The 1,153,433-nt window shown below is 42.8% G+C and overlaps 5 protein-coding genes and 1 long non-coding RNA gene across 8 annotated transcripts; 5 read left to right on the forward strand and 1 right to left on the reverse strand.

The window, feature by feature from the left end:
- Positions 1–3,057: 3,057 nt before the first annotated feature.
- Positions 3,058–48,235, reverse strand: ARHGAP40 (Rho GTPase activating protein 40). Its single transcript, XM_063120052.1, has 15 exons — positions 47,970–48,235; positions 30,563–30,759; positions 26,629–26,849; positions 19,868–19,943; positions 18,687–18,847; positions 18,395–18,560; positions 17,596–17,687; positions 17,392–17,469; positions 14,802–14,961; positions 14,142–14,224; positions 12,679–12,885; positions 10,444–10,584; positions 7,937–8,097; positions 4,126–4,181; positions 3,058–3,561 (listed from the first exon to the last, which is right to left on the reverse strand). The coding sequence occupies exons 1-15, from the start codon at positions 48,077–48,079 to the stop codon at positions 3,455–3,457; spliced, it is 2,016 nt and encodes a 671-aa protein (XP_062976122.1). The 5' UTR covers positions 48,080–48,235; the 3' UTR covers positions 3,058–3,454.
- A 48,706-nt stretch (positions 48,236–96,941) lies between these two features.
- Positions 96,942–114,231, forward strand: ACTR5 (actin related protein 5). The gene is made up of 10 exons (XM_063140705.1): positions 96,942–97,316; positions 98,415–98,644; positions 100,521–100,690; positions 102,626–102,843; positions 103,209–103,391; positions 104,314–104,388; positions 107,154–107,276; positions 109,462–109,601; positions 111,114–111,246; positions 113,609–114,231. Exons 1-10 carry the CDS (start codon positions 96,942–96,944, stop codon positions 113,864–113,866), a joined length of 1,905 nt encoding a protein of 634 aa, XP_062996775.1. The 3' UTR covers positions 113,867–114,231.
- Positions 114,232–140,097: 25,866 nt separating this feature from the next.
- Positions 140,098–264,872, forward strand: PPP1R16B (protein phosphatase 1 regulatory subunit 16B). Of its 2 annotated transcripts, none has more exons than XM_063145485.1 (11): positions 140,098–140,212; positions 187,112–187,496; positions 245,939–246,009; positions 248,915–249,060; positions 252,752–252,855; positions 254,366–254,490; positions 256,196–256,321; positions 256,588–256,663; positions 258,344–258,473; positions 262,852–263,020; positions 263,460–264,872. In XM_063145485.1, exons 2-11 carry the CDS (start codon positions 187,250–187,252, stop codon positions 263,976–263,978), a joined length of 1,713 nt encoding a protein of 570 aa, XP_063001555.1. In that variant the 5' UTR covers positions 140,098–140,212; positions 187,112–187,249; the 3' UTR covers positions 263,979–264,872. The 2 variants fall into 2 exon arrangements, with proteins under 2 accessions (XP_063001555.1, XP_063001563.1); XM_063145493.1 differs by having other exon boundaries at positions 140,098–140,198.
- Positions 264,873–283,256: 18,384 nt separating this feature from the next.
- Positions 283,257–304,500, forward strand: LOC134394528 (protein FAM83D-like). The gene is made up of 4 exons (XM_063120063.1): positions 283,257–283,730; positions 298,161–298,328; positions 299,929–300,053; positions 302,810–304,500. Exons 1-4 carry the CDS (start codon positions 283,257–283,259, stop codon positions 303,813–303,815), a joined length of 1,773 nt encoding a protein of 590 aa, XP_062976133.1. The 3' UTR covers positions 303,816–304,500.
- Positions 304,501–309,784: 5,284 nt separating this feature from the next.
- On the forward strand, positions 309,785–318,647 carry LOC134408487 (protein FAM83D-B-like). Its single transcript, XM_063140829.1, has 5 exons — positions 309,785–310,258; positions 312,948–313,115; positions 314,881–315,005; positions 316,735–317,028; positions 318,587–318,647. Exons 1-5 carry the CDS (start codon positions 309,785–309,787, stop codon positions 318,645–318,647), a joined length of 1,122 nt encoding a protein of 373 aa, XP_062996899.1.
- Positions 318,648–320,132: 1,485 nt separating this feature from the next.
- LOC134411628 (uncharacterized) lies at positions 320,133–778,784 on the forward strand. 2 transcript variants are annotated; one of them, XR_010026359.1, is made up of 7 exons: positions 320,133–320,184; positions 322,744–322,851; positions 323,608–323,669; positions 328,106–328,173; positions 329,777–329,888; positions 334,824–336,734; positions 778,769–778,784. It is a non-coding gene; the product is annotated as an uncharacterized LOC134411628 (long non-coding RNA). The 2 variants fall into 2 exon arrangements; XR_010026358.1 differs by lacking the exon at positions 778,769–778,784 and having other exon boundaries at positions 334,824–337,181.
- The last annotated feature ends 374,649 nt before the right edge of the window (positions 778,785–1,153,433 follow it).

The following is a 1,153,433-nucleotide window of genomic DNA, read 5'->3' on the forward strand; positions in this document are numbered from 1 at the left end:
TTGAAAGGAATCTCCCGACTTCCACTTGCGTTCGGTTCCATGGAAGGTGACCCACTCCCAGTTACCATCTCATTTATCCCCTTCGGGCCAGCAGGTACCGTGACCCATGCCAACCAATCCAGAGCCTTCTCTCTGGCCTCTGGTTTCCCCTCACCCAGTAGGGAGCCTTTCCAAGCAGGCTGCTTTTCCCACAGCTGAAGTCAGTTGGCACCATCTCTACGAATTAGTCCCAACCTTGAGGGTTTGGCTGCACTGATGACAACCCAGGTGAAGTTTTCTGGGAAAGCGCCTAGCCAGCTGTTTTAAAAAGTTGTTCTTGAGAACTCTCCCAACAAGGAGGTTCCAGTCTTAGCAACAGGACTGCAGCCATCTTTGCCCTGTCTTCACAGAGCTCATTCATCTGCTTTCTGGACTGTTCTTCTAAATCTGTTGGTTGAGACCAGAAAACTTTTTTTTTCCAATTCCTTGTTGTACCTTTTTAAAGATTTTGCTTCCTAACTGCCTTTGCTATTCAAGCTAATCTACTGTGGTTATACTCCTCCTTCATATAGTTCAAAACCATTGTTTCTTCCATTAGAGATTCAGCAAAACCATTTATTTATTTATTTATTTATTTTACAGGAAAAAAGAAATCCAGCAATTGACACAATGCAGTATGAGTCAGGAGGGGCGATGTTTTGGAAATATGTCTAATTCTTTATTGATTAACTGTTTTAAATACAGCATTAAAATATTAATATAAACCATTGTTAAAAAAAATGAACAAGTGAGCTTTACATTTAATGTCTCACTGCTTTAACTGCTGTTAACGAGACAAGACAAGAAACGCGGACATCATTCAAAGAACATCAATATTATGGAAAGAGTTGGGGTTACATGTTTTCCTCATATGTTACAACTACAGTCCATTTGTCTCAAGATGCATTTCCCACAATGCTTATGTCACATTGATTTATTAGCATTTGAGGAATCTTAAGTCATTTCTTTTCATTCCCATGCTTTTAATTTAGATTGACCCTAAGTACAAATCTGAAATTTGTTGGCAGAAAAATACAGCCCTCATACTTAAAAGTAGAAATTAGTCCCTACTATACTTTGGGCTGTTCATAATTACCCAAACCAACACCTTTTACCCAACACTACTTACTCTGGGCACCTTGTACTGCCTCTCACACTGGATCAAAGCTGTGTTGGCAAACCTGTATGCTCCAAAATGGCAACTTCTATATGCAGTCCTTGGTCGTAGATGCACTGACATGTATTAATTTTGTACAGTGTATCTAGAAAAAAAACTCTCCTTATGTATTTCAGAGGTTTTGCGGACGACTATGTTGACTCTGATTTCCAGCTAGGCTTTGAAACATAGATATTCCCATCTGCATAAATATCTCATTCATCCATCCTGTGTGGTTCATTAATACTTTCCCTGAATTCTAATTGTACTTTTCTAGAACATCCAGAATTCCTGTATCTATCATTTCTTCAGTAGAAGCATATGGAGAACAGGAAATGCAAAGCAGAAAAATGATATGCTGTAGAGTGAGGTATTCTTCCTTCAGTCTGGACAGCACTAGGTTAAAAGTAGTAGCAGCTGCTGCTGAAAACATCTAAGTGAAATGTCCTGTCCATCCATCCCCTGCCTCCCTGTGTAAGGCCTAACAGAACTTACCACTCTTCAAACCCTCCACTCCCCACATTGACTATAACTGGTAAGGAGGAAGGAAACACTAAAACATTACCAGGACCTGATGGCAAGTACTGCTAGACAATAAAAAGGGGACGTTCATATGCAGTGGACATTTTTAGCAGTAGCCACATGTTTGTGCAATATCTGTGTTCTACCCTCTAATTAAAAACAGCCCAGGTTTGGAGAAGTACCTTTGCATCACTGCCCAGCAAGTCCTGAAGTTACAAAGGAATGGTTGCGAGGTAATTCAAAGGTAATTCCCCCCACCCCCAAAAAAGGGGTGCTGCAGCTGTAATACATGAGTTTGCATTGAATGTGTAGTCAGACTCCTTGAGCTTGGATTCCTTTCTTATGCTAACAAAAATGCGTTCTTCTACATCTTTTTATGTTCAAAGGAGGGGAAACTTCCTGCAGTACATACTCAGTTTGTTCGTGTTTAATTTGTTCTTCTGATAATACTAGCTGTGATCTTTGGCTTAGACACTATTTTCAAAAGAGGGTAGCTTTCCCAAGTCCACCAGTGGGGCAACATGACACACTGTTTTTAAAATGGCTCTGTTACTAACTTCTCAAAAATAATACCACTCCCCTTAAGTGGGAACCTCAAACAAAGGTACCTAAAACTACCACTTTTGAAAAATCCTTTGCAAGTTTAGGTTGTTATTTTGACTTTTAAAAAACAGAAAATAAAAAGTTTAGGATACCAGAGGGAAGGGCATTACAGATGATAATATTCTTCAGAACAACCTAGCCAAATTCAACAGGCTTTTGGTAACTACCCCTATAAACATACTATTAAAAATGCGGGTATCAAAGAAACAATAGACATTGACTAAAACATCATATGGCTCAGGTGTTCATGGATTGTCTTGGACATAACAAACGACTTAAGGGTATGGAGACGGAAGAAAAGTCTCTACCTGGCATTTCTTTAAGCTGGGGGAAAATATTACAACCAGATAGGGATACAAAATCCAATTTGAAAATCAGAGACGTTTCATTAAAAGAGTAATACTGAGGTGGTTTAGCGCAGCCAAGTAGGAAGGTGTACTTGGAACATATTGCTTTTTTTAAAAAAAAGACCAAAAAAAATAAAAATCACAGCAGAACTGTGCACATGAACAAATACACTCTTATGTATTGAATTGCAATGTTCAAATGCATCATAGGAGGCATTCTACACCTACAGTTGTGCATAGTTAATATTTCACCTCCACTGTGCTTGGATAACAGTATTCTGAAAACAGAACTTCAAATATAGTTTTCTCTCTCTCTCTCTCTCTCTCTCTACAACCTGGGCGATTTGGTTATCAATTAAGCCTTCCCAAAGCAAAACAATTAAAAACAACACACCACATCCATCCAGAAGCTTAAATCCAAATATGATGTTTCACATTATGAATATCACCAGCTGTTAACCAACTGCAGCACCTTGAGACTCTGGTGTCTCCTTTCTCCAATGTGAGGACTTAAGTGACTCCAAGAAATGAATCAAACCTCCAAGCCAGATGATCACCATCAGTTCGTTCAAGGATGTGACTCTTTTTGTTTTTTTAATCTTTCCTTCCTCAGCAGCTCTTGTTGGAATTCCTTTACTACAAGCATTAATACAGGCATATGTACCCTTCTCTTCTTCCCTTGGCTACAAGTTCATACTAACTTTGAAAAACGAATTGCTACTTTCACCACAACCTGTTGGTCCATTAAAAAAAAAGTTTTTGTTTTAATAGAATCTGTGGCTGGATGCTTTTACTCCTGGCCATCTTCTTAGAACGTTCTTGGAAAAGATGGATTTGGCCTTATAATCCATTCTGCATGGGGGTTCACATGATAAAGGTCTAAGAGATATGTGTCTGGATCCAGGCAATGCTCACCTGGTTGAGAGGAGAAAAGCATTTTTCAAAACATTAGTCCAGAAGTTGTAAACCTACTAACCTATCCTGTATCTAGTAATGTCTCCATTCATTTCAAATGATTTAATAAACTCCCTAATAGCATCCAGGCTTTGGAAAACATCTCTCCTATCTTGTCTGGCCTGCAAGTGATGACAAGGAAAAAGAAAAAGAAATGGTCCAGCGGGGGAAAAAAGATATAAAATGAGGAAGAAAGAAGGAAAAGTGCAGCACTGCTATTACTCAGCAAGGCTATCTTCCCACTTATCAGTCATAGTTGGGGTACTGTGCTATTGCATCAATGAAAAAAAGATACTTGCAAATGATCAAGAATCGGAATGTGATTGGGGCAAGCTTGGTTTGACTGTGTGGAAAGGCCATCAGGAAGGTCAGCACTGCCTTCTGGCCCTGCAAGGCCTTGGCATGCTCATTCCTAGTTGTTCAATTCATTTCTATAGCAGCTCCTGTCCTTGCTGCCCAACCTCACCTGTCAACCCACACTCCCCACAATTACAAATAAAATGCTAGCATTTCAAATGTACATACTTATGTTGCCGCCAACTTCATAAAGGAACAGGTTCATCGAATCCATCGAACCATTACTGGGGGGGGGGGGGGGAAATGAACAAACAGAACAACTCTGTTACAATCAATTCCAAAAGGAAGGCAACCAAACATTGTATTACTCTAGATTTAAAGGTCTGAATTTAGAAAGGTCAGCTCATGGAAAAAGGTATAGGACATACAGATCAGTAAAACTCTGGCAAGCAGCCTTTTAAGAGGCTTTGGTAAAGTCATTGGGCAGTATCCAATGATGATGATGGAAGAACTGGAAGAACTGCTAGCTAAACGAGAAAGTAGTGCTTACTAGCGCAACCCAGGAAACTAGCCCAAACTACCACTTTCAGAATGGGACAAGTCAGGAAACGAACTCTGCTGACCTGTCCTGTTCTGGAAGTGGATTTTTCAGCTAGTTTCCTGGGCGTCTTATTGCACCACAAGTCGTATTTAGAGCTGGTGGATTCCTAACACTGGATAATGCCCACTATGAATAGGAATGGAAAATAAGCTAATGGTCCTTCCTAATAGAGAGACTGAAAGAGCAATCCTATGCACTGTGCGTGTTGTGCCATGTTATGGTTGATGTTTTTAATAATGTGTAAATGATGATTGATTTATACCAGATTAACTGTCATAGCTTCCTCCAAAGAATCCTGGGAACTGTAGCTTGCCCAGAACACTCTTTCAGAGACTCTTACAATGCTCTGATGCCCAGGGTTCCCCGGGGTGAGGGAATGACTGTTAGTTTATGTATGTGGTGTAGATATTCTAGTCCTGGCAAAGGACATGTTTCTCAAGAAGAAAACAAAAAGGCTAAAGGGGGAAAAATCAATGTCTATCGACAACATTCAGCTTGACTCAACAGCCAATTCAGGAGATGCTTGAATGTGTTAAGGAAAAACTGCAGCATCCTCAAGTGGAGATGGTTGTTGTTAATAGAGTATTAAAGGCTAATGCCTCAAATCCACTGTGACATGCCCAAGAGTCCCCTTCATTTTTCACCTTCCGCTGTTCAGATCTGTACTTCATTTATTTCTTTATTTTATTGCATTTTTATACTGTCCAATAGCCAAAGTTCCCTGGGCGGTTCACTTTACTGAAAGAAGCAAGAACATACTAACAGATGCAGACAATAATACAAATTGCCCAAGGAGATTTTATAAGTCAAACTCAGATTCGGGTCATAGTCATAAACTGTGACCATGATGTAATTGGTCTTTTATTTATTACACTTATTCCCACTTTTTCTTCAAGGAGCTCAGGACTGCCTGAAGATGGTTCCCACATGGCCTTGCAGCATTCAGACCATTTTCTGGGTCTTGGTCCACAAGGTTCATGGGAACTTCAGACACTATAAGGTTAAAACTAGGGATGTTGGAAAAATCCGTAATGGATTCAGAATTCTAGGTATCCGACCTAGAGATTCCGATGTAACCACAGATTCCACAGTGGACCAACTTTTTCCAAGTCATGCTGATTCTGTGGACTTGCGCCCCCCCTTTTTTTTTTAACTTTTCAGGAAATCTATGGAAATTCACATACTTTTGGAGAGATTTGTAAAAATTTGCATTAACATGCCACTTAGCGCTAATGCACATTAGTTAATGCAGATTAGCGAATTTGTGCACCTGCATAAGTGCGCATCAGTGCACATGTGAATTATCGCAACTAGAATGAAATTCTCCTACAAAAGAAGTCCAATTCCATCACTGAGTGGGCAACGGAATGAAAGACGCCTGACAATCCACGAAGCATAGCCAGAATGGACTTAACAAAATCCATACATCCCTAGTTACTTATTTATTTATTTATTTATTTAAAGCTTTTTTATAGCTCCGTCTTACCATTTCTGGCATCGAGGTGCTTTACAATAACATATAAAACAGTTCCATTAAAACCCTCAACCCACATTAAAACAATTCCATTAAAACCCTCACCCTCAAACCATTAAAAACCCCAATTTAAACCACCCCCTCCCCAGACTCTTGTGAAAATAAAAACGCCTTATAAAGGCATTTGAAGCAATTGAAAGTGGGAGCCTGTCTAATCTCCAGTGGCATATTGTTCCATAACCGGGGACCAGCCACTGAAAAAGCCCTGGCCCCGGCACATTCCAATTTGTAGCGGGGGACCATCAGGGCGCCCTGCTCCTGAGAGCGAGTCTGCCAATGGTGAGACACAGGAGAAAGGCGAGTGCTCAGGTATCCAGGACCCAAGCAATGCAGGGCTTTATACATGGTCGACAAAACCTTGTGTTGCACCCTAGCAGCCACTGGCAGCCAATGGAGCTCTTGAAGCACCAAAGTGATAGAAGACCACTTCGGGAGCCCCTTGACCAACCTGGCTGCTGCATTTTGTACAGCTTGTAGGCGTTGGATTTGCTTCAAGGGAAGCCCTGTATACAACAGATTGCAATAGTCCAGTCTGGAAAGAACCAGGGCCTGGACTGTGGTGGTAAGATCAGCCTCTGACAGAAAGGGGCGAACTTGGCGGAGCACATGGAGTTGATAAAAGCAACTCCGATCCACGGCCCCCACCTGTGATGACATAGTTAGGGACTGGTCAAGAATAACACCCAGGTCCCGCGCCTCAGTCACAATCCTTGATCGGATTCCTGAAATAGGCAGATCTACGAGCTCCTGCCTCAAATCTGCCAGCCGCTGACCTTGGCCAATCACCATCAGCTCAGTCTTCAACTATATACTTCAGTCATCTGGCAAGCAGGTCAATTGTGTCAGTAGGGAGAGGATCTCCTCCCAGTGTAAATATCAGCTTCAGAAGAGTGGCTTTTCTCAGCACTGCAGCTGGGAGAGGAATGGGCTAAATTCATGCTTGGTCTAAACCCACCCACACAATGCACTGGATGCAATTTGCATTTCAAAAACCAGCACATTAAATGCAAAGATGCCTTTAAGTTCAATATGGACTTAAGATGATTTCAGCGGAGGCATTTCTGAGAAATATTTTTCCTCTTCAGTATTTATTTTTATTTGTGGGGGGAGCAGTTTGCCAGAAGAACATTTTCAAGGGTAGCAATCCAAGGGAAGAGTATCAGCTTGGTTTGTTCTAGTCTCTTCCTTCTCCCTCAAGGTAGGACCAGTGCTCTGGTCCCTAGATACTGAGTACCAGAACATATCACCACACCAAAAAGTCAGTATCGATATTCAGGAGAATATAGCAAGAGCTCTGCTGGATCAGGTCAAAGGTGGGACTAGTCCAGCTTTCTGTTTGCCCAGCAGCCAGCATGATAGCCACAGGAAGCCCACAAAAGCAAGACATCACTTGCCAAATCAAGTTCAATTGCAAGCCAACATGTGCAGGAAGGCTACTGTTGATTATACAATCCCTAAAATGTTATGAATTTGTTTTCAGTTGTAGAAAATTCCTGCAGGAAGTTTAATTTGCTACTCACTCTTGTTAATGATTGTTAAAAAGCTACATTTAGGGCACACACCACACTTAAGCTAGTTTGGGACTCTCTTACACTATTGGCAGCATGTGTGATTACTGTTAATTTAGGATAGAAAACAAGAACCATCTTTTTTAAAAACCCAAGAATGTCTATTTCAGCCTAGCAGATGTTTTGGACTACACCTCCCAGCACTCCTGACCACTGCCCATGCCTGCTGAAGCCAAAAACTTCTGGAGGCCACCAGGCACACATTTTCCAGACATGGAAAATGTAAATACGGATTGAAGTACCTCATGTGAAAACGGCCTCTATTAAATTCCGCTGGTCTCACTGACTCCAAATTCTAATTGCTTATAGCTAGACAAAGTGTGAAAGGGCTGTTACCATTTGAACAAATTGACTGTGTTGACAATATTCCAGCCATTCTGACAGAGGTTCTTCTGGAACTGCCTCAGGACATCGGCAGCTTTGGTTCCATTGGTTAAGTGAACTTCCAGAGAATCCTTTAGGAACAGGGACGCCTGGACTTTCACTGTTTTGGAAGGCTGAAAGATAGAGGAGGCAGAATGGGGAAGGGCGCAGGAGAAGGGATACACAGGTAAGAACATCAAAATACATGCACAAACAAACAAACAAAGTCGTAAGAAAGCAGTCTGGCAGTCTGCTTGGAAACGATTCTCGCCTCCAAGTAACTGTTGCTATGTATGCCCACCTCCATCAGACTAGGCAGTGATGGCAAAGGATGGGACTGACGCAAAGCAATGAAGATTAAATCACTACCAAAGTGGTAGCGTTGGACTAGAATAGATAAACAGAGTAAGCGTGAGCGCCCCCTGGTGTTTATGTGGGGAAAAATTCTTGTTTCAAGGAGAAATTCTCACAATCAGTCATCACAGAAAATAGAACAACAGATTTTAATTTTATCCAAGCAGCTTGTCGGAAGCTTCAAAGGCTGGCTGCTAAAATTCAGTCCCCTCAAAGACTCGTGACGGGTCATCTAAGTCCTGAAAAGGTTCACACAGAACAGACACCAGGAGAAGAAAAAAGGACTTCCTTTTCACGATTGATCCAAGTACCAATTTACAAGTAGATAGATACAGAACAAAAGAGGGAAAGTGTTAAAAAATACAAGCTAGGAGAGACCAAGTTGATCTCCTCTTCTGCCACCAGGGTCAGCCCAAGATTTCGTTACCCAAGGTAAAGAACTGTGATCCCTCCTCAGTCCATGTACAAAAGCTGACTGGATTGCCAGTTGAAACTTTAAAGCTAGCTATGAGAAAGTGTCCTCCGCTGCACTTGTAGGCAGCAGGCTAGCTTTTGGGGCACAGCGTAGGCCCCATGGTGCACAGCTTTCTCTTCCACCACCTCCCAGAATCTGCCACCTGAGGCGACCACCTCACTCTACCTAATAGTAGGGCTGGCCCTGTCTGCGACTGACCTCATCCTGCAACTGCTGCAGTGGCATCTTTCGGAAGGCCTGTTTCAGTCTCAAAATGGTGTTTTCATCTATTATCATTGTTCTATTCCAATACACAACTGGCTATTACCATACATGTTTGTTCAAAGCTGTCAGACAGCTGCCAAGGCACCAGCAGCCCAGCAGAGCTCACCGCTGACATCTATCCTGGGTCCGCAAATAGTTTTTCCAGTGATGTGCTCAGTGCAGAGTCTGAAAGCCACCATTTAAAATCTCCCCTAATGACCCCAATGTAGCACTGTTTCGGGAAAGTTTAGGGAATTCAAACAGCTGTTTCAGACCCAGCTTTGTGGTGCCGATTAGAGATCCGAAGCATTGTGTCTGGTGCCGCTACCACCTGGTAAGCCTTCCGGGGCTGAGGCTCCCTCCTATGTCATAGGCAGCCCCCTCCTTAGGAAGGGGCTTTCCAGGTGGTACTTTGCTGAGGCTTCCTTCAAACCTGGAGCTATGAAGAATTAAAAGAAGGTGAGTACACCCAAGGTTAACTCCCCTCCTACACAGAGCTCACAATATGCGGCTCTTTTCTGATGCACGATTTTATAAAGATATAGTTTTATGAGGGACCATGGCTCAGTAGTAGAGCCCCTCCTTTGCATGCAGGAGAACATCTCCAGGTAAGGCTGGAAGAATTCCAGCCTGAAATTCTGGAGAGCTACTGCCAGTCCATACCAACAATACTGGGCTAGATGGACCGATAGTCTGACTCAGTATAAGGCAGCTTCCTATAGTCCTATGTTCCAGCACAAGATCAGCAATGTGGTAAAGGTGTCAGAGGCCGTAGAAAGGGCAAGGATAATTATGAAGTCCCTGCAGTTAATGGATGGTACCATTTAGAAGGCACCTCAAATTAAGTACTGTGCAGGCAAAGTGCTCTACATCACCTCCAAAATTCTTTCACAACACTCATGTAAGGTCGACATTTATTGTGTAGATTGGTGGGAGAAAATTAGTGGCTTGTCTAAGGCAGCCCAGAGAATAAATGGCTGAGCTTTGGAGTGAGACTATTCAGCTCAAAACATCTGAAAGGCCACCTCAGATGGCGGCACAGCTCAACATCATTGGAACATTTAAGAAATGTTTGTCGCTAAGCTGCAGTGTTGATGAGCCGTGAGGTGAACTTGTTCTCATGGTTTTCATTTGTGTGTGTTTGTGTGTACACCTATGCATAAATACAGTTCCTTGCATACTCCATTAGGATCCATCCATGGCCACACGGTAGCTGCACACAAAGTCTGTGAAAATTCTACCTTTGCCTGTTCCCTGTCCATCACAAACAAATGCTGGTCAGCAAATTACATGTCCGCACGGGCAGGATTTTCTTGCTGTTTCCATGCACCCAAAAGTGATCACACATCGGCCTGGGCAAATGTGACGGCCAACAATATGGGTGGTGGGCAAGGAGAATTTCACTCACTTCGCCGTGGTTCTTCTCTGTCTTTTCCTTATCCACGTGAATCTTCCTTAACAGGTTTTTGATCCTCCTGTCGTAGAACTGGTACCTCCTGCTGTTGCTCTCATTCATTTTTCTCACTTGAGTTACCAAGAAAGACGCAACCTAAAATAAATGTAAAAAGGGGGGGAGGGAGAGGGAGAGAAAGGCAGAGGGGTGACAGTTGTGACACACTATTTACTAACATCACAAAAATTCTGAAAGTATATCGACCTAGGAGTAAGAAAAGACAGGTTGGTTCTGAACTCCGCATGGGTAACCTCGAGACTGAACTACTGTAATGGTCTCTGGGTGGGGCTGCCCTTGAGGCTGGTTCAGAAGATGTTGCTAGTGCAGAATGCTGCGGAGAGGCTGTGGAAGGGAGTGCTGTGCCATGCGTACCTAACACCTGTTATGAAAGAGCTATACTTCCTGCCAGTTTCCTACTGAGTCAAGTTCAAGGCATTACTATTATTATCATTATTATTATTATTGACATATAAAGCCCTGAACAATTTAAGACCGGGTTACCAGAAAGATCTCGCCCTATATAGACCCATTAGACCGCTATGATCCTCAGGTAAGACCTTGCTGTCTGTGCCACATCCTGCAGAATCCCATCAGGCAGCAACACGGCAACAGGCCTTCTCTGTGGTGGCCCCCTCCTTTGGGAATGAACACCCCTATTCAATATGTCAGGCATCGACCATCATGTGCTTTCGGGCCATTATTAAAAACTTACTTGCTTACCCTGGTTTTCTCAACAATGAACTTTTGTTGTTGCGTTCTTATAATGAAGCATTGTTTTATAACTTGCAATAAATCACTTGGGAATTTTAAAATGGGAAGTGTATAATATTCTAAAATAAGTAAACAAACAGAGAAGGAAAATCCTTGGGGTGGGTAGCAGTAGCTGACAAAATGGCTTTGATCAATTTTCCACTAAGTTAAGTTTAATAGTTTATGTACCAACCTACTTCTAAGCACAAATGTACTAACCTACTATTTATTTTATATCCCACCTTTCTGCCAAAGAGCTGAAGGTGGTGTACGTGACTCTCCATTCCCCCACCATTTTATCCTAACAACACTGTGTGGTAGATTGAGCTGAGAGATAGTGACTGGCCCAAACTTCATGGCTGAATGAGCACTTGAACCTTCATCTCCTCGGTCCTAGTCTGATACAATAACCACTATGCAATATTAGTTTCATCTTTCCCTGTGGAGTTCCTGCTCCTATTACCCTATTTCTTCGATTCTAAGATGCACTTTTTCCCCATATAAACATCTCTAAAAATGGGGTGTGTCTTAGAATCGCGTGTGCATTTATTATTTCTTAGAATCAAAGCTTTTTTTCTGTTGGTGGTACTGAAATTAGTGTGCATCTTACAATCGATGGCGTCTTAGAATCGAAGAAATACAGTATATTCAAGGTCCCGCTCCTTACTTTTAAGGCTCTCTATGTTGGCTGTGTGCTTCCTATAGTATCTTTCTGATACTCTGACCAAATTCGCCCAACACCGATCCCCCTTTGCTCCCTTTTCTTACTTCCATTTTCAGCCTTCATGTGAACACCTTCCTCCTCCTGTCTTGCCAAAGTAAAGTTGCCACCTTTCTTCATTTCAGGAAAACCTTCTTGCTCTCAAGTCTAAAATCTTTTCCAGCTTCCTCTCTTGTTTTACTCGGGACTACAGTCCCTAGCTCTAAGCTTTGACGAGAAATTGAAGCTCCTCTAGGCCTTTGTGTTACTTGGCATCCAGACCTCTGGTAACCGCATCCACCGGACACTTGCAACCCACTGGTTGTTTCCGAACCATCCTTTGCATTGTGCCTTACCAAGAAAGCTTTTTAGCCTGAATATCATAAACTTGTGAATACTATTGACCTTGTAACCTTCACATGACCATCACATGACCTGCAGATCCTAATTTGAATGTCTGCAGACCCCTCCTCATCTTGGGACTCTAAACATGTAGACACTGTGACTTCACCATCAAGCCAGCTTTGTAGAACTTTTCCTCTCCTTTCCCCCCTCTCCCCACAAACATCTTGCCTGATAAAAGATCTGCAGTTCTCAAAAGCGTGCATTTTTGGGGGGGTTGGCCTAATAGAGGTATTACACTAACATGCATTTTAAACAATAAATTCTTCTTGTTTAAAAGCAAGATGCATTTATTGAATTTTATGAATGGCAATTTACAAATGACTTGGGAAACTTACAGTCCAGAGCAAATCTTGGTAATGGATCATCATCCGCACAATGTCGGCCGCACCCTCTGCCAGCTGTTTCTCCTTCCCTTCCGGGATCTTGTTGGGCAACCCCTTGTGCATGAAGAGATTTGGAGCAATGACTGTGGAAACATTCCAGAGATTCATCTTGTTTTTCCTTTCCTTGGTAACCACTAGCCTCAGAAACTCCAACAGGGCCTGAAAGAGGGAAGGAAACTATTCTCACTGTCAAGCATCAGCTGCGAGCAAAGAAGTAGTAGTAGTCAGTTTTAGTTTGGATGCAGAGAAGGTGAATACTAAAGGCTGCTTACAGACAACAGCTTTATCAGGAGATTTATTTATTAAAACATTTATATCCCGCCCTATATCACAAGGATCTCTTAGTGTATTATATTACCTGTACAATATTACTATCATTCTAAAAATATTATGTCGTATCACTTTGCACATTAAAATGCTGCCCTGTCAGAACACTGGGATCTCTTAACTGAGGGCCAAACTAGATGTGATGTTAATTATAAACTGCAGAGAGAAAGTAAGTTCCAAGCATTGCCAGGAAATCCACTATTTCAAAATATGGGTTACACAGACATAACTTTACAATTATTCACTCCTGGGGCACATACTTATCACACAAAAAAAGAGAACATGTCCTTTTTGTATTGATTAATTTTATTTATAGCTCAGAACTCCGGCTATTGGGAGGTATAGAAATTGAATAAATAAAATAAAATATATAAATTGCACCTTCATCCAAAAAAATGGAATGCATGGTGGTATGTAGGCTGTACTTGTGAAATATTGATTTGGTCATTTAGGAAATGCATCCAAAGTTACAGAGCCTTTAAGGGCAGATTAATGTAATTAATCAAGTATGCTGTAGTGGTTAGAGTGTTGGACTTGGAGCCGGGAGATCCGGGTTCTAGTCCCCACTCAGCCATGTAAGCTCACTGGGTGACTTTGGGCCAGTCACAGACCCTCAGCCCAACCTACCTCACAGGGTTGTTGTTGTGAGGATAACATGGAGAAGAGGCGGATTATGTATGCCGCCTTGGGTTCCTTGGAGGAAAAAAGGCGGGATATAAATGTAATAAATAAATAAAATAATTGAATGAGGTTTTGCCTCTAATCAGTTATATCATATGGACATGTGGAAGTTGCCTTTCACCAAGTCAGGGCACTGGTCCATTTAGCCCAATACTGTTCACTACGATTGGCAGCAACTTTAAAGATATAAGGCAGAAGTCTTTCACAGCCCTGGTAGCCAAGGTCTTTATAACTGGAGGAGCCAGCGACTGAACCTGGGAAGTTAAGCACACAAAGCATGTGCTCTGTTATCACTTCTCCCCACAGATCCATGGTTACAGGAAGTGCACAGATCTCAAAACATTCTGGATAGCTACACGGCAACATTTCCACAACAACCGACACCATAGAGGAGACAATCACATTACCTTCAGGGTGTTTCGGTTGGGTTCCGGCAAAATCAGTATAAGGAGATTGAGAGCCTGCAGCCTCTGTTTCAGATCTGGGATATCTGTAGTGGAGAGAATAATCCACATCTTAAACCTGTGAAGAAGAAAACTGTAGCCCAAGACCCTCTCTTTAAGACTCCATTTTGCCTGTCGGAATGGCTGAGTTGCACCGTTTCACACTTGCCCTTGCCTCACATACAGAGCACTCAACATGCATCTGCCCAGAAAACCTTCTTTAGCCCAGGGGACTGTATGCTGCCTAACACCCCCAAGAAGCATAGGAATGGCTGCGATTATTCAAACAGCTACAGTGCATGGACAGTGCACAAATACCTACGTAAGAGGACCGCACCAATGCTTTTGTCCTTTGCAACAACCTCAAAATGCTCACACATTTATAGAATACAACTAATTATGAATCACATCTGTATCACATTCTTCTCCCAAAGAGCTCTGGGCAATTGAGGCTTAGGCTGAGCGAAAGACTTGCCCAAGACTGAGCAAGGAATTGCCCAAGTGCATGTCCAACAGTATATCCAACTACACCATACTGGCTCTCTGATGGATCTGAAAAGGAAGCACGCCTAGGATCTAGAACTTAAGGCTGCAAAGGGCTGCTGTTTTTGGCTGGAGGCTCACTTTGCACGGCTGCGAAGGCAGGCAAGTATTCCGCTGTCAACAAAGGAGTGGGGAGTTCCCGTATGAACCTCTTCAGCAAGCCGGACACATCATTCTGGTGGACCTCATCCCACTGGAAGAAGCCAGTATAGAATTCGCTTTCTAGTTTTTGTTCCAGACTCTGAGGGGATAAAATATTAATGTGTTACACTTTTAGACGGCCTAATAACCTGAGTTCTCTAGGCGGTGCACAGATAAATGGGGGGGGGGAGGATACAAAGGAAAAAAAGATAAAAACAGCACATAAGAAAACCAAGAGAAAGCCAGCAGCAAGGGGAAGCGGGGAGAAACAATGCAGCATATAAAAGGAGCAGCAAAATAAAAACAGTATGAAAATGCCTGGGAGAAATCACCTGGCACCCCCAAAAAATGTAACAGAGCACCAGGTGACCTTCTCTGGGAAGGGCATTCCACAGACAGGGTGCTACCACTGAAGCTAGGAGGCATACATATCCTGATGTTGGAAAGCTGTCAAAGTTCAGGTAAAAATTAAATATTGGGGTACAAGGGGAATAGCTAACATCTTTTGCTATTCCTTTTCTCTCCTCAACTTTGAAAACTACAGATATAACTAATAGACTAGAGTCTGTGGGATGTGAGGTTTACATTTTCACAGTGACAAAAATACTTTACTATAAACATTGGGAAAATTGAGATGTCCCAGTAAGAGAAGCGCTACTTGGGGAAAGCCAGCTAGAATTCTCCTGTAACACATAACTAAAATTTATTGCTGTGTGTGTGTGTGTGTGTGTGTGTGTGTGTGTGTGTGTGAGAGAGAGAGAGAGAGAGAGAGAGAGAGAGAGAGAGAGAGAGAGAGAGAGAGAGAGAGAGAGAGAATGTAGCAAACATTTGGAAGTATCTTTGCATTGTCTACGTCCTTGAGCTCAGCAAGAGGGGTCATTTCTGCTTGCAGCTGCCCCCTCCTGGTTTGGCCAAGAATACAGGCTACCACAATTTTAAAACAGCTCTTTATATGGAAACTTCTGCAAGCAATAGGAGGCACAAGAAAATATGCTGAACGGTGTACATTTGCTAAAACAAAATACTACTAAACACTATACCAGTGATTTTCAAAAGGTCTACTCTCAGGGAGCCCTTTTCACAACATTTCTGCTTAGAAATGTCTTAACATCCATCTCAAACTCCTGTATGCTACAGAAGATTCCAGAACATATTCTAGATCCCAGTTCAGGCAGAACACTAGCCAGGCCTATGTGGCTTCACTGTGGCCGAACAGCGCATGCATGGAGTGTGCTTGAGAGCAGAGGTGGATTGACTTCAGTCTTAAACAGTCTGCTTGTCTGTCTGTCTGTCTGTCTATCTAGAATCCTTCCAGTTTGCCAGTCTTTTAAACAAATAAATCAAGAGCACACACACTGGATAAGTGAGGAACTCACGTTCATGAATGTAAGAAGGGCCACTGCAGTAGTTGGCTGGAGGACTTTTGCACCCTGTACTTGGGGGATGAGGACAAGGCAAGAGGGCACCAGGCTGGTACTGAGTGCCATGTTATTACCTCCTTCCAAACAGCAGTTCCTTGTGTTTGATGGCAACACTGCATCATGTCTGCTGTCTCTGCTATCACAATTACCCTATTCCTTCAATTCTAAGACACACTTTTTTCCCATATAAACATCTCTCAAAATGGGGTGTGTCTTAGAATCGCGGGTGTGTCTTAGGGTTTTTTTTTCTGTTGGTGGTACTGAAATTAGCATGCGTCTTACAATTGATGGCGTCTTACAATCGAAGAAATACGGTAGTACTTTGCTTTGGATAGAGACTTAGCGTACTGAGATGAGCAAGTTTGGCCAACCACAATAACCCCTTGGGATGGTATCCTTAAGAGGGTCCAGGGAGTGTGGGAAACCTAAACCAGTCCAGTAATTAGAATGGGGTTCAGCTATACCTCCAAGTAAAGAGCTAAAGGTATGGGGACTTCACTGCATTGCGCCTCTGTCTATCACCATACCTTCTCCCAGGTTTATCCAGAAACACAGTGTTCAAAGTGTCTTCCTGCTGCCAGGTTAGGAAGATTAAGACCCATGTCTCTCTCAATGTAAGATGAAGCCACTGGAGTTATGGTTAAAGATGCTCTTTTTCCCACCCAACTCTGTATACAGACTTCTTTATTTCTCTTTCCCCACCACCAAGCTCCCATTACAGGCACAAGTAGCTTGCTTGTGCAGCCTTCTTTACAACAGGTGCTAGGTCAATCGTGCCCAACCTTGTGCCCTTCAGATGTTTTGGATTTTGACCATGGCCAATTGTCAGGAATTCTGGGAGTTGTAGCTCAAAACAACTGGAGAGCACCAGGTTGGGGAAGGCTATGCTAGGTGGTCCACCAGAAATTGGTCAGTAGTCCACAGGTGGGCCATGGTCATCCTTCTATCCACTCTTGTCTAGGACACACCCAGGACTCTGCAACATTTGCACACTGTAGGGGAAGAATGATAGTGGTAGGTCAACCATCCTGCAGAAAGCTTGCTCACAAATATTAACCTTCTCTTGAACAACTACTGATATATTTCCTTGGAACCCTTTTCCACTATACCTTAATGCGGCTCTGGGATCCTGAAACTCTCAGAATTCCTTCCGTGTCCAGCCCTTTCTTTTCCAAACATGACAGTAACTATGAAACAAAATTGAAGAATTTCACTATAAAAAGGAAAGAAGGGATGTGCAGCAAAACTAAAAGTGACGTAGACAAAGACTCCTGCCCCTCCAAAACCCCAAAGAAGATGTGAAATAAATTTACCGCTTGCAGAATTAATGGAACTCTGGTATTAGGGAGGAGCTTCTGATCATTTTCTAACAAAATGCCAAGGGGAACTCCAAAAAGCTTGTGCTCTGCAATGGAGGATACAGTGTTATAAGTCAGTATTTACAAATCTTTCACAGAAAAAAAGTGATCAGCAGAAAACCAGAAAGTGAAAGCATGAAGACCATTGGGAGGGTAAATTAGCAATATATAGTGAGAAACAGCTATAAAATGTTTTTGCAGGAGTGATGGCAAATTTAACAATGAAAGGTACAAGTCTGCATGATTATTCTTTTACAGTGGGATCTCACTCAATGATGGAAGATCTCTGCACTTGGTAGGACAAAACACAAACTGTGCAGACCTGGTGCACCCAATCACACACTAGAGGGCATGCTTATAGGCTAATTTGACCTAGGCATACAAGCATTTGTCCAAGGAGTTTCACTTTAAAAGGAAGGACACAAAAGAACTCTGTGCAACTCTTGTATCAGGTTGTGCAAGCAGGGCTGGTCTGCACTAGCCCCTCTCCTGTTTGACATGGAGGAGCAGAGGAATCAGTGCTGATTCAGTTCAGGGCACAGATGGCTTACATCAGATCTGAGAGACCTTCCCAACCACTCTCTGGTGTCACATCCCCCCAGCAATCTACACATTCATTCATTTATCCATCCACCCACCCACTTACTTCCAGATCTGGTAATCTACCAATTGTCTCCTTCTCTAATTGTAATTGATGATGAGAATCACATGATGCTAAATTCATAGTTAAAAGGAGAGGGGGGGAAGCAACTACCTGCTGCCTTCCGTTTTGTTGCCTTGTTTCTCTTCAGCTCCAAGCCGAGGACGTCACAGAGAGCAGTTAGCTCAATGAGTGCCAATGTGGGCATCTTCTTCATATCCTGCAGAGATAGATCTCCTATCCTGGTCACTCCCAGCCTGCCTTTAGCGATCTTAAATTTCTAAACCATGAAGGACAAAAGGGAGAGAGGGATGTGGCAATTCAGGATCAGCTCAAATAATCCCCCCATGCTTTTCTTAATTGTCAAATGCACACAGCAGTCTGCTAAGATGAAGCAAAGTCTTACAGGTAAAAAGCTCTCATCCTTGATCCTCCTAGATTCCCTTGAGAATGATCCTTTGAGAAGGATGGCCGCCTGCTCTGAATACGCTATTTCCATGCTGAATAACTCTTCTCTTGCAGAACCCCTCAATGGTGATGGGAAGTCTTGGATTTCCACTGTATCTGCTAATGACAGAAGTTTGAAAAGAAGAAGAAAAATGCAAAATCTAAATACAAGATCAGCAGAACCTAAACACTTTGCTGAAATATATGAACATCTTCAATGCCTATGGACTGAAGTCGTGTCCATTTGAAGAGGCTATGGAATCTCCTCTAAGAAATCACCACCGCACACTTCGAAAGGACTGCACGTATCTGTTCCTAAACTTTAAAACGGCTGAAGAAGTCTTGGTATATAAGAACTCGTGTCAGAAGAACCTTGCTCACATGCTCACACAAGTAAATTTGGATATTTAACGACTTGCACTCAGTATCTCAATTAAAATCAGTAGTCTCCAACTTCTACAGGCACCTACTACTATAGTTCAAGTTGCATAAATTAACTCAAGTCCTGAAAATCGGTACACCGGAATGGTCTTAAATTCCCATTTGCAATATACAGGAAGACATTAAAGGAAGGAAATAGCATACTGGAGAATATTTACATAAAATTACTGCTCATCAGAAATGTATGTTATGTATGCCTATTTACAAGTAAGCCCCATTCTGTACAGTGGACTTACTCCTAGCACAGGGGTGCAGACCAAAGAAAATTTCATTGCAAGGTCCTTCATATATCCACTTGAGCACTGAAGGACTCCTTAGCTTTTATAATTTCACAAAGGACACCTAGACCCTCAGCTTCTAAATAACATTCTGACCGGGTTCAGAAAAGCTGCAGCACTCATGGGTGCCAGGTTGCATATGCAATCCAGGGAGTCGTCGTGGCATGTGGACCTGGCGAATGTGGATTATACAAAGGTTAATTAACGCTAAAACAGACCATGGGTTATGCAAGGGTTGTTTAACCCTCACATAACCCAAGATTACAAGGTTTGTATGACATGACAACCCCGGGCCAGGGATGCATATTCAAAATAACAGTTGCATATACTCCAGCCTCACTGTGGGTTAAATAACCCACAGTGGACTGTTGTGTTGTGTGAACAGCCCCTCAATCTCCCCATAATACAGCTTCCTTCTTACGTTTCTGAATGTTGTTTGATGATGCCGACCTGCGGTGTGATCGATCCATTTCTGAGTCCATTCCTGGTTCGGTCTCCTAGAGAAAGAGTACAGAACACAAGTAAAGCCACGTATCGAGAAATCTGTTAAGTGGGTAGGACGCCAACTAAATTCAATCCTAGACAGAGACAACAGAACAAACAGACTCCTTGCTAGTGGTTCAATCCAACTAAGAACACTCTATTGCTGGTGTGTGGGTGGTTGGGTGTGCATGTATACAAATCTGCAATCTTAACCAAACAATTGGAACAACCAGTTGCAAAACACTTTAATTTGGAAGATCACAGCCTTTCTGATTTATCAGTTATTGCCACAGAGATGCCATCTGATCCAAAAACAAGGAACGCCTCCTCCCATATGTGCCTGCCTGGACCTTAAGATCATCCATAGGGGTCCTTCTCCATGAGCCCCTGCTGAAGGAAGTGAGGCAGGTGGCTACTAGGAGGAGAGCTTTCTCTGCTCTGACACCCTGGCTGTGGAATGAGCTCCTCAGAGTGGCTCGCTTGGCGCCTACAGTGTACTGCTTCCGTCACCAGCTGAAGACCTTTTTATTTTCTCAGTATTTTAACACCTAGTTTAACTTAAATTTAAACTTTGCTGTTTTAATTCCATATTTTAACCTATATCAATGTTTGCTGTGTGGTTTTATCCTGGTTGTGCTTTTTATATTGAATTTTGTATTTGTGTTTTTAGATTGTTGGTTGTTTTTATGCTCTTCATGGTTTTAATTTTTGTGAACCACCCAGAGAGCTTCAGCTATTGGGCGGTATAAAAATGTAATAAATAAATAAATAAATAAATAAAGAAAGAAAGAAAGAAAGAAAGAAAGCAAACACTTCTGGATATATAGGCTTAGTGCTATAACGCCACATGACCTTAACCTGGAAGTTAACACCTGACATCACTCATCCAAAGCATGTATCACGCCTTGGACTATTTCATACTTCTCTGTCCTATAAGTGCCACATGAACTACAGGGCACTTTGAATCACATCATTGCATCTGAAGAAGGCAGAAGCTGAAATGTTTTCCTTTAAGATTTCAATGTTTTGTTAGTTGCTCTAATATATATGTGTGTGCACACACATGCACGACACATACAAAGAGCTTTTTTAAAAAAAATTACACTACCCCTATGAAGAGCAGAACTCAAAATTCATAGGCAACAGCAAATATGGATGAATCCCATTCTATAGGGCCCATGAAAAGTAGTTTGTCAATGGCTATTATTCTTGACAGCAAGATAAAACCTCCAGATAGTATTTCTTTAAATACAAGGTACTAGACACTTGCATTTTCTTTAGGCCGTTCTTTTCCCAAACTCAAAATTGCTTCCAGTTGTCAGTTTTAATGATTGCCAAGCAGTGGTTAATAATTTCTAAGGTAGTTGACTAGAATTTATGGCATGAGAGTACCAAGATACAATTTCAAAAAGAGACTCATCCCTCCTTGTCTTGAAATCATGCACTCTAATTTCCATGCTAAGGAAAAGCTACTCTGTACGTGCTTGGGTGTCCTCATGATTTCTGCATCTCAGCGAACACAAAGCGTTTGACTAAGCTCTAGTCCGAATTAGAACTCTGACGTCATGCTAACGTAGACCAAAGATCAAGAGGCAAATTGGTGCTAATGCAAGTTAAGTGGAACAATCTGAGTCAGAGAAGTATTTTACTTGTCTTTTTCCTTGAACGAGACCTGCAGCATCCCAGGAACGTAGCAGCTATGGGTCAGTGCACAGCAGGAATGCTGCATTGTGCTGAGATTCTATAGGTCTCCTAACAGACTTTACAGAGTCACTGAACAATTTGGGTGTATTCAAAGACAAGAAGAGCTAAGCTAGTCCATCAGGTTGTTTTGTTGCCTAAAAATAGGTTACTGGGGTGGGGAAAAAACTTAAGTTGGGGATGCAAAGATTCTAAAAGGAACTCAAAGCTGCAAACAAGGAAACTATTCTCTGTGTTTAATCAAGAGAATGGGTTTGATTGCCTGCAAGTTACGAATCATATTTAAAAGACGACGTGTGTTTGTGAAAGGAACTAATTAGCTGTGGGTTTTAATATCATGGATAGTATTAAGTTTGCTTAATATTAGGGCTGGAACCTTTTTAATCTGTTTAAAATTTGATTAGTTAATCAACTGATGACTAATCAGGTTGGGTGGATTTAATGCTGGCTGGGGACTGTTGGGAATTGCAGGAGTTTTTTGTGTCTAAACGTGCATAGGATTGAGCCCTGAGTTGTAAATTTTCCTGCATGTCATCCTCTCTCTCAAAAAGACGGATATATTGTGGGTTTGGTAAAATGAAAAGTTTATTTTAGTTTTATTAGCTGAAGTGATTAGGTCAGGTAGTGATTAGCCAGTCATAGGTCAGGTGATTAGGTCAGGTAATAGATTAGTTGTTTTTAAAATCAGTTGACAATCCTAATGTATACATGTATACCTGCAGACTATTAATATTGTATTATGTCTAAAACATATTCAGAAGCAAAATCTTTATCTTATTCATATTTGAACCCTTTGAAACTGAAATCCCTCATATGAACATAGAAATCTCCTGATATTATGTTGGACCAAGTGTCAAAAGCTCTCCCAAGGACTTGGGCAGGAAGGGATCTTTTCCAACACTGTTACCTGACTGGAAATGAAAGGGACAGAATCTGGGAGTTAATGCATGCAAAACATGTTCACTGCCACCGAGTTCTAAGCCTTTTCTTACCCTGTGGTCCTCTCTAATTGATACATACATACACAGAGAGAGAGAGAGAGAGAGAGAGAGAGAGAGAGGGTTTGTGTACAGCAGTAGTGGAAAAGCTGTGGTCTTTCAGATGTTTTTGCACTTCAGTGCCCATCAGCCCCAACCACCATGTCCAATAGTCAGGGGTGATGGGACTGGAGTCCCACAATATTTGGATGGCCACAAGTTCCCAGCCTAATATGCAGCCTAGGCATGGATAATTCAGCCTATGAGCATTCCATGTTAATTTCACATGTTTTCATTCCTAAATCTATTCTGCCCCATTCCAGTATTAACGTACAATTGTTTAAAATCTGCACAAAAACATCAATATAAATATGCATTTAAATACATATTTTCTTTTAACGTAAACATTTATAAATGCATTTTATCCTCAAATGCCAATTTCTAAGAACATATTTTGGTACGTTTTTGGAGCCAAGAACAGCATCGTAACATTTGGAGAAGTGTGAAATCCAAAGAATAATTATATTCCAATCTGTACATTAGGCCAGGAAACATAGATCAGTTTGGTTTGCATCAGAATTTGCGAAGACTGACTCCCTGTACATGCAAGCATGTACACACTCACACAGGGAACTTCAAGTCATACAGGACAGCACAGTATGCTATCTGACTCCAATAATTACTGCAAAATACTGAAGGAGCAACACAGTGGCTAGACACACAACATTCAGCCCTAAAGTCCTGAATTCCTTATTACATTTAAGGAAGGACACCTATCCAGGATAGAACACAAATTGGGCGAAAAGCTTACAAACGGAGCTGCCAATGGCAATGTGGAACCATCTTTCGCATGAACTAGATCAACCTTCTCCAAATTGGTGCCTTCCAGATGTTTTGGACTGCAACTCCCATAATCCCGAGCCAGCATGGCCACTGGCTGTCGAGAACATTATCTCAAGGGTATCTAACAGCCTAAAACCTATCTAAGATTTGTCAGCATGATTTGGATCAGGGCTGAAGTGTGGCATGGAAAAAAAGCAGAATTTATTTATTTATTTATTTAAAACATTTGTATCCCGCCCTATATCATTAAGACCTTAGGGCGGCGTACAGATAAAAACATGCAGTACAAAACAATAAATATGCAGAGTTAAAAACAAATTATTGGTGGATGAGCACTGAAGCAAAGAAATATTGGAAGCAGATTCTATATACCATTAACAAGATCTTGAAAGAGATTCAGTCTAAAATGTGCTAATTGGTGTAATTTAAAGAAAACGTTTCTAAAGATTAAAAAATGACTTATTATTAAATGTAACCAGAAATAAAGAGAAATAAAATTATTTAATTATTTTTTTTAAAAAAAATTATAAGGAAACTCCAAGTTTAAAAGAAATGGCTTATTAAACAGTGTAGCTTGTCTGTTTTAAATAGGCTCACGTGGCGCATTCAGGACAAATAAGGAACTCATAAATCAGAAAGCTTAAAGAGGAATGCAAGTGCTTTAAAGGTTTCTATACTGCTAAACAAAGTTTTAATAGATTATCTTTTTCCTCTGGTGTAGGCTTGCTTTGTAGCATGTACAGCTATGTTTGTATTTGTATTTTGCTTTGGCCATTTAAAACTGCATAAAACACTGGGGGTGGGGTGGGGTTTAAAGGATCTGGAATTTCCCCAAACTAACTTCCTCTTATATCATCTAAAGCAAGGGTGGGGAAATTCTTACAGCCCATGGGCTGGATTCAGTTTTGGAGAAGTTCTCAAATGCTGTGTTCCAGTGGCAGGTGGGGCAAAAAAGACAGGGACAAAAGCAAACAAAAAACAATCAACAACAACATATTGTTGCTTAAAGCTCTTACTGCCAGTAACTAACTTTTAGGAGAGGCATTTCAACCTTTTAGAATTGGGGGGGGGGGGGCTTGCACAACAGCTGGGAAACCACCAAATTGTCAGGTCTCCTGGGCCCCCAGGCAAGTACACATTTTAACAAACTGGCACGGGAGGTCAGTGAGACTTCTTTATTGCAGGAAATCCCATGGCAAAAGCTTAATGGTTCCACACTTGAGAAATCATAGAGCTGATGGTCAGTAGCTATAGGCTCCAAGAAATTCCAGAACAGTCAAAAGTTAGCCACTACTACCGTGACGAGAGCCCCAACAATGTGGTTTCCCCGTTGCTGTCTCCATGGTTCTGAACACTAGCGAAGGTCAATCCATATGAGGGTTCCAAACCCGGACAATAGAGGAGGATTCTTGACATGATGTCTCAGGCAATCAAATTCTTGGAAGGCCAAACAAAGCACATCCAAAGAGAGCTAGTCCAACCTCGGCTCAAACGTTGGTAACTCAAAGGAACATGTGGCCGAAACAAGATCACAGGGAAAGTATACCCTCAAACGCAAGGAGTTACGTGCCACAGCTTTCGCATATGCCACTCCTTGCCACATGAGTCCAGGCAGAGGAGAGAAAAGGTCCAACAATCAATGATCAAACCCAGTCTGCTGGTGCACTGAGCTGACGACAAACAAAAACACACAATCCACAGCAAACAAGAGTTCAAGTCTATGAAAAGTCTCACAGTACTTTTCATGGCAAGTTCTTAGCAATCCAAAGTTCCACCTAAAAGGGAGAATGCACAGAGTGCCCCAGAGTCTCAGATGGTGATGGATCCAATCAGGGAGGTTTTCTGGGAAATACATGGCAGATGTTCCTAGCAAAGGCTCCTGACCTTCGCACCAGCTTAAAAAGGGAGGCATAGGCCTCTTCCAGACAACTTGGTAGACAGGGGCTTTGGCCTTTCAGCAATGCCCCTGTCCAAACAGCACTGCTCAGCTCACCAAGATGACGTTTCAATCTGGGCAGCCCTTCTGCAAATCTCCACCCTTTCTCTATCAATTTCTCACAGACAGTTTCTTGCCCAAGGCCAAGACGAGCAGGTCATTTGCGGGAAATGGAAACACTTCTACAACTCTGTTCTGAGAATGTTGACAGAGATCAATTCACACAGCTTGTAACATTCCAGAGGCTAAACAGGCACCAAAGCCTTCCAGACTGCTTCTAATTAAATCCTAGCTAAACTACAAGACCCACAGCCATGGTTTCCATTCCTGACACAAATGATCAGTGGCTGAGAGAAAATGGTGGAGCCAAGTGAAGGGGCAGGGCAATGTGGGAATCCCAGGAGGGCCAAATTTGGCTCTGAGGCCTAAGTTTCCCCACCCCTATCAGAACTGTGCAAAATCAGAAACTTTTTTTCTCCACAAGACAATTAGCAAGTGTGTGCTTCCCCCCAGCTTCCTCTGGGCATTATCCAATGCTGCCACAGTGCTAGCATTAATTCGCTGAGCCAGTGTCATCCAACAGGCCGTTGGCCACTGTGTGAACACAGTACTTGATTGGAAGGAGCCTTGGTCTGATCCAGCACAGCTCCTCTTATGTTCTTAACGTCATTAGTGCTTGCGAGGCAAAGGGGGAAAGTGGCAATTGGCCTCTGAAATTCTTTTTCCCTTTGCGCAGCAAGCGCAAATGATGTAGTGCTAGCACTGGCTTATGCTAGCACAAAGTCATTACTGCTAGAACTGTATCAGCATTGGATACTGTTCTGTCTGCTTCTATTTACATTAAAAGACTATCTTTTGCACACTAAGGCTACATCTAAGGATTATCCCAGGAAAATGGAGGGATCATCTCTGCCTGCTCCCAGGAACCACTGTGTGTCATTTGCATGCACAGGGATGATTCCGGGACGATCCTGGGATAAATGGCTGGTGTAGACATGCCCTAAGAATTGTTGAACAGATTCAATTAATGGCTCTAACATTACAGGGAGGGTTGTAAGAGAGACAACTGTATGCCCATGCTCTGATCAGCTTACACAGAGAGAGGGAGAGAGAGATTTGGCTACAGGATTCAACCTTATCAGGGAAGCTGCTTTTTTCACATCAAACTGTTAATTCAGAAATAAGAGCCATTGGGGGGAGGGGCAGAACTTGCCATAGACTAGAACATGTGGACTAACATACCCCAGAGCCAACCACTCCAAAAATGTCTCTGACATCACGGACAGGTTGCTTGTTCTTCTTCCGCCGGGAGCGGGTATAAGTATCCAACCTTCGCTGTACAGCTGCCGCCTGAGTCTTGGTCAATGTCGAAAGCAGGACATAGTTGCCATTCTCCACAGTATGGTCCCCAATCAAGTCGGAGAGCCCTGCGTCTTGCAGCCATTCGGCTTCAGCTTCTCCTTCTAAGAAGCAAAGAATAAGGAGAAGATCACAAAGAGAAAGAGAAGGCTGAAAGTCTATTACTTTAGCTAAACATGGCTTCAGGCAGTTGCCTCCAGTTGTTGAGGAACTCCAACTCCCATCAGCCTCAGGCTCAGCCATCCTGGCAATGGTGAGGAATGATAGATAGTAGTAGTTCAACATCTGGAGGGCCACAGATTCCCCAGTGCTGCTTTAAGGGGCTCCTTATTCTCCAAGAATCATAGAGTTGGAAGGGCATGGTGGGCCAGAATGCCCAGCTGCCAGCCTTGTGCCAGGTTACCACACTTATCCTAGTTTTAGTAGTCACCTCCACTCTCAGACCCTGCACTAGACAGAGAAACTGTGCTGTTAACTATTACATAACAGACACAATTTCAGCATGTGAAGCTTTTCCAAGGATAGAACTAGAGGGATGGAAATGTGTTAAATTTTGGGCTCTCATTCAGCTGTTAAAGCCACAGATCATATAACCCCTTTCCATATTGGGTTAGAATATTGGTCCATCTAGCACAGGATGTCTAGTCCAACTGACAGCAATTTTCCAAGATTTCAGCAGAGAGTCTTTGTCATCCCTGTTGTCTAAGATTGACATGCAAGGAGATGCCATTGCTAACTGGAACAAGGTGCTTAGATGCACAACTGCCTTCTTTTGAGGTTTTCAAAGACTGGTATCCATCATGGCCAATACAAAGGTTTAAATAACATAATGCGCAAAGAAAATCCACAACATACTGAAGTGCCTATTTAAGTACCACTAATGAAATACTCCATAACGTGACGTGAGGAAGCCTTCGCAGGAACGAAAAGTTTGGAAAAAACTCAAATCCCAGAAGCACAGCCTCTTCCATCCAATCTGCTTAACTAATAAAATAGAAATCTGAACGTGTTGCATGCTGCTTGGCACAGGAGCTCTTAAAAGGATAGAGGCTCTAGCCCTACACAGGCATTCACTTGCTCACATACAGGGCTAAAGTGTGGAGGAGGATGTGGGCACATCCCCACACAGCCGGTATCCAGTTAGACCCTGGTGCATTGAGCACAAAGGTCTGTAGTGAGCTCTGTGAATGCGGTCAACTGAACATGGTTATAGAGTTTCCATGATCATAAACCCTGCCTTATCAGGGTTTCTGATCATGGGAACATTGTCTGAAGACCTTCACACGCAACATGCAAAAGTCTAACTAGAAGCCAGGGATGCTGGATGCAGGGTTTATGTGCATGTTCACATCCTCCTCCATACGTTAGCCCTTCGCCCGTACAGATGGACACTTGCGTAGGGCTTCTGTCACCGTTGGAATATGCATTGTGGAGGTTTTAAAGCAGAAAGCGGAGGATGCATTGATAAAAGGCCAACACATTTTCCATTCTCAAATGAAGACAAAAGCATAAGTTCCCATCCAGATCTCTGGTTGGCCACTGTGAGAACAGAATGCTGGGCTTAATAGGTCTTTGATCTGATTCTGCATAGCTCTTATGTAAATTAGCAAGTTACCAATTCAAATTTCACTGCTGCCATGAACTCAATAGGGGGCACTATTCCCTCAGCCTCCCATTTGCAGTATGGGGCTAATGCGGACCTAACTTACAGTGTTGTTGGGAGGATTACAAGATAATTGTGTGAAGTGCTTTGAAGACTCTAAACACTACATGAATGCTAACATTATTATTACTACTACTTCTAGTAAAATGGAGCTGCACTGACTAAAATGCACAGGGCGTTTTAAAAGTTCTGTTCCACAAATAAAATTATTCTCAGCACTTTTATATTTCTCTCTCTTTCGGGATTTAGACTGATTTAGACTGACTGACTAACCCACCTTGGGACTGCCATGTCCCTATCTGGACACAACAAATGGGGGCATTACTGCCAATTCTTTTGAGAATAAATTTCCATTTATCTCAAAAGGGTATCCATCTACTTTTTCCTTTGTAAAGCTTGATTCTCTTTGCAGGGCTTTGTATTCCCCTCCTATTTATTATTGCTCCTATAAATCCTTTGTTTGTATTTTTTTTTAGACTTGGTGATGTCCAAAAATATTTTAGCAACATACATTATTACCAAGGGCTACTGGACTATTTGCAGCACCACCTAGTGGTTCAAAACAACAACAAGGTACAATTTACAATACTTTCTGTAGCACTGGAATTTATAGGGCAACACCCTGCCACCACACACACACACACACACACACACATTTTTGAACACAAAAAAAGCAGTATAAAAACCTCCTGCTATGTTGTTGTTCTGGTTTTCTTTTGACATGCATTGGACACAAGCAATGACAGAAATTCCCATCTCTTCTCAGTTCCTCAGAGAACAGGCAGAAGTAGTGGTCTCCTGTCAAAATTTTCATTTCTTCTCCCCTCATGTCTAGCCAGACATATTGCAAACCTGAAGGCACGGAGCCACAAAACATCTATTTATATCTCATCCCTTCTTGGTGAAGGAATGAAGTGTATACCACAGATCAATTAAGCACTACTGTGTTTGAATATGGCTCTTTCAAAACAGACTCTTTTTTTTAAAGGAGGGGTATTAAGGACACTTTTAGCAGACTTAAAAATATAATATATGCTATACGTTTTGTCTATACCCCCTACCCCTGAGCACAATTTGAATAGCCACATATAATGGGTACATTTACACAGAATGTTGAGCTACCCTGATTATTAATGGAGAATATACATCTGTGCATGCAGGCAAATTCATTTATTTTATTTAAAATTATTTTTTTAGGTTGCCTTTAAAGTTAGAACCCTCTCAAGGTGGTGTATGAAACAAAAACAAGAGATTTTCCAGAATCCATGAGCTGCAATAAGGTTCTGGGGTGGCTTGTTAACCATGGCAACAACCCACGCTGACCAGATTTGCATATCATGAGAAGCAGTGGTGCCCGCCTGCCAAGCCTTGAATATACACATTGGTGGCTGACACACACTGCAGCCCCTTATGGTTTATTTAACCCATAGTGTGTGCCATCGATAGTGAAAAATGGCCATTCTGCGCAGCAGATGAATACTATTAATGTGGGGATATTGCCTATGGAAATGAGGTTGAGAGGCTTTAAATCTCCCTCTTCCAGCAGCACCTATGGCGAACTCTCGAGTTCATGACATATGTGAGATTCAAGTAAGGGATTTTTGGATTCATAGCTCAGGGCCAAACTAGACATGATGCTGATCATGATATAAGTTCAGTTTTTTAAAAAACAACACCACAACGTCACAGATCATAAAAACAACACCCTACCAGATTTGGGCCATGGAGGTGCTGGGAAGGGTGCCTTAAACCCTTTGCTCCCACCACAATTCCAGTCTGAATCAATGACCCAATTGGCTACTTGCCTGGCAGAGAAGCTATCATTGGCAGCAGTAAAAGTTTTCCTTGAAGGGCAAATAGCAAACATGGAAGGATCCAATTCAGATTAGATCCACTGGGTGGGAGGCAACAGTCAAAGCCCCCCTCCTACTACCATCATGGTTGGGTCCTTCCCCTTGCAGCTGCAACATGTTTTTAAACACAATCAAGTAAGGGCTGATGACACAATTAATGTTATGTCCACTATGCTATGCCAGCTGCGTTTTAAATACACAGCCAAGATTAGTCCAAATAATATGCAACCTTACTCAACGATGAGTAACCAGACAGTCATAATAATTATTCTCAGTTCCTACAATCCCAGTGAGATGTTACCTTCTGGGGGTTTGGCATCCATAAGGTTGCACTCTTCCGGCTCAGATTCAGTACTCTCTTTGATGCTTTCCACCTCTAGCCAAAAGGTATCCATTGATAAGTTGCTCGAGGAGTCTGCCCTGGAATGCCTGCATTCCGGATGCAGGAGCTCCAAGGAGGTCTTCTGAGGAAAGCAGCTCATTTTGCAAGGACAATTTCTGATGCTGAGAGAGAGAATGAACACAAGAGCATTACACACAAGAGTATCTGCTCAACATTCACATTTACTGAGCAAACACATCAACACTCTCCAAGCCCAATCAACAAGGACAACTTCCAGAAGAGAGATAAAACTCTAAAATGTCCTATTTTTCTATTTTTGTTTAGTGACAGCATGGGCTGAAGGATGAAAAAGAGCCCAACTACTGACGTGAATGGAATCTATACACGTTTCCTTGTACTGTCCTTTCTGTGACCTAAAAGGAAACACCCTTCAGAGCATGCAAAAGCAACATCAAAGGCCCAGAGCAAGTCTGTGACAGTAAGGGTTCCACAGAGGGCCTATGCATTTCCCATCATTCCCAGCCAGCCTGGCTTAAGGCACCAGGCTGGGCAAGACTGGTTTTTCAGAAAGCACACAGATTTCATTAGCTGCGATGGGAGAAAAGAAGGGTATGGCACCATTACAAACAGCTCAGGACTTTCAAGCTATTTCTAGCTATTTATTAGGTAAATAGGCCACATACCCAATAAAAAAAGATACACATGACTTCTTTGCCTGCTGACTATTAAGAAACTTTACGCAGTCATTTTTTGGCCCCAATGACCCTCTCCTGTCCAAGCCCCCAAATTTACAGCATCATGTATGGCATACTGATGACACCTCACTCCAGAACCTCCAGAGAATTTCAGCAAAAAGTTTCATATAGATAGCATGGAGGACAGGATAGAACCTTGCAGCATCCTACATTAACATCACAGGGCTAAGGAGACATTCCCCAGAACTATCTTCTGGAATCAACATGTCAGGTAGGAGTGGAACCACCAGAACATGGTAACCCACTACATTTTGGATGCTAACATTCAAAATTGTGCTTGACATAGAGCTCCTTGCCCTCAACTCAACAGGTAGAAAATAAGGTTGCCTGATACATGAAGACCTTTTGAGATTTTGTTTAACCTAGGAATTGCCATAGCCGAATGGGACCGAACATGTTGCCTACCACATGCTCATTGCTGTCCATTAACAACCCCCAAAACTGAAAACCCTGGGTTGTTTAGGGGATTAAACAATCCAGAATTAACAGATCAACAAACCATGGGTTAATCATGGGTTGTTTAACCTCTAAACAACCCAGAGTTTCCAGGTTCAGATGTCATGATAATTGAACGTGGACGTGATACACACATTCCCGCTCAGCCCTGACAACCCATGGTTGCAACAACCTAAGTTCCGTCATTACGTGCAAACCAAGTCTTAGAGTTAAAGCAAGTGAAGGCACAGCACCACTAACATTATGGTTGCATGCAAGCCTTGTTTCAGAAGTATAGGAAAAACCAATTAATCTCTTCTGAGGCAGCATATACTGTCAAAAAAATTCCATAGATAACAGTAAAGCTTTTAAATCCCCATAAAGATAAGATACTATAAAGCAGGTTTTCAGCTAACATCTGTCCAAGGCTAGCTGGCGTGGTGTCTCCTGTCAAAGGGTTTTGCAACATCATTCTAATGGCTTCTCCAACCTCCAATCATATACGTTTGTCTCTTCATCTCAAGACGTTACCTTGATGTCCTTTGGCACCCATATTAACTTCATAGTCTAGAAGAGTGCAACATGCATTGCTTCCAGGATTCTATACATTACATTCGCTAAAAAAAAGAAGGGCATTTTCCCAGTATTTTAGAAATCCCAAACTATAGGGGGAATAAGACATTTAAGTATGCTTGGTAACAAATTTACAAAAAAAAAAAAAATGAATAACATGAAGGGGCAATGAAGGTGAAGAGCTTGTTAAAGATAAAAGTTCTCTTTCCAATGTCTATGTTCACCTTAGTATTCCCCTCAGAATCAAAGTACAAACGACATGTGTCATCCATTTTACACTTCTACAGAAAACCAATATTTATTGTAGCAGAAAGAAACTACATTCAACCCATGATTTCCTGCATTCAACCGATGCAGGAAATCCACTACTACAATCTCATTGGATAGAAGCCATCCAACCTCTGCTTTTAAAAAATCTCTAATGAAGGAGAGCCCATCACCCTCCTGAGGCAGTCTGTTTGACTGTGAAATAGTTTATCTCAAAACACTAGAACCCTGGATCCATTCAACAGCTTGGGGCCATGATACCCAAAAGACTACCTCCTTCCATATGACCTTGCCCACAGTTTAAGATATGGTTTGGAGGCTCACCAAGAGAGGTTAGATTGGTGGAAACACAGGGCAGAGTATTCTCTGTGGTTGCTCCCTGACTTGTGGAATTCTGACCCTCTAAGAAGGTTAGACCAGCTCCCTCTTAGTTTACTTTTAGGCAGGCTGTTAAAACTTTTTGTTATTGTTCTGAATTGCTTTTAAGCTATTTTAAAAGTATTTGCTCCATGCAGTTTTTGCAATGTATTTTTTCTCCTGTTCTTAATTTTGTATGTTGTTTTAAAGTTCTAAAACGGTTTTAACATTTTAAATTTCAGGTTGCCTTTTCTGAGCTCAAAGGGGTCAGACATAATTTTATAAACAAATAAATAATGCATTTCAAAAAGAAATAGAACACACACACTATAGATTATGTAGGTGTGTGTGTGTGTGTGTTCTATTTCTTTTTGGAAAGCTTTATTTAGAGCTGCTGTTTTTTTTATATAAATTAGAATCCCTTATGTTTTCTGGAGGCATGTCTTGGAACCCAAGAAATACTTTGAATTAAGCAACACCTAGAAATGCTGGCGTCAAACCATACGCTTCAAACTATTTCCCTTTGAAGATAGCAAGGAAGGAACACTGAGAGTCCTCTGTGGGTAGCAGCAATTTAGATACAAGTACAGATTGTGTGATACAAGTATTCGCTGGGGCACCTGAAAAAGTACAGTGGAGTAAAGGGTCATGAAAGTGGGTATAAATAATCGAGTTCACTCAGACACATCATAATTATTAAAAAGCTTAAATGACTGTGCTGCTTTGCACCCAATCCTAGAACATAGTAACGTGTAACACTGTGCTTATGTCTATGCACTAAACCTCTGGGAATACTAATATTAATGCATGAAGTATAGAAGTAGCATATGCACTTTGGAAACTTGGGCCAAAGAGTGTTTCCTGCAGCAGTTATGACAACTAGAACTGTCCTGAATCTCATTATAATGAGATCTTGTTAGAACTGACATCCATTACATATGTTTAAGAACTCAAATCACAAATGACCAGCTGCTAATTTTCTATCCAAGCTACTTTTATCTCTCTCTCAACCTGGTCTGTGTGAGAAGCCTGAGGCAAATTAGTCATCTAGCAGAACAACCCTAGGCAGCTTTACTCAGAAGGAAACCCAAGTTGCTCCCAGTAAAAATGCATGGAAATTCAGTCTAAAGTGTTCTATCACTAACATTATTCTAGCATTAGAAGCCATCAAGCATTATATGACTTTCAATCTTTACCACCATAAAACAAAGACAAATAAGGATCAAAACTATTATTGTATGCCCTTTGCATGCATGATCCATAAATATAAATTATATAGTCAGTTGTTTCAAGGTTGGCACATTCCACCCAAGGAACTACCAAGATCCCAAGTGACTGGTTTCATCCTCCATGTGGAAGGAACATTGAAAAATGCAGGGCAAAAATCCAAGCAGCTTCCCAGTTCAGCAGCTGTGTTAATAAAGAGCATTTCCTCCTATTGTTTGCAGCTGCTTTAAAGAGTAGAGTTGCTTGCCACAAATACAAGCCAACAAAAATGTGATCTTCTATACAGTGGTTGCCGGTTTACTCAGAATAAAAGGGGAATGGTGGAGTGTCTTAAAAATGTAACCAACAACACTGGAAGATGCAAATGCCAAATACTACAGTCATTTCTAGGGGAAAATACCGTAACATAGGCAAAAAGGGTTGATTTGCATAAAAATGAGGAGCCCTGTGAAGGATACCTCACTGCATGAATGGATGACCAGGGTGGTTCTCAGCCTGTTCTGCAATGCTTTTTTCAGTCATGTGAATTAGGCCAAAGACTCACAGATAGAGATCACTCACACACACACACACACACACACACACACACACACCCCAAGTAAGAATTTGCTGGATGGGAGAGCATTGGATTGTAGAAAGCCAGAGGAACCTAAAGACAGCTGCAAGGAACATAGCTCTTCCGCTAACCTTCAACTAGTATCTCAAGGTCAAATAAGCAGTTGGCAGAGAGATGATGGATGAAAGGGATAAAAAAGGCAAGGGGGGTTAACGCAATGGGAAACTAAGTCCCTCTTTAATTTGCTTCCAAGGTTTTTTTTGCCCCAAGCACTCTCATTCCAATAATGGATTGTGCTAGGCAATTACTTAAACCTACGTAGACGAGATCAACTGATACTAGGCCTCCCCTGCATTGCAGGAACTTTATGTGGCCTGAGTAAACAAAAGAGGTGGGAAAGCAGCCAGATCTGACTAGCAGAAAACTGTTCTAGCATAGGGGAATCTAGCTGGTCCCACAGCATAATGATCATCCCTAAATACACATTGTCGTATTGAAGGTCAGAAAAATGGAAAAAAAAACCTGAACTACAGAGTAAAAAACTGAACTACTAAGTACAGTTCTCCCTACCTACAACTTAAAGTAATTTGGCGTAAGAACAACTTCTTCCAGTCAATTCCAATCCAACAGTTCTCAGTAAGGTTTGAAGTGTAAGCTGTTTACTGGATCACAACCTTCAAACGGCTTCACACAGAAATAAGTCCCACTGGCCTCCAAAGGAACTCATTTTTGTATACTGATGCACAAGGTTTATTGTTGTTGTTGTTGTTGTTGTTGGAGGGATAGGAGAAAATCAACTATGGCTCCATAAACTTTTCATACGTATATGATCACCCATATTTTTCTTTAACCTCTCCCATGTTCCAATTCAGCAACAGAGATACAACATCATTACTGTCATGTTTACCACTGGTCTTTCCATCTTTTCTTTCCCCAATAACTATCTAGATCAGGGATTGGCCAACTTATGGGTGCCATACCTTTTGGCCTATAACTCCCATAAACCCTAGCCAGCATCGCCAATGGTGATGGACCATGGAGCTTCTGGAGAAGCACAAGCTTGGTATGGAAACTATAATCCAAGAAATGCTGGGATTTGAAATCCCAGCAACTCCCCTATGAGGAAAGGTTAAAATCCTTGTGGCATTGTTTAGCTTAGAGAAAAGGCAAGTAAGCTGAGACATGACGGAGCAGTACAAAATTATGCATGGTGTTGAGAATGTGGATAGGGAGACATTTTTCTCTGTCTCATAATAATAGACCTTGGGGTCATCTCATGAAGCTGATTGGTAGGAGATTCAGGACAGATAAAAGTACTTCTTCACACAGAGCATAGTTTAACTATGGAATGTGCTACTGCAAGACATACTGTAGCAACGACCACCAATTCGGATGGCTTTAAAAGGGGGCTAGACAAATTCATAGAAGTTAAGGCTATGAATGGCTGCTAATCCTGATGGCTATATGCCACCTCCAGTATCAGAGGCAGTACGCTTATGTACACCAGTTGCTGGGAAACATGGGTGGGAGGGTTCCATTGCACTCATGTTCTACCTCTGGGTCTCCCTATGGCAATTTGTTTGGCCAACGTATGAACAGAATGCTGGACTAGATGGCCTTTAGTCTAGTCCAACATGACTCTCCTTATAAAATGTCAACATGGCAGGAGTAGTCAACAATGGAATGGAATCAGAAACTTCCTGTAAAATTAAGCTAGGAGCCTACCAGATGGTGCACACGCCTAACTGATCTCTTGACAGACCTAAGTTGTGGTGAAGCTGAGGCAAAGCAGAGAAAAGCAAGGTGATCTGTATATGGCAAGAGGAAGCTAACCTGATTCAGAAGATTTTAGAGGGGCCAGAAGAGGGGAAATCAGGATTGCATGTCAATCTATTGGCATATCAGCCACTGTGATGGAGTGGCTGATCTCCTTGCAGTTCCTGCTTTATCCAGAGCTGGGCAGTCACTCCAACAGGCTGAATCTCTACCTGGCAACTTTCAGATCACCTGTTCCAATATTCACCGCAGGCTTACGTTCTGACACCTGTTCTGTTGTGTGCAGACTGCCAGGACCTCTGTGTGTATTTAACATGCTTCCAAAGCCTTTCAGCACCATCTTGCAAATGTGACCTTGGCGTCATCTGCCCCAGAATCAACTCCTACCAATATAGTTCAAACCAATGCAGAGTACTTAAAACTTTTGTCTTTTATGAGCATGTTTTGCATTCCCTCGCCCTAAATGTTTTAAATACTTTTGAGATAAGTGATATATCCTTGTCCCCAAACAATCTCACTTCAAACAATGATATTCAAATAGTGACCAAGCACCTTCAGGCACCATAGAAATCCAGTCATTGTTAACTCTCTTTTATAGACAATAGTTGGAATGCTTTACAAGCACTGCGCATGTAGTTGCAGACATAGCAGGTGTAGAGCGCCTTCACAGACAAAAGTCCAGCTTCCTATTTACTTTCAGGGAGATCAATTTTGCCTCCAGTACATATGTAAGTCAGCTGAGTACCAGCCTAAGAAGAATGTCAACTGAGCTGATTTTACATGCAGACTTTTACCCCGTCTTGTAGACTGGGAGGAGAAATTAAAATATTTCTATAAATACTGTTATGAAAATACATAATTTGTTCATAATCCTTCCAGGGACATCGTAAACTTCAGGCTTGGAAGGAAGGCAATCAGTTTATGTAAATATCTTTACAATATATTTCAATAATGTAACTTTAAAAAAAAAGCTTTTGCATGCTCCAAATATAGGATGTTATTTTTATTTTAGTTATTGCATTTATATTCCATCTTTTGTCTTTCAAGGAACCCAAGACATCGTACATACTCCTCCTCCTCTCCATTTTATCCTCACAACAAAAACCCTTTGAGGTAGGCTGGGCTGAGAGTCTGTGACTGGCCCAAAGTCACCCAATGAGCTTCCATGGCAGAGTGGGAACTAGAAGCCAAATCTCCCAACTTCCAGTCCAAGACTTTAACCACTACACCACATAGTCTTGCCCTATTTGAGTTTTAAAGCTGTTCTGAAGGGCAGCTTCATAGGTAATGCATGATCCCCAAGTCGTTGCTTCCGTGGCTAGCTGGCACTATACTCCTTCCCTGGAATATATGGGGTGAAATGTCCTAGACAGATGTCATCTTTCACCCTGGCTCATACTGCATTGTTGTACAATTATTTTTCTCTGTTGTAAAAACTGCCTTGGTTTACCCCAGGAGTGGGCAGCCTGTGGTCCAGGGGACCACATGACCTAATTTCAAAAGCCCTCTGAAAGCAGACTTCTGGGAAGAGTGATCACTCCTTCGCCCCTACAGCCTGCTGGGGAGGAGGGAAGAGGAGAAAGGAATGTCAGAAAGAAAGACAGAAAACATGATACTCTTGCCCAGTTTTGACTGGGACCCCACCTGCTGCTGGCATGCAGCAGGGGGAGGGGAATAGATCAGCCCCTTGACAAAATAAAAATAAAAATGTATGCCTACCTCTGGTTTATATACAATATAGAGAGCAAGCCATGTTCAAGAAGAGGGCATGCACATTTATTTATTTAACATTGCCAGGTGGCTTACAGCAATAAAGTACATAAAACATTTAAAATATTAAAAGCAATGAAAACATGGCAATAAAACAATAAAAACAGCAACAATAAAAGGCAATAATAAAACCAGCAACAATAACAACACAATGGCAGCGGCAGCAGCAACAACAGTAGTCACATCATGAGAAGGCCATGGTAAAATAATATGTTTCCAAGGCCTTCTTAAAAGTCTGCAATGACGGAGCATGGCAGATGTCCAATGGCAGCTTGTTCCAAAGCTGTGGGGCCACTGCAGAAAAGGCCCTGTCACATGTGATCACCCACCTAGTTGCTCTCATGGGTGGGCAAATGAGAAGGGCCTTTGTGATCTTAAAGTGTGGTCAAAACCCGCACTATGAATTGGGCTCGGGAACACACAAGTATCTAGTGCAGCTGGTACAGAATAGGCATTATGTGATCAAATTGCCTCAGCCCCACCAATACTCAGGCGGCCGCATTCTGCACCAGCTGAATACCCTTTAAGGCATATGTAAATACATGAAGAGGTTCCAGTTAGCCATGCTGAATACGCTGCCCACCTTTATCCAATAAGCACCTCTCTGTTTTACAGCAAGTTACGGACCAGAATTACAGAGGAGACTGTGCCTCAGGGCATTTCTCTGGCCTGGTTCAGACAACATGCTAAACCATGCTGCTTAACCACAAAATAGTTAAGGGAATGCATTCCCTTAACCATTTTGTGGCTAAGCAGCATAGTTTAGCGTGTTGTCTGAACCAGGCCTCTAGCTTTAGAACCAACACATATCCTTCTTTAAGCTGCTTATTCTAGTCAGGGACTCCAGAGGAGTTTTTAAAGTGCAGCGGGTCTCAAGGCATTCCAATATTACATCAAAAATTCAATTGTGAACTACTTAGAGAGCTTCAACTATGGGGCAGTATAGAAATATAATAAATGAAATGAAATTCAAAAGGTACTGAATGTACTGAATGTACCAAATGTACTGAAAAAAGACAGAGTTCATGAATATCATAGAAGGGTAGCAGAACGAAAAACATACAATTCAGTGCTCAGCCTCTTCACTCTCAATCTCAAACGTGTCTCCTCTCAACGCCCCCCCCCTCTCTCACACACACACACACACACATTAGTGTGCAGCTTGACTCCTCCCTCTACAGCAAAGTTCTGTAGCAAAATTTTGCTACAGCAAAATTGAGGCAGGCTGTGCTTTGTGGGGAGGCAAACAGATCTACCGTAGTTGTCCCCATTTGAGAAATATGGATTGGCGAATGCAGGGTGCCAGCTCCCATTCGTGGCATGTCTTTATGAGCAGCTTAGGGAGTCTGCTAAGGTATTGGAGATGCCTGCGATGTGAACCGCAGTGAGGCGTATATCTCTGGACATTGTCCAAGGAAGAATTTTGATTGCGAGATTGACAAGTGGTGGTGAGTGTGTGCCTCCTTGCTTGTTTAGGTGCCACAATACAGATGTGTTGTCTGTGAGAATCTGGATCTGGCGACCTGTAATGTCTGGCTCGAAAGAAATCATCGCTTTCCATGCGGTGAAGAGTTCTAGTCTGTTGATATGGCAATGGGTCTCGGATGTGGACCAGAGACCCTGCGCTTGGAGGTGGCCCTTGAGGGATGCGTCTGTTGTTATGGTCCTTGTGTGTGAGGGAACTAGGAACAGGGTGCCCCGAGTCAGGTTGGAAATGTCCATCCACCAGAGTAGGGACCATGCTGTGGTGTGTGGGAGGGAGAGACGGATCCGACGGCCGTCGGATGCGAAATCGAAGACTTCTGTTAGCCAGAGCTGGAGGGGTCTCATTTTGAGCCTGGTCCACTCCACGATAGCTATGGTGGCTGCCATGTAGCCTAGAAGTCTCTGGATAGTGTGCACAGGCATGCGCTTTTTGTAGAAAGTTGAGGTTGCCAAGGAGACGAGATTGATGGCTCTGTCTCTGGGGAGATATGCCTCCCATCTTGGGAGTCCAGTTGTGCTCCAATGAATTGGATAGTTTGGCAGGGCTGTAGGGTGGACTTTTCTATGTTGACGCAGAGACCAAGGGTATCCAGGAGATGGAGGGTGTAGAGCAAATCGGCTTGGAGTTTGTTTTTCTCGGGTGCGACGATTAGCCAATCATCTAAGTACGGGTCTATCTCAAGGCCCTGGGTCCTGAGAAATGCAAATACTGGGGCCATGCATTTTGTGAAGACCCTGGGGGCAGAGGAAAGACCAAATGGGAAGCCTGTGAATTGGAAGACCTCTGATATCTGCGGTGATTGGGATGTATTTGGATGTGAAAGTATGCATCCTGGAGGTCGATGGATGTGAACCATGTTCCCTGGAGCAGAAGGGATAGATTTGCTCCTAATGTGTTCATCCTGAATTTTTTGGTTGAGATGAATTTGTTTAGGGGGCGAAGTTCCAAGATGGGGCGGAGTCCCCCATCATGTTTGGGGACCGTGAAATATCGGGAGAAAAATCCATTTGTATATGGATTGGTAGTAACATGCTGTTGCTCCCTTTTGGAGGAGGGTTAAGGTTTCCATTGTGAGCACTTGTGTAGGGGCAGTGGTCTTCAAGATGCCTAGGCGGGGAAGGCTGGTAAATTTTAAGCGGTAGCCATTTGCTATAATGTTGAGTACCCATGCGTCCATAGTGACTGAAGTCCAGGCTTGATGGAATTGGGTCAGCCTGTTGCCAAATATGATGGGCACAACTGGGTGGCTGTCAAAGGTGACATCTTTGGGGCAGATCGGGGCGGCCACGAGTTGGACGTGGTTTTGACAGTTGGTACTGCTTTTGTTGGTGTTGCAGTTGGTACTGTGGTTTTTTGAGGTGGATGCGATGGGTTCGTCCATGGACGCCGTGTTGGATTGTTGTTTGGAATCAACTGCTTGGAACACTTTTTGCCACAGGAGAGCCTTTAATCTATCTGCCGTTTTTTCTAGGTCGCCTAGAAAAGGACATACAATGCCTGCAGGATTCAACAACGTGGGTTTCTCCGAGGCACAAAAGGCAAAGCGTGTGTCCATCAGGGGGTGGCAATTTACTGCCACACTGGCTGCATTTAGTAAACGGGGCCTTCGAGGCTATGCACCCAAAGGACGTGATGAGCGATGCTAAACGTTCTTACTTTGTTTTTTCTTTGTCTTTTAGGGAGCAAAAAGATGAAGACAAGGAAAGGAGGAAGGTAAAAGAAGAAAAGAGGATCTCAGCAAGGGTGAGTATGAACACTTTAGTCCCGACGAGGCGAAGGCGACGGCAGTCGAAGAGGAACTGAGGGATTGGGCGGGAACATCATATATATACCACATGATGGTGGGGGAGGAGTTCCCGCCCAAAAAATTCTCAGCTATTAGAAGTCCGACTGAGGCTCCGCGCAGGTGCAGAGCCCCATTAAGTGTGATGCACAGAGACCACGAAGAAGAAGTGCCCTACTCCTGAGCAAGTGGGGTGTAATTTTAAAGTGTAAAACGTGCCCTAAAAATATCCTTATTTTAGAAACTAACATTATCTCCAAATCATCTCAATATTTATTTATGCATTTATTTATCTATTTCTTTTATTTCAGTCTGATTATTTTCATTTTAAACTTACCACTACTTGTGGGGATGGGGGAACAGTATAATAAATAGCTAATGTAGCGTTGAGCCCAAAATGGGGGAAGAGGCTGGGTTTTATTAAAATTGTGATGCTTTTTTGTTGGGGGAGGGGTGTAGAGGAAACCTTAGAGGAGGGCAATGAATCTGAGACTGAGGCTCTCCATCTTGCTATGCTACAATGAAACTGCCTCAGCAAAAGGAATATTCCTCTTCCTAAGACAGTACAGTTTTTTCGGATATGTAGAAGGTCCCTCCACATATTAACTTAAATTAATATAAAAGATTGGCTTTGTTTTCTTTCAGTGACATCAGGCAACCAAATCAAATTGGCTACATGGCACTACAGTGCCATCATGTTCACTATGTCATCCCTGAGAGCTTGGGATCATGAAGTGAAGCAGCAGTCTTAAAAATGGTACGAAAGCAGTAGCAACATATCAAGAAACACAATTGGGAGTTGCAACAAAGTGTCAGTGTGGGATTGCAGCTAGCCATGACCTCTTCCAGGATAGTCCCATTCCATTCCCCCTCCTCTCCATCTCCCACAGTCAGTCAGCATTCCATACCCACTGAACAAGCTCCATCCTTATTGTGTTGTTTCTCTCTCTCTCTCTCTCTGTTAATTTCTGCAAACCCAGGGTTTCCCACGAGCCTGCTAATTCCTTCCTCTTGTGCATAGATGATACCATTTTGGCTACATAAAAATCAACCCCTGGCACTGCTGGCTAGACATGATGAGAGTTTTTAGGACAGCAGGTTGGAAAAGGGTGCTATATAGAATGAAAATCACAACAATAGGGATTTTGGTTTTCAAGGGGCTTTTCAGCACCTCTCAGAAGCGCACTTTGGCTTAAAAACCCAATATTTTCACCTTGTAAATCAGCAAGCGAGAAAATTCATACAGTGCAATCTGAAGTAAAACGTATCAACAGTTACTTGTTCAACACCAGGAAGTTAACTATCATTTGGTTTTGCCACTGCAGAGTTCAAATTCCATGCATCTGTGATAAAGAATTAAAATAAAAAAGGATAATGTTTAAGATTGGCAACTGTGAAGGACTTGCACTGTACAGGTATTGTAGTACAGGAGAATGTGAGGTGGAAAATCCATGCCCGCACATATACAAGTAGTTCCCAGGGGCCTTGTGCCTGCTACAGAGGGCAAAGATAGTACAGCGTCAAGACATGCGGCAAGCAACCGTTTTCCATCACTTGGACCCGGAAGATCCCTAGTATGCAATATTTGTTGCATCAATAGAGAAATAGACAGTCAAAACCACTGTCTGGCTAAACTTTCCTAGTATGTTTCTTTTTAATCCTAGGTTCTGCAGACAAATTCTTTCCATTCTCAAGATGGCCTTGCATGTGTTTTACATTGTAAGATTTCAGTACTTCCTACCTTAATGACATTTTGTTCTACCAGAAATCTCAGGGCAGCATACATGGTTTCCTTCTCATCCATAATTTTATCCTCACAACAACCCTGAGGGGTAAGCAAGTCTGAGAATTGGCAACTGGTCGCCCAATAAGCTTTACTACCCTTGACACTCTGTCCACCCCAGTTGCTGTCTTGCGTGTTACCACTAGTTCAGGCAGCTTAGGTATTTCCTAGGCTCACATTTCTAGAGACAGGCATGCCCAACACAGTGCTCAGCAATGTTCCACTAATGCCAATTCACTCTTAACGTGAGTGGAAATTGTTAGCGTAAAGATATATAACAATTAAGTAACAAATGGGAAGACTGAGTAATAATGCCACAAGGAAGTTCTCACCACTCCCAGCTGCATTTCCCTATATGCACTAGGGTAGCTGTTGCCTCTACAAGCACAAAAAGGCATTCAATTTCTCAACATCTAATTGCCATAGATCAAGCAACTTTAGAGCACCCGCTTACCAAGTTTATGAACCAAGCCAAACTTTTTAAAAGGTACTGAAACAGAACTATGTGCATTTCCAAACACTCCTGGCCCAAACTGCATTGGACTTGGAACTTGAAATATACAGATCCATACTCCAGCTCAACTTGGATTCCTCAAGGGATCTTGGTGAGCTACTGTATCTACCACCCTCCACCTCATATAATAAGGAAAAAAGGCAACTGAGCGTGCTCTTTCCAAGATTCTAATACCCACATTCCAGCCCTGAGAGGTACTCTAGCTCCAGTTGTGTTTGATTGCAACTCACATAATTGAGGAAGGCTAAGCTAGCTCATGCTGGTCAGTCAAGGTGGAAACAACATATACAATTTATTTATTTATTTAAAATATTTATATCCCGCCCAATATCACTAAGATCTCAGGGCGGCGTACAGATAACATACAGTATAAAACAATAAATATACACAGTTAAAAACAAATTAAACCATAATCCAAGTTAAAACAATATATAATTTAAAAGCAATAGATGCAGTTACAACAATGTGCCAATGAGTTTAACCATCAAAGGCTTTATTAAAAAGCCATGTTTTTACTTGGCGTCGAAATGCAATCAATGTTGGCGCCAATCGGGCCTCCAAGGGGAGGGCATTCCACAGTCGGGGTGCCACCACAGTGAAAGACCTCTCCCTTGTCCCATCATAACATATATGTTGCATTGGTGGGATGTGGAGAAGGGCTCCCCCAACAGATCTAAGGTCTCGGGCAGGCATATATAAGGAGAGGCGCTCTCTCAAGTATCGAGGTCCCAAGCCGTTTAGGGCTTTAAACATCATTACCAGCACCTTGAATTCCGACCGGAAGCGTATAGGCAGCCAGTGCAGTTCCTTTAAAACCGGCGTTATGTGGGCTCTGTAAGATGTACCTGCCAGTAGTTTAGCTGCTGCATTTTGCACTAGCTGCAATTTCCGTGTTGTCTTCAAGGGCAGCCCCACGTAGAGTGCATTACAGTAGTCTAACCGGGAAGTTATCAGTGCATGCACTACTGTGGCTAGGTTGTCCCTGCCCAGGAAAGGCCGTAGCTGGCGGATCAGCCGAAGCTGACCCCAAGTACTCCGTGCAGTTTGTGGCTGCCAATGTGAGGGAAGGGGAAATGTGTTTTCCAGAAAGGCCTGCCAAGTTCGTGATGGAGTGCCATAGAGGCAAACCAAGAGTGAGCACGATCTGGAAAGCCGCCTCCACCACCACACACACACACATCCTCTAGACTTTCTTTCCGAGGGAGGTCTGCTTTTCCTCAGCACTTCATACACTCAGAAGGCTGAATACAGTTTTTCCAATGAGGATTTAGGTAGCATATCCAGTGAATACCAGTTTTTGCAGTAATGTTGATAGATGTTTAACATGCTATTCCAAGCAGATGGTACTGTGCATGTGATGTACAAACTCTATTTTCCTTTTCCTTTCTATGTTAGACCAAAGGCAGTAAAAGCCATTTTCCACTACTTCATCACTACACAGGCTATCATATAATTTAATACAGTTAAGGGAGATTTGTTTATTTATTTATTTATTTATTTATTACATTTCTATACCGCCCAATAGCCGAAGCTCTCTGGGCGGTTCACAAAAATTAAAACCATAGTAAGACAACCAACAGGTTAAAAGCACAAATACAAAATACAATATAAAAAGTACAACCAGAATAAAAACTACGCAGCAAAATTGATATAAAATTAAAATACAGAGTTAAAACAGTAAAATTTAAATTTAAGTTAAAATTAAGTGTTAAAATACTGAGAGAATAAAAAGCTTCTGTTGTAAAGCAACCAAGAGGCAACCAAATTTCCAGTAATGCAACAACAAAGACTTAGGCTGTGTTCAGACAACACAATAGTCAATGGTGGGTTAACAGTCAACTGCATGGTTGATTATTGAGGGGAGACTCCCCACACAACATGAAGATAATCAACTGTGGTATGAATTAAGGCCAGCATCAAGTTAACTATTAGTCAACAGTGTGTTTGATTGACACATTCCCTGCCCTCTCTCCTCCCCCTCAGTCCTCCCACTGGTATCCCATCAGCCATTGTGAGTTCTGCTGGTTGGACTAGACTGTCAGCTGCAGAGTGATAGCTCTTGCCAGGGGACTTTGTAGTTGCCAAAAATAGGCAACTGTGTACAACGAAATAGTCAACAGTACCCGACACATTGGCACAATAACCAATGGTTGTTCAAATAATCAACTCTGCACAGTGTTGGTTATTTCAGCCAAATAACCAACCATGGTCTGTAAAAGTCTCAACGGACAACACAATAACCCACCAATTATTAACCCACCGTTGGTTATTGTGTCATTCAAACCCAGTTCTTTAAAAGGGAAAAAAAGGAAAGCCCCCGAGAATATTAGAAAACCTTCCTAGCTCAGTGATCAGCAAGGAGTGATGTAAACAGTACAGGAATAAACTATTTGCTAACCCCACCAGAACAGAACCCAAGAAGGATCCACTCAAAGATCAACTTAAGCTGCATGCTTAAGAGATTTAGGGGCAATGGAAATTAAAAGCACAAATACATAAGCTCTTCGCAATCTCTTCACAATATAGAGAAAGGTAAGTCTTGCACACAAATACCGTCCATGCTTCAATATTACATCTATTATTATTAGCCTACTTTCAAACAAAAGGTACAGATGAGGTTTAATTCAGGGTCACATACACAGAGAGAAGGAATAGGTACTAAAGGCTTTATCTTTAAACTGCTAAAGGCAGGTTGGCCTCACAAGAATCGTCAAACAGTCGTCAAAATGCATGAATAGTTTCTGCATTAAGTTTGGCCATCTTGTGGAATGTCACTAAGTCAGTTTCTGAGCTTAGAGGAAATGCAGAACACTTGGCACCCAGCCCACAGAATAGGAATCTTGCTGGCGCTAGAAACCACAACTTGCTAGGGTGAGTTGAGGGAGATGTTGCAAGAGAATCTAGATCAATAATTATGTCCTGTTAACAGCGCTTGGAAAAGATGGAATCATGATTACCGGGTTCAAGGAGGCTAGGCATCTTAACAGCAATCGAAGACGCATGTTGTGGTTATTATGACACTAATTGATTAAGTGATCATTTAGAAGGGCAGTTAAACTATCGGGAATTTTGCATATCATTCTGCAAGCATCATGTAGTCACAGGCTCAATTAATCATGCCTACAAATATATACCATAGGATTCATTATGCAAGCACTGCATGACTTACTTTCATGCAGGTTAGCACTGGGTGTATGTTAAATGCAAGCAATATATCTGAACTCAAGTTTAGTAGGGTTTTGTTAACTGAAATCTCCTATAGCTATATGATGCAGTAAGGGTAAGAGAAATCATGAATAAGCAATCCTACTCATAAAGCAAAAACTAGCAAAGTAACATACTAGCAATAAATACCCTTCAAAATAAACCACTAACTACCAAAATTGATGACAGTTACACTAAAAACAAAAACAAAATCTCTTATATTCTGAACATGAGAAGTTTTACATTACATGTATACTAGCTGATCAAATATTGGAAACAGCACACAAAATACAATAATATAGTAACTCTTAATACAAGTACTTGGAAGCTGTAGTACAGGTTTCACTGAAACCAACGTGCAAATAAGCACGCTTACAACTGCAGCCCATATATAGTGTATATAAAAGCACTGGTCATACCTAACTCCTGCATTTAGTTCTCGTTAAATAAAGATGTGTTCACAATTATGCATTTTTAAACTCTGAATGAGAAACTTTTCCACTCATCAACTTCCCCCCTTTTATTTCCCTAAAACCAGAAAATTTGTTGAACAAGTGATTTATTTAATCAATAGTTTATGCAGCAGCTTCTAGTACCAAAGCACTTTTTACACTTCCTTAAACAGCCCTTTAGGAAACTCTTTTCAAAACAGACAAATGTGCCTGATTTACACTGAAACTACAAGTAGGTAAGTAGGCAGGACACATTCTTAATTATATTTCTGTTGCCTACTCTCTTCCAGTAGACTTTAAGTTTAAGAATTTCCCTTTGATTGCATTACCTGAATTTCAGATTATAATACTGTCGTTCCACCTCATGCTGCCTTCTATGCTAGCGTGATCACCCAAGTTGAGGGATCCCAAAACAATGAAACAGTACCTGCAAACACCTGAGTGCCCAGACGACTGGACTGGCTGCAATACGACCTGGGGTCTAGGAATCCGAGTCCTAACAAATCCAGTTCTCCCATGCTTTCCAAATTTATCCATTTTCTTTACACGGAGCCCAAATAGTTTCTCTCTGCCAAGAGAAGCGCAAACCAGCTCATCCGTATCCCAGAACAGGAGACCTCACTGGAACACCTTTGGATTGTTGGACTGTTCAGTAGCTGACTGCACTGAACACAACGCTGCTGCAGCACCCACTCACGCCTCAGGAATGCTGCTAATTGGACAGCAAATCCTCCTCCTTCTCTCTCTCTCTCTCTCTCTCTCTCTCTCACACACACACACACACACACATACACCCGGTGAGAACTGAGAGATAAAATCTAGTCAATATACCCATGACTTCAAATACGCAGCCAGGGACTCATTCCAAGAATTGTCATCCATTGTCTCGTGTTTGGAACGCAAGAGATACCTGTCTTGTATTAGGGACTCAAAGAGGTAAGACAGGGCTATGTTGGTGTCAGACCAAGCAGTCTGGATCCAGAGTTTCTGCCTGTTTCTGTCCAACTGTTTAGCTCTTATTGGCAGGTGTGACACAAAACAGGAAATACCAGCCCAAACTAGGCCAAATCTACAGCCATATTTTTGCCCATACAAACGTCACCAGAATACAGACAGTTATTTTTTGTACTCAAGTGGTAGTGGGGGGCAGCACTTAATCTTACTATTTATTAGCTCAGGTATGCCTTCAGGAGTCATACCCATGACAGAAGATCCAGAATGATGAGGCTGAACTCAAAAAAAGACAACACAATATTTTTGAAGCCATTTTTGGAGTTTGTTTCTCCACACAACTGCTCCCTGTGATGAATGTGTTACCACAGAACCCACTTCTGTTTTCATTTTCATTTATTTGAAAACAGGGCCATGCTACACAGAGAGAGAGAGCACAAACCTATGCCTTTCATGAAGGAAGTTTAAACTATAAAAGATATTAAAGTGGCATATTTCCCTCATACAATATAAAAATAATACAATACACCCATACTCAGAGATGTGAAGACTTTAAAGAAACTGTAAAAAAAATCCTGGAAAAAAATCCATGGGAAATGTTTTTTAAAAATATTCTGGGTTACCCCCCCCCCGACCCTCCCCAGGCTTTCACATCTCTACACACATGAACACAAAGCAAGCTTTCTTAAGAATGAGTTACTTCATTTTTAATATGAAGAACTTCAGGTAAAATTAGGCTTAGGCTAGATGTACAGATACAGCAAAATGGTAGTAGAATACTGAGGCAGTAGAAGCAACAGCAATTTTGTCATACCTTATTTTTACCACATGGACTCTTAATACTTCTAACTATCCATGAATGAGAGAAAGCACTTTTGAATGCTTCCCATGTTAAAAAAACAAAAAACAAAACCCTGCTAAGAAGAGAAAACAAGACTATCAGGGAAGAAGGTTGTAGCCAAGTCCTTCCCTGCTGTGTAAGGATTTTTTTATCTGCAGGGATCCCCCACTTAGAATGGACTGTACCACTTCACATACAATTGTCTCAACATGTTACCATCTCATTCTGCTGCGTGTGTAGAGCCCAAGGTTGCAATCCCAAATCCACACAACCACAGAGTAAGTCCCTAAAGAAATTTGTGAGACAATTTGCATCGGACTGTGTTGCAAGTTTCCTTCTTAAAGCTTCAGGAAGACACTCTTAAAAATACACTAGCTAGCAGGAAGCTAGAGACGATACAAGGCTGGGATAAGTTGAATAAATTATTAGTAGTATTTACGTTGAACATTCAGCCTGAAGCACTGCTGATTAAGGATGGTATCCCCCACTTAATGAGAGCCAATTTATTAATGACTAATTCACACATGAAATTCATCATTTGATTTGTGGCAGTTATGGGGTTGTAGCACAAAACACCACATTTAAAATTTTCATCTCCTCTGATGTGAGTTCAAACACCATCTTGTAAGTGGAATGAGATCCCACATTCAGCCATTTATAAAAAGTTGAGTGACCAACTGAAGTAAATGACCTTAAATGAGACCAGAGTTGTCAGCTACTCCTTCTCAAGCTCAAAGATATCCCCCCAACCAAAAAAATACAATCTTATCCTCATAGCTCTTCAAAAAATAGACAATGCAAAGGCAGCCCTGAATTTCCCACCACTAAGACGGGGCAAAAGGAGAGAAATACTAGAAGCGAACAAAATGATGGCATGAACTGTATCAATCAGCCTTGCTAAAAGAAGGACAAGTTGCTTACCTGTAACTGTAGTTCTTTGAGTGGTCATCTGTGAACTCACACATATGGGTTGTGCATCTGCACAGAACACTCATTCGGAACATTCTAGAGCTAAACACAGAGCTTTGGGCGGAAATCCTGCCCACTCCTCTGCACACACTGCAGACATGGCTCCCACTTGCCTCTCAGTTCCGAATCTGCCATAGCAGAGGGAAATGAAAAGGCGAGGCATCGAAGCGGGGAAGAGGGTGGGCTGTGTGAGTTCACAGATGACCATTCAAAGAACTATAGCAACCTGTCCTCCTTCTTCATGGTCTCTGTGAGTCACACATCTGAATGCTAAAAACAAATAAGACTTACCAGAGAAGCCCACTTCACCACATTACAGAGTTGTGGGAGCAAGATACCTCTGAGGAATATAGCAGAGAAGCAATGGCTTTGGTGGAATGGCCCAATACTTGCAGGGGGTGTGCCAACTGCTAGGAATATGGTTGAGACCACCCATTTGGCGAGACGTTGGATGTGAACGCCTCTCCTGATGGAATGCCTCTCTAAATGTGAATATACCCGGTCACTACGTTCAACATCTAAGGTCCACCTCCGGGTGCCTACTCCGAGAGAGGATCCGAGTGTGGCAACGAGGGACAGGGCCTTTTCGGTGGTGGCCCCCAGACTATGGAACAGTCTCCCTGACGAGACTCACCTGGCGCCAACGCTGCTATCTTTCCGACGCCAGGTTAAGACTTTCCTCTTTGCCCAGGCATATGGCAGCACATCTTAATCACCCACATGTTTAGTTTTTTTTTAACGGTTTTTAATGCTTTATGTGTGTATGTTCTGTGTTTTAAAACGTAAAATTTTTATAATTGTTTTTATCTCAATTTTAGAATTTATGTAAACCACCCAGAGAGCTCTGACTATGGGGGCGGTATGTAAGTGTAATAAATAAATAAATAAAAGCTTTCCTAGGTCCAGAGTGGCAGACAAAGAGATGGGTGGACTTCCAAAAGGATTTAGAACAAGAGTAAGTCCCTAAAGAGTGTCCTTCAAACATCTAGAGAATGAAACTTTATCTCCCTTGGGGAGGTAGGTTGAGGAAGGAAGATTGGCAATACAATATCCTGAGTTAGATGGTATTGTGACATTCCAGAGCTAAACTCAGAGCTTTAGGTGGGAGCCCAGTCCACCTCCTCTGTGCACACTCTGGGCATGGTTCCCATTTGCCTCTCAGTTCCAAGGAAGGAGCACTTTGGACAGAGGACTACCATATCCTTGTGAAAGATGAGGAACAGTTGGTCGTTCCAAAGACCACATAATTCACCCATTCTATGTGCTAATGTAATAGCAACAAGGAGGGCAACATTCATGGTGAAAAGGTGAAAGACAGTCAAGGCCATAGACTCAAAAGACCTAGGTGACACTTGAGCCAAAACTACCAAAAGACTCCAGGTTGGGACCAGTGGAGAAGTCAGCAGATAGAGTTTAGCGTGGCCTTTAAGGAACTGTTTGATTTGGGGGTGAGAGAAAAAAGAAGCCCTCATTATGATTAGCGGAGATCACTCTTATAGACAAAAGGGCTAAACGCTTGGCTTTCAAGAAAAGTACATAATCCAGAATGCTTGAGAGACTACAGGAAGCTGGTCTCCATTGAGCTGGTGCCAGAAAAGTCTAGGAAGTCTTACACTTAGGGATGTATGAGAATCAGGTGGAAGGTTCGTGCAAAGCTGTCAATACCTCTAAAACCTGCTCAGAACCAGTTCATAGTTCAAGTACCATTTAGTATGGTTCCAATTGCTTTAATTTTGTCTCATCCAAAGGATTTTCATAAAGTTTTTATATTCTGAAAGCTTGAAAAATGAGGTTATAAAATGTTGCTTAGAAGGAAAGAAAATAGGAAACTGAAGCTGTCTGGGATTTCACCAAGACTTTAAGAGATCTGGCTCACCTATTATCAAAACTCAGTACACATTTATATCTTCTATAATAGTAAAGGAGGATGTCTGTCTGTCTGCCAGCACCATAGCTCCAAGATCGTGAAACCTAAACACCTGAAACTTGGCATGCATACTAAGGGGCACACAGTGCTGTGTACCTCAGGGTTATTTGGTTTTAAAAACAACTTAATTTTGATTAATTTAAATATGACTGTTGTGTGTGAAGCCTGCAGTACCATATTCAGTCACTACTAGGTGGTAAACTCCCCTAACCAACACATAGCTTTGCAGGGAACACAGTTTGAAACCAGGGGAAAGTAGTCAGAGTTATATGCCAGCCCCCTTCCCTCCTACTGTGGGGCAGCCCCATTCAGGAGAATGGAGTGGACAAACCCCTCCTTCAGGGGGCTTGTAGGGACGCATCACAGCAAGAACTGTGCCTACAGGTGCAGCTGGCATAGCTTCTCTCAGACGGGGTAAGCACAATGTTATCCACTCTGACCCCTGCATAACTTTGTTTGAAGACTTTGCTGTATCAAACTAAGGGCTATTCTAATCTATGTGAAATCAGGTCCTTTCAATAGTTAAAATTAAATAAATTGGGTTGGGCCGAGGAAAAAAATCCAACATAATTCGTTTATTTCTCTTTAAGAGGGCAAGAATGAATTGACCCCATTAATCTCTTCTGGGTCTTTTTCTTGCATTCAGAATGTGGTTGCATAGTTAGATGACTTTAAGTGAAATAAACCCAAGAAAATCCCCAAGCAATGTTTTAACAACCTTGAAACATGTAAGAACAAGAGTTGCAACAGCCTACATGTTATCCCAGCCACAATTGTCACCATAGTGAGAACTGTAAAGGCCCACACATAAGTGGGAAAAGAAATGCAGCAGACAATTAAACAGCTTGTGAGAATTTAACATAATTTTCTTTGAAATTCCAAGCTCATCTGCAATTTAATTTCCAATTTCCAAAAACAGCAAATATCTTGCATAAATGGTCACAGGATATGCCATCTCTAAAGGAAAGGCAGATATATTTTTTGACTTTGCAAAACAGGTTCCAAATATTTCAAGTTATTCAAAGAATACCTAATAATAGTTCAGATTAAGTTAAAACCCTGTTCTTTCATAGAAAGTACTAGCATTATGTACATTTTGAAAAATGAGAAGTATTTGAAATGCATAGTGTGACCTGAAAGAGGAACCTGTTTGGGTTTGTTTGCTTAGCAATTAGAGCAGGTGAACAGCTGCACCTGCAAAGGCATTGCAAAATAATGTTGTTGTTGTTGTTGTTGCTTTAAAAATTGAACATATCCATACGTTCACTACTTATACTTTAGTACTATGTCCATTTATTCTTTCCTAGAATCAGCTGAACACTTACTAAAAAGGCCATTAAAAACTTGGAAATTATTCTTTAAAAACACACACATATGCCTATTGAAAAATTAAGTATTTCTTTCAGTATGCGTGATAAGGTTACCATTTTACCTACGTTATATAATTTCCTTTTTTAAAAAAAGCAACCTGGCCTAACTTCCAGTTCTGAAAATACATTCCTGCTCAAAACAAATTTACAGCCAGCACTCATCCACTGTTGATGTTGTTACAGCACAAGCCTTTGATTGTGGAACATCTACAGCAACATTATCCAACTGGGGCCAGATCTACACCAAGCAGGATATAGCACTATGAAAGCAGTACAAAAGAGGTATACGGTATGGTGTCAATGGACCCCAACAGTTGTCAGTGCACTTCAATACCGCTATAAAGCAGGAGTGTGGCTCCTGTCTCTTATATACTGCTGTTATACCGCTTTCATACTGCTATATCCTGCTTGGTATAGATCTGGCCTGGGTGCCCTCTAGATGTGTTACTATAACTCCCCATCATCTCCAGATGACTGGGGATGATAGGGTTTGTGGTCTAACACATCTGGAGGGCATCCTCTACTCTGTCCTATCTGCCTCCCTGCCCATTCCCCTTATGCCTGTTCATGTGCTTTAGGTCAACAGCTTCACACACTGTGCTCTCTCTACCTCCTCCTTGTCCCCAAACCACCCATTGTTTTGCACAACCATTCCTCCCCCACTAAAAATTGTATTCAATGAGCAAGCTACTCTCAGCAAGTGGGATAACCTCATGCAAGTTATCCCAGAAGTAATCATGGGCATGAAAGTACACAGTGACATTACAAAGAAATAATAATAATAATTTTATTTGTTACCCGCCTCTCCCTCTGGATCGAGGCGGGGTGCAACACAAATGCAAACACCATAAAATACATATAATGAATTAAAACATTTAAAACTAATACATTATTAAAAAGGCATCTTAAAATTCAACTGGGTAGGCCTGCCGGAAGAGATCAGTCTTTATGGCTTTCTTAAATTCTGGAAGACTGTTAAGTTGACGAATCTCTCCCGGCAAGCCATTCCACAAACTGGGAGCGGCAGAAGAAAAGGTCCTCTGGGTAATAATCAGCCTTGTTTTTGTTGGCTGGAGTAAATTCTTCTCAGAGGATCTGTGTGTGGGGTGGATTGTAAAGGAGAAGGCTATCCCGCAGGTAGCCTGGACCCAAACCATGTAGGGCTTTAAAGGTGATAACCAACACTTTATACTTTGCCCATAAACTAATTGGCAGCCAGTGAAGAGATTTTAAAACTGGTGTAATGTGGTCACCCCTAGATGTACCGGTGACCAGCCTGGCTGCCATATTTTGAACTAGCTGAAGTTTCCGGACTAGGCACAAAGGTAGCCCTATTTAGAGTGCATTGCAGAAGTTGAGCCTCGAAGTTACAAATGAAACTTTGGATGAACTTTGAGCCAATTTTCACAAATATTTTTGAGTTGGAAGAAAAATTACCACAATTCAAGTTGGCCTTTTGTTCACTTTACATGTTTTTTCTCTAACATGACACTCCATAGTAAATAATTTTATTCTTCTGCCTGACTCAAGTCTGGCTTGCAAAAAGTACTCTTTTAATAGCAGACGAAGAAGCTGAGCAAGAGACACTCAAACTCAAGTAACAAGGTCAAGGCTAATTTCATACAGCAATTTTTGAGGTGGTAGAACTACCAATGTTCATTTCCCACTATCCAGGTGATACAGTGGTCTTGTGAAACACCAATCACATGCTACCATATTCTCCCAAAATAACATAAGAAGAGCCATGCTGGATCAGACCAGAGGCCTACCTATTTCAACATTCTATTTGCACAGAAGCCAACCAGATGCCTAGAGGAACCTTGCAACAGGGCATTTATGCAATAGCACCCCATGTTCTCCCAGCAACTGGAATACAGAGGCATACAATCTCTGATCCCGGTAGTAATATAATAGCCAAAATGAATAGTAGCCATTGTTAGCCTTGTCCTACATGAAAAGCCTGTACACTAATAGCAAATTCGTTTTCCCAAAGTGGATGTTTGTACAACTCCAAATGGCACCAACTACATAGAAGGGGGATGCATCAGCAGGCTTGGAGAAATCCCAAAGTTTTTGTAAAAAGATCTTTACAAACGTGTTTGCTAGTAAAGGTGTACTTGTAGGATATTTTTTGAAAAACCATCATCAGCCAATGGATGGCAGAGCAGAATAAAAATGGCACACCATGAAGCATCACGTAAAACAAAAAACCCTCCCCCACTTCACTAACATGCAACATCTCTGTCCCCAATGCACCTGTGACAAAACACAACATGAACAAACGTGGCCCACCCCACCACAAATTTTAATTCATTGCCTGAAAGTACTACTAGCCCCTTTGAACTGCCAGCAATATACCTTTCATCCAATAGGTGCTCCTTCAAGAAATCCAGTGGTGACATTCCTTCCAAATGACTTCTGTGAAACATGCAGTAGGCAAATGCTCAACTAGTTATCTAGGTCTTTGTCCCCTCAATCCAACGGCTAAAGAGATTTGGCTCTCTTGAGTGCAGAAAACCTAATCAGATCATAGCCCAAGGCAGCATGTCAGAGTGCATAATGCGCCTCCATATGGAGACTCTCATAAGCTTCTTTAAAAGCACCGAAGTGTTATGTGACAAACAGAGGATTAGGCCTTTAGGTGGGGAATAAACAGACCACTCTTTAGGAGTCAGGTATCCGTATTTATAGTCTAAGCAATCTACCAGCAGATGGAGATAAGTGCTGCAGCCGGAAAGGCCAGAAGCCAGAAAAACCGATGTGCCTGCTGTCCACTGCTGTGCATCTGGCTACAGATGGGTGAGAAACTTGTTCAGTTCACGTTACAATGTAAACTTTAAAAAATCCACACCTCCTGAATCTAAACATAAACCGGAACACAGTTTGCTGCCAAAATCTGTACATTTCCAAAGTTTGCAGTGTTCTTTTAAAAAAGTGTGCACAAAAATACTTATATTTCAAAATATGTGCAGAAATGCACACATAAACACTTTATTGAATGGGGGAAATACATACATTTACAGGTCTGCACAAAAATGTGTATCTTTGGGGGAAATGCATTAAAAATTGTGGATTTTTAAAAAAAGCGAATGAAAATGAATGAAAATGTGGATGAATTTTCATGCAGATTGCTCTCCCCAACCCAAAAAAAGCCCCAGCACAATCCAATGTGGAGCAAGGATATAACAAATTTAGCACTGGAAACAGAGGAAAGTGAGCTTCAGAGATTCATCCGTCCCTACATCTGACAACCACAATTCTCAACTGGTAGATGACGAAATTCACCCCACAAACCAATTTCACTTATTGAGTTCACAGGTGGCTCAATCAAATTTAATCAAGGTGTGGTAAGATTATTCAATCACAGTTTCACTCATAAGTTGTTTGACAGATAAGAGGTGTTCCAGACTTTTATGTTAAGTCTCTTTGGGATGTAAATGCTTCCAATTCCCTGGCCAATAACTACAGAGCATAAAATACCGATTGGTGGTCCCTATCACATATACTTATTAACTTAACAGGCACAGCAGACCTCTCTTCCGTCCTTTAAAATATGATAGCCAAGATGATTTCAGGGCATGAAGACTGAATCTGTCAGCAAATGTCATACTTTCCGAGATCAGTGCCCAGAGATTTCTATAAAAAGGATTTTACTACTTGGTTAGGATCTGGAATCTCTTGTGAAATCCCCTTAAGGCAGCCTTCCTCAAGCTGGTACAATCCAAATCTGCTCAACTACAACTCCCAACATCCCCATCCAGCATGGCCATGATGGTTGGAGGTGATGGGAGTTGTAGTCCAACACATCTGGAGGGCACCAAATTGAGGAATAGTGCTTAAGGGTCAAAGCAAGAAGACTTCACAGTTGTTTCAGGGACTCAAAGGGACTGTGTTCTAAAGAACTAATATATACACAGGCAGAAAAGCATTTGCACAGATGAGCTTGGCTTGGCATTTTTGCAGTCACAAGGGCAAGCTGATTTCTAAATTGAGCAGCAGCTTTGGCAGTAAGAATTACAATGGTCAGGTCGCATACACTGTTTTCTCCTACACATGCATATGGCTTCTTTGGCTTGCGGCCACAGTCTCCAACGCAGTGGGTTGTCACTACCAAGAAAGCCATTCCCCCAGTGGCCTCCTCACTACACCTCCAATCACAGAATCATAGAATAGTACAGATGGAAGGGGCCTATAAGGCCATCCAGTCGTCCGTCCCCCCCGGTTCAATGCAGGAATCTACCTTAAAGCATCCCTGACAGATGGCTGTCCAGCTGCCTCTTGAATGCCTCTAGTGTGGGAGAGCCTAGACCTCCCTAGGTAACTGGTTCCATTGTCCTACTGTTCCAACAGTCAGGAAGTTTTTCCTGATGTCTAGACAGAATCTGGCTTCCTGGAACTTGAGCTCATAATTCTGTGTCCTGCACTCTGGGATGACTGAGAAGAGATCCTGGCCTTCCTCTGTGTGACAACCTTTCAAGTATTTGAAGAGTGCTATCATGTCGCCCCTGAATCTTCTCTTCTCCAAGCTAAACATGCAAGGGCACTCAAGACAATGGTCTCCAAAAATTGCATGGGTAAGTTCACATGTTGACAGGCAGTACTTCAGGTAGACCAGTACCAAATTGTGAAGGGCTTTAAAACATAAGCACCAGAACTTTAAACTGAGACTGGAAATTAATCCGAAGGCAGTGCAGCCGTCCAAGCACTACTGACAGGTAGCACTAGCAGGTAGTACAGGCAGCCAACGCAATTCTTTTAAGACCGGTGTTATACGATCTCTATAAGATGTTTTGGTGAGCAGCCTACCTGCTGCATTTTGCACCAGCTGCAACTTCTGAGTCATCTTCAAGAGCAGCCCCACGTAGAGTGCATTGGAGTAATCTAATCGGCAAGTTACCAGTGCATGGACTACTGTGGCTAGGTTGTCCCCGTCCAGGAAAGGCCATAGCTGGATGATCAGCTAAAGCTGACCCCTAGTACTCCAGGCCATAGAATCCACCTGGGCTTCCAGTGACAAGGACAGATCTAGGAGTACTCCCAAGCTACACACCTGCTCCTTCAGAGGGAGTGCAACCCCATCCACAACTGGTCACTTACCCAATTCCCGTACTTAGGAACCACCAATCCACAGAGCTTCTGTCTTCTCAGGATTCAGCTTCAGTTTATTAGCCCTCATCCAGCCCATTACAGCCTCTAGGAACTGGTCCAGCACCTTCTAATGCTAGATATTACACAGAGGTTACTAGAGTATAGATAACTGACCCTAAGCTATCTCTGTCCAGACGGGATTGTGGCTGGTGTACCAGGCTAAACTGATAGAAAGCATTCTGTGCCAGATGCCGTTGTACCTCCAGTGAAAGATGATCTAGGAGTACACATCAGATTGTTGCTTCAGAAGAAATGCAACCCCCATCCTGAACAGATCAACCACCACAAAACAGATGAACCACCCTGGAGGAGAAGGGTATCAATGACTACTAGTCCTGATAGCTATGTGCTTCCTCCAGTAGCAGAGGCAGTAAGCCTATGTACACCGGTTGATGGGGAACACGGGTGGGAGGGTGCTATTGCACTCATGTCCTGCTTCTGAGTTCCTGGCCAACAGCTGGTTGGCCACTGTGAGAACAGAATGCTGAACAAGATGGACTCTCAGGCTGATCCAGGGTGGCTCCTCTTATGTTCGTATATTCACACTTTCCCTTCCTTAACTATTCTAGACACAATTAGGAACACAGGAAGTTGCTTTGTATCAAGATGGACTATCTATGCATCCAGCCCAATACTGTCTTCTTCAAGTGGCAGCAGTGCTACAGGGTCTCCAGCAGATGTCTTCCCCATCAGCTCCTACCTGATCCTTTAATTGGAGATGCCAGAGATTGAACCTGGGACCATGGGTATGCAAAGCATGGGCTCTACCACTGAGCTATGGTTTCTCCCCCTAATTAGGGGGCACATTTGCATAAAATCCTCCCTTGACTCCAGTTCAGCACATCAGTGGGCAACGCAGCATACAAAGAGTTCTTAGAAGAGGCAGATACTTTCCACCACCTCCACATGCATGCCTCCTACAAGATCCAATAGTGGAAGACAGCTTTGTAGAGTGCTTGGCTCACAAATGTCCAGCAATTGTTCCAGATGAGCAGGAGACCATTGCAGTTTGAAGAACCCCATGATGGGATCCCTGCAGTGGGTATGAAAATCCTTGAGGGCATGGCCTTTGTGGCCACCCCCAGACATGAAGGAAGGGAATTAAAACTAAATAAGTAGTCCATTGCTATACACAATTTTGTTCCAAAGCAATGAGAAACACAACTGCTATATATATTATCAAAAGCAATCTCACCTCCAGCTGTCTGTGGATTAAGAGAGAGAGAGAGAGAGAGAGAGAGAGAATGAATTGGTTTCTCTGGGAATTAAATGCCACCCTACAAGTTTGTTCTTTGGATGACAGCCAGTTTCTCTGGTGTGGGAAGGATGCGTCTCTTCAAAAGTGGATGAACTGGTATGAGGAGAATACAAGCTGGCACTCTTAAAAGTGTAACTTCCCACTCAGTGAGAGACAATTTTACTGAAATGCACGCAAATGTGTTATCTTCATAAGAGTTCCGTTGGACTCACAGGACCCAATCCTATTGCAACGGGGTTATGGTGCTTCTAAAAAATAATCCTGGAAATGAGGGGAAACGCCCCTAAAGATCACCTGACCTCATCCATCTGCTTGTTTGATTACTGCACTCATCAAGAGATACTCTCCTGGGGGGTGCTAAAATATGAGAGGTCTGATCCGTGATGGCTCAGAATAGGGCCTTTAGTATCATAGCAACCACTCTCTGGAACTCTCTACTAGATGAAATTAGACAGGCACCAACCCTTCTGGGTTTTTGGCAGCTATTGGAAATATTCTTGTTCCAACAAGCTCTCCCAGAAGAGTGATTTTCTTCTTGATGGTCATGATAGTATCTCTTCTAAGTTTTATACAGTATTACATTATGGGATTAGAAATTTCCTTTTAATGTAAGCAATTCATAAATAATTGTAAATAAATATTAATAAGTTAGTTTCACCATTCCAAGAACATGGATACAACAGCTTTGAGAAACTCCCTTTCAGAAAGCACTAGACACATATCCCATCCAATAGCTTACAGCACACCTTTTCCTGGCTCATATGTTAGTTGAGACTGACAGATTACTGCCTCGGATACTGGAGGTAGCACATAACCATCAGGACTAGTAGCCATTGACAGCCACCTTCTCCTCCAGGAATTTATCTAACCCCCTTTTAAAGCCATCCAAATTGGTTAGCACCACATCTTGTGGTAGTGAATTCCATAGTTTAGCTATGCGCTGTATGAAGAAGTATTTCCTTTTATTTGTCCTGGATCTCCCACCAATCAGCTTCATGGGATGACCCCAGGTTCTAGTATTATGAGAGAGGAAGAAAATTGTCTCCTTATCCACATTCTTCACAACATGCATGATTTTGTACACCTCTATCCTGTCTCCCCTCAGCCTCCATTTTTCCAAGCCAAACAATCCCAGCTGTTGCAACCTTCCCTCACAGGGGAGATACTCCAGTCCCTTGATCATTTTAGGTGCCATTTTCTGCACTTTTACAAGCTCTACGATACCTTTTTTTAGATGTGGTGACCAAAACTAAGTGTGGTCGCACCATAGATTTGTAGAAAGGCAGTACGATACTGGCAGTTTTATTCTCAATTTCTTTTCTAATAATGCCTAACATGGAGTTTGACTTCTTTACAGTGGCCTCACACTAGGTTGACATGTTCATCGGGCTATCAACCACAACTCCAAGATCTCTTTCTTGGTCAGTAAATGCCAGCTCAGATTCCATCAGGTTATACTGGAAGTTTTTTTAAAAAAATATTTTTAAAAAATTATTTCTCACCCGCCTCTCCATTTTGATCAAGGCGGAGAACAACAGTAAGTATAAAATACATAAAATACTGTTATTTGGATGCCCACTCCCCCAGCTTGGAGAGATCCTTTTGATGCTCCTCACAATCAATTTTTGTTTTAACCACCTTACCTATACCTTAAAACACACAGCTATACCAGGAAAAATAGTTGCACAAATAAGCTCTTAATACAAGAGGTCAATTCTGAAGTTCTCGTTTGTTTATTTTTCAAAATGTGAGTAGTTTCTGAATTCATGCCAACCATTGTCTTTACTTATACATGTCTTAACAGCCAGATTACCACCAACAAAATCTATACAGCCAATATTCTTTTTGCATCTGCATGACATCAGTGTTATTGTTAATTTATAATTAAGCTAATAATAAACATTTAAGTAATTTGTTTATCTGAGTTCACAGCTGTCTTACTCTGAAGCCAAACTTCATTTCCTGGATTCCTGAATATTTCCTTTTTTTCTTTTTCCTCCTCATTTGCTTTCTGCTATGCACTAGTGACTTGCTTTCCAAGTAAACAGAACAGGAGAAGGCATCCTTTTATCCTGGTCCTTGTTTCTGTTTACTTTACTTAATCTGTTTACCTAATATGGTTGCTCAGACAATAAAGCATTTCTGTCTTTAAATGATGGGCAGAAGCTAAGCTCAGAACCATATAGACACTCCAGTGATGTGAAAAATGACATTGCAAATAATTAATATGGCTGGGGGTAGTCTCACAGGAATCTTCAGGGTTTCATAGAATCATAGAATCATAGAATAGCAGAGTTGGAAGGGGCCTAAAGGCCATAGAGACCAACCCCCTGCTCAATGCAGAAATCCACCCTAAAGCATCCCTGACAGATGGTAGTCCAGCTGCCTCTTGAAGGCGTCTAGTGTGGGAGAGCCCACAACCTCACCAGGCAACTGATTCCATTGTCGTACTGCTCTAACAGTCAGGAAGTTTCTGGGTGGTGGAGGAAGATATTTACCCCTCTCTTGTCTAAACCATACTGATAGCCTCGTTTGTCATTCACAGTTGAATTGAGCATCAATTAATTATGTGCACCAATGGCAAATTTGGATCATCTCCATTTTACACAGACAGTGGGATCTGTGTAACAACTCACACAATTGTTTGTGTGAGGAACAACTGTTGGGCATACACAAAGACCCTGCCCCCTAGAGGAGTGGCATCTGAGCTCTTCATTACATCGCACTGCTTCTGTTCCAATACAAGCATATTCTATTGATCAATGAAAGGTAACGTATAAACATAGCCATGCGCAATACTAATACCATCGATGGTTCTTTTGTTATAAACAATCTGTTTGGAAAACAAGTGCCTTTCTAATATCTGGAGTTCAAAAATCAGCTATTTTATTTATTTATTTTATTAACATTTATATACGACCTTATTTGCTAAAAAAACCAAAAACCAAACAAACATCAAGGCGGTGCACAATTTAAAACAATGAAACCTTAAAACAACTATAAGAAACATTAAAAACAGTAAAGCATTAAAATACATAAAAGGCTAAATTAAGAAGATGCATCTTCACATCCTAATAGCAAAGAGAGTTTGAAAGCAGGAGAAAACCCAACACAGGTGTCTGCAGATAATAGTGCCCTCAAGAGGGCGGTTCCTGCAGATCTTAATAATTAGACAGGTTCATAACAAGATAGGCAGTCCCTTATTGCCAGGTCCTCAGCCATTTAGAGCTTTAGCAGTTAAAACCAATAACTTGAATTGAGCCCAGAATGCCATTGGAACCAGTGTAGGCCTTTCAGGACAGGCGTAACATGATTCTGATAACATGTACCAGCAAGCAGCAAGCCAAACTCCAAGTCAGATTTTCTACTGACCAACAATACTTCCAGTTTGTTCAGCCTCATTCAGCCCATTATCAAACCCAGACAACATTCAAAGGTTTTGATTGCTTCCTTGGCATTAGGTGATAAAGAGCAATAGAGTTGGATATTATTGGTGCTACTTTACAGCTCTGAAAGACCTCTCCCAGGGGTTCCATGTAAATATTAAAAAAACATGGGGGACAAGATAGAAACTAGTAAAACACAGTAGTCCAATGACCATGGAGTTGAACTTAGGGGTTTTATATTATTGTTTATTGTGTGGTTTTAAGTTTTGCTTTGTGAACCACTAGAGAGCATCAGCTAAAGTGAAGTATAAAAATGTAATAAATAAATAATCCCTCACCACCACCTTCTGGACATTGCCTGACAAAAAGGACTGGAACCTCTGCAAAACAGAACCTCCAAGCCTCAGTCCCGCCAGGCATGTCCAGGATACCATGGTTGATGGTATCAAAAACTGCCAAAATGTTCAGGAGAACTAATAGGGTCAGGCTTTCTCCATCTAGCAGTGGTGTAAGTTATCTGCCAAGGCAACCCAAGCAGTCCCATAGACTGGCTGAAAGCCCGATTGGAACTGGTCCAGATAAAAATGCAAAAAAAACTAGGCACTCTTTGTCCATAGATTCTTTGTCAATGGATCAGTTAGGCTTGAACTGTCCTTGTTTTGCCAGAAAGGTCCATGGTGAAATAGGCTCAAGGGTATCATGACTCCTGATGAACACTGTATTCAGCTAGATAGCATATTTTCTAATGGGGGTGGGAGGAAGGAAGAGTAGAATAGCAAATGCGGGGAATATGAGTGTACAAGCCCAAGGCTCATGTCTTCTCATACAAGAAGTGATGCTGGGCCAGACCCTCTGCTAATTGCAGAAATTCTAAAAGGCATAATACCACGTTACACTTTTAAACTGAAGGTGCATGAAAAACCACTCTCTGAAGTCCAAGCAGCTGCATTTCAGATCAGCTGCTAAGGATGTATACACAGCAGCCCCACTCCCCGAGTCCTACACAAAATGACAGGATTTCCTTCAACTGTACTAAGGGTATTATTTGCAAATGCCAGCTCAGAGATTCAGTGTCACCGGGAAAACACAGCTTAAGTCAATGTATTTTTCTGATTTGTTTATCCATCTCTCCCCCAAAAGGATATCCTTCCAGTTCCATGATATATAGGAGCCACCTGCTTAACAGGGCTTAAAATACACTGATTACTGATTAGTCCAGAGCTTTTTGACTTCAGCCAAACAAGAGCAACATCTTACCTCAGGCTCAGCCAGCAAAAAAAGACCGCTTTATTTATTTAAAGGCGGGATATAAAGTAATAAATAAATAAATATTACTACTACATTATTCTACTAAAAATACCCAGAGCAGCATTAACAATAATCAAACTCTTTGCAGCATGGACTGAGTCAAGTCACACTCAGGCCTCTGCCAAGCATGGGAAATTCCTACTGCTCCACTGTTATCTCTGATCTGAGATAACTCTTACCTCCAAGCTGAGTAAGGGATGCCCTCCAAGGGGATTCTGCCAGAGGGCAGGTCTTGGAACCTAAGCCTAGTTCCCTGCAGGAACCCCAAGAAGCTCTATGGGCCAGATTGGGGTGCCTCCTTGGCTGGATTAGGCCCATGGGCCAGAGGTTCTGCATCCCTGCCCAAATACGTGCTTTGGGACCCACCTTTAAAAAATTTCCACTACCTATGGAATAACACTATTGCTAGTGACCTACCTTAGATCAGGCTGTGACTCAGTTGTGGGTTCCTGCCCACCAACTGAAGCCCAGTAGAACATGGGGAAAACATATTTTCAGGACCTGAGGGAAGGCTGAAGGGGTAGAGAGTGAGGTTTGCGGGATACTCTGGAGTGTAGACCATGGAAACACCTTGTTTATGGGATCTTCCATCGAGGATTGAGAGACAGGTTGCTCTGCCCAGGTTTATGTACTAGACTTTTACCCAATGACTGTGATTTCAAGGATTGGGGGGAATAATTCTAGCCTTTTTTCTGCCCTAGACTCCAGGAAAATGAATGAGAGTCACACAAGCAAAGCATTTGGGAGTCAATACATTAGTCCTATTGGTGTGAATTAATTTGCTTGGACAATCACACATGGCTTTGGAACCATTGAGAGCTTCCTTTAAGATGCAGATAGTGACTTCAGAGAGGAGATCTGTCAAGACCATGGCAGGGAGAAGTTAAGACCCCTGCTCCCTATCACCCACAGTCTGGAGGTTGCTGAGTGACTTTCTCATGGCTAATCAGTTTCTTTGGCACACATACAAAAAAAAAGTTTTTAAGAGGTGCAGGGGTGCTTTCTTCCTCATAATAGAACTTCCTCACAGCTTATACTCTAGCTACTTTATTTATAAAATGTGATTCTGGTAGGTTTAAGAAACCAACTGCACACCTGGAAAAGGGGAAAAAACTACTTCCCAATGAGACGTCATGAAATGAAAATAATGTAGGCACGCCTAAAGGTAAGGCACTGCTTTTAAAACAATGTTAGCTGTCCTTAGTTCCGCAAAAAATTGTAGTCTTTTGGTTTTGCTAAATGTATGTGGCTCCTCTCTTCTAAAATTAACATCCTTTGGGAAAGATGATGAGGGGCAAAAGAGACATTACTTTAAATGTGTTTAAGAGGTTCCCTCCCTTTTTTCTTTTTTTACTCTGGAGTAGGTGCGGAAGGCCATGATCTGGAATAGGACCCTGGCATGGGGATGGGGCTTTTAAGATCTGGATTGGGCCCCATGTGCCTATTCTAGAGGAAAAAGAAAAGAAAAATATAGCTTCTAGGCACAGATTTTAAGTAATGCCTGTTTTGGTCCTGACAATTCTCATTTACAGGTCCCTAGTAAGAGAACCCATCCCACAAGATAAAGCTCCTAGAATTTCTTGGGAATGTAATGACTCATAAACAAGTTTAACTCGGATACGCACACGCTGTTACTGTCTCTATCTGTGTGTGTGTGTGTGTGTGAGAGAGAGAGAGAGATAACAGTATAGTATGCCTTGCAAATCACTCATTGAATTCCCCAATAACAGGGGAAGAAGTTTGGGCACCATTTTGTTGCACACACAGGACTAACTCATATAATGAATTGGTAGCTATCAAGTGATGGGCTTGTCATAGTCCCCAATAAATTGACATGGCATTCAGATAAAGTGACCAACTTCCCAAAACAGCTATCACTCAACAGGATGGTTGCGCTGAATGGCTGTCATGAAATAGCTACAAGTGTCATGTGAAAATCCCAACTGAAAGTATGGGTACTTATTAGCCACTAACAGAAATATCTGGATGGATGCATCACATGCTCTGAATCACTAACTGGACTAGAGACTCAGGCAGCCCAAAGCGAACAAACAGGCAGTAAAAAGACTTGGTTCAGCTTTACGACACTTGGGAGGGCCAGACTCTGCAATCTGCACTATTCATTCATATATTTAAACCACACTATCTATGAAAGCTGATTTTACAAAGGTCAAAACTAAGACCAGTTAAAAGCAACCATGCAGTCAATTCATATTTATCTTCAAGTTAGGATTCCTTGTTCATATTTAGTTTATACATATACTCAGAGTCTCCAAAATTTTATCAATCTACTGCTCTTTAGTTGGTTGCGTTGAAGACTTCCAATTAAGCTGTATACAATTGCTTAAGAAGGTCTTTATGCAGGAATCCAGGATCATTAGGTTAAAAAGATGAAGCAGCCTTGCTTTAGGAGTTATCAGTGATCCAAGGTGAAGAAATTCCTGAGGGTAACCAGCAAGCATGTTCCAAAATGCCCGGTGGGTTATCATAAACAGCTTCTGGCCTGTGTCTGGCCTGATGGATCCATGTAGGTATTACAAATAGCAGCCTTCCTCAACCTAGTGTCCTCCAGGTGTATTTACACATGTATCAAAAGCCACTACAGAGTGCTAAAAGGGTCAAACATAGCTTGAGAACAAGCTACATTTAACCTTTTTAGTACTATGTAATGGTTTGCTACCAAATTTGGTCGGCAAACCACTTGCTTTTTTCCGGAAATATTTTGGGCTGCTCCGCAGACAGTGCAGCAGCACCCCCACAGAGTGCAGCCCACAGAGCAAGAGGAAGAAAACAACGTGCATGTGGCCCATTCAATAAAACGCTTGTCTGATGGAGCTACAAGTTACAAAAGGAAGAGTTTGTAAGTGATGGGAAAGCATCCTCTGAAGATAAAGCCTCCAAAGCATAAGTGGGCCATACTGGTTATGACCTGATGCTTGTTAACACTACAAGTTGTTTGCACATGTGCAATAAGCAATCTTGTAGGACAACCTTTTCCAACCTGGTACCCTCCAGAAGTGGACTACAACTCCCAGCATTCCTCAGCCAGTCATGCTGCCCGGGAGTTGTAGTCCAACACATCTGCAGGGCACCAGGCTTGGGAAGGCTGCAGTAGGAGCTATGCAAACATCTGGCACTAGGTTTGTTTGCAGATTCTTTTTTCTGTTGCAAGGATATTCATAGGAAAATATTTCTGTTCAAATAAGTAGATCCACAATATCTGAACAAACACTTTTGACCTTGTATGAGATAGCCTGTCTTACAAATTGCAACAGAAAACCTCTCAATTAAGGAAGTGCTGCATGAATCACAAGCAACTGCATCCCACGAATTGCATATATAATCACAGGACCAGCCCATGATATTTTGTTTCCTAATGTGAAGAGCAAAAAGGCACAAAAACACCTATGGGAAAGTCACTTGCCTCAATCCCACTTTTCCTTTAAAAATACATGCCTACGTTTTTTATTTTTTAGAAATGTTTATATTCTGGGACCTAAGGAAGTCCCTGCCATAATAACAGAGTTCAGTGGGTTCCCTCCTCCTTCACCCACTCAATCCCTGTATGCCAAGTGCCTTTGCCGCACTGTAGTACTGGCATGTAAAGAGGCTGGAGTTTTTGACAGCTCTTGCCCACTGCCTCTGAAGCCTGACAAAACAACCCACAATTCTGGGTTCACATGTAATGCTTTAAACAACCCACAATTCACAACCCAACAACAAACCATGGGTTCTCTTTGTGGCTTGTTAATGGTTAACAAACCGTAGTTAAGCCATAGTTCCAGGTTAACAATATCCCATGACTCAACAAATCATGGTTACATTTAATAAATTAATTAAATCATGGTTTGTTGTCTGATATTTTCCAGAGCAATAGAAAATGAATTTACTTGATCCAGGTGCCTTCTAAATATTAAAAGCGACCACTTCTTTCTCCCTTTTCAGGACCCCGTCACTAAGCAACTACTACTAAACAGGTCTCCAACATAGTAATAACACAAGGCCTCAAACCCTGACAGTCTTACGCAGAGGTCAGAAAACTGTTTTTCAAAACACAAAAAATAAGCAGTTATGATACAAAGCAGCATTGGTATCATAATAAACAGTTATGATACAAACCCCAGCCTCTTTACACTCATGTACAGAACCCAAGCGGGGTAGCAGTTTAGTTTTACTCCAATCCTGGCAATGAGACAACATCCTCCACCTCACCCAAGGGAAGCAGGCAAGGCAGGGTCGCTGTGTGGCACTCACAGCTCTGTCCTCATAACTCATCGTTCACTCACTGCTCTGCCTGGGACCCACCAGCTGTCCATGCACACAAATGCTGCAGCATAGCATAGGTGGCTGCAACATAGAACATAGGAAACTGCCTTTTAGCAAGTCAGACCCAGAACTGGTAACATTGGCCCCATTCAGACAACACACTAAGCCATGTTGCTTAACCACAAAATGGTTAACGGAATACATTAACCTTAATGCATTCCATTAACCATTTTGTGGTTAAGCAGCATGGTTTAGCGTGTTGTCTGAACGGGGCCACTGACTGACAGTGGCTCTCTAGGGTTTCAGGAAGGATTCTTTCCTAGCCCTACCTGAAGATGCCAGGGGTTGAACCTGGAATATTCTGCATACCAAGCATGTGCTGTACCACAGAGCTATGGTTCCTCCCACATCACACATGCTGGAGTGCATGGCCTGGGCTGGCTTCTTCGCTGTCTACTTGCTTGGGGAGCTACCCCAACAGCACTGTCTGTGATGCACTGGGAGATGGTAATTAGATGAGACAGCCAGCTGGCCTGGCCAGGCCAGGCCGAGCCAGCAGCAAACAAGTATTGACACTGTTGCTGGGGCACCAGCCAAGGTGGATGAGAAAGGCATGCAGCGGGGCTCAGGAATTCTGGTGCTGCCACCACTGCCCCCTTATTCTGCCTAATGGTAGGGCCAGCCATGAAAGCAGAACCTAAACAGGCAATTGTAATGTGTTTTGGGGGCCCAGGGCCTGACCCCTAACATTCCCAGCATGCCCATGTTGAGTAGAAAAGATCTGAAGGAGACTTCTATGCACAGTCACTTTAACATGAGTAGAAGGCTCTGTGAAATTGGGCAAGAGTGCATGCAGGCTTCTACAACATTCAGCCCTACATTCATAGAAATCCCTCTAGACTTCCCACTCAATGCAGAATTGGCAGGAATGTGGGCAGGGGAGTGGGGGCAGGGCACAGCCCCGTGCCCCCTACACACACACTGCCCTATGCATTATGCCTGTACAGCGCTCTTGTAGATATACACATAGAGTTACTTGGCTGCCTCAGGTAATTGGAATATATATGTATATATGAATCATAGAAACCTGCCTTATATTGAGTCAGACCATGGATCCATGTAGCCCAGTATCGTCAACTCTGACTGCAAGCTGCTCTTGGTCGTTCTGCATATAAAACATGTGCTGTATCACACTGAGCTATGATAGTTCATATCTGCTAGGATGCTGTGGACCCCAAGTTCCATTTTCTTTAAGAATGTTTTTATACTTCATGGTTGTAGAGAATCTATATTTGCCCTCCATATTTACAAAATACGAACATCATAGCAGAAACCAGCCACCAGATGGAGCGATTGTCTGCAGTTACTACAAGCAGAAAAAATTCTACAGAACTAGGTATGCTGTTGCAACAAAAACAGCGGCCAGATCTACACCAAGCAGGATATCACACTTTGAAAGCGGTTTGAAAACGGTATATGGAATGTGTCATGGGCCCCAGCAGTTGTCAATACCATTATAAACAGTTTTAAAGCAGTAGTGTAGATCCTGCCAGCATTAGCTTAAGTCAAGCTTTAAGGTGCCATAACACTCACTGCGTGGGTACACACAACATGACAAGCCAGAGTATGGATTGAACATTGGTTGAGTGTGGGTTGTTACTGTGTTGTGTGAACCCAGCCATGCTAACAAACCATGGTTTGTTAACCATGAACCACCCACATTTCACAACCCAACAACAAAACGGGTTCTCTTCATGGTTTGTTCGCAGTTAAAAAACCATGGTTTGTTAGTGCATCTGGGTTCACACAACAACCCACAGTTCAATGACAACCCAGAATGAACCCATACTCTGGCTTGCCATATTGTTTGAACCAAGTCATTGTTACTGTTTTAAGCACAGAGAGAGGAGATCAAGGTAGGATCAAAAAGGCAAATAACCTAGTAGTTGAAAGAGAGGAAAGGCATGCGTAACATTCAAACACAAGCAGACACTTCAAGACACTTTTGTGCCTTGCACTGGAAATCTGAATGGTATCTTATGCTGACAAAAACATAGTAATAAATTGTCCCTTTGCTGCTCTTTAATGGCAGCCCTATGTTTAATGGCTGCCCTATGTTCAGAGTAGCATCCTGTTCTTCATTAAGGGGTACACTTACCGCGTCAGGCCCACCACACACCTCTGCCTCCCCTTCTTCCCATACTGTTGTCATGGCCTTTGCATCTATCTCAGCATTTCACAATAGATCAAATGCCAGCACCTCAATCTCAGCTTCCTTATGATCCTGCATACATGGTCCTGCATGCATGGTACCAAAGGAAATATGGTGTGAACAGGACTAGATATGACAGAAGCTTAGTAAGACAGATAGACTGTCTCCAGGACAGCAGGTTATAAAGTAGGAGAACGGAAGTGACCTGTCCACATTTTTTTAAAAAATGTGAAGGGTTTGTACCTTGCTCTTTAACCAAAAAGAAGGCTGAATCAGTAATAAGACAGTCCCTACCCTCAGACTTACAATCCAAAAGACACAACATGAAAGGGATAGGGAAGCTGGAGGAGAAATGCAAACTCAGACACTAATTATTAGTTACAAAGACTGAGTTCAGACAACACGATAACCAACGGTGGGTTATCGTGTTGTGTTGAGGGAATTTTTTAACCAACGGTTGGTTATTTGGCCCAAGTAACCAAGGCAAATAATCAAGGCTGTGCAGCAAAGTTGGCTACTTGAACTACCATTGCTTATCGTGATGTGTGAAGGATACCGTTGGTTATTTCCTCGGCCACTGTTGGTTATTTCAACAGCCACAGAGTCGCAAGGCAAGGGTGGTCAAAGCACAGCTGCTGCTCCAGTCCAGCTGGCAGGATAGAGTTTCAACAGCAATGGCTGATGGAATACTAGCAGGAAGACTGAGGGGGAGAGAGAAGGCGGGGGATGAGTGAGTCAACTCAGCGTGGACTAATAGTCAAATCAACACTGATCCGAATCCACACCACAGTTATTATCATGCTGTGTGGGGAATATCCCCTAGATAAACAACTGTTGAGTTATTACCCCACCTTTGACTATCATGGACTATTACCCTTTCTCCCTTTGCTACAGCCTGCTTCCCTTCACTCCCTCTGAGCAACTCCAGAGTAGGATCTAGAATTCAGGCAATGGCCACCTAGGATAGAAACAGGACAATTGTGTCCATAGTGCTATCAAATTGCATAAACGCAATGTGAACCAAGCACTTGCTGCCATTCCTGTGGTCAGAAGCAGCAGCCCCTCGTGTACTTCTAGCATGGGTGCTGATGGAAGCTAATGGAAGATGGAATTAATTCTTCAGATTCAATCATTCCCAACCTGGTGCTTTCCAGATGTTTCACACTCCAGGTGATTCTGGAGAATACGAAATTGGGAAAGGCTGCTCTAATATGTGTATATCCCCCCCACCTCGCCTCACTCCCTCACCTTTTTATCTAAACTAAGAGATCCTCAGTGTTCTAATCTTTCCTTACAGAGGAGTTACTCCAGCTCTCTGATCATTTTAATTGCCTTTTTCTGGTAATGGTATGATATTTTCCCACCTTTTTTATATAGAAAAGAAAAAGATGATAATTGAATGCAATTTAATGTTGCAACAGCAATTATGAGATAAGTGATCCATGGTGTTGTTTACAAAATGAAAGAAACAGACCTCTTGGAGGAAGGACACAGGACATCCTGTGCTTTTACAGTGACTACAGAAGTACCATAACATCGCTTCTAATCACACACAGCAGTGGCGCCTGTTAAAATATGAAACACCATCTTCTTTAAGGAACTCAAATACTTGATATGAAGCTGGTTCAAAACAAACTGCTGTTCTAAGAGTAGTCAGGCCTTTTGTCACAAAAGCCACATCTGAACAGAAATTGGGCCTATTCACATATAACGAGTACCCATGGCTTGTTTAAATGAAACTTTGGGATGTTTCTCCCTCATCAACTTAGAGTGCTGGGTTCAGACATCAGGGGGCATTCTTGGGTTGTTTACCAAAGCAGAAGTGGTGAGCAGTCAAGAGGTTTCACGCTTGCTCGTTGCAATGCAGTCACAATTACCCATGATTTAATCAACCCACAGGTTGCCTTTACATGTGAACCAAGCCAATGTATTGGATGTACCAAAGGAAGTATGCTAGAAGGACACCACCATGCTGGCATTGCATCTTGGCTAATATTATTAAAATGCCCAAACAATGGGAATCTGTAGCCAGGAGTAGCAAATGCTCCCCTCAAATGTTTCCGTCTCCCACAACTTTCAGATGCAGCATATTGAAATCCTATGTACAGGGATAGCTCAAGAATTTTTTCTGCTTGAAGCAAAGAACAAGATTATTATTATTTATTTATATAGCACCATCAATGTACATGGTGCTGCACAGAGTAAAACAGTAAATAGCAAGGCCCTGCCGCATAGGCTTACAATCTGCAACCCTTTCCCATTCCACATGCAAAAGTTAACTCAGAGGTAGTTAATGCTCACACCGCATACGGCCCGTTTCTCCCCAAATGCATTTCCCCCCCCCCCAAAAAAAAGTTCTTTGAAAAATGACATCTATAAAAACATCTTGCAAAAAGCTAATTTGGAGGCTTTTGGTGCTCCATAGCATCTATGGATGCCTTGGTTTTATTATTTTTTAACACCAACAGGGGGTCCAGCATGGGGGGGTGGGGTGGGGGGCAAAAATGCCCCAGACCTCCCAAAGTTCCCCACCCCTAAGCTAACCGGACAAGCAGTTGAATGTTTATTTTATTTTTGACAATGACACAGCATCGTCCTCTGCATCTGGAGGCAGCAGATTAGTTTGGGGGCACACAGCAGGAACCTGTGGCACACAACTCTCTCCTTCAACACCTTCCTGCCGCCTCCCAGCATCTGCCACCTGAAGCAACCAGCTCATTATACCTAATAGGGCCGGCCTGGGCTATGTAGCATTGATTAAATTCTTGCTCCCCTAATAATGTTCATGATATCTCTTCACCTTCCCCAAACAATTCCCCCTCCCTTGGAGTCAGCCCTGATATGGTGTAGCACAGGGGTAGGCAGCCTAGTGCCTTCTGGATGTTTTGGACTAAATTTCCTTTATCCCATACCATGTTGGCTGGGTGTGATGGGAACTGTAGCTCAAAACATTTGGAGGGCACCAGGTTGCCTACCCAAGGTGTAGCTGTACTGTTTGTTGCTTAAAGGGCGAAGACGAAGGCCATAGCTAGACCTAAGGTTTATCCCTGGATCGTCCAGGGGTCAAACCTGTTCATCTAGGTGACACACAGGGTATCCAGTGCTCAGGCAGGGGCGAACCCTGGATGATCCCAGGATAAACCTTAGGTCTAGCTGTGGCCAAATATAACATTAGGACAGAAATCACAGTGAGTTCTTCACTCACCATCTTCAGCCCAGCCACTTTCTGCCTTCCAGTTTGCATGACAAACATAAACAGCAAATCCAAGACTGATTCAGCCATCAGTTACGTTCTGTGTACAAAACCCAAGGTGTACACGCAGGCACGCACATGGCAGAGGCTGGTGGCTCTGATGTCAGTGGGGCAGTGAATCCACTCCGAATTTCAGTCAAAACTCTACAGGAGCTATCCAAGATGCTCTGCAGAGTTCTGACTGAAACTCAGAGTGGATTTTCCGCCCCACTGACATTGGAGCCACCAGCCTCCACTGCCCCCACACACAGAGATACTTCATAGGGTCCAAGGCTGCACACTTCTGGGGCCTCTGTAGAGGCTGGAGCACATTACCAGAACTTTATTTCCCTACCTCCCAAAAGGACTGAAGGGAAATCACTAAGTCAAAATAAAAGAAAACTCAAGAAAAAACATTGCAGTAAGGATTAAACCTGCCCCCGAGGACCCCATTGCCTGGAGAGAGAAGCAGGTTCTCTACACATAGGTATAACAAACTGGCACGTCCATTCCACAAAACTCAACTGCAGTCATTATGAATCCTAAGCTCTTATCCGCATAGCCCCACCTCTCCACCTCCTCAGCATTCTGGTGTATGTAATTTCGGTCCCCCACTAGTTTGTGCTAGAAAATATCTAAAATAGTCCCCATATTATGATGTGAAATTTCTAATTTGGGGAAAGAGAGCTTGTATCTGTAGCCTGCTAGGGTGATGAGTCCCCCCCCCTTTCAAAAGTATTTTATTGTAACTGGGGTTGGGGAGGGAGGAGGATTATAAATTGGGAATCATGGGATGGAGCTCTGACAGGAAATCCTCCTGGACTTTTGACTTATTGCCAAAGATAATAGCCACAGGCTAGACTTGAGCTTGATTGACGGGAAGGAATGATGAGGGAGCAGATATGTGATCTGGATAAACCCAGCCAAAGAACAGTAAAACATTACTCCCAAGTATTTGCAAGTGATCATTTAAAATGAACTATACTGCAGTACTCTAGAAAGAGCACTAGAACCATTCCTTTGTCACTTCTTCTCAAGTCCTGCAGCAGGAAGATCACCAATCGGGGATTATGGACTGGCTTCCACGTAGCTATGCAGATGGCACATGCGGACAAGACAAGGAGTGACGTTTTACCCAGATTAACGCAATTGCCGGATCAGGCTCTGCTTCTTTATTATTTATTTATGGTGTTTTTATACTGCCTTTTTGAAACCTAACAAGGCAGTTTACAATTAAAAAAAATACATAAAGTAAAACAGTAAGCAGATCAAACCTAATTCAAAGCAACCTTGAACCATGAAAACAATGTTAAAAGCCAAGTTCAAAAGATGCAGCTTGACCCTCTTCCTGAATGCAGGGAGAAGGGGGCGGGGGAGCAAGCGCAACTCCAAAGGGAGTTTCTGTATACCAGAGTAATCGTTTTCTCAGCAAAGAAGAGTTCCTTCTATAAGCACATCGCCTCCTGGCTTGAAGTAGCCAGCATTCCGGCTAACAACTAGGGAGGCTTCAGTTCAAACAATAACAGCATGTGTTTCTCATAAGAAGGGGGAGTCGCCGGGGGGGGGGGGGGGAGGCTGCAACAACTAACGGTTCACTCTTTTGTAGGCAAACGCCCAATTGCAATGCAGCTGTCAGCTGATTGACACCACCAAAATGCTGGCTTCTTACTTTACACTGGAGAAGAAGAGGAGATGGAACTCCCACACGCCCTTCTATTATAAGGGATTGCATTCCAAAGTTTTGCAACTTCTTCCACATTCAGCCCTCAAAAAGGGGCGCCGTTTTACATATCTGACGTTAAAGTTGGATATTTTCCAATTTAAAATATTGACATTCCCACCTTTACATGAATCATGCTCAAGGCAGTTAATAATAATTTGCACGAAGCATCAGTCATTCAATCTCCAGTTCAAAGTAGCAGCAACTGCGGACAAATAGGACCCTCCTTATGGCCTATTGCTACCTATGTAAACTCATCAACTCAACATCATAAACTTCAACCGGGCTTTATTTCCAAGCGGATACAGACCCGTAAAATCCTCACTCGCGAGTAAGCCCTACTAAACATATTGGTGCTTACTCCAGAGATTGCACGGATCGGCCCTCAAGTGCAAACATAGGGTTATCTTCAGTACTAGCCCTATTTAGAGCAGAGCCACTGGAATGAATGGGACTTAAGTTAGCCATGACCGACTTCAGTCCCACTCATTTCACTAGGTCTACTCTAGGAAGTTCTAACAATGGATACAACCCACTGGGTGCTTCAATTCCGCCCCAGTCTGCCAGATCAAAAGAGGAAGCTGCCTGTGGCGGACGACAGCAGAGGCATCCCTTTGGGAAAAAGGGAGAAAAACGTTTAAGTTAAGGGGAAAATCAACTTACATCAACCAGCCTCACCCCACCCCGCCCCGGCTTCAAGTTCTTCGCATGCGGGAAACACCACCACCGATTGAACACGATCCCCGTTTTCAATCAGTTCCTCTAGAAAGCGTCCTTTAAAAACCGATCTTCCTCTCCTATCCCAGCCGCCCGAAGAGGAAGTAACCTCTTGCTTTGCAGAAGCGAAGATGCAAATCGTATTCTCCCCCGAGAAGGAACATTTCTTTCTCTTTGATCTCGATAGCCGACACAACTTGGGGCAAAAATAACGTTGTCCGGAATGTCTCCGGCAGCAACAGGAGGAGCCGGCTAAAACTCAGGGAGCCTCGTTTGGCCGAATATCCCTGCAATACAGCACACACGAGGCATAGAGCGGATTCCCTCCCCACGCGCACCCCCATCGCTCCCTTTTCCTTCTTTCCCCACCGTCGCTGCCGCCCGTGGAAGCTCCTCTCCTGGAAGAACAAAGGGACACCCGCCCACCCAGCCATTCCCGCCCTACCTGCTCCGCTCCTTCCAGCCGGCGCAAAGCGAGACCCGGGGACGAAAGAGCGCCGCTGCGCCTCCAAGGCTCTCCGAAGCGCAGTGGTTTGCGAGGGCGCCGCACAGCGAACGCGTTTGAATGGAGCCGGGGACAAGGCAGGGAACGGAGGGCGGAGCCCGAGCGAGCAGCGGGAGACAAACCAAGGACAGAGCAAGGCGGAGTCTCGAGCGCAGAAAAGGGGCGAAGGAGCCCAACCGCGAGTCGCGCCGTTCGTGTGGATCCGCAACGCGGCGAGCGCTTGTTTTAAAACCCAGAGCGGCCGTTTTGAGGACCGGGGAGGGGGTGTCAGCTCTGGCTCCTCGGCCGTTTTTCTGTTCAAACTCGGGACCTCCTCTCAACCCTCCACCCCGAGATAGGAGAAAATGATACGTACACTTAACATTGGGGGTTGAGTTTCAGTTTGGGGCGGGGATGCTTAAGGGGAAAGGGTTACGCGTCTCTTCTCTCCCCAGCCCCCAAACCCGAAGAATGAGACCTCCCGAGCTGACGGCGGGAGATACACGTATCAGAGCGCTGCGTGTACTTCCAGGAGTAAGCGCTTAGTCCGTCTTCTCCTGCTCCTCCCACAAGCCGGCCCTGGTTGCTATAGGAATAGGTTTTAAAGGGACCGTTGGAAACATCAGGGAGTAATAATAAAAGCTTTGGCTTCAAGCTAGTAGTGGCCTGTTGCTCAAGCATTTCAAATGAAGACAGGTTTATCTTTATTTTATTTCTTTAAAACTATTTTATTATATTTTATGCCCCCTTTTTTAAAAAAATGCTATTTGAACAACACATTTTTTGGTTTGCTTAGGGAAGAATTTATTGAAACTCAACAAGTTGTGATAGCTACTGTCTTCCCCAGCCTGATACCCTCTAGAATTCAGCTCCAATTAATCCTAGCCAGCATGGCCAATGGTTGTAGAATGGCCTGCTAGAGATTTGTCAGCTTAATGCTCTTTCTGAGTTTAAGACAGCTGTAAAAAATAGTCTCTTCCAGCAGGCCTACCCAGATGGATTTTAAACCTAAGAATTTTAAGATGCTGTGATTGTTATTTTAATATTGCATTGGTTTTAGATGCTCTTTTAACAAATTTTATGTATTATATTTTATTTAGTGTTGTTCCCCGCCTCGATCCAGAGGGAGAGGCAGGTAATAAATAAGCTTATTATTATTATTATCCTAGATCTAATTTATTTACAGTATTAATAGAACACCAAGGGGCTTTTTAGCATGGAAAAATGGGCAAGTAAGAGGAATATGAAAAGTATGCATAACGTGGAAAAAGTGGATAGAGGTTTTTCTCCGTTTCATACTACTACTCATACTACTTTGCAAATCACTTCAGGATTTGTTCAGGCACAGGTATATAAATATTGTCAATAATAATAGATCCCAGGGTCCTTCCATAATATGGACTGTAGGGAGTGTTGGATCCTGGTTATGTTTTCCATTGATTTGTTAATTGCTGAGGATCTGGAGGAACAGAAGACTCAGCAGAAACTTAAAGGTCAACTCTACACCTGGACATTGAGTGTCATAATTGAATATTGTCTAACTGATTGTCTTCAATTAAGGGTTGCAAGGAGTTGCATCATTGTACAGGTTATCTATAAAAGTAAATGTATTTTCAAGTTCCTGTATAACTTCCATGGCCCTCATGTGAGCTGTATTGACTGACCGTTTGTAAGTATTTGTATCTGTACTGCCATAACTAAATTATATATTTATTTGCCAGTAAAAAGGTTTGTTTTAACCTACATAAATCTCTGTCTTAATTCATGTCTTTGCTGACTTGGCTGAGAACCGCTGTAATCTCTGCTAGTCTCTGTAGGGCCCAGACAGAGACTTAACACAAAAGGTTATGTGCCAGAAACCCAGTCTGTGCAATAACTAAACAGCTTCTAAAGCCATAACTCAACAGGGAGAACCAAGAAAAGATAGAAGGAAGAACTTCCTTACACAGCACATGGTTAAACTATGGATTCACTATGACAGGATGTAGAGATGGCACTCACTTCAAAAAGGGAGTAAAAAATTAATGGAAGATCAATGGTCATTATATCTAAGTATTATCTCCAGTATCAGACATAGTATGCCTCCCAGTGCCAGTCGTAAAGGAGCACAAACAGTAAGATGCTATTTCACTTATGCCTTGCTTGAAGGCTTTCCATAGGCAGCTGTGGAACAGAACGCTGTCCTAGATAGGCCTTTGATCTGATCCAGCACAGCGTTTCTCATGTACTCCAACCATACTTCCATAGGTAGCTTCTTATTTATACTGGCCAGGAATATAAAGTAGCTCAATCACTTGGGAGTACTCATGTTCACCACTGTGTATCTCACTCATCAGAACCATCTCCAGAAGGTACAAAGAGAACAGTTAGATTTAATTGAAAGCACCAGACATCAAAGAGTACCGCTGAATAAAAACATGCAGGGAAATCGATTTTATTTAAGATTTAGCTCAAATCTCTCTCCAGAAGCAACAGTCAAATATTACCAAAACAAACGATTTCACCATTTTAGAGACCATATCAGGAAGTTCATGGAAAGTTCAGAAGGGTTTAAAGTGCTTAAATCATATTTATTAGAACTGGCCTTAGGCATACCCAGTTTCTATTTTCTGAGCCCACTAGATTTAATGAATCCATAGCTGAATTGAATTTCTTTTACAATATAACTATGTTTAATCTTTACATTCTAGCCCTTGGGTGGGGGCTGGGGAATCACTAGCATGTAATAACTAATAATTGTCATTAGTACCACTATATGAGACTAACAACTGAACATAAACAGAACATCTAAATTTAGTATTGACACAATATTCCTGACTTCCTAATTGGTTGAAAGAGTATAGTAGGTTCACATGTTCCCTTCCCTCTTGTGCATAAATTCCCTCACCCCACTTCTTTTCATACATAATTGTAGTGCAACATTATTATGTCTTCATATTAAGCATCGTTCGCTCTAACCAGAGTTGGAAGATACACTTGACATATTGGTTGCAATCTCTAATTTGACCACACTAACATCCATGTAGACACAACACTCCCTTATGTTAAGCTCCCCCCTTCAAAAAAAAAAAGGGGGGGGAGGGCGAAGGACTAGACACATTTTTAAAAAGGGACAAGGAGTGAACAGACACAGTTCCATGACTCAGTAGTGCCTTTGTAACCCTAGTTAAACAATCAGGAATGTAATGCTATGTATACACCTGTTTAAAGTTTTGGGAGGGTTAGGCAACCCAGTGCCTCCAAATGTTTTAGACTGTAACTCCCATATGCCCTAGCCAGCATGGCCAATGGTCAGCAATTATGGGAATTATAGTCCAAAAACACCTGGAGGGCACCAGGGTACTTACCCCTAAGTGCAATCAGCTGATAAGAGAGTGGCCTGAAATAGTTAAACATTCCGGTGTGTTTTTAAATACCAGATTACTGAAATATTCCTAGGAAAAGACATCCAATGTATTGGGCAGGACAATTTTAATTTATTTTTTTACCAATTGTGTATTCTTGATTATTAGGAGGAGATGAGGTAGAGGAGGTAGCTGATAACCACAGGGGAGGGGGTTAAGGAATGAAAGTGTATTGATCTACAGGACGTGATATTCAACTGTATCATCCTTTCATTAATACTCTTTGAAAACTTTATTAGCATTTATGTAAGTAATAGACAATTGTCTGAAACACTGTAGAAGTGGGAGTGGGGGGAATTCTCTTTACTTGCAGAAGTAAAGAGAATTCTTAGCCTGATATATTAGAACAGAGAGGCTCATATATATATATATATATATATATATATATATATATATATCAATGTCATGTGATAAGTTTGGCCCAAGATAAGAACCAGCTAGCAGTTTAATATTTGGCTCAAGTACTTGTTTTTATATAGAAAATCTGACACATCAAGAAGCATGCAACATCTCCTGCCCATCCCTAAGGGCAAAAAAAAGAAGAAATACATACAATTGAGGTAAGGTAATAAAACACTTTCTAGTAGTCCCCCAAGAAATAAGTGATTATAAGCATACATGACGCTTCCTTTGTTTGGTGGAGTGTTGTTTTATTTCTTCCTTGACCACATTATTAGGTCAAGAGATTCTTTCTCTCTTGCTTCCCCAAGATGGAAGATGACAGAGCACAGATTTCCTGATGCAGGGAATTCATGATTTTCACAGGCTTTTCACTCAGCCAGCCAAAGAGTTGATATACAAGGGTAACCAAAGATGAAGGAAACAGCTGGATTCGCACAACACTGGAAATCTCAAGCAACCGGCCCAGAAGGCTGAAGAGGAGAGAGATCAGCAGAGCACACTGCAGCTAAGAATGAACAACATCCCAGTAAAAAAATATTCTTTGGAATCATGATATTCACCAGCTTATCTCCCATTTTCGCTGACCTTTGAATAGCCAGGCCCCCATGGCAACCATTATGTGACTAGCCACTTGCACCGTGGGAGCCATTTTGTGATGACACCCACAGCAGTTTCTCAAATTCCCAAATGCGCCCATGACTCCAAAAAGGTAGGAGTCACTGCCTTAAGGAGCATGGTTTTTTTTAGACAGTGCAATTCAAGTTGGACCTTAGGACCAAAGTCCAGGGCCCCACAGTCATGGATCCCCAAAACAATCACCCAGAGAGCTGTGGCAAACAGACCCAAGTATCAACATATGGGCCAGTATAGGCTTACTAGAGCCCACAAGGCCTGATGAAGTATGCTTTCTTTCATTTTATTTTTAAATGCATTTTATAGTCTGGGGCAGCCAGCTGGGCATGTACATGGTTGCAGATTTATGTAATCCTTAGTGATTGCCAAGATTATTACAATTCTTGGAAGCTAACTAACCCCAAGATGCCCACTCACCCAAAAACTAACACTCAAAACTGGAAGGTAGCATTGCATTAGAAATATATGCAAAGTTTGATCAAAGTCCAATTCTGCATTGGCTGCCTGTGTGTTTCCAAGCCCAATTCAAGGCGCTGATTTTAGCCTATGAAGCCTTCCATGGCTTGAGACCACAATACCTGATAAAGTGCCTCTCCCAGTCTGAACCTACCCAGACACTATGATCAACTTCAGAAGCCTTCCTCCAAGTGCCTACTTTGAGGGAGGCTTGGAAGGTGGCATGAAGGGAAAGAGTGTGCTCAGTGGTGGCCCCCCAACTATAGAGTGCTCTCCCACTGAGGTCCGCCTGGTGCCAATGCTGTCACCATTTTGGCACCAGGTTAAGACAGTCTTTTATGCCCAGGCATTTGATGGGGCATTTGTGAGTTGTTTCTGTCAGGTCCAGTATCTTATTGTGAATGTTTTAGTTGTCAAAATTGTTTTAAGTTTTGTAGGTTAGAGGTTTTAGATTATGTTTTTATTATCTTGTAGTGTGATGTATGTTTTTTATGAACTACCCAAAGAGCTTCGGCAATTGGGCAGTATAGAAATTAAATGACACCAAAATGGGCATATCTGTACATGCATACTCTGTTTTACATGTGCATTGACCATTGCACGGTCCTTGTATTGCTGTCATACCACTTTTTATATTCAGGAGAATTTAAGAAACAGTTGTGGGGTAGTGCAGAGAAAGATGGTGGTAATCTGCAGAGAAAGATGGTGGTAATCTGAGTGCATGTGTTAGTATTACTTCCTTGGGGTTTTAATTATATAGGATACAAACTCCACTAATTTCAATGGGACATAAAACTCTGATATCACACCTATTATTCCTTGACCAAGAAAGGATTAGCTGGGTAGAAGCTTGGTCTCCTACTTCTAAAAGCATAGTTCTCTAGGCAAGAGGAGGAACTCTGCCATTCATCTAAAAAGTTTGTCTCTTACCCCAGCTGAGATTATTCATTGGCTTTTGGGTCTCAGTTGAAGCAAGAACCAGAAGAGACTTTTCTCTTTTACAATAGTAGTATGGCTACTACTAAGAAATAGGCTACTTGTCTAAAAAGTAGTGCAACTTACCATAAGTATGTTGTACAAAGAATTCTTCTCAAAGCAATACTGTTTTACACAGTGGTCCAGTCTGTCTGAAATAATGCCAGAGAGGCCTTTTCCCTGGACTGTCTCTTTTGCACTCAAATAGGCAGGCTTGGGTCCCATTTTTTTCAGAGGTGGAGCCATCCTCATATCACTTTTTGAGGCTCTTCTGGATATCTTATTTTGGCTGTCATTTACTCTGGATTCATTTTCAGATTGGAGGTCAGCATTCCCATCAGAATTATCAGAGGGTGGCATCTTTATTTCTTTAGTGATGGGCATTTGGGCTGAAAAGGAATTGAGTCAATATATTTTCAGCAAAGCAACAGGGAAAAGCAACACGTTAGAAAGGAGATGGGTATTTCTACCTGAAGTGCAGAAGTTGCATCAACTGAACTTGGCTCTGTTACTAAGATCTCAGAAATGCACCAACTTTGTGAAAGAAGGTAATTTCCTGCTTTAGATATCCATTTTGGAACTCAAGAGTTGAATCAGACTCCTGATCTCCATGCAAACACACAATGGGCAGTACCCCCATGTTAATGCAACAGACTGCTACCACAACAGGAACTAACCATCTCTGAAACAACTGGAAACGCTCATTCCCAGAATTGGGCAGGTCAGTGGCACTGTCCCATTATGGAAATGAGAATTTTCTGGGGTTATTTCAGGAGCTGCTAATTCCTGTTGCACTAGGGGTCTATTCTGCAGGTGTAACAGTTCTGGCGAAGGTGTAGCAGCAGTATAAAATATGTCCAGTACATGAATGTGTGTACCTGTCTGTATTTATTTATTTTATTACATTTATATACCGCCCCACAGCCGAAGCTCTCTGGGCGGTTTACAACAATTAAAAATGGTAAACATTAAAAGTATACAAAATTTAAAAACCATCAAAAACATTAAAAACAGTATAAAAACAGCAGTATCCATTTAAAAACAACAATTCTGGGGTCCATTAAAAACAAACTTAACGTTGTTAAATGCTGTTAAAATGCCTGGGAGAAGAGAAAAGTCTGGACCTGGCGCCGAAAAGATAACCATGTTGGTGCCAGGCGAGCCTCATAGGGGAGATCATTCCACAGTTGGGGGGCAACCACTGAAAAGGCCCTCTCCCTTGTTGCCATCCTCCGAGCTTCCCTCGGAGTAGGCACTCGGAGGAGTGCCTACTCCCGACATGATGTTGAGCGCAGTGTACGGGTAGGTTCATGTCAGGAGAGGCGTTCCATCAGGTATTGCGGTCCCAAGCCATGAAGGGCTTTATAGGTTAAAACCAGCACCTTGAATTGGGCTCGGAAACATATAGGCAGCCAATGCAAGCGGGCCAGAATCGGTGTTATATGCTCAAACCTCCCTGTTCCAGCTATCAATCTGGCCGCCGCATTTTGCAGAAGCTGCAGCTTCCAACTGTCTTCAAAGGCTGCCCCATGTAGAGGGGCATCTAATTTAAGTAATCTAATTTGGAAGTTACCAAAGTATGGACAACTGAAGCTAGGTTATCCCTGTCCAGATAGGGGCGTAGCTTGGCCACCAACCGGAGTTGGTAGAAAGCACTCCATGCCACTGAGGCCACCTGAGCCTCAAGTGACAAAGATGGTTCTAGGAGAACCCCCAAGCTACGAACCTGCTCCTTCAAGGGGAGTGCAACCCCATCCAGAACCGGTTGAACGCCCCCCATCCGATTAGAGGAACCACCCACCAGCAGCATCTCAGTCTTGTCAGGATTGAGTTTCAGTTTATTAGCCCTCATCCAGTCCATTGTCGCAGCCAAGCACCCGTTCAGCACATCCACAGCCACACCTGTACATTTGTTCACACATGAGGTCTAGGTCACACTTCTATCTTACTCCAGTGACAACAAGCAGGCTTTATAATTGCTAACTGTCAACAGCTCTCAAGTGAAGAATCCATATAAACATTTCAAGGAAGTAGCAAAATCACATACCCAATAGGAACAGATATTTCTGATTAATACCGTGGTGCTTTGAAGAGACCCAATGGCATTTTAGCAATCACTTTTCGAAACTCAGCCCAAGCCACACTGCAGCCAAGTTTAAACCCAGTGTTCTCAGTGAAACCTCATATATGTATACTTGCATCAACCCCCAATAAAATTACTGCTCACCATTATTCAGATGGAAATGTTGCTGACTTACTGTTCTTCAGTAGTGTCACTGAAAATGCTATGATTAGATAAATCGCTTCTGCATAATGTACAGACAAATCGTAGGCAGAGAGTTACACAAAAGTAAGTCCCAGTGTTTACACCCAAGTGTGCAGAAGACAGCAGGTTTGACAACGCAGTCCTATATATGTCTACTCAGAAGTCGGCCCAGTTGAGTTTGCTGAGGCTTACTCCCAGATAAGTGGATTCTGTAACTGCAGTACTCCAGCATCAGTTACAGATTCTGAAAAATTGCTCTGTAGATTTGACAGCATGCAGTGATAATAATGTGTGTTGTGACATATACAAAATGGATATATTTTAACCAAGCACCATTCCACTCTTCATAGGTTGACACATGCAGTCCCAATAGCTGCACTTGCACTTGAAAGAGACATTGTGCTACCATGACTCCTCCTGCTCCTCAAACGTACCCATGTATTTCAAACCAAGCATGGCAGACATTTTACTTACATGGTTAGAAATTAGCGGGCATTCAAGGATGCTGTCCTTTGACATGATTTGACTAGAAAAGTACCATTTTAGTAGCCTTTGTCCCAGAGCATCTAGCCATGGGATCCCAAGCGTCTTTGGTTTCTGCCTCAGGAAATCTGTATCAACAGGACAATGAAGTGGTGAATCCCTGCATTTTACAGAAAAGGAAAAAGGCTGGGATGCCTTTGGAGGTAAAGACTGGAAGCACAATGCTCCCCATCCCCTCTAAATTTCACAAACTGCAAAATTACTTGTACTATAGATGTTGTAGGCCCAAGACTGCCTTTCAAAAAATACAAGAGTTAAAAAAGACATTAAATACAAAGCAAAACAAGCTGAATCATGAAATAAAAGAATGTTCTTATGCATCTGAGTCAGCTTTGAACATTTCTGTTGAAGTGACTAGTTGCACAATGTAGAAGGGATTAAATGTAAATGTTTTAGAACTTTTCTAGTACTTCTATTTTTTAAGGGCACAGTTTCTACTCCTATTAGGATAGTCATACCTATTAGCTGTTTATCCATGATGGGATAGTTAGAAACACATATGACTTTAGTGTTCTATTAAAAGAAAGATGACTTCACCAAACCCTCAGCCTACTTCAGTACTGGTTCTTATCAAATAGTACACTTAAAATAGTTGGAAGCTTTTTTTTCATTCTCTTTTCCCTAACAGTGAAGTATCTCAAATATAGTCCACACATTCCATAGCCAGGCAATACCTTTGTTAGGACCAACCAAATATGTAATGTATTTTGGAATTTTTTTACGGACCAGAATTTTATTTTGCTTCACATACAATCATGTCTTTCAGTGTCTGCAACTAATTCTTATCATCTGTCCAGTTCAGGATTTAAGCTTATAGGAATGTATGTTCCTTGAAGACATGTGCAAGCCTGATATTAGGTATAAATTGAAAAGATTATAAAAATAGAAGGAACTAGCCACAGAAATTTAACTGAAATATTATCTCCTCGATTGTATTAGCTATCCCTTTCTAGCCACCCTTGTGGGTTCTCTTACTAATAATGGTTAGATTTACTGGTATATTTTTCTAATTAATCACAAAGCATTTGGCTATACATTTATTAAGAAAGACAACAAATTTAAGACACCTTAAAAGCAAAAACAAAATACATAATGCTCTCAAGAATATTCACAGTGCTTGAATTTCCAACACCACATAAGAAAAGCACTAAGTTCTCTGCAAGTTGATCAGCATTAAGCTAAAAATAGTTTCGCATCCCAATGCTTTAAAAAGAAAGCTAATACCTAAAGCCTTAATACATATGCACATCTTAGCTATCTTGTAGGAAGACTTACCTTCATTAAGTTGATGTTGAAGCCAGAAAACCAATAGGATCAATAGTATCCCAAAGGGCAAACAAAACCAAAAGAAAAGAAGAGGAAAGGTTAGTTCATTGATTAAAGGGACTAAGGGGTACTTCATCCTCTCTTCAAAATCCAGCTGAGCTGCCTGTGCACATGTTTTACTAAATACTTGCCATTGCTACACTAAACAACACCTCTTGATAACTACACTCTCTTATTACATCACAGCATGAATCACAAAGCAGCTCTACTAGTATTCCAGCAGAGGTGCTTTAAAAGAAGGATTCAATCCTATTAAGGGAGGAACAAAACGGATTAGGTGGAGAATAATTAGAGAAACTGCAATACACCTGGTATAATGTCACTTCCTGCACTTTCATTAGAAACAACGAACAAATAGAAAAATAACAGAAAGTTTCCCAAATTCTTTATAGAATATTGTGGGCTAGATATTAATATGATAATTCTAAAAGCATTAAGATGGAAATATTCCCACTGAAACCAATATATCATATTTCCAAGTAAAAAGCTTAGGAGAACTGAGCCAAGGTGTGTAACAGCACAATCCTCTATGTCTGTTTCCCACTGTGTTCAATGGGGCTTACTCCCAGATAACTCTGCATAGGGTTGCAAGTTTGTAGGCAAGTCTTATGCTGAGTTAAGTGCCACAAGCAAACTGATTTCTGATTTCTACTTCTGAGTAACAGTGCTTAGGGTTATGCTGCAAGGCTGCAGTCCCGAATTACCAGTAATGTTAATGAGAGTTCCAAGTCAATGTAATTAGTGCTGGATTACATTTCTCTTTAAAAGGAATAATTATCTTAATCTGAATACCTAGAGTGACCAAATGTAAAAGAGGAAAGGAGACTCCCCCCCCCCCCCCGTTAGTCCTTGTCTACAGCAAAATATGTCAGCTCCAGTTCCACCAGTAGCTTATGGCTTTCAAACATTGCAAAAATGCAGAAAGGACCACAGAGCTGACTTTCTGAGTAATTTGCAGCTATTAAGTGTTTCCATATCCACAGAGCATATGAATATGGAATGTCTTAAATAAGGTTGCCAACTTTTCAGCTTGCTTCTATAGCTATCTAGGTAAACAGCAGTTTGATCTGCAACAATAAGAAACTGTTACTATTTAGCCTCCATGCTGGTGTAGTTTAATTGTTGGAGTGTTGGACTAGGACTCAGGAGACCTGGGTTCAAGCCTCCACTTGGCCATGAAGTGCATGGGTGACTTTGGGCCAGTACCTTAATTCTCAACTAATCTACCTCACAAGGTTGTTGTGAGGATAAAATAAGAGCATAAGAAGAGTCATGCTGGATCAGACATAGGGTCTACCTAGTCCAGCACTCTGTTCACACAGTGGCCAATCAGCTGTCGACCAGGGATCCACAAGCAGGACTTCATTCCACAAACAGACCCACAAGAACATAAGAAGAGCCCTGCTGGATTATACCAAGGATCTATCTAGTCCAGCATTCTGCTCACACAATGGCCAACCATCTGCCCACGAGAAACCCACAAGCAGGACATGAGTGCAACAGCCCCTCCTACCCATGTAACCCAGAAACTGGTGTACATAGGCATACTGGCTCTGATACAGAGGTATTCAGTACAGTTGCTGGTATCTAGTTGCACTCCATGCCTGCTAAACTTGTTCTGTCCTCATTGAGCCATTTTTAAGATCTCTTCCCACCCCCTTCAGGCTTTTCTTTTTAAAGATGATGGTACTTCGGGTTCTCCCAAGTCTGTGGTTACCTCCTTGTTGTGCATGGTACTGGTTAGGCTGTGTAACGATCCAGATGTGGAGAGAGTTTGCTATTAGAATGAAACATCACCCTTTTTCTGATGATGATGGTGGTAGGACAGTTCTGAACTTGTCACCAGTGCTTCACAGCTCCTTCTTCACGAGAAGGGGGGAAATATCCAGTTCACAACAGCATTCACTAGAGGGGATCAGATTTAATCATTCACAGTCTCTCAACATCCCACATCTCCCTCACCGAATGCCAAATGCAGCTTTTTTTCGCCCCTTCACCCCCCCTTCTCGCCACGCCAATAAATCCAATCAGCAACTTCCACCTTAGAAAGCCAGCATTTCAATCGTTCCCATGTGAGATAAAGATGAAAGGTTATAGCACAAATCAATGTCCAGCAAGCGTAAATTCCTTCTTTTTAAACTGCGTCAGAGTCAGCGTTTACTTTCGCTTTTGATAGAGTTGCCGTTTAGACAGACATTGCATTAATCATAGTTCATCTCACCTCCCTTCTTCAAATCTCTCCACTTTCCCAGCTCCTGTTGGTTTTATAATCATTTTCTGTCGGTTGCTCAAAGATTTATGCCCATTAGAAGAGAGATAATTGCCTTTTCCGGCAAGCGCCGTTCAGAGCCTCAGAAGAAACCCGCCATCGCTCAGGCTACCAAGCTCCGCCCCCCAGAAGTAACACCTTCTGATCTGAAAGCTTGAACCCTGATGTGTGAGGACTCTAACTCTTTGCACACAATCTGTGTGCAAACTAAAGATCATGAAGCCAGAATCAATCACCCTTCCTGTTGGCATCCTACACAGGGAAAAGTTGTGCATTGGGGAATAGTTTCCAGATTAGAGGGTGTTGTTTTCAGACAGAGTAACTTTTTCCTGTTGCCATAGTTCTTTAACTTCCATAGTCAGTGGTGTATATTTTCCTCTCTTTTCTGCAACATTTTTGTCATTAGGTATTGCTATATTAATGAGGTAGGTGTTTTTCTTTTTTGTTTATGACTATTATGTCTTGTCGATTGCAAAGTATTGTCTTGTTCCAGCGTGGCTTGGCTTGACTTGTTTGAGTCTGTCTAGAGCTCCTAGACTCTGAAAACATCTTCCTAGACAGCACTTGCTGGTTGCATGATCCATGAGGCCAGGTTCTGGTGAGTGAATAGTTGTCCTTGACAGGCGGAGCTTGCACTTGATAGAGTAAGGTGAACAGATGTGAATAGGCTGCAATCCTATATTCATTTATCTGGGAGTAAGCTTTATTGAAATCAACGCAACTTATTTCTTTGGCCACGTAGTTTTCTTTGGATCCCTGATTGGGATTTTTGTTCTCTTCACACTGAGGCAGTGTAAATTCAGGAGATATTTGGATAAAAGGAGGGAAAGATCCTTGTCTAGCATTGTGATAATGGGCACCTGTTCTGGGCTTTCTTTGTATTGCTACTGACCGTGGTCTTGTTTATATGGCTAATGAACCAGAGGTATAATGACATTTTTTAAGATTAGTTTCTCATTAATAAATCAGGAATTGAAACAAGTTAAGTGGTGCTAGTGAGAAGTGACTGCAACAAGCCTTTAGTCCATTTTGTTCCATGGCTAATGTTTGCAGGGTAATAGTATTTTATACTCTTTCTTAATGCTAGTTTGCTAGTTTGTTGTACTAGATTTTCCTGCACTTGTCAATTGCTTCATTTATTCAGTGGTAGTAGTATGCTGCATCTGTGAGTATGGATATGAGAAAGGTGAGGGGGAAAGAGTGTTAAATGTTAGGAAAGGTAAGACTATGGAGTTCCATCACACCTACTCATCCCCCCCGGCACGTTTTGAATTCGTGGTTTCCCCCTCCGTTTCCTTAGCAAGACTAGCTTTGGGCACTCTCACATCTGTGCATTGTTGCACTATTTCAGTTCGTTTATCTATTCACCTGTATCGCTACTGTGCCAGTGAAATTTCCTGCCTTGCCCCCTACATTCTCCTTCCCCTTCGTTATTTTATATATATATATATTAATATTTTTTTATTTCTGCGTAAATACAATAGCACAGCAGCCTGAAATTGCGCAATTATGGTAAAACAACACACTATGTTTTCCCCTAAGATCATATGGGACGGTGTAAAAGCCGGAACGGAACGGAACAGGCCGGAACAGCCCCATTATATTAAAAAACCATACCAAAAACAGTGGCATGTGTTAGCAACATTTGAGAACAATATTTTAAGACTAAAACCATACCAATATTATATCACTATTAACCCCAGAACTCCCAAAACGACGTCCGGAACAGAATGGGATGGCCGGAACGGCCACTAGGGAACGAGCGATATCAACCAAACTCACCAGACATGCATAACTAAATGGCAGGGATGCAATAGGCCACAAAAGTTGCCCCGAAACTACATTCAGATACCCGTTCCGGGCAAAAACGTGTATTGCGCAAAACCTGCCGTAACGGCAGCTTCCCAATGAGATAAGTGAACCAAACTCACCAGATGCACATGACAAGGTGGGACAAATATAGAAAGCTCCAAAAGTTGCCCCCAAACCACGTTCAGATACCCGTTCCGGGCAAAAACGCGTATTGCGCGAAACGGGCCGTAACGGCAGCTTCCCAATGAGATAATTGAACCAAACTCACCAGACACACATTACTAGGTGGGGCAAATATAGAAAGCTCCAAAAGTTGCCCCAAAACCACGTTCAGATACCCGTTCCGGGCAAAAACGCGTATTGCGCGAAACGGGTCGTAACGGCAGCTTCCCAATGAGATAATTGAACCAAACTCACCAGACACACATTACTAGGTGGGGCAAATATAGAAAGCTCCAAAAGTTGCCCCCAAACCACGTTCAGATACCCGTTCCGGGCAAAAACGCGTATTGCGCGAAACGGGCCGTAACGGCAGCTTCCCAATGAGATAATTGAACCAAACTCACCAGACACACATTACTAGGTGGGGCAAATATAGAAAGCTCCAAAAGTTGCCCCAAAACCACGTTCAGATACCCGTTCCGGGCCATAGTTCATATTCCCAAAATTAGCTGGAAAAGAAAATTATGGGTGAGGAAAATGAGGCACTATCTATTGTCGGGAAATTGCCTCGAAAGGCAACTTCTATGTGTGTGAATGCAATCAAATAAATTACTTTCATTGTACTAACTGGAACATTTAATAAACTTTCTCAGAATCCAGAGTGAAGTTCTGCAAAGATGGTTTCCTACAGAAGCCCATAGTTGTCATGTGGTTTGGTAATGTGCTTAAAATATCAGTCTATGATGGCATTGTTGGGGTTGGGCTGTCTCATTCCATCATGAAGCTTACAATGACCTGTGGCTATTCACATCTTTCAACCTAACTTATTCCACAGGGTTATTACAAAATTGGGAAAGGCCATTGTAGTTCACCATGCGTTTCTGGGTGGCGGGTGGGATATAAATGTTCTGTCAAAAAAGCCCAGGTCTTTTGAGGATTGCCATGGGAGTACTGGAGGCTGCATTCCAGGAAGTCCAAAAACGCAGCCCCCAACCCCTTCCAGGGCTGATGGAGGCCTTCCCCCTCAGCCCTTTCCCCCAAGAAATTGGGTGCCAGTCCCGGTTGCCCTGGAGATCTCCGTTTTTCCAGAGGTCTCCCGGGTTTTCCGGGTCATCTGGTCACCCTTATCACACCAGGAGACAAAGCGTTAATGCCCACATTCCACAATCTTGACAGGTACCCCTCCCCTCCCCAAACATGGAATTTATTTTTAAAAGCCAATCACACAATTTTAAATTGTATGTTAGGTGTCTTGAATAGGTTAGCCCCATGTGAATAAGAGGGAGCTAGGTTGACCATTTGTTTGATTCAGTATAACCCATTGTCATTGGCTGTGATGTTCTGAAGCTTTATTAATATATATGCTTCTTTAGTCATATTCTTTATGAAAACATGAATACAAGAAAAATAACCACAAACAGTAAGAACAAAAACAATGTACATAATATCTATATACTCTCTCTCTCTCTCTCTCTGTGTGTAAATGTAAATGCTAACATACAGCACCTGTTAACATAAATTTTTGCCTACAGTGTAGATTATTCATTTCTCACAGCACTTTGGACATTTGAATATACCACGAGAAGCTTGATTTATCTCAAGGCAAGAATGATGGTGCCAGTCCTGACATGCTCCCTCGCACAGAACCATGGTGTCCTCCTTTGGTTTCTTGCACTGATCACCCATTAAGCACAAAGACCAAGATGAAGTGTAATACTGTTGTAAACTGGATTGTAGAAAATGTTCCTTTCGGTGGTTTTCCAGAAACAGGACTATTGAATTGCTTAATTTCTCTCTGATTTATTTGCTTCTTTATTCTCTGCTGCTGTCTCTGCATTAAACTTGGCCGTGGAAGAAGTGATTTGTGCTTGAGAAGTTCATTTGCAATCCACTGCCGTACAGGCACCATGTCTGCTGGGAAAGGGACAGGTGAGCCACTGCATAGCACATGTGCAAAGAGACATACAAAAAGTTTGGTTGACTTACCTCATTGGGAAGCTGCCGTTACGGCCCGTTTTGCACAATACACGTTTTTGCCTGGAACGGGTATCTGAATGTGGTTTTGGGGCAACTTTTGGAGCTTTCTATTTTTGTCCCACCTTGTCATGTGCAGCTGGTGAGTTTGGTTCACTTATCTCATTGGGAAGCTGCCGTTACGGCCGGTTTTGCGCAATACGCGTTTTTGCCCGGAACGGGTATCTGAACGTGGTTTCGGGGCAACTTTTGGAGCTTTCTATATTTGTCCCACCTTGTCATGTGCATCTGGTGAGTTTGGTTCACTTATCTCATTGGGAAGCTGCCGTTACGGCCCATTTTGCGCAATACGCGTTTTTGCCCGGAACGGGTATCTGAACGTGGTTTGGGGGCAACTTCTGGAGCTTTCTATATTTGTCCCACCTTGTCATGTGCATCTGGTGAGTTTGGTTCACTTACCTCACTGGGAAGCTGCCGTTACGGCCCGTTTTGCCCGATACGCGTTTTCCCCCGGAACGGGTATCTGAACGTGGTTTCGGGGCAACTTTTGGAGCTTTCTATATTTATCACACCTTGTCATGTGCATCTGGTGAGTTTGGTTCACTTATATCATTGGGAAGCTGCCGTTATGGCCGGTTTTGCGCAGTACACGTTTTTGCCCGGAACGGGTATCTGAACGTGGTTTCAGGGCAACGTTTGGAGCTTTCTATATTTGCCCCACCTAGTTATGTGCATCTGGTGAGTTTGGTTGACTTACCTCATTGGGAAGCTGCCGTTACGGCCCGTTTTGCGCAATACGCGTTTTTGCCCGGAACGGGTATCTGAACGTGGTTTTGGGGCAACTTTTGGAGCTTTCTATTTTTGTCCCACCTTGTCATGTGCATCTGGTGAGTTTGGTTCACTTATCTCATTGGGAAGCTGCCGTTACGGCAGGTTTTGCGCAATACGCGTTTTCGCCCGGAACGGGTATCTGAACGTGGTTTGGGGGCAACTTTTGGAGCTTTCTATATTTGTCCCACCTTGTCATGTGCATCTGGTGAGTTTGGTTCACTTACCTCACTGGGAAGCTGCCGTTACGGCCCGTTTTGCCCGATACGCGTTTTCCCCCGGAACGGGTATCTGAACGTGGTTTCGGGGCAACTTTTGGAGCTTTCTATTTTTGTCCCACCTTGTCATGTGCATCTGGTGAGTTTGGTTGACTTACCTCATTGGGAAGCTGCCGTTACGGCCCGTTTTGCGCAGTACGCGTTTTTGCCCGGAACAGGTATCTGAACGTGGTTTTGGGGCAACTTTTGGAGCTTTCTATATTTGCCCCACCTAGTTATGTGCATCTGGTGAGTTTGATTGACTTTCCTCATTGGGAAGCTGCCGTTACGGCCCGTTTTGCCCGATACGCGTTTTTGCCCGGAACGGGTATCTGAACGTGGTTTGGGGGCAACTTTTGGAGCTTTCTATATTTGTCCCACCTTGTCATGTGCATCTGGTGAGTTTGGTTCACTTACCTCACTGGGAAGCTGCCGTTACGGCCCGTTTTGCCCGATACGCGTTTTCCCCCGGAACGGGTATCTGAACGTGGTTTCGGGGCAACTTTTGGAGCTTTCTATATTTATCACACCTTGTCATGTGCAGCTGGTGAGTTTGGTTCACTTATCTCATTGGGAAGCTGCCGTTACGGCCGGTTTTGCGCAGTACACGTTTTTGCCCGGAACGGGTATCTGAACGTGGTTTCGGGGCAACGTTTGGAGCTTTCTATATTTGTCCCACCTTGTCATGTGCATCTGGTGAGTTTGGTTCACTTACCTCATTGGGAAGCTGCCGTTACGGCCCGTTTTGCGCAATACGCGTTTTTGCCCGGAACGGGTATCTGAACGTGGTTTTGGGGCAACTTTTGTGGCTTATTGCATCCCTGCCATTTAGTTATGCATGACTGGTGAGTTTGGTTGATATCGCTCGTTCCCTAGTGGCCGTTCCGGCCATTCCATTCTGTTCCGGACGTCGTTTTGGGAGTTTTGGGGTTAATAGTGATATAATATTGGTATGGTTTTAGTCCTAAAATATTGTTCTCAAGTGTTGTTAACACATGCCACTGTTTTTGGTATGATTTTTTAATATAATGGGGCTGTTCCGGCCTGTTCCGTTCCGTTCCGGCTTTTACACCGTCCCAGATCATATTAAACAATATAAGTGAAGAGAAAGTATTACAATTAATTTTGGGAGAAGTTTGTGGTCAATGTTGGCATAGAAACAGGAAGCCAACATTGCTCTGATCAGGAAAACTAGACATGCCTACTTAGGAGTAAGAACCATGGAATTGATGGGACTGAGTCCAGGGACAGGTGGCAGCAACCTCGCTTGCCTTCTCCAGGGGTGTTCGGGTGCCCTGTCTCTCTCCCACTTCATGGTTGAGTAGTTGAGTGGAGAACCGCCCCCCCTTCCTCTTTTGTCAGCGAGACCATCCTTTGACACACACACCTCCAACAAAAAACAGTATGGTCCGATATAGACAGCAATACACAGGACTTAGTAGCAGCTTTATTGTGCAGCGAAGGGGAAAAAATCAGACTTCCCCCCACTCCAAAATAAGACAGAAAAGGGCAGGGAAGAGACAAGATTTGCGCAGGGCAGGGACGACTTCATGTGACTACCGCGCTGCAAAAACACATACCAGGCATGGCGGGAGTGCGATAAATGGCTGGTGTGATGGAGCTCACGGTCATTCAGTAAAGTATTTGCAGTCGGAAAAGATATTTGAGGGAAGGGGAGACTGAGCTCCATCACACACCTCTAGACAAGTGCCAAGGGGGGGGGGGGGGCAGCAGACATATTGGTGAGCACGCCCCCTTGGGGGCCGGGCATATTGTCCTTTTGGGTTTCCAAAAGACAGTCACCCTAGGACTCATCCCCAGGTATCAGCAAACACAACCAACAAAAGTCATGTCTTATTTCATGTGAAAAATGTGCGTTTAGTGTTCAAACAGTTCAAAAATTGTCCTGCAAATAGAAATATAGGCCCATAATTATTATCTCCATAATGCGAATGGGTTTGGGTGGGTGTTTGAGGTATGACTGAGAGATCTTGGCTGTAGTTGAATTTATTTCCTCGCCTCTTTGCCCTGGACAATTTATTAACTGTGGCTGTTGGCTTGGATGTCCAAAACACACGCTATACAGTTACGTTGTGGTTTTGCCTCGAGAAAAAGCATCAAATGAAAACTCCAAACCAGCCCGGAACCTGGTTAGATGCCTGTCGTGTGTGACTCTCCCCGTTTTATATATATAACTCTGTGGTGGTGGGTTTGAAGAACGGAACGTTCGGCGCGCGGCCCTTGTTTCCAGCCGGAAAAGGGAAAGAAAGGGACCCCACGAACGGCGCGCTTCTCGCCGAGCGATGGAGGCGGCCGGCGGGGTGTTCCCGTTTCGCGACGTCCGCTGGGACCCGGACCCCGTGTTGGAAGCGAGCCCGGCCGTGCGCGTACCGACTCCGGCCCCCCTGGTGCTGGACAATGGCTCGTTTCAGCTGCGGCTGGGCTGGGCCTGCCCGGAGACCGCCGAGCCTCTGCTCCGCTTCCGCTCCTTGGTGGCTCGGAGCCGAGGAGCCCGCGGCGGAGCGGGGCCCGAGACGCAGGTGGGCAACGACCTGGGCAGCCCCGAGCCCCTCCGGTGGCTGCTCCGGTCGCCCTTCGACCGCAACGTGCCGGTCCAGATGGAGCTGCAAGAACTGCTCTTCGACCACGGCTTCCAGCGCCTGGGCGTCTCCTCCGAGGTAGGGAGGCTCGGTGGGGAGCAGGGCCTGTGGCGTGTGGAATACTTGGTATAAAGGTCCATTGGACTGGATCTTGAACCTCTTTCAGCCAGAGGGCCAAGTTCTGTTTCGGAGAAACTGGGGGAGGGGTGCCATTTCAGCGGTGCGTGGGACCAAATGTAAAAGAGGGGTGGTGGTCAAAAATAGCAGCATGTAGCTTAAGGGTGCAATCCTATGTGTGTTAAGGCAGAGAGAGAAAAAGCCCTTCAACTCCCAGCATGTGCCAGTCGGTCATGCTCAGAGGGGACATACTAAACCAAGTGACAGCACTTGCCCATAGGGAAACAAAGGACAGTGTTTCCCCATAGGAAAACGTAGGATAGCAAGTCAAACTTCTTATAAGGCAACTTGGGCAGGATCTACACTACTGCTTTATAATCGTTTATAACAGTAATGATAACTGTTCGGGCCCAGGACACGTTCCATATACCGTTTTCAAACTGTTTTCAAAGCATTATATCCTGCTTGGTGTAGATCTGGCCTTGGTATGACGGAAAGAAATAGAAATGTAGGCTCTAATTGCAGGTGTGAGGGGGCTGGCTGTGAGTCGTGGTTTAGTGTACATTCTGCTATCTGAGTGACCCCCATGCACAATATGTATGTTTTTATCTGTACGCCGCTCTGAGATCTTAATGATAAAGGGTGGGATACAAATGTTTTAAATAAAGAAATAAGATTAACCAGAAACAGCACCCTAGCCATTATAATAAAATTGACACTACATCAGCCATTATAATAAAATTGACACTACATCATAGGAAGGGCTTGACGGTTATGGTACACTTAACCCCTTGACATAGTCAGAGCATTACTTAAAAATCTCAGTCTAACTTTCATTGCAATATGTCTTGACTCCTTTCACAACATTAGAAATCAGTTTCATTTTATGCTGAGAGAAACAGTGGCCAAAGTTTTACTACTTCTTAATTACAATTTGGTAGGAGTCCAGGAAGTGAGATAAAGCAGTTTGGTGAACTAAATAGAGCCCATGAGTTTAGAACATTTCCCAAAACAAAGAAAATGCTGTTCCCTGTTAACATATATTGAATATCATTTTAGGGCTGTGTCGACCATCCAGTTGTGATAACCGAAGCCGTCTGCAACCCTCTCTATTCAAGACAAATGATGTCAGAGCTCCTCTTTGAATGTTACCAAGTCCCGAAGGTTTCTTATGGTGTGGACAGCTTGTACAGCTTCTATCACAATAAAAAGCAGGGATGGCCTTGCAGTGGTCTCATAGTGTCCTCTGGATATCAGTGTACCCACATTTTGCCAGTCTTAGATGGCAGGTGAGTTGTGTGCTGATTATGAGGTTGGATATAATGTTTTCAATGTGCGCAATCTGGCTTCTGGCCTAGCCATTGATTTATACTGAGGAATAACTTGGTGGATAACATGCTGGGGAACGGATAAGGGGAATGCAACCCGGTTGCTTCTCTTGGACCTCTCAGTGGCTTTTGATACCATGGGTCATCTCTTTGGGATGCGACTTGAGAGCACATTGTTGCTGTGCTTCTGGTCCTGTTTGGACAGTAAGGTCTAGGAGGTGGTATTGGGGGATTTCTTTCTCTTAGCTTTGTGGGTCCTTTAAGTTTCTGTCTTGTTTCCCCCACTCCACACCCCCTGCTTTTTAACATCTAAGTGAAACCTTGGATAAAGTCAAGCAGAGGTTTGGATGATATTTATCTTTCTTTGCCTTCTCCTCATCCCAAGGAGGCGGAAATCCTGAGGGTGTTTTTGGGGGGGTGAATGAGGGCAAACAAGTTGAAATGTAATCCAGACAAGACGGAAGTGTCATGGTTGTAAAACCTGCTCATCTGGATGGATGTGCACAACTGGTTTCAGATGGGGTTCCAGTTTCGGGGGGGGGGGCCTTGAATATGATGGAGGTACAGGTGGCATTAATGGCTAGAAATGCCTTTTACTAATTGTATGGGACTAATTTTTAGGGATCAAACAGAAAAAAAGACAACTGCACAGATCTGAGTTCCCAACATCTTTTGAAAATATATCTTTATCAAGGCAATGTTTATTCTCCTTTGATAAAGATATGTTTTTGAAAACCATTGAGATCACCAATCTGTGCAGCTGTCTTTGTTTGATTTCTTTACAGCTGATCCCTTGATTTTTGTGACCCTGAGTTTGAAGAATGCTCCAATTGTACTCAGGAAGGAGGCTAGAACAGACTTCCCCAACCTGGTGCCCTCCAAATGGATTGGGTGTTGGCTAGGGATGTTGGGAGTTGTAGTCCAACTCATCTGGAGAGCTACAGTTTGAGAAAGGTTGTGCTAGAATCTCTTGTTAGTGCTTCAGTTACGTAGCTATGTGTATCGATCGTCCTCAGACATTTGCCCCAATTTGCACTTCTTAAGAGTATTGGTGGTGGGGAGAACTGGCTGTTTCCCCTACTTGGCATTTCTTTTTTATTTATTTATTTATTTTATTTATTACATTTCTATACCGCCCAATAGCCGAAGCTCTCTTTTTTGCCATACGATGCCCAATGTCCTGAAGGCAACAGAAGGTAGTTGCCATATGAATGGTCATATAAACACTTTTGTTCATTTTTTCCCCAAATAGATAGATAAAGTGAGAAGTTGGATATATAAATATAGTACATCTTACAGGCTGGAGGCACAGTTGTGAAGATGTTGAATTTATCACAGTAACACCATCATCTAGCGCCTTCTGGTGTTAACTATCTGTTTCTTTTTAAAATCCTTCTGTGGCTCTTCATGTTTGATTTACCTCAATGAGTTTTCTCTTTCATTTTCTTATGGCTGCAAATTTTAAAATAATTTAGGTTCTCTGTTCTGAATAAATTCACTTTAAGCATGTTTTTCTTTTACGGTATTTACAAAAGGAGAGAAAGTGTTCACTGTAAATGTTTCACTGGTCTTGTTTCTCAATTCCTCACCCCATTATATTCAAAAGATGAAGATCTCTAAGCATTATCTATTGATTTGAGTGGAAAAGTATACCAGAAATGTGGTAAAGTATAGCAAAAATGTTGGCTATGGTCATGGTATAGGCATTTCTTTTAAAGCTGTTCACAATCCAGATTGAAAATCTAGATGATGAGATGTCTAGTAAGAAGAACTCAACAGGCTATTCTTTTCTATGATATGTACAGTCTCACTTTCCTTTGTTTCTATCGGTTGCCAGGTTGGATGCTAGAAACTGTAAGCGTATAAATCTTGGAGGATGTCAGGCTGCCACGTACCTTCAACGTCTCCTGCAGCTAAAATATCCTGGGCATTTTGCTGCTATTACACTCAGCCGTGTGGAGGAAATACTTCATGAGCACAGCTATGTTGCAGAAGATTATAAAGAAGGTAAGCGTTGCTTTCAATGGCTGTCATACAACTTTAATTCCAGTTTCGTACTTGTTACCTTCATGTTCCCATTGACTAGATTTGTATATCATGGCCAATTCCGGGCTTGGCAGGAATTGGTGGGAAGCAAGTGAACACATCGCCTTCCACCCGCTTACTACTTCTGCTTTGAATTGACAACCCAGGAACGTGACATTATTATTATTATTATTTATTTATATAGCACCATCAATGTACATGGTGCTGTACAGAGTAAAACAGTAAATAGCAAGACCCTGCCGCTTAGGCTTACATTCTAATTAAATCATGGTAAAACAATAAGGAGGGGAAGAGAATGCAAACAGGCACAGAGTAGGGTAAACAGGCACAGGGTAGGGTAAAACTAACAGTATAAAGTCCAAACAACATCAAGTTTTGATGACATCCAAACCAGGAAACCCTGGATTGTTTAGGCGTTTGGACATCATGACAACAACCCAGGAATGTGATATTGCTTGTGGGTACACACTCACAAACAACCCATGTCTGAACAACCCATGATCTGTTAACCCATGGTTTGTTTGATTATCTGAACCAGGACATTTGTTTGGTAATAATAACCATAATGCAGACATAATTCTGTGTCATGGTTAATGCTAGAAAGTTAATCTGATTCTACCTTATTGAGCTCTTGTTTGTTAAATAACTGCTCCAATTCAGTAGCTTGCTCCAAAAGTTATTCCAGGCTGCATTCAATGGTAGAGACCGCTTTGAGCAAATTTATTTAATCATTACGTACACTTATATTAAAGGAGTAAAGCACAATAGGTTGGATCCAAACTAAGTGAATTGAAGTACCATCCCATTTAAATCAATGGCACACATTAATGATAACTTGATTTAGGTTCCAACGAAATCAGTTAGACCCAAGTTCAACTAACTTAGTCTGGATCCATTCCAATATGCTAAAGGGGCTGAATACACAATGGATTCTGGTCAGCAACTGGTTTTATGAGGATTGTTTTGTAAAGGTAATGGGCATCTGTAGGCCTACTCGTCACCGTACTCTGTACTGTTAACAAGTCTCACTGCTGAATATTTTTTTGCACCCTTCCTTTCCTTTAGGTTTGCATTTGAGGCGGTGTGGTGGTGTAGTTTTGTTGGGGAGTAGAATTAGGCCTGGGGGCTTCTGCTTGCTGATTCTTCTTCTGTGGCAGTGGTGTGGAACTTTTTCCATCCCCAGGGTCAAATTCCACTGTGGGGAATGAGGCAGTAAGATAGGGGCTGAGCTGTCAGTGAGGTGTTATGTAAAAAGGGGAGTGGAGGACAGATTTAATCCCAGGGTGAAAAAGTCACGGGCTTTCCCAGCATTCGAGCAGCATTGCTAAGACCAAAGTGTTCCGGAAAGTGTACCCAAGGTCAGGGCAGGGTACAGTGCAGGAGAAAACCACAGATCGCATTCCTTTAATCAATAATCAAAGGAGAAAAAAGCACAGAAAAAAGTTAAAGGGGAAGTTCGTAGGCAAGTGCGTGATCTGGATAGCAACAAAGGCCTTGAAAAAAACAAGTGCCATAAAAGGGGTGTGTCTGGCTTGGAAAGCTTAGCAGATTGGAGAGCTGCATGTGCTGTTTTAGGTCCCCTGACTGGAAGTTCCCCATCCTTGTTCTGTGGCATAGTTGGAGCAAATGCATAACCACCTTGTACCTCTTTCCTTTTCTTTCATCTCTCCTGCAACTTGGTGCAAAGACATTCAGTTCAGTGCCCCCCCAGTGGCTGATCCACTTAGAAAATACATGAGAGAATATTGGGCAAAGGGGATTTGGTGCCTCCCTGATTGCATTGCTTCCTCTTAATTTCTAGAAATGTGTACAGTACTTCCCAAAGGCATTTGGCCAAGAGAGTGTTGGTTGCATCTGAAAAATTTTATTATGGTGGTTTTTAAAACATTTGAACAGAGATGCAGAAGTGGAGATCACCTGAATATTATGAGAATAACGTGCACAAGATGCAGCTGCCTTTTTCAAACAAACTTCTGGGGAGCACCCTGACGTCTGAAGAGAAGCAGGAGAGGCGGCAGCAGCAGCTTCGACGGCTGCAGGAGCTTAATGCTCGCCGGCGAGAGGAAAAGCTTCAGCTTGATCAAGAGAGGTTAGACAGACTGCTTTACGTCCAGGTAACCCTGTGCAATGTTTGAGATGCAGTTTTGGTTTTGAGGAAGCTGAAATAGAGAAGCGAAAGGGAAAGTGTATCATGCGCAAAGACCAAATCTGATTCTGAGAAAAATGCTTAATGTATGGGGATCAGTCATCCTTCCAGTGAAGGAATTACAGAGATGACATGGTAGTCATCAAATAACGACAGGTTTCATGATCAGTTTGGAAATGTGTTCATTTCTCTCAGCTGTACAGCAGATGGGTTTTTTTTCAACAGTACTACCCTTGACAATAAAGTAGGAAGCATGCAGAGAAAGCCAGTGACTCTGAATGTGAAATTAAGTGCTGATGGTAAAAAATCACCTCTTTTCTGTTGTGTGTACAGGAACTGCTAGAAGATGGTCAAATGGATCAGTTTCACAAAGCTTTGGTGGAACTGAACATGGACTCCGCGGAGGAACTTCAGTCTTATATCCAGAAGCTGAGTTTGGCCATTGAGCAAACCAAGCAGAAAATCCTACAGGCAGAAGTTAGTGTCGAAGTGGATGTTGTGGATAGCAAGCCAGAGGTACCACAGTGAGGTTCCATTACTTCTATGCAATATGCAAAACTGTTCCAAGGTTTTGTCTTACTGGTTGTGCTACAACTCTGTGCAAACGTATCTGCTGCTGCCAGACGACACAATAGTTAACAGTTTACTACTTAAACCACCATTGAATATCGTGTTATCCGAACCCGGTCTTTTTCTTTTTCTTGTCACCCATCAGCATTGCTCCTTCTGATAGTGAATTAAGATGCTGGAGCTACTGAGAAACAGAAGGGAAACCCCAAGATTTGCAGAAGTAAAACAAAACAGTCTTTCAGAAAACTCCTAAGGGAGATTCCCTCCCGCAAAATACAGGCCCAAAGTCAGTAGCTTTGGGAACCACCTAATACTACCAATCAGTAGAAACAATTAAAGAAGCAACGAAAGAAGTCTTACTGTGCCAGAGGGAGAGTAAGGAAGGAGGTGGGGAAGGAAAACAGGCAGCCGCTACCTGGGCCATGATGAGGGAAAGGGAGAAGGAGGAACTGCAAGCAGTTTCCAGGCCTAATCTACACCAAGCAGGATACTGCACTATGGAAGCAGTATATAAAAGGCAGGAGACAAACCAAGCAGGGTATAGTGGTATGAAAGCAGTATATGGTATGTTTCAATGGGCCCCAACAGTTGTCAATTTACTTCAGTGCCGCTATAAAGCAGTAGTGTGGCTCCTGCCTTTTATATACTGCTTTCATAGTGCAATATCCTGCTTGGTGTAGATTAGGCCCCAGTGTCATATGAGAAAGACTGGAAGGAATGTTTTTTGAGTGTGTGAGGGGCAATGGGGAATGGCAAAACCATTTTCAAATAATCCTGGAACTAACCTGAGTTCAGTGGAATGGGTTTGGGATTCAACAGATTGATATGCTAGATTGATACTCATGCTTAATCTTTATCCTATCCTCAGCTCCAGAGAGACGGAGCACCTCCTAGCTCTTCTTCCCCTTCCTTCACCCCATGGTTCTCCTTTCCCCTTCCTGAGGTAATCTCTTGCACCCCCTTCCTTCCTTTCTTGGTCTTCTGCCACCTGTCCACCTTCCTTCCGCTCTGTCGGTCTATGCTCTTCTCTCCATCTGCTACAGTTATTTCTCTCCCACTGGCCTTGCCCACCCTCTCATCAGTGTCATTTTGGAGCAGCCGGGCTGCTGAGTCCATTCCCCCTCCTAACCATCAGCACTGGAAGGCCCTCCCCCCACACATCCAAAGCTTGCTGGGACTTGTAGTTTGATAGGAGGGATAAAATAGGAGAGAAGGAGGGAACTCCAGCTCCCAGAATACACTGTGCTTTCCAACCTAACTTTAGCCCATAAAGATAGAAAAGGTTTACGTTTAGATACCAATGCAGCATCCAGACATAAAATAATGGAATTTTAGAGGGCAGCTTGGAATCCTGACCAAAAAAAAAAAAAAAAATGGAAAAAACTGAAAATAGAGAGCACAGGAAAAAGGCATCTGGCCACCATACCTCTGCCAAGGAGTGAAAGCCCTTATCCAATCAGCAGCTGATTGGAGATAAGTGCCATTGCCTGCTTAATATTGAAAAGGGTCCCCTTTCTCAGTGCTTAGCTGGGGAAAGCACTTATCTTCAATCAGAGATAATAACTTTTCTCTGCAGGGCAGAGGGGGCAGAAGCAGGAAAAGAAGCTGCTAAGTGAAGTCCTGCTTCCTTGGGAGTCTTGTCCTTCTTACCTTTGAATAGTCTTGCAGTAACTTTCTATGCTTACTTGTGAGTAAACATGCACATGCTTACTTCTGAGTAGGAATGTTATTTGAAAGTGCTGCTAGGGATTCAGTCTTGCTTCCTTCTGAGCCTTCCCCTGCAGAGGCTCAAGTAGACATTAGAGGCTTGCCCTGCTTACTTGTGAGTAGGCATGATACTCATGCTAACTTCTGAGTAGACATGCTTCTTGCTATAAATTGGAATTAGGGGGTAGATTTTATCAGGCTCACCCACTTTTGCATTGGGGTCCATCCTTCCATGGAAAGCACACACACACCTCTGCAAGAGTTTCTCCAAAATGGAATCTGGCCTTTGGGCCACAAAAGGTACCATACCTAGGGTGACCATATGAAAAGGAGGACAGGGCTCCTGTATCTTTAACAGTTGTATTGAAAAGGGAATTTCAGCAGTTGTCATTTGTATATATGAAGAACCTGGTGAAATTTCCTCTTCATCACCCTGCCCTCTTTTAAATCTGGTCAGTCTAGTATAGCTCCTGCAGCTTTAATTGTTGTGATGAAGAGGGAATTTCACCAGGTTCTCCATATATACAAATGTCATCTGCTGAAATTCCCTTTTCTATGCAACTGTTAAAGATACAGGAGCCCTGTCCTCCTTTTCATATGGTCACCCTAACTATACCCCTGATCTGGAGTTAGATTGGTAGAACGTTAATGTCAAGTTATGAAGATAGTGGTAGAAAAAGGAATGGAACATGATCACAGAAGTGGATGTGTGTGGAAGTTTAGGAGGGGAGAATCTAGCTTCAGGCATTGCATGCCACATCCTGAAGCTATGATTTTCATAGTAGCTAAACTGCATTTTCATACTGGCTGTGCGTAGCATTGTTTCCATGAGCATTTATCTTCAGTCTGTATGCTTTTTGCAGTAGTGGGGGAAGGAGGACCATGTATTGAAAGCAGTTACATCTTTTATGCAAGAGGGTTTTTTGAGGACACATTTTACTTGCAGAGGAGTCTCTCATCTTTATCCGTATGTAAGCTTTTTTAAGGTTGTGTAATTTTTTTTGTTTTTTGTTTTTTCATATTTGCTAAATTTAAAAATAGCACTTTTGGTTTACAGCTGGCAAAGGAAGTTCTTGGCATCACTTTCCCAAACCCCAATTCCCTAGCATTAAGTGAAGTAGCCTACCTTAGATGTGAAACCTCACTGAGTAAATACCCTTGAGCCAACAGTGAGCTATGGAGTCACACCTATTCCTTCAGTTTTGCAGCCTGGTATTTGTGCCCTTTGAGGGCGTAATAGTCACTTTCACTAAATTAGGCTGCCTGAAACTAGCAATTTTTCAAAATTCACATGCCATTTATTTATCCAACAAATATTTATTTTCCAGGATTGCATCAACAGAGTACAGAATAAAACGTTTGATCATTTTGCAAATGTACTGAGCTTGAGTCACCTTCAAAATCTAGGTTAACCTAATGTGGAGCGATCACAACTTTGAGCGATGGTTTTTGAGTGAATAGCCCGACTGGAAATCTGTACATGTGTGATTGCTAAAGTTGCAGTCCTAAGCTCACGTAGTCAGGCATAAGCAAGGTGTGCAGAACCTCTTTCAGCCCCAGGTCCAAATCCCATTTCAGAGAAGCTCTCGTAGGTCATATTCCAGTGGTGGGTCGATGGGTGGACCAAAAGCAAAAGTTCTTATTGCCAATAGCTAAGAAAAAGCATTTTCTTTTGGAATGTGGGGGGGGGGGGGGCGAATGTGGAAAAATGGGGAAAGGGGATGGAACTAATGGAAGGGTGTGCAACCATTGTGGGAGCCCAGGTGGGCCAAATTGGGACGCTGGCATTGAGTTCTGCACCCCTGGCGTAAGCCCTATTGAACTTTGTAGACTTTAAGAGTACTTGGCTCTTCTCAAAACTAAATACTCCATAGATGGAGTTCTGCCAACTGGAAGGGATCATTTCTCCTGGTCACAGCCAGCTTTAGACCTTGGCACCTTCCTGGTAGCTTGTGTGTCTTTCCTGTTTACTGGAATAACCTGTGGTCTTTCTTTTCCAAGATGCCTGACCTGGATCCATTGGCCAGTGAACAATCCATGGAAGATGTGGAAAGTATGAATGAATTTGAGCCTTTGTTTGCTGAGGAGCAACCCGAAGCTGAAAAGCCAGTCACTACAGTACAGGTTTGTCTTTGGGTAACACATGCTCTCAGTTCCAGAAAAATGTCTCTACAGTCTGTTTTCTGAAGTCTGTTGTACCTGGTCAGTTGTGTTCTCCATCTGAGGCCGGGCTCACTGACTGGCCCTTTGAGAAGTGTCTATTCCAGACTTCACATGGCCATGCTGGCTGCAGATGGTGGGAATTGTAGTCCAACACATCTAGAGGCCATCAGGTTGGGAAAACTGCTCTATTTCTTGATGAAAGTTTCCCTCTTTTTAAAATAAGGCTAATACTGCCTTAAATCACAGGGTTAAAAAAATAGAGGCTGTAAGCCATGTTGTTCAGACATGGGCTGCTTAAATCCAATTGGTTATGCCTGAAGGCTGCAATCCTATGCACAATTGGGAGCAAATTGTGTTGAATTCTGAAATTTGCTTCTGAGTAAACATGGATAGGATCAGGCTGCAAGAAGTGCTATGCGGTGGACCATTTCAGGAACATAAGAATTGCTAGATCAAAGTTGTCCCAAGTCCAGTGTTCTGTTCCAACAATGGACTGCCAGATGCTTCTAGACCATGGTGGGGAATCACTAGCCCATGGGCTGGATGCAACCACCGGGCTTCCCTGAGTGGCCCATGGCTAGGGGTGGGCAAAATTGCCTGCGCAGCACTCAGCAGGCACTCACCCGCCCCGCGAGCCTCTGTCAAGAGGTCGCTCACAGCTGCTACTGAAATTGCACACTTCCCCGTGTTGCACCAATGCCAGCTGCCATTAGTGTGGAAGGGGGGAATGTGCAATTTCCAGAGCTTTGGGAAATCACGTGTTCTAAGTCTGCAGGCAGGTAAAGCATCTAAAAAGCATCCGTACTGAATGAGTAGTGTTGATTACATCCCTCATACCAAGATGTAATTTGCATCTGGTGATCAAGATGACAGCAGACAACTTTGTCAACATCTCTCTCGCTCTGCACTTCTCCCAAAAGTAGCCACGCATTGACTGCTTCAGTTGTGATAGCTAAATAGAAACTATAAATATATTGGAAGAATCTCTCTAAATACCTGATGCTAGATGCAAGTAGAGCCGGAGGCAATTAGCTCCATGCTCTGCTTATGAGCATGTAGAGTAGGGGTGGGAAATACTGTTTTAGCCCAAGGGCCACACACTGACCTGGTTTGCACGTCATGCTGCACTTCCTGGGTTGTTAACCCAGGAATTGCCAGGGACGAACAAAGCGACGAGAGCGGGGAGGCAGGATGCTTATTGCTTTGCTTGTCCCTGGCAATTTCTGGGTTACCCAAAGTAATGGGCAAACTGGGCCATTTCTTCATGGCTAACCTTCCAGAGGCCACATGGCAGTAGGAAGCAACCCCTCCTGCAAAAAATGGGTACCCCCCCGCCCCGCACACATTCATACATCCACAAAGATAAATATCTTATTGCCCTCATTGAGAGCTTCCTTTCAAGCGGATTTTTCATGCAGGGAATGATTTTGGGGGTTGGGGGGGATTTCAGCCGGGGGGGAGGGAGTTAACCCTTCCCTCCCCAACTGCAACCACCTGATACCCCCCACCCACCCACCCACCCAGCAAGGATATTAGGTTTTTAAAAACTGTCCACTGTCACTAATGGAAGCCTTTTTAAAAGCTTAACTTCTCTACACAGTGATACAGCCGAGGAGAGGAAGCCATGGCTAGGGTTGTTGCGAGTATCTAACTGGGTCCGTGAGGGCAGTGGGCCCCCTTGCATCCAGCCCTGAAAGGCCCAGTTGAGTGCCCCAGCAGCAAGCGCAGACCATTGCCAATTGCTTGTGAGGTTTACCCTTGCGTCAGTGGGGTGGGAATCTAATAGGCATGGTGCAAAAGGAACATGGGATGGGGGAAGAAAGAGGAAAAGAACCAAATTCTGGCATTAAATTTTCAAAGGTATACAAATGTTTAATAGCATGAGAGAGAAGCCAAATGATAGCCCCAGCCGAGCCAATGGAATGGGCCATGCGCTCTCACCTCTCCCTCTGCTGCGGCCAGGTCAAAGTGCTGCTGAGAAATGTGTTGAAAATATGAAGCCTCTCTAGGGGCAGAGAATACAGATTCTGGTGGTGGAATAGTTTGATTCATATACACAACATGTTCTCTATAAAATCTGAAAGTGTAAGAAAGTGTAGCAGTGCTCTTAAAGCAGAGCTGTTCTGACACTTGATATTTTTTGCAGCCTGTGTTTAACCTGGCAGAGTATCACCAGCTGTTCCTTGGCACAGAGAGAATCCGGGTTCCTGAAGTTATCTTCCAGCCATCCTTGATAGGAGAAGAGCAGGCTGGGTTAGCAGAAACCATGCAGTTTGTCTTGGACAGGTTAGTTTACAAGAGTGCTGAACTCCTAATTGAATTAATATGCTTAGCAGCAGGGTGTCAGTATTCAGACAATATTTGCTCGTACTTTTTTGGATTCTTCTGTAGAACCCAAAGGATTAGTCTTCCTAACCCTTTCGAAAAAGAGAGGAAAGAAAAGCTCACATTTGCAGGATTCTGGGGAAACCACCAGTTAACACTAAATAGACCACTGTGATGCATTTTGTGAGCTGTTTTGAACATAGTTCATGGGATAGGACACGCATCCATAGAATCATAGGATAGTAGAGTTGGAAAGGGCCTAAAAGGCCATCGAGTCTAACCTCCCGCTCAATGCAGGCATCCATCCTAAAGCATACTTGACAGATGGTCCAGGAAAAACTTGTAAAGGAGAAGTATTGAGACACACACTTTCACCCTAGGCCCTCATGCCTTTCCGAAATGCAGTTGAAATGTGTGGCTCACGCAGTGGCTGTATTCAGGCAAATTGCTAAACCATGGCTTAATGCTATATATAGGGACCACAGTGAGACTTCGTGTATTGCCTTCTCTGCCCAGAAGGCGGGTGGGGTGGAAGCCTGAGACCCATTTCAGAAAGTTCAGATGATGCAGGGGTGGGGAACTGTTTCATCCCTGGGGCTGTGATGCTTTCCAGAATGCTACCCCAATGTAGGGGATGATCTCAGGGGCCGGTCTCTACCCCCATCTCAGCCCCTGACATCAAGAGTTTCCTAGCTGAGTGGTACACAGAGGCAGCCCTTTCTGTTGCACTGGACTGGGGGCGGGGGTGGATTTCAAGGAGCCTAGGAGGAGAACTGGTGGTTCAGATGGGGGAACTCCCAAGGATTAGAGGTTCCCCATCCCCGACATGTTTTAGAGTTAAGCTCAAATGCACACAATAGATTACCTAAAATGGGAACATTTTCCCTCTAGAATAAAAGTACACAATGTTTTCAGCCCCAAGGGCTACATCTAGTGTTAGCTGGGGACTGTACATCTCTCTCTCTCTCTTCCCCAACCCCATCTCAGCATGCAGGGATGTGGAGGTTTAAACCTCCCTTCCCACTGAGATCTAGGGATCGCTGTGTGGGTGTGGGTGGAAGTAAAAGCCTCCCCCATTCCCCAGTGTTTGCCCACAAAACGATTATTTCTGCACCACTACTTCCAGCAGGAAAACAGAAGCCAGGGAACACCAAGGGAAAGTGGGTGGGTTCCTGCCAGCTTTGGGGAGCTGCATTGGTTCCGCTCCCCTGGCCGTAGGTTGTGCTCACCTGCTCTAGAGGAATTTTTAAACTGGGAAAACTAAAATCTGATTTACAAAAATACTTGAAATAGTTTAAACTCCATCTATCACTGCAGGGATTTTTCTCCTTGGAGTTGCATATGCCAGGTCATCATGTTAGGTGAACTAAATCCTTGCTTAAATAATGGCAAATCTCATGAATCTGTTCTCAGGTAGATGAAGTATTGTCACCAGATTACAGCGGTGTTTCTCCCCCCCCCCCCCCTTTTTAGGTATCCTAAAGAGCAGCAGGAAAAACTTGTCCAGAATGTCTTCCTTACTGGTGGGAACATGATGTATCTTGGAATGAAAGCCAGAATCCACAAGGAACTGCTAGAAATAAGGCCTTTCCAGTCATCTTTTCAGGTGTAGTATTAACTTTGGCAATGCAGTGGGCACACATGATAGCTAAATACTCTGCATGCCAATGCCAACAAGACTTTAATTGTCATATTTGTGAAGCTGTTAGGAGGCATTTTAATTGACTCGGACAGCATGATTACACATATTGAGCGATATTTAACTCTGCCGCTCCGCTTATGCAATTGATAGAGTAGATTGTAAGCCTATGCGGCAGGGTCTTGCTGTTTACTGTTTTACTCTGTACAGCACCATGTACATTGATGGTGCTATATAAATAAATAATAATAATAATAATAATAATAATAATAATAATAATGCTAGCAGAAACGACTTAAAGTGCTACGCCAGTGCATAAACTGGCACGACATGTTTCCCTGGAAATTTCCGTGTGCCAGCTTGCGCTATTGGTGTAACGCTAGAGGTCACTTACACTAGTGCTACATCAATTACGCAAGTAAAGCGGCAGCATTAGATGCTGCCCATTGAGTTGGTTCAGACAGAACACTAAAACATTTGCTTAGCATTGTGAGAATAAGAGTAGCTCCCCTCCCGCCCAGCTTGTGTACTCTCCCCTCCCCTAGTATGGCCAGGAGGAGGAGTTTGGGAGCTTTCATTTCAGTGTTAGATTAACTATCTTGTGTTGTCATTCAAACTGAAACAACTGGAGTTAGTCTTAACTATGGTTTGCTTGAAAACATCATGGGTTCTGAAGCTGGCTTGTTTCAACAAACAGTAGTTAAGACTAACCACAGTTTGGAGTTCAGGCAGCATGCTAAACTGCAGTTAATCTAAAACAAAGGTGGAACCTTCCGATCACCCTGTGGCTGTACTGGAGGATAAAAGGGGAGGCAGGGACCATGTAAGCCCAAGGCTCATTCTTGTAACACTAAACCATGGTCCAAACACAGCCATAGAATTACAAAATACTTTGTAAGAGCAGTGGGCAGCATAAGGAGCTGAGGAAAAGACTAAACGATAGCCCTGTAATTGAAGCTTCATCTTCATAGACAGAATGCTATAAAATAACCTTACTGGGGAGTAACAGTGTAGGAGAGCTGTTGCTTTCTCACCCAATGACTGAGTTTGCATGATCAGCAGGGAAAACAATGCAATGTTGGTTGTTTCCCCTGTGCATGCCAGTCGCACAACCGGGATTACCTTAATTACCTGCTTTAAGGGGTTGCTATGTTGTCCAAACTTGGCTCGTGACTTGGTCGTAGTGACTTTTTACCCACCCTATAATCCATGGCTTTCAGTACAGGTTGTAGGGTGGGTGAGAAGTCACTACAGCCGTGCTGCGCTCTGGGTTTGGACAACAAGTTAATCTGCGAAGCAGCGCAGGTAATTAGGGTAATCCTGGTTGTGTGACTGGCACACACAGAGGTAAGGGAAACAACCGATGCTGCATTGTCTCCTGCTGATCGTCTGAACCTGGTCTATGTGTGGGTTTCCTGGAAGCATATATTTGGCCTCTGTGCGTATCAGGATGCTAGACTGGACAGACCTTTGGGTTCAATATAGCAAGGCTTTCATGTTCTTGCAATGGAATGATGAACTGGTACTTGCTCTTCTTGTTAAAAATATATTCCATCTTCCCTTTTATCAGCTTTCAAACCAGCTAACAAATAACATAATTAACAATAAAGACCCAAGATTTCAGCACCAAAGCAGCAGTAGAAACCACCAACCAAGGAAATATATAGGAAAATAAAACCATTTTAGGTTGGCGACTAAAACTTTAGAGTTGGCACCAGGCAAATCTTTCTGGGAAAATATTCCATAAGTGGGGAGTCACCACTTAAAATCCCTTGTCCCTGGTTGACACCATGCCTAACCTCCGAAGACAGAAGCACTTGGAGCACAGCCACAGAAGATGAACTAAAGACACAGGCTGGACCTCTTCAGATGACACACTATTCCACGGTGGATTGCTCCAAAATGTGATCCACATGTGATCTATGTTGTGCAGGGGGCGATTTTCCTCCCCACGGTGGGCAGAGTATCCACGCTTGCTACCCATCTTCTGCAGGATGGTTAGCTGGCTTTCACAGTGGTTACCGTGCTGTCTGACAGGATCCTTGTTTGTTTTCAGCGTTGTTCTGGCAAAAACCAAAAAAGGTGGTAACCATAGAGTCTTGCCACCATGGACTTTCTCCATGATCAGCGGCCATTTATTTATTTTCATTTTCCTCAATTTTCCCTCCAACCCTCCGTGAGCATCTGAGCCAGGCCCAAGGAGTTTCCTACACAGAAACCCCGCTCTTCGGATGGTTGCACAATACAGCTTTGCTCATGTGTCGCTGTTCTGGTTCTGTGATGGCCACTTTCACTAAGCAGGCCCCTCTTTTGTCTTGTTGGCATGTAGGTCCATCTTGCTTCCAATCCTGTCCTAGATGCCTGGTATGGAGCTCGGGAGTGGGCCCTGCAGTACATGAACCGTGAAGAAGGCTGGATTACACGCAAAGATTATGAGGAAAAAGGTGGTGAATACCTTAAGGAGCACTGCACTTCCAATGTCTATGTCCCCATCCGTCTCCCAAAACAAGCTCCACGGACAGCTGAAACTCCAGCACCCAATAAAGCAGTGGGGAGCGCCCCAAACAGCGCCTCTGAGCAAGCGTAATATGCAGACCTGCAAGGGGATGTAACTGCAAGACAGCCATAATCTGGGTGAACAATGCTGTTTTCCAAAGCTGCAAAGCAGCTGCTAGTCTGCAGAACTGGACGTGAATTGAAGTCTAGCATTTCTTGTAGGGCGTGCTATATTTGGCATCTCAGTCAAGGTACATAAACACCTTAAGGAGCAGCTGACATTTAAACCGTTTCCTACAGCGATAAATCTTGAGTGTACTGTGTACATGGTTACCATGGAAAGATTACAGGCTCTGCATCGTTTTTTGGTGTAAAAAAAAGCAAAGTAATATTTCAAAGAAAATGCTTATTGGCCTCATTGAGGCTAACATATGTGTTTTATATTACATTGTAAAAGCTGTTGGCAATGTAAGTAAAGTTCCTTGATGTTTCTCCCCCCCTCCCCCCAATGATTCTTGCTTTGTGCCTAACACACTAGCAATTTCCGAAGGGGTCACCGTTTTGGTCTGCTGTAGCAAAAGCTACGGTCTTGTGCCACCTTTAAGACAAACAGGTTTATTGTAGTGAAAGCTTTTGTGGGCGAGAGCCCATTTTATCACTTGCACTGTTGGTCCAGAAGGGGGAGCCTTCACCCAAAGGAAAACGTTACTTTGAAAGACCAACTTTTCACTGAAATTAGAATTTCAAGTTATGGATGATGATGATGATGATGATGATGATGATGATGATGATGATTCTTCCCTGTTTTCTAATCACTTTTTAGCTAGCTGGACTTTACCTTGTTTGTTGTGTTCCAGTGCAGATGTCTGTAATAACTGGGAGTTTCAGCTGTGGCATAGGTTTAGGAAACATTTTGTAAGATAAGGGAAGCAAGGGCTGCTGGTGGCTGAGAGAGGGACTCTGTTTTAAAGCTTCCTACAGTTGTATTTGGTTCCTTTTAGGGCTTCTTACAATAGTGTCAGATCCCTAATTGAACACAAGCTCAATGCTTAGTGACTGCTTGGTGACAGCCCCCTCCAGCGCTCTGCCATCATGCACAAGAGAACGAACCCCTTGTGCATTTGCTCTTGCTTATGTTAAGCAACCCTTGTTTTTAGTTTGCCACAGTGCCACATGGCTTCTTTTCTCTAAATGAATGTGTCCCTGTACACTTGTACATTACCTCTATTAATCAGTCTCCCCATTGTATATTAAGGAGAAATTGTAACCCTTAAAAAAAAAAGTAGGGAAAGCAATTAGCCCAAATTATGTTCCAGTTTCCAACACTCAATTACTGTAGTGCTACCTGGGTAACATTTGTCTGCTAGGATCTGATCTAAGCTCCTTCTTACCTCTGAAGCTGGAGATGCTTTGCAATGCAATGATCTAGTTCAGGATTTGTTCTGCTGGGGTTCATTTAGCCCTTGAGGCTTATTTTATTATATCTATATTTACTGGCCCCTGGTGGACTAGCAATCTTTCATTAAGGTGCAGCAAAAAGTTATGTCATTGTTTTCATTCATAAGGTGAGAAGACTTCAACTTCAAGAGAGATTCCACAATCTTTTGTCCATATGTAAGTGTACCTATAAGTACATAAGTAAATATGAAGTTCTTATAGCCAGTTGGTTGGCACTGCTCACTTGTAAGGGACCCAATTTGTGCTAGACAATATACATTTGGCTCCAGACCAAACTCAGGACAACAGTGTTCCCTGTGACTATAGAACAGGAGTAGATAACCCAATGTGCTCCAGATGTTTTGAACTACAATTCCCATAAGCCACAGTAAGTATGGTCAATGGTAGGGATTGTGGGAGGTCAACTAAAACTGGTCTTCAACTGGTCCACACCCGAGACCCACCTTGAACACCTAACTTGCAACATGGGACCCACTTTAACAATTGCCCAACAGGGCAGCAACAGCTGTGCTGTGACACATCTGACCTGATCTTGCAACTCACTTTTAGGTCATGACCCACTGGTTCGAGACCACTGATCTAAAACACTTGGTGAGCACTAGGTCAGCTATCCCTGCTATATACGTTGGCCATCAAGGTAGCTCCTAGATAATTTGGTTTCAAGTGACCTCTGCCCTGTTTGTTTTCCTAGATAGTAGTTTAAACTGTCTGACATTTTTCCTGAATAAAGGTTTCCAGAACTAAACAGTGCTGCAGATAGGATCTTGCCCAGTGTTGGAGTGAGAGGTACTATTCAAGAACATAAGAGCCATGCTGGATCAGACCAAGGCTCTGTCTACACAGCACTCTGTCCAACCAGCTGTTGCGAAAGCAAGGAAAACCCCGTGGGGGAGTAAAAAATAGCCAAAGGCAAGGGTGAAGTTGTCTTCACGAACGTTATAAAGCCCTGAGGAAGAACGCAACCGCATTCGAAACGCGTAGACTCCTGGCACTTTAATAAAACTTGTACTAATATTATTGTTGAAGATTACTTGGTTCCACCCTTGCCTTTGGCTATTTTTTACTCAACCAGCTGTTGACCAGCGAACCACAAGCAGGACATGGTGCTACAACCTCCTCCAACCCACTGCTTTTTTCCTCTCAGTGCACAGTGCTTCTCTTAATGCAGATTATGACACTGGATTGTCTCTCTTCCACACCTATCTCTCTTGATTCTGCAAAAGATAAGCAGGAGTAAACAGGTGCTACTATTTTTATTCCACCCTGCTCCCTTGGCAAGCTTTCTAACAGCACTTTCGCATCAAACTTCATTCCCAGAACTCTACCATTAACGACAATAATGGTCAATTAAGTGTACCAGGAAGTAATGATGAGGAAATAGCAAGAGAAGTGTTGATTTCAGCTGCCCCCAGTCAAAAGATAATTAATGTTTGCCAGGAGGAAAATGTGAAAATCAACAGCCAGGGAGTAGAATAAATATTTTCAAGTTTATAGAGTCTTAAAAGAACACAACACACTACAAAAAACTGCCCATGCTCAAGAGTATGGAGTTGGCAAATAGTTTTGTTTCTGGGTATCATATCAGGAATTTAGAAGCAGTTGTAAAGCATGGAATTGTGTGTGTAGAGAAGAGAAATGTTAGTTGTGTTCTTCACAACTTGAGTAATACAACTTGTCTAAAAGAGGACCCAATAAGAACATTAAGTCTTATTATCTAGCTAAAATTACTTTCAAGCATATCTTCTCAAGCAGAAAGGCAAGAAATTTGGTTTTAGACATAGAGTGTCATAAGACAAGCATTCTATTGCACACTCATTACTGGGCACTCACGGATTTTCACAGGTCCTATTCACAATGTCGTCCACCTCCCATGCGACTCCCGCCCCTGCTAGCCTTTTTCCCCATGACAAAAAAGACCCTGGTAAGTCCAATTTAATTTTAGAGATGGAACTTGCTGCTATCTCCTGCTGTGTGCCCACTGAATGGGCCATGTAGTTGTTGTTTACTTCCTCTTTCTTCTTCATTGAGAAAGAGGAAGTATTGTGCAAGAGAAGAGATGGTAGGGAACCGTGATTTCCCTCATCTGATTAGCCCGTACACACACACAAAAGAGCTAGATTCTCAAGAAGCTGAGTTCTGCATCCAAGTCTACATTTTTGGGTTTTTTGTGCACCTCTGCAGAATCAAGCCATGTGCACAGCCCTGCTATTTAAAGGTGCAGGCCATAAGGTATGAAGGAGCCATTTAAGGTCATGTTTTGCCTGCATCTACAATGTGACTTGATTGTCTTATCAAAAAGGCAAACGTCAACCCTTGCCCTCAAACCTTCTGTTCATTGCCCTCTCAAGCCACTTGGGAAGCTGAGTCACTAGCAAAGAAAGAAACATTGCTATGACTATCTGAGCACTGTAGAACATAGCAGGAGGCTTGGGGCAGGAATGAGCATCATGAATGAGACATGGAGACACATTATGGAATTAAATGTGCATGTGCCATTGGCTTAATGGAAATGAGGAATGACTCCAGACAGGCTCTGACAAAGCCTGCCCACAACTATTAAATAAAAGAAACCCCAAGAATTACCTCTGGGGAATTTTAAAGGCACTAAAAGGCAATTAACTCTTAGAATATAATTGTGTCTAGGCTGCTAATATGGCATCACTGATTATTAGAAGTACTCAAAGTTAACAGCCCAATCCCATGCCTGTTTCTTCAAGACTGTCCTACTGAGTTCAATGGGACTTATCTCTAAATAAGCATGGATGTGTCAGAGTTCCTTCTCTGACCTGGATCCCCTAAGCAACTGCTTAAGGATCTCTGCCTCCTTAAGAGACCCACCTTCCTTCTTTTTACCTTGTCCTTCCCAGTAACATGGTGTTTAGGCTGTGGATGTGGGATGTGTGGCACTCCAGATACTTGTGGACTAACACAACAGTATTTATTTATTTATTACATTTATATACCACCCCATAGCCGATGCTCTCTGGGCGGTTTACAAAAGTTAAAACAAGCAACTTACAACTAAAGATATTTAGTCAATAGAGCTGAGTATTAACAGAAAATAAAAGTTGCAAAAATGCAAGTTCTTTTACCCTAAGCTTCACCTAGACTTCTTCAAGCTGCATCTTTCTGTTCCTTCCATATGATCTGGCAATCCCCGGCTCTAGTCTGGCTAGCTCTCTCTCTCTCTCTCTTTTATACCTTCTTCTCCCAAAACAGAACACGCTGTTCCCACATTGAAGAAATGAAACTTAACTGGAGAAGTGAAATTTAACCAGGGAATGAATCTGAACCAGAGAAATGAAACTACTCTTGGAGATACCCCCTCCCAACAGAAAAACCCCAGGCCTCTAAGCCTGATTTTATTACCTTGCCTGTGTAGGTCTCCAACCTTCACAGCGTATATAGGACTGCACCGAGACATTATCACTGGCAGTCTATGAGCAGTATCTCAAATTGTTCCCTCCGACTCCTTTCCAAGCTAAATGTTACATCAATGGGAATACAACTGTGCAAGAATAGGTTGAACCAGTGTGTTGCTTGAGATATCACATGGAAAATCATAACAAAACAAGATCTGCAAATGACGATCAATCAATGCTTTTGTTTCCAGATATTTTCTGAAGGCCACTTCTAGGTGTTTCCCTACTTTTAAAAACAAATCTAAGGAAGCTTCTGGAAGATGTCTTAAAACTTCTCTCTTTGCTTCATAAGAAAAGCCAAACCCAAGAAGTGCATTTTTTAGAAAGTTCTGGGATCACTGCTATATACGAGTCATACTCATACCAGTCCCTTCTGACTTGTTTCCAGTCATTTTTTTCACCCCACCCAGCTACCTGTTTTAAAAAGTACAGGCAGATACATGGAGTGTCAGAGTATGCTCTAACACATTTGCACCAAGGCACTCTTTCAGAGTTAGGCAGGAGAGTCAAAGTATTGTTCTCAAGTACATTTGAGGTTAAAATCCCAAATCCATACGTGTTTTAAGAATGTGCCCATTTTCTTTCTTCCCTCCAGTAAATACAGCACAGGATAGCCAGCCCTTTTATGTCAAGAACGAGGTTTGTGCTTTTGACATGCACAACTAATAAACGGGCATTTTATTGTATGAGTAACAATAGTGACATGGAGTGTAGAAGAGATGGCCAGAGAGAGCTCTTTCCAAGAAATATTCCACACAGTCTAAAACACGGGAGGTCTATGTGCGTGCACCTCTCTCCCTCTCAGGGCTTGATTTGTTTTCCATAACTTGGGGGCAAATTGCCTGCCACATGCCATTTTTTAAGCAGGACAAGGCACCCCAGGAGCTCTTGACCTCCTCTATAGACCTCGTATGATGTGATACTGTTCTTCAGCAATATCCATCTCCAAAGCACTAGCAGACACTTGAGCGACCTAGAAACAGGAATGTGTGTCAATTCCCAAGATAATAAATGACTTGAAAAGAGTCCAGAGCTGTCAATCTCCTTTTGCTGTTCAGTTGCTTGAAAGACGGTACCTGACCAACCTGAACAGTGAACTTCCAACATAGCTACACTAATGCTATCCTTAATGAAGCCCAAACTAGACATTATATACAACTGCATTGAACAGTTGCTTCATGACTTAATTTAGCCTAAGAAAGGAAGTGCTTTTGGGGAAGGCAAGCGGGAATAGGGTAAGTGTACTTAATCCTATTTCTGTACTCCAGATCTCTCCCTCTTCCCCAGCGAAGCAGAGTGAGGTGAGATGCCTAATCCCTTTGCTTTCTCCAAAGTCCTAACCCAAGGGAGAAAAACACACATTTGAAAACTCATGATTGAGAAAAGCTATGAGCAGGGGTACTTAATCCCAGTTTCTCTGCAAATAAGTAGCTTTTCTCCACCATGGGGTTTTAATGACAATGACATTTATATCCTACTCTTCTACTTTATGTATGCAGAACAATGTGTAGCATAATCATCAAACACCATATTATTTAATCAAATACAAACAATAAAATGTACATCTGTAACCATCTACATGCCCAGCTAGGTGGCCCCGACTATAAAACTTTTTTAAAATAAGAAAAGTTGCTGAAGCAACCTTTAGCATCAACCCTTGGACCAGGGGTTGTTACCAGGCCTGTTCACCATTGTCATTTGGAGGACCTCTGAGCTGCAGGACCCTGACTTCTGGCGCCGAGATCCAGTCTGACTTGCACCACTGTTGAAAGTACATGGATGGTGGCAATACCTGCTGTCTCAGAGTTCAAGAGGAGTGTCTTAAGAGTTCTATTGGCTGGGCACGAGACTTCAGGGCCTTGCAGAGCTCTGTTGTCTTCCTCCCTGACTAGCAAAGTAAGGACAAGGCAATCCTCTGTGGAGAGTAAATCCAGCTGTGTTCAATGGGCCTTCCTCCCTGGTACATCTGCATAGGACTGCAGCCTGGATGATGCAATAGGACCGAAAGTACACACTCCTGTACAATTTCCATACTGCAGACCAGTTTCAGAATCTAGCACAGAGTGACTATATGCTTATTCTCTCTCTCTCTCTCTCTAGCATCTGTTGAGCTTTCTTTGCCTAAAACCAACAGTAAATGGGGACAAGAGAAGTGGATCAGCCTACAGAACTGCATTTTGGGTGCACTGATTCAAGTCATTGGATGCAATGCTACAGGCTGGCAAATTATAGGCCTGGGGTGCCAGCCATTGCCCACTCCTTTGTCCCATTGCAAGAGTGTGTGTCCTGCCAACAGTTGCAATTTGTCAGGGCTTTTATTTTGATAGATTCCTTCCTGTTAGATGTTTTCGGCAGAAAAATTACCACCGTGGTTGCCAGACAGCTGCATGATTAATATCTATTATTGTTAAACAAACAGCTCATTAAGTTCTCTCTATGAAGCATTCTACAATACACCACTTGAGTTTAACATGAAGATGTTCTAAGGCTTTTGAAGCTAAGTAAAAATCAAAACAAAAGCATCACTTGGGGTTGAAAATGAGCAAACATTGCTTAACAACAAATAGATCTAAGTGCCTGTATTACGGGGGACGACTGCATCGGTTATGAGCTTCTGTGCAATGCCAAATTTAAAAAAAGACTGGAAAAACTGGAAAGGAAACAGTAGGGTTCTTTGATGAAAGAAGTATGCTTATTCAGATGAGTTGTGTTAGCTAAAAAAAAAAAAATCACTGTTGTATTCTTCCTTTCTTCCAGGAAGGTGAGCACATAGGACGATTCCATGTTATTTCTGCAACAAACCTGTGGGGTATTTTAGGTTGATTGGTGAGGGCTAACCCCCAAACCCTTACTTAGTTTTATACCAGTTGGAGTTATATCCAAAGTCCAATGCTGACCTCTGGAGAAATGAGAGAATCTTTACTCAGAACTATAGGTAGGACATGAAAATGATGGCTCTGCGCTAGCATATGGTGTTCAGTGGTATTGTATCCCTATTAGGTAGGGTGATCATATGAAAGGGAGGACAGGGGTCCTGTATCTTTAACAGTTGTATAGAAAAGGGAAATCCAGCAGGTGACATTTGTATTAGGGCTGTGCACCACCTCGGATCCGAACCCTGAATCTGAAGTGGATAGGGATCCCTTCCGAATTGGATCCGAGGCGGTCCGGACGAAGGCCGAGGCGGTCCAAATCCAATTGGCTCCAAAGCTTCAGGCCACCTTGGCGCTTCGGAGCTGGCCCCGCCCACACCCATCTCCTTACCTGCTGCCTCCGGCACAGGCACTATCTTTCTTCTGGCAGCTTCCGGTGCCACCGCTGGAAATGAAAGGAAGTAGGCTGCCTCCACCCTTTCATTTCCGGCAGCACCGGAAGCCGCCAGAAGAAAGATGGCGGCAATGGAGGCAGCAGGTAAGCCCCCCTCCCCCCTTACCTGCGTCAGTTGCTGCAGCTGCTGGCTTGCGTCTGGCGGCTTCAATTAGAGGACGCTGGACACAAGCTGGTGCTGGCGGTGGACACAGGTAAGGGGGGGAAGGGGGATTACCTGGTGCCTCCGCCATCCATGGCGGTGGATGGCGGAGGCACAAGGTAAGTGGGGAGAGTTTTCTGGGTGCTGGCTGTGCAGCCCCGCATCCAGAAAACTCTGAGTCACCTCGGAGGGTCTGAATTTCACTTTGGCGCTGAGGTGGATCGGGAACCCCTGAGGCGGATCGGGGTTGCTTCAGGGGCTCTGGATCAGCCTCTGAGGCGGAACAGGGGGTCCCTGCACAGCCCTAATGTGTATGTACATAGCACCTGGTGAAATGCCCTCTTCCTCACAACAGTTAAAGCTGCAGGAGCCTTGTTCTCTTTTTTATCTGATCAAGAGCAGTACGACAATGGAATCAGTTGCCTGGTGAGGTTGTGGCCTCTCCCACACTAGAGGCCTTCAAGAGGCAGCTGGACAACCATCTGTCAGGGATGCTTTAGGGTGGATTCCTGCATTGAGCAGGGGGTTGGACTCGATGGCCTTGTAGGCCCCTTCCAACTCTGCTATTCTATGATTCTATAAGAGAGCAGGGCACCTGCAGCTTTAACTGTTGTGATGAAGAGGGCCTTTCACCAGGTGCTACATGCATACAAATGACACCTGCTGAATTTCCCTTTCCTAAACAACTGCTAAAGATACAGGGCCCCTGTCCTCCTTTTCATATGGTCACCCTAGCCCTACATATCAGCAGTGCAGATTCTCTTTCACTCGAGGGCCACATTCCATTTCAGGAAAGCATTCAGCAGCCATGTTTCAGTGGTGGCCGAGGCGCGTATATATATATATATATATATATATATATATATATATATATATATATATATTATAAACAGTTATAAAATATAAAAAATACCAGTGCTTTAAAGTTCTTAGTAACTAAACCTTAGGAGAGGCATTTCATAGTTCTATAATATGGAAAAACTGGATAAAAGCTGGGAAACCACCAAAACATTGATGGTAGTAGGAGAAAGGAGGTGGGGCCAATTGGGAAACCCAGACAGGCTGGACTTGGTTGTTGGGCCTGAGGTTCTCCAGCTCTACTATATGTGTAGGTTCCAATTAGTTTCTTCCCCCTTTGCCATGAGCCTGCAGAAGTGAGGGAAGGGATGCCGCCTGTTCCTCTGGCTGGTGGCACAAGAACCACTGGGAGGATGCACCACTTCTATTCAAGTAATAATCCAATCCTATGTATATCTACTTGAAAGTAAGATCCATTGAGTACAATGAGACTTTGTCCCTTGGGGGCAGACCAGAGAGTCAATTAAGCTTTTACAGAACCTAATAATATAGAACCAGTTCATTCATTATCTAAAAACAGCTCATGGAGAAAAATCAAATCTAACAAAATGTTTAAACTTTGACTGGGTTACTTTTAACTGTAGGTGTCTCTTAATTCCTTCATAATGTCTTTACAGGTTATATGTTACTGGCATATCACAGTACTTTGGCCTGCATCTGTGTTTATAAAGGTGTACAGAGAGTTTTGTGGGTGTTCATATTGCATTTTGAATTACAGTGAAAATTGTTATTATTCTTGGAGTCTGCATGTCAAGAGCTTTCCAGTGAAGTGTGTTTCATGAGAATCGGTTAATGGCAAGGCAGTCAAAAAGAGATAACCAATGAACTCCCAACTTTGAATTATATATATAAGATATTTTTTAAAAAACACACAACTACATAGGCATGGGAAAAGTGTCTCCTATCACAGTGGCAATTTTAGGCCCTAACTAACCAACGGGTGGCTGTGACAGTCTCACAGGCAGATAAAGTATGTGGAAACACAGGTTTTTTTATTGAAGTGCTTGAGTATGCCAGCAAATTGTTGGTACAACCTGATTTCCCTGCAACAGAAGCACATGCTGTATGGAAGATGGCAAGTTACTCTTGCAACTGAAGGGCTTCAATTGCGCTTTGATCACTCACACCAGAAGTACAAGGCCTTTGCGTACACCGGGCTCTATTGCTCTCTGCTATTCAAGAAAAAAAATCCTATCTGGTACAGGGGTGGATAAAAGGAGTTCATGGGCCAAAAAGTTAGGACAACCTATTTCAGCCTGAGAGCAGAATTCCATTTTGGGGAAGTTCTCAGGAGCTACATCCCAGAAATGGGCAGGGACAAAATCCTCAAAATGCCAGCATATTGTATCTTATTGCCAGTAACTCAGCCTGTGGCTCAGCACCCTGGGTTAGGAGGAACAAGATGGCAGAAACAACACTAGAAGATATTGAGAGAGCAATCCTAGACATGTCCCAAGGAAGTGTGTATAATATTGCAACCTAATTCACACACACGAAAAGAGCCAGGCTGGACACACCTTTGATCTACTCAGAGCACTCTCTTAATTAATCCACCTACTTGCCAAGTTCTTCAGATAGCAAGAGTACGTGCACAGGCATTCTTGGTGGCTTCACCACAGCTCTCCGTCTCCGCTCGGAGACGGACCTGGGCATTTTTCAAAAGTATTGGAGACTTTCATATCCAGTCTGGCTCTGGTAGCTAAGTTGAAGCTTTGAATTGGGCATGACAGTTTAGTATGCTTGGAGTTGTAGATTAACGTTTATTGTAACCAGGCCTGTCGGACTATTAAACAAATCCTAGTCAGTTGACTAATTAAATCTGAACATGAGTAGAAGCAATAGTTCTGAAGTTAGAAGCACACAATGCTTTTAGATATTCTATTACAGGCATGAATTATCTTAGAATTTATCCTTGCAATTAACCTGCATATGAGAGAATGGGGAAATTCCACCCTTCTTAAGATGGTGCTTGCTGTCTCTAATTTTTTAAGTACTTGTATTTAAAATAAAACATATTTTTTAAATTGCTTTATTAATAAGGGGGAGTTTTAAAAATTGATTTAGGGTGCAATCCTATGCATGTTTAGACAGAAAAAAGGTCCTATAACTCCCAGCATTCTGCAGCTGTCTATGTTTATAGCACAGCCCTTTGCATTTGTACTCAGAAGTCCATCCCAGTCGTATTCAATGGGGCTCACATCCAGGTAAGTAAGTACAGGATTGCAGGTTTAAAGTTTTTAACAGCCTAATCCTATGTATGCCTACTCAGAAATAACTCCCATTAAGCTCTGTGTGACTTAATCCCAGGGAAGAGTTTATAGGACTGCAGCCTAAATTGATAAATTGTTCTTACCAATGAATTCAAAGGCTGCAGCCATAACTGTAACCTACCCCAAAGCCGTGGTGTTAGGTTAGAAGCATGAATAAATAAAAACAGCTGGCTGGATATTGTACTTGGAGAATGAACTATAAAATAATCTTGATAATAAATAAAATAAAACAAAACATCTCCTTAAGCTTTTGCTTCAAATGCAGATTTAAACACCTTTTTCAATGAAGGCAAGCTCAGCTAAGGGAAAAGACCATAAAAATGAGTAAGTTGGTTTCTCTGTCTCCAAATTGGAATGTAATGTGTTTTCAAGCTTAACTGCATCCTCAACACTAAACAGTGCAATCCTGTATATGCTTACTCTGAAGTGAGTCCCACTGAGTTCAATGGGACTTACTCCCAGGTTAAATCCTTTATTTACAGTATTGCAGACTAACCTGTTGTGTGTGTATCTGTGTGTACAAAACACACCCAACTGAGATGATGCTCTCAATTTCACATCAAATGAGCCGGATTCAGTCTACACACCTGACTAAACACAGATAACACAACATGAACTTTGGAATAACTTCTTAATTAGCAAATATAAATGAACAGAGTTAAATATTTACAGATAAAAAGCAAACAAAAACAACTCATATGTATAATTAACAACTAGGAAGATGCAACATATAAGCAAACTTGGAGAGAAGGCAGAGTTAAAAGTACCCCTGACGGGGAAAATGATGGAAGAAGCCACACGGTTCCTGTAATCTACACATTATTGTAAACCAGTTTCCCCTTATACCAAGCCTGTTCGCTTCGTCCGCTTTGCAGCCTCTGTTGTTGTTGTTGTTGTTGTTGTTGTTATTATTATTATTATTAATTAATTAATTTATTTATATAGCACCATCAATGTACATGGTGCTGTACAGAGTAAAACAATAAATAGCAAGACCCTGCCGCATAGGCTTACATTCTAATAAAATCATAATAAAACAATAAGGAGGGGAAGAGAATGCACCAAACAGGCAGTATAAAAGTCAGAACAAAATCAAGTTTTAAAAGCTTTGTTTTTCTTCACCAGCCCTTCCCAAATCTAAGATTCTGAGTTCGCATTTCCCACTCAGATAGAATGATTGCAAGCAGGCCTTACATATATAATACACACTGTTCACGCCTATGTTTTCTGCTGGCTGATTTACCCAGAATGAGGATCAAAGGCCTCATCTACACCAAGCAGGCTATTCCACTATGAAAGTGGTGTATAAAAGGCAGGAGCCACACTATTGCTTTATAGCAGCATTGAAGTGCACTGACAACTGTTGGGGCCCATTGACACATACCATATACCGCTTTCATACCGCTATATCCTGCTTGGTGTGGCTCCTGCCTTTTATATACTGCTTCCATAGTGCAATATCCTGCTTAGTGTAGATTAGGCCTAGAAATTGCTTGCAGTTCCTCCTTCCCCCTTTCCCTCATCATGGCCCAGGCAGCGGCTCCCCTCTACCTTCATCTCCTCCTTCCTTACTCTCCCTCTGGCACAGCAAGGCTTCTTTCATTGCTTCTTTAATTGTTTCTACTGATTGGTAAAAGTAGTATTAGGTGGTTCCCAAAGCCACTAAGTTTGGGCCTGTATTTGCGGGAAGGAAACTCCCTTAGGATTTTTCTGAAATACTGTTTTGTTTTACTTCTGCAAATCTTGGAATTTCCCCAAGTTTCCCTCCTCTTTCTCAGTAGCTCCAGCATCTTAATTCACTATCAGAAGGAGCAACGCTGATGGGTGACAAGAAAAACTCAAAGACCGGGTTCGGACAACACGATATTCAATGGTGGTTTAAGTAGTAAACTGTTAACTATTGTGTCGTCTGGCAGCAGCGTATACGTTTCAATGGTGGTTTAAGGAGCTTTCATACCACTTTCATAGTGCAATATCCTGCTAATGTAGATGAGCCCAAAGACATGCTGTATTTTTTTTATTTTATTTTTAAAAAATGCCCCTGCAAGTCGGAGCACAACTAGGGTGACCAACTGTCAGGATTTCCCCGGATTTGTCCTGGTTTTTGTTCTTTCCATGGTGTCGGGGGATTTTCTATAATTTTCAATAATGTCCTGGAATCACACCTTCCTCTTTAAGGCTGCCATTAGCATGGCAGGAGGGAATGACGCGTTCTTGAGGCACATCATTCCCCCACCCCGAGCTCCAATTGAGGTCTTAAAGGGGAAAGTGGGTCATTCGTGGACATTATAGAAAAGGCCCCAATTGGTGTGGATGGTGGTGGTGCAGAATGAAATCCTTTCCCCTCCTCCACTCCAATCGGGTTCTTTAAGGTGGCGGGGGAATAACGTACTTTCTGCAGGACTCAGAAAGCTGCTTCCCCCCACACACACTAGGTGTCCTCTTTTTTGGTTTCCCAAATATGGTCACCCTAGCAGAACCACTGTAACACAGTACCTCCTACTCCCATCTTGATGAGCCAGTCTAGTAAGATTGCATGATCAATAGTATCAAAAGCCACTGCGAGATCCAGGAAGATCAACAGGGTAGCACTCCCCCTGTCTTTCACCTGGAGTAGGTCATCAGTCAGAGCCACCAAGGCTGTTTCAGTGCTGTGGCTGTGCCCTGGCCTGAAACCAGACTGAAATGGGTCCAGTAGACTCTTCACCTGCAGCATGATCTCAGCTTTGCAACTTTATCATATCCAAAGGAACGGGGGAAAGGAAACAAATATAATTCAATTTTGTTAAATCATTTGTATATGTAAAGGGAATAATGGGTGTTATTCAGCCAGAAGTTAATTATTTTTAGTTAATTGAGGGTTTCCCCCCCCCCAAAAGGAAGGGACTTAAATCTTTCCTGTTGAAATCAATGGAATTTAAAAGTAATTTACTTTGATTGGGTCATGTCCAATATCTTTTTTTAAAAAAAATACTTTAAATACCTTTCTACCAGTCTTCTAAATCTCCCTGGCTCTACATTGGAATTTAATTTTGCATTGTAAAGTCTGGGCAATGTGCATGAATAAGTTCTTTGATTCATATATCTGTTTATATTGTCCAGGGCTGCAGCAATTTCTGGGTTACAAGTTGGTGTCTGCTAGTACATCCAACAGTTTCAGTTGCTCATGGCTTCCCTTCCCTGGTCTCCTCTCACAACTCAAACTTTTGCAGCAAAGTAACAAAAATGATGCAATAAATAAAAGTGCAATTTGAGTCCTTTATCAGAGATTGGCTATTTGTTCCCTCTACATGCCACCATGCACACTGAGAAACCCTAGGAGAACAACATACTCTTTCATGCTGCAGATCTCACAGACCCTCTTTATTGAACACTCGTAGTCAGTCAGTAACAGAAGTTTTCAGGTCCTTTTAATGACGATGTCAATCTCTGGTGCTTCTCCCATCATTTTTAAGCTTTACTCCACCTTTGCTTAAATCGCTGAAAGTGCAGTAAGAAATATAAACCACCATCAAAGAGGTGGTGTATTTCCGGAAACATGCACTACTGCAGTGCCATTTACTGGCTATATAAATGAAACATATGGAACTTGCTCATAAAGGAAAACAGCCCCCCCCCCCAAAAAAAAAGCAGGGGTGAAAGAAAGCATGTGTATTGTGCTGATCATAATCCTGTAAAGACTCCAGAAGAAGTAGTCCTGGTAAGGATGCGGGATTTTTGCTTCATGAAGAGATGCTCACAGTGTCCACTCTCAGTTATTTCAAACCTTCATCTATGATGCCATGCTTCTATATTCCTCCTCATCTGTGTTCATTCCTTTCCACTGAACAATTCTAATTTCCTTCCTAGCAGACAGTGCTCTGATCCAACATCGGAGCAATAGAAAAAGTCGCAGTAAATCAACACTTAGAAAAAGCGCAGTTTCGTTGGGAAAAGCCTGATGTGGCTGTCAGTTGACGGCTGCATCATATAAACGACAGGGCACAACTGCGCAACCACGGGATATTTACAGCATATAGACTAGCCTTAAGCCTCAGAGGAAGGGCTTTACCCTTTTAGAATAGGGAAAAAACTTAACAAGAGCCAGGAACCCAGAGATCAGAAAGGGTCATGGCCATTTGGGGAATCCCTGAAAATCTGATTGGACCCTTAGGCCTGATGTTTTGCACCTCATAGGGTCCGGCCTGGCCTTTGTGTCACTCAAAGCAATGTTCTCCTTCACAATCCTTCTTCCAGAACATTGTATCAACTTGCATTAGAATATAAATTTATCCCCTTCCTCTAGTTTTCACCCCCTCAGAACACCCCTTCAGCTTCTTCATCAGTTTGTTCTCTCCTTCACAGCACTGATTTTAAACTCTATCCTCTCCCAATAAAACCTTAAGTAACCTCCACCTCTGTTTTTATTTCACTGTGCTTATTCCCGCCTACTATCCCTCTCAATCCCTAAAGCCTTCCCAATCCTCTTATTTTGCAGCCAACATTGGATTAACAGATATGGGCAACTATACATTTCCCCCCATAAATAATGGCAGGGACACCATTATTTTTCAGCCAACCACTGTCGTTTTAACACACTGAGATAACGTGCTCTATGCAAAGCATCCGTTGATTTCAGCACACCAAGTGCTCCTGGAAACACAAGAGCAGACTACACAAGTTCCGCCCAGATCGAATTGTCAACCTTCAACAAAAGTGACAAGATAGGTAAGGGTAAATCCAGAACATAATTGTTCTACCCGCTTACCTGGCAGTAAACCCCATTGAACTCAATGGTGTTTATGTAGGAATAGCGATGTCTAGGATTGCTCTCTGACAAGGTCTGTAACTTTATTAAAAACTTGATTGATTGCACTGTTTTGTTATGTTTAAGTTAGTTCCAACGCCAGTTCCCTGGTTAGCAATCACTAGCTTCACCTCCTAGAGTCAAAACTGGAAACTTTTCATCTGTGCTTAAACTACGGTGGAAGGGCAAGGCAGGGGTGCCCTTAATATACTCCACAAGCCCCACATCCCCTTCATTTTCAGCATTATGCCCCATCTCCAGCTTTCTAACAACAGTAGTTGGGGGGGGCATCATAAAGGCTGAGTATGGATGACACGCTAATCAACAGGTTAGTGGTAATGGGAACAAAATGGAAGTCAACCATTGAGTAGCTTGTAGTCTGAACTCAGCCATTAGGTAATGGCAGCAATTACTTTTATTAGTCAATGGCCCGGTTCACATGATCATTGCAGCTGCCACAGAGGGTTGTGGTGCCTGCTGGCCACCATTTTGAATATTTAAGCTGTAGCAGGTGGTTACCATCTCGATCCAAAGGGAGAGGCGGGTAAGAAATAAATAAATAAATTATTATTATTATTATTATTATTATTACTACTACTACTACTACTACCATGGCTTATCATGACATCCGAAGCCCACAAGCGTGAGTTGTTGGCATGGTTAACAAACCACAGACAATCCATGAACTGTTTTACCGTTTGGATATTTTGTTAACTACACCAACAGCCCACTTTCATTGGGTTTAGATATCACAATAAGCTACAGCAATTGCCCACCAAGGCTTGAATATACAAAATGGCCACCAACCTGTGCTGCAAGCCACTATAGCTTAAATAAGCCACAGTGGCCTGCAGTGATTGTGCAAACCAGGCCAGTTTCAGAAAAGTCAAAGAAGCACTGTGATTTCTGCATAAGTGGGAACCTGGTCAAGTTTCCTTTCTCTTCCACACTTTTCCTGCTGTTATAAGTTTTAAGATTGATATGTAGTATCCATTCTACTTAATGCAGCCTTTCTCAAACCAGTGGCCTCCATGTGATGGACTGCAATTCCCATCATCTCCCGGCAACATTGGACACGTAGGATGGGAATGATGGGAACTGTAATCAAACTTATGTGTCTAAAATCATGCATGGTGTGGAGAATGTGAATACTGAGACATTTTCTCTCTCTCTGTCTAGTATACTTAAACTATGGAATCCACAAGATGTAGTGACGGCCACCGATTTGGATGGCTTTAAAAGAGGGTGGATGAATGGTTTTATACTGTTGTTTGAATGTTTTTAATTTTTGTGAACCGCCCAGAGAGCTTTGGCTATTATTATTTATAAATAAATAAAATTCCTGGAGTAGAGGGCTATCAATGGCTACTGGTCCTGATGTCTGTGTGCTACCGCCAGTATCAGAAGCAGTAAACCTATATACTTTAGTTGCTAGAGAACATGACAGAAGGGTGCTGTTGCACCTGTGTCCTGCGTGTGGTTTCTTGGTCTACAGCTGGTTGGCCACTGTGTGAACAGAGTGCTGGACTAGATGGACTGACCGAACCAGCATGGCTCTTTGTATGTTCATATCTGGAGGGTGCCAGTTTGGGAAAGGCTAATGTACCATCCTAGTAGTAGCGCAGTATACACTTGTTCAGTAATGTAGCTGTTAGTCAACGCTGAAAGGAATATGACCACAGCTTCTTTCTAGAGATTCTCAAGTCATCTCTATTACACTAAACACATTGTAATTTAGGGGCAGAATCCTAGGCATGTTTAGACAGAAAAAAAATAGATTTATTGTGGCGTAAATTTTGATGGACTATGATATCTGATAGCCATGATATCTGATAATGCAAATTACCCCCAAAACTTGCAATTCTATGTATTATTCAGAAGTAAGTCCCTCTGAGTTTAGTGAAACTCACTCCCAGACAACTGAGTATAGAATTGGAATCTAAACCAGGGCCAGACCTACACCTCGGGTCAAATCATTACAATCCCATCATTATCTCTTGGGGCATTTATGCCTTGTAGGACACACAATGACATTTGTTGTGGCATTTTGGAAAATGTGGAATAAAAAGCAAGAAACAGCCCTATGAAAGTGGTATATGGAATATGTAATGTGCCCCAACAGTTATCAGTGCATTTCGATACCACTATAAAGCAGTAGTGTCGATCCTGTCCTAGCCTTGTTAGCCTTCAAAGTGTCACACTTTTTGCTGCTAGCTAATCTTCACACTGTCTGTTATGGTGATATTTAAATTTCTATTCATTACTGTGTTTCTCTCCTTTAATTATTGACAGGACAAGATCCTGGAGTAGGTCATCAACTAAAGGGATATAAGGTGGCAATTCAGTCATTGTGCCACCATCTAGCTATGGTCAAAGGACAGAACTAGAATCATAGAGTTGGAAGGGGCCTATAAGGCCATCGAATCCAACTCCCTGCTCAATGCAAGAATCCACCTTAAATCATACCTGACAGATGGCTGTCCAGCTGCCCCTTGAATGCCTCTAGTGTGGGAGATTACCTCCCTGAATAATTGATTCCATTGCCATACTACTGTAACACTCAGAAAGTTTTTCCTGATGTCCAGCCGGAATCTGGCTTCCTCTAATTTTAGCCCATTATTTTGTGTCTTGTACTCTGGGATGATTGAGAAGAGATCCTGGCCCTCCTCTGTGTGACAACCTTTCAAGTACTTGAAGAGTACTATCATGTCTCCTCTTCTCTTCTCCAGGCTAAACATTCCCAGTTGTTTCAGTCTCTCTTCACAGGTCTTTGTTTTCAGACCCCTGATCATCCTTGTTGCCCTCCTCTGAACATGCCCCAGCTTGTCTGCATCCTTCTTGAAGTGTGGTGCCCAAAACTGGATGCTATACTAAAGATGATGTGTAACCAGTGCTGAATAGAGGGGAACGAGTACCTCGCACGATTCGGAAGCTATACTTCTATTAAGTACTAATGCAATACATCTATTAATGCAACTACTGAGAGACTAGATGAAAAGCCTCCCTTAACAATAAATAAGTGTTGTATTTCTATATGATAAATGTCAGTGCAGGGCATTTGCTACAGATAGTCTAGTAAATACTATACATAATTCACATATCTTTCAAACTTTGTCCCCTCTCCACCCCAGAAATATGAGGGGAAACCATCTTCTTCATACTTTCCTTTTTTCTTTTTTAGAAATGTGTATTTATAAAAAATATATTTATAGCCCATCTTTCCAATAAAAAGGCAGTTTGCAAGACAATGGAATAAAATGAACAATAAATGCAATAAAATATAAGTTATAACAACAGTAAAGGAATGAAACAGCAGGAAGACATAAAATTCAGATTTAAAAACAACAACCCAGGGATATTAAAATTTAGCAGGTTGGCAAAGCAAATGCTTGTTGGAACCAAAAAATATCTTTACAATGAATTGGTTTAGGTCAGCCTTCCCCAATCCAGTGCCCTCCAGATTCTTTGGACTACAACACCCATCCTCAAGCACTGGCCATGTGAGCTGTGGCCAATGAAAACTGTAGTCTAAAACTTCTGGAAGGCTCCAGGTTGGGGAAGGGTTAGGGTCAGACTAAGAGAGAGGAAGCTCTGACAGTTCAGTCCTAAGCATGTTTACTCAGAAGTAAGTCCCATTGCCTTCAATGGAACTTACTCACTACTAGTAGGTGTGTTTAGGCACTGCACCCTTCAATCTTGAGCAAACTGCTGATATTTCTCTGTCATTTCCCGTCTGTAACTTTCCTTTCTGCTTTTTAGGTCAGGTACCTGGAGGAGTTTGCTCCATCTGGGTCACAAAGCTGTGTCAGATTCTCTCATCTCCTGAGAATTTTTCTCTCTCCCTTATCTAGCAAGGATACATTTAAGGCATGTCTATTTAGGTTAACGGTTTTCTCCTCCTCGGAAGTATTGGTCTTGTAGCCTGGTCAGATTTACTAGGAGCAAAGTAAAGGAAGGGAGGACATCTCTTGAACTTTGTAGCGGAAGGGATTTCAGTAGGTGCAGCTTGTCTTATAGGGATGGGCAAAGCCACGCTTGCCAAAAGCCCAACTTCTATACCATTATTAAAAGGTAGGGTTGCCAGTGTTTGGCCTGTCCCTGTAGCAGAGCTTTTAACAGTAGTTTTATCTCTTGCAATGAACAGGTGAGAATATTCCAACCACGAAAGGCTTCTGCACAGCCACAGGCATTCCATGCTCAGGAGCAGGTCAGGTCTTTCCCTCACCCTGATCAGTTGGCAACCTTAATTAAAGGCACAGGAGTCTTGTCCTCCTTCGCCTCTGGTCACCTGAACCAGGACAAATTCTACAATGGCTTGCAAATCCCCCAAAGCCACATATTGTTGCTTTTGCTATAGGGAAAAAGTGAAATTGAAGCTGCAGGCCAAGGAAGATAAGAAAAGGGCCCACGCAGACTGTAGATGCATTGTAACATTACGGGAAATGGGAGAAAGATATTCCTCCATCTATAGAGTTTTCAATACTTATAGTATTCCTTACAGGAAAAGAAATAGGGTGTGGGGGGATCTCCTGCTATTTTTTTTTCTTATCAAGAAAGAGCACACAGATCTCACAGTAAGCCTAGAGCTGAGTATACATGGGAAAGCTCTAATAAATACCTGTTTACTTGGGCTTACCTTAATAGACCCACAATTTTAATCCAAACCTCTGTCAGTTGTACTTAAAGCTCGGACCTCTAATTACACTAATGAACTCCCAAAGGCAGGAAGCTGTATGTCTTTTCTACAGTACATAGAGGCTTTGATTGAACATTGGCATTATTGTCGAGTGGTTTAAGTGGAATACTTTGAAGAAGGATCTCCAACTTCTGCTTCTGATTACACACTGTCTCCAATGATTTCTTTGCTTCGTTGATTCATTAATTTGTACTGAGTGCTTTGAGATTGTTTGACAACCTAGAAGTACAGAACGGTGTTAATGCACCAGCAATTTGAATTTTACTGCTAAACTTGGCTATAGACAAAACAACAATTCCTTCTCTATTCAACAGAAGGAATCCATGTAAGGGCAAACAGGCTTCAGATATCAAAACGTGCTTTAGGGAAAGGGAGGTTCATTTAGTTGCTTCCATCTGAGCCTTCAGGAAGATCATCAAAATGATGTTATTTAGAAGTGTTTTTATGCTGTCTGATCCCCGGAGTTCTATTATAATTCCACTGGGGTTTTTTTTTTTTAGTAAGTTATTTAAGGCACAAATCTGTAGTTGTGGGCCTTTTTACGGCCTAAATATACATAGGATTGTACGCTTAATGGGTTGGATCCAATGCTGGTCATCTGCTAATGGAATGGATTTTCACTCCTCCTGCAGCCACCTGTGTGCCCCCCATCTGCGCCAGAGGGTTGGGGAGGCCTCTGGAGCAGATTTGGGGGCACATGGGAAGACTGCAAGAGGGAAGAGAGTAAGGGGACGTCCCGTTGTGAGTGTGGAAGTCTGTTCATGTGATATTTGATTTAACTCATTGTTATTGTTTTGAGTCATATACGTGTGTGTGTGTGTGTGTGTGTGTATTATTGGGTACATATATAAAGTACAATTACAGTAGTTATGCATGATACAATTACAGGGTAAGGTGATAAGTCTAAAACTTATGTTTTTTATATTATGTTATACTATTTTGTTGTCTTTTAAGTTTTGTCTTGTGAGGCACCTGCAGAGCTTTGACTAACGGGCGGCATAGAAATGTGATAAATAAATAAATAAATAAAAAATAACCTTTCTGTAAAGCACTTATCTAAACATTTTACCAGTTCTCAATAGCAACCTGTTTAGGAAGTCTTGAAAATAACAAGTTTTTGTTGCTGTTTCTACAAGATCTCTAGCTCGATATGAAGATTGTTTCTTTCATTGTTTCTTTTGAGGCTTTCATTGTTGCATCACAATTGATAAACACAGTGCCAAATGGAATTCAAAAACAATATTATTGACTTGATTTATGCTAGAAAAAAATGCAACATCTTCCTGTTTTTCAAGCAGTATGAGCAACTTGGCTTCAGCTGACTTCAAAAGATCTATCAGCAGGGCTGGGCAGAGGGGGCCCAGTTGGCATGGGCCTACGATTTTGAGGGGGTCTACTCCGAGGCCCCTGGGCAAAGTTGCTTGATTTTTCTGTTGTTGATGATGAATTTGCCCAAAGAAAAGCACGTAAAGCATTTCTGAATGTGAAGAAGTGATGTCTTATATACATCTTGAATAAAAGTGCTTGCCCTTAATATTTTTTTGTAAATCGTTCTAGTTCATATGTATTTAGAAATGATTAAAAATACTTAATGAGCAGTTTGAAATGGGGCCTACATTTCCCATCTGGCCTGGGCCTACTACCAGCTTTGCCCAGCCCTGTCTATCAGTCTCTAGCATGATGGAAAATGCATACAGATCTTTATTGTAATTCAATTATGTTTTTAAAAACCGCTGCTTTAAGACTAGAGTTAAGGCTAACTCTCATTGGGTGAAGCTCCAGAAAGCTGGGAAGCTAAGTTGGATGCCCTAACACTCATAGCACATCATCAGTAATGATCTTGTCACAATGTCATGAATTGGGCTTGCTTACAACGTACCCTCCATCCACCCACACTTTTTCTTGGTCCTTCAGGCCCAAATCCAGATGGAGAGGTTGGAATGCCTAGTACCAGCAAAGATGTACCATATTGTCCTGATCCTGTATTGACTTCTGAAGCATCTGAGCCTTACTGTATTACCAGAGGAATCCTCTGGTGAGTTGACCCATGGTTGTATGTGTGTTCATTCAGCCCAGGTATGCATTATCTGTACTTTGAATTCTAATATACAAATCAGGTATGAAGAGATGTAGTCAATAGCCCTATTCAGGCATTTGAAAAGCTCAAATGTAATGGGGAGATGATTTTCAAATGTCTGAATAAGGCTAGATTCTCATAACCATCTGAACAGGCATACATAGTATGGAACCCACATTCAGTGTAATATTTGAACAACTTACTGTGAGGCCCAATCCCTGCACATACTTTCTCCTCCACACAGAAAGGAACAGAAGGGATCAGGGCCTTGCATTACATTTCTGACTTTAGAAAGGCAGCACAAAGGCCCCAATCCCCACATTTTATTTTCCTACCAGATGGAAAGTAAGAGTAGGGATTGTGATCCTTGTACTGTGTTTCTACTGTCAGAAAGATAGCAGGTGTCTCTGATCTTTCTACTGCTCCCATCTGTCCCTTCTATTCTCCCTATCCGAAATTCCCTGAGGGTCAAATTCCATGTTACTTTAATGCTGTAGATAGTAACTACGTCTTAAAACTAAGCCTGATATGGATAGGGACCCAAGTATGTGGGGGGAGGTAGGGGATATAACCCTTTGCTTCCCCCCACTGTGGTTCCTATCCAAATCACCCACCCATGCATGCAATTTATATTACAACTTTCTGACAATGTAAATTGCAGGTGTGGGCCCTCCAATCCAGATTGGAACTACTGGGGTTGGGGGATTTAAGATCTCTGCTACTATCCATGCTAGGATCCCAATCTAAGTACTAGTAAGTGGTTTGACCTGAGAGGTCACATTCCATAACTAAATTAATAGGCATTGCTCATAAAAACCAATGGATTCCTTCTGCCACACAGACTCTTTTTGCAAACACTGGAGTACTGGCTTCAGAATGTAATTGAGCTTGCACTGCATAACTCTGCCAGCAGTTGCTACCATAGGCTTCAATGGGGAAGGAAAACCTTAATAACTTTTGAACTGCTGTTCAGAATTTCACCAAACCAATTAAGGATGGCTGCCTTCTTCAACAAGTCTGAATAAAGTACATTAGTAACTTTTACCAAAATTTGAAACACAAAGACATGTATCCATCTATTTAAAAATCAACTGAAAAGAGTAAATGTGTCTATTTTCAGCACCTTTTAACTCACTGTACCTGTGGCAATTTATATTGGATAGGCTTGAAATTTGGCACAGTCACATAGCTCATGGATGCCAAGTTTCAAAATATTTAGTTCAACAGAATTTGAGATCCCCCCTTTTTTTGGCAGTTTGCTTTAACTAAAGCTGCACTCCTTTGCCCCTTTAATGATCTCTACCCAAAATGAATATCTGCCTTCATTCATGGGAGTAGAGTTAATTTCCCCCCCTACTTGTAACTCAAATTTCATGGTAGGGGTGCGTCAAATTGCAGTCTTGTATTCAACTAGGCTTTTTTTTTTCTCTTTCCGTTTGCTGGATTGCATGACAACAATCATTCCTGTGGCTAAAAGCCACAAATCCCATGAACTGGAATGTTTGCATGTAAGCCAACATTTGCAAACCTCAAATCAGGTAAACTGGAGTAATTGGATTAGTTCTTCCTTTTCGTAGGGGTTTATACTACTTCTGCTGTCCTAGTAGCTTGTGGTGAAGTTGCCTATGCTGATCCTGCGAATCTGTTTCAACTACCACTGGCAAAGGATCAGCATCTTGGTTACAAGGTATTCTGATTTAGCGATGATCATGCGTAACTGTTTACATGCACTAACTAGTGAGAAGTTTTCATACACAATTAATTTTGGTGGTGCATTTACAGAACATCCCACCAGATTATGCCCTCTATCTAAGTGCCCTAGTTTGCACAGTGCCTTGGAGTGTTACTAGAAACCTCCTATCAAAAACGTGTATGGCTATTTCAGGTCAATTCATCTCTGCAGCTCACTTCTCGGCCAGGGGTGGCTCTCCTCTCTACTTACTGGCTCCCCCAGTTTTCTGGTCCTCTCAGATTCATGGCAACCCCGATTTCCCAAATTGCCCTAGGTCTGCTGCTGGCCCTCTTAAAGCTCAATCACACCCGGGGTTGAAACGCTCCCTACCTTTGCTTCTCCGCCTGTTTTCATTCCTCAGTTACTTCCTCTTTTCAAAAGAGGATATACCCAATGAGCACGAGGCCCATTGAGTCCACTGCTCTAATGGCGCTGCTTCTCCTGCACATAGCAGGAGAGAGCAGCAATTCCAAGTTTAAAAATACATCGGACTTAATGAGGGTTTTTTTGTCACACAAGGAAGGCCAGAAGGCGTGCGGGAGGCAGATGACGTCATATGAGGGACCTGAGCAAACTCCATGAGTGCCCAGTAACGAGAGTGTAATAAAACGCTGGTCGGATGGAGATTTTAGTGGCCATGCCAGCTGGGGAAACTGCAGACCTGGATTAACCTTTAAGCAATATCAGCACATGCTTAGGGCACCAAGGAAAGGGGGCACTACAGAGTACCAGTACCATAGCTGTAGCCATCTAATTTTAAGGAATTCCAGGTCCCTAGAAAGGGCCTAGCAGCATATTCTAAGAATTTTTTGCATTTACATTTTTCGCCTTATAACAGTTTTATTAAAAAATGCATGAAACAGTGATGAAAATTTGTATGTTTTCCCCTGTTGCCCTAGTTATAAGTAATTAGTTTATATTGGTTGCTGCTATTTAGTGTTAAATAAATATAATAAAAACAGTTTATATTTTATATAGTTGTGTGTTCTGGCATGGGGGATGGCCTTAAAGAAAACTGGGTTTTTAATGTCTTATTTCACCTTCAGCACTTATGAAGTCTTAATGTCTTGCCGGCTAAGCAGTGGAAGGGCCAAGGCTGTGTTTAGGGCATCAGCTGGCCTTAATCCGGCCCTGGGACGCTGGAAGTCGTGGCTCAGCACCATGTTGGGGAAAGACCGCACTAGGGCAAGTCAGCCAATCGCTGCCATTGCGCTGCGTGACTTAGGACTGCACCCGGAACCTCTCTCGTCCCTCCTGCCTGCCCGCCTCGCATCCCCTGCTATCACTGGCGGCTCCTCACCTTCCCAGCGAGCGCTCAGCATCTCTGGTCCTCCTCCTTCGCCCTCGCAGAGCTCCGCCTCGGAGGAGGGAGCGGGGCGGGGCCTTCAGAAAGCGAGACCCGAAGGGCGCTATCACCAGCGCCGGCGGTTTTTCCCTCCCCCGCGGGTTAATCAGCCAGCCAAAGAGCCGGGTCTGCTCCGGCGGGTTCGCAGTCGCTGGGAGCTCCCCGTCGGCAGGGGCTTCGCGGCTCTTGTGGCCAGAAAAGCCGCCGGCCAGCCCGCGATCGGGCTCTCCCGGCCGAGCTCCGGCGTTGAAGGGCTGCAGCTGCGGTGGGTGCTTGTGGAGGTGGCTCCGGCGGATCTCGGTTCCTGCTGGTGAGTTGCGTTCGGTGAGTGACGGAGCAGCTGCGGCGTGAGAGGCGATTGGAGCGGGTGGGTTGCCGGCGGGCGGGCAGGCGGGCGCGTCTCGCATGGAAGCCCACGACCGCTTCTTTCGGCTTCGCCAGGGCCGCGCGGAAGCATCCAGGGAGCGGTGGAGGGATTAGACAAGTGGCGGAGCTGGAACAAGCTGGCGGTAGTTCCTGTGAATTACCTGGAGGGATTCGCTGTGAATCGAGCTCGTAGATTAGATTACACTATTATATTTATATCATCATCATCATTATCATCATCATCATCCTTCTCTTCCTCCTCTTGGATATATTCTTTCCTGGCTCTTTGGGTAGCATCCCGTGTTAGTCCTATCTAGAGTAGACCCATTGAAATGAGCGAGACTGAAGTTAGTCACGACTAACTTGGGTCCCACACTTCTTTCAACGGGTCTGCTCTATGTAGGACTAACATTGGATCCTTCCCTCCAGGATGGAGAAAACTTCCGGCATTTTATTTCTGAAGTTTGTAAGCAAAGGTTGACGAGGAGGCGTTGGGACTCGCGGTTGGCCCCAAGCCGCATTTTTCCTCACCTGCAGTGTGGCGCCTGATTGGGGGGCACTCGGAAGCCTCGTTCACACGTTCAGCGTGGGAAGAAGGGGGGGGGGGAATCGCGTTTCCCGTCTCCGCTTCCGCCCTGCATGAGAAGCGGTGTGTGCGCGGGAAGAAGAGGAGGGAGGCACTCTGCACATGGTTAGAGATACCTTTCCCTTTAATTTTTGTTTTGGATGTTGTGGGGCTGACCTCAAATTCGACACATGCTCGGGCATGGAGCCTTGACACAGATGGAAACCCGACTTGTAAGCTGATCTTAGAGCAAAGAGGGAGAAGGTTGGAAGACCTGACAGCTGAAGCGTGGGGGAAATCGAGTCCCTGTAAAAAAGGACGGAGAGAAGGAAAGCAGCCCTAAACCGTGCCCTTAATAGTAGGGATGCGCTGTGCCTAACATGTCTTTTATGTTTCTTCGGAGCATGTCTGAATGCACTGCCCTGGTCGCGCGCGCGCGCGCGCGCCTGCCTGCCTGCCTGCCTGCCTGCCTGTATCTGTTTTTCCGGCAGCTTGTGGGAGTCGCCTTGGTCTGGCGGGTTAGATCTCAAAGCCCTGGGCAGGTGCGGCTTTGCGCTCTCCCTCCCCTGTGCGTGTTCCTGCTCCCATTGCGTATGTGGCTCAGCGCTGCTCTTCTGCATACCTCTGGTGAATGCCCGTCCGCCCGTTATTTCCTGAACCCCCCTCTGCTATTTCCATTCCATACCTCCACCCCCTCCTCCGAATACTGACAGGATGGAAATCAGGTTAGGCTGAGGCTGGGGTTATGATGCCGCCACCCCCACCCCACCCCCGTCGTCGTTAACAAGCGAGAGCAATGCTGAGATGCCTCGTAGTTCTCCGAGGATGAGGCGCAGCAGAGGCATAGAAAAGTTATGGTGGAAACTGGAATGGAGGGGTAAACTGGGATTTTAATCTCTCCCTCTCTCTATGAGAAGCTTACTCTTAAAATATATGTTTATATATTATTTATTTATTTATTTAAAGCATCTTTATCCTGCTTCTCACCTCACAAATAATCCGTGAAACAGGACATTTTCTGCTCATCGGTTTACAATCTAAAGAAAAGCCATGACACACAAAGAAAAAGGAATAGGGAGGGAAGAGGAAAAAAATACTATCATTATCGTTTTAATTTCTAAGAATTCTTGTTTTATATAAGTTTTTGCTTCCTTTTGCTCAAGGGTCAATTTACATGTGTATGGGAGGGGGCCAACAGACTTGATGCTGACCCCACCACACCCAGCATGTTGTCTGGAAAGGGCTTCTGTGTTCTGTTGCTTGAGGACTAGAAGCTTACTTTAAAAAAAATAATAATCAGAAGGTCAAAACTAAGATCCTTACTAAAATCTGTATTTTAGATTTTATATGTGGAATCATGGCAGATGAACAGCAGTGATGTTTCCTAACGTACAGAATATCTCCTGGATCTGTTAGGTCACTTAAATCTCTCCCTCTCGGCTACATATGGTGATGATTTCTTTATATTATTTTGCTTGAATGTTCACAGCCAATGATGACTGTTGCCCAGGAGCAACTGCTGTGATGTCACGGTAGGTTTGGGCTGGCAGAGGCATCACAGCCACTGTGGCTAGCTGCCATGGGTTGCTGTAATGATGCACCCTTGACACACACCCCCAGGGTATTTTGGTGATAGATGAGGTTGTAAAGAGCCCCTTGGATAATCTAGTTCAGCCCTCCTACATCAAGGAGGATAAGGCTGTGCATGTTAATCCCTGTGTATTACTTTGGTACATGAGCGAAGCTTCTTGCACTGCGCCTCTGGCTTTGGTGTTATCGGTTTGCATAGTTTCCATTATCGCAGAGTGGCAGCAATTTTAGATTTTCGTCTTCCTGCTGTCATTCTTCTGTCTTTCAATTCCTTCACTTTGCAGCAAAGGCAGAGGAACATTAAATCTAGGTACCATTCTGTAGTTAAGCAAAATGTGAGTATTATTGAAATGAGCAGCTTTTTGAAGAGTAAGAAAGGAGTTCTGGAGCATCTGGCCTTGATTGACTGTCTGCTGCTGCTGTGTATCTTGAAGTGCAAACGTCAGTGTAAAAATCTGTTGGGGGGTGGGGATATAGTGTTTCAGAGCTTGGGCTGATGTATATTGTTGATATAGTGGTTTGAAATGTATGTGAATTTTGCATGTTTTTGTGGTTTTTAATTTTTGTATATTGTTTTAAGTGTTTTATCTTACGTAAACCACCCAGAGAGCTTTAGCTATGGGGCGGTATATAAATGCAATAAACAATAATAATAATAATTAATAATTATAAGTGCAGCTTCTAAACCAGCCTTCCACAACCTGGTGCCCTCCGGGTTGTTTTTGCTGTTTGTTAATATTTATATACTGCTTTATTTGTTTTTTAAAAAACCATTAAGGCAGTATACAACAAGTTTAAACAATAAAACCCTAAAATGAAAACCCCAAGAACATTTAAAACAGTAAAATTTAAAAGTATATATTTTAAATGTCTAAGGGCTTTTCTATCTAAACATCTTATTCACGTTTAGAGAGAAGGTGGATTCCTGCATTGAGCAGGGGGTTGGACTCGATGGCCTTATAGGCCCTTTCCAACACCACTATTCTATGATTATATGAGAAAAGAGCACCATGAAAACTTAATGGCGCTATATAAATTATTATTATTATTACTACTACTACTACTAATAATAATAATTACAACTTCCAGCATCATAGGACCTTTTTCTAAGTCTGCATTCGGACAACACAATAGTCAATGGTGGGTTAATAGTCAACTCCATGGTTGATTATTGAGAGGTTACTCCCCACACAACATGATTATTATAATCAAGCATCATGTGGATTAAGGCCACCATTGAGTTGACTATTAGTCAACAGCGTGTTTGATTGACATCAAACTTCTTCACCCCCTCAGTCTTTCCACTGGTATCCCATCAGCCAGTGTGAGTTCTGCCAGCTGGACTAGAGTGGCCGCTGCCGTGTTGATCACTCTTGTCAGGGGACTCTGGTTGCTGAAAATAATCCAGCTGTGTGCACTGAAATAGTCAATGGTGCCCAACACACGACACGATAACCAACGGTTGTTCAAATGATCAACTCTGCACAGCGTTGGTTATTTGCATTGGTTATTTTAGCGAAGTAACCAACCGTTGTGTGAAAAAGTCCTGACAGACAACACAATAACCTACCGTTGACTATTTAACCCACTGTTGGTTATTGTGTTGTCTGACCTCAGTCTAAATGTGTATAGGATTGTTCCATAAATTGAAAAGAAGTGCCTTTATACCCTTTCTAAAAGCCAAGAGGGTGTGAGCCAATTGTAGTCCCATAGTGTGGGAGTGACACAAGAGAAAGCCCTTTTTTGTCTGCCCAACAAATGGGCTTCTTCAGGTAATGGCACCTTCAAAAGGGCCTCTCCTGCAGATCTTAATAACCGGACAGGTTCATAATGGGAAAGGTAGATCCCTTAGATAGTGAAGCCCTAAGCCATTTAGGGCTTTATAGCTTAAAACCACCATCTTGAATTGAGACCAGAAAGCAATTGGCAATCAGTGCACATCTTTCAAGACAGATGTAATATGGTCCCCACACCATGTGCTGGATAACAGTTTAGCTGCGGCATTTTATACCAATTGATGCTCCCAGATGCTTTTCAGGGATAGCCCAGAGTAGAGCACACTGCAGTAGCCTAAGCATGATGACTAGCTGAGGGATGCTGGAAGTTGTAGTCCAACACATCTGGTAGTTACCAGGTTGGGGAAGGCAGCTGTTCTAAACCACCTAAGAGACATTGAAATTTAATGTTGCTTATCATTTAAATAGTACATCTGATAATACAAAAGAACACATAACAATAATATTTTTCATTATAAAACCAAATGAAATTACTATTTATGTTTGTATTCCGCTCTATTGTGTGAGCTTGGGTGGGTAACATCATTAAAAGCAGGTGGCAATAAGAAAATAATGATTAATTAGTGACTAAGCCCTCTCAGCCATTCCCAATCTAACTTAACCCAATTTTGTAGTACATATAAAAAGACCTTTGGACTGATTCATGTATACAAGTCTCAATGCTTTATTGTTATTTACAGTATACACCTCTTTCTTTCATGGAACATAAGGTGACACTTATGGTTCCCTCCTGCTTTTATCCTCACAACAACGTTGTGAGGTAGGTTAAGATGGAGCTTCTAGTCCAAGGACCCCACCGAGTCTCTGGGTGGAGATTTCAATCTGGTTCTCTCTGGTTCTATTCCGGCACTCTAATGAGTACATCTTGATGATTTGTGTTAAAATTGAATTTACATATTCTGGACACCACATCATATGGACTTCTTGAGGTCTGGTCTACACATGAACAGAATGAAGTAGTAGAATAGACTGTATACCACCTCAAACTAGGGATGGTGGTGGGGAATGGGTATGAATGTGGAGGGAAAGGCACTGTAAACTAAGATGGAGGGTTCAAAGTCCGATGCTCAAAGGAAGGAAGAATATTTATTGTGCTCTAGGCGTTTTGGAGAGGATGTCTCCTTCAGGAGCGGTTTTTGATTCTTTTGAAATTCCTTGACTACAAGAACGACAATATTTTCTTCTTTTCTAGGAAATATTGTTGTTCTTGTAGTCAAGGAATTTCAAAAGAACTAAAAACAGCTCCTGAAGGAGACATCCTCTCTGAAAAGCATAGAGTACAATAAATTTCCTTTCTTCCTTTGAGCACTGGAGTTTGCCTCCTCCTTCATCGTTGGTGTTGGGGAATGCCATTTTGAAATTATATTAAAAGCAAAACTCCCTGCAAGTAGAAAACTAGCATGCAGGGAGCAGGCTGGCCTATAGCCTTTCTTTCTTACATGCTAGCTTTTTACTTGCAGAGAACGTCTTCCTGTGGAGGAGCATTCAAAATTAGTATTCCCCTCCCCCCCACACACTTACTGTCTGAAGCAGTACAGTTCATTCTACCACCTCAGTTTCCTGCATGGTATATGAGGTGATAGAGCCAACTGTGGTAATAGATCTGAGATGGCTCATGTACACCTGCGGGTCACCCACTTGATGCTGCAGTCACTGAATGGCTTACATGCATGTGTAAGCTTTCCCTGCCTTAATGTGGATTATCACGATGCTGCTCTATTTAATTGGTTATTTTTATTTAATTATTTTTGTAGTTGTAGTTAGTTGCAATTGTTTATTAACAGTGACTTTTGAATAGTTAATTTAATGTTTTTGTAGGTAAACTGCGTCGACATGTTATTATATTAAGTGGTTTACAAATATTATAAATTGTGTATGTGAACCAGCGCTGAATCACTTCAGAAAACAGATGAGCACTTACATGTTAGACTATTTCCTTACTTTAAAAACCAAAAACAACACCCTTCACACAGATAACTAGCATATTAGGTATAAAGCTAGGAACATGGGAAGGAATGTTATACCAGGTTGGACTGTTTGTCCTGTAGCTCAGCAGTATCTACTTTAACTGGCAATAGCCCGCTATAGTGGAGTGCTCCTGTTCAGGGCTTCAGCCAGCCATGTCCTTTCCCACAATACTCCATTCCTTTCGCCCTTCCCATAGATTTATGCCCTCACTCCCAACAGACAGTCAAGATTCTGTGGCCAGAATGAGCATACTCTGTCCTCATTGAGCTCTTTTGATTTTCCCAATCCTTAGGGCTTCCCCCCCAAAAAAAATGTTTGGGGGGACTTCTGCAAACCTTGGGGTTCCCTAATGCCTGCTGCTCTAGCTCACTTCTGAGTTTTGATGGAGCTGCTTGGTTTACGTAAGGATTCACACATGAAGAATGAGCTTGCTTCTAGTATTTAGGATGACGAGGTCTAGAACCTTGAAGTGGGCACAAAAGATTCTAAGAAACTGTGCTCTCATCCCACCGAGGGGTAAGCCACTATACTCTCAGCCAGTTGCTGCTTCTGGACATTGTTTTCCAGGGAAGCTTTGTGAAGGATGCATTTCCCTAATCGGGAGCTGCTTCAGATGTCATTAGACGTGTTGGTGAGCAAATGCACAAATGCCTTGTAATGTCCAAAGTGGAATTTATACTGGAAAGATGTGCAAACTTCAGCTAAGCAAGCAATGTTTTGAGAGAGTCCAGAGCATTGCTGTCTGCTTTGTACGAAGACAGATAAAAGTCTCCAGATGACTGACTCAGCTATAGGTACCAAACATTCCAACATTTGATTGGAGAGCCCATATTTCAAAACAGTGCAGCACAGCAGATGTTCATAGCCAAACTAGCCCATTAGACTGTTTTCACAGGTGCTACATATATACACACACATTTGTTAGAATAACGTGTGTTTGATTGGAAACATCTTTTCTGTTATACCACATCAACATTTGCTAGTGATGCATTCCAGATTGAGGCTGCAATCCTAGCCATGCTTACATGGGAGTAAACTTCATGAAACCTGTTGAGGCTTGCTTCCAAGTGAATTGGGATAGGACTACTCTGTAAGACTTTCGAAGGGTGCAGTCCTGTGTGCATTTACCTGAGAGCAAGCCCCACTGAAATGAATGGGGCTTTCTTCTGGCTACATGTGCATAGGATCACATCCCTTGTGAAATCACCAATCCTGTTCATGTCTACTCAAAAAGAAGCCCCACTGAATATAATACAATTGAATACAGTTAGAATTACTCCCAGGTAAGTGGGCATACGATTACATTCATTCACTTATTCATCCATCCATTCATTTTCATTTATTATATTTATATACAGCCCCATGGCCAAAGCTTTCTGGATGATTCACAAAAATTTAAAATACGTTACAGAAAGTACACACACACACAAAAGTATTTGCATAAAAATGTATAACACACACACCCACACCATATATCTGAATGATTTTTTAAACAATCAGCCCAAGATGGCCCAAGATGTAATTAAACTCTTTATCTGCTGCCAAATACCTATGAGAAAAAGGCAGCCTTAAGGGGGATTTGGGTGTTACCAGAAACGTAAGTAATCAACTTTGTAAATGCCTCGCCTTTCTCCTTTTGGGGACATGGAACTCAGCTGCAGATTGATGCCATATAGACTAAGAGTTCATATAAAATATATTCTTTCTCTCTCTCTCTAAGCTTAGAATGCACACAACAGTGATTTATAACCTTCTAAAAGGAGCTCACTGTGGGGACATGCACAGGATTTAGAGGTACCCCCACTTCCAGGCAAGTTCCTCTTAAGGCATTACACTGGAAGAGCAAACACGAAGTGCAAGGCACCCATGATCTCTTTGTCAGCAGTTTTTAATAAAGTGTGGAAGTGGCTCCAAACTTCAAGGTTATGGTTATATTAATGACAATTGCCAGATTGAAATCTGGGGGAGAAAGTCACAACTTTCTTGTGAGAGGGAGTTCGTGAAATGCAAAGCATTCCTAGCTTGTTACTGTTGCCACCAGGGTTTCTAGGTGTACAGTGTTGAGTTTAGAAGCATCCCAATGCTGTGGACGTTACCTGACTGACCAGGGGAGGGAGGAACAAGCATTTCTCCCTTAATTTTCCCTGATGAGTTTGTTACCTTGTGTGTATCCCAGCCAGGCCCTGCATAAGGACAGTGCCTGTTAATGTTCTCATCCCCCTCCCTCCCTCCCTCCCTCCATTTTGAAATAATGTTGTGCCCATGGCACAATAACCTGAGGTGAGTTTTCTGACCCGGGTCAGCCCTGATCAATTTTCTTGATCATTTTGATCACCTTGCCAAGTGGCAAGCAGAATTTGATCACCCAGTTTCACCAAGTGAAAACGTATAGTTGGGTAAGTGATGAAATGGTTGTCCATATGGGCCTGTAGGGCTTCTTCAGATTAAAGAGAAATCACCTTTGCTTATGGGCACTTTGCTTCCTGCTTCTCTTGCTCAATTGTAATGAGCTGGATTATATTTATTACTTATTTATTTAAAACATTTGTATCCCGCCCTATATCATTAAGATCTCAGGGCGGCGTATATGGGAGGAGAGGGGTGACCATGTCGTCTGTAGCTAAAAACTTTCCCTCCTCATAGTACTGAATGGGATATCATCCTCTAGTGGGTGTTTTGTAGTGCAACTTCAGCTGTACACGGTAGGAAATTCTGAGATATTTCAAAAGAATCGGGATATCCAAGTTTTTTTGTTAAATGGAATAACCAGGGGAAGGAGCGAGAGACATACAGGAGTTCCACAGCATCATCAAAATGACCCACACTTCCATGCGGGGCCAGTAACAAGCATGCTATAAATCGCTTGTTTAGAGAAGCCGATTATCAGCCCTGAATGTTTGGGATAGGGCGAATACTAACAAAATCTAAACAAAATATTGCAGTGTGGAGTGCTTCTCAAAATCCCAGCCACTCTTCTCTCCCATGTTTATTTTTCAGCTTTTCTCTACCCCCCCTGCCAATCAGTCAGTCAGTGACCACTGAACATCCCTTCAGTTTACAATGGGCTACTATAGGGAGTTACCATCCCCTTGGGATTATTTTTCTAAATATTGTTTCTACATCTGAAAACCTCAGGCTTTCCCCAAGCCTGCTAATTCCTCCCTCCTGTACATAGGTGTTATTATTACGGCAGTGTAAGCAATGGCGCACACAGCCTGGACATCAGAAATGGACAGATAAGAACCAAAGAAGAGCTATGCTGGATCACACCAGAGGTCCATCTAGTCCAGCATTCTGTTCACGCAGTGGCCAGCCAAGGGGAAACCCACAAGTAGCCCCGGCACAAGTTCTTCCCCCACCTGAGGCAAGAGAGCAATTGCACCACCACATTGTGACCCCCATCCTTTCCCCTTCCCTTTACTGCACTGCACCCCCACCTTCCTCCTGCTGCCGCTTCACCCCCTATCCCCTTTCCTTCTCCACATTGTGCCCTTCCTGCATCACACCTCCTTTCCACATTGTGATTTCAAACTTTCCTCTTCTGGCATCACGTCTCCTACCCACACCTTTTCCTGCGTCATGCCCCTCCTCTATCCCTCTTAACTTTACTGCTCAGCCATGAGGCCAGGGAATGCAGCCCTCACAGCTCTTCCAAAAGCCAACCAGGCCGAAATGCTTGGCTCCCAAGCCAGGCATGGGAGGGGTGTCTGAGGAGATCTTTAAAAATTGGTGTTACATTGGCTGTTCTCCAGTCTTCATAGAATCATAGAATAGCAGAGTTGGAAGGGGCCTACAGGGCCATCGAGTCCAACCCCCTGCTCAATGCAGGAATCCACCCTAAAGCATCCCTGACAGATGGTTGTCCAGCTGCCTCTTGAAGGCCTCTAGTGTGGGAGAGCCCACAACCTCACCAGGCAACTGATTCCATTGTCATACTGCTCTAACAGTCAGGAAGTTTTTCCTGATGTCCAGCTGGTACACAGCCTGGTACACAGGCTGATGTTAGGGACATGTTACATATTTTTGTTGGGAGAACAGTAATTACACATTGGATATTTTTTTTAAAAGAATCCTAGGATGGATACCATCTGGGTCTGGTGATTTATTAGCTTTCAATTTTTCAGTAATGACGAGAAAGTCATCTTTTGCCTCCACTATTTGCCTCAGTTCCTCGGATGCCCTTCCTGAAAAAATCAGTTCAGGGACAGGTATCTGTCCTACATCTTCTACAGTGAAGACAGATGGAAATAATTCATTCAGCTTCTTTGCAATCTTATTTTCCTTTAATGTTCCTTTAACTTTGTTGTCACAGAATGGTCCAACTGCCTCCCTAGCTAGTTTCCTGATTCTGATTTATTTAAAGGATTCTTTATTGTGGCTTTGATGTTGTTAGAGACATGCGCCTCAAAATGCTTTTCTTTTTTCTTTCTTTTTTGGTGCATCTCTTACGGCCTGCTTTTATTTCCTTTGTGCAAGTTTGAGCTCTTTTTTGTTCTTATTTGGGCAAGACTGCCATTTTCCAAAGGAAGCCTTCTTTTCTCTAATAGCTTCCGTAATAATGCTCATTAACCATGCTGGTGACCTCTTGGAATTGATGCTAACTTTCCTAACCTGTGCTATACATTCTAGCTGAGCTTTTCTTATTCTGGTTCTGAGTAACCTCCAAGATGAGTTCTTGGCTCTTGCTCTATGTTATGGCAGGTCAAAAAAAGTTTCAGGGCCTGTTCAGACAACACTCTCTAAGCTATGGTTAAGCTGCTAAGCCTTTTGCAGCAATGGTTAGTGAGCATGTTTAAACTGTGGTTATGTAACCAGCATGGTTAGGAATGGTTCACATGACACACTAAGCCATAATGTTTAGCTCAAAATGCTTAACCACCATGGCTTAGCAGTCATCCAAATGGGGTCTAAATCTGACAAGAGGGTGAGTTATTGTGGGCTCCTGTTTTAAGATGGAATTGGATGGTCTTCAGGTTCCTTCCTGCACTATGAAAAAGGAAATGTTGTGGTTGAGTGATGTCAAGAGATGGAGGCTAATATTTTATGAATTGGGATTTTCAAAAAGCATATACTATCAGTCACATACAAAGGCTTATGCTGAAATCTAAGCATAACGATTATCCGTATTCTCTTCTGCTGCCCTCATCCAGCTGGTTCATTTCTAACAAGGTTTCTTTATTGAGAAAATGACCTCGTGTGGATTCTGTTGTGCCCATGGTACCAGCTTTGTCTTGGTATCTTCAGTGTCTCTTCCCCCCTCCTTCTTCCTTTTTTGCTGCATCATATCTAGGGTGGTTTCTGCATGTAAAATAAACAGCTCTGTGTTTTTAGTTACTGCCTAATACTTGACTGTCAGCTATAGAGCTGTTTCTTGCCCTACTTTGACTGAATGCTAATGTTCATAGGATGTTTATGCCAGTGTTTGGCAGTGGTGCTGATCATGCTGTTTCTGTTCTTTACATCTCAGTGATAATTGTATTTCTTAGTCATGATCGGTTTTCCCTGGATGTATACCAGCAGAACACTACTGAATTGTTCTCTGTGCCTTACTTCCTTCGAAACCTAACTGCGTCTCTCTATAAATTCACTTGGTGCCATCTTAACTTGATTGAGCTCCATTTCCACTGAGATCCAATTTGATCTGCTGGTTAAATGGTGGCTTTCAAAACATATATATATCAGTTTTGTTTGCCAGGGCTTTTGATGAATGATGCTGCTCTTTGCAGCTAGCAATTGGCTTGGTTTAGTTATGGCTTTATGGGATTTTATTGTAGACGGTTTTTAATTTTTCTAAAATACCCTTGAGGGTCTGTCATGATGGAACTTTGTTATTATATTTTAGTTTATCCCTCCTCCCAAGTCTATATCTGAAATGAGACTGTACTTATTAAGGAAAGCACAGATATGAAAGGTCACTGGGAGGAAAACCATAAGTAGTCCTAATCTAATGCTATACATTTTCTGGATTCCCATTTGCCCAATAAATAGTATAACAAAGAACATACTTATATGGGCAAGACTCAAGACACTTTGGTTTTGACCCATTGCAGTCTCTTCCATGTTTTTGGTTTCTCACTAGATACCTTGTAGGGTGGCCAGTTGTTTTATTTTACAGAGAACAGCTCTCTATTTGAAGGGGGACCATCCTTGATTTGAAGGTGCCCTCTGTTTGAAAGGTTGTCCAAGTCCAGTTTAAAGATAGTGACCCTGTCCAGACAACATGCTAAACCATTATGGTTAAGTGCTTTGAGCTAAACATTATGGCTTAGTGTGTTGTGTGAACCATTCCTAACCATGGAGGCTGCATAACCACGGTTTAAACACACTCACCAACCATGGCTTAGCATGTTGTCTGAACAGGCCCTATTAATACTAAGAACTGTTGCCCGTCAACATCCAGTATCTGGACAGAAGATTGAATAGATGGGTTGCCTGGTCACAGTCTCCCACAGAATGGTGAGATGTACTTTGTTTCTATTTAAAGTATAAGAAGTAGTTCTAAATTTCCATCTATACAAAGAATTAGCCACCCTATATGGCAATAACCATGTGTCACTTGATCCAAATCTCGGTGATTGTTAGTCGAAAAGATGTACAAAATCATGCATGGTATGGAGAATGTGGATAGGGAGACATTTTTCTCCCTCTCTCAAAATATTAGAACCTGGGGTCATCCCATGAAGCTGATTGGTGGGAGATCCAGGACAAATATATATGCCTCTATCGTTTTCTTTTCCCAAGCTAACATTTCATACAAATGGGCATCTACTGCTAACAAATTCAGAGTGATATGTGTTTGAGTTTTCTAGGTATGAGCTAGCTCAGAGTTCTTCACTGCAACGCCCAAGAGCAGCTCCCAATCTCCACAGGGGCATCTCTCCAACTTTCTGTCTCATTCTCTTTCACTTTCTTTGCAGTAGCAGCTTCCTCTCATCAGGGCTCTATACTATTGCCTTGTTTGGTTTTAGTGGTCGGCAGGCTGCTGTGATGTGGGCTGCTGGAGGAGGCATCAGGGGTGGGGAGTCAGGAGACCTGTTGCTCATTAGCTATAACTTAGTTGTAAAGGTGGGTGGGAAGGAGCCCAAGAGGCAAATAGCAATGTAATTGCCTAGCTACAGCTGTGTGTAGGCACAGGAGGTAGAGGGGAAATAAAGTAGTATCATAGAATAGCAGAGTTGGAAGGGACCTACAAGGCCATCGAGTCCAACCCCCTGCTCAATGCAGGAATCCACCCTAAAGCATCCCTGACAGATGGTTGTCCAGCTGCCTCTTGAATGCCTCTAGTGTGGGAGAGCCCACGACCTCCCTAGGTAACTGGTTCCATTGTCGTACTGCTCTAACAGTCAGGAAGTTTTTCCTGATGTCCAGCCGGAATCTGACTTCCTGTAACTTGAGCCCGTTATTCCGTGTCCTGAACTCTGGGAGGATCGAGAAGAGATCCTGGCCCTCCTCTGTGTGACAACCTTTTAAGTATTTGAAGAGTGCTAGCATGTCTCCCTTCAATCTTCTCTTCTCCAGGCTAAACATGCCCAGTTGTTTCAGTCTCTCCTCGTCGGGCTTTGTTTCCAGTATGCAGGAAAGAGTTAGCAAATGGACCTGTGCTGGAAGATTTTCATCCTTTCAGTGATAAGAAAAAGATCCATCCCAAACCAATGACCAAATGAGCCTCTTGGAATTTGCCTGCTTGGTGATTGACTGATGACATGGATTGACTGATGACATTCCTTGGATGACATGGATAGAGCCTATGTCAGGTGTGACCTTGGCTATGGGAGATGGGGGACATTTCTTTGCTTAAGATGAGGGTGAGCAAAGATGACCAGAAATGTTCTGGTGCTTGTGACAGCTATATCAAATGGCACAGCGTCCAGAATAATAAAACTATAGTAATAAAACGAGGTAATGGACAATTTTCTTCCCTTTGATGGTACCCCTGATTCACTTGGAAAGCTTAAGTATGATCTGCTCTCAACTGGTTGAAGCACCTTTGAAAGGAAGTCTGATGACATTTGCTAGCAAGAGATGTTTTCCAAACAATGCTTGGGCTAATCTAGCCACGTTGAAAAGACATGCCGTCATAGAATACTTTTAAGGTTTCACGTGGGGAGGGGAGGAGGGCTCATCCCAGCAAGTGCTGTACATAGTAAGACAGAAAGCAATTGCCACTTGCAAGTTCTGTCCTTTTTTCATGGTTGGAATAGAACACTCCAAAACAGCCACCGTGCCCTCCAGATGTGTTGGATTTCAAATCCCATCAGCCCCAGCCAACATGGCCAAGGCTCAGGAACCCTGGGAGGTGTAGTTGAAGGTTAGCTCTCTCCAGCAGTGAGTGCTGTGCTGCAATTAGCCTTTTAAAAAGCTCCCATTGTCATCAATGGAGACTTTTTAAAAGCCCCAGTTGTAGAATAGGAGGAGCATTTTTTTCCCCAATTGGGAAAGAAGTGCATATTCAGTTGGGGAAAGATGCATATTTTTAAAAATGTGCACCCCAAAACGTGCACCTTTTCCCCATAAGGTAAGACATGAAAATGCAGATTTTGGGGAGCGGTCGAGTTCCACACTTTTGAACGTGAACCCAAGTTCGGGAAATTGCGACAACTTCCCAAGAAGTATGTTCTTATGTCAGCCTTCCCCACCCTGGTGCCTTCCAGATATTTAGGATTTTAATTCCCATCAGCCCCAGCCAGTATGGCCAATAGTCATGAATACTTGGAGTTGTCATCCAAAACATCTGAAGAGCAGCCGGTTGGAGAAGCTTGTTTTAGTGTATTCCCGCCTCCTGCTCCCTTCTTCGCCTGTCGCAAACAATGCCAGAATAATTTATGTTCATTTTATTTTTTTAAGAAATAAAAGAATAAAATTTTAAGAGGGAAAAAACTGGGCGGTATAGAAATACTACAAATAAATAAAATAAAATATTACCTGATGGTGGTCCAAATGTTCTTATCAGTTACTTCTAATGTAAATCTACTTAAATAGCATGAGCTATGCCTTTTTTTCTTTCTTTTTTTCAAAAGACCTCTCTCTCTCTCTCTCTCTCTCTCTCTAACACACACACACACAGAGCGAGAGAGAGCTCTTGGTCATCTCCTGTCTGGCATGAATGGAGTAAATACATTTCCTCATTCATTAATCATATCTATTAATCTTTCTCCCATTCTGCGGCTTTTCTTAAGCTTGCTTTTGAAAACTGTGGTGCCTTCCTGGCTTAGAAATTATAGATTTGAAGCAAAACGTATGTCACAGAATTCTATTCTGCATTGATTACTTTGCCCCTAACCCCTGCAAATTCTTTTCATGGAAAATGCCAAATTCTGTTGTTTCAGTCAGGGTAAACTGGTTAGTGTTGGGTGGGTGGGTGGGAAACCCTGCATGTAATATTTGTAAAGTGTGAAGAACGAGAGGTTAAGGGGGAAATCCTTTGCATGTTTAGACAGAAAAAAGTCCTACAACTCCCAGCATTCTCCAGCCAAGCATGCTGCCTCAGAAATGCTGGGAGTTGTGGGACTTTGTTGTTGTTGTTCTAAACATGCATAGGATTGTGCCTTAAGTGTTTTTGTTAAGGCTTTGTGTGACAGGTGATAAAAGTGGCACAAAATGTGAAAGACATTGGGAGAGGGGACTGAGTATAGTCGTGGAATGAAGCTGTCCCAGTCCTTCTCTTTATGCACACTTCAACCAGACTGTGATGGGGAAAGGACGTTTTTCCCCCCAGGGTGGTCAAGCATGGAGTCCTGCCTGCTCCATCTCAGTGGTAGTGAGAACATTTGTATGCAAAGGACCAAAATAGACATTAATTCTTAGGATCGCTATCTGAAGTTGATGTTTGAGCTAGTGGGAGCATCCCTTGAAATGCAAGCAATAGCTTTAGGGGGGTGGGAGTTTGTTGGATCCTGGCAGGGATTGTTGGCCTTGGTATTATTAGCGATGTGCTCTTTTGCATCTCTTATTGTTTGCTTGCATTGCCTTTGTGCACACTTCTGGTCCCTTTTATTTTCCTCATTTGGGCAAGACTTCCATTTTCTGTAGGAAGCCCTCCTTTCCACAATAGCTTCCTTGACACTGCTTGTTAACCATGCTGGTGACATCTTGGACTTGGTGATACTTTTTGCAGTCTGATACAGGAGGGGGTGGAGTTTACCTCCGCCAGCCACAAATCTCATGGCAAAGCAGTACAACTAAGGGGGAAATAGCGCAAATCTCATGGCAGAACAATAAAACAGAGGGAGAAATTATGAGAAAATCCTTCTCCTTCCGCTGTTTCCTCCTGCCTCCATCTCCTTTCCCTCTGTTGTCTCCTCCGTGTTGAATTTTAGCTTGTAAGCTCCTTCAGGCAGGGACTGTGTTCTTGCACATCATCAAGCACCATGCACACAATGTGTGCACATGCCAACACACAGTCTGAGTTACCTGTGGAAGCCTGTAAATTTCCCGTTTCCTGCCACGTGTGTCTTAACATTGAAGGAAGAATGGAAGGAGCAGCCCCAGGACAGGAAAAGAAATAGCTCTTCTAGCCAAGCGCTTTTGTCATGTTATGTCTCCTGGGACTGACTTGCCAGCTGGATCACCCTTTAGGGAAACATAAAGAGGCTTATTGCACTCTTACCTGAAATCTGTCTTCTCCAATTAGGCTGCTTGCTGTTCCATCTTCTTTCTATGTGCTTGGTTGTTCATCCATGTAGACAGAGCCACTCCATTCAGGTGTGGGCACACCTTTCCCATCAGTGTCTCCGCATTGATCACTGACAGAAACATGCTTTCATTCATTAACAGTGTGTTTACTTATGCAGCAGACAGCAGCTTCTTGCTTGCTTCTGAATATCTGTTTCTCTAAATATTTTCTTTTTAAAGCCTCTCCTGGGTAGGATTGCTCCCCATTTCTGGGTGATTTAGACAGTCACCCTGGAGCCCTAGTTGGCAACTTCAGATTTTGTTGGAGGGTCACTTTGACAAGGGAGGGGGTGGATACCAAAGCCCCTTGCTCCCCAATGGCCTGTGTCAGCCCTAGGGAATACCAGTTCCTTATTCATAATCTATGCTGATATTTCCAGAGGGCTCATCAACTCTTAACTCCATTATGATGGAGTTATAGCTGCAATTACTGTTATAAACAATGTTGAATCAAGACTAAGGCTTCAGTCTTATACCCACTTACCTGGGAGTAAGCTGCAATGAATTCGATGGTCTTACTTCTGAGTAGACATGGACAGGGTTGCTCTGTAAGGAAGCAGAAAGGGGGGGGGCTTTCTGTGGCATTCCATATTGTTTTATGTGCTCAAGGGCAGATCCTCCAAGGAGGGCTAGACGTTTCCTGGCCAAGTAGTTCCAGGGCCATCCCATCCCTGATAACGATGTCACACACACCCTTCGAGCTGCTGAGTTGGTGGGGAGGGTCCAAGATTTTGGAAGATTTATAGATGTGTGGGTGGGTTAGGGAAGAGTTAGAATAATGGCTGTGTGAATTGGCCCAAAGTCCTAGACAGGATCTAGAAACTGCTTTATAATGGCATTGAAGTGCACTGACAACTGTTGGAGCCCATTGACACGTTCCATATACTGTTTTCAAACTGCTTTCATGGATTATAGCCTGCTTAGTGTAGATCTGGCCCTAATCTCATTTTAGGTATCTTCATATGAGCATTGGGAATAGCCTCCCCTCAAACACTGTATTGCCTTGGAGGCCCTTTTTGGGCAGGAAGGTGATTTAATGACTATTTTAATAAATCCCATAAAATAAAAATAACTGAAAATTTAAGTGGGGAAGATACCAGAGAGGGGTAATTATTTTAAATTGTTTCATCGTTACTAATTTGAGGTTCTTTCTTATAGAAGTATCACAGTTGATTCACAAACTGTTTCTGGTCTAATCAATTTCACTCCTAAGAAAACCTGATGAAAAAGAAAGACAACTCTCTCTCTTTTTCTCTGTTGGTTTCAGGGTTCCTTCCCTCACTTTGATCCCTGAACAACTCCTTAAGGATCTCTGCCTCCTTAAGAGTCCCACCTTCCTTCTTTTTACCTTCCCCTTCCCAGTAATGTGGGGTTTAGGCTGTAGATGTGAGGTTAATAACACTTCAGACACTTGAGGTTTAACAGAACAGTTTACTAGTCAAATAAAACAAGCAACTTACAACTAAAGGTAATCAGTTAATAGAGCTGAGTGATACAAAGGCATTAATTTTTCTGAACAGCCCAGAGAGCTTTGGCTATTGGGCAGTATAGAAATGCAATAAAATAAATAAATATTATCAATTAACAAAACAATGCAAGTTGCAAAAATGCAAGATCTTTTACCCTATGCTTCACCTAGACTTCTTCAAGCTGCATTGTTCTGCTCCTTCCTTATGCTCTGGTCTTTCTCTGGCTGGCTTTCTCTTTCCACCAAAACAGAAAGTAGTGTTTGAACCTTGAAGAAATGAAACTTAACTGGAGAAATGAAACTTAACCAGGGAATGAACCTTGACCGGAGAAATGAAACCATTCCTATCAGGGATAGCCTCTAGCAACAGAAAAATTCCAGGCTTCTATGATTTTATTACCTTGTCTCTGCAGGCCTCAAAACTTCTCTCTCTCTCTCTGTGTGTGTGTGTGTGTGCGTGTGTGTGTGTGTGTGTGTGAGAGAGAGAGAGAGAGAGAGAGAGAGAGAGAGAGAGAGAGAGAGATTTACTTTTAAAAAATAAATGAATGGAGCTGCATGTATGGATAAGTGATCTGTTCAGGTACTTAAAAATTTAAGATTGCAAGAGCAGAAGAATGCAGGCTTTTAAACTCCACCTGACCAGCCTTGTTTTAACCTGGTGTCTTCCAGATGTGTTCAGCTATAGCTCCATCAACAACGGCCATCTTGTTTGAAAGTGATGGGAGCTATAGCCATCACTACCAGAGGGTACTAGGTGGCTGTTTAGGTGGTTTAAATTAAGCCTGCATTCGTCTGCTCTTATAAAATAGACTAAAGTAGACTATGCTATGTCTCCAGCCTTAATCTTTAGTCACTTGCACAATGAAATGTATGATCTTTCAAGCTGGAGTGAGAGAGATTACTTCTTAAATCTCCTCTGAAGAAGGTGAGTTAAGGGTGGGAATAGGTTTGGTATGCTCAGAAGATGGTTTTGCGTTACAGTGCTGCAAACATCTTGTGTATTCCATCACCATCACTGCCCTACTTCTCCTGGAATTACGGAAATGAATTCAATGGTTATTTTTCTGTTCACACTTAGAGCAACTTGATAGAGATCAGGATTAGAATAGTTAAATGGAGAAGGTGAAGCCAATCTGATAAATGTCTATTTATCAAGAGGAAGTGTGTGTGTGTGTGTGTGTGTGTGTGTGTGTGTGTGTGTGTGTTTTTCAAGGTAAAGTTTTACACCTGAAGCAAACACAGTGACCCTGTTCAGACAACACACTAAGCCACAGTGCTAAGCATTTTGAGGTAAACATTATGGCTTAGCTTGTCTTGTGAACCATTCCTAACCATGGTGGCTACATTACCATGGTTTAAACACTGCAAAAGGGTTAGCGGCCTAGGCATGGCTTAGTGTGTTGTCTGAACCAGGGTTTATTTCAACTGATTCTCAGAAAGCTTGAAACATTAAGTTTTATCGCCAAAGTAGTATAATAAAGATAAGTAAGGCTGCAATCCTATCCCTACTTTCTTGGGAGTAAGCCTCATTAATGGAACTTACTTCTGAGTAGCCATGCCTCGGATTGTGCTCAAAGTGGATTTTACTATCTGATGCCGGTGGGTCTCCCTCTCTTCTGGTGGTGTAAAAATTTGAGAACTGCTGTGTTGTCCCACTCTTCCCCCCAAAAGGCTAAAAGTGCTGCAAACCTCTTGCGTAATTATTTCCATTTTACTGCGATGAAAGCGCAGAAAGGAAAGCCACAAAATGTGCCCTCAAATCATTTGATAAAGAACCATAAATTGTCACTACTAATAAAAGAGCCCTGGTTTCTTAGCAGCCTAGAATCCTGCAGCTCCTCACAGGATGGAACCCAGCAGGGTTGTATTTCTGAGCTTAAGAGTACAGTTTGAGTGCTTGACTTTTTAAACTAGGCTGAAGCCTGCATGGAAGTTGTATTCCCTTTGACTAGAAACAATTCCCTTTTAATCCCAGGCGTGTCTAAATTGCTTGGGTTAGTGGTCAGGGAAACACTCTGCACATGCTCAAAGGCAACAAAATTATTTTAACATGTATTCCAAGGTTAAGCTGCAAAAAACAAATGAAACAGAAGATTCTGAGATAGAGTCCAAGCACAGTTTTAAACTCTATGGATTTTGTCAAAACGTCTGAAGAATGCAAAAATGATGGACCGAATGAAATGTGTTTTATAAGAATTGGATCATCTGTTCCTGGCCTGAACTGATATTTGGTATTATGAGGCTCAGGAAAAATGTTAGTAGAGCATTCACTGGGTTTCACAGTCTAGATGAAGAGGGCGGGAAGAGGAAGGGGTAAAATTGCTACACCACAAAGGATGTTGGAGAAATCTGCAAGAGAACCAAATGAGTTTGGATTTTTATGAATCCGACCCGCAGATTCTGCAGCAGATTGACTTTTCCCCTGTTGGGCAGAGTCTGTGGACCGGTCTCCTAACCTTTGTGCAAATTTTGTAGTAGAAAAATATGCCCCCACAACACAAAAACACCCCAAAATGTGTATTTCCCCCCATAGGCTAAAACATGAAAATGTACATGTAGTGGAAATTTGTCTACATGCAAATTTGTGCAAATTCGCATGTGCGCAAATTCAGAAATTGAAAACCCCCCAGTCATTTCATCGATGGGTGGAATGAAAGTCGTCAGAGATGGAATGGATTTTACACATTCCGTGCATCCCTATATACCACTGCATGTATGCAAACTTTTTGCTGGGTTCCTTCAAGGTACCACTTTAGTCTGAACGAGGGTGATGAGCAAACCTAGAAGGAATCAATCAGACCATACCTTCATAACTCCAGCACTAACTGGCTGACTTGTGTGCTGTTGGCCTAGCCCTGACATTGCAGAAGCAACTAAGAATGCAAGCCTATTCATGTTTACTCAAAACCAAGTCCCACCTGTGTTCAATGGCATTTACTCCTGGGTAAAGTGTGTATAGGATTATAGCGTAGGACTTCTGTGGTTTTCCCAGCTGGAAGACAGTACAGGTAACGGGATGAATTTTCAGCATCGCTGACTGAACAAACCGATTTTTATTGTGGAATCATGCTTGCTCCCCCCCCCCCCCAAATCTTATTTGTAACCCATATATGGGTTTCTCCCTATTTATATCCTCCAAACAACCCTTTGAGATGAGTTAGGCTGAGAGACTAATTGAAGGTCAACTGGTGAGTTTTTTCATTGAGTTAAAATTCAAACCAGGTTCTGCTCAGTCATAGGCTTAATACAATAAGCACTCTGGAACATGGATAAATACTTGAAATGCACTAGAGGGAGGCAGGGGAGGGATCCAGAGTTTAATATTCTTTCAGCCCTACATTGGTGTCACCCTGTACTAGTCACTTGGCGTACGCTGCAGCTATCATCTGAGTAAAGGACGGAATGGCAGCACTGCTAGCGGATAATTTGAGCTTTGTGCCGGCAGTAGGCTTAAATTATTTGTAGCTGTCAGTTGCTTTTTTTTCACAGCAGTCTGTCTATTCTTGTGTTCAAGACATGGAAGAAGAAGGGAGGGGGAAGACTAGAATACCTGTTCATATGTGGCTTAATCCCAAACTAGAGTTATGTTATCCACTTGCACATCACCCAAAAAAGAGGAGAAAAGAGCAAGCAGCTTTACATTAAATTTGCACGTGCTAATTTATGTGCAGATGAAAATTTAGGAATAACTGCTAAAATTTAAATAGAAATGCAGTGCATCCATCATAGTGGGGATAACTTTGACCAGGTGAACTGTGTGCCTGCTGTCCAGGTGCTAATTGTTAACGGGCAACTGCAAGGCCCCTGATCTCTTTTCTTTTGCATCGCCTCTTTAAACAGGACTTGGACTGGAGAGCCCTTCAAATGGAGGATTGTCCTCTATTACATAGGATACATGGCTATGCTAACTAGAGGTCTTTGCCTTTAATGGGCAGATTTTAACAATGGAAATGGCATCAGCTGGGGGAGAGTTGATAATTAACAGGATCAGAGCAGGTGTGGAGGGGGAGTTTAACCCATTCCTTCCCTCCTTCAGGCTGGAGGAAAATCCCTTCTCTGAATTCCTTTCCCTTCCATTAAGGAAGAAAAGACAGAATAGCTGCACAATGCCTTCTGAGTGGTAGTGCTAGGAACCCTCTGTCTGGAAGCACCCAAAGGCATGCTACTGTTCATCGCTCTTTGTTTGTGGCATCTGCACTTTGTTGCCCCATGTTTGCGGGGAGCTGGTGACTTCTTGTTTTCTTTTCTTAGGCCATGTCTATACCATGCCTCTTTGCCTCCCCATTCCTCCAAAGCCCCGCAGCACCGCTGCTGCGAAGCAACAATGACTGAAGTACGCAGTAGGAAGCCGTTTTCAGCTGGAGCCTCATCTTTTCCCTCGGTGGTGGGGGAGAGCATCACATTTAGCGCCCGGGGGGGGGGGGGAGCACAGATGTTCCTAAGATTTCAGCATTGTGCCTTTAAGCGAATGAGGTTCTACAAGTTCCATGATGGCTTGTTTAACATTCAAAATCTAATTCGACACAGTTCAACATGCATTTTGGACTCCACAGATATTTCATTTCAGCAGTATTGGAGGAGAGGACCTTTGAAGAAGCTGGGGCCTCATCTACACCAAGCAGGATATTGCACTATGAAAGTGGTATGAAAGCATTATATAAAAGGCAGGAGCCACACTGCTGCTTTGTAGTGGTATTGGAGTGCACTGACAACTGTTGGTGCCCACTGACACATACCATATACTGCTTTCATACCACTTTCATGCTGCTATATCCTGCTTGGTGTGGCTCCTGCCTTTTATATACCGCTTTCATACCGCTTTCATAGTGCAATATCCTGCTTGCTGTAGATTAGCCCTGAGTGACTGGAAGCATTGTTTAAGAACAGTTCTTGTGCCTAGGGAGCAATTAAGAGAGAGACCAAGTCCCACTTATTTCTTTGGTACAAGAATAGGCAATTCTCATGGCAGACAACAGCTTCATAATTTGTCACAGTGTTTATTTCTTGATGCTGCTCCTTGCCTGGTCCTTTTAGATGTACACTGAAGCCTGCTCTTTAATATATATGATACTGAAATGCTCATTCCATTATAGATAGATGGTCAGTTGGGTGACATAGCCAGGTGAGGGCCAGTTATATGCATACCTGTATTTCTTTTTCACCCTTTGCTTCACAGCTGTTAAGCACAACAGTCTTGGCCTCATTTCTTAGTGTGACATTTGTTGGTTGCTAGGCATGCAAATAGGTTTGAGATGAAGATGGGGACTGATGTAGTGCCTGATGATACCAAACATGCTGGGTTTTGCCCTAAAGCTTGGGAAATAGTATGGTTCTAGGAGGGAATGGCTTTTCTTTGTGGACGTGTTCAGGTTACCTACAAAAAAGACGATTCCCCCTCAGCTTTTTGTCACTTCTTCACCTGCTCACACCATCAAAATCATTTGGGAGGAGGAGGTGGTAGACAGGCAAACTCACAGGAATTCAGAACCTAATGACAGAAGTGTATATGTCGGTATCTGTGCAAATGCGACCGTGAAGTCTTGTGGGGATGCTGTATCAAAGGAGGGATGTTACAGAGGTTAGCACCGTATGCAGAGCGGAGGTGCAGTGCTAAACAAAAGCAGGGCCTAGGCAACGAGGATTACTGCTTCCCCAGATCTGTTGCATCTTGTAAAGGAGAACTGCAGCAGCTGTTGCAGCTTCAGGATTCCTTTTCCTGGGGCTTAAGTGTCATTCCAGCGCACATCTCAATTACTCAAGCCATGGATGGCAGCACAGATTAAAGAAGCCGCCTCATTGACAGAGCTGCTTCTGTTAAAACACAGTCTTAGAAGACCTGCACTCGTGTGCCAGGGAAGGCAGCAAGATCATTGCTCTCATGCTGCTTCGTTCTTCACTTTTGCTCCTCTTTTGTGCTGAAGGCCTCTTAAGTCCCTGAACCAGAGAATCCACTTGGGCCTTTCAACCCAGGCCACTGCCGTGTGATCCTTTGCTCAAGGACTGAGCTCATTTAAAATAAATGACACCATGATCGGCAGAAAATACTAGAGGATCCTTGGCAGCCAGATCTTATGCTTTGAAAAATCAACCCTGCGACAGTGGCCAGTTATTGATAGGTCAGCTGTCAGCCAGCACTGAGAAGTTAATTCACTGCTTTTAGAATGACTAATGGTATGATGCATTTATTTTTATTTGTTTTTACATTTATATCCTGCTTTCCCCCCTCTTGCAAGGAGCCTAAGGCAGCTCCTCTTCATTTCATCCTCACAACAATCCTGTGAGGTAAGTTAGACTGTGAGTCAGTGACTGGTCCAAAGTCACCCGGTGAACTTTATGCCAGTGCGGGGACTAGAACCTGGATCTCCCAAGCCCTAGTCCGACACTCTGACCACTACACCACAGTGGCTCTCCAGTGTTTCTGTTTTGAAAAAGCTCAAGTAAGAAGGGATATCTGTTTGAAGAAGGGAATGTTACTTAAAAGAGAGAGACCCACTTAATATAAACAAGATATAAAAATATGTATCTAAAATTATTATTTACTATCAAACATTTGGGTAAGATTTCTAAGAGGGCAAGGAAACCAAAATTGTCCACAGCCTTATTCTGGGTTTCTCAGAGGCAGGATGCTGGGCTGGATGGGCCCTTGTTCAGATCTATCCATTCTCTTCTTTTGGGCAAGAAGAGTTGGAATGCTAAAATGATCTCCCTGCAGTAATATTTGAAGGAGCAGAAAGAAAAGAGGGTGCTTCTTCTTCTTCTTCTTCTTCTTCTTCTTCTTCTTCTTCTTCTTCTTCTTCTTCTTCTTCTTCTGAAACAAACAAACATTTTTATTGCACACACAGAGAGACTTATACACACTGATATATGCACACGCACCTGCGCACACATGGAATCTTTACAAATGTCAACAGCCTCTCTTAAAAAATATTTTTTTTCAAAGTTTTTTTTCTCCTTGGCATTTCTGTTCTTGGCACAGGGGGAAAAGTTTAGGCAAGGAAAGTCCATTTCTTGCCTAGTAGATACAGCCAAGAAAATTAAAGTGATGATTTTCACTAGCTGATAATTTTATTATCTGGAGGAAGATTAACTTAACTGTATCAAGACAGCAGCTTGAATTTTAGATTAATTGATCTCGGAAGCTGCCGATCACTTGCATAAATTTGTGTGAAGCTTTTATTATATGGAGAGCACTCCAGTGATGGAAGGAGCGCAATGCCCTGTGTAAGGTGTTGTGTATGATGATAAGAACGCAAGAAGAGTCCTTTTGAGTCAGGCGGAGGGTCCATCCAATCCCTGGATCTTGCTTCCTGCAGTAACCAACTATCTGGGCAGGAAGACAATGGCCATCTTCCAAAGCTTGCCTTCAGTAGCAGCTGTTCAGAACTACATTGTTTCTTTAGGCTCCATCCAGCTATCACTCAGGACTAAAAACAGTGGTGTTCTCAGTCGCCTTCCATCCAACAGACCCAGGGAATCTATACCCAGGCAGCTTTAGTAGTGTTGTGGCAGTGGATGCTCCCAGAACATTCACTGGCTACTATGCTATTTATTAGTTAGGTACATTTATATCCTACCTTTCCTCTTGCAAGGAGCCCAAGGTGGCATATATGATCCTCTTCTCCATTTTTCCAATATCAGAGGCAGTAAGACTATATACATCAGTTACTGGGGGACATGGGCGGAAGGGTGCTGCTGCACCCATATCCTGTGGGTTCCTCATCAACAGCTGGTTGGCCACTGTGTGAACAGGGTGCTGGATTAGATGGACCCTTGGTCTGATCCAGCATAGCTCTTCTTATCTTCCTATGTTCTTATTTTTGTCCTGACAACAACCCTGTGAGGTAGGTTAGGCTGAGAGTCAATGACTGGCCCAAAGTCACCCAGTCAGCTTCATGGCCAATGGGGTCTAGAACCTGGATTTCCTGAGTCCCAGTCCAACACTCTAACCACTACACCACACTGGCTTCTACACTTACAGTTATTTGTGCATTCCCCCTAAATGGCATCCTTGATGATAAAAGAAGGGGGGGAACTTCTTCTGGAAAGGCTCTTATCTTAGAAAGACTGGAATAGTGTTTCTCTCTCTCCTTGATTTAAGGGAGTACATTTGAGAAGCCTCACTGTAGTCTTCAGTTCATTCTTTTGATCTCCATCTCAAGGCACATCTCATAAATCAGTGCTTGGCTTTTGGTCAACTTGCTTGACCGTCTTGCTTGGCAATACGCTGCTCTCTTCTTAATTATAAATCATTGCTGCCAAAGAGCATTGGAAACTATGGAATTGAAAGACACATTATTAATGTAAGGCATTTCCTATTAGTAATGGTTTTATAGTTTTGGCTTCCAGCTAGCTGTCAGTGCCCCAGTGCCCTTCACCGCTAAATAATGCTTGTGTCCAAAACCATTCTCTAGATCAGTCTTTCCCAACCTGGTGCCCACCAGATGTTTTGGAGTACAATTCCAATATCCCTGACCATTGGGCCATGCTAGCTGGGGCTGATGGGAGTTGTCATTGTTCAAAACATCTGGAAGGCACCAGGTTGGGGAAGGTTGCTCCAGATGCTGGCACATTTTGGTGCACAGCCACAGTGCTTTAGGAAAATGGGACTAGAACTTTGGTATCAATTTGTACCAGTTTTGTTGCTAACGCTTTGGAAAGGCAATGCCATTTCTTTATCTTAGATTTCTGAGGTAGGATATTTTTGCCAAAACCATCTTCTGTGCTTTTAAAATAAAAAAGGTTGTAGTAATAAAATTCTGATTTCCTTGTAGATGTTACAAATTAAATTTGCACATATTTGGTTATTTATGCACCTGCTGATCATGGCAAGAGTCAGAGATATTTGCAGGGCATTGAAGCTCTGGCAGTTGGAAAATCTGCTTGCTCACCAGTTTCTCCACCTTGAGACTCTGAACGGGCAATTTATTCCTGAACAACAATGGGAATGTTTCCCCAGTAGATCCAATTCAACACTGATAACTGTGTAACCATAATATAAAATGTGCACATATGGTGTGGGGATGACCACAGGGGAACTTTACGAGAGCAGTGGGACAGGTGTGAGAGAACCTATTGCTCCTAGCCTGATTACAGCACCTTTCTCTAATCTATATATAAATCAATCAAGTGGTGAAATTGATTATATACAGTTTCTGGTCTAGTCAATTTCACTCCCAAAGGAAAGGGTGAGTTAGAGAGAAAGGTAATTGCCTGGTAGGGCATGGTTGAAAAGGAGAGGAAACTTTGCACTCTGGGGTTTTGTTTCCTTTTAAAGGAAATGTGGCTTTGCAGGTAAGTGTTTGTGCACTACACACTTCAGAAAAAACATACCAAGGTTTTAAAACGAGTTCCAAACTGTTTCAGGGGATGGGCACTATCCGATAGGTGTCCCACACAATCGCCAAAATGTATACTCAACTATTGCCATTGTGCTGGTTGCACTGATGTCAGTTAATTTAGATTTTTGAAGGACCTACAGAACCACTTTAAGCACAGTTCATGGTGAGATACCAACAATCAGTATGTATTCCCATGGAAATGACCCCTACAGTGGTGGCCAAAATTGTGGACACTTTTTGAATTTTTCATGTTTTGCAACTTTGCATGCTTATAGAAAATGTTCTGTTTCACAAAATTCAAATGTTTATATATCAATTGAAAGAGAATTTAATGCTGAATTCAATACAAAAAAACAGAATTCCCATATCTGCAGTACAAAAAAAAAGTTATGCTTACTTTAGTCTAAAAGCAAACACAGGTGTGATTGAGTGAAGAAGCGGACTGGAATTGCAAACCCTACTGGCCAATCACAGTCCTTGTTCTGGGGACCAATCACAAGGCAGGAGCTGCAATACATCATGTTTCAAGTTGGGGAAAGTCAGTTTTGCTGTTTGTTCTATAACTGAAGCACAATTGGAGGTTGTGTGAATATTTGAAGTATTTCTCAAATTCATAAATTGAGCAATGGCACCAAAGAAAACAGTTGATTGGACACCCAGGAAAAGAAGCAGGATTGTTGTATTATGTGAATCATGTCTTTCAATTGCTATATAAACATTTGAATTTCGTGAAACAGAACATTTTCTATAAGCATGCAAAGTTGCAAAACATGAACATTTCAAAAAGTGTCCACAATTTTGGCCACCACTGTATTACCATCTTCAGCTCTTAGAAAAGTGATATACTTTATACAGCCTGAGATTCTATCAGCTACTGCCCACATACTTTCAAGTCCATTTTCATTGTCTTAATAGCTAGAAATGTGACATTTTCCATTTTAAAAAACCGATTGTCAGGATGCTAAATTCTGTACCTAGAACAAAATTCCTTATGTCTGAATTCAACATGGCTCCTTTAAAATTTGGATGAAGAGACTGTGTTGTAAGGGCTGACTACATGGGGAGCAACCGTGCCAGTGTGCTCACCTGTTGCAAAGTACAGCACTGCTATACCACATAATAAGACAGTCTCCCATGATCCTTTCCTATTCAACCATCCTTGGTTACAGAGAAGTGGCAGCCATGCCGTTCTGATAGCATACGAATGGTTTCCAGAAATCAAGACTGAATGCTGGCTTAGGATTGTGGCCAGATCCCTCCTTTCCCATAAAACTGACATGTGATTCCTGCCTATTTTAAAATGATCCTATGAACCTACCTTCAGTTTGAATGCTAGGAGGGACATTCAGGTTCTTTAAATATTGTTTTTAGTTGACAGCCACAAGGAAGCTCAGAACAGGTGTTAGTAGCATTTGGACACTTGCCCTCAGTATTTGGCGTGGGCTGTTAAGAGCATGTCAATTACTTAGGCCAGGGATTACAGGGAGCTCTGTTTTCCATTGCCTTCGGCAGGATAGACTGGTTCTGAAACACCTGCTTGTAGGTATTGCATGCTATTTTATGAAAGGTTCTGGCACTGATGGGAAAAGCTGTGTGCCAAGCAGCCTTACACAGGTGCTCAGCAATGCCACAGACAACCTTGAAAGACATTTGGAGTACCCTCCAGATGTCATCCAACACATCTCCCATTATGAGAGTTATAGTCCAACACATCTGAAGAGTTCCAGGTTGGGGAAGGCTGCTTTAACTGAAGAAATTATTTGGGGAAAGGGAGGGTGTGCAGAAGAAGTGGCATGGGCCATCATCCACCAGATGTGAATATTCCTCAGGATCTTTTGACCAATGGACTTATTCTATCTTAAGCAATTACATATACTTACGGTTTAGATACACAAAGTGGGGACCTGCAACATTACATTGACCTGGATCCCCAGTTCCTAACACAAGTGTTCCTATTGAGAGCTCTAGCTGGCCTGGAAAAGGAGCCTTCTTTTGGAGTTCAGGAAAGGAGGAGAAAAGAGCAACCCTTCCCATCCTCCTGAAACTTTCCTCCACTGTGCAATATAATGCTTAAGGATATCAACTTCAAGTATAACCTGATGGGATCTGACCTACTGGTGACCAACCAAGAAAGAGATCTTGGGGTTATGGTGGGCAGCTGGATGAAAGTGTGAAACCCATATGCGGCAAAGGCAAACTCCATATTAGGCATAATCAGAAAAGGAATTGAGAATAACACTGCAAATATTCTGCCTTTATACGAATCTATGGTGCGACCGCACTTGGAATACTGTGTACAATTGTACAGACCATTCTTCAAAAAAAGATATTGTAGAACTGGAAAAGGTGCAGAAAAGGGCAACTAAAATGATCAAGGGGGTGGAGCATCTCCCCTATGAAGGAAGGTTACAACAGCTGGGATTATTTAGCTTGGAAAAAAAGGCTAAGGGGAGATATGAAACGGGTACAAAATTATGCATGGTGGGGAGAATGCGGATATGGAGACATTTTTCTCCCTCAAAATACTTGAACCTATGAAGCTAAATAGTGGGAGATTCGGGACAGATAAAAGAAAGTACTTCTACACACAGTGCATAATTAAACTATGGAATTCGCTGTCGCAAAATGTAGGCCACCAGTTTGACTGACTTTAAAAAGTGATTGGATAAATTCCTGGCGGAGAAGGCTATCAACAGCTACTAGGCCTGGTGGCTGTGTGCTACTTCCAGTATCAGAGGCAGTATGCCTATGTACACCCGTTGCTGGGGAATATGGGTGGGAGGGTGCTGCTGCACTTATATCCTGCTTGTGGGTTCTTCGTCAACTGCTGGCTATCCATGGTGTGAACCGAATGTTAGACTAGATGGACCCTTGGTCTGATCAAGCATGGCTCCCCTTATGTTCTAAGGTTTGGGAGTGATTGCTTGTCCTGAACCTGAGTGCTTTATTGCTATATATTGAGGTGCAGTAATGTAGTGGCAAATTTTGAAGTACAGGCGTTCATTATGATAGTCCTCAGAAGCCATGCCCCCAAGGAGACCTGTGCTGATCGAGGTCAACGAACTAATTCTAGCAGTTTTCATCTGCAAGGAGCAAGGATATTATATGTAATCTATTTTTATGCTTTTTATAGTTTTAAATTTTGTATATCGGTTTTTAATATTCAGTGTTTTACTGTCTGTAAACCGCCCAGAGAGCTTCAGCTATGGGGTGGTATATAAATATAAATAATAATCATCTATTGGGTTTTCACCCATTCAAGACTAAGCCACCCCATTATAACAGGGATAGCTCACAACTGTATATTGTTGCTGAGAAAATTCATTTCCCTCTCAAGCTACTGTGAGGATTGCAGTTAAGCTCAGATAGAACAGGGGTGTCTTAGAGGGATGGCTGATGACATCAGAGACCCTGCTAATAATAAAAGAAGTGTTGGCGCTCCATCACTGAGAACCCTGACTCCACTACACCATGGTTGGGGTGAGGAATCATCTGGATATGGGCAAGGGAAAAATGTGTTCTCCTTACTCCTCCCTGAAACTTCCCCCATATGGTGCAGGGAGAGGAAGTTTTTATTTATTTGTTTAACCATCTGGCCTTCTTTTCCCACCTCCACCCTACTGCTAATCCCCACCTCCAGGATACTTACTATAAGCTCTGTGGAGCTTGAGCAGCCTGATTCTCTCTCTACTTTCTTTTTTCCTTCCCCCTCAATGGCCAGCTTCAATGTTCTGTTGGTTTTAGATTATTATTTTTAGAATTCAGTTACCCTGCAAATACCAATGTAGGCCTTTTCCTCCATATTACAGATGGGAGTGTGTGTGTGTGCTGAGAAAGAGTGTTGCACAACAGCCCTGCAGGGTATTCCATTGTTAATATTGCAAGTTAGAGGTAGGTAGGGGAGAGGCTGGTGTAGACTTGCAGCCCAGATTCTCCCCTCCCTTTACAAGAGACACCCCAGAGTATAGCAAAGGTTAATTTACTTAATTTGCCCCCCAAAAAAACCTCCCAGCTCAAATCCAGCTCTTCATCACATGCAGAAGCCGTGTGTTTCATTGACTCGCATGCTGCTGAACTGAATTTTTAGATGTAGAATTCAGACAAAAAACAATAAAATCACTACATATTTCTCCAGAAATAAAACCAGAGTTAGGAGGAGGACAAGCGTTCTTCCGTCTGCTGTTTCTTGAGTGACTACGTCAATCAAACCAGTTCATTCCCTCCCACGCCCTCTTGTCTGCCGTTGGGACCCACCGGGGAGCTAATGGCTCAAAAAGAAATCAGAAGCGAGTGGAAATGCTCCTATTTGGAACAAAGCAGCTCAGCGAGGCCTGAGTGAGAGCTGCGCTGACTTGTCCCATTCTGGAAGTGAATGTGTCCACTTGCTTCCAGGGTTGCTTTTTGAATGAGTGGCTGGCTGTTGTGCAGGCGGTAATTCCTGCTCCCGCAACAGACTGGATACTGCCCCTTGTGTCCCCTGAGCATGTGCAGTCCCCCTTGTGCTGCCGTTTGGCTGGAGCTTCCTCCATTGGGTGGCTTTTTTTTTTGGTTCTTATGCTCACCTCGAACCAAACTTGCTGGTACACCTTTCTTGATGGCCCCAATGTGATTTCATTTCTGCCAACATGGGGTCACAGAATTCACTATTAGAGGGAGTAATGCTGCTGCTGATGCCAAATGTATGAATTCCTCCCTTATTATTATTTTGTTTCAACGAATGATTTATTTTTTAATTGACATTTATATCCTGCTTTTCTTCTACGGTGGAATTCAAAAGGAGCATGCATAGGGTTTTACAGGCAATGCATTCTCCCAGCCTGGCACTGCCCAGACCAGCTTAGCTTTTGCGAATTTCTGCTTCTTGTGCCTCCAGGACATATCCCTCCTGGGCGTGCTTTTTCCGATGTTGACCCAGCTATAGTTAATTTCTCTTAAAATGCATTATTTTGTTAAGGTTTGGCCTTGAATATAGTTACAACTGGAGTTTGTTGTATCTTTCCCAACTCTGAAATGGTACCCCAGTAGAGACAAACTACTCTAGGGTTCTATAACAGAATTCTCAAAGCCTTGCTATATTCCATTTCCCAGGATTCTTTGGGTGATGTCATAACAATTAAAGCTGGGATTGTTTAGCTTGGAAAAAAGGAGGCTAAGGGGAGATATGATAGAGATGTACAAAATTATGCCTGTCGTGGAGAAATTGTGGATAGGGAGACATTTTTCTCCTTCTCCCATAATACTATTTATTTATTTATTTATTTATTTGCATTTATATACCACCCATAGCCAAATCTCTATGGGCAGTTTACAAAAATTTAAAACAGTAAACATTAAAAACAAATATACAAAGTTTAAAAACATAAAAAGCATAAAAACAACAGTATCCTTATAAAAACAGCTATTCTGGGGACCGTTGAAACAAACAAACTCAGCTCATGTTGTTAAATGCTGTTAAGTGCCTGGGAGAAGATAATACTAGAACCCGGGGTCATCCCATGAAGCTGATTGGTGGGAGATCCAGGACAAAAAAAAGGAAGGACTTCTTCACACAGAGCATAGTTAAACTATGGAAGTCACTATCACAAGATGTGAAGCAAGAGGGGAGACGGCTAGAACGCAGGTGGAGGAAAACTCGTGCTGGGTCTGATCGAACACGGGCTAGAGCTCACTATCGAGCCTACTCTGTGGCGGTGAGGGTGGCAAAGAGGCAGTTCTTTTCCACCAGCATTGCGTCTTCTCGGTGTCGTCCGGCGGAGCTTTTCCGAGTGGTTCGTGGCCTGTTACACTCTGGGCCAGGGCGTGAGATAGTTGAACCCTTGGTAGCACGCTGTGACGAGTTTGCACGGCACTTTGAAGATAAAGTCGCTCAGATTCGTCATGAATTGGACACCACACTTAATGCAGCACCACTAGTAGAGGCATTCAGAGCGCCGTCCTGCTCAGTTTTATTGGATGAGTTTCAGTTATTGAGGCCCGAGGATGTGGACAAGGTGCTTGGCCAAGTCCGGTCGACCACCTGTGTGCTTGACCCTTGCCCCTCGTGGCTCATTACATCAAATAAGGAGGGGATCGCCGGCTGGGTCCAGGAGGTTGTAAATGCCTCCTTGAGAGAGGGAGTGGTGCCGGCCTCTTTAAAAGAGGCGGTAATTAGACCACTCCTGAAGAAGCCTAATCTGGACCCGGAAGATGTTAACAACTACAGGCCGGTGGCTAATATCCCTTTCCTGGGCAAGGTGCTTGAGCGGGTGGTTGCAGGACAACTCCAGGCACTCTTGAATGAAACGGATTATCTAGATCCATTTCAATCGGGTTTCAGGCCTGGTTTTGGAACGGAAACTGCCTTGGTCGCCCTGTGGGATGACCTCTGTCGGGAGAGAGACAGGGGGAGTGCGACCCTGTTGGTTCTCCTGGACCTCTCAGCGGCCTTCGATACCATCGACCATGGTATCCTTCTGGATAGGTTGTCTGAACTGGGAGTTGGAGGTACTGCGTTGCAGTGGTTCCGCTCCTACTTGGATGGCCGATTCCAGAAGGTGGTGCTGGGGGATTATTGCTCTGTGCCGTGGCTCCTAAGCCATGGGGTTCCGCAGGGCTCTATTTTATCCCCTATGCTGTTTAACATATACATGAAGCCGCTGGGGGAGGTTATCCGGAGATGTGGACTGAGGTGTCATCAATATGCGGATGACACCCAGCTCTACCTTTCCTTTTCATCAAACCCAGGTGAGGCAGTGACTGTTCTGAACCAGTGCCTGGGCACGGTAATGGACTGGATGAGGGCTAACAAACTGAGACTCAATCCAGACAAGACGGAGGTACTGTTAGCGGGTGGTTCATTTGTCCGGCGAGGTGATGTTTGTCCTGTCCTGGACGGGGTTGCACTCTCCCTAAAGGATCGGGTCCGTAGTTTGGGGGTGCTCTTCGATCCAGAACTGTCACTTGAGGCACAGGTGAACTCAGTGGCAAAGAGCACCTTTTATCAGCTTAGGCTGATATACCAACTGCGCCCTTATCTGGACAGTGATAGCCTAGCTACAGTTATCCATGCTCTGATAACCTCTCGTTTGGATTACTGCAATGCGTTATACGTGGGGCTGCCTTTGAAAACGGTCCGGAAGCTTCAGCTGGTACAAAACAGGGCAGCCCGTTTACTAACAGGGACTGGCTGGCGAGATCACATTACGCCAGTCCTTTTACAACTTCATTGGCTGCCAGTCCAGGTCCGGGCCCGATTCAAAGTGCTGGTATTGACATTTAAAGCCCTAAACGGTTTGGGGCCAGGTTATTTGAAGGAACGCCTCCTCCCATATGTACCTACCCGGACCTTAAGATCATCTACAGGGGCCCTTCTCCGTGAGCCCCTGCCAAAGGAAGTGAGGCAGGTGGCTACTAGGAGGAGGGCTTTCTCCGCTGTGGCACCCCGGTTGTGGAATGAGCTCCCCAGAGAGGTCCGCCTGGCGCCTACACTGTACTCCTTTCGTCGCCAGCTGAAGACCTTTTTATTCACTCAGTATTTTAACACTTAATTTTAACTTAAATTTAAATTATACTGTTTTAACTCTGTATTTTAACCTTATATCAATTTTGCTGCGTGGTTTTATCCTGGTTGTGCTTTTTATATTGTATTTTGTATTTGTATTTTTAACTTGTTGGTTGTTTTATGATGATTTTAATTTTTGTGAACCGCCCAGAGAGCTTCGGCTATTGGGCGGTATAAAAATGTAATAAATAAATAAATAAATAAATAAAGATGTAGTCGTGGCCACCAATTTGGATGGCTTTAAAAGGGGGTTGGATAAATTCCTGGTGGAGGAGGCTATCAACAGCTACAAGCCCTGATGGTTGTGTGCTACCTGCAGTATCCAAGGCAGTAAGCCTTTATGCACCAATTGTTGGGGAATATGGGCAGGAGGGTGCTGTGGTACCATGTCCTGCTTCACTGGTCCCTGGTCGACAGCTGGTTGGCTACTGTGTGAATAGAGTGATGGACTACATGGACCTTCGGTCTGCTGTGGCATGAGACTGATTTTGGTTTTTAGTGTGGATAGCATCACACAGCAGCTGTTGTTCCAGCTCTTTCTTTGGGGCTTTCTGTCTCCCCCACACCTCCGAATCAACGTCAGATTTATTTATTTTTGACTTCACAGCCTTGTTCTTCCTCCGCCCTCTTGTTTTCCTGTCTTACCTTGTCATACTTTTTAGAATTGAAAAAGCAGGAATAGATTTCACCAGGCCAGGCATGTGCATGGTCAAAAAATTGGCTAATGACACGTTCAGAATTTGGAGTTTAATCAGGCTTTTATCTGAGCTGCTTCTTCTAAAAAGGTTATTTAGTGCTGATGGCATTTCTAAGCAATCTCTGAGCACTAGAAGTTACTATTTTATTTTATTTTAAAAAGAAGTTAATTGCCTAAACAATGAATTATTGGTTAATCAACGGTCATGTTTATTCACTTAGACACAAATGTCATTTGTATGTGTAGTGTTTTGATGAACATACAGGGAATTGTTGGGAAGAATGGTTAAGGTTGAGAGCACACGGGGGTCTTGTTCTCTGTGTTTGTCTTGTCCATCTTCTTCTCACGACTTTCCATCGCCCAAATTCTTTTTACTGATGGCCAGCAGAGTGTCTTAATCCAGCTTTGTCTGGTTCACCAACTATGACTGTTCCTGCACAGGAATAGGCTGGCTACAGTGATCCATGATCTGGGCAACTTCCCAATTGCATTGTATGTGGTCTGCCCTAGAAGACAACCCAGGAGCTTGAGCTCACACAAAATGGGTCTGCCAAAATTTTAACTGGTACAGCCAAATGAGACAACGTTACACCAGTTCTTGAAACAGTTGAATTGGCTATCTATTTGCATTCCAGATCCAATTCAAGGTTGTAGGGTTTATCTTTTAAATCCCTAACTGCCTTGGGGATGAAATATGTGAAGGAGCATCTCTCCCTAGACCAACCTGACCAAAGCTTTTCTCTGGGTTCCTTTGCCAGCAGAAGTGCATTGTGCAGAAACCACACAGAAGGCCTTCTCTGTGGTGGTACCCATCTCTGAAATGCCCTCCTCTTTGAAGCTTGATTGGCATTGATGCTACTATCGTTTTGAGATCTGGTTAAAATTTACTTATTTGCCTATGCGTTTTAAAAGTGTTATACTGGTATATGTTTAGCTTGCTCTACTGTTTTTCTGCTTTTAATTTGTTTTTATCATGAAGTTGTTTTATGGTTTTTATTCGATTCTAATTTATTTATTTATTTATTACATTTATATCTCACATTTTTTTCTCTTTATCCTCACAATAATCCTGTGAGATAGGTTAGGCTGAGAGTCTGTGACTGTTCCAAAGCCACCCAGTGAGCTTCATGGCCAAGTGGAACCCAAATCTCTTTAGTCCCAGTCCAACAATCTAACCACTACACCATATTGGTTCTTAGATTGTGGTGTCTTTTGTTTTGATGCCTCTTGTGTACTGCCCTGATATCATAGGATGGAGAGCAGGCTCAATAATAAGTTTAATAAAAAGAACATAACTTTTTCCAACGGACTAGCTCCAACCCTGGGCGATCGTTTGCTCTTTGGCTTTATTGTCTAATTGTATCTAGGGTTGGGACCATAAATTGTTAGTGGAAGGTGCCAGTAGTGTAACACAGAAGCAAATCCTAAATCGTTCAATGAGAGTTAAGTCCACATCAGTGTGCATAGGATAACAGCCTTTCAGACCAACCCTACATATGTCTTCTGAGAAGTAAGTCCTATTAGTCATGGGGTAAATGAGCAGAGGATTGCAACCTCAGATTGACTTGCCCAGAGAACTAGTGACGGCCACAAGCCAGCGCTATGCCTGTAGTGTAATACAGTATAAAGCATTGGGGATAGGGAGGGAATTGGCAACATGGGTCCCTGGTCAGTTAAAATTTACACAGCAAGTTTATTATTATTTTGTTTTGCTCCGTGTACTAAACTTTAAGGCTCTCCCTTTCTATGGTTTTATCTTTAAAATGTGCTTGGCTTAGATAGCCCTGCAAATAGAGGACAGCTTCAACTATAGAACTGCTGTCTGTGAAGTAGGCTACATGGCTGCCCTTGGGAAAAGGCAGGGGGAGAAGTGGAGTGTGGAAAGATGCTGGAATCCCCCACTTTTTTTTACAGTCTGAAGTCTTCAGGACAAATGATTTAATACTGCTAACAGACAAATGAACACTAGATACATCTGAGCAGTCAGTACCTGCCAGCATGGGCGAAAGATATACCGAGAAGAAAATCAAAATGCATTGGGTAATATTTCAGGATGCAGGTTAGCGTGCTGGAGATACAAGGGCTACTTTTCACTCACATGTTAGCAGAAGCTGTGTATTGAACTTTTGTTAGCAGAGGAAATATAGAAATGCTTGTCATCTCCTCCCACCCCACCCTCCTTAGCAGTTCTGGATTTTTGAATGAGTTTTTGCAAAACCTACAGCCCAACTGTCATAAAATGGCTTCTCTCCCCCACCCACCCCCCACCCCGCCATGCCACTTCTCTTCTCTCTCTCTCTTGTTTGCTTTGGCTGCAGAGGTAGATATTCTCCTTTCCACACTTCTGCTTGTGCATCACGGCTTGCAGGGTGTTCTCAGCACATCTCAAGAAACGGAAGTGCTGAGCTCATGGAAACAGATCTGGGCTCGTAGAGAAGAGCAACACTCTCCTTAGAGAGAGAGAGAGAGAGAGAGAGAGGCAGGCGGGGGCGGGGTGTCGAGAGGTCGAGGGAAAGAGAGAGTGCATAGATGCAGTGCCTTGTGAACTACTGTGGCCTCTGCTGCTTCACAGGTAAGTGAACATCGTGGCTGTGCTATAATTAGACTGACCAGTTTGTGCAAAAAAGCGAAACCGGCAAGTGTATTTTTGTTAATACTGGGAAGGAAACTAGGTCATTTTTCAAATGGACAGCCTGTGCGGCAGAACGGAGACCTGCACGGGGTTTCTGAACTGTGTCATGTGCTAATTAATAAGTTGCACCAAAGTTGCAAAGAAGCTGGCCAGTTGCCCTTCCCTCAGAGTTTGCGTGCAGATTATGTGCTTATAAACGCTGCCTCCACCCGGCCCTTCCTGGCTGCTGCATTTGCTCCTAGGAAACTATAAGCAGTGCCATCGGTGGATCATTTGTAGCGAAGCGAAGAGGTCGCTTGCTGGTAGCAAGTTGCTGTTCATATGACAATGGCTATTTTGGGTACGTGCCTGGGTGAGCGCACAGGGCTGCCGATTTGGTTGAGTGCCTTTGCTTTTGCCTTCGTCTCCACCTTGGTATGGCTTCCTTAGCAGGTGAGCGGTGGCTGCAGAGAACAGCTTTGGTGCTGGCTGTCTAATGTGCATACGCATGCATGCACACACAGAGGAAGCTGCCTCAGACTAAGTCAGACCATTGTTCCTTCTAGCTCGGTATTGTCGACACTGACTGGCAGCAGCTTTCCAACATTTCATCTTTTTTTTCCCCCTGAACTTCCTAGAGATGCCAGGAAGTAAACCTGGGACCTTCTGCACATGCCCCCGCCATAACATTTATTTATTTTATAGGAATAAATTTATTTATTTATAGGCAGCTGCTTTATTACCAAGTCAGACCATCCATCCATCCTTTTTACCCAGTATAGTCTCCTCTGGCTGGGAGCAGATGTCCAAGGTTTCAGGCAAGTGGACATTCCCATCACTTGCTATCTGCAACCTGGAACCCATGAAGGTATCACTGATCTAGGCCGGATCTACAGTATTGCTTTAAAGTGCTTTATAACAGTTTTATAGCGCTTTAAAGCAGTAGTGTAGATCCGGCCCCAGTCTAGTTTATAGTTGTCCAGACATTCTTGGAGGTGTCTGGGCTGTTGCATCCTAGTGCCTATTTCCTCTTGTTACCTAATGAAAAATGTGGTCAAACTCTGTTCAGATGTCATTCTATTGGGTAGAATGGACTGGAAGAAAATATTGAAATACATTTTTATTTTTATTTCCATTGGTTTAGTACCAAAGGCCAAACAACAACAGGGAAATGGTGGCAATTGTGTTTGGCCGTCATGCACTGCCCCACTTTTTTTGTTTTTGCAATTCACAATTTCACAAAGTACGATCTGGTAATTGTAAAATGAAGAAGAAAAATACCACCCATAATTTTTAGGATATTTTCTCATGTACTAGAAAGAGCTAGTGCTTGAGTTTGTTCATTTTTTTCTTCCTCCCTCCCAATGCCTTTTCCTTTTGTGCCAAAAAAAGTTGCCCACTCCTGCACTTGACCTTTTGGCACATACCACCATGTTCTACGTTTTTTTTAATGGCATTTTAAAATATTTTTAGACTGAAATATATCAGGTGATCAGGCTACAGTACTGGCTGTAGCAAAGCTAGCTTCACATCCATGTATCTCTTTCTTTCTTGTGTTCCAAAACTTTCTGAACTGTCTGAGCCCAGTAATGTAAAAAGCCTGCAGTGCTTACCCAGATGTTGATCAATAACTATTTAATGATTAGTTATGCTGGAAAATATGATGTGTGTGTTGGATAGGGTGACCACCTGTCAGGATTTCCCCAGATTTGTCTGGGTTTTTGTTCTATCCTGCATGTTAAGGGGGGATTTTCTGTAATTTCCTATAATGTCTGGGAATGACACGCTTTCCCCTTTAGCATGGCGGGGGGAATGATGTGCTTTCTGGAGGCACGTCACTCTCCCCACTGCTCCAATTGGGGCTTTAATGAGGAAAGCATGCCATTCCTGGACATTATAGAAAAGGACTCAATTGCAGCAGTTGGGGGCGGTGGCAGGAATGATATGCTTTCTGGGGCCTTCAGAAAGAAAGTCATCCCCCTCTCCACCATGCTAATGCTGGTTGCCATTAACGTGGCAAGGGGAAATGACACGCTTTTGGGATGTTCTGGAAAGTGTGCTTTCCTGCCTGCCCCCCAGTTGTCCTCTTCTTTGGTTTCCCAAATATGGTCAACCTAATGTTGGACCTTTTTATTGTCGCTAGTCATAGTAGTCTGGTAAACATCTGAATTAGTAAAAAGTTACAAGGGCAGGAAGTGAGAGTTGCTATATTGCATGGCATTTCCAGGCTCTTATCGAGTTTATGCTATTGTTAGAGTCAAAGTACAAGTAGCCTTAATTGCATAGAATTTAAGGGGGGCAAGTTGGGGTGCTCTGGGGGCCACATCCCTGCTGCCATGTGCTGTTGAATTTTGGGGGCAGCACCAGCATCAAAACAATTGGCAGGTAGCATTAGGTAAGGAAGCATTAGGTAAAGAAGCACCTAATGCTTCTTTAATTCATATCTTTTGGCAATGCCTAGTAGTTGACCCCTTTTGGGAAGAGGTCATCATAAGGATAAACTTTGTACTGAAAGAATCTTTAATATGGAAAGATGTGCGCGTCCTCCTAAACTATCTACTGGCTTCTTGGAAGTTAACACATGGTCAGCGAAAATGGATTTTCAGAGCCCATGACAGCTAAAAGACTTAAACTATCACATTGGAAGGATAAATGCTCACCTCCCATAATGCAATGGATTGAAGTCTTAACAATGCTATTTGAACGGGTGTTATATAGGCGAGACTTGCGAGTGGATAAATACATGGTTTTCTTGAAACCTATGCATAACTCTCTCCTGTCCTTTTTAAAATAAATAAATAAATGATTATATTCCTATATGAACAAAAAACCACCACAGCTACACAATATATTTCTTTAATGTTTATTCATGCTGAAAAATTTGCATTTTATGGACCCCTGTTGTGTCCTCAAAACGAAAAAGAAATCCCATGCAAATCTCATCCAGAAGGTGGACAGAAGTTGTTCCAGCCTTTCACAGGAAACATTGTTAAAGGGACAATTCTGATCATTTGGGCATTTAATTTAAACCCGTAATTACTGTCTTCCAACCCACACAAAGCTAGAATGGTTTGTCAAATGTAGCATCTCCCCTTCCAGCTGCAAGAGCACATGGGATGGGGTTTTTTTGCACGATGTTTAATTCTTGAGTCACTTGGCTATAATTGTGTGTGTATGTGAGAGAAATGATGATGATGATGATGATGATGATGATGATGATGATGTCATTTCTATGATTTTAGTGTTTTGGCTGTAAGCTGTTCTGAGATCTCGCTCTTTGGGCAGAAGAGGCAAGATAGAAATTATTTTATAAGTACTGCAAGGTGGAGGATGGGAAGAACGTAACAGAAAATATGGTTCAATGGTTTCAGATTCCTGATTTCAGTTAGCAGACATAATTGTGTAATGTGAAATGAAGTATAAAAAAGGGAATATGCTGTGTGTGTGTTTGTTTTTTATCAGGAAAAAAAGCCCAAACATAGTTAGGGTAATAACTTTATTAGAGTTGACTAAAATGTCACAAGTCATAAGCAAGCATTGGCATTCTCTAGTCCAGTATCAGAGGCAGTAAGCCTATGTACACCACACGTTGGGGACATGGGCTGGAGGACACTGTTGCACCCATGTCCTGCTTGTGGGTTCTTGGTCGACAGCTGGTTGGTCACTGTGTGAACAGAGTGCTGGACTAGATGGACCCTTGGTCTGATCCAGCAGGGCTCTTCTTATGTTCTTAGATTTTTTCATGCTAGATGTTAAGCATTACACAAGGGAGGGGGATGCAAAGCAGAAAAAAAGGTTGAACATGATGTACAAATCCCAAAGTCTGCACTCTGAAATGGTCTTTAAGAAAAAGTATAGGAAATATTAACTCAACTAGGTTTGATCCACGATATCTCCAGGGTGGGCAGGAAAAAGAATCCTTTCTGAAACCCTGGATAGCCGTTGCCAGCCAGTGCCAGCAATACTGGGCTAGATGGACCAACGATCTGACTCCATGTAAGGCAATTTCTCTTTTTCTAATTGGATTAGCATTCAGTGGAATGGCTTGGAGGCGAGGTTAGGGCCGACGGAGAGAAAAGAGTTATGTGCATAGTAAAGGAGGCAGTTGAGTGCTTGTTGGCTGCATACCACAAGACACCCTTTTTTTTCAGTAGTGCTCACATGAAAAATGTACTCCGGTGCTGTGGGAAAGCAGAAGAATGTACTCTTGGCCTGCTTTGCATAAGTCATCCTAGCAGACATCCTGGTTTGAAAGGGGTGTTTGCCATGAAAGTTCTAATCATCTTTCCTTGTGGCTCTTTCCCTCCTCCACCTGTGTTGCTCTGAGTAGGAGTTGAACTCTTCAGATTTCCACCTCTGCCTTTGCTTCCAGGCATATCTATCCCCCCTCATCCAGAGACTGTCTCAGCATCGTCTAATTTCCCCCCCTATGTGTCTCTTTTTAGCATGGATGTTTCACTCTGTTTAGTAGAGTGTTGGGTGAGTCAGAAATGCTCTCATTAAAATTAAATTAAATACTTTTTGACTTGCCTTCTGAAGGATGAAGCATTCTTCTAGTTGCAGAACATTTAGGGGAAGAGATGGGGCAAGCTACTGTGTCCTACTGCCCTTGCTTCTCCTGCTCCAGCTGTGCATGTTCTACATCTGTGCCTCAATTATATTAAATCAGAGATTCCAAGTATGAAGCAGGATGCCTTGTTTTATTCCCCCGTGTTAAACAGTTTGCTACTATGCCCTAAAAACAAAGCTTGTCAAGTTTAATCATGGTTAGCAGTAAATGGATGGGCTCATAGTCGGCAAAAAATAATATTTAGGCTGCAATCCTATGTGCAACAAGTTGGGAATAAATCACATTGATTTCAGCGGAGTTTCAAAATAATTCCCAAGTTCTTGAGTTAGATTCTTAAATGAGCAACATGACTCCTTTTCTAACTCTACTCAGGAGCATTTCCTCAAAATTCTTACTTCATAAGTAAGAATCCCTCTGCTCATTCCACACCTCTCAGTCTCATCCTTACCAGCCATTTCCAGAGGAACACACTTTGTAGAAAGAAGAAAAGAATGAATCTTAACCCTACTGCAAGGTCTTTCATGTCCCTTTACTGTGGCCCCCTCTATGGACCACAGTAAACGATTTAAGAATGTCAATGAGACTAGATTATTATTGATATTGCTTCAGCTATCATACACCTGGAAAGAAGGGGCAAGAAGAAGCCCCAGTCACTGGATAAATTTCCCACATGAGGGAATTGTTCAGATTCAACAAGTCTGTAGAATTGCTTCACCTCAGTTGTTGATCCAGGATCCATATCTTTAAAGCTGGTGTAGGCAACCTGTGGTCCTATAATTGTTTTTGGGCTGCAACCAGCATGGACAATAGTCAAGGATAATGTGAGTCTAATAGCATTTGGAGCATCACAGGTTATCTACCCTCACATTAGAGTATCATCCTTTGACGTGACGGGGTCAGCTATACAGAGTTGAAGATCTAAGGTTGCCTGCTCTTTTTTCTGGCAGAGCTCCTGTGCCTTTGACAGCTGCTTGACTTGCAGACATGGTGGTGATGGGCAAAGCTTTCCTGGCTACGTTTCTGGCAACTGTTAAGGCCCACCAGGAAAAAGAAAAGAAAGTAAGACCCTATGAAGATGCATAGAGTTGATTTTCACTACATGTAGATAATTTAGAAATGAGATATATTCCCATTTTCAGCAAGGTGTGAATATTCAGGAACTTGCCCTTGAAAAGTCATTCTTACACTTGGTCCAATGTATGTGCTTTCATGTTGTGCAGGCAAGCACAACACCTGGCTGCCATGGGTCTTTTCATGAGATCTGCACCTTCCATTCCAACCAGGTGCCCATCAGGTATGAAAAACCAATGTGATAAGCCATACCTCTGTGGCTGTATTTTTCACATGCAACCCCTAGCCATGTGGGATTACGCCATGGAGAAGCAGCTCCCACCATAGTGCTGTTCTACAGAAACAGAAAAAGCTCTGTACTTGGTCTAAAGTTGTCATGTGCAACTAAGCCAATCTGAAAGTGTTACTGCACATGGCTTGTGTGAAACTGGAACTGTTCTTTGTGACTAGTGTAAGAACAAGAGTGACCTAATTAATGCTAAATTCTAAGGAAGACCTTTTCAGAAAATTCAATCTATGGCACAAAATTTCCTGTTAAAACTATGACATTATAATGTTCCATTGCACAGTGATTTGTTGTTGTTGTTGTTGAAAACAAAAGTATTTGTTTTCATTTGCTTTATGATGACCTGTTTCTTTTCCACTGCATGTAAGTTTCAATAGAATAAAAATCTATTTGCCATAACTGATATCTCTCTGCATTTAAGTTGACTAACTTGATTGCCTTTATTTACACTGTCTGAACAAGGCTATCAGAAATTATATTTGGTGGTGGTGGTGGGAAATAATTCGGATTTACAGCCCAGTAGAATCTGCTGAAGATTCAGAAAGCAGAAGTGACCTTGGTCGCTGTCCTGTCCCATTTCATAATTCCTTGTCTTGTCCTCCTTTGCTAACCTCCTTTCATTTAATGACTCTAATCCAGAGGTGGGTGGACTTCAAGCTTGTGGGAACTACTGTTGTTTTTTAAAAATAAAAACCCTGAGATCCAGCAACAGGAGATTAGTGCAAAGATATACACATAGAAGTACCAGAACTGAATGCTGCTCACAGTCCTTCTGCTACAGTCCTTCTTCCAATTACCTGCTGCAGCCTATGAGCTATATATCTGAGTTATTGCAGGTCACGTATTGTAACACAAAACTCTAAAACGGGCCAGTACAGCTGGACAAAGACCTAGTCAAAGGCCACCAGTGTTCTTTGACATTCATACTTTACCTTTGAAGAACACTAAAGCTGAGAGAAAAGAGATTAGCACAAGGCCAGCCATTTTGTTACTTATAGTTTGGCTTGCTATTGTTTAAACTGCCTGGATCTACTGGTAGATTCTGATCTACCTTCTGCCCATCTCTGGGTTACACTGACTGGTAAGAGTTGTCCAGGTTTGCAAAGAGGCCGTATCTTGAACCTTGGTCCTTCTTAATGCAAAGCTACAGCCCTTTCCCAATAGAGTAGAGCAGTGTTCTTAGATGAAGTGAACATCTGTGTTTCGTTTTTTTAGGTAGAAATTTTAGTGCTTGTTCATACAATCAAAATTTAGGGCGTTACTAGACGAGGCCTTAGCGCGCCTTCTGACCCGGTTTCCCTGCTGTGCGTCAAGATGACGCACAGGGGAATCCGGCGGCAGGCCGCGCTGAGGCCTGGTCTAACGCGCCATAAGCGAATGCGCTTATGGCGCGCCTTTTCCCCAGCTCCGGCCTCAGTCCGGGGCTGGGGGAAGTCTAGTGACTTCCGAGGCTTTTCGCGGCTCCTCGCTTACTCGCGAGGAGCTGCGAAAAGCCACGGACCTGGCACAGCGCTCATACGAGCGCTGTGCCCATCGGCCGGGGGGGGAAGAGAGGGGAGGGGGAAGGATGGCAGGGTGGGTGGCAAGGGGTGAGGGCGGGTGAGATCACGCCGCGCCGCCGCCGCCCGAGCAAGCAGCCGAGCGGCGCTTGCCCGGGCAATGCCGCCCCATGCCAGGCATTGCCCGGGCAAGCGCCGCTCGCCTGCTTGCGGCGTGATCTCACTCGCCCTCACCCCTTGCCACCCACCCTGCCATCCTCCCCCCCCCCCCCCCGGTAAAAAGCAAAAAAAAAAAAATAATAATAAAAAAAATGGCGGATGCCGCAGGGATCCGACGTCCCTGCGCGTCTGACGTCTGGAACCCTGGGTGAGGCGCGCTAACGTTAGCGCGCCTCGGCCCCGCCTCCCTGCCGGCATAAGCCGGCAGATCTAGCAAAGGCCTTAGTGGGTTGATATTCTGGGATACTAGATCCAGCACTTCTGTCTGTAAGATCAAAGAATCCCAAGTTTTGTGTAATTCAGGGCCCTCTGAGTATATTGTTCATATGCAATAATTGTGTATATTTTATTAATCTGTAAACCTCACCCATCAGTAGTACCAATCATCTACATTATCATTTATTTTGTCATAAATCAAAGTGATTTGTAATCCCTGACACGGCCAGGTTCATGGAACCATTTTTAATTCCAATTTCAGTTTTAATGCATAAAGAAACAAAACATGACAAGTGAGTTCGGTGGGTTTTGTGGTTGTGTTCTTTGTTATGACCTCAGGTTTTGACAAATTAATGGATGAATGGATGGATCTATACAAAAAAGAGGTAGAAAATTAGTTTAGGGTTTATTAGCTTAGGGTTTATTGTCCTAGGATAACTGAGCATGTAAAAGAAATCTTGTAGAGTTCTTCAGTGTACATCTAATTTCAGTCTGTTTAGATAAGATACAAAGGGCTGACTGACTATCTGACTGTATAAGTATTTGGAGAGATAGCTGTTGGGGGAAATGTTTTTCTTGTTGTAATTATTTGTTACAGAAGAAGTGAAAAAATAGTACCTAAAATAATTTAGAATCTAGCAGTTTTGGAAAATGCTATTTTGTATTTGGTCGTTGTTGTTGTTTTGGCCTAGCACAAGATACACATAGTTATTTTTCTGGTTCTCTCTCTCTCTCTCTCTCTCTCTCTCCAGGATTCCACTATGTGCTCTTCAGACTCTAGGAAGTGCTGGTGGCCACGGTGCAGCCACATAATGTTCTCTTAGTGACAGACAACGGTCGCCAGGTGCCAGGCACAAGTGTGGCTGACCTATCAACGATTTACAGAAGCAATGGACACCCACATGGACTTGTTGACAGAGCTCCAACTGCTAGATAAGGTCCCCACGCTAGAGCGGCTCCGGGCAGCTCAGAAACGCAGGGCTCAGCAGCTGAAGAAGTGGGCACAGTACGAGAAGGAGATGCAGCACAAGAAGAGGAAACATGAGAAAAAGAGGAATGTTGTCAGCCGCAAGAAGGTTTCTTTTGAGGCCAGTGTTGCACTACTGGAAGCTTCATTAAGGAATGACGTTGAGGAAGGTAAGAGATGCTGAAAGTTCTGGTATCACATACATCAATTTTCCCCATCTTGGTGCTCTCCAGATGTGTTGGCACCACAACTCCCATAATTCACAGCCAGCACACCATGCTGGCTGGGAATTATGGGAGTTGTGGTCCCAACACATCTGGACAGTGCCAGGTTGGGAAAGGCCATCATACATCTTCCTTCTGTGTGACTGAAAATAGAATGTAAGCACCAATCAGTGTTCAGGGCCATCACTGGTTGGAGTGTTAAAGACAGATTTTGTAGGGCTATGCAAATCCATCAGGATCGCTCACTCCCTGATGTGATCCAGGATACTCCAGTCACTGGAGGGGTCCTCGTGTGTTCCACAGGCGCTGCTCAGCTTCCTGCTTCGGCTCTTGGGGGAAGCAGACAGCTGTGGGGCGCCTGTGGAACACCACAGGACCCTTCCAGGGACTGGAGTATCTTGGATTGTGTCAGGGAGTGGGCGATCACGACGGAGTGCAGCTGATTGTGGTGGTGAGCGAACGATCACGCTTGTGAGCAGGTGATCACAGCGGCGGCAGCAGGGAAGACAAGAATGCCCCCTGTCCCTGTTCTCCAGTAGGTTCAGCCCTCTCAGGCACTGCATGCTGGGAGTTGTAGACTGTTCCTCCTTTATGGAGGCCTAGGGCTCTGTGAATTAAAATGGTGGATCCCTCATGAAATGGCAGATCTGTCATGAAATGGCCGTTCGGTTTCAATTTTTCCAATCTGACACCTGGATTTGCACAGCCCTAAGGATTTGTCCCTGAAGCCACGACTACCACATCTATACAGTTTTGAGCAGTTATGTTGAGTTCTTTTGAATTAATATTCAGATAGTATTACGGCTCCCACATCTTCTCTTTTTATGCTGGGCCTCATTCTACTGCTCTCTGTGCTAGGTGTATTGTTTCTACTTTTAGACTCGTCGGGTTTGAAGCTTGGGGGACTCAGCTCTATATGTGGAAGCACAAGTGATGGAGGTGGCTAGGAATTGGCTTCAAACAGTTTAGTTTAGTATGCCAGGTGTGACCCTATTAGGGAAAGGCAGATCTGGCCTCAGTTACCCATGCACTAGCAGCATCAAGGCTAGACTCCTGTCATGCTCTGAATGTGGGGCTGCTTTGAAGACTGTTTGGAAACTTCAGGTGGTGGAAAATGCTTCTTTTCAGGTGTTGGAAGGGGGTTAAATAGTCAATGATGGGTTAAATAGTCAACAAGTTGTTTGTTGTGTTGTCTGTCAGGACTTTTTCACATTTTTGGCTGAAATAACTAACGCAAATAACCTACGCTGTGCAGAGTTGATTATTTGGACAACTGTTGCTTATCATGTTGTCTGTCAGGAACAGTTTACTATTTTGTTGCACACAGTTGGTTATTTTCAGTGACTATGGAGTACCTTGGCAAGAGTGACCAAAGTGGTGGCGGCTGCTTTATTCCAGCCAGCAGAACTCACAATGGCTGATGGGATGCCAGCGGGAGGACTGTGTGGGGAGAGGTCAGGGGATGTGTCAATCAAACACACTGTTGACTAATAGTCAATTTGACACTGGCCTTGATCTACACCACGTTTGATTATAATCATTTATTTATTTATTTATTTATTACATTTTTATATCATCCAATAGCTGAAGCTCTATGTCGTGTGGGGGAGTACCCTCTTGTCATCATGTCGTGTGGGGAGTACCCTCTTAATAATCAACCATGGAGTTGACTGTTAACCCACCATTGACTATTGTGTTGTCCGAATGCAGCCTTTATCTGATTCAATATAAGACAACATCCTATATACTTAAAGCAATATTTTAATTTGAGAGCTCTGGCTATTGGGCGGTATAGAAATGTAATAAATAAATAAATAATTCCTGTTCAAGTTGATCATCTGAGGAGAATTCTGCATACCTGTGAGTTGTTGGATTTTGCCTAAAGCGAAATTCATAGTGAATCTGGAGGTTTCTTCTCAGGCAAAATATCTGAGGAATGTTGAAGCAAGTAAAAAAAAAAAAAAGGATGAAATTGGTTGGGGTGGGGTAGGGGTAGAGGAAGGTTCACATATCCCTAATCTGTCTCTTGAGAACCAAATTTTGTTGTTTGGTCTGGATAAATATCAGTTATGAATATGGACATTTTACCTGAAGTTTAAAATTAGTTCCATTTTTAAGATTCCTCTATTACAATGCCCCTATTAATTTGTTCCATATTTGGCCAAATATAAATTTGTGTGTGTGTGTGTGTGTGTGTGTGTGTAAGAAAATTAGAAGGACTAACTATAAATGTCCTGTAAAAACAAACAAATTAAAACATATATCTCAAGGAGGAAGGGAGGTGCCCTGATTCTTATTAGCGAATCACAATCTAGCTGAAAGAGTCTTTTCAGGCTTTACGTGGAGCAGAAAGTTCCCACCAACACTCAGTTGAACCCGTTCAACGCAATTAGTGAGAGTTCTGCACTGATCTTGAAGCCAGGAACGGTACGAGGTAACACCTACAGATGGCCTAACAGGTACATGCAGGTCCAGCCTTACAGAATTGAAGTTTTACAGGCTTCTAAGACAAGGGGGGGGAAAAAGGATTTCTTGACAATATAATAGAATTTATACAAAATGTTCCCTTTTATTACTGGGCTGTTCAGCTGAAATAGATTTCTGATTGTTTCCATCAGTCGGAATGTGATTTGGATGTAGTTTAGACCACGACAGAAAATACAGCTGGACCCATTAGAAGCATTAGTATAGCATGAAAGGAAATATCGTGTAGATCGGAATTATACAACAAATTGCTTAGAAGCTGAGAGGAAGATGAAAGTAGGATTAGCCCAGATATTTCCCCACTTGGCTTTGTCATTAGGCATAAATTGTTCAACTAGGACAAGACAACAGGACCCTATGGTGTAATCTGATCTCAAGATGTAAAGATTGGATTGTTGGAGGAAAGATGATATCATCTAAATGATGTAGTAAACAGAACGAGGGAAGGAAAGGCCTTTTATTTTTTCCTCATTCACGCACATTTGACATTTTTTATATCAAATGTTTGGAAGCAGCTTTAAAAGTCAATGCAAGCCAAATAACTATCAGGATATTACATCTGAAGGCCTTTAAAAGAATATAATGATGAGTTTGGTCTTGAATAACAAAGAAAATCATTAGAGAATAATGGGGAAAGATTTGTAATTGATATGTACGTCTGGAAATGTTACAATTTGTTGTTGAGATCTGAAAGAGCTTTCTTTATACAATAAACACAAAAGCTGCCCTGGGTTCCTTGCAAGAGGAAAAAGGGGGAATAAATGTAATCATAAAAAAAGAATACTTCTCTATTGATGTTATCTTAATCATATGGACTAAATGGAACCATGCATGTTAATTTCCAGGACTCAGTAGATACAGGGGTAGCCCAAGACACATAGGTTCTTAAAGGCCAAAGTAGACTTCCCCTTCATGTGTAGACTGCAGGAATGTATCTTATGTGCGTGTGGAGGAGGGGGAGAAGGGTTCTTTTTTCGGAACAGAGTGCATGGATAGGGGGCTTATTTTTTCTCTTCCCATTGTGATGGGAGTAACCCCCCATCTCCTGCATAGCTAAAAAGGTAGATGAAAGGTCCCCATTGGCATCAGTAAGTGTTCTAGGTGCACAAGGTGGGGGTATCTTATTCCAATCTTCTGTTAAACCCCTCTGAAACTGTTCTCTTTCTTGGAATGCAGTAGAGGCTGCATATTTTGATTGGTGGGCAACTGCCATCAGAGGTGTTCCAAGGACCTGACTGTAGATTTTGAGGTACACTTCACCTGGTGGCAACAGAGAGAGCTCCCTGCATCTCCTGGTGGCAACAGAGAGAGTTCATGGGGACCAACTGCCATGAGGCTCCTCCCCTTCCTGAACTGTTGGAAGCTGTTCCACCTTGTCCTTGTGTAAATAGTATGAAAACATTAGCAGTTGAATGTGTTTGCTTTCTTCCCTCCTTGTCAGGATCAAGTCTGTTCTCCCTAGTGTGGATAAAGGGGTTTCAGGAGGTCAATCAAACTCAGCATCTAGAGGAGGACGAGGAGGACTAGAAATTTACCAGCCAAGACAGGAAGCAAAGGAGGGGATCCTCCAAGACTCTTCAGGAGTCAAGGAGGAATCTTCCCAGGAGGTTATCAGAGAGAATGCCAATGACTCAGAGCCCATCCTCCCCCAGTCCCTGGGAACTCAGCCTCTGTCAGAGGGAGAAACGACTTCGAAATTGACAGATTCCAGAGTCTGCTGCAGGGTTAAGCAGGCGGAGTTGAGAGCAGGTGAAAAAAGACTTCTCCGGAAAGACACCCCCCACCCCCCGAGCTAAAGTAGCTCTTGGACTGTGTGTGAAACACTCCCTTTTACTTGAAAGGACAACCGCTTAGCTTCGTTATCCTAATTAAGCTTAGAGGAAAGCTCCTAGCATTCTACTCCCTTCACGTGTGAAGAGATGTTTATTTGCTGAATAAAGCTTTGTAGATTACACAGTAGATCTCTTTATTGTCCGACATCTCAGCAAGACAGCTTGAGATCATGACACTCCTCATTCCTTCCCCCCATTTGTATCATATTCCTCAGATTATAAGCTATTGCTGTAAAATGCAAACCTCCTTGAGTGCTTCAGAAGGAGCGTAGTTTATAAAAGTAGTAAACAACCACGGTAATTGTGTGGATAGTGTTGTTATACAGTCCAGTCACTAGGTGGCACTGGACCTATTTGTATCTGGGTGGAGTCAGGAGTTTCCTGTTCCTGCTCTCTTTTTGTGTCAAACACAATCAAGTTTTATTCTAGCTTCCTGACTAGTGTTTCCTCAGTGCCTTCTATGACAGTAATTTGTGTTGGAAGCTACATGCCACCCTTCACCCATGCCATATATTTCCTGACACCCTTCTAGCTGCAGTGTTTTTCAATAACAGATGATTTACCCATTTAACTTTAAGACATTGCTCAGTGAATGACTGAGTTGGTGTGTGTGTGTGTGTGTGTGTGTGTGTGTCCTACCATTAGGCACGTTGAAGCTGTCACATCAGGTATTGGAGGAGAGACCTGTGTGCAATGTGGCGTGCTCTGCTCCTCCTAAGTTAGCCTTCAGGTGCAGAGGAAGATGCTGTCTCATCATCAGTGCTGAAGACAGATTCATCTGCTGGTCCAGTCGGCTTTTGAACATGGAATGGGAAGGACGCCACCTTGTCCTTTGCCTCAGGCTACAAAATGTCTTAGGCTGCCCTTGTGTGTACATGGGAATTAAGCAGTGAACATAGCCGTTTGAGTCTGATGACCATGCATGATCATTAGAGCATTGTGATTAATTGTTGAACCTAAGGATGTATTATATAACCTAAGGATGTATTAATCCAGGAAATGCTGCAAGAGTATGTGGGAATGTTGACTGCTTTGACAGACTTTGTGCAAGATTTGTTTTTCCTTGGCAAAGAGAGAGAGAGAGAGAGAGAGAACAATGACACAGAGAGAATGCTATTTGGTATTTTTGATGCCACTTAGATTAGGGGTTCATTTGTCAAGGAAAAAAAAGGAAAAATCTGTTGAAGCCTGAGTATATCCTATTGCAAATGCTGCTGCTTATTGGTGTTGTATTCGTTACAGGCTTAGCTCCCATTGTTGTTGGCTGTGTGGAAGAAACAAAATAAGAATAATCCCTGCTTTAAAAATCTGTCAATCTAAACCCAAGATTGATAGGTAGGCATGACAAAGGAGGCAACCTCAAGGAAATAGTGGCAGAGGTGGGATTATCCTGATAGGCAGCATGCCCACGGTGTAATCTTTATGGAGGACACTGTAGGGGGCATGGCACAAATAGATCCCCAGAAGAGATTGGCACAAACATTATGTCTTTGCAGCAGTAATTGGGCTTGAGGTAAATTACTAGTAGAAGTTAGTTCCATTCAGTAAATTACCTCTAGCCACTGCCTCTAGGGCTTTAGGTCATTAACTGGACGGAAGTAAGAATCTACACTAGGTTTGCAGTTACTTCGAGGGAAATGCTACAGGTACTACGTGATGAAACTGTTACGGGTAAAATGTAAGTGTGTGCAAGTGCTAGCCTTTGGGCAGGATTTATGGGCAGAGTTCTGGCTAAGGGCAGTGTGGTTGTTGAAGTACCTTGCCATTTGGTCCCTTGTAATTCTAAGATAGTGAGGACAAAGGGAAATGTGACACTAAAGATGAACAGATAGTCCACAAAGATGAACAGGTAGTCCACACACAAATGGACTACCTGCCGCAAACAAATGGACTACCTGTCTTCTAAAAACATTTTTTTGTTTTTATCCTTAAGGCTGCTTAATTCTGGTTGACTTTCTTCCTGTTGTAATTTTTATCTACTATTGGTTCGTAATTTATTTTTAAACTTGTCTCGTTGATTGTGGCTTTCATTATTTGTTTGATAGCTGCCTCGAGTGATTCAGTTTTGGACTAGAAAGGTAGGATATAAATATTGTGAAATGAAGGAATATGGCTAAAAATCTTTCTAGACTTTTCCAGTTCAGACTCTAGTGGGACATCACATGATTGATAGCTTCCTCACACTGAAAGGACAAAACTCTCAATTTACATAGAAAACCAAATGTTGGAGCAAAGCATACTAACCTAGCCATCTTCTGAACATGTTTGGTTTTATTTATTATTTATTTATTTAAAATATTTATATCCCGCCCTATATCACTAAGATCTCAGGGCGACGTACAGATAAAAACATACAGTATAAAACAATAAATATACACAGTTAAAAACAAATTAAACCATGATCCAAGTTAAAACAATATATCATTTAAAAGCAATAGATGCAGTTAAAACAGTTAAAACAATGCGCCAGTGAGTTTAACCATCAAAGGCTTTGTTAAAAAGCCATGTTTTTACTTGGCGTCGAAATGAAATCAATGTTGGCGCCAATCGGGCCTCCAAGGGGAGGGCATTCCACAGTCGGGGTGCCACCACAGAGAAAGCCCTCTCCCTTGTCCCATCATAACGTATATAGAGGTTTTAATTTTGTGAGTTACCATTTCAACATGCATCAAACTTGCAACCTTGGAGAAGTGGAAATCCAGTTTTTTTGTAGGCCCTGTTAAAGAAAAGCATCTTAACCTAGGAAGGACTGGAGAACCTCATCTATTTGTTATTCATTTGAGGTGAATTATGACTACTCTGAGTTTTCTTTTATGATGACCCTTTAACTCAGTCAAAAATTATTTCTAGTAAGTTATAATAATGAGCACAGTAGATTTGTGTAGAATATATCTATATATCTTCTGAGGACTATTTGCCCTTTTTAATGTAAAACCAACTTTCTCAATTACAAAAGCACTTTTTAAAAGAGCCGTTAATTAGCTTCTATAAATTGCTTTCTCTAACTGTACTTATTTTTTAATGCCTGCAATTCCCTAGGTGTACAGACCTTTACAAGGCGCCTTAAATTTCCCATGCACTTATTAGGGTCTTTCTGAAACTGGCATTTTTATGCGCATTCAAACTTTTAAGGCTTTGATTTAGTAGCTTTGTCTCCAGAAGTTTTATACATAATATTTAGTTAAAAGAAATAGCAAAGAGTGTAGGATTAAACATCTTGTGATTATTGCTGCAGATGTAGGACCCTAGGTACCTATGGATATATGAAGCTGGCTGGTTAGGGAAGGCCACTAAAGAGAGTCAGTGTAGATACTTTTACCATCTACCTTACTAGGGCATTCTCCCAGGTCTTGCTACATGGAACCTGTGACTGGATTCCTGCTGTTTGATCAACCCTATTCGGGTTGGAAGGAAGAGGACGTTGCACCCACCATTTTTGTGTGTATGTTTTTAATCAAGGAAGAGCGCAGGAGCGCTCCTGTACAAAAGTGAGGTGTGTGGGTTTTTTTAAAAAAAAACTCCCACTCCCTCCAACCCACCCCCGATGGGCACGGAGCTCCTGAGGAGCTCCATGGCCTGTTCCCGGCTCCTCGCAGTTACTTGCCGGGACGAAAACGGGATGCCTGGCCACACCTCCCGCGGTCTTGGGATCATCCCTAACCCGAGGGGAAAACCGTGATTAAAGGGTAGGGCGATATCCCGGTGGAAGGGAGGGTTCATCCCTCCCTGCCCCCAGAATCCCCTGTGCGTCATGTGGACGCACAGGGATGATCCCGGGGCAATCCCCGGGATATCCCCAGGTCTAGACATGCCCTTTGTGACTTTCTGACTGTATGCAGAGCTCATGTCCTTCATTCCTGAGTAACAATTGGTGTGAATTTTTAAGATAGTGCTTTAAAGGGACACATGCTCTTCTGCATATCTTTTTCAGCAATTGGGCTAACTAGTTTCCCCTCTGGTAGCAATATATTTGGAATTCATCTGAATTACTCTCATTGGCTTGTCTGCATGCAGTACAAACAGGTAGGATGTTTAAGGTTGCCATCTGCTTTGCAAGCTCTGTGTTGCCAGATCTCAATAGGGAAACCTGAGGACACAGTATCCCTTGTAGCTCTGAATGTTATTGATTTTGGCAGCTGAAGACAGACTGTAGGTACTGTCAACTGGCTAAAGAATGTTTAGTTCATTAATCTTATTTCCCCCCCAATTGATTTGATTAATCTGTTAAATTCATAAATGCACATGTTAGCCAAACTTCAATATATGTGCCTTTTTAGGTTATTTGAAGACGGGCATATTTTCTTAAGTGTATGATGACTTAGAGCATAATAAACAAAAGCTAGATGCACTGCTAAAAGGAAAAGCCATTCTCAGTAATGCCTTGTTAGTTAATTTGGGAAATGGAATAAAGAATTATGCTAGAGCCAACAGCGGTTTTTTAAAACGACAAGTCCAAATCCCATCAGTATTGTAGAAATTCCAGATTAAAGACAAGGACTGAAATTGAATTTAGCTGCTGGCTGAGGAATGCTGAGAGCTGTTTAATGACTGATTAAAGCTTGTATCCCTACATAACTAACACTAGTTGGGTGCAAGGTTGGGTGCAAAGAGGTTACATGTAGAACTAAACTAATGGAGGGCCTTTTCTGCACTGGCACCCTTGTTGCCATATGAGGTTCCCAGAGGGATTCACCTAGTGCCTACGCTGTACCCTGTTATTAGTTTGTTTTTAATATGGTACTGTATTTTAAATTACTTGCTGCTAACTTTTGTTTGATCATTTTATTTTTATATCGTAGTTTGAAAGTTTTAAATTTTTATATGTATTTTATCTATCTATATTTTATTGTTTCGTATTTTATCTTTTTAGCTCTCTGTGAACCACCCAGAGAGCTTCATGTAATGAATGAATAAATGGAATAAACAGTAAGAAGTGAAATCTTTTAAACCTTTCCACTCACCTGATTTTCAACAGGCTCTGTGGGATCCAGCAGCAAGTGAAGAGTCATAGTTGAGCATATGCCATTCTCCCTCACCTTTTAATCCACCACAAAATGTGAGAGTAAGAGCAGGAACCACTGTCCTGATTTTGGTTCAAGATGTTGCCATGTATCCAGTCATATTTGACTACATGATGATATCTGGAGCCAATTCAGAGTGAGGGCACTACTTCCTGACTTCACACTGGCACTGAACTGGAATGTGTGGTGTACTCTTGCATTAACAGGTAGCAAAGTATGGGCAAAAATGGTGGGCAAGGTGGGTGATTTTTTATTGAACGTTCTCTCCCCTCATCCTTTGCCTATGAGCTGAAATGATTAACCCTCACAGCCCTAGTATAGGCTAGGCCTTTCTAGGTAAATGTTTATGCCTTTTTGTGTGAACATGGACTGTCTTATTTCCCATCAGAATATTTGCATGATTGAGTTTTTTTTACAAAACCTTCAAAAACTGGGCCTACCAAAATACATCCACACCAACATCCAGAAAGCAGTCATTCTTAAAACATTCTCAATTGTCAGGAAATTCCTTAATCAGTAAAAGACAGCATGACCTGGCAAAGTCCATCATATCTGTCTAAAAAAAATGCCACAAGCGAGAAAGAGATAAAATAATAATAAATCACTGTCTAGTAGCCCCATGAGTGTCGTTGAATGGCTTTTCGATCTGATGTTTTCTCTTTCTTGAGGTTGCTAATATTACATATTTGTAGCAATGACTTTTAATGAGAGGTACTGCTAAAACATCCCCATGGTAGTGAATATTCTTCATACTTAAAGCTGCCACAGCTCTCTAGAGCGACTTCCTGTCATTTCCACTATGTACGAGTGACATGTTGACCACAGACAGTGTTACATCCTCTGGCTTCCAACCACCAGCATGTACAGCAGTTTTATTGGTTTCATATATTCTTGAAACTTGTATCTTAACTGTTTTTTATCCTTCTATAATTGTCATTACAGTGACCGTAACATCTGAGTTTTAGCCACGTTTTCAATATCCAAGTCTTCCATGGAGTCAGAGAAGTGGTTGAACCTTCCCAAAGGTGAACTTTGATTCTTTTCTTCTCTGCAGCCATGGAAGATATGGAGTCCTTTCTGGAATGTGGAAGCATGCCTAAGGAGCTAGTCACATGGTCATCTCCAGCACAGTGACCACTTGCCCATGTGTCACTTTTGTGTGTCAATTGATTGAATGCAAAATTAGTCATTCTTAAGAGAAGATCCATTGAAATCAACGTCATGACAAATTTAAGTGTCACATATTTCAGTGGGCCTACTCATAAATATGACTAAGGGCTTTTCCATACAGGGCTTGTATCCTGTGATTGAACTTGGTTACTTACAGATATTTGCAGGTCCTTTACATGACATCATCAAGACCCAAGGCCTCTCTCCCCTGCTTTCTGACCTTTCTACTTTTTTTTTTTTTTTTAGATTGTGGGTAATGAGCTGTTTAAATATGCCAAGTTGAATTTCACCGTGAAAAGAGGAAGTGGTGCTATATCACAGCGCCATCTAGTGGTGGTGTAAGGAAACATATAGAGCTTGCAGATAAAATAATTCCCCAAGCGGAACCCCCCCCCCCGAAGTGCATGAGAAGGGACAGTCTTAATCATGTAAAAAATACAGAAGCAGTAACCCCAGTAAAGTTGTAGGATAAAAAGCCTCTGGGTACAAAAGCTCTGTGTCTGGATCCAACTCAATATCATGAGGTGAAGCAATGCAAATCAGGTGATTGTAGCTGAAGTGTTTTCTATATGTTACTGTGTACGGTCTTCTGAGCTTTGCAAAAGCATGTAGAAACCTGATCTTAGCAAGAGTTTTGGATTTACCATAGGCAAGTCATGCATGCAACTTCCCACACCCCACACCCCAATAGCCATACAATGCTGGTGCCTATTTTAAATGATGACTGAGTATCCCTCCTAAACACATGGATGATGCCAATGTGCATATGTTGGATCAATGCCACTGGATTCCTGTGATGACTTAAAGACTACAGACAAAAGTCCAGATTCAAAATGAGAGATATCTTGAGTGATGAAGAGTGAATTTATAAAATATTGTTTCATGCTCCCCATTTTGTCAAGTGATGAGAAATTCCAGGGACAGTACTACTGGATTTAGTTTCCTTTGGATAAGAGAACATTCAAGACTTCTGATATCTTTTTGTAATATTTGGTTGATTAAAATATAGAAGCTGAGATTAAATGGAGGCAAAAGAGGTATTCCTATCAGGAAGCAGCATCAGATTCCCAGAGAGAGGTCTAGCACCTCAAGGTGCTTCACCTTCAGTCAACTCCTAGTTCTCTTGTCCCTGATTTTTGGCTTTCTCTGCCTTTTCTGCTTAACTAGAAAGATGCCATCTTCTCCAGGCTCTGTTGGGCATCTCATTCAAGATCTTAACACAAAGAGATCCTCAGCTTTCAAGAGATAACCATGATTCCCAGTGATAACACAGAGATAATAACCATGATTCCCAGTGATAACACAGAGATAATAACCATGATTTCCAGTGATAACACAGCAGTGCTCATTCTGCGCTATTAACCTGCCTAACAAAGAAGTGGTCAGCTTGCAGCTGTATCAGTATTCACCCTGACTGCAGCCCCTTTTTAGACCTTCTGCACAAAACCATTTGGCTCTGGCAATACATCAGCATCTGGGTGTGAATTGTTTTTCCACTTGGCTGTGGTCACCCAGTTTAGGAATGTAATTTTTAGCATACACCCTTCTCCTCTGTTCCTATTACATAGGAAGTATCCCTGTGCTTTTCCACTAATGGCACAGGAAGAGGCAGGCAAGGTTTCCAGTGAAACACATGGCTTAACGGTAGGCATTGTTTCACTAAGACACGCTGTTCAGTGATTCTAGCCAAGATAGGCCAGACTTTCTAGTTTTTTGTGGACAGGGCTAGCATCAAACATAGGCATGGCTGGGCACTTGCCAAGACCCCACTGATAAGACCCTACCCCAGAGTTGCTCCTTCTGTTCTTCATAGCAACTGCTTGTTCACCTGCCTCTCTCTCCGACCCAGACATAGGTGGTGGTGAGAAGGAGGAGCAGTAAATGCCAGGTATTTGCTCCATGGCCTCCTGCCTGTCAAGCAAGTGGTAGCAATGATGCGAAAGAGGAGGAGGAGGAGTAATAAAAACTAGTGACAATGGTTGTGAGAAGCTAGACTGACTGAGGGAGGGTGTCTTGTGCAAGAGCTCTCAAAAGCCTGGAGCTGGCACTGTTCTTGGAAGTATCTCTAAAATCATCCATGCTATAGCTCTTTGTGGCTTTCTTACAGTTGCAAAACTGGATTTGGTTTCCACCTTAATGATCTTCTAAAGAGCCTCCTCTATGCATATAGTCAATATGCAATGGAAACAGTAGAACTGGGAGGCATGTGGGCATTGGTGGTAGGACAGAAAATATGGTCCCGTTTCTTCCTCTATGCACTGGCTAGACACATGGAAGGAGCCCTTCTCAAAACCCCTATTGCAATGCTAATGTATGGCTGTTCACGCGGCTACTTCCCATGCCAGCATTTACTCTCTGCCAAGGATGCTGATGCTGGCGTGGAAAATATGTGTATGATCTCGGCTTCCCATGTGATTCAGAACATCCATATTTAAGCGCATCCTCCTCGTTAATGGCCTTCTTCCGGATGACTAAAAGCTTTCTGTGTAGGAGGGCTTTGGGGATATGAATGATTTTGGAATATGAATGGTTTCAGGATCCTGCACTGTTCTGTACTTTAACTAGGTGTGCTGAACACTTTTTATTGCTGGAGAGTGCCAACAAGTTTTAATGGCTGCCTTTTATCGTATTGCATTCTGCTGTGTGTGTGTTTTAGTAAGCTCGATTCTATTTGGTTTTGCGTATTGTACTTAGCAGCCTTGAAGTCAGGATATAAATGTCTTAAATAATTAAATGTTTAAAAATGGAAATTGAAGGAAGGCCACATGAACCTGCCCACTTCTGGGATCTTTGGTGGAAGCCCTCCTTCATGTCTCACAACTGTTGTAGGTGTAGTTGATGGTGACATGGAATAGGGCCTTCTCAGTAGTGGCATCAAGGCTCTGGAATGTTCCCCCACCAGGGTATCTGTGTGCCCCCCCCTACAGATGTTCCAATGCTTAGTTAAGAAGATTTTGTTTTATCTGGCCTTTGGGTTGCAGTGGCTTTTTTGTGTTGCTCTGTTATTTTTGTTGTTGTGGATTTGGCTTGTTGCTGCTCAGATTTATGCTTGTCCTTTTTATGTAGGGTTTTAAAATATTTTAATATTATTTTTATTTTATTGTGAGGTGCATGTGTTTTACTTTGTTCTGCATTGCTTTGAAGGCCTTTGGTGGAAATGTTCTTTAAAAATATAAACAAACAAACTTTACCAATTTAGTCTGAGAGCAAAGGCAAAAGCAGCAAATGAATGGGAGCTATGTTTTATATTACAGTTTTGGGGTGATGCTTTATCTGGTTGTCAAGCCATTGTTACTCAGTTATTAAGAAAACATATATCTCTGCAAGGGCCTATTGGTAGGAAGGGCAAGAGCAGAAAGAGACACTCAAGTCTGTAGTCCCCATGACACAGGATTTCTATTTGAGTCCATGCTGGGGTCTTTCACAACTAAATGATACACCCACAAAGCTGTGCACTCCATTGCTTAAGCCACACTAGGACCAGATCACAAAGCAGCTCTGTGTATGGTGAAAGATAGCTACCATGGCCTCAAGTGATTGTGTGAACAGACGTACTGGAAGTTCATGGTTATAGCATAACCCATCCATGGATTCTCCCAAAGAGAACATTGTTTTTAACAGTCCTCTAGATAAAAAGTCCATCTCACTTTGGGATGAGCAAATCAGCAAAACCTGAGCATGCCAAGGTTTTCGGAATTCCATCTTGAAGCTCGTCCCGTCTTGAGACCGTATCAGATTGGGAGCTCTGTTTTCTTTTTGCATGAACATCCGTGCATATTTCCATGCATATTTTTCCAAATATACACATTAATTGTGCACATTTTTAAAATGTATGCATTCTCCTCCCATGTTTAAAGTGTATTGGGCACATTTTTGATATGTATCTGTGAAGGACAGGGGTGCAAACCTCTGAGTTGTTGCTATGGGATTTTGATGTCTGCCTTCCATGTATGCTCTATTGTGTTCAAAAACTGCTGTGCCAGGCTCGGGTGGGAGGAAGAGAGCTGGTGGCTTTTGGCCAAGGTCATTTCTGCCTAGAGCCTGTGCAACTCCCACCACAGCACCTGGAGGTTATCAGGGTGGTTGGGAAGTTAACTCCTTTCAGCTGTAGGAAAAGAAGGTGGGTCCCATCCCTATGGGGAGGGGTCATCAGAAGCCAGGGAAGGGCACTGGTTGGTTAACAAGTGTCATGGGGCAGGGGGTCCAATGAAGAGATAAAAAGCCCCATGAAGAAGACTCTCCATCTTCCTTGGTGGTGCATGCATATGTCATGTGGGAAGATCAGGTCCGAGGCAACCAGGAGGGGGTTGCTTGGAGTTAGAAAGGTTTTTTATGTTTTAAAGTGTGTGGGTATCTTGGAGAAGGCCAGCCACCACTGCGGCTGGGTGTGGGGACGTTTGACTGTTTATTGGGGTAATGGCTAGTTGCTAGAACTTTTCCTCACCTTTCTACCTCACTCCCTTTTCCCAATTCCCCTTTCCCTTCTCCCCTTTCCCTTTTAAAGGCCTTTTACTGACCAAGGCCCTACGTGTTAGTTTTTAGTGATGGCAATAAATTTGCTTTGGTCCCTAAATGTGTGTCTGTGTGTTATTCCCTGAACATCTGGCTCATCCCAGTTGTGGACAGGGCTAGGGAGGTGGGTTGCCTGGGAGTTCAGGACGTTTAGTCCAGGAGCCTACCTTGCAGGGCTGTCAGGTGGACCCTGACATCCTCTACAGTACCCATTTTGAAAAGTATGCATGCTGTCGGCTGCATTTTTGTTTTGGTCTGCGAATCACAGTGCAAACTCAGAAGTGTAAGGCCTTCCATCACAGATTGTGTCCAAGCCTGTGTTCTGTCTGTAAGGTGTATTGGGTAAAATCCTGCACAAAACCAAAAGGAAATGCATTTCTCGTACATCCCTAATCTCACTCAACATCCGTATATTAATTGTCCCAAATGTGCCATTTTGAAGTGTCAAATAAAAGGGCTATAGCTCAGTTTCAAAGTAAAGGAATTGGGAATTTCCTAAAAGGATGAGGGCAGTCCTGTTTATCCTAATTGAGAAAAAGTAAATGTAGAAAATGGAAACCTGTCTTTGTCATGTTGGTTTCCCTTATGCAAGTGTAGGAAAATCTATGATGATAAAAGTATGAAGAATGTCTGTATATGCATGCTGTGGGTGAAATACACATTTGGGTCTATTTTACCATGCATATACACATACATTGGGAAGCTAAGATTGAAAGAAGATGCCCAATGTTGGACTTTGTACGCTTCCCACATCTTGGGAAGCTAAGAGTGAAAGAAGATTCCTAACGTGACATGCAGACGTCCTACACAGAAGTGTATCTGCACCTGTCTAAGAGAATGTTATTTGTGAATGACTCTGGGTGATTCTCATGGTTGGCACTTGCAGAACTGTGCTGACATGAGTTTTGACATTCATAATAGGGCAAAATGGTGTCATAGAGAAGATCTCTAAAGAAAAGAAATGCAGACATTTTAATAAAGTCAAGCACATAAAAATATGTTCTAAAATAATTCACTGAGTGAGGGTCAAACTGGACAACATCTGTAATTGGATCCTCCATCTCTCCAAATTTCTCTAAAGCCAGCTGCAGAGGTGAATTACATAGGGGACTGCAGTGTTGGGTGAAGGGAGGATCTATAACCTCTTTCCTCCCACCGTTGCCACTGTAATCTGTTGCCCCCGCTCCCCACAGCTGTATTTATATATTTTGTTAAAAACGTAGACCTCCTACATCTTGTCTAGTTACACCCCCAATTTGTATAAGAAGAAACAAAACCCCTTAAATAAATATCCCTTAAAAAGACAGGGCAAATGTAAAGTGAGGTGGTATGCCTTTGCCAGCTAGTTAGCTAGTTCTTGCCCTGAAATTGGAATCCAACATGGCAGACGTCTCAAAAAATGTTGCTTTCTCTGGAATCCTATGGGAGGGACAGCAAGGGAGGGTGATGTGTGTGTGTGTGTGTGTATGGGTGTGTCACTCACTAATCATCTTAAATGGTTATTATTTCAGTTTATACTTTACTTTCTAGCAGAGTCACCATTTGTCTAAAATTTCTAGAGTAAATTATTAACCAGTGTTGTCAAAGTACAAGCACACAAGAACTTCCGAAAAAAACAAGAGCTGCCCGACCTTTTAACCTTGAAACACTTCCTGCCTGCCTGCCTTTTCTTTTGCTCTCGACAGCCATCATCATCATAATTGTGATGGAGGAGGAGTTTTAATGTGGTAGTTAAAGATTGAGTCAAGCTGCCCTAGCCCAAGGGAGTCAAGAAAAAAGAAACTAAGGCAAGATCTACACTACTGCCTTATAACGGTATTGAAATGCACTGACAACTGCTGGGGCCCATGACACCATAGGTGTATGCAAGGGGTGTGCTGGGTGTGCCCAGGCACACCCTAATGTCTCAAGCAGTACAAAATTGAGGGGGGCATTGAATAGGGATCCAGACAGGAATCAGATGCAGCAGCAATGGTCCTTTGTCTGCCCTCCAGCTGCTCCACCACCATTATTATTATTATTATTATTATTATTATTATTATTTATATAGCACCATCAATGTATATGGTGTACAATGTAATGAAGAACTGCTGCCTGTAAGAGAGCACCATTGCTTCCAGCAGCACCAGAGAAAAGGAATTGCTCTGCTAAAAGCCTCTCTTATGGAGCTGCACTTCAAAGAGGCCAAGAGGAAGGCCCCCAAAGACTAATATCACCTTGTAAGCCCCTCCTCCAACCAGTGTCATCACAAAGTCCCACCAGTACTGGGGCTTAAGGAATGTCTCCTCATTCCCCCACCCTCACCCGCAATGGCACTCCTGCAGTCAGACAAGCTAAATGCGGTGTAGGGCATCAGTGCCTACAGTGTTTAATAAATAAATGAATAAAAATAATGTCTTTTATGATTGAGTATTCAATAAATGTTCACCTTTAAAAACAAATCCCCTGGGTGCAAACGCTAATGAAATGTGCTGCGCACGCATATGCACGACACATTCCATATTTCATTTTCAGACTGCTTTCAAAGTGATATATTCTGCTTGGTGTAGATCTGGCCTGAGTTTCCAAGCAAATGGCCGAGAGGAAGCTGAGGTGCCTAATGGGAGGAGTTCTGCCAAAGTGACCTGACCCAAATGAGAAGTGGAACAAATAAACCAAGTGTCAGAGAAATCCCTAATGGATTCAAATGAGTTTGGATTTCTGTGAATCTGACCTGCAGATAGCAGACAAGCTTTTTCCAAATCACGCGGATTCAGCGAACTTGCAGACCATTTTTTACAACTTTCGGGATTTGCGCTAATTTGCATTATTACATTTATATCCCGCCGTTTTTTCCTCCAAGAAACTCAAGGAACTCATTTGCATTAGTGCTAATGGGCACAAGTGCTAATGCACTAGTTAAATTCACGCAAATAGAATGAAATTCTGGTAAAATCCAATTTCATCAATTAGCAGATAACGGAAAGACGCCTGACAATCCATAAAACACAGACAGGATGGATTTAATCAAATCAGTACATCCCTAGTAAAAGGTCTTTTCCACCACCACCACCATTATTATTATTATTATTATTATTATTTATTTATATAGCACCATCAATGTACATGGTGCTGTACAGAGTAAAACAGTAAATAGCAAGGCCCTGCCGCATAGGCTTACAATCTAAGAGTACCACAACCAGTACTCTGGTTCCTTGCTGTAGTTTATGGTAAACGTTGACTTGATGATTTCAAGATTTCCCAGCACTAGATATACATGAGTATGATTGCTAATTTGGCAACCATGTGCACATCTAAATGTCGTGCATGTACGTCTCTGTTGTACAGGCACTGCCAATATGTAAGTGCTGTCTGGAATACTTCTGCTACAAAGCCACTTCTATTAAGCTTTGTTTCTTCTTCTTCTTTTGAATGAAATCCCTCCCCTTCCTGAAGGCTTTGATTGTTTTCTTTTGCTGCATTTCCTGAAAGTGTCGGAAGAGTCCCAAGATCTGGCTTCCTGTTTGATAGCTGCTGTAGACCTGTTATCTTTTCCCTTGAGATAGGAAAAAGTAGTTTTGGGGCTGAGGGCACTTTTGCGTGGAAAATAGCCACATTAGAAAGCACACCACCTAACCTCCTGGCCTTCTGAGGTTGCTTTTGGTTAAAAATAACAACAAACATCAGTTATGTTATCTTTCCCCTGTTTTTGTGTGTGTGGTTGTTTATAGCCAAAGACAACCTTGGGAAGCTGTGAGTTTAAGGAATGATGTGTGGGTGGGTGTTTCCCCTGTGACTATTTTCTGCTGAAAATTGCACCTCCCCTCAATGTTAGGGGGAAATCGGTTGCAAATAATCAAACAATTTAAGTCACTGAAACAGTGCTGGCTCCAGGTTTTTGAAGCCCTCTGGCCAGATGCCCTCAATGGGCCTCCTCCCTCAGTGAGTCTATCTTCTTATCATCATTGTCATCAGCTGCTATTGCTCTTGTCCTCTTTTTCATCATTGCTACCACTTGCCAGGGAGCAAGTAGGGAGTGGCCTCTACTGCTCCTTCCCCTCATCACCACTGTTGTTGTGGGCCAGAGCAAGAGGCAGGTGAACAAGCAGGTTGCTATGGAGAAGGGGAGGAGCAACTCTAGCCGGCTGTTGTCAGTGGGCCCCTGCTGGGCTGTGGACCCTTGACAGATGCCTGACCACGCCTCCCATTGACTTGAAAGTTGCCAGTGCTACAAGGAGGAAGGCCTTGCTTCTTCTTGTCATTACTGATTTCACCTCTTGATCAGGTGGAATCCAGAGCAGTGTCTTCATACTTTTGGAAAGACCCTGCACTATAGGGAGTAGATAACCTCAATGTGATCATTCCAAGTAGAATTACACCTGACCAGCACATCCTCCCAGACTTGTTTCATACAATCAGCTGGGAAGTTGATCCTTTTCATATGGCGGAGGAGCAGTTTTGCCCTCCTCCATCACTTCCAGGTAATACCTGATGTGAGTGATCCTTTCTGTGCATAAGAGTTCTATGCACAAAGGTCCAATTTGTACTATCTTTCCCTCCCTCCTCTTTTTGATGTAGAAGAATTGAATGAAATGGGACCATGTGTCTGCATCCCTACATTATTTATTTTATTTATTGAAAACATGTTTTGTTCCAGAGATTTGGAGCCAGCGCAGAGAAAGCCCTCTCCTGTGTGGACACCCACCTAATTGCCCTCACAGGTGGGCAAATGAGAAGGACCTCTTTTTCTGACCTTAAAGTGTGGGCAGGCTGATATTGGTGAAGGAGGTCTGTCATTACTTTATGGCATAAGGCTCTTGTCTGTGATGTGGGTGAGGTTAGCACATCTACAATGCAAAGATCTTGACCCTAGGAAAGTGTATGGAATTATACTTTGGAAAGCAACCGAAGTGGATGATCAACAACTAACTGCAGCAATATTCATTAATTCAGAAGTTAGCACACCACTTTCCCATGTAGCCAATCACTCATTGCAATGACCTATTCATGTTGAGGGCATATCCACATTCCTTTCCATCATCCGTGCACTGAGGGATGATAACATCTGACGTTACCACATGCTCCGTAGGTTTGATGAAGACATATACCCCATTAGAAAAGGGTTGGACTGATTCAAAATAGGTTTTTTTTTTAAAAGGAAAGGGTTTCATATGGACTCTATTTTCTTCAGGGAGATGGCCAGTAAGTTGGCTTCCCTTCACTATGGTTGTTGTTCCAGTCTTCACACCCTCATTTTCTGTCTCCTCTACAGTGTACTGGACTGCTGAGGGGTAGGGAAGGAGGATGGGTACCCAGTTCACTGCCACTGTGGCTGAAGGCGATGAAAACTGTTGATTTCTCAGTGAAATGAGGCTCTTAATGGAACAGGAAATTCCTGCTGGTTGTAAGCAGGAAACTCCAGGGTGTGTTTTGAGCATATCTGGTACATAATTTTTCTAGAATATAAAAGCTAGTGCATTGTTCACATACTGTTTCTGCTAGAGATAACCGTAATTAAATCTGTAAAAAATCTCACTTCTCTCCCCGCCTCCCCCTGTAATGTTCCGTTAAGCACTCACAGCTCAGTGTAGTATATTGGCTAAGAAATTAAGTAGTGAACATTGGAATCCTAGGTTCAAATCTTGCCTCTGCAGCAAACTCTCAAGGTGATCTTAGGAAAGCTACTCTCTGCAGTATCATACTAGATTTATTTTATAGGGTTGTTGTAAATTTAACTAAGCTAATATATGTGAAATACTTGTATTTCATCAGCTCTTATAGCCTGTTGGATGGCTAAAAACAACCACTATTGATACAGTTTCTGAACACAGTTGTCAGTGGCTGGATGCCACTTGAGGGTCAATCTAAATCAGTGGTCTTCAACTGGTCCAGACCGGAGACCTGCCTCAGACTCCCAACCTGCAATGTGGGACCCACTTTTACAATTTTCTCCATACCCAACATGGCAGCAACAGCTTTGCTGTGACCCATCTGGTTTGATCTCGCAACCCACTTTTGGGTCACCACTGACCAGTTGAAGACCACTGAACTAGATGATATGTTGGAATCCGTACTTGAACCACCTATCTCTGTAAGTTTTTTTTTTAAGTTGGCATTGGGTAGCCTGGGTTGCATTGGGACTATGGTGCTGGATGAAGGGGAGCCAAGCTTTTCCCTGTTCTTCTGATATAAATCACCCCCAACTTGCTACTGTTCCCAATTAGGGTAGTCCAGAGAAAGCCGCAATGGATTCAGATGAGTTCAGATTTCTGTGACTGGCTTTTTCTGAGTCACATGGATTCTGCAGACCTGTCGACTGGCTATTCACTTTTGGGGGACATTAGTGCAAGTATGTATTAGCACTGGTCTGAATTAGCACAAACAGAATGAAATTCTGGTTTAAAAATCCGTTTCTGTCAATGAGTGGATGATGGAACAAAAGATGCCAGATAATCCCCAAAACACAGATGGAACAGCGTTTTTTCCCTTTAAAAAAAAGCTCTTCTAGGCAAAAACATTTGAGTTAACCAAGCCCACCATGCCATTATTCTGATGGATCCCTATCCTCACCTTGGGGGGATCTACACTACTGCTTTAAAGCGCTTTATAAAAGTTTTGACAACTGTTGGGGCCCAGGACACACTGCATATACAGTTTTCAAAACGTTTTCAAAGCGCTTTAAAGCAGTAGTGTAGATCCCCCCTTGCCCTGTTTTCCCATGGCTATTTTTTTCTTTTTAAAGAAATGTAAAGAGATGGGAAATCTCAGCACAGATCTCCAACCTCTTGCCTAGCTTGGCCCTTATTTAAGTATAAAATGATTCATAGTGTGTGAAAAATCCTTAAAATAACTCTTAGTATTCCTCTTCCAGCAGAACAATGCAATGCTAGGAATGTATTTGGGTCAGTGCACCTTGTCTCAGGGGATAGTCAAGAGACAACTAAATAGGAGCGAAGCCAGAAATCTTTCCTGGAAGGATAGGTGAGCAGCAATCCCTTCTTGACTCCAAATTGCCTTCATTTTTCTCTTTCAGCCAGTGATAAAGCAAAAACCTAGGTCAGCACGTTTTCATTGGATCCTATTTTTCTTGCGAAAGCCAGGTGTCATCTGTGAGCTTGGGTAGATTATTCTGCGTGAGAAGTTAAAATCAATTTAGCACCGCTTTCATTTAACATGGCAGGTCAGTGTCAGCCTGGCTTATTAGCTTTCTTGGCGAAACCTGAGGAATGTTCTACCAGGTGTCTTTTTGTTATCATCGTCCTGGTAGCGCTATCTTGAATGTAGCAGGGGGGGATCTACACTACTGCTTTAAAGCGCTTTATAACAGTTTTGACAACTGTTGGGGCCCAGGACACACTGCATATACGGATTTCAAAACGTTTTCAAAGTGCTTTAAAGCGCTTTAAAAGCAGTAGTGTAGATCCCCCCTAGGAGATGCACTGCGAAGGGGCTAAAGCTAAAAGTGGTCTTTCAGTAAGAAACTTCATGGATGTGAGTAGATGTGAATAGAGCTCCTTCTGATGCGTTTTGGATGGTGTTGCTGCCAGATTTGTTGTGATGGGAGTTGCTGTGGAGAACCCCTCACATACTGTTTCAACACGTGGAAGTCTGTGTACATACTGCAGCAACTCAGACTTACTCATAAGGCAGCATGTACCATACAGTGTACGCACAACTGAAAAGGACATGTAGGGATTGCATACTTCACAGGATACACTGCAGATAAGTGCCATATTTATTTATTTATTTATTTATTTATTTATTTATTACATTTTTATACCGCCCAATAGCCGAAGCTCTCTGGGCGGTTCACAAAAATTAAAATCATCATAAAACAACCAACAAGTTAAAAATACAAATACAAAATACAATATAAAAAGCACATATTTAGGTTTCTTGTGATCTAATTGTGGGCTGTCTCTCAGGAGGAGTGAGTTGGGAGACCCTGGCTTTTCCAGAGGTTTCTGATTCATGTTGATCTAACTTTGACTTTCAGTGTGTTTACACTTTCAGGGGATGTATGGAAGATGGAAACAAGTCCAAGGATAGCTTTTGCGGGATTATTAAGGCTGTAAACTGACCACAATTTGAGATTGGTTTTGTTCATTAGTGTAAACCACTTTTCATCCATCTTGATGAGAAAGCTCCCATTGACTTCAGTGGGATGTGGTTTTTGCCCTAGGAGCAGAAATGTTTTGTTGCCTTAGTTTCCCGTTAATGTCATGAAATTTATAACTGCTGTGACTTATTGCCCTAGTTCTGGAGTGATAAAGGAGTTCAGTGACCATTACCTTGGCATTCTGCTATATTTATCTCTTCCTTCATGGCTATATTGTGTGTGTAGATGTGGTTGTGGTTGTTGTGATGGTTGTTATTGCTAACTATTCTAGGGAATTTTAGCATTTTTTTCTAAGTTTTCCATCACCGCTGGTTGTAGTACATCAACCTGCAGAAACAACTCCAAAAGATAGGAACCTTTCCATTGTTCCTCATGCTCGTGTAATGCTCTAAGCCAGGGGTGTTAAACCATTTTCAGCCTCAGGGCCAAATTCCATTTCAGAGAAGCCCTTCAAAGCTGCATTCTAGTGGTGGGCAGAGCTAAAGGCAAAAGGGCATTGGTCCAAGTGCAAAAGGGGTGGACCCTAAATACCATCATATTGTGACTTATTGCTCTTACTGCCAGAAACTTAACCTTCGGAGAGGCATTTAAACTGGTTAGAATGGGGGTGGGGGGGACTGCACAGAAGCTAGGAAGTCACCAATCAATTGCTAGTGTGGGGCCAGGGGGAGGGGGCCATGGCCATCTGAAGAACCCAGGAAGGCCAAATTGGGCCCCCAAATAGGCTAGATTTAACTCCTGAGCCTGAGGTTCTGTACCTGTGCACTGGTGCCCCCACCCACCTGGTACATCCCCGGCGGGATGCCTATAGGAGCCACATGGCTGGCGGAATGAAGAAGTGGTGAGCACAGCCAGCACTGGCTGCCCAAGCAAGCAGCCCGTGTGGCTGGGAGGTGCCCAGGTGAGCAGCCACCTTTTGGTCCCACTACCCACCTGCACGCCTCCTGCCCATTCGGACTGCCTGCCTCGGTAACCAACACCACACTTACAGCGTGCCTCTCCCTGGCTTGCCCACCTTTCCCTGGCTTGCCCACCTCTCCTGGAAGTCTCGTGAGACCTCCAGGATAGGTGGGCAAGGCTGGGAGCGGTTCACTGCCTGCTGTTCAGGCAAGCAGCTGGAAAAGGAGGCAGTGGGACGGAGTTAAATGTGTCGCTGGCTGCCCAGGCAAGCTGTTCGGGTGGGCAGGAGGCATGCAGGTGGGTGGCAAGACCAAAAGATGGCTGCTCATTCGGCCACCTCCCTGCTGCCTGGGCTACTTGCTTGGACAGCCAGTACTGGCTGTGCTCACCACTTCTTCATGCCGCCGATCACAAGCATATGGATGGCGGTGGACGGGCCTGCTGGCTGCCCAAACAAACAGTCCAGGTGGGTGGGAGCCACCCAGGAGGCCTGTGGGAATGGGCACTTCTTGGTCCCGCTGGTTGCTTGCAGGTTGCCAGCAGTACCAATAAACCAGTGGCGGGACCAGTGCCACTGTGCCACTTCTGCTGCTCTTCCGAAATGTTGCCACCTGATGCACCTGCATCAGGTTGCTTCTGGGAGGGCTGGCCGTGCATGCAGCAGAACACCCACGCACCCACCCCGAATTGCAGGTTTGGCTTATTGGCCCCAAATAAGTGCACACAGTCTTAGGGAGGAGCTGGTATTGCTTGGAGTGTAGGAAGCTTCTGTGCCAGATAGTCCCAAAGAAACCCCAAGTAAATGCACCCTCTGCATTGCATTTGGTCTCCCCTTTCTAGGTTGGTGTTACCACAAACGGTTACCATTGCATATGTGAGAACAGCAGCATGTACCAGACGCCTTCTGAAAACTCGAACTTTTAAAATTATAACTTACTGGGAAACCCCAGAGGCAGAAGACTTAGATTGTGGGGGAACGAAAACAAGTGCTCCTGTTTACTAGGCCATCTAAGCCCAGGATTGTTCTGCCCCCTAGTGAGATTATGCGGGCCTGCTCATTCTGAGGCCTTCTGGACTTGCTTCTCAAAGAGCCAATGCAGGATTATTACCTTATATGAGCCCCCCCCTTTTATTAAGATAAACGCCTTTTAAAAGAACATATAACAAACACATGGTTAGCCAGGGGTGAGTAACTTATGACCCTCTCGGTATGGTTGGATTCAGTGTTGGCTCCAGGGTTTTGAGGGCCCTTGGGCAAGACATCCTCAATGGGGCCCCTCCCTCAGTGAGTCTAACTTCTCACTGCCATTGTCATCAGTGGCTATTGCTCCTCATCCTGTTTTCATCATTTTGACCACTTGCTTACTTGGCAGGCAGAGTGCCAGTGAGCAAACATGTCATGGCACCTATTGGTCTTCCTGCTCACCACCACTGTTGTCTGAGCCAGAGTGAGAGGCAGGAGAACAAGCGATAGCAATGGTGAAGAAGAGGAAGAAGTCCAGGGAGCTCTTGTTAGTGGTCCCTGCTGGGTTGTGGGCCCTCAGCAGCTTTCAAACCATGCCTCACCTTAACGCTGGTCCTGACTGGACTGCAGCTCCCCATCAGTGCTAGCCTGCATAGCCTAGAGAAGATAGGAGTGGCAGTCCAACAATATGTTGTAGTTAGAATGCTAGACTGGAACTTGAGAGACCTGGTTTCTAGTTCCATCTCAGCCATGAAGCTCACTGGGTGACTTTGGACCAGTCACTGAGTCTCAGTCTAACCCTCCTTATAGGGTTGTTGTTGTGAAAAAAAATGGAAAGGATCATATACTATTTTGGGCTCCTTGGAGGAAAGGCAGGATATAAATGTATTGAACAAGACCAAACAAAACTTCTGAAGAGTCACACATCTCCCACCGCTGCCCCGGAATTAGGCTGAGGACTCCATGGCCCTAAGATTATGCATTACACTCTTCTGTTCCACATGTATCACTACTGGTACAGGAACAACTGTGAAGGTGGTTCCAACCACGATGTAAGAGTCATGTGTAAAACGTATGTTACAACGTATGTCCTGATATATCAAACTCTCTAAGAAAAGATTGTTACCATAACCTACAAAAGAACGTGGGGAAGTGATTCTTGTAGGAGAGTTCCCCCCCCCTCCTTTCACAGACAATTGGTCCTCTCTTGGGGGTGACATTCCACAACTGTGACTTGAGAAAACCCTACCTTGCCTGCTTACCAGTCTACCTCAAATGGAGGGATGGGAGATATATATTTCAATCTAAGTGTTAGGTAGGTATGGGCCTGCAGATCATTCAGTACCATTTAGGGTCCTAATGATCAAACCCATCCCTTTGAATTGGATCTCCTAGGTTGCACCAAGGTATACCGGAACAAAGAAACCATGGTTACTCTCCTAAAGCAGGTAAGCTTTGATTCATTCACAGAAACTAGGAAGAGTACTTTTTTTAAAACAAACTTTAAGTCTCTTCCACATGCTGTGATCTATATCTACGTTTTTCACTTTATCAGGGTGGATCAATAAGTGCTAATAATAGCACCCGAATAGGCTGTTATTTTATTCAATATTTCACAGTAAAGGAGTGATGTATTGTCCCTTTCCATTGCTAAAATCTCCTGACATCCTTTTGACAAGATTATGTCAAGCAGCCATTCATATGTCCTTTGTCGGTGTTAAAAAAAAAAAAAAAAAAGGTAGTTCAGCTAGACCCAAGCTACTGATCCACTCTGGTTCTCATAGTGAAGTTGTGGTTCAGAAGGTTGTAGAACTGGAAATGTTGGCTGTCCCTAAATGGCAAAAAAAAAAAAAAGTCTTAAAAAAAAAACATCCAAAAGAAATCTCACAATTTCACCGCATAAGTCTGAGCCCTTGCCTCCTAATTAGAAGTGACTCATAGCTCCCTGGGAGCATTAGTGTGATCTACGTCCATAGCATGTAATTATCTCTCTCTTCCATGGAGCAGTATAGGCAGACACTTAAGCATTAATTAACTTTAATGAACTTACTGAGATCAACTTTGGCTTCTGAAGCAGTTTTGGTTTATGTTATAAAGTTTGAAGACAAAACACTGCACTGCGGGATTAAGCAATATCCTAATAGCCGGCCTTGAGTGTTGCATCTTTGTCCTTTTGTGTGGCAGCGTTTGAAATGTCAGCTTATTCTGTTCTGTTTCGAAGGACTGGTGTTGACTTATTAACAACCACAAAATGCTTGGGATTAAATCTTCTTTCCCCATGTTATTAATCTTGACAACGTAATAGGAGGTTAATGAATATAGTGCAGTTACTAAATCAAATGCAGTGGGTCCCATGCTTTCTAATAACCGGGCATCAGGAGCAAAACAAATTAGTTGAATAACAAGTTTATTTGGGTTGCGGTTCCCTTCATACTTACTTGGGAGCAAGCCTCAGTGAACATATTTGGACTTACTTCTGAGTAATCAAGCATGGGATCAGGTTATCACATGACAAATTCTGCTGTTTGACGTATTGGCTATTTTTGGATGTCATGATAAACCATAGTTTAGTATGATGAGGACGAGTTGTAGCAAGCCTTCGGCCTGTGCACTCTGTCCTCTACCACTTTTGATACAGCCATGAAGAGGAGTTCGGAAGCTTTTGCTTCCAGTTTAGATTAACTGAAGCTTGTTGTGTTGTATGTACCCCAACGAAGTATGGCTAATCTTAACTAGGATTTGTTTGAAGTAAACCAAAGGCCAGGAACCTGTTGGAGGAGAGAGGACAAATTTCAGGATTCAGATGTCACAATAAACAATCCAGGAATGGAGCATCACTGGGAAGTTTAGCCGCTCCTGCTGACAGGAGGAGCCAAGCAGGTAATTAGCATGCTGGCAGCTTTCATGACGAACCAGCATGCTTAAAGTAAAATAAAACCCTAGTTTGGCATTGCATGCTAACCAGGCCAATTTGTTATAAATCTGGCTTGTTTAAGCAAGGCAGATAGATAACATTAACCACAGTTTAGTGTTCAGATGCCATGTTAAACTGTGGTTAATTGAAAACTCCTTGCTGCTGTACCAGGGGAGGAGTGGGCAGGGCACACGCCTGAGGGTCACTGTGGCTTATTCTTACTACAGTAATTATAGTTTTGCATGATGTCTGAACGTGGCCACTAGTGTAAAAATTATCTGTGATAAGTTGACAATATTTCCCCGTTTGGATTTGTGGACCTCCATGTCCATGGAACCTTGCTTGGGAATGTATGTTTCTTTTATAAAAGCCCTTTCCCAATAGTGGGATTTGGCCATCTAATGGTCAGAGCATTGTTGAACTAAAGCAGGGTATGGACCAGAATCCAGTGGAGACTGATGCTCCAATATCAGTGGGGCGGTGAATCATCTCCGGGTTCAGTCAGAACTCTAAAGAAGCTATCCAGCACCTTGAATAGCTTCTTTAGAGTTCTAACTGGTTCTGACTGAAAGCTGGAGCAGATTCGCAGCCCCACTGACATTGGAGCCACCAACCTCCACTGACAGAATCAGTTCCTGGTTAAGAGGCTAGTCGGAGACTCATGTGAGGTCCTTTGAGCTCTTTAATAGAATGAAATATAAGTGTCACTTGAGATAAATCAAGGATATGTACAAACACTGTAAAATTAGGAACTTGAGCCACTGAATGGTTCTTCCTCCTGTATCCTCACAACAAATGTATGAAGTAAGTCAAATAGGCGTAGAGATAGTGACTGGACCATGTTTCACGGCTGAGCGTGTATTTTAACCTTGGTCTGCTTAGTCGTAATCTGACAGCCTAACCACAAAACAAAAAACGGTAACCTTTACTTACCTTTTGGAAAATGCTCAGAGGTAGTTTAGTAAGTGCTCCTTCCCCCCATTTCCTATGTTGTGAATTCAGTTCCGAGCCCTAAATTGTTTGGAACGTGCACCTAATTCTCTTCTGCTTTCCTCTTCTGCATTAACAACATCCACAGCTTCAAGGCCCTTTTAGTGTCGCATGTAAGGACTTGCTCAAACTTTGGCACTTCTCCAGGGGGAAATGGGAGCTCAGTGTTGTCAGCATAGCAGACAGCAGTACTTAATGATGATGGTAATAATACTTAGCACTTTAGGGAGTTCAAAGTGCTTCACATACATTATCTGGTTATAGTCCTTCCGACAGCCCTGCAAGATAGGCCAGTATTATTATTCTCACATTGCAGAGCTGAGGTTGATGGGGAATAATTTTCCTAAGGCCACTTTGTGAGCTAAGGTGACGTTGAAGCAGCATGGCCTTCCAGGATCTCAGCTCAGCTTCCTATATACTAGGCTACAGCAGTTCTCAGTGCTTAGAGCAGTGGTTCTTAACCTTTTTGGTGTCACACCTCCCTTGTGAAAAATCTTATGACTCACGCCTCCCATGTGTTAATGGCCCAAAATTTAGGCTTAAGCAGGACGAGTTTGCATTTTTTAGTTCTGTCTCTGGACTAAAAAAATGCGTATTCAATGAAATGAATACAAACACAAGCAATGAACAGTTTTGTGGAAATAAAACCTGTATTTAAAGAAAGTATTTCTAATAGCTACACACATAAAAGAAGGATAATTTCAAAATAACTTCAATGTGGTTTGTGCTCAGCAAGAGTAGTTATTCGAGGGACAATGTTAGACAATGCTAGGTGCATATCATCTCTGGCATCTAACCGATTTCTAGCTTTGGTTTTTATGCTGACAAGAGTTGAAAAGCATTTAAGAGTTAACAGCATTTAACAACGCTAAGTTTGTTTTCTAACAGACCCCAGAACTGTTGTTTTTAAATGGATACTGATGTTTTTATACTGTTGTTTTTTATGTGTCTGAAGGTTTTAAAATTTTGTATACTTTTTAATGTTTACTGTTTTAACTTTTGTGAACTGCCCAGAGAGCTTCAGCTGTGGGGCAGTATATAAATGTAATAAATAAATAAATAAATAAATAAATAAATAAATAAATAAATACCCATATTCACACAGATAGGTGGTTGGAAATGGAATTAATGATGAAATAGCTTTCTTTGCCAGAACAGGATATGCAGCCACTTGAGAGCACCAAAATTCATCAAGATTTTGATTGAAGAAATCAAATCAAGTTTAGGGAGAAAAGGCCCATGCTGGGAGTTGTAGGCCTTTTCTCCTGTGCTCCTAGGCCAGCAATTGGAGACCATGTGACCTCACCCTCTCCAAACAGCATTCAGATAGAACTCTTGGGCTGCTGCATTTTCAAGGGGAGCTTTTAAAAATATTAAAAAAAATGAAAGAAGAAAGGAAGAACTGCTTAAACTTCAAAAGGTGGAAACCCTGTCCCTTTCCCCAAGGATAAATTCTCCAAAAAAAACCTCTCCTTTCCCCAGCTTTTTTCTCCAGAGTTTTTGTTTTCCTCCCACCCACCCCACGAAATGCCAAAAAATGGAACTTTTTTTGAAACTTTCGGCCCGGTTCTACTTTTTGCAATAAACCGGGGGGAAAGTGACTTAGAACAAAGCAGAAAGATTGATTGAAAGATTGATTGTTCTTCACAAATGCTAACGCGTGTGTAGCAAGTAACGATAACTACAATAATGCATGTGGTGTACAAATGAGCTACGTCGTAGCTCCCAAGATTAGTAGAAAGAAATAAGGTTGGGCCAAGCTGCGCTGCTATGTACTTGTAAAATAGACAAGTTATAGTTGAGAGGCTACTCACACCTCCCCTGGAGTCGGTCCAAACCTCCCCTGGGGAGGGGTACCCCACCGGTTAAGAACCCCTGGCTTAGAGGAATAAAGGAGAGCTCCGTACAGATCAGCCATTTGCCAGTGCTTTTGGTGCCCCCCACCTGTAGCCAATTTTGCAGGGCAACCCAGAGGATTTATGGGACCTAGTGCAGATGAAATGTCCATCGAGAACAACATTGCTCAAAATCTTGATATCTCAGCCACTGTGCTGCAGTTTGCACAAGCCAAAGTTCGAAAAGCCATGTTCTGAGCAGTGGCATTGCATTGTGTAACAGGGCAGAACTATCACAAGTTTCACTTATAATATTTTCTGTTTTGTAACACTTCCTATCTTTTTGTAAGCCCTCGTTTTTTTAGAATATCCAGTATAATAATAAAGAAAAGTTATAAAGAAAATAAAGGTATCCATCTGAGCTCCTTACAGCTTATTGCTTTATTTTATTGTTATTTATATAGTTCTTCTAGTGTTTATGGTATTTGAAGTGCTAAGTGCTCGGTAACGTCACCTCAAAGTAAAGCTGTGTTCCGCTGATTTTTACCTAGTGCAAATGCCATGAAAGTGGAAATTGAAAAAGAAACATATATTAGAGTTAATTGAAGGACCATCATATTTGTAGTTAGCACCCTAACAACATGTAGAACCTTGATAGAAAGGTTACAGACTTTGCTTTTTGCCACCCAAGTTCACTGCAGATAGTACATTAAAAACACACACAACAATAACAAAAAAAGGGCAGGTATAAGAAATGCCCAAGCATTTCTTGAGTCAAAGACAAATGAGTCTGTGGCCCCATTCAGACAACACTCTAAACCATGCTGCTTAACCACAAAATGGTTAACGGAATGTAGTTAAGCAGCATGGTTTAGCGTGTTGTCTGAATGGGGCCAGAGGTTTGGGTTTTTTTGTGTTTTTTGTGTTGCTGAATTATCTTTTTTGCTTTAATGTTTTTGTTTAGATATTCTTTCATTTCTGTATAAAGCTAAAAAGCAACAAAGTTCAAAATCCTTGTGAGGGTTTTCATTAAATTCCCAAGCAAATCTGTGGCTCTTTTTGTTTGTGTTAAGGGTTTACCTTTTTCTTAGGACTAAAAGGCTATTGAAATTCATGAATAGCATAAAGAATCTAAACTTTATCATAACATTTTAATTATTTTAGATAAATGTTGTTGTTTTGTGTGCTATCTGCGTTATGACCTTATGTGAATCTTTTTTTTAGACTTTATATAATATATTTTAATGGTTTTTAATTTTTATGAACCACCCAGAGACCTTCGGCTATGGAACAGTATAGGATTCCTATACAGTATAGGATTTCCTATACAGGATTCCTGCATTGAGCAGGGGGTTGGACTCGATGGCCTTGTAGGTCCCTTCCAACTCTGCTATTCTATGATTCTATGATTCTATAACCATACATCCTTGTGCATCTGCCTAGGTCCCAGTAACCCACCAGGGCTGCCTAGTGATGATGCCTACTCTGAATTGGGCCTGACTGTTCTCCCCATCCTAGTTTGGTTTTACCTTGGCTTTAGCCTTGCAGCTGCCTACCATTTTAGATTTTGCTATTGCCCTGGAGGCAGAAAAATGGTATTTATAGAGCATTGTGTAAAATCACAGAACTGGTGTAGCTGCTGCTCCCCCCTCCTCATGGGGGACGACGACCAGACAGCAGTTAATGAGTGGGGTGGGGAGTTGAAACTAAAACTGACTAGTTTCTTAATCTGTTCAGGGTTTGACATAAGTTAAATGAAATAGAAAAATAAAGTTTTGTTGTTTTTTGTTTGTTATCCTCTCAATATTTCGCCCGCAGGATTTGAACAACACTCCAGTTCAATGGCACACCTGTATGGCAGTTGTGGGATGGGGGAAATAAATTCAGGATGTTGGAAGAGCTGTCCAAATGGGGATATACACTACCTCCCCCCTCCCAAATTTTCTGTTCTTCCAATTGAGCATTAAAGCATTGAACCAGGACCTGCCTCCTGTTGGGTGGGTGAGACCCTACATTTAATGCCAGCTGCCTTCTGCCAAGGTGACCAGCTTTTATTGAAGAAATAAAGGCTTCCCCTTGGTCACTGCAATTCTTTGTGTCCTTGTGGACCAATATAGATGTACGTTTCCTTCATTGGGTCTAATAGTATTTGCTGGGAGGAATTGAAATGGGAAACTGGTATTGTGTTGGGGGGAATTAACCTTGTATCCCAGTGGTGCAGCCTCAATCCAGTTTTCTCCCCTACCCAACCCTGAAGTGGTGGCCAGAGATTATTTTTTTAAAAGGAAACTCCAGGAAATCTAATTAATTAATTAAATAAATGAATAAATACATATTTCCTGTATCTCATCTGTGTTGCTTGGGTTCTATTTGGAATGTTGAAAACAAAACAAAACACCTCACCCCCCCTTACCTTGTAAGATGGTATCTTCTTTTCAATAGAATCAATCTGATGATGTTTTTAATGGTTCGTAGCTATCACACAGGATATAAAAATGAGCCATTCTCGTGCTGTACCTACCACTTAGCAACATCCATGTGAGACAGAAAGGGAACCATGTTTTTTGTTTTTTAGGATAAAGGGATATTTCAAACCAACTCCAATTTAAGCTTGATGTGTAAAATGTTCCAACTGATGGCTTCTCTCTTTGCTGTTAATTTTGGAAAGTTGTTCTCCCTGCTCTCCATGGAGTTACACAGCAGCTACTGTAAGCACAGTCGGACTGTTAACATGGTGTCAGGCTGCATGGGTGATCGTGTTGCAGACAGTGAGATGGGAATTCTTTGGTTGTTAGCTAATTATGATCAGGGTGGCTTTCTCTCTCTCTCTCTCTCTCTCTCTCTCTCTCTCTCTCTCTCTCTCTCTCTCATATTCAGGCCTAAGAGAAGCACTTGCTATGGGCTGGCCATTGAATAGGGACTCTTTTAAAGACGAACAGTTCATAAGAACATAAGAAGAGCCCTGCTGGATCAGACCAAGGGTCCATCTAGTCCAGCACTTTGTTCACACAGTGGCCAACCAGCCATCGGCCAGGAATGAACAAGCAGGACATGGTGCAACAGCACTCTCCCACACATGTTCCCCAGCACCTGGTGCACACAGGCTTACTGCCTCGAATACTGGAGATAGCACACAACCATCAGGGCTAGTAGCCATTGATAGCCTTCGCCTCCAGGAATTTATCCAACCCTTTTTTTAAAGAAACCAATATATTAGGCTGGTCTTCCCCACTGAAGTGCTCAGTAGATGTTTTGGATTTCAACTCCCATCACCTCCAGCCAGCATGCCCAATAGTCAGAAATTCTGGGAGTTGTAGTTTAAAACATCTGGAGGGCAGCATAATAGGAAAGGCTGCATTATGCTGTTGATTCCAAATAAATCTAGATTATGTTTTTTAAGTTCTTGAAACTGGGCAAAACGTGAATCTGTTCTTCTGTGGAATTGTTTTGCATACAATAGTCTTGATGAAGAGATACATGAATTCTGAAATTGTTTTCATGTTGATATTGAAGGAGATCAGAAAACATGTACTAACTTGGGGCTAAAATACACATTACATGCAAATGTGTGTGACACCTGATGAGTGCTTCATCTAAAGAAAAAGAGCTTCTGACAGAGGAAAGAAATTATGGTGGGGTACGTACCCTTTTCCTGTCAGAATCATTCCTGTTAATGAACTTGGTTGAGTGCCTATAATTTCAAAAGTAAATGGGAACCATCCAAAAACAAGGGCATTGTTTCTATATACATGAGGGATTTCCCTAGGTATGTAGAAGAATATGTATTTGTAAATTAAAGGAACTTTTAAAAAACAGCCGGGCAAGAACCTGTGAGCTTACAAAACATAGAGGTTCCATTGAGGAAAGTTAAGAGGAGATTAGAGATATGGGAGAAGAAGAGAGAACCAACCTGCTGAAGCTCACAACAGTTTATAGTAAAGACCTTGGGAGAGGGATTGAGAACTTCTTCAGATAGGGGCAGCGGGGGGTGGGGGTGGGGATCGCGTTTCCCTTCCGTCACTTTGCCTTGTGCTATTGTCCCACAATAGGGACAAGCACCTTCCTCTTCCTTCACACACTGAAGAAAGAGGGAGTAAACAAAGACCACGTGGCCCATTGAAGAGGGAATTTTTATTGCTCTGCTCTCTCTGCACACAGCAGGAAATGGTAACAATTTCACTGTAGGAGGAAAAATTGGGTTTTATGGGGTCTTTTTTTTAATGGGAAAACAACCAGAAAGAACAGGAGGTGCGCAGAAGGTGGTCAGCGTCTTGAAAAGGACCCACAAAAGTCTGTAAGTGCCCAGTAAAGAGTGTGCTATAAAATGCTCATCTGATGATCCTCTAAGGCTGAGGGGGAAAAATTCCCTTCCTTGCGCTATTCGGGGATGTATTCTGGAGGTGATGGGGACTTTGTTGCAGGTCCTACTTGTAAATCATCCAACGTTTGCTTCTGTGCTGTACTTTTTTCCTCCTTTGTTGAGAGCTGTGTATGCTAAGACGCTTATCCGCTGTTTCAGACCACCTTAGGCTGCAATCCTGTACACAATTTAGTTGGGAGTAAGTCCCACTGAACTTAATGGGTCTTACTTCTGAGTAGTCTTGTATAGCATTGCCCTGCACATCACTTCACTAATCAATTGAAATTTGTATTGATTGATATGCATGCACTCTGTGTAGTCTTTCTAGTTACAAAGCAGAGGAGAGTGGAGGTGCCAATCCTGGAAGGTCTATGAACTTTAAAAATAAAGTCTGAGTATTGGTTAGAAAATTACAGGTGAATTGGTTAGCGTTGGGAACAGTTTGTATTGCCTTTGTCTGACAATCCAAGTACCGCTTGCTGCCAGCAAATGCTTGATTTGTCAGGATCACAGTAAGTTGGCAGAGAAGCAAGTAATTTTCCTCCCCCAGGCTTGTCACAATAGCTGCCTTGAGGCCCAGTATTAGGGAAAAGGCAGGATATAAATAATAATAATAATAATAATAATAATAATAATAATAATAATAATAATAATGCTTTTTTGAATATGCATTTCTATTTTTTTTAAAAAAGCACCCTAATAACTAGGTCCTGCACTTCTCAGATTGAACCTTTGATACATGAAGTAAATGTAGACAAACGACCTCTAGGTTTGCTGTGATAGGTGTTGTGTTGAACTGCCAATAATATAAAAAGAGCCGTGCTGGATCAGACAAGGTCCATCTAGTCCAGCATTTTGTTCACACAGTGACTAACCAGATGCCTGTGGGAAATCCACAAGTAGCACATTAGTGCAATAGCACCCTCTCACTCATGTTCCCTAGCAACTGGTGTATGTAGGCTTACTGCCTCTGATACTGGAGGTAGCATATAGTCATCAGGGCTAGTAGCCATCAATAGCTTTATCTTCCATGAAAGTGTGAAATACCCTTTTAAAGCCATCCAAATTGGTGACCATGACAACATCATGTGAAAGTGAATTCCATAGAGTTGTATCCAATTTTACTCCTACTTAGAATAGGCCCATTGAAATTAGTGGGGTTTACATCAGTCATGACTTTCAATAGGTCTACTCTAAGTAGAACTAACATTGGATACAACCCATAGTTTAACTATGCACTGCGTGAAGAAATACTTCCTTTTATCTGCCCTGAATCTCACACAGATTTGCTTCATGGGATGACCTTGGGTTGTAGTATTATGAGTGCTACTTCTACTTCAGTCTGCAGCATTTTTTTTTTTAAAAAATAAAGAATATAAGAAGAGCACTTCCGGATCAGACCAAAGGCTTATCTTCCCACATGGCCAACCAGATCCCTATGGGAAGACCATAAGCAGGATGGGAGGAGAATAGCCCTCTCCTGCTATTGTTTCCTTGCCTCTGACCATAGTGGTAGTGTATATTGCCACCATGACGTAGCTGTTGATAGCCTCAACATCCATGAAATTGTTGTATCCCTTTTTAAAGCTATCTGAGATAAGAAATATGCACACACACACACACACACACACACACACACACACACACACACACACACACCCTTATACCAGATCACACTCTTTCCCACCATCTGCTAGTGGTCCTTTTTAAGTGGAGAACCTGGGGCTTGAACCTGGGATCTTCTGCATGCGAAATTAGTGCTCTACCACTGAGCTATGACCCATCCCCAAGCAGATAGAACTGATGCGAAACTGAATGACTATTGAAGGCTTCGAGATATTATGGCTTACTTTTTGGTTACTAGAACAAAAGGTAAGTGCTCCCTGGCAGCTGAAATATACTTTTGCTGTTTCATGCAGGTGGCAGCAACAGTGGAACTCCTCTTAGCTGCATTCCTCTCCCTCTGGTGGCTATCAGCCACCATTTTATTTCCGTTATAATGCCACTGTGAGGTAGGGATGGGCAGATCTGTCATTTTCAGTTTCTCTCAGTTTTCCAGTCTCAAATTCAATTCATCTCAAACTGTGAGAATTTCTCCAATCTTAAATTCAGCTTGTCCCAAACTTAGAGCAAGTTCACTTGAACATTCCTAAGCATTTTTGTGTACGTTTATTCCAGTATATGCATTGTTATATGCCGTTTTGCCCAATATACATGTTTGCAATAATTTTTCCTAATATAATGCATTTTTGAACATTCTTTCTGCTCATATAGGTATTCTCTGGGCATTTCTTGATCCATTAACTCCATTGCAAAATTTGGAGAAGTGTGCATTTTGAAAGATAATTGAGTTTTGGTTCGCATAGAGGTTCAAAAATGTGAATTTAGATACCAGATGAATTTCTCTTCCACTCCTGCTGTGAGCAATATTTGTCATCACACAGCTTCATTCAAAGGGATACTCTGGTGCAGGGGGCAGGGGTTGGCAACAGTAGCCAGGGATATGTTTGCTAGGGTGACCATATGGAAAGGAGGACAGGGCTCCTGTATCTTTAACAGTTGTATAGAAAAGGGAGTTTCAGCAGGTGTCATTTGTATGCATGCAGCACCTGGTGAAACTCCCTCTTCATCACAACAGTTAAAGCTGCAGGAGCCCTGCCCTCTTTTGTATCTGCTCACGCTAGGCAGGGGTCAGATCGAAAAGAGGGCAGGGCTCCTGCAGCTTCAACTGTTGTGATGAAGAGGGAATTTCACCAGGTACTGCATGCATGCAAAGGACACCTGCTGAAATTCCCTTTTCTATACAACTGTTAAAGATACAGGAGCCCTGTCCTCCTTTCCATATGGTCACCCTATGTTTGCCCCTTCTGAAATTCACTCCGCACACTCCAATAAATAGCTGAAATGCCCCTCATCACATGAATGGGTGTGTGGGCATTTTGGCACAGCCCTGTCCAAGACTTATTTTGATAGCAACTAAAGTGGTATTCATGGATTATGAAAGCATGGAGCAGGGAGAACTAGAACCCATGCACCCTGGCTCTTACCTCTGGACATTCATTTTCCACCCCAGCCCAGCATGTAGAACTCTTTCCATGCAGTCAGGAACACTAAAAATAGTAGGCTTTCTGATTGTTCAGAGAGAGCCCCGTTTCCCTACCCTCGCATGTCTCTGTTCTCACTTCAAAATGAACGTGAGGAGGTCACGGGTGGTGTTTACGGTTGCAGTGCCATTCCCACCCCATGCATTCATTAACCGTTAAAGGCAGGGGCGTTGCTAGGCACTTAAGGATTCAGAGCCCTTGTCCATAGGACACAGATCTGCATAAAATCTGCACAAGTTAGTTTACTCAGTCATGCAGTCATTATGCCATTATTGCACATATGCCAATTTATTTAAATTTCGCAGGAGGCAAAGCCAGTCCATTCATTTCTCATTTAAATCATCTCAAATGAAACAAACGATTCCATTAATTTGAACCTTGAGCCAGATCGTCCCAAACCAATCTAAGCTTAATTGCCATGCAGGAGAAGATGGCGGGGCGGGGAAGGTGTTGCAGCATGTAGGAAGCTGAGAGTTAGCTCTCCCCTCTCAAGCTGCAGTCCCTCTTGGAAATTGCCCCCCCCCCCCGCATGAGAATTAAGCCCTTCCCTTGGCACCAGAGGACACTCAGGGCTCTTGCGGAATAGATCCGGGGCTCAGTCCCCTTGGGCTCAGTCCTAGCAACATCCCTGGTTGAAAGATTGTCTGAAACAACCTCTAATGCTTGTGATTGGCTGTACCTACAGATTCATTGTTATAGACACTATTATAGTGATCCAGGGATTGCAGGCAAGTACCAGCTTAAATGACTGGGTATTGGTGCAGATGTATAGGATCTGGTAGAAGCATTTTTAATATAAGTTCTGTATTCACGTTATGTTAACTAATATGTGGTCAACTTTGGCCAATCACCACAAATGATCAAGCCCGTTGTGAATAACCCATAGCAAACAACCACCAATATGACATTAAAATGTCTGGCTAGCTTCTTTTAGTGAAATACTCTGCAAACTTGCTGATGGTATCTACATTTCAAATATGAAATTAATAGTGATAAAAAAAATGTTCCTTTAAACTTCCCAGTTTCAGTAAGTTCAGTTCTTTGTGTATTTGCTTTTCATTTCCTGGACCTGAGATTTGTTCGCTAGGCTTACGTAGCCTGGAGTTAATTTAAATGTTTACATTCTCTTTCTAAATAGGTTTTGGTTCAACGCAAGAGCACTTTTTGAAGAAGCATTTGCTTAAATTGGGCTTGACTGTACTGCTGAGATAAAGAGCTTTTCAGGCTCATCAGAATATATGGTTTCACAACTCATTCTTCAGATAAAGCAACTGCTGGTCTTGGAAATAATTCTTTGCTTTGCAGTTCCATAAGTATACAGTTTATTATAGTTTCAAAAAGAACGTGCCCTCAGGCAGAGATAACATTTTGGTGCCAGAGCAAAGATTAAAATTAAGCTCCCGCTCCACTCCCAACACACACACACACATACACACACGCACACACTTTAAACGAGATATATATGAAAGAAAAGCATTTGAATAGAAATGGCTCGAACGGTATCATCTCTGGAGATGATCCATTAATGGTGTGATCCTATGCATGGTCTTACAATTCTCAGCATTCCCCAGCCAGTCACACTGGCTGGTCTTTTTTCTGTCTTAAACTAGACATTATTCTGGGTCATCTGGGATTGATCTCTTGTATCTATATTATTATTTTTAATAAATGTACCCATAGGATATTGCTCATTGACCTAGGAAGTGGTGTGGGGTTGCGGCAATATAATTATTTTCCCCACACTATTTTCCCAATCCAAATCTTTCTCCTAGGGCCAAACTTAGGGATGGGTAATCTGGGCAGTTATCCGGGGTCCAAGCTGAGTTGAAGAGGGTGCCAAGCTTAGCTCATAGAATCATAGAATAGTAGAGTTGGAAGGGGCCTATAAGGCCATCGAGTCCAACCCCCTGCTCAATGCAGGAATCCACCTTAAAGCATACCTGACAGATCAGCTGCCTCTTGAAGGCCTCCAGTGTGGGAGAGCCCAGTGGCTGTGTTTTTGAATGTACTGTCTGCAGTGAGCTAGGGTGGCAAGATGTAAGTGTCCGTAACCCTTCTTTCAAGGTTCTTCAGGTTGTTTGGGTACTAACTACAAACATGATTTTCCTCTAATTAGCTTTAAAGTATGTTGGTTTTTCCATTTCCACTTTGATGTCATTTGTGCTAAGTAAAAAGCAGTGGACCACAACTTTATCTTGAGGCAACATTGCTGAGCACTTAGCACTTCAAATACTGAAAACCCTATAAGTGCAACATAAATAATAATAAAATAATGAGGTTGGTTAGATACCTTTTTATTTATTACTTTTCTTTATTATTTTTAAAGGTAAAATTAAGGGATGTTCTAAAATAAACAGGGCTTACGAAAAGAGCTTCGGCTATTGGGCGGTATAGAAATGCAATAAATAAATAAAAAGATAAGAGCTGCTACAAAACACAAAATGTTGTAAGTAAAACCTGGGATAGTTCTGCTATGTTGCATAGTGCACTGCCACTGCTCAGAATGTGGCTTTTTGAACTTTGGTTTTTGTAAACTGTAGCACTGGCTAAGAGATCAAGGTTTTGAGCAATGTCGTTCTCGATGGACATCACTCCTGTACCAGGCCTCATAAATCCTCTGGGTGGCACTATAAAACTGACTATGGGGGAGGGGGTACCAAAGGCACTCCTCACCCAGGGCACTGTTTATCCTAGTGACTCTCCCTAACTTTTTTTTAATCTTTTGGGGGAAATATATTCCATCCTCCCCATGTAAACAGCAACTCCCTCTGTGTGTGTGACTTCCATTGTGAAAACAGTGTAGAGGGAAAACAAAAAACAAGTTTCCATGCTGTTTCCCCGTAATGAAATTCACAGCCCCTAGCAGCTGCAGGAATCATGCATTTCTCAGGATAATATGTTGCTTTGTCCTTCCCCTCCCTGCCCTTTGCTCCGGTGTTTCCCTCCCTCTTTTTTCTGTTTTGAGGCATACCATAGTTTGTCTTTTTGTCAGAAATGGCAAACTATGGTCTGTACACAAAAAGGGGGATAAGTCTCAGGGTGCTGTAGAAAGGTTTTATTATACAAAAGCCTGATGCATTTTGGCCTCTTGTTTTTGACCTTCTTCAGGGGGTTGTTATAATGTCTGCAAAGGCCTAAAAGACAAGAGGCCGAAACATGTCGGGTTTTTGTATAATAAAACCTTTCTGTAGCATCCTGAGACTTCTCCCCCTTTTTGTGTGCATCTTGGATGCTCACCCGCCTTGCACCCTCAAACTATAGTCTGCAGAGTTTCCAATGCTGGTTTGCAGGTCAAGCATAAACAGTAGCTTCCCGGTTCAAGGGAAATGGTTTGCCTCAAACCAGGAAAAGGAGAGAGGCAGTTGCCATGCAAGAACATGGAAAGAGGGAACTTGTAAGCCAATGCTCTTTGAAGGCTCATTCTCATAGCACCAAACTACAGTTTGACTGTAGTTTATGTCTGAACCAACCCAGTACGGATTGCCTAGACAGGAGTCAGATTTCTTTCCCCAGAGTGATGAAGGCGGTTGTAAAAAGGGTTTGTTGCTCATAGTTGGTACATTTATTGATTTTCGCCTCTGGGAAAACAAGTTTTTGTACTGTTTTACTGTGGGAAGTGATGCCATTCTCAAGCCACTTTCTGATATTACAGGTTATCAGGTTTCTGGGAATAGGTTTATCACTATCGATTACCTTGAGGCAAAACTGGGCTAGAGTTTTGGGCCTCGTCTATACGGCGCTGCTTTGTGTACTCATTCCACCCCCAAACCCCACAGCATCGCTGCTGTGAAGTGGCAGCGATAGGGTTATATGGCAGGAGTGAGCGCAGGCTATCCAGGCAGGAAAATCGCAGTGCCATTGTCAGACAGCGGTAATGGGCAGCAAATATCAGGGGACCAAAAAACGTGAAAACCCTTTTTGTTTCTCTGACAACTCTGTGCAACTTTGGAAGCCTGTAACAGTGCATTCACGCTGCTACAGTTCATTGAACTTATGTGATATTCATCATTGCTGCCCTGACTTTCATTCCCCAGACTTTAATATTGCCATGATGGCCATTGCTAGGCTTGTAGAGCCTGCCCCCTACCCTGTACTGGGATGTGCCCCTATCTACGCCCACTCTCTTAATCTGAATTGAAGCCACCACTGACAGACAACAAACAACCATGGTGACATTGGCGCAGTGTAAAAAGTTGTGGTAAAACAACACTTTGAAAAAGTGCAGTTTCGTGGGGGAAAGCCCGACGTGGCTGTAAGTTGGCGGCTGCGGCATATAAACAATGGGGTGCAAAAGCACAGCCATGACAGGGTATATAGAGAATTATAGCCATGACAGGGTATATAGAGCATTGATACGACTTGACAAAGGCGTATTAATAGCCTAGAATATTCCAGAGATATAGGAACTAATTGTTGGATCATATTCCTTAACTATTCTGAATGTTTTGGAAATTTCTGAGACGGAGCCTCCCTCCTCCCCTCAGAGCTAAGAACAACGTAAACTAGGCATTTGTGTGTGAAAAATGAGAATACAAAGTAAGTTTGTATTCTGTGGCACCCCGATTGTGGAATGAGCTCCCCAGAGAGGTCCGCCTGGCGCCTACATTGTACTCCTTTCGTCGCCAGCGGAAGACCTTTTTATTCTCCCAGTATTTTAACACTTAATTTTAACTTAAATTTAAATTTTACTGTTTTAACTCTGTATTTTAATTTTATATCAATTTTGCTGCGTGGTTTTTATTCTGGTTGTGCTTTTTATATTGTATTGTGTATTTGTGCTTTTAACCTGTTGGTTGTCTTACTATGATTTTAATTTTTGTGAACCGCCCAGAGAGCTTCGGCTATTGGGTGGTATAAAAATGTAATAAATAAATAAATAAATAAATAAATAAATAAGTTTGAGGCAAAGATGAAGAAAGTTGAGTTTAGGCTGTGTAAGCTAACACTTTCTGGGGAGTTCTCTCTCTGAAGATGGATACTGGGAGTGTTTAAGCTATTTGACTCAACCTATACACATCCTGTATGTCTGTAAATCAACTCAAATATTGCAACATGCCATAAGCCCCTAGAGATCTCCTTCCAAAGCAAACTAAGCCTGAGTAAACGCTGTGGGTCTTGAACATTTTGCCACTTAGGGAAGTCGAGAGAGTGTCAGCACTATTGTGTTTAACACTATGACCTGCCTTCAGCCCTAGGGAGTTCATAGAGACTTGATATTTGAACTGGGATGGGGGTGGCGTCCTGGCTCACAGCTCATACACTTAACCCCTATGACACACTAGCTCTGTCATCTTGCTCTATACATGTCTACATCTTGCTACCATCATAGTAGCATAGTACATCTTGCTACTGTTGTACTAGCAGAATGCATGTGAAATTATGACTAGCAACTTTCGGCCTGCTGTATTCAGAAATTAATTGATACCAGGCAGTTCAGAGCCATGCAGTGCAAGGTGTGAAGAAGCCAGTAGCTTATTTCCTTTGTAGACTTGGTATTACTTGATTTGCAATCAGCGTCATTGTTCCTTCCATGCTGAACCAGTGAGTCAGTTTCCGTTGTTTATGTGCTTAAATTTGTGTTGCTGGTTTTTTTGGTTCAGTTATAAAAGATACGGAAAGCGGCAAACACAAAAGCCTAACGCAAGAGGTGTGGGCATATATTTTACTTAATAACAGTGGAGTAGATTGCAGTTTGACTGTGTGACTTTAAGCATGGAGGGAGGGGAATGGTCTAGAAAATAGTTTCTTGTGTGGGCATCCGTAACAACAGGGAAGAAAGAACTTTCAAAGGAGGCTGAAGAATTAAAGAATGCTTAAGAAGAAGAGGTTATTACGGCTCAAAGGGGCAAATTCATTGCTGGCTCCCAAAACATTAAGTTATTATTGGGCAATATAGAGGCACCAAAGGACAAAATTGTGTGCCTCTTTTTAACCTCGCCAGAAGTTACGTGATCCTTGACAATTAGAAAATAATTAGCATTGTGGTTGAAGACATTTTGTTGATTCATCACACCTGACTCAATCAATGATTTAAATCTGCATTTATGGGGAAAACAACAATAGTTCTAAAGAAAAAGAAGAGCCATGCCTCATTGCTCTGTATTCTGAAAGTCCCAGGTTCAGTCCCTGGAAAGTGGAAATGACCCCTGTCTGAAACCCCAGAGTGCTATGCTAGGCCTAGTAGGCAGTGCTGTGTTTCAAAAGCCCTCTGTAAATGATTGGTTCAGGCCTGTGGCAAGAGTTATATGTCCTTTATTCGGCAAGCTGCTGGTTGGGAAGAAAGAAAAGGAGTGGGGGAGAGAGAGAAAGGGGTGTCAGAAAGAGAGAAAAGTCTCTCTCTCTCTCTCTCTCTCTCTCTCTCTCTCTCTCTCACACACACACACACACACACACACACACACACACACACACACACACACAGAACGGGGGTAAGAGAGAGGGGTGTCAAAGAGAGAAGTGTGTGTGTGAGAGAGAGAGAGAGAGTGAGAGAGAGAGAAGGGGGTCAGAAAGAAAAGGGGTGTGTGAGAGACAGAGAAAGGGGTGTCAGAGAGAGAGGGGGGAGAGAGAGAAAAATAGAGAGAAGACGGTATAAAATAGATTTAGAAGGGGTGGCTTTCTAACATTTGGCTCTGGCCCTGCCCACCAGGAGGCAGCCCCAAATAGACTGGCCCCCAAAGGAATGTGGTCCTCAACAGAAAAAAAGAGTCCTTATCTCTGAGCTAGGTGGACCATTGCTATGGCTTGGTATTGAGCCGCTTCCTAGGTGTCTACCCAGCTTCTTAGACGATGCCAGCATGACGCATTTTCCCTTATCTCTCATACAGAAGGGAATGCCTGTTTCTAAGATGGCACTGTTTGTCTGCAGTTTCTATAAGTATTTGTTAAGAAATATTAAACTGCAGATAGTTGCTGATGGAAACTGCAGACTTGGGTGTGTGTGTGGGGGTGCTCTTTGGTCCATTAAAATATTCTTGATCAATTTATCTCATTAACTACAAGCTGCAGTCCTAAAAATTATCTGCCTGGAGTGGAGTCTTTTCTTATTTTTAAGAAGCATATAAATCCTTAAAAGAAAATAAGGTGTTGTCACTGGCACAACCCACCCCAGGTCAGGGCTCAACCCAATTGTAAATCATAAACTACCAATTAGAATGAATCAATATGCTTACACAACACCTTGGGAAACGGCTAGAGAATGATATGTTATTTAGGCTGACCATATGGAAAGGGGGGCAGGGGTCCTATATCTTTAACTGTTGTATAGAAAAGGGAATTTCAGCAGGTGTTGTTTGTATGCATGCAGCACCTGGTGAGATTCCCTCTTCATCACAACAGTTAAAGCTGCAGGAGCCCCACCCTCTTTTCTATCTGGTCACGCTAGGCAGGGCTCCTATACAACTGTTAAAGACACAAGAGCCCTGTCCTCTTTTTCATATGGTCACCCTAATGTTACCTCTCAGCTCACTGAACACCAACCTTAATCAAATTCTTTAAGCCTGGGACATTGAACCTATTTCAGACAAAGAGCCAAATTCAATTTTAGAGAAGCTGTAGGGGGTGCTTTCCAGTGATGGGCCAAAGGGGGCAAGGCCAAGACTCCAAATGTACCAGATGATGATGATGATGATGATTCATCTTCCTCCTCCTCCTCCTCCTCATTTTTATACCACTCAATAGCCAAAGCTTTCTGGGTGATTCACCACAATTCACAAAATAAGAAACCACAGATGCAAGATAATGAAATGCAGCAAAAAAAAAATCAATATGCAAAATTTAAAACAATTGAAATAGCTTAAAACAATTTCAATAAAATACTAGACCTGTTAAAGATAGCTGACATAAATGCCCCATCGTATGCCATTAAATGCCTGGGTGTAGAGAGTAGTCTTAACCTGGCACTGAAAAGGTGACAGGGATGGCCCCTGGTGGGCTTCAGCAGGGAGATCATTCTATAATCAGGGTGCCACCACTGAGAAGGCTCTTTCCTTTGTGGCCTCCTTCCAAGGAAGGGCTCAGATGTTGATTGTAGTGTCTGGCTAGGTTTGGGAGAGGCGGTCTCTAGCCATGTAAGGCTTTATAGGTTAAAACCAGCACCTTTGGAACTTACAGGCAGCAAATGCAAGCAAGCTGGAGTTGGTGTTATATGTTTAGACCTTCTGGTCTGAGTTACTAATTTGGCTGCCACATTTTGCACAAGTGGCAGCTTCTGAACAGTCTTCAAAGGCAGCCCCATGTAAAGTGCATTGCAGTAATCTAACTTGGAGCTTACCAGAGCATAGATTACTGAAACCAGGTTATCCACGTCCAAACAGAGATGTCGCTAGGACACCAGACGAAGCTGGTTGAAGGCATGCCATGCCACTGAGGCTACCTGAACCACCTTAAAGCTCTTACTGCCAGTAATTAAGCCTTAGGAGGGGCATTTCAACATTTTAAAATAGGGAGCCTGGAAGCACCACATGATCAGCCATTGGGGGGAGGGGCTATCTGGGGGAACTCCAGAGGTTCAGATTGAGACACTCCTACCCTTAGCTTTGTGGTCCAGTTTGCAATTTAAAGCCTGCACACAGATGAAAGTCTGAAGCATAAACAAAAGTCAACAGAGTGAGCATATTCTAGGAGCACTAACTCCTCAAGACTAAACAGTAGTCTGGAAGTGAAGAGGCTTTGTCAAGCAATATTCATGAAAATGAAACGCAGAGATTTTGTGGAATGGAAGCAACAGTCTATCAGTTTATCTTAGCTGTGTGAAATTTCCTCTTCCAAATGACAAGGAACAGATGGTTCCCTGGAGGCCCAGCTCCTTGCACAGCTATGCCATATTGCGGAGTGCACATAACAGACGAGCAAGGCTGTGCATTCTAGGCATGAGGTAGTCCCTGCAGACTTTGAACTGTGGGCAGTGAGGAATCTGTCTGGATTCCTCGCTCAGCAGGTATACCATAGAGCTGGTGATAAACAAGCCACGTTCAGACTAGAGGCAGCTATTTGGGAATTGCCAGACCTGAAGAGATAAGAGGAATATCCCAGATATACTAGAACAAAATGCAACTATATATCATGATACATTATAGTACAAATGCAACTATATATCATGGTACATTTAAGCAGTTATATGTGTAAAACTTTAACAGTAAAAATTTCCAATGTTTGAAAATTTTCCAAATGTTTCTGCATGCTATTTGTTAGGTATTAATCCTGTCCCCAATGTTATTTAATATCTATATGAAGCCATTGGGAGCGGTCATCACAAGATTTGGGGGCAAGGTGTAACCAATATGCTGACGACACCCAGCTCTATTTCTCTGTGACATCTGAATCAGGAGAGGCAGTGCACGTTCTGAACCAGTGCCTGGATGCAGTTGTTGCTTGGATGAGGGACAATAAACTGAAGCTGAATCCCCATAAGATAGAGACCCTATGGGTTGACAGTTCCCAGGTCCGTGAATAGGGGTGTTTCCTCTTCTGGAGGGGTTTACACTCCCTCTGAAGGAGCAGGTCAGTAGTTTGGCGGTTTCTCCTGGATCCTTCTTTGTCACTGGAGGCTCAGGTGACCTCGGTAGCCCGGAGCGCCCATTACCAACTTTGGTTGGTACACCAACTACGACGATTCGCAGGTAGGGATAGCCTCTGTGTAGGGCTGCCTTTATGCATGGTTCGGAAGCTGCATGTAGTGCAGAATGCAGCATCTAGGGCACTCATGGGGACACCTAGCTATACTCACATAACACCTGTGTTAAAAGAACTGCACTGGCTGCCTTTTATTCATTTATTTATTTATTTATTTATTTATTACATTTATATACCGCCCCATAGCCAATGCTCTCTGGGCGGTTTACAAAGGTTAAAAACAGTGAACATTAAAAACAAATATACAAAAATTTAAAACCATCAAAAGCATAAAAACAACAATATCCATTTAAAACAACTACTGGGCCATGTACAAGGTCATGCTATTATCTTGTAAAGCCCTAAACAACTTGGGGCCAAGATACCTAACAAGACCATCTTCCCTTACATACACCCAAGCAACACTTAAGATCATCAGAGGAGACCTTGCTGGTCATTCCAAAATGAACGGAACGTCACCGTGAAGAACCAAAAGACTGGGCCTTCTCTGTAGCAGCACCCACCCCGTCTCACCACCCAGTGACCTAACGTTTTGTTTCAACAGCTCCAGGAAATAAAAGCATCCCCCTCCCCCCCTCCCCAGTCTTGTGAATATCAGCACTTTCCTTTTAGTTTTTGAGCTTCCACTAGGTAAGGTTGCATGTTCCAATTTAAAAGCAAACATTATAAAGGGTTCATCAGATCAGTGGTGCAGCTATGGGCCTGTAGCCCAGGATCCCCCTCCATTCACCACCCAGAAATCGGCAAGTGATGTGGCTGTGATATATAGGCCCGATGCCAGCACCAGGGCTGGCCTGGGCATGCCAGGGCTGACACTGCTATTCTTTGTTTGTTAAAAGAATATATATATAGAGAGAGAGAGAGAGAGAGAAAGAGAGAGAAAGAGAGATTGATTGATTGATGGTGTGATGGTGAGCTGGCATACAAATGCTAATTTTGTTATTCTTACATTAAATATATATTATCCCTTTCTAAAACAAACCAGTGCTTATTCCCAGGTAATATGTTTAATGGAAACAGCTTCCCCAATTAATCTTAATTTTTCTTTTCTAGTAGCCTCCTAACCTATTCCAGGAAAGCAGCTGTAGCAAAAGGATGGAAGATCTCATGTGGTTATTTGGTGTATCTAATACATACAAGCAACATGCTGTGATTTCATTTATTATTACATTTATATCCCACCTCCCCACCCCTCTTGCAAGGAACCCAAGGTGATTTACAGAGAGCTTCAGCTACTGGGCAGTATAGAAATGTAATAAAATAAATAAATAACATGGTCCTCCTGCTCTCCGTGTTATCCTCACAACAACCCTGTGAGGTAGGTTAGGCTGAGAGTCTGTGAGTGGCCCCAAATCACCCAGTGAGCTTCCATGGCTGAGTGGGGACTAGAACCCAGATCTCCCAAGTCCTTGTCTGACCACTACACCACACCTCTGCCACCTTCTGTAATGCAGACAAGGGGGCTTGTACACTCAGTATGGGCAAATATATTCCAACTGGTGACTCGAACCAGGGGCAGACAGGGGGGAGGGATAGTGTGGCTTTTTATTTATTTTTACTTTTTTTGTTTTCAACACAACAAAAGCAAAAGGGGGAAATCATATAAAATGTATCAATATACAGTAATGATAAACATGACTCTTGATATAGAAAGGAAGAAAAAGAGAGAAGGGGGAAAACGCAAGAAGAGGAAAAGAAGGATCAAACATTTCTATTTGACAGTTCTAGGAGATACACTCAAATGTTGCAAGTAGTGAGATGTTCCATCCATTGAGTGATAGGTGGTGGGTAGTGTAGGTCTCTTTGCAATTGTAAGGGCTCTCGGGATCCACTTTTGCTCTCCATTTGTTAATCCCCACTTCACAGGGATGTCATTGTGAACTGGGTCTTGAATACAGCTCTCCTGATACAAGCCAGCACCTTATGGAAAATAGACCAGAGAAAGGTGAATAAAAGAATTTTTGACCCTCTCTTGTGGCGATCGGCCACCTAGTACTCAGTATCATCCAATGAAATGCATTGGCAGTAGATTCAGAAGAGACAAAAGGGAGAATTCTTTCATCCAGTTCATAGTTAACGTGGAATTCACTTTGTGATGAATTTTAAAATACTTTTTAAAAAGGGTTAGACCAGAAAAAGGTAACCCAATTCCCCCCAGATGTTTTTGACTATAACTCCCATAATTCCTGCCCATCATCCATGCTAGCTCAGATTGATGGGTGTTGTAGTCCAAAATACCTGGAGCACACCAGGTTGCTTTAGCCTTGGATTAGGAACATTCATGGATGATAGATCTACCAATGGCTCTTAGCTGTGATAGCTACATAAGATGTTAAATGTTTAGAGGCAATATACCTCTGAATACAGATGTTGGGAACAAACAGCAGGAGAGGCCTGTTGATTTCACATCCTGTTTGTAGGTTTTCCAGATAAAACTAGCTTGTCACTGTTGGAAATGAGATACTGGGCTACATATTGTAGATCTATGGTCTGATCCAGCAGAGCTGTTCTTACGACTTTGTTGTACACCATGCAGTGGAGGAAAGAACAGAACCGGCAAGATTAGTTTATTCCTAAATTTATTATTACGTAAGCCGGGGGGAAGAAACGGCAAGATTTAATCTCCTCAAAGCAACAAGACCATATCACTGGAAGCAGAGCCAACTGATTATAGATCCCCAGGTCATTAGTACACAATGGCTTTTAAATGAGCCAGATTGAATTAAGCGTCCTAATGGAAATCACATCCAAACTAAATAAGAGAAAACCAGAGCTGCGGCTGAGTGACGCATCTATCATTCAGTTCCTATTAGAAGGGCAGGAAGGTGTGGTTGGCCAGCAAGAGAAGTATAAACAAAAATTCAGATATGCTGGCTGGGTTGCACACTGGATGTTGTGAGAAGCAAGATGTCTGCATTTGCCATAGGTGCTGGTTACTGCGTTCTGTCCTCCCAACTGATTTTTTTGTTGGGACAGGAAAGGGAGGAAGAAGAGAAGAATAGAGAGCCAAATCATTATGCTAAGAATATAAAAATATCATGTCATCTAATGTAAATGTTCTTGAATATTTGAAGATTCTTCTCCAAGAAGCAGCACATTTATGTAAGAAAAAATTCTACTATTTTTTAGGCGTACACCTAAGATATTTAAGTAAAGCTGACCAAAATGTGTGCACATTTCAAGTTTTGGTTTGAAATTTACATGCTCAATAATGGAGAACAGCTAAGCCACAAATGGGCAATTTGTGGTCCTTCAGATGTTGTTGGACTGCAACTTATTAATTTATTACACGTCTATCTATACCACCCCGTAGCTGAGGCAATTGGGGGTGGTTTGCAAAGATTTTAGTTTTTAAGGGCTGTTTTAACTACTTTTTAATTGGCATACTGTTAACCATCTTGGATCCCACATTAGGGCAGAAATATTTTGAATAAATAAAGGGATGGAATAGAATTACAAAAGATAAATGAACGCATATTCAGCTGTTCACAGTGCATGCACAGTGATCATGCAGACAAAAATGGAGTAAAATCCAAATCTTAAAATTTTGGTTACCAGTGTCTTCATTGAGACAATGCAGTGCCCTTCTAATACTGGCTACTTCCCCCTTTTCCATATGATAAATGGGTTACCTGACTTGTCACTGTGAGCAGAAGCTGCAGTTTTAATGCCACCACAAACTACCCCATTGCAAGGGGATGATGCATATCATAGCGCTGTGCACCCCCTCCCTGAACCACTTCGGATCCCGATCCGGACCTTCCGGATTGGGCCCAAACTGGTTCGGGTCAATCTGGACCTCAGCCGATCCACTCTGGAACCAGATCCAGAGCAAGATCTAGAGGTCTGGATCGATATTCAGCCCCCATTTTGCTCCCCCTTCCCCTTACTTGCCTCTACTGCAGATGGCAGAGGCAGGTAAGTGGGGACAAAATGGGGGCCGAATAAGCCCCCCTTACCTTACCCCCCTTACCCATCGCTGCCGCAGACGGCAGAACCAGGTAAGCCCCCCTCCCCCTTTACCTGCTGTGGTCTGTGCGGTGGTTTCAACTGCGGCCCAGGCCTAAGGCCAGAAATAGGCTGCAGCCTGTTTCCGGCCTTAGGCCTGGGTGGCAGTTGAAGCCGCCGCACAGGCCGCAGTAGACAATGGAGCCAGGTAAGCCCCACTTCCCCTTACCTGGCTCTGCCGGCATCGCTACACGGACTGTGGCAGTGGCAGATGGGGGAGCCAGGTAAGCTCCCCTCCCTACTTACCTGCCTAGCTCCAAAGCTTCGGACCGCTCTGAATCGCTTCAGGCCAATCCAGACCTCCCCCGATCTTCTCCGGAGCCAGGCTTCGGAGGTCCGGATCAGCCTGCTCCGGGGATCCGTAATGGAGTGGAGCACACCCATAGTACATCAGACCTGAGAATCTCTTATACCATGAGAGGGTTAAATCTACATGGAAGCTTATCCTGTTTTGAAACTTGAGTGCACGGAATTGGAAGAATTTCTCATGCCAGCAGTGCAATAAAGTACTTAACAAGAACTGCTGTAATTTGTCACATCAGTAATCCAGACCTACAATTTGGTCTCTAATGACCAAATCAATTCAGGATGCTTCACTTTTTTTTTTACAGCATGAGATTACTCAGCACTAATGGTTACAGAATAGTTAAGGAAAGACAGAACATTCAAGTGGGTGTTTGAGAACTCTGTGTTTCTAACACTTTTTATGCAAATCTGCAGTCTAAACAGGAGATGGCAGGGAGCTAAAAATATGATGGTTGGTTTCAGTAGACTTTCTTGTAGGTTCAGTTAAAGTCTTTTAAAAACAAAGTCAAGTCCCAATCATCTTCACCATGTTTGTGCATAGGTAGATGTGCATGCACACAAACTTTTGAATACATTTTAGCTCACTTGCTATTTTGTGTAGGAAAAAAAGATTGTGTACTTTAACATCAGAGTTATATCAAATTAAAGGCATACCTTAAAAATCTGATGTTCATGTACTTCTCTCTTGCAAGTAAGGCTCATGAATAAACATCCTCTGCACAACTAGGAGAATATGTGAAAGGCATTCCTACCTCATTCTACTGCAAATGTGTAGACTAGGCTACAGTTCTTAGGGTTTCTAAGGAAAAGCCGAAACAGTGAAACAATGTTATGGATCAGTCCAAATTGTCATTTTGATGTGATCGTGGCAAGTGGTGATCTTTTGGTTTTGCAAATGATCTAACAAGCATTGAGATACTACCACCTTAGTCAACCCCATGTTTTGAAAGTCTTGTGTTTTCTTACCAGAACGTCATGAACATCATGTGGTCTTGACGCATCTTTGAACATTCACTTTGCCTAACAAAAAATAATTCCTTATGGCTTCAGATTGTCACCCCCACCCCCAGATCCATTTCGTTATGTCAGTTAACTTTAGGTATAAAGTGTAGATGGAACCCTTGACTTTTGTGAGTTTAATTTCTTTAGATTCTAGATGAGAGTTTCGATCTGTCCTTTAACTTGAAAGAGAGAATGAGATTTAACAAGGGCACTTCCTCCTGTAATTTCTTAGAACCATCTTAGTTGTTCGCCCTGATGTCCACAGCCTGTATCCTTTTATGAGTATCCATTTAGTCCCTTTCATGCTCTACAATTTGTAGCCTGCATTCTCCCTAATGTTTAAATATCCTCTGTCAGCATAAACCTGGTTCTTAAGTAGCATTGGCACTCTCAGCCCTCAGAGGGGAGAGGAAGTGATAATGATGATAATCTTAGCTGGTGCTTTCATTAGCTCAGGAACATTATATTGGAACAAACAAAATGCTAGAAGCCATACTTACCTTGACAAAACTTTGGGGATCCAAAAACAAACCATAGAGAACTGATTCTCTATGACACTTATAGCCCAAGCCTATGTGTGTTTCCTCAGAAATAAATCCCGATATGTTGAATGGGAATTACTTCCATAGATAGGGTGACCATATGTAGGCTGACCATATGAAAAGGAGGACAGGGCTCCTATATCTTTAACAGTTGCATAGAAAAGGGAATTTCAGCAGGTGTCATTTGTATATATGGAGAACCTGGTGAAATTCCCTCTTCCTCACAACAGTTAAAGGTGCAGGAGCTATACTAGAGTGACCAGATTTAAAAGAGGGCAGGGCACCTGCAACTTTAACTGTTGTGATGAAGAGGAAATTTCACCAGGTTCTCCATATAGACAAATGACACCTGCTGAAATTTCCTTTTCAATACAACTGTTAAAGATACAGGAGCCCTGTCCTCCTTTTTATATGGACACCCTAATGCCATAGATAGCCCTCTGTAGTTTTTTCCTTATTCTGGTGAAAGAACATGTGAGGAGAGGAAAGCCCCACCCCAGCCTTCTGTATCTGTGGAGACCTCCACGCAATTAAGAACCCTGGAAAATCAGGGAGCAATGATGGAGGGGGTGAGACTGAAGCACTCCTCTCCTCTCATGCACTTTCAACATGGTAAGAATGCCTAAAGAAGGCTTATGTGTGTGTAGCATTTCAGCCTTAGTCACATTACTATAGAAGCCAATGCCCACAGTACATTGTCCTATTCAGTGATGGCTGAATTCTGGACTTGAAGGTAAGAAGGGTCATAGTTTTGAATGCTCCTGCTTAAAAAGCTCCCTGTACATAGAATTTACCACAAAATGTGACAACCACCAAATTGCATGATTAGACAAATTCATGGAGGCTAAGAATATCTATCAGTGGGTACTAGTCATGACAACTATATTTTTATCTGCAGCATCAGGGGGAGTTTGCCTCTCCATACTAGTTGCTGGGGAACATGAGCAGGAGGAATTATGTGCTGCTTGTGGCATCGGGTTGGCCACTGTGGGAACAAAATGGAAGACTAGATAGGCCTTGAGTCTGATCCAGCCCAGCTCTTCTTATGTTTAGAGTAGCCTCCAGTGTGGTAATTTATTTCATGCAGGGAGGTTTTGTTGTTTTGAAGTGGGGGACATGAAAAATGTAACCCTTTCAACCTGCAGTCGAAGTGGCAAAGTCCATAATTTTGCTTGCATAGTTTACAACATGATTCTATGTACTAATAGCAAACACATTCTCCGAGTGCTTATGTAGCCAAACACCCATGCATGAGAGGGAGTTATCAGCAAAGTACATACAAAGCTTTGCGGAAGTACAAAAACAATCTTTAGAAAATGATCTTAAACTGGGGGGACGTCAACACTGCAGAAACAGCCCAGTGAGGACTGAGCGTGTTCAGTGGACACAATGCTGTGTGTCTTTGAGGGACGGGAGAATGGAACCTTGTGGGGGAGAAGTTGGGGGTTACTTCCAGACAGGGTTTTTATCATGGCTCCACCCTGCCTCAGTCATGGTATTTTATGGGGGGTCCAGACTTCGTCATCTTCTGCTCATAATGCTCCTGTGCTTTCCTTCTACCTTCTTCCATCTTCTTGCTTACGGCAGAACATCTGTTAAGGAAGGGAAAACAGAATAGCTGCACAGTGCCAACTGATCAGTTGTGCTTTGTCAAGAAGCACCTATGGAATGGAGTATGCTGGATGAGGGCATGACTGTCTGGAATCCTGAATAAGAGCATTTCACATTTAGTTGCGGGTCCCATGGAACAGCTCTGTAAAGGATTTGCCTTTGCCATCCCTAAGGTTGCTGTTGTTACCATCCAGGAGAAGGATTCCCAAAGCTGATTCTGAGATCAAGATTAAATCAAAGCTTCTCAAATATGTTGTTTTTAAATAAGGAAGCTGTTATTAAAAAGCTGGATCAAGAACCCTATGGGAAGGCTAAATGTAGTGAAACTTCATCAAAAAGCTCATTAATGGTAACATCTGTGTGTTTCAAATATGTGAACAAATGTAAGTCAAGATTTTCTGAACAGGTAGTTTAAACAGCAGTAACACAACCACCTTAGAACGCTGGCGTCAATTAGAAATGTTTTCGAGGCTCCATTTTCAGAAGAGGGCACTTTGTGTTTCCTGCCAATTAAAGCACATCTGGACTGGTAGGTCTCTTGCAAAAATATGGATATTCTCCAGCTGGGAGCCCTCTTAAAATGATTTCCAGAAGGCTAGCTATGTTATTTTGTTGCAGCAAAACCAACCGAGAGTCTCATGACAGCTCAAGATGCTTACAAGTTTCTTTGTTGCTCTTAAAATGTTAAAAATATTTGTGCAGTCAACAGAACTAAATTAGAGATTGTGCTCTGCTTTTGTTTTGCTACGTTTTAACTGTGTGTTTCAAGGCGGACATCTGTGCAAACTGTGGTTCCAAATGCAGAGCAGCCTTTCCATTTGGACGGGCAATAATCTCCTGGGAGAAGGAAAATACCTCCGTACAGTGCTATATATTCTTCTGAGTTGTGGAGAAAGTTGCTTGGGCAGTGGGGCTACTTTTTGTAAAGCTGCAGTGTCAGTCGCACACAAGAATGTGGCTCCTTTTTCACAAAATGGAAAATACAATTTTTTGGACTTTCCTAAGGACCAAACTAGATGAGAAACACTATGATTACAATGCAGCCTCCCCCAACCTGATGCCCTCCAGATGGGTTGGACCACAACACACCCATGCTGGCTGGGAATTATGGGAGTTTTGACCGAACTCATCTGTGGCAGGAGGGTATCAAGTTAGTCAAGGAAATCTGTTCTAACATGCCTAGTTTTAAAAACTGAAATAGCCAACATGGAGGGGTCTGTTTAGAATTGGGACTGTGGGAGATGGGGAGGGAGGGTTTAACTATCTACTCCACACTATGGTACCATTGAAAATCACCCCTTGGAGCTGCTATTTGCACCTGGAGGGAAGCTTCCATTATTCCCCTGAGTTGTTCTGCTTGTGGAGTTCCCACGGGCAGCAGATTGGCCTCTGTGTGAACGGAACGCTGGACTAGATGGACCTTTGGTGTGATCCAGCATGGCTCTTGTTATGCTCTTAATTGCAGTGTGGCAGGAAAGGGTTAAATCCTTCTCTCTGTACATCTGATCCTTATTCCCCACTTCCTCAAACAACTGCTATTTAACTGCAATCATGCCATTTATATCCTAATTCAGGGAAGGGTAGGTGTGATCTTCTGTGTGAGTTGGTTCCAACATTACACAGCTTACAGTTCCTTTTGCAAAAAGCATCCTCTGGACCTGAACTCTGCTGGAGAAGAATCACTGCTTTACACACTGATCTAGAAGAGCTACATCATTATTAGTATACCAGCTCCTCCTAACTTTATCCATTTTCTGTCCATGGCCAGATGGATAACTAACCACTTTGTTTCTTTAAAAAAAATCAAAATATTTTGCAGGTTGTGTTTTTGCCTGCACAAGGCTGTATTTCTGCCTGTGCAAGGTATGTTAGTAGAGGTGTATGGAAGCTATGTTTGTAAGATCTTATTCACGTATACATACAATCATTGAGAAACAAACATAAGAAGAGCCATGCTGGATCAGACCAAGGACTGCTGGACCTAGTCCAGCAATCTGTTCACACAGAGGCCAACAAGCAGGACATGGTGCAACAGCACCCTCCCCCCCATGTTCCCCAGCAACTGGTGCACATAGGCTTACTGTCACTGATATTGGAGGTAGCACATAGCCATCAGCACTAGTAGCCATTGCTAGCCTTCTCCAGAAATTTATCTAATCCCCTTTTAAAACCATCCAAATTGGTGGCCATCACCATATCTTGGGATCGTGAATTCCATAGTTTAACTATACACTGCTTCTGTTTAAATTTCTGGTTAAATAAAAATGAAGCAGGCAAATGCATCACAAGGGAAAAGCAGTCAGTCCAGAGCAAGAGTAGGTGACCTACTCTTGTCCAGATGTTGTCCAGATATTTTGGACAATGACTCCCATCAGCCACAGCCAGCATGACACTGGTCATGGGAATTGTGGCCCTGGTCTAGACCAATGGCACTCTAATAATTGTGAGCAGGGCATAGTAGACCTGGCTGTCCAATGTACCCCCATATAAAAAGGAGCAATCACTCTGCAGTTTTTCTTTCTTGAGTATTTGATTCATTTAAACAGTAGGACAGCAATTGAGCCAGTTTGGAGGGTGGTGGTAGTGGGCCATAAGAAGAGCCATGCTGGATTAGACCCAAGGGTCCAGCATTCTGTTCACACTTTGGCCAACCAGCTGCCTGTGGGAAGTTCACAAATAGGATATGAATGTAATAGCACCATCCTGCTCATGTTTCCAAACAACTGGTATACAGAGGGATACTGACTCTTGATAGTCATAATGTCTAGTAGCCAGTGAAAGCCTTCTCCTTCATGAATTTGTCTAATCCCCTTTTAAAGCCATCCAAGTTGGTGGCCATCACTACACCTTGAGGTAGTGAATGTGCTGTTGACTGTTCTTGAAGAAATGTGAGGACACATGCTAAGAGGAAGCTCTTGGATTATTTATTTTTTTCATTTTGTTGGCATCAACAGGACCATATTGGCTTAAAATGGAACACATTTAGTTTTTCTGGAGGGTCTTAGTCACAGAGATCGTCTTTGTTGCCAGTTGTTTGTTCCATTTCAGAGAGAAAGTAGTGATGATATTTACTGAGAACAAACCTTCCCATTTTGTCTCTTGCAGTCTGTTATTTATTGAACAACAATTTCAGTCCAGACCTGTGCAATGAAGATGGATTAACTGCACTGCATCAGGTAAGGATTTAGGAATGCTGAAATGTGACATCAGGCAGGGTCAGATGAAGGAAAATGTTCGCACAGCAGGTTTCCATGCTGTCAATATAGTGCTCTAGGAATAAACCAGAGCGGCAGAAAGCATTAGTCTGATACAGATTAAATGGCTACCACTCTGGAGAACACATCCAGGATGAATTCATCAATAATTGGAAGAAACCATTAATTGGAAGAAACCATCTCATTAGCCATTTGTAAAGCTAGCCATACTCTCATTGTTCTATCCCCTACTTGTAGTGCTGAATCTGCCAGAAAGAGAATTTGTGATCTGCTTCCTCCTCTCCCCAAAATATAACTTTTTCGCCATCTGTGACTCATAGGTTTAGATGAAGGGTGCACAACCTGCAGCCTGGGGCCACATGAAGCCCCCCGCCAGCCTTTACTGAACCTGCCAGAGATGTCCTGGCTACCCATCGCCACCAATTTCCCTCTGCCAATTTCCCTGCTGCCTGTCATTGGGAGATCTGGCCCCAACTCAGCTTGCATCTGTGAGTTTCTCCCAAAATCCAGGAAGTTTTTTTTTAATTTGCAGAAATGGACATTGCGCAAATTAACCTTCAATTTGTGTAATTTGCACCTTCAATTTGCGCAAATGTCTATTTCCACACTTAAAAAATAATAATACGGAAAATCCAGCACCTGGCCCATTTCACTGTAAACTGAATTGGGCCAACTAGTGGAAGACAAGCCAAATTCCAGGGGGCTGAGCCGATGAAAGCTCATTGAGCTGCATTTCCTAACTGCATTCCTTTGACATCCCTAATCTCCACGTTCTCCCTCAGAGCTAGCAGAGAGGAAAGACTATTCCATATTAGGATCGTTAGGGTATGTGAGTGTATGTCTGTGTCCGCACACCTGCGTATGTATGTTTGCATGTGTTTGTGGCCCCCAGCCTCCAAGCCAGCATCACCCCAGGTTTAGATTTATGATTTAACTTGGGAAAGGACATGAGGGTTAAGCCTCCCTCCATGTACTCCAGATCCTCCCACCCAAGCACAATACATTTATATTCTGCCTTTTTCCTCCTTAAGGAACCCAAGGCATCATCCATAATCTTCCTCTTCTCCATTTTATCCTCACAACCACCTTGTGAGGTAGGTTGGGCTGAGAGTCTGTGACTGGCCCAATGTCACCCAGTGAGCTTCCATGGCCTGGATCTCCCCCCAGTCCAACGCTCTAACCACTCCATCATGCTGGCTGCTATGTGTGTATTTCTGGTCCCTGATCCCCATAAACAAGCAATGGGCTGATGATATTGGACTATACAGGATAATTGAGCATTAGAGGGCTGATAATTCAGACTGGCATGCTTTGAATGGGCTCTAACATGGGGACAATACAAAGCCGAACTCAGTGTCTTGTCTATCTTTCCTCAAAATTCTGAAATCCAACAGCTGCTGGGCTTTTGGGACAAGAGGCGCCATCTGGAGTCCTTTTCTTCTCAGCACTGAGAAGGTGGGCAGTAACAACAGAGGGAGGGTTGTTAAGCTAGTTCCGAAGGCGGATAACCTCACCCAGAGTTCATTTGTTCTCTGTCAGTGCTGTAAATGTGACTATTGATAGATCACGGCTGAAGCCCAGATTCTTCTGCAAATGAGTGTTCTTTCATTGGCATTGGGTAGATGGTTACTTAAACATGCAAACTAGCTCCTAGAATAAGGGCATACAAGGATTAGTTTACACTATTCTTGTGTTCCAATGCAAAATCAGTGGATAATGTTAATATGTGACACTGCCATGTATCATCTGTGCCGATGGAAGAAAAGTATCTGGATTCTGGATGCCATAATTCAGTTTTTTTGTTGCTAGCATATGACATAGACTTTTGAAAAGTTTACCTAACCTGTCTTGCAGGGTTGTTGTGAAGAGAAATGAAGAGAGGGGACCATATGCACTTCTTTGAACATCTTGTAGGAAAGTTAGGCTTTTAAAGCCATTGTGAACTAGCATCTTGTGGGCTGTTTCTGAGAATGCATCATCTATATTCCCTGTGCAAGAGAAGAACAACACAGAACCAAACTTAAAAACAAACACACACACACTCAGAAGCAGTATTGTAGAGCAGTCATTGCCTGAGATGCATAGTATCACTTTTTGAGTCTCTGGTCAGATTGATTTTTGTAGGTTTTGGTTATGCTTCACATTTTACTCTGGAGGAGTTTTAAAAACCTAAAACCATCATTGCTGCAATAGGCTTATACTTTTGGGGATGGGAGTGTTACAGGTGCCCATGAGGAGTAGCACACTTTCACTCTCGCACCCCATTCCTAGCCAGTGCCTTGGGCTTTTTTCCAAACTGCATTTTAGTATTTAAAAAGATAGTCACTATCTGTTTATGTAGCTCTTTCAATGAAATTGACTTGAGCATAAGCTGCTTGTGATCTGTTCTGTTCAATTATGCACCTCCTCGCAGTGTGGCATAGTGGCTACAGTGTTGGACAGGGAGTCAGGAGATCCGGGTTCTAGAAACCCACTGGGTGACTTTGGGCCAGTCACAGACTCTCAACCCAACCTAACTCACAGGGTTGTGGTTGTGAGGATAAAATGGAAAGAAGGAGGATTATGTATGCCGCCTTGGGTTCCTTGGAGGAAAAAAGGTGTCATATAAATGCAATAATAAATAAATAACTGACCAGAAGCAGATGCAATCAAAAATTAGGAAAACGGAGCAAGCAGTCTCCCCGCACCTGCACCCTGTTGATATGAAGGTCCTCACCATCAACTATCTTCCATTTCATTTGTACAGTTATCAAGCTGCCCTTGCTAGATCAGGTGGCAATAAAGTGGAAGTCATGGCCATTGCTCCAGAGAAAGGATTGTTTGTACAAAGTAAAGCTAAACTCTGCTGGGTTTGATTCCTCAACAGTGCTGCATAGACAACTATGAAGAGATAGTTAAGCTTCTTCTGAACCATGAGGCTGATGTCAATGCAAAGGACAATGAATTGTGGACTCCTCTGCATGCAGCAGCAACTTGTGGACACATCAACCTGGTGAAGATCTTGATTCAGCAGTAGGTGACCTGTCATATTTTGTGTTTTATGCTGGGCCAGCCTTGTGCTGGATGCAAGTTGGGGATCCCTATGTTCAGCCTTGTGTGACCAGTTCCTATATTCTGAACAGAACATGACTGTCCATTGGAGTGTCTGTGATCAGAACACTTTTCTGGAAGTCTGAAATAGACAGATATCCTGCCTCTTCTTCCTAAATATGCACCCTTGGGTTGTTCCCTTCAAGCTGTTGGACAGCCTAGAGAGTTCAGATAGGATCGGCCTGTGGGAGAAGCTCTATCAATCATTCTTCTCTTTTTGGTGTGGGGAGGGAACCCTTACAAAAAGGAGTTCTGCTACTAAGGGAACATCTTTCTCCCCCAAAATGCATCCCTTCTGCTTTTGGTCTACGGTAATGGCAGCATGTTTCCCCACTCATCCACCAGTAAGCCAGGGACAAGATGGGTGAATACTTTGGGGACCTAGCCACACAGCACCCATTATAGATTTGCTTCCCAGAACAGCAATCCTGGTTTTTCCCATGGATAAGCAACCCTAGTTAGTGTTCTTCATTCGCATCTAATTTACTCAGAATAAGACTTGATAGAAGTCAAGATTTGGATTTCTGCCACATTTCCTTTCATGTTACTGTTTGATATAAACCAGGGTATATACTTTAAAGAAGGAATGAGAAATCTGTGGCACTCCTGATGTTTGTGGACTCATACTCTTCCCAATCCCAGCCAGCATGGCCAATAGTCAGGGGTGATAGAGATTGTTGTCTAAAAACATCTGGAAGGCCAGGTTGTCAGAATGTAGTTCGTGATGCACTGCCAATTCCTGAAATTGGCCAATTTCTGGTGAGTTGTCTGTTATCTGCTTGCCAAGAATATGTTCCAGAAGGGCGCTATTTATGTTCATAAGCAAAAGTGCATACCTAGGATTAATATTAACCTGTCCTGTATGTATGCATGCATGCATGCATGCGTCTATCTATCTTTCTATCTATCTATCTATCTATCTATCTATCTATCTATCTGGAGGGACCATAGCTCAGTGGTACAGCACATGTTTTGCATGCAGAAGGTTCCAGGTTCAGTCCCTGGCATCTCCATTTAAAAAGAGGGGTCAGGTAGCAGGACCTCTGCCTGAGACAACTCCCGGTTAGAATAAACAATAAACAGTAAAGCACAAACAATAAATTGTGGAGGCTATAGAAAACAATTAAACCATTATTCAACAATTAAAACAACTCAATTAATCAAGCACAACCATAAAAAAGAAGACAAAACAGCAGCCATATCTACAAATCAGGGCAGTTAGAGTTAGTAAGCACTTCCACAATCAAATAAACACCTCAACAAAAAATCTTGGCTTCCTACCCAAAGGCATCTAATGAGGTGGTAAGCCATGTCTCCTGGGGCAGAGAGTTCTACAGCTGCCTGGGTGCTACTGACAAGATGGCCCTACCAGGTATTCCCATGCTCTTCACTTCATAGGACCAAGGGACATGAAGCAAAGTCTCTCCTGAACGACCACAGTGATGGTCTTTCAGGTGTTAAGAACCACCAGCTTGAATTGAATCTGGAAACAGACTGGCAATGCACTTCTGCTTTGTCCATTTAAAACAAATTGAAGGATAGTTGAGATTATGGGTGTTTTTTTTAAAAAATTAAACCACACAAGTCTGATGTCAACCATCTTGCAATGCATAGAATTCATTACAACCCTTTTCTGAGCCAACCTCAGAAGGTTATTGCGAACATAAAATGGGGGGGGGGGGCAGGGAAACCTTACATATACATTGCTCTGAGCTCCTTGGAAGAGGAAAGGAATACAAATGTGATAAGATTAATTCTGTTTGGGCTGTGCCTCAATAAAAAGAATACTGTCGTCTTTGTACCATGTGAATTGACTCTCTGTAGAAGAAGGGGCAATGGCGTAAGATTTTGTTTTGTGTTTTTTTGGAAGAATACAACGCAGCATGTGGTTGCTGCAATCAAAGTGGTGTTCTTTAAGAAGTCTTTCAGATCAAAGCGCCTGTTTCAACACAGAATCAAAAGGCTTCAGTGTCAGAACATGGAGCCCAGAGGGACCTGTAGAGGTAGCAGCAGCACAAAGGGCGTCTGATCCTGTGCTTTGTTTGCTGATTTAGACAGACTCTATAAAAATAGCTTGCAAGTGTGTTTTACATTGTAATTTCCTCTGTTCTTGTGGGGAGGAAAAAATGAACATGAATATCAATGCAAGCAGTTGCCTGGTCTCCACTTCAAAGGCTGTAAATGTCAAGGCAGACCAAGCTTAATCTGAATTAGAATATTATTTTCACATTGAGGCCACCTGTGGTTCAGAACGCACTGGTACGTCTCTTGTATCGTATTACAGGGGCAGGAATTACCTTGTTGAACAAATCAGAGTGGCAGGTCTATCAGTTTTGGTACCCTTCACAAAATAGGAACTAGAATGCATGGGCTGATTGAGAGAAACGTGGGAATGGAATGAAAGTGTGTGTGCATATATCAGGCCTCAGCCAAGGTCCAGGGTGAAGTGGAGGCAGGTTGTTCTTTTGCAAGGAAACGAAGATGTGATTGAAGGCAGGCTGGTAAGATTCCTGTGGAAGAAAGTCAAGGCATAGATGTCTGAGTAGCTCCTTGGTGAGACAAGCTGGTCAGACTGAGCAGCCAACCTGGATGTGAGGGGTTTATAAGGCCCGGACTGTCTCTATTGGCCAGTGTTCAGGCTGTGTGGTCAGCTGACTGCATTCAGGCTAGAGCTGCATTCTAGAGGGTGTCCTTGTGTACAGAGGCTGATTTATGGAAGCACCAGACTACAGGCGCAGGAGTAAGACACTAAAGCAGCCTTCTCTAACCCGATGCCCTCCAGATGTGGTGGACTGCAACTCCAATAACAACAACAACAACGGGTGTTGCAATCCAACATATCTGGAGAGAACCAGGTTCTCCAAGGACTTAAACTGGGAGTCAGCTTAGATGTTCAGCTCACCTTGGCAGTTGCCTTTCCTTATCTCTTTGGTGGCTGTCCCTTGTAGGAGGAGATAGAAAAGGTAATCACAGAGTTGTAGATCCCCATGGCAAAAGCAAGGCTTTGTTTTGACTGGTTCTACCCTGCTTCACCTCATTTGGCATTTAGGAAACTTACCTGTCAGACCCACCCAAGCAAATATGCCTTTAATAAGGCACTTTTAGGGGCTAAACCAGATGTTCTCTTCATAAATAGCATGCAGCTATGTATCAAGATTTTGCTTACCTTATTACAGGTGCAGAGGATGGGGGGCACACAAAACTTACAGGAAACACAACATGTAAGAAGATTGATCCCTTTCCTCCCCAGAACAATGGGAGCCAATTCCTCCTTCTACCCTGCATAGATAGAATGCTTACAGGATATGTCCCCATTGGCATAAATGAGGACTTTCCCCCAGTGCATTCTAGGTATGTGCAGGCTGGGTGGGTGAGTGAAATTGATTTTGATTGCCCCGTAGATGGAACAAATAAGCCTCATCCTATGCACTGAGTTTTCTGTAAAGATCCTTCCCCCAACCCCAGTGTGCAACTGTAATTAGGTAGGTAGAAATCATATCAAGAGTTTGGCCCTTAGTTTTTTGGCAGCATATCGTGGTTGTTCCCATGTGTACCCTGATATCCTTGCATCCACGTGTGCAGATATTTCTCATGCCTAACTCTCTCCTTGCAGTGGGGCAGACCTGCTGGCAGTGAATGCAGATGGCAACATGCCGTATGACCTCTGCGAAGATGAACCAACACTAGATGTCATTGAGACCTGCATGGCATACCAGGGTAAGGCAAGATATGAGAACTTGGTGCTTCAGATGTGGGCTTATGTAGCTCTCTTATGTTTTCCTTCCTATAACATGGCTTTTCTGCTTGGAAGCTGAACAACAGGAACATTGATGCTGCATTCCTATACACATTTACCTGGGACTATGGCCTCATCGACACCAAGCAGGATATTGCACTATGAAAGCGGTATATAAAAGGCAGGAGCCACACTATTGCTTTATAGTGGTATTGAAGTGCGCTGACAACTGTTGGGGCCCATTAAAATATACCATATACTGCTTTCATACCACTATGTCCTACTTGGTGTAACTCCTGCCTTTTATATACCGCTTTCATACTGCTTTGATAGTGAAATATCTTGCTTGCTGTAGATGAGGCCTATGTTCCACTTGAACTTGAGTAAACATTGATAGAATTGTGTTGTGACATTATTCTTCTGAATCTATGAAATTATTTAGAAAAAAGATATCACTGTTCAGTTCCCGACTTCCTGAACCAAACTTCTATTTCTTTTAGTAGTTTTGTATTTAGATCCTGACCTGAACATTAGAAGGCTGCTTCTCCAAGCAAACAGGGCAGCAGCCCTCCTCAGGCAGCGCTTTGTGTATGTCCTGGTGTCCCTCACATGCACACCTGAGCTTCTCATTTCAGGTTAATTCTGGCAGAGACATTTCCATCCATCCATTCAGCCATTTCATCCACTGTTCAGACAGTGGTCTTTTCCGTGTATATGTGTGCATTCTAAGGGGTTGGTAACTACATGTTACGTACAAATGTTATTATGCATCAAAAACATTATATGAAAATAAAGTTGTTATGGTGGTGATGCTCTGTAGTTTTTTTATTTTAAAAACTGCTTGGTCAAGGTGAATTTGGAACAGAAAAACAGCAGGGAGGCACACTTAACCCTTTTCTCCACGTGTTTGCCTTTGCTCCAAATCCCTGGCCTTAGCTAGACCTACCTTTTATCCCACGACGGAGGACGGAAGATCTCGCGTTGTGTTTAACACGAGATCCCTCCTCCGTTTACACGTGACGACCTCACAAGGAGAGGCGTTGCGTCCTCCATTTTTTTTAAAAGAGGAAGGAGCGCACGAACACTCGTGCGCTAAAAGTAAGCGTTTCTTTCTTATCTATCCGTGGCTAGAGTGTCAGACTGGGAGTTGGGAGATGAGGGTTCTAGTCCTCACTCAGCCATGGAAACCCACTGGGTGACTTTGGGCCAGTTATAGACTTTCAGCCCAGCCTACCTCACAAGGTTGTTGTTGTGAGGATAAAGTGGAGAGGAGGAAGATTATGTACACTGCCTTGGGTTCCTAGGATGAAATAAGGTGGGATATAAATGTAATAAATAAAAAAATACATGTTTCCTTGTTATGTGTTGTTAGTGCGTAAGCTAGCCCAAGCTGTTTTTCTGTCAAATGAAATACAAGTGTATGATGCTACAGTTTGATCCCCCACCCCGCTCAAAGTGATTTTCCTCATCATCTCCTCTTGCTCACTTTAGGAATTACACAAGAGAAAATCAATGAGACACGAGCTGCCCCAGAACAGACAATGCTTGATGATATCACAGAGATGATAGCAACAGGACAGGATCTGAACAGAATGGACATACAAGGGGCTACGCTGGTGAGCCATATTCCCATTTTATTTCTACACTGATATGATTGAAGGCTGGGCGCTTTCAATATAACTGGACTCGCAAATCTCACCATTGCTGTTCTTCAAACAAGTTTTTGAAAAACCTGCAAAAACTGTTTGTTATGGCAGCGAGTTGAGCGAACAAGCCACAAGCAGTGATTCCCTGCTTTCAACTCTCGGAGGGGGTTCTGCAGACAACTTAACGAACTCTATAACAGCCCTGAGGAAGAGCGCAGTTTGCGTTCGAAACGCGTAGGCGGCACCTTGGCACTGTAAATAAACTTTTGTAAATATTTCGTTTTGAAGATTGCCTGGTTCTACCGTTGCCTTTGGCTTCTTTTTACTCCCCCACGGGGTTTTCCTTGCTTTTGCACCTATTCTAGGTAGGACCAACATAGTAATTGGTGTGTATCTTCATTTTGGGTGTGTTACTTTATCCTGGAGGATTGTTCCTTGCTGGCATTTGTCCCTTCAGATTCAAAATGTTTACATTTGGTCTAAGTTTACCTGATGCCAGGATGTAAGGCTGGACTAGGTTCTAATTTGCAGATCCATTAAATTAGGTTGACATGCTAGAGTAACATGAAATGTGCTGCATACACATTCTATATCAAGGGTGTCCAACCTCAGGCCAAATTTGGCCCAGCTGGGATCCCAAGTCCCTATCCCTGGTCCCATCTCTTTTGCCCCAAACATTGGTGGTTTCCTGGCTTTTGCGCAGTTTTCCCCATTCTAAAAGGTTGAAATGTCCCTCATGAGTAGGGTGACCATATGAAAAGGAGGACAGGGCTCCTGTATCTTTAACAGTTGTATTGAAAAGGGAATTTCAGCAGGTGCCATTTGTATATATGGGGAACCTGGTGAAATTTCCTCTTCATCACACAGTTAAAGCTGCAGGTGCCCTGCCCTCTTTTAAATCTGCTCACTCTAGTATAGCTCCTGCAGCTTTCACTGTTGTGATGAAGAGGAAATTTCACCAGGTTCCGCCTCGCAGAGTGGTATGATGATGTTATCTTATGACTGCATCACTAAACCTCTCTAAGGTAGGTTAAGCTGAGAGTTGGTGACTTGGACAACCTACACATGAAACATTTCTTTATGTATATTCAGCTTTAGGAATTGCTCAAAGGCCGACCTCCTGGCTGAAAAATGTAACACTAACACTGGTCCTAAATTGGAAGTTCTAGTCTGTGAATGTTCCTTGTGTGTTAATGTGTAACTAGGGATCAGGGATTAACATAGGATTGTGTGAATTCTTCCATATAGGAACAGTTTGGTAGAGAACATGGAGAAATGCTATGTTTATATTGGCTTGTTCTTGGTAACGAAAGGGTGGCTAAATCAAGCATTAAGTGAGCGTGAACGCACATTCCAATTGTGCTAATATGAGTCTTACATGCCTCAAGAGTTAGAAGAACACAACCATGAATGTTCATTTTAAATCTGGAATGAATACAGTGACTTCTAACATTAGCTTTATATGCTGGTAGCTGTGGTGAGCTACAAAAGGGAACTGAAGTTTGCAGGATGGAAGCAAAGCTGGATGACAGGTCAGTACAAGCATGTGCCAGGTTTCAAACTGGAGCTGGGAACATAGCTTAGATATCTGGGCACAGCTAATGCAGAGGGGGAAGCTCAAGGTTATCTGAGATACTGCTTAAAAGGCACTTCACTCTCCTTCTCCTTGTCATAGCTACATATAGCTGCAGCCAATGGCTACCTGCATGCAGCAGAGATTCTTCTAGACCATGGAGCAAGACTGGATCTCAAGGACTGGGATGGCTGGGAACCTCTCCACGCTGCCGCCTTCTGGGGACATGTATGTGTTTTTGTTGCAAACCATTTAAAACTTTGATACCTGTGGCTATCAGTAATGGAACCTCCATTTTCAAAAGCAGTATGCCACTGAATACCAGTTTCTGGGGAGCTAAAGTGGGAAGGGGTGGTGGTGCTCCAATAGCATTGACGCCCTACTTGGGAAGAGAGATGCTGCTGCAGTTCTCTTTCGATATTACTTTCATTTGAATGAGATGTGGCTATGGCTTGGAAGGCTACTAAAATGTTGTTTCATTTCCTTTCTTCCAGATGCACATGGCAGAGCTGTTAGTGTCCCATGGTGCAAGCTTAAGTGCACGGACAGCCATGGACGAGATGCCAATAGGTGAACTTTCAATCTGCCCCCTTTTGCAGTCTGGACAAATCAGCGTTCTTGGACAAATCAGTGAAACTTTCTTAGGCAGCACAGTGAAGTTAAAACTATCCTGGTTCCCTTGAGGAACTGCAGTTACTGGATTGGATCCAACAGGACTTCACTATCTACTCATCCCCCCTGCAGCCCCCACCCCCACCCCAAATCTGGTCCAGAGGGTCTCCCAGCTCTCCAGAGCAGATTTTTTTTTTGAGTGGGTATGTAGAGTGGAGGAAATCCTTTCCAGCAGCAGTTCCCTCCCATGCAGATATGCTCAAAATGGCATGCCATAGGAAAGTTGTGATTCTATCATTTCAAGGACCGTTCACATTAAGTGTTTATTATTTTCTTACTGATGTTGGAAAGGGTTTACACTGGCTCATTATTGTCAGATTAACTTGTGTGACTCTAAAAGGGATTTGGAGAAAATGAATGATGCCCATAAGGAAGGGCGGGAGGCTTCAGAGACTGTGGGAGAAGATGTCCTGGTATCTTGTTTCTAACTATGAGGCTGTTCACTCAGTGACATTGCACTATGAGTTTAGGGGTATGTGTTTCTAGTCTGTAAAAGGAGCATAAGTAGTTTGGAAAGTGTAGCTATAGACAAGGTATAATAGAAGAGCAAAAAGCAAAGTCCATTAAATATGAAATGTTGGGTTACATTTCTCACAGATTGCTATTGTGGAAGGCATTAGAAAAACTTGTTTTATGCCTATGAGTATGGTATAGCTTCTATCAAGAATTGACAGGAGGAAAGCTCTGGATCAATCTGGCTTGTCTCCATATCACTGTAGACCTAAAACTGATCAGGAATGCTATATATTACAACAGCTTTTCAGCCCTCCTTTAGGAGTCCAGAAACCATATAATTCAGACTGCCTTGAAAGCTGTTTATGTATTTAACATTCCGTGGCCTGAAACCAGAGCGCACGTACATGCACACACCGCTTCCCAACTTCTTGTGCCGTGTGCATTAACTAGAGATGCTTGAGGAATTTGATCTTCTTGAATTCTGATATGAACTGACCCAATTGGTATCACCTTTAAAAAAAACCAACAGTATCAAAATGCATTTACAAATGTGTTTTTCGAGATAAAACGTCTTTAGAAGTGCATATTTTGTGAGAAAATTTGTTTAGAAATGTTTAATGTTTAGAAACATTAAAATATGTATTTAAATGTGTATTTAAACTACATTTAAATATATATTTAAATGTGAATTATATATGGATTTTTAAAAAATAATAATCATGGATTAATGCAGAAATGGGATGAAAAAAGCTTATGAAAGAACACATGCAAAAGGGACATGGACACGAAATAGACTAACCTGTCCAAGTCTAACAGCAATACCTTTTAAAGGATGGCATGCGACAATTGACCCAGTGTTTTTATTGCATCATTCCCTGAAATCATCTTATGATAAAGATGGGCTAGTCTGCAGTCACCTCTATTGTTTCTAAATTGAATGCATTGGATGTTCATTCGCAAGGATAAAAACGTGTATTTTTTATTCTCAGTTCAGATATTGACCTTATAGCACTCCTAATAAATACAATGTGTAAGCAAGATGTTAGTTATCATGTCAGGTTTTCTGCAGCTTCCATCATCACAGAATATCTCACCTTATGGATTTGGTTTGTATTCCTTTAGACCTGTGTGAAGAAGAGGAATTTAAGGTCCTGCTCTTAGAGCTGAAGCATAAGCATGATGTCATCATGAAGTCTCAGATGAGACACAAGTCCTCTTTGAGCAGGAGAACCTCCAGCACTGGAAGCAGAGGGTAAGTGAGCAAGGAAGTGCCGTCTTGGTGGGCTTCCCAAGCGGCCACTGGGGACTGTTCAAACTGTCTTAGGTTTATTGTCAACATCAGGGCTTACTTCTGAGCAGCAGAAATGCTAGCAGGTTAATACAAACAGGTTTTGTATAAAGACTCAAGTCTTAAGTGCGAGCGGCAACTGAGAATTAAAATTATACATAGCATGTTTTTTTCCCCTCCACCACTGACATCAAGGCAGCAGTTGTTAAGACTTTGATGAGTGTTTTATTTCACGCTTGTTATTGGGCACTCACGGATTTTTAGGGGTCCCTCTCATGACGTCGTCTACCTCCTGCGCGCCCAGTAAGTCCGACTTATTTTTAAGGACAGAAGTTGCCACTGTCTCCTGCTGTGTGCCGGAGAAGCAGCGGGATCAAAACAGCCCACTGAATGGGCCACATGCAAGTTGTTTACTTTGGTCTAATCTACACCAGGCAGGATATTGCACTATGAAAGTGTTATGAAAGCGGTATATAAAAGGCTTGAGCAACAATACTGCTTTATAGTGGTATTGAAGTGTACTGCCAACTGTTGGGGCCCGTTGAGACATACCATATGCTGCTTTCATAGTGCTTTATCCTGCTTGGTGTAGCTCCTGCCTTTTATATACTGCTTTCATAGTGCAATATCCTGTGTAGAATAGGCCTTCCTCTTTCAAAAAAGGAAGTAATGAGGGACAAATGTGTAGGCGGAGAAGTGACGGTAAGCAAATGTGATTTCCCCCCGTGTGATGACGCTCTTTATTTGTATACTCCTAGCTCTTTCACAGATTGCTGTCTAAAAGACAAGTACAGGCATATATTTTCCCCTGTCCTTCTTCCAAAAAGCCCAAGGTTCCCCCACCCCCACGCCACTTATCCTCACAACAACCCTGTGAAGCATGTTGAGGTGAGAAAGTGACTGGCCCTAGCTCACCCAGGAATTTGAAGGCAGGGTTTTTCCATTCCAAGTCGAACATGTCATTTTGTATTGCAACATGTATGAGGAATGCAGAAACTAATCTTTCCATTATTAACAGCCTTTTCTGGATGTAACCCCACAACTTTGGTATTAATTTGTTTTGAGGGATGTGTCCTCCCATATTACTGAAATGTGTCCTCCCATATTACTCCCATATTACTGTTTCTTATGACCTCAGTGCAAATTATAAAACACACACGTTGCAGTCCTCCTAAGAGAAGGAACTTCACAAAGCTGTATATGGTTTTTATGTCACTCTTTATTTATCTTTTGTATGTTTTGTATTGATTTTGCTGGTCTGCGACCATAATAAATAATTGATTGATTGACTATCTGCCCAGTTATGTGGGTCTGAAATGGGGAGAAAGCTGATCTGCCAGAAGAGATCACGTAGGCTGAAATCTGACCATTTGCTTTAATGGGGCCAAAATTATTGTTGTTGTTGTTATTGTTATGTTATAAATGTTGTTTTACAGAGTGGCAGAAGCAAAAAAGGATAGGTAGTTGCTCCAAGGAGTTTACCGTGGTAATTTCAACAGTGCCATGGTGTTAAAGTAGACACACACATACACAGCCAAAAAAGGAATGGAAGGAGAAGAAAAAAGGGAGAGGTACACATAGCAAGGGATGAATCTGACCAAGCTTCAGTTAAGATGAGCTTGCTCCCATTTTTTCCTCAACTTTTGTATCTTGTAAGACACAGAACTTGCTAGCATGGAATGAGGGCCACCTAGCGGCCACTTTTCATCATTGGAAACGATGCTTTAGTGTAGTATGAATCATAAAGCAGTTACCTTAAAAATGTAAAAATTACAGGCAGCCATGATGACCATTAGACAAAAATCCAAAATCATGGTAAAACACTTTTATTCGACCAACTCAAAGATTGCAAAATTGTGCAAGCTTCAAAATCTTGAGATAATATGGAGGAGAAGGGCTTGCAACAGATTTCAAATAGAGGCTCTGCCAGGTAATGTGATAATTCCAGTGCTTCCAGGACCACTGGGAAGAAGAAGAAGGTAGCAGATATTTCTTGATCTTCGACTTTTAAAAATATAAAGTCCAGTTGTCAACTCAAAACTGTCTCCCTCCTGTGTGAACCAGACATGTTCCTTGGATGGTGAAAAATAAAGATCAGCTAGGCACTCTTTAGATTAACAGCAAATAAGGGATAAATTTAGATACTGAGCTATGTAAAAAAGAGTCAACATAAACCAAATTGGATAGTTTTAAAATTGTGAACTCGTATTAGTTATTTTGCCTAGCAATTATAATTTATGTAAACATTGACATGAATTCAGTGCATGCTGAGTCATGGCTGGTAAATACATCTCTGACATTGTACTAGAAGGTATCAGTTTCAGAAAAGAGTGTTTGAGAATATTAGGAACTAGGATTTCATATGTACCACTCCAAACACATTTGAGCCTCTCCTGTAGTTGATGTGTTTGTCTGAAAGACAGAATTGTAGTTTTAGATACATTTTAAAATTGACTGATGGTCATGCAGGAGCCTGGATTTAAAACCACACTTCTACCTTCCTGTAATCCTTTGTGATTTTTTTGAGCAGACATGGTTTATGTGAAGCAAATGTTTCATGTCCCAGCCACTGTGGGTTTCTCCCCCCGCCCATAGAACTGTGCACATTTGAGAATAACTTTAAAATATTTTTAAAACATATTTGCCATATATTCAAGTGATGTCAGTCATTAACAAGATTTTACGTTAGTAAATTGGGCAGCTATTGGGATGATGAGATGAGGGGGCACGGTGGAATTTAGGAAAGGAAAAAGGAGTCCATAATAATATTTTATATGAAAAGCAATTGACAAGGCGTTATAGAGGGGGAATTGATAAGAATGCCTTGTATATAAGGCAGTTGTGTTGAACTACTAGGGGTAGGTAAATGTGGAAAGAATGAGGGTTGAACATATTATAGGATTGTATTTTAAGTCTAGTTGCAGGGCACACTGGGCTAGCATTAGGCTTAGGAAAGGGGAGTGTCAAGGGATGCACAGTGACATTTTAAAATGGGGAAATCATAATTTCTAAATGGTTCATTTACTAATGTTTATTAACTGAAGCTGGGGGAAATTTCCAAATGATAATTAGAATGCATATGCAATTTTGATCAAGGCTGGCCTTACCCAACATAGTGCCCTCAAGATGTTTCATGCTACAGCTCCCAGTATTCCTGACCATTGGCCATGCTGGCTGGGGCTGATTGAAATTTAAGTCCAGACATCTGGGCGGAATCTACACTACTGCCTTTAAAGCGCTTTAAAGCACTTTGAAAACGTTTTGAAAACTGTATATGCAGTATGTCCTGGGCTCCAACAGTTGTCAAAACTGTTATAAAGCGCTTTAAAGCAGTAGTGTAGATCCTGCCCTGGAGCGCATCAGGCTGAGGAAGGTTGGCCTATGTGATTTCCCTTCTCACTACTGGTAGTTCCAATTCTTTACATAATTTCACATGTTCATGGGATAGCTTTTCCTAACATGAGCTGAGGAAGTTGAAGTTATGACCCAAAGAACCTGTGTGTGTGTTTATGTGTGTGTATACATGGAAGCCACTATGCGTGTGCTGAATAAACAGATATATTGCAACATGCTGTACAGCAAGTTGTGATAAAGGCAACTGGAAAACCTATGCTGAACAGTCCAGCTTGATTTGCAGGTTTTATTTGCACTTGTTATAAAGGATGGCTGAATAATTATAACCCTGAATACAATCATGTTGGGTTTGGGGACAGGTTGTAGCTCAGTAGTAGTGGGAACTTTTTGCATGCAGAAAGCCCCAAGTTCAAGCCCCGGCATCTCCAGGTAGGGCTGGAAAAATGACTGCCTGAAACCTCTGAGAGCTGCTGCCAGTCAGTGTTGATGATACTGAGCTAGATGGACCAGTGGTCTGATTCAATAGAAGACAGCTTCCTATGTTCCTATGACTTAAGATGAGGGATTAAGCAGCCCAAGGTCACCGAATGAGTTTCTTGGTTGAGTGGCGGTTTGAAGCAGAGTATTTTAATACTCTAACTACCATTCCACACAAGTCTCTTTCCTCAAAGACTGGAAATTATCTTTTAAATAAATAAGAGCAGCAGGCAGGTCCCCCCACCCCCCAAAAAAACGTGTTCCATATTCTCGAACTTCAGTCTTCAGAATAGTTTACTTCCCTGTTGTCCTTGTGTTATTTTTCCTATGCACAGGATAATGGCTACTTCCCTTATTTATTAACAAGGCCTGAAGAGGGTTATGTACAAGTTGTGAAAGTCCTTAAAGTATTCTGAATGGCCCTGTGTGTTGGGAGTGCAGATGCAGAAGAATGCCCGTTCCAACTCAGTTTTGTTTTGTAATTCCTCTTCTGTTCTTTACATTTCCTCAGGAAAGTGGTGCGGAGGGCAAGCCTTTCTGACCGAACAAACCTTTACAGGAAGGAGTATGAGAAGGAGGCCATAATCTGGCAGCAAATAGAGTCTTCAGAAGAGCAGAGAACCCCTGACTACAATGGTGACATCCGAGAGGTTTGCTCCAACCAAGAGAACACAGATCCAGTAAGGAACACTGCATAATGACTTAATCCTACCATCAGAATTAAGGCATTTCCAACCAGGAAACCCTAAGGAGTGTGTTAATATTGTGCTCCAGAGAAGAAGTTCCAGTATCCAAACCTCCAGTATATGCTCTTCTATAGCCTAGTGGCAATGTCATATAGATTACTCTTTGGATCGTTTGGATAAATTATTGCTAAGTATCAAAAATTATGTAAGCAGATTTTCTATACATTCTAGACTTGTTAAAAACGATAAATCCTTGTCTAGTTATGAGCACTTTTGCAAGCCAGAAAAAAAAGTTATTGGCCATCTTAACATAGTAGAGGGAAGCAGCTCCTGGGCCTGATTGCATGATGTATGAAAATCAATACATATGTTGATCAAGTAGTAGATGGATGATCATAGCTGAGCTCCTTCATGTATTTATTTTCTGTTGCAGAACTCTACAGTAGATACATCCACAGTCCTTCCAGAATTGGTAACCAAAAGCACGCAGTGTGACTCAGAAACTCTGCTCCAGAATGGGCTCAGCTTAACCCCCGCTTACCAATACGCTATCCCCAATGGAGACATTTGGAAAATGCATTCTGCTGTGGACATTGATGCAAGCCAAGCATTGCCCTATGATACCCCTGGGATCCCCGACTCTCATCAAATCTGGTGCGGCTACAAAGAAAGGAGCCATCAAACCCTTTCTGAGCTGAAACGGCAGCGGGCCGCAGCCAAGCTTCTCAACCACCCCTTCATCAGTACGCACTTTGGTAGCAATGTGGGAGGTACAGCAGAAAATGGGGGAGAAGCTAAAGAGAACTTGATTAACTCCAGGACTCCTTCTTATACATCCAATGGGACATCAGTCTATTACACAGTGTCCAGTGGTGATCCACCTGTCTTAAAATTCAAAGCTCCCATGGAAGAGATGGAGGAGAAGGTGCATGGGTGCTGTCGGATTTCCTGATCTAAATCCATTCTTAACTGGTAGAAGATACCAAGTTGGATGGGCATGTCGTATCCACTAATGCATCTTGGTTATTATTACCACTGCTAAATGGGAAAATCTGGATCAGTTATTCTAAGGCCAAGCTCTACCAGGTTTATTTATTTTTAGTACCTTACTTTGCTTTTGCAATTCCATTAAAATCAAGTAAATATAGGTGGCAAAGAGAAGTCCAGGCGTAAAACTTCTTATTGCATACAACTAGACTGAAAAGATCACTAGACTGAAAAGATCACACTAGACTGAAAGATCACAAAACCCACTTGATTACAAATCCCATTTGATTTAGAATCTCAATGTCTAGGCTTCCTGGGCTATCATGCTCCTGAAAACTAGCACTTTGGGAACACAAACCCTCTCAAACACATCCTTGGTGTACCACTACCAAAGGTATGTCATCCAAACCCAGCACTTTTACAAGCAGAGTAGGTGAACTGTTAAAGGACCCATTGAGGTTTTTGCACACAGAAGACATATGCACTTTACTATAACAACCAGTCTGAAAATTTAGCCTGTTACGTGACAACACAGTTAGGATTTATTCATCACATTGCCAATTATTTGAGCCATCATTTCTTGCTGTACTCTTTGTATAAAACACACACATTTCTCCTCCAGTGCAAACTTCAACCATTTCATAAATGGATGGAATATTTGGAGTTCCTTAGAAGAGTGCTACAGCTAAAAGGAGTTCATGGTTCTTGTATAATCTTCTCCGTTGGTAGCTCTTTTACTTTGCACCTTTGCATAATGTCACATATGGTAAATTCCACTTTTAGTTCAGCATGTTCCGTCAGAGAGCTACTACCTTCGGATTTCCCTCAAAGTACTATTGGGGGAAGGGATTGGGAGGAACTTCATTCATCTAAACATTATTTCTCAGCACTTGGACTCTCATACTATCTTTGTGCTACTATGCCTATGAGTTTATTTGAAATCTGTGGCCAGTTTGTTTTGGGAAAACTTCTATTCTATTGTGATTTTCATATTAGATTTTGACATTTATCACTTTCTGCTTTTTTCTCCTCAGCAATACTTCCTGCCAGGGCCAATAAAATTAATTGGAGGCCAGAATTTTTAGGCTTGAAAAATAGCTAACTTAATAAATGTAGATAGCACTGCACATTCTGGCATGACACAGGGCTGCCACTAAAAACAGCATCCTCAGGTTGAATTCTCTCGCATTATAACATTAGTATAACATGTAGTTATACTTATCCCATGTCATGATGTCATGATATCGTGCCCCACTCCACATCATCGGCTGCTACAATTGACAGTGAGGAAACATCCCATGCCCTGACATTGTTGCAAGTGTTACTATATTTTACGAAAGGAAGGCTTCATGTCTTCTTTAACATGTAGTTCAGCTCACCTGGAGAGCTCTTCACATTGGCAAAAGCCATCAACTAGCAATAATTTTTAGAGCAACACCATAGCCAAGGGCTAGAAGCAAATCCTGCAGCCACAAATAAATGTGTGTACTTGTTATATACGAGGCTCTCTTTGCATGTTACTTTTTACCTTGGTGATAGCTATGGTTGTCAATGAAGGCTTTTATCATCATTCCTTGCCACACACTTGACTTGTCATCATCCAATTAAGCTCTCATAAATAGTCCTTTTTTGGGAGATGTGACTTCTGAAACTCTTCTTAGGTTTGTATGTGTGGTGCTATCTCATCTTTGAAGATTAGACTTAGAATTCTTTCTCTGACAATCCAAAGGCCATGTCACTGCAACAACTATTTTGAAAGAGAGGATTAGTTTTTCCTTAACAGCAAAAGCAATATACATTAAACAGCATAGTTATCTAAGATGGCTGACTAGGCATCTCAGCCTGTACACAATACACAAATGCTGCTACAACTGAAGCAATGACAGGCCTTTTTAAAACTGTATATACACCCAGACCATAAAGTGGAGGGGAAATGTATAGCCATTTCAGCTCTTGCAGTTTTATCAAGTACATGCTGGCTGGATTCACACAAAACGCGGTGGTTGTTGTTGAACCATGGGCTATTGCGTTGTCTGAATGCAGCACATTTTCCACATGGTTGCTCGATAACCATGCAGTGTGGCTTGTTAACCACCCTGAACAACCCAACAAGCCATGGGTTCTATTATTTATTTATTTATTATTATTAATTATTATTATTAATTATTATTATTTCAAAACAGAACGAACTTACAAACAGGAAAAAACATATATATAAACACAAAACGCCGTGGGTTCTCAAGCTTGTTTAAGAAAAATAAACGGTTAACAAGCTACCCTGCCGAAAATGTGCTGCATTCAGACAACACGATAACCCATGGTGGGTTAGCAGATTGTGTGAACCTAGCCGCTGTGAGTCCATACTGTCTATCTGCTAAATGTATATGAAGCACCCCTCAGTCTTAAAAGAGATTAGTAGCAAGGACAGCTGTGTCTTGGCAAAAGCTATACGATTAACATGTGTATGATTTAATATGATTGTTTCAGCAGTGAGGATCCAGTATTTTATTTAAAGTGGTGGTATTGGGAAAGTAGCTCTGAAGCAGAGCATGGCGCTAAAGTTGAGAAGTAGTAGTAGCATAGCTGAAAAGTTATCCATGTTGTGTTCAGTCCATTCTTTGCTTGTCCTGGCAGTCTAATTTAAGCCTCAATTTTGGAAAAAGTAGCCCTAAAGATGCAGAAATATAGGATATTCCTGCGACGGAAGTGTCTTCTAATTCTCCTCTTTCGACTATATTGCTCTGAACAAATGATTCCTTTGCTTTCTGTCTGCTTAAAGGTTTTGATATCTGGCCATCTAATGATGGCCCATAATTAAATTTCTCTAATTTGAATAAATGAATCCAACTTTTAAAGTGTCACTGATCCCAATACAGAATAGGAGCCAGAGACCTCATTTTACTATGATCTTCTATCTTTCCTGACTTGGGGCCCACTTTAAGTCCAATGTGCAATAGGAGACCTAGTTTTATTTTTAATGCATATGCTCCTCTTTCTCCATTTGGTGCTTTGCTGTTGCATAGGGGTGTGGCTTTATTTGGCCATTGCTAGCTGCTGAAAATGGGAGAAAATATAAGAAGGGAAGGTATGTTAGTCCCCACACCCCGCCTAGCCTTGCATGCTGCCTGGGGCCTCAATTTTTGAGAGAAGGAGCTTTTAACAGTCCATTTGTCTGCTGCTGCCATTTTCCTGCACTCTCCTTCTGGCTGCTCCTGGAGGGAGGAGTTTAAATAATTCCTGGCAGCTCCACAGTAGCCATCCCCATAAGTGACATCTGGAATACCTTTCACTGCTTGCCACACCCCTGTGGCCATGACAACAGGGCAGCAGCTCCTAGAACCTTTGTGTGCAGCCTACCTCTGGAGCAACAGTGGGGGATGTTGCACTTCTCTGCTTTTCCTATTATCTACCCTGTGTGCAGATACTGAATTTATCTTTGTTATTTATTTAAATAATTCTTTGACCACCATTTTTACAATTTGCATAAGGCATATTAAACAACTATAATAAAACCAACAAAAAACAAAATAGCCATAAATGCAATGAAGAGCATAAAACCTAAAAATCTTTAAACATTAAAACCAAGAACTAACAGATGATCCCTCAAAAGCTTTGTTAAAAAGAAATGTTAATGTGGTGCTCCAAAAATCCTAAATAAAAGCACTTTGTGGATCTGTCTGGGGAGGTCATTCCCACCTCCCTTGTAGCTACCCACCTCAGTAGGTATAGCCATTCCTTCTCCCAAGCTGGGGGAATCCTGCTAATTTTTGTTCTTGAGTTTGTGGGGTTAATTCTCTTTAACAGATAATTCTTAGCACCCATATCAAACTATCATTTCCAGAATTTTGGGTACAGTTACCAGAAACAATCTATAGAGTAAATATACACCTTCCCCTTTTTCATTCTCCTCTCTCTCTCTCTCTCTCTCTCTCTCTCTCTCTCTCTCTCTCTCTCGTCTTTCTACTCCTTAAAAAACACAAAAGAGGATATTGTTCTATCACAGGAGCAGCCCACCTTAAATCAGGCCTCTGCTTGTAAGGCCAACTAAGTAGCTGAAGACCAATGATAGACAAAAAATGTTTGCATCTTAGGTGAAAATATCCCTGTTTCTGCCCCTTACATCACAGGAACATAATGTGAAGTAGTGAGTCAATAAACTAAGGAATATTTACCCTTGATTAAAGAGATATGGGAAGGCATCTACTATAGTCTCCTTGCCTAGTAGATATGAACATCTGTCAGGTAGCTAGAGCCTCTCCACAGTTTTTATGGCAGGTAAACTACAGGATGGGTATATTTTTTGGAAACTTTACTGTCTAGTGTGAGATGTTCCTAAGTGATTCATATAAATCCTATGCACACTTACCTGGGAGTAGTGTCTACTGAACACAATGAAACTAACTTCCAAGTAAGCATGCACAGAATTGCACTGTAACAGTCCAAACTATGCATTTCTACCAAGACGTCCCGCTGCGCTCAGTGGAGCTTATATACTAACAAGTGTATTACGTATTGAACTCTCAGTCACTTACAGTTATTAGCAATTACTTTGAATTTGTTACTAGTAAATGTTTTCAAATCAGTTGACCCAGACGTTGTACTAGGTGGGAGGTGGATTACAGGCTCATGGTGTGCTGTTCACATGGACAGGGCTAGAGTAAGATCTATCAGCTCCCTTCTCCCCTAAAAAATGTTGAGCATCATGAAAAGGAAGCTGCCGTTTCATCTGGAGACACAGCTATACTATATATCCAATCCACTTTTAAATTGGGACTAACTGCCATGTTCACGCAAAGAATACTGGGAAACTGCCTTTTTCTTAGGGTGACGAGATTAGATTGGTAGAGCTGCAGCTTGCAATTTCCAGGGGGTCTAGGAGTGTGTGTGGACCATGATGTTAAACTAATTTGTTTTCTAGTGCAGCCTTGTCCAATATGTGTGATACTGGATGGTTTCTTTTTAAAGACCCTATTGGTTAGAATAACACTGTATGTGCACAGGCATAAGATATTGCCCCTCTTTTACCAAATGGAGAGACACAAGTAGTACTGGATGTATGTTGTTTTATTAACTTTGACCCTGCACTTTAATGGATCCAGAGCATTTATTGTAAACAGAAGCCTGTCATGCCCTCAGCTGGAGAGTAAAGAACATTACATGTTACCATTTCTCAGTTATTTTATGCAGTATCTATGTGACCAAAAATAATTGTGGCAATTTATGAAGGTATCGTCCTTTACAGGATTTCTACCCTTGCATCAGTGGGGCTCTTGCCCATACTTTCTAAGCATGAGTTCACTGGATGCCCAGGGCTCCTTGGCAGAGAGCTGTAGAAAGAAATAAGACAATATTCACATGTGTATGTTGTGTATTTGAGTCTGCTTACATCTCACATGCTTTTTTAGAAATGACTTTAAATACTGACTTTTTTAAAAAGTAATTGTTGTGCACTGACTTTCAGCAGTGTTTTATGTGTTCTCTCTGCATTTCCCCCCACTACTTTTTCACCTTTTATGTGTCCCTATGGGCAGGAGAAGCTGATTCAGATTTAAGTGATTCCTATTCCCACATGTTGTCTGTAATGTGGTGTGGGACATGGCTTTCCTTCCTACTCAGCCCACGTACTCTGTTAAAAGAACACTTGCGAAAGAACACTCACACATTCAAATAATATAGGGTACTCTCTCCATCCTACCCCCAAGTGGTGATTGCATTTTTCCAATGCAGAAGAGGAATTGTGAGAAACAACTCTGAGAGTTCCCATAGTTCATCATATAACCAAAGTGAGAATTTCAAACTTTTGCCAATGTTTGTAGCAGGCTTATCCCAGCAACAATGCCTTTATCAATCAGAAATGGTTAATAGTACACATAAGGAAATTTGAGATTTACCACAGACCAAAATTGCACATGAGCATCATAACCCTGATAATGGGGATTGGAGATAGTTCACTTGTATCATCCTCAAGGATTTCTTCAGATGTGTGAAAGCTGTTGTGAAGTTAAACAGTTTTCACAGAATTGTCAGACCATCTGACCTTTGAGATGTAAAAGCTGGTTATATGACCAGATACCAGATTAGAATTTTCCATTCCTCCCAGAACCTAAATTTTGTTCCTACTGCATAGCATAAGGCCTATCTTGTAGAAAGTAACAAGATATGTAAGCTATTCAATGAGAGAGAAGAAAACTTTGTAAATGAGAAAGTCCTTGTAGATGGCATGAAGTCTTCCTAATGGGCACCAAAATTCTGTGGCCCTAATCCAGCTCTAGTCATGTGCAACATCTAATGGCTTTGAATGTAGAATTCCATCTGCATCAAAGACCTACTAACCATTTCAATGGGTCTCAGATGAGCATCATGATGCATCCACATAAATTCACCCATGGGCCTCCCTTGCTGGATTGGGATGTATGTCTGAAGAAAGTAAGAAATCTTCTCTTCTTCTTTAAGGTTTTTGGTAGATGGAATCTTTTAAGATCTATTAAGTACTACAATACTACAAACGAGAAGGATCTTGGAATTGTTGTAGATCACAAGCTGAATATGAGCCAACAGTGCGATATGACTGCAAGAAAGGCAAATGCTATTTTGGGCTGCATTAATAGAAGTATAACTTCCAAATCATGTGAGGTACTGGTTCCTCTCTATTCGGCCCTGATCAGGCCTCATCTAGAGTATTGCGTCCAGTTCTGGGCTCCACAATTCAAGGACGCAGACAAGCTGGAGCGTGTTCAGAGGAGGGCAACCAGGATGATCAGGGGTCTGGAAACAAAGCCCTATGAAGAAAGATTGAAAGAACTGGGCATGTTTAGCCTGGAGAAGAGAAGATTGAGGGGAGACATGATGGCACTCTTCAAATACTTAAAAGGTTGTCACACAGAGGAGGGCCAGGATCTCTTCTCGATCCTCCCAGAGTGCAGGACATGGAATAACGGGCTCAAGTTAAAGGAATCCAGATTCCAGCTGGACATCAGGAAAAACTTCCTGACTGTTAGAGCAGTACGACAATGGAATCAGTTACCTAGGGAGGTTGTGGGCTCTCCCACACTGGAGGCATTCAAGAGGCAGCTGGACAACCATCTGTCAGGGATGCTTTAGGGTGGGTTCCTGCATTGAGCAGGGGGTTGGACTCAATGGCCTTGTACATTCTATGATTCTATGATAAGTAGCTTTCAGCCCTACACATATGTGCTTTTCTTGATTTTGGAAACAATTCCATTAACACCCTAAGCCTCCAGCTTGCTTTTGGGGTCTTGAAAAGACAAAACAACTCAATGAATTATTCTTGTAATGTAGTATCAGGCCATCTTATTATCCTGTCCTGCTTCAGGGTCTTTCAGTTTTGCAATTAATATGTCAAAAATCCCAGTTTTAGGCGAAAAACAGACAAAATGTATAATACTATTCTCACTGTGGAAAACTATTGCTTCTTAATGAAAGGGAGTGTTAAACAAGGTAGGCCGTTATGTTGTAGAGAGAGAGAGTGTCAAGTAGATTTTTCCTGATTGTTTTCCTGCAAAACATCAGCAGATGTTTTGGCTTCATCTGGCATGGTGGATATAGGCTTCTTAATTCATCCGAGCTTTATTTCCATAGCTGGTGAAGCGTGTGAAGGCATACACTTCCCCCATGACTTCTATAGAATGTGACTTGCGTTGCAATCCTCAAACTTTTCTAGTTAACATTAATGAGACTGTTCTGTTAAAGGGAGACTTGAAGATTGTCCATTGTACCCAACTGAGGATTAAACTGGTCTTCTGGTCCTACATTCAAGGGCAATAGGCAAAAAGTTTGCCACTGGAGAACTGCACCCCTGCCAGATAAGGCCTTAGTTAAATTTTAACGAATCTTTGCAACTAAAATTCTAGTTTTCCCAGTGTTGCCTAGAAAGGAAATGATGGCAACATGGCCTATCAATGTACAGTGAAGATAAGCTATATTTTAAAGAAATGTCAACAGTTTGATCAGCCCTCTGCAATAACTTGACTCTCGGTCTCTATGTATGATGTACAAAATAAGAAAAATTGACTGGGTTTGTTTGTTTTTTGGTGGGGTGTGTGAAGTACACACACTTGTATATTATATTAGCAGCACTGTATATAAAGATGTCATTTTGGCCCACAGAATCTAATATATTAAACTTTTAAAAGTAGGATTATTTGATATTTTTATGGAATATTGCTATATGTATGAAAAGATGGTGGCTTTTTAACTTGTTAAAACAATGCAAACTGATAGAGTCTGAAGGCAAAAGAATATGTGTGACAGTATTAGTTTCTGTCTTTGGTTAACAGAACAATTTTTAATTTAAACTATTAAATTTCTTTTATTAAGATAGCAATTGGGTGCTGAGTCTTCATGCTTGTTTAATGGCAATATAAAGTTAGACAGACCCACATTCTCAGACAAGCTTTTAATGATGTCTCCTGGCCTTGTGTATGAACAGCTTCTTTTAACACTAAATATATTCTGATAGTTTGGGGCATGTTCTTGACAGCACTTGATGCAGAAACCTGGCTGAAGTTAGGCAGGTCTTGGTTTGGTCAGTTTTTGGATAGAAAAGCACCCAGGAGCCCTATGTATATCTATGTTACATTGCAATTAATACGTGTAAAGATTAGGCTCAATAAACCATTGTAGCAAGCTCTGTGCATGCAATAGAACTGTATAGGCGTCCCCTTCCAACATGCCAGAAATGGGGAAATCCTCAGGAGATTCTACTATGAGAATCTGTAGATGGAGAAAAAAAATGGGTATGCCCTGAGGGACTCTTTCAGTACTAGTCCACAAATATCTGGAGGGCCACAAGTTGCCCATCCCTCTTATAATTGCACCAATATTTATAGGAGGGATCAATTTACAGAAAGGAAGAAACTGGATTTGATCCCTCTACCGCCAAAGAGAAAATCAGGTCAATTACATGTTTTTGAAGAGGGTATGAAGAAGATGTGCTATCTGCATTCAGAAGCTCAAGTTTCAGTACCCAGAGAATGGTCTGAAGATACATACTACAGTTCTGCTGCTAAAGTTAAGCAGGTTTGTTCCATTGAACTGTATGGATGGGAGACCACCTGGGAACCATATGTATACTCCATGGAAGAAGAATGATGAATATCATTACACATTGAATATGTGTATGCACATTGTATGTGTATGCACAATGTGCAGCATGCACATTGAATATCAATATGACACCAGCAATCTATATAGACAATGAGAAAATATGTACCATCTCTATTAAAACAAGTGTGTCTACTTTTCATTGTCTTGCACCAGGGTTGGCCCTCCCATGAGGTGGTGAGAATCCCCCTCCTCAAGCAGTGGAACTGCTTCTTTCTCTTTCCACCAGTGGTGGCAGCAGGTCTTGTGCCAGCACTGCCACCCACTTCTTTCTGTGTGGTAAAGTTGGTGTACTATGTATATTGAAATTAATTGGGTGACTCAGGCTCAACTCTTCTGCACACCTGCTTGCTTTCATTTTCTACATTGTTTTGCTGGTGCACGCACACCAATGCTAGCCCATACCTGGTGGCAGCGTGCTGCCATGAATACTTTGCATATAATTCAGTGACTCAGATGCATGTTCCCTGCTTAGAGTGCTTCCCTATGCAACGGCTTTTTGTAAACTGTGTCATGGAAACATCATCTAAATTGTTGTCTACTCCCGTTTAATGACAGTACTTGGATAGAGTTTCAATTGAAGTGCTCTTAAGGGCTACACAACTATTATTATTTATTTTTTAAAGTTACAAAAGGAAATAGAAGATGATACTGGAGGAGGATATAAGAATTCTTTGCATATTTTTTCCAGTGGAAGATGTTGGACAAATCACTTTTTGGGGAGACAGGGCAGCTGAAAAACTAAGTGGCAAAAGATGATGTTCTATTGCTAAGGAACAAACAACAAGTTACTCTACACGGCACACACCTGAGAGGTATTAAACAATTCAACTGTGAAAATACTGAACCTCTAACCAAAAATATGCAACATGAAACTAAAAACCAACCTTATGGGAAGATAGCCAATGGGATGCCAATTTAAATGAACCCAGAGTTGAGCCATGAAGTTACAGGCTGGTTGGCTTAAAATCTATACTAGATAAATTGGTGGAAAGTATGATTAAAGCTCAAATGACTAACTTCTAGAAGAGGAATGCAGCATCTCAGGCTTATGGGGCAAATCCAGCCCCTTTGGAGTCTAAATCTGGCCCTCTGGGATTCCCCAGATAGTCATGCCTCGTTCACCTGTCTCCAAGCCTTTTCTCCGGGCATTGGCTGTTTGGTGATTTCCCAGCTTTCACATGCGTGGGTTTTTTCATTCTAAAAGGCTGAACTGCCTCTCCTAAGACTTAAATACTGGCAGTGCGTGCTTCAAACTAAAATATGCTAGGGTGTTTTTTGTTGTTCTTGTATTTTTCTCCTGCCTGCTTTGCCTTCACAGCCCTAGACGTAGGCATGCACAGCACATTTCATTAGGGTGTACACCCAGGGATATTTTTTAAAAAGGTGAACATTTATTGAATACTTAATCATAAAGAACATTATTGTGAGTCATCAAATGAACTAAAGAAACTAACACTTAACTAAACTTATTTTTTTAAAAAAAATAAATAAATAACAGCTGAACTTTACTTTAAAAATACAAACTTAAAAAATGAGACACAAAAAAACCCAATCCTTGCTGTAGTGATAACCTGGCATATACAAAGATACAGTAAATTTTCATGATTTTTATCTTTAACCAGATAACCATCCTACTCGGGGCTTGATTCCCCTTCCCACCACTGACGTGGAGAGGCTGGACTGGAGCACTGCAGCAGCTACTGCTGCAATGGCGCTTGCAGCGCTGCTAGGGACGAGCTCACCACTGCAGTGATGGAGCCCACAGGAAGTCACCCAAATGTGGTGTGTCTCCCAGTGCTGCTGCTTGTCTCTGTCCCTTTGTACTGGAAGGGAAGGCACCTGGGAGCATCTATGAGCCGCCTGGGGAGTGTGTATGGCAACCTCGCGAGACATTAGGGTGTGCCTGGGCACATGCGGCACCCCCCCTGTGCATGCCTATGGCCCTGGTACACACTCCCTGAGAGCTTCTCCAATACTGAATTCAACCTTTGTGTTGAAAGAGGTTTGATACCCCTAATGTACAAGAACACATTTCTCTGAGCAAGAATCACCTAGTCTTCTACAAAGCAAGCCCTACCCCAACAACCTTTTAATGTCATCAAGCATGTAGATAGGGGTGACTTTTTAAAACAATGGAAGGGCCTGAGTTGAGACATGTTTAACTTGTTCATTAAGTGAGCTGCAGCAAGGTGGCCAAATTTGCAGATGACATCAAATTATTCACAAGAGTGAAAACTAAAGAGGTCTATGAAGAGCTCCATGGTCAATCTCTCCACACTGGGGAAACAGCAGTGAAATGGCAAATTAGGTTCAGTATAAGTAACTGTAAAGTGATGCGCTCTGGGGCCAAAAGTCCTCACTTCATTTATATATTAATGGGGTATGTACTAGAGGTGATTGTCCCTTCTGGTGGGAATTAAGGGAGTTGTCGTCCAACATATCTGGAGGGTGGCTGGTTGGGGAAGGCTGGGTTAGACCATTGGCAATGGCCCAACAGTGCCGACCCTTGATGTCAGACCAGCCCAATGCACTAATAATTTCTGATGCAATTACGCTATTATTCATTAGACTTTCTTATATCCCACTCTTCCCCAGGGAAGCACAAAAGTGACTGTGTGGGATGTCCCCAACACACTCCTGTCCAGCCACTCACCAGTCTGTACTTTGTTTAGCTTTAATGATAGCATGTCACATGTTTGAGTTCCTCCTATGTACACTGAATGAATGCACATTCTGATACATGCCTGCAGCGTGTCTCGATGCATATGCACATTTCACGGCATGAACGTATCCATACATTACATTCATCATCTAGGACCCTCAACTGGGTGCCATCTCTGAGGGAGGCTCGGAAGGAATCAAGGAATCAAGGCCTTTTTGATGGTGGCCATCAGGGAGATCATTCCAATTATGTAATGGTCTCCCTGATGAGGCCTATCTGATATCAACATTACTATCTTTTCAGTGCCAGATTAAGACCTTCCTCTTCTCTCAGGTGCTTAGTAGCATATAATAAGCTTTCAATCAGATCCTGGATTTTTCTTATTGTTGATTGTTTAAAATTATTTAGATTTATGTATGTCTCTGGGTGTGCTGTTGGTTTATAAGTTTGTATTAAATAGTTTTTACACTATGCATAATGTATTTTTAAGGTTTTTAATGTATCAATCGCCCAGAGAGCTTTGGCTATTGAGCAGTATAGAAATGTAATAAATGCAATGCAATGACTAGGAGGCCTGAAAAGTCAGAGCTTGTATTTGAAAAAAGAAGTGCCTTTGCACATAGAAATGTATGTGTGTAGCAATGTTACAGACATGCTGACACACACATACAGCCGGAGCAAGTGGGATACAGCCTACAGGCCCCTACCATGTAACTAAGCATCTAAAGAGGGTTAGTGAAACAGGATATGGTACTTTTAGTTCTGCTCCTGCATGCAGGGTGGTTACAGGTGATTGCTGGATGAAATCTATAATGAGTTAAGTTACCAAATGCAGCTTAGCACTGTTGACGCAGTGAGAGTTGAGACACAGACGTATTCTCTGGTATTGCCCTGCCAGATTTAGTGTAGTCGATAGAAAATGCCCATGGCTCAAAATGACTTCCTGGGTGGAATATGCTGTTATAGTGATGGTTGTATTGTATTTTCTTGTGCATTTGTAATTTTTTGAGTTACGATTTTAAGAGCATTTATGTGTTGTATTGTTTTAGTAAGGGTTATCAGCCACCCCGGGTGCCTTGCAAGGAAGGGAAAGATATACATAAATAACATTAAAAAAAGAATAAGATACAAGCTCCTCTTTAGACATGCATATACAGTAAGACTACTGCATCAGCTGGCAGAAAGGCAGTGGAAATAGATGGGTGGCCACCAGGATGTACAACAATAGAGACAGTGACCAGAATAGACTGACCGGGAGGGGATTAGTACAATAACTATGCAAGGCTGTGGTATTCCAAAAGTCAAGTCCAACATATGTGCAAGTACCACCTTAGTACACACTAAAGTAAACATGCAGCTCACCCCCAGGATTGGTGTAAGTTCATCTTTAGCCTAATGCGGGTATGGAGCACCCAGCAGCACAGCTTTGGAGAGATGGGCAAGAGTGCAGGCCTTGTGCTATCCTACAACCAGGCCCACAGGCACCCAACATACAACAGATCCCTGCTGCCATGCCACTTGCGGCTTAGTTGCCATTGGTTGGCTACCCCTGCCAAGTCCAAAAACACACCTAATCTCAAAGCAAGATCTTCCATGCCTCTGCTCTCTCCTTCCAAATAAGCCGATATAATAAGTCATTATGTATGTTAATCAGTATACCGCAAGCCCAGCCCAGAAACAAACGAGTCACATCACGCTAAAGATGCCCACAGATCAGACGGCTGAGGATGACTATAATGAATGGGCCACAGGGAGAAAAGAAATCACCCTATAGTCACTAGCTATTTTCTTCACAGTCTCTGAGCATTCCTACATGAGGGATCGTGTGTGTGTGTGTGTGTATAAGAAAGATAGAAAGACTAACAGCTAAGATAGAAAGATTAAAGATTAAGTCTGGAATACCTGACAAAGAAAATTCCTTAGGAGGAAGAACAGGTATGATTGGTGTAACGCGTATAAATTGTCCTCCAAATTAAGACCATTTGGACTAAGGGTTCTGAGTCGAAAGAGCCAGAATCTTTTCCTGTCTCAAGCATATCAAGGACTTTAGTTTGTTCTGTTGGAACCAACTGTAAATCCGAAAGACTATGTGCAGCACAGATCAAAGGTCCTGCAAAAGGCTGCTCCAGTTTTAGGGTAAGAATTGTGGATTCTTTTATCTCCGGGCGTTCCAAACTGCCACTCCTGATGCCCAGCTACTGATGAGGGTAGAAGCCAAAACATTTAGCTTAAATATATATATATTTTAATACTGTGTATTTCTTAGGGCGACCAGATGGAAAGGAGAGCAGCTCTCTTGTATCTTTAACAGTTGGTGTCATTTATACGCATGCAGCACCTGGTCAAATTCCCTCTTCATCACAACAGTTAAAGCTGCAGGAGCCCTGCCCTCTTTTGTATCTGGTTAAGATATAAACATAGCATGCATATAAACATAGCTCTGCATCCACAAACTTACATACCTTCCAGGACTTTAAAAATAATAAAGGGAGGAGCTCAGAGTTCTGCCCCTTCTGCTAGCTAGAGTTTATTTTCTTCCTGGCTGTAAAAACCCAAGCCTCAACTCTGTCCTGTTAAGAAATCCTACCTTTGCCAGAGCTTATCGACTCCATTATAGGGAAAGGAGTAAGAAATCTCTCCCGATCCCCACAATGTTTTTCCATTTTAATTATATACCGTCTGACAGGAATCCAGGAGGAAATCATTTCAAACCACACCTATCTTTCCCTCGTTCTTCTCAATGGCGAAGTACTAAGCATCCAACTGGTGAGATGCCCAGCCTATGAGCAATCACTTCAAATACCTTTTAACTGGATGCTTACTCCCATGTCAATAATTTTTATCCTTCCTGGAACACAACTTTAAAAAAATGGGATTGTGATTATATTTTCCATTTTCTCCATCTTTATCTTGTCTCGCAAAGCTCCAGTTGTTCCCCTCCAGGAGAGAACCCAAGTTACTCACATGTAGACTAGAGATGGATTAGGTGGATTCACAGTTGGCTACAGAATCGGACTCAAAGAGTACTTATCAATGGAATCTTCTCAAACTGGGGAGAGGCAACGAGTGGGGTACCGCAGGGCTCAGTCCTGGGCCCAGTGCTCTTCAACATTTTTATTAATGATTTGGATGAGGAGGTGCAGGGAATGCTTATCAAATTTGCAGATGACACCAAATTGGGTAGGATAGCTAATACCCTGGAAGACAGAAACAAACTTCAAAGTGATCTTGAAAGGCTGGAGTGCTGGGCTGAAAACAACAAAATGAAATTTAATAGAGATAAATGCCAAGTTCTACATTTAGGAAATAGAAACCAAAGGCACAGTTACAAGATAGGGGATACTTGGCTCAGCAATACTACAAACGAGAAAGATCTTGGAATTGTTGTAGATCGCAAGCTGAATATGAGCCAACAGTGCGATATGGCTGCAAGAAAGGCAAATGCTATTTTGGGCTGCATTAATAGAAGTATAGCTTCCAAATCACGTGAGGTACTGGTTCCTCTCTATTCGGCCCTGGTTAGGCCTCATCTAGAGTATTGCGTCCAGTTCTGGGCTCCACAATTCAAGAAGGACGCAGACAAGCTGGAGCGTGTTGAGAGGAGGGCAACCAGGATGATCAGGGGTCTGGAAACAAAGCCCTATGAAGAGAGACTGAAAGAACTTGGCGTGTTTAGCCTGGAGAAGAGAAGACTGAGAGGAGACATGATAGCACTCTTCAAATACTTAAAAGGTTGTCACACAGAGGAGGGCCAGGATCTCTTCTCGATCCTCCCAGAGTGCAGGACACGGAATAACGGGCTCAAGTTAAAGGAAGCCAGATTCCAGCTGGACATCAGGAAAAAACTTCCTGACAGTTAGAGCAGTATGACAATGGAATCAGTTACCTAGGGAGGTTGTGGCCTCTCCCACACTAGAGGCCTTCAAGAGGCAGCTGGACAAGCATCTGTCAGGGATGCTTTAGGGTGGATTCCTGCATTGAGCAGGGGGTTGGACTCAACGGCCTTGTAGGCCCCTTCCAACTCTGCTGTTCTATGATTCTATGTAAAATTTCTGGAAATTTTGAAGCCATAGGGAAAAAAATGGGGTTCAGGAAAAAAACAGAAATTTGCGGAAAAATGTAAATAATGCAATATTAACACTTTTTACAGATTGAAAGTCACTTTGTTACTTTAGGAACATAAAATGTAATTATGTCCAAGTTGGTTTAGCAAAAAATTATTACATTTGGTATATTAAAAGTATAGTGTATTCAAACAATTATTACAAATTGAATTTACTTTTTTTTTTTTTTCCTTTCTTGGTAACAAATGGAGCTACAAGCTCCTGAACTGTAAGGAACCTCTTTGGATTTGCCAGTTTACGATGAGCAGGCAAAAAACAATTTAAAAAAACAACAGAAGAAACCATCAACATTAGTAACAAAGAAAATTATTTATGCCTCCGCCAGTCCTCCACAGTGTCAAGCAGACATAAAGCACCCATTCCCATAAAAAGAACTGAGAAAAAGTGGGGACCAAGATTCAATGAATACGCATGACATTTAATCAGACTCATTTTCTGAGCTGTAGCTATCACTATCAGTTTCAGTCTCTGCTTCAATGGCAGTGCTCCCTAGAGGCAGAAATGCATCTTGCTCTTGCATTTGAGAATTGTAGTCTCAGTTTGCAACCTAGGACTTGCTTGTCTTCGGTGCATAGAAATTGTAATTATCTGATACTGTACATAGTTTTTAGAAATCATTTGGAGAATACCTGAACACCTTGTCTTAAACATTTTATTCATCATGCTAAAATAAAACAACCCATAATCCATTTTTCTTCATTTCCCCCCCAAATTTTTTGGGGAAAAAATAAAAAAGGCTTCAGAAAAAAACGGAACCCCCACGTTCCCCCCCTAATTTTTCTGTGTTTTTTCTGGGCCTTCACATCTCTAATGTAGACAGATACTGTGCTTTTTTTATATGGAAGTGCAAAAACTAATTTTCGGATCCATATCAAGTATAAGAGTGAGTAAGAAAATATATTATTTCAATGCAACTTTTATTTCTCTCTCACAGATATCTGAATCCTTAAATTAAAAAAAGACTTCAACTCAGAACCCTGCAGTTGACTTAAGCATGCTGCCTAACCAGAGGATCACCCTAATTTTGTCTGTGCTTCAATCTTTTCAGGAAAGTTAAAGGGAGCTGTGAAAAGGTCCATTCCTTCTCTATAAGTAAATAATGCAGAGAGGGATTCCATAATGTGTTGAGATTCAGGAGAGTTAACGTGGTGATGCCAGTTAATGGTTAATGCTGATGTGGGCGTGTCCTACCGAACAAGGTTGTTGTGTGCTCAAGGAAAGATGCACAATCCTGCAAATACTCAGTCGCAGCCTGCAGTTGTCATCCCTGAATGGTGACTGGAGAAGAGGTGATTTGGGAGTAAGTCTAGCCAAGGCAGGCCCTACGATTGCCATGCAGAGGTCTTGGAAAGACCTGCAATGGTCGATGATGCTATTGGATCATGTTCACATGAACTGCCAAAGACCTTCATGCCTGTATTTGACAAATGAAAGCTATCTTATTATTTTGTCAATGGAAAGTGATAGCTTGACCTTTTAAATTTAGCGTGGGTAACCTGCAGATCTTGTCCTAACTTCATTAAGCTTTCAGCAGCATCTGGCTTTCTGGACACTGCACAATCTTGCATACCGGATTGCCTCTCTGGGAATTCCTTCCTCTTCCACTGTATGCAGGAGAGAGGTACAGATGGGATAAAGTGACACAATGAAAAAGCTATGCAATGCTACAAATTCTGCCCACTTTTGGGTCTGCTCACATTGGCTGTAGCCCTCCGACTTTTCCCATGGGTCAACAGACCTATATTGGAAAATTGTACCTTACCCATTCTAGATGCAATAAATAAGGCTAGTGCCTTCCCACCCAGTTCTTTTCTGACCACCATGGTCAGCAACAGAAGCAAAGGAGGAGCTATGTTAGACCCTATCAACAGAAAACCACCCCAAATTGCCTGCTTGGGACATATAAAGCAATCAAAACTGACCCATCTCCCAGCAGCACCCTGGTACATAGTAACTTGAAATTAATTCCTAGTTCCCAGTTGATTTTCTGGAGTTCGCTTTTGGCTAGGGGTGGGATATCCTGGGATATATTCATAGTGGAATATCCTGCTTGGTGTAGATGAGCCTGTGGAGATGGTTCCATCAGCGAATTGGAAATAACTGCATAGAAGCCTGTGCATCTGGGGAAGACTTGAAATCTAACATCTGTACATGCAGTTCAAATTAATTCCTACATACACATCTCCATCAGTAAGATCCTCGGAGGAGGAGAAGAAGCAGAAACAAATTTGTGGCACCTTAAAGGCTCTCAGATTTACTGTGGGATAATTTTTGTGGCCTATAAAATTCATGCCACAGTAACAGTTCAATCCTACACCTATTAAATGAGAAATATTACAGCCTTCAGTTGAGTTTATTCCAGGTAAATTCATAGCCTATGGCAGCCAATCCCATATCCCTCTACCTAGCATTGAAGACACTGGAGCTTACTTGTGAGTAAGCATGTAAATCTGTTTTGTTTTTGAGGTGCCACAAGACTTTGTGTGTGTGTGCGAGAGAGAAAGAAAGCGCAGTGATGGGGCTATGGCTGTACAATGTGTGTGTGTATGTACGTGAAAGGGCGAGAGACAAAAGTTGTGTACTTCACAACCGAAGTAATACATCAACCAGACCATCTAAAGGGAGGGGGGGGCTCCTAAAATAGACGCAATCCTATGCGTGTTCTAGACAGAAAACAAAGTCCTAAAACTCCCAGCATTGCTGGGAGTTTTAGGGGTGTTTGAAGTTGTAGAACTCCCCCCCCCATCTAAATGTGCATTGGCTTGTGTCCTAAATCCAGGGTCAAAAATTATCCAGTTACGCCAGAAACAGAGAATCGATCTGCTGTCACACAGATTAACGCGGCTCCCATTCTTGGGATTTAATTTTGCAGACAGAGAGAGGCGGCGGCCATGAGTTCAGCAAGAAAACCGCTCAAAGGGTTGACTTTATCCACCTCCATCTCCAGCAGAATGCAGCTGACGCGGCATCTTGCTTCCTTACCTACCTGATCGCAGCGCAAGAGCGGTCGTCCAAACCTTATTCCCGCCGCGCCCAGGCTTCGGGCTAGGAGGAGAGTGAAGTTCAGGGCGCTAGAAGTAAGAGCGTGGGGAAGGCGGAACGCGTTTTTTAAAGTTGCCGAGATCCTGCCCTCTTCCTCACTTGATTGGGAAAGCAACTTTAAACGCAGCCAACCAGCGGCTTCTTTCCATTCCTAAAAGGCGGAGCGAGAGCTTCCCCAGCCTATGGCAGAAGCGCGGAGATAAGTTTGGGTTCAAACTCCATATAAAAACAGCCGCCTGCCTCCCCCATGGCTTGTTAATCCCCAGGGAGGGCGGCTTGTGGCGGGCCCATGGCGAACCTGTCTCAGTGCCTGGACGATGCGCCCCTCAGGGGGTTCCGCGGGTGGGAGCCGCCCAGCCCGCCCCAGGCCTACAGCGAGGCGCAGCGCCTGGCGCTGGAGGAACTCGTGGCCGCCGGCCGGCCGGCTTTCCACGCTTTCTTGCGCCGGGAGAAGATGCGCCCTTTCCTCTCCGAGCCCGAGATCCGGGCCGTGCTGCGCGCCGCGGTGCCGCCGCCCGGACAGGACGAAAGCGCCGCCGCTGCGGATCACGCCCTGAACGCCTCGTTGGATTGCTCGTCGCTCACTTACTTCCCGGTGCAATCCGACGTGGAGCCGCCGGTGCTGGAGCTGGGCTGGCCGGCCTTCGTGAGCGGCTCTTTTCGGGGGCTCACGCGGGTGGAGACTCACTTCCAGCCCAGCTTTGGCGAGACCATCTATCCCTGCAAGGAGGCGGTGCGCAAGCAGATCCGGTCGGCTAGGGAGGTGAGTGAGAGACGACCTTTGGGTGGAATCCTGACCCATTCGGGAGCATAGCTGCCTTTGGTGCTTTGAATGTTCTAGGGCGCAATCCTATGCCTGGAGAGGGGGGGTGGGGGAGGAAGTCCAACAACTCCCAGCATTCCCCAGCCAGCTATGCTGCCCGAGAAATGCTGGGCATTGTAAGACTATAAGATTGCGCGCCTGGTCGTGTGTACTACACGCGCAGTAACCTAATTTACTTAACATTACATGTAGAGTCGGATCAGGCTCCTGTACTCTGATTCCACAGTAACTAGTATCCTCTGAGCACATTCCCGCAGCCACGCTCAATTCCGAGAGTTGTCGAACATTTTCCTACCACTTCTTAACCCTGTGTGTGTACGACAGAATGACGAATTCGGTGATCTTGATTACGTATCCTAGCAAGTGACTTGTCGTACGCGCTGGAGGTGTGCTAGAAGTCGCTGATCACTTTGACGGAGATAGAAATGTTTGAGTTGCTTTTCTTTTCCCTCTCCGTTGTTTGTTAACCGTTGGCTGTCGCCAAGATCGAGCCCAGCACGTGTCCCCGATAAGCCCCCCAAAAAGAATTAGTTAAACAACTTTGAAAATAAAAAATTATGATAGGACGTGCTGCAAATTGGAGGGGGAAATGGCAAATGTGTCCATTTTCAGAACATGTTAAAAGGCTCTATTTGTGGCCATTGTTATTGAATCGGTTTGAAATTTGGCACAATTGCGGACTGTGTGAAGTAGGTCATGGGTCCAAATTTCAATCTACTAGCTCAACAGGTGTCATAAGCAATAGATATTTTAGGGTTACAATAGCAGGACATCTCTAAAATTAAAAAAAAATGCGAATGGCCCTAAGGAGTGCTCGCCTGTCCCTTTATCTTAGATGCCTTTATTGAGGATTGGTCATGCATAAGGTGAAATTCTTCTTGCCCACCTCTCCATGGTTCTGAACTAATAGCTGTGTGGTGAATTGAGTCTGTTTGACCCATACTTGTTGATCCATTAAGTGTAATAGTTGAGGATTTTCAAGCTTCTGCTTGTCTTTGTCTATATAAATGTTGTTTAGTGTGAATAAGAGTGGATAAGTAGTCCTTAAATAGCACTGTAGTTTGAATGGAGCAGAAGTCTGGATCTGTCCTTTTATGGAGTGTGAGCAGAGCTCAAGCTTGAGGTATGGAAGGAGTATGCACCTCCCATTTTTAATTGCTTAAAAGTGAGCCTCATAAGCTTTTAAAAATCAACGGACACTGGCATGTGTCAATAAATACTAGACAACTGCCTGTATGGGTGTAATGCATATTTAGACAGAAAAAAGTCCTACAACTTCCAGCATTTCCTAGTAATCCTGTGTATGGCTAAACATATATAGGATTGCACCTTAATTTTCAAGTTTCCATATTATCAGGCTTTTTTAATTGGTGAGTGAATCTGAGGCATGTTTTCCCCCGACAATTTATTATAGTTTTAGGAAGGAACATTAAAAAAAAATTAGTAAGGTATTTCCTTCCTCAGCAATGTGAACTTTAATATTAGAGCTAAATAAAGCAATGGTGTAGCTAGGGTTGAAGGCCAGAGTTCAGGGCCCTGCAGCCCAGGGGCTTCCTAAATGATCACCAAGAGAGCAACAGGTGATGAGGACAGAACCAAACTCCATTTTAAACCGGCGCTATGTTTAAGAGAGTGCAAAACCGCACATACTTAGACTAAGGTTGGCAAATGGTTGTGTTGTTGTTCTAACTTGTCAGGAATGTTGTAAAACTTGGGATGGCAGTTGGAGGGGGAAGATTGTTCATTGTGTGCTTCACAACTGAAGTAATACATGTGGCCATTTAAAGGGACCCCTTCTAAGATCATTAAGTCTAGGGTCTAAAATTACCTGGCTGCACCACTAAAATTTAGGCAAAATAATTTAGAACTTCAACAGAAAAAGGAAACCCTCCAAAATACATGTGTTGGATCATAATTGATCAGGTCATATTTCTGACCATTTGTATCAGTTATATGGGTTGGGATGAGATGAAGCCAAAGACACTTCACTTGACAAAAGGCAATGATGGGAGCTTGATCGTTTTAAATTAATGTATAAAATCCAGACTTTATTATAATGCTTGGTGGGTTCCCCCCCCCCCCCGCCCCGGCCATGCTCCCAAAGCACTTCGGACGCATTCATATTGATTATTATTACTACAACCCTGTAAGGTAGGCCAGTATTATGCCCTTATTACTAAGGAAGGAGCACTTGCCTAAGGCCAACCTGAGAACTCATGGCTAGGCTGAGACTAGATGCTGGGAAGATTTGCTTCAAGTGCTAATCAGTATGCTGCATTAGCTCCACTTCTAACCCTCTAAGACAGTGGTTCTCAACCCTCCTAATGCCGCGACCCTTTAATACAGTTCCTCATGTTGTGGTGACCTCCAACCATAAAATTATTTTCGTTCTTCTCTACACGATCCATTGTCATGGGATGGTTTGCTAATGAAAATAATACATAACAATAGCTTTAATAATACAAAAGATGATACATGACATAGTTCAGTCAATACAGTTTCCTAAGACCATCGGAAATATGTGTTTTCCGATGGTCTTAGGTGACCCCTGTGAAAGGGTCGTTCGACCCCCAAAGGGGTCCCGACCCACAGGTTGAGAACCGCTGCTCTAAGAGCTTGCTTTCAAAGTCCTTGAGCTCCCTAGGCATCCTGTGTAGCACATATCCACTGTCTGCAACTTGAGTGGGCCTTAGTACTCAATTTACTTATCCCTAACAAACTAAGCTCAATGTGGGGCTTTTCCCCCAGTGCTTGCAGAGAGGTTCCTTTCCTTTCCAATCAGCCTTACCTCAACTACCCTGACTTTTTGTCATCATATGACTGACTCTTCACCCCGGGCAGTTAAAAGAAGACAACTTAGCAGCTCAGTAGATGGAAAGGGAATCTTGCCAATATCACAGGTAGCTTTTGATCTATATTAAAATGTAGTTCTGTGATCAGCTTCTGGTCAGGGCTTTGTAAATCAGGGACATTTGGCAGTGCTGTTCTGCCTCATACAGTGGAGCTATATTTGGCATGGGAGAGGTCTAGTGATCTAATTTTGAAGTACTGGGTGGTAATCCTAGCTAAGAATATTTTAGTACAGCACCTGTAGTCTTGTGTAGAGGCAATAATTAGCTGGTGTGTATGTGCTGGGCATGTCCTCATGATTAATGACTGTAGGGTGATGTAAACCAGGGACACCTTTAGCTGGCTGAATGTGACTTTGCCTGCACATCACTGAAATGCCTATTCTGTTGTGAACCAGAAAAGACCAGTATAGTTAATGGGAAGAAGGGAAGTCTTAGTAATGAGACCTAACATTGAAGTAGAGGTGGAAAGAGCTGCTTTATTAAATGTGTACCTACGCTCGTGAATGTTCGAGATCTGTTCTGACTACTGTAAGCAAGGAGGATAAAGCAAAAGTGAAGATGACTGAGATTGACCGTGTATGAGGATATTAACCAGCTCTATCTTTATGTGTGACCAATTTTTAAAGAGTGGTTATAATCTAACTCAAATGCCATTGGTGTACAGGACCATAATTACAGCGCTTAGTAGCGGTGGTAATAACTAAGATCATTGTCATAGGATGTTTAGAATTCTGTTTCGCAGAACAGGCTGTGCATTCTCTGTTATTCCACCTGGTGGCATTTGGTCATGTCATCTAGCAGAGCTTTAGGAACACAGGAAGCTGCCTTCTACCAGGTTGGACTACTTGTCCTGGGCCCAGTGCTCTTTGACATTTTTATCAATGATTTGGATGGGGAGGTGCAGGGGACGCTTGTCAAAGTTGCAGATGACACAAAATTGAGTGGGATAGCTAATGCCGTGGAAGACAGAAGCAAACTTCAAAGAGATCTTGACAGGCTCGAGCACTGGGCTGAAAACAACAGAATGAAATTTAATAGAAATAAATGCCAAGTTCTACACCTATGAAAAAGAAACCAGTTACAAAATGGGGGATACGTGGCTCAGTAATAATACAAGCAGGAAGGATCTTGGAATTGTTGTAGATCACAAGCTGAGTATGAGCCAACAGTGTGATATAGCTGCAAAAAATAAAATAAAAATGCTATTTTGGGCTGCATTAATAGAAGTATAGCTTCCAAATTGCACGAGGTAGTGGTTCCCCTGTATTCAGCACTGGTTAGGTCTCCAGTTCTGGGCACCACACTTCAAGAAGGATGCAGACAAGCTGGAGCGTGTTCAGAGGAGGGCAACGAGGATGATCAGGGGTCTGGAAACAAAGTCCTATGAGGAGAGACTGAAGGAACTGGGCATGTTTAGGCTGGAGAAGAGAAGACTGAGGGGGAGACTTGATAGCACTCTTCAATACTTGATAGGTTGTCACACACAGGAGGGCCAGGAGCTCTTCTTGATCATCCCAGAGTGCAGGACACAGAATAATGGGCTCAAGATACAGGAACCCAGAATCTGGCTGGACATCAGGGAAAAACTTCCTGATTGTTAGAGCAGTATGACAATGGAACCAATTACGTAGGGAGGTCGTGGGCTCTCCCACACTAGAGGCCTTCAAGAGGCAGCTGGACAGCCATCTGTCAGGTATGCTTTAAGGTGGATTCCTGCATTGAGCAGGGGGCTAGACTTGATGGCCTTATAGACCTCTTCCAACTCTAGTATTTTATGAGTCTAGCCCAGTATTGGCTACTTCAGAGGTAGGCAACCTGGTGCTCTCCAGATGAGTTGGACTACAGCTTCCAGAATTCCTGACTGTTGGACATGCTAACTAGGGCCTATGGGAGTTGTAGTTCAAAACTTATGGAAGGCAGAAGGTTGCCCATCCTTTACATCACCTCCTACATTATCTTCTTTTAAAAACAACAACACTTGGGGCCTTGCTAGATGGCAGGTTAGCTCAGTGCGAGGCCCAGGCTCGTCCCTGTGCATCCAAATGACATACAGAGGATCTCGGGCTCAGGCAGGGCTCAAACCGCCCTGGCCCCGGGTTAACTGGCACCACTTTTGTCCTGGTTTTCCTTGTGGTCTCGAGACATTTACGCGTGAGTAGCCGGGAAAAGCAGCAGATGGGCCACAGTGCTCCCGCTGCTGCTGTCCCCAGCCCCCATTACCCGCCGCCGCCAAGTCCTCGGCCTCCAATTCCCCCACCCCGATGTCCCCAGCCACCATTACCCGCCGCCGCCGAGTCCCCGGCCTCCAATGCCCGGCACTGCCATGTCCCCGGCTTGTGATGCCTGGCCAGGAGATATGGTGGTGCCGGGCATCGGAGGCCAGGGACTCGGCGACGGCAGGCAATGGAGGCTGGGGACATCGGCGACGGCAGGAAACGGCGGCTGGGGACATTGGCGGCGGCGGGTAATGGTGGCTGGGGACATCGCGGTGGGGGGATCGGAGGCCAGGGGAGAGTTGTTGTTTTTTTAAAAAACACTACCTTTTCCAGTGGTGCGCTCCTGCGCATGTGGCCCCTTTAAGTAAAAATAAAAATGGTGGACGTGAGGGGGCTTTCCTAGACCCCGTTGCGTCTCACGTGTAGAGGGGCTGACAGGCCGTGCTACTTCTAGCACGGCCTGGCCCCTCCTCACCACCGGATTTTATGGTAGGTCTAGCAAAGCCCTTGGAGTTGATATTGAGTAAATCTGGGATCTTTTGCAGGCAAAGGATATGCTCTACCACTGAACTATGGTCCCATCCCTTATACTACGGCTATAACAAATATAGATCCATTTTTTATCTTTGTTTAAAAATTAGTGGATTTGACACTACTAAACAAATTGCCAAGAAAACAAACCTTTCTGAAAAACTGTGTTTCGATGCTGTTCATCACCCTTCATGTTGGCTGCTACTTGCACCATTTTGTCTTTCTTGTCTTCGGCGTGAAGCACGGCATAAGGATCTCATTGACAAACTTACATGAGTCATCGCTGACAATAAAACATATAGCAATGTGGGTAAATAAAGGCAAAGATGAAATATGGTGCCGAGTACATGAAGATTTTTGCAGTGACATTACCCAAATCAGCAAGCACACTTTGACAATTGCAGAAATGAAATGAGGGGAAGAATTCTGGCCTAGCCATATCTACCACAAGACTAGCAGTAGGCCTTGTTCTGGAGTCTGTGGTGCTCTTAGATCTTAGCCTATTAATAGTTTACCTGTTGCATTTGCTGATTCCTGGAGCTTGTTCCTCCCGTCCTTGCTATCTCCTGCAGCAGTGATGGCCTCTGCTCCACCCAGAAATGAGTGGACTGAAATTGGTACATACCAGGATGTAAGCACATCACTTTAGCTCTTTTCTGGTATTTCCAGCTGTTGGACTCTGTGACATCAGTGGCTTAAAACGGATGGCCTGCCACTTTGTGATGCTTATGTAACTCTCAATTTTGAGATTGCTAGTCATTTTGTGAATCCAGTACAAAATGATTCATTGTATAGGTGAAATGTGCTTGAACATTCATCTCTGTATAACTTAATGGAAGTAGGGTATTTTTCTTTCATTACTACAAGTAGCATTTACATTAAAGACTTTAACTAATTACATTATCATAACAACGGTTTCCACAACCGCAAGGAGATAATTTTCTTATAGGGATCTCTACTTGGGATTGCTTTGTTCAGCTTTCTTATATTTTTTCTTTCAACCCACGTAGAAATGATGCGTATAATTGAAACTGCTTCTCCTGGAGGTTTTGATCCTGCTTTGCGTAATTTTCCCATCAGACCCATCCAGACTTCTTCAGATTGGTGCCCTCTAGGGCCTAATCTACACCAAGCAGGATATTGCACTATGAAAGTGGTATATAAAAGGCAGGAGCCACACTACTGCTTTATAGCGGTATTGAAGTACACTGACAACTGTTGGGGCCCATTGACACATACCGTATACCGGTTTCATACCACTTTCATTAGTGCTATATCTTGCTTGGTATAGCCTTTTATATATTGTTTTCATAGTGCAATATCCTGTTTGGTGTAGATTAGGCCTAGATGTGGACTTCAACTCCCATCAGCCTCAGCCAGCATGATTGGACAGGGAGGATGAGAGTTGTAGTCTAACACATCTGGAGGATGCTAGTTTGGGGAAGCCTGCGTCATTCATATTATTTCCAATAGGTCTCTAGTTCTGTGTTACTTCAATGCCTTAATAGAAAGAACTAGGAAATGTCTCCATTTTTAACCATGGTGGTTCTGGTTCCATTCTACTTTAGGTAATGCTGTGCTATTTGCTCCTGAAAGAAAATAGGTTTAAGCCTTCCTCCTTCCCTAGCCGCCTTTGAGAACTATGGAATATGCTATGGGTTTCCAGAATTCTTCCAGGAATTTATCCAACCCCCAGTTCTTGTTGTATTAATTTTTTTTATGTGAGAAAGGAAACCTCCTGCAGAGGTGATTCAGCCTCTGATAAGACAAATAAACAAGTGTTTTGGGTTCCAGAAATGACAGGCAAGATGAAGCTATTAGACTTCTCATGATGCATACCTAGCAGACATGTGGAAAGCATAATTGTATTTTGATTTTATTGTGCCTCTTTTTGTCTTTATATGTGTGCATTTGTTGGCCAGCCTGAGAGGTTTTGCGCTGAAGGATGGGATTAAAATGTTGAAATAAATAAAAGATCATGCAGGGAAATGACCACAATAAAATCTGACTTTCAACCAAAATTTGTAATTTGTGGAGCCTGGAGAAATTGATGATCAATCTAATTTACCTATGGTTGATCCCTATAGCACAGGGGTGGGCAACTTCAGAGGGCCCGGGGGCTGAATTTTGCCCCCTGGACCGACGGGGGAGGCAGACACACAAACGCTCCACACCACTGCCATCGAATTGACCACGAAAAAAGGCCACATTTCCATTTTGAAACGAGGTGTGTAGCTAGTGTGTGCCTTGTTTTAAAGGCAAATAGCGTTGCCAATAAGAGAAGACACAGGCTCACAAAATTTGGTCACTTTAGGTGGTAGGAAGGGGAAGTCCATGAGCCCCAAGCTTAGCTTGGGCTCAACAAGTCCCATCCATGTAGTGCTAAAGTCTAGCTTAGCATTGTATCACCAATATACAATTTGTTTAACACATCTAGAAGGTGCTGGGTGAGGAAAGTCTGTTCCACAGTTCTGAAACTGAGGTCTCTGGAAAATAGTAGTCCTAACAAAGGGTAGGAAGCCATGATGGGGGTGGATGAAACTATGTCGTTTCGGTAACTTGTGCAGGGTGTGACGTCTTCCTGCTTGAGAAGTTCTCACAAAGTCAGTGCACTACATCCTCCTGGGAGGGCTGTGATGCTGTAGAAGACTCTATTGGGCAATGTCTTAATGGAAAGGAGTGAGGTGTGGAATGGGGTAGGGGGGAAACCACTCTGCAGCCTTTTGACTTGTATGAGTCGGCTTTTAGCTTGAGGTCATTTACAGTCCAACCAAAGGGAAGGGTGTAAGGTTTACACTGTGAGCCATCAAATAAAACATAATTAAAGATTGAAGGAGATGACACTAATTAAATAGAAACGGCTTTTTTTTTTGCTTAATGTCAGGTGAGTCAACACAGGTGCTTTTGATTTAGCCTTGGGACTGCTATTCAGTGACTGAGCTGACAGAAACGCCCCAAAGCCACTAATTTCACCTTGGTGCTGGGCTCAGGCACTACTAGTTCTTCTGTCAACGGGAACCAAGGATAAACATAGATTTTGACTAAGGCAAAAGGACAAGGGTCCTACATCTCTTCATGGTTGTAGAGAAGGTGGCAGGTGCAGCTTTGCCCATCCCAGCATGACAAGATGCACTTGCTGAAATTCTGCAGTACTATTAAAGGTACAAGAGTCCTGTTCTTCTTGGCATCTAGTTGCCTTAGCCTAGCAGCTATGGGTTTGATCCAACAATGCTCCTATACAGGTGGCTCAGGCACAGCAGCGGGCACACAAACCCTACTGCTTTTGGCCATGATGTAGCTCTTCCCGAGGCCCCAGAGAAAGTAGAGATGCTAATATCTGGAATAGAAAAGCGAGCATTTCTATTGGTTTTGGCAGTTGCTTCCGGAAGCGTTACATCGTGGCCATCGTGCCTTGGCCACCTTCACAAGGGCATCTGTGTTCACCTGCCTGACACAATACTAGACCAATGTGCCCGTAATACTTGTATGACTACTTTCTGCTAGAAGAACTTCTTCTCTTTCAAACCAAGATATTCCAGCTTTCCATGTAGTGGTAGATTAGAGGACTTCAGATGAAAGGCTTGATGTCAGATGAAATCATGCTTGTGCATGGCACCACTCTAAGTCAGGAGAGGCTGTGAGAGGAAGAGCCTTGGAATAGCCTTTCATGAGCTCTAATGGGAAGAGCTTATGGCTCAGTGGCAAAACCAGTGCTTTGCATCTATAGATCTAACCCTGGTGATTGCAAGTTTAAAGGATCCCCAGTAGCAGGACTTGGAAGCTCTTGTTTTCAGAACAGATAACATTGGGCTAGACAGATCAATGGTCTGAGTATATATAAGGCAGCTGCATAGAACAGGGGAGTGGTGAATCTGTCTGTTTTGGGTCTGCTCACTTGCTCATTTTCCAGCCTGAAATTTGTTTCGGCCTGGTTCCATATTCGGGTACAATTTTAAAAAGGGCCAACACAAAAATGCATATACATTTTTACGCAGGCTTTCCCTTAATATATGCATTTTTGTTCACACTTTTCCCTAACGTATAAGTTTTTGAATGGCGAACTGCATTGCAAAATTTGGTGCAGTGCAAATTTCGAAGAGCAAGTGTGTTCTATACAGAATGTGTGAATTAAGTAAGTCGGTAAAAAAGTCAGACTGAACAAATTTCTCCCCCTCCCCCATCTGTACACTATGGATCACTATATGTTCACATCATCATATTTATGTTGTAAAAATGCTACAGGTATTAAAAGGGTGACAGTATGCCCAGCAAAGTGAGGGTGCTTAGTGCTCACCATTTTGGACTCTATAGGATGTATCATTTGCAAGAAGCAAGGTCCAGAGCAGGCACAATTCAAGTTCCAGAGGCAGCAGTCAATGATCAAGTAGGGTCAGAGGCAGTTAACCTGCTCCAAGACAGGAAAGAGTTACATTTCAGAGGAAGGAACTGAAGTTCTAAATTGCCCTGCAGGCAATTGGCAGCTGATGGAGTGTTTGCCCAAGCTTTTATTAGAATGTAAGCCTATGCGGCAGGGTCTTGCTATTTACTGTTTTACTCTGTACAGCACCATGTACATTGATGGTGCTATATAAATAAATAAATAAAAATAATAATAGGAGGTACGTTTGATGGACAATCTGCCCACCCTGTGTTCAACAGAGTGCTAGTGGTGCCGGAGGTAATGGTATCCAGTGATGTTGGGCAGAAAATTTGTCAGCACTTTATTTTTCTACGGAAAAGTTTCTGTTTCTTAAGTTCATTAGTAAAAATGAGTCTATGCCAATTGCAAACATAATATTAGGCAAGCTTGGCAGTTGTAATTAATTAATGTTTTTCAGGTGATTAGCAAGTATGTAGGAGAATACATATTTGTCACTGAAATACATGCATGCCTCAGTGAAATAGAACTAATAAACAGTGACAGCAAAAACTAAAGGTGTCCCAACAAACTCAGTGGAGGAGAACTGAACTCTGTTGAAATGAGTAGTTGTCAACACATCATGCACATTTCCTTGGGTTTCAAAAATGAATTTCTGTGTCAACAGTTTTCAATACCTTTAGTTTTTCCCCTTAAAATTAAACAATGTAAAGGAACTACATGCTGTTGTGTTTATACATTCTATGCTTTTAGACGCCAGGTGAAGACCTTTTTATTCTCCCAGCATTTTAACAGTCTATAAATAAATTTTAACTTGGTGTTTTAAATTTGTAATTTTGCATTGCTGCTGTTTTTATCTGGTTGAGCTTTTATATTGTATTTTATATTATGGTTTTATACTGTTGTTTTATACTTTGAATGTTTTAATTTTTGTGAACCGCCCAGAGAGCTCCGGCTATTGGGCAGTATAGAAATGTAATAAATAAATACATTCTTTACAAATACCCCAGTAAAATAATTCTATATAATATAACATTTAAATTTCATTGAGTGTTTTTCCCCCCTGTCATATATTTCAGTTCAAATATAACATGGAGAACTTGTTAAAGCTTTCTTTACTAAATATAAGTAAAATAAATTAGATCTTGCTCGGGCAAAGGTGGGCAACATATGTGCCCCTCCCCCAGATAGTGAGGGATGATGGGGATTGTATGCCAAAACTTCTGGGAGGACCGCAACTTGCCCACTCCTGATCTAGGGCATCAGAAAATTTTCCAATGCAAACGAACAATTTTCTAATGCAAATTATACTATGCAAATGAACTTAATTTTATTGGATTTTTTTCTGAAACTAGAACTAGTTGCTCAGAGCACTGGCTTGTAGTGCATGCATACACATGTGTGTGCACACACAGAGAGACACACCACTTTGCAGTAGAATGAACGATATAACTCTTCCCAGCTGCCCTGCAATTCCTGGGTTGGATTCAGTTTGGTTCTGTGGTCGGAGCTACAAAATTGAATCCAACCACCAGTCTGCACAGAAGTCAGGATTTGCTAAAGCAGCAACCTTCCTCTTCTATATCGCTAGTGCAACAAGAATGTGATAGTGTTGCCTTGATCTAGGAAAACTTTAGTAAAGTGACATTATTAATATATTCAATAGACCAAGAACCTTGAAAAGATTACCATTTTGACCTCATTACAACCATTGGCTCAGTTCAGACATCACATTAGTTAACGCAGTGTATGACTGTGGGCTCCCGTGGAGTTGAGTAAAATATGTTGCGACGTTTGACAGTTCCTCCACCCTCTCTCCTCCCCCTGTCCTCCTGATTGTATCCCATCAACCATTGCTGCAAAAACCCAATCCCAGTGGCTTTCCTAGAGTGGCACTCTCTCCTTTCACTGCTCTTGCCAGGGAACTCTGTAGCCAGTGGGAAAAGTCAACTCAATGCAACGGAAATCTCCATGCAACAAAACGGTTGTGTAGGAACTCTCCTCTGCACAGCATGGATATGCGTGGAGTGCTTTCCCAAAAAACCTCCACCATTGCATAGAGTTTTCCTGCCAGACAACACATTTCTCAACAGTCATGTAAAAACTCCACCATAGAGTTCTAAAACCACCACTGAGAAACGTGTGGTCTGAACTGAATCATGTTGTCCTCTTTACACCTAGATAGTAGTGGTAGGCAGCTCCCTTGTATCTGACAGGTGGGATCTTCAACTCAACAGGGAAAAGGTTATAGTTTTCTGTAATGCAGGGCTAGGGAAAAAATCTCAGGAACACTTTTCCCCCCCTCCCAGCATCTAGAAATACTTGAGATACCTATATAGTGCTAGTGCCAAACGTTAACATTTTTTCCAGTCCCACCTTTAATGCTTATTAAGTGTTTTGAAAATAAGATAGAAGTCATGTGCATCCTGCAGATGTGGTTTTAATATCTGAAACACTTTAAAGCACTGGTACTTGGCCCAACTTCTGCCTGGGAGGAAGGGAGTGGAGAAAATGTTGAAAGAGCATTGACTCTACCACAGTATCGCTGCAGGCACTGAGATGAAATTAATTGCAAAACCCCCAGGAGCAAGGTAAACTGCAGAAACCTGTGAAATCCTCAGCAGTAAGGGGGTGGGTGGAAGATTCTACTTATGACCATAGTATACCCTTTTGGTTTATGAAAATACATTTAACTAGGAACTTGCAGAATGGGGACCATTGCCTATTTGTTATCAAATGCAAACTGTTACCTAATGCAGATGTGTGTATTCACACACACACACACACACACACACACACACACACACACGACAGCTCCTTGTAGTGACATGAATGACATAACCCTTCCCAGATGAGCTGCAGTTGCATTTCATCCTCATTACTTCCCTGTAGAGGAAGGCAAATCCTTTCTATCTTACAAGCAGCATCTTCAGCTGAAGAGGGTGAAGGTTACACTTTCCCTTAATGCAAGGATAGGGAAAAAATCTCAAGGATGTTTTTTTATTTCCTCCCAGCACCTAGGAATACTTGGGATTCCTATGCAGCGCTAATGCCAGATTTTAACATTTTTCCCACAGACCTGCCTTTAATGCTTATGAAGTGTTCTGAAAATAAGATAAGAGGTCACGCGTAGCTTACAGACTTGGTTTTCATATCTGGAACTCTTTTTAAAGTCCTTCTAACAAGCTTTCTCTAACAAGCTGATACAGGGCAGGAACTGTATTGGGCAGATTCTCTTGCTCCTGCTGAACACTTCAATGACCTAGGGTGCAGTTCTGTGCATGTTTAGATAGAAAGCTCCTATAATTCCCAGCATGCCTTAGACAGCCATGCTGGCTGGGGAATGCTGGGAGTTGTAGGACTTTTTTCTGTCTAAACATACATAGGATTGCATCTTCAGTGGTTATAGAGAATGCTGAAATGACATTCCCACATGAACCTGGATAGTTATTACAAACATCCCTTGATGTCCTTCTCTGGGATCCACCATCTTTGAAGGTAAAGATGTAATGCGAAAATTCCAGGTGTCGGGCCATGTGCGAAATTGCTGGGCACAATGGGAACTTGCATATAGGCCTGATTCATCCATATAGCCCTCTGTCTACATGGAGCACTTCTGCCACATCTCAGCTTATTATGTGATAGATACTCAACTATACAAAGAGAATCTTTGGTTAGGTGAGTCAACAAGCAGATCAAGGGAGTGGCCAGGACTTAATGAATAAGTAGTTATAAATGAGACTTAGGAGGGAATTAAAGCAAGAATAAATAGAGGGTGGTGGCTCTCTCCAGGGTCTTTGCATATAAAAACATGAATTTCATCTAAGTCCAGAACCCGGTCAACTATGACAGATGGTCTTGTCCTCCTTAAAAATCTTTGGAAATGTTCTGGTAGCAGCAAGAGGATAGTAGTGCTCATTCTGGGAGGAGATGTATCCCAGAATTGAACCTATATGGCTTTATAATTTGGGGATGATGGGAATTGGAAGGCTTGAGAGAGGGAATGTGAAGGGTTGGTGAGGCTAAAAATGGTGGGTGCCATGAGTGAATCTCCTCTATTAAGTTCTTTGTCTGGATGGGGTGTAGCTTACTACTAGTAGCAAGAGGCCATTGCAAAAACAGAGGTTTTAAATTTCAAGCAGGACTTTGCTGAAAACAAATTGAGGTTGCATAACTATTAGAGGGGGGAAAGTATTCAAACAGATGGTTGCATGGAAGAAGGTGCAAAGGTGGGAGATGATGGATACATAATCCATCAAGGTGGGATGATGGGTCAGCTGCTGTAACCTGGAAAATACTTCACCTTGCTAGGTACCAAAACCTAAAGCCCTTTTATTCGATAAATTTATGCATAACGTCTTGGAATTATTATTATTATTTTTTAATCTTCCAGGTGATTGCTATAGTTATGGACTCCTTCACAGACATGGACATCCTTAGCGACCTCCAAGAAGCCTGTAGAAAGAGGCTGATTCCAGTTTACATCCTTCTGGATCAGGCCTTTCTCTGTCATTTCATGGAAATGTGCAAAAACCTGGGATTCTGTCCTGAACAGGAGAATGTAAGTTATAGGACACTTCCATGTACAAGAGGAAAACTGGTTGAGTCTGGGTTATCTGAACATATTTAGTCAAGCAAGGGGAAACGCCTCATGCTTCAATCTTGTAAGTTTCTACAATTACTTATAATTATATAAACTTCTACAGCTTGGAGCATGAGGTGTTTCCCCTCCCTTGACTAAAAGTACGGTGCCAAATTCTTTACCGAGTTCACCTTGCCAAGTGAAGTTCTCGTGACATCTTTATCTCTAACTCAAATAAGTCTATTTTTCCTAGTTCACAGGGTTTGTTGAGGTCAACAACTATCTTAAATATTTAATAACTAAGTCATTTGGTTTTTAAATTGACATCTTCAAGAGGCACTGGTGAATTGTCTGCCCTTAAATGTGATCTTCTGCTCATGAAGATCCATAAAGACAAAGCAATTTTAAAATCTAGTATGGAGTCTTTACCAATGACAGTGTCAGTGGTATGCTCACGGCTGTTGAAAGTAAACCCACAGTCAGATAATAAAGATGAATGTGCACTTCACTGATAAGGTGTTTTTGCAGAGTCACTTTGGCCTACACCAGACTGATGGCTTCAAGAGAAATAGGGTTTATCGGCTATGCATGAAGAAATCAAGAATTAAGGCTTCCATCTAGACTTTAGCCTAGTGACTAAATTTTGTAACTGGAATTTTTTTAATGCCAACATGAAGCAAATGTCCCTTGACAGCTCATGTTTCTTCTGCAAGGGTGCTAGTATCATCTGCAGTATGTTAAAGTAGGTGGGCTATCTTGGCATTTTTGCCTGTTGGCCTTTAGGCCCAACCCTAAACAAGAACTTTATAGTCTCCCATGATGTGAGTCTCCATGGATGCCACAATGGAAAAACTGACATTGGGCAGTAAGGGCAGCTCTGTTCTTCAAGAAGCTCTCTGTGCAGCCATACAATCTGTCTGTCTTCTCCGCCATCAAGGTTGTCTTCTGTATTATGATATATCTACAGCATCAAAGGAAATGAGTGGGTGAGGTACTGGCCCCACCCCTTGAGTGAGGTGACTAAGGCCAAAAGGGAAGGGAAGGAACACCTCATACTCAAAATGTTCAAGAGCTTTTGCACCACAAGGCCTGCATTTAATTTTGAACAGGTTGCCCATAAAGTCATCAGTGTTTGCCTTGAGCTCCGTTTTCTTGATGGAAATCAGTTTTTTAAAAATCACAGCTATATGGATGGTGATAACTCATAGTTCTGGGGAACCTCCATACTGGATGATGGAAGGAGACTTATTGGTACCAAAATATTTAGCTTCTCCTATATCGTATTCATGTATAATCCACTATATCCCTAAATTGCACATGGGTAGCAATGTTGGTTGACTAAAGGGCTAATCCAATGAAGATATATCCCAGTTACATACAGTATGCAGTTTGATTGGCACTAGTATTAGGCATATAAATAATAGACAACCCTCTCTAAACCCTTAACGTGCATAGTATGTAGAAGGAAGGGCATGACTGGCATAAAGGAATGCAAACATGGGCTCGTTTCAAGAAACGCTTTTGGTTTAAGCTATTGCCTTGGCAATTTTGTCTAAAATGTGTGCCATTTTGAAAACAGCTGATGAGAGTCCGAACTATTACTGGAAGCACTTATTATGCAAGATCAGGAGCCAAGATAATTGGGAGTGTCCATGAGAAGTTCATGTTGGTTGATGGTGTAAGAGTGACTACAGGCTCCTACAGGTAAGTAACCTGATGCCTTTCGTATTTGTTGCAAATACCGAGAGAGCTAGTGTGGTCTCATGGGACATTTGCTATGGCCTAAACTGTTAGAAGGTCAAATTGCCTCTTCCGGTGCTGAAGCATCATTTCTCTAAGCCTGGTATTTATACACAGACATGCCGGTGTATGTGTGTGTTTACATGTGTTCTTTTAGGCCAACCTGGAGCCTTCTAGATGTGTTGGACTACAATTCCCAGCATCCCCAGCCCGCCGTGGTTGGCTGGGGGAATGTATGGAGTTGTAGTCCATCACATCTGGAGGGCACCAGGCTAAGGAAAGCTGTTTTAACCCATGTTCCCTGTCCTTGGAGTGTCATGCTGGCTTTTCTATGCGCTCAGGAGGTCAGAAGCCTAACTCATTTACTTGCATATGTTCTGCAGTACGTACATAAATTGTATCAACTGCACTGGCAATCACTGCCACAGTGGCAAGATCAGGATTGTTCTCCCTAGTGTGAGGGAAGGAGTTTCAAGGAGTCATTCAGATGAAGAAGAAGAACCACCACCACCATGACTTTACCAGCTAACACAAGAACCAGTTTCTTAGGGTAGCAGCTTGCAAGCAGCTCCTCCTGAGAGGCCGTCCCTGAGCTAAAGTGCTTGTTAGATTGTTAAGTAACAGTCTTGCTTTAGTTGAAAGAAACTGATTAGCTTCGTTCACTAAATTAAGCTTAGAAGATAGCTCTTAGCATTGACACTCTCTTCAGGTGTGAAGATATGTTTTTTTGTTGAATAAAGCTTTGTGAATTACACTGCAGACATCTTCATTGTCTCGCATCAGCAGGAAGGCTTAGAATCACAACACCCAGGGGGTCTCTGCGTCCCTGGTCATTAGGATGCTTGTTCTTCTCTCCTCCTGCCAAGCTTTGTTGGCTCGAACACATGAAAAACATCAGCCGGAACTAATTGGGATGTGTAGTTGTTGACAGAGCTTATTGCACAGGGACGTCTTACAGATTTCTATTCTCTAAGAGGGTCTGGGACAGCAGCTGGCTGTGAGCTGGAGGTTCCCCACCCTAATAAAAGAGTTCTTAGCCACAAAGGGATACAGTCCCACTGGAGTTCTTATTAACACTGCTGGTGCTGTATTGAACTGGTTGGCACTCTAATTACACCAACATGTCACGTATGGCTTTTATGATAGGGAGCAATGCCCCTCTATTCAGTTGTAGAGAATCCTGCCCATGGAGACTTTCGGTCCAATAACAGAAGTTCCGGCCATGCATTGCTCTTATGTTCTCATCCCTGTGTCATCCCTCCCTGATTTCTTGTTCAAAAAATCCATGAGTTACTCAAATTAATTATACCATTAGATCATTATTTTCCTTTGGACTTGCCAACTATCAGTAGGCTAATACCATTATTAGGATGAACTACAATGTACCAAAGTAATGACCAAGCTTTCAAGTTCTCCAGAACTCTTAATTTGACTAGATTTTAAGCAAAGCTGGGGCTGGGGTGTGTGAAAATCCTGGTCATGGAAAAGTCCAAGGATCTGTAACTTTTAGTTGTCTTAAGATGGAGTGGTGTTATACCAGGAGTGTACAATCTGTAGGCCACGTGCCACCTTAGCAATGGTGGGACAGCAATCCAAATTGGGATCACTTGGCATGGGAAGTGGGGGGACTTCCTTCAGTGCTAAGCAAGGAAACCCCATTCTTACCTCCAATAAATGATCAGAGATAAGAGCGATTTAAAGGCATTTAAACTTTAAATACTCTACATTTTAAAAAGTATTGGGCAGTATGCTACACTGCTTATGTGCTAGCAGGACCTACTGAAAATCCATTGGGAACCTAGTGGTTCCTGAAACATGGGGAAAAGGAAGACAAATGCCTGTTTCCAGAACAGGGCAGGTCAGCGGAGCTCACAAGAACGGAGCCCCGCTGATCTGTCCTGTTCCGGAAATTATTGTTTCTGCTCACTTCCGGGGTTGCTTTAAGAAGTACTAGTTCTTATTATCCTAGCAGTGGGTTCCACTCGCGCAATACAACTAGTGGAGGCATACTGGCAGTTTAGGACACTGTCCATTTTAAAAGGTTATTTGCACAAGGAAACAGGCATAGAATTGGGCTTGTGTTTTGCATACCCGAGACTTGTTGCACTGGGTTTTTTGTCTGGGTAGATATGAATTGAACTCAGCTGTGCTTAGTGGGAAAATGTCCAAATTAGTAAGAATTACATATGTGTGTGTGTGCATGCCTGCCTGCCTGCATAGCCCAAGTTGTGCACCCCTGTCTTAAACAAATGTTAAACAGATTAGACCATGCAAAATGCAGAGCAGATTTCAGATTGAACCAAGGACTACTGGGACAAAGAAATGAACAACCGTGGCTGTTCCCCTGTTATTCTTTTTACGTGTAAAAGTCAGCAGTTACTTGTATCTTGCCAACTTGTGTAAGGCAGATGTGCATTAAAAAAAGAGAGATTTTCCTAGCAGTTGCAACTACCTCGTTACACTAAACATCGAAGAGAACATGTATGGGTGTGTATTCAGATCTCTGTTCACTCATGGTCTCATTAGAAGTTCCCAGGTGAGTCATTTTCCCAGCCTCATTTTGAAATCAGAAAAATGGGAATTATTATCTGCTTTGCAGTGCGATGAACAAGAGGTCATTAAAAAAAATTTTTTTTAAAGGAAGGGTGTTTGCTATTGACCCATGCTCTGATTTGAGTTCATAGCATAACACTCTCTTTTCTCTCCCCCCCACTTTGTAGCTTCACATGGACTGATGGGAAACTCAACAGCAGCAACTTGCTGCTACTCTCGGGCCAAGTGGTTGAACACTTTGACCTGGAGTTCCGGATCCTGTATGCACAATCAAAGCCTATTAACGCAAAGCTGCCACCCAGTTGCAGGAACAGTGATGCCCATGAGCAGCCAGCCTGCCGAACGACGCCATGCAAAGACTTCACTGTGGGCAACCTCTTGAGAGCTGAGTTTGCCCGGCTCTCGAGCACCCCTAAAAAGCTCGAGAGAGAACTAGAACTGGCTAGAGAGCTCCAAGGAGGCAGGGTGAGCGCCAAACGCCCTCACCTTAGTGGAGAGGCCGAACAGTGGCACAGCGGTCCCGTGGCCCTGGCGAAACCTAAGGAGACAAAGAGCCAATCAACTCAGACTGAGCCATCGGAGAAGAAGCCCACTACGGCACTCTTCCACTGTGCCACGCAAACCAGTGTTTCGGTGGCAACAGCCACCACCCAGACCACTACTCGATCCAGAATGGTGGGCACTCAGACAGCAGTTGTGCTGAAGACATCCGCGACCCAGACGGACAAGAGGGAGGCTGCGGAAGCAGTCCTGGATCAGAGGATACCGGATCAGAGGATTCCCGATCAGACAATCTCCTCTAAGGAAGTATCTCCTGTTTCTAGAAAGTCCACCTCAACTTCTTCCAGTGCGCGGTCGCTTTCCTCGCTGTCCTCCCAGTGTTCTCGGGCAAGCTCTGCTGGTTCACTGACGTCCCTGAGGTCCATGGACTATTCCGCCAACCACCGGGGGGACTATTTCCGCAAACTGAACAAGGAGAGGGAATTCCATTACTCTGTCATCCGGTCCAAACTTAACCATATGGTTTCCATGCTCTCCAGAAGGGGGAACGTAGCTGAAAATTACCTAGGCTGTCGTCCGATGAGGTGCAACTTAAAACCCAGGCAGCAGATCAGCACTAGCCTAATAAACCTCAGAGACTTTGCACTGTATACATCAAGTGACTGCTTCTGAGAGACAGGGAATGGAAAAGCTGGTGCCCATGCACACTAGCCGCCACGGGTGTTTCTTTAAAAAGAAAAAAAGAAAAAGAAATGCCACACCCAGACCCAGCAGTTTTTCTGTGTCACTGCAAGCCTTCCCCAAGCTTTGCCGAGGCATGAAGCAAAATCATTGACATTTCAAGCCAATAGACACACACAGCTTGTGCTCTGAAAGCAGCGAGCATCTGGAGACGTAGTTTTGTGTTGTTGCTTATGCTTTGTGTGCACCAAGTTGTAAATGCTCCAGTTTTGGTGCTTGGTCCAGTTAATTCTGTGGTACCATATGAATGTTGCTTTCTGGTGCTTTTTTTGTCCGAATAGTAGAGTAATTTTTGTCAGTGCACGAAAACATTAAGATATTTTTTTAAAAAATCCCCAAATGCCTACTAATCCCACCCTAATATATAAGCCCATCAGAAAATATTTTAACTAACGGAATGGGGTGGGTTAGTAAGTGATAGCTAGCAAGAGACACTGTTCAGTGTTTCATTGCTCTTCCAAGAACTATGCTTTTATCTTAATATTAAAACATGGGAGAAGTTTATTTTGCTACCTTTACTGTTTGTTTGTTTTAGTTATTGTGTTGATGAACTTAACTTTGAAAATAAAACATAGCCTAAAAGAAACAACCTTGGGAAGCTACCGTGAAGTCCAAATCTCGTCTCTAGTTTATTTTATTTGGAGGGAGGAGGCAGTAGGGCAGTGGTAGAGCCTTTGCTTTGCATGCAGAAGGTCTCAGGTTCTATCCCCATCATCTCCAGGTAGGGCGAGGAAAGTATCCTGGCTGAAACACTGGAGATTCGCTGTCAGTCAGTGTCAACAATGATGGGCTAGATGGCCATGGGTCTGACTCAGAATATGGCAGCTGCCTATGGCCTCATCTACACCTAGAGGCCTTCTGGGACGGGTGGGGGGGGAGGATCCTGCTTCTGGGATAGTCCCCCCTGCGTCTAAGCGCCAGTACGTTGTCCCAGGACTGAAAAGGGACATTCTTGGCGCAGTGTTGTTGGTGGGATTTTGTTTTGTTTTAGGGAGACGTTCGTACAATTGCAGGGCCCCAATCAAGTGCCTCGGGGCATTTAAAAAAAATTTTTTTTTTTTGGTAAAATTCAGTGCCAGAAAACGCCAAGTCATCCTGGGGATGGTGAAAATGCTGTCCCCCGATGGGCATAGAGCCCCCCTCCACACAGTTCTACGCCTGTTTGAAGTGCCCTGCTACTCGTGGAGAGGAGAGAGGACCCGGTAGCCCACACCACATTGCCTGCAGTCCTCGGGGTTGTCCTGGGATTGCGGGAAAAATTGGGAAAATGTAGCTATGTAAGAAGAGCTCTGTTGTATTAGACTGAAAACCTATCTAGTGTAACAGTCCATGCTCCCCAGCAATGGGTATTGAGAAGCGCACACTACCTCTAATCCTGGAGGCAACATATAGCCATCATGACTAGTGGCCATTGGTAGCCTTATCCTCCATGAATTTGTCTAACTTCCAAGTTGGAAGCCATTCAAAGTTGCAAAAATTGTGTCATTGCAAATTATCTTTCTGAAGGTCTGAATGTTTTTGCTTTAAAACAACTGAATGAGGACCCAATTCATACAGTTTCCCCTGTGTCTGGTTGTGAATTGGGATACAAAGTGAATGGAGGAGTCCACCTTAGTGACCTTTACAATCCATTTTAAAGCATTTACAATGCTTTCCAATTCACGTTTACGAGCGATGGAATAGGACAGGCCAAAGTGATTTGGGAACAGATCTTCTACATAGCTATTAAAGAGAACAGAAGGTTCGTCAAGGTTCTATTTCTTGAACTGTTTGGCATGTGAATATGGACTCCCTGAGTTTTCGATTTTAAATGGCAGCTGAAAGTACAAACAAACTCCTGGGAAGTTTTGTGGGTAAGACAATTTAATTTTTGTGAACTGCTCAGAACTTCGGCTATTGGGGAGTATAGGAATATAATAAATATAATAAACAATAAAAGTTAATGTGAAAGTTCTATTTGTGATAATTAATTCACATATCCAAGTCACCACCAGCTAGCTGCGTTAACAGAGGATGAGCATGCATAGAAAGGTGAACTAAATGCCCAACTCCTGAAATTCCTATTGTATTTGGTGATCATGAGCTCTCACAAACTAAAGCAGCCTCTGAATGTAGAGGGATCTGTGTGTGCAATCCATAAAGTTTATAAATAGCCTAGCCAAGTGGAAAATCTGTATGCCAGCAGCCCTAATGTGTAGAGACTTTTCATGTGATCAAGTTGTTTCCACATGGAAAGCTGTACATGCTGCCCATCAAGACCCGATGTGGCAGATCTGTGCTTGGAATCTCCGCTGATTTCTTTTAAAATTAATAGCAAATCAGAGATGGCCACACTGCTTGGGATGGAAGGTTAATTTTTCCCTACCACTCAGTTTTCCTGATTAAAACTGTTCTTTCACTCAAAGCGATTACTTGACCTACAAGGGGATAAACATGTGACAGGGTTTAACTGTAAGTTTCCCCCTGAGGGGAATATAGTAGCCTTAGGAGAGGTCTGTTTTTCACTTAGGAAACCTAAGGATTATCCCAGGAAAATAGAGGGATTGTCCCTGCTTGCTGCCAGGATCCCCTGTGTGTCATTTGGATGCACAGGGATGATCCCAGGACAATCCTGGGATATAGGCATGGTGTAGACATGCCCCTGGTGGAGGGCTGGTGCTGGGAGAAAGATTCTTGTTCACTCACACCCCTACCTCAACCTCTCTCTCTCTGGCCTTTTTCCCAAAGCCCTCATCCAATCTCCACACATATATACACACACACCTGCTCTTAAAACATTCCTTTGTTCACACAAACAGCAAGTGGTAATAACACTGTCTCTGGATTGTAAGACCTCAGACTACAGTGGGATGACTGCCCAATAACAGAATGCTCCCCTAATGTTAAAGAAAAGCAAACTTACCCCTGTAAAAGTAGATGTTAGGGAAAACAGGCAGTGCTGAGTTGGTGCCACCTTCCCCCCAAACCCCGTGGTCTTGCTTACCCCGGGGTGGCATCAGGTAATCCTGATGCCAAGAAGATAGCACGGGGTTTCCGGTGGTCATCCAGGTACCGGAGCCACCCTCTGTCCTCTTACTGGTTTCCATTGACCAATTGTCGGTCGCCTTCCACCAGGACCGCCCCACCCCATCCCCAGATCGGCCCCTGAGTGAGGTCAGAGTACTGGCTGCTTCCACTGAAAAAGTTGGTTTAAGTCCCCGACTTTTTCAAAGCATAGCTTCATGGGCAATCTACAGCTTATCATATAACTGACATAGCTCAGATTCACCGACACTGGGGCTTTGGCTGCGTATAGACAGCCCCTAGTCTACAATGCTTGCAGGGAGACGTTTTCTCCTGAAGGAAGCATGATATGCCCTACTAAAGTGGTGGCATCTGAGAATAAGTTGTAACTGCCAGTGGAGGCTGGTGGCTCTGATTTCAGTGGGGCTGTGAATCCATTCTGGGTTTCAGTCAGAACCAGCCAGTTCTGGCTGAAACCCAGAATCGATCCACAGCCCCACTGAAATCAGAGCCACCATTGGTACCAGCTCTCTTTGTGTGAACTCTGCTACTGTGACTCAGTGCAATTCCTACATCAAGAGAAGAACCACCTCTTCGTGCTCCCAGGGCTCTTGCTCAAAAGGGTCAGGCAAACGGGTGAGTCGTCAGGGGAATCATTGTGCCGCTTCTCCCCTCTCCCTTGTCCCAATCCCGTTTTTGCAGGTAGCCAGCCTGACTCAGTTCCTCTCTGCCTCTGGGTGGAGTCACCAAGGGAAGGTGCCTGAGGTGGCAACTCAAGCACTTGTTACGCAGCAGAAGCACGGTTACATGGCTTAGGTGCTGCCATGGTGCAAAAACATGGATCCCAGACATGGATCCACATGATTTTTACAAGACTGAGTCATGGAAGCCATTGATCCACCACTCGTTGGTACCACCACCGCAAACAAAAGTGGATCTGAAGCATGGGTCTTCACTATTTTTACATGAAAAACCCCCAAACCAAAATCAAATCACAGGGCACATCTGCCTCCATGGACTGATCCATAAAAATCACGGATCTGGCACTCATAGGTGCTGCCGAGGTACAAAAGCATGGATCCTCATGATGTTATATGATTTTTAAAGGGGAGCACAACTTCAACCAGGGGCTGAATCAGAAAAAACCCAGACCCACCACTCTCGCGTACCTCCACACCTTAAAAACATGGATCGTCGTTATGTTTACATGGAAAATTCCTCAAACTACCAGCCCATCACAGTGCACATCTGCCTCCATGGACTGAACCAAGAAAACCACATACCACCATAGCACAAAAACACAGATCCAAGGGACGGATCCCCATGGGGCCTCATTATTTTTACACAGAAAATTGCCCAAACTGCAATCACAGCACACATCTGCCTCCATGGACTGAACCAAAAAAGCGAGGAGGATGCAACAATCAAGTAGTGCAGTATTTATTTTATTGATTTATTTTAGCATTTTTATCCCGCCCTTCAGCCAAAAAGGCTCTTAAGGCGGTTTACAAAAATATTTAAGACTGTCCTTGCCTACAGGCTTACAATCTTAAAATCATGACACGAAAGGAAAGGGGATTGGGAGGGAGGAGGAAAAAAAGCAGCAGCAAATTCAGGCACTAGATCCTTAGCTGCAAAGTTCAGCAGTGACAGTTGGTAGCAGGAGGGAGGGGGCTCTCAGCTGGAGCTGGACCCAGGCAGGATGGAGAGGTAGGTACCTGGCTGCTGCTTCCTCCTCCATTAGATTGTAAGCCTATGTGGCAGAGTCTTGCTATTTACTGTTTTACTCTGTACAGCACCATGTACATTGATGGTGCTATATAAATAAATAAATAATAATAATAATAATAATAATAATAATAACAACAACAACAACAACATTAGGCTGGAGAGCAAAAAACCCACATGAATTACAGTAGCAACCCCCTCTGCCAGCCCACACGTTCGCTTGCACAGAATTCCTTGTCTCCTATGGCAAGCAGGTGAGAGCTTACATACAAGGCTGGGCTATGGGACAAGGATGTCCCATAGGGCTGGTGCTGCTTAGTGCCTCTATTCCATTTTGAGGGCTGGTGCTGCTTAGTGCCTCTATTCCATTTCCATTCACTACATTTTCCAAGTTAGGATGCATGAGGGCTTTTGTATTGCAAACTTTTCAAATAGCTTTTGGGAGGGCAGTGCTCATCCCTAACCTTCCTGCCCTGAGGCGTCTGCCACTAAGGATTTAAATGGGTAATAAGATAGTATTTCTGTGGGCAGCAACAGAGTTGGCCCAGAACTCAGTCTGTGCAGGCAGAGGTGCTCTGGGATGGGTTTGGGGGATTTTCCGTGTAAACATAATCATAAAATCATGAGGATCCATACCTTGGGTTCATGTTTTTGCACTGCAGGGGCACGGAGCAGTGGAGCCATGCTTTTTATGGAGGCAGACATGCTCTGTGATTTGATAGTGGTTTGCGGGACTTTCCCTGCAAAAAGCATGAGAATATATGAGGATCCGTGCCTTCGAACCAAGTTTTATGCTGTGGGGGAGCCCATGGGTGGCAGCTCCATGATATTTTTTTTGGGTTCAGTCGGTGGAGGCAAATATGCTCTGTGATATATATGCGTGTGCGCGGGCGTCCCCTGAAAAAAAACGTATGAAATCACGAGGATCCGTTTTGTATTTCATGTTTCCGATTTTTGCCCAGTCCCGCAGACTGCTGCAACAGATGAGTTATTTGAACTCAGTGGCCCGAACTATTAAAATAATAGCCATTCATTCATTCTGCCGGCGTGGGAAACTTGGGGGCGATGGGAGAAGCCTCCATCGACAGACAAGAAGGGGCGGGGGTTCAAACTAAATATAAAAAGTGAATGACGCTTATACGCCCTTCTTGGTTCCTTTATGCGCCCCCATGGGGAACCTGTCTCAGTGCCTGGACGATGCGCCCCTCAGGGGGTTCCGCGGGTGGGAGCCGCCCAGCCCGCCCCAGGCCTACAGCGAGGCGCAGCGCCTGGCGCTGGAGGAACTCGTGGCCGCCGGCCGGCCGGCTTTCCACGCTTTCTTGCGCCGGGAGAAGATGCGCCCTTTCCTCTCCGAGCCCGAGATCCGGGCCGTGCTGCGCGCCGCGGTGCCGCCGCCCGGACAGGACGAAAGCGCCGCCGCTGCGGATCACGCCCTGAACGCCTCGTTGGATTGCTCGTCGCTCACTTACTTCCCGGTGCAATCCGACGTGGAGCCGCCGGTGCTGGAGCTGGGCTGGCCGGCCTTCATGAGCGGCTCTTTTCGAGGGCTCACGCGGGTGGAGACTCACTTCCAGCCCAGCTTTGGCGAGACCATCTATCCCTGCAAGGAGGCGGTGCGCAAGCAGATCCGGTCGGCCAAGGAGGTGAGAGAGGCGCTCCAGAGCGCCTATTCTCCCTCTGGCGTACTTCCCTTCAATTCCACGTTTTGCAGAGCAATCCTATTCCTTTGCACTTTGGGGTGGGTGAGGGGGAATGTACCTCTTTGCTCTGTGGCATTTCCTTCTAGATCAACGTGCAGAGGGGCTGCAGCCAGATTTAAACATACTTAGTGTAGACCTATTGAACTCAATGGAGCAGGTAAGTCACGACTAATTTAAGTCCCGTTGGTTTCAATGGCTCTACTCTGAGTATAACTAAATCGGGATCTGACCCTTAGTTTGCAATCCTATGCATATCTGCTTGGTGTTAAACTCCACTGAATGGAGCGGATTTCCTGCATGGGTAGGGGTTGGACTACATTACCTTTAGGGTCCCTTCTAATTTTGTGACTACATACATAGTCACATGTCTTGCAATGCCACCTCTCCGCTCTGCACGGACTCTGTGGCATGACACGGGTAGAAATTCAGCAAGTGCAGCATTCTTTAACACTGTACCTCCATGCTATGTAAAGATGTATTGGTTTGGATTTCTGCCTGACTTACAATCTTAGCATAGCTGTTAAAATTTCTGTGTTCTAACTAAAAGAAAATGTAGCAGGGCTGAACTAAAGCCTGGAACATCTGAAGAGTGTCTCTGAGCACATTCAGCTTGCTGTCTCACTTGCCACTTGTCAGACACAAATCTGGGATTAGCAGAAACTTTCTCAAACCATTAGGTTGCAGTCTTATGTACATTCACCTGATAGTAAGATCCAAGTAGGGTGCTTCAAACGGGATGAGCGTTGCATGTTTGAATGCTTCAGTGTGGAAAAAAAATCTCCATGCATGTAGAAAAATAGCATGTCTGGCAGAGGCTGAGTGTTTCTCCTCCATGAACAGAGTCTTTACTATGGGTGAGCCCTCAAATATATAATCCCATACCTCTGTCCTTTCCCTACTGCAGCTCTGATGCATGAATTATAATCTCTGCATTCAACAGGCAGTATCTATAGGGATATGCAGCCCTCCAGAGAAATAATCTTTTGGCCCAAACTAGACACAATAAGTTTCTCCTAATGTTTATCCAAGATCTGCTTCCCTGAAATTCCAACCCATTGGTTCAAGTCCTGCACATGGGAGCAACAGAGGACAAGTCTGCTCCCTCTTCTGCGCGACAGCCCTTCAGCTATTGGGAGACGACTATTGTGTCTCCCCTTAATTTTCTCTTCTCCAGGCAAAACATACGCAGCTCTTTCAACCATTCCTCACAGGACTTAGTTTCCAGACTGCTCACCCTCCTCTGGACAGGCTCCAGTTTGTCAATGTCCTTCTTAAAATGTGCTGCCCAAAAGTGCTCCAGATGCAGGAGTCCCCCAACTTTTGGGGCACATTTGGGAATTTGAGAAACTGCTCTGGACACCACCCCATAATGGCTTCCTTGGAGTGGGAGGGTGCTGTTGCACCATGTCCTGCTTGTTCATCCCGGGCCAATGGCTGGTTGGCCACTGTGTGAACAGAGTGGTGGACTAGATGGACCCTTGGTCTGATCCAGCAGGGCTCTTCTTATGTTCTTATGGAGGACGAGGCTAGTCACATTATGGCTGCCATGGCTAGTCAAGTGGGGGGGGGGGGAGAAATGGTGAGGCTTGAGGCTGGGAGGGAGGGGGAATAGAAAGAGTTGCTTAATGGCCTGTCCAATTTTCTTCTGTCCCCACAGACCTTTCTTCCTTAAGCCTCTGCCTCTCCCCTCCCTCCCTTCTTCATCTTCTTTCTCTCCATTCCTAGCCCCCATTCTTTACTTTTTCTCTCCCACCTACCTTTATCTTGCTGTTTCTCTCCACTCCCAGCCTCCAGCCTCACTATTTCTCCTCACAACCTTTTTTACCTCACGTTTCCCCCCCCCCCCGCCCAGCCTCGCTCTTTTTCTCCCCTCTACCTTTTTGCCTTGCTTTCTCTTCATACCTGCTGAACAGCTGATAGGAGGTTCAGGTACAAGAAGGAGAAGATGTAAAATGTTTTTAAAAATATATTTTTTGAAAGGGGCAGGGAGTGAAGAACTATACAGGCGCTACTGGAGATGCCACAGGTGCTGGCCCTGCTATAGCTATTCCCTATGGGGCTGTTTTGAGCATAAAAGTTACTGTGTGGGTGGTCAGTGTGAGGTATACCATCCCCACCACACTTTCACCTCCAATTTTAGACTCCTGCCACTGCTTTTTATTTATAAGAAAATCTGTTTGACAGGCATTTTCCATTCAATATCCTGTTGAATGGAAAATGTTGAATGGAATATCCTCATTGTAACTTTTCTGGCTTCTCTCAGAATACTTCAGAAGTTTCGCCTGAGGCCGGACCTCCTTATGTGCTGCAAATTTAACTGCAGGTGAAACCCAGTAATGATCCAGGACTCCCACTAAGAAAGTGGCTTTCTTAAAAATTCCTCACATGTTTTGTTTGAAGAGGAACTCTGAACTTCACATAGAATTTTGCTTTAGGCACACACACAAAATTGCTTCAAAAATGGGTATCTAGCTGACAAGTTTATTTTGCCTTTAAACGGCTTCTGTCTGCTATACAGCACAAACAGCTGCTCAGGTACATGTTGTGCCAGTAGTGGCTCAGGTTGTCTCCTTCCGTTCTGATAGTCTACCTGCACGACTAAATTAACTCTTCCACCTGTAATTTGTTTCAGGTCATTGCTCTAGTTATGGATTTCTTCACAGATATTGACATCTTTAGTGATCTTCTGGAAGCCTGCCAGAAGCGGGGCATCAGAGTGTACATCCTCTTGGATCAAGCTTATTTCCCCTACTTTCTGAAAATGTGTAGAGATCTGGGAATCAACCTGGAACAGGAAAAGGTCAGTGCTACCAAGGTGAAGATCTGGGATTACAGGTAGGAACAGCAACAAAATGTTGCAGGGTAGAATGCTCTTGTTAAACGTTCCTGCCAGGCAGCCATGCCCTGTATTATTTATTTAATTTATTTATTTATTGCATTTATATCCCGCCTTTTTCCTCCAAGGAACCCAAGGCGGTGTATATATTTTATCCTCACAACAACAACCCTCTGAGGTGGGTTAGGCTGAGAGTCTGTGACGGGCCCAAAGTTACCCAGTGGGTTTCCACGGCCGAGTGGGGACTAGAACCTAGATCTCCCGACTCCCAGTCCAACACTTTAGCCACTACACCGCACTGGCTCAGAATACTCCATTCCATTCCCCGTATTACCCATTTTTCACCCCCACCCCCACCAGCAGTCCTCTAGCATTCTGTGCCCACTGAGCATGCTCAGTCCTTATTAGGCAGTTTAGGGGTGTCCCATTGGTTCCTTGCCTTAAAGGTAATTTGTACTTCTGCAAATGTTTGGTTACCCAAGTCTGCTAGTGCCTCCCTCTAGTGTACGGATGATACTGTTTGGGTTACATAAGGATCTATACTCAGAGAATGAGCTCACTATTATGAAGGATAAGGGCATTGTCAACAGTCTGTCTGCAAGGCAAGAATTCCACATAACCCCTTCAAATGAGATACAGGCATATCCACAATTCTTAATTCAAATGTGTGTGTGTGTGTGTGTGTGTGTGTGTGTGTGTGTGTTATAGTCCAACACGGAGCCTCAAAGGGCATCCTTCCCACAAGACCAGCACAACTGCAGAGCTGTTAGTGGCCTCACCTGCTCTATTCAATAGTTGCCACATGTTTGAACTATCCACAGACTTTCATATTATGTAGCCTCAGCTCTGATATCATGCTTTGAATGGTGGTGGTTCACCCATTCAGCTGAGACTCCCAGATTAAGGGTGCAATCCTATGCACGTGCAATCATCCTACAATTCCCAGCATGCCCCATCCTCGCTGCCTGGAGGGATGTTGGGAGTTGTAGGATTCCACCCCCCCCACACACACCCTATCTAAACATGTGTAGATTGTGCCTCAAATATCTGATGGTGCACATCAGTAATATTGAAGCTGTTTTAGCCCAAAGGTTGGATTCCATTTCGAAGAAACTCCTGGGGGGCTGATTCCAGTGAGGGGGGGGGGACAAAGATAAAGGGGGCAGGGCAAAAAATACCAAAGGTAAGAGCATATTGCCACTTAAAGCCCTTGTAGCCAGTAATTTAGCTTTAGGAGAGGCATTTCAACCTTTCAGAATGGGGAAAAAACTGCACAAAAGCTGGGAAACCTCCCAACCATCAACGATGAGGCTGGGGCAGGGGCAGGGGCATGGACCTCTGGAGAGCCCCAAAGGGCTGGATTTGCCCCCCCCCCCCGTGCTCCCTGGTGCATATGTGTGTAAAATTTAGACCAAAGTCTGTTGCCTCTTCATCTTCCCAATTCCATCAGTATTTATACAAATCTAAGAATGGTGGAGTCTCTTTGGTTGCATCTGGACACAGAGAGAAGAGTCTACCTCCTTTATGTGCCAGTGGAGTCCCTTTTTTAATTGGATCTGCTGTATATGTCACCATGCAAGTGATTGTGTGTGTGTGTGTGTGTGTGTGTGTGTGTGTGTGTATAAAGACTTTACCTTTAGTTCAATGAAGCTAATTCTAGTTAACATGATGAGGTGCATTTTATAACCGTTATATTCACTCTCCCGCCTACCTTTTCATTTTCGAACAGCTCCTTAGGGTCCGGAGTATTACTGGAAAAACCTTTTGCACGAGATCAGGAACCAAATTATTTGGGAAGGCCCATGAAAAATTCATGTTAGTTGATGGCATTAGAGTGACTACAGGTTCCTACAGGCAAGTCTGTGTATGTTTTCATTGGCATGTCGCCTGTTGTGGTTTCAGATATAAGGAGTCATAACAAGCTACTATGTGCTTGACTCACAGAATATCTTCCCCTAAAATGTCTCCAGCATCCAGAGTCATGTAGGAACAAACCATGAGTCACACAATGTCAGTCAATATCTGTAATCTGTTTGCTTGTTGACTAAAATAATTTGAGAAGTATTTGTGTGAATATAGGTTTTATTGTGGATTATTTGTTTTGTGCCCATGGTGCTGTACTACACCACTGTGGTGAATGGGCTAGGAACTCATGCAAGAGCTCAGTGTGCATCACTGAACAGTATTCTGTGATACAAGTAGGACCTGTAACAAAATGGTCCTGTTCAGACGACACACTAAGCCACGTTGGTTAAGCGTTTTGAGCTAAACATTATGACTTAGTGTGTTGTGTGAACCATGACTTAATGTGTCGTGGGAACCATTCCTAACCATGGTGGCCACATAACCAAAGTTTAAACATGCTCACTAACCTTTTGCTGCAAAAGGGATAGTGGCCTAACCATGGCTTAGCACGCTGTCTGAACAGGCCCAATGTTGCATTATGGAGTGCTGCTGTTCAGTGTTCCAGTCACTCAGCCATGCTTTCTTTCAGGATACTCCATTCTGTTCTTTCTCTCTCTCTGGGTATATAGTTGCTTCTGTAGTAAGTGTGTAAAACCTCTTTCAGCCAGAGGGACAAATTCCATTTCGGAAAGCTCTTGGGGGACCATATTCCATTGATGGGTGGTGCTGAAGGCAAAAGAGGTGGGGCCAAAATACCCCAAATTACCATCATATTTTAGCTTAAAGCACTTACTGCCAGTAACTAAGCCTTAGGAGGGGCATTTCAACCTTTTAGAATGGGGAAAAACTGCACAAAAGCCGGGAAATCCCCCCCCCCCAATGATTGGTGATCAAGGGTGGGATCAGGGAAAAGGGTTGGGCCATCTGGGGCCTCCTCTACAGTCAGATTGGGACCACAGCTGGGCCTGACATTCTACACCCCTGCTCTATGGGCTGTCTGTCCCAAAAGACTTGTGGAACGAATTTAGAAATTATTAGTTATAAACAACAAAGCTTTATAGGCACAGAATAAAATAAATTTAAGATCTATTCTTGCATTAAATGTTCAAATAGTGATAGAGTTGTTAGGTCCTCAGTCCATTGCATTATGGAAGGTGAGCATTTATCCTTCCAACATTGTAATTTCAGTCTTTTGGCTGTCATAAGGGCTTGGAAAATTCATTTGCGCTGACCATATGTTAACTTCCAAGAAATCGGTAAATAGTTTAGGAGGACATGTACATCATTCAGTGTTAAAGACTGTTCCAATACAAAGTTTATCCATATAATGACCCCCTCCTTGGGCATTACCAAAACGTATAGCTATTAGGTGCATTACATCTCCAACAATTATGTTAATTAGACAAGCCCTTGTTAAAAAGATGTGGCAACCACAAGTTTATAAACCTAGTTAAAATTATTTTTAAAGGAAGCTGAGTACCATATTCTGTTGAGAGTCTAGCTAGTGACATCTAAAATACAGGGTTTCTGTGAACATGTAATTAAGTAATGATACTTTTCAGCTCTTCCAGATCTATTAGAATTAGGTTGGGAGGGGATCTTAAAGTAAGTAAAATACTACAGTACTAATGCTATGGGATTCAGCTTAGCTGCTGACTGAATTCTCTCTTTTTTATAGTTTTACTTGGACTGATGGGAATCTAAACAGCAGCAACATTTTAATACTTTCTGGTCCAGCAGTGGCAGATTTCGAACTACGATTCCGGGCCCTCTATGCACAGTCAAAGCTCATCAGCACAAAGATGTCAATGCCTGGCAAAAATACTAGGTTGGAGCAAATTTTGGGGAAAGTAATGCCTTCCAACGAATTTTCCAAGAGAAATGTCTTGAAAATGGATTTTTTCTACCTGAGAACATATGCTGGAAATATGAAGAGCAAGCAGACATTCCTACAGGTTTCCAGGGACACAAGGTGTGAATCCAATATTATAATAAAGGTGCCTCCACTGTTAGCTAAGAGAAACAATTCTGTATACATAAAAACTCAAAGGATGATACGATGGTAAAGATTGGATTCATCTTTCACCAATAAAAAGAGTGTCAGATAAACAGGAAAATCTCCTTTTAACTTTTGGGGTCTAGGAGATAGACAATCAAAGTGTTAATTAAAAAGGAGATGGCATTAGCTATCTCTAGCAGACTGGATACATAAAAAAGATTCCTGTTTTATGGATCTGGGGTGCATAACCTTTTCGGCATGTGATGCTGGCTCACGCACATAAGCACATATGCAGACACGTAGATACACACACACACACACACACACACACACACACACACACACACACACTGCTGGGGGTGGGGAGCGGCTGAGTAGAGAGTGTTCTCCCTACTCTATCTGTCAGTGATCCTGATTTAGATCACTCTTTCTTCCCTGCTGCTACCACTGAGGAAAATGCAGTCTGCATTAGGATTGCTGGACGAGGGAATTGGAGGAAGCAGTGGTAGAAGGGGGTCTGGGCATTCTTGGAGACTGCAGTTAAGATCCTGGGGTGTCTTCAGGTTGTGCACCCCAGCAAGTTTGACCCAAAGTATCTCCAAATGTATCCTGCTACAAGCCACCATTTGACAACTTGTCCATAAAAATGATATAAATAGCTAAAGAACTACAGTACAGTAATAAATAAAAATTACTTTCCCCCACGGATGGCATGTACAGGAGTGGGAGAATCTACTTTGTTGGTGGACGTCACAGGAGTTTCACTAGTGAGTCACTAAAAGTCATTGTTTGCTTTGAAAATTAAAATTAAACATTTAATGCAAGAATAGATCTTGAATTTATTTTATTCTGTGCCTATAAAGCTTTGTCGTTTATAACTAATAATAAAATATCTGCAGCAGATTAATCTGACTGGCTTTATTTGGACTTCAGCATGTGGTAGTCAAATCAATTGTGTTTAAATACCTTTGCCTGGGTCTCATAACTTCTATGTTTGCATTTATTCTCGGGGTATTTATATTTCAGAATATTTGGCGGGAGGGGGTGGGATACACTACAATATAGACATCCTCGCCTTCCTGAACATGTTTCCTATTTTATTATGGACAGGATTCTTGAACTTGTGAATATGTGACAACTCTCATTGATTGCAGTGCAGCATTCTGTATTTGAGTTTAAGCATGGGAACCAATGCTTATTTGCATAGCCTTCTTCTGCTTCTACCTTCTGCTCTGTATGTGTCATCTCTCTTTAAATGCTGCAACTAAGTGTTTCACAATGCTAGCTTTAGGATTGGACAAGGCATCTTCAGTGGGTCCTCTTGAGTACTTTGTGTGAAGTGGAATGAAGGACCTTTTGCAGATACCCTCTGGAGCTTGTCCTGCTGTCCTCACCTGATTTCTTTTTTTGCAGTGCAGTGGGCTTCTTGCCCATGACAAGGGGAAAAATGATTAGCGATTGACTGACACATGTATTTCATAGCCAGTATGAGTGAAAGTGCCTTTTGCTTAACCTGTGGCAACCTTCACAGAATCATACAACTGGAAGGGGATGGAAGGTCACCAAATCCCAAAGCCCGCCCTAAATTATAATCGGGGCACTCCATGCATCTCCTCCCACTAGTCTACACAATCCAAAAGACGTGCGGGAGATTTCAGAAAGCTGTCAACATTTAGTACATGGCCAGCTTTGTATAGGTCCATGCGGGCTGCTTGGTTCACTTGAGAATCTGATATTGTTACACTGGACACAACAATCATTTATGAATAAGAGAAAACTGGGGTGATAGTTCAGTGTTTCAAGGTTGGATTGTTACTCTAAGTCAGGGACGTTGAAACTTGTTCAGCTTGAGCGCTGAATTCCATTTTGGAGCAGCTCTCAGGGGGCCACATTCCACTGAGGGTGGGGCTAAAATACCAGCATGTTTAGCTAAAAGCTCTTATTGCCAGTAACTAAGCCATAGGAGAGGCAATTCAACCTTTTACAATGGGGGGAAAACTACAAAAGCTGGGAAACCACCAAATGATCAGTGGTTGAGGGAAAGGGGGTTGGGCCAGGGGAAAGGGGTGGGTTTCCTAGGGAACCTCAGAGGATTGGATCGGGGCCCGGGGCAGGCCAGATTTGGCCCACGGGCCTATTGATGTTAGTCTACATCACCAGTGACTAACCTTTTCACAAGTGTGACTGGCACAGCCCCAGGCATGAGTGCCACTGTAGTGTACATTTCAGTTACTTAGGCCATCCCATTCCTCTGTATTTTGGTCTGGTTATGCCTCTAATCTACTAGGTGAGAAAGAAGGTAGCAGTTTACTACAGGATAGGGAAGTAGAAATGCAAATCTAACGTCATAGGCACGCCTGTTGGTCTTCCTACCCCAATCCAGAAGCGCCACAAACTTCTATTTATTTGTTACATTTATATCCTCGTGCCTGTGTCACTTGTGCCTCAGTTTAGCCATCCACCCATACTCAATAACATAAAATTCTTCATTTGCCACAATTTTTGATAGCATATTCATTTACTTTTTCTCTGTGGGCCACTAGGGTGACCATACGAAAAGGAGAACAGCGCTCCTGTAACACTTGTATAGAAAAGGGAATTTCTACAGGTGTCATCTCTCTGTGTGCAGCACCTGGTGAAATTCCTTCTTCATCACAACAGTTAAAGCTGCAGGAGCCCTGCCCTCTTTTAAATCTGGTCTCTCTAATATAGCTCCTGCACCTTTAACTGTTGTGGTGAAGAGGAAATTTCCCCAGGTTCTCCATATACACAAATGACACCTGCTGAAATTCCCTTTTCTACGCAACTGTTGAAGATACAGGAGCCCTGTCCTCCTTTTCATATGGTCACTCTAGTTATACAGTACATTATTAGGAAGGAACGTGCCAGGCTCCCGAAAGAGGAGCTTTGCTGCTAGGTCTAAGCTCCGTCCTTGGCGCCAACCTGGCAGTTGCAGGGGGCGGGCGGGCGGGCGAGCGGGGTGGTGTTGGTGGGAAGCAACCATGGCAACCGTCGGCCAATCAGGAAAGCCCTCTTAATCACCTGGTTCTCTCAGACGCTTTCCCTTCCTTCTGACCTTTCACCCCAAGATGGTGGCGCCTGTCGGTCAGTGGAAGTTTTGGAAACCAGGTAAGGACCGAACCTTTCCGGAGGCAGCGGGAATAAAAGAACCTGGAGAGGCGGCGGCGGCGGGAGTAAGAAGCGGTGGCGGAAGTTATGTTGTTGTTTCTTCCTCTTATCGGTCCGAAGCGCTTTTTCATGCCGCCGAAGGACTGGGGCGGGGCCGTGAGTAGGGAGAGGCTCTGCCCGGTGATCTTTCCTTGCGGAGGACGGAAAGGAGAGAGAACCTGCTTTTTTCTCTATCCGAACAACGGAAAGTTAGTTACCAAAGCGCACCTCCCCGGGATACATTAAACAAATAATAGAGGATTTTTTTTGGGGGGGGGGTGTTCAAGGTAGCCTGGACACAAGTTGACAACCTCCACCTTAACGATGTGGGGGAGGAAAAAAAACACTCTGCGCGTACTCCAGAGCTCCTTTATCGTTATCGTTCTTGAGCGTGATGCCTGTTTGAAAAGAAATACTTGTGAGCTTTAGTGTAAACGGAGACTAGGGGTTCTCGTTATTTGCAATCCTCATGGCCTTTTTTTAATGTAGTGAGGGATTCAAACTATTGAAAGGCACTTTAAAACATTTTTAACTTAGCTACTTGTTTATCCTAAAGATTAAGATTTCAGTCCTAAGTATGCACAGTAGGGAGTTCGTTCAGTTTACTGAGATCCTGAGTGTATATATTGTTGGGTGGCATTTCTAAGCATACTTGCATTTTGCTCTCATACTTGTACTCTTCTAGGAAGTAAGTCCTATCGAAATCAGTGGAATTTATTTCAGTTAATGTAGTGAGGGCTGGGCTTGCATCCTTTCCATCAGCAGTATATCAAATGAAAAATAATTATATTGTTTATTTTGATTTTACTTCTAATACCAGCCCAATGGATTGAACACATTGGAGAAGGATATACAGTATACTGCATTTTTTGTGAAGAACTGTAATAACACTATCCGTCATAAATCTAGACAAATCTTCCCCAACCTTCCAGTTGTTTTGGACTTCACTGCCCTGTCCTTTTAAATTTTGTACTCTGAATTTGTTAACAGAATTTGTCACTAGTAGAGTATGAAATTTCAGCAGGCAGGACAGCTAGCAGTCAGCAGAGCAATCCTAACTCCCAGATCTGCTGGCTGGTGGGGGTTAAACAGGCAGAGGCAGCCCTCTGCTGGCGGAGAGAAGCTCTGCTGGCAGGGGCCACGGCCACGGCCACTCCAGCAACCCCGAAACAAGATGTTAGGGGGACAGATCTGCTTTGGGATCTGTGGGATGCAAAGCCCCTCTATTATCCCGAGAAGGGTTTGAATTGGGCCTCTCACCTATGCCAGCATAGCTAATTCCCTCTCCCTGGCAATGATTTAAAAGGGGGGATTCTTTAAATCCAGTAAAGCCACTATCCCACCACACTATGGCTGGTGTGAGGTAGTCAAGCTTTGGAAGTAGTTGGCAAACTGCCACTTCACCCCTGTTAGGATTGCTCTATAATTCAAGCAGCCAGCCATCAAAGGCTATGTTGTGATTTTTGCCTTCCAATTTCTTACATTCTTGACATAGGCTGGCTGTTAGGTAATATTGTATAGGCAGTTCCTAAGAGAAGGTATGTTTATTTGTGACCCTTTGAGGAGTCCTGGGATACATGAAAGATATGGAAGGTTGCTAGGGAAAGAATGAACTACAGCATGAACTTCCAGAATAAATGCTAATGGCACTGCAGAACACATTATCTTGGGGCTACATCTGGTACAGCTAACATTCAGCAAAAGTCAAATGGCAGAGTAATAATTGAGGGAATTCATTCATATATTAAATAGCCTGACTGCTGTATAAACAGATGCATGCTGCAGTGAAGTGTCAAAGTATGTATTTAATTTAATTTAAAGCATTTGTATTGTGGTCTTCATCCAATAGATTCTAGGTGGTGAACAGCAAGTATATATAATATATTATTTTATTTATTATATTGTAAATTACTAAAATATGCAATAAAACCGTAACTTTAATTGTAAAACGAAGCAGCAACTCAAATCTTAATGTAGGCAAAAGTATTTCTTGAGTTAAAATGTCTGGGAAAATAAAAATGTTTTAATCTAGTACTGAAAAGATTGTAATGTAGGCATTAGGGTGCACCTCTTTAAGGAGGACATCCAATAACTGTGGTCCCACCACCAAAAAAGCACTCCCCTCGGTTATTGCACAGCACACTTCCAATAAGCAAGGCAAAGTATCTCACACTCAGCTTACTGAGTTTTGTGAAAGGGTATTTGAGCAGTCTCAACCTTCTTGTGTTGAGGTCTTCATATATAGAGGTTGTGCTAATTTGGTTCTTCATAGTCCATGCAGAAGCAGAGAAACTGCAGCTCCAGTGTTCCTAAAAGAAATTGCCCCCCACTGTATATGGGATGGTTATGTTTCTGTAGAAACTATATTATTGTCCAACAGGATTAACTTTGTTCAGACAAATTAGCTTAACTCAACTTGTAGTTTTAAACTCAGTTAGTTTTTGTCTAATAGTACAAAATAGTCAAACAGAATTAACCCTTTTTTGATCTCTATTGTATCTAACATTATCTTTTTCCTAGATGGCTGGCCGGGTAGCTGAGGAGAGGGATGTCTTACTGGGTCATGAAGTTGGATACTGCATACGATTTGATGATTGTACTACTCACCCACAGGCTACAAGGATTAAGGTCATATGGATGAACTAAGTGCCTGTATCTCATAATTTGCTAATGTTTTCAATCAGTTTTTCATGGTGAAGAGGATAAAGTAGTGCAAATGGAGATTCACACTACTGTAATAGGCCATGTACAATAATTGTACTATGTAAATAATACGAGACATTATTGAAATGAAACACATGAAATTTTACAGCCAGATTATTTTTCCCTGTACCCACACTTCACCCCAATAGTCTGTCCCAGGGTTATGTTTTGTAGTCTCTACCATGGTATATTTATTTATTTCTAGATCACTTTTTAGGCCAAAGGCCTCCCAAGGCAGTTTATATAAAATTATAAAATGCAATAAAAGCAAAGAGCAATAAAAAAATTGAAAAGCCATATAAAACACACAGTGGAACAAAAAGACCAAGGGAAATTTAAAAAAGCCTTCACTTGATGCTGAAAAGATATCAGCCATTCCTCCATGGGGAGGACATTACAGAGTTGGGAGGCTAGAATTGAAGAGGGCTCCTTCACAGGCCACTGTCTGACACAACTTAGATTACAGGTGGACTCACAGAAGGGCCTCTGATTAAGAATCTCCATAACCAGTGAAGGTTGTAGGATGTGGTACAGTCCTTCAGGTAGCCTGGGTCAAAGCCATTTATGGCTTTTAAGGTCAAAGTTACCACTTTTAATTGGGCCTGGAAAGAAACTAGTAATGCTTGTTAGAGGAAGTAATGCTTTCCTGTACTAAATTATGTATATATTTCCCCCCAACAGTCCTGGTCCAGATTATGTGAAATCAACTGCGGAAACTATCATGAAAATTCATCAGACAGAAGGTGATGGGAATATACTGTTATTTTTAATTGGCCAGGTAGACACAAAAGAAATGTTTGTCTTGTTGAAGTTGTTACTTTGATGTAAGATATTATGTTCACTTGATTCTATGCAAAAATTCTGATTGGGTCTATCTTAAAAACATTGCTTATATACTGTGTGTATGTGCTTGTGTGTGAATGACAGAGACAGAAAATCATATGTTAGTATTTAGGTATATTAGGGGTGATGCATACACCTCTGTTTTTAATGTGATTTAGGAAGATACCAAGCTTCCAGTGAGTTATCCATGAATATTTTTCACCAGCCAGTATATTTTTGTTGCAATGGCTAGCTTGATCAGCTGAATTTCATTTCAGCTGGGGCTTCCTACTTGCCACACAAGCTATTCCTATTGTACTGGAATAACAGTAGTAACATGCCGATAACTCAAAGGAATGCTGAATGTGCATGTTAATACCTGCAGATGTAATTCCTTTCCACTCAATGCTTATTGCTTTTCCAGATGTGGGCATGTCTGAGCTGGTGCTTTTGTACTTCAGCTTTAAATGATCTGCACAGCAGCATAAGAAACTAGGGATGGTGAGACACAGCTGATGCCTGCAGTTGCGGTATGCTTGCGATTGCATAGAAGACATCAACTGTTTTGGTAACATGTACAGTATAGAATGACAAAATTGTACCACAGAGTACAGTGTAGATTGTGGTGGCTGGAAATGAATTGGAATGGATTTGACAATCAGTTCAGTAACACCCTTAGGAATTAAAAAGAACATAGGTGGAATCATTAATATTGTAGGCTCAATTCACACATACAAAGAGATGTGCAGACTGCCGATAATGCAGCAAGGCTACTTCACGTAGTAAGTGATGCAGTAAACAGTTTGCTGTGCAGTTCCAGCACTTTCCATGGTGTCACAACAAACTTTTTGTTGCTGGAGTTGGATACTGAAAATTGGAACCATGTGGTGAACTCCTTTGCCTTAAATGATTTGACATGTGGAGGAGATCTAATGTGGTTGCTTTATATATGAGCTCGTGGCCTCACAGGGAACACTGTAGGTAAAGTATATTTTATAACCTTAGAAGCTTAGCGGATTACTCCTCATTCTTGAACTATTGGGGTGATTTGCACATAATGACAACCCATTGGTTTAAAACCCGAGGAGTTGTCAGGGATGAGAGGGAGAGAGCTGGTGCACTGCCTGCAGCATGCCTGCCTCTTTTACTCAGCAATCCACGATTGGCTGCTACTGAGTATGGTGTCCAAACCCAGACCGCTGGATTGTTTAAGGGCTAAATAACCCAGTTGTTAACCCAACAATGGGACCATCGGAGCCTGCTTCAGTTGGACCCCCCCCCCCCCAGGGCTAACATCTTCACCCTGTGGGGAAGAAGAAGGAGCTGTTGGTTTGCCCCTCCATTGGGAGATGAGAGGACAGAGCAGGGTCTTCCCACCAGCCTAAACAGTCACCTTAATTTATTTTTATTTTCTCCCTCTTCCTTCCCCATCCACTTTTCCTTGTGTGTCTTGTCTTTTTTAGAATGTAAGCCTGAGGGTAGGGACTGTCTTTTTTATTGATAAATTGGAAACCAGGCTCAGTTGTCTCCCTGATTTTACATGCTCTTGCTCTGGAATGTTCAGTGAGCCACAACTCGCCTTTGCAGTCAGATCAAGGATGCTCCCTACCGCATGCTTCAAATTCTGCAAAACTGTCTTGCAGGCGCACCCTTTGCTACTGCAATCTAGGGTAGATCAGTTGTCTTGTATAACCTGATTCCTTGCTCAGCTTATTTGTCACCAGTTGGAATGCCTTGAGTTTGTGTGTGAGCTATTTTTCTGTTGAGTTCTGAAATCATATAGTTGAGTTGGCTTAATAGATTGATGATTAAAAACCTGTTCTAGAAGAGCTTTGCCCTCCCCACAGAGGAGGTCTTTGAGAAGTTGCCACAGTCCATGTGAAGTACACTGGTGTCACTCTGGATCTATTTCAATCTACTCATGCTACCACTGCCTGTCTTCTTGTGGTGTCACCCCACCTAATACTGCTCCTTTATTCCTCTGTTCCTGAATACAAGGACCCAGCTCAGGTGCAGGTGACAACATTTTTTTTGGACTTGTTGCAACCACACCTGTGACTCGCCTCTCTCTCGATCAGGCCCCACAGCTATACAGCTCAGCAGCCTAGCCCCCGAAGCTTTCTTCCTCTGCCACCATTTACCAGTAATTTCTCAGGTACTCCCAATGACCACACCAGGTTGATGTAATTAAAAGTAATTTATTAACAAGGATTGCTCAGATAGACAAAGCTTGATGGTTTCCTCAGTTCAAAAGCATATTGGTAACAGGCACAATGCTTAATGGATTCAGTCAGTAATTTCTCTTAAAACGTTTCAAATAGAGACTTCAAGGTTTTCCTGCCTACCCTACCCCTCTCTAGGCTACTCCATTCTCCTTCCTTCCAACTAATTCCACCAAAATAATAAAGCACACAAACCCTTCCTGGCTCTAGTTTCTCTCTCTCAAATCACTTCTTAACTCAACAACCTTAATCAACTGTCAGCAAAACCCTGTATACACACACACACACAATCCTCGGACTCATCCCATTCTCTCACAGCCAGCCAATCCAGGCACTCCACAGCAACATCTAATCAGCACTCTCCTTCCATCCTCCCCCCACTAGGGCTCTATATTTACCAATATCCTGTAAATACAAACAGTGAGTACATCTTTAAACCTTTTGCATACTTACACTAATGCACATTAGTAGCAAATTTCACAACGGTTACAGTATAATGCAGTAGAACATAACAGTCCACCATTCCTGAGATGCAGCGCAGTAACCTGGCACCAGTCATCTTGCAGCTCAAGGCTTTAGGAATTGACAATGTGCTTAGGTTTCCCCTCCTCTCTGTAAGAAAGAGAGTCTTGTTTAATCTTTTTGTTTTGAAGGGTTTGTCAAATTCATCTATGGTTTGGGTCACGTTATAACAAAGGGTGTCAAGGTCTGCTGTCTTCTTACTGCGTTTATGTGGACCACTTCCATACCTTTCTGTTGTGTGCTCGATAGAACAATAAACAGTATTTAACTGCTTGTCATAGGTGACCAGGAATTCCTTGCATTGAATGCATGGAACTCCACTGAGGTGAGTGTGTGGGCTGCCGGAGAAGGCATTGGTCGTTCTATCTCTCTTCCACCAGTTTGCTCAGTTTCCATGCGTGAAGCATGGAAACCAACCAAGTTAATGGTAGAGGGACAGAGAGAGATCATGCCTTCACCGCCAAACCCGCTACACTTCTATGCTGGATGCTCAGGAGGCAAAGCCTTTTCCTGAAATCTGGTCTAGAAGTTAAGCGGGCTGGTCGTGGAGTCATGGGTCACTTCATTCCTTTGCTGTCAGTCTGCTGTGCTTTGCAGGAGGTGAAGGCTTATCCTGTGCACTCAGCATAGAAACCAAGTGTGGTGGTGGCGAAGACAAGGAACACTCCATGCCTCTTCTGCCAGCCTGCTCAGTTTCTAGCCTTCTTCCCCAACCTCCACTTTCCTGCTTTTTTATTCCAGACAACATAGGCAGGGCATGATCAGTCTATTCTGCAGCATCCTTTCTTATGAGTTTTTTAAAAAAGCAGGTGAATAAAAAGTTTTGCCATCTAATAACACTTGGAGGCTAACTTACAAGGCTGAATAAATATGGCTGTAATGTTTCCTTTTGTTTTTGCTTGCGTCATGCTACTCTTTGCAATAAAGATGCTATATGCCTGTAGGCTGAAAGGAGAAGGATCAAAAGGCGTGTGCTTGCAACTTCTTGGTGATTACGAGGAGGTACTCAATAGACCTTTAGAGGTCAGTGGTTCATAACCTAGTAATTACTGCACTGCCGTCAATGAAGTAAGGTAGGATGGACCTAACATCTTGGTTTAGCACCTGCCTATCGGATTCTGACAGCTCTGTGCAGTTTTCCTTAGGAACGTCTCCAGAAGAAAATAAAGAATCCATTTTGATAAGACGTTTTGGCACTTGCATTCAAGATCAAGGAAAAGATAAAACAATATATATGGATTTTTTAAAAGCCCGTTCATTGCCATTGCCTTCTTTTTGTCTTATTGATTTTTATTGACGCTATACTGTTGTGGAGTTTTTAATTGTAAACTGCTTTGGGAGGTTGTCGGCTTGAAAAGTAGTATATCTAAAGATACTATATGAATCTATCACCTAGGTTTTAGCTAGTGGCTAAACATTATTAGCTGGATAATGCTGTCTAGGGGTTTCCACAAACTCACTTGGGAATGTTTTGATTGCAATAGTTCAAGCCCGATGCCTGTGTCAAAACAGAGTGCAGAATGTGGAATTTAACATTCTTCTTCTCCCCCATAAATTCCCTTTGTTCACTAACAAGAGCTTTGTGAAATGACTAGTCCACTTCTTCATTTTAGGTGGTCCAGACCCTGCTCTAAGGTGCATAGTATCTGGATTCTTTGCTAATGCAGCCAGGAGCCTACAGGTAAATGAAACGTTCATCATAATAAACCTGCAATAATCAACAAAATCACCACTGTCTTGGTTCAGCCTAGTGATGATCACTACAGCCCAGGCTCAACAGAGATGGTAGAGGAGATAGTTATTATCATGTGTCAGACAAGGACAGAATGGAAAGGTCATAGAATAAGACTATATGGGTCAAAGTTGTCCTTGATGAAGGGGTCATAGGAAAGAGAAAAGCCATAAGTATAGCTTTTTGACTCCAGACTGATTGATGTCAGTACTGTCAATCAGCTGGAAGGATCCGCCCACAGGATGTCCATATTTGGTTGAAGCAAATAGGCATTCTGCCTCCTTGCTCAATCAAGCTACACCAGCTAGACTGCGAAGAGAAGTTGTCTGTGGCATCCTGATCATTAAGGAACAGGTGTTGTTTTAGGCACAGACATATATCAGTCCCATACTGTCTTGGTTTGCCACATGTACTAGTAAAAAGTGTGTGCGGGGCATGTACAGCCACTGTTTTGAATATACAACCTCTGGTTGGCAGTTGCAGAGTGTCGTGGGAACTAGCCCATTGAATATTTACACTGCCTTGGTTTCCTTGGGAGAAAAAGGGTGGGATATAAATGTAATAAATAAATAATGCACTGTACATAGGGCTACCTTTGTGCCTACTCAGGGAACTTCAACTAGTTCAAAATATGGCAGTCAGGCTGGTCACTGGTACACCTAGGGGTGACCACATTACACCAGTTTTAAAATCTCTTCACTGGCTGCCAATTAGTTTCCGGGTGAAGTATAAAGTGTTGGTTATCACCTTTAAAGCCCTACATGGTTTGGGTCCAGGCTACCTGCGGGATCGCTTTCTCCCATGCAATCCGCCCTGCACACTCAGGTTCTCTGGGAAGAATCTACTTCGGCCAGTAAAAACTAAATTAACAACTGTTACCCAGAGGACCTTCTCTTCTGCTGCTCCCAGACTGTGGAATGGCCTGCCGGAGGAGATTCGTCAACTTAACAGTCTTTCAACTTTTAAGAAAGCTATAAAGACTGATTTCTTCCTGCAGGCCTATCCAGTGGAATTTTAGGATTCTTTTAGTATGCTTTTAGGGATGTTTTAACAGTGTATAGTATGTTTTTAATCAGTATTTTATGTATTTTATACTTATTGTTGTTCCCCGCCTCGATCCAAACAGAGGCGGGTAAGAAATAAAATTATTATTATTATTATTATTATTATTATTATTATTATTATTATAAAAATAAATAAAATAAACCTTCGATTGTGTATGTTGTGGCATTTTGTGTGTAATTGGCCATCATGGGTTAATTAAGGGTTAAACAACCAACACTTAACCAGGTATACACAACATTCTGCAACCCCCTGATCGGAGGTTGTATATTCAAAATGGCAGCTTCATGCGCTGGGGCTAATCTTGGGTTACTTAACCCACGATAAGCTGCTGTGTCGTGAAAATTGGTCCAGTGATACTGTCATTTAAACTTAGGGTTTCTGTCATGGAATCTTTCCTCTGAAATGACAAGTGGGATAATATTGAAATGCTCTCTTAGAAGATGCCCTTTTATAATGCACATTGTGCCTTTTCGTGCTATATTTTTAGGGTTGTTTACAATGAAGACATACAGACCTCAAAGTATTACATGCGAGACATAACAGCTGTTGAAAATGCTTGGCTTCTGGAATTGGCCCCTCACTTTTACCAGCAAGGAAAGGTACGGGTTCGGCATAGACTCCAAATGGGACCATTGCCGCTTTGGCAGCTCCTGTTCTTCTATGCTTTCATGTGCTTGCTGCATGTGCTTTGTGTTAAGATAACATGAATGAATTGTGTTAACTTGGAATGTGTACTTTAATGTAGTTTATGGCAACCATAATATAATTTAAAGGTTGGGATTTGTTCATTTTTCCCCATTATGTGGATCTCTATTGAATTAACGTTGAGCTTACAGAACTCTGTCTGATGTAGGTTGGTGTGAAAAATACAGCTACTTTGGCTTTCAGTCCAGGAAAAGCCATGTTTAAGGCAGCCTATGCACATTTGCAATGGAATAAATCATTTATGAAAGTTTTACATGACTTTATTTCAATCCATTTAATAGTTAGAACCTTTCCTGGATAATGTTCATTCAAGGTATTGTTTACAGAATAACTGGCATCATTGGACCTTTTCAGTGAGACTGGTGCATGCATAAAAACTTCTTTTTAGAGATCCAAGAGCAACTGTGGGATTGCGCTTTTCTTCCCTGCGATAAACATCCTTCTCCCATCTCAACCATGGTTTATTTTGGGTTTTGCATTTAGATCCTGCCTTCATGGAACTCAGAGTGTTGTATATGGCTCTGTCTCTCACCATTTTATGCTCACAATAGGTTGAGAGATTGTGACTGGCAGCAGGGTCACACAGTGCACTTTATGGCTGAGTGTTGTCTCCCCACTTTTAGTTCAGCACCTTAACCGCAGTGCCACACTGGCTCTTGACATAGCTATTTAAAGCTGAAGAGGTTACTCTCTTGACCAGGAATCTGGATAGGCTTAACTATTTTTAAGGTGGGAAGGATTTACTCTATGGAAGGAAAATACAACAGGGAGAAAGTGCACAGTCTCATATTATGCTCCCAGGCTTTTAGCCCCATGGCTAAGAATTTGAGCTTATTTTGTTTGCACCAGCTCATCAACTAAGTCCCCCCCCCCCCCATTTGCAAGAAGGGGATAATGCAGTGCAACCTCAGGAGGGTTGATATCAGAATTATGAAGGTAATGTATGTAAAATGCTTTGAAAGTTTGTAGTGCACTCTAAAAGTGCACTTATTATCAAGCAGTAGAACTGGCGAGACTGTCTATAGCACCTCTGGGGGTGGGAGCTGCAACATTTTGCTGTGATGAAATCTTCTGACTGTTGTAAAGTAGCCAAGGAGAACTATCTGAAGGAATGGATTTATGGATTCCAAAGCTTAGCTTGGAATAATATCCACATATCAATGCTATTGCATAGAAGAGCAGCGGATTTTTAGAATGAATGTAAATACTGAACCAGAGAGTGGTCAGAGGCCCATAATGACATATCAAGCACAACGTCCTGTGAAGAGGAAGTGCTATTAAATGATTATAAGCTTTGTAGAATTTGAGATTGAAAACAGTGCATACTATCTGTGCCCTGCCTAACATCACATCCTGTATGAGCTCCATAAACTTCTCATAATTGGCAGGATTCCTGCAAAGCAATGATAGGGTAAAATAGCATTGGCTCTTTGCCCATTTTGTCATTCCTGGCATTGCTCAGGCCTTACGATAAAAACATAGACATGTTCTGGTAACTTGAGGCCCAAGTTCATGGCTCAGAATATTGTTGCTACAATTTTTGAAGAAAGCCAGGTGCTAAATGAGACATATCAGCAATTTTAGAAAAATGGGACACTGTGTTAAAAAATGTGAATGCTCCACGTTTCTGGGTTTAAGCCCAGAAGTAGATAGTTGCTATCTTGCTAGTAATATTTATACCGTGAACTGAAACAGCACATCTGTGGCTGTTGGCTTGTTCACATTATACAGTTACAGTTCATACACCCCCGTGATGAAGAAAAAAGGAAGTAGTGAGCCACTTAATTTTTGATTACATGAAGGCTTGGATCTATGTCATAAATTATCCAGCACTCTTGTTTGTGCCACACTGAAAAGGAATGAGTAGTTAATTACCACACGAAGCCCATGCATTTTGCTAGCTTGTTCAGTAGCAATCATAGAAACAAAACTTACTGACTAGCCATTTATTTATTTCAGTCATTTATTTATTTAAGGATTTTTATGCCGCCATTCAGCCAAAAAAGGCTCTCACGGCGGCTTACAAAAGTATTTCTTGACAGTCCCTGCCCACAGGCTTACAATCTAAAAGACAAGACACAAAAGGAAAGGGGATTGGGAGGGAGGAGGAGGTCATGAATATGATGCCTTTCAAGATACAAATCCTATCGAGTAACATAAAATATTGCAATATTAATAATTATACTATAAAACAAGAGTAACATTATTTATTTTATTTTCCCATAAGAGCATAAGAAGAACCATGCTCAACCAGACAAAGAATCTACCTAGTTCAGCATTCTGTTCACACAGTGGTCAACCTGCTGTCTGTGGGAAGCCCACAAGTAGAACATGAGTACAATAGCACCCTCCTGCCCATGTTCCCCAGTAACTGGTGTACATAGCTGTACTGCCTCTGATACTGACTAGGAACTATTAATAATATTGTCCATGAATTTGTCCAATCCCCTTTTAAAGCCATCCGAATTGGTGGCCATTGTTACATCTTGCAGTAGTGAATGTCATAATGGTAACTATGCAGTGTGTGAAGAAATATTTCCTGTTATCTGTCTTGAATCTCTCACCATTTGGCTTCATAGAATGAATCCTGTGTTCAACATTATGAGAGAAAGAGAGATAATGCATAATTTTATACACCTTGATTACATTTCTTCTTACTCGTCTTTTTTCAAAGTTAAAACAGTCAAACATCGTAACATTTCCTCAAGGGAAGTTCATCCAGCCCCTTGGTCATTTTGGTTGCCCTATTCTTCCCCCTTCCTAACTCTATGATACCATTTTTGAAGATGCTCTAAAAGAGGATAAGGCAGAGAAGCTGAATAATTGTTTTCATCTGTCTGGATTGCAGAAGATGTAGAACCGATACCAGTGCTTGAACTGATGTTTTCAGGAAGGGAGTCTAAGGAACTGAGGAAAAGTGGTGACAAAAGATGAAGTTCTTAACCCTATCAGCAAGCTAAAAGTTAATAAGTCACCAGGCCCAGATGGTATCTAGCCTAGAGCGCTTAACTCAAATGTGACATTGCAGATATTATGACAGAAATATGTAACATGTCCCTAAGATCAGCCTCTGTACCAGAAGACTGGAGAATGGCTAGTGCCAATTTTTAAAAAGGGATCTGGGGGAAATCAGGGAAATTACAGGCCAATTAGCTTAACGTATTTTCTGGGTAATTTGGTTCAAAGTATCATTAAGATAAGATTAATAGGCATATACAAGGACAAGCCCTGCTGAAAAAGAATCAGCATGGTTTTCACAAAAGTGAAGTCATGTCTCATTGACTTTTAGAGTTCTTTGAGAGGGGTGATCTGGTAGACATTGTTTACTTGGACTTTCAAAACACCTTTGACAAAGTCCCTCACTATAAACTCCTGAGCAAACCTAGCAGTCATGGAATAAGAGGAGAGGTTCTCTTATGGATCAGTAGCTGGTTTAAGAACAGAAAAAAGAGAGTAGGAATAAATGGTAAATTCTCCCAATGGAGTGGTGTAAACAGTGAGGTCGCACAGGGATCTTTATTGGGACCAATGCTTTTCAACTCATTCATAAATGATCTGGAATTAGGAGTGTACAGTAAGATGGCAACATGGGGGCCATAACTGAGATGAGAAAACCCTGCTCCATGAACCAGTTGATCATAAGTCTCTGAATACTTATGGAGCAAGCTAGCACCCCAAGTTACAAGAGGCAGGAGTGGATGGATGGAGATGATCTCTAAGGTAAACTACTTCTTAGCTGTGTCTGTATTGTATTAGGGCATGAAACACAAAAAATGTGTGGGCCACGCATCTGCTTTTCACCCTTCTCAAATTTTATGAGGTGATTCTAAAGGTTGCTGCTTCTTTTTCCTGCAGCAATTTGGTTGCTCCCACACCATTTTGTTTTAAAATATTGTGTTAAAGGTTTTCCATGTTCAGTCAAGCTCCAAAATTACAGCTGGGTAATTATAGTTGTTAAGGGCCATACTATTAATAAATGTGTTATTTAGGAAATACGGATATCTATGGTACCCTATGCTGAGGCTAGTTCCAGCTGCACCACTACCCTGGAACTGAATGGCTGTCATTGGTAGAGTGGTGGACCTTAGTCCCGAATTTGTCTGTTCACTGGGAAAGACACATGGAGTCTATGCAATGGAACCTATCGTGCAACTGAACGTTCAATTCCATGTTACAAGTACCCAATGGGCCATCAATACCATCCACATAGAATGATAGAGTTGGAAGGGATCTTGGTGTTCATGGAATATCTCCAACAAAACAGTCTTATCAGGAGGCAAATGGAAAGGAGGAAGAGGAACTGAAGAACAAAGCCCCCAGAATCAGCCCTGTGGATGTATTGAGCCCCCATCAACAGGGAAGCATCTGAGGTTTAAATACCCTCTTCTCTGAGTTTGGTGGCTATAATGCTAGGCAAGCAGTGACTATGATAACTGGTTCTCCTTGTAGTGAATAAAACATTATCCTGACAACATTAATAACGGAAGACACCAATATAGTAGAAGTTCTTCTTAAGAAAAGTCACTACAAAACTTGCAACATTGCAGGTTTCCCCCCACTTTTTTTTGTTTTTTTTTGTTAAAGCACCAAGTGACAAATTTGCTTACAGATTTGTAAATGGCATCAATTCCTGTACTGGCAAATGCTTGTGGGCTCATAGTGCTTTCTGGAATATTGCCAAATGAAATTTTAGTTGATGTAGAGTTTTAAAAGAAGAACCAAGTTAGTTGCTTACATGGGGGCTGGTTTAGTTGGAAATAGAAGAGTTGATTCAATGGAACATTTGTGAAATTGCAAAATCAAAAATGGTTCTTTCTCTTTCATTGCAGCTTCTTTCTCTGAAAGCCAAAAGAGCCAAAGTAGATGATCGCTGATGCGCCATGGCCGTCGAACTTCGCAGTGTGTGATGCTGAACTTGCTGCCAATTTGAAACTGTGCTACTGTCCATCTAACAATTAGCTGATTAGCCACATGACCCTGCATCAACTATAAATGTTGAAATGCCTGCCTGCCAAGATATTGTAGGGATTTATGCATGGCCAATACATTGTAACACTTCAGTAGAGCTTGTATTGCGGACATTTTATCCAGCAGTCTAATTGTGATGACTGCTCCGGTTAACCAGGGCATTTGCTCCTTTTAAATTAAGTAGGAAAATACACAATACGAAGGTGACATGAACAATCATAAGAAATATTGCAATGCTTGGATAGCTGCTCTGCACCCTTGGGCTAGAGAGGGGGAGGAGAAGATACAGTGCCCTCAGAGTGATGAAGTGAAGTTCAGGAACCTTTACACCACTGTGAAAGCTGTTGGCCAACCTGCCAATCTTATGCAGAAATAGTTATACATATTTGGTTTTAGCTTTTTGTTATTGTGAATCCTGAAAATCCTCTGTGTTGGGTCTGTGGTCTTGCAAAGTGTTCCTTTTGCCTGAGATTCATGATCACTATCAGTGGGTCAGTTATCAGTCAAATGGCAGTGACTACATACTAGGGAGGAGAAAGACAGCCAGCAGGCAGGATGACCATCTTCAGAGAGAATTCTCTTTCCTTCAGGCTGAGGGTAAAGACATTGAAGGGGTCCTCTAAACTGGGAAACGGCAGTGGTTGAGCTCCTGGCATTAAGCCATTTTGGCCTTTTCTAGATAGTCTTAATAGCCTTCCCTGTTACACCAGACAAGAGAGCATTCCTTATCTGGCTGCTGATGCTCTTTAAGGACAACCAATTAGAATGAGTTCAAGGGGGTTCATTTCCCTGCATGTAATGTAGAAATGGCTCACTTTCAAAAAGCTCCCATGACATTTAACTTGATTAATGGTTTTATTTGTTTTTAGCTGTGTATATTTATTGTTTTATATTGTGTGATTTTATCTATACGCCACCCTGAGATCCTAGTGATATAGGGCAGGATACAAATGTTTTCAATAAAATAAATAAATAAATTTAATCTGTTGGTACTGCTCTTTATCCTATGCCAGGATTCCTTGAGGGTTGCAGAGGAAGCTCCTAGTAAGTTCAAGGCAGGAATGTGGATCAAGACAAGTAGGTAGGACCCTGGATAGCTCCTAGAACTCTCTCCTACCAAGCTAATAGGAAGGTATTGTCTCATCAGGGAGCTAAAGCCAACTAAAGCCATATGTACGTTGACATACCGCTAGTGTGGTCAGCTTTGTCCCTCCTGGAAGAGCTAGCTGGATTGTTAAAGGTCCCTTTCCTGATTCTGCAGCCTGAGGCTTCTTCAAGGCTGGAGAGGTGGAAGTTCTGCTGGTAACTCATCCTCTGAGCCAGAGAATGAGTTATGGCTGATAGCAGGGCTGTGGCTGAGAGGGCCCTGAATAAGGCACTTCCTATCCCTGAAGAAGTAGCTTGGACCTCATTGGAATCCTCTATGCCGCACTGGAAGATTGAGGGCTGGGGGTCATGACAGTCTTGGCCAAGTTTAGCAAATACCAAAGGGTGCTTCCATGAACCTGAGAAAATGCAGATATATCCTGCCCTGTCCACTTTTACTAAAGCATAGTGATCTTTGCAGCTGTGCTAGGACAATATAGTTATCTATATAGTCTATGTAGCATGCACTGGTTAAACTGTGCATTGGCTGCCTTTCCACAGAAACTCCCTTTCTTGAATCTGTGGTATAGTTTTCGATAAATATATCTTTATTTTCAAATAATGCTTATTTTAGGATGGTGTTCTTTGGGTGTGTGGGTTTGTTTTTGTTTTTAGAACATTGGTGGGTTTTTTTGCTGAATGCCTCTTCCTTGCCCTGGATGTGCATCATGAATCACTTTTTCAGCTCCTCCTTCCCATTTTGCTTTTCACAAATTTACAGAGGAGCTTGTTCTATCAATGTGTGGTTTATGCAATATCTTTGTGCAGTATAATATCTGCAGCTTAACAAAATTTCATTCCCACCTCTTGATTTCTGATGCAACTGGTTCTCTCTCCCTCTTCCTCTATCTCTGAACTCTGTAAAGCTGGAGTTGCCTTTTATTGTTGCATGCTATGTGGTGACCAGAATATTGGTGATGCTGTATAATGGGTATCTGACTTGATTCTGAAGCTGTGTTGTTCCTTTAAAGGATCTTACAAGGTCATGGATACAAAGTGTGTTCAATTCCATGTTGCTTTGTCCTCTGATAACTCACTTAAAGGGGAAAAAAATAAAGTTGTGGAATAAAGTAGTCTTGGGAATGTGTGCCTATTAACGGAGGTTAATTATCAGCATCACTTATCGAGACTATATTTTATTGATCATTGGTGAACAAATATTTTGTTTTGGACAGTAGACTGGGTGTAAAGCATAGTCTTGCTCACTGGAAAATAAAGAAGGAAGGCCCTTCCAATTGATGCATGTAAATATTTACACATTTTGCTTACTTTGCCTAATTCTTCTACTAGTGATGCAAAGGGAAAAGGAGCTAGCCATGCACTGCCCACCAGAGATGTAAAAATTCCAGAAATTTTGAAACCATGGAAAAAACTCAGCCCCCCCCCCCCGTTTTCCCCCCTAGAAAAAGCAGTAATTTGGGGAGGTGGGAATGAAAAATTAATAATAGTTAACATTTTTGAGCACACTTCATAGATCTAAAATCACTTTGTTGCTTTAGGACAGCCTTCCCCAACCTGATGCCCTCCAGATATTTTGAACTTTAGCTCCTATCGGCCTCATTGTAGTCCAAAACATCTGCAGAGTATCAAGTTGAGGAAGGCTGCTTTGGGAAAGTAAAGGAGCCTTTATGTTCTTAAAGTGATGTTATGTATAACTTGGTTTGCTCATAAAATGCTTTTATTTTAAAACCTTAAAAAGCGAACTGAGTAAATTTGTAATTACTGTCTGAACAAACTAACTTTTAAAATGTAATATATCAAGCATGATTCATTTTATGAGCAAACCAAGTTAAATATAACATATTTTAGGTTTCTAGTTTATGTCTGATCAATTATTGACTGGGTAATATAGTTTAAGCCCATGGCCAAGCGGCTCTGGTTTTAGGACCAGATGTACTAGCCCACCAGTTTTGTTTATCATAGTCTAGACATATGAGGATTTCATTCTTCACTGTTGCGCTGTGTGAAGTACTTCTTCACATAGCACAGTTAAATTATGGAATTCCCTCCCACAAGATGAAGTGATGGCCATGGATTTAGATGGCTTTAAAAGGGGGGCTAGATAAATTCCTGGAGGAGAAGGCTATCAATGAGTACTAGTCCTGAGAGCTATGTGCTATCTCCAGTAGCAGAGGCAGTGTTAGTGGGATGGTGCTGTTGCACACATGTCCACACATGACCAGCTGTTCCTGGTCAACAGCTGGTTAGCTACTGTGTGAACAGAATGCTGGACTGGATGGACCCTTGGACTGATCCAACATGGCTGGTCTTATGTTCTTATGCCCTAGTGATATGTATGGTTGAAAGCAGTAGAAGAATAGCCGCCTTTTCCCTCAGATATATCCCACAAACGAAATTTGTGGCCTAACTGGGTGTCCATTCCTTATTTTTCCACATTAAGAAAAGGAACCTGGATACCCCTTGTGTGAATGCCCAGTACAGATAGCTTACCTGCTAATAGTTGTGGCTTTTTATGGTTACTAGAATGTAGAACAGTGGTGCAGAAGCTCAGGTTCCGGGGTCCCAATCTGGCCTTCTGGGGTTCCTCAGAAAGCCATGTCCCCTTTCCTTTCTTCCAACCACCAATCGTTTGTTGATTTCCCAGCTTTTGGACAGATTTTTCCACCATTCTAAAAAGTTGAAATGCCTCTCCTAAGGCTTAGTAACTGGTAGTAAGAGCTGTAAATTAAAATATGCTGGTATTATGTGTGGGGAAAGAGTGGCCCTGCCTCCTTTGCCTTTGGCTCCGCCCACCACTGGACCACGGCCCCTGAGGCCCCAAAATGGAATTTGGCCCTCAGGCTGAAAGAGGTTCTGCACCCCTGAGATGTGGATTAAATACCTGAGGGAACGCCTCTCCTGACACAAATTTACCTACATGCTACGATCAACATCCAAGGCCCTTCTCTGGGTACCTAATCTGAGGGAGGCTTGGAAGACATCAACACCAGGACCTTCTTGGTGGTGCCCACCAATTTTGGAATCATTTTCCTGATGAGGCCCACCTGGTGTCAACATGCTATCTTTACAGCGCCGGGTCAGGACTTTTCACTTTCCTCAGGCATTTAGCCGCATGTGAGGAGTTTTAATCAATCCCAGATCTGTTTTTTTAGGTTTGGCTAATGACTCAAACTTCTTTTTCAATGTATGTTGTCTTTGTGTATATTGTATGTTTTTATGGTTTTAAATCTTGTTTTTAATGTTTTAATTTTTTGTAAACCACTCAGAGAGCTTCAGCTATGGGGTAGTATAGAAAATAATAATAATGATGATGATGATGATGATGATGGAAGCAAGAGATTTCATAACCTCTTAAGAAGGCTGTCTTAAAGGCCATAAAAGAAATGGATTGTGAAATGTGCCAAACAGCGCTCCAACTTTAAAAGAATAAATTAGAATTGTGATGTCAGCACCTTCATAGTGTGAAACCTAGAAAGCCCAGATTGTTTTATAGGAGGGCGCTTAGCCAGGTAGTGGGACTCAAGCCAGGAGGCGGAGGCTCCTCTCCTGGTACCGTGAAGTGGCCATAGATTGAAGCTAGCGTTACGGGCAGAGCACTGATGGCTGCAGCAGGTCTGAAATGCAAAGACAAGAGCTGGAGCTGTATAAAACAGTGGAGCTGACAGGTACTGTTAACCATCCATTTAGTCTGAATAGCTGGACGAGCTCTTTGCTGCTCCCAAAGGAACGGGGGTGTTGGAAAGAAGGGAAGATGTATTTCTGTTAAGTAGCACAAGGCAAGAGTTGGCGGTATGGGAATGGGGAGGAGCTTTTTTTCCTTTTCCTTTTAACTAGGTATGTTGCCCGTTTCTTGGAAATTGCACCTATTGACCATTTAACCCTTTGTGGAGCATAAGAGAGAAACAGAAAAAAATAATAATTGCTGATTGAAAAGGAGCTGTCTGTAACTTGCTGTCCAAGAAAGGGGTTTACTTTGCGTTCTGGTAACATTTTGATTTAAAAATGATTGGAAAACCCAGCTTTTAACTCTGGGATTTCACCAGTTATGCTGCTTAGTGGGCTTAGAATACTGAGTGTCCGCTGTGGGCGGGGGGGAACCGGAACACCAGGGTGGGGGCAGGGGGAATGGAATGGAGAAGCCCAGAAATAGGCATGGCTAGCTGGCTGGCACCCTGAGCAGGAGAGCTCAAAATTTTGTTGCAGGTTGCACTCGTAATAATGCTTTTATTGTGTAATCCAGTATAACAGGCAGCTGGTTGGCCACAGTGTGAATAGAATGCTGGACTAGACGGACCCTTGTTTGGTCTGATCCAGCATGGCTCCTATGTTCTTAAGCCAAGATTGAATTGCATCAGGCAGTCTTGCCCAGAGTGGGGTGGGGGGAGGAGGCAATTTGCCCTGCCCCCCTACAAGCATTTTATTTGTGTGTGTGTGAATATGTGACAGCCCCACTCAAAATCCATTGCCGTGGACCCCCAGATTCTTCGAGGAGGCCTTGGCATCAGGTGTACATCTAGTACAATGCATGTGTTCAGTCACCAACTATGGTGACTTACATGTGGGTTACCATGCAACTCTTGTACAGCATGTGAAGATAGGAATTTCATAATGTGGGAAGTGGCCTGTCATTGTAAAGCAACCCCTTGCCCCATTTATTAATTGATCTATGAGCCACCTATGCCCAACATATCAAAATAAAAAGGTAAAAGTCTGGTTTACAGCTACCCATCTAAGAGGATTCTATCCTGCTTTCAACAGGAGGTAGGCCACTCAGAATAGAGCTTTTTTTTAAAAAAAGAAAAGATGGAAGGCAAAAGAGTTGCACTTTATTTTTGCAGGTGTGGGTAGCAAATCTTTATGTCGTAATGACTCCGTATAACTTACCCATGTACGTGTTCCATGCATCCCTGCTCCCATTTGAATGCAGTTATCATTGATGCTGGGCAGTGTAATGTTAGTATGCCAGCTAAAAATAGCCTGGGCAGGTGTGCCACTGTTCTTTAGTCCTGACATTTATGAGACCCTTTCTATATCTGCTATCCTTGTGTGGCCATTTGGCTATAGTTTTACACTTCTAAAAGTAAGAGTCATCTAAGGAAAAATTGGTTGCATAGATCAGGAGGGTGGAGGAGGTCATGATATAAGGAGTCCAGCTATTTGGGTCCATTTGTGAGTGAAGTTTCCATTACACAGTATCAGATGCATGATTATGACATGAAGATTTGATACCCAAGCCTGCAAAAATAGGATTTGTGAGCACAACTATTCTTGTCTTCCATTTTTTTCTTTCTTTTTAAAAGCTCTGTCTTGACTGCTGAACTTTCATTTTGCTGTTTGGCAGAAATAATATTTTGGGTGTCAGAGAAGAATGGTGAGAAAATGAGAGGCAAGTTGCTCTCTGCGTGAGTGATCTAGAGAGTTCATGCGTGTACCTCCTGGCCTAGATGGCAACCAGCCAGCTCATCAGAATGGAGGCAAATAAAAAGCTTCAGCCTTGCATAGTGATGCATTTAGAAGAGAAGTGTGAACACAGGTTGAAGCTGACTTTTCCTGAAGTCTAGAAGCACCAGCAGTGACGTCCAAGTAGGTTCAAGTGCATTGTCCTGTTTTGATTTGTTACTATGAGCGCAGAATTCATATATGTAGTTTGCTCAACCTGTAGACTTCTTATATCTGCACTTACTACCAGATGGGTGTGAAATAATATAACATGACCTAGTCCTCAGAAAAACTTTGGGTCTCAGCCAACATCCTTCATCAGCAGATAGTTTTCCTGGAAGTTTACCTTGAGAAGTAGAAGGCTGATGGTTTAATGTTTCAATCTTCAACCCCTAAAGCAGGGACAGGAAAACTCCAGCCTGCAGAAGTTCCCCATCTGATCCTAAAGCAACAAGTTCTATTACAGACCGGTCACCTCAGAATGAAGCCAAAACGCCCTCTCTTGCCTCTAAATTAGAGTGACCATATGGAAAGGAGGACAGGGCTCCGGTATCTTTAATAGCTGTACAGAAAATTTCAGCAGGTGCCATTTGTATGCATGCAGCACCTGGTGAAATTCCCTCTTCATCACAACAGTTAAAGCTGCAGAAGCCTTGCCCTCTTTTGTAGAGTGACAAAAGAGCCTTGCCCTCTTTTGTACAGTCACCCTGCAAGCCTTGATTAGCAGCTGCCTAACAGTTCTCTTACATTTACCCACTTCACACAACCAACAACAACAACCCATGGCTTATTTGATGGTTGTTTCTCCTTCCAGCAAGTCATGCTGGCTGGATTCAAAGAACTCGACAAGCTGCACACAGGATGGTGATAGGCACCTGGCACATGCCATGGCTTTAAAAAAAGCCACTGTGACTTGTTTAAGCCAGGCCATTAGCAGTTCCATGTGACCCAAAGACATTTGCTTCTGGAAGTGTAGTAGAACCCACCCTACAGAGACACGCACAGTTTGGAGTCTTCAAAGCTTGACCTAACCATGAGAATACTATACTTCCATTATGAAGGAGTTCCAGTTGCCATTTCTTTTGGATAGCAACTGGAACAACTTTAATAAACTTTATGGTGTATATTTAAAATGGTGGCTGTCAGGTGAATCTAGTAGGGGACTGCCTATTTCCCCCCAGGAACCTTTCAGAGTGACGTTATGTGGCATTCCATGACATTCTGGAGGAATAAAATGGCAGCTGTTGACCTCTGGTCACCTGGAAGAGCTGCAATGCTGCCATGGGTTGCAACAGTAAGTTTTCAAAAAGGAACTGCTGCTGGCCACTGCTGCTGCCAAAGGTAAAGGAGGGTGGTTTTTTTTGGGGGGGGAAAACCATTTCTTCTCCCCCCCCCCCTTTTTACCACCACCGTATTTTTGGAGCTGATTTTTTTTCTGAAAAGAAATGTTGCTTCAACACTAGTGTTAAGCGCTATCTTGTTCTGAGTTCACTTGATGTGTCTTGACTGGGCTGAAGCACTGCCATTTCTCCAACCTGGGACACTCCGAATGTGTTGGATTGCAACTCCCATAATTCTCAGCCAGCATAGCCATGCTGGGTGAGAATTATGGGAGTTGCAGTCCATCCACTGGAGTGTGCTAGGTTGGGGAAGCTTCAATGAGGCTTTCACTCTTACAATGGCTCAGTTCAGACAACACGTTTTTCTATGCAGTGGGAAAACTCCACTCAACAGTTGCATTTGTAGGGGTTACTCACCACACAACATGTTCTAACTCCACCGCTGTGTCACTGGGCTCCCATGGAGTTGAGTAAAATCAATTGTGTCATTTGATTGACAGTTCCTCTGCCCTCTCTCTCCACCCCCTGGTTTTCCTGATGGTATTCCATCAACCATGGCTGCAACCCCACCCCACCGCAAAAAAACAATCCTGGAGACTCCTAGAGCGGCACTTGCTCTTTTCACCACTCTCGCCAGGAAACTCTATAGCCAGTGGGAAAAGTCAACTCAACACAATGAAAAACTCCACAGAGCCCTTCACACAACACAAGGATTGTGCAGGAACTTTCCTCTTCACAGCATGGATACTCAGGGTGGAGTGTTTTTCCAAAAAAACAAAAAACCTCCATCGTTGCATGGAGTTTTCCCTCCACACAACACATTTCTCAACAGTGGTGTAAAAACTCCACCGTGGAGTTCAAAAAACCGCCATTGAGAAACACGTCTGAACTGAGGCAATATCTCTGGTATTCACATTTGACCATTTGGAGGTAGGGTGGGGTGGGTGGGATAGCGCCAGCCCTCTGTCTTGCCAAGTGAGAGCCCCAGGCAGGCTGGACGAAAGAGCAAATTGCAAGTCTGGATGCTGACAGAGACAGCTGAGCTTGGAGGTGCCCAAGTAACAAATTGAACAGCGAATATCTGAAGACGGCTCTGGTTTATTGTCCAGATTGGGTCAGCGGAAAAAAATATTGGGAGGCTGAACAAAGAGATGGGCTCCTTTAGCAGATAAATGGGCTGATCATTTCATATTGAGGAACAATCTCTAAAACATAGTTTACTGCGCAGCTGAGGGCTGAAGCATTTGCTGATGCCAAGAGCTCCTGGTCTGACCCTAGGCACGAGGGGAATTAAATGGTGCGCTCTTTTTTGATGGTTAAACTCCCTGAAGAAGACACACCATTTGTTACCGGAGCTCTGATGAAGTAAAGTGCGGTTTATATGTACAAGGCCGGCCTTCAACTCATCTCAGAATGAATGGAGAGGTAAAATTGAATTTTACACTCCTGCTGCTATGATTAATGTTCAGGCTGTCAGGTGCCGCTTTGGACCACGAGGGGGCGCTGTGGCCTCGCGATCTCCCACCTTTTGCCCATTTATGCACAGAGTCGCCGAGTGGAAAGGAGTCTGCATAAATGAATAAAGGTTGCGAGAATAAACCTGTTACAGCAATAAATTCCCCGTGCGCCCACCTCGGTAAAATCCTTTGATACGAGGCAGTACCTGACAAAGGAATAAACTTGTTAGATGAATAAAAGAGCCCATGTATGTTAAATCATAGCTTTTAACAGCACAGTTCAGCTATAGCGATGTTGTCCAAAGTAGAGTCCTCACAATAATTGCATTGCGTCCGGGGTGGAGAGTGTTTTGATGTTTGGAGGGGAGAAAACCAAATAAAACTGGGGAAGGTCAAGTGCTAACTATTAACTTGGAATATGTGGCACTGTCTATAAATTTCATGCAATTTTTAATTATTATTATTATTGAAAAAATATAGAAGCATAAACAAAACTTATGTCAAAACCTATAACTAATCCAATGGCAGTCTATGCATTTCTGAATTTCCGTCATAAACACATTTCCAAAAAGAACACTCTTCCAAATAGCATAGTTTGAATAAAGAGTAAAATCTCCTGAGTGCTAGAAGAACATTTATTTATCGCACCACCACCCTTTTTCCAAGGAGCTCTGGGTGAAATAAATTAACCCTCACAACACTGCTGTGAGATGGATAGAGTGAGAGACCAAGGTCACGGAGGGAGCTTCATTGCTGAAAATGGGGACTTGAACCCACATCTCGCAATTCAGTGTTGTTATTCACTATACTACACTGGCTCTCTTAGTAGTTATCTGGCAGGTGATTGAATAACTTCAGTTTCTGCCTATTTGAAGACTTGCCTTCTGTACTTGTATCAGGGCTGGTCTAAGTAATTTTGCAACTGGAGGTGAAGGACAAGACAATTTCTCCTTTTTCCACCCTGTGATTGAATCTTACTGGCAATGGAATTTATTAACTTTATGTATTTATTAAAACATTTGTATCCCACCTTATATCACTGGGATCTCAGGGCGGCATACAGAGAAAATCAGAACAATATAAACATAAATGATTTACGCAGCTAAAATGCATTAAATCGTTAACAAATTAAAAGCAGCAGAATTTTTTTAAAAGCAATAAAAACAATTAAAACTATGTATGACTATGGAGAATTTACCCACCAACCCCCACACCCCTAAACTGCTATGTGTCACAGGAGAGAAGCTCACATTAGAGCTAATAGCAGCATGAAAGTGTGTGTGTGGGGGGGGGGGGGGAGAGACTCATAGTAGCTTGGGGGAGGGTGTTATTGTTGAGGTTGCAGTGCAGGAAGTAAGGGTTCCCTGCAGTTCCAATCCTGATAGCGCCTCAGGTACCAGATGCTGGGGTGGGAATGGAGCAACAGGTTGGGGATTGATTAGTGAGTACCCCAAAGGCTTCCCTGTGCTCCCTAAACTAGCTTACTCCATTCAGGTGTGGTAGAGGATGGGGTTGCACTCCCTCTGAAGGAGCAGGTGTGTAGCTTGGTTGACAAGGGAAGATCTTCTTATTTGCCCTAATCTTTTATGTTTTGTTGTTGGGTTTTGTTTTATCCTGTCTGTCACTAACATATTCTGATTGTTTTGACTTTTTTTAAAATAAATAAATAAATGCTGTGATATTGTGTGTTTTAATTGTTACTCTCCAACCTAAAGGACAGGATGTGAAATGTTTAAAAATGATAGTGTTTACATATTTATTTAATACATCATGGGAAATTCGAAAAGATGATTCGGTGGTGCAACGTTGTGAGAGATCTAAGGGGAAAGTGAAACAAGCAGTAGTTAAAAATATTTACATTTTGTCATTAACTTTTAGCTGTGTTCCATCAAAAGTCCTCAGTTAGTCATTCCAGTTACAGATGAAGATTTCTTTGCATAATCTCCTCCTTCCTCTAGGGCAGGCTTCCCTGAACCTGATGGCCTACAGAAGGTGGGGGAACGTAATGGCAACCCACCCCAGTACTCTTGCCATGAAAACTAAATGGATCAGTACAACCAGAGATATGTCGGTATACCATCGGAAGATAGGACCCCCAGGTCGGAAGATGGTCAAAATGCTACTGGGGAGGAACAGAGGATAAGTTCAACTAGCCCCAGACGTGATGATGCAGCTAGCTCAAAGCCGAAAGGACGGCTAGTGGCCGACGGTGCTGGTGGTGAACAACGAATCCGATGTTCTAAAGGTCAACACACCATAGGAACCTGGAATGTAAGATCTATGAGCCAGGGCAAATTGGACGTGGTTATTGGCGAGATGTCAAGATTAAATATAGATATATTGGGTGTCAGCGAACTGAAATGGACCGGAATGGGCCACTTCACATCAGATCAGCACCAGATCTACTACTGTGGACAAGAGGATCACAGAAGAAACGGAGTAGCCTTCATAATTAATAATAAAGTGGCTAAAGCAGTGCTTGGATACAATCCAAAAAACGATAGAATGATCTCAATTCAAATTCAGGGTAAGCCATTTAACATCACAGTGATCCAAATATATGCTCCAACCACAGATGCTGAAGAAGCAGAAGTAGATCAGTTCTATGAGGATCTGCAGCACCTACTGGATAATACACCAAAAAGAGATGTTATTTTCGTTACAGGAGACTGGAACGCTAAGGTGGGCAGTCAAATGACATCTGGAATTACAGGTAAGCATGGTCTAGGAGAACAAAATGAAGCGGGACATAGGCTGATAGAATTCTGCCAGGACAACTCACTGTGCATAACCAACACTCTCTTCCAACAACCAAAAAGACGGCTTTATACATGGACTTCACCAGATGGCCGACACCGAAATCAGATTGACTACATCCTTTGCAGCCAAAGATGGCAGACATCTATACAGACAGTAAAAACAAGACCTGGAGCTGACTGTAGTTCAGATCACGAACTTCTTATTGCACAATTTAGAATCAAACTAAAGAGAATAGGGAAGACCCACAGATCAGTTAGATATGAGCTCACTAATATTCCTAATGAATATGCAGTGGAAGTGAAGAACAGATTTAAGGGACTAGATTTAGTAGATAGGGTCCTGGAAGAACTATGGACAGAAGTTCGCAACATTGTCCAAGAGGTGGCAACAAAAAACATCCCAAAGAAAAAGAAAACCAAGAAGGCAAGATGGCTGTCTGCTGAGACACTGGAAGTAGCCCAAGAAAGAAGGAAAGCAAAAGGCAACAGTGATAGGGGGAGATATGCCCAATTAAATGCAAAATTCCAGAGGTTAGCCAGAAGAGATAAGGAATTATTTTTAAACAAGCAATGTGCGGAAGTGGAAGAAGACAATAGAATAGGAAGGACAAGAGACCTCTTCCAGAAAATAAGAAACATCGGAGGTAAATTCCAGGCAAAAATGGGTATGATCAAAAACAAAGATGGCAAGGACCTAATAGAAACAGAAGAGATCAAGAAAAGGTGGCAAGAATATACAGAAGATCTGTATAGGAAGGATAATAATATCGGGGATAGCGCAGACGGTGTGGTCAGTGAGTTAGAGCCAGACATCCTGAAGAGTGAGGTCGAATGGGCCTTAAGAAGCATTGCTAATAACAAGGCAGCAGGAGATGACGGTATCCCAGCTGAACTGTTTAAAATATTGCAAGATGATGCTGTCAAGGTGATGCATGCCATATGCCAGCAAATCTGGAAAACACAAGAATGGCCATCAGACTGGAAAAAATCAACTTATATCCCCATACCAAAAAAGGGAAACACTAAAGAATGTTCCAACTATCGTACAGTGGCACTTATTTCACATGCCAGTAAGGTAATGCTCAAAATCCTGCAAGGTAGACTCCAGCAATTCATGGAGCGAGAATTGCCAGATGTACAAGCTGGGTTTAGAAAAGGCAGAGGAACTAGAGACCAAATTGCCAATATCCGCTGGATAATGGAGAAAGCCAGGGAGTTCCAGAAAAACATCTATTTCTGTTTTATCGACTATTCTAAAGCCTTTGACTGTGTGGATCATAACAAACTGTGGCAAGTTCTTGGTGGTATGGGGATACCAAGTCATCTTGTCTGCCTCCTGAGGAATCTGTATAACAAACAAGTAGCAACGGTAAGAACAGACCACGGAACAACGGACTGGTTTAAGATTGGGAAAGGAGTACGGCAGGATTGTATACTCTCACCTTATCTATTTAACTTGTATGCAGAACACATCATGCGACGTGCTGGGCTTGACGAATCCAAGGCTGGAGTTAAAATCGCAGGAAGAAACATTAACAACCTCAGATATGCAGATGACACCACTTTGATGGCTGAAAGCGAGGAGGAGCTGAGGAGCCTTATGACAAAGGTGAAAGAAGAAAGTGCAAAAGCCGGGTTGCAGTTAAACCTCAAAAAACCCAAGATTCTGGCAACTAGCTTGATTGATAACTGGCAAACAGAGGGAGAAAACGTGGAGGCAGTGACAGACTTTGTATTTCTGGGCGCAAAGATTACTGCAGACGCTGACTGCAGCCAGGAAATCAGAAGACGTTTACTTCTTGGGAGGAGAGCAATGACAAATCTTGATAAAATAGTTAAGAGCAGAGACACCACACTGACAACAAAGGTCCGCATAGTTAAAGCAATGGTATTCCCCGTAGTAACCTATGGCTGCGAGAGCTGGACCATAAGGAAAGCTGAGCGAAGGAAGATAGATGCTTCTGAACTGTGGTGTTGGAGGAAAATTCTGAGAGTGCCATGGACTGCAAGAAGATCAAACCAGTCCATACTCCAGGAAATAAAGCCAGACTGCTCACTTGAGGGAATGGTATTAAAGGCAAAACTGAAGTACTTTGGCCACATAGTGAGAAGACAGGATACCCTGGAGAAGAGGCTGATGCTAGGGAAAGTGGAAGGCAAAAGGAAGAGGGGCCGACCAAGGGCAAGATGGATGGATGATATTCTGGAGGTGACAGACTTGACCTTGGGGAAGCTGGGGGTGGCGACAGCCGACAGAAAGCTCTGGCGTGGGCTGGTCCATGAAGTCACGAAGAGTCGGAAACGACTGAACGAATAAACAACAACAACAGTCCCACCCCCTAGAGGACACCAGGTTGGGGAAGGCTGCTGTATGTGACTTGCCCAAGACCACATAGGAAGACTCTATTTTCTTATAGTAATGAGTGCTGTGCTGAAAAATCCAAGCTGTCATTTTCAGCAATCCGTGTGTGTTTCTGTGTGTGGAGTGGGGTGTGCATGATAGGGATGAAATGAAGGCAGGGGGAGAATTTTGAAGAATTTTCTCATTGGGTTGGGGTTGGGGTGGGGGTAGGGCTTACAGTTACCTTTTAAATGGCTGAAGGGCCATTTAAATTATCTTTCTTCTTTAAATTATTATTATTCTGCATGCTATTGACTCCTAGCGCAGAGGCTTGCAGCTGGCAATACTTCCTGGAATGCCCAAGTGGCCACATGACATCACACAGTCTCCTAAGCATTCAAGATTTACTGCCTGGCTAAGAGACCCTCAACAGCTACGCAGGGCATTTTTAGAAAGAAAGAAGACCCCTGCCGCCTCTGAAGTAAGAAAATTCTTCAAAATTCTCCCCCACTCTGCAAATGAAACACACACAAAAACCAATGTCTCTTTTGCAGGAAAGGCAGAATTCCTCAGAAGTACGGTTCAGGGTTCAGCTCAGCACTAATATTAAACACTCCCCCAACATCTTCACTTATCCAACCTGGCCTTTCCTCCATGCCCCCGAGGCTGTGCGACCATTTCCCTCTAGAATGGAGGAATGGCTCCGCTTTGTTTTCTAGAAAGGCCGAGCCATTACCATTTCTTCATCGTGGTCTCTATGCATCACACATATGGGCTCTGCGCCTGCGCTGAGACCTAGATCGGAACCTCCAATAGCTAAGCGACACGCTTTTGGGCGGGAACCCCTCCCCCACGCCACTGCGCATGTACCGTGGGTTCCCGCCCTTACCTCAGTTTTTTTCCGTCCGCCATCGTGCTAGACGCTAGTTTCTAACCTCCAGAAAAGAACTATTTCAATCTCTTCGACTAAAAATTTATATACTTACCTTTTCTTCTACTCTCTTTCAACTATTCTCTTTTTCTCCTATAAAAAAAAAAAAAAAAAAATAGTAGATATAGTACAAATTTTTCCAACGCTTCAGCTGAGGCGAATGGCAGTGAAGGCCCCATTTCGTAAATGCGTGTCCTGTGGGGCTAAACTCCCGCCGACGGACGGGCATTCTTTGTGTGTACTCTGCTTAGGAGAAAGCCACAAAGTTCAATCGTGTCACCACTGTATGGCGTTCACAAAGCAGACGCGCAAAAATAGAGCAGACAGACTTCGCTCTATTTTGTGGGAGAAGGCGCTTCGAGCTACCGAGCCAAAGAAGGCCAAAATGGACAAACCAGCTACAAAAACCTCCGATACTGAACTTGAAATATCCTCGTTCGTAGTGGGAGATGAGACCGTGGCGCACTATAGGGCTGAGATACCCCTCACGCCAGGACGGTCACTAGCGAGCTCTGCGGCTAAAAAACTTTCAATAAAAGCCCGGACTCCTAGATCCTCCGAAATGGAGAAGAAGAAGAAAAAGAAGAAAAGGCTGGAAAAGTCCTCACCGAGGCATTCTGGAAAATCAAAATCCAGCGGTACCGTGCCGTCCTCGCTACCGACAGCGACGGCAACTTCTTCGGTACCGAACCAGCCATCGATACCGTCTATGGTATCGACACCCACTAGGCGAAGACAACATGAGCCCCCAAGCCTCTCAGAGGGGGAAATCAGAGATTCGGCCTCAGCGGCCTCAACACGAGACCCGGCACGCCTCACTACAACAGATGAGGCGGCCGAAGTGCCTAGACCTGGAACTCCTAGACCTGCTCCAATAGAGGTGCAGCAGTCTCCTAGGCCGGATTGGGATCGATCTTCCCAGGTTGCCTACTATAGACCTGAAAACAGGTACTATGATTGGGAAGGCTATCGGCCACATGATTACCTTCCCGAGGGAAGGAGGCTACAATATCCCCCAGAGGCATATTTTGCTTATCCGCCGCCTCCAACAAGGGTTTGTCGAATGCCAGTGGCCCCACCGTTGTCTCACCATTCCTCGCCAGCATCAACCCTTCGACGTCGAGCCGATGCGTCTCCGCATCGACCAGCACCACAACAAGATCAAGCGCTGCAGCCTATTCAACAGCAAATCGAGGCGCCCTCTTCACCAGATAACGATTATCCCTCTGATTCAGAATCGGCACTCTCTATCGCTCCATCAATCCCATCACCAGAAGACGCGGTCTACTCAACTGACCCAGCTTCGCCGTCGGATGACTCTGGGAGATTTGCCGAACACGTTCTAAGAATGGCTCAATCCCTAGGTTTAGATATTCAAAAACCGGAGGACCAGGTGCAAGACAAAATCTATGATGTCTTCCATACCGAAGATAATACACCGGTAGCCATCCCATTGCCTCAAACGCTAATACAAACTGCTCAGCTAGCATGGAAGACTCCTACAACTAATCAGCCTAACTCTAGGAAATTAGAGTCTATGTACAGGATTCAAGTCAAGGACGCGGGTTTTCTGTTACAACATCCAAAACCCAACTCCATAGTTGTGGAATCCGCACAAGGACGATCACAAAGAACCCATTCGGCACCTACTGACAAAGAGGGCAGGAAGCTCGATGTAACAGGAAGAAAAATTTACTCTTCCTCATCGCTTGGCATCAGGGCAGCCACTTATGAAGCAACAATGGCCAGATACCAATTATTTCTCTGGCAAAAGATAGGGTCGTTGTGCGATCACCTTCCAGAAGATAAACGGGAATTAGCCAGGGTATTTCAATCTGAAGCGTCTGCCATAGCCAGGCAACAACTTTCCACGGCGAGGCACCAGACAGATTGCCACTCCAAGGCTATGATGGGCGCCGTAGCCCTAAGAAGGCACGCTTGGCTCAGGTCTGCTAATTTAACAACTGAGACCAAAGCCAGGATTGAAAGCTTACCCTTTGACGGGGAAGGACTTTTCAACTCCAAGACGGACGAGGCACTAGATACCATCTATAAGGCCCGTACGACAGCTAGAAGGATGGGTTTCAATGCACCATCCCAACAATACAAACCGCATCGTTGGACAAAACCACCTGCCCAACAATACCAAAACAGGCCATATTATCAACCCCATCCTAGGCAACAACAACAGCAGTTGCAGAAGAAGAGACCCTTCCAGAGTCGATTCCAGGGGGATAAATGTCAACCTGACTTTAGCAAAAAACAGCGGGTTTGACTCCCGTGCCCCAAATCTACCACCATTTTTGAACCGCCTAGCACCCCATTTCCATCAATGGGAGTTAATAACAGCCGACTCCTGGGTGCTCACTATCATCAAGCAGGGCTACGCCATCGAATTCGATGTCCTTCCTCCTCCTTCGGGACCGAAAGTAACAGCACCGTCCGCACCTCTTCTCCTCGAAGTCCAGACCCTCCTATCGAAGGGAGCTATCTCTCCTGTGCCACCACATCAAATCAACCAGGGATTCTTCTCCCGCTACTTCACGGTCCCGAAGAAGGATGGCGGTCTTCGACCTATCATGGACCTAAGAAATCTAAACAACTATATCAGCCCCAAGAAATTCCGTATGACAACGGTTTCTTCGGTACTCCAACTCCTTCACGCAGGCCTTTGGTTCGCGGTGGTAGATTTGAGGGATGCTTATTTCCATATAGCGATCAGGGAGTCACATCAACCTTACCTGCGATTCGCCATTGGAACTCAACAATTCCAATTCTCCGTTCTCCCTTTCGGACTCTCGACGGCGCCCAGGGTCTTCACGAAGACGATGGCAGTCGTCTGCACCCATCTAAGACAAAAACAAATTTTCATCTATCCATACCTGGACGACTGGCTGCTGGTAGCGGAGAACAAATCCACGCTACGAGACAATATATCTACGACCCTCAACTTATTGAACTCGTTAGGCCTCTGGGTCAACGAAGAGAAGTCCATTCTAACTCCTCAAAGGAAGATAGACTTTATAGGGGTGACTTTATCATCCCTGGATGGCAAAGCTTTCCTTCCTATGGCCAGAGCAAAGACGCTTCACGACTCCATCGTCGATATCGAGAAGCGAACAAGACACTCAGCCTGGACAATTCAAAGGCTACTTGGCTTGATGGCAGCCACTACGGCCGTCATCACGTTTGCGAGGCTTCGCATGAGAGTTTTACAAGGATGGTTCCTGAGAACGTTCGACCTTCGCCTCAACGCTCACAGAACCTTTCTCTCCATCCCGAAACAAGTACGGGCATCGCTGAAATGGTGGCGCTCGATGGGGAATTTGTTGGAAGGCGTCCCGTTTCAACGACTATCGCCTTCGGTAACGATCACTACCGATGCTTCCATGGAAGGCTGGGGAGCCCATTGCAACAACCTTACTGCACAAGGGCGATGGCCCCCCTCGTTGAAGGAAGAGCATATCAACCACCTAGAACTCTTGGCAGTGGAGTATGCGATAAAGACTTTTGCCCAGATCATCGAGGGCAGAAATGTCCTGATAGCCACAGACAACACCACGGTAGTCTGTTATATCAACAGACAGGGTGGAACCAGGTCGTACCCGTTGACTCGATCTGCAACCAGAATATGGAATTGGTGTATAAAGAGGGATACTTACCTTGTTGCGGTTCATGTTGCAGGGAAGGACAATGTCATCGCAGACTCACTCAGCAGGTCCTTCCACACCGACCACGAGTGGGAGCTCGACGTCGATACCAGGGAACACCTCTTTCGATGCTGGGGGTATCCAGCCGTCGACGTCTTCGCCACCGAGGGAAACGCAGCCTGCTCCAGGTTCTGCAGCAGAGCTGGAAAAGGAGAAAATTCACTAGGAGACGCATTCACAAGAACGTGGAAAGGAAATCTCCTATACATCTTTCCTCCGTTTCCTCTCCTAACGAGAGTCCTAGCGAAGATCAGGATGGACAATTCGGACTGCATCCTAGTAACACCGTGGTGGCCAAGACAGGCCTGGTTTCCGCATGCTCTTCGACTATCGAGACAAATTTACATCAGGCTCCCGTCGATACCGAACCTCTTGTCTCGACACCGGGGCAAGGTTCGGCATCCAGATTTATCTACACTGAAGATGACGGCGTGGAGGATAATCCCAACGCCTCTCTCGATACCGTAAATTTAACAGTTGATCAAATACTGATGGCATCGAGGAAACCGTCAACGAGGAAATCTTACGCCAAGAAGTGGCAAAGATTCCTAATTTTTGCTTCAAAGAGCAATCAGCCAGCAATCTCATGTCCTATTTCTACAATACTAGAATATTTGCTGTCGCTTTACCGACAAGTTCTAAGACTGTCCTCGATCAGGGTTCACCTAGCTTCGATAGCAGCGTTCCATGACGGTGTCGAAGGGTATTCGCCCTTCTCACACCCCCTCTCGAAAACATTCTTGAAGGGGTTAAAGAATACGATACCGACCATCAAGAACGTTGTACCTTCATGGAGCTTATCTGTGGTCTTACAGTCACTGACTGCTAAACCCTTCGAGCCTATGGCTACAGCCGACCTTAGACTTTTATCATTTAAGACAGTTTTCCTGATAGCCATCACCTCTGCGAGACGTGCAAGCGAGCTTAGAGCTCTCAGGATTGACCCACCTTTTACAGTGTTTCATAGGGACAAGGTCGTTTTACGCACTGACCCTTCATTTCTACCTAAGGTGGTGTCGAACTTTCATGCCTCCCAGGACATTATTCTCCCAGCGTTCTTCCCGAGCCCGACGACGGCAATCAAGACTTCTCTCCATACGCTCGATGTAAGGAGAGCCTTAGCCTTCTACAAAGCTAGGACTGAAGGTTTTAGGAAAACTAAACAGTTATTTGTTTGTTATGGAGAGCCATCTAAGGGCTTGGCCGTCTCGTGCCAGAGACTATCAAGGTGGATTGTAGAGACAATTAATCTTGCCTACTCTCTATCAAAATTGGAACTGCAACAGTCAGTTAAGGCTCATTCCACTAGAGCTGTAGCAACATCTGTTGCATTCAGCAGGGGAGTCTCCCTGACAGATGTCTGCAAGGCTGCAACGTGGTCTACTCCATCCACGTTTGTCAGGCACTACAATGTGGACACTCGAGCCCGTCAGGACTGCACCTTCGGGAGAGCTGTGCTCTCGGAAGTCCTGAGATGACAGCTAACCTAAAGAGCTCTGAGGCTGGGACATGATGCACCAACCCACCTCCAAAGGTATGTCAGCTTGCTACTCGCCCATATGTGTGATGCATAGAGACCACGATGAAGAAATGCAGGTTGCTTACCTGTAACTGTAGTTCTTCGAGTGGTCATCTATGCATTCACACAACCCACCCACCAACCCCGCTTGGTGGCATATGTTATTCTTTATTAGAGCACTGTATACAAGTGTTATGATACATCTGAAACTGATTAATTATATTCATGTTTATGGGAGCACGATGTCAGACTCCTATGAACTGAGGTAAGGGCGGGAACCCACGGTACATGTGCAGTGGCGTGGGGGAGGGGTTCCCGCCCAAAAGCGTGTCGCTTAGCTATTGGAGGTTCCGATCTAGGTCTCAGCGCAGGCGCAGAGCCCATATGTGTGAATGCATAGATGACCACTCGAAGAACTACAGTTACAGGTAAGCAACCTGCATTTCTCCCTAGAGCAACCTTCCTGATTGGGTAATACAATTCGTAATGTTCTTTTAGGTTGCAGTCCTATGGCCCCTGGGAAGATGTTTTGGATGTTCCTTTCTGAGGGCGGAGCATGAGGTCCCCTTTTGGAGGGGAAGAACGATCCTTGGAACCTCCCTTCCAGCTGAGATAAAAACTTGCCCCGATGCTGTTAGAGGCAAAAAGGGGGCAATCCCTGGGTGTGTCTGGGGGAAGATCAGGGGAAGGCTTCGATCCACAGGATCCCAAGCCTTCCCATTCCCCCAGGATGCTGCCAAACTGGCAGCAAATCTACAACCCTGATGCTGCCCTGATCAGCAACCCTGATGCTGCCATAGACTATTCCACCCTGTTGCAATCAACGGGAGGGGGAGAATGGAAAAACAGCTGGGAAAGTAAGTGTGTGCGTGTGTATCCATGCAGGGGAATAAAAAAACCCAGCAAAATGCTCCTCCCTCTTTTCCAGCATACTTCAAGAAGGATGCAGCATGGAGCATGTTCAGAGGAGAGCAACCAGGATGATCAGGGGTCTGGAAACAAAGCCCTATGAGGAGAGACTGAAAGAACTGGGCATGTTTAGCCTGGAGAAGAGAAGGGTGAGGGGAGACATGATGGCACTCTTCAAGTACTTGAAAGGTTGTTACACAGAGGAGGGCCAGGATCTCTTCTTGATCATCCCAGAGTGCAGGACACGGACTAATGGGCTCAAGTTACAGGAAGCCAGATTCCGGCTGGACATCAGGGAAAAACTTCCTGACTGTTAGAGCAGTATGATTATGGAACCAATTACTTAAGGAGGTGGTAGGCTCTCCCATACTAGAGGCATTCAAGAGGCAACTAGACAACCATCTGTCAGGTATGCTTTAAGGTGGATTCCTTCATTGAGCAGGGGATTAGACTTGATGGCCTTAGAAGCCCCTTCCAACTCTACTGTTCTATGATTCTATAAGCCCAGCAGGACTTTGGATCCTATGCCTTTGGTTTTTCCATGTACCACCCAACAGTAGGATGGCTACTTTTATTCTAGTTTTTGCAAATTAATTTTACGTGATTGCAGAGGTGAAGACCAGGGAAAACTCTTAGAAAAAGTATGGGGTGGGGAGTGGGAGAGACTAGAAAAAATTAGGGGGGAGGGAAATCATTTTCTCCTGCTTTTCTACCAGGAATTTTTGGAAAATTGAGGGGGGGGACTATTTTCCTCAAAATTTCTCCTCTGTCGCTCCCCCCCCCCAGACTTCACTTCTATGATCTCTAATTGTATCCCACCCCCTGATATTTTAGCTGTCTTGAACCACTGCTGGTAAAGCAGGCTTTAGATATTTTAAATATTTATTTATTTAGTGAGCATGAACCTTTTATCCGCTTCACTGCACCAGCTCTTGGACCTGCAAAAGGCCCAGTATCCTGCAATCTAGTGGTTTATTGGAGATGGATTAACGAAAATAAGGAAGAAAGGCCTCAATTTACAGTGTTCTTTCCCTTTTGAAATTGCAGTGATCATGATGGGGGTAAGAAGAAAAGCACGAGACCGTGTGACAGACAATAAATAGTTGAAGGATATCAATGAGTCAGTTCCCCTCACCACCACCACAACCAAAAAAAAAAAAAAAAAAAAAAGAAGAAAGAAAGAAAGAAAGAGGAAATTGTTTTTTTGACAATCTGCTGTTGTGGTGCATGAAAAAAAACAACCCTGCTGTAAGAACAAGGAGTTTGTGTAGAGGGGATAAGTTAACATTAAATGGGCATCCGCTGACAGGAAAGGAAATGGTGGGACAGCTAGAAATGCAGAAAGAGAGCTGAGAAAATCGATACAAGATAAGCGTTCCAGGGGTAGTGCTGTTCATCAGGTGACAAAGTTAAAGGCAGCAAGACACTAAAAGGGAGAAAATATCACTGACCCCTTGCGATATTGATCAAACAGCTGAGACACCCAAGGCCAAACTCACCAATAAAGTGAGACGTATCAGCAAGAAGCCTACAAGAGCAGATTGAGCCGGTCTGCGAAGGTCTTAAAAAGTAAAAGGGAGGGGGAGGGGGAGGGGGTGGTGGAAAAAAGCTTAGCTGTGAGAGTTCTTGTTAACCGTCTCCTTTGTCTTGTAAAGGGCAAGGCTGTGAAAGGCGGCCCTGCGGAGACTTAAAAACTCCCTGGAAAATGAGTGGGTACCGACCTTTGTAAGGAGGACACTGTCCTGATTGGACCCAAGGCCGGCCCTATCATTAGGCGGGATGATGCAACTGCCTCAGGCGGAAAATGGTAGGAGGTCCCCCAGTCATTTTACTCTCTGAGGAGGACAAAGCTGGGTGCACCTCACAGCCTATCTTACATCCCCTAAACTAGTCTGGTTCCCTCAGGTGTGATGGAGGATGCGATATGGCTGTCAGTGTTAAAGTAATGTTCAAATGCTAGTCCGTCCAGTTGATTGCTGTACCTGGAATGGAAGGGGCACCATCTTGTCCTTTGCTTCAGGCAGCAAAATGTCTTGGGTGGGCCCTTACTGGACTAGCCACCCTTTAGCAAGGAAGACAAGCTGACCTGTAACTATCACATGCAGCTGGGTGTGACCTGGGTGTTTCCCCCTCAGTTCTCTGAGGTGGCTTCCTGTTGTTTAGGGGAGGCTAAATTAGCATTCCCCAACCTGGTGCGCTCCAGATGGGTTGGGATCCTTTATCCCTTCATGTGCCGTGCTGGCTGGGGATAATGGAAGTTGTAGTCCAACACATCTGGGGGGCAAAAGGTAGGGGAAGGCTGGTCTAGGCAGTTTCCATATGAGCACAATCCTATGCATGATTAGAGAGAAAAAAGTCCTACAACTCCCAGCATTCCCCAACTAGCATGGGTGCATGCTGGGAAATGTACAACTTTTTTTCTGTCTAAACACGCATAGGATTGCCTCCTAAATAAGGTAATGGATTTGTCAAGGGTTGTTTTTTTTTATTACACTAATTGGTGGTACTGTTAGATCATTTTAAAATCTGGAATTTATGAGGGTGAGGGCTCTTTAGATGGCAATGTGTATTTCTTCACTTGCTTCAAAATGTGCTAAGCCAGCCCTGCTGCATTTTGGAGCCCTCCTACTCATTCTGCTGAGTGGGGCCCTGGACCTCTGCCCCGGAGTTCTGCTCGAACAGGGCCATTGACACTAATAACTATTTATGTGACGATTATCCATTTTTTGTTCGCTTCCACATTACAACATGGCATGATGGGGGAACTCAGGATGGCCTCTTCACCTAGAAATTCAGTGAAATTCAGAATCAAGGGACAGTTCCAGGAACTTATGTTGATATTTTCATCTTGATGGTTTTTGTTTTGTTCAGTGTTGTATCATGGTTTTTTTTATACAAAGTTATTGAACTATTAAAACGCTAAAATTATGGCTTAGCTGTTAAGATATGTCTCATGCTAAACACATCCACCCGTGGAAGGTTTCTCATTTCCTCCTTCCCCATACAGCCACATGGTGGTTGTTGTGAGGAGAAAATGAAGAGGAGGAGGATTATGTCCGCTGCCTTGGGTTCCTTGGAGGAAAAAGGCAGGATCTAAATGCAATAAATAAATAAATAAATAAATAAATAAATAAATAAATATGCATCCCAATTGCATATGGAATGGACGATGTGGGATGAGGGGTGGGGCCAGGGAGCTGCTGTGAGAGGATGGAAATCACCCTAAACTGTTGAGAAAGCTATAAAGACTGATCTCTTTCAGCAGGCCTATCCAGTGGAATTTTAAGATGTTTTTAGGATGTTTTTTTAAGGAAGTTTTTAACAATGTATGTTATGTTTTAATTTTTACGTATTTTATCATTTATTGCTGTTCCCCACCTTGATCAAAATGGAGAGGCAGGCAAGAAATAAATTATTTATTTATTTATAAATAATTATTTTTAGGCTGTTTTATAGGCTGTAAATCTATGAAAGAATTCTAAGATAAGTTAACACTAAGAGTGCAATCCTGTGCATGGCTGCCTGGAGAATGCTGGGAGTTGTAGGACTTCCCCCTGCCCCCCATGTCTAAACATGCATAGGATTGCGCCTTAAGTTAATAAAGAACTTCTCAGAAGGTTTTTCCTGCCCAATCCCACATTGTTCAGGAGCTTCCTCCTCCTCAATTCTCCTTTTGGAGAGTTGGTAGAGAGGGAGGGGAGCAGGAAAGAGAAGATTGGTCGATTTCCTTCCATGAATTTCTTTTCTTAGGATCCAAATCTATGTTTTTAACTGAATGGTGGTTTGTATATTGTCAAAATGCGCAATGATCATTGTATGTTTAATGTATTGCTATTGTTGTGTGGATTTTGATTATTGTGAGCCACGAGCAGCACAGTTTCTCTTGTGGAAATGTAGAGTCCAAATTGAAGTCTACTTGAAGCTCAGTTATTGCGCATTAGTTGGGACATTCCTTACCCACCTCCTCCCCACCCAGTGCTGGCAGATGGATTATAAAGTAGGATGTCACACAAAGAGCTTCTCTAAATGAGCATTTTATTGTACACTCAAGATTGGTCACCCATGGTTGTTTACAGGTCCTTTGCCTGTCAGCTACAGGATGTCTCCTATACTTCTCCTCCTTTATCCTGCTTTCAAAAAGATCGGAGATAAGTTAATGGCACCATATCGGCAGTGTGAATTGTCAGTGTTCCACTATAAATAAGCCACTAGATGGTGCTGTTTCATTGAACATATAGACCCCATTCGGACAACATGCTAAGCCATGGTTAGGCTGCTAACCATTTTGCAGCAAATAGTGAGCTTGTTTAAACCTTGGTTATGTAGCCACCAGATTAGGAATGGAGTTGATTTATTTATTTATTTATTTATTTATTTATTTATTTATTACATTTTTATACCACCCAATTGTTGAAGCTCTCTGGGCAGTTCACAAAAATTAAAACCATGGAGAACATAATAAAACAACCAACAATCTAAAAACACAAATACAAAATACAGTATAAAAAGCACAACCAGGATAAAACCATGCAGCAGAAGTTGATATAAGATTAAAATACAGAATTAAAACAGTAAAATTTAAATGTAAGTTAAAATTAGTTGTTCAAATACTGAGAGAATAAAAAGGTCTTCAGCTGGTGACGAAAGGAATACAGTGTAGGCGCCAGGCGGACCTCTCTGGGGAGCTCATTCCACAGCCGGGGTGCCACAGCAGAGAAAGCCTTTCTCCTAGTAGCCACCTGCCTAACTTCCTTTGGCAGTGGCTCACAGAGAAGGGCCCCTGTGGATGACACGCTAAGCTATAATGTTTAGCTCAAAATGCTTAACCAACATACTTAGCATGTCAACTGGACAGAATTATAGAGTATTGCTGAGAAAGGAAGTTTTCAATTCCAAACCACATTTTCGCAGACTAAAGGTCCCCATTCTCAACTCAGAAAGACTCCAGAAAAAGAAAATCCTGTAAGGATGCAGGATTTTTGCTTTCAATTCAAATTACAGGCTCATCTACTCCTGCAGTCCTTTGGGGAGTGGGGAGGGACAATCACGGACTTTTCCACTTCTGGGATCATCCCTCAGGGCCGTATGCCAATGAGTTGTCCCAGAAGTAAAGAGGGACGTTCTTTACTGGGTGCCATTATTGTTTTTAAAGAGCAGACATTTCCACAATTGTGCGGGTACGATCCTGTGTGGAGGTGACTTTTTTAAAGAAAAAGCAATCCACAACAAACTTGGTGCTGGATGGTCCCGAGGCGGTGGGGAAAAAATGGGGAAAAAGCAGCCCCAGCTATCCAGGGAGAACTGAATGCTCATCCCCGTTCATCCCGGGATCAGCTGTGCATCATTTGGACACACAGCGATGACCACCCCTGGATAAATGGCAGGTGTAGATTAGGCCTACATGTCCACCTTGCAAAGGAGCCTATTATAATCTTGCAGAGATGCTGGAAGCAGAAAGCCCTGGTAAGAATGCGGGATTTCAGCCTGACGAAGTCTTAACACTTTTAAATGGATATGACCTATTGAAGTAGGGGTGAGGCTATGAAGTCTGTGAATCTCCAAAACAGGCACTATATCTGGGAAAGCCTGCGATGCAACTACAAGGAGATCTGAATGGAAAGCCAAGTACTGATCAGGACAGCTCTCTTGGCAGGCTGTATCTCCTCCTGATGAGCCTGGTCTCGTTTACAGCATCTGCCTTTCAGACACATTAACTGAAAGCAACTCGGTCTTATCGCTCTCACTTTGCTGGGCTCCCTAGCAGTTGGCCTTTTACATAGTCATTATTTATTAAGGCAACAATTTGTGTGAGAGCTATTTTCTCTCTCTCCCTTTATCACAGTTAAGATTCCCTGACTCAACAGACAGGAAAAGTGGAAATACAATCCACAAGCTCAGACTTAATCTTCTATTATTAGTGCAACCCTACCCCTTGTCAAAGCTTGGGTGAGTAGGATAGGCTTGCGTTGCACAGCAGCATCTATGCACCATTGTGCACTCAGGCAACTGCACAACTTCTACCAGCACAAGGCATTTATGCTGCACAGCAATGGCTACGTGGCTGTAGCTTGGCTGCAGCAGACATGGGCAGAACTGAGGGTCTATTTGGGGAGTGAAAGATGTAGAAGCAGGACAGGTAGCTGGCATCCTACCCATGATGCCAGGATTGGTACCGTCTGCCTGTTTTGTCTCTCTTTGGGGCAAGGATGTCTCACATACAACTGGGCAAAAATGACCTCTTGAAATTCTGAGAGTCTGTTACTGGCCCAAAGTCACCCACTGAGTGTGGTGTAAAGCTGATGGTCCTCTAAAAATCTCTTCTTTTATCTCACGAATGTAGGGTACTGCTAATATCTGGCGAGGGAGGCACCATCTGTATATTTTAGGAGGCACTCTTTATTAACACTTCTGGTACTTTGTGTAGTGATCCTTACGTTAAATGGGGAAAATTAAGGGGGGGGGAATCACCAAGGTTGTGTTCCAGATTTTTTTGTAGATTACAAGAGATGTATAAAAAGGAGGGTGACCCTTGTGGGCATGAGCTGGATTTGACCTGGGGAAAAAAAGTCCATAGTGCCCCAGAGTGGACATGGAAGGAGGCCCTGTAGAGGGTGTTGAATCCAGCTTCAGAGACGCTCTCAGGGATTCTGCACCATATGCACATTGCCTAAATAAAACATTCGGTCATTTCCAACGTTTTGAAGATTGAGTGAAAATGGAGTTAACACACCAAGGCAAACTGAAAGGTTTTGTTTTTTTGTTCATTGAATTGCTTCCTATTTACAGTGCCATTCTTGCTATTAAAATAAAAATAAAAATGACAAAACAGGCAATTAAACTCAACACTAGGCAATCTTTCTGTCAGACATTTTGATATTTTTTTTGCATTTTGTTTGTTGGCTTGGATTATATTTTCATTGTATCTGTGTGTGTCCCCCCGCCCCCCAATTTTGGGGCTGTACGTTATAATCCACCTATAGAACCTTTGTTATTAGGTGACCTAAAAACAACTACCCCCTAAATAAATACATTTTATTTGATCAATTAAATTTTATATTGGACATTTAGTTTGTTGCTGTTGTTGTGCATTGACATCAGAAGGGCATACACAACCAACCAATCCCTCTTACAGCATTTACTGTTAGGGGTCCGACTGCACTAGGCGCCTAGTCTTTGATCCACGAAAGCAGTTCTGATATGTTCTGCTGCTGCCATCAAGGATATATTTTTTATTTCTTGTTCTTGCAGCTCCCCACCCCCCACCTCGCCCCCCGCAAGCCGGCTAATGCAAAGCACTAGTTTCCCTTGACTTACAGTGAAGGGGCACATGGATCTGGGCAACGTTTTGTGTCTTTGAGAGGCCAGACCCAAGTTGTCGGATAACGGATGATGTGCCACCGCCTCGGCGCCTCCAAGCACTGTTAGATCAGCACTCTGCCCGCTTGTTGGTATGGTAACGGCCCTTTATTTAGTGGGACACGCCATCCATATCGCTGTCTGGCTATTTGTACTTGTCTAATTATTATTACTCTTTGCATTTTCTTCCAGTGGATGAGTAATGGCGGAGGGTTAGAGGGAAGGGAAGGTGCAGGGAGAAGAGAGCAGTGATTTGTGGAATAGGTATCTCGTCTGTGAGAGGGGAACATTTATCTTGTTGAGCCTCAGCTCCAAACAGAAAGCCGCCGAGAGGGACTCTGATGTATACCCATGTACGTACCGGCTGTGTGCGTGCACTTAAATGCATGCATGTTGCAACTGTGTGGCTGACACTCTTTGGGAATGAAGAGAATATGTTGTCTTGTCCAATCCAGCCCTCCTCGGTTCCCAGTCCAGCCCTCTGGCCTACTCTAGATGGCCACACTCCTTTCCCCTTCACCACTGATTCTTTGGTGGTTTTGTGCCGTTCTTCTACCACCACCCATTCTTAAAGACCAAAAATACGTAGCTCTCCTAAAGCTTAGCTATTGGCAGTAAGAGTTTAAGATAAAAATATGCTGGGTTTTTTTCTCTCCCATCCACCACTGGAATGTGGCTCTCAAGAGCTTCTTGGAAGTGGAATTTGGGCCCTCAGGCTGAAAGAGGTTCAACACCCCTGGTGTATGGGCAGCATCATGCGGGTGATTCCTAAAATTAGCTACTACCTCACTGTGGCTCATGAGTCTGAATATTTAGCTAAGTCTCAGCTTTAAATTTCTTTTTGTAGTGGTTGTCTTCAGCCATCCAGTAAGCCGTTAGTTTGACTGGCGTTGCCAGTGGTGGCCAGGGAGACCTGCTGGCTTCATTGTTGGCTGCTTTGTGCAGGGCATTTAAAAAACTCACCTATCCCAGCAAACACATTCCTCTTGAGTAGATTATGATTTGTTTGATGCTCTTGGTTTGTGATTTAGTTTTTTATGTGCTTTCTGAATGTACATTTTATACCATTTTACTCAACCTGTAAGCTGCATTGAAGATTGCCAATGGAAAAAATTGGGATACCTAGCAAACCACTTTCCGTTACATATACCCAGGTGACCTTTAATATCAGAAGAGGAGGTCTTGCTGGTCGTTTCGAAATGAACCTAATGTCGCCATGAAGTACTCAAGTGATGGGCCTTCTCTGTGGTGGCACCCAACATCTGGAAAACCCTCCTTCATGTAGTTTGTAAGGCAGAAACTGTGGCATCTTTTAAATGCCTCTTGAATACTCACTTGTTCACCCAGTCTTTCTCTAGGCCGTAAGTAAATTAATTAAGCCACTGCATTTTACTGTTTCTTTATTGTAGTTGGAAGTGTTTTAATGCTGTGTGTTTAATGTTGTGTTTTAATACTGTATTTTAATATTATATTCTAATGTTGTGAACCGCTGAGAGATTCTTACAAGCCCACATTTTAGTGATGTTGCGGTGACAGGAGGTGTCCCTGCTTGGTAACTTTTTTCTGAGGAATGACTCGTCCTGTGGAAATGGTCACCATGGAGAGAGAGGTAGGGGTTTTAAAATTAGCTACTGTTGTGTAGTGGTTAGAGTGTTGGACTGGGAGTCGAGAGATCTGGGTTCTAGTCCTCACTCCGCCATGAAAGCTCACTGGGTGACATTGGGTCAGTCACAGGCTCTCAGCCCAACCTACCTCACAGGGTTGTTGTTGTGAGGATAAAATGGAGAAGAGGAGGATTCTGTACTCCATCTTGGGTTCTTTAAGGAAGAAAAAAGGCAGGATATAAATGTAATAAATGAATAAAAATAAATAAAATGACTACCAGGAAGCAGTAGTCATTTTATTCTTTGGGGGGGGGGGTAGCTTTTCTGAGCCACCACAGCCATTTCCAGTTCCTTCCAGCTAAATGTCTCACCCGCTATAGTATAGCCTTCCCCAGTCTGGTGCCCACCACTTGATTGGAGTATGACTCCCATAATCCCCCTGGCAGCTACACATCTCTGACTGGGAGATTATGAGGATTGTAGTCCCACCCAGCAGGAAGGCACTAGGTTGGGAAATCTGTACTGTTGTGGGCCTGTTCATAATTCATGGTTAGGCTGCTAACCCTTTTGCAGCAAAATGGTTAGTGAGCGTGGTTATGTAGTCATCGTGGTTAGGAATGTTTGTGCTGTTGCACATTGGCTTTGGTCAAACTTTTAAGTTTAGGTTGCAGAGGAAGGTTTGTGCTGGACCATGTCTTTCTTTCTGTACAAATGAAATGATGGATGAGGCCCGGAGACTTGACACTTTAGCCTGCTTTTATGTGCTTGCTAAAACAGATGGCTGCATGTTTTGCATCTGATTGATTCTGCAGGGCCATTTATTTCCTGTTATGTAAGCGTGGCAATTATTGAATGAGAGAGAACTGGATGTGTGGAAGAATGAAAGCTACTGCTAATGTGGGTGTATTTTGCCATACTACAATCGCACCAAGCAGACAGAGGAATCAGTGCCTGCCAAATACGAGATATTGCTATCGGGCACAGAATCTCGGGGCCAATTCACACATTACGCAGCACCATTAAGGCTGGTGTAGCATAGTGCTGAAGAGATTGAACTATGAACCAGATCTCCCTGGTTTGGATTTGAATTAGCATTTTGCAAGTTGGACTCGCACAAATCAATAATATTGGAATAGTAAATCTGAGTTGCCTGGCGGTGGGGACACAACGAGACCATGCCTGCATTTGCGCATAATGAAATCATGGTTTACCAATACGAGTGAGCGCCTGAGCAAGCTGTATTAGATTAACCGCTGCTTGTCATGACGTTTGAAAACAGACAAACTATGATGAGACTTAACTAAGTTTTTTTCAAGCAAGCCAACTATGGGTTATGGAGTTGGCTTGTTTTAGGAAACCATAGTTAAGATTAACCTCAATTTACATTTGGATGCAAAATGGAAGTGGAAGATTATGGTCGCTTTGTGGCTTCACTAGAGGTTGAGGGCAGGGGGTGCTTTCCACAGGCTCACTCTTGTCATGCAAAACCATGATTTGGCATGGGGGTGTTGAACCTCAGTCCCTGTGGCCAAATTTGGCCCATTTGGGGTCCCAATCTGTCCCTCTGGGGTTCCCCAGATGGTGACACCTCCTTCCCCCATGTCACCAGGTGGTTCCCGCTTACCCCCAACCAAGTAGCATTTGGCGGGTTCCAACACAAGGTTTCCAACGCAATGTGAAAGATTGTGCCCCTCCCCACCAATAAAATTCAATGAATGAAGCAGGGAGATCACACAATAAAAGCCTCATCTGGAAGTGCCTGAGGCAGCTTTTTTTTTTTAATGTCTTCTCTACTCAATCCCTGTTAAAAGTAAAACTGATCAGACAAATGTAGATGTTCCAGTATTATGGAATATTTTGAAATTTTGCCTGTATTCTAAATGCAAAACATTAACACCTTGTCGTGTAGATTCAAAGTGTTAGTCTGCTCTGATAAGAATTTTTCAGGTCTGATTGAGAGTTCTTGAATCACAGCCAGGGCATTGCTGGGCACTCAGATGTTTTTGGGCCCAGGCCATTGGACAGAAATCTGCATAAAATGTACATATGCTAATTTGGAAAATTTAGGGGAAAAATACTAGTATTTATTTAGATTTCACTGATCGGAAAGTCAGCCAATAATTTCCCATCTAAAACACCTCAAATAAAAGCTTCCTTTGGCAACAACGGAAGTTTTATTTTCAAAATTTAACTGTGGGGCATGATTTTTTTTGGGTTACAATGCACAGGGACCTTTCCTCCCAAACTGCAACCCCCTGGAAATCTTCCCCCCAATTAAGCTTAGAATAAACTTTCCAATTATACCAGTTGAAGTGTTTTTTTCCCTACATGCCTGTCCCATGTTGAGAGGGAGGTTTGATCTGGAGGGTTTTTGCAACCTATGTGGAGGGGAGGATTAACCCTTCCCTCGTCAGCTGTGATCGTCTCCTGAAATCCCCTCCCTTTCCTGGCAATTAAGTTTAGGAAAAATACCTTCTGTTGGTACCAATGGGCACTCAATGCTTTTGGAAATAGTTCCGGAGTCCTGGAAAATAGATTCAAACTCAGGCACCAATGGGCCCAGGTCAAGCATCACCCCTGATCCCAGTTATGTACGGATAGATAATTACTCTAGAGTTCGGTTTTAATCTAGCATCTCCAGTTTTGCAGGGCTTCTGCTAATTAGCCTCACAGAGGAGTGTGTTTCAAAGAACAGGATCACATCTTCCAAAGCTTATCTTGACAATGATCTTATTTAGAAGGAAATGTCAGTGAAGATTAAAAGGGCCAGGACATAGAATTTCAGAAGTGGGAGTTAGGAGATCAGCCTTAAATCCAGGTGTTTCCCATTCAGAGCTAGAAAGCCTGCATTGTAGTTGTAGATAAAGCATCAATAGTTAGACGTTAGATAGATAAAACATTTGGGGAATCGAAATAGCAAGGGCATGAACTGTTAGTGAGTTCAAAGCAGTAAACTTGTCTCTGGATTGTACCACTTCTGACTTCAGATGGGTGATCAAATTATTCAGTCTTCCTCCATGGAAATATATGCACATAGACAATTAGCTGTTAAGGAGAACAGTTCTGACCTAGCTATCTCCTTGGCATGCTAAGTTTCTATGTGGAGGGTGTAGAGCGACCATATGAAAAGGAGGATGGGACTCCTGTGTCTTTAACTGTTGCATAGAAAAGGGAATTTCAGCAGGTGTCATTTGTATGCATGCAGCACCTGGTGAAATGCCCTCTTCATCACAACAGTTAAAGCTGCTCTAGTAGCTAAAGTGACCAGATACAAAAGATGGCAGGGCTCCTGCAGCTTTAACTGTTGTGATGTGGAAGGAATTTCACCAGGTGCTGCATACATACAAATGAACACATGCTGAAATTCCCTTTTCTATGCCACTGTTAAAGATACAGGAGTCCTGTTCTCCTTTCCATATGGTCACCCTAGGAGGGTGTTTTTTTTTAAAAAATGGAGGAATCTGAGATGGTACAGCCTAGATTCAGAATCCTCACAATGGGAACTAGGTGCGTGTGAGAGTGAGTTGGACTAAAAGACTTTCAAGTTGCTTCTAGGTTTTTAATCCTCAATTACAATCCACTTTGACAACGAGAATTCTTCTTTCCTTATTATGGAGCCTGTTAAACAACACCCAGCTCCTGTGTAAAGAAACCTCTTTTTTTAGCAGGGTCGGGGGGAATATTGAGGCTTCTGTACAGTAAATTTATACTGCCTTTTACAATAAAAGAAAATCAATGCACTGGATCATTATATATGCTTAGATGTTGCTTGGTAAATGAATCAGAGTGTGCTTATTGGCTGAATTAGCCTGCAATTACAACTCACGGACCTGGTGATAGAGAGAGTGGCGTGTTTAGAATTTCATAGGCTGCATTTAATTTTCCCTGTCTTCTCCGCTGCTCCCCTCCGCTGACACCAACTTCCAAATAGTATTAGGCTGGGTGATGATGAGGACAAAAGACCCCAGACAAAAAGGCCTTGGTATAAGCTCATTGTAGGGCAAAGTGTGCTAACAGCCAATTATGATGTTATTATGAAAGATGGCATTACAGCACTGAGAATATTGATTTGGACCCGTGGCTATGGCGAAGCATTGAAAGAGATAAAGAATGAAGGCGAGATCAATATATGCATCTTTAGACCTATTTATTGCCGGGTGATTTCTCCATTCCCCCTTCCTGTTCAATATGGCATAATTTACCTTCATAAAGTGTTCAGCATCAGGGGTCCATTATCGGAGTAATCAGTTTTGATTAGTAGAGAAAAGGGTACAAAATTGTTTAGCTTCTAGATAGAACTGTGAAAAGTGAGTAAACTATGCTTGACAGCACCTAATGCAGTTAGAATGTAGACTTAATTTGATTCCAATTCTTTATGGCTTCCCATGATCTCAAGCATCTATTGGTTTGTTAGGGAGGGAGGGAATATAATAGGAAATGGGCCATGGCAGGTGGGAGGGGAGAGGGAGGAGAGAGATAATTTAGATTTGCAGGATGCAATTTCCCTCAATATAAACATTCTAATGCAATCTGATGCCCGCTCTGTTTTGGTGAGTGTGGGCAAGAGCATTTAGTCTTCCGATTTATTTTTGGAAAGCTGAGAGGTATACATAGGATGCCCAAGGAAGAAATCTTTTGCTCCACATTCTCACACTTTGCGCCGGGCTTTAGAAATTCTCCTTTTTACACGATGTGCAGAAATAGCCAATGGATCCCAGAGCCAATGTGATATGGGAGAAAGAAGATTGTCCTTGGATGTGGGATTCAAATGCCCGCTTGGTTGGATCCCCATTAGACAGGGAGTGTCAGTGTCAGGCTTGGGCAAACATTGTTTTTCAGGTTTGTTGTGTGGATACAGTGAGATAAGGATCTAACCAGGGTGTGGTGTTGTGTGTGTGTGTGTGTATGTGGGTTTACTGTTCTGGTGCCACTCCTTCTGGGTGTACAGTTCAAATCCACAAAGATTTTGGTGTTGCAGCAGACTGAGGTGCATACCCATGAGTAGATTTGTTAGAGGAAAGTCCCCACTGCTTGAAGCTGAATGCTTTCCTGCTAGCTAAGAAGACCTCTTCCACTTGGCAAGCAGAAGATCTTTCTGTCTAGGAATGGGAAGATAAATTAGTTTGGTCCAAATTTTGTATGTGCTTACCAAATTCATGCATCCTGAAGCTAAACACAAACTGGAACACACTTGCATGCCGAAATCAGCACTTTTCAGAATTTTGTGATTCAGTTTGCAGGTCAAAACCCCGCAAACGCAATATGTATTATAAGGAAATGTGCTCACAAGAAATGCATATATTAGGGTGAAATAATCTCATGAACAGATTACATTAGGGGGGAAATCATTTGCAAAAGAAGGGAGCACCTTAAGAAAAGTGTGTAGAAATTGCGTATATTCCCTCCTGTGGAATTCCCTGCCTCTGGAGGTCAGGCAGGCGCCAACCTTGTACTCCTTTCGGCGCCTCCTGAAAACATCTTTATTCCAAGAAGCCTTTCTTTAACATGCAGCCTTGGATTACTGTTATTGCTTCTTTTAAATTTTGTTTTAACTGTTTTTATTCTGTTTTTATTTTCATTTTACCTTGTACACCGCTCCGAAATTTTTCAATGGGGAGCGGTATATAAATATTCTAAATAAATAAATAAATAAATAAATAAATAATATATTAGGAAAATTGCACATGAAAATACATTTTCTTTCTTTCTTTCTTTCTTTCTTTCTTTCTTTTTTTTTTTTTTGCAGAATCCGAAATGGGCTGAATTGATCAGTAAACTGGGCAAACCCAAAATGGACAGATTTATCCACCCTGAAGTTTGTCAATGGATCTGCTCCTCTATGATCATTCTGGGCTGCCACTACACCACACTATGCCAATATGGTGTAGTTAATAAAGTGTTGGACTGGAAGTCAGGAGATCTGGGTTCTAGTCCCCACTTGGCCATGGAAACCCACTGGGTGACTTTGGGCCAGTCATACACTCTCAGCCCAGCCTACATCACAGGGTTGTTGTTGGGAGGATAAAATGGAGAGGAAGAGGGTTATGTATGCCACCTTGGGGTCCTTGGAGGAAAAAAGGCAGGATATAAATGCAATAATAAATAAAATAAATAAATAAATATTATAGGTTTCAGCATTTACAAATGAACATTACTTACAGGGGGGCTGGTGGGTCCATTGTCAGTGGGGCAGTGAATCAGCTCCAGGTTTCAATCAGAATCAGAACATTAAAGAAGCACCTTGGATCGCTCCTTTAGCATTCTGACTGGTTCTGATTGAAACCTGGAGCGGATTCACCACCCAACTGACATCGGGGCCATCAGCCACCACTGATTTCTTACAAATGAACATTAGCAATGCTAGTGATGTCTCTGTAGTGTGAGTCTAAGCATGGTCACTCTGAGATTATATCAGAGCAAACATGCTTAGGATGGCAGCCTTAATGAAGAATAAGGTTTCCCACAATCCTGTTTAGAAGTGCAGCACCAATCAATGGGATTTAGTGTAAACTGTACCAGTTTTCCCCAGAACATATCCTGAGAGTGTGAGGAAAGGTGGTTTGACTATGTGATTCACTTTGAGCCCTTGAAACAAGGTGCAGAGATAACAAAATCAATATAAATGACACCCTAGCAGAAAAATTTGGACTAAGAATCCCTGTGTATCCTATTCTGAACTCCCCCTCGAGTGAATAAAATTGTCTCCAGTGAGTGTGTGCTTGTCGGTACAGTTCATCCATTTTTAAACTATTGGGCTTCTAAATATAGGTCAACAACAGAGGTTTAAATGCAAAACTGCACAGCCAATTACTGAAAGGGTTATCACGCAATATAGCATTTTTGAACCAAGAATCCCTGTGACAACAAACAGCACCCCACTTCAGAAAATCCTCTCTAATTTTTCTCCCCAGTACTTCTAATACTCAGAAGAAATTATACTGTTCAATCAATGCATTTATTAATTTGGGATATCCACATTCCTATTTCAGAGTCCTCAGAAATCACAGTGAGGCTAGAGCGGATCCATAGCACTGAGATGCCACAGTTGCTTTCTCTAATTTACAGAGAACAACTAATTTACAAATGTGCGTGGATAATCTTTTCTTGTAACACACTTTCCGTATGATGAATAGCAAAATGTAATCAGTATAATGGAATGGCTAGCCTTTGATTGTCACAGGAAACTGCAAGATGGCTAGGTGGAGGCTATTAAAATAGCTTTCATATCAATTTTATTGAGACCGTGTGTGGGGAGAGAGGTGTTGGGAGGGGGAACTAGAATGTTTGCCTTTACTGATTCCATCTTGCTCTCAAGTAGTTTTATGTTTTTAATCAGTTTTATATATTTTATTGTAGTTTTATATTTGATGTATTTTTATATTTATTTTTTCTTCTTCTTCCTCTTTTCTTCTTCTTCTTCTTCTTCTTCTTCTTCTTCTTCTTCTTCTTCTTCTACTACTACTACTACTACTACTACTACTACTACTACTAGAGGTATTCAAGAGGCAGCTGGACAACCATCTGTCAGGGATGCTTTAGGGTGGATTCCTGCATTGAGCAGGGGGTTGGACTCGATGGCCTTGTAGGCCCCTTCCAACTCTGCTATTCTCTTCTTCTTCTTCTTCTTCTTCTTCTTCTTCTTCTTCTTCTTCTTCTTCTTCTTCTTCTTCTTCTTCTTCTTCTTCTTCTTCTTCTTCTTCTTCTTCTTCTTCTTCTTCTTCTGAGTCTCTAGTGAATGGCATTCAAAGATCACGAAGTCCAGAGCTGGTATTTGATTCCTGTCATGTGCAGAATCTCCCTCCTCTAGCCTTGGTTTTAACTTGATGCAAAGGAGGGCCAGCCAGTAATAATTTCTGAAAAGGGTATAAGAGCACTGCTGGTCCTTTTGGGTTGATCGCTCCAACTGCTCTAAGCTTAGCTGCAGCAGAGCCGCTTTATTTATTGAAATTGATAAGATGTGTAGCAGGAATAGTTAGCTATCATTCCAGGGCTCAGAGATTAGGTCTATAAAGCTGTACAGCGGCTCAGGAAATCCATACCTTATTAGATGAGTTCCAGCCCTATCCATCCCCCCTCTTCCCCCCCTTTTTTTTCTTACCGTAATCTAACATGAAGATTTAATTTCAGCCTTGCTTTAGATAAATAATCAATTATGGAGTGAGGAGAGACAGAGCAGCTGGTAGGTCAGTGTGAACACGCCTGCCGTGTGAGCAGCAGTGAGGCTCACAGAGGTGTACAGGGTCACCTGCGGCTGTAAAATTTTATGTCAATATAAAACTGATGGTAACATCTGAGCCCAAAGGACTTTCCCTATGTTTAATCAGAGTTTTTCATACCTGGTTCCAGATACCCACATCCTCTGCCTTTAAAGGAGATTGGAGGGACTAGCTGTAGTGCGTCATCAGATGAGCGTTTTATTGCACTCTCGTTGCTGAGCACTCATGGGTTTTGCAGGTCCTTTTGATGATGCCATCCACCTCCCGTGCATCTCCTGCTCCTTCTGGCTTTATTTCCATCACAAAATAAGACCCCGCTTAGTCCAATTTATTTTTAGAAGTGAAACTTGCTGCGATCTCCTGCAGTGTGCAGGAAAAGCGGCACGATAAAAATGCCCACTGAAGGGGCCACATGGTCATTGTTTACTTCCTCTTTCTTCTCCATGATTTCCCCCTTGTCTGATGATCCTTGTAGTTCTCAAGACACAGATACCAGCCAAAACAAGGGAAGGCAAACTTGTGTCTTCCAGATGTGTTGGGCTACATCTCCAAACAGCCTAAGCTAGCATGGTGGATGATCAGTACCAGAGAGGTGTAGTCCCAAACATCTGCAGCTCCCCAGGTTGCCTACCTGGGAGCTAAAACATCATATGCGATTTGACTGGTGAAGACAAGGCATCCAACTCTGCTCCAGTTGCCACTAAAACTTATGTTGTATGAGTGCCGCAAGGCTGCATCCTTGATCTTGGCTCCTGGGTTCATAAACAACCCAGATGGTGAATAGAGGGCCCTCGAGAGAAGGTTTTCCCCACTTCATTTTGTGTGCTACACGCCTGGAAAAGTATTCAAGCAGAGCTTATTAGGTAAACAGTCCTTAAGTACACCTGTGGAAGAGATATCAACAAGGGTGTACCTTGATTTCAGCATACATAAAAGCTGGCTATTTTTATATTGTTCTTCTATACTAGTGCAAAGCCGATGTCACCATGGATGCTAGTAGCCCTGCTCCTTTCCCACTTGTTTGTCCCTCAGTCCCCTCACCACAGAGGGGCTCATGAATAGTGAATTCTTCCCTCTGAAATTTGCATGTGGCACTGCCCTACCCCCTCCCTCACACACCCAATTGGCCACCTCTTTCCCCTAACTGTGCAGCTGTGCCCAGGGCCTGCCTTTGGACCACACTGATTTGCCAAGCAGGACTGTCTGTCATCCTGCTGGCGAGGTGCTGCCGGGCACAGAGGAAATTAATTGCTATTAAAGCTCGAGCTCTGAACGTTTTAAAACTTTCAAATTTTTCTGCATGTCAGCAATGCTCAAGCTTCAGTTTAAAACAAAAATGAGCAAAATTGATCTGATAGATCTCTAGCAATAAGCCTTACATGGCCGTATTCTTATATAAGATAGTGGTGTATTTAATGTATTTCGTTTATTGTAATTTCAACTTTTTAAAATTAAAGTTACCTAGGAGAGTTTGAAGAGCGGAGTACAATTCCCTTAAACCCATACATGCATACATATGTATTAGCCAAAGATGTGCATTTTTCACTCTCCTACTCCCATAGAAAGGATTGTGTTGAATGAGGTGGAATTTTCCTGGATTTTTTCTTAACTGTGCTTTCTAGAGAGAAACAAGCTCTTAGGTAGACAGGGAGCCCATACAGACACGAAACTACAGGAGGGTGAGCTCATTCTCATTTGTGTCATGTAATAATGTGGCTGTCTATATCCTAGGGAGGCCACATTTTGGACATCACCAAAAAAGAGGAAATGGACCACCAAAAAAGAGGTCAAAAGAGGATATTGATGTGTAAAATATAAATATAAGTACTATAATTTACATTTACATTATTCATTTATTACATTTCTATGTTGCCAAAGAGCCAATGCTCTCTTGAATTCATCTTGCCATAGTGGGGGAGTTTGTGATCACGTGGCTTGCTTGCCTGCTTATTCTGCTGTCCAGGTGCTAACTGTTGATGGGCAACTTTAAGCCTCCTGCTCTCTCTCTCCTATGGTTAGTTCTCTTTAATCCAGACTTGGACCGGCCAGCGCTTCATATAGACAATGCCTTCAAATAGAGGACTGCCCTCTGTAGAGTAGGACACATTGCTACTACTACTGTATGCAAGCTTATTTTTTTTTACTGCCCACCCCTGCTCCCACTCCCATAACAGTAACTTCACATTACACATGAAGTGATAAAGCAGATTTCTATGATATATATTTTTCTCCTTCTCATTTCTGTGGACTTAGCTTGCTGTTAAAGACCCAGGAGCATATCTCTCTCTCTCTCTCTCTCTCTCTCTCTCTCTCTCTCTCTCTCTCTCTCTCTCTCTCTCTCTCTCTCTCTCTCCTCCCCCTCCCTCGGCACCTCCCTGGTCTGTTGACCACCCTATATATCCACCTAGAAAAATTGACATGGTTTGTCCATAATGGCAACTCATGGATTTTAAAATTGATGGCCTTTCATGCACAAGCAGGTGTGCTGCTTGCAGTATGCCCCACCTCTTCCACTTTACCGCACAACCTTCATTTGGCTCCTTTGTAGATTATGTAGTGTTATGTGTGAACCCAGGCTGCTGGGTTATTTAAAGGCTAAACAACCCAGCGGTTAACTCATGGTTTGTTGCTGGGTTAACCACTGGGTAGTCCCTTCAGGCTAACTGATGGATTTTTGTTATGTGTGAACAGGGCCATTGTGGGAAGGGACAGAGAAACTCTACATAATGGCATAATGGTGGGATAGAAATGCAGTTTAAAAAAAATTAAGTGGCTAATCTGTTTTTGGATCAATGAAAACAAGGGAAGGAGCCCTAAATAAGAGCCTCTTAATTTACTGCTATTTAATCAGAAAATAAAGACCATGTAAACAATAATGTTGCCTTTTGCTCAGGAATTAATATGTGGGTGTAAGTCAGAATAAATTGCAGCTATGCAGTGATGGGAGTTCCCTGATTGATCAAGCCAATGTTGCAATGAAACCTCGAGGTTCTGATTTAAAACACCCTAAGACCTTCTGCTCATGAATGCAAACAAGTGTGGTTTATTTGGGATGAACAATCTCAAAAACAATGATCTCTGGAACATCCATGGCCTCTTCTCATATATTTTATGTATGCATTTAGGTGTGTAGCCTGTTGTAATCTGAAACTGTATGTGAATGATGGCATTTGCAGTCCAACATATCTGGCGGAGGGCAGGTTGGGAAAGGCCGTATTAGGGTATTACTCAAAGTCTGATGGCTCAAAATCTAAATGAGAATTCTTGGATAGGGTGGGAGAGATGATCAGAAAGGGAAGGATGGAAAATCATGAGATGGGAGGCTCTTGCAATATCTCGAGTCCATAGCTCCTCTACCTCTCACTTGAGGGAACATGTGATCAACTAATTCATCTCTTTCCCAATGGGGATAGAAGGAGTCATATAATTCAGCTTGACCGGTGCTTTATGGGGCAATTGTGTTTGCTGTGGCTACACTGGTGCTACACCAGTGTTTTTCTACAACCACACAAAGTGACAAGACATATATATATATTTTCCCTTACATACAATCAATGTTCTGATCAGCTGTAGCTAGTTGGGGTTCCTCAGCGTGTGTTCCTGGGCGTTTAGGGATGAATATCTGTTGCATGACTTTTGCTACAGCTATACAATTAAATCAAGGCCAGCCAAAGATATTTTGCTACCTGAGGCAAAGAACATGGTGGCTCCGCCTCCCATTCTATGCACAAAAGTCAACTGGACCAGCAGTTGAATTTTTCAACATTGGTGATGGGACAGTGTCTTCCACCACACTTGAAGGGATCAAGCTAGTTTAGGGAGAAGAGAGCAGCCCTCATGGCACACTGCTCTTCCCTTCAACACTTTGCTGCCATCTCTCAACATCTGCTACGAGAGGCGACCACTTCACTCTGCCTAATGATAGGGCTGGCCCTGCTGTTAATGCTGGTGTTTCCCACAGGAAATATTTATTGATTTGATTTGTACTCACCCTTTCTACCGAAAAAAAATTGCACTTAAAGCATGAAGAGCCTTGAGTTATACTGTGAAGAGGGCTTCAGTTTAGGGTGGTCATGTGTCCTCATAGAGGACAGTCCTCTATTTGAAGGGCTTCCAAAGGTCCAACCACTGTTTGAAGGCATCCTCTATTTGAAAGTCTGATCTTTTCAATTCGGATTTAAAGATAAAGAACCATTAGAATTGTTGCCTATCAACAGTTAGCACCTATACAGCAGACTGAACAGACAAATGGGCACAGACTTCCATAGTATGGTGAGATGTACTGTGTTTTTATTTAAATTATGATAATAGCTTCTAGAATTGCATCAATACATATAAATTAGCATATTGATTTTTTTTGTCCTTTTTTATTTATAAGTGGCTTCTCTACTTCAGTTTCTCTAATCCCATTTTCTAGTTGGACTCAAGCTACTTTCTCTGTGTAATCATAATTTAATTGAGTAATCTATGGTCAATTGTATCACTGTCTTCAATCACACAACTTTCCAGGGAACTCTGTCTCATGACTTGCCCCACACCTTCTTCCCCTCCCTCTTGTATTCTTAAACTGTGCTCCAAGGATACAAGAGAGGAATTTAAAAAAATGCCAGAGGACCATATGCATCTGTCATTGGTTTGGCAAAGTTCAGGTTTGATAATAAGACTTGTGGCATTTGGATAATAAATCCATGATCTTAAAGACCTTGTGATCAAGTTTAAGATTTCAAGGGAAAGCACTAATGATGCAAATGCAACAACCTTGGGGAAGAAAAACATTTTTCATAGACAAAAGAGCAGCCATCTGCAAGGGCAAAATAACTTAAAATTAATTATCCTGAGCTCTTCTGGAAAGATGGTGAGCAGACATCGACCCCACACTACTTGGAACTCAGCACTGTGTGCAGTAGGCAGCCAAGATTTAACCCTTCTGTGGTCTGGTTTATACACACAGTAGAACTGAGATCTAGACCCCTTGGCAGCTGTGTACACAACTGTACAGTGGCAGCTGCCTGTGGGCAGTGACAATGCTCCCCCCATGTAAAACACTCCTGACAAGTTGAAAAGTAGCGCCGCAGGGAAAAAAGTCCTTGTCTAGTTTGCTGCTTGCAAGGATTGTTTTTTAACTACATGGGGAGCATTCAGTAATAGCACTCTCAACTCGAAGGTTAATGTCAATAGTGTTATTTATTTATTTAAAGTATTTTTATCCCAGTCCTCAACCAAAAAGTCCCTGAGAGTGGCTTATCAGTTAAATAAGATGGTGCTTTGCGACATGCAAGGAAAAAGGAATGAGACGGAAGAGGAAAAAAGTATTAAGTCTTTCAGTAGGACTGATGGAATGTCCCTGCTTCCCCACTCTCCTCTCTCTCAGTGCATTCTGCTGCAGTGGCAGCTGGTGGTAACAGGAGAGGCCTTCATGAAGAATATCTTCTGCAGGATGGGTGTATTCTACTACCATGTACTTAAACAGCATGGTTCTTACACTCCCTGCAAATGTCATTTTTAATGTTCTCCCCCCTCCCCCCAAAACATTCCTGCCACTAAACAAGCAAATAATAGCATATCAAGGTTCTATTACATCCTACTTATTGCTAATTTTCTAATTGTACAGATTTCTTTTTAAAAAAACACAGGAAATTATTTACAGATTCAGCCCCCTGAAGTGATATAGACCATCCTTTTGCTTTTTAATACTGCCGCCTCAGTCTTTTACATGTACCAGGCCTACGTCTCATGCGTATACGTGGGAGCAGCAGCACTCCTCTCTGTGCTCAGCCAGGAATTGAAAGGCTGTGACCTGCCCGATTGTGTGCAGTGACCTTGAAAGAAACAGGCTGCTTCCCTTCCAGCATCAGCATTGCCGAATATGGCTGGAGAGGAAAGGCCATTCTTGGCTAGGCTGTGTGGCAAACTAAGGCAGGATCTACACTACTGCTTATAATGGTTTATAAGGGTTATGACAACTGTTCAGGCCCAGGACACATTACATATACAGTTTTCATACTGTTTTAAAAGTGTTTAGTGTAGATCGTATCCTGCTTGATCGTATCCAAGTAGGTATCCTGCTTGGTGTAGATCGGCCAACATGGCACATCTTCTCTGCCAGTACAGGACACAGCACAGAGCAGCTTTTCATATAATGCCTGGGCCAGGGGAGCAAGGCCAGGTCTACACCAAGCAGGATATAACACTTTGAAAGTGGTTTGAAAACGGTATATGGAATGTGTCCTGGGCCCCAATGGTTGTCAGTGCACTTCAATGCCATTATAAAACAGTAGTGTAGATCCTGCCTAAGACTGTCCTGCCAAGGGTGCCAGGTGACTTAGCGGGGCAGGTTCTCCCTGTTAGAGTTAGATTTGTTTGGCAACCTATAGCTAGGGATTCAAGGGTTTTGTAAAATCTGTTCTGCCTGCATTTTGGAGATTGTGAAGTGCGTTTCGTTTCTTTGTCCTCATTGACGGAACTAGATTTTTTTTACATTTCCCAAATGTGTGTAAATTTGCATTTGTACAAATTCTTTCTACAAATTCACACTTGAGAAAATGAGCAAATCCCCCCTAAAGGGGGAATTTTAATGCTTTAGCCTATGGGGGAAATGTGCATTTTTTGAGCAGTCTCCTTTCTTAGGTTCTTTATCTTCTAAGCCAAATTGGGACCAGACAACTCTTCAAAAAAAAGGACTGTCCTCTGTAAAAGAAGACATGCAACCACTTTACAAGCAAGGGCATCTTGGGGAAGAGGGGAAATATTATTATTATTTATTACATTTATTAGATTAATGTATTACAATTATTACAATTATTAGATTAAAACATGAAAATGTGCTTACTAAATTATAATGCCTATAGGCTACTTATATTAAAGAATGAGATAGTGATGGAGGATTTTCTTTAAATCATATTTCATATTATTAATAATATTAGGGATAACTGAATGCAAATACAAGTGCAATCCTATACATGTCTATTCTAAAGTAAGTCCCATTGAGTTCAGTGGAGCTTAATCCCAGGAACTGGGTATAGCACTGCAGCCTAAGACAACTTTCATCTGATCAGTGATGGGTTGCCCCATTAGTCAGATGAAGAATCTCATGGTTTCGGGTTGATTTTTATGCTGCTCCTTTAACATTTCTTTTAATCATTTCTGTAAACCACCCAGAGAGCCCTGGCTATGGGAGCGGTATATAAGTGTAATCAATAAATTATCATATGTTTTGTGTTTTGATGTTGACTGTAATGTTTTGAATCTTTTGTATTCCTCCTTGACTGCCCATCTGAAAGACAGGATATACACTATATAAATTCAATTGTAACATGTTAAAGCAGAAATTGCCCCCCACTTGTTTTAAGTGTATGCTTTAATCTAATATGTGAAACACAGATTCCTAAATATTGTCAGGGAATACTATACATAGAGCAGCCTTGCACAGGTACCACGTCATTTCTCCTTAACCTTCTCTAACTTCTTTTTCTCCCCCACCCCCTTGCCCTACTTTTTGTACCGTAGCCTGATGTAGAGTTCTGGAGCACTCAAAAGCTTGCACATTTTTGTGGAATTTAAAAGTATTGCTCAACTGTGGATTTTTGATTTTTTTAGAACTACTGTGGTATACTTATATTCAGAGTACTAAAAGGGGGACATGTTTATATGTAAAGTAAGGATTCTAATTTGCATTGATGATTATAGGAATGGAACCAGGTTGTTTCAGACCAGATTAATTAAAATAGAATATATATGTGTGGAATTTGCTTCTTTAGTTACTGCTTCAATAAATACAAAAGAGATTCATATAGGGTGACCATATTTTGGAAACCAAAAAGGAGGACAACATGGTCGGCCCCCAAGGGGAGGTGTCTAGCACCAAGGGGGCATGCCCACCCAAACATAGCCTTGGTCACATGTCTGATTTTACAGCACACATTTAAGACAAATCTGTTCTACAAAATAATTTTAAAACCTCAATTTTTTTAAAAAAATCCTAAAAAATCAATGGATAAATGGATCTGTTTCAAATTTGGTATGGTTAAAGCTCTACCTAAAACCTATCATGGTGCAAAGTTTCATCTCTTTATCTTTAAAAATTACGATCTTAAAAATAATAATTTTAAAACCTCAATTATTAAAAAATTCCTAAAAAATCAATGGATGAACAGATCTGTTTCAAATTTGGTATGGCTAAAGCTCTACCTAAAACCTATCATGGTGCAAAGTTTCATCTCTTTATCTTTAAAAATGACGATTTTAAAAATAATAATTTTAAAACCTCAATTATTAAAAAATTCCTAAAAAATCAATGGATGAACGGAACTGTTTCAAATTTGGTATGACTAAAGCCCTTCCTACGAGCTACCATCGTGCCAAGTTTCATGTGTTTATCTTTAAAAATGACGGAGTTATAAGCATTTTTGTTAATTCCCATTAGAGCTGATCTTTGGGGAAGATTGGAAAAATCCGGATTTCCCTTCCCCCTCCCGGATTTGTCACCAAAAACCCGGGCGAATCCAGGCAAATCCGTTCATATGGTCACCCTTTCATATATCACCAGAGGGTGATTTATTTGTGGTCGTTTCTCTCTTGGCAATATTCACTTCCCACACTGATTTTCTAGGCTAGCTGTCCCGCACTACACGTGAGAGGGGAGTCATCTTTTGGCACACACAGGAATACCATATAGGGATGTCACCTGTCCCGTATTTTACCAGCCTGTCCAGTTTTTCAACACCTGAGTTGACAGCTAATGCGGGCAGTGAAAATGCTGTAAAGCTGAGTCAGTTCAACTCCTCCCATCCTGCCTAATAGATCAGTCTTAGCAGGCATAGTAGCTATTAGTTACACTGCTGAGTTTTTCTTTTTCTTTTTATGGGGGTGAAATGTGGCACCTGGACAGAATCTCAGCATGCCTCCTTTTCTCAATCGGATCATTTGAGCTGCTGCAATAGTACTGCCCTGAGAGAAGCATTGACACAATGCTAATCTGATGGGGGTGGGCGAGCGGAGGCGATGCCTGGTTCTTTCTCCCCCCCCCTCCCCTTGTAACTGTTTATTAGCAACGTAATAGTTCCCTAGGGGCAGCATTATCACAACACTGAAGAGGATACCATTATCAATATAGCACAGAGGCCTCCTTGCCAGGCTGAAATGTAAAAGTTTGAGGTAATCTGGGAAGGTGCCGTGTTAATTTTGGAAGAGAATGGCTATTTTCTAATATCTTGCTCGCTGTTTGCACAGCAGCTGAAAGGCCATTAGCTCCACTTGGCTAAATTTCCTGATGGTAATATGCAGTTTCCTGACTCCTTATGGGCAATCGGAGTCGATGAACTGATAAAATCAAGGGCTTTCTTCCCAAGATTTCAAGGCAGGTTTTAATTAGCAATGGGAAGTTAAACCTTATTTGGTAATAATAAACACACTCTGCTTATCACCTCCAGTGCTGTGATGAGTCGTCTTCAGAGCCCCAGAAGATGAATGTAGGCAGAAGAGAATGAGAGAACGAATTATAAACTTGCAATGGATAAATTAAATTGGAATTTGGAATATATTTAAAGCTGCCATGAGTTTGCTGCCATAAATCTTCCTCCAAATTTCCCTCTGTTACTTAAAAAAAAAAAAGATTTTCAACTATGGTATATAATGGCCCCAACCCAGCTAAAGGTAATCATGACGGCCCTGTTGAAAGCAATGGGACAGAAGGTAATCATAACTAACTTCTTCCATTGGTTTCAATGGGTTGAGGCCAAAGATTGTGTGCACTGCATTCTTATTTAAAGAAATGTAGCTTTAGATGATGAATATTTTCTCCCTTAAGTAATCAACTATTTGATTGCATAAATTTATATCACCTCTTTATAGATTACCTTTTGATGATATTAGGTTGTACCAAGAGTTCTCTTCACAATTTAAGAGTTCCTCTTATCTGCAGAAGGGATTCTTATCTGGATCCAAAGGACACTTCTTCTGGGAGAAGAGAAGGGGGAGGCAATTTTCACTGATCTTTCCTTTTTTCTTTTGGGGTGCAAGGGAGGGGCGGAGGAAGTGGCAAAAATTGTCTCCCTCCTGTCTTTCACCAGCAGAAGCACGATCATCCCATGAGTATAGCTCTGCTGAAGGGTTGCTTCCACTGATGGACAGTTAGTTAGGATCCATTGAAAGAAGTATGAGGTAATTTACAATTTAATAACCAAGAGCTACACATTGTGAAGTAAAAAAAAAGCATTTAAATTAGTCTTTTGGGTTGGGTGATGTTTTCATTCTGTCATTGTTTTTGTTTTATTGTTGGTTTAATCAAGATTTTATTTAAAAAAAAATTGTTTTACTTCCTATGATTGTAAGTTGCCTTGGGTGCCACTATTTTTTGGTAGAAAGGTACAAAAATAATAATCAAATAAATAAATACCCCAATTCACAAAACTCCTGAACCAAACATTCCTTCGAAATAAAGAAAGATAGAATACTGTAAGCTATGAATATATATTCATTAATAAAGTTGATATAGATTTACAGTTCATATTGAACTGTCTGTACAGCTGTGACATCACCATTAGCCCATATATATTATAAGCAATCATGTAAACCATCTCCTGAATATTTGATATCTAGTATTTGAATACCAGCAATAGCAGATAAACAATTTACGAGGCAGCAGTAAAGAACTAATAACTCAAGTAGATACCACAGTGAAGTGGTTAGAGCAGGAATAGGAAAACCTGGGTTCAAATCCTCACTCGGCCATGAAGCTCATTGGAGGATTTTGGGCCAGTCACTATAACATACTCAACATTCCCCAGTATCTGCACACTGCAGAAGAAGATCAGTAGTGTTGGGGGCAAGCTGTTTTTCAGACGAGCTGAGCCATCATTACTGATCTTCTGATTAAATAACCAAGACACCCCCTAGGATCATAGTTCGAAAAGTGCTGCTTTAATATATAAGACAGGAAGAAACCCTTGCTGGTGGGACTACACTTTGGAACAGTGTGATCCTTGTGTACTTGTCTTGCGTTTGAAGGCGGTGCAGCATCAGAGAACAAACCCTCAAAATAGAGCACCTGCAACTTCTCATGTAGCACTACGCCTCAGCTGAGGCGAAGGGGGGGGGGGGGGAGAATCGGAATTCTATCCCTGTCTGAAAAGTAAAAGGGACAAATTAGTTTCTTGTCACTGCACTGCAATAAATACATTGTCATTTTTATACCCCAGTGAATCATATTCTCCATTTCCCCCGTAACTATTATACAGTCTGCTGGCAGTACATCATTTTTTGGTAATTTTATTTTCGCCAATTGTTTTATGAAATTTTTTAGTTTTATGGACACTAAAACAAATCTAGCCTGCAAGTGTTATAGCCCTTTAAATCACCAGCAGGAAATCTCAAGGTTCCTCCAGACTGTGAGGGAAGGAAGCTTTAAGAAAGAAAAATTGCCCCTAGCTTATAAACTGAGCAAAAACCCAGAGATAAGTTTGTAAAAGGGACATACATCACTGGTGGCAAAAACTGGGACATAAAACAACATCGCTCTGCTCAGCTCCCTTAAGAATAAAAATGGATTTTTATTTAGCAGAAGCACTAAAGGAGTTAGGAGAAAGGAACACACAAGCTTCTCCATGCTTTCTTAGCCATAACAATCCTTATTTCCTGCTGAGCAAAATTGTCAGGCAGTATTATGGTGGGACTGTAGAAGGTAATAGCCCCAGCACCAAGAAAATAGACTAGCAGAAAAATTCTCTTGCTCATAAATATATGGCTGAACTTGGTTCTTGAGGGAGTGAATTGCTGCTGCTCCCATTTCTAAATTCTCCTAGTATCTTTTTGAGTTTTTACAGCAACTTTTTAAGATTTCACCCACACTCACAGTTCTTTCAAGATCTTTTAAAACTTGCCCAAATCTCTTCTCTCATTTCTTTCTTTATATGGCCTTTGCTAGATTTACTTGGGAATCCGTGCAGGAGGAGGGGCGAGCCCGTGGTACAAGTAGCGCGGGCTGTCGCTCCAATCCAGACGTCAGACGCAACAGGTTGCAGGAAAGCCCCGTTGCGTCTGCCATTTTTTTAATTCTTAAAGAACCGGGTGTGCAGGAGCGCACCAATGACGAAAGGTAAGTGTTTTTTTAAAAAATCATTTCCCCACTCCCCCTGCTCCCGATCTCCCCCCTGATTTCCCCACCCTGATCTCCCCCCTGTCCCGATGGACCCAGAGCTCCTGCGAGCGCTGGGCCCTGTCCGCCGCTTTTCCTGGCTACTCGCGAGTAATTGCAGTAGCCGGGAAAAGCGGCGGAACAGTCTACATGCTCGCGGTCTCGGGCTCAGCCCGAGGCCGTGGGAAATACTGGGCTACAACTGGAGCCCGTTACCCCGGGGCTAGGGAAAGTTGACCCCTGCCTGAGCCCGGGATCCCCTGTGCGTCATGTGGACACACAGGAGTGAGCTCGGGGTTCACCCTGGGCTAACCCGTGGTCTAGCAAAGGCCTAAGACCTGCTGCAAGTGGAATTGATGTAATTCCTTGTTAATCTAATCTCATCTTAATATTAAGCCTGACCATTATGGCCAGGTATGTTTGTATAGAAAACAAACTTTTTTCAGGACAACTGTCATTTCTAAAATGACTTTCTGAGAATGTAAATTTTCTACAGATTTTCATGATGAAGCCAAACAGTGGACATGTTTTAAGATGTTGGTGTTTTCTGACTTGCTACAGGTTTCCCTCCCTTGGTGGATTCATTATTTTTTATTTCTTCTTAGATGCCCGCCCTCCTTCCCAATTCTTGGGAGAGTGAGATAGTTGAGTAAAACCTGCTAGTATTTACAGCCAGCATTTTCACCTAAACTAAGAGAGTCTTTGCTTGACTATATCCAAATTATAATTTTCTTTTTACATTGGAAAACAACAACAACACTTTGAGCATCAGCCTGTTAAACACCGCTTAGGTGCATGCCAGAATTTACTGTACTCGGGGTGTTTCTCTTCTTGTCCATGAGGTTACATAGCCCTGACTTTATTTATTTATTGCATTTTTATACCACCCAATAGCCGAAGCTCTCTGGGCGGTTTACAAAAATTAAGAGGTGTCATGATTGGCAAACATCACTGTAAGATACTGTGCTGCAAGTAATGGGTTAAAATCTTGTCATGTGGTCCTTGGGTCACAATTATTCCGTTAGTCACATCAGTCACCGGCATCACATCAAAAAACTACACAGAAAACCTTCAGAAACTGGGCCTAGCAAAATACATCCACACCAACATCCAGAAAGCAGTCATACTTAAAACATGCTCAGTTGTCAGGAAATTCCTGAATCTGTAAAAGATAGCATGACTTGGCAAAGCCCGTCATGTTTGTCTAGAAAAACTGCCATGAGCGAGAAAGAAATAATAATAATAATAATAATAATAATAATAATAATAATAATAATATAAACAGAGTGATTTTTCTTCCAATTGGTATCAATGGGAAGTTTTCTTTTAAAGAGAACCCAGGAGAAATAGGAAAAAAATTGGTTAAAATCCACAGCCCCCTTCAGCTCTGGCTGGAATGAGCCCAGCAGGACTTACAAAGTGTCAGACCCCCTGGCACAGTTTTTCCCTTCCTTGGCCCCATTCATCTCCCCATTCCTAAAATAGGAGCATTCAAGGCGCAGAAGCCAAGGCTGGGAAATATAATATAAAGTCATGTGATGCAGGACAGGTTCACATAGGAACAGTGTCCTGGAATCTGATTTGATGAAGCGCAGTACAGAATTGTTTTAAGGCTGCAATCCTATGCATGTTTAGACAAAAAATTTCTTCAACTCCCATCATTCTCCAGCCAGCGTGATTGACTGGGGGATGTAGGGAATTGTAGGACTTTTTTCTGTCTAAATATGCATAGGATTGTGCCCCAAGTAAACATATACCTGCAAAATCATGTGATGACTTACTTGGACCATCTCGAATATAACACTGCAGATAGTTCCATCACATCTCCTTCACATTGCCTCAAATGTGATGCTTCTCTTTGGTGCCAGTTTATCCGTTGAGTATGGAAAAAATGATATTCTTGTATGTGTGAACTGACCACGACATCTTGGGATTGAACTAAAAGGCTACACATGGCTGCTCCCAGGGCTCATCTACACCAAGCAGATATTCCGCTATGAAAGTGGTATATAAAAGGCAGTAGCCACACTACTGCTTTATAGTGGTATAGAAGTGCACTGACAGCTGTTGGTACCCATGACACATACCATATACTGCTTTTGTACCACTTTCATAGTGTTATAACTTGCTTGGTGTAGATGTGTCATGGGCCCCAAGAGTTGTCAGTGCACTTCAATATCACTATAAAGCAGTAGTGTGGCTCCTGCCTTTTATATACCGCTTTCATACCCCTTTCACAGTGGAATATCCTGCTTGGTGTAGATGAGCCCCCAGTCTCTGGAACTGCCTGACAAGGGACGGTAGGTTTTCTTCTTCTCTGTTGTCCTTGTGCTGGCAAGCAAAGATATTTTTATTCAGGCAAGCCTTTGACAAGTAAGCTAGCCTGTTGCTGAACGGTGTTTTGTTTTTTAAAAAACAAATATTGGTTGGGTGCTATTTGCTTATTTTGTTGTGTTTCCAATTGTGCTTTTAATTTATTTCTTTTTAATAATTGCTTTAAAGAGCAGGCCTATAATCTCAGGAGAGTGTCCCAGGGATCATAGGATTCTTCATAGACACTACTATGATCTTGGAATGGGGACTCCGGAATTCAATCCTTGCCCCCACCCCTGCCCCTCACAACCACCATGAAAACAACCACACTGGCTGGTTTCTGAAGTTGCAAATGTGGCCTTGGAGGGGAGAGACCAAATTACAATGAACCCTATGGCCCCTTCAGCCCAAGTCCCATCCCTGCTGGTATGCCCTCTCTAGATGGCCTCAGTAGCCCATCTACAGAAAAAACTAGAAGCCCATCTAGAAAAACTAGAAGCCCATCTAGAAAAACTAGAAGCCCATCTAGAGCCCATAAAACTAGAGGTTTTATAAAACTAAACTAAAACCATAAAAATGTAATCATAAAAGCTGAACTAAACCATAAATAAAAAAACATAAAAAATTAAATTAACTATAAAACTAAAACCAGAAGCCCATCTAGAAAAAAACTAGAAATCCATCTAGGAAAACAAACAAACCAAACACTGAGGATGGAGAAGCGAAAATCGCTTCCATCCTCCTCCTACCACGACTGCAGCAGCTCAGCAGGGCATTGGATTCATGGAGCCTCTGAGTTTAGAGGTTTCCATTTAATGAGGTCACAACCCATGGGACTGCACCCTTAATTTTTTGTTTTAATCTTAGTCTCATTGTTAGCCACGTTGAGTTCCATTTGGAGGGTGGAAATGCAGGATATGAATCGAATCAATCAATAAATGTCCACTCATGTATAACCCCACCCCACCCCACCCCATTCCAAGGTCAATATGAACTTTTGGTAACTCAGGTTAATAACCAGGGTCCACTTTCCTAATCTCACCCACAAAAGGCATGCCATGGTCTTGCTTGGGCGCAAAATGTTTCCGCTGAAAAGAACTCAGTAATAGTATCGAACTTCATTGCCACTGTTTTGTGCTGTCACTTTTTTTAGGGGCTCTCCACACATTGCATTTTTTTGGTGTACACCTAAAAATTAGGAACATACACCTAAAGACAGGTTCTGATTTGCATTGGCAAAAATGGAGAAACACATCCCCACAAGAGGACACAGATTTGCAGGCAAATTGTGTATACTAATTTATATGTATAAATGCACATTTGTTTATCTTTAAGCCAGACTTGGACTGGACAGTCCTTCAAATAGAGGACTGTCCTCTGTGAACTAGGACACCCTCCTAAAACTTTCACAAGTGTAAATGTTAATAATAGGAGTTTGGAAATGTGTTCTATACCTGTGTTCATTGGAAAGGTGGGATTGGCAGTAACTCACTGTTAAATTTACACTGGCCCTGTTCAGACAACATGCTAAGCCATGATTGTTAAGCATTTTGAGCTAACCATGATGCCTTAATGTGTCATGTCAATGGTGTTTTTCCTAACCATGGTGGTTACATAACCATGGTTTAACCATGCTGAGTAACCACTTGCTGCAAAAGGGGTAGTGACCCTAACCATGGTTAGTGTGTTGTCTGAACAGGCTCGCTGGGTGGCAAACTCAGGTTTGCAAACCCTGTTTTGCTGCTGTGTAATGTGTGAAGTAGCTGCAACCAGTGGAGGCTGGTGGCTCCGATGTCAGTAGGGCATTGAATCAGCTCCAGATTTCATTCAGAACCAGTCAGAACTCTAGAGGAGCTTTCCAAGGTTTGCACCTTGGAAAGTGCCTTTAGAATTCGGTCTACAACCTGAAGCAGATTTGCCACCCCACTGACATTGGAGCCACCATCCTCCACTGTCTGCAACACAAACCTCCATTGGCATTCCCCCCCCCCCTTTATTATGAGCCAATATACACTGTTTAGGGATTTCTGTAAATACGGATCGTCTCTTGCTTTATTGTCTCTGGAGTCTTGGAAGATCTGATGTCTCTCCCAGCCACTATTACATACATCTTTACTCCCCCACCCCTGTGTAACATCTAATCTCTAACTTGGAGCCCCAGAGATGGTGTGGTTTTACAACAGTTTTGTCATGTTGGCTGTCACCCTACTGACAGCTTTGTGACAGGTGGCAGATGTGCTGATGATGAATGTTTTCTCCCCTGTGCAAGGACGATGGGATAAAAGTGCAAACAAACTGGGTAATAGATGGGAAAAGCAGAGCAGTGTTGATAAGGCCCGGTCCACACTCAGTGATGTATGGGAAAGCAAGCTGTGGGCAATTTGTTTTGGTGGAATGGAAAGACTTTCAGCTGAAAGAGAGGGAAGGAAAGCAGACAAAACCCAGAGGTACTATGAAGGAATGGCACAAGAAAGTGAGACGTGGCCCTTCTTGCTGTAACTGAAGTTGAACTGTTTCATAGAATCATAGAATTATGGAATAGTAGAGGGGCCTATAAGGCCATCGAGTCCAACTCCCTGCTCAGTGCAGGAATCCACCTTCAAGCATTCCTGACAGATGGCTGTCCAGCTGCCTCTTGAATGCCTCCAGTGTGGGAGAGCCCACAACCTCCCTAGGTAATTGGTTCCATTATTGTACCACTCTAACAGTCAGGAAGTTTTTCCTGATGTCCAGCCAGAATCTGGCTTCCTGTAACTTGAGCACATTAGTCCGTGTCCTGCACTCTGGGAGGATCGAGAAGAGATCCTGGCCCTCCTCTGTGTGACAACCTTTCAAGTACTTGAAGAGTGCTGTCATGTCTCCCCTCAGTCTTCCCTTCTCAAGGCTAAACATGCCCAGTTCTTTCAGTCTCTCCTCACAGGGCTTTGTTTCCAGACCCCTGATCATCCTTGTCTTCCTCTGAACCCCCTCCAGCTTGTCTGCATTCTTCATCCCAAATGTAAATGCATTTAAGAGCACCCCAGGCCTTGAATGGAGGGCTCTGTGAATGTTTCCTGTGCACATTCAGCAGGGGTGGCTGGGGACCCAGTACAGGTCTTCAGGGTTCCCCTAGATGTCTCAATCCCTTCCCCTGATCCCACCCTCTTTTCCCCACCCTCCCATCATTTGGGGAGAGGGCTTGCTTGCCTTCATGCATTTTTCCCCATTCTAAAAGATTGAGATGCCTCTCCTAATGCATAGTTACCGGCAGTAAGAGAGGCTTAAGCTGGTATATTTGGCCCTGCCCTCTTGCTTTTGCTCCCACTGGAATATTCCCCCCCCCCCACTCCAAGAGCTTCTCTGAAATTGAATTAGGCCCTTGGGCTGAAAGAAGTTCTGCATCCCTGACATACAGAACCTGGCATCATGAGAAGGTTAAGTTTGTTTTGAAAGTACATGTGTAGTCCAAAAATCCTGATTTTGGGTTGGGGGTGGGGAATCTAAAATTTATTTATTTATTATATTTATATACTGCCCCATAGCCAAAGCTCTGTGGGTGGTTTACAAAGATTAAAAAGACTGAACATTAAAAATCAATATACAAAATTTAAAACCATAAAAACAGCTAACATTTAAAACAATTTTTTAAACACTCAACCAGGCCAAAGCTAGTTCTGAAGTCAGTTAAACTCAACATATGCTGTTAAATGCCTGGGAGAAAAGAAAAGTCTTGACCTGGTGCCAAAAAGTTATCAATGTTGGTGCCAGGCAGGCCTCATTGGGGAGATCGTTCCATAATTTTTTTTGGGGGGGGGGCACTACAGAAAAGGCCCTCTCTGACCCTAACCCTAAAAAGAAGTAATTCATCATCTCCTCCTCAGACTGAAAGACAGAGCTGTATTTGAGATGGTTAAGTTACTCCAACTTTAGCTAAGTACTTGACATTTGGAACACATATAGACCAAGGGCTTTGCTAGACCTGCCGGGATAAGCCGGCAGGGAGGTGGGACCAAGGCGCACTAACGTTAGCGCACGCCGCCTCAGCTTCCAGACGCCGGACGCGCAGGGACGACGCAAGCCCTGCAGCGTCTGCCATTTTTTTTTTAGTTTAAAGGGGCCACGTGCGGCCCGAAGATTCTGGAGAAGGTAAGGGTTTTTTTTTAGTTAACCCCCCCCATCCATCACCCCTCGCCATCTCCTGTTCGTCACCCTCTGTCCCCCCTCGCCATCTCCTGTTCGTCGCCCCCCGCCCTCCCTCGCCATCTCCTGTTCGTCGTCCTCCGTCCCCCCTCGCCATCTCCTGTTCGTCGCCCTCTGTCCCCCTCGCCATCTCCTGTTCGTCGCCCCCCGCCCTCCCTCGCCATCTCCTGTTCGTCGCCCTCTGTCCCCCTCGCCATCTCCTGTTCGTCGCCCCCCGCCCTCCCTCGCCATCTCCTGTTCGTTGTCCTCCGTCCCCCCTCGCCATCTCCTGTTCGTCGCCCCCCACCCTCCCTCGCCATCTCCTGTTCATCGCCCTCCGTCCCCCCTCGCCATCTCCTGTTCGTCGCCCTCCGTCCCCCCTCACCATCTCCTGTTCGTCGCCCCCACCCTCCCTCGCCATCTCCTGTTCGTCGCCTTCCGTCCCCCCTCGCCCTCTCCTTTCTAGAATTCAGGGTGACAATGTTTCTAATAGTCTAAATAGAAGGCATGAAGGTTACCTTAGGGCTGTCTTTATGATGACACTTTGCTCCTTGTTCACACAAAACCCTGCAGCATCACAGCTGCAGGGTGGGAATGATAAATCCCATTGGCAGGAGGGAGTGTAGTCCATCTGGCTGGAAAAGCCACAGCACCGGCAGCCATTTGGCTGGTTGAGCCGACCTCCTGCACTGCCCTGCCTTCCTGAGACCTACCGCAGGCTACCCTGGGCTTCGATCCAGCCCCAGGAATGCCCACAACCTTGAACCCAAGCAAGGTTACCACTGACAGACAGAAGGAAGAAGGTGGTGACCTCAGGGCAAAGAAAATAGTCATGGTAAGTCATCCACTTTTAACAAGTGCAGCTCCAGGGAAAAAGCCTTTGGTGGCCGTGAGTTGGGGCTGCGTCATATAAACAACGCAGCACCTACTCACAGCCAGAATGGGTTAAACAGGGCATATAGACAAACCCGTCTTAACAGAGGTTAAGAATCCAGCAAAGAGCAAGCGATGGCACCCATAGGAAGGAGTGGTGTGCTGTTCCCATACTTGGATCAGACTTGGGGTGGGTGGCACTCTAGTAGTCACCAGGAATGTGTAGCTATGCATACAGAATGCAAGCAGTACACATTTGTGGAGAGGGAATATAGCTCAGTGGTAGAGCACACGCTTTGCACGCCGAAGGTTTCAGGTTCAACATCTCCGGTTAAAAGAATTAGGTAGCAGGTAATAGGGAAAAAACCTTTACTGGAAACATGGGACTACCAGCCAGAGTTAGATGGACAAGCAGCCTGGCCTGGGACAAGTCTGCTTGCTATTTTCCTAAGCTGAATTTACCAATAGATTTATAACATGGCATTATAATCAGTGGAGGCTGGTGGCTCTGATTTGCATGGGGCTACGAATCCATCCCAGGTTTCAGTTAAAACCAGCCAGAACTCTAAAGGAGCTATCCAAGGTGCCAAATGCCAGCCCCAAAATAGGTTAAGCACCTTGGATAGCTCCTCTAAATTTCTGGCTGGTTCTGACTGAAACCTGGAATGGATTCACTGCACCACTGAAATCGGAGCCACCAGCCTCCACTGATTATAGTACTGACATCATTTCCCTAATTTTAACTCCCCCTCTTTTCCACTGCCACACAGGCCTGATGTTGTCGGTGGATTTTATACCATGGTTCTAAGATTTCTTTCTTGGTTAGTTTCAGCCAATTTATGTCATTAATTTATATGTGATTATTTTGTGTATATGATTAGGGCAAGGGTGGTGGTGGTGGTGGGAGTGGGGAAAATGTAATCCTAAAATTACATCCTCTGTCATGTATCCCTTTAGATGTGCCTCAGCCCTAAGTGGCCATCATTTTAAAATGCAGCAAATGTCTTAAGGTTATCGTAGAAAGATACCTTAGCGTTTCTCTCACTGACACAGTGATACTACGTGCCCGCAACTATCCATTTACTGGCATGTAAATTCCCAAGACTCCATCATCCTTTCCTCCCACCCTGTTCTGTCGATGTCAGGGACTTATTTAGGCCCATAATAGTGATAATTTATTGCAGCACACTTCCTACTGTGAGTAAATAAGTCTGTCTCCTTTAAATTCCCTGGGCAGTTAAAAGAATGAAAGACTGTGGTACTGCATATTAGCATTCATTTCCTCACAGCGTTTAATACAAGGCCATTTTCCCCGCTGACAAATTGTGGGGCAAATTGTTCTCGAAAAAGTATGTCAGATGAAAAGGTGTTATGATTAAACTGCTGGTGTAAATTTGGGTGACAATAAATCCTTTTATTGCATTAACTGGATTTATTTGCTCGCAACTGCCATTAACGAGTCAAAGAGAAATAATAATAAACCGAATTGGGGAGGGAACATGTGGTGAAATTTGCACCTGCTTACGGATAATTAATAGGCTTTCGAAAAACAGGCCAGGCTTCTTAAAACTAAATCAGCAATTCAAAAGGCTGGTGATGTAGCAAAGTCCTGAGGTTTGTTTGGCTTGTAGAGTAGCAAACAATTGAATACATCCTGAATAATCATGTGAGCATCGTGGCGAGTGAATTCGTAGAAGATATGACATAGTGCATTGATTTACAAACTCTTAGCAATACAAATACAGTGCTTTCCAAGTTAAGGGGATACCTCTGAATCGTCAGGCAGCTCCGCTCAACTTGTGCTTCACCAAGCCAAACACAGCTCACTAGCTGTGCATGTAAGCCTGCCCCTGATTTACAGTCCCAGACAGGCAGCAGAATGGAGAGATTTACTAATCACCCTGATAGGCTGTCATACATAACTAGTGAGCTAAACTTGCCTTGGTGGGTCGCAGTTAACATATTAACTCAGTTAACACAACCATTTGCATTCAGGGCATTCCAAAAATTATATCATCATTATCATTACCACCATCATCATCTAGTTCTTGGCCATCTTTCAAGACTTGTGGGTCTTCCCATATTTTATCTGGGAGAGCCAATATGGTGTAGTGGTTAGCATGTTGGATTAGGATTGCAGAGAGCTGAGTTCTGTAGAGGAAGTCAGGGTCCACCTGACAACCCTGCGAGGTAGGCTCTTGGACCAAATGTCTTAAACTCCCAAACAACCCACCTCCCTGCCTTGCCCACAATCGGGATGAGCCAGATGTTCATGGGAATAACACACAGACACACATTCAGGGACCAAAGCAATTTTATTGCAAACACTAAAACCTAACACGTAAGGCCTTGGTCGATAAAACAGCCTCCTAAGACAAAGGAAGGGAAAGAATAGGGAAAGGGAAGGGAGGATGTGGAAAAGGGAAAGAATAGGGAAAGGGAAGGGAGCATGTGGAAAAGGGGAGAGTGAGGAGAGGAGGAGAGGGAAAGCTCTAATACTTAGCCATCACCCCAAGAAACAGTCATACATCCCCACACCCAGCCGAAACGATGGCTGGCCTTCTCCAGAGTACCCACACACATTAAAACATAAAAAACCTTTCTAACTCCAGCCAACCCCCTCCTGGTTGCCACGGATGTGATCTTCCCACTTGACATACACACGCGTCTCTAAGAAAGATGGAGGGCCTTCTTCATAGAGGTTTTTATCTCTTTTTGGGACCCGCGGTCCCATGACCTTAGCAGACCAACCTGTGCCCTTCTCAGGCTCTTGCCCACCTCCTCCCAAAGGGGCCAGGCCACCTCTTGTTCCCACAGCTGAATCCCGTTAGTTTGTCCACTGCCCTGATAATCTCCAGGTGCTGGTGGGAGTCGAACTGACTCGAGGCAGAGATGACCTTGGCTGACAGCCACCAGAACCTGGCACAGCCAGTTTGAAACAATAGACCAGAGATCAGGCACAGGGGCAGATTTTATAACCCCACAGCAACAGCAAAGTTAAAGGCACAGATTTGCACCCCTGTCCTTCACAAGTTCTAGTCCCTACTCTACCATGAAGCTCACTGGGTGACTTTGGGCTAGTCACAGACTCTCAGACAAACTTACCTTGCAAGGTTGTTGTGAGGATAACATGGAGAAGAGGAGGATCACATAAAGTTCTGGCTCTTGGGAGGAAAAATGGGCTGTAAATACAAATAAATAAATATCTGGAAATGATTTTGCATGAGAATGATAAAAAGAGTAAATGGAATACTTTTAGTAACGGAAAACATGGGCACAAGATAGAAGGGGCAGAGTGGATGATTGTGGTTCCAATGCAGCATGTTCACACAAGGGTCCAGGGTTAATGAATTTGCTCTTTTGGCTGATACAGATTTAGCAGCCAAAAGAGTGATTTTGGGCATTACCCAATTGGTATTACGATACCTAGTACATTTATTCAAATATGCATAGCAGAATCAATGTAAGAACATTTTGTGTATGTCTTACTTCTATCAGCCACAGCCAGCATTGCCAGTGGTGGGGGATGATGGGAGAGCACCATGTTGGGGAAGGCTGGTGTAGCTAGATTTATGTGTTCTTGCATGATTCTATGGGTTCATTCACAGATGCATGTTTATCATTGATGACTGCACCTTGCCTTCAATTACTTACACGTGACAATGGGATGTCAAAGATATAGCTCTTCAGATAGATATGCGTGTTTTAAGATAAACTACTTTAGAAACATGTATTTCGTTGGAAGATATATCCCAAATTAGTTATTATTGATAATATTTTTTGTGAGTTTAAAAACAGACCAGCCTCAGATCAATAAGGAAACAGGACAGAAAAGATTTATGAATGTACCCCTCTGAAACTGACATGGACCAGAATTAGACAAATATGTCCAAGCAGAGCCTGAGCAGCTTAGTCAGACTCAGGGAGCATAGAGGTTGAGCCTGAGCTATTGTCAGAACAAGTTATCTGCTTCCTGTGCTCTTTAGGAAACACTCTTCTCCCACTGCCCTTGTTTTCTTGAATCCTGATTCTACTTGAACCCTGCTTGTTTGTTTCCTGCCTGTCCTACCCCTCTTCTTCAGATCAATTGCAGGACCCACATCCTCCAATCCACCAGTGTTGGATCCTCCCTAACAAGCCCATGATTCTGCATAAAATGTTCTTTGCAGCTAACCAAGGCCAGCCTGTTTATTAAGCAAAGGAGGTGTATATCCTAAGTGTCAGTTAAGCACACAGAGTTCCAGGTAGCTTCCTCAGTCAGGAATTGCTGCTCTGGAGAAATCCGGCCATTTGGGGGCTTGTTGGATTTCCCCAGAGCTCCTGACTCACCTTTGCATTTGCTAGCTGAGCCACAGACTCCCCTTCCCCAAATCTGGAAACTTAATCGATCCCCCCCATTACAAATTTTCCAGCGTGGCACCTGCACAAATTGGATCCCCAACATGGCCCCCACAGTGTGCAATGTGTGCAATTTCGACTACAAAGGGTGCAAATTTGCACAAATTATGCCTGCATTTTGTGCAAATTATGCACATTTTTAATGCAGAGTTTGTTTTTGTTTTCTACAGAAATTTCGCCAGCTGGCCTGACTTGTTGGGCCAGCTACCGGAGGATGGAACAGAGTCTTGGGGTGGGGGGCAAGCTGAAGGAAGCTTCACCTGCCCCAACCAAATTCCTCCAACATCCCTATCCTCAGGTAGTCTGAGGCAGGATCTACAGTACTGCTTTAAGATGGTTTATAACGGTATTGGCAACTGTTGGGGCCCAGGACACAATTCCATGTACTGTTTTCAAACTGCTTTCATAGTGTTATATCCTGCTTGGTGTAGATCTGGCCCCAGTCACAGGTCCTCCTGAGATTCCTGGTTCAGATCCTGGAGTCCCAACAGTTCCTGCCCAGGTCTTCAAATGTCTGGCATAACATATGTTATCAGCCTGTTATGAGGATAAATGAGATAAAGCGGTTTGCCCAGACATGCTCTTTAGGGATGATGAATGATTTAACTTTCCGTTCAATAATATTGGACAAGATCCAGCCACAGTTAAGAACTTTAAAGTCCCATTGCTTTCGCTGGGAAAGAGTGAAGCATCTGCACATGATTATCTCTTTTATTAAAATCAAAGGCTGGCTTTCTTTGCCCATTACTGGGTAACAGGTGGGTGGGATTGACACAGTGGAACTGAAAAACAGTGACTACTTAAGCACATTACAAAATCATCTCATCAGAAAGTCTCTCTGGGTTAACTTGGGACATGTGAAATTAATTCCCCATTAATGAATACTCGTGGCATCACTCTGGAAATTTTGGCAGCAGACATCAATTGCCAATTTTGTTGCCCCTGTCTCTACTTCTAGCCTAATCCTATTTTAACTGTGGTTTATTTGCTTTTCCTAAAATCTTGATGTAAACCACTTGGTGTCAAACGAAGGGGTTTGTGCAGATACAGTGGAGTTTCAGTGCTTTTATTCTTTCTTGCTTGCTTCCAGTGAAGACCCATAATTATTTGCATTGCATCTTCATATTCTCATCAAATAATTAGACTGAAGCACAGACTTATCCTTGAGTCAATAGCAATACAATAGATGAACCCAAACTACAGTCAGACATGCACAGCTTAAACATATATTTTTGCCACATTAAAAGTTACAATTTTTGCAAGCACAGTTCCTCCCCATTCTCTTTGATTTGCCGGCTTTCCGTTTTTCAATGGAAGGGGCAGATTGCTCTTTGGCTTCGTCCTTTTCGTTATAAACACAAGTGATCTATGGCTATTTAGAGCCAATTCTACATTAAACGGGAAGACCCTCCAGCAATGGGACTAAATAGTTCAGTGGAACTTGTGTATATTTAATTAAGAAACGCCAGTCATATAGAACTGAAATGTGCTAACCCAATTTACTGGCATGTCTGACTCTGCCTAGCCTTTGTCTCTCTTCGCCCTGTACGCTGCCCTGCCATCCTATTATACAAGGTAGGTAGATTCTTGCTTGGCTGAGCCGAGATCAAAAAGTAATTTTTCTTTTTGCAACAGCCGATTAGAAATTCATTTATTTTCACATTACAGACGTTTGGCAATGGCAACAACAACAAAAACCTCTTTGGCAATTTAGCTCTATTTGTATAGTCTGCATAATGGGAGACAGTGAGGCTGCTGGAAAAAACATGGCCCAGGGCAAAAATTAAATGCAGAATCATGTATCAGAAATGAGATGTATTTACTATTGTTTTTGAAAATTAATGGTGCATTTTTAGTTTTTATAATGTAATTTAATGATGCAATTCATCTAATAAAAACATTTTAACATAGTTATACAGACCTACTGGGGCAGGGCAAAATATACCTTTCAGATGTGAGACTTCTATTTATTTTCTATTTATTTTTTTTGCAAAAAAAAAAATGCTTAGGGCTTATATTTTCTTCATATAAAAATAAAAGAGAGAGAAACTATGTATGCATTGGCTAACAGCTGGGATATCAGCAGGAGTCCAATAAAAAGGACATTTTTCTTCCTAAATATTAGTGTTTGTGCTGCATACAGTAATATTATAAATGCAGCGCTGAGTTTGAAGTAGAACTTTGTAGTTGATTATGGAATGCCATATGGTGGTAGCATGTTAAACTGATCAGAGGGAGGAAGGATTGTTGCTTTAAATGCAGTGGCTGAGCGGTTTTTGCTTAACTAGTATAAATATACTGTACAATGTTTATGCATTGATGCTGTCATTCTGTGAAGAGAACCTAAGAACATAAGGTCCTCTTATGGATCAGTAAGTGGTTAAAGAACAGAAAGCAAAGAGTTGAATATATGGTGAATTATCCCAATGAAGTGATGCCCCACAGAGATCTGTATTGTGACCAATGCCTTTCAACCTATTTATAAATGATCTGGAATTAGGAGTGAGCAATGAGGTGGCCAGCTTTGCTGATGACACCAAATTATGTATTATGGTTAAAAAAGAAAAGGATTGCAAAGAGCTACAAAAGGATCTCTCCAAACTTGAAGAATGGGGATTAAAACAGCAAGGCGGTTCCATGTAAGCAAGTGTAAAGTGACACATGTTGGGGCAAAAAACCCAACTTCAAGGACATGCTGATGGGATCTGAGCTTGCAGGGACTGACCAAGAAAGCGATCTTGGGGTTGTGGTGGACAGTTTGATGAAAATGTTGCCCTGTGTGTGTCTGCTGTTAAAAAGGCAAAATCCATGTTAGCATAATTAGGACAGCAACCTACAATAAAAGTGCCAAGACCTTACTCTTCTTATATAAACCTATGGTGCAACTACACTGAGAATACTGTGTACAGTAACGAGGCAATTAGTAATAGGGCCAAAGACTGATTCCTCAGTGACACACAAACACATCCAAACTTAGAGAAGACTGACAGACTCCCTTTCGCTCCCATGGATTCCACTTACCATGCTGTGGCTGGTACCAGAAGGTTATTGATAGTAAATTGAGAGACAGCGGTCTGTTTCTAATGGCAGTAATTCAGTAAGGCTTTAGATTTGAACCAGTGGTGTGGAAGTAAAAAGCTCTGCCTTTTCCTGTCCTCTGAACCATGCAGCCCTCTGTTCTTGTCTGCAACAAATATAAGCAAAGTGGATTTTGGATTGAAACCCAGTAGATGGTACAAAGACGTAATTTCTCATAGAACTTGCTATAGTTGTGAAAATCTTTAATAGTTTAGAGCTTGAGGCCATATTTAGTTAAAACCTACATCTGTCCAGAATTTTTATATAGGCCAGTATCTATGAAACGAGCCTGGCAGGACTGGACTAACCATCATGCCAAGTATGCTATTAGAGTGGCCACTTCTGCATTGCCCCCAAGAGGAAATGCGTCACCCAAAAAAGAGGACAAAAGGGGATACCAATTTGTACTTTGTTTGCATATGCTAATTTTATGCACACATGCAAATTGAGAAATGCAAATTGCAATTTAAATAGAATTACAATACATCTCACCATAGCAGGAAAGACCAATTAGATCAACTATATGCCTGTTTAGTCTGTTGTCCAGGTGTAAACAGTTGATGGGCAAAAAAATGTAATTTTAATTCAACCAACCTGTCTGGTATAAGAGTTTCAAATAATAGGTTTGCTTTAGGCTGGGGTGTGCTCAGTTTCTTCTGGACAGCCTGCTTCACAAAGGAAGCTGCTGAACTTGTTGTGATACAAGCTGGTACCTGTACTATAACTCCTGAATCTGGAGAAACCATAGAGCAGCCTTCTACAACTTGGTGCATTCCAGATGCAACTCCCATCATGCCCAGCCTGTGCTGAGCTGGTCATGTCTCTCCATTACCACCTCCCGGGTCTTCACTGGATTCAGTATGGATTGGCTTTTGTCAAGTAGTTTTCAAGTTGCAGAATGCACAGGTTGGAAGTCAGCTCGTTATCATTTTCCCACAGCTACCACACATGGAGATGGCTGTATGAAAAAGCCCTACATTTTAAGCAAAAAGATGAAGTGTTGTTGTTGCTTTAGAGAAGTTGAGTAACTGAGGCCGTAGCTATACCTAAGGTTTATCCCAGGATCATCCCGGGTTCGTCTCTGCCTGAGCGCTGGATGCCCTGTGTGGCACTTAGATGAACAGGTTTGACCCCAGGACAATCCTGGGATAAACCTTAGGTCTAGCTATGGCCTGAGTGGTGAACAGTGTTGTTGGGACAATTCATTTGCCCCCAGCTACTGTAGGGGCATGGCTAGATGAGGGGGTGGAGGGGGGTGATCTCATGATATGATCCTCTCCCTCAGTCTACATGCAGCGCGCAATGTCCTGGGAGGAAGAAGACATTGCACCCACCATTTTGTGTGTTTTTTAATCAAAAAAGAGTGCAGGAGCGCTCCTATGAACAAGTGAGTTTCTTTAAAAAACAACAACCCTCCGCTTCCAGCTCCCCCCCCCCCCCCGATTGGCACGGAGCTCCTGAGGAGCTCTGCGCCCTGTGCCCTGTTCCTGGCTCCTCATAGTTACTCACGAGGAGCCGGGATGAAACCAGGACAGCCAGCCACATGTCCCGCCATCTTGGGATCATCCCATGACTGTGGGAAAAGTTATGATTAAAAGGTAGGGCGATATCCTGGGGAAAGGGAGGGATCTTCCCTCCCTGCTCCCGGGATCCCCTGTGGGTCTTGTGGATGCACAGGGACGATTCCCGGGATATCACTCCATCTAGACATGCCCTAAGACTTGCAGCCAAGCTCAGAGGGAACAGGGAATTCTGAGGAAGGCGGCAGGTGACATCAGTGTCCTTGCTAATAATAAAAAAAGTGCCAGTACTGCATCCCTGTGGGCCTTGGTCCTGTGACACCACTGCAGCCTGCTCTGGAAGCCTTTAGAACCTTTTGAGATTGGCCTGGGCGGGCAGGTTCACTACAGGATCTTGAAACAGCTAACAGCCCATGGAACACAGTGGCTCACCCTATCAAGCAGCAACACATTGATCAGCAGGTTACAGGTTCTAGACCAAGCAGTTCCAGACACAGTAATCTGTTATCCAGTCTTTTAGATACAGATATTAACGGATGTATGAAATAGTAGCAGAAAAAGACTCTCTTCAAAAGGTGTGTTATGTTGTATATTGAAAATATCCGAGACGGAGCACCTCTCTGTGATCAATATAGACCAATAAATCATTCATTCTTCTTTTAGCTACAATGTGTGTTAATTTATTTTATGTAAGAAAAGAAATGAATCTGAAATCGTTTTCCTCAAAGCTGCAATAAATTCAAAACACTGGATAAGAATCTTTCTATGCTAGATATTATACCTTGTAACAGTTTGTGGGGCGCCAGCGAAGACATCTGTTGATAAAATATAGTAACTTGGTTTCTAGACACCCATCTGAAAGGGAGGGAATCCAAACGATTTGCTAATTGAAAAAGAAAAAAAAACACACAAGTCCTCCAAGGGAGGTGTACGAAAGGTGGAGCCGTTCAAGGCTGCTTGTGTAAACACCCATGAGAGAAATTAAGAAGGGATTAAACAGCCTGTAATAGAGAGAAAGTTAGATACAGCAGCTTACCCAGATGTTGAAGCAATAGAATGCCTGTAATGAAACACACGTGTTTCCTAGACTCAAAGCTGCTGTGGAAGGAGAGAAAACAAAAATCAAGCACATTTATTTGGAGCTTTAAGAGTAATTTGCTTGGAGCTGGGAGTGTTGGCTCTCTCTTTCTCTCTGCGTGTGCCTGTGCGTGTTGCTATATATCAATAAGTCGGTTTTGGGTTTCCAAAAAAGTATCACATAATTTTTCAATGGGAAATCTGAGAGGCTGGGAGATGGTGTTATGGTGTGAATTACATTGCAGAATGGTTGTCAGCTGTCCCAGTCAGCACTTTCTCCGATGCCATAATGTGCAGTAAATGCTGTGGCTGCAGCTATTAGGATTATTGTGGTGGCGTGTTTTTGGAGGAAAAAGGAAGAGCCACAAATTAACAGCCAGTGAAACATGCTTCTCTTTCTTTTTTTAATTGCTCGACTCCCCGAAATGACTCCACTGCCTCAAGCTTTAATTTCTTTAACATTTATACCACCGCCACTATTAAAAGAGGTTTTTTTTTAAACAAAGCAGTTTCAGTCTTTTCTATGGTTATTCAAAAAGAACTATTCGGTCATCTTTGTTTCCAACTGCAGTGCTTTACACTCTGCTTTAATGCCATGAACCCTAAATAGTGCTATTCCTATATAGAATGAAAACCGTGTTGGATGCATCCACCACTCGATGCCTATCAAAGGAAAGCAGTCCTGTGTAAAGTGAATCCTGCTAGTCTCTGCTATGGTATGAGAGCCAGTGTGGGGTAGTGGCTAAGGTGTTGGACTGGGAGTCGGGAGATCCAGGTTCTAGTCCCCACTTGGCCATGAAAACAAACTGGATGACTTTGGGCCAGTCACAGACTCTCAGCCCAACCTACCTCACAGGGTTGTTGTTGTGAGGATAACATGGAGAGGAGGATTATGTATGCCGCCTTGGGTTCCTTGGAGGAAAAAAGGCGGGTTATAAATGTAATAAATAAATAAAATAAATAAAGGATATGGGCAGCAACATTATTCCTAGCAACAGAGTAAGGATGCAGTGGAATTCTCTGGTGCACTTTGCAGCATGGCTAACCAGCCCTTGGAAGATCCCATGAGCATCTCCATTTTATTTATTTATTTATTTATTTATTTATTTTTATACTGCCCAATAGCTGAAGCTCTCTGGGCGGTTCACAAAAATTAAAACCATAATAAAACAACCAACAGGTTAAAAACACAAATACAAAATACAGTATAAAAAAAGCACATTGTCTATGAAGCACCGTGTTATCTCTGACGCCCAACTGACTGGACAAAAGGAAGAGCAGAATATTAACTGAGCAATCCTACAGTTGCAAAGATGATATCTGCCTGTTGTTCTGGCATTTGATTGAGAAAATATACCAGTGTTTTCTTAAATGTGAGATCCAAGTGTGCCTCTTTTTTTAAAAAAAAATCCATAAAACAACAACACACGTACACTGTGCCGCAGTTACCAAAAGTCTGCAAACCGAAACAATGTTAACTTTTATAGATAACAAAACAGGATTGGTCTAAGACAGTTGGTGAACTTTTTCTTTATTTTAAGAGGAGTTCAGTTCTTCCAGAGCATGGCGGCTCAGGTGCCTGATGGATAGCCTTTATTTAAGGGGTAAGCCCACACTGCCAACATCTGTATGATTTGTTAACATTGCAAATAGAAGGTAGGGGGGAAATTGTGTCCCTATTTAGAAAACTATAATTACTGCCTGTGAATTAAAAACAACACACATGAGAATTATATTTGTTTCCTTATGCAGGTTCCCCTAATATACTCATTTTTGTATGGAAAATCTTTTTGTATACAACTTTTGATCAGAGAAGTGCATGATCCAAAGACTATCTGTACTCTGATCTCCATATTAAAGTAGGGAGTGCAAATTTGGCCAGTTTGCTTAAAATGCATACCAAATAAACTTCTCCCCAATCTTAACTTTGTTCACAATCCTATCATTAATCCTCTAAGTGTAGGAATTAATTCCCATCATTGGATGGAAAGGACTGAAGAGCCTGCTCATATAACAGATGTAGGAGCTCACATATCCCCAAAATAACATGTATCCAAAAAATCCATACATGTGGGAGGCAGAGACACTGGGGACAAAATTGTAAATGTTTGTAGTTTCTCACTTATTTCTATGGTTATAGATAATTTCCTGGGGAGGGTGCACCTCTGGCCATTATACATGCTTTATAGCCACAGAACATAAAAGCTGTGGTTTACAAAACACTGGCCTTTTAAAATATTCTTGTGATCTTAGCTCCTCTGTATCATCTCCTGCAATAAATATGAACTGCAGATCTGTGATGAGAATTCTGGATTTTTAACACAAAATGGGCATCATCTTTGCAAAACTACAGTTCCCTAACCCAATGGTTGGAGATCAATTTGTACATTTTCTCCAGATTCAACATGATGTTAAATTAATTATAAGACTTGTGTGCCTCTTACAATTTTGACCATGATTCTTTCTCGCTGATATAGTAGAGCTCCTTGATGCAGAAACAGTCAGAAGCAGTTATATTTGCTTGGCGCTTAATAATAAGAGGATGCTAAGCTTTGTGCAGAATTTTAGGGCTGTTTTAAAGATAACCTGTCCAAGTTGATCCCTATGGAGGCATCATGCCTCAAACTGGGAACTGCAACTGTTTAATTTGTGAGATGGCTTAGAAGGAATCTTCAGCCAATCTTGATGACAAATTTATTAACAGTATCTAAACTGTCCACTGCTATGTATTGCGAAAAGAAAGTGGCACTACCTCTCTCAAATTGTTTCTACAGGATTTGGGATATAGCTATAATACTTAAACTTACCTAGCATGTTCAAGCTTATGAAAACCAAATGAATGAAAATCAATTTATAAGGAAGTGATCGAATTTTGTTAATTTCTTGAATGAAAGTAAATAGGTGAATGTCCTTACTCATGTCTTACATTAGTATAAGGAAATCTCCTTTGTAGTTATTTTCCCCCATGTGTATAAAATAAAAATTGTTGGCCAATATTATTTTTTTCTTTAAATGAGCACAATCAGAACCCTTGATTATTCACACAGTTCCGCTTTGGCCGCACCTGCTTTAGGTGCAGATGGGACATTTGCAGAATCCAGTGGAGAGATGGTAGACTCCATTCCTGTCCCCACAAGAATTGAAAGTGGGTTCAAAGAAGAATTGCTGCTCCTAGTGTGTACACGTCCCCCTTTTACCTTCAGTTTGGCAGTTTTGATAGCCCTTTAAATATCTGCCAAACCTGTGTTGCCAAAGGCAGCTTTCATGGGGCGGGGGAAGAAACCCTGCCTATATCCTAAATAAGGGCATCCCTTGAACCAACTATCTCAGAACTATTGTCTGAGCTCCATCACACCAGCACTATAGTCTGCTGTCATGGTGCATTGTATGCAAAGGATTCAGATGATGTTGATCATGTCCTGCTGTGATTGCGGTTATTCCTCCCCCCCAGCGATATTTTTTGGCACGCGGAAAGTCCGATTCTTCCCGTAATGCGAAAGCACACCGCTCAAACTTCAATGTTTGTTTTCATCCATTGTTTTCAATCCGATGTTCTGAGGGTGTGTTTTCAAGGGGTGGTATTGCTGACGAAAGTGTGTTCAAGGGGAGGTATTGATAATGAAAGAGAGGGGTGTGCCTTTTCTCCAGTGGGTGTTTTTAAATTCCAATTTAATTTTTTCCCTCCTGCTGCTTCCTGGGTGCTGGGTTGAACAAAAGAACAGTACATTGTACTTTTGTTCCTCCACCTTTGCTTCATGACTTGCTTTGGGAGATGTGGGGGGAGTAAGGGAGGGTGTTCCTCACCTTCATTCCCTAGGAGGTTGGGAGAGGCTACTTGGCATGCTTTCTGGGCTTGTTTCTCCACCAAGGTATTAAGCTGGACTGGGCTAGCTGCTTAGCTTCTCTCCCGTCCCCTTTCCCTCTCTCCTTTTCAATAAAAGGGGGGCTGCAAGTTGCCCTCAATCCAAGGCTCTGATGCAGCTTACTTCCAAGTAAGCACATGCAGGATCACAGCTGGCCTCCCCCTCCCATGAAGCAAGCTGTCCTTTCCTTCCTGCCCAGCTCAGTATCCAAACACAGAGGGGGGGGTTCGAGCCCATTGAAATGAACAGGATGCAACTGTGAATAAGCCCACCCACACACGTGCGGTCTTTCGTGCGATTGGAAGTGTGTGACAAGGGGAACACAATGCATCCTCCAGTGGCAGCTGAAAGGAGTTTTAATTGGTTAATCAATTAATCTATGGATTAAATTTGCATGTGGGTTATAAGCAGTCCCTCTGGTGGAAAATGCACCCTCATTGCCAGCAGTGCCCTCATTTTTAAAGATAAAGAGATCAAAATTGGCACAGTGATACTCTAAAGGAGGGCTTTCAGCATGCCAAATTTGAATCAGATGGGGGTCATCCCTTGATTTTTTAAAATGATTTTTAAAATATCCCCCTTAAACTCTTTTCCTCATAGTCCACCACTGCGAAGGATCAATCTTCCATTGCTTTGATCATGCGATGCTGTACATCTTCAAGTACATTAACTACAGCTCTGCTGGTTCCCTTACTCAAAAGTAAATCCCATTGATTTCAACTGCTAAAATCACATGCAGGTTTACCTTTTAGTAAACCCCATTGAACAGAGAGAGTCTTACTTCTGATGAACACATATAGAACTGATTTAGTGTGGTCACTCAGAATCTTTCTTTTTTAAGTCTTAAATCAGCAAACTGGAAAGAAGTGCTCTGCAACCCAGTGCTTATTTTTGAGGTCTTACTTCTGTTTACTCAGAAGTAAGGCCTTTGCTAGACCTACCTGGGAATCTGTGCGGGAGGACGGGTGAGCCTGCAGTACAAGTAGCACGGGCCGTCGCACCAATCCAGACGTCAGATGCGATGGGCTGCAGGAAAGCCCCGTCGCGTCCACCATTTATTTATTTTTTGTTTAAAGGTGTCGCTGTGCAGGAATGCTCGAGCGGCAATGGTAAGTATTTTTTTTAAAAAAAATATGTCGCCGCTCCCCCCACCATGCCCTGATCTCCCCCCTGCCCTGATCTCCCTCCCCGGCCCCGATCTCTCCCCCCCGTCCGCGATCTCTTTCCCCCATCCGCGAACTCTTCCCCCCATCCGTGATCTCTTCCCCCCGTCCGTGATCTCTTCCCCCCGTCCGCGATCTCTTCCCCCCCATCTGCAATCTCTCCCCCTGCCCTGATGGGCACAGCGCTCCTGAGGAGCGCTGTGCCCCATCCGCTGCTTTTCCCGGCTACTCGCGAGTAATTGCGGTAGCTGGGAAAAGCGGCAGAATGGTCTGAGCCCGAGACCGCGGGAAATACCGGGCTACAACTGGAGCCTGTTACCCCGGGGCAAGGGAGGGTTGAGCCCTGCCTGAGCCCAGGTTCACCCCAGGCTAACCCGTGGTCTAGCAAAGGCCCAAGTCTCTTTCTGTTCAGTGGTGTTTACTCAAAGGTAAGCCTTACAAATATACATTGCCAGTACTTAAGGGAGAAAGAGTTATTTTCCAAAATTGTTCAGTAACAAGAGAAGCTACTCCCAATGAAAAAGCACTGCAAGACCCGGCTGTCGGTAAGAATGAATGGAGGGGGAGTTGTCTACCTTCCACCTTCCAATAACCAATAAACTATAAGGGGGAGGTACAAAGGAGATCAATGGGCAGAGGTGATGGTGAAAACAACAAGGTGAGAGTAAGCCTCAGCGGGATAACAGCGACGCGCAGCACGCAGTACAGGAAAGGTGTAAAGACGCTTGTAATACACAAGCGCACAGGTGTATGTCCACAAGCTTTCATACGCTATGGAAACGAGGGTGGATAATTCAAGGGTAAACCAGGGAAAACGTGCAGGTGTGATGGGGCTTTCTGTCTTCAGCCTATAATGACTTGAGCCGCTTGATATTTAGACCTGTAACTTCCTTTCTTTCCTGTAGGTGACACCCTTGGACTGTTTAGCAGATTCCTCAAGTCTGTGACAGGAATTCTTTTGGCTCTGTTGTGAATAGGGTACATTCGTGGTTTGGGTAGCTGTCTTCTACATTTTGAACTGATCTGATTAAAATGTTTTGTGTCCTCCAGGTTCCTTTTCAATCTTTTAAGTACATTACTGGAAATAATGGGAAACCTGTGTTTTGGATCTGCGTTTCAATGAACAGCTGAGAGATATTAGTAAAGTACCGTATCTGAAAGGTCTAGCTCATGCCTGCCCCTCTTGAAAACCAGTGTAGAGGGTGAGCTTGTTTTTGAATATAGAATTGTGGCCTGTACATGTGCATCCACTTTGTTCCAGAGTCTAAGTAGCTCTTCACATGTTCAGTATGTCTGAGTGTGAGTGGTATTGCACCCGTGGTCTGCAAGCTTCCCCTCCACTTGATTGGGCAGGGATCTTTTGAAAAGTAGGCTGTGTTCCCCGCTGATCAGGAACTGTATGTGTGGACCATGTTTGCACATAAGGTTCTATGCACACTGTCAGCTGAATATGTAGTTATTGGAGACATCTAATAAGTACACATGTGGAAAGAGCTAATGTTTTGCTTTTTACACTTTGTAAATGGTGGTGTGTGTGTGTGTGTGTGTGTCAGTCACATTGATAGTTGTACTTGAAATGTAAATTTGTGTCCTGAATGTGTATTCTGATATCTTAATATTCAATGGAGTGATCGCATAACAAATAAATTGACAAACTTACAAATGGAATGCAATCATGGGTGAGTTAGACCAAAGGTCTCACTTTTTGTTGCCAGCTAGTTTGAGTGGCGAGGAGCAATGTGATCAAATGCAAACTTGAACCTGTTTCTCCCTTCTTTTTTTGGAAAACTACTAGCTGCTTTGGGAGTCATATTGGAATGGGAAGAGACATAAAATATAAGTAATAAATACTATGGCCCTCATGTTTGAGCAAACTGTGAGCATTTAGTAGCAGGTTCTCTGGCTTTTATTTTTATATATCACTTCATTCCTTGTACTCAGATGATTCATCATTTTACTTTTTTCCAAAGAAGCCCTCTGTATATGGGCATGGGAACAAAAGCTAATAATAACTGAAAGCTAGGCTAATGCTTAGTGAGTTGCTGTAAGTGATTAAAACATTTCAAAATTATTTTAGCTACACAAGGACATGGTTGCTTATGGATTACTCTTTAAGAATAATTTAAAGTAACTGTGAATGGTATTCATTGCAGATACTTTTCATACTCTGGAATCAGAGAGAAGTTCTTTTACAGAACTGAGTCAAGATCTTGACAGCATCAGGCCAAGCGTTTTAAGGGCATGATCCTATGGCTTGAACCCTCATTGGACAGAAGTCTCTGAACCCGGAAGTTTCTGGGTATCCAGTGCTCCACCAGGCTGCTGCTGCTGACAGGGCAAGAGGAGAGATGGAGGTGATTTTAACCTCCCCATGCTCCTGTTGTTTCACTTTTCTGCAAGACAGGTCTCTAAAGCAGGGGCAGGGTTGGGGCTGATGCAGGAGAGTCAATAGGACTCTTCATAATCTGGCTTCTTCTTTCTGCTCTCCTTCCCACCCACCAGAATGTCCCCTTACAGACCTCTGAGGGCTTCATTTGAGGGCTTCATTTGTCACCTCAGAAAGCAGCCAGTACTGTTCTTTCTGCAGCTGCTGAAAGAGGGTGGAGGGCGGGATCGGATTGGGGACTCCCCCTGCTGAGGTCATAGCAGTGTCTAGGGCCTCGGAGGGGAGGGGACTCTGAAGAACCCTAGGGTCCCTGCAATGTTCTCCTGGGCCACAAGATGGCTCTCTAAATGTTTTAGGGGTAGTCTGGTCATTTATAGCAGGGATGGGCAATTTGACTGCAACTGCCATCAGCCTGAGCCAGCATAGCCGATGGACAGGGATTATGGGAGCTGCAGTCCAACAATAACCCCTCATCTAGAGAGAAGCCCTCCTGATGGGTCACTTTAGAGGCAGTGCCTTGAAGTTTTTAGCTTTGGCTCCAAAAAAAGTGCTCTGCAAGAAAGGAAGTTGGGTATAGTACGGAGTGGCATGGCATAACAAGATCACATCTTGGATTATATGGGAAGGGTGAGACCTGTGTGGATCCACGACCTAGATCCACGAGCAGAAAAACTGAGGAGATGAGATCTGCAGTAATGTAGGGTGACCAACTGTCAGGATTTCCCTGGATTTGTTATTATTATTATTATTATTATTATTATTATTATTATTATTATTATTAATTTATATAGCACCATCAATGTACATGGTGCTGTACAGAGTAAAACAGTAAATAGCAAGACCCTGCCGCATAGGCTTACAATCTACAGTCCTGGTTTTTGTTCTTTCCATGGTGTCAGGGGGGATTTTCTATAATTTTCAATAATGTCCTGGAATGACACACCTTCCCCTTTAAGGCTGCCATTAGCATGGCAGGAGGGAATGACATGCTTTCTTGAGGCACATCATTCCCCTACCCCGAGCTCCAATTGAGGTCTTAAAGGGGAAAGTGGGTCATTCGTGGACATTATAGAAAAGGCCCCAATTGGAGTGGATGGTGGTGGTGCAGAACGAAATCCTTTCTCCTCCTCCACTCCAATCGGGTTCTTTAAGGTGGCGGGGGAATAACATACTTTCTGCAGGACTCAGGAAGCTGCTTCCCCCCCCACACACTAGGTGTCCTCTTTTTTGGTTTCCCAAATATGGTCACCCTAAGTAATGGCATATCCAATTGTCAAATATCTCTCTGCAGATTGAACAGACTTCTAAGTATGCCCCTCCCAAGTGCCAGTGAACTATGAGAGGGACATGACCTTATTTGCACCACAAGACAGAACCTTTGCAAGTATACTTCTGTCTTACAAGACCCCTTAGCACTGGGAATTTTATCATTAGACGTAGTGAGCTGGCTGCCTCAAGTAGTGGAGGCTGGGAGCCAGGCAGCAGTAGAGAGGTGATGGAGAATAGAGCTGTGTGAGCCAGGCAGCCTGCCCTGCACTTTATGGCTGGCCCTACCATTAGGTATTGTAGCAACTTCCCAAGGCAGCAGATGCTGAGAGGAGTAACACAGCCTGTCCTGCATCCCCCTAATTAACCTGCTGCCCTTAGGTGTCCTATTACCAGTGTTGAAGTGAGATTCAAAGGCTAGTACTGTTAGCTCTTGTTCATGGAAAAGGCAGAGATGTCCAGTTTGTTCTTCACCTCAGGTAGCTAAATGTTTTGGGCCTTCCCTGCTGCACCCCCTACAGGCTACCTAGATAATGTATGTGGTGGTGGATATTGCCCTACTGCTAGTGTTGAAGTAAGAATCAACTTCCACTCTAGTCAGCTTTCATATGTGGAATTGGGGTATATGTGTGCCATCTTGACAGGCACCTCAGGTCCTAAAAAGACTTGGGCCAGGCCTGGTTTTTATGCACTTAACCTGCTCCTGACCAAGATTTTGTTATGGATGTCTCCACAGCGCAGACTTTTGGAACGTCTTAAACAAACGGCCTTCACTCACTGCAAAAACCTTTCATTTCTCCCCTCCGATTACTTATTTCCCCCCAAACTCCCAGCACAACGAAGCTGTTCAAAAAAGAGAAAACACTAGATTAATCATTCTTCTCATCCCAAATGGCTAAAATGTCTTTATTCAAAAAAGCCGAGGTTGCGGGGAGGAGGAGAAGGAGGAGAATTGGGAAGTAGAAAGCGAGATGCACAACGCAAAAGAGAGGTTTAGGCAGCAAGCCACAAATACACACCATCAATCATAGTGCAGTCAAAAATGTTCATGTGTTTGGTACCTGCTAGTTATTGGCAGGACTCAGGAAGTCTCCAGAGTACAATCTTTGAGAGTCTCTCTCTCTTTCTCTCTTTTTTTTAATGTTCCATTTTCATCTGAAAAACTGTTTGTCAGCACCAGAATGGCAGGTGCATTAACTCCCTCAGAACCAGATTATAGGAAAAATTGCAATCGCAGGGAAATAAGACATTAGTAAACTCCAGGGTCCCTTCCTCTCTCTCTCTCTCTCTCCCCCTCCCTCCCTCCCTCTCCTTTTTCTTTTGAAAACTATTTTCAGAAACTCATATGCACATTAACAGTCCAGGGTTACAGAGATGGTGATATTTCACCTTTGTTGTGAGTGTCTTGGTTCTGATTTCAAAGAGACTGATTGGGACCTGGCCGCTTTTGACCTGGAAATAGACTTGCTTGTGTTTTGAGAAGCATGATTTTCTGTGTCACTGAATGATAGAATTGTGTATTAGAACCTCAAGGGTCTTTGCAATGAGACAGGAATCACTACATATTTTCCCAGACGTTGTAGTCCTTTAGATTTGTTTTTTTTTCTTAAAAAAATATATGTGTTCTTGTCTTTTTAGGTATTTATGCTGCAACTGGTTTTTACTGTTGTTGTTTTAAAAAAACTTGGAGTTTATTCTTTTAAAGTTTAAAATATTTTTTATTATGTTTTATCCTATATTTAACTGGTTTTTTTAAAAAAAAATATTGGGAACCTCTCAGAGACCTTTGGCTATTGGGTGGTATAGAAAAGTAATAAATCAATAAATAACAAACTAATGCCTTGAAAGTAAAACTAATTCCTGATAGATTCCTTTCCAAACCTAAACAGAACACAATTTCTTTCCCTAGAGGTGATTTCTATCTCTTCCTATATCCAATAAAGGCAGAACTATATGTAATTGCAGCAAATATGTGTTTTAAAGTCCTGTTGGTTGAGGTAGTGTTAATATGGTGGTGATGGGCACTTTCAGGGGTGGATTGGCACTTGTACCTTATGATTCCTTATTTGTAAATCCCCTCTAAGGCTACCTCCATCCCCCTCGAGTTAGACTTGCTTTTTATTTAAAAGCTTGAGGTAAAAATGATTTACAATGGTACGAGAGGCAATTTGAAAGGGAGTGTGGTTGATGTGTCATGTGTAACTTTGACAGTTGGATACTTATATGTTGTTGTTGTTATTATTATTTACATTTCTATACTGCCCCATAGCTGAAGCTGTCTGGGTGGTGGAATCGTAGCTTTAGTTGTATGATATGTCTATTCCAATGAACAGAAAAATCTGGGACTTAGATCCACCACTCTGCCGTTGACAGCCATCCAGCCCCAAGGTAATGGTGAAGCTGGAAGTAATAATAATATAGACATATTGCCTAAAAAAATTGTGATTTCCCAGCATTTTGGCACATGAATGAGCATGGAAAGTCTTTCACAAAACGTGTTAAACCAAAATTTAATTTCGTTAATTGAATAAAAGATTCATTCCTTCTGATTATCCTGCAGATGTTGTGTTGAGAAAAGGGCTGCTTGTCTTTCACAACTGACACAGTGGCTTTGTTCGCATGTAACACCAAACTGCTGCTTTGGGCTGAAGCGCTTCGATTCCCCTTCTGTTCCAACACAGTCATGAGGAAGAATTTGGAAGTTTTTGCTTGTGTTTTAGATTAATCACAGCTTGGCTGCCTTGAGGCCCAGCATTGGGCAAAAGGCGGGATATAAATATAATAATAATAATAATAATAATAATAATAATAATAATAATAAATATTGTGATGTGACATCTGAATCCAGACAAATTGTGGTTTAACTATGGTTAAACTTAACTATGGTTTGGGTCACAAATTGTCCTGACTTAAATTCATAGGCTGTGATCTTGAGATCTTATAAAAACTAAGGCCAGATTCAGATCTTTTTGAGGGAAACCTGGGATTTCCAATCCTATGTTTTCCATGCAGGGCGTATGAGTGAATGAGAGGAACCATCTCCCACCAGCTGAATCTTCCTGGCAGATAGCTCCTCATACCAATTGGTGGTCTTTTGTCTACCTCTGCTTTCTCATCTTCTGTATGGAATATGTGGAGTCCAGCTTGCTAAAAGAAGCGAAGAAAGGGGGAGAGGGTGAATAGAAGGATGAAATTGACAGTAGAAGCCACCGTTGCCTTATCTACTAATTATTTTGCAAGTTTCAGGGAGACAGGAAATTTCCAGGTTGCAGCTTGGCAGTCTTATACAGTTCCTATACATAAAACTGTGATCTGGAAGTTTTATGTATATGAGCATCCCTTACTGTGTTTATAGTTGAGTCAAGACAAAACCCAAGTACTAGATAACAGTAAAAAGAAAAAAAAGGGGGGGGGAACCTGTAGTTTTACAGAAGCCTTTTGCGTTACAGCTCTTACTAGAATCTCTGGTAGCATGGCTGCAGGTGAGTGACAAAGGGAAAAGGAAGCCAAGAGTTGAAAGGAATGTAAGTGTGAGGTATATTGAAATTAGGAGATGAGGAACTTTAGCATGAATTCAATATAGCTATGGATTTGAAAGAGAAATGCCAGCAGAGGTATTTGTGATGCATTTGTTTCTTCTTCTTCTTCTTCTTCTTCTTCTTCTTCTTCTTCTTCTTCTTCTTCTTCTTCTTCTTCTTCTTCTTCCTTTTATTTGCAACACAAAGCAGCAGCAGTAACAACAACAGTATTTAAAAGGGGGGAAGAGAGGGGAGAATCATTTCATAAACATATCAAGAACATCACCGTTGATATGGGGGGAAAAAACCCAAAGAGGGGATTTAACTCTTCTATTTATTTATTTATTTATTACATTTTTATACCGCCCAATAGCTGAAGCTCTCTGGGCAGTTCACAAAAATTAAAACATTAGGAACATAATAAAACATCCAACAATCTAAAAACCCAAATACAAAATACAATATAAAAAGCACAACCAGGATAAAACCACACAGCAGAAATTGATATAGGATTAAAATACAGAATTAAAACAGCAAAGTTAAAATTTAGATGTTAAAATACTGAGAAAATAAAAAGGTCTTCAGCTGGCGACGAAAAGAATACAGTGTAGGCGCCAGGTGGACCTCTCTGGGGAGCTCGTTCCACAGCCAGGGTGCCACAGTAGAGAAAGCCCTCCTCCTAGTAGCCACCTGCCTCACTTCCTTTGGCAGGGGCTCACGGAGAAGGGCCCCTGTGGATGATTTTAATGTCCGGGCAGGTACATATGGGAGGAGGCATTCTTTCAAATAACCTGGCCCCAAGCCGTTTAGGGCTTTGTATGTTTGTACCAGCACTTTGAATCGGTCCCGGACCTGGACTGGCAGCCAATGAAGTTGTAAAAGGACTGGTGTGATGTGATCTCGCCGGCCAGTCCCTGTTAGTAACTGTGTTGCCCTGTTTTGTACCAGCTGGAGTTTCCGGACCGTTTTCAAAGACAGCCCCACATATAATACAATATCCTTTTTAACACTTAATTTTAACTTAAATTTAAATTTTACTGTTTTAACTCTGTATTTTAATCTTATATCAACTTTGCTGTGTGGTTTTATCCTGGTTGCGCTTTTTATACTGTATTTCGTAATTGTGTTTTAACCTGTTGGGTGCTTTACTGTGGTTTTAATTTTTGTGAACCGCCCAGAGAGCTTCGGCTATTGGGCGGTATAAAAATGTAATAAATAAATAAATAAATAAATAAATAAATATAACGCATTGCAGTAATCCAAATGAGAGGTTATCAGAGCATGGATAACTGTAGCTAGGCTATTTCTGTCCAGATAAGGGCATAGTTGGTAGTCCTATTTCAACCATATACAGAAATATAAGCAGTCCGTATATCTATACAAGAAACCATATGATTTTGATGGTTGTAGGAGATATGCTCAAATGTAGCAAAAGCAGTTTCATGTTTATGTCAGAAAATATATAGCATTGTAAAAACATAAGCAGAGCCTGCTGGATCAGAGCAAAGGCCTGTGTATTCAAGCATCCTTTTCCCAGAGTGACCAACCAGATGTCCATGGGAAGCCCACAAATAGGACATTAGTGCACTAGCACCCCCCTACCTGAGTTCCCAAGCTACTGGTATACAGAGGCATACTGCCCCTGACGCTGGAAGCAGTAGCCATCATGACTAGCAGCCATTGATAGCCTTTTTGTCAATGTATTTTTCTAATCCTTTTTTAAAGCTGTCTAAGTTGGAGGCCATCATGACATTGTGTGGTAGCGAATTTCTTGTGCGGTATGAAGAAGTGCTTCCTTTTATCTGTCCTGAATTCCCCACCACTCACCTTCATTAGATAACTCTGAGTTCTAGTATTATGAGAGATGGAGAAAAGCATCTCCCTACCCACTTACTCTACCCCCTGCATAATTTCATACGCCTTTATCATGTCCTTCGTAGCTTGCCTTTTTTCTAAGCTGGAAAACCCCAAATCTAATAACTTTTCCTCATAGGGGCTTTGCTCCTGCCTCTTTTGGTTGCTCATTTCTTCACCTACAATATCCTTCTGGATGTTCAATGTCCATAACTACACACAGCAGATGACATTTTCTTCAAGCTCTTTACCAAAACCCCAGGACCATTTTCCCTGTTAGTCACTGCCATATCAGCCCCCATCAACTTATATGTGAAGTTAGGGTGTGTGTGTGTGGGGGGGTGTTTGTGTTTCAAAATGATTGCCTTTCACCTTAGGCCAGGGGTTCAGAACCTCTTTCAGCCTCTTTCTATTTAGGAGAAGCTTTTGGAGGCTGAATTGCTGAAGGCAAAAGGTGTGGGGCCAAAATACCAGCATAGATTGGCTTAAAGCTCTTACCGCCAGTAACTAAACATTAGAAGGGACATTTCAACCTTTTAGAATGAGGAAAAGAACTGCTCAAAACCAGGGAAAGTGGGTGGGGCCTTCTCCAGGGACCGCAGTAGGGCCAGATGTTCCCCTGGACTTGAGCAAACTTAACTTGGGTACACATATTATTTTGGAATTGGAAAGCAAGCAAGAATCTTGGGCTGCAATCCTGGACTCACTTACTGGGAGTAAGTTTCATTAATTGGGTTTACTTTTGAGTAGACATACATGGGATTGCACTGTTGATGGTTTATTTCACATTATGTGTTAGCATTTATACCTTGGCTTGTGTGCCGATGAAAGAAACAGTTAAATACTTCACCGGCTCAAAGAAATTCTCCTGTAGGTAGAATCTGCCAGAAGATGGCACTCTGGGGCTTTGAACTTGGGTTATTCTGGTACCAAAAGAAACACAGAAAACAAGCGTGAAAAATATATATGTTGTTAATTGGATCACCACTGAACATCAGTTAACATAAAACAAAACCACATATATTGCTAGAATAGAAGCCTGAATCATGTCCACTGATTCTGACTGTTTTCCCTAGTGCAAGGAACTTTCTGCTGTCAGGGTGAGTTTTTCTCTCTCTCTTTCTCTGCCACTTATATTTACATTTTTAAGAGGATTAAGCTGTTCAGTCGTTTTGATACCTGATGCATTTCAGCCATCAGTACCTCTTTCATAGGCACAGATCCTACTTTCATAAAATGAAAAACAATTATTGGTATGTTCTGCATTTGTAGCTGAAGCTTCTCCAACTGCACCAATTTCTTTGGTAGAAATCTGGCTCAGGTCTAATGTTGTTCTCACAATTTTTTGTTTTGAAAGTATCTTTTAAAAGTTCTGAACATTTTAGGAGTGACCTTGAAGATGAAACCTCTGAAAAGCAGGAGGTATCTACATAACCTTTAAAAAAAGAATATTCTCTATGTTTGAAAGAAATATCGGTTTTAACAATGATGTTCAAAACTTCTTTGTGAGGGATGTACTGTTGCATTTTCTGAATACTAATTTTAAATGTTACTATCCAGCTTTCATATTATGAATTTGTTGCTCACATTTATTTTTATTTATTGCGCTTATAACTACAAATGGGTGAGAAATTAACTCCATAGAGGTTTTTTTTTAACGGATCCACGCTTCCAGAACTGAACACAGAAATGGACACAAGTTGCGGTTGGAAATCACTATTTCCGGTCTGCGTTCTGCAAAACACCCCCACCCCCCAAATGCATTCAACAATATATGCACATTTGAAAAATGCACAAAAAACACTATGTACATTTCTAAAATGTGCACAAAAATACATACAGATTTTGCCCCATTAAAAAAGAAGACGCTCAGATGGAACTGGTACAGAATGGGCTTGAAGGTGGAAAAGGAGGAAGTTCACAGAAAGGGACTTGACAGTTCCGCCCATCTCTACTTATAGTCCTCTCTTCAGAGTTCAGAGCAGAGTACATATGATTAGCCAGACCGGTTTAGTTTCAGTGGTGGAATTCCAGCACATGCACTCAGACAGTACCTTGAACATACATAGCATACTGTTTCATGACAGCATAAAATATAAAAACAGTATGCATGTTTCATTTTCTAAATGTTGAGGGGGCATTTCTGAAGTCCAATAATTATAACGACATTACCTTTCTAAACCAAGTCTGGCTATCAATAAGGAAGTTCTACCTCAGGCCTGTATGTTAACCCTTAGCTCGGTGGTTTTTTTGGGTGTGGGTGTGGGTGTGTGTACAACACACACACAGAGAAATATAAGAGAAATTATCATTTGAAATTCTCAGCTTTATATATAATCAGCTAACATTTCCTTAGCAGTATATTAGATTCTACTAGCACAAAAAACACTACTAATATTAAAATGAGTGTTTGCATAGCATAATAATTTGTGTATGACTAGCTGTATGGGTCGTTCCTATATATTTCCTGTAACCCTTGAAGAATCAACTGTTGTTTGGTTCTTTAAGGGATGCCCTCCCCTTTGTAGTGCACTTTTCAAAGCCAAGGAGTGCAAAGCATGTCAGCTCTGTTCAGCTTTGACTGGCTGTTGTGACAGGACTTGAGCATTTAATTATGATCCTTTCTACTGGAAGAATTAAGGGGATTTTATTTGGGGCTTTGGTTAGTAGCAGTTCTGACCGTACTTTTAAAAGCCCACTGATATAGATGCACACACACACACACTAATCAGAAGTGTGGATAAATGGAAGGATTATTTATATAGACATATAGGAGTATGGGAAGGACACAAAAAATAAATAGAGAAAAGCATCTGCGGTAGCAGGGAGGGGGTGTCAAATAAAAGTATCTTTTGCAAATACAAGGGTTTGCATGCATTAAAACTTGTGACAACTAGCTTTCACTCCTAGAATAAATTTTACGAGCTAATTGAGTTGTGAAATGCAAGTTGGGTCTTTTGTGAAGCACATTTGAGATGGACACCCTATACTTTATATTGCAAATCTAAAGTATATTTTCATGGTGCAGAAAGATTAAGATATTACAATTCTGAGTCAATAGATGTTGAAGAAGATGGAATTTAGCTTGATGAAAGCTTTCATTAAGTAGTATTAAATATTCCATGGCTACAACCACTACTCTGTTGCTCATTTGGAAGATGTATTTAATATTTGAAATTGAAATAGTTCAGTTTATTTTTGACAAAAACATCATGTAGATTTATTAGTGTTCTAATCGCTAACAGAGACCTGATAGTCTCTCTCTCTCTGTCTCTCTCTCTCTCCTTGTGGTGGAAAAAAAATACATTTGCCTTAATTTATGCACTGTGACCACTTAATATATACCAGGACTTGGCTACTGCAATGTATTAGTTGTCTTGAGATAGAATATTGGAGCAAATGCAAAACTAATTACAATCATTTTTTAACTGTAGAAAATAATCAGCAACAATCTTTTGAATATAATCAATCTATTTTAGACATTATACAAGCAAAACAGAAGGGTATACATGGCCAAATAAATAAATAAACAAATCTATTGTGGCTGAAACCTAGCAGAGAACATATTGATGTATTGTGCAAGCTGCCAGCACGTTATGACACACTGTGCATTAAACTGGTGGTTTTTAAAAGTGTGGAGGTTTTAATTTTATCCTTATGAATCCCAGAAAATGGAGAAGGAGAAGAAAAGAAGGCAAGAGAATCATGTTGACACTTTAAACTTCTTCTTTTGTCAAAAATTGTCAGCTATTTCAGTCTAATGTGGATTAAATTGTTTTGCCATGTATATATAATTAATTTGCGCAGCTGAAATCTAAATCTGATGCTGCTTGTGGTGAGTGTGAAGCCATTGCTGGTGTACTAAAAAGGAAGCCCCTCAAATTGTCTGAATGCTCCTCAATTGGCAGGCTGTTCTCAATTGTAATGAAACATATCCTGTACCACCTCTTTTCTGAAGAAATGTAGCTGCATTTTTTAGACTGGGTGTCTACAGAGAGGTTTGGCTAATGAGAGGTATAGAAAAATGTAATAAATTAATTAATAAATATTAAACTCAGGAAACAACCCAACCCACTCCCCTTCAGAGTTATGTATCAGTACTTTTAAGTTTTTCAGCCTTTTTTTTATTCCCCTTTTGGCTATCCAGATCTTATCTAAAAACACCTCTGCTTACGTGTTACATTTTGAGGTGTCTAGAAAATGCAAGTTTACTTATCAGTGATGACTAATATTTGTTTAATTTCTCTCTCTCTTCATTATAGATGTTAGAGTTTTTTAAAATACTTTTTTTCTTGTTTTGTACCTTATTAAAAATATTATTACTTTCTTGCGTAGGTAGCAATCCTGTGCATACTTACACTTAGGTAAATTCCACTGAAGTAAGTGGAACTTACTCCTGAGCAAACATGCTTGAAATCAGCTTATAAAAAGTCATGGGACTTTGAGCTTGCTAAGATAACCAATCCAGTAAAATGGAGTGAGGGTTATCATCGTATGGTTTGTTTCATTTAAAATTTTGAGCTTGTGTTTTCCTCAAGAGGGATATATGGGCCTTAAAGTTTAGAGCAGTACTTTAAAAGGTGGGTTTTCTTTTGCAAAGCACCTTTTTTTAAAATGCTTTGTCGATTTCAAAAGTACAATTCTATTGCTTTGTTAAAATACTTTTGATGCTAATAAAAGGAAACACTGAACATTGTTTTCTTGCTGTCTAATGAAAATCCTCCCCCCAGAGGATCAAATCTTTTTTGTTTAAAAATGTAAAGTTATGAAAATCCAGCCAAAGACATACTTTGAATGTTAGAATTAGAAAGCTGAGTATTCATTTTAATTGACCCTTAGAAACCTTTTATCTCTCTCTCTCTTTGTGTTCAACAGTTCAAAGTTCTCGATTATGGGTTTTGTAATATACATTACAATACTGTAACAATGGAATCTGCTTCTTTTAAGCAGCAAGAGAATTAATTATTGTAGTCTCATTCAGAAGATGTGGTGCTGCTTTAAGTTAACATTCTCTAATAGGCATTTAATTCTCATTTAATAAGACCATTATTGCATGATAAACAAATGTCGATTGATTATTAAACACATTTATTTCAGATTAATAGAAATGCCAGATTCAATGGTCATTAAGCATCAACGAAGAGACATTTCATTAATAAACTGCTATTTATTTGCCATAGCAAATGTCTTGTTCAATCTAAATTAAATATCTATTTGGGATCTCTAGCCTGTAGTATTATCAAAGGCATCTGAGTGTTTGTTCCATAAAAAGCATTTTCAGTTTAGATGTTCAAGATGCAATCTCCAAAAAGGGGGAAAATCAATCTTTATAAAAGGAGCGTTGGTTGTTGCTAGATAACTAATTATACAGGCAGATCCTTTATGCATTTCTGTACTAGCTAGTCCTTTTTTTCCCCTTCTGAACTTTGGTGTAGTTTAAAAATAAATTTAATTACTCATTGATTATTTACAAGGCGTTTTCTTCTGTCAGTTCATTCATATTTTGAAACAGAAAAGTCCTATCATTTTTTGAACCCTAACATAATTTCTAGGGAGAAATATTAGTTTCTTGCATCAGAATTTGAAACAGTATAATGTTCAGTGGAGCTTGCATGTTTTTAATGGATGTTGTGGATTAAGTATTGTAGGATTGGGAAAAATGTATCAAATGCCCAGGTATTTGACTTTACATATACATTTATATTTTAAAACATTTAAGTGCTATATATATGGGGGGGGGGGGGCACGAAGTGTCCCAAGACTTGGCTTTTTGAAACAACTGTATGTGAAGATGCAAAGCTATTCAATTTTATAAACCTGCAGGGTTTGCTTCTTTACCCATTTTAAAGCATGTTTATGTGAAATAAAGGTCAGATTCATTATTGAAGGAGAAAGCAGAGCTGCATAAACTATTTTAAAATGTAAGACTTTTTTTAAACTGAAAGTGCATCTAATTGCCTTTAAGCGCTGTTTGAAGAAAATATGCTTTGTTCAACAGTAAACAAGTGAGCCCCTGCTATTGGTAATAGACAGTGGTAGATGAAGCGGGGGACATCACCAGAAATTGACGATAAGCAAATAAAAGGAAATGCTCCATGTCATTGCATACTAACTAAAGTGGAATGTAGAAGATTGTTGTTGTTGTTTTAAGCTAGAGTTAGAGGGATGATACATGAGTACTTGGATTTAAATCAGTGTAATCTTATTGTGATTGGGAGTGCATGGGCTTGGAGTTACTGTAGGTGAGACCATGAACGTCTTTAATGGAGCGTTTTTTAGCATACTCGTGACTCACAGATGTTTGCGGGTCATTCTGACACCGCTGTCAGCCCCCTTCGCATCTCCCACTCCTTTTCCTGGTTTTAGTGTTATAAATTAAGCCACAGAAAACCTGACACTTCTGAAATAAGTCAGTATTAGTCGGGATTTCCTGCTGTGCAGGCAAAGTTGTGCTATAAAACACCCACCAGAGGGTACTGTTCCATTGAACTGTATGGGCTATGTGGTAGCTGCTCTCTTCCTCATGTAATTTCAGCTCGTTGCAAATGAGGAAGAGATGCAGGAAGCAGAGCCACAGTAAGGAAATGTGATTTGCCCCTGTCTGACGGAGCCCCATGAGCAACATGATGTTTTAGCTACGCAGAAAGCAAGAAGAGTGTCAGTATCATATAGTGACTGTGACTGAGCTGTTAAGAACTATGTCTCCGGTTATAATCTCATCTCCACCATATAGTCACAATCTGGCTTCAGGAAAGCCCCCATGTTGCCTCCTCTTCTTACTCTCTCATTTGCAGTATGGGGATATTCATGCTGGCCTACCTTACAGGATTGATGTAAGCATTACTGAGATAAGGCATGTACAAAGTATTTTTTAACAACTTAAGGCACTAAATAAATGTTGTCATAATCATAGAATCATAGAGTTGGAAGAGGCCTCTAAGGCCATTGAGTCCAACCCCCTGCTCAATGCAGGAATCCACCTTAAAGCATACCTGACAGGTGGTTGTCCAGCTGTCTCTTGAAGGCCTCTAGTGTGGGAGAGCCCACAACCTCCCTAGGTAACTGGTTCCATTGTCGTACTACTCTAACAGTCAGGAAGTTTTGCCTGATGTCCAGCTGGAATCTGGGTTCCTGTAACTTGAGCCCATTATTCCGTGTCCTGTATTCTGGGATGATCGAGAAGAGATCCTGGCCCTCCTCTGTGTGACAACCTTTCAAGTATTTGAAGAGTGCTATAATCACTCCTTCCAATACTGAACTCAGATAGTGAGTGACTTCAGGACTGTAGCCAAAATGTGGCCAGGGAGAAACAAGAAGAAATTATCAGCATTCTTGGATGTACTTGAAGGTTCACAGAAATATAACACACCTTTCAAAACAAAACAAAGACCTAAGTGGGCACCCCTCCCCAAAACAGCCCAATGAGGGTTGAGCATTCTGAATAACCATAGAAAGTCGAATGAGAGTAGGAAAAAAAATTCAAAAAGGTGGGGAGGGGGAAGGAACGTTTGAAGAGATAGACTACCTGGAACCCTGAACAGGAGCACTCTTTTTAAGAGGAGAGTACACTGCAACATTTCATAGCAAGTGCCACATGTAGTAATAGCAGTATTAATAATGTTATTATTATTATAGTAGCCTTATGTTAAGGGTGAGTCAGCTGACTTGCATTCTATCGTCATAGCCAGAAATTGGGAGGCAGTACGTTCTATGGCTTATACTAAAAAAATGGCTCAACAGACTGAGCTGAAACTTGGCACTGTAGGAGGGGTGGGTTTGAGGGTGTCCCTTGTCGATTTTGAGGTCAAAAAAACAAGAAATAGCTTAATTGTAGGAGTTTAAAGTTTGGTGAATCCCCACTAGCAGTTTGACAGATATTCCTCCACAGACTTACATGGGGTAAGTAACATTTCTCTGTTTGTACAGTACCTTTTGTGAAACAGTTTCTCAACTTAGGTTAGGGAGAAAGTGTAGCATGCGTTGTGTCTCAGAATAAGAATAAGAATGTTTTTGTAGGTTTTTGAAAAAGTGTTTTTTTTAAATCTTGTTTTAGCCTATTGAATTGAGAAATTCAGATTTGCAGGATGGGAGGGAGAGACTCTGAGGAGACTGTGAAGAGAGAAAATGAGACAGAGATTGGGAAGAAAGCTTCTGAGGAAACTATAAAGAAGAAAAGACAGACAGAAAAGAGGGGTCCTGAAGACATCTCCCTCTTGTGTACGGATGGCATTGATCCGGATACATTAGAATCCATACACTGATAATGAGTTTACTGTTAGATATGAGATAGCAAATGGTTGTATTGCAATAGGTTTGAGGCTTGAATTTCTTTATCCATTATGTTGGGAATTCATGATATATTGCCATTGTGACCACAGTCAGATTTTTAAAAAGCACCTTTGTGGCTAATCAGAGTACCTTTCCCATCTACAGATGATCCTCAAAGCTTTTTACAAGAGACACTAACGATGGACCTATACAGGATAAGGACAGTTGAGTCCTGAGGTAGCAGAGTGAACTCTATTACTTTTAGGGCCAGCCCAGGACATTTTGCTGCTTGAGGTGAAGGACAAAATGGCGCCTCCTCCAAAAAGCTGACTGGACTGGCAGATGAATTTCTCTTCAACACTAATAATGGGACAACTTTCTCAACTAAACTTGAAGGCAGCAGACTAACTTAGGGGGTGCAGAGAAAACGGCAAGTCACACACCTCTATCCTTGAATAACTTGTTGTTGCCTTCCAGCATCTGTCACCTGAACAACTGCCTCACCCTGCTTACTTGCAGGGCCGGCCCTGACCTTTTCAAAGAACAGGAATAGTATATGAGGTTTGAATGCTCCCCAATGAAATATTAAAAAAATCCCCTTCAAGTCGAGAACTAGCAACACAGAGATGGCCAGGCTAGGACTTTCTCACTGCGGTGCGGCTTTTCTACTTGCAGTCTGGAGTGGTACCATCAACTCTGCTGTGTCAAGTCTCATATTACATGTGTAGACTCCCTCAGCACTGTTAATGTGGGATAGAACTGAAAATGTACATATGCTGAAGACACATTTTGACATTATATTCTTGTTAGGAACTGATCTAACACAAAGTTGAGAGGAAAGCCAAACTACACATTACACGGTATCTACTGTAACATTAGCTTGTTGAGCATCCAAGGCACTGGCCTGGCGTTGATGAAACTCATGTTTAAAATAGAAATATATAATTGCATTCTGGGCTGGTAATACAAAACGAACTGTCTCAGTTCCTTAATATAATAGTTCTAGACAAGAAATCACCCATAGAAGCACAGAAAGCCATTAAATAACCTTAGGATAGGAACACAGATATTTTAATTTTCTAACTTTATGCATATTCCCTGGCATATTGTTTGTATAGCTGCTTCTTGAAATGGCTGGGAAAAGGACACCAATTCCTTCACTTCCAGATTTCTCCCCCCCGCAAAATATTTAGGGGGGAAATATTGGCTATGTAAACTAAAGATCATTAGAAGATTTTATTTATTTATTTATTTAAATTCACTTTTCCTTAACAAATGGGTTCAACAAAATATTTTCTCCCAGGTTCTGGGTTTCTATTTTTGGGATTTAAAAATTCTGGTTTATTTATTTATTTTTCATTCATTCATTACATAGGCTCATAGTCAACGAGAAGGGGGAGCATGGGTTATTAATCTTTCCTGTCATCCATTCACAGATGCGAAGTTCACACCACAGCAAATGTGAAGTCAGCAGTACACAACCACAAGGTACAGAGTTTCAAGTGAAACAACCTTAGAGGGAGAGAGAGAGAGAAAGAGAGAGAGATGGTGGGGTGGGGGTGGGGAAATGTGTGTAGAATAGAGGAGAGAGATGTGAAGAAGATGAATGGAACTAAGAGAGGGGAAGGGAAAAAGATGAGAAAGGCATAAAAGAGTAAGGGAGAAAAGAAAACAGATAAGAGATTTTGAATATATGAGAAAGAAGAGAGTGAAAGAAAAAAGGGAGGAGACACAGACACAAAAATAGAGAGAATATTTAAACTAGAGTGTTAATGTATCCATGGCATATCTCGGTGTCCTGAAGATGTAAAGGGTAATCACTCTCCCAGCATGTATATGCCATTGATATGTTAATACATATATTTTTCTTTATCTACAAGCAATGAAGTTGGCAAACTGACTCTGATTAACTAGGTCTGACTGTCTCTGTGTGCATGTACGTACATCGGCAAATACATGTACATAAATATTTATGCTGTACACACAATAGCGTCTGAAAATTCCCATAGAGCAGTGGCCAACATGAAAAGTCCTATTAGTATTGATGCAACATCAGACAGGCATGTTTGTGCTGATATAACCCGCAGCAATATCAATAATAATGTGGCTGCTTGGGAATATGAACTATATAAGTAGATTGAATTCTTAATGGAATCAGAATAAAATCCAAAACGTTGAATAAAATCTGGGATAGGAAATACAAATAAATTTCATCCGGTTATTTGAGCATGGATGGTACATTTTTTCTGGATGCCCTGGGAGCCAATGCAGAGCAAGGTATGAGGACCAGAGTTCGAATCTAAACATGACCAGTTGAATCTTTATGTAGTGGGCATTCTGTGGATGTGCTGGTGCAGAAAAATGCACCAGATGACCCTGGCTCTTTCTTACTCAAACTGTTTCTAGATCTAGTTTCTTTTACACCTTTTTGTGCTTCACTGTGACAAGTGTAGATTTTGTTTTTTGCATCCAGAACTTACTTGTCCATGTTTATACAATACATCATGAGTAGACAGCCTTTTGGGGCCTATTGGCAATTTAAGAAGCTCTTGTGGGCACCAGCACAAAATGGCTGCCATGAGAGCCCCAGTAACTTGCCTAAAAGACTTGCCTAAAAGACTAAGTACAAGACAGAGATGGGGTCTGACCCACAACACACTAAACAACTCCTTTGCACTACTATTGGCAACACTATGCTGAGGGATCACAGGAATGTGGTGCCAGCCCTGGTCCTGGCTCTAAAATGTGGTGCCAGCCCTGGTCCTGGCTGCACCATTGAGCTCCATAAATAGGACTGGACTGAGTCAAGTGACATTATTATTATTATTATTATTATTATTATTATTATTATTATTTATTTATATAGCACCATCAATGTACATGGTGCTGTACAGAGTAAAACAGTAAATAGCAAGGCCCTGCCGCATAGGCTTACAATCTAATAAAATCATAGTAAAACAATAAGGAGGGGAAGAGAATGCCAACAGGTACAGGGAAGGGTAAGCAGGCACTGGGTAGGGAAAAACTAACAGTAGAAAGTAACAGTAGAAGTCTGCACAACATCAAGTTTTAAAAGCTTTAGGAAAAAGAAAAGTTTTTAGTTGAGCTTTAAAAGCTGTGGTTGAACTTGTAGTTCTCAAATGTTCTGGAAGAGCGTTCCAGGCGTAAGGGGCAGCAGACGAAAATGGACGAAGCCGAGCAAGGGAAGTAGAGGCCCTTGGGCAGGCGAGAAACATGGCATCAGAGGAGCGAAGAGCACGAGCGTGGCAATAGTGTGAGATGAGAGAGGAGAGATAGGAAGGAGCTAGACCGTGAAAAGCTTTGAAGGTTAACAGGAGAAGTTTATATTGGATTCTGAAGTGAATTGGAAGCCAATGAAGAGATTTCAGAAGCGGAGTAACATGGTCGGAGCGGCGAGCCAAGAAGATGATCTTTGCGGCAGAGTGGTGAACAGAAACCAACGGACTGATGTGAGAAGAAGGAAGGCCAGAGAGAAGAAGGTTGCAGTAGTCCGTTTTGCAATAGTGGTGTAATACTGCTCTCTGTACTATCCTGGGATCCACTGAAAGTTGTGATATGTTTTTAGGTAGGGCTGAGATGAATGTGTGAAACTTTTAGGGGTGGGGTGAGAAACCGCTCCTGAAGATCAGGAGGGCTGGGGATGTCTGCCCCACCCCCAGTTGCTATAAATAAATAGCTTACAGTTATGAGGAGGTCTAAGTGCTTTTTTAAATGTTCTTTTTTAAAAAAAGGTTAAAAGTAAGAGCTGCCAAGTGGTTAGGAAGCCTGACTGCTGCTGCATTCTTTGAAAATAGGGCTTAGAATGTGCCTGGGTTGGTGTACCATTGTTCCCAGAGGCACTGTAGGGAAGCAAAGATGGCTGCTCCCATGGGTGGGGAAAAATTGCACCCATCAGGCTTATTGCACGGAAAGGCCTCTGCATGTAGCACACCTGTTCCCTTCAGCACAGGGTGGAATGGGATAGCCACCTTGATAAATTTGTGAAGCACTCTCTTTTGCCAGTCCTCATTTGAAACATGCCATTTGGTGGTGTGACCTGGGCTTGAGATATTCAGTTTGGTGGTATGACCATGGGAATCAAGGGGAGCGCACAGGAATGACTCCAGAAAAACTACTTTGTAGGAGCATACTAACCTTCTACACGAAGTTACTTCCTGTAGTCTTGTTGGGTTAAATAAATCTCTTGAAACACATATCCAAGAATATCTTCCATAATCTGTTGTTTTCCTTAAACAACTATGCCACTGTAAAGCTGCAAAATCCATAATGAAACATGACTGCGAGCAAAACCTGCATATACAAACTTGAAATGACCATTTAGTAAAGGAATTGTAATGTTGGAACTGGCTGCAGTTTGACCAGGCAGATGGATTTTATGTAAAAGTTGACTGCTGGGGTCAAAGAACATAGATTTGACCAAGAAATTCCAATTCTTTATAATGTAAGTCACTTCCATTTAGACTGGCGGGGATATAAGGGAGTGCTTACATCTCCACCAGTTCTGTTCTGCACCACTGGTTCCCTTCCACATGCACGGATCTTACTGCAAGTGATGTCCATTGCTTATGCAAGGGAGATGTAGCAGTTCCTAGAGGAAGCCCCCAAATGAGTGGAACTGCTCATGTGCTACCTCCAGTATTCGAGGCAGTAAGCCTGTGTGCACCAGTTGCTGGGGAACATGGGTGGGAGGGTGCTGTTGCACTGTGTCCTGCTTTGTTGGTCCATGGCCGACATCTGGTTGGCCATTGTGTGAAGAGACTGCTGGACTAGAAGTCTTTGGTCTAATCCAGCATGGCTCTTCTCATGTCCTTATCTTGAAGTAAGCAGGTAGGCAGAGTTACCTTATGTGAACTCCGCCAACCTGCCTTCTTCCAAAAATGAGCATTTCCGCTTGGGGTGTGGAAGTGCTAAATCACTGTTGTGCAAGCGGTGGGGGCTGCCTGCACAACGGAATTGGTAAAATCAGAGAAAAGGAGAATTGGAGAGGGGCGTAAGTGCTTTATTGGATACTGGCTTTGACCCAGAAGTGCTATTTTCAGTGGTTCCCCAATTCATTTTTAGTGCTCTAATGGACTCTTATTATTTCCAAACTTTGTTTTCTAAATAAACCTAATAATAATAATAATAATAATAATAATAATAATAATAATAATAATCCTTTCTCTAAAGCTTTAAAAGAAAGAAGATGTGGGAAGAAATAAAATAAAATGTAACTAGTATGTTTTCTCCCACTGGTTTACTTTATTATCGGTCTCATGGAGTGTGTCAGATTCATAATCCATAGCAAAACGAAATGTTAGTTTTGATTCCCAGTACATTTAATAGTAAATTTCACCATCAAGTCTTGCATGTGAATGTGCGTACATATGCAGCACACTTTCACTCTCAGAAAGACATCCCTTCACTATTTTTGTTCAGGAGCTGTCATTATGTTGCCCGGGAGCACAGATCCCATCATAAAAGACAAGCACACTGCAGATAGGGTTGCCACTTACAAGCACCCCCAAAAGAGGAAAGGCATCATCACAAAAGGAGGACAAGCAATAGTGATTTACATAAAATGTAAATACTTTGATTTCTATGAATAGATGCAAATTTAGAAAAGATATATAATTTAAATAGAAATACAGTACATCTCAACATTGCATAGTACATGAATCAGCTCCAAGCAGTAGTAGTGTAAATGAGAGGCAAGGTCTTTGTTGCGTCATCCCTACCAACCATTCCCCCAAATCTTTTTTTTAATATATAACCTCTTTGAGTTTCACTGGTTGATGTGGCAGCAGCATCTGTGAGTCAGCTACCACAACAGTGGCTGCTGCTGCCACCACCTGTGGCGGCTACAGCTGGGGCCCTGATGCTTTGGCAGCATCAGTTGTGCACCTGTGTGTGTGCGTGTGTCCATGGACACAGTAAATGAAAGAAAGGCCTCCCTTCCTGGAGGGCTCGCTCCTCTGAAACTGGGGATTATTTAAAAAAGAAACTGAGAAGGTGGAGCCTTTCTAGGCAGAGCAGCCAATTGGAACTGACCTTGATCCTTCCCAAAGGGAATGGTTGGTAGGGTGCTGGTAAGGGCCCATGGCACTTTCACAGCTCCGTTCTCCCCTCCAGCCATTCTACTCTCTCAGACAAGGGGAGGGAGAAGAGGCAGCTGCGGCAGCAGCAGTATCAGACTGGGGCCTTAGCTAGACCTAAGGTTTATCCCGGGATCGTCCCGGGGTCATCCCTGTGCATCTAAATGACACACAGGGGATCCTGGGATCAGCCAGGGATGACCTGCTGATGCCAACTAGGATGGCCAGTAATGAATCATCAAAAAAAGAAAAGTGTGTGTGTGTGTGTATGTGTGTGTGTAGGGGAAGGAGAACACCAATTTGCATAGGCTAATTTTTATGTCTAGATGCAAATGTAGAAATAATTATTATAATTTAAGTAGCAATACAGAACATCTCTCCATAGTGTGGAAGATGGTGACTAGGTAAGCTGTATGCCTTGTACATTCTGCTGTCTTGGAGGTGCTGATGGGCAACTTCATGACCCAGCTCTTCCTTCTGATGGTTCTTTATCTTTAAACTGGACTTGAACTGGGCAGGCATTCAAATGGAGAATGTCTTCAACATAGAGAATGGTCCTCTGTAAAAAAAAAAAGGGGGGGCACGTGGTCACCGCACCTCAACAGTTGATTTTTATCCTTCTAAATTATCAATAATGGGTGCTGATAGATTTGAGCTACAGTCCTAAACAGATTTATTAGGGAGTAAGTTCCATTAGATGCAGTGGAACGTACATCTGAGTAAACATGCTTAGGTGGTACTCTTAGGGTTTTTGAAAGAATCGCACTGAGCACATTTACCTTAATATTCATCAATAAAACTCAGTTAATATCTTATGAAATATCTCACTAAACTTTGATATTTAACAGCTCATAAGAGCGGTCTACTTTTGTTTGCAGTGTAAAGGAGGGCAGAGCTCCTGTATCTTTAACAATTGCATAGAAAAAGGAATTTTGGCAGGTGTCATTTGTATGCATGCAGCACCTGGTGAAACTCCCTCTTCATCACAACAGTTAAAGCTGCAGGAGCCCTTAAAGATACAGGACCCCTGTCCACCTTTCCATATGGTCACCCTAGTTGATAGACCATTGCTAGTAAGATTTTAACACTTAGTTTTAACTTAAATTTAAATTTTACTGTTTTAACTTTGTATTTTAATTTTATATCAATTTTGCTGCGTGGTTTTTATCCTGGTTGCGCTTTTTATACTGTGCTTTTAACCTGTTGTTTGTTTTATTATGGTTTTAATTTTTGTGAACTGCCCAGAGAGCTTCGGCTATTGGGCGGTATAAAAATGTAATAAATAAATAAATAAATAAATAAGATGCTAAATGCACACAAGTGTGGGATGATGTGTCACATGGGAACCAGCTGTACAGCTCAACACTGAGATGGTTTAAAAGCATGCCATGAAATTTCATTTTAAAAGGAGCAGTTCAAAACATTCAACACTGAAAAAGTCAAATATTTGACCTTTCAGCTAATGTTGATTTTGTGTGTAATTTTATTTCGCCTCTCACTTTTTCAGGCTTGTGTGGGGCAGGACAATGTTTAGACCTTTTACGTAATCTTATATCAATTTGAGAGCCTGGGAAAAACAGTTAAATCTTGCACTCCTGTCCCACAGTATTAAAGATTTATATATAGAAAGTGGGCTAGAGGACCAGAAGTCTACCCCACTGGCAAAGTATAGAATGCCCCACAAGCCGTCTGCAGTTGCAGCATAACTTTCGGGTTTCTCATTTCAAGCTAGGGCAGCAGGAGACATCATAAGCCTCATCCAAGATATTTATTAGCTGGCACAGCATGTCTTGGGATAAGGCCATTAGGTCTCGGGCAGGTGATTTTTCCACTATATATCCCAGGGCATGCTTGCTCAGTCTCCAGTGATTCTGTAGTTGCTGCAATATAATCTAGTAACGCCAGGCAATGCAAAAGCCAAGCTCTGTCACTTTGAATTGCAAAGTCTCTATGTATTCATAATGCATAAACAGACTTCTTCTATACAGCACTCAGATGCTGTCGTCCTGCCGGTCTGGAAAATTGGACAACTTCATAGTCCTTTATGAAAATGCGATGTTTTCCCCCCCCCTTCCTGCCCCTTCCTTGGGAGTACTAAATTATGCATTTGAAAGCGGGAAACATTAAGACGCTGCCTTTATTACTAACAAAACTCTGGGTCGGTAGGATGGGAACTACAGAGCCTCTGACAGACTCTTAATAACTTCTGTGATTTCTGTTTCCTGGAGGTGATGTTTTATAATATGTATTTTCCTTTCTGTTTTATTGTAATACTTATTCAGAAGATTATTGTTTCATTTGTGCCTCTCTAACTTCTTCCTGGGTTAAATGTTAGCCTAGTTTGGGAGCAGCCTCAATGAGAAGGACTTGCATTGCATCTCGTTTGCCTAAGTGGTCCATAGAGTGAGATGAGTGAGGGTGGCTATTTACATCCCCATTGCTTTATTTTATTTAATAAATACTGGCAAGGACTCAGTACTTAATTTCTAGGAAAAAGAGACGCAGGGCTGAAGTGTCTTTTGGGTGGTCACATATGAATCACCAAACAAAGAGGAAATGGATCATGATCACACACACAGGACAGAAATAATTCATATAATTTAAATAGAATTACAGTACATCTCTCCATAGTGTGGAAGACTGTGACCAGGTGAGCGTGCTCAGTCTGCTGTCCAAGGCCGGATCTACACTACTACTTTAAAGCGCTTTATAACAGTTTTGAAAATGGTTATATGCAGCGTGTCCTGGGCCCCAACAGTTGTTAAAACTGTTATAAAGTGCTTTTAAGCAGTAGTGTAGATCCAGCCCTGGTGCTGTTGATAGGCAACTTCACCAGCTCTTCCTTCTGATGCTTCTTTATATTGAAATTGGACTGGACAGTCCTTCAAATACAGAATGCCTTCATAATAGAGGACAAACTCCTGGCATTGCTTAACATAAAGGACTATCCTCTGTAAAAAGGGACACATGGCCACTCAGTGTCTTTGGGAATATCACTTTCAAAGGGCTGGCCCCAAGTTTGAGGGACTCCTTGGCAAAGTCCCTTATGGTGGATCCCCTCTTACTTTGGTGGGTCCTAGCAGACTTATCAGGTGGCTTGGAGCTTTCATTTAAATTTCCCCACAATGCCTCTGATTTAGTGTTGCTCTGAGGCACTGTGGTAAATTAAAATGGTGGCTCCCAGCTACCTGGTGCTACTCTTTTAAAGGAAAGCCCAGGACGGGCATGAGCAATAGGCCTTGACTGGGCCCTGGCGCTCTGCCTGGAGATGACGTGTGCTGACATCAGGCCCACACTTTCAGATTCAGAAGCTCTTTCCCTGATATTTGGGGGATCTCACCATAGTTACCTATTGATGAGGGAAGCATACTCTGCAGCTGCTCAGGGTGATTTTCTTCGATTTAAATGTTTTAGGATTGAACCTTTGAAAACAGATCCCAAGGCTAGTGAGTCTTGATGTACATTGATGGTGCTATATAAATAAATAAATAAATAATAATAATAATAATAATAATAATAATAATAATGAGCCCTGCCACAAAATGAGCATTAAGAACATCCACTGCACATAAGAACAGTAATGGTTATATATAAGGAAGCTTCTTACATTCCTAACAGCTGGGCCTTGTGCCAATTTTAACTTTTTTTAAATTAAAATATTTATATACCACCATCTCAAGCTAAAGCTCTTTGGGGTGGCTTACAACCAAACACCTGCCCTCAGTTTCAAAAGCAATTTCCAATGCCTTCAGGGATGCAGGGCAGTCAGTGGTGGCTCTTGGTTTCTGAAGGCCCTTGGGCAAGACACTTTCAATAGGCTCCCTCCCTCAGTGAATGTGCCTTCTCACGGCTTTTGTCACCAGTTGCTGTTGCTCCTCATCTGCTTTCCACAATTCTGTAGATGCCTTCCTTAGCTCTGAGTGAGTCAAGGAATTAAGATAAGTAGAAAAAGATCGCTTACCCTTATAAAGAGGTACCACCTTCTAAATTCTGCCTCTTGAATAGTCTCCACATCTTTATTAGCTTCCAGATACTATATCCCAACTCTAGTTTTAACCTTAGATTTGCTTAGATGAAAGGAAACCAATGAGAAAGAAAAATGGGCCAGTTTTTCAGAACAGGGAGAAGTCCAACCACCCCGATACTTCAGTTCTAAATAGCAAAGTTTAGCCACGTATGTTGATCAATCTTTTCAGATAAAATAATAAACAATCCAAAGTTAACCTAGAATTTGTTCTTAGGTTAACTTTGGGTTGTTAGTGGATGTCACACTAACAACCTGCAAATGGAGCATTTGTCGGTTATTAGAACAAACTGGAAGCAGCTCACACAAGGCACAAGACCCCATAAATTGTGGGTTAATTAATCCATGATTTGCCACCAAATACTGCCATGATGTTTGAATAGCCAGAAAGACTGCAATTTCTCCTCTACATAAGGCCTCTCTTCTTCTGATTCACGAAAGATAGATGAAAATTATCAACCCACATAGAGGGTGCAATGTGGACTTCAGAGATAATTTGTACTTTTCTGAGATCTGATGAAACCATCTCCCAAAACCTGTATTCTTTTTTCTGGAGATAAGCTATTCCCAGCTCTTACTATAGATACTTACAATGTTCCAATTTCTTTCTTTTTAGAAGTTTTTTATACAGACATTGTTTCTTAGTGATAGCTAAAACTGCCTGTTTGATTTTAGAATTTCTTGTCTTCCTTTTAAATCTAACTAGTTCTGTCCTGGCTTTCCTGCACTCATTATCCAGCCAGGAGGCTTCAGAAATATAGCTGTTTCTAGGTTTAAAGGTTTTAAGCAGTTGAGATTTCAAGCTATTTATAACACCAATGTAGGCATTTTAATGTCTCCATTGTTACTTTCAAAATGCTCTAAGCTGGATCAGATGTGGGTTATTTAGAAGTTGATGGATTTCTTGATCCAAAAACTCAGACCATTTGAGTTTTCTCTGTTCCATTCTCAAGCCATCCAAGATATCTTGCTGATGGTGGGGTTTATTCTACACACTGGGGCCATTGCTAGACGAGGGTTTAGCCTGGGCTGATACCCGGGCTCACCCCTGTGCATCCAGATGATGCACAGGGGATCCCGGGGTCAGCCCGGGCTAAACCTTCCCTTGGCCCAGGATAACTGGCACCGGTTGTGGCCCGGTATTTTCACAGCCCTGGGCTGTGGAAGGTCTAGCCCGTTCCGTGGCTTTTCCTGGCTACGTGGCTTACTCGTGAGTAGCCGGGAGAAGCCACGCTATGCCCATAAGGTGGGGGGGAATCGCGGGGGGAGGGAGATCGGGGCCAGGGGAGGAAATTGCGGGTGGGGGGAGAGATGGGGGATGGGGGGGAAGAGCGGACCCGGTGGGAGAGACGGGGGGAAGAGCGGAGCCAGGGGACATCAGGGGGGGGGGAACTGCGGCCAAGGGGCGATGGGGGGATCGGACAGGGCGGACGGGCGCATCGGACAGAGCGGGAGGGCAGGAGGGCATTGGACAGAGCGGGCTCATCAGACATCGCATGGGGGGAAATCGGGGGCAGGGGGAGTGGGGAACCCCCTTTTTTCTTTCTTTTTTTTTTAAAAAAAGGTCTACCTTGTCGTTGGTACGCTCCTGCGTAAATGGCCCCTTCAAGCGCAAAAAAAAAAAAAAAATGGCCGATGTGACGGGGCTTTCCTTTACCCCGTCGCATGTCACGTGTGGACAGGAGCGACAGCCTGCATTAGTTCAAACGCGAGCTGGCCCCGCCACATGCTGGGATTTAAAGGTAGGTCTAGCAAGGCTGTGGGTTGGTTTGCATGATTATCTGAGCCCATCATAGCTAATTTAAGCCATGGTGGGTTGTAGCACATGTCAGCAGCTATTGTGAATATTCTAGCTGTGGCTGGCGGGTGTCATGGCTTATCATGATGTCTGAATCCAGCAGTGGTGGGTTGTTGCCATGGTTTGGTTTGGTTTGGTTTGTTAATCATGGCAGCAACCCATCCTGCACCAGGTTCAGACATCAAGATAAGCCACTGCGCCCGTCCATTGCAGCTTGAATATTCACAATGGCTGCCAGAACACCCCACAACCCACCGTGAACCCGGCTTTTGTTTGATGAGTTAAGTTAAAAAGCAAAGTTAATGACAAGTGATCACTCCTGGTTTGATTCTCAATTTGAAACTATGCTACATGGGGCAATAATGTAGCAGACAAAAAAAATTAGTCTAGCACACTTCCACCCTTACAGCTCAAAATATAAAGTATCCATCAGATTTATCAAGATACTTCCATGTACACCCATTAACTGATGTTTATAGAAATACTCTTATGCACATGCAGTTTTGCATTTTAAATTCCTATCACCATCATGACTACAGGAATCAAATGGAGTTTGCTTCTGCTTCTTTTCTTGGAAATAAGCACTATTTATGTTGTAGAAAAGAATGGTATATTTTAAAAGTAAAAATAACAAAACGGACATCCAAAACTATGTACATGCCCAGCCGACCACCCTGACTATAAAATGAAAGTAAGGCTGCTGCAACAAGCAGCCTTTGAACTGATAGGCCCTGATAGGGCCAGATGTTGACACTTGGGCTTGTTTGCTGCCGTCCTCTGTGCCTGCTGCTCACTGGTCTTTTGGGCACGCTATTTATTTATTTATTTATTTATTTATATCCCACCCCATATCAGTAAGATCTCAGGGCAGCATACAGATAAAAGCATACAGTATAAAAACAGTAAATATACACAGCTAAAAACAAATTAAACCATAAACCAAGTTAAAACAATATATAATTTAAAAGCAGTAAAACTATTAAAACAGTTAAAACAATGTGCCTAGTGAATTCAACCATTAAAAGCTTTGTTAAAAAGCCATGTTTTCACTTGGCGCTGGAATAAAATCAGCGTTGGGCTGTGGGCCTCTGTACTTTGGCCCTGAGAGAGAATCATAACTGCACAAATGGGGCGTGAGTGTGGGTTAGGAACTAGTTGCAGCATTCTTTGTCTTCCAGCCATAATGTCCTATACAGAGTTTTCCTGTTGTAAAGAGATCAAGAAGCTCTCTGGAAGTGAAGAACCAGAAATGAAGGAATGTTGACTATGACTAAACAATGCGTGTTAAATAAAAGTTGGAGGTGTCAGTGTATAATTCTACATACTGGTATGCCACCACAGAGTAGTGAACCATGTCCCTTATGCGTATTACAAAATGTTGTTTCAATTGGAATGTGATTGGAAAGAAAAAATATTGGACTCAGTTGCCAACTTCTGCTGTCAAAAATCCTGGCATCTCAGGCTGACTTCTTCTGAACATGTGCCAAGTTCTCCAGAGGGGAAACAAAGGGATTTTTGCACACAATATGTCCAGCATGTGGAGGCTGCTTTAAATCACTCTGAGCTAACAGCTATCTCCTTGATGTGTGCTTTTGCTGCACATCAGATCAATGTACAGTTGTGGCAATTTTCCCCATGACACAGTAGACCTGGTTTGTTTCTGAGATCTGCAGTGGCATGAGATATCCGGCCCTAGGCCCTAGTCTACATGGCATGTCCATGCACACAAACCGTGCACGATGCAGAAAGAGCTACCACAATGATTTACGGTGTCCTCCATATGGAGATTTTATCATGTACATCAGCCTTCCTTAACCTGGTCTCATCCAGATGCTTTGGACTACAACTCGCAGCATTCCGTATTATAGGCCATATTGACTGGGGTTAAAATCCAAATATCTGAAGGGTATCAGACTAGGGAAAGCTGGTGTACATCAACCTTTAACCTTCTAAGAGTGAAATTATGTACTTTTAAAAAAAATATTTTTAGACCCACCCATAAACAAGGTGGTGTATTAATAATTAAACAAACAAATAAACAAACAAACCCATAAGATATAAAATCATAATAAAACAGTAATAAAATAGCACAAAGTAAAATCAGTGGTAATGGGTACAGCACATAATTGGGGTGACCATATGGAAAAGAGGACAGGGCTCCTGTATCTTTGACAGTTATATAGAAAAAGGAATTTCAGCAGGTGTTATTTGTGTGCGTCCAGCACCCGGTGAAATTCCCTTTTTATCGCAACAGTTAAAGCTGCAGGAGCCCTGACCAATTTTGTATCTGGTGAAGAGGACAGGACTCCTGCAGCTTGTGTACACCAAGCTTTAACCTTCTAAAATTTAAATTATTTATTTAGCAGCCATGCAGATAAGGCCTAGCCTCTTTGGAGGTTTCATGGTGTTCATACATCTGATACATGGAGATAAAGTGAGTTGCCCCTAAATATGGTCTTCTAGTCCCATTCTAACCAGTGAGTAGAATCCATTTCTTTTGCCATCCATGGTGTATGTCTCCAGTAGTCGTTTTGGACCCACAACTGTAGGGGTATCTATAAAATGCAAATACGATTTTCACAACAAAATATTTTAAGAACAACCGTGACAATATTTACTTTCTCCCCCTTCTTCCCAAATGGCTGGTTTTGCTTATATGCTCTTGGCAGATGGGATGTGGATCATTTTAATTAGATTTTATTGGACTGTTATATGGCCCATAATTGTGATCATTACTCATTTTCACTGTGATTCAGGCTGTGCCTCTGCTTAGACATGATGACATTTTGATGAGACAAACCCCATGTCACTTGTTGTCAAAGCAATGGAAAAAGATGTTTTTTCAAGGCAAAGTTGGACTAGATTAAGAAAGGAAGGATACAGGAGACCATTTTCAATTCCAGTTGTGTCCAAGTTGGGGATATTTTAAGTAAAGCCTACATCATCATCAAGTTATAGCGGAAAAAAATGTAGAAGCACATTGTTCACCATTGCTAAAAGCCAGAGAGAACGAACTCATGGAATAAAGGGCTTAACTTAGCCAGTACTCCATCCTTGCTGGAATATTGGGCCAGGATGTCAACTCTCATTAAGTCGACATAAAGTGGTCATGTGCCCTACTTTACAGGTGACAGTGTTCTACTTGAAGGGCTGTCAGAGGTCATAACTTTATGGCCCTGTCCAGACAACACACAAACCATTATGGTTAATCATTTTGAGTGAAACATTATGGCTTAGCATGTCATGTGAACCATGACTTAGTGTGAACCATTCCTAACCATGGTGGCTACATAACCACAGTTGAAACACACTCACGAACCACTTGCTGCAACAGGGTTAGCGGCCTAACCATGGCTTAGTGTGTTGTCTGAACAGGCCCTATTTGAAAGTGTCTTCAGCCTGAAGGGTTGTCTGGTCCAAGTCTAGATTTAAGGTTAAGAACCTTGACACTGCCCATCAGGACTTAGCACCTGGAAAACAGATTGGGCAGGCACACAAGTCACATGGTCACAGTCATCTTCCTGACTATGGTGAGATGTTTTTCTACTCTAAGTGATAGTAATCATTTGGACATTTGAATCGATACATATAAATTAGCCTATGCACATGTTATGCAAATCTATATCCCCCTTTGTTCTTTTTTTGGCAATTAGAATGGCCACAGTAATCTACAGCTCCCACAGATGAAAATGAGAACATTTTTTTTTTGCACTTGTAACATATGTATAATGAATGAATTTATTACAATTTAAACAAAGTGAATGTCCAACAAAGTAAGGTTGGGAAATATTAGGGTGACCATATGGAAAGGAGGACAGGGCTCCTGTATCTTTAACTGTTGTATAGAAACAGGAATTTCAGCAGGTGTCATTTGTATGTATGCAGCACCAGGTGAAATTCCCTCTTCATCACAACAGTTAAAGCTGCAGGAGCCCTGCCCTCTTTTGTATCTCATCACTCTAGTATAGCTCCTGCAGCTTTAACTGCTGAAATTCCCTTTTCTATACAACTGTTAAAGATACAGGAGCCCTGTCCTCCTTTTCGTATGGTCACCCTAAGAAATATTGTAGAACAGATGGGGAAAGGTCCGTCCCATCATGCATTAAGAATGACTGCTGCAGGGTCTTCCCCTAAATTACATATTGCAGAAGGCTCCTCTCCAGTAGTCCTATGTGAATGCACAGTATTCGTTTACTGTCCTGAACTTACTTCCAAGGCAGACTGTGTTGATAAACAGTCTATAAAAGTTAGATCTAAACCTTAAGAAACCTTAAGGGTGTACGGCCATCTGGGAAACCTTGGAGGGCCAGATTGGGACTCACCCCCTGGGCCTGCTGTTCTGCACCCTTGTGGCTGCAAGAAAGGCAAATGCTATTTTGGGCTGCATTAATAGAAATATAGCTTCCAAATCACGTGAGGAACTAGTTCCTCTCTATTCAGCCCTGGTTAGGCCTCATCTTGAGTATTGTGTCCAGTTCTGGGCACCACACTTCAAGAAGGATGCAGACAAGCTGGAGCGTGTTCAGAGGAGGGCAACCAGGATGATCAGGGGTCTGGAAACAAAGCCCTATGAAGAGAGACTGAAAGAACTGGGCATGTTTAGCCTGGAGAAGAGAAGATTGAGGGGAGACATGATAGCACTCTTCAAATACTTAAAAGGTTGTCACACAGAGGAGGGCCAGGATCTCTTCTCGATCCTCCCAGAGTGCAGGACACGGAATAATGGGCTCAAGTTACAGGAACCCAGATTCTGGCTGGACATCAGGAAAAACTTCCTGACTGTTAGAGTGGTACAATAATGGAACCAATTACCTAGGGAGGTTGTGAGCTCTCCCACACTGGAGGCCTTCAAGAGGCAGCTGGACAACCATCTGTCAGGTATGCTTTAGGGTGGATTCCTGCATTGAGCAGGGGGTTGGACTCGATGGCCTTATAGGCCCCTTCCAACTCTACTATTCTATGATTCTATGAATGCATAGTTATTTGGGGGCAGCTTGGTCTTGAATGGGCCATTACGTCTCATTAACATTACTAAAGACCTGCTCGTGGTGGAGATAAAACTGCTAGAAATGGCTTGTTGTTGACATGAATCAATGTACATTTTTGGACTCCCGTTGGCGATGTGGCTACAGGGACTGTTAGGATGAGTGCCTGCTTTTCAAAATTTACCAGTACACCACTGCTTAAGTCCCATTCATTTCAGTGAGTTTACTCTGAGTAGGACTTACAGATACAACCAATGGTTTTCACATATTATAGGGCAGCCCTATTGGATCATCTCTCCATCAAACCATTGATCATGTAGGTCATCATTGATCAAACTGATGACCTACCATTATTACTTTCTCTATGCACCCTCCCCAAAAAGTCTGGAGCACAGGCAAATGACATTCCCTCCCATCCCACAATTTAATTCTCACAATTTACAGCCAGAAGGTCTAGTGTGTGAACGGTTTGTGAATAATGACTTGCCTTGCTTTAGCTGTGGCTCTGACAGTTGGACATCTTGTTTACTTTGTCTGAAGAGATGACCTCTACACTTTCTGGTACAGGGTAATTTTTCTCTCTGTTTATGTAGAAGAGACTCTTCCTTTTTACAACTCTGATGGACTTGTATATAAATAGCTGTGTGTGCAGCAGAATTTAACCCAGAAGCCTTGAGCAAAGTCAGCAGCAGTAGGACTATTTGAGACTGAGTTAGAAGCCACATGGAGCTTAATCATTAATCACCAGTCTTTAATTAACAGCTCTGAGCTTTGAACAAAAGACGCTTACCGCAAGGCTGCTGAGGAGCCCTGAACCGCTTTGGTGTGTTTTCATTTGGAGGACCCAGTGGCCTTCTGGAGAGAAGCTGATGGAGCAGCTACCCTTTGTGTCAAGGGTCAAGATATTAAGAAAGAGCAGATGTTTGTGGCCTTTTCTAGCCTGGCAGCAGTTTCAAGCTGACTCAACATGTACAGGCTGCCAGGTCTCCAAAGCAAGAATTCTAGTGCAGCTATGACTTATTGAGAACAAGATTCCAGGTGATCTACAGTTACCATCTTTGCACAGGTGAGGTTTAAATGAGAGGGAAAAAGGGATTTGGCTATAGAGTTAGGGGTTTGGCACACAGCATACAGACTTGAGTATTGTTTAATCTGAAGTTTTGTTTTAAATGTAGCCTTTATCAGCCTTGGTTATTATTTGATGTTGCAATAAAATCATAGGATCACTACTGTGAATTGATACTCATGATTAATAAAAGCTGTGATGTGTGTGTATGTGTAGGGTGGGTGTGTCTTGCTTCTGCAAAAGCAACAATAACAAAAACTTCCTAATTGGTAGCATGGCTCTTACTGACAGCCCAGAGCCATGTACTAAAAGGAAATTTTGGAGAACATGGATTTGACTTTGAGTATTACCACATTATGCCTTGCATCGCCACACCAGTCTGAGATAAGCAGAAGCAAAATACTAAAAAGTATAATGAATTTCAGGCCTTAGGAAATGGAGCTCCGCTGGTTGGCCAGTGTAGCATTTGGCCTAAAACCAGGTCCTTTGGGAGTCTAATTTGATGCCCTTTTTGCCCTACATCCTAAAAGAAAATAATATTAACTTGCTGCCAGTAAATCTGGCTAAAAACCTGGTTAACTAAAGACCCCAACTTGTAAAATTTATCTTCGTCCACTTGACAGAATGTTTTAGTCACAGAAACAAATAGCCCCGTAAACAAAGCAAAACCAAAATATGCAGCACATTCCTATTTCTCTTTACTCAGTCCTAATATATCCAATGGGGATTACTTCATACTAAGTAAGTAAACTCTGTAGTATAGCCTTAGGGTTGCATAAACACAGTGCTTAACTTTTATAGTATGTGGTTCCAGGGATGGTTGCACTGCCTGGAAGTGATGCTCTCTGCCTTAAAACTCTTCCCTTTGATCCCAGATATGTGAATCGGTTCTGGTTAGTTGGTAGTGATGGAAAAGCACTCTGTGCATGATAGAGGAAATCTCTTTATTCTGTTTCAAGGCCAAGCTTTGGCACAGAAGACCTAGGTTCAGGACTGAGCCTGGGCAACAGGAGTGATTTTTTTTTAAAAAGTGTAAGTTTAAAAATTGTAATGAAAAACAACAAAAATAAATAAATCCCCCATATATGTTCTTGCTCTCCCCATCTTCTTTCTTTTTCTCCATGTCAACACCAAACAAGACAGGACTAAAATTAATGGGGAAAGCAGCAATTAGCAAATTAGGTTAGCGGCGTGTTGCAGTGCGCCATTGCTGCCAGGTGTGAGGGGTTCTGGCAGTATATTTATTAGCGGCTGTCAGAAAAGTGACACTTTGATGAATGGAGCTGGGTAATCAGCACCCTCCGACAGTGAGCACTTCGAGGCCTCAACATGCTAAACTGCAAAATCAAACCTTTTTCTAACCCCCTGTACAAAAATAATAGGAGACCAAAAACAAAAAACCAACTGCACTGCATGGGAAATTTATATGGAATTAACGATGATGATGGTGATAAAGAGAGAGAGAAGGAAAAATGCAGTTTGATGTAAAATAATTTCTGGGGTCTGAACCTTCTCCAGTGGGCCATATGGATCCACTGCTTGGAAAGTAGGGTTCTTCTTCTGCTAAAGCAAATGGAGTTATCTGCCGAATCCACAAATCAGTTCATCTGTTGTATCTAAAATTGAATTAATTTCAGGGGTGGGTTTTTTTGGTGGGGGCAGGACTTCCATTATTTAGGGCCAATTTGCACACCTGTGTTATCACTTGCTATATAGGTAGGCTACAGAGCAGAAGGAGAGAAGGGAAGCAGGGCTACTCCTTAGCCTCTGTTTGAGAGATCAGGTACCTTTGACCTTCCCTTTGGTCAACTTAATGGCATCCATTCCATCAGATTATCTGAACTGATTCCATCTGAGCTGATTGTTATAAGAACTGTAACTTTAACAACTGGTGCCTGAGCTTTATTTCTCCCTCCTCCCTCCCCATCCTTTCCTCCTTGTGTGTCATGTTCTTAGGTTGTAAGCCTGAGAGCAGAGACTTTTACCACCAATCTTTGTAAGACTTTTTGGATAAAGAGTGGGGTGAAAATTACATGTATATTGTACAAGCTAGAGGACATGACAAAAGAAATATCACTTTAAGAAAAAGTAAAAAGAGTATAATACACATGGATCCAAAGCCTCAGGTTCCTCCAACATGCTAACAAAATTTGCCTTAGTTTTCATGGCTATTAGTGGAGATATTGATACCCTATAGGTAGTTGCTGCATCTGGCTCTGATAACAAATGATATCATTTTGTTGTAGAAAGGGATGATACATATTTAAAGTTCCCAACATCTTTATGTAGCCTTTGTTGATCTCCCAACTGTTTATGACACTATTGACAGGGGACTGGCTATGGATAAAGTTGCTCCAAATGGGAGCTGAACCCAGTCTGAACTCATTACACTGATGCAGAGGTTCTAGTAAACTACTTCAACAAGGGTGCAATTCTATGCATGTTTAGTTAGGAAAAAAGTTTCTAAATTTGGAGCAAACTCATGAGTTCATAGGTTACCATTTATAAAATTAACCCTGATGTCACTAAACGGGTGACATTTCAGAAGGTAATGGACTAAGATCTCAATCTGAGGAGCGCATTTTGGACACACTCGCTGCTCCCAGGGCACCTTGCTATAGCATCCTATAACCACAGCTGAAGGCATTACATAGAAATGTAACTCAGAAAATTCATGTCTTTGCACCGGGAAAATCAGATGATCCAAATACTTTGCTTTATCATGAATGTGCAAGAGAAATCTATCATTATCATGATGTGATCGTAGATTTGATGCAAAGTGTAGATCTGGTCCAGGTTCGTATCATTTACACCCATCCTGCCCCCCATTACAAAGGGCTTTCTGGGAATTGACCAGTTGTACCCATATATCCTTTGTCTGTATACTACAGTATGCTGCCCCTAGCCACTGGGTTAGAAGATGCAAGATCTTTTTATGAAATGTCAGCAGACAACAATGGATTCTTGTGGTGATAGATGGGCCACCGTCCACCTGCAGCAGAGATGATGGGGGTGGGTGTGTCACCCTGGGGAGTGATAGGGTTGATTTAAGAAATCTTTTTGAACCCTCTTCATAGCTTCAGCAAGCCTACCATCAATCCCCCAAACATCTGTCCCATAAAGCATCACAGAGGATGTCTTGCCCCCAATTTTTTTCAATGCAGATGTTACCAGTTGGCCCCTTTACAACAAAAGAACTGCAAAAGTGCCTCAATGGTTTTCATGAATTTTGCCTCCACATACTTCAAATGGGCTGACAAGGGCTGGATCGACACTACTGCTTTAAAACGGTTTATAACAGGAGTGTCAACTGTCTCTATGGACACACTCCATATACAGTTTTCAAAAAGTTTTCAAAGTGTCGTATCCTGCTTGGTGTAGATCTGGCCCAGGACAGTTTATCAGAAAAGGTAATGACCAAATACAGGAAGGATGTAATATGCTGCAAGGGGTTATTTTGCAAGGAAACACCCCCCCCCCCCAAATATGGGGAGTTCCTCCCAAAGGCTATGTGATTTTAGTTTTGTCATAATTAATCTGCAAATGCTCCTTTTTGAGGTAAACAGAGATTATCCGGTTGATTTTTTAAGCCATGCCAGGTCAGTGAGAGCAGGGACATATTGTCGGACTATAGCAATAACATTCACCTTTCTTTTCTGGATAGCTGGTGGACATGTTTCCCTCCAATCTAAAAATTGCACAAAATTGTTTATATAAAGGTTAAACAAGACTAGTGCCAGTAAACAGCCTTGTTTAACACCTCTGAATGTTGACATTTCCTTAGCAAGAGGGCCTTTGTTACATCTTATCCTTAGGGCACAATCCTATGCATGTTTAGATAGAAAAAACTCCTATTCCTAGCATACCTGGATGGATGGATGCTGGGAATGTAAGATTTTTTTTTGTCTAAACCTCCATAGGATTGCATCCTTGCTGAAGTATTTTTGGTACAGCCTTTGCATGAGTGTAATGGGTTCAGCTCCCAGTTGGAAAATGTTTATCTTCAACTGGTCTCTCAGCTCCATCACAGCTATTTCCCCCCCTGGTTTGTATCCGTGTTTTTTTTTACCTCTATTTCATAAGCGCGTCAAGGTAATGGTCCCTTTCAAATGGGTTTGTGGTATTGCGCTGCACTGTGAAACCTTCCTTTCACTTGTTTGCTCTTCTATTCCACCCTTCCCCTTCTCCTTCTGACTCCAGTTCACTGGTTGTGGTACTCTGATGGGCGTGGGCTCCTTGCCCCCTCGCTCTGGTTCTTCTTCGTGGTCTCTATGCATCACACATATGGGCTTTGCGCCTGCGCAGAGACCAGACCGGAACCTTCTCTAGCTGAGTGGAACGTTTTTGGCGGGAACCCCTCCCCCACGCTACCGTGCATGTCCATGGGGTTCCCGCCCTTACCTCAGTTCTTCGTCGTCCGCCATTGTGCACAGACCTGTTTAACCGAACCTCTAGCGTTTTTCTTATTAACTTTATTTTCTCTTTTACGATCTTCTTCGTTTTTCGATCTTTTTCTAAGACTCTTCTTACTACTTTTCTTATATTAAAAAAAAAAAATATTGTAGATAGTTTTCCTCAGCGACTTCGGTCGCGTGAGGCCTGTATGGCAGTTGAAGCCCCGTTTACGAAGTGTGTGAAGTGTGGGGCCAAGCTTCCACCTATTGACGGACACTCCCTCTGTGTCCTTTGTTTGTGCTAAGGCCATATCGTTGAGGCCTGCCATCATTGCATGTAGTTTACAAAACAAACGAGGAAAAGCAGAGCTGACGACTTCCCTCCGTCTTGGGGGGAAAAAGCTCTCAGAGCCACGGAGGCTCCTACTATGGATAAAACGGCAGTCAGTAAGTCCGTTACCGACAAAACGGCAGCGAGTAAGTCCGTTACCGACAAAACGGCAGCCAGTAAGACCGTTGATGACCGTTGCACTGAGGTGCCTGAGAATTCCAGAGCGGCTAATAGGGCTCAGATACCCCTAACGCCTGGACGGTCACTGGTGAGTTCCACGGCCAGGAAAATCTCCAAAAGGGCCTGGACTCCCAAATCTTCGATGATGGACAAAACGGCAGCCAGTAAGTCCGTTGATGACCGTTGCACTGAGGTGCCTGAATATTCCAGAGCGGCTAATAGGGCTCAGATACCCCTAATGCCTGGACGGTCACTGGCGAGTTCCGCGGCCAGGAAAATCTCCAAAAAAGGCCCGGGCTCCCAAATCTTCGACGATCGACAAAACGGCAGCCAGTAAGTCCGTTGATGACCGTTGCACTGAGGTGCCTCAATATTCCAGAGCGGCTAATAGGGCTCAGATACCCCTAATGCCTGGACGGTCACTGGCGAGTTCCGCGGCCAGGAAAATCTCCAAAAAAGGCCCGGACTCCCAAATCTTCTTCGGAAATGGAGCGGCAGAACCGGCTAGGAGTCACTCTACTCCTCCTGCCATACCGACCGCTTCGATACCGAGGCCTCCCTCGGTATCGAGATTCCAGCCGCTACCGATGGCTACGGTACCAACGCACCCTCCCAGTCTATCGGAGGGCGAGTTGCGGGATTCGGTTTCAGCGGCCTCTTTCCGAGAGCCTACCAGGCCGTGAGAGGTTCAGGGACTAATCCCTCTACCGCCTTCGGAATGGGATCGATATCGCCCACTTCCAGGGTGACCACCAGTACCCTCAAGAAGAGTATTATGCGCACCCTTCGCTTACATCGAGGGTGTGTCATCTACCGCTGCCTCCACCGCCCGCCCACCAATGTCCACGGTGTCGATGCCTCGACACCGTACGCAGCCATTGGCATCGACTGCCGCGGTTACCAGGATACTGACGGAGCATGTATACCTCCAGGTGGTTACAGTATCCTTGCCTGAAGAAAATTATTCATCGGATTCTGAATTGGGGTTGTCGGCTACTCCATCGATGCCTTCACCATAAGATGAGGTTCATGACAATGACCCTTCTTCCCCTTCCGACGATATGGTCAGATCTTCTGACCATATGCTTAGAATGGCTCAGGCATTAGGACTGGTGATCCAGCACCACATGCTTTAAAGTAAATGGCTCAATTATTCTGGAAAACACCGGCTATGTCTCAAGCCACATCGTAAAGGCTAGAGACCCTCTATCGAGTCTAACAAGAAAATGTACAGTTTCTGGTCCAACATCCCAAACCTAATTCGATCGTAGGGAGTCGGCTCAAGGCCGCTCACAGAAGGCACATTCTGCACCCATGGACAGAGAGGGCAGAAAGTTGGACCTTACGGGCCGGAGGATTTACTCCTCTGCTTCTTTGGGCATCAGCCTACGAGGCTACCATGGCACGATACCAGCTCTTCCTCTGGGAGAAAATAGGATCACTAGGTGAACATCTCCCAGAGGACAAAAAAGAGCGGGCACGGGTCTTCCAAAGTGAAGCTTCAGCCATAGCCAGGCAACAAGTGTCGACAGCGCGACACCAAGTTGACTGCCATTCCAAGTCGATGATGGGACCCGTGTCCTTGAGGAGACATGCTTGGCTCCGCTCCGCTAATCTGGCTCATGACACCAAAGCCAGGATTTAGAACATGCCTTACGATGGCGAGGGCTTGTTTAATAGCAAGACGGACAAGACCTTGGACTCTATATACAAGGCTTGCACAACAGCCAAGAAAATAAGTTTCTTTGCTCAGCCTGCCCAATACAAGCTGAGACAGTGAACAAGACCGCCTGCTCAACAACAACAGCAGCGGCCCTACTATCAAAGCCAACAGAGGCAGCAACAACAACAACTCCAGAGTAAGCGGCCATATCAGTCTACATTTCAACAAGACAAGCGTCAGCCTGACTTCACCAAGAAGCAGCGACTTTGACTTCTTTGTCCCACGTCCACCTCCCTTTGCGAACCGCCTAGCACCCCATTACCATCAATGGGAGTCAATGACATCAGACTCCTGCGTGCTCACTATCATCAACTCGGGGTATGCCATCGATCTCGATGTCCTTCCTCCTTCTTCGGGGGTGAAAGTAACGGCGCCATCCCTTCCTCTGCTTCCGGAGGTACAGACCTCTGCTATCGAAGAGAGCCATCTCTCCCGTACCCGCAGAGGAACTCAACCAGGGTTTTTTCTCGCGCTACTTCACGGTCCCGAAGAAATATGAGGTCTTCGGCCGATCATGGACTTAAAGCAGTTAAACAAATTCATCATTCCAAGGAAGTTCCGTATGACAACGGTTACTTTTATTCTGCAGCTCCTACACTTGGACGATTGGCTTCTGGTAGCGGACAGCAGTTGCACGCTCCAGAAGGAGATTTCAACCACCCTCAGCCTGTTGGACTTGTTGGGTTTGTGGGTCAACGAGGAGAAATCCATCTTGACCCCACATCAGAAGCTCGACTTTATAGGGGTAACTCTGTCGTCTCGAGATGGGAGAGCATACTTACCGTCGACCAGAGCGAACACCTTACAGCAGTTAGCCATCGATACCGAGAGCCGCCGAAAAGTTTCGGCATGGACAATTCAGAGACTATTAGGCTTGATGCAGTCATCAGGTTTGCAAGACTCAGAATGAGAATATTGCAAGCCTGGGTTTTAAGAACTTTCGATCTTCGAAACACTCCTTCGGTAACGATCATGACGGATGCATCGTTGATCGGATGGGGAGCACACTGCGACTCCCTCACAACTCAGGGCCGTTGGCCTCCTTCCCAGAGGGAACATCATATCTACCACCTAGAACTGCTAGCAGTGGAGAATGCAATAAGAACTTTTTCACAATTGATCGAGGGCTGAATCGTCCTGATCGCAACAGACAACACCACAGTAGTGGCGTACATCAACAGACAAGGTGGGACAAGGTCTCATCCTCTGAATCGATCGGCACTCAGGATTTGGAACTGGTGCATAAAGAGAAATACTCACCTGACGGCGACCCATGTAGCGGGCAATGAAAACATCATCGCGGACGCCCTCAGCAGGTCTTTCCACGTCGACCACGAATGGGAGCTCGATACCGAAGTAAGAGACGTTCTCTTTCGGTACTGGAGCCTCCCTGCTGTCGATGTCTTCGCTACCGAAGAAAACGCAGCTTGTTCCAGGTTCTGCAGCAGAGCAGGAAGAGGAAAGCACTCGCTAGGAGATGCTTTCACCAGAACCTGGAAAGGAAATCTTCTTTACATCTTTCCTCTGTTTCCACTGTTGACAAAGGTGCTGGCCAAAATCCAGTCGGACAGGTCGGACTGCATCCTTATCACACCGTGGTGGCCTCGACAGACGTGGTTCTCCACGCCCTTCGACTGTCGGACGGGAATTACATCAGACTCCCGCCGATACCGACACTAAAGAAATATAGGTTGCTGTTCCCTGTGCCACTGTTGTCTCGACACCAGGGCAGGGTTCGACACGCAAACCCGTCGACCCTCAAGATGACGGCATGGAGGATATCATCCACTCCTCCTCTCGTATCAAAGATTTAACTGTAGACCATATATTTTTGGCATCACTAAAGCCTTCAACAAGAAAATCTTATGCGGCAAAGTGGCAAAGATTTCAAACTTTTGCCTTGGAAAACGATCAAGCACCTGAATCTTGCCCTTTAGCGTTAATCCTCAAATACCTACTGACACTTTATCAGCAGGGACTCGAACTCACTTCCATCAGAGTTCACTTAGCAGCTATTATGTCTTTCATCGAGGCACCTTTTGTGCATCCAACATCGAGGAAATTTTTAAAAGGGCTTAAAAATATGATACCGACAGTAAAGAGTATCGTTCCACCATGGAGCCTATCAGTGGTGTTACAGGCATTGACAAAGAAGCCCTTCGAGCCCATGGCCTTATCTGACCTTAGGCTTCTAACATTCAATACTGTCTTTTTAGTAGCCATCACTTCTGCTAGACGTGCAAGTGAGCTTAGAGCTCTCAAGATAGTTGCTCCTTACACTATCTTTCACAAAGATAAGGTTGTGTTACGCACAGACCCTGCCTTCTTGCCTAAGGTAGTGTCAACCTTTCATCTGTCCCAATATATCACTCTACCAGCTTTCTTTCCGAATCCTACATCACCTGTAGAGTCTGCTTTACATACACTTGATGTAAGGAGAACTCTTGCCTTTTACAAGGCTAGGACAGGGAATTTTAGAAAAACAAAGCAATTGTTTATTTGTTATGGGGAGCCTTATAAGGGACTCCCTGTTTCATGTCGGCGTCTGTCACGCTGGATTGTAGAGACAATTGAACTTGCCTACTCTATCTCTAAACTAGAACTGGTGAAACCTGTGACAGCTCATTCTACCAGAGCCGTCACAACATCTGTGGTTTTCGGCAGAGGTGTTCCTTTGACAGAAGTCTGTAGAGCTGCAACGTGGTCCACTCCATCCACGTTTGTTAGGCACTACAGTTTGGGCACCCGTGCGAGGCAGGACTGCTCATTTGAAGGACAGTGCTCTCGGAGATCTTCAGATGATGCACCAACCCACCTCCAAATATATGTCAGCTTGCTACTCGCCCATATGTGTGATGCATAGAGACCACGAAGAAGAAATGCAGGTTGCTTACCTGTAACTGTGGTTCTTCGAGTGGTCATCTATGCATTCACACAACCCACCCACCATCCCCACTTGGTGGTGTGAGACTTATAAATGACACAGTTATATGTGGAATGTACTTGTATTTTATTTACACTCATGTTTATGGGGGCACAATGTCGGACTCCTGTAAACTGAGGTAAGGGCGGGAACCCCATGGACATGCACGGTAGCGTGGGGGAGGGGTTCCCGCCAAAAACGTTCCACTCAGCTAGAGAAGGTTCCGGTCTGGTCTCTGCGCAGGCGCAAAGCCCATATGTGTGAATGCATAGATGACCACTCGAAGAACCACAGTTACAGGTAAGCAACCTGCATTTTCGCTGTCTAGCGATTTACTGATGTTTCATCATCATTTGATGATGTCAGATTGGGCATTTAAGGCTGAGCACAGAGGGATAAGATGTCTTCCCTTTCACCCAGGCAAGGTTTGGTCTTGCCTGGGAGAGATGGGAGTCCCTCTGTGAAAAGGAGCTCCTTCACAGAGTCTGTGTTTGTCTGTCTTTGTTTGTCTATGTTTGTCTTGTTCTCCAAATCTGCCAGACTTCTGAGTATGTTCTTTTAATTTGCTTTGCTGAATGGAGGTTTGTGTGTCTGTTTAACTTTAACTTTCTTAAATTGTTTTAATAAATGTTTTAAAGTTATTCCAGTTTCATTGTGCTTGTGCATCTGAGTGAAGTCAATCGTTCTGGATGTCTATCTCCAGATCTTCTTTACACCTACTATAGTGGGGAATTTAAGGAGTACTGTTGCAAGGAATTGCAGGAACCTGCACCTATGTTCAGTACCTCTTAAAAAAAGACCACCAGAAAATTCCTCTTACAGGCTGGGCTCCTTTTCTGCAGGCAATGAGGGTGGGATTGGAGCAGTAAAAAGTCCATTCAACCAACTAAGCACAAGTCTGTTCATTTGACCCAATGTGCTGGAGGAGGAGAACCGCTCCTCTCTCCCCTTTCATCAGCAAGACTGCAGTCAAAGCACATGCCCCTAACAAAGGAAAAAACGAGAGGACAGAAATACACGGAGGCTTAAGGGCACATTAAATCTGCTTAGGGAAAATAATACAGACCTCCCCAGCACCAAAATAATAAGCAAAATGGAGGAAAAGAGGTGAGATGGGTGCGGGACAGGGACAATGTCATGTGAGTCCCACGCTGCAAAACCAGATACCAGACGTGGCGAGAGTGTGTTAAACGGCTGGTGTGATGGACCGCTCTGTCAGTAGTGTCAAAAACTGTTGAAAAATCAGCAAGGGCTACATAAAGATGTTGGGAACTTTAAATATATATCACCCCTTTCTACAACAGAATGATGCTTGTTCCCAAGTAAATGTGTTTAGCATCAAGGGGCAGAAACAAATTCCACTTTATACCTGTAATCATGAAGGTGCTATGAGTTAAGTGAGTTTAAAATGCAGAAGTGCACATTCTCATATATAGGTATATCAGGATTGACAGTTTTGTTGTTGGTGTTCTAACATATCAGGGGTAAAGCATGGAATGGGGCAGGGGAAAGAAACGTTACTTGTGTGCGTCACAACTGAAGTAATACATACGGTCATCTAAAGGGGCCCCTGAAGGACCATTTAAATCTTTACATTACCTAGCTGCATGACAGGCTCCATGGAACCAGTTTCAAGAACAGTTTTCCCTCCATCCTCTCAGCTTAAGTTGGGCACTTTCAAGCTCAAGAAGAGGTGTTGTTGTAATTGGCTTCATGGATCTGAATCTGGGGACACTCACCAGAACCCTACTGCTTGAGCTGGCTGCTAAAAATTCAAAATGGAACCCTATAGACCTATATAAATGTATTTTTGGGTAATAAGTTGAATTGCACCCATATAAACACAGCATCAGCTCTTCACCCACAGCCTCCATATGAAAAGTTGTAAAAGCCTCCAAGACACTTAAAATACAGAACTTTGCAAGCGCCTCAAAGAAATGGATTGGTTGTCATAAATTACATTTCTTGGTCACATATTTCAGGGCAGTATTATGTCACTTTTTTCTGATTTGGCTTTCAGTGGTTTGAGGATTGGTCTGTAGGATCCAATGAATGTTAATGACTAGACAGGTTACAGTTGCTGAAAAGTAGTGTTTTCCATTTGAACTATGAGGTTCATCACATGAGGCTGAAATCCCACATTCTTACTGGGGCTTCTGGCTTCTTTGCGGGATTACAATGGGCGCCAGTACATGGGGGACATGTGATTTGAACTGAAAACTTCCTTTCTTGGCAATCTTCTATATGTTTCATTATACAGTGCCATCTAGCACAATATTGACATTACACACTGCCTATATTTCTCATTAACATTTGTTATTGGCTTACCAGTCTTTTTAAAAGCGAGATGAAGCTCAAAAAGCATGGGTGACACTCTGGAGGTTGATGACATCATGTAAAGGACCCACAAACAACTGCAAGTGACCACACGTATCCATTAGTGACAAATCATGTGCATGCAATAAAAACCTCATGCAGAAATCTCCTATGAAACTATTAATGACCTAAAACCCAGCAAATGAAGCTGAGAATATAGATTTACAAGTGGAGACTGTGAAAAGTAGAGGGATATCTCTTTCTAGGTACTATAGGACATCTTTCTTCAACCTGGTGCCCTGAAGATCATTTGGACTTCAACTCCCATGAGCTCCAGCCAGCATGATCAGTGGTCAGGAATGTTGGGAATTGTAGTCCAAAACATTTAGAGAGTACTAGATTAGGGAAGGCTGCTTTAGAACTATATTGCTTGTTCCTTGGGGAAGGCTTGAGGAGTAATCCAACCTTTATCACACTCTCATTTCAGACCCACCCCAAATAACATATGATAGTTTTGCTACTATAGCACTGAGCCGTGAGCAGGAGAAGCCTCTTGTACATACACCCATAGTGACTTACAATATATAAATCAATGCAGAATTATTAAGCTCGTCTTGTATCTGTACTGTTGTTTGGATGCCAACCTACCTTTTCTCAGGCCTGGTCCAGCCTAGTTGTGATTGGTGCCATCTTTTGAGTAGTAGATCATGGCTCTGTCTCACCTCCATGATCTACGATGCCCATACATCCTTAGAGCGAGAGTGCACTCTGATGATGCATTACACCAATACATCATGGACACAGAGTTTGCTTGGGTGATGTATGAGTGCCCCGAGAATGTATTTCTCAAATGGTAGTATTGTTCAGGGACAAAGCCTAGCCAAGGAGTAGATTCAATTTAATTACAGTGCAAGTGGTAGTCCAATCGTAGGAGGCACTTTGGCATCAGAATCTTGGCATCCTAAAGAAATATAGGTTGCTGTTCCCTGTGCCATTGAGTTACATCCCAATGTGCCATATTTATTTATTTTTGAAGTCATTTTTTTACTGGGAGACTATAAAGGAAGGAGCACAACTTCAACAGCCATTCAAAGCCAAAGTCTGCCAGTCTTTGGAAAAGCACTTTTGGGAGGAAATGTCATGTATGGTTCTGTAGAATGGATAGCCAGCCATTTATCCTGTATACAGGGAGAACTAGTCTCTGTGTAGTGGTGCAGTGAGGTAATGTTCGACCTTGGATTTCATGGTTTTATGAGAGCCCCCCTTTCAGAGCCAGCCCAAAATATTTTGCTGCCTGAGGCAAAGGACAAAATGGCATCCCCTCCCATTCCATGTGCAAAAGCTGATTAGACTGGCAGATGAATGATGGGACAACATTCTCCACTGAACATGAAGACACAGAATAGACTGCATGACACACCGTTCTCTCCTTGAACACCTTGCTGCTGCCTCTTAGCATCTGCCGCCTGAGGTGACTGTCTCATCCTGCCTAATGATAGGGCCAGCCCTGCCCCCTTTAGATGGTCTTGCCTATTACTTCGGTTGTGAAGCATATGACTAACTTTTCTCTTGTCTGCCTCACCTCCCCAACCCCGACACTATTCCATGCTTTACACCTGCTTCTACATTCTTCATACATTAGAGTAAACAAACAAAAACTGTTTGCCATCCTGATAAAAAGGAAGCCAAAAGGAGCATGTTTAGTTTCACATTTTAAGCTCACTTAAATCAGAGCACCATCATGAATACAGGAATAAGATGAAGGCATGTTCTACACCAAGCAGGATATAGCACTATGGAAGCAGTATGAAAGCAGTGTATAAGAGGCAGGAGCCACGCTATGAGCTTTATCACACCAGCGTTATACTGTGCAATCACTGTGAATTGCATGCAAAGGACTCAGAAGTTTTCCACCTTATAATCTGCTTTGATTGTGAAGTACTCGCATGCATCCTGCTTTAATTGTGCTTCAAAGAGAAAAGATTTGCCATATTCAGCCCCTGCTTTTTGAGTGTATCTTCCGAGCCGCCTCCGGGGTGCAAGAAGAGGATTTTAAAGAAATGCTTACATCTGCGTAAGCTTTAAAGATAAAGACACCAAAATTGGCACATTAATAGATATTAGGGAGAGCTTTAAGCATACCAAATTTGAATTGATTGGGTCATCCGTTGATTTTTAAAGACTTTTTTTTACATTTCCCCCCTTAAACTAACTTCTTGGTATGCAAATGATCACTGTCGCCTGGTAGCAAAAACAACAACAACTGCGAAAGCTAAGTGCTATGGGGATAATCCGAGGGAAGCAGGTACGTGTGATAAAGCTTTGTTGCTTTATAGCAGTATTGAAGTGCACTGACAACTGTTGGGGCCCATTGACGCACACCATATACCGCTTTCATACCGCTTTCATACTGCTGTATCCTGCTTGGTGTAGATCTGGACAAAGTCTGCTTCTCCTGACCTGGTGTTAAACATATTTAACTGGGTCTAAGCACCATCTAGTTGTACAAAGGGAAGCTATTTATTTAAAGTAAATACATCACCCATCATCTGCTGCTCTTTATGAATGGTAATTTGCGGGGCCTCTGGGGCTATAGGGATATAGATGAAAGCCAGATACAAAAGAGGGCAGGGCTCCTGCAGCTTTAACTGTTGTGATGAAGAGGGAATTTCACCAGGTGCTTCATGCATACAAATGATACCTGCTGAAATTCCGTTTTCTATACAACTGTTAAAGGTACAGGAGCTCTGTCCTCTTTTCCTGCCTAATCCTGTCCTTTGTAGCTTTCCACTTCCAGGTAAAATGTTTTCCCCTACATTTTTAGTACCACCTAAAACAGAGAGTGACTATACAATTATGGCTCTTTTCATGAATTATCATTGGGACATGTTCTTCTCATTCTGGTCACTGTTCTATCTTCTTCCTTCACCTTTACTGGAAGTCATAGCATTTCAGCTTTCTTCTGTGAGATTCCACAGGTTAAGATGCTATAGCAGAATCTCAGAAGAAGAAGAAGAAGAAGAAGCAGAAGAAGGAGGAGGAGGAGGAGGAGGAGCTTTCATAGTTTATGTGCAAAAATATGTCCTCCTGTATTTGTTAGGCACACTTTTACTGCTCTGTGAAATTATCCAAATTTTCTTTTGTGCATTCTTTTATTTCTTGCCTAGGTGCTTTATCCCTGTCCTGGATATTTAAGTACCAGGTACACAAGTCATATTCTCCTGCTTCTACCCCCTACCCCAACACAGCAGCAAGTACCTCACTAGTAGCTGCTGCTATAATAAGTCTTGTGGATGTACCACATTGTTAAGTCATTAGACTCTGTTTTTCCAAGAGAGATGCAGAAAAGCATGTTTTCCAGCTTTTGTGTGACCTGAACCGTAGGTTCTGCTAGCAGTGAACTCAATCACTGTTCTCTCCTAGGCTGCTATTAAACCTTGGCTCTAACCATCCAAGAAATTAATCTCCAATGCCCAACCTCTCCCGGTTCCTACTGTGCTCTGCAGCAGCTGTGCACCACCTTTGATCCTTGCATCTGCATGACTTCATCCATAAACTGGCATACCTTGCTGCGACTATTGAATCTCTTCTTACCGTTCGTTGAAAGTAAGGGCAACAGGACTTTGGAGTTTTACATGTTCCTGCCCCGATCAGTCGACTTTCAGTTTTTTTTTAAAAAAAGGAAGGAATGACAACAACGAAACCCCTGTTCTTACCCTGACAAGATCCCTTAACACAGTTAAAAATCAACACAATAGAGTGTGCAAAAAGAACCAAATGAACTATCTAGTTGTTGGTTTTTGTTTTTGTTTTAAAATCAGCAAATCTAGACTTTTCTAAAAGATGGAAGAGTGCAAGGACTTGAATGTGGGACAGTGGAACACTCATTCCATCAGCTCTGCTGAAAAATCAACTTCAGGGCCTTCCTTCAACTGTCACTGGGAAGAAGCCATTCCATCAAGCCGCAACAGAGAGAAAAGGGGAAGAAGGGCCATTCCATCAGTCCAGTGGAAAGGCCAGCTCTGTCAGTCTTTTCCTATCCTTGAACTGTTTCCTAGCTGGTCACTATAAGAACTGTTATATAAAATTAAGGATTAGTGCTTAAGTTTGCTCATTTCCTTTCCATCATACCCTATTTCCTTTCCTTTGTGTTATGTCTCTTAGGGCTTCTCTACTTTAAGCAAAAATCCCACACCTTTACTGGGCTTGCTTCTTCCAGAGTCTTTTTTGGGATTATGATGGGCACAAAATACATGCTTCCCCCGTTTGCCCTCCCCATTCTTTCCTATGGGGAGGAAGTCCCATATGTTCCATTTATACCACCAGCAGATGGCACCGTAATGTTAGAGCAGTACTCCGCTATCCCATTTATTACTGCGTTTTCAGTAAGTTCAATCATGGTAGGATACAGCTGAAAAACTTCAGTGAGTAACTGAACTTGATCACACTACATAAACGCCATTTGAAGAAGCCCCTATATTTTATGCCTGATTGTATGTAAGCTGACCTGGGAGACTTTTGGGCTGAAAACTGGAGTAAACATTCTATAAATAAATAAATAAATAAATAAATAAATAAATAGTCACAAATAAAATTAACTAAATGAATAACAGGTGTTACAAGAATAATAGACTTGGAAATATTTTAAAGAAATATGGAATCCATTTTTGATTATACAAACAGAAACAGAGTCAAAGCAACACCAATGATAAATGGCCCCTATGGAAGGATGTGCTGGATTAATGGAAGAACTATTAAGGGTGCAATCCCCTATGCATGTCCAGACAGAAAAAAGTCCTACAACTCTGGTTGGGGAATCCTGGGAATTGTAGGACTTTTTTTGTCTAAACATGCATAGGATTGCACCCTAAGGAGACTAAATAATGTGCTATAACCTAAAAAAGAGACAGAAGCAAAATGGATGTCCAAGGCCATGGCTAGACCAGGCCTATATCCCAGGATTGTCTTGGGATCATCCCTGTTCATCCAAATCCTTAGGTTTAGCTAAGGCCCAAGATAAAACAACATTGAACTTGCAGGGTAGCTGAATTCGCACAGTATGCCTTTACAAGATGAGGCTCATCCTAAAGAGAATCAGTAAGGGTGTTGTTAGTGATTTGGGCATATCGCTTCACTCTTTTTGGCTGTACATTTCCTGAGGTTCCCACCTTGCAAAAAAACCCTCCTTTAATTACTTCTAGAGAAGCAGGATCCAGTTGGTAAACTCTGCAGCTCGAGGACAACTTTTATTGCCAAGCATGCATTACCAAAGGCTAATTGTTAGCATGGTGCACCTGCCCGCTCCCCTGGTAGCTAAAGCCAATGAGTAAAAAAGAAAGGAATAAAAAAGAGAGAGTAATTTATTAATGATCAAGTCACAAATAGGAATGAAAACAATAGGAGTGTCTGCAGGAAGCGATGCCAGGGGCAGAGGTGCAGGTGCTGTGTGCCCTAAACGGGAACGTCGGCATTTTTGCAAAACTAGTTTGCAGCCTTTTCTCTGTTTGTTTCTGCTTTGTGCATGGTCCCTGCCCTTCTCCAAATGTTTTGCCTGCACAACAGGCTCAGCATTCTCGCTTTGGGTGATAAAAGAGCTGTCACCTTGAGAATGGAGTAAAAGCACAGAACGGAAAGGGGGGGGGGGGAAGCCTGTAAAGTCCATAAAAAGAAAGAGAGAGAGAGAGAGAGAGAGAAAAGGAAGCCAAATTTAAATTGAAACAAATGATTTGTAATGAGGCCACTGAACTGCTGTAGATAAAAAGGAAAATGGTGAAAGGGTGATTGTAGCTGTGGACTCTGTAGCAGATTTAGGGCAGACTGTGTTTCCTGTTTAGATCAATGACAAATTCCTTTTGTGAAATTTGCAGGAAAGTTTGTCTTCATGCATGGTTAGGACTCCCCTGCCACCCCCTCCCCCAAATCTGTAGATTACACTTTTAAGGTGATTTTTCAATAGATTTTTGGCAATGTAAACTCGCACTGCTTCACACTATTGCGTCATCTAGCTTAGCACTGTCTACCCCTCAACTTGGTGCCTTCTAGGTGTGCTGAAGTCCCAACTGCCATCATCCACAGCTTACTTGGGCTTGAGGAAGAGAAAGGTCAGTTATATATAGATATAGGCCAGATCTACACCAAGCAGGATATGACACTTTGGAAACGATTTAAAAGCTGTATATGGAGTGTGTCAGTTGTCACTACTGTCATAACCATTTTAAAACGGGAGTGTAGATCCTGCCTTAGTATTTTCAGCTTGAGTGCAATCAAGAAAAAGGCTCTTTTGTGTGGGGGATACAACTCATCCTTTTTTCCATGCTGGTGATAAGAGAGAGAGAGAGAGAGAAAATAATACCATGAATACAAAGTGAAGATGGGTACATCATTGCAAGATTGTGCACTCGTTATGTCGTGTTAAAAATAAATAACTCTCACACCTTTGTTGCATACTAGCTGAAGGCCCATAGGGTGGTGGAGAAGGAAAGGTAGAGATTTCTAGTCCATTTCTTATCTCCACTCTATTCTAGTGTGGCCATAAGAGGACAGTCCTCTATTTGAAGGGGTGACCCGTCCAAGCCCAGTTTAAAGCTAAAGGGCAGTATCCAATACTGCCATTGCACCCCCACTTGAACTGTTGCACAAAGGGAACCCACAACTCATGCAACAGAAAGTAGTGGTTCAAAAACCAACCCTAGAAACAAATACTTCTGTTCTTTCTGGGCTGGGACAGGTTAGTGGCACTTCCTTCTGCAAGCTCCACTGATTGGCCCCATTTTGGAGAAGGCCCAAAAGAAGACACACACACACACACACACACACCAAATAAGAATTTTGAGGAGAAAATTCCTATTTATTTTTTTAAAGAAACACTATAAAATCAAAAATGCATACATTATAAGAAACAAAAGAAAAGAAATGAAAAGAAACAGCATCCACAGAATTAATCAGACCCTTAGGTGGCAAAGGTGTGAAAGGAAGGAAAACTGATGAAGAACGGATTGCAGAGAAGCTAATACTTCTGTTCAGAAGATGCTGAAGATACATGCCTGAGCCACTTTTTAGGGAGGGCATCTGAAGAATTCAGGCTGGAGTCAAATGATGGACTTGAATCCTGGGGCCTGTCTACACACAGTCGTCGGGGTGCCCTGAAGGCACTTCAAGGCGCCCCAAAACTCCTAGTGTAGACACCTCAGAAGAGACGGAGGAAGAGGCGGCGGCGGTGGCGGTGAAAAGTTCCCAGGGCTCGGCGGCTTCGCTGGTGAGTCCTTGCCGCTGAGCCCAACTCCCCGCCGGCCTCCTGCTGCCGGCGAAAGAGCCACCCGGGTTGGAGAGCTCGGCGGAAGCAGAAGCCGAGCTCTCTGACCCGGGTCACTCTTACCCCGGCAGCAGGAGGCCGGCGGGGAGGTGGCAGCGGCAAGGACGCGGCCGGTTCCCCAGCCGCCTCCTCGCCGCCTCCCCACCGGCCTCCTGCTGCCGGGGTAAGAGCGACCCGGGTCAGAGAGCTCAGCGGAAGCAGGAGGCCGGCGGGGAGTTGGGCTCGGCGGCAAGGACTCACCAGCGAAGCTGCCGAGCCCTGGGAACTTTTCGCCGCCGCCGCCGCCTCTTCCTCCGTCTCTTCTGAGGTGTCTACACTAGGAGTTTCGGGGCGCCCTGAAGCGCCTTCAGGGCGCCCCGACGACTGTGTGTAGACAGGCCCCTGGAGGGTCCCCCAACCATCTGGAACAGATCTTCAGTGGGCACAGAGGGCTGCAGCAGTTAGGGGGAAAGGGAGAAAGTCAGATGCAGCTGCTGGTTCAAAACCAGTAGCACTGCAATGGTTAAGGAAAGAAAAGAGCCCCTTTTGGGCTATGCTATGAGCCATTTAAAGCAGAGAAAGAAATATAACTATGCATCAGCCTCTTTCTATAGTAATGACTGGGCAGAGCCGGCCCTGCCATTCGGCTGAGTGAGGTAGCCACTAAGAGGTGGGGAGCAGTGCCGAGGTACACCACATGGCCTGCCCTGTGACCCCTAAGCCCAGCTGTTAATTTCAGGTGCTGTAGAAGATGCTGACCCCTTGCCAGTGGCAAAGTAAGATTCATCTGCCAATTTGGGAGCGGCTACCATCTTGTCCTTCATCTTGGGCAGCAAAATGTCTTAGGCTGCCCTGTGACTGGGTGGCCCGAATCCTTTGTCCCATATGCAAGGGTTAGGGTGGAAGGGCTGATGTTCTGTATACATACCTATGCTCTGTCTCTTTAACGGAAATTAATATATATCTCCAGCTTCTGTAGAAAATCCCCACCAAGCAGAATTCTTAGGCTGTAATCACATGCAATAGCTTTATCCGTTCAGTGGTTCAAATCCATATTATTTACCCTCCAGCCTTCTGATCAGCTATGGGGTTTTCTAGTTTTTTCCTCTGTGGGTTAATACTCGTGCAAAGCTGTCCATCAGGACCCCTGGCTCGCTTCCTCAGAGCTCTATTAATAAAGTCACTGAAACAGAGAAATGGGATCCTTCCAGAACTACTCAGATTGCGGTGTGCATGTGTGCGCGTTTTCACCCTGTGAGCCAGCTGGGTTGCCCGTGTTGTGGATAAGTGCAGTGATGAATGGTGGGGTCAAGGAAGGAGCAGTCTGATTTCGCTCCAAGCTTGACCCTGTCTTGGGCCTGACGTTTGAAATGACAGGTGCATTAAAAAGTTATTTGTTTGGGGTGGAGGGGGAAGGGAAGGCATTTGCAGCGCTTGGTGGAGGAAGCACCTGGCCTAGTGAAAAAGCTGGAAGAAAAGTGTTCCAAGTTCTTCCCTCTTTACCTTGTGCAATGTTATCTTCATGAAGTCTGCTGCTGTGAGACTTCACGGACAGGCCAGTAACTCTTCTTGTATGTAGGGAGAATAAATGGGTTAGTTGTTGAGCTAGCTGGGGTGTGTGTGTGTGTATTTATTTATTTAAAACATTTCTTGGTCGCCTTTCAGGGTAGAAGCCCTCACAAAGTGACTTACAACGATCAAATACATTAAAAACAGTTAAAATATTTAAAGCAATAAAAACATAAACACAATAAAATAGCAATTAAAAACAATAAAAACCAACAATAAAACTAGCAACAACAATGCCACTAACTAGCAGCAACAACAGTAGTCATATCATAAGAAAGCTGCAGTAAAATAATATGTTTTCAAGGCCTTCTTAAAAGCCAGCAAATACGGTGCATGGTGGACCTTCAATGAGAGCTTGTTCCAAAGGTGTGGGGCCACTGCAGAGAAGGCCCTCTCACGCATGATCACCCACAATAATGATCCCGCACAAATAATCCAGCTACCTTCTTTTCACTGGCTTCTCAAGGATCTCTCTCTCTCCCTCTCTTTTTTTTTAAAAAAGATTTATAACACATGCTTTCATGAAAGCTTGGGGCAAATGCTATCTTGAAGCATTTTGCTACCTGGAAGCTTCCATTTTCATTTTCTATCTGTAAAGTAGGGATAATAGTGCCCTACATGTCATGGATGTTGTGAGCCTCTCTCTCTCTCTCTTGTTGGCGTAATGGGGTATTTTTTTCAAATGGTGGGGGGAGATAACTCCAGCATTTCTCTCAGCTATTCCTTTGCTCCTACCCTTACGCTTCCCGCCTCAGTGTCTTCACTCCCCACTTTGCTCCACACACTGTCTTCACGCTCCTGCAGCCCAGCTCCCCCACCTACCTACTCACCTGATGACACTCGCTCCTTCCTTTCACTCCGCTTGCCCTTGGCAGAGGGCAGTGGATACAATCCCTTGCCTGCCTCTCCTGTTTTTTCTCCAAAGACGGCTCTTGAGTTGGGAATGGGGAGGGTGCAAAGTGTCCATGCTTCACTCCCCCTTCTCCTCCTGCCCCATGCATGACTGAGAGAGTGCCAGTTGAGCACTGGCTGCAGTTATTTATATAAAAACTGGCTGAAGAGAATTCTGCTGCACTAATGCTTGCATTGAGATGGCAAGGCTGACCCTAGTATTAGGCAGAGTAACATGAGTGTCTTTGGGGGTGGATGCTGGGGGCAGAGATGCTGGGGGCAGAATGTCCCTGGTCATTCTGAGCACCCCCTCCCCTGGCTATTCCCCTGTGATGGAGGAAAGGACTGTGTGCACTATGGAACCTGCCTTGCCCCATGTTTGCTGCCCTCAGGTGCAATGGAGGAAGCTGTCCCTTCACCAGTGTTGAATGATATCAATCCAGTCAAACTTTATATGCAGAAGAGGTGAGGGTAATCTTGTCCTTTGGTTAAGGCAGCAAAATGTCATGAACTGGCCATGGCATTTGGTATCGCAGTAGTACCTTTGCTATGGTCTGTAATATAATGCACAATGTCTTCCCTATACTCTGGAGATGGAATACTGGACCATAGGACCAGACGAGATAAACAGAGTCAGTTCAAGGACTTTGCAACTTTTGTTCAGGAGCTTGAGGGGAGGGAAGTGTGAGTTGCCTCCTGCCTTGGTAGTAGGAATGCAGAGACTTGTACTTGCAAATAAATGAGTTGATACAAACCAGGGAGCCTTATTGGGAGTCCTTTGTGTGTGTTTAGGACAGATGCCTTGGGTCCGCACTTTAAAGTGTTTTCCACTGCTAACACTGTTGTGTGCATATCGGCCTTGGTTGTTATGCGAACGGCACATTCTAAGGCAAATCCTGAAACAGTTATGAGATCTTGCAGTGCTTTAGAATAGCCTCTTGGGAGATAAACGTTTTGAACAAACAACTGAGCATGCTTTCTACAGCTAAGCCACATACACCTTTTTATTGGTCTGGGAATCCACATATATGTTTGTATGGTGTGCGTGTGTGTGTGTGTGTGTGTGCGCGCGCAAAGTTAACATTATGGTGGAGCACCACCCCACTGATTTATTTCAAGAAAGCTTTGCTAGGAAACATTCAATGTGGAGTGATTCTCTTATTTGTGACTACAAAGTGAGGCTTCTGTTCTAGACTGTGCACAGCAATGTGGAAAATTGTCCCAACTCCCCCCCCCCCCCCAAAACATCCCTGTGCAGTCAGTGAGCATAACTGTGAACTGAATGATTTGTGGCAAGACTCCAAAGGTCATACCTCGGTACCGGGCTGATGTACTCTAGTGAATTTCTCTTGGCCACAGAGCAATCAAAATGAAAAGCTGGTTGACTACTGTTGATTCCACAGTGTAGCGTGGCTGGTTTTTTGGGTTGTTTTATTTGTCCCTTAGTTATAGACATTAAAAGCATTTTTTAAAAAAGTCTTCTGATTTGTATTGAAATGTATTTTTCTTTTAATGTGGGATTGATACCTTTGATACTATACACTTCTACCCTGCATAGCAGAGTTGTTTATCATACACTTTCTTTTCTTGACATCTGTATCAATACCAGCATCAGAAAAGGAACATAAGATGTGGCCCTTAGCTTGGGTATTTTACAGAATATTAAAACAATAAACCCAAGTCTGGATGAAAAGCCCAGATGCTATGCTGTTGGTTGACAGTTTGTTTGTTAGGCAGATTGCTGTGAGTTAATGGTTAGGAGATGGAAATCTCATGTGTGTTTGATTGAATATCCATCAGAGATTGGGAGAGATGATATCCCTCCAGGTGAGGGTAGGATGCAGCTGAGAGAGAGAGAGCTGTTTCTCATGGTGGCTTGTTTAAGGTATGGCAATTTGTCGTGTTATCAGAAGCTAGGTGGCATATGGCTTGTTAGAGGGGGAAACAACCCCCAAACAACCAATGGGCTGTTGTTGGGTTATTTGGGTGTTGTTTCCTCCTCCCACAAGCAATGACAACCGGGTTTGGATGACATGACAAGCTGTGCCTGGATAGGTGACCAGGCAAATGGCAGAAAATGCTGCAGAAAGAGCACCGTGAGGCCGTTTAGAATCAAGCCTGCCCATATTAGGTTCTTAATTGTTTGAACTACAGGAAGTGGTTACAGGATAATAAAGAAGCACCTTAAGAGCCTTCCAGAAATGATCTGATAGTTATGTTTATATGAGTCATTTCTCCTAAAACATTTTTGAAGATGGAATGTGTAAGGGAAGTTAGGGCCAGATCTACACCAAGCAGGATATAACACTTTGAAAATGTTTGAAAGCGGTATATGGAATGTGTCTTGGGCCCCAACAGTTGTCAGTGCACCTCAATACCATTATAAAGCAGTAGTGTAGATCCAGCTTAGGTATGCACAAATTGGTATATTTTTGCTTCATGTTGATTTCTCGTATTTTCATTTACAATTTCATTTCTTCCTGTTTCCTCATCACTTTGGAAATGTTTCTGAAAGGTCTGCATCAATTAAAATACAGATGCCACAAGCATGGCAGCTGACCCAAGTGCAGGATTTGGAATGGAAGTTTCCTTCTTCTAGCTTAGGCTGTAGCTAGACCTAAGATTTATCCCAGGATTGTTCTGGGGTCAAACCTGTTCATCTAAGGGCCTTGCTACTAGACCTACCGGATAATCCAGCTGGGAGTCGGGGCGATGGTGCGCTACAGCTAGCGTGCGCCGTCGCCCTTTTCCACACGTAAGACACGACAGGGCAAGGGGAAGCCCTGTCGCGCCCCCCATTTTTGTTTTGAATTATAGGGCCATGTGTACAGGAGTGCACTGCCGGAGAAGGTAGGTAATTTTTAAAAATAAATATAGGGTCCCCGCTCCCCCTGCCCCTGATTCCACCCCACAATGCCTGCTCGCTCGCCCGTCGTCATCCACTCCCCGATGCCCTGTCCCCCATCCTTCTTTCCCCCTGATGCCCTGTCCCCTGTCCTTCTTTCCCCCAATGCCCTGTCCCCCGTCCTTCTTTCCCCCCTCCCCCCTCCCCGATGCCCGTGCCCGTCCTTCTTCCCCCATCCCCCGTCCACCATGCCCCTGCTTCTTCCCCCCCTCTCTCCTGCTGGGTCTGGCCTTTCCCCCGGCCCTTATCTCTCCCCCCCGTGATTACCCCCCCAGCCTGATGGGCACAGCGCTCCTATGAGCGCTGTGCCCAGTCCATGGCTTCTCCCAGCTACTCGCAAGAAGTGAGCAGCCGGGAAGAGCTACGGAAGTCGCTGTGGAAAAGCCAGGCCATAAGTGAATCCGCTTATCCCAGCTTAAGGGAGGCGTTAGCCTGGCCTGACCCCGGGATCCCGTGCGTCATCTGGATGCACACAGGAGGGAGACCGGGCCTCACACCGTGCTAACGCCTCGTCTAGCAACGGCCTAAGTGTCATACAGGGCATCCAGCGCTCAGGCAGGGACGAACCCGGGATGATCCTGGGATAAACCTTAGATCTAGCTATGGCCTTAGTTGCTGAGCTCAGCTCAAAACCCCTCTCTCTCCATTGCTGCAACATTAGCAAAAGGGGATAGGAGTTGAATGCCTCTTTACATTTACTCAAGGTGCAATTCCAAGAATTGGGGAGGGAGGAAAAATCCCCATCAGTCTGTGCAGTCTTGCAAGTCTAGTCCAGTGCCTTTTGTAATAAATTGTGCCCATTGCTCAGATGCAGGCAGTGTAATTTCCTAAAAAAGCATAAATCTTAAAAGGGAATAGCAAATGACCAGGCGGCTGTCTATACGTCTTCAAAGCCCCAGAGTGGTTGCAAATTGCTGCTGCATTGGTTCTAGGCCCCAAAGCTGCACTTTAAAAAAGTCAGGAACTTACCCCACTGTTTTCTTCAAGGTGAGGTCACCATGCCTTTTGGCTGTGTGACCTCGCTCCGTAGTTGATCCGGGAGGGGGACGTTCCAGGCAGATGGTGACTGGTCACCGGAAGCCTGGGAAGAGGAGTGGGGGCTCCTGTACCCTGTTAGCTGGAAACCCCCATGCTCCCTGCTGGCGTGGGGATTTCCCAGTCTGAGCCCACAGCAGTGATACTGTGGGGTTTCAGGGGGAAGGAGCAGTGAAGCGGCACTGTGAAGACAGGCCTCAGGACTGCCTCCTCCCCTTTTTGTTTTCTTTGTTCAAACCACTTTTCTTTGCCTCTGGCAAATTCAGTGGGTTTTTTTGTGTTTTTTTAAACCCTTTTCTTGGTGATAAACATTGGGTCAAAAAAATTCCAAACTTCACATATGCACTGATGAAGGTTGAGCCGGTGGTGACTTGGGGTCTTGAGCATGCAGAGACATGGAAACACCCCCTTCCTTTACTCTTCTGGATGGTACAATGTGACACTTAAGAAGCAATTCTATCCACAACAGTTGATTTAATGGGTCGTTTGGGAGAAATTGATGCTGCTTTCAATAGATAGTCCAAACCGCCAGATGACTGATATGGCTACTTTTAAAACACACACACACATACACATACACAGTGGTGTAAATGCTCCCAGCATACAAAACATGCTTGCTAAATATATTACCCAGTAGTAAATATATACAGAGGTGGAAGTATTGTAAATACCTTGAGGTGGCAATGATTAAAACAACACCTAGGTCTGTAAAAGTCAAGAGAACGTGAAAAGGAGCAGTGTGAATTAGAGTGTAATGTTCTTAAACATTCTCAGCAATGTTTTAAATGCAGGAGAACAAAAGTGTCTTTCTGAATAGCAAAAAAAATATTGTAAAAAAAGCTCTATGATAATCAGGGCACTATATTACTATATTTGTATCCAGTTAGTGAAGGGGTGTAGAACCTCAGGCCCAGGGCAAATTCAACCTTCCTCTGGAACCAATTAATCCAGCCACACTTCCTTCCCTGGTCCTACTTCCTTTCCCCAACCACAGATCATTTGTAAGTTTCTTGGCTTTTGCATGATTTCTTACCCATTCTGAAGGGCTGAAATGTCCACCCTAAATTGAAGTTACTGGCCAAAATATGCTGGCAATTTTGGTATTTTGACCCCATCCCCATTTGCTTTTGTCCCCATAAGTTTGCCTTCAAACCCATCTACTCTTGGAATGTAGCCTCTGAGGATTTCTCCAAAATGGAATTCAGCCCTCAGGCTGAAAGAGGTCCAATACACCTGCATTAGAGGAACAACGAATATGTGATTGATATCAGAATATCTATAAGAGTAGCTCTCCAAGTTGCCTCACATATTGTTAAAAAACAAGTGTACTGTTGTGGTGACCTCCGTCATGTGTAGAGGGTTGGTGTTGTCTAAGGAGTTCATCAGACAGTGGGGAAATTGTGTTTCCTTACCATCTCTCTTATTTCTTGAAGCCGATCTACACTAGTGCTTATAACATTTTTTCCTACTACTGAAACGTTAGAATTAGGGTCATTTTTAAACGTCACGGGGCACACTCAGGGATTAAAGTGTTACTTTCCTTTCGCTTTGACATTAGTAAATCATTAAAGCAGGACACACTGTGTCTTGTGTCGCTCTAGCAGGAGTTTCTTTTCGTTGTTTGTTCCAGTGATCTGCCCACTTCCTGTTCTCCTGCCTTCGCCCTCCTCCCTATTAACATGAGGAGAAATGCAGGAAGCTGTTGTTTTCGGCGCCGAAAAGAAGCATACACGCCCCCAGGAAAGCGATTGGCTGAACATCGACGTTTGAGATATTAGTGAGACAAAACAATAATGAAGCAAGGGGGCACATATGACATCGTGCAACGCTTTTAAAATGTAACAAAAGAAAAAAATACAACAAAAGAAGGAAGGAAAATACAATGAAGATAAAAGTTTAAAAAGTAGCGTCATGTGACTGAATAAGTAATCGGAACCCTTCCTTAACGTTTTAAAGCTTAAATGTAGATCCTGCTCTGAAACACATCTACACTAGTATATGAAACGTTGTTTTTACAGTCATTGAACATTTTGTTTTTGAATGATTTAGAACGTAGCAGTTTTTAAAACATTTACTTACTTTTCTCTTTCTGTGGGAATGCATTCCTTTTGGCCACACTAAGAAAAGAAAGCCATTTGTTCTTTTTCCCCATCTGCCAATTTCCCCTCCCACTTCCTTTTCTCTCCGAGAATCCTCCACCGGCAAACAATCCAGCAATTAGCCTCCCAAAAGTGAAACTAAAAATGTCTTCAAAAAATAGGCTTGAAAGAAAAAAACGGCTCCAACTTTGGGTGTGGAAATTACATAAACATGCCCCCACCCCCCGGAATGTGATTGGTTAATTAAGAACTACAGGAAACCCATTTAATATGATGAAATAGGCCACATCATACCAAATAGAATGACTTATTTCAGAGAAGTTCAAAATAAAAACTGGAGAACAGACAACAATAAAACGTCACAAACTGAACGTCATGCGGCGAAATACTACAAAACTCACACTAAAAAAGGTAAGACACATTCTAGCTTTAGTGTAGATCCCCTCCTGGTTCTCTTCTGCTATAGGGACGAGAAGAATTACACAGGAGAGAAAGGGGAAACAAGCTGCAACCATGTGGTCCATTCAGTGTAGTGGGACATCACCCTCTAGTGGGCGTTTAATAGTGAACCATCTCTGTACATGGCAGGAAATGGCAATCAATTTCGTTATAACTCTGAGGAGTCGCTTTTTGTTTGGAATACTTTACTACGAAAAAAATGGCAGAAGGGAGGCGCGCAGGAGGTGGAGGGTGCCGAGAGTGCCCAATAATGAGTGTGCTATAAAATGCTCATCTGATGACACTCTAAAACTATGTGGTAAATATTTGCCTATAGCAGTGGCCGACGACTTGTGAACCTCCAGATATTTTGGCTTACAACTTCTATGATCCCTCACCATTGGCCTTGCTGGCTAGGGCTGATAGAAGTTTTAGGCCAAAACATTTGGAGGCTGACAAGTTGCATAGCACGGCCTATGTGTTTCAGTTGATTGTAGCTCCCAGGTGCATTTACCATGCGTTTTTAGATTAATCTCATTATGGGGATCTTCAGACGAACATTTCATGGCATGCTCGTTACTAGGAACCCGTGGATTTCCATGGGTCCTATTCACAATACCATCCACCTCCAATGTGTCTCTTGTTCTTTCTGGCCTTCTTCCCATGGAAAAAAAAGACCCCGGTAAGTTTGATTTATTTTTTAAAACAGACTGCGCTGTGATCTCCTGCTGTGTGCAGGAAAAGCAGCGTGATAAAAACACTGACTGGGCCACATGGTCGTTGTTTACTTCCTCTTTCTTCTCAGTTGAGAAAGAGCAATTATTGTGTGACAGAAGCAGGGGCAGAGAAGCAACAGTAGGGAACCGTGATTTCCCCCTGTCTGATGAAGCTCTATATCAGCCTTCTCCAACATGGTCCCCTTCAGATATGTTGTCTGGGGGATCCTGGGAGTTCATAGAATCATAGAATCATAGAATAGCAGAGCTGGAAGGGGCCTACAAGGCCATCGAGTCCAACCCCCTGCTAAGTGCAGGAATCCACCCTAAAGCATCCCAGAAAGATGCTTGTCCAGCTGCCTCTTGAAGGCCTCTAGTGTGGGAGAGCCCACAACCTCCCTAGGTAACTGATTCCATTGTCGCACTGCTCTAACAGTCAGGAAGTTTTTCCTGATGTCCAGCTGGAATCTGGCTTCCTTTAACTTGAGCCCATTATTCCGTGTCCTGCACTCTGGGAGGATTGAGAAGAGATCCTGGCCCTCCTCTGTGTGACAACCTTTTAAATATTTGAACAGTGCTCTCATGTCTCCCCTCAGTCTTCTCTTCTCCAGGCTAAACATGCCCAGTTCTTTCAGTCTCTCTTCATAGGGCTTTGTTGTAGGCCAACACAACTGGATGACACCAGGTTGGGGCATTATATGTTACTGTGGTCAGCATGAAGAAGACCCACGATGGACAAAGTGGAATGTGGTTTTCAATAAAATGTGAAGTAGCTTTTCTCTTTGCATTAAAAGAGCTTTCTTGGGACAGGAGGCATCTGGAAGGATGGGTATCCTAATATTTTTAGTGAAACAGTAAAAGCAAGAACATTAAATGTCTATTTTATTTTTTTGCCTTCATAAATGTTATGTGCACAGTGCTTTCATCTCTGAGCAACTGATCTCACCCAAGATACATTTGTGAAAAGCTGTAAAACCTGCCCGATAACTGGAAACGGTGAATCCAGAAATCGGCACATCAATGCTCATAAGTAAGGGCGAGACCTTTCTGTCAATGTTCATTTACAGAACAAATGCTTGGGGGAGTATTCTCTGCGGAGCTGTAAATATTCCCATTGTACTAATGTAGTGGGAATCGTTGCCCTAGGCTACTGACTGTTTATAATTGGAATGCTGGATTAGTGAATGAACTGAGCATCGTTACAAATATATAATATAGTTGATTATGATGATGACCATTGCCTAGACTACCCCTCCCAGCAGCTGATTGAATTGCTTTATATGACAATGATATCATAAAAACATGATTTGAAAATTCATTTAAAGCTCATTTTAATGTCAGGGAGGGGAGAGAATTGGGAAAGCAAAGGATATACCAAGGACAGCCAAAAGGGAATTCTCTAAAAGTACCTGGAGAAATGTCTTCAGGACCGTTTAAAATATGTATAAAGCAACAAAGAAAGATAGCTGTAAAAGGAAATTAGTCACAAAGGGATCCACGTATGCAAAAGTCCCTGTATTTAATATATTGATGATAATACAACAATTCCCCCTTCCAACTGTGATTGAGTTGGGTTAAATAAAATGAAACACAATTTTAAACTTAATTTAAAGCCCATTTTAATGGGCATGGGGGAAAACTCCCCTTTTCCTGCACAACCTGAAACTTGATGTTAGTTCTCTAGATAGTTGGCAAAGAGCACAAAAGTGTTTGCAACAGAATATTAGATCCCTGGAGAATCCCCACAATGCATTATGGTGAATGGAAAAGGATTTTATGCTTCCAGCTATGCCCCCCCCCAAAAAAAACCCCCCCACAACCACATGGAAGGAGTGGGAAGAAATAACCCAGTATCTAGTCCCAGGATGATAGGGATTGTTTCCTGAAATGACCTAATCTAGGAAAATCTTTGGATTGCAACCTGGCAGGTCTATTTACCAGTAATAATAAAACAAATGCAGGCAACAAACAAAGAAACAACAACAACACACTGCCCCAGAGCAATTGGGATATAAAATTTATGGAAATGTTAAAGCTATGGGGAGAGGGGGGACATTGGGGTTTTCCTGTTGTTCTTGTCCGGGGGCGGGGGAACGAAACACAATTTTGGGGAAAATTGAAACATATGCAGTAATTCTTACCAAACCTACACTTATTTTACTGCTTTAACAATGTGTATAAAATGCATCATTTATAACGTAGAATATGACATTGTACTATTTGGCATATTTATGAAACCTATAGAGCAATTTTATTGACGTATTCATTTAAATATTTCTAGCCTGCCTTTTAGGGTCAAAAACATCACCCAAGGTGGCCTCGCATACATGAAGCCTATGTGTGTTTACTCAGAGGTTTAGTTCTGTTTGTTGCTCAGTAGTTAAACAGAATTTTGCATATACATCAAACTCAAAACAAAACAAGAAAAGTATACAAAATGTCAACATACAAGAAAATCAGTCTAAGGATAACAATGACAAAATAAGAGAAAGCTTGACAAACTGCTGACAACTGATTTGTATATTCAAATTATTAAATTAATTAAAACATTCACAATCCAATAGCCCAAGGAGAAGCCCAGTTTAGAGATGATTTCACGCATTTTGGTGGCCGCTGATTCTCCATTAAGTCAAAAAGAGAGGCCTGCTGAAAAATATATATCTTAAGCCAGAAATAGATAACTGCCTTCTGAGCTTTAGTTTTATATAAGCAAAATTGTGAAGAAACCCAAACACATGGAGAACCAGTGCGGTGTAGTGGTTAGAGTGTTGGACTGGGACTTAGGAGATCCAGGTTCTAGTCCCCACTTGGCCATGAAGCTCACTGGGTGACTTTGGGCCCCATTCAGAAGACACCTTAAACCACGGCTTTAACCACGGTGACTAATGCCTTTTGCCTTATTCACTGTGGTTAAAGCTGTGGTTTAAGGTGTCTTCTGAACAGGCCATAGACTCTCAGCCCAACCTACCTCACAGTGTTGTTGTGAGGAGAAAATGGAGAAGAAGAAGACGATGACGACAACTATGTAAACCACATTAGCTTCCTTGCAAGAAGAAAAAACCCACTGCACTATGTGATGTAAGCACGTGCAGCTTAGTTTTTGCAGTATGAGAAATATGAAAAAAAATAAAGGTTGAAAATAAAATCTACATTTCGTAGGTAACGAAAGTGTATTTTCTAGACAGAAAGAGTCTCATATAGTCACAATACTAAGGAATAATTTGGATATCAAATTAAAGTTTATAACTACACTGAAAACATCGAAAGTGACAGTATACAAAGGAATTATCATTCTCTAATGCTGTTTTACTTTTTTCATACTATATCGTTTGAGTAAAACCCTCTCTTAAAAAGTATCTTGTTCGTTCCAAATGAGAAAATGTTTCCTAGGAGATTCCCCCCTGCCCCGGACAGTATTTTCCAAAATGAGAAAGCCGGTGTAGTGTAGTGGTTAGAGTGTTGGATGTGGACTCAGGAGACCCGTGGTCTAATCCTCACTCAGCCATGAAGCTTATTGGGTGACTTTGGGCCAGTCCCTGACTCTTAGCCTAACCTACCTCACAGGGCTGTAGTTAGGATAAGATGGAGAGGAAGATGACGACTATGTAAACCGTCTTCGGTTCCTTGCAAGAGGAAATAAGGTGGAAGATAAATGTAACAAATAATAAATAAATAAAATATCCAATTTTTCCATTGGCAAAAATGGGGTGGGGGTGGGCCTTTTAGGGAAAGAACCAAAACAAAACAAGACCACACACACACACACACACACACACGCTGCTTTTCCCCCTTGGTCTTTTACATCTCTAAAACACCAGCCTCTGACATGACAAGTACACATATGAAGCTTTGGTCAATGAGACCTGAATCCACCCTGCTAGCATGGAGGGAGGCAAAGTGTCACGGAGGCAGGGGAGGTTAAGGAACAAAGGTCCTCGCTCCCAAACAAAGGTTGAGCTATTTGGAGACTGCACGGAAAACGTTCCTTTCCAGCATTCACCTGAGCTTGCAAATCCATTGTGCAATCTGTTCCAAAAAAGAAGAGGAAAGGACTTTTTTTTTTATTGGGATAGAGGGGGCTGCTGCTCAGCCAGGCTAATCCGGATACCTGGACAGCTGGTACTTCTCACAGTGCCTTCATTTTAAAGCTATCCATCATGCACAAGGGAGAGCAGTCAAGCCCTGAATTGCAGAACTAGTACCTTGGGAGTGTTCAGCTGTGAAACCTGAGTTGGCAGCACAGATTTGCCATATGAAAAATGCTCTAAGGGTGATTTCCCCCCCCTTCTTTGGAAAAAAAAGAAGGTTCACAGGCTCTGAATCAACTCCCAGTGAAGAGAATTGTAATTTTTTGGCAAGACAAAGTTCAGCTGGATGGGTCTGGAAACCGATCAGCCTCAATTGATACCCTTAGTAGCTCTTTTGAACTGCAGGTATGGATGCTGGTGGAGGTGATTCGAGATGACCACAGGGCCATGGCTTACTTTATACGTTATGCCTGGAAATCTGTGTAGAAATGGTAACGTGAGAAGTGTAAGATTCGGTGCAGGCGTCAGACTGGCTCGCTGCAAACCATGGTTTCCCAATTGGGAGCCAGCCTTTGGAAATGCTCTCCCTCCCCATTCCCTCTTCTCCTCTCTACTGGAAATTCCCCCCACCTTTCTCTTACTGGCTTTAACTATGCTTTAGCTAACCAACATTTAATGTTCACCAGCTTGACTACGGTTCAGCCCTATGCAGGCATTCACCTCCAGTGTCCCTGTGCACCCAGCTATGGGTTGAGCGCAAAAGGTCTGTAAAGGACTCTTTAAGAGCATTCAGCTGAGCATGTCACAAAGCACTTGTGATCAGAAACTCTGCTAAGGCAGGGCTCATGGTCTTAGGAGCTTTGTAAGCATGTTCAACTATTGGCTTTGTGAATAAAGGAGAAGGTGGGAGGAGAACACCCCTGTTACTACATATAGACATTTGGAGTGAATAGTATTAGAGGGGGGAGTTTACCCTAGGCAGAAACCTGTAATTTGTATCTGAATTGATATGGAATGTATAGATATATGTTTATATATAAATGATATAACATTTAACCCCTGGAAGAAAAATAAAAAAAGAAAGCATTTTCAGCTGCACACACTACAGACCTTTGTGTTCAACCCCAAGGGTTCAGGGATGTTGATGGGCATGGCTTACATGCTCACCCATGTCCCTCACACCACTTTTGCCCTATACGGGAGAATGTGAATGTCTGCATATGGCTTTTGAAACTTGGCATTCAATTAGGATTGAAATTCCTAGTTAAAATGGACTATTTACTATGCTTAGCATTGCATCCCAGTCTAATGCTAAGCCATGGTTATGGCTGAGAAGAGAAGGGATGGGCAGTTGATGCTGGAGATGGGAGTAAGGACAAGGAGGCAGAGGGCAGGCGACACCCTAGAGCAAGCCATGAGTTTCAAGGTGGTTTGTAAACCATCCCAACCAGCCAACCTCGCTGAGACATCACAACAATCCCCACTTGGCGTGGGTAATTATGCTAATTTGGCAGCTCAAATGCAGGGATGGAGGTGCAAATAAGCCTTGTTGGCTTATTTTCCCTCTGTGATCATGCCAGTATAGTCCAAATGGATGTTCCTGAGCCTTTCTCTTAATTTACGAGCCACTGTTTTCCGGGAGACAGCATCACATCTGCCCTGGGCCTGAGAGAATTATACTGGGATCACCTTTAGCCCTGTGGTTTCTCTCTCTGGACGCTGCAAGGAATCTTTGATGGTAGTGTGGGAGGCTAAGGGGCAAAGTAGACCTGATGTTAATTGCCTGAATGCAGTGGGCATTTTTTGTTTTATAAGCAGCCACAGGGAAGACCGCCTCCAGGACCAGAGGAGACGTTTGTCTGCCAGTCACAGTCATGGGAAAAATTTCTGTTTGCATTTCAAGGGAAGCATCTATTGGTACCAATGTGTTCATGCAATTAACGTTATATCTAATTGGTCCTAAGCTTGTTGTTGCAGCTATTCTGAATTGTGAGACACTACATGTAACATACATGATGCTGATACTGGAGGCAGCCATTCATAGCCTTCTCCAGGAATTCGTCTAGCCCCCTTTTAAAGCCATCCAAATTAATGGCCATTACTACATCTTGTGGTGGCCATCAATATGGGTATGAATGGCTACTAGTCCTCATGGCTATGTGCTACCAGATTTCTATATGCAATCCAGATTGGGAACTCATGGCTGCTGTTTGTTGAGAATAAAATTGGCCAGTTTAAGCACACTTAAAGAAGAAAAAAGCCTGACTAATCTCATGTGTTGTTTGGCCTTGAAACTCCCTGAGCCCTGCAAGTATTCAGGAATTTGTTTGTTTGTTTTTGCATTTGATCACTCAGTAGTGTGGCCAGCCTGGAAAGAGCATCCATTTCTAAGGGAATTTCCCCATAGCTCTCAACAAAAGCCAGCCTTGCACGTTGAAAATGACTGCTGTTAAGCTCCAGAGTCTGTTCTAAACAGTAATTCTGATTTAATCAGAATCCCACATTCCCTAAGTCCATAGGTAAATAAAGCAGCAGCCATAGTTTATCATTTATTTATGAGCCTATTTGTGGCCTGTGTTTTGCATATTAATCCGAGGCTCTCCATGTGGCAATTCTGTATTGAAAAGAAAAGGAAGGGGAAAGCAAAAGCACACACGCACAATCCTCTCTTCTTGCTGTGTGACTTCTCTCGCCCCTGGACAATATGCAAAGAATTAGATTAGAAATAGCCTTATGAATAAATGATGAAATCCCGTGTTATGTTTAAGCAGAAGTGTCTCTCTTGAGAACTTTGGAAAACAGCCATCTCCAACCCCACCTGGCCATCGACGGCCCAAGCCATTTTGCTGCCTGAAGCAAAAAACCAAGATGGCTCCCCCTTGCATTCCATATACAAAAGCTAACTGGACTGGTAGTTCAATCCTTTATCAATTCCTCCACAGCACTTGAAAGCAGCAGGATAGGTTAGGGGGTACAGGGCAGGCCACACAACACACCGCTTTCTCCTCCAACACCTTGCTGCTGCCTTCCAGCGTCTGCCACCTGAGACTACTGCCTCACAATGCCTAATGATAGGGCCGGCTCTGCCAAGCAGCCTGCACCACAACCCTCAGCTAAGAGACTACAGCAGAAAATGTTGGTTTGCCAAGGTCCAAATCTAAAACGTGTCCTTCTTGCTTCAGGTAGAAAAGCACCTCCAACCACCTGACACAAGTGAGGCATCTTGAGGACTGATCCAAGGATTTTTGAGATCTTCCTCTCTGAAGGAAGGCACGCACGCGCACACACACACACACAGAGAGAGAGAGAGAGAGAGAGAGAGAGAGAGAGACAGATTCATCTTCAGAGATCAAAAATTCTCCGTGAAGCTGTAGCTGGTGCTTCTTTGATGTTGGGACTCCAGCATCAGAGAGCATGGAAAGAAGGTGTGCTGTGGAGGTTTGGAATGTGGGGGCAGGCCAGTGTTGGGCAAATGGCTGTCATGATTTGTGGCCTAAGTAGCTACCTGTATAGTAAAGGTAGAGTTCAAACAATATGCCAGGAGACCATGCTAGAAATTCAAAATAATGTCACGTGACCCGTGCAGCCAATCACAACTAGCTGATCTCCAAAATGGAGCCTATCTCCATGGAAAGCATTTGCTGAGAAAGGCATGCCTCCAGTACAGAGTTACATTGTGACTCAAAATAACTCGATTCATTTTCTTTAAACAATCACAGGCTAAATTTGGAAGGAATGTAGATACTTTTCCAAGTCTAATTACAATGGTGCCTGCAACACTGAGCTATTATTTGAAACAAGGGCTACTTCAGCTGGATCCATCCGACGAGGCCTTCCAGTCATTACAGTACCGCCTTGCCAGCTTGTGGACTTGGCTCCTGTCCTTATGCTGTGGATTAGAAAGCACAGTATTGCAATATTAACTCCCCAAACAGCACAATATTATACTAGGTGAGGAGTACTGGCCCAGAAAGTCATGCCCTGCTGTTAATGAGTGTCGTTCTCTTCAGACTTTTTATAGCTCCCTGTTTCAGGATTCCTTAATTGCTTTCATCTTGGCAGCAATACTTATCTGGGGGTGCTGAGGGTGAGGGAGGGTTGCCTAAACCATCAAGTCCTTGAGTCTAATGATAATTAAGCCAGAGACAACAAGATTGGTGAAAATAAAAGGGTCTGATCTAAAGCCAAAATTGGGGGGAGAGAAAAATCCCCAGCAGAAACTTAGTATTCACATACATGCTTCCCTTCTCTGACATCAAAGAGAGATGAAGCTGACTTACATTTTTCTTCAAATTAGGGTCTATGCTAATTCTTTAAAAATCCCTTAACTGGTTTACCTGTGAGGTTGCCAGATGTCCAGATTTTGTCAGGACAGTCCAGAGCAATCACCAACCTTTTTAAAACAAAACAAAACACAACTTAGCGTATCTCTCAGGACATGGCAAGATGTTTTGTTTTTCTTAGGCCTGTGTAGGAATTGAAATAAACAGTAGATTAATTCTTCAAAAACTTGTTCTCCTAAAGTATACTCCCAAATCCTTACTAGTGAGATATCCCCACGCTTACAATTCTATACACAGAAACCAACCAACACACACAAACACACACACACACAGCTACATTTTTTGTCTGGACTTAGGGGATGTCAGTAAGATGGCAGCCATTTTGTCAAGTAGACAGTGCAGAATCACTTTGGGCTGAGAGCCACATTGTTCAAGCAGACAATTACACATAGGTCTGCTCGAGTTGGACTTTGGAGTGCATATCCAGGGCCCTGTACCTCACTCCACCTTCAAATAACCACCATAAGTGGTGGCAGAAGATGATGGCAAGAAATGGTCATTTTGCTAAGTTGACACCTGTAGGATTGCACTGTAGTATTAAATCAACACAAGGCGGACAGGCAGATTGTGGCATTCTGATGTTCGTCATCCCTCACCATTAGCTATGCTGACTATGGCTGATGGGCATTGTAGGTCCAAACATGCACAAAGCATAGTTAAAAATATGGAATTCACTGCTATAAGACGTAATGATGGCCATCAGCTTGAATGGCTTTAAGCAAATTCCTGAAGGAAAAGGCTATCAAGGGCTACTAGTCCTGATGGCTCTATACTACCCCCAGAATCAGAGGAAATATGCCTATGTTCACCAGATGATGGAGAACATGGGTAGGAGGGTGCTGCTGCACTTACATCCTGCTTGTGGGTTTCCCATGGATCACTGGTTGGCCACTTTGTGAACAGAATGCTGGACTAGAAGAACCCTTGATCTGATCCAGCAGGCCTCTTCTTATGTTCTTATCCGGAGGGCCACAAGTTCCCCACCTCAGCCATAAGGAGGTCGAGCCCAGTATGCTTGCCAGATAAGCTGCTTAAGGACTATAATCTGTGGTTTCTCTTAAAAAAGCAAAAAAAAAAAAAGTTTTGCTTTTTAAAAAAGTTTTTGGGACCTTGGTTTGAATCTCGTTTGTTAAATTGCTTCTTGTGCGGACAAGACGGCTGAGTGCCTGCCTTGATATCTGCAGGTGTTTGGGCTGATTGATACGGTTCCAAGGCGTTAAGAGCCACAGGAAAAGAGAAGCCATCTGAGAAGTTGCCTGCTGTTAGCTGCCAACAACTCTGGAATACTTCAGCTAATTTTGGGCTTTTGAAATGTTGACAACAATGTGATTTTTTGAAAGGTGAGAAGTGCTGGCTGGTCATGCAATCTGTACCGTGTCTGTGTCAGGAGTTTCAATGCTTGTTACCCTGCTCCCCACGCGGCAACTTTCACTGCTCTGTCATCATCTCCCAGAAATAATTACCTTAACGTTAGAAGGTAATCTTATTTTGTTAAAGTAAAACACACACAACTTAATTTTTCACTGTATTATTTACTTTCTCCTGTGAAATGTTTTCAAGATTCCTGCTGCTAGTAGTCCTAATACACAGCCCTTTAGAGACAGGTTTTTTAGGGCAGGTTGAAAGAGGGATTTCTGCTCTGGATGTGTTCATTCATCCCACTTTGGCCTCTAGTGAAACCTGTTTGACCAGAGGTGACAGCAAGACAAAAGAGAAATGAGTGTTCACCGTGGGGAGCAACTCTTCTGCCAAATCACTTCCAGTTCTTTCAAAAACTATTGTCCATCTCCTGCCTTACTAAATGTAGAGGCGATTAAGGTTTCATACAACAGTGTCAGAAATGTAAGAGGGGTGTGTGTGTGAAACACTTTTACGTATTTTTAATTTTATTTTGTAGATTTCTATGTTTAACTTCAGGAATAAATTAAAAAAAAACTGATGATAGTATGCAATAAAATAAAAACAAGCAAACAGCAAATAAATAAAGCACTACAGGAATAAAACAGCAATAAAAATGCCATAACATTTGGTAGGGCAGATAGGACAATAATCAAGGGAATTTATATTACATACTGAGATGTCTAGGCTATCTCCAGTATTTGAGGCAGTAAGCCTGTGTGCACCAGTTGCTGGGGAACATGGGTGGGAGGGTGCTATTGCATGTTGTGCTTTGTTGGTTCTTGGTTGACAGCTGTGTGAACAGAATGCTGGACTAGATGGACCCTTGGTCTGATCCTGCATGGATCTTCTTATGTTCAAAAAGAAAGGTGTTCTCCTGGCATGGAAATGCCCACAAAGTTGGTGCTGCATAAGCCTATTTGGAGAAGGTGTTCTGCAGATGGGGTGTCACTGCCACGACACAGGCTCTGAACACCAGACCTTACCACTACCACCACTTCTTATGGGGTGACACAGGCTCTGAACACCAGACCCGGCCGAGGCTACTTCCTGCTCAAGCTAAGCACCACCGCTTGATACACCTGAGGCAAGGGATAAGAACCACCTTCCTCCAAACTATGTGGAGAAAGGGGTTTAAAATGGAGAAGGATTTTAATATATATAATATAATGCGCTGTGAGTTATATCTGCTTAGGTGAATGATTGTCAGAGTGGGTGTTAAATGTGTAAACTTAAGATGATAAATGCCAAACAGACACGTGGGACTTTTGTGGTAGTTTAAAAACAAAACAATCAAAATTTATTTTTAAAAGTCCATAAGCTTTGTTTCAAATAACAACATTTAAAAACCTTTTTGAAACCTTTCATACAATCCGGTCACTCATTCACATTCGCGCTTTCCTTTTTCTCACACAACCACTCTTGAACTTTCTTTATTATCAGTATTGATTAATATACTTCCACTACGTGCACACCACACTCTAAAGACACCACTCACTACACTGACCCTCAAATTTCCCAGAACTTAAGTACCATAAATACAGAGAGCACTACAGACTCTAAGAGTCCCTAACAAGTCTCCCTGATAAGGTTTCCTGAAAAGAACAAGAACAAGAACACTCAATCCCCTCAGTCATTCCCTTATATATCACTCCTCCCCCTCCCAAGACATTCTAACTCCGCCCACTCAGGCCAACATTTTAAAAGCCACAGACTTACACACTGCAGACATACATCTGGAATTGACTTGTGGGGTGTAACGCCACAGTCACAACCAAGCAGGTGCTCTTTCTGGCCACCACCCTCTTAACTTTAGACCTGCAGGAGGGAATGAGTTGATAAGCAGAGTTTATGCAGGCCTGTGTGGTAGAAGCCAGTCCTTGAGGTACCCAGGTGCCAAACCAATATTTATTTGTTTATTTATTTATTACATTTCTATACCGCCCAATAGCCGGAGCTCTCTGGCCGGTTCACAAAAATTAAAAACATTTCAAAGTATAAAACAACAGTATAAAACCATACTATAAAATACAATATAAAAGCTCAACCAGACAAAAACAGCAGCAATGCAAATTACAAATTTAAAACACCAAGTAAAAATTTATTTATAGGCTGTTAAAATGCTGGGAGAATAAAAAGGTGTTCACCTGGCATCTAAAAGCATATAATGTAGGTGCCAAGCGAACCTCCTTAGGTTAATATGACTTTTTAAAACAATTCGTGTAGCTGTGTTTAGTACAGTGTGAGTACTTTTGCAGACACCATCTTAAAACAGATGGTTGTGACTATGCCTAAGAGAGAGGCTGTGGAAAAGTTCCCTGAAAATATCAATTCAGCGTGCAGTGGAAATGAGAGGGGGACATTCAGTGACAGTAATTATTTGGAAATGGGTTGCCGATGAGACAGAAAGTATCACAACACTGTTTATTACTTTTAATGTTGCTAGCTATCCTTGGAGTGTTCAAAACCGACAGGCAGCACACATGTTAGCTGAGGCATGTTGAGAGTTGTAGGACTTTTTTTAATGTCTGAACATGCATAGGATTGTGCCCTAACTAACTACTTAGTGAAATATTATCTATAGTGGAGTTCTACATCTACAATGCTGCCCCATTTGGAATACTGTATACAGTACTGGTTGCTTCATTTTAAACAGGTACAGAAAAGAAGCACTGATTTCATAATGATGCCTCCTGTTAGAAAGGTAGTTTAGCAGAGAAAAAACTAAAGGCAGAACAGAATGAGTGTTTACCAGTCCCACATGCACACAAGGGGCTCATCTATACTTACCGTCTATCCGGGCCGGGGGAGGAGGATCCCGGGCTTTCCCACTTCTGGGATTGTCCCCCAGCATGCACACGCCAGCGCGACATCATGAAAGTCAGAGAGGCTCTGGTGCTGCATGTTTTTTTTAAAAAAGCAGGAGCCTTTTGCGCAAATGCACAGGAGTGGTCCTGTGCAAAATGTAAGTAAAAAACAAACAACTTCCCCCAAAACTTGGTGCCGAAAAGCACCTGCAGCCATCCTCGGGATGGCGAAACTGCTGCTCCCCCATCCCCCATGGGCATGGAGCCTCTCCACACAACTCCGTGATAATTTGCAAAGCCCCGCTACTCGCAGGGAGGGAGACCTGGGAGCCCTCCTGTGTCCCAGGACCATAGGAAATACTGGGATAAATGCTGTCCATTTTATCCCGAGGAAAATTAGAGGTCATCCCTGGTTGACCCTGGGATCAGTTGTGCATCATTTGGATGCACAGGGACTACGCAGGATAAATGGATGGTGTAGACATGCCCAAGGACAGAAAAAGGAGGCCACACCCTTCTTTAGTGAAGAAAAGGTAAAATGCTTTATTCAAAGTATTAGTCCATAGAAATGCAGGTACAGTATAGAGTTGGGAAAAAAGTTTGTTCAGTCCATTTGTTTGTGCTCTAACTTCAGCAGGAGTGAGAGAGAGAGCAAACACAACTGCTTCCAGCAATGGAGGAGGAGAGTCTGAGAGAGAGAGAGAGGGAAGGAAGGAAGGAAGGAAGGAAGGAAGGAAGGAAGGGGAGGAGCAAAATCACAGGAAATCAGACTGTAGGCTGTAGAGATCCTAAGGCTAGCTATGCCCAAAATTCCCATGCATCAACTAGCTAGCTAACCCCTTCCTGTAACTTGCAGATAAGGTTGAAATATTCCCAACTGCAACTAAGAGCACAGTCCTATGGGTTGCGCTGCCATTAACTTGGAGGTTTCCAAGGATCCAATGCCCAGCCAACTGCTGCCAGCAGGGTGGGAGGAGCAATGGAGGTGATTTCTGCCTTTCTGACCTTTTGTTTCTTTTTCCTCTAGACAGGCTTCTGAGCCTGTCTCGAGGAAGCATGTTGGTGGGGGCAGGGCTAGAGAGACCATAGGATTTGACATGTCCTGGCCTCCCCTCCCCCTTCCCTACTGACCAGAATTCCCCCTTTCAGACCACTACATGATCCACCAAGGCTGCTTTTGCCATCTCAAAAAGCAGGTGCTGTGGTTCTTTCCATGGCAGCCGCGAGTGGGCAGGGGAGGGAACGGATTTTGGATTCCCCAACCCCAAAGCTGTAGTAGTGTCTATAGTTTGTGGGACGCTCTCCAGACAGGGACAATAGATTTGCTCTGAATCAAGGGACTGGAACCTCATTCCTACTTGAAAAAGTTAAACGTGGCAGGTTTTTTAGTTAAGAAAAAAATTAGAAAGGGGATACACAACAGGGGAAAGGATCAAATTTCACCCCATCTCATAATACTAGAACCCAGGGCTATAAAACACAACTGATGGGTAGTAGGTACAGTATAGACAAAATAATGCACAACTACACAATGTAATATTTATTTATTTATTTAAAACATTTATATCCCACCCTGTAGCATTAAGATCTCAGAGTGGCGTACAGATAAAAGCATACAGTATAAAACAATAAATATGCACAATTAAAAACAAATTAAACCATAAACCAAGTTAAAACAATATATAATTTAAAAGCAGTAAAAGTAGTAAAAGCACTGGATTCAGGTATTTATTTATTTAAAACATTTATATCCCGCCCTATATCAATAAGATCTCAGGGCGGCATACAGATAAAAGCATACAGTATAAAAACAGTAAATATACACAGCTAAAAACAAATTAAACCGTAAACCAAGTAAAAACAATATATAATTTAAAAGCAGTAAAACTATTAAAACAGCATCACACAAGTATAATGTTAGGCTTTAAAAAAAGAATAAAATTCACAGAGATTTTGGGTTGATATAGTCATGACAGCAAAACAAAACCTCCATATTCAGAGGCAGTATACTTTTAAGTATCAAAGGCTGGGGACAAGTGACAGAGGATGCCCATTGTCTTTATTTTTTCCTTACGAGTGTGCAGAAGCGTTGGCTAAATGGTCCATGGCCTGATCCGCAAAGCAGTTTTCAGTGCGCACCCCCCCCCAAAAAAAATTCCCCCTGGTTTCTACATTTACCAGGGAAATCGAGATATTATATCCTAATATGGAGGCAGGCTTTAGTCTCCCTTTTTTATGGACCACTTAGAAAATAAGTGGCACTTTAAGTGTCCATTAACTCTCGCTTAACTAATGCTAAATTGCATTCGGGCACCTATGGACACACTTGTGAAAGCCATATTAATACCAGACGAATTCATTAGGAGCAGGGCTATTACTTCCAGTGCTAAATGAATTCATAATGATGGGAAATCTGAAATAAAGTGTTACCAAAAAATAATCCGTAGCACGTTAAGTGTCCATTAAGTACAGGGAAATGACACTTGAATGCCTGCGTGAAATACAAACGTAACCCACATCAATGAGAGTTGCATGGCACTGCTATTGAACAAGATACTTATCTTGGGAAAACAGAGGACAATTAAATATACAAATCATAACATTCCCCTCTCCATTCTTGACCCTTCTGTGAGTGGTTTCAAGTTGTGGTGAGCAGGAGGAATTTGGAATCCTAGGGTTTATTTATGACCTGCATTTATCACAATTTGCCTGTGCCACTGGAGTGGGGAGTTGTCAAAGTGGAGGCACACCTCTGGTCTTCCCATCCTTTACCCAAGAGTGTACCTATGTTTTAGCACAGTTAATTCCAGCGCCATTCATAGAGATTTGCATCAGGAGATCACATGTTGTCCCATTGTCTCCAGTATTATGCTGTATTTATTTCTTGCCTTCTTGTAGCTCACAGCTTTTCATTTACTTCCCCTCAGTAGCATCACTGGTGCTGAAGTTAATGGATTCGCAATCCACGCTACATGATTAGAAGCGGAAGATCAGAAGGTCACCAGTGATAGCCTTTCTCCACAGCCATTTGGCTTGATTTTCAGATGAGTATTATTAGCTCTCCCCACTCACTGCTGTTGGATCCTATAGTTTCCATGCACAATTATGTATATAGCTAGGGCCCAAATCTACACCAAGCAGGATGTAACACTTTGAAAGTGGTTTGAAAACGGTATATGTAATGTGTTCTGGGCCCCAACAGTTGTCAATACTGTTCTAAACTGTTCTAAAGCAGTAGTGTAGATCCTCCCTAGATGCCATGTTTTCCACTTGAATAAAGAAATACTGCCTCTAGGACATACTACGACAAATTTTGGATTGAAGAGATGGTGGTGCTCATCTGTTTGTATGTGAAGAGAGATTAGGGCCATTGCTAGACAAGGGTTTAGCCCGGGTTGACACCCGAGCTCACCCCTGTGCGTGCAGATGACGCACAGGGGATCCCGGGGTCAGCCCGGGCTAAACCCTCATTTAACCTGGGATAACTGGATCCACTTGTGGCCTGGTTTTTCCGCAGAAGGTCTAGCTGGTTCCGTGGCTTTTCCCGGCTACGCCTGGGTGTGTGTGTGTGTAAAATCTCAGGGGGAGATGGGGGCTGGGGGTGGAGAGCAGACCCGGCGGGAGAGATGGGGGGGAAGAGCGGAGCCAGGGTGGGGAGATCACAGATGGGGGGGGCGGAGGGAGCATCAGACATGGCGGATGGGGGGGAGAAGAATGGGGCCAGGACAAGGAGATTGGGGACGGGGGGGGAGAAGAATGGAGCTAGGGCGAGGAGATCGGGGGTGGGGGGGAAGAAGAACGGGGCCAGGGCAAGGAGATTGGGGATGTGGGGGGAAGAAGAATGGGGCCAGGGCAAGGAGATCGGGGACGGGGGTGGTGGAGGGAGCATCGGACATGGTGAGCGAGGGATGGGTGGGCAAGTGAGCGGGGGGTGGACATGGCGAGTGGGGGGCGGACATAGCAAGTGGGGGGCGGATGAGTGAGCGGGCGGGAGGCATCAGACATTGTGGGGGGAAATCGGGGGCAGGGGGAGCGGGGAACCCTTTATTTTTTTTTAAAAAAAGACTTACCTTTTCGTTGGTGTGCTCCTGCGCACATGGCCCCTTTAAGATAAAAAAATGGCCGACGCATCGGGGCTTTCCTTTACCCCGTCGTGTGTTACATCTAGCTAGGGGCGACGGCCCGCACTAGCTGCAGCGCAGCCTCGCCCCTACCCCCCACCGGATTATCAGGTAGGTCTAGCAAGGCCCTAGGAGGCTACATAGATGTTATGAAAGCCCCGCAGTCACTGTGTGGTGTTGCTGCGTCTGTGATACGATGCAGCACACAGCCACCTTGCAGCCATGACGGGGCTTTCCCGCGAAGCTGCGAAGTTGCAATTTTAAAAAAGTCAGGGACTTACCCCGACTTTTTCACTGGAGCAAGGTGAGTACAGCTCATCCACCATCTAATCACACTCTGGCATCATCTGAATAGGAAGAACTTCACAAATTTTGGTAAATTCTTATCAAAAACAAACTGAGATGAAATTCCTACCCATCTGCATCAGCCCAATTCAGTAGGTACATCTATTCCCAGAATGGAGAGGATCACGTTATATGTGCCTGCCATATAATCAAAGATGAGGCGCTTGTCAGAAAAAAACTGGTGGCAACCCTAATTCAGCACTGGCATGGTTGCATACACAGGAATTCACACCTAAACTCTTACGAGCTAAGCACTGAAAGCCTGGAGCCTGCATAGATGGATCTGTCAGTTTCGGTTATTTTTGTCGGTTATTTTATTATGGAGAACTTTATGAACGTCGGTAAATTTATGAACTTTGGTAAACAAAACACTAACATATCCCTACACAACAGTTACATCAGCAAGTCTATCGTGTAGGTATTACTTTATAGTCTGTTTTTTGTATTGGTAGATAATCAAGATGGTTTGTTGCTTTTGCAGAATTGCCAAATTCTGCATCAATTCATTATTTCCATTTTCTTGTTTCTTAAATGAAGCCAATTATCATTGGTTTGATCCTGGATTTCATCCACACGTGGGAGGTGTACAGAATATGCCTGTGTGCAATTTGTTTCTTTGAAATCACATTTACGATACCTTGGGAAGTTGCTTACCTCAAAATAAAGAGGTCACTTAGGTTGCTGTTGTATATTGCTCTGTACTTGGTTATGTATGTGCACAAAAGAGAGATGCTCTTAACCTCATATTTCATTTCAAAATAATGATTAGTTTTGGATAGTACCTAGTTTTGTCTACAACCTTGGGTTGTATTTTAATGTATATCCAGCATTTATGCACATCTCAGTAAGGCAGCCCATGGGGCATGCTCTCACTTGTGTGGTGTGGGAATTGTTGAAGAGGAAAGTTATTTTTAAAAAAGAAACATTTTGTCTTGTGCAAAGAGGTGATTAAGATTTATTTTTTACTTAGATGAAAACAAGCCCTAATTGGCTGTTTTGTGCAGCAAAGACCACAAGCATAATTTGTATATTTCATAGACATGATTAACCCAAATATGTTAAATGGTAGGAGTCACAATGATTTTATAGTTTTTATACAGACTATCTAAATAAGAATGAAAGGCAAACTGCTATCAGAAATCTAAAATGCACTTATTCAAGTTATCTAGAAATTTTCCTCGATGCTACTTAATTTTTTTTTCTGCATGAAATATATTTGTAATATAATTCTTTTCTTAGCCAGTGGGTTTTCAGGGACTCAGGTTGTGCATTCATTCTGAAAGACTGAATTGAATGGGATCCATTCGGTTCATTTTCATTTGTTGTAAAACCAGTGGCAAGAGTAATGAATGGGATTCATTTGTATTACTCCATTTGTACTGAATTGTTACTCTTTCAGGGGCACCAGTGCTAGCAGTATTCCCCTTGGTGGCTGTTTCCTAGTGACCAAAATTTATTTTCCCAGGATGCTCTAGAATGATGCAACAACTGGTGCATTCTGAGAAAAAAATGGCAGCCACTAACAGAAGGTGCCATTTTCCTCCACAACGTCCTAGAACATTGTAACCTTAATTTCTCCACATCTGTCTTTTGCTGCACAGGGTGAGCAAGCAAATGGAATGAATCCACACATCTGCTGGCTTGCCCTCTCTGGATGGTGCAGGTCGGAGGATTGGGGTTTTGGAGCAAGCACCCTCTTCTGAGAGTGGATGAAGCCATATCTGCCCACTTGAACTCTGGAACATTTCCTATAGGTATTGTAGTGGTGAGGATCCTCCCTTCTGTGCTCCCTAGTGGGAGAGGGTGTGCATGTCAGAAATACTATGGGGGGGGGGACTTCTTCTCTACCCCATGCTCCCTGCAGAGAGTATGTGTGTAATCAGCTACCTCTGCCCACTTGATCACCCCCTCTCTCTTGTTGGTGTAAAGGGGAAAATTGAGCTGACTGAGGTGGATGGGGATGGCTATTCCCAAAGGGACGTTGCTACGGGTTGGCCACAACATGGAAAAAGCCCTATTTGTCTATCCAGGAGTTTGTTCATGTGTCAGGCTGACTGCAGTCCTAAACAAACTTGATAGGGAGTGAACCTGAACCATGGAGCACTAGTCCACATACAAAGACCCTGTTCAGATGATAGGCTAAGCTAGGGTGACCATATGAAAAGGAGGACAGGGCTCCTGTATCTTTAACAGTTGTATTGAAAAGGGAATTTCAGCAGGTGTCATTTGTATATATGGAGAACCTGGGGAAATTCCCTCTTCCTCACAGCAGTTAAAGCTGCCCTCTTTTAAATCTGGTTACTCTAGTATAGCTCCTGTGGCTTTAACTGTGGTGATGAAGAGGGAATTTCACCAGGTTCTCCATATATACAAATGACACCTGCTGAAATTCCCTTTTCTATGCAACTGTTAAAGATACAGGAGCCCTGTCCTCCTTTTCATATGGTCACCCTAGCTAAGCCACAGCGGTTAAGCATTTTGAGTTAACATTATGGCTCAGTTTGTTGTGCAAACCATGACTTAGCGTGTTGTGTGAACAGGTCCATCCTTAATGGCAACACAAAATTCTGCAGATCAAACATCACGGGGATGTCTCTTATTTTTAACATTGTTATTACGCTACAGAAGAGCAATGCATATTATATGAGACCGTCATCTGAAAGGGGCAGTGACTTAAGGAGCAAAATATGGAACATAACTGAAATGTGCTGGTATAGATCCCTCCTCACATGTACTTTTTTAGGACTCAGGTGCAGGACTTAATTTTCCTCTCTGACAATGTGCATCTGAGGATATCTTTGGGTATACTGCTTTGTTCTTGCTTCAGCCTAATCATGGATTTGATTTAAGGCTAGCGATCAAATACATTCATCTGCCAACAGGCCATTCCTCTGTAACTTATTTCACTATTCAAGTTTTCGAAGAAGGGGGCGGGTTTGCAATGCCCATCATTCTTTAGGGGTTTCTTTGTGGCGTTGTGGCATGTGACAGATTCAATTACTTATGAAGCTGAAGTTTTTCAGGCTCTCCAATATGGGCTTAGCAACTGTAAATGAGGGACAGTGGAGGCGATCAATGTGTGTGTGTGTGTGTTTGTATTATATAAAAGATGTGTGTGTATGCGTGCGTGCATATATATATATATATATATATATATATATATATATATGTATGTATATGTATAGAAAAGAAATAGAAAGCGAAAGTGTGATCTCTCCCAGATGTTAGAAGAAATCCCTGCTGGAGCTGAACAAAGGTGTATTCTGTCCAATATAATTTTTATTCTGAATCTTCAATATTGCAGCTGACGGCAGAAAATGTGCAGTAAAGCATGGGGGGAGGCCACTGGGTAATATCCACTGTAAAGTGTTAATTGCCTATTGAGGCTGTAAACTACGTCAATATGCCTGGATCTGAGTTATTGACAGGCCTCCTATTTATTCCAGCCCCACAAAAGCTGGGCTCTTTAGAACTGGGCTCTAATCAGTCACGCTTTACTGATCCCACCAAGAAGCACCAGTCAATAAAGGCGTTTGCCTTCTTAACCCTTTGAAGTTTGTAAAAATTACAAGCAGGATTGATAACATTGATTCAGGGAGAATTCTTGAGGGTAAGAACACTTTAGAAGTAGAGGCTCCTTTAGGTGAATGGCATCCACCCCAGCCTGGCAGGGACCTTAGAGGTGCCAGGCGGTGAATTTGGATACATGCCGTCTTGCTGGACCAAGTGTGTATGGTTTGGGTTAGGGCTAATGACTGGAATACATTTATTTTTGGAGGGGGTGTTCATGGTTTCTGGAGTTTTGGGTTGCTTGCATGCTGTGTGTTTGTTGTGAGAATAAATGCACCAAGTATGAGTAACATGGGGCATTATTATTATTATTACTAGCTGTACCCGGCGTAACATACACCGTTGTAGCATATCTTAAAGTTTATTAATTAAATACCATCGTGGGGGCGCGGGCTGCTTGGAGGCCGCCGATACAGCACTGTCTGGCAGACCTGGGGGGCAGGGAGGTCGGGGGGAGGGGGAGCAGGTGTCCCCCTCTTCCCGGGGTTCCTGTCAGCCTTGGGCTGCCCGCCCAGCTCACATGAGATTAGGCCGGGGCCGGGGCTTGCAGCAGGCGAGTGGCCTCCCACCCAGCCACCAAGGGCCCCGGCCATGCCTCGCACATGATCTGGACCCCCTCCCTGGGGTTTCTGTCAGCCTTGGGCTGCCCACCCAACTCGCATGAGATTAGGCTGGGGCCTCAGCTCGCAGCAGGCGAGTGGCCTCCCACCCGGCCACCAAGGGCCCCGGCCATGCCTCGCTCATGCTCCGGACCGTGGCGCTGCCCCCTTCGTGGGAGGGGGGGAGTGAAGAGATAGAAAGGGGTGTAGGATTACCTTGGAAAGCCCGGAGGAGTTGGGCAAGGGGCTTAGCAACATGTTTCAGCTGACGTTACACATTGTTACTGTTGCATAGCAACCTGTATCAGCTGAAGCCTGTACGGAAACATACCTAAACGTGTATGTATGTGTATGTGTGTATATATATATATATGTATATATATATATATATATATATATATATATATATATATATATATCACCAACAATGTACTTGGTGCTATTCAGAATATACAAATAAAACAGTAGCTATTGATTTTTAACATGACAGTTGTGTTGGCTTGGACTTGTTCAGAAGCCACATTTGCTCATCTCATAATCCCATCCTTAGGATTCTATTAGCATGGTTTATGGTTACACTTTAACACAGTTTAGCCATTTTGCTGCACTCTTAATGGCCAGGGGTTTATGTGCAGTAAAAGGGTAGATTCCCCCCGCCCTTTCCATATCTGCTGAAAGACAGAAGAGGAAACCTAACGTAACAATGGTGAGTACAGAACCTGAAGCACAAGAAAGTATGTGGCATCTCCAGATAAATATGAAAGTGAACTCTGATTTTACTCACTAGAGAAGAAATGCTTATAGATGCTCTTTTTATTGGGACCAACTCCTGCAAGGATGAGTTTTGCAAGTTAAAACATTCTAGGGTGGAGTCCTAGCTCAAACTGAGCCTTGCTGTAGATCTTTGGCAGCATTTCAGTGACTCCTGTTAGAGTCCTCAGTAGGGGTGGGTGAACTCACCCGCATCCAATCCGTCGGATGCTTGCCCCACTGCCGCTGCTGCCACTTGTCAGGCTGCATGAGCTTCCTTTACTGTTGCATAAATGGGGCCTTTATGACTGCTATTTATGTAATGAGAGAAATGTATAATTTCCGGAGCGAGGGCAGACCTCACAGGTGCTCGGAGCACAGGACTGTGAGCGCACTGCAGGCACCCAACTCAGTTGGGTGCCTTCGGCATCCTTAGTCCTCAGACTTAAATCTTGCCTTCAAGTTAAACAACAAACATGGTAAACAAGTCTCAATTTTTACAGAGGCAAGCATGAAAAAATGGTTGAAGAAAAGATACCAACAGTGCAATCCTATTCAGTTGACTCAGACGCAACTCCCATTATGTCCCAGGTAAGTGTGAATAGTATTACAACCTAAGAAGGAGGCACTTTGTGCACTGAAGGAAGTAAAAAGCAATTTTTGTGAAATTCAGGATGGAACAGATAAAAGAAAGTACTTCTTCACACAGTGCTTAGTTAAAATGAAGGAATTTGTTAGCAAAAGATGTGGTGATGGCCATCAACTTAGAGCTTTTCTACTTGAGGTTGCGAATCAGTCCACCCTAAAGCATCCCTGACAGATGATTGTCCAGCTGCCTCTTGAAGGCCTCTAGTGTGGGAGAACCCACAACCTCCCTAGGTAACTGATTCCATTGTCATACTGCTCTAACAGTCAGGAAGTTTTTCCTAATGTCCAGCTGGAATCTGGCTTCCTTTAACTTGAACCCGTTATTCCGTGTCCTGCACTCTGGGAAGATCAAGAAGAGATCCTGGCCCTCCTCTGTGTGACAACCTTTTAAGTATTTGAAGAGTGCTATCATGTCTCCCCTCAATCTTCTCTTCTCCAGGCTAAACCTGCCCAGTTCTTCCAGTCTCTCTTCATAGGGCTTTGTTTCCAGACCCCTGATTATCCTGGTTGCCCTCCTCTGAACACGCTCCAGCTTGTCTACGTCCTTCTTGAATTGTGGAGCCCAGAACTGGACGCAATACTCTAGATGAGGCCTAACCAGGGCCGAATAGAGAGGAACCAGTAGGTCACGTGATTTGGAAGCTATACTTCTATTAATGCAGCCCAAAATAGCATTCGCCTTTCTTGCAGCCATATCGCACTGTTGGCTCATATTCAGCTTGTGATCTACAACAATTCCAAGATCCTTCTTGTTTGTAGTATTGCTGAGCCAAGTATCCCCCATCTTGTAACTGTGCATTTGGTTTCTATTTCCTAGATGTAGAACTTGGCATTTATCCCTATTAAATTTCATTCTGTTGTTTTCAGCCCAGCACTCCAGCCTATCAAGATCGCTTTGAAGTTTGTTTCTGTCTTCCAGGGTATTAGCTATCCCACCCAATTTTGTGTCATCTGCAAATTTGATAAGCGTTCCCTGCATCTCCTCGTCCAAATCATTAATAAAAATGTTGAAGAGCACTGGGCCCAGGACTGAGCCCTGCGGCACCCCACTCGTTGCCTCTCCCCAGTTTGAGAAGGTTCCATTGATAAGTACTCTTTGAGTCCGATTCTGAAGCCAACTGTGAATCCACCTAATAGTTGTTCCATCTAGCCCACTTTCAGCTAGTTTGTTAATCAGAATGTCATGTGGTACTTTGACAAAAGCTTCGCTGAAGTCAAGATATATGACGTCCACAGCGTTCCCACAGTCCAAAAGGGAGGTTACCCTATCAAAAAATGAGATCAAATTATTCTGACAGGATTTGTTCCTGACAAATCCATGTTGGCTTCTAGTAATCACTGCATTGATTTCACGGTGTTTACAGATTGACTTCTTTATAATCTGCTCCAGAATTTTCCCAGGGATGGATGTCAGACTGACTGGTCTGTAGTTCCCAGGTTCCTCCTTGTTGCCCTTTTTGAAGATAGGGACAACGTTAGCCCTCCTCCAGTCGTCCGGCACCTCACCTGCCTTCCACGATTTTGCAAAGATAATAGACAAAGGTTCTGAGAGTTCTTCCACTAGCTCCTTCATTACTCTAGGATGCAGTTTATCGGGCCCTGGAGATTTGAACTCATTCAAAGGAATTTGGTGTTCTTTGACCATTTGTTTATCAATCTCAAACTGCAATCCTGCCCCCTCAACTTCTGCTTCACTTTTCCCAGGGGGGTCATAGACCCGCTTTTGGGAGAAGACTGAGGCAAAGTAGGAATTGAGCACTTCAGCCTTTTCTTTGTCATCTGTTATCAATTTGCCATCCTCATTAAGCAGTCGAACCACCATTTCTTTCCTCTGTCTTTTACTACTCACGTATCTGAAGAAAGCCTTTTTATTGCTTTTAGCATCCCTCGCTAATCTCAGCTCCTTTACAGCTTTAGCCTTCCTGATGCCATTTCGGCACTTCTGTGCCACCTGTCTGTACTCTTCTTTTGTAGCCTGGCCTTCCTTCCACTTCCTATATGTATCTTTTTTTTGTTTTCAGGTCGTCTCTAAGCTTTTTGTGGAGCCACATTGGTTTCCTCTGCTGTCTTCTGTCTTTTCTCCTTGTTGGAATTGTTTGTAACTGTGCCCTTAAAATTTCCTTTTTAAAATATTCCCACCCATCCTGCACTCCTTTTCTCATTAGGCTCACTTGCCATGGGATCTTACTTATCATAGTTCTGAGTTTATTAAAATCAGCTTTCCTAAAATCCAGAGTACGTGTATGGCTATACGTACACGTTATGCTATACGTGTATAGCATAAATACACAGCAGGAAATTGCACTTTCTTTCACTTTCACATTTAAAGACCTCATTTTCCTTGTTTTTTTTTTTTTTTTTTTAAACTCACTGAAAGTGCTGGTTGGACACTCTCCCTTGGGCTTTGTCAGAAATTAGCTCTAATACCTCAGATCCAAATTAAAATAATAATATTTATTAAGCATTATAAGAAGGGAACTAGGGAAAACAGACAGTCACTTTGAAAGTAAATGAACACTGCAAAACTTGCTTACCTTTGCTAAGCACTTGCAAACAGGCAGGTGATAGAAATGATGAAGAAGAGGATGAGGAAGAGCAGCAGCAGCAGCAGCTGGTGACAACACTAGTAAAAAGGTAGACTCACTGAAGGAAAGGGACCCATTGTGTGTTGTGTTTCTCAGAAAACTCCTGCTTTCAATGGGAGGCAAGTGACGAGGCTTGTTTGCTCAAGAAGGAATAGGAAGCCCCTTCCTAAATGCCCATAACTTCAGAGAGCCTGGTGCGGAGGCAGGTTCTCAGGCAATCTTAGTCAGACCGACCTTCTCACGCCTTCCTTCCACTCTGTGCATTTGAGCTTCTGGCAGACCCTAGCATCAGCTAGCTTGTCGGAATGCTCTCCCCAGAAGAAAACTCACTTCCCACTGAGTGTGTAGAATTTGGCCTTGAGGAGATAAGCTCGGAAGAGGGCTGACTTCCAGCTGGGGCATCTCCCGTGAGAGCTTCCTCCCCCACTGGTACAGGCTGGCTGGTTTCTTGTGCGTCCTCCTCTATTTCTGAATCTGATTCTGATTGATTACCTGAAACACCTTCTCCCAAAATAGGGGCAGTAGGGTTAGACATGATATTGAGGGTGTCTTGTCCAAGGGCCCTGCAAAACTTGGGGTATACATGCATCCATGTATATCCCAATAAATCAGATGGAAAGTCCAGAATACTTTGATCTGAAATGGGAGAGGAATGAATCTAGATACTTGGGGTGCCTTCTAGATGGAGGGTTCCTAGCACTACCAGTCAAAATTCATTTCCATCTTTCCCTCCATAACAGATAATTTTGTGGAAAGAAAAAAATGGAAGAATGTGGTGGGATAACACAAGAGAGTTACAATCATATAATCGTCGGGTGGGAAGGGGCCTTCAAGGCCATCGAGTCCAACCTCCTTCTCAATGCAGGAATCCACCTTAAAGCATCCCTGACATATGGTTGTCCAGCTGCCTCTTGAAGTCCTCTAGTATAGGAAGACAATGTCATCTGGAACCCCTGTAAAATTCCATGGATGAGGCAGGAGGATCTGGAGCCACCCTTGCTGGCCAACAGCCATCTTGGAACTTTGGTTTTGCTCCCCACTGCAAAGCATCTTGGGGATTTGCGGGAGGATGGGTGTATGCATATCCCTTTCCCCACTTATTGCTTTCCCCTCACAAGCTTTCTCCCTACACCCCCCAGTTGCTGGTTTTCCAAACTTGATGCTGCAAATACAGGCCTGGAACCTCAGCCAGGAGAAAGGGTTGTGGAGGGACAATGGCAGTGCAGAAGAATTAGACACATTAAAAGCATTTGTGAATGAAATGTATGTTGTAGTGCAACAAACCACCCTTGACTGAAATGTAAGCACAATAACTCTCATAAATGAAGGGGGTTGGGGGTTCCTTTGCTGATATGCTGCATCTAAAGCACCACTTTTGTGTGTTTTCAATACTCTACTGGAGAAGGTGGGTGAGAGTGGAAGAAGAAAAATCGTGATGAAATCCAGCGGGGGGTGGGGGAAATCTGGCACAAATGGGATCAATTACATATGTATATTACAAATGTAGGCTATTGCTTGGTAGTCCATTCATTTGGGCTTCAAGGTAAGAGGCTACAGGTCCCCCTCCGTGGCCCACTTCACACTTCTTATTGCTGATCGTGCTGCGAAGTGCCTATGAATAGATTTAGCATAGGCATGCAGTCGTCATTAACGTTTTTTCTTCCACGGCCGTATTCAGTCTGAGAGAACCAATAAAAGAAACAAATTGAAGGTATGGAAAAGAAATCAGTAGAGAAAACTAGTGTCAGAAGTCAAATTGCATGTAAATTGCAGGCACAAGGGTAAGTCTGTGTGGAATTTGCAAGGTTGCCTTTTATTTGATGGGTGAGTGTGATGTCTTTTTCCTCTTTTTTTAATCCTTCTATTTCCATGGTGTTGTTTTTTTTATTTTTGCATGTTTACAATCTCTCTGTGATGTGACCACTAGAGAGCAGGCTTAACCTAGTAACAAGAACTAATTAGTGCATGGCCTCTTCATTTCCTCAGCCCCCTAGCCTATCTCTCCCTCCCCCCCACCCCTTTCCCTTTCTGTCTTTCACTTTAATATATAGGCAGAGGGGATTTAGATGATTCTTAGCTCTATCTCCGACACTGTGCAGTCTTAGGCCTAATTAAAACGCCACGGACGGCCTGAACCCCACATTAAAATTTGATGAGGAATTGATCAGCCAAGCAAACAGGAAATTTAGCTGTGTGAGTGAAGGTAATGTTTGCTCAAATGTGTAATGAGTTCCATAGGGAATATTTATGGGGACCTCAGCGATAGCTCGAGCAGTTCCTTTCCCTTGATTTTCCTCTTGCTTACCTGCCCTCTCCTTGTTCAGACCGAATGCATAAAGAAAACGCCGCAATTGCCACAGGGAGGGGCTTGTGGACAACAAGGAACCACTCACACTTGATTTGTTTTGCCATAAAATATTGCGCCAAGATAGAACGGTTTGAAGCCAAACCAAATGGAGCATTGGGCTTTGTCCTAGATAGAAATGCTACATTGATTTCGCACAACATAATGACTAGGGGGGGATCTACACTATTGCTTTAAAGCGCTTTATAACAGTTTTGACAACTGTTGGGGCTCAGGACACACTGCATATACAGGTTTCAAAATGTTTTCAAAGCGCTTTAAAGCGCTTTAAAAGCAGTAGTGTAGATCCCCCCTCAGTAAGCTGTGGAATACTACTGGACTGGAAGCAGGCTGCTCTGGTTGTTACAACATATGTTGTGCTTCAGGTTAGGTTTGCGTCTGCTTCTGTAAGTAGCCTGTGTGATTTACAGGCCAGGGTGTTGTACTTGGCCCTAGACTTGGATTAACATCGTAGTTGATTAGTCCAATCCTAAGGAAAGCTGCATTGACTGTTTTGCTGAGTATCTTGCAGCATAGTCCTGGATGCGGTATTTCCTAACTCAGCCTTCAGAGCTTCTCCATCTGGCCCATGAAGCCTCCTTGGATTCCTGCATGGGGCAAGTGAGATGCAGGAGAATCTCAGCTGCTATCTTCAATCACATACCAGAGATAAGAGTGGGAAATCTGGTGGCAGGGGACTCGGGTAGCGCTGGGAGGAGCTACTCTGTCCCATAGGGATGATGCATGCTGCATGAAGCCAGGGACTTGCCCATGCTACGCCTTTCCCTGTTGGTCTAGCCAAATGAAGTCTTTCCTGTTGTGGAAATATTTGGCTTCTCCCTGCTGAAAAGAGTGTGTACTTTTTAATAACAGCCATGGAGTGCTTTGAAATAACTCACGGTTCAGAAAATGGTAGCTAATTTGTCATCGTGTTTCCCAAGTGATCATATGGAGAAAACACCATCATGGGAAGGTCTCCACCTTTTTTTTTTTATCCTGACAAGAGTGAGAAGACACCTTGTAAGATAGTTCCTTTAAGTTTGTCCCTTTCCATTCACCCAAGTAAAAGGACAATCGTAGGCATGTTTAGACAGAAAAAGGCCATACAACTCCCAGCATGCCCCAGTCAGCCGTGCTGACTGGGGCATGCTGGGAGCTGTAGTACTTTTTTTTGTCTAAACATGCATAGAATGGTGCCCTTAGTAGCTTAATATCAGGGCCACATGGCTTAAATGCGGTATATAAATTCACAACTAAATTGTACTTCTCTTCAGTACTGTCCCACACATGCATTGGTAGAGTTACTGTTTAATCCTTCATTAACAAGTGAGCTCAAGCACACTCTGATACAACAACAACAACAACAACAACAATCAGACATTTGTAGTACCCTTCCAGGTACTCCACAACAATAATGATTGGATGTGAATTAGCATGTGGTGTTTCAGCCTCCCCTCCTTAATTGGTGCCAATTGTTATCCCTACTGGTGTAACTGAGGCCACTAAAAAACCATGTAGATAACAGTCTGGGGGTCAAAGGTCCCCCACAAAATGCTGCTTACTTTTATTGGTTGCTCATCATCTCTGTTCTTTTAATTTTTCATAAGAAAGGAATGTAGGTAGTTATTAAAACAATATTTTGCCAATTTGCATAATAGACAAATTATGCAATTCCTTAACATCACCACATATGATATTATGGTTGAATAGTACTCATCAAGTTTGCAAATTCTTTTACAAACCTGAATTTGTAAAATATTTTTTTCTAGTCAGAACCTTCCTTGTGACCCTGTAAAACTGCCCGCCCCCACAAGCATAGCTATCATTTTGTACAAAAGCTAATTTAGCTTTTGAGGTCACTGTGACCTCAATTGTATCATGCAAACATCTCAAGATGGCTCTTCCTAGTAGACCCCATCTACAGTTGAGTCTAGCCAGCTTGCCTAGGTCATTGAAAGCGGCAGCCTCAGAAATGGTGGGGGCTGCCATTAATGACACCAAGAAAAGGGGCAGGTGTCATCGCTGTGGTTGACATAATGACAGATTGTAACAAAAAGTGCCATTTTGTCTTCCTATTTATGCAATTGTGAAAATATGATGATGGTTGCAAGATACTTTGAGATTTCTTATTGTTACAAGTAATTCACCAATCATGATTATTGCACTTATATTTATGCAAGTGTTATAATTATTTTATATGTGTGTTAATGGCACAACATAAATGGCACAACTGTTGTTCCCCACCTCAATCAAAATGGAGAGGCGGGTAAGAAATAAATTATTATTATTATTATTATTATTATTATTATTATTATTATTATTATTATTATTATTTTGGTTTATAATTTAAAAAATGTGGGGTCACCCAATGCTGGGAGGTTAATAATATAGTGACCAGTGTTATGTGTTACAGAACAGTCATGACACACAAGTAATTTCCAGTTTCCTTGGCCTGATAAAGGTAATAGGTAGATTGGGTCTCAATCTACTCTTATTTTCCAGATGGGATGCACATCCCAATTGTTTATCATTTGCACAATAGTCCCCCAAATCCTGACTCAAGGGCAATAACCTGATTTCCAGCCCATTTGTAATGGACAGGGATAAGCAAGTCATATGGTTACTAGAAGGTGGAGAGGGTGAAGAAAGGAGTAGTCATACAGTTCTTTGCCTGGATTAGAAAATATACTAAGATGTGCATTGCAGTAGTTGAGCAGCAGAAGCAACCAGCTTCCTAAGATCGAAACAAAAGCAAGATGTTCATGAAACGGCATGGCATTGCTATGGGGAGGGGTACGCTAGATATGGGATTTCAGCCTGCAAAGCAACGCAAAGGGGAAATTGTGTTATATGTCTCCACTCACATATCCTCGTATCCCTAGAAACAGGACACTACACTGTGAATGTGCAAGAGCTCCACAACTGTAGCAGTCCGTTATCGTGCACACACACACACACACACACACACACACACACACACACACACAATAATTGTGTAGAAAAATCTGAGAATCAGGACATAAATGAATCATTTCTGTATTGCATTACAGTTGCTTTGACATTTTCATTTTGGTATAATTATCCTATGTAAAATGTCTCCTCCCCACTTCCCTCAGCTAAAAAACAGAACAAAAAACCAGAGAATGAATACTGTGTGATGTGTTATCCAAGCAGCAAAGTAAGAGTTGTGTATGTGTTGCATCCAGTGTTTTAAAACAGAAAACACTGACAAGTTGTACAGTTTAAAGTGGGCTCATAATAGTTGTTATAGGGCTCTATTGTCTAGATGGACTGAACAAACAACCACATGTAACAATTGAGGTTTGTGGGATAGGGGAGTGTTAATTATTTCCATTTTATAGATGAACACATTTCAAACCTCCTAGAAAATCTCTCCTTCACTTGTATGTTCATTTAATCCAATTGGGAAAGAGAAAATTATATCATTCAGAAATCTTGCATACTATTTTTGACTCCCTGTTCTGGCTTCCACTTGCAAATTGCAATCTGTCTGATTTCATTCATTACATTTCTGGGTGTACATCTTAAAATGTAAAGAGTGAATGTGTCACATGTGTCACTGAACTTTAGGGATGGTGTGAGAGTCCATTTGGGGCTCAAAGCCCAGTGAAAATCACAGGCTCAGCACCCCAGATGTCAGTCTGTGGCTCCCTGGTCTTGCTGGACCTGTCACGCCACGAGTTGGGCAAGCTTGTGGTTTCCTGCCACCAACAACCCTTCACGGGAGATTGCAGGAGTTCCATGCTGCTGGCTGGACACTTGCGGACCACCTGGCTGCTCGCAGCGTGCAGCAGGCAATATCGGGTGGCTGGAAGGGATCTGTCGAGCAGAGCACAGGGCAGGCAAAGGTGAGTTCACATATCCCTATGGAACTTCTGGTTAAAGGCTCCCTTAAACCTGTGTTGGTCATTACATTTGTACATACGTGAGATGTGTGTCCATGTGAATGAGGACATGCAGGAATGCTGTTAAGCATAAATGCAATGACAAATCCTTGCTTGGCTTGTGCATGTGTGAAATAGCTCTTACACAGCTTATGTATGGATTAATACGGATTTCAAGTGCTTGTTGACAATGGAAATGTTCAGACTGTATAAGAATATAGGAAGAGCCATGCTGGATCAGACCAGGGGTCCATCTAGTCCAGCATTCTGTTCACACAGTGGCCAATCTGCTGTCAATTGAAGATCCACAAGCAGGACATGAATGCAACAGAACCCACCTGCTTATATTCCCCAGCAACTAGTGTACATAGGCTTACTAGCTGTGATTAGTGGAGGTAGCATAGAGGCATCAGGACCAGTAGCCAATGATAGCCTTCTCCTCCAGGAATTTGTCTAACCTTTTTTAAAGCCTTCCAAATTGGTGGCCATCAGTATGTCTTGTAGTAGCAAATTCCATAGGTTGACTATGTGTTATGTGAAAAAGTACTTCCTTTTATCTGTCCTGAATGTGCCATGAATCAGCTCCATTGAGATGATCCTGGGTTCTAGATTGGAGAGGGAGAAAAAGTCTCCCCATCCACATTCTCCACACCATGCATGCTTTTGGACATCTCTGTCATGTCTCCTCTTACTTGCCTTTATTCAAGCTAAACTATGACTTTGTTACGGACACTGTCATTGTCACAAGCATTTACTTAGTTCATTTAAGGGTGAAGTAAAGGCATTCTGGCATCCTTTAACACCCTCTAAAACATGTAACGTTCCCATTGTCTCTATGAAAACCTTCAGGCTGGTGAATAACTTTGTTAAATCTCCCTCTAATCGAAGGACCTATGAAAAAGAGAAGGATTTTTTAAAAATGAGAAATTGTGATCTAAGCACTAAAAAAGTTATCATCACTGATAGTTAACTCTAAGAGTATTTAATGACTGGCCAGAGATCAGCCCAACGGCAGTTTCTGTCATTGTTCCTGAGCAGCATTGTGGTCTAAATTATTAAACTTTTCATGCACCAGTTTTCAATTAATGGAGAACATATCATTATGTTTTGAAATCAAATCAGGCATAGACATGTGGTAGTCATATAGCAGCTGTGAGGCTTTGGTTAAGACAGCATAGTCTTTATGATGTCATGTGGTTCTCTTACATTCTAGTTATTGCTCTCAAAGAAATGTGGATGGGAGTGTGGCTGTTTATTCAAATATGGGTGTAACAGCCATATGACCATGTATCCTACTCACAGTGGACAGGTCCTCTATTTGAAGGTGTGCTGGTTGAAGGACTCTCTGATCCAAGTTTGCTAGTGTTTTATAAATACAGTAGAATGGTTCACATGGTGAAACATGTACGCATCTGACCATCCAACTCGGTCCAATGAAAATAATGGCTTTCCAATAGGGTGATACAGGTAAAATGAAGTAGGTGTGTAGTGAAGCACTTTAGATTAGAAGGCAAAACAAAAGGGATGTTGGTGCTGAAGAGGGTAAAAAAAAATCATGAGCTGAATAGGCAAAAAATGGTTTTAACATAGCTCTTGTTGCTCAATGTGTTTTGGAGGCAAAGGCTTTACTCCAGGGATTTACTTGGGGGATTTACTCCAGTGCTACTGTGCCTCACACTTGATTGTGGCACATGATGTCCCCCTCCCCCACTTCTGAAGCAGCTGCAGGTTTTCATGTCGTAAAACCCACATTTTTGCGAAGTTGTTTTGCGATGGATTTTCCTGTCTCACTGGTGTCAGTGTGGTTTGGGATTCTGTGTGACCCCAACTGGTGATTCTGTCTTCGGCGCCCACTGTGTGTGTGCATCCCATGTAGGGTGGCCATGTGTGATGTGTCCTAATTTACACTCTCTATTTCAGGCCATGTGTGGTGTGTCCTGCTTCACAGTCTCTATTGCAAGGGCTGCCAGTCAGAGTCCTACATTTGAAGACACCTTCTTCAAGAGGCAGCTGGACAACTATCTGTCAGGGATGCTTTAGGGTGGATTCCTGCATTGAGCAGGGGGTTGGACTCGATGGCCTTGTAGGCCCCTTCCAACTCTGCTATTCTATGATTCTATGATTCTATGACTGTCCTTTATTAAAGATAAAGGGAGTGCAGCAGTAGACATTAGTGCTTTTTATTGGTGCATTGAAGTGCACTGATAACTGTTAGTGCACATTACACATTCCATATACTGATTCTCTAGCATTATCTTTATTCCGAATTACCCCAAATACCACAACAGATGTCATTGTGTGTGCTATGAGATATACAAGAGGGCTATAATGTCACCATGATGGGGTTGTATCAATATGACATGAGGTCTGGCCTTGGTTTTGGCCATCCACAGTTAGCACCTGGACAGAAGATTGAGTAGACACACCGGTCACAGTATTCCCCACTATGCCACAATGTATTGTATGTTTGTTTACATTATAATTATTATTTCTTAATGTGCATGGATAAATATAAATTAGCATATGCATATTTTTTTTGCAAATCTACACCCTCTTTCATCCTCTTTTTTTGGCAACATCTAAGTGGCCACCCTTAATGTGAGCCTACTGGATGAAGACTATAATCCTCTGCATGCATATCTGGGACCAACAGCAAGGTCATAAAACATGGAATCTAGGTTGATGTTATATCATTTATTTAAACAGGATAGAAGAAAGGATGGTTGATTGTGGAGCCAGTGTTGTGAGGGGCACAAGTTCAGGTAAGCTCTGGGAAAGGTTATACATTTCTTGTTGATGAATAGGTCGTTTTGCAGTGTCCAGGACTTGGTCAAGATTTAGGGGAAACCCTTCACATAGACCTGGGGGACATAATGGCTCTCCTGTGAACAACCACCTAGAAAACCCAGTAGAGCTGATAAAGAGCTATAAGTTGTTTCTCCACCTATTCGTAGGAGGCCTGGACAAGGGTGATGTCAGCATGAAAAAATCAGTAAGAGGCTAGATCCTGCAACCCCAATGGTAGAGACGCTACCTTGACAATGCTTGATAACTCCATATCCATATATAGGTGATACAGAGCTGGGGCTAACAAGCTTTGCCATCGAGGCAAAGCTCATATTCCAAAACCTGGCTCCTTCCGGCTCTAATGGTGATCGTAAATGTTTCTTATCACAAAGAACCTTCAGCTGTCTTGGAAGGACTCATTACTCTGAAGGTCTCTAGAGCCCAGTCTTCCAAGGTAGATTTTTGAGGGAGTCCTTCAGTATCCCAAGAAGGGCTTTTTATGAGTTGCCTGTCATTGCTTCAGATTCATTCCTGACATGAACCCACAAGGGTCCCATTCATAAAAGATTTGCACATCATCATAAGTATGTGTCCTTTCTTCCTTTAGACATTTCCAGGTGGCAATAAACTTGTGGTACAAAGAAGAAGAAGCCATTCTGTTTTTCCAACCAACTTGTGACTTTCTCAGGCCCGCAGTCCTGATTACCTATACCAAAGTTGTAAAGCGGGCATTATGAATCCGTATAAAGAATGTGTGAAAAGAGAAAACTGTGCAATAGAGATTCTGCCCTGTTCATACTCCCCCTCCCAAAGTAGAGCCCTGTAACACTGTTCAAATCACAATGGAAAAGTAAATGGGAAACCCGATGGCTAATTCACATAGTCCTTGTATGCAAGGTGCAACCACTAGTTTCCAAGGCAATCTTAAAATGAGCACAATTTGAGCCAGTAATCTGAACAGTTGCAGACTTCTTTAAACCTTCATAAAGCTGGTTGAACAGAAGAATGCAAAAAATCCTACCTACAGGAGTATAAAATATCCTTGTTGAGATGACTCAGGTTGCAAGGACTAAGACTCGGAGCACACTGACTTTTGCATTGATGCCTGCCAAGTTCCAAGAAAACAAATCAGAAAGGGAAGAGTCAATGTGTTTGTCAAAACAAGAGAATTAAACAAGAGATGGCATTTTGCCTCTAGGGCTTTCCTCAAGCTACAGAGGAACAGGATGTCACTGAGTTTGGTTGTGTCCTAGTTTGCCTATGGCCTGAGGAAGACCCCCAAGGCTGAAACATTATTTGCAATTGTTCTACAAATGACCTTTTTTTCTCCTCTGTTGCTCCAGAAACCACGATATTGTATCATACGTGTTTCTTTGTGCATTCTGGCAATGTCCTATGTAGCATCTGGCTTTCTCCCCTCCCCCACCTTTTTTATTTAATCCCTAGATTTCAAAGGGCTTTTTAGCTGACTTTTCTCCTGTTTTCTTAGGTGAGCGCAGAGCATAGGACAAAGATGCTCTCTGGTCTTGCAACTAGCTGTTTGCTAAATATATACCTCCAACTCTCTACACAAAACATTTCAAAGGGGGATTCCCCCACATATACTTTTCTCCCACAGTGATGTTCAAACCTACTGAAATTCTCCAAACTTCACTTCTAAGCTCTGTTTGCCTTGTTCCCATTTTTGTTTGTGATCTGTTCTTTATAGTTTGATTGGATAGGAAAAGTGCACATTTTGAATTGGGGGGGGGAAGCACCTTTCTGTGCACATTTTTCAAAAGCATGTACTTTCTTCTCACTAACTAAAGCATGAAAGTATGTGTGTGTGTGTGTGTGTGTCTGTGTACATTTTTTGAATGTAATTGCAAGTTTGGGAATATGCGAACAATTTTTTTTAAAAAAATGTGCTCCTGTTTGTGTTTGGGGTTGAGAATGGGGCATGTTTGGATGATTTGCAAACTGAAATAAAATTCCAGCTTTGCAACTAGTCAGGCATGGTTTCATTGTTCAGTTTGGAATATTTTGAAAAAAGGCAGAATTATGCTAATTTATCCAAACCAAACCTCACTGCTGCACAACTGTCACATATATTTTGTACAGGGGACTTGGATAACCACAGCAGTTAGAAAACAGCTTACTTATTAGGGAAAGACATATATTTCTACAAATCCTTGGTAATGGAAAAAGCTATGTTTGGATGAAGGATTGATGTGTTTGCATTTTCAATCAATTAAAACCTCCCCCTCCCCTTTTCTCTCTTTGTAAATTTCTGGAATGTAGTTTATAACAGTTTCAACTGTATTTATGTGAAATGATTTCCCAGATAATTTCTGTCAATAATTGGCTGTAAGCCATGTTTATCATCAGCTCTAAAAAGTTCTATATTACCACTGATTAGGTTTACAGTTAGGGACATTTTCAGTAAAACTACAGTTTGGAGGAAACCACCAGTCCTTGTTTGGTCTTTCCCTGCTACCAATTTGCTATCCAATGCTGCTGTCTGAATGTATAGAATGTATAGGATACAATACACATATGTTGCTTGGCTGATTCCTCTTTCCTCCTTCTACCCCACAGCCATTAGTTTCTTGTGTTTTCTGAAGGGTCGGAGTAGAGAAGCTGTAGAATATATATGAGAATATATATGATATGGTATATGGTATATGCTACGGCAGGAGATGAGGCAGCTGTGCATTCTCTGTGCATTCCCTCCTCTGCTGTGCCACCCACTTCCTCCTGACCTGCTGTAATTGATCAAGGCTCCAGATTGCCCTGGTTAAGCCTCATCTAGAGTATTGTGTCCAGTTCTGGGCTCCACAATTCAAAAAGGACGCAGACAAGCTGGAGCGTGTTCAGAGGAGGGCAACCAGGATGATCAGGGGTCTGGAAACAAAGCCCTATGAAGAGAGACTGAAAGAACTGGGCATGTTTAGCCTGGAGAAGAGAAGATTGAGGGGAGACATGATAGCACTCTTCAAATACTTAAAAGGTTGTCACACAGAGGAGGGCCAGGATCTCTTCTCGATCCTCCCAGAGTGCAGGACACGGAATAATGGACTCAAGTTAAAGGAAGCCAGATTCCAGCTGGACATCAGGAAAAACTTCCTGACTGTTAGAGCAGTACGACAATGGAATCAGTTACCTAGGGAGGTTGTGGGCTCTCCCACACTAGAGGCCTTCAAGAGGCAGCTGGACAACCATCTGTCAGGGATGCTTTACGGTGGATTCCTGCATTGAGCAGGGGGTTGGACTCGATGGCCTTGTAGGCCCCTTCCAACTCTGCTATTCTATGATTCTGTGATTCTATGATATCCCAAGCAGCAAGCAGTGGACAATAGGGCTGGGAAGGGAATGGGAAGGAAAAACCTCAACCGCCTTACCTCCTGCTGCCTTGAGGGATTTAGGCTGCAGTCCCATCCAAACTGACTTGGGAGTAAGTCATACTGAGTTGGGACTTAATTCTGAGTAGACATTGCTGTTCTCTAGCATGGCCTCTTATGCATCACAAAAAAAGAGAAAACACATCATGCAAAAAAAGAAGAGGACATTAATTTGCATAACTTGTGCATATGCTAATAGATATGTATAGATGCACATTTAGGAAAAAAAGACCCTGTAATTTCAATAGACATACAATATATCTCACCAGAATTAGTAAGACTTATTAGGTGACATGCAGATGTTCCCCCTGTTCAGATGACACACTAAGCCATAGTGGTTAAGCATTTTGAGCTAAACATGATGGCTTAATGTGTTGTGTGAACCATGGCTTAGCATGTCATGTGAACCATTCCTAACCATGGTGGCTACATAACCATGGTTTAAACATGCTCATTAACCCTTTGCTGCAAAAGGGTTAGTGGCCTAACCATGGCTTATAGTGGGTTGTCTGAACAAGTCCATTAACCGATTGGCAACTTCAAGGCTTTCTTTTGACAAATTCAAGTCTTCCTTCTGATGGTTCTTTATCTTTAATCAGAGCTTGGCCTGGACAAGCCTTCAAATAGAGGACACCTTCAAATAGAGTGCTGCCCCTAAAGACTAGCACACCTGTCTACCTGCTGTTCTCTGGTTTTCAATGTGGCAACCCTAGTGGAGAGTAAGAGCAAAGGATTCTCATGTTGGCTTTCCTCCTCTCCCCCCCCCCAGCTCCATTCTTTGTAGTGAGCATCTTTTTTGTTTTCATCTTAAGTTCCAAAGTGCACAACTACTGGTGGCTGCTATTGCTGGCTGAGATGAACACGTTGAATCAAACAATCAACTGAATAGAAAACGCATAACGTGTTGCTATGAACGCTGCCAAACCTAGTTCTGGCTGCACTCCAGTAAGAACATGTTCCAAAATTGTGAAGGCCTTTTGCTGACAGCTAAGCTGCCAATCCTCTCAGTGCATGGAGTAGCTATTTGCAAAGTGCTTAGGAATGTAAATACAGGGCCTTTGGAAACGCTGACTATAAAGCGTTATCATAGATGGCATAATGAACCTCTCTGTGTGCAATGAATTTGGCAAACGACTTTAGTGCCTTGTGTTGGGTCTATTTTTATCTTTATCAGTTTGAAAGATAAATGAACATTCAAAGTAGGGGGGAAAGGAATAACAATGAGGCTCTGGCTGTAACATTCAGATCTGGAATTGGCGCATTCTGCACGATGTGTTTGGCTGAATACCAAGAGGTTTCTCTGATAAGGTGAAAACAGTTCAGTACATCACCTGAAGTGTGCAAGCATCATGGGCTGGTTCAGCTGCACATATGTTGTTAGTGTGTATATTCTACACTTGATGGGGGCATGTATGTAGAATATTTAGTGTGTACACAAGTCCTATATGTGTACATTTGTATGCAAGTCTGTCCCACTCATGCAATCTCTCTGCTGCAAAAAGGAGAGGACAAATTGCACGGCCGGGGCACGGCTGCATACAATTGTACACACAATATGGAAATATTTGAAATAATTGATATTCCATGATCCATGGAGTTTTAGTTCGAGTTCTTGCTCTCTGTTTTAATATTAGCACTGTGCAAATGGCAGACTTGGGGAATAATTTTTCTGGATGCAAACATGTGAAAATGCCTGAAGCTGCTACAATTTCTTTGGAGACAGTCTTGTGAACTGAACCATAGTTACCCATTAGACCCATTTGTTGCCCCTGAGGCAATAGCACCAGTGTGTTCCCTGGAATCATCTCAAAAGAAATGCCATAGGTTTTAAAAAGTGGGTTCAACCTAGCATTTTGATTTGATCATTGACTCCAAAGACCATTGACTCTTTATGATGGACATGACTCATATTTAAAGAGTTTAACTCTGATTAGTTCATTTTCAGAAACAAATGTGGACAGTTCTGTGAGATCTACAAAGTAGATCTCATTGGTGTCTTTCAGGCTACAATTTATCCAGATCCTCATATGTTGAATGTTTATGGAGGGTGGGGGGGAGAGGGGGACCGTTTCATTCTTTATGTATAATGGCTGTATTCCATCTCCATCATTCCAGCCTTTAATATACACCTTTCCCCCTCTTCCCCTTTATTATATTTGTCTGCCTTCTTAATTTCCACAATTTGTTTATGTAATAGGTGTCTCTCTCATGCCTTATTCATTTCCAAAAACCATTTGAACATATATGCATTCTATACTTAACTGCTAAAATTATAAAGAAAAATCTTTTTAAGTGCTTATTTGTGAAAGTGTACCTTGCATAGAAATGTAGAGCTACTAAAATTATAAATAAAAATCTTTTTTAAAAAAGTGCTTATTTTTGGCTAGATTGTAGCTATTAGTTTAAAACTAGTCCTTTTGTTTTTCTTACACTGCGTTCAGAGAATTTTTTAATAGAGGAATGGTACAATATTTATAACGTAGCAAACTAGATGGCCATAAAGGAAAGAAACACTCATATACATTTTGTGAAAGTGTACCTTGCATAGAAATGTAGAGCCACCTGTCCTCCTCTGATGAATGAAATTATAAAACAATTCAAGCTGATAAGTTGAGCTGGTGTGCATTACAGTTGTCTTCCCAACTCTTTCAACTGTGAGATGTTGTTTTATCACTAATGTAGCAAGTGCTTTCTTCAGACATGTGGTACTCCAGCTGATGTTTTTCCCCACACACTCGCAATATGCCTCTGAAACTGTTTCTTCTTCTTGTAGCCTAAAGATAATTCATTAAAGTTGCTCCCCTCCCTGCTTTTTGATCCACCTCTCCACCTTCTAACACCCCCCTAAAAACACCATCAATATTTCATAAACGTACAGTGACAAATGTATTTTAATGTGGTCCACAGAGGACCCTGAGATTGATTGGCCTCTCAGAAATATGACACATTTCAAAGTAGGATATTCATGCCGTGTTTTAGTGCCTGCATTAGTCAGAGAGAAGCGGTACCTAAATTTATCATAGTTATGGCTTCCTCGGTATCTATTTTCTTATAGCCAGTGACAGCAAGTATCTGAATGGTCCCTATTGATCAGCTTTTGTGGCTGGGTCTTCAAAATGTGTAGGCTATGGGAGGTTTTCAGATCGAATTAAGCCCTCACTTCCTGGAGCCTGTATGTAAGGACAGCACAAGTGCAGGCAAACGGGGCTTCATTCATGCTGATTTTCATTCACAAGGATATGGAGTACAGGAAGGGAGAGTGGTTATCACCTGATCATACTGTAAGTGAACTTGTCTCCTCTGGTCCAATGCGAACATCAAAGTTTTAAAGAGATGGGATATAGTGGGAATGCTAATCACCCCTGTCATTGGTGCATATACAGTTAGTGAATGGATACTTCTGTGTTCTGGGGAAAAGCTATGGCCGGTGCAGTTGCTCCTTGATCCTTCACTTTTCAGTTCTAGCTCACTAATAATAATAGCACAAATTTGTAATGTAAGTGTCTTGCCACTTTGTCACCTAAAGGAAGATAGTTTCATTGGTATAGCTAGGTCATTTTAGGCCCTGGACTTAATGGTCCTATGCCCACCCCCGCCTTCCAGATGGCCATGTGTATTACTTCAGTTGTATAGCACACAACTTTTTTTCCCTTTTGTTTTTATTTTTGGTAGTTCTGGTTACATAAGTCAAGTGTTACATCATTTATATATACACATATATCTATACATTCCATATCTATTTAGATACAAATTACAAGTTTCTGCCTGGATTGGAAATTAATTTTCTAGTATTACCATCCTCCTATCCACTCCAAATGTCTGTATATAACCACAGGGGTGTTCTCCCCTCTTCTTCTTTGTTCACAAAGTCAATGAACTTCCTCCATACTCTCTCAAATTTATCTTCACTTAATTGTCCTCGCACTTTCCTATTTTTTTCTGTCAATTTTTCTAAAAGAGCAATCTGCCAAACCCTTTGGTACCAATTATCAATGTGAAGCCATTTGCCATCCTTCCAGTGCTTGGCAATCAGCCATCTTGCTGCCAGTAGTAGGTGGCTTACTAAATCCTTGTCTAACAGCTTAATATCCAATCCATTATATAAATTTAACACTGCTGGTGAGAGGATGGATGAACCCATTGTCCAATTATTGAGCTAATCTCCTGGAACACTTTATTCCAGAAAATATTCACCTTTGGGCATGACCACCACATATGTATTTAGGTCCCAACTCCTGAACAACCCCTCCAACATTCTGGGGATGTCCCTGCACTCATCATTGATATTTTTCTTGGTGTCAGATACAATCTATGTATCAATTTTAGCATTAGTTCCCTGTTTCTACACGATACTGTATTAAATGGACATCTATCCCACAAAGCATTCCCATCTTTCCCCTCAATTTGGATTCCTAGACCAATTTCCCAGACCATCCTAAGTGGATCCTTTGTACCAACTAATGCTTCTCACAACCGCCATTCCATGGCTTACAACTGCTCTGACATTCCTCATATGTTACTACTACAACAACTACTGTTTGACAATTTGATTTAAAAAGTTACCTTGAGCATGAGCACTTCTGTATTTTAAACTCACTCAAATCATAGCACCATAATAACAACAGGAATAAAATGGAGTTGCTTCTGCTCCCTTGATGCTATCATCAGCTGCCACACTCTGGCTACTCATTTGCTTCTCCCTCTGGGCTGCAGTGCAACCCTGGCTGTAGCACCAGATAGTGGCAAGCAAGGACAGACCATTTGTGTAGTGAGTATCAGTGTTTTTGAGGGCCTTTGGGCAAGGCAGTCTCAGTATCCCTCTTTCCTCAATGACCCTCTCATTGTCATTGGGACCAGTTGCTGTGGCTTCTCATCCATTTCCTCAACATTGCTACCACTTGCTTGTTTGACAGGCTGAAAGCCAGTGAGCAAGCAGGCAGTGGCATCTACTACACCTTCTTCTCTCCACCACCATTTTCTCATCTGAAGTGAGAGGCAGGTGAAGGAGCAGGTTGCAGTGATAAAGAGAAGGAGCAAGTCCTCTGAGCTCTTGTCCGTGGGCCCCTGCTGGGGTGTAGGCCTCAACAGGAGCCCAACTATGTCATAAGAACATAAGGAGCCATGCTGGATCAGACCAAGTGTTCATCTAGTAAAGCAGTCTGTTCCTACTTTGGCCAACCAGCTGTTGACCAGGAACCTACAAGCAGGAAAGTGCAAAAGCACCCTCCCACCCATGTTCCCCACCTTACTGCCTGATACTGGAGGTAACACATAGCCATCAGGAGTAGGTGTCCATTGATAGCCTCCAGAAATTTATCCAACACCCTTTCAAAGCCATCCAAATTGGTGTCCATCACCACTTCCTTTGGTAGTGAGTTCCACAGTTTAACTATGTGCTATGTGAAGAAGCACTTCCTTTTATCTGTCCTGAATTTCCTACCAATCAGCTTCATGTCTACCTTTTACACCAGTGCTAGGGAGTATAATTTGCTTGAGATCTTGAATCAGGAACTCTGGTACCAGGACTCAGGTACTTTACTGTCTGCACTACCATTGTTACTTGCAGGTCTGGTCCAAGCTATTTTGCTGCCTCAAGCAAAGAACAAGATGGCAGCCCCTCCCATTCCATGTACAAAGCCCAACTGAACTTGTTGATGAATCTGTTTTCAACATTGATGATGGGACAGCATCCTCCACTGTACCTGAATACAGCAGGTTTAGAGGGTGCAAAGTAGGTGGTCTCTCCTGAAATTCTTGCTGCCACCTCCCAACATTTTCCATTTGAGGACTTCACCCAGCCTAATGGTAGGGCCAACCCTGGTCACTTGCCAGAGGAAGCACATGTTGGCCTGCACCACCACTATGCCACAAGGTGGTAGTGCAGCTACCAGCTAAAAAGAGGCCATGTGTATTAAGGGACCTGTAGAGTTCCACAAGAGGTCCTGTGGAACTTCTGAAGCTGGTCTGATACCTCGCTCTGAGCAACTTGTCACTCTGACTGAGCTGCTCTCAGATTGTCCAGCAGCAAGCTAGCCCCTTTCCCACCTGATTACCTACCTGGTCTGTACTGAGATGCTGCTGGCCAATGGAGAGGCAGAGATCCTAGGGTTGGATGGTAGCTCTACTGTTTGCAACCACTTTCTCCAATGAAATGACATCACTTGTAGCAACGCTTGACGTTTTCTATCTTTCTGAATTCTGAGATGAACTGAACTGATCTGCGCTTCCCAGACTAATGTGCAGGTATTATTTATTTATTTATTTATTTATTTATTTATTTATTTATTTCATATTTATACTGCCCAACAACCTAAGCTCTCTGGACAGTTTACAACTTAAACCATAAAATCCAGATTAAAACTTTAAAATCACATAAAACCAGAATAAATTAGAAGCTTTTATACTTCCCAACTGTTCTGACACAGTTCTTGAATTAAAAAAAGAAAATCTATAAAACCATGACAAATGTGTACTTTGATAGAAAATATGTTTAGAAATAGTATTAAAATATGCATTTTTGTGCAGTTTAAACAGAAAATAGCAAATGTGGGAATGGGATAGAATGGAGTTATGGGTAAACACGGACTGGAATCAGACTGATTCACCCATCCTTATTGTATGATGCAAAGGATCTGGGCTTTTCAGATGAAATTGACACAATTTCCCTAGGAAGAATCAAAAATGTGCAGTGGTTAGATTTAGTTTAGATTTAGATTGTCTGATGCAAATTACTTGTGTTCTCCTGTCTGCATTCCCATATGTACATTTTAGCGTGGGGCTGTTGTACAGTCAATGGCAATCTTCCATGTGTAGCTACTTTACTCATAGTATACTGAATCTTACCCATTATATAAAGCAGACGTGGGCAGACTTCAGATTTATGGGATAGGACCAACTGAAGCTATGCACAAAATAGTAACTGGGGTGGGGGGAGAGGGTCAAAGCAGATGCAAAATGGTGGCCCAGAGGACTGAGCCCAATACTAGAATGATTTTCATATACAAATACAATTTACATTTAATTTAGTAGAGTTCAGGGATTCTAATAGTCTAATTTAGCAGGGGGAAGCCATTTTGTTATTGCTATTGTTAAACAGTTGGAAGTCAGAGAGAAACCATTACTGATCTACTGCAAATCATCCAGAAGTATACTGATAGATCCTGAACTATCTTCTGTCCAACCCTGATACAGAGAGTATTAATAAACATTAGAACAGTAGTGAGATAGGAGTTAACTATTTCACATTTTTGTTTAGTAATGGGAAAGAGGTGGAACAAAAAAAAAAATCTCTTCCCGACTGTTGATCTTTTGGAACACTCTATGCATTTGCTGAACTTGTACCTCCCTTTTCTTCATCTATAGGTGATCCAAATTCATTAGCCATCCAGATAAAAATGAAGCAAGAATTAAAACTATATACATTTTTAAAAGATAAAATCAGAATTGTGGAAAGTACAATGTCCCATGAAAGCCTGGCCAAATGAAACTTTATCTTCTTCCTAAGTATCTGCAGTGTTGGGTTTAGACACCCTTTTTTCAGGAGCAATAGGTCTGGAAAGGGACAGTATCTCAGAAGAGCACTTGCTTTGCTTGCAGAATGCCCCATGTTCAATTCTGGGTGGATCCAGTTATTATTATTATTATTATTATTATTATTATTTATTTATTTATTTATTTATATAGCACCATCAATGTACATGGTGCTGTACAGAGTAAAACAGTAAATAGCAAGGCCCTGCTGCATAGGCTTACAATCTAATAAAATCATAGTAAAACAATAAGGAGGGGAAGAGAATGCCAGCAGGCACAGGGTAGGGTAAGCAGGCACAGGGTAGTTGCCTAGGAAGTTGCCTTATACTGAATCAGATCCTTAGTCCATCTATTTCAGTATTGTCAACACTGACTGGCAGCAGCTTTCCAGAGTTTCAAGCAGGATTTTTCCTAGCCCTACCTGGAGATGACAGGAACTGAACCTTGGACCTTCTTCATACAAAACAGGTAGGAAGTGATAGGGAAGACTTCTGCCAGAGATCCTGTAGAGCAGCTGCCCACTTGAGTAGACAATACTGGGCTAGATAGACCAGTGATCTGACTCGGTGTAAGGCAGCATCCTATGTTCTTCATAGCTGGGGTAACGATGATAGGTGTTCATTGTTTTTGACTAAAAGTTGATGCACAATCATATTCTAACAGAAGGACAGACTCTAATAGCCCTTTCTTGATAATCAGCTAATGGATGGAAATTATTGTTATTATTATTAACAACAACAACAGAACATATTCTAAAGTACAGTGCACAAAAGGAACACTACAAGCTACCTGGTTGAAAGGAGAGCAGTTAGCATGCTTGCCGTTTTGTCGCTATACCCAATCACACATCAAGAATCTATCATTTCCTCTGTGTCATGTACCATTTGCTTTACCAATCAAAATAAATAGCTCAGGGAGCCCCCAGCTGTATTTCAGATGAGATTTCTGTAAAAGAGCCCCTGCCAAACAATTTATTTAAACTTGCTGGGGAAACACACACACACACACACACACACACACACACACACACACACACTTTATCTCTTGAAGCATTCTGTTTTTGTAAGCTGCATCAAACATTTGTGAGGGGTGATATAACATGCCCATGGCACTGCGAGCAATTGGACAATTCAGACCTCATGGTATGGTAACATTTGACAAAATAGTGCGGGACTATTTTGGGGTGGGGGACTGGATTGCCCACCAACTGTGGGCCAGATGACATCAGAGGGTCTGGCCTCACCCCTGACATCACTCCCTTATTTCTTTGTTGGTGTTGGGCGAAGGAGGGGTTGGGAATTGCCTGCACACGGGAACAAGCACCCATGAGTACAAATTCCCACTGCTGTACATCCCCACTTCTATTTCTGATCTGAGGTCAGAGATAATAGCAGGGGTTCAATCATTGAGTGGACCTCAGAACTGAGTTATAAGAACTGAGACATACATTGTGAACTGTCTTGCTCAAGTCTGTTTGGAACGTCTAAAATTATTTCTCTCTTCTTTTTTTTTAACATTTATATCCCTCGCTAATTCTGGAAAAAGCAGCTTACATGAGGAGCTGCCAAGCAATCTCCTGGCACTTACAAGGCCGAGATCTGCTTAGGACTAAGCAATATTAACAGCATCATGTAACCTGAGACAATACTGGGAAACCTGGGGGCACTATGTTAGCAGCTTTTGACTTAGACTCTGGTATCTTGGCAAGACAGGGCCAGGTCATGGGGTGGAGCCTGACAGAATTAAACAATAGCAGAACAAACACTTTCTGTTTGTTCCTGAGGCTACAGTGGATACACTGAGCACAGCAAATGCTTTCATTTAACATTAGGTGAAGGAACTGCATAAGAAAGTGGGTGGGAGAGCGATCACCATTAGGGATGACCTGACCGTCCAGGATTACTGAGACCTGGGTGGGCAAGATGGATGGGATTAGATTCTCCCAGCTGTGCTCTCTCAGGTACTCCAGGACAATAGACTTGACTGTCAGGAGGGTGTGTTGCCATGGCCTATACGAGCCATCCCCTTTCTGGCATGATGACTTCCACGATGGTTATCCAGGGAGAAATCAAAATCTGTTACAGGGCTGCCTTCTCCAGGGGACTTCAAAACTTCATGGCCACAACAGGACAGTCCCAATATTTCATAGAGCCAGTTCATTTAGCAGGATAACCTCTTGACGTGGTTTTCACAACCAGGCAGGAAGACGGTGTCCTGAAAGTAGCACATTTTTAAAATATTTTTTCCGTTGTAATAGTCAGATCACAAGCACAGGGGATCCCGGGGTGAACTGGGGATGACCCCGGGGAAACCCCAGTGAAATGGAAACTGGGGATTTCCCAGTTTTTTCTGTGGTCCCGGGACCATCCCAGGACCGTGGGAGATGTGTGGGTGCCTGCCCCTGCTTCGTCCCACCTCCTCATGAGTAAACGCAAGGAGGCAGGAAACTGCCATGGGGCACGGAGCTCTTTGGGTGCTCCATGACTATTGGGAGGGAGCGGGGCTGGGTTTGTCTTTTTCTTAAACTTACATTTTTGTTTGGAGTGCAATTGCGCTCATCTCTATTTAAAAATAAATAAATGGCGGGCGCAACAGCCCTCCTTTCTCCTGGGATGTCACACACATGTATGAATGCAGGAGGAGGATCTCACAAGCAGAATATCGTGAGATCCTCTCCCTTCCCTCTTGGAAGGTAAGGAGGTGTAGAAAGGGCCTCTGTTGAACTTTAGAATTGCCCTCTTTGCATTCTGCAGTAGCATGTGAAATGATGAATTGGGGCTGAGATCACTGGTGTGGGATGAATGACATCATGGACAACAATGTCTCCTTCTTGTCATGAACTCTATGATAAGGGAAGTTTGCAAGGGTTGGATCCAATGCTGGTCATCCACCAGTGCTGTTGGTAGAATGGATTTACCCCCTGGCCTATAGGGCCCCCACCTCCCTGGAGAGGGGCCATAGTTCAGTACATGCAGAAAGTCCAGGTTCATTCCCAGGCATCTCCATTTAAGGCTGGAAAACTAGTGCTTTCAATTTCAATTCTTCCATTTTTGGCATTTTGAGGGAAGTGGGATAAAATGAAAACTCTGACAAAAGAAGTTTGAGATATGTTGAAATTTGTAATTTTGCATTGCTGTTTTTATCTGGTTGAGCTTTTATATTGTATTTTATATTATGGTTTTATACTGTTGTTTTATACTTTGAATGTTTTTAATTTTTGTGAACTGCCCAGAGAGCTCCGGCTATTGGGCGGTATAGAAATGTAAATAATAATAATAATTTCAAATAACTTCCTCCTTGGGAGGAGGAGAAGATTTCAGCTTATCTTTTTGAGTGTAGGCGGTGGCTATGGGGCATTTCTAATTTTTGTTTCAAAGAAAACACCCCCTGCACTCATAGGAGCTCAGGAGTCTTCTCCAGAACAACAGCTCTTCTGAACTCCCAGGAGACCACATGACCTCACCCTCTCCAATAGGCATCCAGGAAAGGTACCGGGGGGATGCAGAAGCTCTTTTGTAAAGCAGGCGCAACTGGGACTTTTAGATTCTGTTCTTCCTTGTAACAATACAGGCCTTGTTCAGAAGACATCTTAAACCACGGTGGTTAAGGCTTTAACCACCGTGGTTTAAGGTGTCTTCTGAACAGGGCCACAGAGTAAGCAAAATAAGCCTTTTTCTAAAACGCCAAAAGTTCCATTTGTTCTTTGCAAAGAAGCTTTTTGTAAAGAAACTTCTGTAATCCGGGAGTTCTTTCTGAATGCCTGAGAGGGAAAGAGTCTCGTGCTGGGGGTGTTTTCAAGTAAAAGAAAGAAAGAACGTCCTTCAGCTACCTCACAAACTTAAAAAGGTATGTAAAAACCCCTCCCCGTAAAAGGCAGGAAAAAAACACAATGCCTCTCTTGCAGGGAGAGAAAAAAATCCCCCCAAATAGGGGGCAGGATTCAGCACAGCACTATGGAAAATGCCTGCCCACAACTCTGAAGAGCTGCTGCCGGTCAGTGTCGACAATATTGACCTTGATGGATCAATGGTCTGACTCAGTAGCAGGCAGATCTGTTGTGGCAAGCGTTCCCATTGTGCGAGCAGGTCAGCTTGTCAGCTCATACAATGTTGGATTTAATCCCATGTCACACCCCAGCTGGTACCTAAAAACAAAGGACACATCTGAGGAATGTTCTTTTCTTGTTCAGCCCTATAAGGTTGAAAGATGGCAGAATCACAGCAAATGATGTAAATATTCAGGGAGTCTCACAAACATTAGCATCTCCATCAAGCTATCCATTGTGTTACTGCGGAAAAATACTCCAGCGCTTCTCAAGACACCTTGGATCACACATGTCCAAAGTTATGCCTTGTGTAAGGCACAAACAACCACTTAAAACGTATACACACGCAAACACACCATTACTTTAATTTTGCAGAAAGTAGTACAACCTGGAAAGAGGGAGCCACAGATAATACTGGAAGTCTCCCCCCTTCCCAGTGTGTTAATTCTCCGTATCTGTTGCTTACAGGGTGAGAAATGATTCTTAATCATGCGACAAATGAAGTGATATGATTTTGACATTTTGCCAGATGGCAAGGTTTCTACTTTTTTATTGTTGTTATTTTGCAAGGAGTTTGGTTCAAGGGAAGCTGGGAGGAAGGGCAAATCAAGTAGGCTGAAGCGTTTGAAATCTGCATATGCTTGCGTGTTCTGTGTGGGTGTTTTTCTTTTCCTTTGGCTCTCAGGCATGAAGTGGGTATGGGAGCATGACAGAGCCGTGTTAAGTGTCAGTCATCCCTAGGGCCTCCAACAATGAGTGGGGTTTAAGTAAGGAGCTGGGGAGGGGAGGGAAAAATGATCTTTGTGCAGTTTTAAATAATTCATACACACTGCACCTATTTTCCTATTCTCTGCATTTAAAAGCAAGATCCAAACTGCTCTTGCAAGCACATTATTCCTTGTTGCAGCAAGAAGGGAAGTAATTGCTAGACAGAGTACCTCAAATTAGGGTTGCTACCAAACCCTGCCTGAACTGGAATTTGTGTTGGAATTTGGGGTTCTGCAAAATTGGAGATTTATTTATTTAGGGTGACCTTATGAAAAGGAGAACAGAGCTCCTGTATCTTTTACAGTTTTTTTTCATAAAAGGGAATTTCAGCAGGTGTCATTTGTATGTATGCAGCACCTGGTGAAATTCCCTCTTCATCACAACAGTTAAAGCTGTTGGAGCTCTGCCCTCTGTTGTATCTGCTCACTATAGTAGAGCTCCTGCAGCCTTAACTGTTGTGATGAAGAGGGAATTTCACCAGATGCTGCATACATAAAAATGACACCTCCTGAAAATCCCTTTTTTTATACAGCTGTTAATGATAAAGGAGCCCTGCCCTCCTTTCCATATGGACACCCTAATAAATCACAGACAAATTTGCCTCATTAGCTGTTTCATGGTCATCCTGAAAATGCTTTCTCTTGGCTAAATAAACTTAGGGTTTACTTAGGGTTGACCATATGGAAAGGAGGACAGGGCTTAACAGTTGTAGAGAAAAGGGAATTTCAGCAGGTGTCATTTGTGTGCATGCAGCACCTGGTGAAATTCTCTCTTCATCACAAAAGTTAAAGATGCAGGTCCCCTGCCCTCTTTTATATCTGGTCACTCCAGCTATACTCCTGCAGCTTTAACTGTTGATGAAGCAGGAGTTTCACCAGGTGGTTCATGCATACAAATGATATTTGCTGAAATTCGCTTTTCTATACAACTGTTAAGGATACAGGAGCTGTATAATCATCTCTATAGCAGCCAGAAACCTACCAGGCTTCCCACACCTCAATTAAAGCCCAGGGGAAGATCTCTTGAGGTAACTCTTCCTTCATGGGGCATTTTCAGATCAGAAATCATGGGCAGCCTGGGAGGCTGTAGAGAGACGGAGAGAGTGCAAGAGAAAGAGGGAATCTCCCCACTTCCCACAGCACCCTTGGCCGCCATACAATAATATGGCAACCTCAAAAAACACCATCAAAAGAAATTCTAAAACACCCTAAGAATGAGGCAGAAGCTTCTTTCATGGGGTTAGAAAACGTGCAGGAAATTGGAGGACTTGTCATAGCAACATGGGGGGTTTTGTGAACAGGTGATTGGTATAGTCAAAGCCAATATTTATTTATTTATTACATTTCTATACCGCCCAATAGCCAAAGCTCTCTGGGCGGTTCACAAAAATTAAAATCGTAGTAAGACAATCAACAGGTTAAAAGCACAAATACACAATACAATATAAATAGCACTGATTAGTCTTGTGTATGTACAGTGCAGGAATACCATGCCTGGACTATTAGACTGATGGAAGAGATTTCACTTGCACATAATCCTCCTGCAATTTCGTATGTAGGTGACTGAGTGCAAGCCATAAGGGTGATGAAAGCCTGGTGTTGTTCGTGGGACACCTTTGCTCGATAAGAAGTGTCCTATATGGTGATTGCAGTTGTCTGATAAATTGAATTTATGTTATGTGGAGAATTCCAGCTGGATTTTAATTGCAATCGCCCCCAAAGATAACCAAAACATGATGTAAACAGTTCTGGGGATGGGGGGAGGGCAAGCCATAAAATGTGGACCTCTTGAGAATGAATTAATCATCCAAACTGAATATATTCCATATGGTTCCCAATGGTCATTTCAGTACATTTTTCATTGACAAAACATAAACGTTAATAATGCTGTAATTCTCTTAAGCAGGATGAAATCACTCATTTTTACATCTACTTTTGTTTCTTTTTAAAAAACAATACACTTTTCTCTTTCTCCCTACATAGACAACAATGTTTATTTATTTTTAAAGGGTTTTATATTGAGAATTTCCAAACATTTCTTTTTCATATTGGCAGATAAATGTATTTTGTTTTGCTGAAGTGTTTAATGCATTGAAATAATCTTTTCGTTAATACTTGCAAACTAGATGGTTATGGCTGTGAACATAGTGATTAATTGTGCCCATTTTTCTTTACCCAGAGACTTCTAAGAGAAAAGAAATGACTGTCAGGATTATTTTTTATCCATGTGCAACTTTTATGTAATCCAAATAAGATTACATAAGCAGGAAAGGAATTCTATGTAGGAAAAGGATAATGATTCATTGATTATTAATTGCCTCCATGATCACTGGGGCCTGTTCGAGGTCACTATTAATTTAGCATCACTCGCATGGGACAAGATACTTTTGTTGTTGTTGTTTGTTCCCTTCATATCTGTTTGATCCAACAATTACCCTTTGGAAAGAACCAGGCAAGATGGATGGAAGAAAAGGATATGTGTTACAAGAAGCTTAGATTGGGCTGCCATGCTTCAGTAGAACTGTAGGAAAGGATGCCAGAGTTACAGGTATGGAAACACTTGTGTTTATCCAACATGTTGATCTGGAAAGTAAGAAGCAAGGCCCATGGAACCAACAGAGTGTTTACCAGAGTGCATGAAGGACTGAGGAAACTATTACATGAGATGGTGGGAGATTGGTGATTTGGTCTCTCACTGATTTTTTTTTTAAATAATTGTATTTATTTTAAATTACGTCTAAGTGTACAACATATAAATATAATGCAAATATACAAAAACAAGTAAAACATATTAACACAACCAATGGCCATCAGCTAAAAACAAAACAAAATGGAAGGCATCACAAATCATTGAATACTGAGGCAAATACAACAATCTTCAGGGGGAGAAGGGGAGGAAAAGACTAGCAGTGACAGTGACAAAGTGGAGGTTGGCTCACTCAAGGAGGGGCCCACACTGAGTGCATGGCCCCCTCCCAAAACCTGTAACCAGCATTGTCTGACACCTATTTAGAAAGTTGTAATTTTGGTTGAAGAAAGTTGTATTATGGCATACAAAGATGAGAGTGGAAATGTCAACTCCATTTTGGGGGTCATTTTGGGGACTGTAATTGGAAGTCTTTGGAGAGCTGTAAGAGGTTTTGTTATTGGTCAATATTTTTTTCATTTGATTAATCACCCTGGTATGGAGTGCAACATCCACTGGTACAGGAGCTCTGATGCATATGGCGGCCCCCACTGTGAAGAAGGTTGACTCATTTATTTTGGTAAGTGGGGAGAGCAGAATCTCCATGTGTGACTTGCCGAATACACGTGGAGTATAGACTTATGTGTACTGATTAACGGAGGCAGAGAAAGAGTGGATTCTTGAAAGGCAACACTCCATTTACTTACCCTGAATAGCATTTTGAGGTGGAACTTTCCATGTTATCTTAGTGGGAAGCATTTAGTTCAGGGTTGAATTTCATATCTTACAACCTGCCTTATTAAAATATATATTATGCCTTTATGAATCTTTAATAAGAAGCACTTAGCAAAGTCTGCATAATAGAGTCTATCAAGCTTACATTTTGAGCTGTTTGATGAACTCATTCATGGGTTTCATATGGGAGAGTGGAGTGTAGTTGGGTAGAAGAATCCTATTGGAATGGAATAATGATGAATTGATTATTAATTGCCTTCAGGACAGACAGCCGGGTCTGATTCATGTCCCTTTTAATTCAACACCACTTAAAAGGGAAGAGAAATGACTTGTATTTCATTCAATCCCCAGCCATCCCGTGGGAATACGAGTAGGCCTTTAGGTCCATTTTAGTACTAGGATATGTAGTACTTTCATTAGTGGCTATGAACATAGGTCCATGGGGGCACTTTTATATTTCTTTGGGGGATAAAAAAAACACCCTCTTTCCTTTTTTGGGAGGCCTTTTCAATACAGGGACAACATTAATTTGTAAAATTTTGAGTTAACCACTCTGTGCTTTTGGAAGTGCTCATTTGCCTTTAAATAAATACATTTGAAAACAGGAATGGTTGTTTTGCTTTGTTTAGCAGAATCAATCGCTGAAAGGTCATTCAACTTATTACTCAGCAAATGGGTTCCTTTCCACAATTTAGAGAGGAAAACTCTCTCTCTCTCGTGTGTGTGTGTGTGTGTGTGTGTGTGTGTGTGTATGCATTATCTGAATATAAACCATTCTCAGCCTGATCCCTGCTGTACAGTTTGGCCTCGGACACCAGTTACCAAAGTATCCATTTTTGGGACATGCAGAATATGAAATGAAGAAGCTTTACCCTGTAGTCTTCAACGCATAACTGAGCTCAGTCAAGAAGCCCTATTCAGGCATTGGTTCTTCCACTTGATTAATATTGCATGCAGAGGGCATGGAGGTGTGCTTGCTAGCTCCACCCCCTCAATCACCTTCCACAAGTTGGTGGATGACCAATTACTGTGACCATCTGCTCTCCTATGAGAAGAGACTGAAAGAACTGGGCATGCTTAGCCTGGAGAAGAGAAGATTGAGGGGAGACATGATAGCATTCTTGAAATACTTGAAAGGTTGTCACACAGAGGAGGGCCAGGATCTCTTCTCGATCCTCCCAGAGTGCAGGACACGGAATAATGGGGTCAAGTTACAGGAAGCCAAATTCCATCTGGACATCAGAAAAAACTTCCTGACTATTAGAGCAGTACGACAATGGAACCAATTCCTAGGGAGGTCATGGGCTCTTCCACACTAGAGGCCATCAAGAGGCAACTGGACAGCTATCTGTCAGGGATGCTTTAAGGTAGATTCCTGTATTGAGCAAGAGGTTGGACTCGATGGCCTTATTGACCCCTTCCAACTCTACTGTTCTATGATTTTATGACCCTGCTCTTCCCATGTTGGCTTGAAGCGTGCTTTAGAACCCTGATTTTCCAGAGATCTAAATCATGCAGGGAACCTGAACAAATTGAGCAGGCTCCATACTGGAGGTGATTGCCCTCCAATACTGAGGAGGTGGAATGAACATGCTTGTCCCCATTTCCTCACCACATGATATTAATTGTGTGTAGAAACCAAACAACTGAATAGTTCTAGAACAGGGCTGTTGAAACTCAGCTCCTTCCTGTGGTCCCTCCTTCTTTCTCCCCTTAGTTTGATGTTTTCCAGGTTTTAGCGTAGTTCTTCTCCCATTCTATAAGGTTGGAATTCCTCTTTTTAGGCTAAGTTACTGGCAGTTAGAGCTTTAAGGAAAAATATGCTATCATTTTTGTGTGTGTTTTGGCCCTGCTCCTTTTGGTGTTGTCCCCCTTTTGCCTTTGGTCCCGCCTTTCTCTGGGATGTGGCCCCTGGGAGCTCCTCCAGAGCTGAATCCAACCCTTGGGCTGAAAGAGGCGCAATAACCCCAGGCTAGAATGGCCATGTTTAGATCACATGACCGTATGATAACTTAGGTGGCACCTGTCCCAGCTGGGGTCATGGAGCTGCAGCCCAGAGAATCATTTTTCTCCTTTACACCAACTGATTTTGATGGAGCAGCAATGGCTTCATCTGCCTATACTGCCCCTCCATTGTCCTTTTACCCACCCTTTCTCCACTCACTGTAGGGGAAGTTCACACGTCACCTCCCACCCACCCCATGTATGAGGGGTTGTGGTCTAGCCCAGGGAGGGATCTACACAATTGCTTTTAAAGCGCTTTAAAGCACTTTGAAAACGTTTTGAGAACTGTATATGCAGTGTGTCCTGGGCCCCAACAGTTGTCAAAACTGTTCTAAAGCGCTTTAAAGCACTTTAAAGCAGTAGTGTAGATCTGTCGCAGGTCCTTGTTGCCATATGCCATGATCACTCAACCCTCCAGCCATATGCTTGGCTGGTGTGTGAAGGGGTCTAAGTGGGTACATCAGTTCACATGTGCATCAGTACACACAAAGAGCTCCCCCACACAAGAGGGAACCCTAGCCCAGGCAGGGTCTCCCATCTCACGCAAACTCCTAAGTGGTGTAGATGTGCACTGGTGCACGCATGTAGAGTCCCTTTACATGCTGGCCGAATGCAAGGGTGGTGGGGTAGGTGCCTGTTGAACATGTCATTCTTGGTGAATGGTGTTGATGGGGCCAGGGCTAGCCTGCATAGCCTCACAACCTCCCTCATATGTTCTTCCACTGTGGGTGGGTGGGTGCATTCCCTTGGAATGAGTAGCAATCTAGGTATGCAACAGACCAGAGCAGGGGAGAGTGGGGAGAAAGATAAAAAGATGGCAGGGTTGGGTAGGAATGGATGGGAGAAATGGCAGCTGCTTTGTTTAACACTTCAGGAGTGGTGTTAAAGGCCTGGGCCAGAACTACACTAAGCATGATATACCACTTATAAACATTATTTATTGTGTATTGTGTCGTATCGGGCCACATGACGCTTGCCTTTTAACGTTTTATCGCGTACTCTTTCTCTTGTTCTGTTTTCTGATCTCATCAGTACGAAGTCATTATATGAGCTCTTATGTGAGCATCGTTAGAAATCTTCCTTCCTTTTTTCCATATGTTTTTCCTTAGCCAATCGCCTTCCTTGGGGCATGTTTCTTCTGTTTCCACGCCCAAAGTAGCAGCAGTTTTTCCTGTTTCTTGTCTCGTGTTCCTGTTTGCAGCCACTTTCATTATCTATTATCAGAGGATTGTTTGTTTGGAGAGGATTTTCAAGTTTTTCAAGGTTAGTTTGGTTTGGTTTCCCCCCCCAGAAATATAGTAAATGCTACCTTGATCTTATTGGTTCTCTGTAGAGAATGCTGTTTTTTGTATACCTTCATTTCCTCTTTTAATTCTTTGTTTTAAACAAGATACATTGTGTGGCCCAGAGTACTGCATTCCTACCGGAAAGGAAAACGGTAAGAAACATCGTAATACCTACGTGTGCCTCGCTACGTTTAAAATCGGTATAACATATTATGTTAACTGATTGACAAAACAACATTATATATACCAGTGTAGATCTCCCCCTGGTTTACACACGGAAGCAGAATGAGATGGTAAAGTGATTGTACCACTTCAGACTTCTGAGAGCTGTCTTCACAGCACCGAGTTGGTGCTGCCTTCTTGCAAACTCCCATGGTTTTACTTACCAGGGTGGCATCAGGTAATTGCAATGCCAAGGAGTCATCTGGGTACCGGAGCGCCCCCCACTCGGCCTCTTCCTGGTTTATGGTGACTAAACGCTGGTTGCCTTCCACCAGGACTGGCCCCAGATCAGCCCTGGAGCAAGGTCAGATGGTGGAAGAACCATACTGACCTCACTCCCACCAAAAAAGTCAGGTTAAGTGCCCCACTTTTTCAAAGCGCAGTTTCCCAAGAATGCCCTGTGGTGGCTGCAAATCTGCGGCTGTGTTGTTTAACTGACACATCGCATTTTCACCGCCACTGTGGGGCTTAGTGCCTGAATTTGCTTTCCTTTTCCCCCTCCTCCTCCTCCCTCCCAATCCCCTTTCTTTTTGTGTCATGTCTTTTAGATTGTAAGCCTGTGGGCAGGGACTGTCAAGAAATACTTTTGTAAGCCGCCGTGAGAGCCTTTTTTGGCTGAATGGCGGCATAAAAATCCTTAAATAAATAAATAAATAAATATAGACAGCTCCTGTGTGTGTCACATTCTTGAATGACCCCCACATAAAATAACTCCCTGCAAGTATGAAAACAACCCCCCTTCTGCCCTGCAAGAAGAAGAAAAGAGGAAAAACAAAGGAAAAAAATAAAAGACATAACCCTCAGAGAAAAGTTCTGGCTCTGTATGTTATCTGCTGCACTAGTTTTTACTTGCAGGGACATTTTTTATTTTATTTTGTAACATGGCGACTATTCAGAAATATGATCCCCACCTGAAGTCTGAAATGGCAGACCAGGCTAGTGGACTAGGCCAAAGGGACTAAAGAACTGATCTCAGGATTGTAATCTGGCAACCCTCTGCCCCAGCTCTGTTATAAATTGCCCCCTTTCCTTAATTAGGGCATTTAGTTAATCACAAAATGTTGTTACAAATTGATAAGGGTTGAATTAAAACAGAGGCCTCTGCAGTTTTCAAAATATTATTTTGGGGGCATTCCTCCCCCCCTCCAGCAACTGTGATCGGGAAGATCTTAGATGCTCCCTGACACCTCACTTCCTTGGCAATCTTGGAGAAGGGAGGAGAATGAAAAAAGGTAATGGAGGGAAGAAAAAGAATCCTTACCTTGGCTTCACCAGGAGCAACATGAGCATATGCAATTATAAGATAGCTGGCAGATGACAGAGTTAGTTAATGTAACAAGCCCTGTAAAGCATTTAGCCACATTCCAGTGTTTAATCAGCTGTGTAAAGTGCAATATCTATCTTTCAATTTTATGCCATTAAGGGAGACAAGATTTTGATTAGGTACTTAATCTGGCCAAGAGGAAAACAGGCCCACAGCAAGCCCACAATAGGCTGCGAAAAGGGGGCATTGGACGAAGAATTCGATAAACGAGAGAGACAGAAATTTAACATAAAAGAGAATTAGTGCAGCTCCTTTCAATTTAGTGCACAGGTTTTTATGGACTAATCAATTAGAGGCTGTGGCTGTGCTGCTGGGAAGTGGTGCCGTGTTAGTGGCTTTGCCATATTAATTCTGTTCATTATGCTGAGGTCAGACGGAGTGCTTTGGGGGAAGCCACCGTCACTGAGCGGGTCACATCTCGGGCATTTTCTCAGTTCACCGAGGACAAAGAAGAGAAGCTGGACATTGGTGCGAAGGAGTCAAGAGACACCCCAGTTGCCTGTGTGAACTCTCAGCTTGGGCATGGATAGATTGAAAACACAGAGATATCAAAAGATGGCAAGCTTTAGAGATGTTGCTTTAGATTGATGGCGGTCCATTGGTTTATTTCCGAACTGTGCCAGGGCTCATTCATGACAATGTCCTACATCCTCTGATGTATAAGCAGTGAAAATGACAGAGCTGTCTTTTAGCCGCATCTGTAAAAGTACAACACTTTCACGTAATAAAAAAGGATGTTTGGAGTACATTGATTAACATGTATTTGCCATAAAGTGGTGATTCATTTGTAAAAAAAGAGAGGTGCTGGGGTTAAAAACTGCCTGGGAGCACGCTAAATATTATTTTCTGGAAATGCTACCATCTCTTCCCAGATGGTTGTGCTTGCTGAAAGTGGGCAGGCAATCTGCATATGCTCAAGAGATGCTTTCAGCGTGATTTTTTATGTCAGATGTTGTAGAGATTAGTCCCCCACCCCACCCCGGCATTGAAAATTGTTCCCAGTCCTGATGCAATGCAGCTGACTCTCATCAAGAACCCCATGGCAATATTTGGGATTTATCTATCCCAGTGGAGGCTGTTAACTCCAATGTTGGGGTGTACGGGTCAGTAAATCCACTCTGGGGCAGGATCTACACTACTGCTTTAAACCGGTTAACATCAGTGGTGACAACTGTTGGGACTAACACACATTCCATATACAGTTTTCAAAACTTTTTCAAAGTGTCATACCCTGCTTGGTGTAGATCTGGCCATGGTTTCAGTCAGCTCTGCACCTTCAACTCTGCACCTTCACTCATCTCTGCATCTTGGATAGTTCTTTTAGAATTCTGACTGACATCTAGAGCAGATTCACCACCAGCCTCCACTGTCATATCCTGAAGACCGTGCTTTAATTGCTTTCTAGAATGTGGTAAATACAATATGAGGATCCATTCATTAAGCTTGTGAGAGCTACACAAACAATAGGATGGGAAAACATTATAGCCAAGTATTTTGAGTTAAAGAAATTATTTAAATGAAACGATGTGTGAGGTGGAGGGCAATTTCTCTTCCCACATGAGATAGATGTCTCTGTGCATCCTCATTGCCTATCAGTCTACAGAATCAATTTATAACAAACTCTTCTGGGTTAAGGTGACAGAACCCTTCTCTTTTTCATTTTCCCTTTGCCAACAAAGCCAGAAGTTTATCTCTGTGTTAACTGTGCAATCCTATGCGTGTTGATTCAGCAGTAGATCCTCTTGAGCTCAATGTGACTTACTTCCGAGGAGTTGTGCATAGGAATGCAGCCTCAGTCCCCCTTTGAGCTCTTCTAAAGTCATGGCTGATCATCTTTAGTCTTTTTGCCTATTTAATGAAAGATGTGGCAGTGACATGACAAAGCACATGCCATGCTCTGAAGCTCCAAATCACAACAGTAATATCAGCTTGCTGTTTGGGATGTGTCTATTGTGTTTGCTCCCTGCCAGGGTAAAGTGCAGTAGAGCAAGACTGAAAAATCACATGCAAAAGTGTCCAACACATTAAGCTACAAAAGTGAGTAGTCCAGTGTATTTTGCTGGAGTAATAGCTAGCTAAAGCTTTGTGGTCAAGGAGAAAGTCTGAATTGTACCCAGTCCTTCAGACTGCAAGAGAGGGTTTACATGAGGGAATGTTCCCACCCACTGACCCCCACACAATTCCTCCACATAGAAAAACTAGGGCCAGATCTACAACTTGTGTCAAATAATTACGAATGTGGAATAAAAAGCAGGAAATAACGACAACAACAACAACAATAATAATATATTTATTTGTTACCCGCCTCTCCCTTTGGATCGAGGCGGGGTACAACACAAATAAAAACACCATAAAATACAAAAACTAATTCAAATGTTTAAAACCAGTGCATCATTAAAAGCAGCACACCATTAAAAAGGCATCTTAAAATTCAACTGGATAGGCCTGTTTTAAATTTATTTCTTGCCCACCTCTCCATTTTGATCGAGGCGGGGAACAACAATAAATGATAAAATTCATAATACTCAATTAAAACATAATATACATTGTTAAAAACATCCTAAAAACATTTTAAAAACATCTTAAAATTCCACTGGATAGGCCTGCCAGAAGAGATCAGTCCTTATAGCTTTCTTGAATGCTAGTAGACTGTTAAGTTGACGAGTCTCCTCCAGCAGACCATCCCACAGTCTGGGAGCAGCAGAAGAGAAGGTCCTCTGGGTAACAGTTGTTAATCTAGTTTTGGCTGACTGAAGTAAATTCTTTCCAGCGGACCTGTGTGCAGGACGGATTGTACGGGAGAAGGCGATCCCACAGGTAGCCTGGACCCAAACCATGTAGGGCTTTAAAGGTGATAACCAACACTTTATACTTGGGCAGGATCTATACTACTGCTTTAAAATGGTTTATGACAGTAGCGACAACCGTTGGGGCCCAGGACACACTCCAGTTACAGTTTTCAATTGTTTTCAGAGTGTCATATCCTTCTTGGCATAGATCTAACTTATGAAAGTGGTATCGCAGCTTTTAAAGCTCAGCTAAAAACCTTTCTCTTTCCTAAAGCTTTTAAAACTTGATGTTGTTTGGACTTTATACTGTTAGTTTTACCCTACCCTGTGCCTGTTTACCCTACCCTGTGCCTATTTGCATTCTCTTCCCCTCCTTATTGTTTTACCATGATTTAATTAGAATGTAAGCCTAAGTGGCAGGGTCTTGCTATTTACTGTTTTACTCTGTACAGCACCATGTACATTGATGGTGCTATATAAATAAATAAATAAATAATAATAATAATAATAATAATAATATATGGGATGTGGATTGTGCCCCAACCGTTATTAGTATACTTCAATACTACTATAAAACAGTAGTATAGATCTGGACTAGATGTCAGGAAAAAGAGGTTACCTCAGATGTTTTCATCCACATGTGCACATGAACTCATGTGTGAATGTCGATGCCACATGGAGGCAGAGGAGAGGTGGCACATACTCCATCAATTTTACACTGTATTTTATTTATTTAAAACATTTGTATCCCACCCTATATCATTAAGATCTCAGAGTGGCATACAGATAAAAGCATACAGTGTAAATATACACAGCTAAAAACAAATTAAACCATGAACCAAGTTAAAACAATATATAATTTAAAAGCAGTAAAAACAGTTAAAACAATGTATTGTTTGTATTTTGTCAAAACAGGGACATTAACTCAAGAACACAGACAGGGAAACATAGTTGTTTTATTTTACCAAAAATGTTTACAGAGAGAAAATGACTGGTTACTATACCAACCCTTTAACATTGGAGTAGAAGATTATCCTTAACAACAGAGACAGCACGAGAAATGACAGAGGTGGGAAGTTTTGGCTCACTAAATACGTGATAAGGACATGGCGAGGCAGGGCTGGGGAGATTAAGAATAACTGGCAAATGTTGAGTTTCAGTGGCAGAAGGAGGGTTCCCTGAGGGGCAGAATGGATTCTTTCTTTCTTTCTTTCTTTATTGCATTTTTATACCGCCAATAGCCGAAGCTCTTTGGGCGATTCACAAAACTTAAAACCATTTGAAGTATAAAACAAACAGTATAAAAACATGATATAAAATACATTATTATTATTATTATTATTATTATTATTTTTATTATTATTATTTATATAGCACCATCAATGTACATGGTGCTGTACAGAGTAAAACAGTAAATAGCAAGACCCTGCCGCATAGGCTTACAATCTAATAAAATCATAGTAAAACAATAAGGAGGGGAAGAGAATGCAAACAGGTACAGGGTAGGGTAAGCAGGCACAGGGTAGGGTAAAACTAACAGTAGAAAGTAACAGTAGAAGTCTGCACAACATAAAAGCACAACCTGGATAAAATCAGCAGCAGTGCAGAAATACAAATTTAAAATACAAATTTAAAACAGCAAAGTTAAAATTAATTTTAGACTGCTAAAATACTGAGAGAATAAAAAGGTCTTCACCTGACATCTCTAAGAATATAGTGTAGGTGCCAGGCGAAGCTCCTTAGGGAGCTCTTTGCACAGCCAGGATACCACAGCAGAAAAGGTCCTCCTCCTGGTAGCCACCTGCCTCACTTCCTTTGGCAGGAGCTCATGGAGAAGGGCCCCTGAGGATGATAGTTTTAGAAGAAAGAGGAAGAAAAAAGCCATAGTATTCTTGTGGCTTGCTTGACTAGAGTGGCATAATGGTACTCAGGAGGGCATTTCCATTTATCCAGAGTTCCCGAGCTTTGTATATGACAGGAGAGCAACTCGTTTAATTAAGTTACAGTAGAGGACACACACAGGTATCCTGTGGACTTTAGTTTCAGTAAAGGCAGGTAGCCTAGCATTGTCAGGGTTTTCTTGCTCCTAGCTGCCATGAGATTCTTGCCCATGCAGACTTTTGCAAAACAAAAGGACATATTAGGTAGGGATGGGTGAGAATTTAGTTTCAGTTAGGTTTTGATAAGAATTTAGCGAAATTCAGCAAGTTCTCCATAACAGGGACAAAAAGAACTTGAGAACTTAATTTTTTAAAAAATGTGGCAGAAACTGACAGATTTGCCCATCAAAGGACAGAGCTTTGAGTACTTTGCTCTTAAAAGTCTGAGTTTGAATCCCTGTATTTTCAAATACGTTTGTGTTTAATTTTAATTAAGGCTGCCACCTCTTTTTCCCCTGATAGGCACCTCACCTTTAACAGCTATATGGCAGGCAGACAGGTCCTCTTCATGTTCGGAATAGATGTACCTACTGGAGTTGGCTGGTGCAGATGGGTGAGCGTTTAGTTCCATTTCTGATTAGAATTTACCCAAATCCACAAATTTCTTCATATTTAGATTGGAAAGCATTTGAGATTTAAAAATAAAAATGGAATGTGGGAGACTGTGAGACTGACAGATTCGCCCATCCTGTATATTTGGTAAGGTGCCTTGACAAGTCTGCACTGCTCAGCCCCACGTGGGAAGCCTACTGGGTCAACTTACATGCAAGAAGATTGATGCTTCTTGGAAAAAAGCACCTTCTCGTGGAGAGGAGAAAAACTATGGCAAGCTTTATGTTACATCTGGACCTCCATTTTAGTTGGAGGATAACAATAGCCTTGGTGGTTAACTCTTGTTGAATGTGTCAACATGTGTTCTGAGTTCTATAGTTGCGCCAAAGACCTTTCTAATGGTTTTCTCATTGACCTCCCAAATTTCACTCTGGCTTCCTGAGTGGATGTCTATGCTCAGGCATAGTGTGCCTGTACCTGCACAGCATAACCCAGTAACTCCTCTGCCTCCTCACTGCCTGGCAAATGTATAGGCTTCCCCGTAACCTCTTCCTCAGCTGTGACTTAATTGTGAAGGCCAATTACAGCAGTGCCCAGTGTAGGATTATTTTTCTGCCAATCCCTACTGGCAGGTAATCAGTGATTGCTGCAGAGCAGCTGATTTCATTTCAAAAAGATTTCTAAATTAGGGCCTTGAATGGCAATTTGACATGATTACCACATTTCTTCTAAAACTTTCTGTTTCGGACAGGTGGGCTCCTTGATGTACTCTTGTGGACTCCTAGAGAGGTGCAGTGATGCAAGAGTGCTATGTCTCAAATCAAGCTCAGAATGGAGGATGCTGGTAGACAATCAGACAAGACAGCTATTTATAACTCCAGGATATCAACTCATACCCTTTTACGGAGACAGCACATAAATCTGAAGGGCTACCTTGAGCTGTTGAATTGTGTCAATCTAAGAAGACCTTTTGCTGCCTTGTGTTTCTAGCCCTTTCAGGCTCTTGTAATCGAAGGATGCTATAAGGGTATTGAGAGGTCTCAGTGGTAATATCCTTTGTGGCTCTTGAGAGGCTCTCAACATGACATCTTGGATTGCACACTCCATCTTTCTTTGAGAAACACATAGATCTCTCTTTGATGAGGTTGGAAACCCTTTCTTACCCCGCGGAAAAAAAAATGGAGTAACTCAGCATTGTGGTAAGGTTATTTAGCCTGGCAGACAAAACGATAGCAAGATAAGTTAATTTATTTTGTTAGTTGCTAAAGCTGCAGTCCTATGCACTTACTTGGGAATAAGTCCATTCAAAGAACTAGGATTCAACCTCTAAGTTAACATGTATCAGATCAGGCTGCATATTCTCTTGAATATGGAAAACTCCGTTGATCCATGAGTAGGGTGGCCACTTACATATGGCCAAAAAAGAAGACAAAAGAGGGTGTTGATCTGCATCAAATTTGAATATGCTTGTCCCCAATATAATCCTTTTTATTCAGATGTGTTAGACTACAACTCCCATCATCCACATCCACCTCAACACATCTGGCATGTGGTTAGGGAAGGTTGGTATAGATGCACATTTAGAAATAACTACTGTAATTTAAATAAAGTACCTATAAATTTCTAAATAACGAGAAATACGGTGGATAACACTGTCTAGATGTTAAGTGCTGATGGGCATCTTCAAGGCCACTGTTGTCCTTTTTCCTGTGGTTCTTTAACTTTAAACTGAACTTGGAGTGGGCAGCTCTTTAAACTGAGGACTGCCTTCTGACAGTCCTTCAAATAAAGGACTAACCTTGATACTGTTATTTTTACCCTACCCTGTGCCTGCTTACCCTACCCTGTGCCTGTTGGCATTCTCTTCCCCTCCTTGTTTTACTATGATTTTATTAGATTGTAAGCCTATGCGGCAGAGTCTTGCTATTTACTGTTTTACTCTGTACAGCACCATGTACATTGATGGTGCTATATAAATAAATAAATAAATAAATAAATAATAATAAAGTAGGACACATGGCCACCTCTATCCATGAGGTCCATCTACAGGCAGCAGACATATTGATCTAGATACATACACATCTATTTCCAGCTGTTGTGATTTCTACTGATCCCATGATCACAAACTCTTCTTGCTGAAGCCAGATAAGGGCTATCCTAGGAATACAATTCAAATAAAAGAACTGTGGGTCTCACAGGACCCCCATTCTAGGGCGGCAATGAGATTAATGTGGAAAGGGCAAGTTTCAGTCCAAAGACCTGCTCTCGGCTGCATTCAAGATTATATTTATACTTTTAAAATCTGTGCATTTTAAGAGCATTTGTTGTGGTTATTTTCTAGCCATACAGGACAAGCGGAATATTCTCTCTCTCTCTCTCTTTGTGTGTGTGTCTTTAAAAAATACATAAATGGTTTTACCTCTTCATAACAATTGCCAATCAGTAAATAGAACTAGAGCTCTGGCAGAGGCATAAACACTCCTAAGGGCCAGGGTCAGCACCTGGCATAATTGGGGTACTGTCAGGGTCCCAGCACCCATGCACGGCCCACTGCTGATGCCTGCCTTGGACTGCCCTTAATCTACTTTCCAGGCTAGCACTCTGATCAGTGATTCTAGCCACACTTTTAATTTCCCACAAAGCCTGAAACCTAGCATCACTTTGTGCACTATGAAAAATTATGAAAAATTAGAAGCATGACTAGAATCAGCTATCCAGCACTGCTCAGAGCAGTACCACTGCAGCTAGGTAAGTCTTTGACTAGGGAACCTCACAAACTGGGAGCCTAACCTGCATGTGGTTTATAACACAATGGACAAAATTAGCAATGGGCAAATCTTTTAATCTCAGTAGTCTCAGGCCTTAACTAGACCTACCTTTTATTCTGGGACAGAGGAGGGGAGATCTCACATTGGGATTAACGTGAGATCTCTCCCCCATTTACACATAAGGCGTGAGAACCTCAGGAAGAGAGGCGCAGCGCCCACCATTTAATTTTTTTTTAAAGCGACAGCAGTGCACGAATGTTTGTGCACTGAAGGTTAGTGTTTTTTAAAATTTAATTTGTTTTCCCTGCTGCCCCCACCCTAACCTCGATGGGCACAATGCTCCTGAGGAGCGCTGCACCCTGTGTGTGGCTCCCGGCTCCGTGGAAATGGGCCACACATTCTGTGGTCTCGGGCTCAGCCTGGGACCGTGGAAAAAGCAGGCCCAAAGTGGAGGGCTGTATCCTGGGGCAAGGGAGGGATGATCCCTCCCTGATCCCGTGATCACCTGTGCATCATGTAGACACACAGTATTTTTCCAATCTTAAATTTGGTTCATCCAAAATGTTGAGATTAAAAAAAAGTTTGCATGAAAATATATATGCAATTTTATCCTAATTTCCTCCCGAATTCATGCAGTTTGTATGCATTTTGCCTACTATATATTCCTCAAGCATGTTTTTCTAATATGCATTTCTAACTTTATTTTCACAAATACATGTATATTTATGTGTACTTCCCCATAGTATACACAATTTTTATTGGAAAAAACACATTGCAAAATTTGGAGAAGAGCAAATTGCAAAGGATAACTGAGGTTCTGTTTGTGTATTAGTTTGAAAGTGAAAAATTAGGTACAGTTCATATTAAAACGCATTAAAATGTGAACTGAGTGAATTTCTCCCCAACCCCCATCCTTGCTTAAAAGGCACTCAGAAAGGGCTGAAATAGCCCATGGAATTTGTTGGGGTCTTTGAGTCCCCACTGCAAAGTATTCAACGCATCCTACCCATCCTGAACCCTCTTCCTTTGCTGAGTACTGGCTTTTCTAAAACATGGAAATGCCTGTCACCCAGGGATGAAGTGATGGAGCATATTAGTTTATGGTAAGCTGACGAAAACCTGAACTCCCTGACTGTTCAATTCATGCAGAGTTATGACAGGTTATGCCCGCAGGCTACGAGTTAGGGAAATTATTTTCTGTTCAAACATTTCATTTCTCTGCTACTCTATAATTTTCTTTCCCCCCCTCTGTCTGCCCCTCCCTTCTGCAAGGAAAGCACTGTGATATAAAGCACTTGGGCTCGTGATTACTTCTTTTTTGCATCCATTCATGTGTGAGACTGCAGAAACAAGCCTTTCCCCCCTTTTAATCATGCAGCCATCCTGTTTGCTAACCAAGTGCATCTTAGGGGCACCAAAGCTGAAAGCAGAAACAACAAGAAGAGGAGCAGGGAGAAAGCACAAGCAGCATGTGCCTTTCATTCCCTCGGGTCTGCCAGAATTTTGACACCTGGAGAACACCCTTAAAGAACCACATGAAGGGGATCATACTGGGAGACTTCAATTAGTGCACTAAGACGTATTATCAAAGTAAGGAAGGAGAAGCTTTATTAACAACATCCAGCATTTCTGGAAGGCTTCCTGTAGATCACTGGAAGTCTAAAGCGATACAAGCGAGGGCTGCTTCATTTTTAAAAAGAAAATAATATCCCATCATCTCTCTTTGTATCTCTTCTTCTTGGATGCCAGCACCACAACAAGTATATGTTGTGGCCATTTATATTTTCTGTACTGGCTTAAATTTGGCCTTAATAGCTATAACGTTATATTCAGTGATAGGTTCGCATTCTGGTCAGTAGGATTTGGTGATTGTGGTATTGTAAGAAGGATATACGTAGACCCACTCACTCACTAAGATCATTGGAGGAGGCCTTGTTGGTGGGAGTGGCCTTTCTTTGTGGTGCCACCCATTTTGTTGAATATTTCCCCCATTCCTATTTGGGAGGGACTAACTGAGGCATGTTTAGGCACCAGTTAAAGACCTATCTGTTCTCCCAGACCTTTCCTGACTGATTGTATTACCCAGTTTGTTGGTGAGCAGTTCTCAGATTTTAAATGTTTGAATTCTGGATATGTTAAGCTTGATTATAAAGATTTTTAACTGAGATGTTTTGTAGTTTCTGTTTTTAAGAATGCAGCCCTATCTGGACTGCCAGTAGTCTCCAAACTTGGAGGCTGTCAGGTATCCAACACAGGGCGGGAGGACAGCGGAGAGGATCTTTGTCTCTGTGCTCCAGCTGCCCTGCATTTTTGCTAGATGGGTGATTTCATCCATCTATTGGTGGCACCCTGGAGGGTAGGGAAGGAGGCGGTGGTGGCCATAGGATACGTCTTATTGCAGCCGCCCCGGTCCCCTCCCCTCATTGCCCCTGGGAATGCCCCCTATTCTTGTCTCTGTACTCTGTTTTCCAAGCGTGGTGACAGCCTGTGCAGTTCTCTCCACACTGGCTATGAAGGGGAGGAGATCTCGGAGAAGGAAACTATCCTATGTCTCCCCAGATGCTGTCGGGGTGGGGAGCATAGGATTGCTCCTTCCATGCTTTAACTGAGGATGTTTTGTATTTAATTTTTTTATGTTGTAAACGGCTTCAAGATATCTTTTTCAACACAGTAGTCTTTAAATTGATTACATAAATGAATAAACAAGCATAAGAATAGCCATACTGAATCAGACTACAGGCCTACTTAGTCAAGCTTTCAGTTCACACAATGGCCAACTAGCAACTGACATATAAAGGCATACTGCCTCTGACAGTGGAGTTAATATGTAGCTATTATGACTAATAGCCATAGATAGGGACACGTCTACCTGGTGCAATTTGCATAGGACAGGTAGCAGAAATGGTAACATGGCAGGGCTTAAAAAGGAGGCAGCTCTGAAACCCTCAAAGCTATTTTGAGTTGGTCCCAGACCCTCCAAAGTATGGGCTGGCTCAAAATGGCCTTGTTTTGTCCAACGTTGTCCCCTCTGGCCTGCAGGCTCTTTCTTCCCCTTTTCCAAATGTACTCACACAAAGGGAAGCAGCAAGGAAAGTTTGTGTCAACTGCTGTCAGGAATGAAGACTGAACTTTGCCACATGTATGCACAACAGAACCCATTGGCTCAAAAACCCATGAGAAATGAAGTTCTCATACTGCCAAACATTGATGGGCACCACCGTGATCATGTGCAGCAGTGTCCGGGTTTCAATCCTGTGTTCTGTGTTTACCAAGATCCTTGTGGTTACAAGAACTTTATAAATTAAATTTGAGAAAGGGAAGGGATAGTAGCATAGAGGGCTTGAGGCAGGGGGTGACAGGTCATTTTAATAATAATAATAATAATAATAATAATAATAATAATAATTTTAAAATGTAAAAATGTGTACACAAATGCATGCCTAGGGAGTTCCTATGTGTGTATTCAGATCACTGCCTTATTTTTGCAGAGCTTCACTTTGCTTCAAAAATGAGAGGTACTAAAATTCAAGGAAGATAAAGTCATCAATGGCTACTAGCTATGATATCTTTAAAAAAAGCTCCATGTTCCAATACAATATACCTTGAACCCCAGATACTGGGTACAAACAGCAGGGGAAGGTTGTTTCTGCTTGCAGACTTCCCAGAATCCTTTGGCTGGCCACAGTCACTAGCCTAGAGTGACTTTGAGGCTTTTCAGAAGGGCTGTTCTTATGGCATATGAGCTCAATATGAGCACCATTTCAACAGAAGTGATCATGCCCCTAGGGACAGGTACCTAGGGATCATGCACCTACGGACAGGGGCATTTACTGCCCTGAACCCTAAAGAGAAATATTGGCATAATGTTCCTGCAGCGTTTGTGTAACATGTTTTCTGATTCCCAAGCTGATATAGCCTGTCTGTTTGTTGCCATAGCAAATATAAGGTTGAAGATCATCAGGTTGTAGATGTATGCAGTTAATTTGGCTGAACGCCCAATATGCGTTTCCAATATGCAGCCAACATATGGCAGAACAGAACACTACAGGAGGGTTTACATTCAGGCATGTGTCTGCGTGTGTGTGTGGGCAGGTGTGAGGAGGGAGTAAAGAGAGAATAGGAGACTAGTTATTAAAAATAATAAAACTGCGTGATAGGCTATATGAGCCTCTCAGCATGAGAAGCTGTACGATACTCCATTAACATTATTAACAACCCTATCCACTTTTATTGAAAAGATGCTCTCTGTATCAGAATTTGCCACCATTTCAGCCCATTTATTAAGACCGGAATAGCTGGAGTCACTTCAGACCATATTTATTATTATTATTTGCAGGGTGAGTGCTAGGACTATTGGACCCGTGGGGATTTGGAAAGATAAAGTGTCATCTCTCAGTCTGCGCGTTGCCCCGAGGGAGCAATGGGGAGAATGTTCTCTCTCTGTCATTTCCTATTAGATTTCCCTCTAATTTCTATTAATGGGGTTCTGAGACCTGCTCTAGCACTTTGGAATTTATCTTTTCCATCTCAAATAGCAATATTTAACAACCTGTTACAATACGCGGAGAGAGTTCCCCTCCTCCCTCTGCTCTCATGCGTCTCCCTGTGTTTGCAGTGCATACTGTCAATGGCTGCTCAGTAGCTAACATTATATTTCAAGGGTATTACAGAGAACTTTTAGATGTCCATGTGTCATGGACTAGGACGCTAAAACTTTGCCCTCAGAAGAAGAGGCTCCTAAGTTAACTGCTCAAAGGGAGGAATTATAAAGGTAGGTTGAGGCTTACACCTCCTCATGATCCAGTTCACTAGGAAGAACTCAAAGACCTACATCTCTATATTCAAAGGAGGGTTGCCATCTTTGGACTCTGAGGACACCAACCATGAAGACACCAGCAAACTACAGCCAACCCCACATTGTAACAACTTAGGCAGCTAAAAGAGATCTCCACATTTAAGAAAAAATGCCCTAATCAGTGTGGAGGCAGGACTAAAGAAAACCAACACCCAACTTAAGGTTCAGTCACAATTTGATAGCCTTTGCCTCCAGGAATTTATCCAACCCCCTTTTAAAGCCATCCAATTTGGTGGCAATCACTACATCTTGTGGTAGTGAGTTCCATAATTTAACTATGTGCTATGTGAAGAAGTACTTCAGGCAGCAGGTGATATGAAAGAACTAGCAGAGCACATGCTTTGCATGCTAAAGGTTCCAACTCAGTCCTCAGGATCTCCAGGTTGAACTGGGAGAGATCCATGTTCCAAGCTCTATCTAGAGAGCCACTGCTAATCAGTGTAGACGGCTATGAGCTAGACAGAACAGTGGCCAAATTGAGTATAAGGCAACTTTCCATGTCCCTGACAGTGCAGAACCAACAGGCACCTCCCCTCACTTTTTTTTTAAGCAAATTTTTTTGTTTCTTTAGCAAGGCATTCCCATTACTTGGTCCCATTTAATTAGTCCCATGTTGCCCAAACACTAAGACCTGCATTGAAGGACATCCTTGGGAATTCCTATTGGGTGAAGGGAGGTGGATAGCATCTGGGCAGATGACCTTTTCAGTGGTGGTACCATTCCCTGAGAGGTAAAAGAGGCATCAACATTTTTTCTCATTCAGATTCAGAAGACATGTTTAGGGTGACCATATGAAAAGGAGGACAGGGCTCCTGTATCTTTAACAGTTGCATAGAAAAGGGAATTTCAGCATAGAAAAGGGAATTTCATTTGTATATAAGGAGAACATGGTGAAATTCCCTCTTCATCACAACAGTTAAAGTGCAGGAGCTATACTAGAGTGATCAGATTTAAAAGAGGGCAGGGCACCTGCAGCTTTAACTGTTGTGATGAAGAGGAAATTTCACCAGGTTCTCCATATTTACAAATGACACCTGCTGAAATTCCCTTTTCTATGCAACTGTTAAAGATACAGGATTCCTGTCCTCCTTTTCATATGGTCACCCTAGACATGTTCAGACATGTTATTTTGTTTTCTTAAGCTCCTAAGGGCCTTTAGCACTTTTATTTCCATTGATGCTGCATTGCAAGTTTCATTTATTCTCTCTGTTTTATTAATATTTAACAATTTATTGGTTTGGGTAGCTGCTCATTTTTTTATTGCAGTATATTAATGCTTTAAAATATGTTGTAAGCTGCTTTGGATACTGTTTTCAGAAAGAGCTCTGAAGAGTGTTTATATCTAAGAGTCTTGTTCCCTGATCCTATTGGAACACACTAGTGCTGAAAGAGTGTATTAAAAGTAATTGTACAGAAATAACAGTGAATGCAAGTGTTGCTTATTCTAAGTAGATACTAACTTTAGATATTTGCAGGATCTGATCTGCTTCAAATCTACTTTGTCTTCCAGTAATGTAAAAATAGTTTGAAAAACAAGTGGCATTTGATTCTCTTCCAGGTTAGTATGTGTTCTCTCCATACCTGTGGGATCAGTCTGGGTCAAAGTTGACTTGGAAATAAACAGTGTTGTGCATGAAGTGTTTGTTTAGTATTCTCCCAGCTTGTCTGGTTCTTTGTTCCATTCCTTGAAATATTCCTTCTACTATTCATTTTAAATTTAATTGGATACAATGAAGAAAAACAGCAACTGTGTAAATAGAGAGAATAACAATGCAAGGGTTACCAAACACATATTGGAGTCTGGCAGTGAACTCCCCTGCTTTCCTGTGCGGGAACAACACAAGCTATGGCTGGAAAATTGATGTAGACTGCTTGAGTTGTTGAGGCACTTGTATCCTATTTAGTCTTGCCGGAAAACTCCAGCAGACATCCGATTGATGCCACTATCAAGAATCTGGCTGGAAGAAGAACCTCAGCCAGATAAAGTCTGGATATGGCAGCCATGTTGGATCAACAAAGGCCATATAATTGCTGAAAAGCTGCTTTTAGGGGTTAGACAAGCACCACAAATGAAAGCAGAGACTGCTACCTCCAGTATCAGAGGCAGTACGCCTATATACACAAGTTGCTGATGAACATGGCTGGGAGGGTGCTGTTGCACCTGTGTCCTGCTTGTGGGTCCCTGGTTGGCAGCTGGTTGGACACTGTGTGAACAGAATGCTGGACTAGATGGACCATTGGTTTGATCCAGCATGGCACGTCTTATGTTCTTATGTTAGACGGATACATTGCAAGGTGGCTTGTTGGCAGAGCAAAACTGGATAGGAAGATGGGAGCTTGGTGCAGAGAGAAAATGATGCAGTGATCTATAGGGAATTTTTAAAGTCTGAACTCAAATGTCCTCTCAGCCACCTCTCATGACTTGATCTGTATGGCGAGGGAGAGGAAACGAAGCAGCGGGAAGTACTTCGCACAATAATAATTAAGTAAATAGATATTAATAAAATGCCACAACAGCACTGCACAATTTGCCCACCCTCAGAGAGGACAGGAGGCTTGTAGGACGAGGAAGAGGCACCCCTCCCCCACTGTCAGTTGGGCATTGGAGCCAGTTAAGTCAAGGCAACAACAGCTTCGTTGTAGGAGGCTACACATGGCTTGGAGGAGGAGAATGAAGATGAGGACCCCCCCTTCCTGCACTGGAAGCCCAGCCAGCCAACAGGAGTATTAGTTTAATTGACAAACAGCCTGCCTGACTCAGGTGTACTGCGATAGGAGGAGAACAAAACAGGGAGGGAGAGCGCTATGGCAATTCCAAATTGGTTAGCCACAGATGTCAATATCAATTATCATAATTTCCCCACCCCATCACCCCATGCTCCTTATTGGGAGGTTTTCAATTAGACACACCATACACACAAAACGGTAGGATAATTTCGGAGACTTTAGGAGCTTCAATTGGGCATATCTCCACTCTGATATTATTTAATGGCTTTAGAAGTGGCCAATCCCTGCTCATGAAGATTGAATGCTCCCTGGATGTTCGCGGTTACAAGTTAATTCCAGGGTGCAGAGCACACCCCTAATGACTAGAGTGACCCTATGGAAAGATGGACAGGGCTCCTGTATCTTTAACAGTTGCATAGAAAAGGGAATTTCAGCAGGTGTCATTTGTATGCATGCAGCACCTGGTGAAATGCCCTCTTCATCACAACAGTTAAAGCTACAGGATCCCTGCCCTCTAGACTAGATACAAAAGAGGGCAGGGCTCCTGCAGCTTTAACTGTTGTGATGAAGAGGGAATTTCACCAGGTGCTGCATGCATACAAATGTGTCTGTGAGGGGACTTGCCAACATGGCATGACTTGCCTTGCCAACACAGATCTTTAAAATTTACAAACGTAGCTCCAGCACAGAACGCTGAAAACGACAGTATTATAAATTGCAGGCTGCAATCTGAAAACCCTTTCACTACAGTAGCTCTTTGGCAGCTCATTAACTTTTTTCAGCTCCTGATGAAGGACTCCCTGTCCAAAACGTTGAGCACCTTTCGATACAAATACATTTTTTTTATACAAACTCCCTAAGCACCAGAGCTTGTCTCTTTTGTGCCCGCGCCATTTGGTGCATTTCCTCCCCTCACAGACACACCCGCATGCATACAAATGACACCTGCTGAAATTCCCTTTGTTATACAACTGTTAAAGATACAGGAGCCCTGCCCTCCTTTCCATATGGTCACCCTACATTGATATCTTATCCTCCATGAATTTATCCCCTTTTAAAGCTGTCCAAGTTAGCAGCTGTCACTACGTCTAGAAGTAATGAATTCCGTAGTTTGATGGTGCACTGTGTGAAGAAGTACTTCTTTTTATCCGTCTTGAATCTCTCACTATTTAAGTTCCTTGGATGACCTCAAGTTCTAGTTTTATGAGACAGGGAACCCCCTCTTTTCTTTAACCAATGCATAATTTTATGCACTTCTATCATGCTGCTCAATGAAAATGCCACATCCAAAGTGGTACAGCCTTGTGAGTGCTGTACCAAATGCTCTTTCTACACTCTTGGATTGGATGGATTTATACAGGATTCCTAGCCAACAGGAAAACTGGGCTGGGATCCAATTAATATTAATGATAAAAAGTAGGACAGCTCTAACTCTTTCCAGGCATTCTGTGTCAGCTAAATGTTTGAAGCTTTTGCACCTGGCAGCATGATTTGCTAAAATAGGACATTGCTTGTGAAAGCTCATCTCACAATTAACTAGTATGTTGCTGTGGTGCCTCAGTACTTTCCCCCCATCTAACTGCTGCTACACACAAATACAGCTGTTCTTCTAGAAATTGTAGTAAACTGTCAGTCAATGAGAAAAGGTGTTAGCTGGATTTCTTGATGGTGTAATTCCTTTGCCCTCGAAACCTGTCAGATCTTTAACCACACTAATATGCAACACTTTCATCTCTAATATATCTCATAATATATGGGAAGGATTGAAGGGCATGGGGAAGGATCCAACGGTGTCCAGCTGTTATTTACTTAAGAAGTGCTATTAAGATTGTGGAAGCATTGGTTTCCGATAGAGCAACATAAATAGCACTGACAGTTCGACACCGCTGGATCCTTCTTTTTGGTGTAGTGGTTAGAGTGTTGGACTGGGAGTTGGGAGATCCGGGTTCTAGTCCCCACTCATCCATGGAAGCACACTGGGTGCTTTTGGGCTAGTCACAGACTCTTAGCCTAACCTACCTCACAGGCTTGTTGTTGATAGGATAAATGGGGAGGAGGCAGATTATGTATGCTGACTTGAGTTCCTTGTAGGAAAAAAGGCAGGATATAAATGTAATAAATAAATAAATAAAATTAATAAAGGAATTAAACTAGTCTTATTAATAAATTTAAATGAATAAATGATTTTACTTGTCAGCTGTGGTAGGTTGAGGGTATTTACAGCAATATCACAATTTTGCCTGCATACTTGGAACTTTTTTGTTCAGAAAATAAATCATGAGTGGATAATTTTGTGTGGAAAACCATGTCTCATGTTAATATTTACTGAACTATTCAAACAATAGTTTGACATGTGAAAAAGAAACTAAAAGCCTGGTCTTTTGCAACTTGTCTTGTGGATTATCCTTTGTTCCAACTTGAAAAGACCTGAGAACATGGGTGATTGTGTTCACATTTTTTAAAGCCAGTTGAAGGAACTCATGTATGTCCTCAATTTAAAGTGAAACCAGCTGTTTTGACAATGTTCTAAGATATTTTTCATGGTTGAAAGTTCCCCCCAACCCCAGTACACAGTGTGATCGGAATTGAATGTGTCAAAAGCCTCAAAAAACATTTCCCCTGTCACAGGGTCACAGAATTTGGGTGAGGGATGAAGAAATATCCAACCAAACTTTCTGAATCAGAATACAAAGTATCAACTTTTAATTTTGGAGGTTAAAAGTCTTTGCTTATGAGTTCCAAAACTCTATATTATTAATGTGGTTTTCTTTTCCCTCCTTATCCTGACGTCTTCCAGGTTTCCAAGCATTTGTATTCATCCCTTTCCATTACTATTGGCAATGTGTTTCTTCAAAAAACTGAAGAGAAACTTAACTTATAAGCAAGCTCAATATATTAAATGCATAAATAATGCAGCTTGTGGTCTTATTTATAATGCAGCAACACTGCTTATAATATAAATGTTAGCATTTTCACTGGTTTAATTTGACCCCTTCATCACTGAGCATGTTACCTTCAGCTGTTTCCAAATGATAATGCCATTCACTTGAAAGGAGGTTCAACTATCAACCCTCTTCAGGGGTTCAGTAAACACATGAAGGAACTCTCATGCATGAGCAGCTAGCCTCACCCCAAAGGTACCAACATATGTCAGCCCCTGGCCAATATGTAATCGGCGACAGTCTGAAGTGATGGAGGGAGAGGGAGGGGGAGGGGGAGAGGGAGGGGAGGGAAGTTCCAGGGATGCAAATCCTTCTCTATCAGGGTTTGCACCCCCATGGAGGCAAATGAGCACATGTAGACAGATGCCAATGTATGCATCATTGGGGGACAGGGCAGATGTCCAGTATGTCACCATCTAGGGAGTGTTGCTTTGTTCATATTGATGCCTGGAGAAGACTACATTCATTTCATTTCTATACTGCCCAGTAGGAGTGTCTGCCTGTCTGTCTATTATGGTTATCCTTAATTAATGGGACATAATTCCAGTTTTGTTGTTTTAACTGAAATGGCAGGCATTTCTCAAGTTTCCCAACATCTCTGAAGCAGACAAGCCAACACACATTCTGCTTTAGATAAATGTAGCTTGTTCCATTCATATTTAGCACGTTGTACTCTTTGACAGAGGTCTGGGGAGGGGGCAAACTACAAATTTGACTTAATAAGAACTTCTTGCATGACCTTAAGCCTTTTATTGTGAGGACCACATGCAGTAATCCTCCCTTTCATATAAGCTTTAGATGCCTCCCATTAAATAGCACAAGATATAGTTGAACCCTTGTTGATCTGAAAATATTCATTAAGTTTGGAAGCCATCTGTGTTCTAAAATTGTCACCATTAAGAAGTGAAACATTCATGCGCAAAGTGCCAAAAGATTTAACAGAATTAGGCAATTTGATTCCTAAATGGGCTAGAGCACAGTCCGAAACAGCAATTGTATCAACATCACACACTGTCACACATTGAAACAGCAGAAAAGAAACCAAAAAAACAATCTAATCTAAAACAATTTTGATGCACAGCCCCCCAAAAGAAGTATAATCCCACCCCGAAGGCTGGAACAAATGCCATGCATCAATCAAACCTAATTCAGACCTATAAGTCTTCAATGTTGAATGAATTGCAGATTGAAATTTTTGAGGAGGATGTCTCCTATCCAAAATTGGGTCTAGAATCTCATTGCAATCTCCATCAATTAATAAGTGCTGATCAGTAATGGTAGGCAGGTGACAAAGGTACTTGTGAAATAAGACCATTTATCTTCACCATGGTGATTACCATATCTGTAAATTTAACCGCCAAAATAAAGTATTCCTCTGCATCAGATATTGCTTGCAACATTGATATTGGTGCATTTTTATGTATTTTAACCACTCCTTTAGCTTTCATAAAATTGCCTCTAGGATAAACTTTTCCTACCCATTTTTTTTACGAAGTCTGTTCTCATCTTCCATCAAAAGATGAGTTTCCTGTAACAAAGCAGGATTCCAATTTCAGTTTGGAAAACACTTGATTCCGCTTGTTAGGAGTACCTAACCCCTACCATTTCAACTAATAATATTCAAAGATATAATAATTCACAAATTTGAAACAACCGAAAGAAGAATACAGCAAAAGAATTATATATCTGAAACACTTATTTATACCCACCATCCCATCCTTACCACACCATTTAGAGGGTATGCAGAGCCTTACAAAAGTCTCATACATATAGAATCCATAGATTATAAAAATTTGAAGACACGCTGCTGTTCCTTCTCTTATATTTCTAAAGCATTCCGTCACCACAACACAACCCATGTAAGAACAATAACACACAGTGAATATTCAGAGTATCCAAAACTGTACTTTTGGAACAGCCCCCCTAAAAACTCAGCAAAAAATACAACAAAAAAATAAAAATAGACCCCAAACCCCAAAACAAAAGGGGAAAAAAGTGGGGGACAGGGGAAAAAAACTCACTCCAGTGCTTCCAGGACAGATAGCAGCATATTCTGCCCATATGGTCCCACCACTCCCACTGCCAACAGACAACTTTAAATCAAGCCCAAGATGACACTGTATCCCCAAAGCCTGATATATAAATACATGCACACATATATGCATGCATACACACACACACACACACACACACACACACACACACACACACACACACGTGCAATTCCATTTCTGAAATGTAAATATCTCAAACTCAGTCGATAGAAAAAAAGATGTTGACACCAAAAAACAGAAAAGGACCTTGATGTTTCGCGAAGTCTTGGGCAGCTTCAACCATGATCTTCAGTCCTAAGAGTTGGACTCGTGTCATGAAGATAAGCTTCCACTGCTGCTGGTGCATGAAACGTTTTTCAGACCAGATTCCATTCTTAAACAGAAGGCAGCGGGGGGGGGGGGGGGGGAATGAAATACTGAAGATTTCTTTCTCAAGCCAATTCCTGAGACTTTGAAAATGCACACTATCTCTCTGCCATCTCCTTGGTATAATCTGAAAAAACACCCATAACTTACTGCTTACCCACCTCCCATTTCAGCTCTTCTCCCTTGCTTTGCATAGCTTAACAGTAAATCTGGAACATTTCATGATGAATGGGTGAGGTTTCTCTTCAACACAGGAACGTGGTGGGGATGGGCAGAATTTGGTGTGTCTGCTCGATATCTAATTGATAGTCCTTAGGCAGATCCAATAATTCAAGCAAAAAGGACTTAATAAAGGCAGTTGGTTGACCCTGCTCAGCCTGCTCATGTATCCAAATGATTTGTAAATTACAATGCCGAGATTGACTTTCTAGCTTGTTAACCTTTGTTTTCAAAGTAAGATTAGATCTCTGCAGAGCACACAACACAGTTTCACAAGTCCCAGTTTTATTTCCAGCTGTTGACACTCTAGTTTTCACAACATCCAGGCTAGCTGATATTTTATCAACACAGTCTAGCAACATCCCTATAGAGGGTTTCATCATTTTAAAATCTCCAACCACTGCTCTAAGGAGGGTCATAACATCTCCCTCGGATTCTTTAGGCAAAGCCATCACCACCCCAGTAGTAGACAGGGATAGGGGGACATCCTCACGCCCTTCTTTGATTGCTGTGAGGCCAAACAAAACAGGTCAAAACAGCAGCATGTAGTTGGCAAAGAAAGAGAGAATGGTTTCCCCCAAAAATGAGAGCAAGAAATTTAGGGAATTGCCAGGATAATGAGGCAGACGATGCAGGAGTGAGCCAAATTGCGACCGACTACACTGCCATCTTAACCGGACTCTTCAATTACTTGAAAGGTTGTCACACAGAGGAGGGCCAGGATCTCTTCTCGATCATCCCAGAATGCAGGACACCACTTGCATTTGTTGTTGGCTTACAAACCCTGACTTATTTGGGAGCAGCTAACCAGGATTCCATATTCGGCCATAACACTAAGCTACACATTTCTGGTTGCCATCCTGCTTGCACAAGCAGCAAAACGGGTGTAAACAGTCTTGAGTGTATCAGCATGAGGCTTGTTCATGGTAAGTTGAGTTAATCAATGAATCCTGGCTTATTGTTACATGCAAATGTGGCCACGGGGAACTGTAGTATTTATATACAACATGGCTCTGGATGTATCATGCATGAAATAAAACGTTTTAGGGCCTATTTGCAACCTGAATGTCTTCCCTTTCACTCCAAGTGACACTGTCATGACAACTGGGAGTCCAAGGAGGGTATAGCTTCAACCTGCCAGAGGTCTTTAGGGCATCAATGCACAACCCCCCAAAATCAACTGCTTGAGGCTTTATTCTGGCCAGTCCTGCTGTTGTTTGTCTGGGAACACCAGGGCTGTGAAAAGTGTGCCCCCAGAATACTTTAATCCTTAGCTCTCTCTGGCATAAGCTATTATCCTTGCCCACGCTGATTGCCAGGTACAATATTTGTCCTCGGACATAACTCTGACAGCCATGCAGGCAAAACTGGAATCTGATCCAAAAGATGACTTCTTCTTTGTACATTATTGCTGAGTGTTAGGCGCAGCTGTCAGTGACCCCTGAAGATCTGGGCCTTTCAGATTATTTTTCCCTGTCCTTCAACTTACATATTGAGCCTATTTCCCCCCCATTGTTGACTGGCTCAGGAGGTGGAGCGAGAAAGTCCCTCCAACAATGGAGTTCAACAAAGGCAGGGGCTCTGTAAACTCTCCTTTAAAAGGCCATGGAAATTTGAAAGGAAAGGAAGATGATAGTATCGCCCATACAGAGACGGCAATTATAAGTCCCGGGAGGAAATGTAATAAAGCCGTATTGAGTAGAGATAGCTGTGGCGGCTGCAGGGCCAGTGTTCTGAAGGAAAAGGCTGGAGGAAAGCCTTATCAGACCTTTTATCCTGTCTCTGTCATTCCCATACAGATTAATGAGCTCCAGGATGCCCTCGGCCATGTACAGACTAGTCTCCGTTTCCCAAAATAGAAGGACTTGTCTTGTGCCAGAGTGTCATATTCCCAGGCTATCAGCACCATTGTGTTTTATTACCCCATTGTATTCAGAGGTTACATCCGAACTTTTCCTCTTAGCTTCTTAATCACTCGTTTTGATGGATTGATTCCCTGAGAAGAGCCACTGAAACATCTGACCAGAGTTACACATCATATATGAAAGACAGTGCCATGAAGCATTAACTTGTAGGTCGCACAGCTGCCAGCTGAATTGGTACGCAAGAAATTGCTACCCGTAGCTGGGCCAAGCCTTCTTTGGTGCATTTGAGAAGGAAAGCGGCTGGGGCTTAATCCTGACAAAACAATTAAGGATAAAGGCAGATGAATAGTTGGTAGAATGACTTAGGCTTTCTTGGTTATGCAGCTTTACAGTTTAAGATTCGCTGGATTTTCTATTGTCCCTAGACCTTCAAATTAGGATGGTATTAAAGACACTTTATAAATGTATTAATTTTTGGGAACCGCCCAGAGAGCTTCAGCTATTGGGCAGTATAAAAATGCAATAAATATAAATAAATAAACAAATAAATAAATAAAGGAAGTTGTGAACATATCTGACCCTGATCTTGCAACTATGATTTGTGCCTCAAGAATGGACTACAGCAGCACCACTACCAGCTATTTGGATAGATGGTGGACAGACAGCAGGGTGAAAGACTGTCTTCCAAGGAACATAGCTTAGGTCAGAGCATCTCCCACAGGAAAGGGCCAATTGCAAAAGCAATGGCCAGCAGAGGCAGAGTAAATGCCTGTGATTTCATCATCAGCTGCAATTTTGCTGGAGGAGGGGGGAAGAGGAGAGGAGTGGTGGTCAAAGTGAGAGTCAGAGAATAGGCATCACCATAGCATAGGACAGCGGCAAAGGCTGCAACTTCAGTGGTGATTTTGGTGGCATGGGAGGAGGGAAGGAAGCAATACCTGTAGGGCTGCACAGAAAGTCACCAAGCCTTGAACTATGAGATGACCAATGAGACTTAATCCCCAGAAAGTCTATTTAGGATTGCCATGGGCTGCATATTGCCCACCCCGATCTACTTAAATGAACGGAAATAGCAAGTTGGTGACTATAACCCTACATAGACTTCCTAGGGATTAAGTGACATTGGACATCTCATATTTCAAATCTGAGTTTACTTAAATGGCCAAAAGTTTGCATTGACCCATTCAATTTCCAAATACATTGTGCTATGTACAGTTTTAATTCTGTATTTTAGAATACGTATAATATATGTATTCTAAAAGCTATACCGTTGCCAAAAGCTCAAAACAAGGCCAAAACTAAGTATAGAAGGAAATACATGTGACATTTCCAGCATTCTTGTTGAACATAACTGCCAATGTATGTCACATTCATGCACATCAGGATTCATATAAAAATTGTCTTCCAATGATACCACCATAATGTTTATTCTTCCTTCACAGTATTGTTATCTACCCTCAAGCAAAACATTGAAATAAGTTGATTGAGACTGCAATCTAATGTATTTTACTTGGAAGTAAGTCTCATTGGACATAATGAGACTTATTTCTGAGTAAACCTGCAGTGCAGTACAAATTCTTATGTCTACGAAACATACCTTTTTTTTCCTTTTACCAAAAAGTGGTAAGTTTATTGCAGGAGCAATGCATGATCGATCTATATGTTCACAGAGTTCACATTCCACTTTGCCGTACTGATCTGATGCCGATCCTGCTGAAACTATACCAAATAATTTAATTGAAGTGCCACAAAATCTCTGTTGGGAAAAAAAAGCATTCTGCCATTGTTTCTAAAGGCTCCTGAATACCATGCCATTTCCTTGCTTCAGTCCTGGGGAATTATCTATATCTCTGACAAGAGAATAGGTTACTAATGCACCAACACAGCTGTTTTGACACTTTTGATGAATAACATTCAATACTATTAATTGGAACAATTGCTTTTCATTTAACTAAATCACTAGAATTGCTAAACTAAATTGAAACGGAATGTAATTTTGCCTCACTCTCCTTTAATATGGGCCTCTAAATGTCTTCTCCCTGAAGGATTAGTAACTTAATCACCTAACAGTGATAACTGCTTCATAGCCCTCAGCTGGAAGGCCTTTCCTGCTAAGCAGAATTGCAAGGGAATAGAGTGTTATAACAGGAACGAGGGGAAAATCCCATCTCCTTCCTTTCTTCTTCTTTTTGCTGCAATATTAATCATATTAAAAATGATTCTCTGCCTTTCTTCCCCCCTGTTCCATCCAGATCTTTATAGATCATTATAATTTCAACCTTCCTACCTTTCATTCTGCTTGTATCAATCTCACACATCTAGCTATGTGCACGGCAATTACATCTGTCCATTTTGTTAAAGATGGATTTTCACTGTCATTGATTGGAAAACTGGCTTGGGCCTATACATCTCTCTCTCTCTGTATGTACACATGCACACCCACACCATTATACAGTTGTATTAGAGCTACACACTCTGAACTATCGGAGAGAGAGAATGTTACAGCTTCATTCTGAGCATATTTATTTGTAAATAGTCCCATTAAATTCTATTCCCTCCCAAGTATGGGTGTTTAAGATTTTATTCCTAGTCTAAAAGTGCCAAGAAGATGTAAGCATTTTAAGGCTTTTTTTCTGTGTGAATTTTAAAAATCATCTCCAGCATTTGTATTCTTTCTTCCTTTCCTCTTTCTTTTGTTCAGCCCACTAGCTCTCATTCAGACTGATGCTCAAATATGGTACTATTTGTCCTGCAATTTCTGATTATGCATATTTTCATGACCAACTTCAGATTCAGCTTGCCCAATATCTGCCTTTACTGTTGTAATGGACACTCCAATAACATTTTATTTACTCATCTCGCATAATTACTTGGCTTAGCTGAGCAGAATCTCACAAGGCCAAGTGAGTATAAAGTAATTACTGCATGTCATACATTTAAATAGCACTTCACAGAAGGAGATAAGCCTTGAACAACAGTTGGCCACACAAACACAACTAGAGATAGAAAGGAAAGACAATGAACACGAAGCATTTGTTCTGTTCATATTTCAATGCGAACTTACCAAATTCACACCTCTCAAACTTAAACATGAACTAGAAAGCAATTTGCCACCAAAACCCATACGTTTCTGAAGTTTGTGATGCAGATCCAAAAGATGCATACAAAAATGTTTATATATTTTTTTAAAAGTGCGCAAAATTGCATATTTAAAATATGTACACAAATGTGTCTATTTGCAAAAAAACATGCAAAAATGCTTGCGAAAATGTGTACAAAATGTGTACTTTTGGTAAAATGTGTATAAAAACGAATATTTTAAAAAATGTACAGAAAACTATGTACAATTGTTCATGCAGATTATTATTATTATTATTATTATTATTATTATTATTATTAGTAGTAGTAGTAGTAGTAGTAGTAGTAATCTGATATACAATTGGGATGGAATGAATTTAGCATTGGAAAAATAAGGATATGAGTGAAACTGATCTTGACAGATTCACCCATCTCTGCCTGCCTGTAAGCCCCTGTACCCATTGAACAAATGGAACTTACCTCTGAGTAAACATGCATAGGATTACATTATTAAATATTATAGAGATAGGATGAGTGGAGAATTATTAAGTGATAAACACCATGTTCTCATGTTGGTTTTAACCAGAAACCTTGTAATGCAATGTATTCAGAAGAGCAAAATAGTAATATGCATCCATGGCCTCTTTGTAGTGTCCTGCTTCCTGTAACATAAAGGTAGCATAATTTTACCCTATTTCACCAAATATGTCAGCAATAACACTAGGGCAATAGTGAGAAGTGACCACAATGTAATTGATACTCCCCTTGGAGAAATAAGGGGGCAAATCAAGCATAGTTTAGGAACGTCTGTTTCACTGTAAGGCAGTGCTTCCTTTGGATCAGTGGTGGAGTGTGTGAGGTAGCTGGATCTATGACCCACCTGCTGGGTCGTGGAAAAGGGTCAGCTGTTTTGTATGGGCTGCAGGAGAAGGAATGTAAGATAGGACTAAGGCATGAGAACAGGATATTTTAAAGATACTAACAAGGATGCAATGAAATGTATCCTGCCTAAAGATGGTGAAAAATGGGAGGTTCCAGACAAAAAGACGTTGTTTTAAAATGCTTTGGGCAATTTGCTTTAAGCATGGTAATTCACCATGCTTAAAAGGGTACTTCGTATAGTTTGTGTTATATGCTGTCCCTAACATTTCCTGTTGCTTAAGTTCTTATTATTATTTATCCATTTGCTGCATTATTATCCCATTTTTAGAAAGTCTCCTAAAGTGGATCTAATCAATAAAACAGAGAGAGAGAGGCCTTGCCATCAGGCTTATGAAATAAAATGGAGGGAAGTGGAGGGAAGAGGAAGAAAGGGGAGGTCAGTTTTTCAAGGCTAGAACAAATTGGTAAGCTATAAGTGGGCATTTAAATGATGTACATTACTGCTGGTGTCCTTGCTTGAATGAGCCTCTTGTTCCTTTGGCCAGTGGAACACACCAGTGGAATATGTGGATGCATAACACGTCTATCCTGTCCCCATTTTTCCTACTTCAAATCTATCAAATTTTAAACAGCACATTTTTTTTTCTGTCTGCACATTTTTTTTCTGACTTACCTGCGGCCGTAGCGGTCCGGGCAGTGGCTTCAACTGTGGCCCACGCCTCAAGCCAGCCTGCTTCTGGCTTGAGGTCTAGGCCGCAGTTGAAGCCGCCGCCCAGACTGCTACAGATGTAGGTAAGGGGGCAGGGGGGAGGGGGGCTTACCTGGCTCGCCGCGGTCCATGTGGCAGCAGATGGCGGAGCCAGGTAAGGGGGGAGGGGGACTTATTCGGCCCCTATTTTGTCCCCTGTTCCCCACTTACCTGCCTCTGCTGCCCGCCGCAGAGGCAAGTAAGTGGGGAGGGGGGCAAAATGGGGGATGAATATCGATCTGGACCTCCGGATCTCTCTCCGGATCCAGTTCTTGAGCGGATTGGCGGAGGTCCGGATCAACCCGAAGCGGTTCAGGCCCGATCCTTCCGGATCGGGATCTGAAGCGGTTTGGGGAGAGGGTGCACAGCCCTAAAAAAAAATGTTCAGGACTCCCCACCTTGCACTTCTCTTCTCCGTCTCTTCCTGATCTTCAATACACAAACAATCTGCATTGTTGGACATAGGCCTCTTGTAAGTTTCTTGATGTGTGCACCTTTGAGCTAAAATAAAAAGTTGTACTGACATTCATACATTACGAAATACACACATTTTCTGATGTGAAGATCAGTCTCACAATAAAAACAAAGGCAAAGGGTGAATTGGTTGCATGAGTTGTGTGTTTGTTTACGTGTTTAAGAGAGAAAAAGAATGTTATTACATTATATCTAGAAGTGGCTGAATCCAAGGCCCCTTGGAAATAGAAGTCTTATTGGGATGCGGTCATGATTTATAGACTTTCACTATGACTCATAGCTAGTAGCTACCATTCTTACAAACGCTCGCTACACATGCACAAGTCAGCTTTGGCCAGCTTGTGGAAGCAAAGAGTACAGAGGCGGATAAAGCAAACGCTGAAACCTTCAGTGACGTGAAATGTGGCTTCCATTTTGGCTGCGGAAAGCTGAAGCGATGCAGTTGGAAAGATGAGCGCTCTGTGAATTGGGGGCACCTCAGAGGAGGTAAATCTGCCTCCTTTGAATTCAGCCTGAACATTGGCTGAAGGGCCCTGGGTAAATAAGAATCAAACCTTACTAGCAGACATTTATATGGCCATGATTTATTGGTGCCCTCAGTCCCTCTGAACCTTTGCAGCCCTTTGGGGGGAAATGGTGTGTTACAGCAAAAGAAAAAGGTGTTTAAATAAATAAATAAATAAATTGCCTGTAGCTGGACCAAAACACATACACACACCTCTATTGTGTCATTTGTCCCAGCAGCCTTGACATGTCCAGGGTTGTTTTCCTAAATTTGATTTTTTTAATAGGATTTTGGTCAGTCAGCCAGCACTGTAGGAAATAAAACAACTCTTTGACAGATCCATACTTCTAAGATCCTTTCCTGGCAACTTCCCCCTGTGGTAAAGAGAACTGAGAGCTGCAGGATCCTGATGGAAAAAATCAAACAAAGCTGCAGAGCATAGCTGAGGAATAATGGAAAGTTCCTTAAGTCTCAAACCCCTGCCAACTTACAATGATCACACAGTGTTTATTCCTGCGCCTCATCAGGTTTTCTTTACCACTTATAATGAACACCTATGACTAGGAGAAAAAGAGGATGGTGATTTGCATAAAATTTGCATATGCTAATTTGTATTAGCATACTGGAAATCATTTTTATAATTTAAATAGAATTACAACACGTCTCACCATAGTGTGGGAGACGATGACCGGGTGACTACCTGTGTACCTACTGCTCAGTCTGATGACCCGGGGCTAACTGCTGATGGGCCACATTAAGGCCTCTGCTCTCATTTCTTATTATTCTTTATCTTTAAATGGGATTTGGATTGGACAGCCCTTCTGGTTAGCCCCTACTGCCTCAGTGAAGTAGAACACACAGCCTCACTATCCATAACTTAGTCCTAAAGCTATGCTCGTTCAGTCTGTGATATGTCTTCTAGCTCTGTGTAAGGCCTGGGATCTCATAGAGATTTATCACACCAGCGTTATAATGTGCAATCACCGTGAATTGCATGCAAAGGACTCTGAAATTTTCCAGTTTATAATCTGCTTTTATTTGAAGTACTCCCATGCATCCTGCTTTAATTGTGCTATAAAAGCAAAAGACTCAACGTATTTTGATACTGGTTTTCGAGCGTATCATCCGAGCGGCCACTGGGGTGCAGGAGCAGGATTTGAAGAAAAAATAAACAAATGCTTACATCTGCGTAAGCTTTAAAGATAAAGACATCAAAATTGGCACAGTAATAGATATTAAGGAGAGCTTTAAGCATGTTTTGTTGTTGTTGTTTATTCGTTCAGTCGTTTCCGACTCTTCATGACTTCATGGACCAGCCCACGCCAGAGCTTTCTGTCGGCTGTCGCCACCCCTAGCTCCCCCAAGGTCAAGTCTGTCACCTCCAGAATATCATCCATCCATCTTGCCCTTGGTCGGCCCCTCTTCCTTTTGCCTTCCACTTTCCCGAGCATCAGCCTCTTCTCCAGGGTATCCTGTCTTCTCATTATGTGGCCAAAGTACTTCAGTTTTGCCTTTAATACCATTCCCTCAAGTGAGCAGTCTGGCTTTATTTCCTGGAGTATGGACTGGTTTGATCTTCTTGCAGTCCACGGCACTCTCAGAATTTTCCTCCAACACCACAGTTCAAAAGCATCTATCTTCCTTCGCTCAGCCTTCCTTATGGTCCAGCTCTCGCAGCCATAGGTTACTACGGGGAATACCATTGCTTTAACTATGCGGACCTTTGTTGTCAGTGTGGTGTCTCTGCTCTTAACTATTTTATCAAGATTTGTCATTGCTCTCCTCCCAAGAAGTCAACGTCTTCTGATTTCCTGTCTGCAGTCAGCGTCTGCAGTAATCTTTGCGCCCAGAAATACAAAGTCTGTCACTGCCTCCACGTTTTCTCCCTCTATTTACCAGTTATCAATCAAGCTAGTTGCCATAAACTTGGTTTTTTTGAGGTTTAACTGCAACCCGGCTTTTGCACTTTCTTCTTTCACCTTTGTCATAAGGCTCCTCAGCTCCTCCTCGCTTTCAGCCATTAAAGTGGTGTCATCTGCATATCTGAGGTTGTTAATGTTTCTTCCTGCAATTTTAACTCCAGCCTTGGATTCGTCAAGCCCAGCATGTCGCATGATGTGTTCTGCATACAAGATAAATAGATAAGGTGAGAGTATACAACCCTGCCGTACTCCTTTCCCAATCTTAAACCAGTCCGTTGTTCCGTGGTCTGTTCTTACCGTTGCTACTTGTTTGTTATACAGATTCCTCAGGAGTCAGACAAGATGACTTGGGGCCTTACTAGACCTGCCGGCTTACGCCGGCAGGGAGGCGGGGCCGAGGCGCGCTAACGATAGCGCGCCTCCCCCGGGCTTCCAGACGGCGGAGACACAGGGAGGACGCAAGCCCTGCGTCGTCCGCCATTTTTTGTTTTTGTTTAAAGGGGCCGCGTGTGGCCCGAAGACAGCGAACAAGGCAAGGGTTTTTTTTTTTAAAACGGGGGGGTGAAGGATGGCAGGGTGGGTGGCAAGGGGGGAGGGGGGGAGATCGCGCCGCGTGCCGCCCGAGCAAGCAGCCGAGCGGCGTTTGCCCGGCGGGCAATGCCTGGCATTTGCCAGGCATTGCCCGGGCAAGCGCCGCTCGGCTGCTTGCTCAGGCGGCGGCGGCGCGATCTCCCCCCTCCCCCCTTGCCACCCACCCTGCCATCCTTCGCCCTCCCCTCTCTTCCCCCCCCCGGGCCGATGGGCACAGCGCTCGTATGAGCGCTGTGCCAGGCAGGTCCGCGGCTTTTTGCGGCTCCTCGCGAGTAAGCGAGGAGCCGCAAAAAGCCGCGGAAGTCCCTAGACGTTCCCCAGCTCCGGCCTGAGGCCAGAGCTGGGGAAAAGGCGCACCATAAGCGCATTCGCTTATGGCGCGTTGGAGGAGGCCTCAGCGCGGCCTGCCTCTGGATTCCCCTGTGCGTCATCTGGACGCACAGCAGGGAAACTGGGACAGAAGGCACGCTAAGGCCTCATCTAGGAAGGCCCTTGGTATCCCCATACCACCAAGAACTTGCCACAGTTTGTTATGATCCACACAGTCAAAGGCTTTAGAATAGTCGATAAAACAGAAATAGATGTTTTTCTGGAACTCCCTGGCTTTCTCCATTATCCAGCGGATATTGGCAATTTGGTCTCTAGTTCCTCTGCCTTTTCTAAACCCAGCTTGTACATCTGGCAATTCTCTCTCCATGAATTGCTGGAGTCTACCTTGCAGGATCTTGAGCATTACCTTGCTGGCATGTGAAATAAGTGCCACTGTACGATAGTTGGAACATTCTTTAGTGTTTCCCTTTTTTGGTATGGGGATATAAGTTGATTTTTTCCAGTCTGATGGCCATTCTTGTGTTTTCCAGATTTGCTGGCATATGGCATGCATCACCTTGACAGCATCATCTTGCAATATTTTAAGCAGTTCAGCTAGGATACCGTCGTCTCCTGCTGCCTTGTTATTAGCAATGCTTCTTAAGGCCCATTCGACCTCACTCTTCAGGATGTCTGGCTCTAACTCACTGACCACACCGTCTGAGCTATCCCCGATATTATTATCCTTCCTTTACAGATGTTCCGTATATTCTTGCCACCTTTTCTTGATCTCTTCTGTTTCTGTTAGGTCCTTGCCATCTTTGTTTTTGATCATACCCATTTTTGTCTGGAATTTACCTCCGATATTTCTAATTTTCTGGAAGAGGTCTCTTGTCCTTCCTATTCTATTGTCTTCTTCCACTTCTGCACATTGCTTGTTTAAAAATAATTCCTTATCTCTTCTGGCTAAACCTCTGGAATTTTGCATTTAATTGGGCATATCTCCCCCTATCACTGTTGCCTTTTGCTTTCCTTCTTTCTTGGGCTATTTCCAGTGTCTCAGCAGACAGCCATCTTGCCTTCTTGGTTTTCTTTTTCTTTGGGACGTTTTTTGTTGCCACCTCTTGGACAATGTTGCGAACTTCTGTCCATAGTTCTTCCGGGACCCTATCTACTAAATCTAGTCCCTTAAATCTGTTCTTCACTTCCACTGCATATTCATTAGGAATATTAGTGAGCTCATATCTAACTGATCTGTGGGTCTTCCCTATTCTCTTTAGTTTGATTCTAAATTGCGCAATAAGAAGTTCGTGATCTGAACTACAGTCAGCTCCAGGTCTTGTTTTTACTGTCTGTATAGATGTCCGCCATCTTTGGCTGCAAAGGATGTAGTCAATCTGATTTCGGTGTCGGCCATCTGGTGAAGTCCATGTATAAAGCCGTCTTTTTGGTTGTTGGAAGAGAGTGTTTGTTATGCACAGTGAGTTGTCCTGGCAGAATTCTATCAGCCTATGTCCCGCTTCATTTTGTTCTCCTAGACCATGCTTACCTGTAATTCCAGATGTCATTTGACTGCCCACCTTAGCGTTCCAGTCTCCTGTAATGAAAATAACATCTCTTTTTGGTGTATTATCCAGTAGGTGCTGCAGATCCTCATAGAACTGATCTACTTCTGCTTCTTCAGCATCTGTGGTTGGGGCATATATTTGGATCACTGTGATGTTAAATGGCTTACCCTGAATTCAAATTGAGATCATTCTATCATTTTTTGGATTGTATCCAAGCACTGCTTTAATCACTTTATTATTAATTATGAAGGCTACTCCGTTTCTTCTGTGATCCTCTTGTCCACAGTAGTAGATCTGGTGCTGATCTGATGTGAAGTGGCCCATTCCAGTCCATTTCAGTTCGCTGACACCCAATATATCTATATTTAATCTTGACATCTCGCCAATAACCACGTCCAATTTGCCCTGGCTCATAGATCTTACATTCCAGGTTCCTATGGTGTGTTGACCTTTAGAACATCGGATTCGTCGTTCACCACCAGCACCGTCGGCCGCTAGCCGTCCTTTCGGCTTTGAGCTAGCTGCGTCATCACATCTGGGGCTAGTTGAACTTATCCTCTGTTCCTCCCCAGAAGCATTTTGACCATCTTCCGACCTGGGGGTCCCATCTTCCGATGGTATACCGACATATCTCTGGTTGTACTGATCCATTTAGTTTTCACGGCAAGAGTACTGGGGTGGGTTGCCATTTCCTTCCCCAGGGATCGTATTTAGTCTGACCTCTCTGCCATGACCTTCCCGTCTTGGGTGTCCCTTCACGGTTTAGCTCATGGCATCCTTGAGGTGCTCAAGCTCCAGCACCACGACAAGGTAATACCAAATTTTAATTAGATTGGGTCATCCGTTGATTTTTTAACAATTTTTTTCATTTCCCCCCTTAAACCCACTTCCTGGTATGCAAAGGATCTTGCTGCCTGGTAGCAACAACAACAACAATACCGACAGCTTAGCGCTATAGGGATAATTCGAGGAAAGCAGGTACGTGGGATGAAGCTAATAGTGACTGAGGGGCTTCAAAGGAGAGTCTCTTTGGGACCAATGCAGTGGTTTGCGGGGAGGATGTATGCTGATGCCTGCTGTGTGACAGAGGGAGGGAACCCCAGGGGCTGTTTATACGGTGTTGGTTTGCCGCCACGATGAGCTCAAACCCTGAGGTTTTGATGCTATGGGGGCAGGGGTGGCTAATCCCAACGCTGCAGAGAAAGGGTGGGGTTACCAATGCCAGCCCAGGCCCCGTCCACTGCCTGGGCAGATGGCAACCAATCAGGGGTTGCCATCTGCCTGACCACACCTCTCCTGTGAGCCTAGATGGCAGTTACATGGTACTGGCCTTGCTCCGGAGAAAAAAGGCGGGTTAAGTCCCCAACATTTTTTCTTCGGAGTTTTGAGGGAAAGCCCCACAATGGCTTTGAGGTGGCTGCTGTGCCATATAATCAATGCAGCGCTGCAGCACAGCCACCCCGGGGCTTTCGGCACATATAGGCAGCCCCCCAGTCTCATAGGTAAAACTCATCCACTAAGCCTTTTCTCTGGTTGACTCAGTCCATGGGCCAGTCATTCTGGTTGGTTGGTTGTGGGCAGGTAGAGACTCTAGTGTTCTGTCGAGGGACATCCATGGGATGCCCAGCTATGTCTCAGTATCTGGGTACAGATAGAAGCATCTGATGTAATTGGGTTTATGAACCTAGAAAGGGATGCGCCTGGCCAGTATCCAGATTTCTGGAACTTCATGTTTGCCACTCTAAGTTACTTGGAAGTTGGGTAGGATACTTACAGAATAACCAAAAACTTTTCTAGGGGAATGTTTTTAGTAGGCCTTATATTGTTTCTCCCTAAGTGAGCATGTTCTCTGTATGGCATTGGGCTTATGAAATCACTTCAGCCTAGTCGTCACTGAGGTGATAAACCTATATGTGGACTGTACCATTTCAGATTGCAGGTGAGTGTGCGTATGATTTGAATGCTCTTCTTTACAAAAGGTTCCTCCACTCAGATGTCAGAGAACTGGGTTCTATCCCAGCCTTCTCCTTACATGCTACTTTTCTATGTGGATGGATATATTTTGGAAGAACTTGCAGTCAAGTGAACTATCATCTGCAGTCTGAGGCCTTTGCTAGACCTACCTTAAAATCCGCGGCGGAGGAGGGGAAAGCCCGCGATGCAACTATCGTGGGCTGTCGCCCTAGTCTAGACGTCAGACGTGATGAGCTGAAGGAAAGGCCCGTCGTGTCCTCCTTTTTTCAATTTTAAAGGGGCGATGCGCTCAGGTAAGGGTTTTTTAAAAAATAATAATTTGATTTTCCCATTCCCCCTGCCCCCGATGGGTGCAGCACTCCTGGGGAACGCTGCGCCCCGTGTGAGGCGTCTCCCGGCTACGGGCAAGTAATTGCGCGGAGCCGGGAAAAGCTGCAGAATGGGCTACATGAGACCGCGGGAAAAATCAGGCTTAAAAGGGTAGGCTATATCCTGGGGCCAGGGAGGGTTGATCCCTGCCTGAGCCCAGGATCCCCTGTGCGTCATCTGGACGCACAGGGGTGATCCCGGGTATCAGCCTGGGATATAGCCTGGTCTAGCTAAGGCCTGAAGCAGTACAACCCAGACACAGACTTACTACCTCAGTGAGTACTAGGCCTAAGGCTCTGGGCACCCCATTATTCTAGATCAAGCTACCCCAATCTGGTGTCCTCCCATCTCATGTTGTGAACTTCAGTTCCCATCAGATCCATGATGGGTAGCTTTCAGTGCTGGGTCCAGGATTTTGTGCACTTCCTGGGCAAGAAACATACCTCCACCACTCCTGAGGCTCACCTCAGTGGGCTCTCTAGTCATCCATGGGTTGGGCTTTGGGGCAGATATTAGCAGAAGCCATGAATGGTGCACTCGTTTTCCTTTGGTGCACTCCATAGGATCGCTTGGTAAAGTTTGAGCCTTGTTTTTTCTTCTTCATTCTACAAGCTTTAAATATTATCATTTGCTTTCATACCTGCTGTGCCAATTGTTACTAATGGTTAGCTTTATTGAACATGACATGAAGGGGAATGAAGATACATCCCATTGTGATTTTTGGAGGGCAAAAGACCTGCAAACACAAGCCATTGCAAAGCTGGCAATGGGAAAGGCCTGGCTCTGCGTGTAAAACTCAGCCTCTGGCCTGCAAGCCATGATGTTCTGGCACAGTATGACTTGGGATGCTGCTGTGGCAATTGACTCAGTTCAACACGGCCGTGATTATGGCTTGCCCTGCCAGTGGCAGTCCCCCAAATCCCAGGTTGCCTCTTCCTTAGCCTTTCCCATGAAGCTGGCCCCAGGCAGCTGCCTCCAAACTGCTGCAGCTGCCTGAGCGACTTTTAGCTTGATTCCTCTGACCTCATCTAATTGAATGTTAGGCTTTTAAATACAGCGTGCTGGAAGGCCTGGATCCTCACTTCCCCAAATTAGCCAAGTGATGCCTAGCAATGATTTAGCAGGTCCCTTGCGCGTGCACACACACACACACACACACACACACACACACAGATTAAAAAATGTGTTAGCAGTGCTGGATTCTTCCTGTTATTAACTGATGATATCTGGATTTGTTACTTTACTAAGAATAAAAAGTGTAAGATCCTAAGCAGTAAAACAACAACAACACCTTATATGCGTGTTTTAGTGCCAAAATGCAAAAGTTGCTGTTTACAGAGGCTGTTTTGTGCCTTATGGAGCTTAAGGGGTATATCTAAGACATTTCATGTATATATGTAAACATTTTATTATTGTGTGTGCGTGTGTGAACATAGTAGTCCATTTCACATGCATACAATAACTGTGTGGAGGGTGTGGGCCTGGCCCCTGCTGGTCCCACCACAATGCCTACACACTGTCCATGCCTTTATTGTATGCATGTGGCATGTGTTAACACTTATCAGATAGTACATTAATCTGTCTTTTCACATGCTCCCTTAAGCAGGTTTTCATCCAATCCCTCATCCAAATCTCCTAATACAATACATTTGATGCACATTCGTATTCTTCAATGCTCAATTTCCCCAGCATCCAAGAATAGCTTGGATGTGCTTCTGCAGTCTCATCATATAGGGTCACAATACAGTGGACACTGCTATAATTTGGAGAGCAGGGACAGGAAGTTCAGAACGAGTTGCTTATTAAACTTTTAGTGGCTCTGTAACCCTCTGAAATTAATAGATTACCTTCATGTGGAGTGTGGAGCACAGAAGTGTGGGAATCATGGATTGGGTACAATGCAGCTGGTGAGATGACCTTAAGGACCACCTGACCCTTTTCTGCTCCTGGCCAGCCATTGCGATCTTCAGGAGAGTCACACTTGGCAGTTCCCCTTCCTGGCGGTGTGCCTCATGGCTACTAAGAGTGGAGCTTTTAGTGTCAGTGGCTTTGAATTTTAGGTGGCTGCTCAAGATGTATGTACCTTTTCACTCAAGCTTTCCTGGGAACTTGAGTGAAAAGGTGCATACACCTTGAGCAGATCCAGCTATGTATATTGGTTTCATTGATCACTCAATTGCCTTATTTTTATCCTGACTTTTTATTGTTATTATTTCGTTATGCTGTACAACATTTGTATGTTCAGTGGTATATACGTTTTTGCCAATTAATAATAAAACAATAAAATAGAATCAGTGCTTTAGGGGATTCTTGCAGAAGAGTGTCATCTGTCACCCTGTCTGGTAGCAACCATCGCTGTCTTTAAATCCTGAGACACAAAGCTGCCCTTAGTTTGTCATTCTCTAGTACATCTCATCTTCCTTAGAATAACTCTGCAAGCTGGCAATTAATGAGAAACACTGGAACTTGTGTCCCAGGGGATGATTAAACCCCACAAGCCAATTAAAGGGAGTGTAATTGCCCCTGCTGTGCAAGTTGTTAAACAAGCTAGAGGTTATTGTCCTTCAAGTCAATGTACTGGAACAGCCAAGAATAGCCTATCAGGGAAGTGGGAAACAGCCTACCAGTAAGAAAACACTACTAGGACAGTTTTGTTTGGCATAAAGCTTTGTCTTCGGGGAACCTGGGAGCTGCTATGAGACCAGTAAGGTAGTCTGCTTTTTGTAGGGTGACCATATGGAACGGAGGACAGGGCTTCTGTATCTTTAACCGTTGTATTGAAAAAGGAATTTCAGCAGGTGTCATTTGTATGCATGCAGCACCTGGTGAAATCCCCCCTACATCACAATAGTTAAAGCTGCAGGAACCCTGCCCCCTTTTGTATCTGGTCACTCTACTATAGCTCCCATGTGGACCCTGCCACATAGGGTTACATTCTAATAAAAACATAAGATGTTTTCTTATGTTTTTATTAGAGTGTAAGCCTATGTGGCAGGGTATTGTTTTTTTAAAATTGTTTTACTACTTACAGCACCGTGTACATTGATGATGCTAAATAAATAAATAACTGGTAGTCAGACACTGGAAAGGGGTGGGAAGCTGTGAAATCCTCACACCCAGCTGCCATGATCCGCTCCTGCCCACCACAGATGTCTTCTGACCACCACTTGCATCCAACTTCCCTGCCTCCTCCCCAGACTTTTAGCCTGCCAGATTTTGTACCCACTGTACACTCCAGATAACACATAAAATGCAGAAATTCTCTAAATTTGAGGAAATATTTTCTTCCAACTCCAGTGGTGATAAACACCAGAGTCTCCACACCTCTTTAGGGTGACAATATGGAAAGGTGACAGGGCTCCTGTATCTTTAACAGTTGTATAGAAAAGGGAATTTCAGCAGGTGTCATTTGTATGCTTGCAGTACCTGGTGAAATCCCCTCTTCATCACAACAGTTAAAGCTGCAGGAGCCCTGTCCTCTTTTGTATCTGGTCATTCTAGTAGAGCTGCAGGAGCCCTGCCCTCTTTTGTATCTGGTCACTTTAGAATGACCAGATACAAAAGATACACTTTACAACCAATGATGTAATTAACATCTCAGTAGACTACAGATCTTATTTATGCACAGTGACAGCTGGTGGACCTCCTTGCCAGGTTTCACTTCACATTCTAGGTTTCATTTTTGAAACCCTACTGCATTCTGGTTTCCACTCTAGAATTTGCAGTTTATTTATTTATTGCATTTAACTTCTATACCACCCAATAGCTGAAACTCTCTGAGTGGTTCACAAAAATTAAAATGACAAAGTATAATTTAAAGTATAAAACTTAAACTACAATATAAAAACACAATATAAAAGTACAACCAGTTTTTCGAAAGACTTTCTGCATTGGAACACAGTGGCTCTGCCTTTCCCTGCTCCACCTGAACTATTTCTTTATTTATTAAAAAGTAGTTATTGTTGTCAGAATTTTATTGTTTTTCTTCCCACACGTGCACAATTGTTGTTCTCTCTCTCTTGCTCTCTCTGTTTTTGAAGTCAAATGAACCAGAAAAAAAATATTGATCTGAAAAATAAATCTTAAACTTAAAACAAATTTTAAAAATAAAAAATTGTACATACTGAAACTCCAGAAGAACCATGAATTCTGATACTGATAATTTCCATTCCATTCCTGCAATGAGCAGGAGCTTGGACTCAATGGCCTTAAAGGCCCCTTCCAACTCTACTATTGTATGATTCTATGATCCTGTGAAACTTTTCTGGTAATGCAGAACCACAATATCTGGGGTGGAATCTGGCTGAGTACGATTCCATAAGCAGCCTATTTCAAACCAGCCTCGAAAGATATTAGCAAGAAAGCCTCTGTTGTATTATGGAATGATTGCAACAAGAGAACCATAAAGAAAGACAAACAAGGCAATTTTCGGTTCGTGACTGACACCCCCCCCCATGCACACCATTTGACTGATCATGTCTTCACAATGAGTACATTTCAGTCCCTAGTTCAGACAAATCAGCGTAGTGTCCAATACTGTGGTGAAAAAGGATATTGCTGTGAAGCATGAGATACACATTAGTTGGCAAATATTTATTGATACCTGGGGGAAGGTGCGTGCGTGCGCGCGTGCGTGTGCGTGTGTGTGAAATTGAGGTAAGAGAATTCAGAATAGGAAAGGAAGGAAACATTCTAAGAAGCCTTCCCACTGATTAATCACTTGCCCAGGGATACAAATAGTCCATTTGAGCTGGGTTAATGTGCTAGTCGCTTATGGGTTGCAAGAGAAAGAGTCATTGTTCCTAATGAAAAACCATAGCATTTATCAGCAAACAGAAGTGGCAGCCTATAAACTAATGACATACCAGCTGATTTGATTATGAAATCATGATTGTTTAACACTGTCACTTTTAATTAGGATTAAAAAGAAATATAATATGAAATGGGCCAATAACTTTGAGATCAGCAGGGAGAATATTGGAGACATTAAATGGGAAGGATATTGGGGCCATTAAAGAAATGCTGTGCATTTAGGTAATGTTAGATCGAAGGAAATGGATAAGCCTGGCTCATACTAAATCAACATGCATGGTCTCAGGGCCTTGACCCTTTTAACATTCCCCATTGTTGCAGGTTTACAGGAGACTTGCTTTATTTCCAGAAGCCAGCTGGCTAAGATGGACATAGGCTTAAGGAGGCATTATCTTGGTCTAATACACTATACAGTAAATGGACCCTCATCCTCTTATTAGCTACGGGAGTTAAGAATCTGTGAGTGTAAGCTGTACCACAGACGATGATGGGAGAGCCTGTGCTGTTAGATGGGATGTTAGATTGTGGCCAGTGTGTCTACCGTGGCAGTAGGTGGATTTTTTTTCCTGGTTCCTGTTCTTGGAAAAGGAAGGAACAGCACCACCTTTCTCATCCAAGAGACACAGGGAGTGCTTGGCTATACTGAAGGTTTGCAACGAGCGCTGAATTTCTACTGGGACACTTGCCTAATTGCCTTACCATACCGCTCAGATCATGACTCACACTGTCACCACAGAACTTGTTCGGAGATGTTGTGGTGAGCTGCAGTCTGGAAAATCAATAACACAGTCAACCGATTTGGCACAGGCAGGATCCAATACGTAACCATAAAGCCCAGTAACCCACATTGTGATGCACGGAAAGGATCATGCGGAATTATCCATCAGCCTTTTTCGATCGAGTAGCTGAGGTTATGTGTCGGAGAATGCTGTGCGTGTGCATGTTACTGAGAGTGATGCTTGCTGTGGTTTGACACCTGTGCTACTGTTCTTTATTTTATACTTAAAAAAAATATCTGGCTGAATGTCTGAGAAGAGGAAGTCCGCAGCCCCAAATAATTTTAAAATGGAAGAAACCCTTAAAGGCTCACTAAATGGCAGGCCATGGTTGGTGCATGGGCTGTAAACTTTCTGTTCTTTGCTCTGTGTATCCTTTATTTATTTATTTTATTTATTTATTACATTTATATCCCACCTTTTTTCCTCCAAGGAACCCAAGACAGTGTACATGATCCTCCGCCTCTCCATTTTATCCTCACAACAACAACCCTGTGAGGTAGGTTGGGCTGAGAGTCCAAAGTCACCCAGTGGGTTTCCATGGCCGAGTGGGGACAAGAACCCGGATCTCCCGACTCCCAGCCCAACACCTTAGCCACTACACCAAACTGTCTCTCCTTCCCAGCTAAGTAGCAGCTTTGCAGAGCCTCCTTTTCCAGAAGGCAGCTCTCCACTGTCCTATACCTTTCCCCAAGTATGGCTTTCTTGGCTTGGAAAAGAATGTGCATGTGTGTAAGCTAGCAGGGAGGGGAGCAGTGGCAAAAAATTAACTGGCTGTTTCTGACTGTTCATACTTAACGCTTGAATAACCCCTTCGACTGGAATGCCCAATTAGTTCTCAAGGTGATCAAGAGTGGTGATGTTGGGAGGCTCCCACACTCCTATTCTATGCAACCACTCGATAGAAAACAAATACACGTACAGGACCTGCACAGAGAGGTCTGTGAGCTTGTCATCCAGTGAAGTGGCCTTCAGGACACAGGAAATGGGAAAGGTGTCCAGGAGGTGGCAGAAAAAGAGCAGGGCAGGATCTAGACTACTGCTTTAGAGCAGTTTATAACAATAGTGACAATTGCTGGGGCCCAGGACACACAACATACACAGTTTTCAAACCATTTTCAACGTGTCGTATCCTGCTTGGTGTATATCTGGCCGAGGTTGCTGTTGTATAAGTGGGAACCATTAAATGTAAGCTGGTCTATAACAGGGCTATGGCTTGAGACTTGGAGGGATAATATAGCAAAGTGTGGGAGTGTTTTACGATCTGGATATATCTGGTGGATATGAAGAGAGGAGTGTGTTTATTACCTGTGTGTATGTGTGTGTGTGTTAGGGCTGTGCAAGGTTTGAGATTCGGCTTTGAAAATCAAAGCATGGCGGCCATTTTATGACGGATCGGATGGATCCGCCATTTTAATGCAGAGACCTAGGCCCCCATACAGCCTACAACTCCCAGCATGCAGTGCCTGGGAGGGCTGTACTTACTGGGACCCAAGAACAGAGGCTATACATGTCATCGCCGCTGCCATTGCTGGCTTCCTCAGCGCTATCGCCTCCTCCCTGCGAGATCACCAGAGTCCCTGCTGGCCCTGCGATTTCACAGGGCCAGTGGAGATGCTGATATTCTTGTGGGGAGAAGGTGATTGTGCTGAGGAAGCCAGCAATGACAGCTGTGATGACATGTATAGCTCTGTTCCTGGGCCCTGGTGGGTACAGTCCTCCCAAGCACTGCCTGCTGGGAGTTGTAGGGTGTATGGGAGCCTAGGTCTCTGCATTAAAATGGCAGATCTGTCAGATCCATCATAAAATGACTGCTGTGCTTTGATTTTCGAAGCCAAACCTTGCACCTTGCACAGCCCCGTGTGTGTGTGTGTGTGTGTGTGTGTGTGTGATGTGGGAGTGAGCTATTGGCTGATTCAGTGGGTAGAGGCCTAGTTGTATATCAGCACCTTCAAGATTAATAAATACATGATGAAGTCTATAGAGAATCTACATCGTTTATTGGGTCCTGTCCCAAACAATGTAGTTTAAGAGAATCTGGGGGCATCAGCCACTAATGTGCTGATTGCCAGTGGCTCTTCTTTCATTTGGAAGCTGTTGGCCCATATGTTTGCTGCTCTGTCCTCCATCCTCTTGTTTCTGCCTCATCCTTCAGGCTGGCAAGCTCCATAATAAGTGCAGATAGATGAGTGCGCGCACCATCTCCATTAACATGACTGTGCAGGCTAATGATGGGACCACCCGCTGCTCTCCGCTTGTTTTCTGTTGATTGTTATGTAATGTTCTGCAGCAGGAGGTAAATTCCTCTCCAATTCCAAGGCCCGTTCCAGGACGCAAACCCCACCGTGGGGAGTCACGGTGATTGAGCTTTCGAATCAGGTCCCATGCTGACAACAATAAATCAGGCCTATTATAAACCCCAAGCAACAGCCGGAAACCTTTGCACAGCAGTGTCGAGGAGCCACTCAGGAGTTTATTCCGAAACTTGGAGTGGCTGCACTCTTGAGGCCATATTCTTGGTGTTTTTATTTCCCGTTGGACGTTCGTGCTCATGCAGATAAAGGGTTTGAGTTGGTTCAGTAACTGTTAGGTTTGAAGAGGGACATACTTTAGTTGGCACAAGAGTTACTAACCTTCCCAGCCTATGATCCTAAGCAGTTGCCATGGGCTGCATTTTATGGGGAGGCATTAAGTGGCAATTTTGTTACATTGCAAACAGGTGGAACGGTTGCTTCCTTCCTGATGTGGTCTTGGCAAGGTGCTTCTCTTGCTCAGGAACTGTAGGAGGTGAAGAGCTGATGTTATTCACAGGCAGGAAATGCTAGATATCAGGTAGGCAATGGGATAGGCAGTGAGAAAGATCAGTCAAGATGTCTGGTAAGGAAAGAGCTGATCAACAATGAGTACTATGGGTCTACATCAGGGGAGGGCATCCTGGCACCTTCCAGATGTTTTGAATGACAGGTTCCATAAATCACCAAAATTAGTCATGTTGGCTGGGGCTTATGGGAGATGTAGTCCCAATCAGCTGGGGGGGGGCACCATATTGTCTGTCCTTGCTCTTTGTTCTGTTGGAAGCTACAAAGAGAAGACCATTAGCTAGGGGCCACAGGTGGGCTGGGATAAATACAGGTGGAATAGATGAGGAATGATTTGGGGATGGAGATGAAGATGTGAGGCACACTGCAGAAGCAGACCATATCTAGGTTTAAAAATGTGGAAAGGGTGAGGAGAAAGGGAAAAACAAGAAACAGCTTTGTGTCACCTGGAAGGCTAACAAACCTATTGACGTAAGAGTCACAGGACTTCTCCGGAATATTGATAAAAATACTGATGTCCCTTATAGGGCTATTGTAATATTTTTTAACAAAAGACTATATGTGCAATCTTTTCAGCATTTAGAAGCACTATATACATGTGAAGTGTTGTTAAAAGGTTGTGGGTTGGTCTAGATGACCTCTCAGGATATCTTCCAACTCAGTGATGATTGACCCTAGGCTTTGTGAGTAGGTTGCTTGATACATACTTGTTCAGTGCCTTGGACTTGTTAATACTCTGGGTGCCCAGGACTTTTCCTCTCTTATGGAGATTGGGCTGACAGTTTTTGAATTATGAGACCTTTGAAGGGTGAGGAAATAGGCAGGGACCGTTCTAGAATGGAAGGGGGCGTATTTTCCCCAGTCCCTTGGCTGGGCGTGATGTCATCAAACTGCAATGAAGATATTGCAGTTTGGAGAAAGCCACTGGGGGGGGGGGAAGTGAGAGAGAGAGATGAGTTGGCTTTGGAAGGATCTTAAGGTGCTGCCTGCCCCCTTAAAAGAATTGTAGTATATAATGCTGTACCCCCATCTATGCTCAACCTATATGTTTGTAAATAAACAGAAATGCCAATAAGCATCCATGGGAAACCAAATCTGGTGATCCTGGTGCCCACAAGTGTGCTGCCTGCTACATGTAAGCCACTGAACTCAGAGGCTTCTGAGATTCCAACACCCTGCTGGGCTTATGCCCTGCCTCCCAGCACCCACCTTTTCCTTTCCCCATCCTCATCTAAGGTTAGGATGCCAAAACCTCTGTGGAGCTTTGTGTGGTGGCTGGGAGCAGATCTGAGAGGGTTTTCCTCTTTTGAGGTCTTTGGCCTCGGAGATGAAAATCCTCAGTATCCCAGAGCCCCTCTGACAATGTCTAGGTGCCATAGGAATGCACCCTAAATATAGTTCTTCAAAAAGTGCACATTTTAAAATGTATTTTCTTTCCAAAAGTGCATGTATAAATACATTTCGATTTGTGTTTTCGAACACTGGGACATTTGGAAAGTGAAAAAGCAAGTGGCAAACTAAGTTCCAAACTGCCTATTAGCCTGCCTACATCCCTACATTTTTTTTATTGGTTCAGATCCCTGGCTAGCCAAATCATTGAAATGGCCACATACTGAGCTTATAGACATCCACCTTGTTGCCAATAGTTAGGTGAATCTACTTTGAATCTTTCTGCTCAGCAGGTTAGCAGACATTTCAACAACTATTATTATTTAGAAATAAGGCCAAACTGAAACTATCCATGCAGGTTCTGTTGTAACTATCACCAAGCACTTCAATTTTTCATTGAGTTTTTGACTTCCCTGTTGACATTTTCTCCATTTTTCATCAAAGTCCTGAGAACAGACCCATCCTTTGCCCTACCTCCATTCCACGATCAGACCTGATTCATGCAGGATGTGGGCCATGGATAGACCCTTTTCCTGTAGAAACATTTCATGCACATCTGGTCACAGTTAAATGCACTTACCACAAGTACTTTCTAATTTATGTGCTACGTAAGCATACCAACGGTGAACCCATGAGAGCCATTGATCATTGGCATGTTAACAAGAATGGGACAGTGGACATTTTATGTGTATTTAAATGTATTTGAGCACCCATGGAATGCGTTTTCCATGGCCTGCATCATGTATGAACCAGTCCTCACATGGCTTAGAGAAGACTTTCACATGTAGTGGGATCCAGATTTATGCTGGATCAACTATGCTGGTGGAAGTAGACTTCCCTTCTCCCTTCTTCCCATGGCAGCCCCTCCAGCTCCTGGAATTACTATATAGAGTCAGGAGACCCTAATGAATGGGGTGAGCTGTGGTGGAGGAGGGAAATGCCACCAAATCAGCTGGGGGATCTTGCTCTCCCAGATCCCTTTTTCTTGCAGAAGGTCCATTAAAAAGAGGTATAAAAGGGAGGCAAGCTGAGCAGTCTAACCCAAGGATCACACAACTGTCTGGAGTCTTAAAATACATCCCTCTGAGGCGTCCTATAGAACTCCACACCTCCTTTTATGTCCTTTGAAGGATGATAAGGAAGGGAAACTCTGGGGACTGTTAATGGAGGTTGGAGAACAGAGCCTGGAGAAGGACATTGCCAGGATGGTTGGTGAGGCCTCTGTGAAGAATAAATAACACAGGGGCACCATGAGCAAAGGAAACTTGGTGGGCCCAGAAAAGGGAGGTAAAAGTCTTCCGGAAAGGGTTAATAAGAGAGTGGGGATGGAAAAGAGGGTCAGTCAGAATCATTGACTCCAAGATTTACAGAGGAGGGCATTGTTAGTTAAGGAAGAGTTGTAGAAGGACGACGATGAGAGGACTAGGAAGGATGCTGAAGTAGAGAAAGAGAGAGGTGGGCCTACAGCCTGGATCACAGAGGCCACAGCCAGTTGAATTCAGGCCAAGAGGAGGTGGTGGACAAAAAACTGGCGATAACATCTGTATCCTAGCTTGGAACTGTGGGCAAAGTGAGGCACAACAAAGTTACAAGATGTATGGGTTTGTGTCATTCCAAGATTGAAAGGTTGAGGAAATCTGAATTTAGGGAAATGGTGGGGTTGAAAGCTGGGATGAAATCAATGTCTGGTTACTGAAAACATGTGTGAAAATAAACATTTACTTGAACTATTTGGGCATTCTTGTTTTCATGTCTCAAAAGGGAACCCTGCGACATAGACCTGTTGCCAACTAGCCCCAAGGTAACACTAGAGCTTGGATGAAAAATAGCAAAATAGCAAACTGTTTTCCCCCCATCATTAACTTATCTGTTCCACAAAAACTGTCTTGGCAGAAAGGCATCTCTTGATACCAAAATGAAAATATGGATCAGCCCGATCGAAAAATCTTGGAGAAGTTGTGAGGAGGTATTGGTATTTTAGATTGTCTTATTTCCATGGGGATTCCCTAATCGTTTAGAGAGCCTGTTGCAAGGGGTGATTTCCATTGTCTCCTCTTTCAGATGTCCCAGGTTTGGCCCTCTGCTATTCCACATCTTCCGAATGACACAGGTGGCAGGATGGAGAAAATTGGAAACACTTGACGCTAAGCCAGCAATTCATGTTTGCAATTCTTTTGGCATTCATGCTAACAATACCCATCCTGATGGGCTCCTTGGGTGTGAATGCAGCTTTTCAATATGCAATTCCACAGGATTTGCACAACTGTTTGATGCTCATTAAGTCTGCTTTATTGTAAAGCGTTGCTTGGAAAAAAGGCTCTTCTTGCTGATACAGGGAACTGCTTTTGCTTCAAGTAACTGCCTGATTTCTCCAACCCCCTGCAATCTTTATTTGTTTTTGCTTTGGCTTTTGAAAGATGTTCTTTGCAGTACAATTTTGTCTATACTCCAGTTCCTGCTATGTATTTAAATATGTACATTGTTTTAATATGAGGAAATGAGTTCTCTGAAATAACTGGGATGGTGTGGAGTGGTCAAGGAAAGGAATAATTTCTGGATCCAATAGTCTGCTCATTCTCTCCATCTATCTTTCAAGGGGAGATTATTGCCTTTTGCAGCTAGCAGAGGAAATTGTGCTTCAAAATTAAAATAAAATAAATTAAAGTTGGCATTAGGTATTGCCTACAGTTAAGAATGGGCACCTGGTGCCTCTTAGAAATTGGATCTTGCTTCTTCCAAACATCCAGTGCCTGCTGGTCTAGGACATGGGAACTGAAGTTGACTTCCACACACTTGAATTTTATAACCTGAACTCCAAATAAACAACTATTGAGTTAAAGGAGCAATTTAGTCGCACAGTGAAATCTAAACAGAGGATTGGCTGCTTTAAAGCCAAATGCCAAATGCCTCTTTTTTTCTTTCTTTCTTTTTTTTACGGATTTCCACGCTATTGCAGTATTTCTGCTTGTAAGAGCAGGTGCTGTCAGGTATGAGTTAAAAATCTGGGACCAGCCCATGGCATATGATGGAAATGAACATTGCATTAAGGCAGGTGTGATGCTACTTTCATTGCTCTCAGGTCTGTTTTATCTACTCATTCATGCAATCATTGGGAGTGTACTAGTCATGGAAAACTGCTTGAAAATCCTCCACAAGCCAGTTCCCTCCTGGCCAGCTGGTTGTGCTCAAGCACCACTCTGCATGTGATTCAGATTTTGATATGATTGTTCCCCCCCTCTTCCCTTGTAGAGTATTATTATTGTCATCGTCGTCATCATCATGATCAAATTTGGATCAGGGAGGAGAGCACTGGTATGTGATAGGGAAGGCTAGTAACTCAGTGGTACAGTGCATGTTTTGTAGGTTGAAGGTCTCAGGTTTAATTCTTTGCATCTCCCATGGTCTGAAGTAGCAAGTCCGGGAAAGACTCTTTCCTGAGGTGCTGAAGAGACAGGGCTCCTCTAAATGAGTGATTTATTGCATGCTCGTGATTGGCCACTCACAGAAATAACTGGGTTAATTACATGATGCTGTCAATGACCAGAATGTCTACTACAGAATCCTTTGGAAATTCTGGTATGAAAAGAACCACTTTTAAAATGGTAATAGCTGGGAAGCAGCAGGATCTTCTGCCACTAGTTGGTGCTGTTTCAATGGAACTGAACAAAGGGGAAGTATTCAATTCAAACAAGTGGTTGGCCCTCACCTCCTGTGTAATGCAGCCCATAACAATCGTGCCAAAGAACCAGGAAGCACAAAAGCCCCAGGTAAACAAGGCAATTTCTTATAATGTAGAGATGCATAGACAGTTATGAACTAGATTGACCAATTATGAGCAAGTGATGCATTCCGTGAAGCACTTTGGGCTGCTTTTAGATGGTGTGTTTGCTTGTGTAAAATGCCATAGCCCAGGACCCCTCCTCCATAACCAAAATATATTTTGGAATTGCAGGCACCGAATCATGATGTTTGCAAAACAGACCTAAAATACATTATAAGAAATGTATCTTATATGTTCCATCTCTTGAGTACAAATTCTTCATCTCTTGAGTTTGTCTGAAGGACCTAGTCCTGCTGTCCTTGTGGATGGAAGCCTGGGGATCAATATTCCAAAGACAGTGAGACCACCACGGTGAGCTCCTTGGTAGCTTATTATCATATTAATATACAGCCTCTCAAGTGAGAACCAGGCAAAGGACAGTATATCTTTAATTGGAAATTTAAAGGACTGCTCATGGCCTGGCATGAACTGGGGAGGATTTATGCCTCCTTCTCTTGATGGGATTGAAGGGAACAGTATGATTCACTGTGGGGCCTGAGTGTCACCTGATTTACTGCCCATCATTTACATTCTGCTAAAGTCAATCAGTGCAGAAGGTCATTCCCAACCTGACTTTTTTCCACATTAAATCTTCCTTTTCCTTCCAAACTCCCAGTCACTCTGGCAGCCCAAGCAGCTCTTCTAAGATGGGTGGTACTTAGCTTTCATTTCCAAGTTTACAAGGATTAAACTAATGCTTTGGGTGCCTTCAGCAGGACCTTTTTGCCTTATGCAAGCTAGTGGAGAGAAAAAGAAATAAAACAAAATCAATAAAAAACATTGACCCTGTTCAGACAACACACTAAACCACGATGGTTAAGCATTTAGAGCAAAACATCGTGGCTTAGTGTTGTGTGAACTATGACTCAGTGTGTTTTGTGAACCATTCCTAACCTTGGTGGCTACACAACCATAACTAGGGTGACCATATGAAAAGGAGGACAGGGCTCCTGTATGAACAGACCTGGTGAAATTCCCTGTCTGTATGAACAGACCTGGTGAAATTCCCTCTTCATCACACCAGTTAAAGCTGCAGGAGCTATACTAGAGTGACCAGTTTTAAAAGAGGGCAGGGCAGCTGCAGCTTTAACTGTTGTGATGAAGAGGGAATTTCCCCAGGTTCTCCATATATACAAATGACACCTGCTGAAATTCCCTTTTCTATGCAACTGTTAAAGATACAGGAGCCCTGTCCTCCTTTTCATATGGCCACCCTATTTAAACACACTCACTAACCATTTGGTGCAAAAGAGTTAGTGGCCTAACCATGGGTTAGTGTGTTGTCTGAACAGGCCAATTGTATTCTAGTGATCTCTTCAATGAATACTATACTGGGATGTTTTACCACTGGCTCAACATTAGGCAACTATATAAATTTGGGCTTTGAAGGGAGCAACAGAAGCAAATAGTGGAAGAAACCTTTTCCAAAAACTTTGGCAGATTTGTCCAGCAATTTTCATTTTCAAATCAGTAAACCAAGAAGGAGTTCTTGGGGTTGTAGTGAACAGCTCGATGAAAATGTTGACCCAGTGTATGGCTGCAGTGAAAAAGGCAAATTCCATGTTAGGCATTATTAGGAAAGGAATAAAAAATGGCCAGAATCATAGTCCCATTATTCAAATTTATGGTCTGGCCATACTTAGAATATTGTGTACAGTTCTGGTCACTGCACCTAAAAAAAAGGACATTGTAGAGATGGAAAAAGTGCAGAAAAGGGCATCTGAAAATTGTCAAGGGGCTGGAGAAGCTATCCTATGAGGAAAAGTTACAATATCTGGGACTATTTAGCTTAGAAAAGAGGTGATTAAGGGGAGATATGATAGGGGTGTTCAAAATTATGCATAGTGTGGAGAAAGTCGATAGGAAGACCTTTCTCTCTTTCTCGCATAATACTAGAACCTGTGATCATCCCATGAAACTAATTAGTGGGTGATTCAGCAAAGATAAAAGGAAGCACGTCTTCACACAGTGTATGGTTAAACTATGGAAATCACTTCCACCAGATGGAGTGATGGCCACCAATTTGGATGTCTTTAAAGGGGGATTTGACAAATTTATGGAGGATAAGGCTATCAATGGCTACTAGTCCTGAGGGCTATATGCCACCTCCAGTACCAGAGGGAGTACATCTATGTATGCCAGTTGCTGTTACATTCAAGTCCGGCTTGTGAGTTTCCTGTGGGCAGCTGGTTAGCTATTGTGTGAACAAAATGCTAGGTTAGATGGATCCTTGGTCTGATCCAGCATGGCTCTCCTTATGTTCTACTTAAATTATAGAAATTATTTCCAAATGGGCTTCTATACATACAAATTAGCACACCCATTCTTATGGAGATCTGTGTCATCTTTTGTGGGGATGAATTTCTTCTTTTTAGCAAATCAGAGCCTATCTTTAGGTGTACATCCCTAAATATGCGACGTTTGAAGAGAGTTTGAAGTTAGATATTGTTACTGGGTGCTTTTTAGTGGAAATGTAGTCCAAAGCATCTGGAGGACACCAGGTTTGGGAAGGTTGATCTAAGTCATCTCGTCAACTCCCAGCCTCATGCAAGAAATCTAAAGGTTATCCCCATTTGAAGGCCGCCAGTGCAGGAGAGCTCACCACTATCTAGGCCATCATCATCATCATCATCATCATCATCATCATCATCATAATAATAATATCATTTCTTACCCACCTCTCCATTTTGATCGATGCGGGGAACAACAGTAAATATAAAATACATAAAACTGAATTAAAACATAATATACATTGTTAAAATATCCTAAAAACATCCTAAAATTCCACTGGATAGGCCTGCCGGAACAGATCAGTCTTTATAGTGTTTTTCCTAGGGCAAAGGTGGTCAACTTCAGGAGGTCTGGAAGCCATTTTTGCCCCCTGGATCCTCCTCCCTCCAGCTGCACCTCTCCCCCACCCCATCTTACCCCCCAAAAAAAACTACTTACGCAGCTGTGGAGCCCCCAAAGTGTGAAAAATAGTGTGTTTTCAATCTAATTCTGACCCCTTTGGTTTCTATAGTAGCTGTGGAGTACTAAAAGGGCCAAAAAGGTGTCAAAATGGCCACTCCAGATGCCATTTCCCCCAATTTGGGGGGCAATAGGGAGTGGTGGTGGCAGTGGGGAGGTGGGAAGTAGCTAACCTATCTCTATTGTTTGAAGACCTCTAACAGGCTGGACACCCAGGTGATGGCTCTGTAATTCCTGAATCAAGCAGGAGGTTGGTCTAGATGGCATATAAGGCCCCCTACACCTCTACGATTTCATCTCCTGTTCAAATGTCATTTCAACCATGAAGTTTCCAACTGGCTTCAGGCCAGTTTCAGACCTGTATCTGATACAATACTGACTTTCCTTCCTGGCAATCCTATTACCTGGGAATATGTTTCATTGAATTCAATGGGTCTTACTAATGCACAGATGTGTTTAGAACATCTCTGTTACAGCATTGTTGAAAGGACTACTATGAAATATATAGGAAGGATATGTGATTGCCCCGCCCCCCGAAGAGCTGTATACCATGTCATTTTATTTTTGGGACAATCATGGAAAATCACCATGATATTTGAATAGAAAGCTCAGTTCTTCCAAGTATTACTCCTTACGTAGCAAAGAAAAAAAAGGTGACCAACATACATGAAAGGGAGGTATCAGCAGGCCTGGGGGAACCCAAGAGCTTGCAAAAGTACAACAAATCTATAGGGGAAAGAACACACCTCCAAGCGGGAACACTCCTCCCTTACAAAAATCCAAGGAAGGCTGGGCATGGGATGCTGGCTGACAATTGGGGGACAAAACAAAAAATGGAGAGGGCAGAATAGAATGGAGTGCCTGGGAATCCCAACAGGGCACTCCACAGTGCAACATTTTGTTGCAGTTCACACTGGTGGAACTCTAAAGCTGAAGTGCAAACTACCAAAGATGCCTCTTTGCCTGCCTCCTTATTTGTATTTGCTGGATAGAGGGACGCCAGCGAGAGGCCCCCCCCCTCACAAAATAAAGGGGTTGTGACAGCACATAAGAGAGGAAGTGTGTGATTGCTAAGCCATCATAAATAGCCTTATAAGGGTGTGCGTGTGTGTAAGGGAACAGGGAAACTTCAGTTCTCCATTTTGATATTCAGAAAGCAAAATTAAATCAAAGCATGAAAAGCATAATGGGGGTCAACAATTGAAAAATAATTCTGGAAAACCTTGCAAATTTACTGCAATCTGTCCTCACATTATATACCTCACTAATCTATTTGAAGCCATGTGGAATTAATTCATTGATTTCATCTTTATTTGCTTTAATTGAAACCAGATCTAACTTGGCAGTTTCACTTGAGTTGTCTGTGGAGCAGCTGAGCTAGTCCTTTCCCAAAAAGCCAAGGATCCCAAAGGGGCCCTTGTGGAGCTGGGCACTCTAATCATTCCTGATTCCCTCATGGCGAGTGTAATTAGCTATCTTGCTACATGTTTGTTTGGTTTTTTTTGCCTTGCTTTCTTGCATTTTCCAAACCATCAAATTAGTTAAATGGCAAGAGCCCATTTAAACTAGCAGCCAATTTTTTGCTTTTCTAGCGGAGGCTCATTTTGGGCAAACAAAAACTGGCTGTTTACACACTGAGTTATCCTGGAATAATAACCCCTCTTACATTCACACCTCACCTCCTTTACATTTTTAGGGCAACTTTGTACATAACTCAGGGTTGATCCAGGTTTGAAACACTATCCTGGAATAATAACCCCTCTTACATGCACACTTCACCTCCTTTACATTTTTAGGGCAACTTTGTACATAACTCAGGGTTGATCCAGGTTTGCAGCACTATCCTGGAATAATAACCCCACTTACATTCACACCTCACCTCCTTTACACTTCTAGGGCTCCTTCACACATAACTCAGGGTTGATCCAGGTTTGCAGCACTATCCTGGAATAATAACCCCACTTACATTCACACCTCACCTCCTTTACACTTTTAGGGCTCCTTCACACATAACTCAGGGTTGATCCAGATTTGCAACTGAGTGTACATTCAACAGACAACCAGAAGCAATCTTAGCGCCCTAATAATATGATATTTATGTTTGCAAATGACTATTTGTTTTCATAGATATGTTTTAAACATAGATTCACAACTGAAATCCTCATCACCATCATCATCATCCCAGTTGTGAGGAATTTACAATCTAAAATTTGATAGAGTGGGGGAGGAGAAGAAGAAAGGGGAGATCAGGATGCGCAGGGAAGAATATACACTAATTTCAGCTACATGTGAAATGTACAGGTTGGTTTTGGGCTCAGTTGCAGTAGGGCATGAGAACTAGGGGGTTGAGCTAAAGGCTTCATGAAAAGTGTGAGTTTTGAGGGGAGGTATGAAGGAAATTAAAGAGATGGCTCTTCACCCCTCTTCTAGAGGTGGAAGTAAACAGTACCTTTCTTTCATTTCAGGATAAAGGATTAGTTTACCATTGTTGCTATGTCTGTGGAGCTCACTGGTCTATACAGAAACACAGGCCATAGCTAGATGGGGCGAAATCCCGGGGCGATCCCTAGGATCGTCCCTCTGCGTCCACATGATACATGGGATCCCAGGAGCAGGGAGGGATGATCCCTCCCTTGCCCTGGGTTCACGCCCTTCCCTTCGAGCCCACTTTTTCCACAGTCTCGGGCTGATCCCAAGACCACAGAATGTGTGTGCGGGCATCATGGTTTGTCCCAGTTCCTCGCAGTTCCTCGTCAGGAGCTGGGACCAACGCACGGGGTGCAGAGCTCCTGCGCTCCTTGGGGGTGGGGTGGGGAAGCGGGGAAAATAGTAAAAAAAAACCAACCTACCTTTTGCGCATGAGTGCTCGTGCGCTCCTCTACTTTAAGAAAAAAACAAAATGGCAGGCGCGACATCCTCTCCCTTTGAGGTTGTTGTGCGCCACATGTAAACAGAGGGAGAGATCTCGTGATAAAAATATTGTGAGATCTTCACCCCTCTGTCGCCCTAGACGAGGTAGGTCTAGCTGAGGCCACAGACTCTGTTCAGATAACACACTAAGCCATGGTTAGGCTAATAACCCTTTTGCAGCAAATGGTGAGTGAGCATGTTTAAACCATGGTTATGTAGCCACTATGGCTAGGACATATGGACCATAACGTTTAGCTCCAGATGCTTAACAACTGTGGCTTAGCGTGTTGTCTGAACAGGCTCCATGTGTCCACGAATGACCCTGGGAAGTCGGTCACCTCTGTGATACTGATGCAAACCAAGCTATGTATGTACTATGTTTTCATTGTGGATGTCACTATGGCATACCTGGGGTGAGTTCTGCCCTTCCGCACCATAACATCTTGTGGCAACCATGCCTTTGACTGCCACTGGCTGGAAAATTACATTGGGCCTGTTCATAAAACATCCTAAGCCAGAGTTAGGCCACTAACGTGTTTGCAGCAAATGCTTCGTGAGCTTGTTTAAACCATGGTTATGTAGCCACCATGGTTAGGAATGGTTCATACAACATGCTAAGGCTTGGCTCAAAATGCTTAACCACCATGGCTTAGCATGTCATTTTGTTGTCATTTTCCCAATTCACATGGTGAATTGTAGGAGAACAATAGCTTACCACAAGAACACCAATTTCAGTGGTATCACCACAGTAAACGTAGCATATACTCCATCTCTGAATTAACCTAGATTTCTAAGATGATAAGAAGCTTGTGATAATAGCTAGCCTGAGATAAGCATCTTCTGAACCTTCCTTGTGTAAACAGGCTCTGAGCTTCATGGGGCTCGTTAGATAAAAGAGGGACCATTCTCTAAGCCATTTTAGCAAAGGGAATTCTTTTGGTTAAGGCACCTTTCATAGCCCCCTCAGGCAGCGAGGTCAAAGAAAGGTTTGGCAAGAGCCAGGCTAATTACTTTGATTGTTTCCCCCACCCCAATCCCACCCTTCCCTTTCCATGCACAAGCAGTAAATAGAGAGATTGTGCGAATTTATTGAAAATATTGCAGGCAGTTTTCACTGATTGTTTTATGGTTCATTAAAAACAGACTGAAATTGGAATGTGTGCGTCGTTCAACAGAGATCGAGCTGTTTCTCATTGTTGTACTGTACATGCTGTATTTTGCAAGATCTGCAAGTGACTCTAACTCATTAGTGTATCCCTAGTGGTTTTGTCCCTGGGGCTGAAATTCACAAGCATAATCAGATGTAGCATTCTAAATTTCAACACAGCAGAGTTTGGAGCATGGGTTTGGTGTGTGTATGTGTGTCTGCAGGCTTTTCTCCTGCCGAGTGCTTACAGAAAAGGTATCCAAGTACACTTCCAGCAGCGGCCCCTATTAGGTTGTTCAGAGCATTGCCTGTCTATTGTCCTGATTTAAGTATCACTTTTCTTATTAACTCAAGATACACTTGGAGGTGACCCAAGGCACTAAAACAGTTCAAGTGTCTAAGGCAGCTTTAGAGGTTAACATGTGTTAAAACGCTTGAAGTGTCTTCACATTTAAGGCTACCTGTAAACCATAGAGGAGGAAGGAGGGAGGGAGAGATCACTTAGCAGGCTATCAGTGCACCTGCAGCGAGAACATCACTTGCTCCCAATAGTTGCAGAAAAGGGCCTTAGCTCTCTTACTAGTTGACACTCTTGTGTACACTTTGTGTCAAAGAAATGCAATCACATGAACATAAATATCACAAACTGGTAAGCTCAGCGTAGACAGGCACTCAGTTATATACCATGCCGTATACTCTAAATGCCAGACTATTTTTCAAGCAGGAGCCATTCTGGCTTTAGGCAACACCAAATACAGTTGGGGCTTTTCCCCAGCTGTGGGTCCCCCACCCTCTGTTCCTTCCACTGGTCCCAGTCAGGCAGTGATTCTGTCTACTGGACTTGGGTGGACAACTTTTCAGACCTCTCTTACTCACTCCCCTGCACATCATCCAAGCAAGGCCTCATTGATCAGTCACCAAGTCACCAGGCAGGGAAATTCCAACACTCTCGCTTGGACCTTGGATTGGAACGGATCTTTTTCTCAGCACTGAGAGAGTGTTCTGCTCTACTTGGTGCTGCAAAATCTCCCAGAGCTAGTTCACCGTACGCTTTTGCCCACACAGTCAATTTCTCCTCCACCTCCAGCATCTACACAGTGTACCACGGCAGATAGCCAATCACATTTGGCCTCTTCCATCACCACAGCTGATTGGCTGGTTGCTCCTGCATTTCCCTCTCCCCACCCGCCACCTTATATCTGAAGAATGGAAGGTCTCTTGAGTCCCCACCTTTGAAGTCTTCTTCAGTAGCCAAGATCACAGCAGCCAGCCTATTGTTAAAGCAAAGAGCAATGCAAAGTTAGAGAGCCCCTGATGTGAGTGAGGAGTTACTGCACAGAGAAAGAGAGAGAGATACAGAGAGATGCATTTGATGTCATTGGGAGCTGACAGTGGCCCTTGGGCCTTGCACTGAAGAACACTGAACTAGCATATCAGGATTTTCCTTGAGTTCTGCATGACTCCCACCTCCCACCTTTGCTGGTCCTTCACCCTCCAGTGAAAGTGTGGTGATAATGGGTCTGTCCAGACAACACCCTAAGCCATGGTTAGGGCTCTAACCCTTTTGCAGCAAATAGTCAGTGAGCATGTTTAAACCATGGTTATGTAGCTATGATGGTTAGGAATGGTTCACACAACACACCATGTCATGGTTCACACGATTCACTAAGCTGTAATGTTTTGCTCAAGATGCTTTACCACCTTGGCTTAGTGTGTCGTCTGAACAGGGTCAATGGCTATTAGTCATGATAGCTACATATTACCACCAGTACCACTACAATACTACATACACAATACACAAACTACAATACAATACAATGATACAATACAATACACATATTGTATAAATAAATAAATAGCAGGCACAAAAGTTTTCTGCACCTGAATGTTGCCCATCCTCCCATTTGTGCCCTAACTCACCCCTCCCAAAAAAAACTGGATGAACATTTAGATCAGCTTCAGTTATTCCTTTACCTCTAATCCCTTTAAAATAATGTATCTGATGATGTTAGCATTATTTATGAAGGTTATTTTGAAACTGTTGTCTTCACTGTGAGCCTGCTACAATCTCCATGTGGCACGTGAGTCCTTAGCGCTGAGAAATCACTGTTTTGATTAGGCTTGAGCCATATGGATCTATCATCAGCTTTCAATGAGGGCCAGGTGCTGTAGTTCAATAAACAAAGGAGGTACAAGTGACCCTTGTATAGGATACCCATCAATCACATTGTGATTGATACTACATCCATAGGTACTGCACATCATCGAGCGTATTTTCCATGTTTTGAAGTGCGAGAGAGAAAAATCCTTTCCAGGTCTCCTTTCCATCTGTGAGTGTTTCTGATGGTCATGAAGCCAACATTTAAAGTTCATAACTGTTTTATACAGCAGGAGTGGGCAGACTTCAGGCTTGCAGGATCTATTCAGGTATTTTATTTTATTTATTTCATTAGAAGCTCAAGATCCACCAATTGGATTAAGTCATACACTTAGAATAAAAGAATTCAGAGCCCAACAGCTTGTTTTGAGTTCCCAATATTTTCACCAAATACCCAGTCTTTCTGGCCCTCCCTCTTTGCTTTCTTCATTTCAGCAGCATAATTTACGAGGGGGGTGGGAAAGGAAAGTGCCATTATGTTGCAGATATTATTCCTTGGTGAACTTCTGCTAATCTCCCAGAGATCTACAAATAGATCTAGATCTACCTTCTGCCTACCCTTCTATACAGAAACCCACAGCGAGGCTGCAGTTCATGTGGGGCATGTGCGGCCACCATTTGGAATGTGGAACCCTCACTCAGAGGTTGTTGTGTCATGTGAACCCAGCGAGTGTGGGTTAGCGGTGGTTAAACAACTGTCACTTAACCCCTGGTCTGTTTTAATCCTTGCATAACCCATGTTCACCGGGTTTGCATGACACAACAATCCTGGTGAAGGGGTTGGGTAGGCTAACTGGCACCCATGGGCACAACAGCTTGTCATGGGTTAAATAACCAATGACCAGCCACGGTATGTCATCCAAACTGGATCAATATAGAAGTTACTGAATCTAATGTCCTGGAATATGTGCTGGAGTACCTCCCTCAGCACCCTAAAAGGCTATAATAATTTATTTCTTACCTGCCTCTCTATTCTGATCGAGGCGGGGAACAACAGTAAATATAAAATACATAAAACTGAATTAAAACATAATATACATTGTTAAAACATAAAGCTATCAGTTAGCTTTATTTGGTACCAGATATAACACATTTGCTAATGACTTCTAAGCTAGATGAAAGAATGGTACGATGGCAAGATTTCTATGAAACACTAAAACTGGTACCATTTAAAGTGCTGATTATATAATCTTCTGAACTATTTTTGCACCTTGTCTGCAATCCGAATGTCAGAGAAGTGTAGGGCTTAACTGAGGTCCCTCCTCTCCCCTGACATGAAAACACATATCCAGAGATACAGACCCTATTTCTGATTATTCGGAATTTAGGAGACATAATCAATTGTTTGTGACTACCTTGAAGAAGTAGGTATACTGGAATGAGACTGTTTGGAAATCTCCTGAAGATATTGTTAAAATGAAGAACGCTTTCTCCTTTATACCTTCAGTACCTTACAATTCACAGATGACGAGCTTCACTATCACTTTAAAAAGTAAAAGACCCACATCTATAGATGACTTAGTCTGAGCTTTCGATGTGTTGAGAGTATGCTACATTGTGTGGTTACAGAGAGCTATGGAGCTACTTTTGAGCAGTTATTGGATAAATATCCATCACCAATTGACTGATATGTGACCCACAGGTACCACATACATTACCTAATGACCAGTCACTTAATTATAGACTAGGTGACATGTTTATAAGAGTGAACTTTAGAGTTCTATTAGAGAATGGACAGATGAACTATACGGGTGCCCTCCGGGTAGATTTCACCCAGCCTCTGCTGCCTCTGTGGACCCATTACATGGTAATTAGGGCGATTTTTAAGTAGGATGCAAAGGGTTAAATGACTACCCTTATTATTGCTTCATTTGTCACTGTGGTAAGTGCTGCTTTGGTGGGGGAACTGGGAGAGGTGAGGTGCAAGAAAGGAAAAGGAAGCAAGAGAGAGAGAGAGAGAGAGAGAGAGTGAGAGAGAGATGATGATGATGCTTGAACAAGTGTATCGTTAGAATGGCTTGTTCTAACTTTATTTCCTTCCCCAGGAAATAAGTGGAGAAGTTCAATCATGCTCAGGTGATGTCATTCCCTTGTTTGTTACAGTTCTCTTCTTTGTCAGTTCAAAGTAGGAGGGATGGGAGCATCAGAAAGGGACACAAGAGGAAGACGCCTACTTCCCATCTGGGCTACAGGCCTTAAGCAGGAGGATTGGAGTGTTGAACCTCTTTCTGCCCAAGGGACAAATTCAATTCTGGAAAAACTCTTGGGGGCCGCATTCCAGTGGTGGGTGGAGCCAAAGACAAAAAGGGGCAGTGCCAAAATAAAACAAACAAACTAACAAACAACCCCAACCCTGCATTCTGACAAAAAGGTTTAGTTACTGTCAGCATTTCAACCTTTTAGTATAGGGAAGAAATTTATGGGAAACCAACCAATGACAGGGGCTGGTGTGTGTGTGTGTGTGTGTGTGTGTGTGTGTGGGAGAAGAGTAGCAAGAGCTATGAGGAAGGACACATGGTCATCTGGGGAATCTCATAGGTCCAGAATGGAACCCCAAGTGGGCTGGATTTGGCCCCCAAGCTGGAAGTTCAACACCCTTGCAATAGGATCTTCAGCAAACTACCGTGTTTATACAGAGCCCAGACAAGCCCTGAATCAGTTTAATGAGGGCTGAGCTAGATGGTGAAATTGGATTGGAGCATTTTGGTGAATTTTCAAGGGTGGGGGTAATGGGGCTTTACCTGTGGTTGCTGCTGCATGATCCTATCAGTGGCTAGTGAGAAGCGGCATGGCTAGTGTGGGGAGAACTGCTGCCATACCCAGACAGCGGTGAACAACTAATGAGCAGGACGGGGGGCAGCTTGGGACACCTTTTGACTCCAAAAGGGCTCTCAAGATCAGCCCAAGACCATGGAAAAAGCAGGCTCAAAGGCTAGGGTGAGATCCGAGGGAAAGGGAAGGATCATCCCTCCTTGCTCCTGGGATCCCCTGTGCATCATGTGGATCGCCCCAGGATATTGCCCCGTCTAGCTATGTCCCAAGTCACACGTGAAAAAGAAATGTGGAACAAGGAACAGATTCTTTTGAATGTGATTGGTTTGCTGAAGCATTTAAACCCAAACTTTAAAATGTATTGGTTTGAAAACAGTAAGTAAAGGATTAAGTGATGTCATTCCATGAGCATCAGCCTTGCAAATGGAATGTTTACATTTCCTTCCTAAAGTAAAGGGTTAAACCAATCTTCATCAGTACACGTGCAGAAATGTCAGAGTTTAGATGCTTTAGTCATGGAGACTTTGCAGGTAATCATAAGCAATGTTGGTTTGAATACCACAAATACAAAAGTTTATTAGATAGTCCTTCAAGCTCAGTACACATACAAGGATTTCAAAAATAATAGATTTGATCAACAAATCACCTAATGTTGAGTTTTGATGGCATCTCTAATTTTAATACAAATTTACCAAATGTGCACTTTCTGAACCTATGTACAAAATAGAATGCATTTATATAGTGATATTTGCTCTTTTCAGAATTTGTGATGCAGCTTGCAATTTTTTTTTTTAAAAAAGGCAAGTAATAGTGAAAAGTGTGCACAAAAACACATCACAGAAAAGCACTTGCAAAAATGCATATATAAAGAGAAACGTACATGGGAATACCTATGAATTTTCATGCACATTTTTTTAAAAAATTGCAAACTGATACAGAAGCGGGATGAAACAAACCCAAGTTGGAAAAATGAGGAACAGTTTCAACAGTTTCAACCATACCTGCTTAATACCAGCATTAGCTTAACATGGCAACTGTTTCTATTACAGCAACATTCAGTGTGGCTGCCTAAAGGTTTTGAATGTTTTCAAAGTTTTATCTGCCCTTACTTGCTTGGAAATATTACTTTTAAGGAAAAGCAGTGTTGATGGAAAAACGTTTAATGTTAACAAAATGTTTTTAAGAATGACCCTCCCTCCATGCAAGACTTTGAAGAAGCAAAGAATGACTACATCTAAATGATATTTTTGTTCACCTGGAGATCAAGGTGGGAAGGTTTATCTCGGTCTCTTTAAAGTGCCAGAGGTTTGGGGCATGGTATATTATTCCTTCAAAATGTGTGGTTTTCAGTGTTTTCAATACATCTCAAATGAGTCATGGACTAGTACCAAAAATGTTGTTTTGTTTTCAAATAGGCACTCTGCCTTAAGATATTTCATGGGCACTTTAACCAACGTGTTTTCCTTTTTTCTAAAAATTAGTAGCTTGACTTCTTCTCTGATTTATACATCAGAGGTAGTTCTTAGAATAATGGAAACCATTCACAACCATATGAATCATTCTAAGGGTCAATAAAAACCCAGGTATGCTCAATCTGTGAGCAACTGGGTGTTTAACCAACTTGGTTGGAATTTCAGTTCTTTCACTCAGTCCAAAGAGAACAGAAAAAGAGAAAGCAAAACGCTTTTCTTTTCATGACATTCCCATTTTTCTTTCCATGTCCTGGCATTTGGGTAGGGCAGCTGCCACTACATACTGTAGACCACTTGCCTTTGATCCTGGAGAAGTGTTTGATCATCGGGGTTCTCTAGTCTTTGAGGAGAACTTTCAACCTGTGCTTTAGAGGCAGTCATCACTGGACTTTTTTCAAAGTTTGGTTGTTCAACGTAAATGGAGGGGGGATCAAAAGAGGAGTAAAAGCTATTGAATTCTTAACTTGCTTGGTCAAAATTCTCTGGAAATAATGAAGAAAGGCCCTTGTTCCTGCTCTCCGGCTTGCCAGAGAAATTATATTACAGAATATACAGAAACGTTCTTGTGAGAACATTTCCCGAAACAACCCAAAGTTGCAGAAACAGTGAAGAAAGCAGCAGGAGAGGAACCAGAGCTCATTTGGTAGAGTACAAGCTAGTGCTGTGATGAACTCTGCCCCCTAGTTTCATGAAATTCCTCCCACTCTGTGAAAGAGATGTTGTTTTTCTGCTTCTTTCACAGGAAAGGGGAGAATTTTGAAGAACTTTCTCACTGGGGAGGGTTTCTAGTTACCTTTGACATGTAGGAGCGCAGAGGGTTCTTCTTTCTGGTTTTCTTCTGTTTTCAAAAAGCCCTGTCTGCTACTGCAGGGGGGAATCCGCACGTCGTACCGAGACCGCTTCTAAGCGACCCCAGTGCGACGTGAAAGCGATCGTGTAACTTGCCTTTGGAAGAGCCGAAGAGCTGGCCTCCTTGCCGCCGCCGCCACCCACAGACCTCCTCGCTGGCTGGGACGGAGAGCTCGGGGGAAGAAGGCGGGGTGGCTCTCCACCCCGCCTTCTTCCGCCGAGCTCTCCTCGCCAGCCGGCGAGGAGGTCTGTGGGTGGCGGCGGCGGCAAGGACACCAGCTCTTCGGCTCTTCCAAAGGCAAGTTACACGATCGCTTTCACGTCGCACTGGGGTCGCTTAGAAGCGGTCTCGGTACGACGTGCGGATTCCCCCCAGGGTCATGGGCCTTCTAGCTGGCAACCCTTCCTGGAATGCCCAGGGGACCAGTAGATGGTGGATAGTCTCCTGAATACCCAGGAGCTGATGCCCAGCTAAAAGCCCCTAGGCAAAGAGCCCTGGGCTGCTAAGGGCAAGTTGCTATGAGTGGTGCTCATTTGCGACAGGCTTTTAGCCAGTGGAGGCTGGTGAATCTGATGTCAGTGGGGCTGTAAATCTGCTCTGGGTTTCAGTCAGAACCAGTCAGAACCAATGCAATGGATCCGAAAGGGCCACACTGTGCAACTGTTGAACAGAAAGCATGAATGTTGAGCCTTGCTGGCTACTGGAAACAATGGTTGCTTCCCAAGACTTGCAAGCATTTGTGCATCCTTGTATAAATCAACTGGAGAATTACCTGTGAATACCTTTATGTTCATGTAAATTTAAGTAAAATGTCAAGGTCTGCACAATAATTCAAATTCAAGCATTTCAGTTACACTGAATACAACCTCTGTATCCTCATAATTTTACATTATTTAAACTATAATATAATTCTGTTTCCAGTAAAATTTATGCAATTGTTGAAAAGAAAGAAAAAAAGAACCAGCCAGAACTTTAAAGGAGCTATATAAGGTGCTGAACCTATTTTGGGGATTGGGTTTAGCACCTTGGAAAGCTTTTTTTGAGAGTTCTGATTGAAACCCAGTTCAGATTTGCAGCCCCACTGAAATCAGAGTCACAGCCTCCAGTGCTTTTAGCATATGGAGAATCCCTGGTTTAATCCTTGGTATCTCTAATTAAAGGTATCAGGTAGCTAGTGATGTTAAAAAACAAACACACACACAAAAACTCTACTTGAGAACCTGAGATCCACTGCCAGACAAGACTGGGCTTGATGGAGAAATAATCTGATCTAGTGTAATGCTGAAAATGTCTTCTGAATTCTATAACTGGGAAGCTGCCCTCTCTCACAAGTGTGCTTCTGAATTTGGTGGGATGCATAGAAAAGCTGTGATGTTGAACACAGTGGGTGGGCAGGACTGCATGCTTCAAATACCCTCATCCCAAAACCTTTGGAGCTTTTGAGATCAGAACAAGCATTTTGAATCACATGTAAAAATGAACTAGAAACCCATGCAGATGAAACAAAACTGGAGTGCTGCTGTTTGGCTCAATGGAAGTTGCTGAATGTCTCTTCAGAGGCAGCCCCATGTAGAGTGTGTCACAGGCCATGGCTAGACCAGGCCTATATTGTGAGATCATCCCTGTACATCCAAATGACACACAGGAGATACCGGGAGCAGGCAGGGACGACCCCTCCATTTGCCTGGGATAATCCTTAGGTCTAGCTAAGGCCCCAGTGATCCAATCAGTGCTTCACCATTTCCACCAGGTTCCTCTTTCTGGGTGGGCACCTCTGTCTCATGGCAAGCAGACATTCAACAGGTGAAGTATTTCCAAGTAAAGGGAGGTGACAATGAGAAAAGCTCCTGTTGTGTCATGCCATGTGCCCTTTAAGGAAAGTGGGGAAAGGTGGCACCCATACATGCAATTCAGAATACTGACGTCGATCTATAAAGTTATAAACAGCTTTATGGGTGAAATGGTGTCAGACCCACACATCTTACAGACAATGTGTAATTTCTATGCTCAGCCAAGTGCATGCACTGTGTATCGGGCATGTTTAGTGAATCTTCTCTGAGGCTTTTTCTTAGCTATGGAATTTCCTTCTCCTGGGAATCTACCAAAACTTGGGCTTTGAACACTTTCACAGAGACAGTCATTTGGCATCAGAAAGAGGCTGTTTTAGCGAGAGATAGTTTGTTTCTTTTCTGTGGATTTTCTGTGGCCTCTCTTGCTGACCACCATTGTCTTCCTGTGTGTCCCTCTTCCAGTTTTATGGTTCTCTTTTCTCTTATATAACCCACTTTTGTTTCCTATGTTTGTAGACTGTCTACAATCCTGGGGACCTAGTCTTTAAGTAGAGGTTCCCAAGGATTGGAGCAGCAATTATAATCAATAGTATCTTTCCTAAAAGTATATTAAATAACATCCTTGTTATTTAATCTGTCGTGTGGACTTTATATCCATAGTACGTATACAATATGATGCAGAGTTTAATTACATGGTCATGTCAGCATGTGGGTTGTGGTCACCCAGCTACACCAACTACTCTAGATTCCTTGGAGACATCCATCTCCTGTCACATGGGTTTATTCATAGCACACTGGTCCCAAATTGATACATTGCCAGCTTTCTCAAAGCTGCTGCCAAAGACAGGAGCACCAAGAAGCTTAACTTTACTCTCTCGAGCTTTTGTCAAGCGTCTAGAAGGCTCTTGTTGCTATATTCATGCATATGTAGGATTTGGTAGCAGTAGCACAACTTTTTCCTCCTCCCTTCCACAATGCAATGTGTTTTTGGAAGTGCTAATCCTCTTCTTCATCTGGTCTCCTGTTTCAGTTGTTTTCCACCTGCTGAAGACACCTGAACGAAGTGTGTGAATTCATTTCTGCGCATTTGTGGTCTTTAGGTTATGGGGTAAATGAGATTTTGGGCTATTTTCTTTATTTTTGCTTTTCCCCCCAGAGGTTTATTTGTGCTACCCCCTATTTGGTGCACCCCAGATTTTCCCCCACCTGGGTGAAATTGCTCAGAAATTGCTCCCGACTAGGGGAGATTGCCCCTGAAGTGTGGTCCCAATCTTACAAAGGTTTATAGAACAGCAGCGGCTATATGATCCCATCTTGCCTCACAACTCTATAGGTGAGCAAATTAGCCCATGGTGCCCAACAGACAACATGATAACCCATGGTGCATTAAATTATTATTATTATTTATTTATAAAGCGCCATCAATTTTCATGGCGCTGTACAGAATAAAACAAAACAAGACAATCTGCCATATGGCTTACAATCTAAAATCACCGTAACAGACAGGGGAGGAAGGGGAAAAAACAATAGCGGTGGTTTTTAAATGACCCCTATGGCAGACCATTGTTTACCGGTGTGGGTAATTTTGGGCAAATAACCCATTATGGGTTAAAAAATTCCTGACAGATGACATGACAACCCATGTTGGGTTAAATAATTGTGTCATCTGAACCCAGTCTATCAGTTGTTTACCACCTCCTAAAGAAACCTGCTCTGGCTTCCATGCAAAATCAGATAATACTGTGGGCTGATATGGATGGGATATCCAGAACAGAGTCTGCTATTCTTCTGGTTTGCCACATTTGTTCTAATTTGTAAGTAAAGAAAACAATGCCCATCGAAGATGTACAACATCACTCTATTTGACATAGTCAGTGATCTCCCCATCCTCCCCAGTGGGGACTTGTGACAATCAGCATGTTTAATGGATATGGAGATTGAACATTTTCATCCAGATTAACTCAGTCCCAGTAGAAATTCCATTTAGACAGTCATTGGGGAGCTGTTCTCATATACTGCTGCATTGCTTTGAACTCAACTTTGGGAGAATTCCCCCAATCTCAATGTATAGTTTTAATTTATTTATTCAATTTATCAATCACACCATTCATCTACCAGGCATGCAGGGCAATAAAAAACATCTCAAAACGCCAAGGACCACAGGACAAAAAACATACAATGAAATTTGAGAGTGGCATTAAATTAAAATTGAAGAGTGACAAAACATTATGCAGACTTAAAAGCCCAGTGGAACAGAACAGTATTTACTGCCTACCTAAAACAAAATAAGGAAGAAGCCAATCTTACTTCCCTTGGGAGGGAGTGACACAATATTGCATCCTTCATATATGTAAAAGCTACGTATTTCACTTAACCTGTAATCCTATGCAATTTAACTAGGGCCATGGCTAAACCAGGCCTATATCCCGGGATCGCCCCTGGATCAAACCTGTGCAACCAAATGACACACAGGGGATCCTGGGAGCAGGCATTTGCCTGAGATAATCCTTAGGTCTAGTTAAGGCCTAGGAGTAAGTCTTGTTGAACTCAATGGAAGTTACTTCTGAGTTCTCAGGTATACGACTGCACTGTTAGTCTCCATTTCCCTTGCTAGTGTTGGGTGTGTTCAGAGCCAGCCCTACCTTAAGGCATGGTGAGGCAGTCACCTCAGGCAGCAGTTGCTGGGAGGTAGCAGCAAAGTATTCAAAGAGAGAACTGTGTACCTTGCAGCCTACTCTGTACCCCCTAAGTTAGCCTGCTGCCTTCAAATTCAGTGGAGAACATTGCCCCGTCAATAGTGTTGAAGGCAGATTCATCTGCCTGTTCAGTCAGCTTTTGTACATGGAATGAAAAAGGTCACCATCTTGTCCTTCACCGCAGGCAACACATTGGTTTGGTCCTGGGTGTGTTACATTGTGAAAATTCCATTACTCTCCAATCTATGTCTCTTTGAGTTTGTGTGTGTGTTTGTGTGTGTGTTTGTGTGCGTGTGCGTGTGTGAAAGAAAGTAGGTTTCAGTGACCTAAAACAAGTCATCAATGAATTGCTCACAAATTCTAAAGCCCTTAAACAACTTCCAATAGTGTCCTTTCTTTATTCCACTTGATCATTTATTTGTGTTTGTTTTTTAAAGGCTGAGTCTCTCTTTCAAAAATATAGGCAATGTCTATAGATTATTCAAATATATGTAAGCAAGCAATATCTATTCTTTTCTTAGATATAGGATGCCGCCCCTAACAACTTTCCAATTATCAAGATAGCTGATGGAAAAGCATCCTCTAGATCTGGAAGCTTCATTGCACCCGAGTCATCACAAATCATGAGATCGTTCTAGCCCATCTTACAACTGAGAGATGATGCCTTTGAATTACTTAATGTACCGATGGAGCTGGAGTTACTTGGGGTTTGCCCTTTGCAATGCACAGCCTGGAATGTGAAAGGGGGCAGTAGTGGACCAGCGGGAGCAGCAGCTATGGAGGCGTTGGTCTTGAGTTTCACAGCTGGCAGGGCAACAGCATGGTGGAGCCGAGAAACCTGTAACATAAAGACTGGAGCGCGTGCAGCTCCACCAGGAAATTCCATGGCTAGATTGAAGGCTGGTACCCAGGAATGTTGGAGTTGGGAAATTAATTTCAGATGGCTCTGAAATTTGCCTGCTGAATAAATAGTCTGCCTATCCCAGTATAAGCATGTAATTTAAAACAGTGTGGGGCTTTCAGGGAATTAAGAGTAAAGTGATTTCTTTTTTAGAGTAACTTGAAGCGGTCTTAAAACGAAGGGCTAAGTGTCGACAGCAAAATTCAGGCAGTTATCAGGTTTAAGAGTGTCAGTGAAATACGTAAAGCGCGCTGTGTAAAAACTGTTCTGGTTCAGATGATGCATGCATTGGGGATTGGCACCTTTACATGGAGGGACTTTTGTACAATAGTACTGAAGGAGAATCAGAGCTCGACCCAGACACTAAAGGCTGACTTCTTCATAGGCTTTCCACTGCAATACGTTTCCATTGGCCCGCCTTGCTACAAACTTGGGATTAGCAGCCATGCACTGTTTTAAGTATTTGTTTTATTTAAAAATACTTCTACCCCAATTTTCAGATTTAAAAAATGTCTACACCACCTTACAAATTCACAGTAAAGATAGTTAACAATACAATAAAATATACTGACCACACTATAGCAGTTCCACATGGCTGCAACTAGACTCAGGAGAGGGGAACTACACATAGCTCATTGCAATTTTAGTTTGTGTGAGGTTCCGAGTTGGTTTGTCTCACTCACCAAATAGCACTTCTACCACTTTGTCCAGCAGTGGAAAGTCTCGTCACATGGGGCAGGCAGTGTGGTGCCCTCTTGCCTGCCAGAGCCCACGTGTTCTTTCTCATGCCCCAGCTTCCCACCCACCCCATGTAGAAGTCATTGAGCATGCTTCACAGGTTGAAATCCCCATTCTGCTTTTTCCTGCTGTGCATACATCTCTTTCCTATCCTCTTGTGGAGTGGGTTTGCCTCATCACCCCCTGACCATAGTCTGCACGCTCCAGGAACTCCCCACCCCACCTTCCAGGTTAATAGAGACTCCAAGGAAAGGTGCCCTGCAGGGACAACCTGCTTCTTTCCCACAGTTTTGTTTTGATTGGTGTTTGTTTGCTAGTAGGGCATTTCTGAATGGCACTCACAGATATTCAGAGGTTATCTGAGGACATGCTCTTGGTGTTTCCATATGGAATCATAGAATAGCAGAGTTGTAAGGGGCCTACAAGGCCATCGAGTCCAACCCCCTGCTCAATGCAGGAATCCACCCTAAAGCATCCCTGACAGATGCTTGTCCAGCTGCCTCTTGAAGGCCTCTAGTGTGGGAGAGCCCACAACCTCCCTAGGTAACTGATTCCATTGTCGTACTGCTCTAACAGTCAGGAAGTTTTTCCTGATGTCCAGCTGGAATCTGGCTTCCTTTAACTTGAGCCCGTTATTCCGTGTCCTGCGCTCTGGGAGGATCGAGAAGTGATCCTGGCCCTCCTCTGTGTGACAACCTTTTAAGTGTTTGAAGAGTGCTATCATGTCTCCCCTCAATCTTCTCTTCTCCAAGCTAAACATGCTCAGTTCTTTCAGTCCCTCTTCATAGGGCTTTGTTTCCAGACCCCTGATCATCCTGGTTGCCCTCCTCTGAACACGCTCCAGCTTGTCTGCGTCCTTCTTGTATTGTGGAGCCCAGAACTGGACGCAATACTCTAGATGAGGCCTGACCAGGGCCGAATAGAGAGGAAACAGTACCTCACATGATTTGGAATCTATACTTCTATTAATGCAGCCTAAAATAGCATTTGCCTTTCTTGCAGACATATCGCACTGTTGGCTCATATTCAGCTTGTGATCTACAACAATTCCAAGATCCTTCTCGTTTGTAGTATTGCTGAGCCAAGTATCCCCCATCTTGTGCATTTGGTTTCTATTTCCTAAATGTAGAACTTGGCATTTATCCCTATTAAATTTCATTCTGTTGTTTTCAGCCCAGCACTCCAGCCTATCAAGATCACTTTGAAGTTTGTTTCTGTCTTCCAGGGTATTAGCTATCCCACCCAATTTTGTGTCATCTGCAAATCTGATCAGCGTTCCCTGCACCTCCTCGTCCAAATCATTAATAAAAATGTTGAAGAGCACTGGGCCCAGGACTGAGCTCTGCCGTACCCCACTCGTTGCCTCTCCCCAGTTTGAGAAGGTTCCATTGATAAGTACTCTTTGAGTCCGATTCTTTAGCCAACTGTGAATCCACCTAATAGTTGTTCCATCTAGCCCACTTTCAGCTAGTTTGTTAATCAGAATATCATGGGGCACTCTGTCAAAAGCTTTGATGAAGTCAAGATATATGACATCCACAGCATTCCCACAGTCCACAAGGGAGGTTATCCTATCAAAAAATGAGATCAAATTATTCTGACAAGATTTGTTCCTGACAAATCCATGTTGGCTTCTAGTAATCACTGCATTGATTTCAAGGTGTTTACAGATTGACTTCTTTATATTCTGCTCCAGAATTTTCCCAGGGATGGAAGTCAGACTGACTGGTCTGTAGTTCCCAGGTTCCTCCTTGTTGCCCTTTTTGAAGATAGGGACAACGTTAGCCTTCCTCCAGTCGTCCGGCACCTCACCCGTCTTCCATGATTTTGCAACGATAATAGAAAAAGGTTCTGAGAGTTTTTCCGCTAGCTCCTTCATTACTCTAGGATGCAGTTCATTGGGCCCTGGAGATTTGAACTCATTCAAGGAAATTTGGTGTTCTTTGACCATTTGTTTATCAATCTCAAACTGCAATCCTGCCCCTCCACTTCTGCTTCACTTTTTCCAGGGGGTTCATAGACCCGCTTTTGGGAGAAGACTGAGGCAAAGTAGGAATTGAGCACTTCAGCCTTTTCTTTGTCATCTGTTATTAATCTGCCATCTTCATTAAGCAGTTGAACCACCATTTCTTTCCTCTGTCTTTTACTACTCACGTATCTGAAGAAAGCTTTTTTTATTGCCTTTAGCATCCCTCGCTAATCTCAGCTCATTCACAGCTTTAGCCTTCCTGACGCCATTTCGGCACTTCTGTGCCACCTGTCTGTACTCTTCTTTTGTAGCCTGGCCTTCCTTCCACTTCCTATATGTATCCCTTTTTGTTTTCAGGTCATCTCTAAGCTTTTTGTGGAGCCACATTGGTTTCCTTTGTTGTCCTGTGCCTTTAACATTTCATTTTTTAAATACTCCCACCCATCCTGCACTCCTTTTCTCATTAGGCTCACTTGCCACGGGACCTTACTTATCATAGTTCTGAGTTTATTAAAATCAGCTTTCCTAAAATCCAGAGTAGGTGTATGGCTACACTCAACTTTTGTCTCCTTCATAATCAAGAATTCAAGTATGACATGGTCACTTTCCCCCAGAGTTCCCCTAACTGCCACTTTATCCACTAAGTCATCCCTATTGGTCAATATCAAGTCAAGGATTGCCGATCCTCTAGTTCCTTCCTCCACTTTCTGTAGGAGAAAGTTATCACCCATACATGTCAGGAATTTCTTGGAAGGGCCGCTTTTGGCTGTATTGGTCTCCCAACAGATATCAGGGTAATTGAAGTCCCCCATCACTACTACATCACACTTCCTTGAAACACTGGTAATTTGTTTCTCAAAAGTTTCATCCTTGTCTTCTCCTTGACTGGGTGGTCGGTAGTAGACTCCGATTATCATGTTCTTTTTATTCCTTGCCCCATTTATTTTAATCCAGATGCTCTCGACGGGGCTCCCAGTCTGATCCTATGGCCTGATTGAAGACCACCAGAAGAAGAGCCTTCAGTGTAGTGGCCCCCTTCTTATGGAACTCCCTGCCACTGGAGGTCAGGCAGTCACCAACGTTGTACTGTTTTCAGCAATACACCTCCTGAAAACATTATTGTTCCAAGAAGCTTTCCCGGAATGACTGGCCATGGTTTAACCTGCACATTTCTTTTAAAGTGTGTTTTTAATGATGTTTTTATTCTATTTTTATTCTTTTACCTGATTTGTTCACCGCTTCAAAATCCTTGGGTAGGGAGCAGTATAGAATATTGTAAATCAATCAATCAATAAAATAATCCTGTGGCTTGATGCTTAAACTTCTGTCATCTGCACAAACTCCTTTGATTTCCTTGTTCACTTGACTGCAAGTACAATGCTAGCATGATCACAGACCTGCTTTATCAGGGTTCCTGATCACACTAGTGTTCAAGAAAATGTGAAGAGAACTCCCTTTCAGACCTTGCCAATGCAACCCAGGCAACTGAGGGGTGGAAGGAGCCAGTGCACCTGGAGACATGGGTTGCGGCCAGCATGCATGGCCCTGTTCTAGTACACACTTTAAGCCCTCATGCATTCAGTGCTTTTAACCTGTTGGTTGTTTTATTATGGTTTTAATTTTTTTGAACCGCCCAGAGAGCTTCGGCTATTGGGCGGTATAAAAATGTAATAAATAAATAAATAAATAAATAAATAAATAAATAAATGAAAATTGCTAAAGTTTGGTCTGGATCTATATTAAATCCCGATTTGGCTAGCAGTAGAGGTTGTCGCAGTGGTGGAGTGCATAAGTGTGGTCATAGCTGCGGCATTACAACCCCCGCCCCCACCAAAAAACGGGATGTAACATTATAAGATAAAACATTTCTTACAACTCTGGGAAACACATTTCTTTTCAGTACCAGCAAAACTGCAGAAAGGTCTTATTTATAAGACCTTGATTAGAAATCAGGAGGGCTGCTAAAGGCCAGCTAGAATTGCTTCGCAAGCCAGATTCACTCCGTGGGCTGCCAGGTGGCCATCTCTGCATTTGTAGTGCTTTATGAATAAGGAGGCCAACCTAGGGGCAGATCTGCACCTTGTGTCCTATAGATACAACCCCATCATGGCGACGCTATATCCCCCTTGCTCATTTTTACCTCGTAGCAATGGCATCTATTGCAGTATTTTGGATAATACAGAATAAAAAGTGGGAAATAATGCTAGAAAAGCATTACATAGAATATGTAATATGCCCAACAGTTATCAATATACTTCAGTACTGATAAAAGCCACTTGTGTAGATCTGGCCTAGATATCATGCTAAATGCTTCATCAGAAAACTACAACTTTTTTAAAAGTATATTATTTAATAGCAGGCATGAGCCCTCATCCTTGATTTAAATTGGGTCCACAGCAAGTGGGGAGGGGAGGCGTAACCCTTCCCAGGCATGATTCTCTCCACCTACCCCAAATACTGCAATTAGCCTTAGTAGAAAAATCCCATTTGCAATAATGTAAGTTTTTTTTAAAAAAAAACTCAAGGATAATTGCACTGGGATCAAGTTGGAAAAGAAGGGGTTAAATCTCATTATGAGCTTTGGTCCCAATAAAAACTACCCCCCCAACACACACACAGACATCTGTGTTGCTAACACAACACATTTAGCATCACTGTGTAGTTTGGCCCTACATGATGTCCACAAGACAATGGATATTGGGGCCATAGCTGTGCGGCTTCACCTGTAAAAGGTACAATACAATCATGTGCACAGCAAATGTATCCTTGATACTGTCAAGAGCTGAAGAATTAAGGACAAAGTGTGAGCAGAAGGCACTGCTTATATTTTAAAATAAAGCTAGTTCTGAAGGTTAGGAGCATCTAAGGAAAAAAGTGGATATTAGAGAAAGCAGAATGTAAAGATTTAACCTTTGCTGTAAACTACCTAACCCTTCCTCATTCTGAACTTTTATCAATTTGTTGAAATGAGCTTCCAATCTGTCCCATATTGATCACCAGCACCTTGTCGATATTGGCTGTTGTAAAGGTGAGCTAAGCCCGCAATTCAGGTTAATGGAATTTATGTCTCACTAAGGCATGAGAATGGGACAGAAAAACATGTGCAGATATATGGAAAGATCTGAGTTCTCCATATATGAGAAAAATAATTTTCTCTTGTGGATTTTTTTTTTAAAAAACAGCAGTTTTCATCCTGCAGGGGGGGGGGACCCCACCCCCCACCAGCCTAAGCCATTTTAGAACCAGAGGCAAAAAAAAAATAAAATTAAAATCTAGGTGTCCCTGTATTGCCATAATACATTTGTATATATATCCCTAATGTAATTGTAAAAACTGAATACATATTTTAAATTATTTTGGGGTAGGGGGCAATATCCTACTGTGCTCAGGTGCCAGCATGACCCACAACTTGTGCAATGGGGAGCTAGCGGTTCTTAAAACCAGTGGAAATTTCTATGTCCAGAGTGGAGCAGAAGAGGGATCCTCTGACCCATCCCAATCCAGAAACTAGCATTTCTGCTCATTTCAAGAGTCACTTTAGAAAGTGCTAACTTCTCATTGCACTAGTGGCCAGTCCCGCTGGTGCAATGGAACGAGCGGGAGCACAGTGCCAATATTGGATACTGCCCCAAATAAATTACTTCTCCCATGGATTATATTTTATTTTGAAATAAAATTTAAAATATAGGCAACAAAAATGAACATGCAGCTAGCATGGCAAAGTGTGGATTAATGCGTATGTGATGACCATACAATCATGGAGACCATACAAGCAGCAACCTATAACTCTCACAATGGGAACGTGTCACAGGAATTAAATTTTGAAGTTTAAATGGACATTCGTGTGGCCTTTTTTTGCCCCCTTTCGATGTCATCGTTAGCTTCCAGAACCAGAAATAGCAATGCAATGGCTGTGATCTCCAGATAAAAACAAAAAGTGGTCTGTGTCCTCTCAGTGGTAGAGAAAGAAGTTGCTTATAGTAACTGACATGCCAGTCTACTATAACACACAGGCACACTTAAATTGGTGGTTTAACTGTCAAACACTTTCATTCAGAGTTTGCTTTTCTGTGAATAATATAATTCTGACATTTAGTTGGCCTGTCAGAAAAATATAAGTGGGTGTGTTTCTAGCTGATTTTGTTAAGATGCCAATAACGTTCCTTAACAATTGTTGCTTCTTCCTCCCTTTTCTTGGACAAGGGGTCATATGTTACCAAACCAGATTGATAATTCTAGTGTTTGTTTGCTAATATAGGGTTGTGGAGGGGAAAGCATGAATTTGAGATATGTTATGTATATTTTGTGATGGTGTAAGTGCAGCTTTCCCCAACATGGTGCTCTCTATGCTGGCTGGGAATCATGGACATTGTAGCCCAACACATTTATTAATTTGATTTATATCCTGACTTCCCACTAATAATAATAATAATAATAATAATAATAATAATAATAATAAGATGCTCAAAGCAGCTAACAAAGTCAAGATTAAAACAAAGTCTTAAGCAGATGTAGTGTGATGAATATAGATGTTCAATTTGGACACAGCAATCCAAAAACCCCAGATCTGCTGACTGGTGGGGTTAGGATAGGCTGGACAAGCTCCTCAATGAAGAGAGAGAAACTTTGTCAGTGGTCGGAACACATCCAGCATCTGGGGTCCAGTTAGGTCACTGGAGTGCTCTGCAAATATAACTCTCTCACAGACCATTTCCACTGGTACTAGGCCCCAAAACAGGGTGTTTCAAGGGAGCAGTAGGGGCAGCCCTTTTGTTTCTCTGTGGGCTAATCTACACCAAGCAGGATATAGCACTATGTAAGTGGCATGAAAATAGTATATAAAAGGCAGGAGCCGCACTACTGCTTTATAGCGGTATTGAAATGCACTGACAACTGTTGGGGCCTGTTAACACATACCATATACTGCTTCCATAATGCAATATCCTGCTTGGTGTGGCTCCTGTCTTTTATATACCGCTTTCATTAGGCCTAAGAGTTCACAGGACTGGACCTTTCAGCAAAAGTTCTAGGGTAACTATATGAAAAGGAGGACAGGGCTCCTGTGTCTTTAACAGTTGCGTAGAAAAGGGAATTTCAGCAGAACCTGGTGAAATTCCCTCTTCATCACAACAGTTAAACCTGCAGGAGCCTGGCCTTCTTGACCAGATACAGAAGAGGTCCAGGCTCCTGCAGTTTTAACTGTTATGATGAAGAGGGAATTTCACTGGGTTCTGCACATATACAGATGACACCTGCTGAAATTCTCTTTTCTATGCAACTGGTAAAGGTAAAGGAGCCCTGTCCTACTTTTCATATGGTCACCCTAAGCAAAACTAGCCTGGAGCTGACAAAGGGAGTCAACAGATGAGTGTTTTATCGCATGCTCATTACTGTCCACTCACACTTTTTTTTGATGATGCCGTCCACCTCCCACGCATCTCCCGATCCTTCTGGCCTTCTTTCCGCAACAAATAGGAACCCAGAAAATCCAATTTTGGGGGGCAAGCGAAATCTGCCAACATTTCTTGCTATGTGCAGGAAAAGCAGTGTGATAAGAACACCCGCCGTGGTCATTGTTTACTTCCTCTTTCTTCCCCCATGTGAAGAAAGAAGAAGAGCAGGGCAGGATCTACACTACTGCTTTAAAATGGTTCATAACCGTAGTGGCAACTGTTAGGGACCAGGACACACTCACTGGGAATCCGGGCCTGTAGAGGGACCAGCCCGTGCTAGAAGTTGCACGGGCTGTTGCTCCTGTCTACACATAACATGTGATGGGGTATAGGAAAGCCCCGTCACGTCAGCCATTTTTTTTTATTTAAAGGGGCCATTAACGAGCACACCAATGCACCGAGAAAGGTAGGTTTGTTTTTTTAAAAAAAGGGTTCCCCGCTCCCCCTGCCCTGATTTCCCCCCATGATGTCTGATGAGCCGTGATGTTGGATCCCCCTGCCTGCCCGCCTTGTCCGATCCCCCTGCCCACCTGCCATGTCCAATCCCCCCGCCGCCCGCCCCGCCCTGCCTGATCCCCCGCCCACCCACCCGCCGTGTCCGATCCCTCTGCCGCCAGCCCCCCACCAGCCCAATCGCCCCCCTGCCGGCCCGATTGCCCCCCACCCACCCCGATGTCCAATGCCCCCCCATCGCCCCTGGGCCACGATTCCCCCAATCTCCCCTGGCCTCCGTTTCCCACCCCCGATCTCCCCTGGCCTCCGTTTCCCACCCCGATCGCCCCATGGCCTCCGTTTCCCACCCCCATGTCCCGTAGGCTGCGATTCCGGCCCCCCCATGTCCCCACCGTAGCCCATCCGCCACTTTCCCCAGCTACTTGGGAGTAAATGCGGTAGCTGGGAGAAGCGGCAGACCTGGCTACACACCTGTGGTCTTGGGTTCAGCCCATGACCGCAGTAAAAACTGGGCCAGAAGCGGTGCCAGTTACCCCGGGCCCAGGGAGGGTTCACCCCTGCCTGAGCCCGGGATACCCTGTGCATCATCTGGACGCACAGGGGTGAGCCCGGGGCTTGCACCAGGCTAAAGCCTCGTCTAGCAAAGCCCTCAGTATCCAGTTTTCAAACCATTTTCAAAGTGTTGTATCCTGCTTGGTGTCAATCTGGCTTCAGCCTATTCTACCTCACAGGGTTGTTGTGAAGATAAAATGGAGAGGACGAAGAGCATAGGTTCCTTGCAAGAGGGAAAAAGGCAGGATATCAATCTAATAAATAAATAAAATGTACACACACACACACTGCTTATGTGCTAGGTCCCAGTTCTTCATTTTCTCCAGTGAAACATGGATAAATATGAACAGCCAAATTCTTAACAATAGCTTTGACTAGTATAATTGAGAACAGACTGCATATCTTTCCTTGTATTGATGATCAAACTGTAATGCCTTTATTGTATTTTTCCCTATTTGGGAAATCACAGTTGGATCAGCTCTCACCATCTCTGACATTCTCAGGAAATTTGGTGATTAGAGAGAGACCCTAGTATTTTTTTGACAGGCTTTCTAATCAGCAGCCTGTTATTTGGTTCTACTACAGTGCCAACCCCTCCCTCCCATTTACACATTTATTGATCTATGGCATTGCTCAGTATAATCATAACTAAGTTTAGTAATAAGGACTATAATTAACTCCGTTTTGTATAATTGTGCCAGTACTTCTGTAAATAATGAGCAAGGTATTCCATTGTCATTGTTGTTGTGGGGGCTTCTTTGCTAATGAAAATTCCTCTGCATTTGGTGTGCATATTAGGGTCAATTAAAATTAATTCTGTTTGTATCGACTGCCTTTTTGCTTATGCAAAGCTTGTGCAAAACAAGTGGGCAGCTTGCTTCCCTCGAAAATCCCTAACGTTTGCTTTTGGAGCTGGGGGAGGAGAGGATAAAAATCACAGGCTGTTTGAAATTTATATCAAAGAAACCCTGGTCAATAGAATCAAGGTTATGGTGCCCTGGAAGATTTTCATTGGCCAGTATCAAGATGCATCCTGGGTAAGAGTGGCATGAAAGGTCAAATGACAGATGTGTCAGAATGCCATAAATCAGTTGGACCACTGGTTTTCAAGACCAGTTACGATTTGATACACAGGCCAGATTTGAATTTTATCCTAGAAACCATAGAAAGGTTGATTAGTAAAAACTAAGCTTACTTAGCATTTAACATGGACCCCCTAGCAGCTATGCCTCCCCCACCCCACATTTTCTCTCTCTTTACAACAGATTCAGCCATCTCAGTCCAGATCACGATCTTAGCCTGGGTGGGTAGGGAGACTTTTAAGATCTAGATTGGGGGCCCTGCACCTACTGTAGAATAAAAATGTAAAAAAAGAAAAGAAGATGTAACTACTAAACACAGGTTTAAAGTAATGTTTGTTTTTGGCCCTGAGCATGCCCTAGAACACAACATACACTTTTTTTGTGGGTTGCTGGTCAACCTTTCTCTCAGTAAAGTGCATCTTCCTTTCCCATGAAACGCCTTACGTCAAATCGTTATGAACGTGGAATAAAGATCAGGATATAACACTATGAATGTGGTATATGGAATGTGGATTGTGCCCCAACAGTTATCAGTGCACTATAAAGCAGTAGTGTAGATCTAGCCCAATAATACCCCAAACTGGCCTTGACCCCTATAGTATTATCCAGATGTTTTGGACTACAACTCCAATCAGCCCCAGACAGCATGGCCAATGGTCAGTGATGACTGGCATTTTAGTCCAAAAAAGTCTGGAAGACACTATGTTGGGGGAGGCTGACCTCAAAGGTTTGGGGCCAGGATATCCCCACATAGTACTAGTCCTTCTGGCCTTTGACCCAGATTCAGGCCAGTGATGGCAAGAAGACCCACCCATGACTCACCCATTCATTGGACTTTATATATGCATACAGCCTGTACACGAGGGTGGGCAACTTGTTGTCCTCAAGATATTTTGACCTACAGCTGCCATCATCTCCCACCATTAGCTATGCTGGCTAGGGCTGATGCAAGTTGTAAGTCAAAACATCTGGTGGGCCACAAGTTGCCAACCCCTACTGTATGCCCATAGCATCCATCCACACAATCCATACCTTTCAAAATACTTGTATGCCAAAACTGCTTGTACCTGCATAGGCTCTGTAAACAAGGAATGGTCAATTCATGGAGGTCAAAGCCACCATCTTGATTGTACCTTGTTGAAGAATGACTGAGTAGATATAGCATCACTTGTGGAATGGGTTATATGAGTATCTGTTGGCTCTCTTTCACCTGACTGATTCTTAAGCATTCATTCATATTTTTTTTAATTATTCATTTATTGCATTCTTATGCTGCCCAATAGCCAAGGCTCTCTGGACAGTTCGAAATTAAAACCAGAAAATAAATTGAAGGGGATTTCTTTTCTCGAAAGCTTTTTAACCATAGCGTGGTCATACTAGTCTATATTTAGTTTTAATGTCCTTACCTCTATTGGTTTTTCCCCTCCCTCCCCTATCTGTTTCGGTGATTTTAGATTGTAAGCCATATGGCAGATTGTCTTGTTTTGTTTTATTCTGTACAGCGCCATGAAGATTGATGGCACTTTATAAATAAATAAGTAATAATAATAATAATTGTACGTGCATAGAGACACTTCCTGGCTAGTACCAAATGCTGAGGGTGTTGTTGCCAGAAGGTCATGTGGTCAGCTGGAGCATGTTTGACATCACCTAACACTTTAATTGAATGTGTGAAGGTGTTCACATGAAAGGCTGCTGCTGCTTTTCTTAAGTTTTAGTTCAGGTTTACTGTGCTCTTTTCCTATTCAATTCTATTTAATGTAGGCTTCCTCTTTCCTTCCCTTCTCCCTCACCCGACCCCCCAAATGTCAGCCTTTGATATTCTGTGGACTGTGAAATACAACTGGATTGTTGAAATGGCAAAAGGCAGGAAATGGAAGGTTTTGGGAACAAGGTAGGGAAGAGGCACATGTAAAGTACAGGGAACTGTGAACGGCAGTTTGGAAACCTGGGAGAAGGACATGAAGAGTGCCTGTAAAAACAAACAAACAATAATAGTCCCAAATCTTCAGTTTCCTTTTTTCACATCTCTGATGAGAATGTGTTCCATTTGGCTTGCAAAACGACTCGGCACCTACTGAGGAAGGAGGTGAAAGAGGCTTTTCCCATTAAGTTTGGCTTTTCATCTACTTTCCTGACAAATGTAGTTGATGCTGATGGTATTTTTCCTCCCATTCCTATCTAATCCTTAGTAAGACTGAACTACAGGCTGCTGTCTTATCTCTCGACTCAGATAATGTTTTTGTGCTAACATAACATAATGCCATACAATTAGAAATTATATGTTAGCTGTTAGTCATAGCCCACTGAGTTTACATTAGACAAAGGAAATTAAATGAGAACCAGAGGAGAGCTAGCGAGGGCTGTGTATTTCTTTTATACCAAAGAAATATCGCATTTCTATTGATGAGTACACCGTTGAGGCCCGCAGAAATAAAGCTATCTGTGCTATAGGCAGGAGGACTCACGGAACTCTCTCTGGGTTCAAATTGAGGTGGCTTATGTTTGAAGTCTTCTGGAGCATAGTTTCAAGAGAGCTTCCCTACCCTAATCGCACATATATTTAGGTCAATTTCATATATGTTCATAAATCCTACTACATTCAGTGGGGCTGACTCCTTGGTAAGTGTGCAAAGTATTGCATCCTTAGGGCCAAATCACATGCTATGTTAATTGCGAAGCATGTAGCTGAGGAGAATCTGTTTTTTTTACTCTAGAATAAGTGTGCCTAGCCCCAGAGCGTCATCAGACACATGCTTGTTAGTGGCCACTCACATTTTTTCGTGGGTCCTTTTGATGACACTGTCTGCCTCATGCACATCTCCCGTGCTTTCTGGTCTTTCCATGACAAAATAAGACTCTGATAAATCCAATTCTTTTTTTTTGGTGGTGGGGGGGAGTGAAACATGCTGCCATTTTCTGCATTTTCTGCATGAAAAGCAGTGTGATAAAACACATTGAACAGGCCACGTGGTCATTGTTTACTTCCTCTTTCTTCCCTATGTGAAGAAAGGGGAAGTATTGTGGGAGAGAAATGGTGGGCAAAGCGACGATGGGGAAACACAATTCCCCCCCGTCTGATGAGGCTCCCAGTTTGGATTGGAGCCACCATATACCAGTAGGGGACGATTAACCTCCTCCCCATATTTTCCCCAGGGTTTAAAAAAGGGATTAAAAAGGGGAAAAAAGGATTTAAAATAAAAAAGGCTCTGTTGGTGTCAATGGAGTCTTTCCTCTTGTTTTTAACCCCATCCCCCATTGAAATTTCACAGAAATTTAATTGGTTGGGGGAAGGTTTAATTTCCCCTCCCAGGGCGCAGTGGTCCAGATCTGAATTGGGGCTGCATGCACTTATTCTAGAGTAAAGAAGGTTGTTCTCAGCTACATTCTACACAATGAATGTAATGTGAAGTTCCACCCTCATGGTGTCATCTTATTGGGAGTATGTACCTGGGGAAAAATCCCTCTGAATTTAAAAGGATTTACATCTGAGCATAAGATTGTAGCACTAGTCTGTCTGTTGAGATAAAACTGAGTTGGTTTCCAAAAATAAAATAAAACCAACAGATACGACAGATCCTATATGACAATTTTTTTCCAATTAAAATTGTGATTCCCATTTTCCTGACCAGTAGATGTCAGGGTTTGACCTTTGTAAGTTTTAGGACACTGAGTGCGCCTTCCTTTTAAAGTCTCCATTCTGCTGAGGACATGTGGCGAACATTGGCTGTTGGTGATTCCATTCTTCTGCTCACCAGCTGTGCTTTCTCTATGCTCCTCTTGAGTGCTAGACAACATAGTATGATGTCCCCAATAATAATTGCTTTGAGGGATTCCTGTTCCCACTTTTATTGCCTGGAAACCAGCAATTTCCAAGAGAAACTCCCAAAGTATCAGAACTATATCTTGGAATTCTCAGATTTTGTTCCAAATGGGCATATCTGGAATGGACGCCTCTCATTTTAATAAATGTTGGTCATAATATTGGCAGCTCTTACCACTTTGCTTACATCACATAAATACCTAAAGAATGTAAATAGAGAGATTAGGCATCAGCTGCTATCAGGTTAGGTATGGACTGTCAATCTCAGTTTCAATCAGTTTCTCATTTCTTCTTCCTTAAATTTGCTTTTTTCTCATTTCCACAGTCCTCATAAAAATTTGTACGCATTTATGTATGGATTTGTTCTAATCTATGCAGTTTGGTTTGCATTTTTGCCTAACAGACATTTTTGCAAGCAACTTCCCCTAATATAAGGAGCTTTTTAAAACTTACATTATTTGATTGAAGAGCTGCATTTGGGAAAGTGTGAATAAGTGTGAATAACTCGACTTCTGTTTGTAAATTGCAGGAAACAGCAGAGGACCATGAAATTCGCGCATGTGTGAATCAAATGGAACAGGATGATGTGATGGCAGCAGCAATGGCAGTGCATGTTCTCCCACCTCAGGTGACAAGACATCTTGTCCACCACTGTCTGGCGGGCCAAAATGTGTCTGTTCCACTGCAAATGGACATAGCTGAATACAACCTATTGACTTTTGTTGAAAGATTAAGGTCTTTTGATTTCAATTTTTGTACGATTGAAGCAGGAGTAGCCACCTTGAACACTATTTGGTGGAAAGATGGGATATAAATTTAACAAAGAAGTAATCTTATATAAGAATACAATTGTGTAAGGCTTATTACAGAAATCTACCAGATCGATTCTGCTCATTTTTATTTTAAACTGAAACTTTTGAAACTTTGAAAAAGTTCAAAGCTTGAGTAATTAATTTCCTCTGCACCATACAGGCAGGACAGCTCCTCCAGGACAGCAGGATGATGGACAGCAGGATGATGGACAGCACTGATCAGCCAATCAGTGTGGTGCAAAGGCGGACCCCAGGTGCATCCACACGGTCAGTCTGACATTGCCAGTTTATTTTGTTTTTATAATTGCCACATACTTTCCTAACCCCACCAACGGCCCTCATAAGCCTAATGAACCAGCTGTTGGTCTCTCTGTGTGTCTCTATGCTTGTGTGTCTCTATGCTTCACCACTATAGATGTAGCATAGCAATTAAGTATGCAATCACATGCATGTTTAGACATTAAAAAATCCTACATCTCCAAGCATTCCTAGCTTCTAGGGCCTTTTTTTTTGTCTAAACATGCATAGGATTGTGCCCAAAGTGGCCTGAGGCAAACCACTGTCTTTCAACCTCCAGCAATTTCCTCCCCAACCCCATCTGCAATATGGAGATAATCATGCTGACTTTCTTTATAACATACTTGTTAGGAGATCAACAAGATATGACATGCTTCAAGCCACATGAAGGTGGTAAAAGTTCTTAATGTGCTTAATAAATTATTTGGTGAAGTACAGCTTTTCATGATAGGGGAACACTTCCGGTATCCCAGTGCTAAAAAGAAGTTGACAGTCGGACAGTGAAATTTATAGTGGTTGATGTCTCCTGGGTAGGAAACCTAATGGCCAATGCAAATGTTATCCATATGGAAGATGCTTACAGCCTCTTTTATATGGTGTTATGCAGCTTGTAAGCTGTGGATTCAGCTCAGTTGTGTCCATGCAAGACACTTCATGCTCTTGGTCCACCATCACACCAAAATACTTTCAAAACCCTCCACATGAGAGCCAAAATGCTTGCTTGGTCGGCCCAACTGTAAACCTGCCTGCAACTCATACCTATTGGTATGGTGACCAAATCCAGTCATCTCATAGTTCTGGTGTGAAAGCGTTAAATTATTACCTCCATGTCAGCAACCCACTTTAGTCCAACTGTACCCTACATCTACCAAAGTGCAAGGCCCCAAACATCTGCTGCCACTTGGCAGAGGGATATAATTGGTGTCAGAGTTGGAGGAAGGCAAAACAGACCTGGAACGAACTCGTTCCATAAAAATGTGCGCTCTTGATGTGCAAGGGAAATGCTGCTTTTCAAAGATAAGCAGAAAGCTTTTCTTGGTGAACTTAGAAGGTTTTCACAGTCAGGGCTCTCCTTTCGATAACTAAGAAAAGCTCTCTCCATGTCCTGTTTTATTTCCTATTTTAATATCTATATCAAGAAGCTTCTCCCATTTCCCCACCCCGCCATATCATATTAAAATAAAATTGTAGGGATATAACAGTCAGACCATTCAAAAGAAAGAAAAATCAGATCAATGGAAGAAAAGGGGAGAGCTGCATATGTGGCAACAGTAACCATTATACCAGATAGTATGTTTTTGTTTTTGATTGGGGCTCTCTTGCATCTTTGGTAGCCCAAAAACCATTCCAGAAATACAAAGCTGAGCAGGAGCAAAATGACGGAGGGGCAGGACGAGACACTCCCAACTGATCCTAACGCCAATGCTGCACTGCCCAACACCCACCCACAGAAAGCAGCACGATGGGAGGATTACACTGGGAGACAATGGCGGTTTCATCGCATGACCGCAAAACAACAACAGCATTCTGATTCTATTCCGCAAGCAAGACTTCCTGCTTGTGCAACAAAGGCCTTAGCTAGACCTACCTTAAAATCAGTGCCTGACGAGGGAAGAGCCCGTGACGCAAGTATCGTGGGATCTCACCCTCGTCTACACGCAAGGCGCGATGGGCTAAATGAAAGACCCGTCGTATCAGCCATTTTTTAAAAAAATAAAGGGGCCGGATGCTTACGAACGCTTGTGTGCTTGGGTAAGTATTTTTTTTTTAAAAAGTTCTCCCCGCTCCCCTCACCCTGCCCCCAATCCCCCCACCTTGCCCCTGATGGGCGCAGTGCTCCTGAGGAGCGCTGCGCCCCATGCACGGCTTCTCCTGGCTACGCGCAAGTAATCCCGAGACGGCAGGAAAAATCGGGACAAAAGTGGTGCCCATTATCCCAGGGCAAGGGAGGGTTGATCCTTGCCTGAGCCCAGGATCCCCTGTGCATCATCTGGACGCACAGGGGCGATCCCGGGTATCAGCCCAGGATGACCCCTCATCTAGCTAAGGCCAAAGATTTAGCACTTCTGGCAGCAACCAGAAACAAGTGAAAATGCTAATTTCTGGAACAGGTCTGGTCAGCAGAGTTTGGCCTGCCACAATCCTGAAACGAGTGTTTCATGGATGTGGTGGCTAGTGATTATGGGAGTTGTAGTCCAACACATCTGGAGGGTAACTGCTTGGGGAAGGCTGTCTTAGATTAACCATAATTCCCAATATACTTGCAGTATCTGAATATATGTGAAAAAGCCTCAATTCCTTTGTTATTTCTGTGACATTTGTCTGTTTGCTCTGTTTGTATGCACACTTTCAAAAAGTTTAGACTTCCACCTTATTGCCCTAACCGTATACTCACGTATCCTGTGGTAAGCAATAGACATGTATAGGGTGCAATAGACTCTTAGGGTGCAACCCTATGGATGTTTAGGCATAAAAAAAAGTCACTGTCTGCCTTAGGAATGCTGGGAATTGTTGATCTTTTTTCTGTCTAACATGCATAGGATTGCATTCTTAGAGTCTAAACTTTTTGACCATGGATAGTAAACACATTATACAATGCAGAAGCATATGGAAATACACAATCACATGCCATATAATTACAAAACCTACGTAAGCAAAAACATGCAAACAGTTTTTTTTTTTTTAAAAAAATCTCCACTAAACCTCAAAATGACTCACATGTCTTCAAAGGTTAGATGTTTAGTGTACCCCTAGCCACTGTTATGAGACTGGATTAAATTTAAGCATGAGGTTGTAATTTGTCAAATGGTAGCAATCCATTAGGAAGAACATAAATTGACTTTTCAAACTTTAAAAACAATAGAAAAGGAATAATAATAATAAAAATTCTGTGATTTGGGGAATATATTATGAAGAAATTGTTAGCACACAATTAGGTGAACAATGGGAAATCACTTTTACATAAGCCTAACCTTCTCCATGATCTCTCTCCCCCCCCCCCGCCCCCCAGAAATGCATCCATCCATTAAAAAACAAGTCCTGGTAGGACTCACACAAACAAGAACTCACAGCACTGAAGAATAGCCTACAATTTTTAGAACGTTTTCCCCCATTTAGTATTCTATTCCATGGAACAAGTCCCCTTATCCTGTTTTTTTAATTTTTTTTGAAACATCCAAAGAAGGCTTCTGTATAACCTGAAAACTTGCTGACCTTGCTGGAAATATTGGTTGTAATCAAGGTATTAAATGTTTAATTGTTTAATCAAGGTATTGTTTCCCCCCAAAATAGGGGCATTGTTGCTTTTAATGGAACAATTAACCCATTCAATTAATATGTTTTAGAAAAGTAGAAACTGATTTAAAAATATTAAGGGCTGCTTATTTCCTTCCAGTTTTAAGGAAGTCCTAGTTGACAGGTCTTTTTCTTTTTTCTTTTTTTAATAGAAGGCATATTTTCAATTGACCAAGGGCTGAAGACCAATACTACTGACTCTTCCAACTGACTCAGTTCTACTCAAAGTTATTTATTTTATTTACTTACAGCTTTTGTATACTGCTTCAGATCTAGGCAGATTCTAGAGTGGAGAACAATAAAAGATACAAAATAGGATAAAAGAATAAAACACCACATACAACTAATTAATTTTTAAAAAAGAAACAGAATTCTGATAAAACCATGGCCAGTCACTCAAGGAAGGGCTTCCTGAAATAAATATGCTTTCAGAAGGCACCATAGACAGCACAATCTTGGCACTTGCCTGACCTCAGAGACAGGGAGGTCCATAAGAAGGGAGCCACCTCGCTGAAGACACCTCTGCAGGTGGACTTCAATCCATCTGCAGGAGAGCCATGCTCCTGGTAGGTCCTTGTGGAACCACCAGGAGCGTGCCCACTGATGACCTTAGTGATCAGGCAGGTTGTTAATGGAGAAGCCACTCTCTCAGGGATCCTGGTCCCAAGTTGTTTAGGGCTTTGTACTCTAATACTAAAACCTTAAACCTGGCCTAATAGTGAATTAGGGGCTTCCTCCACTGTGGTACCCTGGTTGTGGAATGAGCTCCCCAGAGAGGTCCGCCTAGCGCCTACACTGTACTACTTTCGTCGCCTGCTGAAGACCTTTTTATTCTCTATTTTAACACTTAATTTTTAACTTAAATTTAAATTTTACTGTTTTAACTCTGTATTTTAATTTTATATCAATTTTGCTGCGTGGTTTTTATCCTGGTTGTGCTTTTTATACTGTATTTTGTATTTGTGCTTTTAACCTGTTGGTTGTTTTATTATGGTTTTAATTTTTGTGAACCGCCCAGAGAGCTTCGGCTATTGGGCGGTATAAAAATGTAATAAATAAAATAAATAAATAAAATAATATGCAGCCAGTGTTATGCAGGCATAGGGCTCTTTTACCATTTATTATGCACGATAAACAGCAAGAGGGGCTTTAGCGGAATCCTATTTTGGCAACTCAGCTATTCACTACCATTTTCCTGTCTCTTCGCTGTACTTGGCTGAGAGCAGCTGAGATGCTTAAAGTGGAAAAGTCAATTTGGTTGCAGGAACTTGGAGGTTGGGGTGGGTGGGGAGGGTTAAAGAGCTTTTTGCCTGGATCTCAACTTGCATGGTCCCTGGAATCAGGTGTATGCTGGGACCAGGTGAAAGCCTCCAGTTGTTAATCCTTATCATATAGCCCAGTCTTACCAACATGATACCCTCCAGTTGTTTTGGACTGCAACTGCCAGTATTCCTGACCTTGGTCATGCTGGCTGAGGCTGATAGGAGTTGAAGTCCAAAACATCTAGCATGCACCAGGTTGGGGAAGGCTGATATAGACACATAAATATCCCCCCAACTCTTGGCTTATCTTTATTTGTACATCTGAGCCAAATAGTATATTTGATTTTTGCTTGTGCAACTCAACACAGTGGAATCTTTTGCTCACCAAGAGCTTGGCTTCTTGTTTATAGGCATCTTTTACTTTACAATAATGTTATTAAAGGTAGACCCTGGCAGATAACATCCTCTCTTTGTATGGAGAGCAAGAAAAAAGCAATAGCAAGAAAAACATTAGGGGATTTCCAGAGCTTCATTGTATAACTTCCAGCTGCCTGGTGGAAATGGAACGCCCTGGTGTTTTATAGTTATTGGTGTTGCTCTTGCCTTTAAAATACTCTGTGATTCATTACATAGAAAGGAAGGTGGAGAACTAAGACTGGGGTAGTGATCTGGACATGGCCATATTTATGCTTTCAACTTTGCACACACACATCATCTTGGATAAAACAATACAAAGGTTTTTCCTACCTTCTAACTGAAATAATATACTTTAGTTTTTCTGTCTTCTAATTGCAATAACTATATTGTAGTTTAAATGTTTACATTTTATATTGTATTAGATGATGCATTTTGTGGTTTTAATGGCCCAAAGTGTGTCAGCTATTGGGCGGTATAGAAATGTAAGTAAGAAAGAAAGAAAGAAAGAAAGAAAGAAAGAAAGAAAGGAGATTCTTCGCTACAAAATTAATGATGATATCAGAAGTATTGTAGTGTTGCCATCTAGGAACACATGAGTGCTGTTCAGATAATGTATCTACATAAGATGAATGTGCATGTATCAAATTGTGCCTGCTGACCTTTTCTTAACTGCCGCATGTTTATTACTTCTGAACTGAGTACACATCTGCAAGGATATAGATTGCCCCTAAGAGGGGACAGTACAAACCCATCTACACATTCTATGAATATGCGGAGGAGTTCTTAGGGCTATGCAGGCTAGCCCTGCCCACCACTGAAGCTGCACACAACCTCTACCCTCCCCTGACAAAGGCCTGATGAACTGGGCATGTTTAGCCTGGAGAAGAGAAGATTGAGGGGAGACATGATAGCACTCTTCAAATACTTAAAAGGTTGTCACACAGAGGAGGGCCAGGATCTCTTCTCGATCCTCCCAGAGTGCAGGACACGGAATAACGGGCTCAAGTTAAAGGAAGCCAGATTCCGGCTGGACATCAGGAAAACTTCCTGACTGTTAGAGCAGTGCGACGGTGGAATCAGTTACCTAGGGAGGTTGTGGGCTCTCCCACACTAGAGGCATTCAAGAGGCAGCTGGACAAGCATCTGTCAGGGATGCTTTAGGGTGGATTCCTGCCTTGAGCAGGGGGTTGGACTCGATGGCCTTGTAGGCCCCTTCCAACTCTGCTATTCTATGATTCTATGATTCTATGATCTACCAGGACTTTTCCACATGTACAGATGTGCACATTCAGAGATCCTATACTCAAGGATGGACATTGATTGGGCAGCATCACTCCTTGCGTTTAGGAGAACTCTATGTGCACAACTGCACATGTGGATAATCCCTCAAAAACACCCACTTGACAGTCATCAGCATGAGGGGGGTGGGAAGAAAGGTGATACTTGGTTCCAGCAGTGAGTAGGACTAGCCCACACAACCTTGTGGGTCCCTCTGCACATTCTTTCAACCCATGGAGTTGTACACTCCCTTTTACATATCCTAAATGTGTGCAGGTTATATGTGGGAAGGTTCCGTTCAAATGTTATAATGAACATATCAAAGTTAGTAGCCATGACCAGTGGGTGTGGTTCTACCTCCATCCCATATGCATTAATTGTATTGGGAGATGTTGTCTGACCAGCGCTACTTTAGCTGTTGTTGTTTAGAGTGAGAAGCAGGAACTGTAACTTTAAGGGTTTTTTTAATCACTTTTTTGGTCAATTGCCATATAGGAGGAGGAGGTGAAAGAGGAGGATATTAATAATGCTTAGAATTTTTGAAGGATTTCGTGCTTCAGGAGCATTCTAAACTGGTTTGGAATTTGTTAATTGCTGCCAAATTTTAATTGATACAAAATGGTGTGGCTCTAACCCTCCAGCACTTCAGATAATGGCTTTCAGAGATTTGGAATCTAGCACCCTTAATGGCCCAGTTGACTGGATATGTCAGCTTATGTGATGGCAATCAGCAATGCAAAACATTTGGAAAAACCTGAGCTCCGGTGATTGTTTATATGAACAGTCATCATAATTTGGATGTTAATTCTTATGAGGCTTTTTCTCTGCTATTATAAAACTATTTTTCTTCTGTTTTATATATTTGCTTGTTATACAGCAAGTATTTCACAAAAATATTTAGAGTTGGAGCCAGATTTAGTTCAACTTAGAATAGACCTAATGAAATTAATTGGTTAGTAATGATTCTATGTAAGACTAATCAGGATCCAACCTTTAGCATTTATATAGTATTGTTTAAACAGAGTCTTCACATAGATTGTTGCAGGAATCCTTACAGTGCAGGGTAAGAGAACACAATGGGGTGGAACATGATGGTTTACAAATATGCTAACCCACCGTAGGTTATTGTGTTTTTTGAACACTGTGCATTTTCCACAGGGTGAGTTAATGTGTTGTCTGAATGCAATGCGTTTTCCACAGGGTGGGTTAATGTATTGCCTAAATGCAGTGTGTTTTCCACAGGGTGGGTTAATGTGATGTCTGAATACAGTGTGTTTTCTGCAGGGTGGCTTGTTAACCATGCAATGTCGTTTATTTTTCTCGATCAAGCCAGCTTAAGAACCCATGGCTTGTTGTTGGGTTGTTTAGGGTGGTTAACAAGCCGCACTGCATGGTTAAGGTTCACCCTGCAGAAAATGCACTTGTTCAGATGGCACGATAACCCACCCTGCAGAAAATGCATTGCATTCAGACAACACAATAACCCACGGGTCAGCAACAATCCACAATGGGTGGGATAGCATGTTGTGTGAACCCAGCCTTAGACATACTTAGAATGGCCAATGTATCAACTTAATACAAAACACATATAAGCAAACAAATTACAAAAACAGAACACAAACATGGAAGGGTGGGAGAGAGTGAAAGGAAAAGAGTTCATTGTAATAACAGGAAATACTTCTCATCTGATAGCAAACGCATGTATCAGTTGCAAATCTTAAATGACACAGCACAGTTTAGGCTATTGCATTGGCCATTCAGGACAGGCATTTTCAATTTTACACTGAGTCCAGGAAGTATTTCTTACAAATTCTCAGGTGAAGAGCATTCACTTAGCGTTCTATCAGTGTTCACTTAGGACAAAAATATTCCTAAACCCATGTTCAGATGTTCTTGTCAAATAATAAAAAAGGGCCTTGTTGTGACTAGCATGATGTGAGTTTGTGGCTTGTATTGGAAGTCTGTCATTTCTACGACTCCCTCTTGACTTGTTGGCAGTTTTCCCTCACAGAGGCTTAAGCGCTGCACGGCATGATTTCACTAGTGGAGCAGCCTTTCCTGACAATAATTCCTTGAGGGGTTTTCCTCTGACCTCTTGTGTTCCCTGACATTGGATGGAGCAAAACATTGCCAGTCTCTCAGAAGCACCCTGTGTATTTCTCTCTCTCTCTCTCTTCTTCCCTGCCCCCAACTTCTAATACCTTCCATAAATAAATAGCCCCTAATTGAATGGGATGCCTTCTTGATGATGTTCTGAAAGTGCTTTCGAACCCTGTAGTCGCTTTATTGAAACACAGCTGGATCCTTCTGGGATGGGCTCCAAGATGATCCTTTGATATAGATGAAATGCAGCCACTAATGAGCTGTTCCCATCTTTACTTGGGGAGGCTGCTCCTCCGATGTACATTTGTGCTACTTTAAAAACCAGGGTTGGGTTATTTCAAGACTGGGGAAAAAAGAAGGGGGAGAGAGAGAGAGACATGGCCTATAAACAACCTCTCTCTCTCTCTCTCTCTCTCTCTCTCCTTCCTTCCTTCCTTCCTTCCCCTTTTCTCTGTGGGGAGATAGTAATGGGAATGGCTTCTGGATCCAAAGATTTTTATAGAAAGGGTGGGGTGGTTTGTAGCCCCCCCCCCCGCACTTTCTGGTGAACACCTGGGCCTTCCCAGAGGGAATTCCTGTCAGCTGCAGGCTTTGAGGCTGGCCTTGTTTCTTGTTTATTTTGCTTTAGAATAGCATTGGCCTAGGCTGTTCGGTTCCTACATTTCAAGTGCCCATAATGTAGTGGATGGCAAAAAGCTGGGAAGAGTTGAGGGGAGTGTGTGCGTGTGTGTGTATTATACAGAACCTCCTTTACAAAGCTGCCCCTTTAGTCCTTCACTTTTCATGTAAAATATTGGTTAAATGGTTGGGGCCATTTAGGGGAGAAACAGGGAAGTGAAACTGCATGTCTGTCCTCCCAGATGCTCCGGAACAGGCCTCAGAATTCCCATGGCTACCTCTGCTGAACTACAGTAGTTTGGAGCCACGTAAAGCCATGCTGCTCCACTTTTCTTTTGGTAAGTGTTGGTGAAATCCAGAAAATGCATAGCAGGGGGTGCAGAATACTTTCAGTCCAAGGGCTGATAACAAAAGGGGAAGGGCCAAAGGCAAAGGGCTGGGCCAAAATTCTAGCGTATTTTAGCCTAAAGCTCTTACTACCAGTAACTAAGGGCCTTGCTAGACCCTGCCAGATAAGCCGGCAGGGAGGCGGGGCGACGGGGCGCTAACTTTAGCGCGCGCCTCCCCGCCTCCTAGATGGCCGACGCGCAGGGACTGCGGAAGCTCTGTAGCGTCGGCCATTTTTTTTTGTTATTAAAGGGGCCACGTGCGGCCCGAGGACTCCGGAGAAGGTAACGTACTTTTTTTTTACTTAAGCCCCCCACCTGCTGCTGATCCCTCCCCATGGCCCCCTGCCTCCTCGCTCGTCCTCCCCCCATCCGCCATCCCCGATCCCATCCCCGATCTTCTCCCCCCTCTCCTTGGCAGCCCTGTCCCCACCTTTGCCCCCTCTCTTGTCAGCCCCATCCCCATCTTTGCCCTCTCCCTTGGCAGCCCCGTCCCCATCTTTGCCTCCTCCCTTGGCAGCCCCGTCCCCATCTTTGCCCCCTCCCTTGGCAGCCCCGTCTCCATCTTTGCCCCCTCCCTTGCCATCGCCGATGTCCGGCTTCCCCCCCTCTCTCCTGGTGGGTCCGGCCTTCCCCCTGCCCTTCTCCCCCCCCCCCCCGGGCTGATGGGCACAGCACTCGTATGAGCGCTGTGCCCAGTCTGTGGCTTTTCCCGGCTTCTCGTAAGCGAGTAGCTGCAAAAAGCCACGGGCCCTGTTAGACGTTCCGCAGCCCCGGCCTCAGGCCGGGGCTGCAGAAAAGGCGCGCCATAAGCGAATTCGCTTATGGCGCGTTAGGGGAGGCTTCAGTGTGGCCTGGGCCTGGATTCTCCTGTGCGTCATCTGGATGCACAGCAGGGAAACCGGGCCTCACAGCATCTAGCAAGGCCCATAGGCCTCATGTACATCAAGCAGGATATTGCACTATGAAAGTAGTATGAAAGCAATATATAAAAGCCACACTACTGCTTTCTAGCAGTACTGAAGTGCACAGACAACTGTTGGGGCCCATTGACACATACCATATACCACTATATCCTGCTTGGTGTGGCTCCTGCCTTTTATATATTGCTTTCATACTGCTTTCATAGTGCAGTATCCTGCTTAGTGTAGATGTGGCCTAAGCCTTAGGAGAGGAATTTGAACCTCTTAGAGTGGGGAAGAAATGCGCCCAAGCTGTGAAAGTACCAAAAGGTTGGTGGAAAGTGAGTGGGGCCAGGGGAGGGGTATGTGGACCCCCAAAGCGCCAGATTTCATCCCGAGGCCTAATGTTCTGCACCCCTGTTGTATAAAATACATTAGCAAACTCTGATCTAATAAGTCTTCAGATCTGTCCTGCCTCAATCAGGAATTCATTAGGTGGCCTTAGGTAGGCAATGCACTATTCTCTCAGGGAGAGGAAAGAGGAAGTAAAAAAGTCCACATGGCCCATTCAGGGGCCGTCTTTATCACGCTGCTTCTCCCGCACACTGCAGGTGATAGTGGCAACTTCCCTGTTTAAAAATAATACAGACTTACCAGGGTGTTTTTTTGTTGTGCAAAGAAGACTAGAAGGGGTGGGAGGTGCATGGGACAACGTTGTGAGAGGGACTCACGAAAATCTGTGAGTGTCCAGTAATGAACGTGCAATAAAACACTCCTCTGATGGAGTTCTTTATCTGTTCCCCAGCACAGCTTCTCGCTAGTTACTATTAAAAGACACAAGAAAACCTCACCTTTTTGCAAATGCCCTGGATAGAAACTAGTAATATCTATTAAATAACATGCACATCCGATGACAAAATAGATGTGTATATCTAAGCATACACACACATAGACAGGGAATATTTCCAACCTGCTTGGCCTAAATGAAGGTCGTATTTTAATTTCTATCCCCTGTTTCTTGATGTGGCTACAATCACAATGCAATGGAAAGACAGGCTGGGACAAGATACAGCTGCATCTGGAGCGGGGGAGGCATTCTTTTTTGTGGTTGTCTGATGGATTATCCAAGCCAACTCAGGAGTAGTTTGGGGTCCAGAACTTTGAAAGTGAGAGATTTCCCCCCTTCTGTCTCCAGCTCTCTTGGGATTTTTTTATTTGAGTCACATTACACTCGCTGCAACTTCAGATCAGTTGTAATCTGGCTTTAATAACGTCTTTATTTTTATGGGTATTATTTTTGGCTGAAGGGAGATTCCTGAGAGCTTTGTTGTCAGACTCGGAGAAGAGGCTGCAATGAAATCTCAGCATCAAGGGGAAGACAGAATGGCAGGAGATGGATGCAGTCTGAAGGCAATCATCCCTAAATATGGCCGGTCAGAATCCCATTCTAGGGTCAAACAGGAGAAGATGTTCCGACTTCACCAGACTGTAGAGAAGTGATCAGCAGAGGAAGAAAGACAGGGTCAGGAATGGATTGCCAAATTCACATTTTAGGAAATAGGGGAACTGTAAAGTATGCCATAAGTTCCCTGGAGTTTTCTGTTACCATCCACCAGATACAAGTGCCGAGTACATGCAGATGCTCCCTCTTCTCTCCTTTGAGATGGCAAACATTACACACATTGTCATTGTGTGCCATCTTCCTTTTTCATAAGGGAATGGGGAGTGTGAAACTCTAGATTGTGGCTGCTGTTGTTTTCTGAAAAGAACAACACCATCATCCATTATGGACTGGTGGTGTTTTGGAAGTATATTGAAACCCTTTAAAATAAAGAGACTAGCCCTCATTAGACTGAAATGGTAAGCCTAAGGGCTTCTCTACATTTTACAAAAGCCTTGCTGCCTTGCCAGGGCTTTCTGCTTTTGCTTTCTGTCTGGGATTATCATCAGCGCCAATACACAGGTGGCCATGTTGTTTAAAATTGATACTTTTTCTCTGCGTGCTCCATTAACTCCCAATCAATTTAATGAGATAGCACCATCTAGTGGTGCAATTATAGTCACAAGAAGATCTCCCTATTTCCCATATATTTCCACATTATCTCCGGGGTTTTCCTTAAAGCGAGATTTCAATGAGATAGTGCAGGAAATGTCTTGGCTGTTGACAACATCATGTAATGAATATCCTGATTCTTCTGAAATATTGCAGGAATTCCTAACTTGTCCAGCTGAAGTTGCCGTACAAACTACTCACTAAGGAACGCCATCCCTTTCAAGTATATGGGCACTGAGAGGAAGGAAAGTTTTCAATTACAGACCACATGGTCAGCAATTTAAACTGCGTGGTTGCTCCTCACCACCTGTGTTATGCAGCCCATTACAATTGTGCAAAAGAAGCAGGCAGCTCAAAGCCCCAGTAAGGCAACATGATTTCCCCATAATACAGAGGCGCCTAGGAGGAAGATGTCTTCTGTATCCAGATTCTCTCTTTCACTGCTGATCTTGCATCCACCCTATTCAATGCCCTGAGAATCGCAAGCTTAACCATAGTCCAGAATGGCTTTCAGGCCAGAGGGCATAGTTTCTAAGTGAGTCTTAGCCCTTCCATCCTCACTTCAGAAATGGAGCTCTGACAGTACAATTGTATGCATGCCTACTCAGATGTAAGCCCCTCTGAATTCCCAGATAAGTGGATTGCAGCCACAATGTGTTTTCCTGTGCATATTATTTACATGACCTTTCTTAGACAAAACATTCTAAAAATTTAATGTAGCAGTCTCCAGTTCATGGTTTGGAGACCTCTCATATTTGGCATTGAGTTGTTTTTGTAAGCCGCCTTGGGAGGACTTTGCATATAGATTTCATATAAATTTCATGTACATATTTAGAGGTGATTTAGGAGGTAATGATGAATGGGGGTAATTAACTGAAGGGAAATTGACTTGGAACAGCACCTGGGTGGAAAATTAATTGAGGATTAACTGATTTGTAGTGATCTGGGGGTGGGGTGCAAATTGCATAATTTATCTTCTTAACAATTTATTTGGGGTGATTTGGATGAGAAATTAATGGGCTTGTCTGCTCTAAAATTTTAATTCTAATAGTTATTTCTAAATTGGCACCTATACACACACATTATCACATGCAAATTGGATGCAATGTTTTGGTCCTCTTTTATCTTCTTTTTTGGTTATGCATGAAGTGACCACCCTATTCCTGTCTCCAGTGGTAGCCAGGAGAATATAGGTACTACAAGGGAAAATTTAAACAAACACTGGCCCATGGAAACACACCACTGGACTTGAATATATCCTTTTAGCCTTTGATTAGACCTTTTCAGCTATAGACTCATTTCTAGTCTGGAAAGTTTTTGGAGAGCAGGGAATGAATGGACCTCTTCCACACTCTGGGATAGATTTCAGCATGTATTCTGGGCATCAGCTAAGAGGTCAGTGAAGTTGGGATTCTCTGTGCATGCTCAGAGACCTTTAGCATACTGAAACAGCCCAAGAACCTCCCATAGCACAGAGACCAAACCATAAGACCTGGCCAGGCAACCACACCATAGTAATTTGTATGAACTGGTTTTAGCTATTGTGGTATGCGAAAGTCCTCAGGATGTTCGCCTCTGACAGGATCTTAGGGAATGCTTTGCAAAGTGAATTAATGCAGGGTCTTCATGTAGTCTTCCTGAGAAGGTTGAGAGGATACCTCAAACAAACCCTTCTGAAGCATTTATGCTCATCTTTTCCAGATTGCCTTCAGCTGTCCAGCACTTGTAGTTAACACTCTTAACACTTAACCCTTTCAGTATTGCATGACTGTAACATATAGTATCTGGTAGGGGTGTGCACGGACCCCCCGATCCGCTTCTCTTCCAGATCCGCAATTTGCGGATCGGGCCGCTTCGCTCCACCCCGCTCCACCTATAGTCCGCTCCGCTCCGCTGCGGAGCTCCGGATCCGGATCGGAGCTCTGCTTTCCCCCCCATAGGCTTGCATTGAAATCCAAAAAAGTATACAACTTTTTTTCTGTTAAAGTTAGAAACCTCAAGTTTGGCACTATGACACCTCATGTACGTATACACACGCATGCCAAGACCCAATCCAATCCAAGTGTCCCCTGATTTTTGGGGAATTTTTGAAAATCGGACACCCCATTTTCAGACATGGACTGTTCTCCGACATTTTGACAGATAAAAAAATTGGAAGTGGGCACTCTCACAGATGCGATCTAGATCCACTTTCATGCCAAGTGTCAAGCAAATCCCATCATCCCCTGATTTTTGGCGGGGCTTTAACTTCTAACGCACCACCCATAACCCAAATTCACACCCCTTTCGATATCTCCGTCAATTTTCACGTTAGAAACCTCAAACTCGGCACCATATAGATTATCCATGGATACACATGGATGCCAAGACTCAAGCCAATCCCATCATCCCCTGATTTTTGGGGAATTTTTGAAAATCGGACACTCCATTTTCAGACATGGACTGTTCTCTGACATTTTGACAGATAACACTTTTTGAAGTGGGCACCCTCACAGATGCCATCTAGATCCACATTCATGCCAAGTTTCAAGCAAATCCCATCATCCCCTGATTTTTGGCGGGGCTTTAACCTTTTAACTCACCCCAAATCAAGTCCCATGCTAGAACTATGTCAATTTTCATGTTAGAAACCTCAAATTAGGCACCATGACACCTCATGTATGTATACATATGCATGCTAAGACTCAAGCAAATCCCATCATCCCCTGTTTTTTGGGGAATTTATGAAAATCGGACACCCCATTTTCAGACATGGACTGTTCTCTGACATTTTGACAGATAACATTTTTTGAAGCAGGCACCTTCACAGATGTCATCTAGATCCACATTTATGCCAAGTTTCAAGCAAATCCCATCATCCCCTGATTTTTGGCGGGGCTTTAACCTTTTAACTCACCCCAAATAAAGTCCCATGCTAGAACTATGTCAATTTTCACGTTAGAAACCTCAAATTACGCACCATGACATCTCATGTATGTATACATATGCATGCCAAGACTCAAGCCAATCCCATCATCCCCTGATTTTGGGGGAATTTTTGAAAATCGGACACCCCATTTTCAGACATGGACTGTTCTCCGACATTTTGACAGATAAAAAAAAATTGAAGTGGGCACCCTCACAGATGCCATCTAGATCCACATTCATGCAAAGTTTCAAGCAAATCCCATCATCCCCTGATTTTTGGTGGGGCTTAAACCTTTTAACTCACCCCAAATCAAGTCCTATGCTACAAGTATGTCAATTTGCATGTCAAAAACCTCATGTTCGGTCCCATGACAGCTTATCCATGTGTACACATGGACGCCAGGTTTCAAGCAAATCCCATCATCCCCTGATTTTTGGGGAATTTTTGAAAATCGGACACCCCAGTATCTCAGGGATTTTAAAGCTGCAGACAGGGGCCATTTCAAAGGAAATCCCAACATGCCATGAATTGGGGAGTAGATAAACCTATATGAATCTTCTTCCACACTTGAAAAATTGATTTGGAACTTCCAAAAGTCTAAGTGAGCGCAGGAAGGACTTATCCCCTGAGTCACACAAACACCATCCCTGCAAGGTGGGCAGTGGAGGAGGGAGGGAAGGCAGGCAGGCAGCAGACATTTCTGGGGGCACAAGGAAGTGAGCCAAAGATAGTTTCAAAGCCAGTAATGCAAACCATCCCTGTGAGGTGGGAGCAGCACAGAGAGATGCCTTTTCTTTTGAATCCCATAACTAGGAGGCTAGGAGGGTAAGAGTAAAGCTTTGTGATCCTTGCTTCAGAGTTGATTGACTGCACTGTGATCACAGCCATTATTAAACAACAACAATAGTAACGTTAATAATAGCAGTACTAATTAATATTAATAGCAACAACAACAACAACAACAACAATAAGGAGTTGAACCACAATGAAAGCCTGCCTGACTTCACTGAAGAGGAAAAGCCAGGAGAGCTTGGGCTATGTGGGGTGTAAATATAAAATGGAATAAATAAATAAATAAACAAAGGAGGGGTGGAATTAAAAGCACCAGTGTTGCTGAATAAACAACAGGAAGAATTTTTTTTAAAAAGGCTATATCTGTCTTTTACCAGTAAGAGGGAAGTGAACGTGCCCAGGGGGAGGGGGAATTATGCCAATTTTGACTGGCCCTGTCTAGGGACCATTCTTTAAGAAGCAAACTAACACTTCAACTCATGATAGGCATTAGCTTGCTTCTCCACTGGTTTAACTTTGGAGGGCTCTGATGACCCACCAGGGCAGGACACAGTGTCTGTGCACTGGGCATGTCCACATGCCCTAGGGGAGCTCATCCCCTTGCACCACATCTACTCAGTTGTTCACCATGGTTAGGGTGGGTAGCAGTGCTGTGTTTCCTATCTGTTATTTATTTGCTTAGTATATGATTTCAGGTTGTGTTTGTGCATTTGGTGGGGCTACTATTTTAAAAAACACTGGGAAATGTCTGTTCACAGACTAAGAAAGAGAAGTTTCCCAGTATCCCAATTCCCGTTTTGCCTATCCCCTCCTCCAACTTTGGGATCATGTGATCATGAATCTGCCTCTCAGCACTTCAAAAAGGTACCTCTCCCGCTTTTTTTAACTCGATTTTTCCAAAAATTATAGCAAGCAAACCGCACCACGCAGAGAGCTGAGAGTAGACTCAAAATGACCCCCAGCCACGACTCTCTAAGCACAAGAAGTTTCAGAAAGATAGCTTAAAAAACAACACAGTTATCCCCTTTTCTTTTCCGCAATGCAATCCTATGGGCGAAATTTTTCAAAATGGCGATCGGAGCGCTCTGCGAAAATAGAAGCGCTTCTCCTATGGGCGCTTCTCTTCGCCTTGCTTCTAAGGGTCCATGGTCCACTTCTTCTCCGCCTCTGGGCAAGGCGGAGCAGGACAATTCGCTTCTGATTCTCCGAATCTAATCGGAGCGGAGCACACCTCTAGTATCTGGTAGAGCAAATGTGCACAAAAGGCCTCTTGAAATTCTCTGCCCTGTGTTTGGGCAGAGATATGGGGGAGGGGCATTTCTGGCCAGGGGAAGAGAAATTCTTTAACTGTTTCTTGGGGATGTGGCTCACCATTAGCAGTGGCAATAGCAGAGCTTCTTTATCTCCCCAACTTTCCCCCTTTCCTTTTGTGTGTATGTATTTAGGGGTGTATTTGGCGGAACGTCTAGCAAGGTCCATGGCTTTTTGCGGCTACTCGCTTACTTGCGAGTAGCCAGGAAAAGCCATGGACTGGGCACAGCGCTCATACGAGCGCTGTGCCCATCGGGCCGGGGGAGATCCCGGGGGGGGGAGATGGGGGGGAAGGCCGGATCGGCAGGAGAGGGGGATGGCGGAGGGCGGCACAGATCGGGGATGGGGAAGGAGGGTGGAGGGTGGCACAGATCGGGGAGGGATGGCGGAGGGCGGCACAGATCGGGGACGGGGAGGGAGGGCTGAGGGTGGCACTGATCGGGGAGGGATGGCGGAGGGCGGCACAGATCGGGGACGGGGAGGGAGGGCAGAGGGTGGCACAGATCGGGGAGGGATGGCGGAGGGTGGCACAGATCGGGGACAGGGAGGGAGGGTGGAGGGTGACACAGATCGGGGAGGGATGGTGGAGGGTGGCACAGATCGGGGACGGGGAGGGAGGGTGGGGAAAGAGTGGGCAGGAGGCATGGGAGGGGATCAGGAGCGGATGAGGGGCTTAAGTAAAAAAAACCACTTACCTTCTCCGGAGTCTTCGGGGCGCACGTGGCCCCTTTAACAACAACAACAACAACAACAACAAAAATGGCCGACACTGCAGGGCTTCCGGAGTCCCTGAACGTCGTGCGTGTAGGAGGCGGGGCGGCGCACGCTAAAGTTAGCACGCCGTCGCCCCGCCTCCCTGTCGGCTTATCCGGCATCGTCTAGCAAGGCCCTTAGTGGGTCATGTGAACTATTCCTAACCCATGGTTCAATAGAGCTTACACCTAAGTAAGTATGCATAGAATCTCTCTCTCTCTCTCTCTCTCTCTCTGTGTGTGTGTACTTGTGTGCAAGAGAAAGAGATCGAGACTTCGTTAACTACCATTGCTATGACTCTCTGGCTAAATCAAAAGAACCCCCCCCCCCCGCCCCTGGTAAGAACCACAGGTGGAGAGAAAAGGTGATTTTTCTGAATTTCTAAGTACTGTTGGTTTGGTCTGAAGGAAGCTATTGGCTAGCTGCTTTTGTTTTTTCCATATGTGATCCCAGCCTAGGGTCACTTGAGAACTGTCCAAGCAATGACTTCAGCAAGAGGCTTAAGCAAATTGGGATGAGGCGCTGGAGGAAGAATTCTGGTTGTGGTCAGTCTGTCTGTCTGTGTTTCTGGAAATGAAAACAACTTAACAGCGACTGACAACAAATTTAAGTCCATGAATTTATTAGTGACAGGCAATGAATTTATTGGGAGAGGGGGGGAAATTCCCAAGATGCGGTATCTATTCCCTTATACGGCAATGTAAAATATCTTGCTTTGCTAATGCATTATTTGGGATTATTTGTATGCTTAAAAAACATTTCTACCATCTTGGGGCGGTGGTTGGGACTGTCTGTGTCTTTTGCCGGAAAGCTCTGGGCTGCATGATTCCAAACACGCCTTTTCTCCAACTCCAAGTTACCATAGATGTATGGGAGAGATCTTATCTCTTTCTGTGATCAGCGTTGATGAACAGATTTTCAAGCACGGCATTATTATTATGTTTGCAGGGCAGGGTGATGGGGCAGGCCCATTCTCTAAGCATTAATATCTCCAGGGCATAGGATTATTGGAAAATGACAAATAGCCAGCCAGGCAAAGAAAATATGAAAACTGATGCAATAGAGGGCCAGCCAAGATTTCTGTTCATATTGCAGTGACCAAAAGAAATTTACATTGGAAAAACCCTCCTGCCTTGAGGGCTGAATGTTATGAACTTTCCTACTTTTTTTTTTCTTTAAACGAAAATAAGGGAGGAAGGAGGCTAAGACTACCAAATAGGTAAGGGGCTTTTCTTCACTGTGTCTTAGGAAGCATATGTATTCATGATAAGAAAGATGGAGTCAAGTAGTGAAGTTGAAGGCAGATGAACCTTCCAGCTTAGCATTGTGTATTCTGAATGGATGCCCCTCTCTGAGGGGCATCTATATGGGTTTCTTAAGATCATCCATGGCAATGGCACATTGAGATGATACAGGAGTCCAACAGAGAATTAGACTTTGATGTAGGAGGTCTAGGTTCAAGTCTCACATGTGGCTTAAATCGACTGAATAGCGATATGCAAACCAATATCTCCTAGCGTCAGTATCACATCTGTAAAATGAGAAATGTATTGACCTCATGGAACACAACTGGAAAAACTATAAAGCAAAATCAAAGACTTTGGAAGCATAGATTTCTACATATTGAATTATTGAGCCACAGGTTTCTGCATGCTCATGTAAATTTTGAACGCCCCAAGCATCTGCACATTTTGCTTCTGGTAGTGCTCAGAGATCCCATCTTTTGGAAGTCTTTTTTCAACTGGAGGTTCAGCTGGGGGTGCAGCTGGAGATTGGAATGGCACGAGGGTTTGACTGGGTCCGCAAGGGCAGTGGACCACTGCGGAGGCGCGAGTGTGGACCCGTGTCTGAGAGGTCATGAGCTCCATGCGGGAGCTCGAGCGTTGTTCCAATATGGCTTCCAGCCCTTTCCCCCACTGCATTAACCGCGGCCGCCATTAACATAGCGGGGGAAATGCACACTTTATGGAATCTCCAGAAAGCGGGCATTCCCCCCTTGCCCACTGGGGGCCTAAAAGGCCCTTATTAATGCAAGGGTAAGGATTTACTTTTGCATAAATTGGGCCTTTAAGGCCCTCATTGGCATGGGGGGACGCCGCCGCATGATTTCCGGAGGCTTCAGAAAGTGTGCATTTCCCCCTTCCATGTTAATGGCAGCCTCATTATATCTATGATTAGTTATGAGCTTTTGTTTGCAGTGCCATATCGTAGAGAGAATAAACTAAAAAATAGAACATACTCCCTTTAGAATTCTTTCCACAAAAATGAAGGTCTATTACAATATTTCAGGGTATTTAACTCACATTATTCAAAATTTCTTTTTCATGTAGTTGTTTGTAATGCAGCAAATAGGTACTGGATGCCATGGCTAAAGGCTTAGCAGAATGAGATAATTCATCTTTCAGATATAGGCCTCAGCTAGACCTAAGGTTCATTCTGGGATCTTCCCGGGGTCATCAGGATATCCTGGGAGCAGGCAGGGGTAACACCGAGACGATCCCGGGATAAACCTTAGGTTTAGCTAAGGCCATAGAGACCTCATTATGAGTTCACATCACTAGCCAAACTTCCTATTTTTCCATTGCTTGAACATCACAATCGAAAGAAAAATACATCCTTATTTTTCATACAAACACCTAAAGAATGGAGTCAGATGGAGCAGTACAATTAAGCCCATGGAGCATGTACACCTAATAAGAGGAAATTCAACCAGAGGTCATTTTATGTTTGTTTATTTATTTATTTATTAAATTTATATACCACCCCATAGCCAAAGCTCTCTGGGTAGTTTACAAAAGTTAAAAACAGTGAACATTAAAAAGTATACAAAATTTTAAACCCATTAAAAATATAAAAACAGCAGCATAAAACAACAGTATCCATTTAAACCGCAACAGTTCTGAGGTCCATTAAAAAACAAACAGCATATCTTGTTAAATGCTGCTAAATGCCTGGGAGAAGAGAAAAGTCTTGACCTGGTGCTGAAAAGATAATAATGTTGGCGCCAGGTGAGCCTCATCGGGGAGATCATTCCATAATTGGGGGTCCACCACTGAAAAGGTCCTCTCCCTTGTTGCCATCCTCCGAGCTTCCTCAATTTTATGTTGAGCTGTTCATGTTCACAAATAAATTTGCTTTCATCAGATAGGCCAAGTATCATTTATATTGTTTTCCTGAACTTATTTCCCCCCATAAAAATCTAAACTCATAGTTTCAACTCGCAATGTGCTTCTCCCAAGGTTGACCTATGGCTTGGATCTCACCCTTGTTTATCGCGGAAGTAAACCATGCATGGATTTTCATATATCTGATTAAAATGGTAATGACCGCAGGAACCTGGAATTTTAACAACCCTTTTTATTATTAAACCAGGCACAAACTTTATCTGCATTTTGGGTTATTAATAGGCATGTTCTAATTCCTTCTTAGCTTGAGGCCTTGCACGACCCTAATGCTATATTTTACAGGATAGTTTACAGTCAGTTTTTGTGTGTGTCTGTGAATTTTAAGTCCACTGGCTTCTGTGCTGAAACCATGGGCTTGGACTGGTCCAGTTCCCCCAATAAATAACCAAACAGAGACAGTAAGAGAAGTGTGGTTTATTTAGATGTGTGGTTTAATTTCTAGGCAAATGATTCATTGTCTGTACACAGAGACAGCAGCTGGAGAGCAGAAGTCTACTGGAATGGAAGATGCTACTATTAAGAACTCACGAACCTTCCACTGCATCTCCATCTGTTGACCATCACCCGTTAGGTTATTCTGAGACATGAAAACAGTAACCTAAGAGTCAACATTATAAATGAAGTGTACAACATGGAAAGCCTTGGGGGGAAACCCCCACACACACAACCTAATACTGACCACAAGTTTGGCTGTACGTTCTGTGTTTCTCTGAAGACATTTCACAGCCCATATATACACATACCATACATTTCCAGTGATCACAGAACATTTTCCAGCCCTCTAATACTTGCTGTATCTGCTGTTGTCACATATATTTTACATATTGCATATAAAGCAAACATTTGGTCTTGCTTCTTTAAAAAAATAAAGATAACTCAAACCATGCTTGCAGCTCAGCTCCCTAACTTCCAGCTCTGAGAATGCTGTTGTGTTGTATACTTCACTATCAGCATTCCACCCCTAACCCCATAAAGCCCCAAAGTAAATCAAGATTGTGAGAAGGCTGACTTTATTTACTTTGTAAAAATCTCTGTTTCTTATGAATAGAGATAAAGGCTTGATGTGACTGTGTACTGCTAAAAATATCAAAACCCACAAGTAAAATCAGAGGTTGTGCAAGTGGATGAATGGGACAACAGATGCAGGCGCTGCCTTAGAGAACCTGACAACTCTAGTCAAAAAGACTAAAATTAAGCCTGAGCATATCACTGGAACCTGCTTTCAAAGCTGATTTTTTTTTTAAAAAAAGATAGAACCATAGAATTGGAAAGGTCCTTGTAGGCCATTTTGTCTAACCCCTGTTTGATGCATCTCCAATGGATGGCTGTCCAGTCTCTGCTTGAAGACCTCCAGGGAGGAAGAGCCTCATCCAACATAGCTAGTTCCATTGTCACTCTTCCTATCAAGATGTTTCCCTAAAGATGAGGGATGAATTAGTTTACTTTACATTTTAATGTGACCTTACCTGATTTCACACTTTTGAACCAATACATGAACCAAAAGTCAGTTATCCTTGGAAATCCACACTTTTCAGAATTTTACAGTGGAGTTTTCTAGTAAAAACAAACAAAAGGGGGGAAGCATTAAAATGTATATTTTAGAGGAAGGTGCACACAAAAATGCACACAGTAGTGAAAATAATGTTAGAAATGTGTTATAATAGGAAAATTCCCTCCAAAAAGTATATATTAGGTAAAATTGCATTCAAAAGTTCATGTATTAGGAGATATGCACAAAAGATACATATGAGTTTTCATGCACACATTTTTTAAAAGTAAAATAACAGTGTTTGGGAAGAACCAAATTCAAGATTGGAAAAATGAGATACTGAGGCCTTAGCTAGACAGGGCTAGGGTGGGGGGAAGCAGGAATTTATATATTTTTAAATAATAACCCTTACCTTTAGCGCATGAGCGTTTGTGCGCTCCTTCCTCTTTAAAAAATAAAAAAATATGGTGGACACCATGCCTCTCCTTGTGAGGTCATTGCACATCACGTGTAAACGGAGGAGGGATCTCACGTTAAACACAACAAGAGATCTTCCCTCCTCTGTCGTGGGATAAAAGGTAGGTCTAGCTAAGGCCTGAGAGAAAAGAAAATTAGCAGATTTGCCCATCCCTCATTTCTCCTAATGTTCAACTGAAATTTACTTTCCTGTAAATTAAGTCCATTTTAATCTAGTCCAGTCTCTGGGGTAGCAGAGAACAAGCTTTTGCCTTTTTCCATGTGACAGCCCTTCAGGCGTTTAAGGAGTGCTAACACATTCCTCCTCAGTCTTCTCCATACTAAAGTTCCTTTAACCTTTTCTAATGAGACTTTTTACTCTTACTTCTGACCGTCTCCATTGCCCTCTTCTGAATCAGTGCTCAGGTGAAGTAATAGAGGACCTCATCAGTAGAACAGGGGACTAGTAATGGGCAAACATACTCAAAGTGAATTTGTTACTTACTCGGAAAGTAATGAATTTGTCAATGTGAGCTCAGACAAGAGTGGTTCTTTAATAAAAGACTTCGCTCTGTGTATACAAGTTTTTGCACATGGGCAATATCAAGGTGCATTTTGGGAGCTGTAGTTTGGAATCACATAGCATAGCATGTCATCATGCGTTACCATGCTATGTGTCTCCTTTCTGATTGGTTGTTTTCTTATGGCCTGCCTGCAGGTTGATGTCATGTGATGTTTACTCACTGATATGAAAATGGCCCCATAGAATCTTCCTCCTCACAGAGCCAGAGCGGCGACAATGATGATGTGGGAAACAACTATGGAGACTGCTTGAAGTAAGTGTTTTTTGGGTGTTGTGTGTGTGTGTCTGTATGTTAGGATGACAGAAAATTCACCAGGAAGGTATCTGTGTACTATTTTACTGCTCATGCTCCAAAGCGTCCAATAAATTCCAAACCTAATAGTGGATTTGTAATTCATCAATCCAGGCTTGTTACAATGGTAAACATTACAAATGAATGAGTTTCACCAAGGAGCCAACCAATTACAAAATTCAGCAGTATCATTACTGAAGACACATGAAGCTAAACAAGTCTAATCTGGTGGCCGTCAGTGCCTGGAGGGAGATTGCCTGGGAAGCCAACTTGAGTCCATGGAAGGAGAGTGAGATGTAAGTGTAATAACTAAATAAGAGAAGAGCTTCTCTGAGCATGTATCAAGTGAATTTTCTCCCCTACCCCCAAGTAACTTCTGTAATGAAGGAGAAGAGCTTCCCATGTTAGAGAGTGCTGCCTGTCATGACTTGTTTACATGCTTTAATACTCATGGTGGCATTAAATTCCACGATTTTACACTACACAGTGCAAAAAATGTGAACAAACTCTCAGCTGCATCTCATCTCTGAAAAAGCCTCCACATTATGCAAACTTTCCCAAGCACTCTTCAGGACTGTTTGGCTGTGTGCTCATTAACACTTACCGACTCTCTTTCAATACTCCAACAGCTATATGTGCAAATGGCTCCGGGACATGGATTTTTAGCTGCAAATTTTCACGCTTTGCAACAGCTGGTTTTAGACTATTTGAGGTGTGTGCACAAGTGCCAGGATTGTTAGCAGACTTATGAATATAAAGGACAACTCTGTTGTTTTTTTTAAATGCATGAAAGTCTAAGGAATGGGCAACAATTTACATGTAATAATCCTGTGAGTAGGCTGGGAAGAAAGTTAAACTAGGGATGCAGAAACAATACAAGTTTGATAATAGAAGAAATAATGTCTCTAGACCTATTCCAGCATTCTCAACTGGTTCAATCAAACATACAAGGAGGGAGAGTATGGTATCCCCACCCCTCCATCTTCACATTAGGTGCACTCTACTCATGGAAGGCGACTGTCTAAAGAAGTCCCCCTCACATTTTCCCTACTCTCTCTCTCTCTCTCTCTCTCTCTATATATATATATGGGATAAAAAGGTATTGATAAGAATTGATCCAAATTCTGAAAGTTTATATCTGAGAGAGAAAGGACTTGAGATTGAAACAATTCAATGTGGGAGAAAGCAAAATGGTCAGATCCACCTTTCCCCAGCTGATACCATCAAAGAAGCACTTACATTATCTTGACTGATCTGGCTAAAACATGATGGATTGTGCTTCAACCTAGCCATTGTCCCCTCTTCCGACTCTGGCAGGATATACATTACTGCTTTGTAATGGTTTATAATGGTATTGACAACTGTTGGGGCTTTGTATATATGGGTTTCAAACCACTTTCAAAATGTTATATCCTGCTTGGTGTAAATTCTTTACTATTTCTTTTTTTAAAACCCTATTTTTTACATGTTCAATACTTTATCTTTGCAGTTATTTAACACCATGACCAAAAGTACCCTATAATCCGAAGAAGAAGAAGAAGAAGAAGAAGAAGAAGAAGAAGAAGAAGAAGAAGATTGTGAGACATGAAAAGTAGCACCAGGACATCAAGAGTCAACAAGGAGAAAGAGAAATAACAAATTTTTAAAAAAGAATTAACAACAGACTAGGTATGTCTATTCATGATACAGACATACCTCGAACTGTCATTTGCATGATATTGACTTTTACATCATGACCAAAAAATCAACTCTATGATTATAGGGGAAAAGAAAGTTTGGAAAAATCGTCTGTCCAGTTAAGACTGGAGAAATTTTCGAAGTCTGAGATGAACCAAACTTGAAATCAGAAAAGTGAGAACCTGAAATTGTCAGAATTGTTCATCCCTTTCACCACATACTAAGGGACTTTGCGGAAGAAAACTTTGTAATAGATCCCACAGATTGTTAGGAAGAAAGACAGTAGAAAGAACTGGATGGAAAGAAATGGAGGGCATTTATGAATGTGCTCAGACACCAACTTCGTCAATACAATGGCAATGTGATGAAAATTATCTGATTGAGGGACAAGGGTATGGCAAGAGTCATCTTGATGCTATTGTTGAGCACAGCGGAGCTGTTCAGCAGATGGCATAATATGCTCTTCCAAATAATTCATTCTAGTGCTGTGCTAAATATTTGTTCTGATTCCCCCCTAACCATTCTCAATCAGATCAAGAAGAAAATTTTGGTGAAATTCTCATGGATGGAGTGTGGGCTTCTTGCACTTGCCTTGGTTATGAGGTGGTTGAGGTATGTTCATGTGTGAGAGAATATCCTCTCTTTTGTTGTACAAACATCTCTCTGGTAATGTGCACCCCCTCCCCCAGCTCCCCACACTTTTAATTACAGCACAAGGAAAGATGTTATGAGGTAACTCCTGCCATAGTGCTTTTTCAGATTAGGAATTGTGGGCAGCTGGGGAGGCTGCAGATCAATGGTAAGATGTGTAATAGAAAGGCAAAAAAAACACGTCAGGTACCTTTCAATGATAAAGTAGTCTCAAAAAAGGCCATCAAAAGAAATTCTAAAGCACCCTGAGAAGGAGGCAGGCAGGCCAACACTGTCTTAAGTATTGTATGAATTTTGTATGAAGATCTGTCTGTATTAATGACAATGTTTAGATTTGGTTGTAATATGTGCTTTGTGTTTTCTGATCTCCTTTGGATTTATGTTTTTGTTTTGTTTGGCTTATCCCATCTTTTGCCTCCTGCAAATAACCCAAGGCAGTTTATATAGTCCTCCTCTACATTTTATCCTAACCTACCCTGTCAGTAAAGGGCCCAAAGTTACCCAGTGAGTTTCACTAACCACCACATTGAATTTCAATATGAACAAATAAAGAAATACGCAACTTCAGTTGACTGTTCCTCCACTTCTCCCAAATCTGGTTTACCTTTCCTTTTTTGCTTCTGTGTTCACCTGCCTGGAGGTGGAACAACATGAGTACACTTGTATGGTAAAGTTGTGAGAGGGAACTATCCCTGTGAAAGTTTTCATTACAGGGCAAATTAACACATGCTGTTCTCTTTACCAACTCATTCATCTACTTGCCTGCTTAACTCATTCATCTACTTGCCTGCTTACCTAGTTACCAGCTGTATGCCATAAAAAAGACATTAAGGTATAGATTGATCTGTGCCACATGTGGGTAACCCTTGGAGACCTTCAGTACAGTCTGCATAGGTTCCAAAGCCATCACAGAATTTTCCCACAAACATGACCAACGCATTTTGCCCCAGACAATTTCCCCTGCAAACTATGCTCATGAAACCCTCAGTTTTTTAGTGGGTGATAGGGACGGATGATGTTCTTGGAGAGCATACTGCGCAGGGAAGGGTGAATTGACCTCCCCTTGCTGCATGCCAGCCTTCCCCATGAATGCGTCTCTGTGTGTGGGTGCATGTGGAACTGTATATATAGTGTGTATGTGTTGGTGCGGAGCACTACCAGCTCTAGCCATGCCTTATGGCTTGTGACCCCTGACCCGCCATGGCATGTGGCCCTCAGGGACGAAATGGTTGCTCACCTGGGATCTAGTGAGGAGAGACTGGATCAAGTAAGGTCCCAAGGTTATCAGAATGTTACGTGATATGATTCTCACAGGGGCTCATAGAATTAAAATAACATCATCATCAGTCTGCTAAGAGGTCTTGCCAGAAGATTTTGCTGCCCTCCAGATTACTTGACCTAATAGACGTAGGGTTTGAGGACATTCACCCTCTAATCCCTCTTTCCATTTCAGCCCTTGTGGGCTTTTGTGCTCTAGGAAAACAGGCAACCATTGTCTGCAGGAAAAAAAAAAAAAAAAAAAACAGACCGAAAATTATTCTGGCCACAAAGGATAGGATTTGCTTCACTGCAGCTGCAGGTCTGTAACATGAGCACCAAATTTTGTCTCTTGTCCCTAATTACTGTTCTGCCCTGTATATTAACAGGCAGGCTTGTTTGGATGAATTTTAGGCATAAAAAAGAATGGTGAAGCTAAGGTTACAGTTAGCGAAAATGCTTCTCTTTCAAAATTCATGGAAAGAAAAGGCTTCACATGCAACAATAGGTCATGGCCTCTAAACCTGGATGCAGAACCTGGATGCTTTGATGTGTGCATATGATGCCATAATACTGTAGCCATGTGGATACTGTGGGGCCCCAGTTAAGATGGACAATGGCATCAATCAATTAAAGTTTATAACAGTCATAGTCCATACTACACCCAAATTGTAAACATTGAAATAGCATTTCCATTGCATATCTATCTATCTATCTATCTATCTATCTATCTATCTATCTATCTATCATCTATCTCTATCTATCATCTCTCTCTTTCTCTCTCTCATCTAACTATTTCTCCAATCTTATGCATTTACAAGATGATGATGATGATGATGATGATAAAGATAAATACATCCCAAACCACTGGGTAATGATATGTACATGAACCAAAGCATCCAGACAAAACAGACCGCTTGGTCATGGATCAGGCTACACCATTGGTTTTGAAAGCCCAACAGATGCTTCCACCAAAGCCTCTAGATTGGGGTGAGATGGAAAAATTACTCTAAATCTGGTCTTTATGACTTTCACATGTGTGTTATTTAATCATAAGTCAGTTCCATCCAATTTCTGCATCAGTCCGCAATCCTTCCCCCCAAACTGCACAGAAATCTGCATTTATTTTTTGTGCACAACTCTTCCTAACATACACATTTTTAATGAAACATTTTCCTAACATGCCCAGAGAATATTACATTTGTCAGCAAGGAACCAAAGCCCCTGTTTCCTATTCAGATAACCTATCAGACCACACCCGACCCAACCAAGTATTCTCTCAAACACTTCTTACTCTTCATCACCACTATATTACCTTCCTATGTATGATTGGGATTGCCAGGCTAAAAGCTGGACAACATGCAACCAGTATCTGAGGCAGTAAGCCTGTGTGCACCAGTTGCTGGGGAACATGGGTGGGAGGCTGCTGTTGAACGATGTCCTGCTTTGTTGGTCCCTAGTCGACAGCTGGTTGGCCACTGTGTGAACAGAGTGCTGGACTAGATGGACCTTTAGTCTGATCCAGCATGGCTCTTCTTATGTTCTTACCTTTAAACCTCCTAACACAGCAGGAGACCAGGGAGTCTAATCTGTCCTTGCCCATTTCCTCTTTCATTCCTTTGTCCACTTCCCTATGTGGCCTGCTGTAGTGATCAGGGCAAGCAGTGGATGGCCATGCTGTGAAGGGAATAGGCAGGAGAATCTATGGCGGCCTTTCCCCCCACCAGTTAGGAGATTTCATGGAATCACAGAATCGTTGAGTTGGAAGGGACCTATACATATATAAATGTACTATGTGCGTGTATTGCATTCTTTTATATTTTTAAAATCCACCCAGAAAACATTAGTTATTAGACAGATTAAAAATATAATAAATAAAATAAATAAACCAGGCAATTCTAGAATCACTGCCCACCTTGCCAGCCAACCTTGGGGTCTGATCACCTGTTGCATCCATGTACCACTGCTTCTCAAACCTACCATCTCAACGAAGATCTTTCTCTGCTCCATTCTGCCAACCAAGTTATCTTCCTTGTTGACACCAAATCATTGCCACTGCTGTCACCCTTAGCTGTAAATGCAGGCAATCTGCAATTCCATACTCAGCTGCACCATACTCAACTCTCCTTGCCACAATCACGGACACCCAAACTGCTAAGGGAATAAGGAATGGGATATCAGAAGTTGATCTTGTGGAATAGATTCATCGCTGTTGATATGACAAACCTTTTTGACCTACTGAGGCCACTGGCTTCCTAACCTTGAAAATTGCTCCATGATTTGTCTGGAATTTGGCCATTTGAGGAATCATTAATATCCCCACCCCCAGGCTCATGTTTTATTTTACTCTGGGGGCTTCAGTTAGTCTAGCTTACACTTAAATATTAGAGATGAAAGAGAGAAGGGATGTCATGAAGACAACATTTTCACAGCTCAAAGGGATTGTTACAAATTTCACCCTCTTTTTCCTCTCTCCTCATTTTGGGATTTGGCAAGGCAGCCCCCTTAAAAGTAGGCCACCGTGTCCTTTCCTATGGTTCATTATGAGCGGGCCGCTAGGAAAACTCTCGTCTGCCAAAGCCTCTATTTTGGTTTCCTTTTTTCAGCATGAAGGCAGAGTTTCCTGGAGGTATCACTTTAACCAGGGAGTTCTCTTGATAGTCTGTAGTATATAATTTTAACTTTGTGCAAAAATGAACCATAATCCATAGCGTCGCTTTGCTATATGTATTTTCTGCAGCTCCATGTAATATCGTTGGCGTCAGTAGTTACCGCTCAATAGTTAAGGCAGCACAACAGCTATTCCTGCATGGTGCCCCTGCTTTAACAAAGCGGAGAGCTTTCCGTGCGGAGGCTGCCGGAAGAATTATTTTTCTTGCAAAAGGTTGGAGCCGAATCCATTTGGACACTTCTGAATTATGAAAGAATGAAAAAAAACACCCGCCATTTCCTGTGGCAGGCCAGAAAAAAGTTGTGTTTGAGACACACAGAGCTACAGCAAAAGGAGTTTAAAACTTGAAACGGGTGCTGAAAATATTCCTTAGGGTTGTCAAGAATCCTACTGGTGGTTTTTTTTTTAAAAAAAAAATGGAATCATTTTTCAATCAATTAATTTTGAATTTTGCTCACCAGGGCTGATGCTTTGTTGAAAGGCAACCTGAGCAAAGCACTGAAAAGTCAGCTAGATGTTAGCCCCATTCAGGTATTGGGAAACATACCACATGAGGAAGCTTCTATATCGTAAGTAAATAAATAAATAAAATATGGCCAGCAGGTACACCATAGTCTTTTCCATGTAAATAATAGCTGTACCCATTCAATTTGGACAGTGCAGATTGGTGAAAATTTATTTTCAGTTCATGTTTGGTAAGAATTTGCCAAAGTTCACTTGTTCTTCTTATTTGGGAGAGAAAGAACTTGAGATTTTAAAAATTCAACTGCAGGAGAAAGTGAAAGGGGCAGATTCACCCATCTAGGGTGACCACATGGAAAGGAGGAAAGGGCTCCTGTATCTGTAACAGTTGTATATAAAAGGGAATTTCAGCAGGTGTCATTTGTATGTACACAGCACCTGCTGAAATTTGCTCTTCATCACTACAGTTACAGCTGCAGAAGCCCTGTCCTCTTGACCAGATATAAAAGAGGGCAGAGCTCCTGCAGCTTTAACTGTTGTGATGAAGAGGGAATTTCACCAGGTGCTGCGTGCATACAAATGACACCTGCTGGAATTCCCTTTTACATATAACTGCTAAATATACAGGAGCCTTGTCCTCCTTTTCATATGGTCACCCTACACCCATCCGCAGTAGCTACTGGTAGCTAAATCTTCATATCTTTAACATCATTTACACCTAGCGTGCAAAAGCAGGATAGGATTTTGTTTATGTTTTTTAACATTTCCCCCTTTACACCCTAGCATTTACATTGTGTTTTATGTCATGAGAGTCCAAAGCATTTCACACACATTATCTGAGGCTTGAATTACACTTTACACACTGTTCTCGGTGTTTTCTCCTTCTTACCACATTTGCTTTTTTAAAGGCAAAGCCAGCTTGGTCAGGCTGCAAGTTGTTAATAGTTTGAAGGTGACAACCAGTTAACAAAGGCCTCAATTTACACTTAGCATGCTGCTACACAGAGCTTTCTTGGAGTCTCATGTGCACCTGAGATTAGCAAGCTATTTGGGGGTGGAAGGTGTGTGTGTGTCAGCAAGCTATTTGGTGAAGAGAAGCAGCATGTCGAGAAAGGGTTAAACATTCAGTTTCCACCACTGCATCTCAACTCAAAATCACCCACGCCCAAAACTGTTACAAAGCATGTCATTACTGGGCTCCAAGTTCTACCATTAAAGTTGTAATCCCCACCCCCACCCCCCTATAATAATGTAAAAAGAAGGGAGAAACAGAATGGAATAAAAATGAGGGCACAAGACTTAGGCCGTTTCTACACCTGCCTTTTTCCCCAGGATTGTCCCGGGATCATCCCTGTGCATGCTAACGACACACATGGGATTGTGGGAGCAGGCAGGGATGATCCCTCCATTAGCCTGGGATAATCTAGGGTGACCATATGAAAAGGAGGACAGGGCTCCTGTATCTTTAACGGTTGTATTGAAAAGGGAATTTCAGCAGGTGTCATTTGTATATATGGAGAACCTGGTGAAATTCCCTCTTCATCACAATAGTTAAAGCTGCAGGTGCCCTGCCTTATTTTAAATCTGGTCACTCTAGTATAGCTCCTGCAGCTTTAACTATTGTGATGAAGAGGGAATTTCACCAGATTCTCCATAAATACAAATGACACCTGCTGAAGTTCCCTCTTCTATGCAACTGTTAAAGATACAAGAGCCCTGTCCTCCTTTTCATATGGTCACCCTAGATAATCCTTAGGTGTAGAAAGGGCCTAAGAAGGATATGTTTAGATAGGGATTTGGCTGGTGTCAGGGTTCCTTCCATGACTTGGACCCCCTGAGCAACTCCTTAAGGGTTTATTGTCTCTTTAAGAGTCCCACCTTTCTTCCTTTACCTTCCACTTCCCAATAATGTGGGTTTTAGGCTGTAGATGTGAGGTAAGTGACACTCCAGACACTTGTGGTTTAACACAACACTTTGCTAGTAAATTAAAACAAGCAAATCACAATTAAAGGTAGGGCATCGGACATGGTGGGCGGTCGAGTGGGAGGGTAATCAGACATGGCGGGCGGGCAATCAGGCGGGCAGGCATGGTGGCTGGGCGGGCGGGGAAGGAGAACAGGGCTGGGGGGGAGAAAGATCGTGGCCGGGGGGGGAAGGAGAACGGGGCCAGGGAGGCAGGTAAGGGAGAGGAGGGCGGGGAGGGGGGGTTACCGGGCCCTGCCGCCGTCGTCGCATGGGCGACAGCGACAGCAGCAGGGCCCGGTAAACCCCACTTACCTTTCCGGCCGAGCTCCGGATCGAGGCGAAGGATCCACCTTCACCTCGATCCTCTTCGCCACGCTCCGCCGGCCCCCCAATCCTCTTTGCCTCCACCTTAAGGGCAGGCGAAGCCCCCCGCTCCACTTCTAATTCGCCGGTCCGATTAGAGGCGGAGCACATCCCTAATTAGCACTGGGGGGGAAGGATGGGCACTTACTCAGGGCTCACGAGCCTCGTGAGGGCTCAACAGGGCCTCATGTGGCCCGGCTCATTGAGGCAGGCTGCGTAAACAGGGGTAGCAGGTGCTTGTGGGGCAGATGCTTCCCGCCTCTGTAAAACCCTAATAGGCTCCATTGGATCCAGTTGGATGTACTTCCAAGGAAACATGGATAGGATCAAGCTATAAGACATCACTAGAAAATAGGGAGGGGTAAATTTGTCAGTTCTGCTTTCTCATTTGATTAACCCCCCCCCCAAAAAAACCTCAAGTTCTTTCTCCCCCAAATATGGACTCTGAAAATTTTGATCGATTTTTACCCCAAATGAACTGAAACAAAATTCTCACTCATCTGCCCTAGCCAAATTGAATAGGTACAGCTATTCCCAGCATGGATAGGACCTGGTTGAATCTGCCTGCCTTATAGCCGCAAAGGCGAGGAGCCTGGCAGAATAAAGAGGTAGCAACCTAATTCAGCACCATAAACGTGGTTGACTACATGGGGAATTCAAATCCAGACCCTTATGAGAAAAGCACCCAAAGCCCTGGGCTTGGATGGACAAATCTGTCACTTTCTATTTTGTCCCACATTGTCATTTTTTTAAAAAAATGTTCTCATGTCCCTTTGGTCCATGATATGGAGGAAAGGAAAGGAACCTCTCATGCAAGCACTAAGTCATTACTGACTCTTGGAGGGATGCCAGCTTTCGCTGACATTTTCTTGGCAGGCCTTATAGCGGGGTGGTTTGCCGTTGCCTTCCCCTGCCATTATTACCTTTCCCCCAGCTAGCTGGGTACTCATTTTACCGACCTCAAGAGAATGGAAGGCTGAGTCGACCCAAGCCGGCTGCCTGAAACCAGCTTCCGCTGGGATCGAACTCAGGCCATGGGGAGAGTTTCAGCTGCAGAAACTGCTGCTTTACCGCTCTGCGCCACATGAGGCTCTCATGATATGAAGACCCTTGCCAATTTTGCTAAATTCTCATGGCAACTGAACTGAACTGAACTGAACTTCTCTGCCATCCCTGCTACAAAACAGGGATCTTTCCCACCACAACTTCAGTGAGGCTTATTCATGAGAACACAGGGCTGTGTTGCTTTCTGTCCTTTCTCTCTTTTCCCAGCTACCCCACAGTTTCCTCCCTCCCTAAAGCACTTTGCATCTTTTTCCTCTTTAAACTCTCACATGCATACACCTCAAACATGACTGGGCTTCAGTCCAAGTTCCTGGCTTGTGAAGCCGGTGAAGCCAGCCTGGTGGCATTGATCTGACTACAAAGATGGTACTTGTAGGCTATGGCTGTCTTCTCAATATCCGGTGGCAAGGAAATGTAGTCTTCTTCCAAACCAGCAGGAGGATATATCCTAATTTCAGACTTGGGTGGGATGGGCTTGATTTGATAGCGTTTAGAAAGAGACGTGGGAGAGTGAGCTCTGCACAGCGGTCTGGTTTGCTCAGTATGACACTCCTTTTGCTGTGCCTGAACAAAGAGATTTTATTCAAATGAAAGATTTCAAGTATCTTTGAATGTCTGTAATGCTGTTTTGTGAAACGTGAGCTGAATCGGTCACACAACAACCTAATATGAACACCATCTTAACATACGTAACCAGGAGACTGGAGGAAACCAGCTGGGGCCTGCCCATATGCCTAAGGATTCACACATATGCTCTCCAGCTGTCTTCTTTATCAGGAGCAGTCCCTTTTTTCCTGACAAAGTGTCTAGTGCCACCAGAAATGTGCAGTGCTACAAGTCCCAGCCACTCAGCTAAGGCAATCCCACCAGACTTTGACCTGGTTCCTGCGTAATGAGATGTCACTGTGGGTGAATTTCCCTGTGGGGCTTTTGGTTGTGGTGGCCACTGCCATTTTAAATATTCGAGCAAGGGTGGGCTGTTGGAGTGATTAACAAGCCAGCCACAAGCCTAAAACAGCCCATGGGTTCTGTGTGGCTTGTCAACACCCCCCAACAACACTCCCTTGCCAAGTTTGAATGTAATGACAAGCTACAGCATGTCTTGCTATGACTAAAATATTCAAAATGGCTGCCACCACTGCTACAAAAAGCAGTGTGTAGAAATTTCTCCACAGTGGCTTCTTGTTACATGCAAACCAGACCTGTCTTTTGGCTTCTCATACTCACATTTCTCCTAACCCAGCCCTGCCAATGGAAGCAGATCCTATTGGCCATGATGGCTAAAGAAAGCTTACATATTCGGAGCCAGTGTAAATCTAAATACTAGATGCTGGAGATAAACAACAAGGGAACACTGTTGTCTTAGTGTCCTACTTCTAAGTTTTTCAGAGATGTTTGGCTGTTGATAGTTGGAAAGAAGATTGATGGAATGAATGAAGATAATTGACTTGCCCAAGGCCACAAACTGAGGCCTTAGGTAGACCTACCTGATAGCCTGCGATGGAGGAGGGAAGATCTCACGTTGTGTTTAACGCGAGATCCCTCCTTTGTTTACACGCGAATGACCTCAGAAGGAGAGGAGTCATGTCCGCCATTTTTATTTCTTAAAGGGGAAGCAGCGCACGAACGGTCGTGCACTAAAGGTAAGCTGTTTTTTAAATTTTAAATTATTTTCCCCGCTCCCCCCACCCTACCGTCTATGGTCGCAGCGCTCCTGAGGAGTGCTGTGCCCTGTGCGCAGCTCATGGTTACTCGTGAGGAATCGCGTGGAGCCGGGTCAACTCACGGCACCCAGCCACAAGTTTCGTGGTCTCGGGCTCAGCCCGGTACTGTGGAAAAACTGGGGCCAAAGGGGAGGGCGAGATCTTGAGGCAAGGGAGGGATCATTCCTCCCTGATCCTGGGATCCCCTGTGTGTCAATTGGATACACAGGGACGATCCTGGGTATCACCCCAGGATTTCGCCCGGTTTAGCTAAGGCCTGAGTACAAGGGGAGGTTGGGTCAGAGCTCCAAATAACAAATCACTCTTTTGACTTCACATTCAACTTCCTCTCCACCCCTTTTTTCTGTTATGGAAAGCTAGGGTGACCATATGAAAAGGTGGACAGAGCTCCTGTATCTTTAACAGTTGCATAGAAAAGGGAATTTCAGCAGGTGTCATTTGCTTATATGGAGAACCTGGTGAAATTCCCTCTTCATCACAACAGTTAAAGCTGCAGGAACTATACTAGAGTTCCTTTTGGGCATGAGCGTGTGCGCATCTTCTTTAAGAAAAACAAACAAAATGGTGGGTGCAACACCTCTCCCTCTGAGGTCGTCGCATGTCGTGTATGCACAAAGGGGGAGATCTCGCAATAAAAATATCGCGAGATCTTCACCCCTCCATTCTGCTAGACCAGTAGGTTTAGCTAAGGCCTAAGACGGCCAATGAACTGCTTTGAGGAACCATCAGAAGTTTCCTCATGCATCTCAAAAACACTGCCTAACTTGACACTGGTTTGGTCTGTCGAGTCCTCACTGCTTCGGGCTTGGCTGAAAGAACTTCTAATGTAAAAATGGAGCACATGGTCATTTCTTTGTAAAGGCACATGTTTTTTTGGTGAATATGGTAGTGATGTGAAAAGCAGCAAAACTCAAGCTCTATCATATTATGAGTTCTTTTTTCATTTTTAAATTGCAAAGTGCTTGGGTACATACTACTACTACTACTACTATTATTATTATTATTATTATTATTATTATTATTATTATTTATATAGCACCATCAATGTACATGGTGCTGTACAGAGTAAAACAGTAAATACTTGGGGTTCACATTCAGAAGTATGCAACCTTCCCCCACTGATTATGTATGTTTGTGCATACTCTTTAAAAAGCACGTGTTTTCATGCATATTTTTCTAACATGCTCGTTTTTCTAATGGGTTCCACCCCCACCCCACCCCACCCCAACTAGCATCACAAGGTTGGTAATGTACCAGCTTTGATCACAGATTATGCTTGCATTGGGGAGATGTGAACTGGATAAAGTCTGGTCATAAATGAACTGAAACAAATTTCTCATACATCCTTAGAATATAGTTTTATGCAATCTCCATGAATGCAACAACCAGCTGAATGTCTGCATGATATCCAAAGCATTCAAGTTAGGGTGTGATTAAATAAATTTTCTTAGTTGATGAGCAAAATATAACCATTTCCTTGGCTTTATTGCATTAATGAGAGGCTTGAATTAAACTACTGTGTGTTTCAGGCTGTCTTGTATCCATGCACCCATTGTTTTTCCTCATGCTAAATATGAAAGGGAGGGGAAAGGAAATTTGAAATAGCTCCTAAGAGGCTCCCACGAATCTCTGAGATTTCTCAAGGAAGCCAGGAAACATCAACCACCCTTCTTAATATTGAGATCATTTGTGGAGTGCTTTCTTTGGGCCAAAGCCCTGCATCTGGTTTCAAGCTCATGCCAGCCAAAAGGGAAGCTTTTACTTTGTTTGCTTAAAAAGCAACACATTTGTGTTTTTAAAGAGGTGCTCCAAAGGGACTTTGCAAAGACCTGACCCATTTGGTCTGGAAAGAAATGTGAAATGAAGTATGGCCAAATGGGTCTCAACACATGTACGCAACTGTTTTCAGACCAAAAAGGTCAGCAAAGAAGAGTGTGAGATAGTGAAAGTATGTTTTCATCATTATTTCCACCCTTTATATTCATTCTAGTGTTTTGACTCTATTCTCACCATATGGATGGAGATAAAATGTCAAAGTTGAGGACTGATTATTCGAGTAAATTTAAGTCTTCTTTTATAAAACATAGGATAAAAGCCCATCAGTAGCCAAATGAAATGCAACCTAGTGGTGGGCGGCTGAGTGCTTGACAGCCCACCACCCCATTTTGGAGATCCAAGCAAGTAGTAGAAAATATAAGATTTATTGAAGGTGTCACAGGAGGGACTGTAGCATAGTTATAGAGCTTTGCGTGCAGAAGGTCCCAGATTCAATCTCCAGGTAAGGCAAGAAAACCTGCTTGAAACCCTAGAGAGTTGCTGCCAGTCAGTGGCCCTTTCTACCCCTAAGGATTATCCCAGGAAAATGGAGGTATTGTCCCTGCCTGCTCCCGGGATCCTCTGTGTGTCATTTAGGTCTTTGCTAGACCAGGCTATATCCCGGGCTGATACCTGAGATCGCCCCTGTGCATCCAGATGACGCACAGGGGATCCCGGGCTCATGGAGGGATCAACCCTCCCTGGCCCCGGGATATAGCCTACCCCTCTCAGCTCGATTTTTCCAACAGTCTCGGGCCGAGCCCGAGACCACGAGCGTGTAGCCTGTTCTGCAGCTTTTCCCGGCTCCGTGCAATTACTTGTGCGTAGCCGGGAGAAGCCATGCATGGGGTGCAGCGCTCCCCAGGAGCACTGCGCCCAATGGGGGCAGGGTGTGTGTGTGTGTGTGTGTGTGTGTGAGCGAGGAAATCTATTTTTTTAAAAACTTACCTTTTGTCATTTGTGCTCTCCTGTGCAGCTGGCCCTTTAAATATATAAAAAATGGCAGATGCAATGGGTCTTTCCTTTAGCTCGTCGTGCCTGACGTGTAGACTAGGGCAACAGCCCACGATAGATGCATTGCGAGCTCTCCCCTCCTCTCAACTGGATTTTAAGGTAGGTCTAGCAAAGATGCACAGGGATGATCCCAGGATGATCCCAGGATAAATGGCTGGTGTGGTCATGCCCAGTGTCAACAATACTGGGCTAAATGGATCCAATATTCTGACAGTATAGAGCTGGAAAAAGTGTAGAAAAGGGTAACTAAAATGATTAAGGGGCTGGAGCATCTCCCCTATGAGGCAAGGTTACATCAGCTGGGATTGTTTAGCTTGCAGAAGAGAAGGCTGAGGGAGACATGATAGAGGTGTACAAAATTATGCATGGTATGGAAAATGTGGATAGGGAGACATTTTTCTCCCTCTCTCAAAATACTAGAACTCAGGGTCATCCCATGAAACTGAGTGGTGGGAGATTCAGGACAAATAAAAGGAATTACTTCTTCATACAGTGCATAGTTAAATTATGGAACTCACTACCACAAGATGTAGTGATTGCCACCAATTTGGATGGCTTTAAAAGGGGGTTGGATAAATTCCTGGAGGCAAAGGCTATCAATGGCTACCAGCCCTGATGGTTGTGTGCTATCTCCAGTATTCGAGGCAGTAAGCCTGTGTGCACCAGTTGCTGGGGCACTTGGGTGTCCTGCTTGTTCATCCCTGGCCAATGGCTGGTTGGCCACTGTGTGAACAGAGTGCTGGACTAGATGGACCCTTGGTCTGATCCAGCAGGGCTCTTCTTATGTTCTTAGTATGTGGCAGCTTCTTATGTTCCTAAATGCCTGGTAGGCTGTGGCCTTAGCTAGACCTAAGGTTTATCCCAGGATCATCCCGGGGTCATCCCTGTTCATGTAAATGACACACAGGGGATCCTGGGAGTAGGCAGGGACGACTCCGGGACGAACCCAGGATAAACCTTAGGTCTATCTAAGGCCTGTGTTTAGCCAAGTTTAATCAGAGGCTATGCAACAAACTGGACCAATTCTACTCACTCATCTAGTATCTCCTTTACTGAGAAGTATCCAAGAACTGGAAGAAAGGAAACCCTACTCTCTTTGATTTTCAGCAGGTCAGGGGCTGAGTCACCCTTTGAAGAAACCCAGTGAGGCTTGTGCTAGCAAAAGTTATAACACAAGCATGAGTGATGCAATTTTAACCATGAGGGCGTAACATCATCCCCCTCTAGGATTTTGATTAGACTAGATCATGTGGCTGGATTTGAATACCTAGACTACTTCATCAATCGAATTCAGATATAACTGAAAGCAATGTGCATATTCCAAGATCTTAACAAAGGTGCCTAGGGGATCCTAAATAGAACAATGATTCTTATGTCTTTAATATCTTTGTTTTTCATTTGAAAAATGGAATCTCTGTTGTGGTAACACACGGAAATATGTAGGTCTGCCTGCCTCAGTTATCTGTAGCTGTTAAGACCAAACTATACCAGATGTTGATCTGTGATTGGATCTCCCATCTGTTTACATTTCTTTAAAAACCAGCTGTGGAGCAGGGACTGTGTCGAAGGAGAGGGAGTTTCCCCTTTACCCATACATCATTTGCCCAAAGAGGACACGGCTCCTGTATCTTTAACAGTTGTATAGAAAAGGGAATTCCAACAGGTGTCATTTGTATGTGTGTTTCACCTGGTGAAATTCCCTCTTCATTACAACAGTTAAAGCTGTAGGAGCTATACTAGAGTGACCAGATTCAAAGGAGAGCAGGGCTCCTGCAGCTTTAACTGCTGTGATGAAGAGGGAATTTCACCAGGTGCTACATGCATACAAATGACAGCTGCTGAAATTCCCTTTTCTATACAACTCTTAAAGATACAGGAGCCCTGTCCTTCTTTTCATATGGTCACCCTAGCTATTAGCACCATTAGAAAAAGCATATGGATACACAATGTTTTATTTTCCCTTTATGGGGCAAATAGCAGCCAGTTTACATCATGAAAATGGCATGGAGGAAAAGTGTTAAGCTGTCCTTCCCAAGTGTTGTGTTCCCAATGCAATTCCCTACTCCTCTGGCTGGTTTTTTTTAAAAGTTAAAGAGATGGTAGATCCAATTGTGGTAGTTAAAGAGATGGTAGATCCAACTTCTTATTCAGTATAGCATTTAGAGCTTCTCTACATGAGCGATTAATTGCACACTCATGATTGACCAGTCATGAAAGTTTGTGGGCCCTTTACATGACAACCTCCAGGATGTCTCCCATGCTTTCCCCTCGTGATCTCGCTTCTAAAATTATTGGAGATAATGCAGTAATTAAAATTATCGCAGGATATCCACAGTGTGAAAAGCTGGGTTTGTGTTATAATACAGCCACTAGATGGTGCTTTTTCATTGAACATATAGAGTATTGCTGAGATGGGAAGTTTTCAATTCGAAATCATGTGGTCACTATCTAAAGGAGACTGTCGTAAACCCAGGCCTAATCTACACCTTCAGCCCTTTCGCAATGGAGGAGGGATAATTGTGAGGTTGCCTGCTTCCACTATAGTCGCTCATGGGGCACACACAAGTAAAGGAGAGCTGTTGTGGGAGGATGTGTACCATGTGATGGCAGTTCTGAATGTATATCAGGAGAAGTGGGCAGGATTGGACAGATGGGCATAGGGTAGGGGGCACAGTTGTTGTTTTGAATACCTCTTCCAAGATGCGTATCAACGCAGACCGGGGTGGGGGGATAGGTACTGTGTTGAAAATGTGCTCCTGTACATCAATATGCTTGTGTAAAAAGAAAAAGAAAAAAGCAACACTTGTCAATGAAACACACCGATGCCTATGCACACTCCCCTGACAGTAGATTGGCTGTTCGCTGTGTTAGGAGCTTACGCTGAACAGCAACAGTTTTGTGAAGAGGGGGCACACCTGCTGCAGATGTTGAGATCATAGCGAGAGAGACAGAAAAGCTGCTACAAATCCAGGCAGTGATATTCCTGAACAACTGAGTGGTTGACCTGAGATCACCGCGGAAATAGGTGAACGTCATGGACAACTTCGATATAATTCTGGAATAAACAACTGGTGTAGACACGGCCCCAGAAAGACTTGGGAAGAAGAAAGCCCAGTAAGAGTATGGCAATTTTGCTTAATGTGGAGATACCCTTAGTGTTAGAGGGAAAGGTGTGATAGTTTCAACTTGAAGTATCCTGTCTTGGCCCAAATGTGCCTGTTTTCTTTTGGATACACGTTGGAAGAAATATTGGTTGGATTCTTTGGTTGTTGTTGTTTTATCAAAACTTGTGCAGCGATATAAAGTTGGCCCAGATGAATAGTCTTCAGTGTGACATAGCCTTCTCCAACCTGCACCCACCAGATGTGTCAGACCACAACTCCCAGCATGCTGGCTGGAGGATGTTGGGATTTGTGGCCAACACATCTGGAGGGCACCAAGTTGAGGAAGGGTGGTGTACTGGGTGATTCAAGAGTTTCAGGTTGGAGACAGATGACCCTTTTTCAAAGAGTTGAAGTTTGAAAGAGCGTTCACTCCTCATGTTGTATATGCTGAGCCAACTTTGGCATCTGTGGAACAGTTTCCAGGGTCTTTCATCCTTTCAAAAACCTGTCCCAGAGATGACAATAAGAAAAAAGAAATCTGTGCTCACAAAAAGGAAGCAAATCCTCTCGCAAATCATTTTTAGCTCTTACAAACAATGGTCTGACTCCATTTTTACTCTGGCCTCAAATTGTTTTGTCATATCCAGAGATTAGATGTATAGGGGTGGGGAGAGGATTCCCCCTTCTCCCACCATCCCAAATGCATTGTGAATAGACATAAGATTTAAATCTTGACGTTCATGTGTTGGTTAGTCATGAAAGTGACTTTCAGGAGTGGTCCCTGTGAGTGAACATAATAACATGGATAGAGCAGAGAGAAAGAGGGGGGAAATTCTCACTTAGTGTCGCTGGCTCGTAAAGGCAGCCAAACTATCCCTTGATACTGCAGTTCTTGTTCTACCTCATTTACCACCACCGTTCTCCATAAACCAAAGGGAGTACAACAAGCCTAATGTTGCATGAGGATTGAGGCGGGGTTAACCCAGCCAAGGAGATTTACTACAACCCTTGAGAATGGTGGGGCTTAGTGACTATCCCCCCTTTTGCACTACCACAGCCCCCCTCCCTTTTCTCTTCTCTACCCAGTCATTCAGACACACACACACACACACACAGAACGAGAGAGAGAGAGAGAGAGAGAGAGAGAGAGAGAGAGAGAGAGAGAGAGAGAGAATGAGAGAACGCATACTGTTGAGGATGCACTTGAAGTCTTTTGTTCTTCCTCATTAAAAGTGCCAAGATGCATGTCAAATGCCTGAAGCAGTCTTTGGCTTTTATAGTTTTATTATGGTACTATTATGACTTGTCTAATTCCTTTTTATTTTTGTAGCTGGGGTAGGGGTGGGGCAGACTGTCTGCTTCTATTGGAAGAGTTTATGTCAAAGTGGAGATAATCTCTTGGGCATCCGTGAAGGGGGTAGAATCTTAAAGAGGCATATCAGCCTCTGCTTTTCCAGTGCGGAAAGCAAAAAATCCTAATCATGCCAGAAGGAAAAAAAGAAAGAAAAACTGATTAATAGCCCCCTTTTACCTGATGCTGAGTTGGGCATATTTAAAAATTACTGATATGATGCATGTTGGGCCTATCTTCTTAATGCAGTTATTGCTCAAGAGGTACATGACACAGTTCCTTTCAGTTCGTGGAATAAGAAATAATGTCAGATTGGACCAAGGAGTCATCAAGGCCTTAGCTAGACCTAAGGATTATCCCAGGCAAATTGAGGGGTCATCCCTGCCTGCTCCCGGGATCGACTGTGTGTCATTTGGATGCACAGGGAGGATCCCGGGAGGATCTCGGGATATAGGCCTGGTCTAGCCCTGGCCCAAGTCTTCTTTCCTGTTTCTAACTGTGTCCAACTGGATGGCTCCATGGAACCCTGAAGCAGGCCATGAAAGTAACAATCTCCTTATGTTGCTTGTTCCCAGCATCTGGTATTATTCAGAGGTACTCTGAATATCTGCTTTAATGAACTATCACCGCGAACAGATATTCAGAGGCAGCATCAAGGGAAGTCATGGCTGGGGACCTGTTGAGGGTCCACATCCCAGTAGAGGCCCACAGACAAGACAGCCCTCTGGACTTGTCCTTGGCCCTTTCTACACCAATCAGCAGTATCAGGAGGGAGGGTGGAGGATTTCACGACTGTCTGCTCATGAGATCCTCCCCTAAGTCCACACATGTGTGCGACATCCCGGGAGGAAGGAGGGATGTTGCGCCTGCCTTTTTGAAAAAATGGAGATGAGCGCATGTGCGCCTCCAACTAAGTTTTTTTTAAAAAACAACAACCCCGCTCCCGCTCCCCCACCATCCTGACAGGCATGGAGCGCCTGAAGAGCTCTGTGACCTGTGCCCATTTCCTGCCACCTCACATTTACTTGTGAGGAGGCGGGATGAAGCCAGGACGGGCGCCCACAGACCTCCTGCGATCTTGGGATGATCCTGAGACCAAGGGAAGAATCAGGTTTTCCCAGGGAGTGCTTGTCCTCCCTTGCCCCTAGGAGTCCTTGTGCATCATTTGAATACACAGGAACTCATCCATGACCAGCCTGGATTTTCGGGCTGGTGAAGAAATGGACCTTCTCTTCACCATTGTAACCTGCTTATTGACACCTGTCTGTTACTGTAGCCCAGACAATAGCAGAGTTGAAAAGTAGGAGAAGTAGATGGCATTGCCTATTTGCTTGCTGGTTCTCTGCAAGAGTTTCAGCTATTGGGTGGTATAGAAATGAATGAATGCAAGAAAGAAAGAAGCAGCAGCAAGTGGTCGCAGTACTGAGAAAGACGATGAGGAGCAATAGCAGTTGGTACAATGTTGGTGAGACGGTGGACTCACTGAGGAATTAGGTCCATTGAGGCTGTCTTGCCCAAGAGCTCTCAAAAACCTGGAGCCAGCACTGTGGACATTGACAGGCTTACGACTGATAGATCTGTTATAGGGATGTGCTCCGCTCCGATTAGGAGCGTAGAAGCAGTAGCGGATTGGCCTGCTCCGCCTTACCCAGAGGCGGAGTAGGAGCGGACCGCGGACCCCCTAGAAGCAAGGCGAAGAGAAGCGACCATTTTTCGGAGCTCCGAGTTCAGTCGGAGCGCTCCGGTCGCCATCTTGAAAACATTTCGCCATAGGATTGCATTGCGGCAAATAATCGCGCATAACTACGTTGTTTTTGAAGCTATCGTTCTGGAAATTCTTGTGCACAGAGAGTCGTGGATGGGGGTCATTTTGAGACCACTCTCACCTCTCTGCGTGCTGTGGTTCACGTGCAATATTTTTTTAAAAATCGGGTCAACCGCGGGGCTCAAACTGCGTTTCGGCTTTTCGCCCATAGGATTGCATTGAGGGAAAGAATCGGGGATAACTGGGGGGGGGTTTAAGCTATCGTTCTGAAAATTCTTGTGCACAGAGAGTCGTGGATGGGGGTCATTTTGAGACCACTCTCAACTTTCTGCATCGTACGGGTCGCGGGCTAGAAGTTTTTTAAAAATAGGGTCAACCGCGGGGCTCCGTTTCGGCTTTTCGCCCATAGGATTGCATTGAGGGAAAGAATCGGGGATAACTGGGGGGGGGTTTAAGCTATCGTTCTGAAAATTCTTGTGCACAGAGAGTCGTGGATGGGGGTCATTTTGAGACCACTCTCAACTTTCTGCGTGCTGTGGTTCACGTGCAATATTTTTTTAAAAATCGGGGTTTGGGTTTTTTTTTATTATTATTATTATTTTTTTGGAAGCGATGACAGGCACATTCAACTCCCAATCCTGATGAGAATTCATCTCCTCAGAAAGCATCCTCCTCCAATCCCAGCGTTGGAGGGGGGACTAAGGCAGACCCACCCTGAGAACTTTCTGTTTTGTGTCTCTTTGTGGGTTGGCGTTCGTGGAGGGAACACTTACTTAGCTAGTGCTCCTGCTTTGGAGATAGATTAATTTAATATAGGTTTAGTTTGGCGCGTGTGTGTGTTTGTTTGCTTCTTTCTGACTTGTAGCTTAGTTTGCCCTGTGTTTTCCCCTTACTTTGATTTAATATAAACTTTATTTTTGAATTTTGGAGTGTGTGGTTGGGTTGGTTGCCCCCCCCCTTCCCTGTATTAAAGCCTGACTGTTCTGCTTTTGTGAAAGCTTTCTTTTGAAAGCATACACACACTTTTTGTCCCATTTCCCTACATTTATATTCTTAAACATATTTTATTATATTCTTTCACATAGTCCATTAGTATATATTCTCATACATATTATATTAGTATTCATATTTTGTTCTTCTTATAGTAGTGGTTGGTTCTTTTTCCCCCTCCCCTCTCTTAAATCCTGATTGTGTTTCCTTCTATCTTCTATATACCAAATATACCAAAAAAATTGGATTCTCTTTTTCTTCTCTGTGTAACTTCGACGGAGTGGGCTGCTTTTGTCAAGTTCAACAGGCAGCCACAGATTGAGCATTTTGGGGAAAGCATACGCACACCATTTCCCTATTCTTAAACATATTATTATTATATTCTTTGACATAGTCTTAGTAGTCTATTAGTATACATTCTCATACATATTAGTAGTAGTATTCATATTTTGTTCTTCTTATAGTAGTGGTTGTCCCATTTCTTGTCCCATTTCCCTACATTTATTAGTAATATTCTAAAACATATTATTATATTCTTGTAGATATTCTTAGTAGTATATTCTCATACATATTAGTAGTAGTATATTTTATTGTTCTTGTCCCATTTCCCTACATTTAAACATATTATATTCTTCTTATACATATTCTTAGTAGTACCTTATACATAGTATTAGTAGTATTAATATTTTGTTAGTCATCATGAAAAGAGAAAGCAGGCGTGCTGAAAGCAGCAAGGCTCAGTCTGCCAGCAGGGCTTCCTCTCCTCCTGTGAAACTCAAACGGGCAACTCCTTGGCTGACTGCTCCAAAACAGAAGCAGGACAAGCAGCAGGCAGAGCCACTCTCTTCTGCAACTTGTGCCCGGCGTTCTCTTTTTGAGGGTGGGAATGGGAAAAGTGCCCGTTTGCAAGAGGCACGTGGCAGCAGTGCCATTAGAGGAGGAGGAGTATCCCCAACTCCTTCATTCTCCTTTCAGCCCACGAGCCCGCTGATGGACCTAGACGAGGTCCTCAGCACAGTGGAGGGGGGGGAGGAGGAGGAGGCGGTGGGCCTCCAGGATGTGGGGGCTGAGGAGGAGCAGCAGCAGGCCGAGGCTCTCTCCCCAGTCTCATCCCACACCCCTGTTTCTGTGGCAACACCAGAGAGCTCAGGCGGGCAATTGGTGGTGTCACCACAGAAACGAAAGACAAGCATCGTGTGGGACCACTTTGAGTTGGGAGCGGATCCCCGCTTTGCTGTCTGTCGCCACTGCAAACTCAGCCTAAGCAGGGGTTCATCGACAGGGCATTATGGAACCAGCAGCATGAAGATGCATCTTCATAGGCAGCACCAGGCGATCTTGCTGGGGAAAGAGGCGGGCAAGGCGACTGGTTCCAGGGGAAAGCCGAAGGCTGCTGCTGGCACTGCCACTCTAAGCTCTCCATCTCCCATCCCCACAAGGGTTAGGCAGGCAACCCTGCAGGACATGGGGTGGGGGAAGTATTGACCCACAAGATGGCGTTTTCCAATGCCCACCCAGGGTGCTACTGTGTTGGGGCATCTGCCGGGACTGACTCCTCCCCAATACTAGATCTATGACATGTCACTCTGCCTGCCCCTCTGCTAGCCTGTCCTCCTCGGTGACCGACTCGCTGGGATGGTTTGCGTTTGCAATGCGTGACTAACTGCAATGCTGGCTTAGAAACCAGCCATCACTTCCTTGTGCCCCCAGAAATGCCCGCAGCCTGCCTGCCTGCCTGCCCGCCTCCCCCGGGGTGCTGCTGTGGTGGGGCATCTGCCAGGACTGACTCCTCGCCTACTCTGCCTGCCTCTCTGCCCGCCTGGTGCCTGGTTTGCTCCCAATCGTCCTCCTCTGTGCCCCTCAAGGCGTAACTGCTGGCTTAGAAAGAAACAACCAGCCATCTTTGCCTCACTTTGCGCCCACTTATGGGTTGGTTTGCTATGCGTTAGTGCTCAAGCCATCCTTGCGGCACTACAATGCATGCTGCCTGCCTGCTTTCCCTCCCTTCTCCCCTTCCCGCCTTGCAGCGATGGTGTATGTGTCTTGCTTTGACTAAGGGGAGAAGTCCTTCCTGCGCTCACTTAGACTTTATCAAATTCAATAATCCCTTTTTCAAATGTGCCAGAAGATTTAGGGTTATCTCGTGGCATGTTGGGATTGCCTTGGAACTGGCCCCATTGAGCTGTCTGCAATTGCAACTTTAAATCCCTGACATACTGGAGTGTTCAAATTTCAAAAGTTCCCCTAACATCAGGGGATGATGGGATTGCCTTGAAACTTGGTGTCCATGGGGACACATGGGTAAGCTGTCATGGGACCAAAGGATAGGTTTCTAACGTGCAAATTGACGTAGTTGTAGAATGGGACTTGATTTGGGGTGAGTTAAAAAGTTTAAGCCGCGCCAAAAATCAGGGGATGATGGGATTTGCTTGCAACTTGGCGTGCATGTGGACACATGGATAAGCTCTCCTGGTGCCGAGTTTGAGGTTTCTAACATGCAAATTGACGGAGCTATCCCAAGGGGTGTGAATGGGGTGCCCGATTTTCATAAATTCCCCAAAAATCAGGGGATGATGGGATTGCCTTGAAACTTGGCGTGCATGTGGACACGTGGATAAGCTATCATGGTGCTGAGTTTGAGGTTTCTAACGTGCAAATTGACGTAGTTGTAGAATGGGACAATTTGGGGTGAGTTAAGCCATGCCAAAAATCAGGGGATGATGGGATTTGCTTGCAACTTGGCGTGCATGTGGACACATGGATAAGCTCTCCTGGTGCCGAGTTTGAGGTTTCTAACATGCAAATTGACGGAGCTATCCCAAGGGGTGTGAATGGGGTGCCCGATTTTCATAAATTCCCCAAAAATCAGGGGATGATGGGATTGCCTTGAAACTTGGCGTGCATGTGGACACGTGGATAAGCTATCATGGTGCTGAGTTTGAGGTTTCTAACGTGCAAATTGACGGAGCTATCTAAAGGGGTGTGAATTAGGGTTATGGGAGGTGCGTTAGAGGGTAGAGCCGCGCCAAAAATCAGGGGATGATGGGATTTGCTTGCAACTTGGCGTGCATGTGGACACATGGATAAGCTGCCCTGGTGCCGAGTTTGAGGTTTGTAACATGCAAATTGACGGAGCTATCCCAAGGGGTGTGAATGGGGTGCCCGATTTTCAAAAATTCGCCAAAAATCAGGGGATGATGGGATTGCCTTGAAACTTGGCGTGTGTGTGTATACGCCCATGAGGTGTCATGGTGCCAAACGTGAGGTTTCTAACTTCAACGGAAAAAAAGTTGTTTACTTTTTTAGCTTTCAATGCAAGCCTATGGGGGGGCAAAAACGGAGCTCCGGATCCGATCCGGAGCTCCGGGCGGAGCGGAGCGGAAGTGGGCGGAGCGGGGGCGGGGCGGAGCGACCCGCTCCGAAAAATGGCGGATCTGCAAGTGAAGCGGAGCGGGGGGTCCGTGCACACCCCTAATCTGTTATCTAACTAAACCAGTGGCTCAAGATTACCAATTCTGGCAGCAGTGAATTCCATAAATTCCTCATGTATTGTCTGAAGTACTTTATTTTGCCTGTCCTGAACTTACAGCCAATCAACTTCACTGGTTTATGCCCAGGTTTTACTATAATGAAAGGGGCTGGACACAGTCTCTCTCTATGCACCATCAATAATTTTTGACCGTCTATCATGCCCCTGTTTAGTCTTCTTCCCTTTCCTCAACTAAAAAGGCCCCCAAAGCCTTCCTTATATGGAAGCTGCCCCAGTCAAACACTATTACTGTGTTGGAGCAGTTATTGGCAGCTTCCCTCCCCCACACACCTTGCATCAATGAAATTAGAGAGAGACACATATTTATTTACATGGGAGGAGCAATCTTATGGGAAGGGGTGGAGAGTTTGGGGTGGAGGAATCACCACTTCCTAAGACCTGTCACAAGGCACAGCAAACACTTGCATAGTCAGGAGCCATCCAGAGGTAGATACTTTTCTGTTCCACCAGTTTCAAGCAATGTTGTCACCACATTTTGCTCAACGTTTCCTGATTGGAGGGGTACATATGTCTATACCAAAACTAAGCATAAGTTGAATTTAAGGAGAAGGACATTTTGAGGGGAAATAGAAATCTGATCAATGCAGTGAAATACATATCCTGGGAGGGTGGAGATAGGGTGAGCTGCCTGTAATTTAAGTCAATGGGATTATAAATTACCTAATTTTGCCTGGATCATGCTCACCTTCAGGCCATTTTCAGAAGCAATGTTTAGAAGGGGTTTGTAACAACAATAATGTGAGCTTCTCCTTAATTAGTTATCTTGTTATATGTGTGTCCTTTCTTTCTGTGGTCTATATAGTTAATTTTATTTCAAGATAAAAACTCCAATAATAGTACTACTACTGCTACTACTACTACTGCTGCTAAGCATTTGTATAGAGCTTTCCAGTAGAAATCACACACACACACACACACACACACACACACTTTTGTTGAGCATTTAGTCAATCCCCTGGGGAAATGAGGGGAATTTTCAACTAGTTTTGGAGGAAATTAGAAATGTGTGGTGAGGGTTACCTTATTTCAGACAAATTGGCTGACATGTTTCTTCTTCTTCTTCTTTATTATTATTTTATTATTATTATTATTATTATTATTATTATTATTATTATTATTTATTTATTTATTTATATAGCACCATCAATGTACATGGTGCTGTACAGAGTAAAACAGTAAATAGCAAGACTCTGCCGCATAGGCTTACAATCTAATAAAATCATAGTAAAACAATAAGGAGGGGAAGAGAATGCAAACAGGCACAGGGTAGGTTAAGCAGGCACAGGGTAGGGTAAAACTAACAGTATCTTCTTCTTCTTCTTCTATTTATTTATTTATTTATGTATGTATGTATGTATGTATTGCATTTCTATATTGCCCAATAGCCGAAGCTGTCTGGGTGGATCACAAAAATTAAAACCATTCAAAGTACAAAACAACAGTATAAAACATGATATAAAATACAATATAAAAACTAGGGGTGTGCACGGACCCCCCGCTCCGCTTCACTTGCAGATCCGCCATTTTTCGGATCGGGCCGCTCCGCCCTGCCCCCGCTCCGCCCACTTCCGCTCCGCTCCGCCCGGAGCTCCGGATCCGGATCCGGAGCTCCGTTTCCCCCCCCATAGGCTTGCATTGAAAGCTAAAAAATTATACAACTTTTTTTCTGTTCAAGTTAGAAACCTCATGTTTGGCACCATGACACCTCATGGGGATATACACACGCACGCCAAGTTTCAAAGCAATCCCATCATCCCCTGATTTTTGGCGAATTTTTGAAAATCGGGCACCCCACACACAACATCCCTGCGAGGTGTGTTAAAAAACACGGGGAAAAGCCTGTTCAGATGAAGAAAGAGAAGTTTCCCAGAATCCCAAGTTACCTGTTTTGCCTATGCCCTCCTCCAACTTTGGGATCATCATGACCGGGAGCTGACTCTGCCCCTCAGCCCTTTGAAAAAGGTATTTTTCCCGCCAATTTTTTAAAAACTTCTAGCCCGCGACCCGTACGATGCAGAAAGTTGAGAGTGGTCTCAAAATGACCCCCATCCACGACTCTCTGTGCACAAGAATTTTCAGAACGATAGCTTAACCCCCCCCAGTTATCCCCGATTCTTTCCCTCAATGCAATCCTATGGGCGAAAAGCCGAAAACGCAGTTTGAGCCGCGCGGTTGACCCGATTTTCACAAAAATATAGCCCGCGACCCGTACGATGCAGAGAGGTGAGAGTGGTCTCAAAATGACCCCCATCCATGACTCTCTGTGCACAAGAATTTTCAGAATGATAGCTTCAAAAACAACGTAGTTATGCTCGATTATTTGCCGCAATGCAATCCTATGGCGAAATGTTTTCAAGATGGCGACCGGAGCGCTCCGCCTGAACTCGGAGCTCCGAAAAATGGCCGCTTCTCTTCGCCTTGCTTCTAGGGGGTCCGCGGTCCGCTCCTACTCCGCCTCTGGGTAAGGCGGAGCAGGCCAATCCGCTATTGCTTCTACGCTCCTAATCGGAGCGGAGCACATCCCTAATAAAAACACAACCAGGATAACAACTTCTTCTTCTTCTTCTTCTTCTTCTTCTTCTTCTTCTTCTTCTTCTTCTTCTTCTTCTTCTTCTTCTTCTTCTTCTTCTTCTTCTCCTCCTCCTCCTCCTCCTCCTCCTCCTCCTCCTCTTTTCTCTTGTCTTATCCCCTTTAGGATGCAATCCTATACCTATTTACCTGAGAGTAAGACCCATTGATTTTGATGGCATTTACTTCTGAGTAGACATAGACAGGCTTATGCTCTTAGTCCTTCTTCTTCTTCTTCTTCTTCTTCTTCTTCTTCTTCTTCTTCTTCTTCTTCTTCTTCTTCTTCTTCTCCTCCTCCTCCTCCTCCTCCTCCTCCTCCTCCTCCTCCTCCCCTATCCTTCCCCCTTCCCCTTCTGTGGCCATGCAACCTGCAAAAGAAAATAAGAAGAAACAAACAAACAAACAATCCCTTGGCTACCTTGTCTAAAATAAGAAAAGCAATCCTCTTACGATTTCTTAGAAATGTGCTTGTCCCCAATCCTTTCCATTTGCCCCATTCTCCCACAAGTGGCCAAAACACGGCTGCGCCAACGCGTTCTGCTCAACTTAACTTTCAAGTGTTCCAAGAACTTCATATGCATTTGTAAATTCTAACAGCAGTGACTCAGAAAGTCAGCATTATTATTTCTCCATATTGTCGATTGAGCAGGGGAAGACGGGGGCAGGGGCGGCAGGGAGGACTGAGATGGAGAGTGCTTTGCCTAAGGCCATCTAATGGGCTCATGGCATTTGAACCAGGGACATAATGATTCGTAGACATTTGACAGCAAAGAAAACATATCCCGGACTGTGTTTGTCTTTTTCTCAGCGGGAGGCAAAATGATGTTTGGTATTGATGCACTTGGGGGGGGGGGATGTTTTGTACGAGTTCATTCTTAATCCTTCTCTGTCTTCCTTCTATTTTGGATTTAGCACTTTTAAGACAGTTTGGATCCACTGTGGGTGGAAAAATGCTCTGCGCTGTGAAGCATTTCCTACAGACAGCGAAGCCAAATCGGTCCAGTAGCGTGAGTTTCTTTTCAAGCGGCACTCACTCCGTTAGCACTTGATTATCGCTGCCAGACGGAAAAGCATAACAAGGAAATCCAGACAGACAGTACATGCAAGCAGGGCCAGGATCTCACTTTTGTGACTCATCCTTTTGGAGAGCTTTGGCCGCAAAGAACAATGAAGCTGTGATGGCACCGCTACACATGGCATGTCAGAGACGTTCACAGCCAAGAGGCAAGGACTCTTTCCACTTGGACGGGAACAGGGGAAATGGACCTCCCCACAAGCTGGGCTGAAGGTCATTGCAGTATCCTTTTTCCGCTGAAGTTCTCAGGGCTGCTCCTCTTGTCCTTCCTCTGCTGACCTCTGGAATGCAAAAAGCAAGTTGCTTCCTGTTCTTAAAGTCTGGACACTTGCTATGTTAGCCAGGCTAGACTGGGTGTGTGAACAAGGTGGATCTGGTTCTGACTGAGCCAGGAGGATCAACATTTTTATCTTCATTAAACAAAAACAAAACAAAACCAGACTTCCAATTCCATCTATCTATTGGCTATCGTATTTCTATTTTTCATGTTGGCATTTTAAATGTTGGACTGTCTTCCTCTCCTGCTAGCCTGGGCAATTTAAATTATCATCCTGATAATGTGAAATGTGTTTGCTCTCTGTGTTACATCCCTCTCTCACAGGATGTAGTCACTGTGAAGCAAGGCCAATGGCAAACTTCAGAGGGCCCTCAGGTATGATTTTGGAAAGGGTCCTGTGCCTTCTCATCCTCCTCCCCCAACTGTCCTCCTCCTCCTCCTCCTCCTCCTCCTCCATTTTGGCTGCCTGCTACTGCCTCCACCACTGGTTTACTCACTCACTTGCCTTCCCACCACTGCCTCCACCATTTCGCTTTGCTCCCCCTCCTCAAAATGTTCCCTGAAGGGCAATTTTGAACTGGTTCTCCACTCTGTTCTGCAGCTGCTGCTACCATCTTAAATTACCCCAAATGCAATACCTGATATGGGGTGGGTGGGTCAACAGGCCCTCTGCAGGACAGATGACATCAGTGGGTGTGGCCAACCCCACTGAGATCATCACCCCCTCCCCATTTTGACTTTCTCCCTGCTGATAGAAGCACAGAGTTCCATGCCTCTCTCAGCATGGAGAAAGGGATTTGGCCAGTACTGGCGACTAAATCCCTGACTTCATGGCGCCTGAATCCCTGACTTCATGCAACGCACTTCAACTCCACACAAAACCATTTGAATAGCACTGGAACAGCAGCCAGATCCCTGGCTTGAGTAGCATGCAGCATCCTCATGCAACACCATGCAGTGCCACATAGTTGGTGCTAAGACGAGTGCCCACTACTCCCAATGGCAGTCAAGTCCCCTGCTGCTCGCATTCTCTAGGGAAGGGATTCCTCCAGGGCTTGGGTTTGGAGGCCTAGCCCTAGAGGAACCCAAGGAGGCACCATGAGCTGGACGAGAAAGCTTTGCAGGCTGACTTAGGCCTGTGCGCTGCAGGTTCTGTATCCCTGGTATACTGGATGACAAAATTCAAATTTGTTTCATTTTTTTAAACTCTTCAAAACTTCCTGATTGTTAGAGAAGTACGACAATGGAACCAATGACCTAGGTTGGTCATGGGTTCTCCCACACCAGAGACATCCAAGAGGCAGCTCGACAACCATCTGTCAGGGATGCTTTAGGGTGGATTCCTGCATTGAGCAGGGGGTTGGACTCGATGGCCTTGTAAGCCCCTTCCAACTGTTCTATTCTATGATTCAACCCATATTATTTGAAAAAACCAATTATTTGTGTTGGACTGCATATATGAACAGGCATAACTTTCAAACAGAATAAGAGCTAGTTCATACATAAGATGGTATCACAATGGCATTCTCCATCCTAATTGTGAGAAGAAAAATAGGAGAAATTCTTCAAGATTTCTCCAAGCAGAGGAGAAACTCTTCAGCTATTTCTCAGGGTGAGGCTTACCATTAACAATAGCAGCAGCACAGCTTTTATCCCTGCCCCCCTTTCGGGTCTTTTTTGTTGTTATTGTCACATGTGGCCACAGCAGTAACGGTGTTGGCAGTCCGACCATTATTTTCCATCCTCCTTAATATCTTGGACCTAGCATCATTCTGGGGTGTTCTTGGGGTGGGGGTGGGGGAGAGAAAGCAGCTGCCACCAGAAAAAAAGTGGAGAATATTGAAAGAAAATTCTGCAAATTGCCCTCCTTATTCTAGGAGGGGTAACAAAAACAAAAATCTCAGAACATTTCTCAGAAAAGTGTCCTGTGATTTTGTTATTTTTTTTTGCTTCAGCTCCATTCTTTTTGGCATGCTACCTTATGTGCCCATGGTGGTAGTAGTGGTGGTGTGTGTGTGTGTGTGTGTGTGTGTGTGTGTGGTGGTTTTATTTTTTAACATGGGGAAACATCAAACTTTTGATCCCCCACCTGCACTCTGCAGTGGTACAATCCAGCAAGAGATACACCAGGTGACACAACTTGGCTCTCATTCTCCTCAGGACAGAAGTTAAAAATGTGTGGGACGGACACTGAGAATGCCTGTCTACCTGCCTTCATCATATATACTTGGATGAGGGACTGAGGGCCAATTTGAATAAACAGATAGGTGTGCTGAGTTGATCTTTGTGTGCCTGTGAAGACACACAAAGGTTTGCTCCATATGTGCAAAAAATTCATATGACCAATGTTTATTTGCTCCATATGTACAAAAAGTTCATGTAACCATTTTATTGATGAGCAAGCTCACCTATCTCAAATTTGCCACTAGATGGGCTCTTTGGATAGTATTACTGTGGTGCTGTAAAGAAAGGTTAGAGCTGGGCCTCTGGTGGAGACCACTCAGAATGTGTTAAATTCTGCAGGGATCCCTTCGACCTACATTCTTAACATTCTCAAATTACGGTGCAGTCCTACACATGTCTACTCAAAACTTAGCCTCATAGAGTTCACCAAGGCTTACTCCCAGGTAAGTGTGCAGAGGAATGCAAGTTTAATTGTATGAACTGGTCATAAGAATTTTGCTTTTCTATCACTGTGATGAGCAACTTGACAATATGTTGCATTTTTGTGCGGGATCAAATCCTCCAAGGAGCATTCTTGAACCCAACAGATGAGAATAACACAAAGATTGGTGTGCTGTTGATTTCTCATGGACACCCTCTGAGTCCTGAAATCTCAGACTCTCTACGTACAACACAGCTATGCATGAACACACTTTCGACTAATCTCAGCACATAAACACTCGGGGGCTCCAGACGCTTGGAGAAATAAACACACTGACTCAGTATTAATATTTTATTGCAACACACTAAAGTTAAACCTCGCTGATCCAGAGTGACCTGCAACCACTCAAGAAAATGTTTCTTTTCTTTTTTAAATAATTTAGCTCTTTATGGGGGAACAAAATAAAGTGGAAATGGTCCCCTACATGGCAGACATTATGCAGGTAAGCAATGCAATGTGAGCCACAGCAAAGTTGCTTCTTTAGGGGATGCTACTTTTAGAGTTCAAGGAGGACAGCGTGCACATTTTTGGCAGGTTATACAGGACAGGGCTGCTGTCATGCACTGCAAAATAACACATTTAATGATTCAGTAAAGGGATACATTATCACCACAGATTTAAAGATTTCATTGAAGAAGACATTGCCTACTAATTTTAGAGTTAGGGCTAGTTATAGTAAAGGTAGGTTGTATGCAAAGTTAATGTCCAATATGACATTAAAAAACAAACAATGTATATTTTTTACCTTTACAGAAAAAAAGCTGGAAATTACTTGATGATAGCTAAAACTAGTATCGGTATTGTATGTTGCACCGTCTGGTAGTATCATAGGTGAATCATAAAACAGTTCCCCATCATTCCATGCATTATTAAAATAGGGTGCCCACTTGGGGACATATAAATGGCGAAGAGAGTGGAGGAGATGGAAGAGACCCCCAACTTTTGCAGAAAAATAGCAGTTGGCTGGAACAGCCTGCATTACACCTAGTCCCAAAACTTGCACCAGCTGTGATTTAGCAATGAGCAGTAACCTCATAGTGACCCTGTTCAGACGAATCGCTAAGACACGGTGGTTAAGCATTTTGAGCTAAACATTATGATTTAGCATGTTGAGTGAATTATTCCTATCAATGGTGGCTATATAGCCAAGGTTTAAACACATTCACTAACCATTTGCTGCAAAAGGGTTAGCGGCCTAACTATGACTTAGTATGTTGTCTGAACAAGCTCACTGTCAGGAAATATTGCTAGCAGTAGAGCTTACTGCTTAGATATCAACCTTGGATAATGAGGGATTTGGCCCGGGGTGGATCTGTAGTGATGGCTGGCCATTCATGTGACAGTCACCATCACAGAGACATCCCAAGGCATTTCCCCGAAGCTCTGAAACTTTTTAAAAAGTTGGGGACTTACCTAGACTTTTTCCACTTGGAGCGAGGTGACGATGGCATCTGCTGTCTGGCATCTGCTGTCTGTCTTGCTCCGGAGCTGCGGCAGAGATGTGCCCCAGCCAATGGCGACCCCTGATTGGTAACCATCTGCTGGGCAGGGGAGGGGGTGGCCCAGCGAGCCGAATGGCCGCTGGACCAGCAGAGCATCACAGTCAAAGAAAACTTTTTTTTTTTAAAAAAAGAACTGTAGTGAAGTGCTGGTGCACTGGGATAGGGGGAATAAATGGCCCAGCTGCGGAGCTTCGCATTAAAAGAAAAATGTACATTTAAAAAAAATGGAGTGAGGTGTAGACCCCTCCCTCCATGACTGCTTTCTCTTCCGCAAGGAGGTGGAGGAGGAGGGAAACAACCCAGGGAGGGGAGGAAAGGGGTGCTAAGGGGGGTGTTGGCCCCTCCTCCTCCCAGTGCAGTTTCAAACCTTGCATTTGCACCCCTTGCCATGGGGACTACCCAGCAGGAGTGCAAGTGTGGGATGTGGGATCTCAAGGTGCCAATGTGACCTCATATAGACATGGCCTATTATTATTATTATTATTATTATTATTATTATTATTATTATTATTATTATTTATATAGCACCATCAATGTACATGGTGCTGTACAGAGTAAAACAGTAAATAGCAAGACCCTGCCGCATAGGCTTACATTCTAATAAAACCAAAATAAAACAATAAGGACGGGAAGAGAAAGCAAACAGGCACAGGGTAGGGTAAGCAGGCACTGGGTAGGGTAAAACTAACAGTATAAAGTCAGAACAAAATCAAGTTTTAAAAGCTTTAGGAAAAAGAAAAGTTTTTAGCTGAGCTTTAAAAGCTGCGGTTGAACTTGTAGTTCTCAAATGTTCTGGAAGAGCGTTCCAGGCATAAGGGGCAGCAGAAGAAAATGGATGAAGCCGAGCAAGGGAAGTAGAGAGCCTTAGGCAGGCGAGAAACATGGCATCAGAGGAGCGAAGAGCACGAGCGGGGCAATAGTGTGAGATGAGAGAGGAGAGGCCTAGGGCTGAGTTCCACCATGCTTCCTTCTAGATTAGGACCTGCCTAAAAGTGGCAGGGTTCGCATGATTGGGGAAGGAAAATAAGCTACGGTCACTCATTTTCCTGCCATGCGCAATGCTGGTCATGCGCCGCATCATTACCATAACTATCGTCACCGGGGATATTTGTCATGTCATTTGAACCTGGCAAGGGTGCCCTGCAAGGGTAGGTTAGAAGCCATCCTGAAATCCTACAAACAAGCCATGGGTTCTGGGGTGGTTTGTAAACCTAGTTTCCCTGCACCCTCACCAGTTTTGGATGACAAACTGTACCTGGAAAGAGTAATTATGGTGCTGAAGCATCACGCAACTGGCACATGTGTGTGTATGTGTGGGGACAATAAGCTATCGTGGCTTATTTTCCGTTCTCAATAATGCGGACCGAGACAATGTGTTTGAATGAGGATAGCACAATTGGACTTGGAAGGTGTGTGTCACATTGGATGTGTCTTCTGACTCCAAATGACCCTCCCAAATACTCCTATAATCAGTTTGAATGACTCTCCTTTCACAGTTTTGAGCAGGGGTGTCGAACGTCATTCAGTCCGAGGGCCAAATTCCATCTAGGAGAAGCTCTCAGGGGCTGCATTCTTAGGGTGGATGGAGCCAAAGGCAAAAAAGGCAGGACCAATATGTCAAAAATACCAGCATATTTCAACTTAAAAGCTCTTACTGCTAATAATAAGCATTATGGGAGGGTTTTCAACCTTTTAAAACATGGGGGCGGGGAAAACTGCACCAATGCCAGGAACCCACCAATCAGAGGCTGAAGGAAAGGGGGTGGGGTCTGCAGAAGGGGCATTGCTCTTTGGGGTATCCCCAGAGGGCTGGACTGGGACCTCAAACAGCTGGATTTGGTCCCCAACCAGTGCTGCAACCCTGGTTTAAAGGAATGTAGAGGAATTGGTGTCTGACTGGACTTCCCTTTTGCCTCTGAAAGCATTGCCAGAGAGGGATCGTAATTGGGCACCCAGGACATCCTCAACCTTCACTCAACGCCCTCTCCTGTACATTTTCACAGTCCCCAAAATGTCAATCTGGGGAGTTTTTTTAAAATTATTATTATTATTATTATTATTATTATTATTATTATTATTATTATTATTTATATACCACCCCATAGCCAAAGCTCTGTGGGTGGTTTTACAAAGATTTAAACACTGAACATTAAAAACTGATATACAAAATTTAAAACCATAAAAAGCATAAAAATGGATTATTATTATTATTATTATTATTATTATTTATTTATATAGCACCATCGATGTACATGGTGCTGTACAGATAACACAGTAAATAGCAAGACCCTGCCGCATAGGCTTACAATCTAGTAAAGTTGTAGTAAACAATAAGAAGGGAAAGAGAATGCAAACAGGCACAGGGAAGTGTAAACAGGCACCGGGAAGGGTGAAGCTAACAGTATAGAGTCAGAACAAACTCAAAGTTTAAAAGCTATAGGGAAAAGAAAAGTTTTTAGCTGTGTTTTAAAAGCTGTGATTGAGTTGGTAGTTCTCAGGTGTTCTGGAAGAGCATTCCAGGCATGAGGGGCAGCAGAGGAAAATGGACAATATTATCATTTGTAATGCTTCTATCTCTAAATGTTGTCCATTTCGAATGACCCTGGGCATCTACATTCTCTGCCTTTCCCTCCCTCCACTGTTTGCTGTTTTTCCAATTCCCTTGCAGGAGAGAGATGGAACTAATGGCTTTTGTAATGTTTCCAACTCTGTCATTCTGGAACTCTTGCCTAATAAGACACACAACTGGCCACAATGGAAAATATCCCGTTTATGTTAATCTCAAGCAGGTTCATTCAATATTGTGTGCAGCGAACGGTGCCAGCAAACAGAGCTGGACTCAGAGATGGCCCAAGGTATATACTGGCATGCTACAAGAGATATTAAATGTTACACACATACAAATCTACTGCTTCCCCCGCAACAGAAATTAGTTTCCACCAACTGTTTTTCATGATCAGGGGTATTTTGCATGGAGAAATGTTTCCCCGAGTGCTGTGCTTAGATCTTTAATCTTCGTTCCTTCGCAGCTAAGTAACATTTTGACTTCAGGTTGGCTGAAGCAAAAGGTCAGTCCAATAACTCTACTTCATTATGGCATGTCCACACAGCCACGGTCCGTGATGTTTGTGTTGTGGCAGAAAACCAAATGTATGTGAATTGACTCTGCGGAAAGCAGGTCAATTCCCCACCCCCAAATATCCCTGTGAAATATTTGTAGTCATTTATATTGGCCATATGAATGGGCAAAGACCTGCACAGTCTGGAGCCATCTGTGTATATCGGGGTGCAAGAACCTGTGGTCCTCAAAGTATTGTTGGACTACAGCTTCCGTCATCCCTGATCATTGGCCTTAGTGGCTGGGGCTGATGGCAGGTGGATTTAAACAACATCTGGAGGGCCACCATTTTCTCAACCCTGATGTATATGAACTGTGGGTATCAATGGATATGAACAAATTGTATCCTGAAATTAACAACATGGAGATGTGCCATACTATTGGGTTGTTACAGTCACCCATTCCATTCTCTTAGTCCTCTTCCTCCTTTTCCTTAACAACCCCAGTGAGCCCCAAGCCATGATTACTTCAGGTCCTCAGTGGCTGCTCCTGAACTCCTGCCTCTGCCATTGCTGCCCACAGGCAAATGTCAATGCAGGCAATCAACCCTTTCGCTGGCCAAGAGTAAAAGAAGCCACAATCCTGTAAGGCAGAGGCATTCAATCTCAGGCTCATGGGCCAAAGCTGCCCCACCCAGGGTCCCAGTCACCAGATGGCACGTCCCCTTTCCTCTTGCTGCCAATTGTTGGATGGGTTCCTGGTTTTGCACCATTTTTTCCTCATTCTAAAAGGTTGAAATTCTTCTCCAAAGTCTGAGGCTTCAGCTAGACCTACGGGTCTAGTGCGATGAAGGGGTGAAGATCTCACAATATTTTTATTGTGAGGTCTCCCCATCTGTTTACATGCGGTGCACAACAACCTTGGAGGGAGAGGACATTGCGCCTGCCATTTTTTTTTAAATAGGAAGGAGGGCATGAGCACTCATGCGCAAAAGGTAAGTGTTTTTTAATTTTTTTAATTTTTCCCCAATCCCGCCATCCCACCCCACCCCTGATGGGCACAGAGCTCCTGAGGAGCTCTGTGCCCCATGCGCAGGTCCCAGCTCCTCACGAATAAACACAAAGAGCTGGGAGAAACTGTGACGGTGGGCCACACTTTCCATGGTCTCGGGATCATCCCGAGACCGCGGAAAAACCAGGCCTAAAGTGTAGGGCCATATCCCGGAGCAAGGGAGGGATCATCCCTCCCTGATCCCGGGATCCCCTGTGTATCATGTGAATGCACAGGGATGATCCCGGGGATTGCCCTGGGATAAAGCCCCATCTAGCTATGGCCTGAGATACTGGCAGTGAGAGCTTTAAACTTCCATATGCTGGTAATTTTTAGTATATTCTGAGCATATAATTCTAATTCTGGTCTGCTTGCATTGGCTGCCTGTATATTTCCAAGCCTGATTCAAGGTGCTGATTTTAACCTATAAAACCGTACATGGCTCAAGACCACAATACCTGACAGAGTGCCTCTCTCGACCTGAACCTCAGGACACTATGATCAACATCTGAGGTCTCCCTCCAAGTAGGGTGACCATATGAAAAGGAGGACAGGGCTCCTGTATCTTTAACAGTTGTACTGAAAAAGACATTTCAGCAGGTGTCATTTGTATATATGGGGAATCTGGTGAAATTTCCTCTTCATCACAGCAGTTAAAGCTGCAGGTGCCCTGCCCTCTTTTAAATCTGGTCACTCCACTATAGCTCCGGCCCTTTAACTGTTGTGATGAAGAGAGAATTTCACCAGATTCTCCATATATACAAATGACCCCTGCTGAAATTCCCTTTTCTATGCAACTGTTAAAGATACAGGAGCCGTGTCCTCCTTTTCATATGGTCACCCTACCTCCAAGAAGTATCTCCAAAGAGGCCTTTTCAGTGGTTCCCCCTGATGATGAAGTGATCTTCCCACAGAGGCCCATCTGGTGCCATCGCTGTCATCTTTTGGCACCAGGTTAAGACTACCCTCCACTCCCAGGCATTTAATGGCCCATGTTGGGACATTTATCCCAGCTGTTCGAACAGGTCTAGTATTTTATTGAAATTGTTTTAGTTGTTTAAACTGCTTTTAAATTTTGTATATTTAAAGTTACATGCTGTATTTGATCTTGCGAATCATTGTGAATCAACCCAGAAAGCTCCAGCTATTGGGTGATACAGAAATGAAATGGAAAAAAAAGCTGGCCCTGCCCTCTTTTGTTTTAATCCCACCCTTTTTGCCTTCTGCCTTTAGGCCCACCCACTTTTGCCTTCCTGGAATGTGGCCACCAAAAGTGTCTCCGGAATTGAATTGAACCTTCAGGTGGAAAGAGATTCAATACCCTTGCTGTAAAGAATTGTATTGGAGGTAGTTACATACTTTTAATGGTATTTAATGTCACGTTCTGATTTTATTGTTAAATGATATAGCTTCTGTTTGTATTCTATTGTTACAATAGCATTAATTTTATTCTGTTTTACAGTTGTTTTCATCTGAATTTTGTGTCTGCCTCAAGTGCCCAGTGGGTGATTTATAAATATGAATAACAGTACTTGATTTATAAATATGTATAATAACGATTGATTTAAATTTTTTAGGGTGACTGTAAAGAAAGGAAGACAGGTCTCCTGTATCTTTAACAGTTGTATAGAAAAGGGAATTTCAGCAGGTGACATTTGTATGCATACAGCACCTGGTGAAATTCCCACTTCATCACAACAGTTAAAGCTGCACGAGCACTGCCCTCTTGACCAGATAGAAAAGAAGACAGGGCTCCTGCAGCTTTAACTGTTGTGATGAAGAGGGAATTTCACCAGGTGCTGCATGCATACAAATGACACCTGCTTAAATTCCCTTTTCTATACAACTGTTAAAGATACAAGAGCCTTGTCCTCCTTTCCATATGGTCACCCTATAACAATGCTTCATAATCTTCATCTCACAGTTGAAAAAGGGTGGGAGTATTAACTTCCCTAAACCTTATCCAGGCCTGAAGTCAGTGCCTAGCAATCAGTAACTACTATTTTTTGTAGTAGGAGTGGTACCAAACAAATTTAATTCCCTGTCATTGGGCATATGGCCATTCCTCCCTCATGGAAAAAGTGAGCCACCACCTCATCCTGAGCTATTGGGAATTTAATGTAATGTAATGCAATGCAGGGAAGCAGGATATGTACCCTGTGCACAGTGAAAATAGGCGGGTAATTTAACCATAGGCTCAATTTCGTTGTGATGTTGTGCCACAGAGCACTTCGCCTAACAGTGAATCCAGCCCTGAAGGGATGTAATCCCTTCCCTAAGTGTCTACATCTGTAACAGTCAGTGGCGATGCTCTCTGCATTGACTTCAGCTGGCACGGGATCAGGCCCTAAATGAACTTTGCCTGTCGGAATTTATTTTTGAGTCATTTCTGGATACAATCACATCATTCAGAACACACAGACATCGAATCTCTCTTTGGCTGTGAAAGTACAAAAAGATGCCTCCACAGTGAGTCCAGCTGTGCAGGGAGCGTTCCCAACTATTTTTTTTAATAGATCCCTCCAGTGTCTCACCAGTAGTTGGCAGGCGCAGCAGTCGTATGCATGGACAAATGTTTCCTAAGTAGCGAGCGTCCTTCTTTAATCTCCAATCCTTTTATGGCTAAGTACCACTTTGACTTCAGGCCGGCTGAGGTGAAAGGGCAGCCCAGGAACTGGCCTGCATATTCCTACATTTAGGATGTGAACCTGAAGAAGAAAAACAGAGCTTGTATCTGTTAATGGCATGATTGAACCTGCTGCTGCTGCTGCTGCCGGCATTCTTTCCCCTTCTTGTTTGCTTGTGTTTTAAATCAAGCCTTTAAAGAATTATTTAAATTTGCCTTCCTTTGTAATTTATGTCCTTTTATTTCATTTGATTTTAATGACTGCTAAGCGCTCTGAGATATGCACATGAAGGGTGCTATAGACGAGCAAGACACTGATTGATTGCTGTGGAAGAGGAAGAAACAGCTTCTTCTAAGCTGGGGGCTGTTCAAAGGGTTGTTTACCACAACTGGCCACAGGGGGCAGCAGAGAACATTTCAAAGAACTGTTCTATCAAATTTGTAATTTTTTGAAAAATAGCATAAACGGTAATATACAATACCGTGTATTGGTACCAAAGTTGTAACAGGGTATACTATTGGAATGTATTCTGTTGGAGAAGAAACTAGAGGAGAATTTACATATAAACTTTGGGGTGGTCAAGGAAGCAAGGTAAAATCAGAACAATTTGGTTTTGATTGTGCTTCAGTTTCATGAAGTGAACAATATGAACATTTGGGGTTAGAGGCATCAACATGAGTTCTACTTAGAGTAGATCCATTAAAATCAATAGGACTCAAGTTAGTCAATAGGACTCCTCGTTGATCTGTACCATTCACACTTGATCCTTCCAGACCTGTTCAGCACAGCAGTAATTGTGTGTGATTTCTAGGCTTGCACGTAGGTCTGAGATGAAGGTGAGAATTGGAATAAGTAAGCCCTATACGGCTAGGGTCCAGGTTATCTGAAAAACCATATTATGAGCCTGTCTGTGTCTCTTCAGGAAAAGCCTTTCTCTCAGTCCCACCACCATCACAGGCACGCCTGGTGGGAACACAGGAGAGGGCTTTCTTGGGCCATAGCTAGACCTAAGCTTTATTCCATCTAGGTGACACACAGGGGATCCAGTGCTCAGGCAGGGGCGAACCCTGGATGATCCCAGGATAAACCTTAGGTCTAGCTGTGGCCTTAGGTGGTTGCTCTAGTGCCCTGGTACTCTCTTCCCAGAGAAGTTAGTCTGGCTCCCTCCTTAATGGGTTTTCAGAGGCAGCCAAATGGGTATTTCAGCAGGCTTTTGCTGAATAACGCAGACCTCCATCTATATTTTAGACATTTAAAAAGCATTTTAAATGTTGAAATGTTTTAATGTTGAAACTTATCTAATTATATTTTAACCTTTGTATATTTTACTTATAGTTTTTACTTGTATATGTTTTAATTTTGTAAAGCTGCCTCGAGGCCCAGCATTGGCCAAAAGGTGGGATACAAATAAAGATCCTCCTCCTCCTCCTCCTCCACCTCCTCCTCGTTGTCGGTCTCATACAGACACAGATGTTTTCCCCAAGCAGAACAAAGGAGTGCACTGCTATTCTCGTATGCAGTCTCATGGAAAAGGGGCTTTGTCCCAGGAGAAAGCTTATAAATTCCCAAGCACAGTCAGTTACCTTCTTTATTTGCTTTGTGATAGTATCCTTCCTGTCTCCACAGGTAAAGTAGTTCAGAAACAGAAGGCAGGATGACTTGTGGAGGTATGGACCATTATTATACAACATGCTTATGAGTCAAAGCTCTTGTGCTTGAAGTGGATTTTTTCTTTCACATGCCCATGTGCCAACATGACCTCTCTTACCCCTTGGCTTGGCATAGCCTCTCTCTCTCTGTCTCATATGAGTCTGTTGTTTCTGTATAGCAGAAGTACTTCGTAGTGTAAATATTTTGAAAGAGGAAATAATAGAAGCCAATGCAAGTAACCTTGAGTAGCATATGCCAGGCAATAGTCAGAAGATAGGACAAACACAACCTGTGAAAACTCAGGAGAAAAGACACAGCACCTCAGGACCAGAGCAGAAAAGATAGCCCAGGAGCACAAGAAATAGAAACAACCACTGTATTGGTTTCAGACAGTATGTAGACATGCCCAAGGAGGTAGCCAGGCACACATTATGCATCATCATACAGGGGAACAGCGTGTTTCTTTACTGTCATTTCTCCGCTTGTGCGTTTGTCCCTCAATACTTCCTCATTCAAAAGAGGAAGTAAACAACGTGCATGTGGCCCATTCAGTGGGCTGTTTTGATTGCACTGCTTCTCCTGCACACAGCAGGCGGTAGCGACAACTTCCATCTCAAAAAAGACTTAGTGGGGTGTTTTTCTGTTTTGCAAAGAAGGCTAGAAGAGGTGTGAGGCACGCGGTATGCAAACGACATCATGAGAGGGACCCGTGAAAATCCATGAGTGCCCAGCAATGAGCGTGCAACAAAACACTCCTCTGATGACTCCCGTTCTCTCCCTCCACTTTCTCAGCAATCAAATTGGTGCATTCGTTGCCTGATCCCAGCAGCTTTGCTTGTTCATATTTATTCCTGAGAAAGCTGGTTTTTATCTAAGTCACAATCTAGAAAGTCTATTGTATGGGCTTTGATTGTAGTTGTGGTTCCCCCTGTCCCCCACCCATTTCAAATGCCCCTGGACCAATTGTAGCTTAGATCTTTGCTACAAAAGCCTTTGTGCATGGAGAAACTGATTACATATACTCTGGTACGGTTGCCAGTGGGGTGTTTTTTTTACATCGGAGGGAGAACTTTTGCATTCTAAGCAGTAAGGAATGGAGTTCTCCTCCCACTAGCTTGATCCCTTTCCTTTCCTGCTACTCCTCCACCCCAATTGCAGCTAAATGGTAGGCTTGTTCTTCTCACATGGGTCCCCCTCTCCCTTTGTAAACATTAAATTCCTTAAACAAATATGGCAAGGGACATATATTTTTAAAGGCCTGTGTTTATTAAAAGAGAGCAAGCCAACCCTTCTGTTTATGTGCAGTAGGGTGTGTCAACTTTAGAGCCAATCTCGCTAATGAAATTCATGTGTTTCCACCTTCCAGCTGGAAGGGGGGAGGGAGGGAGGAGGAGGAGGAGGAGGAGAAGAAGAAAAACCCCAACCAACCCCCACCATTATGTGGTTATGTGACAAGCTGGAAGGGTTTTGCAGCCATTTTGCTCAAAAGGGAGGGGGAAATATGGAGAAGTGGAGCAGGGCTAGGAGAAGTGAGTGAACTAGAGAAACAGAGGGAAATATTCTCCTCTTCAATTAGAGTAATTAAAAAGTAGTAAAAATAAGCCACCCGAGAGAGAGTCTAGCCAAAACACAGCCTTAATGCACAGTTATGGTTTTGAAGAGTCTGCTGTGGGCCCTTAACCACGTGTTGGCACAAGTTTCTCATGTCTGCCTCTGACATTAAACAGACACCACCACAAGAATGAGGACGGGGCAGTGGTTGGATCTCGCACAGGTATGCAGCATGACCCAAAGCGGAGCAGCTACGGCATGCAGCGTTCATTTCAGTGAGGCCTGCCAAACACCACTTACTTATTGAGGTTGTGAAGCTCCAAGCTATAGTTTAAGTTTAGCAAACCAAGTCTTTTCAAGGAATTATTTTAGAGGCCTGTTCAACTCAGACAACTTGAGGATAGGAGAGTGTGCACTAACCACCTCCCCTCCAAATATTTTGTTAGTTAAAGTTACGGGTATCAATGCATCACCCATGGGGTGAACAAAGAATCCATCCATTAACAACAACAAACTAAAACTAAAATAAAAAGTAAGTGTGTCTGTGTGTGTGATTGGCCAGGCTTCTTTAAAATTAGTAGAGTATCAACACTTATTGTTTTGAACCCTTTAAGACAGAATTGGGCAGCCTTTTTTCAGTGAAGGTTTATATTTCCTCAGAAAAATCTGCCGGGGGGCACATGTCTGGAGCCACCTACTTGTAACCAGAGACTCTCCACACCATTATTTAGAAGACAGCAAGACACATTTGAACCATCCCCTTCAATTATACATGGACTTTCTCTCCTCACTATTATACATTGACAAGAAAACACACACACAAGTTTTCTTCCCATTTACAGTTCTCCAAGCCATTTCTATAGCATGGTGGTGTCTCCAGTTTTTTTAAAGCACATTTGGAATTTTGAGAGAGTATTATGGACAGTTCACAAAATGGCTGCCATGAGCACAGTCAGTCACAAAACATGAACTTCACAGAAAGGCAAACTGGTGAGACTAAAAGGGAAGTAACTTGCCAAAGAACCTGAAGATAAGGCAGAAATGGTGCCCGAGCCTCAAAATACAAGCCCATACTTGAACCCACCATCTCCTGCTCCAGCAGAAACCCATTTCACAGAAAAGCAAGCTGGTGAGGCCAAAAGTCAGGGAACTTGCCCATGATCCTGAATACATGGCAGTAAGTGGGTCTGTTCCAGACCCAGTGTGGTGTAGTGGTTAGAAAGTTGGACTAGGACTGGGAAAGTCTAGGGGGGGAATCTACACTACTGCTTTAAAGCGTTTTATAACAGTTTTGACAACTGTTGGGGCCCAGGACACACTGCATATACAGGTTTCAAAACGTTTTCAAAGTGCTTTAAAGTGCTTTAAAAGCAGTAGTGTAGATCCCCCCTAGGTTCAAATTCCTCACTTAACCATGAAGCTCCCTGGTTGACCATGGGCCTGTCATACTATTCCAGCCTAACCTGCTTTCCAGGGTTGTTGTGAGAATACAAGTGTGTGTGTTTGTGGGGGGGGAAGGACCATGTATACCACCTTGTGCTCCTTAGAAGAAAGTCAGGACACAAACGTAATTGTGGTGCTTCAGTTTGAGGGATTAAACAGAAAGGAGGAACAGCTGAGTCAGGGAGTGTCCCTTCACAGGAACAGGCAGGAACTAGCTGAAGGTCCAGGCAGCTGACAACAATTCCCAATCACTCCCAGGCTCAGCTGTTCATCCTTTCTGTTTAATCCCTCAAACTGAAGCACCACAGTAATAAAAAATACAATAAAAATAAAACTTGGCCCATGCTCTACAGCACACATGGGCAATTGTAGAGAGTCCAGGAGCCATTTTTGCCCCCCCTCCCACCACGGGCCACACTCCATGGAGCACCTCATACTATGTGGGGCACCAAAACACACACACTACTTGTTGTTTATTCGTTCAGTCGCTTCCAAATCTTCGTGACTTCATGGACCAGCCCACGCCAGAGCTTTCTGTCGGCTGTCGCCTCCCCCAGCTCCCCCAAGGTCAAGTCTGTCACCTCCAGAATATCATCCATCCATCTTGCCCTTGGTCGGCCCCTCTTCCTTTTGCCTTCCACTTTCCCTAGCATCAGCCTCTTCTCCAGGGTATCCTGTCTTCTCATTATGTGGCCAAAGTACTTCAGTTTTGCCTTTAATACCATTCCCTCAAGTGAGCAGTCTGGCTTTATTTCCTGGAGTATGGACTGGTTTGATCTTCTTGCAGTCCAAGGCACTCTCAGAATTTTCCTCCAACACCACAGTTCAAAAGCATCTATCTTCCTTCACTCAGCTTTCCTTATGGTCCAGCTCTCGCAGCCATAGGTTACTACGGGGAATACCATTGCTTTAACTATGCAGACCTTTGTTGTCAGTGTGGTGTCTCTGCTCTTAACTATTTTATCAAGATTTGTCATTGCTCTCCTCCCAAGAAGTCAACGTCTTCTGATTTCCTGGCTGCAGTCAGCGTCTGCAGTAATCTTTGCGCCCAGAAATACAAAGTCTGTCACTGCCTCCACGTTTTCTCCCTCTATTTGCCAGTTATCAATCAAGCTGGGTTTTTTTGAGGTTTAACTGCAACCCGGCTTTTGCACTTTCTTCTTTCACCTTTGTCATAAGGCTCCTCAGCTCCTCCTCGCTTTCAGCCATCAAAGTGGTGTCATCTGCATATCTGAGATTGTTAATGTTTCTTCCTGCGATTTTAACTCCAGCCTTGGATTCGTCAAGCCCAGCACATGACATGATGTGTTCTGCATACAAGCTGAATAGGTAAGGTGAGAGTATACAACCCTGCCGTACTCCTTTCCCAATCTTAAACCAGTCCGTTGTTCCGTGGTCTGTTCTTACCGTTGCTACTTGTTCGTTATACAGATTCCTCAGGAGGCAGACAAGATGACTTGGTATCCCCATACCACCAAGAACTTGCCACAGTTTGTTATGGTCCACACAGTCAAAGGCTTTAGAATAGTCAATAAAACAGAAATAGATGTTTTTCTGGAACTCCCTGGCTTTCTCCATTATCCATCGGATATTGGCAATTTGGTCTCTAGTTCCTCTGCCTTTTCTAAACCCAGCTTGTACATCTGGCAATTCTCGCTCCATGAATTGCTGGAGTCTACCTTGCAGGATCTTGAGCATTACCTTGCTGGCATGTGAAATAAGTGCCACTGTCCGATAGTTTGAACATTCTTTAGTGTTTCCCTTTTTTGGCATGGGGATATAAGTTGATTTTTTTCCAGTCTGATGGCCATTCTTGTGTTTTCCAGATTTGCTGGCATATGGCATGCATCACCTTGACAGCATGTCTTCTTCCACTTCTGCGCATTGCTTGTTTAAAAATAATTCCTTATCTCTTCTGGCTAACCTCTGGAATTTTGCATTTAATTGGGCATATCTCCCCCTATCACTGTTGCCTTTTGCTTTCCTTCTTTCTTGGGCTACTTCCAGTGTCTCGGCAGACAGCCATCTTGCCTTCTTGGTTTTCTTTTTCTTTGGGATGTTTTTTGTTGCCACCTCTTGGACAATGTCACGAACTTCTGTCCATAGTTCTTCCGGGACCCTATCTACTAAATCTAGTCCCTTAAATCTATTCTTCACTTCCACTGCATATTCATTAGGAATATTAGTGAGCTCATATCTAACTGATCTGTGGGTCTTCCCTATTCTCTTTAGTTTGATTCTAAATTGTGCAATAAGAAGTTCGTGATCTGAACTACAGTCAGCTCCAGATCTTGTTTTTACCGTCTGTATAGATGTCCGCCACCTTTGGCTGCAAAGGATGTAGTCAATCTGATTTCGGTGTCGGCCATCTGGTGAAGTCCATGTATAAAGCCGTCTTTTTGGTTGTTGGAAGAGAGTGTTTGTTATGCACAGTGAGTTGTCCTGGCAAAATTCTATCAGCCTATGTCCCGCTTCATTTTGTTCTCCTAGACCATGCTTACCTGTAATTCCAGATGTCATTTGACTGCCCACCTTAGCGTTCCAGTCTCCTGTAACGAAAATAACATCTCTTTTTGGTGTATTATCCAGTAGGTGCTGCAGATCCTCATAGAACTGATCTACTTCTGCTTCTTCAGCATCTGTTAGAAGCCTAAAATGCCTAATTTTTCAAGTGAGATTTAACCATTTTGGGCATCTGGTATGGAAGCCTAAAACAGCCAAACATGTTTTGCAATCTTTTAAATTTTCACTCTTACTTCAGTGCGAATTTGGCTGAGCGAGGCGCTTGTCTGTAGAGGGTTGTCTCCCATGAAAGTTTTTAGAAGTCAGTCTAATTGTTAGGGTTCTACTGCCCACTAGAGTCCAGCATTGCTCTGTCAAGGCTGGGGCCATAGAATGTTGTTTTGGACTTCGGTGGTTCTCTGTAAACCACATCAAACATTGCCTAATTCACACGTGTTGAAATTTCTAAAGGCTGCTGCTATTGTACACAAAACAAAGATGATTTTAGATCTCAACTCAACTTAATGATTCAAGAATCCCTTGTCCAGGACCACCAACGCAGCCGGCAAATAAAAATGGAGTGGTTCCGTGGCTTAATTGGAACCTGGCTTCAGTCTTACGATATATGAAGTAATGTCTCATGCATTGTCTGACATGTGGAGAGCTTTTCTCTTCACACTGAATAATCAGAGCTAGCCACATCTCAGGGGTTGTGAGAGAGGGATTCTAGGCTACAAAGAGCTTCATTCCAGGCAGGCAACTGGCTTTAAAAAGTGAAGAATGGCCCAATGCATACTGAAATCCTGCATGTTCTAGCTCAATGGAGCAACACTTGTATTGTATGGTGAAGTTCCCAGGTTCAGTGTCTGGCATCTCCTGGTAGGGTTTGGAAAAAGTCCTACATAAAACCCATGAAAGCCACTGCTCATCAGTGTTGACAATACTGGGCTAGATGGACCAATGGTCTGACTCCATATATGACAGTTTCCTATGTTACAACAGCTGGTATTGTTTAGTTTGGGAAAAAGGAGGCTAAGAGGAGACCTGATAGAGGTGTCCAAAATTATGCATGGCATGGAGAATGTGGATAGGGAGACATTTTTCTCCCTCTCTCAAAATACTAGAACCTGGGGTCATACCATGAAGCGGATTGGTAGGAGATTCATGACAGTTAAAAAGAAATTACTTCTTCACACAGCACATAGTTAAACTCTGGAACTCACTATCCCAAGATGTGGTGATGGCCACCAAATTGAATGGCCTAGATAAGGGGTCTTGATAAATTCCTAGAGGAGAAGGCTACTAGTGGTGGTGGTAGTTTTTTTTTAAAAAAGTCTCAATTACTGTCATTGGAGGCCTTTTCTTTTCTTGAACTCCCTTCTCTACTTCTGTTCATGGGCGAAGGATTTTTGAACAACAAAAACCAAGCAGTGTGTGTGTGTGGGGGGAGGATGGGTTATTCTTCCCCTCCTGGTGTGTGTAGGTCCTGATCTAAATCAGGGCTGCATACACTTTCTCTAGAGTAAAAATAAATATCCTCAATAACATGCTATGCAATTAACGTAACATGTAGTTTGATCCTGAAACTGACGAATAATAAGTGTCGTATAATGGACGGAACAATAAATAATGGGATAAGTCCTTTATGCAACCATCTCCACAGATACATAATCCATCCCTTAAAGGAATGTGATGGTGATTCATATACATAATGTTCTCTTTTCTCATCAGTCCTACCCAGTTCTGGTTGGGGAAGGGAGATATCATAATATAAATAAAATGCCCATTCGACTTTAACAGTAGAAGTAGTATATGGCCCTACTTCCTGTCAAATTTATGCAAATGAGCCATGTGGCTTTGTTTTGGTCACGTGACCAAAACAAACACCACGTGACCGGAAGTGACGTCACTAGCTGTCAAAACAAGCAGCACGTGGCCGGAAGTGACATCACCAGCTGTCAATACAAACAGCACGTGACCGGAACTGACGACACTAGCTGTCAAAACAAAACAGCACATGACCGGAACTGACGTCATCAGCTGTCATAACAAAACACCATGTGCCCAGAAATGCTGGCACTACCTGTCAAAAGAAAGGCCACGTGGCCGGAAGTGACGTTTTTTCTGCGGCGACCGGAAATGATGCTTTTTGCAGGCGACCGGTGGAACATGTCCAGGCATGTCTCCCCACAGCCTCTCAGCGGTTGGCTAAGGAATATCACATGGCCTGCCCCGCAACCAATAGGAAGAGTTTTCAGAACCCCTAAAGGATTCACCAGGGTGTGCAGTGCTTTTCAGACTTTCAACCCGTCGGGAACAGTTGCTGATTTTAAGCAGGAGACAACATGGAAACCCCCAGCACCCCGATGCGGCCTAACCCCAGAAAGATGGGCATAATGCGATCTTCATCCTATCCTCAGGTTGGCATGAAACTTACACCAGATTCTCAGAATGTTATAAAAAATAGTTATGCCGCAACTGAGAGCACGCCAGGACCTGGGGGGTTTTCTTTCCCACCGGCACCCTTGAAAATTCAACCCAGACAGAAGGGAATTGTTCGTTCTTTCTCATATCCACCAGCAGACAGAAACATTACACCATGGTCTCAGAATATTATCAATAATAGTTCTGCTGCAACAATGACTATACCCTTATCCGTTGGACCTTCTGGATTTTCTTATCCACTGGCACCCTTGAATCTTCAGCCTAGAAATATGAATACTGACCAGATGATACCGGTAACTGAGAGCTTACCATTAGCTGGACACCCTTCAGGAGAGGTTTCTTTTCTTGAAACTGCATCATGGGATGACGGCCAAATGGATTATACCGAACAAGGTCCTGAAACAGAGGCTATGGATACTTCAGAGAGCCCTGAGGGGTTCACCAACATCGTCGAGGATGTGGATGGGGGTGTACTTAGGAAACTGTCTAATCGACCTATTGAGAAAATGGAGAGGGCCTACCCAAACTTGTCCTGGACACCTTACCGATCACTGAAAGAGGAGGACCGGGAAAAGCTGAACAGGAGTAGCCTCCCGGTAAGATATTTCTTAATGTCTTGTGTGTTGGTAATTGCCCAGAAGAGGTACCAATTAATTAATGGTTTTCGCTTTTTCACAGGTTGATACGCTGACTGACAATTTTAAGAATCTGCAAATCGAGAGTTCCCGGAATGTAAACATTTCCTGTGTTTCATGCGTTTGCCCCTTTCCTGAGTGATAAGATTTACTGTTGGCAATAAAAAATTGTGCTTTTTACGTGTGTGTCCATATCTTACTGAACAAGCAACATGGCAGAGCATGAAGAAATTCTAAAGAGTATATATTATACACCTGGAGAGGTGGGGAGCTTTGGAGGTGTGGCTCCTCTATTTCAAGAGGCCAAAAAGCAGTGTGAAAAGCTGACTAAAAAACAGGTTATCTCATGGCTTTCAGACCAGGATGCTTACACGCTGCATAGGCCTGGCAGAGTCCATTTTAAAAGAAACAAAACGATCGTGTCTGGTGTGGATGCACAGTGGCAGGCTGACTTAGTGGATATGCGACAGTTTTCTAAATACAACAGGGGCTACAAGTACATTTTAACAGTGATTGACATTTTGTCTAAATATGCTTGGGCTGTGGCTTTAAAAACTAAGACCGGTAAAGAAGTGTCCAGGGCCTTTAATGACCTTTTCAGTCAAGATGACAGAAAGCCAGGCAAACTGCAAACAGACAGAGGGAAAGAGTTTCTAAATCATTCAGTAAGCAAGGTGTTAAAAGAACATGGTGTTCACCACTTTGTCACCAATAATGATGTCAAAGCGGCCGTGGTGGAGCGGTTTAATAGAACTTTCAAAACAAAAATGTGGAGGTATTTTACAGCGAATAATACCTTCAACTACATCAATGTGTTGCCACGCCTCCTAAAAAGTTATAACCACAGCTTTCACAGAACCATCAGGGCGCGACCTGTGGATGTTAATCAGGCTAACTCACTTGCAGTTTGGAAAACTGTCTATGGAGACAATGTTAACAGAAAAGCAGAGACCCCTTTGTTAAAAAAAGGGGATCACGTCCGGATTTCTAAATGCAAGGGAGTCTTTGCTAAGGGGTATGAACAGAATTTTACCACAGAGTTATTTATAGTGGATGAAGTCATCGAAAAAGCAAAGAGACCTGTATACCTGTTAAAAGATTATGAAGGAGATGCGGTGGTGGGAACCTTCTATCCTGAAGAATTACAGAAAGTGAATGCCAAGGCGGATAGGACATACAGGATTGAAGAAATCTTAGCAACAAAAGGAAGGGGCAGAAGTAAGTGTCACCTAGTTAAATGGTTAGGTTGGCCTAGCAAGTTCAACAGTTGGGTGAACGCTTCTGATCTTCGTGAACCTGTATAGAAGTGTAGAGAAGAAGTATGGGTGATCATGGGTTTTACGTTACCTTGCCCAGCAATGCCTGTGCTTCAGCTTTTCCAAACAACAAGAGTTCGGCATACACTATACAATTAGCAAGAGCTCTGGATCTTCCAGGATCGTGGGAAGTGGGGTTAGTTGAAATACAGTATCCACACAGCTGGGAGACTCTAACTACCTTTGGACGATTTGAAATTTCTGACAAGGAACGTATGTATCGTTTAGTTCTGTGCAATGGTTATTATGCTGACATCCCGGAGGTGATTGAAAAGATGAACAAACTTATACATGGTGGTCATAAAGTGACCCTACAGTACGACGCTGTGTCTAGAAAGGTTAGTCTACAGCCTGCAGGAAAATTTACCTTTCAATGTGATGCAGAGTTGGCCCAAATATTAGGACTGAATCCTGACGTGGCGGTCAAAGAATTCCCTTTTTATGCAGACATTACCCGGGGTTTTAACACCTTATACGTGTACACAGACATTGTGGAGCACCAGATAGTAGGAGACTATTATGTACCGTTATTGCGTTGCGTACCCGTGCGTGGAAAGAACAATGAATGTGTAACCCTTGGTTATGACAAACCACACTACCTGCCTGTATGCCGGGATCACATTGACACTATCACCATTGAAATAAAGAACGATCAGAACAAAAATGTACCATTTCGTTTTGGTAAGGTGACGGTGAAGCTGCACTTTCGCCCCCGGAGAGCTTTTGTCTTTTAAAAATGCCTATTTTGAAAAGCTATGGGGATCCAGCCGTTTATAGGAATTATTATAAGGCACAGGCTGGATATGCACTGCCTGGATACCATGGTTCTCCGGTTATGTATGGCGCAGGACTTGGCGGGATTTTCAGGAGCCTATTCCGAAAAGCAATCCCCCTTTTGAGAAGAGGCCTAGATATCATTAAACCCCACGCAAAAACCGCTGCTCGTAATATTGCTAAAGATGTGGTAGGCCATGTTACACAAGAGGTTTTGAACAGAATGAACACCCCACCTCCACAAGATGGGACAGGGTTGATGTACATTAAAAGGAGGCGGTCTCTAAAAAGAAAAGCCTCACAGGTGAGCTTGGTTGGTCCGCCCCAACCCATTAAAAGGAAAGCGCAGCGTGGAAAGAAACGCCAGAAACGACAAACTGCATCAAAGAGGCGGCGGTCTAGTTCAGCTAAAAGAGATATATTTTAAGACATCGCCATGGCTTTTATCCACTGCGGCTCTGAAGAATGCACTAAATCTGAACTTGATCTATTCAGCATTGGCCCCACACAGACCAGTATTGAGAGAAGTTTGTTTATTGAGGTACCACCCTTGTCAGCCCTTACAGACACGGCACCCCTGGATTTCTTCATAGCCGGAAATGGTGAAGATTACATGGACTTAAATAACACCTTGCTCTATGTGTGTTGCAAAATTGTCAATCCTGACGGAACCAACCTTGCTGCAGCTGCAGAGGTAGGCCTGGTGAATTATCCAATAGCCTCCCTCTTTAGTCAGCTGGATGTGACACTTGGTGATCGTTTAATAAGCCAAAGCAATAATTCATATCCGTATAGAGGTTATTTTGAAGCTGTGTTGAACTACAGCGCGGATACCCTAGCAACACAATTCTCTGCTGGGCTCTTTTACAAAGATATACCGGGGGAACTTGAATCTGCGGATCTGGATGGCAACAATACCGGGTTTATTAGAAGAGCAAATCTGACTGCTCAAAGCCGGAAAATAGACCTGTTGGGACACCTCCACGCCGACCTGTTTTTTCAGGAAAAGCTGTTGTTAAATGGGGTTGATGTGAAAATTAAACTTACCCGCAGCAAAGATGCATTCTGCTTAATGTCAGACGTTGCAAACACCCCTTACAAACTACAAATTTTGTCAGCCTCGCTTTTTGTTAAAAAAGTGAGAGTTGCACCTGGTGTTCGTTTGGGTCATGCAGAAGCCCTGTTGACAGCTAATGCCAAATATCCTGTGGATCGTGTGAGCATGAAAGTGTTTAGCATTCCAAGGGGAAGTCGTGTCGCCAACCAGGAAAACCTGTTTTTGGGGCAATTACCTAAACAGGTAATTATAGGCATGGTGGATAATGATTCTTACAGCGGCGATTATCATAAAAACCCATTTAATTTTCAACATTTTTATACAAATTTTGCTGCCCTTTACCTGGATGGAGAACAGATCCCCACGAAACCGTTCCAGCCCTCCTTCGAAGAGGGGCACTGTGTTAGAGAATACATGAGTCTCGTACAGGCCGCTGGCAAACAAATGAAAGATAGGGCTCTTTTAATTGACCGCGAGGACTATGCTAGAGGTTACACCCTTTTTGCATTTGATCTGACACCCGACCAAGAAGGCGGAGACCACTATTCTTTGATTAAAACTGGAAACCTGAGGGCCGAATTTCGCTTTGGTAGAGCCCTGGCTGACACAATCACCATGATCGTGTATGGTGTTTTTGACAATGTGATAGAGATAAACCATAGAAGAAATGTCCTGTTTGACTATATGTAACATGGACAGTGTACAGTTAACTCGTGTCCTATCTTCAAACCACTACACCAGCGCGGCTTTCTATGGGGTGTTTCCCAGTGACATGCTACCCAGACGACGGTTACAGCAGCGTCCTGTGTGTTTGGTGGTTAACACCCACCCTCACAAACTCCCAGGAGAGCATTGGCTAGCCATCTACTTGACAGAAGACAAGAATGGAGAATTTTTTGATTCCTACGGACACCCGCCAGACCATCCGCTGTTTCCTGAAACCATCATGAAATTTTTAACCAAAAATGCACGCGAGATCGCATTTCAGCCCCGACAAATACAGGCGCCAGATTCAGTTGTTTGTGGCCATCATTGTGTCTTCTTCTTACAGCAACGATGCAAGGGACTAACATTTAAACAGATCCAAGAACTGTATTCTTACGATTTACAAGGGAATGACCAAATGGTTTTACAATTTATTAAAAACAAGAAAAATGTACGCGGCCGTGGTTCAAGCGTATTTCAGACCACCCAAGGCTGTATGTCCTGTTCTGCTTTTCATAGCTATGTTTTCTAATAAAAATTGAGTTTAAAAGATTTTTACTTGTGTGATTATTCTTAGCCATTAAACAGACACAGACAGTAAATAGGTTTTAACATATTAAAACATTTATTTTTACATCTTCAAAAACATTACGGTGTTATAACTTGAGCCAGGTATGAGGACTAGATTGTCTTTTCTTTTTAGAAGCCTTGTGAAGAGTTGCCGGCGACCGAATAGATGAGGGTACAGCTCCTGGGGAGCTTTTTAGGTGTTCTAAAACTTCTCTGTTGGCAGAATTGCCTACTACAGACGTTGGAACATTTAGCTCAGCCATGGATTGCAGAAAAACATCCCAACCTTTAGGGACGCGCCTGGGTGGTAGTGGATGATTTTGGGTAACCCCTCTGATCAAATCCAGCATATTGGAACCGGTTACAGCAACCCCTTTGTACACAAAGGTTCCTTTGTCATCCCATGAAGAAACACTTTTGTTTTGCTTCATTTTGTTTAATAGCAATCTGGCGTTGTTCTTAGATCTGGCCGGGATGCTGTCCAAGACTTCTTGAAACATCGTGTCAGTATTTACAGCCACTGGTTCTTCTTCAGAGGTCTGCTGGTGTTGTGTCAGAAACAGGCTTAGTTTTTCTTTCTCTGCCTCTTTTTGTCTTACATGCGTTAGATATTTTTGAAGCAGAGCATCGTAGCGTTTAGCCTTCTCATATTCTGTTAAGTCAGATCTTTGAAGGACCCCCTGCATCTCAGTATCTAAGGCATAGATTGTAGCAGATCTGATGTTTTCTTCTTTAGGGGGCCCCCCTTTTAATTGTTCCAGCTGGCGGCTGGGTACCAAATACATCTTCTCGGTATACTCCATTATTGGCTACTTAAAAGGCCAGTTATCAGAGGAATGGCAAAACTTAACAGCGGTGCAATGAACCCCCCAGACTGCTTCACCAATTGTCTCTTCTTTTTTAAAGAGACTCTTTTGTTGCCCAGGCTTTTGATAAAGCGACGTCTTTTTCTTAAGACACGTACCTGGCGAGAAGTCAGTGGTATGTTGCCTTTTAAAGTATTGAGTGCAATTTCAGAGAGGGCCGCTATAAAATCGTCTGAAGCGGTGGTTATAATAGCTTTCCTCTGGCGTGGTGTGGCCTTAATTAGAACTTTTAAGAGGGCCAGATTTCTCTTTACGCGATTAGACATGTTTCCTGTTTGAGGGATCGCCGGTAACAGAAGGCATACCACTAATGGCCACTCCTTTTATAACTAGGTGTACCTTTTTTCATAGTATAGACCACAGGCCACTCTGGTGGGAAAATCCCCGTTCTCAACCGGTAAGATTCGGGGGTGGCGGCGTTTAAATCCACCAACAGATAGCCGTAGGGTTTAAATGTGGCATCGTAGAAAGCTTCCATGAAATAGCGGGTATTTCCCGGGAACATCTGACGGGCTAGAGTCGCAATCTGTAATTTATCCCTCGGGTTTTTGAACAGCACCATATATTTTGCATTTAGACTAATGGTACGGTTGCTTTTTCCTTTGCAGAAAATATTCTGTGTAATGAAAAAAATACTCAAGTTCCTGTGGTGCACGTACTGCGTAAAGGCTTTCTGAATTTCATGGCTGTTAGAAGCAGAGTCCATAAGATCATCCATAATTAACAAATTTGGTTTATTGACAGGCAAAAGTTCATCATCATCCAGCTTTTCAGGCATTCCTTCCACAAACTTAATAAAAGGATATTTACACAGCAGTTCTTTGTACAATGGTTGCCAACAGCTATAACACCATACTATATTTTCAGGCATCACCGAGAGCAGGGTGTGTGCATTGTCTAGCAAATTTTTAATAAAATAGCTTTTACCGCAGTTGCTTGGCCCTGCCAGAATGGCCGAGAAGGGATGCTGCCACCTGGTATCCATTAAAATCCGTAAGGCAGGGTTTTAAAGTCCCCAGTGAGGACCCTTTTATCATACACCACTCTGAGTGTTTTTTTAAGGATACCTGACTCAATTAGCCACTGTTTTTTATTCCTCACAATGGTCCCTTGCTGGACCACAATGTTTTTCGGATCTGTGTGATAATCTAAGACAAGCTCCTTCAGTGTGTCAAAGTTGACCTTTTCTGAGTTGGAGAAGTTCAGAGTAATGCCTTTTACCTTGACACAAAACTTGCCTGAGGATAAATGAAAAGCATATGTTTTAGGACCACCCGACACAAACTCTGTGATGAACTGTTCTGGTGGGATCTCGCTGGTCAGGTCCCCTAAGAAGTCACCCAGTGGAGGATTCTGTTCCCCCTTCCGGCTCACAAATATCACAGAATCTGTGTCATGGTATAAACATCTATCTTGCAACATATCTAACAAGTTATACAATTCTAAACGTGCATAAGCGGTCGTAAAAGAGGCTATCACAACATTAGTCTTTCCCGATACTGTGTGGAGACCTTTTGCATGTTTAGAATTGTATAACTTGTTAGATATGTTGCAAGATAGATGTTTATACCATGACACAGATTCTGTGATATTTGTGAGCCGGAAGGGGGAACAGAATCCTCCACTGGGTGACTTCTTAGGGGACCTGACCAGCGAGATCCCACCAGAACAGTTCATCACAGAGTTTGTGTCGGGTGGTCCTAAAACATATGCTTTTCATTTATCCTCAGGCAAGTTTTGTGTCAAGGTAAAAGGCATTACTCTGAACTTCTCCAACTCAGAAAAGGTCAACTTTGACACACTGAAGGAGCTTGTCTTAGATTATCACACAGATCCGAAAAACATTGTGGTCCAGCAAGGGACCATTGTGAGGAATAAAAAACAGTGGCTAATTGAGTCAGGTATCCTTAAAAAAACACTCAGAGTGGTGTATGATAAAAGGGTCCTCACTGGGGACTTTAAAACCCTGCCTTACGGATTTTAATGGATACCAGGTGGCAGCATCCCTTCTCGGCCATTCTGGCAGGGCCAAGCAACTGCGGTAAAAGCTATTTTATTAAAAATTTGCTAGACAATGCACACACCCTGCTCTCGGTGATGCCTGAAAATATAGTATGGTGTTATAGCTGTTGGCAACCATTGTACAAAGAACTGCTGTGTAAATATCCTTTTATTAAGTTTGTGGAAGGAATGCCTGAAAAGCTGGATGATGATGAACTTTTGCCTGTCAATAAACCAAATTTGTTAATTATGGATGATCTTATGGACTCTGCTTCTAACAGCCATGAAATTCAGAAAGCCTTTACGCAGTACGTGCACCACAGGAACTTGAGTATTTTTTTCATTACACAGAATATTTTCTGCAAAGGAAAAAGCAACCGCACCATTAGTCTAAATGCAAAATATATGGTGCTGTTCAAAAACCCGAGGGATAAATTACAGATTGCGACTCTAGCCCGTCAGATGTTCCCGGGAAATACCCGCTATTTCATGGAAGCTTTCTACGATGCCACATTTAAACCCTACGGCTATCTGTTGGTGGATTTAAACGCCGCCACCCCCGAATCTTACCGGTTGAGAACGGGGATTTTCCCACCAGAGTGGCCTGTGGTCTATACTATGAAAAAAGGTACACCTAGTTATAAAAGGAGTGGCCATTAGTGGTATGCCTTCTGTTACCGGCGATCCCTCAAACAGGAAACATGTCTAATCGCGTAAAGAGAAATCTGGCCCTCTTAAAAGTTCTAATTAAGGCCACACCACGCCAGAGGAAAGCTATTATAACCACCGCTTCAGACGATTTTATAGCGGCCCTCTCTGAAATTGCACTCAATACTTTAAAAGGCAACATACCACTGACTTCTCGCCAGGTACGTGTCTTAAGAAAAAGACGTCGCTTTATCAAAAGCCTGGGCAACAAAAGAGTCTCTTTAAAAAAGAAGAGACAATTGGTGAAGCAGTCTGGGGGGTTCATTGCACCGCTGTTAAGTTTTGCCATTCCTCTGATAACTGGCCTTTTAAGTAGCCAATAATGGAGTATACCGAGAAGATGTATTTGGTACCCAGCCGCCAGCTGGAACAATTAAAAGGGGGGCCCCCTAAAGAAGAAAACATCAGATCTGCTACAATCTATGCCTTAGATACTGAGATGCAGGGGGTCCTTCAAAGATCTGACTTAACAGAATATGAGAAGGCTAAACGCTACGATGCTCTGCTTCAAAAATATCTAACGCATGTAAGACAAAAAGAGGCAGAGAAAGAAAAACTAAGCCTGTTTCTGACACAACACCAGCAGACCTCTGAAGAAGAACCAGTGGCTGTAAATACTGACACGATGTTTCAAGAAGTCTTGGACAGCATCCCGGCCAGATCTAAGAACAACGCCAGATTGCTATTAAACAAAATGAAGCAAAACAAAAGTGTTTCTTCATGGGATGACAAAGGAACCTTTGTGTACAAAGGGGTTGCTGTAACCGGTTCCAATATGCTGGATTTGATCAGAGGGGTTACCCAAAATCATCCACTACCACCCAGGCGCGTCCCTAAAGGTTGGGATGTTTTTCTGCAATCCATGGCTGAGCTAAATGTTCCAACGTCTGTAGTAGGCAATTCTGCCAACAGAGAAGTTTTAGAACACCTAAAAAGCTCCCCAGGAGCTGTACCCTCATCTATTCGGTCGCCGGCAACTCTTCACAAGGCTTCTAAAAAGAAAAGACAATCTAGTCCTCATACCTGGCTCAAGTTATAACACCGTAATGTTTTTGAAGATGTAAAAATAAATGTTTTAATATGTTAAAACCTATTTACTGTCTGTGTCTGTTTAATGGCTAAGAATAATCACACAAGTAAAAATCTTTTAAACTCAATTTTTATTAGAAAACATAGCTATGAAAAGCAGAACAGGACATACAGCCTTGGGTGGTCTGAAATACGCTTGAACCACGGCCGCGTACATTTTTCTTGTTTTTAATAAATTGTAAAACCATTTGGTCATTCCCTTGTAAATCGTAAGAATACAGTTCTTGGATCTGTTTAAATGTTAGTCCCTTGCATCGTTGCTGTAAGAAGAAGACACAATGATGGCCACAAACAACTGAATCTGGAGCCTGTATTTGTCGGGGCTGAAATGCGATCTCGCGTGCATTTTTGGTTAAAAATTTCATGATGGTTTCAGGAAACAGCGGATGGTCTGGCGGGTGTCCGTAGGAATCAAAAAATTCTCCATTCTTGTCTTCTGTCAAGTAGATGGCTAGCCAATGCTCTCCTGGGAGTTTGTGAGGGTGGGTGTTAACCACCAAACACACAGGACGCTGCTGTAACCGTCGTCTGGGTAGCATGTCACTGGGAAACACCCCATAGAAAGCCGCGCTGGTGTAGTGGTTTGAAGATAGGACACGAGTTAACTGTACACTGTCCATGTTACATATAGTCAAACAGGACATTTCTTCTATGGTTTATCTCTATCACATTGTCAAAAACACCATACACGATCATGGTGATTGTGTCAGCCAGGGCTCTACCAAAGCGAAATTCGGCCCTCAGGTTTCCAGTTTTAATCAAAGAATAGTGGTCTCCGCCTTCTTGGTCGGGTGTCAGATCAAATGCAAAAAGGGTGTAACCTCTAGCATAGTCCTCGCGGTCAATTAAAAGAGCCCTATCTTTCATTTGTTTGCCAGCGGCCTGTACGAGACTCATGTATTCTCTAACACAGTGCCCCTCTTCGAAGGAGGGCTGGAACGGTTTCGTGGGGATCTGTTCTCCATCCAGGTAAAGGGCAGCAAAATTTGTATAAAAATGTTGAAAATTAAATGGGTTTTTATGATAATCGCCGCTGTAAGAATCATTATCCACCATGCCTATAATTACCTGTTTAGGTAATTGCCCCAAAAACAGGTTTTCCTGGTTGGCGACACGACTTCCCCTTGGAATGCTAAACACTTTCATGCTCACACGATCCACAGGATATTTGGCATTAGCTGTCAACAGGGCTTCTGCATGACCCAAACGAACACCAGGTGCAACTCTCACTTTTTTAACAAAAAGCGAGGCTGACAAAATTTGTAGTTTGTAAGGGGTGTTTGCAACGTCTGACATTAAGCAGAATGCATCTTTGCTGCGGGTAAGTTTAATTTTCACATCAACCCCATTTAACAACAGCTTTTCCTGAAAAAACAGGTCGGCGTGGAGGTGTCCCAACAGGTCTATTTTCCGGCTTTGAGCAGTCAGATTTGCTCTTCTAATAAACCCGGTATTGTTGCCATCCAGATCCGCAGATTCAAGTTCCCCCGGTATATCTTTGTAAAAGAGCCCAGCAGAGAATTGTGTTGCTAGGGTATCCGCGCTGTAGTTCAACACAGCTTCAAAATAACCTCTATACGGATATGAATTATTGCTTTGGCTTATTAAACGATCACCAAGTGTCACATCCAGCTGACTAAAGAGGGAGGCTATTGGATAATTCACCAGGCCTACCTCTGCAGCTGCAGCAAGGTTGGTTCCGTCAGGATTGACAATTTTGCAACACACATAGAGCAAGGTGTTATTTAAGTCCATGTAATCTTCACCATTTCCGGCTATGAAGAAATCCAGGGGTGCCGTGTCTGTAAGGGCTGACAAGGGTGGTACCTCAATAAACAAACTTCTCTCAATACTGGTCTGTGTGGGGCCAATGCTGAATAGATCAAGTTCAGATTTAGTGCATTCTTCAGAGCCGCAGTGGATAAAAGCCATGGCGATGTCTTAAAATATATCTCTTTTAGCTGAACTAGACCGCCGCCTCTTTGATGCAGTTTGTCGTTTCTGGCGTTTCTTTCCACGCTGCGCTTTCCTTTTAATGGGTTGGGGCGGACCAACCAAGCTCACCTGTGAGGCTTTTCTTTTTAGAGACCGCCTCCTTTTAATGTACATCAACCCTGTCCCATCTTGTGGAGGTGGGGTGTTCATTCTGTTCAAAACCTCTTGTGTAACATGGCCTACCACATCTTTAGCAATATTACGAGCAGCGGTTTTTGCGTGGGGTTTAATGATATCTAGGCCTCTTCTCAAAAGGGGGATTGCTTTTCGGAATAGGCTCCTGAAAATCCCGCCAAGTCCTGCGCCATACATAACCGGAGAACCATGGTATCCAGGCAGTGCATATCCAGCCTGTGCCTTATAATAATTCCTATAAACGGCTGGATCCCCATAGCTTTTCAAAATAGGCATTTTTAAAAGACAAAAGCTCTCCGGGGGCGAAAGTGCAGCTTCACCGTCACCTTACCAAAACGAAATGGTACATTTTTGTTCTGATCGTTCTTTATTTCAATGGTGATAGTGTCAATGTGATCCCGGCATACAGGCAGGTAGTGTGGTTTGTCATAACCAAGGGTTACACATTCATTGTTCTTTCCACGCACGGGTACGCAACGCAATAACGGTACATAATAGTCTCCTACTATCTGGTGCTCCACAATGTCTGTGTACACGTATAAGGTGTTAAAACCCCGGGTAATGTCTGCATAAAAAGGGAATTCTTTGACCGCCACGTCAGGATTCAGTCCTAATATTTGGGCCAACTCTGCATCACATTGAAAGGTAAATTTTCCTGCAGGCTGTAGACTAACCTTTCTAGACACAGCGTCGTACTGTAGGGTCACTTTATGACCACCATGTATAAGTTTGTTCATCTTTTCAATCACCTCCGGGATGTCAGCATAATAACCATTGCACAGAACTAAACGATACATACGTTCCTTGTCAGAAATTTCAAATCGTCCAAAGGTAGTTAGAGTCTCCCAGCTGTGTGGATACTGTATTTCAACTAACCCCACTTCCCACGATCCTGGAAGATCCAGAGCTCTTGCTAATTGTATAGTGTATGCCGAACTCTTGTTGTTTGGAAAAGCTGAAGCACAGGCATTGCTGGGCAAGGTAACGTAAAACCCATGATCACCCATACTTCTTCTCTACACTTCTATACAGGTTCACGAAGATCAGAAGCGTTCACCCAACTGTTGAACTTGCTAGGCCAACCTAACCATTTAACTAGGTGACACTTACTTCTGCCCCTTCCTTTTGTTGCTAAGATTTCTTCAATCCTGTATGTCCTATCCGCCTTGGCATTCACTTTCTGTAATTCTTCAGGATAGAAGGTTCCCACCACCGCATCTCCTTCATAATCTTTTAACAGGTATACAGGTCTCTTTGCTTTTTCGATGACTTCATCCACTATAAATAACTCTGTGGTAAAATTCTGTTCATACCCCTTAGCAAAGACTCCCTTGCATTTAGAAATCCGGACGTGATCCCCTTTTTTTAACAAAGGGGTCTCTGCTTTTCTGTTAACATTGTCTCCATAGACAGTTTTCCAAACTGCAAGTGAGTTAGCCTGATTAACATCCACAGGTCGCGCCCTGATGGTTCTGTGAAAGCTGTGGTTATAACTTTTTAGGAGGCGTGGCAACACATTGATGTAGTTGAAGGTATTATTCGCTGTAAAATACCTCCACATTTTTGTTTTGAAAGTTCTATTAAACCGCTCCACCACGGCCGCTTTGACATCATTATTGGTGACAAAGTGGTGAACACCATGTTCTTTTAACACCTTGCTTACTGAATGATTTAGAAACTCTTTCCCTCTGTCTGTTTGCAGTTTGCCTGGCTTTCTGTCATCTTGACTGAAAAGGTCATTAAAGGCCCTGGACACTTCTTTACCGGTCTTAGTTTTTAAAGCCACAGCCCAAGCATATTTAGACAAAATGTCAATCACTGTTAAAATGTACTTGTAGCCCCTGTTGTATTTAGAAAACTGTCGCATATCCACTAAGTCAGCCTGCCACTGTGCATCCACACCAGACACGATCGTTTTGTTTCTTTTAAAATGGACTCTGCCAGGCCTATGCAGCGTGTAAGCATCCTGGTCTGAAAGCCATGAGATAACCTGTTTTTTAGTCAGCTTTTCACACTGCTTTTTGGCCTCTTGAAATAGAGGAGCCACACCTCCAAAGCTCCCCACCTCTCCAGGTGTATAATATATACTCTTTAGAATTTCTTCATGCTCTGCCATGTTGCTTGTTCAGTAAGATATGGACACACACGTAAAAAGCACAATTTTTTATTGCCAACAGTAAATCTTATCACTCAGGAAAGGGGCAAACGCATGAAACACAGGAAATGTTTACATTCCGGGAACTCTCGATTTGCAGATTCTTAAAATTGTCAGTCAGCGTATCAACCTGTGAAAAAGCGAAAACCATTAATTAATTGGTACCTCTTCTGGGCAATTACCAACACACAAGACATTAAGAAATATCTTACCGGGAGGCTACTCCTGTTCAGCTTTTCCCGGTCCTCCTCTTTCAGTGATCGGTAAGGTGTCCAGGACAAGTTTGGGTAGGCCCTCTCCATTTTCTCAATAGGTCGATTAGACAGTTTCCTAAGTACACCCCCATCCACATCCTCGACGATGTTGGTGAACCCCTCAGGGCTCTCTGAAGTATCCATAGCCTCTGTTTCAGGACCTTGTTCGGTATAATCCATTTGGCCGTCATCCCATGATGCAGTTTCAAGAAAAGAAACCTCTCCTGAAGGGTGTCCAGCTAATGGTAAGCTCTCAGTTACCGGTATCATCTGGTCAGTATTCATATTTCTAGGCTGAAGATTCAAGGGTGCCAGTGGATAAGAAAATCCAGAAGGTCCAACGGATAAGGGTATAGTCATTGTTGCAGCAGAACTATTATTGATAATATTCTGAGACCATGGTGTAATGTTTCTGTCTGCTGGTGGATATGAGAAAGAACGAACAATTCCCTTCTGTCTGGGTTGAATTTTCAAGGGTGCCGGTGGGAAAGAAAACCCCCCAGGTCCTGGCGTGCTCTCAGTTGCGGCATAACTATTTTTTATAACATTCTGAGAATCTGGTGTAAGTTTCATGCCAACCTGAGGATAGGATGAAGATCGCATTATGCCCATCTTTCTGGGGTTAGGCCGCATCGGGGTGCTGGGGGTTTCCATGTTGTCTCCTGCTTAAAATCAGCAACTGTTCCCGACGGGTTGAAAGTCTGAAAAGCACTGCACACCCTGGTGAATCCTTTAGGGGTTCTGAAAACTCTTCCTATTGGTTGCGGGGCAGGCCATGTGATATTCCTTAGCCAACCGCTGAGAGGCTGTGGGGAGACATGCCTGGACATGTTCCACCGGTCGCCTGCAAAAAGCATCATTTCCGGTCGCCGCAGAAAAAACGTCACTTCCGGCCACGTGGCCTTTCTTTTGACAGGTAGTGCCAGCATTTCTGGGCACATGGTGTTTTGTTATGACAGCTGATGACGTCAGTTCCGGTCATGTGCTGTTTTGTTTTGACAGCTAGTGTCGTCAGTTCCGGTCACGTGCTGTTTGTATTGACAGCTGGTGATGTCACTTCCGGCCACGTGCTGCTTGTTTTGACAGCTAGTGACGTCACTTCCGGTCACGTGGTGTTTGTTTTGGTCACGTGACCAAAACAAAGCCACATGGCTCATTTGCATAAATTTGACAGGAAGTAGGGCCATATACTACTAGTAGACTTGACTATTTATTATTAAAGACTTTAAAATATTCGGAGAGTCTTATTTGTATTATTAGTGGTTGGAAAATATGCAGGCCTCTATAGACTTCTTTAAGAAGCTGAAATGGCCAAGCAGCCACAAGATGTGAATTCTTGATTGCCCTGTAAATACAACCCATGCAATGTTTGTTTAGATGGATGGAGAGCACACCAGGGAAGCACAGTTCAGTAGCAAAAGGCATAGGCTATGATGTAGCTTGAAAATGAGCACAATGTCTTCAAGTGCTGTTAACTTTATTTACTCTCAAAAATCAAACTTGCTAGGAAAACCATAATTTTGGTTGATTTTACACATTGTACAGATGCTACCTGAATTGGGCATGCTCTTCAAATTTCTTGCAACTAGTATTGTGCAGGAAAAAGTTGTGCACAGTGGCACAAGTTACTTATTCCCATGTGAATCAAGAAACAGATGGAAATGTGAACTTCATGACCTTGGACTTTGTGGCTCTGTCTATAACTGGTTTGCCTCCTATCTAGCGGGTCGCTCTTTCAGCGTGTTGGCTAATGGCAACTCGTCTTCCTCTTTTCCCCTTTCAGTAGGGGTTCTGCAAGGCTCGGTGCTTGGCCCGTTGTTGTTTTCCTTATACATGTTGCCCTTGGGTAAGCTTATTCAATCTCATGGCCTCCAATATCATCTGTATGCCGATGATACACAATTATATCTTTCATCTCCGGAACTTTCTCCTGATGTTCATGATCGTATCTCAGCATGTCTCTCAGATATCTCAGCCTGGCTGCTTCATTGTCGTTTGAAACTTAATATGGCAAAGACTGAATTGCTTGTTTTTCCTCCTAAACCTTCTCCTCATCTCTCATTCTCTCTTACTGTCAATGATGTAACGCTTACTCTGGTCAATGAAGCTCGTAGTCTTGGCTTTATATTTGACTCCTCGCTCTCCTTTATTCCTCATATTGAGGCAGTAGCTAAATCCTGTCGTTTTTTCCTGTATAATATTGCCAGGATTCTATCATTTTTGTCTGTCTCTTCTGCCAAGATGCTTGTTCATGCACTGGTTATTTCTCGGTTGGACTACTGCAACCTTCTTCTCTCTGGCCTTCCTTCTTCTCACATCAGTCCGTTGGTCTCTGTCCACCACTCTGCCGCTAAGATCATCTTCTTGGCTCACCGCTCTGACCATGTCACTCCACTTCTGAAATCTCTTCATTGGCTTCCAATTCACTTCAGAATCCAATATAAACTTCTCCTGTTAACCTTCAAAGCTTTTCACGGTCTAGCTCCTTCCTATCTCTCCTCTCTCATCTCACACTATTGCCCCGCTCGTGCTCTTCGCTCCTCTGATGCCATGTTTCTCGCCTGCCCAAGGGTCTCTACTTCCCTTGCTTGGCTTCGTCCCTCCTCTTCTGCTGCCCCTTACACCTGGAACACTCTTCCAGAACATTTGAGATCTACAAGCTCAATCACAACTTTTAAAGCTCAGCTAAAAACGTTTCTTTTTCCTAAAGCTTTTAAAACTTGATGTTGCTCGGACTTTATACTGTTAGTTTTACCCTACCCTGTGCCTGTTTTCCCTACCCAGTGCCTGTTTGCATTCCCTTCCCCTCCTTATTGCTTTACTATGATTTTAGTAGAATGTAAGCCTATGCGGCAGGGTCTTGCTATTTACTGTTTTAGGCTGTACAGCACCATGTACATTGATGGTGCTATATAAATAAATTAATAATAATAATAATAATAATAATAATAATAATAATAATACTTCGGGATAGATGTATCTGTCAGTTTCGGTTTCTCTTAACGATATCAGAGGAACCATTGGCTCGGGCCCTGGAGTATTCTATCCATTTCCCACTAACTGGCCCAACTGGGAGTGAGTCAGGCCAGTTAATAAATTTCCCATTTTTTTAAAAATGTACAAATTACAGTCACAATTTCTGCAAATTGTTCAAAGTATGGTTGCGATTTGTGCAAATTACACATATTTGCCCAAACTTTGACCGCTGTCTGTGCAAATCCCCACAATATGGAAAACATCCTTGAAGTTAGGGGAAACTCCGTGGCTCAGCTTGCAAATACAAGCCATCAGAAGACAGTCAAGACCCCAAAGGGTCAGATTTCCAAGCAGACAGTTTCTCATTCTTCCAATCATAAATTCATTTCATTCCAAACATTGAGGATTTCCTTAGATTCCAAAGATTGAGGGTTGTTGTTGTTGTTTTTAAAAAAGTTTGCATGAAAATTCATAAGCAGTTTTGTGCACATTTCTCTGTGTACATGCATTTATGTGTGCTTAATATACAGATTTTTTTTGGCAACCAAAAATATAATATACTGCATTTTTAGCATTATTTCCCCGTATTATACACATGCACATTTATGTGCATTTTTTTTATTGGAAAATTGTATTGCAAAATTCAGAGAAGTTAAAATTTCAAAGGATAACTGAGCTTCAATTTGCAGTGTTCTGAAATTGTAAAATTTCATAATTTTGTATTAGAATGCAAACTTAATGAATTTCTCACCCTTCCCTAGAGTACCTTCTTGTACACTCTGCAGCTAAGTGCAGAAATGATGGGTATCCTGTCCTCATTTGTATCCATAATCACATTTATAAGTCAGCCTACCTGTGACCAGCAGTATGAAAGACCCACCTAGGTCCAAGACCTAGGTGGGTCTTTGGATTTAGGAAAAATCAAGAAAGTAGCTATGTACAAAAAAAGAGACTATTTGCATTGCATTTTGAAGTTAGATGTCATAGAATAAGATCTTTAAAATAAACCAGCAGTTGGAATCTACTCACAATTGTGAAGAAATTTTCACAAAAATGAAATTCTGAACAGCCTAGATTTTAATATATATCGACAGAGGAATTTTAGAAGGGAAGTTGATTTTAATGTGCTAAATTAATTATCATTTGAATTTTTTTTTAAAAAAATGGCTTGCATTTTTATTATATTCTATTATTTCTGCTCATATGGAATCGTGGTGGCTAAAGGCTTTGTACAATAAAGATAACAATACGCACACACGTATAAAATGGTCCATTTTTATACATTTTAGTAAAGTTAGAAATGGTATCAGTTTATAAGATAGGCAAGAAAAGTACCCTTTTTTGAAGTGAAGGGGTATGTGCTTTTGGCATACATATGTGGTATCTTGTCCCTTTAAATTTAAAGCAAGTATGGGGAACTTCTGGCCCATGGATGTTCCCCATCCAGCTTGTGGAATTCCCAGAGGATGGGGCTTGTCCTCCAAGCTCTGCCCCTTGGATAAATCCTCACTATTATCTCCGATCTGTGATTGAAGATAACATAAGGATGTATTTTACTGAGAAATCCAGTTCCCCCCTTTTTTTCTTGATGTAGTTCTGTGGCATGTTGATTTGAATTTGTGAGCTAAGCTGTGTGCTTCCCCCAAAAACCCATGAACTTTTTTTGCACGTTTTATCCACAGGTTCTGCAATTTGCACAATTTTACGAGCAATTTCCACAAATTATGGCCAAATTTGTGCAAATCCTGGTGTAATTTGCACAAATAACAGAACCTGTGTGGAAAATATGCAAAATCCCCCCTCCAAATCTGTGACCCAGCTTAACTCACTGTGGACTGGGCTGGGTTTCACAGCAGGAACCAGAACAAAGTCCAGCGTGGGTTAGGAAGGGCGAACCTAGGAAAACCTGTTGAACTCCACCTCCTAATAGATTTTTGTAAGACAACAGCGAGAATTCCCATGTGTGGGAGTGCTGTGCAGGAGAATTTCCATTGCTAGATCAGGAATAACAGCAGGGGCTGAAGGAGTGGGGGACTTGGATGGCACTCAGCTAGTGCTGCTCCCAGCACTAGCTGAGTCAGTTCATGTGCTCCCCTAATAGTGATGGGGACTTATCCATGTAGTACCTACCTTCCTCATGGGGTAGCATGCCATGCAGGCAAAGTATCTCAGCTAAGCCGGCAGCTGGGACACTCTTTTAGTAACCAGCTTTGTCAGGGAACCTTCATTGGGGATGACACCATGCAGGCAACATACTCCTCTAGTTGTAGCTTCACTGTATGTAAGTATTTTCTCAATGAGGGAAGCACCATATACAGAGAAGCCAAGTCCTGAGGAATGTGCTGGGTCGATCATCCACCAGCACATCACATGGGAACCAAATGATGTCAGCCCATCGGAAGGTTAGGGGAACACTCACCCCAAACCCTAATTTAGTACTCCACGCCTGATTTAAAGTAATAGTGTTCCAAGGAATATAACATTTGTGAGTTGGCCAGAAATATAGGTGCTTCTGGAGCAATACCACTTGTGTTCTGGAACATGCAGAAGAGAGGGAGAATGGGCACCCTCTCCTCCCTAATACACTCTCCTCATCCCATTTGCATGACTTCATGAGTGCATTTCTGCTAAAATCTGCAATCACACCTTTGGCTGACTGAGGCCTCAGCTAGACGAGGGGTTGAAAGGACCACGATCTCACGATTTTATGATCACGAGATCATCACCCTCGTTTACACACAGCATGCGACATCACGGCCACCATTTTGTTTTAGTTTTTAAAGAAGAAGGAGAGCACGAGCACTCGTCTACAAAACAGTAAGTTTTTTTAAAAATAATAATTTCCTCGCTCCCCCCACCCCACCCTTGATGAGGAGCTCTGTGCCCCGTGCCCGGCTCCTGGCTCCTTGCGGTTACTCACGAGGAGCTGGGACAAACCGCAATGCCCGGCCACATGTTCTGTGGTTTCGGGATCAGCCTGGGACCGTGGAAAAACTGGGCTAGAAGGGTAGGACAAATCCTGGGGAGATAGAGGGATCATCCCTGCCTGCCTCTGGGAACCCCTGTGCATCATGTGGATGCACCGGGATGATCCTGGGGCGATCCCTGGGATAAGCCCTCATCTAGCCATGGCCACAGTATTACTGGCTCCTGCATGTTGTTCAAGTATTTGCTTCTTGCTGACCAGCGAGGATGTGCATCTGGCACTGAGAGAGACTGCAGCACATTAATTGCTGCAAACTCATTATAATGCATATTTATTTTATATCGGCAATAGGGTACTCTCCGTGGAAAGTGCAACAGCAATATGCCAAGTGATGGCATGTTATCATGGGAAAATTGAGCAATTAACTTATGCCACCCCCTTCAGTTTAAACGTGGCCTTTCTGAAACACTGTAGAAAGTACAATCATCAAATCACTTATCCTGGAGCACCCTCTTCAACTGCAATTGGCCTGTGCCAAAGCAAATGGTTTGGGGATTACGGCCAAGTTTCAAATATTTTCTAAGCACTTCATGTTCAGTCTTAACAGAGTAGCTGCTCCCCCTTCCTGTTAGCCAACTTCCAAGTGCGTTAGGTGTCAAACAGCTATTAACACACAATATGGGAGTGGAGTGGGGGGGAAGAGAGAAGAATCTTGGTTTCTGTGATGGGGGAGTTGTATCGGTGCATTTGATAAGGAGTCTAAATTAAACCAGAGAAGAAGAGCTATAATATTTAGAAATGGCAAGCAAAATAATATATAATTTACAGAAAATGACAGGGTAATGTTGGGGCTATTTTTAAATCGACAGTAAATTAGAATTCACAAAATCCCTCCAATAGGTTTAGCAGATGGTCTGGATCCTGGAATCCAAACCCCACACACTTCATTTCCTAGTATGTTAAGAACAAAATAATAGTAGGCAGTCTTTGTTACTTGGGCTGAGATTTCAGAACATTTGGTGCTATTCAACTGCACTAACGTTAACTTTTTAGCTAGGTTCAGATGTGCTGGGCATGTAAAACCAGGCAACAGTGTAATCCAACTGGTGAGTAAAAGAAATGTGGTCCACAGAACAATCTATCGGTTATGTCCATTGGATCAAGATGGTACTTTCCAAATTAAGGTGGGGAAAATTAACTGTTTGGTAGATAGGAATTTTTCAACCTGATCAGAACTTCCACCAGCAAGAGCAAAAACTGAAAGCGAAGTAGAAATAAATTCTTTGGCTTGTATCCAGTGGTTTCCTTCCATTAGTGGAATGGATGCTGCTGGTAGTTTGAATTTCCTCTCCCTCCTGCAGCCTCCCATGTGCCTCTCCCATCTGCTGCTGAGAGCTGCGGGACCATCAGGTGCAATTTGGGAGGCGGGCGCATGGGGAGGAGGAGAATGGAAGCTCCCATTGCATGAGAGGACGTCCATTCACATTTAGCCCTTTGTATTCAACCAGGACAAGGTGGGGCCATAATTTCAGCCTTCATACACTCATCATGTTCTTGAGTTGGAAGGTATATAAAAAATGATCTAACCCAGCATCAAGGCAGGCCCATCAAACCTTTAGCCTTCCTTCCTCCAGCAATTATTTTTCTCTGCCAACTTGCCTTTCTCTCTCACCCCCCCACCCCGCCTTCACTGAATGCTCAACAATCATGTGGTGTCCTTGAGATGTTTAGGGCATGACAGCCTTTCACTTGTGGCAATGCAGGGGAAGCTTTTCTCCTCAGGGAGATGCAGTAAAGGCAGAAGCTTTAGTTGAGTGTCCAAATCAATGGCTATGATCACAAGGCACTTAACCTCCCCCGCCCCATACAACTTAAATTTTGGAATTATACACTGAAGTAGCCCTTGTGTCACTCAGTCTTGATTCAGTCAGATTGGGCAATATAGAACACCAGTGAAGGCATACAAATAATTTTGCCAGTGTCTTTGGTAATTTTTCCATAAAAGAAATACAGTTGGGGCCCAGGGTTTCCATAAGCCCTCCCTAGGGTGACTGAAAGGAAGTAGTGGGTGTTGTGTGAGTCTATTATGTGGCACCAGTCACCTCTGGCTGGAGTTGAGGTGGATGCAGGGAATGGGAATGTGAGGCAAGTCTCTACTTTTATGAGAATTGGGCCACAGCTAGATGGGGCGAAATCCTGGGGCGATCTACATGATGCACAAGGGATCCCAGGATCAGGGAGAGATGATCCCTCCCTTGCCTGGGGATCTTGCCCTACCCTTTAGGCTCATTTTTTCTGCGGTCTTGGGCTAAGCCCGAGACCATGGAAAGTGTGGCCGGGCGCCATGGTTTGTCCCGGCTCCTTGCGGCTCCTCGCAAGGAGCTGGGACTCATGCATGGGGCACAGAGCTCCTCAGGAGCACTGTGCCCATCAGGGGCGGGGTGGTGGGAGTGGGGAAAATAAGTTTTTTAAAAAAAGCTACCTGCTGTGCATGAACGGTCGTGAGCATCATCCCCTTTAAAAATTAAAAAATTGGTGCACGCGCCGCCTCTCCCTCCGAGGTCGTCACGCGCCACGTGTAAACAGAGGGGGGATCTTGCGATAAAAACATCACACAAAAACAGGTAGGTCTAGATAAGGCCTTGGATGGATGGTGGTGGCTAAGAAACACTTTAGGGCATATAAAAACTATGGATAGTTCCTATTTATTTATTTATTTTATTTTATTTTCAACATTTTTTATACTGCTTCACATCCGGACAGATTTCAGAGTGGTAAAAAATACAGATAGGATAAAAGGATAAAAACACAATGTTAAAATAATTACGATTTATAAAAAATAACAGAGTTCTGATAAAACCACAGTCCGTCACTCAAGGATGGCGTCCTGAAATAACAATGTTTTCAGGAGAAGCCAAAAGCAACACAATATTTATGCCTGCCTGACTTCCAAAGGCAGGGAATTCCAAAGGAAGGGGGCCACCACATTGAAGGCTCTTCTACTGGTGGACTTCAAGCGGGCCATAGATCCATGTGGAATCACCAGGGCATGTCCTTTATGACCTGGGCAGGTTGGTAAGGGAGAAGGTACTCTCTCAGTTATCCTGATCCCAAATTGTTTAGTGCTTTGTACACCAATAACAGAACCTTAAATCTGGCCTGATATCAGCAAGGAAGCTCCAGCTTCTGGAGGTGTCTGAGCTCATGGAGGTTCTCCAAATTCCCCCTTGAAGCTTGTTTTGCCACATTCATATTCCTAAAAACAAGTTTTTTTTCTCGATCGTGAAAAATGTGCATTTTTAGAAGTGTGGACTCAAAATATGTATTTTTCTACATTCAGTAAAGCATGGAAATTTTTTTTTTTTAAAGAACTCACAAAATACAGTATGTGCATATTCGCATATGCAGTAGAGGTTGCAAACAGGGCTTATTCGAATGTTTTGACAGTGGAAATGAAAATTTTCATACATCCCTAATAAGAATCAAGTGTTATTATTTTTAAATTGAGAAGGAACATGAAATATCTAGTAAGCTGGGAAGAGGTGTGAACTTTCATAAAACAGAGAAACACTGCCCTTTGTTCATTTTTCAAGAGAATTGTCCTGTTTCAACATCTTTTGTGATTATGGTTCCCACTTGCAGAGTTACATCCAGTAAGCCACACACATATGTTGGCTGATTTAGACAGTGACAGAAATCTGGCTTCTGAGTGTACGTGGGCTTCTCCATACTTTAATAGCGAGAGCTGCCTGGAGAATGCTGATTCCACTCCTGCTTTCTCCTTTTATTTTGGTTGGCTGGCTGGGATTGTTTTCACTCTTTGCCAGGTGCAGAGTTGAATGGCAGGCCACACTCAATAGCTCCTCTTTCGCAAATCCACCTACGGTACAGATTTCTGTGTTTATCACACTTGGTGACATGTAGCTCGAAGAATTTTTTCTGTCTCTCTAGTGGTTTCTTTTAAAGTGAATGTGGTTGCACTTGAGGGAATTAGGTGGGTGAGTTTGGAAATGTGTTTGAAAGTAGGAGATGGAAAACTAGAGAACAGCTATTCAGAACTTTGTAGTTGTGAGAAAAAAGTAGAGTGTTGATTCCAAAATATTTTGCAAAGCACAATGTTTAATGGTATATATCTAATAGGCAGGGCTGGCCCTCCCATGAAGCAGGGTGAGGCACCCACCTCAGGTGGCACACTACAGGAGAGGTGGATTGTCCCCCCCCCGCCACTTTCCTCTTTGTTTGCCAGGAGGCCTCAGGAGGATCTGCTACTGCTGTGAATCGCCTGCTGCCATTACTGACACACCTCCTACTGTTCTCTCTACACCACTGTTGGTGCCATTGTTTGCTGTGGGGTTCCTCTAAGAACAAGCACTGGGCAGATGAGCTCTCTGAAGAGCTGGGTCAGCTAAACAAATGGCTGGCACTGCTCTTCAGAGCCCAAGCCACGCCCAAATGCATAGCTTGAGGGGTCCTTCATCAGAAGCCAGGAATTGTGGAGAAGATGTCCCTAGAGATCAGGTGGTTGGAACTCTGACTCCACTTCCAAGGTCAAAGCACTGCCTCTGACTTTGGAGGGAGGAATCTGAGCCATCCCACAGTTCCTAGGAAGTACAATCAGGAACCATAGGATTGCTCTCTTAACGGGCAGGTTTTCCAGGTTCAAGCACCAACTTTAGCCCTCACTAAGGGTCAAATGACAGGTTCCTTTTAATATATGGAGCTATGTCTATTCTTAACCTGGAACAGGGTTAAGGAACCCTGGATCAGGGTTAAGGAAAAGAATAGACATTCTTTTTGCTTCTGCAATTTCATATGGGGGGGGGGAGAAATGCCATTTGCTTCAATAGGCTATCAAGTAGCCCTTCTTACCTTCTTGTGAGCCCAGATTAATAGCCCCCTGTCCACCTGAAAAATCTGCTGTTGGTGGGAAAGAACAATTTTTTTTTGCTATTTCTGCCACTGAATAGGGCCTAAAATGAACTCTAGTCCATGGTTGATCAGACTCATCCCAACTCTTCTGCCAGCATTGCTTTAGCTGTCATTCTACTTGTTCCATCTCATAAGTTCCCCAGAGAACCAGGGAATGTGTTTGACCCTACTACATGGGAGACCTTGCTTAGAAGTGATCCTGTGAATTACCTGGGTCATTTCTCCATTCCAGAGGTTGACCAGTACTTCAACAGAATCTCCTTTAGAGGTTCCGGGAAAATCCCTGAGAGCCATCAGGAAACCCATCCACCATTTTAGCCAGAGTTATGGTTGTTAAAGCCAAATAGAAATATACAGAGATTTTCCTGGATTTTAGGAAAGCTGATTTTAATAAACTCAGAACTATAATAAGTAAGGTCCCGTGGCAAGGGAGCCTAAAAAGAAAAGGAGTGCAGGATGGGTGGGAGTATCTAAAAAATGAAATTTTAAAGGCACAGTTACAAACAATTCCAACAAGGAGAAAAGATAGAAGACAACAGAGGAAACCAATGTGGCTCCACAAAAAGCTTATTGATGAACTGAAAACAAAAAGGGATACATATAGGAAGTGGAAGGAAGGCCAGGCTACAAAAGAAGAGTACAGACAAGTGGCGCAGAAGTGCCGAAATGGCGTCAGGAAGGCTAAAGCTGTGAATGAGCTGAGATTAGCGAGGGATGCTAAAAGCAATAAAAAGGCTTTCTTCAGATACGTGAGTAGTAAAAGACAGAGGAAAGAAATGGTGGTTCAACTGCTTAATGAGGATGGCAAATTGATAACAGACGACAAACAAAAGGCTGAAGTGCTCAATTCCTACTTTGCCTCGGTCTTCTCCCAAAAGCGGATCTATGACCCCCCTGGAAAAAGTGAAGCAGAAGTTGAGGGGGCAGGATTGCAGTTTGAGATTGATAAACAAATGGTCAAAGAACACCTAATTTCCTTGAATGAGTTCAAATCCCCAGGGCCCGATGAACTGCATCCAAGAGTAATGAAGGAGCTAGCGGAAGAACTCTCAGAACCTTTGTCTATTATCTTTGCAAAATCATGGAAGACGGGTGAGGTGCCGGATGACTGGAGGAGGGCTAACGTTGTCCCTATCTTCAAAAAGGGCAAAAAGGAGGAACCTGGGAACTACAGACCAGTCAGCCTGACATCCATCCCTGGGAAAATTCTGGAGCAGATTATAAAGAAGTCAATCTGTAAACACCTTGAAATCAATGCAGTGATTACTAGAAGCCAACATGGATTTGTCAGGAACAAATCCTGTCAGACTAATTTGATCTCATTTTTTGATGACCTCCCTTGTGGACTGTGGGAATGCTGTGGATGTCATATATCTTGACTTCAGCAAAGCTTTTGACAAAGTACCACATGACATTCTGATTAACAAACTAGCTAAAAGTGGGCTAGATGGAACAACTATTAGGTGGATCCACAGTTGGCTACAGAATTGGACTCAAAGAGTACTTATCAATGGAACCTTCTCAAACTGGGGAGAGGCAACGAGTGGGGTGCCGCAGGGCTCAGTCCTGGGCCCAGTGCTCTTCAACATTTTTATTAATGATTTGGACGAGGAGGTGCAGGGAACGCTGATCAAATTTGCAAATGACACCAAATTGGGTGGGATAGCTAATACCCTGGAAGACAGAAACAAACTTCAAAGTGATCTTGATAGGCTGGAGTGCTGGGCTGAAAACAACAGAATGAAATTTAATAGGGATAAATGCCAAGTTCTACATTTAGGGAATAGAAACCAAATGCACAGTTACAAGATGGGGGACACTTGGCTCAGCAATACTACAAATGAGAAAGATCTTGGAATTGTTGTAGATCACAAGCTGAATATGAGCCAACAGTGCGATATGGCTGCAAGAAAGGCAAATGCTATTTTGGGCTGCATTAATAGAAGTATAGCTTCCTAATCACGTGAGGTACTGGTTCCTCTCTATTCGGCCCTGGTTAGGCCTCATCTAGAGTATTGCGTCCAGTTCTGGGCTCCACAATTCAAGAAGGACGCAGACAAGCTGGAGCGTGTTCAGAAGAGGGCAACGAGGATGATCAGAGGTCTAGAAACAAAGCCCTATGAAGAGAGACTGAAAGAACTGGGCATGTTTAGCCTGGAGAAGAGAAGATTGAGGGGAGACATGATAGCACTCTTCAAATACTTAAAAGGTTGTCACACAGAGGAGGGCCAGGATCTCTTCTCGATCCTCCCAGAGTGCAGGACACGGAATAACGGGCTCAAGTTAAAGGAAGCCAGATTCCGGCTGGACATCAGGAAAAACTTCCTGACTGTTAGAGCAGTGCGACGGTGGAATCAGCTACCTAAGGAGGTTGTGGGCTCTCCCACACTAGAGGCATTCAAGAGGCAGCTGGACAAGCATCTGTCAGGGATGCTTTAGGGTGGATTCCTGCATTGAGCAGGGGGTTGGACTCGATCGCCTTGTAGGCCCCTTCCAACTCTGCTATTCTATGATTCTATGATTCTATGACCTTGTAACATTGGTCCATAGGAACCTGACTATATTACATATGGGGCTGCTCACATTTGTCCTACTTCAGCCTCTTTCTTTCTTTCTTTCTTTCTTTCTTTCTTTCTTTCTTTCTTTTAAATAAGCACTCTGAAATAGTCCAGGGGGAATTCTTTTAAAAATGCATTCCCCACACCGTTTATGCCTATAGCGCACTGATTTTGATTATGCATTGCATCACAGGTGAAATTTGGGTTAAAGATAATTGTAAATATGGTATTGATATTAAATGATGTTTTCCCAACATTGCAATAATGCTTGTTTTGTTTGCTGGAGAGTTTATTACTTTTTGATCAATAGTGTGTGAGATTTGTGAGGGAAATTAGCATAGTGAATATCAATTAGGAGGAAAATCAATGGCATTCAGACAAATAAGTGACTTGAAAAAGTCCCATAGGCACGCACATACTCTCAAAGATTCTTTAAAGCATAATGCATTTCATTTAGAATTCCGGAATAGGGTGGGGAAGGGAAAAGAGAATGATATTGGATGGGAAGGGAGTGACAGCTGATGGAGCTACAAATGTACAACTAGGGAAATGTATTACTACTTAAGAGTTTCTAATTACTTCAATGTATGGCCTTCTTTCCTTCTACTTCAGGGGAGTCAGATATTAACAGTGCAATCCTATGCATGTCTAATTAGAAATAAGCCCTACTGAGTGCATCAGGACTTACTCCCAAGTAAACATGCTGCTCAATCAGCAAAATGATTCAGTATAATGAAGTGGGCATATCGCAAAACTATTTCTCCTCAAATTACTGGGACAATTCATAATTTTTTTGGTCCAATTATTGGTTCTTTCTACAGTCCGGATATGTCTAGCTATAAACACAACTCAGGAAGCCAGAAATACAAGAAGCTTAAACAAAGGGAAGTAAACGAAAGCGAAGGACACCAATCAATCCTCAAAGTTTTCAAAACAGACAAGGCCATTTTGTCAATTGTTCAAGGAGACAATAGATTGGGGGTGGGGTAATACAAGTTTGTCCTAGGTCTGGAAAAATATTCTTGGACACTTGTAATCACTAGGCTTATGGCTACATTTATCCCCCAGTCTCAAGAACTAATGCACTAGGTCTCTTCTTTGGATCAGAGTGACCAAGCTGGCTTTCCTGTGATCTCTTTTGTCTAAGGTCTCAATAGCAGGTATGTTTGGGTTTAACAGTGAATTTTGTAGTGTTTCTAAGCTAAGCCTCACAATCAGCTGATGGATGGGGCTGAAGTCACCACAGCCTATATGGAAGGGCTCCACTGGACTGCCGAGGCCATCTGCAAACCATCCTCCATGCTCTGTCCACCCATGCTGGTCCTGAAGCCAAATAACAAAGAAAAGTATAATAGCTTTGTTTCATTTGGAGTTCCTATAGAGATAGCAGGGCCATCCTTTGCTTGTGGCTTACATAGAGATTTGCGTTCTGGTTCTTCGCGGCATTTGAAAACTCTCCTGCAGTCCTCTTCTGGAATCAATGTTTAGAATAATGGCCCTGCTTGCCTTGAATTGAGCTGGTTAATAACCATTGCTGGGGAAATCAATCAGTTCTATGATATCTTATTACTTACGCTAATTTAATCACAGGGAATGGATCATTGCCTCAGTTCAGAGGGCACAATGTGTGTGTATTTGTGCGTGGGTGGAAGGGTAAGGAGAAACAGCAAACTGGGGAGCGAAGACTCCATCGGTAGGAGGGCAATATTGACAAATAAAAGATAAAATGAGTTGGCTGTAGGTGGGGTCAGATCAAGGGGAGAGGGGAGGGAAAGAAGGATATTTCCCACCACTGCCCTGCATTGCTGCTGTCAGATATCCCTTTCTTTTCTGTTTGCCTCAGCTTTAGTTCTTGTGGCGGAAAAAGCATTGGAAGATGACAGAAGATAATAGCCCTCTCCTGGCTGGGGTTCCCAGTTTTTCAACAGCCTATTGTAGCTGTGCCTTTAACAATAGTTTGATTTACAGCAATTGACAGGTAACCATGTTTATTCATAAAAAACTTATTTGGTTAATTTCTGTAGATCAAACCTTAGTTAAGGAGAGAGAAGCAGGCCAGGCTCCTGTGTTTTGGTGGCCAGTTTTTCTGGCAACCCTATTTCTGGCTTGTCTCCTTACACATGATAAAACAGGAAGGCTGACAAGAAACAACAGACCTTGAAAAACTGTTTCACACTACAATCACAACCATCACCAAAGGACTTGATAGATAATGAACCCTGTTCAGATGACACACTAAGCCACAGTAGTTAAGCATTTTGAGCTAAATATTATGGTTTAGCTTGTTGCATGAACCATTCCTAACCATGGTGGCTACATAACTATGGTTTAAATACCCTCACTAACACATTAACTGTAAAAGGGCTATTGGCCTAACCATGGTTTATTTATTTGTTGCATTTATATCCCAACTTTTTTCCTCCAAGGAACCCAAGGTGGCATACATAATCCTTCTCCCCTCCATTTTTATCCCCACAACAACCACCCTGTGAATTAGGTTGGGCTGAGAGTCTGTGACTGGCCCAAAGTCACCCAGTGGGTTTCCATGGCCAAGTGAGGCCTAGAACCAGGATCTCCCAACAACCAGTCCAACACTTTAGCCACGACACCACACTGGCTCAAAATGTTGTCAGAACAGGCCTATTGTTATTTATCTATTTAGTATGATAAGGCATTTTTGAAACAAAGGGGAGCTTCAAAATATTTGCTTAACTAAAAAGGCTAAAGTTAGGGCTTGTCCAAGACATTTTGCTGCATGAGGCAAAGAACAAAACACCATCCTCTCATGCCACATATAGAATCCAACTGGACTGGCAACTGAATCTCACTTTAGCATTAGTGATGGAACAACTCCCTCCCTCACATCTGATCACAGTAGGCTAGTTTAAGGGGAGTATGGACGGCTAATATGAGGGACACAAAGAAAATGGTTGGGGGTGCTTTTCTGCTCCCTAGTATCTGCAGCCTGAGGCAGCTGCTTCATTCTGACTAACGGTAGGGATGGGCCCTGCTGCAGATTTAGGCCTCAATCCAACTAGGCCAGTCCACATGTGGAAGAGGCCTTCAGTATTGCAAACCCATGGGAAAAAGCTGTTCTGTATCTCCATCCCCTTTGTGACACTTCTTTAGGCCCCATGAAACTGGCTGGATGTGCTTTTTAATGTGTGTATTGTGACATATGCCTAGTTAAATGTGATTAGATTTCTCGGCCTGCAGCAGCAAGGGGCAATTATTCTTAAATCCTTACAGTTTTGGGATCTTGGTCCTTTAAAAATAGAAAGCACACAACAACAACAACAACAACAACAACAACAACAACAACCATGGCACTCCACAGCCAAACAGCTGTGAAGAAAACTGCTGCAAAGGCAGGAAGTGGAGAAAATCAATGCAGAGAATTTACTTTAAAAGCCAAAGTCTCCCAACCATTCTGTATAGCTCAAAATCCTTCTCCCAAGGAAGTGGTTTTTGAGAGGGTGGAATGGCTCTCATTCGAATTCTGCCGCTGCTGTCCCCCCCTCCCCCCACCCCTACCACCATCAAAGGGAACTTTTTCAAGAGTGATTCTATGGAGCTGAGCAAAGCATGTCCTTGTGCCTTGCCTGGGCTGTGGGCTGGGAATCTTTGATCCCCCTCATTTGGTTGTTGTTTCTTTATAATTTTGCTGACACCTTGAAGCCTTTGTTTTCTCTGCTCCTCCTTTGCTTTGTACTGGTTTTTGCAGTCATAAAGAGGTGTACAAACTTTGATGTTGTTAACCCTTGACTGACCTGTTCCTGTCTTAGTCTTCTAAAAGGGATAACATTTATTCGGTGTGCTGTAAGGCAGAGATATTTTAACTATGCTCCTTTGTAAATGTGATATCCCGTTTTAATGGCCTGAAAGCACAGAGTAACTCTAAGCAAATTTCCAGGTACCTTCTTGACTGTGGATTTTGGACTCTCTCTCTTTCCTCACAATTACTATGTGAGGGACTGATGCACAGGTAATATATTTTAACAATGCTAAGGAAAAAGAGGCAGGCCTAATGGGTTATCTCTATCAGGATGCTTTTTGTAGACCTAAATTGGTGCTGTGATATATCACTGGGACTATGAAAAGTGTCGTTAAGTAAGGTGAGTGCGTATTTGCCATTGGACAATCCTTGGCATAAAGTGGAAGCCCATGCTATTCCCTACAAGCTAGCAACCACATGCCTAAAAAATCTGAGCGTGTGCACAATGATGATTACAAGTACTTCTAAAACAGGGCTTATTGCCCAAACCAAGGACTCCTCTCATCTCCTTTCCTATCCTAAGAAATGCCTTTGGGTCCATGGGGTAAAGGAAAGGAAGAGGGTGGGGCAGCTGGAGGACTATGCTTTATTTTCAGTGTGTGGAGCTATCCAGAAGGGAAGTGTCTGTGGATGCTCCATAAGGCCCACAGTGGAGACACCATTATTATTATTATTATTATTATTATTATTATTATTATTTATTGCATTTTTATATTCCACCTTTTTTCCTCCAAGGAATCGGAGGTGGCATACATAATCCTCCTCCTCTCCATTTTATCCTCACAACAACAACCCTGTGAGGTAGGTTGGGCTGAGAGTCTGTGACTGGCCCAAAGTCACCCAGTAGGTTTCCATCGCTGAGTGGGGACTAGAACCCAGCTCTCTTGACTCCCAGTCCAACACTTTAGCCACTACACCACACTGGCTTAGGGAGTAGAAAATGGACAGGAGAGAATGGAAAGGTAAGAGGGATGTTGGAGAATTCCACAGTGGAATCAAATGAGTCTGGATAGTTATGAATCAAGCCTATGGATTCTGCAGCACACCAGCTTTTTTCCAGTTGGGGGAGATTCCACAGCTTTGTGGACAATTTTTCTAATTTTCTGGAATTTTGTGCAAATTTAGTAATAGAAAAATACACTGTTTTTTTAAAGCCCCCAAATGCACATTTCCCCCATAGGCTAAAGCATTTTGGTGGGGGTGGGGATTTGTACATTTTTGGAGGGATTTGTTCATTTTCACAAGCACAATTTGTGCAAATGCGAATTTGCTCTAATTCATAAACTCAGAATAAAAATCCAATTTCCAGCAATAGCCGGATACCAGAATGGAAGGCACTTGACAATCCATGAAATGCAGATGGCATGGATTTTTCAGAATCCAACCATCCCTAGGTACAGGTACTGAGAGGCTTGGATTGCAGCGGCACAACAGGAGGAAATGGAGAGAGTTTTAAAAATGTGGCACTTCCTAAATAGAAACAACAGAGGGCTGTAGCTTAGTGTTAGAATACAGGCCATGCATGCAGAAGGTCCAGGTTCAATCCCTGGCACAATGCAATTGAAAGCAGCAGGTAGTAGGCGTTTGAGAAAATTCTGCCTGAAGCCCTGGAACTAGATAACTCTGCCTGCTGCCACTGAGTAGGCCAATCTGGTGTAGGTGGAAAATACAGTCTGATTGGTATAAAGCAGCTTCCTATGCTCCAAAAAATCATGGAACTCCCCAGCAAAACACATGCACAGACACAATAAAGAGAATATTGCATCAATTGCACCAGATATTGTACCGACCTAGAATGTATGGGTTGGTTACGCGTGCACACATATCTAATGTAAACTGAAGCTGTATGTCCATATATTATATTCTGGACTAGTTTAGTGGCCATTAGCACAGTCTAACATTAAAAAAGAGACTCATTGCATTCCACTAGCGCAGGCAGTGGGATACTGCTGTAAAACATCAACTGACTTTATCAAAATGGGAATAGCAAACATAGCTCCTGCTCACCAAAATAGTGACAGGCTCTGCTTCTTGTCTAGGTGGCAGCTCTTCAAATGTGAATAGCTCTGCTCCTTCCCTCCTCACTCACCCCTCTTTCCCTGGGCTCTCCAATAGCCCTAGCCCGACTGAGTTTGCAATATAGCTAGCTACTTGCCCAGAAGTCATTCTCATCCATCACTCTGCCTAACAATGACAGTCTCCTGCCGGACTGGTTCTTACTGCTCCAGCTCCATTGATGTCACTGACAATAGATAGACACATTTGTCATAATTATGTGGGGGGAAAACCCACCCTCCATTAATTGGAAAGCATGTTGCTTGGCCTTAAGTCCGTGCAGCTATCGATGTCAGATCAGCATGCAGGAACCCTCCGGGGAGTCTGTGTCCAAGAGGAAATGGAACAGCTTCCAAGCAGCCAAGCAGCTGCACCCTGTCAGCTTGATGAAAAGCAATCTTCTTCAACAATAGACTCCAAGCATTTGTCCTACTGTAGAGACATTACAAGCGGGATGTCCTTCAGCTCGGTGTTTGTGCATCTCATGTCTGCCAGTTCTGGGACCTTTCCCATCCATCAATATCATCGTTTTTTAACTGGGTTCCGGGAGAGGGAAGCAAGGGCTGAGAAGTTCCAAAAGGCTTTGAGCGAAAAGGAAACCACTGTCGTATTTGGCATTGGAAGGATGGATGTGGGCGGGATGGACAGATCTCCTTGGGGACAAATGTCCTTAATTACCATATGCAATTGTGCTGGCAATAAGGCAGCTGGGTGAAAAGTGACAACCTCATGACACCGTCCTTTTGAGAATCTCCAGGGCTGGAGCTGGTTACCCCTACTCCAGTCAGTTGTGTTGTAATCTTAACAAATGTGCTAATATGTTGGCATTTAAAGTCAAATTGGCCGGGTGTTCTTTTGGAACTTTTTTAGAGGGTTTAAAAGCCTAACTCAGAGGATTAATTGTGTGGCAAAGATCCTTGATTTGTTTAGGGTGAAATTGTCTCATGCCACTGACTTAACAAACACTGTCCGAAGGCTCAGCATTTGAAACCTCACTCCAAATCCTCCGCCTCCTTTTTTACAACATTGCTGCCTGCCCTCCTCTGCTTTAGGGAGAGTAGAGGCACTGGAAGCTTTAGTTGCAGAGTGGACACTTATTGGAAATGTAAAATGAATACCTAATAACAGGGCTATTTAAGAGAGCAATTCAGAACAGCCGAAAGCTGATTTATATCAGTCCATTGATTACTTGTTGGAGGCTTACAGAATCCTGAATTTCTGATGGGGCTTGGGTAGCACTACTGGTATTGTTTCTGTTGTGCTTTAGAGAATTTTTTTATCATCACCCCGCATCCTATCCAAGTGGTATATGGACACGTAGAACATTTTTCACCATGGTAATACAGCTTACTGGTCTTTTATCAATTCAAAAGGAATGCAAAATTAGCCTTTAGGGTTTTAAAAAGAATTTTAAGAGTTGGGGGGATGTGAACATTTAGTATTTGGAACTCTATTATATTTGCCCAGAATATATTTGGGGAAATGCAAACAGCAAAAGCTATGACCTTGGAGTAAAATGAATGAAAAGATCTACCTGTTCTGCTCAACTTGTCCTTAACTTGGGAAGGCTCTGGCACATTAAATTACATTAAATAATGTAATAGATTTAGTAGATATACCAGGAAAGCATTTATACAACAACAACAACCACAACCACAACTGTTTTATTCAGTTTTTTCTGCAGTAAAATACAATAGTGTATAATGCGTTGAATCCAGAGATCCCAGGAGCAGAGTTCCAGTCACAGAACCTCCCACTTGTGGAAGAGGGAAAAGGCAGTTTTCCCCGATTCGTTTTCCCCTTGCAGCTCCATGAAAATGTGCTCCAGAGGGTTGAACAAGTGATGTATGTGAACTCTGTTTCAGTTTGGTTTTGATCAGGATTTACTTATTCTGCATCTTCCTGACTGAACACAGGCCACAGCTAGACCTAAGGTTTAACCTGGGATCATCCAGGGTTCGCCCCTGCCTGAGCACTGGATCCCCTGTGTGTCACCTAGATGAACAGGTTTGACCCCTGGACGATCCAGGGATAAACCTTAGGTCTAGCTTTGGCCACAGACTCAGACACAATCAGCGGTCAAAGTTCATACATTTGCTGATTTGCACTTCCCTAGGTTGAACACTCTGAGACAGAGCAAGAAGTGGTGCAGGAGGCTGGAGAAGGAGGGAGGAATTTGTGAAAATTACCTACCCTTCTGTGAACAGAAGCCCTTCCTTTGGCTCACCAGCTCTTCTGCAAGTGGAAGAACCTTTCCATTCAGTGTTGGGCTACTCTGTATTTCAGCCATTATGTATATTTGTGGGAAACTAGATTCTGGACTAGGCAGACCTTTGGGCTGATCTAGCAGGGCTCTTCTTATGTTCTTAATACTTTGTGCTAAGACTGATTTGGGGTATATGTGATGCTGTGAGATATTATTGTGTTCCATATCTTAACCATGCGACAATTTACAGGAAGATAATTATAAAATGACTTATTACTACAACCTACTACTTTGATGATAACTAATTTCTCTGAGTTGTAAGATTTTATTTTACAGTTTGCAATTTTCCAAACAACATACCTTGCCTATGTGAATCCAGCACTGAGAACTGACAAAGACATTTGTTTTAAATGATGGTGTGGTTTTAGACAGTTAAACACTTGATTAGCATAAGAAGCATATTTGGATAATTGTACTTATTCTCTAATTAATAGTAAAGCATAAATAAGATCAAAACCAAAACCAAAACTATTTTTTTCTAAGCCTGAAACTACAAACTTGTTAGCATTTAAATATTATTTCATAACTCATAACTCATTTTTTTCTTGTTTTTTGTTTCACTTTTTACTTATTTGTTAGTTTAGTTCAGCGTGTCTTATGTGATTTGAATGTCCTGAGGCTGGGGCTCTGGGAGGGTGAAAAGACATTTTAAAAGGGCCCACAGGCCTTAGCTAGACCTAAGGTTTATCCCAGGGTTGTCCCGGGGTCGTCCCTGCTTGCTCCCGGGATCCCCTGTGTGTCATTTACATGAACAGGGATGACCCCGGGACAATCCCGGGATAAACTTTAGGTCTAGCTAAGGCCACAGTTTCATGTGAAAAGATTGGAGGAATTGGGGAAAGGAAAGATTATATTTATTATGGTCCAAATGCTTTGGAATAGAAGTTATTTCATTGTACAGTTGATTTTCAAATATAAAACTGAATAAATTGCATTCAAATTGACCTGCTGGTTTTGCCAGAGAATGGGAAGTGGGAAGTTTGATAAATCATGCAAAAAATACTTTTGGAAGATAACTAGGCCATTTCTGTTGACCTTTGGCATTTGGATTGCTTGAAAAGGGTTGACAAAAGTATCTGGGCTTGTAACCTTCTCTAAGTGTAGTTTGATCTCTCAGCCTTAGAAGGGCCAACTGAACTGCTATAAATGTCTTGGATGACTCTTTTACGCCTCTTTTTCACCAGTGTATGAAGAACACCATACGAAAGGTTTAACTTTGAGATTAACATGGTGCTCCTGGAACTGTCTGACAAAGAGTGAGTCAGGCAAAACACAAACAGTTTTTGCAATGTTATTCCTCAACGTTATTCTGCCAGCAAAGCTCTAGTTCTGATCTGTATTACTTTCTGCTTGGTTAATGTTTTAAAGAAAGAAAGAAAAAAAGAGTTCATTGTTTGTGCACTAATGGTGCCCAAGGCCAAGGTTACAAATTTATGTATATTTAATGTAACAGAAGTAGAATTTTCATATCTTCAGGATGGAATCTTTCTTCTAGAAAACCTTTGACTGAAATAGTTATTGTTGTTATTGTTAACTCTAGCAAATCTATCTAGGAGATAATGTGTAAAAACACACACACTTCAAAGGCATAAATATAAATTTGTTATGGGAAATGTCAAATCAAATGCGTTTTTGGAATGTGCACTTAGAAGTGATGGGATAATGTTTCTTTTCCTTCTTTTCTTCTCCACCTTACATGCTGAAGTTTTGTTTTTTCATTATTACTCTCTCCGATTTAGTTTTTTCAAGGTATTCAAGATTTAGAGATAAGTGACCACTTAATTAAACTAATGGTTGTTTCAACAATACTGACTTATTTAACTGTTGTGTCTTTAAACATAAGGGGGAGATGTGTTGGTAGTGTAATTACTTAGGCCTTAGCTAGACCTAAGGTTTATCCCAGGATCATCCTGGGGTCATCCCTGCTTGCTCCCGGGATCCCCTGTGCATCATTTACACGAACAGGGATGAACCCAGGATAAACCTTACGTCTAGCTAAGGGCTTTGTTTATGTGATGTGCCTCTTTCAGTCTGAAGGCTGAATTCCATTTCAGAGAAGTTCTTAGGAGCTGTATTCTAGTAGGGGGCAGGGCCAAAGTCAGGGGGAGGGGCAAAGGCTAGAGCACAATTTAACTTAAAGCTTGTACTGCCAGTAACTCAGCTATAGGTGAGGCATTTCAATCTTTTAGAATGCAGAAAAACTGGAAGAAAGACATGAAACAATCAAACAATAAGTAATAGGGAAAGGGGTGGAGCTGGTGGTAATGGGGGAGTGGCCATCTGGGACTCTCTGGAAGAGTTGATTGGAACACCAGAAGGGTTGGATTTGGCCCTTGGGCCTAAGGTTCCCAACCCCTGGTTTAGTCACTACATTACACTGGAATTAATTGTATATGAGTGAAAGCAGGAGTCTCCTGTTGCTAACCTGTTCTTGTTTAAGGGAGACAATGAAGTCCTTGTCTAAGCCTTCTATAACAGAGTGTTCCATTGAAGTGAGTAAGAAAACCCTTTCTGCTCTACTTTTCATGTATGTTTCAGAGCTCTGTGATGTGCACCAGAGCCATGGCATTAAGTGGATTATCTGAATAATTCTGAACCAATTGGACCAATTCATAAAACCCTTTTAGTATATCTGGCCTAGGTTGCTTCTTGCTCATGGTGAAGCAGACATCCAGGTAAGGGCAGGTTATACATAAGCATGCCATCCCTCCACCCCATTTTGGAAGGGATTCAATAGCATGCTGTCTAACTTAGGATTTCGATGTAGATTGAAACATTCAAAAGATTTCTTCAGCATGGATTTCTTTGAGCCCTTTCCCAATGTGCCAAAGGGATTGTGTGAACCGACCATTTCTTTTAGGCTAGCATGGTAATCCTCCCATAAGTAACGCTGCACATAAAACACTTGGCTAGTGGAGTAGAGAGACAATGGGGTCTAGTACCTGTCACACCTTGACTTGTTGAGTTTGAACACAGCTCAGGGGGATCCAAAAGCTGTCATTACGAAGCATTAGCATGAGAAAAGGAGCACCCCTTCTGTTTTGGCATGTCATACCCTCGTGACGGGGAGCATAAATACAGTCAGGCACACAGAACGGTGCAATTCAGTGTTGTGTTTGACAGTGTTGGGCACCAAGGCTGTCACTCTTTTGACATGGGCCCACCCTCCCCCCTACCCACGCTGGCATTCGAAAAACAGCAGCTCGCCCACCACTTTTATTTCTACACAATGTGTCAATAATTACTTGTCAGGGCTTTTGCTTATAGACCTGGAATGGTGAATAAATGCTCGTTATGCCTGGGGTGGAAAAAAAATGTTGCAAACTTTACTATAAATCTTGTGCTACAAATGCTCACAATAGGGGCTATTGACACAGTGGCAAACACTCACATTAACATATAAAGTCATGCTGCTGTTAAGAGCGTTTGACAAACTAACTTGCGGCTGAGGAGTTTCTTGACCTTCTCTTTGCCTGCCTTGGCAACCAACTGTAGCCCTGTCCATATTAAAATCCAGGAGGAGGTGGGTGCTGATTAAACAGGCCTGTGGTCTCTCTGAGAGACACGCTTATCTCTGTCTGTGTAGGAGCTTTTAAAATAGTCTACAGAATATAATGGTATAAAAAGCACTGATGGTGGAACATTAACAACCCAGTGCTGGTCTTCATTTAAAAATAACAACAACGCCAAAGTAGAGGAATACATACACTCAAAGCAGGCTACTTAAAAAGGAAGCAATTCTTTTAAAAGAAATTTGGTTCTGAAATTTATTTATTTATTTATTTATTACATTTCTATACCGCCCAATAGCTGAAGCTCTCTGGGCGGTTCACAAAAATTAAAACCAGAATAAAACAACCAACATGTTAAAAGCACAATTACAAAATACAGTATAAAAAGCGCAACCAGGATAAAACCACGCAACAAAATTGATATAAGATTAAAATACAGAGTTAGAACAGTAAAATTTAAATTTAAGTTAAAATTAAGTGTTAAAATACTGAGAGAATAAAATAGTCTTCAGCTGGCGACGAAATAACATTGACGATCAAAGACTGTCACTTTTCTCATAAATTATAAGGCTATAATCCAGTTTGAAGTGAAATGGGTTCAAGCCTGTTTATTTTCCTCCCACAGAGTTGACAGTGCAAGTTCCCCTTCTCCAGTACTCGAGTCAATATCCCTGCCCTGGAGTGTCTCAGGTAGTGGCTACAAAAGTTCCCTAACATAACACCAACCTACTGCTCGTAGGGCTGTGTTTGGAAAGTGTTGGCTAAGGGAAAGCATTGCACACATGTCAACATTTTCTCAAGAACCGTGAGAACAAAAAATGAAAAACAAATATTTTGGCATCTAACACAAATCTTGGCCACTGAGAGGCAAACTCGGGCCATAGCTAGATGGGGCGAAATCCTGGGGCGATCCCCAGGATCATCCCTGTGTGTCCCAGGACCACAGATCCTGAGACCACGGAACGTGTTTGCAGGCATTGCGGTTTGTCCCAGCTCCTTGCGGTTCCTCACAAGGAGCTGGGACCTGCGCACAGGGCACAGAGCTCCTCAGGGACGCAGAGCTCCCCATCAGGGTGGGGGCAGGGGGAAAATTAATTATTATTATTTTAAAAAAACTCACCTTTTGCGCATGACCGTTCGTGTACTCTTCTTTTTTAACAACAACAAAAAGGTGGCTGCGATGTCCTCTCCCTCTGAGGTTGTCACATGCTGTATGTAAACAGAGGGGGAGATCTCGTGATAAAAGTATTGTGAGATCCTCACCCCTCCATCACGCTAGACCCGTATGTCTAGCTAAGGCCTAAATGTGACGAGGTGTGCTATGGTTCGCTATTCTCATATAAAGGTGGCTTGAGTTCCCATCACCAATGTTCTCCTTTTCATGTAATATTAGATTTCCACTAAAAATTGGCAAAACTCTCAGTTTTTGTTTCTCTTCTTTTTTCATCCCCCACCCCACAATTATATTTGGTTCGTCTTTTTCCAGTCTTAAGTTCAGTCCATTTCAAATTTTGAGAACTGTGCTTTTAAAAGTCCACGTGGATATTTGTAAGACTTTTTTTTGAGTACATGTCTCCTGATACATGTATTTTTGTATGCATTCTGGCAATTTTCCTAATATAATGCATTTTTGAATGTTATGTTCCCTTATTTTTGTATGTATTTTGTTTTTTTTTATTGGGGAACTCTACTGAACTCTCAGTCCCATCTCGAACAAATGCCCCATGTCATGGTCAATGGTATCAAAAGTAGTGCTGGGCCAAATCCTGTCCCCTATTTTTGGGAACTTTCTCTCTCCCTGTGAAAGAGGCATTGTTATTTCTGCCCCTTTCACAGAGAGGGGAGGTATTCTGAGAATTTTCTCCTTGGGGAGGGGGACAAGATTTCCAGATACCGTTTTTAAATGTATCTGGTTGCCGAAGGAGCTTCTTCCTATTTTTTACTTTTTAAAACAACAACAACAACACTCTTTTCCCTCAGCATTCGGAGGAGCCCAGCAGTTCTTAGTGAGTGTCTATTTGAGACCATGTGACCTCAACCTTTCCAATAAGCACTCAGGAAGAACTCCTGGGCTCCTGAAATTTCTGGGGATGATTTGAAAAAAATAAAAATAAATAAAGAAGACCCCTCAACAATGCTTTTAGGATGCTTTTAGGATGTTTTTTTAGGAAGTTTTAAAAATGTATACTATGATTTTAATCAGTATTTCATGTATTTTAGACTTGTTGTTGTTCCCTGCCTCGATCAAAATGGAGAGGCGGGTAAGAAATAAATTGATGATGATGATGATGATGATGATGATGATGATGATGAACTGGCTACACTAAGGTGGCCAAAGGAGTCTTGGGCCCTTGCTAGACGTGCCGGCTTATGCCGGCAGGGAGGCGGGGCCAAGGCGCGCTAACGTTAGCGCACCTTGCCCAGGCTTCCAGACATCAGACGCGCAGGGACGTCGGGTCCCTGCAGCGTCCGCCATTTTTGTTTTGTTTTAAAGGGGCTGCGTGCGCCCCGAAGCCAGAGAAGGTAAGTGGGGTTTTTTTTAACGGGGGGGGGAAGGATGGCAAGGGGGGAGGGCGGGTGACAGAGGGAGCGCCGCGCGCCGCCGCCACCCGAGCAAGCAGGCGAGTGGTGCTTGCCCGGGCAATACCTGGCATGGGGCGGCATTGCCCGGGCAAGCGCCGCTCGCCTGCTTGTTTCGGCGGCGGCAGCGTGTGGCGCTCCCTCTGTCACCCGCCCTCCCCCCTTGCCTCCCCCCTTGCCATCTTCCCCCTCCCCTCTCTTTCCCCCCCACAGGCCGATGGGCACAGCGCTTGTATGAGCGCTGTGCCAGGTCTGCGGCTTTTCGCTGCTACTCGCGAGTAAGCGAGTAGCCGCAGAAAGCCGCGGAAGTCACTAGACTTCCCCCAGCCCCGGCCTGAGGCCGGAGCTGGGGAAAAGGCGCACCATAAGCGAATTCGCTTATGGCGCGTTAGACCAGGCCTCAGCGCGGCCTGCCGCCGGATTCCCCTGTGCGTCATGTGGACGCACAGCAGGGAAACTGCCCCACAAAGCACGCTAAGGCCTCGTCAAGTAATGCCCATTGTCCCATAACCAGGCTTGAAGTCAGGTTGAAATGAATCTAGATAATTTGCACAATCCATAAATCCCTGACGTTGAGAAGCCACCACTTATACACTCCAGATCTTGCTCAAACATGGAATATTAGAGACCAGCTGGAAGTGATACAATATAGTGGGGTCTAGGGAGGTTTCATTATAAACAAAGTTCTCACCACCATGTCTTTTAGGCAAGATAGAATCACACTTTGTTGTAAAAAGGCATTTACCACTACCCTTACCTACTTAGCCAGTCTTTTGCTGGCTGATTTTATAAGCCAGGAAGGGCAAGGGACAGCACACTCCAAGGATCCTGTTCACATCCTTGGGCTGTACAAATTGAAAACAACAACAACAACAACAACAACAACAACAGCAACAGCAGCAATGCATTGTAACTGGACAAGCAGGAGCCAAAGCTACATCTGCCAGACCTATATCAGCTATGGCATCCTAGTCAACATGGATACAATCAATTTTTTCTGCAAATTTAAATTTTATCTGCAAATGGTTGAAGGTTGCATTAACACTTTCAGCCAAATTTTCCATACAGTTTGAAGTCAGGGAAGATTAGTTGGCTGAGGTTTAGAGTTTATTTATTTATTTATTTGTAATACATATACAGCTTAATCTAATAAAATCCCTAAACAGTTCATATGTACATATAAATACTAAAAATCACATTTCAAAACAACTTCAACTACAGTAAAAATAAAAATCGTATTTAAAATATACTGTTAAACTAATATGCATATCCACTCCCCCCTGCTATGGGACAGCCCCCCTCAGGAGAAAGACCACTCCCCTAGGGCCTATAGGGGTGCATGGGAGCAGAGTCATGCCTGGGGGGGGGGACTGAGAACATGATTTTATATATACAGGATGGCCTAACACACCTAACTCTGACGACAGTATAATTTTGCTTGACGGCTTCATTGTATCAAACTAAAGGGAAGGAAAGGAACCTCTCGTGCAAGCACTGAGTCATTACTGACTCTTGGAGGGATGCCGGCTTTTGCTGACGTTTTCTTGGCAGGCCTTATAGCGGGGTGGTTTGCTGTTGCCTTCCCCGGCCATTATTACCTTTCCCCCAGCTAACTGGGTACTCATTTTACCGACCTCGGCAGGATGGAAGGCTGAGTCGACCCGAGCCGGCTGCCTGAGAACCAGCTTCCACTGGGATCGAACTCAGGCCGTGGGGAGAGTTTCAGCTGCAGAAACTGCTGCTTTACCACTCTGCGCCACACGAGGCTGTTCTAAACTGTTCAAAGCTAGGTCCATTTGCTAGCAGTAGGGAATTAAAGGTAAACCAAGTGATTTACAACATTCAATACCCAGTTTTGCATTTATAAGTTTGCTGTCTTTCTCCTTTGCTGCCTTTTCACTTTCCATAGAGTTTGCCTTTCACTTGCTTAACTTATGCTGATTTGCTTTTTTGATTGCTATTTTTTAGGTATTCCCCAATGTTTGTTTTAAACCCTATCCTATTTTCTGGGTCCCCCCATTCACATTTATATCTTCTTCCCCTCCCCTCAACTTTTATTAAGCCTAGCCAGTATAAACCTAGCAAATTTCATGTTTCATGTTTGTCCTTAGCCAGTTTCCAATGCATTTCATTTTCCGATGGTAATGTAATCCCTTAATGTCAAGCACTATTCATATATATTGTTTAAATTGTAGTTTTGGGAGCATATTCCGCATGTCCTTAAGTTTTGGAAAAAGCTTATTTGAACAAAACCTAGTCGTTGGCCCCAGTGTTTCTGGATAATATTGCCTTAGCCAACCCTAACACTGTTTGGCAAGTAAACCTCCCACTGTGTTGGCATCATAATGATTTATGCACAACATGCCATGGTTTAAGCTATGATTGTGTAAACTTGTGTGGAAACCGCAAGTTTAAATCACACACATTTACAAGGTATTTGTTTTGATAAGTGCTCATTTAAACTGAACGCCAACATTATCAGGGGCAGGACGTTGAAGTGCTCCAGTCACAACTGCATCTCTCTTTACCAAGGCCAATTCTGTAGCCAGGATGTTGCCAAACCACATCTGGATTTGGTTCTGGAGTTCAGCCACAGCTCCAACCCCATATGTGGACCATGTCCTGCAGCCTTTGCAGTTTCTCCCTCCAATTGGCATTTGTTAGTCCAGTGGCAACTGAAAAGATGGACAAATATTGCAATTTTCCTGTCGCCCATTTGCCAATAAGAATCTCAGTTAGAAGCGGTGAGCGCGTTTGTTCTGTTCTGCCCACGCTTAATCTAATAGAGCAGGAAGAGGTTTCCATACCACTGATACATCTAGGTGAAATGGTTGAGCCTCTGCAAATGCCAAGTCCCATCTGCCACTGCATGCAGACAATATTTCACAGGATATAGCATGAGGGCCCCAGTTTTGTAACAAATGGAATTGCCATTCAGTGTGCAGAGCTCTTTACAGAGAACAGGATGATAGGTCCCAGTACCTAAGAGTTTACAATCTAAACACCAAGATGGGAAACCAGAGAGGAAGTGGTGGCAGTGGTAAACAGGGAAGCAATATGTTATTTCAGTTGCACATGCTGGGGCTTAGTTACAGGCTGAGTTACAGTTAGGCATGAGAACTAAGGGGTTGTGCCAAAGGCTTAATGGAAAAGGTGGGTTTTGAAGGACGTTTATGACCAGATCAGCTAAAAATCCATGTATTCTGTAGTTAACCCTTTAAAAACTGTAGCAGCTGTTTTAACAGTGTGATGTTCTACATTATTTTAAGGCCCCTCCTAAACTCTATGGGTTGGATCTAGATGTAAGTCAGTTAAATTGAATTGTCATTGAAAACTATGGAATTTAAATTCACCCATGTTGAACTTGCCCCCATTGATTTCAAGAGGACTTAAGTTTAAATAACTTATTCTGGATCCAACTCTACAACTGAGTGCACCCTGAGAACCTCAAACTTAAAAAAAATACACCAAGGAAAATATAAGTACTAAGAAAGCAAACCCAAATACAAACATTTCACTATCCATATACTTACACCTCCAACATTAGGCCCAATTTGGCATATGCCACATTGATGCCTGGTATACACTGAGAGAGAAAATGTCTTTGGGATTGATTAGCTTAGAAAAAAAAAGGTAAAGAAGGGGAGACATGATAAAGGTCTACAAAGGCATGGAGAAAGTGGATAGGGACACATTTTCCCCCCTCTCTCATAATATTACAAGCTGGGGTTATCAAATAAAGCTAATTTCTGGCAGGTTCAGGACGAATAAAAGGAAGTGCCTCTTCATACAATGCATAAAAACTATGTAATTCACAAGATGTAGTGATGGCCATTATTTTGGATGACTTTAAAAGGAGATTCAACACATTCATGGAGGATAAGTCTATCAGTTGCTACTAGTCATGATGACTATATACTATCTCTAGTACAAGAGGTACAAGAGGCTGTATGCCCGTGTTTACCAGTTGCTGGGAAACATGAGCAAGAGGGAGCTATTGCATGCACCTCCTTCTTCTGAGTTCTGGCCACTGTGTGAACAGAATGCTGGACTAGATAGACTCTTGGTCTGAGCCAACAGAACTCTTCTTATGAGTTTGCAGTCTTGTATGAAGACAGCCACTCTTGAGTTCTGTGAGTCTCAAGGATTTATTCACAGATACACATGTGCAAGATTTCTGCTAAAGAGGTAGGGGTCTTGCAAGCACCTGACTGAGTCTGGGAGTCTGATGGACTCCCTTGCATTTGTCCCCTGGGTCCAGCCAGGTGCCTGTGGTGTAAGTGCAGACCCACACTCACGAGGCCCCAATGAGTGCTTGGCAGTCTTCCACTCTCACTGCTGAAACTGTGGCTTCCCCTTTTCTGCATCAATTTCCATAGCCTCCACTGTGCGCACAACGAAGGCTCTGGAAATTGTGCACTTGCCCCACTGTGGTGGCAGTAAAGGCCCCATTGACACAATGGGGGGGGGGGAAGTGTGCAATTTCAGCAGTGAAGGTGGATGGCCTCTGAGTGCTCATCCTGCCCAGCCTCAGAAGAACAAAATTATGAAGACATACAAAATATATATAGCTAAAAACAATTTCCATTAAAAATACCAAAACATAATAAAGCAACTAAAACATTTGTATAGACCACAACCAAACACAACTGATGCAGAAGAAACCTACTCTATGCCTTCAGGTCCCCGGAAGTAGAGGAAAGTCAAGACCTGATGGTGAAAAGATAACAATGGTTGATGCCAAGTGGGCATAACTGGGGAAGACATTCCACATTTAGGAAGCCATGACTGGAAAGGCCCTCTCTTGCATAATACACATATATTGGTGCCCATTTAGAAATAATTATTCTAATTTAAATAGGAATACAATACATCTCACCATATCTTGAAAGGCTGTGACCAGGTAACCGGTGTGCCTGCTGCTTAGTCTGCTGTCTGGATGCTCACTGTTGACAAGTGACTGTAGGGATGGGTGAACTCCCCCAAGTCCTGTTTGTGCTCTGCTTTCTGGACTCCTGCCAATTGCCCGACCCTGGCTGCATGCACGACGAGCAGCCAGATGGACTGCAGGCACCTGGTGAAAGCTCGTGTCTTTTTTTCTTTTATCTTTGTCCACGAGCTGTGATTTGTGCAAATTCATGGCTGGGAATATTTCTGGATAACATGGTTTGCACAAAATTGTGGCCATAAATAGCACAATTTGCGTAAAAATGCAGACACAAAGAACCATTTACAGCTGCAAATTTGCTCAAGTCATGATTTCTGTAAATATTCCCAGCTGTGAATTTGTAAAAATCCCAATTTGCGCAAGACAGGATTCGCACAAGAAAAAAACCAAGCCGGAAAGCATGAGCTGGCCTGACTTGGTTGTGCCAAGTTGAGCCATATCAGGGATCCATGAGCTTCTGGGGGGTGGGGGGGGGCAAGCTGGCAAAAACTTGCTGACCTCCACTCCCAAACTGGATTCTTCTGATATCCCTACTTCAAGGCCCCTGCTCTCTCATCTTAGGGTTCTTTAACTTTAAACTGGACAGCTCCCTAAATAGATGATGCCTTAAAATAGAGGACTGTCACCTGTAAAGTAGGACACAGGGCCACCCTAAACAACTCACATTAACAAAAATTCAACAAGGAATCACTCAGCAGGTAAAAATGGGGATAAAACAGGATCAGTGATTTGTCAGGGGAAGGGACCCCCCCCAAAAAAAAAGAAGGGAAAGGAAAAAAGGGAGGGGGTGCTGTCCCTCGTAATGACAGACTTGGAGCATATGGGATCTTGTTTGAATTAAATCGGAACTAAGTTTCCAGGAGCAAGCAGGCTGAGACTCATTCTGAAGACCAATGATGGCGAGAGAAGCAAGTGCAGCTGTTTCCCCATGAAAGGCGTCTTGGAAGTCTTTTTTGAAGGCTGTAGACAGAGAGGTCACCTTGACTGTGAGGGCTTGAAAAGCAATGGGAAATGATAGGCTTAGCATAATCACAAGTACTTCAAGGTGTTCCTTGAGCCTGTCAACAGCGTTAACTGCTGCTTTCCTTTGCTGCATACTGCCGGACATTTCCTGCAATGAGCAGTCATTTGTAAATGTTATGGGGAACAGAAAAGGAAATGAAGACTCAATTTTGTACAAAGCTCGAATTCTGTTTAAACGATGGTGTGTCACTTCCATTTATACAGCAGAGGCTAACTCATGGTACTGTGCTATAAAAGAGAAGGAAAGCAACCTGATTGACTAATGAATTAAAAAGGATAGTTTGAAGTGATTTGATTGATTGATCAATTGATTGATTACCTTTTGGGGTGTGTGTGTGCACGTGTATATGCTTCCTGAACTGGATGGTAAGAGGGGTATGCCTCTAATTTATAGAGCCAAATAGTGACCTATTCAAGGAAATGGGGCCTGGTAGGCCAATTTGGATCAAACTGACTTTGCCCAAGCAAGTAACACTCACAAGTGCCAGGTCAAGCATAAAACCCTGGAGCATAAATCTCTTCCCAGGTTACTGAAATCGAGAATTACATCTTGCTGATGTCTCTCCTCTTACCTTTTCAGCTGCCAGCATTGCCTGGGAGACAATCTTGGGCATGCTCCTTTTTCGGCTAAGTCTACCTCCTCCTGGCCTCTTATCAAGGAATGTTCCTCAGGATGGGAGCAATTTGGCCGCTTCTACCCAGGCTAGTTCTGGCTGGGAGCAAGGAGAAATAGTGGCCTCCCCTAATCACAGTTTACTATGAAACCAGGCAGGGACAAATTTCCAGCACCTTAGTCTGAAACTTGATCAGGTCCAAAATCAGATCCTTCAATCTCTGAATCAGACTCTTCTTCTGAGACGACAGTATTTGGAGTGGGGAAGGGTGACATCATGTGGGAATAAGCCCCATTGATTTCAGTGGGATTTATTTCTGCATAAACATTTATTTATTATTTATTTACAATATTTATATACAGCTCCCCACTGAAAATTTTGGAGCAGTGTACAAGATAAAATAAAAACAGAATAAAACACTTTAAAATAGATTTTTAAAAATGCAAAATGTACAGTAAACTGTGGCTAGTCATAAACATGCATAGCATTGGGCTGTTAGACATAAACTGGTTGTCTTTGCTAATTGCTAATAGGGCAGCAAAATTTCTGTCATTCATAGATCAACATTACGATATAGATGTATTTAATGTTGGAATAAGCAACAGCCATTTGTTCAAACCTACTGTATGTAGAAGGAAGTAACTGGCTGACACATCACTCAGTGGTTGATGCATGTAGGGAGTTGGGGTGCTAGTTTTGGCTTCACTTTTGCCAATGCAGTTCTGCTATTTTAGTTGTAAGGAGAAGATGCCTATTAATATTAAGTAAATATTAAGTCCTGTTTAAAGATTGCAGTTGTCTTCTGACTCAAGTGCATCAGACCAAACTTACTCTGCAACATTTATAAGCTGTGGGTTCTAGAGCTACGGAAGCATTTCTTTAATCTGTACTTAAGAAAGGAGCCTAATCCATTTCATACAAACATATTATTAACAAATATTAGACATTAAATAAATAATCATAGGAATCTGTCATAGGAGAAGACAGGGCAACAGTGGTTATGACTGTATATTAGCATTCAGTCAGTTGGTCCTTTACTAAGGTATTAGTATGGCCGTAGGCAGGTTCTTTACTAAAGAAAGCCATGCAAACCAGCAATTACGAATGGGGGCGAAATTCATTTAGTTCACATTTGAATGCGAATTTATGTAGTTTCGCACTGTTGGTCCACTATGCGAAGTGAAACTCAATTATCCTTCAAAATTTACACTTTCCCAAATTTTGTAATGGAGTTCTTGATTTAAAAGATGCATACAAAAATGTATATATTAGAGAAAATACTGTTCTAGCATGCACTATATTAGGGAACGTGCTTGCAAAAATGCGTATATTAGGTACACATTGAGGAGTGAAGAATTTGGGGTTGGAGTTGTCATTGTTAAATGTCCTTTTAGCAATGACAGCAAGAAGAACTCCTCGTTTAGCTTTTAAGCACTTAGGAGGCAGCAGCACTGGAAAACCCCAAGGGAGGAAGCCCTGGTTAAGTTCTCTATGGGGCTTTTCAAAAAGCTCAAGCGGCCGGAGAGGCAGCAAAGCACAGAATGGGACAAAAGTAGTAAAATCAAGAGTATATGAGTGCAATTTAAGTTAATCACGACCAACTTAAATAATAGTCATGTCGGTGGGTCTACTCTAAGTAAGACTAATATTGGATACTACCCAAAGAGTACACATGAACCCCTCAGTCACCTCCTTAGAAGAAGGTAAGCACAAAAGCCCTGCACCCTGAGAAATTCCCTGAAATTCTCACCCCGGCCTACAATTTTTGGGTGCAATTTCTTTTTGATCCTCCCTCGAATGGATGGTGAAAAAATAAATAGGTCAAAAAAATCAGCACAGCACAGTCAATTTATCAATTGACTTTAGTGGTATTAAGCCCACATTGCTGGGACCAGAAGGCTATGTTATATCAATGTTAACAATAGTAATGAACAGGCCTCTGGGAGCTGGCCGAGGGAAAGCACATGGAAGCAGAGAAAAGTAGACCCCCAGTTTATCATGAATGCATGAACTAGAGTTTACTTCCTAGAACCTCACTGTCATCAATCTAGGGCTTCTACATGTGCTCAAGAAAAATAAAATAAAAGCAAAAACAAATGGGGGTAGGAATGCTAATCCCATCTTAATTCTCACCAGCATCAGCATCCTGTGAGTCAGTGGCATATGACTGAGTCCTTGGAGATTGCATCTGCAGAACAGGACAATAAACAGAGCATGTTGTTACCCTAAGAAGAGCATGTTTTCGGCATCTTTATACCCTTATCTCGTCTTATTTATGGCTCCATTGGGAGGAGCATAACCTTTTATCCCTTTTTCCATGGTGGGTGGATTTTGTTTTCAAAACACCATCTTCAGAATTGACCCCAAAGCCAATCATGGTCTAGTTTACGGAGCCTTAACTTGTCAAAACCACAGCTGAATATGCCGTGTACTGCAAACTTGCTGTTGTTTTTTAAACTTCAAAAGAGGAGTTGAGTCCCACAACCCTGAAAGGTTCAGTTAGCTTATCGGTTGCTTGATATTTGATGTGTTCTTCTCTTCTGTGAATTTATTTGTCCAAATTAGTTCAAACCACTATGGAAAAACAATACAGCTTTTAAATGTACTGCTTTTTAGGCACGGCATGTTGTTGATTTAAGGAGCTGTGTGTTTAGGAGGTTGTTTCAGAACAAAGTTTTAGACCTAGGGGTGAAATGTGCATAAACTATTTAGGGATGGCTTATGCAGAAATGCTTGTTTTCAAACTCTTCAACCGTTTTGCCATTGACATGTTGATTCTCACGAAATTAGATGCATAGAAGTCTTTGTGTGTTTAGCGTGTGTGTGTTGTAGTTGTTTTTAATAGTAGCCCATCCAACCACAAATATTTTGGATGAGTTACAATAAACATAATCACCTATCCAAAACCAAAATTTAGCAAGAAAGTATAAAATGAAACCTTTTACCCCTTACCACTCTCCATATTTTCCCACCTACTCCCACAAAGAGTTCCATTAGATGAGCAGTTTATTGCACACTCATTACTGGGCACTCATGGGTTTTTGCTGGTCCTTCTCACGATATCGTCTGCTTCCCGCACGCCTCCCACCCTTTCTAGCCTTCTTTGCACAACAAAAAAAACCACCCCAGTAAGTAAGACTTATTTTTAAAGATGGAAGTTGCTGCTATCTCTTGCTGTGTGCAGAAGAAGCAGCACGGTCCAAACGGCCCACTGAATCGGCCACGTGCACATTGTTTACTTTCTCTTTCAAAAGAGGAAGTAATGAGGGACAAACGGGGTGGAGAAGTGATGGTAAGCAAACATAATTTCCCTCTGTTTGATGACACTCAAAGTCCCAAACCAATCAACCTGAGAACTTGCAGTGGAGACAGGTCTTGCAGGAATGCAGCACCAAAGTTGTTGTTGTTGTTGTTGTTGTTTCATTTGCAGGGACCCTGATGACATCTGCCACCCCCTCCAGAATTCCCTGTTCTCCTGATCTTAGCTACAGTTTTCTCTTCTCCCAGGTATTTAACAACATATGCTAAGTTAGTTTTTTAATGGACCCCAGAACTGTTGTTGTTTAAATGAATACTGTTGTTTTATACTGTTGTTTTTATATTTTTGATGGTTTTAAATTTTGTATACTTTTTAATGTTCATTGTTTTTAGCTTTTGTAAACCACCCAGAGAGCTTTGGCTATGGGGCGGTATATAAATTTAATAAATAAATAAATTTTCACAATAGGTGTGAACTACATTTCCCCAAAGACCCATTAGCTTTACAAAAGCCCTGCTCCTGATGGAAATAAAAAACTGCTAGAGCTGGTTTGTTGATATGCTGCCTGCTTTTTTGGTCTGTCCTCTGTGCCGTGAACATTGGGACTATCATGATGAGTGCCTGCACTTCCAAATTTACCACTGCACCATTGGAACGTTGGTTCCTATTCAGACCTACAACACTAATCCATCCATTCTTCACCTCCCCATTCCCTAAGATCATAATCTCAACATAATTTAATAGTGTCATCAAAACCCTTCCTACTATTTTTGCTCTCTTGCTTTATTTGCGAGAGAATAACTCCCCCCCCTTAATGCTCCCTGACTCAACTGTTTTCACAATATGACAACCTCTTAAGGCATTGGTGTAGAGCATAACCCCTTCAATTGTTAAAATAATATTACCATATGAAATTAAAACTGACTTAAAGTGAGACTTGCAGTAATTACTTCACGTTCTTTACATTGATTATCTATATTCTGTTTTGGGTGACTTTTTCACACATCCATTTCAGCATAGTGAGATGTGAATTCCTGGTACAGTAGTACTTACTGATTCATGAGAAAGGACTTGTCTGAACATTTCTCAAGCCACTTTGAGAAGGTTTGTGGTAGCCTTCTTGGTTGTAATTGGTCACATAGTAGAACATTCAACATTCAGCACACATGAAGTAGCCCACATTGCACTACAGTAAAATCATAACACGGATTGTCCTAATGTGCGCAGCTCTTACTATTGTGAGCATGAGAACATAAGAAGAGCCCTGCTGGATCAGACCAAGGGTCCATCTAGTCCAGCACTCTGTTCACACAGTGACCAACCAGCTGTCAACCAAGAACCCACAAGCAGGACATGGGTGCAACAGCTTCCTCCTGCCCATGTTCCCCTGTAACTGGTGTAGGCTTATTGCCTCTGATACAGCACACAGCTGGAAATGAAATAATAGGTTTCACTTGGCGCCGACTTTGCGTTCCACAGAGGAGCTATCTTACTGCTGTGTACCTGCTTGAAGATCACCAATCAGCCAACCAGCAGCAATTTGTAAAAAACATTTTAATTACTGGCCGGCGAGATCACATTATGCCAGTCCTTTTACAACTTCATTGGCTGCCAGTCCAAGTCCGGACCCGATTCAAAGTGCTGGTATTGACATTTAAAGCCCTAAATGGTTTGGGGCCAGGTTATTTGAAGGAACGCCTCCTCCCATATGTACCTGCCCGGACCTTAAGATCATCTACAGGGGCCCTTCTCCGTGAGCCCCTGCCAAAGGAAGTGAGGCAGGTGGCTACTAGGAGGAGGGCTTTCTCTGCTGTGGCACCCCAGTTGTGGAATGAGCTCCCCAGAGAGGTCCGCCTGGCGCCTACACTGTACTCCTTTCGTCGCCAGCTGAAGACCTTTTTATTCTCTCAGTATTTTAACATTTAATTTTAACTTAAATTTAAATCTTACTGTTTTAACTCTGTATTTTAATCTTATATCAATTTTGCTGCGTGGTTTTATCCTGGTTGTGCTTTTTATATTGTATTTTGTATTTGTGCTTTTGGTTGTTTTATTATGGTTTTAATTTTTGTGAACCACCCAGAGAGCTTCGGCTATTGGGTGGTATAGAAATGTAATAAATAAATAAATAAATCCCTCCACTTCAAAACTAATCTAAGAATCCACATTTGTCTTTTATTGACAATAAACATAAAATCTTCATTACCTGTTTAAAGTGGCCCACATCAAATATTCTGGATGTATCTTAAAAGTATTTCCACATGACAACTGTTTGACGTCTTAGTAGGAAGTTTGGAAGTGTTCCTTTTCAGATGTTTGGGCCACTCCTCTAGAACTCATGTGCAATGAGTTTGGGGTTGCACACTCTCTCCCTGCTGTAGGCACAGTCATAGATATGGCTGAAATTTCACATAGATAGGCTGACTCCATTTTATCTGAAACCCAAAAGATGTCCCAATGAACATTTGTGTAGTAGTGGTGGTGGAGAACTGCCTTCTACTTTGCAGAGAGGATGCAGCTCAGCGGTAAAGCACCTACTTTGCATGCAGAAGGTCGCAGTTTTGATCCATGGCATCTCTAAGAAGGGCTGGAAAAACTCCAAGTAGGGCTGCATGAAACCTTGGAGAACTGCTGCCAGTCAGTATTGTTCTAGACAGACCAATGGTCTGATTCAGTATAAGGTAGCTTACTCTGTTCCTATATACATGCATTCATTGAATGTATGGACAGCCTGAATGTGGGGCTGCTCTTAAGGCTGCTTCAGAAACTGTAGCTAGTGCAGAATACAGCAGCTCAGCTGCCCCTTTCAGCATGCAACTCTTTTGCTGAGGGAACTGCCTACTGGCTACCAGGCCGGTTTTGGTACTAATGTTCAAAGCCCTAAATATCTTGGGACCAGGATACCTGAGAGAGTGCCTCCTCCTTTACCAACCTGCCCGGTCACTGAGGCTGTCAGAGGATGTACTAAGACGTGGCTGGGGGAATTGGGCACTTTCTGGAAGCCCCAGAAAGCATGCTCCTCCGCCAAGCCAATTGGGATCTTAATGGCCACCTTGAAGCAAGGCGGTGCCTGATGCTCTAGGCTCACCTGTACTTTGAAATTTCAATGTGTTGCATCCAAAGGTTAGAGTAATGGTATAATAGCACAACATTTGTACTTTCTCTTTTCCAATATGAAAAGGTGGTAGTGAAATAGCAGCATTGTGGCCTGCAAAGACAGGCTGGAGAGACTCTCTCTCCCTCACCCTCCCTCCCTCCCTCCCTCCTTCCTCTCTCTCTCTCTCTCCCCTTCTCTCTCTCCATGTGTGTTGTGGTGTGTGTGTGTGTGAGTGAGAGAGAGACTACTACTTACCCCATGTATGAGACTATTGCTTGCCCCTAGACATGGCTATTTAACCCCCTTTTCACTTATGAGAAAAGACTTGTGTTTTAAATGAATGAATATATGTCATTAGATAGCTTTCCATTTCTTGTTAGTTGCTTTGCAGAAGGGCGCTCTGTCTTGTCAGTGTCAGCTCTTATTCAAACTGTATGCACACGGCTAGGAAAAGGCAGTGGTGATTATTCTGCACTTTGGGAACAATTGAGAGCAAATTGAAGCAAACCGAGATAATGGCTGGAAACACGTGGTGTTTCTTTCACCTGTGCTATTCCGTGCTCTTTATCCCCACATATCCCAAATGAGACCCACGAGCTTTGAAACTGAGATCCATTTTGCCTGATCAGACACCACACATACATATATAAATGCATGTGGTTCAGTTTGTGTTCCACACAAAAGAAGGCAAGATAGAAATGTTTCATTTAATTAAAATTGATTTTAAAATTCCCTTGATCAATATCGAGTTAAAATTCATCCCTGCAGCAACAGGAATGGCAGATCTCTGACATGCCTCTAAGGGTGGTGCTTTTGGCGTTCAAGAGTGAATCTTGGTAGAATGAATGGATCCCTTTCTTGGTTCAAGGAGCCATGATTTTCTGTGGAGTTGTCACCAAAATGTCATCCTGCATAAAATCCACTTCCTTGGGTAAAAACTTCCAACAATTTTGAGGGAAACCAGAAAAGTTTCTATGGGATTAGCAAATATCTCAAGGGATATCCAATTTGTCTCCTACAACTAAAGCAGAGGTGCAGAACCTCAGGCCCTGGGGGCCAAATCCCTGTGGTCCAGATTTTCCCTGATGGCCTCACCCCGTTACCTGACCAATAATCATTTGGTACTTCCCCAGCTTTTCTGCAGTTTTCGTTCCAGTTTTGAAAAGTTGAACTGCTTCTCTTAAGGCTTTGTTACTGGCAGTGGGAATTTTAAACTAAACTACACTGGTAGTTTTTAGTATATTGGCCTTGTTGTACCTTTTGCCCTTGGTCCTGTCCACCACTGGAATTTAGCTCCCAAGATCTTATTCAAAGTGGAATGTGGCCCTTGGGTTGAAAGAAATTCAACAGCCCTTTTCCAGTCTTGAGCCTTAGGTAATTACTGGGTAGAGATGCAGGCAATTGATATCATGGTCTCTCCTGAGGAGTCTTCCTCTGATGTCATGGTCTCTCCTAAGGCATCTTACTCTGAGGAGGAACTTGATTTACCTGAGTTTGTGGACTCTCCCTTCCCCAAGGATGTTCCAGGAGCAGCATTGAAGGATGAGAGGGGTTGTGCAGCTGAAGAGGATGCAGGCCCCTTGGGAGTGCCAAGTGGAGGCCATTCTCTTCTTCCAACACTGCTTCTGGGACATCCTCGGGGAAAGGGGAGTCCACAAACTCAAGTTCCTCCTCAGAAGAAGACTCCTCAGAAGAGATCATGACAGGTGACTATCCATCCAACTTCCATATACCCTTGCTCATTGCTGAAAGGTAAGCCATGGATTTACTTCTCACCCACCCACCCCAATTTGCTGTAAGAACATAAGAAAGAGGAGCAGAAAGCAAGATATATAGGAACATAAGAATTTAAGAAGACCCATGCTGGATCAGACCAAGGCTCCATCTAGTCCAGCATTCTGTTTGCATAGTGGCTAACCAGCTGCTCACAGCATCCTCTTGCACAGTGCTGTACATAGGCATGCCTCTGATAATGGAGATAGCATATAGCCATCAGGACTAGTAGCCATTGATAGCCTTATCATCAATGAATTTGTCTAATCCCCGTTTAAAGCCATTGAAATTGCAATAGCAAATTCCACAGTTAATGTGTAATCTGTCCTGGATTTCTCATCTATCAGCTTCATGGGATGACCCCAGATTCTTGTATTATGAGAAAAGGAGAAAAAAATGTTTCCCTATCCACTTTCTCCACACCGTACATAATTTTGTATATCTCTATGCCTTTCAAGGGATGGCAACATTTTTGCCTAGTAAAGTACCAAATAGGTATCCATCACTGGATAGAAATATATGAGCTGTGAGAATAATCTTGTGATATCTGAAGTTATTGCTCCTTGATCAACTTGGAGGAGCTTGCCATTTGGCTATGGGCAATCATATGTCTTTGGCTGAAACAAGTGGTTCGGTCTATATTTCATCAGCATGACTCTCAGGGCTCAGGCAAGCCATTTTAGTCCATTTGTTTGTTTATTTACTTGTTTTTCCTACTCTTTCCCTAGGAGCCAAAGGGGTTTGTCCAAAACACACACACACACACACACACACACACACACACACACACACACACACACACATATACATATTCTGAAAATGGAAGGCTTGCATGGTCCAGCCAAGATTAGGTAGGTTTAAGTCCCATTGATTTTAATGGGGGTTAAGCATGGCACATTTGAAACCAATGGGATTTAAATTTGAAATTTTATTATTTATTGATTTATTGTATTTCTATACCGCCGTATAGAAATGTGGAGCAGAGACACCACACTGACAACAAAGGTCTGCATAGTTAAAGCAATGGTATTCCCCGTAGCAACCTATGGCTGCGAGAGCTGGACCATAAGGAAGGCTGAGTGAAGGAAGATAGATGCTTTTGAACTGTGGTGTTGGAGGAAAATTCTGAGAGTGCCGTGGACTGCAAGAAGATCAAACCAGTCCATACTCCAGGAAATAAAGCCAGACTGCTCACTTGAGGGAATGGTATTAAAGGCAAAACTGAAGTACTTTGGCCACATAATGAGAAGACAGGATACCCTGGAGAAGAGGCTGATGCTAGGGAAAGTGGAAGGCAAAAGGAAGAGGGGCCGACCAAGGGCAAGATGGATGGATGATATTCTGGAGGTGACAGACTTGACCTTGGGGAAGCTGGGGGTGGCGACAGCAGATAGAAAGCTCTGGCGTGGGCTGGTCCATGAAGTCACGAAGAGTCGGAAACGACTGAACGAATAAACAACAACAAATACCGCCCAATAGCCAAAGCTCTCTTTAAACCAATGGAGTTTTAAAGTATTGAATTTCACCTTCATTGACAGAAAATCATATTGTCCATTACACTATGGGTGACACATGCACTAGAGGACACAACAAACTTTTGAAAGGCTTCTCACTAGCCTTATAATGCAGTGGAGGGTGGCGGCTCTGATTTCAGTGGGGCTGTAAATCAATTCTGGGTTTTGGTCTGAACTCTAAAGGGGGTTATCCCAAGTGCTGAGCCCTATCCCTCAAATGGGTCTAGAAATTTGGATAACTCCTTTAGAGTTCTGCCTGGTTCTGGCTGAAACCCAAAATGGATTCACAGCCCCACTGAAATCAGAGCCACCAGCCTACACTGCTGTAATGTAGGCAAAAGTTATTCAAATCCCTTAAAACAACACATGGCATAATTTGTGCTTTGGCAAAGGTTAATCTTTCTATTTGTTTGGGTCTGTTGCATCAGCTTGATAGCAGTACCAGGAACAGAAGAGAGGCCACGTGATCCCCAAGTGTAATCTGGCATAGATGATACAAGTTCTTTTAGTAAGAAATATTGCCGTTTTTCACTGTACTGCAAATTTATTAGGCTCAGCCAGAATATATAATGGACACTGTTTTGATCATGAAGCTTCACAGCTTTGGATGGTAGCTTGTTTGCTCTCCAAGTAGGTATGGGGCCATTCTAGTTTAATTTGTAAATTAGTCTTCTCCACTTCTTACATTGCCTTTCTCCCTTCTCACCATTACAATTACATGCAAAATATGGGGAAACAGGAATAATCTGAAATAGGTGCAGTTCAAATCACAGACACCTTCTTCTAACCTTTACCACACACTTTCCTTAAATTAAAATTTGTTAGAGGTTTTTGTAGTTCCTCCCAATGAATAGCTGCAATGTTTTGTTGAGTCCTCCTTTTCCTTTCTTTTCCTTTCTTATTTTGATAAGGTGCCTTCCCAGTGGGAAATTGCTCGTGGCAGCATACAGAGTTGCCAGTGGCCTCACGCTAAGAATGAGGCCAAGGCTCCCAAACCACTCCATCACATTTGGCTTGCTGCTAGTCTGACGCTCTGAGATGCAATATTTTATTCTTTATTTATTAACAATATTCATATACCACTTCATCCGCTGAAAAGCCACCTTGTTCACAGCAATTTTGAACAAAAAACCTTGCAACAATAACAACAACAACAACAACAACATTAAAAACAGTTAAAACTTTAAAAACTACACATTTTAAAAGGTGGGATTGAAAAGATGCATCTTTATACCCTTTCTAAAGGTCAAGAGAGTGGAGGGCAATCGTAATTCTTAAAGGAGTGCATTCGAGAGTAAGAACATAAGAACCCTGCTGCATCAGACCAAGGGTCCATCCAGTCCAGCACTCTGTTCACACAGTGGCCAACCAGCTGTTGACCAGGGACCCACAAGCAGGACATGGTGCAATTGCACCCTCCTGCCCAGGTACCCCAGCAGCTGGTGCACACAGGCATAAGGCCTCTGGTACTGGAGATAACATACAGCTGTCACAACTAGTAGCCATTGATAGCCTTCTCCTCCAGGAATTCTAACTCCCTTTTAAGCCATCAAAATTGGTGTCCATCACTATGTCTTGTGGTAGTGAATTCCATAGTTTAAGTATGCGCTGTGTTTGGAGACACAGGAGAAAGCCCTTTCACATGTGCCTGACAAATGGGCCTCTGTGGACAATGGTGCCCTCAAAAGGGCTTCTCCTACAGATCTTAGTACTGAGGCAGGTTCCTTACTTAGACAATGACTCAGTGGATATTTGGCTCCTTCCACACTCATCTGTCCAGATCTCTCAATTCAAATCAAATTAGTAATGGTTATTATTCATCTCAGACAGCTTGCTAGCCTAGATCAGAAGGCTGTGTCTCATTCCAATGAGAAAACAAGAGAGTAAATCAATTGGAATACATGGTGAATGTTTATGATTGCCCGTTGGCTTGTCATTGTGAGCCCAAGCTATCTAACCTTTGGGCAGCAGTCAGCTGTTGCAAAAATGCACCCATATTCATTTAGTGATCAGCCCTCCCCCTCCGCACACACACCAATGGCTATCCTCTGAGCATGATTGGAAAGTGTTACACAATGCCATCATTTTATGCTAGACTGGGGCACTGGTATAGTCAGAAATAGGAGCAGTGCCAGACTAGTTGAGTCATCAGTGCACCACCTCCTGAGTCACAGATTCTGTCCTAGTTACTACATGGAAAGTAGCCTCAAATTGCAAGCCCATTGGCAAGGCTGGGTAGTGATTTATTAAATATGGGGTTTGATGTAAGACATTCTTCTTTTGCACATGGCTAAGCTCTGTATTCCTCACCCCCTGCATCGTAAGTGTATCTTTCTTGAGGTTAGGCATCTGGATAGAATGAAACTGCCATTCCTCAGCTCCCCACTGTCTTGACACTACTTTTCATATTTTGATGTGATGGGAATGGAGAACAGGCTGAAGGTCACAGCCATCTTTAATATTTCTGAGCACTTCTGCTACACAGTATGTGCAGCTGTACCTAAGAACATAAGAAGAACTGTGCTGGATCAGACCAAAGGCTTTTCTTTTCCAGCATTCTGGAAAACCAGAAGCATATGTGAAGTCCACCAGCAGGACATGAGCCCAATAGCACCTTACTGCTCATATTCCACAGCAACTGGTTTCCTAAGACATACTGCCTCTGATACTATAGGTAATATCATAGAATTATAGAATAGGAAAGTTGGAAGGGACCTACAAGGCCATCGAGTCCAACCCCCCTGCTCAATGCAGGAATCCACCCTAAAGCATCCCTGACAGATGTATAGCCATTATGATTTATAGCCACTGATAGCCTTATTCTCCATGAAATTGTCTAAACTCCTCTTAAAGTTGCCAAGTTGGCAACCCTTGCTACATCTTGTGGAAGTGAATTCTACAATTCTAACTATGCACTTTATGAAGTACTGCCTTTTATCTGTCCTGAATCTCCCACCACTCAGCTTCACTGGATGAACCTGGGTTCCAGTATTATTAGAGAGGGAGAAAAATGTTTCCCTATCCACTTTCTATACAGCATGCCTAATTTTATACACCTCCATCATTTCCCCACTCAATCACATTTTTTCTAACCTAAAAAGCCAAACACCTTGTAACCTGTCATCATAGGAATTGCTCCAGCCCTTTGACCAATTTCTTGCTCCTTTCTTGCACATTTTCTAGCTCCACAATTTCATTTATTTATGTATTTATTTATTGACTGATTTGATTTGTAGCCTGCCTTTCTACCAAGAAAAATGGTGCTCAGTGTCTCTTTTGAGGTGCAGTGACCAAAACTGTACACACTATTCCAACTGTGGTTGCACCATGGTATAAGGCCAGTATGACATTGCCAGTTTTAGTTTCAGTTCCTTTCCTAAGGATCACCCAACATGGAAATTGAATTTTTGATAGCCAAGTCTACAGTGCAAGATGAGCACATTTAAGATAACAAAGCATATGTTTCATGTGTGAACCCAACCTTAAATATGTTGCAGTGCAGATGCTATGCATGTAGCCTAATATTCAAGGTGGAAATGCCTTGTACAAGTGAGGCCTCTCTATGCCAGCTGCTGGGAACACAGGTGGAAGGCTGCTGTTGCCCTCATGTTCTGCTTGTAGATTTCCCATGGCTAAGACTGACCACTGTGCAAACAGAACGGTAGACTAGGGGCATGTGTACACCATGCCTATATCCCGGGGTAGTCCTTGGATCATCCCTGTGCATCCACATGATGCACAGGGGATCTTGGGGGCAACCTGGGATGAGCCAGGACTTACCCCAGGATATCAGGAACCATGGAAAACCCAACTTTTCCACAGTTCCAGGACCATCCTGCAGAGCGTGGCCATGTGGCCACTGCTCCTAGGTCATCCCATCCTCCCTGTAAGTAGCAGGGCACTTGAAATGGGCACAGAGCTGCACGATGGCAGTCTGTGCCCCTCAAGGGTGGTGGTGGTGGGGAGCGGGGTCTGGGTTTTTCCCCCTTACCTTTTGGAGCATGAGTGCACTCCTCTCATTGTTGTTTTTAAAAATGGCAGCCACGACATCCTTCCGGGATGTTGTGCAGCCATCAAGACCCAGGGAGGCTCATGGAAGCCGGTAAGTCCATGATCCTCCCCCTACACCCTTGTGGTATAGACATGCCCTTGGTGGGTGTTTTGTGCAGCATGGCTCTTATGTTTCCTGAATAACTGAACTTGATTGAAGCAATTACTGAAGAATTGTGCGATCGTGGGGCAGCCCTAATTTTGCTGGGGCAGAATTGCAGTAATGATTATATTTCATTTACCTTCAGTGTAGTGTTTGCCATGATATGACAGAGGTCATGGAATACAGCTTAGCTTTACCTTTCTTTCATTCATAAAGGATGGTAAGTGGAAGAATCCTAAAAATTGGCAAATATTTATTGAAAAGAGCCATATAAAAAGAACGAATTAAAAATAAGGAAAAACTGCAAGGATGAAAGATACAATTTTCATAATAAGGTATCCCAATCGTACCGACAACAGGACATCTATGAATCGTTTTGGTGCTGATCCTGTACATGTGTGGTTTCTACAAGATCTTTCACATTCATTTCAAGGGACAATTCTTCCCATGCATTCCCAGGCGGGCATAGAGTGGGCCCCTCCATGGAAATGAATGTGCCACATTGCTTAAAACAAGCTCCATTTTGTGCTCTTATGTTGAGTTGGCTCTGAACTGGGGCTTTGGCCTGTGTTCCTGCAATAGGTGAATGCTGCAACTCAGCAAAGAGGAGTTTCTATCTGATATCATTGTCATAATTAGCCTCATGGCATGGGAGTCCTACATGGTTGCTGGGTCTCCAGAGGTCTGCTGTTGGGAGTTCTTTTGTGGCTTATTCTTGGCTCCTGTGACCCCTGTGGGCACCCATGGGCAGGAGAGAGGTTGAAAGAGTTCCTCCCCTGCATCCAAAATCAATACCTTTTAAAAAGGAAATGAGAGAGAGTGCAAGAAGCCACTAACCATCTTTTCCACCAAGCTAGGCAGCCTTCGAGTGTGCCTCAGCGGCTTCTCTTTTGAAGTTCTGTTTCCCTAATTCAGAGGGGTCCAGAACTCAAGGGCCCACCCACATCTTCCCTGCCGTATGCTCCCTAGTACTGGGTAGAGAACATCAGGAGAGATGGGGCTGCTGTGAGGATGTGGGTGGGCTGGAGCAATGTCTTTGAGATCCTGGAAACATGATGGCATCCGCCAACCGAGGTGGCTCACAACGCAGGCTGCCCTCAGTGGAAAGTGGGCTCCTTGAAGGCTTTCCTGCCTGAATCTTGGCTTGAGAAAAGAAAGAAATGGTGGTGGTGAAATAATAAAATAAAATTCATTCTGTTAACTGGAGTGGAGTGTGGTTCTTCTTTAGCTCTTCTCCAAAGGAATGAGAAACAGATTTGGAGGAATTGCACTGCATGTCGTCATTTCCACTTCATGTGAGCACATAAGTCATTGACTCAGCATGAGGCCAGGCCAGTGGAGAGGACTGGCAAGAGAGAGCCGGCGAGCAAGTAAATAACTTGGCTTCTCCTTCTCACCAACACCGTTGTCTGGCCCAGAGTGAGAAGCAGGTGAACAAGCAGCAGGGCGCAATGCTGAAAAGCGGGAGCAAGTCCAGGGGGTTGTTGTGAGTGGAATCCTGCTGAGCTGTGGGCCTCTGCCAGGAGCCCCACCAGGCCTACCCTTGATGCCAGCCCTGCTGAGTAGCTCTCTGCCTGTAAGAAAGTGTTGGCAATGATGTGAAAGAGGGTGAGGAACAATAGCAGCTAGTGACAGTGGAGAGGAGATGGAAGACTCACTGAGAAAGGGGGCCCCATTGAAGGTGTCTGGCCAAAGAACCCCTCTGCATTTTGAAAATGTGCATTTTCATGCTCTAGTCTATGGAGGGGAAACTGCACACTTTTTGAAAATAGGCATTTTCTCACGCATTTCCTCCATACATTTTGTGCAATTTTCCCATTTGTGCAAAATGAACAGAGATCACAAATTAACATGGTAAATGGAGTGAGCCAAACATCAAGGTGATCTTTGAAGAACTTGGCTGAACGTGAACATTGCTTGTTCATCCATCCATAGTCTGTCAATTCACGATACAGCAACTTTGCTGAAGCGAAGCAGGTCTGAGTGGTCAGTGCCTGGATGGGTAACCAATAGATTTTGTTGAATGCCATTCTTTGGCTATAGGGTGACTCATAAATTCGATAGATAGACAGATAGTGGGGGAAAGGTAGTGTGTCAATGGGAGACATAAATATTGTACCATGTGTGCAACTCTTGTTCCAGTCAGAGAAACTGAAACCGAAGATCCATCCATCCAGACCCAAGTCTGGGTTTGATTCCCTGTGTATTCAAACATTTCAGTGCTCAATTAGGGTTGCCACATTTCTTTTTTTGACTGGCTCCTCATCTATAGCAGCTGTATGGAAGGCAGATACATCATAGTGTGCTGTGATGTATCTCCAGTGTGCTCCATGCTGGGAATAGCTGTACTTATTCAATTTGGTTGGTGCAGGCAGATGAAACTATTGTTTTAGCTCTTTTTTCTTTTTTCTTTTAAGAATTAACCAAAATTTGCAAAGTTCTTCATTTTCAGGAGAGAAAGAACTAAAGATTTTTTCTTTCATTTTTTTTTAAATTAATGCAGAAGAAAGCACATTTTCACACTATTTTCACACCAGATGGGCCCTTCTCTAGGCCGAAGGTACCGGTTTTGATCCCAGAGCAAGGAAAGAGCCATTACCAGCCAATGTTGAGAACCAATGGACGGACTCTGTATAAGGCACATTTCCTGAGGTTTTTCTCACCCTCACTACCTTTGACCATTCCAGAGCCCAGCAAGGCATCACACTGAAGCAATGTTTTCTCCAATCGAGAATGTTTCTTCGACCCTTCTGTAAACTTTGCCTTGGCACATGTAGCCTTCTGGCATAAGGTCATACAAAAGTGAGGGGGCTGAGAGAGTCAGGGAGGCAGAAAGAGAGAAAACCTTTAGACATCTGTTCTGGCTCCTCCACCAAAATCTGGAGGGAACACCGTGCCAGTTCAGCAGCCTCCCCTACTGCTTTGCAGTCAGCTGGTGCACTGTGCCAGCGTTAATAATATAGGCTTCCTGCCGTGAGGCTGGCACTGGCAGCTTCCTAATTAGAATCTTCTAAAAGTGGTGAAGGCTGAACTGGTCATCTCTCTCTCTCTCTCTCTCTCTCTCCCTCCCTCCCTCCCTCCCTCCCTCCCTCCCTCTCTGTTTTCCTTACTCTCCCCCCCCCATCCATTTTTGGCATAACGTTTAGTTGGTATTTTTGTTTTGGCCTTGGGCAGAGGAGAGGACTGGGGGGTTGTCTTCTAGACACTGAGAAAAAGAGAGCAGAATTAAACGATCCAAGGACTTAATAGACTGAACTATTATAAAGGCCAACTCGCCTTGGGGGTGCATAGATATGACTGGTTGAATTTCACAGCTCATACGTTTTCCTGAATACGCTTGACAGCAAGATCCCCTAAACCCAAAACATGCCTTGCAGAGCAGCCTGCACCTGACAGATGAGTGTTCCACAAGCTGGGAGCAAAAGGGTAAGCAATGTGTTCCATTACTTGGACGTAAGTTCTGTTGATCTCAGTGGGACTTGCTTTTGTGTAAACATGCATCAAGTCAAGTTAATAAAAATTAGGGTTTGAGTAAGAGGCTTGGATTCATTTATACATCCTAGAGCAGCCCTCTGTAGTAGTTGGCATGAGAAGTTAATGTAGTGGTGTTAACCTACATGGCCACATAGATGGAAGTTGACCCAGAAGATCATAGACAAAAGTATGCCAGTGTGACTGCATATAGAAGAGAACAAGTTAGATCACTGGACTTGGAAGACCCATTTTCAAATCCCCAGTGAAACACACAGGATGAGTTTAGGGTAGTCACTGCGCTTGTTCAGACAACCTGCTAAGCCAAGGTTAGACTATTAACCCATTTGCAGCAAATGGTTAATGAGTGGGTTTAAACTGTAGTTACGTAGCCACCCTGGTTAGGAATGATTCACACAAGATGCAAAGTCATGGTTCATATGACACATTGAGCCATAATGTTTAGCTCAAAATGCTTAACCACTATGGCTTAGCATGTTGACTGAACAGGTTCGTTGTCTCACTCTAACTTACATCACAGGCCAAGTCAAACAAAGTCACAAAGAATGTGCAAGCTTTCAAGTCATAATGCCTGCATAGTCAGAGACTTAAGATGATATGGTGGAAGAGGTTTTGCAGATATACAAATTGGCCTCTATCAGGTGATGCAACGTTTTCAGTTTCACTGGGATCAAGAAGGTAGCTGACAACTGTTGATCCTCCATTTTTGAAAATATAAAATCCAAATGTTAACTTGGAAATGTCTGAAGCACCGAATCAGGGTCCAAGTCAAAGTGATATGTGAGTGTCAGTGTTTACTTCTAGTATATATCTATCCACCATCTGTAATAAATAGAGAATTTGAAAAGTGGATTGAGTATTAGTCCAATCATTGCATGTAGATTTAATTGCAAGTTTTGTGTTGAACTCAACTCCACATAGATTCAGGGCCCACCAGTACCATTTTCTAGGCCCAGCACAAAAGCTAAATCCAACAGTTTCATCTTTACTGGCTCGTGCATATCGCTGTTCTGTTACCCTATGTTCAGCCTCTAACTGGGGAAATGGAAATAGCCAGCTATTGGCAATCGTCCTCACCCTCTTCCTTAAATAGAAGTCCTTGGCATTGTCATGCTTTCTGACTGGTAATGCATTGTGATTGATATTACAGACTGTGTCCAAAGTGCAGAATAATATGAGTCTTCTAGCAGGCATGTTCTTTTCACAGAAGCATATGCAATTCAATTGACTAGCTGTCAGGGTGAGGGGAACAGCTACCTCTTGATACTTCCCATAAGTCAGGAAATACAATGTAATCATTACGCTATTTCAGTATGTAGATGTTTGACTCTCATAAAGTAAGGTAAGGCTGACAGTATTTCCCTAGTCACCTGCTAATGAAGGATATTATATATATATTGTATGCATGCCCATGCGTACATAACTGTGGAATGTCCCTCTCAAGTTACAATGCCTGACAGGGAAGAAAAAGTAGTCTCACCCCCACCCCCATCAAGACAGCAAATAAGTCACTTGTTCCTAACTATATGGTACCTGTGCAATATCTCTGATTTGACCTCTGCTAGGTTCATGGTACATTACGAAGGCAAAGTGGTTTACGCTGAGATTTAGTAGAAGTCAATTGCATTCTGAAGTTATCTGATGCAGGAGTATGGAAGCTTATGGTTTATGGCAATGTTGTATAAAAATTGCCACTGAATCCTATTATGATGAGACATGTTGTTTTGCTTTGGAGATATCAGTTTTCATCACTTTGAAATAACCCAGGTTTGATTTTAGACAACCCTTTTCAAAGTGTCTTTATTTCTGTGGGAATTTTTAGCCTGCCTTTCAGCAACTCGTGTGACTTCTCCATGCAGAAAACAATCTATCATTCAAACTACTGCTGGGCCGAATCCTTCCCCTTATTTTTGGGAACTTTCTCTCACCCTGTGAAAGAGGCATTGGTTTTTCTGCCTCTTTCCCAGGGAGGGGGGACATTCAGAGAATTTTCTCTTTGGGGAGGGGGGACAGGGTTTCCACATACCTTTTTGAAGTGTAACTGATTGCTGAGGGCTCTTCTTATTTTTTAGTCTTTCAAAACTAAATCCCTTGGCGTTTGGAGGACCTCAGCAGTTCTTAGCACGGGCCATCACCCCTGTCTACACGTAAGATGTGACGGGCTGCAGGAAGGACCCGTCGCATCCGCCATTTTTTTTTAGTTTAAAGGGGCCATGTGTGCAGGAGCGCAACAATGATAAAGGTAGGCTTTTTTTTTAAAGGGTTCCCCGTTCCTCCTGCCCCTGATTCCCCCCCGTTTTCTGATCCCTTCCCGCCCACCCACAATCTCTGATCCCCGATCCCCATTCCCCCAGCTCCATTTCCCCCCCATCTCCCCACCCGGCCTTGATGGCCGCAGTGCTCCTGCAGAGCGCTGTGCACCACTTTTCCCGGCTACTTACGAGTAAATGCGGTAGCCGGGAAAAGTGGCAGAACAGGCTACACGCCCATGGTCTCGGGCTTAGCCTGAGACCACGGGAAATATCGGGCCAGAATCGGTGCCGGTTATCCCAGGCCAAGGGAGGGTTACCCCTGCCTGAGCCCGGGGTTCCCCTGTGCATCATCTGGATGCACAGGGGCCGGGCCGGTGCTCGTACCGGGCTACCCCATCATCTAGCAAGGCCCTGAGTCTCCCCTAGATCATGGGTAGGCAAAACATAGCCCACAGGTTCCATGCTCCCCTAGCTGCTTCTAAAAAACTGCCCCCCCCACATGGCAGGGCACCCAAATCGCCAAACATAACTTGTTTGACATCTAAACTTGGCTCATTGGGTACTCCATAGTCAGCCAAAGGGTTGAATTTTGCTTAAAAACAAGCTAAATTTAACCTCTGTTATGTCTTGTAGTGCTACAAAGTGGTGAAAACAGCGATTTTGGCTTTTATTTCAGGCACTTCACAGTGTTGTGTGGCCTGTGGCCTGTGCCAGGGTCCACGGTTGAAAATGGCTTCCGGACTTCCAAAGGTTGCCCACTCCTGCCTAGATTGAGGGCAAGATGCATTATCCTCACTCTGCTTGGCTTCATGGCAATGCTGCCTCATGAGGTCAATCACAGAAAGGTGATGCTTCTTACCTTCAGTTGGGGGAATCCTGGGTGGAGGATGGGGCAGCAGCCACCAGCCATTGAAATTTTGGGAAGAAGAGAACTAAGATTTCAGGGAGCTACCGGGTTTCTCCCCTTTCACAGCTTCCTCAGTCTTCTGATGAAAGACCAAAAACCAAAACAAAATCTTGTTTTCTTTGGTCTGTTTCCATTAAAAAAAAGAGAAAGATTTATTTTCTACTTCTTATCTGTACTTTTCCTGGAACCAAAATGAACAAGTTCAAAACATACTAATATCATAAGTGATTTACTGAGTCATATGAATGCTCCATCCACTCCATCTTGTTTACTACAGCAACTAGTTGTGGGAGCATTAGAGGTTATTTTTATTATTATTTTTAAAAGGAAATGCAAACCAGGACAAGTAAGCTCAAATGTCTGTTCAGACATTTGAGATGTTGTCTCCTTCACCACTGATTTATTTAAGGACATATTTGGTGAGCAGATGCATGTTCTGTCTATTTTAGGATCTTTACTATATTACATTAAAGTATACTAAGGCCACAGCTAGACCTAAGGTTTATCCTGGGATCATCCAGGGATCATCCCCTGCCTGAGCACTGGATCCCCCGTGTGTCATCTAGATGAACAGGTTTGACCCCTGGACGATCCAGGGATAAACTAGATCTAGCTATGGCCTGAGTCAAAATATGTAGATTTTCCTGGCTTCTAGGAATATAAGAGACTTCTTTTGAGAAACAATAAATCAATGCTGTCCAATGTCCAGTGTACCAAATCTTACATTGAAATACTATTTGTGGGACTTGGGTTCTTTTGACAATGTTGGCAACCTCCAGCACATCTCCTGTGCCTTCTCCCGGTAATTCCATTTAAAAACAAAACTGTGATATCCTGATTCTGCTGAAATATCTCAGGATTTCCTACTGTGAACAGGGGAAGTTGGACTACAAATCACCCACTAGAATGCACTGTCCCATTCAGGGTTATGAGCAGTGAGTGGAGGGGAAGTTTTCCATTAGAGATCGTGTGGTCGCCCCCCCCCCCCCCCTGGCCAGGTAATGGAGCCCCATTACGATTGTGCAAGACAAGCAGGAAGCAAAGCCTTGGTAAGGAAATGCGATTTCCCCTTAATCTAAAGAAGCGTCAACTCTAGAATGCAATCACTTACCTGAACTTCCATGAGTGGCCAGTCACGAGAGTGCTCATGTGTCCACGCCCTTGGGTTTGGAAGCCAGATTCAATTGTTAGAATAGGCAACAACTCTTGCTGGATTTATTTTTTATATTTATTTATTTATTACATTTTATACCGCCCAATAGCCAAAGCTCTCCAGGTGGTTCACAAAAATTAAAACCATTAAGAACATAATAAAACATCCAACAATCCAAAAACCCAAATACAAAATACAATATAAAAAGCACAACCAGGATAAAACCACACAGCAGAAATTGATATAGGATTAAAATACAGAATTAAAACAGCAAAGTTTAAATTTAGGTTAAAATACTGAGAAAATAAAAAGGATGGTGTGTGGGATGTATGCAGATGCCTTTTTGGTGGAAATAATATAAATGTGGTTGTTATAACTAGTTCCATTATTAATAGTAATTGATAGAGCACCATGGATGTATGTGGCATTTTAAAGAGCATATCAACAAAAGAACAAGTCCTTGCCACGAGGAACATATGGTATAAAATTGTTGACTCAAGGGAGGCAATAGAAAGTAGTTGAGGGTAAACAGGGGGAAGAAGACTGTTAATGTTTAGGCTTAGTTTCAGTAATGAATTAGGACTAGGAAGAAGTAGTAAACTTTACTCTGAAAAAGCTTTACAAGTCATTGTGATCTATCTAGTATATCTAAAAGATACACATTATTGATAATACAAGAGGGACCTGCAGCAAAATGTTGTAGTGTTCCCACCAGCCAGACCTCCCTGACCTCCTCCACACTCCATTTCATTTCCCCACCTACTCGGCGAGGATCACTGCCAATGTCTGTGGAATCCTCCTACTCTAGCAAATAGATATCTTGGAGCAAAGGGTGTGTTAGCGAAGATTTCTTTCTGCCCTAAGACTTATTTCATTGCAAACGCAAATATTATTAAAAGCCAGACCATAACCATATTTGCTCATTGATTTAAATGGGGTGCTGGTGGGGCTAAGATGGTATTGAAGATGTGTGATTGGTTGTCCTGAAGGCAACAGCCCTACATCTCCTCCTCATAGACCCTGTGCAGATGACATGCTAAGCCACATTGGTTAAGCATTTTGAGCTAAACTATGGGCCTGTTCAGAAAATACGCTAAGCCATGGCTACTCCACTAACTCTTTCTCAGCATGTTAGCGTGTTTAAACTGTTGTTAGGTAGCCACCATGGTTAGGAATGGTTACACAACATGCTAAGCCATAATGGTTAGCTCAAAATGCTTAACCACTGTGGCTTAGCGTGGTGTCTGAACAGGGCCATTATGGCTTAGGGTGTCGTATGAACCATTCCTAACCAGGGTGACTGTATAACCATGGTTTAACCTTGCTCACTAACCATTCGCTGCAAAAGGATTAGTGGGATGACCATGGCTTAGCGTGTCATCTGAACAGGCCCATACTGTTACAAAATGGTCAGTGTGACATCATCAGGTTCCAGGTTCTTTGCCCCTCTCGCACTCTGTTATTGCCAGCCAGTTGCAAGAGTGCGAAAATGTGGACCATGGTCATATGAAGTCACACACTTTGTTACACTAGATGTTATGAGGGAGAGGAGAGGATAAGATGCAGAGTAGCTCATTGGGGTAGCAGCCCTGCATCCTCTGAAATGTATTGTTCTGATCTAACTGGGCTTAGGATCACACCCCAGCACATTCTGAGCAAAGCCTCCATTTTCTTATGCTTCCATCAAACAAAACAGTAATCACGCACAGCAGAAAAGACACGATCCTTTCTGCCATTCTTATATCTTATATTCCTGCCTACACTTCAGTGATCATAAGTCCCTGGCTTCTAACCAGACTGCTCTTGTATGACAGATATAAAGAGAGCTGCAAGAAGCCACTTCCAGCAGGGAAGCAGCAGGCATGTAACATATGCTAGATATCTGTGGGCAGATGGGGGTCAGTCAAGGCCGATGAAGCATAAGAGAAGGACTGTAGTAGGAAGACTCTCTGCTAGCTGGTTGGATGCCACATCCCAGGCAATGTTAACAGCTTGTTGATGTTCCCGCAGGGCTTGCAGGTCAATTCCATAGGTCAAGGGAATTAAGAACTATGTTTCTTACGGAAGTGAAAGGTATGGAAAGTTACATCAATGCAGCCAGTATGGGACAAAGTATATGTTCCAGACTGAAGAAGGGCAAGAAGGACACCTGGTGTCAGTCTCCACCTGACTAACTGGGAACAGCCATCTGTCTGGTTTCTACCTGGAATTCTCCACACACACTGTTTTGAAACTCACGGTACTAATTAAAAGCAAACTTGCCCAATGGCACAAGATGTTGGGCAGCAGCTGATTCATGACCTAGTCAAAGCCACAGGGAAGAGGGAAGAGGATTTTCTTTTGAGCCAGAATCCACAAACATATGGATGGCCACATATTTGGGGGATGGATCCATATGCTTCACTTCAGAGCCCATATGCTCTAAGTGGTCCTTTTCGCACTCTGAGCCAATGACCCTTGTTCTTCTTTAGCTGTTGGCTGTAATTACACTCGCTCATTCTGTTAGACATAAAGGAACAAGACTGGAGATGAAATGCCATCAGTCCAGAAGACATACCTTCACTTTCTTTCTATCCACTGAAATTCCCCTTCATTGACTAGGTCACCTTCTTGCACTCTTCTATTGACATGAAGCAGGAAAAGAGATCTACTTTGTGGTCGATGGACAGACCAACCTTGGAATTTATTGTGTTAGTTTCTGAGCGCTATCTGATCATTAAGGGTGGCAATGGCTCTGTCAGGTTTGAAAGTTTGGGCAAAGAGTCCTCTGGGGGGAGGCTCCTTGCCTGGTTGGCTCTGCAGCTGCTGCCCTGGTTTCTCCATCCATGCTCCACTGTCCTCTCCTCCCCCACTGCCCATTCCACTTTCCCCACCCCATGGCTTACCAGGCAACAGTGGTGGGAAGTGCTCTCTCTCTCTCTCTCTCTCTCTCTCTCTCTCTCTCTCTCTCACACACACACACACACACACACACACACACACACACACTTAATTAGGTGGGTGTACTGCACAGTGAAGTGCCTGCTGCCAAGGATCCAGCCATGTCACAGAATCACAGAATTGTTGATTTGCAAGGGTCCACAAGGATCATCTAGTCAAACCCTCTGCAATATGCAATCTAGTCCAACCTTCTTCTTAAAAACCTCCAGAGATGGAGCATTATTTCCCCAGGGCGCCTCTAGGCCCCATGTTGTGGATGTGGCCTGATGCCTGTGCAGCACACTTACCCAACAAACTAATAAATTATTATTATTATTATTATTATTATTATTATTATTATTATTATTATTATTTATATAGCACCAACAATATACTTGGTGCTGTACAAAATATACAAATAAAACAGCGATACCCTGCCTAGAGGCTTACAATCTAAAATCACATTAAAACATATGAAGGGGGGGAAGGGGTTCACAAAGCAGAAATAAGAGAATAATCATAGTAATAAGAACAGTAAATCAAGCTAAAATACCAAAAGCTATTGAAAACAAATGAGTTTTCAAACGCGTTTTAAAATCTACAATGGAACTCGTGGTACATAGTTGCACTGGAAGAGCATTCCAAGCAAACGGGGCAGCCAGAGAGAATGGGCGAAGCCGGGTAAGAGAGATAGAAACTCTTGGGCGGGAGAACAACATAACGTTTGAAGAATGGAGGGTACGAGGGGGATGGTAAAGTGAAATGAGAGAAGAAAGATAAGAAGGTGCAAGACCATGACACGCTTTGAATGTCAGCAAAAGAAGCTTATATTGAATTCTATATGGGATTGGAAGCCAATGAAGAGATTTCATCAAAGGAGAAACATGGTCAAAACGATGAGCCAAGAAAATAATCTTGGCTGCAGAATGGTGAAGAGAGACCAAAGAGGAGAGACGAGCATAAGGAAGACCAGTCAAAAGAAGATTACAAAAGTCCAAACGGGAGATAACTAATGCATGGACAAGGGTCTTAGCAGAAGATTCAGATAAGAACGGATGGATCCTAGCAATGTTATATAGGAAAAAATGGCAGGACTTGGCTACAGCCTCGATATGTGAGGAGAAAGAAAGTGAAGAATCAAAAATGAAGCCAAGACTACAAGCTTCTTCCACTGGATAAAGTGTGACATTATTAACAGTAACAAAGAATGAAGAGCGAGGGGACGGTTTGGGAGGGAAGACAAGAAAAACCGTTTTCGCCATGTTTAGTTTTAAGCGACGCTGAAGCATCCAGGCTGAGAAATAAGAAAAAAAATGGGGAAGGCTGCCATGTGGTGCCAGTATGTGGCTGCCAATGCTGGTTGCTGATGCTGTACCCATTTCTCTTCTTGTAGCTGTGTGTCCCTCTTGCCCCACCAACCCCAGCTTCAAGGGCCCTTGACTTGCACCCACATGTGCAGCTTTAGCAGAGCCACTGGGAGTAGGGATGTATTTCTTTGGTTTTAATTAACACATTGGACTAGTTTGCAAAGGAATTTACAAAGTCTCAGCATTCTGTGAGTCCACACCCAAACATTCTGGGCACCTTCCTTTTTAAGCTGGTGTACCAGAACTTAAGTCACTCATTGCACCTCCTTAAATAGAGGCAGGACTGCCCAGCCAACAGGGGCTTCTGGGCATGGTACAAAATGTCTGCTTAATCTTCTCCTCTCTGGGCCTGAGGAAGAATGGGATATGAATGTAAAAGGCATGAAGGTGATGTTATGTGTGTGAGATGGGGATGTGGGTGGGGGAGGGGGAAGAGAACAAGAGAACAAATACACACAACATGCATCAGACCCAGAACAAATATCAAACATCTCCTTTGCTGTTGCAGCCCTATAAAGACACCCACCACCACCACCACCACCACCTCATATACTGATGGAAGTTGGTTGGAAGGTCAAGCCTCCCATGACCATGTTCCCTGAGTACCACTTCTTCATGGCCCTTCTGTAGATTCCCCATCTCTGCTGTATTTTACTTACTGTATTTCGTGTTGCCTGTGCAACACGAAGTGCTGCAGTTACCATTTGGAAGGCACCATGACAGAAGGTGGCACCAGCAATCCCACCCCTGATGTAGCCCTCCAGTTGTGGATAACGAAATGATGGAAGTGGCACCACATGCTTAAGGATGGATTATAAACTTGGGCAGAATTTTCAAGTATTGTGTAAGCACATAGTGAAACCATTACTGGAGAGTAATGCATTTGTTGCACATTAATATTTGTCTGACCACACGAGACAAAAGACAACTGCAAGCTTTATTGAATCTTTATTGCTTGTTAGCCAACTAGGCCATTCGCAAACAAATAAAATAGTGGCAAAATAACATATTAACAGAATAACATAATAGCATATCCATACTCCATCACACCACAATCAGACGAATAGTACAAGCTAATAATATGAAACTGATAGTAGGCTCAATTGCAGTACCAGTACTGGCCCGCAAGTAATCTCAGATTGGTAAAATTTAATCCTATATGGCACACAGAAGCTTCCGTACCTCCAGCGCCCGCTGTACAAATTTTGCAGTCCTGAACGATATATAATGATCAGAGCCTAACAATAATATCTGAGTTACGTTTTTGGGTGACATGTGGTTGAACCCGGGAATCAGGGGCACAAGGTATTGCTTCCTCAGCTCGACATACACTGGGCACTCAACTAGAAAGTGTGTCATGTCCTCAGTTTTGGGGCAGCCGGCTGGGCAGTCAGCTTTAGCGCGTGGATGGGTCCTGTAACGCACTTTCACCTCCATTAACTGGAGTGAATTTAACCTGCACCGGGTAAATAACCATCTCAACTCATGCGAGGTAACAGAAGTTAAGTCCTCCTTTCATACACTCAAGTAGGGATGCGAAGGATGCTAAGAGCTCTAAGCGCATACTGTACGAGTGAAGCTCTCCAGATTAATTATGATAAAACCAAAATCTTAGTTTTTTTGGGGAAAAGGAAGATTTACCGTTGGCAGATTGACAACCGCCAGCTCGATCAGGTGAATAAATACTTAGCAAGCTTTAAACAGGAGCTTTATTTAATTATTAACAGGCATCTTCTTGTTACAAATAAAACCGGCAAAATAAGTACACAAAAGTGAAACCAAAAACCAGCACCTCAACTCCATATATGCATTAACTATTTAGTGGCTTTTCAACCCCCTCCATGCAGTGGGTTTTTACCTCATGGCTATTACTTATTCCAACCATATTAATAGTAATAACGCCAGCAGTTGTATTTTTAAAATATATAATACACCCTTCATTGACAAGAGATCCCAGGGTGATGGACACTACACTATAAAATATAAAATGAAAAACAAACACCAAATCCCTGTCAGCCTTGAGAGCTAGATTCAGTAGTGCTTGGCCTAAAACGTATGAGAAATCATGTATTATGGGAGACTATTATGAAAGGCCTTGACTTACAGCCTGAGAGAAACTACCACGTTAAAGGTGTAATGGAACTTCTACACTAAAAAAATTGGCGTATACAGATATGGAAATTGTTAAAATTCTAATTAAAAGTCTTATGTTTACATGTATGTAAAATTGTAATTATTGGAATGGTGAAATGCATTGTGATTAGTCTATATTGTAAAATTGGTGCCAAAGATTATGTCTATGTTTATATGACATCAAATTGGTGTGTTGAATGGTGATTAGTGTATATTGTAAAATTGGTGCAAAGACTGAGCCTATGCATATATGAAATGCTGCAGTTATTGGAATGTTGATATAGAATTGTTATTATATAAAGGGTTAAAATAGTATTGTGATTAACTATTGTTCTTTATTGTGGTTGGAGGGTGGATGCCCTAGCTTTGTAATTAGTATATCCAACCATTGCCTTCAATTACCTCTCTAACAGAGCTATACAAAGTGCTGAACCTATTTTAGGGATAGATCTCAGCACCCTGGAGAGCTCCTTTGGAGTTCTGGCTGGTTCTGTCTGAAACCCAGAATGGATGTACAGCCCCACCAAAATCAAAGCCACCAACCTCCACTGCTAAATACCACATAATAACATCAATGACATCATATAATACGAAATACCATATCAAACAGAAAAGGGCCTTTTCTGCTGTGGCACCATTGCTGAGCTCCCTAGAGAGGTTCACCTGGCACCTACATTGTACTCTTTCCCATGCCAGGTGAAGATCTTTTTTATTTTCCCAGTATTTTGCTATCCTAGTATTTTAAATCTGCATTTTAAATCTGCATTTGTAAATCTCTGCATTGCTGCTCAGCTTTATTCTGGTTTTACTTTTGTATTGTGGTTTTAAGCTTTCATATTATATTTTATGGGGTACTTATGGATTTAACTTTTGTGCACTGCTTCAGCTATTGGTCAGTATAGAAATGAAACAATAAATAAATAAATAACAACAATAATTTAATTGACCATTTCCCAGTTTGGCACCCTCCAGGGGTGTTTGACTACAACTCCCATAATTCCCCAGCCAGTTTAGTTCTTTGGATCCTGGTCAATGTATTTTATGTAAAATTCAATTCCAGTGTTTTCAGCTAGTCTGAGATAGAGAAAGGGAAACATGGTGCAGCTAAAATAAACTACATTATAAAAATCTGTAAAGGTGTATGCTCAAACAATCATATTATCCAGAATGTGAAGGCTACATCAACCCATCCCACTTGCAGCTCTTTGCTAATTCGAAGAACTGAAAATGTGATCCCTGCTGTTTCACCGTCATCTCTTGCAGTGTCAGGCCTTCAGTGCAGTGAAAAATGGGCTAGCAACCTACTGTGAATTTAAATATTCCCTGCCTAGGAATAATGGATCTCATGGCTCATTTATCTTTCAGCCGTTAATTAATAGTGGTTAATTGTAGTTATGAACTGGGGCATTCTCGTCTCTATCATCCATACATTTTATTTAATATATTCTCATAAAGATGATGTTAGCTCACTGAAGAATATTATTGAAAACACCCGGTTGCTCACAAAACTGCAGGCCTTCCATTTAAATGCCTTGGATAGAACATGGAAATAATGCATATTTTCACCAGTGTAGCAAAATCTAGTTGTTCTTTCAACCCGCCAAGCTACTTTCTTTATGGACTTGTAAATCTTAGTTAGTGTAACAATGGATAAAAGATTGAGCCTAGGGAACCAGAAAAACCTAGGAAAAGAAAGCAAAGTATCAAGATTCTTTTTATGCGGTGTTTTACTAATCTGCACGACTGTTCTCATCACCTATTCTGAGTGAGGAACATTACTAGTTTGGAATTTCTGACCCATGACCATTTCACATCTGTTCATGGATAAGTCTGTTCTATTCCACATTTTTAAAATTTGCACAATTTTTTTTGCATATTTAAATATGCGTTCCTCTGGCATCCCTAGTAATAGCTAGAAAAGGGGGAAATCATCTCATTGCAGTCTCCTCTTTCTATAAGATTTGATTTATCACTTGGTATGATTATTTTCCTGCTTTTACAGAAATTTGAGTACTTTGGGGAAATTTTGGTAGTTGAAATAGTTTTTGAAATAGGAACTGACGTTTTGCATTTAGGGAGTAATCCTGTGTCCCCTAGACAATGTCTAGGGTAGGAGCTACAAAGGGTTGTTTGTTATCCTGGATCTACGCTCGTAGATGGGGCTCTGACCTAGGAGCCAGGAAACTATATCCGCTGCCCCCTCCCCATCCCCCCATAGCCAGCATGGAGAGAACTCCACTGGCTACCTCTCTGTGCTCACAAAATGGCATACGGAGCTAGGGAAAATGAGGCATTCCTGCAGGCAGGGAGCAGAAGGGAGAAGACTGGGGACATGGTGCAACGAAATTGTCCATCTACCTAAAATGCAGAGCAGGAGGTGTGAGCTGCCTCCTGCTTTGCATTAGATATGAGTAGGGCTTACAAGTACCCAGGCCTCATCCCATAAGATTGCCCCCTTAGTCATATAGTAGGGAGAAGAGCTGTATGCAGCCTGATCCAGAAACACCTGAGATGTGGAGCAGGCATGTCAGGTGTTAAATGTATGTGCACAATGGAAGATTGAAGGTGCCTTTCCTATGAGATTTCCTCTTGGCCTATTCTACATTAGCCAACCATTGTTTCCTTCACAGCAAGTGGCATCCACTCCGTTCAGTGTAGCAACCTGAATTACAGCACACAAGAATGATTCTGAAGTGGACTTGAAAATATAGCCCCTGTAAACATTCAATTGCTCATGGTGGAGCAATATCATGTTGAAAGGCTGAAATCATTCATTCCGGCTATGGTGGCAGACTCTGACACAGTATAAACAAAGCAGCCTCCACTCGGGAATTGCTTTATCATCAGAAGTACCGCCCTTCTCATGTATTGTTAAACAGCAACATTGGTCTTGGCCAGTATTATTACAGGGTGAAAGGAAAAAGTTCATGATCCCTGACATTGGTTCCGGCCTCCCCACATTATCAGTAACAGCAATAGCATCCTTCCATCATCGGTTCTAAAGAACTTATATTATTATTATTACTTATTTATATAGCACCATCAATGTACATGGTGCTGTACAGAGTAAAACAATAAAATAGCAAAACCCTGCCGCATAGGCTTACATTCTAACAGAATCATAATAAAACAATAAGAAGGGGAAGAGAATGCACCAAACAGGCACAGGGTAGAGTAAAACTAACAGTATAAAAGTCAGAACAAAATCAAGTTTTAAAAGCTTTAGAAAAAAGAAAAGTTTTTAGCTGAGCTTTAAAAGCTGCGATTGAACTTGTAGTTCTCAAATGTTCTGGAAGGCTATAAGCATAGCAGAGGATATTCCAAATGTGTGGAAAAGCACCACGGTGGAATATTTGGCTTCCTGCAACTTTAGCCTTCTGTTTTATCATTCACATTTCTAGCCCTTGTGAGAAGCACCACCAGAAAGGCAGCACTGCTTACTTCAAACTCCTCATTACAGCTTGTATTGGTCTCTTATGGAGAAAGGGGGAATGACCAAGCAGTAAAATGTATAAATACTAAATAGAAGGAAATATCTGATTTAGAGAATAATAATAATAATAATAATAATAATAATAATAATAATAATAATAATGTTTATTTATTTCTTACTCGCCTCTCCCTCTGGATCAAGGCGGGGAGCAACACCAAATACAAAACACCATAAAATACATAAAACTAATTAAAAACATATAAAGCTAATATATTATTAAAAGGCATCTTAAAATTCAACTGGGTAGGCCTGCTGGAAGAGATAAGTCTTTAATCTCTTTGCTTTCTTAAATTTAGAAAGACTGTTAAGTTGGCAAATCTCTCCCGGCAGTCCATTCCGCAGTCTGGGGGCGACAGAAGAGAAGGTCCTCTGGGTAATGGTTGTCAGCCAAGTTTTTGTTGACTGGAGTAAATTCTTCCCAAAGCACCTGAGTGTGTGGGGTGGATTGTATGGGAGAAGGTGATCCCGCAGGTAACCTGGACCCAAACCATGTAGGGCTTTAAAGGTAATAACCAACATTTTATATTTTGCCCAGAAACTAATTGGCAGCCAGTGAAGTGATTTTACACCAGTGAAGTGGTGTAACATGGTCACCCCTGGGTGACCAACCTGGCTGCCATATTTTGAACTAGTTGAAGTTTCTGGACTAGGCACAAAGGTAGCCCTATGTAGAGTGCATTGCAGAAGTCGAGCCTCGAAGTTACCAGTGCATGCACTACCATCTTTAGGAAGGGGCACAGCTGGTGTATCAGCTGAAGCTGATAATAGGCACTTCTGGCCGTCACATCTATCTGAGCTGTCATTTGGAGCGATGGATCCAGGAGCACCCCCGAGCTGTGAACGCAGTCTTTCAGGGGGAGTATATCAGGAACTGAATAACTTTTTCTTTAAATTTTCTAATTTCACTTGTTGTTGTTGTTGTTGTTGTTACTATTTTTGTTCTCAGTGATCCAGGTACTCTCCTTCCTCCTTTTATTATTATTATTATTATTATTATTATTATTATTATTATTATTATTATTATTGTTGGTGTTGCTGCTGCTGCTGCTGCATCTTGTTTTGTTGTAACTCTGAGAAGTGCTCTTTCTTAAAGAGAAACTGAGGAAAATAGAATGATTCTAAAAGGCTTTGCATTGTAGACATTGAATATATTACACAAGTAAATGTGTGAAGCTGGGATGCTAGTTTTGAAGGATAGATCTCTGTGGAGTACTTTAGAGTCCCCCCCCCAGGCTAGGAAAGAGCTTCAGCTATTGGGCAGTATAAAAATGAAATAAATAGACTCACCTCATCCTTCCTGGTCCCCAAGTAGGTACAATATGTCTTACTGGGGATATTGCACCGGCTTGGGGACCAGGAGTGCCCTCTACTGGAATGTTCAGTTCCATGTTTACCCCAGGAAAGGGGTGAAAGTTCATTTGGCTAACCCCATGCATCTCTATTGGTGTTTCCCTCCCATATTTGTGGAAGGTTGGAGGCTCCAGATCAGAATTGACTCTTCCTAGGGGCTGCTGGGACTTTCTTTCTTCATCTGTTAGTGCTGTTGGTCTCCAGGTTCTGGCTGCCTTCCACCTTTGCCACAAAAGATTTAGATCATGGCCAAAGCAATGGTGCAACATAGGAGCCATGGCATTGGGGAGTGGCTCTGGTCACATCTGGCCTTGCCATATTTATATGTAGTCAGGCCATATGTGTGACAGCAAAGCCAGTTATCCACTGACAACTTGACTCCTAGCAATGGCAGATGCTAGCCAAGGGATTAACAACAGTGATCAGGCCATTGGTTTAGTTGTGCATTGTCATGCAATCGAGACACAAGCAAACTGCAGTGCAGAACTCATGGGGAATTTACATGTTAGCATAGACCAATGATCAACCAAGTTGTGGGTTTGCAGTTGTGTTCTTAATAATCATTTAATTTATCTTGGGCTAGATCTAATGTGGCCATGTGGATAGAAAGATAGACCTAGCTCTGGGGGACACATGTCCTTTGCTAATGAGCTTAATGTATGATGTTGGACAGAACACAATTTCTCAGCCTCAGTTCCTGATATATAAAAATAGGAATAATCTTAATTACCTCTCAGAACTCTTCCCCATCCTGGTGCTCTCCAGATGTTTTAGACTTCCACTTCAATCAGTGTTATGCCAGCATGGCCAATGGTCAGGAATGCTGGGAATTGTAGTCCAGAACATCTGGAGGACACCAAATTGGTGAAGGCTGTTAGAAAGGATGATAAAAAATGGAATTTCAATATAAATGATTAAATAGTAGATTCATGTTTAGTTAAGAGAAAATATTTGCTTCCCAGTATATCTAGATCAACATCTAGTAATTTTAAGGAGTTTCATATGGTAAATCTAAACTCATTAATCTGAATTATGAATCCATTGAAAAGGTTTGTTTTGTTTTGATGTAATGAGGTAAAAACCTTTTATCACTAGAGCCAGAGACATTTTAAGTTTTGACACAAAATCACAGCTTAACCCATTGGTAAGCAACTTGCTCTGCTCCAGATGTTTTGGACTACAACTCCCATCATCCTTAGCCAGCATGACCAATGGGCAGGGATTATGGGAATTGTAGTCCAAAACACTGTGTTGCCTATCCCTGGCTTTGTCCACTGAAGAATTAGGTCAATTTAATTTCTCTTGAAAGAATGAATGAATGAATGAATGAATTGTGAATTTTCTTTCTTACTTCAAATGGATGAGTCAAACTAACCCAAAACATTATGGGTACATGAGGGGTTTATAGTGGGCTTAAAGTAAAACAAGTATGTAATAAGTTAAACCCTGCTTGGTTGGTTTAATAATGATAATACTGCACACAAGAGAAAATGGCACTTGACATCATGGCAACAGTGCAATATTTGTAGAAGTAATCTGTTTAGCAGAAGTAATACCTGTAGCAACAGGATGGCTCTGTTTGGAGATCATGCTAAAGATTTAGCACAAGCACATTGTCAATGAGCATAATCTCCTCCTGGGCTCACATACCTATCCCTTCCCTCTCCTCTTTTCACATGGGCAGGAGGAGAAGGGCCTTCTCTGCTGTGATACCCCGGCTGTAGAATGAGCTCCCTAAGGAGGTTCGCTTGGCACCTACATTATATGCTTTTAGACGCCAGGTGAAGACCGTTTTATTCTCCCAGTATTTCAACAGTATATAAATAAATTTTAACTTGGTGTTTTAAATTTGTAATTTTGCATTGCTGCTGTTTTTATCTGGTTGAGCTTTTATATTGTATTTTATATTCTGGTTTTATACTGTTGTTTTATACTGTTGTTTTATACTTTGAATGTTTTTAATTTTTGTGAACCGCCCAGAGAGCTCCGGCTATTGGGCGGTATAGAAATGTAATAAATAAATAAATAAATAAATAAATAAGAGCTCAGAAGCTTTCTCTTGCACTTTTTGATAAACAACAACTTGCCATGTTGTTGTACAAGCCTAGAACTGTGGTTAAACTTATCCATGATTAGTTTAAACAAGCCAGCTTCAGTAAATATGGTTGAAAGCTGGCTTGTTTGAAATGAACCATAATTAAGAGAAACTGCAGTTTGCTGGGTTTGGATGACATGGCAACGAAAAGCAGAAGTGGGAGCTTCAAACCTCCCTTTCTTGGCTGTGCTAGCGGGGGAGCAGGGAGGAGGCAGTGCACAGGGCAGGCCCAGGGGCAAGCTAGGCGCATCCACATCTTGCTAAACCATCATTTTGACATGTTTTTGTGAACTGCCCAGGGAGCTTCAGCTATTGGGCAGTATGAAAATGCAATAAATAAATAAATGTGACACACAGCCAGTCCTTTAATGATGGGGACTATACACATTTTAACAAACCTTTGTGGTCCATAAAAGTCTGGTGCGGCTTCCTAAGTAACGGCAGGGAAGACAAAAAGACCAAACTAATTCTTTTGCTAAAGTGTTTGCATTTGCTTCTCAACCACACAGAAGATTGGGTTAAATTGATGTTAAGCAACTTGTAACCACAGGCCAGCCCTACTTCTCGACCTTTTTCAATTTCCTAGATATCATCTGCCCTGTTCACCTTCTGCTCCTAGTATTTGTTTGCAAAATTTACATGACTCACATTTTTGTTGACTAAGTCAGGAGGTTTAATCCCCAGTGACCATAGTTAGTTACTGGCTCCCTGGTACCAAGATTGAAAAAGAACATTGCCTGAGATTTTGGAGAGTCACTGCCCGTACTGGACTAGGTTAACAAATGCTATGATTCAACATCAGGCAGCTTCAGATGTTCATAATTATGGTGTTCTGCTGTGCATGCAAGGCAGATACTGTGAACAGAGGAGAAAAATGGGATGGCATTGCCAATGGAAACAAAAGGAGATAGGAAGAGGCTCCAGCTTGCCAGGCTAAAGAAAGTTCTCTGCTGCAGGTGGGCAGAAAGTAGATCGGATGTTTTGAACTTTAGCTCTCAGAAGCCCTTGCCAGCAAAAACATCTACCCACCCCTACTCTAGCAAACCTCTCTCTGGGATGTACCATTTCAGACGAGTGGCAATTCCTCCAACTAACATCATCATCATCATCATCGGGAAGTATCTAATCTAGTCTTCTCCTAATCCTGACATGCTTGTGTTTTATGCATTTGGAATGTGTTTTTGGATGGAGGTGTATTTATTATTTATTTATTTATTTATTTATTTATTTATTTATATAGCACCATCAATGTACATGGTGCTGTATTTGACCATACGAGCCCCCACCTGCAGTCTGATGTGATGCAGCCTACGGCAGCTCGTCCTCCTCCTTTCCCCTTTCAGTAGGGGTTCCGCAAGGCTCGGTGCTTGGCCCGCAGCTGTTTTCTCTATACATGCTGCCCTTGGGTAAACTTATTCAATCTCATGGCCTCCAATATCACCTGTATGCCGATGACACACAACTATATCTCTCATCTCCGGAACTTTCTCCTGATGTCCACGATCGTATCTCAGCATGTCTTTCAGATATCTCAGCCTGGCTGCTTCATCGCCGTTTGAAACTCAATATGGCAAAAACTGAACTGCTTGTTTTTCCTCCTAAACCTTCTCCTCACCTCTCATTCTCTCTTACTGTCAACGATGTCACGCTTACTCCGGTCAAGGAAACTCGTAGCCTTGGCTTTATATTTGATTCCTCGCTCTCCTTTATTCCTCATATCGAGGCAGTAGCTAAATCTTGTCGTTTCTTCCTGTATAATATTGCCAGGATTCGACCATTTTTGTCTGTCTCTTCTGCCAAGACTCTCGTTCACGCACTGGTTATCTCTCGGTTGGACTACTGCAACCTCCTCCTCTCTGGCCTCCCCTCATCTCACATCAGTCCGCTGGTCTCTGTCCACCACTCTGCCGCTAAGATCATCTTCCTGGCCCGCCGCTCTGACCATGTCACTCCGCTTCTGAAATCTCTTCATTGGCTCCCAATTCACTCCAGAATCCAATATAAACTTCTCCTGTTGACCTTCAAAGCTTTTCACGGTCTAGCTCCTGCCTATCTCTCCTCTCTCATCTCACACTATTGCCCCGCTCGTGCTCTTCGCTCCTCTGATGCCATGCTTCTTGCCTGCCCAAGGGTCTCTACTTCCCTTGCTCGGCTTCGTCCATTTTCCTCTGCTGCCCCTCATGCCTGGAATGCTCTTCCAGAACACCTGAGAACTACCAACTCAATCACAGCTTTTAAAACACAGCTAAAAACTTTTCTTTTCCCTATAGCTTTTAAACTTTGAGTTTGTTCTGACCCTATACTGTTAGCTTCACCCTTCCCGGTGCCTGTTTACACTTCCCTGTGCCTGTTTGCATTCTCTTTCCCTCCTTATTGTTTACTACAACTTTATTAGATTGTAAGCCTATGCGGCAGGGTCTTGCTATTTACTGTGTTATCTGTACAGCACCATGTACATCGATGGTGCTATATAAATAAATAAATAAATAAATAAATAATAATAATAATAATAATAATAATAATAATAATCAGACTTCCTCAAACTGTTTCTCTTCAGATGTGTTAAGAAGAACTGTCCTGGATCATAAGAACCATAAGAAGAACCATGCTAGATCAGACCAAGGGTCCATTTAGCTTAGCACTCTGTTCACCCAGTGTTGGACTGCAACCATCATGGCCAATGAGAATGAGGCCAGTAAGAACTAAGCCTTTATGTGCTTGGTGTAGCCCAAGGATGGATGGCTGAAGATCAGGAGATTCAAAGTCATAACTCACAGCTGCTGCCTTAGCCTAACCTTCTTAACAATTTTTACCCTGTTTTGAGGCTTTAGGAGGCTGTTAAGAGAACACTAGCAGTTTCTTGTACCTAACATAATCCTTGCAATTGCATCTTGTGTTGAATCTATGAACTTGGATTGAATTAGAAGACATGAAGAGTTTGCAACAATGTACAAAACTTTTCTTCCTGACCTCTTGGCATTCTAAAACCTGAAACTTCCTATTTTAATTATTGCTGTTTCTATCTTTAATTTGTATGTAGCATCAAAGTGTGTGAAATGCAGAAAGCCCAGCTAAGAGAAGAAGGAGCTTCAGTTGAGATTCTGGGTATCATTTTTAATGGCATTTGAAACTTTTGTTGTCATGTAGCTATGCCTTGGGTGGGCTAAGTAATTTGGCTGCCAGACTATGGTAGGATCTACACTACTGCTTCATAATGGCATTGAAGTGCACTGACAACTGTTGGGGGCCATTGACACATTCCCTATACCATTTTCAAGCTGCTTTCAAGGTGTTCTATCCTGCTTGGTGTAGATCTGGCCAGAGTCAGGGTGTGTGGGCATTGGATAGTTCAGGTTCCTGGATCCAAAGGCAGAGGCAGTGCTCTGACCTTGGAGCCAGGAGTTTAAGCTCCCTGCTCTCTCCCCCTCACAGCCGACATGGAGAGAACTGTTGCTTCTCTCTGATGTTATAAAGGCAACCTCAGAGGAAAGGGCAAGAGGGTGTGTCAGTAGACAGGGAGGGGAGGGAACAGCTTACACTGTATCCCCAGCCTCCTTCCCCCTCCTCCTCCCCTATGCCTCCAGTGTGCCTCCCACTCTGCACTGGATACTCAGAAGCTTTTGGGTTCAGGGGCTTATGAGTATTAAGGGCAGATCTGAAAGGACGGCAGCCTTAAATCCTTTTTATGGAGCAATCCTAAACTCCAGGGGATGGCAGCTAAAGAACAGAGAAGGAATCAGCCAGAGAGGGATGTCCACAGATGGAGGAGGCTGTTCCTAGAGGTCTCCTCATGGCTGTAGTGGAAAGCTCTGTTGCTACTGCCACTCCACCATTGCTATTCCAGCACCAATAGGGGCTGAAAAAGGGTGTGTGGTCTATGTATTGGGGAAGTTGTAGATTTTGTGGATCCAAACCCCTTCATTCTACATTCATGTCCCCACAATGGGGAAACCCCTGTGCTGGCAGGGCTTAAAAAGTGGTGGCTCTTTCCCCATGGATTCTCTCTTCCTTGACCCACCCCACAGGATAGCTCCGTCCATTGTTTTATCAGGTCCTGATAGTTTATTGTTAATTGTTATCATTATTTTAATTTTTGTTAATGATTTTATATTGGCTGTATTATGCTGTATTTTGGGGGTTTAATTTTTGCAAAATGCCCACAGAGCTTTCGCTATTGGGCAGTATAGAAATAAAATGAAATGAATGAACAAATGAATGAATGAAACAAAACGAATGAAAAAAAAATGTGTTCAAAAAATACATACTTTTGAAAAATGCATACTTCTGAAAAATGTGCACAAACAATTTAAGGTGAGCATTTCAAAAATTGACACATTGATATGTACATTCAGAAAAGTGTGCATGGATAGAGGAATTAATTTTCATGCACAAAACCATCAACAATGCTTGTGATCAGATACAGACATGATCTGGAATAAGCTTCAAGGCGGAATTCATAGAACTTTGCCAAGCTTGAGTTTTGCTGATTCTCATCTCCCTAGATTCTCATCTAGATTCTCATCTGCATCATGTGGCAGCAGATTCCACAGTTTGACTATGTGCCCAGAGTCTTAGATGACGTTGGTTCTAGTGTTCTTTCTTGAGAAGAAGGGTACTAGCCCCAATGGTTATGTATTACCTCCAGTATCCGAGGCAGTAAGCCTACATGCACCAGCTGCTGGGGAACATGGGTGGGAGGGTGTTGTTGCACCATGTCTTGCTGGTTGGCCACTCTGTGAACTAGATGGAGCCTCTGCCTGATCCAGCAGGGCTCTTCTGATGTTCTGAGATAGTGAGAAAAATGTCTTTCTATCCACTCTCTCCACACCACATATAATGAGAGAAGGGAAAGCAAGTTAGGCATGGGCAAATTCTTCTTGACTCCATTCAGAATTGGCTCGGTATATCTACAAGCTTTCTTGGCAAACATTCTGAATTTTTTTCCTTGGTAATAGTTCTTTCCTAAAACATAACGTTGCTGCACAGGCGTATGACTGCGGTGCTTGCAATGGACATTTTTTTGGGGTGGGGGTGAGATGGGATCTGTGCCTGTGGTGGCTGCTTGCTCAAACAGGCCACCTGATTTACTTGCCACAAGCAGTTGTTGAAATCTTGCACATGACTGCGAGCCCTCCTCCCCATGGGGCTGGTGGTTCAGCAGTAGCAGAGACAAACCTGGCTTTTCCTTGCAGCACATGAGGCAGCTGACCCAGCATGAGAAGGCAGGCACAAAGGAGCTACTACGAACAGAGCGGTTTCTGTGCACTGACCCTGACTGACATATATTAGGTGAAAGTTACAAGGGCTGATCTTTGGAGACTCAAACATGTCTGCAGAAGAACACCCCCCTGGAATTCTGTCGATGCTCTGGGCTTCTGTATTATTTAGCACTGCAAGTTTCTTCTTCTTCTTATAGCCCTTTTGTGCTCACAGATGTTTTAATTACCAAGGAAAGGGAGCAGATTATTCTGGCCATATGTCTCCATTCCACATAAATAAGGATTGTCGTTGGCCCACTGTAGTTTCACGGGACTGTCAACGATGCCGCTGACACCAAAGCTGTCGGGCCAGATAAGCATCTTCTACCCTTCAGTGAGCATGCTAATTCAGGGAACACCGAGACTGATATGCATTGAAAACATTCCGTCTAGAAGCAGTTATGCTTACACTGCAGCAAAAAGGAAATAAATAAAAGGTTTCTTCAGGAATTTGGGTGCTTGCTTGATTGGAGACATGAACAAAGAGAGTGTAAGAGGGAAGGGGGACTAGATAGCCGGGCATGTGTCCAGTTTAGGTTACATTTGCATCATCTTTGGTTCAAAGATGTTAGGTTGGAGGGTGGGACTGCTTCATGTTTAATATTCAGGTCTACTCTGGCACCTATCTCACCATATAGGGATTATTTATATGGAATTAGTGATGTCATTGACACCGTTATTTTTAGTTGTTGTTGTTGTTGTTATTATTATTATTATTATTATTATTATTATTATTATTATTTCCCACCTTTTTTCCTCCAAGGAACTGAAGGCGGCGTACATAATCCTCCTCTCCATTTTATCCTCACAACAACAACCCTGTGAGGTAGGCTGGGCTGAGAGTCTGTGACTGGCCCAAAGTCACCCAGTGAGCTTCCATGGCCGAGTGGGGACTAGAACCTGGATCTCCCGCCTCCCAGTCCAGCACCTTAGTCACTACACCACATTGGCTCTCTTGAGTATTTTGTCATGTAATGTTACTGTATTCCTATTATTGGCCTCATTGAAATAATAAATAGTTGTTGATGTAGCATGGTGACACTCTCCGTAAGGAAGTATAATAGCCTACAAGATATTTTCAGGGCTGATCGGTGATCACATATATACCCTATTCATGGGCTCCGACTTGGTTAGACTTATAACCACGCTCTGCATAGCACTTGCCAGCAGTGTCTCTTTCTACTTAGACCAAGGCATGATCTACACTACTGCTTCAAAACAGTTTATAATGGTATTGACAACTGTTGGGGCCCAGAACACACTCCATATACAGTTTTCAAAATGTTTTCAAAGATAGAGGTGTACAAAATCATGCGTGGTGTGAAGAAGGTGGCTATGGGTATCCATGTATCTAAGGCAGGAAGCCTATACGCACCAGTTACTGGGGAACATGGGTGGGAGGGTGCTGTTACACCATGTCCTACCTTGTTGGTCCTTGGCCAATGGCTGGTTGGCCACTGTGTGAACAGAGTGCTGGACTAGATGGACCCTTGGTCTGATCCTGTATGGCACTTCTTATATTCTTATGTTATATCCTTCTTGGTGTAGATCTGGCCCCAGGGATTGTTATAGGGAAATGACAGAAAATTTATAGAAAATTGTGTGTGCACTTCATGATAAACTGACCCCCTCCCCTGCCCTTGTTGTGTGTCATCCCCAGATATTGCATCAATGTGGCTACTTATTCAAAATCGGTCAGTCACCATTGCCAGATAAATGCAGAAGTGATGTGTTCAACGCTTTTGTACAGTTCAGAAATGCCTGGAAAGGTAGAATTGGGGGGAGAAGAGCAGGACCAGGTAAGATTCCCACTGCCCCCATCTGAAAGGTCTCTCAGCTTTGTTAGTGCAACACAATGCATGTACCACATAGAAAGTGATGTGCTACAATTAATGGCAGGCAGCACAGCTGGACAGACCTGCCCGGCTTGCCTTGCATAGTACAGTGCTCTGCCTTCTTTGGGATGAGCCATTCTCCAAGCTGTTGTGGTATGCATATCAATATGGCTAGTGTACAAGTTTGATAAATTTCATAACAAATCATGTATTCAATAACGCATCTGCTGCAGGAGCAAATGGAGAGCAATCATGAAAACTGCTACAGTTCCTTAAAGAGGACACAGGGAATACAACGGTTGTAATTGGAAACATACATACCTGGTAGTAAGTCCCATTGAACACAGTAGGGCTTACTTCTGTGTTAACTTACTTCTGAGAGTACTTCACCCTTGAAAGGTAGCCTAGAAATAATTGTAGATAGATAGAAATGCACATAAGATTCTGATGTTGGGTTAATCAACTAGCACTGGCAATTGGGATGTAGAGCATTACCAAAGAGTATTGATGAATTAATAGGTGGGCAGTCAGCCATAAGCTGATCAGTGTCTCCCCCCACCCACATTAGTAATGTTGACTCCTGTAATTTGGGCCACTTACCACTTGAAATGGAAGCAGAAACACTATGTAGCCAAAAGGGAAATAAAAACCTATTACTAATTATATCTAGTCTTATATATGAGAGATGTGCAGTGCAATGCTATATGTGTCTACTCAGAAGCAAGTTCCATTGAATTCACTGGGACCTACTCCCAAGTAAGTGTGTATAGGATAGCAGCCTTACATGATTTGATTAAAGCCACAGAAAGCATCTGAGGTAGAGCCAGGATTCAGGAATAAAACCCAGCTCACATGAATTTTACGCTTTGTCTTATCTTTTAATCGTTTATCCATTTCCTTGCAAAACAGTGATAAATTTAATAAAATATCCTTCTGGAATTAGAATTGAAAATCATTGTTCTCTGGAAATCTATCCACAAACAACTAATAAGGTGAGATGAGAATTTCTTACTCACCCCCTTTTCTTTCCTGCTGTGGGCTTCTCCAAAGCTTTGATGAATGAATTGAACAGTTCCCCATCTATAATTGTTATGTTAGCCTCTTTAACTAGCACAAAGTCTTTTAAGACTAAAAGGATAAAAGAGAATGTGTACTTGTCGAAAGGAGAACAACAAAAAATATTTACAGCCAGTCAAATACATTTGTATTACAGACCATTAAAGTCTTCAGCTTTGTCTGGCTCAAAGATTCAATTAAGCCCAATCAAGTTATAGGTGTAGTTCCTAATTAAAATATCTGACATCTTCAAAGACATAAATATTTATGCTTGATAGTGCCTTTATTTAACAGCAAATGTACTTACTCTAACAAAAGTGAAAAAAGAGTCTCAAGTCCCACTGGATGGCTTATTTGCATTTATCTCCCCCAAAGCATTGGGTTCAGCAGGTATCATTTGATGCCAATATGAGAAAAGGCAAAAGGGACAGGATCACCTACTTTTGTATGCATAACCATACCAGAGAAGCACATGTCAGTGTCACCATAGGAATGAACCTGAAAACATCTGCCTGTGATGATGGATCCCTCTCCAGCATGTGAAGTTTGTAGACAAATTGCATGGAGCATGTTTAAAGCATAGATGGTGGTAGTCCCCCCACCCCCCAGCATACTCAAGTTTATTGCCAGAGAACATTGGAAATAGTCTTCTAAACACCTCCTGGATCTCCACACCAGTTCTTCTCACAGGTCACCTCCTGCTAGGGATGAATGAATCTGTCAGTTTCACTTTTGCCTGCATTTGAATCTTTTAAATCTCATGTTCTTTCCATTCTGACTATGAAGACATTTGCATTTTTGGCATGTTCTTATAAAAACTGAACTGAAATGAACTTCTCAACCATCTGTGCAGGCCAAATTAAACAGGTGCCATTCCTATCATGGAGAGGGCAATGTTGTACCTGCCGACCATAAACCTTTTAAAGATGGGGAGTTGGTCAGAAAGAATAGGTGCAACTCTATTTCAGCACTAATACAGAAAGATTCAGATCTAGGCTTTAAGAGCTAAGCACTCAACCCTAGGGCCTGGATGGACAAATGTGTTAGTTTCAATTTATGCCACATTCAAAAAAAAAAAATTTTTTTTTAAAAAAATACTCAAATCTTTTTCATTTCAAATAGCAGAAATTTGTGAATTTTGCTAAAGATTTTTTAAAATAAAAAATGAAGTTAAATGAAATTCTCACCCATTTCTACCAACTGCTGATTAATTTTAGCATAATTTTGCTTTATTCTTCAAGAGTGACCCCCCTTAACAATGTGCTTGCGTTATTCCATTCTGGAGTAGGGATAGACACACCAATCAGTTTGTATCCCCCCCCCCACTCTCTCTGTCTTTTCATTCTTCAATTTGGTTCATTTGAACATTGGGAATTTCTCCAGTCTTAAGTTTGGTTCATCCTGAACTTTGAGAAATTTTGTTAACTTCACAGGAAAATTCATAAGCATTTTTCTGTGCATTTACCCTAAGACATGCATATTTGTAGGCATCTTCTCCTAATAGTCACATTTTCTTGCAAGCAAGTTTCCTAACATAATGCATATTGAACATTATTCTCCCCAATATACTTACTATTGTATGATTTTTTGAACTGCAGAACTCCATTGTAAAATTGGGAGAAGTGCGAATTTTATAGGATAAATGAGTCTCAATTTGCATATTGGTCCAAAAGTGCATCATTAGGTAAATTCACATTAAAATGTGAACTGAATAAATTTCTCCTGCATCCCTATAATCTGGAGCGCCGTTGTTTTCCATTTTGTGGCATCATAGCCTCTACCTTCACTTATGCCTTGGCTGTCTGCAGTAGAAACAGACATAAAGAAATAAAGACAAAGATTAAAAGCCCAGCCACGGAAAAAAACTGTTTTGTGAACACAAATACCATCTGGGGTTCTTTTATTTATTTAGGAATAGGCACATTTCTTTTTCAAAACAGTAAATAATAACTTGAGTCCCTGGGTTGCAAGCAGGAAGACCATTGGTCATAAATACTGCAGCAGAAGTAATGCCAGGTGAGTCTTTACATAGTTTTTCCATTTACCACCCCCTCAACCCACAAGTGAGTTTACATGGCTGTTCACAGAAAATCTCTCCATTTTCTTTCCCTCCATTTTCCGTGACACTTTCATAACTCCACTTGACATTGTGTAATGTTTTGAACAGAAAGACGAACAGAATATGGCTGCATCTTTTGCAACACACCTCCTTCATTAGGAACAAAGCTAGAGAGAGGGGTCAATGTGGATACACGACAGGGGAAATTCTTTCAATGGCTTTCCCTTTTACACCCCCCACTCCCCCAACAGATCTACATTTGAAAGAACATTATTTTACAGACCCCCATGGAGATGTTTCTTGGGAAGCAAATGGGAAACCAGCACAGCTTTTACCTGAGAAAAGCATTTATAGCATCTGTTAACGAGAGACAAAACCGATATTCACGCTGCAGGCCTTCGTAGCCAGTTAATGTTAACATTGCTTCTGCCGGCATAAGGGGAATTGTAGTAAGTCTTCCAAGAATGGAGAGCTAGTTTCATCTTGTTTGACACATTGTTTCCTGATAAGAGCTTCTGGGAAAAATACTTCAGTTTTCTTGTCAGACAGAGCTTGCTGAGTTGCCAAGAGAGACCATGAACCCACAGACTCCTGGCAAGAAGAAAAAAATCATGGAATCCAGTCTGGAGAGGAGGAGGGGGATATTGGTTACAAGATGGATGGATGGGGACTAGTGGCAGGTCTGTGAAATGTGGGCAAATACTGGCATGACTAGAAATCAAATGTGTCTTTGGCAAGACTTGACAAAGGAAGGAAAGCGTAGGTTGAACTTTCTCCAGGAACCTTGGCTACTCGTTTCTACTGGGACCATGCAGTAGACTGAACTCTATAGTGTTCTTTTCTAATGTAACCTTCCTGTTGCTGTTTTTGAGACTGTTCACTCTCTCAATATTGCTTGGTGGTCTGAAGCAAGTGAATGGATGCTCTCAGGCCTGTGCCTATAGGGATGTGTATCCTTGGGGACAACTGGCACCAATTTTCACTAACAGTGTTCTGTAAACTGAGCATGGTCCTTCTGGAAGCAGAAGGTGCCTGACTGAATCTGGGAGTCTGATGAAATCCCCACGCGGACCCAGTCAGGCACCTGCAGCGCATTCGTGGATCCACAATGGAGGTTCTGAAAATTACATATTTCCCCCATTTATGGCGCATTTGACCTTTACTCTTGTGTAAATGTGGCCTTTACAGCTGCCATTTACGCAGTGGGGGAAATACGTAATTTCCAGAGTGAGGGTGGAGAGCTGCTGAGCACTTGTCAGGCCTCTCTGAGCCTCACAAGAAGCTGAGCAGCAGCGGGTGGTGGTACCATCATGACTGTCGGATGAATTGGATGCAGGTGAGTTCGCCCATCCCTAGAAACCCACCCCTCTTTCAGAACACCTGTATGTAGGGCCTTGCAGTGCTCTGAGGAAGACTCAGAGAAGGATGTGGTTCAAGATGTTTTTCCCAAGTCAGAACCTTCAGTACCTTTCCCTGTGCCTTCCCAGCCCGAAGGCACTGCCTTGCCAACGTAGTCTAATTTAGAAAATGAGCACTCAGCAAAACTTCCATCTCCACAACCACGCAGAGGCAAAAGGATACAAAACCAGGCCAGGGGGCCCTTTAAGGTATGCAGTTGGCTCGTTCAAGGAGGCAGGGTCTAATGCAGAAAAGGCCTTGTCTTCCTTTGTTAAAATGGAGAGAAGGAGGATTATATACACTGCCTTGGGTTCCTTGGAGGAAAAAGGGTGGAATATAAATGCAATAAATAAATAAATTGTTAAAGCTTGAAGTGGCTTCAACTCTCTGCTGAGACAACATCCCCGTATTATTTTGTTCAATGGTCGGAAAGGCCAGCCAATCCAAATTCCCTAGGAACTGGCTGGGATACTACTAATGTAGTATGCCTGAATCTGAATATTCTCTGCTATACTTCCCTGCACCTTGTCATTACTTGTTGTGACTCTATTTACTGTGGCCTTACTACAAGGGTGACCTTACCTAAAATGACTAGACTTATGGTGACATTACCAGAAGTGACTTTGCTAATTGTGACTTTTTTTTCAATGTATGTTTGTCTCCCACCACCACCATCACTCCCTGAATTCCAGGCCTTCACAAAAGAGGAGATCCTGACTCTTCACTTGGGAATGCCTTATGTGTGTTGGCTGGAGGTATGATAGCTGCTGCAGTGACAGCCAATGCTTGAAGCAAGGGATGTGGGAGAAATCCACAACAGATTCAAATGAGTTCAGAGTTCTGTGGATTCCACAGCAGACCAGCTTTTTCCAAGTCACATGGATTCTATAGATTTGCAGATTTTTTTCACTTTGTGCTAATATGCACTTGCACACATGCAAATTGGTTAATGCTTATTAGTGCTAATTCACATTAATGAATTAGCACAAGTTGAATTAAATTCTGGTAAAAAAAATCCGTTTCCACCAATGAGTGGATGATGGAATAAAAACCATATTTTAAATGTTTTAATATTGTAGCATGTTTAATTATTTTTTTAATTTTTGTGTATCTCTATCTGTTTTAACTGCACATGTTTTAATTTGTAAAGCCGCCTTGAGTCCAAGTATTGGGGGGAAAGGGTGGATATAAACAATAATAATAATAATAATAATAATAATAATAATAATACATATTAATAATTCTGAGTCCAGTTCTTGGAAAATGTATCCAGTTGTCACCAAGATGAACCTATGCTTCTATTTACCTGTACTTGAAACGATCTTCTATTTGCATAAAATCTCCACCTAAAATGTTGCAAAAGTACAATTACTTAAAGTAGTGTGTGTGTGTGTGGGGACACTGCTGTTTCCACTTATCCCAGTCCCTCTCTCCAACTCTTGAAAAAATATTTCTTTGATTTTCTTCCCACTCTCTGGAAAAAAATAATCTACTTCCCTCTATAGTGCGTCAGCAAAATTGAGGAAATGCATTACCTCAAAAGACAACAAAAGAGGATATTGTTTATCAAAAAATGTGCATATGCTAATTTATATGTACAGATGCAAATTTAGAAATAATTACTATTATTTAAATAGAAATAGCATACATCTCACCAGGGTGGAAAGGACTTTGACAAAAGAGTTCCTTTTAAGTTTTGATTATAATTTTGTATTTTGTGATATGCTTTACTGCTGACTGCTTTTAGAACTGCTATAAATTTCATTATTAAATAAAAAATAAATTCTAAGCCTGCTCTGTCCAGTCTCCAGGTGCTAGCTGTTGATGGGAGACATCAAGTTTCCTGCTCTTCATTGTTATGGTTCTTTGGCTATGGGGCAGTATATTTTTAAAAATATTAGCCCCAGCTGGATGCTCACATCATCCCTACACCAACCATTTAGTGGTTTCCGGGCTCTTGGGCCGTTTTTTGGTCTATGCTAAAAGGTTAAAATGCCTCTCCTATGGCTTAATTACTGGCAATAAGAGCCTTAAGCTAAAATATGGTGATATATATCTTGGCCCTATCTCTTTTGCCTTCAGTCCACCACTAGGATGTGGCACAAGTTTTAAACAACAATGGCCCCATTGAGAAGACACCTTCAACCATGGCTTTAACCATGGTGGTGAAGCCAGAAAGCCAGCCTGTATTCAGAAGACACCTGAAGCCACAGCTTTAGCCACAGTGAATAAAGCAAAAAGACTCATTCATTGTGGTTAAAGCCATGGTTTAAGGTGTCTTCTGAACATGGCCTGGCTTTCTGGCTTAACCACCATGGTTAAAGCCATGGTTGAAGGTGTCTTCTCAATGAGCCCATTGGCAGTCATTTCCCCAACAGCTGTTTAAAACTAGACATACATCTGAACAAAAGCACTTTGGTGATCTCCACAAATGCCTTTGTGTTTTTCAGTGCTTGTCCCTAAGCAAATTCTGACAAACCTCAGGAATACTTGGGTGAGATCTACAGTACAGCAAGCTGGATACGACACTTTGAAAACAGTTTGAAAACTGTACATGGAGAGTGTCCTGGGCCCCAACAATTGTCACTACTGTCATAAACTGTTTTAAAGCAGTAGTGTAGATGCTGCCTTAAAGACACTGTTTTTCTCCAAATCACATTTTTGAAAGCAAAAAGGGAACTGAAATGAACAGACACACACAAAACACACACACCCCTTTATAAATTACCTATGAAGTTCCGTAAACATCAGATTGCAGCTTTTGGGGTTGGAGGTTTAATTGCCGCTTTAAATGTTTAATTCTGAGACATGTTTGCAGAGGACACTCAGATGGATGCTGATGGTGTGTTTGCGACACAGCTTCCTTCCTGTCAAATGGACAGCACTCCCAGATCCCCTAAAGAAATCTGTCTCAAATTGATGCTGAGCTGGTCTGGCATCTGAGAAAGAGCTAGAGAGGACAGAATTAACCCACTAATTGCCCTGGGATGCATAGTTCACAGCCTGTGAAAGGAGGGACATGGACAGAGAGCTATTAGATCATATGAATTGCTACCAACTTAGGCTACATTAGGGAATTAAAGTTACAGGAGATAAATGAGTGCCATAAGCAGCGTTGATCAGTCTTTCTGAGGATTAGGGCTGACCTTCTTCCCCTCCACTGTGGGACCTTATCTTGTCATGTATGCCATCAATGCACGCCCCATTGAAAAGTAATGTAGTAACAGGTGAAATATTCATTACTGCAGAGTTGCATGGAATTATCAATATTCCATTTTGAAATAGGCTTTTCCAGCCCCAGACAGGGGATCTTACTGGAAAATCCAGCTGCCTATTCAAATTCCAGATGTTTATACTTCAGCCCAGGGCTGGAATCAATGGTAGACATAGTTGGGCACCAGCGAAGGGCCCACACTCTAGCAGGAGCCCTAATGACAAGAACCCCTGGATTCTCCATCATTCATGAATATCCCTTGAGACAGTCACAATCCCTTGGATGAACCTACTTCACAGTCAAGTTGTAGAAATAAAAGGGGATGGAGAACTTGCACATGCATGTTTCATGTAGCCACGCTGCATCATATGTTTTGTAGACTTTTGGCTACATAAATAGACATTCCAGTATGAAATGGTTAAAATATCATGAGAAGGTTAATAGTATCCTGAGAATACGGAATGCTCACTGTGGAAAACATCCAAGCATATCTAGGACAAATGATGAATGCCAAGGAGTTTTGACTGAAAACGTCACATCTGGGGATGTCCACCAATTGCTTCAGAGCTATAACACACTTGAGTGAAACTGCAACTTTTGAGCTGAAGTCTGTTTTATTGCAACTGGTGGCACTAAAGCGTTTCTGTTACGCATTGTCCCTTTCACCAGGGCCTGAACTAAAGTGATCTGTCCTGTAGTCAAGCACCCATACAAAGACACCATCCTTAAACTCTTCTACCCATGTGCCGACTTTCTCAACTGACATGAAGAGTAGAATAGTTTACAGCAAGTGAATTAGATCAATTAATTTCTAACACGAACCTAATGAGCGTTTTAGAAGAGGATTTAATGTCTCATTTACACCCTATAGCTATCTTGTTAAATGCCAATTAAGTATCTAAATATTTTTAGCAGCTTAATGAATTACAGTATAATAAGTAATAAGGGATCACCAGTTTGTCCTCCTGACATACAAGAGACTTCTTTGCTTCCTTTCAGAACACAAGTGCTTTGGACACAATTCTAACCACGCTTTCCAACTGTATTGAAATCAATGAGGTTTAACCACATAACTGTTTAATGGAAGATGTAAACCATTGTGCCTCTGACAACTGATCCTATATATGGACTTAATTGGAGAATCACAAACAATGAGCTGAACCATTGAAGTCAGATTGCAATCCATCAGGACCAAAATGGCATAGGGGCCCATACCATTTTGGACCAACTCTGGGATGTACGAGTACCTTACTTGGACATCATTTAAGAAAGAATATTCAAGGGGTGTCATGATCCACCAAAGCAAAAGGAAACATTGCAATGGCACCCTCTGAACATGAAATTAATTTTGTCAGTATGCACAACTATGTAGCAGGGCTAGGTCAAAAATGGATGTATACTTTATGATGGAGATTGACTGCTAGCATTAACTTAAAGGTGTGTCTTTTCTTTCAACAAGCACCCATTCTCCCATCAAAAGAAACAGGGAATATGAGCTGCAAAGGATCTAAGTGCATCTACTTGGTTTATGGGTCAAGAGGAAACTGCAAAATTCTTGTAAGGTGATTGGATTCTGGAAGATAGGAAAACACCTTATATTGGGTCAGACTGATTGTCCATTTATCTGTTCTGACTGGTAGCAGCTTTCCAGGGCTTGGGGCAGAGGTATTTTCTGATCACTTTTGAACCTCTAAAAAAAGAGGGGGGATGACAAAAGAGGACACCAATTTGGATAAAATTTGCATGCGCTAATGTATAGGTGCACGTTCAAAAATAATTCTTATAATTTAAATTATAGAATGCATATCATCATAGTGCAGAAGACTGCAGCCACATGACCAGTGTGCCTACCTGTTCAGTCTGGGATCCAGGTGCTGACTGTTGATGGGCAACAGTCCTTATGGTTTAAACTGGAATTGGACAGGACAGCCCTTCAAATAGACGATGCCTTCAAACAGTGAACTGTCCTCTGTAAAAGAGGACACATTGACTCCTTAATTTTCAATCACCTGCTATGGGAGGCCCTAACACTTAAGATGCCAGTGATTGAACCTGAGGGACCTTCTACCACTAAACTATGGACCATCCCTGAGAAATTGCCATGGTGGAGGTATAGGAGGGGAATCTCAGTCATAGAATTGGAAGGTGCCTATAAGGCCATCCAATCCCCTGCTGAATGCAGAAATCCACCTTAAAGCATACTTGACAGATGGCTGTCCAGCTGCATCTCAAAGGCCTCTAGTGTGGGAGAGCCAACTACCTCCCTATGTAATTGGTTCCGTTGTCATACTGCTCTAACAGACAGAATGTTTTTCCTGATGTCCGTCTGGCTTCCTGTAACTTGAGCTCATTATTCCATGTCTTTATCTTTATACTGGAATGGGACTGGACTAAGGATGATGCAGGCACCTACTGTGTCTGGGAGTTCAACAGACTCCCCCATTTCATCTCCCCAGACCCAGTTGGGTACCTGCAGCACATTCGCAGGCCCGTGCTTTGAATACCTGTGTGTCCCGACATAAATGGCAGCTGTAAAGGCCTCATTTATACAAGAGCAAATGCACAATTTCTGGAGCCTCCATTGTTGTGCCCAATGGAGGCTCTGGATGAGGACGAACGGGCTTGCAACATCATCATCAAGCCTTAAAAGAACCTCATGTAGCACTATGAGCAAGGACGGATGGCAGCAGCATGAGCATCCAACAAATTGGAAGAGGGTTAGTCCATCCATCCCTAGTCCAACAGTCCTTCTGATAGAGAACACCTTCAAATAGAGATCTGCCTTCTGACAATCTTCTATAAAAAAGGAGAGAGAGTAGTTGTCATAAATCACCAGTGTTAAACTCAACAAGCAGGAGGGAAACATCAACAAACAGTCCATGGTTGAAAGCCAAATTATCCATCAGAAGCCGGGTCAAACAACACTGGATTCAGGAAAGCATCAAAGAGTAGTCAGGGTCCATTCTGGCCCAAGGTCAGGATAAGTCCGCACAAGTTCAAGGAGCTGGTATGCAAGTGATAAAGTCAAGGCACCAAGAACAATAGTTGCTTCCAGCACTGCTTCTGAGTTCTGGCAAGTCTTTTATGGGGATTGTGGTGATTGGGAATTGATGTCAGCAGCATGGGCCTTCAGCTAGCTTCTGCTTGTTCCCATGAAGGGCCACTCCCCAAACACTCCCAGACTCAGCTGTTCCTCCTTTCCATTTAATCTCTCAAACTGAAGCACCACAGTAATCTTCTATAAAAGAGAACACCCTAGCTGCTACTAGGGGTGTTAGAAAAAATCACAATAGATTGCAATGAATTTGGATTTCTATGAATCTGACCAGTAGATCCTGAAGCAGAACATCTCTTTCTGAGTCATATGGATTCCACAGAGATATGGACCTGTTTTTCACTTTTTGCAGGATGAGGTTGTGCTAATGCAGAGCCTAAGATGCCTGACATTCCACGAAACAGAGATGGAATGGATTTAACAAAATCTGTACATCCCTACCTGCTACCCAAGTCCTTTTAAAATGCAATGCAATGGGAGGGGGTTATAACACCCATGAGCTTCCACATGCAAAAGATGTGCTTTGTCTTTGAGCTATTCCATCCCCAGAGCCAGGAAGGAAAGCAAAACCTGAGCTGGCAATCAACCCAGCAACATGAAGCTCGAATGAAGAGGAAGAGATCTGTAAAAAAAGAAGATCGGCTTTCTTAAGTAATGATCATTTGTGCTTATTATTTTTCTTTCAAGAGGCTATAATATCCAATCACCCATAAAAGAGGAAGGATCCAATATTAGTTTTCATTTTGTGTTTTTAAAAATATTATTATTGAGCTTCAAGGAAAGGAGGCGTGAATATCCTGTATTGCAGCCACTTCAGTGTTGAGCTCCCAAAGTATTTTCTCCCCCCCCCCCATTTATAAAACAAACCAACAAAAGCGGGAGGGGGGGAGAGAATCCTCCAAAGTTAAACTAATATGAAATGGCCCCCGTATTTGAACTTGTCGCACGGAGCTGGTTTAAATTTTAATGCAAGCTCTGGAGTAGATTTGTGTAAGGCAAGGTAAAGCAAGGCCCATGAAATATTGATTCTGTACATTTTCTTATGAATTTTTATACTCCAATTTAGTAAATTTTTCATCTCGCCTGCACTTAGAGGTTGCCTATAAAGTCGTTACTACCAATTGTATTAACTGTTGTAAATAAATCATCTCGGTCGGGGCTATTTGTCTGAACACGGACCGACAGGTCCCAGTTTTGTTGGAGCTCTGACATTCACCAGCTCCAGACTGAAAGGGCTAAAAGGGGATGATCAAAATTTAAAACCCACTGGAATGGGACAGGAGCACATGAATCCTCTTGGTTTGCCAATGCAGAAATGAGATTTTTCAGGAACGAAGGCCCACGGAGAGATGATAGTGGAAAAATGCAAAGAACCCTGCTGGAATTAAACATTTTGGCTTTTGATGAGGGGAAAAAAAAAAGGCTGAAACGACCCCTTCCAAAACCACATTCACACACCTTTTGTCCACCACCATCCCACAAAAAACATGAGGAGCTCTTAAGGAGGCATGGAGTAAATAGGTAAATGAGAAAATTTGGAGATGCAGCTGAAAAAGGCCGGGAGCGTCACGAATTTCCCCACGTCCTCAGATGCAGAGCAGAATGAGGTGGAGCCTTGTCAGACCAGCCAGCAAATGAAAAACTTGCTGGAGGCTCATTGGCTGCAGGGCCCAACTGAATGTCAATGAAAGCAGCATAAGTTTGCTCTGTCGTTCCACATCAGTTTTCTTTTCCATTTCTCTGCCCCTCACCTTTAGTAAATGCCAGTTTTCAGGAATTGTGGGAGAGAGGGAGGGGGGGGAGAATGTCCTAGGAAAAAGACCTACCATACAGTAACTGATTCCAACAAATGCATTTTTAATATGTTTTAATCAGTTTTTAATGTGTATTTTATATTGTGTTTTTGTGCTGTTTGTTTTATACTTTGAATAGTTTTGGTTTTTGTAAATCGCCCAGGGAGCTTTGGCTGTTGGGAGGCATAAAAATGCAATAAATAAATAATAATAAATGATGATGATGATGATGATGATACATCGTGGGATGTGAGGTTTTGCCCTCCTCCTTGCCACGGATCATTTTGTTCTGTCCTCAAATTACAGGCTTCTCTCCTATTTACATTTTTAAGTTGTTGTGCATGCTGTGCCTGTGTCTAAAACAATAGCACAGGAAATGGTGGTCAAACGCGGCGACTTTCAAAAGCACCAGGGGGTTTGCAACCAATGGCAGTCTAACTTAAGTCTCATTCATTTCAATGGCTTTATTCTCTAAGTAGAGCTGATATTAGATAGGACCCTTGGTGAATTGAACCACTCCTGGGCATTTTACACCATCGTTGATGAACAGAAGGTTGGTACAATCAGCTTTAACAGTGGCAATTGCTAACAGGGATCACTGGGCTCTGTCCTATTCTGCTCAAAAAGAGATTTGATACTGTCCTGGGGAACAGCATTGATCTTCTGTCCAGTTCTACACTAAGCAGGATATAACACTTTGAAAACGGTATATGCAATGTGTCCTGGGCCCAAACAGTTGTCAAAACCATTATAAACCATTATAAAGCAGTAGTGTAGATCCTGTAGCAGACAAATAGAAGCAATTTCTTGAACAAATCTTTTTTATACCCATGCCATTTTTTAAAAGAGAACCCAAAAGACTTTCATTACCCAGCGCTTGCATCCCATCACTTCATCCTACCAACTTCCTGTAGTCATCACCCTCCCTGCACCCCTCATTTTTTAAAATTAAATTTAGTATTTGGAACTTGAGCTTTTTGGCTGCCTGTGTATAAGTGTTTTTGTAAACAGCAAAGGATCTACTTCCTTACTGTGCCTTCCTCTCCACTGAATGCAGCAATGTCTGGCCTAGTCTGATTGCAAGAAAAGATTGGAGTAGTCCACATGGAGACAGGAAGGATCTTTAGAAAGGGAAAACAGAAAGGCAAGAGAACCACATGATCAGGCACTTCATGAAAGAGCAGTCAAAAAAGGGAGGAAAAGGGCTATGTATAGGAATCATTTTTTTTCCACTTCAAATGAGGGGAATTCCAAAAGGGATAGAGAAAAGAGTGAAGTATTGACTGCGCCTTTTGAGGCTCAGCGGTAGAGAACTTGCCTGGTGTGCAAAGGGTTTGGTTTCGGTCCTCAGCATCTCCAGATAGGGCTGGAAAGAGCCCGGTCTGAAACCCCGAAGAGCTGTTGCCAGTCAGAGAAAATAGGTGAGCAGAGTCTGGTATGGCAGCTTCCTAGGTTGCCGTTCATTTGGGAAAAGGCCATTAGGAAAACTCAGGGGCCATAGCTAGATGGGGCGATATCCTGGGGCAATCCCCGGGATCATCCCTGTGCATCCAAATGATGCACAGGGGATCCCGGGAGCAGGGAGGGATGATCCCTCCCTTGCCCCAGGATCTCGCCCTACCCTTTGAGCCTACTTTTTCTGCAGTCTCGGGCTGATCCCGAGACCACGGAATTTGTGTGCGGGTGTCGTGGTTTGTCCTGGCTCCTCACGGTTACTCGTGAAGAGCCGGGACCCTCTCATGGGGTGCAGAGCTCCTCAGGAGCTCTGCGTCCATTGGGGTGGGGTGCAGGGAGCGGGGAAAATAGTTTTTAAAAACATACCTTTTGCGCATGAGTGCCCATGTGCTCATCCCCTTTAAGGAAAAAAAACCAAAATGGCGGGCGCAACGTCCTCTCCCTCTGAGCTCGTCACATGCCATGTGTAAACAGAGGGGGAGATCTTATGATAAAAATATTGCGAGATCCTCACCCCTCCGTCACGCCAAACCCAGTAGGTGTAGCTGAGGCCAGGGATACAGCATGTGTGTTGCAAGCAGAAGGTTTGAGATTTAGTCCTCAGTATCTCTGGGTAGGGGTGGGGAAAATTTAAGGATGGATGAATCTGTCAATTTCAGTTTCCCAGTCTTAAATTCAGTTCATTTCTAATTTCGAGCATTTCTCCAGGTTTCAATTCCACTGATCCCAAAGACTGAGATTTTCATTTTTAAAAAGTGAGTATGAGAATTCATAAACAGTTTTGTGCATATTTCTCCTGATACATGGATGTTTGCAGGCATTTCGGCCTAATGTACACATTTTTCAAGTATTTTTTTTTAAAAATAAAATGCAGTTTTAATCTTATTTTTTCCTAATGTATGCATGTTTTGATTGGAGAACTCCATTTCGAAATTTGGTGAAGGGAAAAATTTCAAGGTTAACTGAGTTTTAGTCCACATTAAAATACAAGCTGAACAAATTTCTCCCCCATCCCTAGAAAAGATTTGTGTCTGAAACAATGGAGAGCTCCTGCCAGCCAAGATTGATAATACCAAGCTAGGTGGACCAATGGTATCTTCAAAGATAGAAAAGTCAGGTGGAGTTGAAGGAGGTTGTCATTCTGCAGCCCCACCTCACTTTCCACTTTGATTTCCTCACATTATTACTAGCAATCTTCTTCATAGGAGCTGGAGATTGCCTAGTGAGGAAATCAAAGGGTATATTGCATGGTTTAACAGCCAAATCTGCTTCAAGCACCTTAAAAGATGAGAAAAATAAAGGAAGGATTGAGTTTGTTTTGGACGAGCCTTTTATATTCTTCCATCTTGGTTTCACGAGATAATACCATCCACCCATCTGCTGCTGGAGCAAGCAAATAGCCAACTCTGAGCCTTGTGTGATCCCTCTGAGCTCATTATGCTGCAAGTGCGCTTCAAAGGACCTTGGGAGCATGTTTCTAAGGGAGGGAGCAAGGTCGATGCTTGGATGGGAGAAGCCAATTGAAATCAATGGGAATTGATTTAGCATGTGGGGGCACTGTGTTAAAATCTCCAGTCCTGTGATAGAGCTTCATGAATATTAACAGGGATGGAATCAATAACAAGCTGATTTTCAGATGTAAAAGTGGCTCCTTTTTGTCTGTAGATTAAAAGAAATAGCCATCGTCTTCCCCTCTCCCCCTCCCCTCATTTTTACAAAAATGAGATGCAAAACTTAGGGAAACTGGCTTCAATATTTCAAACACATCTAGTATGTGGTATACAATTATTTCTAACCTTGTTTAAAGTTATTAAATAGGAGTCGTGTTGAACATGTATTATTTATAGACATTGTTTCCTTTATGCGACTTAAACTTAGGGGCTATTTTTTGTCCTTCCCTCTGGAATAATCAGAGTGTGCGGAATCTCTCGCCAGAAATCAAGAATATTGTAATGGCTATGAGACAGAGCTGTGAACTATAATGGTCCCGTTCCTTATCTTTTCTGCCTTAGTCATAAACCCATTAGATGTCCACAAGCAGGCCACTATCTCTCAGGCCCTAGCTAGACCGAAGGTTTATCCCAGGATCATCCTGGGGTCATCCCTGCCTGCTCCTGGGATATCCTGTGTGTCATTTACATGAACAGGGATGACCCCGGGACCATCCCAGGGTAGGGTGACCATATGAAAAGGAGGACAGGGCTCCTGTATCTTTAACAGTAATGTAGAAAAGGGAATTTCAGCAGGTGTCAATGGAAGAGGGTGAAATTCCCTCTTCATCACAACAGTTAAAGCTGCAGAAGCCCTGCCCTCTTTTGTATCTGGCCACTCTACTATAGCTAGTGTAACTTTAACTGCTGTGATGAAGAGGGAATTTCACTCACTTCAATTGACACCTGCTGAAATTCTCTTTCCTACATTACTGTTAAAGATACAGGAGCCCTGTCCTCCTTTTCATATGGTCACCCTATCCCAGGGCAAACCTTAGGTCTAGCTAAGGCCTCAGTCTCACTTGCCATCTGCAATCAGCAGAGTACTACAGTCCTACCTTATGAGTTTGTTGTAAGCAACACTGAGAGGTACTCAAAGCACTCTGAATGTTCTAAAGCTTATTCTAAAGTGGGTTGGATCCAAAGGTGCCCTTCTTTTTGCACAAATCTTTCCATTCATGGAGGGCTCTTGGATCCATTTGAAGCTTCCAGAAATGGAAGTGGGGCATAGGCGATTTTTACTGATTTCCCCTGCAGCCTCCCATTCCACCTCCCACATTGTGCTGGAACCCCCACCCCAAGCTCTGGGGCATATTTTCCAAACTGTGTGTGTGTCGGGAAGCTGAGACAGAAAAATGCCCTAATGCATCCAACCCGTCATTGTCAATGTCATCCTCCCAGGAATTTCACCACCTGCATGGGTACTGTTAAGTGATGCTGCTAAACTTTGGCTGCCCCCAATGTGCAGCCATCAGGTCTTCCATGCTTGATTTGAGTTCACCGTGTGTTTTCCACATGATAATTTCAGGTATAGCTTCATTAACTCAAATGTATGGATCGGCCATTACGGATCATCTCCAGTCATAACAGGCAATTGCTGAACAGTGGGAGACATACCAAGTGGGGATCATTCTGTGTGCTTTAACTGTACCTGTGAATTCATCCTTATAATTGTCAATAGCAAATGTTTGTCCAATCTGCAGCAAGTGGAAGACTTAGAGCTAGTACTGGATCAGGTGTAAGACCAAACCAAAACAAAATTCTACTAGTTAAAAAACTAATTCGCAGAAGTGCTATACTAAAAAAAACAAATCAGTATAAAAATGGAAATGAGGTAGTATTATTTATGAATAAATGAATCTGGACCTAGACACATGGGATGTTCCTAAAATGCCATAGACAAGGATCACAAAACAATACATTTATTTTTATCAACTGAAAAAACAAAAAGCAGTGTGCAAATTGTTGAGTTCACTTGTTCACCCCTTCATGCTGCATGTTTAGACAAATAAACAAAAAGTGGGGCGGTAGGAGGAGGGGAACTTTCCCCCGGCTATGTTAGAAGCCCCAGCATACAATTTGTAGTAGCCTTGAGCAGTGGAAATTGGTGGCTCCAATGTCAGTAGGGTGACATTCAGAACCAACCAGAACTGTAAAGGAACTATCCAAGGTCCTTTGATGACTAGTTCTGAATGAAACCTGGAGCGGATTTACTGCCCCACTGACATGAGAACCACCAGCCTCTACTGGTCTTGAGATGTAGTGAAGGGGGTGTTTTCAATGGTGGAGATAGGGCTGGACACAGGGGCTGAAGTCCAGATCCCTGTAGCCCAGGACTTCAAATGAGAGCCAGTGTGGTTAGAATGCTGGACTGGGAGATCTGGGTTCTAGTCCCCAGTTGGCCACGAAGCTCACTGGGTGAATTTGGGCCAGTCACTGACTCATGGTCTAACTTACCTCACAGGGTTGTTATATGGATAAAATGGAGAGAAAGAAGACTATGGCTTCAGCTAGACCTATGGGTCTAGTGGAAGAGGACTGAGGATCTCATGATATTTTTATCGTGAGATCTCCCCCTCTATTTACATGCAGTGTGCAACAACCTTGGAAGAAGAGGACGTTGCGGCTGCCATTTTGTTTGTTTGTTAAAGAAGAAGAGTGCATGAATGGTTGTGCGCAAAAGGTGAGTTTTTTGAAATTTTAAATTAATTTCCCTGCTCCTCACCCCCACCTTCAATGGGCGCAGAGGTCATGCATCCCATGAACGGGTCCCAGCTCCTCGCAAGGAACCATGAGGAACCATGAAGAACCAGGACAAACCGCAGCACCCGCACACACATTCTGCAGTCTTGGGATCATCCTGAGACCATGGAAAAAGTGGGCTCGAAGGGGAGGGTGAGATCCCGGGGCAAGGGAGGGATCATCCTTCCCTGCTCCAGGATCTCCTGTGTGTCATGTTGACGCACAGAGACGACCCCGGGGATCACCCTGGGATTTTGCCCTGTCTAGCTATGGCCTATGTCAGCCACCTTGGGTTCCTTGAGAAAGAGAGAGAGAGAGAGAGAAAGAGAGAGAGAAGACAGGATATAAATGTAATAATAAAAGTAATAATAACAAAATGACTGCCTAGTCTGGGGGTGACCAGCTGAGCATGTACATAGTCATAGATGGTTACAAAGAATTTTACAAAAAGCAGGGGAAGTAGGCAGTCAGAAAGGACAGCAATTTGTCAGGACAGGCATCACAAAACAGATAAGGGTGCAATCCTATTCAAGTTTAACCAGAAAAAAGCCCTGGCTGGACATGCATCCCCTCCCCACCAACAAATGCTTTCCTGCACCAATAAAAGCTGTTACTTGCAATTGTAGTAGCTTCCTTCCCAGGGCAAAATAATAATAATAATAATAATAATAATAATAATAATAATAATAATAATAATAATAATAATAGGAAACAATGGAATTTTCTTTACAAAAACAGCACTCTCTTCCACCATACCATGATCACAATTTGGATTAGGGGCCCTGTGGCTGCCTATATATACGGATACTCAAACCTGATAAAATATTTTGGGCACACTCCTATACAAACTTAAACAGAAAAAAAGCCCCACAACTGCCATGCTGGGAGTAACAGGACTTTTTCCTGCCCAAGCATGCATAGGATTGTGCCCTAAATGGGGAAGAGTAGGAACATATGGATTTTACCCAACTGGAAGTGGGGTTAAAAGGTCAGCAAAAGAGAGGAGTGAAGAGAGAGATGGCTGAGTCATAACTTGCTCTAGCCTATGCTACCTCCATACGACACTCCTGAAAATGACAATTTAAAGGGGTAAATGTGGGGTGCATGCAGTTTACAGGGAGGGGGATGGAGTGGGATTCAGAAGCACATTGTAGCTGATGCTCAATGATCTGAGTCAAAATGAGGGAGAGCATAGGTCATGTGCAATGGGGTTTGCACTGGGCAGATTGCACCGTTCAACTCCTTTCTTCTTCTTTTTCAAAGAACAAGGGATACGTAAGACAAGATACCGGTACTTGTAACAGCACTAAAGCCAATGTGAACATGCCTTAATAAATAGGATCAACCAGGAAGTATTTCCTCCAATGCAATATTTCCAGTCCAAGTATACAAATGCCTATGGAGGCTGGGGACCCATCCACACATGGGACTGTGTAGCAAAGGACAGACATTGCATTTTAAACTGTGTATGTTTTATGTTCAGTTATTGCAATCACATTACAGAGCCAATTGAGGCAAGCACCACTTTAAATTTCATGTATGAAAAAATTCATGCAGGAAAGAGAATTCTTATCTGCAAGTTTTTTTTTTTTTTTTCTGGCCAGCCTACACAAACATACAGATGCATTTAATTGGCACATTGTGGATCAAGCATACTGCTGATAGTTCCTTTAATGCACCAGCATTTCAAGGGTTGGGGGCACATTAAAGACACTTTTGCCTTCTACAGTCACTGAAAATCACAGCAAATTAACCAAAGCTGGCCTGTTAACCAAACAACTTTGAAATGGAACTGTCAATTCTAATGCTAATTTCTTCTTCTTCTCCTTCTTCTTCTTCTGCTTTTTGACATAGGGTAAAAGTAAAAAAAAAAAGTGGGGGGAAGGACTCTGTCGCATTTTGAAAAAAACACACCACTCTTCTCTTGGGAAAACAAAGAAAATTCCTGATTTCACAGGCGCTCCTGCTTAAAAGAAGTCTTGTTACTTTATAGCTCATGAAAGACAAAAATGCAACTGCTTACTGGGATTTGATGTTTATCTCAGCATAGCAAATCAAAGTTTTACTGGGTTCAGAAATGCCAAAGCAGCATATTTTGTACTCCTCAAAAAAGTCAGTGTCTGGAAGTAAAAAAAAAACATCTGCATCTAAAACAGGACAATTAACAAAAAACCATGAGTGATGCTAACGTTCTTGGTCTATTTTTGGCCATTAGCTATGTGATCAGGAAAAGAAAAGAATGTAACTGCCTTGCTTAACTCTTCATGTGCTTTAAAAATATATATATGCTCCTATTTATCACAATAGGAAAAAAAGTATGCCGGACCAAGAATTATGATCTCTTACTTTTGGTTGAGTAATATGCACACTTATTTTTACAGTATCTAGGATTCATGGCATACTAATGGGTATGTATGGGCTCATCTACACCAAGCAGATATTCCACTATGAAAGTGGTGTGAAAGCAGTATATAAAAGGCAGGAGCCACACTACTGCTTTATAGCGGTATTGAAGTTCACTGACAACTGTTGGGGCCCACTGACACATACCATATACCACTTTCATACTGCTTTCATAGTGCAATATCCTGCTTGGTGTAGATGTGTCATGGGCCCCAATAGTTGTCAGTGCACCTCAGTACCATAAAACAGTAATGTAGATCCTGCAGAGCACTTTAATATCACTATAAAGCAGTAGTGTGGCTCCTGCCTTTTATATACTGCTTTCATAGTGGACTATCCTGCTTGGTGTAGATGAGCCCTTAATCAAGCATATTAATGGGTATGCATATCAAGTGACTGGGCCACTTGGATTGGGTTGTCCAGCATTCCATGTTTTAAGTTCAAAATAATGAAAGGCTTGGAAGAACATCCAGTGCCGTAGTGCTGATGAAAGCAAGGGTGGACTTGATCAGAACTTGGATGGGAGATCATAGAGAGTCCCAAGGTAAGTATGCTGAGCTTTCTATCCATGTTTTAAAGGATTTGCTACAAATAAAAGCACTTCACCAGTTAAAAATGTACTTGTGAAGGGAATGGACCTATCCTTTCAAGAAGGATGCATCAAGAAGGGTAATGATGAGCAGGTTCATTGATATTGATCAAATAGTAGGCAAAGGAGCAACCATGCCACTCTAGGTAATATGTATACTGGGCTTGAGTGATCAGGTATGGGGACCTTTGTCACGTTCATCCTAGGAAAAAGCCTGCACTCAACTCTTACCTTTAGTTGCCTTCTCTGAGTTCTTTACTACTGCTTCTGATGTTCTTTAATTTGCCAAAAGCACACATAGTGAAATAATGATGAATAAGACTAGGACAAATGTCTGAATACATCCAAAAAGGGCCTGATGGATGAAATGCAGTAGAACCAACTAGAGAGGTTTCCCAGGGCTACAGCAGCTCATTGTTAATCAAATAAACAATGCTTTCCTTCTAATAAAGTGGAGGTGCTACCTTAATTCATATTTCTTCATATTAGTGTTAAGTATTATTTTTTAAAATAAATAAATAAATAAATAGATAAATAAATATGTATGCCGCTATTCTACTTAGAAAGTACAGAAAGCATCCTACAATGAAAAACAATTCAAAGCATGCCTATTCACAAATAAAATCAATGTAAGTAGCAAACACAAGTCAATAAACACAGTCAAAGAACTTGAGACGTAGGGATGAGAAAACTGTCAATTCTGGTTCTGCTTGGTTTCTCATTTTTCCAACCTTAAGTTTGTTTCAACCTGATTCCATATTGGTGTATATTTTTTTTAAAAAAAAGTCTGCATGAAAATATTTAGGAATTTTTATGTTTCATTTCTCACAATATACATATTTTTGTGTGCTTTCTCCCCAAATATCTGCATCTCCATGTACACTTTTTGCTAATGTACACATTTTTGGAAGCTATTTTGCCTTTTGTAATGCATTTCTGCAGTATAATAGAGAAATTTAATATAAGTTTGGGTTAATAAGAAGACAATAACAGCCTTGCTAGGTCAGACCAAGAGCCCATCTAATCCAGTATTATGCTTCCAACAGTGAACAGACAGATTCCCCTGGGGAAACCCAGTCCGAACACGAAGACAACAACCCTCCTTTGTTCCCTATTTCCCCCAACCGGTATTCAGAGGTATATGGCCTGTTCTGTAAAAAAATTCAGCTTCTGAATTGTGTATATCTCCATTAGGGGCGTGCAGAGCACAAAATTAGCTGTCCTGTTTTTATGATATGGATTCTATTGTTGTCTTGTGGTCATTGATCTTTTTTTCCTGTTTTAATATTAACATTTGTTGTAAGCTGCTTTAGAAAAAAGTTTCCAGAAGGTGGGCAATAAATATATAAATATATAACAAAGACCAGAAGGTTTGAGCATATAAGACCTACTCTGGCCCTCTTGCATTAGTTGCCTGTACGTTTACAAGCCCGATTCAAGGTGCTGGTTTTAACCCATAAAGCCTTACATGGCTTGGGACCATAATACCTGACAGAACGCCTCTCCTGATATGAATCTACCCAAACACTACATTCAACATCTAAGGTCTTCCTCCAGGTGCCAACTCTGAGGGAAGCTCGGAGGACGGCAACAAGAGAGAGGGCCTTCTATGTGGTGGCCCCCCAACTGTGGAACAATCTCACTGATGAGGCTCACCTGGTGCCAACATTGTTATCTTTTCGGCGCCAGGTCAATACTTTTCTCTTCTCCCAGGCATTTAGCAATATGTGATGAGCCTGGGTCTGTTTTTTTAGGCTCATTGTTTTTTAAAGTTGTTATAGCAGTTTTAGATGAAAGTGCATATGTTTTGTGGTTTTTAATTTTTGAATATTGTTTTTAAGTGTCTTGATCTTATGTAAACTGCCTAGAGATAACAACCATAACAACAACACATCACTTAAAGCCATATAATAACTTCATGTTAGAGGTAAGAGTTAAGCTAGGGAGTTCCTGATTTGTAGCTTAGTGTTTCTTCTTCTTTTTCTTTAATTGGTCTATTCCACCAGCTCTTAAGTTGGCATAGTTAAGAATTATGCTCAGTTTGTATTTTGATATGAACCATACCAACATTCAAAATTTTCTTCATAAATGGGACAGAAAGAACTTGAGATTTTTTTAAAAAAATAATAATGTGGGAGAAACCCTGCAGAAGCCCTGCAGCTGAGTGGAAATTTGAACCCAGATCTCCCCAGTCTAAACTCTAGAGTGGGAACTGATATATGGCACTTGTCACTTTTTTTTTTTTAAAAAAAAACCCATTATCTTCCTTCCCACCTTTTTCTTTTTCCTTACAACCACTGGCAATATTCTTTTGTTGGAGTATTTTAATACCCCAAAGGTCTAGTGATTTTAAAGAAAACATATGCAATGCAGGAAATTATGCTGTAAACACTCTGCTAAACAAAGATTCAGTTACTGTGCATTTTTATAAAATTGGGGTTGCCATCCAATCAATTCCACAATATTTCCTCCTTCTCTTTTGCAAACGATTTGGCTTCAGGTTTTAAAACACTCAATGGAGGAAATTTTAATGCTACCAGAGGCACAACTGACATGGTGAGATTATTCTGCGCCATTGTAATAAAATAAAATAAAAAGATCATGTCATGTTTCTCCATGGCCGTTCTTGACTCATGTTATAGAAACACTATACATTTTTAACATTCTAAGTGTCAGCAATTACAGTAATTGATTTAGCATTTAAGATTCTGCATGCATGTTTAAACGTTCATTGATAATGACTATATAGCCTGTGAAGGTTTGGGAAATGTAGATTTGTCAGTTGTTTTAGGATGGCATCTAACCCAGAGTCAAAGATTTCAGGAACAGAGTCAGGACTGGCCCTATCATTAAACAGAATAAAACCCAAAGGAGACATTACTTTTAAGTGATCCATTTGCTTTAATCAACCACTATTTGGCAAGGTAAATTGCAGACGCAGGGGGCCTGATCCAGATCAGGACTGTACTGGGACAGAAAGCGTTAAAGCCACCTACCTCACCATGCTAGGGTCTCAATTCTATACTTAGGAGTAGCCGCTTGCTGCACCTTTAAAGTAAGGTCTGCTTTGGCCCTGAGGAGGTTGCCTCATATGGCTGATGCTGGTGGTGTGAAGGGGACAGTGACAGAAGCCTTCTGGCCATTCTATTGTCTTGGAAGATAGACCTATGTTTTCCAAGTAGCCTGCCTCACTCCCTCTAAGCTACCCTGATGCATTCAGGTGAGGTGGAGGGTGCTGCCCCATCACCAGTGTTGAAAGAACATTCAACGGACAGTCTAGTCAGTTTCTATAGTAAAAGGGAGCTTCATCTTGTCCTTTGCCTCATGCAGCAAAATGCCTTGAGCTACCCCTGGATAGGGTAAGAACGTAAAAAGAGCTATGCTGGATCAGACCAAGGTTCCATCTACTCCAGCATTTCATTCACACAAAGGCCAACCAGTTGCCCATGGGGAATCCAGAAGCAGTGCAAGAGCACCCTCCTACCCAAGTTCTCAACAATTGTAGTATATAGGCATACTGCCTCTGATGCTGGAAGTAGCATGCAGATGTCAGGATTTGTAGCCATTGATAGTCTTCTCCTCCATTAAGTTGTACAATCCCCCTTTAAAGCCAGATAGTGGACATCACTACATCTTGTGGAAGTGAATTCCATAGTTTATATGCTGTGTGAACAACTCCTTCCTTTTATCTGTTCTGAAATTCCCACCAATCATGGGGTGACCCCAGGTTTTAGTATTTTGAGACAGGGCGAAAAATTTTCCCAAGCCACTTTCTCCACACCATGCATAATTTTGTATACCACTATCATATCAATCCTAACTTGTCTTTCTTCTAAGCGAAACAGTCACAGATGTTGTAACCTTTCCTCATTGGGGAGTTGCTTCAGCCCCTTGATCCTTTTAGTTTATTTATTTATGTATTTATGTATTTATTGCATTTCTATACCACCCAATAGCCGGAGCTCCCTGAGCGGTTCACAAAAATTAAGACCATTCAAATAATAAAACAACAGTATAAAACCATAATATAAAATACAATATAAAAGCACAATCAGGATAGTTACCCTTTCCTGCACTGTTTCCAGCTGTAGAGTGTCCTTTTTTTAGGTGGGGTAACCAAAACTGAACACAGTAGACAACTCACCACACTAGACCGGTTCATACATGGACGTAAATGACTTGATTTTTCTCATTACTCAATTTTTCAGTACCCAAGTATTCTTTGCTCAATGTATGAACTGATTTGACTTTTGAGCAGTGAGTTTGAGGTGACATGAAGGTTCTGTCTGTGATGTCTCTTCTCTGATGGGTTATTCACACATGCAAGTCATCCCTTGATGCTGTAAGCATCAAGAGATGAACACAAATGTTTGGCTCAGTCCATGGGCTCCAAAACAGTTTCATTAATAAATAAATAAATAAATAATTCCGGGGCTTAATTTTGATTAAAGAGAATAGCAACTATATGTCAAAATGCGTACTAATGTATTCATATCAAAACCAGTATATCAGTTTCAGAGCTGATATACACTTCATTTCGCTCCCTCTAATAGCAAACTCAGATGGTGCGTGCTGATGGGATCAGAGCCAAAACAGGGTCACTGAGCAACAAGGAAGTGTTATCAGCATGCCTTGCAAATGTTCTTCCATAACAACTCAATGAGAATTCAGCATGCTCTGTAGCCACAGAATGTTTTCGAGTCGGTTGCCCAAGACACAAACAACACACAGATACACCAGGAAAATGGAGGGTGGGGCAGTGCATGGCCGTTTTGACCACCTTACAGCTTATATTATCCTGGGGAGGGCAGGCTGGCAGGCTGGCAGGCTGGCTGGCACACTGAACAAGAGCACTGCTGTCAGGATACACTGCAACATTTTGTTACAGATCCAGCTTGAATAGTCAAATTTTCATCTGTCTATACTGGTACCAAGACCCAGCCTTGGAAGTACAAATAGACAAATCCGCCAAGCTTTGTTTTGCTTTGTGGTTTTTTGTTTTGTTTTTTTGTTTTAAATGTTTTTAATGTTAAGTTAATTCCATTCCATTTTTGCACCGTTGCAGTTTTTAAAACAAGTATGTACATAAAAAGTATTTGGTATGTTCACACTCACATACCTCCTCTTCACCATTGCAACTTGCTTGTTTACTTGTCTCTTGTCCTGGGTTGAACCACGATGATAGTGAGAAGGAGAAGCAGTAGATGCCACAACCTACTTGCTCACTGGCTCTCTGCCTGTCAGGAAAGCAAGCGGTTGCAATGATTAGAAAGAGGAGGAGGAGCAAATAAGGATGTATGGATTTTGTTAAGATCATTCGGTCTATGTTTCAGGGACAGGCGTCTTTCATTTCACCATCTGCGCATTGCCAGAACCAGATTCCCCCTTCCCCGAATTTCATTTCCCTTGCTCTAATGCCCATTAGTGCTAATTCACACTTACACAAATCTACATGAGTTAATATGAATTAGTGCTAATGAAAATGACCGCAAATCTCCCTCAAGAGTGAAAAGCAGGTCTGTAAATCCTCGAAATCTGTGTGACTTAGAAAAAGCTGGTCCACTGCAGAATCTACAGGTCGTTTTCATAGCAATCTGAACTCAGTTGAGCCTGTCATGGATTTTCCCAAAAATCCTTTGCAGCAGTAGCACATGATGACAATGGTGGTGAGAAGATAGACTCCCTGTAGGAGAGGCCCCATGGAAGGTGTCTTGCCCAAGGACACTCAAAAACCTGGACTGAACACTGCTCATAGGTATGGGTGATCCTTTGATGTGTTTGTGTATGCATGCACAACATGAGCATTACTCATCAAGACAAAAGCACTCAAGCCCTTCTTCTAATCACCAGCAAGACCCTTGTTGATTTACATTTGAAGCTATTACTATTATGGAATATTTGCTACTGATATCTGTGGGATGTGTATTGGAGTCTTAGCAGCCCAATCTTATGCATGCTCACCTAGAAGAAAGTTCTACTTGTTCCACTGGGTAAACATATTTAGGACTGTGGCATTATGGCATGATTCTATGACTTTTGAAAGAGCAGCCTGATGTCAGAGTTCAAGGCATAACCTCTGCTCTGTTCAGAGTCCCCCTCCCAAAGTCATAGCTGTGATTACAGTCTCAGGAGGGGGACTCCAAAAAATTACTATGGTCCCTGGTATGCTCTCCAAGGTGATAGGATTGTGGCCTTAGTTTCCTTTGGGAGGGGTAATTTTAAAAATCAAAGCCTTTTGTATATTATTATTATTATTATTATTATTATTATTATTATTATTATTATTATTATTATTCCACCTTTTCCCAACTACTGGGGCCAGATCTACACCAAGCAGGATAATAAACTTTGAAAATGGTTTGAAAACTGTATATGGTGTGTATTCTGGGCCCAATAGTTGTCACTACTGTTACAAACTGTTTTAAAGCATAAGTGTAGACCTTGTCTTGGATTCAGGGTAGTTTACAAGATTAAAACATATACAATTAAAACATATAAATATAAATTTACAAAAGTTAAAATTAGGGTGACCATATGAAAAGGAGGACAGGGCTCCTGTATCTTTAACAGTTGCATAGAAAAGGGAATTTCAGCAGGGCAGGATCTACACTACTGTTTATAATGGTTTATAATGGTTATGACAACTGTTCAGGCCCAGGGCACATTACATATACCGTTTTCATACCATTTTAAAAGTGTTATATCCTGCTTGGTGTAGATTGGCCCCAGATATTTGTATATATGGAGAACCTGGTGAAATTCCCTCTTCATCACAACAGTTAAAGCTGCAGGAGCTATACTAGAGTGACCAGATTTAAAAGAGGGCAGGTCACCTGCAGCTTTAGCTGTTGTTATGAAGAGGAAATTTCACCAGGTTCTCCATATATACAAATCACCCACTGAAATTTCCTTTTCAATACAACTGTTAAAGATACAGAAGCCCTGTCCTCCTTTTCATATGGTCACCCTATTAAAATAGAATTAAACACCTATAATATTAAAACATTTTAAAAAACACACACTAAAAAGCAAATAACAATTAACAATTGCTCCATCTGCTTTCATTACTAGTAGTATTACTTTGTGGTTAAGGCAAAAGGATGCAAAGAAAACGTGTCATTCCAAGACTCCCTTTTAAATGATTAATCTGCCATAGGCCTTTCTGTGGTTGCAGGAACAGTGTTACACTGGAAAAATGTAGAGGAGTTTATCTGAAGACACTGAGGCCTTTTCTGCAAGGCCTTCCCAAGGCATGAATGGAATTGGGAACCATCAAGCCCTACTACATGCATCAAGGGAGTTACTTGCTACATTATCTCATAGTGCCATAGGTTTGGAAGGAAGCTGTTTGTTTTACCTGTTCACAGCTTTGCCCTGTGACAGAATAACTAAACTATTTTAGAGAAATGTCTGTCCAGCCTTTCTTGAAAACATCTGAAGGAGGATGTTATCATAGCAGCAACTGGCTTGATAATCTAGGACACTGAGAAGTTTCATTCAAGGTGATATGAGAAAGTCATAATCCTATGTATGTTTAGGCAGAAAAATCTCTGACGAGTCTACATGGCTGGCTGGGGCATGGTGGCAATTGTAGGACTCCCCCACCCCAGTCTAAACGTGCACAGGATTCCACCCTAAATGTGTTATTGCATTTGAATTCATAGGCCCTGCAATCCAGATGTGATCATGGTATAGTGGAAGGGAATTTAACCCTTTATTCTTCTGCTGTTTTTGCAATGAAAATCCTCTTTCTTTCTTTCTTTCTTTCTTTCTTTCTTTCTTTCTTTCTTTCTTTCTTTCATTCTTTCTTTCGTTCTTTCTTTCGTTCAAAAGTTGCTATGATTGCAAACAGAAGCTTTGGTAGATGCAAAGAAGCATTTTTGTTGTCGTTGGTTGTGATGGTGATAATGTGAGAAGAAAGGGTTAACACACACACCGCGTGCTTGATCTGTACGGGGGGGGGGGATGTAACAGCAGCAGCAACAACAACTAATGATATGCAAATTCAATTATGCATTTAATATTATCATCAAGTTAAGCCTTCAGGTAATTTGCTGTCTCGCATAGCTTCAGTAGTTGTCTGCATAGATGTTGCTGGTGGATTTTGCCCATATGTAAAGCATCCACTAGTGGGGGATATGACACAAAAGGATTTCTTGTAGAGGAATGAAGTGTCTCCTCAGGTATCGCAGGATGCTTTCGAATCCATTTGTGGCCACTCACATCTTTTAATTTCAACAGAAAAAAAGTGAGGTGAACGTTTGTTAGGATGTTCGTGTGTGTGTGTGTGTGTGTGCGAGAGAGAGAGAGAGAGAGAGAGAGAGAGAGAGAGAGAGAGAGAGAGAGAGAGAGAGAGAGAGAGAGAGGAACCTAATTCTAAATGTTTAGGGTATTTCCCCCCCTTTGAGGCTTGGTTTTTAATCTGATCTGAATGTCTTATCCCTAATAGCTGAAACGGTGCCTGCCGTCCCTTCATGGCAGGCAAGTTGTGCATCTCAAATAGTGGTGTGTTGTTGTTGTTTTTATAAAGGCTTGAAATTTGCAGCCTTGAAAATCGGGAAACGAACAGCTCACTAGGGGCCAATAGAGAACTTAGCAGCACAACACCCACTTTCATTGAGAATTCGAGCTACAGTTCCCCCCCCCCCCAATCCATCTCCCTCTCAGCCTCCTGCCCCCATCTCCCTCTCCCTGGGCCACACATGTGTTTAATCTTAGGCATGGACGTAAACCTGTCTATCCATTATTTTGCATCCTTCAAGTATTATTATAATCAGGCCAGTTTATTAAGAATTAATGCCCCTTCGTGAACTGAGGGTAATGGAATGGCCACATTTCCTCTCATGCCGGACTGTGATTTACTAATAGGGGTTTCAAGGGAAAGGATCATAAACGAGTGAGGCCCCCACCTCTGGATTAATATTTAATCAGGTGTTGAGAGCCTTGTGCAGGATTCTGGAGTTGCCAATGGAAACCTGCCAGGAAAGCAAGAGGGCCCTGGATCTTAAAGGGAGAGCAATGGCTTTTCAGGGTTTGTTCTTCTCCTTTTTTAAAAAAGGGTGCATGTGTGGGGAAAAATACATAACAGAGCATCTATCCAGGATACCAGTTTTAATGCCGATGAAACTTTTCAAAAATGTTCAACTTTAGCAAGGAATGGACGAATCTGTCAATCTCGGTTTCTCTCCATTTCTCATTTTTCCAATTTTAATTTTTGTTCGCCCCAGATTTTGAGGATTTCTCTAATTTAAATTTGGTTTGTCCTGAACTTTTTTTTTTGGGGTAGTGGTGGTTTGTTGTTGTTTGTTAAGTTCGCATGAAACTTCATGTGCATTTTTGTGTGCATTTCTCCTAATCCATGCATTTGTGTGTGTGCCATTTTGCCTGCGAGCAATTTTCCTAATATAATGCATTTTAAATGTTCCTTTTGCTAATATATGCATTTTTATATGAGCCCAAGGAGCACGTAACTGGAAGGATCCTAGACAACCCTCTAAACAGCAGTGGATTGATAAAATGCAAGAGACTTCAATTATTTACCAACATTTCTCAGCAAGTGACACAATCAAGCAATCCTAATTTGCTTTTATTCCGTTTAGTCTTGTCGGGTGTTACAGGACACTGTCTAATCCTTTTGTGGTCATGTGACAAAGAGTTTTAAATTCTGACTTCGTATATTGTGGTTTTAACTGTTTTAATTGTGAACTGCCCAGAGAGCCTTGGTTGTTGGGCAGTGTAAATATGTAATAAATAAATTTTTTTTTTTTACTCTTAACAAAACATCACAACCATAAGTACTTTACTTGACATCTGGGGCAGTTGAGTTGTCTGTATGGGTTCTTGGGAAATGGTCTATATTTATCATTTTACATCGGGGTGAAGAACTTATTTCAGCCCAAGGGTCACATTCTGCTTCAGGGAAGCTCTTGGTGAGTGTGTATTTCAGTGGTGGATGGAGCTAAAAGCAAAAGGGGGCAGGAGTCAAAGGGAAAAGGGGTATGGACAAAATACCCAAAATAGCCACACATTTTATCTTTATTGTCAGTAACTAAAGCCTTATGAAAAGCATTTTCGCCTTTTCGAATGGTGAAAAAAAAAGGTACAGAAGCCACCAAGCAGTTGGAGGGACAGGCATGGGGTTAGGATACGGGGGCCTGGCCTTCTTGGGAACCTCAAAAGACTGCATATTGCCTTCCTTCATGAGGTTCTGCACCACTTGATGGCATAAGAACATAAGAACAGCCATGCTGGATCTGAGCAAGGCTCCATCTAGTCCAGCACTCTGTTCACATAGCAGCCAACCAGCTGTCGACCTGGGCCAGATCTACACCAAGCAGGATATGACACTTTGAAAACAGTTTGAAAACTGTATATGGAGTGTGCCCTGGGCCTCAACAGATGTCACTACTATTATAAACCATTTTAAAGCAGTAGCGTAGATCCTGCCCAGGAACCCACAAGCAGGACATGGGTGCAACGGCACCCTCCACCCATGTCCCCCAGCAACTGGTGTAAACAGGCAGTAAGTGAGTAAAGGCTATGAAGAGCTATCACTAATTTTATTTATTTATTTTAACATTATTTTTTGTCGGCCTTTAAAAGTTGGAATCCTTTCTCTATGGGGACAGACATATCCTTCTTCTGATCATTGGTAAATGTGGATATTTGTGTTTTCCCTCTTCCAGGTGGATCAGTGCAATTAGCTGAGTCCATCGTTGTGTTGTTAGACTTGCTGTTTGACTTCACACTCCTGTGGTTTCCAGGAAACCAGTCAAACATGTAACTTGGAACTGCGGACTGAATTGTTGCTAAGATGCTCTCAAACCCCCACCCCCCGTTAACTCTGCCCTCCAAGCATACATCATTCACGGAGCCGTTCAGCAGGGGCAGCCTAGCATGATCTCTCATATATCACCCCAGAGTGTGGTGTCATGATGCTTTAAAGCTGTGTACTGAGTAGTTTGGCTTTGATTGACCTCAGTGTGCATCTGTTCTGCATGCTTCCATGCAGCGTTATGCTTTGTGTGTTTGAAAAATAAAGCCAATAAAAAGCATCTGTGTGTCCGGATGACTGGATATATATCTTGTGTCACATCCATTCTTCTTTCCCTTTTAAGCACACAACACAGTTTAGCACTCGGTGACATTACAATGGCACGTTTAATTGACTGTTCCTTACCCATTCTGAACATTCATATATACACATTCTTGGCCAGTTTGTAGGCTTGCCAGAGATTAAAAAAAGAATCTGGGTCATTTATTTTCTCTTTGTTTTTTCAAGGTTCACTAACATCCCAGTTCAATTTGTACTGGTGCATTTATGCAGTACCATTGTAACATCGTGTTTTATCATCTTGCACTGGTGTAGTTTTTGGTATCATTCATTCTAACTATTTTTATGCTGGAACAGCAGGTTGCAGGCTGAAACTACACATTAAGGGGCAATGTGTGGATCTTGTGTCTCCCCAACTTCATCCCAGTCAAGTGCACTCCTTTTTTTAAAAAAAGAAGCATGATGTGATGTCATCATTGCCTGTGACTTGCTGGGGAAAATCCAATATAAGGTGCAATCCTATGCACATTTAGACAGGGGGAAAAAAGTCCTACACCTCCCAGCATTCCCTAGCTAGCTATTATTTCTGTTTAAATATGCATAGGATAGTGACATAATTATATATATATATATATATATATATATATATATATATATATATATATGCACATGATTAGAGGGAGATGGAGACATCCCCACATGAGATAGTGTTCAGACCTTAGAAGCAGGTTTGGCGAGATTCAGAGCTTTTCTACTCAAGGCATTTAATGTACACTTGTCAAACCCTACTCATCATTGTTTATAGGTTCTTTAGACAATAACAAAAGTCTCCAGCTTCACTTCTGTTTTTAAGTAGCACATTTGGCAAGTTTTTTTTTATAGCAGGGAAAAGGCAATATTATTTAAAAAGAGTGAAAGAAAAAACTATTTCCACTTGTGTATTTGTGCTATGTCATGGTACCACCTAGAGGTTATGAAACAGATAATCAGGAAACTCTCTTTGTGTAGTGCTCAGATCCCAATTCTACAACAAAACCAAAAGTAGATTCAGCAGTTTAACAGCCTCATTATTATTATTTTTATTATTATTTATATAGCACCAACAATGTACTTGGAGCTGTACAGAATATACAAATAAATATAGAAGAGAAAAGCCCTTCATGTCATGGATTGCCATTCCTGCAGTACTGCAGTGCAGATTGGATGCAAGTATTTCCACTGTGTTGGCACATATGTGACACAGGTGTACAATCAGTGCATGTACAGGGATAAGTGGGACTGTTTATACAGACTCTGACCCCCAGCTGCCCTTCATCTATTCAGCATAACTTTTGAATATATCTGAGCCACCAATGTAAGCTCTAACTTCCCTATAAAAAGGAGGGTATGCTCATATAATTTGTAGAAATGTAGGCTCTTTCACAAGTTGTGATGACCACATAGTGGTAGTGGAGTCCCAAGATGCACTCCTGGCCTCTCCATATGTACATTAACTGTACACCAATGGAATATGTGCAAAGTTCTGCAGTATATAAAATGTTGCATACAGTTATTAAGTAGCACAGAAAGGTGCAGGTGTGTATGTGTGCATTTTTCAGAGAGTTATAGGCTTTCCAGAAGATATCACAGCCGCCTGAGCTGCTAATCCACAATTGCTACAATGAATAATTCACATACAACATTTTATTCAATTTGCTAAATGCATTAGAACCTTTATTCTCCCCCACCCCCTGCCCCTTACAGCAACTCTGTGAGACTGGAAATAAACTATTTCTATCATTTTATCAAAGCTATTGATGAGCTCCATAATGTGAAGCCCTTACTTCTAGGCGGCAGCAACTCTGTTGCAGGGCCACATCACTGGGGAGGGTCATTGAGTGTGAAACAATTTCAGGCAACATAGAATGAGGTGGACAACCAGAGGACCATGGCCTAATTTCACAAGCCCTCTACAAGGAACCTGTTCTGAAGTTTGGAAGATTGATTTGCCCGGCCCATGATGGTCAACTAGTCAAAGAAGAAGAGGGAGAGAGGGGGAGGCTTAGCTGGACCTACCTTTTACCACGCAATGGAGGAGTGAAGATCTTGCATTGTGATTAATGTGAGATCCCTCTTCCATTTACACGTAAGGCATGATGACCTCAGGAAGAGAAGCGTCGCACCCGCCATTTAATTTTTTTCTTAAAGCGATGGCAGCGACGAATGCTTGTACGCTGAGGGTAAGTGGTTTTTTTAAAAAAATTAATTTGGTTTCCCCACTCCCCACTCCCCCCACCCTAACCCCAATGGGAGCAGCTCCTGGCTCCGCATGAGTAATCACATGGAGCAGGGTCAAGCCGTGGAAACGGGCCACAAAGGGGAGGGCTCTATCCCGGGGCAAGGGAGGGGTGATCCCTCCCTGATCCCGGGATCCCCTGTGCATCATGTGGACGCACAGGGACAATCCCGGGGTTCACACCGGGATATAGCCTGGTCTAGCTAAGGCCAGAGAGGAGGTATCAACTGGTGGTTCTGATGGCAGTGGGGTGGTGAATCTGCTCCCAGTTTCAGTCAGAGCAAGTAATAACTCTAACGTTCTTTAGAGTTCTCATTGTTTCTGACTGAAACCCAGAGTGGATTCACCACCCCACTGACATCGGAACCACCGTTGGGTGTCAGAGAGAAAAGGGGTGGCTCTTCCCATTTTTGGCTTTGGCCCAACCAATAATGGCTTTATCCTCAAGGGTGTCCAGAGAAGACTGAAGGATAGGCTTGACCGATACAGGGAACTGCTGTAACAATATTTGCCAGGAGTTCTCAACATGTGACTCCAATTTTGTACCAGTGACACTGATTATGGGTGCCTTTCCATGTCCAGTTCCAATTGCTAGTTTTGATGCATAACAGGTTTGGAACCAGGTTACTCGAAGCACTTCCTGCCCTCATCCGAAACTGCCCTCAGCAGCCCTATTCATAGGCCCAACTGTAAATTCAATCCAGTTGCTGAAATGAAAGACAGTGTCTTTTCAGTAATGGCCCCCAGGTTCTGGAACCTTTTACTATGTAAGTCGCCTCAGGAGACTTTGTCCTAAAAAGTGGTAAGTAAACAAATAAGTAAACAAATCAACAATCACAGCTATGCATAACAACATTTAATGTGCTAGTGTACAGTTCAGCATGCAAGTACTGATAGTAAGTCTTGGACTTGGATTTTAAGACACACCACTTGTAGGGGGTTGGCAGAAGGCAACTTCCCTAATTCCTCCACCTGGTAGCACCCCCATCTCCCCAAACACCTTTCCTAAAGGTCAGGGTACCCTCCTGAATGGGGTAAGACCTGGCATGAGTGGGGGAAATGAGTGTAAAGCGCAGATCACAAAAAATCAATGGAGAAACCTTCTAGCACCCAATTTTTCTTCTGCTGGTGCTTCTCAGGGTCCAAGCCCTGGTAGTTAATTATTTATCTACAGATGCTTTCACTCCTGGAAAAAATATGTCTCTGGTATGCCGTCGGTGCATATTCTGTGCACGGCATGTTGAGTGAAGCATTGCATTTTGCTGCCCATTGCTTTTCAGGGCTTGACAGATCGTTGTGAGTGTGTTCAGTGTGTGAAAGCCACAAAGCATTTTTGCTACCCCAAGGAAGTACAGAGTCCTGCTTCAGCTAAATTCACTCTTTTAAAACTCTTCATTTAATAAACACATTTTGATCTAGAAACCATTCTTAATACCCTGTGAACATGAGCTGCCCCAGGGAATAATAATAATAATGAAAACCAGTGTCTCCTGTCGAGAACAAGGCGGTGCTTTGCTTCCCCTGTCCAACTTGAAGGATAGCTACAGAAAGAAAACCGGAGAACAGAGAGACTGAAATATAGAGGAACTTGTGGCCATGGAATTCACTAAAAAAAAGGCACACACTCACCCAATCAAGCTAGGGAGTGTATGCAAGCAGAAGCAGGTTTCTGTCTGCAATACCTAAATGGGCAAGAAAGCACACATGAAAATGGGTTCCACATGAAAAATAGGGATGAGGAGAAATTTTAATACAAACTTACCTAATTTTGCACTTTCAAACCATTATGCAAACAGAAACTCAGTTACCCCCCAAAAAATTGCACCTCAAAAATTGAATTTTGCAATAGAGTTCTCCAATTTAAAAAAAGTACAAAAATGCATATATTAAGGGAAATAATGTTTTAAATACAATATATTAGGAAGATTGCTTGCCAAAAAGTTGTCTATTAAACAAAAAAAACATTAAAATTATTGTATTTGGAGATACTTTCAAGCAAACTTAACAAAAATACTCAAACTTTGGGATTAACCAAATTTAAGACTGGAAAAATGAGAAATTGGGGTAAATCGAAATTGACAGATTTGTCCATTTGTAAGGTGAATCCCTTCACCAATTTGTGTTGTGTGTGAAGATCCTTGTTGGAAAGGCTGTAATTGCATGGATCAGTTCATGAACAAACTGTCGGATTGGGGCCACCATCTCCTCATATTCAATGTACTTTAGAGCCAAGGTCTTTGTCCTAAACCAGTGTTTCTCAGTTTAATATCTAACGGTGCAATTCTATGCATATTTAGACAGAAAAATTTCCTAGGAAATTAATTTCCTAAATTAATTAATCAGGTCTTCCAACAATGCAATCCTATCCGTATTTATTCAAAAGTCCCACTATGTTTAATGGGACTTACACCCCATTAAAACATGCATAGGGTTATAGCACAGCCTATATTCTGGGCAAATTGCTTTCTGTAATATGCATTGATCATTGTCTAGATTTCCAAGATCTTGCCAGATTTGATCTGAAACTGGCTCTCACTGCGGACACTGCTACAGGCAGAAGAGTTAAATATTCTATGCCTGACATAATCTGAAATGTAGTTAGGTATTTGTGTCTGGCAACTTTCACAATGTCTGAGTTCAACCCTCATAGATGCATTTTCTCTCCCTGTTTTGTGTTTAGAAATTTGTCGCTTTCGAATTAGCCTTTCGGACTAAGCTTCCACACTCATACACACACTTCCCTGATCAGGGGAGTGTGTGTGTGTGTGTGTGTGTGTGTGTGTGTGTGTGTGTAGGACAACAGCTGGGTGAATTATCATTCCTTTCCATTGACAAAAAATAAATAAATCCTGAGGTTTGCACAGGTCACAGTGAGACAATTGGTTCATAGAATCATAGAATAGTAGAGTTGGAAGGGGCCTATAAGGCCATAGAGTCCATGTGCCAGTCATTTTTACTGGCTATTAGGGATGGGTGTGAATTTGGTTCAGTTTATTATTTGATAAGAAATTGCAAATTTATACATAACAGGACTGAAAGAACTTAAGATTTGAAACTTTTAAATGTGGGACAAAGCAAAACTGACAGATCCATCCATGCAGGAGGAGATCTTTGTGTGTTTAATTCTTAAAAGTCTGGGTTTGAATCCCTGTGCATTCCACTGTGTTTGTGGTCCTGAATTTGGGTTGTCAGTTGTTTTTTTCTGACAGGCTCCTCATCTTGAACAGCTACATGGCAGGCAGGTACAACGTGGTCCTCTCCATGCTGGGAATAGATGTACCTATTGAAGTTGGCTGGTGCAGATGTTGGGAGGGAGCATTTCTGAGAGGGTAATTTCTTAGTTAAGTTTCATATCTTTATGGTTCAAACAGTACTTTCTGTTTTGGGAGAAGAAGGTATAAAAGAGAGGAGCTAGCCAGCCAGAGATAGCAAGAAAAGATGAGAGCATGAGACAAAGGCAGCTGGAAAAGCCTAAATGCAGCTAGGGTAAAAGAAGTTGCATTTCACAACTTTTATTTTCTTTGGATGGCTTTGTATCACTCAGCACTATTGACTAAATACTTTTATTGTAACTTGGTTGTTTTAATTGACTAGTAAACTCTTATGTTAAACTTAAAGAAGTGTTTGGTGTGCCAACCACCCCACGTCTACATCCTAAACCCTACTTTACTAAGAAGGAGAAGAAGACAGAAGGAAGGTGGGACTCTTAAGGAGGCAGAGATCCTTAAGGAGCTGCTCAGGGGATCCAGGACATGGAAGGAACCCTGATCATTTGAGACCAGGCCTATATCCCGGAATTGTCCCGGGATCATCCCTGTAAATCCAAATGACACACAGGGGATCCCGGGAGCAGGCAGGGATGACCCCTCCATTTGCCTGGGATAATCTTTAGGTCTAGCTAAGGCCTAAGTCTCATTGTCGATGCACACAGCTATTGGAAGTGAATGTTGCTTTTTACGCTAAGCATCTGTGATTTTGGAGGCTTTTTGTTTTTTACAACTTTAACAGTACATACTGTGTTTTATATACACTAGGCTTTTATTTGTGGGTACTTACACTCGGAATCCATGATGAGGTAGTATTAAGCTTTTATAGCCATGACTATTGGAGAACTGCATTACTCACCAAGACACCAAAGGTCCTGACATAGAAGTGGCTAATAATCCTCAGTAGCAAACCACACAGGCACGTAGCTTCTGCATGATATATATTTTCTTAATTTTTTAAAGGTTTCTGTGGTAATTCTTTGTCTCTGCCTGTTTTCCTCCATTTAAAATCTTACTTAACTGTGGAAACAGCCATACCGCATTAGCATGGGATATTATTGGGATAAGCTTAACGGTGTCCCCAAAGTGCGGAATAAAATCCATGCATGCTGTGGAGTTCCATTTTTTCTGTGGCGAATAAACGTGCAGCTTTTCAACAGAGATTACTGGGCTGTGCATATTTTGCATGTGTCTGCAGTCAATATAAGTAGTGGAAGCGGTGGGATCACATAAGGTGGCACCCCCATCCTTCACATGTTCACCCATCAACACTTGTGAAGGAGCTTATACATATGTTCAGCCTGCTTATGCAAGGATCCCTAATTGTGCATATAGCTTATATGCTCATAGGCTTTCTCACAGGTTATGCTGAATGCACAGAGAGGGTGAGGTTAGTGAGCATGAGCAAACACAATCCTCTTCTGCCCTTGACCCACATTCAAGATAGCATCTGTTCACACTTGCTCCATTGTGTAGTATACTATCTCAGAGGTACACAATGGTTCTAATTTACATGCACATACAGTAGTTTCATGGCTGCACTTCCCTACTTATTTTCAATGTTTCCAGGATGTTGTACACACTAAGGAATGAGTATGTGCAACTGTGGTTGAATCTGGTCATTCTTGTAGTTGTGGTGCATGTATTGGCCTATCTGAGTCCCTGTGCCTACAAAAGATGACAGAATCAGGGGGTCAATATCATGTAAAACAGTATGCCATGATGAAAAAGGGCAGAAAAGGGCAAATAAAATGATCAAGGGACTGCAACATCTCCCCTATGAGGGAAGACTACAACAACTGAGATTCTTCAGCTTGGAAAAGAAAGAGGCTAAGGGGAGACATGATAGAGGCATAGAAAAGTATGAATGGTGTGGACAATGTGGATTGGGAGACTTTTTTTTCTCAGGGTCATCCCATGAAGCTGATTGGTGAGAGATTCAGGACAGATAAAAAGGAAGTACTCCTTCACACAGCACATAGTTAATCTATGGAATTCACTACCACAAGATGTGGTGATGGCCACCAATTTGGATGGCTTTAAAAGGGGGTTGGATAAATTCCTGGAACAGAAGGCTATCAGTGGCTACTACGCCTGCTGGCTAAGTGCAGCCTCTAGTATAAGAGGTGGTAAGCCTGTGTACACCAATTGCTGGGGAACATGGGTGGGAGGGTGCTGTTGCACCATGTCCTGCTTGTAGGCCCCTGGTTGACAGCTGGTTGGCCACTGTGTGGACAGAGTGCTGGACTAGAAGGTCTTATGGTCTGATCCAGCATGGCTCTACTTACATTAACATGTCTTTGGATTGGCTATGCTGTTTTTGGGAGACACAGCACAAGTGAAAGGGTATCTTCTGTTGAGTCAATTATTTGCTTTAAAACTCTGTGACCCACAGGTTCTTCAGATTTGGAATGAAAATAAAATATTGTGCATTGTATGCCTTGGCAGATACTTATCTGGGTTGTCAATCTGCTCAGAGATGGATAAAGTCCAGCCAAGATGAAGCATTTCTAAGTCCCACTGATCTCCATGGAAGAGATTTAAGCATGTACAAAATGAATTTTAGCTGTGATTTCACTCTTTGGCTGGCCTTTCTGATTAATGACAAATTTTATTCCTCATTGGAATTTTATTCCTCACTGTCTGATCATAAGGCCTGGGTTAAACCCACACTAGTTAAAATTCTTACCTTGAAATCAAACTTAAAATTATAGCTGAATATGTGTTCTGATTAATTTATTTATTTATTTATTTATTTATTTATTTATTTATTTATTTCTATACTGCCCCATAGCCAAAGCTCTCTGGGCAGTTTAGAACAATTTAACACACTAATTAGTTTGACGATCTTGCTCAAAGTCCCATAATGGCTTACAGCTCAGGTTTCTTTGAACCCTTCCAAAACAATGTTGTTCTTGTTAAAAGGACTTTTAATAACAACAAAGCAAAACCCAAATGCCTCTCTCAGTTTTCAGCCAGCAGCACAGGGAAGCCACAATGGAGGAAATCCTGGCTAAGTCCTCTAAGTAACTGGTGCAGACCCGAGACCCACCTCAGACTCCCAACCTGCAATGTGGGACCCACTTTCACAATTTTCTTGATGCTGAACATGGCGTCAACAGTTTTGCCACGACCCATCTAGACCAATCTGATGACCCACTTTTGGGTCACAACCCACCAGGTGAAGACCACTGCTCTAAGTAAACTTCTATGAAGCTCAAGCAGCTGGAGAGGCTGTAAGGACAGAACAGAGGGAAAATGGTAAACGGAAAAGCATACACAGCCCTTGGCCACCTTCTCCCAGTGAGGTAACCAATGAAACCTTGCACCCAGAGAAATTTCTCCAAAATTCTCAACAGTGCAATGAAAGAGGCAAAAAAATGTCTGCCTCTTTCACAGGGAAATGGAAGGGTTGCAAAGGGCAGGTGGGATTTTGGCCCAGCATTAATAAAAAAGGAGGGGATATAAAATCAGGAGACAACTAAACCAAGCAGGTAGTGGCAGAAGAGCAAATCAACTTCATAGTCAAAGGCTTATGGCCTACACATAACAGCCATTGCCAAAAATAGAGGAAATGCATCACCCCCCCCACAAAAAAAAAGAAAAAAGGAAAGAAAACACAGGTTTTGATAAAATTTGCACATGCCAATTTCCATGCACATTTAGGAATAATTACAGTTCATAGAATTTAAGCAGAAATACAATACATCTCAACAGAGTGGGGAATGCTCTGACTAGGTAACCCTTGTGCCTGCTGCTCCACCTGCTGTCCAGGTACTAACTGCTAACATAGCCACCAACCTAGTGTCCCCACCAATGTTACATCAGAAGTAGGTGGGACCCAGAGAGGGGACACTTTGGAAGATCTTAAAACCAGGGTATAATGGGTTAGATCCTGACTGGTTGTTTGGTGAGTGGAAGGGTTCAATCCAGTCACGGAAGACACTGGGATTGAACTCCCTGCTGGAGGAAAGGGGAGGAGAGGTGATCATCAGTGATTCCCCCTTTCCCTTTGCACGGCCCTGCACCACCCTTCATGCTACTCTGGAGGAGGGCGTCCTCTTAGGCATTGCCAAAAAAAGGACACCATCTTCAAAAAAAGAGGATACGGATTTGCATAATATCTGCATATGCTAATTTATACAGATAGGTGCCAATAAGAAAGAATGACTATAATTTAAATAGAAATTATTATTATTATTATTATTATTATTATTATTATTATTATTATTATCATTTAGATACCACCCCATAGCTGAAGCTTTCTCACCTTAGCATGGAAGACTGTGACCAGGTGACCTCTGTACCTTGCTCACCTGCTGTTCAGGTGCCGGGCAACTTCAAGGCCCAGGTCTTCATGCCAGATTTGGACTGGTCAGCTCTCCACCTAAGGGATGCCATCAAAACAGAGGACAGTCCTTCAAAAAGAGGTCTGTCCTCTGTAACAGAGGGCACATAGTCACTCTACTCTGGGGGCTCCTCCTGCCCCCAGAGCAGTTTTTCAGGAAGTGCTTAACTACCCTGGATCCATCCCATAGTGTATAATAATTCACATGTCTAGTTGATTCGCAGTAGTATTATACACTTCGTTGTTACAGTGAACTAGTTGACGCTGGAGTTACCATGGTAGGAGTACAAGGAGTAGTATAAAACATACTAATGATATGTGCAATAAAACTGCTGTCCCTTCAGCCAGAATAAAATAACTACCTGAAATTGGCTTGTCATACTTGACTTTTGCAAACGTACTCCAGTTTCGTTCCCCCTCCTCCCCTTTCCCCTTCAGCCTTAATATATAAGTTTGTCTGATTTTTAGACTGGGTTATTTGAATGTCAAACTTTCAATAACACTTTAATAGAGGTGTCCATTAACCCATGCTAAATTACAGTGGAACATCTCTGGAAATCTATATGACATCCACATGAATACCAAATGAATTCATTAGGATCCACAGTATTATAATGAATAACAAATGAAAGCTTCACAAGGATGGGGGATGCCTCTTTTTAAAATGACTTTCCTCCAGCACAGCTTGTCATCCCATCCGCTGTTTCAGCCCAGGTATGAGAGGTGGCAATCCAGCTTTGGTTTAGATAAACAAGTGACACCAGTAATCACGGACTTTACAGCTGCTGCACTAATGAACAGACACAACCGTCATGCACAGGCCCTCATTATGCATGGACAATGAGTCCCAAACATTGCTGCAAGGGTGATCACTTGATTTTATTTGATCATGGAATCTGCAAGAAAACACTGCCCAATCTCTCTTCTACAAGCATATTAAACAAACAAACAAACAAACAAACAAACAAACAAACAAACAAACGGTACATTGGTACCAGCTCTTAGATTATGAGGTCTCTTCTTATACATAATTTATAAAACAATTTACAAGTGATTTATTCTTAGCAGTAAGATTCAAAAGTAAAACCTGTGGGGTGAAGGGTTTTGCCAAACGAGATGCAGAACCGTTTGGTGGAATATGACTAAAGGCCAAGTTTGGTGGTCATATCATGGTTCAAAGGCATGAAGAAATACAGGTAGTGGCTTATGTTCATTTGCCTCATCCACCGTAACACACATACGCCCTAATTCCTTTCCAACATGCAACATAATATTGCTGCCAGCACTGATTTGAAAGGATCTTGCACATTATATTTAACTGAATGGATAGGTAGTGAGATATTGGGGAAAGCCCTAGGTAGCATTTTTGTATGAGAAGCTGCATCATCATCATCATCATCATCATCATCATCATCATCATCACCATCCCTAGCAGTCAAAATAATGTATAATGTGTGATGGATCTGTTAAGTATCCACTCTTGATAGTGTAAATAAAGCTACTACTAATAATAATATAGTGAACTCTCTCTCTCTGGCCATAGCTAGACAGGCCAAAATCCTGGGGTGATCCCCGGGATCATCCCTGTGCGTCCACATGACACACAGGGGATCCCGGGATCAGGGAGGGATGATCCGTCCCTTGCCCCGGAGTCTCACCTTCCCCTTTAGCCCCATTTTTTGACCCAGCTCTTCGCGATTCCTCACGAGGAGCTGGGATCTGCACACGGGGCGCAGTACTCCTTAGGAGCGCTGTGCCCATCAGGGGTAGAGTGGAGAGAGCGGGGAAAATAGTTTAAATTAGAAAAAAACACTTACCTTTTGCGCACGAGCATTCATGCACTGCTGGCCCTTTACCCCCCCCCCCCCAAATGGCAGGTGCAACACCTCTCCTTCTGAGGTCAGTGCGCATCGCGTGTAAACAGAGGAGGAATCTCATGATAAACACATTGCGAGATCTTCCCTCCTCCATCACGGGCTAACCGGTAGGTCTAGCTAAGGCCTCTCTCTGTGTAAGCATGCATATGTGTAAAGTAGATCTGAACCATAGCTACTCATACTTGGTTTGCAGGGTGGGTGGGTGTCAGTACCCCTTTTCCATTGATGTTTCAGTACTCCTTGCAGAAACATCCAACTTTATGTTTTTTGCTCTTATTAAAGATAATTTGCCCTCAATCATATGATATAACCATGTTTGATTCATCATCTTGGTAACTACGTGATCCCTGATTGTTTGGGTTATCCATGTGGCAAATCCAAGAAGTACAAAGCAACAACAGCTGGCAAGGGCTGGGGTGGCATCAAAGCAGCAGCAGCCAGGGAAAAGGACAACACTGAAATGAACCAGATTTTTTTTAAAAAAACAACAACTGTAACTACAACAAAGACAACAGCAGCAGCAACAACAATGAATATTTGTATGATCAGTGCTTTTTCAAGAAACATTTCTAGTACTCGGAAATGGCAATTTGTAGTCCTGAATTTGAGAACAGCGAATATTTTTTCACAGCTCAAGTAGAAGGAGAAATTGCTGCACCTATTCCTATAGCTCTAGATGCATGCTTTACAGCTGTTAGAAATTGGTATGGAGAATAATAATAATAAAAAAAAGAATGCCAGCTTTCCTCATAGTGTTGAAAGGCACATTTGGGTTTCTTCAGTTAGAGAAGCAGAAGTGCATTTATGGAGGTGTGTGTATCTGTGTTAGTCTTCCCTGTGCATATCCAACTAAATTTAATTCATTCCTCACAAGCGCTCATATCTCTTACTCAGTGACCATTGTTATAAAACGTTAAATGTGGACTGTGTACTAGTCATGCATGCAAAAAGCATATATAACATGTGGTGCAAACCAAGGGTGACTCTTAAGTTGTGTTGATAAAGCCACAATAGAGCATAATCTCACAAATGTGTCTCTCTCCAAGCAGTCTTTGGACCTTACTATAAACTTGCCTGCCTATTGAAATCTGAAATGGCACCCCTGAGTAAGAACGGGATGTTAAAAGCCAGCATGCAAGTCTTTCTAAGAAATTCAAATCCTAAATAGCAGTTAAATTGATGGATTTAGCTGTGGAACAGTTGAGTGGTGCAGAGAGAGAAGATTTAAACTGAAGATGGGGTGATTCCATGGGCTCTTTTGCAACATTCCATTTGGTTCGCTCAACTCCCAGATTTGAATTCAACCCCAAGGCTCTCAGGCTATTATTAAAGTTTCCATTGTGTAATCCTGGCTTTGTAACCATTCGACCCTCCAAGTCCTATGGAACTAATTCTGTAATAATCTATTTGTTATAAATTAGCAGCTACAAAGTTAACTCCTGAGATGACGTACGGGCTTTGATTTGGTGAAAAGCGACGATATCTGCCCTTGGAAAAATGAGAAACACGGGCTCTGCTTTCCCCTCACATCCTGTCAGATAACACATGAGAGATGGTTAATAATAAATTAAAAACATTGCAGCCACAGGGAAACTGCAACGTTCCCTTCCCCCTCCACCTCCTCCTCCTCCTCCTCCTCCTCCTCCTCTCTTTTTTGCTTTTTCTACCCCATGGGCTTAATCAGCATCAAAGAGTAACAAATCCAATAAAATGTTTCCCTGAGCCAGGAACCAGACTGAACTGGATACTCTCCCTCTCTCCGACTGCCAGCCCATTTTCAAAACAGCTGACAGCTGAGGTGAAAATAGGAAAGAAAGAATGAAAGAGAGGGGAGGGGGGAAAGGGGAAGGGTAAAGCAGAGCACAGCTCTGGTTCTCCCCCTCCCTGATCAGCTCATTCGTTTCTCATTGGGCATGAGACATCTTGAATAGTCTCTTGGCTTTTTAGGCTGTCACTGCAAAAGGGCCCTTCTCCCTGTGTCCTGCTTTGCTTTCATCCTCCATGATCAGAAGAAGACTATCTTGTAACAGATGACTGAAAGTTCCCCCACCCCCGAACACACACTTTCTGTCCCTTATTAAACAAGTTCAAACAAAAATCAGTTTAGGCAAGTGACATTATTCCATTTTTCTGGAAGCCTGCTGGGCCTTACAGCCCCATCAGAAGTTGGCCAAGTCTAAAGGACCAAATATTTCCAACTTGGAAACATGCTAGAAGCACAGAGTTCAGAGAAGGAAAAGATTCGGTACATTCTTGTGATGTGATGTTCAGGCAGAGTTGTCTTCTACAATGTGCGCCCTTTACAGATATTCCATAATAAACATGTGTGTGTGTGTGTGTGTGTGTGTGTGTGTGTGTGTGTGTGTGTAGCCTACCCCATGCACATTAGTTCTACTTTATTTTGTCTGTAGGTGGCTCTGGCCTCCAGGAAGGGTTGTCATTTTTTAATTTCAATTCTACTAATTTTCTAGATGGGGCTAAGAGTTAAGCCAAGACAGTATCTAGTAGTTTAGAATGGGATCTGGAAAATCCAGGTAAAGGTACTTAGAAACGTCTGTAAGATTGGAAACCCTGATAATGCAGGATTCCTGATTGCACAAAGGCTTCTAAGAGGGTTCAGGGGAATACATCAAGAAGCCCACTTCAAACCTTTGCACTGAACACATGAAGGTCTGAAGCTCCCCTCCTCTTGAAGTGAACTATACGAATGCTTGAAGAGGGCTATATGACTTAGGTAATGTGAATCCTGATGTGAATTGACCTTTTTGTGAACTGTCTGAACATGATAATGAATTTTGTGAATGGGATACATATGGTTGCATTTGTGCATGGTTCAGCAGCATTTGTCCATTGATGACCTACCCACCCAGCTTCTGAAATGTTCATTCATCTGTGAGGGAAATACATGGTCACATTTAAAGTGGCCATGGTCATTTCAAGCCATGTATTTGTGATAGAGGTGCCACAGGAATAGTCTGGATCTGGCTCAGCTACACATTCCCGTGACTCTTTAAAGTCTATTTGCAAGGAGAGGTGGGATTTTAAGGTTCTCAAGCCATGAACCAGTGTGGTGTACTGGCAAAAGTGTTGGACTGGGAGTTTGGAGATCTGGGTTCTAGTCCCCACTTGGCCACAGAAGCTCACTAGGTGACTTTGGACCAGTCATAGACTTTCAGCCCAACCTACCTCACAGGGTTGTTGTTGTAAGGATAAAATGGAGAGGAGGAGGATTATGTATACTGCCTTGGGTTCCTTGGAGGAAAAAAAGGCCAGATATAAATGCAATAAATAAATAAATAAATAAATAAATAAATAAATAAATAAATAATCCCTTCTCCAGCTTGAATTAATACCTGGACCAGTGATCAAACCTACACCATCCCCAAACTACCTTTCTCTTTCATTAACATTTAAAGCAGGATGGTGTGGTATCTAGGGCTGTGCACCACTTCAGCTCTGGATCTGAATTCTGAGCCAAAGTGGCCAATTGAGACCGAATTGGTCCAGATCCAGAGTGAGTTGGATCTGGGCCAAAGGGGTCTACATTGATCTGGATGATGCAGCAGCCCTGCCATGTTGTGTACATGGCTGCTTTACAGATGCTATTTCTATAGGAATTCTTTTACTGAAATAGACAAGTTGCCATTTTTAAAATTGTGACTCCCTTGAAGAGAGGTGGACAGCTGCGGGCACTCACAATGGGTCCAGCTAAGGAGCAGGGGCTCACATAGTTTGGCTCATGCATCATGGAGGGGTGCAAATGGGGAGGCACGAGTGGACACCAGTCCCATGAAATGTCCGAATCTTGCTTTGGCTCCAGATCCAGAGCAGGTCAGATCTGGGCTGAAGCAGGCCAAGGCAGATTCGGAGCTTCTGAATCAGCCTTGGAAGCAGGTATCATGGCCGATACTACAGCCCTAGAGGTATCAGTCATGCAAAGGAGTGAGCTCAGAGGAAAGAGGATTTCCTCTTTGTCATCCAGACCCACTGACTGGAACACAACTGGGCTTCTAAAGCAATGGGGCTTGTCATTCCAATTGCCCTCTGTCATCATAAATGAACATTAAAAGCATCACTTTCCCACCAGGGATGCTGTAACTCTGCTGAGTTGCTGGAGCCATTGCTGCTGCAATGCCTTTCTCTTCCCTTGGGTCAGTTGGGTAAGTCTTTGGGGGCAGCATCATCAGAGGCTGCAGTGGGTGCTTGAACTTGCAAAACATTGATACTTCGCTTGTGCTCACATGAAACAAGAAGAATGCATCAATCCCTGTTTATTTATTTATTTATTTATTTGGGGTGAACACAGAAATGCTTGTGAATTCCTTAATCATGTTGAAGTATTATATGTGTATCTGTGTTTTGAGGCTTGTAAAACATCCCTGACATCCAGAAAAAGATGATAGCACTATTCAAATACTTAAAAGCTTGTCACACAGAGGAGGGCCAGGATCTCTTCTCAATTATCCCAGAGTGCAGGACATGGAATAACGGGCTGAAGTTATAGGAAGTCAGATTCCGGCTGGACATCAGGAAAAACTTCCTGACTGTTAGAGCAGTACGAAAATGGAAACAGTTACCTAGGGAGGTTGCTCTCCCACACTAGAGGCATTCAAGAGGCAGCCGGACAACCATCTGTCAGGTATGCTTTAAGGTGGATTCCTGCACTGAGCAGGGGGTTGGACTCGATGGCCTTATAGGCCCCTTCCAACTCTACTATTCTATGATTCTATGAAAATATTGCTCAGTTTTTTGGAATCCAAAGGCTCAGATCTCTACACAACATTGTCCTCACTGTTTTGAATCCAAACTGTTTTAGTTCTTCTGTGACATCAAGCTGATTAGTCCTTCTGTGACATTATTATTATTATTATTATTATTATTATTTATTTATATAGCACCATCAATGTACATGGTGCTGTACAGAGTAAAACAGTAAATAGCAAGACCCTGCCGCATAGGCTTACATGGCAGCCAGAAAAACTCTGGTCCAAATTGTACTGTGACATCAGAGCAGAGCAGCTAATGGCCTTAAAGAGAGGTAGGGCAGACAAAAACAAAAAACAAAAAAACACAACAACCCTAAAGCCAAGGCGGGAGCATATATGTCAAGAGTCTAGAAGAAAGACAAGATTTTAGACAGTAGCCTGGTACTGCAGGAATGCTAAGTGTGGATGCAGTGTATACATTATTTACACCTGGAATAATTAGCTGTAACAAAACATCAACATGTAAAACAGACCCTAGTATTAAGATAGCGGGAAGGCATCATACAAGTCTGCATCAAATATAGGTAAACAAACACAATAAATCAGTTAAGAACTTTAAAAAAAGAATGCCAAATTACCTATGAATTCCTCTGCAAACACTTGACACCCATATTGTAGTCATAATTAATTAACCAATCAATTGCTATGATTTATGCTGTTTTAATGATTGAGTTGCAAATCATTTTCAATCCCGATGCTTTTCATCATGAACACATTAATCATATTGTGGTCTTTAGTAAGGCAAAGGGTGTCAGATATTATTCTAGGATCTGGTGTATATTCCTAAGAATGATGAACTTCAGTCCAGATCTGTATCCAAGTATGAAATATTCCACTGCAAGTACACAAAGCATGATTGACTTCTCAGGGTCTCCATGGTGGGGCTAGCGTACCTTTGATTGCAAGGTAGGAAGGGTTAAGGTTCATGGTTCCCCCCCCAAAAAAATTATTTGCATTTATTTAATATCCATTTGGAGAGCAAATACATAGGTCTTTGGTTTACACCATGCTGTAACACTGACACATGAGCACCAGCCCATAGATTTCAATGAAACCAATTCTAGGGATGGGTGAACTCACCCATGTCAATTTTGCCGGATGCTTGCCCCATTGCTGCCACCCCTTCTCCCACATATTGGGGCTCACAAGCATCTTTTAGAAGCTTGTCAGCCATCCGGCCTTGCTCCAGAAATTACTCATTCCCCTCCATTGCGTAAATGGCAGCCATAAAGACCCCATTTACACAATGGGGAAATGTACATTTTCTGAAGCCTTCATTGTGCACCTCCCTCTTCCTCCCTTCACAGGGAATAAATTGCATTTCTAGAGTGGGGAGCAGTTCTGAAAGAGCAATAATTAGCGCTGCCCCAAATTTTTTGTTCCACATTTTTAACCATTCTCATTCAATTTGATATAAAAGGAATTGCTTTTGAATAAATGTTCAACAAAAAGAAATTTTCTGAAATTATCATGGATGGAGTTCAGAGTTTTTGTGGTTACCTTACTTATGAGGTGGCCAAGGAACGTGTGTGAGATGTGTCATGCCTTTCACTGTACAAGAATCTCTCTGGCAGCCAGAAGCCACCTCAGCGTCCCACACTTCAGTTGACAACAAGGGGAAGGCATCATGAGGTAGCTCCTCCCAGTGAGGCTTTCTGATGTCAGGAAGTGTGGGCATCCAAGGAGGCTGCAGAGTGATGGAGAGATGTGTAATAGAAAGTACACACACAGCACCATCAGCCACCTCTCAATAACATAAGCTCAAAACATCCACCAAAAAGATCCTTAGGAAAAAAAAGAAGAAGCTGTGCTACAATCACGGAGCCCCACTCCAAGAAACTTGGAGAATTTCTCCTCCAACTGGACAAATGTGGTGAAATGAGCACCCCATTTTCTCTGGTCTCAACTGGGGTGGAGAATTTCGAGAGGCCATTTGCACATAGCTATAGAAATAATTGTATATTGCACATTAACATGCCCATCCTAAATATATACTTTCTGAAGTAAGTCCTATTGATTTTGATAGTGTTAACTTTCAAGGAAGCATGTTGGGATTGCAGGCTTATTTTAATTTCTAGTTTATAATTTAATATTAATTTGTATGTGGAAAGTAACATACAAATGTTACTTTCAAGTAACCACAAGGTCCAGCAAAGGTGGTGGGCGGGTAGGGGGTGAGCTACTTGTATTGGGTGGAGTTTGACCCACCTTGCCCCTTCTGGAGCCACCTATAGGTACAACTAGTGTTGCATTTTGCCTAAAGAAAAAAAAAAACCCGAGGAAAATCTGAAGGGCTATAAACTCTTCACAAAGGGTGGAGCAAAAGAGGATATGGCTGGCATTAGAATTACCATTCGTGTTTGCCTGTAGTAAAGTCCTGCATGGAAACAGAACAAGAAGGAACTGAGGCAAGAAAACCAGAGACTCGCAACATTTACTTGGGGGTGTCCTCACACTCTTTAATTGCAACATATTTAAAATAAAAAAGGACACTTTTAATAAATCGTAATGTAGACAAACAGAGTATGTGATAGCCTGGCAAAAGAACTTTGCACTGGGGCCTACAACTCTTCCCAGAATATTTTCATGCTGGTTTCCTCATTTTTCCAGACTCTCATTTCATTAAACATGAGAGGTGCCTTTTGAGCAGCTCCTTTGAAACTTCCAGTCCATCTCAATGGCTGCTTTGAACATGACATTTGAGCTGGGCCAAATTTCGAAATGCTTGCCTGGGTCCGACGTTGCTTGTCACTGGCTTCACCTCATCAAAACATGTTGAAGGATCCCTTCTACTTTACTGTGACTAACAAGGTGATGGTGGGATCTTCCCTGGACAAAGTGTGTAAATATTTACTGTATTTCAAAACAAAACAGAATACTTGCTTCTTTCTCATCCATGGGAGAACAGGATACTCTGAGAAGCCAGGAAGCACTCAGAGAGTACTTGCTTCACTGGTTGCAGCTGTGAAATCAAAATATGGGTATGACTCAGTCCAGTGGTTAAATTCTGCTCACTTTGAGGCACAGGGCTTGATTAAACTCATGTGTCATTTTCAAAGGTCCATGTTTAGCTTGGTTGTAGATCATGATTGCATAATGAGTTTATTTAAACTATGTCTCCTATAAAATCAGATGTTGCATGTGGACTTAAGTATTACTGTGTAACAAGATATACCTATTAAACAGATGTTGAATCTTAATGACCGTGTTCTTGACAATCAATTGAAATTGAAATCTAATAACCGAGACTGCAACTGGATAGCGCTCTCTCTCTCTCTCTCTCTCTCTCTCTCTCTCTTCATTTAATAAGATACTCTAGTAATATAATTATAGTTAATGTGGGCTGTTATAAGTAACATATTCATGGAGATTCACCAAAGTTTATGCAATGCAGACATATATAAAATCTTCCTTAGACAAAGTGGTTTTTAGCTCGCCTTTTCTCAGGCTCTAGAAAAAGCAAATGTTATCCTCTCACAAATGATGCCGAAATCCTTATTGACACGCTACTCAGCATGCCTCCAATAACATCACCTTTTTTTTTGTCCACGTAGGCCACTTCCTAAAACAATTATTCATCCACGATTAACCATGCCTCTAAAGTGATGGGAATGGAAACTCCATGAAGTCAGCAGCACAGAACTTTCAAAAGCCCCACAAGACAAAGTGAGCTAAACCTTTTCCCTTTGTGCGTGGTGTTGGTTGGAATCTTTGTTTGACTGACTACACAGGCAATGTTTTCCAAATGGGAAGAGTGCAAGGTTGGCTGCAGATGAGATTGTGCTTCATCTGTGCCAGTCAGGACCTTTGTGATGATGCGCTTGCATAACAGCTACAATTACCAGATGCAACTTCTTTGAAGAAAAGAGTCTTTGTAAGTAGATGGGTGCAAGACAAGTGGGGACCTGTCAAAAAATAAACATGGGCGAAGTGTGTGGGGCCAACTGTCCTCAAGAGCATCACATTATCTGATACCAATTACTCCCTTCCACGATTCTCTAAAATCATGGTGCCGAACGTCAAACCCAGGAACTAAATTCTGATCCTTTAGGGGTCCCAACCTCTCTCTCTCTCTCTGGGATTTGCCATAAGGCTCCATCCCTTTCCTGTAGCACCACCCCTTCCCCAATCACTCGTCATTTAGTGGTTTCTTGGCTTCTGTGCATTTCCCCCCACATTGTAAAAGTTTGAAACACCTCTCCTAAGGCTTAATCATTGGCAATGGCCCTGTTCAAAAGACACCATGGCTTGAACCATGGTGGTTAAGCCAGAAAGCTGGGCTGTGTTCAGAAGACACCTTAAACCATGGCTTTAACAATGGTGAATTAAGCAAAAAGCCTTATTGACTGTGGTTAAAGCCATGGTTTAAGGTGTCTTCTGAATACGGTCTGGCTTTCTGGCTTAACCAGAATGGAACTAGAATGCTGGTGCTTATTTTAGATATGTATGTATGCATGCATGCATGTGTTATACTTTTAAACCACCCAATTACCTGAGTTGTCTGGGTGGTATACAATAAATTAAATCATAAAATACAAAGTTTTAAAAAATGAATAAGAACAGCACATAATAAAACTAAGATAAAAGGAGTCGCAAATTAAAACACAAAGAACTTCCAGCACATAAAACTGAAGTAAAACCAGCAGCAATAGAAATGCACTTGAAATGCTTTGGAGAATAAAAAGGTCATCACCTGGTGCAAAAAGACCATAACATGGGCACTAGATGAGCCTTGCTCTACAGAAGGGGTTCCACCACTGAAAAGACCTCTCTTTTGTAGCCACCTGTGTTGCAGCATTTGGTAGGGACACCTGGAACAAGACCTTAGATGTTGACCTTAGTGTCTGAGTAGGTGAATATGGGACTATAACCTCTGGCCGTGATTCCAATGTCAACTTGCCTGTTGGTTACATCTCCCTGGTGGCTATGCATTCAACATGAGTGAGAAAGGACCCTATGCCTGTACAATAATTTCTCACTGATATTAACATGTGCCATCACGTTTTATGGTCATTAGGTGCATCATATCGTGGGATTTAGACAGCAGATTTGATCCTGCTACCACCCTCATACATTGCTTGAAAATGTGTGTGTGTGTGTTCTCTAATGTGCATACAACATCCATGGATTCATTCATGTTCTCAGATGAATGAAACCATGGATGGCGGGCACAAGGAAAATAACAGGTGTGATCCCAACTCCCCCCTCTGCACATTAAGGGCACAATCTAAACATGCATAGGATCGTGCCCTTAATGTGCAGAGGGGGGAGTTGGGATCACACCTGTAAACATGCATAGGATTGCACTTTCACAGAACATGGAAAAAGGCCTTTGTGTTAACTGATTTGTATGGTCACATGTATGTAGGAGTGCTTGAAAAGAATTGTTAAACAATTGTTAACGGTACTTTTGATTCTAAGCAACCCCCACTCCTATTAGGGTAAACAGGAAGGGGAATCAGGGGACAGCAAAAAGCATCAACTTTTAATTCTCTCAAGTTATTTTGCTCATTTAGATAGGCCTTATCCTGATCTCTGACCAAGACAGCACACTTGTCATCTCGTTCTCCGTTATTCTTTGCTCCTCCAGCTAACAAGGAAGAGCAACCCACATAGGACAGAGTGGGTTTCTGTTCAGCCGTAGAGAAAGCACTTGTGAATGTTGCAGGAAATGAGATCTTAAGTCAGTGCATAAAACAATCTAATCCATCACGGCCCCTCATATGGCCCCTCATAACTCAGGGGCTGTCATACCCCTTTGTGCGCATGAAGGCAGTTGTGGAAGAAGTGACGAACTGTGCACATATTCTGTTAAATCCGTTCTGGCAGCTGAAGTAATATATTTTCAATGCCAAGTCACATAATTTTACTTTAGCTCATTTGACTCCAGGCTACAAAGCTATTCCAGAAAACAAAGGGATGGTGTTTGAATAATGAATAATAATGAATTTAATTCGTGGGCTTGTACCGGGCTAGAGCCTGTGGGAGGTTAAATATAGATAAAGTGATGCAAAGTCAAAGTTTTACAAGAGAGAGAATGAGAGAGAGAAATTTACACTGATGTTTCATATTGGTAGCTTTGTCCTCTTTAAATTTGTATCTGCCTTTAATTAGCATGTGCAGCTGAGCATGTTACATGTGATCTAATTTTATAAGTGTCACAGAATTAATACTAATTATACATCTTGCTTCCACATTGCAATTTCTTCTTTATCTTCTCCTTTTGATGGGTTAATGGATACATGAAAGCATCCACAAACGTTAAAACAAAAAGATCACGTTCCACAGATTTTCAAATTCTACAATTTACGTTTTGACATTGACATCAAAAATTGACATTTGAGTTTCTGATATCTAAAATTCTTCACTTTTTCACCTGTTTAAGGAAACGTTTCCTGCCTGGTTAAGATATGAATGGATGAAATTAATATAAAATTCTCTTACAAGGCAGCTGTCAAATGTTGACTGATACTGCAAGACAATCAGCTCTTATTTGCTAATACTGGATACCAAATATCCATGAATATTCACACAACCAGAGAATACACTGAGAAGATTCAGTAAGAAAATTCATAAAACATAATTTGGGAGAAGTATATGTATATCGTTGGCTTCTCTGTAGCATCTGCACATTGTTGGTTTAGGTTTCACAACCATACAAAGGTTCCTAGGAGTAACTTATAAATGTTCCATGGCCAGCAATTTCAATGTTTTGGTGGGAGAGGTGTTTAGGAATGGAGCATGAGTTTTCTAAGCATTTCTGGTTTTATTTCATTTCTGGATTAATGGAAACAACAACAACAACAACAACAACAACAACAAGTATTTTCTATTGGAATTAAGTTTCCATTTCATTTGGGAAAGGAAACTCCCAAAGGAAAAAAATATTCATTTTCCATTGGAATCATTCTCAGATTGACATTGGCTATGATATAATGCAGAGTTAGATGTGTTTAGGCCACATCTGCATTATTTGTTGCCCAGTGTACCAAACATAGTTCACCAGCCCGGAGAGCTTCGGCTATTGGGCGGTATAAAAATATAATAAATAAATAAATAAATAAATAAATAAATAAATAAATGTCTCTTCCTGGCCAGATGCCTGATCCTCCTTGCAGTCCCAGGCAAGCATCAAAATTAGGTGGATTATCAAGCCCCTGGTATGCTGTTTTGAAGTTGGTGGGTCACAAGCTATGAAGGCCTGGATTAAGCCCACTGAAATGTGTTCAATGAGCTTAGACATTGTATTATGTCTACTATGTATTCCAAGGGAAAACTCAGGTGTCTTCATTTCAGAATAGGAATATTTTGTAACACACACACACACGTAGAGAAGATCATGTTCCTAGTATTTGACTCCCTGATCTAAGGTTAGGGAGTCAAACCATTACATTTTCTATTTCAGTTTTAGATCAGGTTCAGCTGCAACTGAACTTGTTCAGGTTTGGTTCCAGTACACACCAAGAATGGTTCAGTAACCACTTTGGCATGCACAGCCAGTCAGTTTAGTTCCAGTTCACATGAAATTAGACAGGGTTCTCCAGTGTGAGGACAACTATGACTTTGTTCATCTGAATGCACTGAAAAGTAAGGATGTGCTCCGCTTCTAATCGGACCGGCGAATTAGAAGCAGAGCAGGATGCTTCGCCTCCCCTTAAAGCGGAGGCGAAGAGGATTGGGGAGCCGGCAGAGCGTTGCGAAGAGGATCAAGGTGAAGGCGGATCCTTCGCCTCCATCTGGAGCGCCCCAAGAAAGGTAAGTGGGGTTTACCGGACCCTGCCGCTGTCGCTGTCGCCCATGCGGCGACAGCGGCAGGGCCCGGTAACCTCCCTCCCTCCTCTCCCTTACCTGCGTCCGTTCGCGGTCCCTCGGCTTCTTCAATTGAGCCCGCGGCTCAAACAGGAAGTCTAGGCCGCACTTCAATTGAAGAAGCCGAGGGACCGTGGACGGATGCAGGTAAAGGAGAGGAGGGAGGGGGGCCTTACCTGGTGCCACTCCCCTCCACTGCGGAGCTCCGATTCAGAGCCGGAGCTCCACGGCGAAGAGGAGTGGACTATGGGGGGAGCAGCGCGGAGCAGAGCGGGGGGTCCGTGCACACCCCTACTGAAAAGTGTGTGTGCGGCTCAGTGGTAGAGATTCTGCTTTGAATGCAAAACATCAGGTTCAATCTCTGGCATCTCCAGGTTGGACTAGGAAAGGATCCTGCCTGAAACACCGGAGAGTTGATGTCAGTCAGTGTCAACAATACTGGCAGGCTAGATCTACAGCATGTGTCGAACCATTATGGATGTGGAATAAAAAGCAGGACACAACACGATGAAAGAGGTATATGGAATGTGGATTGTGCCTCAACAGCTCTGCCCATTTTAAGAGCCCTGCTACTTGTAGGGAGGAGGGAGGGCCCGGGAGACTGCTCCACACTCCCCATGGTCCTCGGGGTTGTTCTGGGACTGTGGGAAAAAACAGGATAAAAGTACTCAAATTTATTCCGGGGAAAGTGAGTGGTCTTGTCTTAATTTTGTAAACCGCCCAGAGAGCTTCGGCTATTGGGCGGTATAGAAATGCAATAAATAAATAAATAAATAAATAAAAAGTTGACCCTGGGTTGACTCTCGAGCGGACCCTGGGATAAATGGATGGTGTAGACATGCCCATAGTCTGAACTAGGTAGTTTGCTATGTTACAAATGTGAACCTAGCTTCTTGGAGTCCTGCTCATGGGGAATCTGTCCTGCCAGCTTCCCTGCAACTAATGTCATCTTTAGTTTGGACCTTCGTTATTGTTCTTGTTGTTGTTTTTAATTAAGTTGTGGCATGACCCCTTTCTTAAATATTTATTGCCATTTCAGAGTCCATCAGAATGCAGTTAATTTGATGTGTCCCAAATTGAATTCTTTTGCTGAAATTTGTTTAGGGCTAAAGTACTCAGCACTTTACAGAATAAAGGCACGGGTAAGGAGACCCGCTGTCTTAGAAAACAGTAGGCTTATCTCATCTATTTCCCATTCTGTGTCTTAGGGTTTGTTTAGTTCATTTCCCATTAAGTCTATGGGACTCCAGCTGACTATAACAAGGGGAGTTGGATCAGGCTCATAGAAGCCACTTAGAGTTTTTCATATAAGTGGTTTGTTATTCCATTGAGACATTAGTTTTGGTTAAACACAAATCCAAACACAATAAACGTTTCTTATGCTTTCTATTAGCGAATGCTTCCTTCAAGCATGTGTGTGTGCCCCAACAATGGTAAACTGATATGCCAAATAGTGGGTGGTTTCCTTTCAAAATGGCAAGATGGCAAGTAAGAAATGCTGCCTTCTCAAGCCACAATTATATTATTTTACACTTCAAAAAAAACCCTTTGGTGTTTTGTCAACAGCCAAGTTCCTTTCTCCTTGCAGATTAGGGAAAGATGCTGCCTTGGCTTAAATATTCCTGCCTTTGCCCATTTTATTTTTGTGCATAGCTGGTGTATTGAATGTAATTGCAGATTAAGGTATTTATGTTACCATACTTCTTTGATTGTAAGACACCATCAATTGTAAGACGCACTCTAATTTCAGTACCACCAACAGAAAAAAACACCCTAAGACACACCTGTGATTCTAAGACGCACCCCATTTTTAGAGATGTTTATATGGGGAAAAAAGTGCATCTTAGAATTGAAGAAATATGCTATTTCTTAGTGGGCAGTGATGGGGAAAACTTTGGATCCATTCATTGTATACAGGTTTTGCCCCCATACCTAGGGATGGGTGAGAAATTCATCTGGTTCTTTTCTTTTTTGCTAAGAATTTACCAAAATTCACACATTTATTCATAAACAGAATGGAAAGATTTTTTAAAAAATGTGGGAGAAACCAAAAGTGGCAGATTCATCCATTCAGGCCCAGGGTTTCAAGTGCTGAGTTCTTAAAAGTCTGGGTTTTAATCCCTGTATTTTCAGCCATGTTTGTGGTGCTGAACATACGTGTGCATGGTACATTTCATTAGGATGTGCACCCAGGGATTTTTTTTTTAAAAAGGAGAACATTTATTGAATACTCAATCACAAAGGACATTATTTTTATTCATTTATTAATTAAATACTGTAGACATTGATGCCCTACGCTGCGTTTGGCTTGTCTGATCATGGAAGGGCCTAGCATTGGTGGGGCTTTTTGGTGACATTGGCCAGAGGAGGGGCTTAGGAGGTGATATTAGACGTCAGGGTCCCTCCTTCTGGCCTCTTTGAAGTATGGCTCCCAGCAGAATGATTGCTTTTCACTCCTGCTGCCGGGAACAACAGTGTTATGTACAGTACACGACAAACAGCATGCCATCGGGGGTGAGGGTGGGGGCAGCGGAGCAGTCAGAGGACCATTTTTGCTGTGTCTTGATCCTCCTCTGGATCCCTACTCAATGCCCCCCTCAATTCGATGCTTATTTTTTGAGACATTAGGGTGTGCCTGGGCACACCTGGCACACCCCTTGCGCACATCTATGGTGCAGAGTTAGGGATGCCACCTCTTTTTTCTGACAGGCTCTACATCTTTAACAGCTTTATGGCAGGAACATACAACATGGCCCTTCCATGCTGAGAATAGCTGCATCTATTGAATTTGGCCAGTGCAGAAGGGTAAGTTCAGAAAGAGCTGTTGGGCTGGAGAATCCTGTCTGTAAAGAGCCTTGGGACATTGCAGGGGGTGGGATGTTTCATATAAAAGAAAAATAGAAAGAAGACTCCTCAGCCACCACCTACACTTAAAAAGGTAAGTAGAAATCCTGTCCTCCTCCCCAAGGAAAAAGTTATTTGAAATGCTCTGCTCCTCAGCCTCTCTCAAGAGTTCTTGTTTTGCTGCCCCCACCCCATGATATGTCAAAAATGGAAGAATTGAAATATTTGGCACAGCACTGATCTTTATCCACTCTCAAATTCAGAACTGCAGCAATCATATTTCTGGCATGAGAATGGGATGGAATGGTGTGCAGTTGTACTGCATGTGGCAAGAAAATTGTGACGGTTAGAAGAAGGCATGGGCAGAAAGGAGTAGTAAACCTTAAACTGCATCCCCATTCTTCCTGACACGGGAAGAGCCAGTGTGGTATAGTAGCTAAAATGAGCAACATGGACCTGAGTGAGCCAAGGCAACACTTGGAAAAGTGTGAGTATTGCCATATGACTGTATTCTGGTTCTTGTGTAAGTTCAGGAAGTGCAAATTTGATTTCACATTAAAATGGAAGCTCAACTTTTTTTTTTTTAAACCTAGTAATAGGGATGTTAGAGAAATCTAAAACAGATTCAAATGACTTCAGATTTCTATGTATTCAATCTGTGGATTCCACAACAGACTGCAACATCTTCTGGGTCATATGGATTCCATGGACTTGTGGGCCTTTTTTTAACTTTCTGAAAATATATGCAAATACTTTCATACAAAAAATGCAAAAGTTACCAGAAAATACAGTAATATATATGCCGCACACCCATACATCTCTAATTTCTCTTCAGCCTCCGCTGTTTGAAAGACCAGGGGAGTTAAAAAACCAAACCAAAACATGGCACCATTTATATGAATTTCAAGATCCACAAATAAATAAATCCGATTTGTGCAAATTTGTGCAAATGGTGGGATGCCCTCACCCCAAATGTACAAAACATATCCAAAATTGGAGGGGGGGGGGATGTCACTACAGTTCACCACTGCTTACTGGAATGGAAACACTGCAGAAGCCCATCGGGCTCAACTGGAATGGAATTCTCAGCATCACACATCCATATTGTACACTGAGCTAAGAAAAATACAGAAAATGTTATGAACCAGCAAAAAATTATGTGAGTTACGGCTGATGTTTTTGTGGACTTTGCAGATGATGGAATAAAATATTCTTGACAATCTGTGAAACACACATAGAGTGGATTAAACAAAATCTGTACATCTTTACCTAGTAACCACACCTCCTCTAAGTAAGAAAGCTCCTGGAGATGGAAAAGGTGTAATAAGTCATGTACAAAGTTTGGTATCCTTAAATGGCACAATTGTCATAAACAAGCCATGATCACTGCAGATGCATTGCAGTCCATTTTATCAATCATTCCTCAAGGTCTTTATGAAACAAAACTTAGGCCCCAATCTAGTGTTATTTGCACATTTATTTATTTATTTATTACATTTTTATATCGCTCAATAGCCAAAGCTCTCTGGGCAGTGCATAAAAACGAATGGTCCTGGATGGCAGAGTGCAATCTATCAAAATCTGTATCATATCATAGAATCATAGAATCATAGAATCATAGAATAGCAGAGTTGGAAGGGGCCTACAAGGCCATCGAGTCCAACCCCCTGCTCAATGCAGGAATCCACCCTAAAGCATCCCTGACAGATGGTTGTCCAGCTGCCTCTTGAATGCCTCTAGTGTGGGAGAGCCCACAACCTCCCTAGGTAGCTGATTCCATTGTCGCACTGCTCTAACAGTCAGGAAGTTTTTCCTGATGTCCAGCCGGAATCTGGCTTCCTTTAACTTGAGCCCGTTATTCCGTGTCCTGCACTCTGGGAGGATCGAGAAGAGATCCTGGCCCTCCTCTGTGTGACAACCTTTTAAGTATTTGAAGACTGCTATCATATCTCCCCTCAATCTTCTCTTCTCCAGGCTAAACATGCCCAGTTCTTTCAGTCTCTCTTCATAGGGCTTTGTTTCTAGACCTCTGATCATCCTGGTTGCCCTCTTCTGAACACGCTCCAGCTTGTGAAGCTTCATATATCCATGTGAAGATTATTTTTGTGAGCACATCATTCCTTTCTGGATGAGAACGACTCTTATCCACCCAGCTCTACACACACTATTATACACATGGGTTTGGATCCAAGATCTACCTCTACCTATAAAGCGGAAAGTATGTGTGTGTCGCATATGTCCTGAAATGTTTACCCACTTCCACATATGGTACTGCCTTAATGCTGTTCACCCAGACAGGTCTTCATGTACATGGATCAGAAAAAATCTAAAAACATGAATTTTGGGGTTTTAAGTATTTTTAAAGAATTTAATAAAAAACCAAGGTTTATGACTACAATTCCCAGCATGCCTTGGGTGGAATTCCCAGCATGCCTTGGGTGGGAGGCCACACTTACTTGCCTTTGGCAGCCATTGTGATTCCTAAGCTCAGTCTCAAGCAGTCAACCCAATTCCACATAAAAGGAAACAACCCACATAAATGAGCTGCATCTATTTGCGGTGTCTCCTCCCACCTGCCATGCGTGGTTTTAAAATCATAACTAGATACAACAGCATATCTTTGAGAGGCCGAACTGTGGACATGCTTAAAGGCACCCCATCCTGATATCGGTTTTCTCAGAAACTGAGGGAAGCACACGTACAGCCTTCACCCTTAAGAGGGAGGGAAGGAGGAAAGGGAAGCACTCTGTGCATGCACAGAAACAGGCTTGATGAAGGGGGGCAAGTGCCCAGCCCAGTCCTGGCCCTTTAGTACAGGCTTCTGATGGAACACTTTGTGGGTGTGGGCTGAGGCAGTCCCAGCAGGACTTGGCCGGAGTTGTGCGTGTCCACTGACAGCTGCTTACCTCCCCTCCTTGGCGATGCTACTCCTCGATGCTCTGTCAAAGAGCAGCATCAGCAACGAGAGAAGAAAAGCACCTCTCAGAGGACATGGGCACCTGAGGGTTGCCAAAGGCATGCTGGGAGGTGTAGTACTGGCATCGCTATCTCTCAGTCCTAACTCAGCCCCCACTAACTGACTTTCCCCAAATGCCACTAACTCCACCCACCATTCCATTCTAGCCTTAGCTGTCAGTCATTCCTCCATTCACTCTTCTGTTTCAATAGCCCTGAGTGGGAGGGAAGATATATCAGCCATCATCTGGAAGTGGCTCACCATCCTGGGACTGAAGGGAGAACGCCTGGGTTGGCTGCCTCAGTTACTAGGCCCCATCCAGAGAAGAAGGGAAGGAGGTTGCAGCTCTGGGCAAAGGGCATGCTGGGAATTGTAGTTTTTGTTTTCTGTGGGGACAAGGAAAATCATGACAACAACTTCAAGATGGCCCTGGCCAGGTGTTGAGGGTGTGTGTGTGTGTGTGTGTGTGTGTGTGTGTGTGTGTGTGTGAGAGAGAGAGAGAGAGAGAGAGAGAGAGAGAGAGAGAGAGAGAAAAGGAACGAATTTAATTTGTTTTAAAGTTACCTCACAGGCCTAGGGCAGGCCTACCTTGCAGGGTTGTCATGAGGGTAAGAGAGGGGGGAAAAGAATTTAATTTGTTTAAAGGTTAACTCACAGGCCTAGCACCAGCCTGCTACTTTAAGATGGCGGATCCCCTTCCCTACTATATGTTATTCATATATCTGGACAATTCCGGGTATATTTTCAAAACATATTTTTAGGTTTGTTCCTTTTTAGCTGGTAGAAAGGGTTTTGTGTGTCCTGATTGTTTTTGAAGTTTAGACAGTTGCTCTGGCCAAGGCATGATGGGAGGTGTAGATTTTTCAGGTGAAAAAAAAAAAGGTTTATCATGAAGCTCTAATTTAAAATACAGTTCTTATTAACACAATTTTCCATTTATTCTAACAAAACAATTTACTAACTCAACCAAACTAAAAACAACAACCATCCTAAAGATGAATAAGTTGCATAGAAATTTATTATATATCAAATACATTTTACAAACATTATTCACAGACCCGAGCAACACCAGGCATATCAGCTAGTTTTCTTTAAGAAGAAGGGGCCTTCTATGAGAAGAAGGCCTCCACTCACAGAAGGTTCTTCTGCCCAGTTTTGGAGGATCCCCCTCAACCTCACACCATAGCTGCACCCATTCAGCAAGGTCTCTGACTCTCTTTGTTAGGACTTGCAGGGAGTTGGAGGAGCTGCCGTGGGAAGGAGAAGGCAGGGAAATCCACTTCCATCAGAACAGTTGACCTTACTTAAATCCAGATCTAACTCAGCATTATTGTTTCTAAAACCAAACATTCTGTTTGACCTTACTTCCCTAGTAGAGCGAACATTGAGTTTACTCTGCCTTTTATTTTGTCTCTATGACGAACAAAGCAGTTTCCAAATACGTTGCCCCGTAGAGTCATGTACTGTTGCTGTGTTTACTGCTGGACAGTAGACCAACCACTACAGTCTTTTTGCTAAGACACATTTGTTTTCGAAAAAGCCGGAAGCTGAATTTCTTGAAGGCTTGAGCTGTCAAAACACAATGTGCTCCAGCTTCATGCTCAGGAATTTTCCACTCCAACTCCCCCTTTCTTTATCGTATTATTTCTATTCTGTTTCTCTTAATTTAAAAACCTGCCTTATATTAGAAGGAGGAACAGACAAGCAATGAGTAATCTTCTCCTTATGAGCACTTTATTAGCATAGTGTTGAACGAAGGCTTGATTTTGTACCCATTGCCAAGTCATCCAGTGTTTATAATTGGGCATGGCCATGTAAGAGTTTTCTTGGAGATCTGATGCATTAATTCAGTACATATCAGACCCCAGAGGAAACATAGCAAATGTGATCCTATTTATACTGAGTGAAGCTTTCTAGAACATGCCACACCACTAGAGGAATTGCAGAATCACCATGGGAGACAGAATCTATACCATTAGCAGAAAAACTCTGGTCTTCCAGATGCTGTTGGATTATAGCTCCCATCATCCCTGACCATTGGCCAGACTGGATGAAACTTATGGGAGTTGAAATTCAACCACACCTGGAGGAAGGGTGACCACATGAAAAGGAGGACGGGGCTCCTGTATCTTTAACAGTTGTATTGAAAAGGGAATTTCATCAGGTGTTATTTGTATGCATGCAGCATCTGGTGAAATTCCCTCCTCATCACAACAGTTAAAGCTGCAGGTACCTGCCTTCTTTTGAATCTGGTCAATCTACTATACCTCCTGGAGCTTTAACTGTTGTGATGAAGAGGGAATTTCACCAGGTGTTGCATGCATACAAATGACACCTGCTGTCATTCCTTTTTCAGTTTTATTAAAGATACAGGAGCCTTGTCCTCCTTTTCATATGGTCGCTCTACTGGAAACCCACAGGTTCCCCAGAAGAAATGATGCCATTTGAATGTTTATAGTTTTGCTTAGACTTTCACTAATTTTTCTCAATTTGTTTTATTTAGTAAATGGTCATGTGAATGTTGCTAACAATCCCAAAGCCAGTCCACTAACCAGAGTCACTTTTCTCACCCACTTTTCTCAGTTATTGCAGAGTCATTTGTCTCAATCAGAAAATGAAATGTGTGAGCATTTGCCTTATGGTTCTCAACTACAGGGTGCCTGAGGGCCCAAGGTGCACTTTGGAGATCACAGAAATGACTGTGCTGGAGACCTTTGACCTGAAGTGTCAAAGAAGTGTCTGAAGGCAACATGTGGACCTGTCTTTCAGTTCACTATTTGGCTCATTGAAGTCTGCTCAGCTGGGTTCAGTTAAAGTAGTGAATGCAAGAAAACACAGCATACTTTGTGTTCTTTCAGGAAAAGCACTTTCTATACTTAAGTTATATTTAAGTGAATTGTGACTCACTTAAGCCCCAGTGATGTCAATGGGTCTACTCTCAGTATGACTAACTCTGGATCTAACCCATTACATTTGAAATACAGAATGTGATTGTGTCTAGCTACTATAGCCTAGCTACAGTTATCCATGCTCTGATAACCTCTCGTTTGGATTGCTGCAATGCGTTATACATGGCGCTGCCTTTGAAAATGGTCCGGAAACTTCAACTGGTACAAAACAGGGCAGCACATTTACTAACAGGGACTGGCCAATGAGACCACATTACGCCAGTCCTTTTCCAGCTTCATTGGCTGCCAGTCCAGGTCCGGGCCCGATTCAAAGTGCTGGTTTTAACATTTAAAGCCATAAACGGCTTGGGGCCAGGTTATCTGAAGGAACGCCTCCTCCCATATGTACCTGCCTAGACCCTAAGGTCATCCTCAGGGGTCCTTCTCCATGAGCCCCTGCCAAAGGAAGTGAGGCAGGTGGCTACCAGGAGGAGGGCCTTCTCTGCTGTGGCACCCCGGCTGTGGAATGAGCTCCCTAAGGAGGTTCGCTTGGCACCTACATTATATGCTTTTAGACGCCAGGTGAAGACCTTTTTATTCTCCCAACATTTTAACAGTCTATAAATAAATTTTAACTTGGTGTTTTAAATTTGTAATTTTGCATTGCTGCTGTTTTTATCTGGTTGAGCTTTTATATTGTATTTTATACTTTGGTTTTATACTGTTGTTTTATACTTTGAATGTTTTTAATTTTTGTGAACCGCCCAGAATGCTCCGGCTATTGGGTGGTATAGGAATGTAATAAATAAATAAATAAATAAATAAATAAATAAATAAATACATGTTGTTCTTCCTAAGACTGAATGCCATCAGGTTGTGGCAAGTTGACTTAGATCACATTGAAATCAGTGGCTGAAAATGCCACATGTACCCATGTATGGCTCTTATTCCAAGGCCAAGGTTTTGTCTAAATGAAACATGGGCAAACTTAAATAACAAGAGAGTTATGGCACATTAAAGGGACCATAAGTTGGTAAGGGAGCAATCCTATGTTCCCTAGACAGCATCCGAGGGAGCATAAGATTGTTTGGTCCTGCCTCTACTATCACAGTCGGTAAGCGTATACAAACCAGTTGTTGGGGAACATGGGTGGAAGGGTGCTGTTGCACCATGTCCTTCTTGTTGGTCCCTGGTCGACAGCTGGTTGGCCCCCGAGAAAACAGAATGTTGGACTAGATGGACCCTTGGTCTGATCCAGCAGGGCTCTTCTTATGTGTCAGAGTTTGTAGACAGAGCTGTGGGCTGGGTGTGTCTGGGGTTTATCAGATGGTCATGCTCCTTCCCCTAGCCTGACCCCCTTTCCCTCAATTATTGCCCATTTTGTGGTTTCCTGGCTTTTGTGAAACGTTTTCACCATTCTAAAAGGTTGAAATGCCTTTCCTAAGAATTAGTTACTGGCAATTAAGATAAGTGTAGGCAAACCCACCACTGGGATATGGTCCTGAGAGTTTGTCCAAAATGGAATCCAACCCTTGGGCTGTAAGAGGTTCAGTACCCCTGATTTGGAGCTAGGCATGCATTCAACACAGCATACTTATTCATGGATGATTTCAAATGATAGATTGTTATGAAAGTTATTATTTCTAGACAAAGGGGGTTCTTCATATAGGGAAAAAGTGCTGCTGAGTTTGCCAAATAAAGTGCTAGTATAAACTATAAACCACATTCTTTGCTGGGATAATTCCAATAGAAATGTTGGCCTTTTATGTTCATTCTCCCACCCCACCCCCTGCTGCCATTTAAGCATCAAATCTGACATGGGTTTGATGCCGTCACAAAAATGTAAACAGCTTTGTTTATACATGTCCATGGTCTGAATTGAAAGATCATATAAAGTTCATTTATGACTCACTGCAGTTTTGTATGGTTTTGAGAGCTTTTTCGCCGAAAGTGGCAAGGTCCCATTTAGGGCACAATCCTATGCATATTTAGACAGTAAATAGTTCTACAACTTTGAGCATTCTCCAACCAGCCATGCTTGGAGTTGGGGGACTACTTTCTGTCTTAACATGCATAGGATTGCATCCTTAACCCATGCAAGTCATGAGTCAATAATAACTAGAAACAAAGTCCTTGTCAGTAGACCCAAGCGTGAACAGCAAAAAGAGAGCCAGTGTGGTGTAGTGGTTAGAGTATTGGACTGGGTGTTGGGAGATCCGGATTCTAGTCCCCACTCAGCCATGGAAGCTCCAAAGGTGACTTTGGACCAGTCACAGACTCTCAGGCCACAGCTAGACCTAAGGTTTATCCTGGGATCATCCAGGGTTTGCCCCTGCCTGAGCACTGGATCCCCTGTGTGTCACCTAGATGAACAGGTTTGACCCCTGGACGATCCAGGGATAAACCTTAGGTCTGGCTATGGCCTCAGTCAAACTTACCTCACAAGGTTGTTGTGAGGATAAAATGGAGAGGAGTATTATTATATATGTCTCTATGAACTCCTTAAGGAGAATAAAAAGTGGGATGTAAATGTAATAAATAAATAAATAAATAAATACAATATATGGAATATTCATTCGAGAATGCTGATTATGGTTAACTGACTCTTCCTTTCATCTCTGTTACCACAGTTTTCACTGACAAATAATTATTTGCATAAATTTTATTGCACCTATCTAACTATTCACATTGGTCATATTTTTTCACATGTTTTGTACACATAATGAATATGGCAAAATACTCCATGGTGGTTTCCCATGCTGCTTACTTTTCTAAAAAAAATAGAGAAAAAAGTGTGTGTGTGTGTGTGTGAAGCATTGATGGTTGGATCTGCATGCTACATATGAAAGGCAACATGTAATTTGGCCCTTGATTATGACTGAGACCTATTGAAACTAATGGGAAAAAATTAGACACAATTTCTCTAAGCCCCATTGCTTTCAATAAGATTCAGTCGTGACTAACTTTAGCTTAATTCCATACTGCAAAGGCAGAACTGTTCCCTCACTATTGTATGGGTGTGTAGGAAACCTCAGTTTTCTTCGTAATAAATGGCGTATAATACAACATATTCAGCTAGAGTAGTGAAGTGCAGAAACATGACAAGGTATTTTGTTTGCACAATTAACGTCATTACAGAACTGTAAGTTACCTAATTAGTTTATTTCATCAAGTAAATTGCTTTCCCCCCACCCATGTGTCATTTTTCTTGGCCTGCTTGTACCTTAAACTAATGAGAAATGTAGTGTTTTGACACAACAGCTTTATTGCCTTCTTAAGGAACTAACATTCGACTTGTATGATTACCTCCTTATGTAAGCCTACTAACTGATAAAAAAGATAGAAGGTATGCTTTTAAAAAATATATACTAAGTTTATTTTCATACTTTTAAAAGCTGTGAAAATAGAGGCAACAGAATCATTCATTCACTCAACCACTCAGAAAGTAAGGGAACACTGCATCAAAGCAATGCCGTTTTATGAAATGATAGAAAGTGACGCTCAAAGACATTATTCAAGCAACGAAAGCAAAGGGTAACCACACATGTTCATGATGCAAGTGGCTTCTTCTGAAGTGGCTTCCAAACCAGAACTGTAAAGATGAAAGAAAAGATGCGTAGGTTTGAACTTCTTAAATAAACTACAGGACAGTTGAAGAAAACTCCACGTCAAAAGCAGCCCATAAGCTCGCCTAGAGCAGCACAGCCAAAGTTAAACGCAGGGCAAGGGAGAACCATGCACTGCTTCACCCCTCCCAGCACAATAAAATCCTGCAACCATGATGATATGCAGACAATTAAGCAGGTGAAGTTCTTCCTCCGTGGCAGGCAGAAGCCTCATCTACTGATGCTTTCTGTATGCTTTCTGCTCTTAAAAGCCTAGGAGCAGGGGCAGTAAAAAAACCAACCCTGAATAAATCAACTGCCCCATCTGTCTATGATGCCGCAGCACGTGAAACCGCAACAGCATAGCTGTTGATACACCTCATCTTAATGACTTACAATTATGTGCTGTTACAGCAAGTAACAGGCAGGCTGTGCGTGGGGTGTGGCGGGGAAGCTCTTGATTAACAACCAATAGTAGCTCTGGTCTGATCTGGGATCTCCTACTGCCAGCATCATGGACGTTTATGTATGCTTTATATTAGTGATGGGCAAACATATCCCAGCTGAATTTGCTATTGGAAAATAATGAACACACTCAGATGGGAATGGATGAGAGTTCTCCCGGTTGTTCTGGGTAAACGAGCGTTGGCATATGCACAATATCAAAGTGCATCTTAGCAGCTGTAGTTTAGTGCCTCCTTGGAGCCAAAACTGAAGTGGCAGCAGGGACAATGAGGGAAGCTGTTAAAGAAACTGTAGAATGACAAAAAGATTTAGTGGGGCAGAGACAGTGGATGTTGGTGGTTCCAATGTCAGCGGGGCTGTGGATTCACACTGGGTTATAGCCAGAACTCTAAAGGAGCTCTCCAAGGTGCTGAACCAAGCGATGGCCCCTATTCTAAAAAACAACAACCAGGTTCAGCACCTTGGAGAGCTCCTTTAGAGTTCTGACTCCTTTTCAGGGAGCAAGAACAGCACTCATAGCAGTAGTGGTGGCAGTGGCAAGGAGAGAAGTAGTACCAGATTTGGCAAGGAGGAGGAGGAGGGCCTTCTCTGCTGTGGCACCCCGGCTGTGGAATGAGCTCCCTAAGGAGGTCTGCCTGGCACCTACACTATATTCTTTCAGATGCCAGGTGAAGAGCTTTTTATTCTCTCAGTATTTTAACAGTCTATAAACTTAATTTTAACTTTGCTGTTTTAAATTTGTATTTTAAATTTGTATTTCTGCACTGCTGCTGATTTTATTCTGGTTGTGCTTTTAGATTGTATTGTAAATCCTTCTTTTATATTGTTCGTTTTATACTTTGAATGGTTTTAGTTTTTGTGAACTGGCTATTAGGCGGTATAAAAACACAACAAATAAATAAATAAATAAAAAATAAATAAGAAAAGTGTTAATCCAACCCATGCAGCACCTTTACAGAAATGGCATCATTGAAATACAGACTGTGCATACCCAGAAGCTCATGATCAATTCCAAACTTAATAGTGAATTCGTAAACTACCGGCCCGGGCTAGTTAAAATGGTGAGCATTATGAATGGGTGAGGTTCAACCCATGAACAGACTAATTACAAAATTCAGTGGCATCACTACTTTATCTACACCCATCCCTTGAACAACACTAGAGTTAATTCACCCCATATTGATTATTCTCAGCAGTGGTTGGATATAAACCTGTAGAAGATGTAGTAAAAGAAAACACACACATAAGCATAAGGACAAATTCCAGAATATTGGCCATGTTAACATGTTTACAGGTTACATAAAACCTTAGTTTTGTGGGATCTTAAATACTAACAGATTTATTTTGGCATAAACTTGGACGGACTGGAGACGTCGAGGCCACTGTTATGTAACATACAAAGTAGGTATGTTTCACCTGACGGTCCCAGCAGCTGATGAAGCACACCTGTGATGAGATCTCTGCTTTGCATTTTATAGCTAAAGCATGAAGCATAGATCAGTTACTTTAATTACTTTTGTTTAATGTCCATATCAGCTGTAGCACAGTGCTGAGCACTGTGTTGCTTTAGTGGTTAAGCAGTTGAGCTACAAATCAAGAAGTTCTCAGTTTGAATCTCACTTCTGCTGTGAACCTGGCAAGCTGGCAGAAGCAAGTCATATATTTTTTTCAGTCTAGGTCCCCTATCTGCAATACGGAGGATAATCATATTAATGTGCATTGTTGCAATGATTACAACTACATACAAATGAAGTAACTTCAAATTGAGACTCCAGCATGAAACTGCTGAACCAGAACTTTTCAGTACATTTGTTGCTTTTATTTAGGCCCTAAACTGGGGACAAAGATTTCCCAACTTTCCTTTCCCATTACAGCTGTCAATCAACATAACAAAGGTAGAAATTATTACTATTACTGTACCTAAACCCCACCTGCCCTTTTGCAACCTCTTTGGTTCCGTGAGAAAGTGGTAATCATTTCCCTTCCTCATTCGCAGGGATTTTGCGAATTTCAGAAGGATTTCTCAGCATGCAGGCTTCAGTGCTCACCTGAAGGTGGTGGTGTGTGCACTCTTCATTTTACGTTTCACCGCTTTCTCTCCTTGCACCCACTCCAGCTGCTTGAGCTTTCTGAAAAGCCCTCTAGAGGACTTTTTATCATTGCACTTATATCCTGCCTTTTTTTCCTCCAAGGAACCCAAGGCAGCATACATAATCCTCGTCCTTTCCATCTTTATCCTCACAACAACAGCCCTGTGAGGTAGCTTAGGCTGAGAGGATGTGACTGGCCCAAAGTCACCCAGTGGCTTTCCATGGCTGAGTGGGGCTAGAACCCGGATTTCCCGACTCCCAGTCCAACACTTTAGCCACTACGCCACACTGACTTAATCAGGAGCTTTCTAGTGCTCCTGCCTGCTGAGTGCCTGAAAGTAGGGCTGTGCACTGCTTCGGTTCTGAATCCAAATCCCAAAACAAACTAGGGCAATTCAGACCTGTCCTCATTTTGCTCGGGGCTGGATTGGTCCAAAATAGCCCTTTATGGCTTGCTGTTGTGCTCAACATTAGATCTATGTAAATCCAGAGCCCCCATCTTTCTTAAAAATGGCGGCTCTCGTGGAGGATGGTTGGCTGCTAAGTGCAAGCAGACAGGTCCAGTAAGTCCTAGACACTCATGCGTCTCACTGGGTGGAGGCAGGGCCTCACTGAATTTGAGGGGAGGGGGGAGTCAGATGGACTCCTGGGTGGCCTCCTGCCTAGCAGGCACCCAGGAAAACACAACATCCAACCTGCTTCTGATATGTGAATCTTGCTTTGGTTCCAGATCCAAAACATGTCAGACTATGTCAGAAGCAGTTGAGGCAGGTCAGGATTGATTTAGAAGCTCCGGATTGGCCTCCGAGTGGGTTGGGGGCTCCATGCACTGCCATACCTGAAAGCTGAGAGAAGGAGAAGCTTCTTCTTCTTCTTCTTCTTCTTCTTCTTCTTCTTCTTCTTCTTCTTCTTCTTCTTCTTCTTCTTCTTCTTCTTCTTCTTCCTCTTCCTCTTCCTCTTCCTCTTCCTCTTCTTCTTCTTCTTCTTCTTCTTCTTCTTCTTCTTCTTCTTCTTCTTCCAGGAAAGAAATAAGGAAGTCCTGGTTAAGTCCTCTGTGGAGCTTTTCAGAAAGCCCAAGCAGCCAGAAAGGGTGAAAGGACAGAATGGGATAAAAATGATGAAATAAAGAGCCCTCAGCCACCTTTTTATAGTAAGGTAAGCACTGAAGTCCAGCACTGTGATAAATATATCTGAATATATATCTGAATATATCACCCATTCCCACAGTTTTCACCCCTCCCCCCCAATGAATGGTTAAAAATAAATAGATCAAAATTTGGCACAAAGCTAATTATTATCTTTTATTGCTGTTGTGAATAGCCACTGCACTTATCTTGTGTATACATTTAAGATGTGGTTAAAATTGTCACAGCCTGCACTGTGACCCCAGCTTTGCTGGACTAGCAAAACAGCAGCTTTGTAAATTTACTTCCTTGTCCACAAAAGTTTATTCAACAACAATAAATAAGTTACACTTGAAGGTGTTACAAGGACTTCCTTTGTTTTCATAACTATAATGTATATGAGCTCCTTCCACCATCACCTCTTCTGAATTATTGCCTTTATTGGCAACTGCTTTGAAGGCAGTTTCAGTGCAGAGCTTCCCTGTGTAGACAGGAAGATCGGGGGTGTAGGGGACAGGGCTGGAGTGCATGTTGCTCCCCTCTACACTTAAGAGTTTCCAAACACCTAAATAGGGCTTAAGGGGATGTTCTGAGCAGTGTTGGCTGACTCCATGGTATTGAGAACTCAGAGCATTGGTCCATCTAGTTCAAGCACTGTCTACCACAGCCTATCCTATCTTGGTGCCAGCCAGATGTTTCAGAGTCAGACTACAACTCCTGTAATCTATGACCATTTGTGCTGGAGCTGTAATCCGAAACATTTGAAGGGCATCTGGTTGGGGAAGGTTGTTCTACACTGATTGACAGGAGCTTTTGAAGGTTTCAGAGGAACCTTTTCCAGCCCTACATGAAGATGTTTGGGATTGAACTTGGGACCTTTGACATAGAAAGTATGTGCTCTATCACTGAGCTATGGCCCTTCTTCCTTCTAAACAAAGATGGCAACAGGAAGCAGCATTGTTTCCCACAGTATCTTTGGTTAGTGGTGGGCCTCCTGCTGAGTCACTGGGCTTGGCAAATGCCCAAAAATGCCAACTGCAGACACCAAGCCTGAGTATATTTTCCTGAGCAGACTTAAAGTCTCTGAAATTCTCTGCTACTTTCATCTCCCTCCTACTGGAGGAGAAGAAGAGCAATGGATTGGGAAATGCAGCCAACTGCATACTGGAAACAAGGCTGTATTTTACAAAATATCTGGAAGGGAAAAAAACTAAGTTAAAAGTATTTAACTCTGTGTCTTGAAACACAGTGAAGATGATATAGTAGTGCTCAGAGACAGTGTGGGGGAGCTGAGGCAGTCCTGCTGTTCCTTGCTAGCCAAATTTATTCTAGCAAAAACAAAACCAACTCAAAGCCCTAAGATATCAGGGGATTAGTATCTTAAATTAAACTTTCTGGATCTCTTCTCACTTTGAAATATATCTATTTTCCCTCTCTTAAATAGGAGAAATGTGATACAATATCAGACGACTTCTATCTCTTGGAGAAGAATATGCCACACAAAGTGTTTCTTTGACAGTAAATAACCGGTTCTCTGATCCTTTCCTGTACTTTCAAGAATTTCTACAGGCAAGGTTTGTTTAATATGTCCTATTTCTTATATGTTTGTTTTATCACACGAGGCCCATCCTACTCTTAAATTAGGGACTTGGTGCTGTTGCTTTGTAGAAAGCATGGCTGAAATGGTCAATCTCCCTGCCTCCCCCCCCCCCCCGTTTCTCATTTTTCCATTTTAAATTCCATTTGACCTGAAGTTATTAAGATCCCCACCCATCTTCCATTTGGTTTATCTCAAACTTTGAGAATGGTGTTGCTGTTGTTTTAAGTTCACTTTAAAATTTGTACACGTTGTGTTTGCATTTCTCTCAATATCTGCATTTTTGTATACAATTTTGCCTAATATACACTTTTCCCCAAGCAATTTTCCTAATACAATGCATTTTTAATGTTATCTTCACTAATATGCACATTTTTGTGCACACTTTGCCCTAATATATATATTAATGGAGAACTCCATTGCAAAATTGTACAAAGTTCAAAATTGTAAAACATATGTATATTGGTCCAAATGTGTGAAAATAGGCAAGTTCACACCCTGCTTTGGGATTATCCTCTGTAAACAAAAGAAACTGCTTTACTGAGGCAGAGAATTGGCTTATTGAGCCAAGTACTGTCTATTCTTACTGGCAACGTCTTTCGAAGAACTCCAGCATGTAGTTTTCTCAGTCTTCCTACCAGAGGTAATTTTAAATGTTGATGCCAGGGACTGAAGCTGAAACTTCTGCATACATTTCCTTTCTCCCACTGTAAATTCACAATGCTTCTGTGATGTTGGAAGCCAGGGGAGGCTGGTGACTCCAGTTTCGTTGAGGTGGGGATGCCTTTCTGAGTTTTAGTGACAACCAGCCAAAAGTCTAAAGTCTAATCCAAGATGCTGAAACATATCCCTAAAATGGCCCCGGCCCCTTGGATAGCTCCTTTACACTTCTGGCTGGTTGTCACTAAAACCCAGGATGGAATCTCCACCCCACCAAAATTTGAGCCAACAGCCTCCCATGTTGGAAACTATACTTGCTAGGTGACCTTAGAAGCTGTCTACGAACCACTTTAGATTATAACTGGGCCTCACATGATGGTCCATGAGAATCCTGGCAGCCTTACGATGCAGTGGGGATTATGTAGAGGAAGAATGGTGGCTCTATGTGGGTGCCTCCACATGAGGAGGGGGGTCTATACAACAATAACTGTATCACATGGAGATACTAGTTTAGTGTCCTCCAGCTTGGTGCCCTCAAGATGTTTTAGACTACATGGTCAGTGATTATGGGAGTTGTAGACCAAAACTCTTGGAGAACACCAGGTTGGGGAAGGCTGTACTAGTTCATACGAATTGGTGCATTCTACATGATTCCTGCTGAGAAATGTGTTCACTGAGGATTTGCTCCAAATGGTGGCATAATCCTGGCAAATCTACCCTGGGACTAGGGCTTCAGTTTGCATGTTGGCAGAACCTAAGTTTGTGTGTTGGTTAGAGACAATTCCTCCCACTGATGGAAGGAATGTTACCTTCCCTTGGTGGTGCATGACAATTGATATGAAAAATGGATAAAGGGAATCATGCTAGATGGATGCTCAGATGGATCAGGACCAGCCTTGTCATGCAGCAAGGTGGGGTGGCCATGTGTTTTCTTGCATACAGAGGACAATTCTCTATTTGAAAGGCTGCTGAAAAGCCACCATATGCTCCAGGCACCTTGTCCAAGAATGGAATATTGGAGACAGCTCAGAAAGTATCCAATACAGTGGGGTTCAGGAAGGTATTTTTAAAACAAACAAACAAACAAATGTCTTACCATCACATATGTTAGGCAAAATTGAACCACACTTTGCCATAAAGAGGACTTCACCACTATCCTTACTCCCCACAGCCAGTCCCCTACTGGCTGCCTTTAGGGCAAGGGTCCAGTTCGCAAGTGATAGGCCACCTCTCCGAAGATTCTGTCCACACCCTTGGGCTGTAGAAATTTGGGGGGATCCATTCTAACTGGACAAGTAGGCACCAAAGTTATATAAGCTGGACCTAGACCAATAATGGCTTCTAAAGTGGCAGTGATATGATTGATTTTATCTGCAAATTGGTCACAGCAGCCTATCAAATGGTCAATTTCTTCTTCTGGTGGTCCAGAGTTTGACATGCTTCTGACCACCTGAAAAACCTCTGCTGGGCAACTGAACAGACAACTGTGGCAGAGAAGTACAATTTTTTCACTGCCCTCATTGCCATGGAGTAGGTTTTAAAGTGAGTCCTAGCCTTTGTTTGATTGGACTCATCCTGAATTTTCCACCAACATCACTCTATTCGATGTCCCATTTGTTTCATCACTGCAGTGCCCTGGAAAACCAGGGGGACCATTTGGCTCCATTTCACAGAAGAAGACACTCAAAAGAGATTAAGGGCTGAGGCAGAATCGCTTGGGTGAATGGAAATTCGATAGAATCCATGTGACTAGAAAATCCACAAGAGCCACCAGAAAGCCATCTGGATCCATCCATCTCCTGGGCAGACCATCTCAGTCGGCCTCCCAACCATGCAGAGGCTCCAAGTCCAAGTTGGTCACCAGGTAGTGATCGGTCAATGCAATGGGACTATAGAAAGTTCCTTCACCCCCAGGTCACCCATTTTTTTTACCCCAAGCTTCACCAAGACTTCTTCAGGTTGCTTCTTTCTGCTCTTTTCTCATGCTCTGATCTTTTCTGACTCTCTCCCTCTTTTATACCATCTTCCCCCAAAACAGAAAATACTGCTTCAGCCTTGAAGAAATGAAACTGAAATGAAGAAATGAAACTTAACTGGGAAATGAATCCAACAGTATCCCCAGGCCTCTAAGGCCAGACCTTTTGACTTTGCCTCAGTAGGCCTCAAACCTTCACATCCACCCAACTCTCAAAGAATTATTTCCTGAAAATCATGCTTTCAGCTCAGAGCCACAAGTTTCCATAGGAAGTAAAGGGCCCTTTCAAAGTCTGGAAGGCCATATTTATGTTACCATTGGCTATGTATTGGATTTATTATGAAATGTGGATGTGTATTTTGCTCAGATTGGTGATTTTTAAGTGAAAAAGTGGCTGTGAGTAAAGCACTGTGGAAGAGTTCCTTACTTGGTTAGTTCTTCCAAATGAACTAATGCCGAGTACAATAACAAGCATAGGTATAATGTAAGTATGCTACCACTGGCATGTGTTGAAGCTCTTCCTTCCTTCAGTTAAATAAGAAAACATTTATGTTGGGTGTTGAGAAGACCTGCTGAAATGTCAAGCTCTACCAATAATTTCTATCACAGAGTGAATAGTAAATAAGGTCATTTGTAATGCTCAGCATTTATAACGTGCTGAGGTATGACTTATAGTGTGAGTCAGAAAGTGGTAGGCATTCATTGACACTGTTACAGTTGCGGGCCAATATAACTTCAACACACTCCTTAAAAAAGGATAGCCACGCAACTTCCACAGATGCCGGGTTCGGATCAGTTTGTCTTGTAACAGGAGAGAAACAATGGAGAGGGATGGAGACTTGTGGGAATGCTGACAGAAACTGAGCTATCTTTTTAGGCAGGCAGCAGAACAGCCACCAAGGGGTTAATCCTCCCCCATTGCCTGTGAAATGACAACAAGCTTTTGGCAACTTTCCCCCTTTCTTTATATAACACTTCCAAGCAATGAAGCTTGTATCTCCTAGTAATGCTTTTAATTTGTGTTCTGTTGGGGAGAGGCCAAGATTTAATTGAAATCATTATAGTGTCTTTGCTTGAAGTAGCTGAGGGCTTGTAGTGAGACTGGAGGAGGTTACTTTGGAATAATTAAAAGAAACATATACGGTCGTCATTGGGACCTGAGCTATTCCAGATGCCAGGTTTGTGGGGGGAAAGGTTGGATTTAATGACAACTCCTTTTAACTTAAATAGAATTCTTGAACAGCTACTTTTGTATATTATCATGATTATTAAACTTTGTCTTCGCTCCCTCTCACACACCTAGGAAAATTAACTTTGCCTCTGTGTTGTTCCCTGTGCAAAATGTTGGTGGGTTTAAACAAAAGAACACCATTTTCTTAGCTTTGGACAACTTGATCTAGCTGCCTGTAATTTCCAGATAAAAGTATTACAATATGTTCTCCATAGCTAGAGCTAGTGCGCGCCATCGCCGGCTTCTAGAAGCATGACGTGATGGGGCAATGGGAAGCCCCGTAGCGTAGGCCATTTTTTTTAAAAGGGACCATGTGCACCGGGGAGCCGCCGGAGAAGGTAAGTGCTTTTTAAAAAAACAATAAAGCCCCCCCGCTCCCCCTGCCCCTGATTCCCCCCAATGCCTGATGACCCCCTCCCCCCTCACTCGCCCGTCCTCCCCCCATTCCTGATGGCCAATGCCCAGCCTTCTCCCCTCCATCCCCAATGCCCGTCCTTCTCCTCCCCACCATCCCCGATGCCCGGCCTTGTCCCCCCCCCACCATCCCTGATGCCCGGCCTTCTCCCCCCCCATCCCCAATGCTCAGCCTTCTCCCCCCATGGCATCCCCGATGCCCGGCCTTCTCCCCCCCGCGCCATCCCCGATGTCCGGCCTTCTCACCCCCACACCATCCCCAATGCCCTGTCCCCGGCTCTTCTACCCTCGCCCCCATCCCCGATGCCCTGTCCCCGGCTCTCCTTCCCTCGCCCCCGATGCCCACTCTCCTTCCCTCGCCCCCGTCCCCGATGCCCGGCCTTCTCTCCCCTCTCTCCTGATGGGTCCGGCCTTCCCCCCGCCCCTCTCTCCCCCCCCGGGATCCCCCCCGGCCCGATGGGCACAGTGCTAATATGAGCACTATGCCCAGTCACTCGCTTATCCCGGCTTAAGGCAGGTTTTAGCACGGCCTGACCCCGGATTCCCCTGTGCATCATCTAGATGCACAGGAGGGAAACCGGGCATCACACCACGCTAACCCCTGGTCTAGCAAGGCCACTCAACTGGTACAAGATGACACTGCCTGATTATTGACTAGCATAAATTGGCAAAATCATATTACAGTTATTTATTGTATTTGTATCCCACATTTTTCCTCCAAGGAACTCAAAGCGGCATACATAATCCTCCTCCTCTCCATTTTATTTTCACAACAGCCCTGTGAGGTAGGTTGAGCTAAGAGTCTATGGCCCTTTCTACACCTAACGATTATCCCAGGAAAATGGAGGGATCGTCCCTGCCTGCTCCCAGGATCCCCTGTGTGTCATTTGGATGCACAGGGATGATCCTGGGATGATCCCAGGAAAAAAGGCAGGTGTAGAAATGGCCTACGACTAGCCCAAAGTCAACCACTGGGCTTCCATGGCTAAGTGGGGATTAGAACCCAGATCTCCCAACTCTCAGACCAATACTTTAGCCACTACACCACATATCTATGGGAACAATTCCATTGGTTACCAGTATGTGTCCAAGCCCAATTGAAAAGGCTGGTATTGACCTACAAATTTCTAAATGGTTGGGGTTCTATTTTGGGAAGTACTCATCTTTCTTAATGGCAAGATGGTTTCCATATATTACAGAGCCTTTTCTGTAGTTGCCCTAGAGCTTTGTACTCCCTTTCTTGGGAGGTTCGCTTACCTGTTGTTGTTTGAAAATCAAGCCAAGGAGGTCCTGGTTGCTTGGTCCTTTGTGAAATCATCTTCTCTGCTGTTCTGTTTAATATTGAATAGATAATTATTTTTAGTTCTGTTTTTCATCTGTATGTTTCATTTTTTTTCATCGTCATGATTTACATGTGCACACAGCTTTGAGATTGGTTGTTGAAAAGTGGTTAATGGAAATCTCATAAATACAATAAAACCTTGAGATCTAAATAAAAAATATGTCTTTCTTGTTCCATATGCAAAAAAAAAAAAAAAATTGTTACATGTATATCACACTCTTCTTCAGAGTAGCTCTACATATCAACCATGAGGCTTCCCCATTTTATTCTCACCACAGCTTTGTGGTTAGGTGAAACAGAGAGATTGTGGCTGCTGGCCTAGGATCATCCAGACGACTGGAGGAGGGCTAACGTTGTCCCTATCTTCAAAAAGGGTAAAAAGGAGGAACCTGGGAACTACAGACCAGTCAGTCTGACATCCATCCCTGGGAAAATTCTGGAGCAGATTATAAAGAAGTCAATCTGTAAACACCTTGAAATCAATGCAGTGATTACTAGAAGCCAACATGGATTTGTCAGGAACAAATTATGTCAGACTAATTTGATCTCATTTTTTGATAGGATAACCTCCCTTGTGGACTGTGGGAATGCTGTGGACGTCATATATCTTGACTTCAGCAAAGCTTTTGACAAAGTACCACATGACATTCTGATTAACAAACTAGCTAAAAGTGGGCTAGATGGAACAACTATTAGGTGGATTCACAGTTGGCTACAGAATCGGACTCAAAGAGTACTTATCAATGGAACCTTCTCAAACTGGGGAGAGGCAACGAGTGGGGTGCCGCAGGGCTCAGTCCTGGGCCCAGTGCTCTTCAACATTTTTATTAATGATTTGGATGAGGAGGTGCAGGGAACGCTGATCAAATTTGCAGATGACACAAAATTGGGTGGGATAGCTAATACCCTGGAAGACAGAAACAAACTTCAAAGTGATCTTGATAGGCTGGAGTGCTGGGCTGAAAACAACAGAATGAAATTGAATAGGGATAAATGCCAAGTTCTACATTTAGGGAATAGAAACCAAATGCACAGTTACAAGATGGGGGACACTTGGCTCAGCAATACTACAAACGAGAAAGATCTTGGAATTGTTGTAGATCGCAAGCTGAATATGAGCCAACAGTGCGATATGGCTGCAAGAAAGGCAAATGCTATTTTGGGCTGCATTAATAGAAGTATAGCTTCCAAATCACGTGAGGTACTGGTTCCTCTCTATTCGGCCCTGGTTAGGCCTCATCTAGAGTATTGTGTCCAGTTCTGGGCTCCACAATTCAAGAAGGATGCAGACAAGCTGGAGCGTGTTCAGAAGAGGGCAACCAGGATGATCAGGGGTCTAGAAACAAAGCCCTATGAAGAGAGACTGAAAGAACTGGGCATATTTAGCCTGGAGAAGAGAAGATTGAGGGGAGACATGATAGCACTCTTCAAATACTTAAAAGGTTGTCACACAGAGGAGGGCCAGGATCTCTTCTCGATCCTCCCAGAGTGCAGGACATGGAATAACAGGCTCAAGTTAAAGGAAGCCAGATTCCGGCTGGACATCAGGAAAAACTTCCTGACTGTTAGAGCAGTGCGACGGTGGAATCAGTTACCTAGGGAGGTTGTGGGCTCTCCCACACTAGAGGCCTTCAAGAGGCAGCTGGACAACCATCTGTCAGGGATGCTTTAGGGTGGATTCCTGCATTGAGCAGGGGATTGGACTCGATGACCTTGTAGGCCCCTTCCAATTCTGCTATTCTATGATTCTATGATTCTATGATCTCGTGAACGTCATAGCTTGGCAGGGATTTTAACCCACCTCTCTTCTATATGCAAATGTAACACTCCAGTCATTCCACCATAGTTGATCTCCAGTCTCCTTTTCCAGCTCAAGCTTGGAGGACAAATCTTTCAATTGTATTAGTTGATTAGCCCAAGTTCAGAGGTGATATTCCTCTGAATGTCAGTTGCTTGGAGGGACAAAGGGGCGTCACATCATCAGGACACCTGGCTGTGAACAGGGGTCCTGATTGCATGGACTCATTACATGTGTGGTCACAAGTGGGGGTCCTTTGAAAGAAAACCATGTTCGACACATGAATATTGGATGGTGAGCCACTTTACAACATGAGTGACCTACATGGAAGTAACATATGATAAGGGCTTTTTGACCTTACAAATGAGGGTTAAGCTGCACTGTGAAAATTGGTGTGTGATTGTACAGTTATCCAGCAGGATATCATCATCATCATCATCATCATGGCTATATGTTCGATATGTCCCCATGTAAGAGGAAAGGATGCATCCTTTACAGACTGAGATCTATGGATGTTTAAATAGCCATTCCAAAGGACGGCAGTCCTTTGAGAAAGCCGGCCTGCTCACTCGCAAACAACGGACAAAAAACAAGTTTTGCTTCACTTGCTTTCCATTTGCAAATTTGAATACAAACTCCCACCACAGAAGTATTTCAAAGAATTAACTTAACAGTGAATGCTAAAGATTTAGCGAATTGAAGCTAAACCCGTGACCCCAGGAATATAAGGAGGTTTGGTTTTCAGGAGAATTAGTCTAGCTGGGCTAATGGGTGCCAATAAGGGCTGTAAGCTTTGTGTCAAAGACTTAATCTTTTAATTAACCGCTGAGTGAAAAGTAGCTTGGGAAATGCAATAAGTCAGATTCAGGTCAGATGAAGCAGAATAATATGGGGGCTTTGGAGAATTAACATACTAGGGAAATGTGAATTGAAAAGTCTCAAAACTTCTGTTATCAGGCTGGTAGTAAAATGAAGATGCAATGGGGGAGGGATCCAGTTTGGGGCTTGTCAGGAATCACACGTTGGCCATGTCACTTGGTCCTACCAGCTATGGAAAGTGTTTGATGTTGTATCAACTCCTTTCCATTTGTATTTAGCACAGGCTTGCACCACATGGAACACAACCCACCAGCCATGGATTGTATCCTCCTAGGTAGGGTGGCTAGGTGCCCTGCTTTACAGAGGACAGTCCTCAATTTGAGGATGGGCAAACTCACCCAGATCAGATTCATTGGACCCTTACGCTGCCACAGGGTGCCCCCCACTCGCGGTGCTGTGTAAACTTCTTTGGGGGCTTGGTGAGCATCTAATGATGCTGTGAGACCATCTGTCCTTGTTTGAAGGTTCCATTGTGTGCATAATTTTCCCACTGTGTAAATGGGGGTGCTTGTCAGGCTGTGCGGGAGCTTGATCTGTAGGCCTGCACACACGTTGTGTTTGCCCAACTGGGTCCACGTGGGGCGGATGTGGGGGGAATCTGCTGGAGTTCTGGATCCAGTCAGGAGCCCACAACTTCCCTAGTTTGAGTGCTGAAAGAAAACCAGTTAGGATAAGGTAGGGTGACCATATGGAAAGGAGGACAGGGCTCCTGTATCTTTAACAGTGGCACAGAAAAGGGAATTTCAGCAGGTGTCATTTGTATGTGTGCAGCAGTTACACAACAGTTAAAGCTGCAGGAGCTATACTAGAGTGACCAGATGCAAAAGAGGGCAGGGTCCCTGCAGCTTTAACTTATTTTTGCATGCATAAAAATAACACCTGCTGAAATCCCCTTTTCTATACAACTGTTAAAGATACAGGAGCCCTGTCTTCTTTTTCATATAGTCACCCTGCCTTATCGTAACTGGTTTTCTTTGACTGGTCAAAGTGGTTGGGTTTTTTTTGGGCATAGTACTATAGCAAACACCTGCAGCTAATCCTGCAATTTTACCTTGAAAGTAATCAGATTTAGCTCTCATGCAACCCTCCCCACCCACCGTACTTTAAAGATTCACTTATACTTCACATGTGAGAGCACATAATCCAAATTGCTTTTAAAGGGAGAGTATGTGTCATGGTCTCCTGATGGCCTTTTAGCAAGGTAGCACTCCACCTGTTTTGTGTGGCTAGGAAGCATGAGGTGCAATTGATTCTGAATGGTGACTTGTAGGACTAATTTGAGCTGAAAATCTGGATAAGCCCTAGGAGTCAGAAAAAATAAACCCACGGAAGGTGCTATGGAAATTTGCTTTGAAAGCCATGCAAAATTAGTTTCAGACAGATGAGAAGAAAGCTTAACTATCCAATATTGCTGTATCCAGATTAACAGGTAGTAAATGAAACCTTATGAGGTATTGATATAGTGAAATGTTATGCAGTATTGAGTAGTTAAATGGGCAAATATAATGCGTGGAAAAAGTACCTAAGCCTGGTCAGCCAGGGGCTCTCATAAAATGGAATGCTTTTTAAAAGTTTCACCACTCGCTTACAGCCAGCCTGTGATACCCAGTACTGCCTCAGGGGCCAAATCTGCTGCAGTTAATGGAAATATTTCCTTCTGATCAGCTCTCTTATGGGCATTGCATTTCTAGTATACTTAAGAAAACAAGGATGGCTGAAGATACGCATTCTAGGGAAAGAACAGTGGCAGCAACTAGGAATATGACACCTAGGGATGCATGAGAAAATTGTATCAGTTCATTTTGGATCACCCAGTTTGCAACTTCCAGACTGAATACAGACCCAAATGCAATTTATTTATTTATTTATTACATTTCTATATCGGCCAATAGCCGAAGCTCTCTGGGCGGTTCACTGGTCAAAGTTCATATCCTCACAACAACAACCCTGTGAGGTAGAATAATAGAATCATAGAATAGCAGAGCTGGAAGGGGCCTACAAGGCCATCGAGTCCAACCCCCTGCTCAAGGCAGGAATCCACCCTAAAGCATCACTGATAGATGGTTGTCCAGCTGCCTCTTGAATGCCTCTACTGTGGGAGAGCCCACAACCTCCGTAGGTAACTGATTCCATTGCCATACTGCTCTAACAGTCAGGAAGTTTTTCCTGATGTCCAGCTGGAATCTGGCTTCCTTTAACTTGATTCACCGTTATTCCGTGTCCTGCACTCTAGGAGGATCGAGAAGAGATCCTGGCCCTCCTCTGTGTGACAACCTTTTAAGTATTTGAAGAGTGCTATCATGTCTCGCCTCAATCTTTTCTTCTCCAGGCTAAACATGCCAGTTGTTTCAGTCTCTCTTCATAGGGCTTTGTTTTCAGACCCCTGACCATCCTGGTTGCTCTCCTCTGAACACGCTCCAGCTTGTCTGCGTCCTTCTTGAATTGTGGAGCCCAGAACTGGACGCAATACTCTAGATGAGGCCTAACCAGGGCCGTCTAACCATATGCAAATTTGATAAGCGTTCCCTGCACCTCCTTATCCAAATCATTAATAAAAATGTTGAAGAGCACTGGGCCCAGGACTGAGCCCTGCGGCACCCCACTTGTTGCCTCTCCCCAGTTTGAGAAGGTTCCATTGATAAGTACTCTTTGAGTCTGATTCTGTAGCCAACTGTGAATCCACCTAATAGTTGTTCCATCTAGCCCACTTTTAGCTAGTTTGTTAATCAGAATTTCATGTGGTACTTTGTCAAAAGCTTTGCTGAAGTCAAGATATATGACATCCACAGCGTTCCCACAGTCCACAAGGGAGGTTACCCTATCAAAAAATGAGATCAAATTAGTCTGACAGGACTTGTTCTTGACAAATCCATGTTGGCTTCTAGTGATCACCGCATTGATTTCAAGGTGTTTACAGACTGACTTCTTTATAATCTGCTCCAGAATTTTCCCAGGGATGGATGTCAGACTGACTGGTCTGTAGTTCCCAGGTTCCTCCTTTTTGCCTTTTTTGAAGATAGGGACAACGTTAGCCCACTTCCAGTCATCCGGCACCTCACCCGTCTTCCATGATTTTGCAAAGATAATAGACAAAGGTTCTGAAAGTTCTTCCGCTATCTCCTTCATTACTCTAGGATGCAGTTCATCGGGCCCTGGAGATTTGAACTCATTCAAGGAAATTAAGTGTTCTTTGACCATTTCTTTATCAATCTCAGACTGTAATCCTGCCCCCTCAACTTCTGCTTCACTTTTTCCAGAGGGATCATAGACCCGCTTTTGGGAGAAGACTGAGAAGACCAGGTTGGGCTGAGAGTCTGTGACTGGCCCAAAGTCATCCAGTGGGTTTCCATGGCTGAGTGGGGACTAGAAGCCGGATCCCCCAACTCCCAGTCCGACACTTTAGCCACTATGCTACACTGACTTAACCAGGAGCTTCCTATTGCTCCAGCCTGCTGAGTGCCTGAAGTACGGCTGTGCACCCTAACAGGCGAAGAAGAAGAAGAAGAAGAAGAAGAAGAAGAAGAAGAAGAAGAAGAAGAAGAAGAAGAAGAAGAAGAAGGCGGCAGCATACTCAGTAGCCACAGAATGTGTCAGTTGGAAGAGAAAGAAAAAAGGTGTGGGTGGGAATGGAGTGTCTTGGGCCATAGCTAGATCTAAGGCTTATCCCTGGATCGTGCAGGGGTCAAACTTGTTCATCTAGGTGACACACAGGGGATCCAGTGCTCAGGCAGGGGCGAACCCTGGATGATCCCAGGATAAACCTTAGGTCTAGCTGTGGCCTTGGAGAAGGACCTGATCCTGATCAGAGTACTCCCGTACTGCAACATTTTGTTGTAGGACTCAGTTGTTTCATTCATACTTGCCATATTTAACATCAACACCATGTTCCATCTTCACAGTTGTTAAAACATTCTGTGTTCTCTCTCTCTCTCTCTCTCTCTCTCTCACACACACACACACACACACACACACACTTGAAAAAGCTAAATTGCATTCACTTACTTAAAAACAGCGCTGCTGTCAACTAAGATGCATATTTAATTGTTCTCCCTATACTTTGTCGGGCTAGAGCAGTTTCAAGCAGTCCACCAGTCATGGGCAGGGGGAGGAAAAAAATCATTAGAAAATCAATGTTTGCTTAATTGAAGATTCTTCTTCCAAATGGGAATGAAGTGAGATATATGACCTCAGATTCACTGACTGTATAATGATGTCAGTTTGTCAAGGTTTTGCACTGGGGAGATTCAGGGTGGACATTTCATCAGTTGCAATCCAAGGAAATATGGGGCAATGGGAACAAAAAGGAGGCAAAGGATGGACATGGTGCTTAGCTTCATAAACAACAACAACAACAACAAGAACATCATAATTAGGAACCACCAACAGATGATTTATTTTAAAGAGACAGATAATAAAATCAAAAAGTTCTGAGAGATGAAATGGCCATGTAGACAAAAATGTTCCAGCAGCGAGTTTCATGCCATCTCCAGATTGTGGAGAGAGGCGGACAAGTTAAAAACTGTAAATCACATTGTATGCTGGAAATGGTTCTGCAAAAATTATGGATATTCTTGAATGAGGCGGAGAAGAGTTTATGAATGACCCATTATCATCATCAAAATGACTTAAAAATATGATATTAACTTTTTTTCTCTCTGTCTTTTTTTTTTTTTTTACACAGTGGGGGTTGAATTTCATCCATTATTTATGAAACAGCATAGTGTAGCGGCTAATGGCCAAACAGAAAGATGAGTGATTCCATTGTGTGAGTTTGCTTTTGGTGTGCGCGTGTGTTTTAAGCAGCAGCTATGAAGGGTAGGGATCAAATCTGAGACTGTGCCGTACAGAGTGGAAGGATCTTGCTCTCTCCTGGCTCCCATGGTCTCGGTGAAAATCACACACACACACACCGAAGTTGATATTCGGTCTGGCAAGGAAGCTGATATCGGAATAGTGATTTGTCCTCGGGATTCAGCATGGGGCAAAAAGGTTCAATTCTCCCTCCCCATGTGCCACGGTCCCAATCCTGATTGCCTTCCATGGCTGCCATTGACTAAACAAACAGGGGACACATGAGATGTAGACCCCGTTCAACATGCCACTGCAGCTTACCAGACCCATTTGCCAAATGCGGTGGGGTCCATGAGCGTTCCGTTAGCGAGCTGGCACACCTGTAATGTTGCATAAATGGCCCTTTTACAGTTTCCATTTACATTATTATTATTATTATTATTATTATTATTATTATTATTATTTTATTTATATAGCGCCATCAATGTACATGGTGCTGTACAGAGTAAAACAATAAAATAGCAAAACCCTGCCGCATAGGCTTACATTCTAATAAAATCATAATAAAACAATAGGAAGGGGAAGAGAATGCACCAAACAGGCACAGGGTAGAGTAAAACTAACAGTATAAAAGTCAGAACAAAATCAAGTTGTTCTTTAGGAAAAAGAAAAGTTTTTAGCTGAGCTTTAAAAGCTGTGATTGAACTTGTAGTTCTCAAATGTTCTGGAAGAGCGTTCCAGGCGTAAGGGGCAGCAGAAGAAAATGGACGAAGCCGAGCAAGGGAAGTAGAGACCCTTGGGCAGGTGAGAAACATGGCATTAGAGGATTTACATATCATTGGTTTCTGGAAAAGCCTGAGCCACCATTTTTATGCAAAATGGCAGCAAACTAAGAGGTTAGGTGGCCCCCATGACACTCGCTGGGCAATCCAGCGGCTTGCACGCCACAGCAAGCAGGGGTGGGTAATAGCAGCAATGGCTTGACAAATGCCCAACAAGAGTGGATGTAATCCGTTCCCATCATACCTCTCATGCAGAAGGACCCACATTCGATCTGTGGCATTTCTAGTTAAAAACACCCCCACAAAACTCAGACAGCGGGACTAGGAGGCTCTGGGAAGCTACTGCTATCCTAAGAAGACAGTCCAGGGTTGCAATGCAACTTTGTCCTCTTATATACATGTCCTTCAGCCATAAGCAATTACTGGTTCAGATAATCAGCTTCTAAGACCAGTTTAAAAGCCACCATTTTCAGTCCCAAGCAGAGTGGAATGAGATTTCACCCTTTGCTTTGCCTCACAAATATATCGAACAATTGCACAAAACCAACTCACCAAACTTCAATAGGCATAAAAATGATGAATTTAGCTGTCATGTAATTAATACAGAATTACACAAGCAATAACTAAATGATTACCCTTTTAATAATGCATTAAACTTTTCAGGAATATTTAGCCATTTATGTAAAACGTAACAAAATTTGCCTGTAGCAAGTTATAGTAATTAGATATTTCTACCAAAAAAATATTGACAGTTCCTAATGGATCTCTTTGCATTATAAATTTAAATGCCACACATTTCTTTTGAGTGGTTTGAGGAATAATATGAAATGCTTTAAAACCATAATGCCAGCTTATAGTCAGTAGAGAATTATTAGCACATTAGGAAAGCCTATCAATCATTGGCACAAATGTAGTTGGTTCTCATGATTTAAAACTACCATTCCAGAATGGGTGTATTCACATTTCTATTCTACCACACTTCTAAAGGCCATCTCCTCGCATTATATCACTGGTGCAATTCTGTTCATTCTCACAATACCGTGATTCCATGAAAAGCCTAGACCAGGGGTAGGCAACGTGGCACCAGCAAGCAACAATACACCCCTGAACACCTTTCTTGATATCCCCCATCAAGGTGTCCTCCCCCTTTAAAAAAACAAACACATTTTCTTACAATCAACTGGGATTGCTGTGAAATATGTTTCTCTTGACACTGAAAGCTGTGGTTCAAAGGAGCTGTTTAGCATGCTGGGGCTCAGACCTCACTTTTGCTTTTTACTCAGTCTTTGAGGAAGGTTACTTGTCCTTTGCCATGCAGCCATTTTGTGGTGGTGCCCACAACAGTTTTTCATATTTCCAAGTGTGCCCACCCTGTCCTAAGATCATAAGACAGAAGCTCCGATTAGAAGTGGAGAATCAGAAGTGAATTGGCCTGCTCCGCCTTGCCCAGAGGCGGAGTAGAAGCGGACCGGGGACCCGTAGAAGCACGGCGAAGAGAAGCGCCCATACGCGGAGCGCTTTTCTTTTCATGGACCGATCCGATCCCCATTTTGAAAAATTTCGCCCATAGGATTGCATTGCGGAAAAGAATAGGGGATAACTGTGTTGTTTTTTAAAGATAACTTTCTGAAACTTCTTGTGCTTGGAGAGTCGTGGCTGGGGGTCATTTTGAGCCTACTCTCAGCTCTCTGCGTGCTGCGGTTCGCTTGCTAGAATTTTTTGAAAAATTGGGTAAAACAGCGGGAAAATGTACCTTTTTCGAAGGGCTGAGGGGCAGAGTCCACTCCTGGTCATGATCACATGATCCCAAAGTTGGAGGAGGGGATAGGCAAAACGGGTAACTTGGGATTCTGGGAACATCTCTTTCTTAGTCTGAACGGACTTTTCCCAGTGTTTTTTAAAACAGTAGCCCCACCAAATGCACAAACACAACCTGAAATCATATACTAAGCCAATAATAAGAGATAGAAAAAGCACAGCACTGCTACCCACCCTAACTTTGGGGAACAACTGAATAGATGTGGTGCAAGGGGATGAGCTCCCCTAGGGCATGGACGTGCCCTGTGCACTCTCCTGTCCTTGGAGGGCCATCAGAGCCCTCCAAAGGTAAATCACTGGAGTGAATGCCTATCATGAGTTGAAGTGATCGTTTGCTTCTTAAAGACTGGTACCTAGACAGGACCAGTCAAATTGGCAGATGATTCCCCCTCCTCTTGGGCATGTCCACTCCCCTCTTACTGGTAAAAGACAGGTATAGCCTTTTTTAAAAAAAATTCTTCTTGTTGTTTATTCAGCAACTCTGCTGCTTTTAATTCCACCCCTCCTTTGTTTGTTTGTTTATTTATTTATTTATTCCATTTTATATGCATTACTGGCTTTCAAACTATCCTTGGCTCACTTCCTTGTGCCCCCAGAAATGTCTGCTGCCTGCCTGCCTTCCCTCCCTCCTCCCCTGCCCACCTCGGAGGGATGGTTTTTGTGTGTCTTGCTTTGACTCAGGGGAGAAGTCTTTCCTGTGCTCAAGTTCCAAATCAATTTTTCAAGTGTGGAAGAAGATTCATATTTAGGTTTATCTCTATTCCCCAATTCATGGCATGTTGGGATTTCCTTTGAAATGAGCCCATTGAGCTGTCTGCAGATACTGGGGTGTCCGACTTTCATAAATTCCCCAAAAATCCGGGGATGATGGGATTGGCTTGAAACTTGGCGTCCATGTGGACACATGGGTAAGCTGTCATGGGACCGAAGGTGAGGTTTCTGACATGCAAATTGACGTAGTTGTAAAATCGGACTTGATTTGGGTCGAGTTAAAAGGTTAGAGCCCCGCCAAAAATCAGGGGATGATGGGATTGCCTTGAGTCTTGGCGTGCATGTGTATCCCTGGATAAGCTATCATGGTGCCGAGTTTGAGGTTTCTAACGTGCAAATTGACGGAGCTATCGAAAGGGGTGTGAATGGGGTGCCCGATTTTCAAAAATTCCCCAAAAATCAGGGGATGATGGGATTCCCTTGAAACTTGGCGTGCATGTGTATATGTCCATGAGGTGTCATGGTGCCAAACTTGAGGTTTCTAACTTTAACAGAAAAAAGTTGTATACTTTTTTAACTTTCAATGCAAGCCTATGGGGGGGGGGAAACGGAGCTCTGATCCGGATCCGGAGCACCGCAGCGGAGCGGAGTGGACATAGGCGGAGCGGAGCGGCCCGATCCACAAATCGCGGATCTGGAAGAGAAGCGGAGCGTGGGGTCCATGCACACTCCTAATTTCCAGTTGAAAGACACAAGAAAGGGACTTGTACCTAGGGATAGCTGTCATGGTAAATCTAGCATATTTTAAGCTCAACAAATTAGTTAAGCTTGCAAGGGCTTTCTCCCAGAATCTGGTAACTTTTCTCAGATTTCTTCCCCTTTCTTAAACTGACATTCACCCAAACTGTGCCCACAATTTACAAATAGTGCACATTTTTGGATGCAATTTGCATAATCTGTACAAATTGCACCATAATAGATGTCATTTGCACAATCTGTGCCTGTGATTTGCGCAAAACTGCAGGTGCAATTTGCACCAAGTAAACATATTACAGCCACAATTCATGCAAATTGTGCAAAACAAATTTAAAAACCAAATAATACAGATTTTTCCACTAGATAATGATATAAATGCAGATTTCAATAGGTTTAAACTGTGCCAAAAGCTTTCAGAAAAGTGCAACATCTGGTAGACAGCTACCGTTCTCATCCACACATGAATCTGAGTGGTGTGGATCATGCCATTTGATGCAGAAATTCACAATGATCACATTCCTCAAACACTACTAGCGTTATAAAGGCAAATACCTGCCCCTGACTAGCATTACACTCAACCAGCTTCTTGTTTGAGCTGCTAGGGTGAGTTGACACATTAAATGATAGCCATCACAAGATGGATGATAGCCAATCACTGATAGATGCATCACTTCATAGCTCAATCGGAGTAATTGCCTGAGGTGATAAAACGTAATGTGTCTGTGATGATCCATAAGATGATGAATAATCAAAGCAGTTTCACATATTTGAGTTGGGAAACGATTATTTCCATTACACACACAATCAAATGTGTGAGTGTATACATGGTCCTGTAGCTGAAGGGACTGCTATGGTTAATATTTAAAGTCCCAGAAATTCCCAGTTTTGTTCTTACAGTTTGATATAGTAGTAATTAACTTAGGGCTGCTTCTGCAATTCTTCTTACCCACATTTCTCCCTGGATTTTGGTGTTCCAAATTAGCTACATTTGTTTCTAAAGTGGAATGATGCATTGGGAATTCTTCATTGCTCCACTTTTAATTCTGCACTGTGCATACCCAGCTTGCATCTCTCCTCCCTCTCACATTACCAATGTGTGCCTGCAACTGGATAAAACTTGACCGAAAACAGAGAGAGACTGATGAGATCAAATCAGACATATCATGGTTCTTTTTGTATAATGTTTTACTAATGCTATACACCCCCAAAAACAAACACGATATGATGGTATATATGGTGTATTGAGATTCTTAGGGCATGGCTAGACCAGGAGGGTGGAGGGGGATGATCTCGCGATATGATGATCGTGAGATCCTCCTCCTCAGTCTGTACATGGCGTGCGACATCCTGGGAGGACGGAGGATGTCACACCCACCATTTTTTAAAAAAACCCCACACGAGCTGGAGTGCATGAGCGCTCAGTTTTTGTTGTTGTTGTTTTAAAATGCATTTTTGAGTGCAATCACAAATTCACAGCCTTATAAACATTTCGTAGGAACAAATGCTCCTGCTCATGTTCAAGTTTGGCAAATGGGGCAAGTTCGCATCAGTTGTGAACAGAAACATATTTTTTTGTACTCTCCCAGGTATTTCTCAGGCAAGTTAAATACATAATAGATACGACAGGCAGGCATCCACTAATCTAGCCACCTGGGCACTTAGAAGAAGCCATCGGATGTGAAGGTGTGTTTGACCAGCTGAATCTATGGAGTTTTAAACTTGCCAACTTGATAATGAACCCCCAAACCTGAGTCACAGGGTTAGAGTCTGAGGGCCTTGCTAGACCTGCCGGATAAGCCGGCAGGGAGGAGGGGCGACGGTGCGCTAGAGGTAGCGCGCCCCGTCGCCAGCTTCTAGACCTACGACGCGAAGGGGCAATGGGAAGCCCCGTAGCGTTGTCCATTTTTTTTTTTTAGTTAAAGGGGCCATGTGCGCCAGAGAGCCACCGGACAAGGTAAGTGGGTTTTTTTTTAAAAAAAAATTAAGCCCCCCCGCTCCCCCTGATCCCCCCCACAATTCCTGATGCCCCCCCTGCCCGCTCGACCATCCTCCCCCCATCCCCCTCCCCCTGTCCCCGGCTCTCCATCCCTTGCCCCCATCCCCAATGCCTGGCTCTCCGTCCCTTGCCCCCGTCCGCCATCCCCGATGCCCGGCCTTCTCCCCCCCTCTCTCCTGCTGGGTCCGGCCTTCCCCCCACCCCTCTCCCCCGCCTTGGGATCCCCCCCGGCCCGATGGGCACAGCGCTAATATGAGCGCTATGCCCAGTCCGTGGCTTTCCCCGGCTACTCGCGAGTAAGCGAGCAGCCGCAAAAAGCCACGGACCCTGCTAGACCTTCCGCAGCCCCGGCCTGAGGCCGGGGCTGTGGAAAAACCGGGCCATAAGCGAATTCGCTTATGCCAGTTTAAGGGAGGTTTCAGCGTGGCCTGACCCCGGATTCCCCTATGCATCACCTGGATGCACAAGAGGGAAACCAGGCCTCACACCGCGCTAACGCCTGGTCTAGCAAGGCCCTGAGTCTTGCTAGACCAGACGTATGGTGATCCATATGTTCCTAAGGCATTTCACAAATATGGAAACACTAATTAGAATCACAACATTCCAAGCCCATCATAAAATAAATCTAAATATTTACTTCAAAGTATAATAGTTTAATGAACTTTACCAATTGCATGCACGTGCACACGCACACGCACACACACACACACACACACACTTGTCCTGCAGCCACAGAATGTTTTTTTCAAGATTTTGACCAAAGAAAATGGATTGCTGTGTCAAATCCAAAGTGCAATGCTTTGCAGATGGAGGTGGCCGAAGAGTCTTTCTTTTCTATCCCATGTTTGCACTTTAAGAAATTGACATTAAGAAGTAGGCAAGCGAAAGCAGACTTTTTGTTAAATGACTGAAGCTTGGCAGTTACATGGAGGTCATAGCGCTCAGTCAGTGTCAGCCTCCATTCCCCAGAGTTGTATCCTGTAATGTATTTATTTATCATTACCGATGGCCAAATTTTCCCCCCCTCCTCTCTTTCAGTTTGTTCTGTCCAAGGCCACAAGGTTCCGACAGAGATCAATGGTGTTCCTGCTGTGATGAAGCAGCTCGTCAAAACCTGAATTAGATGTTAAATCTTTCTGAAGTGGGGAGGCGGTCGGGTGGGGGGAGGGGAAATGCATTGTGCTAAGGATTTATCATGTGTTGCTTCCTGTAAGATAATATATAGGAGAAGATTTGTTATGGTACAAAGTTTCAAAATGCTGTTTCAGGACTGCAATGGTTGCCAAGTTTATGATAGATTTCCAGAGCCTTCCTCTCCACCTCTTAGGAACATGTATGTGTTCCAGATGGATGGGTACTTAAAATATCCCAGCACAATGGATCTCTAGGCATGGTCCCAAAATGCCTTGGATAATAGATGGCCAGTAGCATGGTGTTTTAGTCAGGATGTTGGCTTGGTCTGGAAAGAACTGAGAACACAGAACATAGGAACACGCCTTTCTATCCAATGGCACATGTCCATCAGCAGAACATTGGCAGAATGGATTCCCCCGCTTCCTACACACATACACTCATGCACCACCCAAACTCAATCCAGACAGTTAGGAAACAACCAAAGCAAACATTCACTCAGAGGGTGTAGACAGAAGAAGAGGAAGGGGAAGCCTTGTTGTGCGAGTGGAAGTCCGCTTGCGTAACATTGGGTGTAGCCCATAGGAAGCAGCCTTATACCAAGTCAGACCATTAGATCATCTTTTTCAGTATTATCTATGCTGACTGGCAATTGCTCTCCAAATGCCCAAACAAGAGTTTTTCCTAGCCCAGTTCGGAGATGCTGGAGACTGAACCTGAGACCTTCGTATGCAAATCATCTGCTCCAAATCATCTGCTCCAATACTGACCCTGTTCAGACAAGACACTAAGCCATGGTGGTTAAGCATTTTGAGTTAAACTTTATGGCTTACAGTGTTGTGTGACCCATGTCTTAGCATGCCATGTGAACTATTCCTAACCATGGTGGCTACACAACCATGGTTTAAACATGATCACTAACCATTTGCTGCAAAAGGATTAGTGGCTTAACCATGGAGTAGCTTATTATCTGAACAGGCCCACTGAGTCTCTTCCCTGGACTATCCTGCTGTGAAACAAACTGGAAATCCAGCATGCTAAATTCATTAGAGTGTTGGAGTAGGACTAGAGAGACTTAGGTTCAAACCAACATGAAGTTCACTTTGGGCCAGTCACTATCTTTCAAACATAACCTACCTCACAGGGTTGTTGTGAGGATAAAATAGAGAGAAAGGAGGGCCATAAGCACTGTCCTGAACTCCTTGGAATAGGGAAAGGATAGATAGATAGATAGATAGATAGATAGATAGATAGATAGATAGATAGATAAATAAATAAATAAATAAATAAATAAATAAATATTGGCTGACAGTAAGCAAGTCACATATTCTTGACCTAGCCTATTTCACAGGGTGTTGGTGTTGAACTCTACGTAGTCACAGAGTGAGAGCCAGTAGCCAGGCAAGAATCATATGCCAGACAGAGTTATTGCTCAGGCAATAATATTCCTGATCCACCTAAATTGAGACATGGACTGTCAGAGTCACACTGGAGTTTAGGAACACTTTGCCACAAAAGGAACTCTCTGATCTTTGTAGCCTTGGTGTTTTACCACGCACAAATCTCTAGGTTCCTGTAATGCTATAAATGGTTTCTTTATGGCTGCCATTTATGCAACATTGCTTTTACAGAAATCCTGGAGCTGCCATTTCTACGCAAATGGTGGCTGGTTATGGGGATGGGTGGCTGCCAGGCTGCGAGTGAGAGCAGAGGCTTGTTAAGCACTCGCAGGGACTGGATGGAAGTGAGTCTGTCCATCCTTAGCAGCTGGTAGACCACTGTGTGAAAATAAACTTGACTAGATAGGTACTTGGTCTGGTTCACTATGGCCATGGCTAGATAGGGGCGATATCTTGGTGATCGCCCCGGGATCATCCCTGTGCATCCACATGATGCACAGGGCATCCCAGGAGCAGGGAAGGATGATCCTTCCCTTGGCTCGGGATATTGCCCTACCCTTTTAGGCTGCTTTTTCTGTGGTCTCAGGATGATCCCGAGACTGCAGAACACGTGGCTGGGCATCACGGGTTGTCCCAGCTCCTCGCGAGTAACCACAAGGAGCTGGGAACCAGGCACAGAGTTCCTCATCAGCTCTCTGCCCATCAGGAGTGGGGTGGGGTGGGGTGGGGGAGCACTACTAGAAGAGTCAACTTGTAAAAGGGAACTGAAAACACTGGAACAACTTTTGATATGTTACTTCAGTGGCCCTCCCCCAAAACAATGTGATGGGAAAGCCCTGGGAAAGTCATGCCATGGTTGGAAGCTATAGCTCAGTCACAAAACTACATCCTCCTACTCTGTCTTTCTCCTGCCACATTTTTCTTTCTTTCATGGAGTGCTTGGAAGAGGTTCAGAAATGCATCAATGGCCAGAAGGAAATGATGAACACACACTTTCGAAACTCTAAACCAGATCTGTAGTGTTGGAGCAGGCCACTTCATTTCAGACCGTTTAGGTCAACCCACTTCATTTTGCAGAGGTCCAAACACTTCCCAAGCAGCACATTTCATTTTGGTATGTGGGCTTTATCTGAAATAGACGCACACCTCAAATATCTGCACAGTGAATTTAGCTCACATGTCCATGTTATTTTTAATTAAACACCCAGTAGAGTTATAATTCTACGTGAATCCTGACATTTCGTTTTCTGTTAATAATATCTAGGTCAGAATTTGCCGCTCTGCCTGGAATGGGCAAAAGGTCAACAGATCTTAATAGCACTATGAACATTTATAAGTGCCTCAGTAATCAGGCAGGAAGGAAACATATTGATCGAACAGCTTGAATAACATCTGCAAATCAAACATCCTTTAATGCACACACATCCAGACACACCATGTAGGCATCCAAAGATTCTAAATGTGTGTGTATGCATAGGTAGTAGGTCCTGCTGCAATGTTACATAAAAAATTAGCTCTCTTAAAAAAATATGGCCAATTAGACAGAGTACTTTTTTTTTGTCTCTCATTATTACTAGAGCTAGGGCATCAGCAGGAAGGTCCTTGTCCCAGTCCCTGGGAGGAAGCTGGGAATTGGAATATGCTAGGGGATGTAGAAGAATTTTGTTCCTGTTTGCAAAGTATGCAAACATGTCACATTCACAAAGCTGAACCTGAATGTGAAAATAACCCCTATGGAGTAGATGGTTTAGTCCCTTGGGCGGGACTAAGAGGGAGGGCTAGAGAAGAAACGGCTAAAAGAAAGAGAACCAGTTCTGCTGAAAGCTGAATATTAGAAGATTTTCTGTTTAATTATAGGCTCTTATCACCTTGTATAAGGGCTAATACTCTGAACTGTTGTGTTACTGGTTGGGGATCGCCCTGTGAAATAAAAGTTGAGAAAATACTCGAAATACTTCCGAAATACTCGGCACCTGGAGATACAGAACCACGTGGGACTGGGCTACAAGCAAGAGGTCCATATTTTGTTGTTGTTGTTTGCACATAGAAGGACAAATTGTGGCATATTTCTGTAATTGGATGTTTACTAAAGATATATATTCTTTGCAAGTTTACTCTAATTAAGCCCCATAGAACCCACACAAGCAGAAGATATATGAGCAGGAGTACAATTCTTGGAGAATGTTCCTAATTTCCTGAGCTTGCATTCATGTTTACAAGTATGCACTTTGCACAAGTGCACACTTCCAAAACTATGCAGTTCACCTACAAAAAACTGCATTTGCACACTTCAGTCTATGGAGAAAAGTACACATTTTGGGTGCAAACCTGAAAAAAAGATGCTCATGTTTGGGGGTGAGAATGAGGCGTCATCTGGGAACTCTTGTCATGTTCCCCTACCCCATAAATAGCAATTTGCAGATATTGTGACCGCAATTTGCCCTGATTTGCCCTAACTGTGGTCTTAATTTGTATAATTTGCACAAATTGCAATCATAATTTGTGCAATATGCACAATTTGCAATTGCAATTTGCAGAAATTTCTATTTGCAAAACAAAACCCTAGAACGGGAAATCTATGAGCAGGTTGATTTGATGTGATTGCATTGGGCCAGCTTGAGGGGAGGGGAGCTGAAGTTGTGGGGTGAGGTGGGCAAGCTGCTAAAAGCTCAGCCAACTCTACCCACCTGGATGGATTTCTCTGAAATCCCTATTCTGTATACAGTTCACACCACAGTTAAGTGCTCCTCAGCTGGGAGAACCAGCTGCAGCCTATGGCTTGGATCCAGATTTCATCAAGTTTAGTCCTTTTACTGGGCCTTTCTAAGCATGGCTACTGGCCTGGACTATGATTGAACTTTAGCCAAACTGGGGTAAATTACTAGTTGCATTGCTACTCAGTAACTAAGGCTAGTCAATAGATTAAAACTGGAATAGTTGAAAAACATTCCAGTAATCCATTTATGTCTTTGTTATGAAGTTTCTGTAGATGAAAGAAGGGGAAAAGTTTAAGAATTAGTCCAGAGGGCAGAACTAGATGTTATAGAAGATATGGTGGTGCCACTGAAAACTGCAGCCCTTTGTCTATTTCTGTCTAGATGTGTTATGAGGCCATTGTAACTAATGCAGTATGATATCACATGTCATGTGTTTCCACCCCCATCCCTGCTTCTGTATCGTTATGTCATATGGTGAGTTTTATCGCATGTTATGGGGATCAGAGGAGAAACAGAAACATGGATGCCATTTTAGGTGGGGATCCTGTGTTGATCCTAAGGTCCAAGTCCAGTCTGATACTCTTGAAATTGTCAAGATATCCCTTAATGTCTTCCTGGTAATATATATATATATATATATATATATATATATATCTTATTTGATCTGAACTTATTCTTATTTGATCTGAACTTAGAAAACAATCACCCTTTCCTGAGCTTTTTGTAAATCATGCATAAGACCAGAAACTTTGAATAGAAATATAATTGAAAGCATAGGCACCTATTGAATTTTAAAGTATTTAAATGTAATAAATAAATAAAGTATCTACATTGGGAGTGAGTACCTTGTGACCCTCCAGATGTTTTGACCTAAAACTTCTGTAAACCTAGTGAATATCGCTGATGGTGAGGGATGATGGGAGTTGTAGTCCAGAACCTCTGGAGAACTACAAATTTCTCACCCCTGAGCCAGTGTGGTGTACTGGCTAAAGTTTTGGACTGGGAGTCAGGAGATCCAGGTTCTAGTCCCCACTCGGCCATGGAAACCCACTGGGTGACTTTGTGCTAGTGACAGAGTCTCAGCCCAACCTACCTCACAGGGTTGTTGTGAGGATAAAATGGAGAAGAGGAGGAGGGTTATGTACAATGACTTGGGTTTCTTGGAAGAAAAAAAGATGGGATATAAATTAATTAATAAATAAAAAAATAACCTAAGTATACTCTGCAAACTATAGGGGAAAGAGATTTCATGGCTTCTGACTGGTTCCATAAGTTTGTGTCTGCTTTTACTGCTTTTTCTTGGTCTCCAGAAGGATTCTAATAATAATAGCTGAAGTTAAAATTATTCCATACTACGTCCTTATGCAGTGGATCCCCACAGAAGCATTTATCTGTGACAACAATGTATTTTACAATATTGTATGAATGAATAAATCATCCATAAGTCATCCAATAGGAAAACTATATGAAAAAAGTATCAGTTAAGTGCATTCTTCGTTATACACAAAAATAAGACACACAGAGTGATCTCAGTAGATCACACCAAGCCACAAACCTGCAGAGCATGCTTCATGATAAAACCAAAGGGAACAAACAGGCCACTTGGAAGAATAACGTTTTGTTGCAACAGGGATATGAGTTTAACAGATTTCTTATTATGTTTGGCAGAGAGTTTCACACCCCCATTGATCTATGGCTAAAGTTTAATGGCAGCACGTTGATTTGATCTAACCTTTCCTCCAGGGCTTCACATTGCAAGACCAAAACTGTAAATGATGTCGATGTGGTTATAATTGTCAGAGGCACAGTAGGATGTAATTTCAACTGGGAGGTGCTTGAAGATTAATCGGCATTTTTAAAATGCTGAGTCGCCCACAGATCCAGTCAGGGTACCTTTATAATTGGCTAAAGACTGTAAACTGAAGAAGTATGATTGCGTTCTCTGGAGCTGGGTGTAATCGATTTCTGCCTTTAACCAATTCTGCCCCAGGAACTGCAGAAGTCCAGAGAGAGAAAGAGGAAAGGGACTGAGTTCATTTTTCCGGCTTGTTACTTCTATTTAGCTGCTGGAATCACACTGGTATTATGTGATCTGATCCAGCTGCCAACTTGATCCATCATGCTGGTGTACTTGAGGATGCTGGGTGAGATGAGTGTGTTTGCAATAATCACTCTCTTTCAAACTTATCTCCTACTAGAACCTCTTTCCCCAAATTCCACATTGATTGATCTATCTATCTATCTATCTATCTGGAGATCTCAGCTATAATGAGAGAAATTAACATGGTGCCATGTAATGGATGGGACTACAAACGTGTGCATGTGTACCAGGGGCTGGAAGACAGAACCAGAATACAGATTTCATGCAATATTTGAAACAGTTGGCTCAGCATTCAAGGTGGTAGACAGCTGATATTAAAGCTAGCTGTTGTCATCACTTTGGAAAGCCTCATGCTTGAACAAAATTGGTATTTGTCCTGAAGGCAATTAGTAATAGAATGCCTAGGACATTCTGATTACAAGAGGAAAAGAAGTGTATAAAGCTAAATGTCTCCTCATTGCTCCCTCCTTTTATTACCACTTACAGAAAATGACTGGTAGAGTAACAACGGATCACCTTATTGTAGAACCTCCATTCTGTTTTATCATCTGTGTTGTTTTATAAGGTCTACTGGACTATGTAAAAGTTTGTGAACACTGTAATTCATCCCTCTCTTCACTCAGTATCCTAGATTGTAAACTACATTGGTTTGCAGAATACATTGGTTTCTTTGCTGGGGTTTTTTAGGAACCAAGGGGCATTAAGAAGTTGTGTGATCTGAAGGTTGACCTTGTGTCAAGAACTACAGAGCACTGCCCCTGTGGTGAGATGGAGGACTGCAGCTTCTCAGTGAAGAATTTTCCACCTCCAACAAACTCCCAACCTGGTCTTTGGTTTCTAACACCAGGTTCAGACATTCAAAACTGGCTGACTATTGGACCCCTCCATCCACAGTCCACCATGTGTCTTTGCTCCAGAGGGCTGGGAAACCCTCCAGATAAGATATTTAGGTGGTGCAGGGTGTAGAGGAGAGGGGAGAAGTCCTGTTGCATTGCCAGACACCCGTTAGTATGACTTTGCATTTAATCCAATGGAAATAGAGAAATTTACCAAGATAGTGGAGAGAGAGCTTCCTATTGCTATCTGGAGCTGACATAAAATAGTAATGGTGTTCTGTGAGTATCATCTGGATGTATGCAGATTTCATTTCTGATTACAAAACATTTGAATAAGCTCAAAAATAAATGTACACACATTTCAGAGAACTTGCAATCCATTTTTTTAAAAAACGCACATATTAAATTTTTGCAAAAATGTGCATTTTCCCAATCAAGAATGCACACTTTCCCTGAATAATAATAATAATAATAATAATAATAATAATAATAATAATAATAATAATAATATCATCTCATGTTCAGGAACATGAACAAGACAAACAGAGTGTCAAGGAGGAATTCATAGAACCCTGATAACTCAAACATCACATAGTGGTCCATCCCTAGCTCTTCGAAGCCTCTTGTTTAATGCAAAACAAAAAGGCAACTTATTTATTTATTATTAATATTTATACACTGCCTTATCTGCTAAAAAGGCAGTGTACAACAATTTTAAACAATGAAAACTAGGGCTGTGCACAGACCCCCCGACCCGATCCACAACCGATCCGCCAATTGTGGATCGGGCCCCCTCCGCAAATTGTGGATCAGGCCCCCTCCACTCATTGATCCGACTAGGGTACGCTCCGCTGCAGAGCTCCGGCTCCGAATTGGAGCTCCGCAGTGGCGGGGGCGGCACCAGGTAAGGCCCCCTCCCTCCTCCCCCTTACCTGCGTCCGTTGCATTCCGGCAGCGGCTTCCCCTGAGGCCGACGACTCAAACAGGAAGACCAGGCCGCAGTCATGGCCAGGTCTTCCGGTCTGAATCCTCAGACTCAGTTGAAGCTGCTGCCGGAATGTGACAGATGCAGGTACGACTCTGCCCCCCTGCCCCCTTACCTGGCTCCACCGCCACTGTCGCATGGGGCAGTGGCAGGGCCAGGTAAACCCCCCTCGTGCATACCACTTACTTGGACCGTCATGGCCCGTCACCAGCTTCACTTCAGCCCACGGCTCAACTTAGAACTGTAGGCCCCACTTGGGGCCTACACTTCCGGGTTGAGCCGACAGCTCAAGTGAAGCCGGCTACGGGCCGCGATGGACCAGGTAAGACCCCCCCTCCCCCCTGCTCTGCTGCCATTGCTGCATGGGCGGCGGCAGCGCCAGGTAAAGCCCCCTTACCTTTTTTTCGGAGCTCCGGATTGAGGCGAAGGATTCGCCTTCATCTCGATCCACTCCATGACTCTCCACTGCCCCCGATCCTCTTCGCCTCCGCCTTATGGGGAGGCGAAGCACCCCGATCCACTTCTGCTTCTCTGACCTGAAGAGAAGCGGAGCACAGCCCTAATGAAAACAAGAATGTTAGGAACCGTAAAAACACCAAAAATGCAATTCTATGCATTTCTTCTCAGAAGCAAGCCTCATTTAGTTCAATAGAACTTACTCCCTGGCAAGAGTTGCAACATAAAACATTAAAACTACACATTCTAAAAGCCTGCATTGAGTCATGCATAATCACACCCTTTCTAAAGGCCAAGGGAGTGGGGGACCAATCAAAGTCCTTGAGGAAGCGCATTCCATATGTTCAGGTCAACACAGGTAGTTTGTGCTCATGGTAAACATTCTAGGAATTTTGAGAGAAACAAAAAGAATTTCATTAAAAGCAGCAAGTAACATTTCTCTGGTAGGTTTTGCACATCTGCGTGAAACCTATATGTCACCTCAAGCAAGTGACGTTTCATAGCAACCTTGAACATGAGATGTTTTCCCCCCCTCAGATACCAAACGAATGATTTTTCTTATTTAAGGATGAAATGTTGTCAAAGATATCATTCAAAAATCTTTCCCTAGAAAATGAATATAAAGATACAAAATAGCCAATGTCTGTCCCCTTTTTGCATGCAACAAGAAGTAATAACTCAGAGGGGCTTTAGCATAAACACACTGAAGCCATTGGCTTGGCTCCTGAGTACTGTCAGCAGAACAAAGCTTCTGGAAGGGGACGTTCCTGTTCCCTCATCCGGCGGTAGTCACCTCGGCCAGATCTATACCAAGCAGGATATGTGAGGTTTGAAAATGGTATATGGAACGTGTCCTGGGCCCCAACAGTTGTCAATATTGCTATAAACCATTATAAAGCAGTAGTGTAGCTCCTGCCCTGGACTTCTTGAAAAGCCTTTCTGGGAGTTGGTGGACTCTAATGATCCAGGGTGGGATGGATCAAGCGGAGGTTGCTGAGGTAAGGGGAAGTAACGTAAAATCAGGTAGAGAGACTCTGCAATTGTTTGAAATAGCAATCTACAAACACATGTTTTGCTAACCTCTTTTTAGAAAATATATATGGGTAGAACCACAATTTGTCCTAATAAAGACGAAGCAGAGATAGAACTGGTCTGAAATTTAATTCTTTGAGATGATGATGATGATGATGATGATGATTGTTAATATATTTTCTTGTCTGATTATGGTAGGGTGTTGAACCTCAGGGCTGCAGGCCAAATCCAGCCTGCCTTGAATCCTAACTGGGCCCTCCAAGGTTCTCTAGATGGTCATGCTCACTTCTCTTAATCCTTCTCCCTTTCCCTTGACTGCCAGTGATGTGGTGGTTTCCCAGATTTTTCACATACACCTCCCCCCACCCCAAATTCTGAAAGGTTGAAATGGCCCTTGCAATATGCATATATAAATTGATTATCTCTTTTAATAAACTCTCCATATCTCTCTAAATATGTTGATTTTGATTGAGGTACTGGTTCCTCTGTATTTGGCCCTGGCTAGGCCTCATCTTGAGTATTGCATCCAGTTCTGCGCTCCACAATTCAAGAAGGATGCAGACAAGCTGGAGCATGTTCAGAGGAGGGCAACCAGGATGATCAGGAGTCTGGAAACAAAGCCCTATGAAGAGAGACTGAAAGAACTGGGCATGTTTAGCCTGGAGAAGAGAAGATTGAGGGGAGACATGATAGCACTCTTCAAATACTTGAAAGGTTGTCACGCAGAGGAGGGCCAGGATCTCTTCTCGATCCTCCCAGAGTGCAGGACACGGAATAATGGGCTCAAGTTACAGGAAGCCAGGTTCCGGCTGGACATCAGGAAAAAACTTCCTGACTGTTAGAGCAGTATGACAATGGAACCAGTTACCTAGGGAGGTTGTGGGCTCTCCCACACTAGAGGCATTCAAGAAGCAGCTGGACAACCATCTCTCAGGTATGCTTTAGGGTGGATTCCTGCACTGTGTGGACTCGATGGCCTTGTAGGTCCCTTCCAACTCTACTATTCAATGATTCTATGATTTTTTTTAATGATTTTTTTGAGCTGATAACTGCATCAAAACATTCAAGAATATTATTATTATTATTATTATTATTATTATTATTATTATTATTATTTATTTATTTATATAGCACCATCAATGTACATGGTACCTAAGTTTCAATCTGCAAATTATCCCAGTATATGCAAATCAGGCCCGTTGAATCATATTTGAATCTACAAAGACTGCATTTCTCCAGCACCTTAGGTTACACTATGCAGCTGTCATGAATATATAGATATAAGAATGACTCCAGTACAGGCAAAAATCTTTCCAAATCTAGCATTTACTCCGGGTCATTTCACATGAATGAAGAGCAAAAAGTGTAATCAAACCTTGAATTGTATACCTGCAAAAAAAAAATCACTGAACAGTAATCTGGATTTTGATGAATGTTTACCTAAATAATTGTCTGAAGTTGCAACGACACTGTTGTTTACAGAATTAACAGAATTAACAAGGCCATTATTTCTTTAGTACAGCAGGAGCTGCAACAAGAAACCAAACAATACAGTTATGTCTTGAGAAATAAATCTCAAAAAGGGCAGTGTAATATTCATGATTGAGATATAAATCAAGGCATTTGATGGATATGGGACGGGTCAATGTAAAATCCACATGGCAGGTGGAAAGTTTTCAAACTAATTGATTCAGGCATTTTCTTCTGATAGACGCTTTTAAAGATGAGCACGCAATTCTTTTCATTAAATTCTATGCAGGAGAATCTTCACCTGCTCTTTAGTACAAAAGCCCAATTTAGCACACACCACCAATAAGAGCAAACAAATGCACCTGTTTTCAGTCTCCATCATGCATTTTATATATGCATATAATGATTATTGATTCATATATTCAGCTAATATTAAAACTTGTCACTTTAACTCTGTTTTAATGTTAAGTATGGGAGCATATGACAAAGTTTCTTCCACTGATGTGTTCCCCTGTAATCAGGCTGGCTTACTGGTGGGGAAAAGGAATCAAATATCTAGGCCACAAAAACTGGATTCTTTGACCTGTGGTAACAGCTCAAATGTGCATAGATTTGCATAATTGTTGCTGCACCTAACAGTCACTAGCAGAGACAAAGAACTATGGAGAGGAGCACCTTTACAGCTTCTGAGAATTACACCCCACATATTTCCAAGCTCATCTCTCCAGCCACATAGATTAAAACTAGGGCTACGTATTACCTCGGGCTGAACCCCCAAATATGAGGCAGTACTGGGTCAGCCCAAGGCACCCAAAGGTGAAGTGGATCAGGTCTGAAGTGCCTCAGGCCGATTCAGGGCAGTGGTGGGCAATTCCCCCCACCCGCCCACACAGTATATGCTGGTGTGAGGTTGGCTGTTTATCCATTGGATTCCCCTCACTCTCTTCTCTGCCTCAAACCTAGAGCCAACACTGATACTGCTTGTGCCGCCCATGGGATTTAATTGCATAGATATGTGGTCACAAACTACATTTCAGGAACCCATAAGGGCTGACTCAAAGCACCTGAATTGAATCAGGGACATTTTGGAGACTCCGAATGGCCTCTGAGGTGAGTCAGAGGGATTGTGCACAGCAAAAATTAGAACCTTAATGTTTAACAATGTAATTCCCATTAAGTTAATGGGAACTGACTCCCAGGTCAGTGGGTATAGCTTTAATGAAAGCTGAGATTCTTAGATGCTGTTGTTTAATGTCCCTGTGCTCAATATTAAATGCTTCCCCCCCCCCCCCCCCCGTTCATGCATAGAATTGCTGCATATACTCAGGCTTGCCTAATATTATTTGTGTTTAGGAATTGGGGGTGGGGGGAGATTCATTCACTTTACATTTTAATGAGCACTTATTCAGATTTCACATTTTCAATCTATTATGTGAACTGAAAGTCAGGTATCCTATAAATTTTGCACTTTTCCAAATTTTGTAGAGGAGTTGTCCAATAAAAAAAAGTGTCCCAAAAGTGTATAGGGAAAATAACTTTTAAAATGCATTATATTAGGAAATCTGCTTGCAAAAATGTGTACATTAAGCAACAATGCTTGCAAAAATGCACAAATTCAGTGAAACATTCACAATAGCTACTGATTTTCACAGAAACTTTAAAAAAAATTCTCAGAATTTTCGATGAACCAAACTTAGATGAGAAATTCTCGACGTTCAAAACAAAACCAATTTAAGTTTAGGAAATTGAGAAACAGCTTCAACAAAATGGACAGGTCCGTCTTTCCCTAATTGTGTTGTTTGCCCAACCCCTGTGCTACGCTAGGAAAATCCAGTAGAGGGACAGCGTGTCCTTGCTCCATGCCAGTAATGAAAGGAATAGGTAATGTAGCTAGTATGGTAGTAATTACTTTAACAAGCACAACTCCTCCCCCACCACCACACCGCCCGTAACCTCAGCCTCATCATGTCTGAGGTCAACACACAGTGATAAACAGAAATAAGAGCTTGTTTGTTTGGGATGGAAGTTCGCTTCAGTCTACAATGAATGATGACTTTCTTAAGCAATCATAATTATGAGGGATACTTTCGACTGAAACATAACCCAGCTAACCACACTTGACTGATATCATCACAGTCCTCAAGCAACTATAAAATAAGCAGAGAATGACTAAACCTCGAAATCTGATGTTTTGGCTTTTCCATTGTGCCGTGTGGGCATTTATGCCAAAACAAAGGTTTTCAAAACGTTAATAAATCAGATAAAATTTGGCCTAGGAAGTACCTAAGAAACTGACTTATATCTACAGATTCACAAGCCAACTAGGTTGGTTCAAGCTGACCAAGGCATAACTTTTGCATACATTTTCATTTGGGCCGTGCTGATATTTTGTAAGGAGCTCTGTTGTTTGTGCGCACGCATGTGTGTGGGCTGGGTGGAATTTGGGAGTGGGATGGATGGGCAAAACCTCTCCTAATGATTGTGAAGAGAAGCAAACATTTTGAGGGGTGGACATTCGAAGGGGACTTCTCACTATGATGAGATGACTAAATGATCTTTCCTTTTCCCTTTTTCTTTTTTCTTTCTTTAAACCAGGTTTTAAAGTAAGAAAAAAGGAAAGTAAGGGGGACATTACTGAGCTGTATAAAATTACGCTTAGTGTGGAGAAAAAGGATAGGGAGACATTTATCTCCCTCTCTCATAATACTAGATCCTAGGGTCATCCCATGAAGCTGATTGGTGGGAGATAAAAGACAGATAAAAGGAAGTACTATGGAATTCAATTCCACAAGAGGTAGTGCTGGCTACTGAGTGGACTGGAGAAAATTCATGGAAGTTAAGACTATCAATGGCTACCAGGTCTGATGGTTATATGTTACCTCCAGTATCAGAGGCAGGATGCCTATGTACATCAGTTGCTGGGGGACATGGGTAGGAGGGTGCTGTTGCACTCATGTCCTACTTGTGGGTGGGATGGAGCAAAAAATACCAAAGCTATCAGCATATTTTAGTTTAAACCTCTTACTGATAGTAACTAAGCCTTTAGTACGGATGGGATGGGGAAGGAAAGAGATGTGCAAAAGCTGGAAAACCACCAAACGATTAGTGGTTGGAAGAGAGGTGATGGGGCCTGGGGAAATGGCATGACCCAGCCAGCTGAAGAGTTGTGCATATAACATAGCAGCCAAGATGGTCTTCAGTGCACCCCCCTTCCAGTGGATTGCAGAGGTTAGGCTTCAAAAACCATCTGCATTCAATGCAGCTTTTTACTTACTGCCAATGAAATCATTGGATCTATGATGGGGTCTTAAGGTCATCGAGAAAAGCTCTTCTGAGGTTTAGAAGCTGGGAACCCCACCCCATCTTTGAAACACTTTTCCAAGGGATGTTTCCTGTTGGCCACTTTATTATCTTCTCAACGACATGCTAAGACTTTCCTTTTCTCTCAGGCTTTTTAACAACTTCCATAGTAATTCAATTTCGACTATTTTAGCCCCTGTGATGTGGCATTTTAAGCCCTTATACCTGATGCTGGTTTTTACCCTTTGTAATTTGAATTTTTTTTTTCATGGTATGTTGGAATTTTCAATGCTTTGTTGTATTTTATTGATCTATTCTAGTTTTGGTGTGTTATTTTGTAATTGAACAGTACAAAACATATAGAATTTATTGAGTGAGAACTTTAACAAATTGAATGAATGAATGAACTTGTAGTTGGGCCTGGAAATAACTGAGGTGTTTGTTTGGTTTTTAAAAGTTAAATATCTCAGTTAGTTGAACCAAATTCCAAATTGATGGTGTTCTCCCATACAATGTATAGCAACCTTTACGACCAACTGGGTGCCATATATTATTCTGTAAAAATAATGAAAGTGTGGCAAAGGCTACTTTTTATAGGTTATTTCCATGTTTAATCATAGTTCCAGACATTACTAGCCTGACTAGAGGCATGGGGGACCCCAAGCTATGACCATCATGGCAACCTTACCAGTTGTATGGGAACAACTGAAGTTGCCCTCCATCAGTGTAATTATCCATAGCATCCCAAAGGAATATTGCTCCAAGGCATTGTGGACATATTCCCAATCATCTGCTACAGCCTCTCAGTAAAACCTGGCCCTAGTAGGATGGGAGCATGTGTGGTCCCAGAAGCCACCTGCACTGTTGGGTCCTGCCACAGAGCTGCCCCACTCTACCTCTGAGGATGTCCACCAGGCCTGATTCAATATTAAATGAACTTTGGATGTGGCCAGATAATAGTATCATAGTAAATATGTAATTTCTGGAATAACCCTGTTCATTTGTACCCAAGGTCCAGGGGCAAATAGGATTTTTTGTTTCTTTCACTCATTTCTTTCTTCTACTGGGGTAGACTTTGACCTGGCAGGGTGCCCACTCACCTTCATTCCAGATATTACCATGGTGAGCCTCTAGGACTGTAACTAGGCAACCACAAATAAAAAGGCCCTGCTGGCTCAGGGCCTAGAAACAAAAGAAAAACCATCAGGAGGATAGGTTGAGTCCTTCACTTGCATTTGTGCCCTAATCTTGCTGCCTCCACACCTTTGTTTTTATTTTATTTTTGTGCGGGAATGTGGATGGTTTTCTTTCAGCTGCTCTCATACAAAAATCCTGCTAACCTCTCAGTACTCTTGGTATGTTAGGGCTGTAGCCATCTCTATTGATCCTAATTTAAAGCTGTAATTGCAAATAAAAACATCATTATTTCCCCCAGCTACCTTAATTGAAAGGATTGATTCACAGCAAGCAAAGCATGATAAGAACTTCTTCATGGACCAAACCGCTTACGGACAATTTAACACCTTAATTTCAGCCATGGCAGTGCTCTGTCTCGAGTGCAGCGATGTTGGACAGAGGGGAGGAGAGTGTTTCTACCTCTTCTATAGTCTGCCCAAGTGTCAGTACATTGATGAAGGCTACAATTCCATAGCCACTTATGTAGAAGTAAGTTCCATTGACCTCAGTGGGACTTACTTCTGAATAGACATGTATTGGATTGCACTGTATGACAATAACTTGATATAGGTTTCTTAAAATTTCTTTCAAAAAGTACAGAATATGCCACATATTCAAGGGCCAATTCTGGTTAATGGAGACCCCGCTCTCCCCTCCAACGCCGATGGGCACGGAGCACCCAAAGAGCTCTGTGCCCATTTCCCGCCTCCTCGTGTTTACTTGTGAGGAGGTGGGATGAAGCAGGGGCAGGTACCCAAACATCTCCTGCGGTCCCAGGATGGTCCTGGGATTGCAGAAGAACTGGGAAATCCCCATTTTCCGTTTTACCAGGGTTTCCCGGGGTCATCCCCGGTTGACCTGGGATCCCCTGTGCATCATTTGCAGGGGCAGGTGCCCAAACATCTCCCGCAGTCCCAGGATGGTCCCCGTTTTCCGGAGTTGTCCCTGGTTGACATGGGATCCCCTGTGCATCATTTAGATGCACAGGGACAACTCCAGGGGAAAACAATGGTGTAGAAAGGGCCTCAGTTAACTTACTGGGCCTTTAGAGGCAGGGGAAGGGGAAGCAGTTGGCAGCAGTGTTTTCAGAAGTGAGGTGAGCATTCCAGTGAGGGCCTCTTTTTTCTGAACATTCATAATGAACTCTTCTGATATCCCTAGTTTGCTTTTCAGCTCACAATGAGGTGAGCAACTTTCACATAGCCACATACCTCTTGTTTCAACCTGAAAAGCAAAGGAGCTGATAGTAGCTGTACTATTATCAACCCATTTTATTACTGTTCTCTTTACATACCCCACATGCTGGAGTTGGTGGCTTTTGAAACTCATAGGAATAACTTACCTATCTTTCTTAATCTGGAAAACAAAAGTCACAGTCGTGTATGTGTGTGCATGCATGCATGTGTGTGTGTTTCTTATCCGCACACAGAGCTCAATATGAAATCTCAACTTTAAAGAGGGAGTAGCTTGCCATGGGAGCAATACTGGTTTATATTTAGGCCAGCCTTTCACTCCCCCTTTTCTTTCCATAGCCCCTTAATAGCTTGACAAGAGAAATACAGGGAAGATACAGCCATATGATTAACAGTGATGAATGGGGGTGGGAGAAAGAGAAAAAAAAATAAGAGAGAGAGAGAGAGAGAGAGAGAGAGAGAGAGAGAGAGATGTGGCATAGAGCCAAGTTCCAGGGAGAAACAGAATCTCTGGCTTCCTCTTATCTCCAGAGTAAAATTAAGTTACAAAAACCTGTAGTGGAAATTTTGCACACTTTCAGTACTGTTGGCATGGCTGACAGAAATAACAGATATTTTATTTAGTTTATAAGATATAGATTTAAAGGCACAGCAAGCTTGTCCACCACTTATTGGTCTGGTGAAACTCTATCAAAACGCAAGACTCAAAAAGCTCGAGAAAGGAATTTTGTATATAAATGAAAATCCCTCGCTTTTGGAAATGACACTATGAGCTTTTCTGCCTGAAACATTTATTGTGTGCTCATCATTCTTTACTCACAGTTGTTTATGGGTTTTGAAATGAAGTCGTGACCCTCCAGTTCTGCTTCTGGTTTTTTAAGAGGACTTTCCTGGGGTGCGGGTGAGGGTTAGACAAGGGAAAATGAAGGATTATTTCTGAAAGCGAAAGAAAATATTTTTCTACTTAGGCAGTTGGATTATTCCACTATAACACAGCACCACCTAGAGTTTATGTAGTGGGAAAGCAGAAAAGAAAACACTCCTTGTGTAGAGCTTGGAAGTCAATTCTATTACAAAACAGAAATCAACAGCCTCGTGTAGAAAAGCCCAGTAGCTGTTGGTCAAACCAAGCCTTCCCCCCCCCCCCTTGGCAGTACTCCAATGCAGATATGAAGCTAATGGCTCTGTATGAATCCCCCCCAACTGATATGAGCTCCACACAAACATATCAGAAAACCTAGCATTACTCAGAGTGTTGAGATTTACAATATATGGAGTGTGATCCAGTCAGAAGTCCCATTCAGCCTTGCCATGTCGGGCTTCAGTAGAGTGAGGGTTCAGTGAAAGAGGAGCAAGATCCACAGCAGTATCGAGTGATGAATTCTTAGATATATTCAACATTTATTCACAAATAAATAAATAAATAAATAAATAAAAATTCAGTGTATTTTAGGAGCACTCATTGTGATAATGAGTACTTAAAATAGAGCACTTTGGTTACTGGGCAGTATAGAAACGTAATAAATAAACAAACATGACTTTTTAAACTTCGTAATCCTTAGTCTGTGGTGTACCTTGCTAAAGGTACTAGCAACTAGACTCAGCTTTGCACAGGTTGGAATAGCCCTTAGTTTGATACAGCTAAGTCTTGAAGCAAACTTACCCAGCTGCCAGAGTTGGATATATTGCTGCCACCCCTAGGCATGACTCCTGCCATGGTGCACCCCTATAGACCCTAGTGATAGGGGACTTTTCACTCAATTTCCCTTAGTGGGATGCCCCAGAGAAGTGGAGAATCATGGGGCAGCTATATAACTTTGTTCGCTCTGCCTACTAATTTCCCTGGCTTCAGACTGCAGGGGACTGCAAAGCTATACGCTGGTTAGTCTGCCCCTAATGGCAGCAGATGTTACTGCAGGCTTCAACCACATTAAAGGCACAATCCTCTGCATGTTTAGATAGAAAAGAGCCCTACAACTCCAAGCATTCTTGGAGTTATAGGACTTTTTTCTGTCTAAGCATGGATTGCACCTTTAAACTATTACAATTAATTAATGATTTTAAAAACAAAACACCCTGAGAGGCATATCCCTTCGTAGTTCCAGGTATCTAGTTTCATGGCCTTGGTGCTATGGGGCAGACAGATGGTCAAACACTTATTCCCTTTTATTATTATTATAGATTGTGCATCTGTGTGCTGTATTTGGTCTTTGAATGGAAATAAAAATGGTGGTTATCAAACCCCATGCTGTCAAAGGGAACTGAGGAGAAGAGGTATGGACATGGATCAACTCTCCACTTAAGTCCTAGTCTAGGACTAGATCTAAACAATCCCTTCCAAAAAATAACATACCTCCTACCCTGAGAAATGTAAATCTATCTACTCAGTTGTTTGCTTCCTCCAGCTCCTGGAATTTATCTCCTATCTGCAGTCTTCATTATTAAAAGTATAACTGTGATGTAGCTATGGGATCTCTGCTATATAACTTCCTTGAATCTTAGCTGGTTTTGCTGTAATGAAGCCCATCATCATCATCATCATCATCATCATCATCATCATCATCATCATCATCTTTGGAAAGCAATACTGAGACATGTAAGCAAATGTGTGTTTATCACAAGATCAGGTAAAACAGCTATATTCACACACCATAACTATTCTTTGTTCAGGTACTTTAGTAAGTTCACATGATAAGGTTTCCTTAAACAGCTGGCAGGGTTTTGTAAGACTGATATTGTGTGGAGTTGATCTGCATTCCCTTTCTTTGGATGGGATATGGTTTCTCTTTGCTTCTCTCTGATACTAAAGGGAAACGAATGGGTCAGAGTCTAGCAAGAAGAAAAACCCCTCCCCTCCATACTCTTAAAGTTTCCTCCAAGCACCATGACTAAAAAGGGCCTTTCTCACATGATTCATTTAGCAGCCACATCTGAAGGGAACATTTTCCATTCCTTAGAATGTAACTGCCATGTTTACATGCCTTTTCCCCAGTGAGGGTTCAATTTCTCTTTGGCCGTGGGGACTTTACCACCAGCCAAAACACGAGATGGGGCTGAAACTCAATTCTCTCCCCATCACAGCATACAGATAATCCCACGGTGGAAATGAAAAAGGTGGTGAATATGTGTGTCTATTGAAACAGATGTATGTTGTCAAGAATAAATGAGGCTATTCAGAGTGTCATGAAATGGACAATTTATGGACAATTTTGGTAATTACTCAAACCCAAAAAGTGGCTTAGGTCGCTATTAAAAACCCACTGCTTTGTTTATGTTGAAAAAAAGAGTGGGGGAAGTAATAGGGAGTTCCAGCTGATGAGGAAAGATAGCAAGAGAGGATAATGAAAGGGAAACAATCTTTGATGTTTGTCTTATTATACAGATTCAGCTTAGTGTATTATGCCTTTCCACTCCCCCAGTTTTTTGCTGTTGTTTTTCATTTCAAGCTGCAAAGGTTGAAAAGACTAGTGAACTGTTTCCTAGAATGAAAACTGTAGGTTTTCCGAAACTTTTAAAAAATGTTCCCCAATGCCTTGGGATAAATGTTCACCCTTACTTTCTTACATTTTCACATCTGTTGATTTCAAATAGGGGAGTCAAACATGTGCCTAAGTTTCTCCCATGATAAACAATGTTAATTAAAACTGCTTAACTTTTGATGAAACATGCCCTTGGTCTCTACACCTTATTATCTTTTGGGCTCCTGCCTTTTATCCTCTGGGGATGCCATTTGCAGAAATGATTTTACATTCACCCCCCCACCCCACCCCACACAATGTCCCAGGAAAGCAGACAGAACTATTTTGAGTATTAGGTACCAATGGTGCCATCTAGAAGCACAGGCTTTGATTTGCTCTTCTAAAGGCCACTGGACTACTCAAGAGTAATTCAATTTAGACTTCCCCCTAATGTTTTGGGAGTTTGCTATTGACATCAACAGAAGTACAAAACAACTCTGGGATTACTCAAACTATCACTGCATAAAGATATTATTTTGAAAACCCAACTAATATCTAAATCAGTCTGCAGTCATTTATAACAATGATTTTGGATACACATGTAATATGCAGATTTGCTTGCACATTATGAGCTCCATCACACCAGCATTTTAATGCACTCTCGTCATGCCTGTTTTGCTGTTTTGCAGCAGAGTGCTCACATGACATCGTGCCTGTCCGGCAGTTACCCCGTCTCTGCCCCTCCATTTTTTGTGTTTTCCTAGAGCGGGGAAAGTCTGGTTTATTTCCTCTGTGCGGGATTAAAGTGCCCTTCCTCCCCTGTAAATTGCTGCCTTTGCCTTATATCCTTTGTTGGGGGCATGTGCTTTGAACACATGCTTGTTGATGAAAGAGGAGGGCGGGGCAGTTCTCCTTCTCCAGCACACCATGGTGGTGGTGGGTCTATACTTTTTTTTTTTATTAAAAAATCTGCAATTGTAGTTGTTTGCAAAGCCCCCTTTTCCTGGCTCATTTCGCTTAAGTGCAGCTGGTTGATGCTGGGAGCTCAACTTCTTCATTCTCTCTCTCCCTCCCTGACACACATGCACAGGCAGAGAGAAGAGGTGAAGCATTGGGAGCTGACACCGGACCGTGGATCTGCTTCGTCCCAATCTGTGATTCTCTCTCCCCTCCCCCACCCCAGCAAAGAAAGAAAGCCAAGCCCTCATCAATGTTAAGTGAGGTTTAAAAGCCAATATTTATTTATTTTACTAGTCAAGGTCTTGGTCCTCCTTTCCACCACACCCTTTCCTTCAGATGATGAAAGTGGACAGATTTGGGGTCGGGAACAGGTAGTGGTCCTTGTGGAGAGAAGGAATCACATGGATTGGAGAACAGCCACTTTGCATATGGGTTTTGGCTGTGTCTATGGCCCCTTCTACACCTAAGGATTATCCCAGGCAAATAGAGGGATCATCCCTGCCTGCTTCCGGGATCCCCTGTGTGTCATTTGGATGCACAGGGATGATCCCGGGGGAAAAATGCAGGTGTAGAAACAGCCTATGTGTGTGATAGAGAAATGTGCTTAACTTTTCAGTTTGTGATTTTGGGGGCTTATTACAGGCAGACAGATGATGAGCTGCAATGACTAGAGCAAGATCAAAACTCCAGGGTGGAGGAGGGAAGATGCTCATGTCCAACACAATGTCCATCAATGACAAGAGCCAATGAACTGGAGGGGGAAGGAAAGGGGTGGGGTGGGATGGAGTGGGAGAATGAACAAGCAAAAGTGCAATGGAGATACCACAATGCACGTGAAAGGGACCATTAGCATGCCACACTAATGAAATGGAGGTCAAAATCGTGGATGCATACAAGGAAGAAAAAGTAGGTGTAATAAAGCTCTCTATCGCTTACATAAGCACTGTTCTGTTGCAATTCATAGCTATTATTTTAATGGGAAAACAGTCAGATGCCTTCCCTAACTTTGCCACTCTGTTTATTGGATACAAAGTTAGATAATAGGGTCATTTGGGCAACTTTCTAGGCAGGGGTGTGAGCAGGAGCACTGCGTGCAGTGAACTTGCCAACACTAGCGATCACACTCCCAGTTGCTGAAAGCATTGAGCAGGAGGTTGGACTCGGTGGCCTTATAGTCCCCTTCCAACTCTACTATTCTATCATTCTATGCCATCGCTCTCCCCACCCCCACCCCATCCCCCACCATGGACATCTGCAGGAATTTCTCCAGAGGGTGCAAGGCTGCACAGCAGTTTCTGGTTGTAATTTGCGTGCATAGCACACCGCTGCTACAACACACCTGTGCACTTTCCTTTTGTACTAGAAGATCCTAGGAACTGAGTAGCACTAATGCAGAAGAGTGTTATATTCAAGAAGCATCATGAACTCCAACTAAACTTTATTTGGAGTGAGGGATAACCCCCCCCACACACACACACACATCTAGGTACAAGAGGTGGAAAACAACAACAACAACCCAAATGCACAAGCATATAGCTGTTTTAAGGATATCATATCAGATATTTTATGGTATCACTGCCCATATCAGATTGACAACTTCACATGACTTATTCTAGAATGATTTCCTTCAACTTGGAAATATTTGTGAACAATCTGGAGAACAGTCTTCCCCAACCTGAGGCCCTCCAGATCATCTCATCTCATAGAATAGAATAGTAGAGTTGGAAGGGGCCTATAAAGCCATGGAGCCCAACCCCCTGCTCAATGCAGGAATATACCTTAAAGCATCCCTGACAGATGGTTGTCCAGCTGCCTCTTGAAAGCCTCTAGTGTGGGAGAGCCCACAACCTCCCTAGGTAACTGGTTCCATTGTCATACTGCTCTAACAGTCAAGAAGTTTTTCCTGATGTCCAGCCAGAATCTGGCTTCTTGTAACTTGAGCCCATTGTCTGTGTCCTGTACTCTGGGATGATGAGAAAGAGATCCTGGCCCTCCTATGTGTGACAAACTTGATGCAACTACAAGCATTCCAGAAATTAGCCATATTGGTTGGGGCTGACTGGAGTAGAAGAAAAACATCTGAAAGACACCAGGTTGGGGAAGGCAGATCTAGAAAGTAGTGGTGGAGTCTGTGGGGAGTGTCTTCAGCAGTGGAAGGAAAAATGACTGAACTTGATCAGGGTTTAGGGTATTAGAGGAACCTGGACTACTGACTTTACTTTTCACATTGTTAATAGCCACTGTTTACATCAGCTAACAATACAACTTTTGCATGGCTTGAACTTTGAACTGTGTGGCAGTGTTCTTTTGAAATTGCAGCTGCTCTCATTTGAGCTTGTTGAATTCCCACCCCACCACCCCCAGGTTTAACTTACTGACTGTTCCTGGATGGGCATCAAATGGAACTGGAGAGTAGATACAGATGGCACGGGGTGCACAGGATGAGGCGCTCTCAGAATGGAGCTACTTTGGCCTGGAGGAGCCTGGTTGTGCTGCTGCCTGCTATGACCTCTTTGCCTTATGAGGCAAGGAGGGGATCTACACTAGTCTAGTTAGAACATGTCTTATCGGTTTTAAGTGTGTGTTTCGTAGTATTACGCCACATGATGTTCAGGTTTTGACGTTTTATTGAGGTCTTTTCTCTGGTTTTTATTTTGAACTTTTCTGAAATAGCTCGTTGTATTTGTTAAGATGTGGCCGATTTCGCCGTATTAATTAGCTTTCCTTTACTTCTTAATTAGCCAATTGTATTCCTGGGGGGGCGTGTTTATTTAATTTCCGTGCCCAAAGTTGGAGGCATTTTTTCTGTGAAGCCTGGGACTTCAACTCCCATCAGCCCTACCTAGCAGAGCCAATGGTGAGGAATGCTGGGAGTTGTGGTCCAAAAGATCAGGAAGGCACCAGGTTGGGGAAAGCTGGTCTAAAGCGAAAGTAATACAATCCCGCCCAAACTGTTTGAATTCTAAATGCAGGTGCAGTTGCCTAACATAATACAGAGGAGGGGCAATTGAAGCAGAGAGAAGAGGAAGCGGGAGGGGAAATTTTCAGACAGGGAAGTAGAAGAAACAGATGTATTTTCTTAGCGTGGCCAAAAGGAATGCATTCCCACGGAAAGAGAAAACGTAAGTAAACGTTTTAAAACCAGCTACATTTTAAATTGTTCAAGAATAAAACGTTCAACACCTGTGAAAACAACGTTTCATATACTAGTGTCGATCCCCTCAAGGCTTCTGCAGCACTGGTCAAAGTTGAGGGCATCCCCCACCCCCCTGCTGGCCTCCTCTCCTGTCCCCAACCTTGCCTATGGAAACTGAAAGTAGAGCTAGATTGGGCAGGCACAGCATTAGCAGCCGCTTTTGCCACTTTCAGAATAACGTCATGACTGGAATCCAGGGAGGTGCAGTTGCACCCTCTTATCCGGATGCCCATGCCCCCACACACCCCATAGACTTTAGAGTGAAGGCAGGGAGCATTGACCCCATAAAACTTATCATTATGATGATGCCACAATATTGTGGCATATCCATCAAGCCAAATCACAGTGAGGGCAGTACTTCCTACCTTTAGTTGGACCCTTGAGGGGGGAAACGGGATCTTCCAGCAACTAAGAGCATGGTCTCAACTGCTACCTGGTTGATGAAACAGGTAGCAGCAATGAACATGGTGTTTTTTCTTAAATGTCATGGATAACAGTGGATTGTATGTGTGTGCCTATCTATACCACTTTCAGTCTAAACAGACTAAGGAATGGTATAAAAAGTCACCCTCCCCTTCCAGATTTAAATACTTCAATGTTGTTGCTGTTGTTTTTAGATGAATAATGCGAAGTCTAATATTGCAAATGCCCCTTGCTATGTATACATACTGGCATTCTTACTGCAGGATGTGAGAAAACAATTCTCTTCAATGAACTCTGTTGGGATTTGGTACCATTCGGTTCATCAACATGACCAGGACTGCATGGGGCTAGAGAGAAGGAGTATGATGATGACTTAAATCATATCGTATAGAGGGAACTAGTCTGGAAAAGCAGTCCAGTACAACATGTGTCTCTGTCTCCATTTGAACTGTGCTTGTGCCCAGTAAAACTACTAAGGAATCACTTTTGTAAACCACCCAGAGAGCTTTGGCTATGGGGCGGTATATAAATGTAATAAATATTTATTTTCTGGAAGCTATAATTAAAAAAATGACACCCCCACAAATACAGGAAACAGGTGATGACAACGATAACAACAAAGCACTCTCTTAGACAGAGGGTGTTTTAGACTCCATCCTGAACACACCGACTGGATGGTAAGCCCCACTGAAAACAGTGGGACTTATTCTGGAGGCCTCATCCAGTTATACCAGGTTCTTAGAAAGCCGCAACGTGAACCATATCTGCTCATTCTACTGGCTTGTCTCAGCCACTCTCCTCTCTTTACAGAAAGCACAATCGCAAACTCAGGCTTTGGGAAGGCTTTGGGAAGAATACTGTGCATTACATCCCCATTCACCTCTCCTCTTCAGAAATGCAAGTCTTCCTGGGGGAGGAGACCATAAGCAGCCTCCCTTCTTCAGGGGCTCTCAGTGCCATCATCAACAACATCATCATCATCATCATCAGCAGCAGCAGCAGCAGCAACAACAAATCCAGTGTGGGTAACCCTGCCCTCCGTCCTTCTTAACCCTTGTCAGTTGAAAACCCTGAAAACATTTCCTTGTCCCATAGAAGTGTATGTGTCAGCAGCACCCATACCTGTGCATGCCTATGGATGATCAGGATCTGAGGAGCAGAGCTCAGACAGCTTTATTGCTCCTGTTGTTCAGCTCCACCAGAATTAACCCAAGGAGTACTGTGAGGGATTAAACGGCTAAAGGAAGCTACAGAACAGAAGCAGAACAAATAAACAAAAACCTCTTAAGCAGCAGCAGCAAACAGCAAGCAGGGTGCGAGATGCTAGTGTGCAATCTCTTACTTGTAACACTCTGGATTAAGCACTTCATTCACGCAAATGCACATTTCCTGGCAATGATGGAGCTGCTCTGGCATCCAGACTTGTTTCTCTCTAGGTAGTGCCATTATCCTAAAGTGCTTTTATTGATCTGTGGACTCTTTGTCTCCCTCCTTCTCTTCCTCTCCCCGCCCCACTGAGCTCTTGAATGCTCATATCTTGTCTCAGACAAGCAAGGTATTTTAAAGGGGCGAACAACGATTTCAAAGTCAGATCAGACAAGCTGAACTTGACCAGTGTGAAAAGAGATATCCCCTGAGTGACATCTGTTTCAGACGGGTGAAGGATATGTCTGCATTTACCAACAATGCTGGCTTCCCTTGCCCCCTTCCTCCTGCCTTTTTCCCATTTGTCCCTGTGATCTTGAAAATTTAGAAAATGGAAGAGGTTCATTCCAGAGCATCCATTCAGCTGAGCCTGAGGTCTCCTTGCTCATCAATCCATTCCCCTGGCAGAGAAATATGCTTTCTAGGAAATGGTTTCCCCCCCCCACCCATTGGTTAAGGATATTTGTAGCTATACACCTATAAACACCTACTATCTTTCTAGGAATATTAGAATCAATTTTCCCATCAAACAACATAATTTTAAGTCTCCCTAAATTAATTGCAATAGGCTGCTTAATGCAACGGGGGAAATGTGCAATTTTCGGAGCCTCCATTGTTGTGCACATTTCCCCCATTGCATAAATGGTGGCCTTAAAGGCCCCATTCCAAAAGAATAAAAGCAAGAATGCTCCATTCATCCTTACTCTTGCATAAATGAAGGCTTTATGGCCACCATTTACACAATGGGGAAAATATGTACGTTTCAGAACCTCCATTGTTGCACACAGTAGAGGCTCTGAATGAGGGAGGATGGCTGCCAGGCGCTTATTGGGCCATGTGGGCCTCAAAGCACGGGCCATTGGACTTCCGGAGCCAGTCAGGTGCCCACAACATCCCTAAGTACTAAAATTCTGTAAAAACAATGTACATTCCCATATCCATATATCTCAGAGTAAGCCCCATGGAATTCAATGGGACTTTCATATGAGCCTACATATATACTGTAAAACTAGGAAGGAGCAGTAATCATCAATCCAAAAGAAATATTTTAATCTGGCACCTAAAACCAGCAATTAGTCAATAATGCAACAGTTAAGGCACGTTGCCAACATGTCTGGGAAGATTGTTCCAAAGGAGTGGCACCACTCCCAACATGTCTCACTTCCCAAGAACACCCAGAGGACTGCTTCATGGGAAAATCTTAGAGCATGAACAGGTTGATATGAGAGGAGGCAGTCTTTTAATGAGCCTGGTCCAGAGCCACTTAAGGCTTTGAAAATTAACACCAGCAGACTGCCCCAGCAAACAGTCTTGCAGCTGCATTCTGAACCCACTGCAAAGACAAGTATGACCTAGATGGACCACATTACGGAAGGCAAGCCTAGATGTTACCACAGCATGAATCACTGTGGCTAGGGTATTTCTGTATGGCATCAGTACTGAACCTCTTTCAGCCTGAGGGCACAATGTTACTTCAGAGAAGCTGTCAGGGACTGCATTCCAGTGGTGAGTGGGGCCAAAGGCTAATGGGGCAAATCCAAAATAGGAAAAAATAAAAGATTAGTCTAAAGATATTACTTGCAGTAATTAAGCTGTAGGAGAATCATTTCAGCTTTTAGAATGGTAGTGGGGGAACTGCATAAATGACAGGAAACTACAAAACAATCAGTGGTTGGGGAAAAAATAGCATGGGGCCAGGGGAGGCTCAGATTGGGAGTCCAGGTGGGCCAAATGTCCCCCCCACCAAGCCTGAGGTTCTGCCTCCCCTGCTGTATAGAAATGGAAGTAGCTGGCACAGAAGTCTCAGCTAGTAATGAAAAGTCCTTTGGTCCTCTGATGATATCACTTGTACATCAAGATCCACATACAAAAGCATCCCAAGCTTTGCACATGCTCGTCAAAGGGGAGTGGAACCTCAACCAGTACGGGATATACACTACTTCCTAGAATCCTTGAACGATCTATCGACAGGTGCTCAGTCCACATCCTCCAGTTGCAGTAACTGTGCAGGGCCATTCATTCACAAGCTTGTATATCCCCAAGTGACGACGTCCTGGGAAGCAGAAGCTTGTGATAAATAAATAATGGATGGCTCATTGCCCCCTCCCCCACAGCATCAATCAGTATTAAATATGTATTGAAGCATTCACAAGGCAGGAATATTTATGAGTATCTTGCACTATGTGAGTGATGATAAGTCACATATCACCATACAAAAAAAGTAACGCAAATACTCCGTGGTTGTAATGGGAGGGACAAAGAGCAAGCCAGGCCTATGCATATTCCCTGATGGAAGGCAAGGAGCATATAATTTAGAAACTCCCAACTGGTCTAACAAAATTAGAAACATAAATATAAATCCTTCTAAAAAAAAGGACAAATGATTTGTTAAAAGATCAGTTTTGCTTATTTTTTTGAATGTACCAAGGGCATTCAAAGCAAAGGGTACACCAGACTTAATCGTGTTTCCTTGGAAGTAAGTTGCATTGGTGCCAAGCATGCGTAGAATTGAATGCCATGCTTATAATTAATTTTGGGGTGGCACTTAATTCAGTCCCTTTCCTGATGCACATGGACACATGGGCAAACATCACACAGCCCAGGGGATCACAAACAAAGACAGCACAAAAATCATGCCTAGGGTTGCTTCAACACATTTTCCAGCCCTGAGTATAGATGCAACCTTAAGTCTGAAAATGCCTACTCAAGAGAAATTCTCTGACCTATTGTGTTTTGAGGTAACTCATCCATCCGGAGTAGTCATCTTCCTTTGATCCTTCATTGTCGCTGAGAGATCCGTCAATGCTCCAAGAACAAAAGTGTAGCTTTGCTGCCACTGACTGAGCTGCAATCAAAACCAGCTGATCCCGAGTCACTTGCAAACATTCCCATTTACCATTGATGTTTTACATCTTCCTAGTAAAACTCTTTTAAGCCTTGTAAATCTCATAAAGGATTTGGACCAGCTTGTAAATCCTGCTGTTCGTAAATATGTGTTCCAGGAAAGAGAAGGATTATTATTCTTGCTGAGGTCATCTCTGTAAGTTTGTCCCATCAGCTCTGGGGACTGTGTTCCACCTCTGACTTATAGGTACTGATTATTTATCTGTGTGTGTGTGTTCTTTAACTTGGCTTTATGAAAGTGTTTGCTTTTGTTCATTCATTGTATTTATATTGATTTAACCACCACCTATCCCTTAGGGCATATGTACTCTAGAGGAGCCTTCCCCAACCTGGTGACCTCCAGATATTTTGGACTACAACTCCTAGCATTCCTGATCATTCCCATGCTGGCTGGGATTGATGGGAGTTGGCATTCAAAATAGGGCTGTGCACGGACCCCCAAACTGCTTCGTGGCTCAATCCGCAACTTTTGGATCAGGCCGATCCGCTTCGGGCTGATCCGACCCTCCCCCGCTCCACTCCACGGAGCGAGATCTGGAGGGGCGGATTGACATTTTGCCCCCCCTTCCCTACTTACTTGCAGCAGTGCTGTGGGCAAGGCTCCCACCCCCCTACCCATAAGCAGGCCATACTGGACCAGTGGGGCATGGGCAGAAGGGGCTTCAAAATGCCCCCAGATAGGAAAGTGCTAGGGAAAACTGATGGAACTTTCCCATTTCCGTGACATTCATTCAGCCTCAGCCACATTGTGAAAGAGGAGTACTACGGGCTTTTTCTGTTTATATAATTTGCAATCCCTCCCTAAGCAATGTGATTAAAGGGGGGACAGGGAGGAGACTGTTGCTATTAGCTAGCCACAGATGTGAATTTCAAATCTACCGCTCCTTCACCCCTCAGCATCTTCCTACTATGGAAGTGTTCAGTTAGTTGTCCAACATCAACATGAAACAAGCCCCCACATCACCTAAAATACCTTCGGCTATGGATCTTTTCAGGGCTACAGATGATCTTCTACCCACACTGTGGGTTTCCGTTGGTTTTTGAACCATCCCCTAACTGCACTGCGAGTTTGGAGGTCCATCAGAGGTCCTTCGAATCCCCCAATTTTCAGTGTGGAGCACATACCCCTACTAGATATATTTAGAAATTACTCTGTTGTTAGTCTATCTTTAATGTTTATATCTCACAGGCCCTGTGGAAGTGAACACAGGCCCTGTGGAAATGAAATGAGCTTGACCTCAAAAAATGACTATTTTGAATTGACCAAAATTGACAGACTATTCCTACAATTGGCTTCAAAGAAATTCTACTCATTCATTCTAGTCAAAAATCAGCAAAACATTATGAGCCAGAATCCTTCAACTAAATGCAGTTTGTTAGTAGAACACTCAGAAGAAAGTCCAAAGAAATCTTCAACATACAAGAACAGGTTCTTCCAGCAGCCTGTCTCCAGCATCAGCTCCTGAGGAAGGATTATCAAATGCGAAACATTGAGCATTTTATATACAAACAAGAATTATTAAAGGATTTTAACTGTTTCAGTAGCACCAGAGCTTGTCCCTCGCTTCTTAGTCATTCAATGGTGCTTTCCCCCCTCTATCTACACATACTTCATGATGCCACCAGAAGCAGGTGGCTTCATCTTGCTGCCTGGCCCAGTCCCAGAACCAGTTCACAGGCTTTTGTACAGGTTTTGGAATCATTTCTGTAAAGGTTTTTGCAAATATGCATTTCACTAACACCTCTACATCTACATTCATGGGAACAGCATAATGTGTGAAACAGCAATTCACAGATTTTCCCAAACTGTGTTTGCCAGATGTATGGATCCAGTGTGAAGAGATGGAGGGTTGGCTGCAGCCAGTAAAGAGTTTCAGACCTCAGTTCAGCCTCAGTAAATCTCAGCAAAGTTGCAATCCAATATGAGGAAGGATATGGGATCAAAATTCTCCCGTATTCTACACCAGTTCCCTTTAAATTAGACCCAAAGATGGGGTAGGACGCAACATGGATCACATTCTCTTATGAATATAAACCCTACAGCAACCCATTAAATCAAGTGGGATGTGTGTGTGTGTTATGCCTTTGTGTGTTGAGTTTGTCATGGAGATGTCAGGTTGCAGACCCAAATAGCAGAACAGCTATTTCATCCTCAGTGAGAACTCAAGAGAAATGCAGAAAGCTCTGCGTCGGGGCAAAGGTCACGGCTTCTCCAGCAGCCAAAGCAGTAGCCCAGGGCCAGTCAACAGTCTGTGCCTACTGCTGTGGCTCAGGGACATCTTGCAAAGCCAGGCACGTTTCCAATATTGAGAGAGAGCAAGGGCACTTGACCTGGTGTTGCACCGGGGGGCATCTCAACCCCCAAACTGCAGTTTCACACAAGACTTCTGCGGCTTCTTTCTTTCTTTCTTTCTTTCTTTCTTTCTTTCTTTCTTTCTTTCTTTCTTTCTTTTCTTTCCTTCCTCACTGTCACATTATTCCTCGCCACGCTCCAATATGAATAGACATATATTGAGGCAAAAGGAAAGTCATCTACATTAGTCTTCATAATGCAACTAACGATTTTGCCAGAATTTCCTTGAGCTTTAGTGTGTGTGTGTGTGTGTGTGTGTGTAAGTAAGTTAAAATCCTGTGATCATGAGTAGCCACAGTTTCAATGCTTCTAATTCTGTCCGCAGGTGCTGGGTTTGAAAGGCATCACATGCCATGGTGTAATCTCATGAAACAGCTAATTAAATCAAAATACAGATGTGTCAGTATCACAGCCCTTGAACATCCAACATTCCCATGGTATTTTTGAAGAGCCTCCAAACAAAGCGATATTCATTTCTCTTTGGTTAACAACACCTACTAATAGTAATCTAACATTTTTTTAGAAGACTTGTGAATGCAAACATCTGTTCCTCTTCTCTTCTTCTTTTTTTAACAACAGGCAGATTGTGTTTAAAAACAGAGAAAATTGTAAGTTTTTACCGTTCTCCCCCCATCTCAACATTTTTCCTGCTTCACATTTTGTTTATTCTGTTGTTGAGAAGTGACAGCATTTAGGGTCTTCACCCCAAATACTTACAAAAGCACTGTTTACATAAACAGACAATCTGCTGATTGAACACCTTATTTCATGTCTTCCCCTGTGTCTGTTCACAGACCAAGTAGAAATCAGCATCATGAATCCAGCTTTTGCACACACAGATCCTGCTTTTTTGGATCAGGTCTCCTGAATTCAAAAGAGCCTGAGGTCATATAGGATCTCCATTGTTGGATCCACATCTGGCACCTGGGGCAGTGTGTATCGTGTGTGTTACAATTGCTGGATTGTAGCAGCAAAAAGAAGCTCGCTGTGTCAGTGGTTACTATAACAGTCATCTGTTGGCGTGGGGTGGTATACAGAGGGGTAGGAGAACTTAATCCAGTAGCCCCTCTCCAACTAATGACCAGCTATGACAAAGCCTACAGCACTCGGCATCATTTCAGGGAGGCAGCCATTAGGAAGCGGCCATGGCTTAGTGACAAAGTCCATGTTCTGAATGAAGAAAACCCCAGGTGCAATCCACTGTTTGTGGGTCTCAAGTACATAGTGTGTATAGCAGATCCTAATTTTTGTTGTTTACATTAGTGTAATCAGCCAGTCCCCATCACTATGGCTTGTGGTAGGGTTTAACTATGTATTGTGTGAAGAAGTACTTCCTCTTATCTGTTCTGAATCTCCCACCAGTCAGCTTCATGGAAAGAACTGATGGGGAGTGTGGGTGTTATTTGCTGAGAAGAATTAGGGGGTGGGGAAAGGATCAAGCATCCCAGTCTATTGACCAGTTCAGCCTTGCAGGTGTTTTTCAGCTTGAGGCCAGCATCCAGTTTGGTATTATCAAAGGACCATACCACAATATGGTCAGAGGGGAGGCACTGCAAATCCCTGGTCCTTCCGGTGCTGCTCCTTACTGTCAAAGCTCATTCCACTGCTCTCTCTGAACAAGTGAGCAGTGACGGGAGGGAGGAGATGGAGCCGTGCTTTTGGCACATCTTGTCCTTTCTCTCTTGTTTTGAGAAATGGCATTGACTGGACCCAGAGCGGGCAGCCATGTCAGTTGTAAGGACAAAGAAGACAATGCTCTCAGGGAAGGGAGCACCAAGAGCATCTTGCCCAAGCTGCCTCTCTCTCTAACCTTGAACTGGCACTGCTCCAACTCGTGCAATAATGCTACAAGTGGAAGAAGGGTCTTGGAGGACTTTCAGATGGGTAGCAATCGTGTTTCCTTACCATTGCTCTGCTTCCTGGTTCTCTTCTGCATTTGAAATGAGCAGAATTAGATGGAGAAGAGAGCAACAACCATGTGGTCCAGTGCCCTCTAGCAGGCATTTTATAGTGCAACTTTGCCTCTACACGGCAGAAAATCCTGACAAATCTAACTTATCTCAGAAGAGTCGGGTTTTTTTAAGGTTTATAAACTGGGAAGAAGGAGCGAGAGACATGCGGGAGGCTCATGGCATCATCAAAATGACCCGTGAACATCTGTGAGGGGCCAGTCATCAGGGTGCTATATATTTCTCATTTAAAGAAGCCCATGGTCATACCAAACATCTACTTTGGCTCTGAAACAACACAACATCCAGTGCCAAAATGTTCCTAGCAATGAGATTATTTATTTATTTATTTATTACATTTTTATACCACCCAATAGCCGAAGCTCTCTGGGCGGTTCACAAAAATTAAAACCATCATAAAACAACCAAGAGGTTAAAAACACAAATACAAAATACAGTATAAAAAGCACAACCAGGATAAAACCATGCAGCTCTTCCATGCTTTTACTCTCTGCCCAAGTGGACCAACTTTTCCAGGATGGTGTTAGTTTTTCTCCCCTGCCCCAAGTGAAACTGAATAAGCCCATCTAAGAATTCAGTGCCTTCAAACTCTCATTGCCTTCAGTATAAGCTGACAAGTAATATTTCAGAATTTCATAGGAAGCTTTTTACCTCTTTCCAAGGTTAAGTTCACTGAAGCTTTATTTATTTATGTTTTAAAAATACAGGTGCCATGGCATGCCTAGTTTTTAGACAGGGTTATAGCATGAATTGAATAACTGACATCCATATCGCCCACTGGAAACACAGGCTCTGGTCCAACACACATCTAAGAACATCCTTATATGTGTTAATATTCCACCCAAGGATTTCTAAGAGCCACTGACGCCAAGAGGCCTACTTATTGTGGTTGTTTTTATAGCATTGGAAGTTCACTATGGGCTAACAGTTGAGGGCACAACAAGCAATTTGAGCATGCAATCTTCTCATTGGCTTGCTCAGCCATGGGTAAAAACAAGCAATGCACTATAAATGGTGCATTTTTAAAGTTAGGCATTAAAAAAGAAAAAGCATTTTAACGCTTTAGCCATTGGGGGAGTGCACACTTTTGAAAAGTGCACACCTTTGCTACTCAAAATAACTGAAACAACTGGCCACAAATGAGAATAGGAGAGAGGCCAACCTGAGCTTTGAAGTAAAACTTGGAGAATTTCAGCAAGCCGAAGCATTCCTGGTTCTCCCATCCCAACATAAGAACGTAAGAAGTGCCATGCTGGGTCAGACCAAGGCCGTTGCTAGACGAGGGTTTAGCCCAGGCTGAAACCCGGCCTCACCCCTGTGCATGCAAATGACACACTGGGGATCCCAGGGTCAGGCCGGGCTAAACCCTCCCTTGACCCAGGATAACCGGATCCACTTTTGGCCTGGTTTTTCCACAGCCCCGGGCTGAGCCCGGGGCTGCAGAAAGTCTAACAGGTTCCATGGCTTTTCCCGGCTATGTTGCTGACTCGCGAGTAGCCGGGAGAAGCCGCGCACTGGCCACAGTGCTCCTATGAAGTGCTGTGCCCATCGGGCCAGGGGCGAGGGAATCGTGGGGGAGAGAGATGGGGGCCAGGGGGGATGAGCGGATGGGTGAGCAAGCAGGTGAGTGGGGGGGGTGAACAGACAGGCGAGCAAACAGGCTAGTGGGGAGGCAAGCAAGTGGGTGAGTGGGGGGGGGCGAGCGGACAGGCGAGCGGACAGGTGAGCAAGTGGGCGAGTGGGGGGGCGAGCAGACAGGCGAGCAAGCAGGCAAGTGGGGGGGCGAGCAGACGGGCAAGCAAGCGGGCGAGCAGGGCAGGTGAACGGACGGGCGAGCAAGCAGGCGAGTGAGGGGGGCGAGCAGACGGGCAAGCAAGTGGGCAAATGGGGGGGCAAGCAGACAGGCGAGCAAGCAGGGGAGCGAGCGGGTGAGCGTGGGGGCATCAGACATTGGGGGAAATCGGGGGCAGGGGGGAGCGGGGAACCCTTTATTTTTTTTTAAAAAAAGCCTTACCTTCTCATTGGTGCGCTCCTGCGCACATGGCCCTTTTATTTTTTAAAAAATGGCCGACGCGACGGGGCTTTCCCTTACCCCATCACGTGTTACATCTATCTGGGGGCAACAGCCCGCACTAGCTGCAGTGCGACCTCGCCCCTACTCCCCACTGGATTACCTGGTAGGTCTAGCAAGGCCCCAAGGGTCCATGTAGTCCAGCACTCTGTTTACACAGTGGCCAACCAGCTGTTGGCCAGGGATAAACAAGCAGGATGTGATGCAACAGCACCCTCCCACCCATGTTCCGCAGCAACTGGTGCACATAGGCTTACTGCCTCGAATACTGGAGATAGCACACAACCATCAGGGCTAGTAACCATGGATAGCCTTCACCTCCAGGAATTTATCCAGCCCCCGTTTAAAGCCATCCAAAGTGGTGGCCATCACTACATCTTGTGGTAGTGAGTTCCATAATTTAACTATATGCTCTGTGAAGAAGTACTGCCTTTTATTTGTCTTGGATCTCCCACCAATCAGCTTCATGGGATGACCCCAGGTTCTAGTATTTTGAGAGAGGGAGAAAAAGTCTCCCTATCTACATTCTCCATACCATGCATAATTTTGTACACCTCTATCATGTCTCCCCTTAGCCTCCTGTTTTCCAAGCTAAACAATCCCAGTTGATGTAACCTTCCCTCATAGGGGAGATCCTCCTGCCCCTTAATCATTTTAGTTGCCCTTTTCTGCACTTTTTCCAGCTCTATTATATCCTTTTTTAGGTGCAGTGACCAGAACTGTACAGAGTATTTTAAGTGTGGTGGCACCCAACTTACACCCAACTTGTAATGCACCTAGGATGGCTGTTCATCCTCTTTCCCTCTCCATCTGGTAAAATTCCAGGAAATTGGGTGTTCAAAAAAGGGGTTAAAAAAAGGGGTTCCAAGTTGAGCAGTGTTATTTCTTTCCTTTTCCTTTCCTTTCCTTTTGTTTTCCACAACAGATCCAAAAGTAAAGCCAACTTCAGTAGCTTTCACCTTCTTCATAAAGGCTGTAAAGTTGGAGATTTATTTATTTATTTATTGCATTTCTATACTGCCCAATAGCTGACGCTCTCTGGGCGGTTTACAAAATGTATGAGAAATGTATGAGAAAATGTATGAGAAAAGAGCTGAAAACATTTAGTTAAGAACACAGTGCTGGAGAAAATGCAAAAATAGCTGCTGGCAGACATCCCACTGTGTGCCACCTTAAGAGAAAATAGATTTGGGGTGATTTGGGAGTAGGGTGAACAATGTATTTGGGGTGAATTGGCAGGGAAGTTCTTGGCTTGCCTCATATGTAATTTAAATTCTACTAAGGATTTCTAAATTTGCATCTATCTATCTATCTATCTATCTATCTATCTATCTATCTATCTATCATCTAAATTAGTATGTTATGCTAATGTTTGTCTTCTATTTTGTTGGTTGATATCCACTTTTTGGCATAAATGGGCTGCATGTCTACCACACTGCTGTTCAATCCACTTCTGGCAGATTTGTAGGGTGAGAACTGATGACTAGTAACCGGTTTTTATATGACAACAACGACAATGACAACATCAACTACAACATTCTATATAGTAAAAGTTGGATAGAAAGAAATGACTCAGCAATTATGGACCACATGTCTGAGAGGTTTGGAAGTGAATGGGAAGATTGCTTTTTCTGGCACCTAGCTCACAAACAACCACAGATCACCAGTAAGCACATGGTAACCTTTTAAAAGCAACTCATGTGGTGAATGTTGAAGATTTGCAAGCTAAATAAATAAGTCCAATGTAATATCAATTGAATGCATGAGTTTTTTAAAAAAAGAAATCACTGCCATACAGAAGGGTAATTGTCTTGTCTTATCACAGTTTGGAGACTGGAGATGGGGTTCCAGAGAAGTATCCTGTAATGTGACTGTCAGATCAATTCTCCACAGGCAAAGGAGAACAAACTTAAATGAATATTTAAGGATTAGACTAAAGCGACTTCAGATGACAATGTTGTTCTTCCTCAGCTGGGTTGGTGGGACTTGTGTCTTCTCTGCCACTAAGCCACCAACTTCAGAAGACCTTGACAGAGATGGAGAAGCATGCAAGTTCAACCACTGAGCTTCATGCTGGTTGCCATGTTCTTAGATTTTTTTTCCAGTCTGTGCTGAGCATAGAACACCCAGGCAACCTGCACTTACTTTGTGTGGGAAGCTTTTAAGCTAGCAAAACATCCACTGGAGGCTCTCTGCAGCACCCACATTGTGCAAGAGATCATTCTTGAGCTTCTGGTGCAGCCCAATGTCCCATCAGATTGGATGTTCACTGGCTCTAGTCCAAGTCCTCTGGATTAATTGGTTTGTGAATCTGTTCCCTTGACATCAGTGGTACTTAGATGGTTTAAGTGGCCATACGCTGACAGAAGTGGTTTGTGGCTTGTGCTGTTAGTGTGCCTACTGCATCAGCAAGTGGCTATTTCCCTAAGTGAGCATCAGCTTCTTTCCGAACTAAGGACATTATCTTTTGTTTTTAGCTGTGATGCAGAGTGACATGTACAGTAGGGCCTGTCAGGGTTAATCAAGTCAGCCCTGTTTCAATTTTAATAATCCTGTAATCAAGTCATTTGTTTCAGTCAGGATGTCACATTCAACACACTGGCCTGTTCAGTGCTCAAAAACTAGAATTCAGATGAGTGTTATTGAATGGTAAGCAGTATCCTCATCATATAGGAAGCCTGTGCTTGCCAAAAGCACCATTCTTCTCATGCTGGAATGAAGTGATTCCTGCTTTCAGACTCAGTCATGAATTGGCTGGATTGCATACACCACCATTGTTGGTGTATGGATAACATATATAAATGTGGCCTAGGCTGGCTGTCTCACTCACATGGCTGATCTGTTAGTTACCCTTTGGGTCTACTGAATTAAAATTTGCTTTAAAAATATCACGGCACAAGTTTGACTCAATCAAGATAATGCATGCTTGGCATTTCCAATCCGATATGAAATGAAATCTAAAACTTGTAGTCCGTGTTTCACTGAGCTTGTGATGCATAGGAATATGGAGGGGGGATATTCACCATGCCAAACAACTGGCTTTGGGGAAATAAAGTGGTCAATTACCCAATAGGCCCTGGTTCCCAGTGTAACTGTCAGTCCCCTACACTCAAACGAGAGTAATGGGGGTAGAGAGAGCAAGTGACTCCCGATAAATGAAAGAGATGGATATACTGGGCCCATCAGATTTAAGATAATGAAACGAAAAATACCTTAAAGAGAGTAGGAGACTGGTAAGTATTAAACGATGTCGTTCTTGGAAGACCTGAAAATTTGGAGAGGATAATATTGTCTGTTTCAGAAAGCTTTATAGATGTTGTCAGGTTGTTTACTGTATGGGGGAAGGGGTGCTCAGGGCCCTTCTTTGGAGAAATCTCTGTTTTTGCTACCATTTCTATAGTATTTGGGCTGCTGGTTTTATTTATTTTATTTTATGTATTGCATTTATATCCTGCCTTTTTTCCTCCAAGGAACCCAAGGTGCCATACATAATCCTTCTCCTCTCCATTTTATCAGATTGGTCCAAGAGTCTGTGATCTACACTACTGCTTTATAGTGGTATTGAAGTGCACTGATAACTGTTGGGGGCACAATCCACATTCCCTATACTACTTTCATAGTGTTATTTCCTGCTTTTTATTCCACATTCACAATGGTTTGACACAAAGTGTAGATCTGGCCCCAGGGAGCTTCCATGGCCGAGTGGGGACTAGAACCTGGATCTCCAGACTCCTAAGCCACTACACCAGACTGGCTCTCTTATTGATAGCTTTTGTTTTTATTGATTTTTATTGAATATGTATTTATTAAATTCTTATTGCATTTGTTTTGTATGGTGTGTGTGTGTGTGTTTTTAAAACAATTTATGCTGCCTTGAGAAGGTTCTACCCTAAAAATAATTTTAAATGAATAAATAGGGACAAGAATATTCTGTCATTGTATAGGAGGGCTAGGGAACATGTGGCTCCCCAGAAGGCCTTGGCCTGCAACTGCCATCAGCCCAGGCCAACTTAGCTAATGGTAGGGGATGATGGGAGCTATAGCTAGGGATGTGCTTATCAGCAAAACCTGAGTTTGCTGAAGTTCTCCATCTTGAAGCTTGTTCCAAATAGAGCCCATATCAGATTTTGTGAGCTTTGTGGTTTTTTTTCCTTTTTGCGTGAAAATTTGTGCAAAGCTTCCTACATGTTTTTCCAAACATACACATCAATTGTGTACCTCTTTGAAATGTATGCATTCCTCTCCCATTGAGGAAAGTGCATTTGTGCACTTTTTCAAAGGTATACATTTTTTCATGTGCATTTTTCAAAAGTATGCATGCTGTCAAACACATGGGTCCACAAATTACATTGCAAGCTGAGAAATATATAGCCTTTGACTCTATATTTATATATAGAAGGCATCCAAGTCTGTGCTTGGTCCAGAAAGTCTGGACTTGTTATATCCTGATAAAAATCAGGACTCAAACAAATTTCTCAATCACTCCAAACTGTAGTTCAACAACATCTGGAGAGCCACCCATTCCCCATCCTGTTCTATAGCTTGAAATGTGACATCTGAGCATCTGGATAGAAAGTTGTGCCTTTAGGATTTAATGATAAAAAGGTACGTTTCCAAATACACTGTTCAGAGCATCAGAGTGTGTGGAATTGGCAGCAGTGTGGTGGCATATTGCACTGCATGCATTCAGCACAAAACTTGGGAAAAGATATAACAGAAAAACTCATTCCTGAAGTTTCCTTGAGATTCTAGGCTGCGTTGGCACTGCTTATCTACAACAATGACTCAAAGTACAATTCTATGCGTGTTTAGATAGAAAAAAAGTCCTACAATTCCCAGCACTCCCCAGCCAGCCATGGTGGGAGTTGAAGGATTTCCCCGCCCCTGTCTAAACATGCACAGGATTGCACCCTTAATAGCTTGTGTCATCTGCATAAGGCTTCATTTATATGTCGTGCATAATTAGCAAGGCCTAAATCAGTGGGGCGACATGAATCTGACAGGACCACTGCAATCTGCTAAGCTGGTTTATTTAATTCTTTTTTTAAAAGCTGTTCCTCATTAAATATAAAAAGTGCCTTAAAATATTTTTCATTAACACATACCATTATGTGGATAAGTGCCTTGAGTATGTTATAATTTAATTTAGATTCAACAGTACAATTTTTCCTGTGTTAATTATAGGTCTGTTATTAAGAAATTATTTATTGATTCACATGATACGTATCTATCATGTTGCTGTTTAACCTCATTAAAGCAAGTTTTAATTACAATTTGTTTTAATTAACACCATTATGCATATTAAAACATCCAAATTGTATACGTATGGAACGAGAGCATTATTAATGGAAATTTCCTTCAGTTCTAGCCAGTTAGGAAGCTATGTTATACCAAGTCAGACTAACTGATCATCTTTGTATTTCCTGTTCTTGAAACCCAGTGCATTGAGACCCAGTGCATAGTCTGAAAGAATGTGAAGCAGCCACCTTGCTGCTGCTAAGCAGGTCTGGGTCTGGTCAGCATTTGGAGGAGAGACCTCCTGGGAACTGCATAACAGTCATTTTGTCTTCCGCAACGGAAGGAAGGTGGTATATGAATGTAATAACAAATAATTAAAATACTTGGGTTTGTATCTGGCTGAGCTCTTTTCCATATCTGCCGACTTCATCATTTTAACTGGAGATTTTTTTAAAAAAAAAATAAACTTTTTTTATTGTGAATATCGACAAAGAGAACAGAAAATACATTGTGAAAATGCGGGGGGACGGGACGACCATACATTGTGTATATAGAATTATCATCATTTCCATCGTATGTACCATTCCAAAAGAAAAAAGTAAAAAAGGGAGAGAGTTATACAAAGGTTTCAAGAAAAGCAAACCAGATATCCATATATTTATCCACTTGCAAGTTGTGTATATATGACGCTCATTCAAAAGTTGATAATGTTATTAGGTCCTCAATCCACTGCATTATGGGAGGTGTGAATTTGTCCTTCCATTGTGGAGTCCAATAGACCCAAAACAATTTTTTTTTGCTGAATAAGACGTAACCTGAGATTCATAGAAGCTTCAGATACAGATGCTAGAGCAACTGTCTGTTGGTTAATAACAATAATGATAATAATAATAAATTTATTTGCTACCCACCTCTCCCTCTGGATCGAGGTGAGGTACAACACAAATAAAAACACCATAAAATAGGGCACTCCAATAAAATAGGGCACTCCAATTCTCTATTCCAATCTAGTCTTAAACTATGGGTATCATATCATTTTAACTGGAGATGACATGACTTGAGTCTGGAACCTCTGACCTGCACAATATGTCCTCTGCCTTTGAACAATGGTCATCACTTCCATGGTAATATCCATGCCATGAAGCAGGGCTGATTCCAGCAGTCAAAATTATTATGATTATGAACAGAATAATAGAGGAATCTACCACAACTGTCATGTGGTATCTTTCCGGCGCCAGGTTAAGACTTTCCTCTTTGCCCAGGAATATGGCAGCACATCATAATCACCCACATGTTTATTTTTAACGGTTTTTAATGCTTCATGTATGTATGTTCTCTGTTTTAGAATTTTAAATTTTGTATACTTGTTTTTATCTCATTTTAGGATTTCTGTAAACTGCCCAGAGAGCTCTAGCTATGGGGGCGGTATATAAATGTAATAAATAAATAAATAAATAAATGGTAAGCCACCCCTCTTTCCAGAAGAAATTCAAAAGATTTCACTCACCACCCTCTCCAGATTATGCCTCATTTCAGGGTTTGCCTGAAATCCTCCTCCCTAAATTTCGTAACTGAGCAAAGTAGCTGAATCCTAATGCATTTAATGCTCTTTTTACCAGCTGAGGGACATAAATTCACAACCATGTAAATTCACCACACATCTCAATTTACAGAGGAATCCTATGCATACTTACTCAGATGTAAGTCCCATTCTTCCAGGTAAGTGTGGATTGCAGGCCTAATATGAGATATTTCTATACTTTTCATAAATACATTACAAACTGATACATTTGTTCAGCTGGATATTGCTATCTACTTGGTACTGGAAGAAAACTGAGCCTAAAATCTGAACATGGTAAACTGGCCCTACGGGTGTATGAAAATGTATTAATCTTCAGTAAAGGCTTTAATAAAAGACACGATTTAAAGAACATCAGCAACATATTTAGCTGCCATACAATGTCAGAGGAAGTACCCTATGTTCTTTTGTTGCAGCAATAATTACTCTTATGTCCAGAGAGCTTTGGCTATTGGGCGGTATAGAAATGAAACAAATGAATGAATAAATAAATAAAATGTGCTGTCCAGATATTATAGATTTACATATGTTTGCTTATATCCACAGTGAAATTATTCTCCTAGACATTCTCTCCCTTTCCTGTGGCTTAAATTTGGTTATAACTCTAGACACCTTTGCAGGCAGTTTATAAACTGTGTGCACAGTCACATAAATTTCCCAAGCAACTTTTGAAGTATGTGGATGGATAGGTATCTTCTTCGCTACATCAGCCTTTTCTTGCCAAATTGGGAAATCTGCCCTCCAGGAGTTCGACTTAATTAAAGGTTTCCATCAAACTCGGCAAATCCAAATACAAAAGCTCCCTTACAGTCATCTGACTTTTACAATCTACTTTCTTTCTTTTATATATGTATTTTTTTTTAAAAAAAGTTTTATATTGAATCCAAGCTGAAGTCAGATCAAAGGTACAGTAATGTTTCCATAAACAAGTGTAATTTAGTTTCTTTCTCTCTCCAACCTCTCCTCCTTCTCCTTCTCTTGTTGACCCGTTAAGCTCAGATATCATTTTATTGCCAAATCACCAGCTGGATGCAGAGTTGCATATGTCTGGGTCAAGTAAATCAGAAGCAGAGCAGAGTGCTGAGAGATTATGTGAACTCGCCCTGTTCATTTCTATGCAGATGCATCTGTCTCCCAGCTTGTCTGCCTTTCTCTCTGACTTTTGTCAGTACAGTGATTTATCTCACATTCTCACCATGTAATCAAAATGGCAACAGATCTAGTCCTGGTATGGACATTCATGAACTCTAAGAACCTGGCCAGCATCCAGACAACTAGTGTAAAAAGATTCTTGTGAACCATCCAGAGAGCTTTGACTATTGTGCAGTATAGAAAGGGAATGAAAGAATGAATGAATGAATGAATGAATAAATAAATAAATAAATATAATCGTGGGCCCATCATTCAGTCTCCAGCCACTAAAATAGTCTGGGTCCAACATGTTCTGTTGCTACAGATGGCACTTCCTCCATACCTCTTTAGGTTGCCAAAGCATAGGGAACTGAGAAGGCACCATCTTTCTTGGGGGCAGATTTTGCTGAGGATCTTCTACCTTTACGAGCATCTCAGCATTGGTTATATAATATATAATCCTGTATACTGTGACTGGCAGTATACAGGTCTCCATGGCCTCAGGCAGATAACTTTGCCAGCTCTGCTAACTGAGATCCTTGAAATTGGAGTCACTTGAGGAGCCTAAACAGAAATTACTTAAAAACTGTCTTGCAGCTATTCCTTTTTCCCTCTCTCCATTTTTAAGAACATAAGAAGAGACAAGATGGATCAGACCACGGATCCATCTTGTCCAGTTCACACAGTGGCCAACCAGTTGTTCATTGGAAAGTGATTGGCATAACATGATTCCAACAGCCTCCTCCTGCCCATCTTCCCCAGCAACTGGTGTACATAGGTTTACTGCCCCTGATACTGGAGGTAGTATATAGCCATTAGGACTAGTAGCCACTCATAGCTCCCGTTTAAACCCATCCAAATCACAACATCTTGTGGGAACAAATTCCATAGTTTAACTTTTCATTTATTTATTTCATTTATTTCCTGCCTTTTTTCCTCCAAGGAGGCCTACATAATCCTCCTCTACATTTTATCCTCACAACAACAACCCAGTGAGCTTCTGTGGCCCAGTGGGGACTAGAACCCAGATCTCCTGACTCCCAGTCCAACTCTCTAGCCACTACACCACACTGGCTCTTTTTTCTTCCCACACTCCAGTTTACACTGTGTGAAGGAGTACTTCATTTTATATGTCTGGAATCTTCCACCAATCAGCTTCATGGGTTGACCCTAGGTTCTAGTATTAGGGCTCTAGAGTAGGAATGGGAGGGGGGAATCCAGATATTCAAAACTCACCCATCCCCCTATGCTAGGGTACCATTTCAGAATGGGGGCCCTACACCTACTCTAGAGGTTTTGTTTTTTGTTTTGTTTTTGGAAAATGTAGCTGCTTGACACAGATTCAATGTCCTTTTTTTTGATCCTCAGATTCAAGCTAGGACCTTCTGGATGCAAAGCAAGTGTTCTATTACTAGAGTATGACAACGTTCCTCTGAGTTCATGAACTTTCAAACATGGACACAGGGCTAGCAAATTCTTTAGCATGATGTCTGCATAGAGTGAGATGGGAATAAGTATATGGATAATGATTCCATTTAAACCCAATGTTATGTTTATCCATAGACAGTTAGTACATAACCTGCCACCAGATGGCAATTCAGATCATGTAGAATTCATCTTAGTGTGTGTGTGTGTGTGTGTGTGTGTGTGTGTGTGTGTGTAGGGAAAACTACAACTGGCCTAAGAACAAGATTCCGTAAATACAAATCTGTGATTCTTACCAAAATACTGAAGCAGCCTATTGCAAGACATTTCAACTCACCTGCAAACAGCCTCTCTGATATTCAATTGCTTCTAAGAGAAGAAGAAGAAGAAGAAGAAGAAGAAGAAGAAGAAGAAGAAGAAGAAGAAGAAGAAGAAGAAGAAGACGACACTGACATACTTGTCAAAAGGAAAAACTTCTGAATCTACATACTCAGTACTCATAGTCCAAATGGGCTTTGCGGAAGTGGAAGGCGATATAATGAGACGAGACAAAAGTATTGGGTTTAAAATAGGGCCACATTTATTAAGTTGAGCAAAGGGTGATGAAGGCCTAAATGGGCATCCTCACTAGGCCACTTATAGGCTGTATTAGGATCGGGCAAACCATTTGTATCCAGATTGGTGGTGCTTGTATGTCACCACCCATCCTGATTCCCCTTTTGGGGTAGGGAGGCCTTCTGATGTCACTCCCATTCACAATGCAAAACTCTGAGTAAGTGAGTAAGGTTGGCCCCAGAGGTAACCCTTATCCCATCATCTAGACACTAGATTCTAGAGAAGCAGGACTCCCAGCTGGGGGCCTCAGGTGTTACCAATCACCTCAACAGTGCCTAAGAATGCTCACCAACCCTAACTTCGCTCTTGATGCCCGTACACTTGCCCCCAAGATAAATGTGACCAAATTGTACCAAATTAACCTAATTAATAGTCCCCTGCTGTCTTACAGTGTGAAATAGATGAAAAAACTCCCGATCCAAAATTGATTAAGAGCAGAAAATTCCTACTTGGTCCCCCGAGGGGTGACCAGTGAACCCACACTGTCTACAGGGAGGGAGGGAGCCGTGCCGAGAAGAGGATGCTGGGAGGGGTGATCTCACCTTAGGGAGGGAATCACAGGCCCCTCCCACACAGTGGCACCATGTGGAGGCCGCCAATCACATGCCTCCATGCCTTGTCTTGCTCGCCCCCACCCGCAACTACATCACTACTCCCAGGTGGGGCCGGGCATGGTTGCAATGCCCTAACCTGGTGGACAATTTGTAAGCATTATACCAGTCATACCTCTCTTTTTTCTCCTAAGGAATTTTCACCTCCAGGCATTCTGAACTGCCTCTCCTGGTATCCATTTAACAGCACAGCTACTGATGAGGGCAGAAGCTGAAATTTTTAGTGCTCTCTCTCTTTCTCTGTTTGCCTTTCTGTCTTTTTTATGTATTTTACCCTAAGACTTGCTGCATCCAAACTGCATCCAGAGTCTCCATGTTGCTTTGCTGCTGTGCCACTTTATACCTCTCTCTCTTCTCTCTCTTGCTTCTTGTGATCTGCAAATAATTTTTTTGTTCGCAGGTCTTTACGAAATTTCTTACTACAGGGCATTTTCTGGCAGAAGTATGACTAAATGCTACACCCTATAGCTGTCAACACTATATAAGCATTTTCCCTTTCCCAGGATATGCCCTATCTCTAAATCATTACAATGCTGGAAACAAAAAGGGTGATTTGCTTTATTTTCTTCTTGCTCCTGAAGGCTGAGTATATGTTATGATTATTCCAAAATGAATTTGCCCAACCATATGTTTGAATCCAAATGCGAGTCTGCTTTGACCATCAATGTTTTTTTGTTTTTTGTTTTGTAATTCCCATCACAAGGAAGCCTAAGGTGGAACAGACATGGGTGCTGGGACATGTAGTGACATCACAGGTAGGTGTAGTGTGGCCTGGGACATCCTTGTATGGCAGTGTGAACACTTCACATGCCCAGAGGTGTCCAGAACACTGAGGGATTGGAGATGTTGCTCACAACATAAACTGTGTCCATTGTTAGACGAGGGTTTAGCCTGGGCTGATACCTGGGCTCACCCCTGTGAGTCCAGATGACGCACAGGGGTCATGGAGTCAGCCCAGGCTAAACCCGCCCTTGGCCGGGGATAACCGGCACTGGTTGTGGCCTGGTATTTCTGCAGCCCCAGGCTAGACGGAAGGTCTAGCCCATTCCATGGCTTTTCCCGGCTATGCAGCTTATTCATGAGTCACCGGGAGATGCCACACACTGGGCACAGCGCTCCATAGGAGCGCTGTGCTCATCGGGCCAGGGGGGAGTCGTGTGGGGGGAGATGGCGGCTGGGGGGGAAGAGTGGACCCAGCGGGAGAAATGGGGGAAAGAGCGGAGCCAGGGTGGAGAGAACATGGCCGGGGGGATCGGAGATTGCGGGTGGGGGGTGGAGGGGGCATCGGACATGGCAGGTGGGTATGGCGGGCAGGCAGGCAATCGGACATGGCGGGTGGGCGATCAGGTGGGTGGGTGGGCGATTGGACATGGTGGGTGGGCGGGGGAAGGAGAACAAGACTGGGGCAAAATCACAGATGGGGGAAGGAGAATGGGGCTGGGGGGGAGATCATGCATGGGGGGAAGGAGAATTAAAAAACCCCAAACCCTACTTACTGTTCCTGGCTCCTGCGCTGCTGCTGCCGCTTTAAAACTAAAACAAAATGGCAGCCGTGACGGCTCCCCTCCAGAGCTTGTCGTGACTCACATGTGAATAAGGGCTAGATTTCGTGTTATTCATAACGTGAGGTCTCCCCTCCTCTCCCCCGGATTTTCCACCAGGTCTAGCAAAGGCCTGTGTTGTTGCCAACATCTAGGCCTTTGTACTGCCTCAGGCCAAACCCCTGAATGCAAGCTGAGGAGGGCTGATTCAGCCCATCTCGACCCAAATATTAGATATTCTGGGTTGGCCCAAGGCACCCCAAGGTAAAGTGGATTGGTTCCAAAGCACCTTGGGTGCCTTGGGCTGATTCGGGTGGAGGTGGGCTACTGTCCCCACCAGCCACATGGGAAAGCTGGTGCAAGGCCGACCATCAGTCCATTGGACTCACCTGTCTCTCCCTCCTCTCTCCTCACTCCGCCTCCTCTCTCTCCCCACTCACCCCCCTCAGACCAGGACCCCTGACTGCCCATACATCGTATATCTATGGCTGCAAACTATGGCAGTCATAATGTGCCATTTCCATAGATTGCAGCCATAGATGTATGAAAATGAGAGAATCTCCATCTTACCTTTAAATCACAGCTTTAATAGATGAAGATGGATGACAAAGGGAAGTTGCACAGGCACCGACTGTGGCAGCTCTGGGTTTGGGGGGGAGCGGGGGGAGGGAGGGAGGGGGACAAGTAAACTAGCGCTCGGGGAGTTCAATGGATTCCCAGTCGGACTTGTGGCTGGCTGGGTGCTTGCTGCACAGATGCACATTGGGCACCCAGGAACCTGCGAGGGATGACCCACTTTTTGGGGTGTGTGTTCAGCTTTGGTTCTGAAGCAAGGCTTCCTGAAGTACCACAAGTTAAATCATTGCCATTTCGGAGGCTCCATTCCCACTTGTAGTCTGGGATTGTCTCTGAATGCATTTGTTTCAGGCTCAAACGCAATGCGTGGTTGAAAATCCATACATTTCCAAGCTTGTGACATGATTCATGGACCAAAAGGAGAAAAGTGTTCAACAGCATTTACAGTAAAAATGTGCATGAAAAAACACACACTTCTGAAAAAAGCACACAAACACACTTTAACCAATGGGAGAAGAAAGCGTGCCTTTCAAAGATGTGCACAACTGATGCGTACGTTGGAAAAATAGGTATGAAAAGATGCATGAACATTTGCATGAAAAGAAAACAAACAAACAAAGAATGCAATCTGACATGGAAAGAAAATGGTACAAGCCTCGAGGTAGAATTTGAATAACTTTGATGCCTGTACACACATCTCTACTAGGCTCTACCTCACACGCCTAGAGACATCCAGAGCAATGAATGGATGTAGTTGTCACAACCACACTACAATGCTTGATGTCTTGGAACATTCACTGTAAGGCCTAGCTGTGCTAGTGAACTCCGTGCAAGTCCAGAGTGAATTCTGGAATCCATTCTGAATACTGCAAACTGCATCATAATTTGGGGATATACTCATCCACCACCAAAATTTTGCAGAGGGGAAACAAGCCATTTCTCCCATCCCTGCTTAGTATCTCAGCTTTGGAGTGATTTCCTACATTGATGTATCACAGCTAGGGATGTTTGGATTTTGTAAAGTCCATTCCACCTGTGTTTCATGGATTACCAGGTGCCTTTTGTTCTGTCTCACAAACAGATTTTTTCAAACAGCCCGAATTTGCACAAATTTGCATTTGCAAAAAATCAAACTTATGAAAATGTGCAAATCTCCCCCCAATGCATAAATCCCCCCCCCCAGAATGCACATTTTCATGCTTTAGCCTATGAGGGTAATATGTATTTTGGTCAGTGCTTTTTGACCACATCTGCACAGAATTCCGGAATTTTTTTAAAAAAAGGGTCCGTAAGTATGCGGAATCCATGCAGCTTGGGAAAAGCTGGTTTGCTGTGGAATCCCTGGGTTGAATTCATCCAAACTCATTTGATACTGTTGCAGATTTCTCCGACATTCCTAATCACAGCGCTGATCAAGGCTGAAGCAGCATTTCTCTGGGCCCAGTACAAACTGTGAACCTCCCAGAAACCTTCGGCTATTGGGTGGTATAAAAATGTAACAAATAAAGTAAAATAAAATAAATAAACTTACATAAGAAGAGCCCTGCTGCATCAGACCAAAGATCCATCTAGTCCAGCACTCTGTTCGCACAGTGGCCAACCAGCTGTCGACGAGGGACCCACGAGCATGACATGGTGCAAGAGCACCTTCCCAGCCAAGTTCCCAAGTAACTGGTGTTTATAGACTCTCTGCCTGTGATATTGGAGGTAGCACTTGTAACATGCCTCCCCATTCACCCATGATCCCTTGTCAGTTTGGGAAAATTGCAGGATTGACTGCAGTCCTTTAGCTTCTTTAAACTTCACTTGTTTAATTTTCTTACGTTTCTCATTGTATAGCATGTTACAGTTAGGGATACTCAAGATATGGATCTATTTAATTCATTCTGCACCTCCTTGGAGTAATGTGTGGATCAGCATGCAAGGATGAGTACTTTATTTATTTATTTCATTTATATCCCACCTTTTTCCCTCCAAGAAACCCAAGGCGACATAAATAGGCAATTAAATAGACATAATAAATAAAGACATAAATAGGCAATTAACGCGAGATCCCTCCTCCATTTACACGTGAGGCACGACGACCTCAGGAAGAGAGGCGTTGCGCCAGCCATTATTTTATTTTTAAAGGAAGAGGAGCGCACGAACGCTCGTGCGCTAAAGGTAGGTGCTTATTTTTTGTTTTTTAAAAAATCATTTCCCCGCTCCCCCCCCACCCCCTGAGGAGTGCTGCACCCCATGTGCTGTTCCCGGCTCCGCGCAAGGAATCACATGGAGCCGGGTCAAACTGCGGCAACAGGCCACACGTTCTGCAATCTCCGGCTCAGCCCAAGACTGCAGGAAAAGCGGGCCCAAAGTGGAGGGCTCTATCCTGGGGCAAGGGACAGATCATCCCTCCCTGATCCTGGGATCCCCTGTGTGTTATGTGGATGTACAGGAACGATCCCAGGGTTTGTCCCGTGTTAAAGCCCAGTCTAGCTAAGGCCATAATCTCCGACCTCTCCATTTTATCATGACAACAACAACCCTATGAGGTGGGTTGAGGTTCCATGGCTGAGTGGGGACTAGAACTCAGATCAACCAATTCCCAGTCCAGCACTCTGACCATTACACCACCCTGGATCTCTAAGAATTTCGATCAATTCAATTTTTTAATATACAGTTACTTACCAAAATGATTCATAGGCAGGACAAAAAGAACTAAAGGTTGTTGTTTTTTAAAAATGAATTATATGAATAAACAAAACTGATGGATTTGTCCACCCCTTTCAGAAAACTCCTCGAAATTGCGCTTGGTAAAAAAAAAAAAAACTAACAAAATTGATCTAAAAATACGAATTTTAGGTCTAGAGGAATTTATAAATGTGCATGTTATGTGGAAATATGTTACGAAATACATCCATGCAGATTTTTTATTTTTTTTAAAAAAGCAGATTAATGTAGAAATGGGACATTATGAGCACACATAAAACTAACACAGACCAGAAATAGACTGATTTGTTTAGCCCTGATAAAATGTCCCAGCTCAGTTCATCACTACATTTACATGTGGTGAAACTTGTGTGTGTGTGTGTGTGTGTGTGTGTGTGTGAATTTTGGGATGGGAACAACATTTTTTAAAAAAGAAGATTTTTTTGGGGGGGAGGGGAATACTCACTGTTGGCAGCAAGGAAGCTACAGTTGTTTGTCTTTTAAACCAATTAACTTATTGTAAGTCCTTCCCTGGTTTCAAGGGAAGCTGGAAAGTAGCTAGAAGGCCCTTATCTGACCTCTCCATATGTACAAACAGCTCTTGTCAGTGAGAAATGGAATAGGAATCTGAGCTGCATTTTTTTATCTTTAGTTGCCATTTTGGTTTGTGAGCTTTAAATGAGAACTAAGTTCAGCAAAGGGGAATTTCTTCTTCAGTTTTTGCTGCTATTGATGCAGCGGCAGCAGCTGAAAAGCCATCCAACCAGGAGGGGGAGCACAGGGGTAATGTGTGAACCAAGTCCTCCTGCAGCTTTGAGAACCTTTCAGAAAGCTCATTGCAAAAGTGGCTTGACCTCTTAAAGAAACAATGGGAAAAAAACAAATGCCGAATAGTAGAGTGTCAAATCATCCATTTGGGGAGTCAAATGTTACTGTTATAATGTCCCACACAAATGGACACTATGCAGATTGGTAATATATATGTGGTATTTGATGGTGGGTGGAGTGCTGAGATAATCCAAAATAATGAAATTTCTATTGCAAAATCTATCCTCCAATTTCCTAAAGGTTTTCTTGCCCTGATCTGCAAAAGAGGCTTTTCTGTCACATTATCAATAATAATAATAATAATAATAATAATAATAATAATAATAATAATAATATATTTCTTACCCGCCTCTCCGATTGGATAGAGGCAGGGAACAGCAACAAGCATAAAATACATAAAATACTGATTAAAAACATGGTATACACTTTATTTTGAATTTCTTTTGGTGGTATTTTTGAACTTACCTCATTATTGTGAGGCAACAGAAGTTGCTGTGTGCTTTTCTTCTTTTTATTACATTTCTCTCCATCACTCTGCAGCCTCCCCAGCTGCCTCCACTTCCTGTTTTGAAAAAGGCCCATGGGAGGAGGGGTTACCTCATTATGTCTTCCCCTGGGCTTCATTTGAAATATGGGAAGCTGGGAAGGCTGCAGACCACCTGAGAGATGGTTGTACAATGAAAGACAGAACAGTCACATACACCCCTCAGCCATCTCATAATTGAGGTAAATGCAAAACTCCAGCACCCCACTAACAGGAATTTCACCCGAAAATTTCTTCTCAGTTGAATTATCCCTAAGAGCAATTTCTTTTCAAAAAATGGTTTTAAAAAATGCAGAATTTTTCCCAGTGTAGCACTGAAGACAGTGGAAGATTAGTCGGGGTATAGGGGAAGTATAACCTAAGGAAGTATATTCAAGACTTCTTAATGCCCATTAATTACCTCTTAACATGCATACTACAGTGCAGTCCTATATGCGTTGTTTACGCAAAAGTGAGGCCCACTGAATTCAATGGGACTGATTTCCAGGTAAATGGATTTAGGATTTCATCCTTAACCACCCTAGTAGCTCAAAATCAGGGTTGCTAAGGAGCTGTAAAAAGATAAACTTAAATTCACATATATTTTGGATTGTGTGTTTGAAAGAAGACTGATCATTATTCCATATTAATTCATTTAGACCACAAAAACGTGGTCTACGTGTGGCACTGGGCACCTGTTGCATAGAACTCAAATAGTCTGGCATACACACTAGTTTGTTCAGAGTAGAGGTGATCAGTATTATATTCTTCACATGCTAGGAGTGATAAAGTTGACAGATCTTTTCCCATTTGTTCCAAAATTGGTGATATTGCAAGTTATGATACCAAGGGCTTGGAATATTGTTTTGTACTTGCTAACTCTAAGTTTTTTGGCACATTTTTTTTCAAACCTTGTTCTTCCGAAGCCTATACCAGGCCCAATTTTTAATATTTTATACACCAAGCTTCAAACAATGCTTTGATATTTTGATCAAACCTATTTTCTATTGGGAAGAGAGGTGAGGGCATTTTCCCATAGGGAAAAAGCTGCCGCCGCCAAATCCCCTAGCTATTCCAACTTGTCCATAAGCCTGAGCTGAAAGCTTTTATATGACTCAGCTTTCCGATGTGCCACGTGACACATTCTGGCCTATTGCCATTAAGAGTCTTTCTGGGCAGCCTGGCAGGTTTCTCATTAGTTGGCCAATATATTTTGGTAGTAGCTAAATCCAATCTCCTTCCTGCAGTGACCCTGCAGCAGCTGCCATTGATTGCTGCTTCCATGATGCTAATGGTACCACTGTAGGACCAGTGCCCATTGGGGTCACTGGGGTGGGGGCAGGAGAGGAGGCTTTGGTTTCCACATATCTCAGGAACCCCAAAGAGAATCCCTGACCCCACTGCAGCAAACATGCACAGGATCTCTGGGATGGGGCTGAGTTTAAAGCCTACTGCCCACCTCAATGATGTTGCATGTGTGCATGCATGCCAGTGTGTATGTGTGTGTGCATGCCTGGGTGCCCCCCAAGGCTCCCTACTGACACCAGATGTGCCCCTCGCGGTCCAGACATTTGTGCAAGGCTGGGCTAGCCAAATGGACCTTCTCTCTCTCTCTCTCTCTCATGCTTAGAGTGAGTCCTTGCCATTTCAGTTGCATGCTCTTTAAAAACAAGAATGCCTAAACCAATTCAGAGGCAGATGAGAAAAATTGCATAGGCCGGAAGTCCTCAGAAAAAGTCAGAAGGTTCAAAGCAATGGAGAGGTAGGGAGCAGAACATTGTGGGAAATGGCTCTCATCTATTACCATAATTTAATATTATAAGATGTAGCCTTCACAAGTGAACCCTGCACTCTGTGAACAAGTGCCGAACGCTGAATGTTTATCTTATGACCCGTTCTCTGTTCTTAATTATCGTGTTTACTTGCTACATGGATTCCCCCCCCCCATCCAAGTTACGCGGCAATAATATCCTCCAACTGTGCAAGGCAAGAGTATACGTTGGCCTCTGTAGTCAACCTTTGGTTCTGAGAAAACAGAGAGGATACAGTCAAGAGATTTTGTATGATCAGAAAAAATCAGTCCGTAGTTATAAATAAAAGCAGCTACTCTGTTTTAGCTGATAACCCTGGGGCATTGTGAAGGAGGCAAGTGTAAAGTCTACTCGTGGGTGGCATCAAGCCCTCCTGTGTGGTCCACCATGTGGTCATTTCTTGGTTTTCATGTGGATTGGGTGTTAGGTACCCTGGAGGCCTATTCAAATGGTATAGTTAAAGTTTAGCAGGACTAGAAGGGAATTAATATCATAGCCCAGGACAGGATCTGCACTATTGCTTTATAATGTTTTATAATGTTATTATTATTATTATTATTTATTTATATAGCACCATCAATGTACATGGTGCTGTACAGAGTAATGGTTTTGACAACTATTTGGGCCTGGGACACATTATATATACTGTTTTCAAAGTGTTATATTCTGCTTGGTGTAGATCTGGCCCTGGTCTCTCAGTAACCCTAGGTGTTATATAGAAGAGCTTTTTCTGAACTTACCATCTCTTACTTTTAGTTTGTATTGTGAGGTGGCGGTGCCTCCCTGCCAATTTCATGTATAAAAGCTGGCAGTTGAATCTTATTTTAAGCTGGGTGTCATGTCTAGCTCTGGTTGGGGAGAGGAGTTTTAGGTGATAAATCAGAATCAGACTCTGAAGTAGAGGAGATGGTGCCAGAAACATGCCAGCCTATACTAGTGGGGGAGAAAGCTCTCACAGGATCTTCACCAGCTGGGAATAAACTTCCTCCAGAGCTTTTCTCTTCAGGGGTAAAAAACACACAGTCAGTGAGAAATCAGTATTCTTCTAAGGAGAGGGCACAGAGAGGCTAGTTGATCCTAGAGTACGCCGCAGACTAAAATGGGCGGAGCTAAAGGAAGGTGAGAGAAAGTCAGCTTGGTTAGCATCTTGTCAGAAGCTGCATCAGAACCAGTCTCCCTGAGGTTAACACGTTCTGGGAAAAGGCTTTCCATTATTGAAAAGGCAATTGCGTTGCTTAGTTTGCATAGTTTTGCCTAGAGGAAAGTTCCTAGCGATTAGGCTCTCTTCAGGTGGGAAGAGATGTTTATTACTTGAATAAAGTTTTGTAGATTACTTAGCAGACCTCTTTATTGTCTCCCAAAAAGCCGGGAGTTCTTGGGAAACACAACACTAGTGACAGGCCAGTGTCCTCCACTCATTGTACTTGAGGGCAGCAGGGCACCTTACAGAGTGAAGAGTAACTTACAGCTCTCTTTATTCTGCACCCATCAGCAATTGGCCATCTGAAGGGGCTGCCTCACTTTGCTTAATGGGAAGGCCAGCCAAAAATTTAGCCTAATTTGGGCCTAACCTTTTGGATTGCTTGCTGCATAGTGTTGGAACGCTGGTCTCTTGTCCACTGTCGAACTCTCAGACAAGGTGTTGGAATGTGAAACACAAACTTTTAACCTTGTGTGCTTTAATTTCTGAAAAATTGTTTTCCAGAACCACAGAGGTCTATGGGGCCTCTCTCATAACCAGTGAACTAGGACAGATTTTGTTTGACTGAGGCAAAATTGGGGAACCACCACTTTTGAGCATGAATTTGATCTTGCTGTAGTTAGAACAGCACAGTATAAGAATCTGGGAAAAGTCAACAAACACCAGTATGGTTGATTTGAATTGTGCCTGCAAAGTTCAATTTCACTCTGATTAAGCATCTAATTGCCTACAGATGCTCTGAGGATTGCCTCTAAAGAAACACCTACTGGACAGATGCTGCCTGTCTTACATCTCCATCTGTCACAGAAATCATTTGACTTCAGCTAGCATGGCCTTCGGGGTTATCACTACAGTATAGCACTGGGGAAAAAAGCTCTAAAACAAAGGTCAAATCTTCTATAGCAAGTGAGTATAAAACATGGGTACAATTCTGTATGCCTGTTCCATTTGCCCAGGCACACCCAAATATCTTGGGGGGGGGGGCTCTGATTCCCCACCCACCCCAGTTCCATCGGTGATGGTGGGCAGGCGCAGTGCCTCCCATTCCCATCCTGGCCAGACAGCTGGTTGACTTTTCCTTAGCAGGCCAGGGACATGCTGCATCACCTGGGTGTTGCCTCTTTAAGGGCTGGAGACCAGGTTTTAAAAAGGCAGCACACTGGCAATGCAGCGTGCATGTCTCTGCCCACCCGCTAAGAAAAGTCAGTCAGCAGCTGGCAGGGTTGGAAGTGGGAGGCTCGTTTCCATTAAGGGCCTCTGGAAACAAGCCCCAGCCCCTCTGTCCCCTCCCACGATCCTCTCTCTCACTCCAAGAAAGGTGCAGCCACTCAAAGTGGGTGCCATGGCCATGGCCACACCTTGTCTCACCTCCCAACCCTGCCCGCCCACTGCCAGCAAGGCAACTTGCTTTTCTACTGCACACCTGCCCAGCTTGCAGCTCCAGGTCCTGGAGTCACGCACGGGACAAGCGCGCAGTGGGAAAGTAAGTTGCCTGGCAGCAGGCAGGCTCAGGAGGTAAGATAAGGTGCTGCATGCATGCAAATGACATCTGCTGAAATTCCCTTTTCAATTCAACTGTTAAAGATGCAGGAGCCCTGTCCTCCTTTCCATATGGTCACCCTGTCTCCAGGTTCTCATGCCTCCAGATGTTATGCAGGTGGTAACAAGAGAACAGGGCTTTTTCATGGTGGTGCCCTGTCTATTGACAGCTTACCAGGCGTCTACCCTGTAAGTTTTAGACACCCAGGTTAAATAAATATCTATGTCTATCTACCTCTATGTCTGTCTCTGGCCTCAGCTAGACCAGGGGGGTTTACAGTGATTATTTTATGATTGCAAGTTCGTCACACTGCTCTACATGGCGGCCACCATTTTTTTGTTTTAAAGAAGAAGGAGAGCACGAGTACTCATGCACAGAAAGTAAATGTTTTTTAAAAAGAATAATTTCCCCCGCTTCCACTGCCCCCGATGGGCACAGAGCTCCTGAGGAGCTCTGTGGCCCATGCCCGGCTCCCAGCTCCTCACGGTTACTCTGGAGGAGCCGGGACAAACCGCGACACTCGCCCACATGTTCTGTGGTCTCGGGATCATCCTGAGACCGCAGAAAAAGTGGGCTAGAAGTGTAGGGCAAGATCCCGGGGAAAAGGAGGGATCATCCCTCCCTGCTCTTGGGATCCCCTGTGTGTCATGTGAACGCACAGGTACGGTCCTGGGGCGATCCCCGGGATATTGCCCTGTCTAGCTGAGGCTTCTATCTCTATCTCTATATATTTGGCTGAGCTTTTAGTGAACACTGTTTGTATGCTATTTTATTGTCTTTGCTCAGTTGTCTTCTGCTATTTTATTTTATTTCATTTCATTTTGCATTGTATTGTATTTTAAATTATGTACAAGGTGGCTTCCCCTGTACATGGCAAGGGAAGCCGCCTTGTACATTTCCTTACACTAAAAGGTGGACTATAGATATTTTTCATAAATCAGGCTGCAATCCTCAGCACATCCATTAGGGAGTAAGCTACAGCCACATTGCATACAATGGGACTTACTTCTGAGTAAAAATACATACCATTGTGCTGCAGATGAATTGGCAGGGAAAGGAGGCAAGTCAAGGCACTTGTCTTTCCTGGTATTGTTGACTTTCCTTCAACTCAGTTCAGGTGCTGATTCCCATCTAGAAGGTGTAAACGCAAAAGGCTTTTAAGTGAGTCAAGGCGTTGTTCATTCTATATAGTTAATTGGTTATGGAACTAGGTCCTTGCTCTTTCATGGGTGGTGGAAAAACGAAGCCTGTGACAATTGTAGCCTCTGGGCCATGAGGCTTGAAGAAGCAAAGGGGCATAAAGGTAGGGTTGCCATATTCTGAATCTACAAAACCGGGACAATTTTTTTGGAGAGTGGGGGCTAGTTGTTTTTTTAAAAAACTGAGCAATATGTAAAGGTCTAGGGAAAGAAAGAAAGCTATCTAAGCTTTAGTTATCTAACAGTGCAATCCTATGCATGTCTATCCAGAAACAAATCCTATTAAGTTAAATAGGACTTATTCCCAGGTAAGTATGCATAGGATTGCAGCCTAATGTACTTAAGCACCTGCAAATAAATAACGGGCAAAGAACAGTTTAAGCAATCAAACAGAAAACATTACACTAAATTTCATTTCTCCACTAGTTTTCAAAAGCTAGAAGAGACTTCAATATGGAGACTTACCCCACACACACACCAATCACCCAAGTAGTTACCATAGGATATTAAGGATATCAATATTAAAAGATATCTTTTAACCCCAAAGTAGCCATCTACTTCATGTTCAAGTGGTGGCTCTAACAGAATATGCACTGTTTGGTGCCACTAGCTGAAGATATCAATAATAATGTTGATTTTCTTAGACATATTTAAAAGGCAACCCCTACACACAAACACAGACCAAATTAAAATTAAGGCATTACCCAACCAAAGTTAAGCACTTTTAAGGCTGCAATTCCATGAATGCTTACCTGGGAGTAAGACTCATTGAACACAGTGGGATTTATGTCTGAGCAAACATGCATGGGGTTGGAGAAACCATTCAAAGATCCCAGAAAAGTTCAAAAGGTATTGTCGGGCCTTGATTTCTTAAGACATGGTTCAGACCTGTATCAGCTCCTCAGGCAGGAGAGATTTAAATCAAACATTAAAAAGCTATCAGACACAATCTCTAAAGTAAAGCTACCGTCTTTTGCTACAAAAAGCATCACAGAGCCTACCACACCCAAACTGATAACTAAGAAAGTAATTGCTCAAGCCCACAGAGATATGGAAATTGCGAAAGGAAGAGGAGAATCAATAGAGAAAATTATGGAGCATGATGTATTGCCAACAAACAAGCTGTTTGATGTTGATGCACCTACAAAACCAGCAAAACACATTCTCAAAGCATGGCTTGAGAAGCATCTCTCCCCTGAAGATTTTTAATTCAATGCATATTCACCATTGAAAACCACTGTTGTAGTTGTCTTTGGCCCTTTCTACCCCTAAAGTTTATCCCAGGAAAATGGAGGGATCATCCCTGCCTGCTCCTGGGATCCCCTGTCTGGCATTTAGATGCACAGGAACGATCCGGGACAATCCCAGGATATAGGGCTGGTGTAGACATGCCCTTTAAGTCCCAAGAATGAATGGTTAAGATGTCAACAATGAGGAACTTTGGAGAAGTTGTTAACAACATAGTGAAGAGATCAACATCTGTATGTTGTCTTCAAGAACTTCATTTTATTTTCAACAGCTATTTGCAGCTGTCAGTAAAGGAATGTGAGAGGATAAGAAGAGAATCTACCAGTGGTACAATAGATTTGGGTGTAATTGAAAGCAATATACCAATACCTGTTCAGCTTGAAAAATTCTGGTCATCTACCTCAAACAAGACAAATCTGCAGAAGCTAGCTTAATTGCAAGAAGAAGCAGGAAACGCTATACTTCCACTGAACCGCCCAGAGAGCTTCGGCTATTGGGCGGTATAAAAATGTAATAAATAAATAAATATCTAGTGGTTCAGTTGTTGATGATGAGCTGGAACCTGCTGTTCAATTCACAAGAGAAGGGACCCATGTTCCTGAACAACTAATAAATAGATTGGAAGAGGCAGACCTTAGAATTGTTCCACATGTAGACTGGGCAGTTCACAATAGTACAGAGAGAGTTGTTGTGCTTTCGAATGATACTGATATCATTGTCTTGCTTCTTCGATTTATGTCCAATTGGGTTTCCAAAGGTATGTCTCAGTTGTGTTGGGTTACCATATGAAAAGGAGGACAGGGCTGTATCTTTAACAGTTGTATTGAAAAGGGAATTTCAACAGCTGTTATTTGTATATATGGAGAACCTGGTGAAATTCCCTCTTCATCACACCAGTTAAAGCTGCAGGAGCCCTGCCCTCTTTTAAATCTGGTCACTCTAGTATAGCTCCTGCAGCTATACCACAATGTGAAATAGAGCGGGATAACAGAGGCTGAGGCCTTAGCTAGACCTACCTAGCAGGACAGAGGGGTGAAGATCTTGTGATATTTTTATTGCGAGAACTCCCCCTCTGTTCACACACGGCGCACTATGACCTTAGAGGGAGAGGCGTCGCACCCACCATTTTGGTTTTTTTTTTTCTTAAGGGGAAGATGCGCACGAGTGCTTGTGCACTCAAAGGTAAGTTTGTTTGTTTGTTTTTTAAAATATATTTTCCCCACTCCCCCCACCCCACCCCCAGATGGGATGAAGAGAGAAAGTGCATGCTATGAAGTGAGGAGAGAAAACGGTACTGTGGAGGAGCAGGAGAAAAGGAGGTTTAATGGGTATGTGTTAGGAATATTGCAACAATGGTTTTCCTGCAGTTAATGTGGTGGTGTGGCCCTCCTGAGTGAATAGGGAAAGAAGGGAAGAGACCTTTAAGTACACAGAGGTATTTCTTATTCTGAGACCAACATGGAATTCTTCTTGAAATTTAACACTTACAGCCAAACTACATGCTAATTTAAAAACAAATGGATCATTTTTTAGTAGGAAAAGGGGAGCAATTCTTACCTATTTTTGCACCTTGAAACCAAGACAGGATCTACCCTACTGCTTTATAATGGCATTGAAGTGCACTGACAACTGTTGGGGCCCAGGACACATTCCATATACCGTTTTCAAACCGCTTTCAAAGTAGGGCTGTGCACGGACCCCCCGATCCCGCTCTGGATCCCAATCTGCAACTTTTGGATCAGGTCCACTCTGCTTTGGGATGATCTGCCTCTGCTCTGCTCCACAGCAGATATGGATCTGGAGCTCCGCTTTCCCCCCATAGAATTGCATTGAAAATGTCAAACACCTATAACTTTTTTAGTGTTCAATTTAGAAACATGAAAATGGGCACCAACAGAGTTTCTAAATAGATCCTTAGGCATAGCTACTTTGATGGAAATTGGATCATCCCCTGATTTTTGGTGAATTTTAAAAATATTTTCCCCCATTTACAGAAATGCATGTATCTCTGTCATTTTTCCAGATACACACATGCAGCCGCCCACCAGGAGAGCTTTTAAATACATCCTTATTCATGCCAAGTTTGAAGGAAATTGGGCCACATTTCATACAACTCCTTTGGGCTTACCTTCCATCACCAGTGTCTTGTTGAACGTTAAGTGGAATGTGAAGCAGATGAAGACTTGTTCTTAACTTTGGTGATGGCCTTTTTGAGGCATCTGCCTTAGCATTCTATACATCGCTTCTGAGCCAATGGTAGCATGACAGCGTCCATCTCAACATTTAATCTGAACTGGCAAATATGTCACCACACCACTGATGAAGAAGAAGTACCCAAGAGTTGCCATCAAGATTTCAGTTATAAGAAAATTTAAGCAAGTTTCTGACATCTTCTGCAGGAAGAACCATCTGAAGACTTTCATCAGAAACTCAGAGTTTCAGTCATGGCAGAGCTACATGTTACATTTGGTGGTTAATACCAATGACAAGTAACCCTTAACTGGCAGGGAGAATTGGCAGGTGGGAGAAGATGCAAAACACTTTTCCTGTGCTCTTCACTTCCAGCCCCCCCCCCCCACACACACAGACACGGCTCTTTTTGGATCATGGAGCCCATAGGAGGAAAGATGGCCAAATTATTGATGGCTGGAGAAAGGGTTAAATTTTATCTAGGAAGCAAAAGCCCATGCCACAGGGGAAATTTGAAGCAAGAAGTCTCCAGCAAGGATGGTCTTTTGCCTTCCCATCAGTTGTTTTAAGAGATGTAACCTACCTCAGGATACAGCTCCTGTGCAAGCAGATAACATCAATTATCTCCATCCATTTGGAAAGAGGGTACTTTCTGAGGCTGTACTCTGAAAAGTTACAGTTCTGCAGTGGGAAAAAAAAGTCCAGCTCTGCAGGAGACCTTCTGGACCTGAGGCCTTAGCTAGACCTAAGGTTTATCCCGGGATCGTCCTGGGGTCATCCCTGTTCATGCAAATCATAGAATCATAGAATAGCAGAGTTGGAAGGGGCCTACAAGGCCATCGAGTCCAACCACCTGCTCAATGCAGGAATTCACCCTAAAGCATCCCTGACAGATGCTTGTCCAGCTGCCTCTTGAAGGCCTCTAGTGTGGGCCACACTGTGTGTGGGACACACAGGATATCCTGGGAGCAGGCAGGGACAACCCCAGGACCATCCCGGGATAAACCTTAGGTCTAGCTAAGGCCTGAGACTGCTGCTGAAGGACAAAAGCCCTGTACCTTGGAGGGGACCCTTGGTGGAAGAGAATCCCCTGCTCACCTGGGTGATTTCCACCTGGTACTTGCCATCCAGCAGCAGTTTTCACAGGTATAGTCCTACTAAGTAGGGTTGACCTAGAATGGAGGTAGTCCAAAGTAGCTATTTACGAAGCTTGCTTTAGAAGCAAGTGACGGATTTCCCTTGATAAAGAGACGCATCTTAAAATGTGTTGAGGACAGTATATTGGTGCAGCTATCTTATTTGTCTTGTTGTAAGCCAGGAAGTTCTTTCCAGCTCAACTTTTAGTCTGAGCCAGAGTGTAATTTGGTGGCTTCTAATGCTTGCCTTTGTTATTGATTGATTCTATTTCTATACCGCCTTTCTGAAGCCAGCCAAGGCAGTTTTAAAAAAACAACACCCACCTACACCCACACACACCCTCAGTGCTGTAATGATTGCCTTTACTTTAAGGCAAGCAATACAGATTGCCCAAATACCTCCAGTGTACTTTAACATGCCAATTAAATGTTAATTTGTAATATTCAAGACTAATCACCTCAAGTAAACCAATATGGATGAACGTGGAAATGGACTGTACACTCTCCTTTTTCTGGTGAAAACGTGTTTTTCTTTCTTGCAGTGCTGTTAGGGCAGAGAAACAGCAAGCATGCAACACTGTCCTGCTTCATATCCCAACAGGAAAAACACACATCAGGTTCTCTTCCCAGAAGCTCGCCTTTTGACATCAGCTCCAACCATAAAGAAAAGGAAAGAAAAAGAAAAAGAAAAAAACATGAGAAGGTCCTAGGGTTCAGCTTCCTGTGCTGGCAGCGAGAAGTAATGTATTTTGACTCAACAAACCAAGGAAACTGATGGAAAAGAAATCTGGAACAGTTACTAGCCATATTTGAGTCGTTCTCAGAACCACAATTCAGGACATGTGATTTAATACAGATTGGATTTACTCAAGGCCTCTCTCTCTCTCTCTCTCTCTCTCTCTCTCTCTCTCTCTCCTTGAAATTCCAACTGCTTTTCCTTGCTGTTCCTTCAGTTTCAGTGTCCCCACTCACCCCCCTCTTTGCTTTTTCATTTCCCTTTTGCGTCTGCAAGTTTAAATCCATCTTGGAGACACTTGTTGCCTGTTTCTCTCTGATCTGCCTTGAGCCGGCGCCAACGTTTGATGCTGCCAGCGGATAAAATGACTGAGTCACCCCCTCGCATTCAGCTCACATGAGCTCGGCCTTCCTTGCGGGTGGCAAAGCCATAGTCATCGTGAACGAATCAAGAGACCACAAGAAAAGGACAAGTGCTAATGTGAGGACTTCAAGCACATAGCAGACCCTGGAGCCCAACGAGGTGATGGCCAGTGCAGTGCTGCGCACCAAAGAGTCCTCAAAGCATTACTTGGTTCCAGCCCTTGATTCACCACATCAGAGGCTGATGCTTTGCATGGCACCGGACTGGGATGGTGGTGGTGGTGGTGGAAGGAAAGGTGCCAGTGACAAAGGGACTATGTGCTTCCTGTCGGAATAAGTTTAGCAAAGCTAAACTCCATCAGCAACTAGCAGATCATTAGGGATGATTCCTCCATTTCCATTCTGTGTCACTTTCACAGGTGTTCACTCATAAGTTGATTCCATCTTATGTCTGAATTAGGGTGCTGGCATTCCCAGCTATGCTGGCTGGGGAATGCTGGGAGTGGTAGGACTTTTTTCTGTCTAAACATGCATAGGATTGCTCCTTTAATCTGTGTTTTTGGTTGTTGCTTATCTATATCTATATATGTATACTCATTTTTTTGGGTATATAAATATTTGTTTATTTGCATCTAGGCATACCCTGCAAGCTCGCTGAGCCCTGCTCATGGTGCCCTGCTTCAAAGAGCTGGACTGTGTGAGCCTTTGCCAATCGCTTGGGAGGCTGTACGAGTCTACTGAGCCCTTGGCAAAACTCACTTTCTGGAGCCCCCAGAATTGCTGTCAGCTCCCCATGCCAATCGGGGCCTTAAAGGCCATCTTATACAAGTCTTCATTGAAGCAGGGCCACACCTGTTTATTCAGACGGAAAGCACCTCTATCTGGAACAAACAATAAGCCTATCTCCTTGATATGGGAACCACTCGCCCACAGGGCTTCCAACTTGCCAAGAATCAGTTTATTGGCCCTAATCTAGCCCATCTCTGATTCCAGGCACTGATCCAGGATTTGCACAGCCTCACCTGATAAAGATATCACAGGGAGATAGAGCAGGGCGTCATCATACCGATGTCACTTCTCTCCAGCTCCTGTAATGGCCACTCCCAGTGCTAAATGACACTGGCAATAAGTTGCCACTCTGCAGAATCCCATAGCTGAGTTACCAAGGAATGGTCACCCAATGTTATTCTGTGAAAATAATGCTGGAGGTAGGACTGGAACCACTGTGCCTCTCATACCAACTGAAGGAACAGTCTAGGATGATACCATGGTTGATGATATGAAAAGCAGAGATTGAGCACAATAGAACAGGACACACTCCCCATTTATGACTTGATAATTGTCATCTATCAGGACAACTAAAGCAAATTCAGGTCTTTAACCAGGCCAGAACCCACATCGGAACCCAGATAATGGGTCCAGATAATGGTCAGGCCACAACAATGGAAATTGATCCCATAAGAGAAAGTTATCACCCACACATGTCAGGAATTTCTTGGAAGGGCCGCTTTTGGCAGTATTTGTCTCCCAACAGATATCGGGGTAATTGAAGTCCCCCATCACTACTATATCAGACTTCATTGAAACACTGGCAATTTGTTTCTCAAAAGTTTCATCCTCGTCTTCTCCTTGATTAGGGCCGTAGCTAGACCTAAGGTTTATCCCAGGATTGTCCTGGGGTCAAACCTGTTCATCTAAGTGCCACACAGGGCATCTAGCGCTCAGGCAGGGACAAACCTGGGATGATCCTGGGATAAACCTTAGGTCTAGCTACGGCCTGGGTGGTTGGTAGTAGACTCCGAATATCATGTTCTTTTTATTCCTTCCACATTTATTTTAATCCAGATGCTCTTGATGGGGCTCCCAGTCTCATCTGCCTGTATTTCTGTGCAGGGGCAAGTATTTTTAACATATAGTGCAACTCCGCCTCCCTTTCTACTTCTTCTGTTCTTTTTGAACAAGTTATATCCTTCAGTTGCTATATTCCAGTCATGAGAGTCATCCCACCAAGTTTCAGTTATATCTATCAAGTCGTGTTTGCCTTCATGTAATAAGAGTTCAAGTTCGTTCTGTTTGTTTCCCATACTCTGGGCATTAGTATATAGACATTGAAGACCACGTGCTTTATAGTCTGGCTTTGTTCCTACATTTTTGTGGACACTATTTTGGGGCACTATTGAAGCTGTTCTCTATATTGAGGTGCATGGGCCTTCATCCATTGTTGCCTTGAAGTTTACATCTCCTGCCCCTGTAAGGTTCAGTTTAAAGCCCTCTTGATCAAGTTCTTCATGCTGTGGCCAAATGCATTCTTTCCCACCCTTGTGAGGTACAGCCTATCCCTTGCTAGTCCATCTTTCAAGTAACACAGCCCATAATTCCAGAATCCAAAACTCTCATGTCAGCACCACCTTCCTAGCCAGTTGTTCACCCGGAGTATTTTTGTTTCCCTTTCTAATCCTCTTCTAAGAACTGGGAGGAGGATGGATGAGAAAACCTGTCCCAAAACCTATTGAATTCCCTTTCTCCAGAAAACCTGGCAGTCTTCCTCCCTTTTGACCTTCCAGCAGATCTGTGAAATATAGCAACTATGCATGTCTACCTAGGAGTAAGTCCCACTCAGCTTAATGGGATGTGTTTGCAAATAAGTGGGTACAGGATTGCAGACTAAGACAGGGTCTACACTACTGCTTTATAACAGTATTGAAGTGCACTGACAATTGCTGAGACCCATGCCACATTCCATATACTGTTTTCAAACCACTTTCATAGTGTTTTATCTGGCTTGTTGTAGATCTGGCCTAAGTGTGTTATCTGAATGACAGTATTGCATTGTCACCCTATGGCCTTTGCTAGACCAGGCTATATCCCGGGGTAATACCCGGGATCATCCCTGTGTGTCATGAAGACACACAGGGGATCCTGGGCTCAGGCAGGGACCGACCCTCCCTGGCCCCGGGATATAGCCTACCCATTTGGCCCCGCTTTCCCGCGCAGTCTCAGGCTGAGCCTGAGACTGCAAGCATGTGGCCCATTTCTGCGGCTTTTCCCAGCTCCGCACAATTACTCACGCGGAGTCGAGAGCCACGCATGGGGCGCAGTGCTCGCCAGGAGCACTGCGCCCATTGGGGGCAGGGTGGGGGGAGCGGGGGAATCATTTTTTTTAAAAAAATACTTATTTTTCATCTCTCGTGCACAGCAGGCCCTTTAAAAGTTTTTTTTTTAAAAAAAAAAAATGGCGGGCGCAACGGCTCTCTTGTTGAGGTTGCCTTGCCTGATGTGTAAATGAGGGTGGGATCTCTCATTATTCACAACGCGATATCACCCCTCCTCCATCCTGGAATATGTGGTAGGTCTAGCAAAGGCCTATGTTACATTGTACCATTCAGCCAAGTGATCCTGGGTCTCCATCTGATTTTCACAGTGTGGAAAGAACAATACTTGCAATTTTGAATAGCCTGTACTTTTTCACGGCAAGTAACATGGACAAGAGGGGCCCTCTGTGAAAGAGACATGCCTCTAGATAGGAGATTTTTTTCCCATTTGTTTGCCTCTAATACAGAGAAAGGGGGATGTGCTCCCATTTGCATTGTCCCCATTTTGAGTAATTAATGTATGTGGGTTCTCTCCACCCCCCTGACTCTCTTCTAAGGTAAAAAATGACCTTGTCAAAACTTAGATTACAAAATCTTAGTTACTAAGCAATGGAGAGGGCCCCACTGGGATGGCATCCCAGCTCCTGAAATGGTATGTATAGTAAAAACTAATAAAAATGGTGTCAGAGGCTTGCAGGCTTCCAAGTCCCCTGCTGTGTGACCCTCTGATCCCAATTTATTAGCTGAACCCAGGGAAGCAGACAAACCACTCTGGCTCCAGACGGTAGACTCCAAGTAAGAAATAATGCAAGGTCCAAAGCAATGGCTCCAGAGGACAGGGGGTGGGGGAAGTGGGAGGAAGGGGGAGAAGGGGGTTGCTAGAAAGCTTTTGAAAGAAGCTGAAATGTGGGGAATGCAGTGACAGGATGCTTTTGAGCATGGAAATGATGCTCTGGGATTGCTCAGGGAGCTAGTCAACCTTCTTGCCTTTATGGAAGAAAACAAGAAGCCTGAGGTGTTTACCTTCATCCAGTTCTACCATACATACACAGGAGATTGCCCAATGAAACCCCTGATCCAGACTCTCATGTGTGCCCGGTGAGTCAATGGTGCTCCTGTGATGAGTGTAGGCCTTGTGTTCAAATCCACAGAGGACAATCCTCTCTTTGAAGGCGTCTGTTGGAAAGGCTCTCTAGTCCAGGTCCAGTTTAAAGATAAAGGATCATAAGAGAAGCAGGGCGGGTGAAGTTACCCATCCTCAGCTAGCACCTGGGCAGCGGACTGAGCAGGCCCAGCAATCACCTTGTCACGGCCTCCCCCAAGATAGTGAGAAGTATGGCATTTTGATTTAAAACAGAGTAATCATTTCTAAATGTTCAGCTATCGAATAAATTAAAATATGAAAAAATTATGCAAATCTAAGCCCTCTTTTCTCTTCCTTCTGGTGATAGATTTCCTTTCTTTTGGCAATGTGTATGTAGCCACCCTAGAGGAGGGTGCTTCCTCATGTGCATTTTTAATGCACTCCTCTTCTCATTTAGGGATGAGAACAGGGCAAGTTCAGATGGTTTGTGAACTGAAGTGAAATTCCCATACATCCCTTAGTCGAACCTTGCCTTAACATGCCACATGCTTTGTTTCACTGGGCATATTCCAAGGTTTCTTTCAGATTCCCTCATCATGTCTAATGGGAACAACACAGTGAGTTGCATTATGCATGTGCGTGTTCAAATGTGTATGTTTTGTACTCTTTGAAATACCACACCCACCATGTTCTCATACAAAATAGGTCAGGCTCGCAAAATACAATTTTGGAGAAGCTCTCAGGGTCCATGTTCCATTGTGGGAAGGGCCAAAATATCAAACATACTAGCATATTTTAGTTACAGGGCTTTCCAGTAATGAAGCCATCAGAGAGGCATTTCAGCCTTTTAGAATGGGGAAAATATAATAACAATAACAATAACAATAACAATAACAATAATAATAATAATAATAATAATAATAATAATAATATATTTCTTACTTGCCTCTCTGATTGCATCAAGGCGGGGAACAACAACAAGCTTAAAATACATAAAATACTGATTAAAACCACACAGAAACTGCAAAAACTGCACAAAAGCCAAGAAATCACAGAATGATTGGATGTCAGGCAGAGGGCAGGGAAAAGGGGTGGAGCTGTCTGAGGAACGCTTGTGGGCCAGGTTTGTCCTGCAAGCCTGAAGTTCTACACCCCCTCCCATAAATAGGAGGTCCTGGGCAGACAGTTACAAAGGATTCAATCCTATGCCTGCTCAGACAGGAAAATAAATGCTGGTATTCCCAGCATTCCCCAACATGGCTGTTCAAACATGCATAGGACCCTGCTCAACGTGTACACAGTGGTGTGTGTGGGAGAGGGGAAGAATGGAGAACATGCCCACTGGTTCCACCCTAAGCTGGACACCACACCTAAAAAAGATATTCTAGAGCAGGGAAAAGTACAGAAAAGGGCAACTAAATGATCAAGGGACTGAAGCATTTTCCCTATGAGGGAAGGTTACAACAGCTGGGATTGTTTAGCTTGGAAAAAAGGAGGCTAAGGGAAGACCTGATAGAAGTGTCCAAAATTATGCATGGTGTGCATGTGGACATTTTTCTCCCTCTCCCAAAATACTAGAACTCAAGGTCACCCCATGAAGCTGATTAGTGGGAGATTCAGGACAGATAAAAGGAAGCACTTCTTTACATAGGACATAGTTCAACTATGGAACTTGCTAACTCAAGATGTAGTGATGGCCACCAATTTGGATGACTTTAGAAAGGGGTTGGATAAATTTCTGGAGGACAAGGCTATCAATGGCTGCTAGTCCTAATGGCCATGTGCTACCATGAGTATCAGAGGCAGTAACCCTCTATACACCAGTTGCTGGGGATCATGGATGTAAGAATGCTGCTGCACCATGTCCTGCTTGTGGGTCCCTGGTTGACAGCTGGTTGCCACTGTGTGAACAGAGTCCTGGGCTATATGGACCCTTGGTCTGATCCAGCATGGGTCTTCTTATGTTCCATGTATTTCAGTTTGTACATTGGCTTAAATACTTATACCTGAATGTGTGTAGTCTACCTATGTTTTTTCCCATCACCACCCTTCTTGCAGGGTACAGTTAGTTCATACAAAACAAACCTATGTAGGCCTCTTACAAATGGGATCTTGAATACGCCCTCCTTTCATCCATTTTGTACAGTCAATTCCCATCTTCACTGGCTCTAGTTTTAAAGATGCTCATTATTGGAAACCGTCACCAATCTTACTGTAGGAAAACATAATATCAGAGATCTCATTTTGAGAGCCTGACCTATTTTGTATGAGAACATGGTGGGTGTGGTATTTCAAAGAGTACAAAACATACACATTTGAACATGCACATGCATAATGCAACTCACTGTGTTGTTCCCATTAGATATGATGAGGGAATCTGAAAGAAACCTTTCAGTATCTATTGAGAAAGCTGTTTAGTATTAGTGATAGGCCTAAAATTCTCTTGCTAAGAATGACAGATGGAGCAACAATTATCCTGCTGTGCCAAAGAACAGATTTCTTCAAAAGTAAAGAGACTGCACACTGTTCCAAGTGCTATTTTGAATCCCTTGATTTTATTTATTTAATATTTAAATCATGACTGGGCCAAAGCCCTCACAAGGCGTCTTATAACAGCGAAACTATTAAAGGCAATTTAAACATAATAACAATAAAATAGCAATAAAACCATAAAACCAGTAAGAACAACAACAGTAGGGTGACCAACTGTCAGGATTTCCCCGGATTTGTCCTGGTTTTGTTCTTTCCATGGTGTCTGGGGGGATTTTCTATAATTTTCAATAATGTCCTGGAATGACACACCTTCCCCTTTAAGGCTGCCATTAGCATGGCAGGAGGGAGTGACATGCTTTCTTGAGGCACATCATTCCCCCACCCCGAGCTCCAATTGAGGTCTTAAAGGGGAAAGTGGGTCATTCATGGACATTATAGAAAAGGCCCCAATTGGAGTGGGTGGTGGTGGTGCAGAATGAAATCCTTTCCCCTCCTCCACTCCAATCGGGTTCTTTAAGGTGGCGGGGGAATAACGTACTTTCTGCAGGACTCAGAAAGCTGCTTCCCCCCCCACACACACTAGGTGTCCTCTTTTTTTGGTTTCCCAAATATGGTCACCCTAAACAACAGCAGCAATAATAGTACACATCATGGGAAGGCCACGGTAAAATAAAATGTTTTTAAGGCCTTCTTAAAAGCCTGCAAGGATGGTGCATGGTGGATCTCGGATGGGAGTTCATTCCAGAGGTTTGGGGCCACTGCAGAGAAGGCCCCCTCCCTTTTAGACACCCACCTAATTGTTCTAACAGGTGGGAAGATGTGAAGGGCCTCTCTTTCTGATCTTAAAGTGCAGGCAGGCTGCTATGGGTGAAGTAATGGTAACAATTAAAATACATTGCTCAATGGGCTGACTTGTTTTTTTAAGAACAGCTGCAGATGTTGATTGTGATGCTGCTGGAATCTTCATCTGGGCAAGCACTGGTTTGTTGAGGTTTACCGATAGTTTATCTTGCTGTTGCATCACTTACTAAAACAGCTTGTTCCACTTTCTTCGATATTATTTTATTGTGTCCCAACAGAGGGATAACCTGCTTTATTTAAGGTAATCTATGGATGTTTTCTTTTAATGTAATGCCAGCTTTCATTGTATCTGCTCCCATAGTAGGTACTCTGCTAATTATGTAACCATAAGAAATGCATAGGAACATACATAGGAATCTGCCTTATACCAGTCCAGGGAGCCTAATATGGAGGAGAACTTTGACTGGCATCAGCTCTCCAAGGGCTCAGACAGAGGTCTTTCTCCATCACCTGCAACCTGGTACTTTCAGGAAACTGTCTTGCTTGATCAGACTTTGGGCATGTCTACGCCAGGCGGTATCCCGGGGATTGTCCCGGGTTCGTCCCTGTGCACCCACATGATGCACAGGGGATCCTGGGAGCTTCCCCTGGGATATTGCCATACCCTTCCCTGGGATATTGCCATACCCTTTTTTCTCGCAGTCCCGGGACAATCCCGAGGACCGCAGGTGGTGTGGCCGCCCATCCCAGCTTTTTCCCTCTTCCCCATGAGTAGTAGGGGGTCATCAGAGGGAAGGAGCCAGTCTCAGGAGAGCACAGGGCCATCAGGGGTGGGGTGGGAGCAGGGTCGGGGCTTTTTTAAAAAATGGTGGGTTCGACGTCTTCCTTCCTCCCTGGACATAGTGTGCTGCATGTGAACCCAGGGGGAGAATCTCATGATCAGCATATCCCATAGTGTAGACATGCCCCAAATGTCCATCAGGTCTAGCATCCTGTCCTCAACAGCAGCAAACCCTTATTGTTTGTCCCAGCATCTGGCACTGAAATTTGGCCTGCTACTGAACAGAACTCTGTCTGAACATGAGGGCCTGATTCAGCTTTCCTTAGCCTGGTGCCAATGGCCATGCTGGATGGAGATGATGAGCCTTGTAGTTCAACCCATTTGGAAAGCAACAGGTTGGAGAGGGCAGCATAATCCCCGCTGTGCTGTTCATGCAATGCCGTTATATCAGGATGTCTCCCAAAATTTATGGCAATGTCAACTAATTAAAGATTTTGTACTTGATGAAATCTGCCTTTTGATGGATTACTCAGTCAATTAAATTTAAATAACTTGGCATATCATTGGCAGCTCTATTTAGGGGCCCTTCTGAGCTTTTCAAAGAAGAGTGAAGACACAGACAGACTGACTGACTGACTGACTTTCTGAGTCATGGCATTAGATGCACTGCATTCCAAGGCGTGTGTTTTCAGGGTGGTGCATGGGTGTCAAAACCACTTCCGCCTCACTTAGAATGTATGCTTGTCTTCGCTACAGGATTATTTGGAATCTCAGAAATAAACACTCATAGAAAGAAGGAAGAAAAGAAAGAAAGAGAAAATGTATAATTGTTTTTCTTCCCTTCCCTTTTGCAATAGTGCATGAGAACCAAAATAGCTTCAGAAAGTAAACAAGAGTGCCGTCTGATCATAGTCCCACCAATTAGAAATGGCTGTCTGTCAGTCCCAGCTTTCGTGCTTTTATTTTTGGGGAAGGGAAGCCAAGGCAATGCCAGGAAGAAAATAAGGAAAAGGCAATTCATAGTCAACAGGAGTAGAGTATCCTGTTTTGCTTTGTTTTTCATATTAACAAGAGAGCCTTACTTGGAAGCCTTTATAACCACAGGGTTTTTCATACCACAGACTAACCCAGCTGCCCCATTTGAATCTATCACAGGGGTGGGTAACATGTGATCCATAGGGTACACACAGCCCCCAGGGGCCATTTTGTGGCCTCTATGCCCTCATCTCCACTGAACACGCCATGGTGGCAGCATGAGATGTGGTGATTTTCCAAGGAAGCAAGGCACGAGAGGAGCACACAGCTTGTTTGCAAGGACAATTACGCTTATAGACACCACTCTGGAGCACAAACAAGGCAGCTGCTCCCCTTGGGCCTTACTTCCTTGCACCATTGTTGCTCTTTTGACATCATAGTGACAAATTCAGCAGCAATTTTAATGTAGCAGTGATTTGGGCTGCAGCAGGGTTGGATGTAGCTTCCACTGGTTTTGGGGGGGCAATGTACACCCTTGAAGCCCAGAAGATGCCAATCCCTGCTTTATAACATCATCAATAGAGACATTCTGGCCTCTTAGCACTTGGAGATTTCTTTGGCTTGTATTTGCTTAGAGATGACCTGAAAACAAAAAAGGACACATATAGGAAGTGGAAGGAAGGCCAGGCTACAAAAGAAGAGAACGGACAGGTAGCGCAGAAGTACAGGAATGGCATCAGGAAGGTTAAAGCTGAGAATGAGCTGAAGCTAGCAAGGGATGCTAAAAGCAACAAAAAAGCATTCTTCAGGTACATGCATAGTGAAAGACAGTGAAAGACTCTACTATTCTATGATTCTATGCTAAACCTGTTTAGTGGAGCATGAAATGAATCCCTGTCATAGGTTTAGGACCAACTGTTAGCTGTAGGCTCAAGCTCCTCAATTAAAGTTGTCCTCACTGGTGAGTCAGCCAAACATCTGAGTAAGGATGTCAGAGAAATCCATTCGCGAAGTGGAGTTCAATGAGTTTTCCTAGGTTCATCCCCCCAGACTTTATTCCAGTTTCTGCTCTGGTGCCCAACTCAATCTGCAGAGAGTTGGGTCAGTTGGAGGATTACTTGGCGCTTGGCGCCTACACTGTACTGCTTTCGTCGCCAGCTGAAGACCTTTTTATTCACTCAGTATTTTAACACTTAATTTTAACTTAAATTTAAATTTTACTGTTTTAACTCTGTATTTTAATCCTATATCAACTTTGCTGTGTGGTTTTATCCTGGTTGCGCTTTTTATACTGTATTTCGTAATTGTGTTTTAAACTGTTGGGTGTTTTACTGTGGTTTTAATTTTTGTGAACCGCCCAGAGAGCTTCGGCTATTGGGCGGTATAAAAATGTAATAAATAAATAAATAAATAAATAAATAAGGATTATCTGGTTATTTTATGCACACACACACCCTTGCAGATTCAATTTGCACACACTTCTGAGCAATTGGTGCAAATTCAGCCATAATTTTGCAAAGTGTTGGGAAATTTGTACAAATTATGGAACCTGCCCCACCCACCATCCCACACAAAGAGCAGAATGCATTCCTGGATTTCAGAGAAAAGCCTGCAGACACAAATTGAGCCATGCATGTCGCAGAATTCGGTGGAGTAAAAAAAGAACTGGATTTTCCAGCGATGAGCATTCCTCTCTCTGTCTCTCTCTCTCTCTGTGTGTGTGTCTGTGTGTGCATGCCAGTTTGTGCAAGCATTTGTTTATGTGTGTGCATGAGTTCCACAGTCTCTCAGCCGCCACCACATGAGGCATCACTGAGCAAAATCTTCAGTTCATCTACTGTTTAAAGCATGTAGCAATACTAGTGCCTTTTTATCCAGACTGAACCTTCAGCATGGAGTATCCCCCTACCAGTTTGATGCAGAATTCAACAGTACCAGCAGTAGCTGAGTCTTCCCCAACCTGGTGCCCTCCAGACTACAACTCCCATCAGTGTCACACAGCATATGCCAGTGGCCATATTGCCAGGTTGGGAAAGGCTGATCCAGGTAATTAGCTTCCATTATACTTAGGGCATGTCTAGACGGGGCGATATCCTGGTGATCGCCCCAGGATCATCCCTGTGCATCCACAAGATGCACAGGTCATCCCGGGGGCACGGAGGGAAGATCTTTCCCTTGCCCCAGGATATTGCCCTACAGATTAATTCTGATTTTTCTGTGGTCTCGGGATAATCCAGAGACTGCGGAACATGTGGCCTGCCATCGCTTGTTTGTCCTGGCTCCTTGCGAGTAAACGTGAGGAGCCAGGAACCGAGCACGGGGTACGGAACTCCTTCGGAGCTCTGTGCCCATTGGGGGTGGGTTGGGGGGGATGCTGAGTTTTTTTTTAAACTTACCTGTCGTTCGAGCGCTCGTGTACTCCGTTTCCTTAAAAAAAATATTCCAAAATGGTGGTCGCGATGTCGCGCGACATGTGTAGACGAGGGGGACGATCTCGTGATCATAAAATCGCAAGATCATCCCCTTCAACCCCCCTCATCTAGCCATGCCCTTAGACTCCGTCATTCGCCATGAGGGCCAGAGCGTTATTGCAGTTAGAGTGTTGATCTTTAGAGATGTATAACATTTTTCTTTGCAAATCATGTGAACTTGTTCCATTTAGTATCCTGGACATGAGCAGGGGTGCAGTTCTCAGGAGATTTCCACAATTTTCTGAATATTGTGTTCGTGTTCGAAAGTGTGCACTTGCACAAGTGTGCCATCCTCCTCTTGATCCCTGAAATCTGCATTTTTGTGTTTTAGCCTATGGGAAAATACACATCTTAGATCTGGGGTGGGGGGAATGTACATTATTTTCCATTGGAAAAAATGTGTCCTTTTCCTGATCGAAAACAAAAATGGTGCTTGCACTCAGGAATGTGAACAAGTCAACTCAAGCATTGAGGAGGGATTGGGAGAAGCTCAAACATTGTATGTTCATCCATCCCTACAGAGTTATTGTTTGGATACAAGGGAGAAAGGCCATATGCACTACTATGAGTTCTATGTAGGGAGGATGGGGCAAATGAAAATTTTGCAAATTCTTGTCAAAAATAATTAGTTCCGGTTCTTTCTTGCTACTCCTTCTATCTATTCTGAGTGCTGGGGAAAGTATCCCATACCTTCTAAATAAGCCAGGGAAGGGAAGGTATAGGAGTGGGGGAGGGAAACTAAAGGTACAGTATGGCCATGAATTTCTGATAGAAATGAGAGCAGCAGTGTTTTCCTAGAGATGGAGCATCAACACTGGTCTGCTAGTGCAGAATCACTGAGAACAGGTGGATCCAGCATAAGATCAAAAGGCTTCCAGGACTCATCTGTTCTGAACAGCGTGTGCCAGAAAAGCAAATATCTGTTCCTATATGCCATGATTATACAACAACTAATCCATAGAATTAATATTTGGCATGTTCTGATGGGAATGCCCATGGGAATGCAGCTATAAATTGGGCCATATAAAACAATCTTTGCAAGCTATATTGAAGATATATAGTGTCTTCATATGTTAATAGGGATTATCTAATCTTATTTGTACTGTTTTATATTGCTTATTATAAGGATGGGACTGTCTATAAAGGGCAACATAACGAAGCCACATTGAATATTCATGGCAAGGTTCATGTCTCTTAAAGGTAGCAGATTGCCTAATCCATATCCTTGTCATATCTTTGTGCCAATTTCTGTCACTCCAACTTATCTCCTCTTTCTCGCATTTGGTGTTGATATAGAGATAGGAGGCTTGCAAGAGTTTATTCAACACTGAAATGTCTCCCTATCCAAATCTAACAGGCTGCTAAATGTTTGCTTCAATAATAAAAAAAACATAACTTTTGATGAGGCATTTTCCTTTTATTCCATTCCTGGACACTTGGCATTCTTTGGGTTCTCTTAAATTAATTTTGTGGAAGATAATTTATTCTAAAGAAAAAGAAGAACTCGATCAGACTAGTTAAATTTAAAATGGATCTTCAATTTGAATGTGCTTCTGGTTTGACTGAATAACATGGACAGCAAGAGTTATTTATCCACTAACCAAAATATACATTCAGATTAGCTGTTACAATGGTATTTTTGCTGAGAGAATATGCATTTCTAAATGAATTCTCTCTCTCTCTCTCAACCTCAAAAAAGTATTTTACTGCAAAGTTACTTAATTTCACACTTTTAAACCAATGCACAAACTGAAATTCAATTAGCCTTCAAAATTTTCCAATCGAGTTCTTCAATTCAAAAATGGGGAAAAATGAATAGAAAAGTGCATATATTGGGTGGAATTCACATAGAATGATTATATTAGTGAAAATACCATTCAAAATATGTATATTAGAATGCATATTTGTACAGATATATTAGATAAAATTGCATACAAAAATGCATGGATTCGGAGAAATGCACACAAAAATGTATATAGCTTTTCATGCAAACTTTTTTTAAAAGAATTCCCAAAGTTAAGGATGAACCAAGTTTAATATTAAAAAAACAATCAGAAACCCAAAGAAACTGAAATTGGCAGCTCCATCCATTACTAATTCTGATCAGGGCAGAATCTACACTACTACTTTATAACAGTTATGACATCTGTTGGGGCCCAGGACACATTCCATATACCATTTTCAAACCATTTTCAAAGTGTCATATCCTGCTTGAAGTAGATCTGGCCATGCTCTCTGACCTCACAAGTGTGTTAGAATATTTGAGAAATGTGAATTTGGGTGAATATTAAATATGATCAGGTCAGTTTGTAACTTCCAAGGATCAAATTCTGTAAGTATCTCTTGGTAACATGTATTTATTGTTCAGCATAGCTGGCTGGGGTATGTTAGGAGTTGTAGGACTTTTTTCTTTCTAAACATTCATAGAATTTGCATCCTTACTTAGGTCTTAGCTAGACCTACCTTTTGTTCCGGGTGAGAGGAGGGGAGACCTCATGTTGGGATTAACGCGAGATCTCTCCCCCATTTACACGTAAGGTGCAACAACCTCAGGCAATGGTAAAACACATCTCCATAAGAACACAAGAAGAGTCATGATGGATCAGACCAAGGCCTTAGCTAGACCTAAGGTTTATCCCAGGATCGTCCTGGGGTCATCCCTGTTCATGTAAATGACACACAGGGGATCCCAGGAGTAGGCAGGGATGACCCTGGGACGATCCCGGGATAAACCTTAGGTCTAGCTAAGGCCAAAGTGCCCATGTAGTCCAGCATTCTGTTCACACAGTGGCCAACCAGGTGCCTCTGGAAAACTGAGAAGTAGCACATGAGTGCATCAGCATCCTCCTTTCCATGTTCTTCAGCAACTGGTGTACACACACAGACATACTGTATTGCCTTTGATACCAGAAGGTATCAAAGGAAGGAAAGGAACCTCTCATGCAAGCATTGAGTCATTACTGACTCTTGGAGGGACGCCAGCTTTCACTGACATTTTCTTGGCAGGCCTTATAGCGGGGTGGTTTGCCGTTGCCTTCCCTGGCTGTTATTACCTTCCCCCCAGCTAACTGGGTACTCATTTTACTGACCTCGGGAGGATGGAGGCTGAGTCGACCCGAGCCGGCTGCCTGAAACCAGCTTCCGCTGGGATCGAACTCAGGCCATGGGGAGAGTTTCACATGAGGCTCTTCTGATACCAGAGGTAACACATAATCATCAGGACCGGTAGCAATTGATAGAACCCTGGGTGGCCTAATGCCATCAAGCCTGATGTTCAGCCTAACGCTATGCAAGGCTCCTGCAGCTTTAACTGTTGTGATGAAGAGGGAATTTCACCAAGTGCTGCATGCCTAGAAATGGCACCTGCTGAAATTCCCTTTTTTAATGCAACTGTTAAAGATACAGGAGCCCTGTCCTCCTGTTCACCCTAGTACAAAGCAAAGGTACCCCCCTCTCTCTCATTTATAGCTCATGTTTTTAACTTACAGACTCTCAAAGTGACATAATATTAAAACAACAACAGCAGCAACAACAACATATGCAAGGCCTATACTTACAGCCACACAACATGCCCAGGGTGCAGCCAGGGACAGTATGCTGAGTTCCACTCTAGTTTCAGAACCCCTGGCCTGGATTGCAGTTTTGAAGATGAGAACACACAATGTGGTCATGTCTCCATTCGGAGACAGCTCTCTGCATCTTGCAATGCAAGTTGTTCAACCATTTCCCACATAAGAAACTGCCCATCTGCAGAAGCAAGTTCTTACCCAACTTGTGATGCCCGAAAGAGAGAAATAATAATTATTGGAGCAGCAGCAGGGGGGAATTCAGAGCAAAGGGTGGTTACAAAATGACCTTAAGGGCAAAATCTAATGATCAGACTATCAGAAGTTTGGATCAGTAAATAATGGTGCCACGTTCATTCCCTCTAGGCTCTATTATTGGCTTGTCAAAAAGCCTTTTCTTGGCAGCCTGGTGAGAAAGAGGGAGAGACACGCTCAAGCTTATCTGAATGTGAACTTGTTAGGTTTCCCTCTCCCACACTTCGCTGTAGATGTGGGGGTGTGGGAGCCAAAATGGAGGGAAGGCCCATTTTCAAACTCCAGACTCCTGAGAAGTTAGGATTTTCACTGCTATTTAACAAAGCAATGTCTGGATGTGTGGATGCGATGAGAGGAACAAAGAGCTGATTTATTTATCCCTCCCCCTGCCCACCAACAATAAACAGATAGGACACTGATATATTTCTCATGGGCTTTAAATGGAACTTTAAAGCTCTTCTTCCCTCATCACTGCACAGTTGTTTGTTTGTTGTTGTTGTTATATCAAAGAAGGCTCAAGACAAGGAGGGGGAGCTATTGAAAACTTAAAACTGTGTACTGAACAGCCTGATCCTATGAATGCTTACTTACAAGCAAGCCCCACTAAATTCACTGGGATTCCACTCAAAGGGACTTGCAGTTGGATCTATAGAGGCATCTGCAGTGCAACTGGTACAGAGAGGTAAAATGGGTACATAGGAATGTAGGAAGCTGCCTTACACTGACTCAGACCAGCTCAGTATTGTCGACACTGACTGGTAGCAGCTCTCAAGGGTTTCAGGTAGATTCCTTTCCTTGCCCTACCTGGAAAAGCAAGGGATTGAACCTGGGACCTTCTTCATGGCAAAGCATGTGCTCTGTGGCACTGAGGCCATAGCTAGGTGGGGCAAAATCCCGAGGCAATCCCCGGGATCATCCAGTGCATTCACATGACGCACAGGGGATCCTGGGAGCAGGGAGGGATGATCCCTCCCTTGCCCTGGGATCTCGCCCTACCCTTTGAGCCCAGTTTTCCCGGGCTGATCTCGAGACCGTGGAATGTGGGCCCTGGCATCGCGATTTGTCCTGGTTCCTCGTGAGGAGCCAGGACCCACGCACAGGGGACAGAGCTCCTCAGGAGCACTGCGCTCATCAGGGGTGGGCTGGGTGGAGCGGGAAATATTTATTTATATATATAATATATAACCTCACCTTTTGTGCACAAGCACTTGTGCACATCTTCTTTAAGAAAAAACAAAATGACAGGTGCGATTCCTCTCCCTCTGAGGTCATTGTGTGCTGTGTGTGAACAGAGGGGGAGATCTCGTGATAAAAATATCATGAGATCTTCACCCCCCCTCCCCATCCTGCTAGACCTTTAGGTCTAGCTAAGGCCTGAGCTATGGCCCTTCCTGAGCTCATGGGCATAAAAGATCATGTAATATATATTGATGGATATTAGAAAATGGTGGATGGAAAGCCAGATATCAGCTTGCTCTAGTGCTGTGCCAAAAAATCCCCCCCATTTTTTTCAACCATTCTCATTCAGTTTGATTGAAAAGAACTTGCTTTTGAAAAGAAATTCAAAGAAGATTTCTGAGAAATTCTCCTGGACTGAGTTTAGGGTTCTTGTGCTTGCCTTTCCTCTGAGGTAGAAGAGAAATGTGCGGGACTGTCCTATCTTTCATTGTACAATCATCTCTCTGGCAGCCTGTAGCCTTCTTGGCATCTCACACTTCAACTAATTTTATATATTAGCCAGCTTCCTCTCTTCCCCCACAATGCCACAGAACAACACTATGTAAGGGACATTGTGGAGGATGCAAAATGGGGAGAGGGCAGGCTGCCAACACAATTGCTGTTGCCACATGCAGTGGCAGTGAAACATTCCCCCACCCTACTTACACAAATAAAAAAGCCCCTTAGGAAAGGAGAAATAACCTGTGCTACAACCCCTGCCAATGGTGACCCATACCTGTGAGTAACTGTTGGAGAATTTCTCATCCCCTTGGAGAAAATTAGTGAAATGGTGTGTGTCCCCCCAAAAAAACATTCTCTGTCCACAATTACGTGGAGAACTTTGAGAAATCATTTGTACATAGCTCTAGGTTGCTCCAAGGCTTAGGGAGGGTAGCAGAATGGGCAGTGTGACTGTCTTGGAGTTTATTTATTTATTTATTACATTTTTATATCGCCCAATAGCCGAAGCTCTCTGGGCGGTTTACAAAAATTAAAACCATAATAAAACTACCAACAGGTTAAAAACACAAATACAAAATACAGTATAAAAGCAGAACCAGGATAAAACCATGCAGCAAAATTGATATAAGATTAAAATACAGAGTTAGAACAGTAAAATTTAAATTTAAGTTAAAATTAAGTGTTAATTTTAATTTTAATTTCTTATATCTATAAATAAATTTTAACTGGGTGTTTTAAATTTGTAATTTTGCATTGCTGCTGTTTTTATCTGGTTGAGCTTTTATACTGTATTTTATAGTATGATTTTATACTGTTGTTTTATACTTTGAATGTTTTTAATCTTTTGTGAACCGCCCAGAGAGCTCTGGCTATTGGGCGGTTCACAGAAATTATAGAAGTGTAATTAATTAATAAATAAAATAAAATAAAATATGAGCCCTGCAGTTTGCAGCCTAACACAATAGCTCATTCAGCCACTGTTGAAGGCAGAAAAAAACCAGAGGTAATAATGGAAAAGAGGTGCCAGAATGATTTGTCTGTTTGTTTGCAAAACTGTTTTGAACAGAATCTGTCTATCTGAGCAGTGACAACTTCCAGCAGGAACCCTTAAAGGTTCACTTATTTGTACATCTATTGGGTCATGTATGTGTGTACCTGTTGAAATGGGAGCCTGTAAAGATGGGGGTTACTCCCAAGTAAATCACATAAAATAGACCTGCCACTTTAGATAAGCCTTTGCTGGTTGTACCATAACCTGCAGACTGCCATCTTGCAGAAACCCAGAAGTGGGACTTCTCTTCATGGTGGCACCCACTGAATGCAATGCCTTCCCCCTGTTATTCAGGGGGGGGGAAACAATGGTATAATATAGGCACCAATTGAAGAGCCATCTCTTTACTAAGGGCTTCCCTGGTTGGGTTGCCCAGTCTGTTGGTTAATTATGGTACTGCTTGTACTTGGTTTTTAAAAATGTTTTTTGTTGTTGTTGTTTATTCGTTCAGTCGTTTCCGACTCTTCGTGACTTCATGGACCAGCCCACGCCAGAGCTTTCTGTCAGCTGTCGCCACCCCTAGCTCCCCCAAGGTCAAGTCTGTCACCTCCAGAATATCATCCATCCATCTTGCCCTTGGTCGGCCCCTCTTCCTTTTGCCTTCCACTTTCCCTAGCATCAGCCTCTTCTCCAGGGTATCCTGTCTTCTCATTATGTGGCCAAAGTACTTCAGTTTTGCCTTTAATACCATTCCCTCAAGTGAGCAGTCTGGCTTTATTTCCTGGAGTATGGACTGGTTTGATCTTCTTGCAGTCCAAGGCACTCTCAGAATTTTCCTCCAGCACCACAGTTCAAAAGCGTCTATCTTCCTTCGCTCAGCTTTCCTTATGGTCCAGCTCTCGCAGCCATAGGTTACTACGGGGAATACCATTGCTTTAACTATGCGGACCTTTGTTGTCAGTGTGGTGTCTCTGCTCTTAACTATTTTATCAAGATTTGTCATTGCTCTCCTCCCAAGAAGTAAACGTCTTCTGATTTCCTGTCTGCAGTCAGCGTCTGCAGTAATCTTTGCGCCCAGAAATACAAAGTCTGTCACTGCCTCCACGTTTTCTCCCTCTATTTGCCAGTTATCAATCAAGCTAGTTGCCATAATCTTGGTTTTTTTGAGGTTTAACTGCAACCCGGCTTTTGCACTTTCTTCTTTCACCTTTGTCATAAGGATCCTCAGCTCCTCCTCGCTTTCAGCCATCAAAGTGGTGTCATCTGCATATCTGAGATTGTTAATGTTTCTTCCTGCAATTTTAACTCCAGCCTTGGATTCGTCAAGCCCAGCATGTCGCATGATGTGTTCTGCATACAAGTTGAATAGATAAGGTGAGAGTATGCAACCCTGCCGTACTCCTTTCCCAATCTTAAACCAGTCCGTTGTTCCGTGGTCTGTTCTTACCGTTGCTACTTGTTCGTTATACAGATTCCTCAGGAGGCAGACCAGATGACTTGGTATCCCCATACCACCAAGAACTTGCCACAGTTTGTTATGATCCACACAGTCAAAGGCTTTAGAATAGTCAATAAAACAGAAATAGATGTTTTTCTGGAACTCCCTGGCTTTCTCCATTATCCAGCGGATATTGGCAATTTGGTCTCTAGTTCCTCTGCCTTTTCTAAACCCAGCTTGTACATCTGGCAATTCTCGCTCCATGAATTGCTGGAGTCTACCTTGCAGGATCTTGAGCATTACCTTGCTGGCATGTGAAATAAGTGCCACTGTCCGATAGTTTGAACATTCTTTAGTGTTTCCCTTTTTTGGTATGGGGATATAAGTTGATTTTTTCCAGTCCGATGGCCATTCTTGTGTTCTCCAAATTTGCTGGCATATGGCATGCATCACCTTGACAGCATCATCTTGCAATATTTTAAACAGTTCAGCTGGGATACCATCGTCTCCTGCTGCCTTGTTATTGGCAATGCTTCTTAAGGCCCATTCAACCTCACTCTTCAGGATGTCTGGCTCTAACTCACTGACCTCACCATCTGAGCTATCCCCGATATTATTATCCTTCCTATACAGATCTTCCGTATATTCTTGCCACCTTTTCTTGATCTCTTCTGTTTCTGTTAGGTCCTTGCCATCTTTGTTTTTGATCATACCCATTTTTGCCTGGAATTTGCCACCGATGTTTCTAATTTTCTGGAAGAGGTCTCTTGTCCTTCCTATTCTATTGTCTTCTTCCACTTCCGCACATTGCTTGTTTAAAAATAATTCCTTATCTCTTCTGGCTAACCTCTGGAATTTTGCATTTAATTGCGCATATCTCCCCCTATCACTGTTGCCTTTTGCTTTCCTTCTTTCTTGGGCTACTTCCAGTGTCTCAGCAGACAGCCATCTTGCCTTCTTGGTTTTCTTTTTCTTTGGGACTTTTTTGTTGCCACCTCTTGGACAATGTTGCGAACTTCTGTCCATAGTTCTTCCGGGACCCTATCTACTAAATCTAGTCCCTTAAATCTGTTCTTCACTTCCACTGCATATTCATTAGGAATATTAGTGAGCTCATATCTAACTGATCTGTGGGTCTTCCCTATTCTCTTTAGTTTGATTCTAAATTGTGCAATAAGAAGTTCGTGATCTGAACTACAGTCAGCTCCAGGTCTTGTTTTTACTGTCTGTATAGATGTTCGCCACCTTTGGCTGCAAAGGATGTAGTCAATCTGATTTCGGTGTCGGCCATCTGGTGAAGTCCATGTATAAAGCCGTCTTTTCGGTTGTTGGAAGAGAGTGTTTGTTATGCACAGTGAGTTGTCCTGGCAAAATTCTATCAGCTTATGTCCCGCTTCATTTTGTTCTCCTAGACCATGCTTACCTGTAATTCCAGGTGTCATTTGATTGCCCACCTTAGCGTTCCAGTCTCCTGTAACGAAAATAACATCTCTTTTTGGTGTATTATCCAGTAGGTGCTGCAGATCCTCATAGAACTGATCTACTTCTGCTTCTTCAGCATCTGTGGTTGGGGCATATATTTGGATCACTGTGATGTTAAATGGCTTACCCTGAATTCGAATTGAGATCATTCTATCGTTTTTTGGATTGTATCCAAGCACTGCTTTAGCCACTTTATTGTTAATTATGAAGGCTACTCCATTTCTTCTGTGATCCTCTTGTCCACAGTAGTAGATCTGGTGCTGATCTGATGTGAAGTGGCCCATTCCGGTCCATTTCAGTTCACTGACACCCAATATATCTATATTTAATCTTGACATCTCGCCAATAACCACGTCCAGTTTGCCCTGGCTCATAGATCTTACATTCCAGGTTCCTATGGTGTGTTGTCCTTTAGAACATCGGATTCGTCGTTCACCACCAGCACCATCGGCCGCTAGCCGTCCTTTGTATTTCAATGGATTTATATGCATTCTCTCTGTAAATTGCACATGTACACACAATATAGTAAGCAGTACATAAATTTATCAAGGAAAATAAATAATACATACATTATCCACTTCCTTATCAGGGAGAAATTGAAGCACCCATTTGTAAAAGCTACTAGAACCTAATAATCAGCTTAAGCATATTAACTGAAAGGAAATCTGTAATACAATTACCCATTTTTTGGCTAAGAAGTCACACCAACAGAAGTCTTCCAAAAGCTACCATGTCCAGATGTAGATATTAACCCTTCCTTAAACAGTTTTGGTGATATTGCCTCCAACGTTAATAGAGCAAGCTCTCCTCGGCTTGTTTCAGAATTTTATTTATTTATTTCCCTACATTTCCATACCACCCTATAACCAAAGTTCTCTGGACAGTTCAATATACATCAGTTGACTCAATATACATCAGTTTCTTGGCAAATGTTTGGATAAAGCTCAACTATTTTTTGGGAGAGGCAATGCCCTTATTCTGATTTGGTTTTGTGATATCGTATCATAGCCAAATCTGACTTGCTGAGTTCAAAGTGAAGCATCACACTTATTCCTTAATTGTCTTCAGTGACATCATCACATAGCAAAATCTTCTTTGTTACATGGAATGACAACATCATTAGGTTGCATCATGATCCCTGATTGAAAAATGAAGACAAATGTTTTTTTAAAAAGAAAATAAAAGGTTAGCCAAAAGGAACAGCAAACAGGTGTGTGTGTTGGGGGGTGGAGAGATCACAGCTACTATTCCTGTCCCCAACCTATGCATCTTCAATAGACTTGCAAACAGTTTGTACATGCATAAGCATTATGTACTCAGGAATCTTGCTTCATTTTTTTGTAGTCCCAGAGTGTTCAAATGGAGCATATGCACTTACAGTCAACAACATTAACTGAATGTATATAGGTAGACAACAGGTCCTCCATGTGTTCTTTGCAAACATCAAACATGTTTCATGATCAGGACTGAACTCTATAAAAAGCATAGACCACTGTTCACTATTTCCTTTTCTACCAAACCTGTAAAGTTTACAAGTTCAGATCATTTTTATAGGCACATTACACACAGTAACAAAGTCTGTCCCATGCATCCTGTTTCTTCTTTGTTGCTCACATACTCCATACCATTAACGTTTTCCTACCAGTGGAGAGAACTAAGTTCCATTGCCTTCATCAGCTACAGCCCATTACCTCTTCAAAAGAAGAGACTTAAATGTCTTCTTTGGGATTTCTTTTCCAGAGTAATGTAATGATCTTACATGGTGAGAGACACATTGGTGGTAACCTTCTAAAGCTGGCTTTGGTTGAACAATGTGACATGATGACTGATGTGGTAAGACCATTCAGTTTCGTTTTTAATGTGATGCCTGATGGTTGAAGTGATTTGCTATGTTGCAGAGATGTGGTGAGATCAGGATTCATCACATCCTAAAAATCTGTGAGCCAGGCCAGGATTAGTCTTGATATTGCCATGCATCGCTGATGTGTCAAAACTTTCTGCTAGGATTGGCCAGGATTCAAACTAGGAGATTAGGGCTGTAGGGATAGACCTAAGGTTTATCCTGGGATCATCCAGGGTTCACCCCTGCCTGAGCACTGGATCCCCTGTGTGTCACCTAGATGAACAGGTTTGACCCCTGGACAATCTAGGGATAAACCTTAGGTCTAGCTACGGCCTTGGTCTATGCACTAGTATCTGTCATGGTGAAACACTGTGGGCTGCATCATTGGAGAAGAATAGTGTTGGGCAGTTCTGTCAGTTTAGCTTTCTCCTGCATCCAATTTTTAAAAATCTCAAGTTCTTTCTCTCCAGAATATGAAGAACTTTGGGAATTTTGGCAAATTCAATTCAAAACCAAACTGAAACAAAATTCTCACCCATCTCTACCAAGTAGATTAACTAAGCACAGCTATTCCCAGCTTGGAGAGGAGAAAGATGTACCTGCCTGTCATATAACTGTAAAAGCGAGGACCCCATCAGAAAAAAATAATGTGGCAACAAGGAATGCAAGGACCCCCAATGTCTGGTCTGGGGAGGTCCACCATGGGGAAATCTCGGTCCGTTGCAGCCCTATGGATTTCCCTGGAGCCTAATTGCATCCGTCCAATTATGCAGGGCAGCTCTCCTCCATTCTAAATGGAGTGATAGGCCAATGGTAGCCGCCATTAGGCTATCACAGGAAAACTCCGGCCATACATTGTGTAATTTATGGCCTTTGCAGCCATAAAGCCCTTCCTTCTATGTAAATTGCAGCCATTTATGCCACAATTTACATAGAAAGAAATGCTGTTCTGCTGCAAACTATGCAATTTATGGCTGGGATTTCCCCGTGATGGGCTAGCAGTGGTCACCGTTAGCCTGTCATACTGTTTAGAATGGAGGAGAGGCATTTCAGGAACTCCAGTGGACCTGGAGCCAATCCTCTGAGGAATCTGCCCTTATTTGAACCCACAGCCATCCCTAGTGGCAACCCTAATTCAGCACTAATTTGGCTCTCCTTCAGGGCACAGAGCACACACAGGGAGACACACACACCTCTTTGTATCTGCCTCCTGAAGGGGTCACCTCACTGCCTAATGATAGGGCCAGCTCTAGGTCATGTGATGACTTTCGGCCAATATTCTCAGTCTCCTAAGTCCCTCACAGGATTCTTTGAGGATTAAAAGGCGAGACAATGTACATTGCTCTAGGGTCCTTGGAGAAAGGGTACCATAAATCATATGTAATAAACCATAAAAAAAATATAATTTACAGTTCTCAACCATGATCAGAGAAATGAAGCCAGTACCTCTTGTAAGAGAAAGAGGCCAACTTGACGATGACTGCTACTGTATACTTTAGCATTAGATTCTCTCCTGTTCCTCTAAAATGTGCAGCATATGAAATAAACATTAAGACATTTTTTAAAAATGTATTCCAGGGCAGAAAGTAATGTGGTGAGTGTAGCATAGTTGGAGGAAATTGCCAGAATCTGGAGCCAGTGTCAGCATCTGAGTGCCTCATTTTGTTCTTTACTTTTGAGTTTGCCTCTCCTTGTTCCTGTATGCAGGGCATCCTATGATGCTCATTATATATTTTCTGCTTGCATGTGCTAAGAGTGGGGTTGTCTGCCGTGGGGCAATCTGGCCCTTTTGGCCTGACAGATCATTGTGGCATCCCCAACACAGCTTGCATTTGCAAGCTCAGCCATGGGTTAGTTTTTGCAACCTGGGAACGTAATCATTTTTTTCTTTATTTGTACAATTTGTGATTTGCACAAAACCATAGGCATAAATAGGGCAATTTATCCAAAATGTGGGCATAAATAGTCTAATTTGTGCAGATTAGACCGTTTATGCCCATAATTTTGTGCAAATTCTGCTATTTGCATGTGTGATTTTGTGCAAGTTGAGCTATTTACAGATACAATTTTCTGCAAATTCCAATTTGCGCAAATACAAAGTACCCCAAAACATCCACTAATTGGCCCAATTCATTGCACATCAAATCAGAGCAGCTTGTGGGTGAGCAAGCTGGATTCTGGAAGGGGCGCAATGAGCCAGTGAAAAGCTGCTAAACTCAACCCCCCAACTCATTTCACTTAAACAAGCTTTTGGACAAGGACAATACAAAGTGCATTTTAAGAGCTGTAATTTGAAAACGCATAGTGCAGCATGATATCTGCACCACCATGTTACGTATCCTCTTCATAATTGGTTGTTTTTGCATGGCTTCTCACAGAAATACTCCACCCAAGAGCAGCAGTAGGTAAAGTACATGTTCACTTGCTGAGAAAAATGAGAGAAAGTGCTGTAGGAACAACAACAACCCAAATCTGATCCAATGACAGGAAGAAAGAGATGTGACATCATCACAGTTTACCATAAGCAAGAAAAGGGTTAACCAACCAACTCAGCCCATGCACAGAAATATAATTGTTTGGAGACTGTACATGGTCAGCCTGTGATCAATCTCAAACTTAATAATGAATTTGCAAAGTATCAGTTCAGACTTGTTAAATGGATGAATTCAACCATTTAAAAATTTGCTGTTTAAAATTTGTATTTTAAATCTGTATTAATTTCTGCTTTGCTGCTTGATTTTTTATTTATTTATTTATTACATTTTTATACCGCCCAATAGCCGAAGCTCTCTGGGCGGTTCACAAAAATTAAAACCATCATAAAACAACAGTCTAAAAACACAAATACAAAATATAGTATAAAAAGCACAACCAGGATAAAACCATGCAGCAGAAATTGATATAAGATTAAAATACAGAATTAGAACAGTAAAATTGAAATTTAAGTTAAAATTAAGTGTTAAAATACTGAGAGAATAAAAAGGTCTTCAGCTGGCGATGAAAGGAGTACAGTGTAAGCGCCAGGCGGACCTCTGTGGGGAGCTCATTCTACAGCTGGGGTGCCACAGTGGAGAAAGCCCTCCTCCTAGGTTGTGTTTTTAAATTTCATTTTATACTCTGCTTTTATCCTGTTTGTTTTATATTTTGAATGGTTTTTATGGTTTTAATTTTTGTAAACCGCCCAGAGAACCTCAGCTATTGGGTGGTATAAAAATGCAATTAATAAATAAATACATAAATAACCAGCAAACCAACTCATTATGAAATTCAGCGGAATCACCAACACACATTCACACAATATTTGTGCCTCCCACCTCCAGCATTTGTCAGGTGGTGAATTGGGGCTGTTTACTGTTTGATATCTCCAACTTACAGACTTTTCTAAAGGCTTGCTGTTCCCTTCCTTACTGTTGTCTGATGCAGTGTCTACCAGGGAAAACATGCTCCCCCTCCCCTTGAATGGAAAGTTGGCTCTGTGTTTGGCAGAGATACGATGGGGAAGGCTTTGGGCAGATTTTTACTCATGATCCAAGCTTGTCCCCAATGCATAACGTGTAGCAGGGACAGTGCCCTGGAACACAGTAGCATATGTGCTCTGCCATGTACGTTCACACCACAGACAGATGCTGCTAAACGCTGCTCATCACTCATTCATCAGGCAAGCATGCTGCACCAACCCATGGCTTTTACTTATTCAAACTGCTGCTATGAACTGGGATTCAAAGCCTCATGTAGGCATGGTCTTATGGGGAGTTACAAGCCAGGGTAACAGCTTAGCCTAACCATGTCAGCACTTTAACTAAGTCTTTGCTGCCAAATACTATTTGCTTTGCCTGTCATGCAAATATGCCAAGTAGGCAAACTTGCTTCTTTCTTATTCCTCCCTTGGTGTGCTCTTCCTTCATTTTCTCACTCCGAGCTGGCGTCCACTTTTTATAGAAGGCCTTAGCTAGACCTACCTGATAATCCAAGATGGAGGATGGAAGATCTCGCGTTGTGATTAATGTGAGATCCCTCTTCCATTTACACGTGAGGCGCGATGACCTCAGGAAGAGAGGTGTTGCACCAGCCATTTTTATTTTTAAAGGAGAAGCAGTGCACGAAACCTCATGCGCATGAGGCAGGTCTGCTCCCCTCACCCTACCCCCGATGGGCGCAGTGCTCCCTGTGCGTGGCTACCGGCTCCACGCGAGGAATCACGTGGAGCTGGGTCAAACCATGGCAATGGGCTCAGCCCGAGACCATGGAAAAAGTGGGCCCAAAGTGGAGGGCTCTATCCCTGGGTAAGGGAGGGATCATCCCTCCCTGATCCCGGGATCCCCTGTGCGTCATGTGGACACACAGGGATGATCTTGGAGTTCGCCCTGTGATAAAGCCTGGTCTAGCTAAGGGCGAAGACTCTGTACTACTGCAAAGCCATAATAGTAGAAGGTTGCTTCAGTTTATGTGTCACCAATGCATAAATGACCCAAGTAGACTGCAATAGCTTGGGGGTTTGTTGTACATTATGACGGTCTAACTAGATCCTACAGGGGATAAATTACTGCCGTTGACCAGTGGTCTAGTGGAACTAGGGCTCACAGGGAAGAAAAAACAGCACTTTTCAGAAGTGAACCTGATGTCATCTGCCACATCCCTTAGACTTCACTGTTACCTTTGAGTTTAGCTGCAAGCCTCAGAGTAGCTGGTGGAATTTTGTTCCATAGACAGCAAACATTCTGTAGGGGGCAAAGTCACATTGTCTTAAGGGGTCTCCATCCCCTACATTGGCTTCTTTGTGGTAGTAGCTCCCTCACCAATTCGCCTACCTGCCTATGAGTTGGGGTTGGGCAAGTAATGTCCAGCCCTTGCTCTGAGTTGGGTATGGCTCACTAAAACAGACATCAAGCTCCTGTATCAATCAGGTCAGCTTCCCACGCAAGCAATTTTCTTCTCTGCAGATCCTGATTTTTTAAAAAAGTGTAAGCCTTAGTTCAACCCATTACCTGTATCTCATTTAGGGATAGGCAAACATGTGATGTTAAAGATGAACATCATCTAACTGCTTACTTTGTGCCCCATTCCTGTTTGCATTTGCAATCACTGATTGCATTGCACGAATGGGAAACTTTCACAAATCAATAAGCAATCAAATGGGAGATTTGTACAACCTCCTCAAATGTGTGCCATTTCCCCCCATAGACTAAACCAAGTCTGATTTAGTGTGCTGCAGAAATTTGTGCAAATTAGGAAATTTGCATGAATCAATCTAGGAATTGGGAACGAGATAAACGTGAGCATGTGTTCGATACTTTGCAAATATTTTTGGCAGACACATGTTCATGCTCACATTCAGGACGTCGAACTGAGCATGCTTGCAATTTTTTTGTCAGCAAAAACGAAATTCTCATACATTTGTAATCTCATCTCTTATTTAGTCATCTATGTCTGCAAACTGAACTTTCCCAGCAACAATATATTGCTCCCTGTTGTTTGGGGTTATCTTTGTCTTGAATGGGCAATTAATACTCATTAGCTTTACAAAAGCTAATGAGCTGGTACAGGTGAAAACTAATAGAACTTGTTTGTTGATATGGATCAACACAGCTGCTGGGATGTTTGGACTCTTCTTGGGGGTGTGGCTATGAAGATACTCATGATGAACACCTGCTACTTCAAAATTTGCCACTACATGGCACCTGTTGACCTATTTCTCCTACACACACAATTTTGATAACATCTAGTAAAAGAAACAGGTGATGTGAGATGGTGGAAGCTCTTCTCAGTCTGTAGCCAACAGGTTTACCCTAATGTAGGGTGACCATATTAAAAGGAGGACAGGGCTCCTGTATCTTTAATAGTTTCATAGAAAAGGGAATTTCAGCAGGTGTCATTTGTATGCATATCACACCTGGTGAAATTCCCTCTTCATCACAACAGTTAAAGCTGCAGGAGCTATACTGTAGCTGTACTGTGACCAGATTTAAAAGAGGGCAGGGTACCTGCACCTTTAACTGTTGTGAAGAAGAGGGAATTTCAACAGGTTCTCCATATAAGCAAATGACACCTGATGAAATTCCCTTTTCTATGCAACTGTTAAAGATACAGGAGCCCTGTCCTCCTTTTCATATGGTCACCCTACCCTAATGCAAACTGCATACTTACCTGCTGTCTCCTATTTGGGAAAGAAATGGCTAAAGCTTATTGATCAAAGGGATTTTGTTGAGTTTTCCCATATTCTGCGGTGATTAGGAAGATTCTCTGAAGCCATGGGTGCTTGAGTGTATTGCTCATGTTGTTTTAGTAGAGATGTTCAGGAGGTATTCATTGAGTAATATGCTCACCTTTCCTGACCTGTGTAGGCACTTGTAGCCACAGCTGTAGCAGTAGAGTTTTGTTTTCTGGAAGATATTTGCATCTGGAGCTGTGAAACAGATAATTTTATTTTCTCCAAGCCTATCTGCTCACAGGGCAGGAGCAGCAACAAGGTCTCTCTTTTCCACTCATCTCTCTGTCCCTCCCTCTGTTTGGGTCCCTAAACACAATGACAGCAATATCCCAGTCATATTGACTTCTGAGGAATATATTTTTTCAGGGAGGGGCAGAGTGCCTAGGTCCAATCTATCCTGGAGAACTGTTTTCCAAAGTTCCTTGCAGCTGAGACACTGCATTTGGGTGCCCTGATGGAAAGAGACAGAGGCTGTGTTCGGACAACATATTAGCCAATGGAGGGGCAAAGAGGCAACTGACTATTTGTTATTTTTCTGGTACTCCCCCCATAACATGTTGCCCCTCCCCCCGTCATGAGGGTGAAAGTCCTGGTGTCCTTCTGGGCTACTGGTGCTCCTCCCTCCCTCGGTCCTCCCAGCCCTATCCCATCATGCATTGAAAGTTCTGCTGTCTGTACAGGAGTGACCAGGGTGCTTTTGGCTGCTCCTGTCAGAACACTCTATGACATTCTGGAATAGCGCACTTGATGGGGGAGATTACACAACGGAGCCTGCCACACAACATTTTAATCAACAAGTCTTCGAATAAGCAATGGAGCAGCCCATTTTTCCCTGTTGTCTAAATCAGCAAAATAATGTACTGTGAGTTGTGTGCCCCCCATACGACACAATAATCAACACAATGGATGGTTGCTTTCCCTCACCCCATTGAATATTGTGTCATCTGAACCAGGTCAGAGACACTGATACCTTGTCTATCCCCACCCCACCTGATAGGTTAGGGGGAAAAAAGAAAGAAAGAAAGAAAGAAAGAAAGAAAGAAAGAAAGAAAGAGGGCAGTACGGATGTCTGGTGGTAGGAGTGCTGGTATATTGATTCTAATTAAAGGCAATTTGAGGCCAGATCCAATTTTAGAAGGTTCTTGACTCACCTTGTATTGGAGTGAGGCTTTCCAATCTGAGTATTCCAAAGCACCCCTATATGACTTTTGCTTCCATCACTGCTGCCAAGTTAGTTAGAATGCTATCTTCTGATTTGGCTGGGGTGGAGAAGAGGGACCTTCAACTTTGGCTGTCCATTGACTTCAGTAGGAATGTGTGTACTTATACAATCTATTTTGTAGACGTAATCTATTCTTATCACATTCTGTTTGAATTTGGATAGCTTCAGGTAGAAAATATATCATATTTATTTAATAAACATAACAAGTAAACTATAGATAGCTCTGTCCTCATTTCTTATTCTGGACCTTGTTGGAATACTTTGTTTTTCTTGTCAGTGCTTCTAGAACTTTATAGACTGTACAAATACAAGGAAAAATGACGGATTGCCATTAGCAGCTGAGCTGTACATTTGGCACCACTGCATTCTCCCCTCCTGTCCCTTCCATTACATTGGCCAGTTTTGCTGAAATAGCTGGGCCATCCGTCACATCCATAGTGACAATTCCACCACTAAGTCCTTGTTCACTTGTATGTTTTGAGTGTGTGTGTGGTGGGGTGTGGGAAGTAGGTTTCTTAAGGTACAGTACATACTTCCAAGATGGAATTATAGCTTGTCCAAGAGTTTCATTGGAAGCCAGCCCATCTAGGAGCCAAGAAGCATATAATGTTTTCTTCTTTCAAAGTGCCTGAGATTGATATTATGGGATAGCTATACTTCTTATCCCCTGATAGAAAGAAGAACAGATTTTCAGAATACATTTTTTTAAATGCATGTCCATACTTCAGAGCTCAGAAAAGACATCAAGAAAGCCAGGAAAATGGAGGATTTGATTACATGTTTTTCATTAAGCTGTGTTGCACTCACTGGAGAGAGATGATTTTCCAATAAAATTAATTGGCCACCATAAGTGTGTATGTGTGTGTGTTTGTGTGCGCACATGTGTTTTATACAATTTATTGTATGCTTACAACTATGCAGATAACTATTTCAGTGGATTCAAATCTGTTTCATTGGGTTGAAATCAAATATTCCATGCCTATGGGAGATGAGTTCTGAGTACTGAAATATGGTTTTTCTGATTCCTTCCCCTTTGGTGCGATGAATAAACAAAACAAGTTACAGGAAGGCTGGAAATCAGGAAGAACTCCTGACTGTTAGAGCAGTATGGCTATGGAACCAATTACCTAGGGAGGTCATGGGCTCTCCCATTCTAGAGGCATTCAAGAGGCAGCTGGACAACCATCTGTTAGGAATGCTTTAAGTTGGATTCCTGCATTGAGCAGGGGTTGGATTTGATGGCCTTGTAGGCCACTTCCAACTCTACTATTCTATGATTCTATGAAACCAAGGAACACAAAACTGTCACATATCCCCCACATACTTAAAATGTTTCAGGGTAGTTGACATACCATTTATTAAACCCTATTTGAAGTTCCACTTACCCCAGTCAAACTGACACTTCTTACTTCTCTCATTGTATCTGCACCCTTTCTCAATATCCTAAGATTAAGCTTTCCCCAGATAGTTAGAATACATGTGAATATTCCATGATACTACAGCAGCATACCCAGTGGCTATCAATTTATCTGAAGTATATTCATCCTGCTCGTCAGCCAAAAAGCCCCCCCCCCCCAGTGGTTTACATCTAGTCAATTAACAGGTGACAGGAGTTTTATGTGTGAATTAAGCAACACAATGGAGTGGGAATAGAACTGGCTAAAATCAAAGGAACAGGGGGAGTGTGACCCTGTTGGTTCTCTTAGACCACTCAGTGTTTTTTGATTCCATCAGTCATGGTATCCTTCTGGATAGGCTGTCTGAGTTGGGATGTGGGGGTATTGTATCACAGTGGTTCTGCTCCAGTTTGGATGGCTGATTCCAGTGGTGCTGGTGTATTTTTTCCTCTGCCCTGTAGCAATTGTGCTTTGAGGTCTCACAAGCATATTTTGGATCAGTGGATTGTACCCAGTTCTGCCTGCCAGACAACAGTTTGCGGATCCCCACACTTGCCGGACTCAGGGTCTGCTGAGTTGGGCAAGTGTGGTGGTCCCAAGCAAGCATGTGTAAAGGGATTTTTCAGGTGACTTTTATTTTAAGGCACACTGAACATAGGCTGCTTGGAAGCGTAGGTTCCTGAAATACCTTGCAACAGTAGTCCTTAAATTCCCCACTATAGTAGGTGTAAGGAAGATCTGGAGATGGACACCCAGAATGATTGACTTCACTCAGACTCACAAACTCAATGAAACTTTTATAACTTTAAAACATTTATTAAAACAATTTAAGAAAGTTAAAGTCAAACACACACACGAACCTCTATTCAGTGAAGCAAATTCAACACCCCCCCCAAAGGAGCTCTTCTCCACAGAGGGACTCCCATCTCTCCCAGGCAAGACCAAGTCATGCCCGAGGGAAAGGGAAGACATCTTGTCCCCTGTGTCCAAACTCACATACCCCTCTCAAAGACAAAGACCTCCCTTCTAATACATATTAATTATGAAATAGCTAAATCCATTGGTCCACGTCATAATGTAGACCATCCCCTTCCCAGAATGTTCTATCCTTTCCTAACATGTTTGTTTACCTCTAAGTTGGACATTACTTCTGCTTTTCATGTGGACAACTGTCTACTCTACTTCTCTGTTTTTACGGGGATTTTTCCAACCACAACCTCACCTGTTCTTAACCTGTAACGACCCTTCAACTCGTTACAGTTAGTACATGTTACAAGTTCTTATGACCATTGTCTTTTGAGCAATACCAAGTTGCAAGTCCTCATGAGTAACCTCAAATCATATTTCCAAATCATTTCCTATCAGGCCTTATCTGAACTAAAGCATCTAAACCTTGATACAGTGTTCTATATGTGCATGCCTACTTGCCCCTTTAATATTAAAGTACTACCCTATCACTTGTACACCCATTTAAACCCATTCTATGTCCCCAAAAGCTTCTTTCTCTATGCTATGCCAACAAACTTTTATAATACCAATCTTACACATATTTAGTAAAATTTCAAATGAGGAAATAATATTACACATGCCTCCCTCTACCAGTGCCCAGCACAGGTGGGCAGACCCAGTGCCTCCTTGGGCACCAACAAAGAATAGGTTTGAACGAGTCCATCTATCCCTAATTGTGCTTGGTGGATCCTAAGGGCTCTATATGATCCTCCATGTTTTTCAACTTCAAAATGGAACTGCTGCTAGAGGATATCCAAGGATGTGAATTGAGCTGTCACCAAAAAGTGGATGTCAGCCAGCAATGCCTTTCCTTTTCAACCAATACAGGTGAGGCAGTAAGAGTCCTGAGCCAGTGCTTGGGTAGGGTAATCAACTTGATGAGGGCCAATAAACCGAGACTCAGTCCAGACAAAATGTCGGTACTTGTTGTGGGTGGCGCATCTGTCTGATTAAGTGGCATTCAACTTGTTCTGGAGGGACTTGGACTCTCCCAAACAGAGCAAAGTTTTAGTTTGGGGTGTCACTAGAGGCACAGTTGATGGCTTGGAGAACCTCTGTAGGCTGATAACCAGCTACAACCCTATCTGAACAGAGATCACTTTGTGATCATTATCCATGCTCTGGTAACCTCTTATTTAGATTATTGAATCACATTATATGTGAGTCTGCCTTTGAAACAGTCCAAATATTAAGTTCATAATCCGAGACAGGTGGCTACAACACAGAGGGCCTTTCCAGTGGTGGGGCCCCATTTGTGGAACACTTTTCTCAAAGAGACTGACCAGACACCTAAGTTATTATTTTTCTAGTACCAGATGAAGGCCTTCCTGCCCCCCGCTCTCCAGCATTTTAAGAACTGTTTTAATGTTTTCAGTGATTTATTCTGCTGCTGGTTTTTATGTGACTTTATGTATTGAAATTGTTTTATTTCTTGCTGCTGATTTTAACTTGATTTTATTCTGGGCTGTTCTTATGGTGTGTGTTTTTAATGTATTTTATATTTTAATATATTATACACCACCCAGAGAACTTTGGACATCAGATGGTTTAAAAGTACAGTAAGTAAATAAATTAATACAATACCTTCCTTCCTTCCTTTCTTTTTATAGAAACTCAATTTCTTAATGATTGCTGGCGCCACCTCTTGATACTTTTTCATCTGATTAGATCTGGGTTTCACTGGCCATGATGAGTTACCACAACAATCCATTACTGGCATTGCTAACTAGCATCCTTCATTAAATTAAATTAAATGGGAGAGGGAAGAGAATGTTTCAAAGGTGTTAGTCTCATAATAATTCCATTTTATGGATTTTTTTAAAAACAACACATGCTTATTCCTCCTTAAGCAAGCTCTCGTGCCTGAAAAATAAAACCTCTTCAATTTCTCGATGTTTGGGTTTGTAATTTACTATGCAAATAAGACAATGTGAAGGTCATACGCAATGTCACGAACACTCTGAGAACACCTATTTGGTTTAAGACATAAATAGCTTCTTCGTCTGGCAGGCCTATCCAGTGGAATTTTAGGAGGCTTTTAGGAGGCTTTTAGTATGTTTTTTAGGAAGTTTTAGCAATGTGTACTATGGTTTTAATCAATATTTTACGATCAGGATGGAGAAGCAGATAAGAAATAAATTTATTATTATTATTTTATTTACAATATTTATATGCTGCTCCACATTGAAAAAAATATTTTCATTATTATTATTATTCGTCAAAACCTAATACCCAAGTACCAGTAATACATGTAGTAACTTAGCTATAGCCCATAAGAAGACAGAAGATTTTGTAACAATAGCGCTATAATTTCAGGATAGATCAAGAACCTGATTCATGGGTCATGTTTTGGAGATCCAGGATTGGGAATGTGGATTCTCTACTGTGCTTCTCATAGAATCATAGAATAGCAGAGTTGAAAGGGGCCTACAAGGCCATCGAGTCCAACCCCCCTGCTCAATGCAGGAATCCACCCTGACAGATGGTTGTCCAGCTGCCTCTTGAATGCCTCTAGTGTGGGAGAGCCCACAACCTCCCTAGGTAACTGATTCCATTGTCGTACTGCTCTAACAGTCAGGAAGTTTTTCCTGATGTCCAGCTGGAATCTGGCTTCCTTTAACTTGAGCCCTTTATTCCGTGTCCTGCACTCTGGGAGGATCGAGAAGAAATCCTGGCCCTCCTCTGTGTGACAACCTTTTAAGTATTTAAAGAGTGCTATCATGTCTCCCATCAATCTTCTCTTCTCCAGGCTAAACATGCCCAGTTCTTTCAGTCTCTCTTCATAGGGCTTTGTTTCCAGTCCCCTCTTCTCCCCATAGATTCCCTCCTGTCACTTCCCATGACTCTACAGCTCACTGTGCGTCTATTGCTAGTTTTTCCAGATTGATACAATTTAAGATGCACTGCTTAGGCATAGAGAGAGGGCAGCTAGGGAAAGATGGCAAGTTCAGTAAGACAGTCACACATACAGTTACCTGTTATGCTGTGTCACCTATATGGATCCCAATAGGATTTCCCATGTCACCATTGTTACCCTTACACCACCGACATCTTTTGAAACCATTTTATGCTTTCATGAACAGTGCATTCAAAATGAAAATGGTTTATTATTAGTTGTGACAATTTGCTAACACTAAAGGGACTTGAAAGTTGGTTGCTTTGCTTTCTTTTTCTTAAGCAAAGCTGTCAGCTTACATAGCGTTCAGCTTATGTGCTGTTTGGCCAAAAGCTGAAATGCAAGGGCAGGAGTACATATTATGAATGTGCCTTATAATACTAGTTTGGGATGCAGAGGAAATTTGCAGGAGAGAATTCACAGGTGGAGGGAGATGCTTGATACTGCTGCTACCCAGCTATTTCCTTTTGTGAATTTATTTATTTATTGCATTTCTATACTGCTCAAATTAAAACCATGAAAACCATTCAGAATATAAAACAATCAACAATATAAAAACATAGTACAAAATACAATATGAAAGCACAACCAGGATAAAACCAGGCAGCAATGCAGAAATTAATACAGATTTAAAATACAAATTTAAAACAGCAAAGTTAATAATTAAGTCAAAAAACTGCTAAATTATTGAGAAAATAAAAAGGTCTTCACCTGGCATCTAAAAGAGTATAATGTAGGTGCCAGGTGAACCTCTCTAGGGAGCTCATTCCACAGCCAGGGTGTCACAGAAGAGAAGGCCTTCCTCCTGGTAGACACTTGTGGCAGGAGCTCACGGAGAAGGACCCCTGAGGATGACCTTACGGTCTGAGCCGGTACATATGGGAGGAGGCGTTCCTTCAGATAGCCTGGCCCCAAGCCGTTTAGGGCTTTGAATGTTAATATTGACACTTTGAATCAGGCCCGGACCTGGACTGGCAGCCAGTGATGTCGGTAAAGGACTGGTGTGATGTGGTCTCATTGGCTAGTCCTTGTTAGCAAATGGGCTTCTCTGTTTTGTACCAGCTGAAGTTTCCAGACCATTTTCAAAGGTACAGAATGGCTTGCTGGACCCCTCTTTCATGGGGACACATTGCATGAGAGGTGAACTTGAGTTCCTACTCAAATCTGCAGGTGATGCTCACTCACTATTTTCTTAGGGACATGTACCATGACTGTGCTACCCAGTTTATATTTGTATTTAAAACACATTTGAATAAATAAGGAGGAATGCAAGTAGTATTTTAAAACTGAACAAGTTTTACTAAGATGAAATAAATATGAAAATGCATATTGTGCTTTTTACATATCCACTTTTCTGGAGCTAGCAAAGGCACTTTAAGATAGGCCAAGCATCTTTAAATAAAAAACCTCCTTGCTTCTTGCTAAGAGCTTATACATTAGTTGGTGTCTTTCATGATAGGGATCACAGCTGTCTGTGCATATTATATAAATGCTAGCCACTTTGCAACTGTTTATAAACCTAAATATTTTATAAGAAAATATTGAACATTTAACTCATCTTCTGTTTCTGAGACAACAACATAAACACCACTTTCATTGGACATAACTGGGAGGCAGGACCAATAGTGGGGCACATTTTATAAGAGAAGAAGTATTGCTTGTCTCAGTTAGAATTAATAAGAAATACCATTTAGATCCGGATAGGGATTTTTGCACCAAGTGGGGAATCAGCTAATTTTATATCTGTTGGCTATGCAAAAGGCATCCAAATGATTTGTGAGTACGTCAGCTCATATTGCTGTAGGTCCGCATTTACAAGCCAAATCCCATGGGTATCAATGGCAAAGTTCCCATTGGTTTTAATGCATCAGACTTGCACATAATGATAACTTAGGGCTTTAGCACCAAACCAGTTAAACCAGAGCGCTCCAGAGTTTTTAAGTCAGTTTATAGCCAGATTATATGGCTTGCTGCCCCTGAAGTTCAGCTAGACCTGTCAGCTGATTAAAGAGCTTCCAGTTAACTGTTTGCCTTTTGTTTGATGGGTTAATTAACCAAGATTGCAGCATTTCAACAGAGGTGTTTGGGGAAGATCTTGCACTGAAGTTGTGGTTGTTGTGTATGAAATAATTAATCTTTTACAAACAACAACAACAACCTAACCCTCCCACCCCTCACTGATTAGATAAGCATTTGACACCATTGACCAGGGTATCCTTCTGAAATGGCTGTTGGGGGTACTGTTTTACAATTGCTCCATTCCTACCTGGTTTATCACTTCCAAAAGGTGGTGCTAGGGGATTATTGCTCTGTTCCAAGGCAATTACATCACTGGGTTCCCCAGGGATAATTTTATCCCCTATGCTTTTTAACATCTACATGAAACTACTGCGGGAGGTTATCCGGGGATGTGGACTGAAGTGCCATCAATATGCTGATGACACCCAGAAATACTTCTCCTTTCCATATAACCCAGGTGAAACAGTGTATGTACCTGAGCAGCGTAATAGCCTTGATGAGGGCCAACAAGCTGAAAATCAGTCCAGACAAGATAGAGATCTTGTTAGCAGGTGGTTCGTATGTCCAGGTGCACTCCCCCTGAAAGATCAGGCATGAAGCTTGGGGGTGATCCTGGATCCATCATTGTCACTTGAGAGGCCCAGGTGGCATCAGTAGCCAAGAGCACCTTTTATTAGTTTAGGTTGATATACCAGCTGCAATCTTTTCTGGACATAGATAGGCTGGCAATAGTTATCCATGCTCTGGTAATCTCGGTTGGATTATTTTAGTGTGTTGTTTGTGGGGCTACCTTTGAATACAGTGCAGAAACTTCAGTTAGTTTGATACAGAGCTGCTAGGTTACTAACTGGGACTGCCCAATAGGATCACGTGACACCAGTTCTTCATCAACAGCACTGGCATCCAGTTTCTTTCTGAGCCCAATGAAATAGCCTACTGTTAAAGCCCTAAATGGCTTTGTAGGAACAGAGTATCTTACAAAAGATCTTTAGGTCATCTTCAGAGTCCCTCCTCAGCAAGTCCCCAAGAGAGAGTGTTTCTCAGTTGTGCCACCCACTTATGGAACACCCTTATGGTTGGCACCTGTTTTGTTAGTTTTTCAGACCAGGCAAAGACCTTTCTCTTCTTCCAGACATTTTAGAGACCTACATCTAGATTTTTGTGTCTGTTTTATCAATTCCTATTCTGTTTGTTGGTTTGTATTTGTATTGTATTGTATTCTTTTATATATTTGTACAGTTTGTTTTTTGTATGGCAGTGTAGTCTTTTAACTCTTTGTAATTTTCACAGAGAATATTGTTTATTGGGCAGATTAAAAATATAATGTACGAATAAAAAAAATTAAAAGATTCTTCCTAACATTATCCCTAGTCTCTTATCTTGACATACATTTATGTAGGTGACTCAAGCAGGAGCTACAGGTCTAGTCATAACTCCTGCATATCTAACCCCAAGAGAGCTGCATATCTAACCCCAATGCAGCTAGGCTTGTAGCTGAAGTACCTTTATGAAGGTCCATCTCCTAAACCAAGAAGCATTTCACTTCCATGGATTAATCAACCCCCCGAAGGCAGGTCCAAAATCACATTCTAGCCCCAGTTTTTGCCCCCAGTTCCAAAAGCACATTTTAGCATTCAAAAGTTAGCCCATGACACATATAGCTCACTTCTACAAAATACAATATATTCCTCTCAATCTCGCACATTACAATGCATATACCATCACGTTAAAATCCAGGGATGTGCAACCTGCAGCCATATAGTAGGCCTAATTTCAAACCCCCTCTGTAATTAGTTCAGACCTTTGGCAAGAGCGACCTGCCCTTTCCCTGACAGCCCATGGGGGGAAGGGGCGAGAAAAGGGAGGCAGAGGAAAGAGGATGTCAGAAAGAGAGAGAAAATGACATGGCAGAGAAAAGAGGTGACCCACCGGCTTTTGGCTTTGACCCTGGCCACTGCTGACTTCACCCACAGGCACTCTGCTGCCCCCAACCATGATGAAATGTGGCTCATGAGAGAAAACCACAACATCACCCAGTCCTGCTATAAACCATCTGAGACCTTTCTTATCAAGCTCTAGGAGTCAACATTTCAGGGAGCTGGGAGAATTTTGAGGAGCTGAGTGCCGAAATCCAGCACTCAGTCTCTTTTCAGAAAAGTTTGTTAATGTGGCATTGAAGTCCTTTGTGCTGCAGGACTGGAATTGCAATAAAGTGACTTTCCACTGAGAAGGAATGGAGCATGATTTTTTTTTTCTAAGGGTGATTAACTTGAGTTTGCATAGTCTATTTTTTTAAGTGGAAGGTTATTTGTCTGGGGTATTAAGAAGTATGAGGAGCTTGACATTTTGACAGGAGCAAGTGTGTATAAGAACGTAACTCCTCCCCCATACCTCATGGGTGTGTGTGTATTATTTTCATATTCCTTTCTCTCCAGACTACATTCATTATAGAACTTTCTACTGCTTCCCACTTCCTAGAAATTAGATCACTCCCTCTGTTCCTTTCTTTTCCCCCTCATGATGAGAACAGCCTACTATTATTTTTCCTTTTCCCTATATGGGGGATGTCAGGGTGAATAGGGGACTGTGGTCTTTCGCATTAATAGCTTGTCAGCTGCAATTCTCTCTTTCCAGGGAATCATTCTAGATTTATTCACCCCAATGCAATACACCAGAACAACTCAGTAATTTTGAGACTTTAGGGGATGGGAATGTAACAAGATGCTCAAAATCTGGGGTTTGCAATAAATGAGAGTTGTTTATTTCTTTTAGCTGCTGATTATGTCATAATTTGTTTCATAAGTCAAAGCAAGTCAAAGCAAGGGTTTCTTAGATTTGGCAAAAAACTTCACTCTTTTAACCACTTTACTTGAGGAGAGCAGTATATATCCACACCATGAAAAAAATTAGTTGAAATGTCTCCTGTGTTCATTCCATGGTCTTGGAAGTAGATAACAACATGGGCTGAACAATCCTACTTCACTAGGTAGAGTGCTCTGATTTCAGAGCCTGTGCAATATCCAAAGCCTTGCTGGGCTATTACCAGAAGAGTGGGAGTAGTGGAGAAACAGGGTTCTCCTCCTTTCCTCCCTAATCTGGATGACTTTGTTTATATCTAGAGCATCATCAGTCGTGGGGATTGTGTTTCCCTACTGTTGCTTTCCCCTGCTTTTGTCCCACAAGACTTTCTCTTTCTTCACACAGGGAAGAAAGAGGAAGTAAACAATGACCATGGGCGTTTGCAGGAAATGGCGATATGTTTTGCTTCCAAAAAATAAAATAAAAAATCAATCAGATTTACTGGGGTCTTATTTTGTCATGGAAAGAAGGCCAGAAGGAGTGGGAGATGTATGAGGGGTGGGGTGCGCGGGCAGATGGCATCATCAAAAGGACCCACAAAAAAACATGAGTGGCCAGTAACAAGCGTGTGATAAAACACTCATCTGGTGACGCTCCTATTCTCTCCCACTGCAAGCAATGGAAGGAAATTATTCCTGTCAATTTCAGGGATGGTGGAAATGTCCCTGTGTCAGGGTCATGCTTGGGACTGGGAGGACTGATCTACCCATGTCATGCTGCAAGTCCACCCCTTTTTACCTTTCCTGAGGTTGGAACTCTGGTACTGTAAAGGTAAGTGATGCATAACTTTCTGTAGGGGCTGGGAAGGGGTGGGTTCAAAAGTTGTCTCTCCCCCTCCAAGGGAGAATGTTGCTCTCCATTCCTAGAAGGGGAGATCTGGACAATCCTATGCCCCCAGAGACACTTTCCCAGGGGCTGTAGGATAGCAGTCTCAGGCATTAATCTATTAAACTGTACAACAACAAATGATTTAACTAGAGAAACAAAGCAGCAATCAACAATGTACTTAATGCTGATACTGAAAGATTAAAATTTCCCTAGCCTTTCACCTCAAACACCATATTTTGCCTTTTAAAAGCCTATCAAATTCAAGGCTAAGTGGGAGGGTTCTGCTCAGGGAAAACAGATGTAGAAATTTCTAGGGAAGAATGTTGATTAAAAAATTAGCAACATTTCTCAGGAGGATTTACAGATCACTGCAGCGATCAAACATTTGCCCTAAAAGAAAGCGAAAGGACACATGTCTTCTCTCTCTCTCTGTGAAAAGTCTATAGGATATTGGAATTCCATAGCTTTGTGACAGCCACAGAGGCTTGATGTTTGGATGGCACAAAAATGGTAGATGGCTCTGGTTAGTCACTGACCCTGTTCAGATGACACGCTAAACCATGGTGGTTAAGCATTTTGAGCTAAACATTATGGCTTAGAGTGTTATGTGAATCATGACTTAGGCCATGGCTAGACCTATGGGCTTTCTGGGAGGGAGGGGGGATGATCTCGTGATGTTATGATCATGAGATTCTCCCCCTCTGTTTACACATGGCGCATGACGTCCTGGGAGGAAGAGGCATCATGCCTGCCATTTTGTTTATTTTTTTAAAGAAGAAGGAGTGCACGAGCGCCAAAATGTGAGTATTTTTTTTAAAAAAACTCTGCTTTCTCCACCCCACTCCTGATGGCACACAGCTCCTGAGCTCTGTGCCCCATGCCCGGCTTCCCAGTGCCCCATGCCCGGCTCCCCAGTGCCCCATGCCTGGTTACTTGTGAGGAACCGGGACAAACCACGATGCGCACCCACACGTTCCGCTGTCTTGGGATGATCCCGAGACTGCAGAAAAAGCATGCTTAAAGGGTAGGGTGATATCTCAGCCCAAGGGAGGGATCATCCCTCCCTGCTCCCAGGTTGCCCTGTATGTCATGTGGGCACACAGGGACTATCACCGGGATATCGCCCCATCTAGCTATGGCTTAGTATTTCATGTGAACCATTCCTAACCTTGGTGGCTACATAGCCATGGTTTAAACATGCTCCCTAACCATTTGCTGCAAACGGGTTAGTGGCTTAACCATGGCTTAGCGTGTTGTCTGAATAAGCCCATTGTTGAGAGCAATGTGCTCCATATGTTTAAAGGGCACCCACTGCTTTATTACTACACATAGTGCAGGACTAAGTCCTGGTAATGAAAGAGATTCAGGGCAGTATCCAATGCTGGCAACTTGCCAGCACTAAACATGTTACACTAGTGGGAATGGCCACTGGTGCAATGGGAAGTTAACACCAGCTAGTGCAATCCAGAAAACTAGCCCAAAAGACTGCTTCCAGAATGGGACAATTCCACAGAGCTTCCCTCCACAAGTTCTACTAACTTGTCCCATTCTAGGAGTAGTAGTTTCTGCTTGTTTTGGATGCACTTCCCTATAGCCTAGTGGTTATTCTCACTAGTGCCACAGCCGCATGAGATACAGCCCTTAGACTACAGTCTTATGTATACTTACAGGGAGTGAAGTCCCAGGACTAACTTTTGAGTACATATGTTGGGGATTGTTCAGTTAATGCTCTAAGCTTTGGTGAGCCTTTAAGTCCTGGACGAAACTGCAGAAGGCTCCTTCAAGGAAAGCATGCCAAAAATACAGGCTCTCACAAGTTTGATTTCATGACTCAAGCCTAAGAGTCTTGTTCCACTTAGCTGCTGTAGCCATTTATGATGCTACATTCCTTTAAAAGCGAATTGTGATGGAGCCACATCTGTTTTCCTTTGTCTCTGGGTGTTGAAAGGGTGGGTGGATGGTGGTGGTGGCAATGTCTTATGTTGTATATTTATTTTTTAAAAAGTATAAAATTGGAACTCATGTTACCCACTAATTATTTTAGTGCAATACATTTTAAAAAAAATGTTTCCAAAACCTAAGGATGCTATTTACATGCTTTTAAAACATTTCAAACAGCAATGGCTCAGCTATCTCTGGCCAGATAGAAATCACAATTGTGCTACTTTCATAGTGCTCAATAAGCCTCTTGCTTCATTAATCTTTGTACCTTGGGGATCCATAAAAGATCACAAAATGCATTGAGGCTAACCGTTTTCATGGTTCTGTCAGAGAAACTGGGAGCATTAAAGCCGTAAAAACAAAAGCAGCTAATCAAACATTTCAGATAGTTTTGATCCAGTGGAAATAAGCATCTGGTGCTTCGTGTCTGAGATACAACAGAACCCCAGAATTGCAAATAACATAGGAATTGTACATGAATACATTACTGTAACTCTGAAAGGCTTGTAACTTGGAATGTTCTCTGCTTGCCTGTCATTAGCCACTCTTACCAGATGCCCACAGCAACCACTGCCAGCTGCCTGTATCCGCAAGAGTTTTCCTGCAAATGCACCATTTCGTATCAGGGTTATCTCAATGTGGGGAGGATAAATTCATTTCATTTTGGACCAGAATTGATCCAGAATTTATTACCTTCTGGACATCCATACATAAATGTGTTGTGTGATTCATGCCACAGAAATGTGCTAAAAATGTGTACATTTGAAAAATGTTCACAAGAAAATGTTTCCATCCGAAACCGGTAGAAAGATGCTTTAATCAATGGGAAAGAAATGCATGTGTCTCAAAAAATGTGCACAATCGTTGCGAGCATTTGCAAATATGTGCACAAAATGACACACAAATTTTCATGGGGGGAAAAAAACAGGGATGGATGGACTGACCTCAGGGGGTGCTTACTGAGCCTCCACCGCTAATTGCAAATGGCAGCCATAAAGAAGCCACTTATGCAACATTGCAGGCTGCTCTACATTATTTTTATGGAAATCCCCGAGCTGCCTTTTCTATACAAATCAAAGCTTACTATATGGATGGGTGGCTGCTGGACCCACCTGTCAGCCGCTCACCCACTTGGTGAGTGGGACCCAGGGTGGGGTGGGAGAGTGAGATGGAGGAACCTGCCAAAGTTGCAGATGCTCGGGTGCTTGTGACATCCCTAGAAAAAGCAAAAACTTGCAGTCTGATATGGACACAAGTCAGAACAAATTCTGAGGAGAAATCAGAGAACCTAAATTAGCTCAAGTTTTACTGGTTCACACGTCCATACCCCAATGACCCCTACCCTCTGTTCCAATCCGTTCTTCACAAAGATCCAAACAGACAATGTTTCATCTTCTATCTCATCTTCACCCCCAAGCACTTTACAGAAAGAGATGAAAAGATGTGAATGGCAAGAAGAAAACTAAAATTACCACAAACTCCCATCTGTGCAGTGGTCTCTACATAATCTGGTGATCAGAAAATAAGGATGATAGGGTCCTAAGATATTGGTGCTATTCAGCAAGGTATTGATGCCACTCAACAAACAAGATCTGATAATTTGGAACCCCAAATCTTTGAAAGAACTTTGGATGGGGAGAATAACATGGCTTGATGGAGTTGTTCACTCAGAGAGGAACAGAGCAGAATTATACTATGACAAGAAAAGTGTTAAATATGATGTAACCAATATAAGACCACTTATATTGGTTACATCATATATAGAGTTGGGATAGTATAAGATACAGGTACAGGTATTGGACAGCCCAACTACCGACTGATACAATCACGTAGCCCAGACATGCTAGAGGAAAAGCTAAGGATGGAAGTAAGGTGACTACCTATTTATTGCCAAAACAACAGCCAGGAAATACATTACTAAACTGGAGGACAAAAGAGGACGCAGTTTTGCATAAAAGATGCATATGCTAATTTATATCTATACATGCAAATTTAGAAATTTAGATGTGTAGATACCAACTTAGAATGAATTATTTTAACATAAACAGAAATGCAACCCATTTCAGTATAGTGTGTGTGTGTGGGGGGGGGGAATGTACACCTGCTCAGCCTTCTGCCCAAGTGGTAACTCTTGATGGGCAACTTCAAGCCCCCTGCTTTCCCTTCTTATGATCCTTTATCTTTAAACTGGAATTGAACAGGACAGCCCTTCAGACCGAGAACAACTTCAGATAGAGGCCTCTCCTCTGACAACCCTTCAAACATAGAGCATGGCCACCATAGGTGGAAGATAAGGTATGGAGGTAACAATAGCATACACAAGTCCTATGGGCTATCACTGTCAGTGTTGACCTGGGTAGGCATGCTGGCTGCTGAGCTGGACTGGGCCTTGAAAGAACACTCCAAGATCCTTTACACAGGTCCCCCATTGGAAGCATGAAGTCCATTCTCACCCCTACTATGGATTTGGCACAGTTTCACAGGAATCATGCTTGTCCAGTTCCCCATCAAACTAGGGAAGACAAAGCCAATGTTACTAGCTAGTTTGAATGCCCTGAAGTTGAGTTACCGTATTTCTTCGATTGTAAGACGCCATCGATTGTAAGACACACACCAATTTCAGTACCACCAACAGAAAAAAAAAAACCTAAACACACCCACGATTCTAAGACGCACCCCATTTTTAGAGATGTTTATATGGGGAAAAAAGTGCATCTTAGAATCAAAGAAATAGGGTATTGGCAATTGCAGAGAGGTGCGCACCATCAGCCCTGTGAAGAGTTCAACTGGCTTAAAAGAAATGCCCGGGTACTTTATTACTTGACCCCCTTGAGAAGCAACAAAAATATGCAAAATAAATGTATGTTCGTTGGACAGAGTAGCATGACTTCATTTTTTGAAACGATATGTGGTAGAAAATCTTGATCCAGTGAATTGACTTTAGATACAGAAGCGGAAATCTTTCCTCCCAAAAGTATCGCACCTGTTTTCTCAATATGTGAACCAGTTACCAGGGATGAGGGAGGAAGCAGCAGCCAGGCACCTCTCCACCGTGCCTGGGTCCAGCTCCAGCTGAGAGCCCCCTCCCTCCAGCTACCAACTGTCTCTGGAGAGGCCACCAGTGAGGGAGGAAGCAGCAGCCAGGCACCTCTCCACCATGCCTAGGTTCAGCTCCAGCTGAGAGCCCCCTCCCTCCTGCTACCAACTGTCTCTGCAGAGGTCACCAGTGAGGGAGGAAGCAGCAGCCAGGCACCTCTCCACCGTGCCTAGGTTCAGCTCCAGCTGAGAGCCCCCTCCCTCCTGCTACCAACTGTCTCTGCAGAGGCCACCAGTGAGGGAGGAAGTAGCAGCCAGGCACCTCTCCACCGTGCCTGGGTCCAGCTCCAGCTGAGAGCCCCCTCCCTCCTGCTACCAACTGTCACTGCAGAGGCCTCCAATGAGGGAGGAAGCAGCAGCCAGGCACCTCTCCACCGTGCCTGGGTCCAGCTCCAGCTGAGAGCCCCCTCCCTCCTGCTACCAACTGTCACTGCAGAGGCCTCCAATGAGGGAGGAAGCAGCAGCCAGGCACCTCTCCACCGTGCCTGGGTCCAGCTCCAGTTGAGAGCCCCCTCCCTCCTGCTACCAACTGTCTCTGCAGAGGCCACCAGTGAGGGAGGAAGTAGCAGCCAGGCCCCTCTCCACCGTGCCTGGGTCCAGCTCCAGCTGAGAGCCCCCTCCCTCCTGCTACCAACTGTCACTGCAGAGGCCTCCAATGAGGGAGGAAGCAGCAGCCAGGCACCTCTCCACCGTGCCTGGGTCCAGCTCCAGCTGAGAGCCCCCTCCCTCCTGCTGTCAACTGTAACTGCTGAATTTTCCAACTAAGATTGTAGTGCCTGAATTTGCTTTCCTTTCCCCTCTCCTCCTCCTCCCTCCCAATCCCCTTTCCTTTTGTGTCATGTCTTTTAGATTGTAAGCCTGTGGGCAGGGACTGTCAAGAAATACTTTTGTAAGCCGCCATGAGAGCCTTTTTTGGCTGAATGGCGGCATAAAAATCCTTCAATAAATAAATAAAAAAAAAATGTTGGATAAATCTGTTTTGGGTGTGGGGGAAATGAAGTTTGGCATCTTTTTCTAGGCTTGGTGCTCAGGATTTCGCTTAGATACCCACTGCAGGCTGAACTTGATCTACAGTGAGTCAGGCAATTTTGCAGATTATCTGGGAATTTTGTGCATTTTTCTGGTGGAGGGGGAAGTTATGCAATTTGTGCAACTTGTAGCTGGATTTGGACAATTTTACAGCTGAATTTGCTGAATTTGTGCAAGTTCTGCTGTAATTTGTGAAAATTGCTCAGAAATTTGCCCAGATTGCAAAACCTTTACTCCCCACAAGGCACAAAAACATTTCTGAAGTTGTGGAAACAGCCCATAGGTTGGCTCATAGATGAAAAGTGAGCTGTACATGTCGCGGAGCTCTGTCAAGGCGCAAGAGAACCAGGTTTCCGAGCAATGACATCCCTACCAGTTACATGTATGTACTGCATTTGTATACAATATTGGAGCATATAATTCATCAATGCCAGATATACTGCTGATGAATAGAAAAGGCCCAAGAGGGATTTTTGGTCAAATATAAACTTTCTTGTTTTGGGACCAGATCTACTGCTGGCATACAAGTAATTAAATGATTATAATTATGTTGTCCAGGGCCAGATCTACACCAATCAGGATATAACACTATGGGCATGTCTACACCTTGCCTTTTCCCCAGGATCGTCCCTGTGTGTCCACATGATGCACAGGGGATCCCGGGAGCAGGCAGATACGATCCCTCCATTTCCCTGTGATTTCTGGGACCACTCTTTCCCATTTTTTCCTGTGATCCTGGGATGATCCCAAGGATTGTGGGTGGTGTGGGCACCCATCCCAGCATCTTTCCTCCTCCATAAGAATATAAGAAGTGCCCTGATGCTGGATCAGACCAAGGGTCCATCTACTCCAGCACTCTGTTCACAAAGTGGCCAACCAGCTGTCAACCAGGGACCGACAAGCAGAACATGGTGCAACAGCACCCTCCCACTCATGTTCCCTAGCAACTGGTGCACACAGGCTTGAATACTGGAGGTAGCACACAACAGCACCCTCCCACCCAACTGTTGCACACAGGCTTACTGCCTCGAATACTGGAGATAGCAGACAACCATCAGGGCTAGTAGCCATTGATAGCCTTCGCCTCCAGGAATTCATCCACCCCACTTTTAAAGCCATGGCCATCAATGCATCTTGTGGTAGTGAATTCCATACTTTAAATATGTGCTGTGTGAAAAAGCACTTCCTTTTATCTGTCCTGAATCTCCCATCAATCAGCTTCATGGGATGACCCCGGGTTCTAGTATTTTGAGAGAGAGAGAAAAGTGTCTCCCTATCCACATTCTTCACACCATGCATGATTTTGTACACCTCTGTCTCCCTTTAGCTTCCTTTTTTCCAAGCTAAACAATCCCAGTTGTTGAAACCTTCCCTCATAGGGGAGATGCTCCAGCCCCTTAATCATTTTAGTTGCCCTTTTCTGCACTTTTTCCAGCTCTATAATATCCTTTTTTAGGTGTGGTGACCAGAACTGTACACAGTATTCTAAGTGTGGTCACACCATAGATTTGTATAAAAGTAGTATGATACTGGCTATTTTATTCCCAATTCCTTTTCTTATAATGCCTAACATGGAGTTTGCCTTCTTTACAGTGGCCGCATACTGGGTTGACATTTTCATCGAGCTGCCCACACAATTCCAAGATCTCTTTCTTGTTTGTTCACTGCCAGCTTAGACCCCATTAGATTATACTTGAAATTGGGTTTTTTTGCCCCAACGTGCATCACCTTACACTTGCTTACATTGAACCACATCTGTTATTTGGATGGCCACTCTTCCACCTAGGAGAGATCCCTTTGGAGCTCTTCACATCTCTTTGTGTTTTAACAACCTTCAATAATTTGGTGTCATTGGCAAACTTGGCCACTTTACTGCTTACTTCTAATTCCAGATCATTTATGAATAAGTTGAAAAGAATTGGTGGGACCTGTGAGACCCCACTATTTACTTCCCTCCATCGGGAGAATTGACCATTTATCCCTACTCTCTGTTTTCTGTTCTCTAACCACTTACTGATCCATAAGAGGACCTTTCCTCTTATTCCATGCCTGCTAAGTTTGTTCAGCAGTCTTTGGTGGGGGACTTTATCAAAAGCCTTTTGGAAGTCCAAGTAAACAATGTCCACCAGATCCCTTCTGGGATGTCACACTTCCGTTTAGACAGCCAGGGATAATCCCAGAAGCATGTAAGTGTGGGATTGTCCCCCCTCCCTCCCTCTACACCCTATGGTGTAGGCATACCCTATGAAAGCAGTTTGAAAACAGTATATGGAATGCTTCATGGGCCCCAGTAGTTGTCAGTGCACTTCATTACCATTATAAAGCAGTACTGTAGATCCTGCCTACGAGAGAAAGTATAAAACATACACATTTGAGCAATCTCATTGGAAAAAAATGTTTTCAAGAGATGTTGGTTTTACACATTAGGTCGCAATACTTTCTATGCAAGCAGTCTTGAAGTTGTGCATGTTCAGTGTCTCCCACAATGTTTAATCTCAAGGCTTTTTCTGTACTGTTTATGAGCAAATTCATCAATTTTGGTAAATTCTTATTTAAAAAAAAGAATGAAATTCTCACCCAACCTTATGCTGGACTAGATATGCCATTGGTCCGATCCAGCATGGCTCTTATTATATTCTTAGGTTCTTTGATGAAGTTAGAAAAGATACCATTCCACAAAATGTAACACAAATGCACCTGTTTTCTATCTGGCAAATGTTGAAAGATATCCATTGACCAGGAAGCTAAATTCTTAGTAACTCAACAGCCAGTACTACCTTTTATCAGCAATTCAGATAGTATCTTATTTGTACAGCATCTTGGATTTAAAATAAAATCAGCTTTCAAATGGAGAATGTCAAAGCCATTTCACTAAGCCTGAACTTACAGGCTTTAGCAAGAAATGGCTGATTTCCAAGCTCATTTTCCCCCCTGAAACATAACCTCCACTCCCACCCCACCAGTTATTTTGCTCTATAAACATACACTTGAACTTATATAGCTATTTAAGCTTAAACGGTATCAAGGATGCATTGGGGGGGGGGGGGAGAGAGAGAGAGAATTCACTTCAATCAGGAATGCCAGTCTGTAAAACAATCTTATTCTGCTGCACAACTTGCATAGAAATTTTCTTCAATGGGGACTTTTTATTCCAGCCCCTCTGCTAAGGAAATGTACAATATATACCTCTGACATTAGTCGTAATTGCCAAGAAGTGTTTGTACTTCTGGTGAACTGCAATCACAGTGTACTGTTAAGTATTAATTTGAAGGAAATAAAATCTAGCAAGAATTGGTTTACATCTGTATTGACTTTTTTTTAAATCCTTTTGGCCTTTTCCATTTATGAAAATAGTGCAGAGGCGCCATGGGTGCATTGAAATGTGAATTGAAAAATTGCCTTGTAAATTTGTCTGAATGTATCTTTCAGTGAAGGTTGTTGTTTCCCAATCCAGCAGAATCAGCTTCGTGTTACTAGCACTTTCCCCTGTCGCTTGCAGTGCAGTACAGAACCACAACATGAATCAATTACATCCGTTTTCAATCTGGATTCCCCAAGTCGGTTGCAACATGCAATGAATTCTTAGGTTATTCTACCATTGATCCCAAGTTGGTTGTGCAACAGTATAAAACTAGGCATGTATGAGGAATTTGTTTCAGTTTCTTTTTGATCAGGATTTTACAAAGTTCACACCTTCTGGACCAAACACAGAGTCAGGCACAATCTACCACCAAAGTCTGTACAGTTCTGAGCTTACACTGTGATTCATGAACACCCAAAAATGTGTTCGATGGCATGCATACATTTGAAAAATGCACATGAAAAAAAGTGTACTTTTGAAAAATGCACACAACTGATGCATAAATTTGGAAAAATGTGCACGGAAATATACACGGATTTTCATGCAATAAATAAAGCTCACAATCTGAGTCAGAACAAGCTTTGAGATGGAATGCAAAGAACTTTGATGATCTTATGTTTTGTAGATTTGCACATCCCTGTATAAAACTAATAAGAGCATCAGTTGCCTAGCTGGATCAGATCATGGTTTCTCCTGGTCCCTGAAGATCACAAGCTGACATAGTCAACTCCTGCAGTTTAGTTTCTCATCACTCATGAAGTAAGGCACTGCAGTCCTATGAAATCCAAGGTCTCTGACTCAGCCCAGAGCTTCAGTAGGCTTTACTCTTTCCCCACTGAAAAGAGCATACCACCGGATAATACTTGTGGTGGTAGAGATAACCAAGAAATCCACAATGGATTCAAATGAGGTCAGTTTTCTATAAAACTGACATGCAGATTCCTCAGCAGACCAGCATTTTCTGGGTTGTATGGACTGTTCTTTTACTTTTGAGGTGTGTGTGGAAATTTGCACTTGTGCTAATATGCATTAAGGATAATGCATCACTGCAAGAGTGCATTAGCACAAGTGTGGTGGTTCACACAGACCTATATTTTGATGACTTAGGACTCTTTTTCTTTTACAGTAACAAAGGTGTATTCATAGAGACTGTTTGAGGAAATATTTCTGCTGTTTGCTGTGTACTACACTACTCCAATGTTCCCCAACAGAATTATGCTTCCTATAGCAGCAGTTCATGCAGGAAGCATGCCAGAGAGTCTCATAGCGGTATGGACACCATGATTCTCTCAAGATTGGTAATCATCCTGAGCAAATTTTGAAAGCAATTCAAACTCAGATCTGAAGTTCTCAAAACTGTGAGACTAGTTAACCTACTTTATGTCATATACCATTCCTTTTCAACTATTCATCCTTCCCCTTGTAAAACAAAAATTAGCTCTTTCCTGCATCCAGGAACTGACATCATTATGATGTTATATCTTGTGCTGATGGTGCAGGGACTGGAAAAGCATTCAAATCCAGCCTTGTGGGGAATTAAACGTGAAGTGCCTTTTTAAAAAACTCCTCTTCTTTTCCTATGTTCTAACTGGTATTGCAGGCATTGCAAAATATGCTTTGTATTCTACTGTATTTGTGAGCTGCTAGCTTGCAGACAGTACACCCTTATAATGCTATGGTTTGGCCTCTTTGGTTTTCCGTAATATTATACTTGGACAACTTTTAACCCACCAAGCTAAATCAGCCTGTCAGCCAGATATTAGGGCCTGTCAGGTGCTCAGCAAACCCTTGTGTTTGAAATCCTATGTAGTTAGCCAAAGCAAGTTTACCAAGGATCTACAGGGTTGCTGTGCCTTTATTTATTTATTTATTTATTTAATTTATTACATTTATATACCGCCCCACACCCGAAGCTCTCTGGGCAGTTTACAACAATTACATCCCTCTCACTGTTTCTCTGTACATAATGAGTACTGACAAAGACATTTAATGTTGACCAGGGTCAGATCTACGCCAAGCAGGATATGACACTTTGAAAATGGTTTGAAAATTGTATATGGGGTGTGTCCTGGGCCCCAACAGTTATCACTACTGTTATGAAACATTTTAAAGCAGTAGTGTAGATCCTGCCCAGAATATATATTACATTCAACTATAGAGTTTAGAGGCCCCTCAGCAAAGTGCTCACTCCTATGTCTGGTGAGAACATAAGAAGATCCATGCTGGATCAGACCGAGGGGGCATCTAGTCCAGCATTCTGTTCACACGGTGGCCAACCAGCTGTCAACAAGAGACCTGAGTGCAACAGCACTCTCCCACCCATGTTTCCCAGCAATGATTGTACATAGGTTTACAGCCTCTGATTACAGAAAGTAGTACATAGCCATCATGACTTAGAGCCATTGATAATCTTCCCCTCCAGGATTTTGTCTAGCCTCCTTTTAAAGCTGTCCAAAGTGATGGCCATCATTACATCTTGCCATAGTGAATTCTATAGCTTGTACACTGTGTGAAAAAAGTATTTCCTTTTATCTGTCTTGAATCTCCCACCTATCAGCTCCATGGAATGACCCCGGGTTCTAGTATTATGATAGAGAAAAAATATCTCCCTGTCCACATTCTTGGACACCTCTATCTTGTCTCCCCTTACTTGACATTTTTTTTTTGCAAGCTAAAAAAAACACACACCACCCAGCTGTCGTAATCTTCCCTCATAGCAGATTTGCTCCAGTCCCTTGATCATTTTAGTTGCCCCTTTCTGCACTTTTTCCAGTTCTACAATATCTTTTTTTTTTTAATGTCCAAGTCACCAGAACTGTACACAGTATAAATATGTTGACACCATAGAGTTATATAAGGACAACATGATATTGGCATTTTTTTGGGGGGGGGATTTAAAATGCCACTGGGTGCAGGGGAACCAGGGCAGTCATCAGCAGCACTGCTGGGGCTGCTGAGAGTACTAGATACTAATGCCAAGTCTGCACTCAACCTGAGGCTGCTGCTGCAAACAGCAGCCCCGTGCCAGTTCTCCCTGCTCTCCCCATAAACTTAAGTACTGTAACCTGCATCACAGTGCCATGTATTCTCTGCTCCACATATTTGCTGGCAGGGAAATGCACAATGACAATAATGTCACTCCTCCAGCATATGCTCCTCCAGCACACAAAAAGCCAACGCAATTGTTGTTTGTATCAGCAGGAGCTTTGTTCCAAAACCCGGGGGGGTGTGTAGCATGTAAACAGTTTGTATGTTTTGGGAAGGCTTCTTCTATATCATTAGAAAATGTCTCTGTATATTTGTGAGTAGAAGTCCATACTCTGTCCTTCCAACCGTGCCTTCATTTATTTCTTGCAATGTCCATACATACATGCCTCATCTTGACATTTCTACTGGTGTTGAGATTTGGTCGAATTAGGATTATGAATAAACTTTGGGTGTAAATTGAACTGCTCTGGTCACCAGAGGCATAATCTCATTTGCATTATTATGTTCGGCAACAAAACTTGTAAGTCTAGATCAAGGGTGCAGCACTTCCGGTCTGGGTGGGTGCAATCTGGCTCGTCCCCCCTTTCCCCCCAAACACCAATCCTTGGGTGGTTTTCTGGCTTTTGTGACATTTCTTTTCTTCATTCTAAATGGTTGAAATGCCTCTCCTAAGGTTTAGTTACTGGCAGTAAGAGCTTTATGCTAAAATGTTCTGGGGCTTGGAGTATTTTTGGCTCTGTCTTTTCTACCTTCAGCCCTGCCCACCATTGGAATGCAGCAGCCCTGAAGAGCTTCTCTGAAGCTTAATTTGGCCCTTGGACTGAGAGATGTTCAAGAGATAGTGTAGATAATTGAGGAGAAATACCAGGGTATCTATCCAATGACACCCCAAGACATTGTGGTACCTGAAGCAGAGACCAAGGGTCCCTACTCACCACAGCCTAGAGGCCAACTTGCTTCAATATTGAGACACCAATTCCTGCTCTCATCTATGCCCTGCTCATGAAGTAGATCACTTCACCTGCTGCATGGCAGGTAATTCCAGTTTAATGATGTGTGTGTGTGTGTGTGTGTGTGTGTGTGTGTAGGTGGGGTCATAATGGTCAATACACCAGAGTAAATCTTATTTACCTTAGCAATAACTAACACGGTTGCAAGCTCTCAGACTGCCTTTAAGATGTCTTCTTGAGATTGACAGAACTAAGTGAGAAGACATTACAGTAAATGAAAAATAGAGTTTGAAGTAAGTCGTAGTAGTAATAGAACTTCTATGCCACACCAGTTATGCATAGCGCATATGCTTGATAAATTTTGGGGGAAATATTTCAGGAATTTCTTGGGAGCTTTTAAAGATTTTATATGGAATAGTTTGTATCTTTTTGCTTAAAACACCAAGTATCTCAGTTACCATGCAGTCAAATGTACTGGGCTCAGAGGGGCAATTAAAAGCTCAAATAGGATCTAACATGGTTATGTTTATGTACTCAAAGGCATGACTGTAAAATCTAATGTATTGGAATTTCCCAGGTCAGCAGTCTAATGGTGTATCCCCCTTTCTGGAAATTTGATTATTGGTTCCTGGGTAGTTTTAAAACTCACAAGTCCCAAGAACTCAGTCTTAAAACATCTAAGAATTCAACATTGATCTTTGACCATTTTTCTGAACATTGCACAAGTTGGTGGTTGTAGAAAGCTGCTTTCTTTGACTAATGTGGTCCAGTGGACAGTTAGAACATTTTTAGAAGTGATGCTAAGAATGTTGTTTAATCTGGAAGTTCCATTTAGGAATGTCACTGGCTTGTGACACAGGCCACAGCTAGACCTAAGGTTTATCCTGGGATCAACCAGGGTTCACCCCTGCCTGAGCACTGGATCCCCTGTGTGTCACCTAGATGAACAGGTTTGACCCCTGGACGATCCAGGGATAAACCTTAGGTCTAGCTGTGGCCACAGAGAGATAGAAAGAGAGTCTGTCTCCTCCTCCTCCTCCTCCTCTCTCTCTCTCTCTAGGGAGGAGGGCATGTTTAAATGTATGATGCATTGTATCTAATTCAATTTATAGATGCAGAATATACAAAAAAAAATGAAAGAAAGAAAGAATTACTTGTGCAAAAACAACCTTGGCCAGGCTTCTGGGTTACAGATTCAAGTCCTGCCTCTGCCAAAGTATCATTGTGTAGTCAAGTAACAACACCAAACATTTCCCCATCCTTATCTAAAGAAGAAAAAGAACAATAGTGGCCACCTAGCTCACAGCATTATGAGGCACAAAAATACATATTGCTATTGCTTTTGCAAATTAAATATGCTATATGTGACTGTACCAGTACATCTTCTAACAAATGAGTAGACTAGCAGGAGGGAAGGTCCCAAAATAACAATCTACTCCACAAAAAGCTACAAGAGAATTTATTTCATGTTCAAAAACAGAGTTTACCTCAACATTCCCTTGGGGTCACAGATGTCCCTGCATTGAGAAAATCTATAATTAACAGATAAATAAGCCTTGAATTACATATAAAATGGCATATTTTGTACAATTATGCTAAAATATACTTGCCCATCATTGAAAGGTTATCAATAAAATAAATAAAAAAGAGAATTAAAATATAGCAAAGCCTACAAAATAAGGAGACATAACAACTCCCAATTAAAAAGTCTTAATAGTCGAAGGGTGCAATCCTTTGCATGGGGACATTTTTTCTGTCTAAGCATATACAGAATTGCATCCTAAGGCTGTAATACTACAATACTTACCCGGGAATAAGTTCCATAAAGCACAGTGGGATTTATTTCTGTATACAGATGTATAGGATTGCAATGTCAGGTTCCAATCCTAAAACACACTTATTGAAGAGTAAGCTTCACTGAACACAGTAAGGCTTATGTTTAAATAAACATTTATTGGATTGCACGGTTGGTGCCATAAATATCTGTAAAATATAATCTTCAAATTCCATGGAATAAGATAAGATAAAACTAGAAAATTAAATATACAAGGATAGCTGGATGCCAAAATGAAACAAAATATTGGACTCCCCATTAAAAGGAAGACAAAACAAAACCTGCACATATTACCACGATCATTAATTACTGTTTAAGGTTGAGAGGGAAAAAATAGTTTTCATTACTTAATGCCAATCTATGCCATGTGTACAAGATTACACAGTTATACTCCACATTATTTTATCTGCAATAATAACTATGACCTGAAATTCCATTCTCATTCACAATTACTAATGCCTTCTTGCAGTCTCCAAGTCATCCACAGGCAAGTCTTGAAAAGGTGATAAAACTACCATCTTTAATACCATTTAATCACTGATTGCAAGTACGAAGGGGTGTTTAAAGGGTGTTTAAAGGGTAATGAATCCATTTTAATTCAACTTGACTATGCTGCAAGGATGAAAATGTCTACGTTCTTTCACTAACATTGGAGGTCGTAGGTCATTTTTAAGATGTACTTTTTTGTGCTTCAAAAGAAGACATGAAAACCTCATTAATTCGAGATTTTAAAAAATTACCTGGCTGGCTGGCACGCCCCAGTGTCAGTGATAACCTAAAACCTTATGCTAGGCTGTCATTTGCTAAGAGAAGCGGCTTCGTTTGAGCCTTCGTTTGTTACTTATAATGGTCAAGCATCGACTGGGCCACTCAGCTTGGAGCTGATGACAAGTGGAGGGGGGGAGAGGAGGGAGGGGATGATAAAGTGTCTGCTGAAGTCTTACATGGCTGCGGGTCACTGCCTCGAAATGTGAGAACAAAACGGGTCCAAGCACTAACGACTTTCAGGTGTGCAGACCAAGGCCTGTCAGGGCAGTCAAGGAATTAGTGCTTGGCGCATGGCACAGGCCTCATGGCTGCCAAGTTAAACACAAATGGGGGCTCATGTAAATAAACAAAGAGAAAATGAGATGATTTTTTTTTTACCTCACACTAGATCATATGTCACTCTTGTATGCTGATGTTTGTGAGCGAAAACACACTGAACTGAACTGAAATACCCAGTGAGAGATGCATGTGGAATATTACCCTGATAACAACAGGGGTCATGCTGCTAGACATCAGCAATTCCATTTTAAATGTAAAGACACTCTTCACCCTCAGAAAAGGCTATTTAAACTGCTTTCCATCTAACAGTAGCTGGGCTCAATGTTTCTTCATGCTGAATGGTACGCATTGCCTTTCACAAAATCATATTTTACTTTTGAAAAAGCCTCAAAGTGATAGGGATTTCCCCATGGTCAATGTTACAGTTGCCTTTTATTTCAGCTGACTTCATCATCTCCCTCAAACCCACCAAAGTCAGCTGGACAATAACAAGATTAAATTACCTCTTTGGACTTGATTACATTTTTGAAACCACTTCAGAAAACTGGCTTTACTTCCCTTCCCCCCATTTTTTCTTCCCTTTGCCCCCTCACGTTACTATCCTACCCTGAAAAAAAAGATTATTAATATCACCAGTTACCAAATAATTTATTACCAGGGGCCAAAGCGATGCCATTTCACATTTTAGTTAGAGCACTGAAAATAATCCTGGAGAGATCGCCCAGCTATAAAAAGGTACTTAAGCTGTCATAGTCACAGTCTCAAACATGCACCACTTGATGGTCTCAAAAGTGCTGTTTAATTGGGTTTTATGAGTCCTAATTAATTACACCATGTAAAAAATCACTTGTCCCATTACAGCTTTCTGTGGATTACCCTGAATAACAATGTAGTTTAGAAAGCATGGACTTCTACTCTTCCCTGCTGGGTTCAATTCTTCTGAACTGACAGCTGTTTACTCCTTTCCTCTTTAACTTATGGAAATTAAGGCTGCCATTTTATTAAAGAAATCCCAACATTCCCCAGCTAGCCAGACTTTTTCTGTCTAAATAGCTATAGGAATGTGCCCTCAATTAACATACCTTCAGAACTGTGGTTGATAGATTAACAGATTAAATATACATTCATACATTCATAAAAACAAATGTTTCATTCTCTTTAATTAATGCTTTTATAGATATAGGTCAGACTCCAATGTTTCATGAGTAGATGTCTGCTTGCATGATGGGAATTTCTCACTCTCTGCTCTTCCCCAATGCTCTGGAGAAAATTCCGAGTGTGCAGGGAGTCTACAGGGGGGCAGGGATCACCTCCCTATTGGTTCTGCTGATTTCATTTAATTTCATCCATGTACATTGTGTGAAATCTGTTACATCTGCATTTTGCAAATTGTCAGCTGCCTTTCATTCCATCATCTGCTGATCAATGGGCTTGCGAAAATGTGCAAATTCCCCCAAATTGCATTTTCATACTAAAACCTATGTGAGAAATGCACATTTTAAGCTTCTTTTTTTTAAAAAAAATGCATGTTTTTCTATTACTAAATTTGCACAAAATTCTGAAAAGTTAGAAAAATTGTTTGCAAGTCCAGAGAATCCACCCAACTGGGGAAAAGCTAGTCCATGGCAGAATTCACAGGTTGGATTCATAAAAATCCAAACTCACTTGATTCCAGTGCAGATTTCTCTGACATCTCTATACCCATGATATTGAGTTAGCAGTTGGTTTTACATTTGTGTCCACGTGGTAAAAATCAAGTGCTTTTCATACTGTCAGTGTCCCTTGTTGTTTCTCCCAATCAACTGTAGGTTCTCATGCTAATTATACTGGATTATGAAAATCAAACTAAAAGCCCAACTGGTAGACTACCCTGTTTCCAACATCTTCTGTTAAATAAAACTGCCCTCCCCTGCAGCAACTGGTATTCATCTGCTGTAACAGACAAGGAACAAGGTGCCATGTTCTACAGGACACTGTGGAACAAGGCATTTTTTTTAGGATACAAGTTCTAATAGCTCAAGCAAGAAAGCTGTCCCACAGGACTGATTTCTGTTGCAGCTAGGCTTATTCTATATCCCAGACAATCCCATGCAGCTGCTTGCATGGCTGCTTAGACCCAATGGGTTTGGAGCTAAATCCTAATCACCAAGTAGGATATTGCACCATGAAAGCAGTATGAAAGCAGTATCTGGTATGTGTCAATGGGGCCCCAACAGTTGCCAGTGCACTTCAATAACACTACAAAACAGTAGTGTGGCTCCTGCCTTTTATATACTACTTTCATACCACTTTCATATCCTGCTTGGTGGAGATTAGGCCTTTGTACATCAGTTGCACATCCCAAGTCCAAGGAGAAATAGCTTCCTGGACACTACCAAAAGGGGAGCAGAATGAGGCAGAAGACAAAGCACCTCACCCCTTCCCAAAGCAAAACATGGAGAGCATCACTTTGGAATAAGGATGAACAAATAAAGCTGTTAATTTTGATTTCTTCCACATTTGTTTGAAATGTCAACTTCTTTCAATCCCAAATAAGAAGCCATGTGTGGCCTTTGGTAAATTCTGATCAAAAATGAACTGAAACAAAATTCTCAACCATCTGCACTGTTCAAATTCAATAGGTTCTATCCCCAATATGGACTATGGTGTGACAGCTTGCAAAAGATGAGGAGCCCATCAGAAAAAAATGGCGGCCTTGATTTAACATGAACATGGTTGAATACACAGGGATTCATATACAGATTTTTAAGTGGTAAGCATTCAAAGCATTGGGCATGGATGTTTCTGGGCATGGCTACACCGGACAATATCCCAGAGATCATCCCGGGATCATCCCTGTGTGTCCACATGATGCACAGGGGATCCCGGAAGCAAGGAGGGATGAACATTTCCCCGGGATATCGCCATACCCTTTTTTATCGGTTTTTCCTGCAGCCCCGGGACAATCCCAAGGACCGTGTGTGGTGTTGCTGGCTGTCCCAGCTTCTTCCCTTTTCCCTGCAAGTAGCGGGAGATCATCTGAGGGAAGGAGCCAGTATGGGAAGAGCCCAGGGCCATCGGGGGTGGGGTAGGGAGCAGGGTTGGGGCTTTTTTTTTTTTTACTTACTTTTTTGCTGGAGCGGAGGTGTGCTCCAGCTCCTGTATTCTTAAAAAAAGAAAGGGAAAAAAGGACACGACATCCTCCTTCCTTCTTGGATGTCGTACGCCATGTGTGAATGCAGGGGGAGGATCTTGCGATCAGCATATCACAAGATCCTCCCCCCTCCCTCCTGGATCACCGGGAGGTGTAAACATGCCCTCAGTTTCTCCCACTTTCTTTTTTCTCTTTTTAACCTCAAGTTCTTTTTATCTCAGATATAGAGAAATTTGTGAATGTTGTTAAATTCTTTTCCAAACTGAACTAAAACAAAGTTCTCACCCCAGTTAGGAGTACTGCAGCTCAAACACAGGATAAACATCCACCACACTGCTTGGATTTTGTAAGCACTCATTATGGGTTGAAGTTATAGGCTGCCCAAGAAAGGTTGCTCCACACTTCTGCTGGTAGTAAGGAAATTGTGGGATGAGCTGCGAACCGTTGGGTGCTTGGGAGGCTGATGAGCGTTCAGTGCCCACCTGGGCACACTTTCTGGAGCTTCTGGAAAGTGCACAGTTCCCCCCAAATGCCATGGCCAGGGAAAAGTGCACTTTCCAGAGGCTCTGGAAATTGTGCTTTCCAACTCCCATTGCTCCATTGGTGGCTTCAAATGCACTCTTAACGCAAGGGTAAAAGGGAGAAGCACGCTTTCTGGAGCCTCCAGAAAGGGTGCAATATTATTAATATTATTATTATTATTATTATTATTATTATTATTATTATTTATTTATTTATTTATTTATTTATATAGCACCATCTATGTACATGGTGCTGTACAGAGTAAAACAGTAAATAGCAAGACTCTGCCGCATAGGCTTACATTCTATTAAAATCATTTTAATCAGTATTTTATGTATTTGATGCTTCTTGTTGTTCCCCGCCTTGATCCAATCAGAGAGGCGGGTAAGAAATAAATTATTATTATTATTATTATTATTATTATTATTATTATTATTAATAATAATAATAATAATAATAATAGATATAACAAGACACAGAGTTTTTGAAGACTTACCCATTGTGCTTGGTCTACTCCATTCTAGTCTGATATTCTAGCTACTACACTACAGCACACAGGTTCTTGTCTTCCCCAAAATGAAAATGGACTTTGTAAGAGGGTCTGGCACTATTGCCTCTGGAGGTATATCACATTTTATGTACTTGTTCTAAATATTTCCTTCCTAAATACATTTATTGGTTTTGTGAGTGGCTATGTCTGGAAAATAAATGAGTCAGAATTGGAAAAGATTTTAAAACTGCAAAGATTACTGAATATAAAGTTAGATTAGTCACTCTTAAATGATTGCCTTGACCCAGAATAAATTGCCAGAGATTCGCTTTTCTGTTCTCCATGCCAGTTTCAGAGTAAGATTGTGAATGGTGCCTCTAGGATCTAGGTCATCAAACCTCGTTGATTGGGACTGAAATATAATAAATTTGCCAAGAACAGTGACTAACTACAAACTATCTACATTACCCACTTCCCTGGAAAAAAATAATCTTGGTAGTACTCAGTCTTCTATTATTGCTAGATATCCCCTTCGTCCAGTTAAAATGATTAAAAGAAAATTGCTTATACATATATGGTTAGTTCCTTTATTAATTTTGCAAAGCTTTTATGGAGGGCAATTCTTCATCAAACAGTGTTGTTTACCCTGTCTTCCTAGGGTTACCATTATTAATATGGCTGAAAGCATCAATCTTTTGATCAGAGTAACTGACCTATTAAGTGCTCTGTTTGATCTGTGTTAGTAATAGTTAGAGGTGAAATTAATTCTTTAACCATAAACAATAACAACAATTAAAAAAGCAATCCTGTCTGTGTCAGCAGTTGAAAATCAAATAGACTAATGTTTTTGTTTTGTTTCTTTAAGTTTGTTTGTTTATTCATTTTACTAGGAGTAACCTATGCAGGACCAAAGGGGTTACGGACATTTGAGTAGGGTGGTCACTAAAGTGAGTGCCCCTGCCCAAATACATAAGAGTTGAATCTAGGTGAACATGGCCCTGCTTGTCCTGCTTGCAGGGCAATATTTGTTTTGATCTTATATTTGTTTTAATTTCCTCTGCCCAAAGTCCCAGAAATTTATACTGAAGCATGGGAAAGAGACAACACCTGGTACTAGGGCTCCTAATTCCAGAATTTCTGATGAGATGTGGATATTCCTGTCATCATTTCCATTGAGGATTAGGCTCTCTGAGGGCCTTGGAGGGTTTTCTGCACAGCAGAAATGATATGTGGAGCATCTGTTTCCTCCTGCGGTTCCTGCAACTGGTAGCAATATTCTGCTCGCAAGTTCCTCCCCCTTGTCCAGACATGCATGCAACATCCTGGGAGGAAGGAGGGATGTTGCATCCACCATTTCTTTTAAACAGAAGTATGAGCGCATGCGCGCTCCAACTAAAAGTGAGGTTTTTTTAAAAAAACACACACACACCATCCGCTCCCACCCCCACCCCCCGATGAGCACGGAGCACCTGGTGAGCTCTGTGCCCTGTGCCCAGTTCCCACCTCCTAGTCTTTACCTGCAAGGAGGCAGGACAAAAATCGGATGGGCGCCCACACCTCCCGCGGTCTTGGGACAATCCCGAGACCGCGGGAAGAATTGGGCTAAAAAGGCCTGCCGATATCCTGAGGAAATGGAAAGATCATCCCTCCCAGGATCCCCTGTGTATCTTGTGGACGTACAGGGATGATCTTGGGATGATCTCCGGGATATTGCCTGGTGTAGACGTGCCCTATGTGTTTTCAATCAACAATATCCCTTGAATGTAGGGAAGTATCGTTTCTTCTCTTCTTTTTATGCAAAATTTTGCAAAATTCAATATCTAACAAAGCAAGAATAGGTGTAAGGAAAAGGAGAACAAGGTTCTTCCAACTAGGGGTGTGCACGGACCCCCCACTCCGCTTCACTTTCAGATCCGCGATTTTCGGATCGGGCCGCTCCGCCCCGCCCCCACTCCGCCTATGCCCACTCCACTCCGCTCGGAGCTCCGGATCCGGATCGGAGCTCCATTCCCCCCCATAGGGGGGGTTACTGGGCCCTGCCGCCATCGCCGCCCATGCGGCGATGGCAGCAGAGCCCGGTAAGGGACCAAGGGAGAGGGGGGCCTTACCTGCCTCCGTCCGTGGTCCGTCGCCGTCTTCAATTGAGCCCGTGGTTCCACCAGGAAGTCTGGGCCGCAAGCGGCCCAGACTTCCTGCTGGAACCACGGGCTCAATTGAAGATGCTGACGGACTGCGGACGGAGGCAGGTAAGGGAGAGGAGGGGGGGTTTACCAGGCCCTGCTGCTGTCGCCGCATGGGCGACAGCGACAGCGGCAGGGCCCGGTAAACCCCATTTACCTTTCCGGCAGAGCTCCGGATCGAGGCGAAGGATCCGCCTTCACCTCGATCCTCTTTGCCATGCTCCGCCGGCCCCCCAATCCTCTTCGCCTCCGCCTTAAGGGCAGGCGAAGCCCCCTGCTCCGCTTCTAATTCGCCGGTCCGATTAGAAGCGGAGCACATCCCTACTTCCAACAGGAGAACTGGATATAATTACCCTCAGTGTCCTGGAGCAAAGCAACATTGCTCTGGAGCATTGTGAGCAGTACAGTGGCAACCAGCTGGTGCTCTGCTACCTCTGCTACCACTTCTGTGGTCCTCTTCCTCTACGCTCTGCTTCAACTGGTAAGAATTCATATCCACCCCATGCTCAGAAGCCATAGATGAGGGAGGAGGAGAGACAGTGCTGCCCACCAGCCATCTACTTGCTGCCCAATACAAAAAGGAACCCTACAAGTATGGGGAGATCAAGGAAGGGGGCATGCCAAGCCCCCCACAAACCTGGAGCCAGCCGTGCCTCTTCCAATCTAGTAACATTTCATAATATAACATGTGATGTGATTTTATTGCTCTGCCTTCACAGTGCAAACATATGGAAGAGTGACTTTCGTAACATAATAGTACTGAAAGAATATGTGCAAAAATCTGTATACTGAAAAATTCACACCCCAAAATGGTGTAGATTTGAACAAAAAATGTGCACAGAAATATGTACACATTTCTATGCAGCGATAGAAAAGCTTGTACGGAGCCAGGATGGAACATATTTGGTGGTGGAAAAATGAGAATCTCAGCAAGATTGAGCTTGACAGATTCACCGGTCATTACTTTCAATCTTTGTAGAATAAGCTGCTTCTGGTACTAGAAATATAAGGCAGTATTAAGAGAAGAGAGACTTCCAGATACAGAGAAAGGTATATTAGTTAGCACTTTTGATCTCTGATAGTCCACAACATACTTTTTTTAAAAAAGCACTACATAAAGCAAGATCATCTAGCTCTCTTCGCAATAAGTATTCAATATGGCTTTGTTAAGAATGACCCTGCACAAGACAGCAAAAGGAGCAGTAATTTAAAATCAGAAACTAGAAGCGTGCATCAACCACAACATTTGACTTGGACGTGGATTCAGCATTTCAGAAAATGGCCAAATTTGCTTTGGACCAGTATGGAGTCTCTCCATTTTGACTCTGAATCGAATGCTTCATGGAGGTATGCCCACTGGTGCATGGGCTAGGGAGTAATGTTGACTGAAGACTGTGGCCTTAGCTAGACCAGCGGCTATCCTGGGCTGATACCCGGGATCGCCCCTGTGTGTCTAGATGACGCACAGGGGATCCCAGGATCAGGGAGGGATCATCCCTCCCTGGCCGTGGGATGCAGCCCTACACTTTGGACGCAGGTTTTCCCACGGTCTCAGGCTCAGCCCGAGACTGTGAGCGTATGGCACATTTCCACGGCTTTTCCCAGCTCCGCATGATTACTCGCACAGAGACAGGAGCCACACATGAGGAGCAGCACTCCTCAGAAGCGCTGCGCCTATTGGGGCTAGGGTGGGGGGAGTGGGGAAAGTTGGTAAAATTAAAAAAAAAACCTTCGTTTGTGCAGGATCGGTGGACCGCTCCTGCCTCTTTAAGAATAAAAAAATGGCGGGTGCGTCACCTCTCTTCTTGAGGCCGTCGCGCCTTACGTGTAAATGAGGGCGAGACCTTGCATTATTCATAATGCGAGGTCTCCCCTCCTCTCCCATGGAACAAAAGGTATGTCTAGCTAAGGCCTGTGTTAAGGCTTTTTTCTTAGGGCAACCTGGTGGTATTGAAAGAAAGGCCAGTTCACAGTTCTATCATTATCCTCTCCCAAAACGCAGTGATTAGTGCCCTTGGTAAAAAATGCTCTAGGATTAGGAGGTGGACCCTCCAGCACCCTTTTCCTGGGCCAGGAGTTTTGGAGAATAGAAAGTAGATGTTTTGTATGTTGTTCTGCTTGTTGGTAGGTGACAGAAAACAAAAAGTCTCTGTATCTCCTGCAACTCCAAAACACGAGTCGCTTAATGAAGCCTCATTTAGGAAAAGGTCCAATTCTGTCACCTTCAGAGGAAAGCCTGCTTCAAATCAGGAAGCAGCAGAATTGGACCAGAACGGTCCACTTCTGTTCAGGCTTTGTGCAAATCCAATGCACAACCCTGATGAAGAGAATTAACTGTTCTTTCACTAGGACCATGGATGTGTAGCCCTGATGCTTAGGGGGAAAGTTCATGCTACCCTCAGGTACGCATGTATGGTTCCTCATATTCCACAGGGCCTCTTATGCTTATGCTATTTTCCTAAGCCCTCCATTTATGCATATTTCTTTCTCTTGCACAGGGGCAAACATGTGCGCTGGCCCTTAGAGAGTCTCCATTCATCAAAATTAGTGCGGGGGGAGGGGTTCAGTGCTGAATTAAACACAAAGGAGGCTCAGCAGTCTTGTAAAGAGCTTTATCCTATTGTCTGGAGTGATGTTTGATTAATAACTATGGTCCCAAATGGCGCACTAGACTGTCAGTTTCAACCGATATTCACACCAGAGTTGGATGGTTCTTTTTCTGCCTCTCCCAAAATAAAATGCTGAAAGAGCATGAGCTCAGGAAATCCGTTCAAACAATGTAAAGAGCCTGTGAGTAAAGCCCAGCAGGATTCATTCATACACGTCCAGCCCAAACTGGCTGGTTTGATTCCAGTTGGAGCTCTCTTCATTACTAAGCCCCTGGAGAATGTTAATCTGAGTAGTATAAACATTTATAAACATCTCCTAAATCATTACACTTCAACTGGCCCATAAACACTCCCAAATGCTTTCCTTAGGCACCGCATGGCTTTGGGGGAATGAGGTATACGTGGATTTGGCACCGCTGAGAAGGTGGGGAAAGAGTGCAGGGGGTTAAAAAAAGATTGCTATCTAACTCCCATGAGTTAGCTAGGGCAACACCATAAGCTCAGGAGAACTCTAGAAAATAGAGGGCAAGTTACATAGCGAAACGTAAGCTTTAGAAGATGCACCCAAAGCCTTTTCACCAGAGCATGCAGAGCTTTAATTTCTTAATTTTATTTTTATTGTGCATTAAATCATAAGTATACATTCAACAAAATACATCAATATAACAGAAAATATAACTAATGAAACGGAGATGTAACTACAGCAGCCATTCTTTTCATTTATGACGGAAAAGAGAAAAACAATATTCATGCGAAGTTTGGAGCCAAAGATATAAATTATGTCCATGGGATGTCTAGCTTCACAGATCAGAATAAGCCATAGTGCATCCGTTTAATCATATAGTTCTCCAAATAAATTCATACTTAGAAGATATTTACCATCCATGTGACTGTTGAGTCAGATATGTAATAAAGTGCCACCAGGGCAGGTTCTACACTACTGCTTTATAATGGTTTATAACACTTTTGACAACTGTTTGGGCCCAGGACACACTCCATATACCGTTTTAAAAACGTTTTCAAAATGTTATATCCTGCTTTGTGTAGATCTTGTCCATATAAATACTCTTCCCCAGCTCATTTTTTTTTTTTAGTTACAGTGTACAAGGGTTTGAGATTGACAGAACCTATGCAAAAGCATGGAAGTTTCATACCAACAGAAAGTGACCCAGGCCATAGCTAGACCTAAGGTTTATCTCTGGATTGTCCAGGGGTCAAACCTGTTCATCTAGGTGACACACAGGGGATCCAGTGCTCAGGCAGGGGCGAACCCTGGATGATCCCAGGATAAACCTTAGGTCTAGCTGTGGCCCCAGTTAAGGATGCAAACCTGAGCACAGTTAGTTGGAAATGAATCCTTTTGAAATCAGTGTGTCACTTTTCAGTAAAAACAGCTTGGATCAGGCTGAAAAAAAATTACCACCTTGCCTACTTTGTGCTAGTGCATTAGCAAAATCATTCTTTCTTGCCCGATCTGAACTGTCCTGAGAGCTTCGGCTATTTTGTGAACCGCTCAGAGAGCTTTGGCAATTGGGCAGTATAGAAATGCAATGAATAAATAAATAAAATCTGTTTTCTGCTCCTCTCTTTTTGAAGGACACCATTTCAGAAAGGCTTTATTCCTCCATACTTTTCTTCTCCTGTATCCAAGCAGTTGCTAAATCTTGCCACATTTGTCTTCAGTACCTTCCAAAATGAGACCCACCATCTTTTCTCTGTGCCTTCTTGTGTTGTGAGAATACCGCTCACCCCCCACCCCCTGCATCTTACCTGGGGCATCACGTAGTGAATTTTATATATGTTCAGGAAGTTTTTCTTCATTACAAGTTTGGTAGGTAGAAAACAGATGGGAAGATTTAAGCCCATGGAAATGAAATTTAACACGCCTGTAATTGGTGGCATAAAGCAGTGTCAAAGACGCCCTGCAGATTTGGGAGAAGCATTGGCTTCGAAACTATTGCACTTAGCCCAACAGATAAACTCAAATATGGGGCCTCAGCATTACAAGAGACTCAAGCTGAATCTGACTGCCCAAGGAGCCAAACATGGCATGGGCAGCCAGCCTTGGGTGAACAAGAGTAGGAGAAATAATTCCCTTATCCCCCCCCCATCCCAAGCACATGTTAATTAGTAATATCTATACATTAAACAATATTGAGGCTTAGTTAAATTCCAACTCTTTCTTGCAGATCACAACAACTGGAGAAGCTGGAATGCTCCAGTGGTAGATCAGGATGAATTTATTCAGCTTGTTACAAGCCCTTCATTGAAGGAACCAGGACAAAACTTTAGAATTGTTTTAGAAAACAATCACATAATTTATAATGTGTACTTGACCTAGGAAGATACTTAATTGTCCATTAGTTAATGCAACAACTGCCTGAAATCCTATAGAATCCAAGTGCTGCAAAAGTTGGAGCAGTTATGTTGGAATGAAACATTCTGTCATAATTCCTATGAAGTTTTGCTGGGGAACAAGACACAACTGCATCCACTGCTGAAACCCTCGTCCTCATGCTTGTCACCTCTGTTCTAGAATACGATAAACTCCTCATTTGCTGTTTGTAATGATGGGGCGAAAGGACAAAAGGGACACAGGATCAGGAGGAACTCAGTTCTGTCCTGACCTTGCACACACCCTTTGTTCTTTTTCCCTGCTGCTATTAATGCAGTGGAGGAAAATATGCAATTTCCCCAGCCTTGGGGAAGCTGTGTTTCTCCCTCTCCTCCATGTTGATGAGGGCCTTAAAGGCTCTATTAATAGGCCCCATCTGCCGGGAGGAGGGGGCAGAAATGCAATTTCCCCAAGACTGGGGAAATGGCATATTTTCCCCCTCCACTCTAATGATGTTGGCCACCATTAGAGTGGAGGGGGAAAATGCTTGATTTGCTCAGCCTTGGGGAAATGGCATCTCCCCCCTCCCATTCCAATCTTGGCATTAAAGGCCTGCTTAAAACCTTGGATTAAGAGGTCCTTTAAGGCCATGATTGGCAGGGGGGAGGCAAAGTGCACTTTCTGGGGGCTCCTGAAAGTGTGATATTCCCACGGACATGCTAATGGTATGCCGGGGGCATTGCATATTCTTCAGAGGCCCCAGAAAGTGTGCTTTGCTAAGCACTCAGCCATGTTGGCTCCCAGAACAGGGCCAGCTGAGGAGCGCATGGCAAGCTCACAGGGTGAGCACCCCATGAGTTCTACAGTCTCTAGCTATTCGTTCCCCTTCCTCATTTTACTGTTCATCCCAAATATGTCACTCTGACCATGGGCATGGCTAGATGAGGGCTTATCCTGGGGATCGCCCCAGGATGATCCCTGTGTGTCCACATGACGCACGGGGGATCCTGGGAGCAGGGAAGATCCCTCCCTTGCTCCAGGATATTGCCCTACCCATTTTTTCCACTTTTCCCGAGGTCTTGGGCTGATTCCAAGATGACAGGATGTGTGGCTGGGTGTCGTGGTTTTCCCCGGCTCCTCACAAGTAACCGAGAGGAGCCAGGACCTGGGCATGGGGTGCGGAGCTCCTCAGGAGCTCCATGACAATCGGGGGTGGGGTGGGGTGAGCAGTAAAACATTTTTATTAAAACAAAACCTAGCTTTTGTGCAGGACTGCTCGTGCGCTCTTCTCTGATAAAAAACAAACAAAATGGCAGGCGCAACACCCTCTTCCTCCTGGGATGTTGTGCACTGCGTGTAGACGAGGGTGACAATCTCGTGATCATAAAATCACGAGGTCATTGCCCTCCACCCCCGTCGTCTAGCCATGCCCCATGTCCCCTTAAACTCTTAAATTCTTGTACTTGCTCCATGTCATGTTCCATAACAATTTTTAATGTCTAATCCTCACTTTTCAAGCTTTGGCTCCTTTTTCACACCTTCAAATGCTGCGTATATGGAGAAGGGATTGGGTTCAAACCTAGATTTACATTACTGGTTTAGAGGTTCACTCCAACCATAGTCTGCTGGTTCAGATGTAACATCAAACTATAGTTTGATCAAACCAGGAAGCTCTTCATTCAGTTGATTGTGAGCGGAGGAATGATGAGGACATGCCAGGAAGAACTGCACAAGCACAGGGTTTATCCCTGATCCTCCGAAACCTGATATAGAGGATTCAAAATGTTTCATCTGAATACAGCAGCTGTTATATTTTGCTGCAGGAAGCTCTACAACCATAGCCATGATGTATAGAACTGCCATAAGACTTCTCCTGCCATGACAACAACACCCATTTTTCTCCTGTCTATCTTAACTTGTTACTGAAAAAGTGAAAGCTTTAAAACTAAGGAATGCCAGCTTTAAACTAAACAAATTACACTCACCCCTACATATGTCCAATTAAATGTAAATATCATCCTTCAACAACAATAACAAAAGAATCTTTTCAGCCCCAACTTAATTTTGTGTCAGAAAAAAACCCCTCTGATTGTAGATTTTGAGTAAGTGCTAATTACATTTGAATACAACAGCTCTATATTTATGGATATCTGTGTGAGCTGTTGCATCTTGAAACACTTTACGCAAGCCTTCGCCAACATGATACTGTCCATCATCCTTTGCTGCCAGTATGGGGTTGTAGTCTAAAAAAATCTAGAGGGTCCCATGTTAAGGGAGGTTGTTTTAATGCAGTAGAAGGTTTCAGGGTAATATGTTTTTGCACATTTTTCAACATTTTGTAATCCCTATTATAGCTAGGGTGACCATATAGAAAGGTGGACAGGTCTCCTGTATCTTTAACAGTTGTATAGAAAAATGGGATTTCAGCAAGTGTCACTTGTATGCATGCAGAACTGGTGAAATTCCCTCTTTATCACAACAGTTAAAGCTGCAGGAGCTATACTAGAGTGACCAGATACAAAAGAGGGCAGGGCTCCTGCAGCTTTAACTGTTGTGATGAAGAGGGAATTTCATCAGGTGCTGTATGCATACAAATGACACCTCCTGAAATCCCCTTTTTCTATAATACTGTTAAAGATACAGAAGTCCACTCCTCCTTTCGATATGGCCACCCTAGTTAGGATTCATTAGCAACCCAGTGAATGTATTCATAAACTAACCATAGGAAAGGTTTATGTTTACTGACACATCTGCTTCAGAAGCCAGTGTTCCAGGACAAGCACCAGAAGTTGGCACCATTGGTATCAAGGCCCATATCAAGGCCCAATCCTCAGCAATGGCTCATTAATAAACCCAGGAGTCCCCTGATGGTGCTGCTTCTTCTGCTTGATATTGACAACCACTCCCTCTTTTCCAGCAGGCTAGACGAAAAATGCAAGCAAGTAAGGGATGGGAAGGAAAAGGGAAACATCACTGCCTGCTCACTTACCTGCCCTTTCCCTGGGGGTTGTGGTGTGTTATGGGTCAAAGGGAAAGTGATGATTGTGAGGATGAATGGGGCCCACTGAGGGCATCTTGCCTCCAAAACCTGGAGCTGGTGTTCTAGTATACAATATGCTGTTGCTGAGGAAATGATGAATGAACTACAGTTAGTGTTGTGAGTTTTTCAACCAGCCCTGTTGCTATGCGTTGAACAGAAGCATGATCTAAAGAAATTAGCAGGTGAGAAAGTTTCTCTCTGTGCTGTGACCAAAGCTAGATAAAGGTATGGCTATAAAGTTGGCAATCTTACATACAGTAGGATACAATTAGCTTTCCAAAATGAAGGGGATGACTGAGTGATCCTTCTTGGGCAAATAGGGGACTTAAAACTACTCCCTATTTTCATCTGTGAAATGCTTTGGAGGACAGGATCATAGCTCAGTGGTCCCAGGTTCAAGCTCCGGCATATCCAGATCATTTCTAGGCAGGATCTACACTACTGTGGGCGTTACTAGATGAGGCTGTAGCGCACGTTACCTTCCGCAGTTGCATCGAGGCTTCCAGATGATGTTCACGAGGATCCGTCGTTATCCTGCGGTGAAGCCTCTTTCTCCCGACTTAAAAAAAGTGAGTTCTAGTGCACCTTTTCCTGCCGGCCCGCGGTAATTCGGAGTACGTGTGGGAGGATGTGAGGTCACTGCGGTCCGCACTGGTCAGGAAAAGGCGTGCTAAGGGGAGTGGCCAGCGGCTTCAGTCAAGCCGCCTCTGCCATTTGCGCCCAGTCCGCAGCTGGGGCAGCGCAGCTGAGCGGCTTTTTTTTTTATTCCCACAGTGGCAGTTTGCGCAGGAACGGAGGACCGGAAAAGTGGCTGGTGTGCTGCTGGGGGTGGGTGGGGGATGGGTGGGGGATGTGCACCTGTTTTTCCTATTTCAACCTCTGCGTGGGTCACTTTTCGGAAAGGCCGGCATCCCACAGTCATGGGAAGTTGGTGACTCCTCGGGTGGGCAGCCACAGCGGCCGCATAATGGCAGTGCTGTACGCTGCGCCGAAGATGTAAAGGCCAGCGGGGACTGAGGGGGACGGTCCAGGCATGAAGGGCTGTGTGCCTGTTGGTGTGGGTACGCGGCTGGAAGAGGGCAGAGCTGTTTCTGGGCTGCTGCCATGCCTATGCCCAGATGTGGGTTGGCTCCGTGGGATGGGAGGGAGGCCACAGAGGCGGTCATCGCCACCGACACCTCAGAGGCATGATGGGAGATGTAGGCACAGAGTGCCCATGCAGACGACTGACCTCGGGTCATATTACACCCGCCACGACCCCCATCAGGAAGTGACCGCATCAATGTTGACCCTCAACACCGGCACTCGCTGGTGCCTGAGGGGGCTGGTACACAGCAGCAGCACCAGCAGCAGCAGCAGCACTTCAGCTGGCACTGCCACTGCCGTGGCGGCATTGCTGACGGCTGCGCAAGCGATATACGCTGTTTGCGGTCTTTCGGACTTGCGCAAACCGTGCGGCGAGCGGAAAAAAACCCCACGGAAATCAGGCCAGTGTGGCTGCGCAGCCGTGCTCGAGGCGGCAGCAGCACAACCGGTGCAAACTTCCGCCACAAATCTAAGGAAGGTGTGGATCATGAGGCGTCACGGCTGAACGGGGAAATCCACTTTCACCGCTCCTCAACGACGGAACACCCGGTAGGTCTAGCAAAGCCCTGTGTTATAATGGTTTATTATGGTATTAACAACTGTTGGGGCCCATGACACATTACATTATATCCTGCTTGGTGTAGATCTGGCCCTGCCTAAAACCGTGGAAGGCACTTCCTGTCAGTGTAGACCAGGGGCAACTTGTGGCTTGTCAATATTTTTTAGGCCTACAACTCCCATGATCCTGCACCTAGTTATATTGGCTAGGTCTGATGGGAATTGTAGGCAGAATATCTGGAGGGCCACAAGTTGTCCATCTCTGGGGTAGATAATACTGAGCTCAATGCACACATGCCTCAGTATAAGCTTCATATATGCCAGAGAAGACATGCAACCACAGTGTAAGTTCACCATCTCGCCAAGTGGGAGCTTTGGAAATTGTGTTCCGAAGATTTTTGAGGCAGGGCAGTTCAAGAACCATTGTGTATTTTCCTGACAAACAGAAAGCCAAAGTTCATTTCTGTTACTTTCTGTTTGTGGGCCTCTTGGAGCTGTCACTGCCAAATTAACTGCTGGAGTGAGAATTTGCAAATGGAAGTATTCCAAGCTCCTTCATGTAATCTAATGTCCTTAGGGAGCAACAGTCTGCTCAGTATCAAAAAAAAAAACTTTCCTTTTTTTCCCTTTTACTTCCCTGCTGCTCTGTCACATGGAAAGCAATATATGACGATGGAATCAAACCCTTCTTGCACAGACTGGTTTCTATTGTACAGCTGCAAGAGGGGAAAAAACTAGGACATAAATGCTTGGCTTATTATTCACTAGCAAAATGTCTTTCATTATGACAAGTATGTGGAGGGGAGGGCATGTACATTGCAAGGAGCCCTTGAGTGGTACAATGCAGCATAGCACACAGATATGTATTCATATTCCTTCTAGACCAGCCTACCTGGTTAGGATGGCCATTTACACATCACAAAAGAGAGGAAATACATCCCTCAAAAAGCGGTCAAGAGAAGAAGCAATTTGCATACGCTTATTTATATGTATGAGCCTTGTGTGGCGCAGAACGGTAAAGCAGCAGTTTCTGCAGCTGAAACTCTCCCCACGGCCTGAGTTCGATCCCAGTGGAAGCTGGTTTCAGGCAGCCGGCTTGGGTTGACTCAGCCTCCATCCTCCCGAGGTTGGTAAATTGAGTACCCAGTTAGCTGGGGGAAAGGTAATAATGGCAGGGGAAGGCAACAGCAAACCACCCCGCTATAAGCCCTGCCAAGAAAACGTCAGCGAAAGCTGGCGTCCCTCCAAGAGTCAGTAATGACTGAGTGCTTGCACGTGAAGTTCCTTTCCTTTCCTTATTTATATGTATAGATGAAGATTTTTTTAAAAAATACTGTAACTTCAACTGAAATACAATACATCTCACCCACCACCAAATGACCAGTGTGCCTGCTAAGTTGGCTATCCAGAGGCTAACATTTGATGGGCATCTTCAAAGCCTCTCCTTTCCCTTCTTAGGGTGTTTTATCTTCAAAGTAGAGTTAGACTGGATAGACTTTCAAATAGGGGATGCCCTCAAATAGAGGACTGTCATCTGACAGGCCTTCAAATAGAAGATTCTCTTCCGTAAATTTGGCCACTTTTGCAGAGGACGATGATGGATAGTGATGTTATCCCTCTCCCTCTCCCAACACGGCCAGAGCCAGCTTTCTTTGCTGGGTTTTCTTTTCTCCCTGTGTGTCTGTCTGCTTTTATTTGCTTTTTGTAGTACCACGCCACACTCCCCTTTGTGTGTTATTGAGTGTGTGTGTGTTCTTGTTCCACACATTGGGATAGGGGACTTAGATTTTTGTAGGAGGATTCTAGTTTCTGAAACTTCTGCAAGCTCTCTTGAGAGAAGATGAAGTGCATCTGAAGTGTGGGTGGGTGGGGTGGGGAATTTTTTTTTAAAAAATCTAACAACGAAGGGGTGAAAGGATCTGCATACAACTTGGCATGGCTAAAGCCCCACTTAAGAGCTACCAGGATGTCAAGTTTTATCTCTCTATCTCTAAAAATGATGGAAATGTAAGCATTTTTGTTAATTCCCATTGATGATAATAGAGCGGTGATCCAAAAACGGACTGGTTTTCCACTGGGTAATCTGACAGTATGGGGAGACAAAGCCACCCCCGAAAATTGGGGTGGGGAATCACATCGGAGTTCTGTTCCAAATTTCAGGGAGAAGCAGACCCGCTCTGCACGCCCCTACAAACTGTAATACACTGATAAAAAATGAACTGAAATGAATTTCTCATACATCGCCGGTTGAAATGGAATTTATTTATTTATTTATTTATTTATTTATTACATTTCTATACCGCCCAATAGCCGAAGCTCTCTGGGTGCTCTCTGGGTGTGAATGAAACTCCATTGTTAATTAATATTGGTGGATGAACAAAGCAGTGGGTGAGGAGAGGACTTCTAGGGAGAGGAGTGGAAGTAGGCGACAAGCCCACTGCTTTCTTTAACAATATTAAACAAATATAACTACCTTTTATTAGGCCAAATTTATTAGGTCATTTTTCTTCAGACGTATGTGTCTCCAGGAAAAAGAAAAGAAAAATCAAATATAGTGTTGCCTAGTTCCAGTTTGGAAATCATGTATGTCTGGTCCACAACAGTATTCTGCCAGTCACCCAGGCTGTTTACAGAGGGAGCAATAGATTAAGATACTTCAGTCAGTTGAGTTGGTAAAAAAAAAAAAAGTTTATCCATGCAGTTGAAGACTTCTCCATCCCAATTTTTGATTTTTTTTATTTTTAATTCTACAGGATGAACACAAAAGCAGCCCTTTACACTGTGTTTGGCAAATGAGACTGTACCAAGACTTGGTGGACGCTCCAAGGATGAAATGTGTGTCAGTCTGCTGTCTCTTCAGGGCAGGCATCTGGTACCCTCAGGAAGGACAGCACAGATGCTGCTTAGGAACAGTTTGAGGCTACAGGTACAGAACTCAACAGCTGGCTTCTGCATATGTTTGTGTGTGTCACTGTGTGTGTGTGTGTGTGTGTCTGTGCACAGATGCATGTGCGTGTAAAGTAATATGACTTTGAGTTCTGCTCAAAGTGACTTTTAACAGTAGCAACATTCATCCTCATTGATGGGTGTCTTACAGTCAATACTGCTTTCTTGGTGGCTGTTTTAGATGCTCTGTTTCAGTGTGGTTCTAAGCTCTCAACTTGGATCTAAATACAAACAAATTTTGTATCTAATAATAATAATAATAAATTTATTTCTTACCCGCCTCTCCATTTTGATCAAGGCGGGGAACAACAGTAAATATAAAATACATAAAACTGAATTAAAACATAATATACATTGTTAAACCATCCTAAAAACATTCTAAAAACATCCTAAAATTTCCCTGGATAGGCCTGCCAGAAGAGATCAGTCTTGACAGCCTTCTTGAATGCTAATAGACTGTCTCCTCCGGCAGGCCATTCCACAGTCTGGGAGCAGCAGAAGAGAAGGTCCTCTGGGTAATACCCCTCAGCTTAACTTTGACTGACTGAAGTAGATTCTTCCCAGAGGACCTAAGTTTGCGGGCCGAATTGTATGGGAAAGGTGATCCCACAGGTAGCCTGGACCCAAACCATGTAGGGCTGTAAAGGTGATAACCAACACTTTATACTTTGCCTGGAAACTAATTGGCAGCCAGTGAAGAGTTTTTAAAACTGGTGTAATGTGGTCTCCCCTGAGGTCAAGAGGGCAGGGCTCCTGTAGCTTTACCTGTTGTGATGAAGAGGGAGTTTCACCAGGTTCTGCATATATATAAATGACACCTGTTGAAATTCCCTTTTCTATGCAACTGTTAAAGATACAGGAGCCCTGTCCTCCTTTCCATATGGTCACCCTAATTTAGGGCCTTAAAACAAAGTCCTTGAATTGAGCCTGGGAAGCTACAAGGGCAACTGCTGCTGGCCTTTCAGAACATATGTACAGTAGTACGATCCCAATGTCAGGAACCTAGCTGTGGCATTTTGCTCCCGGACAATTATCAGGGGTATAGGCCCACATAGAGGGCCTTCTCTGCTGTGGCACCCCGGCTGTGGAATGAGCTCCCTAAGGAGGTTCGCTTGGCACCTACATTATATGCTTTTAGATGCCAGGTGAAGACCTTTTTATTCTCCCAACATTTTAACAATCTATAAATACATTTTAACATGGTGTTTTAAATTTGTAATTTTGCATTGCTGCTGTTTTTATCTGGTTGAGCTTTTTATTGTATTTTATATTATGGTTTTATACTGTTGTTTTATATTATGAATGTTTTTAATTTTTGTGAACCGCCCAGAGAGCTCCGGCTATTGGGCGGTATAGAAATGTAATAAATAAATAAATAAATAAATAAAGCACATTGTAACATTGTGTAAGATGTGCAATTGCACAGAATTCAGAAGGGAGCACAATATCAAGTCTGTCAGCTCTTTGAGGAGCAATGCTAAGCAGCAGCAAGCTAGGCTACCCCAATAAGCAATAATAATAATAAGGGTTCATCTGACTCTGACTCAGAATTGAACCCAGAATGTACAGAAGACCTGAGTCTAAACTGAATGCCTCAAATGTCATGTCCTGAGCACCGAAAATCTCAGATGAAGAAGCTCTGCAACCCCTTGCAGCACAGCAAGCCATTCTCATCCTCACCTTTTCACTTACCTGACAGCAGCAGCAGAAGTGCTGCTTTTTATATTGTATTTTGTATTCGTATTTTTAAATTGTTAGTTGTTTTTATGTTCTTCATGGTTTTAATTTTTGTGAACTGCCCAAAGAGCTTCAGCTATTGGGCAGTATAAAAATGTAATAAATAAATAAATAAATAAATAAATAAATAAAGTGATGAGAGACAATATCCCATATGCATCTCCCCCCTTCTGCCTCTCTGCTCTTCTCTACTTTGTTATTGTCAGCATTAGAAAAGTGGGATGAAATAGATTCTGGAAATTCATTCAAGGCTGTTAGCGGAGCTGACCTCCAATTCCAGTCCGCATGCAACCAGCCCTTCCAGTTCTGTTACTGCTTGCAGAATGAAGATTTAGCAGTTCAGGAGGCAAGCTCCCAAAGGAGTGAAATGCTTATTTTTGGAAGAGGGGAAGGTCGGTGGAACTCCCTGATGAGAGCTCTGCCAACCTTCCTCCTTCTAGAAATGAGTTTTTCTGCTGATTTTGGATTGCCCTAGAATTGCTAAATTGTCATTCCACGAGTGGTAGGGCCCCCTTGTGGAACAGAATTGGTGGAGTTGGCAGCATGCAAACCAGAATTTATTTATTTATTTATTAAATTTATATACCGCTCCATAGCCGAAGCTCTCTGGGCAGTTTACAAAAGTTAAAAACAGTGAACATCAAAAAGTATACAAAATTTAAAACCATCAAAAATATAAGAACAACAGTATAAAACAACAGTATCCATTTAAACAACAGTTCTGGGGTCCATTAAAAAACCCAAAAAACTTAGCACATGTTGTTAAATGCTGTTAAATGCCTGGGAGAAGAGAAAAGACTTGACCTGGTGCCAGGTGAGCCTCATCGGGGAGATCATTCCATAATTGGGGGGCAACCACTGAAAAGGCCCTCTCCCTTGTTGCCATCCGCCAAGCTTCCCTTGGAGTAGGCACCTAGAGGGCTTCGGCTATGGGGCAGTATATAAATTTAATAAATAAATAAAAATAAATAAATAAATAGAGGAGGACCTTAGATGTTGAGCGCAGTGTACGGGTAAGTTCATGTCAACCAGCTATGCTAGCAGATGGGCAGCATTGGATCCTGCCCCTTGTTCCTTGTAGTTGTTTTGCCTACAACTCCAATCATTCCTTTACTTTCGGCCATGGTAGCTAGTGCTGATGGGAGCTGTAGGACAAAACATCTGTAAGACCTCAGGTTTTTTACCCTTGATTAAAGGGCTCCATCAATCCATCTATCTAGTCAATCAAAGTTGTCAATGTGATAGAGCAAATAAAGGCTATTCAGAAATCATTGCATTCAACTTGAATAGCAAATACTTTTAACACTTGTTAGTACAATTACCATTTCCCCCCAAAACAGAGTTGCTTTTTGATGCTGTCAAAAATGTTCCTGGAAAGAGCCCACCTTCCAGTTCATGCCTAGTTATGTTGATCTCTAATCTGAAAAAGACAAATAGGTCAGTTCTAGAACAAATTAAGCCAGAACTCTCAGTAGAAGTAAAAATGATGAAACTGAGACTATCATAATTTGTACATATAGTGAGAAGAAATGGCTTATAAGAAAAGGCAATAATGTTAGGAAAAGCAGAAGGTAGAAGGAAAAGAGGAAGACCAAACAAGAGATGGATTGACTCCATAAAGGAAGAGACAGACCTGAAGTTACAAGTTCTGTGGTTTACAACAGAAGTAACTGGAGGTCGCTGATTCATAGGGTCACCATAAGTCAAAATTGACTTGAAGGCACATAACTACTACTCCTAGTCTGAAAGACAACACCTGGAAAAACTTGCACATCCTTGTCCTTCTGCTACCTATGATCAATTTCAAAAGCCTCCTCCCTACAGGAACTCCTACCAAAACATATGTCCAAATGCAATACTTATTGTAATCAAGGGGAAAAGTTCAATGCCCCCCACCCACAATTCCATGGCTGATTTTAATAGAATATGACTCAAGCTTTAAACCACTTCTAAACACAATCATAGTTTATCCCACAAAATCCCAACCAACCAAAAGTTTCTGGTGACTTGTAAACAAACAGGTTTCTACATGATGTGCAGATAATGGAGTCCTATAGCACTGGCCTCCCAGGCAAACCTATTAGTCTTTCCAGTCCCCTGCTGTCCTTAATGGCCACAGCCAGAGGGGATTGGTTTTAAGTGCAGAGGAGGCCGCATTTTATCCGCCTTGCATGGAGAGGCATAAATTGGCATTCCATATCATAATACCCAAAAAAATCCCAGCAATTATTAAAAGATTCTTATCTCTTGCTCCCTGCATGGATAATGAGATCCTTCTCTGCTGGACTGAGACAGCCCGTCTCTCTGCTCACTTAATGAAACGGACCCAACTTTGCAAATTAGCAAAGCCCTGACTCCAAACGTAACCTCTTGTTGTCTTGTTGTACTTCAAGGCTCCAGACTGATGTCTTTCCTTATTAACACACTGTAGTCATGACAAGGGCCCTTTCAGTTTCATTTCCTAGTTCCCTTAAACAAATTCACTTGTGAGTTATGGTCATCTTCTTCCCTCCTCCCTTTGTCCTTTTGATTTAAGCTTGGAAGGGGGGTATATTTAAATGGAGGATTGTGGCTTTTCAAGTGGGAATGTTTGCTCCAAGATCACACTGATATTACTGTTTTAAAATAATTATTTTGAGGGCTTAATCCACAGAACAGCAAGTTGGCACTTGATTTGTTGCTAGTGCCTTACTATATGATGTCCAGGCATATCCTTCTTTCTCCGCCCTCCCCTTGGCAGTGAGGGATGTCAGGAAAATCCACAATGGATTAATATTTATTTATTTATTTATTTATTATTGCACTTTTATACCGCTCCCATAGCCAGGGCTCTCTGGGCGGTTTACAGAAATTCTAAAATTAAGATTAAAATGAGTATACAAAATTTAAAATCCTAAAACACAGAACATACACACATAAAGCATTAAAAACTGTTAAAAAACTAAACATGTGGGTGATTAAGATGTGTCACCATATGGCTGGGCAAAGAGGAAAGTCTTAACCTGGCGCCAGAAAGATAGCAGCGTTGGCGCCAGGCGAGCCTCATCAGGGAGATCATTCCATAGTCTGGGGGCCACCACTGAAAAGGCGCTGTCCCTCATTGCCACACTCCGAGCCTCTCTCGGAGTAGGCACCCGGAGGAGGACCTTAGATGTTGAACGTAGTGACTGGGTATATTCACGTCGGGAGAGGCGTTCCATCAGGTATTGTGGTCCCAATCCGTGTAAGGCTTTTTAGGTCAAAACCAGCACCTTGAATTGGGCTCGGAAACATACAGGCAGCCAGTGCAAGCGGACCAGAGCAGGTGTTATATGGTCAAACCTTCTGGTTCCCGAAATCAATCTAGCCACTGCATTTTGCACGAGCTGCAGCTTCTGAACCATCTTCAAAGGCAGCCCTACCTAGAGCGCATTGCAGTAATCTAACTTGGAGGTTACCAGAGCATGGACAACTGAAGCCAGGTTATCCCCGTCTAGATAGGGGAGTAGCTGGGCCACCAACCGGAGTTTGTAGAAGGCGCTCCGTGCCATTGAGGTCACCTGAGCCTCAAGTGGCAATGATGGATCTAAAAGAACCCCCAAGCTACGAACCTGCTCCTTCAGGGTGAGTGCAATCCCAGCCAGAACCGGTAGAACACCTCCCATCCTGTCAGCGGAATCACCTACTAACAGCATCTCAGTCTTGTCTGGATTGAGTTTCAGTTTATTAGCCCTCATCCAGTCCATTGTCACAGCCAGGACAATGGATTATGAGTTCAGATTTGTATTAATTTGACTCATGAGGGTTGGTTTTTTTCTGAGCCGCATGGATTCTTTGGACTTGCGGACCAGCATTTCACTTTCTGGAATTATATGCAAATTTAGTCATAGAAAATATAAATGTTCCTGGGAAATATACTAATTTAGACACCATTTTAAAAAGCCCACAATGTTTTATGCATTTTGGCCACTTTTCAGCCTCTGCTGCAGAAAGCTTTTGTGTGTGTTCTGCTCATTGATTGTACGCTGAGCTAAGAAAAATACACAAAATGTTATATGCCACTGAAAGTTCTGTAAGTTGTTGTGGACTTTTTTTTTTGGCAGACTTTCCAAAGTGGGGTGTGGGGTGGATTGAGCCTGTCGATGAGTGGATGATGGAGTGAAAGACGCCTGACAATCCATGAAACACAGATGGAACTGATTTAACAAAATCCGTAGATCCCTATTAGAAGCTTGGCACAGGAGCTGAAGCAAGCAAAGCAGGACACTTTTGAACGCAGTGGCTTTGGAGAACCCCCCACCAACATAAGAACATAAGACGAGCCAGACTGATCAGACCAAAGGTCCATCTAGTCCAGCATTCTCTTCACACAGCAGCCACACATCTGTCTCTGGAAACCCTCAAGTAGGACATGAGTGCAACAGCACCTCCCCACTCATGTACACTAGCAACTGCCACATTGGATTTTAGTTGATCTTCTTTAGTTCCATATTTCCTGTAAGCACACCTGCTTGATGTAATGACATGGTCCAGATGTCAGTGTGTATGAATGAAAATTACACTCAGTTACATTGAATCATCAATTTTGTAGTGTAATGTGACTGCACAAACAGTAGAGTTCTCAAGCATTCATTCTCACTCTAATTGCAAAGCATCATATGTTGTATAACTTCTAAGGCCTTAGCTAGACCAGGCTATATCCTGGGGCGAACCCCAGGATCTTCCCTGTGCATCCACATGACGCACAGGGGATCCCGAGATCAGGGAGGGATCATCCCTCCCTTGCCCCAGGATACAGCCCTACACTTTGGGCCTGCTTCTTCCACGGTCTCGGGCTGAGCCCAAGGCCGCGGAGTGTGTGGCCCATTTCCGCGGGTTTACCCGGCTCCACACGATTACTTGCGCGGAGCCGAGCACTGCTCTCATCGGGGGTAGGGGGGAGCGGGGAAAGTAGTTAAAATTTTAAAAAAACCTCACCTTTGCGCACGAGCATTCGTGTGCTCCATCTCCTTTAAAAATATATTAAAAAATCGTGGGTGCGGCGCCTCTCTTCTTGAGGTCATCGCGCCTTATGTGTAAATAGGGGCGAGATCTCACGTTAATCACAACACGAGGTCTCCCGTCCTCTCCCCCAGACTTTCAGGTAAGTCTAGCTAAGGCCTAAATTGCACAAACAGTTGCACACAGTCAAAACTCATGGTGCAGTATGGCTGTGACAAAAAAATAAAAATAAAAATGCACCAGGACTACACTATGCTGTTAATTCATTATAGCATATCAGAGTCTGATATGCAACTTCAGAACTTATTTTCACATTAGCGAAAAATCCAAATATTGCACTAAAATACATTAGGCAAAATAAGACAACACTAAATGGTCTGATTACTTATAATCTAATCTAACATTTTGTGAAATGAATTTCTTATCCGCTAATCCAACTCATTATTAAAATTATGATAAAGAAGATATGAATCATTTTATTTGAGTAAGAGGAAGTCGCATCCTGTCAATGGGATAAGTATATTAGCCTAGGAACTAAACTGGGCAATTTTCTGGAAAGAAAATTCTTAATATTTTCTCATTTTGGAGCTAGTCTGTACGTACGTGTGTGTGTGTGTGTGTGTGTGTGTATGAAGAAAAATGTAATCGAGGAGATACTCAATTACATTTTTCTTCAATCTATGTTCAGTGCAGTAAACATTATTTACTGTTTGTCACACAAAGAACTCCCCTGTAATGCAAAGCTTTAGAGTATACTTTTAAATAATTTACAACTTTATCAAGTATTAATTTAGTAAGGGAAGCCTTCACATTAATTTAAGGTTGATCTGTTTTACAACTCAAATAATCGTATTTCACTAAACTGGTACACAAGGAGGTTTTAGGCCATCTGACAGTTTTATTCCTCTTGTGTAAGTTAATCTGCACATTTTATAGTTTACGAATTACAAAAGTAAGAGGGGGATTTCATCGGACTGAAATAGTAAACTACACTGCACCCAGGGAGCATCGTGACAGGCTTTTCAGTTTTAGTTATCATGCAAAGAGACCGAGCCAGAAATTGTATCAGTTTATAACTTCTTTTTTCAAAAAACCACAGTTGTGCATTTTCTCCAAGTGGGAAATCTCCACTACATATGATGCTTTTGGTTGCCTTAAGCCACTTCCTTCACTCACAGGAGGTCTACGTTTCTAGGCATGTAACATGTAAGTCAGGAGTTCACTGCACTCAGTCTCCAAAACTATTGTGCATGGCTGGCTGGTGAATGCTGGGAGTTATAAGACCTTTCTCTGTCTAAACATGCATAGGATTGTGCTCTAGGTCGTTCTAAGTGAAGCTGGTTCCTCTTTGGTCCTCTTTTTGGGGGATGCGTTTCTTCCATTTTGGCAGTGTGTAAGTAGCCACCTAATACCGGGGCATGGGAGGGAAGTTGCTGCTTCTCAGTGAGTCTGCTGTCCTTGGACTGGAGCTGGGAAGCAATATAAACCATCAGAATTGTACTTCCAGCATGGTGGCTGCCCCTTGAAATTGGCCACACAAGGGCCATAGCTAGATGGGGTGAAATCCCAGGGTGATCCTCGGGATCGTCCCTGTGTGTCCATAGGGGTCCCGGGATCAGGGAGGGATGGTCCTTCCCTTACCCTGGGATCTCGCCCTACCCTTGGACTTAGCTACAGCTACCAGTCTAGTGGGATGGAGGGGTGAAGATCTCACAATTGTTTTATTGCGAGATCTCCCCCTCTGTTCACATGCAGTGTGCGATGACCATTTTTTGTATTTTTAAAGAGACTGGAGCGCACGAGCACTTGTGCGCAAAACATAAGTACTTTTTTAAAAATAATTATTTCCCCAATTTCCCCACCCTATCCCCTGATGGGTGCAGAGCTCCTCAGGAATTGAGGATCTCCTCAGGAGCTCTGTGCCCTGTGCGCGGGTCCTGGCTCCTCACGAGGAACTGCGAGGAGACAGGACAAAACGCGGCGCCTGGCCACACATTCCGCAAGACTGCGGAAAAACCAGGCCAAAAATGTAGGGTGAGATCCCAGGGCAAGGGAGGGATCATCCCTCCCTGATCCCAGGATCCCCTGTGCGTCATGTGCACACACAGGGACGATCCCAAGGATCACCCCAGGATTTCACCCCATCTAGCTAAGGCCCTTTAGGCCCGGTTTTTTTCGTGAAATGTGTGGCTGGGTGTCACGGTTTGTCCTGGCTTCTCACAGTTACTTGCAAGGAGCCGGGACCCGCGCACAGGGTGCAGATATCCTCAGGAGCACTTCAACCATCAGGGGGGGGGAGGGGAGAAAATAAGTTTTTTTTAAAAAAAAAAAAGCACCTTACCTTTTGCAAACGAGCGCTCGTGCACATCTTCTCCTTTAATAATAAAAACACAAAATAGCCAGCGCGACACCTTTTCCTCTGAGGTTGTCGTGCGCCGCATGTAAACAGAGGGGGGATCTCGTGATAAAAACATCACGAGATCTTCACCCCACCATCACACAATAACAGGTAGGCCTAGCTAAGGCCCAGGTTGCCACCTCAACTCCCTGCATGGCCAATGTGGCCCTCCACTTCCAAATATCTAGAAACATCATTTAAAGAAGATGTGAAACTTTTTTCTCCTTTGCTTCCTCTTAAGCTGGTCATGTCTGGAGCACTCTCTTCCATCAAAGGTATACTTTATGGCTAGTTAGAAACATGCTAACAGGATGACAAGCCTCATTACTATCACTTTGCAGATTGCCTTTGCAAGACTCCTAAGGAATGATTGATTTTAATCAAAAAAATTAATCACCTATCAACCCAAGCAATTAACATTAGCAAATCTATTTGCATATATCTAATAATTTATACTACTGCTGAAAGAAGGGTCCTTTTTGCAAAAGTATTGATTAAAGGAGGACAGCCAGAAGCTTCCATCATTGGGATATTAAAATAGGGCAACTAAAGTGTAAATGTAATGAAGGGCACTGATGTACTCAGGCTTTATGCATTAGCCCTCCATCCTTTCGGAGAGATGTTTCAAGTTCATGCCCATTGCCCAGCAATATTCTCCAGTTTTTCTTTCTTTGGACTAGTATGCTTGGGAATATGGCAGAACTCACTAAACCTTATCTAGTAAACACAGGCAGAAATTGAAAAGGAGGTAGGGATAGATGTATACCCATGTATACATCTACGGATCTTTATCCACTTTGAGATCCAAGTCCAGAACTATATTGGAAACAAATAGGGATGATGTGAACACCCAACTGGGCCTGGGGGTCCAGTGGACTCTCCCCCACTCTGTCTCCTGGACCTCGCTTGGCAAGCAGCATGAACCACAGCTCTCAGCAGACCCGTCCACAAGTACCTGGCAGCCATCCATCTCTTCAGAGTCTACATTTGCGTAGAAATGGCAACCCACCCATTTACGCCTGTAATGTTTTGTAAATGGCTGCTTTACGGCCACCATATTTATACCCCCCCCCTCAAATGTATGAATGTTGTCAACTGTGCTCTTGTTATTGTTGTTTGGGTCCACAAATCACATCACAAGCTTGGAAATGAATGGACGTCTTCTACAGATTACAAGTCCATGTTCAAGGTCAGGAGATGCAAATTGGGTAAATTCTAGTCAAAAGCAAAGTGAAACAATTTCCTCATACATCCTTAAGAATAAATCATTAAGTTTTGCACCAATGTGTACCACTTTTAAAATGTTTATTTATTCACTGTTCTTTTTCCTACCCTATCTGAAAGCATAGTTTACATTCCCTTCCAGAGTCTGCTCAGACTACCCAGTTTAACACGCCTAGTTATATCTGTTTGACCTGACATTGATGGGTAGCCATCAGATTCTGTTGCTGGAAAGTTCAAAGGTTAATTGAAATCAGAGGAGCAAAACCTATCCAATTGTCCAATTAATTATGCTCAACTCCCTTCCACCTCTTCCATTACCCCATAAACATCAGCAACTGACCATTCACTGGTGAATGAAAGACAAAGCGGCCACTAGCCTGCTGTCACTTATCTTGACGACTTGCACTTGCTTAACAGTCAGGTTGCTAAAGCCAATAAAAGTGCATGTGTTGGGGAGATGCCGTGTGCATGTGTGATGGGGGAGTTGATGACATCCCCATACATCACCCTCTGCATCTCCCTCCTAGCTGTAATGTTAGGAGCTTTCACTGAAGCCTAGTAATGCTTTGAGATTTATTGCAGCTTCCATTGTACTGCCTATCTCACTTCATTTGTGAAAACTGTAGCCAGTTCAACTGTTCAAGCAGCATTCCAGAAATAAGATTTGTCTCCAATTCTCCTTAATGTGCCTGAATCTCTCACTCTCTAATAAGTGGACATCATATTGAGATTGTTAATGTTCCACAGAACATTTGAGATATATATTCCATTTTGTTGTTAGCACTTTATACCATGACAGTAAAATTAGTGCAACAAACAGGAACTTTCAGAATGTTGTCTGGTATTCTCTTTTCAGAGTATATAGTGTTGTTCAAACTGTGCTGGCTGCCATTTTGTTTTGGGGCCCAATTCAGACTGTTTGGTCCCCACCTATAATGCTGTAAACAGTCACACTTGCTTCAGCTTTGGCTGCGTTTGTCTAGCACTGACATTCATATCCCCTTTCCTTCTTTGTTTTAATGCCTGCACTTGTTAAAATAAAATAACTGCATGAACATGGCCTCAGTATCCATATGTCTCACTATATTATAGAGGCAGTCTGTGGCAATCCTCCACTTTTATTCCACAGAATTGGGACTGGGAGTTCTATAGCTGTTAGACACATGTTGCCCCTTTTTGATGCTTTCAGAATCATATAGATAGAACTTGAAGAGAAAACAATATCACACCTCCTGGGTTGTATGCAATGTCAGTCTAACTTAAATCTCTTTCATTTCAAAGGGTCTATTCTAAGTAGGAATAACATGGGATACAACTCACTATCTCTACCCTGCCTTGACCTCCAGGTGTTGAACTGATGGTTTACAGAGCTACATGCAGTAAGTGTGTGTGATATTCCAAACTTCATTTCGGGAGCTCAGAGCAGGGACCATAGGAATGATCATGTTCTCCCTCCATGTCTGGAGCCAATACGCTTTATGGATGACTATTATAATTGCTGAAACTCCAAAAGAGATCCTCCCTTCTATTTAAAGAAAGTGTATTGTAGAAAAGTATAAGACGCATGCATTGTAGTAATATCCACAAATGGAAGAATTTTTTTTTTGACAGGCTAGAATTCAGAATATATTTTACGTAAATTCCTTATCAAATGCAAAATGCAATTTTTGTTAGTGAACATCAATGCTACAAATGCATTTATATCAATGAGCCTAATAATTTGTAAGATGAGAAGTATTTTTTTTTAAGAAACCCAATGGAAACAAGCTTTGGTCATTAGAAAATAAGATGGAAAATAACTTTTGTATTTGGAGCCATTTTTAGAGAAGGCTGAATCAAGAACACCACGGAGTTAGAGGTAGGATGTATGAATTTTGTTAAATCCATTCCATCTGTGTTTCGGAAATCGTCATATGTCGTTTGTTCCATTATCTACTCAATGATGGAAACAAATTTGTTGTAGTGATGTATGAGAATTTCATTTCATTTGTGCAAATCACCCACAAAAGTTTTTTTTTTAAAAAAGTCCCCAAGTCTGAGGAATCTCCATGACTTGAAAAAAGCCAGTCCATTGCAGATTTCTTTGAGATCCCTAGTCAGAGGCAGTTCAAGATAGAGTTTAAGAAACATGTGCTGTGCTGTTGAATTAACTACAACTACTAAGCACATTCTTCTTGGACCTCTGATTACTACAGTACTTGGCATTGGATCAATCATCCTAACTTTCATTATCTGAAATCCTTCTAACATGAATCCATGTGTCATGAATAGTAGACTAGTGCAATCATTATGATGAGGAATGCCATGGGGAGGGGTGAATTGTGCTTCTCACTTTGTTTGACATAATAATAATAATAATAATAATAATAATAATAATAATAATATATTTCTTAACCGCCTCTCCATTCTGATCGTGGCGGGGAACAACAATAAACAATAAAATACATAATACTCAATTAAAACATAATATATGTTGTTAAAAACATCCTAAAAACATTTTAAAAACATCTTAAAATTCCACTGGATAGGTCTGCTGGAAGAGATCAGTCTTTATAGCTTTTTTGAATGCTAGTAGACTGTTAAGTTGACAAGTCTCCTCCGGCAGGCCATTCCACAGTCTGGGAGCAGCAGAAGAGAAGGTCCTCTGGGTAACAGTTGTTAATCTAGTTTTTGCTAGCTGAAGTAGTTTTTCCCAGAGGACCTGAGTGTGCGGGGTGGATTGTATGGGAGAAGGCGATCCGGCAGGTAGCCAGGACCCAAACCATGTAGGGCTTTAAAGGTGATAACCAACACTTTATACTTTGCTTGGAAACTAATTGGCAGCCAGTGAAGAGATTTTAAAACTGGTGTAACGTGGTCACCCCTAGGTGTACTGGTGACCAGCCTGGCTGCCATATTTTGAACTAGTTGAAGTTTCTGGACTAGGCACAAAGGTAGCCCTATGTTGAGTGCATTGTGGAAGTCGAGAATGCTGTTGTGCCTATATTTATGGCCAGTTCATTCATTCGTTTATTTTATTTACAATATTTTTTATATACCGCTCCCCATCCAAGAATTTTGGAGTGGTGAACAAATATAATAAAAACAGAATAAAAACACTTTAAAATTACATTTTTAAAAGAAACAAAGTGCAAATAAAACTGTGGCCAGTCAATATACCGTTGTTTTATACTGTTGTTTTTTTATATTTTGATGGTTTAAAATTTTGTATACTTTTTAATGTTCACTGTTTTTAACTTTTGTAAACAGCCCAGAGAGCTTTGGCTATGGGGCAGTATATAAATTTAATAAATAAATTCAGGGAAAGCTTCCTGGAACAACAACAGGCCGAAGCAGATTGGTACCATAGCCTCGGAGTGCCTCAGGCCAATTTGGCCGCTCCCCCCACCTCCAGCCTGCCCAGGAAAGCTGATGCAAGACTGGCCGTGAGTGCAGGTGAGTCCGTTGGACTCAGTTGGGCTCACTTTCCTCTCCCTCAATGCCCTCCCTGGTCACCTCCCACTGCCACTGCCAGGACTTATCTTCATGTGTGTCCTCTTCCCTGAGAGCCAAGCTGCAATTTAAAGGTAAGATGATGGGGGCTCTCTTTTTTTAATAGCTTTATGATTGTAAACTGCAGTGGCTGTAAAGGGCCATTTCCCTTAGGCTGCAGCCATAGAACTTTTTTTTTTTTTAAAAAAGAAAGTCCTCGTGATATTACCTTTAAATCATGGCTCGGCTCTCAGAGAAGAGGAAACATGTGAAGGTAAGTCCCAGGAGAGTCTCTGGGTTTGTGTAGGGGAGGAAAGAAGGAGAAAGGGTAGGGCGGTGGACTCCCATGGACTTCCAGTCAACCCCGAGCTATCCTGGGCTGCCTGCCATGCAGCTGGCACCCAGGAACTCTTGTAAAGGCTGAACCACCTCAGGTGGGGGGTGGATTTCAGTTCAGTTTTGGTGCTGATGTGAGGCGGACAAGCCCCAAGGCAGCCCAAATTGAATCAGGGCCATTTTGAAGCCTCCAAAATGGCGGCCTCCGAGGTGAGTTGGGTGGGGGCTGTGCACAGCCCTACTAGATATGAATGCCAAAGACACAAATCTCTATGCTTAAAAATAATAAAAAATAAAAGGTAATACTTGTTCTTGGGTTTTTTTGTAATTTAATCTTAAATATATGTCATGGACACAAGTAAGCAACCTGGTATTAACTCAGATCCAGGCTGAGGTAGGCCTAATTGGCCCACCTTGCCTCGGTTTTGGGGATTTGTCCGGAGGAGATGCACAGTCCTAATCATTTATCATGATTCCTACAAGTTTCTCCTCTCTCCTCTTCCTTTGTAACACCTGAGCCTCCACATATTGATCCAGAGCACTGCTGCCAATGTTATTCACGTGCTTCATCACTCTGACCAGATGGCACACCTCCATAACACCTTACAATGGCTTTCTGGACAATCCCAGATTAAACACATACTCTTCATCCCTACCACCAAAGCCCTCCATGGCCTTGCTCCCCCCACCCAATCATGCTTCTCTCATAGAGTATACATCCATGCTAGGGATGTTGCAACAGTGAGAATTCTGTTCTATGTAATCATGATTGGATTTCACAGTGTTTCTGTTCTTATAAGTAGTGTTGGAGTGTAGCACATGGGTTTTCTTTTCTGATTCTGGAAATGTTCACATTTCTTTATGCACATTAAAATAATAGAATTGAATGCACATTTTTGGGGGTCCTGTGATTTATGCAAATAGGATCAGGATGTTATTGTTTCTTTAATGGGATCATACTGCTAAAAACTTATTATTTTTGAGTCTTAATTTGCACAAATGGGATCATGTTTTATTTTCAGGTGTTTAGATTTGTGCAGATGGGGGTAACAATCAGTGGTCTTTCACAAGTCCACCTGTCCTCTATGTATTCCTGTAGTAAATTATTATTATTATTATTACTAGCTGTACCCTGCCACGCGTTGCTGTGGCTCAGTCTGGTTAAATTGAAAAGAAAGAAAAGACAAAGCGGATGTTTCTAATATGTTTAATTTCACAATGCTTGTGGATATACAATATTTTTAGTTGTTCCATTGTCTGTGTAGATATAGAGATTGTCTGGTTTGCCGACTCTAGAACATGCAACATGTAATTGTCTATGTGAGAAGCAATTTGTGTCTAGATCTAAACTGCACAATTCTAAAGATTGGCCCTGAGCTTTGTTGATGGTGATTGCAAACGCCAATCGAATTGGGAATTGCAATCTCTTAAATTGAAATGGCATATCTGTTGGAATCATAGGAATGCAAGGAATGAGGACATCTTCACCTTTGAAAGGTCCTGTCAAGATTGATCTCCGACTATAACAATTGCCATTTCGTCTATAGTTGGAGCATTGAATCTTCGCACATGTTCTCCAGCAGGCGTTTTGTCAGCATGAATAACAATCTTGTGTGTATCAGATGGCATCATGTCAATTGCTGTTTTGAACAAATTTACTAAATTGTTTTTTTCGTGAAGTAGCTGTTGCAGTTTTGAAACGATGGACCTTTTTATGCCGGTATAAATTCCGCAGCGTGCATTCAATTCATCATTGCCATCACCAATGAAATACATTTGTAGGAATTTATGTTGACTATCTTGAAACGGAAGGAAGGAGCCAGCTTTATGATAAATTTGTCCTTTGACTTTGAAAGTTGGCATAAATGGAGCTGTGATGATTTCTGCGCCGAACGACGTCATTTGGAAGCATGAGTTGTATTTCCTGATGTTAGATAGGAAATGCTTTGATTCTGCGGTATATCCGGCAAGCAAAGTTTGTAATGGCTCTGGTGGTCCTCCAAGTTGAGGCAGTTTAATTTTTCCAGCAGCGCAACACATTCCTTTTGTTTCTCCATTAAATTTAAGAGCCCTGCAATAAGGACACACTTCAGTCACAGTGCCGATGAGAACATGCCGCCTCAAACTATAATCATCAGCTGGGTTGTACCGGAATGCAAGGCGATTGTAATCGTGTGATTGTTTACCACGGAGTCGTGTTTGACGCTGATGTGCTGTTTCTCGTTAACGTCTTTCAGCCGCTCTCAGCCTGTCGCGTTCATTCTGTTGAGAACAAAGCAGATCTGAAGCTGTAGAACGCGATTGCCGTGCTTGCAACCGTGCATCCTCAAGTCTGGCTGAACGTTGCTTGGCTGGTTCCTTGGCACATATTTGAGGCATTCTTTTTCTTTTTTTCTCGTTTGCTGATGCCTGTTCTTCCACAGTCTGATTTGCAATTTCTCGTCGCAGTGCTTCCGCTCTGCGAGTACGACGACCTAAGTGTGATCTTCTGCGAGGCATTATTTGGATGAAGTAAAGCAAATTGTTTGGTTTTTAAAAAAGGATGTTTTTACGGTGAGGAGGTTAGCGGAAACTCCTGGCAGTTACCTTTCTTCAGAACATGTAACTGTCACAGGTGTGACATCTATATTCACTCAGCCAATTGTGAGAGAACATGCAAATAAGAGAGAAGGCAGAGTCAGCGGATTGGCCTACTGGTTGGCGATGTCACAATGATCAGCAGGACTGGTTTTGAGGAGGCCTATTTCTTCGATTTTAAGACAAACCTTTGACCCCATAAAAAACATAGTTACATAACAACGCTCGCATATTTGAATGCAATGCTGTGTCAAAATTTCAAAGCAATTGGTGAAGAACTTTCGGAGATATAAAAGCATGTTTTTACGGTGAGGAGGTTACTGGAAACTCCTGGCAGTTACCTTTCTTCAGAACGTGTAACTGTCACAGGTGTGACATCTATATTCACTCAGCCAATTGCGAGAGTACATGCAAATAGGAGAGGAGGCAGAGGCAGCAGATTGGCCTACTGGTTGGTGATGTCACAATGATCAGCAGGACTGGTTTTGAGGAGGCTTATTTCTTCGATTTTAAGACAAACCTTTGACCCCATAGAGAACATAGTTACATAACAACGCTCGCGTATTCGAACGCAACGCTGTGTCAAAATTTCAAAGCAATCGGTGAAGAACTTTCGGAGATATAAAAGCATGTTTTTACGGTGAGGAGGTTACTGGAAACTCCTGGCAGTTACCTTTCTTCAGAACGTGTAACTGTCACAGGTGTGACATCTATATTTACTCAGCCAATTGCGAGAGTACATGCAAATAGGAAAGGAGGCAGAGGCAGTGGATTGGCCTACTGGTTGGTGATGTCACAATGATCAGCAGGACTGGTTTTGAGGAGGCCTATTTCTTTGATTTTAAGACAAACCTTTAACCCCATAGAGAACATAGTTACATAACAACGCTCGCGTATTTGAGTGTTATGTGGGCTTTGTAAGATGTACCTGCCAGCAATCTAGCTGCTGCATTTTACACTAGCTGCAACTTCCGGGTCATCTTCAAGGGCTGCCCCACGTAGAGTGCATTGTAGTAGTCTAATCGGGACGTTACCAGTGCATGCACTACTGTGGCTAGGTTGTCCCTGTCCAGGAAAGGCCGTAGCTGACGGATCAGCCGAAGCTGACCCCAAGTACTCTGGGCCTCCAGTGACAATGATGGATCAAGGAGTACTCCCAAGCTACGTACCTGCTTCTTCAGAGGGAGCGCCACCTCATCCAGAACAGGCCGCTTACCTACTTCCCGGCTAAGTTATTTATATACTTCCCCATAGCTGAAGCTCTTGGGTCAGTTTAGAAAAATTAAAAAACTGAACATTAAAAATCAATATACAAAATTTAAAAACATAAAAAGGCTAACATTTAAAACAATTTTTAAAACTCTCAGCCAGGCCAAAGACAGTTCTAGAGTCAGTTAAAATTCAACATATGCTGTTAAATGTCTGGGAGAAAAGAAAAGTCTTGACCTGATGCCAAAAATATAACAATGTTGGCATCAGGCAGACCTCATCGGGGAGATCGTTCCATAATTCGGGGGCCACCACTGAAAAGGCCCTCTCCCTTGTTGCCATCTTCCAAGCTTCCCTCAGAGTAGGCACCTTGAGGATGACCTTAGATGTCGAATATCATTTTCAGCTTCAGCTTCTCCACACATTACGTTGTTTAACCCAGCAGAGCCATATTCCATACCTGTCAAAGAATGTGTCAATTTCATTTTCCACCTCAGCACTCCCCCCTGCCCCACGCACACCTTCCCTCCAGAAGTGCTGAAGTCGATGATGGAATTGACAAGTTATTTGATAAGCATGGAATATGGCTCTGCTAAATAGGGTAGTGTGTTGAGAGGAAGAACCTGCAAGGTTATTTATAATGGGAATACATAGCAGACAGGAAGAAAAGACCATATAAAAATATTATTGTTTTTAATCAGTATTTTATGTGTTTTATACTTACTGCTGTTCCCCGCCTCGATCAAAATGGAGAAGTGGGTAAGAAAATATTATTATTATTATTATTATTATTATTATTATTATTATTATTATTATTATTATTATTATTATTATCCCAGTGTCACAAATTTAAACACACAGACCCAGTTCGGCTTGCAAATGCACATGCAAGCTGAGCCGGGGATGCCATGGAAAATCCAGAGAGACCAAAAAGGTGCTGAATTAGCACTGCCACCTCTGTTTTTGGACAGGGTCCTCATCTTTAATCGATACATGACAGGCCTTATGGTCCTGTCCATGCTGGGAACACATGTACTTCTTAATTTGGGTGCTACAGAGGAATGATAAGTTCATTCAGTTCATTTTTTAAATAAGAATTTACCAAAATTTGCAAATTTCTAAATTTAAAGCACAGAAAGAATATATATATATATATATATGACTGTGGGTGGGAGGAATGAAATTGACAGATTTGTTTACACAGAAACTGCTAACTCCTCTCCTCATTCTGTCTCGCACTCTTATTGTTACATCCTCCTAGCTTCCTATGCCTATCTAAACTTTCTTAACATTTTAAAGCTTCATCCTTTATATAAATTACATATCATATATCTAATACTGAACATAATATGAATTGTATACAACTACAAGGAAAAATGTAACAATATATAGCACATACTAGATAATTAAATCTATAGGACTATCATATGAACTATGACAATATTGCAGTGTGGAAAATTGCTTATACTTATCAATCTCAAAATTGTCCTTTAAATTCATAAAAGAAATGAAAAGACACCAGCTACGATGGCATTTCCCCAATATTTTGTTTGCTGGCCCTCAGTCTTTTAAACTTTGTTAGTTTTGTCAGTTCCGCAATTTCCACACTTGCATTGACCATTCTGTAAGTTGTTAGTGATCTAAACATTTCTCTAGTGCCATGAGTAGAATTTCTGTCTGCACAGGTGTCACAAGAGCTCTGCATATCTCAAGATCTGAAAGGCCACAAGGGTGCATTGCTCTATGGAGATAATGCTTCTCTACTTCTACAATGTAATAATGTAGCCCTTTCTTTTTTGCCAAGGATCAGGCTGTTTGTAATTAAAACTACAGCGATTAGCTCAGGAAACATGATTTGCTGCAGATTCCAGGTGGAAAAATAAATAAGGATTATATACATGCACTTGTTCTGTGTTTCATTAAACCTTGCCAAATTCTTTCTGCCAAGCTCTGCATCCTCAGATTGGTCACACATGTTCCTGAATGTTTCACATATAGCACTAACAGCTGCATTTTAGGGGCGGAGGGAGGAAGAAGAAGCCAAATAATTCAAACACACCCTTCCTTTGCCAAAATATGCTCCCTAGCAAAGGCAAACAATGGCCTATACACATGAATGTGGGCTCAATTAATCCAAAGTATCAGTTTACAGTTGTGATTCCCCATCTTGTATATTGATGTTAAACATTCAATTCCACATGCAGTAACTTGGTAATGGCATATCTGTTAGTCCATGATCATTATCCCTGCATCTTCTGCCTGATGTGCTTTCTCCACCATCTAAAATCCAAGTCAAATGCAAGATTTCAAAGTTGAGTTTTCCAGTAGCGGCCTATTTTCAGGCCCAGTGAACACCTGGAGAAGTTCTTGATTTAAATATCTGCTTATTAACACACTTCTCATAGATGAGATTCAGTGGCAATAGCATTCCAAGTTCTAATTAATTTTGCCTACTTTGGGGACAGTGACCTTGCCTGTCTCAGATGCCCCACAGCACATCCAGTAGTGGAGAGAGGCGGGTGACCTCAGCAGTGCAGCTTGACTTAAGAAACCAATCTCATGCCTTCAGAGTGAAGCCTCGGATATCGGAGACTTTGCTCCTTCCTAATCCTGTCAGTCCTTGCCGGCAGGGCAGATGTCAGGAGGGAGGGAGGGAGGGTTTACTGTATTTTTCTTCCATCCATTGCTGGAAGAAAAATCCACCTCTACCATTTCCAGCAATGGGAGACATGTGCTCTTGAGCACATCTAAGGCCTTAGCTAGATGTGGGGTTATCCTGGGTTGATACCCGGGATCGCCCCTGTGCGTCAGATGATGCACAGGGGCTCCCAGGCTCAGGCAGGGATCAACCCTCCCTTGCCCCAGGATAATGGGCACCACTTAGGGCCTGTTTTTTCCCATGGTCTCGGTCTGAGCCCGAGACTGCGAGCATGTGGCCTGTTGAAGCAGCTTCTCCCCAGATTCGCAAGATTACTTGTGCGTAGCCGGGAGCTCTGCACCCATCCAGGCTAGGGTGGGGGGAACGGGGAAATAATTAAAAAACAAAAAACCCTACCTGCCATCCCTGGAGTGCTCCTGCACTGCTGGCCTTTTAAAACTGAGGGGAAAAAATGGCGGCCACGATGACTCTCCTCCAGAGCACGTCGTGCCTCGCGTGTGAATGAGGGTGAGATCCCATCATAGTTGCATCGCGGGATCTCCCCTCCTCTAGCCTGGATTTACAGGTAGGTCTAGCTAAGGCCTAAATGGGCATGCTTGAGAAGGCTCAGGATTCCTCAGGCCCCCAGCCACTCCTTCTCCGCCCACTGGCACAACACCAGAATGCACACTTCCCCCCTCTACAAGGTCAACATTCCAATATTGCAGAGAGAGGAGCCAAAAAGAGGACTCTAACATAAAGAAAACTATCTAAGATCATAGCCATTGTCCAAGATCTTAGCCTCAGAAGAGTTTTTATCCTGAACAATCCTTGGGATGCTGTCTACAGACAATAGGATTTCTGACCAGACCCCGTCTGTTTTGTTTCAGCAAGATTGCTGCATCATGTAAGCCCTGCCTCTCTCCTGACTCCTGTCCTGCCAGCCCATAACCCCTCACCATCTTGGATTCTGTGGAACAAAGGCAAAATAGAAATGTTATGAATCGATCAACAAACAATTTTGCATGTCTCAAAAATGGCTGTGCATAGAGAGTTTTGCTGGCAGTGGTGGCTGGTGGCAGATTGAGAAATGATCTCCAAGGCAACTAAACGAAGGGAAACACAATGCCCTTACTGGTGGGTGTTGAAAGGTGGCAACAGAAGCATGGGGGCTGTTAGGTCATTGCTGGGCTCTGTTGGCCAATCAGAACCCATGTGTTTTTAAGGGTCTGACTGGGCAGCCCCTATGCCTCTGCTGCCATCTCATCACGCCATTGTAAGTGTAATGGTACTGGCTGATTCCTTCCCAATAAACCATCATACTGACTGCTATATTTTCTAGTCTTCTTAAAACCATTTTTCCTCTCAAATTCCTTGGACACTTCACTTTGGCAAGCACCTCCAAATTCACCTGAATGTTTTCCACAACTTCTGTAGGGAGCTTGTTGCGTAAGTGATATCATTAGGATGTCTTTCTAACGTTAAATCAACACATACATACCTGTAGCTTAAAGTCAATGCCTAACCTCTTGCCCTATTTTCCCTAGAGCATGGAAGCATTTGTTTCCACTCTTTGAGGTGCCTTACAGGGAACATATTTTTTCCCCAAACCCAGCCCAAACATACCTTATCGGAGGAGGAATGCCTATGCTCAGAGCAGCACTAACTTCAGAAACACTGAAACAATAAGTGCAATATTTTATCTCTTAGATAACCATCATCAATTTGGCACTAGCTTGTAGATCTCTTATTCGAAATGACAACCATTGTTGAAAAGGATTGGATGTTGTTCCAGAACATCTTGGCCCCACAGGTTGTGATAGATGTCCTATATCCCGCCCACAAACTCCCCCCCCCCCACAAACAAACAAAGATCTGTAGACTATGAGGAATATAAGGAATATCTTTCACTTGAGGCTCTGCATATTTTATGGCTGCGGTCACCACATGAAGGCCACTTTAAATTGCAGTACACTACATATTCACACATGGCACTGAGTTTATGTGCTGTGGCTCATGTGGATTGTGCAGTTTTCCTCATGTCACTATACACATTTGATGCTGAATATTTTTGGGATGTTTGCAGTTGCATGGAGAAAAATCATCCAATAATTAGCAGTCACATATGTTTAAACATGTATGCCTACCATTTAGGGAATTATTTTACTATGACTGAAATTGGCAGTAGGGCTTTGGGTGAGTCTACAGAGCCAAACTAGATCTGTGATTGGATCTTTAAATTTTCTTAGATAGGGTGACCATATGAAAAGGAGGACAGGGCTCTTGTATCTTTAACAGTTGCATAGAAAATGAAATTTTAGCAGATGGCATTTGTATATATGGAGAACCTGGTGAAATTTCCTCTTTATCACAACAGTTAAAGTGCAGGAGCTATACTAGAGTGACCAGATTTAAAAGAGAGCAGGGCACCTGCAGCTTTAACTGTTGTGATGAAGAGGGGATTTCACCAGGTGCTGTATGCATACAAATGACACCTGCTGAAATTCCCTTTTCAATAAAACTGTTAAAGATACAGGAGCCCTGTCCTCCTTTTCATATGGTCACCCTATCTTAGAGCTGTAATATCCTTGACTTGGATTGAAGCCACAGCATTGGAGGAAGGGGTTAATATTTGTTCCCTTTGCCATTTTCCCCAGTCTAAATCACCCCACATGCTATTTGCTCTGTTACATAAACAATAGAAGTATGTGTATGCTTCCCCTGATGGGCCAAATCATTGGAAGGGGGGATTTAATTAAGAAAATAGCATGAGCAGAAAGGGTTAGCCCCACTTTCTGAACACTACAGCCTTGATCCAAATCAGCCCATCCCCCCTGCCCACGCTCACACCTGCTTTTAAAATAAATTTTAAGAGGCAGAAGTTCCAACAGCAGTCTTTCAAAGTTCCATCTAGTTTGGCCCACGTTATTGCTCAGGAATGGGCTGAAACTTCCAACCTGTAGCCGAGACCTTTGTGTTTGGTCCCACACAGTAAAAGACCGAGCAGGAGCAAAGCCCCAAGAAATGGCTTCTCCTCCCTCGTCAGACAGAGCGCGTGCCAAATTTTCATTTGAAGCCTTTATAGCCCTGTCAAAAAAAAAGAAAGAAAGAAAAAGGAATGAAAACAGGTTCTTGGTATAATGGGAAGGCATTGGCCTCTTAAAGCGGTGCTACCGGATGTTAGTTTTACACCATACACAGCTGGTGAGAGGTTTCCAGGGACTGTGGGTGGTGGGAGAGGAGGTGTTGCAAGTCCACACACTCTTTCCCATAAGAAATGAAGGGATACAGTCTCACCTCAGACCTTGTTTTTCCACATATGTTGAGACGAAAACATATTTATATAACCCTTTGAAAGGGGACTGCTCAGTAGCCAGCATGCTCTTTAAATAGCTACTGGTCTGTTCTGCAGCCTGCACTCTTCAATCTCCTCCATTCCAGCTCACACCCACTTACATTTCTTTTGCAAGAACTCTCATTCCACCACCCCCTCTTTCACTCTCTCTCTCTTTTTTTTCCTCTCCCTCCTTCCTGACGGAAAGCCTAAATGGAGCAAATGGAAACACTCTTCCCCCTGATTTCCATGGGCTTTGAATCTAGTCTCTGGAGTTCAGATATCACAAGAAAAAGCAATTAACTGATAATCAAGTGAACATAGGCCATGCAATATGAATCCAGCCCTGCCAGCTCTGAGGTCAATGGGAATTTTGGTGTAAACAAGATCAGGGTTATTTAAACTTTATAAGGCTTACACGCTGACAAATTTTCATAACAGATCGCCATTTGGGCTTGCCGGTGCAGGACCAGAAGGGAGACACAGCATGCCTTTTACTCGTCGGAACCCATGAAGGAGACACTACCCTCCATGAGGAGAATGTGTAGGACAACGGGTTGGCCAGGTATGCTTCCCTAGGGAGGGCATGTCACATGGAGAATAGCACAGGAAACTGGAGATACAATGCAGGGCTTCATCTAAAGATTGTAACACATGAGATGGATAATATAGGAGGAGGTTTTCCCAAGATAATGCTGTGAGACTGGGGGTTGAACAAGAGAGACTTAATGGGCCAGGTACAGCTTGGCCCGTTCATTTGTTAGATAAACTACAAGCCATATGTTGACATGGGATCTATGATGGCCAATAAGGCTAGATGAGGGTCAGGAAATTTCTCATCGGGATTATCACCCCCCCACACCCCAACACACACACACACACACACACACACACACACACACCATGTACACATTAGACAGGGAGTGGGGTACAGGGTGTCTAGAGATGGGACAGAAATTTATTTCAGTTCAGTTTTAATAAAAACTTAACAAAACTTATAAATGTCTTCATATTCTGGACAGAAAGAATTTGAGGTTTTTAAAATAATAATAATAATAATAATAATAATAATAATAATAATAATAATAATAATGATGGAGAAAATGAAATTGAAAGATTTGTCCATGCAGGCCCAGGGCTGTGAGCACTTAACTTTTAAAAGACTGGGTTTGAATCCATGTGTATTCATTCAACTATATAGTGCTGAATTGGAGTTGTCACCTCTTTTTTTATTGGTTTGACCCCTTATCTTTAACAGCTATATGGCAGAGAGGTACAACATGGTCATTTCCATAAGAATAATGGTGCCTATGGAATTTGGGTTGTCCAGATGGGTGAGGATTTAGTTTCACTCACTTTTCAAAATTTGCAGATTTCTTCATATTCATGTTTGCTTTTGATAAGCATTTTTCAAAATTTGCAGATTTCTTCATATTAATCTTTATAACCTGAGATCTTTAAAAAAAATGAATAAGGCAAAAGTAAAACTGTCAGATTCATCCATCTCTAAAGGTTTCTCTGTGTAAAAACTACAATATACTGCAGTTTGAGAAAGATGGAGATGAAGCAAGAGGCACAGATCTGCGTTTTTGTAAGCTAATAGCATGCTGGCTCTCTCCTTGGAGATCACATGTGGGAGCAGTGCCTTTGGTGATCCATTGGGGTGCTTTAAGCTGCATGCCTTGACCTATGTTCATCCTGTTTGTAAATAAAACCAACTATTCAAAAATGATGATACACCTTCAGTGAGATCCTTCCAAAGGGAACCAAACCTAGATAAGAGCTGCAACTCTGGAACTTTTCACCACTCGCAGAAGTGGGGTGCATAACCATACAGATATGCTATGAATATTACAGCTGGCAACAACCCTGGCAAGTAGGTCCACTTTTTAAGGGAGGGGTTGGTGATACCTTGCCCAAGGGCCCTTCAAACCCCGGCCATGGCCCTGGGCTTTCCCTCCACAGATCTGAACCATGTTTCTGCAGCTCTTTTCATTTTGTTTTATAACATCCCCAGTCTTCCCCACCCCCAGCTCTGCCATTCTGTTCCTTTAACTGATGCTTTTGGATACATTTCTTTTGAAACCAAAAGCCAAATGTTGCAACAAGTGGCCTCGGATGAGATTCCAGAGCACATGTGCCAAGGGCGATGGCAGCTGTAGGGAAACGATGAACTCCAGAAGGTGAAGCCAAACACCCCTGATGATCAGCAGTTCTTTCTGGAAAAAGCAGCCAAGGCTTGTTTAGCTCTGGTTTCCAAGTGATGGGGTCAGATTGGGTCCTATTCACAGTTGATAGGGAACTCTGCCATGCTTGCAGTCCACCAGGGGCTAGAAGCACAAACTCGAAAATGTTCAATAATTTTGGGGGGGAGGAAAGCTGCATCTTGCCTTCTAATATAGGAGGATATTTCACATATTTCTGTTATAGCAGAGATGTGCCTTCAGGGGCCTCTTGAGGATAGATAGAGCTGCCCAAAATTGACTCGCGATGGCACTGCCCAAGTCTCCAGCAAAGGTCTTTCTCTACGCATGCCAGGACAGAGGTTTAGCTTCAGATGCCAAAGATTGTGCCGGAGACGTTATGTAAGAAAACCACAGGCTCTGCCGTGGAGCTATGACTCCTCTCCCAAAGAACACTTTGGGTCTTATATCAGACATTTGCTTTCCATTTTCCAAGATGTATGTGTGGATTTGATCCAGCAGCAGCAGCAGGCTGGTGTTACTCAGAAGAACTAGATATGAGGCAGAGCAGAGCTACTGCTTTCTCGATTGCTGTGATTAATATAACATATTAATGTGATGCACAGACTGTGATGCACAGAGGGGGCTGGTACCTCCCAAAAGTGGAGATCACTTCCATTCTGGCAAGCCACTTGGCTCTGCCCAGCCAAAGCACCTCCTCTTACATGCTTTACTCTAACTGTATTTTCTGCCAGCCATGAGAGCCACACCGAGTCTCCCTACCCAATGCTGAGGGCCAACAACAGGGCAAAGATGGGGAATCTCCTCCAGCCTGTGGGCCTCATGCGGCCTGCAGAATTTCCCCATCTGGCCTGTGGAAGCTTGGGCTCCTTCCCCAGGCCCATGGCCCCAGGAGGGTAGCAAGGAGATAACAGGAGTCATTCCTTAGTGTGAGACTCGCCCTCCCAATTGGGAAGGGGAGTAGAACACTAAGTGCATTGCCTGCCCTGCATCTGCCCCAATGGGGGAAGAGATGGGGCAGACAGAGCCTCCCAGAAGGCACCAAATTGAAGAGCAGTCCTCCACTCACCACCGTGGCTGGGGAGTCAGTGGCCTTAGCTAGATGGCGCAAAATCCTGGGGTGATCCCTGGGATCGTCCATGTGTGTCCACATGACACACAGGAGATCCTGGGATCAAGGAGAGATGATCCCTCCCTTACACCAGGATCTCACCCTACACTTATTAGGCCCACTTTTGTGAATGGGCATTGTGGTTTGTCCCAGTTCCTTGTGGTTCCTCATGAGGAGTCGGGAACCGTACATAGGGTGCAGAGCTCCTCAGGAGCATTGCGCCCATTGGGGGAGGGGTGGGGGAGCAGGGAAAACATCTATTTCCAAAAAAAAAAAAAACCCTTAACTTTTGCACGAGTGCTCATGAGCATCTTCTTTAAGGAAAAAAAAAAACCAAAATAGCGGGCGCAACACCTCTCCCTCTGAACAGAGGGGAGATCTCGTGATAAAAATATCATGAGATCTTCACTCCTCCGTCCTGCTAGTCCGGTAGGTCTAGCTAAGGCCTATGCTACATGCATGTTTTCCCTGGTCGGGGAAGTTCATACACACAGTTGGATAGTATCAGAGAGTTGCCTACCATTGATGTCAGGGTTGTGGCCCCACTCCCTGATGTCATCTGGCCCACAGGGAGGGTCAGGTGGGAATCCGCTCCCCTCACCCTAAAGAAGTTTGGCATTCTCCTGCAACAGGGGAATTGAGTGCTGGAATATGGGGAGCCAAGGCAACTTGCCCGACACTAAGTGAATACAAGGCAGAGGTGGGCTCAGAGCTCCAATCACTGAATTGCTCCTTTGCCTCTACATTTGCTGCTGCTGCTGCAATCTACAGTTCATGATAGCCAAACCAGTGAGGCTGAGATGCCACAAGACCCAACCCCAAATTATTTCCCCTTCGAAAATTAACCCCCCCCCCCAAGTTCTCCCTGCTTCGACTAAAATAATTTCTTCCCAATCCCCCCTTCCTGGCAATCCTCCTAAAAATGAAATAAAATCCTCATGTTTTTCACATATGCCATGAGTTCTGTCTTTGCAAGCTCATGAGGCTCAAGAACATGTGGTGTGCATGCGTGTTTGTGTAAGAGAGAGAGAGAGAGAGAGAGAGAGAGAGAGAACACCAATAAACTGCAATGAGAATGGGCAAGTTGGGAGAGGAATCATTTCCCCTAAATTGCTGATTTACACCCACACCCACACATACACACCACATGCTTTAATTCAAGGGGGGAAGTACAAGAGGGGGACCTGGGTGTAGTGTACTCACACAGAGAGTGCACACACCCTGTTATCTTTAAGGCAGCCACAAATATGAAAACTGCAAACCAAATAGGATGTGGAGAGTGACACAAAGATGGATGGGGAGGGGAAGAACTCTTTCCAAAAAGTGCTACGGCACACATACACGCACACACAGATGCAAATGTACATGTGCACACACAAACACATGTGATCCTCAAGGGAATGACCCCAAATAAAACTTGCAAAAAGAAAACAGGATCAGGGAAGGTGGGAAACATTTTTTCATTCAAAATACCTGGTCTACATCCACCCACACCAATTACACCCCCAAGTATGTGCCATGAACTCTTGTGTTGGCAAAGAGCAAAGTCTTAAAAGAGATATGTAAAAAAGAGCTGGGAAAGGAAGGAGGCTAATTCTGCTGCTCCATTGGAAAAGCTCCCAGGAAAAAGCAAAGACGAAAAGAGAGGGTGGAATGCTTGAAGAGCCATGGAAAGAGATGCCCATGGGGGTCCCAGAACTGCTTTTGCTGGTGGTGGTGGATGTGGATCATGACCCAGCCAGAGCTGGTCCTGCCATGAAGCAGGATGAAGCAACCTGCTTCAGGCAACACTATGAAGGGGACAGGAGCAAATAAAGACAAGGAATGGTGTCTTAATGATGCAGCAGGAGTTTTTAAAGCATCGGGCATTGTAGGTGACAGGCATCATTTGGGCTCTGCTTCAACAAGCAAAATGTCTTGGGCCAACACTATATCCAGTCCTGTCTGGCGACCTCTGAATGGTGGAGAGGAGGAGGAGGAGAAAGAGGAGGAGAAGGAAAGGGCATAAGATATGAGTCAATAAGCCTGTCTTCACTACTTTCTCCTCCTCCACTGGTTGAGCACCTGTGCAGCAGTCCACAATCTTCTTTAGGGACAGGTAAATCAGGTGAGGTATCCCGAGAACAGTCTTGTCCAGTTTTCTTGGATGAGTTTCAGTTAATACAGCTCGAGGACATTGACAAGGTGCTTGGAATGGTTCATGCAACCACCTCTGTATTGGATCCTTGCCCCTCTTGGCTAATAAAAGCTTGCAGCTGAATGGGCCAGGGAAGTGATTAATGCCTCTTTGAGAGAGGAAGTGGTCCCGGCTCATCTGAAAGAAGCAGTAGTGAGACCACTCCTTAAGAAATCTTCCCTGCACCTGGAAAATCTATAGGCCAGTGGCAAATGTTCCATTCCTGTGCAAGGTCCTTGAGCAGGTGGTTGTGAGCCAGCTCCAGACACTCTTGGATGACACTGATTATCTGGATCCATTTCACTTGGCCTGGTTTTGGTACAGAAACAGCCTTGGTTGCCCTGTATGGTGACCTGTTGGGAGAAAGACAGGGGGAATGTGACTCTGTTGGTTCTCCTCTATCTCTCAGTGGCTTTTGATACCATCGACCATGTTATCTTTCTGGGATGTGTCTCTGAGTTAAGAGCAGGAGGTACTGAATTGCAGTGGTTCTGGTCCTACTTGGTGGGTTGGCTTCAGAAGGCGCGGCTTGCTTGGCCCTCTGGATTCTCTAGTATGGGGTTCCACAGGGGTCAGTTTTGTCCCCCATGCTGTTCAACATCTACATGAAACTAGTGAGTGGGGTCATCCTGAGTTTTGGAGTGTGTTGCCATCAGTACGGTGATGACATGCAGCTCTATTTTTCCTTCTCATCTTCATCTGGTGAGGCTGTGGATGTGCTGAACCAGTGTCTGGCTGAGACAATGGACTGGATGTGGGCTAATAAACTGAAACTCAATCCAGACAAGACTGAGGGCATGTCTATACCAGCCCTATATCCCGGGATTGTCCCGGGATCGTCCATGTGCATCCAAATGACACACAGAGGATCCCGGGAGCAGGCAAGGACGATCCCTCCATTTTCCTGGGATAACTCTTAGGTGTAGAAAGGGCCAGAGATGCTGTTAGTAGGTGGTTCTGCTGACTGGATGGAGGGTGTTCAACTTGTACTGGATGGGGTTGCACTCCCCCTGTAGGAGTAGGTCCCTTGAGGCTCAGGTGGCCTTGGTGGCATGGAGTGCCTTCTACCAACTTTGGTTGGTGGCCCAGCTATGCCCCTATCTGGACAAGGATATCCTGGCTTCAGTAGTCTCTGCTCTAGTAACGTCCAGGTTAGATTACTGTAATGCACTCTACATGGGGCTGCCTTTGAAGACAGTTCAGAAGCTGCAGCTTGTGCAAAATGTCGCAGGCAGATTAATAACAGGGACCAGAAGGTTTGAACATATAAGACCAACCCTGGCCTGCTTGCACTGGCTGTCTGTACGTTTCCGAGTCCAATTCAAGGTGCTGGTTCTAACTTATAAAGCTCAGGACTACAATACCTGATGGTATTGTTGGCCTTTCCCAACAAGAACCTACCCATACTCTACATTCAACATCTAAGGCCCTTCTCCAGATGCCTACTCCAGGGAAGCTCGGAGGATGGCAACAAGGGAGAGGGACTTTTCAGTAGTGTCCCCCCCAATGACGGAATGATCACCCCAATGAGGGCCGCCTAGTGCCAACATTGCTTTCTTTTTGGCACCAGGTTAAAACTTTTCTCTTTTCCAAGGCATTTAGCAATATGTGATCAGCTTCATAGATCCTGGATCTGTTTTTATAGTTGTTTATAGTTGGTTTTAGATATATGTTTCTGTGATATTGCATGTTTTTGTGTTTTAAAATTTTGTATATAAAGGTTAAACTGTTTTTAATCTTACATAAACCACTCAGAGAGCTTCAGCTATGGGGTTGTACAGAAATGACTGGCCAACGCCCAACTGAAAGTTTGGGTGGGAAGCCGGCAGTTGCATTTGGGGAGGAGCAAAATAAACGCTCCCCCCCAATGCATGGTGGTCACGTGGGGGACCTAGGTGAGGTTGTTCTTTATAAGCAGCCCTCACCAGGCATCAGCCTCTTTCGGGTCGCTGACCTCACCCTCCCTGCCTCTTCTAGTATGGGAATAGCCAGTTGCTCTCTTTGGAGGGGAGCTGAGTAGGATTTTTTTCCCTTCGGGTTTTTTGCCTACTTCATACTGGAGGTATTAAGAGAAAGGGGTGAATAAATAGGTTAATTCATGGCAGGGATGTGTGGGAATTGGATAGTTTAGCTAGGGATGGTAAGCACACTGGCACCCATTTTGGCTGTCTGGCATATCCAGACGGACTGCCCCGTGGGGGCTCCGCAGCTCATGTGTCAGGATATGGTGTGCCTTTGGAGACCCTCTTGCTCCATCTACCCATTATGGCAGCGAGCGGGGGTGAAATGGGGCGATCTCCCCACACTTACAAAGTGACGGATAAGATAGGAGCCGGGTTAACTGGCTTCTGGCTTGGAGTGTGGCTTGCCCATAATGACAGGCTAAGGGGCCTGAGTCAGGAATTAATTCCCGCACTGTCTTATGAAGATCCAGGGAGGGATGTTGCTATAACTTTAAATAAAGAAGCCCAAGTTGACTCCAAACTCTGTGTCTGTGTCTTATTTACTGCTTCCTCCTCCAACATACAAGATAATGATGATGATGACGATGATAATAATAATAATAATAATGCCATTTCAGTGGGTGTCATTTGTATACATGCAGCATTTGGTGAAATTTCCTCTTCATCACAACAGTTGTGATGAAAAGGGGGGGGGAAGCTGCAGGAGCTGTACTAGAGTGACTGGGTACAAAATATGGCAGGGCTCCTGCAGTTTTAATTGTTGTGATGAAGAGGGAATTTCACCAGGGGCTGCATGCATACAATGACACCTGCTGAAATTTCCATCATTTCAATTCAATTGTTAAAGATACAGGAGCCCTGTCCTCCTTTTCATATGGTCACCCTATTAACTACTGAAGATGAAATGTTATTTCAGTTGGGTATACACACACACACACACTGGTACGACCATGTGGGGTGCTTTGCCCCAATGCTAATGATCTAAAAGTATCCAGATCTTCTACCTGTGGTGAGCAGACAGGTGCATGCCACTATAAGTAAGCGATTTGCTGTATGGCTATGCCAGAGAAGTTGCTGCTCTGTCCAGCTTGGACTGAGAAAACAGATGATGATGATGATGATGATGATGATGATGATGATGATGATGATGATTTTAGCATTCTCTAAATTGTCACTGAGGTTTTCTTTTGCAAATCTGGCTATATGTATGGACGTGTGTGTTTAATGTGTATATATATGCATTAGAATTGTTTGAATAATGTATACAGCAAATTTCACAATATTTTTCCAAATAAATTATTCTGTTTATATATATTTAAATTATTCACCCAGATCTCATGGGCATATGTTGCTTTTAGTGTTTATAGCGAACTAGTAAACATGAATAAATATAGCTCACTACATAATAATAAGGCCAATATTTGCCTTTTTCTTCTTTTACATGCCAACTTTTTTCCCTATAAAATTGGAATGCATTACTTTTTTCCCCTACATTTTTTAGGTCTGCTGAAATATTAACTCTAGATATCCCAGTTTATTTCCTTCTTATGTGTATTTTTTCTTGCTCTGTTTTCAATTGTGTTTTTAATTTATTTGTTTTTATGATTCACTTCAATTAAGATTTTGGTTTTTTAAAAATCTGGATTTTATTGTTAATTGTCTTTCTGCCCATTTGGGGGGCAGAAATGTGGGATACAAATAAAATAAAATAAATGTCTTCATATAGAATGGCAACTGCATGTATTATGTTATGTTTGGGTTGCAAATAATTTTGCTCAATAACAGATGATCCAACTTTTTCATAATATTTTTGGTCATTTCAGCTGCGATCCTATTCATGCTTACCTTGAATTCAGCGGTACTTATTTCTGAGTAGAAATGTATAGGATTGCATTCTTGGGTCAATAAAATAAAGTTTCTAATTATTTTGTTCTTTGCTAAATTCCAATTCAAAGTGACACTCTATCTTCTTCTGCTATGTTTTAGGAAGAGAAAACATCTATTTCCCACTCCTGATTCTGCATTCCTGGATGGATGGGGTATTACAACAGTTAAAGAGGTACTTCATCTGCAGATACCTGTTCTCAGTCCAACAGTTGGGGCTGAGCATGCAACATCTTTTAACCAAAGCTTACATCCTGCTGCTTGGGTGTTCAGAAAGGAGAACAAAGCAAGAGGCTATATCCAGTCCTGCAATAGTCCCTTAATTTCCAAATGGTTTAGAGGAGGTTTAGCTTTTGTAAACCACCCTGAGAGCTTTGGCTATGTGGCAGTATAGAAATAATAATAATAATAATAATAATAATAATAATAATAATAGACAGAGCAGTACCTAATGACAAAAATGTTGCAGAAAAGGAAGAGGAGAAGAGAGAAAAATATACAAATTTTACTGCACAAATGCCCTGTTCAGTCACCTGCCCCCACCCCCACCCAAGCCAAACACCTTATATCTCTTTCATGAGTGGACAGATTATCACCAACACTAATAGCTTCTTAAACTTAAAGACAGATTGACAGGTCCATACGGACACGCAGGAAGGACGACAGTCCAAGAGAAGTACACCACTGGTTGTCACTTACAGCCCCCAATTGAAACCACTGCAATGGCATTCTAGTGGGTGAGTAGGGGAGGAGACTAGAGAAGCTGGATATCCTGAGTCTGTTCCATCCATCTTCCTTCCTTCCCTCTCCAAAGTGCCCCCGCTAGAAGGGCAAACTGCCAGTCTAGTGAAAAATGCAAACACCAGAGGATGAAGTTCACCTCCACCATGCCTCTTGTCCTGCCGATTTGAGCCCTGCAGGGCATTAAGTCCACAGAACCTTCCACAAGTGGAGGCTTCTGTCTTGTGAAGGTGCAACCCATAGGATTGTGCCCTTAGTCTACAATCTCCATCTTGAGACTAAGGCCTTAGGTAGACGGGGCTTTATCCCAGGGCGAACCCTGGGATCATCCCTGTGCACACAAGGGATCCTGGGATCAGGGAGGGATCATCCCTCCCTTGTCCCGGGATAGAGCCCTATACTTTGGGCCCATTTTTTCCATGGTCTCAGGCTGAGCCCAAGACCGCGGAATTTGTGGCCCATTGCCATGGGTTGACCCGGCTCCACGTGATTCCTCGCATAGAGCCGTGAACCGCTGCACCCATCGGGGGTAGGGTGGGGGGAGTGGGGAAATTAATTTTTTTTAAAAAAAACAACGTACCTTTCGGTGCTTGAGCGTTCCTGTTGCTTTATTTTTTTTTAAAAATGGTTGGCATCACGTCTCTCCTCCTGAAGTCATTGCGCCTCTCATGTAAACAGAGGAAGGATCTCGCGATAATCACATCGTGGGATCTTCCCTCCTCCGTCATGGAATAAAAGGTAGGTCTAGCTAAGGCCTGAGTCTACGGCCATAGCTAGACCAGGCCTATATCCCGGGAACATCCCTGTGCATCCAAATGACACACAGGGGGATCCCGGGAGCAGGCAAGGACGACCCCTCCATTTGCCTGGGATAATCCTTAGGTCTAGCTAAGGCCTACGTGTAGACGTCAGGCTTGCAACATCCAGGCATTTTGTTTTGTTTTTTCTTCTTCCCTTCACTCCCTGCTTTGCATGGCATTCAGTCTGATGAAGACTTCTGGAGAACTCAGGAAGCATGTTCAGTATTTTGTGACGTTTAGATTGCTCCAAAGAAAGACATTGCAAAATTGTGGATTTCTGGCATTTTTTCTTATGAACCAAAGTGGCCGCCTTTAGTTTTCTAGAACTAAGTCATTTGAGGAAGTCAATGTGATTCTTTTCACGCCACAGTTAATAAAGATCTATTTTAACCAGCTGGTAAATGACAGAAATCCACAGGCAAAGGATTTCTCCCCCTTCAATATCCCCTACTACCCTGTGTGTCTACTTAGGACAAGGTGTTTTTTTCTCCACCCAAGCACATAAAAAGGAAGTGAGTCTTCAGGAAATGTTTATTGTATTCAGAGATTTGTAGCAATAGGGATGCACAATAGCCGGAAAATAAAAGCACAAAATTAATATTTTTTATTCTTTTCTTTTCTTTTTTTAAAATAAAAATTACTGGCAGGATCTATTGAAATCATGATGGGCTGGGCAGAATAAAATGTTCACTCAGTTTCTGCTCTTTCACCAAGGCAACACCTGTGGCTTCAGCATGCCCAGATGATGCATGACATTAAGACCTTTTTGGATCAGGGAACCATGAGAGCCAAAAAGACAAAGGTCTTCTAGTGTGAGCTAAAATTGTTATCTCACATCTCCTCTTCTGTGTCAAAGGGTGACATGTATTAAAGAACAGGCCTGCAGAGTCACAGAGTCACATTTCTTTGCGAAATCCAGATCCCTTCAATACACAGATCCGCCTTCTATGCACATCTCACACATCAGAATGTGAATATAGAACAAACATAGGTTGTGCTCTGTGTACAGCAGACACCCTACAAGAGCGTGCATTTGTTTTGGGGTGAATGAAAAATGGAACACTATGGGCCCTCTTCATTCTGAAATGAATGCACAGAGATACAAATGGAACTCCTGTTCAGGACCCGTTTATATCCTTTTGTGCCATGGGGTAGGCCTTAACTATTTCTGGTGGGAGCAGCAGGACACTTAACTCGAGCAGATGCCTTTGGTTCCCTATATACCCTAGTCATTGTGTTGTTTGAGGGAGCACATTCACCCTAGGGATGGGTCAGATTTTCATCCAGCTCAATTTTAATTAATTAATTTATTTTCCGGCTGTGGAATGAGCTCCCTAGAGAAGTTCACCTGGCACCTACGTTATACTATTTTTGACACCAGGTGAAGACCTTTTTGTTTTCCCAGTATTTTAACAGTTTATCATCTTAGTCTTTTTAATTTTGCTGCTTTAAATCTGTATTTTAAATCTGTATAAATCTCTACATTGCTACTTGGTTTTATCCTGGTTGTGCTTTTATACTGTACTTTTATAGAATGTCATCACACAGGGGGAAATCATGTTTGCTTACCGTTGCTTCTCCGCCCATGTGTTTGTCCCGCATTACTTCCTTTTTTGAAAGAGGAAGTAAACAACGAACACATGGCCCATTCAGCACACAGCAGGAGATAGAGTCAACTTCCATCTTTAAAATAAATCACACTTACTGGGGTGTTTCTTTTTTTGTGGCACAAAGAAGGCAAGAAGGGGCAGGAGGCAGATGACATCATGAGAGGGACCCACAAAAATCCGCAAGTGCCCAGTAACGAGCGTGCAATAAAACATTCATCTGATGGAGCTCATACTTTACTTTTTATATTGTGTTTTGTTTTATACTGTGCATTGTATTCGTGAACCACCCAGAGAGCTTTGTCTATTGGGTGGTATAGAAATGCAATAAAGAAAATAAAGTCTTTTTTATGCTACTTCTCAGCCCCAAAGGCTGCTGGAGCAGCTGACAAACAATCAGTTATACAGGATGGTCATTGCCTGGAGGGCTATGATCTAAAAAGGCATGAGACACAAGTAAAAAAGTGATAGGGAGGGAAAATTAAGGCTAGATCTACACCATGTGTCAAATCATTATGAATGTAGAATAAAAAGCAGGATATAACACTATGAAAGCAGTGTGTGGAACACTGATTGTGCCTCAACGGTTATCAGTACATCCTGCTGGAATGACTGCTGATGGTGACAGTTGAGGGAAGAGGAAAGTGTACTAAAAGAACTTAACGAATGTGCACATTTTTTTCATAAATGGGATGAAAAGAACTTGAAAGTTTTGAAAAATTGAATGTGGGAGGAAGTGAACCTGACAGATTTGTACATCGAGGCAGAGGCCATTGAGTACTTAGCTCTTGAAAGCCTGGGTATTCAACCATGCTTGTGGGTTGCCACCTGTTTTCTGTTAGGTGCTTCAAACAGTTACCGTATATATAGCTGGCAAGTAGAGCATGGTTCTCTCCATGATGGGAATAACCCATGTGGTTATTCCCACATGGACTGTTGCTATTGAATTAGGATGGTACAGATGAATGAGCATTTTGTTTCAGTTTGTTTTTGAGAAGAATTTATTAAAATGCACAAATTCCTTCATATATGGGATAGAACAAGCTTGAGATTTGATGATGATGATGATGATGATGATGATGATGATAGCATTCAAAGCACTCAAAAACCCTGGGCCTGAATGGACACATCAATCAGTTTTGCTTTTTCCCCACATGAGAAAATTTTAAAATCTCAAGTTCTTTCCATCCTAAATATGAATAACTTTGTGAATTTTAGGGATTTCTTTTAATTAAAGAATGAACCAAAATGAAATTCTCACCTATCCCTAAGCTGGCTGTGATAGCTAAGGTGGAGGAACCACTTTGGCCAAAGGCTCATGCTGGCAGAGTAGAAAGGAAAGGTGTTTCCATAGGTGCCTCTCCTCATGCCATTTTTGGACTTAACAACATAAAAAGAGCCATGCTTCATCAGATCAAGGGTGCATCTACTCCAGGTCTCTGTTCACACAGTGGCCAGCGAGCTGTTGACCAGGGACCCACAAGCAAGACATGGTGCAACAGCACTCTTCCACCCCAGCAACTGGTGTATACAGGCATACTGCCTCTGACACTGGAGGCAGCACTGGTAGCTATTGATAGCCTTCTCCTCCAGGAATTTATCCAACCCCACTTTAAAGCCTCCTAAATTTGTGGCCATCACTACTTCTTATGGTACCGAATTCCATAGTTTGACTATGTGCTGTGTGAAGAAGTACTTTGTTTATCTGTTCTGAATCTCCCACCATATTCTCCCTATCCACATTCTCCATACCATGCATATATTTTACACCTCTTATCATGTGTCCCCTTATCCTCCCCCCTCTCAAAAAAAATCCCTTCCCATTGAAAACAGTGGGAGAGAATTGAGCTACCCCAGCTCCAGGGCTGTCTGGTGTGGTGATATCTGGGTATTGGAAGGGCTATCGATCCTGTCATTCCACTGCGTCTCTCTGCATGCCCCCAACACATGGGGCATGCTGGGAGAGGCAATGGATTGACAAGATCCACCCTGGATTACATCCTTCCTCCCCTCTGACATTGGACTCCCAATGTAGGAGAAGCAACAGCCATGATGTTTTCCATGGCAGCTGGGAGGTGGTTCCAAGGTCATACCTCCCTTCCAAAGCTTTTCTTCGCACCCCCGGAGGTCCACATCCAACATATCCTATGGTCGAATTGCAGCCTAAAAATGCAAACTCCAGTTAGGGATTCTTGATGTAATAAGATGTTTGTGAATTAACTGATCTGGCTGTGGGAGGCTGGGTGTTATAGGGCTTATTTCTGTCCAAACATGCATAGGACTGAGCCCTAACTGTGTTTAAAGTGGCTATTTTGAGAATAAGTATTAAGGAATAAGTATTTTGGGAGAAGATATATTTAACAATATGTACTTAAATACATATTTATATGTAAATTTTCATGAGGAAGGCTTTTTTGTTTTCCTGTAAAATAAATCCACAGATTAATACCAAAACAGGATGGAACAGGTTTATAGATGAAAGTCACATGGACTGTAAATAGACTGATTCATCCGTCCCTGTTCCCAGCCACTACGTAAGCTGGCCTATGTAAGGAATGATATTTGCGTAGCTGTATCAGATCAAGGTCCATCTAGTCCAGCACTCTGGACATGTCTAACACGTCTCTGTATTTAGCTTCACCCCCATATAACCTCTTGACCCTGCAAGCTGGCTCCAGCTCCACAGTCAAGCTGAGTCAAAGAAGCAGAGACCAAGGTATCCACAAAAACCTCTAAATAGGCCTTAATGTTTCCCCACTGTGAGATTCCGGGAATTAATTTATGTCTAGTTTTTTTCTTCTTCCCCCAAACCTAGGAGACTGTGTTAAAGAAGACAGATGCTCCTTGCTGAAAGAATATCGAGAACAATGAGATCAGTAGCAATAGATAGCTTTGTAAACCTGCAGATACTTCATGTTTTGGAGTAATCATATGGCAATGGCCATAATTAATCTATTACAATTATTCATCTAGCTATTTTATAGAGCTGAGAATTTAGTTAATTGGCTGCAAGCCACTGGGACTAGATCCGCTTAACCTAAGAGCTCTATATTGCCTTTGAGGATAAGTCTGCCTGTAGGGGAATGGAGTGTTTGTGAATTGCTATTAAGCTAGTGATTAAGAGTTCAGTTTCTTGTATTATAGTCAATGAGTTTGGACATCACATTCAAATTCTCCAAAGTGTGGGATGGTTTGGATTCAGCCTTTGTTTCACATTCACACTGGGGATGTGGGCAGCTAGAAGTCTGCCTGGGATGTCCTAAGGGAGCTACAAAACTTACAGTCATTACGTTCCTTTCCCGCTATCCCTTCATTCCCTGGCCAGCCTGGGTTAAATATAATCTTTCTTAAAATGAACACAACATTAATTCCACTTAACCCAATTCAATTTCTCAGACACCATCCAGAAGCTGAGCCATCTAGCCCACCCAGTTCTCCCTGATCTGGCTTTCAGAGAGATGAGAGTTTGGTACATCCTTAAAGGGGGTTAGTACAGAGGAAATATGTACAAAGATAAGAGCACAGTAGTTCAGATCACCGCTGGCTCATGCACACACACAGGCCACTGGTGTTTATTATTATTGTTATTTTATTATTAATTTATTTACAATATTTGTATACTGCTCCACATCCCAGATTTTGAAGCAGTGAACAGCAGACAGGATTAAATAATAATAATAATAATAATAATAATAATAATAATAATAATAATAATTTAGAATTACTATTTTTTAAAAACAACAACAACAACAACAACAAAGAGTTCTGATCTGACCATTCAAGGAAGGCTCCCTGAAATGACAGTGGTTTCAGGAGGCACCAGAAGCAGCATAATGTTGGCACCTGCCTGACCTCCAAAGGCAAAAGTTCCATAGGGAGAGGGGCCACCACCCTAAAGGCTCTCCTCCTGGTAGACTCCAATCAGGCCATAGGTCCATGTGAAACCATCAGGAGCATTCCCTCGGATGATGGTGCTATATAAATAAATAAATAAATAAATAAATAATAATAATAATAATAATATATGAGGGTCAAACTGCAGCAAAATTTTCCTGTTGTCACCAATGCAGGCCCAGCTTCTCCAAAAGATGGAACAGATGATGGAACGAGGTTTCTGGCAGGACTTGTCCTGAAAATAGCTCCTGTGCAATTAACCTCAATGGGATCTAGCAGCAATCAGTATATACAATTTCATTTATCTGCATTATCTATTTTAAACAGTGGTTGGTTGATTCCTGTCTTAAAGATAGGGATGTACATGGATGGCACTATTTATACTGAAATGTATAACTAAAGGTGTGCACCAGTAGACACACAAGAAAAGCGATCCTGTTTGAATTGCATGTAGCAAAGGGTTTTTGGCTCTGTTTTCCCAACACGTATTCTCAGAGGGAATAAAAAGCACTCTGCATATGGCTGGGTGACTTCAGATCCATTTTTCCCTCTGAAAGAAAATTGTTTCCCTCTGGAGAAATGTACCCTGTTGCATATGTGCCGTGTAGTGGCCAGAATGACGGACCCAGCCCAGGAAGATCTGGGTTGAAATCACTACTCAGTCACAAAGTTCACTGGATGACTTGAACTGAGTAGAGATTTGTCCATCTAACTTATTTCATAGATATGCTGCAAGGGGGAAATGAATCAATTAACCCAATATCCATTCCCCTGGCCTTCTTTAAGGAATGGTGGGATAAAAACAGAATGAAAGTAACAATCACCACCACCTCAGGTGAGTGTGCCCTCCAATATATTAAAAGAACATATGATGGGGTTGTGGAGCACAGCGTCCCCCACCATCCAGATGTTAATATGTTGTGTGTGAACAGGCTCACGACATATATACTGATGAGTCTGTAAACAAGGGCGGTTGTGGCACATTCAGAGTCTCCCTCCGCCCTACTTCGGAGGAGCTCGATGCACAGACATTCATCTCTGTGTTGATCTCCATCACAAGCCAGCCAAACACACAGACAGCAGGTAGTGTGGTGGTTGTGAGCATTGGTGGCAGAAGTGGGGCTGGAGGATGTGATCCCAGGAACCCTTCACATATTTAGTTTTCTATGCATATGTGTGGGGTTATCTAAACCCTTGAATAATTTACGTTCATAAGTATTCCACCCCTTTCACCAGGGGTGCAGCACTTCAGCCCGAGGGGCCAAATCTGCCCTTTTTAGAGTCCCAATCTAGCCCTTCGGGGTTCCCAGATTCACTTCGTCTCTCCCAACTACCAATCTTTGGGTGATTTCCCAGCTTGTCTGCTCCTCCCTCCATTCTGAACAGTTGAAATGCCTCTCCAAAGGCTTAGTTATTGGCAGTAAGAGCTTAAAGCTAAGATAAGCAGATATTTGGTGGATTTGCCCCCCCCTTTTGCCCGTGGTTCCACCCACCAGTGGAATGTATCCCCCAGAATCTTCTCCAAAATGGACTTCCACTCCCCCAGGCTGAAAGAAGTTCTACACACACACACACACAGCCTTAGTATAAGAATTCTGGGAACAAAAGGTAGCAAACTTAATTAACTTATATACGAATTTTAAATGCTTGGAATTTGACATTCTTCCACTGCTCTTTCCTTTTTTGAGGTATGCCTGCCTACTTTTACAGGGAGAACTTAATCGGTAATGATGAAGGAACCTGGAGTGTCTCCCCTATGAGGGAAGGTTACAATAGCTGGGATTGTTTAGCTCAGAAAAAAAGGAGGCTAAAGGGAGACATGATAGAGGTGTACAAAATCATGCATGGTGTGGAGAATGTGGCTAGGGAGACACTTTTTTATCTCTCTCTCTCAAAATACTAGAACCTGGGGTCATCCCATGAAGCTGATTGATGGGAGATTCAGGACAGATAAAAGGAAGTGCTTTTTCACACAGCACATATTTAAAGTATGGAATTCACTACCACAAGATGCATTGATGGCCATGGCTTTAAAAGTGGGGTGGATGAATTCCTGGAGGCGAAGGCTATCAATGGCTACTAGCCCTGATGGTTGTCTGCTATCTCCAGTATTCGAGGCAATAAGCCTGTGTGCAACAGTTGGGTGGGAGGGTGCTGTTGCACCATATCCTGCTTTGTTGATCCTTGGTCGCCAGCTGGTTGGCCACTGTGTGAACAGAGTACTGGACTAGATGGACCCTCGGTCTGATCCAGCATGACACTTCTTATGTTCTAACTTATCTGAAAAGGGACTATTGTTTTTCCTTCCCTTGGGGAGATAGTCTTGATAAATATATCATCTTTGCAAACGCATCAATCATTCACATTTCCAGGAATAAGTAAAGAATGATGTAACTCTGGGAAATAAACAGCTGATCCACCACAGTTCTCTGGAAGCATGTTTATGGTCAGAAGTTCTAAATATGGCACCTTGTTACTGTATCTGCCGGAACTGTGGTCTGTGTCTTAATGGGTGAGTCACAAGTCCAGCTTACTAGAACTTGTTTTACTTCTACTTTTACCACAGTTGGGAAGGTGACATGTTCTACAGGGGAAAATGTATATATTAGTTTAATTTTCTCCTTTCCTGGCATTTCCCTATGGAAGAACATCAGAGATTTGTGAACCCATGAATCAGATTGGGGATATGTACAACGTAAGCCTCACAAGCAAGATCTGCAACAAAATATTGTGGTGTATCATCATTCCTAACAGGAGTGTTTCTATTCAGGGTTCTAGCTGGTCATACCCTCCTCCAGGACATAAAGGGGTGAAAAAAGGACTTTTCATCAAGCCCCTTCCAGGTTTTCAGTTTTTTTTCCAGCTGACACTTAGGCCGTAGCTAGACCTAAGGTTTATTCCAAGATCATCCCGGGTTCGTCCCTGCCTGAACGCTGGATGCCCTGTGTGGCACTTAGATGAACAGGTTTGACCCCAGGACAATCCTGGGATAAACCTTAGGTCTAGCTACAGCCTTAGTATTCCCTGAATTCTAGAGCTCCATCACACCAGCGTGTTATCGCACACTCGCCATGCCAGGTGTGTGGATTTGCAGCGCGGTACTCACATGATGTCCTGCACTCATCTCACCCCTTCCCCCCTTGTGTGCTAATGGAGTCTTGCAGACGAAAGGGGAGGGTGGGGCGGTTCTCCTCTGGCACATCGTCGTAAGGACTTGTTAGTCAGTTGAATGGACTTTTTAGTGCTCCAACCGCCCCGCCCCCCCCATTGCCCACAGAAACAGAGCCTAGATGAAACCTTAAATCAGTAATCGCTAAATAACAAAGCCAGAATGAGGGGAAAAAGAGCTCACGCCCATCAGATTACCAAAACCAATGAACTGGAGGAGGAAGGATAAGGGGCAGAGTGGAGCAGAAGAGCAAAAACCCACGTGAAAGGGACTGTGAGTGATGGCGCCCTTGACGTGCTTGAAACAGAGGTAAAAAACGTGGAGGTAAACCTGAGGAAAAAAATAGGTGTGATGGAGCCCCTAGGTATGGCGAGTTCTCCTTGGGCTTTTTTTGTTTTGTTTTTTTAGCATTTTTTTTTAAAAAAACTCAGCAAACCTCATTTTTCCTAGAGTACACTAATATTTCCCTCTTGTTCCTCAGTGGCCCCATTTTGGGCCCATCCTGTCAGCACCCACCACCTGGGTTCACAAGTGAGTGATGAGCTGTGTCCACCTCACCAAATCTTCCTCCTCCTTCAGCTTTTGCTGCTTCTGTGTATTGATTGGCCTGTGAGTTGGCAGTTCTGGGTGAAAAGCCTTCGTGAGCTGTATCTAGCTTTCAGGCCTTAAGTTGCCTACTCCAGATTGGACATTCCTCCATAGCAAAAAGTGCATTGCTCTTTCCTTAGCTTTCCATATGAAATAATAATTTTGCAAATTGCAGATATTTTCCGAATGAGTAAAAGGAGTCAGTGATTTACAAAAGAAGTCCAATGTTGTTTGCACACTATCATGTCCAGCTTTGCCTCACTGCTCAATACTTAGGCAGTTGGCGGAATCGAAGGCACTTAAAAAGAAAGTCACTGAAAAGTTTATAGCAACTGTGGTAGGGAGGCGATTGTCCTTAGTCTGTAACCAACCATGCCATTAAGACTATAATAGGATTAACATCCATCTGCTTCCTCAGGTTTCTCAAAATCACGGAGGGGTGGTAATGTGGGGTTTGGACCATGTGGTCAATGGCTACAGTAGGCCATTTCCCCATGCAATTACAGGCACTGTTCGTTTGGTAACTTTTTCCATGACTAACATCTGCTTCCCAACCATATGAATTCACCGTGAGTTTCCCCTGTGCTACTGCATATTTAGAACCTATGTCGCTACAAAATGGTTGCAGCACAAAATATATACTAAGGTTTCTTATGTTCACATGATCTTGTATGTGTTTGATAGAGATGCTTAAGTAGTGCGTCTCCGCTCACCCTCCAAATCATTCAGGTATTTTGAACAGGCACTTCAAACCTCCAAAGCCACTTCTTCCTTTTTTAAGTGTTCAAAACTAGGCTGACAACTGTTACCCAGTGGACCTTTCCTTCTGCCACCCCGAGACTGTGGAATGGCCTGCCAGAGGATGCACTTTGGCTTAATACTCTCTCTGAGTTTAAGACAGCCATAAAGACTAATCGCTTCCGGCAGGCCTATTATTTATTTATTTATTTATTACATTTTTATACCACCCAATAGCCAAAGCTCTCTGGGTGGTTCACAGATGAATTCTAAATCTGGCCTACCCAGATGAATTCTAAATCTAAGAATTTTAAGATCTTGTGATTGTTATTTTAATAGGGTGACCAACTGTCAGGATTTCCCTGGATTTGTCCTGGTTTTTGTTCTTTCCATGGTGTCAGGGGGGATTTTCTATAATTTTCAATAATGTCCTGGAATGACACACCTTCCCCTTTAAGGCTGCCATTAGCATGGCAGGAGGGAATGACATGCTTTCTTGAGGCACATCATTCCCCCACCCCGAGCTCCAACTGAGGTCTTAAAGGGGAAAGTGGGTCATTCGTGGACATTATAGAAAAGGACCCAATTGGAGTGGATGGTGGTAGTGCAGAATGAAATCCTTTCCCCTCCTCCACTCCAATCGGGTTCTTTAAGGTGGCGGGGGAATAACGTACTTTCTGCAGGACTCAGAAAGCTGCTTACACACACACACACACACACACACACACACACACACACACACACTAGGTGGCCTCTTTTTTGGTTTCCCAAATATGGTCACCCTAATTTTAATATTACATCAGTTTTATATGCTCTTTTAACCAGTTAAAGTATTGTTGTATTTAATGTTGTTCCCCACCTCGATCCAGAGGGAGAGGTGGGTAAGAAATGAATTTATTATTATTATTGTTATTATTAATTATTATTATTATTATTATTATTATTATTATTATTATTTTAAAAATAGGCTGGGCAACCTTCATCCCTCAGCCTATGTTCGTGCAGCCCTTGGCCTAACTTCAAAAGCGCTCAGCATGTGGTCAGTTCAGACTTTCTGGCAAAAGCAGTCTGACCTTCCCTGGCAGCTAGGGATCAATGGACTCACCCGTGTCCAGCTCCGTTGGATGCTTGCCAAGCCATCTGCACAATGGAGGCTCCAGAAATTACGTATTTCCCACCTTGTGTAAATGGCGGCCGTAAAGGCCCCATTTACACAAGGTTAAAGACGTGAACACTCTGTTCACCCCTTTAATCTTGCATAAATGGGCCTTTTACAGCTGCCATTTATGGGGAAATGGTCTGGGGAAGGGAGATATGGGGGATTCTGTTGGACTCCCAGATCCAGTCGGGTGCTTGCAACATCCCTACTGGCAGCCCATTGCATGAGAAGAAAAAGCAGAGAGGGAATAGAAGCGAGGAAATAAGAGAGAGAAAAGCTGTGACCTAACCACTTTTGGCTTAGGCCCTGCCAGGCTTCTGCATTGTCAAAAAAAAAAAAAAAAAAAAAGAGAGAGAGAGAGGAAAACAGGCACCTAAAACAAAACAAAAGTCCTAAAAAAGGAGACAAATCCACATAAAATTTGTTTATGCTAATTTATAAGTGTAAATGCAGATTTAGGAGTAATAACCAGAATTTCAATAGAAATACAACACATTTCACCATAGTGAAGAGGACTGGATAAGAATGCGGGGTGGCTGTTCAGCAAGCTCTCTGGGTGCAACATCAAGGCCCCTGCCCCCCTTCTTATGGTTCTTTATCTTTAACTGGACTTGGACTGGACAGCCCTTAAAATAAAGAGCACCTTCAAATAGAGGACAGACCTCTGTAAAGTAGTTCATCTTGCCAGTGTAGTCCCTACCCACTGCTGGCTGCTGCCAGGCCCACTTCTGACTTCCGTCCAGCCCACTGCCAACATGCAGCCCCTGACAGATTACACATGAAGGATGTACCCCTTGACAGGAAAAGACTTGCCCATCGCTACTGAGAAAGATTGTGGCAACATCTTTTTTCCACTGAGGATTATGGGAGAGTGGTCCAACCCGCATGAGCTCTAGTAGTAAAAGATGCTGGTAACGTCACTACACTGGCAACATCTTCCCTAACTTCAGTCAGGGAAGGAGGAGGGCCATCTTGGAGGGAGCCCTCCTCCCTTCCCCTACCATGTAGATCCCTCCCCCAAAGCCAATTTTTTTTCTTTTGGGGGAAGGGGTCACTGTACGTGGTAGCAGAAGGCTGGATAGACAGCAAGGAAAACCAAAGTGGGGCCCACACAGCGCTGCTCACCTTGTCCGCACATCCACTCTGCAAGTGAGAATTTCAACTCCCAACCAAACTTGACATTAATGGTTTGATAACCACCTCCTCAGATTCAATTAATCATTGTGTGAGGAGTGCAGAAAGAAAGATGAGGAAGTACAATGCATGAAAGAAGAGAGAGAGAGAAGATCATTAATGTCTTAATATCCTGTCCTGACATCTCACAAATTATCTGAGACTTCATAGCCAATGTAAACAGGTTTGTTTTCAACTCCCTTAATTGCTTGCTAATTGACAGCAGATGCAGGCTTTAACTTTTTTCCTCCGATAAAAACCAGCCTCTTTTCCAGGGCCTAGCATATTGCAAATGAGATGCGGGAGCATATCCCCAGTTAATGGCTGGGGAAAGCGAAATTGTTTTTCACCAATCAGATGACTGAAACCTGATTTAGGCAGAAGTGAAAGAAAAGGAATCACAGAGCTCTTTAGTAACATTTTCAAGGTCATTGTTGCAGAGTGCTTGAACACTGTGTATGTTTCTTTTCCTTTTCGGGCGGTGGTGGTTGAGGCTTCTAATTGCAATAAAAGCCATCATGTTTTTGACAAATGCATTGCCATCAAAATTCATTACCTAGTTCCTCCCTGTGCACAGTTCAATGCCCTTCTGTTTTCGCTCTGTCATCCCTCCCAATCCACACTAGCCAGCTGGACAACTGTAAGTTGTTTGTCACTGCAGCTGATTTTCACTTCTTCAGGCACTAAAACATGTCAGCCTTTCTTTATGAATTTTCTTTTTCCTTTGAGGATCCCTCAATGCCAAATTTCAAAATCAAAATTTGAAATGTTTAAAATTCCAAATAACAAATTTGCAGGTGGAGAAGAGAATGGAGGAAATAATGCCTCAGACACCAGAGCCTGGGTCATCTAAGGCTTTAGGGTGACCCTATGAAAAGGAGGACAGGGCTCCTGTATCTTTAACAGTAATGTAGAAAAGGGAATTGCAGCAGGTGTCAATTGAAGAGGGTGAAATTCTCTCTTCATCACAACAGTTAAAGCTGCAGAAGCCCTGCCTTCTTTTGTATCTGGCCACTCTACTATAGCTAGTGTAGCTTTAACTGTTGTGATGAAGAGGGAATTTCACCCTCTTCAATTGACACCTGCTGCAATTCCCTTTTCTACATTTAAAGATACGGCGCCCTGTCCTCCTTTTCATATGGTCACCCTATCTAAGACTTCTTTATTTAAACCAGGAAATTCTTCCCTCCCAGGAACTGCATGTGCAAGTGTGGAAATGTGACTTAAGAGGACTTGCAAGCAACTAGCCTGCCATGCAGAGTGAGCTGCTCTGCCTAGTTAAGAAGCGGGATCCATCCTGCTCATCCCCTAGGCTACACATGTGTGTAAGGGGTGGCCTCTAGGGATGGACAGACGCACTGGAGTCCATGCTGGCCACTGCTGCCTGCATGAGCCAGCCACATGAGCCCTTCAAGGGCTTGGTGACCTGTTCGCTCGTGCCCCTTGCAAGGAGAGCACGAAGGATTGATAGGGTATATGTATTTGTGAATTTATGTAAATCAGCTTTTATGGAAAAGCCCCCCTTTTAACCCATCATGCTCTCCTTGCAAGGAAAGAGCATGAGGGGCCACCACCAATCATGGTGTCTTGCTAAGACAACATGCTAAGCAATCATGGTGTCTTGTTTTCCAAAACCTCCTGCCTTATTGGGAAATTATCAAGAGTTCTGCTACATAATCCACAAAGCTTTATTCAGGCAATAAACATCTCTTTCCACCGGAAGAAAGTCCAACCTAGGCAAAACTATGCAAACTAAGCGAGACAATTGTCCTTTCAAGAAGAACAGAAAGCCTTTTCCTAGAACACTTTAACTTCAAGGGGAGTGGTTCTGAAGAAGCCTTTGGCGAGAAGCTAGCTGGGCCGACCTTCTCTCACCTTCCTTTAGCTCCACACGTCTTAGTCTGTGGCATACTGTAGGATCAGCTAGCCTTTCAGTGCCCTCCCCCTCAGAAGAATACTGATTTCCCACAGACTGTGTGTTGTTAACTTTTTCTGAGATAAGGTGTGGTGAAGAGCCCGAAGAGAGTCACTTCCCCCACTCCCTGTATAGGCTGGTATGTTTCTGGCACCGTCTCTTCTGCTTCAGAATCTGATTCTGATTGTTCGCCTGAAACTCCTTCTCCCAGCCTAAGGGGAACAGGCCTAAGGGGAACACATGCCTCTCTCTGATATTGCCGGGCAGAAAGAGGTGTGTTTGCTTGGTGGCCACAGCAAGGAGAGCATGAAGTGAGGGGGGCCCTTTTCTGCAAAAGCTGATTTACATAAATTGGCCATTACAAAAAAGGCACCCTCTCCATCTGTGCTCTCCTTGCAAGAAAGGAGCATGAGGGCTTGCCATGATAGCACTCTTCAAATACTTGAAAAGTTGTCACACAGAGGAGGGCCAGGATCACTTCTCGATCTTCCCAGAGTGCAGGACATGGAATAATGGGCTCAAGTTACAGGAAGCCAGATTCTAGCTAGACATCAGGAAAAACTTCCTCACTGTTAGAGCAGTATGACAATGGAACCGGTTACCTAGGGAGGTTGTGGGCTCTCCCACACTAGAGGCATTCAAGAGGCAGCTGGACAACCATCTGTCAGGTATGCTTTAGGGTGGATTCCTGCACTGAGTGTGGGGTTGGACTCGATGGTCTTATAGGACCCCTTCCAACTCTACTATTCTATGATTCTATACCACTGCCAAGCAGCCACGCCTATTTCTGCTGGGCACCAGTAGAGAGTCATTGAGAATTTCAGAGAAACTTCTCAGGGAGCAGGTCTTCAGGGCTTACCTTACAGTAAAGGAGGGAGCTGAAGGTGGTGGTGATGCACTCTTTATTTTACCATTTTTATCCTGTTCTGTCCTTGTAGTCTCTCCAGTGGCTGGAGCTTTCTGAAAAGCCCCCTAGAGGACGCAGTCAGGACTTCTTCCCTTGGGGCGTTCCGGTTCTGCAGAACAAAGAGTTGGTGGTTGTTCTTATTGTTTTTAAAAGGACTTTTCACAACAGCAAAATCAAACCAAAAATAACGCACTCAGTATTCAGCAGTACTGGAAAGCCCCAAGAGAGGAAGTCCTGGTAAAGGCCTCTAGCGGGCTTTTCAGAAAACTCAAGCTGCGGGAGAGGCTGAAAGGACAGAATGGAATAGAAATGGTAAAATAAGGCACATATCTCCTCTCCCTCAGCCACCTTCTTACAGTAAGGTAAGCAGGGAAGCCCTGCGTCCTGAGAAATGTCTCTGAAATTCTCAATGTCCCTGTGAAAGAAGCAAAAAAACCTGGGAAATGAATTGGTTGTGAAAAGGCAGCTGGGGTTTCAGCAGAACACTAGTTCAAACATTCAGCTAATACTTAGCGGCAGCATCAGGAGCAGTCAGGAGACAAGCAGATTCTATCATTAGTGATAGAAAATGGACGATTTCAAATTGTGCATGGGGGCCATCAGAGCTCACACCTACAGTACCAGAAATCCAAGGAACTTGAACACACGCTGCTCATTCCCAGGAGAAACACTCTCTCGCTCCACCCGTCATTCATTCCTTCTGAAATCCCCATCTGACAATTTGAATTTGTGTGTGAAAGTCATTTTGTTCTTTCTCCCAAGGTCAGCTATAGGCCCCACCAGGAACATGATTTCAACTCTTGCTGACACTATAACTCCTTGGAAAGCTGCCATGGGCTGTGGCAACAACGTTCTGACCTAACGGTGGGGATGCTTGCAGTTTAATAGGAGGGCAGAGAGGGTTTCGAATCAGGAGCATAGGGTAGAACTGATGAATGCAATGGCCCATTAAATCAGAACAGGGAGACCTCAGCATTTGCAGTCACAAAGTCTAATATTCCCAATAATTATTTTCCCATAGCATTTTTATTGGGCATATTATATTCATGGTCCATGATTTCCCATAGTATTTTTTTTAATACAAAGATTTTTTTAAAAAAAAAGTCAGAAAAGTTTAGTGCTGTGCCGAATACTACCCCCTATTTTCAGGATTTTTTTTTCTTTCCCTGTGAAAGAGGCATGGGCTTTTCTGCCTCTTTTGCAGGGAGGGGAAGAAAGTTGAAGAATTTTTCACCTTGGGGAGAGGAGAGGGTTTCCACATTTAAGTTTGGGAGGTGACTGAAGGATCTTCTTCTTCTTCTTCTTCTTCTTCTTCTTCTTCTTCTTCTTCTTCTTCTTCTTCTTCTTCTTCTCTTGAACACAGCACATTTCTCCAACCCAGCAACACTTCTTGAACTCTTAGGAGACCATGTGACCTTGCCCACTTCAAGAGGCATTCAGGAAGAACTCCTGGGTTGCAGAAGCTTCTTTGTAAAAAGCTTCTTTGCAAAGAACAAATGGGGCTTTTGGATTCTTTTGTTTAAGAAGCTTATCTTGCTTGTTCTGTGTTGTTGCAAGGAAGAACATAATTTTTCTAAAGCTCTAAAAGCCCCGATTGCTTGTGCTTTACAAAGAACCTTCTGTAGCCGTGGAGCCTTTCCTAAATGTCTATTATAGAGGGCAAGGTCTTATGGGTCTCAGCTAGACCTACCAGAGGGGTGAGGATCTCACAATATTTTTATTGTGAGATCTCCCCCTCTGTTTACATGTGGCGCGTAACGACCTCAGAGGAAAAGGATGTTGCACCCGCCATTTTCTTTTTCTTTTTCTTTTTCTTTAAAGGAGATGAACGCACGAGAGCTCGTGCACAAAAGGTAAGATTTTTTATTTTTAACAATTTCCCCTGTTCCCCCACCGCACCCCTGATGGGCACAGAGCTCCTTAGGAGCTCTGCACCCTGTGCATGGGTCCTGGCTCCTCGTGAGTAACCGTGAGGAGCCAGGACAAACCGTGACACCCGCACACATGTTCTGTAGTCTTGGGATCATCCTGAGACCATGGAAAAAGTGGGCTCAAAGGGTAGGGCAAGATCCCAGGGAAAGGGAGGGATCATTCCTCCCTGCTCCCGGGATCCCCTGTGCATCATGTGGATGTACAGCCACGATCCCAGAGATTACCTGGGGATACCGCCCCATCTAGCTATGGCCATGGTCTCCTGGGAGTTCAGAAAGGTCGGGAGCCCTGGGCTCCTGCAAGTGCAGGGAATTTAAAAATAAAAATAAAGAAGACTCCCCAGCCACCACCTACACTTAAAAAGGTAAGCAGAAATCCTGTCTACCTCCCCAAGGAGGAAATTACTTGAAAATTTCACCTCTCCCAGCCTCTTTTGCAGAGTTTTAATTTTGCTGCAAAAAGCCAAAAATGAAGAATTGGAATTTTCTGCACATCACTAAAAAAAAGTCCTTTGTGAGGGTGCTTTCACACAAATCACTTGATTACTTGTTGTGTCCTAGTTGAAAGCGTGAACTGATTCAGTTAAAAAAGCATTGTTTGAGATGATGAGGTAAAAGAGTTTGATTGTGAAGGTGTTAGTTCTGTGACTGCCCATTTATGCATGCAAGTCATCACTTGAAGCTATAGTTGTCAAGTGATGACAACTGGGCAATTGCTATGTTGCTATACTTTTCTGCCTAAGAAATAGGAATGTTTTCATGCTCCTAATTGGATCACCCTTTGTAACAGAAGAATGAGTGGATAAATGACTGACAGGAGTACAGCCCATGTATGATGGGTGGAGTTAAATTCAGTTGAGAAAGTCAGAAGTAGAAGTGAAAGACATTGAGAGTCAGTGGAGTTAGGATGAAGAGAGACAGAGGAATTAAGGAGCAGAGTAATAAGAAACAGAGTTAGTCAGACAGAAGAAAAAGTAACAGCAACTAAAGACTGGTGGTATGGATAGTTGTAAAAAATAAATTGGGTTAGATTATTAGACAGATGTGGGCTGGATGTGGGGTGTGTGTCCCCGCTGCCCTCACGGACCCAGTCAGGCACTCGTAACAACCATAATGTTATACTATGGCCTCTCCCACACAGGGATAGCATAGCCACAGGGGTACAGGTGCTTGTAACCATAAGACCCAGTTACTGTAATGTACTGTATGTGGGTCTGCTCTTACAGCTGCTCCAGAAGCTGGAGCTAGTGCAGAAAACAGCAGATCAGCTGTTGTTAGGAGCTGCCGTTTTCAGCATGCAGCTCTTTTGCTAAGGGAACTGCACTGACTGCCTATTCACTACTAGGCCAGGGTTAAAGCTTTGATACTAGTGTACAAAGCCCTAAACGCCTTGGGAACCAGATACCTGAAAGAGCACCTTCTCCCTTACCAACCTGCCTGGCCACTGAGGTCTTCAGAGGGCATGCTTTGGTGGTTCTGCATGGACCTATGGCCCGACTGAAGACCCTTGAGAGAAGAGCCTACAGCACGGCGACCCCCTTTCTTTGGAACTCAATGTCCCTGGAATTCAGGCAGACGCCAACACTGCATTGCTTCTCGTGCCTCCTGAAAACAACTCTGTTCCAGCAAGCATTCCTTACCTGACCAGCCACGTTTTCTAATTGCCATTCTGTTTTAAAAAACAATAATTTTAATATGGGTGTTTTAATCTACTTTACCCTTTGTGTTCACTGCTCCGGAATCTGTTTTAGATATGGAGCGATATACAAATATTTTAAATGAATGAATAAATAAATGTTATTTTCCATAAATAAATATGATTGTCGCTTTAACTACTTGTGTCCTGGTCTGGATGGATTCCAAGGTTAGGTTATCTCACTACACATACTGTTGTTGGTGTACACACAGTTAAGTATATACATGTATATAAAAAGGGAGAGTTCTATTGCCATCTCTCTCTCTCTCTCTCTCTCTCTTTCTTACCCGCCTCTCCCTTTGGATAGATAAGAAGGTGGTAGCAGCAGTTCCTTTTGGGGAATATTTAGGGAGATCTAGATTTAGTTGATCAGTTGAAGGATTTACTCAATGATGCCTAGTTGACTAATGACTCCAGTGGACCACTGAGGACCTGGGGGATCCCACACAATATCCTGTTTATTTGTAGAATAAGAGAAGACCATGGCCCCTGTGAAGTCAACTTGTTTCTCTCTTGGGCCTTTGCTAGACCTACCTGAAAATTCGTGACGCAGGAGGGGAGAGTCCGCGATACAACTATCATGGGCTGTCGCCCCAGTCTATACTTCAGCTGCAACAGGCTGAAGGAAAGCCCCGTCATGTCCGACATTTTCTTCATCTTAAATGGCCAGCTGTGCACGAGCGACCCAAGGTAAGTTTTTTTTTTAAAAAATTCTGTGCTTCCCCCCACCCTGCCCCTGATGGGCGCAGCGTGGCTTCTCCCAGCTACATGCGAGTAACCGCGCGTAGCCGGGAAAAGCGGCGGAACGGGCTACGCCTTCTATGGAAAAAGCGGGCCCAATGGGGTAGGCTATATCCTGGGGCCAGGCAGGGTTGATCCCTGCCTGAGCTCGGGATCCTCTGTGCGTCATCTGGACACACAGGGGCGATCCCGGGTATCAGCCCGGATATAGCCTGGTTTAGCAGTGGCCTTGAGGAAAAAGATAGATTGTCCTGATAGAATGCATTTTTAAAATGTGTTTTCCTTCATAGGAAAAGGAAATTTATTTATTTATTAGATTTGTGTCCTGCCCAACTTGCAAATGCCCTCAGACTGGTTTCATAGAAAAATAAAGATGGCAACCTAACAAAATCAACAGCAACAAGAGTATCAGAGTAATATAATATTAAATTCCTAAACCTAGTTATCCTCACTAGACTACTTATCATTGGTTGATCATACTCCATGTGGAGACAAATTTAATGTTCAGGTGATTAATGATTTTGTATCTCTCATTTTATTAATATGTATTGATATGTATGTATTTAAACGTTGTACTAATGGTCTGTTGATTGTAAATAAAGGTGAATTGATTGGTGGAAAGTGAAGAGATCAGGCAGATCTCCCTTGGAAGAGCATTCTACAGATGGTGGACCACTACAGAGAAGATTCTTTCTCTAGTAGCCGCCTATCACACCAGTGTATGTGGTGGCTCCCACAAAAGAAACACATGTGCACCAGAGTATTTCAATTGAATAACTACAACTCTAGAGATTATCTTTTTAATTTAAACATTTGCTTTCCATTATAAACAATAATTAACATATTTGAGAGGGGGGCCATGTGAAAGTGTCCCTAGACTTGAAACAATGAAAGTAATGTGGAGTTAAAATTTTAGCATGACCACAAGGAAAGGAACACAGGGCTCCTGTATGTTTAACAGTTGTATTGAAAAGGGAATTTCAGCAAGTGTCATTTGTGTGCATGCAGCCCCTGGCGAAATTCCCTCTTCATCACAATATTTATTTATTTATTTATTTATTTATTTATTTATTACATTTATGTACCGCTCCCATAGCTAGAGTTCTCTGGGCAGTTTACAGAAATTCTAAAATTGAGATAAAAACGAGTATACAAAATTTAAAATTCTAAAACGCAGAACCTACATACATAAAGCATTAAAAAAAACTGTTAAAAATAAACATGTGGGTGATTAAAGCTGCAGTTGCTCTGCCCTCTTTTGTAGCTGGTCACTCTAGTACAGCTGCATGCATACAAATGACACCTGGTGAAATTCCCTTTTCTATATAACTGTTAAAGATACAGGAGTCCTGTCCTCCTTTTCATATGGTCACCCTAAAAGTTTTCAAGAAAGAACTTTTGGCTTGAAATGGGGGTGGGGGGTGGGGAAAGATTTTAAGGGCAACTGGGAATGCACAAAATTCTTTGGAAGATTTGCAGAAGGGGGAGCTTATCATTTTTCATAGGCATCAGCAATCCGTTTTGTGAATCTACTAGAATGCCTGGATGTAGTGCCATGCTTTGGGGAAAATGGCTGCCACCACAAATAAACAAACAAACAAACAAAGATGACCCCCTCCCAATTTTAAGGCTCCAACTCACAAAACTTTCAAAGATTATTGTACTTCCCCCCACCCTAGATAAAAACCTCTACCTTAGAATTAAGGATAGGCTTTGCATTTAAAAGCAGAAGTCATATTCATATCTAGATGAAGAACTATGCTAAATGCATAAGTGGCACAGCAAAACTGGAAGGAACACAGGATTCTCATCACACAAAAACGTCTGAGGAATTTTGAGAAAAGCCAAGAGTTTAAATAGGAAGAGCAATCAATTAATGAATGAATCAATAAATAAATCCCATTTAAAGCATGAAAGAAAAGTCTTTAAAAATCCACATATCTGTGTCCTTTCTTTGTAAAAGCAAATATATTCCTTCCACTGTTTTTTTTTTTGGTTTTTTCTGCCAATCAAGTTGGGAGAGAAACTGCAATCTGAAATTAAATGTAAACTCGTTAAATGTAAACATGTATATTTTTATAGCACTCTTGGAAGATGCAGTTCAGTGAACCCAGAACATTTATTTCCCACTTTGCTTTTCCTCCAAATTGTAATGGAATAACCTCCTGTTATTCTTCTTTCAAAACCTGGAGAGAAATAGACCATCTATATCGCGTTTGATTTAAAAACACCCTCGCGTACTGAAAGAAATATTTTATTGGAACCATACGTTTTTGTTTGAGTGAATTTGAAATCCGGAGTTTATTTTCCTTCAGCGCCTCTGCAAAAGCACACACATAAACATAACAGGAATTAAGATTTAATTTTTTTTCATTGTGCTTGTTCGTACTTATTAAACACACATGTAGCCAGGATTCCTTACTTATGTGTGTGTGTGTGTGTGTGTGTGTGCGTGTGTGTGTGTGCGTGTGCGTGTGCGTATATATATATATATATATATATATATAGTGCAACCAGACCACTGACCTGTCTCTTTGCCCTCAGGACTCTTTTGAACAGCTGTGAGGAGAAAAAAATAGAAAAGAGGTAATTTAACAACTCCAATCCAGATGTTCATATCATATACACACACCCTGAATGGCTTTAGCATGGTTTATTTCGTTTTCTGAAGCCATTTTTCACCAGCCTGTTTTCTCAGCTGGGAAACTTCTGGTGTAGTGTTTTCAAAAAAATATTGCATTTGGCATTACAAGAAAACAGAGCCTTTAAGACATTAAAAGGACAATATCCTTGTTTGACTTGGCTGAGAGAAGCAGGGCTATAGGAATTTTACATTTTTGTACCACCCAAAGAATAGGTAAAAGAAAATTTTCCACTCTTAAATCCCAGTTTACATGGGAATTTGAGAGTTGATTTAGCTTGATTTTCTTTCTTTCTTTCCTTCTTTCTTTCTTTTTAAAAATACTCCATGCTCTTTCAGTTAGCATTAAAGGACTTTATTAGTGCTATGTATGAGCAAACCTTTAAGACTTTAGAGTGTATAAAAATACTGCCAATGAAGTTGATCAGAAGCTTCTGTTTAATTAGAAGAGGACTGTGAGCTGTTTATATGCAGATGCCTTAAACTGTGCCAGACCATTGGGTCCATCTAGTCCAGTATTTTCTACTGAGTGGTAAGGGCCTAATCTACACCAAGCAGGATATTGCACTATGAAAGTGGCATGAAAGTGGTATATAAAAGGCAGAAGCCACACTAAGCAGTATATAGTGGTATGAAAGTGGTATATGGTAGGGCTGTGCACGGTCCCCCCCGATCTGCTTCAGATACCGATTTGGACCTCCCCCAACCCACTTTGGATTCGGAATTCAGAGGTCCTAATCACCCTGATCCGCTTCGGATTCAGAATTCAGATCTGAAGCGGTGCACAGCACTAGTGTATGGTATGTGTCAATGGTCCGCAACAGTTGTCAGTGCACTTCAATACTGCTATAAAGCAGTGGTTAAACTATGGAATTTACTAACACAAGATGTAGTCATGGCCACCAAGTTGGATGGCTTTAAAAAGGGTTTGGTCAAATTCATGGAGGATAATTCCATCAAGGCTATTAGTCATGATCTCTGTATGCTACCTGCAGTATCGAAGTCATTGTGCGTATGTACCCCAGGTGCTAGGAGGGTGCTGCTGCACTCATGCCTTTCTTGGGAGTTTCCTGTGGGCACCTTGTTGGCCACTATGTGAACAGAGTGCTGGCCTAGATGGACCTTTGGTTATTCTTATGTTCTTATCCTATGGGACCTCATTCTCATTTGATCATATTAACTCCCTTCATATATTACTCAAATGGGGAAGGTGGTCAATATTCAATTCAGTGGTTCACAAGACAAGAGCCTTCTCCATGTCTCAATCTCATGAAGGTACTCCATGTCTACACGGAAGCTGGATGAGTGGGGTGTTGAAGCATGGGTTATGTGCATGCCTACCCGCCCCCCATGCTAAGAAGTACTTCCATCTATCTGTCCTGGATCTCCCACCAATCAGCTTCATGGAATGACCCCGGGTTCTAGTACTATGAAAGAGGGACAAAAATGTCTCCCAATACACTTTTCCACACCATGTGCAATGTTTCAGATATCTGTCATTGCTCCCCTTATTTGACTCCTTTTTAAATGAATCAGCCACTGATGTTGTAATCTTTCCTCATAGGGGAGTTGCTAAAATATTAAGTTGATTATTTTAGTAGCCCTTTTTTGCACTTTTTCTAACACCACAATGTCCTTTTTTAGGTGTGGTGACCAGAACTGTACACACAGTATTCTAAACGTGGTTGAACCATAGATTTGTATAAGGGAGTATGACCTTGGCAGTTTTATTTTCAGTTCCTTTCGTGATTATGCCTAATGTGGAATTTCCCTTTTCTCAGCTAGGGATGTTTCAAGAGTCCACCTCCCCCCTACCTCCCAGATCCCGCTTGCCAAGCCGTGAGGTGCTCGCAGTCCTGTTCACCAACTGGCCACATGCCCAAGAAACAGGTCCGGCAGCCACCATCCCCATTTGTGTAGAAGTGGAAGCTTGGTGATTTCTGGAAATCTAATATTACATAAATAGCAGTTTTACAGCCTCAATTTCCACATCATTAGATTCCCAGAAGTTCCTGAGCCACCACTGCTATGCAAAATGGTGGCTCATTATCAGGATAGGCAACTGCCAGACTGGTTTTCGGGCATGCTGCCACTCGATGATTAGGTCCACGTGAGCACAGAGTCTTGGTTAGTAAGTCTGGTTATTATTATTATTATTATTATTATTATTATTATTATTTATTTATTTATATAGCACCATCAATGTACATGGTGCTGTACAGAGTAAAACAATAAAATAGCAAAACCCTGCCGCATAGGCTTACATTCTAATAAGAGGTGGAGGGGGCTTGGTGACCACCTGGAGAAACTGGATAGTGGTGAGTCTTTCCATCCCTATTCACAGCTCACAGCATCCACAAACTGGGTCAATGTCTGTCACAACCCCATGACCCCCAGGATCTGTAAAGATGAGCTGCTGTGGGTTTCGTTCAGTCAAAAAACAGGAAATGTTCCACCCCATTCATGTGCCTACCCAGAAACAAGGCTTATTGTGTTAAAAGATACTTACTCACTGGTAAGGCTTAGCAAGCTTAGAAGAGTCAGCCTACTTTTATTCCCTACTTCACCTTCAAACAATGCCACATGGCCTCGAAAAATATGCACTGAGTTTAGCCAAGAGTTACACCCTGTAAACATACCAAATCACTTTACTGCAACAAAGTGGTACTTATTATGACAACAACCAAAATTTAGGTCAATAATGTTTCAAAGAGTGATGCAGAGGTCATCAGAGGAATGCTAACATAAGTCTTATATATTTTATTTTATGCTATGTAATGCTGGAATGGCCATAGAGTACTAAGGATTGGAAATGAGTTACTGGTTAGATCAAATACTCTGTAAGGTGGAGTGGTAGACTCCCGTATCATTGTAGAATGAATGGTGAAGGAATCAGTGACTGTTTAGATGTCTGAAGAGAAGTATACCAAATAAATTAAACTCTTTCAGGTATATATTTTACAGACATGTAAAGAAAACCCCAAACACAGAAGGTGAGGGTGTGAATTGCAGCTCATAAATGAAACAAAACACAAGTGTAATCGTATTTGTATGGCCCCGAAACCACTGTTTTCTTTGCTGGTTTTGGATGCATTCCATGTCTCTTAGAAACTGCTGAATGGTGACCATTTAAATATGGGGAGCATCACTCTATCCTCAATGAAAAATGTGTTTCCTGAACTCATTGTACTTGGTACACCGTGTACTAAGGTTTCATGTTAGATAGTTTGGCCCTTTGCCCACTGTTGACTTACTATTTCATTCATCCTGGAGTCGCTGCATTTGTTATTTTCAACCAGACAATGATTTTAAAGAAAATAAGGTGATTTTTACCAGAAAAATGGCCCTCAATTCCACTGCTTCCACTAATCAGTCAGGGTTCTGACTGTGTTTCCAAGTGTGTTCAGCTGAACTCTTCAGACTTTGGCAGTGACACTCGGGCAGTGCCAGGAAGAGCAGCCATCTCTCCTGCATGGGCAAAGCCCCATCTTCCCACATCCCCATCTCAAATCGGAGATAACAGCAGCGATGTTGGGTGGCCTGAACTGGCCCATTCCAGAAGGGGTGTCTTGTCAGTGTTGTTTTGCTGCTCTTTCATTGAAAATCCCACAGCATCGGGAGCTGCAAATCTCCACTGAAGTAGGCAGCACGGGGTTTCTGGGTAGCACTGGCAGCCAGTAAGCTTATTGTGCCCACTCCCAGCCCCCTGCCCGGCCTTGCCAAACATCCCCCTGACCTACCCTGGGCCTCGTTCTGCACCTGGAACACCCCGCAGCTTCAGCGCAAAATAAGGTCACCACCAACACGAAGAAGGTGGTGGCCTTACAGCAAAAGGAAAAACCATGGTAAGCTGGCTACTTTTTTACTGTGCAGTTTTGCCAGACAAGTCCATGGTGGCTGCAAGTTGGCAGCTGCATTATATAAATTAGGGACGTGCTCCGCTTCTAATCGGACCGGAGAAGCAGGAGCGGAGCGGGGGGCTTCGCCTGCCCTTAAGGCAGAGGTGAAGAGGATTGGGGGGCCGGCGGAGCGTGGTGAAGAGGATCGAGTTGAAGGCGGATCCTTCGCCTCGATCTGGAGCTCCGCCGGAAAGGTAAGTGGGCTTTACCGGGCGGCGGCGACGGCGGCAGGGCCCGGTAACCCCCCTCCCCGCCTTCCTCTCCCTTACCTGCCTCCATCCGCGGTCCGTCGGCGTCTTCAATTGAGCCCGTGGTTCCACCAGAGCGGCCCAGACTTCCTGGTGGAACCGCGGGCTCAATTGAAGACGGCGACGGACCGCGGATGGAGGCAGGTAAGGTCCCCCTCTCCCTTGGTCCTTTACCGGGCTCTGCCGCTGGGACTGCCTTGAGTCTTGGCGTGCATATGTATCCCTGGACAAGCTATCATGGTGGCGAGTTTGAGGTTTCTAAAGTGCAAATTGACGGAGCTATGGAAAGGGGTGTGAATGGGGTGCCTGGTTTTCATAAAATCCCCAAAAATCAGGGGATGATGGGACTGCCTTGAGTCTCGGCGTGCGTATGTATCCCTGGATAAGCTTTCATGGTGGCGAGTTTGAGATTTTTAACGTGCAAATTGACGGAGCTATGGAAAGGGGTGTGAATGGGGTGCCCGGTTTTCATAAATTCCCCAAAAGTCAAGGGATGATGGGATTGCCTTGAGTCTTGGTGTGCGTGTGTATACCTCCATGAGGTGTCATGGTGCCAAATGTGAGGTTTCTAACTTTAACAGAAAAAAGTTGTATACTTTTTTAGCTTAATGCAAGCCTATGGGGGGGGGGGGAAACGGAGCTCCGATCCGGATCCAGGGCTCCGAGCGGAGCGGAGTGGACATAGGCGGAGCGGGGGCGGGGCGGAGTGGCCCAATCCGCAAATCGCGGATCTGGAAGTGAAGCAGAGCGGGGGGTCCGTGCACATCCCTAATATAAATGATGCAGTGCCACCGCACAGCCACCACGGGGTTTACAGGACATATAGACAGGCCCCAGGAAGAGTGGCTATTCTCCCCAGTTTGGGCTGAGTAGATTTATGCAGCACCTTGTATCCAGCTACATCAGGAGGTGGGGAAATATTCTGCTGGCTTTATTTATTTATTTATTTATTTATTTATTTATTTATTACATTTATATACTGCTCTGTAGCTGAAGCTCTCTGGGTGGTTTACAACTGGCCTGCAGTGGGCCTTGTAGGGACAATCTGTACCCCTCCCCAACCTCCCCACTTTAAACCCTTGTGCAAGCAGATGGGACACTTGCAAAGGGTTCACATGATCCCTGATTGGCTTGGATCACTCAGCAAAGGGGCCGTTTCAAGTATGTATAAAAAAATGAAGCCAAACCAGGAACAATGACTGTGAAGAGGTGTGAAAAAAGAGAGAGGAGTAGAACCTTTTCATTCACTGGAAACATCCTGCCTTAGTTCCTTCAGTGGAGTAATAATAAAAACACATTGGGGAACCCAGTAATTGTCCATGTTGTTCTTTTGCCTGCCTTTCTGTATTTATAATTAATCTGAAAGGAAGGAGATAGACAGCGTGACTGTACATAATTCAAAGTGAGGGTATGTATGTATATGTTGACTACTTAGACTATAGTCCTACACACAATTCCCTGGGACTAACTTCCATTGAACTCTGTAGGGCTTACCTCTGCGTAGACACATATAGAATTGCACTTTTGGTTTCATGGGCAGGCATTTTATCACATCCCAGCCTCCTTTTTATGGAACAAGGACTTTAATAACTGTATTATGTTCAAATCCTCCAAGCCCTACTCAGTCCAGCAAGTGAGACCTCCTTCAGTTGGCAATGTTTTCTGTCAGCGATCTGTCTCCTCTAACTATTTCCGTGGGAAGGCCTTCCATCAGGAGCTTGGCAGAGAGGGGAACTTTCCTTTCAAATGTTTTCCCTCCCTCCCTCCTTCCCTCCCTCCCTCTGCTGCTCCCCCCAGTGTAAGGTACATCCCTCCAGAGGCTCAAAACGTTTAAGATGTATTTTTGGTGTTGGGCACCAATTTTCTTTCATGTGGTTTGAAATCCGTACCTTTATTTTATTTTATTTTTAAATGGAAGGAAAATATACCGGCCCCTATGTACCCAAAGTGAATAATTTTGGAATTTAACTGTTAGTGTTCATTCTCTGCATTGTGCACCATACCATAAGAAGTGGTGAGTATGCATGGCAGAAGTATGCATGCTAATCTCTCTCTCTCTCTCTCTCTCTCTCTCTCTCCAGTTAATAGAATAACACGGATGGGAAAGTTTACATAAGGATCAGACACTGAGTTAAGAAACAGATAGAGCTGGGTGTTTCCTTTGGCATCAAAGCAATTACTGAATAAAAGCAAGTCAGTATTTAGTTATCCACACCTTCACTAGTTGGCTAAGAATATCAACAATCAAAATCTGGAGGATGAATTCTGATTGGATAAGAAGGGGGTGTGACATCCAGAGAGCAGATTTATTTTCTCTTTTAAAATAAGTATATAAACTACATTTAGAACCTGAAGTTTAAGCAAGATGGACTGTTGGCATGAAAGTTGGAGAGGATTGTGTGTGTGTGTATGCTATATTTGTTAGGTTGTCCTTCACAGCTTGACAATTGGACAACTGTCACCATTGTAGCCTTTATGCAGCAATAAATGACAGTATCTTACATTTATTGGACTAAAAATTGCAAGGCTATCAAAGGGAACTTTTCAGAAAATCTGCCCCTTAAATTTCCACTTCATAGAGATATATGGTTTATTATAATAACACTTGGTATTCTTTGATAGTTGTACAATAGGTGGTTAAACAAACATTATTTTGTTGTTGTTGTTGTTGTTGTTGTTGTTATTGTTATTGCATATGGGATTACAAGGTTTTTTGGTTTTTACTAGAACTCCAAGGTCTTCCAACGAGACAGATAGAAAATATTGGCTCAAGAATGCAGCCATAAATTGCAGAGCAAAGTGCCTTTGAGTACATGCTCAGCTGAGGAATTTCTTTGTACCAAAACTGGAGCTTACACACAAATCCTTTCACACACAAATCTATTCCTACTCCCCCCCCCACTTTCTTAATTTCAGCAGCTTAATTTAGGGGGGGGGACACACAGCTTTTTGTTGTCACTATTGTTAAGCCTTTGCTGAATTACTGCAAATCACTTTGAGATCTATCAACAGATTTCCATCTCCCTTCTACCCAACCTCTGTTACAAAACATATTCAGAGTTTACTTCTTGTGTTCAGCCTGATCAATGATACAACTTCACTCTCCTGCATTTATACAAGTTGCCTGCCTGCATGAATGGCCCCAGATAAGAACATATTGACTGCATAAGATCTACAACTAGTCAGATGAATTCACATGCATGGAAGAGCCCTAAGCAGGCATTCAACTGCAAAGCACAAAGGGCTAAAAGGAGATGGGAAGTCATCCCCACCCCACCCCACCCCACCCAACCCTGCAAGCATCCGGTTCTCTCTGGCCAAATCACAGACCATCACTTGTTGAACATGAAGATCTTTATAGGAGTATGTGTTTAGCCCATGATCGGGCACCCCGCCTTGTCAGCATTTCTGATCATAGGAGCTGTACACATTTACAATCCACTATATACCTTCATGCTCAATGTGCAAAGGTCTATGAGGCTGCCAACACTGTAGAGGCATTTGGAGACAGGGTGTGCGCCTCTGCCCATCCCTTCTCCAGTTTAGTACCACGCATGGTGTGAAGTTGCTGAGCTGGTATTGTCAATGAGTAAGGTTCTACACCTGAGTCAGGCAGGCTGTTTATTTCTCAGTTAAACTATTACTCCTGTTGGTTGGCTGGGCTTTCAGTGCAGGTGGTCATCGTTATTATCCTCCTCCTCCCATATAGCGAAGCTGTTGTTGCTGCCCTGCCTAAATCCAATGAGTCTGACCAACAGTGGGGGAGGGGTGCCTCTTCCTCCTCGTCCTGCAAGCCTCCTGTCCTCTCTGAAATTGGGTAAGCTGTGTGTTACTGTTGTGGCATTTATTAATATATTTACCTATTTATTATTGAGCTAAGCGCTTTCCTGCTGCTTGGTTTCCCTCTCCCCCATGGGTGGTGGCTAAGAGAGGACATTTGAGTTCAGACTTTTTAAAAAAATCCCTATAAATCACTGAATACAGGGATCTGCTCTAAAATGGCATACCTAAACCCCTCATTAAAAGCTGTCACAGTGCCAATTTTCATGTGTTTATCTTTAAAACCGAGGGAGCTGTAAGCATTTCTGTTAATATAGGTTATCCGAAAACGGAACGGTTCTTCGACGGGTAATTTGACAAGGTGAAGAGAAAGACCTGCTCCAGAAATTGAGGCAGAGAAGCACCTCTATGGAGTTCCAGATCGAATTTCGAGGCAGAGAAGACCCACTTTGCACACCCTTATCATTTACCATTCTGCATTAGGGGGCTAATAGTGCTTTCCTCGTATATAAAATGAGCTTTACAATTGTGCAAAATACATTTATCAAGGAGCTATGTCATGAATTTAGGCAACATCACAACTGAAGCAAGTAGTAATTTTAATTTTGAAACCTAATTATTGGGGAAATCGCTGAGACCACCAGGTTCAATGTTCCACATTTATTATGGAATCAGCTGATCAAGATGTTTATGAACTACACCTCTCACACTCACAAAACCCCGTAGGGATACGTGATGTCACCAAGCAATATCCTAACCCAGATGTCCTTAACCTGGTCCCCTCCATATGTTTTGGACTACAACAACCAGTATCCCTGGCCATGCTGGGTGGGGGTGATGGGAGTTGATGTCCAAAACATCTGAAGGGAATGAGGTTGGGGAAGGATGTTCTAACCTACTCCATAAAGCACTTCATATTAAACATAATACAGATTCTCTTTGATTTATTATATCCCAACAGCCTGTTTAGCGTGAAGCTAAAGTTTATTACATTCTGATGGCCTTTTTAGTGCCAACCAAACGTTTCCTAAAGCTTGATTATTTGGGTGCCTGATTCTTTCCAATTCAGTGCAATAGGCAGCTTAATGCAGTGACTGAGCAGTTGTCATGCGGTAATTACTTTCCATCGCTACCATTCTTGAGCCTGATTGGAGTGAGTGACCTAGAGGTGAAAAGCTCAGGATCACATTCTCAGTCAGTCCCCTGAGTGTCCGACTCCTAATTAGTAAAACAAAGACCTTTCAAAATGGGCAGAGCCCGAGAGCTAGGAGCATTTTGCAGGGATGAAGACTTGTTCTACCCTGTTTATTCACGATGAGCTAAAACACTTAACCCCTGAACATGGACACCTGTAGTCATAGCTACATTGGTAGCATTAAATAAGAGCATGGTAAATTGTGGCTTTAGGCACAGCTTATAGCAGCAACCAATACATAAACTACATCACTCTGGGTACTCTTGGGAGCAGCAGAACCACTTGTGGTGTGCCATGACTCTGTGCCTTGTCTAGCCCAGTTTGGGGATGGGTAGGGTGACCATATGAAAAGGAGGACATGGCTCCTGTATCTTTAACAGTAGTTTAGAAAAGGGAATTTCAGCAGGTGTCATTTCTATGCATGCAGCACCCGGTGAAATTCCCTGTTCATCACAACAGTTAAAGCTGCTAAAGTAAAGCTAAAGTGATCAGATACAAAAAAGGGCAGGGCTCCTGCAGCCTTAACTGTTGTGATGAAGAGGGAATTTCCCCGAGTGCTGCATGCATAATGACACCTGCTAAAATTCCCTTTTCTTTACAACTGTAAAAAATACAGGAGCCCTGTCCTCATTTTCGTATGGCCACCCTAGGGATGGGTGAACTTGTCGGTTCTGCTTTCTCCTGCATTTGGATTTTTTTAAAAAATCCCAAGTTCTTTCTCTCCTGAATATGAAGAATTTCCTGGATTTTGGTAAATTCTTATAAAAAACAATGTAAAAGGAAATTCTCGCTCATCTACACCAGCCAAATTCAATATGTATAGCTCTTTATGGCATGGTGAGGACCATGATGTACCTGCCTGCCTTATAGCTATTAAAGAGGAGGTGCCTCTCAGGAAAATTAAGTGGCAACCCTAATTAAGTAATAGCAGAGTTGAATGTGCAGGGATTCAAACTTAGACTTTGAAGAGTCAAGTGCTCAAAGCCCTGGACCTAGATGGACAAATATGTCATTTTCAGTTTCTCCCACCTTCATTTTTTTCTTCTAAATCTCAAGTTCTGTCCATACTGAATGTGAAGACATTTGTGAATTTTAGCGAATTCTTATCAAAACTCAACTGAAATGACCCATTTCAGGGGTGGGAAAGGCCAGTGGGAAGGCAGATGGAGCAGGTGATGAGTATTGGTGAAAGAGTAATGGGGGGGGTAGTCAAGGCATGTCACCCACTTCCTAAAGGCACCCCACTTGAGACCGGGCACTTTACTGGCTACTACAGCCAACAGCATCCAGTCCAGGAAGCATCACTCATTGCAACAGCAGCAGCTGAAGACTAACAGAGACATAAAGCCAAGCCTGTGATGATGGGAGGCTCCCCCAATTTGGGTTGGGGAAGGAGATTCAGACACCTTGCAGGCTGGAGCCAAGGCTGGGGCAATGCCCTCTGAGGCAACTCCTTCTCTGCTTTATTGGTGTGGTGCCTGAACGACAGTAGTGCTACAGTATGTGTGAGAACATCAGAGCAGCATTGGAACATCTAGGCCTAGGGTGGGGGGAGATTTCCCCTCCTTCTCAAATCTGCCACCATGAGCCATAAGCTGTGAGAGACATCAATAAAAGCCCAGGAGAGGAAGTCCTGCCCTCTGACGTATGGTAACATCTGGCTGCTTTGGCAGACATTTCTGAGCCAGAGTTATTTCCTCTGAGACCTAACATGGCCCAGAGTGGTAGATGGATCATCTAGTGGAGTCCTAAATATAGCTTTGCCTCTTCCCTCAGTGATTTTTCTGTCTGTCACCAGGAGCCTCAGATGACCACAGTGGCAGCAGCTTGGGTCATGAAGCCACATACACTGAGATAGGGGTGTGCTTTGCCTCATGCAGGATTTAGCCCCATGCCAAGCTGCCCCATGCCAGCAGGATTTACCTGAAGCCTCCACCTACCCCAGTGAGCCACTTGCCCTCCAGGAGAACCACTCTGGCCTGCCATAGACCTACTGTTGTAAACTACAGGAGCCAGAAAAGGCCATTTCTGTCTGCTTTAGTTTACAACAGTAGACCTACTGCAGGTCAGAGAGGTTGTGCTGGAGGGCAGATGGCTTGCCATCCCATCAGGTAAATGCCAGGTTTCGGGGCTGAGCAAAGGGGATGAGCAGTGAGGAGTGCTATGGACTCCCGGTCAGCCTTGCGCCTGCCTTTCCATAGCACCCAGGGGTGCCCAGGAAACTGCAAGACCTGGGCTGCTTTGGATTCAGTTCTGAATCTGAAGTGACCCGGGATGGTACTGAGCCACCTAAGTTGAATTGGGCTGAGTTGAATCAGGGCTCTGAACTAAGAGGTTCTAACACCCTGACTTTCTGTTTTATTATATTTTAAATACATTGTAAGCTGCTCCTCAAATTTCAGTTAGCAGGCAAAGAATAATGCTTTCAAATAAATGAATGAGCCGCCTCTTTCAAAATTGATCTCCCTGCTTCATAATTGCCACCTAATGCATTATTCTGTTTCTAGAGTATTTCCATATTTATATGTGTGTATTTTTTAAAAAGTCTAACAATTAACAGAGAATACTAAAAAATGAACCAAGAATACAATTAGGAAATGTTTGCTCATACATACTTCCTCATTCTGCATATTCTTTGGAAGGTGGTTTTTAGATTGCCACATAGATCTCACATAATTTTTCTGTTTTTTTGAAAAGGCTATTTTGTGTGTGTGTGTGCAGGCCTACTAATGGTAGCTATCTTCTGTCAAGGGCGTGCGTGCGTGCGTGCGTGCACGCACACACACACAAATATATATATTTCTATACTGTCTCTGGGCAGTTAGACTTAAGTCGAATTACTGTCATTCTATATTTCTCACAGATCTTTTTCTCATTGTTCATCATCCCTGTTTCCTTAAGGATTTGGCTACCAACTTTTGGTCTCTTTTTCAGAATTTGGCCATAGAAAAGGCCTGTAGCTCAGTAGGAGAGCCCATTCTCTGCATTTAAAGGGTTCTAGGTTCAATCTCAGACATCTCCAAGTTCATCTGAAGAGCCCGCCTTTCTGAAACCCTGGAGGACCACTGCCAGTCAATGTAGAGTGAGATGGATCAAAGGCATGTTCATTGCGTTGCCCTTCTCTGCAACAAGTGGATGGGTTGAATGTAGGGGCAGGTGAAATCGCCTGTGCCCACCTTGACAGATGCTCACCCTTCGCTACTACCATGTACCCTCTGCTTGCCAGGTCTTATGAGCCCCTTCTGAGCTTGGCAGCCACCTGCCCTGGCTGCTGAAATTGTGCACTATCCCCCACTGCATTAATGGTGGCCACCATAAACACAGCAGAGCAAAGTGTGCAATTTCTGGAACCTCTAGAAATCACACACTTTGCCTCGCTGTGACAATGGTGGCTGCCATTAATGCAGCAGGGGGAGGGCACAATTTTGGCAGCAAGGGTGGGCAGCTGCTGAATGCTTGTGGGGCCCTTGCAAGTGCTCAGGTGTGGGTCTGCACTCATACCAAGTGTGTACAACTGGGTCCAGGGACTAGACGTGGTGGGATCTACCAGCCTCCCAGACCCAGTCAGATACCTACGACAACCCTAGTTGAATGTAGGGATGGACAAATCTTTCAATTTCAGTTTCCTGGTTTTCTAACCTGCAGTTTGTTCCATATAGTATTTCTCTACATTATTTTCACTGACATCTGCATTTTTCTAAACTGTTTTTGATCAGAGAACTGCATCTTTAGATTTACAATAATGCAAATACTGAAGGATAAATCCATTTCAGTTTGCCAATTGGTTCGGGAAGTGTGAGTTAGGAAGGTCTGCATTAAAATGCAAACCAAACACATTTATTTTATTTATTTATTTAAACATTTGTATCCCGCCCTATACCATTAGGATCTCAGGGCAGCGTACAGATAAAAGCATATAGTATAAAACAATAAATACACACAACTAAAAACAAATTAAACCATGAACCAAGTTAAAACCATATATAATTTAAAAGCAGTAAAACAAATAAAACAGTTAAAACAATGTGCCATCTTAGTGAATTTAACCATTAAAGGTTTTGTTAAAAAGCCATGTTTTTACTTGGCATCAAAATGAAATCAGCAGGCTTCCAAGGGGAGGGCATTCCACAGTCGGGGTGCCAAAACAGAGAAAGCCTTCTCCCTTGTCCCATCATAGCATATGTGTTGTGCTGGTGGGATGCAGAGAAGGGCTCCTCTGACAGATTTCAATTCTTGAGTAGGCATATATAAGGAGAGGCGCTCTCTCAAGTATTGAGGTCTCAAGCCATTTAGGGCTTTAAATGCCATTACCAACACCTTGAATTCCTACCGGAAGCCTATAGGCAGCCAGTGCAAATTCTGTAAGATCCCTCCCTCATCCCTAGTTGAATGGCGGCTCCCTCCTGCAAGACCCCAGCCTTTGGGATGGTGACACTAGCAAAGAATCACATCCGTTGTTTCCATCTGTGTGGTTCTTCCAGAGTTCAGCAGTGCAGTGTGGGATTGGCCAGTGTGGGATTGGTGCACCTTGGATAGCTCCTTTAGAGTTCTGACTGGTTCTGACTGAAAGCTGGAGTGGATTCAATGCCCCACTGAGAACAGAGCCACCAGCCTCCACTGGAACTAGTCACTAAGGAGATGGGCCCTACACCACTCTGCAGTAACATGAGAATCCAACCATATCCTTTTTAGAGAGGGCACACTCTGCTTGAGATCCTAACGTAGAGTGTTTGCCTCTGCCATCATAAAACAAAGCATGCTAGCATACATTTAGGAAGAGTGGGTCAAAACCATAGCAAAGCATGAGGGTGTTTTGTTGTAAGACAATTAAAATATAAAAAGTAGCAGTCCAAAATTGAAAACAAAACAAACCCCTGGGATGTAAAGAAAATCTAGCAGAATTCAAACCCCGCCCCCCCCCCCCCCATCACAAACCCCCTGGGCAAGAATGTTTTTCTTTTTCTTTCTATTAACTTACTACAATCATAGTCATTTGATGGGGTGGGGAGGAGGCTGTGGGTTTTATTTATTTATTTGTTAGGATTTTAGTCTGCCATCAAACAAGGCACAGCCTTGTAAAAGACATTGTAAAGAGCTTGCCATGGTGTTGCTTGGATTCGCACTTGAATATAGAGTACAGCTTTATATGTTTTGTTTTGTGATTCGATTTGCAGTTGGCTGTTCTTTTAATGGCTAGTCTCTTTGAACCATTTCTCGTCTGCAACTTGCAAAAAGGCGAGACGCATAGTCTTCGTGGTGTGCCTGAAAGAGAAAAACAGTTAAGGGCACTATATAAAGAGACAGACAATATATTTTGGAATGGCAATTTTGGAATGACGATTTTGGAACAAGGATGCACATCTCTCTCTATCAGTGCATGGACCACGTAGGAAGTGTGATCCTACTGGATTTGGGGAGGGGGAAGCCATGGTGGAGAAACAGCCAAATCCACAGGCCTTAGAGAGGAGAAGATGGAGGAGGCAGCAGCAGAAAAAGAATTATGACTGCTTCGGATAGCTGCCAGCCTCTGAAACTGGAGGCTTCCGACTACCCTATGCAGGGTGGCTGAAGCATGCAGGGGATCTATTCATGCCTCTGTTCTTGCATAAATACCAGTTTTACAGCTGCCATCCAGAATAAGGACCACTATTTTCATGAAAAATGGCAGCTTGCTAAGGGTCAGGTGGCCACATGGTGCTCACCAGGTGATTGCCGGGCTTTTCAGTAGCTCACGCAGTTCAGCAAGTGGGATGGCTAGCCAGCAGTGGTCAGGAAGCACCCGACCATGTGGATTAAGGTGAATCTATCCATCCCTAGTCCAAGTCCTGGCTCTGACCTTGGTTCCCAGAAACCAAACAATCCTAGGGCAATCTTATAGTCCCCAGGGCCCATAGGATAAAGTGGATCTCTCTCTCTCTCTCTCTCAATCTCTCTCTCTCTGCCAGCAGAGAGGCAGATCTCTTCTTGTAAGTTTCTGCATTGTGAGTATGGAAACCAGCTCAAGAGCGGTCATAATCCTTTTTCTCCTGCTGCCCTCTCCATCTTCTGCTCTGTAAGGCCTTTGGATTTGGCCGTTTCTCCACCATGGCTTCCCTCTCCCCATATCCAGTAGGATCACTCTTCCTATGTGTCCATGCACTGATAGAGAGATGTGCATCCTCGTTCCCAAATCATCATTCCAGAATTGCCATTCCAAAATATATTGTCTGTCTGTCTGTTTATATAGTGCCATCTGTCTACTTGGTGCTTTCCTAAGAACAGGTATGACACATCCCTTTGACAAGAGGATTTCAATCTAAAAGAGACTGAAAGTAAACAACAAAGTAAAGGTGGGAAATGGAGGCATAGGTAAGCAGGGCAAGAATATGTGATTATTTCATTTATGAATACTCTGGACTGGCAGGAGATGGTGAGTTTGGAGGAGGGACTTGAGATGGTCATATGGAGGCATTCTCGGACGCAGTTCTAGGCATAAGGGATAGCAAGGAAAAATGGCTGAGAGGCTTCTTTGGGTGCCCCTGCCAAGTGAGTTGTACAGGAACAGGGAGAGTACCTTCTCAATGGTAACAACTAGTGATGGGTGAACTTATCATGGGTGAAGTTGTTCTTTCCTTGGATAATAACAAACACCTGTGTAAGCTTAGATGAGAGTTTTCCCTTCAAATGAATTCTTGATCTGTGTAAGTGAGCATAAATACATGTAAATATGTTTGTGCATAAACACATATTCAACATTGGGGGAGGAGAATCAATACAAGTATGAACTACTGAAAAACCAGTGGCCCAAGAACTATGGAAAGGCCAGCAAAAACAGGCGGGTCTTCAGAGCTTTCCTGGAAAACCTACAAAGAAGGGGCCTAATGATCCCCGGGTGGAAGCTGATCCCAGAAATATGTGGGGCCACCACTGAAAAGGATCTCTCCTGTATACTCACCACCAGACTAACTGCCCTTAGCAATGAGTAATTGAGAACATTCTTTGATGATGACCTCAAGGTACCTGCAGCCTGGGATGGAAGAAGATGGACCTTCAAGTAACTTGGGCCCAAACCATTTAAGGCTTTAAAAGTTAAAACCAACACTTTAAATTGGGCTTAGAATTGCACTGGCAGCCACTGCAGCTGGCACAGTAAGTAACAGCGTGACTTACTTCTAAATAAACAAATCTGTTGTGTAGTCTTTCAATCTGCAGTCGTCTGGGTTGCACTGACGTTTGAGGCAGGTTCATTAGTAAACCCTAAAAGTTTATTTAAAAATAAAATTAAAAATAAAACTGAATTATATTTACTAGAACGTTAAATTTCACCATGGGTCTATCTGTCCTCATTATGGACCAGCTAAAACTCAAATGTATTTCAGAAAAACCAGCAACCGTCCAGCCGAAGGTTTGGGCGGGAAGCTGACCGTTGCGAGTGGGGAGGAGCTTAAACAAGCGTCCCCGGGCTCCCTGGAGCCACAAGGTCAATGGTCGCGTGTGGACCATGTGACTGGGGTGGGGGGCTGAGCCTATAAAGGCAGCCCCCGCCCGCGCGCTGGCCTCTTTCGGCAAAGTTGTTGAGTTGAAGGGAAAATAAATTCAAGCTTATTTGAAATAAGGGTCTGCCACTTTGCTGAAGCTAAGCAAGGTGGGCATTGTTAGTTAGGGGGAAAGAAATTCAAAGTTTGAATAGTTGGCAGTTACTTTCGCTTTTGTTTGGAGCAGCAGCCATTTGTTAAGTGCTGCTTGGGTGGGGCGGCAGCCATTTTAAGTGCTATACAGCTTTATGTGGCGGCCATTTTTAGTGCTATTCAGTTAAGCTAGGGTTAACTGCTAAGTTGTCTCAGTTTAAATAAACACAATATTGGCAGTAATTTCTTGTTATAGGATTAACATTATTGTTCCCAGTCATATAGTAGCGTGCTTTAACCTGAATTTTGTCGTTATATTCTTGTACTTGTCTTTAATTTTCAGCAGTTGGCAGCAATGCCTCCCAAGAAAGGAATGGGTGGCAAGAAAGGGAAAGGAAAGGCGCCTCAGCCTCCGGCCAAGCGGCCTGCAGCTCAGCTTTCTTCATCATCAGATGAAGAAGAAATGGACCTCAACCAGGTTTTCAAGCGGCTGGCAGCGTTAGAAAAGGACAACGCGAATCTTAAAAAGCAATTAGCAGAAAGACCTAAAGATCATTATACCAGATCCCATAGCAAGAGATCTCATCACTCTCATTTTGTTCCTATTGATCAGACACCCGTGGCATGCAGAGAGAGAACACAATTGGCAGACAAGGACACTGAAGATCAAAGAGCAGCGGAGCCCACGAGTGCAGGGGGGGTGCAGGATTCATCTACAGGTGCCACGCCCTTTGGGGGCACATCAAATGCAACAAACAGTTCTTCTGTTGGTGAGTTCAATATACAATCAACACCAATTCCACACCATTGGCCTTCCTTTGGCCCATGGGGAATGCCATGGGCCATGGGACAGCCTTGGCCTTTTTCACGCCCTATAGAACAGGAGGAACAGAGGGAACCAGAACAAGCGCAGGAACCCACGGTGGCTACTTGTACTTCTGTGTGGCAGACCACAGTGGATTCCACAGACAATAGAGAGAGTAATACAACAACCAGTACTATTGCAACAGACAAACAACACAAAACATCCAACACTACATCAATAGCAACTCAGACTGTACAAGTGGAAGCATCAAGTGAGGTGGAAGACATTTCAAATGATCCATACTCATCCGCTAAGGGATCCAAGATACCTTACGGTGCAGTTTGCACTCCGCTAGGATATCATTTGCACCCAGCAACCAAAGAGAAGATTTGGAAAGGGGCATATGTAGATGTGTTTTCGTTATTATTCAGAGAGGAGGAACAGAAAGACAAGGACTGGGATAAGGAGAGAGAGGCGGAAAGAATTAGGAAAAAGAAAGTAGAGAGAAATTGGGGTAACTGGTTAGCAGGATTTATCATATTTATGGGTGTCGTACAGCAGAAACACCCAGATAAGGCCTCCGTTTTGACAAAGTACCTAGATATAATATATAGGTGTTATTCTGAATATTTTGGACCAGCATGGCTGGCTTATGATGAGGCATTCCGCCTCAAGGCAGCGTTTAACCCAGAGATTAAATGGGATGTTAAGGAGCCGGAGTTATGGCTCCAATTTATGACTCCCGCTAGGCCAATTATGGGACAAAGAGCAGACAGTGGACATATCTTATCCAAACCGGCAGCGCCCGCTCAGCAGCGTGGAACTGCCGGCCAGGCGGTTCAACCCCGCTTACTTTGCTGGGAGTTCAGCTCCCGAGGAGTATGCGCTAGGACCTCATGCAAGTACCGTCATGAGTGCTCATACTGCTGTGGCCCACACCCATATTCTGGATGTCCCAAACTTAAAGGAGTCAAGGGATCCAAAGAGCCTTTCACAGGACGTAGACCCAACAACCCCGGCCCTGCACCAAAAGGGCCCCAGCCCGATCGGGCTTGATATATTAGCATTATTATTACGCAATTATAAGCCTACTGATAAAGCCCAGTTTTTGTTTAATGGTTTTACTTTTGGGTTTAGGATCCCGTTCAAAGGACCCAGGACACCAGTTTTCTCTAGGAATCAATCTTCCATCCGCGGGATGGAGGAAGTGATTAGAGAGAAAATTGACAAAGAAGTAAGGGCTGGCCGGGTTTTAGGCCCATTCAAGCACCCCCCATTACCTACACTTAGAGTGTCTCCATTGGGAATTGTTCCCAAGAAGACACAAGGGGAATATAGACTCATACACAATTTATCACATCCAAAAGGGAACTCAGTCAACGATTTTATTCCAGAGGAATTAAGTTCAGTCCATTATACCTCCTTTGACAGCGCTATTCGAATGGTTCGAAGCTGTGGAAGGAGGGCATTTATGGGAAAGTGTGATATTAAATCCGCTTTCCGTTTGTTGCCCATACATCCAGATGATTTCGATTTGCTAGGCTTTTACTTTGAGGAGCGTTTCTATGTGGACCGGGTCCTCCAAATGGGATGTTCTGTGTCTTGCTCCCTTTTCGAAGGGTTTAGTACCTTTCTAGAATGGGCGTGGCGATGCAGAACTGGATCAATTAATTCTGTGCATTACTTGGACGACTTTCTTTTTGCTGGAAAGGCTGAGTCAGATTCATGCCAGCAACTTATGGAAGAGTTCAGGTTATTAGCAGAGGAACTAGGGGTGCCACTAGCGCACGAGAAAACAGAAGGTCCTGCGACCTGTTTAACTTTCCTGGGTATTCAAATTGATTCAGTCAATCAATGTTGTAGATTACCAACCGATAAATTGAGGACATTAAGTGAGCTAATCAAAGGGGCATATAATGCCAGAAAGATTACATTTAGACAACTCCAAGAAATAGTAGGCCACTTAAATTTTGCTTGCAGAGTGGTTGCACCTGGACGGGCGTTTGTGCGGCGCCTTTGTGATGCAATGAAGGGGGCACGGAGACCCCTTCATCGCATTAGAGTATCCAGTGAAATGAGATTAGATTTAGAAATGTGGACTTCCTTTTTAGAGCAATACAACGGAGTCTCATTTTGGAGGCAAGATATGCTTATAGAAGCACAATTGCAAATACATTCTGACGCTTCTGGTTCACATGGGTTTGGAGTGATCTTTAGGGATCGCTGGTGTGCACAACAGTGGCCCAGGCATTGGAAGGAATCTGGCATAATACGTGACTTAACATTTTTGGAACTTTTTCCAATAGTAGTAGCAATATGGCTATGGGCCGATATTATTTCCAATGCAGCGGTCCACTTTTGGTGCGACAATATGGCTACAGTCCAAGTAGTAAATTCATTATCATCTAAGAATAGGCGAGTTATGAGATTGATCAGAGCCATGATCTCTCGTTGCTTACAATATAATGTAATTTTCTATGCTCGTCATGTGCCGGGCCTGGATAATGGAATCGCTGACGCTTTGTCGCGTAACCAGTTATCCAGGTTCCGGGAATTGGCTCCTGCGGCCAAAGCAAGACCGGATCCCATGCCTATAGGGCTTTGGGATCTTGGAGACATGAAGCAGAAGAAGCCATGAGGAACGCAGTAGCACCCAGCACCCGAGCCCTATACGAAAGAACAGGTAGGGAGTTCGGCATATTTAGGAGGGAACAGGGACTAACGGAACAATGGCCAATACCGTTAGATCATATCCTACAATACTGTGTAATATTACATCGCAGAGGGATTTCAGTTAGAACGCTGAAAGGTAAGATCGCGGGGCTTGCCTTTTTAGCCAAAGTAAATGGACTAGAGGATGTATCCTCTGATTTTAGGGTGCGTAAGATGCTGGAGGGATGGTCAAGAGCAGCACCTCCTATCCCTGACAAACGTAAGCCCATGACTCCAGAGATACTGTTGGGCCTTAAGGAACAGTGGAAAGTACTTTGTTTTTCAACATTTGAATGCGATCTGTTTCACGCCACAACACTTACATTGTTCTTTGGGGCCTTCAGAATAGGCGAGGTTTTGGCCGCATCTAAGTACGATGTGTCTCTAAGGGCTCTTCAATGGGGAGACCTTAGATTAGAAGCAGAGCGAGTGCAGTTTTATTTGCGGCGATCTAAGACGGACCAACGAGGTCGAGGGACCTGGGTAAGCTTAGCATCAGCCGAAAAGGAAGATATATGCCCAGTATCGGCTTTAAGGGCATACGTAATTAGAAGGGGCGTTGCCCCTGGGTTCCTATTCTGTCACCATAATGGTTTGCCTTTGACAAAGTACCAATTTTGGACAGTCACTAAAAAAGCGCTTTCTGCTTTGGGACTGGGCCACTTGAATTTTGGAACCCATTCATTCAGAATTGGGGCTGCTTCCACTGCAGCTACAGCGGGGATGGGAGAAGTTGCTATTAAGGCAGTAGGAAGATGGCGTTCAGGAGCTTACAGAACGTATGTGCGTTAATATTTCTTTACTTATAATGTTCAAAGTTGATAGTTTCTTTCTTCAGCAGGTTATGGGAAGAGACCGGAACCCATCAGAGTTGTCATCTGTGGACACAGCATGATATTTTGGGCCCGCAACCGAGCAATGCGAACAAATGTTGGTTCACAACTGAGCTTATGTCCAGAGGCCACAGTGCAGTGGCTTGGACGGCGGGGCCTGAGATGGTGTGGTCTCTTCCACTGGTTGTTCAGGGCTGGAGAAATTAATTGCCCGCCGCAGGTGTTGGTCATACACTTGGGGGGCAATGATTTAGGGCTTCTGAAAGGGAAGGCCCTGATTATACAAGCTAGATTAGATTTTGAATACATTTGGGGATGTTGGCCAGGCACTTGGATAGTGTGGTCGAACATGTTGCCTAGGCGCCACTGGCGCGAGGCCAGGGATGCCAAAGCATTAAATAGGGCGGTCAAAAAAGTGAATAGAGAAATGAGATTATTTTTGATAGGGAGACAGGGCTGGGTGATTCCTCACCCAGCCATAAAACCAGGCAGACAAGAGCTATACAGGGCAGACGGGGTACATCTCTCCGATGCAGGTAACGATATTTTCCTGCAGGATCTGCATGCGGGATTGCGGAATATCCCGGGGTGGTGGGGGAAGAGCACTTGAGCTGAGGCTCAGTGCTCTTCATTGGCCTAGGATGTGCGGGAATTTGGTGTTAGGTAAGGATGGTGAGCACTCTGGCACCGTTCAGGTGATTGGCATAACCGGAGGACCTGCTCCTAGGGGACTATGCGGACCCCGTGTCAGGATATGGTATGCCTTTGGATACCCTCTTGCTTCATCTACTTGCTGTCTACATTGGCAGTGAGCGGGGGTGGAGCAAGTTGGTCTCCCCACACTTATAAAGTGCCGAATAAGGAAAGAGCCGCCTAGCACGACTCTTCCCTTGTGAGGGAGGCTCGCCCGTATTAACAGGCAAGCGGCCTGAGAGTCAGAAATTGAATTCCCGCACTTTCACATGCAGATCCAGGGAGGGATGATGCCACCAAATTATTAATAAAGAGGCCCTAGTTTAACCCCAGCTTTTGTGTCTGCGTCTTATTTATTGCGTCCTACTCCACTCGCAAAACCAGCAACCATCCAGCCGAAGGTTTGGGCGGGAAGCTGACCGTTGCGAGTGGGGAGGAGCTTAAACAAGCGTCCCCGGGCTCCCTGGAGCCACAAGGTCAATGGTCGCGTGTGGACCATGTGACTGGGGTGGGGGGCTGAGCCTATAAAGGCAGCCCCCGCCCGCGCGCTGGCCTCTTTCGGCAAAGTTGACCCACCCTCCCGCCTCTTCTAGTATGGGATTAGCCAGTCGCCTTCTTTGGGGAAGGGGCTAAGTAGGAATTTTGCCACTGGTTTTTGCCTACTTCATACTGGAGGAGTTAGGCGAGGGGTGTTTAAATAGGTTAATTCGTATGACAGGCCTAGGATGTGCGGGAATTTGGTGTTAGGTAAGGATGGTGAGCACTCTGGCACCGTTCAGGTGATTGGCATAACCGGAGGACCTGCTCCTAGGGGACTATGCGGACCCCGTGTCAGGATATGGTATGCCTTTGGATACCCTCTTGCTTCATCTACTTGCTGTCTACATTGGCAGTGAGCGGGGGTGGAGCAAGTTGGTCTCCCCACACTTATAAAGTGCCGAATAAGGAAAGAGCCGCCTAGCACGACTCTTCCCTTGTGAGGGAGGCTCGCCCGTATTAACAGGCAAGCGGCCTGAGAGTCAGAAATTGAATTCCCGCACTTTCACATGCAGATCCAGGGAGGGATGATGCCACCAAATTATTAATAAAGAGGCCCTAGTTTAACCCCAGCTTTTGTGTCTGCGTCTTATTTATTGCGTCCTACTCCACTCGCAATATTTCTCGGGAGGCTCTTATGGGAAATGGGATGGAAATGAACATGAGTTCATGGAAGTTCACAGGCGTGCACAGCACATTAACAGTGCAATCCTATGTGAGTCTACTCAGAAGTAAGTGGACTTACTCCTAGGTAAGTGTATATAGGATTGTATCTAAACCAAACTTTTTTAAAAAGGAAGACATCTCCAACATTTTCCTAATAGGCATAGTAGGAAGAAAATAGGAATATTGATTTATCAAAGACAGATTCTAATAGGAATTATTATTATTATTATTATTATTATTATTATTATTATTATTATTATTATTTCTCACCTGCCTCTCCCTCTGGATCGAGGCGGGAAACAACATCGAATAGAATATAAAATACATAAAACTGATTAAAAACATAAAACCAATACATTGTTAAAATCCTAGAATCGTTTACGGCATTTTAAAATTCGACTGGATAGGCCAGTAGGAGTATATGAAGCATTAGCCATTGGCCATGCTGTCTGGGGATGACAGGATTTGTAGTCCAACACATTTGGAAGGCATGGGTTCAGGAAAGGCTGGTTTATGTGGTCAGATGCCATTGACTCCTAACCAGAGTTGGCCACCCAGGTATAGTTCATTGCTTTGAGCAGACCACTTTGTTCCTGCTTGTCTTTTAACCATCAAGGCCTTCAGGTGTTTCTGATTTTAAGGTTCCACCCACAGAGCATCTGCACTGGGGGCAGTGAACTGGGAGGGCATGTGTTGCTGATTACAGCGTACAAGATTGTTTGGGATCACTGATGAAGTGAAGGAAACCTGGGCTGCTGGCTCTGATGTGAAAACAATCACTCTGAAATTTCACTGCTTCCCCAGAAATGTTTTTTAAAAAATGGGGTGAAAGCCTAAGTTAATTGTGCTTTTACACACTGTTATACTTGTCACCTTGCCAGGTTCTACATTTCATCCAAGGGTGAAATGAAACTCCAAATTCATGCGGTTATGAAACAATTTCAGTACAAGCACTCAGCGAAGAATTATAAAGTGGGAAAGACAGGCTCCTGTGCCTCATCTGGTTAAGAAGGGTCAGTATTCATCAAGCTTTCAACCTGCCACAAGGGGCCTTCAGGATTTGTTTAAGAAGTCGTATTGTGCCAAACCTTGCCCCTTATTTTTGTGGAATTCTTCACTCTCTGCGAAAGAGGCACTGTTTCTTCTGCCACTTTTGGAGGGACAGAGAGAATTTTGTTGAATTTTCTACTGGCAGGAAGTTCTATCTACATAGAATAGTAGAGTTGGAAGGGGCCTACAAGGCCATTGAGTCCAACCCCCTACTCAATGCAGGAATCCACCTTAAAGTATCCATGACAGACGGCTGTCCAGCTGCCTCTTGAATGCCTCTAGTGTGGGAGAGCCCACAACCTCCCAAGGTAACTGGTTCCATTGTCATACTGCTCTAACAGTCAGGAAGTTTTTTCTGATGTCCAGCCGGAATCTGGCTTCCTTTAACTTGAGCCCATTATTCTGTGTCCTGCACTCTGGGATGATCAAGAAGAGATCTTGGTCCTCCTCTGTGTGACAACCTTTTAAGTATTTGAAGAGTGCTATCATGTCTCTCCTCAATCTTTTCTTTTCCATGCTAAACATGCCCAGTTCTTTCAGTCTCTCCTCATAGGGCTTGGCTTCCAGATCCCTGATCATGCTCATTGCCCTCCTCTGAACATGCTCCAGCTTGTCTGCATCCTTCTTGAAGTGTAGTGCGCAGAACTGGGTGCAATACTCAAGATGAGGCTTAAACCAGTGACAAATAGAGGGGAACCAGTACCTCACACAATTTGGAAGCTATACCTTATTCAGTGTACAAGGTGGCTCAGGAGACTTCTCTCTCTCTCTCTCTCTCTCTCTCTCTCTCTCTCTCTCTCTCTCTCTTCTTTTTTTTACTTTTATAATGTCTCAAATGGTCAAAAAATAATAGATAATTGTTTTTGGCACAGTGCTATTAAAAAGTATGCTGTACGAGCACACAATCCCACTCCCACACATTGTATATACATAAACAACTGAGCGCCGTCCGGCTCAGTTTTATTGGATGAGTTTCAGTTATTGAGGCCCGAGGATGTGGACAAGGTGCTTGGCCAAGTCCGGTCGACCACCTGTGTGCTTGACCCTTGCCCCTCGTGGCTCATTACATCAAATAAGGAGGGGATCGCCGGCTGGGTCCGGGAGGTTGTAAATGCCTCCTTGAGAGAGGGAGTGGTGCCGGCCTCTTTAAAAGAGGCGGTAATTAGACCACTCCTGAAGAAGCCTAATCTGGACCCGGAGGATGTTAAAAACTACAGGCCGGTGGCTAATATCCCTTTCCTGGGCAAGGTGCTTGAGCGGGTGGTTGCAGGACAACTCCAGGCACTCTTGAATGAAACGGATTATCTAGATCCATTTCAATCGGGTTTCAGGCCTGGTTTTGGAACGGAAACTGCCTTGGTCGCCCTGTGGGATGACCTCTGTCGGGAGAGAGACAGGGGGAGTGCGACCCTGTTGGTTCTCCCAGACCTCTCAGCGGCCTTCGATACCATCGACCACGGTATCCTTCTGGATAGGTTGTCTGAGCTGGGAGTTGGAGGTTGCAGTGGTTCCACTCCTACTTGGATGGCCGATTCCAGAAGGTGGTGCTGGGGGATTATTGCTCTGTGCCGTGGCTCCTAAGCCATGGGGTTCCGCAGGGCTCTATTTTATCCCCTATGCTGTTTAACATATACATGAAGCCGCTGGGGGAGGTTATCCGGAGATGTGGACTGAGGTGTCATCAATATGCGGATGATACCCAGCTCTACCTTTCCTTTTCATCAAACCCAGGTGAGGCAGTGACTGTTCTGAACCAGTGCCTGGGCACGGTAATGGACTGGATGAGGGCTAACAAACTGAGACTCAATCCAGTCAAGACGGAGGTACTGTTAGCGGGTGGTTCATTTGTCCGGCGAGGTGATGTTTGCCCTGTCCTGGATGGGGTTGCACTCTCCCTAAAGGATCGGGTCTGTAGTTTGGGGGTGCTCTTGGATCCAGAACTGTCACTTGAGGCACAGGTGAACTCAGTGGCAAAGAGCACCTTTTATCAGCTTAGGCTGATATACCAACTGCGCCCTTATCTGGACAGTGATAGCCTAGCTACAGTTATCCATGCTCTGATAACCTCTCGTTTGGACTACTGCAATGCGTTATACGTGGGGCTGCCTTTGAAAACGGTCCGGAAGCTTCAGCTGGTACAAAACAGGGCAGCCCGTTTACTAACAGGGACTGGCCGGCGAGATCACATTACGCCAGTCCTTTTCCAGCTTCATTGGCTGCCAGTCCAGGTCCGGGCCCAATTCAAAGTGCTGGTATTGACATTTAAAGCCCTAAACGGTTTAGGGCCAGGTTATCTGAAGGAACGCCTCCTCCCATATGTACCTACCTGGACCTTAAGATCATCTACAGGGGCCCTTCTCCGTGAGCCCCTGCCAAAGGAAGTGAGGCAGGTGGCTACTAGGAGGAGGGCTTTCTCCGCTGTGGCACCCCGGTTGTGGAACGAGCTCCCCAGAGAGGTCCGCCTGGCACCTACACTGTACTGCTTTCGTCGCCAGCTGAAGACCTTTTTATTCACTCAGTATTTTAACACTTAATTTTAACTTAAATTTAAATTATACTGTTTTAACTCTGTATTTTAACCTTATATCAATTTTGCTGCGTGGTTTTATCCTGGTTGTGCTTTTTATATTGTATTTTGTATTTGTGTTTTTAACTTGCTGGTTGTTTTATGATGGTTTTAATTTTTGTGAACCGCCCAGAGAGCTTCGGCTATTGGTCAGTATAAAAATGTAATAAATAAATAAATAAATAAATAAATAAATAAATAAATAAATCACTGCCAACTGGAATGGTCAATTTTGAACTAATTGGATTTAGTCTATGGGATCAGATCACAATTTGCATCTGTGCTCATTTTTTACATGAACATTCCATAAAGGACATGGATGATGATGATGATGATGATGATGAAGAAGAATAAGAATATATTGTTACTGTTATTTGCATTTTATATTCCATTTTCCTACCAAAGGTCATGACTCACTTCCCGATACTAATCTAATGACAACCTTGTAAACTGAGAAATAGGGTCCAAGGTCACCCCTTGAGTGTAGTTTTCAACCTGAAACTTACACTCCAACCACTGCACTGCATCAGCTCTCAACCCCATGGGTCAAAAGGCAGAATTGTCCACATTTTATGCACTTGGTTAAAAGGTCAACTAAAAAAAGACAGAGAATATTGTCCTTCAAGTCGTCTACTGGCTGCTCTCCAAAGGAACACATGGCACGTACACTTTGAGATCGTTTTCTTGCATTCCTTCTCTCTCTCTCTCTCTCTCTCTCTCTCTCTCTCTCTCTCTCTCTCTCTCTTTAATAGCATCATAGTTCCTTGTGCCACCACATCACTAACTGCTTCTGAAACTCCAAAGTGGGGAAAAATGATTAGGGCTGCAAGCAATCTTCATGGGAAATTGATGGTAACTCTACCATGGAAAGGATGGATGGAGCTGCATTTATCATAGAGGACAAAAGTCCTTGCAGTTTTGGAAACCCTTGGTTGCAAGGATTCCCTCGAGGTGCTGAACTCATTTTGGGGATAGGGTGCAGCAGCTTGGATAGCATCTTTAGAGTCCTAACGTGGATCTACACATAAGTGAATAAAGCTCTTGTAAATGGTTTTAATTGCGTTTTCCATCTTATCCCGCCACATGTCGCTTGGTTTTTATCATTATATCACTTACTGTTCCTGTCATTATATTTTCTGATCTTACCCATATAAGCAGCTATATTTTCTGTAATGTGATGTATTGTATATGTAATGTATTTTCTCTTGCTTGTGAACCGCCCAGAGAGCTTCCGCTATTGGGCGGTATAAAAATGTAATAAATAAATAAATAAATAAATAAATAATGTGGCCGATTGTGTCATTAAGAAACATTCCATTATTTTCAAATACTTTCCCTTAGCCAATCACCTTCCTTGGGGGTGTTTCCTGTGTTTCCCGCCCAAAGTAGCAGCCATTTTAACTCTTTCTTGCCTTGTGTTCCTCTTTGAAGCCACAACTTCCCTAACCCTTTCCATGATCTGCATGTGATGTAAACAGTTGAAATCAATGGGATGTGCTTTAGAGTAAATCCCCTAACCCTGCTGGAGGCTCCCTGCATGTGTATGGGCATTGTTTGATATGTGTTTACTCCGAAGTAAGACTCTCTCTGTTCAATGGGCTTTCCTCAAAGGGAAGCCAGCATGTGATGTAAACAGTTGAAATCAATGGGATTTACTTGAAAGTAATCCCCTAACCCTGCTGGAGGCTCCCTCTGTCCCTCCCTCCCTCTCGGAGGAGGGGCAATGGAAGAAAACAGGAAGCAGGAGGAACAAACCGCAGTCGGGGATTTGAGGAAAAAACGATTAAAAATACATTGTGTGGGCCAGATCAGCACATATCTACAGACAACACAATGGAAAGAAATGTTTTAATAAATACATGTGCCCGGGGACATATAAAATCGTAATAAAACAATACGTTTAATGACTCAAAAAAACGACGTTTTATATATGTGTGTAGATCCTAACTAATTCTAACTAAACCCCAGAATGGAATCAATACCCCTCTGAAAATGGAGCCACCAGCCTCCACTGATTTGAAATACTGAATTCATCATTATATCAGAAAAGGCTTTGGGAGGGGGCAATAGAATTCCAAGTCTTGGGGAGCGAAGGGAGGGGTGCATTTTTAAGTGCTAGAAAAGGAGGTATATATGCAGTAGCATTACTTGAGTTTATGATCTGTTCATAGGATCCGAATGCCTTTTCTTTGCAGAGACATATGAAAATCACAGGTTATAGTACAGCAAAACCAACTGTTTCAACTCTGCAACCTTTTCATTTATTGGTTAGCTCATACGTCTGTCAATATAATAAAGACTGGCCTTGGCATGAGTTTAAACATTTCTTGGCAGGAAATGTCCATAATGATTTGTGGGTCTGCACAAATTGGAGGGCCAGACAAGTTTCCCTTCTGGGGAGGGATGGGAAAGCACAGGGAGAACATTACAAGAGCATCCGAGCAGTTTGCATCAATTGTGCAAAACGGCGTTTTACATCTCATGCAGCGTGGAATGCAGAAGGGCTCATTGGTATAACCAAGCATTCAGAGGCTTTTACCTCACCCATCCTGAAATGATTACTGATCCAAAGAATCAAAGAACTGTGCAGTGTTTTTATGCAGACAACCAGGGATGTTCAAGCTGTTGGAGGAATCTGCCCTATGGATGGAGACGGCCAAGCTTTTACCAGCTCAACACCCTGGACTTTGACTTGTTCCCCCATGAGTTGGCCCAACTCGCTTTGCATGAAGCTGGGCCAACTTGTGGATTTTTCTGTTTTTTAAAATTCAAGTAAAGTGAAATGTGTGCAAATTACAGGGCATAACTTGCATGATTTAAACAAATGCTGGCTGTAATTTGCACAAATTGTGCCCAAAATTTGCTCAAAACTCACATACTGCCAAAATTTGCACACTTTTCTATTTATGATATATGTACGTCTAGCCCCCAAAGGGCTGGATGCCACAGCAATGGACATCCCTGTTTCAAGCTCATTGATGTTCTGCACTCATCACTTCAAAGCTTGTTTCTGCTTGTTCCTGTTCTTGCTTGTGATCTGTTTTTTTGGTTTGTTGAAATGGGATTTTTTTTCCCCAAAAGCTGTGCATTTAGTCACATTTGGATCAGAATGTTGGACTAGATAGAGTTTGATTGTGCCCAGCAAAACAATTCTTATATACCAGGGTTGGATAACTGTGGCCCTCCAGATGTTGGATTATAACTCTCGTCATCTCTGAACATTGATCATGCTGGCTGGGGCTGATGGGATTTGGAGATGGACAACATCTGGGGGGGTGCAGATCCCCCACTCCTCTTCTATGCTCTCATTATTTTGGAGAGGGAATTAAACTACTGGATGTCGGGAAGAAAGACTCAGTTAAAGCATGAAGATGTAAATATTGAAGCATCCTTGATTTGGGAATGAGATTACACTCTTGTTCTTTTCTTTTGGAATGGGACAATTTGTACCTTAAATATGGCGCAAGTTGCTAATTTAACTGTACTAATTAGAAGTAGACACCGGGAAATTTACTATCTGGTTGGAGCCTTGCTATCTAATTCTGTGCTGCCTTTGCCATGTAAAGATACTTGCGTAAGTGTCAGCCAGAGAGAGAGAGAGAGAGAGAGAGAAATGGACAGACAGAGATTGTAAGTTAGTTTGTGCTTCCTTCCCTCTACCCTCTCCTCTACAAGTATATCTTTGTGCCTTGGATTTCAATCAAGTTACAAAACATACACAGACACATACAGAGTTGGAATCCCCCTCCTTAAACAGATGCTATTTCCCATTGTTCTGCCCACACTATCCGGTTTGGATTTGATATTAGGTGCTGATACAGAGCAAAGGAAGAGGAAGCTCTCTGCATCTGCTATATATGATAGCTTTTCTAAAAATAATAATAATACAAAATTAAATTAAATCCATGCATATCACCCACGTGCTCTAACAGAGTGAGGAAAAGACCATCTCCTCAAGTGTTCTTGATGGAATATGGCAACTTTCCTTTAGGGGAGCGTTCTTTACCTAGGATGGAAGGTAATTGGTGGGCACCCTACACTCAGAACTACTGTATCAGGCTGCTTGTAAGTGCCCCAGCAGTCCTGCCATCCTTGCTAGAAAGTGAACAGTTGTTTGAGAAACTATTGTATATTGAACAAAACACATTGCATAAGAATGGAGCGAACACCAGAAAAAGTATTTCTTATGGGATTTCCACCACAACCTAAGGATGGACAAATCTGTAAGTTTCCATTACTCTCCATTCCTCATTTTTCCAATATTAAGTTTGGTTCATCCAAACTTTGAGGTGGGTTTTTTTAAGGTTTGCATGGACATTCAAACAGTTTTGTTCACACCTCCCAATACATGCATTTTTGGTATACAATTTTGACTAATATACATATTTTTGCAAGTGATTTCCCTAATCTAGTTCTCACTAACATTTTCACTCATATATTATTTATTTATTTATTTATTACATTTATATCCCGCATTTTTTCCTCTGTAAGGAAACCAAGGCGGCGTACATAATCCTCTTTTTCTCTATTATGTCCTCACAACAACAACCCTGGGAGGTAGGTTGGGCTGAGAGTCTGTGACAGGCCCCAAGTCACCCAGTGAGCTTCCATGGCCAAGTTGGGACTAGAACACAGGCCTCGCGACTCCCAGTCCAACACTATCCACTACACCACACACTCTTTTTGTGTGGCGTTTTACCTTAATAAACACAATTTTGTATGCATTTTTAATTGGAAAATTCCCTTGCAAAATTCAGAGAAGTGTGGATTTTGAACAACAACTGACTTTTTGTTTGCATGCTGGTAAGAAAGTGCAAAGTTTGCATTTAAATGCAAGCAAGTTTGCATTAAGCAAGTTTGCGTTAAAATGCAAACCAAACACCATCACACACACACACACACAAACACACACACCACCACCACCATCCCTACCTTCACCTCAGATCTTTTTCCCCCCTATCCAATGCTGTTGCTAATCTCTTCCTGGTCTACATCTTTAGTTACAGATTTGCATAAGAGCAAATATAGTGTAGATTATTGTTCTAAACCAAGCATTCATCTGCACAAATGTTTCCCTAAAGTGTCAAACCACTTGTGTAGAGCTAAAATGAATTTGCCCCACCCCTAAATTCTCCCCCAAAATTCCCTTTTGTAAATGTTAGCGTGAAATATCACTTGAATTGTGAACTTTCTGCAAATACTAGTCTGAAAATGATATTCAATGACAGTATTTGACTTTCTACTTTAAACCTTCTTAGAGCTGATTAATACAGAAGATTATTAGTAAAGCATCATTATAAAATAATATCTGAAGATGGAAATATTCAGCAAAGACTTGATATGCAACATCAGCATTGGACATTCAACCATATCAGATGTTTCAGTTTGATATTAATTGATGTGGCATCTGACAGTATTTGATAGATAATGTGGAATTATACTTAGTATTTTATTGTATTTGACAATTGACATGCTGCAACTTGTAGTATTTCACAGCCAGCACAGTATACAGTAAAAATAATTTGGCAGCTGGCATGCAGTAAAATATTAATTTAATTAACAAAATTATTATTGTTATTATTAATTGCTATAGTCATGACACACCTATCATGTGGGGAAATATTTCTTATGAAAAGGTTTTCATGTTTTTTTTACATATTTACTTTTTTTTGCAGGTTATATTGAATTGCTAATACAGGTATAAATTTATTAATTCATTGGCTTAAGGAAGAAATCTTGATGTTAAGGAAGAAATCTTGATGGCAGTGGGGGGCGAGGAGGACAGTCAGGATCACAAAAATTGGGACTTCCACACAATTCCTACTAGCAGTTTCCTTGAGTTATTCAGACAGGGGGAAATCACATTTCCCACTTGTTGCTCTGAATCACGCTTCTGTCCCACAATAGGGATGAGCAGCTTCCTCTTTCTTCAGACACTGAAGAAAGAGGAAGTAAACAAAGACCATGTAGCCAATTCAGTGGACTTTTTTTTCACGCTGCTTTTCCTGCACACAGCAGGAAATGGCAGCATGTTTTGCTACAGGGAGGAAAAAGTCGTATTTTCCTGTTTTTTTTTTTTTTTTTTTTTTTGAGACGGAAAAACGGTCAGAAGTAGCGGGAGATGTGCAAGAGGTGGACAGCATCGTGAATAGGACCTGCAAAACTCTGTGACTGCCCAGTCATGGGCATGCTATAAAATGTTCATCTGATGATACTCTAAGGGCCTTGCTAGACCTGCTGGATAAGCTGGCAGAGAGGAGGGGCGACGGCGCGCTAGAGTTAGTGCACGCCATCGCTGGCTTCTACATGCATGACGCGACGGGCAACGGGAAGCCCCGTAGCGTTGACCATTTTTTTTTAAAAGGGACCATGTGCTGCTGGACAAGGTATGTGGTTTTTTTAAAAAAAAATTAAGCCCCCCTGCTCCCCCTGGCCCTGATCCCTCCCACAATTCCTGACGCCCCCTCCCGCCCACTCAGCCATCTTCCCCCCATCCCCCATCCCCAATGCCCTGTCCCCGGCTGTCCGTCCCTCGCCCCCATCCCCTGTCCCCGGCTGTCCGTCCCTCGCCCCATCCCCTGTCCCTGGCTGTCCTTCCCTCGCCCCCATCCCCTGTCCCCGGCTGTCCGTCCCTTGCCCCCATCCCCTGTCCCCGGCTCTCCTTCCCTCGCCCCCGTCCGCCATCCCCGGCTCTCCTTCCCTCACCCCCGTCCGCCATCCCCGGCTCTTCTTCCTTGCCTCCTGCCGGGTCTGGCCTTCTCCCCCCCTCTCTCCTGCCTGGTCTGGCCTTCTCCCCCCGTCTCTCCTGCCAGGTCCGGCCTTCCCCCCGCCCCTCTCCCCCCCGGGATCCCCCCCGGCCCGATGGGCACAGCACTTGTATGAGCGCTGTGCCCAGTCTGTGGCTTTTCCCGGCTACTCGCGAGTAAGCGAGCAGCCGCAAAAAGCCATGGACCCTGCTGCACAGGAGGGAAACTGGGACTCACACTGCGCTAACGCCTGGTCTAGCAAGGTCCTAAGACAGAATATATGATTTTATTTATTTATTTTTTAAAAAATTTTTTGGAAAGGGCTCCTTTTCTCCTGATTTTTTTTTTTTTTTTGTAATTAACAGATTACTATGGGCATGAAATGGAATTATGAGTAAAACATGCAAATGTGTCACAGGCTTGAAAGAGACACATCTCTTCCTTCCTAGCTCAGACTTCGTTTGATGTCATGAAAAAGCTCTGAAACATTTTTGTTGATAAACGCAGTGGTGACACACAAAGAAGGAATAACAGTCTCACCGTCACATCAGTTTAACTTTCACATATACATGCCATCTCTCTTGCGTGACCTCTGCCTTCTGAACTATATATTCAATTTTATCCACTTGCCTCCTGGCTCCAAAAGTCATGACAGAAAAACCCAGGAGTACTCCGCTTGGCTATTATCTTTCACGTCAGTGCTTGTTTATCCTTGCTGTGTTTTCATGCTCTGGACAGTTGACAAAGCAAGAAAGTGCTTCTCAGGCTAAAGGAACATTGCCACACCAGATAAGCTCATTCTAATGTATTCTTGTCAGTCATCTGGGTTCACACAGTCCTCTGTTTTTGAAATGGTGTAGTCTCTGGACCTGTATTTGCAAACAGCCAACACACAAGCAAGTGATCTTCAGCTGTGAAAATGTAGAGAGGGGCGGGAATGTGAATTTATTGCTCTTTGCTCCCTGTTCAGACAGGAATTAGGTGGCAATAATGTTGGTTTGTTGACGCACTTGTATCAGGATCATAACACCCTAAATTTCATGTTATGAAATGTGCCATTTCTCATAACATCCTCATTCCAGAGACACATAAAAATTACTGGCAAACCTCTTCAATGTTCTTGTAATAGCAGGCACTTAGTGAAGGCTACTGTTCTGGGACAGTTCCTTCCCAAAAGCTTAGATGTGTGTAGTGAAAACATGATTAGTTTTATCCTCTACCCACCCACTCCCATCCTCAACAGACACACTACCACATACATACATTTGGGGGTCCCCTATTGGCCATAAACTTTGGGAAATTAATTGGGGGGAAAGTCTGGTGGTATATTTTTCAATCAACAGATATCAAGGGAATTCTGGAGAGTTTTGCAGAGGATAGTTTTGGGGTCATGGGACTATGGTAATCATAGATGGGATAATGAAACTGAGCGGGACGATGTGTACGTCAGAGAATGTGACAGCTATGGGTAAGGTTCTTCCTTGTTTGGATGGTTGAACCAAGTCCACACACCCCTTCAATGCTGAATCAAAAGTGACCCCCAGAGCAGACCAGAAGTACTTTTAATTCACTGTCTGTCTGTTGCAGTTAACTATGGCCAGATCTACACCACGCAGGATATGACACTTTGAAAATGGTTTGAAAATATGCAATGTGTCCTGGGCCTGAACAGTCGTCAAAACCAGTATAAACCATTTTAAAGCAGTAGTGTAGATCCTGCCTATGTCTCAGCTTGGACTGTGATATTCCTAAATCTTCCTGGTGGAGGAGAGAGAGAGAGAGAGAGAGAGAGAAGGAAGTAGATCCACATTTTTATTTTTATTTTTTGCAGAGCACTAAAGTTCTCTGCAATCACTCAGTAGACCAGTAATAGAAAATGTCAGACAAATTTGTCACAGACAAATGGGAAACAGACATTATTGGGGATGAAGAAGGGATGGTCAAAGTAAATGTTGTAGATGACTTCAGAGATCAAGGAGGTGTTGTAGAACTCAGTGAAAATCATAATTTGAGGTGATTCAATTTTTTAGCTCCATTAATTCCACTGTGAAGCTACTTACAGGACCAACTGCTGAATATGTGTGAAATGTGTTGTAGAGCAAACAAGGAAGAAAACAAACAAACTTCCATCCCTGGTACTCGTGCCCAGTGAGGAAACCACTGCTAGTGGATGGATGTGGTGCTAAAAGTGTGGGAGGGAATTCCTTGTCTCCTGAAACATAGAAATAATTACTGGGCAGAAACCCTCATGTTCCACAGAAAAACAACTGATCCATCAGTAAGCATGCCATCCATTGAAAATAAAAAAAACAAAAATCATCGTCTCCAGGGGTGAGCGTACAAACCTGCACACAAAGAGATACACCTAAAGAATCAGAAACAGAAAGACACAGGGAAGTACACATACACACAAAATCATGGGAAGCATGGATGAGTGGGGAGATCTTTAACTTCACCCTCATCCAAGCAATACTATGCAAGTTTGCTGCGGGGGGGGGGGGGAGGGGGGAGTGTCTTCTGCATCACTGAGGGAACAGGAGGCTAAAGCTTCCTTCCCCCCAGGACCCCAATGCTCATCACTGCTTTGGTGCAAAGCATCAATGGCAGCTAATTCTGGATTGCTGTGGGGAGAAAGAGACTTCGGCTGCTTTTGTGGCACTGTTAGCAGTGAAGAAGCACTGGTGCCAACTGCATCAGGTTTACTGGGAGGCAGAGGAGGCTCTCAGTGGAGCATATCACAGGTATCACAGATGCCAATAGAGGGGGGATTTGGTGGCAGTGGTGGTGGCAGCAGGTATATGGGACCATAGAGCACTGTGCTTCTTTGGTTTCTGCTTAAAGAACTAGAACTGTGATCAAGTGGCCTCTCAAAATTCTCCACCCTATCTGTGGGTAAATTGGGTGTACAATTTCACCAAATTTCTCCAGAGGTAGGAGAAATTCTCCAACAATTTCTTACAGGTAGAGGAGGAAATGCAGCTACCACCAAAATGCTTATCAAATTTGCTTATCAAATGCTTATCAGATTTGAAGATGACACAAATTGAGTGGGATAGCTGATACCCTGGAAGACAGAAACAAACTTTAAAGTGAACTTGATATGCTGGAGAGATGGGCTGAAAACAACAGAATGAAATGTAATACAAATAAATGCCAAGTTCTACACCTAGGAAAAAGAAACTAGATGCACAGTTACAAGATGGGGATACCTGGCTCAGCAGGTATCCTAGTGAAGTCGTGGGCTCTCCCGCACTAGAGGCATTCAAGAGGAAGCTGGACAGCCATCTATCTGGGATGCTTTAAAGTGGATTCCTGCAATGAGCAGGGGGTTGTACTCGATGGCCTGATAGGCCCCTTCTAACCCTATTATTTCATGATTCTAACCCATTTTGCAAGACAAAAATATGGTAACGCCTTTTCATTCTTTTTTCTCATCTTTTCACACACACACACACACACACACACACACACACACACACACATATATATATATATATATATATATATATATATATATATAATCATAACCTATGCACTAGAAGAACTCCCCATGGACCTATATGTCAAAAGGCAATGCCAACTTCTGCTCATGATGTCTTACGTTAATGGTGAATCCTTTTCCCTGATAACATCCTATAATAAGCTTTGTTATGCGCTGAACCTTGCTAATCCACTGGAAAATTACATAGCTCCTTGCGTGCAAAAATGGGGGCAAATTGGACAAGAGGGAGCTTAGCTATGCGCCCCCCCTCCAACTGACTTTTGGACCATATTGGAGAAATGTACAAAATGGTGTTCCCAACAATAAATATGGGTGGCCTGACTGGGCCACCCACAATTAGATTGTTTTCCTTTTTACATCAAAATCTGTGTATATTTTAATTCACAGTTCCTCAAATCTACACATCAGTTGTGTCCATTTTTTTTCAACATAGACATTTTCTTCTATTGTTTAAACATGTTTGTGTATTTTTTCAGAAACATCCCACCCCACCCCCACCCCCTGGCCTTGCAAATCATATTGCAAACTCTTAATACCGTATTTCTTCAATTCTAAGACACACTTTTCCCCCCATATAAACATCTCTAAAAACGGGGTGCATCTTAGAATCGCGGGTGCAATTATTATTTCTTAGTATCAAAGCTTTTTTCTGTTGGTGGTACTGAAATTAGTGTGCGTCTTACAATTGATGACGTCTTACAATCGAAGAAATACGGTATATGGACTTTGACTGCAGATTGCATTTCGGTCAGCGTTCAGTGTCAGCAGTTGCAAACTTGATAAATCTCTGGTTAAAAACAACTGGAAAGTATTTCTCATACACCCCTAACAAACAACACTTTGGGAGCAATTAAAAAAAGAAAAGAAGAAGTTGCATCTCCCCTTTTAGGGATGATCAAATCTCTCTTGTTTCAGTCAGTTTCACATTTCTTGTGTTCAAGTCATAAGGCCGCAATCCCATTTTTTAATCAGTCTGCAAATGTGTTTTTCAAGAGGAAAATGCACACCAGCACCCACACCAAAACCCACCACATGTATTTTTGTTAAGGATGTATGATAAATTTATTTCAGTTGGTATTTGGTCAGGATATACCTTCCAGACAGAACATGAACTCAGGGTCAATCTGTCGTTGAAGTCCATAGGTTTCCATGCTTGCAATGTGATTTGTGGACCCAAATAAATGCATTTGACAGCATGCCTTCATTTTGAAAAAGGTACACGAAGAAATGCACACATTTTAAAAAACAAAACCAATACACTTTAATCAATGGGAGAGAATGTGTACTTTTCAAATTGAATGTAAGCACAATTAATGCTTACATTCAGAAAAATACACCTGGAAATGCATACAGATTTCCATGCAAAAAGGAAAAAAGCAAAGCTCATAATCTAATATGGACTTGAGTCAGAGTGAGCTTCGAGACAGAATTTAGAGAATTCCGGTGCATTCAAGTTTTGCTGATTCACACAGGCTAAATTTTTGTATGCATTTATCCTAATATACACATTTTTTGTATACACTTCCCCTAATATATGGGTTGTTTTACACAATGCTGGAGCCAAGAACTGTTTTATGAACTTTAGGAAAGTGTGCAATTCCGCATCTTGGTTCAACAAGTGCAAATTAGGCCGTTTTGCTTAAAAAGGCACACCAAATGAAATTCTCCTCCATCCCTATCCCCTTTCAACTGCTTGTATTTCTATTGGAAGAGGCTCTCTGTGGCTTCACATTTTGATGAACTTCAGATCCATTCCAACCCTACAATTCTAAGCTGAAGTCTAATCTCCTGAGGGACCCCTACTGTGGTCCATGATCAATGGGAAAACAATCAACTTGTTAGAACAAATAGAAAGGCTAAAGTGCAGGGTCTGTGGCCACAGCAAGATTTGTTCCTTCCAAAATCACCTGCCAGTTCTTCTAAACTTTCTGAACTCTGCTTGTTTGGCTAGTGGGTGGTGTTTGATTGATTTCTTTGTGTTTGGAGTTTGTAGGTTAGTGCATTGTTGACACCCAGGGCAGCATCTGTGCACATCACTGCAGGAGCTGGTCAGTTCTTCAGTCAACTAAGATTTCCCTTTCGGAGGTTTTGCCCTTAACCGGGAAAGAAATGCTGTCTATTTGTTTAAGTGAGATATTCGTGTACCCCTGTAGCTCCAGGTCATTGTAAATGTAACATAACTCCTATTTCCTGTTAAATAAAGAGAGGATGTCGGGGGAAGGGATATGCCTGTGAGTCGTCTCTGATGTGCTGCCAATTTTTAAAAGAAGATTCAATTTGCTGGAAAAGAGCTCCAGTGGTGACAGAGAATTAGGGCCTATTGCTGATCCATTAAAGTCAATGGGAGATTTACCTTTGACTTAAAAGCACGAAGCAGCCATGCCGTTTGGTCAATACGAAGTTTATCCCCTTGGTGGTACAGAATCGAAAGGTTCTTTGTTGGAATAGATGAAGTGTTTCAGAATCTAAGGGGGCAGGAAATAGGGATGTACAGACTTGGTTAAATTTGTTCCATCTGTGTCAAGTGATTTTGGCAGATTGTCAGGTGTCTTTCATTCCATCGTCCGCTCATTGACAGAATCAGATTTTTTAAAACTCGAATATTATTCTACGTTTGCTTATTTGCATTAGCACTAATTCTGACTCACACATTGAGTAAATGCAAATTAGCACATCCCTCCCACCCCCAAATGCAGAGCTGGATTTTCATAATCTTGCAGGTTTAAAGATGGCAACCTGAGTTAGATTAGAGAGGAAGAAAGAAAGCTTTAAAAGCGCATAAAAAGAACATAGCAACAGGAAGGGCTAGAGCTAAGATATCAAATTCAAAAGGTTCAGAGAACCATTTCCCTCCGCAAGGACATGCCTTGAGGCAAAAGCACTTCTTTCTCAAAAATGTGAATTTGACCAGAATTCACCATCAGCACCAGCCCGACGCATGACACTGAGCTGCACTATGTTTTCCTTCTAGCTTCAATGAGAGCAGAAATCATATTATAACTACCCCTGAATGCGTTCAATAATTGGCAGAGAATAGCGAAGGAGTTTTGTGGGGCCACACAAGATCCCTAAGGAGTCCTACATTTGATGTCCCTGCCTTACATGATATTCTATTTTCATTTATCCATTTTAGATCCAGAGAAGTAGGGATGTGAAGGAGCCCTATAGAGAACCTCAGTCTTGCACTTGTCAGGGTAAAAAGCACATCAATAGTGTGGGTAGATGTGTTTTGTTCCTTCCCGATCACCAGTTAATGGGTTCTCATCCGAAAGTAACAATAGAAAATGCCATTTCCAATTGGAGTTAAAATACACACACACACACACACACACACACACACACACACACACACCACTCACAAACCTGGGGAATAATTTAAAATTAACACTTTTCACAAAATCACAAAATCCTCTTTTTTCAGATTAGGAATGTCAAAATATCAATTGAATAGGCAATTTTCAGTTCAATTCAAAGTGTTGGTTTATTTTGACATTTCTAAATGAAGGCATTTCACTAGTTATCGTTTCATAATGCAAGTATGTTCTTTTTTCAACATTTTGATTTTTTAAAAATTCTAGTTGAAGAAGGAATGTAATTCAAAATACTAGAAAATCCCATAGAAGGGAGGGTAACCCTTTCCTCATTCCATTTCATCATTGTTCTGTGCTTCGGTTCATATGTACTGATTAAAATTCAGAGCAAAAATTAATTCTAATGAGATTTTACTATGACATAGGCCTTTTCTACACCTGCCTTTTTTCCTGGGATCATCCCAGGATCATCCCTGTGCATCCAAATGCCACACAGGGGAACCCCGGGGCAGGCAGGGATGATTCCTCTATTTTCCTGGGATAACCCTGAGGTGTAGAAAGGGCCATAATCTTAATCAATATGCTTGTGAGCATCAGTAACCTGTTTGGTGTGGGTTAGAAGGAAAACACACACATACTTAATCTTAACCAAACTCTGAGAAGACAAATTGAAAACTGTAGCAAAATACATATGCATGGCAGTTTGAACAAAGATTAGAAGTAAAAAAAAACCAATAAAAAGGGAACAATAGCATTGTTGCTAATGTATCAGTGCTTGTTCTACAAACAAGAGCAAAAAATTCAAGAACCCACAAATCTACGGAGAAATTCTGATGAGCATAATTTTAGAAGCAACCTTAGACAATTCCTATTGACCAACCATCCCTACTGTTAGGCAGCTGCTTGAGGTAGCAGGTGCTAGGGGCTCAGCAATAGCAAGGTTTTGGAGGATGGAGCTGAGTGTGGCATGGAACCTGCCCTGTATCCCCTAAGCTAGTATGTTGTCCTCAAGTACCATGAAGGATGTTCCTGTCAATAGTGTTGAAGTAAAAGGCGAAAGATTTATGCGATCTGAAGAAAAACCAGAGTATGTGGTGGGAATGTAAGGCCCTGAAGCAGTTCTGGGAAACTATCTTCAATATAATTTCTAAGGCCACTGATCAGATAATCTTGCCAGAACAAAGCCTGGCCCTGCTGTCCCTGCCCAACGCTCTAAACCCCTCCCTTATCCATAAAGAATTGGTATTTATCCTCCTTACGGCAGCTCGTTTAGAAATCGCCGAACATTGGAAGGATCCGAAGGGCCCTACACTCACTGGATGGAAGGGGAAAGTGTGGGATATAGCCTGCTCTGAAAAATTAACCTACCACCGCAGAGTCTCGTCGGGCCAACTTAACTATGACCCATTCAATGAAATATGGTCTCCTTTTCTCGATTACATCAATGGTACAGATGTGGCATCCAACTCTGGCTTAACAAATCTTCCTCTGACCACAGTAAATTGAAGGAAACAAGCTCGGTTCGGCATCTACAGAAATCGTGTTTGTGCATTTATTAGAAACGCTGTCTGACTTGTATGTTTTTATATATATATTTAACCTTTTTAAACTGCTTGAATAAAAAATAAATTAAAAAAAATAGTGTTGAAGTAAGATTCAATTACCAGTAGGGATGGATGGAATCACCCATGCCCGGTCTCACCGAGTGCTTGCTGAGTCACCACCTCCACCTGCCCCTGCTCTTTATACCACATGAGCTTCTGGGTGCCCCAGCAAGTGCCCAACAAGGACCTGTAATGGCATGTAAATAGCCCCTTTACAGCGGCCATTTATGTAACGTTGTTGTTTATTCAGTCAGTCGCTTTCCGCAAAAGCAGGGCCATAATTTTTGTACAAAATGGTGGCTTACTAAGAGGATGGATGGCCCTGCGATGCTTGCTGAGCTACAGGGCTCTTGCCAAGCAGGTCCACGAGTGCCCAGCAGTTTGACATACAGAGCCTCAGAGGTCGAGCAGCGGGGAAAGTCCATTAGACTCTCACAATATCCCTAATCACCAATCCAGTCAGCTTCTGTATCTTTTCCTTTGTCTCAGGCAGCTTTGTGGGCTAGCCCAGCTGAGTAAAACATATAGCCTTGCAGAAAGGGTCTCTTGAACATCTCCACTCTATTTGTGGGCAAAGAAATTGGAAAGACCACGGGGAAAAGAAATTTTCCAACTTCTTCAGAGTGAGGTTCACTATTAGCAGTGGTTATAGCACAGCTTCTTCTCTCTCCCCCTAAATGTCCCCCCCCACCGCTCTGCCACTACGTGGTGGTGTTTTCAGCTTAACTTATTTCAAGGTGTCTGAGGACATTCTTTCTTTCTATTACACACATCCCCATCACTCTGCAGCCTCCCTGGATGCCCACGCTCCCTGGTCTGAAAAAGCCCCAATGGGGGAGGAGCTTTCTCATGATGTCTTCACCTCAGCTTTAATTTGTATACAGTTAGCTGGGGAAGATGCTGGTTGGTGGAGAGAGAAGAATGTGCAATAATAGAACACTCACACACATTTCTTGACCATCTCATAAATAAGATAAGCACAAGAACCCCAAACCCCACCCATAAAAAAATGGTCTGACATTTTCTTCTTATTTCAACTTTTTTTTATTTTTTAAAGCACTTTCTTTTCTATCAAACTGAATGAGAATGGTCAGGCAGGTGGGGGAAGTGGAAGAAGTTTTCAGCACAGCAATAGTAAAAATGTCTACAGAGCTTTGCTGAAAAACTATGTGATGTTAAGGTAGAATGCTAAGGGTAAAATCAGCTTTATTAGTAACATCTGTTATGTTACTCAACTGAATATTTAGAAATATCCCTTATTCCAATCTATTACTATTCCACCTACCCCCTTAACCAAAAGAAAATACACGTTTCATTCCAAGCCCAGTTTTGCATTGCAAATCTGTCTGTCCCAAACAATTGTTAGCAAACATCCCTTATTGACAAGAAAAGGAAACAAGCAAGATCCCATTAACAATGTTGACTACCACCCACCCACCCACTGTCTATGTCCCATGCATTAAAGCCAAGCATACACTTTGAAAGCTGGCATCCTTGATGGACTCCACGTGCCAGAAATGGATCACCCACAAAACAGACCACAATGTTCATGTTTGCTTTAGTGGTCCAGTAATTGGTAAATAAGGACTGTACTAACTCTAAGCAAATGTAATCCATATTTATCTTGCCATCACAGCTCCGAGGTAAATTGCTATTACCAGAAATAACAAAATCAAAGAATAAAAATATATATATGCAGATATACTTTGGGAAATAATAAATAAGGAAACTTAACATGTATATTTGTCTTGCTTCATTCCATCAAGAAAAAGAATCGGAGAAGGTCACTGCTTTTTGTAATCTCACCATCTTCCGCACTGTGGATTTTCCTATCTGCTTAATGTCCATAGTCATATCAATATCACAGTTCCTCCCTAGTGCACCACTATCAGGTTGGCTCATAATGTGTCATTAGAGAAGGGTGAGACATTTATTTCAGTCCTTTTATTTTTACCTGCATTTATTGAAATCACACCTCCCAGAACCAAATGCGGACCTGAATCCAATCTTGCAATGCAATTTGCCTGACAAAAATGTGCATAAAAATGCATACATTGAAAAAAGATATGTACAGTTGATGTGGACATTTTGGGAAACGTACATGAAAATACGCACACATTTTCATGCAGGAAAAAATGGCTCTCAGTCCATAGGAAACTGCCTTATGCATTGGTCCACCTAGCTTAGTATTGTTGACATTGACTGGCAGCAGCTTTCCAAGGCAGGCAAGGATTTTTTCAGCCCTACCTGGAGATGCCAGGGATTGAATCTTGGGCCTTCTTCATGGAAAGCAGGTGATCTATCACTGAGCTATGGCACCTCATCAATATGGACATGAGTCAGAACAACCTTTGAGATGGAAATCTGAGAACTATGATGAGCTCAAGTGTTCCTGATTTGCACATTCCTACCTGTCAGCCCTTCTTGTCAAGCAAATGCCTCTTGCCAAGATGGGGAACTAGCAGTGGGGAGTGCTGACCATTGACAGGAGAGGCTCAAGCATGAATGCTCCTCAACCATCAGGAGCCTCCTTTACCATTAGGATGTATGAATATTGTTGCCTCCAATGCCTCCTGTTTCAATTCACTGAACCGGGAGGCACTAACTATAAACTACCATGCACATGCATCCCAGCAGCAAAGGGGAATATGTTCCAGAGCATCCAAGTGTGAATTTCCCCTGTTTGGGTATCCCCCCCAACTTGGAAAAGAAGGTAAATGTGGAGAGGGAGTCCTGGGGAAAGGTCCCCTAGCATTGCTCTTTTGGAGATTTCTCAGAGAATGCTTGGAAAGACACCATAGTACATTAGGACAGTTCTCTAAGGCCCTTTCTACACCTAAGAATTATCCCAGGAAAACGGAGTGATAATCTCTGCCTGCTCCTGGGATCCCCTGTGTGTCATTTGCATGCACAAGGATGATCCTGGGATAAATGGCTGGTGTAGACATGCCCTTGGAAGCACAGGGATGATCCCAGGGGAAAAGGCAGGTGTAGAAATTACTTAAGAAAGCTTAGAAAAAGCAGGCTAATTATAAGATGAGTTGATGAAACTCATCTAATAACAGCCTATACCTACATTGAGTAAGCCATGTTGCTGCTGCTGTTGTTGTTGTTTTCCTCAAAAATAAAAAAGGTTTAAAATGTGCTATTAACAATATTTTCGGCAAACGTGTACAATGTGATTTTCAGTTCTTGAACCTTTCCTGTCTAGCTCAGCACAACGTACCAAGGGGAGCCAATATGTAGCAGTTGCTCTCATTAGAAGGGCAGGCAAGATGAAACAGGACAACAACGCTTGGGCAGACTAAGGAAACAGGACAACAATGTTTGGCCAGACGAGGCAGAGTCTGTGAGACATGCAGACATCTTCTTAGGCTATATGAAAACTATAATCCCACCCCCTGTGAGGAGCACCCTGTTTCTTAAAGGGTCATCATTGCCTAGTTCTGCTGGCACTAGCTCCATCATCATTGGAGCATTAGGGTGGTGAGTAGTGCATTGGGGGTTGCCCTCTGAGTCTGAAGAGTCCCTTAGAAATCTTCTAATATAGAAAATCCCAGGGTGACAGGCAAAGACTCACTGTACAATGCTTCCTTTAACTCAGTATCCTCCTCTGAGCCAAGGTGTGTGTGTGGGGGATCAAGATTGAAGCACATGACAGAACCTGTATTCACCACATATTCCTCAAACATGACTGACTCTTCCACTGTGGGAGAGGGATTCTCCCTTCCTGTCCTTCAAATTCAAGGGAGCGGGGGAATTTGACTCAGGGGCCATGTCTACACCTGTAATTTATTACAGAATAATTTCAAAGTCATCCACATGACACAGCTGACCCCGCCGTGATCTCAGTTCCACCTCTCTGTTATTCCAGTATTTCACTGATTGGTTTTGTCACGGTTTCCCCCCTCTTTGCTACAATCCCGAAGTCCGTGGCCAGTGTCCCCCTCCCTTTGTGAGGTCGTTGTTGTTCGCTGTGAGTTCCAGGATCCGCAAACAATCAATGACCTCTGAGGCGTATCAGCATGTTTCATCGCCAAGTGAAACACACAAACATATCTCTGCACAGCATCACATATTTGATGGACTCCCTATCCCCCCATGTGTATCTGTGCATTTGTGTCCATGCACATCTTTGAGGAGTCATAAAAAATCATTCCCATAGCCACATCATTTGTGTATCCCTGCCTACATCTCCTGATCCATGTGCGGAAATGCCATCAGGGAACACACATGCTCCTACAACATCTCTCCTTTGCTTGTGGAGAACTTTCCTCCCGTGTGCCCTGTGAGTGGCAATCACGGAAGCAGGAAAACTCACAACCACCCCTCCTCCCTTGTGAAAGGGTGGTAGATGTAGATTAGGCCAGGATAAACCATGGAGCCAAATTTGAGGGCAGACGAAATCTCTTCTTGCTCAGTTGTAAGACATCACATTGCGTTGCAAACTTCTCCATAGCTCACTGTTGAGGAAAGCGGGTCAGGGCTGTGATAGTCCCTGTGAAGCATAGTGTGATGTCACAGGCAAAACCAAACACCACCTCAGGGAAAAGGGCAGAAATGTTGGAGCAACTGTAGATTTACACTGAGTACTTCTTTTTAACAATGCCAGCAGCAGCAGCAGCAGCAGCAGAAACAAATTTGTGTTTGAAGGCCTTATTGTATCAAGGCGGTGCTAGAAACAGCAGCCGACATCCGTTTTGATCCCTGGAGATGGAAAAAAAACTGGGATAGGTGTTTTTGATATGCAATCCTGCCTCCTACAGATGGATATTTGAGTTTATGCGCACAGGCAATGGAGCCAATAGTTGGGAAAGGAAATCTCACAAAACATGCTAATGGCAAAGAAAAGAAATAGCGCAGACCCATTGTGACACTCCTGGATCTGATAACCGCAAGCAGATATCTGGCAGCGTACACTGTTTGAGCTGTCTTGGAGTTTCCTTTGTCCATGGCTTTGTGCCCAGAAACTCTGCATTTGCCTTCCTCTGCAAACCCATCTACCTGGTCTCAATCATCATAGTATTCTTCTATACACCCATTGGCTCTCTCTTGGCTTGAAACTATTGCTTACCACCCCCCCCCCAGCTTTTGCAAAAGGAATGAGCTACAAGTCTGCCTCCATTTCTTTCCTTCTTTTTCTTTCTCCTCCCTTTTTCTTTTCTGTTCTGTTCTCTTTGGTTCCTGAGAAGATATTGAACAGAAAACATCTTGATGAGACTACTACAGCCACTGGTAAAAGAAGCCAACAACACTTCATTGTATTAGTTTTCAAACAATCCTATGACCTGGAAAAGCATATCTTTGTAGAATGAGATGTCAGCTCTTTCAGGTTCCACAAAGTAACTTTTCAACTTTCCTTCATCAGAAAAGCAATGAAATAAAAAGCCAGCACAGTGAGTTCATGCCTCCGACAAGATTTGTGTTGTTGGGAACATACAAGCTGCGGTTTTTCCCTCCCCTGTGCTAAAAGCAAAGGGAAACCACCTTTGATGTGTTTCAAGTTCTGTTATTTATTTATTTTTCTTCATTGGACTACTAAAAGGCATCATTATATTATCTCATTTGTATCTTTTCCAAAAAAATTTTTTTGGCTCAAGCTTCTTTGCAATAACAAGGACATAAAACAAACTCTAGGCTAAATTTATTTGCTATCTCTCTCTCCCTCTCCCCCCTCTCTTTCTTCTCTGTTACAGCTGTATGAATATTAGACTGTCAGGAGTTCTGTCTCTCATACACACACACACACACACACACACACACACACACACACACACACACACACGTGTGTATATGCATTCTCAGAAGTAAGTTCCTTTGAACTCAATGAGACTTATTTCCTTATGAGTATGAGTGTCATCATACAGGAAAAAATCACGTTTGCTTACCGTCACTTCTCTGCCTGCACATTTGTCTCTCATTACTTCCTCTTTTGAAAGAGGAAGTAAACAACTTGCATGTGGCCCATTCAGTGGGCCGTTTTGATCCTGCTGCTTCTTCTGCACACAGCAGGAGATAGCAGCAACTTCCATCTTTAAAAATAAGTCAGACTTACCAGGGGCCTTTTTTGTCGCATGAAGAAGGCTAGAAGGGGCGGAAGGCGCAGGGGAGGCACATGACATCATTAGAGAGACCTGAGAAAATCTGTGAGTGTTCAGTAATGAACATGCTATAAAACGCTTGTCTGACGGAGCTCTATGTTTAGGATTGCAGCATTATTGCATACTGAGAATGGTGTGCAATCAGAATGGAAATAAGACCCAGAGTGTGGTCTAGAATAGGGCAGGGCAAAGCTCACAATTTCAATCTCATTCGGGTTCTCAGTTTTCTACTGCAAGGCTTATTCCATCCTGGTTCATTGAGAGCCCCCACCCTGCTCCTGCACACAGAAATGCATATTTCCTTTGCCATGGGTCCGTCCTCGCACTGAGTACTTCCACTTGGATCTGTGAGGTTCTGTGCCATCCCTAATTGTGATTTTATTATGTTTGTAATTTTAGGGGTGCAATTTTAATACTGTTTATGCATCATACTTCTTTATATGAGTTGCCCTGGGCTCCTTGTGAGGAAGGGCAGGATATAATTCAAATTCAATCATCAAAAGACCTGCCGGATTAAAAGACCAGAAGATAAGGCTTTCTCACTTTGGTGCAAATTCCACAAAGCCAGGAAATTGGAAGCTAAGGCTGATGCCTTATCTGGTGTGCCCCATGATCAGCCATGATGTTGTGCAATGTCACAAATTGTGCTTGCTTACAACTTATGCTCCATGTACCCCCACTGTTCCTGGGATTTTCAGTCACAAATCCAGACTGGGGGGATGGAGTGCCTGAGACCAGTGTCACTATAACATATGACTGAATTACACTGTAATTCAAGTTTTTATTCTGGATTTTGAATTGCACCATTATTATTATTTACATTATTACATGAATGAGACAAAAAAAAATCATCATTCTACATCACACTGAGATTTCTACCAGCAGGCATGCTGCAAGATTTGTAGGGTTGTGAGATATAACTGAAATAAATTAATAATTCTTTTTCTTTGCACATTTTTCAATTGTGTGGAACTAATCAACGAAAACATTTTTGTTCATTTTGCAAAACATAAGAACATAAGAACATAGGAAGTGCTATGCTGGATCAGACCAAGGGTCCATCTAGTCCAGCACTCTGTTCACACAGTGGCCAACTGGCCATCGGCCAGGGATGAACAAGCAGGACATGGTGCAACAGCACCCTCCCGCCCATGTTCCCCAGCAACTGGTGCACACAGGCTTCCTGCCTCGAATACTGGAGATAGAACATGACCATCAGGACTAGTTGCACATCACAAACTTGGAAATGTTCAGAACACAATGTGTGTTTGGATCCACATTTGGTTTCAGGAGGTGGGAATTGCATTAAAATGTGAATGAAATTAATTTCTCACCCACCTGTAGTCTGGGGGTATATAATATCTCTGTGTCATAGCTAAGTAGCCTGGTTGTATTCTGAATGGAAACTGCATTTGAGCTCAGTGATAGAAGTGGAACAAAGTTAGAGACACGTCAACTTAACAGTCTATTAGCATTTAAGAAAGCAACTGATCTCTTCCAGCAGGCCTATCCAGTGGAATTTTAGGATGTTTTTAGAAAGTTTTTTAGGATGTTTTAACAATGTATATTATGTTTTAATTCAGTTTTATGTATTTTATATTTGCTGCTGTTCCCCACCTCGATCAGAATGGAGAGACAGGTAAGAAATAAACTTATTATTAGTAGTAGTAGTGTTGTTAGAGATAGAATAAAACATTCTGGGAATGAGATGCACCAAATCAACATGAGTCCTGGGTGTGGAAGAGCTGAAGCAAAAGCCTCAACATGTTAAGCACCCATGTTGGTTTAACAGAACAGACCAAGTTCCTTAGACCCAGCTAATTAGCAGATTAATTTAATATCTTTTCTTGTTTTCAGCAAACATGTACAGCCCCAATGAATTTATCTATATCTATACCTATATGTATGTATACTTATATCTATGTATAGCAATAAATCTAATTAATGAATTCATTTTGCAATCAGTCCTGCTTTTCTAACCTAGTTCACTTGCCTTTTGTGAAAAGCAAAGGTTTACTTAGTGGCCAAAAAAGAAAATACATGTGACTCTTTTATGCTGTGACCACCATTACTTGTAATGTTTGTTTGTTAGGAGTCTAAGCATTTTTTTTTTAAAAAAAATATTTTTAGACTGGCAAATAGAGAGGTCATAGCCCCAACCTTCTAGAAACTTTGTCTGACCTTTCTGGGATTTAGAACCACAAACAGTTACTAACAAAATCATTTGGTCATTCTGGTAACATTGGATTACTAATGGAGGTGATAGGTCCTTTGGAAATCTCCCAGGACTTCTAAATATTCAAAACTGGAGTCAGAGATATGATATAGATTTAAATGAAAGCTGTTACTGGAAGAAAAACAACAACAACAACAACAACAACAACAACAACAACAACAACAACAAAATATACTTAGCTGATGCCCTTTTTTCCTTTTTTTCATTACCACAGTCTGTAACAAACTATAATGTCTATGATTAAGAAAAAGTTATGTCTTAAATGTTAGGAAGAAATAGCTTATAACTTTATTGACACCTATTCCTTGGCCAGATCTACACCAAGCAGGATATGACACTTTGAAAACGTTTTGAAAATTGTATATGGAGTGTGTCCTGGGCCCCAACAGTTGTCACTATTGTTATAAACCATTTAAAAGCAGTAGTGTAGAGCCTGCCCTTCACTGGGTTTTCAATAAACAAAAAAGAAACTAGTAATTCAGATTTGGACCATGGGGATTTGGGAGGGGGGTTTAAGTTTTCCCTAACCCATTTTCATGCTGAAATTCTATCCCTTCAGGGGAGTTTAAAAAATGTGTCCATGATTTCAATGGAGACATTTTTTTCTGTTTCTCTTTTTGTTGGAATTTCAGGATGAAAATCAGAGGGAGGGGAAGCTTAAATCCACTTTCCTGAATCACCATGGCCCTGATCCAAATCAGGGCCACATGAACTTTCACAGAAGTAAGTAAGCAAAAGGCTTAGTTTGCCCCCCATGTAACACCTTACAGAACTTGAGGTACACCTCCACTTCCTCTTCTTGACCTGAGGCAGGAAGCTACTGTGGAATGTCTCCCCAGCTGTGATGAGCAGACAAGGAGGCTATATTTTTAAAGTGTTAAAAGAAAAAAATAAAATACAATCCTCAGCCACCTCATCCTAATATGTAATGTAGGCCCCTCCTCTTCCACTCCACTTCAGTTGAAAGTTTTTCTGAAATTTCTCCTGCCTTCTTGAAAGCAAGTGAATGGACTCTGGAATAATTGTTTTAAGTGGATAGTGTTGTTTTTATGCTTTTGATGGTTTAATTTTTTTGTATATTTGTTTTTAATGTTCACTGTTTTTAACTTTTGTAAACTGCCCAGAGAGCTTTGGCTATGTGGTGGTATATAAATGTAATAAAATAAATAAATAAATAAATAAATATGTGGGTACTCAGTGAACATGCCCCCCTCACCTTGCGTGCCAAATAGAATCCTTGTCACACAACATCAGGGCTGAAGGGTAGTTCCCCTTCCCTAACCACAACAGTGTCTCTAATTGTGGTGTTTACACCTTCCCCATAGGATGAATTATATCCATTTACTGATATGGAAGAAAGTAAAGGAGTGCACTTGGGGACACGCTTGGGATGTCCCCAAGTACACTCCTAGCCATGAGATTCAAGTAACCCTAGCCGTGAGATTCCAAAATGTTCTCCTTCATCTCCATAGGCCCTTCTTGGATCCTGTTGCTTGGTCTCAATAGATTATAACAGAATGTAGGAGAGAATGGGCACTGGCTTTTATATATGCAGATCCTTATCTTATTTTATAGATTTACATAGTGCTATAGAAAGCATTAGTGGAGTTATTATGAACTCAAGAATACAGACGTTGTTCACCAGTGTTTAAAGTCTCCGTGCCAAGCCATCTGGCAAACACCTGTTCTCATGCTCATCTCCCCATGTCTCCAAATGTTCTTCTACTAGTCCATCTCACACCCCACCACTCACTCCTTCATGGCGTTTTCCTTTTATTCCAGCAATTTAAACTGGCTCAAGAATGCCATTTAAGAGGCTCTGGAATTTCAGATTTAGATTTAATGTTCAGAAAAATATTAAAATGTGGAAAGATTAAGCTTTGTTCTGATCCTGCTTGGCTTATTTAAGTGAAGGGCCATGGCTCAATAGTAGAACACAGTGCTATCCATGAAAAAGGTCCCAAGTCGAAACACCAGCATCTCAGTTTAAATATGTGGTAACAGATGATGGGGCAGGCTCCTACCACAGACCCAGGAGAGGTTTTGCCATTCATTGGCTAGATTTGTCAATGATCTGACTCAGTATAGGTAGCTTCCTATGTCCATCATCCCCCACACCCCAGCTGCTATTTCTTCAGTGGCATTTTTTTTTACTGTCTACTATTTCTTCCTCTTGGATAGATTGCTTATATGACCCTAATCAGGGGTCATATAATAAATGTAATGATGTCACCTATAGGGATGGATGAAAAAATTGTTGTTGTTTTAGTAAGAACTTACCAAAAATTGCCAATAAATGGGATGAAAAGAACTGGAGATTTAACATTAACACAGAAGTTACACACACACTTGTTCATGGGGGCATTTCACTATCTTGAACCATTTTCCAATATATTCTGGGGTGGTAAAATGCCTGTGGTGTCAAAAGACCTACGTTTTAAGCTCAAAAAATATTAGAAAAAAAAGTATAATAAACTGTCGAGGTAAAAATTTAGGCAAAGCTATATTATTACTAAGAAATAAAAAATTTGGTCTTGTAGGGGTCTCTGGTGAGGTAAATGTTCCTCAAGCTAATCCCATTGTTTGTGCCAACCTACTAACATGCCCAGAGTACTTAAGTCTGCTTTCCAAAACCAGTTCAGAAAAAAAAACATGGAGACATTATACCCCCAAAATATTGCTTGATTTTGGATAACATAAAGATACCCCAATGGAAAAATCAATACATTCTGGGAATATTTTATGCCCCACATTTGTTTTTTTGTTTGCAGAAAGAAAATGGTATGTGGTAAGAGTCCAACATTTGAAATATTAGGCAAGTGTCCTGGGGAAAGAAGATTGTGGCTCTACTTGTGTAAATTCTGCAATGTAAATTCTGCAATGCACCTGTACCTCTTCCTTATTGGAACAAATAACAAACAAACACACGAATGTGGGAGAAAGTGAAATGGACAAATTTATCTATCCAGGCAAGAATGCTCAGTTCTTACTTTGGGCATGTCTACACCAGCCATTTAATCTGAGATGGTCTTGTGTGGGTCTTTGTGCATCCATATGATGCACAGGGAATCCTGGGGGCAAGTGGGGATGGCCACAGGTTTTCCGCAGGACATCAGGAACCACAGAAAACTCAATGTTTCCCGCAGTCCTGGGAGCATCCTACGGACCGCGGGTGGTATGGTCTCTGCTCCCGCCTCTTCCTTTCCTCCCTGTGAGTAGTGGAGATCTGAAAACAGGGTTTGGGTTTTTTTTTTTTTAAAAAAAAAAACAGTTTTGCGGTGGAGTGCAATTGCACTCTGTCTCCCCTGTTTTTTGAAAAAAATGGCAGCTGCGACGTCCCTCTTTCCTTCTGGGATGTCGCACGGCCATAAAGACACTGGGGGAGGATCACGGACACAGGTAAGTCCGTGATCCCCTCCCCTCCTTCCCTTTACACCTTTAGGTGTCGACATGCCCAAAGTGTGGCTTTGAATCCCTGTGTATTCAACCATGTTTGTAGTACTGAATTAGGATTGCCATCTCTTTTGTCTGATAGGCTCCACATTTTAAATAGCTACATCACAGGCAGGTACAACATGGTCCTCTCCATGCTGTAAATCAAAACAGGAAAGCATTTATGTTTTTAAAGAAGTGCTTTGTTTTTGGAAACAAGAACAAGGCAGAAATAACTTGAGATTTGTTGATTTTTAAATAAACTTGTGAAAAATTAGAACTGACAGATATGTCCATCCCTACTTCTCTGTGATAAATGTCACGGGGAAAACAACTCTGATATTGATGCTGTAAAACCTATAAGGCAGGTATTATATCTTACGTAGAGGGTCCAAATCATAATCTGCTCCTGGATTCCTGACAATCTGCTTCAGTTATACAACTGGACCTCTCATGACTAGAGAACCACTTGACACTGACAATGTGTTTTGCCAAGCCATTCAGATGATGGCAAGATTTTACAGTTGTCTTATATGAGCCTGGTAGTTCGCCTTGCACAACAAAAATGCATTAGGCCTGAATAAATAAATGAATTCCTTTTAAAGTAATTGCAAAGTAGTGCTTTTATTAATCAGTGGAAATCACAAGCTTTCTTGAGGGCTAAATGCTCGTGCCAATTAATAAGAAATTCACTATGTTAAAAAGCCTAATATGAAAGTGGCACAAACTACTGAATTAAGACTTTGAGTTAAGTGCGTGTCATAGACACAGACATAGTTCAGTGTTCTGTAAATTTACAGTTCATCATTGCCTCCTTTCCATAAGGAAAGAAAGAGCTGGTGCTAAAGCAAATACCCAAAGCTCTTTGTGCAGCTGTGTTTAAAATAGATGTTTCCAAACTAAGGGACTAGTCCAGAGCTTCTCTGTGAGGAAATGGTCTCTGCAAACAACAGACTATTCTTTATGCTCTGTGAGATTATTCCCATCCTTATAGAAGAACAAGAAACTTCTATAGAATATTTATTTATTTATTTATTTGAAGGTGACTTCAAATAAATAAATAAATAAATAAATAAATAAATAAATAAAAAGTGAGTTCAAGAATGAGGAAGATCTAACTGGAGCATATCGGAAAACACCAGCCTGAAAAAACCGTTCAGCAGGATGGACTTGATGACCTTCTTGCCTCTCAAGTTGATACTTCTATAAGAGCACCTCACTTCCTTCTGGAAAGTGAAGTGCCATGACTTCTCTTCACATACAGAAAATGAGAGAATATCCTGTTTTCTTTGAAACCCATATGTTAAATTGGTTCCTTTTTCAGACACAGGTTATTTTTGCCTAGGCCGGTATGAGGGTTGAGCCCCACACATTCCATCCCTGTATTTTGTTTTCTTTCCACAAATGGGTGAAGCTGGGGAAATTGCCCTGCTAAGCCATCTGGCCCCCTGCTTTCGCTTTTCAATAATTTCCAAGGCAGGAAGTACGCTTTCCCCTCCCTTCCATGTATTTTTTTTCTGTGTTTCTCATGATCATTTACTAAATATATACTAGGGATGTGCTCCGCTCCGATTAGGAGCGTAGAAGCAGTAGCGGATTGGCCTGCTCCGCCTTACCCAGAGGCGGAGTAGGAGCGGACCGCGGACCCCCTAGAAGCAAGGCGAAGAGAAGCGACCATTTTTCGGAGCTCCGAGTTCAGTCGGAGCGCTCCGGTCGCCATCTTGAAAACATTTCGCCATAGGATTGCATTGCGGCAAATAATCGCGCATAACTACGTTGTTTTTGAAGCTATCGTTCTGGAAATTCTTGTGCACAGAGAGTCGTGGATGGGGGTCATTTTGAGACCACTCTCACCTCTCTGCGTGCTGTGGTTCACGTGCAATATTTTTTTAAAAATCGGGTCAACCGCGGGGCTCAAACTGCGTTTCGGCTTTTCGCCCATAGGATTGCATTGAGGGAAAGAATCGGGGATAACTGGGGGGGGGTTTAAGCTATCGTTCTGAAAATTCTTGTGCACAGAGAGTCGTGGATGGGGGTCATTTTGAGACCACTCTCAACTTTCTGCATCGTACGGGTCGCGGGCTAGAAGTTTTTTAAAAATAGGGTCAACCGCGGGGCTCCGTTTCGGCTTTTCGCCCATAGGATTGCATTGAGGGAAAGAATCGGGGATAACTGGGGGGGGGTTTAAGCTATCGTTCTGAAAATTCTTGTGCACAGAGAGTCGTGGATGGGGGTCATTTTGAGACCACTCTCAACTTTCTGCGTGCTGTGGTTCACGTGCAATATTTTTTTAAAAATCGGGGTTTGGGTTTTTTTTTTTTATTATTATTATTATTTTGGAAGCGATGACAGGCACATTCAACTCCCAATCCTGATGAGAATTCATCTCCTCAGAAAGCATCCTCCTCCAATCCCAGCGTTGGAGGGGGGACTAAGGCAGACCCACCCTGAGAACTTTCTGTTTTGTGTCTCTTTGTGGGTTGGCGTTCGTGGAGGGAACACTTACTTAGCTAGTGCTCCTGCTTTGGAGATAGATTAATTTAATATAGGTTTAGTTTGGCGCGTGTGTGTGTTTGTTTGCTTCTTTCTGACTTGTAGCTTAGTTTGCCCTGTGTTTTCCCCTTACTTTGATTTAATATAAACTTTATTTTTGAATTTTGGAGTGTGTGGTTGGGTTGGTTGCCCCCCCCTTCCCTGTATTAAAGCCTGACTGTTCTGCTTTTGTGAAAGCTTTCTTTTGAAAGCATACACACACTTTTTGTCCCATTTCCCTACATTTATATTCTTAAACATATTTTATTATATTCTTTCACATAGTCCATTAGTATATATTCTCATACATATTATATTAGTATTCATATTTTGTTCTTCTTATAGTAGTGGTTGGTTCTTTTTCCCCCTCCCCTCTCTTAAATCCTGATTGTGTTTCCTTCTATCTTCTATATACCAAATATACCAAAAAAATTGGATTCTCTTTTTCTTCTCTGTGTAACTTCGACGGAGTGGGCTGCTTTTGTCAAGTTCAACAGGCAGCCACAGATTGAGCATTTTGGGGAAAGCATACGCACACCATTTCCCTATTCTTAAACATATTATTATTATATTCTTTGACATAGTCTTAGTAGTCTATTAGTATACATTCTCATACATATTAGTAGTAGTATTCATATTTTGTTCTTCTTATAGTAGTGGTTGTCCCATTTCTTGTCCCATTTCCCTACATTTATTAGTAATATTCTAAAACATATTATTATATTCTTGTAGATATTCTTAGTAGTATATTCTCATACATATTAGTAGTAGTATATTTTATTGTTCTTGTCCCATTTCCCTACATTTAAACATATTATATTCTTCTTATACATATTCTTAGTAGTACCTTATACATAGTATTAGTAGTATTAATATTTTGTTAGTCATCATGAAAAGAGAAAGCAGGCGTGCTGAAAGCAGCAAGGCTCAGTCTGCCAGCAGGGCTTCCTCTCCTCCTGTGAAACTCAAACGGGCAACTCCTTGGCTGACTGCTCCAAAACAGAAGCAGGACAAGCAGCAGGCAGAGCCACTCTCTTCTGCAACTTGTGCCCGGCGTTCTCTTTTTGAGGGTGGGAATGGGAAAAGTGCCCGTTTGCAAGAGGCACGTGGCAGCAGTGCCATTAGAGGAGGAGGAGTATCCCCAACTCCTTCATTCTCCTTTCAGCCCACGAGCCCGCTGATGGACCTAGACGAGGTCCTCAGCACAGTGGAGGGGGGGGAGGAGGAGGAGGCGGTGGGCCTCCAGGATGTGGGGGCTGAGGAGGAGCAGCAGCAGGCCGAGGCTCTCTCCCCAGTCTCATCCCACACCCCTGTTTCTGTGGCAACACCAGAGAGCTCAGGCGGGCAATTGGTGGTGTCACCACAGAAACGAAAGACAAGCATCGTGTGGGACCACTTTGAGTTGGGAGCGGATCCCCGCTTTGCTGTCTGTCGCCACTGCAAACTCAGCCTAAGCAGGGGTTCATCGACAGGGCATTATGGAACCAGCAGCATGAAGATGCATCTTCATAGGCAGCACCAGGCGATCTTGCTGGGGAAAGAGGCGGGCAAGGCGACTGGTTCCAGGGGAAAGCCGAAGGCTGCTGCTGGCACTGCCACTCTAAGCTCTCCATCTCCCATCCCCACAAGGGTTAGGCAGGCAACCCTGCAGGACATGGGGTGGGGGAAGTATTGACCCACAAGATGGCGTTTTCCAATGCCCACCCAGGGTGCTACTGTGTTGGGGCATCTGCCGGGACTGACTCCTCCCCAATACTAGATCTATGACATGTCACTCTGCCTGCCCCTCTGCTAGCCTGTCCTCCTCGGTGACCGACTCGCTGGGATGGTTTGCGTTTGCAATGCGTGACTAACTGCAATGCTGGCTTAGAAACCAGCCATCACTTCCTTGTGCCCCCAGAAATGCCCGCAGCCTGCCTGCCTGCCTGCCCGCCTCCCCCGGGGTGCTGCTGTGGTGGGGCATCTGCCAGGACTGACTCCTCGCCTACTCTGCCTGCCTCTCTGCCCGCCTGGTGCCTGGTTTGCTCCCAATCGTCCTCCTCTGTGCCCCTCAAGGCGTAACTGCTGGCTTAGAAAGAAACAACCAGCCATCTTTGCCTCACTTTGCGCCCACTTATGGGTTGGTTTGCTATGCGTTAGTGCTCAAGCCATCCTTGCGGCACTACAATGCATGCTGCCTGCCTGCTTTCCATTGATGGTGCTATATAAATAAATAATAATAATAATAATAATTCTCCCCTTCCCGCCTTGCAGCGATGGTGTATGTGTCTTGCTTTGACTCAGGGGAGAAGTCCTTCCTGCGCTCACTTAGACTTTATCAAATTCAATAATCCCTTTTTCAAATGTGCCAGAAGATTTAGGGTTATCTCGTGGCATGTTGGGATTGCCTTGGAACTGGCCCCATTGAGCTGTCTGCAATTGCAACTTTAAATCCCTGACATACTGGAGTGTTCAAATTTCAAAAGTTCCCCTAACATCAGGGGATGATGGGATTGCCTTGAAACTTGGTGTCCATGGGGACACATGGGTAAGCTGTCATGGGACCAAAGGATAGGTTTCTAACGTGCAAATTGACGTAGTTGTAGAATGGGACTTGATTTGGGGTGAGTTAAAAAGTTTAAGCCGCGCCAAAAATCAGGGGATGATGGGATTTGCTTGCAACTTGGCGTGCATGTGGACACATGGATAAGCTCTCCTGGTGCCGAGTTTGAGGTTTCTAACATGCAAATTGACGGAGCTATCCCAAGGGGTGTGAATGGGGTGCCCGATTTTCATAAATTCCCCAAAAATCAGGGGATGATGGGATTGCCTTGAAACTTGGCGTGCATGTGGACACGTGGATAAGCTATCATGGTGCTGAGTTTGAGGTTTCTAACGTGCAAATTGACGTAGTTGTAGAATGGGACAATTTGGGGTGAGTTAAGCCATGCCAAAAATCAGGGGATGATGGGATTTGCTTGCAACTTGGCGTGCATGTGGACACATGGATAAGCTCTCCTGGTGCCGAGTTTGAGGTTTCTAACATGCAAATTGACGGAGCTATCCCAAGGGGTGTGAATGGGGTGCCCGATTTTCATAAATTCCCCAAAAATCAGGGGATGATGGGATTGCCTTGAAACTTGGCGTGCATGTGGACACGTGGATAAGCTATCATGGTGCTGAGTTTGAGGTTTCTAACGTGCAAATTGACGGAGCTATCTAAAGGGGTGTGAATTAGGGTTATGGGAGGTGCGTTAGAGGGTAGAGCCGCGCCAAAAATCAGGGGATGATGGGATTTGCTTGCAACTTGGCGTGCATGTGGACACATGGATAAGCTGCCCTGGTGCCGAGTTTGAGGTTTGTAACATGCAAATTGACGGAGCTATCCCAAGGGGTGTGAATGGGGTGCCCGATTTTCAAAAATTCGCCAAAAATCAGGGGATGATGGGATTGCCTTGAAACTTGGCGTGTGTGTGTATACGCCCATGAGGTGTCATGGTGCCAAACGTGAGGTTTCTAACTTCAACGGAAAAAAAGTTGTTTACTTTTTTAGCTTTCAATGCAAGCCTATGGGGGGGCAAAAACGGAGCTCCGGATCCGATCCGGAGCTCCGAGCGGAGCGGAGCGGAAGTGGGCGGAGCGGGGGCGGGGCGGAGCGACCCGCTCCGAAAAATGGCGGATCTGCAAGTGAAGCGGAGCGGGGGGTCCGTGCACACCCCTAATATATACACACTCCATTTATTTAACTTGGTCTGAAGCTTGAGACCCTTTTTGCGGCTTCCCCAAGTCTTGCAGGAATTTCACAAATAAATCACTGCTCAGCCCTTGGGACAACAAGAACAAAACAAAAAAGAAAGAAAAGAAAAGAAAAAAAGAACACTGTCAGCCAGAGGAAGTTACTGACCCCTCCAGCAGCAAGCAAAGGACAAACACTGATGGAGATTTCAAAGACTCAGGCCTCAGCTAGATGGGGATTTATCCTGGGGTGATCCCCGGGATTGTCCCTGTGCGTTCACACGATGCACAGGGGATCCCGGGATCAGGGAGGGAAGATCCCTCCCTTGCCCCGGGAAATGGCCCTACACTTTAGGACCTCTTTTTCCGTGGTCTCAGGCTGATCCCAAGACCGCGGAACGTGTGGGTGGGCGTTGCAGTTTGTCCTGGCTCCTCACAGTTACTTGCGAAGAGCCAGGACCTGCACACAGGGCTCTGCGCCCATTGGGGGGGGGTGTAGGTTGGTTTGTTTGTTTGTTTTAAAAAAAACCACTTACCTTTTGTGCACGAGTGCTCATGTGCTCCTTCCTCTTTAAAAACAAAAAACAAAATGGCGGGCGCAATGTCCTCTCCCTCTGAGGGAGGGGGAGATCTTGCAATAAAAATAGCATGAGATATTCACCCCCCCATCATGCTAGACCAGGTAGGTCTAGCCGAGGCCTCAGATTAATACAGAAATCATTGCCTGAGCAGGGGAAGGCAAAGGCACCTATGAGGTTACTGATAAGGACATAAGAACATAAGAAGAGACAAGCTGGATCAGATCAAGGGTCCATCTTGTCCAGCAAGGTTCACACAATGGCCAGCCAGCTATTGACCAGGAACCCACAAACAGGACATGAGTGCAACACCACCCTCCTACCCATGTTCCCCAGCAAGTAGTGTGCATAGGCTTACTGCCTTGGCTACTAGAGGTAGTACATAGCCATCAGGACTAGTAGCTATTGACAGCCTACTCCTCCACAAATTTGTCCAATCCGCTTTTATCCAAACTGCTCGCCATCACTACATATTGTGGAAGTGAATTCCATAGTTTTACTATGCATTGTGTAAAGAAGTAATTTCTCTTTTATCTGTCCTAAATCTCCGTCCCTACTCCTAAGGCGCCTAAAGTGCCCCACCCCGGTCCCTAAGAATAAAAATGCATTAATGGAGACTAGACCAGATCTACACTAAGCAGGATCTGACACTTTGAAAATGGTTTGAAAACTGTATATGGAGTGTGTCCTGGGTCCCAACAGTTGCCACTACAGTTATAAACCATTCTAAAATGTGAGAGCCAGTGTGGTGTGGTGGCTAAAATGTCAGACTGGGAGTCATGAGATCCAGGTTCTAGTCCCCACTTGGTGATGGAAACCCACTCGGAGTCTTTGGACCAGTCACAGACTGTCAGCACAACCCACCTCACAGGGTTGTTGTTGTGAGGATAAAATGGAGAGGAGGAGGAGAATCATGTACACTGCCTTTGGTTCCTTGTTGGAAAAATGGTGGGTAATAAAAGCAATAATAAAAATAAATGATAAATAAATAAACTATTTTAAAGCAGTCGTGGCTGCAATTTGGACCACGTTCAAAGCTATTAGGGTAAGACAACACAGTTGGATATGTGGGTTAGATCAAGAAAGCTACTTCTCAAAAGAAGCGGGTTTCTGAATATTCAGTATTTTAGCTGTTCAAAATGGTTTTTAAGTTGTTGGACAGATTAAGCACCTAAGGTTAGTAGAGATATCAATATTGTTATGTAAATATGATCAAATAAAATCAGTAGCAAATATAATCAGACACACACACACACACACACACACACACACACACACACACACTGAATTTCCCCCAAATACAGCAATTTCACTTGCATATTTAGAAGCGTCAATGAAAATCAGTCCTCACACTCTCCTAAAAACATAGTAACAGGCAAATGTCCATACTGCATTCCTTCACTGTGGAGAAATTAGAGAAAATGCTCTGTTCCACCCTGCTGCTGATCTCACCAGTCAAGTGGAGGGAATACAGAGTAAGGCCCTCATCTCATGGCTCCAGCAGGCTAGAAAGCACTCATGGGGGAATGGAGCCTAGCCTGCAATAACTGGCAGTTTTCAGGAGACATGTTTTGTACTAGGTGGCCACCCGTTTCCTCCAAGAGACTCAAAGAAATACACATGGGGGCTTGCTAGACCTAACGTTTATCCCTGGATCATCCAGGGGTCAAACCTGTTCACCTAGGTGACACACAGGGGATCCAGTGCTCAGGCAGGGGCGAACCCTGGATGATCCCAGGATAAACCTTAGGTCTAGCTGTGGCCTAAGTCTTCCTTTCCATTTTATCCTCACAGCAGCTCTGTGAGTTAGGTTAGGCTGAGAGTTGCTGACTGGACCACGGTCACAGTTCATGGAAAAGTGTGTATTTGACTCGTCAAGGACATCAGGCCCAGATCTTGTTAGGTTTATAAATTAGCATAAGTGCCTTGATTTGTCCCAATGCAGATGCAACTTTATAGTGTGTTATTGTTACCTTGCTAATAATGAGTTGAGAGTAATCTACACTACTGCTTTAAAGTGCTTTAAAGAGCTTTATAACAGTTTTGACAACTGTATATGGAGTGTGTCCTGGGCCCCAACAGTTGTCAAAACTTTAAAGCACTTTAAAAGCAGTAGTGTAGATCCTGCCTTACTAATTGACTGAAGAATTTTTTTTATGTTGTTGATCTCACTGTTTTCATTTCTGGAGCTCCATTTTCATGATAAATGAGAGAGAAGGCAAAGGTGTCATGCATGCACATTGAACCAAAAAGGGAAGAAATCTAATGTGGTGGATGCAAAATGGGGACCAGCTTGCCAACACAGCTGATGCTGGTACCACTTGCAGAGGCAGCATAATCTCCCCCCCACAAAAAAAGAAAAACTCCTGTGCTAAATTCCCTGCCAATGGTGAACCCTAGCAGTGAGAAACTGTTGAGAATTTCTCCTCCCCAATTTCTGTGCCCACGAATAGGGTGGAGAATTTCAAGAGGCCATTTTCACACAGCCCTACTTTGATTAATATAGAAATATAATACATCTCACAAGATTGTGATCTGTGTGCCTGCTCAGTCAGCTGTCCAGGTGCTAACTGTTGATAGGCAACTGGTTTCTTTTCTTTTTAATCTTTCAACTAGACTTGGACTGGACAGGAAGCCCTTCAAATTAATATATAGAGGACTGTCCTCCAGAAAGTAGGACTGTACTCTGTAAAATGGTCACCTAATTTAGCAGGCCATGGACTAGAGTTCTTTTTGTAAAGGACTTCAAGCCTTCAGGACAGAGCAAGATACAAATCCAAAATCACATTAATCCATTTGCTCCAATTATTTGTTTCCTGATTATGCTCATTTCACCAAAAGGACCACAGTGGAACATTCAGTCAGCAGATGTTGGCAGATGTAGTGTTTCCCACTTTCTGAGAGCGACTTCCCACATTACCACCACTGTGGCATTCTCAAGGAGAAAAAAATTATTTTCATGAGGGAAAAAAAAATTATTCCCCCAAACGCTTGCCATAGATTTTTAAACCAGGTAACTTTTCTTAGAATGTGGTCTGAGAATCAGCGTTGCTTGCCCACCCATTCCTTCCTGGTGGTCCCCTGAATATATCCTTCGGGAACAAGGGGCAAAAGGAGGCGTTTTGGAAGGGAATTATTTTGCTTCTATACATCACAAAACTTTCCCAAGTGTACAGTGACATTCTTGAGGGCTGGTCAGCCATCAACATGTTTCATCATGTTTATAATGTTGTATTTTTCTGTAATTTTTTTTTTATATTTGTGAACTGCCTAGAGAGCTTTGGCTATTGGGTGGTATAGTAATGAGATGATGATGATGATGATGATGATGATGATGATGATGATGGTAATGATGATGACGATGACAACAACAACAGCAACAACAATGCTTAACAATGCAACATTGCTGTCTGGATTTGATATCTATGCAAAATATAACAAAACCTTCAACTCCTTTGAGGTACAGAAGTCATATAGCCCAGGATGGCTCAAGAAATTTTGCTGTCTGAGGCAAAGAATGAGATGGCACTTCCCCCAATTCCTGTATAAAAGTCAACTGCATTGGCAGTTGAATTTTCCTTCAACACTGGTGATGGGACACAGGCCCGGCCCAACTGAAGTTGATGGATGATCTCTTTTCAAATCTGTGAAAACAGCCTTCCCCAAACTGGTTCCCGCTAGATATTCAGACTACAGTTCCCATAGCCTATGAATATTGGCCTTGCTTGATGGGGCAGATGGGAGTTGTAGTGGAAGACTGAAAAAGAAGAAGAGAAATAGAAAGGCAGTTATTACATTGCCTTACTTCTGGATGTTTATGGCTTATCCTAATTCAAGGCAAGTCTAGCTCCTGCATTAGTTGGTACAATTCTTCCACCAGTTATGCAGGAAATTTTACAAGAATTGTGCATATCTCTGCACGTCGGATAGCTCCTTTAGTGTTCTGGCTGGTTCCGACTCAAACCCTCCACCGAATGCATTACATATATTACAAAATCTGAGATGTAACACTGACATTCTTACAACTTGAAAATAGTTTCGTTTTTTGTATTGAAGAAACTATTATAAACATTTTAATATTGTTGTATTAAAAAATTGTTAGCATCACCGTGGGTCAGATCAAAATATTTCAGAAGCTAAATCTAGCCTTCTTCCACCCTATTGCCCATCCCTTTCCTGGACCCATCAAACCAGAGCACGAAAAGTTCATTTTCTGCCTTGCAAAGCAATAACTAACTCTGCTTCCCTTATTGTTCTTATTACTAGAAGGCAATGCACTCAGATCACTTTTTTTTTGTATGTGGAGTGGGATGGATGACAATTTGTTGGCCTGGAATGTAACCAAATGCTGGTCTCCCGGGTGAACTGAACTGCACTTTAACTGGAAACTTTCATTATTTACCGATGAGTCAAAATGATTTTGCTATTGACAAGGGTTTCATTAAGTCAGGCACTCTGTCAGTTGAAACCCCTGACCAAAACAGAAAGAAAGAGAAATGAAAGAAATGAGGACAGGAAAAATTCCATTTCTTCTTAAATTGAGTGGAAACATCTTCAGGAAAATTAAAGTAAAAGCCGAGAGAAGCAGAAGAGAGAGGAGGGGGAATGAAGAAAAAGAAATAACAAGAGCCAAAGCCTGTTTCTCTCTTTTGTTTTCAATCTTGCTTCCAACATGCTCCTGGTAAAATCATTACAAAGACCGTTTATTTTTAAAATTGAAAGATTGGGGAGAGTTATAATGAGATATTATGTGTAAAAGTTGCACATAAATTTCCTCCTGTCATATTTTGGGCTCAGTTAACGCATCCTTTTGGCAGGCCAGAGGGAAGCTGATCACTTTAGTATAGATTGTTTGCGCACTGGTAATATTGCCCAAGGATTGAGGTACTGGGTGGCTGACTTGGCTACATGCTGATTTAGAAATTAGCTGGGCTTTTATTGGCCACACTAAATTGTTCTCAGAAGATATATTACAAAGGGGGATGACTGGGACAAGGTTCCATTCTCTTTGAGAGGATGAAATTTAAACTGGCTATATGGCTTTTGAAGTTGTGCTTGTCTAGTTTCTTTTCTAGTAGAAAGATGATTGTCAGACACATATAGCATATCAAAAAGTGTTCTTTGTTAATGATTTATGCATTGGGAGGGGTATTACATTGGGATGAGCCCACATCATATCTGAGTGTATGTTTATGTTAGATTTAAGCTGTTTCTAATGCATAGAGATTATATGGTTTAGGATGCAATCCCAAACATTCTTACTTGGCTGAGGGTGTCGTGTTTTCTCCTTTGTTTTATCATTACCTTTAAAGCCCTACATGGTTTGGGTCCAGGCTACCTGTGGGATCGCCTTCTCCCATACAATCCGCCCCACACACTCAGGTCCTCTGGGAAGAATCTACTTTAGTCTGCCAAAATTAGGCTGACAATTATTACCCAGACAACCTTCTCTTCTGCTGCTCCCAGACTGTGGAATGGCCTGCCGGAGGAGACTCATTAACTTAACAGTCTTTTAGCATTTAAGAAAGCTATAAAGACTGATCTATTCCGGCAGGCCTGTCCAGTGGAATTTTAGGATGTTTTTAGGATGTTTTAACAATGTATACCATGTTTTAAATTCATTTTTAAGTATTTTATACTTATTGTTGTTCCCTGCCTCGATCCAAATGGCAAGTAAGAAATAAAATAAAATAATAATAATAATAATAATAATAATAATAATAATAATAATTCCCTCCGTTGCCCTGCCGCCTCCTTGGCTGTCCACACTTTCTGATCTTAAAAAGCTCCATGGGAGAAGTTACCTTTTGACATTTCCCTTGAGCTTGAAGAGAAACATAGGAAGCCATGGAGGCTACAGACCATCAGAGAAATGATTGTACAGTGAAAGGCACTCACTTGGCCACCTCATAAATGTGTATGCAGTCATGTTAGTAGTGCTAAATTAGGGCTGCCACCTCTTTGTTTTCTTGACAGGTTCCTCATCTTTAATAGCTGTGTGGTAGGTAGGTACATCATGGCATTCTCCATGCTGGAAATAGCTGTACCTATTGTATTTGGCTGGTGCAGATAGGTGAACATTTCTTTTCCATTAGTTTTTGATAAGAATTTATCAAAATTCACAATTTATCTGCACTCCAGCCACTATTTCTAACTGTAAACTCAAAAGCTGTAACCTCTGTGGCCTTTCTTGACAGGAAAGCTGCTTCAACGACAATTTCCTTCTGGAAACTGTAAGCAACTTTGATCATTGCAGTTCCCTCCTTTTTGTACCTCTCCTAATAATTCCTAACATTGCATTTGCCCTTTTCACTCCCACAGTACACTGAACTGACATTTTCAGTGAGCTTTCCACTATGACCCCAAGAACTCTTTCCTGGATGGTCAAAGCCAAATTAGATGTGTTGGTCCCCATGTACAACACTTTCCACTTACTTAATGGCAGATGAGATTCAGTGCATCAGACATTATCAAGTAGAAATCTCCTCAACCCTAATCTGAATCTAGGGGAAAATATACGTAGAATGGAAAGCACTCAGGGGGCTAAGCAAGTAACTCTCTATGCTGGAGAAGGTCACATGCAGGGAAGCTATTACCTTGCTTTTTTGGAGACTGGCCAGGATTGAATCCCCAGATCAAAACACCCTCCGACTTGGGGAAGATTTGTCTCTAGATATGACCTTTGCTACTGACCCATATTTGTCCCTTGGGCTGAACCACACCACTGGCTCTGAGCTTTTCAGGGTAGTTTTTCAGTTGAAATGGTTCAGATAATTACCTAAACTTTTTTTTTTAATCCCAACTTTTGAGTGTGCCTGATCACAAATCACTTCACATTTCTCCCAATCTTTATTGTCATTGCCTGAGAGAGCATGGAAATTAAGGTTTATTTTCTCCCTTTTCTGAACTTCGGGGCACTTTGGCATGTAAAATAACTAAAGAACAAAAGGGCAGCACTTAAAACATTCTCACCGCAAAGGTGCCTTGTTATCACTGCCAAATACCCATTTTCTAATAGAACATTTTGTTAGACCAAACATTGTCATGTCTTTTCTGCCTCCTTTGGTACAGAAAGAAACCTGTACAGCTTTAAAAGCTCAGGTTAAAATTCATAATCTGTAATGAATACAGAATTTACAACCCTGGACCATTACAATGATCTCCAACATACTTCCCTGGATGGTCAATGTACTGATACCCGCCCCCCCCCAAAAACACACACACACACAAAGAAGCAAAACACCCATATTGTTATTATGGTTACAATGATGTGCAGGGTGTTTTTGCATTTCAATATAGCCTTCCTCTGTATATTGTTATGATTTGCTTCTTCTACATTTTGGCTGAAAAAAAGTGACATGTAATAGAACAATCTGCACACACATATAACAAAAGAACATTACTCATAAGGAAATACTACAGTGATATCAGCCACATGGTTCAGCTTCTTCTCCCTAATTTATTTATTTATTGCATTTTTATACTGCCCAATGGTCGAAGCTCTCTGGGCGGTTTACAAAAAATTATGGTGTTATGGTTTGTCATCTGCCTGGCCATTCTTTTTTTGGGGGACCAGACTTTTTTTTTTAAGGCAAATACAATGTATATTTATGCATCTGGCTTCTGAAGATCAAACCCAGGACCAGTGGAACTGTTTTGTTTAGTGGATTCTGGGGTCAACTTGTGATCTAAGGCTCATGAATTGATGTCTGTAACATGGGACAGTGGGCCCTCATAGAACAAACTGTACCAGACAGAGGCCGTAGCTAGACTTAAGGTTTATCCTAGGATTGTCCTGGGGTCAAACCTGTTTATCTAAGTGCCACACAGGGCATCCAGCGCTCAGGCAGGGATGAACCCGGGATGATCCTGGGTTATACCTTAGGTCTAGCTACAGCCAGAGCCTTCATATAGAATCATAGTGCTGGAAGGGACCTCAGAGGCCATCTAGTCCAATCCCCTGCTGATGAAGATATGCTTCTCCACCATCCTTGATAGGTGGCCACTCAGCCTCTGCTTAATACTCTCTAAGAAAGGAAAGTCCACCACCTTCTGAGGCAGTCTGTTTCATGGTCAAACCACTGGTAATGTCTAGAAGTTCTTACTAACATTTACTCAAAATCCCCATTGTTGCAATTTGAAGCAGTTGGTTCATGCTTGCTCCATCTTCTCCATCACAACCCTTCACATATTTGAAGGTGGCTATCAAATTGCCTCTTAATTGTCTCTTCTTCAGGCTAAACATAACTGCTTATCACCTTTTCTCACAAAAAGTGTCTTCATCTTACATATTTAAAAGGAAAAAGCATTATCTTTTTAAAAACACTGTGCTTGTCTCACTCCTCATTCCGCAAATTAAAAGAAATGTATCACCCCTTGTCTTCTTGAGCATTTGCATATAAGCATTCATGACCCCTCCCACCCTCGCTAGGTTCAGCACTCCATGATGGATTGCAGCTAAGGGAATACAGAGGGCCTCACTGCTATAGTGGAGTTTCTCAAACTACGGAATGAAATCAAAGGACATTCTGATTTGCTTTTCCTTGTTATTAGCAACAGAAAGCAGCTCTAAATGGGGTGCAGAAAATACATGTGTTCCCAATCATGACCCGCACAATGCAAATGTTTTCTTTATGGGACAATCAGAAGAAACCTCACAAGGATTTTGGCTTTTCTAAATAGCTGTGTAATGGAGTAATAACAAACAGCATCACACAAGTCTTAACTCTGCAGCCCTGCACCATGCTTTAAAAAATGTTTAGAGATCAAGGAGATCTCCCAAACAACAACAACCCATGTACAACCTTTCACCCTGGGCCATATGAAGAGAGGAGTCAAGCAACAAGGAGCTGCAGGCGGTAAACATTGAAGCAATTGTGTTATACAGATTGGGTGGTATGTTTTCTCTCATTTGTTATGGAATGTTTTCAAGTTTATGAGGGGTGTAGAATCTAGAAGACTCCAGGAAGACACACAGATCCTACAACATTTAATGAAGGAAAACAACTTGTTTTTTGGCTAACTGAAGATCTGTAGCAATAAGGTCTGCAGCAATGAGAAAGCCACTTTCATGAGGTCTGGTGACCTACCAAGTATTTCTGAAATATTTTAAACAGGTACAAGTACATGAAAACATCAGAAAAAAAGGAACTGTAGGTAACTTCGATCCAAAGGGAGAGGCGGGTAAGAAATAAATAAATAAATTTTATTATTATTATTATTATTATTATTATTATTATTATTATTATTATTATTTGATAGCACTCTTCAAATACTTGGAAGGTTGTCAAACAGAGGAGGGCCAGGATCTCTTCTCTATCATCCCACAGTGCAGGACATGGAATAATGGGCTCAAGTTACAGGAAGCCAGATTCTGGTTGGACATCACGAAAAACTTCCTGACTGTTAGAGCAGTACGACAATAGAACCAGTTACCTGGGGAGGTTGTGGGATCTCCCACACTAGAGGCCTTCAAGAGGCAGCTGGATAACCATCTCTCAGGTATGCTTTAGGGTGAATTCCTGCATTGAGCAGGGGGTTGGACTCGATGGCCTTATAGGCACCTTCCAACTCTACTATTCTATGATTCCATGATTCTATGAACTTGCCAGTTGCTGTTTTGCAGAGGGGTAGGTACATGCATTTTTTACTGTTAACAGACTGTATTTTTCCCTTCTATCCATCTGAATTCACTGTTTATATTTTTTCTCTCTACATCCAAACCTGCCAACTGAGGATAACCATGCATCTGTTAAATGGACTTTAGTCCACAAAGTTTTGTGCCATAATAAATGTGTTCGTCTTTAAAGTTCCACAAGGTTCTGTCTTATTTTAACTGATTGCTATTTGTATAATATGAGCCCCCCAAAAGGACAAAATATATTACTGAATAAATTAACATATTTTAAATGTATCTGTAACTGGACAGTGAAATCAACAATTTGATAAAATAGTCAGTCTATTATTGCATATAGGACAAAAATGCTGGAGTGATGCTGGGATAGTAGAAGGCCTGAAAATGTTGTGCCATTTGAATGGAAAACACGAACATTAGGAAAAGGACAGCCTGTTCATATAGGCAAATTAGGTGGTCATCTAAGGCACCAAGTTAGTGGGACGCCAAATTTGAGGGGGGAAATACAATTTCAGAATACAAATAAAATAACAAAGATATTATTATTTCAGATTATGTTTATAATATACCAAATATCAAGGCTTTCCACAGGATTTTAAGCATAAAAAAACCCCTGCTTCTCAGTATACCTTGGCTGAAAAGGATGTAACAATTATTTTATCTGATCTGCATGAATGGAAAAAGCAAATCATTATAAATCTATTTAAATAAACACACTAAGAAAAAAGTAGGGGCAAAAAGTTTCCCAGTCTACCTAAATCTGCCCTTGGGATTTTGAATGGGGCCACTGATTGCATGGTTCACCAATTGCTGGCAGGTAGTCTAGGGCCGTCCCTGAGTTATAAGCAGAAGTTACCCTTCTCCATTTGGGTTTTCCATCAAAACTGATGGTAAGTTTATAGGATGTCCCCATTTTTTATTTGCCCCTAAAACAGGGGCTCTATGGTCCAAGCTGTCTGTTGGCACATCTGGTACTGGGGGGGTGTAATCAGATACCAGCAGATTTAATGCCATTTGGGTAGAAAACATTGAAGTTACAGGCAGCAGAATACAGACTAGGGCTGTTGCTAGACGAGGAGTTAGAGTGGTATGAGGCCTGGTCTCCCTGCTGTGTATCCAGATGACGCACAGGGGATCCCAGGGTCATGCCGGGCTAAGTCCTCCCTTGACCTGGGATAAGTGGATCCGCTTATGGCCCAGCTTTTCCGCAGCCCCAGGCTGAGGCCGGGGCTGCGGAAGGTCTAACAGGGTCCGTGGCTTTTCCCGGCTGCTCGCTTACGTATTTTAACACTTAATTTTAACTTAAATTTAAATTTTACTGTTCTAACTCTGTATTTTAATCTTATATCAATTTTGCTGTGTGGTTTTATCCTGGTTGTGCTTTTTATACTGTATTTCGTAATTGTGTTTTTAACCTGTTGGTTGTTTTATTATGGTTTTAATTTTTGTGAACCGCCCAGAGAGCTTCAGCTATTGGGCGGTATAAACATGTAATAAATAAATAAATAGGGAAAAGGAAGGATTGAGATATGGGCTCAAAAGCTTGCTCTTTCCTAACCAGGGATCTGATAGGCAGGTTAAATCTATGCCTATCTCTAGGTTTGTGTGTTGAGGAAAGAGACAACATTCAGATTGCTTAGTTGGTGTTTACACTGATCTTGGCCAATGTGGCAACTTGAGTCAGAGGTTCTCTTTTTTAATCTAAGATGGACCATGTCTTAAAGTTATTATTAGGCTTATATGGTTCATATGAATATGAAAGGGTGCACGATATTTGCTTGGGTTTCATTGTAACTGGGCCTGGGATTCGTGTGTTATGTTATGGCACATCTGCTATTTTGGGGCACTCACGTTCCAGGTCTTAAACCATATCCTGCCCAGCATGGCTGAAGTAAACCAGGTGTAAGTGGTTTTGATGGCTGAGCCAAACCACATCTTACTAAGAGAAACTGTCTTGAAACATGAAGGCTCCGTTCTCTGTAGCCAGAGCCCCCCCTCCCCCACCTAGGTTGTTGCTGAGAATGTTGACAGAGGCTGGCAGCCCAGAAAGGTGGACTTCAAAACTTTGAAAGCCAGTCTTTCACAAAATCAACCATTTTTAAATGGGTTGAAACTATCATCCAACAGAATCTATCAACCAGCCATAGGAGCGCCCCATCACTTTTTCATGTTTACTTAACCAATTTTAAACAAACAAACAAACAAACCCATGCTTTTGAACTCAGGTGATTTAAAAAAGAAAAGAAAGAAACATAAATTAGTCATTTATTTATTTACTTAGTACATTTCTAATCCTTTTAAAAACACAGTTAAAAATTCAAAATACAATAAAAATATTTAAAAGAATAACATATAATGCAAAACAATAAAACAACCATAGTAATCTAGAACTAGGACCAGTTCTACAACTTGTGTCAAACAATTACGGCCCCATCATGGTAACGCTATATCCCTCTTACACATTTATACTTCAAAGAACAAACAATGACATTTGTTGCAGCATTGTGGATCATGTGGAATAAAATGCAGGAAATAATACTATGAAAGTGGTATATGGAATGTGCCCCAACACTTATCAGTGTTCTTCAATACTGCTATATAAAGCAGTAATATCTAGCCTAGGGCCATAGCTAGATGGGACGATATCCCGGGGATCACCCCGGCATCATCCTTGTGCGTCCACTTGACACACAAGAGATCCCGGGAGCAGGGAGGGATGATCCCTCCCTTTCCCCGGGATATGGCTCTACAGTTGTAGCCTGCTTTTTTTGCAGTCCCGGGCTGATCCCGAGAACGTGGAACGTGTGGGGGCGGGCTTCAGGGTTTGTCCCAGCTCCTCGCATTGGGGTGGAGGGAGTGGGAAAAATTGTTTTAAATAAAAAACCCATAACCTTTTGTGCACGAGCGCTCATGCACTCTTCTCCTTTAAGAAAATAAAAAACAAAATGCTGGGTGCGATGTCCTGTTCCTCCAGTATTGCGAGATCCTCACCCCTCCGTTGCGCTAGACCCATAGGTCTAGCTGAGCCCTAGGTCTCTAAAATGCCCGGGATAAAAGAAAAGTCTTTCCTTGGTACCAAAAAGATAACAACTTAGGTGACAGATGGACCTTTAAGGGAAGTTTATTTAATTATCATATTTTATGTCTCCCCCCTAAGACCATTTTTGTCTGTCTCTTCTGCCAAGACTCTCGTTCACGCACTGGTTATCTCTCGGTTGGACTACTGCAACCTTCTTCTCTCTGGCCTTCCTTCGTCTCACATCAGTCCGCTGGTCTCTGTCCACCACTCTGCCGCTAAGATCATCTTCTTGGCCCGCCGCTCTGACCATGTCACTCCACTTCTGAAATCTCTTCATTGGCTTCCAATTCACTCCAGAATCCAATATAAACTTCTCCTGCTGACCTTCAAAGCTCTTCACGGTCTAGCTCCTGCCTATCTGTCCTCTCTCATCTCACACTATCGCCCCGCTCGTGCTCTCCGCTCCTCTGATGCCATGCTTCTCGCCTGCCCTAGGACCTCCACTTCCCTTACTCGGCTTCGTCCTTTTTCTTCTGCTGCCCCTTACGCCTGGAACGCTCTTCCAGAACACTTGAGAACTACAAACTCAATCACTGCTTTTAAAACTCAGCTAAAAACTTTTCTTTTCCCTATAGCCTTCAAATATTGAGTTTGTTCTGACTCTATACTGTTAGCTTCTCCCTACCCGGTGCCTGTTTACACTTCCCTGTGCCTGTTTGCATTCTCCTTCCCTCTTTATTGTTTACTACAACTTATTAGATTGTAAGCCTATGCGGCAGGGTCTTGCTATTTACTGTGTTATCTGTACAGCACCATGTACATTGATGGTGCTATATAAATAAATAATAATAATAATAATAATAATAATAATAATAATAAGCAGAATCTAATTGCACACTAGCACTAATGTAAATTACATTGTGCTTTTATTAGGGATCACTAGCACTATGACAATAGCATTACTGGTTTGACGGCTTTCTGGGTAATCCCTTCATACCAGCTCACACTATTGACATTGCTCTAGAGGTGGTCAGCACAATGTAATTTAGGTTAGCACTAGTGTCTGATTGGATACTGCCCTATGATATTCCATTGGCTCTCTTCAAGCATTGATTTTGTTGACTTTTCAATATTTCTATAGGAATTTCTATCCAGACTTTCAGCTTGGGTTGCTACGTATTTAACACCATCCAATGCTAATACAATAAGTACAACTCAGAAAATAAACCAGAATCACATCAGCAGATAAAAGTAAAACACAAGATTCAATCAAAAACAATCCACAGCAGCATATTTCAAACTATACCCCTGCCATTTAATTTAACAATATCAATCTGTAATTGGGATCCAGTGGATCCCTTTGAAGTAACAGTATGATTTGTTTTTTGTTTTTTTTTAAACTTTTAATAAACCACTTTTGCTGGCTTCAGAACAGGCAGTGAAGAAATAAAATAAACCAATCAACAGTAAAACAACTCCAGCTGGATATAAAAGACAGACTTTACATTGAAGTGCATAAATGTGCATAAAACCCTACGGGCTTCAGCCAAAAACCAGGCTAACAGATAACATGGAAGAGCATGTGCTTGAAATGACTGACTGTAGTTCCTTCAGGAGGCTCAATTTTCTAATTCAACCTATGGATCCGGAAGAGTGTTTCTCACATATCTTCTGGTGGGTCCACATTGAACATTAAATGGTTGTGGTCCAGTACCTAGCTCCAGTAATGATGGTCATTGGTTGAATGGTAAGCTGCTCTGTCTATTGCTTGTAGCTCTTCATGGCTCACAATAATACACATCCAAGAACAAAATTAGGGCATGATCAGTTCTCCTTGAATAGGCTTGCTATAATTACAGTGATATAGATTCCAAGATATTGCCTGAACAACCCATTAACTTGCCTGATTATTTATTTATTTCATTTCATTTCTATGCTGCCCAATAGCTAAAGCTCTCTGGGTGGTTCACAAAAGTTAAAACCACAAGTACAGCATAAAATATAATATGAAAGCTTAAAACCACAATATAAAACCACCATACAAAAGTACAACCAGAATAAAACCAAGCAGCAATGCAGAGATTTAAAATACAGATTTAAAATAGCTGAGTTAAAAGACCAGGATAGTAAATTGCGAAAATACTGGGAAAATGAAAAGGTCTTCACCTGGCACCAGAAAGAGTACAATGTGGTGCCAGGCAAACCTCTCTAGGGAGGTCATTCCTCAGCCAGGGTGCCACAGCAGAAAAGCCCCTCCTCCTGGTAGCCCTTCTTTTGGCAGGGGCTCATGGAGAAGAACCCTTGAGTATAATCTTACGATCCAGGCAGGTACATATGAGTGGAGGTGATCCCCAAGCCATTTAGGGCTGTGAACCAGGACTTTGAATCAGGCACGGACATGGCCTGGCCTGGACATGGACTGATTATTGAGCGGTTTTAATTAGGAAAATTAGGGATGTGCAAATCAGCAAAACTTGGCTTCGTTGAAGTTCTTTGAATTCTACGTCAAGCTCATTTCCATTTGTATCCATATCAGATTACAAGATTCGAGGGGGGATGTTCGCACACAAATCTAAGAATATTTCCATATACGTTTTGATATGCACAAAAAATATGTGTGTGTTTTTCTCCCACAAAGTGCTCTTGTACACATTTTTCAAAAGGACACATTTCCAAGCATTTTCCCCAACTATGCATCGAAACACATTTAAACACATTTTTCTTTGAGCTGTGAACCATATCAGAAATGTATAGACTTTGATTGCAGATTGTGGTTGAGTCCACGTTCGACTTCAGGAGGAGCAAACTGGATAAATTCTGGTCTAAAATAAACTGAAATGAATTTCTCATACAACCCTGGTGTTGGTTAGAGTGCTGAACTAAGGCTGGTCATTCCCAGGTCCAAATCTCCACTCAGACTTGAAGCTTACTGTATGATGTTGGCCCAGTCATTTTCTCTCAGCTTAACCAACCTCACAATATTGTGTTGAGGATAAAGTGGGAGGGAGGGGACAACATCATGTTTGCCACCTTGCAAGATGTGTAGCATAAAATTCTATTTTAAAATAAAAACACTCTTACAGTCCTGCACTTGCTCCAGGTGAACCTGCTTCTAAAACTGTACATCATAATGTATTTTACGGAGCAAATCTATGTCCCCTAGACAGCATCTCAGGAGACAGGATTTTTCGGTTTTCTGGCTCCAACCTCAGAGACAGCGCTTTGAGAAGTCGGATCGTGGAAACCATGCTCCCCACCCCATCCCCCTTGCAGCCAGTGTGGTGTGAACTACAGCGGCTGCCTCCATGCTCATAAAACCGATCATGGCGAAGGCAAAAGGGAAGGATTCCTGGGGGTGGGGAAGGGAAGAGGCCATGGAAGCTGCTTTAAACAGCTTCCTATGCAACATGCAGCTTGTCCCTCTCATAGCAAAGCTCCTGGGTAAAAGCTCAAAAACGAGCATCTAGCAACCTCTGCGGGGCAAACAGAGGCGAGGACCTGCTCTGTCCTCCATGCGACTTGCATTGGATATTCAAATCTCTGAGTTCAAGGGCTTTTGAGTACCCAGGGCACAACCCATAGGATTGTACCCTTAATTGATTTAATTTTCTTGTAAACCACTTAATTTTTAAATATGGTTAGCAGTAGATACATCTATTAAATTTTAATCATAGTCATAATCCTCCTCCTCCTTCAGCCATTTCTGTATTGACTGTTGATCTACAGATGTTGACTTCACCTTCACTGTGTTCCCACGTGCAATGGCTGCCAAGCTTTTCCTTGACTTCATGTTTGCTTTGTGCCTCTCAACAAGCTCTTGGGATACTGACCACGGCTCATTTAGGATCACACTTAAGGATATAATCCTATGCACACTTACCTGAATTCACTGGGACTTACTTCTGAAGAGACATGCATAGACTTGCACTCTTCATCTTATACCCAGATGTTGGCCTATGAACAGCTGCAGGCAATAGACAGAAGCCACCTATCACTCAATCTATGATCAACATATACTCTCCTTCTTCCTAGTACTTTTTATTTGTCAGAACGACTGGGACTCTTTAGCTGAGATTTCATATTTCTGTGTAAAAGTGAAGTCTTGAAACAAGTGTCCATCAATGATTGCTTTTGAAAACTGACTGCATTAAATTACAATTATTTGCATGTGACTCCCTAATCTGCATTCACAAGCAGGCTGGACTTATGCTAATATTATGCATACATTGAGCATAGTCAAGGATTAATAAATACATTCCAGCACTTCAACGGTCTCCAAATCTGGCATATCAAGGAAGCTTTTCTCATGGCATCTCACAAAAAAACAGCAATCTCCTTATCCTTGCAGTATATATGTACACGAAAAAGCTCTTTGTGATTCATTCTGTTTATTCTCTCAGTAAATAGCCCCTCATTGCCTTTCTTTTAATACTACAAAGCAAATGAGATTATTGCTTAAATGGTCCTGTAGCCACCAGCTTCTGTCCTCTAGCTTGTTTTGTTTGCAGCTTTTCTATTGCGATTTGAAGAAAGGAATGGGGGGGGGGACTTGTTGAAAATTAGCTTCCCCCCACCCCCATAAATCACACTAACAATGAAGGGAGCTTTTCTGCAGTGTGACAGATTTGTGGCTTTTTATGCTTGTAATGATGATAATTGTTTTCTTGCTTATTTATTTCCTTGTGCTTTTATTTTCCCAAACTCTAAGAGCTGGTGCATTATAGGAAGCCCTAAGAGGATGAAATTTGTGTGTGTGTGTGTGTGTGTGTGTGTGTGTGTGTGAGAGAGAGAGAGAGAGAGAGAGAGAGAGAGAGAGAGAGAGAGAGAGAGAGAGAGAGAGAATGAGAACATTGCCTGCTACAAGCGAGAGTAACAATCAGTCCAGTTGGCTCCTAATTATCAATTACCTTGAATAGGCATGAATTCTTACACATACTAATAACAAACCCATTATATTAGTGTCAATCCATATGTAGCCAAATGAGAATATAAGAACATAAGAACAGCCATGCTTGATCAGCTCAAGGGCTCATGTAGTGTCCAACCACCTGTTGACCAGGAACCCATAAGGACTGCAAAAACACCCTCCCACCCATGTTTCCCAGCAACTGGTGTACATATGCTTAGTGTCTCTGATACTGGAGGTAGCACATAGCCATCAGGTTTAGGAGCCATGGATGACCTTCTCCTCCAGGATGATCCAAGACCACCATCCATGCACAAGCGGGAAATATCAGTTACTGCTGGGCCAAGAACCAGTGGCGAACCTCCATGCCTCATTATTTATTTATTTATATATTTATATAGCACCATCAATGTACATGGTGCTGTATATAGTAAAAGAATAAAACAGCAACACCCTGTCACATAGGCTTACATTCTAATAAAATCATAATAAAACAATAAGAGAGATAAGAGAATGCATCAAATAGGCTCAGGCGACAATAAAACTAACAGTGTAAGGACAAAGTCAAGTTCTAAAAGCCGTAGAAAAAAGAAACGTTTTCAATTGAGCTTTAAAAACAGTCATTGAAGTCATGTTCTGCAAATGCTCTGGAAGAGTATTCCAGGCATAAGGGGCAGCGAGAGAAAATGGATGAAGCTGAGCAAGAGAAGTAGAGACCCTTGGGCGGGTAAGAAACATGGCATTTGACGAGCGAAGCGCACGAGCGGGACAGTAATGTGAGATGAAAGAAGAAAGATAGGAAAGAGCTAGACTGTGACAAGCTTTGAAAGTCAACAGGAGGAGCTTATATTGGCTTCTGAAGTGGGAGCTTATATTGGATTCTAAGGTGAATTGGAAGCCACTGAAGAGATTTCAGAAGTGGAGTAACATGATCAGAATGACGAGCCGAGAAGATGATCTTAGCAGCAGAGTGATGAATAGAAACAAACGAACTGATGAGAGAAGAAGGAAGGCCAGTCAGAAGAAGGTTACAATAGTCCAGCCGAGAAATAACGAATCCATGAACAAGAGCCTTGGCAGAAGAGACATACAAAAACGATCTGATCCTGGCAATATTATATAAGAAGAAACCTCATATTTAGCTACTGCCACAACATGAGGAGGCCACCCCCACCCGCATCAGGCCACCCCCACCCACAATTAGCCTCCCTCCCCCCCCCAGGCATGGCCAGGCGTGGGTTAACGCATTTCTAAACATCCTCATTAGATAACAGACATATCAGGATCACCAGTCAGAAATGTAGGGGTGAGGGTGCTGAACCCAAAGGACAACAACTAAAGCTGAGTAAAAAATTCTCAGAAGACATTTTTTTCTCAGAAAAGATCTGAGATTTTTCTTTTTACCCCACTAGAAATATAAGGCCACTTATTTTATTTATTTATTTTTGCATTTTTATCCCACCCTTTAGTCAAAAAGGCTCTCAAGGTGGCTTACAAAGATATTTCTTAAAACAGTCTCTGCCCACAAGCTTACAATCTAAAAAACATCACACAAATGAAAGGGGTTCAGGAGGGAGTGGGAGAAAAAGAAGCAAACTCAGGCACTAGGTTCTTAGTGGTTGTCTACACCAGCTGTTTATTCCAGGATAATATCAAAGTTGTCCCTACTGGGACATATAACGCACAGCTGATCCTGTTGTGATCTCGGATCGAGCCCTAAGCTATTCAGGAATATCAGTGGCTGCTTTTGTCACAGTTCTTCGGCTCTCTCGCTACAATCCCAAAGTCTGTGGCTGGTGTGCCCCCCTTCATGTTTGTTGCAAGTTCCCGGCTTGGCTAACAGCCAACCCACTGTCAGGGGTGTGTCCAATGGTTTTGGAGATGTGCCATTTTTGGTACACACAAACATATCTCTGTGAAGCATTGCATATTTACTGGACCTCCTATCTGCTCCATGCGTAGTTGTGATTTTGCGTTTGTGCGCATCACTCCCAATTCATAAAAAAGCCCCATAGCCCCGTAATCTCTCTAGCCCCGCCCACTTCTCCAAATCCACACGTGGAAGCGCCATCAGGGGGGACATGTCCTCCCACAACAGCACTCTTCCCATTGTGGGAAACTTCCCTCATGTGTGTCCCTTGAGCGGCAATCATGAAAGCTGAGAACCATCACAATCATCCCTCCTCTGTTGTGAAAGGGCTGTAGGTGATTAGCCCTGAGTTACAAAGTTCAGCAGGTCCTAGACACAGTGGAAGGGCTGCCTCTTTCTCTCCCTCTCTCTCTAATAGGCTCATACACATTCAGGCATGACGGAGAGGTGCCTGGCTGCTGCTTCCTTTCCCTCTGATGGCCTCAGCAGTGACAGTTGGTAGCAGGAGCGGGATCCAGGCACGATGGAGAGGTGTCTGACAGCTACTTAGCGGAGTATTGTCCAAACTTGGAGTATTGTCCAAATTTTATACACCATTCACTTTTCTGGTAGCTGCCTTCGCTCTACCCAACTCTGGAATGAAGCTAGATATAGGGCAATGTGGGGGATACAAAATGAAGCCAGGTGTCAAACACAGTGAACAAAGAAACAAACAAATCTTAGGGGGAGAAGGTTAAAGCTGTGCTACAGCCCTTGCCAATGGTGAGCCCTACCTGTGAGAAACGTAGTGAAATTGCAACTCCCACCCCAATTTCTCTGCCCACAAACAGAGTGAAGAATTATGACAGGCCATTTGTGAACAATTCTACTTTGTACCGGCAAGTTTTGTTTTTGAATCATAGAAATACTTGAATAATTTAGACTGGGATTTTAATAAATAATTTCCTTTGTCAGGGAAGTATCTATGTTTCTTTGGTATCTCCCAATTTTCTCTGAATGCAAAGCATATACCCCCTTTTTTGAAACATATAAATGGAAAAGCCCAGAGTAATTTCACAGCATAGGGCTGTAAGATATATTAATAAAAGTGAGAGTCCAAGAGGGACTTTCTTCCCCCCTCTTTAACATAGTAGCAGATAAATGGCATTTTTATTTCCTCTTTTCCAACTCTCCAATGTTAGCAAAGTGTTTCAGTGATAATTATTGATTTTTTTTTTTTTGGTATTTATAGAAATCCAGCACCTAGTGCAATTCAATATTCAGGAGGTGCCAATTTTCTATGAATACCTGAAAATGACTTGGTCTGTGTCCATTTCTGTAATTGCTTTCACATTCCCTTGGACATGAATTATTTTCTTTCAAGTTTGCTTCAAGATGAAACCCCTTTAAAGGGGCAAAGCCTGAAAAAATCAGTGATCCAGGGCTCATGGTGGGCCCTGCTGTAATGTTAATGGCCAGGGCTCCTTCATTCTACTCAATTCTCATCTGATCTTATTGTTGGGGAATCCCTGATATGCAACAGCAGAACACGTCTGGACATTGTCTTAGGCCAGAAATAGAATATGTTGGACTTGTGTGGCTATTCCAAAAGCAACTACCACCACTACCACCACAACACAGAAGTTCTGTGTCTCCAACTCCTCTCTGCCCTGTTAATGTGTAGCAATACCAAAAAGAATAGAAAGAAAAGGGGAGGGGAGAAAAAAAATGTACCACGACAGCACCACACTACAAGATTCTATGAAATCAATGGGTTTAACTATGGCCACAACTTTATTAATTAAGCAGAGGATGTCTGTGCTGGCAGAAGCAGTGCAGCGCATATAAACTAGTCTATTAGGGCAAGTATCACAAGTTCATGGACAGCACTGCATTTGAGCCTGCTTCTGACCCTGCCCTCTGGCCACATCTGTAGGTGTTGAAAGGTGCCTGTGATGTTTCACTGTTGTATGCTAAGTTATATAAATGCTTAGCATACATATTATATAAATACTGTTTAGACTTCGTATGATAAGGCTGGTAAGTAGTTAATTATGTTGGGAGGGGGAGTGAGTGAATGGAATGTTGGAGTGAAAACTGATTGGCTGTTGGATTTGAGTGTGGGAAGGGGAATGACAGTTAAAAATCAGTTGATAGTTGGTAGTTGAAGAGAGTCAGGGCCAATGTGCTGAAGTGGATAGATTAGTGAAGGGTCTGTGGTTTATTGTTTTGGGAATAAGAGGGAGCAGGAGGAGTTATAGAATAGGACTTTAGAGGGTACAGTAGGCAAGGATGCATGACATCTTTAATATAACACAACCAAGTACTGAAACAAATGAAATGTGTGAAGTTACTTCTTGTTAAATAAAAGTTATTTTGTTTCACACTGGATTAGATTCTTTAAATTCCAGAGGTAAAATACTGATTTATATGGTGGAAGCAGTAAAGTAAAAGGTGAATAAAAAGGTGCACAAAGTGCCAAGCTGGTTACTGTGGGGAGCAAAAAGGGGTCAGAGAATCGCAGAACCAGTGGGGGAGTAAAAGGAGAGGTCCAGAGGTGGGAACAGAAAAGGAGATTAATCCACAGAATGGGCAGCCGTATACCAACTCTATTCATGGCTGGGATTCTTTAAAGAAAAAGGTAAAAAGGAGTCTCAAAGTGAGCGGGTCATGACAGTGCCCTCCCACCTCTTCAAGTCCCATGACCCTAAGTATTTGAGTCCACAGGCTCCAAAGGATTTCCTCTCCATGCCCCACATCCCATGACTCTTGGTGGGAAATCTTGGGAATCCACTTTCACATCAAAGGTGCCATTAGGTGTTCACCATTACTCCATTCCCAAGTGCCTTACCTGCCTTACCCACCCGTATTGTGACCAAACCTGGCCGATTTAATGGCTCCCCTGCTAAAGTCAATCCCTTTGCTGCTCTGATATGGATTAAACAAAAGAAAACAAAAACAAAAAAACCCTTCTAGGCTAATGTAGAGACATGGGGAGGGGGAATCTCAAGGAGTGAGTGTGGATACTGGTCAATTACGAAGTGTGCCTCTGTGTTGGTGTTTTCCTGGATTTTGTGTAGTTTTTCTCAGTTCTGAAAACATCTGGAAGGCCTCTATGAAGGCTTGGGCCTTAGCTAGACCTAAGGTTTATCCCGGGATCATCCCGGGGTCATCCCTGCCTGATCCCGGGATCCCCTGTGTGTCATTTACATGAACAGGGATGACCCTGGGACGATCCTG

Source organism: Elgaria multicarinata, chromosome 1 (assembly GCF_023053635.1).
Source record: "Elgaria multicarinata webbii isolate HBS135686 ecotype San Diego chromosome 1, rElgMul1.1.pri, whole genome shotgun sequence".
Lineage (NCBI taxonomy): Eukaryota > Metazoa > Chordata > Lepidosauria > Squamata > Anguidae > Elgaria > Elgaria multicarinata.

What these genes read in the sequence shown, in the direction of transcription:
- ARHGAP40 (XM_063120052.1), bottom strand. Translation starts at nt 48,079, where the DNA reads ATGGATAAATTTGGAAAGCATGGGAGAACTGGATTTGTTAGGACTCGG. An exon ending in AGGATGAGAGCTTTTTACCT is followed by an intron (nt 18,561 to 18,686) that starts GTAAGACTTTGC and finishes TTCATGGTTTAG; the next exon opens with AAATTTAAGATCGCTAAAGG. An exon ending in CCAACCGAAACACCCTGAAG is followed by an intron (nt 12,886 to 14,141) that starts GTAATGTGATTG and finishes TCCCTCTTTCAG; the next exon opens with GCCCTGTTGGAGTTTCTGAG.
- ACTR5 (XM_063140705.1), top strand. Translation starts at nt 96,942, where the DNA reads ATGGAGGCGGCCGGCGGGGTGTTCCCGTTTCGCGACGTCCGCTGGGAC. An exon ending in ACAGACTGCTTTACGTCCAG is followed by an intron (nt 102,844 to 103,208) that starts GTAACCCTGTGC and finishes TTGTGTGTACAG; the next exon opens with GAACTGCTAGAAGATGGTCA. An exon ending in TTGTGGATAGCAAGCCAGAG is followed by an intron (nt 103,392 to 104,313) that starts GTACCACAGTGA and finishes TCCTATCCTCAG; the next exon opens with CTCCAGAGAGACGGAGCACC.
- PPP1R16B (XM_063145485.1), top strand. Translation starts at nt 187,250, where the DNA reads ATGGACACCCACATGGACTTGTTGACAGAGCTCCAACTGCTAGATAAG. An exon ending in AAGGAATGACGTTGAGGAAG is followed by an intron (nt 187,497 to 245,938) that starts GTAAGAGATGCT and finishes TGTCTCTTGCAG; the next exon opens with TCTGTTATTTATTGAACAAC. An exon ending in GTGAAGATCTTGATTCAGCA is followed by an intron (nt 249,061 to 252,751) that starts GTAGGTGACCTG and finishes CTCTCCTTGCAG; the next exon opens with TGGGGCAGACCTGCTGGCAG.
- LOC134394528 (XM_063120063.1), top strand. Translation starts at nt 283,257, where the DNA reads ATGGCGAACCTGTCTCAGTGCCTGGACGATGCGCCCCTCAGGGGGTTC. An exon ending in AGATCCGGTCGGCTAGGGAG is followed by an intron (nt 283,731 to 298,160) that starts GTGAGTGAGAGA and finishes TTAATCTTCCAG; the next exon opens with GTGATTGCTATAGTTATGGA. An exon ending in GTGACTACAGGCTCCTACAG is followed by an intron (nt 300,054 to 302,809) that starts GTAAGTAACCTG and finishes CCCACTTTGTAG; the next exon opens with CTTCACATGGACTGATGGGA.
- LOC134408487 (XM_063140829.1), top strand. Translation starts at nt 309,785, where the DNA reads ATGGGGAACCTGTCTCAGTGCCTGGACGATGCGCCCCTCAGGGGGTTC. An exon ending in AGATCCGGTCGGCCAAGGAG is followed by an intron (nt 310,259 to 312,947) that starts GTGAGAGAGGCG and finishes AATTTGTTTCAG; the next exon opens with GTCATTGCTCTAGTTATGGA. An exon ending in GTGACTACAGGTTCCTACAG is followed by an intron (nt 315,006 to 316,734) that starts GCAAGTCTGTGT and finishes TCTTTTTTATAG; the next exon opens with TTTTACTTGGACTGATGGGA.